Source organism: Chroicocephalus ridibundus, chromosome 21 (assembly GCF_963924245.1).
Source record: "Chroicocephalus ridibundus chromosome 21, bChrRid1.1, whole genome shotgun sequence".
Taxonomy (NCBI): Eukaryota; Metazoa; Chordata; class Aves; order Charadriiformes; family Laridae; genus Chroicocephalus; species Chroicocephalus ridibundus.
The window spans coordinates 5,355,138-6,491,580 of record NC_086304.1 but is presented as its reverse complement, the minus strand read 5'-3'; positions in this window follow the sequence as shown (position 1 = coordinate 6,491,580).

Here is a 1,136,443-nt window from a genome sequence, read left to right as displayed (position 1 = left end):
TAGGAGATACCGCAAGACGTTTCTGTATATTGGGCACAGCGCTCTGCACGGTGTTAGCAGAGACTTTCCCGGGACAGTGAAACCCTATGTCAGAGACACTGAGAAGAAGCCCCAGTGTTCCCTCCAGGCACTTTCAGTGTGGGTGCCTTCTCCACGTGGTTCCTGCTTTCACTGCAGCTCTGAAGAGAATGTTAGCAAAGAGGTAACCGGGACAGTGAAAACAGTACTCAAAGACAGGGAGAGCAAGCTCTCTCTTGGCACTTTGGATGTGGGACATACAGCGAGATGTTTGCTGCCTTTGCATTTGGCTGTTGGGAGATTTACAGCACAAAGATATCTAGTTGATTTGAAGCAGTTCCGAGAAAGTCTAAACATAATCCCCACTTCTGCTTCCTGGCACTTTCCACGTGGGAGATATAGCAGGATGTATATTGGTTTTGAGGACAACTCAATGGACAGTGTAGGGAGAAAAGGTCCTGGCTCCTTGAATGCCGTTTCTGGAGACACTGCGATCAATGTGGGAGATATGTCAAGATGTGTGTTGGTTTTGAGGACGGCTCTCTGGAGAGTCTTAGCAAAGAGGTCACACAGATAATCAGAGCAATTCTCAGAGACACTGAGAACAAGCTCCACAATTCCCTCCTGGCACTTTCCCTGTAGGAGATACCGCAAGACGTTTCTGTATATTGGGCACAGCGCTCTGCAGGGTGTTAGCAGAGACTTTCCCGGGACAGTGAAACCCTATGTCAGAGACACTGAGAAGAAGCCCCAATGTTCCCTCCAGGCACTTTCAGTGTGGGTGCCTTCTCCACGTGGTTCCTGCTTTCACTGCAGCTCTGAAGAGAATGTTAGCAAAGAGGTAACCGGGACAGTGAAAACAGTACTCAAAGACAGGGAGAGCAAGCTCTCTCTTGGCACTTTGGATGTGGGACATACAGCGAGATGTTTGCTGCTTTTGCGTTTGGCTGTTGGGAGATTTACAGCACAAAGATATCTAGTTGATTTGAAGCAGTTCCGAGAAAGTCTAAACATAATCCCCACTTCTCCCTCCTGGCACTTTCCACGTGGGAGATATAGCAGGATGTATATTGGTTTTGAGGACAACTCAATGGACAGTGTAGGGAGAAAAGGTCCTGGCTCCTTGAATGCCGTTTCTGGAGACACTGCGATCAATGTGGGAGATATGTCAAGATGTGTGTTGGTTTTGAGGACGGCTCTCTGGAGAGTCTTAGCAAAGAGGTCACACAGATAATCAGAGCAATTCTCAGAGACACTGAGAACAAGCTCCACAATTCCCTCCTGGCACTTTCCCTGTAGGAGATACCGCAAGACGTTTCTGTATATTGGGCACAGCGCTCTGCACGGTGTTAGCAGAGACTTTCCCGGGACAGTGAAACCCTATGTCAGAGACACTGAGAAGAAGCCCCAATGTTCCCTCCAGGCACTTTCAGTGTGGGTGCCTTCTCCACGTGGTTCCTGCTTTCACTGCAGCTCTGAAGAGAATGTTAGCAAAGAGGTAACCGGGACAGTGAAAACAGTACTCAAAGACAGGGAGAGCAAGCTCTCTCTTGGCACTTTGGATGTGGGACATACAGCGAGATGTTTGCTGCTTTTGCGTTTGGCTGTTGGGAGATTTACAGCACAAAGATATCTAGTTGATTTGAAGCAGTTCCGAGAAAGTCTAAACATAATCCCCACTTCTCCCTCCTGGCACTTTCCATGTGGGAGATACAGCAGGATGTATATTGGTTTTGAGGACAACTCAATGGACAGTGTAGGGAGAAAAGGTCCTGGCTCCTTGAATGCCGTTTCTGGAGACACTGCGATCAATGTGGGAGATATGTCAAGATGTGTGTTGGTTTTGAGGACGGCTCTCTGGAGAGTCTTAGCAAAGAGGTCACACAGATAATCAGAGCAATTCTCAGAGACACTGAGAACAAGCTCCACAATTCCCTCCTGGCACTTTCCCTGTAGGAGATACCGCAAGACGTTTCTGTATATTGGGCACAGCGCTCTGCAGGGTGTTAGCAGAGACTTTCCCGGGACAGTGAAACCCTATGTCAGAGACACTGAGAAGAAGCCCCAGTGTTCCCTCCAGGCACTTTCAGTGTGGGTGCCTTCTCCACGTGGTTCCTGCTTTCACTGCAGCTCTGCAGAGAATGTTAGCCAAGAGGTAACCGGGACAGTGAAAACAGTACTCAAAGACAGGGAGAGCAAGCTCTCTCTTGGCACTTTGGATGTGGGACATACAGCGAGATGTTTGCTGCTTTTGCGTTTGGCTGTTGGGAGATTTACAGCACAAAGATATCTAGTTGATTTGAAGCAGTTCCGAGAAAGTCTAAACATAATCCCCACTTCTCCCTCCTGGCACTTTCCACGTGGGAGATATAGCAGGATGTATATTGGTTTTGAGGACAACTCAATGGACAGTGTAGGGAGAAAAGGTCCTGGCTCCTTGAATGCCGTTTCTGGAGACACTGCGATCAATGTGGGAGATATGTCAAGATGTGTGTTGGTTTTGAGGACGGCTCTCTGGAGAGTCTTAGCAAAGAGGTCACACAGATAATCAGAGCAATTCTCAGAGACACTGAGAACAAGCTCGACAATTCCCTCCTGGCACTTTCCCTGTAGGAGATACCGCAAGACGTTTCTGTATATTGGGCACAGCGCTCTGCACGGTGTTAGCAGAGACTTTCCCGGGACAGTGAAACCCTATGTCAGAGACACTGAGAAGAAGCCCCAATGTTCCCTCCAGGCACTTTCAGTGTGGGTGCCTTCTCCACGTGGTTCCTGCTTTCACTGCAGCTCTGAAGAGAATGTTAGCAAAGAGGTAACCGGGACAGTGAAAACAGTACTCAAAGACAGGGAGAGCAAGCTCTCTCTTGGCACTTTGGATGTGGGACATACAGCGAGATGTTTGCTGCTTTTGCGTTTGGCTGTTGGGAGATTTACAGCACAAAGATATCTAGTTGATTTGAAGCAGTTCCGAGAAAGTCTAAACATAATCCCCACTTCTCCCTCCTGGCACTTTCCATGTGGGAGATACAGCAGGATGTATATTGGTTTTGAGGACAACTCAATGGACAGTGTAGGGAGAAAAGGTCCTGGCTCCTTGAATGCCGTTTCTGGAGACACTGCGATCAATGTGGGAGATATGTCAAGATGTGTGTTTGTTTTGAGGACGGCTCTCTGGAGAGTCTTAGCAAAGAGGTCACAGGGATAATCAGAGCAATTCTCAGAGACACTGAGAACAAGCTCCACAATTCCCTCCTGGCACTTTCCCTGTAGGAGATACCGCAAGACGTTTCTGTATATTGGGCACAGCGCTCTGCACGGTGTTAGCAGAGACTTTCCCGGGACAGTGAAACCCTATGTCAGAGACACTGAGAAGAAGCCCCAGTGTTCCCTCCAGGCACTTTCAGTGTGGGTGCCTTCTCCACGTGGTTCCTGCTTTCACTGCAGCTCTGAAGAGAATGTTAGCAAAGAGGTAACCGGGACAGTGAAAACAGTACTCAAAGACAGGGAGAGCAAGCTCTCTCTTGGCACTTTGGATGTGGGACATACAGCGAGATGTTTGCTGCCTTTGCATTTGGCTGTTGGGAGATTTACAGCACAAAGATATCTAGTTGATTTGAAGCAGTTCCGAGAAAGTCTAAACATAATCCCCACTTCTCCCTCCTGGCACTTTCCACGTGGGAGATACAGCAGGATGTATATTGGTTTTGAGGACAACTCAATGGACAGTGTAGGGAGAAAAGGTCCTGGCTCCTTGAATGCCGTTTCTGGAGACACTGCGATCAATGTGGGAGATATGTCAAGATGTGTGTTGGTTTTGAGGACGGCTCTCTGGAGAGTCTTAGCAAAGAGGTCACAGGGATAATCAGAGCAATTCTCAGAGACACTGAGAACAAGCTCCACAATTCCCTCCTGGCACTTTCCCTGTAGGAGATACCGCAAGACGTTTCTGTATATTGGGCACAGCGCTCTGCACGGTGTTAGCAGAGACTTTCCCGGGACAGTGAAACCCTATGTCAGAGACACTGAGAAGAAGCCCCAATGTTCCCTCCAGGCACTTTCAGTGTGGGTGCCTTCTCCACGTGGTTCCTGCTTTCACTGCAGCTCTGAAGAGAATGTTAGCAAAGAGGTAACCGGGACAGTGAAAACAGTACTCAAAGACAGGGAGAGCAAGCTCTCTCTTGGCACTTTGGATGTGGGACATACAGCGAGATGTTTGCTGCTTTTGCGTTTGGCTGTTGGGAGATTTACAGCACAAAGATATCTAGTTGATTTGAAGCAGTTCCGAGAAAGTCTAAACATAATCCCCACTTCTCCCTCCTGGCACTTTCCACGTGGGAGATACAGCAGGATGTATATTGGTTTTGAGGACAACTCAATGGACAGTGTAGGGAGAAAAGGTCCTGGCTCCTTGAATGCCGTTTCTGGAGACACTGCGATCAATGTGGGAGATATGTCAAGATGTGTGTTTGTTTTGAGGACGGCTCTCTGGAGAGTCTTAGCAAAGAGGTCACAGGGATAATCAGAGCAATTCTCATAGACACTGAGAACAAGCTCCACAATTCCCTCCTGGCACTTTCCCTGTAGGAGATACCGCAAGACGTTTCTGTATATTGGGCACAGCGCTCTGCACGGTGTTAGCAGAGACTTTCCCGGGACAGTGAAACCCTATGTCAGAGACACTGAGAAGAAGCCCCAGTGTTCCCTCCAGGCACTTTCAGTGTGGGTGCCTTCTCCACGTGGTTCCTGCTTTCACTGCAGCTCTGAAGAGAATGTTAGCAAAGAGGTAACCGGGACAGTGAAAACAGTACTCAAAGACAGGGAGAGCAAGCTCTCTCTTGGCACTTTGGATGTGGGACATACAGCGAGATGTTTGCTGCCTTTGCGTTTGGCTGTTGGGAGATTTACAGCACAAAGATATCTAGTTGATTTGAAGCAGTTCCGAGAAAGTCTAAACATAATCCCCACTTCTCCCTCCTGGCACTTTCCACGTGGGAGATATAGCAGGATGTATATTGGTTTTGAGGACAACTCAATGGACAGTGTAGGGAGAAAAGGTCCTGGCTCCTTGAATGCCGTTTCTGGAGACACTGCGATCAATGTGGGAGATATGTCAAGATGTGTGTTGGTTTTGAGGACGGCTCTCTGGAGAGTCTTAGCAAAGAGGTCACACAGATAATCAGAGCAATTCTCAGAGACACTGAGAACAAGCTCCACAATTCCCTCCTGGCACTTTCCCTGTAGGAGATACCGCAAGACGTTTCTGTATATTGGGCACAGCGCTCTGCAGGGTGTTAGCAGAGACTTTCCCGGGACAGTGAAACCCTATGTCAGAGACACTGAGAAGAAGCCCCAATGTTCCCTCCAGGCACTTTCAGTGTGGGTGCCTTCTCCACGTGGTTCCTGCTTTCACTGCAGCTCTGAAGAGAATGTTAGCAAAGAGGTAACCGGGACAGTGAAAACAGTACTCAAAGACAGGGAGAGCAAGCTCTCTCTTGGCACTTTGGATGTGGGACATACAGCGAGATGTTTGCTGCTTTTGCGTTTGGCTGTTGGGAGATTTACAGCACAAAGATATCTAGTTGATTTGAAGCAGTTCCGAGAAAGTCTAAACATAATCCCCACTTCTCCCTCCTGGCACTTTCCACGTGGGAGATACAGCAGGATGTATATTGGTTTTGAGGACAACTCAATGGACAGTGTAGGGAGAAAAGGTCCTGGCTCCTTGAATGCCGTTTCTGGAGACACTGCGATCAATGTGGGAGATATGTCAAGATGTGTGTTTGTTTTGAGGACGGCTCTCTGGAGAGTCTTAGCAAAGAGGTCACAGGGATAATCAGAGCAATTCTCAGAGACACTGAGAACAAGCTCCACAATTCCCTCCTGGCACTTTCCCTGTAGGAGATACCGCAAGACGTTTCTGTATATTGGGCACAGCGCTCTGCACGGTGTTAGCAGAGACTTTCCCGGGACAGTGAAACCCTATGTCAGAGACACTGAGAAGAAGCCCCAGTGTTCCCTCCAGGCACTTTCAGTGTGGGTGCCTTCTCCACGTGGTTCCTGCTTTCACTGCAGCTCTGAAGAGAATGTTAGCAAAGAGGTAACCGGGACAGTGAAAACAGTACTCAAAGACAGGGAGAGCAAGCTCTCTCTTGGCACTTTGGATGTGGGACATACAGCGAGATGTTTGCTGCCTTTGCGTTTGGCTGTTGGGAGATTTACAGCACAAAGATATCTAGTTGATTTGAAGCAGTTCCGAGAAAGTCTAAACATAATCCCCACTTCTCCCTCCTGGCACTTTCCACGTGGGAGATACAGCAGGATGTATATTGGTTTTGAGGACAACTCAATGGACAGTGTAGGGAGAAAAGGTCCTGGCTCCTTGAATGCCGTTTCTGGAGACACTGCGATCAATGTGGGAGATATGTCAAGATGTGTGTTGGTTTTGAGGACGGCTCTCTGGAGAGTCTTAGCAAAGAGGTCACACAGATAATCAGAGCAATTCTCAGAGACACTGAGAACAAGCTCGACAATTCCCTCCTGGCACTTTCCCTGTAGGAGATACCGCAAGACGTTTCTGTATATTGGCACAGCGCTCTGCGCGGTGTTAGCAGAGACTTTCCCGGGACAGTGAAACCCTATGTCAGAGACACTGAGAAGAAGCCCCAATGTTCCCTCCAGGCACTTTCAGTGTGGGTGCCTTCTCCACGTGGTTCCTGCTTTCACTGCAGCTCTGAAGAGAATGTTAGCAAAGAGGTAACCGGGACAGTGAAAACAGTACTCAAAGACAGGGAGAGCAAGCTCTCTCTTGGCACTTTGGATGTGGGACATACAGCGAGATGTTTGCTGCCTTTGCATTTGGCTGTTGGGAGATTTACAGCACAAAGATATCTAGTTGATTTGAAGCAGTTCCGAGAAAGTCTAAACATAATCCCCACTTCTCCCTCCCTGCACTTTCCACGTGGGAGATATAGCAGGATGTATATTGGTTTTGAGGACAACTCAATGGACAGTGTAGGGAGAAAAGGTCCTGGCTCCTTGAATGCCGTTTCTGGAGACACTGCGATCAATGTGGGAGATATGTCAAGATGTGTGTTGGTTTTGAGGACGGCTCTCTGGAGAGTCTTAGCAAAGAGGTCACAGGGATAATAAGAGCAATTCTCAGAGACACTGAGAACAAGCTCGACAATTCCCTCCTGGCACTTTCCCTGTAGGAGATACCGCAAGACGTTTCTGTATATTGGGCACAGCGCTCTGCACGGTGTTAGCAGAGACTTTCCCGGGACAGTGAAACCCTATGTCAGAGACACTGAGAAGAAGCCCCAGTGTTCCCTCCAGGCACTTTCAGTGTGGGTGCCTTCTCCACGTGGTTCCTGCTTTCACTGCAGCTCTGAAGAGAATGTTAGCAAAGAGGTAACCGGGACAGTGAAAACAGTACTCAAAGACAGGGAGAGCAAGCTCTCTCTTGGCACTTTGGATGTGGGACATACAGCGAGATGTTTGCTGCCTTTGCATTTGGCTGTTGGGAGATTTACAGCACAAAGATATCTAGTTGATTTGAAGCAGTTCCGAGAAAGTCTAAACATAATCCCCACTTCTCCCTCCTGGCACTTTCCACGTGGGAGATATAGCAGGATGTATATTGGTTTTGAGGACAACTCAATGGACAGTGTAGGGAGAAAAGGTCCTGGCTCCTTGAATGCCGTTTCTGGAGACACTGCGATCAATGTGGGAGATATGTCAAGATGTGTGTTGGTTTTGAGGACGGCTCTCTGGAGAGTCTTAGCAAAGAGGTCACAGGGATAATCAGAGCAATTCTCAGAGACACTGAGAACAAGCTCCACAATTCCCTCCTGGCACTTTCCCTGTAGGAGATACCGCAAGACGTTTCTGTATATTGGGCACAGCGCTCTGCACGGTGTTAGCAGAGACTTTCCCGGGACAGTGAAACCCTATGTCAGAGACACTGAGAAGAAGCCCCAATGTTCCCTCCAGGCACTTTCAGTGTGGGTGCCTTCTCCACGTGGTTCCTGCTTTCACTGCAGCTCTGAAGAGAATGTTAGCAAAGAGGTAACCGGGACAGTGAAAACAGTACTCAAAGACAGGGAGAGCAAGCTCTCTCTTGGCACTTTGGATGTGGGACATACAGCGAGATGTTTGCTGCTTTTGCGTTTGGCTGTTGGGAGATTTACAGCACAAAGATATCTAGTTGATTTGAAGCAGTTCCGAGAAAGTCTAAACATAATCCCCACTTCTCCCTCCTGGCACTTTCCACGTGGGAGATACAGCAGGATGTATATTGGTTTTGAGGACAACTCAATGGACAGTGTAGGGAGAAAAGGTCCTGGCTCCTTGAATGCCGTTTCTGGAGACACTGCGATCAATGTGGGAGATATGTCAAGATGTGTGTTGGTTTTGAGGACGGCTCTCTGGAGAGTCTTAGCAAAGAGGTCACACAGATAATCAGAGCAATTCTCAGAGACACTGAGAACAAGCTCCACAATTCCCTCCTGGCACTTTCCCTGTAGGAGATACCGCAAGACGTTTCTGTATATTGGGCACAGCGCTCTGCAGGGTGTTAGCAGAGACTTTCCCGGGACAGTGAAACCCTATGTCAGAGACACTGAGAAGAAGCCCCAATGTTCCCTCCAGGCACTTTCAGTGTGGGTGCCTTCTCCACGTGGTTCCTGCTTTCACTGCAGCTCTGAAGAGAATGTTAGCAAAGAGGTAACCGGGACAGTGAAAACAGTACTCAAAGACAGGGAGAGCAAGCTCTCTCTTGGCACTTTGGATGTGGGACATACAGCGAGATGTTTGCTGCCTTTGCATTTGGCTGTTGGGAGATTTACAGCACAAAGATATCTAGTTGATTTGAAGCAGTTCCGAGAAAGTCTAAACATAATCCCCACTTCTCCCTCCTGGCACTTTCCATGTGGGAGATACAGCAGGATGTATATTGGTTTTGAGGACAACTCAATGGACAGTGTAGGGAGAAAAGGTCCTGGCTCCTTGAATGCCGTTTCTGGAGACACTGCGATCAATGTGGGAGATATGTCAAGATGTGTGTTGGTTTTGAGGACGGCTCTCTGGAGAGTCTTAGCAAAGAGGTCACAGGGATAATCAGAGCAATTCTCAGAGACACTGAGAACAAGCTCCACAATTCCCTCCTGGCACTTTCCCTGTAGGAGATACCGCAAGACGTTTCTGTATATTGGGCACAGCGCTCTGCACGGTGTTAGCAGAGACTTTCCCGGGACAGTGAAACCCTATGTCAGAGACACTGAGAAGAAGCCCCAGTGTTCCCTCCAGGCACTTTCAGTGTGGGTGCCTTCTCCACGTGGTTCCTGCTTTCACTGCAGCTCTGAAGAGAATGTTAGCAAAGAGGTAACCGGGACAGTGAAAACAGTACTCAAAGACAGGGAGAGCAAGCTCTCTCTTGGCACTTTGGATGTGGGACATACAGCGAGATGTTTGCTGCCTTTGCGTTTGGCTGTTGGGAGATTTACAGCACAAAGATATCTAGTTGATTTGAAGCAGTTCCGAGAAAGTCTAAACATAATCCCCACTTCTCCCTCCTGGCACTTTCCACGTGGGAGATATAGCAGGATGTATATTGGTTTTGAGGACAACTCAATGGACAGTGTAGGGAGAAAAGGTCCTGGCTCCTTGAATGCCGTTTCTGGAGACACTGCGATCAATGTGGGAGATGTGTCAAGATGTGTGTTGGTTTTGAGGACGGCTCTCTGGAGAGTCTTAGCAAAGAGGTCACAGGGATAATCAGAGCAATTCTCAGAGACACTGAGAACAAGCTCGACAATTCCCTCCTGGCACTTTCCCTGTAGGAGATACCGCAAGACGTTTCTGTATATTGGGCACAGCGCTCTGCACGGTGTTAGCAGAGACTTTCCCGGGACAGTGAAACCCTATGTCAGAGACACTGAGAAGAAGCCCCAGTGTTCCCTCCAGGCACTTTCAGTGTGGGTGCCTTCTCCACGTGGTTCCTGCTTTCACTGCAGCTCTGAAGAGAATGTTAGCAAAGAGGTAACCGGGACAGTGAAAACAGTACTCAAAGACAGGGAGAGCAAGCTCTCTCTTGGCACTTTGGATGTGGGACATACAGCGAGATGTTTGCTGCCTTTGCATTTGGCTGTTGGGAGATTTACAGCACAAAGATATCTAGTTGATTTGAAGCAGTTCCGAGAAAGTCTAAACATAATCCCCACTTCTCCCTCCTGGCACTTTCCACGTGGGAGATATAGCAGGATGTATATTGGTTTTGAGGACAACTCAATGGACAGTGTAGGGAGAAAAGGTCCTGTCTCCTTGAATGCCGTTTCTGGAGACACTGCGATCAATGTGGGAGATATGTCAAGATGTGTGTTGGTTTTGAGGACGGCTCTCTGGAGAGTCTTAGCAAAGAGGTCACAGGGATAATCAGAGCAATTCTCAGAGACACTGAGAACAAGCTCCACAATTCCCTCCTGGCACTTTCCCTGTAGGAGATACCGCAAGACGTTTCTGTATATTGGGCACAGCGCTCTGCACGGTGTTAGCAGAGACTTTCCCGGGACAGTGAAACCCTATGTCAGAGACACTGAGAAGAAGCCCCAATGTTCCCTCCAGGCACTTTCAGTGTGGGTGCCTTCTCCACGTGGTTCCTGCTTTCACTGCAGCTCTGAAGAGAATGTTAGCAAAGAGGTAACCGGGACAGTGAAAACAGTACTCAAAGACAGGGAGAGCAAGCTCTCTCTTGGCACTTTGGATGTGGGACATACAGCGAGATGTTTGCTGCTTTTGCGTTTGGCTGTTGGGAGATTTACAGCACAAAGATATCTAGTTGATTTGAAGCAGTTCCGAGAAAGTCTAAACATAATCCCCACTTCTCCCTCCTGGCACTTTCCACGTGGGAGATACAGCAGGATGTATATTGGTTTTGAGGACAACTCAATGGACAGTGTAGGGAGAAAAGGTCCTGGCTCCTTGAATGCCGTTTCTGGAGACACTGCGATCAATGTGGGAGATATGTCAAGATGTGTGTTGGTTTTGAGGACGGCTCTCTGGAGAGTCTTAGCAAAGAGGTCACACAGATAATCAGAGCAATTCTCAGAGACACTGAGAACAAGCTCCACAATTCCCTCCTGGCACTTTCCCTGTAGGAGATACCGCAAGACGTTTCTGTATATTGGGCACAGCGCTCTGCAGGGTGTTAGCAGAGACTTTCCCGGGACAGTGAAACCCTATGTCAGAGACACTGAGAAGAAGCCCCAATGTTCCCTCCAGGCACTTTCAGTGTGGGTGCCTTCTCCACGTGGTTCCTGCTTTCACTGCAGCTCTGAAGAGAATGTTAGCAAAGAGGTAACCGGGACAGTGAAAACAGTACTCAAAGACAGGGAGAGCAAGCTCTCTCTTGGCACTTTGGATGTGGGACATACAGCGAGATGTTTGCTGCCTTTGCATTTGGCTGTTGGGAGATTTACAGCACAAAGATATCTAGTTGATTTGAAGCAGTTCCGAGAAAGTCTAAACATAATCCCCACTTCTCCCTCCTGGCACTTTCCATGTGGGAGATACAGCAGGATGTATATTGGTTTTGAGGACAACTCAATGGACAGTGTAGGGAGAAAAGGTCCTGGCTCCTTGAATGCCGTTTCTGGAGACACTGCGATCAATGTGGGAGATATGTCAAGATGTGTGTTGGTTTTGAGGACGGCTCTCTGGAGAGTCTTAGCAAAGAGGTCACAGGGATAATCAGAGCAATTCTCAGAGACACTGAGAACAAGCTCCACAATTCCCTCCTGGCACTTTCCCTGTAGGAGATACCGCAAGACGTTTCTGTATATTGGGCACAGCGCTCTGCACGGTGTTAGCAGAGACTTTCCCGGGACAGTGAAACCCTATGTCAGAGACACTGAGAAGAAGCCCCAATGTTCCCTCCAGGCACTTTCAGTGTGGGTGCCTTCTCCACGTGGTTCCTGCTTTCACTGCAGCTCTGAAGAGAATGTTAGCAAAGAGGTAACCGGGACAGTGAAAACAGTACTCAAAGACAGGGAGAGCAAGCTCTCTCTTGGCACTTTGGATGTGGGACATACAGCGAGATGTTTGCTGCCTTTGCATTTGGCTGTTGGGAGATTTACAGCACAAAGATATCTAGTTGATTTGAAGCAGTTCCGAGAAAGTCTAAACATAATCCCCACTTCTCCCTCCCTGCACTTTCCACGTGGGAGATATAGCAGGATGTATATTGGTTTTGAGGACAACTCAATGGACAGTGTAGGGAGAAAAGTTCCTGGCTCCTTGAATGCCGTTTCTGGAGACACTGCGATCAATGTGGGAGATATGTCAAGATGTGTGTTGGTTTTGAGGACGGCTCTCTGGAGAGTCTTAGCAAAGAGGTCACAGGGATAATCAGAGCAATTCTCAGAGACACTGAGAACAAGCTCCACAATTCCCTCCTGGCACTTTCCCTGTAGGAGATACCGCAAGACGTTTCTGTATATTGGGCACAGCGCTCTGCACGGTGTTAGCAGAGACTTTCCCGGGACAGTGAAACCCTATGTCAGAGACACTGAGAAGAAGCCCCAGTGTTCCCTCCAGGCACTTTCAGTGTGGGTGCCTTCTCCACGTGGTTCCTGCTTTCACTGCAGCTCTGAAGAGAATGTTAGCAAAGAGGTAACCGGGACAGTGAAAACAGTACTCAAAGACAGGGAGAGCAAGCTCTCTCTTGGCACTTTGGATGTGGGACATACAGCGAGATGTTTGCTGCCTTTGCGTTTGGCTGTTGGGAGATTTACAGCACAAAGATATCTAGTTGATTTGAAGCAGTTCCGAGAAAGTCTAAACATAATCCCCACTTCTCCCTCCTGGCACTTTCCACGTGGGAGATATAGCAGGATGTATATTGGTTTTGAGGACAACTCAATGGACAGTGTAGGGAGAAAAGGTCCTGGCTCCTTGAATGCCGTTTCTGGAGACACTGCGATCAATGTGGGAGATGTGTCAAGATGTGTGTTGGTTTTGAGGACGGCTCTCTGGAGAGTCTTAGCAAAGAGGTCACAGGGATAATCAGAGCAATTCTCAGAGACACTGAGAACAAGCTCGACAATTCCCTCCTGGCACTTTCCCTGTAGGAGATACCGCAAGACGTTTCTGTATATTGGGCACAGCGCTCTGCACGGTGTTAGCAGAGACTTTCCCGGGACAGTGAAACCCTATGTCAGAGACACTGAGAAGAAGCCCCAGTGTTCCCTCCAGGCACTTTCAGTGTGGGTGCCTTCTCCACGTGGTTCCTGCTTTCACTGCAGCTCTGAAGAGAATGTTAGCAAAGAGGTAACCGGGACAGTGAAAACAGTACTCAAAGACAGGGAGAGCAAGCTCTCTCTTGGCACTTTGGATGTGGGACATACAGCGAGATGTTTGCTGCCTTTGCATTTGGCTGTTGGGAGATTTACAGCACAAAGATATCTAGTTGATTTGAAGCAGTTCCGAGAAAGTCTAAACATAATCCCCACTTCTCCCTCCTGGCACTTTCCACGTGGGAGATATAGCAGGATGTATATTGGTTTTGAGGACAACTCAATGGACAGTGTAGGGAGAAAAGGTCCTGGCTCCTTGAATGCCGTTTCTGGAGACACTGCGATCAATGTGGGAGATATGTCAAGATGTGTGTTGGTTTTGAGGACGGCTCTCTGGAGAGTCTTAGCAAAGAGGTCACAGGGATAATCAGAGCAATTCTCAGAGACACTGAGAACAAGCTCCACAATTCCCTCCTGGCACTTTCCCTGTAGGAGATACCGCAAGACGTTTCTGTATATTGGGCACAGCGCTCTGCACGGTGTTAGCAGAGACTTTCCCGGGACAGTGAAACCCTATGTCAGAGACACTGAGAAGAAGCCCCAATGTTCCCTCCAGGCACTTTCAGTGTGGGTGCCTTCTCCACGTGGTTCCTGCTTTCACTGCAGCTCTGAAGAGAATGTTAGCAAAGAGGTAACCGGGACAGTGAAAACAGTACTCAAAGACAGGGAGAGCAAGCTCTCTCTTGGCACTTTGGATGTGGGACATACAGCGAGATGTTTGCTGCTTTTGCGTTTGGCTGTTGGGAGATTTACAGCACAAAGATATCTAGTTGATTTGAAGCAGTTCCGAGAAAGTCTAAACATAATCCCCACTTCTCCCTCCTGGCACTTTCCACGTGGGAGATACAGCAGGATGTATATTGGTTTTGAGGACAACTCAATGGACAGTGTAGGGAGAAAAGGTCCTGGCTCCTTGAATGCCGTTTCTGGAGACACTGCGATCAATGTGGGAGATATGTCAAGATGTGTGTTGGTTTTGAGGACGGCTCTCTGGAGAGTCTTAGCAAAGAGGTCACACAGATAATCAGAGCAATTCTCAGAGACACTGAGAACAAGCTCCACAATTCCCTCCTGGCACTTTCCCTGTAGGAGATACCGCAAGACGTTTCTGTATATTGGGCACAGCGCTCTGCAGGGTGTTAGCAGAGACTTTCCCGGGACAGTGAAACCCTATGTCAGAGACACTGAGAAGAAGCCCCAATGTTCCCTCCAGGCACTTTCAGTGTGGGTGCCTTCTCCACGTGGTTCCTGCTTTCACTGCAGCTCTGAAGAGAATGTTAGCAAAGAGGTAACCGGGACAGTGAAAACAGTACTCAAAGACAGGGAGAGCAAGCTCTCTCTTGGCACTTTGGATGTGGGACATACAGCGAGATGTTTGCTGCCTTTGCATTTGGCTGTTGGGAGATTTACAGCACAAAGATATCTAGTTGATTTGAAGCAGTTCCGAGAAAGTCTAAACATAATCCCCACTTCTCCCTCCTGGCACTTTCCACGTGGGAGATATAGCAGGATGTATATTGGTTTTGAGGACAACTCAATGGACAGTGTAGGGAGAAAAGGTCCTGGCTCCTTGAATGCCGTTTCTGGAGACACTGCGATCAATGTGGGAGATATGTCAAGATGTGTGTTGGTTTTGAGGACGGCTCTCTGGAGAGTCTTAGCAAAGAGGTCACAGGGATAATCAGAGCAATTCTCAGAGACACTGAGAACAAGCTCCACAATTCCCTCCTGGCACTTTCCCTGTAGGAGATACCGCAAGACGTTTCTGTATATTGGGCACAGCGCTCTGCACGGTGTTAGCAGAGACTTTCCCGGGACAGTGAAACCCTATGTCAGAGACACTGAGAAGAAGCCCCAATGTTCCCTCCAGGCACTTTCAGTGTGGGTGCCTTCTCCACGTGGTTCCTGCTTTCACTGCAGCTCTGAAGAGAATGTTAGCAAAGAGGTAACCGGGACAGTGAAAACAGTACTCAAAGACAGGGAGAGCAAGCTCTCTCTTGGCACTTTGGATGTGGGACATACAGCGAGATGTTTGCTGCTTTTGCGTTTGGCTGTTGGGAGATTTACAGCACAAAGATATCTAGTTGATTTGAAGCAGTTCCGAGAAAGTCTAAACATAATCCCCACTTCTCCCTCCTGGCACTTTCCACGTGGGAGATATAGCAGGATGTATATTGGTTTTGAGGACAACTCAATGGACAGTGTAGGGAGAAAAGGTCCTGGCTCCTTGAATGCCGTTTCTGGAGACACTGCGATCAATGTGGGAGATATGTCAAGATGTGTGTTGGTTTTGAGGACGGCTCTCTGGAGAGTCTTAGCAAAGAGGTCACACAGATAATCAGAGCAATTCTCAGAGACACTGAGAACAAGCTCCACAATTCCCTCCTGGCACTTTCCCTGTAGGAGATACCGCAAGACGTTTCTGTATATTGGCACAGCGCTCTGCGCGGTGTTAGCAGAGACTTTCCCGGGACAGTGAAACCCTATGTCAGAGACACTGAGAAGAAGCCCCAATGTTCCCTCCAGGCACTTTCAGTGTGGGTGCCTTCTCCACGTGGTTCCTGCTTTCACTGCAGCTCTGAAGAGAATGTTAGCAAAGAGGTAACCGGGACAGTGAAAACAGTACTCAAAGACAGGGAGAGCAAGCTCTCTCTTGGCACTTTGGATGTGGGACATACAGCGAGATGTTTGCTGCCTTTGCATTTGGCTGTTGGGAGATTTACAGCACAAAGATATCTAGTTGATTTGAAGCAGTTCCGAGAAAGTCTAAACATAATCCCCACTTCTCCCTCCTGGCACTTTCCATGTGGGAGATACAGCAGGATGTATATTGGTTTTGAGGACAACTCAATGGACAGTGTAGGGAGAAAAGGTCCTGGCTCCTTGAATGCCGTTTCTGGAGACACTGCGATCAATGTGGGAGATATGTCAAGATGTGTGTTGGTTTTGAGGACGGCTCTCTGGAGAGTCTTAGCAAAGAGGTCACAGGGATAATCAGAGCAATTCTCAGAGACACTGAGAACAAGCTCCACAATTCCCTCCTGGCACTTTCCCTGTAGGAGATACCGCAAGACGTTTCTGTATATTGGGCACAGCGCTCTGCACGGTGTTAGCAGAGACTTTCCCGGGACAGTGAAACCCTATGTCAGAGACACTGAGAAGAAGCCCCAATGTTCCCTCCAGGCACTTTCAGTGTGGGTGCCTTCTCCACGTGGTTCCTGCTTTCACTGCAGCTCTGAAGAGAATGTTAGCAAAGAGGTAACCGGGACAGTGAAAACAGTACTCAAAGACAGGGAGAGCAAGCTCTCTCTTGGCACTTTGGATGTGGGACATACAGCGAGATGTTTGCTGCCTTTGCATTTGGCTGTTGGGAGATTTACAGCACAAAGATATCTAGTTGATTTGAAGCAGTTCCGAGAAAGTCTAAACATAATCCCCACTTCTCCCTCCCTGCACTTTCCACGTGGGAGATATAGCAGGATGTATATTGGTTTTGAGGACAACTCAATGGACAGTGTAGGGAGAAAAGGTCCTGGCTCCTTGAATGCCGTTTCTGGAGACACTGCGATCAATGTGGGAGATATGTCAAGATGTGTGTTGGTTTTGAGGACGGCTCTCTGGAGAGTCTTAGCAAAGAGGTCACACAGATAATCAGAGCAATTCTCAGAGACACTGAGAACAAGCTCGACAATTCCCTCCTGGCACTTTCCCTGTAGGAGATACCGCAAGACGTTTCTGTATATTGGGCACAGCGCTCTGCACGGTGTTAGCAGAGACTTTCCCGGGACAGTGAAACCCTATGTCAGAGACACTGAGAAGAAGCCCCAGTGTTCCCTCCAGGCACTTTCAGTGTGGGTGCCTTCTCCACGTGGTTCCTGCTTTCACTGCAGCTCTGAAGAGAATGTTAGCAAAGAGGTAACCGGGACAGTGAAAACAGTACTCAAAGACAGGGAGAGCAAGCTCTCTCTTGGCACTTTGGATGTGGGACATACAGCGAGATGTTTGCTGCCTTTGCATTTGGCTGTTGGGAGATTTACAGCACAAAGATATCTAGTTGATTTGAAGCAGTTCCGAGAAAGTCTAAACATAATCCCCACTTCTCCCTCCTGGCACTTTCCACGTGGGAGATATAGCAGGATGTATATTGGTTTTGAGGACAACTCAATGGACAGTGTAGGGAGAAAAGGTCCTGGCTCCTTGAATGCCGTTTCTGGAGACACTGCGATCAATGTGGGAGATATGTCAAGATGTGTGTTGGTTTTGAGGACGGCTCTCTGGAGAGTCTTAGCAAAGAGGTCACAGGGATAATCAGAGCAATTCTCAGAGACACTGAGAACAAGCTCCACAATTCCCTCCTGGCACTTTCCCTGTAGGAGATACCGCAAGACGTTTCTGTATATTGGGCACAGCGCTCTGCACGGTGTTAGCAGAGACTTTCCCGGGACAGTGAAACCCTATGTCAGAGACACTGAGAAGAAGCCCCAATGTTCCCTCCAGGCACTTTCAGTGTGGGTGCCTTCTCCACGTGGTTCCTGCTTTCACTGCAGCTCTGAAGAGAATGTTAGCAAAGAGGTAACCGGGACAGTGAAAACAGTACTCAAAGACAGGGAGAGCAAGCTCTCTCTTGGCACTTTGGATGTGGGACATACAGCGAGATGTTTGCTGCTTTTGCGTTTGGCTGTTGGGAGATTTACAGCACAAAGATATCTAGTTGATTTGAAGCAGTTCCGAGAAAGTCTAAACATAATCCCCACTTCTCCCTCCTGGCACTTTCCATGTGGGAGATACAGCAGGATGTATATTGGTTTTGAGGACAACTCAATGGACAGTGTAGGGAGAAAAGGTCCTGGCTCCTTGAATGCCGTTTCTGGAGACACTGCGATCAATGTGGGAGATATGTCAAGATGTGTGTTGGTTTTGAGGACGGCTCTCTGGAGAGTCTTAGCAAAGAGGTCACACAGATAATCAGAGCAATTCTCAGAGACACTGAGAACAAGCTCCACAATTCCCTCCTGGCACTTTCCCTGTAGGAGATACCGCAAGACGTTTCTGTATATTGGGCACAGCGCTCTGCACGGTGTTAGCAGAGACTTTCCCGGGACAGTGAAACCCTATGTCAGAGACACTGAGAAGAAGCCCCAGTGTTCCCTCCAGGCACTTTCAGTGTGGGTGCCTTCTCCACGTGGTTCCTGCTTTCACTGCAGCTCTGAAGAGAATGTTAGCAAAGAGGTAACCGGGACAGTGAAAACAGTACTCAAAGACAGGGAGAGCAAGCTCTCTCTTGGCACTTTGGATGTGGGACATACAGCGAGATGTTTGCTGCCTTTGCATTTGGCTGTTGGGAGATTTACAGCACAAAGATATCTAGTTGATTTGAAGCAGTTCCGAGAAAGTCTAAACATAATCCCCACTTCTGCTTCCTGGCACTTTCCACGTGGGAGATATAGCAGGATGTATATTGGTTTTGAGGACAACTCAATGGACAGTGTAGGGAGAAAAGGTCCTGGCTCCTTGAATGCCGTTTCTGGAGACACTGCGATCAATGTGGGAGATATGTCAAGATGTGTGTTGGTTTTGAGGACGGCTCTCTGGAGAGTCTTAGCAAAGAGGTCACAGGGATAATCAGAGCAATTCTCAGAGACACTGAGAACAAGCTCCACAATTCCCTCCTGGCACTTTCCCTGTAGGAGATACCGCAAGACGTTTCTGTATATTGGGCACAGCGCTCTGCACGGTGTTAGCAGAGACTTTCCCGGGACAGTGAAACCCTATGTCAGAGACACTGAGAAGAAGCCCCAATGTTCCCTCCAGGCACTTTCAGTGTGGGTGCCTTCTCCACGTGGTTCCTGCTTTCACTGCAGCTCTGAAGAGAATGTTAGCAAAGAGGTAACCGGGACAGTGAAAACAGTACTCAAAGACAGGGAGAGCAAGCTCTCTCTTGGCACTTTGGATGTGGGACATACAGCGAGATGTTTGCTGCTTTTGCGTTTGGCTGTTGGGAGATTTACAGCACAAAGATATCTAGTTGATTTGAAGCAGTTCCGAGAAAGTCTAAACATAATCCCCACTTCTCCCTCCTGGCACTTTCCACGTGGGAGATATAGCAGGATGTATATTGGTTTTGAGGACAACTCAATGGACAGTGTAGGGAGAAAAGGTCCTGGCTCCTTGAATGCCGTTTCTGGAGACACTGCGATCAATGTGGGAGATATGTCAAGATGTGTGTTGGTTTTGAGGACGGCTCTCTGGAGAGTCTTAGCAAAGAGGTCACAGGGATAATCAGAGCAATTCTCAGAGACACTGAGAACAAGCTCCACAATTCCCTCCTGGCACTTTCCCTGTAGGAGATACCGCAAGACGTTTCTGTATATTGGGCACAGCGCTCTGCACGGTGTTAGCAGAGACTTTCCCGGGACAGTGAAACCCTATGTCAGAGACACTGAGAAGAAGCCCCAATGTTCCCTCCAGGCACTTTCAGTGTGGGTGCCTTCTCCACGTGGTTCCTGCTTTCACTGCAGCTCTGAAGAGAATGTTAGCCAAGAGGTAACCGGGACAGTGAAAACAGTACTCAAAGACAGGGAGAGCAAGCTCTCTCTTGGCACTTTGGATGTGGGACATACAGCGAGATGTTTGCTGCCTTTGCATTTGGCTGTTGGGAGATTTACAGCACAAAGATATCTAGTTGATTTGAAGCAGTTCCGAGAAAGTCTAAACATAATCCCCACTTCTGCTTCCTGGCACTTTCCACGTGGGAGATATAGCAGGATGTATATTGGTTTTGAGGACAACTCAATGGACAGTGTAGGGAGAAAAGGTCCTGGCTCCTTGAATGCCGTTTCTGGAGACACTGCGATCAATGTGGGAGATATGTCAAGATGTGTGTTGGTTTTGAGGACGGCTCTCTGGAGAGTCTTAGCAAAGAGGTCACACAGATAATCAGAGCAATTCTCAGAGACACTGAGAACAAGCTCGACAATTCCCTCCTGGCACTTTCCCTGTAGGAGATACCGCAAGACGTTTCTGTATATTGGGCACAGCGCTCTGCACGGTGTTAGCAGAGACTTTCCCGGGACAGTGAAACCCTATGTCAGAGACACTGAGAAGAAGCCCCAATGTTCCCTCCAGGCACTTTCAGTGTGGGTGCCTTCTCCACGTGGTTCCTGCTTTCACTGCAGCTCTGAAGAGAATGTTAGCAAAGAGGTAACCGGGACAGTGAAAACAGTACTCAAAGACAGGGAGAGCAAGCTCTCTCTTGGCACTTTGGATGTGGGACATACAGCGAGATGTTTGCTGCTTTTGCGTTTGGCTGTTGGGAGATTTACAGCACAAAGATATCTAGTTGATTTGAAGCAGTTCCGAGAAAGTCTAAACATAATCCCCACTTCTCCCTCCTGGCACTTTCCACGTGGGAGATATAGCAGGATGTATATTGGTTTTGAGGACAACTCAATGGACAGTGTAGGGAGAAAAGGTCCTGGCTCCTTGAATGCCGTTTCTGGAGACACTGCGATCAATGTGGGAGATATGTCAAGATGTGTGTTGGTTTTGAGGACGGCTCTCTGGAGAGTCTTAGCAAAGAGGTCACACAGATAATCAGAGCAATTCTCAGAGACACTGAGAACAAGCTCCACAATTCCCTCCTGGCACTTTCCCTGTAGGAGATACCGCAAGACGTTTCTGTAGATTGGGCACAGCGCTCTGCACGGTGTTAGCAGAGACTTTCCCGGGACAGTGAAACCCTATGTCAGAGACACTGAGAAGAAGCCCCAATGTTCCCTCCAGGCACTTTCAGTGTGGGTGCCTTCTCCACGTGGTTCCTGCTTTCACTGCAGCTCTGAAGAGAATGTTAGCAAAGAGGTAACCGGGACAGTGAAAACAGTACTCAAAGACAGGGAGAGCAAGCTCTCTCTTGGCACTTTGGATGTGGGACATACAGCGAGATGTTTGCTGCTTTTGCGTTTGGCTGTTGGGAGATTTACAGCACAAAGATATCTAGTTGATTTGAAGCAGTTCCGAGAAAGTCTAAACATAATCCCCACTTCTCCCTCCTGGCACTTTCCATGTGGGAGATACAGCAGGATGTATATTGGTTTTGAGGACAACTCAATGGACAGTGTAGGGAGAAAAGGTCCTGGCTCCTTGAATGCCGTTTCTGGAGACACTGCGATCAATGTGGGAGATATGTCAAGATGTGTGTTGGTTTTGAGGACGGCTCTCTGGAGAGTCTTAGCAAAGAGGTCACAGGGATAATCAGAGCAATTCTCAGAGACACTGAGAACAAGCTCCACAATTCCCTCCTGGCACTTTCCCTGTAGGAGATACCGCAAGACGTTTCTGTATATTGGGCACAGCGCTCTGCACGGTGTTAGCAGAGACTTTCCCGGGACAGTGAAACCCTATGTCAGAGACACTGAGAAGAAGCCCCAATGTTCCCTCCAGGCACTTTCAGTGTGGGTGCCTTCTCCACGTGGTTCCTGCTTTCACTGCAGCTCTGAAGAGAATGTTAGCAAAGAGGTAACCGGGACAGTGAAAACAGTACTCAAAGACAGGGAGAGCAAGCTCTCTCTTGGCACTTTGGATGTGGGACATACAGCGAGATGTTTGCTGCCTTTGCATTTGGCTGTTGGGAGATTTACAGCACAAAGATATCTAGTTGATTTGAAGCAGTTCCGAGAAAGTCTAAACATAATCCCCACTTCTCCCTCCTGGCACTTTCCACGTGGGAGATACAGCAGGATGTATATTGGTTTTGAGGACAACTCAATGGACAGTGTAGGGAGAAAAGGTCCTGGCTCCTTGAATGCCGTTTCTGGAGACACTGCGATCAATGTGGGAGATATGTCAAGATGTGTGTTGGTTTTGAGGACGGCTCTCTGGAGAGTCTTAGCAAAGAGGTCACACAGATAATCAGAGCAATTCTCAGAGACACTGAGAACAAGCTCGACAATTCCCTCCTGGCACTTTCCCTGTAGGAGATACCGCAAGACGTTTCTGTATATTGGGCACAGCGCTCTGCACGGTGTTAGCAGAGACTTTCCCGGGACAGTGAAACCCTATGTCAGAGACACTGAGAAGAAACCCCAATGTTCCCTCCAGGCACTTTCAGTGTGGGTGCCTTCTCCACGTGGTTCCTGCTTTCACTGCAGCTCTGAAGAGAATGTTAGCAAAGAGGTAACCGGGACAGTGAAAACAGTACTCAAAGACAGGGAGAGCAAGCTCTCTCTTGGCAATTTGGATGTGGGACATACAGCGAGATGTTTGCTGCTTTTGCGTTTGGCTGTTGGGAGATTTACAGCACAAAGATATCTAGTTGATTTGAAGCAGTTCCGAGAAAGTCTAAACATAATCCCCACTTCTCCCTCCTGGCACTTTCCACGTGGGAGATACAGCAGGATGTATATTGGTTTTGAGGACAACTCAATGGACAGTGTAGGGAGAAAAGGTCCTGGCTCCTTGAATGCCGTTTCTGGAGACACTGCGATCAATGTGGGAGATATGTCAAGATGTGTGTTTGTTTTGAGGACGGCTCTCTGGAGAGTCTTAGCAAAGAGGTCACAGGGATAATCAGAGCAATTCTCAGAGACACTGAGAACAAGCTCCACAATTCCCTCCTGGCACTTTCCCTGTAGGAGATACCGCAAGACGTTTCTGTATATTGGGCACAGCGCTCTGCACGGTGTTAGCAGAGACTTTCCCGGGACAGTGAAACCCTATGTCAGAGACACTGAGAAGAAGCCCCAGTGTTCCCTCCAGGCACTTTCAGTGTGGGTGCCTTCTCCACGTGGTTCCTGCTTTCACTGCAGCTCTGAAGAGAATGTTAGCAAAGAGGTAACCGGGACAGTGAAAACAGTACTCAAAGACAGGGAGAGCAAGCTCTCTCTTGGCACTTTGGATGTGGGACATACAGCGAGATGTTTGCTGCTTTTGCGTTTGGCTGTTGGGCGATTTACAGCACAAAGATATCTAGTTGATTTGAAGCAGTTCCGAGAAAGTCTAAACATAATCCCCACTTCTCCCTCCTGGCACTTTCCACGTGGGAGATACAGCAGGATGTATATTGGTTTTGAGGACAACTCAATGGACAGTGTAGGGAGAAAAGGTCCTGGCTCCTTGAATGCCGTTTCTGGAGACACTGCGATCAATGTGGGAGATATGTCAAGATGTGTGTTTGTTTTGAGGACGGCTCTCTGGAGAGTCTTAGCAAAGAGGTCACAGGGATAATCAGAGCAATTCTCAGAGACACTGAGAACAAGCTCCACAATTCCCTCCTGGCACTTTCCCTGTAGGAGATACCGCAAGACGTTTCTGTATATTGGGCACAGCGCTCTGCACGGTGTTAGCAGAGACTTTCCCGGGACAGTGAAACCCTATGTCAGAGACACTGAGAAGAAGCCCCAGTGTTCCCTCCAGGCACTTTCAGTGTGGGTGCCTTCTCCACGTGGTTCCTGCTTTCACTGCAGCTCTGAAGAGAATGTTAGCAAAGAGGTAACCGGGACAGTGAAAACAGTACTCAAAGACAGGGAGAGCAAGCTCTCTCTTGGCACTTTGGATGTGGGACATACAGCGATATGTTTGCTGCCTTTGCATTTGGCTGTTGGGAGATTTACAGCACAAAGATATCTAGTTGATTTGAAGCAGTTCCGAGAAAGTCTAAACATAATCCCCACTTCTCCCTCCTGGCACTTTCCACGTGGGAGATACAGCAGGATGTATATTGGTTTTGAGGACAACTCAATGGACAGTGTAGGGAGAAAAGGTCCTGGCTCCTTGAATGCCGTTTCTGGAGACACTGCGATCAATGTGGGAGATATGTCAAGATGTGTGTTGGTTTTGAGGACGGCTCTCTGGAGAGTCTTAGCAAAGAGGTCACACAGATAATCAGAGCAATTCTCAGAGACACTGAGAACAAGCTCCACAATTCCCTCCTGGCACTTTCCCTGTAGGAGATACCGCAAGACGTTTCTGTATATTGGGCACAGCGCTCTGCACGGTGTTAGCAGAGACTTTCCCGGGACAGTGAAACCCTATGTCAGAGACACTGAGAAGAAGCCCCAATGTTCCCTCCAGGCACTTTCAGTGTGGGTGCCTTCTCCACGTGGTTCCTGCTTTCACTGCAGCTCTGAAGAGAATGTTAGCAAAGAGGTAACCGGGACAGTGAAAACAGTACTCAAAGACAGGGAGAGCAAGCTCTCTCTTGGCACTTTGGATGTGGGACATACAGCGAGATGTTTGCTGCTTTTGCGTTTGGCTGTTGGGAGATTTACAGCACAAAGATATCTAGTTGATTTGAAGCAGTTCCGAGAAAGTCTAAACATAATCCCCACTTCTCCCTCCTGGCACTTTCCACGTGGGAGATATAGCAGGATGTATATTGGTTTTGAGGACAACTCAATGGACAGTGTAGGGAGAAAAGGTCCTGGCTCCTTGAATGCCGTTTCTGGAGACACTGCGATCAATGTGGGAGATATGTCAAGATGTGTGTTGGTTTTGAGGACGGCTCTCTGGAGAGTCTTAGCAAAGAGGTCACACAGATAATCAGAGCAATTCTCAGAGACACTGAGAACAAGCTCCACAATTCCCTCCTGGCACTTTCCCTGTAGGAGATACCGCAAGACGTTTCTGTATATTGGCACAGCGCTCTGCGCGGTGTTAGCAGAGACTTTCCCGGGACAGTGAAACCCTATGTCAGAGACACTGAGAAGAAGCCCCAATGTTCCCTCCAGGCACTTTCAGTGTGGGTGCCTTCTCCACGTGGTTCCTGCTTTCACTGCAGCTCTGAAGAGAATGTTAGCAAAGAGGTAACCGGGACAGTGAAAACAGTACTCAAAGACAGGGAGAGCAAGCTCTCTCTTGGCACTTTGGATGTGGGACATACAGCGAGATGTTTGCTGCCTTTGCATTTGGCTGTTGGGAGATTTACAGCACAAAGATATCTAGTTGATTTGAAGCAGTTCCGAGAAAGTCTAAACATAATCCCCACTTCTCCCTCCTGGCACTTTCCACGTGGGAGATATAGCAGGATGTATATTGGTTTTGAGGACAACTCAATGGACAGTGTAGGGAGAAAAGGTCCTGGCTCCTTGAATGCCGTTTCTGGAGACACTGCGATCAATGTGGGAGATATGTCAAGATGTGTGTTGGTTTTGAGGACGGCTCTCTGGAGAGTCTTAGCAAAGAGGTCACAGGGATAATCAGAGCAATTCTCAGAGACACTGAGAACAAGCTCCACAATTCCCTCCTGGCACTTTCCCTGTAGGAGATACCGCAAGACGTTTCTGTATATTGGGCACAGCGCTCTGCACGGTGTTAGCAGAGACTTTCCCGGGACAGTGAAACCCTATGTCAGAGACACTGAGAAGAAGCCCCAATGTTCCCTCCAGGCACTTTCAGTGTGGGTGCCTTCTCCACGTGGTTCCTGCTTTCACTGCAGCTCTGAAGAGAATGTTAGCAAAGAGGTAACCGGGACAGTGAAAACAGTACTCAAAGACAGGGAGAGCAAGCTCTCTCTTGGCACTTTGGATGTGGGACATACAGCGAGATGTTTGCTGCCTTTGCATTTGGCTGTTGGGAGATTTACAGCACAAAGATATCTAGTTGATTTGAAGCAGTTCCGAGAAAGTCTAAACATAATCCCCACTTCTCCCTCCCTGCACTTTCCACGTGGGAGATATAGCAGGATGTATATTGGTTTTGAGGACAACTCAATGGACAGTGTAGGGAGAAAAGGTCCTGGCTCCTTGAATGCCGTTTCTGGAGACACTGCGATCAATGTGGGAGATATGTCAAGATGTGTGTTGGTTTTGAGGACGGCTCTCTGGAGAGTCTTAGCAAAGAGGTCACACAGATAATCAGAGCAATTCTCAGAGACACTGAGAACAAGCTCGACAATTCCCTCCTGGCACTTTCCCTGTAGGAGATACCGCAAGACGTTTCTGTATATTGGGCACAGCGCTCTGCACGGTGTTAGCAGAGACTTTCCCGGGACAGTGAAACCCTATGTCAGAGACACTGAGAAGAAGCCCCAGTGTTCCCTCCAGGCACTTTCAGTGTGGGTGCCTTCTCCACGTGGTTCCTGCTTTCACTGCAGCTCTGAAGAGAATGTTAGCAAAGAGGTAACCGGGACAGTGAAAACAGTACTCAAAGACAGGGAGAGCAAGCTCTCTCTTGGCACTTTGGATGTGGGACATACAGCGAGATGTTTGCTGCCTTTGCATTTGGCTGTTGGGAGATTTACAGCACAAAGATATCTAGTTGATTTGAAGCAGTTCCGAGAAAGTCTAAACATAATCCCCACTTCTCCCTCCTGGCACTTTCCACGTGGGAGATATAGCAGGATGTATATTGGTTTTGAGGACAACTCAATGGACAGTGTAGGGAGAAAAGGTCCTGGCTCCTTGAATGCCGTTTCTGGAGACACTGCGATCAATGTGGGAGATATGTCAAGATGTGTGTTGGTTTTGAGGACGGCTCTCTGGAGAGTCTTAGCAAAGAGGTCACACAGATAATCAGAGCAATTCTCAGAGACACTGAGAACAAGCTCCACAATTCCCTCCTGGCACTTTCCCTGTAGGAGATACCGCAAGACGTTTCTGTATATTGGGCACAGCGCTCTGCACGGTGTTAGCAGAGACTTTCCCGGGACAGTGAAACCCTATGTCAGAGACACTGAGAAGAAGCCCCAATGTTCCCTCCAGGCACTTTCAGTGTGGGTGCCTTCTCCACGTGGTTCCTGCTTTCACTGCAGCTCTGAAGAGAATGTTAGCAAAGAGGTAACCGGGACAGTGAAAACAGTACTCAAAGACAGGGAGAGCAAGCTCTCTCTTGGCACTTTGGATGTGGGACATACAGCGAGATGTTTGCTGCTTTTGCGTTTGGCTGTTGGGAGATTTACAGCACAAAGATATCTAGTTGATTTGAAGCAGTTCCGAGAAAGTCTAAACATAATCCCCACTTCTCCCTCCTGGCACTTTCCATGTGGGAGATACAGCAGGATGTATATTGGTTTTGAGGACAACTCAATGGACAGTGTAGGGAGAAAAGGTCCTGGCTCCTTGAATGCCGTTTCTGGAGACACTGCGATCAATGTGGGAGATATGTCAAGATGTGTGTTGGTTTTGAGGACGGCTCTCTGGAGAGTCTTAGCAAAGAGGTCACACAGATAATCAGAGCAATTCTCAGAGACACTGAGAACAAGCTCCACAATTCCCTCCTGGCACTTTCCCTGTAGGAGATACCGCAAGACGTTTCTGTATATTGGGCACAGCGCTCTGCACGGTGTTAGCAGAGACTTTCCCGGGACAGTGAAACCCTATGTCAGAGACACTGAGAAGAAGCCCCAGTGTTCCCTCCAGGCACTTTCAGTGTGGGTGCCTTCTCCACGTGGTTCCTGCTTTCACTGCAGCTCTGAAGAGAATGTTAGCAAAGAGGTAACCGGGACAGTGAAAACAGTACTCAAAGACAGGGAGAGCAAGCTCTCTCTTGGCACTTTGGATGTGGGACATACAGCGAGATGTTTGCTGCCTTTGCATTTGGCTGTTGGGAGATTTACAGCACAAAGATATCTAGTTGATTTGAAGCAGTTCCGAGAAAGTCTAAACATAATCCCCACTTCTGCTTCCTGGCACTTTCCACGTGGGAGATATAGCAGGATGTATATTGGTTTTGAGGACAACTCAATGGACAGTGTAGGGAGAAAAGGTCCTGGCTCCTTGAATGCCGTTTCTGGAGACACTGCGATCAATGTGGGAGATATGTCAAGATGTGTGTTGGGTTTTGAGGACGGCTCTCTGGAGAGTCTTAGCAAAGAGGTCACACAGATAATCAGAGCAATTCTCAGAGACACTGAGAACAAGCTCCACAATTCCCTCCTGGCACTTTCCCTGTAGGAGATACCGCAAGACGTTTCTGTATATTGGGCACAGCGCTCTGCAGGGTGTTAGCAGAGACTTTCCCGGGACAGTGAAACCCTATGTCAGAGACACTGAGAAGAAGCCCCAATGTTCCCTCCAGGCACTTTCAGTGTGGGTGCCTTCTCCACGTGGTTCCTGGTTTCACTGCAGCTCTGAAGAGAATGTTAGCAAAGAGGTAACCGGGACAGTGAAAACAGTACTCAAAGACAGGGAGAGCAAGCTCTCTCTTGGCACTTGGATGTGGGACATACAGCGAGATGTTTGCTGCTTTTGCGTTTGGCTGTTGGGAGATTTACAGCACAAAGATATCTAGTTGATTTGAAGCAGTTCCGAGAAAGTCTAAACATAATCCCCACTTCTCCCTCCTGGCACTTTCCACGTGGGAGATATAGCAGGATGTATATTGGTTTTGAGGACAACTCAATGGACAGTGTAGGGAGAAAAGGTCCTGGCTCCTTGAATGCCGTTTCTGGAGACACTGCGATCAATGTGGGAGATATGTCAAGATGTGTGTTGGTTTTGAGGACGGCTCTCTGGAGAGTCTTAGCAAAGAGGTCACAGGGATAATCAGAGCAATTCTCAGAGACACTGAGAACAAGCTCCACAATTCCCTCCTGGCACTTTCCCTGTAGGAGATACCGCAAGACGTTTCTGTATATTGGGCACAGCGCTCTGCACGGTGTTAGCAGAGACTTTCCCGGGACAGTGAAACCCTATGTCAGAGACACTGAGAAGAAGCCCCAATGTTCCCTCCAGGCACTTTCAGTGTGGGTGCCTTCTCCACGTGGTTCCTGCTTTCACTGCAGCTCTGAAGAGAATGTTAGCCAAGAGGTAACCGGGACAGTGAAAACAGTACTCAAAGACAGGGAGAGCAAGCTCTCTCTTGGCACTTTGGATGTGGGACATACAGCGAGATGTTTGCTGCCTTTGCATTTGGCTGTTGGGAGATTTACAGCACAAAGATATCTAGTTGATTTGAAGCAGTTCCGAGAAAGTCTAAACATAATCCCCACTTCTCCCTCCCTGCACTTTCCACGTGGGAGATATAGCAGGATGTATATTGGTTTTGAGGACAACTCAATGGACAGTGTAGGGAGAAAAGGTCCTGGCTCCTTGAATGCCGTTTCTGGAGACACTGCGATCAATGTGGGAGATATGTCAAGATGTGTGTTGGTTTTGAGGACGGCTCTCTGGAGAGTCTTAGCAAAGAGGTCACAGGGATAATCAGAGCAATTCTCAGAGACACTGAGAACAAGCTCCACAATTCCCTCCTGGCACTTTCCCTGTAGGAGATACCGCAAGACGTTTCTGTATATTGGGCACAGCGCTCTGCACGGTGTTAGCAGAGACTTTCCCGGGACAGTGAAACCCTATGTCAGAGACACTGAGAAGAAGCCCCAATGTTCCCTCCAGGCACTTTCAGTGTGGGTGCCTTCTCCACGTGGTTCCTGCTTTCACTGCAGCTCTGAAGAGAATGTTAGCAAAGAGGTAACCGGGACAGTGAAAACAGTACTCAAAGACAGGGAGAGCAAGCTCTCTCTTGGCACTTTGGATGTGGGACATACAGCGAGATGTTTGCTGCTTTTGCGTTTGGCTGTTGGGAGATTTACAGCACAAAGATATCTAGTTGATTTGAAGCAGTTCCGAGAAAGTCTAAACATAATCCCCACTTCTCCCTCCTGGCACTTTCCATGTGGGAGATACAGCAGGATGTATATTGGTTTTGAGGACAACTCAATGGACAGTGTAGGGAGAAAAGGTCCTGGCTCCTTGAATGCCGTTTCTGGAGACACTGCGATCAATGTGGGAGATATGTCAAGATGTGTGTTGGTTTTGAGGACGGCTCTCTGGAGAGTCTTAGCAAAGAGGTCACACAGATAATCAGAGCAATTCTCAGAGACACTGAGAACAAGCTCCACAATTCCCTCCTGGCACTTTCCCTGTAGGAGATACCGCAAGACGTTTCTGTATATTGGGCACAGCGCTCTGCACGGTGTTAGCAGAGACTTTCCCGGGACAGTGAAACCCTATGTCAGAGACACTGAGAAGAAGCCCCAGTGTTCCCTCCAGGCACTTTCAGTGTGGGTGCCTTCTCCACGTGGTTCCTGCTTTCACTGCAGCTCTGAAGAGAATGTTAGCAAAGAGGTAACCGGGACAGTGAAAACAGTACTCAAAGACAGGGAGAGCAAGCTCTCTCTTGGCACTTTGGATGTGGGACATACAGCGAGATGTTTGCTGCCTTTGCATTTGGCTGTTGGGAGATTTACAGCACAAAGATATCTAGTTGATTTGAAGCAGTTCCGAGAAAGTCTAAACATAATCCCCACTTCTGCTTCCTGGCACTTTCCACGTGGGAGATATAGCAGGATGTATATTGGTTTTGAGGACAACTCAATGGACAGTGTAGGGAGAAAAGGTCCTGGCTCCTTGAATGCCGTTTCTGGAGACACTGCGATCAATGTGGGAGATATGTCAAGATGTGTGTTGGTTTTGAGGACGGCTCTCTGGAGAGTCTTAGCAAAGAGGTCACACAGATAATCAGAGCAATTCTCAGAGACACTGAGAACAAGCTCCACAATTCCCTCCTGGCACTTTCCCTGTAGGAGATACCGCAAGACGTTTCTGTATATTGGGCACAGCGCTCTGCAGGGTGTTAGCAGAGACTTTCCCGGGACAGTGAAACCCTATGTCAGAGACACTGAGAAGAAGCCCCAATGTTCCCTCCAGGCACTTTCAGTGTGGGTGCCTTCTCCACGTGGTTCCTGCTTTCACTGCAGCTCTGAAGAGAATGTTAGCAAAGAGGTAACCGGGACAGTGAAAACAGTACTCAAAGACAGGGAGAGCAAGCTCTCTCTTGGCACTTTGGATGTGGGACATACAGCGAGATGTTTGCTGCTTTTGCGTTTGGCTGTTGGGAGATTTACAGCACAAAGATATCTAGTTGATTTGAAGCAGTTCCGAGAAAGTCTAAACATAATCCCCACTTCTCCCTCCTGGCACTTTCCACGTGGGAGATATAGCAGGATGTATATTGGTTTTGAGGACAACTCAATGGACAGTGTAGGGAGAAAAGGTCCTGGCTCCTTGAATGCCGTTTCTGGAGACACTGCGATCAATGTGGGAGATATGTCAAGATGTGTGTTGGTTTTGAGGACGGCTCTCTGGAGAGTCTTAGCAAAGAGGTCACACAGATAATCAGAGCAATTCTCAGAGACACTGAGAACAAGCTCCACAATTCCCTCCTGGCACTTTCCCTGTAGGAGATACCGCAAGACGTTTCTGTAGATTGGGCACAGCGCTCTGCACGGTGTTAGCAGAGACTTTCCCGGGACAGTGAAACCCTATGTCAGAGACACTGAGAAGAAGCCCCAATGTTCCCTCCAGGCACTTTCAGTGTGGGTGCCTTCTCCACGTGGTTCCTGCTTTCACTGCAGCTCTGAAGAGAATGTTAGCAAAGAGGTAACCGGGACAGTGAAAACAGTACTCAAAGACAGGGAGAGCAAGCTCTCTCTTGGCACTTTGGATGTGGGACATACAGCGAGATGTTTGCTGCTTTTGCGTTTGGCTGTTGGGAGATTTACAGCACAAAGATATCTAGTTGATTTGAAGCAGTTCCGAGAAAGTCTAAACATAATCCCCACTTCTCCCTCCTGGCACTTTCCATGTGGGAGATACAGCAGGATGTATATTGGTTTTGAGGACAACTCAATGGACAGTGTAGGGAGAAAAGGTCCTGGCTCCTTGAATGCCGTTTCTGGAGACACTGCGATCAATGTGGGAGATATGTCAAGATGTGTGTTGGTTTTGAGGACGGCTCTCTGGAGAGTCTTAGCAAAGAGGTCACAGGGATAATCAGAGCAATTCTCAGAGACACTGAGAACAAGCTCCACAATTCCCTCCTGGCACTTTCCCTGTAGGAGATACCGCAAGACGTTTCTGTATATTGGGCACAGCGCTCTGCAGGGTGTTAGCAGAGACTTTCCCGGGACAGTGAAACCCTATGTCAGAGACACTGAGAAGAAGCCCCAATGTTCCCTCCAGGCACTTTCAGTGTGGGTGCCTTCTCCACGTGGTTCCTGCTTTCACTGCAGCTCTGAAGAGAATGTTAGCAAAGAGGTAACCGGGACAGTGAAAACAGTACTCAAAGACAGGGAGAGCAAGCTCTCTCTTGGCACTTTGGATGTGGGACATACAGCGAGATGTTTGCTGCTTTTGCGTTTGGCTGTTGGGAGATTTACAGCACAAAGATATCTAGTTGATTTGAAGCAGTTCCGAGAAAGTCTAAACATAATCCCCACTTCTCCCTCCTGGCACTTTCCACGTGGGAGATATAGCAGGATGTATATTGGTTTTGAGGACAACTCAATGGACAGTGTAGGGAGAAAAGGTCCTGGCTCCTTGAATGCCGTTTCTGGAGACACTGCGATCAATGTGGGAGATATGTCAAGATGTGTGTTGGTTTTGAGGACGGCTCTCTGGAGAGTCTTAGCAAAGAGGTCACACAGATAATCAGAGCAATTCTCAGAGACACTGAGAACAAGCTCCACAATTCCCTCCTGGCACTTTCCCTGTAGGAGATACCGCAAGACGTTTCTGTAGATTGGGCACAGCGCTCTGCACGGTGTTAGCAGAGACTTTCCCGGGACAGTGAAACCCTATGTCAGAGACACTGAGAAGAAGCCCCAATGTTCCCTCCAGGCACTTTCAGTGTGGGTGCCTTCTCCACGTGGTTCCTGCTTTCACTGCAGCTCTGAAGAGAATGTTAGCAAAGAGGTAACCGGGACAGTGAAAACAGTACTCAAAGACAGGGAGAGCAAGCTCTCTCTTGGCACTTTGGATGTGGGACATACAGCGAGATGTTTGCTGCTTTTGCGTTTGGCTGTTGGGAGATTTACAGCACAAAGATATCTAGTTGATTTGAAGCAGTTCCGAGAAAGTCTAAACATAATCCCCACTTCTCCCTCCTGGCACTTTCCATGTGGGAGATACAGCAGGATGTATATTGGTTTTGAGGACAACTCAATGGACAGTGTAGGGAGAAAAGGTCCTGGCTCCTTGAATGCCGTTTCTGGAGACACTGCGATCAATGTGGGAGATATGTCAAGATGTGTGTTGGTTTTGAGGACGGCTCTCTGGAGAGTCTTAGCAAAGAGGTCACAGGGATAATCAGAGCAATTCTCAGAGACACTGAGAACAAGCTCCACAATTCCCTCCTGGCACTTTCCCTGTAGGAGATACCGCAAGACGTTTCTGTATATTGGGCACAGCGCTCTGCACGGTGTTAGCAGAGACTTTCCCGGGACAGTGAAACCCTATGTCAGAGACACTGAGAAGAAGCCCCAATGTTCCCTCCAGGCACTTTCAGTGTGGGTGCCTTCTCCACGTGGTTCCTGCTTTCACTGCAGCTCTGAAGAGAATGTTAGCAAAGAGGTAACCGGGACAGTGAAAACAGTACTCAAAGACAGGGAGAGCAAGCTCTCTCTTGGCACTTTGGATGTGGGACATACAGCGAGATGTTTGCTGCCTTTGCATTTGGCTGTTGGGAGATTTACAGCACAAAGATATCTAGTTGATTTGAAGCAGTTCCGAGAAAGTCTAAACATAATCCCCACTTCTGCTTCCTGGCACTTTCCACGTGGGAGATATAGCAGGATGTATATTGGTTTTGAGGACAACTCAATGGACAGTGTAGGGAGAAAAGGTCCTGGCTCCTTGAATGCCGTTTCTGGAGACACTGCGATCAATGTGGGAGATATGTCAAGATGTGTGTTGGTTTTGAGGACGGCTCTCTGGAGAGTCTTAGCAAAGAGGTCACAGGGATAATCAGAGCAATTCTCAGAGACACTGAGAACAAGCTCCACAATTCCCTCCTGGCACTTTCCCTGTAGGAGATACCGCAAGACGTTTCTGTATATTGGGCACAGCGCTCTGCAGGGTGTTAGCAGAGACTTTCCCGGGACAGTGAAACCCTATGTCAGAGACACTGAGAAGAAGCCCCAATGTTCCCTCCAGGCACTTTCAGTGTGGGTGCCTTCTCCACGTGGTTCCTGCTTTCACTGCAGCTCTGAAGAGAATGTTAGCAAAGAGGTAACCGGGACAGTGAAAACAGTACTCAAAGACAGGGAGAGCAAGCTCTCTCTTGGCACTTTGGATGTGGGACATACAGCGAGATGTTTGCTGCCTTTGCATTTGGCTGTTGGGAGATTTACAGCACAAAGATATCTAGTTGATTTGAAGCAGTTCCGAGAAAGTCTAAACATAATCCCCACTTCTCCCTCCCGGCACTTTCCACGTGGGAGATATAGCAGGATGTATATTGGTTTTGAGGACAACTCAATGGACAGTGTAGGGAGAAAAGGTCCTGGCTCCTTGAATGCCGTTTCTGGAGACACTGCGATCAATGTGGGAGATATGTCAAGATGTGTGTTGGTTTTGAGGACGGCTCTCTGGAGAGTCTTAGCAAAGAGGTCACAGGGATAATCAGAGCAATTCTCAGAGACACTGAGAACAAGCTCCACAATTCCCTCCTGGCACTTTCCCTGTAGGAGATACCGCAAGACGTTTCTGTATATTGGGCACAGCGCTCTGCACGGTGTTAGCAGAGACTTTCCCGGGACAGTGAAACCCTATGTCAGAGACACTGAGAAGAAGCCCCAATGTTCCCTCCAGGCACTTTCAGTGTGGGTGCCTTCTCCACGTGGTTCCTGCTTTCACTGCAGCTCTGAAGAGAATGTTAGCAAAGAGGTAACCGGGACAGTGAAAACAGTACTCAAAGACAGGGAGAGCAAGCTCTCTCTTGGCACTTTGGATGTGGGACATACAGCGAGATGTTTGCTGCCTTTGCATTTGGCTGTTGGGAGATTTACAGCACAAAGATATCTAGTTGATTTGAAGCAGTTCCGAGAAAGTCTAAACATAATCCCCACTTCTCCCTCCCTGCACTTTCCACGTGGGAGATATAGCAGGATGTATATTGGTTTTGAGGACAACTCAATGGACAGTGTAGGGAGAAAAGGTCCTGGCTCCTTGAATGCCGTTTCTGGAGACACTGCGATCAATGTGGGAGATATGTCAAGATGTGTGTTGGTTTTGAGGACGGCTCTCTGGAGAGTCTTAGCAAAGAGGTCACACAGATAATCAGAGCAATTCTCAGAGACACTGAGAACAAGCTCGACAATTCCCTCCTGGCACTTTCCCTGTAGGAGATACCGCAAGACGTTTCTGTATATTGGGCACAGCGCTCTGCACGGTGTTAGCAGAGACTTTCCCGGGACAGTGAAACCCTATGTCAGAGACACTGAGAAGAAACCCCAATGTTCCCTCCAGGCACTTTCAGTGTGGGTGCCTTCTCCACGTGGTTCCTGCTTTCACTGCAGCTCTGAAGAGAATGTTAGCAAAGAGGTAACCGGGACAGTGAAAACAGTACTCAAAGACAGGGAGAGCAAGCTCTCTCTTGGCACTTTGGATGTGGGACATACAGCGAGATGTTTGCTGCTTTTGCGTTTGGCTGTTGGGAGATTTACAGCACAAAGATATCTAGTTGATTTGAAGCAGTTCCGAGAAAGTCTAAACATAATCCCCACTTCTCCCTCCTGGCACTTTCCACGTGGGAGATACAGCAGGATGTATATTGGTTTTGAGGACAACTCAATGGACAGTGTAGGGAGAAAAGGTCCTGGCTCCTTGAATGCCGTTTCTGGAGACACTGCGATCAATGTGGGAGATATGTCAAGATGTGTGTTTGTTTTGAGGACGGCTCTCTGGAGAGTCTTAGCAAAGAGGTCACAGGGATAATCAGAGCAATTCTCAGAGACACTGAGAACAAGCTCCACAATTCCCTCCTGGCACTTTCCCTGTAGGAGATACCGCAAGACGTTTCTGTATATTGGGCACAGCGCTCTGCACGGTGTTAGCAGAGACTTTCCCGGGACAGTGAAACCCTATGTCAGAGACACTGAGAAGAAGCCCCAATGTTCCCTCCAGGCACTTTCAGTGTGGGTGCCTTCTCCACGTGGTTCCTGCTTTCACTGCAGCTCTGAAGAGAATGTTAGCAAAGAGGTAACCGGGACAGTGAAAACAGTACTCAAAGACAGGGAGAGCAAGCTCTCTCTTGGCACTTTGGATGTGGGACATACAGCGAGATGTTTGCTGCTTTTGCGTTTGGCTGTTGGGCGATTTACAGCACAAAGATATCTAGTTGATTTGAAGCAGTTCCGAGAAAGTCTAAACATAATCCCCACTTCTCCCTCCTGGCACTTTCCACGTGGGAGATACAGCAGGATGTATATTGGTTTTGAGGACAACTCAATGGACAGTGTAGGGAGAAAAGGTCCTGGCTCCTTGAATGCCGTTTCTGGAGACACTGCGATCAATGTGGGAGATATGTCAAGATGTGTGTTTGTTTTGAGGACGGCTCTCTGGAGAGTCTTAGCAAAGAGGTCACAGGGATAATCAGAGCAATTCTCAGAGACACTGAGAACAAGCTCCACAATTCCCTCCTGGCACTTTCCCTGTAGGAGATACCGCAAGACGTTTCTGTATATTGGGCACAGCGCTCTGCACGGTGTTAGCAGAGACTTTCCCGGGACAGTGAAACCCTATGTCAGAGACACTGAGAAGAAGCCCCAGTGTTCCCTCCAGGCACTTTCAGTGTGGGTGCCTTCTCCACGTGGTTCCTGCTTTCACTGCAGCTCTGAAGAGAATGTTAGCAAAGAGGTAACCGGGACAGTGAAAACAGTACTCAAAGACAGGGAGAGCAAGCTCTCTCTTGGCACTTTGGATGTGGGACATACAGCGATATGTTTGCTGCCTTTGCATTTGGCTGTTGGGAGATTTACAGCACAAAGATATCTAGTTGATTTGAAGCAGTTCCGAGAAAGTCTAAACATAATCCCCACTTCTCCCTCCTGGCACTTTCCACGTGGGAGATACAGCAGGATGTATATTGGTTTTGAGGACAACTCAATGGACAGTGTAGGGAGAAAAGGTCCTGGCTCCTTGAATGCCGTTTCTGGAGACACTGCGATCAATGTGGGAGATATGTCAAGATGTGTGTTGGTTTTGAGGACGGCTCTCTGGAGAGTCTTAGCAAAGAGGTCACACAGATAATCAGAGCAATTCTCAGAGACACTGAGAACAAGCTCCACAATTCCCTCCTGGCACTTTCCCTGTAGGAGATACCGCAAGACGTTTCTGTATATTGGGCACAGCGCTCTGCACGGTGTTAGCAGAGACTTTCCCGGGACAGTGAAACCCTATGTCAGAGACACTGAGAAGAAACCCCAATGTTCCCTCCAGGCACTTTCAGTGTGGGTGCCTTCTCCACGTGGTTCCTGCTTTCACTGCAGCTCTGAAGAGAATGTTAGCAAAGAGGTAACCGGGACAGTGAAAACAGTACTCAAAGACAGGGAGAGCAAGCTCTCTCTTGGCAATTTGGATGTGGGACATACAGCGAGATGTTTGCTGCTTTTGCGTTTGGCTGTTGGGAGATTTACAGCACAAAGATATCTAGTTGATTTGAAGCAGTTCCGAGAAAGTCTAAACATAATCCCCACTTCTCCCTCCTGGCACTTTCCACGTGGGAGATACAGCAGGATGTATATTGGTTTTGAGGACAACTCAATGGACAGTGTAGGGAGAAAAGGTCCTGGCTCCTTGAATGCCGTTTCTGGAGACACTGCGATCAATGTGGGAGATATGTCAAGATGTGTGTTGGTTTTGAGGACAGCTCTCTGGAGAGTCTTAGCAAAGAGGTCACACAGATAATCAGAGCAATTCTCAGAGACACTGAGAACAAGCTCGACAATTCCCTCCTGGCACTTTCCCTGTAGGAGATACCGCAAGACGTTTCTGTATATTGGGCACAGCGCTCTGCAGGGTGTTAGCAGAGACTTTCCCGGGACAGTGAAACCCTATGTCAGAGACACTGAGAAGAAGCCCCAATGTTCCCTCCAGGCACTTTCAGTGTGGGTGCCTTCTCCACGTGGTTCCTGCTTTCACTGCAGCTCTGAAGAGAATGTTAGCAAAGAGGTAACCGGGACAGTGAAAACAGTACTCAAAGACAGGGAGAGCAAGCTCTCTCTTGGCACTTTGGATGTGGGACATACAGCGAGATGTTTGCTGCTTTTGCGTTTGGCTGTTGGGCGATTTACAGCACAAAGATATCTAGTTGATTTGAAGCAGTTCCGAGAAAGTCTAAACATAATCCCCACTTCTCCCTCCTGGCACTTTCCACGTGGGAGATATAGCAGGATGTATATTGGTTTTGAGGACAACTCAATGGACAGTGTAGGGAGAAAAGGTCCTGGCTCCTTGAATGCCGTTTCTGGAGACACTGCGATCAATGTGGGAGATATGTCAAGATGTGTGTTGGTTTTGAGGACGGCTCTCTGGAGAGTCTTAGCAAAGAGGTCACAGGGATAATCAGAGCAATTCTCAGAGACACTGAGAACAAGCTCGACAATTCCCTCCTGGCACTTTCCCTGTAGGAGATACCGCAAGACGTTTCTGTATATTGGGCACAGCGCTCTGCACGGTGTTAGCAGAGACTTTCCCGGGACAGTGAAACCCTATGTCAGAGACACTGAGAAGAAGCCCCAATGTTCCCTCCAGGCACTTTCAGTGTGGGTGCCTTCTCCACGTGGTTCCTGCTTTCACTGCAGCTCTGAAGAGAATGTTAGCAAAGAGGTAACCGGGACAGTGAAAACAGTACTCAAAGACAGGGAGAGCAAGCTCTCTCTTGGCACTTTGGATGTGGGACATACAGCGAGATGTTTGCTGCTTTTGCGTTTGGCTGTTGGGAGATTTACAGCACAAAGATATCTAGTTGATTTGAAGCAGTTCCGAGAAAGTCTAAACATAATCCCCACTTCTCCCTCCTGGCACTTTCCACGTGGGAGATACAGCAGGATGTATATTGGTTTTGAGGACAACTCAATGGACAGTGTAGGGAGAAAAGGTCCTGGCTCCTTGAATGCCGTTTCTGGAGACACTGCGATCAATGTGGGAGATATGTCAAGATGTGTGTTGGTTTTGAGGACGGCTCTCTGGAGAGTCTTAGCAAAGAGGTCACAGGGATAATCAGAGCAATTCTCAGAGACACTGAGAACAAGCTCCACAATTCCCTCCTGGCACTTTCCCTGTAGGAGATACCGCAAGACGTTTCTGTATATTGGGCACAGCGCTCTGCACGGTGTTAGCAGAGACTTTCCCGGGACAGTGAAACCCTATGTCAGAGACACTGAGAAGAAGCCCCAGTGTTCCCTCCAGGCACTTTCAGTGTGGGTGCCTTCTCCACGTGGTTCCTGCTTTCACTGCAGCTCTGAAGAGAATGTTAGCAAAGAGGTAACCGGGACAGTGAAAACAGTACTCAAAGACAGGGAGAGCAAGCTCTCTCTTGGCACTTTGGATGTGGGACATACAGCGAGATGTTTGCTGCCTTTGCATTTGGCTGTTGGGAGATTTACAGCACAAAGATATCTAGTTGATTTGAAGCAGTTCCGAGAAAGTCTAAACATAATCCCCACTTCTGCTTCCTGGCACTTTCCACGTGGGAGATATAGCAGGATGTATATTGGTTTTGAGGACAACTCAATGGACAGTGTAGGGAGAAAAGGTCCTGGCTCCTTGAATGCCGTTTCTGGAGACACTGCGATCAATGTGGGAGATATGTCAAGATGTGTGTTGGTTTTGAGGACGGCTCTCTGGAGAGTCTTAGCAAAGAGGTCACAGGGATAATCAGAGCAATTCTCAGAGACACTGAGAACAAGCTCCACAATTCCCTCCTGGCACTTTCCCTGTAGGAGATACCGCAAGACGTTTCTGTATATTGGGCACAGCGCTCTGCAGGGTGTTAGCAGAGACTTTCCCGGGACAGTGAAACCCTATGTCAGAGACACTGAGAAGAAGCCCCAATGTTCCCTCCAGGCACTTTCAGTGTGGGTGCCTTCTCCACGTGGTTCCTGCTTTCACTGCAGCTCTGAAGAGAATGTTAGCAAAGAGGTAACCGGGACAGTGAAAACAGTACTCAAAGACAGGGAGAGCAAGCTCTCTCTTGGCACTTTGGATGTGGGACATACAGCGAGATGTTTGCTGCTTTTGCGTTTGGCTGTTGGGAGATTTACAGCACAAAGATATCTAGTTGATTTGAAGCAGTTCCGAGAAAGTCTAAACATAATCCCCACTTCTCCCTCCTGGCACTTTCCACGTGGGAGATATAGCAGGATGTATATTGGTTTTGAGGACAACTCAATGGACAGTGTAGGGAGAAAAGGTCCTGGCTCCTTGAATGCCGTTTCTGGAGACACTGCGATCAATGTGGGAGATATGTCAAGATGTGTGTTGGTTTTGAGGACGGCTCTCTGGAGAGTCTTAGCAAAGAGGTCACAGGGATAATCAGAGCAATTCTCAGAGACACTGAGAACAAGCTCCACAATTCCCTCCTGGCACTTTCCCTGTAGGAGATACCGCAAGACGTTTCTGTATATTGGGCACAGCGCTCTGCACGGTGTTAGCAGAGACTTTCCCGGGACAGTGAAACCCTATGTCAGAGACACTGAGAAGAAGCCCCAATGTTCCCTCCAGGCACTTTCAGTGTGGGTGCCTTCTCCACGTGGTTCCTGCTTTCACTGCAGCTCTGAAGAGAATGTTAGCCAAGAGGTAACCGGGACAGTGAAAACAGTACTCAAAGACAGGGAGAGCAAGCTCTCTCTTGGCACTTTGGATGTGGGACATACAGCGAGATGTTTGCTGCCTTTGCATTTGGCTGTTGGGAGATTTACAGCACAAAGATATCTAGTTGATTTGAAGCAGTTCCGAGAAAGTCTAAACATAATCCCCACTTCTCCCTCCTGGCACTTTCCACGTGGGAGATATAGCAGGATGTATATTGGTTTTGAGGACAACTCAATGGACAGTGTAGGGAGAAAAGGTCCTGGCTCCTTGAATGCCGTTTCTGGAGACACTGCGATCAATGTGGGAGATATGTCAAGATGTGTGTTGGTTTTGAGGACGGCTCTCTGGAGAGTCTTAGCAAAGAGGTCACACAGATAATCAGAGCAATTCTCAGAGACACTGAGAACAAGCTCGACAATTCCCTCCTGGCACTTTCCCTGTAGGAGATACCGCAAGACGTTTCTGTATATTGGGCACAGCGCTCTGCACGGTGTTAGCAGAGACTTTCCCGGGACAGTGAAACCCCATGTCAGAGACACTGAGAAGAAGCCCCAGTGTTCCCTCCAGGCACTTTCAGTGTGGGTGCCTTCTCCACGTGGTTCCTGCTTTCACTGCAGCTCTGAAGAGAATGTTAGCAAAGAGGTAACCGGGACAGTGAAAACAGTACTCAAAGACAGGGAGAGCAAGCTCTCTCTTGGCACTTTGGATGTGGGACATACAGCGAGATGTTTGCTGCCTTTGCATTTGGCTGTTGGGAGATTTACAGCACAAAGATATCTAGTTGATTTGAAGCAGTTCCGAGAAAGTCTAAACATAATCCCCACTTCTGCTTCCTGGCACTTTCCACGTGGGAGATATAGCAGGATGTATATTGGTTTTGAGGACAACTCAATGGACAGTGTAGGGAGAAAAGGTCCTGGCTCCTTGAATGCCGTTTCTGGAGACACTGCGATCAATGTGGGAGATATGTCAAGATGTGTGTTGGTTTTGAGGACGGCTCTCTGGAGAGTCTTAGCAAAGAGGTCACACAGATAATCAGAGCAATTCTCAGAGACACTGAGAACAAGCTCCACAATTCCCTCCTGGCACTTTCCCTGTAGGAGATACCGCAAGACGTTTCTGTATATTGGGCACAGCGCTCTGCACGGTTTTAGCAGAGACTTTCCCGGGACAGTGAAACCCTATGTCAGAGACACTGAGAAGAAGCCCCAATGTTCCCTCCAGGCACTTTCAGTGTGGGTGCCTTCTCCACGTGGTTCCTGCTTTCACTGCAGCTCTGAAGAGAATGTTAGCAAAGAGGTAACCGGGACAGTGAAAACAGTACTCAAAGACAGGGAGAGCAAGCTCTCTCTTGGCACTTTGGATGTGGGACATACAGCGAGATGTTTGCTGCTTTTGCGTTTGGCTGTTGGGAGATTTACAGCACAAAGATATCTAGTTTATTTGAAGCAGTTCCGAGAAAGTCTAAACATAATCCCCACTTCTCCCTCCTGGCACTTTCCACGTGGGAGATATAGCAGGATGTATATTGGTTTTGAGGACAACTCAATGGACAGTGTAGGGAGAAAAGGTCCTGGCTCCTTGAATGCCGTTTCTGGAGACACTGCGATCAATGTGGGAGATATGTCAAGATGTGTGTTGGTTTTGAGGACGGCTCTCTGGAGAGTCTTAGCAAAGAGGTCACACAGATAATCAGAGCAATTCTCAGAGACACTGAGAACAAGCTCGACAATTCCCTCCTGGCACTTTCCCTGTAGGAGATACCGCAAGACGTTTCTGTAGATTGGGCACAGCGCTCTGCACGGTGTTAGCAGAGACTTTCCCGGGACAGTGAAACCCTATGTCAGAGACACTGAGAAGAAGCCCCAATGTTCCCTCCAGGCACTTTCAGTGTGGGTGCCTTCTCCACGTGGTTCCTGCTTTCACTGCAGCTCTGAAGAGAATGTTAGCAAAGAGGTAACCGGGACAGTGAAAACAGTACTCAAAGACAGGGAGAGCAAGCTCTCTCTTGGCACTTTGGATGTGGGACATACAGCGAGATGTTTGCTGCTTTTGCGTTTGGCTGTTGGGAGATTTACAGCACAAAGATATCTAGTTGATTTGAAGCAGTTCCGAGAAAGTCTAAACATAATCCCCACTTCTCCCTCCTGGCACTTTCCATGTGGGAGATACAGCAGGATGTATATTGGTTTTGAGGACAACTCAATGGACAGTGTAGGGAGAAAAGGTCCTGGCTCCTTGAATGCCGTTTCTGGAGACACTGCGATCAATGTGGGAGATATGTCAAGATGTGTGTTTGTTTTGAGGACGGCTCTCTGGAGAGTCTTAGCAAAGAGGTCACAGGGATAATCAGAGCAATTCTCAGAGACACTGAGAACAAGCTCCACAATTCCCTCCTGGCACTTTCCCTGTAGGAGATACCGCAAGACGTTTCTGTATATTGGGCACAGCGCTCTGCACGGTGTTAGCAGAGACTTTCCCGGGACAGTGAAACCCTATGTCAGAGACACTGAGAAGAAGCCCCAGTGTTCCCTCCAGGCACTTTCAGTGTGGGTGCCTTCTCCACGTGGTTCCTGCTTTCACTGCAGCTCTGAAGAGAATGTTAGCAAAGAGGTAACCGGGACAGTGAAAACAGTACTCAAAGACAGGGAGAGCAAGCTCTCTCTTGGCACTTTGGATGTGGGACATACAGCGAGATGTTTGCTGCCTTTGCATTTGGCTGTTGGGAGATTTACAGCACAAAGATATCTAGTTGATTTGAAGCAGTTCCGAGAAAGTCTAAACATAATCCCCACTTCTCCCTCCTGGCACTTTCCACGTGGGAGATACAGCAGGATGTATATTGGTTTTGAGGACAACTCAATGGACAGTGTAGGGAGAAAAGGTCCTGGCTCCTTGAATGCCGTTTCTGGAGACACTGCGATCAATGTGGGAGATATGTCAAGATGTGTGTTGGTTTTGAGGACGGCTCTCTGGAGAGTCTTAGCAAAGAGGTCACACAGATAATCAGAGCAATTCTCAGAGACACTGAGAACAAGCTCGACAATTCCCTCCTGGCACTTTCCCTGTAGGAGATACCGCAAGACGTTTCTGTATATTGGGCACAGCGCTCTGCACGGTGTTAGCAGAGACTTTCCCGGGACAGTGAAACCCTATGTCAGAGACACTGAGAAGAAGCCCCAATGTTCCCTCCAGGCACTTTCAGTGTGGGTGCCTTCTCCACGTGGTTCCTGCTTTCACTGCAGCTCTGAAGAGAATGTTAGCAAAGAGGTAACCGGGACAGTGAAAACAGTACTCAAAGACAGGGAGAGCAAGCTCTCTCTTGGCACTTTGGATGTGGGACATACAGCGAGATGTTTGCTGCTTTTGCGTTTGGCTGTTGGGCGATTTACAGCACAAAGATATCTAGTTGATTTGAAGCAGTTCCGAGAAAGTCTAAACATAATCCCCACTTCTCCCTCCTGGCACTTTCCACGTGGGAGATACAGCAGGATGTATATTGGTTTTGAGGACAACTCAATGGACAGTGTAGGGAGAAAAGGTCCTGGCTCCTTGAATGCCGTTTCTGGAGACACTGCGATCAATGTGGGAGATATGTCAAGATGTGTGTTTGTTTTGAGGACGGCTCTCTGGAGAGTCTTAGCAAAGAGGTCACAGGGATAATCAGAGCAATTCTCAGAGACACTGAGAACAAGCTCCACAATTCCCTCCTGGCACTTTCCCTGTAGGAGATACCGCAAGACGTTTCTGTATATTGGGCACAGCGCTCTGCACGGTGTTAGCAGAGACTTTCCCGGGACAGTGAAACCCTATGTCAGAGACACTGAGAAGAAGCCCCAGTGTTCCCTCCAGGCACTTTCAGTGTGGGTGCCTTCTCCACGTGGTTCCTGCTTTCACTGCAGCTCTGAAGAGAATGTTAGCAAAGAGGTAACCGGGACAGTGAAAACAGTACTCAAAGACAGGGAGAGCAAGCTCTCTCTTGGCACTTTGGATGTGGGACATACAGCGAGATGTTTGCTGCCTTTGCATTTGGCTGTTGGGAGATTTACAGCACAAAGATATCTAGTTGATTTGAAGCAGTTCCGAGAAAGTCTAAACATAATCCCCACTTCTCCCTCCTGGCACTTTCCACGTGGGAGATACAGCAGGATGTATATTGGTTTTGAGGACAACTCAATGGACAGTGTAGGGAGAAAAGGTCCTGGCTCCTTGAATGCCGTTTCTGGAGACACTGCGATCAATGTGGGAGATATGTCAAGATGTGTGTTGGTTTTGAGGACGGCTCTCTGGAGAGTCTTAGCAAAGAGGTCACACAGATAATCAGAGCAATTCTCAGAGACACTGAGAACAAGCTCGACAATTCCCTCCTGGCACTTTCCCTGTAGGAGATACCGCAAGACGTTTCTGTATATTGGGCACAGCGCTCTGCACGGTGTTAGCAGAGACTTTCCCGGGACAGTGAAACCCTATGTCAGAGACACTGAGAAGAAGCCCCAGTGTTCCCTCCAGGCACTTTCAGTGTGGGTGCCTTCTCCACGTGGTTCCTGCTTTCACTGCAGCTCTGAAGAGAATGTTAGCAAAGAGGTAACCGGGACAGTGAAAACAGTACTCAAAGACAGGGAGAGCAAGCTCTCTCTTGGCACTTTGGATGTGGGACATACAGCGAGATGTTTGCTGCTTTTGCGTTTGGCTGTTGGGCGATTTACAGCACAAAGATATCTAGTTGATTTGAAGCAGTTCCGAGAAAGTCTAAACATAATCCCCACTTCTCCCTCCTGGCACTTTCCACGTGGGAGATACAGCAGGATGTATATTGGTTTTGAGGACAACTCAATGGACAGTGTAGGGAGAAAAGGTCCTGGCTCCTTGAATGCCGTTTCTGGAGACACTGCGATCAATGTGGGAGATATGTCAAGATGTGTGTTTGTTTTGAGGACGGCTCTCTGGAGAGTCTTAGCAAAGAGGTCACAGGGATAATCAGAGCAATTCTCAGAGACACTGAGAACAAGCTCCACAATTCCCTCCTGGCACTTTCCCTGTAGGAGATACCGCAAGACGTTTCTGTATATTGGGCACAGCGCTCTGCACGGTGTTAGCAGAGACTTTCCCGGGACAGTGAAACCCTATGTCAGAGACACTGAGAAGAAGCCCCAGTGTTCCCTCCAGGCACTTTCAGTGTGGGTGCCTTCTCCACGTGGTTCCTGCTTTCACTGCAGCTCTGAAGAGAATGTTAGCAAAGAGGTAACCGGGACAGTGAAAACAGTACTCAAAGACAGGGAGAGCAAGCTCTCTCTTGGCACTTTGGATGTGGGACATACAGCGAGATGTTTGCTGCTTTTGCGTTTGGCTGTTGGGAGATTTACAGCACAAAGATATCTAGTTTATTTGAAGCAGTTCCGAGAAAGTCTAAACATAATCCCCACTTCTCCCTCCTGGCACTTTCCACGTGGGAGATACAGCAGGATGTATATTGGTTTTGAGGACAACTCAATGGACAGTGTAGGGAGAAAAGGTCCTGGCTCCTTGAATGCCGTTTCTGGAGACACTGCGATCAATGTGGGAGATATGTCAAGATGTGTGTTGGTTTTGAGGACGGCTCTCTGGAGAGTCTTAGCAAAGAGGTCACACAGATAATCAGAGCAATTCTCAGAGACACTGAGAACAAGCTCGACAATTCCCTCCTGGCACTTTCCCTGTAGGAGATACCGCAAGACGTTTCTGTATATTGGGCACAGCGCTCTGCACGGTGTTAGCAGAGACTTTCCCGGGACAGTGAAACCCTATGTCAGAGACACTGAGAAGAAACCCCAATGTTCCCTCCAGGCACTTTCAGTGTGGGTGCCTTCTCCACGTGGTTCCTGCTTTCACTGCAGCTCTGAAGAGAATGTTAGCAAAGAGGTAACCGGGACAGTGAAAACAGTACTCAAAGACAGGGAGAGCAAGCTCTCTCTTGGCAATTTGGATGTGGGACATACAGCGAGATGTTTGCTGCTTTTGCGTTTGGCTGTTGGGAGATTTACAGCACAAAGATATCTAGTTGATTTGAAGCAGTTCCGAGAAAGTCTAAACATAATCCCCACTTCTCCCTCCTGGCACTTTCCACGTGGGAGATACAGCAGGATGTATATTGGTTTTGAGGACAACTCAATGGACAGTGTAGGGAGAAAAGGTCCTGGCTCCTTGAATGCCGTTTCTGGAGACACTGCGATCAATGTGGGAGATATGTCAAGATGTGTGTTGGTTTTGAGGACAGCTCTCTGGAGAGTCTTAGCAAAGAGGTCACACAGATAATCAGAGCAATTCTCAGAGACACTGAGAACAAGCTCGACAATTCCCTCCTGGCACTTTCCCTGTAGGAGATACCGCAAGACGTTTCTGTATATTGGGCACAGCGCTCTGCAGGGTGTTAGCAGAGACTTTCCCGGGACAGTGAAACCCTATGTCAGAGACACTGAGAAGAAGCCCCAATGTTCCCTCCAGGCACTTTCAGTGTGGGTGCCTTCTCCACGTGGTTCCTGCTTTCACTGCAGCTCTGAAGAGAATGTTAGCAAAGAGGTAACCGGGACAGTGAAAACAGTACTCAAAGACAGGGAGAGCAAGCTCTCTCTTGGCACTTTGGATGTGGGACATACAGCGAGATGTTTGCTGCTTTTGCGTTTGGCTGTTGGGCGATTTACAGCACAAAGATATCTAGTTGATTTGAAGCAGTTCCGAGAAAGTCTAAACATAATCCCCACTTCTCCCTCCTGGCACTTTCCACGTGGGAGATACAGCAGGATGTATATTGGTTTTGAGGACAACTCAATGGACAGTGTAGGGAGAAAAGGTCCTGGCTCCTTGAATGCCGTTTCTGGAGACACTGCGATCAATGTGGGAGATATGTCAAGATGTGTGTTGGTTTTGAGGACGGCTCTCTGGAGAGTCTTAGCAAAGAGGTCACAGGGATAATCAGAGCAATTCTCAGAGACACTGAGAACAAGCTCGACAATTCCCTCCTGGCACTTTCCCTGTAGGAGATACCGCAAGACGTTTCTGTATATTGGGCACAGCGCTCTGCACGGTGTTAGCAGAGACTTTCCCGGGACAGTGAAACCCTATGTCAGAGACACTGAGAAGAAGCCCCAATGTTCCCTCCAGGCACTTTCAGTGTGGGTGCCTTCTCCACGTGGTTCCTGCTTTCACTGCAGCTCTGAAGAGAATGTTAGCAAAGAGGTAACCGGGACAGTGAAAACAGTACTCAAAGACAGGGAGAGCAAGCTCTCTCTTGGCACTTTGGATGTGGGACATACAGCGAGATGTTTGCTGCTTTTGCGTTTGGCTGTTGGGAGATTTACAGCACAAAGATATCTAGTTGATTTGAAGCAGTTCCGAGAAAGTCTAAACATAATCCCCACTTCTCCCTCCTGGCACTTTCCACGTGGGAGATACAGCAGGATGTATATTGGTTTTGAGGACAACTCAATGGACAGTGTAGGGAGAAAAGGTCCTGGCTCCTTGAATGCCGTTTCTGGAGACACTGCGATCAATGTGGGAGATATGTCAAGATGTGTGTTTGTTTTGAGGACGGCTCTCTGGAGAGTCTTAGCAAAGAGGTCACAGGGATAATCAGAGCAATTCTCAGAGACACTGAGAACAAGCTCCACAATTCCCTCCTGGCACTTTCCCTGTAGGAGATACCGCAAGACGTTTCTGTATATTGGGCACAGCGCTCTGCACGGTGTTAGCAGAGACTTTCCCGGGACAGTGAAACCCTATGTCAGAGACACTGAGAAGAAGCCCCAATGTTCCCTCCAGGCACTTTCAGTGTGGGTGCCTTCTCCACGTGGTTCCTGCTTTCACTGCAGCTCTGAAGAGAATGTTAGCAAAGAGGTAAACGGGACAGTGAAAACAGTACTCAAAGGCAGGGAGAGCAAGCTCTCTCTTGGCACTTTGGATGTGGGACATACAGCGAGATGTTTGCTGCTTTTGCGTTTGGCTGTTGGGAGATTTACAGCACAAAGATATCTAGTTGATTTGAAGCAGTTCCGAGAAAGTCTAAACATAATCCCCACTTCTCCCTCCTGGCACTTTCCACGTGGGAGATACAGCAGGATGTATATTGGTTTTGAGGACAACTCAATGGACAGTGTAGGGAGAAAAGGTCCTGGCTCCTTGAATGCCGTTTCTGGAGACACTGCGATCAATGTGGGAGATATGTCAAGATGTGTGTTGGTTTTGAGGACGGCTCTCTGGAGAGTCTTAGCAAAGAGGTCACAGGGATAATCAGAGCAATTCTCAGAGACACTTAGAACAAGCTCCACAATTCCCTCCTGGCACTTTCCCTGTAGGAGATACCGCAAGACGTTTCTGTATATTGGGCACAGCGCTCTGCACGGTGTTAGCAGAGACTTTCCCGGGACAGTGAAACCCTATGTCAGAGACACTGAGAAGAAGCCCCAATGTTCCCTCCAGGCACTTTCAGTGTGGGTGCCTTCTCCACGTGGTTCCTGCTTTCACTGCAGCTCTGAAGAGAATGTTAGCAAAGAGGTAACCGGGACAGTGAAAACAGTACTCAAAGACAGGGAGAGCAAGCTCTCTCTTGGCACTTTGGATGTGGGACATACAGCGAGATGTTTGCTGCTTTTGCGTTTGGCTGTTGGGAGATTTACAGCACAAAGATATCTAGTTGATTTGAAGCAGTTCCGAGAAAGTCTAAACATAATCCCCACTTCTCCCTCCTGGCACTTTCCACGTGGGAGATACAGCAGGATGTATATTGGTTTTGAGGACAACTCAATGGACAGTGTAGGGAGAAAAGGTCCTGGCTCCTTGAATGCCGTTTCTGGAGACACTGCGATCAATGTGGGAGATATGTCAAGATGTGTGTTTGTTTTGAGGACGGCTCTCTGGAGAGTCTTAGCAAAGAGGTCACAGGGATAATCAGAGCAATTCTCAGAGACACTGAGAACAAGCTCCACAATTCCCTCCTGGCACTTTCCCTGTAGGAGATACCGCAAGACGTTTCTGTATATTGGGCACAGCGCTCTGCACGGTGTTAGCAGAGACTTTCCCGGGACAGTGAAACCCTATGTCAGAGACACTGAGAAGAAGCCCCAGTGTTCCCTCCAGGCACTTTCAGTGTGGGTGCCTTCTCCACGTGGTTCCTGCTTTCACTGCAGCTCTGAAGAGAATGTTAGCAAAGAGGTAACCGGGACAGTGAAAACAGTACTCAAAGACAGGGAGAGCAAGCTCTCTCTTGGCAATTTGGATGTGGGACATACAGCGAGATGTTTGCTGCTTTTGCGTTTGGCTGTTGGGAGATTTACAGCACAAAGATATCTAGTTGATTTGAAGCAGTTCCGAGAAAGTCTAAACATAATCCCCACTTCTCCCTCCTGGCACTTTCCACGTGGGAGATACAGCAGGATGTATATTGGTTTTGAGGACAACTCAATGGACAGTGTAGGGAGAAAAGGTCCTGGCTCCTTGAATGCCGTTTCTGGAGACACTGCGATCAATGTGGGAGATATGTCAAGATGTGTGTTGGTTTTGAGGACGGCTCTCTGGAGAGTCTTAGCAAAGAGGTCACACAGATAATCAGAGCAATTCTCAGAGACACTGAGAACAAGCTCCACAATTCCCTCCTGGCACTTTCCCTGTAGGAGATACCGCAAGACGTTTCTGTATATTGGGCACAGCGCTCTGCACGGTGTTAGCAGAGACTTTCCCGGGACAGTGAAACCCTATGTCAGAGACACTGAGAAGAAGCCCCAATGTTCCCTCCAGGCACTTTCAGTGTGGGTGCCTTCTCCACGTGGTTCCTGCTTTCACTGCAGCTCTGAAGAGAATGTTAGCAAAGAGGTAACCGGGACAGTGAAAACAGTACTCAAAGACAGGGAGAGCAAGCTCTCTCTTGGCACTTTGGATGTGGGACATACAGCGAGATGTTTGCTGCTTTTGCGTTTGGCTGTTGGGCGATTTACAGCACAAAGATATCTAGTTGATTTGAAGCAGTTCCGAGAAAGTCTAAACATAATCCCCACTTCTCCCTCCTGGCACTTTCCACGTGGGAGATATAGCAGGATGTATATTGGTTTTGAGGACAACTCAATGGACAGTGTAGGGAAAAAAGGTCCTGGCTCCTTGAATGCCGTTTCTGGAGACACTGCGATCAATGTGGGAGATATGTCAAGATGTGTGTTGGTTTTGAGGACGGCTCTCTGGAGAGTCTTAGCAAAGAGGTCACAGGGATAATCAGAGCAATTCTCAGAGACACTGAGAACAAGCTCGACAATTCCCTCCTGGCACTTTCCCTGTAGGAGATACCGCAAGACGTTTCTGTATATTGGGCACAGCGCTCTGCACGGTGTTAGCAGAGACTTTCCCGGGACAGTGAAACCCTATGTCAGAGACACTGAGAAGAAGCCCCAATGTTCCCTCCAGGCACTTTCAGTGTGGGTGCCTTCTCCACGTGGTTCCTGCTTTCACTGCAGCTCTGAAGAGAATGTTAGCAAAGAGGTAACCGGGACAGTGAAAACAGTACTCAAAGACAGGGAGAGCAAGCTCTCTCTTGGCACTTTGGATGTGGGACATACAGCGAGATGTTTGCTGCTTTTGCATTTGGCTGTTGGGAGATTTACAGCACAAAGATATCTAGTTGATTTGAAGCAGTTCCGAGAAAGTCTAAACATAATCCCCACTTCTCCCTCCTGGCACTTTCCACGTGGGAGATACAGCAGGATGTATATTGGTTTTGAGGACAACTCAATGGACAGTGTAGGGAGAAAAGGTCCTGGCTCCTTGAATGCCGTTTCTGGAGACACTGCGATCAATGTGGGAGATATGTCAAGATGTGTGTTGGTTTTGAGGACGGCTCTCTGGAGAGTCTTAGCAAAGAGGTCACACAGATAATCAGAGCAATTCTCAGAGACACTGAGAACAAGCTCGACAATTCCCTCCTGGCACTTTCCCTGTAGGAGATACCGCAAGACATTTCTGTATATTGGCACAGCGCTCTGCGCGGTGTTAGCAGAGACTTTCCCGGGACAGTGAAACCCTATGTCAGAGACACTGAGAAGAAGCCCCAATGTTCCCTCCAGGCACTTTCAGTGTGGGTGCCTTCTCCACGTGGTTCCTGCTTTCACTGCAGCTCTGAAGAGAATGTTAGCAAAGAGGTAACCGGGACAGTGAAAACAGTACTCAAAGACAGGGAGAGCAAGCTCTCTCTTGGCACTTTGGATGTGGGACATACAGCGAGATGTTTGCTGCTTTTGCATTTGGCTGTTGGGCGATTTACAGCACAAAGATATCTAGTTGATTTGAAGCAGTTCCGAGAAAGTCTAAACATAATCCCCACTTCTCCCTCCTGGCACTTTCCACGTGGGAGATACAGCAGGATGTATATTGGTTTTGAGGACAACTCAATGGACAGTGTAGGGAGAAAAGGTCCTGGCTCCTTGAATGCCGTTTCTGGAGACACTGCGATCAATGTGGGAGATATGTCAAGATGTGTGTTGGTTTTGAGGACGGCTCTCTGGAGAGTCTTAGCAAAGAGGTCACAGGGATAATCAGAGCAATTCTCAGAGACACTGAGAACAAGCTCCACAATTCCCTCCTGGCACTTTCCCTGTAGGAGATACCGCAAGACGTTTCTGTATATTGGGCACAGCGCTCTGCAGGGTGTTAGCAGAGACTTTCCCGGGACAGTGAAACCCTATGTCAGAGACACTGAGAAGAAGCCCCAATGTTCCCTCCAGGCACTTTCAGTGTGGGTGCCTTCTCCACGTGGTTCCTGCTTTCACTGCAGCTCTGAAGAGAATGTTAGCAAAGAGGTAACCGGGACAGTGAAAACAGTACTCAAAGACAGGGAGAGCAAGCTCTCTCTTGGCACTTTGGATGTGGGACATACAGCGAGATGTTTGCTGCTTTTGCATTTGGCTGTTGGGAGATTTACAGCACAAAGATATCTAGTTGATTTGAAGCAGTTCCGAGAAAGTCTAAACATAATCCCCACTTCTCCCTCCTGGCACTTTCCACGTGGGAGATACAGCAGGATGTATATTGGTTTTGAGGACAACTCAATGGACAGTGTAGGGAGAAAAGGTCCTGGCTCCTTGAATGCCGTTTCTGGAGACACTGCGATCAATGTGGGAGATATGTCAAGATGTGTGTTTGTTTTGAGGACGGCTCTCTGGAGAGTCTTAGCAAAGAGGTCACACAGATAATCAGAGCAATTCTCAGAGACACTGAGAACAAGCTCGACAATTCCCTCCTGGCACTTTCCCTGTAGGAGATACCGCAAGACGTTTCTGTATATTGGCACAGCGCTCTGCGCGGTGTTAGCAGAGACTTTCCCGGGACAGTGAAACCCTATGTCAGAGACACTGAGAAGAAGCCCCAATGTTCCCTCCAGGCACTTTCAGTGTGGGTGCCTTCTCCACGTGGTTCCTGCTTTCACTGCAGCTCTGAAGAGAATGTTAGCAAAGAGGCAACCGGGACAGTGAAAACAGTACTCAAAGACAGGGAGAGCAAGCTCTCTCTTGGCACTTTGGATGTGGGACATACAGCGAGATGTTTGCTGCTTTTGCATTTGGCTGTTGGGAGATTTACAGCACAAAGATATCTAGTTGATTTGAAGCAGTTCCGAGAAAGTCTAAACATAATCCCCACTTCTCCCTCCTGGCACTTTCCACGTGGGAGATATAGCAGGATGTATATTGGTTTTGAGGACAACTCAATGGACAGTGTAGGGAGAAAAGGTCCTGGCTCCTTGAATGCCGTTTCTGGAGACACTGCGATCAATGTGGGAGATATGTCAAGATGTGTGTTGGTTTTGAGGACGGCTCTCTGGAGAGTCTTAGCAAAGAGGTCACAGGGATAATCAGAGCAATTCTCAGAGACACTGAGAACAAGCTCCACAATTCCCTCCTGGCACTTTCCCTGTAGGAGATACCGCAAGACGTTTCTGTATATTGGGCACAGCGCTCTGCACGGTGTTAGCAGAGACTTTCCCGGGACAGTGAAACCCTATGTCAGAGACACTGAGAAGAAGCCCCAATGTTCCCTCCAGGCACTTTCAGTGTGGGTGCCTTCTCCACGTGGTTCCTGCTTTCACTGCAGCTCTGAAGAGAATGTTAGCAAAGAGGTAACCGGGACAGTGAAAACAGTACTCAAAGACAGGGAGAGCAAGCTCTCTCTTGGCACTTTGGATGTGGGACATACAGCGAGATGTTTGCTGCCTTTGCATTTGGCTGTTGGGAGATTTACAGCACAAAGATATCTAGTTGATTTGAAGCAGTTCCGAGAAAGTCTAAACATAATCCCCACTTCTGCTTCCTGGCACTTTCCACGTGGGAGATATAGCAGGATGTATATTGGTTTTGAGGACAACTCAATGGACAGTGTAGGGAGAAAAGGTCCTGGCTCCTTGAATGCCGTTTCTGGAGACACTGCGATCAATGTGGGAGATATGTCAAGATGTGTGTTGGTTTTGAGGACGGCTCTCTGGAGAGTCTTAGCAAAGAGGTCACACAGATAATCAGAGCAATTCTCAGAGACACTGAGAACAAGCTCCACAATTCCCTCCTGGCACTTTCCCTGTAGGAGATACCGCAAGACGTTTCTGTATATTGGGCACAGCGCTCTGCACGGTGTTAGCAGAGACTTTCCCGGGACAGTGAAACCCTATGTCAGAGACACTGAGAAGAAGCCCCAGTGTTCCCTCCAGGCACTTTCAGTGTGGGTGCCTTCTCCACGTGGTTCCTGCTTTCACTGCAGCTCTGAAGAGAATGTTAGCAAAGAGGTAACCGGGACAGTGAAAACAGTACTCAAAGACAGGGAGAGCAAGCTCTCTCTTGGCACTTTGGATGTGGGACATACAGCGAGATGTTTGCTGCTTTTGCGTTTGGCTGTTGGGCGATTTACAGCACAAAGATATCTAGTTGATTTGAAGCAGTTCCGAGAAAGTCTAAACATAATCCCCACTTCTCCCTCCTGGCACTTTCCACGTGGGAGATACAGCAGGATGTATATTGGTTTTGAGGACAACTCAATGGACAGTGTAGGGAGAAAAGGTCCTGGCTCCTTGAATGCCGTTTCTGGAGACACTGCGATCAATGTGGGAGATATGTCAAGATGTGTGTTTGTTTTGAGGACGGCTCTCTGGAGAGTCTTAGCAAAGAGGTCACACAGATAATCAGAGCAATTCTCAGAGACACTGAGAACAAGCTCCACAATTCCCTCCTGGCACTTTCCCTGTAGGAGATACCGCAAGACGTTTCTGTATATTGGGCACAGCGCTCTGCACGGTGTTAGCAGAGACTTTCCCGGGACAGTGAAACCCTATGTCAGAGACACTGAGAAGAAGCCCCAGTGTTCCCTCCAGGCACTTTCAGTGTGGGTGCCTTCTCCACGTGGTTCCTGCTTTCACTGCAGCTCTGAAGAGAATGTTAGCAAAGAGGTAACCGGGACAGTGAAAACAGTACTCAAAGACAGGGAGAGCAAGCTCTCTCTTGGCACTTTGGATGTGGGACATACAGCGATATGTTTGCTGCCTTTGCATTTGGCTGTTGGGAGATTTACAGCACAAAGATATCTAGTTGATTTGAAGCAGTTCCGAGAAAGTCTAAACATAATCCCCACTTCTCCCTCCTGGCACTTTCCACGTGGGAGATACAGCAGGATGTATATTGGTTTTGAGGACAACTCAATGGACAGTGTAGGGAGAAAAGGTCCTGGCTCCTTGAATGCCGTTTCTGGAGACACTGCGATCAATGTGGGAGATATGTCAAGATGTGTGTTGGTTTTGAGGACGGCTCTCTGGAGAGTCTTAGCAAAGAGGTCACAGGGATAATCAGAGCAATTCTCAGAGACACTGAGAACAAGCTCGACAATTCCCTCCTGGCACTTTCCCTGTAGGAGATACCGCAAGACGTTTCTGTATATTGGGCACAGCGCTCTGCACGGTGTTAGCAGAGACTTTCCCGGGACAGTGAAACCCTATGTCAGAGACACTGAGAAGAAACCCCAATGTTCCCTCCAGGCACTTTCAGTGTGGGTGCCTTCTCCACGTGGTTCCTGCTTTCACTGCAGCTCTGAAGAGAATGTTAGCAAAGAGGTAACCGGGACAGTGAAAACAGTACTCAAAGACAGGGAGAGCAAGCTCTCTCTTGGCAATTTGGATGTGGGACATACAGCGAGATGTTTGCTGCTTTTGCGTTTGGCTGTTGGGAGATTTACAGCACAAAGATATCTAGTTGATTTGAAGCAGTTCCGAGAAAGTCTAAACATAATCCCCACTTCTCCCTCCTGGCACTTTCCACGTGGGAGATACAGCAGGATGTATATTGGTTTTGAGGACAACTCAATGGACAGTGTAGGGAGAAAAGGTCCTGGCTCCTTGAATGCCGTTTCTGGAGACACTGCGATCAATGTGGGAGATATGTCAAGATGTGTGTTGGTTTTGAGGACAGCTCTCTGGAGAGTCTTAGCAAAGAGGTCACACAGATAATCAGAGCAATTCTCAGAGACACTGAGAACAAGCTCGACAATTCCCTCCTGGCACTTTCCCTGTAGGAGATACCGCAAGACGTTTCTGTATATTGGGCACAGCGCTCTGCAGGGTGTTAGCAGAGACTTTCCCGGGACAGTGAAACCCTATGTCAGAGACACTGAGAAGAAGCCCCAATGTTCCCTCCAGGCACTTTCAGTGTGGGTGCCTTCTCCACGTGGTTCCTGCTTTCACTGCAGCTCTGAAGAGAATGTTAGCAAAGAGGTAACCGGGACAGTGAAAACAGTACTCAAAGACAGGGAGAGCAAGCTCTCTCTTGGCACTTTGGATGTGGGACATACAGCGAGATGTTTGCTGCTTTTGCGTTTGGCTGTTGGGAGATTTACAGCACAAAGATATCTAGTTGATTTGAAGCAGTTCCGAGAAAGTCTAAACATAATCCCCACTTCTCCCTCCTGGCACTTTCCACGTGGGAGATATAGCAGGATGTATATTGGTTTTGAGGACAACTCAATGGACAGTGTAGGGAGAAAAGGTCCTGGCTCCTTGAATGCCGTTTCTGGAGACACTGCGATCAATGTGGGAGATATGTCAAGATGTGTGTTGGTTTTGAGGACGGCTCTCTGGAGAGTCTTAGCAAAGAGGTCACAGGGATAATCAGAGCAATTCTCAGAGACACTGAGAACAAGCTCGACAATTCCCTCCTGGCACTTTCCCTGTAGGAGATACCGCAAGACGTTTCTGTATATTGGGCACAGCGCTCTGCACGGTGTTAGCAGAGACTTTCCCAGGACAGTGAAACCCTATGTCAGAGACACTGAGAAGAAGCCCCAATGTTCCCTCCAGGCACTTTCAGTGTGGGTGCCTTCTCCACGTGGTTCCTGCTTTCACTGCAGCTCTGAAGAGAATGTTAGCAAAGAGGTAACCGGGACAGTGAAAACAGTACTCAAAGACAGGGAGAGCAAGCTCTCTCTTGGCACTTTGGATGTGGGACATACAGCGAGATGTTTGCTGCTTTTGCGTTTGGCTGTTGGGCGATTTACAGCACAAAGATATCTAGTTGATTTGAAGCAGTTCCGAGAAAGTCTAAACATAATCCCCACTTCTCCCTCCTGGCACTTTCCACGTGGGAGATACAGCAGGATGTATATTGGTTTTGAGGACAACTCAATGGACAGTGTAGGGAGAAAAGGTCCTGGCTCCTTGAATGCCGTTTCTGGAGACACTGCGATCAATGTGGGAGATATGTCAAGATGTGTGTTTGTTTTGAGGACGGCTCTCTGGAGAGTCTTAGCAAAGAGGTCACAGGGATAATCAGAGCAATTCTCAGAGACACTGAGAACAAGCTCCACAATTCCCTCCTGGCACTTTCCCTGTAGGAGATACCGCAAGACGTTTCTGTATATTGGGCACAGCGCTCTGCACGGTGTTAGCAGAGACTTTCCCGGGACAGTGAAACCCTATGTCAGAGACACTGAGAAGAAGCCCCAGTGTTCCCTCCAGGCACTTTCAGTGTGGGTGCCTTCTCCACGTGGTTCCTGCTTTCACTGCAGCTCTGAAGAGAATGTTAGCAAAGAGGTAACCGGGACAGTGAAAACAGTACTCAAAGACAGGGAGAGCAAGCTCTCTCTTGGCACTTTGGATGTGGGACATACAGCGAGATGTTTGCTGCCTTTGCATTTGGCTGTTGGGAGATTTACAGCACAAAGATATCTAGTTGATTTGAAGCAGTTCCGAGAAAGTCTAAACATAATCCCCACTTCTCCCTCCTGGCACTTTCCACGTGGGAGATACAGCAGGATGTATATTGGTTTTGAGGACAACTCAATGGACAGTGTAGGGAGAAAAGGTCCTGGCTCCTTGAATGCCGTTTCTGGAGACACTGCGATCAATGTGGGAGATATGTCAAGATGTGTGTTGGTTTTGAGGACGGCTCTCTGGAGAGTCTTAGCAAAGAGGTCACAGGGATAATCAGAGCAATTCTCAGAGACACTGAGAACAAGCTCGACAATTCCCTCCTGGCACTTTCCCTGTAGGAGATACCGCAAGACGTTTCTGTATATTGGGCACAGCGCTCTGCACGGTGTTAGCAGAGACTTTCCCGGGACAGTGAAACCCTATGTCAGAGACACTGAGAAGAAACCCCAATGTTCCCTCCAGGCACTTTCAGTGTGGGTGCCTTCTCCACGTGGTTCCTGCTTTCACTGCAGCTCTGAAGAGAATGTTAGCAAAGAGGTAACCGGGACAGTGAAAACAGTACTCAAAGACAGGGAGAGCAAGCTCTCTCTTGGCAATTTGGATGTGGGACATACAGCGAGATGTTTGCTGCTTTTGCGTTTGGCTGTTGGGAGATTTACAGCACAAAGATATCTAGTTGATTTGAAGCAGTTCCGAGAAAGTCTAAACATAATCCCCACTTCTCCCTCCTGGCACTTTCCACGTGGGAGATACAGCAGGATGTATATTGGTTTTGAGGACAACTCAATGGACAGTGTAGGGAGAAAAGGTCCTGGCTCCTTGAATGCCGTTTCTGGAGACACTGCGATCAATGTGGGAGATATGTCAAGATGTGTGTTGGTTTTGAGGACAGCTCTCTGGAGAGTCTTAGCAAAGAGGTCACACAGATAATCAGAGCAATTCTCAGAGACACTGAGAACAAGCTCGACAATTCCCTCCTGGCACTTTCCCTGTAGGAGATACCGCAAGACGTTTCTGTATATTGGGCACAGCGCTCTGCAGGGTGTTAGCAGAGACTTTCCCGGGACAGTGAAACCCTATGTCAGAGACACTGAGAAGAAGCCCCAATGTTCCCTCCAGGCACTTTCAGTGTGGGTGCCTTCTCCACGTGGTTCCTGCTTTCACTGCAGCTCTGAAGAGAATGTTAGCAAAGAGGTAACCGGGACAGTGAAAACAGTACTCAAAGACAGGGAGAGCAAGCTCTCTCTTGGCACTTTGGATGTGGGACATACAGCGAGATGTTTGCTGCTTTTGCGTTTGGCTGTTGGGCGATTTACAGCACAAAGATATCTAGTTGATTTGAAGCAGTTCCGAGAAAGTCTAAACATAATCCCCACTTCTCCCTCCTGGCACTTTCCACGTGGGAGATACAGCAGGATGTATATTGGTTTTGAGGACAACTCAATGGACAGTGTAGGGAGAAAAGGTCCTGGCTCCTTGAATGCCGTTTCTGGAGACACTGCGATCAATGTGGGAGATATGTCAAGATGTGTGTTGGTTTTGAGGACGGCTCTCTGGAGAGTCTTAGCAAAGAGGTCACACAGATAATCAGAGCAATTCTCAGAGACACTGAGAACAAGCTCGACAATTCCCTCCTGGCACTTTCCCTGTAGGAGATACCGCAAGACGTTTCTGTATATTGGCACAGCGCTCTGCGCGGTGTTAGCAGAGACTTTCCCGGGACAGTGAAACCCTATGTCAGAGACACTGAGAAGAAGCCCCAATGTTCCCTCCAGGCACTTTCAGTGTGGGTGCCTTCTCCACGTGGTTCCTGCTTTCACTGCAGCTCTGAAGAGAATGTTAGCAAAGAGGTAAACGGGACAGTGAAAACAGTACTCAAAGGCAGGGAGAGCAAGCTCTCTCTTGGCACTTTGGATGTGGGACATACAGCGAGATGTTTGCTGCTTTTGCATTTGGCTGTTGGGAGATTTACAGCACAAAGATATCTAGTTGATTTGAAGCAGTTCCGAGAAAGTCTAAACATAATCCCCACTTCTCCCTCCTGGCACTTTCCACGTGGGAGATATAGCAGGATGTATATTGGTTTTGAGGACAACTCAATGGACAGTGTAGGGAGAAAAGGTCCTGGCTCCTTGAATGCCGTTTCTGGAGACACTGCGATCAATGTGGGAGATATGTCAAGATGTGTGTTGGTTTTGAGGACGGCTCTCTGGAGAGTCTTAGCAAAGAGGTCACACAGATAATCAGAGCAATTCTCAGAGACACTGAGAACAAGCTCCACAATTCCCTCCTGGCACTTTCCCTGTAGGAGATACCGCAAGACGTTTCTGTATATTGGGCACAGCGCTCTGCAGGGTGTTAGCAGAGACTTTCCCGGGACAGTGAAACCCTATGTCAGAGACACTGAGAAGAAGCCCCAATGTTCCCTCCAGGCACTTTCAGTGTGGGTGCCTTCTCCACGTGGTTCCTGCTTTCACTGCAGCTCTGAAGAGAATGTTAGCAAAGAGGTAACCGGGACAGTGAAAACAGTACTCAAAGACAGGGAGAGCAAGCTCTCTCTTGGCACTTTGGATGTGGGACATACAGCGAGATGTTTGCTGCTTTTGCGTTTGGCTGTTGGGAGATTTACAGCACAAAGATATCTAGTTGATTTGAAGCAGTTCCGAGAAAGTCTAAACATAATCCCCACTTCTCCCTCCTGGCACTTTCCACGTGGGAGATACAGCAGGATGTATATTGGTTTTGAGGACAACTCAATGGACAGTGTAGGGAGAAAAGGTCCTGGCTCCTTGAATGCCGTTTCTGGAGACACTGCGATCAATGTGGGAGATATGTCAAGATGTGTGTTTGTTTTGAGGACGGCTCTCTGGAGAGTCTTAGCAAAGAGGTCACAGGGATAATCAGAGCAATTCTCAGAGACACTGAGAACAAGCTCGACAATTCCCTCCTGGCACTTTCCCTGTAGGAGATACCGCAAGACATTTCTGTATATTGGGCACAGCGCTCTGCACGGTGTTAGCAGAGACTTTCCCGGGACAGTGAAACCCTATGTCAGAGACACTGAGAAGAAGCCCCAGTGTTCCCTCCAGGCACTTTCAGTGTGGGTGCCTTCTCCACGTGGTTCCTGCTTTCACTGCAGCTCTGAAGAGAATGTTAGCAAAGAGGTAACCGGGACAGTGAAAACAGTACTCAAAGACAGGGAGAGCAAGCTCTCTCTTGGCACTTTGGATGTGGGACATACAGCGAGATGTTTGCTGCCTTTGCGTTTGGCTGTTGGGAGATTTACAGCACAAAGATATCTAGTTGATTTGAAGCAGTTCCGAGAAAGTCTAAACATAATCCCCACTTCTCCCTCCTGGCACTTTCCACGTGGGAGATACAGCAGGATGTATATTGGTTTTGAGGACAACTCAATGGACAGTGTAGGGAGAAAAGGTCCTGGCTCCTTGAATGCCGTTTCTGGAGACACTGCGATCAATGTGGGAGATATGTCAAGATGTGTGTTGGTTTTGAGGACGGCTCTCTGGAGAGTCTTAGCAAAGAGGTCACACAGATAATCAGAGCAATTCTCAGAGACACTGAGAACAAGCTCCACAATTCCCTCCTGGCACTTTCCCTGTAGGAGATACCGCAAGACGTTTCTGTATATTGGCACAGCGCTCTGCGCGGTGTTAGCAGAGACTTTCCCGGGACAGTGAAACCCTATGTCAGAGACACTGAGAAGAAGCCCCAATGTTCCCTCCAGGCACTTTCAGTGTGGGTGCCTTCTCCACGTGGTTCCTGCTTTCACTGCAGCTCTGAAGAGAATGTTAGCAAAGAGGTAAACGGGACAGTGAAAACAGTACTCAAAGACAGGGAGAGCAAGCTCTCTCTTGGCACTTTGGATGTGGGACATACAGCGAGATGTTTGCTGCTTTTGCATTTGGCTGTTGGGAGATTTACAGCACAAAGATATCTAGTTGATTTGAAGCAGTTCCGAGAAAGTCTAAACATAATCCCCACTTCTCCCTCCTGGCACTTTCCACGTGGGAGATATAGCAGGATGTATATTGGTTTTGAGGACAACTCAATGGACAGTGTAGGGAGAAAAGGTCCTGGCTCCTTGAATGCCGTTTCTGGAGACACTGCGATCAATGTGGGAGATATGTCAAGATGTGTGTTGGTTTTGAGGACGGCTCTCTGGAGAGTCTTAGCAAAGAGGTCACAGGGATAATCAGAGCAATTCTCAGAGACACTTAGAACAAGCTCCACAATTCCCTCCTGGCACTTTCCCTGTAGGAGATACCGCAAGACGTTTCTGTATATTGGGCACAGCGCTCTGCAGGGTGTTAGCAGAGACTTTCCCGGGACAGTGAAACCCTATGTCAGAGACACTGAGAAGAAGCCCCAATGTTCCCTCCAGGCACTTTCAGTGTGGGTGCCTTCTCCACGTGGTTCCTGCTTTCACTGCAGCTCTGAAGAGAATGTTAGCAAAGAGGTAACCGGGACAGTGAAAACAGTACTCAAAGACAGGGAGAGCAAGCTCTCTCTTGGCACTTTGGATGTGGGACATACAGCGAGATGTTTGCTGCTTTTGCGTTTGGCTGTTGGGAGATTTACAGCACAAAGATATCTAGTTGATTTGAAGCAGTTCCGAGAAAGTCTAAACATAATCCCCACTTCTCCCTCCTGGCACTTTCCACGTGGGAGATACAGCAGGATGTATATTGGTTTTGAGGACAACTCAATGGACAGTGTAGGGAGAAAAGGTCCTGGCTCCTTGAATGCCGTTTCTGGAGACACTGCGATCAATGTGGGAGATATGTCAAGATGTGTGTTTGTTTTGAGGACGGCTCTCTGGAGAGTCTTAGCAAAGAGGTCACAGGGATAATCAGAGCAATTCTCAGAGACACTGAGAACAAGCTCCACAATTCCCTCCTGGCACTTTCCCTGTAGGAGATACCGCAAGACGTTTCTGTATATTGGGCACAGCGCTCTGCAGGGTGTTAGCAGAGACTTTCCCGGGACAGTGAAACCCTATGTCAGAGACACTGAGAAGAAGCCCCAATGTTCCCTCCAGGCACTTTCAGTGTGGGTGCCTTCTCCACGTGGTTCCTGCTTTCACTGCAGCTCTGAAGAGAATGTTAGCAAAGAGGTAACCGGGACAGTGAAAACAGTACTCAAAGACAGGGAGAGCAAGCTCTCTCTTGGCAATTTGGATGTGGGACATACAGCGAGATGTTTGCTGCTTTTGCGTTTGGCTGTTGGGAGATTTACAGCACAAAGATATCTAGTTGATTTGAAGCAGTTCCGAGAAAGTCTAAACATAATCCCCACTTCTCCCTCCTGGCACTTTCCACGTGGGAGATACAGCAGGATGTATATTGGTTTTGAGGACAACTCAATGGACAGTGTAGGGAGAAAAGGTCCTGGCTCCTTGAATGCCGTTTCTGGAGACACTGCGATCAATGTGGGAGATATGTCAAGATGTGTGTTGGTTTTGAGGACAGCTCTCTGGAGAGTCTTAGCAAAGAGGTCACACAGATAATCAGAGCAATTCTCAGAGACACTGAGAACAAGCTCCACAATTCCCTCCTGGCACTTTCCCTGTAGGAGATACCGCAAGACGTTTCTGTATATTGGGCACAGCGCTCTGCAGGGTGTTAGCAGAGACTTTCCCGGGACAGTGAAACCCTATGTCAGAGACACTGAGAAGAAGCCCCAATGTTCCCTCCAGGCACTTTCAGTGTGGGTGCCTTCTCCACGTGGTTCCTGCTTTCACTGCAGCTCTGAAGAGAATGTTAGCAAAGAGGTAACCGGGACAGTGAAAACAGTACTCAAAGACAGGGAGAGCAAGCTCTCTCTTGGCACTTTGGATGTGGGACATACAGCGAGATGTTTGCTGCTTTTGCGTTTGGCTGTTGGGAGATTTACAGCACAAAGATATCTAGTTGATTTGAAGCAGTTCCGAGAAAGTCTAAACATAATCCCCACTTCTCCCTCCTGGCACTTTCCACGTGGGAGATATAGCAGGATGTATATTGGTTTTGAGGACAACTCAATGGACAGTGTAGGGAGAAAAGGTCCTGGCTCCTTGAATGCCGTTTCTGGAGACACTGCGATCAATGTGGGAGATATGTCAAGATGTGTGTTGGTTTTGAGGACGGCTCTCTGGAGAGTCTTAGCAAAGAGGTCACAGGGATAATCAGAGCAATTCTCAGAGACACTGAGAACAAGCTCGACAATTCCCTCCTGGCACTTTCCCTGTAGGAGATACCGCAAGACGTTTCTGTATATTGGGCACAGCGCTCTGCACGGTGTTAGCAGAGACTTTCCCGGGACAGTGAAACCCTATGTCAGAGACACTGAGAAGAAGCCCCAATGTTCCCTCCAGGCACTTTCAGTGTGGGTGCCTTCTCCACGTGGTTCCTGCTTTCACTGCAGCTCTGAAGAGAATGTTAGCAAAGAGGTAACCGGGACAGTGAAAACAGTACTCAAAGACAGGGAGAGCAAGCTCTCTCTTGGCACTTTGGATGTGGGACATACAGCGAGATGTTTGCTGCTTTTGCGTTTGGCTGTTGGGCGATTTACAGCACAAAGATATCTAGTTGATTTGAAGCAGTTCCGAGAAAGTCTAAACATAATCCCCACTTCTCCCTCCTGGCACTTTCCACGTGGGAGATACAGCAGGATGTATATTGGTTTTGAGGACAACTCAATGGACAGTGTAGGGAGAAAAGGTCCTGGCTCCTTGAATGCCGTTTCTGGAGACACTGCGATCAATGTGGGAGATATGTCAAGATGTGTGTTGGTTTTGAGGACGGCTCTCTGGAGAGTCTTAGCAAAGAGGTCACACAGATAATCAGAGCAATTCTCAGAGACACTGAGAACAAGCTCGACAATTCCCTACTGGCACTTTCCCTGTAGGAGATACCGCAAGACGTTTCTGTATATTGGGCACAGCGCTCTGCGCGGTGTTAGCAGAGACTTTCCCGGGACAGTGAAACCCTATGTCAGAGACACTGAGAAGAAGCCCCAATGTTCCCTCCAGGCACTTTCAGTGTGGGTGCCTTCTCCACGTGGTTCCTGCTTTCACTGCAGCTCTGAAGAGAATGTTAGCAAAGAGGTAACCGGGACAGTGAAAACAGTACTCAAAGACAGGGAGAGCAAGCTCTCTCTTGGCACTTTGGATGTGGGACATACAGCGAGATGTTTGCTGCTTTTGCATTTGGCTGTTGGGAGATTTACAGCACAAAGATATCTAGTTGATTTGAAGCAGTTCCGAGAAAGTCTAAACATAATCCCCACTTCTCCCTCCTGGCACTTTCCACGTGGGAGATATAGCAGGATGTATATTGGTTTTGAGGACAACTCAATGGACAGTGTAGGGAGAAAAGGTCCTGGCTCCTTGAATGCCGTTTCTGGAGACACTGCGATCAATGTGGGAGATATGTCAAGATGTGTGTTGGTTTTGAGGACGGCTCTCTGGAGAGTCTTAGCAAAGAGGTCACAGGGATAATCAGAGCAATTCTCAGAGACACTGAGAACAAGCTCGACAATTCCCTCCTGGCACTTTCCCTGTAGGAGATACCGCAAGACGTTTCTGTATATTGGGCACAGCGCTCTGCACGGTGTTAGCAGAGACTTTCCCGGGACAGTGAAACCCTATGTCAGAGACACTGAGAAGAAGCCCCAATGTTCCCTCCAGGCACTTTCAGTGTGGGTGCCTTCTCCACGTGGTTCCTGCTTTCACTGCAGCTCTGAAGAGAATGTTAGCAAAGAGGTAACCGGGACAGTGAAAACAGTACTCAAAGACAGGGAGAGCAAGCTCTCTCTTGGCACTTTGGATGTGGGACATACAGCGAGATGTTTGCTGCCTTTGCATTTGGCTGTTGGGAGATTTACAGCACAAAGATATCTAGTTGATTTGAAGCAGTTCCGAGAAAGTCTAAACATAATCCCCACTTCTCCCTCCCTGCACTTTCCACGTGGGAGATATAGCAGGATGTATATTGGTTTTGAGGACAACTCAATGGACAGTGTAGGGAGAAAAGGTCCTGGCTCCTTGAATGCCGTTTCTGGAGACACTGCGATCAATGTGGGAGATATGTCAAGATGTGTGTTGGTTTTGAGGACGGCTCTCTGGAGAGTCTTAGCAAAGAGGTCACACAGATAATCAGAGCAATTCTCAGAGACACTGAGAACAAGCTCGACAATTCCCTCCTGGCACTTTCCCTGTAGGAGATACCGCAAGACGTTTCTGTATATTGGGCACAGCGCTCTGCACGGTGTTAGCAGAGACTTTCCCGGGACAGTGAAACCCTATGTCAGAGACACTGAGAAGAAGCCCCAGTGTTCCCTCCAGGCACTTTCAGTGTGGGTGCCTTCTCCACGTGGTTCCTGCTTTCACTGCAGCTCTGAAGAGAATGTTAGCAAAGAGGTAACCGGGACAGTGAAAACAGTACTCAAAGACAGGGAGAGCAAGCTCTCTCTTGGCACTTTGGATGTGGGACATACAGCGAGATGTTTGCTGCCTTTGCATTTGGCTGTTGGGAGATTTACAGCACAAAGATATCTAGTTGATTTGAAGCAGTTCCGAGAAAGTCTAAACATAATCCCCACTTCTGCTTCCTGGCACTTTCCACGTGGGAGATATAGCAGGATGTATATTGGTTTTGAGGACAACTCAATGGACAGTGTAGGGAGAAAAGGTCCTGGCTCCTTGAATGCCGTTTCTGGAGACACTGCGATCAATGTGGGAGATATGTCAAGATGTGTGTTGGTTTTGAGGACGGCTCTCTGGAGAGTCTTAGCAAAGAGGTCACAGGGATAATCAGAGCAATTCTCAGAGACACTGAGAACAAGCTCGACAATTCCCTCCTGGCACTTTCCCTGTAGGAGATACCGCAAGACGTTTCTGTATATTGGGCACAGCGCTCTGCACGGTGTTAGCAGAGACTTTCCCGGGACAGTGAAACCCTATGTCAGAGACACTGAGAAGAAGCCCCAATGTTCCCTCCAGGCACTTTCAGTGTGGGTGCCTTCTCCACGTGGTTCCTGCTTTCACTGCAGCTCTGAAGAGAATGTTAGCAAAGAGGTAACCGGGACAGTGAAAACAGTACTCAAAGACAGGGAGAGCAAGCTCTCTCTTGGCACTTTGGATGTGGGACATACAGCGAGATGTTTGCTGCTTTTGCGTTTGGCTGTTGGGCGATTTACAGCACAAAGATATCTAGTTGATTTGAAGCAGTTCCGAGAAAGTCTAAACATAATCCCCACTTCTCCCTCCTGGCACTTTCCACGTGGGAGATATAGCAGGATGTATATTGGTTTTGAGGACAACTCAATGGACAGTGTAGGGAGAAAAGGTCCTGGCTCCTTGAATGCCGTTTCTGGAGACACTGCGATCAATGTGGGAGATATGTCAAGATGTGTGTTGGTTTTGAGGACGGCTCTCTGGAGAGTCTTAGCAAAGAGGTCACAGGGATAATCAGAGCAATTCTCAGAGACACTGAGAACAAGCTCGACAATTCCCTCCTGGCACTTTCCCTGTAGGAGATACCGCAAGACGTTTCTGTATATTGGGCACAGCGCTCTGCACGGTGTTAGCAGAGACTTTCCCGGGACAGTGAAACCCTATGTCAGAGACACTGAGAAGAAGCCCCAATGTTCCCTCCAGGCACTTTCAGTGTGGGTGCCTTCTCCACGTGGTTCCTGCTTTCACTGCAGCTCTGAAGAGAATGTTAGCAAAGAGGTAACCGGGACAGTGAAAACAGTACTCAAAGACAGGGAGAGCAAGCTCTCTCTTGGCACTTTGGATGTGGGACATACAGCGAGATGTTTGCTGCCTTTGCATTTGGCTGTTGGGAGATTTACAGCACAAAGATATCTAGTTGATTTGAAGCAGTTCCGAGAAAGTCTAAACATAATCCCCACTTCTCCCTCCTGGCACTTTCCACGTGGGAGATATAGCAGGATGTATATTGGTTTTGAGGACAACTCAATGGACAGTGTAGGGAGAAAAGGTCCTGGCTCCTTGAATGCCGTTTCTGGAGACACTGCGATCAATGTGGGAGATATGTCAAGATGTGTGTTGGTTTTGAGGACGGCTCTCTGGAGAGTCTTAGCAAAGAGGTCACAGGGATAATCAGAGCAATTCTCAGAGACACTGAGAACAAGCTCCACAATTCCCTCCTGGCACTTTCCCTGTAGGAGATACCGCAAGACGTTTCTGTATATTGGGCACAGCGCTCTGCACGGTGTTAGCAGAGACTTTCCCGGGACAGTGAAACCCTATGTCAGAGACACTGAGAAGAAGCCCCAGTGTTCCCTCCAGGCACTTTCAGTGTGGGTGCCTTCTCCACGTGGTTCCTGCTTTCACTGCAGCTCTGAAGAGAATGTTAGCAAAGAGGTAACCGGGACAGTGAAAACAGTACTCAAAGACAGGGAGAGCAAGCTCTCTCTTGGCACTTTGGATGTGGGACATACAGCGAGATGTTTGCTGCTTTTGCGTTTGGCTGTTGGGAGATTTACAGCACAAAGATATCTAGTTGATTTGAAGCAGTTCCGAGAAAGTCTAAACATAATCCCCACTTCTCCCTCCTGGCACTTTCCACGTGGGAGATATAGCAGGATGTATATTGGTTTTGAGGACAACTCAATGGACAGTGTAGGGAGAAAAGGTCCTGGCTCCTTGAATGCCGTTTCTGGAGACACTGCGATCAATGTGGGAGATATGTCAAGATGTGTGTTGGTTTTGAGGACGGCTCTCTGGAGAGTCTTAGCAAAGAGGTCACAGGGATAATCAGAGCAATTCTCAGAGACACTGAGAACAAGCTCCACAATTCCCTCCTGGCACTTTCCCTGTAGGAGATACCGCAAGACGTTTCTGTATATTGGGCACAGCGCTCTGCACGGTGTTAGCAGAGACTTTCCCGGGACAGTGAAACCCTATGTCAGAGACACTGAGAAGAAGCCCCAATGTTCCCTCCAGGCACTTTCAGTGTGGGTGCCTTCTCCACGTGGTTCCTGCTTTCACTGCAGCTCTGAAGAGAATGTTAGCAAAGAGGTAACCGGGACAGTGAAAACAGTACTCAAAGACAGGGAGAGCAAGCTCTCTCTTGGCACTTTGGATGTGGGACATACAGCGAGATGTTTGCTGCTTTTGCGTTTGGCTGTTGGGAGATTTACAGCACAAAGATATCTAGTTGATTTGAAGCAGTTCCGAGAAAGTCTAAACATAATCCCCACTTCTCCCTCCTGGCACTTTCCACGTGGGAGATATAGCAGGATGTATATTGGTTTTGAGGACAACTCAATGGACAGTGTAGGGAGAAAAGGTCCTGGCTCCTTGAATGCCGTTTCTGGAGACACTGCGATCAATGTGGGAGATATGTCAAGATGTGTGTTGGTTTTGAGGACGGCTCTCTGGAGAGTCTTAGCAAAGAGGTCACAGGGATAATCAGAGCAATTCTCAGAGACACTGAGAACAAGCTCCACAATTCCCTCCTGGCACTTTCCCTGTAGGAGATACCGCAAGACGTTTCTGTATATTGGGCACAGCGCTCTGCACGGTGTTAGCAGAGACTTTCCCGGGACAGTGAAACCCTATGTCAGAGACACTGAGAAGAAGCCCCAGTGTTCCCTCCAGGCACTTTCAGTGTGGGTGCCTTCTCCACGTGGTTCCTGCTTTCACTGCAGCTCTGAAGAGAATGTTAGCAAAGAGGTAACCGGGACAGTGAAAACAGTACTCAAAGACAGGGAGAGCAAGCTCTCTCTTGGCACTTTGGATGTGGGACATACAGCGAGATGTTTGCTGCTTTTGCGTTTGGCTGTTGGGAGATTTACAGCACAAAGATATCTAGTTGATTTGAAGCAGTTCCGAGAAAGTCTAAACATAATCCCCACTTCTCCCTCCTGGCACTTTCCACGTGGGAGATATAGCAGGATGTATATTGGTTTTGAGGACAACTCAATGGACAGTGTAGGGAGAAAAGGTCCTGGCTCCTTGAATGCCGTTTCTGGAGACACTGCGATCAATGTGGGAGATATGTCAAGATGTGTGTTGGTTTTGAGGACGGCTCTCTGGAGAGTCTTAGCAAAGAGGTCACAGGGATAATCAGAGCAATTCTCAGAGACACTGAGAACAAGCTCCACAATTCCCTCCTGGCACTTTCCCTGTAGGAGATACCGCAAGACGTTTCTGTATATTGGGCACAGCGCTCTGCACGGTGTTAGCAGAGACTTTCCCGGGACAGTGAAACCCTATGTCAGAGACACTGAGAAGAAGCCCCAATGTTCCCTCCAGGCACTTTCAGTGTGGGTGCCTTCTCCACGTGGTTCCTGCTTTCACTGCAGCTCTGAAGAGAATGTTAGCAAAGAGGTAACCGGGACAGTGAAAACAGTACTCAAAGACAGGGAGAGCAAGCTCTCTCTTGGCACTTTGGATGTGGGACATACAGCGAGATGTTTGCTGCTTTTGCGTTTGGCTGTTGGGAGATTTACAGCACAAAGATATCTAGTTGATTTGAAGCAGTTCCGAGAAAGTCTAAACATAATCCCCACTTCTCCCTCCTGGCACTTTCCACGTGGGAGATATAGCAGGATGTATATTGGTTTTGAGGACAACTCAATGGACAGTGTAGGGAGAAAAGGTCCTGGCTCCTTGAATGCCGTTTCTGGAGACACTGCGATCAATGTGGGAGATATGTCAAGATGTGTGTTGGTTTTGAGGACGGCTCTCTGGAGAGTCTTAGCAAAGAGGTCACAGGGATAATCAGAGCAATTCTCAGAGACACTGAGAACAAGCTCCACAATTCCCTCCTGGCACTTTCCCTGTAGGAGATACCGCAAGACGTTTCTGTATATTGGGCACAGCGCTCTGCACGGTGTTAGCAGAGACTTTCCCGGGACAGTGAAACCCTATGTCAGAGACACTGAGAAGAAGCCCCAATGTTCCCTCCAGGCACTTTCAGTGTGGGTGCCTTCTCCACGTGGTTCCTGCTTTCACTGCAGCTCTGAAGAGAATGTTAGCAAAGAGGTAACCGGGACAGTGAAAACAGTACTCAAAGACAGGGAGAGCAAGCTCTCTCTTGGCACTTTGGATGTGGGACATACAGCGAGATGTTTGCTGCCTTTGCATTTGGCTGTTGGGAGATTTACAGCACAAAGATATCTAGTTGATTTGAAGCAGTTCCGAGAAAGTCTAAACATAATCCCCACTTCTCCCTCCTGGCACTTTCCACGTGGGAGATATAGCAGGATGTATATTGGTTTTGAGGACAACTCAATGGACAGTGTAGGGAGAAAAGGTCCTGGCTCCTTGAATGCCGTTTCTGGAGACACTGCGATCAATGTGGGAGATATGTCAAGATGTGTGTTTGTTTTGAGGACGGCTCTCTGGAGAGTCTTAGCAAAGAGGTCACAGGGATAATCAGAGCAATTCTCAGAGACACTGAGAACAAGCTCCACAATTCCCTCCTGGCACTTTCCCTGTAGGAGATACCGCAAGACGTTTCTGTATATTGGGCACAGCGCTCTGCACGGTGTTAGCAGAGACTTTCCCGGGACAGTGAAACCCTATGTCAGAGACACTGAGAAGAAGCCCCAATGTTCCCTCCAGGCACTTTCAGTGTGGGTGCCTTCTCCACGTGGTTCCTGCTTTCACTGCAGCTCTGAAGAGAATGTTAGCAAAGAGGTAACCGGGACAGTGAAAACAGTACTCAAAGACAGGGAGAGCAAGCTCTCTCTTGGCACTTTCGATGTGGGACATACAGCGAGATGTTTGCTGCTTTTGCGTTTGGCTGTTGGGAGATTTACAGCACAAAGATATCTAGTTGATTTGAAGCAGTTCCGAGAAAGTCTAAACATAATCCCCACTTCTCCCTCCTGGCACTTTCCACGTGGGAGATATAGCAGGATGTATATTGGTTTTGAGGACAACTCAATGGACAGTGTAGGGAGAAAAGGTCCTGGCTCCTTGAATGCCGTTTCTGGAGACACTGCGATCAATGTGGGAGATATGTCAAGATGTGTGTTGGTTTTGAGGACGGCTCTCTGGAGAGTCTTAGCAAAGAGGTCACAGGGATAATCAGAGCAATTCTCAGAGACACTGAGAACAAGCTCGACAATTCCCTCCTGGCACTTTCCCTGTAGGAGATACCGCAAGACGTTTCTGTATATTGGGCACAGCGCTCTGCAGGGTGTTAGCAGAGACTTTCCCGGGACAGTGAAACCCTATGTCAGAGACACTGAGAAGAAGCCCCAATGTTCCCTCCAGGCACTTTCAGTGTGGGTGCCTTCTCCACGTGGTTCCTGCTTTCACTGCAGCTCTGAAGAGAATGTTAGCCAAGAGGTAACCGGGACAGTGAAAACAGTACTCAAAGACAGGGAGAGCAAGCTCTCTCTTGGCACTTTGGATGTGGGACATACAGCGAGATGTTTGCTGCTTTTGCGTTTGGCTGTTGGGCGATTTACAGCACAAAGATATCTAGTTGATTTGAAGCAGTTCCGAGAAAGTCTAAACATAATCCCCACTTCTCCCTCCTGGCACTTTCCACGTGGGAGATACAGCAGGATGTATATTGGTTTTGAGGACAACTCAATGGACAGTGTAGGGAGAAAAGGTCCTGGCTCCTTGAATGCCGTTTCTGGAGACACTGCGATCAATGTGGGAGATATGTCAAGATGTGTGTTGGTTTTGAGGACGGCTCTCTGGAGAGTCTTAGCAAAGAGGTCACACAGATAATCAGAGCAATTCTCAGAGACACTGAGAACAAGCTCGACAATTCCCTACTGGCACTTTCCCTGTAGGAGATACCGCAAGACGTTTCTGTATATTGGCACAGCGCTCTGCGCGGTGTTAGCAGAGACTTTCCCGGGACAGTGAAACCCTATGTCAGAGACACTGAGAAGAAGCCCCAATGTTCCCTCCAGGCACTTTCAGTGTGGGTGCCTTCTCCACGTGGTTCCTGCTTTCACTGCAGCTCTGAAGAGAATGTTAGCAAAGAGGTAACCGGGACAGTGAAAACAGTACTCAAAGACAGGGAGAGCAAGCTCTCTCTTGGCACTTTGGATGTGGGACATACAGCGAGATGTTTGCTGCTTTTGCATTTGGCTGTTGGGAGATTTACAGCACAAAGATATCTAGTTGATTTGAAGCAGTTCCGAGAAAGTCTAAACATAATCCCCACTTCTCCCTCCTGGCACTTTCCACGTGGGAGATATAGCAGGATGTATATTGGTTTTGAGGACAACTCAATGGACAGTGTAGGGAGAAAAGGTCCTGGCTCCTTGAATGCCGTTTCTGGAGACACTGCGATCAATGTGGGAGATATGTCAAGATGTGTGTTGGTTTTGAGGACGGCTCTCTGGAGAGTCTTAGCAAAGAGGTCACAGGGATAATCAGAGCAATTCTCAGAGACACTGAGAACAAGCTCCACAATTCCCTCCTGGCACTTTCCCTGTAGGAGATACCGCAAGACGTTTCTGTATATTGGGCACAGCGCTCTGCAGGGTGTTAGCAGAGACTTTCCCGGGACAGTGAAACCCTATGTCAGAGACACTGAGAAGAAGCCCCAATGTTCCCTCCAGGCACTTTCAGTGTGGGTGCCTTCTCCACGTGGTTCCTGCTTTCACTGCAGCTCTGAAGAGAATGTTAGCAAAGAGGTAACCGGGACAGTGAAAACAGTACTCAAAGACAGGGAGAGCAAGCTCTCTCTTGGCACTTTGGATGTGGGACATACAGCGAGATGTTTGCTGCCTTTGCATTTGGCTGTTGGGAGATTTACAGCACAAAGATATCTAGTTGATTTGAAGCAGTTCCGAGAAAGTCTAAACATAATCCCCACTTCTCCCTCCTGGCACTTTCCACGTGGGAGATATAGCAGGATGTATATTGGTTTTGAGGACAACTCAATGGACAGTGTAGGGAGAAAAGGTCCTGGCTCCTTGAATGCCGTTTCTGGAGACACTGCGATCAATGTGGGAGATATGTCAAGATGTGTGTTGGTTTTGAGGACGGCTCTCTGGAGAGTCTTAGCAAAGAGGTCACAGGGATAATCAGAGCAATTCTCAGAGACACTGAGAACAAGCTCGACAATTCCCTCCTGGCACTTTCCCTGTAGGAGATACCGCAAGACGTTTCTGTATATTGGGCACAGCGCTCTGCACGGTGTTAGCAGAGACTTTCCCGGGACAGTGAAACCCTATGTCAGAGACACTGAGAAGAAGCCCCAGTGTTCCCTCCAGGCACTTTCAGTGTGGGTGCCTTCTCCACGTGGTTCCTGCTTTCACTGCAGCTCTGAAGAGAATGTTAGCAAAGAGGTAACCGGGACAGTGAAAACAGTACTCAAAGACAGGGAGAGCAAGCTCTCTCTTGGCACTTTGGATGTGGGACATACAGCGAGATGTTTGCTGCCTTTGCATTTGGCTGTTGGGAGATTTACAGCACAAAGATATCTAGTTGATTTGAAGCAGTTCCGAGAAAGTCTAAACATAATCCCCACTTCTCCCTCCTGGCACTTTCCACGTGGGAGATATAGCAGGATGTATATTGGTTTTGAGGACAACTCAATGGACAGTGTAGGGAGAAAAGGTCCTGGCTCCTTGAATGCCGTTTCTGGAGACACTGCGATCAATGTGGGAGATATGTCAAGATGTGTGTTGGTTTTGAGGACGGCTCTCTGGAGAGTCTTAGCAAAGAGGTCACAGGGATAATCAGAGCAATTCTCAGAGACACTGAGAACAAGCTCGACAATTCCCTCCTGGCACTTTCCCTGTAGGAGATACCGCAAGACGTTTCTGTATATTGGGCACAGCGCTCTGCAGGGTGTTAGCAGAGACTTTCCCGGGACAGTGAAACCCTATGTCAGAGACACTGAGAAGAAGCCCCAATGTTCCCTCCAGGCACTTTCAGTGTGGGTGCCTTCTCCACGTGGTTCCTGCTTTCACTGCAGCTCTGAAGAGAATGTTAGCAAAGAGGTAACCGGGACAGTGAAAACAGTACTCAAAGACAGGGAGAGCAAGCTCTCTCTTGGCACTTTGGATGTGGGACATACAGCGAGATGTTTGCTGCCTTTGCATTTGGCTGTTGGGAGATTTACAGCACAAAGATATCTAGTTGATTTGAAGCAGTTCCGAGAAAGTCTAAACATAATCCCCACTTCTCCCTCCTGGCACTTTCCACGTGGGAGATATAGCAGGATGTATATTGGTTTTGAGGACAACTCAATGGACAGTGTAGGGAGAAAAGGTCCTGGCTCCTTGAATGCCGTTTCTGGAGACACTGCGATCAATGTGGGAGATATGTCAAGATGTGTGTTGGTTTTGAGGACGGCTCTCTGGAGAGTCTTAGCAAAGAGGTCACACAGATAATCAGAGCAATTCTCAGAGACACTGAGAACAAGCTCCACAATTCCCTCCTGGCACTTTCCCTGTAGGAGATACCGCAAGACGTTTCTGTATATTGGGCACAGCGCTCTGCACGGTGTTAGCAGAGACTTTCCCGGGACAGTGAAACCCTATGTCAGAGACACTGAGAAGAAGCCCCAATGTTCCCTCCAGGCACTTTCAGTGTGGGTGCCTTCTCCACGTGGTTCCTGCTTTCACTGCAGCTCTGAAGAGAATGTTAGCAAAGAGGTAACCGGGACAGTGAAAACAGTACTCAAAGACAGGGAGAGCAAGCTCTCTCTTGGCACTTTGGATGTGGGACATACAGCGAGATGTTTGCTGCTTTTGCGTTTGGCTGTTGGGAGATTTACAGCACAAAGATATCTAGTTGATTTGAAGCAGTTCCGAGAAAGTCTAAACATAATCCCCACTTCTCCCTCCTGGCACTTTCCACGTGGGAGATATAGCAGGATGTATATTGGTTTTGAGGACAACTCAATGGACAGTGTAGGGAGAAAAGGTCCTGGCTCCTTGAATGCCGTTTCTGGAGACACTGCGATCAATGTGGGAGATATGTCAAGATGTGTGTTGGTTTTGAGGACGGCTCTCTGGAGAGTCTTAGCAAAGAGGTCACAGGGATAATCAGAGCAATTCTCAGAGACACTGAGAACAAGCTCGACAATTCCCTCCTGGCACTTTCCCTGTAGGAGATACCGCAAGACGTTTCTGTATATTGGGCACAGCGCTCTGCACGGTGTTAGCAGAGACTTTCCCGGGACAGTGAAACCCTATGTCAGAGACACTGAGAAGAAGCCCCAATGTTCCCTCCAGGCACTTTCAGTGTGGGTGCCTTCTCCACGTGGTTCCTGCTTTCACTGCAGCTCTGAAGAGAATGTTAGCAAAGAGGTAACCGGGACAGTGAAAACAGTACTCAAAGACAGGGAGAGCAAGCTCTCTCTTGGCACTTTGGATGTGGGACATACAGCGAGATGTTTGCTGCTTTTGCGTTTGGCTGTTGGGAGATTTACAGCACAAAGATATCTAGTTGATTTGAAGCAGTTCCGAGAAAGTCTAAACATAATCCCCACTTCTCCCTCCTGGCACTTTCCACGTGGGAGATACAGCAGGATGTATATTGGTTTTGAGGACAACTCAATGGACAGTGTAGGGAGAAAAGGTCCTGGCTCCTTGAATGCCGTTTCTGGAGACACTGCGATCAATGTGGGAGATATGTCAAGATGTGTGTTGGTTTTGAGGACGGCTCTCTGGAGAGTCTTAGCAAAGAGGTCACACAGATAATCAGAGCAATTCTCAGAGACACTGAGAACAAGCTCGACAATTCCCTCCTGGCACTTTCCCTGTAGGAGATACCGCAAGACGTTTCTGTATATTGGGCACAGCGCTCTGCACGGTGTTAGCAGAGACTTTCCCGGGACAGTGAAACCCTATGTCAGAGACACTGAGAAGAAGCCCCAATGTTCCCTCCAGGCACTTTCAGTGTGGGTGCCTTCTCCACGTGGTTCCTGCTTTCACTGCAGCTCTGAAGAGAATGTTAGCAAAGAGGTAACCGGGACAGTGAAAACAGTACTCAAAGACAGGGAGAGCAAGCTCTCTCTTGGCACTTTGGATGTGGGACATACAGCGAGATGTTTGCTGCTTTTGCATTTGGCTGTTGGGAGATTTACAGCACAAAGATATCTAGTTGATTTGAAGCAGTTCCGAGAAAGTCTAAACATAATCCCCACTTCTCCCTCCTGGCACTTTCCACGTGGGAGATATAGCAGGATGTATATTGGTTTTGAGGACAACTCAATGGACAGTGTAGGGAGAAAAGGTCCTGGCTCCTTGAATGCCGTTTCTGGAGACACTGCGATCAATGTGGGAGATATGTCAAGATGTGTGTTGGTTTTGAGGACGGCTCTCTGGAGAGTCTTAGCAAAGAGGTCACAGGGATAATCAGAGCAATTCTCAGAGACACTGAGAACAAGCTCCACAATTCCCTCCTGGCACTTTCCCTGTAGGAGATACCGCAAGACGTTTCTGTATATTGGGCACAGCGCTCTGCACGGTGTTAGCAGAGACTTTCCCGGGACAGTGAAACCCTATGTCAGAGACACTGAGAAGAAGCCCCAATGTTCCCTCCAGGCACTTTCAGTGTGGGTGCCTTCTCCACGTGGTTCCTGCTTTCACTGCAGCTCTGAAGAGAATGTTAGCAAAGAGGTAACCGGGACAGTGAAAACAGTACTCAAAGACAGGGAGGGCAAGCTCTCTCTTGGCACTTTGGATGTGGGACATACAGCGAGATGTTTGCTGCCTTTGCATTTGGCTGTTGGGAGATTTACAGCACAAAGATATCTAGTTGATTTGAAGCAGTTCCGAGAAAGTCTAAACATAATCCCCACTTCTCCCTCCCTGCACTTTCCACGTGGGAGATATAGCAGGATGTATATTGGTTTTGAGGACAACTCAATGGACAGTGTAGGGAGAAAAGGTCCTGGCTCCTTGAATGCCGTTTCTGGAGACACTGCGATCAATGTGGGAGATATGTCAAGATGTGTGTTGGTTTTGAGGACGGCTCTCTGGAGAGTCTTAGCAAAGAGGTCACACAGATAATCAGAGCAATTCTCAGAGACACTGAGAACAAGCTCGACAATTCCCTCCTGGCACTTTCCCTGTAGGAGATACCGCAAGACGTTTCTGTATATTGGCACAGCGCTCTGCGCGGTGTTAGCAGAGACTTTCCCGGGACAGTGAAACCCTATGTCAGAGACACTGAGAAGAAGCCCCAATGTTCCCTCCAGGCACTTTCAGTGTGGGTGCCTTCTCCACGTGGTTCCTGCTTTCACTGCAGCTCTGAAGAGAATGTTAGCAAAGAGGTAACCGGGACAGTGAAAACAGTACTCAAAGACAGGGAGAGCAAGCTCTCTCTTGGCACTTTGGATGTGGGACATACAGCGAGATGTTTGCTGCTTTTGCATTTGGCTGTTGGGAGATTTACAGCACAAAGATATCTAGTTGATTTGAAGCAGTTCCGAGAAAGTCTAAACATAATCCCCACTTCTCCCTCCTGGCACTTTCCACGTGGGAGATATAGCAGGATGTATATTGGTTTTGAGGACAACTCAATGGACAGTGTAGGGAGAAAAGGTCCTGGCTCCTTGAATGCCGTTTCTGGAGACACTGCGATCAATGTGGGAGATATGTCAAGATGTGTGTTGGTTTTGAGGACGGCTCTCTGGAGAGTCTTAGCAAAGAGGTCACAGGGATAATCAGAGCAATTCTCAGAGACACTGAGAACAAGCTCCACAATTCCCTCCTGGCACTTTCCCTGTAGGAGATACCGCAAGACGTTTCTGTATATTGGGCACAGCGCTCTGCACGGTGTTAGCAGAGACTTTCCCGGGACAGTGAAACCCTATGTCAGAGACACTGAGAAGAAGCCCCAATGTTCCCTCCAGGCACTTTCAGTGTGGGTGCCTTCTCCACGTGGTTCCTGCTTTCACTGCAGCTCTGAAGAGAATGTTAGCAAAGAGGTAACCGGGACAGTGAAAACAGTACTCAAAGACAGGGAGAGCAAGCTCTCTCTTGGCACTTTGGATGTGGGACATACAGCGAGATGTTTGCTGCCTTTGCATTTGGCTGTTGGGAGATTTACAGCACAAAGATATCTAGTTGATTTGAAGCAGTTCCGAGAAAGTCTAAACATAATCCCCACTTCTCCCTCCCTGCACTTTCCACGTGGGAGATATAGCAGGATGTATATTGGTTTTGAGGACAACTCAATGGACAGTGTAGGGAGAAAAGGTCCTGGCTCCTTGAATGCCGTTTCTGGAGACACTGCGATCAATGTGGGAGATATGTCAAGATGTGTGTTGGTTTTGAGGACGGCTCTCTGGAGAGTCTTAGCAAAGAGGTCACAGGGATAATCAGAGCAATTCTCAGAGACACTGAGAACAAGCTCCACAATTCCCTACTGGCACTTTCCCTGTAGGAGATACCGCAAGACGTTTCTGTATATTGGGCACAGCGCTCTGCACGGTGTTAGCAGAGACTTTCCCGGGACAGTGAAACCCTATGTCAGAGACACTGAGAAGAAGCCCCAGTGTTCCCTCCAGGCACTTTCAGTGTGGGTGCCTTCTCCACGTGGTTCCTGCTTTCACTGCAGCTCTGAAGAGAATGTTAGCCAAGAGGTAACCGGGACAGTGAAAACAGTACTCAAAGACAGGGAGAGCAAGCTCTCTCTTGGCACTTTGGATGTGGGACATACAGCGAGATGTTTGCTGCCTTTGCATTTGGCTGTTGGGCGATTTACAGCACAAAGATATCTAGTTGATTTGAAGCAGTTCCGAGAAAGTCTAAACATAATCCCCACTTCTCCCTCCTGGCACTTTCCACGTGGGAGATACAGCAGGATGTATATTGGTTTTGAGGACAACTCAATGGACAGTGTAGGGAGAAAAGGTCCTGGCTCCTTGAATGCCGTTTCTGGAGACACTGCGATCAATGTGGGAGATATGTCAAGATGTGTGTTGGTTTTGAGGACGGCTCTCTGGAGAGTCTTAGCAAAGAGGTCACACAGATAATCAGAGCAATTCTCAGAGACACTGAGAACAAGCTCGACAATTCCCTCCTGGCACTTTCCCTGTAGGAGATACCGCAAGACGTTTCTGTATATTGGCACAGCGCTCTGCGCGGTGTTAGCAGAGACTTTCCCGGGACAGTGAAACCCTATGTCAGAGACACTGAGAAGAAGCCCCAATGTTCCCTCCAGGCACTTTCAGTGTGGGTGCCTTCTCCACGTGGTTCCTGCTTTCACTGCAGCTCTGAAGAGAATGTTAGCAAAGAGGTAACCGGGACAGTGAAAACAGTACTCAAAGACAGGGAGAGCAAGCTCTCTCTTGGCACTTTGGATGTGGGACATACAGCGAGATGTTTGCTGCTTTTGCATTTGGCTGTTGGGAGATTTACAGCACAAAGATATCTAGTTGATTTGAAGCAGTTCCGAGAAAGTCTAAACATAATCCCCACTTCTCCCTCCCTGCACTTTCCACGTGGGAGATATAGCAGGATGTATATTGGTTTTGAGGACAACTCAATGGACAGTGTAGGGAGAAAAGGTCCTGGCTCCTTGAATGCCGTTTCTGGAGACACTGCGATCAATGTGGGAGATATGTCAAGATGTGTGTTGGTTTTGAGGACGGCTCTCTGGAGAGTCTTAGCAAAGAGGTCACAGGGATAATCAGAGCAATTCTCAGAGACACTGAGAACAAGCTCCACAATTCCCTCCTGGCACTTTCCCTGTAGGAGATACCGCAAGACGTTTCTGTATATTGGGCACAGCGCTCTGCACGGTGTTAGCAGAGACTTTCCCGGGACAGTGAAACCCTATGTCAGAGACACTGAGAAGAAGCCCCAGTGTTCCCTCCAGGCACTTTCAGTGTGGGTGCCTTCTCCACGTGGTTCCTGCTTTCACTGCAGCTCTGAAGAGAATGTTAGCAAAGAGGTAACCGGGACAGTGAAAACAGTACTCAAAGACAGGGAGAGCAAGCTCTCTCTTGGCACTTTGGATGTGGGACATACAGCGAGATGTTTGCTGCCTTTGCATTTGGCTGTTGGGAGATTTACAGCACAAAGATATCTAGTTGATTTGAAGCAGTTCCGAGAAAGTCTAAACATAATCCCCACTTCTGCTTCCTGGCACTTTCCACGTGGGAGATATAGCAGGATGTATATTGGTTTTGAGGACAACTCAATGGACAGTGTAGGGAGAAAAGGTCCTGGCTCCTTGAATGCCGTTTCTGGAGACACTGCGATCAATGTGGGAGATATGTCAAGATGTGTGTTGGTTTTGAGGACGGCTCTCTGGAGAGTCTTAGCAAAGAGGTCACACAGATAATCAGAGCAATTCTCAGAGACACTGAGAACAAGCTCCACAATTCCCTCCTGGCACTTTCCCTGTAGGAGATACCGCAAGACGTTTCTGTATATTGGGCACAGCGCTCTGCACGGTGTTAGCAGAGACTTTCCCGGGACAGTGAAACCCTATGTCAGAGACACTGAGAAGAAGCCCCAGTGTTCCCTCCAGGCACTTTCAGTGTGGGTGCCTTCTCCACGTGGTTCCTGCTTTCACTGCAGCTCTGAAGAGAATGTTAGCAAAGAGGTAACCGGGACAGTGAAAACAGTACTCAAAGACAGGGAGAGCAAGCTCTCTCTTGGCACTTTGGATGTGGGACATACAGCGAGATGTTTGCTGCTTTTGCGTTTGGCTGTTGGGCGATTTACAGCACAAAGATATCTAGTTGATTTGAAGCAGTTCCGAGAAAGTCTAAACATAATCCCCACTTCTCCCTCCTGGCACTTTCCACGTGGGAGATATAGCAGGATGTATATTGGTTTTGAGGACAACTCAATGGACAGTGTAGGGAGAAAAGGTCCTGGCTCCTTGAATGCCGTTTCTGGAGACACTGCGATCAATGTGGGAGATATGTCAAGATGTGTGTTGGTTTTGAGGACGGCTCTCTGGAGAGTCTTAGCAAAGAGGTCACAGGGATAATCAGAGCAATTCTCAGAGACACTGAGAACAAGCTCGACAATTCCCTCCTGGCACTTTCCCTGTAGGAGATACCGCAAGACGTTTCTGTATATTGGGCACAGCGCTCTGCACGGTGTTAGCAGAGACTTTCCCGGGACAGTGAAACCCTATGTCAGAGACACTGAGAAGAAGCCCCAATGTTCCCTCCAGGCACTTTCAGTGTGGGTGCCTTCTCCACGTGGTTCCTGCTTTCACTGCAGCTCTGAAGAGAATGTTAGCAAAGAGGTAACCGGGACAGTGAAAACAGTACTCAAAGACAGGGAGAGCAAGCTCTCTCTTGGCACTTTGGATGTGGGACATACAGCGAGATGTTTGCTGCTTTTGCGTTTGGCTGTTGGGAGATTTACAGCACAAAGATATCTAGTTGATTTGAAGCAGTTCCGAGAAAGTCTAAACATAATCCCCACTTCTCCCTCCTGGCACTTTCCATGTGGGAGATACAGCAGGATGCATATTGGTTTTGAGGACAACTCAATGGACAGTGTAGGGAGAAAAGGTCCTGGCTCCTTGAATGCCGTTTCTGGAGACACTGCGATCAATGTGGGAGATATGTCAAGATGTGTGTTGGTTTTGAGGACGGCTCTCTGGAGAGTCTTAGCAAAGAGGTCACACAGATAATCAGAGCAATTCTCAGAGACACTGAGAACAAGCTCGACAATTCCCTCCTGGCACTTTCCCTGTAGGAGATACCGCAAGACGTTTCTGTATATTGGGCACAGCGCTCTGCACGGTGTTAGCAGAGACTTTCCCGGGACAGTGAAACCCTATGTCAGAGACACTGAGAAGAAGCCCCAATGTTCCCTCCAGGCACTTTCAGTGTGGGTGCCTTCTCCACGTGGTTCCTGCTTTCACTGCAGCTCTGAAGAGAATGTTAGCCAAGAGGTAACCGGGACAGTGAAAACAGTACTCAAAGACAGGGAGAGCAAGCTCTCTCTTGGCACTTTGGATGTGGGACATACAGCGAGATGTTTGCTGCTTTTGCGTTTGGCTGTTGGGCGATTTACAGCACAAAGATATCTAGTTGATTTGAAGCAGTTCCGAGAAAGTCTAAACATAATCCCCACTTCTCCCTCCTGGCACTTTCCACGTGGGAGATATAGCAGGATGTATATTGGTTTTGAGGACAACTCAATGGACAGTGTAGGGAGAAAAGGTCCTGGCTCCTTGAATGCCGTTTCTGGAGACACTGCGATCAATGTGGGAGATATGTCAAGATGTGTGTTGGTTTTGAGGACGGCTCTCTGGAGAGTCTTAGCAAAGAGGTCACAGGGATAATCAGAGCAATTCTCAGAGACACTGAGAACAAGCTCGACAATTCCCTCCTGGCACTTTCCCTGTAGGAGATACCGCAAGACGTTTCTGTATATTGGGCACAGCGCTCTGCACGGTGTTAGCAGAGACTTTCCCGGGACAGTGAAACCCTATGTCAGAGACACTGAGAAGAAGCCCCAATGTTCCCTCCAGGCACTTTCAGTGTGGGTGCCTTCTCCACGTGGTTCCTGCTTTCACTGCAGCTCTGAAGAGAATGTTAGCCAAGAGGTAACCGGGACAGTGAAAACAGTACTCAAAGACAGGGAGAGCAAGCTCTCTCTTGGCACTTTGGATGTGGGACATACAGCGAGATGTTTGCTGCTTTTGCGTTTGGCTGTTGGGAGATTTACAGCACAAAGATATCTAGTTGATTTGAAGCAGTTCCGAGAAAGTCTAAACATAATCCCCACTTCTCCCTCCTGGCACTTTCCATGTGGGAGATACAGCAGGATGCATATTGGTTTTGAGGACAACTCAATGGACAGTGTAGGGAGAAAAGGTCCTGGCTCCTTGAATGCCGTTTCTGGAGACACTGCGATCAATGTGGGAGATATGTCAAGATGTGTGTTGGTTTTGAGGACGGCTCTCTGGAGAGTCTTAGCAAAGAGGTCACAGGGATAATCAGAGCAATTCTCAGAGACACTGAGAACAAGCTCCACAATTCCCTCCTGGCACTTTCCCTGTAGGAGATACCGCAAGACGTTTCTGTATATTGGGCACAGCGCTCTGCACGGTGTTAGCAGAGACTTTCCCGGGACAGTGAAACCCTATGTCAGAGACACTGAGAAGAAGCCCCAATGTTCCCTCCAGGCACTTTCAGTGTGGGTGCCTTCTCCACGTGGTTCCTGCTTTCACTGCAGCTCTGAAGAGAATGTTAGCCAAGAGGTAACCGGGACAGTGAAAACAGTACTCAAAGACAGGGAGAGCAAGCTCTCTCTTGGCACTTTGGATGTGGGACATACAGCGAGATGTTTGCTGCTTTTGCGTTTGGCTGTTGGGCGATTTACAGCACAAAGATATCTAGTTGATTTGAAGCAGTTCCGAGAAAGTCTAAACATAATCCCCACTTCTCCCTCCTGGCACTTTCCACGTGGGAGATATAGCAGGATGTATATTGGTTTTGAGGACAACTCAATGGACAGTGTAGGGAGAAAAGGTCCTGGCTCCTTGAATGCCGTTTCTGGAGACACTGCGATCAATGTGGGAGATATGTCAAGATGTGTGTTGGTTTTGAGGACGGCTCTCTGGAGAGTCTTAGCAAAGAGGTCACAGGGATAATCAGAGCAATTCTCAGAGACACTGAGAACAAGCTCGACAATTCCCTCCTGGCACTTTCCCTGTAGGAGATACCGCAAGACGTTTCTGTATATTGGGCACAGCGCTCTGCACGGTGTTAGCAGAGACTTTCCCGGGACAGTGAAACCCTATGTCAGAGACACTGAGAAGAAGCCCCAATGTTCCCTCCAGGCACTTTCAGTGTGGGTGCCTTCTCCACGTGGTTCCTGCTTTCACTGCAGCTCTGAAGAGAATGTTAGCCAAGAGGTAACCGGGACAGTGAAAACAGTACTCAAAGACAGGGAGAGCAAGCTCTCTCTTGGCACTTTGGATGTGGGACATACAGCGAGATGTTTGCTGCTTTTGCGTTTGGCTGTTGGGAGATTTACAGCACAAAGATATCTAGTTGATTTGAAGCAGTTCCGAGAAAGTCTAAACATAATCCCCACTTCTCCCTCCTGGCACTTTCCATGTGGGAGATACAGCAGGATGTATATTGGTTTTGAGGACAACTCAATGGACAGTGTAGGGAGAAAAGGTCCTGGCTCCTTGAATGCCGTTTCTGGAGACACTGCGATCAATGTGGGAGATATGTCAAGATGTGTGTTGGTTTTGAGGACGGCTCTCTGGAGAGTCTTAGCAAAGAGGTCACACAGATAATCAGAGCAATTCTCAGAGACACTGAGAACAAGCTCCACAATTCCCTCCTGGCACTTTCCCTGTAGGAGATACCGCAAGACGTTTCTGTATATTGGGCACAGCGCTCTGCACGGTGTTAGCAGAGACTTTCCCGGGACAGTGAAACCCTATGTCAGAGACACTGAGAAGAAGCCCCAATGTTCCCGCCAGGCACTTTCAGTGTGGGTGCCTTCTCCACGTGGTTCCTGGTTTCACTGCAGCTCTGAAGAGAATGTTAGCAAAGAGGTAACCGGGACAGTGAAAACAGTACTCAAAGACAGGGAGAGCAAGCTCTCTCTTGGCACTTTGGATGTGGGACGTACAGCGAGATGTTTGCTGCTTTTGCGTTTGGCTGTTGGGAGATTTACAGCACAAAGATATCTAGTTGATTTGAAGCAGTTCCGAGAAAGTCTAAACATAATCCCCACTTCTCCCTCCTGGCACTTTCCACGTGGGAGATATAGCAGGATGTATATTGGTTTTGAGGACAACTCAATGGACAGTGTAGGGAGAAAAGGTCCTGGCTCCTTGAATGCCGTTTCTGGAGACACTGCGATCAATGTGGGAGATATGTCAAGATGTGTGTTGGTTTTGAGGACGGCTCTCTGGAGAGTCTTAGCAAAGAGGTCACAGGGATAATCAGAGCAATTCTCAGAGACACTGAGAACAAGCTCGACAATTCCCTCCTGGCACTTTCCCTGTAGGAGATACCGCAAGACGTTTCTGTATATTGGGCACAGCGCTCTGCACGGTGTTAGCAGAGACTTTCCCGGGACAGTGAAACCCTATGTCAGAGACACTGAGAAGAAGCCCCAATGTTCCCTCCAGGCACTTTCAGTGTGGGTGCCTTCTCCACGTGGTTCCTGCTTTCACTGCAGCTCTGAAGAGAATGTTAGCCAAGAGGTAACCGGGACAGTGAAAACAGTACTCAAAGACAGGGAGAGCAAGCTCTCTCTTGGCACTTTGGATGTGGGACATACAGCGAGATGTTTGCTGCTTTTGCGTTTGGCTGTTGGGCGATTTACAGCACAAAGATATCTAGTTGATTTGAAGCAGTTCCGAGAAAGTCTAAACATAATCCCCACTTCTCCCTCCTGGCACTTTCCACGTGGGAGATATAGCAGGATGTATATTGGTTTTGAGGACAACTCAATGGACAGTGTAGGGAGAAAAGGTCCTGGCTCCTTGAATGCCGTTTCTGGAGACACTGCGATCAATGTGGGAGATATGTCAAGATGTGTGTTGGTTTTGAGGACGGCTCTCTGGAGAGTCTTAGCAAAGAGGTCACAGGGATAATCAGAGCAATTCTCAGAGACACTGAGAACAAGCTCGACAATTCCCTCCTGGCACTTTCCCTGTAGGAGATACCGCAAGACGTTTCTGTATATTGGGCACAGCGCTCTGCACGGTGTTAGCAGAGACTTTCCCGGGACAGTGAAACCCTATGTCAGAGACACTGAGAAGAAGCCCCAATGTTCCCTCCAGGCACTTTCAGTGTGGGTGCCTTCTCCACGTGGTTCCTGCTTTCACTGCAGCTCTGAAGAGAATGTTAGCCAAGAGGTAACCGGGACAGTGAAAACAGTACTCAAAGACAGGGAGAGCAAGCTCTCTCTTGGCACTTTGGATGTGGGACATACAGCGAGATGTTTGCTGCTTTTGCGTTTGGCTGTTGGGAGATTTACAGCACAAAGATATCTAGTTGATTTGAAGCAGTTCCGAGAAAGTCTAAACATAATCCCCACTTCTCCCTCCTGGCACTTTCCATGTGGGAGATACAGCAGGATGCATATTGGTTTTGAGGACAACTCAATGGACAGTGTAGGGAGAAAAGGTCCTGGCTCCTTGAATGCCGTTTCTGGAGACACTGCGATCAATGTGGGAGATATGTCAAGATGTGTGTTGGTTTTGAGGACGGCTCTCTGGAGAGTCTTAGCAAAGAGGTCACAGGGATAATCAGAGCAATTCTCAGAGACACTGAGAACAAGCTCGACAATTCCCTCCTGGCACTTTCCCTGTAGGAGATACCGCAAGACGTTTCTGTATATTGGGCACAGCGCTCTGCAGGGTGTTAGCAGAGACTTTCCCGGGACAGTGAAACCCTATGTCAGAGACACTGAGAAGAAGCCCCAATGTTCCCTCCAGGCACTTTCAGTGTGGGTGCCTTCTCCACGTGGTTCCTGCTTTCACTGCAGCTCTGAAGAGAATGTTAGCAAAGAGGTAACCGGGACAGTGAAAACAGTACTCAAAGACAGGGAGAGCAAGCTCTCTCTTGGCACTTTGGATGTGGGACATACAGCGAGATGTTTGCTGCTTTTGCGTTTGGCTGTTGGGCGATTTACAGCACAAAGATATCTAGTTGATTTGAAGCAGTTCCGAGAAAGTCTAAACATAATCCCCACTTCTCCCTCCTGGCACTTTCCACGTGGGAGATATAGCAGGATGTATATTGGTTTTGAGGACAACTCAATGGACAGTGTAGGGAGAAAAGGTCCTGGCTCCTTGAATGCCGTTTCTGGAGACACTGCGATCAATGTGGGAGATATGTCAAGATGTGTGTTGGTTTTGAGGACGGCTCTCTGGAGAGTCTTAGCAAAGAGGTCACAGGGATAATCAGAGCAATTCTCAGAGACACTGAGAACAAGCTCGACAATTCCCTCCTGGCACTTTCCCTGTAGGAGATACCGCAAGACGTTTCTGTATATTGGGCACAGCGCTCTGCACGGTGTTAGCAGAGACTTTCCCGGGACAGTGAAACCCTATGTCAGAGACACTGAGAAGAAGCCCCAATGTTCCCTCCAGGCACTTTCAGTGTGGGTGCCTTCTCCACGTGGTTCCTGCTTTCACTGCAGCTCTGAAGAGAATGTTAGCCAAGAGGTAACCGGGACAGTGAAAACAGTACTCAAAGACAGGGAGAGCAAGCTCTCTCTTGGCACTTTGGATGTGGGACATACAGCGAGATGTTTGCTGCTTTTGCGTTTGGCTGTTGGGAGATTTACAGCACAAAGATATCTAGTTGATTTGAAGCAGTTCCGAGAAAGTCTAAACATAATCCCCACTTCTCCCTCCTGGCACTTTCCATGTGGGAGATACAGCAGGATGTATATTGGTTTTGAGGACAACTCAATGGACAGTGTAGGGAGAAAAGGTCCTGGCTCCTTGAATGCCGTTTCTGGAGACACTGCGATCAATGTGGGAGATATGTCAAGATGTGTGTTGGTTTTGAGGACGGCTCTCTGGAGAGTCTTAGCAAAGAGGTCACACAGATAATCAGAGCAATTCTCAGAGACACTGAGAACAAGCTCCACAATTCCCTCCTGGCACTTTCCCTGTAGGAGATACCGCAAGACGTTTCTGTATATTGGGCACAGCGCTCTGCAGGGTGTTAGCAGAGACTTTCCCGGGACAGTGAAACCCTATGTCAGAGACACTGAGAAGAAGCCCCAATGTTCCCTCCAGGCACTTTCAGTGTGGGTGCCTTCTCCACGTGGTTCCTGGTTTCACTGCAGCTCTGAAGAGAATGTTAGCCAAGAGGTAACCGGGACAGTGAAAACAGTACTCAAAGACAGGGAGAGCAAGCTCTCTCTTGGCACTTTGGATGTGGGACATACAGCGAGATGTTTGCTGCTTTTGCGTTTGGCTGTTGGGAGATTTACAGCACAAAGATATCTAGTTGATTTGAAGCAGTTCCGAGAAAGTCTAAACATAATCCCCACTTCTCCCTCCTGGCACTTTCCACGTGGGAGATATAGCAGGATGTATATTGGTTTTGAGGACAACTCAATGGACAGTGTAGGGAGAAAAGGTCCTGGCTCCTTGAATGCCGTTTCTGGAGACACTGCGATCAATGTGGGAGATATGTCAAGATGTGTGTTGGTTTTGAGGACGGCTCTCTGGAGAGTCTTAGCAAAGAGGTCACAGGGATAATCAGAGCAATTCTCAGAGACACTGAGAACAAGCTCGACAATTCCCTCCTGGCACTTTCCCTGTAGGAGATACCGCAAGACGTTTCTGTATATTGGGCACAGCGCTCTGCACGGTGTTAGCAGAGACTTTCCCGGGACAGTGAAACCCTATGTCAGAGACACTGAGAAGAAGCCCCAATGTTCCCTCCAGGCACTTTCAGTGTGGGTGCCTTCTCCACGTGGTTCCTGCTTTCACTGCAGCTCTGAAGAGAATGTTAGCAAAGAGGTAACCGGGACAGTGAAAACAGTACTCAAAGACAGGGAGAGCAAGCTCTCTCTTGGCACTTTGGATGTGGGACATACAGCGAGATGTTTGCTGCTTTTGCGTTTGGCTGTTGGGCGATTTACAGCACAAAGATATCTAGTTGATTTGAAGCAGTTCCGAGAAAGTCTAAACATAATCCCCACTTCTCCCTCCTGGCACTTTCCACGTGGGAGATATAGCAGGATGTATATTGGTTTTGAGGACAACTCAATGGACAGTGTAGGGAGAAAAGGTCCTGGCTCCTTGAATGCCGTTTCTGGAGACACTGCGATCAATGTGGGAGATATGTCAAGATGTGTGTTGGTTTTGAGGACGGCTCTCTGGAGAGTCTTAGCAAAGAGGTCACAGGGATAATCAGAGCAATTCTCAGAGACACTGAGAACAAGCTCCACAATTCCCTCCTGGCACTTTCCCTGTAGGAGATACCGCAAGACGTTTCTGTATATTGGGCACAGCGCTCTGCAGGGTGTTAGCAGAGACTTTCCCGGGACAGTGAAACCCTATGTCAGAGACACTGAGAAGAAGCCCCAATGTTCCCTCCAGGCACTTTCAGTGTGGGTGCCTTCTCCACGTGGTTCCTGCTTTCACTGCAGCTCTGAAGAGAATGTTAGCAAAGAGGTAACCGGGACAGTGAAAACAGTACTCAAAGACAGGGAGAGCAAGCTCTCTCTTGGCACTTTGGATGTGGGACATACAGCGAGATGTTTGCTGCTTTTGCGTTTGGCTGTTGGGCGATTTACAGCACAAAGATATCTAGTTGATTTGAAGCAGTTCCGAGAAAGTCTAAACATAATCCCCACTTCTCCCTCCTGGCACTTTCCACGTGGGAGATATAGCAGGATGTATATTGGTTTTGAGGACAACTCAATGGACAGTGTAGGGAGAAAAGGTCCTGGCTCCTTGAATGCCGTTTCTGGAGACACTGCGATCAATGTGGGAGATATGTCAAGATGTGTGTTGGTTTTGAGGACGGCTCTCTGGAGAGTCTTAGCAAAGAGGTCACAGGGATAATCAGAGCAATTCTCAGAGACACTGAGAACAAGCTCCACAATTCCCTCCTGGCACTTTCCCTGTAGGAGATACCGCAAGACGTTTCTGTATATTGGGCACAGCGCTCTGCAGGGTGTTAGCAGAGACTTTCCCGGGACAGTGAAACCCTATGTCAGAGACACTGAGAAGAAGCCCCAATGTTCCCTCCAGGCACTTTCAGTGTGGGTGCCTTCTCCACGTGGTTCCTGCTTTCACTGCAGCTCTGAAGAGAATGTTAGCAAAGAGGTAACCGGGACAGTGAAAACAGTACTCAAAGACAGGGAGAGCAAGCTCTCTCTTGGCACTTTCGATGTGGGACATACAGCGAGATGTTTGCTGCTTTTGCGTTTGGCTGTTGGGCGATTTACAGCACAAAGATATCTAGTTGATTTGAAGCAGTTCCGAGAAAGTCTAAACATAATCCCCACTTCTCCCTCCTGGCACTTTCCACGTGGGAGATATAGCAGGATGTATATTGGTTTTGAGGACAACTCAATGGACAGTGTAGGGAGAAAAGGTCCTGGCTCCTTGAATGCCGTTTCTGGAGACACTGCGATCAATGTGGGAGATATGTCAAGATGTGTGTTGGTTTTGAGGACGGCTCTCTGGAGAGTCTTAGCAAAGAGGTCACACAGATAATCAGAGCAATTCTCAGAGACACTGAGAACAAGCTCCACAATTCCCTCCTGGCACTTTCCCTGTAGGAGATACCGCAAGACGTTTCTGTATATTGGGCACAGCGCTCTGCACGGTGTTAGCAGAGACTTTCCCGGGACAGTGAAACCCTATGTCAGAGACACTGAGAAGAAGCCCCAATGTTCCCTCCAGGCACTTTCAGTGTGGGTGCCTTCTCCACGTGGTTCCTGCTTTCACTGCAGCTCTGAAGAGAATGTTAGCAAAGAGGTAACCGGGACAGTGAAAACAGTACTCAAAGACAGGGAGAGCAAGCTCTCTCTTGGCACTTTGGATGTGGGACATACAGCGAGATGTTTGCTGCTTTTGCGTTTGGCTGTTGGGCGATTTACAGCACAAAGATATCTAGTTGATTTGAAGCAGTTCCGAGAAAGTCTAAACATAATCCCCACTTCTCCCTCCTGGCACTTTCCACGTGGGAGATATAGCAGGATGTATATTGGTTTTGAGGACAACTCAATGGACAGTGTAGGGAGAAAAGGTCCTGGCTCCTTGAATGCCGTTTCTGGAGACACTGCGATCAATGTGGGAGATATGTCAAGATGTGTGTTGGTTTTGAGGACGGCTCTCTGGAGAGTCTTAGCAAAGAGGTCACAGGGATAATCAGAGCAATTCTCAGAGACACTGAGAACAAGCTCGACAATTCCCTCCTGGCACTTTCCCTGTAGGAGATACCGCAAGACGTTTCTGTATATTGGGCACAGCGCTCTGCACGGTGTTAGCAGAGACTTTCCCGGGACAGTGAAACCCTATGTCAGAGACACTGAGAAGAAGCCCCAATGTTCCCTCCAGGCACTTTCAGTGTGGGTGCCTTCTCCACGTGGTTCCTGCTTTCACTGCAGCTCTGAAGAGAATGTTAGCAAAGAGGTAACCGGGACAGTGAAAACAGTACTCAAAGACAGGGAGAGCAAGCTCTCTCTTGGCACTTTGGATGTGGGACATACAGCGAGATGTTTGCTGCTTTTGCGTTTGGCTGTTGGGAGATTTACAGCACAAAGATATCTAGTTGATTTGAAGCAGTTCCGAGAAAGTCTAAACATAATCCCCACTTCTCCCTCCTGGCACTTTCCATGTGGGAGATACAGCAGGATGTATATTGGTTTTGAGGACAACTCAATGGACAGTGTAGGGAGAAAAGGTCCTGGCTCCTTGAATGCCGTTTCTGGAGACACTGCGATCAATGTGGGAGATATGTCAAGATGTGTGTTGGTTTTGAGGACGGCTCTCTGGAGAGTCTTAGCAAAGAGGTCACAGGGATAATCAGAGCAATTCTCAGAGACACTGAGAACAAGCTCGACAATTCCCTCCTGGCACTTTCCCTGTAGGAGATACCGCAAGACGTTTCTGTATATTGGGCACAGCGCTCTGCACGGTGTTAGCAGAGACTTTCCCGGGACAGTGAAAACCTATGTCAGAGACACTGAGAAGAAGCCCCAATGTTCCCTCCAGGCACTTTCAGTGTGGGTGCCTTCTCCACGTGGTTCCTGCTTTCACTGCAGCTCTGAAGAGAATGTTAGCAAAGAGGTAACCGGGACAGTGAAAACAGTACTCAAAGACAGGGAGAGCAAGCTCTCTCTTGGCACTTTGGATGTGGGACATACAGCGAGATGTTTGCTGCTTTTGCGTTTGGCTGTTGGGAGATTTACAGCACAAAGATATCTAGTTGATTTGAAGCAGTTCCGAGAAAGTCTAAACATAATCCCCACTTCTCTCTCCTGGCACTTTCCACGTGGGAGATATAGCAGGATGTATATTGGTTTTGAGGACAAGTCAATGGACAGTGTAGGGAGAAAAGGTCCTGGCTCCTTGAATGCCGTTTCTGGAGACACTGCGATCAATGTGGGAGATATGTCAAGATGTGTGTTGGTTTTGAGGACGGCTCTCTGGAGAGTCTTAGCAAAGAGGTCACAGGGATAATAAGAGCAATTCTCAGAGACACTGAGAACAAGCTCCACAATTCCCTCCTGGCACTTTCCCTGTAGGAGATACCGCAAGACGTTTCTGTATATTGGCACAGCGCTCTGCGCGGTGTTAGCAGAGACTTTCCCGGGACAGTGAAACCCTATGTCAGAGACACTGAGAAGAAGCCCCAATGTTCCCTCCAGGCACTTTCAGTGTGGGTGCCTTCTCCACGTGGTTCCTGCTTTCACTGCAGCTCTGAAGAGAATGTTAGCAAAGAGGTAACCGGGACAGTGAAAACAGTACTCAAAGACAGGGAGAGCAAGCTCTCTCTTGGCACTTTGGATGTGGGACATACAGCGAGATGTTTGCTGCTTTTGCGTTTGGCTGTTGGGAGATTTACAGCACAAAGATATCTAGTTGATTTGAAGCAGTTCCGAGAAAGTCTAAACATAATCCCCACTTCTCCCTCCTGGCACTTTCCACGTGGGAGATACAGCAGGATGTATATTGGTTTTGAGGACAACTCAATGGACAGTGTAGGGAGAAAAGGTCCTGGCTCCTTGAATGCCGTTTCTGGAGACACTGCGATCAATGTGGGAGATATGTCAAGATGTGTGTTGGTTTTGAGGACGGCTCTCTGGAGAGTCTTAGCAAAGAGGTCACACAGATAATCAGAGCAATTCTCAGAGACACTGAGAACAAGCTCGACAATTCCCTCCTGGCACTTTCCCTGTAGGAGATACCGCAAGACGTTTCTGTATATTGGGCACAGCGCTCTGCACGGTGTTAGCAGAGACTTTCCCGGGACAGTGAAACCCTATGTCAGAGACACTGAGAAGAAGCCCCAATGTTCCCTCCAGGCACTTTCAGTGTGGGTGCCTTCTCCACGTGGTTCCTGCTTTCACTGCAGCTCTGAAGAGAATGTTAGCAAAGAGGTAACCGGGACAGTGAAAACAGTACTCAAAGACAGGGAGAGCAAGCTCTCTCTTGGCACTTTGGATGTGGGACATACAGCGAGATGTTTGCTGCTTTTGCGTTTGGCTGTTGGGAGATTTACAGCACAAAGATATCTAGTTGATTTGAAGCAGTTCCGAGAAAGTCTAAACATAATCCCCACTTCTCCCTCCTGGCACTTTCCACGTGGGAGATACAGCAGGATGTATATTGGTTTTGAGGACAACTCAATGGACAGTGTAGGGAGAAAAGGTCCTGGCTCCTTGAATGCCGTTTCTGGAGACACTGCGATCAATGTGGGAGATATGTCAAGATGTGTGTTGGTTTTGAGGACGGCTCTCTGGAGAGTCTTAGCAAAGAGGTCACACAGATAATCAGAGCAATTCTCAGAGACACTGAGAACAAGCTCGACAATTCCCTCCTGGCACTTTCCCTGTAGGAGATACCGCAAGACGTTTCTGTATATTGGGCACAGCGCTCTGCACGGTGTTAGCAGAGACTTTCCCGGGACAGTGAAACCCTATGTCAGAGACACTGAGAAGAAGCCCCAATGTTCCCTCCAGGCACTTTCAGTGTGGGTGCCTTCTCCACGTGGTTCCTGCTTTCACTGCAGCTCTGAAGAGAATGTTAGCAAAGAGGTAACCGGGACAGTGAAAACAGTACTCAAAGACAGGGAGAGCAAGCTCTCTCTTGGCACTTTGGATGTGGGACATACAGCGAGATGTTTGCTGCTTTTGCGTTTGGCTGTTGGGAGATTTACAGCACAAAGATATCTAGTTGATTTGAAGCAGTTCCGAGAAAGTCTAAACATAATCGCCACTTCTCCCTCCTGGCACTTTCCACGTGGGAGATATAGCAGGATGTATATTGGTTTTGAGGACAAGTCAATGGACAGTGTAGGGAGAAAAGGTCCTGGCTCCTTGAATGCCGTTTCTGGAGACACTGCGATCAATGTGGGAGATATGTCAAGATGTGTGTTGGTTTTGAGGACGGCTCTCTGGAGAGTCTTAGCAAAGAGGTCACAAAGATAATCAGAGCAATTCTCAGAGACACTGAGAACAAGCTCGACAATTCCCTACTGGCACTTTCCCTGTAGGAGATACCGCAAGACGTTTCTGTATATTGGGCACAGCGCTCTGCACGGTGTTAGCAGAGACTTTCCCGGGACAGTGAAACCCTATGTCAGAGACACTGAGAAGAAGCCCCAATGTTCCCTCCAGGCACTTTCAGTGTGGGTGCCTTCTCCACGTGGTTCCTGCTTTCACTGCAGCTCTGAAGAGAATGTTAGCAAAGAGGTAACCGGGACAGTGAAAACAGTACTCAAAGACAGGGAGAGCAAGCTCTCTCTTGGCACTTTGGATGTGGGACATACAGCGAGATGTTTGCTGCTTTTGCGTTTGGCTGTTGGGAGATTTACAGCACAAAGATATCTAGTTGATTTGAAGCAGTTCCGAGAAAGTCTAAACATAATCCCCACTTCTCCCTCCTGGCACTTTCCATGTGGGAGATACAGCAGGATGTATATTGGTTTTGAGGACAACTCAATGGACAGTGTAGGGAGAAAAGGTCCTGGCTCCTTGAATGCCGTTTCTGGAGACACTGCGATCAATGTGGGAGATATGTCAAGATGTGTGTTGGTTTTGAGGACGGCTCTCTGGAGAGTCTTAGCAAAGAGGTCACAGGGATAATCAGAGCAATTCTCAGAGACACTGAGAACAAGCTCGACAATTCCCTCCTGGCACTTTCCCTGTAGGAGATACCGCAAGACGTTTCTGTATATTGGGCACAGCGCTCTGCACGGTGTTAGCAGAGACTTTCCCGGGACAGTGAAACCCTATGTCAGAGACACTGAGAAGAAGCCCCAATGTTCCCTCCAGGCACTTTCAGTGTGGGTGCCTTCTCCACGTGGTTCCTGCTTTCACTGCAGCTCTGAAGAGAATGTTAGCAAAGAGGTAACCGGGACAGTGAAAACAGTACTCAAAGACAGGGAGAGCAAGCTCTCTCTTGGCACTTTGGATGTGGGACATACAGCGAGATGTTTGCTGCTTTTGCGTTTGGCTGTTGGGAGATTTACAGCACAAAGATATCTAGTTGATTTGAAGCAGTTCCGAGAAAGTCTAAACATAATCCCCACTTCTCCCTCCTGGCACTTTCCACGTGGGAGATACAGCAGGATGTATATTGGTTTTGAGGACAACTCAATGGACAGTGTAGGGAGAAAAGGTCCTGGCTCCTTGAATGCCGTTTCTGGAGACACTGCGATCAATGTGGGAGATATGTCAAGATGTGTGTTGGTTTTGAGGACGGCTCTCTGGAGAGTCTTAGCAAAGAGGTCACACAGATAATCAGAGCAATTCTCAGAGACACTGAGAACAAGCTCGACAATTCCCTCCTGGCACTTTCCCTGTAGGAGATACCGCAAGACGTTTCTGTATATTGGGCACAGCGCTCTGCACGGTGTTAGCAGAGACTTTCCCGGGACAGTGAAACCCTATGTCAGAGACACTGAGAAGAAGCCCCAATGTTCCCTCCAGGCACTTTCAGTGTGGGTGCCTTCTCCACGTGGTTCCTGCTTTCACTGCAGCTCTGAAGAGAATGTTAGCAAAGAGGTAACCGGGACAGTGAAAACAGTACTCAAAGACAGGGAGAGCAAGCTCTCTCTTGGCACTTTGGATGTGGGACATACAGCGAGATGTTTGCTGCTTTTGCGTTTGGCTGTTGGGAGATTTACAGCACAAAGATATCTAGTTGATTTGAAGCAGTTCCGAGAAAGTCTAAACATAATCGCCACTTCTCCCTCCTGGCACTTTCCACGTGGGAGATATAGCAGGATGTATATTGGTTTTGAGGACAAGTCAATGGACAGTGTAGGGAGAAAAGGTCCTGGCTCCTTGAATGCCGTTTCTGGAGACACTGCGATCAATGTGGGAGATATGTCAAGATGTGTGTTGGTTTTGAGGACGGCTCTCTGGAGAGTCTTAGCAAAGAGGTCACAAAGATAATCAGAGCAATTCTCAGAGACACTGAGAACAAGCTCGACAATTCCCTCCTGGCACTTTCCCTGTAGGAGATACCGCAAGACGTTTCTGTATATTGGGCACAGCGCTCTGCAGGGTGTTAGCAGAGACTTTCCCGGGACAGTGAAACCCTATGTCAGAGACACTGAGAAGAAGCCCCAATGTTCCCTCCAGGCACTTTCAGTGTGGGTGCCTTCTCCACGTGGTTCCTGCTTTCACTGCAGCTCTGAAGAGAACGTTAGCAAAGAGGTAACCGGGACAGTGAAAACAGTACTCAAAGACAGGGAGAGCAAGCTCTCTCTTGGCACTTTGGATGTGGGATATACAGCGAGATGTTTGCTGCTTTTGCGTTTGGCTGTTGGGAGATTTACAGCACAAAGATATCTAGTTGATTTGAAGCAGTTCCGAGAAAGTCTAAACATAATCCCCACTTCTCCCTCCTGGCACTTTCCACGTGGGAGATATAGCAGGATGTATATTGGTTTTGAGGACAACTCAATGGACAGTGTAGGGAGAAAAGGTCCTGGCTCCTTGAATGCCGTTTCTGGAGACACTGCGATCAATGTGGGAGATATGTCAAGATGTGTTTTGGTTTTGAGGACGGCTCTCTGGAGAGTCTTAGCAAAGAGGTCACAGGGATAATCAGAGCAATTCTCAGAGACACTGAGAACAAGCTCCACAATTCCCTCCTGGCACTTTCCCTGTAGGAGATACCGCAAGACGTTTCTGTATATTGGGCACAGCGCTCTGCACGGTGTTAGCAGAGACTTTCCCGGGACAGTGAAACCCTATGTCAGAGACACTGAGAAGAAGCCCCAGTGTTCCCTCCAGGCACTTTCAGTGTGGGTGCCTTCTCCACGTGGTTCCTGCTTTCACTGCAGCTCTGAAGAGAATGTTAGCAAAGAGGTAACCGGGACAGTGAAAACAGTACTCAAAGACAGGGAGAGCAAGCTCTCTCTTGGCACTTTGGATGTGGGACATACAGCGAGATGTTTGCTGCTTTTGCGTTTGGCTGTTGGGAGATTTACAGCACAAAGATATCTAGTTGATTTGAAGCAGTTCCGAGAAAGTCTAAACATAATCCCCACTTCTCCCTCCTGGCACTTTCCACGTGGGAGATACAGCAGGATGTATATTGGTTTTGAGGACAACTCAATGGACAGTGTAGGGAGAAAAGGTCCTGGCTCCTTGAATGCCGTTTCTGGAGACACTGCGATCAATGTGGGAGATATGTCAAGATGTGTGTTTGTTTTGAGGACGGCTCTCTGGAGAGTCTTAGCAAAGAGGTCACAAAGATAATCAGAGCAATTCTCAGAGACACTGAGAACAAGCTCGACAATTCCCTCCTGGCACTTTCCCTGTAGGAGATACCGCAAGACGTTTCCGTACATTGGGCACAGCGCTCTGCAGGGTGTTAGCAGAGACTTTCCCGGGACAGTGAAACCCTATGTCAGAGACACTGAGAAGAAGCCCCAATGTTCCCTCCAGGCACTTTCAGTGTGGGTGCCTTCTCCACGTGGTTCCTGCTTTCACTGCAGCTCTGAAGAGAACGTTAGCAAAGAGGTAACCGGGACAGTGAAAACAGTACTCAAAGACAGGGAGAGCAAGCTCTCTCTTGGCACTTTGGATGTGGGATATACAGCGAGATGTTTGCTGCTTTTGCGTTTGGCTGTTGGGCGATTTACAGCACAAAGATATCTAGTTGATTTGAAGCAGTTCCGAGAAAGTCTAAACATAATCCCCACTTCTCCCTCCTGGCACTTTCCACGTGGGAGATATAGCAGGATGTATATTGGTTTTGAGGACAACTCAATGGACAGTGTAGGGAGAAAAGGTCCTGGCTCCTTGAATGCCGTTTCTGGAGACACTGTGATCAATGTGGGAGATATGTCAAGATGTGTTTTGGTTTTGAGGACGGCTCTCTGGAGAGTCTTAGCAAAGAGGTCACACAGATAATCAGAGCAATTCTCAGAGACACTGAGAACAAGCTCCACAATTCCCTCCTGGCACTTTCCCTGTAGGAGATACCGCAAGACGTTTCTGTATATTGGCACAGCGCTCTGCGCGGTGTTAGCAGAGACTTTCCCGGGACAGTGAAACCCTATGTCAGAGACACTGAGAAGAAGCCCCAATGTTCCCTCCAGGCACTTTCAGTGTGGGTGCCTTCTCCACGTGGTTCCTGCTTTCACTGCAGCTCTGAAGAGAATGTTAGCAAAGAGGTAACCGGGACAGTGAAAACAGTACTCAAAGACAGGGAGAGCAAGCTCTCTCTTGGCACTTTGGATGTGGGACATACAGCGAGATGTTTGCTGCTTTTGCGTTTGGCTGTTGGGAGATTTACAGCACAAAGATATCTAGTTGATTTGAAGCAGTTCCGAGAAAGTCTAAACATAATCCCCACTTCTCCCTCCTGGCACTTTCCACGTGGGAGATACAGCAGGATGTATATTGGTTTTGAGGACAACTCAATGGACAGTGTAGGGAGAAAAGGTCCTGGCTCCTTGAATGCCGTTTCTGGAGACACTGCGATCAATGTGGGAGATATGTCAAGATGTGTGTTGGTTTTGAGGACGGCTCTCTGGAGAGTCTTAGCAAAGAGGTCACAGGGATAATCAGAGCAATTCTCAGAGACACTGAGAACAAGCTCGACAATTCCCTCCTGGCACTTTCCCTGTAGGAGATACCGCAAGACGTTTCTGTATATTGGGCACAGCGCTCTGCAGGGTGTTAGCAGAGACTTTCCCGGGACAGTGAAACCCTATGTCAGAGACACTGAGAAGAAGCCCCAGTGTTCCCTCCAGGCACTTTCAGTGTGGGTGCCTTCTCCACGTGGTTCCTGCTTTCAATGCAGCTCTGAAGAGAATGTTAGCAAAGAGGTAACCGGGACAGTGAAAACAGTACTCAAAGACAGGGAGAGCAAGCTCTCTCTTGGCACTTTGGATGTGGGACATACAGCGAGATGTTTGCTGCTTTTGCGTTTGGCTGTTGGGAGATTTACAGCACAAAGATATCTAGTTGATTTGAAGCAGTTCCGAGAAAGTCTAAACATAATCCCCACTTCTCCCTCCTGGCACTTTCCACGTGGGAGATATAGCAGGATGTATATTGGTTTTGAGGACAAGTCAATGGACAGTGTAGGGAGAAAAGGTCCTGGCTCCTTGAATGCCGTTTCTGGAGACACTGCGATCAATGTGGGAGATATGTCAAGATGTGTGTTGGTTTTGAGGACGGCTCTCTGGAGAGTCTTAGCAAAGAGGTCACAAAGATAATCAGAGCAATTCTCAGAGACACTGAGAACAAGCTCGACAATTCCCTACTGGCACTTTCCCTGTAGGAGATACCGCAAGACGTTTCTGTATATTGGGCACAGCGCTCTGCAGGGTGTTAGCAGAGACTTTCCCGGGACAGTGAAACCCTATGTCAGAGACACTGAGAAGAAGCCCCAATGTTCCCTCCAGGCACTTTCAGTGTGGGTGCCTTCTCCACGTGGTTCCTGCTTTCACTGCAGCTCTGAAGAGAACGTTAGCAAAGAGGTAACCGGGACAGTGAAAACAGTACTCAAAGACAGGGAGAGCAAGCTCTCTCTTGGCACTTTGGATGTGGGATATACAGCGAGATGTTTGCTGCTTTTGCGTTTGGCTGTTGGGAGATTTACAGCACAAAGATATCTAGTTGATTTGAAGCAGTTCCGAGAAAGTCTAAACATAATCCCCACTTCTCCCTCCTGGCACTTTCCACGTGGGAGATATAGCAGGATGTATATTGGTTTTGAGGACAACTCAATGGACAGTGTAGGGAGAAAAGGTCCTGGCTCCTTGAATGCCGTTTCTGGAGACACTGCGATCAATGTGGGAGATATGTCAAGATGTGTTTTGGTTTTGAGGACGGCTCTCTGGAGAGTCTTAGCAAAGAGGTCACACAGATAATCAGAGCAATTCTCAGAGACACTGAGAACAAGCTCCACAATTCCCTCCTGGCACTTTCCCTGTAGGAGATACCGCAAGACGTTTCTGTATATTGGCACAGCGCTCTGCGCGGTGTTAGCAGAGACTTTCCCGGGACAGTGAAACCCTATGTCAGAGACACTGAGAAGAAGCCCCAATGTTCCCTCCAGGCACTTTCAGTGTGGGTGCCTTCTCCACGTGGTTCCTGCTTTCACTGCAGCTCTGAAGAGAATGTTAGCAAAGAGGTAACCGGGACAGTGAAAACAGTACTCAAAGACAGGGAGAGCAAGCTCTCTCTTGGCACTTTGGATGTGGGACATACAGCGAGATGTTTGCTGCTTTTGCGTTTGGCTGTTGGGAGATTTACAGCACAAAGATATCTAGTTGATTTGAAGCAGTTCCGAGAAAGTCTAAACATAATCCCCACTTCTCCCTCCTGGCACTTTCCACGTGGGAGATACAGCAGGATGTATATTGGTTTTGAGGACAACTCAATGGACAGTGTAGGGAGAAAAGGTCCTGGCTCCTTGAATGCCGTTTCTGGAGACACTGCGATCAATGTGGGAGATATGTCAAGATGTGTGTTGGTTTTGAGGACGGCTCTCTGGAGAGTCTTAGCAAAGAGGTCACAGGGATAATCAGAGCAATTCTCAGAGACACTGAGAACAAGCTCGACAATTCCCTCCTGGCACTTTCCCTGTAGGAGATACCGCAAGACGTTTCTGTATATTGGGCACAGCGCTCTGCACGGTGTTAGCAGAGACTTTCCCGGGACAGTGAAACCCTATGTCAGAGACACTGAGAAGAAGCCCCAATGTTCCCTCCAGGCACTTTCAGTGTGGGTGCCTTCTCCACGTGGTTCCTGCTTTCACTGCAGCTCTGAAGAGAATGTTAGCAAAGAGGTAACCGGGACAGTGAAAACAGTACTCAAAGACAGGGAGAGCAAGCTCTCTCTTGGCACTTTGGATGTGGGACATACAGCGAGATGTTTGCTGCTTTTGCGTTTGGCTGTTGGGAGATTTACAGCACAAAGATATCTAGTTGATTTGAAGCAGTTCCGAGAAAGTCTAAACATAATCCCCACTTCTCCCTCCTGGCACTTTCCACGTGGGAGATACAGCAGGATGTATATTGGTTTTGAGGACAAGTCAATGGACAGTGTAGGGAGAAAAGGTCCTGGCTCCTTGAATGCCGTTTCTGGAGACACTGCGATCAATGTGGGAGATATGTCAAGATGTGTGTTGGTTTTGAGGACGGCTCTCTGGAGAGTCTTAGCAAAGAGGTCACAAAGATAATCAGAGCAATTCTCAGAGACACTGAGAACAAGCTCCACAATTCCCTCCTGGCACTTTCCCTGTAGGAGATACCGCAAGACGTTTCTGTATATTGGCACAGCGCTCTGCGCGGTGTTAGCAGAGACTTTCCCGGGACAGTGAAACCCTATGTCAGAGACACTGAGAAGAAGCCCCAATGTTCCCTCCAGGCACTTTCAGTGTGGGTGCCTTCTCCACGTGGTTCCTGCTTTCACTGCAGCTCTGAAGAGAATGTTAGCAAAGAGGTAACCGGGACAGTGAAAACAGTACTCAAAGACAGGGAGAGCAAGCTCTCTCTTGGCACTTTGGATGTGGGACATACAGCGAGATGTTTGCTGCTTTTGCGTTTGGCTGTTGGGAGATTTACAGCACAAAGATATCTAGTTGATTTGAAGCAGTTCCGAGAAAGTCTAAACATAATCCCCACTTCTCCCTCCTGGCACTTTCCACGTGGGAGATACAGCAGGATGTATATTGGTTTTGAGGACAACTCAATGGACAGTGTAGGGAGAAAAGGTCCTGGCTCCTTGAATGCCGTTTCTGGAGACACTGCGATCAATGTGGGAGATATGTCAAGATGTGTGTTTGTTTTGAGGACGGCTCTCTGGAGAGTCTTAGCAAAGAGGTCACAGGGATAATCAGAGCAATTCTCAGAGACACTGAGAACAAGCTCGACAATTCCCTCCTGGCACTTTCCCTGTAGGAGATACCGCAAGACGTTTCTGTATATTGGGCACAGCGCTCTGCACGGTGTTAGCAGAGACTTTCCCGGGACAGTGAAACCCTATGTCAGAGACACTGAGAAGAAGTCCCAGTGTTCCCTCCAGGCACTTTCAGTGTGGGTGCCTTCTCCACGTGGTTCCTGCTTTCACTGCAGCTCTGAAGAGAATGTTAGCAAAGAGGTAACCGGGACAGTGAAAACAGTACTCAAAGACAGGGAGAGCAAGCTCTCTCTTGGCACTTTGGATGTGGGACATACAGCGAGACGTTTGCTGCTTTTGCGTTTGGCTGTTGGGAGATTTACAGCACAAAGATATCTAGTTGATTTGAAGCAGTTCCGAGAAAGTCTAAACATAATCCCCACTTCTCCCTCCTGGCACTTTCCATGTGGGAGATACAGCAGGATGTATATTGGTTTTGAGGACAAGTCAATGGACAGTGTAGGGAGAAAAGGTCCTGGCTCCTTGAATGCCGTTTCTGGAGACACTGCGATCAATGTGGGAGATATGTCAAGATGTGTGTTGGTTTTGAGGACGGCTCTCTGGAGAGTCTTAGCAAAGAGGTCACAGGGATAATCAGAGCAATTCTCAGAGACACTGAGAACAAGCTCGACAATTCCCTCCTGGCACTTTCCCTGTAGGAGATACCGCAAGACGTTTCTGTATATTGGGCACAGCGCTCTGCACGGTGTTAGCAGAGACTTTCCCGGGACAGTGAAACCCTATGTCAGAGACACTGAGAAGAAGCCCCAATGTTCCCTCCAGGCACTTTCAGTGTGGGTGCCTTCTCCACGTGGTTCCTGCTTTCACTGCAGCTCTGAAGAGAACGTTAGCAAAGAGGTAACCGGGACAGTGAAAACAGTACTCAAAGACAGGGAGAGCAAGCTCTCTCTTGGCACTTTGGATGTGGGATATACAGCGAGATGTTTGCTGCTTTTGCGTTTGGCTGTTGGGAGATTTACAGCACAAAGATATCTAGTTGATTTGAAGCAGTTCCGAGAAAGTCTAAACATAATCCCCACTTCTCCCTCCTGGCACTTTCCACGTGGGAGATATAGCAGGATGTATATTGGTTTTGAGGACAACTCAATGGACAGTGTAGGGAGAAAAGGTCCTGGCTCCTTGAATGCCGTTTCTGGAGACACTGCGATCAATGTGGGAGATATGTCAAGATGTGTTTTGGTTTTGAGGACGGCTCTCTGGAGAGTCTTAGCAAAGAGGTCACAGGGATAATCAGAGCAATTCTCAGAGACACTGAGAACAAGCTCGACAATTCCCTCCTGGCACTTTCCCTGTAGGAGATACCGCAAGACGTTTCTGTATATTGGCACAGCGCTCTGCGCGGTGTTAGCAGAGACTTTCCCGGGACAGTGAAACCCTATGTCAGAGACACTGAGAAGAAGCCCCAATGTTCCCTCCAGGCACTTTCAGTGTGGGTGCCTTCTCCATGTGGTTCCTGCTTTCACTGCAGCTCTGAAGAGAATGTTAGCAAAGAGGTAACCGGGACAGTGAAAACAGTACTCAAAGACAGGGAGAGCAAGCTCTCTCTTGGCACTTTGGATGTGGGACATACAGCGAGATGTTTGCTGCTTTTGCGTTTGGCTGTTGGGAGATTTACAGCACAAAGATATCTAGTTGATTTGAAGCAGTTCCGAGAAAGTCTAAACATAATCCCCACTTCTCCCTCCTGGCACTTTCCACGTGGGAGATACAGCAGGATGTATATTGGTTTTGAGGACAACTCAATGGACAGTGTAGGGAGAAAAGGTCCTGGCTCCTTGAATGCCGTTTCTGGAGACACTGCGATCAATGTGGGAGATATGTCAAGATGTGTGTTGGTTTTGAGGACGGCTCTCTGGAGAGTCTTAGCAAAGAGGTCACAGGGATAATCAGAGCAATTCTCAGAGACACTGAGAACAAGCTCGACAATTCCCTCCTGGCACTTTCCCTGTAGGAGATACCGCAAGACGTTTCTGTATATTGGGCACAGCGCTCTGCACGGTGTTAGCAGAGACTTTCCCGGGACAGTGAAACCCTATGTCAGAGACACTGAGAAGAAGCCCCAGTGTTCCCTCCAGGCACTTTCAGTGTGGGTGCCTTCTCCACGTGGTTCCTGCTTTCACTGCAGCTCTGAAGAGAATGTTAGCAAAGAGGTAACCGGGACAGTGAAAACAGTACTCAAAGACAGGGAGAGCAAGCTCTCTCTTGGCACTTTGGATGTGGGACATACAGCGAGATGTTTGCTGCTTTTGCGTTTGGCTGTTGGGAGATTTACAGCACAAAGATATCTAGTTGATTTGAAGCAGTTCCGAGAAAGTCTAAACATAATCCCCACTTCTCCCTCCTGGCACTTTCCATGTGGGAGATACAGCAGGATGTATATTGGTTTTGAGGACAACTCAATGGACAGTGTAGGGAGAAAAGGTCCTGGCTCCTTGAATGCCGTTTCTGGAGACACTGCGATCAATGTGGGAGATATGTCAAGATGTGTGTTGGTTTTGAGGACGGCTCTCTGGAGAGTCTTAGCAAAGAGGTCACAGGGATAATCAGAGCAATTCTCAGAGACACTGAGAACAAGCTCGACAATTCCCTCCTGGCACTTTCCCTGTAGGAGATACCGCAAGACGTTTCTGTATATTGGGCACAGCGCTCTGCAGGGTGTTAGCAGAGACTTTCCCGGGACAGTGAAACCCTATGTCAGAGACACTGAGAAGAAGCCCCAATGTTCCCTCCAGGCACTTTCAGTGTGGGTGCCTTCTCCACGTGGTTCCTGCTTTCACTGCAGCTCTGAAGAGAATGTTAGCAAAGAGGTAACCGGGACAGTGAAAACAGTACTCAAAGACAGGGAGAGCAAGCTCTCTCTTGGCACTTTGGATGTGGGACATACAGCGAGATGTTTGCTGCTTTTGCGTTTGGCTGTTGGGAGATTTACAGCACAAAGATATCTAGTTGATTTGAAGCAGTTCCGAGAAAGTCTAAACATAATCCCCACTTCTCCCTCCTGGCACTTTCCACGTGGGAGATACAGCAGGATGTATATTGGTTTTGAGGACAAGTCAATGGACAGTGTAGGGAGAAAAGGTCCTGGCTCCTTGAATGCCGTTTCTGGAGACACTGCGATCAATGTGGGAGATATGTCAAGATGTGTGTTGGTTTTGAGGACGGCTCTCTGGAGAGTCTTAGCAAAGAGGTCACACAGATAATCAGAGCAATTCTCAGAGACACTGAGAACAAGCTCGACAATTCCCTACTGGCACTTTCCCTGTAGGAGATACCGCAAGACGTTTCTGTATATTGGGCACAGCGCTCTGCAGGGTGTTAGCAGAGACTTTCCCGGGACAGTGAAACCCTATGTCAGAGACACTGAGAAGAAGCCCCAATGTTCCCTCCAGGCACTTTCAATGTGGGTGCCTTCTCCACGTGGTTCCTGCTTTCACTGCAGCTCTGAAGAGAATGTTAGCAAAGAGGTAACCGGGACAGTGAAAACAGTACTCAAAGACAGGGAGAGCAAGCTCTCTCTTGGCACTTTGGATGTGGGACATACAGCGAGATGTTTGCTGCTTTTGCGTTTGGCTGTTGGGCGATTTACAGCACAAAGATATCTAGTTGATTTGAAGCAGTTCCGAGAAAGTCTAAACATAATCCCCACTTCTCCCTCCTGGCACTTTCCACGTGGGAGATACAGCAGGATGTATATTGGTTTTGAGGACAACTCAATGGACAGTGTAGGGAGAAAAGGTCCTGGCTCCTTGAATGCCGTTTCTGGAGACACTGCGATCAATGTGGGAGATATGTCAAGATGTGTTTTGGTTTTGAGGACGGCTCTCTGGAGAGTCTTAGCAAAGAGGTCACACGGATAATCAGAGCAATTCTCAGAGACACTGAGAACAAGCTCGACAATTCCCTCCTGGCACTTTCCCTGTAGGAGATACCGCAAGACGTTTCTGTATATTGGGCACAGCGCTCTGCGCGGTGTTAGCAGAGACTTTCCCGGGACAGTGAAACCCTATGTCAGAGACACTGAGAAGAAGCCCCAGTGTTCCCTCCAGGCACTTTCAGTGTGGGTGCCTTCTCCACGTGGTTCCTGCTTTCACTGCAGCTCTGAAGAGAATGTTAGCAAAGAGGTAACCGGGACAGTGAAAACAGTACTCAAAGACAGGGAGAGCAAGCTCTCTCTTGGCACTTTGGATGTGGGACATACAGCGAGATGTTTGCTGCTTTTGCGTTTGGCTGTTGGGAGATTTACAGCACAAAGATATCTAGTTGATTTGAAGCAGTTCCGAGAAAGTCTAAACATAATCCCCACTTCTCCCTCCTGGCACTTTCCACGTGGGAGATACAGCAGGATGTATATTGGTTTTGAGGACAACTCAATGGACAGTGTAGGGAGAAAAGGTCCTGGCTCCTTGAATGCCGTTTCTGGAGACACTGCGATCAATGTGGGAGATATGTCAAGATGTGTGTTGGTTTTGAGGACGGCTCTCTGGAGAGTCTTAGCAAAGAGGTCACAGGGATAATCAGAGCAATTCTCAGAGACACTGAGAACAAGCTCGACAATTCCCTCCTGGCACTTTCCCTGTAGGAGATACCGCAAGACGTTTCTGTATATTGGGCACAGCGCTCTGCACGGTGTTAGCAGAGACTTTCCCGGGACAGTGAAACCCTATGTCAGAGACACTGAGAAGAAGCCCCAATGTTCCCTCCAGGCACTTTCAGTGTGGGTGCCTTCTCCACGTGGTTCCTGCTTTCACTGCAGCTCTGAAGAGAATGTTAGCAAAGAGGTAACCGGGACAGTGAAAACAGTACTCAAAGACAGGGAGAGCAAGCTCTCTCTTGGCACTTTGGATGTGGGACATACAGCGAGATGTTTGCTGCTTTTGCGTTTGGCTGTTGGGAGATTTACAGCACAAAGATATCTAGTTGATTTGAAGCAGTTCCGAGAAAGTCTAAACATAATCCCCACTTCTCCCTCCTGGCACTTTCCACGTGGGAGATACAGCAGGATGTATATTGGTTTTGAGGACAAGTCAATGGACAGTGTAGGGAGAAAAGGTCCTGGCTCCTTGAATGCCGTTTCTGGAGACACTGCGATCAATGTGGGAGATATGTCAAGATGTGTGTTGGTTTTGAGGACGGCTCTCTGGAGAGTCTTAGCAAAGAGGTCACACAGATAATCAGAGCAATTCTCAGAGACACTGAGAACAAGCTTGACAATTCCCTACTGGCACTTTCCCTGTAGGAGATACCGCAAGACGTTTCTGTATATTGGGCACAGCGCTCTGCACGGTGTTAGCAGAGACTTTCCCGGGACAGTGAAACCCTATGTCAGAGACACTGAGAAGAAGCCCCAATGTTCCCTCCAGGCACTTTCAATGTGGGTGCCTTCTCCACGTGGTTCCTGCTTTCACTGCAGCTCTGAAGAGAATGTTAGCAAAGAGGTAACCGGGACAGTGAAAACAGTACTCAAAGACAGGGAGAGCAAGCTCTCTCTTGGCACTTTGGATGTGGGACATACAGCGAGATGTTTGCTGCTTTTGCGTTTGGCTGTTGGGCGATTTACAGCACAAAGATATCTAGTTGATTTGAAGCAGTTCCGAGAAAGTCTAAACATAATCCCCACTTCTCCCTCCTGGCACTTTCCACGTGGGAGATACAGCAGGATGTATATTGGTTTTGAGGACAACTCAATGGACAGTGTAGGGAGAAAAGGTCCTGGCTCCTTGAATGCCGTTTCTGGAGACACTGCGATCAATGTGGGAGATATGTCAAGATGTGTTTTGGTTTTGAGGACGGCTCTCTGGAGAGTCTTAGCAAAGAGGTCACACGGATAATCAGAGCAATTCTCAGAGACACTGAGAACAAGCTCGACAATTCCCTCCTGGCACTTTCCCTGTAGGAGATACCGCAAGACGTTTCTGTATATTGGGCACAGCGCTCTGCGCGGTGTTAGCAGAGACTTTCCCGGGACAGTGAAACCCTATGTCAGAGACACTGAGAAGAAGCCCCAGTGTTCCCTCCAGGCACTTTCAGTGTGGGTGCCTTCTCCACGTGGTTCCTGCTTTCACTGCAGCTCTGAAGAGAATGTTAGCAAAGAGGTAACCGGGACAGTGAAAACAGTACTCAAAGACAGGGAGAGCAAGCTCTCTCTTGGCACTTTGGATGTGGGACATACAGCGAGATGTTTGCTGCTTTTGCGTTTGGCTGTTGGGAGATTTACAGCACAAAGATATCTAGTTGATTTGAAGCAGTTCCGAGAAAGTCTAAACATAATCCCCACTTCTCCCTCCTGGCACTTTCCACGTGGGAGATACAGCAGGATGTATATTGGTTTTGAGGACAACTCAATGGACAGTGTAGGGAGAAAAGGTCCTGGCTCCTTGAATGCCGTTTCTGGAGACACTGCGATCAATGTGGAAGATATGTCAAGATGTGTGTTGGTTTTGAGGACGGCTCTCTGGAGAGTCTTAGCAAAGAGGTCACAGGGATAATCAGAGCAATTCTCAGAGACACTGAGAACAAGCTCGACAATTCCCTCCTGGCACTTTCCCTGTAGGAGATACCGCAAGACGTTTCTGTATATTGGGCACAGCGCTCTGCACGGTGTTAGCAGAGACTTTCCCGGGACAGTGAAACCCTATGTCAGAGACACTGAGAAGAAGCCCCAATGTTCCCTCCAGGCACTTTCAGTGTGGGTGCCTTCTCCACATGGTTCCTGCTTTCACTGCAGCTCTGAAGAGAATGTTAGCAAAGAGGTAACCGGGACAGTGAAAACAGTACTCAAAGACAGGGAGAGCAAGCTCTCTCTTGGCACTTTGGATGTGGGACATACAGCGAGATGTTTGCTGCTTTTGCGTTTGGCTGTTGGGAGATTTACAGCACAAAGATATCTAGTTGATTTGAAGCAGTTCCGAGAAAGTCTAAACATAATCCCCACTTCTCCCTCCTGGCACTTTCCACGTGGGAGATACAGCAGGATGTATATTGGTTTTGAGGACAAGTCAATGGACAGTGTAGGGAGAAAAGGTCCTGGCTCCTTGAATGCCGTTTCTGGAGACACTGCGATCAATGTGGGAGATATGTCAAGATGTGTGTTGGTTTTGAGGACGGCTCTCTGGAGAGTCTTAGCAAAGAGGTCACACAGATAATCAGAGCAATTCTCAGAGACACTGAGAACAAGCTCGACAATTCCCTCCTGGCACTTTCCCTGTAGGAGATACCGCAAGACGTTTCTGTATATTGGGCACAGCGCTCTGCAGGGTGTTAGCAGAGACTTTCCCGGGACAGTGAAACCCTATGTCAGAGACACTGAGAAGAAGCCCCAATGTTCCCTCCAGGCACTTTCAATGTGGGTGCCTTCTCCACGTGGTTCCTGCTTTCACTGCAGCTCTGAAGAGAATGTTAGCAAAGAGGTAACCGGGACAGTGAAAACAGTACTCAAAGACAGGGAGAGCAAGCTCTCTCTTGGCACTTTGGATGTGGGACATACAGCGAGATGTTTGCTGCTTTTGCGTTTGGCTGTTGGGCGATTTACAGCACAAAGATATCTAGTTGATTTGAAGCAGTTCCGAGAAAGTCTAAACATAATCCCCACTTCTCCCTCCTGGCACTTTCCACGTGGGAGATACAGCAGGATGTATATTGGTTTTGAGGACAACTCAATGGACAGTGTAGGGAGAAAAGGTCCTGGCTCCTTGAATGCCGTTTCTGGAGACACTGCGATCAATGTGGGAGATATGTCAAGATGTGTTTTGGTTTTGAGGACGGCTCTCTGGAGAGTCTTAGCAAAGAGGTCACACAGATAATCAGAGCAATTCTCAGAGACACTGAGAACAAGCTCGACAATTCCCTCCTGGCACTTTCCCTGTAGGAGATACCGCAAGACGTTTCTGTATATTGGGCACAGCGCTCTGCGCGGTGTTAGCAGAGACTTTCCCGGGACAGTGAAACCCTATGTCAGAGACACTGAGAAGAAGCCCCAGTGTTCCCTCCAGGCACTTTCAGTGTGGGTGCCTTCTCCACGTGGTTCCTGCTTTCACTGCAGCTCTGAAGAGAATGTTAGCAAAGAGGTAACCGGGACAGTGAAAACAGTACTCAAAGACAGGGAGAGCAAGCTCTCTCTTGGCACTTTGGATGTGGGACATACAGCGAGATGTTTGCTGCTTTTGCGTTTGGCTGTTGGGAGATTTACAGCACAAAGATATCTAGTTGATTTGAAGCAGTTCCGAGAAAGTCTAAACATAATCCCCACTTCTCCCTCCTGGCACTTTCCACGTGGGAGATACAGCAGGATGTATATTGGTTTTGAGGACAACTCAATGGACAGTGTAGGGAGAAAAGGTCCTGGCTCCTTGAATGCCGTTTCTGGAGACACTGCGATCAATGTGGGAGATATGTCAAGATGTGTGTTGGTTTTGAGGACGGCTCTCTGGAGAGTCTTAGCAAAGAGGTCACAGGGATAATCAGAGCAATTCTCAGAGACACTGAGAACAAGCTCCACAATTCCCTCCTGGCACTTTCCCTGTAGGAGATACCGCAAGACGTTTCTGTATATTGGGCACAGCGCTCTGCGCGGTGTTAGCAGAGACTTTCCCGGGACAGTGAAACCCTATGTCAGAGACACTGAGAAGAAGCCCCAATGTTCCCTCCAGGCACTTTCAGTGTGGGTGCCTTCTCCACGTGGTTCCTGCTTTCACTGCAGCTCTGAAGAGAATGTTAGCAAAGAGGTAACCGGGACAGTGAAAACAGTACTCAAAGACAGGGAGAGCAAGCTCTCTCTTGGCACTTTGGATGTGGGACATACAGCGAGATGTTTGCTGCTTTTGCGTTTGGCTGTTGGGAGATTTACAGCACAAAGATATCTAGTTGATTTGAAGCAGTTCCGAGAAAGTCTAAACATAATCCCCACTTCTCCCTCCTGGCACTTTCCACGTGGGAGATACAGCAGGATGTATATTGGTTTTGAGGACAACTCAATGGACAGTGTAGGGAGAAAAGGTCCTGGCTCCTTGAATGCCGTTTCTGGAGACACTGCGATCAATGTGGGAGATATGTCAAGATGTGTGTTGGTTTTGAGGACGGCTCTCTGGAGAGTCTTAGCAAAGAGGTCACACAGATAATCAGAGCAATTCTCAGAGACACTGAGAACAAGCTCCACAATTCCCTCCTGGCACTTTCCCTGTAGGAGATACCGCAAGACGTTTCTGTATATTGGGCACAGCGCTCTGCACGGTGTTAGCAGAGACTTTCCCGGGACAGTGAAACCCTATGTCAGAGACACTGAGAAGAAGCCCCAATGTTCCCTCCAGGCACTTTCAGTGTGGGTGCCTTCTCCACGTGGTTCCTGCTTTCACTGCAGCTCTGAAGAGAATGTTAGCAAAGAGGTAACCGGGACAGTGAAAACAGTACTCAAAGACAGGGAGAGCAAGCTCTCTCTTGGCACTTTGGATGTGGGACATACAGCGAGATGTTTGCTGCTTTTGCGTTTGGCTGTTGGGCGATTTAGAGCACAAAGATATCTAGTAGATTTGAAGCAGTTCCGAGAAAGTCTAAACATAATCCCCACTTCTCCCTCCTGGCACTTTCCACGTGGGAGATACAGCAGGATGTATATTGGTTTTGAGGACAACTCAATGGACAGTGTAGGGAGAAAAGGTCCTGGCTCCTTGAATGCCGTTTCTGGAGACACTGCGATCAATGTGGGAGATATGTCAAGATGTGTGTTGGTTTTGAGGACGGCTCTCTGGAGAGTCTTAGCAAAGAGGTCACACAGATAATCAGAGCAATTCTCAGAGACACTGAGAACAAGCTCGACAATTCCCTCCTGGCACTTTCCCTGTAGGAGATACCGCAAGACGTTTCTGTATATTGGGCACAGCGCTCTGCACGGTGTTAGCAGAGACTTTCCCGGGACAGTGAAACCCTATGTCAGAGACACTGAGAAGAAGCCCCAATGTTCCCTCCAGGCACTTTCAGTGTGGGTGCCTTCTCCACGTGGTTCCTGCTTTCACTGCGGCTCTGAAGAGAATGTTAGCAAAGAGGTAACCGGGACAGTGAAAACAGTACTCAAAGACAGGGAGAGCAAGCTCTCTCTTGGCACTTTGGATGTGGGACATACAGCGAGATGTTTGCTGCTTTTGCATTTGGCTGTTGGGAGATTTACAGCACAAAGATATCTAGTTGATTTGAAGCAGTTCCGAGAAAGTCTAAACATAATCCCCACTTCTCCCTCCTGGCACTTTCCACGTGGGAGATACAGCAGGATGTATATTGGTTTTGAGGACAACTCAATGGACAGTGTAGGGAGAAAAGGTCCTGGCTCCTTGAATGCCGTTTCTGGAGACACTGCGATCAATGTGGGAGATATGTCAAGATGTGTGTTGGTTTTGAGGACGGCTCTCTGGAGAGTCTTAGCAAAGAGGTCACAGGGATAATCAGAGCAATTCTCAGAGACACTGAGAACAAGCTCGACAATTCCCTCCTGGCACTTTCCCTGTAGGAGATACCGCAAGACGTTTCTGTATATTGGGCACAGCGCTCTGCACGGTGTTAGCAGAGACTTTCCCGGGACAGTGAAACCCTATGTCAGAGACACTGAGAAGAAGCCCCAATGTTCCCTCCAGGCACTTTCAGTGTGGGTGCCTTCTCCACGTGGTTCCTGGTTTCACTGCGGCTCTGAAGAGAATGTTAGCCAAGAGGTAACCGGGACAGTGAAAACAGTACTCAAAGACAGGGAGGGCAAGCTCTCTCTTGGCACTTTGGATGTGGGACATACAGCGAGATGTTTGCTGCTTTTGCGTTTGGCTGTTGGGAGATTTACAGCACAAAGATATCTAGTTGATTTGAAGCAGTTCCGAGAAAGTCTAAACATAATCCCCACTTCTCCCTCCTGGCACTTTCCACGTGGGAGATACAGCAGGATGTATATTGGTTTTGAGGACAACTCAATGGACAGTGTAGGGAGAAAAGGTCCTGGCTCCTTGAATGCCGTTTCTGGAGACACTGCGATCAATGTGGGAGATATGTCAAGATGTGTGTTGGTTTTGAGGACGGCTCTCTGGAGAGTCTTAGCAAAGAGGTCACAGGGATAATCAGAGCAATTCTCAGAGACACTGAGAACAAGCTCCACAATTCCCTCCTGGCACTTTCCCTGTAGGAGATACCGCAAGACGTTTCTGTATATTGGGCACAGCGCTCTGCACGGTGTTAGCAGAGACTTTCCCGGGACAGTGAAACCCTATGTCAGAGACACTGAGAAGAAGCCCCAATGTTCCCTCCAGGCACTTTCAGTGTGGGTGCCTTCTCCACGTGGTTCCTGGTTTCACTGCGGCTCTGAAGAGAATGTTAGCCAAGAGGTAACCGGGACAGTGAAAACAGTACTCAAAGACAGGGAGAGCAAGCTCTCTCTTGGCACTTTGGATGTGGGACATACAGCGAGATGTTTGCTGCTTTTGCGTTTGGCTGTTGGGAGATTTACAGCACAAAGATATCTAGTTGATTTGAAGCAGTTCCGAGAAAGTCTAAACATAATCCCCACTTCTCCCTCCTGGCACTTTCCACGTGGGAGATACAGCAGGATGTATATTGGTTTTGAGGACAACTCAATGGACAGTGTAGGGAGAAAAGGTCCTGGCTCCTTGAATGCCGTTTCTGGAGACACTGCGATCAATGTGGGAGATATGTCAAGATGTGTGTTGGTTTTGAGGACGGCTCTCTGGAGAGTCTTAGCAAAGAGGTCACAGGGATAATCAGAGCAATTCTCAGAGACACTGAGAACAAGCTCGACAATTCCCTCCTGGCACTTTCCCTGTAGGAGATACCGCAAGACGTTTCTGTATATTGGGCACAGCGCTCTGCACGGTGTTAGCAGAGACTTTCCCGGGACAGTGAAACCCTATGTCAGAGACACTGAGAAGAAGCCCCAATGTTCCCTCCAGGCACTTTCAGTGTGGGTGCCTTCTCCACGTGGTTCCTGCTTTCACTGCGGCTCTGAAGAGAATGTTAGCCAAGAGGTAACCGGGACAGTGAAAACAGTACTCAAAGACAGGGAGAGCAAGCTCTCTCTTGGCACTTTGGATGTGGGACATACAGCGAGATGTTTGCTGCTTTTGCGTTTGGCTGTTGGGAGATTTACAGCACAAAGATATCTAGTTGATTTGAAGCAGTTCCGAGAAAGTCTAAACATAATCCCCACTTCTCCCTCCTGGCACTTTCCACGTGGGAGATATAGCAGGATGTATATTGGTTTTGAGGACAACTCAATGGACAGTGTAGGGAGAAAAGGTCCTGGCTCCTTGAATGCCGTTTCTGGAGACACTGCGATCAATGTGGGAGATATGTCAAGATGTGTGTTGGTTTTGAGGACGGCTCTCTGGAGAGTCTTAGCAAAGAGGTCACAGGGATAATCAGAGCAATTCTCAGAGACACTGAGAACAAGCTCGACAATTCCCTCCTGGCACTTTCCCTGTAGGAGATACTGCAAGACGTTTCTGTATATTGGGCACAGCGCTCTGCAGGGTGTTAGCAGAGACTTTCCCGGGACAGTGAAACCCTATGTCAGAGACACTGAGAAGAAGCCCCAATGTTCCCTCCAGGCACTTTCAGTGTGGGTGCCTTCTCCACGTGGTTCCTGCTTTCACTGCAGCTCTGAAGAGAATGTTAGCCAAGAGGTAACCGGGACAGTGAAAACAGTACTCAAAGACAGGGAGAGCAAGCTCTCTCTTGGCACTTTGGATGTGGGACATACAGCGAGATGTTTGCTGCTTTTGCGTTTGGCTGTTGGGCGATTTACAGCACAAAGATATCTAGTTGATTTGAAGCAGTTCCGAGAAAGTCTAAACATAATCCCCACTTCTCCCTCCTGGCACTTTCCACGTGGGAGATACAGCAGGATGTATATTGGTTTTGAGGACAACTCAATGGACAGTGTAGGGAGAAAAGGTCCTGTCTCCTTGAATGCCGTTTCTGGAGACACTGCGATCAATGTGGGAGATATGTCAAGATGTGTGTTGGTTTTGAGGACGGCTCTCTGGAGAGTCTTAGCAAAGAGGTCACACAGATAATCAGAGCAATTCTCAGAGACACTGAGAACAAGCTCGACAATTCCCTCCTGGCACTTTCCCTGTAGGAGATACCGCAAGACGTTTCTGTATATTGGGCACAGCGCTCTGCACGGTGTTAGCAGAGACTTTCCCGGGACAGTGAAACCCTATGTCAGAGACACTGAGAAGAAGCCCCAATGTTCCCTCCAGGCACTTTCAGTGTGGGTGCCTTCTCCACGTGGTTCCTGCTTTCACTGCAGCTCTGAAGAGAATGTTAGCCAAGAGGTAACCGGGACAGTGAAAACAGTACTCAAAGACAGGGAGAGCAAGCTCTCTCTTGGCACTTTGGATGTGGGACATACAGCGAGATGTTTGCTGCTTTTGCGTTTGGCTGTTGGGAGATTTACAGCACAAAGATATCTAGTTGATTTGAAGCAGTTCCGAGAAAGTCTAAACATAATCCCCACTTCTCCCTCCTGGCACTTTCCATGTGGGAGATACAGCAGGATGTATATTGGTTTTGAGGACAACTCAATGGACAGTGTAGGGAGAAAAGGTCCTGGCTCCTTGAATGCCGTTTCTGGAGACACTGCGATCAATGTGGGAGATATGTCAAGATGTGTGTTGGTTTTGAGGACGGCTCTCTGGAGAGTCTTAGCAAAGAGGTCACACAGATAATCAGAGCAATTCTCAGAGACACTGAGAACAAGCTCGACAATTCCCTACTGGCACTTTCCCTGTAGGAGATACCGCAAGACGTTTCTGTATATTGGGCACAGCGCTCTGCACGGTGTTAGCAGAGACTTTCCCGGGACAGTGAAACCCTATGTCAGAGACACTGAGAAGAAGCCCCAATGTTCCCTCCAGGCACTTTCAGTGTGGGTGCCTTCTCCACGTGGTTCCTGCTTTCACTGCAGCTCTGAAGAGAATGTTAGCCAAGAGGTAACCGGGACAGTGAAAACAGTACTCAAAGACAGGGAGAGCAAGCTCTCTCTTGGCACTTTGGATGTGGGACATACAGCGAGATGTTTGCTGCTTTTGCGTTTGGCTGTTGGGCGATTTACAGCACAAAGATATCTAGTTGATTTGAAGCAGTTCCGAGAAAGTCTAAACATAATCCCCACTTCTCCCTCCTGGCACTTTCCACGTGGGAGATACAGCAGGATGTATATTGGTTTTGAGGACAACTCAATGGACAGTGTAGGGAGAAAAGGTCCTGGCTCCTTGAATGCCGTTTCTGGAGACACTGCGATCAATGTGGGAGATATGTCAAGATGTGTGTTGGTTTTGAGGACGGCTCTCTGGAGAGTCTTAGCAAAGAGGTCACACAGATAATCAGAGCAATTCTCAGAGACACTGAGAACAAGCTCGACAATTCCCTCCTGGCACTTTCCCTGTAGGAGATACCGCAAGACGTTTCTGTATATTGGGCACAGCGCTCTGCACGGTGTTAGCAGAGACTTTCCCGGGACAGTGAAACCCTATGTCAGAGACACTGAGAAGAAGCCCCAATGTTCCCTCCAGGCACTTTCAGTGTGGGTGCCTTCTCCACGTGGTTCCTGGTTTCACTGCAGCTCTGAAGAGAATGTTAGCAAAGAGGTAACCGGGACAGTGAAAACAGTACTCAAAGACAGGGAGAGCAAGCTCTCTCTTGGCACTTTGGATGTGGGACATACAGCGAGATGTTTGCTGCTTTTGCGTTTGGCTGTTGGGAGATTTACAGCACAAAGATATCTAGTTGATTTGAAGCAGTTCCGAGAAAGTCTAAACATAATCCCCACTTCTCCCTCCTGGCACTTTCCACGTGGGAGATACAGCAGGATGTATATTGGTTTTGAGGACAACTCAATGGACAGTGTAGGGAGAAAAGGTCCTGGCTCCTTGAATGCCGTTTCTGGAGACACTGCGATCAATGTGGGAGATATGTCAAGATGTGTGTTGGTTTTGAGGACGGCTCTCTGGAGAGTCTTAGCAAAGAGGTCACACAGATAATCAGAGCAATTCTCAGAGACACTGAGAACAAGCTCGACAATTCCCTCCTGGCACTTTCCCTGTAGGAGATACCGCAAGATGTTTCTGTATATTGGGCACAGCGCTCTGCACGGTGTTAGCAGAGACTTTCCCGGGACAGTGAAACCCTATGTCAGAGACACTGAGAAGAAGCCCCAATGTTCCCTCCAGGCACTTTCAGTGTGGGTGCCTTCTCCACGTGGTTCCTGCTTTCACTGCAGCTCTGAAGAGAATGTTAGCAAAGAGGTAACCGGGACAGTGAAAACAGTACTCAAAGACAGGGAGAGCAAGCTCTCTCTTGGCACTTTGGATGTGGGACATACAGCGAGATGTTTGCTGCTTTTGCGTTTGGCTGTTGGGCGATTTACAGCACAAAGATATCTAGTTGATTTGAAGCAGTTCCGAGAAAGTCTAAACATAATCCCCACTTCTCCCTCCTGGCACTTTCCATGTGGGAGATACAGCAGGATGTATATTGGTTTTGAGGACAACTCAATGGACAGTGTAGGGAGAAAAGGTCCTGGCTCCTTGAATGCCGTTTCTGGAGACACTGCGATCAATGTGGGAGATATGTCAAGATGTGTGTTGGTTTTGAGGACGGCTCTCTGGAGAGTCTTAGCAAAGAGGTCACACAGATAATCAGAGCAATTCTCAGAGACACTGAGAACAAGCTCGACAATTCCCTCCTGGCACTTTCCCTGTAGGAGATACCGCAAGACGTTTCTGTATATTGGGCACAGCGCTCTGCACGGTGTTAGCAGAGACTTTCCCGGGACAGTGAAACCCTATGTCAGAGACACTGAGAAGAAGCCCCAATGTTCCCTCCAGGCACTTTCAGTGTGGGTGCCTTCTCCACGTGGTTCCTGGTTTCACTGCGGCTCTGAAGAGAATGTTAGCAAAGAGGTAACCGGGACAGTGAAAACAGTACTCAAAGACAGGGAGAGCAAGCTCTCTCTTGGCACTTTGGATGTGGGACATACAGCGAGATGTTTGCTGCTTTTGCGTTTGGCTGTTGGGAGATTTACAGCACAAAGATATCTAGTTGATTTGAAGCAGTTCCGAGAAAGTCTAAACATAATCCCCACTTCTCCCTCCTGGCACTTTCCACGTGGGAGATACAGCAGGATGTATATTGGTTTTGAGGACAACTCAATGGACAGTGTAGGGAGAAAAGGTCCTGGCTCCTTGAATGCCGTTTCTGGAGACACTGCGATCAATGTGGGAGATATGTCAAGATGTGTGTTGGTTTTGAGGACGGCTCTCTGGAGAGTCTTAGCAAAGAGGTCACACAGATAATCAGAGCAATTCTCAGAGACACTGAGAACAAGCTCGACAATTCCCTCCTGGCACTTTCCCTGTAGGAGATACCGCAAGACGTTTCTGTATATTGGGCACAGCGCTCTGCACGGTGTTAGCAGAGACTTTCCCGGGACAGTGAAACCCTATGTCAGAGACACTGAGAAGAAGCCCCAGTGTTCCCTCCAGGCACTTTCAGTGTGGGTGCCTTCTCCACGTGGTTCCTGCTTTCACTGCAGCTCTGAAGAGAATGTTAGCAAAGAGGTAACCGGGACAGTGAAAACAGTACTCAAAGACAGGGAGAGCAAGCTCTCTCTTGGCACTTTGGATGTGGGACATACAGCGAGATGTTTGCTGCTTTTGCGTTTGGCTGTTGGGCGATTTACAGCACAAAGATATCTAGTTGATTTGAAGCAGTTCCGAGAAAGTCTAAACATAATCCCCACTTCTCCCTCCTGGCACTTTCCACGTGGGAGATATAGCAGGATGTATATTGGTTTTGAGGACAACTCAATGGACAGTGTAGGGAGAAAAGGTCCTGTCTCCTTGAATGCCGTTTCTGGAGACACTGCGATCAATGTGGGAGATATGTCAAGATGTGTGTTGGTTTTGAGGACGGCTCTCTGGAGAGTCTTAGCAAAGAGGTCACACAGATAATCAGAGCAATTCTCAGAGACACTGAGAACAAGCTCGACAATTCCCTCCTGGCACTTTCCCTGTAGGAGATACCGCAAGACGTTTCTGTATATTGGGCACAGCGCTCTGCACGGTGTTAGCAGAGACTTTCCCGGGACAGTGAAACCCTATGTCAGAGACACTGAGAAGAAGCCCCAATGTTCCCTCCAGGCACTTTCAGTGTGGGTGCCTTCTCCACGTGGTTCCTGCTTTCACTGCAGCTCTGAAGAGAATGTTAGCCAAGAGGTAACCGGGACAGTGAAAACAGTACTCAAAGACAGGGAGAGCAAGCTCTCTCTTGGCACTTTGGATGTGGGACATACAGCGAGATGTTTGCTGCTTTTGCGTTTGGCTGTTGGGAGATTTACAGCACAAAGATATCTAGTTGATTTGAAGCAGTTCCGAGAAAGTCTAAACATAATCCCCACTTCTCCCTCCTGGCACTTTCCATGTGGGAGATACAGCAGGATGTATATTGGTTTTGAGGACAACTCAATGGACAGTGTAGGGAGAAAAGGTCCTGGCTCCTTGAATGCCGTTTCTGGAGACACTGCGATCAATGTGGGAGATATGTCAAGATGTGTGTTGGTTTTGAGGACGGCTCTCTGGAGAGTCTTAGCAAAGAGGTCACACAGATAATCAGAGCAATTCTCAGAGACACTGAGAACAAGCTCGACAATTCCCTACTGGCACTTTCCCTGTAGGAGATACCGCAAGACGTTTCTGTATATTGGGCACAGCGCTCTGCACGGTGTTAGCAGAGACTTTCCCGGGACAGTGAAACCCTATGTCAGAGACACTGAGAAGAAGCCCCAATGTTCCCTCCAGGCACTTTCAGTGTGGGTGCCTTCTCCACGTGGTTCCTGCTTTCACTGCAGCTCTGAAGAGAATGTTAGCCAAGAGGTAACCGGGACAGTGAAAACAGTACTCAAAGACAGGGAGAGCAAGCTCTCTCTTGGCACTTTGGATGTGGGACATACAGCGAGATGTTTGCTGCTTTTGCGTTTGGCTGTTGGGCGATTTACAGCACAAAGATATCTAGTTGATTTGAAGCAGTTCCGAGAAAGTCTAAACATAATCCCCACTTCTCCCTCCTGGCACTTTCCACGTGGGAGATACAGCAGGATGTATATTGGTTTTGAGGACAACTCAATGGACAGTGTAGGGAGAAAAGGTCCTGGCTCCTTGAATGCCGTTTCTGGAGACACTGCGATCAATGTGGGAGATATGTCAAGATGTGTGTTGGTTTTGAGGACGGCTCTCTGGAGAGTCTTAGCAAAGAGGTCACACAGATAATCAGAGCAATTCTCAGAGACACTGAGAACAAGCTCGACAATTCCCTCCTGGCACTTTCCCTGTAGGAGATACCGCAAGACGTTTCTGTATATTGGGCACAGCGCTCTGCACGGTGTTAGCAGAGACTTTCCCGGGACAGTGAAACCCTATGTCAGAGACACTGAGAAGAAGCCCCAATGTTCCCTCCAGGCACTTTCAGTGTGGGTGCCTTCTCCACGTGGTTCCTGGTTTCACTGCAGCTCTGAAGAGAATGTTAGCAAAGAGGTAACCGGGACAGTGAAAACAGTACTCAAAGACAGGGAGAGCAAGCTCTCTCTTGGCACTTTGGATGTGGGACATACAGCGAGATGTTTGCTGCTTTTGCGTTTGGCTGTTGGGAGATTTACAGCACAAAGATATCTAGTTGATTTGAAGCAGTTCCGAGAAAGTCTAAACATAATCCCCACTTCTCCCTCCTGGCACTTTCCACGTGGGAGATACAGCAGGATGTATATTGGTTTTGAGGACAACTCAATGGACAGTGTAGGGAGAAAAGGTCCTGGCTCCTTGAATGCCGTTTCTGGAGACACTGCGATCAATGTGGGAGATATGTCAAGATGTGTGTTGGTTTTGAGGACGGCTCTCTGGAGAGTCTTAGCAAAGAGGTCACACAGATAATCAGAGCAATTCTCAGAGACACTGAGAACAAGCTCGACAATTCCCTCCTGGCACTTTCCCTGTAGGAGATACCGCAAGATGTTTCTGTATATTGGGCACAGCGCTCTGCACGGTGTTAGCAGAGACTTTCCCGGGACAGTGAAACCCTATGTCAGAGACACTGAGAAGAAGCCCCAATGTTCCCTCCAGGCACTTTCAGTGTGGGTGCCTTCTCCACGTGGTTCCTGCTTTCACTGCAGCTCTGAAGAGAATGTTAGCCAAGAGGTAACCGGGACAGTGAAAACAGTACTCAAAGACAGGGAGAGCAAGCTCTCTCTTGGCACTTTGGATGTGGGACATACAGCGAGATGTTTGCTGCTTTTGCGTTTGGCTGTTGGGCGATTTACAGCACAAAGATATCTAGTTGATTTGAAGCAGTTCCGAGAAAGTCTAAACATAATCCCCACTTCTCCCTCCTGGCACTTTCCATGTGGGAGATACAGCAGGATGTATATTGGTTTTGAGGACAACTCAATGGACAGTGTAGGGAGAAAAGGTCCTGGCTCCTTGAATGCCGTTTCTGGAGACACTGCGATCAATGTGGGAGATATGTCAAGATGTGTGTTGGTTTTGAGGACGGCTCTCTGGAGAGTCTTAGCAAAGAGGTCACACAGATAATCAGAGCAATTCTCAGAGACACTGAGAACAAGCTCGACAATTCCCTCCTGGCACTTTCCCTGTAGGAGATACCGCAAGACGTTTCTGTATATTGGGCACAGCGCTCTGCACGGTGTTAGCAGAGACTTTCCCGGGACAGTGAAACCCTATGTCAGAGACACTGAGAAGAAGCCCCAATGTTCCCTCCAGGCACTTTCAGTGTGGGTGCCTTCTCCACGTGGTTCCTGGTTTCACTGCGGCTCTGAAGAGAATGTTAGCAAAGAGGTAACCGGGACAGTGAAAACAGTACTCAAAGACAGGGAGAGCAAGCTCTCTCTTGGCACTTTGGATGTGGGACATACAGCGAGATGTTTGCTGCTTTTGCGTTTGGCTGTTGGGCGATTTACAGCACAAAGATATCTAGTTGATTTGAAGCAGTTCCGAGAAAGTCTAAACATAATCCCCACTTCTCCCTCCTGGCACTTTCCACGTGGGAGATACAGCAGGATGTATATTGGTTTTGAGGACAACTCAATGGACAGTGTAGGGAGAAAAGGTCCTGGCTCCTTGAATGCCGTTTCTGGAGACACTGCGATCAATGTGGGAGATATGTCAAGATGTGTGTTGGTTTTGAGGACGGCTCTCTGGAGAGTCTTAGCAAAGAGGTCACACAGATAATCAGAGCAATTCTCAGAGACACTGAGAACAAGCTCGACAATTCCCTCCTGGCACTTTCCCTGTAGGAGATACCGCAAGACGTTTCTGTATATTGGGCACAGCGCTCTGCACGGTGTTAGCAGAGACTTTCCCGGGACAGTGAAACCCTATGTCAGAGACACTGAGAAGAAGCCCCAGTGTTCCCTCCAGGCACTTTCAGTGTGGGTGCCTTCTCCACGTGGTTCCTGCTTTCACTGCAGCTCTGAAGAGAATGTTAGCAAAGAGGTAACCGGGACAGTGAAAACAGTACTCAAAGACAGGGAGAGCAAGCTCTCTCTTGGCACTTTGGATGTGGGACATACAGCGAGATGTTTGCTGCTTTTGCGTTTGGCTGTTGGGCGATTTACAGCACAAAGATATCTAGTTGATTTGAAGCAGTTCCGAGAAAGTCTAAACATAATCCCCACTTCTCCCTCCTGGCACTTTCCACGTGGGAGATATAGCAGGATGTATATTGGTTTTGAGGACAACTCAATGGACAGTGTAGGGAGAAAAGGTCCTGTCTCCTTGAATGCCGTTTCTGGAGACACTGCGATCAATGTGGGAGATATGTCAAGATGTGTGTTGGTTTTGAGGACGGCTCTCTGGAGAGTCTTAGCAAAGAGGTCACACAGATAATCAGAGCAATTCTCAGAGACACTGAGAACAAGCTCCACAATTCCCTCCTGGCACTTTCCCTGTAGGAGATACCGCAAGACGTTTCTGTATATTGGGCACAGCGCTCTGCAGGGTGTTAGCAGAGACTTTCCCGGGACAGTGAAACCCTATGTCAGAGACACTGAGAAGAAGCCCCAATGTTCCCTCCAGGCACTTTCAGTGTGGGTGCCTTCTCCACGTGGTTCCTGCTTTCACTGCGGCTCTGAAGAGAATGTTAGCCAAGAGGTAACCGGGACAGTGAAAACAGTACTCAAAGACAGGGAGAGCAAGCTCTCTCTTGGCACTTTGGATGTGGGACATACAGCGAGATGTTTGCTGCTTTTGCGTTTGGCTGTTGGGAGATTTACAGCACAAAGATATCTAGTTGATTTGAAGCAGTTCCGAGAAAGTCTAAACATAATCCCCACTTCTCTCTCCTGGCACTTTCCATGTGGGAGATACAGCAGGATGTATATTGGTTTTGAGGACAACTCAATGGACAGTGTAGGGAGAAAAGGTCCTGGCTCCTTGAATGCCGTTTCTGGAGACACTACGATCAATGTGGGAGATATGTCAAGATGTGTGTTGGTTTTGAGGACGGCTCTCTGGAGAGTCTTAGCAAAGAGGTCACACAGATAATCAGAGCAATTCTCAGAGACACTGAGAACAAGCTCGACAATTCCCTCCTGGCACTTTCCCTGTAGGAGATACCGCAAGACGTTTCTGTATATTGGGCACAGCGCTCTGCACGGTGTTAGCAGAGACTTTCCCGGGACAGTGAAACCCTATGTCAGAGACACTGAGAAGAAGCCCCAATGTTCCCTCCAGGCACTTTCAGTGTCGGTGCCTTCTCCACGTGGTTCCTGCTTTCACTGCAGCTCTGAAGAGAATGTTAGCAAAGAGGTAACCGGGACAGTGAAAACAGTACTCAAAGACAGGGAGAGCAAGCTCTCTCTTGGCACTTTGGATGTGGGACATACAGCGAGATGTTTGCTGCTTTTGCGTTTGGCTGTTGGGCGATTTACAGCACAAAGATATCTAGTTGATTTGAAGCAGTTCCGAGAAAGTCTAAACATAATCCCCACTTCTCCCTCCTGGCACTTTCCATGTGGGAGATACAGCAGGATGTATATTGGTTTTGAGGACAACTCAATGGACAGTGTAGGGAGAAAAGGTCCTGTCTCCTTGAATGCCGTTTCTGGAGACACTGCGATCAATGTGGGAGATATGTCAAGATGTGTGTTGGTTTTGAGGACGGCTCTCTGGAGAGTCTTAGCAAAGAGGTCACACAGATAATCAGAGCAATTCTCAGAGACACTGAGAACAAGCTCGACAATTCCCTCCTGGCACTTTCCCTGTAGGAGATACCGCAAGACGTTTCTGTATATTGGGCACAGCGCTCTGCACGGTGTTAGCAGAGACTTTCCCGGGACAGTGAAACCCTATGTCAGAGACACTGAGAAGAAGCCCCAATGTTCCCTCCAGGCACTTTCAGTGTGGGTGCCTTCTCCACGTGGTTCCTGCTTTCACTGCAGCTCTGAAGAGAATGTTAGCCAAGAGGTAACCGGGACAGTGAAAACAGTACTCAAAGACAGGGAGAGCAAGCTCTCTCTTGGCACTTTGGATGTGGGACATACAGCGAGATGTTTGCTGCTTTTGCGTTTGGCTGTTGGGCGATTTACAGCACAAAGATATCTAGTTGATTTGAAGCAGTTCCGAGAAAGTCTAAACATAATCCCCACTTCTCCCTCCTGGCACTTTCCACGTGGGAGATACAGCAGGATGTATATTGGTTTTGAGGACAACTCAATGGACAGCGTAGGGAGAAAAGGTCCTGGCTCCTTGAATGCCGTTTCTGGAGACACTGCGATCAATGTGGGAGATATGTCAAGATGTGTGTTGGTTTTGAGGACGGCTCTCTGGAGAGTCTTAGCAAAGAGGTCACACAGATAATCAGAGCAATTCTCAGAGACACTGAGAACAAGCTCGACAATTCCCTCCTGGCACTTTCCCTGTAGGAGATACCGCAAGACGTTTCTGTATATTGGGCACAGCGCTCTGCACGGTGTTAGCAGAGACTTTCCCGGGACAGTGAAACCCTATGTCAGAGACACTGAGAAGAAGCCCCAATGTTCCCTCCAGGCACTTTCAGTGTGGGTGCCTTCTCCACGTGGTTCCTGCTTTCACTGCAGCTCTGAAGAGAATGTTAGCCAAGAGGTAACCGGGACAGTGAAAACAGTACTCAAAGACAGGGAGAGCAAGCTCTCTCTTGGCACTTTGGATGTGGGACATAAAGCGAGATGTTTGCTGCTTTTGCGTTTGGCTGTTGGGCGATTTACAGCACAAAGATATCTAGTTGATTTGAAGCAGTTCCGAGAAAGTCTAAACATAATCGCCACTTCTCCCTCCTGGCACTTTCCATGTGGGAGATACAGCAGGATGTATATTGGTTTTGAGGACAACTCAATGGACAGTGTAGGGAGAAAAGGTCCTGGCTCCTTGAATGCCGTTTCTGGAGACACTGCGATCAATGTGGGAGATATGTCAAGATGTGTGTTGGTTTTGAGGACGGCTCTCTGGAGAGTCTTAGCAAAGAGGTCACAGGGATAATCAGAGCAATTCTCAGAGACACTGAGAACAAGCTCGACAATTCCCTCCTGGCACTTTCCCTGTAGGAGATACCGCAAGACGTTTCTGTATATTGGGCACAGCGCTCTGCACGGTGTTAGCAGAGACTTTCCCGGGACAGTGAAACCCTATGTCAGAGACACTGAGAAGAAGCCCCAATGTTCCCTCCAGGCACTTTCAGTGTGGGTGCCTTCTCCACGTGGTTCCTGCTTTCACTGCAGCTCTGAAGAGAATGTTAGCCAAGAGGTAACCGGGACAGTGAAAACAGTACTCAAAGACAGGGAGAGCAAGCTCTCTCTTGGCACTTTGGATGTGGGACATACAGCGAGATGTTTGCTGCTTTTGCGTTTGGCTGTTGGGAGATTTACAGCACAAAGATATCTAGTTGATTTGAAGCAGTTCCGAGAAAGTCTAAACATAATCCCCACTTCTCCCTCCTGGCACTTTCCATGTGGGAGATACAGCAGGATGTATATTGGTTTTGAGGACAACTCAATGGACAGTGTAGGGAGAAAAGGTCCTGTCTCCTTGAATGCCGTTTCTGGAGACACTGCGATCAATGTGGGAGATATGTCAAGATGTGTGTTGGTTTTGAGGACGGCTCTCTGGAGAGTCTTAGCAAAGAGGTCACACAGATAATCAGAGCAATTCTCAGAGACACTGAGAACAAGCTCGACAATTCCCTCCTGGCACTTTCCCTGTAGGAGATACCGCAAGACGTTTCTGTATATTGGGCACAGCGCTCTGCACGGTGTTAGCAGAGACTTTCCCGGGACAGTGAAACCCTATGTCAGAGACACTGAGAAGAAGCCCCAATGTTCCCTCCAGGCACTTTCAGTGTGGGTGCCTTCTCCACGTGGTTCCTGGTTTCACTGCGGCTCTGAAGAGAATGTTAGCCAAGAGGTAACCGGGACAGTGAAAACAGTACTCAAAGACAGGGAGAGCAAGCTCTCTCTTGGCACTTTGGATGTGGGACATACAGCGAGATGTTTGCTGCTTTTGCGTTTGGCTGTTGGGCGATTTACAGCACAAAGATATCTAGTTGATTTGAAGCAGTTCCGAGAAAGTCTAAACATAATCCCCACTTCTCCCTCCTGGCACTTTCCATGTGGGAGATACAGCAGGATGTATATTGGTTTTGAGGACAACTCAATGGACAGTGTAGGGAGAAAAGGTCCTGGCTCCTTGAATGCCGTTTCTGGAGACACTGCGATCAATGTGGGAGATATGTCAAGATGTGTGTTGGTTTTGAGGACGGCTCTCTGGAGAGTCTTAGCAAAGAGGTCACAGGGATAATCAGAGCAATTCTCAGAGACACTGAGAACAAGCTCGACAATTCCCTCCTGGCACTTTCCCTGTAGGAGATACCGCAAGACGTTTCTGTATATTGGGCACAGCGCTCTGCACGGTGTTAGCAGAGACTTTCCCGGGACAGTGAAACCCTATGTCAGAGACACTGAGAAGAAGCCCCAATGTTCCCTCCAGGCACTTTCAGTGTGGGTGCCTTCTCCACGTGGTTCCTGCTTTCACTGCAGCTCTGAAGAGAATGTTAGCAAAGAGGTAACCGGGACAGTGAAAACAGTACTCAAAGACAGGGAGAGCAAGCTCTCTCTTGGCACTTTGGATGTGGGACATACAGCGAGATGTTTGCTGCTTTTGCGTTTGGCTGTTGGGCGATTTACAGCACAAAGATATCTAGTTGATTTGAAGCAGTTCCGAGAAAGTCTAAACATAATCCCCACTTCTCCCTCCTGGCACTTTCCACGTGGGAGATACAGCAGGATGTATATTGGTTTTGAGGACAAGTCAATGGACAGTGTAGGGAGAAAAGGTCCTGGCTCCTTGAATGCCGTTTCTGGAGACACTGCGATCAATGTGGGAGATATGTCAAGATGTGTGTTGGTTTTGAGGACGGCTCTCTGGAGAGTCTTAGCAAAGAGGTCACACAGATAATCAGAGCAATTCTCAGAGACACTGAGAACAAGCTCGACAATTCCCTACTGGCACTTTCCCTGTAGGAGATACCGCAAGACGTTTCTGTATATTGGGCACAGCGCTCTGCGCGGTGTTAGCAGAGACTTTCCCGGGACAGTGAAACCCTATCTCAGAGACACTGAGAAGAAGCCCCAATGTTCCCTCCAGGCACTTTCAGTGTGGGTGCCTTCTCCACGTGGTTCCTGCTTTCACTGCAGCTCTGAAGAGAATGTTAGCCAAGAGGTAACCGGGACAGTGAAAACAGTACTCAAAGACAGGGAGAGCAAGCTCTCTCTTGGCACTTTGGATGTGGGACATACAGCGAGATGTTTGCTGCTTTTGCGTTTGGCTGTTGGGAGATTTACAGCACAAAGATATCTAGTTGATTTGAAGCAGTTCCGAGAAAGTCTAAACATAATCCCCACTTCTCCCTCCTGGCACTTTCCATGTGGGAGATATAGCAGGATGTATATTGGTTTTGAGGACAACTCAATGGACAGTGTAGGGAGAAAACGTCCTGGCTCCTTGAATGCCATTTCTGGAGACACTGCGATCAATGTGGGAGATATGTCAAGATGTGTGTTGGTTTTGAGGACGGCTCTCTGGAGAGTCTTAGCAAAGAGGTCACACAGATAATCAGAGAATTCTCAGAGACACTGAGAACAAGCTCGACAATTCCCTCCTGGCACTTTCCCTGTAGGAGATACCGCAAGATGTTTCTGTATATTGGGCACAGCGCTCTGCACGGTGTTAGCAGAGACTTTCCCGGGACAGTGAAACCCTATGTCAGAGACACTGAGAAGAAGCCCCAATGTTCCCTCCAGGCACTTTCAGTGTGGGTGCCTTCTCCACGTGGTTCCTGCTTTCACTGCAGCTCTGAAGAGAATGTTAGCCAAGAGGTAACCGGGACAGTGAAAACAGTACTCAAAGACAGGGAGAGCAAGCTCTCTCTTGGCACTTTGGATGTGGGACATACAGCGAGATGTTTGCTGCTTTTGCGTTTGGCTGTTGGGCGATTTAGAGCACAAAGATATCTAGTTGATTTGAAGCAGTTCCGAGAAAGTCTAAACATAATCCCCACTTCTCCCTCCTGGCACTTTCCATGTGGGAGATACAGCAGGATGTATATTGGTTTTGAGGACAACTCAATGGACAGTGTAGGGAGAAAAGGTCCTGGCTCCTTGAATGCCGTTTCTGGAGACACTGCGATCAATGTGGGAGATATGTCAAGATGTGTGTTGGTTTTGAGGACGGCTCTCTGGAGAGTCTTAGCAAAGAGGTCACACAGATAATCAGAGCAATTCTCAGAGACACTGAGAACAAGCTCGACAATTCCCTCCTGGCACTTTCCCTGTAGGAGATACCGCAAGACGTTTCTGTATATTGGGCACAGCGCTCTGCACGGTGTTAGCAGAGACTTTCCCGGGACAGTGAAACCCTATGTCAGAGACACTGAGAAGAAGCCCCAATGTTCCCTCCAGGCACTTTCAGTGTGGGTGCCTTCTCCACGTGGTTCCTGCTTTCACTGCAGCTCTGAAGAGAATGTTAGCCAAGAGGTAACCGGGACAGTGAAAACAGTACTCAAAGACAGGGAGAGCAAGCTCTCTCTTGGCACTTTGGATGTGGGACATACAGCGAGATGTTTGCTGCTTTTGCGTTTGGCTGTTGGGCGATTTACAGCACAAAGATATCTAGTTGATTTGAAGCAGTTCCGAGAAAGTCTAAACATAATCCCCACTTCTCCCTCCTGGCACTTTCCACGTGGGAGATACAGCAGGATGTATATTGGTTTTGAGGACAACTCAATGGACAGTGTAGGGAGAAAAGGTCCTGGCTCCTTGAATGCCGTTTCTGGAGACACTGCGATCAATGTGGGAGATATGTCAAGATGTGTGTTGGTTTTGAGGACGGCTCTCTGGAGAGTCTTAGCAAAGAGGTCACACAGATAATCAGAGCAATTCTCAGAGACACTGAGAACAAGCTCGACAATTCCCTCCTGGCACTTTCCCTGTAGGAGATACCGCAAGACGTTTCTGTATATTGGGCACAGCGCTCTGCACGGTGTTAGCAGAGACTTTCCCGGGACAGTGAAACCCTATGTCAGAGACACTGAGAAGAAGCCCCAATGTTCCCTCCAGGCACTTTCAGTGTGGGTGCCTTCTCCACGTGGTTCCTGCTTTCACTGCAGCTCTGAAGAGAATGTTAGCAAAGAGGTAACCGGGACAGTGAAAACAGTACTCAAAGACAGGGAGAGCAAGCTCTCTCTTGGCACTTTGGATGTGGGACATACAGCGAGATGTTTGCTGCTTTTGCGTTTGGCTGTTGGGCGATTTACAGCACAAAGATATCTAGTTGATTTGAAGCAGTTCCGAGAAAGTCTAAACATAATCCCCACTTCTCCCTCCTGGCACTTTCCACGTGGGAGATACAGCAGGATGTATATTGGTTTTGAGGACAACTCAATGGACAGTGTAGGGAGAAAAGGTCCTGGCTCCTTGAATGCCGTTTCTGGAGACACTGCGATCAATGTGGGAGATATGTCAAGATGTGTGTTGGTTTTGAGGACGGCTCTCTGGAGAGTCTTAGCAAAGAGGTCACAGGGATAATCAGAGCAATTCTCAGAGACACTGAGAACAAGCTCGACAATTCCCTCCTGGCACTTTCCCTGTAGGAGATACCGCAAGACGTTTCTGTATATTGGGCACAGCGCTCTGCAGGGTGTTAGCAGAGACTTTCCCGGGACAGTGAAACCCTATGTCAGAGACACTGAGAAGAAGCCCCAATGTTCCCTCCAGGCACTTTCAGTGTGGGTGCCTTCTCCACGTGGTTCCTGCTTTCACTGCAGCTCTGAAGAGAATGTTAGCCAAGAGGTAACCGGGACAGTGAAAACAGTACTCAAAGACAGGGAGAGCAAGCTCTCTCTTGGCACTTTGGATGTGGGACATACAGCGAGATGTTTGCTGCTTTTGCGTTTGGCTGTTGGGCGATTTACAGCACAAAGATATCTAGTTGATTTGAAGCAGTTCCGAGAAAGTCTAAACATAATCCCCACTTCTCCCTCCTGGCACTTTCCACGTGGGAGATACAGCAGGATGTATATTGGTTTTGAGGACAAGTCAATGGACAGTGTAGGGAGAAAAGGTCCTGGCTCCTTGAATGCCGTTTCTGGAGACACTGCGATCAATGTGGGAGATATGTCAAGATGTGTGTTGGTTTTGAGGACGGCTCTCTGGAGAGTCTTAGCAAAGAGGTCACAGGGATAATCAGAGCAATTCTCAGAGACACTGAGAACAAGCTCGACAATTCCCTCCTGGCACTTTCCCTGTAGGAGATACCGCAAGACGTTTCTGTATATTGGGCACAGCGCTCTGCACGGTGTTAGCAGAGACTTTCCCGGGACAGTGAAACCCTATGTCAGAGACACTGAGAAGAAGCCCCAATGTTCCCTCCAGGCACTTTCAGTGTGGGTGCCTTCTCCACGTGGTTCCTGCTTTCACTGCAGCTCTGAAGAGAATGTTAGCCAAGAGGTAACCGGGACAGTGAAAACAGTACTCAAAGACAGGGAGAGCAAGCTCTCTCTTGGCACTTTGGATGTGGGACATACAGCGAGATGTTTGCTGCTTTTGCGTTTGGCTGTTGGGAGATTTACAGCACAAAGATATCTAGTTGATTTGAAGCAGTTCCGAGAAAGTCTAAACATAATCCCCACTTCTCCCTCCTGGCACTTTCCACGTGGGAGATATAGCAGGATGTATATTGGTTTTGAGGACAACTCAATGGACAGTGTAGGGAGAAAACGTCCTGGCTCCTTGAATGCCATTTCTGGAGACACTGCGATCAATGTGGGAGATATGTCAAGATGTGTGTTGGTTTTGAGGACGGCTCTCTGGAGAGTCTTAGCAAAGAGGTCACAGGGATAATCAGAGCAATTCTCAGAGACACTGAGAACAAGCTCGACAATTCCCTCCTGGCACTTTCCCTGTAGGAGATACCGCAAGACGTTTCTGTATATTGGGCACAGCGCTCTGCAGGGTGTTAGCAGAGACTTTCCCGGGACAGTGAAACCCTATGTCAGAGACACTGAGAAGAAGCCCCAATGTTCCCTCCAGGCACTTTCAGTGTGGGTGCCTTCTCCACGTGGTTCCTGCTTTCACTGCAGCTCTGAAGAGAATGTTAGCCAAGAGGTAACCGGGACAGTGAAAACAGTACTCAAAGACAGGGAGAGCAAGCTCTCTCTTGGCACTTTGGATGTGGGACATACAGCGAGATGTTTGCTGCTTTTGCGTTTGGCTGTTGGGCGATTTACAGCACAAAGATATCTAGTTGATTTGAAGCAGTTCCGAGAAAGTCTAAACATAATCCCCACTTCTCCCTCCTGGCACTTTCCACGTGGGAGATACAGCAGGATGTATATTGGTTTTGAGGACAACTCAATGGACAGTGTAGGGAGAAAAGGTCCTGGCTCCTTGAATGCCGTTTCTGGAGACACTGCGATCAATGTGGGAGATATGTCAAGATGTGTGTTGGTTTTGAGGACGGCTCTCTGGAGAGTCTTAGCAAAGAGGTCACACAGATAATCAGAGCAATTCTCAGAGACACTGAGAACAAGCTCGACAATTCCCTCCTGGCACTTTCCCTGTAGGAGATACCGCAAGATGTTTCTGTATATTGGGCACAGCGCTCTGCACGGTGTTAGCAGAGACTTTCCCGGGACAGTGAAACCCTATGTCAGAGACACTGAGAAGAAGCCCCAATGTTCCCTCCAGGCACTTTCAGTGTGGGTGCCTTCTCCACGTGGTTCCTGCTTTCACTGCAGCTCTGAAGAGAATGTTAGCAAAGAGGTAACCGGGACAGTGAAAACAGTACTCAAAGACAGGGAGAGCAAGCTCTCTCTTGGCACTTTGGATGTGGGACATACAGCGAGATGTTTGCTGCTTTTGCGTTTGGCTGTTGGGCGATTTACAGCACAAAGATATCTAGTTGATTTGAAGCAGTTCCGAGAAAGTCTAAACATAATCCCCACTTCTCCCTCCTGGCACTTTCCACGTGGGAGATACAGCAGGATGTATATTGGTTTTGAGGACAAGTCAATGGACAGTGTAGGGAGAAAAGGTCCTGGCTCCTTGAATGCCGTTTCTGGAGACACTGCGATCAATGTGGGAGATATGTCAAGATGTGTGTTGGTTTTGAGGACGGCTCTCTGGAGAGTCTTAGCAAAGAGGTCACACAGATAATCAGAGCAATTCTCAGAGACACTGAGAACAAGCTCGACAATTCCCTCCTGGCACTTTCCCTGTAGGAGATACCGCAAGACGTTTCTGTATATTGGGCACAGCGCTCTGCACGGTGTTAGCAGAGACTTTCCCGGGACAGTGAAACCCTATGTCAGAGACACTGAGAAGAAGCCCCAATGTTCCCTCCAGGCACTTTCAGTGTGGGTGCCTTCTCCACGTGGTTCCTGCTTTCACTGCAGCTCTGAAGAGAATGTTAGCAAAGAGGTAACCGGGACAGTGAAAACAGTACTCAAAGACAGGGAGAGCAAGCTCTCTCTTGGCACTTTGGATGTGGGACATACAGCGAGATGTTTGCTGCTTTTGCGTTTGGCTGTTGGGCGATTTACAGCACAAAGATATCTAGTTGATTTGAAGCAGTTCCGAGAAAGTCTAAACATAATCCCCACTTCTCCCTCCTGGCACTTTCCACGTGGGAGATACAGCAGGATGTATATTGGTTTTGAGGACAAGTCAATGGACAGTGTAGGGAGAAAAGGTCCTGGCTCCTTGAATGCCGTTTCTGGAGACACTGCGATCAATGTGGGAGATATGTCAAGATGTGTGTTGGTTTTGAGGACGGCTCTCTGGAGAGTCTTAGCAAAGAGGTCACACAGATAATCAGAGCAATTCTCAGAGACACTGAGAACAAGCTCGACAATTCCCTACTGGCACTTTCCCTGTAGGAGATACCGCAAGACGTTTCTGTATATTGGGCACAGCGCTCTGCACGGTGTTAGCAGAGACTTTCCCGGGACAGTGAAACCCTATGTCAGAGACACTGAGAAGAAGCCCCAATGTTCCCTCCAGGCACTTTCAGTGTGGGTGCCTTCTCCACGTGGTTCCTGCTTTCACTGCAGCTCTGAAGAGAATGTTAGCCAAGAGGTAACCGGGACAGTGAAAACAGTACTCAAAGACAGGGAGAGCAAGCTCTCTCTTGGCACTTTGGATGTGGGACATACAGCGAGATGTTTGCTGCTTTTGCGTTTGGCTGTTGGGAGATTTACAGCACAAAGATATCTAGTTGATTTGAAGCAGTTCCGAGAAAGTCTAAACATAATCCCCACTTCTCCCTCCTGGCACTTTCCATGTGGGAGATATAGCAGGATGTATATTGGTTTTGAGGACAAGTCAATGGACAGTGTAGGGAGAAAACGTCCTGGCTCCTTGAATGCCATTTCTGGAGACACTGCGATCAATGTGGGAGATATGTCAAGATGTGTGTTGGTTTTGAGGACGGCTCTCTGGAGAGTCTTAGCAAAGAGGTCACACGATAATCAGAGAATTCTCAGAGACACTGAGAACAAGCTCGACAATTCCCTCCTGGCACTTTCCCTGTAGGAGATACCGCAAGATGTTTCTGTATATTGGGCACAGCGCTCTGCACGGTGTTAGCAGAGACTTTCCCGGGACAGTGAAACCCTATGTCAGAGACACTGAGAAGAAGCCCCAATGTTCCCTCCAGGCACTTTCAGTGTGGGTGCCTTCTCCACGTGGTTCCTGCTTTCACTGCAGCTCTGAAGAGAATGTTAGCCAAGAGGTAACCGGGACAGTGAAAACAGTACTCAAAGACAGGGAGAGCAAGCTCTCTCTTGGCACTTTGGATGTGGGACATACAGCGAGATGTTTGCTGCTTTTGCGTTTGGCTGTTGGGAGATTTACAGCACAAAGATATCTAGTTGATTTGAAGCAGTTCCGAGAAAGTCTAAACATAATCCCCACTTCTCCCTCCTGGCACTTTCCATGTGGGAGATACAGCAGGATGTATATTGGTTTTGAGGACAACTCAATGGACAGTGTAGGGAGAAAAGGTCCTGGCTCCTTGAATGCCGTTTCTGGAGACACTGCGATCAATGTGGGAGATATGTCAAGATGTGTGTTGGTTTTGAGGACGGCTCTCTGGAGAGTCTTAGCAAAGAGGTCACACAGATAATCAGAGCAATTCTCAGAGACACTGAGAACAAGCTCGACAATTCCCTCCTGGCACTTTCCCTGTAGGAGATACCGCAAGACGTTTCTGTATATTGGGCACAGCGCTCTGCACGGTGTTAGCAGAGACTTTCCCGGGACAGTGAAACCCTATGTCAGAGACACTGAGAAGAAGCCCCAATGTTCCCTCCAGGCACTTTCAGTGTGGGTGCCTTCTCCACGTGGTTCCTGCTTTCACTGCAGCTCTGAAGAGAATGTTAGCCAAGAGGTAACCGGGACAGTGAAAACAGTACTCAAAGACAGGGAGAGCAAGCTCTCTCTTGGCACTTTGGATGTGGGACATACAGCGAGATGTTTGCTGCTTTTGCGTTTGGCTGTTGGGCGATTTACAGCACAAAGATATCTAGTTGATTTGAAGCAGTTCCGAGAAAGTCTAAACATAATCCCCACTTCTCCCTCCTGGCACTTTCCACGTGGGAGATACAGCAGGATGTATATTGGTTTTGAGGACAACTCAATGGACAGTGTAGGGAGAAAAGGTCCTGGCTCCTTGAATGCCGTTTCTGGAGACACTGCGATCAATGTGGGAGATATGTCAAGATGTGTGTTGGTTTTGAGGACGGCTCTCTGGAGAGTCTTAGCAAAGAGGTCACACAGATAATCAGAGCAATTCTCAGAGACACTGAGAACAAGCTCGACAATTCCCTCCTGGCACTTTCCCTGTAGGAGATACCGCAAGATGTTTCTGTATATTGGGCACAGCGCTCTGCACGGTGTTAGCAGAGACTTTCCCGGGACAGTGAAACCCTATGTCAGAGACACTGAGAAGAAGCCCCAATGTTCCCTCCAGGCACTTTCAGTGTGGGTGCCTTCTCCACGTGGTTCCTGCTTTCACTGCAGCTCTGAAGAGAATGTTAGCAAAGAGGTAACCGGGACAGTGAAAACAGTACTCAAAGACAGGGAGAGCAAGCTCTCTCTTGGCACTTTGGATGTGGGACATACAGCGAGATGTTTGCTGCCTTTGCATTTGGCTGTTGGGCGATTTACAGCACAAAGATATCTAGTTGATTTGAAGCAGTTCCGAGAAAGTCTAAACATAATCCCCACTTCTCCCTCCTGGCACTTTCCACGTGGGAGATACAGCAGGATGTATATTGGTTTTGAGGACAAGTCAATGGACAGTGTAGGGAGAAAAGGTCCTGGCTCCTTGAATGCCGTTTCTGGAGACACTGCGATCAATGTGGGAGATATGTCAAGATGTGTGTTGGTTTTGAGGACGGCTCTCTGGAGAGTCTTAGCAAAGAGGTCACACAGATAATCAGAGCAATTCTCAGAGACACTGAGAACAAGCTCGACAATTCCCTCCTGGCACTTTCCCTGTAGGAGATACCGCAAGACGTTTCTGTATATTGGGCACAGCGCTCTGCACGGTGTTAGCAGAGACTTTCCCGGGACAGTGAAACCCTATGTCAGAGACACTGAGAAGAAGCCCCAATGTTCCCTCCAGGCACTTTCAGTGTGGGTGCCTTCTCCACGTGGTTCCTGCTTTCACTGCAGCTCTGAAGAGAATGTTAGCAAAGAGGTAACCGGGACAGTGAAAACAGTACTCAAAGACAGGGAGAGCAAGCTCTCTCTTGGCACTTTGGATGTGGGACATACAGCGAGATGTTTGCTGCTTTTGCGTTTGGCTGTTGGGCGATTTACAGCACAAAGATATCTAGTTGATTTGAAGCAGTTCCGAGAAAGTCTAAACATAATCCCCACTTCTCCCTCCTGGCACTTTCCACGTGGGAGATACAGCAGGATGTATATTGGTTTTGAGGACAAGTCAATGGACAGTGTAGGGAGAAAAGGTCCTGGCTCCTTGAATGCCGTTTCTGGAGACACTGCGATCAATGTGGGAGATATGTCAAGATGTGTGTTGGTTTTGAGGACGGCTCTCTGGAGAGTCTTAGCAAAGAGGTCACACAGATAATCAGAGCAATTCTCAGAGACACTGAGAACAAGCTCGACAATTCCCTACTGGCACTTTCCCTGTAGGAGATACCGCAAGACGTTTCTGTATATTGGGCACAGCGCTCTGCACGGTGTTAGCAGAGACTTTCCCGGGACAGTGAAACCCTATGTCAGAGACACTGAGAAGAAGCCCCAATGTTCCCTCCAGGCACTTTCAGTGTGGGTGCCTTCTCCACGTGGTTCCTGCTTTCACTGCAGCTCTGAAGAGAATGTTAGCCAAGAGGTAACCGGGACAGTGAAAACAGTACTCAAAGACAGGGAGAGCAAGCTCTCTCTTGGCACTTTGGATGTGGGACATACAGCGAGATGTTTGCTGCTTTTGCGTTTGGCTGTTGGGAGATTTACAGCACAAAGATATCTAGTTGATTTGAAGCAGTTCCGAGAAAGTCTAAACATAATCCCCACTTCTCCCTCCTGGCACTTTCCATGTGGGAGATATAGCAGGATGTATATTGGTTTTGAGGACAAGTCAATGGACAGTGTAGGGAGAAAACGTCCTGGCTCCTTGAATGCCATTTCTGGAGACACTGCGATCAATGTGGGAGATATGTCAAGATGTGTGTTGGTTTTGAGGACGGCTCTCTGGAGAGTCTTAGCAAAGAGGTCACACGATAATCAGAGAATTCTCAGAGACACTGAGAACAAGCTCGACAATTCCCTCCTGGCACTTTCCCTGTAGGAGATACCGCAAGATGTTTCTGTATATTGGGCACAGCGCTCTGCACGGTGTTAGCAGAGACTTTCCCGGGACAGTGAAACCCTATGTCAGAGACACTGAGAAGAAGCCCCAATGTTCCCTCCAGGCACTTTCAGTGTGGGTGCCTTCTCCACGTGGTTCCTGCTTTCACTGCAGCTCTGAAGAGAATGTTAGCCAAGAGGTAACCGGGACAGTGAAAACAGTACTCAAAGACAGGGAGAGCAAGCTCTCTCTTGGCACTTTGGATGTGGGACATACAGCGAGATGTTTGCTGCTTTTGCGTTTGGCTGTTGGGAGATTTACAGCACAAAGATATCTAGTTGATTTGAAGCAGTTCCGAGAAAGTCTAAACATAATCCCCACTTCTCCCTCCTGGCACTTTCCATGTGGGAGATACAGCAGGATGTATATTGGTTTTGAGGACAACTCAATGGACAGTGTAGGGAGAAAAGGTCCTGGCTCCTTGAATGCCGTTTCTGGAGACACTGCGATCAATGTGGGAGATATGTCAAGATGTGTGTTGGTTTTGAGGACGGCTCTCTGGAGAGTCTTAGCAAAGAGGTCACACAGATAATCAGAGCAATTCTCAGAGACACTGAGAACAAGCTCGACAATTCCCTCCTGGCACTTTCCCTGTAGGAGATACCGCAAGACGTTTCTGTATATTGGGCACAGCGCTCTGCACGGTGTTAGCAGAGACTTTCCCGGGACAGTGAAACCCTATGTCAGAGACACTGAGAAGAAGCCCCAATGTTCCCTCCAGGCACTTTCAGTGTGGGTGCCTTCTCCACGTGGTTCCTGCTTTCACTGCAGCTCTGAAGAGAATGTTAGCCAAGAGGTAACCGGGACAGTGAAAACAGTACTCAAAGACAGGGAGAGCAAGCTCTCTCTTGGCACTTTGGATGTGGGACATACAGCGAGATGTTTGCTGCTTTTGCGTTTGGCTGTTGGGCGATTTACAGCACAAAGATATCTAGTTGATTTGAAGCAGTTCCGAGAAAGTCTAAACATAATCCCCACTTCTCCCTCCTGGCACTTTCCACGTGGGAGATATAGCAGGAATATATTGGTTTTGAGGACAACTCAATGGACAGTGTAGGGAGAAAAGGTCCTGGCTCCTTGAATGCCGTTTCTGGAGACACTGCGATCAATGTGGGAGATATGTCAAGATGTGTGTTGGTTTTGAGGACGGCTCTCTGGAGAGTCTTAGCAAAGAGGTCACACAGATAATCAGAGCAATTCTCAGAGACACTGAGAACAAGCTCGACAATTCCCTCCTGGCACTTTCCCTGTAGGAGATACCGCAAGATGTTTCTGTATATTGGGCACAGCGCTCTGCACGGTGTTAGCAGAGACTTTCCCGGGACAGTGAAACCCTATGTCAGAGACACTGAGAAGAAGCCCCAATGTTCCCTCCAGGCACTTTCAGTGTGGGTGCCTTCTCCACGTGGTTCCTGCTTTCACTGCAGCTCTGAAGAGAATGTTAGCCAAGAGGTAACCGGGACAGTGAAAACAGTACTCAAAGACAGGGAGAGCAAGCTCTCTCTTGGCACTTTGGATGTGGGACATACAGCGAGATGTTTGCTGCTTTTGCGTTTGGCTGTTGGGCGATTTACAGCACAAAGATATCTAGTTGATTTGAAGCAGTTCCGAGAAAGTCTAAACATAATCCCCACTTCTCCCTCCTGGCACTTTCCACGTGGGAGATACAGCAGGATGTATATTGGTTTTGAGGACAACTCAATGGACAGTGTAGGGAGAAAAGGTCCTGTCTCCTTGAATGCCGTTTCTGGAGACACTGCGATCAATGTGGGAGATATGTCAAGATGTGTGTTGGTTTTGAGGACGGCTCTCTGGAGAGTCTTAGCAAAGAGGTCACACAGATAATCAGAGCAATTCTCAGAGACACTGAGAACAAGCTCGACAATTCCCTCCTGGCACTTTCCCTGTAGGAGATACCGCAAGACGTTTCTGTATATTGGGCACAGCGCTCTGCACGGTGTTAGCAGAGACTTTCCCGGGACAGTGAAACCCTATGTCAGAGACACTGAGAAGAAGCCCCAATGTTCCCTCCAGGCACTTTCAGTGTGGGTGCCTTCTCCACGTGGTTCCTGCTTTCACTGCAGCTCTGAAGAGAATGTTAGCCAAGAGGTAACCGGGACAGTGAAAACAGTACTCAAAGACAGGGAGAGCAAGCTCTCTCTTGGCACTTTGGATGTGGGACATACAGCGAGATGTTTGCTGCTTTTGCGTTTGGCTGTTGGGCGATTTAGAGCACAAAGATATCTAGTTGATTTGAAGCAGTTCCGAGAAAGTCTAAACATAATCCCCACTTCTCCCTCCTGGCACTTTCCACGTGGGAGATACAGCAGGATGTATATTGGTTTTGAGGACAACTCAATGGACAGTGTAGGGAGAAAAGGTCCTGGCTCCTTGAATGCCGTTTCTGGAGACACTGCGATCAATGTGGGAGATATGTCAAGATGTGTGTTGGTTTTGAGGACGGCTCTCTGGAGAGTCTTAGCAAAGAGGTCACACAGATAATCAGAGCAATTCTCAGAGACACTGAGAACAAGCTCGACAATTCCCTCCTGGCACTTTCCCTGTAGGAGATACCGCAAGACGTTTCTGTATATTGGGCACAGCGCTCTGCGCGGTGTTAGCAGAGACTTTCCCGGGACAGTGAAACCCTATGTCAGAGACACTGAGAAGAAGCCCCAATGTTCCCTCCAGGCACTTTCAGTGTGGGTGCCTTCTCCACGTGGTTCCTGCTTTCACTGCAGCTCTGAAGAGAATGTTAGCAAAGAGGTAACCGGGACAGTGAAAACAGTACTCAAAGACAGGGAGAGCAAGCTCTCTCTTGGCACTTTCGATGTGGGACATACAGCGAGATGTTTGCTGCTTTTGCGTTTGGCTGTTGGGCGATTTACAGCACAAAGATATCTAGTTGATTTGAAGCAGTTCCGAGAAAGTCTAAACATAATCCCCACTTCTCCCTCCTGGCACTTTCCACGTGGGAGATATAGCAGGAATATATTGGTTTTGAGGACAACTCAATGGACAGTGTAGGGAGAAAAGGTCCTGGCTCCTTGAATGCCGTTTCTGGAGACACTGCGATCAATGTGGGAGATATGTCAAGATGTGTGTTGGTTTTGAGGACGGCTCTCTGGAGAGTCTTAGCAAAGAGGTCACACAGATAATCAGAGCAATTCTCAGAGACACTGAGAACAAGCTCGACAATTCCCTCCTGGCACTTTCCCTGTAGGAGATACCGCAAGATGTTTCTGTATATTGGGCACAGCGCTCTGCACGGTGTTAGCAGAGACTTTCCCGGGACAGTGAAACCCTATGTCAGAGACACTGAGAAGAAGCCCCAATGTTCCCTCCAGGCACTTTCAGTGTGGGTGCCTTCTCCACGTGGTTCCTGCTTTCACTGCAGCTCTGAAGAGAATGTTAGCCAAGAGGTAACCGGGACAGTGAAAACAGTACTCAAAGACAGGGAGAGCAAGCTCTCTCTTGGCACTTTGGATGTGGGACATACAGCGAGATGTTTGCTGCTTTTGCGTTTGGCTGTTGGGCGATTTACAGCACAAAGATATCTAGTTGATTTGAAGCAGTTCCGAGAAAGTCTAAACATAATCCCCACTTCTCCCTCCTGGCACTTTCCACGTGGGAGATACAGCAGGATGTATATTGGTTTTGAGGACAACTCAATGGACAGTGTAGGGAGAAAAGGTCCTGTCTCCTTGAATGCCGTTTCTGGAGACACTGCGATCAATGTGGGAGATATGTCAAGATGTGTGTTGGTTTTGAGGACGGCTCTCTGGAGAGTCTTAGCAAAGAGGTCACACAGATAATCAGAGCAATTCTCAGAGACACTGAGAACAAGCTCGACAATTCCCTCCTGGCACTTTCCCTGTAGGAGATACCGCAAGATGTTTCTGTATATTGGGCACAGCGCTCTGCACGGTGTTAGCAGAGACTTTCCCGGGACAGTGAAACCCTATGTCAGAGACACTGAGAAGAAGCCCCAATGTTCCCTCCAGGCACTTTCAGTGTGGGTGCCTTCTCCACGTGGTTCCTGCTTTCACTGCAGCTCTGAAGAGAATGTTAGCCAAGAGGTAACCGGGACAGTGAAAACAGTACTCAAAGACAGGGAGAGCAAGCTCTCTCTTGGCACTTTGGATGTGGGACATACAGCGAGATGTTTGCTGCTTTTGCGTTTGGCTGTTGGGCGATTTACAGCACAAAGATATCTAGTTGATTTGAAGCAGTTCCGAGAAAGTCTAAACATAATCCCCACTTCTCCCTCCTGGCACTTTCCACGTGGGAGATACAGCAGGATGTATATTGGTTTTGAGGACAACTCAATGGACAGTGTAGGGAGAAAAGGTCCTGGCTCCTTGAATGCCGTTTCTGGAGACACTGCGATCAATGTGGGAGATATGTCAAGATGTGTGTTGGTTTTGAGGACGGCTCTCTGGAGAGTCTTAGCAAAGAGGTCACACAGATAATCAGAGCAATTCTCAGAGACACTGAGAACAAGCTCGACAATTCCCTCCTGGCACTTTCCCTGTAGGAGATACCGCAAGACGTTTCTGTATATTGGGCACAGCGCTCTGCGCGGTGTTAGCAGAGACTTTCCCGGGACAGTGAAACCCTATGTCAGAGACACTGAGAAGAAGCCCCAATGTTCCCTCCAGGCACTTTCAGTGTGGGTGCCTTCTCCACGTGGTTCCTGCTTTCACTGCAGCTCTGAAGAGAATGTTAGCAAAGAGGTAACCGGGACAGTGAAAACAGTACTCAAAGACAGGGAGAGCAAGCTCTCTCTTGGCACTTTCGATGTGGGACATACAGCGAGATGTTTGCTGCTTTTGCGTTTGGCTGTTGGGCGATTTACAGCACAAAGATATCTAGTTGATTTGAAGCAGTTCCGAGAAAGTCTAAACATAATCCCCACTTCTCCCTCCTGGCACTTTCCACGTGGGAGATATAGCAGGAATATATTGGTTTTGAGGACAACTCAATGGACAGTGTAGGGAGAAAAGGTCCTGGCTCCTTGAATGCCGTTTCTGGAGACACTGCGATCAATGTGGGAGATATGTCAAGATGTGTGTTGGTTTTGAGGACGGCTCTCTGGAGAGTCTTAGCAAAGAGGTCACACAGATAATCAGAGCAATTCTCAGAGACACTGAGAACAAGCTCCACAATTCCCTCCTGGCACTTTCCCTGTAGGAGATACCGCAAGATGTTTCTGTATATTGGGCACAGCGCTCTGCACGGTGTTAGCAGAGACTTTCCCGGGACAGTGAAACCCTATGTCAGAGACACTGAGAAGAAGCCCCAATGTTCCCTCCAGGCACTTTCAGTGTGGGTGCCTTCTCCACGTGGTTCCTGCTTTCACTGCAGCTCTGAAGAGAATGTTAGCCAAGAGGTAACCGGGACAGTGAAAACAGTACTCAAAGACAGGGAGAGCAAGCTCTCTCTTGGCACTTTGGATGTGGGACATACAGCGAGATGTTTGCTGCTTTTGCGTTTGGCTGTTGGGCGATTTACAGCACAAAGATATCTAGTTGATTTGAAGCAGTTCCGAGAAAGTCTAAACATAATCCCCACTTCTCCCTCCTGGCACTTTCCACGTGGGAGATACAGCAGGATGTATATTGGTTTTGAGGACAACTCAATGGACAGTGTAGGGAGAAAAGGTCCTGTCTCCTTGAATGCCGTTTCTGGAGACACTGCGATCAATGTGGGAGATATGTCAAGATGTGTGTTGGTTTTGAGGACGGCTCTCTGGAGAGTCTTAGCAAAGAGGTCACACAGATAATCAGAGCAATTCTCAGAGACACTGAGAACAAGCTCGACAATTCCCTCCTGGCACTTTCCCTGTAGGAGATACCGCAAGACGTTTCTGTATATTGGGCACAGCGCTCTGCACGGTGTTAGCAGAGACTTTCCCGGGACAGTGAAACCCTATGTCAGAGACACTGAGAAGAAGCCCCAATGTTCCCTCCAGGCACTTTCAGTGTGGGTGCCTTCTCCACGTGGTTCCTGCTTTCACTGCAGCTCTGAAGAGAATGTTAGCAAAGAGGTAACCGGGACAGTGAAAACAGTACTCAAAGACAGGGAGAGCAAGCTCTCTCTTGGCACTTTCGATGTGGGACATACAGCGAGATGTTTGCTGCTTTTGCGTTTGGCTGTTGGGCGATTTACAGCACAAAGATATCTAGTTGATTTGAAGCAGTTCCGAGAAAGTCTAAACATAATCCCCACTTCTCCCTCCTGGCACTTTCCACGTGGGAGATATAGCAGGAATATATTGGTTTTGAGGACAACTCAATGGACAGTGTAGGGAGAAAAGGTCCTGGCTCCTTGAATGCCGTTTCTGGAGACACTGCGATCAATGTGGGAGATATGTCAAGATGTGTGTTGGTTTTGAGGACGGCTCTCTGGAGAGTCTTAGCAAAGAGGTCACACAGATAATCAGAGCAATTCTCAGAGACACTGAGAACAAGCTCCACAATTCCCTCCTGGCACTTTCCCTGTAGGAGATACCGCAAGATGTTTCTGTATATTGGGCACAGCGCTCTGCACGGTGTTAGCAGAGACTTTCCCGGGACAGTGAAACCCTATGTCAGAGACACTGAGAAGAAGCCCCAATGTTCCCTCCAGGCACTTTCAGTGTGGGTGCCTTCTCCACGTGGTTCCTGCTTTCACTGCAGCTCTGAAGAGAATGTTAGCCAAGAGGTAACCGGGACAGTGAAAACAGTACTCAAAGACAGGGAGAGCAAGCTCTCTCTTGGCACTTTGGATGTGGGACATACAGCGAGATGTTTGCTGCTTTTGCGTTTGGCTGTTGGGCGATTTACAGCACAAAGATATCTAGTTGATTTGAAGCAGTTCCGAGAAAGTCTAAACATAATCCCCACTTCTCCCTCCTGGCACTTTCCACGTGGGAGATACAGCAGGATGTATATTGGTTTTGAGGACAACTCAATGGACAGTGTAGGGAGAAAAGGTCCTGTCTCCTTGAATGCCGTTTCTGGAGACACTGCGATCAATGTGGGAGATATGTCAAGATGTGTGTTGGTTTTGAGGACGGCTCTCTGGAGAGTCTTAGCAAAGAGGTCACACAGATAATCAGAGCAATTCTCAGAGACACTGAGAACAAGCTCGACAATTCCCTCCTGGCACTTTCCCTGTAGGAGATACCGCAAGACGTTTCTGTATATTGGGCACAGCGCTCTGCACGGTGTTAGCAGAGACTTTCCCGGGACAGTGAAACCCTATGTCAGAGACACTGAGAAGAAGCCCCAATGTTCCCTCCAGGCACTTTCAGTGTGGGTGCCTTCTCCACGTGGTTCCTGCTTTCACTGCAGCTCTGAAGAGAATGTTAGCCAAGAGGTAACCGGGACAGTGAAAACAGTACTCAAAGACAGGGAGAGCAAGCTCTCTCTTGGCACTTTGGATGTGGGACATACAGCGAGATGTTTGCTGCTTTTGCGTTTGGCTGTTGGGCGATTTACAGCACAAAGATATCTAGTTGATTTGAAGCAGTTCCGAGAAAGTCTAAACATAATCCCCACTTCTCCCTCCTGGCACTTTCCACGTGGGAGATACAGCAGGATGTATATTGGTTTTGAGGACAACTCAATGGACAGTGTAGGGAGAAAAGGTCCTGGCTCCTTGAATGCCGTTTCTGGAGACACTGCGATCAATGTGGGAGATATGTCAAGATGTGTGTTGGTTTTGAGGACGGCTCTCTGGAGAGTCTTAGCAAAGAGGTCACACAGATAATCAGAGCAATTCTCAGAGACACTGAGAACAAGCTCGACAATTCCCTCCTGGCACTTTCCCTGTAGGAGATACCGCAAGACGTTTCTGTATATTGGGCACAGCGCTCTGCACGGTGTTAGCAGAGACTTTCCCGGGACAGTGAAACCCTATGTCAGAGACACTGAGAAGAAGCCCCAATGTTCCCTCCAGGCACTTTCAGTGTGGGTGCCTTCTCCACGTGGTTCCTGCTTTCACTGCAGCTCTGAAGAGAATGTTAGCAAAGAGGTAACCGGGACAGTGAAAACAGTACTCAAAGACAGGGAGAGCAAGCTCTCTCTTGGCACTTTGGATGTGGGACATACAGCGAGATGTTTGCTGCTTTTGCGTTTGGCTGTTGGGCGATTTACAGCACAAAGATATCTAGTTGATTTGAAGCAGTTCCGAGAAAGTCTAAACATAATCCCCACTTCTCCCTCCTGGCACTTTCCACGTGGGAGATACAGCAGGATGTATATTGGTTTTGAGGACAACTCAATGGACAGTGTAGGGAGAAAAGGTCCTGGCTCCTTGAATGCCGTTTCTGGAGACACTGCGATCAATGTGGGAGATATGTCAAGATGTGTGTTGGTTTTGAGGACGGCTCTCTGGAGAGTCTTAGCAAAGAGGTCACAGGGATAATCAGAGCAATTCTCAGAGACACTGAGAACAAGCTCGACAATTCCCTCCTGGCACTTTCCCTGTAGGAGATACCGCAAGACGTTTCTGTATATTGGGCACAGCGCTCTGCAGGGTGTTAGCAGAGACTTTCCCGGGACAGTGAAACCCTATGTCAGAGACACTGAGAAGAAGCCCCAATGTTCCCTCCAGGCACTTTCAGTGTGGGTGCCTTCTCCACGTGGTTCCTGCTTTCACTGCAGCTCTGAAGAGAATGTTAGCCAAGAGGTAACCGGGACAGTGAAAACAGTACTCAAAGACAGGGAGAGCAAGCTCTCTCTTGGCACTTTGGATGTGGGACATACAGCGAGATGTTTGCTGCTTTTGCGTTTGGCTGTTGGGCGATTTACAGCACAAAGATATCTAGTTGATTTGAAGCAGTTCCGAGAAAGTCTAAACATAATCCCCACTTCTCCCTCCTGGCACTTTCCACGTGGGAGATACAGCAGGATGTATATTGGTTTTGAGGACAAGTCAATGGACAGTGTAGGGAGAAAAGGTCCTGGCTCCTTGAATGCCGTTTCTGGAGACACTGCGATCAATGTGGGAGATATGTCAAGATGTGTGTTGGTTTTGAGGACGGCTCTCTGGAGAGTCTTAGCAAAGAGGTCACACAGATAATCAGAGCAATTCTCAGAGACACTGAGAACAAGCTCGACAATTCCCTCCTGGCACTTTCCCTGTAGGAGATACCGCAAGACGTTTCTGTATATTGGGCACAGCGCTCTGCGCGGTGTTAGCAGAGACTTTCCCGGGACAGTGAAACCCTATGTCAGAGACACTGAGAAGAAGCCCCAATGTTCCCTCCAGGCACTTTCAGTGTGGGTGCCTTCTCCACGTGGTTCCTGCTTTCACTGCAGCTCTGAAGAGAATGTTAGCCAAGAGGTAACCGGGACAGTGAAAACAGTACTCAAAGACAGGGAGAGCAAGCTCTCTCTTGGCACTTTGGATGTGGGACATACAGCGAGATGTTTGCTGCTTTTGCGTTTGGCTGTTGGGCGATTTACAGCACAAAGATATCTAGTTGATTTGAAGCAGTTCCGAGAAAGTCTAAACATAATCCCCACTTCTCCCTCCTGGCACTTTCCACGTGGGAGATACAGCAGGATGTATATTGGTTTTGAGGACAAGTCAATGGACAGTGTAGGGAGAAAAGGTCCTGGCTCCTTGAATGCCGTTTCTGGAGACACTGCGATCAATGTGGGAGATATGTCAAGATGTGTGTTGGTTTTGAGGACGGCTCTCTGGAGAGTCTTAGCAAAGAGGTCACACAGATAATCAGAGCAATTCTCAGAGACACTGAGAACAAGCTCGACAATTCCCTCCTGGCACTTTCCCTGTAGGAGATACCGCAAGACGTTTCTGTATATTGGGCACAGCGCTCTGCGCGGTGTTAGCAGAGACTTTCCCGGGACAGTGAAACCCTATGTCAGAGACACTGAGAAGAAGCCCCAATGTTCCCTCCAGGCACTTTCAGTGTGGGTGCCTTCTCCACGTGGTTCCTGCTTTCACTGCAGCTCTGAAGAGAATGTTAGCCAAGAGGTAACCGGGACAGTGAAAACAGTACTCAAAGACAGGGAGAGCAAGCTCTCTCTTGGCACTTTGGATGTGGGACATACAGCGAGATGTTTGCTGCTTTTGCGTTTGGCTGTTGGGAGATTTACAGCACAAAGATATCTAGTTGATTTGAAGCAGTTCCGAGAAAGTCTAAACATAATCCCCACTTCTCCCTCCTGGCACTTTCCACGTGGGAGATATAGCAGGATGTATATTGGTTTTGAGGACAACTCAATGGACAGTGTAGGGAGAAAACGTCCTGGCTCCTTGAATGCCATTTCTGGAGACACTGCGATCAATGTGGGAGATATGTCAAGATGTGTGTTGGTTTTGAGGACGGCTCTCTGGAGAGTCTTAGCAAAGAGGTCACAGGGATAATCAGAGCAATTCTCAGAGACACTGAGAACAAGCTCGACAATTCCCTCCTGGCACTTTCCCTGTAGGAGATACCGCAAGACGTTTCTGTATATTGGGCACAGCGCTCTGCACGGTGTTAGCAGAGACTTTCCCGGGACAGTGAAACCCTATGTCAGAGACACTGAGAAGAAGCCCCAATGTTCCCTCCAGGCACTTTCAGTGTGGGTGCCTTCTCCACGTGGTTCCTGCTTTCACTGCAGCTCTGAAGAGAATGTTAGCCAAGAGGTAACCGGGACAGTGAAAACAGTACTCAAAGACAGGGAGAGCAAGCTCTCTCTTGGCACTTTGGATGTGGGACATACAGCGAGATGTTTGCTGCTTTTGCGTTTGGCTGTTGGGAGATTTACAGCACAAAGATATCTAGTTGATTTGAAGCAGTTCCGAGAAAGTCTAAACATAATCCCCACTTCTCCCTCCTGGCACTTTCCACGTGGGAGATACAGCAGGATGTATATTGGTTTTGAGGACAAGTCAATGGACAGTGTAGGGAGAAAAGGTCCTGGCTCCTTGAATGCCGTTTCTGGAGACACTGCGATCAATGTGGGAGATATGTCAAGATGTGTGTTGGTTTTGAGGACGGCTCTCTGGAGAGTCTTAGCAAAGAGGTCACACAGATAATCAGAGCAATTCTCAGAGACACTGAGAACAAGCTCGACAATTCCCTCCTGGCACTTTCCCTGTAGGAGATACCGCAAGATGTTTCTGTATATTGGGCACAGCGCTCTGCACGGTGTTAGCAGAGACTTTCCCGGGACAGTGAAACCCTATGTCAGAGACACTGAGAAGAAGCCCCAATGTTCCCTCCAGGCACTTTCAGTGTGGGTGCCTTCTCCACGTGGTTCCTGCTTTCACTGCAGCTCTGAAGAGAATGTTAGCCAAGAGGTAACCGGGACAGTGAAAACAGTACTCAAAGACAGGGAGAGCAAGCTCTCTCTTGGCACTTTGGATGTGGGACATACAGCGAGATGTTTGCTGCTTTTGCGTTTGGCTGTTGGGCGATTTACAGCACAAAGATATCTAGTTGATTTGAAGCAGTTCCGAGAAAGTCTAAACATAATCGCCACTTCTCCCTCCTGGCACTTTCCACGTGGGAGATATAGCAGGATGTATATTGGTTTTGAGGACAACTCAATGGACAGTGTAGGGAGAAAAGGTCCTGGCTCCTTGAATGCCGTTTCTGGAGACACTGCGATCAATGTGGGAGATATGTCAAGATGTGTGTTGGTTTTGAGGACGGCTCTCTGGAGAGTCTTAGCAAAGAGGTCACACAGATAATCAGAGCAATTCTCAGAGACACTGAGAACAAGCTCGACAATTCCCTCCTGGCACTTTCCCTGTAGGAGATACCGCAAGATGTTTCTGTATATTGGGCACAGCGCTCTGCACGGTGTTAGCAGAGACTTTCCCGGGACAGTGAAACCCTATGTCAGAGACACTGAGAAGAAGCCCCAATGTTCCCTCCAGGCACTTTCAGTGTGGGTGCCTTCTCCACGTGGTTCCTGCTTTCACTGCAGCTCTGAAGAGAATGTTAGCCAAGAGGTAACCGGGACAGTGAAAACAGTACTCAAAGACAGGGAGAGCAAGCTCTCTCTTGGCACTTTGGATGTGGGACATACAGCGAGATGTTTGCTGCTTTTGCGTTTGGCTGTTGGGCGATTTACAGCACAAAGATATCTAGTTGATTTGAAGTAGTTCCGAGAAAGTCTAAACATAATCCCCACTTCTCCCTCCTGGCACTTTCCATGTGGGAGATACAGCAGGATGTATATTGGTTTTGAGGACAAGTCAATGGACAGTGTAGGGAGAAAAGGTCCTGTCTCCTTGAATGCCGTTTCTGGAGACACTGCGATCAATGTGGGAGATATGTCAAGATGTGTGTTTGTTTTGAGGACGGCTCTCTGGAGAGTCTTAGCAAAGAGGTCACACAGATAATCAGAGCAATTCTCAGAGACACTGAGAACAAGCTCGACAATTCCCTCCTGGCACTTTCCCTGTAGGAGATACCGCAAGACGTTTCTGTATATTGGGCACAGCGCTCTGCACGGTGTTAGCAGAGACTTTCCCGGGACAGTGAAACCCTATGTCAGAGACACTGAGAAGAAGCCCCAATGTTCCCTCCAGGCACTTTCAGTGTGGGTGCCTTCTCCACGTGGTTCCTGCTTTCACTGCAGCTCTGAAGAGAATGTTAGCCAAGAGGTAACCGGGACAGTGAAAACAGTACTCAAAGACAGGGAGAGCAAGCTCTCTCTTGGCACTTTGGATGTGGGACATACAGCGAGATGTTTGCTGCTTTTGCGTTTGGCTGTTGGGCGATTTAGAGCACAAAGATATCTAGTTGATTTGAAGCAGTTCCGAGAAAGTCTAAACATAATCCCCACTTCTCCCTCCTGGCACTTTCCACGTGGGAGATACAGCAGGATGTATATTGGTTTTGAGGACAAGTCAATGGACAGTGTAGGGAGAAAAGGTCCTGGCTCCTTGAATGCCGTTTCTGGAGACACTGCGATCAATGTGGGAGATATGTCAAGATGTGTGTTGGTTTTGAGGACGGCTCTCTGGAGAGTCTTAGCAAAGAGGTCACACAGATAATCAGAGCAATTCTCAGAGACACTGAGAACAAGCTCGACAATTCCCTCCTGGCACTTTCCCTGTAGGAGATACCGCAAGACGTTTCTGTATATTGGGCACAGCGCTCTGCACGGTGTTAGCAGAGACTTTCCCGGGACAGTGAAACCCTATGTCAGAGACACTGAGAAGAAGCCCCAATGTTCCCTCCAGGCACTTTCAGTGTGGGTGCCTTCTCCACGTGGTTCCTGCTTTCACTGCAGCTCTGAAGAGAATGTTAGCCAAGAGGTAACCGGGACAGTGAAAACAGTACTCAAAGACAGGGAGAGCAAGCTCTCTCTTGGCACTTTCGATGTGGGACATACAGCGAGATGTTTGCTGCTTTTGCGTTTGGCTGTTGGGCGATTTACAGCACAAAGATATCTAGTTGATTTGAAGCAGTTCCGAGAAAGTCTAAACATAATCCCCACTTCTCCCTCCTGGCACTTTCCATGTGGGAGATACAGCAGGATGTATATTGGTTTTGAGGACAACTCAATGGACAGTGTAGGGAGAAAAGGTCCTGGCTCCTTGAATGCCGTTTCTGGAGACACTGCGATCAATGTGGGAGATATGTCAAGATGTGTGTTGGTTTTGAGGACGGCTCTCTGGAGAGTCTTAGCAAAGAGGTCACACAGATAATCAGAGCAATTCTCAGAGACACTGAGAACAAGCTCCACAATTCCCTCCTGGCACTTTCCCTGTAGGAGATACCGCAAGACGTTTCTGTATATTGGGCACAGCGCTCTGCACGGTGTTAGCAGAGACTTTCCCGGGACAGTGAAACCCTATGTCAGAGACACTGAGAAGAAGCCCCAATGTTCCCTCCAGGCACTTTCAGTGTGGGTGCCTTCTCCACGTGGTTCCTGCTTTCACTGCAGCTCTGAAGAGAATGTTAGCCAAGAGGTAACCGGGACAGTGAAAACAGTACTCAAAGACAGGGAGAGCAAGCTCTCTCTTGGCACTTTCGATGTGGGACATACAGCGAGATGTTTGCTGCTTTTGCGTTTGGCTGTTGGGCGATTTACAGCACAAAGATATCTAGTTGATTTGAAGCAGTTCCGAGAAAGTCTAAACATAATCCCCACTTCTCCCTCCTGGCACTTTCCACGTGGGAGATACAGCAGGATGTATATTGGTTTTGAGGACAAGTCAATGGACAGTGTAGGGAGAAAAGGTCCTGGCTCCTTGAATGCCGTTTCTGGAGACACTGCGATCAATGTGGGAGATATGTCAAGATGTGTGTTGGTTTTGAGGACGGCTCTCTGGAGAGTCTTAGCAAAGAGGTCACACAGATAATCAGAGCAATTCTCAGAGACACTGAGAACAAGCTCGACAATTCCCTACTGGCACTTTCCCTGTAGGAGATACCGCAAGACGTTTCTGTATATTGGGCACAGCGCTCTGCGCGGTGTTAGCAGAGACTTTCCCGGGACAGTGAAACCCTATGTCAGAGACACTGAGAAGAAGCCCCAATGTTCCCTCCAGGCACTTTCAGTGTGGGTGCCTTCTCCACGTGGTTCCTGCTTTCACTGCAGCTCTGAAGAGAATGTTAGCCAAGAGGTAACCGGGACAGTGAAAACAGTACTCAAAGACAGGGAGAGCAAGCTCTCTCTTGGCACTTTGGATGTGGGACATACAGCGAGATGTTTGCTGCTTTTGCGTTTGGCTGTTGGGAGATTTACAGCACAAAGATATCTAGTTGATTTGAAGCAGTTCCGAGAAAGTCTAAACATAATCCCCACTTCTCCCTCCTGGCACTTTCCATGTGGGAGATATAGCAGGATGTATATTGGTTTTGAGGACAAGTCAATGGACAGTGTAGGGAGAAAAGGTCCTGGCTCCTTGAATGCCGTTTCTGGAGACACTGCGATCAATGTGGGAGATATGTCAAGATGTGTGTTGGTTTTGAGGACGGCTCTCTGGAGAGTCTTAGCAAAGAGGTCACACAGATAATCAGAGCAATTCTCAGAGACACTGAGAACAAGCTCCACAATTCCCTCCTGGCACTTTCCCTGTAGGAGATACCGCAAGACGTTTCTGTATATTGGGCACAGCGCTCTGCACGGTGTTAGCAGAGACTTTCCCGGGACAGTGAAACCCTATGTCAGAGACACTGAGAAGAAGCCCCAATGTTCCCTCCAGGCACTTTCAGTGTGGGTGCCTTCTCCACGTGGTTCCTGCTTTCACTGCAGCTCTGAAGAGAATGTTAGCCAAGAGGTAACCGGGACAGTGAAAACAGTACTCAAAGACAGGGAGAGCAAGCTCTCTCTTGGCACTTTGGATGTGGGACATACAGCGAGATGTTTGCTGCTTTTGCGTTTGGCTGTTGGGCGATTTACAGCACAAAGATATCTAGTTGATTTGAAGCAGTTCCGAGAAAGTCTAAACATAATCCCCACTTCTCCCTCCTGGCACTTTCCACGTGGGAGATATAGCAGGATGTATATTGGTTTTGAGGACAACTCAATGGACAGTGTAGGGAGAAAACGTCCTGGCTCCTTGAATGCCATTTCTGGAGACACTGCGATCAATGTGGGAGATATGTCAAGATGTGTGTTGGTTTTGAGGACGGCTCTCTGGAGAGTCTTAGCAAAGAGGTCACACAGATAATCAGAGCAATTCTCAGAGACACTGAGAACAAGCTCGACAATTCCCTCCTGGCACTTTCCCTGTAGGAGATACCGCAAGATGTTTCTGTATATTGGGCACAGCGCTCTGCACGGTGTTAGCAGAGACTTTCCCGGGACAGTGAAACCCTATGTCAGAGACACTGAGAAGAAGCCCCAATGTTCCCTCCAGGCACTTTCAGTGTGGGTGCCTTCTCCACGTGGTTCCTGCTTTCACTGCAGCTCTGAAGAGAATGTTAGCCAAGAGGTAACCGGGACAGTGAAAACAGTACTCAAAGACAGGGAGAGCAAGCTCTCTCTTGGCACTTTGGATGTGGGACATACAGCGAGATGTTTGCTGCTTTTGCGTTTGGCTGTTGGGAGATTTACAGCACAAAGATATCTAGTTGATTTGAAGCAGTTCCGAGAAAGTCTAAACATAATCCCCACTTCTCCCTCCTGGCACTTTCCATGTGGGAGATACAGCAGGATGTATATTGGTTTTGAGGACAACTCAATGGACAGTGTAGGGAGAAAAGGTCCTGGCTCCTTGAATGCCGTTTCTGGAGACACTGCGATCAATGTGGGAGATATGTCAAGATGTGTGTTGGTTTTGAGGACGGCTCTCTGGAGAGTCTTAGCAAAGAGGTCACAGGGATAATCAGAGCAATTCTCAGAGACACTGAGAACAAGCTCGACAATTCCCTCCTGGCACTTTCCCTGTAGGAGATACCGCAAGACGTTTCTGTATATTGGGCACAGCGCTCTGCACGGTGTTAGCAGAGACTTTCCCGGGACAGTGAAACCCTATGTCAGAGACACTGAGAAGAAGCCCCAATGTTCCCTCCAGGCACTTTCAGTGTGGGTGCCTTCTCCACGTGGTTCCTGCTTTCACTGCAGCTCTGAAGAGAATGTTAGCCAAGAGGTAACCGGGACAGTGAAAACAGTACTCAAAGACAGGGAGAGCAAGCTCTCTCTTGGCACTTTGGATGTGGGACATACAGCGAGATGTTTGCTGCTTTTGCGTTTGGCTGTTGGGCGATTTACAGCACAAAGATATCTAGTTGATTTGAAGCAGTTCCGAGAAAGTCTAAACATAATCCCCACTTCTCCCTCCTGGCACTTTCCACGTGGGAGATATAGCAGGATGTATATTGGTTTTGAGGACAACTCAATGGACAGTGTAGGGAGAAAAGGTCCTGGCTCCTTGAATGCCGTTTCTGGAGACACTGCGATCAATGTGGGAGATATGTCAAGATGTGTGTTGGTTTTGAGGACGGCTCTCTGGAGAGTCTTAGCAAAGAGGTCACACAGATAATCAGAGCAATTCTTAGAGACACTGAGAACAAGCTCGACAATTCCCTCCTGGCACTTTCCCTGTAGGAGATACCGCAAGATGTTTCTGTATATTGGGCACAGCGCTCTGCACGGTGTTAGCAGAGACTTTCCCGGGACAGTGAAACCCTATGTCAGAGACACTGAGAAGAAGCCCCAATGTTCCCTCCAGGCACTTTCAGTGTGGGTGCCTTCTCCACGTGGTTCCTGCTTTCACTGCAGCTCTGAAGAGAATGTTAGCCAAGAGGTAACCGGGACAGTGAAAACAGTACTCAAAGACAGGGAGAGCAAGCTCTCTCTTGGCACTTTGGATGTGGGACATACAGCGAGATGTTTGCTGCTTTTGCGTTTGGCTGTTGGGAGATTTACAGCACAAAGATATCTAGTTGATTTGAAGCAGTTCCGAGAAAGTCTAAACATAATCCCCACTTCTCCCTCCTGACACTTTCCATGTGGGAGATATAGCAGGATGTATATTGGTTTTGAGGACAACTCAATGGACAGTGTAGGGAGAAAACGTCCTGGCTCCTTGAATGCCATTTCTGGAGACACTGCGATCAATGTGGGAGATATGTCAAGATGTGTGTTGGTTTTGAGGACGGCTCTCTGGAGAGTCTTAGCAAAGAGGTCACACAGATAATCAGAGCAATTCTCAGAGACACTGAGAACAAGCTCGACAATTCCCTCCTGGCACTTTCCCTGTAGGAGATACCGCAAGACGTTTCTGTATATTGGGCACAGCGCTCTGCACGGTGTTAGCAGAGACTTTCCCGGGACAGTGAAACCCTATGTCAGAGACACTGAGAAGAAGCCCCAATGTTCCCTCCAGGCACTTTCAGTGTGGGTGCCTTCTCCACGTGGTTCCTGCTTTCACTGCAGCTCTGAAGAGAATGTTAGCCAAGAGGTAACCGGGACAGTGAAAACAGTACTCAAAGACAGGGAGAGCAAGCTCTCTCTTGGCACTTTGGATGTGGGACATACAGCGAGATGTTTGCTGCTTTTGCGTTTGGCTGTTGGGAGATTTACAGCACAAAGATATCTAGTTGATTTGAAGCAGTTCCGAGAAAGTCTAAACATAATCCCCACTTCTCCCTCCTGGCACTTTCCACGTGGGAGATATAGCAGGATGTATATTGGTTTTGAGGACAACTCAATGGACAGTGTAGGGAGAAAACGTCCTGGCTCCTTGAATGCCATTTCTGGAGACACTGCGATCAATGTGGGAGATATGTCAAGATGTGTGTTGGTTTTGAGGACGGCTCTCTGGAGAGTCTTAGCAAAGAGGTCACAGGGATAATCAGAGCAATTCTCAGAGACACTGAGAACAAGCTCCACAATTCCCTCCTGGCACTTTCCCTGTAGGAGATACCGCAAGACGTTTCTGTATATTGGGCACAGCGCTCTGCACGGTGTTAGCAGAGACTTTCCCGGGACAGTGAAACCCTATGTCAGAGACACTGAGAAGAAGCCCCAATGTTCCCTCCAGGCACTTTCAGTGTGGGTGCCTTCTCCACGTGGTTCCTGCTTTCACTGCAGCTCTGAAGAGAATGTTAGCCAAGAGGTAACCGGGACAGTGAAAACAGTACTCAAAGACAGGGAGAGCAAGCTCTCTCTTGGCACTTTGGATGTGGGACATACAGCGAGATGTTTGCTGCTTTTGCGTTTGGCTGTTGGGAGATTTACAGCACAAAGATATCTAGTTGATTTGAAGCAGTTCCGAGAAAGTCTAAACATAATCCCCACTTCTCCCTCCTGGCACTTTCCACGTGGGAGATACAGCAGGATGTATATTGGTTTTGAGGACAACTCAATGGACAGTGTAGGGAGAAAAGGTCCTGGCTCCTTGAATGCCGTTTCTGGAGACACTGCGATCAATGTGGGAGATATGTCAAGATGTGTGTTGGTTTTGAGGACGGCTCTCTGGAGAGTCTTAGCAAAGAGGTCACACAGATAATCAGAGCAATTCTCAGAGACACTGAGAACAAGCTCGACAATTCCCTCCTGGCACTTTCCCTGTAGGAGATACCGCAAGATGTTTCTGTATATTGGGCACAGCGCTCTGCACGGTGTTAGCAGAGACTTTCCCGGGACAGTGAAACCCTATGTCAGAGACACTGAGAAGAAGCCCCAATGTTCCCTCCAGGCACTTTCAGTGTGGGTGCCTTCTCCACGTGGTTCCTGCTTTCACTGCAGCTCTGAAGAGAATGTTAGCCAAGAGGTAACCGGGACAGTGAAAACAGTACTCAAAGACAGGGAGAGCAAGCTCTCTCTTGGCACTTTGGATGTGGGACATACAGCGAGATGTTTGCTGCTTTTGCGTTTGGCTGTTGGGCGATTTACAGCACAAAGATATCTAGTTGATTTGAAGCAGTTCCGAGAAAGTCTAAACATAATCGCCACTTCTCCCTCCTGGCACTTTCCACGTGGGAGATATAGCAGGATGTATATTGGTTTTGAGGACAACTCAATGGACAGTGTAGGGAGAAAAGGTCCTGGCTCCTTGAATGCCGTTTCTGGAGACACTGCGATCAATGTGGGAGATATGTCAAGATGTGTGTTGGTTTTGAGGACGGCTCTCTGGAGAGTCTTAGCAAAGAGGTCACACAGATAATCAGAGCAATTCTCAGAGACACTGAGAACAAGCTCGACAATTCCCTCCTGGCACTTTCCCTGTAGGAGATACCGCAAGACGTTTCTGTATATTGGGCACAGCGCTCTGCACGGTGTTAGCAGAGACTTTCCCGGGACAGTGAAACCCTATGTCAGAGACACTGAGAAGAAGCCCCAATGTTCCCTCCAGGCACTTTCAGTGTGGGTGCCTTCTCCACGTGGTTCCTGCTTTCACTGCAGCTCTGAAGAGAATGTTAGCCAAGAGGTAACCGGGACAGTGAAAACAGTACTCAAAGACAGGGAGAGCAAGCTCTCTCTTGGCACTTTGGATGTGGGACATACAGCGAGATGTTTGCTGCTTTTGCGTTTGGCTGTTGGGCGATTTACAGCACAAAGATATCTAGTTGATTTGAAGCAGTTCCGAGAAAGTCTAAACATAATCCCCACTTCTCCCTCCTGGCACTTTCCACGTGGGAGATACAGCAGGATGTATATTGGTTTTGAGGACAAGTCAATGGACAGTGTAGGGAGAAAAGGTCCTGGCTCCTTGAATGCCGTTTCTGGAGACACTGCGATCAATGTGGGAGATATGTCAAGATGTGTGTTGGTTTTGAGGACGGCTCTCTGGAGAGTCTTAGCAAAGAGGTCACACAGATAATCAGAGCAATTCTCAGAGACACTGAGAACAAGCTCGACAATTCCCTCCTGGCACTTTCCCTGTAGGAGATACCGCAAGACGTTTCTGTATATTGGGCACAGCGCTCTGCACGGTGTTAGCAGAGACTTTCCCGGGACAGTGAAACCCTATGTCAGAGACACTGAGAAGAAGCCCCAATGTTCCCTCCAGGCACTTTCAGTGTGGGTGCCTTCTCCACGTGGTTCCTGCTTTCACTGCAGCTCTGAAGAGAATGTTAGCCAAGAGGTAACCGGGACAGTGAAAACAGTACTCAAAGACAGGGAGAGCAAGCTCTCTCTTGGCACTTTCGATGTGGGACATACAGCGAGATGTTTGCTGCTTTTGCGTTTGGCTGTTGGGCGATTTACAGCACAAAGATATCTAGTTGATTTGAAGCAGTTCCGAGAAAGTCTAAACATAATCCCCACTTCTCCCTCCTGGCACTTTCCATGTGGGAGATACAGCAGGATGTATATTGGTTTTGAGGACAACTCAATGGACAGTGTAGGGAGAAAAGGTCCTGGCTCCTTGAATGCCGTTTCTGGAGACACTGCGATCAATGTGGGAGATATGTCAAGATGTGTGTTGGTTTTGAGGACGGCTCTCTGGAGAGTCTTAGCAAAGAGGTCACACAGATAATCAGAGCAATTCTCAGAGACACTGAGAACAAGCTCCACAATTCCCTCCTGGCACTTTCCCTGTAGGAGATACCGCAAGACGTTTCTGTATATTGGGCACAGCGCTCTGCACGGTGTTAGCAGAGACTTTCCCGGGACAGTGAAACCCTATGTCAGAGACACTGAGAAGAAGCCCCAATGTTCCCTCCAGGCACTTTCAGTGTGGGTGCCTTCTCCACGTGGTTCCTGCTTTCACTGCAGCTCTGAAGAGAATGTTAGCCAAGAGGTAACCGGGACAGTGAAAACAGTACTCAAAGACAGGGAGAGCAAGCTCTCTCTTGGCACTTTCGATGTGGGACATACAGCGAGATGTTTGCTGCTTTTGCGTTTGGCTGTTGGGCGATTTACAGCACAAAGATATCTAGTTGATTTGAAGCAGTTCCGAGAAAGTCTAAACATAATCCCCACTTCTCCCTCCTGGCACTTTCCACGTGGGAGATACAGCAGGATGTATATTGGTTTTGAGGACAAGTCAATGGACAGTGTAGGGAGAAAAGGTCCTGGCTCCTTGAATGCCGTTTCTGGAGACACTGCGATCAATGTGGGAGATATGTCAAGATGTGTGTTGGTTTTGAGGACGGCTCTCTGGAGAGTCTTAGCAAAGAGGTCACACAGATAATCAGAGCAATTCTCAGAGACACTGAGAACAAGCTCGACAATTCCCTACTGGCACTTTCCCTGTAGGAGATACCGCAAGACGTTTCTGTATATTGGGCACAGCGCTCTGCGCGGTGTTAGCAGAGACTTTCCCGGGACAGTGAAACCCTATGTCAGAGACACTGAGAAGAAGCCCCAATGTTCCCTCCAGGCACTTTCAGTGTGGGTGCCTTCTCCACGTGGTTCCTGCTTTCACTGCAGCTCTGAAGAGAATGTTAGCCAAGAGGTAACCGGGACAGTGAAAACAGTACTCAAAGACAGGGAGAGCAAGCTCTCTCTTGGCACTTTGGATGTGGGACATACAGCGAGATGTTTGCTGCTTTTGCGTTTGGCTGTTGGGAGATTTACAGCACAAAGATATCTAGTTGATTTGAAGCAGTTCCGAGAAAGTCTAAACATAATCCCCACTTCTCCCTCCTGGCACTTTCCATGTGGGAGATATAGCAGGATGTATATTGGTTTTGAGGACAAGTCAATGGACAGTGTAGGGAGAAAAGGTCCTGGCTCCTTGAATGCCGTTTCTGGAGACACTGCGATCAATGTGGGAGATATGTCAAGATGTGTGTTGGTTTTGAGGACGGCTCTCTGGAGAGTCTTAGCAAAGAGGTCACACAGATAATCAGAGCAATTCTCAGAGACACTGAGAACAAGCTCCACAATTCCCTCCTGGCACTTTCCCTGTAGGAGATACCGCAAGACGTTTCTGTATATTGGGCACAGCGCTCTGCACGGTGTTAGCAGAGACTTTCCCGGGACAGTGAAACCCTATGTCAGAGACACTGAGAAGAAGCCCCAATGTTCCCTCCAGGCACTTTCAGTGTGGGTGCCTTCTCCACGTGGTTCCTGCTTTCACTGCAGCTCTGAAGAGAATGTTAGCCAAGAGGTAACCGGGACAGTGGAAACAGTACTCAAAGACAGGGAGAGCAAGCTCTCTCTTGGCACTTTGGATGTGGGACATACAGCGAGATGTTTGCTGCTTTTGCGTTTGGCTGTTGGGCGATTTACAGCACAAAGATATCTAGTTGATTTGAAGCAGTTCCGAGAAAGTCTAAACATAATCCCCACTTCTCCCTCCTGGCACTTTCCACGTGGGAGATATAGCAGGATGTATATTGGTTTTGAGGACAACTCAATGGACAGTGTAGGGAGAAAACGTCCTGGCTCCTTGAATGCCATTTCTGGAGACACTGCGATCAATGTGGGAGATATGTCAAGATGTGTGTTGGTTTTGAGGACGGCTCTCTGGAGAGTCTTAGCAAAGAGGTCACACAGATAATCAGAGCAATTCTCAGAGACACTGAGAACAAGCTCGACAATTCCCTCCTGGCACTTTCCCTGTAGGAGATACCGCAAGATGTTTCTGTATATTGGGCACAGCGCTCTGCACGGTGTTAGCAGAGACTTTCCCGGGACAGTGAAACCCTATGTCAGAGACACTGAGAAGAAGCCCCAATGTTCCCTCCAGGCACTTTCAGTGTGGGTGCCTTCTCCACGTGGTTCCTGCTTTCACTGCAGCTCTGAAGAGAATGTTAGCCAAGAGGTAACCGGGACAGTGAAAACAGTACTCAAAGACAGGGAGAGCAAGCTCTCTCTTGGCACTTTGGATGTGGGACATACAGCGAGATGTTTGCTGCTTTTGCGTTTGGCTGTTGGGAGATTTACAGCACAAAGATATCTAGTTGATTTGAAGCAGTTCCGAGAAAGTCTAAACATAATCCCCACTTCTCCCTCCTGGCACTTTCCATGTGGGAGATACAGCAGGATGTATATTGGTTTTGAGGACAACTCAATGGACAGTGTAGGGAGAAAAGGTCCTGGCTCCTTGAATGCCGTTTCTGGAGACACTGCGATCAATGTGGGAGATATGTCAAGATGTGTGTTGGTTTTGAGGACGGCTCTCTGGAGAGTCTTAGCAAAGAGGTCACAGGGATAATCAGAGCAATTCTCAGAGACACTGAGAACAAGCTCGACAATTCCCTCCTGGCACTTTCCCTGTAGGAGATACCGCAAGACGTTTCTGTATATTGGGCACAGCGCTCTGCACGGTGTTAGCAGAGACTTTCCCGGGACAGTGAAACCCTATGTCAGAGACACTGAGAAGAAGCCCCAATGTTCCCTCCAGGCACTTTCAGTGTGGGTGCCTTCTCCACGTGGTTCCTGCTTTCACTGCAGCTCTGAAGAGAATGTTAGCCAAGAGGTAACCGGGACAGTGAAAACAGTACTCAAAGACAGGGAGAGCAAGCTCTCTCTTGGCACTTTGGATGTGGGACATACAGCGAGATGTTTGCTGCTTTTGCGTTTGGCTGTTGGGCGATTTACAGCACAAAGATATCTAGTTGATTTGAAGCAGTTCCGAGAAAGTCTAAACATAATCCCCACTTCTCCCTCCTGGCACTTTCCACGTGGGAGATATAGCAGGATGTATATTGGTTTTGAGGACAACTCAATGGACAGTGTAGGGAGAAAAGGTCCTGGCTCCTTGAATGCCGTTTCTGGAGACACTGCGATCAATGTGGGAGATATGTCAAGATGTGTGTTGGTTTTGAGGACGGCTCTCTGGAGAGTCTTAGCAAAGAGGTCACACAGATAATCAGAGCAATTCTTAGAGACACTGAGAACAAGCTCGACAATTCCCTCCTGGCACTTTCCCTGTAGGAGATACCGCAAGATGTTTCTGTATATTGGGCACAGCGCTCTGCACGGTGTTAGCAGAGACTTTCCCGGGACAGTGAAACCCTATGTCAGAGACACTGAGAAGAAGCCCCAATGTTCCCTCCAGGCACTTTCAGTGTGGGTGCCTTCTCCACGTGGTTCCTGCTTTCACTGCAGCTCTGAAGAGAATGTTAGCCAAGAGGTAACCGGGACAGTGAAAACAGTACTCAAAGACAGGGAGAGCAAGCTCTCTCTTGGCACTTTGGATGTGGGACATACAGCGAGATGTTTGCTGCTTTTGCGTTTGGCTGTTGGGAGATTTACAGCACAAAGATATCTAGTTGATTTGAAGCAGTTCCGAGAAAGTCTAAACATAATCCCCACTTCTCCCTCCTGACACTTTCCATGTGGGAGATATAGCAGGATGTATATTGGTTTTGAGGACAACTCAATGGACAGTGTAGGGAGAAAACGTCCTGGCTCCTTGAATGCCATTTCTGGAGACACTGCGATCAATGTGGGAGATATGTCAAGATGTGTGTTGGTTTTGAGGACGGCTCTCTGGAGAGTCTTAGCAAAGAGGTCACACAGATAATCAGAGCAATTCTCAGAGACACTGAGAACAAGCTCGACAATTCCCTCCTGGCACTTTCCCTGTAGGAGATACCGCAAGACGTTTCTGTATATTGGGCACAGCGCTCTGCACGGTGTTAGCAGAGACTTTCCCGGGACAGTGAAACCCTATGTCAGAGACACTGAGAAGAAGCCCCAATGTTCCCTCCAGGCACTTTCAGTGTGGGTGCCTTCTCCACGTGGTTCCTGCTTTCACTGCAGCTCTGAAGAGAATGTTAGCCAAGAGGTAACCGGGACAGTGAAAACAGTACTCAAAGACAGGGAGAGCAAGCTCTCTCTTGGCACTTTGGATGTGGGACATACAGCGAGATGTTTGCTGCTTTTGCGTTTGGCTGTTGGGCGATTTACAGCACAAAGATATCTAGTTGATTTGAAGCAGTTCCGAGAAAGTCTAAACATAATCCCCACTTCTCCCTCCTGGCACTTTCCATGTGGGAGATACAGCAGGATGTATATTGGTTTTGAGGACAACTCAATGGACAGTGTAGGGAGAAAAGGTCCTGGCTCCTTGAATGCCGTTTCTGGAGACACTGCGATCAATGTGGGAGATATGTCAAGATGTGTGTTGGTTTTGAGGACGGCTCTCTGGAGAGTCTTAGCAAAGAGGTCACAGGGATAATCAGAGCAATTCTCAGAGACACTGAGAACAAGCTCGACAATTCCCTCCTGGCACTTTCCCTGTAGGAGATACCGCAAGACGTTTCTGTATATTGGGCACAGCGCTCTGCACGGTGTTAGCAGAGACTTTCCCGGAACAGTGAAACCCTATGTCAGAGACACTGAGAAGAAGCCCCAATGTTCCCTCCAGGCACTTTCAGTGTGGGTGCCTTCTCCACGTGGTTCCTGCTTTCACTGCAGCTCTGAAGAGAATGTTAGCAAAGAGGTAACCAGGACAGTGAAAACAGTACTCAAAGACAGGGAGAGCAAGCTCTCTCTTGGCACTTTGGATGTGGGACATACAGCGAGATGTTTGCTGCTTTTGCGTTTGGCTGTTGGGCGATTTACAGCACAAAGATATCTAGTTGATTTGAAGCGGTTCCGAGAAAGTCTAAACATAATCCCCACTTCTCCCTCCTGGCACTTTCCACGTGGGAGATATAGCAGGATGTATATTGGTTTTGAGGACAACTCAATGGACAGTGTAGGGAGAAAAGGTCCTGGCTCCTTGAATGCCGTTTCTGGAGACACTGCGATCAATGTGGGAGATATGTCAAGATGTGTGTTGGTTTTGAGGACGGCTCTCTGGAGAGTCTTAGCAAAGAGGTCACACAGATAATCAGAGCAATTCTCAGAGACACTGAGAACAAGCTCGACAATTCCCTCCTGGCACTTTCCCTGTAGGAGATACCGCAAGACGTTTCTGTATATTGGGCACAGCGCTCTGCACGGTGTTAGCAGAGACTTTCCCGGGACAGTGAAACCCTATGTCAGAGACACTGAGAAGAAGCCCCAATGTTCCCTCCAGGCACTTTCAGTGTGGGTGCCTTCTCCACGTGGTTCCTGCTTTCACTGCAGCTCTGAAGAGAATGTTAGCCAAGAGGTAACCGGGACAGTGAAAACAGTACTCAAAGACAGGGAGAGCAAGCTCTCTCTTGGCACTTTGGATGTGGGACATACAGCGAGATGTTTGCTGCTTTTGCGTTTGGCTGTTGGGCGATTTACAGCACAAAGATATCTAGTTGATTTGAAGCAGTTCCGAGAAAGTCTAAACATAATCCCCACTTCTCCCTCCTGGCACTTTCCACGTGGGAGATATAGCAGGATGTATATTGGTTTTGAGGACAACTCAATGGACAGTGTAGGGAGAAAAGGTCCTGGCTCCTTGAATGCCGTTTCTGGAGACACTGCGATCAATGTGGGAGATATGTCAAGATGTGTGTTGGTTTTGAGGACGGCTCTCTGGAGAGTCTTAGCAAAGAGGTCACACAGATAATCAGAGCAATTCTTAGAGACACTGAGAACAAGCTCGACAATTCCCTCCTGGCACTTTCCCTGTAGGAGATACCGCAAGATGTTTCTGTATATTGGGCACAGCGCTCTGCACGGTGTTAGCAGAGACTTTCCCGGGACAGTGAAACCCTATGTCAGAGACACTGAGAAGAAGCCCCAATGTTCCCTCCAGGCACTTTCAGTGTGGGTGCCTTCTCCACGTGGTTCCTGCTTTCACTGCAGCTCTGAAGAGAATGTTAGCCAAGAGGTAACCGGGACAGTGAAAACAGTACTCAAAGACAGGGAGAGCAAGCTCTCTCTTGGCACTTTGGATGTGGGACATACAGCGAGATGTTTGCTGCTTTTGCGTTTGGCTGTTGGGAGATTTACAGCACAAAGATATCTAGTTGATTTGAAGCAGTTCCGAGAAAGTCTAAACATAATCCCCACTTCTCCCTCCTGACACTTTCCATGTGGGAGATATAGCAGGATGTATATTGGTTTTGAGGACAACTCAATGGACAGTGTAGGGAGAAAACGTCCTGGCTCCTTGAATGCCATTTCTGGAGACACTGCGATCAATGTGGGAGATATGTCAAGATGTGTGTTGGTTTTGAGGACGGCTCTCTGGAGAGTCTTAGCAAAGAGGTCACACAGATAATCAGAGCAATTCTCAGAGACACTGAGAACAAGCTCGACAATTCCCTCCTGGCACTTTCCCTGTAGGAGATACCGCAAGACGTTTCTGTATATTGGGCACAGCGCTCTGCACGGTGTTAGCAGAGACTTTCCCGGGACAGTGAAACCCTATGTCAGAGACACTGAGAAGAAGCCCCAATGTTCCCTCCAGGCACTTTCAGTGTGGGTGCCTTCTCCACGTGGTTCCTGCTTTCACTGCAGCTCTGAAGAGAATGTTAGCCAAGAGGTAACCGGGACAGTGAAAACAGTACTCAAAGACAGGGAGAGCAAGCTCTCTCTTGGCACTTTGGATGTGGGACATACAGCGAGATGTTTGCTGCTTTTGCGTTTGGCTGTTGGGAGATTTACAGCACAAAGATATCTAGTTGATTTGAAGCAGTTCCGAGAAAGTCTAAACATAATCCCCACTTCTCCCTCCTGGCACTTTCCATGTGGGAGATACAGCAGGATGTATATTGGTTTTGAGGACAACTCAATGGACAGTGTAGGGAGAAAAGGTCCTGGCTCCTTGAATGCCGTTTCTGGAGACACTGCGATCAATGTGGGAGATATGTCAAGATGTGTGTTGGTTTTGAGGACGGCTCTCTGGAGAGTCTTAGCAAAGAGGTCACAGGGATAATCAGAGCAATTCTCAGAGACACTGAGAACAAGCTCGACAATTCCCTCCTGGCACTTTCCCTGTAGGAGATACCGCAAGACGTTTCTGTATATTGGGCACAGCGCTCTGCACGGTGTTAGCAGAGACTTTCCCGGAACAGTGAAACCCTATGTCAGAGACACTGAGAAGAAGCCCCAATGTTCCCTCCAGGCACTTTCAGTGTGGGTGCCTTCTCCACGTGGTTCCTGCTTTCACTGCAGCTCTGAAGAGAATGTTAGCAAAGAGGTAACCAGGACAGTGAAAACAGTACTCAAAGACAGGGAGAGCAAGCTCTCTCTTGGCACTTTGGATGTGGGACATACAGCGAGATGTTTGCTGCTTTTGCGTTTGGCTGTTGGGCGATTTACAGCACAAAGATATCTAGTTGATTTGAAGCGGTTCCGAGAAAGTCTAAACATAATCCCCACTTCTCCCTCCTGGCACTTTCCATGTGGGAGATACAGCAGGATGTATATTGGTTTTGAGGACAACTCAATGGACAGTGTAGGGAGAAAAGGTCCTGGCTCCTTGAATGCCGTTTCTGGAGACACTGCGATCAATGTGGGAGATATGTTAAGATGTGTGTTGGTTTTGAGGACGGCTCTCTGGAGAGTCTTAGCAAAGAGGTCACAGGGATAATCAGAGCAATTCTCAGAGACACTGAGAACAAGCTCCACAATTCCCTCCTGGCACTTTCCCTGTAGGAGATACCGCAAGACGTTTCTGTATATTGGGCACAGCGCTCTGCACGGTGTTAGCAGAGACTTTCCCGGGACAGTGAAACCCTATGTCAGAGACACTGAGAAGAAGCCCCAATGTTCCCTCCAGGCACTTTCAGTGTGGGTGCCTTCTCCACGTGGTTCCTGCTTTCACTGCAGCTCTGAAGAGAATGTTAGCCAAGAGGTAACCGGGACAGTGAAAACAGTACTCAAAGACAGGGAGAGCAAGCTCTCTCTTGGCACTTTGGATGTGGGACATACAGCGAGATGTTTGCTGCTTTTGCGTTTGGCTGTTGGGAGATTTACAGCACAAAGATATCTAGTTGATTTGAAGCAGTTCCGAGAAAGTCTAAACATAATCCCCACTTCTCCCTCCTGGCACTTTCCACGTGGGAGATATAGCAGGATGTATATTGGTTTTGAGGACAACTCAATGGACAGTGTAGGGAGAAAACGTCCTGGCTCCTTGAATGCCATTTCTGGAGACACTGCGATCAATGTGGGAGATATGTCAAGATGTGTGTTGGTTTTGAGGACGGCTCTCTGGAGAGTCTTAGCAAAGAGGTCACACAGATAATCAGAGCAATTCTCAGAGACACTGAGAACAAGCTCGACAATTCCCTCCTGGCACTTTCCCTGTAGGAGATACCGCAAGATGTTTCTGTATATTGGGCACAGCGCTCTGCACGGTGTTAGCAGAGACTTTCCCGGGACAGTGAAACCCTATGTCAGAGACACTGAGAAGAAGCCCCAATGTTCCCTCCAGGCACTTTCAGTGTGGGTGCCTTCTCCACGTGGTTCCTGCTTTCACTGCAGCTCTGAAGAGAATGTTAGCCAAGAGGTAACCGGGACAGTGAAAACAGTACTCAAAGACAGGGAGAGCAAGCTCTCTCTTGGCACTTTGGATGTGGGACATACAGCGAGATGTTTGCTGCTTTTGCGTTTGGCTGTTGGGAGATTTACAGCACAAAGATATCTAGTTGATTTGAAGCAGTTCCGAGAAAGTCTAAACATAATCCCCACTTCTCCCTCCTGGCACTTTCCATGTGGGAGATACAGCAGGATGTATATTGGTTTTGAGGACAACTCAATGGACAGTGTAGGGAGAAAAGGTCCTGGCTCCTTGAATGCCGTTTCTGGAGACACTGCGATCAATGTGGGAGATATGTCAAGATGTGTGTTGGTTTTGAGGACGGCTCTCTGGAGAGTCTTAGCAAAGAGGTCACAGGGATAATCAGAGCAATTCTCAGAGACACTGAGAACAAGCTCGACAATTCCCTCCTGGCACTTTCCCTGTAGGAGATACCGCAAGACGTTTCTGTATATTGGGCACAGCGCTCTGCACGGTGTTAGCAGAGACTTTCCCGGGACAGTGAAACCCTATGTCAGAGACACTGAGAAGAAGCCCCAATGTTCCCTCCAGGCACTTTCAGTGTGGGTGCCTTCTCCACGTGGTTCCTGCTTTCACTGCAGCTCTGAAGAGAATGTTAGCCAAGAGGTAACCGGGACAGTGAAAACAGTACTCAAAGACAGGGAGAGCAAGCTCTCTCTTGGCACTTTGGATGTGGGACATACAGCGAGATGTTTGCTGCTTTTGCGTTTGGCTGTTGGGCGATTTACAGCACAAAGATATCTAGTTGATTTGAAGCAGTTCCGAGAAAGTCTAAACATAATCCCCACTTCTCCCTCCTGGCACTTTGCACGTGGGAGATATAGCAGGATGTATATTGGTTTTGAGGACAACTCAATGGACAGTGTAGGGAGAAAAGGTCCTGGCTCCTTGAATGCCGTTTCTGGAGACACTGCGATCAATGTGGGAGATATGTCAAGATGTGTGTTTGTTTTGAGGACGGCTCTCTGGAGAGTCTTAGCAAAGAGGTCACACAGATAATCAGAGCAATTCTTAGAGACACTGAGAACAAGCTCGACAATTCCCTCCTGGCACTTTCCCTGTAGGAGATAGCGCAAGATGTTTCTGTATATTGGGCACAGCGCTCTGCACGGTGTTAGCAGAGACTTTCCCGGGACAGTGAAACCCTATATCAGAGACACTGAGAAGAAGCCACAATGTTCCCTCCAGGCACTTTCAGTGTGGGTGCCTTCTCCACGTGGTTCCTGCTTTCACTGCAGCTCTGAAGAGAATGTTAGCCAAGAGGTAACCGGGACAGTGAAAACAGTACTCAAAGACAGGGAGAGCAAGCTCTCTCTTGGCACTTTGGATGTGGGACATACAGCGAGATGTTTGCTGCTTTTGCGTTTGGCTGTTGGGCGATTTACAGCACAAAGATATCTAGTTGATTTGAAGCAGTTCCGAGAAAGTCTAAACATAATCCCCACTTCTCCCTCCTGACACTTTCCATGTGGGAGATATAGCAGGATGTATATTGGTTTTGAGGACAACTCAATGGACAGTGTAGGGAGAAAACGTCCTGGCTCCTTGAATGCCATTTCTGGAGACACTGCGATCAATGTGGGAGATATGTCAAGATGTGTGTTGGTTTTGAGGACGGCTCTCTGGAGAGTCTTAGCAAAGAGGTCACACAGATAATCAGAGCAATTCTTAGAGACACTGAGAACAAGCTCGACAATTCCCTCCTGGCACTTTCCCTGTAGGAGATACCGCAAGACGTTTCTGTATATTGGGCACAGCGCTCTGCACGGTGTTAGCAGAGACTTTCCCGGGACAGTGAAACCCTATGTCAGAGACACTGAGAAGAAGCCCCAATGTTCCCTCCAGGCACTTTCAGTGTGGGTGCCTTCTCCACGTGGTTCCTGCTTTCACTGCAGCTCTGAAGAGAATGTTAGCCAAGAGGTAACCGGGACAGTGAAAACAGTACTCAAAGACAGGGAGAGCAAGCTCTCTCTTGGCACTTTGGATGTGGGACATACAGCGAGATGTTTGCTGCTTTTGCGTTTGGCTGTTGGGCGATTTACAGCACAAAGATATCTAGTTGATTTGAAGCAGTTCCGAGAAAGTCTAAACATAATCCCCACTTCTCCCTCCTGGCACTTTCCATGTGGGAGATACAGCAGGATGTATATTGGTTTTGAGGACAACTCAATGGACAGTGTAGGGAGAAAAGGTCCTGGCTCCTTGAATGCCGTTTCTGGAGACACTGCGATCAATGTGGGAGATATGTCAAGATGTGTGTTGGTTTTGAGGACGGCTCTCTGGAGAGTCTTAGCAAAGAGGTCACAGGGATAATCAGAGTAATTCTCAGAGACACTGAGAACAAGCTCGACAATTCCCTCCTGGCACTTTCCCTGTAGGAGATACCGCAAGACGTTTCTGTATATTGGGCACAGCGCTCTGCACGGTGTTAGCAGAGACTTTCCCGGAACAGTGAAACCCTATGTCAGAGACACTGAGAAGAAGCCCCAATGTTCCCTCCAGGCACTTTCAGTGTGGGTGCCTTCTCCACGTGGTTCCTGCTTTCACTGCAGCTCTGAAGAGAATGTTAGCAAAGAGGTAACCAGGACAGTGAAAACAGTACTCAAAGACAGGGAGAGCAAGCTCTCTCTTGGCACTTTGGATGTGGGACATACAGCGAGATGTTTGCTGCTTTTGCGTTTGGCTGTTGGGCGATTTACAGCACAAAGATATCTAGTTGATTTGAAGCGGTTACGAGAAAGTCTAAACATAATCCCCACTTCTCCCTCCTGGCACTTTCCATGTGGGAGATACAGCAGGATGTATATTGGTTTTGAGGACAACTCAATGGACAGTGTAGGGAGAAAAGGTCCTGGCTCCTTGAATGCCGTTTCTGGAGACACTGCGATCAATGTGGGAGATATGTTAAGATGTGTGTTGGTTTTGAGGACGGCTCTCTGGAGAGTCTTAGCAAAGAGGTCACAGGGATAATCAGAGCAATTCTCAGAGACACTGAGAACAAGCTCCACAATTCCCTCCTGGCACTTTCCCTGTAGGAGATACCGCAAGACGTTTCTGTATATTGGGCACAGCGCTCTGCACGGTGTTAGCAGAGACTTTCCCGGGACAGTGAAACCCTATGTCAGAGACACTGAGAAGAAGCCCCAATGTTCCCTCCAGGCACTTTCAGTGTGGGTGCCTTCTCCACGTGGTTCCTGCTTTCACTGCAGCTCTGAAGAGAATGTTAGCCAAGAGGTAACCGGGACAGTGAAAACAGTACTCAAAGACAGGGAGAGCAAGCTCTCTCTTGGCACTTTGGATGTGGGACATACAGCGAGATGTTTGCTGCTTTTGCGTTTGGCTGTTGGGAGATTTACAGCACAAAGATATCTAGTTGATTTGAAGCAGTTCCGAGAAAGTCTAAACATAATCCCCACTTCTCCCTCCTGGCACTTTCCATGTGGGAGATACAGCAGGATGTATATTGGTTTTGAGGACAACTCAATGGACAGTGTAGGGAGAAAAGGTCCTGGCTCCTTGAATGCCGTTTCTGGAGACACTGCGATCAATGTGGGAGATATGTCAAGATGTGTGTTGGTTTTGAGGACGGCTCTCTGGAGAGTCTTAGCAAAGAGGTCACAGGGATAATCAGAGCAATTCTCAGAGACACTGAGAACAAGCTCGACAATTCCCTCCTGGCACTTTCCCTGTAGGAGATACCGCAAGACGTTTCTGTATATTGGGCACAGCGCTCTGCACGGTGTTAGCAGAGACTTTCCCGGGACAGTGAAACCCTATGTCAGAGACACTGAGAAGAAGCCCCAATGTTCCCTCCAGGCACTTTCAGTGTGGGTGCCTTCTCCACGTGGTTCCTGCTTTCACTGCAGCTCTGAAGAGAATGTTAGCCAAGAGGTAACCGGGACAGTGAAAACAGTACTCAAAGACAGGGAGAGCAAGCTCTCTCTTGGCACTTTGGATGTGGGACATACAGCGAGATGTTTGCTGCTTTTGCGTTTGGCTGTTGGGCGATTTACAGCACAAAGATATCTAGTTGATTTGAAGCAGTTCCGAGAAAGTCTAAACATAATCCCCACTTCTCCCTCCTGGCACTTTCCACGTGGGAGATATAGCAGGATGTATATTGGTTTTGAGGACAACTCAATGGACAGTGTAGGGAGAAAAGGTCCTGGCTCCTTGAATGCCGTTTCTGGAGACACTGCGATCAATGTGGGAGATATGTCAAGATGTGTGTTGGTTTTGAGGACGGCTCTCTGGAGAGTCTTAGCAAAGAGGTCACACAGATAATCAGAGCAATTCTTAGAGACACTGAGAACAAGCTCCACAATTCCCTCCTGGCACTTTCCCTGTAGGAGATACCGCAAGATGTTTCTGTATATTGGGCACAGCGCTCTGCACGGTGTTAGCAGAGACTTTCCCGGGACAGTGAAACCCTATGTCAGAGACACTGAGAAGAAGCCCCAATGTTCCCTCCAGGCACTTTCAGTGTGGGTGCCTTCTCCACGTGGTTCCTGCTTTCACTGCAGCTCTGAAGAGAATGTTAGCCAAGAGGTAACCGGGACAGTGAAAACAGTACTCAAAGACAGGGAGAGCAAGCTCTCTCTTGGCACTTTGGATGTGGGACATACAGTGAGATGTTTGCTGCTTTTGCGTTTGGCTGTTGGGAGATTTACAGCACAAAGATATCTAGTTGATTTGAAGCAGTTCCGAGAAAGTCTAAACATAATCCCCACTTCTCCCTCCTGACACTTTCCATGTGGGAGATATAGCAGGATGTATATTGGTTTTGAGGACAACTCAATGGACAGTGTAGGGAGAAAACGTCCTGGCTCCTTGAATGCCATTTCTGGAGACACTGCGATCAATGTGGGAGATATGTCAAGATGTGTGTTGGTTTTGAGGACGGCTCTCTGGAGAGTCTTAGCAAAGAGGTCACACAGATAATCAGAGCAATTCTCAGAGACACTGAGAACAAGCTCGACAATTCCCTCCTGGCACTTTCCCTGTAGGAGATACCGCAAGACGTTTCTGTATATTGGGCACAGCGCTCTGCACGGTGTTAGCAGAGACTTTCCCGGGACAGTGAAACCCTATGTCAGAGACACTGAGAAGAAGCCCCAATGTTCCCTCCAGGCACTTTCAGTGTGGGTGCCTTCTCCACGTGGTTCCTGCTTTCACTGCAGCTCTGAAGAGAATGTTAGCCAAGAGGTAACCGGGACAGTGAAAACAGTACTCAAAGACAGGGAGAGCAAGCTCTCTCTTGGCACTTTGGATGTGGGACATACAGCGAGATGTTTGCTGCTTTTGCGTTTGGCTGTTGGGCGATTTACAGCACAAAGATATCTAGTTGATTTGAAGCAGTTCCGAGAAAGTCTAAACATAATCCCCACTTCTCCCTCCTGGCACTTTCCATGTGGGAGATACAGCAGGATGTATATTGGTTTTGAGGACAACTCAATGGACAGTGTAGGGAGAAAAGGTCCTGGCTCCTTGAATGCCGTTTCTGGAGACACTGCGATCAATGTGGGAGATATGTCAAGATGTGTGTTGGTTTTGAGGACGGCTCTCTGGAGAGTCTTAGCAAAGAGGTCACAGGGATAATCAGAGCAATTCTCAGAGACACTGAGAACAAGCTCGACAATTCCCTCCTGGCACTTTCCCTGTAGGAGATACCGCAAGACGTTTCTGTATATTGGGCACAGCGCTCTGCACGGTGTTAGCAGAGACTTTCCCGGAACAGTGAAACCCTATGTCAGAGACACTGAGAAGAAGCCCCAATGTTCCCTCCAGGCACTTTCAGTGTGGGTGCCTTCTCCACGTGGTTCCTGCTTTCACTGCAGCTCTGAAGAGAATGTTAGCAAAGAGGTAACCAGGACAGTGAAAACAGTACTCAAAGACAGGGAGAGCAAGCTCTCTCTTGGCACTTTGGATGTGGGACATACAGCGAGATGTTTGCTGCTTTTGCGTTTGGCTGTTGGGCGATTTACAGCACAAAGATATCTAGTTGATTTGAAGCGGTTCCGAGAAAGTCTAAACATAATCCCCACTTCTCCCTCCTGGCACTTTCCATGTGGGAGATACAGCAGGATGTATATTGGTTTTGAGGACAACTCAATGGACAGTGTAGGGAGAAAAGGTCCTGGCTCCTTGAATGCCGTTTCTGGAGACACTGCGATCAATGTGGGAGATATGTTAAGATGTGTGTTGGTTTTGAGGACGGCTCTCTGGAGAGTCTTAGCAAAGAGGTCACAGGGATAATCAGAGCAATTCTCAGAGACACTGAGAACAAGCTCCACAATTCCCTCCTGGCACTTTCCCTGTAGGAGATACCGCAAGACGTTTCTGTATATTGGGCACAGCGCTCTGCACGGTGTTAGCAGAGACTTTCCCGGGACAGTGAAACCCTATGTCAGAGACACTGAGAAGAAGCCCCAATGTTCCCTCCAGGCACTTTCAGTGTGGGTGCCTTCTCCACGTGGTTCCTGCTTTCACTGCAGCTCTGAAGAGAATGTTAGCCAAGAGGTAACCGGGACAGTGAAAACAGTACTCAAAGACAGGGAGAGCAAGCTCTCTCTTGGCACTTTGGATGTGGGACATACAGCGAGATGTTTGCTGCTTTTGCGTTTGGCTGTTGGGAGATTTACAGCACAAAGATATCTAGTTGATTTGAAGCAGTTCCGAGAAAGTCTAAACATAATCCCCACTTCTCCCTCCTGGCACTTTCCACGTGGGAGATATAGCAGGATGTATATTGGTTTTGAGGACAACTCAATGGACAGTGTAGGGAGAAAACGTCCTGGCTCCTTGAATGCCATTTCTGGAGACACTGCGATCAATGTGGGAGATATGTCAAGATGTGTGTTGGTTTTGAGGACGGCTCTCTGGAGAGTCTTAGCAAAGAGGTCACACAGATAATCAGAGCAATTCTCAGAGACACTGAGAACAAGCTCGACAATTCCCTCCTGGCACTTTCCCTGTAGGAGATACCGCAAGATGTTTCTGTATATTGGGCACAGCGCTCTGCACGGTGTTAGCAGAGACTTTCCCGGGACAGTGAAACCCTATGTCAGAGACACTGAGAAGAAGCCCCAATGTTCCCTCCAGGCACTTTCAGTGTGGGTGCCTTCTCCACGTGGTTCCTGCTTTCACTGCAGCTCTGAAGAGAATGTTAGCCAAGAGGTAACCGGGACAGTGAAAACAGTACTCAAAGACAGGGAGAGCAAGCTCTCTCTTGGCACTTTGGATGTGGGACATACAGCGAGATGTTTGCTGCTTTTGCGTTTGGCTGTTGGGCGATTTACAGCACAAAGATATCTAGTTGATTTGAAGCGGTTCCGAGAAAGTCTAAACATAATCCCCACTTCTCCCTCCTGGCACTTTCCATGTGGGAGATACAGCAGGATGTATATTGGTTTTGAGGACAACTCAATGGACAGTGTAGGGAGAAAAGGTCCTGGCTCCTTGAATGCCGTTTCTGGAGACACTGCGATCAATGTGGGAGATATGTTAAGATGTGTGTTGGTTTTGAGGACGGCTCTCTGGAGAGTCTTAGCAAAGAGGTCACAGGGATAATCAGAGCAATTCTCAGAGACACTGAGAACAAGCTCCACAATTCCCTCCTGGCACTTTCCCTGTAGGAGATACCGCAAGACGTTTCTGTATATTGGGCACAGCGCTCTGCACGGTGTTAGCAGAGACTTTCCCGGGACAGTGAAACCCTATGTCAGAGACACTGAGAAGAAGCCCCAATGTTCCCTCCAGGCACTTTCAGTGTGGGTGCCTTCTCCACGTGGTTCCTGCTTTCACTGCAGCTCTGAAGAGAATGTTAGCCAAGAGGTAACCGGGACAGTGAAAACAGTACTCAAAGACAGGGAGAGCAAGCTCTCTCTTGGCACTTTGGATGTGGGACATACAGCGAGATGTTTGCTGCTTTTGCGTTTGGCTGTTGGGAGATTTACAGCACAAAGATATCTAGTTGATTTGAAGCAGTTCCGAGAAAGTCTAAACATAATCCCCACTTCTCCCTCCTGGCACTTTCCACGTGGGAGATATAGCAGGATGTATATTGGTTTTGAGGACAACTCAATGGACAGTGTAGGGAGAAAACGTCCTGGCTCCTTGAATGCCATTTCTGGAGACACTGCGATCAATGTGGGAGATATGTCAAGATGTGTGTTGGTTTTGAGGACGGCTCTCTGGAGAGTCTTAGCAAAGAGGTCACACAGATAATCAGAGCAATTCTCAGAGACACTGAGAACAAGCTCGACAATTCCCTCCTGGCACTTTCCCTGTAGGAGATACCGCAAGATGTTTCTGTATATTGGGCACAGCGCTCTGCACGGTGTTAGCAGAGACTTTCCCGGGACAGTGAAACCCTATGTCAGAGACACTGAGAAGAAGCCCCAATGTTCCCTCCAGGCACTTTCAGTGTGGGTGCCTTCTCCACGTGGTTCCTGCTTTCACTGCAGCTCTGAAGAGAATGTTAGCCAAGAGGTAACCGGGACAGTGAAAACAGTACTCAAAGACAGGGAGAGCAAGCTCTCTCTTGGCACTTTGGATGTGGGACATACAGCGAGATGTTTGCTGCTTTTGCGTTTGGCTGTTGGGAGATTTACAGCACAAAGATATCTAGTTGATTTGAAGCAGTTCCGAGAAAGTCTAAACATAATCCCCACTTCTCCCTCCTGGCACTTTCCATGTGGGAGATACAGCAGGATGTATATTGGTTTTGAGGACAACTCAATGGACAGTGTAGGGAGAAAAGGTCCTGGCTCCTTGAATGCCGTTTCTGGAGACACTGCGATCAATGTGGGAGATATGTCAAGATGTGTGTTGGTTTTGAGGACGGCTCTCTGGAGAGTCTTAGCAAAGAGGTCACAGGGATAATCAGAGCAATTCTCAGAGACACTGAGAACAAGCTCGACAATTCCCTCCTGGCACTTTCCCTGTAGGAGATACCGCAAGACGTTTCTGTATATTGGGCACAGCGCTCTGCACGGTGTTAGCAGAGACTTTCCCGGGACAGTGAAACCCTATGTCAGAGACACTGAGAAGAAGCCCCAATGTTCCCTCCAGGCACTTTCAGTGTGGGTGCCTTCTCCACGTGGTTCCTGCTTTCACTGCAGCTCTGAAGAGAATGTTAGCCAAGAGGTAACCGGGACAGTGAAAACAGTACTCAAAGACAGGGAGAGCAAGCTCTCTCTTGGCACTTTGGATGTGGGACATACAGCGAGATGTTTGCTGCTTTTGCGTTTGGCTGTTGGGCGATTTACAGCACAAAGATATCTAGTTGATTTGAAGCAGTTCCGAGAAAGTCTAAACATAATCCCCACTTCTCCCTCCTGGCACTTTCCACGTGGGAGATATAGCAGGATGTATATTGGTTTTGAGGACAACTCAATGGACAGTGTAGGGAGAAAAGGTCCTGGCTCCTTGAATGCCGTTTCTGGAGACACTGCGATCAATGTGGGAGATATGTCAAGATGTGTGTTTGTTTTGAGGACGGCTCTCTGGAGAGTCTTAGCAAAGAGGTCACACAGATAATCAGAGCAATTCTTAGAGACACTGAGAACAAGCTCGACAATTCCCTCCTGGCACTTTCCCTGTAGGAGATACCGCAAGATGTTTCTGTATATTGGGCACAGCGCTCTGCACGGTGTTAGCAGAGACTTTCCCGGGACAGTGAAACCCTATGTCAGAGACACTGAGAAGAAGCCCCAATGTTCCCTCCAGGCACTTTCAGTGTGGGTGCCTTCTCCACGTGGTTCCTGCTTTCACTGCAGCTCTGAAGAGAATGTTAGCCAAGAGGTAACCGGGACAGTGAAAACAGTACTCAAAGACAGGGAGAGCAAGCTCTCTCTTGGCACTTTGGATGTGGGACATACAGCGAGATGTTTGCTGCTTTTGCGTTTGGCTGTTGGGAGATTTACAGCACAAAGATATCTAGTTGATTTGAAGCAGTTCCGAGAAAGTCTAAACATAATCCCCACTTCTCCCTCCTGACACTTTCCATGTGGGAGATATAGCAGGATGTATATTGGTTTTGAGGACAACTCAATGGACAGTGTAGGGAGAAAACGTCCTGGCTCCTTGAATGCCATTTCTGGAGACACTGCGATCAATGTGGGAGATATGTCAAGATGTGTGTTGGTTTTGAGGACGGCTCTCTGGAGAGTCTTAGCAAAGAGGTCACACAGATAATCAGAGCAATTCTCAGAGACACTGAGAACAAGCTCGACAATTCCCTCCTGGCACTTTCCCTGTAGGAGATACCGCAAGACGTTTCTGTATATTGGGCACAGCGCTCTGCACGGTGTTAGCAGAGACTTTCCCGGGACAGTGAAACCCTATGTCAGAGACACTGAGAAGAAGCCCCAATGTTCCCTCCAGGCACTTTCAGTGTGGGTGCCTTCTCCACGTGGTTCCTGCTTTCACTGCAGCTCTGAAGAGAATGTTAGCCAAGAGGTAACCGGGACAGTGAAAACAGTACTCAAAGACAGGGAGAGCAAGCTCTCTCTTGGCACTTTGGATGTGGGACATACAGCGAGATGTTTGCTGCTTTTGCGTTTGGCTGTTGGGCGATTTACAGCACAAAGATATCTAGTTGATTTGAAGCAGTTCCGAGAAAGTCTAAACATAATCCCCACTTCTCCCTCCTGGCACTTTCCATGTGGGAGATACAGCAGGATGTATATTGGTTTTGAGGACAACTCAATGGACAGTGTAGGGAGAAAAGGTCCTGGCTCCTTGAATGCCGTTTCTGGAGACACTGCGATCAATGTGGGAGATATGTCAAGATGTGTGTTGGTTTTGAGGACGGCTCTCTGGAGAGTCTTAGCAAAGAGGTCACAGGGATAATCAGAGCAATTCTCAGAGACACTGAGAACAAGCTCGACAATTCCCTCCTGGCACTTTCCCTGTAGGAGATACCGCAAGACGTTTCTGTATATTGGGCACAGCGCTCTGCACGGTGTTAGCAGAGACTTTCCCGGAACAGTGAAACCCTATGTCAGAGACACTGAGAAGAAGCCCCAATGTTCCCTCCAGGCACTTTCAGTGTGGGTGCCTTCTCCACGTGGTTCCTGCTTTCACTGCAGCTCTGAAGAGAATGTTAGCAAAGAGGTAACCAGGACAGTGAAAACAGTACTCAAAGACAGGGAGAGCAAGCTCTCTCTTGGCACTTTGGATGTGGGACATACAGCGAGATGTTTGCTGCTTTTGCGTTTGGCTGTTGGGCGATTTACAGCACAAAGATATCTAGTTGATTTGAAGCGGTTCCGAGAAAGTCTAAACATAATCCCCACTTCTCCCTCCTGGCACTTTCCATGTGGGAGATACAGCAGGATGTATATTGGTTTTGAGGACAACTCAATGGACAGTGTAGGGAGAAAAGGTCCTGGCTCCTTGAATGCCGTTTCTGGAGACACTGCGATCAATGTGGGAGATATGTTAAGATGTGTGTTGGTTTTGAGGACGGCTCTCTGGAGAGTCTTAGCAAAGAGGTCACAGGGATAATCAGAGCAATTCTCAGAGACACTGAGAACAAGCTCCACAATTCCCTCCTGGCACTTTCCCTGTAGGAGATACCGCAAGACGTTTCTGTATATTGGGCACAGCGCTCTGCACGGTGTTAGCAGAGACTTTCCCGGGACAGTGAAACCCTATGTCAGAGACACTGAGAAGAAGCCCCAATGTTCCCTCCAGGCACTTTCAGTGTGGGTGCCTTCTCCACGTGGTTCCTGCTTTCACTGCAGCTCTGAAGAGAATGTTAGCCAAGAGGTAACCGGGACAGTGAAAACAGTACTCAAAGACAGGGAGAGCAAGCTCTCTCTTGGCACTTTGGATGTGGGACATACAGCGAGATGTTTGCTGCTTTTGCGTTTGGCTGTTGGGAGATTTACAGCACAAAGATATCTAGTTGATTTGAAGCAGTTCCGAGAAAGTCTAAACATAATCCCCACTTCTCTCTCCTGGCACTTTCCATGTGGGAGATACAGCAGGATGTATATTGGTTTTGAGGACAACTCAATGGACAGTGTAGGGAGAAAAGGTCCTGGCTCCTTGAATGCCGTTTCTGGAGACACTGCGATCAATGTGGGAGATATGTCAAGATGTGTGTTGGTTTTGAGGACGGCTCTCTGGAGAGTCTTAGCAAAGAGGTCACACAGATAATCAGAGCAATTCTCAGAGACACTGAGAACAAGCTCGACAATTCCCTCCTGGCACTTTCCCTGTAGGAGATACCGCAAGATGTTTCTGTATATTGGGCACAGCGCTCTGCACGGTGTTAGCAGAGACTTTCCCGGGACAGTGAAACCCTATGTCAGAGACACTGAGAAGAAGCCCCAATGTTCCCTCCAGGCACTTTCAGTGTGGGTGCCTTCTCCACGTGGTTCCTGCTTTCACTGCAGCTCTGAAGAGAATGTTAGCCAAGAGGTAACCGGGACAGTGAAAACAGTACTCAAAGACAGGGAGAGCAAGCTCTCTCTTGGCACTTTGGATGTGGGACATACAGCGAGATGTTTGCTGCTTTTGCGTTTGGCTGTTGGGAGATTTACAGCACAAAGATATCTAGTTGATTTGAAGCAGTTCCGAGAAAGTCTAAACATAATCCCCACTTCTCCCTCCTGACACTTTCCATGTGGGAGATATAGCAGGATGTATATTGGTTTTGAGGACAACTCAATGGACAGTGTAGGGAGAAAACGTCCTGGCTCCTTGAATGCCATTTCTGGAGACACTGCGATCAATGTGGGAGATATGTCAAGATGTGTGTTGGTTTTGAGGACGGCTCTCTGGAGAGTCTTAGCAAAGAGGTCACACAGATAATCAGAGCAATTCTCAGAGACACTGAGAACAAGCTCGACAATTCCCTCCTGGCACTTTCCCTGTAGGAGATACCGCAAGACGTTTCTGTATATTGGGCACAGCGCTCTGCACGGTGTTAGCAGAGACTTTCCCGGGACAGTGAAACCCTATGTCAGAGACACTGAGAAGAAGCCCCAATGTTCCCTCCAGGCACTTTCAGTGTGGGTGCCTTCTCCACGTGGTTCCTGCTTTCACTGCAGCTCTGAAGAGAATGTTAGCCAAGAGGTAACCGGGACAGTGAAAACAGTACTCAAAGACAGGGAGAGCAAGCTCTCTCTTGGCACTTTGGATGTGGGACATACAGCGAGATGTTTGCTGCTTTTGCGTTTGGCTGTTGGGCGATTTACAGCACAAAGATATCTAGTTGATTTGAAGCAGTTCCGAGAAAGTCTAAACATAATCCCCACTTCTCCCTCCTGGCACTTTCCATGTGGGAGATACAGCAGGATGTATATTGGTTTTGAGGACAACTCAATGGACAGTGTAGGGAGAAAAGGTCCTGGCTCCTTGAATGCCGTTTCTGGAGACACTGCGATCAATGTGGGAGATATGTCAAGATGTGTGTTGGTTTTGAGGACGGCTCTCTGGAGAGTCTTAGCAAAGAGGTCACAGGGATAATCAGAGCAATTCTCAGAGACACTGAGAACAAGCTCGACAATTCCCTCCTGGCACTTTCCCTGTAGGAGATACCGCAAGACGTTTCTGTATATTGGGCACAGCGCTCTGCACGGTGTTAGCAGAGACTTTCCCGGAACAGTGAAACCCTATGTCAGAGACACTGAGAAGAAGCCCCAATGTTCCCTCCAGGCACTTTCAGTGTGGGTGCCTTCTCCACGTGGTTCCTGCTTTCACTGCAGCTCTGAAGAGAATGTTAGCAAAGAGGTAACCAGGACAGTGAAAACAGTACTCAAAGACAGGGAGAGCAAGCTCTCTCTTGGCACTTTGGATGTGGGACATACAGCGAGATGTTTGCTGCTTTTGCGTTTGGCTGTTGGGCGATTTACAGCACAAAGATATCTAGTTGATTTGAAGCGGTTCCGAGAAAGTCTAAACATAATCCCCACTTCTCCCTCCTGGCACTTTCCATGTGGGAGATACAGCAGGATGTATATTGGTTTTGAGGACAACTCAATGGACAGTGTAGGGAGAAAAGGTCCTGGCTCCTTGAATGCCGTTTCTGGAGACACTGCGATCAATGTGGGAGATATGTTAAGATGTGTGTTGGTTTTGAGGACGGCTCTCTGGAGAGTCTTAGCAAAGAGGTCACAGGGATAATCAGAGCAATTCTCAGAGACACTGAGAACAAGCTCCACAATTCCCTCCTGGCACTTTCCCTGTAGGAGATACCGCAAGACGTTTCTGTATATTGGGCACAGCGCTCTGCACGGTGTTAGCAGAGACTTTCCCGGGACAGTGAAACCCTATGTCAGAGACACTGAGAAGAAGCCCCAATGTTCCCTCCAGGCACTTTCAGTGTGGGTGCCTTCTCCACGTGGTTCCTGCTTTCACTGCAGCTCTGAAGAGAATGTTAGCCAAGAGGTAACCGGGACAGTGAAAACAGTACTCAAAGACAGGGAGAGCAAGCTCTCTCTTGGCACTTTGGATGTGGGACATACAGCGAGATGTTTGCTGCTTTTGCGTTTGGCTGTTGGGAGATTTACAGCACAAAGATATCTAGTTGATTTGAAGCAGTTCCGAGAAAGTCTAAACATAATCCCCACTTCTCTCTCCTGGCACTTTCCATGTGGGAGATACAGCAGGATGTATATTGGTTTTGAGGACAACTCAATGGACAGTGTAGGGAGAAAAGGTCCTGGCTCCTTGAATGCCGTTTCTGGAGACACTGCGATCAATGTGGGAGATATGTCAAGATGTGTGTTGGTTTTGAGGACGGCTCTCTGGAGAGTCTTAGCAAAGAGGTCACACAGATAATCAGAGCAATTCTCAGAGACACTGAGAACAAGCTCGACAATTCCCTCCTGGCACTTTCCCTGTAGGAGATACCGCAAGACGTTTCTGTATATTGGGCACAGCGCTCTGCACGGTGTTAGCAGAGACTTTCCCGGGACAGTGAAACCCTATGTCAGAGACACTGAGAAGAAGCCCCAATGTTCCCTCCAGGCACTTTCAGTGTGGGTGCCTTCTCCACGTGGTTCCTGCTTTCACTGCAGCTCTGAAGAGAATGTTAGCAAAGAGGTAACCGGGACAGTGAAAACAGTACTCAAAGACAGGGAGAGCAAGCTCTCTCTTGGCACTTTGGATGTGGGACATACAGCGAGATGTTTGCTGCTTTTGCGTTTGGCTGTTGGGCGATTTACAGCACAAAGATATCTAGTTGATTTGAAGCAGTTCCGAGAAAGTCTAAACATAATCCCCACTTCTCCCTCCTGGCACTTTCCATGTGGGAGATACAGCAGGATGTATATTGGTTTTGAGGACAACTCAATGGACAGTGTAGGGAGAAAACGTCCTGGCTCCTTGAATGCCGTTTCTGGAGACACTGCGATCAATGTGGGAGATATGTTAAGATGTGTGTTGGTTTTGAGGACGGCTCTCTGGAGAGTCTTAGCAAAGAGGTCACAGGGATAATCAGAGCAATTCTCAGAGACACTGAGAACAAGCTCGACAATTCCCTCCTGGCACTTTCCCTGTAGGAGATACCGCAAGACGTTTCTGTATATTGGGCACAGCGCTCTGCACGGTGTTAGCAGAGACTTTCCCGGGACAGTGAAACCCTATGTCAGAGACACTGAGAAGAAGCCCCAATGTTCCCTCCAGGCACTTTCAGTGTGGGTGCCTTCTCCACGTGGTTCCTGCTTTCACTGCAGCTCTGAAGAGAATGTTAGCCAAGAGGTAACCGGGACAGTGAAAACAGTACTCAAAGACAGGGAGAGCAAGCTCTCTCTTGGCACTTTGGATGTGGGACATACAGCGAGATGTTTGCTGCTTTTGCGTTTGGCTGTTGGGCGATTTAGAGCACAAAGATATCTAGTTGATTTGAAGCAGTTCCGAGAAAGTCTAAACATAATCCCCACTTCTCTCTCCTGGCACTTTCCATGTGGGAGATACAGCAGGATGTATATTGGTTTTGAGGACAACTCAATGGACAGTGTAGGGAGAAAAGGTCCTGGCTCCTTGAATGCCGTTTCTGGAGACACTGCGATCAATGTGGGAGATATGTCAAGATGTGTGTTGGTTTTGAGGACGGCTCTCTGGAGAGTCTTAGCAAAGAGGTCACACAGATAATCAGAGCAATTCTCAGAGACACTGAGAACAAGCTCGACAATTCCCTCCTGGCACTTTCCCTGTAGGAGATACCGCAAGACGTTTCTGTATATTGGGCACAGCGCTCTGCAGGGTGTTAGCAGAGACTTTCCCGGGACAGTGAAACCCTATGTCAGAGACACTGAGAAGAAGCCCCAATGTTCCCTCCAGGCACTTTCAGTGTGGGTGCCTTCTCCACGTGGTTCCTGCTTTCACTGCAGCTCTGAAGAGAATGTTAGCCAAGAGGTAACCGGGACAGTGAAAACAGTACTCAAAGACAGGGAGAGCAAGCTCTCTCTTGGCACTTTGGATGTGGGACATACAGCGAGATGTTTGCTGCTTTTGCGTTTGGCTGTTGGGCGATTTAGAGCACAAAGATATCTAGTTGATTTGAAGCAGTTCCGAGAAAGTCTAAACATAATCCCCACTTCTCCCTCCTGGCACTTTCCATGTGGGAGATACAGCAGGATGTATATTGGTTTTGAGGACAACTCAATGGACAGTGTAGGGAGAAAAGGTCCTGGCTCCTTGAATGCCGTTTCTGGAGACACTGCGATCAATGTGGGAGATATGTCAAGATGTGTGTTGGTTTTGAGGACGGCTCTCTGGAGAGTCTTAGCAAAGAGGTCACACAGATAATCAGAGCAATTCTCAGAGACACTGAGAACAAGCTCGACAATTCCCTCCTGGCACTTTCCCTGTAGGAGATACCGCAAGACGTTTCTGTATATTGGGCACAGCGCTCTGCAGGGTGTTAGCAGAGACTTTCCCGGGACAGTGAAACCCTATGTCAGAGACACTGAGAAGAAGCCCCAATGTTCCCTCCAGGCACTTTCAGTGTGGGTGCCTTCTCCACGTGGTTCCTGCTTTCACTGCAGCTCTGAAGAGAATGTTAGCCAAGAGGTAACCGGGACAGTGAAAACAGTACTCAAAGACAGGGAGAGCAAGCTCTCTCTTGGCACTTTGGATGTGGGACATACAGCGAGATGTTTGCTGCTTTTGCGTTTGGCTGTTGGGAGATTTACAGCACAAAGATATCTAGTTGATTTGAAGCAGTTCCGAGAAAGTCTAAACATAATCCCCACTTCTCTCTCCTGGCACTTTCCATGTGGGAGATACAGCAGGATGTATATTGGTTTTGAGGACAACTCAATGGACAGTGTAGGGAGAAAAGGTCCTGGCTCCTTGAATGCCGTTTCTGGAGACACTGCGATCAATGTGGGAGATATGTCAAGATGTGTGTTGGTTTTGAGGACGGCTCTCTGGAGAGTCTTAGCAAAGAGGTCACACAGATAATCAGAGCAATTCTCAGAGACACTGAGAACAAGCTCGACAATTCCCTCCTGGCACTTTCCCTGTAGGAGATACCGCAAGACGTTTCTGTATATTGGGCACAGCGCTCTGCACGGTGTTAGCAGAGACTTTCCCGGGACAGTGAAACCCTATGTCAGAGACACTGAGAAGAAGCCCCAATGTTCCCTCCAGGCACTTTCAGTGTGGGTGCCTTCTCCACGTGGTTCCTGCTTTCACTGCAGCTCTGAAGAGAATGTTAGCAAAGAGGTAACCGGGACAGTGAAAACAGTACTCAAAGACAGGGAGAGCAAGCTCTCTCTTGGCACTTTGGATGTGGGACATACAGCGAGATGTTTGCTGCTTTTGCGTTTGGCTGTTGGGCGATTTACAGCACAAAGATATCTAGTTGATTTGAAGCAGTTCCGAGAAAGTCTAAACATAATCCCCACTTCTCCCTCCTGGCACTTTCCATGTGGGAGATACAGCAGGATGTATATTGGTTTTGAGGACAACTCAATGGACAGTGTAGGGAGAAAACGTCCTGGCTCCTTGAATGCCGTTTCTGGAGACACTGCGATCAATGTGGGAGATATGTTAAGATGTGTGTTGGTTTTGAGGACGGCTCTCTGGAGAGTCTTAGCAAAGAGGTCACAGGGATAATCAGAGCAATTCTCAGAGACACTGAGAACAAGCTCGACAATTCCCTCCTGGCACTTTCCCTGTAGGAGATACCGCAAGACGTTTCTGTATATTGGGCACAGCGCTCTGCACGGTGTTAGCAGAGACTTTCCCGGGACAGTGAAACCCTATGTCAGAGACACTGAGAAGAAGCCCCAATGTTCCCTCCAGGCACTTTCAGTGTGGGTGCCTTCTCCACGTGGTTCCTGCTTTCACTGCAGCTCTGAAGAGAATGTTAGCCAAGAGGTAACCGGGACAGTGAAAACAGTACTCAAAGACAGGGAGAGCAAGCTCTCTCTTGGCACTTTGGATGTGGGACATACAGCGAGATGTTTGCTGCTTTTGCGTTTGGCTGTTGGGAGATTTACAGCACAAAGATATCTAGTTGATTTGAAGCAGTTCCGAGAAAGTCTAAACATAATCCCCACTTCTCTCTCCTGGCACTTTCCATGTGGGAGATACAGCAGGATGTATATTGGTTTTGAGGACAACTCAATGGACAGTGTAGGGAGAAAAGGTCCTGGCTCCTTGAATGCCGTTTCTGGAGACACTGCGATCAATGTGGGAGATATGTCAAGATGTGTGTTGGTTTTGAGGACGGCTCTCTGGAGAGTCTTAGCAAAGAGGTCACACAGATAATCAGAGCAATTCTCAGAGACACTGAGAACAAGCTCGACAATTCCCTCCTGGCACTTTCCCTGTAGGAGATACCGCAAGACGTTTCTGTATATTGGGCACAGCGCTCTGCAGGGTGTTAGCAGAGACTTTCCCGGGACAGTGAAACCCTATGTCAGAGACACTGAGAAGAAGCCCCAATGTTCCCTCCAGGCACTTTCAGTGTGGGTGCCTTCTCCACGTGGTTCCTGCTTTCACTGCAGCTCTGAAGAGAATGTTAGCCAAGAGGTAACCGGGACAGTGAAAACAGTACTCAAAGACAGGGAGAGCAAGCTCTCTCTTGGCACTTTGGATGTGGGACATACAGCGAGATGTTTGCTGCTTTTGCGTTTGGCTGTTGGGCGATTTAGAGCACAAAGATATCTAGTTGATTTGAAGCAGTTCCGAGAAAGTCTAAACATAATCCCCACTTCTCCCTCCTGGCACTTTCCATGTGGGAGATACAGCAGGATGTATATTGGCTTTGAGGACAACTCAATGGACAGTGTAGGGAGAAAAGGTCCTGGCTCCTTGAATGCCGTTTCTGGAGACACTGCGATCAATGTGGGAGATATGTCAAGATGTGTGTTGGTTTTGAGGACGGCTCTCTGGAGAGTCTTAGCAAAGAGGTCACACAGATAATCAGAGCAATTCTCAGAGACACTGAGAACAAGCTCGACAATTCCCTCCTGGCACTTTCCCTGTAGGAGATACCGCAAGACGTTTCTGTATATTGGGCACAGCGCTCTGCACGGTGTTAGCAGAGACTTTCCCGGGACAGTGAAACCCTATGTCAGAGACACTGAGAAGAAGCCCCAATGTTCCCTCCAGGCACTTTCAGTGTGGGTGCCTTCTCCACGTGGTTCCTGCTTTCACTGCAGCTCTGAAGAGAATGTTAGCCAAGAGGTAACCGGGACAGTGAAAACAGTACTCAAAGACAGGGAGAGCAAGCTCTCTCTTGGCACTTTGGATGTGGGACATACAGCGAGATGTTTGCTGCTTTTGCGTTTGGCTGTTGGGCGATTTACAGCACAAAGATATCTAGTTGATTTGAAGCAGTTCCGAGAAAGTCTAAACATAATCCCCACTTCTCCCTCCTGGCACTTTCCATGTGGGAGATACAGCAGGATGTATATTGGTTTTGAGGACAACTCAATGGACAGTGTAGGGAGAAAAGGTCCTGGCTCCTTGAATGCCGTTTCTGGAGACACTGCGATCAATGTGGGAGATATGTCAAGATGTGTGTTGGTTTTGAGGACGGCTCTCTGGAGAGTCTTAGCAAAGAGGTCACACAGATAATCAGAGCAATTCTCAGAGACACTGAGAACAAGCTCGACAATCCCTCCTGGCACTTTCCCTGTAGGAGATACCGCAAGACGTTTCTGTATATTGGGCACAGCGCTCTGCACGGTGTTAGCAGAGACTTTCCCGGGACAGTGAAACCCTATGTCAGAGACACTGAGAAGAAGCCCCAATGTTCCCTCCAGGCACTTTCAGTGTGGGTGCCTTCTCCACGTGGTTCCTGCTTTCACTGCAGCTCTGAAGAGAATGTTAGCCAAGAGGTAACCGGGACAGTGAAAACAGTACTCAAAGACAGGGAGAGCAAGCTCTCTCTTGGCACTTTGGATGTGGGACATACAGCGAGATGTTTGCTGCTTTTGCGTTTGGCTGTTGGGCGATTTAGAGCACAAAGATATCTAGTTGATTTGAAGCAGTTCCGAGAAAGTCTAAACATAATCCCCACTTCTCCCTCCTGGCACTTTCCATGTGGGAGATACAGCAGGATGTATATTGGTTTTGAGGACAACTCAATGGACAGTGTAGGGAGAAAAGGTCCTGGCTCCTTGAATGCCGTTTCTGGAGACACTGCGATCAATGTGGGAGATATGTCAAGATGTGTGTTGGTTTTGAGGACGGCTCTCTGGAGAGTCTTAGCAAAGAGGTCACACAGATAATCAGAGCAATTCTCAGAGACACTGAGAACAAGCTCGACAATTCCCTCCTGGCACTTTCCCTGTAGGAGATACCGCAAGACGTTTCTGTATATTGGGCACAGCGCTCTGCACGGTGTTAGCAGAGACTTTCCCGGGACAGTGAAACCCTATGTCAGAGACACTGAGAAGAAGCCCCAATGTTCCCTCCAGGCACTTTCAGTGTGGGTGCCTTCTCCACGTGGTTCCTGCTTTCACTGCAGCTCTGAAGAGAATGTTAGCAAAGAGGTAACCGGGACAGTGAAAACAGTACTCAAAGACAGGGAGAGCAAGCTCTCTCTTGGCACTTTGGATGTGGGACATACAGCGAGATGTTTGCTGCTTTTGCGTTTGGCTGTTGGGAGATTTACAGCACAAAGATATCTAGTTGATTTGAAGCAGTTCCGAGAAAGTCTAAACATAATCCCCACTTCTCCCTCCTGGCACTTTCCATGTGGGAGATACAGCAGGATGTATATTGGTTTTGAGGACAACTCAATGGACAGTGTAGGGAGAAAAGGTCCTGGCTCCTTGAATGCCGTTTCTGGAGACACTGCGATCAATGTGGGAGATATGTCAAGATGTGTGTTGGTTTTGAGGACGGCTCTCTGGAGAGTCTTAGCAAAGAGGTCACACAGATAATCAGAGCAATTCTCAGAGACACTGAGAACAAGCTCGACAATTCCCTCCTGGCACTTTCCCTGTAGGAGATACCGCAAGACGTTTCTGTATATTGGGCACAGCGCTCTGCACGGTGTTAGCAGAGACTTTCCCGGGACAGTGAAACCCTATGTCAGAGACACTGAGAAGAAGCCCCAATGTTCCCTCCAGGCACTTTCAGTGTGGGTGCCTTCTCCACGTGGTTCCTGCTTTCACTGCAGCTCTGAAGAGAATGTTAGCCAAGAGGTAACCGGGACAGTGAAAACAGTACTCAAAGACAGGGAGAGCAAGCTCTCTCTTGGCACTTTGGATGTGGGACATACAGCGAGATGTTTGCTGCTTTTGCGTTTGGCTGTTGGGAGATTTACAGCACAAAGATATCTAGTTGATTTGAAGCAGTTCCGAGAAAGTCTAAACATAATCCCCACTTCTCCCTCCTGGCACTTTCCATGTGGGAGATACAGCAGGATGTATATTGGTTTTGAGGACAACTCAATGGACAGTGTAGGGAGAAAAGGTCCTGGCTCCTTGAATGCCGTTTCTGGAGACACTGCGATCAATGTGGGAGATATGTCAAGATGTGTGTTGGTTTTGAGGACGGCTCTCTGGAGAGTCTTAGCAAAGAGGTCACACAGATAATCAGAGCAATTCTCAGAGACACTGAGAACAAGCTCGACAATTCCCTCCTGGCACTTTCCCTGTAGGAGATACCGCAAGACGTTTCTGTATATTGGGCACAGCGCTCTGCACGGTGTTAGCAGAGACTTTCCCGGGACAGTGAAACCCTATGTCAGAGACACTGAGAAGAAGCCCCAATGTTCCCTCCAGGCACTTTCAGTGTGGGTGCCTTCTCCACGTGGTTCCTGCTTTCACTGCAGCTCTGAAGAGAATGTTAGCCAAGAGGTAACCGGGACAGTGAAAACAGTACTCAAAGACAGGGAGAGCAAGCTCTCTCTTGGCACTTTGGATGTGGGACATACAGCGAGATGTTTGCTGCTTTTGCGTTTGGCTGTTGGGAGATTTACAGCACAAAGATATCTAGTTGATTTGAAGCAGTTCCGAGAAAGTCTAAACATAATCCCCACTTCTCCCTCCTGGCACTTTCCATGTGGGAGATACAGCAGGATGTATATTGGTTTTGAGGACAACTCAATGGACAGTGTAGGGAGAAAGGTCCTGTCTCCTTGAATGCCGTTTCTGGAGACACTGCGATCAATGTGGGAGATATGTCAAGATGTGTGTTGGTTTTGAGGACGGCTCTCTGGAGAGTCTTAGCAAAGAGGTCACACAGATAATCAGAGCAATTCTCAGAGACACTGAGAACAAGCTCGACAATTCCCTCCTGGCACTTTCCCTGTAGGAGATACCGCAAGACGTTTCTGTATATTGGGCACAGCGCTCTGCAGGGTGTTAGCAGAGACTTTCCCGGGACAGTGAAACCCTATGTCAGAGACACTGAGAAGAAGCCCCAATGTTCCCTCCAGGCACTTTCAGTGTGGGTGCCTTCTCCACGTGGTTCCTGCTTTCACTGCAGCTCTGAAGAGAATGTTAGCAAAGAGGTAACCAGGACAGTGAAAACAGTACTCAAAGACAGGGAGAGCAAGCTCTCTCTTGGCACTTTGGATGTGGGACATACAGCGAGATGTTTGCTGCTTTTGCGTTTGGCTGTTGGGCGATTTACAGCACAAAGATATCTAGTTGATTTGAAGCAGTTCCGAGAAAGTCTAAACATAATCCCCACTTCTCCCTCCTGGCACTTTCCATGTGGGAGATACAGCAGGATGTATATTGGTTTTGAGGACAACTCAATGGACAGCGTAGGGAGAAAAGGTCCTGGCTCCTTGAATGCCGTTTCTGGAGACACTGCGATCAATGTGGGAGATATGTCAAGATGTGTGTTGGTTTTGAGGACGGCTCTCTGGAGAGTCTTAGCAAAGAGGTCACAGGGATAATCAGAGCAATTCTCAGAGACACTGAGAACAAGCTCGACAATTCCCTCCTGGCACTTTCCCTGTAGGAGATACCGCAAGACGTTTCTGTATATTGGGCACAGCGCTCTGCAGGGTGTTAGCAGAGACTTTCCCGGAACAGTGAAACCCTATGTCAGAGACACTGAGAAGAAGCCCCAATGTTCCCTCCAGGCACTTTCAGTGTGGGTGCCTTCTCCACGTGGTTCCTGCTTTCACTGCAGCTCTGAAGAGAATGTTAGCAAAGAGGTAACCAGGACAGTGAAAACAGTACTCAAAGACAGGGAGAGCAAGCTCTCTCTTGGCACTTTGGATGTGGGACATACAGCGAGATGTTTGCTGCTTTTGCGTTTGGCTGTTGGGCGATTTACAGCACAAAGATATCTAGTTGATTTGAAGCAGTTCCGAGAAAGTCTAAACATAATCCCCACTTCTCTCTCCTGGCACTTTCCATGTGGGAGATACAGCAGGATGTATATTGGTTTTGAGGACAACTCAATGGACAGTGTAGGGAGAAAAGGTCCTGGCTCCTTGAATGCCGTTTCTGGAGACACTGCGATCAATGTGGGAGATATGTCAAGATGTGTGTTGGTTTTGAGGACGGCTCTCTGGAGAGTCTTAGCAAAGAGGTCACACAGATAATCAGAGCAATTCTCAGAGACACTGAGAACAAGCTCGACAATTCCCTCCTGGCACTTTCCCTGTAGGAGATACCGCAAGACGTTTCTGTATATTGGGCACAGCGCTCTGCACGGTGTTAGCAGAGACTTTCCCGGGACAGTGAAACCCTATGTCAGAGACACTGAGAAGAAGCCCCAATGTTCCCTCCAGGCACTTTCAGTGTGGGTGCCTTCTCCACGTGGTTCCTGCTTTCACTGCAGCTCTGAAGAGAATGTTAGCCAAGAGGTAACCGGGACAGTGAAAACAGTACTCAAAGACAGGGAGAGCAAGCTCTCTCTTGGCACTTTGGATGTGGGACATACAGCGAGATGTTTGCTGCTTTTGCGTTTGGCTGTTGGGCGATTTACAGCACAAAGATATCTAGTTGATTTGAAGCAGTTCCGAGAAAGTCTAAACATAATCCCCACTTCTCCCTCCTGGCACTTTCCATGTGGGAGATACAGCAGGATGTATATTGGTTTTGAGGACAACTCAATGGACAGTGTAGGGAGAAAAGGTCCTGGCTCCTTGAATGCCGTTTCTGGAGACACTGCGATCAATGTGGGAGATATGTTAAGATGTGTGTTGGTTTTGAGGACGGCTCTCTGGAGAGTCTTAGCAAAGAGGTCACACAGATAATCAGAGCAATTCTCAGAGACACTGAGAACAAGCTCCACAATTCCCTCCTGGCACTTTCCCTGTAGGAGATACCGCAAGACGTTTCTGTATATTGGGCACAGCGCTCTGCACGGTGTTAGCAGAGACTTTCCCGGGACAGTGAAACCCTATGTCAGAGACACTGAGAAGAAGCCCCAATGTTCCCTCCAGGCACTTTCAGTGTGGGTGCCTTCTCCACGTGGTTCCTGCTTTCACTGCAGCTCTGAAGAGAATGTTAGCCAAGAGGTAACCGGGACAGTGAAAACAGTACTCAAAGACAGGGAGAGCAAGCTCTCTCTTGGCACTTTGGATGTGGGACATACAGCGAGATGTTTGCTGCTTTTGCGTTTGGCTGTTGGGAGATTTACAGCACAAAGATATCTAGTTGATTTGAAGCAGTTCCGAGAAAGTCTAAACATAATCCCCACTTCTCTCTCCTGGCACTTTCCATGTGGGAGATACAGCAGGATGTATATTGGTTTTGAGGACAACTCAATGGACAGTGTAGGGAGAAAAGGTCCTGGCTCCTTGAATGCCGTTTCTGGAGACACTGCGATCAATGTGGGAGATATGTCAAGATGTGTGTTGGTTTTGAGGACGGCTCTCTGGAGAGTCTTAGCAAAGAGGTCACACAGATAATCAGAGCAATTCTCAGAGACACTGAGAACAAGCTCGACAGTTCCCTCCTGGCACTTTCCCTGTAGGAGATACCGCAAGACGTTTCTGTATATTGGGCACAGCGCTCTGCAGGGTGTTAGCAGAGACTTTCCCGGGACAGTGAAACCCTATGTCAGAGACACTGAGAAGAAGCCCCAATGTTCCCTCCAGGCACTTTCAGTGTGGGTGCCTTCTCCACGTGGTTCCTGCTTTCACTGCAGCTCTGAAGAGAATGTTAGCCAAGAGGTAACCGGGACAGTGAAAACAGTACTCAAAGACAGGGAGAGCAAGCTCTCTCTTGGCACTTTGGATGTGGGACATACAGCGAGATGTTTGCTGCTTTTGCGTTTGACTGTTGGGCGATTTAGAGCACAAAGATATCTAGTTGATTTGAAGCAGTTCCGAGAAAGTCTAAACATAATCCCCACTTCTCCCTCCTGGCACTTTCCATGTGGGAGATACAGCAGGATGTATATTGGCTTTGAGGACAACTCAATGGACAGTGTAGGGAGAAAAGGTCCTGGCTCCTTGAATGCCGTTTCTGGAGACACTGCGATCAATGTGGGAGATATGTCAAGATGTGTGTTGGTTTTGAGGACGGCTCTCTGGAGAGTCTTAGCAAAGAGGTCACACAGATAATCAGAGCAATTCTCAGAGACACTGAGAACAAGCTCGACAATTCCCTCCTGGCACTTTCCCTGTAGGAGATACCGCAAGACGTTTCTGTATATTGGGCACAGCGCTCTGCACGGTGTTAGCAGAGACTTTCCCGGGACAGTGAAACCCTATGTCAGAGACACTGAGAAGAAGCCCCAATGTTCCCTCCAGGCACTTTCAGTGTGGGTGCCTTCTCCACGTGGTTCCTGCTTTCACTGCAGCTCTGAAGAGAATGTTAGCCAAGAGGTAACCGGGACAGTGAAAACAGTACTCAAAGACAGGGAGAGCAAGCTCTCTCTTGGCACTTTGGATGTGGGACATACAGCGAGATGTTTGCTGCTTTTGCGTTTGGCTGTTGGGAGATTTACAGCACAAAGATATCTAGTTGATTTGAAGCAGTTCCGAGAAAGTCTAAACATAATCCCCACTTCTCTCTCCTGGCACTTTCCATGTGGGAGATACAGCAGGATGTATATTGGTTTTGAGGACAACTCAATGGACAGTGTAGGGAGAAAAGGTCCTGGCTCCTTGAATGCCGTTTCTGGAGACACTGCGATCAATGTGGGAGATATGTCAAGATGTGTGTTGGTTTTGAGGACGGCTCTCTGGAGAGTCTTAGCAAAGAGGTCACACAGATAATCAGAGCAATTCTCAGAGACACTGAGAACAAGCTCGACAATTCCCTCCTGGCACTTTCCCTGTAGGAGATACCGCAAGACGTTTCTGTATATTGGGCACAGCGCTCTGCAGGGTGTTAGCAGAGACTTTCCCGGGACAGTGAAACCCTATGTCAGAGACACTGAGAAGAAGCCCCAATGTTCCCTCCAGGCACTTTCAGTGTGGGTGCCTTCTCCACGTGGTTCCTGCTTTCACTGCAGCTCTGAAGAGAATGTTAGCCAAGAGGTAACCGGGACAGTGAAAACAGTACTCAAAGACAGGGAGAGCAAGCTCTCTCTTGGCACTTTGGATGTGGGACATACAGCGAGATGTTTGCTGCTTTTGCGTTTGACTGTTGGGCGATTTAGAGCACAAAGATATCTAGTTGATTTGAAGCAGTTCCGAGAAAGTCTAAACATAATCCCCACTTCTCCCTCCTGGCACTTTCCATGTGGGAGATACAGCAGGATGTATATTGGCTTTGAGGACAACTCAATGGACAGTGTAGGGAGAAAAGGTCCTGGCTCCTTGAATGCCGTTTCTGGAGACACTGCGATCAATGTGGGAGATATGTCAAGATGTGTGTTGGTTTTGAGGACGGCTCTCTGGAGAGTCTTAGCAAAGAGGTCACACAGATAATCAGAGCAATTCTCAGAGACACTGAGAACAAGCTCGACAATTCCCTCCTGGCACTTTCCCTGTAGGAGATACCGCAAGACGTTTCTGTATATTGGGCACAGCGCTCTGCACGGTGTTAGCAGAGACTTTCCCGGGACAGTGAAACCCTATGTCAGAGACACTGAGAAGAAGCCCCAATGTTCCCTCCAGGCACTTTCAGTGTGGGTGCCTTCTCCACGTGGTTCCTGCTTTCACTGCAGCTCTGAAGAGAATGTTAGCCAAGAGGTAACCGGGACAGTGAAAACAGTACTCAAAGACAGGGAGAGCAAGCTCTCTCTTGGCACTTTGGATGTGGGACATACAGCGAGATGTTTGCTGCTTTTGCGTTTGGCTGTTGGGAGATTTACAGCACAAAGATATCTAGTTGATTTGAAGCAGTTCCGAGAAAGTCTAAACATAATCCCCACTTCTCTCTCCTGGCACTTTCCATGTGGGAGATACAGCAGGATGTATATTGGTTTTGAGGACAACTCAATGGACAGTGTAGGGAGAAAAGGTCCTGGCTCCTTGAATGCCGTTTCTGGAGACACTGCGATCAATGTGGGAGATATGTCAAGATGTGTGTTGGTTTTGAGGACGGCTCTCTGGAGAGTCTTAGCAAAGAGGTCACACAGATAATCAGAGCAATTCTCAGAGACACTGAGAACAAGCTCGACAATTCCCTCCTGGCACTTTCCCTGTAGGAGATACCGCAAGACGTTTCTGTATATTGGGCACAGCGCTCTGCAGGGTGTTAGCAGAGACTTTCCCGGGACAGTGAAACCCTATGTCAGAGACACTGAGAAGAAGCCCCAATGTTCCCTCCAGGCACTTTCAGTGTGGGTGCCTTCTCCACGTGGTTCCTGCTTTCACTGCAGCTCTGAAGAGAATGTTAGCCAAGAGGTAACCGGGACAGTGAAAACAGTACTCAAAGACAGGGAGAGCAAGCTCTCTCTTGGCACTTTGGATGTGGGACATACAGCGAGATGTTTGCTGCTTTTGCGTTTGGCTGTTGGGAGATTTACAGCACAAAGATATCTAGTTGATTTGAAGCAGTTCCGAGAAAGTCTAAACATAATCCCCACTTCTCCCTCCTGGCACTTTCCATGTGGGAGATACAGCAGGATGTATATTGGTTTTGAGGACAACTCAATGGACAGTGTAGGGAGAAAGGTCCTGTCTCCTTGAATGCCGTTTCTGGAGACACTGCGATCAATGTGGGAGATATGTCAAGATGTGTGTTGGTTTTGAGGACGGCTCTCTGGAGAGTCTTAGCAAAGAGGTCACACAGATAATCAGAGCAATTCTCAGAGACACTGAGAACAAGCTCGACAATTCCCTCCTGGCACTTTCCCTGTAGGAGATACCGCAAGACGTTTCTGTATATTGGGCACAGCGCTCTGCAGGGTGTTAGCAGAGACTTTCCCGGGACAGTGAAACCCTATGTCAGAGACACTGAGAAGAAGCCCCAATGTTCCCTCCAGGCACTTTCAGTGTGGGTGCCTTCTCCACGTGGTTCCTGCTTTCACTGCAGCTCTGAAGAGAATGTTAGCAAAGAGGTAACCAGGACAGTGAAAACAGTACTCAAAGACAGGGAGAGCAAGCTCTCTCTTGGCACTTTGGATGTGGGACATACAGCGAGATGTTTGCTGCTTTTGCGTTTGGCTGTTGGGCGATTTACAGCACAAAGATATCTAGTTGATTTGAAGCAGTTCCGAGAAAGTCTAAACATAATCCCCACTTCTCCCTCCTGGCACTTTCCATGTGGGAGATACAGCAGGATGTATATTGGTTTTGAGGACAACTCAATGGACAGCGTAGGGAGAAAAGGTCCTGGCTCCTTGAATGCCGTTTCTGGAGACACTGCGATCAATGTGGGAGATATGTCAAGATGTGTGTTGGTTTTGAGGACGGCTCTCTGGAGAGTCTTAGCAAAGAGGTCACAGGGATAATCAGAGCAATTCTCAGAGACACTGAGAACAAGCTCGACAATTCCCTCCTGGCACTTTCCCTGTAGGAGATACCGCAAGACGTTTCTGTATATTGGGCACAGCGCTCTGCAGGGTGTTAGCAGAGACTTTCCCGGAACAGTGAAACCCTATGTCAGAGACACTGAGAAGAAGCCCCAATGTTCCCTCCAGGCACTTTCAGTGTGGGTGCCTTCTCCACGTGGTTCCTGCTTTCACTGCAGCTCTGAAGAGAATGTTAGCAAAGAGGTAACCAGGACAGTGAAAACAGTACTCAAAGACAGGGAGAGCAAGCTCTCTCTTGGCACTTTGGATGTGGGACATACAGCGAGATGTTTGCTGCTTTTGCGTTTGGCTGTTGGGCGATTTACAGCACAAAGATATCTAGTTGATTTGAAGCAGTTCCGAGAAAGTCTAAACATAATCCCCACTTCTCCCTCCTGGCACTTTCCATGTGGGAGATACAGCAGGATGTATATTGGTTTTGAGGACAACTCAATGGACAGTGTAGGGAGAAAAGGTCCTGGCTCCTTGAATGCCGTTTCTGGAGACACTGCGATCAATGTGGGAGATATGTTAAGATGTGTGTTGGTTTTGAGGACGGCTCTCTGGAGAGTCTTAGCAAAGAGGTCACACAGATAATCAGAGCAATTCTCAGAGACACTGAGAACAAGCTCCACAATTCCCTCCTGGCACTTTCCCTGTAGGAGATACCGCAAGACGTTTCTGTATATTGGGCACAGCGCTCTGCACGGTGTTAGCAGAGACTTTCCCGGGACAGTGAAACCCTATGTCAGAGACACTGAGAAGAAGCCCCAATGTTCCCTCCAGGCACTTTCAGTGTGGGTGCCTTCTCCACGTGGTTCCTGCTTTCACTGCAGCTCTGAAGAGAATGTTAGCCAAGAGGTAACCGGGACAGTGAAAACAGTACTCAAAGACAGGGAGAGCAAGCTCTCTCTTGGCACTTTGGATGTGGGACATACAGCGAGATGTTTGCTGCTTTTGCGTTTGGCTGTTGGGAGATTTACAGCACAAAGATATCTAGTTGATTTGAAGCAGTTCCGAGAAAGTCTAAACATAATCCCCACTTCTCTCTCCTGGCACTTTCCATGTGGGAGATACAGCAGGATGTATATTGGTTTTGAGGACAACTCAATGGACAGTGTAGGGAGAAAAGGTCCTGGCTCCTTGAATGCCGTTTCTGGAGACACTGCGATCAATGTGGGAGATATGTCAAGATGTGTGTTGGTTTTGAGGACGGCTCTCTGGAGAGTCTTAGCAAAGAGGTCACACAGATAATCAGAGCAATTCTCAGAGACACTGAGAACAAGCTCGACAATTCCCTCCTGGCACTTTCCCTGTAGGAGATACCGCAAGACGTTTCTGTATATTGGGCACAGCGCTCTGCAGGGTGTTAGCAGAGACTTTCCCGGGACAGTGAAACCCTATGTCAGAGACACTGAGAAGAAGCCCCAATGTTCCCTCCAGGCACTTTCAGTGTGGGTGCCTTCTCCACGTGGTTCCTGCTTTCACTGCAGCTCTGAAGAGAATGTTAGCCAAGAGGTAACCGGGACAGTGAAAACAGTACTCAAAGACAGGGAGAGCAAGCTCTCTCTTGGCACTTTGGATGTGGGACATACAGCGAGATGTTTGCTGCTTTTGCGTTTGACTGTTGGGCGATTTAGAGCACAAAGATATCTAGTTGATTTGAAGCAGTTCCGAGAAAGTCTAAACATAATCCCCACTTCTCCCTCCTGGCACTTTCCATGTGGGAGATACAGCAGGATGTATATTGGCTTTGAGGACAACTCAATGGACAGTGTAGGGAGAAAAGGTCCTGGCTCCTTGAATGCCGTTTCTGGAGACACTGCGATCAATGTGGGAGATATGTCAAGATGTGTGTTGGTTTTGAGGACGGCTCTCTGGAGAGTCTTAGCAAAGAGGTCACACAGATAATCAGAGCAATTCTCAGAGACACTGAGAACAAGCTCGACAATTCCCTCCTGGCACTTTCCCTGTAGGAGATACCGCAAGACGTTTCTGTATATTGGGCACAGCGCTCTGCACGGTGTTAGCAGAGACTTTCCCGGGACAGTGAAACCCTATGTCAGAGACACTGAGAAGAAGCCCCAATGTTCCCTCCAGGCACTTTCAGTGTGGGTGCCTTCTCCACGTGGTTCCTGCTTTCACTGCAGCTCTGAAGAGAATGTTAGCAAAGAGGTAACCGGGACAGTGAAAACAGTACTCAAAGACAGGGAGAGCAAGCTCTCTCTTGGCACTTTGGATGTGGGACATACAGCGAGATGTTTGCTGCTTTTGCGTTTGGCTGTTGGGCGATTTACAGCACAAAGATATCTAGTTGATTTGAAGCAGTTCCGAGAAAGTCTAAACATAATCCCCACTTCTCCCTCCTGGCACTTTCCATGTGGGAGATACAGCAGGATGTATATTGGTTTTGAGGACAACTCAATGGACAGTGTAGGGAGAAAAGGTCCTGGCTCCTTGAATGCCGTTTCTGGAGACACTGCGATCAATGTGGGAGATATGTCAAGATGTGTGTTGGTTTTGAGGACGGCTCTCTGGAGAGTCTTAGCAAAGAGGTCACACAGATAATCAGAGCAATTCTCAGAGACACTGAGAACAAGCTCGACAATCCCTCCTGGCACTTTCCCTGTAGGAGATACCGCAAGACGTTTCTGTATATTGGGCACAGCGCTCTGCACGGTGTTAGCAGAGACTTTCCCGGGACAGTGAAACCCTATGTCAGAGACACTGAGAAGAAGCCCCAATGTTCCCTCCAGGCACTTTCAGTGTGGGTGCCTTCTCCACGTGGTTCCTGCTTTCACTGCAGCTCTGAAGAGAATGTTAGCAAAGAGGTAACCGGGACAGTGAAAACAGTACTCAAAGACAGGGAGAGCAAGCTCTCTCTTGGCACTTTGGATGTGGGACATACAGCGAGATGTTTGCTGCTTTTGCGTTTGGCTGTTGGGCGATTTAGAGCACAAAGATATCTAGTTGATTTGAAGCAGTTCCGAGAAAGTCTAAACATAATCCCCACTTCTCCCTCCTGGCACTTTCCATGTGGGAGATACAGCAGGATGTATATTGGTTTTGAGGACAACTCAATGGACAGTGTAGGGAGAAAAGGTCCTGGCTCCTTGAATGCCGTTTCTGGAGACACTGCGATCAATGTGGGAGATATGTCAAGATGTGTGTTGGTTTTGAGGACGGCTCTCTGGAGAGTCTTAGCAAAGAGGTCACACAGATAATCAGAGCAATTCTCAGAGACACTGAGAACAAGCTCGACAATCCCTCCTGGCACTTTCCCTGTAGGAGATACCGCAAGACGTTTCTGTATATTGGGCACAGCGCTCTGCACGGTGTTAGCAGAGACTTTCCCGGGACAGTGAAACCCTATGTCAGAGACACTGAGAAGAAGCCCCAATGTTCCCTCCAGGCACTTTCAGTGTGGGTGCCTTCTCCACGTGGTTCCTGCTTTCACTGCAGCTCTGAAGAGAATGTTAGCAAAGAGGTAACCGGGACAGTGAAAACAGTACTCAAAGACAGGGAGAGCAAGCTCTCTCTTGGCACTTTGGATGTGGGACATACAGCGAGATGTTTGCTGCTTTTGCGTTTGGCTGTTGGGCGATTTAGAGCACAAAGATATCTAGTTGATTTGAAGCAGTTCCGAGAAAGTCTAAACATAATCCCCACTTCTCCCTCCTGGCACTTTCCATGTGGGAGATACAGCAGGATGTATATTGGTTTTGAGGACAACTCAATGGACAGTGTAGGGAGAAAAGGTCCTGGCTCCTTGAATGCCGTTTCTGGAGACACTGCGATCAATGTGGGAGATATGTCAAGATGTGTGTTGGTTTTGAGGACGGCTCTCTGGAGAGTCTTAGCAAAGAGGTCACACAGATAATCAGAGCAATTCTCAGAGACACTGAGAACAAGCTCGACAATTCCCTCCTGGCACTTTCCCTGTAGGAGATACCGCAAGACGTTTCTGTATATTGGGCACAGCGCTCTGCAGGGTGTTAGCAGAGACTTTCCCGGGACAGTGAAACCCTATGTCAGAGACACTGAGAAGAAGCCCCAATGTTCCCTCCAGGCACTTTCAGTGTGGGTGCCTTCTCCACGTGGTTCCTGCTTTCACTGCAGCTCTGAAGAGAATGTTAGCCAAGAGGTAACCGGGACAGTGAAAACAGTACTCAAAGACAGGGAGAGCAAGCTCTCTCTTGGCACTTTGGATGTGGGACATACAGCGAGATGTTTGCTGCTTTTGCGTTTGGCTGTTGGGCGATTTAGAGCACAAAGATATCTAGTTGATTTGAAGCAGTTCCGAGAAAGTCTAAACATAATCCCCACTTCTCCCTCCTGGCACTTTCCATGTGGGAGATACAGCAGGATGTATATTGGTTTTGAGGACAACTCAATGGACAGTGTAGGGAGAAAAGGTCCTGGCTCCTTGAATGCCGTTTCTGGAGACACTGCGATCAATGTGGGAGATATGTCAAGATGTGTGTTGGTTTTGAGGACGGCTCTCTGGAGAGTCAGCAAAGAGGTCACAGGGATAATCAGAGCAATTCTCAGAGACACTGAGAACAAGCTCGACAATTCCCTCCTGGCACTTTCCCTGTAGGAGATACCGCAAGACGTTTCTGTATATTGGGCACAGCGCTCTGCACGGTGTTAGCAGAGACTTTCCCGGGACAGTGAAACCCTATGTCAGAGACACTGAGAAGAAGCCCCAATGTTCCCTCCAGGCACTTTCAGTGTGGGTGCCTTCTCCACGTGGTTCCTGCTTTCACTGCAGCTCTGAAGAGAATGTTAGCCAAGAGGTAACCGGGACAGTGAAAACAGTACTCAAAGACAGGGAGAGCAAGCTCTCTCTTGGCACTTTGGATGTGGGACATACAGCGAGATGTTTGCTGCTTTTGCGTTTGGCTGTTGGGCGATTTAGAGCACAAAGATATCTAGTTGATTTGAAGCAGTTCCGAGAAAGTCTAAACATAATCCCCACTTCTCCCTCCTGGCACTTTCCATGTGGGAGATACAGCAGGATGTATATTGGCTTTGAGGACAACTCAATGGACAGTGTAGGGAGAAAAGGTCCTGGCTCCTTGAATGCCGTTTCTGGAGACACTGCGATCAATGTGGGAGATATGTCAAGATGTGTGTTGGTTTTGAGGACGGCTCTCTGGAGAGTCTTAGCAAAGAGGTCACACAGATAATCAGAGCAATTCTCAGAGACACTGAGAACAAGCTCGACAATTCCCTCCTGGCACTTTCCCTGTAGGAGATACCGCAAGACGTTTCTGTATATTGGGCACAGCGCTCTGCAGGGTGTTAGCAGAGACTTTCCCGGGACAGTGAAACCCTATGTCAGAGACACTGAGAAGAAGCCCCAATGTTCCCTCCAGGCACTTTCAGTGTGGGTGCCTTCTCCACGTGGTTCCTGCTTTCACTGCAGCTCTGAAGAGAATGTTAGCCAAGAGGTAACCGGGACAGTGAAAACAGTACTCAAAGACAGGGAGAGCAAGCTCTCTCTTGGCACTTTGGATGTGGGACATACAGCGAGATGTTTGCTGCTTTTGCATTTGGCTGTTGGGCGATTTAGAGCACAAAGATATCTAGTTGATTTGAAGCAGTTCCGAGAAAGTCTAAACATAATCCCCACTTCTCCCTCCTGGCACTTTCCATGTGGGAGATACAGCAGGATGTATATTGGTTTTGAGGACAACTCAATGGACAGTGTAGGGAGAAAAGGTCCTGGCTCCTTGAATGCCGTTTCTGGAGACACTGCGATCAATGTGGGAGATATGTCAAGATGTGTGTTGGTTTTGAGGACGGCTCTCTGGAGAGTCTTAGCAAAGAGGTCACACAGATAATCAGAGCAATTCTCAGAGACACTGAGAACAAGCTCGACAGTCCCTCCTGGCACTTTCCCTGTAGGAGATACCGCAAGACGTTTCTGTATATTGGGCACAGCGCTCTGCAGGGTGTTAGCAGAGACTTTCCCGGGACAGTGAAACCCTATGTCAGAGACACTGAGAAGAAGCCCCAATGTTCCCTCCAGGCACTTTCAGTGTGGGTGCCTTCTCCACGTGGTTCCTGCTTTCACTGCAGCTCTGAAGAGAATGTTAGCCAAGAGGTAACCGGGACAGTGAAAACAGTACTCAAAGACAGGGAGAGCAAGCTCTCTCTTGGCACTTTGGATGTGGGACATACAGCGAGATGTTTGCTGCTTTTGCGTTTGGCTGTTGGGCGATTTAGAGCACAAAGATATCTAGTTGATTTGAAGCAGTTCCGAGAAAGTCTAAACATAATCCCCACTTCTCCCTCCTGGCACTTTCCATGTGGGAGATACAGCAGGATGTATATTGGTTTTGAGGACAACTCAATGGACAGTGTAGGGAGAAAAGGTCCTGTCTCCTTGAATGCCGTTTCTGGAGACACTGCGATCAATGTGGGAGATATGTCAAGATGTGTGTTGGTTTTGAGGACGGCTCTCTGGAGAGTCTTAGCAAAGAGGTCACACAGATAATCAGAGCAATTCTCAGAGACACTGAGAACAAGCTCGACAATCCCTCCTGGCACTTTCCCTGTAGGAGATACCGCAAGACGTTTCTGTATATTGGGCACAGCGCTCTGCACGGTGTTAGCAGAGACTTTCCCGGGACAGTGAAACCCTATGTCAGAGACACTGAGAAGAAGCCCCAATGTTCCCTCCAGGCACTTTCAGTGTGGGTGCCTTCTCCACGTGGTTCCTGCTTTCACTGCAGCTCTGAAGAGAATGTTAGCCAAGAGGTAACCGGGACAGTGAAAACAGTACTCAAAGACAGGGAGAGCAAGCTCTCTCTTGGCACTTTGGATGTGGGACATACAGCGAGATGTTTGCTGCTTTTGCGTTTGGCTGTTGGGCGATTTAGAGCACAAAGATATCTAGTTGATTTGAAGCAGTTCCGAGAAAGTCTAAACATAATCCCCACTTCTCCCTCCTGGCACTTTCCATGTGGGAGATACAGCAGGATGTATATTGGTTTTGAGGACAACTCAATGGACAGTGTAGGGAGAAAAGGTCCTGGCTCCTTGAATGCCGTTTCTGGAGACACTGCGATCAATGTGGGAGATATGTCAAGATGTGTGTTGGTTTTGAGGACGGCTCTCTGGAGAGTCTTAGCAAAGAGGTCACACAGATAATCAGAGCAATTCTCAGAGACACTGAGAACAAGCTCCACAATTCCCTCCTGGCACTTTCCCTGTAGGAGATACCGCAAGACGTTTCTGTATATTGGGCACAGCGCTCTGCAGGGTGTTAGCAGAGACTTTCCCGGGACAGTGAAACCCTATGTCAGAGACACTGAGAAGAAGCCCCAATGTTCCCTCCAGGCACTTTCAGTGTGGGTGCCTTCTCCACGTGGTTCCTGCTTTCACTGCAGCTCTGAAGAGAATGTTAGCCAAGAGGTAACCGGGACAGTGAAAACAGTACTCAAAGACAGGGAGAGCAAGCTCTCTCTTGGCACTTTGGATGTGGGACATACAGCGAGATGTTTGCTGCTTTTGCGTTTGGCTGTTGGGCGATTTACAGCACAAAGATATCTAGTTGATTTGAAGCAGTTCCGAGAAAGTCTAAACATAATCCCCACTTCTCCCTCCTGGCACTTTCCATGTGGGAGATACAGCAGGATGTATATTGGTTTTGAGGACAACTCAATGGACAGTGTAGGGAGAAAAGGTCCTGGCTCCTTGAATGCCGTTTCTGGAGACACTGCGATCAATGTGGGAGATATGTCAAGATGTGTGTTGGTTTTGAGGACGGCTCTCTGGAGAGTCTTAGCAAAGAGGTCACACAGATAATCAGAGCAATTCTCAGAGACACTGAGAACAAGCTCGACAATCCCTCCTGGCACTTTCCCTGTAGGAGATACCGCAAGACGTTTCTGTATATTGGGCACAGCGCTCTGCACGGTGTTAGCAGAGACTTTCCCGGGACAGTGAAACCCTATGTCAGAGACACTGAGAAGAAGCCCCAATGTTCCCTCCAGGCACTTTCAGTGTGGGTGCCTTCTCCACGTGGTTCCTGCTTTCACTGCAGCTCTGAAGAGAATGTTAGCCAAGAGGTAACCGGGACAGTGAAAACAGTACTCAAAGACAGGGAGAGCAAGCTCTCTCTTGGCACTTTGGATGTGGGACATACAGCGAGATGTTTGCTGCTTTTGCGTTTGGCTGTTGGGCGATTTAGAGCACAAAGATATCTAGTTGATTTGAAGCAGTTCCGAGAAAGTCTAAACATAATCCCCACTTCTCCCTCCTGGCACTTTCCATGTGGGAGATACAGCAGGATGTATATTGGTTTTGAGGACAACTCAATGGACAGTGTAGGGAGAAAAGGTCCTGGCTCCTTGAATGCCGTTTCTGGAGACACTGCGATCAATGTGGGAGATATGTCAAGATGTGTGTTGGTTTTGAGGACGGCTCTCTGGAGAGTCTTAGCAAAGAGGTCACACAGATAATCAGAGCAATTCTCAGAGACACTGAGAACAAGCTCCACAATTCCCTCCTGGCACTTTCCCTGTAGGAGATACCGCAAGACGTTTCTGTATATTGGGCACAGCGCTCTGCACGGTGTTAGCAGAGACTTTCCCGGGACAGTGAAACCCTATGTCAGAGACACTGAGAAGAAGCCCCAATGTTCCCTCCAGGCACTTTCAGTGTGGGTGCCTTCTCCACGTGGTTCCTGCTTTCACTGCAGCTCTGAAGAGAATGTTAGCCAAGAGGTAACCGGGACAGTGAAAACAGTACTCAAAGACAGGGAGAGCAAGCTCTCTCTTGGCACTTTGGATGTGGGACATACAGCGAGATGTTTGCTGCTTTTGCGTTTGGCTGTTGGGCGATTTACAGCACAAAGATATCTAGTTGATTTGAAGCAGTTCCGAGAAAGTCTAAACATAATCCCCACTTCTCCCTCCTGGCACTTTCCATGTGGGAGATACAGCAGGATGTATATTGGTTTTGAGGACAACTCAATGGACAGTGTAGGGAGAAAAGGTCCTGGCTCCTTGAATGCCGTTTCTGGAGACACTGCGATCAATGTGGGAGATATGTCAAGATGTGTGTTGGTTTTGAGGACGGCTCTCTGGAGAGTCTTAGCAAAGAGGTCACACAGATAATCAGAGCAATTCTCAGAGACACTGAGAACAAGCTCGACAATCCCTCCTGGCACTTTCCCTGTAGGAGATACCGCAAGACGTTTCTGTATATTGGGCACAGCGCTCTGCACGGTGTTAGCAGAGACTTTCCCGGGACAGTGAAACCCTATGTCAGAGACACTGAGAAGAAGCCCCAATGTTCCCTCCAGGCACTTTCAGTGTGGGTGCCTTCTCCACGTGGTTCCTGCTTTCACTGCAGCTCTGAAGAGAATGTTAGCCAAGAGGTAACCGGGACAGTGAAAACAGTACTCAAAGACAGGGAGAGCAAGCTCTCTCTTGGCACTTTGGATGTGGGACATACAGCGAGATGTTTGCTGCTTTTGCGTTTGACTGTTGGGCGATTTAGAGCACAAAGATATCTAGTTGATTTGAAGCAGTTCCGAGAAAGTCTAAACATAATCCCCACTTCTCCCTCCTGGCACTTTCCATGTGGGAGATACAGCAGGATGTATATTGGTTTTGAGGACAACTCAATGGACAGTGTAGGGAGAAAAGGTCCTGGCTCCTTGAATGCCGTTTCTGGAGACACTGCGATCAATGTGGGAGATATGTCAAGATGTGTGTTGGTTTTGAGGACGGCTCTCTGGAGAGTCTTAGCAAAGAGGTCACACAGATAATCAGAGCAATTCTCAGAGACACTGAGAACAAGCTCGACAATTCCCTCCTGGCACTTTCCCTGTAGGAGATACCGCAAGACGTTTCTGTATATTGGGCACAGCGCTCTGCAGGGTGTTAGCAGAGACTTTCCCGGGACAGTGAAACCCTATGTCAGAGACACTGAGAAGAAGCCCCAATGTTCCCTCCAGGCACTTTCAGTGTGGGTGCCTTCTCCACGTGGTTCCTGCTTTCACTGCAGCTCTGAAGAGAATGTTAGCAAAGAGGTAACCGGGACAGTGAAAACAGTACTCAAAGACAGGGAGAGCAAGCTCTCTCTTGGCACTTTGGATGTGGGACATACAGCGAGATGTTTGCTGCTTTTGCGTTTGGCTGTTGGGCGATTTAGAGCACAAAGATATCTAGTTGATTTGAAGCAGTTCCGAGAAAGTCTAAACATAATCCCCACTTCTCCCTCCTGGCACTTTCCATGTGGGAGATACAGCAGGATGTATATTGGTTTTGAGGACAACTCAATGGACAGTGTAGGGAGAAAAGGTCCTGGCTCCTTGAATGCCGTTTCTGGAGACACTGCGATCAATGTGGGAGATATGTCAAGATGTGTGTTGGTTTTGAGGACGGCTCTCTGGAGAGTCTTAGCAAAGAGGTCACACAGATAATCAGAGCAATTCTCAGAGACACTGAGAACAAGCTCGACAATTCCCTCCTGGCACTTTCCCTGTAGGAGATACCGCAAGACGTTTCTGTATATTGGGCACAGCGCTCTGCAGGGTGTTAGCAGAGACTTTCCCGGGACAGTGAAACCCTATGTCAGAGACACTGAGAAGAAGCCCCAATGTTCCCTCCAGGCACTTTCAGTGTGGGTGCCTTCTCCACGTGGTTCCTGCTTTCACTGCAGCTCTGAAGAGAATGTTAGCAAAGAGGTAACCGGGACAGTGAAAACAGTACTCAAAGACAGGGAGAGCAAGCTCTCTCTTGGCACTTTGGATGTGGGACATACAGCGAGATGTTTGCTGCTTTTGCGTTTGGCTGTTGGGCGATTTAGAGCACAAAGATATCTAGTTGATTTGAAGCAGTTCCGAGAAAGTCTAAACATAATCCCCACTTCTCCCTCCTGGCACTTTCCATGTGGGAGATACAGCAGGATGTATATTGGTTTTGAGGACAACTCAATGGACAGTGTAGGGAGAAAAGGTCCTGGCTCCTTGAATGCCATTTCTGGAGACACTGCGATCAATGTGGGAGATATGTCAAGATGTGTGTTGGTTTTGAGGACGGCTCTCTGGAGAGTCTTAGCAAAGAGGTCACACAGATAATCAGAGCAATTCTCAGAGACACTGAGAACAAGCTCGACAATTCCCTCCTGGCACTTTCCCTGTAGGAGATACCGCAAGACGTTTCTGTATATTGGGCACAGCGCTCTGCACGGTGTTAGCAGAGACTTTCCCGGGACAGTGAAACCCTATGTCAGAGACACTGAGAAGAAGCCCCAATGTTCCCTCCAGGCACTTTCAGTGTGGGTGCCTTCTCCACGTGGTTCCTGCTTTCACTGCAGCTCTGAAGAGAATGTTAGCAAAGAGGTAACCGGGACAGTGAAAACAGTACTCAAAGACAGGGAGAGCAAGCTCTCTCTTGGCACTTTGGATGTGGGACATACAGCGAGATGTTTGCTGCTTTTGCGTTTGGCTGTTGGGCGATTTAGAGCACAAAGATATCTAGTTGATTTGAAGCAGTTCCGAGAAAGTCTAAACATAATCCCCACTTCTCCCTCCTGGCACTTTCCATGTGGGAGATACAGCAGGATGTATATTGGTTTTGAGGACAACTCAATGGACAGTGTAGGGAGAAAAGGTCCTGGCTCCTTGAATGCCGTTTCTGGAGACACTGCGATCAATGTGGGAGATATGTCAAGATGTGTGTTGGTTTTGAGGACGGCTCTCTGGAGAGTCTTAGCAAAGAGGTCACACAGATAATCAGAGCAATTCTCAGAGACACTGAGAACAAGCTCGACAATCCCTCCTGGCACTTTCCCTGTAGGAGATACCGCAAGACGTTTCTGTATATTGGGCACAGCGCTCTGCACGGTGTTAGCAGAGACTTTCCCGGGACAGTGAAACCCTATGTCAGAGACACTGAGAAGAAGCCCCAATGTTCCCTCCAGGCACTTTCAGTGTGGGTGCCTTCTCCACGTGGTTCCTGCTTTCACTGCAGCTCTGAAGAGAATGTTAGCCAAGAGGTAACCGGGACAGTGAAAACAGTACTCAAAGACAGGGAGAGCAAGCTCTCTCTTGGCACTTTGGATGTGGGACATACAGCGAGATGTTTGCTGCTTTTGCGTTTGGCTGTTGGGCGATTTAGAGCACAAAGATATCTAGTTGATTTGAAGCAGTTCCGAGAAAGTCTAAACATAATCCCCACTTCTCCCTCCTGGCACTTTCCATGTGGGAGATACAGCAGGATGTATATTGGTTTTGAGGACAACTCAATGGACAGTGTAGGGAGAAAAGGTCCTGGCTCCTTGAATGCCATTTCTGGAGACACTGCGATCAATGTGGGAGATATGTCAAGATGTGTGTTGGTTTTGAGGACGGCTCTCTGGAGAGTCTTAGCAAAGAGGTCACACAGATAATCAGAGCAATTCTCAGAGACACTGAGAACAAGCTCCACAATTCCCTACTGGCACTTTCCCTGTAGGAGATACCGCAAGACGTTTCTGTATATTGGGCACAGCGCTCTGCAGGGTGTTAGCAGAGACTTTCCCGGGACAGTGAAACCCTATGTCAGAGACACTGAGAAGAAGCCCCAATGTTCCCTCCAGGCACTTTCAGTGTGGGTGCCTTCTCCACGTGGTTCCTGCTTTCACTGCAGCTCTGAAGAGAATGTTAGCAAAGAGGTAACCGGGACAGTGAAAACAGTACTCAAAGACAGGGAGAGCAAGCTCTCTCTTGGCACTTTGGATGTGGGACATACAGCGAGATGTTTGCTGCTTTTGCGTTTGGCTGTTGGGCGATTTAGAGCACAAAGATATCTAGTTGATTTGAAGCAGTTCCGAGAAAGTCTAAACATAATCCCCACTTCTCCCTCCTGGCACTTTCCATGTGGGAGATACAGCAGGATGTATATTGGTTTTGAGGACAACTCAATGGACAGTGTAGGGAGAAAAGGTCCTGGCTCCTTGAATGCCGTTTCTGGAGACACTGCGATCAATGTGGGAGATATGTCAAGATGTGTGTTGGTTTTGAGGACGGCTCTCTGGAGAGTCTTAGCAAAGAGGTCACACAGATAATCAGAGCAATTCTCAGAGACACTGAGAACAAGCTCGACAATTCCCTCCTGGCACTTTCCCTGTAGGAGATACCGCAAGACGTTTCTGTATATTGGGCACAGCGCTCTGCAGGGTGTTAGCAGAGACTTTCCCGGGACAGTGAAACCCTATGTCAGAGACACTGAGAAGAAGCCCCAATGTTCCCTCCAGGCACTTTCAGTGTGGGTGCCTTCTCCACGTGGTTCCTGCTTTCACTGCAGCTCTGAAGAGAATGTTAGCCAAGAGGTAACCGGGACAGTGAAAACAGTACTCAAAGACAGGGAGAGCAAGCTCTCTCTTGGCACTTTGGATGTGGGACATACAGCGAGATGTTTGCTGCTTTTGCGTTTGGCTGTTGGGAGATTTACAGCACAAAGATATCTAGTTGATTTGAAGCAGTTCCGAGAAAGTCTAAACATAATCCCCACTTCTCCCTCCTGGCACTTTCCACGTGGGAGATACAGCAGGATGTATATTGGTTTTGAGGACAACTCAATGGACAGTGTAGGGAGAAAAGGTCCTGGCTCCTTGAATGCCGTTTCTGGAGACACTGCGATCAATGTGGGAGATATGTCAAGATGTGTGTTGGTTTTGAGGACGGCTCTCTGGAGAGTCTTAGCAAAGAGGTCACACAGATAATCAGAGCAATTCTCAGAGACACTGAGAACAAGCTCGACAATTCCCTCCTGGCACTTTCCCTGTAGGAGATACCGCAAGACGTTTCTGTATATTGGGCACAGCGCTCTGCAGGGTGTTAGCAGAGACTTTCCCGGGACAGTGAAACCCTATGTCAGAGACACTGAGAAGAAGCCCCAATGTTCCCTCCAGGCACTTTCAGTGTGGGTGCCTTCTCCACGTGGTTCCTGCTTTCACTGCAGCTCTGAAGAGAATGTTAGCCAAGAGGTAACCGGGACAGTGAAAACAGTACTCAAAGACAGGGAGAGCAAGCTCTCTCTTGGCACTTTGGATGTGGGACATACAGCGAGATGTTTGCTGCTTTTGCGTTTGGCTGTTGGGCGATTTAGAGCACAAAGATATCTAGTTGATTTGAAGCAGTTCCGAGAAAGTCTAAACATAATCCCCACTTCTCCCTCCTGGCACTTTCCATGTGGGAGATACAGCAGGATGTATATTGGTTTTGAGGACAACTCAATGGACAGTGTAGGGAGAAAAGGTCCTGGCTCCTTGAATGCCGTTTCTGGAGACACTGCGATCAATGTGGGAGATATGTCAAGATGTGTGTTGGTTTTGAGGACGGCTCTCTGGAGAGTCTTAGCAAAGAGGTCACACAGATAATCAGAGCAATTCTCAGAGACACTGAGAACAAGCTCGACAATTCCCTCCTGGCACTTTCCCTGTAGGAGATACCGCAAGACGTTTCTGTATATTGGGCACAGCGCTCTGCAGGGTGTTAGCAGAGACTTTCCCGGGACAGTGAAACCCTATGTCAGAGACACTGAGAAGAAGCCCCAATGTTCCCTCCAGGCACTTTCAGTGTGGGTGCCTTCTCCACGTGGTTCCTGCTTTCACTGCAGCTCTGAAGAGAATGTTAGCAAAGAGGTAACCGGGACAGTGAAAACAGTACTCAAAGACAGGGAGAGCAAGCTCTCTCTTGGCACTTTGGATGTGGGACATACAGCGAGATGTTTGCTGCTTTTGCGTTTGGCTGTTGGGCGATTTAGAGCACAAAGATATCTAGTTGATTTGAAGCAGTTCCGAGAAAGTCTAAACATAATCCCCACTTCTCCCTCCTGGCACTTTCCATGTGGGAGATACAGCAGGATGTATATTGGTTTTGAGGACAACTCAATGGACAGTGTAGGGAGAAAAGGTCCTGGCTCCTTGAATGCCGTTTCTGGAGACACTGCGATCAATGTGGGAGATATGTCAAGATGTGTGTTGGTTTTGAGGACGGCTCTCTGGAGAGTCTTAGCAAAGAGGTCACACAGATAATCAGAGCAATTCTCAGAGACACTGAGAACAAGCTCGACAATTCCCTCCTGGCACTTTCCCTGTAGGAGATACCGCAAGACGTTTCTGTATATTGGGCACAGCGCTCTGCACGGTGTTAGCAGAGACTTTCCCGGGACAGTGAAACCCTATGTCAGAGACACTGAGAAGAAGCCCCAGTGTTCCCTCCAGGCACTTTCAGTGTGGGTGCCTTCTCCACGTGGTTCCTGGTTTCACTGCGGCTCTGAAGAGAATGTTAGCCAAGAGGTAACCGGGACAGTGAAAACAGTACTCAAAGACAGGGAGAGCAAGCTCTCTCTTGGCACTTTGGATGTGGGACATACAGCGAGATGTTTGCTGCTTTTGCGTTTGGCTGTTGGGAGATTTACAGCACAAAGATATCTAGTTGATTTGAAGCAGTTCCGAGAAAGTCTAAACATAATCCCCACTTCTCCCTCCTGGCACTTTCCATGTGGGAGATACAGCAGGATGTATATTGGTTTTGAGGACAACTCAATGGACAGTGTAGGGAGAAAAGGTCCTGGCTCCTTGAATGCCGTTTCTGGAGACACTGCGATCAATGTGGGAGATATGTCAAGATGTGTGTTGGTTTTGAGGACGGCTCTCTGGAGAGTCTTAGCAAAGAGGTCACACAGATAATCAGAGCAATTCTCAGAGACACTGAGAACAAGCTCGACAATCCCTCCTGGCACTTTCCCTGTAGGAGATACCGCAAGACGTTTCTGTATATTGGGCACAGCGCTCTGCACGGTGTTAGCAGAGACTTTCCCGGGACAGTGAAACCCTATGTCAGAGACACTGAGAAGAAGCCCCAATGTTCCCTCCAGGCACTTTCAGTGTGGGTGCCTTCTCCACGTGGTTCCTGCTTTCACTGCAGCTCTGAAGAGAATGTTAGCCAAGAGGTAACCGGGACAGTGAAAACAGTACTCAAAGACAGGGAGAGCAAGCTCTCTCTTGGCACTTTGGATGTGGGACATACAGCGAGATGTTTGCTGCTTTTGCGTTTGGCTGTTGGGCGATTTAGAGCACAAAGATATCTAGTTGATTTGAAGCAGTTCCGAGAAAGTCTAAACATAATCCCCACTTCTCCCTCCTGGCACTTTCCATGTGGGAGATACAGCAGGATGTATATTGGTTTTGAGGACAACTCAATGGACAGTGTAGGGAGAAAAGGTCCTGGCTCCTTGAATGCCGTTTCTGGAGACACTGCGATCAATGTGGGAGATATGTCAAGATGTGTGTTGGTTTTGAGGACGGCTCTCTGGAGAGTCTTAGCAAAGAGGTCACACAGATAATCAGAGCAATTCTCAGAGACACTGAGAACAAGCTCGACAATTCCCTCCTGGCACTTTCCCTGTAGGAGATACCGCAAGACGTTTCTGTATATTGGGCACAGCGCTCTGCACGGTGTTAGCAGAGACTTTCCCGGGACAGTGAAACCCTATGTCAGAGACACTGAGAAGAAGCCCCAATGTTCCCTCCAGGCACTTTCAGTGTGGGTGCCTTCTCCACGTGGTTCCTGCTTTCACTGCAGCTCTGAAGAGAATGTTAGCAAAGAGGTAACCGGGACAGTGAAAACAGTACTCAAAGACAGGGAGAGCAAGCTCTCTCTTGGCACTTTGGATGTGGGACATACAGCGAGATGTTTGCTGCTTTTGCGTTTGGCTGTTGGGCGATTTAGAGCACAAAGATATCTAGTTGATTTGAAGCAGTTCCGAGAAAGTCTAAACATAATCCCCACTTCTCCCTCCTGGCACTTTCCATGTGGGAGATACAGCAGGATGTATATTGGTTTTGAGGACAACTCAATGGACAGTGTAGGGAGAAAAGGTCCTGGCTCCTTGAATGCCGTTTCTGGAGACACTGCGATCAATGTGGGAGATATGTCAAGATGTGTGTTGGTTTTGAGGACGGCTCTCTGGAGAGTCTTAGCAAAGAGGTCACACAGATAATCAGAGCAATTCTCAGAGACACTGAGAACAAGCTCGACAATTCCCTCCTGGCACTTTCCCTGTAGGAGATACCGCAAGACGTTTCTGTATATTGGGCACAGCGCTCTGCAGGGTGTTAGCAGAGACTTTCCCGGGACAGTGAAACCCTATGTCAGAGACACTGAGAAGAAGCCCCAATGTTCCCTCCAGGCACTTTCAGTGTGGGTGCCTTCTCCACGTGGTTCCTGCTTTCACTGCAGCTCTGAAGAGAATGTTAGCCAAGAGGTAACCGGGACAGTGAAAACAGTACTCAAAGACAGGGAGAGCAAGCTCTCTCTTGGCACTTTGGATGTGGGACATACAGCGAGATGTTTGCTGCTTTTGCGTTTGGCTGTTGGGCGATTTAGAGCACAAAGATATCTAGTTGATTTGAAGCAGTTCCGAGAAAGTCTAAACATAATCCCCACTTCTCCCTCCTGGCACTTTCCATGTGGGAGATACAGCAGGATGTATATTGGTTTTGAGGACAACTCAATGGACAGTGTAGGGAGAAAAGGTCCTGGCTCCTTGAATGCCGTTTCTGGAGACACTGCGATCAATGTGGGAGATATGTCAAGATGTGTGTTGGTTTTGAGGACGGCTCTCTGGAGAGTCTTAGCAAAGAGGTCACACAGATAATCAGAGCAATTCTCAGAGACACTGAGAACAAGCTCGACAATTCCCTCCTGGCACTTTCCCTGTAGGAGATACCGCAAGACGTTTCTGTATATTGGGCACAGCGCTCTGCACGGTGTTAGCAGAGACTTTCCCGGGACAGTGAAACCCTATGTCAGAGACACTGAGAAGAAGCCCCAATGTTCCCTCCAGGCACTTTCAGTGTGGGTGCCTTCTCCACGTGGTTCCTGCTTTCACTGCAGCTCTGAAGAGAATGTTAGCCAAGAGGTAACCGGGACAGTGAAAACAGTACTCAAAGACAGGGAGAGCAAGCTCTCTCTTGGCACTTTGGATGTGGGACATACAGCGAGATGTTTGCTGCTTTTGCGTTTGGCTGTTGGGCGATTTAGAGCACAAAGATATCTAGTTGATTTGAAGCAGTTCCGAGAAAGTCTAAACATAATCCCCACTTCTCCCTCCTGGCACTTTCCATGTGGGAGATACAGCAGGATGTATATTGGTTTTGAGGACAACTCAATGGACAGTGTAGGGAGAAAAGGTCCTGGCTCCTTGAATGCCGTTTCTGGAGACACTGCGATCAATGTGGGAGATATGTCAAGATGTGTGTTGGTTTTGAGGACGGCTCTCTGGAGAGTCTTAGCAAAGAGGTCACACAGATAATCAGAGCAATTCTCAGAGACACTGAGAACAAGCTCGACAATTCCCTCCTGGCACTTTCCCTGTAGGAGATACCGCAAGACGTTTCTGTATATTGGGCACAGCGCTCTGCACGGTGTTAGCAGAGACTTTCCCGGGACAGTGAAACCCTATGTCAGAGACACTGAGAAGAAGCCCCAATGTTCCCTCCAGGCACTTTCAGTGTGGGTGCCTTCTCCACGTGGTTCCTGCTTTCACTGCAGCTCTGAAGAGAATGTTAGCCAAGAGGTAACCGGGACAGTGAAAACAGTACTCAAAGACAGGGAGAGCAAGCTCTCTCTTGGCACTTTGGATGTGGGACATACAGCGAGATGTTTGCTGCTTTTGCGTTTGGCTGTTGGGCGATTTACAGCACAAAGATATCTAGTTGATTTGAAGCAGTTCCGAGAAAGTCTAAACATAATCCCCACTTCTCCCTCCTGGCACTTTCCATGTGGGAGATATAGCAGGATGTATATTGGTTTTGAGGACAACTCAATGGACAGTGTAGGGAGAAAACGTCCTGGCTCCTTGAATGCCATTTCTGGAGACACTGCGATCAATGTGGGAGATATGTCAAGATGTGTGTTGGTTTTGAGGACGGCTCTCTGGAGAGTCTTAGCAAAGAGGTCACACAGATAATCAGAGCAATTCTTAGAGACACTGAGAACAAGCTCGACAATTCCCTCCTGGCACTTTCCCTGTAGGAGATACCGCAAGATGTTTCTGTATATTGGGCACAGCGCTCTGCAGGGTGTTAGCAGAGACTTTCCCGGGACAGTGAAACCCTATGTCAGAGACACTGAGAAGAAGCCCCAATGTTCCCTCCAGGCACTTTCAGTGTGGGTGCCTTCTCCACGTGGTTCCTGCTTTCACTGCAGCTCTGAAGAGAATGTTAGCCAAGAGGTAACCGGGACAGTGAAAACAGTACTCAAAGACAGGGAGAGCAAGCTCTCTCTTGGCACTTTGGATGTGGGACATACAGCGAGATGTTTGCTGCTTTTGCGTTTGGCTGTTGGGAGATTTACAGCACAAAGATATCTAGTTGATTTGAAGCAGTTCCGAGAAAGTCTAAACATAATCCCCACTTCTCCCTCCTGGCACTTTCCATGTGGGAGATACAGCAGGATGTATATTGGTTTTGAGGACAACTCAATGGACAGTGTAGGGAGAAAAGGTCCTGGCTCCTTGAATGCCGTTTCTGGAGACACTGCGATCAATGTGGGAGATATGTCAAGATGTGTGTTGGTTTTGAGGACGGCTCTCTGGAGAGTCTTAGCAAAGAGGTCACACAGATAATCAGAGCAATTCTCAGAGACACTGAGAACAAGCTCGACAATCCCTCCTGGCACTTTCCCTGTAGGAGATACCGCAAGACGTTTCTGTATATTGGGCACAGCGCTCTGCACGGTGTTAGCAGAGACTTTCCCGGGACAGTGAAACCCTATGTCAGAGACACTGAGAAGAAGCCCCAATGTTCCCTCCAGGCACTTTCAGTGTGGGTGCCTTCTCCACGTGGTTCCTGCTTTCACTGCAGCTCTGAAGAGAATGTTAGCCAAGAGGTAACCGGGACAGTGAAAACAGTACTCAAAGACAGGGAGAGCAAGCTCTCTCTTGGCACTTTGGATGTGGGACATACAGCGAGATGTTTGCTGCTTTTGCGTTTGGCTGTTGGGCGATTTAGAGCACAAAGATATCTAGTTGATTTGAAGCAGTTCCGAGAAAGTCTAAACATAATCCCCACTTCTCCCTCCTGGCACTTTCCATGTGGGAGATACAGCAGGATGTATATTGGTTTTGAGGACAACTCAATGGACAGTGTAGGGAGAAAAGGTCCTGGCTCCTTGAATGCCGTTTCTGGAGACACTGCGATCAATGTGGGAGATATGTCAAGATGTGTGTTGGTTTTGAGGACGGCTCTCTGGAGAGTCTTAGCAAAGAGGTCACACAGATAATCAGAGCAATTCTCAGAGACACTGAGAACAAGCTCGACAATTCCCTCCTGGCACTTTCCCTGTAGGAGATACCGCAAGACGTTTCTGTATATTGGGCACAGCGCTCTGCAGGGTGTTAGCAGAGACTTTCCCGGGACAGTGAAACCCTATGTCAGAGACACTGAGAAGAAGCCCCAATGTTCCCTCCAGGCACTTTCAGTGTGGGTGCCTTCTCCACGTGGTTCCTGCTTTCACTGCAGCTCTGAAGAGAATGTTAGCAAAGAGGTAACCGGGACAGTGAAAACAGTACTCAAAGACAGGGAGAGCAAGCTCTCTCTTGGCACTTTGGATGTGGGACATACAGCGAGATGTTTGCTGCTTTTGCGTTTGGCTGTTGGGCGATTTAGAGCACAAAGATATCTAGTTGATTTGAAGCAGTTCCGAGAAAGTCTAAACATAATCCCCACTTCTCCCTCCTGGCACTTTCCATGTGGGAGATACAGCAGGATGTATATTGGTTTTGAGGACAACTCAATGGACAGTGTAGGGAGAAAAGGTCCTGGCTCCTTGAATGCCGTTTCTGGAGACACTGCGATCAATGTGGGAGATATGTCAAGATGTGTGTTGGTTTTGAGGACGGCTCTCTGGAGAGTCTTAGCAAAGAGGTCACACAGATAATCAGAGCAATTCTCAGAGACACTGAGAACAAGCTCGACAATTCCCTCCTGGCACTTTCCCTGTAGGAGATACCGCAAGACGTTTCTGTATATTGGGCACAGCGCTCTGCACGGTGTTAGCAGAGACTTTCCCGGGACAGTGAAACCCTATGTCAGAGACACTGAGAAGAAGCCCCAATGTTCCCTCCAGGCACTTTCAGTGTGGGTGCCTTCTCCACGTGGTTCCTGCTTTCACTGCAGCTCTGAAGAGAATGTTAGCAAAGAGGTAACCGGGACAGTGAAAACAGTACTCAAAGACAGGGAGAGCAAGCTCTCTCTTGGCACTTTGGATGTGGGACATACAGCGAGATGTTTGCTGCTTTTGCGTTTGGCTGTTGGGCGATTTAGAGCACAAAGATATCTAGTTGATTTGAAGCAGTTCCGAGAAAGTCTAAACATAATCCCCACTTCTCCCTCCTGGCACTTTCCATGTGGGAGATACAGCAGGATGTATATTGGTTTTGAGGACAAGTCAATGGACAGTGTAGGGAGAAAAGGTCCTGGCTCCTTGAATGCCATTTCTGGAGACACTGCGATCAATGTGGGAGATATGTCAAGATGTGTGTTGGTTTTGAGGACGGCTCTCTGGAGAGTCTTAGCAAAGAGGTCACACAGATAATCAGAGCAATTCTCAGAGACACTGAGAACAAGCTCGACAATTCCCTCCTGGCACTTTCCCTGTAGGAGATACCGCAAGACGTTTCTGTATATTGGGCACAGCGCTCTGCACGGTGTTAGCAGAGACTTTCCCGGGACAGTGAAACCCTATGTCAGAGACACTGAGAAGAAGCCCCAATGTTCCCTCCAGGCACTTTCAGTGTGGGTGCCTTCTCCACGTGGTTCCTGCTTTCACTGCAGCTCTGAAGAGAATGTTAGCAAAGAGGTAACCGGGACAGTGAAAACAGTACTCAAAGACAGGGAGAGCAAGCTCTCTCTTGGCACTTTGGATGTGGGACATACAGCGAGATGTTTGCTGCTTTTGCGTTTGGCTGTTGGGCGATTTAGAGCACAAAGATATCTAGTTGATTTGAAGCAGTTCCGAGAAAGTCTAAACATAATCCCCACTTCTCCCTCCTGGCACTTTCCATGTGGGAGATACAGCAGGATGTATATTGGTTTTGAGGACAACTCAATGGACAGTGTAGGGAGAAAAGGTCCTGGCTCCTTGAATGCCGTTTCTGGAGACACTGCGATCAATGTGGGAGATATGTCAAGATGTGTGTTGGTTTTGAGGACGGCTCTCTGGAGAGTCTTAGCAAAGAGGTCACACAGATAATCAGAGCAATTCTCAGAGACACTGAGAACAAGCTCGACAATCCCTCCTGGCACTTTCCCTGTAGGAGATACCGCAAGACGTTTCTGTATATTGGGCACAGCGCTCTGCACGGTGTTAGCAGAGACTTTCCCGGGACAGTGAAACCCTATGTCAGAGACACTGAGAAGAAGCCCCAATGTTCCCTCCAGGCACTTTCAGTGTGGGTGCCTTCTCCACGTGGTTCCTGCTTTCACTGCAGCTCTGAAGAGAATGTTAGCCAAGAGGTAACCGGGACAGTGAAAACAGTACTCAAAGACAGGGAGAGCAAGCTCTCTCTTGGCACTTTGGATGTGGGACATACAGCGAGATGTTTGCTGCTTTTGCGTTTGGCTGTTGGGCGATTTAGAGCACAAAGATATCTAGTTGATTTGAAGCAGTTCCGAGAAAGTCTAAACATAATCCCCACTTCTCCCTCCTGGCACTTTCCATGTGGGAGATACAGCAGGATGTATATTGGTTTTGAGGACAACTCAATGGACAGTGTAGGGAGAAAAGGTCCTGGCTCCTTGAATGCCGTTTCTGGAGACACTGCGATCAATGTGGGAGATATGTCAAGATGTGTGTTGGTTTTGAGGACGGCTCTCTGGAGAGTCTTAGCAAAGAGGTCACACAGATAATCAGAGCAATTCTCAGAGACACTGAGAACAAGCTCGACAATTCCCTACTGGCACTTTCCCTGTAGGAGATACCGCAAGACGTTTCTGTATATTGGGCACAGCGCTCTGCAGGGTGTTAGCAGAGACTTTCCCGGGACAGTGAAACCCTATGTCAGAGACACTGAGAAGAAGCCCCAATGTTCCCTCCAGGCACTTTCAGTGTGGGTGCCTTCTCCACGTGGTTCCTGCTTTCACTGCAGCTCTGAAGAGAATGTTAGCAAAGAGGTAACCGGGACAGTGAAAACAGTACTCAAAGACAGGGAGAGCAAGCTCTCTCTTGGCACTTTGGATGTGGGACATACAGCGAGATGTTTGCTGCTTTTGCGTTTGGCTGTTGGGCGATTTAGAGCACAAAGATATCTAGTTGATTTGAAGCAGTTCCGAGAAAGTCTAAACATAATCCCCACTTCTCCCTCCTGGCACTTTCCATGTGGGAGATACAGCAGGATGTATATTGGTTTTGAGGACAACTCAATGGACAGTGTAGGGAGAAAAGGTCCTGGCTCCTTGAATGCCGTTTCTGGAGACACTGCGATCAATGTGGGAGATATGTCAAGATGTGTGTTGGTTTTGAGGACGGCTCTCTGGAGAGTCTTAGCAAAGAGGTCACACAGATAATCAGAGCAATTCTCAGAGACACTGAGAACAAGCTCGACAATTCCCTCCTGGCACTTTCCCTGTAGGAGATACCGCAAGACGTTTCTGTATATTGGGCACAGCGCTCTGCACGGTGTTAGCAGAGACTTTCCCGGGACAGTGAAACCCTATGTCAGAGACACTGAGAAGAAGCCCCAATGTTCCCTCCAGGCACTTTCAGTGTGGGTGCCTTCTCCACGTGGTTCCTGCTTTCACTGCAGCTCTGAAGAGAATGTTAGCCAAGAGGTAACCGGGACAGTGAAAACAGTACTCAAAGACAGGGAGAGCAAGCTCTCTCTTGGCACTTTGGATGTGGGACATACAGCGAGATGTTTGCTGCTTTTGCGTTTGGCTGTTGGGAGATTTACAGCACAAAGATATCTAGTTGATTTGAAGCAGTTCCGAGAAAGTCTAAACATAATCCCCACTTCTCCCTCCTGGCACTTTCCATGTGGGAGATACAGCAGGATGTATATTGGTTTTGAGGACAACTCAATGGACAGTGTAGGGAGAAAAGGTCCTGGCTCCTTGAATGCCGTTTCTGGAGACACTGCGATCAATGTGGGAGATATGTCAAGATGTGTGTTGGTTTTGAGGACGGCTCTCTGGAGAGTCTTAGCAAAGAGGTCACACAGATAATCAGAGCAATTCTCAGAGACACTGAGAACAAGCTCGACAATTCCCTCCTGGCACTTTCCCTGTAGGAGATACCGCAAGACGTTTCTGTATATTGGGCACAGCGCTCTGCAGGGTGTTAGCAGAGACTTTCCCGGGACAGTGAAACCCTATGTCAGAGACACTGAGAAGAAGCCCCAATGTTCCCTCCAGGCACTTTCAGTGTGGGTGCCTTCTCCACGTGGTTCCTGCTTTCACTGCAGCTCTGAAGAGAATGTTAGCAAAGAGGTAACCGGGACAGTGAAAACAGTACTCAAAGACAGGGAGAGCAAGCTCTCTCTTGGCACTTTGGATGTGGGACATACAGCGAGATGTTTGCTGCTTTTGCGTTTGGCTGTTGGGCGATTTAGAGCACAAAGATATCTAGTTGATTTGAAGCAGTTCCGAGAAAGTCTAAACATAATCCCCACTTCTCCCTCCTGGCACTTTCCATGTGGGAGATACAGCAGGATGTATATTGGTTTTGAGGACAACTCAATGGACAGTGTAGGGAGAAAAGGTCCTGGCTCCTTGAATGCCGTTTCTGGAGACACTGCGATCAATGTGGGAGATATGTCAAGATGTGTGTTGGTTTTGAGGACGGCTCTCTGGAGAGTCTTAGCAAAGAGGTCACACAGATAATCAGAGCAATTCTCAGAGACACTGAGAACAAGCTCGACAATTCCCTCCTGGCACTTTCCCTGTAGGAGATACCGCAAGACGTTTCTGTATATTGGGCACAGCGCTCTGCACGGTGTTAGCAGAGACTTTCCCGGGACAGTGAAACCCTATGTCAGAGACACTGAGAAGAAGCCCCAATGTTCCCTCCAGGCACTTTCAGTGTGGGTGCCTTCTCCACGTGGTTCCTGCTTTCACTGCGGCTCTGAAGAGAATGTTAGCAAAGAGGTAACCGGGACAGTGAAAACAGTACTCAAAGACAGGGAGAGCAAGCTCTCTCTTGGCACTTTGGATGTGGGACATACAGCGAGATGTTTGCTGCTTTTGCGTTTGGCTGTTGGGAGATTTACAGCACAAAGATATCTAGTTGATTTGAAGCAGTTCCGAGAAAGTCTAAACATAATCCCCACTTCTCCCTCCTGGCACTTTCCATGTGGGAGATACAGCAGGATGTATATTGGTTTTGAGGACAACTCAATGGACAGTGTAGGGAGAAAAGGTCCTGGCTCCTTGAATGCCGTTTCTGGAGACACTGCGATCAATGTGGGAGATATGTCAAGATGTGTGTTGGTTTTGAGGACGGCTCTCTGGAGAGTCTTAGCAAAGAGGTCACACAGATAATCAGAGCAATTCTCAGAGACACTGAGAACAAGCTCGACAATCCCTCCTGGCACTTTCCCTGTAGGAGATACCGCAAGACGTTTCTGTATATTGGGCACAGCGCTCTGCACGGTGTTAGCAGAGACTTTCCCGGGACAGTGAAACCCTATGTCAGAGACACTGAGAAGAAGCCCCAATGTTCCCTCCAGGCACTTTCAGTGTGGGTGCCTTCTCCACGTGGTTCCTGCTTTCACTGCAGCTCTGAAGAGAATGTTAGCCAAGAGGTAACCGGGACAGTGAAAACAGTACTCAAAGACAGGGAGAGCAAGCTCTCTCTTGGCACTTTGGATGTGGGACATACAGCGAGATGTTTGCTGCTTTTGCGTTTGGCTGTTGGGCGATTTAGAGCACAAAGATATCTAGTTGATTTGAAGCAGTTCCGAGAAAGTCTAAACATAATCCCCACTTCTCCCTCCTGGCACTTTCCATGTGGGAGATACAGCAGGATGTATATTGGTTTTGAGGACAACTCAATGGACAGTGTAGGGAGAAAAGGTCCTGGCTCCTTGAATGCCGTTTCTGGAGACACTGCGATCAATGTGGGAGATATGTCAAGATGTGTGTTGGTTTTGAGGACGGCTCTCTGGAGAGTCTTAGCAAAGAGGTCACACAGATAATCAGAGCAATTCTCAGAGACACTGAGAACAAGCTCGACAATTCCCTCCTGGCACTTTCCCTGTAGGAGATACCGCAAGACGTTTCTGTATATTGGGCACAGCGCTCTGCACGGTGTTAGCAGAGACTTTCCCGGGACAGTGAAACCCTATGTCAGAGACACTGAGAAGAAGCCCCAATGTTCCCTCCAGGCACTTTCAGTGTGGGTGCCTTCTCCACGTGGTTCCTGCTTTCACTGCAGCTCTGAAGAGAATGTTAGCAAAGAGGTAACCGGGACAGTGAAAACAGTACTCAAAGACAGGGAGAGCAAGCTCTCTCTTGGCACTTTGGATGTGGGACATACAGCGAGATGTTTGCTGCTTTTGCGTTTGGCTGTTGGGCGATTTAGAGCACAAAGATATCTAGTTGATTTGAAGCAGTTCCGAGAAAGTCTAAACATAATCCCCACTTCTCCCTCCTGGCACTTTCCATGTGGGAGATACAGCAGGATGTATATTGGTTTTGAGGACAACTCAATGGACAGTGTAGGGAGAAAAGGTCCTGGCTCCTTGAATGCCGTTTCTGGAGACACTGCGATCAATGTGGGAGATATGTCAAGATGTGTGTTGGTTTTGAGGACGGCTCTCTGGAGAGTCTTAGCAAAGAGGTCACACAGATAATCAGAGCAATTCTCAGAGACACTGAGAACAAGCTCGACAATTCCCTCCTGGCACTTTCCCTGTAGGAGATACCGCAAGACGTTTCTGTATATTGGGCACAGCGCTCTGCAGGGTGTTAGCAGAGACTTTCCCGGGACAGTGAAACCCTATGTCAGAGACACTGAGAAGAAGCCCCAATGTTCCCTCCAGGCACTTTCAGTGTGGGTGCCTTCTCCACGTGGTTCCTGCTTTCACTGCAGCTCTGAAGAGAATGTTAGCCAAGAGGTAACCGGGACAGTGAAAACAGTACTCAAAGACAGGGAGAGCAAGCTCTCTCTTGGCACTTTGGATGTGGGACATACAGCGAGATGTTTGCTGCTTTTGCGTTTGGCTGTTGGGCGATTTAGAGCACAAAGATATCTAGTTGATTTGAAGCAGTTCCGAGAAAGTCTAAACATAATCCCCACTTCTCCCTCCTGGCACTTTCCATGTGGGAGATACAGCAGGATGTATATTGGTTTTGAGGACAACTCAATGGACAGTGTAGGGAGAAAAGGTCCTGGCTCCTTGAATGCCGTTTCTGGAGACACTGCGATCAATGTGGGAGATATGTCAAGATGTGTGTTGGTTTTGAGGACGGCTCTCTGGAGAGTCTTAGCAAAGAGGTCACACAGATAATCAGAGCAATTCTCAGAGACACTGAGAACAAGCTCGACAATTCCCTACTGGCACTTTCCCTGTAGGAGATACCGCAAGACGTTTCTGTATATTGGGCACAGCGCTCTGCACGGTGTTAGCAGAGACTTTCCCGGGACAGTGAAACCCTATGTCAGAGACACTGAGAAGAAGCCCCAATGTTCCCTCCAGGCACTTTCAGTGTGGGTGCCTTCTCCACGTGGTTCCTGCTTTCACTGCAGCTCTGAAGAGAATGTTAGCCAAGAGGTAACCGGGACAGTGAAAACAGTACTCAAAGACAGGGAGAGCAAGCTCTCTCTTGGCACTTTGGATGTGGGACATACAGCGAGATGTTTGCTGCTTTTGCGTTTGGCTGTTGGGAGATTTACAGCACAAAGATATCTAGTTGATTTGAAGCAGTTCCGAGAAAGTCTAAACATAATCCCCACTTCTCCCTCCTGGCACTTTCCACGTGGGAGATACAGCAGGATGTATATTGGTTTTGAGGACAACTCAATGGACAGTGTAGGGAGAAAAGGTCCTGGCTCCTTGAATGCCGTTTCTGGAGACACTGCGATCAATGTGGGAGATATGTCAAGATGTGTGTTGGTTTTGAGGACGGCTCTCTGGAGAGTCTTAGCAAAGAGGTCACACAGATAATCAGAGCAATTCTCAGAGACACTGAGAACAAGCTCGACAATTCCCTACTGGCACTTTCCCTGTAGGAGATACCGCAAGACGTTTCTGTATATTGGGCACAGCGCTCTGCGCGGTGTTAGCAGAGACTTTCCCGGGACAGTGAAACCCTATGTCAGAGACACTGAGAAGAAGCCCCAATGTTCCCTCCAGGCACTTTCAGTGTGGGTGCCTTCTCCACGTGGTTCCTGCTTTCACTGCAGCTCTGAAGAGAACGTTAGCCAAGAGGTAACCGGGACAGTGAAAACAGTACTCAAAGACAGGGAGAGCAAGCTCTCTCTTGGCACTTTGGATGTGGGACATACAGCGAGATGTTTGCTGCTTTTGCGTTTGGCTGTTGGGAGATTTACAGCACAAAGATATCTAGTTGATTTGAAGCAGTTCCGAGAAAGTCTAAACATAATCCCCACTTCTCCCTCCTGACACTTTCCATGTGGGAGATATAGCAGGATGTATATTGGTTTTGAGGACAACTCAATGGACAGTGTAGGGAGAAAACGTCCTGGCTCCTTGAATGCCATTTCTGGAGACACTGCGATCAATGTGGGAGATATGTCAAGATGTGTGTTGGTTTTGAGGACGGCTCTCTGGAGAGTCTTAGCAAAGAGGTCACACAGATAATCAGAGCAATTCTCAGAGACACTGAGAACAAGCTCGACAATTCCCTCCTGGCACTTTCCCTGTAGGAGATACCGCAAGACGTTTCTGTATATTGGGCACAGCGCTCTGCACGGTGTTAGCAGAGACTTTCCTGGGACAGTGAAACCCTATGTCAGAGACACTGAGAAGAAGCCCCAATGTTCCCTCCAGGCACTTTCAGTGTGGGTGCCTTCTCCACGTGGTTCCTGGTTTCACTGCGGCTCTGAAGAGAATGTTAGCAAAGAGGTAACCGGGACAGTGAAAACAGTACTCAAAGACAGGGAGAGCAAGCTCTCTCTTGGCACTTTGGATGTGGGACATACAGCGAGATGTTTGCTGCTTTTGCGTTTGGCTGTTGGGCGATTTACAGCACAAAGATATCTAGTTGATTTGAAGCAGTTCCGAGAAAGTCTAAACATAATCCCCACTTCTCCCTCCTGGCACTTTCCATGTGGGAGATACAGCAGGATGTATATTGGTTTTGAGGACAACTCAATGGACAGTGTAGGGAGAAAAGGTCCTGGCTCCTTGAATGCCGTTTCTGGAGACACTGCGATCAATGTGGGAGATATGTCAAGATGTGTGTTGGTTTTGAGGACGGCTCTCTGGAGAGTCTTAGCAAAGAGGTCACACAGATAATCAGAGCAATTCTCAGAGACACTGAGAACAAGCTCGACAATTCCCTCCTGGCACTTTCCCTGTAGGAGATACCGCAAGACGTTTCTGTATATTGGGCACAGCGCTCTGCAGGGTGTTAGCAGAGACTTTCCCGGAACAGTGAAACCCTATGTCAGAGACACTGAGAAGAAGCCCCAATGTTCCCTCCAGGCACTTTCAGTGTGGGTGCCTTCTCCACGTGGTTCCTGCTTTCACTGCAGCTCTGAAGAGAATGTTAGCAAAGAGGTAACCAGGACAGTGAAAACAGTACTCAAAGACAGGGAGAGCAAGCTCTCTCTTGGCACTTTGGATGTGGGACATACAGCGAGATGTTTGCTGCTTTTGCTTTTGGCTGTTGGGCGATTTAGAGCACAAAGATATCTAGTTGATTTGAAGCAGTTCCGAGAAAGTCTAAACATAATCCCCACTTCTCCCTCCTGGCACTTTCCATGTGGGAGATACAGCAGGATGTATATTGGTTTTGAGGACAACTCAATGGACAGTGTAGGGAGAAAAGGTCCTGGCTCCTTGAATGCCGTTTCTGGAGACACTGCGATCAATGTGGGAGATATGTCAAGATGTGTGTTGGTTTTGAGGACGGCTCTCTGGAGAGTCTTAGCAAAGAGGTCACACAGATAATCAGAGCAATTCTCAGAGACACTGAGAACAAGCTCGACAATCCCTCCTGGCACTTTCCCTGTAGGAGATACCGCAAGACGTTTCTGTATATTGGGCACAGCGCTCTGCACGGTGTTAGCAGAGACTTTCCCGGGACAGTGAAACCCTATGTCAGAGACACTGAGAAGAAGCCCCAATGTTCCCTCCAGGCACTTTCAGTGTGGGTGCCTTCTCCACGTGGTTCCTGCTTTCACTGCAGCTCTGAAGAGAATGTTAGCCAAGAGGTAACCGGGACAGTGAAAACAGTACTCAAAGACAGGGAGAGCAAGCTCTCTCTTGGCACTTTGGATGTGGGACATACAGCGAGATGTTTGCTGCTTTTGCGTTTGGCTGTTGGGAGATTTACAGCACAAAGATATCTAGTTGATTTGAAGCAGTTCCGAGAAAGTCTAAACATAATCCCCACTTCTCTCTCCTGGCACTTTCCATGTGGGAGATACAGCAGGATGTATATTGGTTTTGAGGACAACTCAATGGACAGTGTAGGGAGAAAAGGTCCTGGCTCCTTGAATGCCGTTTCTGGAGACACTGCGATCAATGTGGGAGATATGTCAAGATGTGTGTTGGTTTTGAGGACGGCTCTCTGGAGAGTCTTAGCAAAGAGGTCACACAGATAATCAGAGCAATTCTCAGAGACACTGAGAACAAGCTCGACAATTCCCTCCTGGCACTTTCCCTGTAGGAGATACCGCAAGACGTTTCTGTATATTGGGCACAGCGCTCTGCACGGTGTTAGCAGAGACTTTCCCGGGACAGTGAAACCCTATGTCAGAGACACTGAGAAGAAGCCCCAATGTTCCCTCCAGGCACTTTCAGTGTGGGTGCCTTCTCCACGTGGTTCCTGCTTTCACTGCAGCTCTGAAGAGAATGTTAGCCAAGAGGTAACCGGGACAGTGAAAACAGTACTCAAAGACAGGGAGAGCAAGCTCTCTCTTGGCACTTTGGATGTGGGACATACAGCGAGATGTTTGCTGCTTTTGCGTTTGGCTGTTGGGCGATTTAGAGCACAAAGATATCTAGTTGATTTGAAGCAGTTCCGAGAAAGTCTAAACATAATCCCCACTTCTCCCTCCTGGCACTTTCCATGTGGGAGATACAGCAGGATGTATATTGGTTTTGAGGACAACTCAATGGACAGTGTAGGGAGAAAAGGTCCTGGCTCCTTGAATGCCGTTTCTGGAGACACTGCGATCAATGTGGGAGATATGTCAAGATGTGTGTTGGTTTTGAGGACGGCTCTCTGGAGAGTCTTAGCAAAGAGGTCACACAGATAATCAGAGCAATTCTCAGAGACACTGAGAACAAGCTCGACAATCCCTCCTGGCACTTTCCCTGTAGGAGATACCGCAAGACGTTTCTGTATATTGGGCACAGCGCTCTGCACGGTGTTAGCAGAGACTTTCCCGGGACAGTGAAACCCTATGTCAGAGACACTGAGAAGAAGCCCCAATGTTCCCTCCAGGCACTTTCAGTGTGGGTGCCTTCTCCACGTGGTTCCTGCTTTCACTGCAGCTCTGAAGAGAATGTTAGCCAAGAGGTAACCGGGACAGTGAAAACAGTACTCAAAGACAGGGAGAGCAAGCTCTCTCTTGGCACTTTGGATGTGGGACATACAGCGAGATGTTTGCTGCTTTTGCGTTTGGCTGTTGGGAGATTTACAGCACAAAGATATCTAGTTGATTTGAAGCAGTTCCGAGAAAGTCTAAACATAATCCCCACTTCTCTCTCCTGGCACTTTCCATGTGGGAGATACAGCAGGATGTATATTGGTTTTGAGGACAACTCAATGGACAGTGTAGGGAGAAAAGGTCCTGGCTCCTTGAATGCCGTTTCTGGAGACACTGCGATCAATGTGGGAGATATGTCAAGATGTGTGTTGGTTTTGAGGACGGCTCTCTGGAGAGTCTTAGCAAAGAGGTCACACAGATAATCAGAGCAATTCTCAGAGACACTGAGAACAAGCTCGACAATTCCCTCCTGGCACTTTCCCTGTAGGAGATACCGCAAGACGTTTCTGTATATTGGGCACAGCGCTCTGCACGGTGTTAGCAGAGACTTTCCCGGGACAGTGAAACCCTATGTCAGAGACACTGAGAAGAAGCCCCAATGTTCCCTCCAGGCACTTTCAGTGTGGGTGCCTTCTCCACGTGGTTCCTGCTTTCACTGCAGCTCTGAAGAGAATGTTAGCCAAGAGGTAACCGGGACAGTGAAAACAGTACTCAAAGACAGGGAGAGCAAGCTCTCTCTTGGCACTTTGGATGTGGGACATACAGCGAGATGTTTGCTGCTTTTGCGTTTGGCTGTTGGGCGATTTAGAGCACAAAGATATCTAGTTGATTTGAAGCAGTTCCGAGAAAGTCTAAACATAATCCCCACTTCTCCCTCCTGGCACTTTCCATGTGGGAGATACAGCAGGATGTATATTGGCTTTGAGGACAACTCAATGGACAGTGTAGGGAGAAAAGGTCCTGGCTCCTTGAATGCCGTTTCTGGAGACACTGCGATCAATGTGGGAGATATGTCAAGATGTGTGTTGGTTTTGAGGACGGCTCTCTGGAGAGTCTTAGCAAAGAGGTCACACAGATAATCAGAGCAATTCTCAGAGACACTGAGAACAAGCTCGACAATTCCCTCCTGGCACTTTCCCTGTAGGAGATACCGCAAGACGTTTCTGTATATTGGGCACAGCGCTCTGCACGGTGTTAGCAGAGACTTTCCCGGGACAGTGAAACCCTATGTCAGAGACACTGAGAAGAAGCCCCAATGTTCCCTCCAGGCACTTTCAGTGTGGGTGCCTTCTCCACGTGGTTCCTGCTTTCACTGCAGCTCTGAAGAGAATGTTAGCCAAGAGGTAACCGGGACAGTGAAAACAGTACTCAAAGACAGGGAGAGCAAGCTCTCTCTTGGCACTTTGGATGTGGGACATACAGCGAGATGTTTGCTGCTTTTGCGTTTGGCTGTTGGGCGATTTACAGCACAAAGATATCTAGTTGATTTGAAGCAGTTCCGAGAAAGTCTAAACATAATCCCCACTTCTCCCTCCTGGCACTTTCCATGTGGGAGATACAGCAGGATGTATATTGGTTTTGAGGACAACTCAATGGACAGTGTAGGGAGAAAAGGTCCTGGCTCCTTGAATGCCGTTTCTGGAGACACTGCGATCAATGTGGGAGATATGTCAAGATGTGTGTTGGTTTTGAGGACGGCTCTCTGGAGAGTCTTAGCAAAGAGGTCACACAGATAATCAGAGCAATTCTCAGAGACACTGAGAACAAGCTCGACAATCCCTCCTGGCACTTTCCCTGTAGGAGATACCGCAAGATGTTTCTGTATATTGGGCACAGCGCTCTGCAGGGTGTTAGCAGAGACTTTCCCGGGACAGTGAAACCCTATGTCAGAGACACTGAGAAGAAGCCCCAATGTTCCCTCCAGGCACTTTCAGTGTGGGTGCCTTCTCCACGTGGTTCCTGCTTTCACTGCAGCTCTGAAGAGAATGTTAGCCAAGAGGTAACCGGGACAGTGAAAACAGTACTCAAAGACAGGGAGAGCAAGCTCTCTCTTGGCACTTTGGATGTGGGACATACAGCGAGATGTTTGCTGCTTTTGCGTTTGGCTGTTGGGCGATTTAGAGCACAAAGATATCTAGTTGATTTGAAGCAGTTCCGAGAAAGTCTAAACATAATCCCCACTTCTCCCTCCTGGCACTTTCCATGTGGGAGATACAGCAGGATGTATATTGGTTTTGAGGACAACTCAATGGACAGTGTAGGGAGAAAAGGTCCTGGCTCCTTGAATGCCGTTTCTGGAGACACTGCGATCAATGTGGGAGATATGTCAAGATGTGTGTTGGTTTTGAGGACGGCTCTCTGGAGAGTCTTAGCAAAGAGGTCACACAGATAATCAGAGCAATTCTCAGAGACACTGAGAACAAGCTCGACAATTCCCTCCTGGCACTTTCCCTGTAGGAGATACCGCAAGACGTTTCTGTATATTGGGCACAGCGCTCTGCACGGTGTTAGCAGAGACTTTCCCGGGACAGTGAAACCCTATGTCAGAGACACTGAGAAGAAGCCCCAATGTTCCCTCCAGGCACTTTCAGTGTGGGTGCCTTCTCCACGTGGTTCCTGCTTTCACTGCAGCTCTGAAGAGAATGTTAGCCAAGAGGTAACCGGGACAGTGAAAACAGTACTCAAAGACAGGGAGAGCAAGCTCTCTCTTGGCACTTTGGATGTGGGACATACAGCGAGATGTTTGCTGCTTTTGCGTTTGGCTGTTGGGAGATTTACAGCACAAAGATATCTAGTTGATTTGAAGCAGTTCCGAGAAAGTCTAAACATAATCCCCACTTCTCTCTCCTGGCACTTTCCATGTGGGAGATACAGCAGGATGTATATTGGTTTTGAGGACAACTCAATGGACAGTGTAGGGAGAAAAGGTCCTGGCTCCTTGAATGCCGTTTCTGGAGACACTGCGATCAATGTGGGAGATATGTCAAGATGTGTGTTGGTTTTGAGGACGGCTCTCTGGAGAGTCTTAGCAAAGAGGTCACACAGATAATCAGAGCAATTCTCAGAGACACTGAGAACAAGCTCGACAATTCCCTCCTGGCACTTTCCCTGTAGGAGATACCGCAAGACGTTTCTGTATATTGGGCACAGCGCTCTGCACGGTGTTAGCAGAGACTTTCCCGGGACAGTGAAACCCTATGTCAGAGACACTGAGAAGAAGCCCCAATGTTCCCTCCAGGCACTTTCAGTGTGGGTGCCTTCTCCACGTGGTTCCTGCTTTCACTGCAGCTCTGAAGAGAATGTTAGCCAAGAGGTAACCGGGACAGTGAAAACAGTACTCAAAGACAGGGAGAGCAAGCTCTCTCTTGGCACTTTGGATGTGGGACATACAGCGAGATGTTTGCTGCTTTTGCGTTTGGCTGTTGGGCGATTTAGAGCACAAAGATATCTAGTTGATTTGAAGCAGTTCCGAGAAAGTCTAAACATAATCCCCACTTCTCCCTCCTGGCACTTTCCATGTGGGAGATATAGCAGGATGTATATTGGCTTTGAGGACAACTCAATGGACAGTGTAGGGAGAAAAGGTCCTGGCTCCTTGAATGCCGTTTCTGGAGACACTGCGATCAATGTGGGAGATATGTCAAGATGTGTGTTGGTTTTGAGGACGGCTCTCTGGAGAGTCTTAGCAAAGAGGTCACACAGATAATCAGAGCAATTCTCAGAGACACTGAGAACAAGCTCGACAATTCCCTCCTGGCACTTTCCCTGTAGGAGATACCGCAAGACGTTTCTGTATATTGGGCACAGCGCTCTGCACGGTGTTAGCAGAGACTTTCCCGGGACAGTGAAACCCTATGTCAGAGACACTGAGAAGAAGCCCCAATGTTCCCTCCAGGCACTTTCAGTGTGGGTGCCTTCTCCACGTGGTTCCTGCTTTCACTGCAGCTCTGAAGAGAATGTTAGCCAAGAGGTAACCGGGACAGTGAAAACAGTACTCAAAGACAGGGAGAGCAAGCTCTCTCTTGGCACTTTGGATGTGGGACATACAGCGAGATGTTTGCTGCTTTTGCGTTTGGCTGTTGGGCGATTTACAGCACAAAGATATCTAGTTGATTTGAAGCAGTTCCGAGAAAGTCTAAACATAATCCCCACTTCTCCCTCCTGGCACTTTCCATGTGGGAGATACAGCAGGATGTATATTGGTTTTGAGGACAACTCAATGGACAGTGTAGGGAGAAAAGGTCCTGGCTCCTTGAATGCCGTTTCTGGAGACACTGCGATCAATGTGGGAGATATGTCAAGATGTGTGTTGGTTTTGAGGACGGCTCTCTGGAGAGTCTTAGCAAAGAGGTCACACAGATAATCAGAGCAATTCTCAGAGACACTGAGAACAAGCTCGACAATCCCTCCTGGCACTTTCCCTGTAGGAGATACCGCAAGACGTTTCTGTATATTGGGCACAGCGCTCTGCAGGGTGTTAGCAGAGACTTTCCCGGGACAGTGAAACCCTATGTCAGAGACACTGAGAAGAAGCCCCAATGTTCCCTCCAGGCACTTTCAGTGTGGGTGCCTTCTCCACGTGGTTCCTGCTTTCACTGCAGCTCTGAAGAGAATGTTAGCCAAGAGGTAACCGGGACAGTGAAAACAGTACTCAAAGACAGGGAGAGCAAGCTCTCTCTTGGCACTTTGGATGTGGGACATACAGCGAGATGTTTGCTGCTTTTGCGTTTGGCTGTTGGGAGATTTACAGCACAAAGATATCTAGTTGATTTGAAGCAGTTCCGAGAAAGTCTAAACATAATCCCCACTTCTCTCTCCTGGCACTTTCCATGTGGGAGATACAGCAGGATGTATATTGGTTTTGAGGACAACTCAATGGACAGTGTAGGGAGAAAAGGTCCTGGCTCCTTGAATGCCGTTTCTGGAGACACTGCGATCAATGTGGGAGATATGTCAAGATGTGTGTTGGTTTTGAGGACGGCTCTCTGGAGAGTCTTAGCAAAGAGGTCACACAGATAATCAGAGCAATTCTCAGAGACACTGAGAACAAGCTCGACAATTCCCTCCTGGCACTTTCCCTGTAGGAGATACCGCAAGACGTTTCTGTATATTGGGCACAGCGCTCTGCACGGTGTTAGCAGAGACTTTCCCGGGACAGTGAAACCCTATGTCAGAGACACTGAGAAGAAGCCCCAATGTTCCCTCCAGGCACTTTCAGTGTGGGTGCCTTCTCCACGTGGTTCCTGCTTTCACTGCAGCTCTGAAGAGAATGTTAGCCAAGAGGTAACCGGGACAGTGAAAACAGTACTCAAAGACAGGGAGAGCAAGCTCTCTCTTGGCACTTTGGATGTGGGACATACAGCGAGATGTTTGCTGCTTTTGCGTTTGGCTGTTGGGCGATTTACAGCACAAAGATATCTAGTTGATTTGAAGCAGTTCCGAGAAAGTCTAAACATAATCCCCACTTCTCCCTCCTGGCACTTTCCATGTGGGAGATACAGCAGGATGTATATTGGCTTTGAGGACAACTCAATGGACAGTGTAGGGAGAAAAGGTCCTGGCTCCTTGAATGCCGTTTCTGGAGACACTGCGATCAATGTGGGAGATATGTCAAGATGTGTGTTGGTTTTGAGGACGGCTCTCTGGAGAGTCTTAGCAAAGAGGTCACACAGATAATCAGAGCAATTCTCAGAGACACTGAGAACAAGCTCGACAATTCCCTCCTGGCACTTTCCCTGTAGGAGATACCGCAAGACGTTTCTGTATATTGGGCACAGCGCTCTGCACGGTGTTAGCAGAGACTTTCCCGGGACAGTGAAACCCTATGTCAGAGACACTGAGAAGAAGCCCCAATGTTCCCTCCAGGCACTTTCAGTGTGGGTGCCTTCTCCACGTGGTTCCTGCTTTCACTGCAGCTCTGAAGAGAATGTTAGCCAAGAGGTAACCGGGACAGTGAAAACAGTACTCAAAGACAGGGAGAGCAAGCTCTCTCTTGGCACTTTGGATGTGGGACATACAGCGAGATGTTTGCTGCTTTTGCGTTTGGCTGTTGGGCGATTTACAGCACAAAGATATCTAGTTGATTTGAAGCAGTTCCGAGAAAGTCTAAACATAATCCCCACTTCTCCCTCCTGGCACTTTCCATGTGGGAGATACAGCAGGATGTATATTGGTTTTGAGGACAACTCAATGGACAGTGTAGGGAGAAAAGGTCCTGGCTCCTTGAATGCCGTTTCTGGAGACACTGCGATCAATGTGGGAGATATGTCAAGATGTGTGTTGGTTTTGAGGACGGCTCTCTGGAGAGTCTTAGCAAAGAGGTCACACAGATAATCAGAGCAATTCTCAGAGACACTGAGAACAAGCTCGACAATCCCTCCTGGCACTTTCCCTGTAGGAGATACCGCAAGACGTTTCTGTATATTGGGCACAGCGCTCTGCAGGGTGTTAGCAGAGACTTTCCCGGGACAGTGAAACCCTATGTCAGAGACACTGAGAAGAAGCCCCAATGTTCCCTCCAGGCACTTTCAGTGTGGGTGCCTTCTCCACGTGGTTCCTGCTTTCACTGCAGCTCTGAAGAGAATGTTAGCCAAGAGGTAACCGGGACAGTGAAAACAGTACTCAAAGACAGGGAGAGCAAGCTCTCTCTTGGCACTTTGGATGTGGGACATACAGCGAGATGTTTGCTGCTTTTGCGTTTGGCTGTTGGGCGATTTAGAGCACAAAGATATCTAGTTGATTTGAAGCAGTTCCGAGAAAGTCTAAACATAATCCCCACTTCTCCCTCCTGGCACTTTCCATGTGGGAGATACAGCAGGATGTATATTGGTTTTGAGGACAACTCAATGGACAGTGTAGGGAGAAAAGGTCCTGGCTCCTTGAATGCCGTTTCTGGAGACACTGCGATCAATGTGGGAGATATGTCAAGATGTGTGTTGGTTTTGAGGACGGCTCTCTGGAGAGTCTTAGCAAAGAGGTCACACAGATAATCAGAGCAATTCTCAGAGACACTGAGAACAAGCTCGACAATTCCCTCCTGGCACTTTCCCTGTAGGAGATACCGCAAGACGTTTCTGTATATTGGGCACAGCGCTCTGCACGGTGTTAGCAGAGACTTTCCCGGGACAGTGAAACCCTATGTCAGAGACACTGAGAAGAAGCCCCAATGTTCCCTCCAGGCACTTTCAGTGTGGGTGCCTTCTCCACGTGGTTCCTGCTTTCACTGCAGCTCTGAAGAGAATGTTAGCCAAGAGGTAACCGGGACAGTGAAAACAGTACTCAAAGACAGGGAGAGCAAGCTCTCTCTTGGCACTTTGGATGTGGGACATACAGCGAGATGTTTGCTGCTTTTGCGTTTGGCTGTTGGGAGATTTACAGCACAAAGATATCTAGTTGATTTGAAGCAGTTCCGAGAAAGTCTAAACATAATCCCCACTTCTCTCTCCTGGCACTTTCCATGTGGGAGATACAGCAGGATGTATATTGGTTTTGAGGACAACTCAATGGACAGTGTAGGGAGAAAAGGTCCTGGCTCCTTGAATGCCGTTTCTGGAGACACTGCGATCAATGTGGGAGATATGTCAAGATGTGTGTTGGTTTTGAGGACGGCTCTCTGGAGAGTCTTAGCAAAGAGGTCACACAGATAATCAGAGCAATTCTCAGAGACACTGAGAACAAGCTCGACAATTCCCTCCTGGCACTTTCCCTGTAGGAGATACCGCAAGACGTTTCTGTATATTGGGCACAGCGCTCTGCACGGTGTTAGCAGAGACTTTCCCGGGACAGTGAAACCCTATGTCAGAGACACTGAGAAGAAGCCCCAATGTTCCCTCCAGGCACTTTCAGTGTGGGTGCCTTCTCCACGTGGTTCCTGCTTTCACTGCAGCTCTGAAGAGAATGTTAGCCAAGAGGTAACCGGGACAGTGAAAACAGTACTCAAAGACAGGGAGAGCAAGCTCTCTCTTGGCACTTTGGATGTGGGACATACAGCGAGATGTTTGCTGCTTTTGCGTTTGGCTGTTGGGCGATTTAGAGCACAAAGATATCTAGTTGATTTGAAGCAGTTCCGAGAAAGTCTAAACATAATCCCCACTTCTCCCTCCTGGCACTTTCCATGTGGGAGATATAGCAGGATGTATATTGGCTTTGAGGACAACTCAATGGACAGTGTAGGGAGAAAAGGTCCTGGCTCCTTGAATGCCGTTTCTGGAGACACTGCGATCAATGTGGGAGATATGTCAAGATGTGTGTTGGTTTTGAGGACGGCTCTCTGGAGAGTCTTAGCAAAGAGGTCACACAGATAATCAGAGCAATTCTCAGAGACACTGAGAACAAGCTCGACAATTCCCTCCTGGCACTTTCCCTGTAGGAGATACCGCAAGACGTTTCTGTATATTGGGCACAGCGCTCTGCACGGTGTTAGCAGAGACTTTCCCGGGACAGTGAAACCCTATGTCAGAGACACTGAGAAGAAGCCCCAATGTTCCCTCCAGGCACTTTCAGTGTGGGTGCCTTCTCCACGTGGTTCCTGCTTTCACTGCAGCTCTGAAGAGAATGTTAGCCAAGAGGTAACCGGGACAGTGAAAACAGTACTCAAAGACAGGGAGAGCAAGCTCTCTCTTGGCACTTTGGATGTGGGACATACAGCGAGATGTTTGCTGCTTTTGCGTTTGGCTGTTGGGCGATTTACAGCACAAAGATATCTAGTTGATTTGAAGCAGTTCCGAGAAAGTCTAAACATAATCCCCACTTCTCCCTCCTGGCACTTTCCATGTGGGAGATACAGCAGGATGTATATTGGTTTTGAGGACAACTCAATGGACAGTGTAGGGAGAAAAGGTCCTGGCTCCTTGAATGCCGTTTCTGGAGACACTGCGATCAATGTGGGAGATATGTCAAGATGTGTGTTGGTTTTGAGGACGGCTCTCTGGAGAGTCTTAGCAAAGAGGTCACACAGATAATCAGAGCAATTCTCAGAGACACTGAGAACAAGCTCGACAATCCCTACTGGCACTTTCCCTGTAGGAGATACCGCAAGACGTTTCTGTATATTGGGCACAGCGCTCTGCAGGGTGTTAGCAGAGACTTTCCCGGGACAGTGAAACCCTATGTCAGAGACACTGAGAAGAAGCCCCAATGTTCCCTCCAGGCACTTTCAGTGTGGGTGCCTTCTCCACGTGGTTCCTGCTTTCACTGCAGCTCTGAAGAGAATGTTAGCCAAGAGGTAACCGGGACAGTGAAAACAGTACTCAAAGACAGGGAGAGCAAGCTCTCTCTTGGCACTTTGGATGTGGGACATACAGCGAGATGTTTGCTGCTTTTGCGTTTGGCTGTTGGGCGATTTAGAGCACAAAGATATCTAGTTGATTTGAAGCAGTTCCGAGAAAGTCTAAACATAATCCCCACTTCTCCCTCCTGGCACTTTCCATGTGGGAGATACAGCAGGATGTATATTGGTTTTGAGGACAACTCAATGGACAGTGTAGGGAGAAAAGGTCCTGGCTCCTTGAATGCCGTTTCTGGAGACACTGCGATCAATGTGGGAGATATGTCAAGATGTGTGTTGGTTTTGAGGACGGCTCTCTGGAGAGTCTTAGCAAAGAGGTCACACAGATAATCAGAGCAATTCTCAGAGACACTGAGAACAAGCTCGACAATTCCCTCCTGGCACTTTCCCTGTAGGAGATACCGCAAGACGTTTCTGTATATTGGGCACAGCGCTCTGCACGGTGTTAGCAGAGACTTTCCCGGGACAGTGAAACCCTATGTCAGAGACACTGAGAAGAAGCCCCAATGTTCCCTCCAGGCACTTTCAGTGTGGGTGCCTTCTCCACGTGGTTCCTGCTTTCACTGCAGCTCTGAAGAGAATGTTAGCAAAGAGGTAACCGGGACAGTGAAAACAGTACTCAAAGACAGGGAGAGCAAGCTCTCTCTTGGCACTTTGGATGTGGGACATACAGCGAGATGTTTGCTGCTTTTGCGTTTGGCTGTTGGGCGATTTAGAGCACAAAGATATCTAGTTGATTTGAAGCAGTTCCGAGAAAGTCTAAACATAATCCCCACTTCTCCCTCCTGGCACTTTCCATGTGGGAGATACAGCAGGATGTATATTGGTTTTGAGGACAAGTCAATGGACAGTGTAGGGAGAAAAGGTCCTGGCTCCTTGAATGCCATTTCTGGAGACACTGCGATCAATGTGGGAGATATGTCAAGATGTGTGTTGGTTTTGAGGACGGCTCTCTGGAGAGTCTTAGCAAAGAGGTCACACAGATAATCAGAGCAATTCTCAGAGACACTGAGAACAAGCTCGACAATTCCCTCCTGGCACTTTCCCTGTAGGAGATACCGCAAGACGTTTCTGTATATTGGGCACAGCGCTCTGCACGGTGTTAGCAGAGACTTTCCCGGGACAGTGAAACCCTATGTCAGAGACACTGAGAAGAAGCCCCAATGTTCCCTCCAGGCACTTTCAGTGTGGGTGCCTTCTCCACGTGGTTCCTGCTTTCACTGCAGCTCTGAAGAGAATGTTAGCAAAGAGGTAACCGGGACAGTGAAAACAGTACTCAAAGACAGGGAGAGCAAGCTCTCTCTTGGCACTTTGGATGTGGGACATACAGCGAGATGTTTGCTGCTTTTGCGTTTGGCTGTTGGGCGATTTAGAGCACAAAGATATCTAGTTGATTTGAAGCAGTTCCGAGAAAGTCTAAACATAATCCCCACTTCTCCCTCCTGGCACTTTCCATGTGGGAGATACAGCAGGATGTATATTGGTTTTGAGGACAACTCAATGGACAGTGTAGGGAGAAAAGGTCCTGGCTCCTTGAATGCCGTTTCTGGAGACACTGCGATCAATGTGGGAGATATGTCAAGATGTGTGTTGGTTTTGAGGACGGCTCTCTGGAGAGTCTTAGCAAAGAGGTCACACAGATAATCAGAGCAATTCTCAGAGACACTGAGAACAAGCTCGACAATCCCTCCTGGCACTTTCCCTGTAGGAGATACCGCAAGACGTTTCTGTATATTGGGCACAGCGCTCTGCACGGTGTTAGCAGAGACTTTCCCGGGACAGTGAAACCCTATGTCAGAGACACTGAGAAGAAGCCCCAATGTTCCCTCCAGGCACTTTCAGTGTGGGTGCCTTCTCCACGTGGTTCCTGCTTTCACTGCAGCTCTGAAGAGAATGTTAGCCAAGAGGTAACCGGGACAGTGAAAACAGTACTCAAAGACAGGGAGAGCAAGCTCTCTCTTGGCACTTTGGATGTGGGACATACAGCGAGATGTTTGCTGCTTTTGCGTTTGGCTGTTGGGCGATTTAGAGCACAAAGATATCTAGTTGATTTGAAGCAGTTCCGAGAAAGTCTAAACATAATCCCCACTTCTCCCTCCTGGCACTTTCCATGTGGGAGATACAGCAGGATGTATATTGGTTTTGAGGACAACTCAATGGACAGTGTAGGGAGAAAAGGTCCTGGCTCCTTGAATGCCGTTTCTGGAGACACTGCGATCAATGTGGGAGATATGTCAAGATGTGTGTTGGTTTTGAGGACGGCTCTCTGGAGAGTCTTAGCAAAGAGGTCACACAGATAATCAGAGCAATTCTCAGAGACACTGAGAACAAGCTCGACAATTCCCTCCTGGCACTTTCCCTGTAGGAGATACCGCAAGACGTTTCTGTATATTGGGCACAGCGCTCTGCAGGGTGTTAGCAGAGACTTTCCCGGGACAGTGAAACCCTATGTCAGAGACACTGAGAAGAAGCCCCAATGTTCCCTCCAGGCACTTTCAGTGTGGGTGCCTTCTCCACGTGGTTCCTGCTTTCACTGCAGCTCTGAAGAGAATGTTAGCAAAGAGGTAACCGGGACAGTGAAAACAGTACTCAAAGACAGGGAGAGCAAGCTCTCTCTTGGCACTTTGGATGTGGGACATACAGCGAGATGTTTGCTGCTTTTGCGTTTGGCTGTTGGGCGATTTAGAGCACAAAGATATCTAGTTGATTTGAAGCAGTTCCGAGAAAGTCTAAACATAATCCCCACTTCTCCCTCCTGGCACTTTCCATGTGGGAGATACAGCAGGATGTATATTGGTTTTGAGGACAACTCAATGGACAGTGTAGGGAGAAAAGGTCCTGGCTCCTTGAATGCCGTTTCTGGAGACACTGCGATCAATGTGGGAGATATGTCAAGATGTGTGTTGGTTTTGAGGACGGCTCTCTGGAGAGTCTTAGCAAAGAGGTCACACAGATAATCAGAGCAATTCTCAGAGACACTGAGAACAAGCTCGACAATTCCCTCCTGGCACTTTCCCTGTAGGAGATACCGCAAGACGTTTCTGTATATTGGGCACAGCGCTCTGCACGGTGTTAGCAGAGACTTTCCCGGGACAGTGAAACCCTATGTCAGAGACACTGAGAAGAAGCCCCAATGTTCCCTCCAGGCACTTTCAGTGTGGGTGCCTTCTCCACGTGGTTCCTGCTTTCACTGCAGCTCTGAAGAGAATGTTAGCCAAGAGGTAACCGGGACAGTGAAAACAGTACTCAAAGACAGGGAGAGCAAGCTCTCTCTTGGCACTTTGGATGTGGGACATACAGCGAGATGTTTGCTGCTTTTGCGTTTGGCTGTTGGGAGATTTACAGCACAAAGATATCTAGTTGATTTGAAGCAGTTCCGAGAAAGTCTAAACATAATCCCCACTTCTCCCTCCTGGCACTTTCCATGTGGGAGATACAGCAGGATGTATATTGGTTTTGAGGACAACTCAATGGACAGTGTAGGGAGAAAAGGTCCTGGCTCCTTGAATGCCGTTTCTGGAGACACTGCGATCAATGTGGGAGATATGTCAAGATGTGTGTTGGTTTTGAGGACGGCTCTCTGGAGAGTCTTAGCAAAGAGGTCACACAGATAATCAGAGCAATTCTCAGAGACACTGAGAACAAGCTCGACAATTCCCTCCTGGCACTTTCCCTGTAGGAGATACCGCAAGACGTTTCTGTATATTGGGCACAGCGCTCTGCAGGGTGTTAGCAGAGACTTTCCCGGGACAGTGAAACCCTATGTCAGAGACACTGAGAAGAAGCCCCAATGTTCCCTCCAGGCACTTTCAGTGTGGGTGCCTTCTCCACGTGGTTCCTGCTTTCACTGCAGCTCTGAAGAGAATGTTAGCAAAGAGGTAACCGGGACAGTGAAAACAGTACTCAAAGACAGGGAGAGCAAGCTCTCTCTTGGCACTTTGGATGTGGGACATACAGCGAGATGTTTGCTGCTTTTGCGTTTGGCTGTTGGGCGATTTAGAGCACAAAGATATCTAGTTGATTTGAAGCAGTTCCGAGAAAGTCTAAACATAATCCCCACTTCTCCCTCCTGGCACTTTCCATGTGGGAGATACAGCAGGATGTATATTGGTTTTGAGGACAACTCAATGGACAGTGTAGGGAGAAAAGGTCCTGGCTCCTTGAATGCCGTTTCTGGAGACACTGCGATCAATGTGGGAGATATGTCAAGATGTGTGTTGGTTTTGAGGACGGCTCTCTGGAGAGTCTTAGCAAAGAGGTCACAGGGATAATCAGAGCAATTCTCAGAGACACTGAGAACAAGCTCGACAATTCCCTCCTGGCACTTTCCCTGTAGGAGATACCGCAAGACGTTTCTGTATATTGGGCACAGCGCTCTGCACGGTGTTAGCAGAGACTTTCCCGGGACAGTGAAACCCTATGTCAGAGACACTGAGAAGAAGCCCCAATGTTCCCTCCAGGCACTTTCAGTGTGGGTGCCTTCTCCACGTGGTTCCTGGTTTCACTGCGGCTCTGAAGAGAATGTTAGCAAAGAGGTAACCGGGACAGTGAAAACAGTACTCAAAGACAGGGAGAGCAAGCTCTCTCTTGGCACTTTGGATGTGGGACATACAGCGAGATGTTTGCTGCTTTTGCGTTTGGCTGTTGGGAGATTTACAGCACAAAGATATCTAGTTGATTTGAAGCAGTTCCGAGAAAGTCTAAACATAATCCCCACTTCTCCCTCCTGGCACTTTCCATGTGGGAGATACAGCAGGATGTATATTGGTTTTGAGGACAACTCAATGGACAGTGTAGGGAGAAAAGGTCCTGGCTCCTTGAATGCCGTTTCTGGAGACACTGCGATCAATGTGGGAGATATGTCAAGATGTGTGTTGGTTTTGAGGACGGCTCTCTGGAGAGTCTTAGCAAAGAGGTCACACAGATAATCAGAGCAATTCTCAGAGACACTGAGAACAAGCTCGACAATCCCTCCTGGCACTTTCCCTGTAGGAGATACCGCAAGACGTTTCTGTATATTGGGCACAGCGCTCTGCACGGTGTTAGCAGAGACTTTCCCGGGACAGTGAAACCCTATGTCAGAGACACTGAGAAGAAGCCCCAATGTTCCCTCCAGGCACTTTCAGTGTGGGTGCCTTCTCCACGTGGTTCCTGCTTTCACTGCAGCTCTGAAGAGAATGTTAGCCAAGAGGTAACCGGGACAGTGAAAACAGTACTCAAAGACAGGGAGAGCAAGCTCTCTCTTGGCACTTTGGATGTGGGACATACAGCGAGATGTTTGCTGCTTTTGCGTTTGGCTGTTGGGCGATTTAGAGCACAAAGATATCTAGTTGATTTGAAGCAGTTCCGAGAAAGTCTAAACATAATCCCCACTTCTCCCTCCTGGCACTTTCCATGTGGGAGATACAGCAGGATGTATATTGGTTTTGAGGACAACTCAATGGACAGTGTAGGGAGAAAAGGTCCTGGCTCCTTGAATGCCGTTTCTGGAGACACTGCGATCAATGTGGGAGATATGTCAAGATGTGTGTTGGTTTTGAGGACGGCTCTCTGGAGAGTCTTAGCAAAGAGGTCACACAGATAATCAGAGCAATTCTCAGAGACACTGAGAACAAGCTCGACAATTCCCTCCTGGCACTTTCCCTGTAGGAGATACCGCAAGACGTTTCTGTATATTGGGCACAGCGCTCTGCACGGTGTTAGCAGAGACTTTCCCGGGACAGTGAAACCCTATGTCAGAGACACTGAGAAGAAGCCCCAATGTTCCCTCCAGGCACTTTCAGTGTGGGTGCCTTCTCCACGTGGTTCCTGCTTTCACTGCAGCTCTGAAGAGAATGTTAGCCAAGAGGTAACCGGGACAGTGAAAACAGTACTCAAAGACAGGGAGAGCAAGCTCTCTCTTGGCACTTTGGATGTGGGACATACAGCGAGATGTTTGCTGCTTTTGCGTTTGGCTGTTGGGAGATTTACAGCACAAAGATATCTAGTTGATTTGAAGCAGTTCCGAGAAAGTCTAAACATAATCCCCACTTCTCCCTCCTGGCACTTTCCATGTGGGAGATACAGCAGGATGTATATTGGTTTTGAGGACAACTCAATGGACAGTGTAGGGAGAAAAGGTCCTGGCTCCTTGAATGCCGTTTCTGGAGACACTGCGATCAATGTGGGAGATATGTCAAGATGTGTGTTGGTTTTGAGGACGGCTCTCTGGAGAGTCTTAGCAAAGAGGTCACACAGATAATCAGAGCAATTCTCAGAGACACTGAGAACAAGCTCGACAATTCCCTCCTGGCACTTTCCCTGTAGGAGATACCGCAAGACGTTTCTGTATATTGGGCACAGCGCTCTGCAGGGTGTTAGCAGAGACTTTCCCGGGACAGTGAAACCCTATGTCAGAGACACTGAGAAGAAGCCCCAATGTTCCCTCCAGGCACTTTCAGTGTGGGTGCCTTCTCCACGTGGTTCCTGCTTTCACTGCAGCTCTGAAGAGAATGTTAGCAAAGAGGTAACCGGGACAGTGAAAACAGTACTCAAAGACAGGGAGAGCAAGCTCTCTCTTGGCACTTTGGATGTGGGACATACAGCGAGATGTTTGCTGCTTTTGCGTTTGGCTGTTGGGCGATTTAGAGCACAAAGATATCTAGTTGATTTGAAGCAGTTCCGAGAAAGTCTAAACATAATCCCCACTTCTCCCTCCTGGCACTTTCCATGTGGGAGATACAGCAGGATGTATATTGGTTTTGAGGACAACTCAATGGACAGTGTAGGGAGAAAAGGTCCTGGCTCCTTGAATGCCGTTTCTGGAGACACTGCGATCAATGTGGGAGATATGTCAAGATGTGTGTTGGTTTTGAGGACGGCTCTCTGGAGAGTCTTAGCAAAGAGGTCACACAGATAATCAGAGCAATTCTCAGAGACACTGAGAACAAGCTCGACAATTCCCTCCTGGCACTTTCCCTGTAGGAGATACCGCAAGACGTTTCTGTATATTGGGCACAGCGCTCTGCAGGGTGTTAGCAGAGACTTTCCCGGGACAGTGAAACCCTATGTCAGAGACACTGAGAAGAAGCCCCAATGTTCCCTCCAGGCACTTTCAGTGTGGGTGCCTTCTCCACGTGGTTCCTGCTTTCACTGCGGCTCTGAAGAGAATGTTAGCAAAGAGGTAACCGGGACAGTGAAAACAGTACTCAAAGACAGGGAGAGCAAGCTCTCTCTTGGCACTTTGGATGTGGGACATACAGCGAGATGTTTGCTGCTTTTGCGTTTGGCTGTTGGGAGATTTACAGCACAAAGATATCTAGTTGATTTGAAGCAGTTCCGAGAAAGTCTAAACATAATCCCCACTTCTCCCTCCTGGCACTTTCCATGTGGGAGATACAGCAGGATGTATATTGGTTTTGAGGACAACTCAATGGACAGTGTAGGGAGAAAAGGTCCTGGCTCCTTGAATGCCGTTTCTGGAGACACTGCGATCAATGTGGGAGATATGTCAAGATGTGTGTTGGTTTTGAGGACGGCTCTCTGGAGAGTCTTAGCAAAGAGGTCACACAGATAATCAGAGCAATTCTCAGAGACACTGAGAACAAGCTCGACAATCCCTCCTGGCACTTTCCCTGTAGGAGATACCGCAAGACGTTTCTGTATATTGGGCACAGCGCTCTGCACGGTGTTAGCAGAGACTTTCCCGGGACAGTGAAACCCTATGTCAGAGACACTGAGAAGAAGCCCCAATGTTCCCTCCAGGCACTTTCAGTGTGGGTGCCTTCTCCACGTGGTTCCTGCTTTCACTGCAGCTCTGAAGAGAATGTTAGCCAAGAGGTAACCGGGACAGTGAAAACAGTACTCAAAGACAGGGAGAGCAAGCTCTCTCTTGGCACTTTGGATGTGGGACATACAGCGAGATGTTTGCTGCTTTTGCGTTTGGCTGTTGGGCGATTTAGAGCACAAAGATATCTAGTTGATTTGAAGCAGTTCCGAGAAAGTCTAAACATAATCCCCACTTCTCCCTCCTGGCACTTTCCATGTGGGAGATACAGCAGGATGTATATTGGTTTTGAGGACAACTCAATGGACAGTGTAGGGAGAAAAGGTCCTGGCTCCTTGAATGCCGTTTCTGGAGACACTGCGATCAATGTGGGAGATATGTCAAGATGTGTGTTGGTTTTGAGGACGGCTCTCTGGAGAGTCTTAGCAAAGAGGTCACACAGATAATCAGAGCAATTCTCAGAGACACTGAGAACAAGCTCGACAATTCCCTCCTGGCACTTTCCCTGTAGGAGATACCGCAAGACGTTTCTGTATATTGGGCACAGCGCTCTGCACGGTGTTAGCAGAGACTTTCCCGGGACAGTGAAACCCTATGTCAGAGACACTGAGAAGAAGCCCCAATGTTCCCTCCAGGCACTTTCAGTGTGGGTGCCTTCTCCACGTGGTTCCTGCTTTCACTGCAGCTCTGAAGAGAATGTTAGCAAAGAGGTAACCGGGACAGTGAAAACAGTACTCAAAGACAGGGAGAGCAAGCTCTCTCTTGGCACTTTGGATGTGGGACATACAGCGAGATGTTTGCTGCTTTTGCGTTTGGCTGTTGGGCGATTTAGAGCACAAAGATATCTAGTTGATTTGAAGCAGTTCCGAGAAAGTCTAAACATAATCCCCACTTCTCCCTCCTGGCACTTTCCATGTGGGAGATACAGCAGGATGTATATTGGTTTTGAGGACAACTCAATGGACAGTGTAGGGAGAAAAGGTCCTGGCTCCTTGAATGCCGTTTCTGGAGACACTGCGATCAATGTGGGAGATATGTCAAGATGTGTGTTGGTTTTGAGGACGGCTCTCTGGAGAGTCTTAGCAAAGAGGTCACACAGATAATCAGAGCAATTCTCAGAGACACTGAGAACAAGCTCGACAATTCCCTCCTGGCACTTTCCCTGTAGGAGATACCGCAAGACGTTTCTGTATATTGGGCACAGCGCTCTGCACGGTGTTAGCAGAGACTTTCCCGGGACAGTGAAACCCTATGTCAGAGACACTGAGAAGAAGCCCCAATGTTCCCTCCAGGCACTTTCAGTGTGGGTGCCTTCTCCACGTGGTTCCTGCTTTCACTGCAGCTCTGAAGAGAATGTTAGCCAAGAGGTAACCGGGACAGTGAAAACAGTACTCAAAGACAGGGAGAGCAAGCTCTCTCTTGGCACTTTGGATGTGGGACATACAGCGAGATGTTTGCTGCTTTTGCGTTTGGCTGTTGGGCGATTTAGAGCACAAAGATATCTAGTTGATTTGAAGCAGTTCCGAGAAAGTCTAAACATAATCCCCACTTCTCCCTCCTGGCACTTTCCATGTGGGAGATACAGCAGGATGTATATTGGTTTTGAGGACAACTCAATGGACAGTGTAGGGAGAAAAGGTCCTGGCTCCTTGAATGCCGTTTCTGGAGACACTGCGATCAATGTGGGAGATATGTCAAGATGTGTGTTGGTTTTGAGGACGGCTCTCTGGAGAGTCTTAGCAAAGAGGTCACACAGATAATCAGAGCAATTCTCAGAGACACTGAGAACAAGCTCGACAATTCCCTACTGGCACTTTCCCTGTAGGAGATACCGCAAGACGTTTCTGTATATTGGGCACAGCGCTCTGCACGGTGTTAGCAGAGACTTTCCCGGGACAGTGAAACCCTATGTCAGAGACACTGAGAAGAAGCCCCAATGTTCCCTCCAGGCACTTTCAGTGTGGGTGCCTTCTCCACGTGGTTCCTGCTTTCACTGCAGCTCTGAAGAGAATGTTAGCCAAGAGGTAACCGGGACAGTGAAAACAGTACTCAAAGACAGGGAGAGCAAGCTCTCTCTTGGCACTTTGGATGTGGGACATACAGCGAGATGTTTGCTGCTTTTGCGTTTGGCTGTTGGGAGATTTACAGCACAAAGATATCTAGTTGATTTGAAGCAGTTCCGAGAAAGTCTAAACATAATCCCCACTTCTCCCTCCTGGCACTTTCCACGTGGGAGATACAGCAGGATGTATATTGGTTTTGAGGACAACTCAATGGACAGTGTAGGGAGAAAAGGTCCTGGCTCCTTGAATGCCGTTTCTGGAGACACTGCGATCAATGTGGGAGATATGTCAAGATGTGTGTTGGTTTTGAGGACGGCTCTCTGGAGAGTCTTAGCAAAGAGGTCACACAGATAATCAGAGCAATTCTCAGAGACACTGAGAACAAGCTCGACAATTCCCTACTGGCACTTTCCCTGTAGGAGATACCGCAAGACGTTTCTGTATATTGGGCACAGCGCTCTGCGCGGTGTTAGCAGAGACTTTCCCGGGACAGTGAAACCCTATGTCAGAGACACTGAGAAGAAGCCCCAATGTTCCCTCCAGGCACTTTCAGTGTGGGTGCCTTCTCCACGTGGTTCCTGCTTTCACTGCAGCTCTGAAGAGAACGTTAGCCAAGAGGTAACCGGGACAGTGAAAACAGTACTCAAAGACAGGGAGAGCAAGCTCTCTCTTGGCACTTTGGATGTGGGACATACAGCGAGATGTTTGCTGCTTTTGCGTTTGGCTGTTGGGAGATTTACAGCACAAAGATATCTAGTTGATTTGAAGCAGTTCCGAGAAAGTCTAAACATAATCCCCACTTCTCCCTCCTGACACTTTCCATGTGGGAGATATAGCAGGATGTATATTGGTTTTGAGGACAACTCAATGGACAGTGTAGGGAGAAAACGTCCTGGCTCCTTGAATGCCATTTCTGGAGACACTGCGATCAATGTGGGAGATATGTCAAGATGTGTGTTGGTTTTGAGGACGGCTCTCTGGAGAGTCTTAGCAAAGAGGTCACACAGATAATCAGAGCAATTCTCAGAGACACTGAGAACAAGCTCGACAATTCCCTCCTGGCACTTTCCCTGTAGGAGATACCGCAAGACGTTTCTGTATATTGGGCACAGCGCTCTGCACGGTGTTAGCAGAGACTTTCCTGGGACAGTGAAACCCTATGTCAGAGACACTGAGAAGAAGCCCAAATGTTCCCTCCAGGCACTTTCAGTGTGGGTGCCTTCTCCACGTGGTTCCTACTTTCACTGCAGCTCTGAAGAGAATGTTAGCAAAGAGGTAACCGGGACAGTGAAAACAGTACTCAAAGACAGGGAGAGCAAGCTCTCTCTTGGCACTTTGGATGTGGGACATACAGCGAGATGTTTGCTGCTTTTGCGTTTGGCTGTTGGGCGATTTACAGCACAAAGATATCTAGTTGATTTGAAGCAGTTCCGAGAAAGTCTAAACATAATCCCCACTTCTCCCTCCTGGCACTTTCCATGTGGGAGATACAGCAGGATGTATATTGGTTTTGAGGACAACTCAATGGACAGTGTAGGGAGAAAAGGTCCTGGCTCCTTGAATGCCGTTTCTGGAGACACTGCGATCAATGTGGGAGATATGTCAAGATGTGTGTTGGTTTTGAGGACGGCTCTCTGGAGAGTCTTAGCAAAGAGGTCACACAGATAATCAGAGCAATTCTCAGAGACACTGAGAACAAGCTCGACAATTCCCTCCTGGCACTTTCCCTGTAGGAGATACCGCAAGACGTTTCTGTATATTGGGCACAGCGCTCTGCAGGGTGTTAGCAGAGACTTTCCCGGAACAGTGAAACCCTATGTCAGAGACACTGAGAAGAAGCCCCAATGTTCCCTCCAGGCACTTTCAGTGTGGGTGCCTTCTCCACGTGGTTCCTGCTTTCACTGCAGCTCTGAAGAGAATGTTAGCAAAGAGGTAACCAGGACAGTGAAAACAGTACTCAAAGACAGGGAGAGCAAGCTCTCTCTTGGCACTTTGGATGTGGGACATACAGCGAGATGTTTGCTGCTTTTGCTTTTGGCTGTTGGGCGATTTAGAGCACAAAGATATCTAGTTGATTTGAAGCAGTTCCGAGAAAGTCTAAACATAATCCCCACTTCTCCCTCCTGGCACTTTCCATGTGGGAGATACAGCAGGATGTATATTGGTTTTGAGGACAACTCAATGGACAGTGTAGGGAGAAAAGGTCCTGGCTCCTTGAATGCCGTTTCTGGAGACACTGCGATCAATGTGGGAGATATGTCAAGATGTGTGTTGGTTTTGAGGACGGCTCTCTGGAGAGTCTTAGCAAAGAGGTCACACAGATAATCAGAGCAATTCTCAGAGACACTGAGAACAAGCTCGACAATCCCTCCTGGCACTTTCCCTGTAGGAGATACCGCAAGACGTTTCTGTATATTGGGCACAGCGCTCTGCACGGTGTTAGCAGAGACTTTCCCGGGACAGTGAAACCCTATGTCAGAGACACTGAGAAGAAGCCCCAATGTTCCCTCCAGGCACTTTCAGTGTGGGTGCCTTCTCCACGTGGTTCCTGCTTTCACTGCAGCTCTGAAGAGAATGTTAGCCAAGAGGTAACCGGGACAGTGAAAACAGTACTCAAAGACAGGGAGAGCAAGCTCTCTCTTGGCACTTTGGATGTGGGACATACAGCGAGATGTTTGCTGCTTTTGCGTTTGGCTGTTGGGCGATTTAGAGCACAAAGATATCTAGTTGATTTGAAGCAGTTCCGAGAAAGTCTAAACATAATCCCCACTTCTCTCTCCTGGCACTTTCCATGTGGGAGATACAGCAGGATGTATATTGGTTTTGAGGACAACTCAATGGACAGTGTAGGGAGAAAAGGTCCTGGCTCCTTGAATGCCGTTTCTGGAGACACTGCGATCAATGTGGGAGATATGTCAAGATGTGTGTTGGTTTTGAGGACGGCTCTCTGGAGAGTCTTAGCAAAGAGGTCACACAGATAATCAGAGCAATTCTCAGAGACACTGAGAACAAGCTCGACAATTCCCTCCTGGCACTTTCCCTGTAGGAGATACCGCAAGACGTTTCTGTATATTGGGCACAGCGCTCTGCACGGTGTTAGCAGAGACTTTCCCGGGACAGTGAAACCCTATGTCAGAGACACTGAGAAGAAGCCCCAATGTTCCCTCCAGGCACTTTCAGTGTGGGTGCCTTCTCCACGTGGTTCCTGCTTTCACTGCAGCTCTGAAGAGAATGTTAGCCAAGAGGTAACCGGGACAGTGAAAACAGTACTCAAAGACAGGGAGAGCAAGCTCTCTCTTGGCACTTTGGATGTGGGACATACAGCGAGATGTTTGCTGCTTTTGCGTTTGGCTGTTGGGCGATTTAGAGCACAAAGATATCTAGTTGATTTGAAGCAGTTCCGAGAAAGTCTAAACATAATCCCCACTTCTCCCTCCTGGCACTTTCCATGTGGGAGATACAGCAGGATGTATATTGGTTTTGAGGACAACTCAATGGACAGTGTAGGGAGAAAAGGTCCTGGCTCCTTGAATGCCGTTTCTGGAGACACTGCGATCAATGTGGGAGATATGTCAAGATGTGTGTTGGTTTTGAGGACGGCTCTCTGGAGAGTCTTAGCAAAGAGGTCACACAGATAATCAGAGCAATTCTCAGAGACACTGAGAACAAGCTCGACAATCCCTCCTGGCACTTTCCCTGTAGGAGATACCGCAAGACGTTTCTGTATATTGGGCACAGCGCTCTGCACGGTGTTAGCAGAGACTTTCCCGGGACAGTGAAACCCTATGTCAGAGACACTGAGAAGAAGCCCCAATGTTCCCTCCAGGCACTTTCAGTGTGGGTGCCTTCTCCACGTGGTTCCTGCTTTCACTGCAGCTCTGAAGAGAATGTTAGCCAAGAGGTAACCGGGACAGTGAAAACAGTACTCAAAGACAGGGAGAGCAAGCTCTCTCTTGGCACTTTGGATGTGGGACATACAGCGAGATGTTTGCTGCTTTTGCGTTTGGCTGTTGGGAGATTTACAGCACAAAGATATCTAGTTGATTTGAAGCAGTTCCGAGAAAGTCTAAACATAATCCCCACTTCTCTCTCCTGGCACTTTCCATGTGGGAGATACAGCAGGATGTATATTGGTTTTGAGGACAACTCAATGGACAGTGTAGGGAGAAAAGGTCCTGGCTCCTTGAATGCCGTTTCTGGAGACACTGCGATCAATGTGGGAGATATGTCAAGATGTGTGTTGGTTTTGAGGACGGCTCTCTGGAGAGTCTTAGCAAAGAGGTCACACAGATAATCAGAGCAATTCTCAGAGACACTGAGAACAAGCTCGACAATTCCCTCCTGGCACTTTCCCTGTAGGAGATACCGCAAGACGTTTCTGTATATTGGGCACAGCGCTCTGCACGGTGTTAGCAGAGACTTTCCCGGGACAGTGAAACCCTATGTCAGAGACACTGAGAAGAAGCCCCAATGTTCCCTCCAGGCACTTTCAGTGTGGGTGCCTTCTCCACGTGGTTCCTGCTTTCACTGCAGCTCTGAAGAGAATGTTAGCCAAGAGGTAACCGGGACAGTGAAAACAGTACTCAAAGACAGGGAGAGCAAGCTCTCTCTTGGCACTTTGGATGTGGGACATACAGCGAGATGTTTGCTGCTTTTGCGTTTGGCTGTTGGGCGATTTACAGCACAAAGATATCTAGTTGATTTGAAGCAGTTCCGAGAAAGTCTAAACATAATCCCCACTTCTCCCTCCTGGCACTTTCCATGTGGGAGATACAGCAGGATGTATATTGGCTTTGAGGACAACTCAATGGACAGTGTAGGGAGAAAAGGTCCTGGCTCCTTGAATGCCGTTTCTGGAGACACTGCGATCAATGTGGGAGATATGTCAAGATGTGTGTTGGTTTTGAGGACGGCTCTCTGGAGAGTCTTAGCAAAGAGGTCACACAGATAATCAGAGCAATTCTCAGAGACACTGAGAACAAGCTCGACAATTCCCTCCTGGCACTTTCCCTGTAGGAGATACCGCAAGACGTTTCTGTATATTGGGCACAGCGCTCTGCACGGTGTTAGCAGAGACTTTCCCGGGACAGTGAAACCCTATGTCAGAGACACTGAGAAGAAGCCCCAATGTTCCCTCCAGGCACTTTCAGTGTGGGTGCCTTCTCCACGTGGTTCCTGCTTTCACTGCAGCTCTGAAGAGAATGTTAGCCAAGAGGTAACCGGGACAGTGAAAACAGTACTCAAAGACAGGGAGAGCAAGCTCTCTCTTGGCACTTTGGATGTGGGACATACAGCGAGATGTTTGCTGCTTTTGCGTTTGGCTGTTGGGCGATTTACAGCACAAAGATATCTAGTTGATTTGAAGCAGTTCCGAGAAAGTCTAAACATAATCCCCACTTCTCCCTCCTGGCACTTTCCATGTGGGAGATACAGCAGGATGTATATTGGTTTTGAGGACAACTCAATGGACAGTGTAGGGAGAAAAGGTCCTGGCTCCTTGAATGCCGTTTCTGGAGACACTGCGATCAATGTGGGAGATATGTCAAGATGTGTGTTGGTTTTGAGGACGGCTCTCTGGAGAGTCTTAGCAAAGAGGTCACACAGATAATCAGAGCAATTCTCAGAGACACTGAGAACAAGCTCGACAATCCCTCCTGGCACTTTCCCTGTAGGAGATACCGCAAGACGTTTCTGTATATTGGGCACAGCGCTCTGCAGGGTGTTAGCAGAGACTTTCCCGGGACAGTGAAACCCTATGTCAGAGACACTGAGAAGAAGCCCCAATGTTCCCTCCAGGCACTTTCAGTGTGGGTGCCTTCTCCACGTGGTTCCTGCTTTCACTGCAGCTCTGAAGAGAATGTTAGCCAAGAGGTAACCGGGACAGTGAAAACAGTACTCAAAGACAGGGAGAGCAAGCTCTCTCTTGGCACTTTGGATGTGGGACATACAGCGAGATGTTTGCTGCTTTTGCGTTTGGCTGTTGGGCGATTTAGAGCACAAAGATATCTAGTTGATTTGAAGCAGTTCCGAGAAAGTCTAAACATAATCCCCACTTCTCCCTCCTGGCACTTTCCATGTGGGAGATACAGCAGGATGTATATTGGCTTTGAGGACAACTCAATGGACAGTGTAGGGAGAAAAGGTCCTGGCTCCTTGAATGCCGTTTCTGGAGACACTGCGATCAATGTGGGAGATATGTCAAGATGTGTGTTGGTTTTGAGGACGGCTCTCTGGAGAGTCTTAGCAAAGAGGTCACACAGATAATCAGAGCAATTCTCAGAGACACTGAGAACAAGCTCGACAATTCCCTCCTGGCACTTTCCCTGTAGGAGATACCGCAAGACGTTTCTGTATATTGGGCACAGCGCTCTGCACGGTGTTAGCAGAGACTTTCCCGGGACAGTGAAACCCTATGTCAGAGACACTGAGAAGAAGCCCCAATGTTCCCTCCAGGCACTTTCAGTGTGGGTGCCTTCTCCACGTGGTTCCTGCTTTCACTGCAGCTCTGAAGAGAATGTTAGCCAAGAGGTAACCGGGACAGTGAAAACAGTACTCAAAGACAGGGAGAGCAAGCTCTCTCTTGGCACTTTGGATGTGGGACATACAGCGAGATGTTTGCTGCTTTTGCGTTTGGCTGTTGGGAGATTTACAGCACAAAGATATCTAGTTGATTTGAAGCAGTTCCGAGAAAGTCTAAACATAATCCCCACTTCTCTCTCCTGGCACTTTCCATGTGGGAGATACAGCAGGATGTATATTGGTTTTGAGGACAACTCAATGGACAGTGTAGGGAGAAAAGGTCCTGGCTCCTTGAATGCCGTTTCTGGAGACACTGCGATCAATGTGGGAGATATGTCAAGATGTGTGTTGGTTTTGAGGACGGCTCTCTGGAGAGTCTTAGCAAAGAGGTCACACAGATAATCAGAGCAATTCTCAGAGACACTGAGAACAAGCTCGACAATTCCCTCCTGGCACTTTCCCTGTAGGAGATACCGCAAGACGTTTCTGTATATTGGGCACAGCGCTCTGCACGGTGTTAGCAGAGACTTTCCCGGGACAGTGAAACCCTATGTCAGAGACACTGAGAAGAAGCCCCAATGTTCCCTCCAGGCACTTTCAGTGTGGGTGCCTTCTCCACGTGGTTCCTGCTTTCACTGCAGCTCTGAAGAGAATGTTAGCCAAGAGGTAACCGGGACAGTGAAAACAGTACTCAAAGACAGGGAGAGCAAGCTCTCTCTTGGCACTTTGGATGTGGGACATACAGCGAGATGTTTGCTGCTTTTGCGTTTGGCTGTTGGGCGATTTACAGCACAAAGATATCTAGTTGATTTGAAGCAGTTCCGAGAAAGTCTAAACATAATCCCCACTTCTCCCTCCTGGCACTTTCCATGTGGGAGATACAGCAGGATGTATATTGGCTTTGAGGACAACTCAATGGACAGTGTAGGGAGAAAAGGTCCTGGCTCCTTGAATGCCGTTTCTGGAGACACTGCGATCAATGTGGGAGATATGTCAAGATGTGTGTTGGTTTTGAGGACGGCTCTCTGGAGAGTCTTAGCAAAGAGGTCACACAGATAATCAGAGCAATTCTCAGAGACACTGAGAACAAGCTCGACAATTCCCTCCTGGCACTTTCCCTGTAGGAGATACCGCAAGACGTTTCTGTATATTGGGCACAGCGCTCTGCACGGTGTTAGCAGAGACTTTCCCGGGACAGTGAAACCCTATGTCAGAGACACTGAGAAGAAGCCCCAATGTTCCCTCCAGGCACTTTCAGTGTGGGTGCCTTCTCCACGTGGTTCCTGCTTTCACTGCAGCTCTGAAGAGAATGTTAGCCAAGAGGTAACCGGGACAGTGAAAACAGTACTCAAAGACAGGGAGAGCAAGCTCTCTCTTGGCACTTTGGATGTGGGACATACAGCGAGATGTTTGCTGCTTTTGCGTTTGGCTGTTGGGCGATTTACAGCACAAAGATATCTAGTTGATTTGAAGCAGTTCCGAGAAAGTCTAAACATAATCCCCACTTCTCCCTCCTGGCACTTTCCATGTGGGAGATACAGCAGGATGTATATTGGTTTTGAGGACAACTCAATGGACAGTGTAGGGAGAAAAGGTCCTGGCTCCTTGAATGCCGTTTCTGGAGACACTGCGATCAATGTGGGAGATATGTCAAGATGTGTGTTGGTTTTGAGGACGGCTCTCTGGAGAGTCTTAGCAAAGAGGTCACACAGATAATCAGAGCAATTCTCAGAGACACTGAGAACAAGCTCGACAATCCCTCCTGGCACTTTCCCTGTAGGAGATACCGCAAGACGTTTCTGTATATTGGGCACAGCGCTCTGCAGGGTGTTAGCAGAGACTTTCCCGGGACAGTGAAACCCTATGTCAGAGACACTGAGAAGAAGCCCCAATGTTCCCTCCAGGCACTTTCAGTGTGGGTGCCTTCTCCACGTGGTTCCTGCTTTCACTGCAGCTCTGAAGAGAATGTTAGCCAAGAGGTAACCGGGACAGTGAAAACAGTACTCAAAGACAGGGAGAGCAAGCTCTCTCTTGGCACTTTGGATGTGGGACATACAGCGAGATGTTTGCTGCTTTTGCGTTTGGCTGTTGGGCGATTTAGAGCACAAAGATATCTAGTTGATTTGAAGCAGTTCCGAGAAAGTCTAAACATAATCCCCACTTCTCCCTCCTGGCACTTTCCATGTGGGAGATACAGCAGGATGTATATTGGCTTTGAGGACAACTCAATGGACAGTGTAGGGAGAAAAGGTCCTGGCTCCTTGAATGCCGTTTCTGGAGACACTGCGATCAATGTGGGAGATATGTCAAGATGTGTGTTGGTTTTGAGGACGGCTCTCTGGAGAGTCTTAGCAAAGAGGTCACACAGATAATCAGAGCAATTCTCAGAGACACTGAGAACAAGCTCGACAATTCCCTCCTGGCACTTTCCCTGTAGGAGATACCGCAAGACGTTTCTGTATATTGGGCACAGCGCTCTGCACGGTGTTAGCAGAGACTTTCCCGGGACAGTGAAACCCTATGTCAGAGACACTGAGAAGAAGCCCCAATGTTCCCTCCAGGCACTTTCAGTGTGGGTGCCTTCTCCACGTGGTTCCTGCTTTCACTGCAGCTCTGAAGAGAATGTTAGCCAAGAGGTAACCGGGACAGTGAAAACAGTACTCAAAGACAGGGAGAGCAAGCTCTCTCTTGGCACTTTGGATGTGGGACATACAGCGAGATGTTTGCTGCTTTTGCGTTTGGCTGTTGGGAGATTTACAGCACAAAGATATCTAGTTGATTTGAAGCAGTTCCGAGAAAGTCTAAACATAATCCCCACTTCTCTCTCCTGGCACTTTCCATGTGGGAGATACAGCAGGATGTATATTGGTTTTGAGGACAACTCAATGGACAGTGTAGGGAGAAAAGGTCCTGGCTCCTTGAATGCCGTTTCTGGAGACACTGCGATCAATGTGGGAGATATGTCAAGATGTGTGTTGGTTTTGAGGACGGCTCTCTGGAGAGTCTTAGCAAAGAGGTCACACAGATAATCAGAGCAATTCTCAGAGACACTGAGAACAAGCTCGACAATTCCCTCCTGGCACTTTCCCTGTAGGAGATACCGCAAGACGTTTCTGTATATTGGGCACAGCGCTCTGCACGGTGTTAGCAGAGACTTTCCCGGGACAGTGAAACCCTATGTCAGAGACACTGAGAAGAAGCCCCAATGTTCCCTCCAGGCACTTTCAGTGTGGGTGCCTTCTCCACGTGGTTCCTGCTTTCACTGCAGCTCTGAAGAGAATGTTAGCCAAGAGGTAACCGGGACAGTGAAAACAGTACTCAAAGACAGGGAGAGCAAGCTCTCTCTTGGCACTTTGGATGTGGGACATACAGCGAGATGTTTGCTGCTTTTGCGTTTGGCTGTTGGGCGATTTAGAGCACAAAGATATCTAGTTGATTTGAAGCAGTTCCGAGAAAGTCTAAACATAATCCCCACTTCTCCCTCCTGGCACTTTCCATGTGGGAGATACAGCAGGATGTATATTGGCTTTGAGGACAACTCAATGGACAGTGTAGGGAGAAAAGGTCCTGGCTCCTTGAATGCCGTTTCTGGAGACACTGCGATCAATGTGGGAGATATGTCAAGATGTGTGTTGGTTTTGAGGACGGCTCTCTGGAGAGTCTTAGCAAAGAGGTCACACAGATAATCAGAGCAATTCTCAGAGACACTGAGAACAAGCTCGACAATTCCCTCCTGGCACTTTCCCTGTAGGAGATACCGCAAGACGTTTCTGTATATTGGGCACAGCGCTCTGCACGGTGTTAGCAGAGACTTTCCCGGGACAGTGAAACCCTATGTCAGAGACACTGAGAAGAAGCCCCAATGTTCCCTCCAGGCACTTTCAGTGTGGGTGCCTTCTCCACGTGGTTCCTGCTTTCACTGCAGCTCTGAAGAGAATGTTAGCCAAGAGGTAACCGGGACAGTGAAAACAGTACTCAAAGACAGGGAGAGCAAGCTCTCTCTTGGCACTTTGGATGTGGGACATACAGCGAGATGTTTGCTGCTTTTGCGTTTGGCTGTTGGGCGATTTACAGCACAAAGATATCTAGTTGATTTGAAGCAGTTCCGAGAAAGTCTAAACATAATCCCCACTTCTCCCTCCTGGCACTTTCCATGTGGGAGATACAGCAGGATGTATATTGGTTTTGAGGACAACTCAATGGACAGTGTAGGGAGAAAAGGTCCTGGCTCCTTGAATGCCGTTTCTGGAGACACTGCGATCAATGTGGGAGATATGTCAAGATGTGTGTTGGTTTTGAGGACGGCTCTCTGGAGAGTCTTAGCAAAGAGGTCACACAGATAATCAGAGCAATTCTCAGAGACACTGAGAACAAGCTCGACAATCCCTACTGGCACTTTCCCTGTAGGAGATACCGCAAGACGTTTCTGTATATTGGGCACAGCGCTCTGCAGGGTGTTAGCAGAGACTTTCCCGGGACAGTGAAACCCTATGTCAGAGACACTGAGAAGAAGCCCCAATGTTCCCTCCAGGCACTTTCAGTGTGGGTGCCTTCTCCACGTGGTTCCTGCTTTCACTGCAGCTCTGAAGAGAATGTTAGCCAAGAGGTAACCGGGACAGTGAAAACAGTACTCAAAGACAGGGAGAGCAAGCTCTCTCTTGGCACTTTGGATGTGGGACATACAGCGAGATGTTTGCTGCTTTTGCGTTTGGCTGTTGGGCGATTTAGAGCACAAAGATATCTAGTTGATTTGAAGCAGTTCCGAGAAAGTCTAAACATAATCCCCACTTCTCCCTCCTGGCACTTTCCATGTGGGAGATACAGCAGGATGTATATTGGCTTTGAGGACAACTCAATGGACAGTGTAGGGAGAAAAGGTCCTGGCTCCTTGAATGCCGTTTCTGGAGACACTGCGATCAATGTGGGAGATATGTCAAGATGTGTGTTGGTTTTGAGGACGGCTCTCTGGAGAGTCTTAGCAAAGAGGTCACACAGATAATCAGAGCAATTCTCAGAGACACTGAGAACAAGCTCGACAATTCCCTCCTGGCACTTTCCCTGTAGGAGATACCGCAAGACGTTTCTGTATATTGGGCACAGCGCTCTGCACGGTGTTAGCAGAGACTTTCCCGGGACAGTGAAACCCTATGTCAGAGACACTGAGAAGAAGCCCCAATGTTCCCTCCAGGCACTTTCAGTGTGGGTGCCTTCTCCACGTGGTTCCTGCTTTCACTGCAGCTCTGAAGAGAATGTTAGCCAAGAGGTAACCGGGACAGTGAAAACAGTACTCAAAGACAGGGAGAGCAAGCTCTCTCTTGGCACTTTGGATGTGGGACATACAGCGAGATGTTTGCTGCTTTTGCGTTTGGCTGTTGGGCGATTTAGAGCACAAAGATATCTAGTTGATTTGAAGCAGTTCCGAGAAAGTCTAAACATAATCCCCACTTCTCCCTCCTGGCACTTTCCATGTGGGAGATACAGCAGGATGTATATTGGTTTTGAGGACAACTCAATGGACAGTGTAGGGAGAAAAGGTCCTGGCTCCTTGAATGCCGTTTCTGGAGATACTGCGATCAATGTGGGAGATATGTCAAGATGTGTGTTGGTTTTGAGGACGGCTCTCTGGAGAGTCTTAGCAAAGAGGTCACACAGATAATCAGAGCAATTCTCAGAGACACTGAGAACAAGCTCGACAATTCCCTCCTGGCACTTTCCCTGTAGGAGATACCGCAAGACGTTTCTGTATATTGGGCACAGCGCTCTGCACGGTGTTAGCAGAGACTTTCCCGGGACAGTGAAACCCTATGTCAGAGACACTGAGAAGAAGCCCCAATGTTCCCTCCAGGCACTTTCAGTGTGGGTGCCTTCTCCACGTGGTTCCTGCTTTCACTGCAGCTCTGAAGAGAATGTTAGCCAAGAGGTAACCGGGACAGTGAAAACAGTACTCAAAGACAGGGAGAGCAAGCTCTCTCTTGGCACTTTGGATGTGGGACATACAGCGAGATGTTTGCTGCTTTTGCGTTTGGCTGTTGGGCGATTTACAGCACAAAGATATCTAGTTGATTTGAAGCAGTTCCGAGAAAGTCTAAACATAATCCCCACTTCTCCCTCCTGGCACTTTCCATGTGGGAGATACAGCAGGATGTATATTGGTTTTGAGGACAACTCAATGGACAGTGTAGGGAGAAAAGGTCCTGGCTCCTTGAATGCCGTTTCTGGAGACACTGCGATCAATGTGGGAGATATGTCAAGATGTGTGTTGGTTTTGAGGACGGCTCTCTGGAGAGTCTTAGCAAAGAGGTCACACAGATAATCAGAGCAATTCTCAGAGACACTGAGAACAAGCTCCACAATTCCCTCCTGGCACTTTCCCTGTAGGAGATACCGCAAGACGTTTCTGTATATTGGGCACAGCGCTCTGCACGGTGTTAGCAGAGACTTTCCCGGGACAGTGAAACCCTATGTCAGAGACACTGAGAAGAAGCCCCAATGTTCCCTCCAGGCACTTTCAGTGTGGGTGCCTTCTCCACGTGGTTCCTGCTTTCACTGCAGCTCTGAAGAGAATGTTAGCAAAGAGGTAACCGGGACAGTGAAAACAGTACTCAAAGACAGGGAGAGCAAGCTCTCTCTTGGCACTTTGGATGTGGGACATACAGCGAGATGTTTGCTGCTTTTGCGTTTGGCTGTTGGGCGATTTAGAGCACAAAGATATCTAGTTGATTTGAAGCAGTTCCGAGAAAGTCTAAACATAATCCCCACTTCTCCCTCCTGGCACTTTCCATGTGGGAGATACAGCAGGATGTATATTGGTTTTGAGGACAACTCAATGGACAGTGTAGGGAGAAAAGGTCCTGGCTCCTTGAATGCCGTTTCTGGAGACACTGCGATCAATGTGGGAGATATGTCAAGATGTGTGTTGGTTTTGAGGACGGCTCTCTGGAGAGTCTTAGCAAAGAGGTCACACAGATAATCAGAGCAATTCTCAGAGACACTGAGAACAAGCTCGACAATTCCCTCCTGGCACTTTCCCTGTAGGAGATACCGCAAGACGTTTCTGTATATTGGGCACAGCGCTCTGCACGGTGTTAGCAGAGACTTTCCCGGGACAGTGAAACCCTATGTCAGAGACACTGAGAAGAAGCCCCAATGTTCCCTCCAGGCACTTTCAGTGTGGGTGCCTTCTCCACGTGGTTCCTGCTTTCACTGCAGCTCTGAAGAGAATGTTAGCAAAGAGGTAACCGGGACAGTGAAAACAGTACTCAAAGACAGGGAGAGCAAGCTCTCTCTTGGCACTTTGGATGTGGGACATACAGCGAGATGTTTGCTGCTTTTGCGTTTGGCTGTTGGGCGATTTACAGCACAAAGATATCTAGTTGATTTGAAGCAGTTCCGAGAAAGTCTAAACATAATCCCCACTTCTCCCTCCTGGCACTTTCCATGTGGGAGATACAGCAGGATGTATATTGGTTTTGAGGACAACTCAATGGACAGTGTAGGGAGAAAAGGTCCTGGCTCCTTGAATGCCGTTTCTGGAGACACTGCGATCAATGTGGGAGATATGTCAAGATGTGTGTTGGTTTTGAGGACGGCTCTCTGGAGAGTCTTAGCAAAGAGGTCACAGGGATAATCAGAGCAATTCTCAGAGACACTGAGAACAAGCTCGACAATTCCCTCCTGGCACTTTCCCTGTAGGAGATACCGCAAGACGTTTCTGTATATTGGGCACAGCGCTCTGCACGGTGTTAGCAGAGACTTTCCCGGGACAGTGAAACCCTATGTCAGAGACACTGAGAAGAAGCCCCAATGTTCCCTCCAGGCACTTTCAGTGTGGGTGCCTTCTCCACGTGGTTCCTGCTTTCACTGCAGCTCTGAAGAGAATGTTAGCCAAGAGGTAACCGGGACAGTGAAAACAGTACTCAAAGACAGGGAGAGCAAGCTCTCTCTTGGCACTTTGGATGTGGGACATACAGCGAGATGTTTGCTGCTTTTGCGTTTGGCTGTTGGGCGATTTAGAGCACAAAGATATCTAGTTGATTTGAAGCAGTTCCGAGAAAGTCTAAACATAATCCCCACTTCTCCCTCCTGGAACTTTCCATGTGGGAGATACAGCAGGATGTATATTGGTTTTGAGGACAACTCAATGGACAGTGTAGGGAGAAAAGGTCCTGGCTCCTTGAATGCCGTTTCTGGAGACACTGCGATCAATGTGGGAGATATGTCAAGATGTGTGTTGGTTTTGAGGACGGCTCTCTGGAGAGTCTTAGCAAAGAGGTCACACAGATAATCAGAGCAATTCTCAGAGACACTGAGAACAAGCTCGACAATTCCCTCCTGGCACTTTCCCTGTAGGAGATACCGCAAGACGTTTCTGTATATTGGGCACAGCGCTCTGCAGGGTGTTAGCAGAGACTTTCCCGGGACAGTGAAACCCTATGTCAGAGACACTGAGAAGAAGCCCCAATGTTCCCTCCAGGCACTTTCAGTGTGGGTGCCTTCTCCACGTGGTTCCTGCTTTCACTGCAGCTCTGAAGAGAATGTTAGCAAAGAGGTAACCGGGACAGTGAAAACAGTACTCAAAGACAGGGAGAGCAAGCTCTCTCTTGGCACTTTGGATGTGGGACATACAGCGAGATGTTTGCTGCTTTTGCGTTTGGCTGTTGGGAGATTTACAGCACAAAGATATCTAGTTGATTTGAAGCAGTTCCGAGAAAGTCTAAACATAATCCCCACTTCTCCCTCCTGGCACTTTCCATGTGGGAGATACAGCAGGATGTATATTGGTTTTGAGGACAACTCAATGGACAGTGTAGGGAGAAAAGGTCCTGGCTCCTTGAATGCCGTTTCTGGAGACACTGCGATCAATGTGGGAGATATGTCAAGATGTGTGTTGGTTTTGAGGACGGCTCTCTGGAGAGTCTTAGCAAAGAGGTCACACAGATAATCAGAGCAATTCTCAGAGACACTGAGAACAAGCTCCACAATCCCTCCTGGCACTTTCCCTGTAGGAGATACCACAAGACGTTTCTGTATATTGGGCACAGCGCTCTGCACGGTGTTAGCAGAGACTTTCCCGGGACAGTGAAACCCTATGTCAGAGACACTGAGAAGAAGCCCCAATGTTCCCTCCAGGCACTTTCAGTGTGGGTGCCTTCTCCACGTGGTTCCTGCTTTCACTGCAGCTCTGAAGAGAATGTTAGCCAAGAGGTAACCGGGACAGTGAAAACAGTACTCAAAGACAGGGAGAGCAAGCTCTCTCTTGGCACTTTGGATGTGGGACATACAGCGAGATGTTTGCTGCTTTTGCGTTTGGCTGTTGGGCGATTTACAGCACAAAGATATCTAGTTGATTTGAAGCAGTTCCGAGAAAGTCTAAACATAATCCCCACTTCTCCCTCCTGGCACTTTCCATGTGGGAGATACAGCAGGATGTATATTGGTTTTGAGGACAACTCAATGGACAGTGTAGGGAGAAAAGGTCCTGGCTCCTTGAATGCCGTTTCTGGAGACACTGCGATCAATGTGGGAGATATGTCAAGATGTGTGTTGGTTTTGAGGACGGCTCTCTGGAGAGTCTTAGCAAAGAGGTCACACAGATAATCAGAGCAATTCTCAGAGACACTGAGAACAAGCTCGACAATTCCCTCCTGGCACTTTCCCTGTAGGAGATACCGCAAGACGTTTCTGTATATTGGGCACAGCGCTCTGCACGGTGTTAGCAGAGACTTTCCCGGGACAGTGAAACCCTATGTCAGAGACACTGAGAAGAAGCCCCAATGTTCCCTCCAGGCACTTTCAGTGTGGGTGCCTTCTCCACGTGGTTCCTGCTTTCACTGCAGCTCTGAAGAGAATGTTAGCCAAGAGGTAACCGGGACAGTGAAAACAGTACTCAAAGACAGGGAGAGCAAGCTCTCTCTTGGCACTTTGGATGTGGGACATACAGCGAGATGTTTGCTGCTTTTGCGTTTGGCTGTTGGGCGATTTACAGCACAAAGATATCTAGTTGATTTGAAGCAGTTCCGAGAAAGTCTAAACATAATCCCCACTTCTCCCTCCTGGCACTTTCCATGTGGGAGATACAGCAGGATGTATATTGGTTTTGAGGACAACTCAATGGACAGTGTAGGGAGAAAAGGTCCTGGCTCCTTGAATGCCGTTTCTGGAGACACTGCGATCAATGTGGGAGATATGTCAAGATGTGTGTTGGTTTTGAGGACGGCTCTCTGGAGAGTCTTAGCAAAGAGGTCACACAGATAATCAGAGCAATTCTCAGAGACACTGAGAACAAGCTCCACAATTCCCTCCTGGCACTTTCCCTGTAGGAGATACCGCAAGACGTTTCTGTATATTGGGCACAGCGCTCTGCACGGTGTTAGCAGAGACTTTCCCGGGACAGTGAAACCCTATGTCAGAGACACTGAGAAGAAGCCCCAATGTTCCCTCCAGGCACTTTCAGTGTGGGTGCCTTCTCCACGTGGTTCCTGCTTTCACTGCAGCTCTGAAGAGAATGTTAGCCAAGAGGTAACCGGGACAGTGAAAACAGTACTCAAAGACAGGGAGAGCAAGCTCTCTCTTGGCACTTTGGATGTGGGACATACAGCGAGATGTTTGCTGCTTTTGCGTTTGGCTGTTGGGCGATTTACAGCACAAAGATATCTAGTTGATTTGAAGCAGTTCCGAGAAAGTCTAAACATAATCCCCACTTCTCCCTCCTGGCACTTTCCATGTGGGAGATATAGCAGGATGTATATTGGTTTTGAGGACAACTCAATGGACAGTGTAGGGAGAAAAGGTCCTGGCTCCTTGAATGCCGTTTCTGGAGACACTGCGATCAATGTGGGAGATATGTCAAGATGTGTGTTGGTTTTGAGGACGGCTCTCTGGAGAGTCTTAGCAAAGAGGTCACACAGATAATCAGAGCAATTCTCAGAGACACTGAGAACAAGCTCGACAATTCCCTCCTGGCACTTTCCCTGTAGGAGATACCGCAAGACGTTTCTGTATATTGGGCACAGCGCTCTGCACGGTGTTAGCAGAGACTTTCCCGGGACAGTGAAACCCTATGTCAGAGACACTGAGAAGAAGCCCCAATGTTCCCTCCAGGCACTTTCAGTGTGGGTGCCTTCTCCACGTGGTTCCTGCTTTCACTGCAGCTCTGAAGAGAATGTTAGCCAAGAGGTAACCGGGACAGTGAAAACAGTACTCAAAGACAGGGAGAGCAAGCTCTCTCTTGGCACTTTGGATGTGGGACATACAGCGAGATGTTTGCTGCTTTTGCGTTTGGCTGTTGGGCGATTTAGAGCACAAAGATATCTAGTTGATTTGAAGCAGTTCCGAGAAAGTCTAAACATAATCCCCACTTCTCCCTCCTGGCACTTTCCATGTGGGAGATACAGCAGGATGTATATTGGCTTTGAGGACAACTCAATGGACAGTGTAGGGAGAAAAGGTCCTGGCTCCTTGAATGCCGTTTCTGGAGACACTGCGATCAATGTGGGAGATATGTCAAGATGTGTGTTGGTTTTGAGGACGGCTCTCTGGAGAGTCTTAGCAAAGAGGTCACACAGATAATCAGAGCAATTCTCAGAGACACTGAGAACAAGCTCGACAATTCCCTCCTGGCACTTTCCCTGTAGGAGATACCGCAAGACGTTTCTGTATATTGGGCACAGCGCTCTGCACGGTGTTAGCAGAGACTTTCCCGGGACAGTGAAACCCTATGTCAGAGACACTGAGAAGAAGCCCCAATGTTCCCTCCAGGCACTTTCAGTGTGGGTGCCTTCTCCACGTGGTTCCTGCTTTCACTGCAGCTCTGAAGAGAATGTTAGCCAAGAGGTAACCGGGACAGTGAAAACAGTACTCAAAGACAGGGAGAGCAAGCTCTCTCTTGGCACTTTGGATGTGGGACATACAGCGAGATGTTTGCTGCTTTTGCGTTTGGCTGTTGGGCGATTTACAGCACAAAGATATCTAGTTGATTTGAAGCAGTTCCGAGAAAGTCTAAACATAATCCCCACTTCTCCCTCCTGGCACTTTCCATGTGGGAGATACAGCAGGATGTATATTGGTTTTGAGGACAACTCAATGGACAGTGTAGGGAGAAAAGGTCCTGGCTCCTTGAATGCCGTTTCTGGAGACACTGCGATCAATGTGGGAGATATGTCAAGATGTGTGTTGGTTTTGAGGACGGCTCTCTGGAGAGTCTTAGCAAAGAGGTCACACAGATAATCAGAGCAATTCTCAGAGACACTGAGAACAAGCTCGACAATCCCTACTGGCACTTTCCCTGTAGGAGATACCGCAAGACGTTTCTGTATATTGGGCACAGCGCTCTGCAGGGTGTTAGCAGAGACTTTCCCGGGACAGTGAAACCCTATGTCAGAGACACTGAGAAGAAGCCCCAATGTTCCCTCCAGGCACTTTCAGTGTGGGTGCCTTCTCCACGTGGTTCCTGCTTTCACTGCAGCTCTGAAGAGAATGTTAGCCAAGAGGTAACCGGGACAGTGAAAACAGTACTCAAAGACAGGGAGAGCAAGCTCTCTCTTGGCACTTTGGATGTGGGACATACAGCGAGATGTTTGCTGCTTTTGCGTTTGGCTGTTGGGCGATTTAGAGCACAAAGATATCTAGTTGATTTGAAGCAGTTCCGAGAAAGTCTAAACATAATCCCCACTTCTCCCTCCTGGCACTTTCCATGTGGGAGATACAGCAGGATGTATATTGGCTTTGAGGACAACTCAATGGACAGTGTAGGGAGAAAAGGTCCTGGCTCCTTGAATGCCGTTTCTGGAGACACTGCGATCAATGTGGGAGATATGTCAAGATGTGTGTTGGTTTTGAGGACGGCTCTCTGGAGAGTCTTAGCAAAGAGGTCACACAGATAATCAGAGCAATTCTCAGAGACACTGAGAACAAGCTCGACAATTCCCTCCTGGCACTTTCCCTGTAGGAGATACCGCAAGACGTTTCTGTATATTGGGCACAGCGCTCTGCACGGTGTTAGCAGAGACTTTCCCGGGACAGTGAAACCCTATGTCAGAGACACTGAGAAGAAGCCCCAATGTTCCCTCCAGGCACTTTCAGTGTGGGTGCCTTCTCCACGTGGTTCCTGCTTTCACTGCAGCTCTGAAGAGAATGTTAGCCAAGAGGTAACCGGGACAGTGAAAACAGTACTCAAAGACAGGGAGAGCAAGCTCTCTCTTGGCACTTTGGATGTGGGACATACAGCGAGATGTTTGCTGCTTTTGCGTTTGGCTGTTGGGCGATTTAGAGCACAAAGATATCTAGTTGATTTGAAGCAGTTCCGAGAAAGTCTAAACATAATCCCCACTTCTCCCTCCTGGCACTTTCCATGTGGGAGATACAGCAGGATGTATATTGGTTTTGAGGACAACTCAATGGACAGTGTAGGGAGAAAAGGTCCTGGCTCCTTGAATGCCGTTTCTGGAGATACTGCGATCAATGTGGGAGATATGTCAAGATGTGTGTTGGTTTTGAGGACGGCTCTCTGGAGAGTCTTAGCAAAGAGGTCACACAGATAATCAGAGCAATTCTCAGAGACACTGAGAACAAGCTCGACAATTCCCTCCTGGCACTTTCCCTGTAGGAGATACCGCAAGACGTTTCTGTATATTGGGCACAGCGCTCTGCACGGTGTTAGCAGAGACTTTCCCGGGACAGTGAAACCCTATGTCAGAGACACTGAGAAGAAGCCCCAATGTTCCCTCCAGGCACTTTCAGTGTGGGTGCCTTCTCCACGTGGTTCCTGCTTTCACTGCAGCTCTGAAGAGAATGTTAGCCAAGAGGTAACCGGGACAGTGAAAACAGTACTCAAAGACAGGGAGAGCAAGCTCTCTCTTGGCACTTTGGATGTGGGACATACAGCGAGATGTTTGCTGCTTTTGCGTTTGGCTGTTGGGCGATTTACAGCACAAAGATATCTAGTTGATTTGAAGCAGTTCCGAGAAAGTCTAAACATAATCCCCACTTCTCCCTCCTGGCACTTTCCATGTGGGAGATACAGCAGGATGTATATTGGTTTTGAGGACAACTCAATGGACAGTGTAGGGAGAAAAGGTCCTGGCTCCTTGAATGCCGTTTCTGGAGACACTGCGATCAATGTGGGAGATATGTCAAGATGTGTGTTGGTTTTGAGGACGGCTCTCTGGAGAGTCTTAGCAAAGAGGTCACACAGATAATCAGAGCAATTCTCAGAGACACTGAGAACAAGCTCCACAATTCCCTCCTGGCACTTTCCCTGTAGGAGATACCGCAAGACGTTTCTGTATATTGGGCACAGCGCTCTGCACGGTGTTAGCAGAGACTTTCCCGGGACAGTGAAACCCTATGTCAGAGACACTGAGAAGAAGCCCCAATGTTCCCTCCAGGCACTTTCAGTGTGGGTGCCTTCTCCACGTGGTTCCTGCTTTCACTGCAGCTCTGAAGAGAATGTTAGCAAAGAGGTAACCGGGACAGTGAAAACAGTACTCAAAGACAGGGAGAGCAAGCTCTCTCTTGGCACTTTGGATGTGGGACATACAGCGAGATGTTTGCTGCTTTTGCGTTTGGCTGTTGGGCGATTTAGAGCACAAAGATATCTAGTTGATTTGAAGCAGTTCCGAGAAAGTCTAAACATAATCCCCACTTCTCCCTCCTGGCACTTTCCATGTGGGAGATACAGCAGGATGTATATTGGTTTTGAGGACAACTCAATGGACAGTGTAGGGAGAAAAGGTCCTGGCTCCTTGAATGCCGTTTCTGGAGACACTGCGATCAATGTGGGAGATATGTCAAGATGTGTGTTGGTTTTGAGGACGGCTCTCTGGAGAGTCTTAGCAAAGAGGTCACACAGATAATCAGAGCAATTCTCAGAGACACTGAGAACAAGCTCGACAATTCCCTCCTGGCACTTTCCCTGTAGGAGATACCGCAAGACGTTTCTGTATATTGGGCACAGCGCTCTGCACGGTGTTAGCAGAGACTTTCCCGGGACAGTGAAACCCTATGTCAGAGACACTGAGAAGAAGCCCCAATGTTCCCTCCAGGCACTTTCAGTGTGGGTGCCTTCTCCACGTGGTTCCTGCTTTCACTGCAGCTCTGAAGAGAATGTTAGCCAAGAGGTAACCGGGACAGTGAAAACAGTACTCAAAGACAGGGAGAGCAAGCTCTCTCTTGGCACTTTGGATGTGGGACATACAGCGAGATGTTTGCTGCTTTTGCGTTTGGCTGTTGGGCGATTTAGAGCACAAAGATATCTAGTTGATTTGAAGCAGTTCCGAGAAAGTCTAAACATAATCCCCACTTCTCCCTCCTGGAACTTTCCATGTGGGAGATACAGCAGGATGTATATTGGTTTTGAGGACAACTCAATGGACAGTGTAGGGAGAAAAGGTCCTGGCTCCTTGAATGCCGTTTCTGGAGACACTGCGATCAATGTGGGAGATATGTCAAGATGTGTGTTGGTTTTGAGGACGGCTCTCTGGAGAGTCTTAGCAAAGAGGTCACACAGATAATCAGAGCAATTCTCAGAGACACTGAGAACAAGCTCGACAATTCCCTCCTGGCACTTTCCCTGTAGGAGATACCGCAAGACGTTTCTGTATATTGGGCACAGCGCTCTGCAGGGTGTTAGCAGAGACTTTCCCGGGACAGTGAAACCCTATGTCAGAGACACTGAGAAGAAGCCCCAATGTTCCCTCCAGGCACTTTCAGTGTGGGTGCCTTCTCCACGTGGTTCCTGCTTTCACTGCAGCTCTGAAGAGAATGTTAGCAAAGAGGTAACCGGGACAGTGAAAACAGTACTCAAAGACAGGGAGAGCAAGCTCTCTCTTGGCACTTTGGATGTGGGACATACAGCGAGATGTTTGCTGCTTTTGCGTTTGGCTGTTGGGAGATTTACAGCACAAAGATATCTAGTTGATTTGAAGCAGTTCCGAGAAAGTCTAAACATAATCCCCACTTCTCCCTCCTGGCACTTTCCATGTGGGAGATACAGCAGGATGTATATTGGTTTTGAGGACAACTCAATGGACAGTGTAGGGAGAAAAGGTCCTGGCTCCTTGAATGCCGTTTCTGGAGACACTGCGATCAATGTGGGAGATATGTCAAGATGTGTGTTGGTTTTGAGGACGGCTCTCTGGAGAGTCTTAGCAAAGAGGTCACAGGGATAATCAGAGCAATTCTCAGAGACACTGAGAACAAGCTCCACAATCCCTCCTGGCACTTTCCCTGTAGGAGATACCACAAGACGTTTCTGTATATTGGGCACAGCGCTCTGCACGGTGTTAGCAGAGACTTTCCCGGGACAGTGAAACCCTATGTCAGAGACACTGAGAAGAAGCCCCAATGTTCCCTCCAGGCACTTTCAGTGTGGGTGCCTTCTCCACGTGGTTCCTGCTTTCACTGCAGCTCTGAAGAGAATGTTAGCCAAGAGGTAACCGGGACAGTGAAAACAGTACTCAAAGACAGGGAGAGCAAGCTCTCTCTTGGCACTTTGGATGTGGGACATACAGCGAGATGTTTGCTGCTTTTGCGTTTGGCTGTTGGGCGATTTACAGCACAAAGATATCTAGTTGATTTGAAGCAGTTCCGAGAAAGTCTAAACATAATCCCCACTTCTCCCTCCTGGCACTTTCCATGTGGGAGATACAGCAGGATGTATATTGGTTTTGAGGACAACTCAATGGACAGTGTAGGGAGAAAAGGTCCTGGCTCCTTGAATGCCGTTTCTGGAGACACTGCGATCAATGTGGGAGATATGTCAAGATGTGTGTTGGTTTTGAGGACGGCTCTCTGGAGAGTCTTAGCAAAGAGGTCACACAGATAATCAGAGCAATTCTCAGAGACACTGAGAACAAGCTCGACAATTCCCTCCTGGCACTTTCCCTGTAGGAGATACCGCAAGACGTTTCTGTATATTGGGCACAGCGCTCTGCACGGTGTTAGCAGAGACTTTCCCGGGACAGTGAAACCCTATGTCAGAGACACTGAGAAGAAGCCCCAATGTTCCCTCCAGGCACTTTCAGTGTGGGTGCCTTCTCCACGTGGTTCCTGCTTTCACTGCAGCTCTGAAGAGAATGTTAGCCAAGAGGTAACCGGGACAGTGAAAACAGTACTCAAAGACAGGGAGAGCAAGCTCTCTCTTGGCACTTTGGATGTGGGACATACAGCGAGATGTTTGCTGCTTTTGCGTTTGGCTGTTGGGCGATTTACAGCACAAAGATATCTAGTTGATTTGAAGCAGTTCCGAGAAAGTCTAAACATAATCCCCACTTCTCCCTCCTGGCACTTTCCATGTGGGAGATACAGCAGGATGTATATTGGTTTTGAGGACAACTCAATGGACAGTGTAGGGAGAAAAGGTCCTGGCTCCTTGAATGCCGTTTCTGGAGACACTGCGATCAATGTGGGAGATATGTCAAGATGTGTGTTGGTTTTGAGGACGGCTCTCTGGAGAGTCTTAGCAAAGAGGTCACACAGATAATCAGAGCAATTCTCAGAGACACTGAGAACAAGCTCCACAATTCCCTCCTGGCACTTTCCCTGTAGGAGATACCGCAAGACGTTTCTGTATATTGGGCACAGCGCTCTGCACGGTGTTAGCAGAGACTTTCCCGGGACAGTGAAACCCTATGTCAGAGACACTGAGAAGAAGCCCCAATGTTCCCTCCAGGCACTTTCAGTGTGGGTGCCTTCTCCACGTGGTTCCTGCTTTCACTGCAGCTCTGAAGAGAATGTTAGCCAAGAGGTAACCGGGACAGTGAAAACAGTACTCAAAGACAGGGAGAGCAAGCTCTCTCTTGGCACTTTGGATGTGGGACATACAGCGAGATGTTTGCTGCTTTTGCGTTTGGCTGTTGGGCGATTTACAGCACAAAGATATCTAGTTGATTTGAAGCAGTTCCGAGAAAGTCTAAACATAATCCCCACTTCTCCCTCCTGGCACTTTCCATGTGGGAGATATAGCAGGATGTATATTGGTTTTGAGGACAACTCAATGGACAGTGTAGGGAGAAAAGGTCCTGGCTCCTTGAATGCCGTTTCTGGAGACACTGCGATCAATGTGGGAGATATGTCAAGATGTGTGTTGGTTTTGAGGACGGCTCTCTGGAGAGTCTTAGCAAAGAGGTCACACAGATAATCAGAGCAATTCTCAGAGACACTGAGAACAAGCTCGACAATTCCCTCCTGGCACTTTCCCTGTAGGAGATACCGCAAGACGTTTCTGTAGATTGGGCACAGCGCTCTGCACGGTGTTAGCAGAGACTTTCCCGGGACAGTGAAACCCTATGTCAGAGACACTGAGAAGAAGCCCCAATGTTCCCTCCAGGCACTTTCAGTGTGGGTGCCTTCTCCACGTGGTTCCTGCTTTCACTGCAGCTCTGAAGAGAATGTTAGCCAAGAGGTAACCGGGACAGTGAAAACAGTACTCAAAGACAGGGAGAGCAAGCTCTCTCTTGGCACTTTGGATGTGGGACATACAGCGAGATGTTTGCTGCTTTTGCGTTTGGCTGTTGGGAGATTTACAGCACAAAGATATCTAGTTGATTTGAAGCAGTTCCGAGAAAGTCTAAACATAATCCCCACTTCTCCCTCCTGGCACTTTCCATGTGGGAGATACAGCAGGATGTATATTGGTTTTGAAGACAACTCAATGGACAGTGTAGGGAGAAAAGGTCCTGGCTCCTTGAATGCCGTTTCTGGAGACACTGCGATCAATGTGGGAGATATGTCAAGATGTGTGTTGGTTTTGAGGACGGCTCTCTGGAGAGTCTTAGCAAAGAGGTCACACAGATAATCAGAGCAATTTTCAGAGACACTGAGAACAAGCTCCACAATTCCCTCCTGGCACTTTCCCTGTAGGAGATACCGCAAGACGTTTCTGTATATTGGGCACAGCGCTCTGCAGGGTGTTAGCAGAGACTTTCCCGGAACAGTGAAACCCTATGTCAGAGACACTGAGAAGAAGCCCCAATGTTCCCTCCAGGCACTTTCAGTGTGGGTGCCTTCTCCACGTGGTTCCTGCTTTCACTGCAGCTCTGAAGAGAATGTTAGCCAAGAGGTAACCGGGACAGTGAAAACAGTACTCAAAGACAGGGAGAGCAAGCTCTCTCTTGGCACTTTGGATGTGGGACATACAGCGAGATGTTTGCTGCTTTTGCGTTTGGCTGTTGGGCGATTTAGAGCACAAAGATATCTAGTTGATTTGAAGCAGTTCCGAGAAAGTCTAAACATAATCCCCACTTCTCCCTCCTGGCACTTTCCATGTGGGAGATACAGCAGGATGTATATTGGTTTTGAGGACAACTCAATGGACAGTGTAGGGAGAAAAGGTCCTGGCTCCTTGAATGCCGTTTCTGGAGACACTGCGATCAATGTGGGAGATATGTTAAGATGTGTGTTGGTTTTGAGGACGGCTCTCTGGAGAGTCTTAGCAAAGAGGTCACAGGGATAATCAGAGCAATTCTCAGAGACACTGAGAACAAGCTCGACAATTCCCTCCTGGCACTTTCCCTGTAGGAGATACCGCAAGACGTTTCTGTATATTGGGCACAGCGCTCTGCACGGTGTTAGCAGAGACTTTCCCGGGACAGTGAAACCCTATGTCAGAGACACTGAGAAGAAGCCCCAATGTTCCCTCCAGGCACTTTCAGTGTGGGTGCCTTCTCCACGTGGTTCCTGCTTTCACTGCAGCTCTGAAGAGAATGTTAGCAAAGAGGTAACCGGGACAGTGAAAACAGTACTCAAAGACAGGGAGAGCAAGCTCTCTCTTGGCACTTTGGATGTGGGACATACAGCGAGATGTTTGCTGCTTTTGCGTTTGGCTGTTGGGCGATTTAGAGCACAAAGATATCTAGTTGATTTGAAGCAGTTCCGAGAAAGTCTAAACATAATCCCCACTTCTCCCTCCTGGCACTTTCCACGTGGGAGATACAGCAGGATGTATATTGGTTTTGAGGACAACTCAATGGACAGTGTAGGGAGAAAAGGTCCTGGCTCCTTGAATGCCGTTTCTGGAGACACTGCGATCAATGTGGGAGATATGTCAAGATGTGTGTTGGTTTTGAGGACGGCTCTCTGGAGAGTCTTAGCAAAGAGGTCACAGGGATAATCAGAGCAATTCTCAGAGACACTGAGAACAAGCTCGACAATTCCCTCCTGGCACTTTCCCTGTAGGAGATACCGCAAGACGTTTCTGTATATTGGGCACAGCGCTCTGCACGGTGTTAGCAGAGACTTTCCCGGAACAGTGAAACCCTATGTCAGAGACACTGAGAAGAAGCCCCAATGTTCCCTCCAGGCACTTTCAGTGTGGGTGCCTTCTCCACGTGGTTCCTGCTTTCACTGCAGCTCTGAAGAGAATGTTAGCCAAGAGGTAACCGGGACAGTGAAAACAGTACTCAAAGACAGGGAGAGCAAGCTCTCTCTTGGCACTTTGGATGTGGGACATACAGCGAGATGTTTGCTGCTTTTGCGTTTGGCTGTTGGGCGATTTAGAGCACAAAGATATCTAGTTGATTTGAAGCAGTTCCGAGAAAGTCTAAACATAATCCCCACTTCTCCCTCCTGGCACTTTCCATGTGGGAGATACAGCAGGATGTATATTGGTTTTGAGGACAACTCAATGGACAGTGTAGGGAGAAAAGGTCCTGGCTCCTTGAATGCCGTTTCTGGAGACACTGCGATCAATGTGGGAGATATGTCAAGATGTGTGTTGGTTTTGAGGACGGCTCTCTGGAGAGTCTTAGCAAAGAGGTCACAGGGATAATCAGAGCAATTCTCAGAGACACTGAGAACAAGCTCGACAATTCCCTCCTGGCACTTTCCCTGTAGGAGATACCGCAAGACGTTTCTGTATATTGGGCACAGCGCTCTGCACGGTGTTAGCAGAGACTTTCCCGGGACAGTGAAACCCTATGTCAGAGACACTGAGAAGAAGCCCCAATGTTCCCTCCAGGCACTTTCAGTGTGGGTGCCTTCTCCACGTGGTTCCTGCTTTCACTGCAGCTCTGAAGAGAATGTTAGCCAAGAGGTAACCGGGACAGTGAAAACAGTACTCAAAGACAGGGAGAGCAAGCTCTCTCTTGGCACTTTGGATGTGGGACATACAGCGAGATGTTTGCTGCTTTTGCGTTTGGCTGTTGGGCGATTTAGAGCACAAAGATATCTAGTTGATTTGAAGCAGTTCCGAGAAAGTCTAAACATAATCCCCACTTCTCCCTCCGCGCACTTTCCATGTGGGAGATACAGCAGGATGTATATTGGTTTTGAGGACAACTCAATGGACAGTGTAGGGAGAAAAGGTCCTGGCTCCTTGAATGCCGTTTCTGGAGACACTGCGATCAATGTGGGAGATATGTTAAGATGTGTGTTGGTTTTGAGGACGGCTCTCTGGAGAGTCTTAGCAAAGAGGTCACAGGGATAATCAGAGCAATTCTCAGAGACACTGAGAACAAGCTCGACAATTCCCTCCTGGCACTTTCCCTGTAGGAGATACCGCAAGACGTTTCTGTATATTGGGCACAGCGCTCTGCAGGGTGTTAGCAGAGACTTTCCCGGGACAGTGAAACCCTATGTCAGAGACACTGAGAAGAAGCCCCAATGTTCCCTCCAGGCACTTTCAGTGTGGGTGCCTTCTCCACGTGGTTCCTGCTTTCACTGCAGCTCTGAAGAGAATGTTAGCAAAGAGGTAACCGGGACAGTGAAAACAGTACTCAAAGACAGGGAGAGCAAGCTCTCTCTTGGCACTTTGGATGTGGGACATACAGCGAGATGTTTGCTGCTTTTGCGTTTGGCTGTTGGGAGATTTACAGCACAAAGATATCTAGTTGATTTGAAGCAGTTCCGAGAAAGTCTAAACATAATCCCCACTTCTCCCTCCTGGCACTTTCCATGTGGGAGATACAGCAGGATGTATATTGGTTTTGAGGACAACTCAATGGACAGTGTAGGGAGAAAAGGTCCTGGCTCCTTGAATGCCGTTTCTGGAGACACTGCGATCAATGTGGGAGATATGTCAAGATGTGTGTTGGTTTTGAGGACGGCTCTCTGGAGAGTCTTAGCAAAGAGGTCACACAGATAATCAGAGCAATTCTCAGAGACACTGAGAACAAGCTCGACAATTCCCTCCTGGCACTTTCCCTGTAGGAGATACCGCAAGACGTTTCTGTATATTGGGCACAGCGCTCTGCACGGTGTTAGCAGAGACTTTCCCGGGACAGTGAAACCCTATGTCAGAGACACTGAGAAGAAGCCCCAATGTTCCCTCCAGGCACTTTCAGTGTGGGTGCCTTCTCCACGTGGTTCCTGCTTTCACTGCAGCTCTGAAGAGAATGTTAGCCAAGAGGTAACCGGGACAGTGAAAACAGTACTCAAAGACAGGGAGAGCAAGCTCTCTCTTGGCACTTTGGATGTGGGACATACAGCGAGATGTTTGCTGCTTTTGCGTTTGGCTGTTGGGAGATTTACAGCACAAAGATATCTAGTTGATTTGAAGCAGTTCCGAGAAAGTCTAAACATAATCCCCACTTCTCCCTCCTGGCACTTTCCATGTGGGAGATACAGCAGGATGTATATTGGTTTTGAGGACAACTCAATGGACAGTGTAGGGAGAAAAGGTCCTGGCTCCTTGAATGCCGTTTCTGGAGACACTGCGATCAATGTGGGAGATATGTCAAGATGTGTGTTGGTTTTGAGGACGGCTCTCTGGAGAGTCTTAGCAAAGAGGTCACACAGATAATCAGAGCAATTCTCAGAGACACTGAGAACAAGCTCCACAATTCCCTCCTGGCACTTTCCCTGTAGGAGATACCGCAAGACGTTTCTGTATATTGGGCACAGCGCTCTGCAGGGTGTTAGCAGAGACTTTCCCGGGACAGTGAAACCCTATGTCAGAGACACTGAGAAGAAGCCCCAATGTTCCCTCCAGGCACTTTCAGTGTGGGTGCCTTCTCCACGTGGTTCCTGCTTTCACTGCAGCTCTGAAGAGAATGTTAGCCAAGAGGTAACCGGGACAGTGAAAACAGTACTCAAAGACAGGGAGAGCAAGCTCTCTCTTGGCACTTTGGATGTGGGACATACAGCGAGATGTTTGCTGCTTTTGCGTTTGGCTGTTGGGCGATTTACAGCACAAAGATATCTAGTTGATTTGAAGCAGTTCCGAGAAAGTCTAAACATAATCCCCACTTCTCCCTCCTGGCACTTTCCATGTGGGAGATACAGCAGGATGTATATTGGTTTTGAGGACAACTCAATGGACAGTGTAGGGAGAAAAGGTCCTGGCTCCTTGAATGCCGTTTCTGGAGACACTGCGATCAATGTGGGAGATATGTCAAGATGTGTGTTGGTTTTGAGGACGGCTCTCTGGAGAGTCTTAGCAAAGAGGTCACACAGATATTCAGAGCAATTCTCAGAGACACTGAGAACAAGCTCGACAATTCCCTCCTGGCACTTTCCCTGTAGGAGATACCGCAAGACGTTTCTGTATATTGGGCACAGCGCTCTGCACGGTGTTAGCAGAGACTTTCCCGGAACAGTGAAACCCTATGTCAGAGACACTGAGAAGAAGCCCCAATGTTCCCTCCAGGCACTTTCAGTGTGGGTGCCTTCTCCACGTGGTTCCTGCTTTCACTGCAGCTCTGAAGAGAATGTTAGCCAAGAGGTAACCGGGACAGTGAAAACAGTACTCAAAGACAGGGAGAGCAAGCTCTCTCTTGGCACTTTGGATGTGGGACATACAGCGAGATGTTTGCTGCTTTTGCGTTTGGCTGTTGGGCGATTTAGAGCACAAAGATATCTAGTTGATTTGAAGCAGTTCCGAGAAAGTCTAAACATAATCCCCACTTCTCCCTCCTGGCACTTTCCATGTGGGAGATACAGCAGGATGTATATTGGTTTTGAGGACAACTCAATGGACAGTGTAGGGAGAAAAGGTCCTGGCTCCTTGAATGCCGTTTCTGGAGACACTGCGATCAATGTGGGAGATATGTCAAGATGTGTGTTGGTTTTGAGGACGGCTCTCTGGAGAGTCTTAGCAAAGAGGTCACAGGGATAATCAGAGCAATTCTCAGAGACACTGAGAACAAGCTCGACAATTCCCTCCTGGCACTTTCCCTGTAGGAGATACCGCAAGACGTTTCTGTATATTGGGCACAGCGCTCTGCACGGTGTTAGCAGAGACTTTCCCGGGACAGTGAAACCCTATGTCAGAGGCACTGAGAAGAAGCCCCAATGTTCCCTCCAGGCACTTTCAGTGTGGGTGCCTTCTCCACGTGGTTCCTGCTTTCACTGCAGCTCTGAAGAGAATGTTAGCCAAGAGGTAACCGGGACAGTGAAAACAGTACTCAAAGACAGGGAGAGCAAGCTCTCTCTTGGCACTTTGGATGTGGGACATACAGCGAGATGTTTGCTGCTTTTGCGTTTGGCTGTTGGGAGATTTACAGCACAAAGATATCTAGTTGATTTGAAGCAGTTCCGAGAAAGTCTAAACATAATCCCCACTTCTCCCTCCTGGCACTTTCCATGTGGGAGATACAGCAGGATGTATATTGGTTTCGAGGACAACTCAATGGACAGTGTAGGGAGAAAAGGTCCTGGCTCCTTGAATGCCGTTTCTGGAGACACTGCGATCAATGTGGGAGATATGTTAAGATGTGTGTTGGTTTTGAGGACGGCTCTCTGGAGAGTCTTAGCAAAGAGGTCACAGGGATAATCAGAGCAATTCTCAGAGACACTGAGAACAAGCTCGACAATTCCCTCCTGGCACTTTCCCTGTAGGAGATACCGCAAGACGTTTCTGTATATTGGGCACAGCGCTCTGCAGGGTGTTAGCAGAGACTTTCCCGGGACAGTGAAACCCTATGTCAGAGACACTGAGAAGAAGCCCCAATGTTCCCTCCAGGCACTTTCAGTGTGGGTGCCTTCTCCACGTGGTTCCTGCTTTCACTGCAGCTCTGAAGAGAATGTTAGCAAAGAGGTAACCGGGACAGTGAAAACAGTACTCAAAGACAGGGAGAGCAAGCTCTCTCTTGGCACTTTGGATGTGGGACATACAGCGAGATGTTTGCTGCTTTTGCGTTTGGCTGTTGGGAGATTTACAGCACAAAGATATCTAGTTGATTTGAAGCAGTTCCGAGAAAGTCTAAACATAATCCCCACTTCTCCCTCCTGGCACTTTCCATGTGGGAGATACAGCAGGATGTATATTGATTTTGAGGACAACTCAATGGACAGTGTAGGGAGAAAAGGTCCTGGCTCCTTGAATGCCGTTTCTGGAGACACTGCGATCAATGTGGGAGATATGTCAAGATGTGTGTTGGTTTTGAGGACGGCTCTCTGGAGAGTCTTAGCAAAGAGGTCACACAGATAATCAGAGCAATTCTCAGAGACACTGAGAACAAGCTCGACAATTCCCTCCTGGCACTTTCCCTGTAGGAGATACCGCAAGACGTTTCTGTATATTGGGCACAGCGCTCTGCACGGTGTTAGCAGAGACTTTCCCGGGACAGTGAAACCCTATGTCAGAGACACTGAGAAGAAGCCCCAATGTTCCCTCCAGGCACTTTCAGTGTGGGTGCCTTCTCCACGTGGTTCCTGCTTTCACTGCAGCTCTGAAGAGAATGTTAGCCAAGAGGTAACCGGGACAGTGAAAACAGTACTCAAAGACAGGGAGAGCAAGCTCTCTCTTGGCACTTTGGATGTGGGACATACAGCGAGATGTTTGCTGCTTTTGCGTTTGGCTGTTGGGAGATTTACAGCACAAAGATATCTAGTTGATTTGAAGCAGTTCCGAGAAAGTCTAAACATAATCCCCACTTCTCCCTCCTGGCACTTTCCATGTGGGAGATACAGCAGGATGTATATTGGTTTTGAGGACAACTCAATGGACAGTGTAGGGAGAAAAGGTCCTGGCTCCTTGAATGCCGTTTCTGGAGACACTGCGATCAATGTGGGAGATATGTCAAGATGTGTGTTGGTTTTGAGGACGGCTCTCTGGAGAGTCTTAGCAAAGAGGTCACAGGGATAATCAGAGCAATTCTCAGAGACACTGAGAACAAGCTCCACAATCCCTCCTGGCACTTTCCCTGTAGGAGATACCGCAAGACGTTTCTGTATATTGGGCACAGCGCTCTGCACGGTGTTAGCAGAGACTTTCCCGGGACAGTGAAACCCTATGTCAGAGACACTGAGAAGAAGCCCCAATGTTCCCTCCAGGCACTTTCAGTGTGGGTGCCTTCTCCACGTGGTTCCTGCTTTCACTGCAGCTCTGAAGAGAATGTTAGCCAAGAGGTAACCGGGACAGTGAAAACAGTACTCAAAGACAGGGAGAGCAAGCTCTCTCTTGGCACTTTGGATGTGGGACATACAGCGAGATGTTTGCTGCTTTTGCGTTTGGCTGTTGGGCGATTTAGAGCACAAAGATATCTAGTTGATTTGAAGCAGTTCCGAGAAAGTCTAAACATAATCCCCACTTCTCCCTCCTGGCACTTTCCACGTGGGAGATACAGCAGGATGTATATTGGTTTTGAGGACAACTCAATGGCCAGTGTAGGGAGAAAAGGTCCTGGCTCCTTGAATGCCGTTTCTGGAGACACTGCGATCAATGTGGGAGATATGTCAAGATGTGTGTTGGTTTTGAGGACGGCTCTCTGGAGAGTCTTAGCAAAGAGGTCACACAGATAATCAGAGCAGTTCTCAGAGACACTGAGAACAAGCTCGACAATTCCCTCCTGGCACTTTCCCTGTAGGAGATACCGCAAGACGTTTCTGTATATTGGGCACAGCGCTCTGCACGGTGTTAGCAGAGACTTTCCCGGGACAGTGAAACCCTATGTCAGAGACACTGAGAAGAAGCCCCAGTGTTCCCTCCAGGCACTTTCAGTGTGGGTGCCTTCTCCACGTGGTTCCTGCTTTCACTGCAGCTCTGAAGAGAATGTTAGCCAAGAGGTAACCGGGACAGTGAAAACAGTACTCAAAGACAGGGAGAGCAAGCTCTCTCTTGGCACTTTGGATGTGGGACATACAGCGAGATGTTTGCTGCTTTTGCGTTTGGCTGTTGGGCGATTTAGAGCACAAAGATATCTAGTTGATTTGAAGCAGTTCCGAGAAAGTCTAAACATAATCCCCACTTCTCCCTCCTGGCACTTTCCATGTGGGAGATACAGCAGGATGTATATTGGTTTTGAGGACAACTCAATGGACAGTGTAGGGAGAAAAGGTCCTGGCTCCTTGAATGCCGTTTCTGGAGACACTGCGATCAATGTGGGAGATATGTTAAGATGTGTGTTGGTTTTGAGGACGGCTCTCTGGAGAGTCTTAGCAAAGAGGTCACAGGGATAATCAGAGCAATTCTCAGAGACACTGAGAACAAGCTCGACAATTCCCTCCTGGCACTTTCCCTGTAGGAGATACCGCAAGACGTTTCTGTGTATTGGGCACAGCGCTCTGCACGGTGTTAGCAGAGACTTTCCCGGGACAGTGAAACCCTATGTCAGAGACACTGAGAAGAAGCCCCAATGTTCCCTCCAGGCACTTTCAGTGTGGGTGCCTTCTCCACGTGGTTCCTGCTTTCACTGCAGCTCTGAAGAGAATGTTAGCAAAGAGGTAACCGGGACAGTGAAAACAGTACTCAAAGACAGGGAGAGCAAGCTCTCTCTTGGCACTTTGGATGTGGGACATACAGCGAGATGTTTGCTGCTTTTGCGTTTGGCTGTTGGGAGATTTACAGCACAAAGATATCTAGTTGATTTGAAGCAGTTCCGAGAAAGTCTAAACATAATCCCCACTTCTCCCTCCTGGCACTTTCCATGTGGGAGATACAGCAGGATGTATATTGGTTTTGAGGACAACTCAATGGACAGTGTAGGGAGAAAAGGTCCTGGCTCCTTGAATGCCGTTTCTGGAGACACTGCGATCAATGTGGGAGATATGTCAAGATGTGTGTTGGTTTTGAGGACGGCTCTCTGGAGAGTCTTAGCAAAGAGGTCACAGGGATAATCAGAGCAATTCTCAGAGACACTGAGAACAAGCTCGACAATTCCCTCCTGGCACTTTCCCTGTAGGAGATACCGCAAGACGTTTCTGTATATTGGGCACAGCGCTCTGCACGGTGTTAGCAGAGACTTTCCCGGGACAGTGAAACCCTAGGTCAGAGACACTGAGAAGAAGCCCCAATGTTCCCTCCAGGCACTTTCAGTGTGGGTGCCTTCTCCACGTGGTTCCTGCTTTCACTGCAGCTCTGAAGAGAATGTTAGCCAAGAGGTAACCGGGACAGTGAAAACAGTACTCAAAGACAGGGAGAGCAAGCTCTCTCTTGGCACTTTGGATGTGGGACATACAGCGAGATGTTTGCTGCTTTTGCGTTTGGCTGTTGGGAGATTTACAGCACAAAGATATCTAGTTGATTTGAAGCAGTTCCGAGAAAGTCTAAACATAATCCCCACTTCTCCCTCCTGGCACTTTCCATGTGGGAGATATAGCAGGATGTATATTGGTTTTGAGGACAACTCAATGGACAGTGTAGGGAGAAAAGGTCCTGGCTCCTTGAATGCCATTTCTGGAGACACTGCGATCAATGTGGGAGATATGTCAAGATGTGTGTTGGTTTTGAGGACGGCTCTCTGGAGAGTCTTAGCAAAGAGGTCACAGGGATAATCAGAGCAATTCTCAGAGACACTGAGAACAAGCTCGACAATTCCCTCCTGGCACTTTCCCTGTAGGAGATACCGCAAGACGTTTCTGTATATTGGGCACAGCGCTCTGCACGGTGTTAGCAGAGACTTTCACGGGACAGTGAAACCCTATGTCAGAGACACTGAGAAGAAGCCCCAATGTTCCCTCCAGGCACTTTCAGTGTGGGTGCCTTCTCCACGTGGTTCCTGCTTTCACTGCAGCTCTGAAGAGAATGTTAGCCAAGAGGTAACCGGGACAGTGAAAACAGTACTCAAAGACAGGGAGAGCAAGCTCTCTCTTGGCACTTTGGATGTGGGACATACAGCGAGATGTTTGCTGCTTTTGCGTTTGGCTGTTGGGCGATTTAGAGCACAAAGATATCTAGTTGATTTGAAGCAGTTCCGAGAAAGTCTAAACATAATCCCCACTTCTCCCTCCTGGCACTTTCCATGTGGGAGATACAGCAGGATGTATATTGGTTTTGAGGACAACTCAATGGACAGTGTAGGGAGAAAAGGTCCTGGCTCCTTGAATGCCGTTTCTGGAGACACTGCGATCAATGTGGGAGATATGTCAAGATGTGTGTTGGTTTTGAGGACGGCTCTCTGGAGAGTCTTAGCAAAGAGGTCACACAGATAATCAGAGCAATTCTCAGAGACACTGAGAACAAGCTCCACAATTCCCTCCTGGCACTTTCCCTGTAGGAGATACCGCAAGACGTTTCTGTATATTGGGCACAGCGCTCTGCACGGTGTTAGCAGAGGCTTTCCCGGGACAGTGAAACCCTATGTCAGAGACACTGAGAAGAAGCCCCAGTGTTCCCTCCAGGCACTTTCAGTGTGGGTGCCTTCTCCACGTGGTTCCTGCTTTCACTGCAGCTCTGAAGAGAATGTTAGCCAAGAGGTAACCGGGACAGTGAAAACAGTACTCAAAGACAGGGAGAGCAAGCTCTCTCTTGGCACTTTGGATGTGGGACATACAGCGAGATGTTTGCTGCTTTTGCGTTTGGCTGTTGGGAGATTTACAGCACAAAGATATCTAGTTGATTTGAAGCAGTTCCGAGAAAGTCTAAACATAATCCCCACTTCTCCCTCCTGGCACTTTCCATGTGGGAGATACAGCAGGATGTATATTGGTTTTGAGGACAACTCAATGGACAGTGTAGGGAGAAAAGGTCCTGGCTCCTTGAATGCCGTTTCTGGAGACACTGCGATCAATGTGGGAGATATGTCAAGATGTGTGTTGGTTTTGAGGACGGCTCTCTGGAGAGTCTTAGCAAAGAGGTCACACAGATAATCAGAGCAGTTCTCAGAGACACTGAGAACAAGCTCGACAATTCCCTCCTGGCACTTTCCCTGTAGGAGATACCGCAAGACGTTTCTGTATATTGGGCACAGCGCTCTGCAGGGTGTTAGCAGAGACTTTCCCGGGACAGTGAAACCCTATGTCAGAGACACTGAGAAGAAGCCCCAATGTTCCCTCCAGGCACTTTCAGTGTGGGTGCCTTCTCCACGTGGTTCCTGCTTTCACTGCAGCTCTGAAGAGAATGTTAGCAAAGAGGTAACCGGGACAGTGAAAACAGTACTCAAAGACAGGGAGAGCAAGCTCTCTCTTGGCACTTTGGATGTGGGACATACAGCGAGATGTTTGCTGCTTTTGCGTTTGGCTGTTGGGAGATTTACAGCACAAAGATATCTAGTTGATTTGAAGCAGTTCCGAGAAAGTCTAAACATAATCCCCACTTCTCCCTCCTGGCACTTTCCATGTGGGAGATACAGCAGGATGTATATTGGTTTTGAGGACAACTCAATGGACAGTGTAGGGAGAAAAGGTCCTGGCTCCTTGAATGCCGTTTCTGGAGACACTGCGATCAATGTGGGAGATATGTCAAGATGTGTGTTGGTTTTGAGGACGGCTCTCTGGAGAGTCTTAGCAAAGAGGTCACACAGATAATCAGAGCAATTCTCAGAGACACTGAGAACAAGCTCGACAATTCCCTCCTGGCACTTTCCCTGTAGGAGATACCGCAAGACGTTTCTGTATATTGGGCACAGCGCTCTGCACGGTGTTAGCAGAGACTTTCCCGGGACAGTGAAACCCTATGTCAGAGACACTGAGAAGAAGCCCCAATGTTCCCTCCAGGCACTTTCAGTGTGGGTGCCTTCTCCACGTGGTTCCTGCTTTCACTGCAGCTCTGAAGAGAATGTTAGCAAAGAGGTAACCGGGACAGTGAAAACAGTACTCAAAGACAGGGAGAGCAAGCTCTCTCTTGGCACTTTGGATGTGGGACATACAGCGAGATGTTTGCTGCTTTTGCGTTTGGCTGTTGGGCGATTTACAGCACAAAGATATCTAGTTGATTTGAAGCAGTTCCGAGAAAGTCTAAACATAATCCCCACTTCTCCCTCCTGGCACTTTCCATGTGGGAGATACAGCAGGATGTATATTGGTTTTGAGGACAACTCAATGGACAGTGTAGGGAGAAAAGGTCCTGGCTCCTTGAATGCCGTTTCTGGAGACACTGCGATCAATGTGGGAGATATGTCAAGATGTGTGTTGGTTTTGAGGACGGCTCTCTGGAGAGTCTTAGCAAAGAGGTCACACAGATAATCAGAGCAATTCCCAGAGACACTGAGAACAAGCTCCACAATTCCCTCCTGGCACTTTCCCTGTAGGAGATACCGCAAGACGTTTCTGTATATTGGGCACAGCGCTCTGCAGGGTGTTAGCAGAGGCTTTCCCGGGACAGTGAAACCCTATGTCAGAGACACTGAGAAGAAGCCCCAATGTTCCCTCCAGGCACTTTCAGTGTGGGTGCCTTCTCCACGTGGTTCCTGCTTTCACTGCAGCTCTGAAGAGAATGTTAGCCAAGAGGTAACCGGGACAGTGAAAACAGTACTCAAAGACAGGGAGAGCAAGCTCTCTCTTGGCACTTTGGATGTGGGACATACAGCGAGATGTTTGCTGCTTTTGCGTTTGGCTGTTGGGCGATTTAGAGCACAAAGATATCTAGTTGATTTGAAGCAGTTCCGAGAAAGTCTAAACATAATCCCCACTTCTCCCTCCTGGCACTTTCCATGTGGGAGATACAGCAGGATGTATATTGGTTTTGAGGACAACTCAATGGACAGTGTAGGGAGAAAAGGTCCTGGCTCCTTGAATGCCGTTTCTGGAGACACTGCGATCAATGTGGGAGATATGTTAAGATGTGTGTTGGTTTTGAGGACGGCTCTCTGGAGAGTCTTAGCAAAGAGGTCACAGGGATAATCAGAGCAATTCTCAGAGACACTGAGAACAAGCTCGACAATTCCCTCCTGGCACTTTCCCTGTAGGAGATACCGCAAGACGTTTCTGTATATTGGGCACAGCGCTCTGCACGGTGTTAGCAGAGACTTTCCCGGGACAGTGAAACCCTATGTCAGAGACACTGAGAAGAAGCCCCAATGTTCCCTCCAGGCACTTTCAGTGTGGGTGCCTTCTCCACGTGGTTCCTGCTTTCACTGCAGCTCTGAAGAGAATGTTAGCCAAGAGGTAACCGGGACAGTGAAAACAGTACTCAAAGACAGGGAGAGCAAGCTCTCTCTTGGCACTTTGGATGTGGGACATACAGCGAGATGTTTGCTGCTTTTGCGTTTGGCTGTTGGGCGATTTAGAGCACAAAGATATCTAGTTGATTTGAAGCAGTTCCGAGAAAGTCTAAACATAATCCCCACTTCTCCCTCCTGGCACTTTCCATGTGGGAGATACAGCAGGATGTATATTGGTTTTGAGGACAACTCAATGGACAGTGTAGGGAGAAAAGGTCCTGGCTCCTTGAATGCCGTTTCTGGAGACACTGCGATCAATGTGGGAGATATGTCAAGATGTGTGTTGGTTTTGAGGACGGCTCTCTGGAGAGTCTTAGCAAAGAGGTCACACAGATAATCAGAGCAATTCTCAGAGACACTGAGAACAAGCTCCACAATTCCCTCCTGGCACTTTCCCTGTAGGAGATACCGCAAGACGTTTCTGTATATTGGGCACAGCGCTCTGCAGGGTGTTAGCAGAGACTTTCCCGGGACAGTGAAACCCTATGTCAGAGACACTGAGAAGAAGCCCCAATGTTCCCTCCAGGCACTTTCAGTGTGGGTGCCTTCTCCACGTGGTTCCTGCTTTCACTGCAGCTCTGAAGAGAATGTTAGCCAAGAGGTAACCGGGACAGTGAAAACAGTACTCAAAGACAGGGAGAGCAAGCTCTCTCTTGGCACTTTGGATGTGGGACATACAGCGAGATGTTTGCTGCTTTTGCGTTTGGCTGTTGGGCGATTTACAGCACAAAGATATCTAGTTGATTTGAAGCAGTTCCGAGAAAGTCTAAACATAATCCCCACTTCTCCCTCCTGGCACTTTCCATGTGGGAGATACAGCAGGATGTATATTGGTTTTGAGGACAACTCAATGGACAGTGTAGGGAGAAAAGGTCCTGGCTCCTTGAATGCCGTTTCTGGAGACACTGCGATCAATGTGGGAGATATGTCAAGATGTGTGTTGGTTTTGAGGACGGCTCTCTGGAGAGTCTTAGCAAAGAGGTCACAGGGATAATCAGAGCAATTCTCAGAGACACTGAGAACAAGCTCGACAATTCCCTCCTGGCACTTTCCCTGTAGGAGATACCGCAAGACGTTTCTGTATATTGGGCACAGCGCTCTGCACGGTGTTAGCAGAGACTTTCCCGGAACAGTGAAACCCTATGTCAGAGACACTGAGAAGAAGCCCCAATGTTCCCTCCAGGCACTTTCAGTGTGGGTGCCTTCTCCACGTGGTTCCTGCTTTCACTGCAGCTCTGAAGAGAATGTTAGCCAAGAGGTAACCGGGACAGTGAAAACAGTACTCAAAGACAGGGAGAGCAAGCTCTCTCTTGGCACTTTGGATGTGGGACATACAGCGAGATGTTTGCTGCTTTTGCGTTTGGCTGTTGGGCGATTTAGAGCACAAAGATATCTAGTTGATTTGAAGCAGTTCCGAGAAAGTCTAAACATAATCCCCACTTCTCCCTCCTGGCACTTTCCATGTGGGAGATACAGCAGGATGTATATTGGTTTTGAGGACAACTCAATGGACAGTGTAGGGAGAAAAGGTCCTGGCTCCTTGAATGCCGTTTCTGGAGACACTGCGATCAATGTGGGAGATATGTCAAGATGTGTGTTGGTTTTGAGGACGGCTCTCTGGAGAGTCTTAGCAAAGAGGTCACAGGGATAATCAGAGCAATTCTCAGAGACACTGAGAACAAGCTCGACAATTCCCTCCTGGCACTTTCCCTGTAGGAGATACCGCAAGACGTTTCTGTATATTGGGCACAGCGCTCTGCACGGTGTTAGCAGAGGCTTTCCCGGGACAGTGAAACCCTATGTCAGAGACACTGAGAAGAAGCCCCAGTGTTCCCTCCAGGCACTTTCAGTGTGGGTGCCTTCTCCACGTGGTTCCTGCTTTCACTGCAGCTCTGAAGAGAATGTTAGCCAAGAGGTAACCGGGACAGTGAAAACAGTACTCAAAGACAGGGAGAGCAAGCTCTCTCTTGGCACTTTGGATGTGGGACATACAGCGAGATGTTTGCTGCTTTTGCGTTTGGCTGTTGGGCGATTTAGAGCACAAAGATATCTAGTTGATTTGAAGCAGTTCCGAGAAAGTCTAAACATAATCCCCACTTCTCCCTCCTGGCACTTTCCATGTGGGAGATACAGCAGGATGTATATTGGTTTTGAGGACAACTCAATGGACAGTGTAGGGAGAAAAGGTCCTGGCTCCTTGAATGCCGTTTCTGGAGACACTGCGATCAATGTGGGAGATATGTCAAGATGTGTGTTGGTTTTGAGGACGGCTCTCTGGAGAGTCTTAGCAAAGAGGTCACAGGGATAATCAGAGCAATTCTCAGAGACACTGAGAACAAGCTCGACAATTCCCTCCTGGCACTTTCCCTGTAGGAGATACCGCAAGACGTTTCTGTATATTGGGCACAGCGCTCTGCACGGTGTTAGCAGAGACTTTCCCGGGACAGTGAAACCCTATGTCAGAGGCACTGAGAAGAAGCCCCAATGTTCCCTCCAGGCACTTTCAGTGTGGGTGCCTTCTCCACGTGGTTCCTGCTTTCACTGCAGCTCTGAAGAGAATGTTAGCCAAGAGGTAACCGGGACAGTGAAAACAGTACTCAAAGACAGGGAGAGCAAGCTCTCTCTTGGCACTTTGGATGTGGGACATACAGCGAGATGTTTGCTGCTTTTGCGTTTGGCTGTTGGGAGATTTACAGCACAAAGATATCTAGTTGATTTGAAGCAGTTCCGAGAAAGTCTAAACATAATCCCCACTTCTCCCTCCTGGCACTTTCCATGTGGGAGATACAGCAGGATGTATATTGGTTTTGAGGACAACTCAATGGACAGTGTAGGGAGAAAAGGTCCTGGCTCCTTGAATGCCGTTTCTGGAGACACTGCGATCAATGTGGGAGATATGTCAAGATGTGTGTTGGTTTTGAGGACGGCTCTCTGGAGAGTCTTAGCAAAGAGGTCACACAGATAATCAGAGCAATTCTCAGAGACACTGAGAACAAGCTCGACAATTCCCTCCTGGCACTTTCCCTGTAGGAGATACCGCAAGACGTTTCTGTATATTGGGCACAGCGCTCTGCACGGTGTTAGCAGAGACTTTCCCGGGACAGTGAAACCCTATGTCAGAGACACTGAGAAGAAGCCCCAATGTTCCCTCCAGGCACTTTCAGTGTGGGTGCCTTCTCCACGTGGTTCCTGCTTTCACTGCAGCTCTGAAGAGAATGTTAGCAAAGAGGTAACCGGGACAGTGAAAACAGTACTCAAAGACAGGGAGAGCAAGCTCTCTCTTGGCACTTTGGATGTGGGACATACAGCGAGATGTTTGCTGCTTTTGCGTTTGGCTGTTGGGCGATTTACAGCACAAAGATATCTAGTTGATTTGAAGCAGTTCCGAGAAAGTCTAAACATAATCCCCACTTCTCCCTCCTGGCACTTTCCATGTGGGAGATACAGCAGGATGTATATTGGTTTTGAGGACAACTCAATGGACAGTGTAGGGAGAAAAGGTCCTGGCTCCTTGAATGCCGTTTCTGGAGACACTGCGATCAATGTGGGAGATATGTCAAGATGTGTGTTGGTTTTGAGGACGGCTCTCTGGAGAGTCTTAGCAAAGAGGTCACACAGATAATCAGAGCAATTCCCAGAGACACTGAGAACAAGCTCCACAATTCCCTCCTGGCACTTTCCCTGTAGGAGATACCGCAAGACGTTTCTGTATATTGGGCACAGCGCTCTGCAGGGTGTTAGCAGAGGCTTTCCCGGGACAGTGAAACCCTATGTCAGAGACACTGAGAAGAAGCCCCAATGTTCCCTCCAGGCACTTTCAGTGTGGGTGCCTTCTCCACGTGGTTCCTGCTTTCACTGCAGCTCTGAAGAGAATGTTAGCCAAGAGGTAACCGGGACAGTGAAAACAGTACTCAAAGACAGGGAGAGCAAGCTCTCTCTTGGCACTTTGGATGTGGGACATACAGCGAGATGTTTGCTGCTTTTGCGTTTGGCTGTTGGGCGATTTAGAGCACAAAGATATCTAGTTGATTTGAAGCAGTTCCGAGAAAGTCTAAACATAATCCCCACTTCTCCCTCCTGGCACTTTCCATGTGGGAGATACAGCAGGATGTATATTGGTTTTGAGGACAACTCAATGGACAGTGTAGGGAGAAAAGGTCCTGGCTCCTTGAATGCCGTTTCTGGAGACACTGCGATCAATGTGGGAGATATGTCAAGATGTGTGTTGGTTTTGAGGACGGCTCTCTGGAGAGTCTTAGCAAAGAGGTCACAGGGATAATCAGAGCAATTCTCAGAGACACTGAGAACAAGCTCGACAATTCCCTCCTGGCACTTTCCCTGTAGGAGATACCGCAAGACGTTTCTGTATATTGGGCACAGCGCTCTGCACGGTGTTAGCAGAGACTTTCCCGGGACAGTGAAACCCTATGTCAGAGACACTGAGAAGAAGCCCCAATGTTCCCTCCAGGCACTTTCAGTGTGGGTGCCTTCTCCACGTGGTTCCTGCTTTCACTGCAGCTCTGAAGAGAATGTTAGCCAAGAGGTAACCGGGACAGTGAAAACAGTACTCAAAGACAGGGAGAGCAAGCTCTCTCTTGGCACTTTGGATGTGGGACATACAGCGAGATGTTTGCTGCTTTTGCGTTTGGCTGTTGGGCGATTTAGAGCACAAAGATATCTAGTTGATTTGAAGCAGTTCCGAGAAAGTCTAAACATAATCCCCACTTCTCCCTCCTGGCACTTTCCATGTGGGAGATATAGCAGGATGTATATTGGTTTTGAGGACAACTCAATGGACAGTGTAGGGAGAAAAGGTCCTGGCTCCTTGAATGCCGTTTCTGGAGACACTGCGATCAATGTGGGAGATATGTCAAGATGTGTGTTGGTTTTGAGGACGGCTCTCTGGAGAGTCTTAGCAAAGAGGTCACACAGATAATCAGAGCAATTCTCAGAGACACTGAGAACAAGCTCGACAATTCCCTCCTGGCACTTTCCCTGTAGGAGATACCGCAAGACGTTTCTGTATATTGGGCACAGCGCTCTGCACGGTGTTAGCAGAGACTTTCCCGGGACAGTGAAACCCTATGTCAGAGACACTGAGAAGAAGCCCCAATGTTCCCTCCAGGCACTTTCAGTGTGGGTGCCTTCTCCACGTGGTTCCTGCTTTCACTGCAGCTCTGAAGAGAATGTTAGCCAAGAGGTAACCGGGACAGTGAAAACAGTACTCAAAGACAGGGAGAGCAAGCTCTCTCTCGGCACTTTGGATGTGGGACATACAGCGAGATGTTTGCTGCTTTTGCGTTTGGCTGTTGGGAGATTTACAGCACAAAGATATCTAGTTGATTTGAAGCAGTTCCGAGAAAGTCTAAACATAATCCCCACTTCTCCCTCCTGGCACTTTCCATGTGGGAGATACAGCAGGATGTATATTGGTTTTGAGGACAACTCAATGGACAGTGTAGGGAGAAAAGGTCCTGGCTCCTTGAATGCCGTTTCTGGAGACACTGCGATCAATGTGGGAGATATGTCAAGATGTGTGTTGGTTTTGAGGACGGCTCTCTGGAGAGTCTTAGCAAAGAGGTCACACAGATAATCAGAGCAATTCTCAGAGACACTGAGAACAAGCTCCACAATTCCCTCCTGGCACTTTCCCTGTAGGAGATACCGCAAGACGTTTCTGTATATTGGGCACAGCGCTCTGCAGGGTGTTAGCAGAGACTTTCCCGGGACAGTGAAACCCTATGTCAGAGACACTGAGAAGAAGCCCCAATGTTCCCTCCAGGCACTTTCAGTGTGGGTGCCTTCTCCACGTGGTTCCTGCTTTCACTGCAGCTCTGAAGAGAATGTTAGCCAAGAGGTAACCGGGACAGTGAAAACAGTACTCAAAGACAGGGAGAGCAAGCTCTCTCTTGGCACTTTGGATGTGGGACATACAGCGAGATGTTTGCTGCTTTTGCGTTTGGCTGTTGGGCGATTTAGAGCACAAAGATATCTAGTTGATTTGAAGCAGTTCCGAGAAAGTCTAAACATAATCCCCACTTCTCCCTCCTGGCACTTTCCATGTGGGAGATACAGCAGGATGTATATTGGTTTTGAGGACAACTCAATGGACAGTGTAGGGAGAAAAGGTCCTGGCTCCTTGAATGCCGTTTCTGGAGACACTGCGATCAATGTGGGAGATATGTCAAGATGTGTGTTGGTTTTGAGGACGGCTCTCTGGAGAGTCTTAGCAAAGAGGTCACACAGATATTCAGAGCAATTCTCAGAGACACTGAGAACAAGCTCGACAATTCCCTCCTGGCACTTTCCCTGTAGGAGATACCGCAAGACGTTTCTGTATATTGGGCACAGCGCTCTGCACGGTGTTAGCAGAGACTTTCCCGGAACAGTGAAACCCTATGTCAGAGACACTGAGAAGAAGCCCCAATGTTCCCTCCAGGCACTTTCAGTGTGGGTGCCTTCTCCACGTGGTTCCTGCTTTCACTGCAGCTCTGAAGAGAATGTTAGCCAAGAGGTAACCGGGACAGTGAAAACAGTACTCAAAGACAGGGAGAGCAAGCTCTCTCTTGGCACTTTGGATGTGGGACATACAGCGAGATGTTTGCTGCTTTTGCGTTTGGCTGTTGGGCGATTTAGAGCACAAAGATATCTAGTTGATTTGAAGCAGTTCCGAGAAAGTCTAAACATAATCCCCACTTCTCCCTCCTGGCACTTTCCATGTGGGAGATACAGCAGGATGTATATTGGTTTTGAGGACAACTCAATGGACAGTGTAGGGAGAAAAGGTCCTGGCTCCTTGAATGCCGTTTCTGGAGACACTGCGATCAATGTGGGAGATATGTCAAGATGTGTGTTGGTTTTGAGGACGGCTCTCTGGAGAGTCTTAGCAAAGAGGTCACAGGGATAATCAGAGCAATTCTCAGAGACACTGAGAACAAGCTCGACAATTCCCTCCTGGCACTTTCCCTGTAGGAGATACCGCAAGACGTTTCTGTATATTGGGCACAGCGCTCTGCACGGTGTTAGCAGAGACTTTCCCGGGACAGTGAAACCCTATGTCAGAGGCACTGAGAAGAAGCCCCAATGTTCCCTCCAGGCACTTTCAGTGTGGGTGCCTTCTCCACGTGGTTCCTGCTTTCACTGCAGCTCTGAAGAGAATGTTAGCCAAGAGGTAACCGGGACAGTGAAAACAGTACTCAAAGACAGGGAGAGCAAGCTCTCTCTTGGCACTTTGGATGTGGGACATACAGCGAGATGTTTGCTGCTTTTGCGTTTGGCTGTTGGGAGATTTACAGCACAAAGATATCTAGTTGATTTGAAGCAGTTCCGAGAAAGTCTAAACATAATCCCCACTTCTCCCTCCTGGCACTTTCCATGTGGGAGATACAGCAGGATGTATATTGGTTTTGAGGACAACTCAATGGACAGTGTAGGGAGAAAAGGTCCTGGCTCCTTGAATGCCGTTTCTGGAGACACTGCGATCAATGTGGGAGATATGTTAAGATGTGTGTTGGTTTTGAGGACGGCTCTCTGGAGAGTCTTAGCAAAGAGGTCACAGGGATAATCAGAGCAATTCTCAGAGACACTGAGAACAAGCTCGACAATTCCCTCCTGGCACTTTCCCTGTAGGAGATACCGCAAGACGTTTCTGTATATTGGGCACAGCGCTCTGCAGGGTGTTAGCAGAGACTTTCCCGGGACAGTGAAACCCTATGTCAGAGACACTGAGAAGAAGCCCCAATGTTCCCTCCAGGCACTTTCAGTGTGGGTGCCTTCTCCACGTGGTTCCTGCTTTCACTGCAGCTCTGAAGAGAATGTTAGCAAAGAGGTAACCGGGACAGTGAAAACAGTACTCAAAGACAGGGAGAGCAAGCTCTCTCTTGGCACTTTGGATGTGGGACATACAGCGAGATGTTTGCTGCTTTTGCGTTTGGCTGTTGGGAGATTTACAGCACAAAGATATCTAGTTGATTTGAAGCAGTTCCGAGAAAGTCTAAACATAATCCCCACTTCTCCCTCCTGGCACTTTCCATGTGGGAGATACAGCAGGATGTATATTGATTTTGAGGACAACTCAATGGACAGTGTAGGGAGAAAAGGTCCTGGCTCCTTGAATGCCGTTTCTGGAGACACTGCGATCAATGTGGGAGATATGTCAAGATGTGTGTTGGTTTTGAGGACGGCTCTCTGGAGAGTCTTAGCAAAGAGGTCACACAGATAATCAGAGCAATTCTCAGAGACACTGAGAACAAGCTCGACAATTCCCTCCTGGCACTTTCCCTGTAGGAGATACCGCAAGACGTTTCTGTATATTGGGCACAGCGCTCTGCACGGTGTTAGCAGAGACTTTCCCGGGACAGTGAAACCCTATGTCAGAGACACTGAGAAGAAGCCCCAATGTTCCCTCCAGGCACTTTCAGTGTGGGTGCCTTCTCCACGTGGTTCCTGCTTTCACTGCAGCTCTGAAGAGAATGTTAGCCAAGAGGTAACCGGGACAGTGAAAACAGTACTCAAAGACAGGGAGAGCAAGCTCTCTCTTGGCACTTTGGATGTGGGACATACAGCGAGATGTTTGCTGCTTTTGCGTTTGGCTGTTGGGAGATTTACAGCACAAAGATATCTAGTTGATTTGAAGCAGTTCCGAGAAAGTCTAAACATAATCCCCACTTCTCCCTCCTGGCACTTTCCATGTGGGAGATACAGCAGGATGTATATTGGTTTTGAGGACAACTCAATGGACAGTGTAGGGAGAAAAGGTCCTGGCTCCTTGAATGCCGTTTCTGGAGACACTGCGATCAATGTGGGAGATATGTCAAGATGTGTGTTGGTTTTGAGGACGGCTCTCTGGAGAGTCTTAGCAAAGAGGTCACAGGGATAATCAGAGCAATTCTCAGAGACACTGAGAACAAGCTCCACAATCCCTCCTGGCACTTTCCCTGTAGGAGATACCGCAAGACGTTTCTGTATATTGGGCACAGCGCTCTGCACGGTGTTAGCAGAGACTTTCCCGGGACAGTGAAACCCTATGTCAGAGACACTGAGAAGAAGCCCCAATGTTCCCTCCAGGCACTTTCAGTGTGGGTGCCTTCTCCACGTGGTTCCTGCTTTCACTGCAGCTCTGAAGAGAATGTTAGCCAAGAGGTAACCGGGACAGTGAAAACAGTACTCAAAGACAGGGAGAGCAAGCTCTCTCTTGGCACTTTGGATGTGGGACATACAGCGAGATGTTTGCTGCTTTTGCGTTTGGCTGTTGGGCGATTTAGAGCACAAAGATATCTAGTTGATTTGAAGCAGTTCCGAGAAAGTCTAAACATAATCCCCACTTCTCCCTCCTGGCACTTTCCACGTGGGAGATACAGCAGGATGTATATTGGTTTTGAGGACAACTCAATGGCCAGTGTAGGGAGAAAAGGTCCTGGCTCCTTGAATGCCGTTTCTGGAGACACTGCGATCAATGTGGGAGATATGTCAAGATGTGTGTTGGTTTTGAGGACGGCTCTCTGGAGAGTCTTAGCAAAGAGGTCACACAGATAATCAGAGCAGTTCTCAGAGACACTGAGAACAAGCTCGACAATTCCCTCCTGGCACTTTCCCTGTAGGAGATACCGCAAGACGTTTCTGTATATTGGGCACAGCGCTCTGCACGGTGTTAGCAGAGACTTTCCCGGGACAGTGAAACCCTATGTCAGAGACACTGAGAAGAAGCCCCAGTGTTCCCTCCAGGCACTTTCAGTGTGGGTGCCTTCTCCACGTGGTTCCTGCTTTCACTGCAGCTCTGAAGAGAATGTTAGCCAAGAGGTAACCGGGACAGTGAAAACAGTACTCAAAGACAGGGAGAGCAAGCTCTCTCTTGGCACTTTGGATGTGGGACATACAGCGAGATGTTTGCTGCTTTTGCGTTTGGCTGTTGGGCGATTTAGAGCACAAAGATATCTAGTTGATTTGAAGCAGTTCCGAGAAAGTCTAAACATAATCCCCACTTCTCCCTCCTGGCACTTTCCATGTGGGAGATACAGCAGGATGTATATTGGTTTTGAGGACAACTCAATGGACAGTGTAGGGAGAAAAGGTCCTGGCTCCTTGAATGCCGTTTCTGGAGACACTGCGATCAATGTGGGAGATATGTTAAGATGTGTGTTGGTTTTGAGGACGGCTCTCTGGAGAGTCTTAGCAAAGAGGTCACAGGGATAATCAGAGCAATTCTCAGAGACACTGAGAACAAGCTCGACAATTCCCTCCTGGCACTTTCCCTGTAGGAGATACCGCAAGACGTTTCTGTGTATTGGGCACAGCGCTCTGCACGGTGTTAGCAGAGACTTTCCCGGGACAGTGAAACCCTATGTCAGAGACACTGAGAAGAAGCCCCAATGTTCCCTCCAGGCACTTTCAGTGTGGGTGCCTTCTCCACGTGGTTCCTGCTTTCACTGCAGCTCTGAAGAGAATGTTAGCAAAGAGGTAACCGGGACAGTGAAAACAGTACTCAAAGACAGGGAGAGCAAGCTCTCTCTTGGCACTTTGGATGTGGGACATACAGCGAGATGTTTGCTGCTTTTGCGTTTGGCTGTTGGGAGATTTACAGCACAAAGATATCTAGTTGATTTGAAGCAGTTCCGAGAAAGTCTAAACATAATCCCCACTTCTCCCTCCTGGCACTTTCCATGTGGGAGATACAGCAGGATGTATATTGGTTTTGAGGACAACTCAATGGACAGTGTAGGGAGAAAAGGTCCTGGCTCCTTGAATGCCGTTTCTGGAGACACTGCGATCAATGTGGGAGATATGTCAAGATGTGTGTTGGTTTTGAGGACGGCTCTCTGGAGAGTCTTAGCAAAGAGGTCACAGGGATAATCAGAGCAATTCTCAGAGACACTGAGAACAAGCTCGACAATTCCCTCCTGGCACTTTCCCTGTAGGAGATACCGCAAGACGTTTCTGTATATTGGGCACAGCGCTCTGCACGGTGTTAGCAGAGACTTTCCCGGGACAGTGAAACCCTAGGTCAGAGACACTGAGAAGAAGCCCCAATGTTCCCTCCAGGCACTTTCAGTGTGGGTGCCTTCTCCACGTGGTTCCTGCTTTCACTGCAGCTCTGAAGAGAATGTTAGCCAAGAGGTAACCGGGACAGTGAAAACAGTACTCAAAGACAGGGAGAGCAAGCTCTCTCTTGGCACTTTGGATGTGGGACATACAGCGAGATGTTTGCTGCTTTTGCGTTTGGCTGTTGGGAGATTTACAGCACAAAGATATCTAGTTGATTTGAAGCAGTTCCGAGAAAGTCTAAACATAATCCCCACTTCTCCCTCCTGGCACTTTCCATGTGGGAGATATAGCAGGATGTATATTGGTTTTGAGGACAACTCAATGGACAGTGTAGGGAGAAAAGGTCCTGGCTCCTTGAATGCCATTTCTGGAGACACTGCGATCAATGTGGGAGATATGTCAAGATGTGTGTTGGTTTTGAGGACGGCTCTCTGGAGAGTCTTAGCAAAGAGGTCACAGGGATAATCAGAGCAATTCTCAGAGACACTGAGAACAAGCTCGACAATTCCCTCCTGGCACTTTCCCTGTAGGAGATACCGCAAGACGTTTCTGTATATTGGGCACAGCGCTCTGCAGGGTGTTAGCAGAGACTTTCCCGGGACAGTGAAACCCTATGTCAGAGACACTGAGAAGAAGCCCCAATGTTCCCTCCAGGCACTTTCAGTGTGGGTGCCTTCTCCACGTGGTTCCTGCTTTCACTGCAGCTCTGAAGAGAATGTTAGCCAAGAGGTAACCGGGACAGTGAAAACAGTACTCAAAGACAGGGAGAGCAAGCTCTCTCTTGGCACTTTGGATGTGGGACATACAGCGAGATGTTTGCTGCTTTTGCGTTTGGCTGTTGGGCGATTTAGAGCACAAAGATATCTAGTTGATTTGAAGCAGTTCCGAGAAAGTCTAAACATAATCCCCACTTCTCCCTCCTGGCACTTTCCATGTGGGAGATACAGCAGGATGTATATTGGTTTTGAGGACAACTCAATGGACAGTGTAGGGAGAAAAGGTCCTGGCTCCTTGAATGCCGTTTCTGGAGACACTGCGATCAATGTGGGAGATATGTCAAGATGTGTGTTGGTTTTGAGGACGGCTCTCTGGAGAGTCTTAGCAAAGAGGTCACACAGATAATCAGAGCAATTCTCAGAGACACTGAGAACAAGCTCCACAATTCCCTCCTGGCACTTTCCCTGTAGGAGATACCGCAAGACGTTTCTGTATATTGGGCACAGCGCTCTGCACGGTGTTAGCAGAGGCTTTCCCGGGACAGTGAAACCCTATGTCAGAGACACTGAGAAGAAGCCCCAGTGTTCCCTCCAGGCACTTTCAGTGTGGGTGCCTTCTCCACGTGGTTCCTGCTTTCACTGCAGCTCTGAAGAGAATGTTAGCCAAGAGGTAACCGGGACAGTGAAAACAGTACTCAAAGACAGGGAGAGCAAGCTCTCTCTTGGCACTTTGGATGTGGGACATACAGCGAGATGTTTGCTGCTTTTGCGTTTGGCTGTTGGGAGATTTACAGCACAAAGATATCTAGTTGATTTGAAGCAGTTCCGAGAAAGTCTAAACATAATCCCCACTTCTCCCTCCTGGCACTTTCCATGTGGGAGATACAGCAGGATGTATATTGGTTTTGAGGACAACTCAATGGACAGTGTAGGGAGAAAAGGTCCTGGCTCCTTGAATGCCGTTTCTGGAGACACTGCGATCAATGTGGGAGATATGTCAAGATGTGTGTTGGTTTTGAGGACGGCTCTCTGGAGAGTCTTAGCAAAGAGGTCACACAGATAATCAGAGCAGTTCTCAGAGACACTGAGAACAAGCTCGACAATTCCCTCCTGGCACTTTCCCTGTAGGAGATACCGCAAGACGTTTCTGTATATTGGGCACAGCGCTCTGCAGGGTGTTAGCAGAGACTTTCCCGGGACAGTGAAACCCTATGTCAGAGACACTGAGAAGAAGCCCCAATGTTCCCTCCAGGCACTTTCAGTGTGGGTGCCTTCTCCACGTGGTTCCTGCTTTCACTGCAGCTCTGAAGAGAATGTTAGCAAAGAGGTAACCGGGACAGTGAAAACAGTACTCAAAGACAGGGAGAGCAAGCTCTCTCTTGGCACTTTGGATGTGGGACATACAGCGAGATGTTTGCTGCTTTTGCGTTTGGCTGTTGGGAGATTTACAGCACAAAGATATCTAGTTGATTTGAAGCAGTTCCGAGAAAGTCTAAACATAATCCCCACTTCTCCCTCCTGGCACTTTCCATGTGGGAGATACAGCAGGATGTATATTGGTTTTGAGGACAACTCAATGGACAGTGTAGGGAGAAAAGGTCCTGGCTCCTTGAATGCCGTTTCTGGAGACACTGCGATCAATGTGGGAGATATGTCAAGATGTGTGTTGGTTTTGAGGACGGCTCTCTGGAGAGTCTTAGCAAAGAGGTCACACAGATAATCAGAGCAATTCTCAGAGACACTGAGAACAAGCTCGACAATTCCCTCCTGGCACTTTCCCTGTAGGAGATACCGCAAGACGTTTCTGTATATTGGGCACAGCGCTCTGCACGGTGTTAGCAGAGACTTTCCCGGGACAGTGAAACCCTATGTCAGAGACACTGAGAAGAAGCCCCAATGTTCCCTCCAGGCACTTTCAGTGTGGGTGCCTTCTCCACGTGGTTCCTGCTTTCACTGCAGCTCTGAAGAGAATGTTAGCAAAGAGGTAACCGGGACAGTGAAAACAGTACTCAAAGACAGGGAGAGCAAGCTCTCTCTTGGCACTTTGGATGTGGGACATACAGCGAGATGTTTGCTGCTTTTGCGTTTGGCTGTTGGGCGATTTACAGCACAAAGATATCTAGTTGATTTGAAGCAGTTCCGAGAAAGTCTAAACATAATCCCCACTTCTCCCTCCTGGCACTTTCCATGTGGGAGATACAGCAGGATGTATATTGGTTTTGAGGACAACTCAATGGACAGTGTAGGGAGAAAAGGTCCTGGCTCCTTGAATGCCGTTTCTGGAGACACTGCGATCAATGTGGGAGATATGTCAAGATGTGTGTTGGTTTTGAGGACGGCTCTCTGGAGAGTCTTAGCAAAGAGGTCACACAGATAATCAGAGCAATTCCCAGAGACACTGAGAACAAGCTCCACAATTCCCTCCTGGCACTTTCCCTGTAGGAGATACCGCAAGACGTTTCTGTATATTGGGCACAGCGCTCTGCAGGGTGTTAGCAGAGGCTTTCCCGGGACAGTGAAACCCTATGTCAGAGACACTGAGAAGAAGCCCCAATGTTCCCTCCAGGCACTTTCAGTGTGGGTGCCTTCTCCACGTGGTTCCTGCTTTCACTGCAGCTCTGAAGAGAATGTTAGCAAAGAGGTAACCGGGACAGTGAAAACAGTACTCAAAGACAGGGAGAGCAAGCTCTCTCTTGGCACTTTGGATGTGGGACATACAGCGAGATGTTTGCTGCTTTTGCGTTTGGCTGTTGGGCGATTTAGAGCACAAAGATATCTAGTTGATTTGAAGCAGTTCCGAGAAAGTCTAAACATAATCCCCACTTCTCCCTCCTGGCACTTTCCATGTGGGAGATACAGCAGGATGTATATTGGTTTTGAGGACAACTCAATGGACAGTGTAGGGAGAAAAGGTCCTGGCTCCTTGAATGCCGTTTCTGGAGACACTGCGATCAATGTGGGAGATATGTTAAGATGTGTGTTGGTTTTGAGGACGGCTCTCTGGAGAGTCTTAGCAAAGAGGTCACAGGGATAATCAGAGCAATTCTCAGAGACACTGAGAACAAGCTCGACAATTCCCTCCTGGCACTTTCCCTGTAGGAGATACCGCAAGACGTTTCTGTATATTGGGCACAGCGCTCTGCACGGTGTTAGCAGAGACTTTCCCGGGACAGTGAAACCCTATGTCAGAGACACTGAGAAGAAGCCCCAATGTTCCCTCCAGGCACTTTCAGTGTGGGTGCCTTCTCCACGTGGTTCCTGCTTTCACTGCAGCTCTGAAGAGAATGTTAGCCAAGAGGTAACCGGGACAGTGAAAACAGTACTCAAAGACAGGGAGAGCAAGCTCTCTCTTGGCACTTTGGATGTGGGACATACAGCGAGATGTTTGCTGCTTTTGCGTTTGGCTGTTGGGCGATTTAGAGCACAAAGATATCTAGTTGATTTGAAGCAGTTCCGAGAAAGTCTAAACATAATCCCCACTTCTCCCTCCTGGCACTTTCCATGTGGGAGATACAGCAGGATGTATATTGGTTTTGAGGACAACTCAATGGACAGTGTAGGGAGAAAAGGTCCTGGCTCCTTGAATGCCGTTTCTGGAGACACTGCGATCAATGTGGGAGATATGTCAAGATGTGTGTTGGTTTTGAGGACGGCTCTCTGGAGAGTCTTAGCAAAGAGGTCACACAGATAATCAGAGCAATTCTCAGAGACACTGAGAACAAGCTCGACAATTCCCTCCTGGCACTTTCCCTGTAGGAGATACCGCAAGACGTTTCTGTATATTGGGCACAGCGCTCTGCACGGTGTTAGCAGAGACTTTCCCGGGACAGTGAAACCCTATGTCAGAGACACTGAGAAGAAGCCCCAATGTTCCCTCCAGGCACTTTCAGTGTGGGTGCCTTCTCCACGTGGTTCCTGCTTTCACTGCAGCTCTGAAGAGAATGTTAGCAAAGAGGTAACCGGGACAGTGAAAACAGTACTCAAAGGCAGGGAGAGCAAGCTCTCTCTTGGCACTTTGGATGTGGGACATACAGCGAGATGTTTGCTGCTTTTGCGTTTGGCTGTTGGGAGATTTACAGCACAAAGATATCTAGTTGATTTGAAGCAGTTCCGAGAAAGTCTAAACATAATCTCCACTTCTCCCTCCTGGCACTTTCCACGTGGGAGATATAGCAGGATGTATATTGGTTTTGAGGACAACTCAATGGACAGTGTAGGGAGAAAAGGTCCTGGCTCCTTGAATGCCATTTCTGGAGACACTGCGATCAATGTGGGAGATATGTCAAGATGTGTGTTGGTTTTGAGGACGGCTCTCTGGAGAGTCTTAGCAAAGAGGTCACACAGATAATCAGAGCAATTCTCAGAGACACTGAGAACAAGCTCGACAATTCCCTCCTGGCACTTTCCCTGTAGGAGATACCGCAAGATGTTTCTGTATATTGGGCACAGCGCTCTGCACGGTGTTAGCAGAGACTTTCCCGGGACAGTGAAACCCTATGTCAGAGACACTGAGAAGAAGCCCCAATGTTCCCTCCAGGCACTTTCAGTGTGGGTGCCTTCTCCACGTGGTTTCTGGTTTCACTGCAGCTCTGAAGAGAATGTTAGCAAAGAGGTAACCGGGACAGTGAAAACAGTACTCAAAGACAGGGAGAGCAAGCACTCTTTTGGCACTTTCGATGTGGGACATACAGCGAGATGATTGCTGCTTTTGCGTTTAGCTGTTGGGAGATTTACAGCACAAAGATATTTAGTTGATTTGAAGCAGTTCCGAGAAAGTTTAAACATAATCCCCAGTTCTCCCTCCTGGCACTTTCCAAGTGGGAGATATAGCAGGATGTATATTGGTTTTGAGGACAACTCAATGGACAGTGTAGGGAGAAAAGGTCCTGGCTCTAAAGCTCTTTGTGAACCACTTGCGTAGCCCCACAGACCTGGGGGCTGCGGGCTTTCCTGCTGCTTTCAGCCTCCACACCACCCTTTCCCACTTGGCGCCGCGCCAGGAGCAAAAATGGCCATACGGCTGGAGACGGGTCCCCCGCCCAAGGAGCCAGCAGGGAAAACTATGCCTTGTTCTAAAGCTCTTTGGGAATCACTTGCGTAGCCCCACAGACCTGGTGGCTGCGGGCTTTCCTGCTGCCTTCAGCCTCAAAAACACCCTTTCCCACTTGGCGCCGCGCCAGGCACAGAAATGGCAATACGGCTGGAGATAGGTGCCCCGCACAAGGAGCCAGCAGGGAAAACTAGACCTTGTTCTAAAGCTCTGTGGGAACCGCTTGCGTAGCCCCACAGACCTGGGGGCTGCAGGCTTTCCTGCTGCCTTCAGCCTCCACACCAACCTTTCCCACTTGGCGCCACGCCAGGCAAAAAAATGGCCATACGGATGGAGATTGGTCCCACGCACAAAGAGCCAGCAGGGAAAATTATGCCTTGTTCTAAAGCTCTTTGGGAACCGCTTGCGTAGCCCCGCAGACCTGGGGGCTGCGGGCTTTCCTGATGCCTTCAGCCTCGACACCACCCTTTCCCACTTGGTGCCGCGCCAGGCACAAAAATGGCTATACGGGTGGAGATATGTCACCCGCTCAAGGAACCAGCAGGGAAAACTATGCCTTGTTCTAAAGCTCTTTGGGAATCACTTGCGTAGCCCCACAGACCTGGGGGCTGCAGGCTTTCCTGCTGCCTTCAGCCTTGACACCACCCTTTCCCACTTGGTGCCGCGCCAGGCACAAAAATGGCTATACAGCTGAAGATAGGTCCCCCTCGCAAGAAGCCAGCAGAAAAAACTAGGCCTTGTTCTAAAGCTATTTGGGAACCTCTTGCGTAGCCCCACAGACCTGGGTGCTGCAGGCTTTCCTGCTGCATTCAGCCTCCACACCACCCTTTCCGACTTGGCGCCATGCCAGGCAAAAAAATGGTCATACGGATGGAGATTGGTCCCACGCACAAAGAGCCAGCAGGGAAAATTATGCCTTGTTCTAAAGCTCTTTGGGAACCGCTTGCGTAGCCCCGCAGACCTGGGGGCTGCGGGCTTTCCTGATGCCTTCAGCCTCGACACCACCCTTTCCCACTTGGTGCCGCGCCAGGCACAAAAATGGCTATACGGGTGGAGATGTGTCACCCGCCCAAGGAACCAGCAGGGAAAACTATGCCTTGTTCTAAAGCTCTTTGGGAATCACTTGCGTAGCCCCACAGACCTGGGGGCTGCAGGCTTTCCTGCTGCCTTCAGCCTTGACACCACCCTTTCCCACTTGGTGCCGCGCCAGGCACAAAAATGGCTATACAGCTGAAGATAGGTCCCCCTCGCAAGAAGCCAGCAGAAAAAACTAGGCCTTGTTCTAAAGCTATTTGGGAACCTCTTGCGTAGCCCCACAGACCTGGGTGCTGCAGGCTTTCCTGCTGCCTTCAGCCTCAAAACTAACCTTTCCCAATTGGCGCCACGCCAGGCACAAAAATGGGCATACGGGTCGAGGTAGGTTCACCGCCCAAAGAGACAGCAGGGAAAACTAGCCCTTGTTCTAAAGCTCTTTGGGAACCGCTTGCGTAGCACCCACAGACCTGGGGGCTACAGGCTTTCCTGCTGCCTTCAGCCTGAATACTACGCTTTCCCAGTAGGTGTCGCTACAAGCACAAAAATGGCCATACGGCTGGAGATCGGTCCCCCGCCAAGGAACCAGCAGGGAAAACTATGCCTTGTTCTAAAGCTCTTTGGGAACCGCTTGCGTAGCCCCAAGACCTGGGGCTGCTAGCTTTCCTGATGCCTTCAGCCTCGACACCACCCTTTCCCACTTGGCGCCGCGCCAGGCACAAAAATGGCCATACGGCTGGAGAATTGTCCCCCGCCCAAGGAGCCAGCAGGGAAAACTATGCCTTGTTCTAAAGCTCCTTGGGAACTGCTTGTGTAGCTCCACAGACCTGGGGTCTACGGGCTTTTATGCTGCCTTGAGCCTCCACACCACTCTTTCCCACTTGGTGCCACGCCAGGCACAAAAACAGCCATACGGCTGGAGATGTGTCCCCCGCTCAAAGACCCAGCATGGAAAACTAGGCCTTGTTCTAAAGCTCTTTGGCAACCGCTTGCGTAGCACCCACAGACCTGGGGTCTACGGGCTTTCCTGCTGCCATCAGCCTTGACATGACCCTTTGTCACTTGGCGCCGCGCTAGGCAAAAAAATGGCCATACGGCTGGAGATGTGTCCCCTGCCCAAAGACCCAGTAGGGAAAACTAGGCCTTGTTCTAAAGCTCTTTGGGAACCGCTTGCGTAGCACCCACAGACCTGGGGGCTGCAGGCTTTCCTGCTGCCTTCAGCCTCAATACTACGCTTTCCCACTAGGTGTCGCTCCAGGCACAAAAATGGCCATACGGCTGGAGATGGTCCCCTGCCCAAGGAACCAGAAGGGAAAACTATGCCTTGTTCTAAAGCTTTTAGGGCACTGCTTGCGTAGCCTCACAGACCTGGGGCTGCGAGCTTTCCTGCTGCCTTCAGCCTCGACACCACGCTTTCCCACTTGGCGCCGCGCCAGGCAAAAAAATGGCCATACGGATGGAGATTGGTCCCACGCCCAAGGAACCAGCAGGGAAAACCAGGCCTTGTTCTAAAGCTTTTTGGGAACCGCTTGCGTAGCCCCAAAGACCTGGGGACTGCGGGCTTTCCTGCTGACTTCAGCCTCCACACCACCCTTTCCCACTTGGCGTCGCGCCAGGCACAAAAATGGCTATACAGCTGAAGATAGGTACCCCGCCCAAGGAGCCAGCAGGGAAAACTATGCCTTGTTCTAAAGCTATTTGGGAACCGCTTGCGTAGCCCCACAGACCTGGGGGCTGCAGGCTTTCCTGCTGCCTTCAGCCTCGACACCACCATTTCCCACTTGGTGCCGCGCCAGGCACAAAAATGGCTATACAGCTGAAGATAGGTCCCTCACCCAAGGAGCCAGCAGAAAAAACTAGGCCTTGTTCTAAAGCTCTTTGGGAACCGCTTGCGTAGACCCACAGACCTGGGGTCTACGGGCTTTCCTGCTGCCTTCAGCCTTGACATGACCCTTTGCCACTTGGCGCCGCGCTAGGCAAAAAAATGGCCATACGGATGGAGATTGGTCCCACGCCCAAGGAACCAGCAGGGAAAACCAGGCCTTGTTCTAAAGCTCTTTGGGAACCGCTTGCGTAGCCCCGCAGACCTGGGGGCTGCAGGCTTTTCTGCAGCCTTCAGCCTCGACACCACCCTTTCCCACTTGGCGCCGCGCCAGGCACAAAAATGGCCATACGGCTGGAGATGGGTCACCCGCCCAAGGAGCCAGCAGGGAAAACTAGGCCTTGTTCTGAAGCTATTTGGGAACCTCTTGCGTAGCCCCACAGACTTTGGGGCTTCGGGCTTTCCTGGTGCCTTCAGCCTCCACACCACTCTTTCCCACTTGGTGCCACGCCAGGCACAAAAACAGCCATACGGCTGGAGATGTGTCCCCCGCTCAAAGACCCAGCAGGGAAAACTAGGCCTTGTTCTAAAGTTCTTTGGATCCGCTTGCGTAGAACCCACAGACCTGGCGGCTGCAGGCTTTCCTGCTGCCTTCAGCCTCAATACTACGCTTTTCCACTAGGTGTCGCTCCAGGCACAATAATGGCCATGCCGCTGGAGATGGGTCCCCCGCCCAAGGAGCCAGCAGGGAAAACTATGTCTTGTTCTAAAGCTCTTTGGGAACCGCTTGCATAGCCCCACAGACCTGGCGGCTGTGGGCTTTCCTGATGCCTTCAGCGTCGACACCACCCTTTCCCACTTGGTGCCACGCCAGGCACAAAAACAGCCATACGGCTGGAGATGCGTCCCACGCCGAAAGAGCCAGCAGGGAAAACTATGCCTTGTCCTAAAGTTCTTTGGGAACTGCTTCCGTAGCCCCACAGACCTGGGGGCTGCGGGCTTTCCTGCTGCCTTCAGCCTCCACAACACCCTTTCCCACTTGGCGCCGCACCAGGCACAAAAATGGCCATACGGCTGGAGATGGGTCCCCCACCCAAGGAGCCAGCAGGGAAAACAATGCCTTGTTCTAAAGCTCTGTGGGAACCGCTTGCGTAGCCCCACAGACCTGGGGGCTGCAGGCTTTCCTGCTGCCTTCAGCCTCGACACCACCCTTTCCCACTTGGCGCCGCGGTAGGCACAAAAATGGCCATACGGATGGAGATGCGTCCCCCGCACAAGGAGCCAGCAGGGAAAACAATGCCTTCTTCTAAAGCTCTTTGGGAACCGCTTGCGTAGCACCCACAGACCTGGGGGCTGCAGGCTTTCCTGCTGCCTTCAGCCTCCATACTACGCTTTCCCACTAGGTGTCGCTCCAGGCACAAAAATGGCCATACGGCTGAAGATGGGTCCCCCTCCCAAGGAACCAGCAGGGAATACTATGCCTTGTTCTAAAGCTCTATGGGAACCGCTTGCGTAGCCCCACAGACCAGGGGCTGCGACCTTTCCTGCTGCCTTCAGCCTCCACACCACCCTTTCCCACTTGGCGCCACGCCAGGTATAGAAATGGCCATACGGCTGGAGATGTGTCCCCTGCCCAAAGACCCAGCAGGGTAAACTAGGCCTTGTTCTAAAGCTCTTTGGGAACCGCTTGCGTAGCACCCACAGACCTCGGGGCTGCAAGCTCTCCTGTTGCCTTCAGCCTCCACACCACCCTTTCCCACTTGGCGCCGCGCCAGGCACAAAAATGGCTATACGGCTGGAGATGGGTCCCCCACCCAAGGAGCCAGCAGAGTAAACCAGGCCTTGTTCTAAAGCTCTTTGGGAACCGCTTGCATAGCCCCACAGACTTGGGGGCTGCGGGCTTTCCTGCTGTTTTCAGCCCTGACACCACCCTTTCCCACTTGTGCCACGCCAGGCACAAGTACGGCTATATGGCTGGAGATGGGTCCCCCGCCCAAAGAGCCAGCAGGGAAAACTATGCCTTGTTCTAAAGCTCTTTGGGAACCACTTGCGTAGCCCCACAGACCTGGGGCTGCGGGCTTTCCTGCTGCCTTTAGCCTCGACACCACCCTTTCCCACTTGGCGCCGCGCCAGGCACAAAAATGGCCATACGGATGGAGATTGGTCCCACGCCCAAGGAACCAGCAGGGAAAACCAGGCCTTGTTCTAAAGCTCTTTGGGAACCGCTTGCGTAGCCCCGCAGACCTGGGGGCTGCGGGCTTTCCTGCTGCCTTCAGCCTCCAAACCACACCTTCCAACTTGGCGTCGCGCAAGGCACAAAAATGGCTATACGGCTGGAGATGGGTCCCACGCCCAAGGAGCCAGCAGGGAAAACTATGCCTTGTTCTAAAGCTATTTGGGAACCGCTTGCGTAGCCCCGCAGACCTGGGGGCTGCGGGCTTTCCTGCTGCCTTCAGCCTCGACACCACCCTTTCCCACTTGGTGCCGCGCCAGGCACAAAAATGGCTATACAGCTGAAGATAGGTCCCCCGCCCAAGGAGCCAGCAGAAAAAAATAGGCTTTGTTCTAAAGCTATTTGGGAACCTCTTGCGTAGCCCCACAGACCTTGGGGCTGCGGGCTTTCCTGGTGCCTTGAGCCTCCACACCACTCTTTCCCACTTGGTGCCACGGCAGGGCCAAAACCAGCCATACGGCTGTAGATGTGTCCCCCGCTCAAAGACCCAGCAGGGAAAACTAGGCCTTGTTCTAAAGCTCTTTGGCAACCGCTTGCGTAGCACCCACGGACCTGGGGGCTGCAGGCTTTCCTGCTGCCTTCAGCCTCAATACTACGCTTTCCCACTAGGTGTCGCTCCAGGCACAATAATGGTCATGCCGCTGGAGATGGGTCCCCCGCCCAAGGAGCCAGCAGGGAAAACTATGCCTTGTTCTAAAGCTCTTTGGGAACCGCTTGCGTAGCCCCACAGACCTGGGGCTGCGCTCTTTCCTGCTGCCTTCAGCCTCCACACCACCCTTTCCCACTTGGTGCCACACCAGGCACAAAAAGAGCCATACGGCTGGAAGTGGGTCCCCCGCCCAAAGAGCCAGCAGGGAAAACCAGGCCTTGTTCTAAAGCTCTTTGGGAACCGCTTGCGTAGCCCCACAGACCTGGGGTCTACGGGCTTTCCTGCTGCCTTCAGCCTTGACATGACCCTTTGCCACTTGGTGCTGCGCTAGGCACAAAAATGGCCATACGGCTGGAGATGGGTCCCACGCCCAAAGACCCAACAGGGAAAACTAGGCCTCGTTCTAAAGCTCATTGGGAACCGCTTGCGTAGACCCACAGACCTGGGGGCTGCTGGCTTTCCTGCTGCCTTCAGCCTCCACACCACCCTTTCCCACTTGGTGCCACACCAGGCACAAAAATGGCCATACGGCTGGAAGTGGGTCCCCCGCCCAAAGAGCCAGCAGGGAAAACCAGGCCTTGTTCTAAAGCTCTTTGGGAACCGCTTGCGTAGCCCCACAGACCTGGGGTCTACGGGCTTTCCTGCTGCCTTCAGCCTTGACATGACCCTTTGCCACTTGGTGCCGCGCTAGGCACAATAATGGTCATGCCGCTGGAGATGGGTCCCCCGCCCAAGGAACCAGCAGGAAAACTATGCCTTGTTCTGAAGCTCTTTGGGAACCGCTTGCGTAGCCCCAAAGACCTGGGGGCTACAGGCTTTCCTGCTGCCTTCAGCCTCAATACTACGCTTTCCCACTAGGTGTCGCTCCAGGCACAAAAACAGCCATACGGCTGAAGATGGGTCCCCCGCCCAAGGAACCAGCAGGAAAACTAGGCCTTGTTCTGAAGCTCTTTGGGAACCGCTTGCGTAGCCCCACAGACCTGGGGGCTTCGGGATTTCCTGCTGCCTTCAGCCTCCACACCACCCTTTCCCACTTGGCGCCGCGCCAGGCACAAAAATGGCCATATGGCTGGAGAATTGTTCCACGCCCAAGGAGCCAGCAGGGAAAACTATGCCTTGTTCTAAAGCTCTTAGGGAACCGCTTGCGTAGACCCAGAGACCTGGGGTCTACGGGCTTTCCTGCTGCCTTCAGCCTTGACATGACCCTTTGCCACTTGGCGCCGCGCTAGGCAAAAAAATGGCCATACGGCTGGAGATGTGTCCCCTGCCCAAAGACCCAGTAGGGAAAACTAGGCCTTGTTCTAAAGCTCTTTGGGAACCGCTTGCGTAGCACCCACAGACCTGGGGGCTGCAGGCTTTCCTGCTGCCTTCAGCCTCAATACTACGCTTTCCCACTAGGTGTCGCGCCAGGCACAAAAATGGCCATACAGCTGGAGATGGTCCCCTGCCCAAGGAACCAGCAGGGAAAACTATGCCTTGTTCTAAAGCTCTTAGGGCACTGCTTGCGTAGCCTCACAGACCTGGGGCTGCGAGCTTTCCTGCTGCCTTCAGCCTCGACACCACCCTTTCCCACTTGGCGCCGCGCCAGGCAAAAAAATGGCCATACGGATGGAGATTGGTCCCACGCCCAAGGAACCAGCAGGGAAAACCAGGCCTTGTTCTAAAGCTTTTTGGGAACCGCTTGCGTAGCCCCACAGACCTGGGGGCTGCGGGCTTTCCTGCTGCCTTCAGCCTCGACACCACCCTTTCCCACTTGGCGTCGCGCCAGGCACAAAAATGGCTATACAGCTGAAGATAGGTCCCCCGCCCAAGGAGACAGCAGGGAAAACTATGCCTTGTTCTAAAGCTATTTGGGAACCGCTTGCGTAGCCCCACACACCTGGGGGCTGCGGGCTTTCCTGGTGCCTTCAGCCTCCACACCACCATTTCCCACTTGGTGCCGCGCCAGGTACAAAAATGGCTATACAACTGAAGATAGGTCCCTCACCCAAGGAGCCAGCAGAAAAAACTAGGCCTTGTTCTAAAGCTCTTTGGGAACCGCTTGCGTACACCCACAGACCTGGGGTCTACGGGCTTTCCTGCTGCCTTCAGCCTTGACATGACCCTTTGCCACTTGGCGCCGCGCTAGGCACAAAAATGGCCATACGGATGGAGATTGGTCCCACGCCCAAGGAACCAGCAGGGAAAACCAGGCCTTGTTCTAAAGCTCTTTGGGAACCGCTTGCGTAGACCCACAGACCTGGGGGCTGCGGGCTTTCCTGCTGCCTTCAGCCTCCACACCACCCTTTCCAACTTGGCGTCGCGCCAGGCACAAAAATGGCTATACGGCTGGGGATGGGTCCCCTGCCCAAGGAGCCAGCAGGGAAAACTAGGCCTTGTTCTAAAGCTTTTTGGGAACCGCTTGCGTACACCCACAGACCTGGGGGCTGCAGGCTTTTCTGCAGCCTTCAGCCTCGACACCACCCTTTCCCACTTGGCGCCGCGCCAGGCACAAAAATGGCCATAGAGCTGGAGATGGGTCGCCCGCACAAGGAGCCAGCAGGGAAAACAATGCCTTCTTCTAAAGCTCTTTGGGAACTGCTTGCGTAGCCCCACAGACCTGGGGGCTGCGGGCTTTCCTGCTGCCTTCAGCCTCGACACCACCCTTTCCCACTTGGTGCCATGCCAGGCACAAAAACAGCCATACGGCTGGAGATGGGTCCCCCGCCTATGGAGCCAGCAGGGAAAACTATGCCGTGTTCTAAAGCTCTTTGGGAAACACTTGCGTAGCCCCACAGACCTGGGGGCTGCGGGCTTTCCTGCTGCCTTCAGCCTCGACACCACCCTTTCCCACTTGGCGCCACGCCAGGCACAAAAACAGCCATACGGCTGGAGATGCGTCCCACGCCGAAAGAGCCAGCAGGGAAAACTATGCCTTGTCCTAAAGTTCTTTGGGAACTGCTTGCGTAGCCCCACACACCTGGGGCTGCGGGCTTTCCTGCTGCCTTCAGCCTCCACACCACCCTTTCCCACTTGGCGCCGCACCAGGCACAAAAATGGCCATACGGCTGGAGATGGGTTCCCTACCCAAGGAGCCAGCAGGGAAAACAATGCCTTGTTCTAAAGCTCTGTGGGATCCGCTTGCGTAGCCCCACAGACCTGGGGGCTGCAGGCTTTCCTGCTGCCTTCAGCCTCGACACCACCCTTTCCAACTTGGCGCCGCGCCAGGCAAAAAAATGGCCATACGGATGGAGATGGTCCCCTGCCCAAGGAACCAGCAGGGAAAACTATGCCTTGTTCTAAAGCTCTTAGGGCACTGCTTGCGTAGCCTCACAGACCTGGGGCTGCGAGCTTTCCTGCTGCCTTCAGCCTCGACACCACCCTTTCCCACTTGGCGCCGCGCCAGGCAAAAAAATGGCCATACGGATGGAGATTGGTCCCACGCCCAAGGAACCAGCAGGGAAAACCAGGCCTTGTTCTAAAGCTTTTTGGGAACCGCTTGCGTAGCCCCACAGACCTGGGGGCTGCGGGCTTTCCTGCTGACTTCAGCCTCCACACCACCCTTTCCCACTTGGCGTCGCGCCAGGCACAAAAATGGCTATACAGCTGAAGATAGGTCCCCCACCCAAGGAGCCAGCAGGGAAAACTATGCCTTGTTCTAAAGCTATTTGGGAACCGCTTGCGTACACCCACAGACCTGGGGTCTATGGGCTTTCCTGCTGCCTTCAGCCTTGACATGACCCTTTGCCACTTGGCGCCGCGCTAGGCACAAAAATGGCCATACGGATGGAGATTGGTCCCACGCCCAAGGAACCAGCAGGGAAAACCCGGCCTTGTTCTAAAGCTCTTTGGGAACCGCTTGCGTAGACCCACAGACCTGGGGGCTGCGGGCTTTCCTGCTGCCTTCAGCCTCCACAACACCCTTTCCAACTTGGCGTCGCGCCAGGCACAAAAATGGCTATACGGCTGGGGATGGGTCCCCTGCCCAAGGAGCCAGCAGGGAAAACTAGGCCTTGTTCTAAAGCTTTTTGGGAACCGCTTGCATAGCCACGCAGACCTGGGGGCTGCAGGCTTTTCTGCAGCCTTCAGCCTCGACACCACCCTTTCCCACTTGGCGCCGCGCCAGGCACAAAAATGGCCATAGAGCTGGAGATGGGTCGCCCGCACAAGGAGCCAGCAGGGAAAACAATGCCTTCTTCTAAAGCTCTTTGGGAACCGCTTGCGTAGCCCCACAGACCTGGGGGCTGCGGGCTTTCCTGCTGCCTTCAGCCTCGTCACCACCCTTTCCCACTTGGTGCCATGCCAGGCACAAAAACAGCCATACGGCTGGAGATGGGTCCCCCGCCTATGGAGCCAGCAGGGAAAACTATGCCGTGTTCTAAAGCTCTTTGGGAAACACTTGCGTAGCCCCACAGACCTGGGGGCTGCGGGCTTTCCTGCTGCCTTCAGCCTCGACACCACCCTTTCCCACTTGGCGCCACGCCAGGCACAAAAACAGCCATACGGCTGGAGATGCGTCCCACGCCGAAAGAGCCAGCAGGGAAAACTATGCCTTGTCCTAAAGTTCTTTGGGAACTGCTTGCGTAGCCCCACACACCTGGGGGCTGCGGGCTTTCCTGCTGCCTTCAGCCTCCACACCACCCTTTCCCACTTGGCGCCACACCAGGCACAAAAATGGCCATACGGCTGGAGATGGGTCCCCCACCCAAGGACCCAGCAGGGAAAACAATGCCTTGTTCTAAAGCTCTGTGGGAACTGCTTGCGTAGCCCCACACACCTGGGGGCTGCGGGCTTTCCTGCTGCCTTCAGCCTCCACACCACCCTTTCCCACTTGGCGCCGCACCAGGCACAAAAATGGCCATACGGCTGGAGATGGGTCCCCCACCCAAGGAGCCAGCAGGGAAAACAATGCCTTCTTCTAAAGCTCTTTGGGAACCGCTTGCGTAGCACCCACAGACCTGGGGGCTGCAGGCTTTCCTGCTGCCTTCAGCCTCCATACTACGCTTTCCCACTAGGTGTCGCTCCAGGCACAAAAATGGCCATACGGCTGAAGATGGGTCCCCCTCCCAAGGAACCAGCAGGGAATACTATGCCTTGTTCTAAAGCTCTATGGGAACCGCTTGCGTAGCCCCACAGACCAGGGGCTGCGACCTTTCCTGCTGCCTTCAGCCTCCACACCACCCTTTCCCACTTGGCGCCACGCCAGGTATAGAAATGGCCATACGGCTGGAGATGTGTCCCCTGCCCAAAGACCCAGCAGGGTAAACTAGGCCTTGTTCTAAAGCTCTTTGGGAACCGCTTGCGTAGCACCCACAGACCTCGGGGCTGCAAGCTCTCCTGTTGCCTTCAGCCTCCACACCACCCTTTCCCACTTGGCGCCGCGCCAGGCACAAAAATGGCTATACGGCTGGAGATGGGTCCCCCACCCAAGGAGCCAGCAGAGTAAACCAGGCCTTGTTCTAAAGCTCTTTGGGAACCGCTTGCATAGCCCCACAGACTTGGGGGCTGCGGGCTTTCCTGCTGTTTTCAGCCCTGACACCACCCTTTCCCACTTGTGCCACGCCAGGCACAAGTACGGCTATATGGCTGGAGATGGGTCCCCCGCCCAAAGAGCCAGCAGGGAAAACTATGCCTTGTTCTAAAGCTCTTTGGGAACCACTTGCGTAGCCCCACAGACCTGGGGCTGCGGGCTTTCCTGCTGCCTTTAGCCTCGACACCACCCTTTCCCACTTGGCGCCGCGCCAGGCACAAAAATGGCCATACGGATGGAGATTGGTCCCACGCCCAAGGAACCAGCAGGGAAAACCAGGCCTTGTTCTAAAGCTCTTTGGGAACCGCTTGCGTAGCCCCGCAGACCTGGGGGCTGCGGGCTTTCCTGCTGCCTTCAGCCTCCAAACCACACCTTCCAACTTGGCGTCGCGCAAGGCACAAAAATGGCTATACGGCTGGAGATGGGTCCCACGCCCAAGGAGCCAGCAGGGAAAACTATGCCTTGTTCTAAAGCTATTTGGGAACCGCTTGCGTAGCCCCGCAGACCTGGGGGCTGCGGGCTTTCCTGCTGCCTTCAGCCTCGACACCACCCTTTCCCACTTGGTGCCGCGCCAGGCACAAAAATGGCTATACAGCTGAAGATAGGTCCCCCGCCCAAGGAGCCAGCAGAAAAAAATAGGCTTTGTTCTAAAGCTATTTGGGAACCTCTTGCGTAGCCCCACAGACCTTGGGGCTGCGGGCTTTCCTGGTGCCTTGAGCCTCCACACCACTCTTTCCCACTTGGTGCCACGGCAGGGCCAAAACCAGCCATACGGCTGTAGATGTGTCCCCCGCTCAAAGACCCAGCAGGGAAAACTAGGCCTTGTTCTAAAGCTCTTTGGCAACCGCTTGCGTAGCACCCACGGACCTGGGGGCTGCAGGCTTTCCTGCTGCCTTCAGCCTCAATACTACGCTTTCCCACTAGGTGTCGCTCCAGGCACAATAATGGTCATGCCGCTGGAGATGGGTCCCCCGCCCAAGGAGCCAGCAGGGAAAACTATGCCTTGTTCTAAAGCTCTTTGGGAACCGCTTGCGTAGCCCCACAGACCTGGGGCTGCGCTCTTTCCTGCTGCCTTCAGCCTCCACACCACCCTTTCCCACTTGGTGCCACACCAGGCACAAAAAGAGCCATACGGCTGGAAGTGGGTCCCCCGCCCAAAGAGCCAGCAGGGAAAACCAGGCCTTGTTCTAAAGCTCTTTGGGAACCGCTTGCGTAGCCCCACAGACCTGGGGTCTACGGGCTTTCCTGCTGCCTTCAGCCTTGACATGACCCTTTGCCACTTGGTGCTGCGCTAGGCACAAAAATGGCCATACGGCTGGAGATGGGTCCCACGCCCAAAGACCCAACAGGGAAAACTAGGCCTCGTTCTAAAGCTCATTGGGAACCGCTTGCGTAGACCCACAGACCTGGGGGCTGCTGGCTTTCCTGCTGCCTTCAGCCTCCACACCACCCTTTCCCACTTGGTGCCACACCAGGCACAAAAATGGCCATACGGCTGGAAGTGGGTCCCCCGCCCAAAGAGCCAGCAGGGAAAACCAGGCCTTGTTCTAAAGCTCTTTGGGAACCGCTTGCGTAGCCCCACAGACCTGGGGTCTACGGGCTTTCCTGCTGCCTTCAGCCTTGACATGACCCTTTGCCACTTGGTGCCGCGCTAGGCACAATAATGGTCATGCCGCTGGAGATGGGTCCCCCGCCCAAGGAACCAGCAGGAAAACTATGCCTTGTTCTGAAGCTCTTTGGGAACCGCTTGCGTAGCCCCAAAGACCTGGGGGCTACAGGCTTTCCTGCTGCCTTCAGCCTCAATACTACGCTTTCCCACTAGGTGTCGCTCCAGGCACAAAAACAGCCATACGGCTGAAGATGGGTCCCCCGCCCAAGGAACCAGCAGGAAAACTAGGCCTTGTTCTGAAGCTCTTTGGGAACCGCTTGCGTAGCCCCACAGACCTGGGGGCTTCGGGATTTCCTGCTGCCTTCAGCCTCCACACCACCCTTTCCCACTTGGCGCCGCGCCAGGCACAAAAATGGCCATATGGCTGGAGAATTGTTCCACGCCCAAGGAGCCAGCAGGGAAAACTATGCCTTGTTCTAAAGCTCTTAGGGAACCGCTTGCGTAGACCCAGAGACCTGGGGTCTACGGGCTTTCCTGCTGCCTTCAGCCTTGACATGACCCTTTGCCACTTGGCGCCGCGCTAGGCAAAAAAATGGCCATACGGCTGGAGATGTGTCCCCTGCCCAAAGACCCAGTAGGGAAAACTAGGCCTTGTTCTAAAGCTCTTTGGGAACCGCTTGCGTAGCACCCACAGACCTGGGGGCTGCAGGCTTTCCTGCTGCCTTCAGCCTCAATACTACGCTTTCCCACTAGGTGTCGCGCCAGGCACAAAAATGGCCATACAGCTGGAGATGGTCCCCTGCCCAAGGAACCAGCAGGGAAAACTATGCCTTGTTCTAAAGCTCTTAGGGCACTGCTTGCGTAGCCTCACAGACCTGGGGCTGCGAGCTTTCCTGCTGCCTTCAGCCTCGACACCACCCTTTCCCACTTGGCGCCGCGCCAGGCAAAAAAATGGCCATACGGATGGAGATTGGTCCCACGCCCAAGGAACCAGCAGGGAAAACCAGGCCTTGTTCTAAAGCTTTTTGGGAACCGCTTGCGTAGCCCCACAGACCTGGGGGCTGCGGGCTTTCCTGCTGCCTTCAGCCTCGACACCACCCTTTCCCACTTGGCGTCGCGCCAGGCACAAAAATGGCTATACAGCTGAAGATAGGTCCCCCGCCCAAGGAGACAGCAGGGAAAACTATGCCTTGTTCTAAAGCTATTTGGGAACCGCTTGCGTAGCCCCACACACCTGGGGGCTGCGGGCTTTCCTGGTGCCTTCAGCCTCCACACCACCATTTCCCACTTGGTGCCGCGCCAGGTACAAAAATGGCTATACAACTGAAGATAGGTCCCTCACCCAAGGAGCCAGCAGAAAAAACTAGGCCTTGTTCTAAAGCTCTTTGGGAACCGCTTGCGTACACCCACAGACCTGGGGTCTACGGGCTTTCCTGCTGCCTTCAGCCTTGACATGACCCTTTGCCACTTGGCGCCGCGCTAGGCACAAAAATGGCCATACGGATGGAGATTGGTCCCACGCCCAAGGAACCAGCAGGGAAAACCAGGCCTTGTTCTAAAGCTCTTTGGGAACCGCTTGCGTAGACCCACAGACCTGGGGGCTGCGGGCTTTCCTGCTGCCTTCAGCCTCCACACCACCCTTTCCAACTTGGCGTCGCGCCAGGCACAAAAATGGCTATACGGCTGGGGATGGGTCCCCTGCCCAAGGAGCCAGCAGGGAAAACTAGGCCTTGTTCTAAAGCTTTTTGGGAACCGCTTGCGTAGCCCCGCAGACCTGGGGGCTGCAGGCTTTTCTGCAGCCTTCAGCCTCGACACCACCCTTTCCCACTTGGCGCCGCGCCAGGCACAAAAATGGCCATAGAGCTGGAGATGGGTCGCCCGCACAAGGAGCCAGCAGGGAAAACAATGCCTTCTTCTAAAGCTCTTTGGGAACTGCTTGCGTAGCCCCACAGACCTGGGGGCTGCGGGCTTTCCTGCTGCCTTCAGCCTCGACACCACCCTTTCCCACTTGGTGCCATGCCAGGCACAAAAACAGCCATACGGCTGGAGATGGGTCCCCCGCCTATGGAGCCAGCAGGGAAAACTATGCCGTGTTCTAAAGCTCTTTGGGAAACACTTGCGTAGCCCCACAGACCTGGGGGCTGCGGGCTTTCCTGCTGCCTTCAGCCTCGACACCACCCTTTCCCACTTGGCGCCACGCCAGGCACAAAAACAGCCATACGGCTGGAGATGCGTCCCACGCCGAAAGAGCCAGCAGGGAAAACTATGCCTTGTCCTAAAGTTCTTTGGGAACTGCTTGCGTAGCCCCACACACCTGGGGCTGCGGGCTTTCCTGCTGCCTTCAGCCTCCACACCACCCTTTCCCACTTGGCGCCGCACCAGGCACAAAAATGGCCATACGGCTGGAGATGGGTTCCCTACCCAAGGAGCCAGCAGGGAAAACAATGCCTTGTTCTAAAGCTCTGTGGGATCCGCTTGCGTAGCCCCACAGACCTGGGGGCTGCAGGCTTTCCTGCTGCCTTCAGCCTCGACACCACCCTTTCCAACTTGGCGCCGCGCCAGGCAAAAAAATGGCCATACGGATGGAGATGGTCCCCTGCCCAAGGAACCAGCAGGGAAAACTATGCCTTGTTCTAAAGCTCTTAGGGCACTGCTTGCGTAGCCTCACAGACCTGGGGCTGCGAGCTTTCCTGCTGCCTTCAGCCTCGACACCACCCTTTCCCACTTGGCGCCGCGCCAGGCAAAAAAATGGCCATACGGATGGAGATTGGTCCCACGCCCAAGGAACCAGCAGGGAAAACCAGGCCTTGTTCTAAAGCTTTTTGGGAACCGCTTGCGTAGCCCCACAGACCTGGGGGCTGCGGGCTTTCCTGCTGACTTCAGCCTCCACACCACCCTTTCCCACTTGGCGTCGCGCCAGGCACAAAAATGGCTATACAGCTGAAGATAGGTCCCCCACCCAAGGAGCCAGCAGGGAAAACTATGCCTTGTTCTAAAGCTATTTGGGAACCGCTTGCGTACACCCACAGACCTGGGGTCTATGGGCTTTCCTGCTGCCTTCAGCCTTGACATGACCCTTTGCCACTTGGCGCCGCGCTAGGCACAAAAATGGCCATACGGATGGAGATTGGTCCCACGCCCAAGGAACCAGCAGGGAAAACCCGGCCTTGTTCTAAAGCTCTTTGGGAACCGCTTGCGTAGACCCACAGACCTGGGGGCTGCGGGCTTTCCTGCTGCCTTCAGCCTCCACAACACCCTTTCCAACTTGGCGTCGCGCCAGGCACAAAAATGGCTATACGGCTGGGGATGGGTCCCCTGCCCAAGGAGCCAGCAGGGAAAACTAGGCCTTGTTCTAAAGCTTTTTGGGAACCGCTTGCATAGCCACGCAGACCTGGGGGCTGCAGGCTTTTCTGCAGCCTTCAGCCTCGACACCACCCTTTCCCACTTGGCGCCGCGCCAGGCACAAAAATGGCCATAGAGCTGGAGATGGGTCGCCCGCACAAGGAGCCAGCAGGGAAAACAATGCCTTCTTCTAAAGCTCTTTGGGAACCGCTTGCGTAGCCCCACAGACCTGGGGGCTGCGGGCTTTCCTGCTGCCTTCAGCCTCGTCACCACCCTTTCCCACTTGGTGCCATGCCAGGCACAAAAACAGCCATACGGCTGGAGATGGGTCCCCCGCCTATGGAGCCAGCAGGGAAAACTATGCCGTGTTCTAAAGCTCTTTGGGAAACACTTGCGTAGCCCCACAGACCTGGGGGCTGCGGGCTTTCCTGCTGCCTTCAGCCTCGACACCACCCTTTCCCACTTGGCGCCACGCCAGGCACAAAAACAGCCATACGGCTGGAGATGCGTCCCACGCCGAAAGAGCCAGCAGGGAAAACTATGCCTTGTCCTAAAGTTCTTTGGGAACTGCTTGCGTAGCCCCACACACCTGGGGGCTGCGGGCTTTCCTGCTGCCTTCAGCCTCCACACCACCCTTTCCCACTTGGCGCCACACCAGGCACAAAAATGGCCATACGGCTGGAGATGGGTCCCCCACCCAAGGACCCAGCAGGGAAAACAATGCCTTGTTCTAAAGCTCTGTGGGAACTGCTTGCGTAGCCCCACACACCTGGGGGCTGCGGGCTTTCCTGCTGCCTTCAGCCTCCACACCACCCTTTCCCACTTGGCGCCGCACCAGGCACAAAAATGGCCATACGGCTGGAGATGGGTCCCCCACCCAAGGAGCCAGCAGGGAAAACAATGCCTTCTTCTAAAGCTCTTTGGGAACCGCTTGCGTAGCACCCACAGACCTGGGGGCTGCAGGCTTTCCTGCTGCCTTCAGCCTCAATACTACGCTTTCCCACTAGGTGTCGCTCCAGGCACAAAAATGGCCATACGGCTGAAGATGGGTCCCCCTCCCAAGGAACCAGCAGGGAAAACTATGCCTTGTTCTAAAGCTCTATGGGAACCGCTTGCGTAGCCCCACAGACCAGGGGCTGCGACCTTTCCTGCTGCCTTCAGCCTCCACACCACTCTTTCCCGCTTGGTGCCACGCCTGGCACAAAAACAGCCATACGGCTGGAGATGCGTCCCACACCGAAAGAGCCAGCAGGGAAAACTAGGCCTTGTTCTAAAGCCCTTTGGGAACCGCTTGCGTAGCCCCACACACCTGGGGGCTGCGGGCTTTCCTGCTGCCTTCAGCCTCGACACCACCCTTTCCCACTTGGCGCCGCACCAGGCACAAAAATCATAGAATCATAGAAGCTGGGTGGGGTGGCTGACACACCGGAAGGCTGTGCCGCCATACAGAGAGACCTGGACAGGTTGGAGATCTGGGCAGAGAGAAACCTTATGAAGTTCAACAAGGGCAAGTGTAGGGTGCTGCACCTGGGGAGGAACAACCCCATGCACCAGTACAGGTTGGGTGCTGACCTGCTGGAGAGCAGCTCTGTGGAAAGAGACCTGGGAGTCCTGGTGGACAACAGGATGACCATGAGTCAGCAATGTGCCCTTGTGGCCAAGAAGGCCAATGGCATCCTGGGGTGCATCAAGAGGAGCGTGGCCAGCAGGTCAAGGGAGGTCATCCTCCCCCTCTACTCTGCCTTGGTGAGACCGCACCTGGAGTACTGTGTCCAGTTCTGGGCTCCCCGGTTCAAGAGGGACGGGTAACTGCTGGAAAGGGTGCAGCGGAGGGCTACGAGGATGATTAGGGGACTGGAACACCTCTCTTATGAGGAAAGGCTGAGGGATTTGGGTCTCTTCAGTCTGGAAAAAAGACGTCTGAGGGGTGACCTTATCAACGCTTATAAATACTTAAAGGGTGGGTGTCAGGACGATGGGGCGAGGCTCTTTTCAGTGGTGCCCGGGGACAGGACAAGAGGCAATGGGCACAAACTGGAACATAGGAAGTTCCACCTAAACATGAGGAGGAACTTCTTTACCCTGAGGGTGGCAGAGCACTGGAACAGGCTGCCCAGAGAGGTGGTGGAGTCTCCATCTCTGGAGACATTCAAAACCCACCTGGACGTGTTCCTGTGTAACCTGCTCTAGGTGACCCTGCTCTGGCAGGGGGGTTGGACTAGATGATCTCCAGAGGTCCCTTCCAACCCTATGATTCTATGATTCTATGATTCTATGATTGTTCTGGCATCTCTCCCCATCTACTCTCCTCAAGGATACAACATCCCAAGACTTCCTTGTATCCAACTAAGCCCAGCAGATGTCTAACCCATCCGCTTACAAAGCGTTTCAAACTTAGCTACATTATTCCAGTAAGGAGGAACCAGATGTTCTTTTCAACTGGGTATCAGTAAGGCCTGAGGGGCTTTCCACCCCAGCCTTTTGTGCTGTTCAAGGCTACTGTATCACCAGCGACGGTATCACCCTGGCAGCAGCCATTGGCACCTGCTGTTCTGTAACCTTCAGCAGTCCCACCACAGAAGGGTCAGCTGAAAGACCGGGTAAGGCAGACAGCTGTGTAATGTCCTCAGTCCCTCCAGCTGCTATACCAACAGCCCACCGATACGCTTTCGGGTCTTTGAAATACCCTCTCTTGAGCAAGTCTACGCCAAGGATGCACGGAGCGTCTGGGCCACTCACAATGGAGCGCTTCCGCCATTTATTCCCAGTTCGGCTCACTTTGGCCGAAGTACAGTCAGTTCTTGAGACCTGTCACACCAGAATCAGCAACAGATTTTGTCCCTTTATGAGTCAATGGCAATAGGGTACACTGTGCACCGCTGTCCACCATGTCTTTATGCTTTTGTGGCTCTAATACACGAGGACATCGAATCCACACAGCCCAATAAACTCGGTTATCCCTCTCCCCCTCCTGGCTGGAGGCAGGGCACCTCTAATGTTGAGGACAACATCTACAGTTAGCAGATGAGTTCCGACCCGGACCAGAGAACTGCTCCCTGGGCACTGGAGCAGCCACCCTCCTGGAAGAATTCTTTCTTCTATCTGTTTTACCTTGCAACTAGTGCCTGTAGGGCCAAGGTAGGTCCTTCATCCCACTTACTCAGGTCCTCTCCATAGGCACCGAGGTAAAACCACAAGGTGTCTCGTAGTGTCTTCTTTTTCTTCCAAGTCGGTCTCGTAGGAGGGCATCTTCTCCTAATGGCTGCGACATGGGTCCATGCAGGGGAAAAGCGGGATGTTTCTTCCATCCTAGACAGTTTCTCAAACAGTGTCTCCTTTTTCTCAATCATCTTCTCAGTTTTATCAGCTTCCCCGCTGCAGAGCTGGCCGGGGGCGGCGGCCAGGGAGTGGGGCTGCCGAGGGCAGCAGGGCAGTGCGCGCTATGATAAGTCTATGGGGCCGGATGGGATTCACCCAAGAGTACTCAGGGAGCTGGCGGGAGAGCTCACCAAGCCTCTCTCCATCATTTATCAACAATCCTGGTCAACAGGGCAGGTACCAGATGCCTGGAGGGTGGCTAATGTGACGCCCATCTACAAGAAGGGTCGGAAGGAGGATCCGGGGAACTACAGGCCTGTCAGCCTGACCTCGGTACCAGGAAAGATCATGGAGAGGATCATCTCGAGTGAGCTCTCACGGCAAGCGCAGGGCAGCCAAGGGATCGGGGCCAGCCAGCATGGCTTTAGGAAAGGGAGGTGCTGCTTAACCAACCTGATCTCTTTCTATGACCATGTCACCCGCCTTCTGGATGCAGGGAAGGCTGTGGACGTTGTCTATCTGGACTTTGGCAAGGCCTTTGACACCGTCCCCCACAGCATTCTCCTGGAGAAGCTGGCGATCCATGGCATAGACGAGTGTACTCTTTGCTGGGTTAAAAACTGTCTGGCTGGCCGTGCCCAGAGAGTTGGGATTAATGGGGTGAAATCCTCTTGGCGGCCGGTCACCAGTGGTGTCCCTCAGGGCTCAGTTTTGGGGCCGGTTTTAATGTCTTTACCAATGATGTGGATGAGGGGATTGAGTGCACCCTCAGTAAGTTTGCAGATGACACCAGACTGGGTGGGGGTGTTGATCTGCTTGAGGGTAGGAAGGCTCTCCAGAGGGACCTGGACAGGCTGGATCGATGGGCCAAGGCCAACTGCATGAGGTTTAATAAGGCCAAGTGCCGGGTCCTGCATTTCGGTCACAACAACCCACAGCAACGCTACAGGCTTGGGGCAGAGTGGCTGGAAAGCTGCCCGGCAGAAAAGGACCTGGGGGTGCTGGTGGACGGCCAGCTTAACATGAGCCAGCAGTGTGCCCAGGTGGCCAAGAGGGCCAACAGCATTCTGGCTTCTACCAGGAATAGCGTGGCCAGCAGGAGCAGGGAAGTGATGGTGCCTCTGTACTGGGCACTGGTGAGGCCCCACCTCGAGTGCTGTGTTCAGTTCTGGGCCCCTCTGTACAAGAGGGACATTGAGGTGCTGGAGCGTGTCCAGAGGAGAGCGACCAGGCTGGTGAGGGGTCTGGAGACCAGGGCATATGAGGAGAGGCTGCGGGAGCTGGGCATGTTTAGCTTGGAGAAGAGGAGGCTGAGGGGAGACCTCATTGCCCTCTACAACTCCCTGAAAGGAGGGTGCAGAGAGGTGGGGGTTGGCCTCTTCTCCCAGGGGAATAATGACAGGACCAGAGGAAATGGCCTGAACTTGCGGCAGGGGAGGTTTAGGTTAGATATTAGGAAGAATGACTTTACTGCAAGAGTGGTCAGGCACTGGAACAGCCTGCCCAGGGAGGTGGTTGAGTCACCATCCCTAGAGGTGTTTAAGAAATGTCTAGATGTGGCACTTCAGGGCATGCGCTAGTGTGGAGATTGTAGGTTGTTTGGTTGGACTCAATGATCTCCAAGGTCTTTTCCAACCATGAAGATTCTGTGATTCTAAGATCAGGAGGGGGATGCCCTCAGCGTAGGAGCTTCCTTGGGGAATGGAGATCCTCTAGGGGCCGGGCAGCAGATCCGGTGAGCCCTTTTGGGTGAGGGGACACTGCAGGGTTCAAACAGACCCAGAAGTTTCTGTGGGTTCCTGGGGCCGGCTTCTGAGCACAGCTGCCAGATGTGCCAACAGAGGTGATGCTCACCTGGATCTCCTACATGCAATCAGGGAAAAAAGGATCAGGGCTGTGATAATGGAGTGGCAGCCTTGGCTGCAGTGTCCCTGAAGTAGCGGGTTCTCAGCTCCCCAGGGGAGCAAGCAAGGAGAGACACAGAGTGCAGACAGCAGGTCTCAGAGGGGAAGACTCTGAAGTAACAACCGAAAGGCCGCAAGAAGGTCTCCCCGGAGCCTTCTCTGCTCCAGACGGAACAGCCCCAACTCTCTCAGCCCGTCCTCACAGCAGAGGGGTTCCATCCCTCCGATCATTTCTGTGGCATTCCTCTGGCCCGTTCTGTGAGGCAGCAGCAGGAATGCAGGGAGCTCTGCCTGGGGACAGACAGACTCGGCTGGGAGCTGAGGCGTCAACAGGAGAGGACAGAACAACCTGGGAAACTGGCAGCTTTGTGGCGGGTGAACGTCTGCTCCAGACTTCATACCAACAAACAAGCAACAGCTAGTCAGGGATGTAAAAGCCAGGGCTAAGAAGGTAGAGTTGAGGCTCCTGAGAGAAAGGAAAAAGGCCGAGAGCAGGAGACGTCTGGAGAGCAGGCTTTGGCCTGCTGGGGGACTGGCTTGGAAGAATCCTGTGGGATACGGCCCTGCGGAGAAGCAGGGTGCGGAGGGCTGCTTGAGGATCTCCTCTTCACGCTCCACAATGGCCCGCCTTGACATTCAGAAAGGACGGCGTGGATGAGAAAGAAGCTGCTGACAAAACCCAAGCCTGAAGAGGAAGCACAGAGGAGGTGGAAGCTGGCTGCCTGCCAGCCTCAGGGGTTTTGTGTTTCCATACCGGAGACAGGCAGTTGTGTGTGCGTGTGCTTGTTTATGTGGGGGGGAACTGAGGGATGAGGAGATCCTGGGGCCGGCTTCTGGATAGAGGATGTAAAACCAGCTCCTGGAGGGATCCCTTTTCTCTGTGTGTCTCTACAGGTCTATATTTCCCACTGACGTAGTCTGCCATACAGGCAGCGCACCGTACCAATACCCTCCCTGGTATTTTGGTGATGGTTGTCACGGTACTTCCTACTTGAGTCGGAAATTCTATTGAACTAGTACCTCCTTTAATTGTCTATCGTGGCCTGCAACTCCTCAGGTTATCTTGTGAGAGACAGCACCACCAGGGTGAGCCATCAGCATAGAAACATTGACAGCTGAGCAAATGGATCTTCATTCCAGGGCAATGGAGCTTCACTTCAGGGGAACCGTGAGAAACTCTGGGATATGGCCAAGAGAAACCTCCAGAAGTTTACAAGGAGAAGTGTCCGGTCCTGCACTGAGGGGGAGGAAGGTGCATCAGAGCCCGCTGGGACCTAACGTGCTGAGCAGTGGTCCTGAGGAGAAGGTGCTGGGAACTGGAGTGGCCCCCCAAAGAAAAGTGTCCCCCTGCGTGCAGCTCCCCATTTTGGAGGAGTGGGGAGGAACTGGAGAGTGCCCAGAGGAGGTCTGCCCAGGTGTGGTTCAGCGTATAGTGCACACGCGCTGCGTGGGGAGGCTGAGGAATGTGGGCTTCTTTGCCCCTTTGGCCCCATGGTGGAGAGGCTCTGGGCAGGACAGGGGTTGCTCGAAGGACGGTTTCAGAGATGATGGGGCTTTTCTTCTTCGTGGGAGACCGCATGAGAAAGAAAGAATGCCAGAACTTGTAGCTTGGGAGGTTTAAACAGGAAACGGGAGAAAGAAACGTCACTCCAAGGGCAGTGCTGTGGAAAAGGCGGCCATCCAGAAAGAATGTGGATCAGCCCGTGGCTTTGTGTCTAAAGACATATCCCCGAAGGATGGCGAGACTTCAGAAAGCTTAGTGAGTTGCTCAGGCGAGAGCAAGGTGGAGAAGCAGGGGAGATGTCTGCAGCCTGCAGGGAACATGCCCAGGTGTGGAACACAATAGGACAGCCTGCGGTGGTTTCAACAGTGTGGGGCTGTTGAAATGTGAAAAGCCCCCAAGAGATCCAAGGTCTTAATCTCCGTGTCTGTGACTGTTACCTCTGCCACTGATGCCTATAAGGAGTACAAGAGCCTGATGGCCTCCTCGTCCCCACCTGGGAGCCTGGGAGGTGTCCTGCTGTCATTCTGCACGTGTCATTGCACCTCCCTTCCCACATCATCCGCATGGAAGAGCAACTTGGAAGACATCATCCTGATTATGGAACAGGTCATCCGGAGTGCCATTATGTGGCACATGAAGAACAACCAGGCGATCAGGCACAGTCAGCATGGGTTCATGAAAGGCAGGTCGTGCTTGACAATCCTGATCCCCTTCTAAAACAAGGTGACCCGCTGAGTGGATGAGGGAAAGGCTGTGGATGTTGTTTACCTGGAGTTTAGTAAAGCTTCTTGACACAGTTTCCCACAGCGTTCTCCTGGAGAAATTGGCTGCCCATGGCTTGGATGGGCGTATGCTTCGCTGGGTGAAAAACTGCTGGGACAGCCGGGCCCAATGAGTGGTGGTGAATGGAGCTCAATCCAGTGGGCGGCCGGTCACAAGTGGTGTTCCCCAGGGCTCAGTACGGGGGCCGATTCTGTTTAAAATCTTTATCAATGATCTGGACGATGGGATCGATTGCACCCTCAGTATGACACCAAGTTGGGTGTGAGTGTCGACCTGCCCAAGGGTAGGAAGGCAGGAGAAGAGGAAACGGCATCAAGTTGCACCAGGGGACGTTTAGATTGGACGTCAGGAAAATTTTTTACACTGAAAGGGTTATTAAGCATTGGAACAGGCTGCCCAGGGAAGTGGTGGAATCACCATCCCTGGAGGTATTTAAAATTAGACGGGTAGACGTAGTGCTTAGCGACATGGTTTAGTGATGGTTTTTGTCAGTGTTAGGTGGATGGTTGGACTGGATGATGTGAAAGGTCCCTTCTAACCTAAGCAATTCTATGATTCTGTGACCCCCCAGTTTCTCTAGGAGGCGGTCTGGGCTACCTTCTTCCTCCAGTACCCAACTTGCAGACGTTCTGGTCTCTCTAGCGTCCAGTCCAGACTTAGGCCCTCAAAAATGACTTGCTCGCAGGTGTGTTTTACTCTCTGGTTTCTCTTGTTTGGTGTTTGCTTGTGATTAAACCACTACCATACACACCAATCTTAAGTGCACACCCGCCAGTCTCACCAGTTGCTGGTCCCCCAAAGTACAAAAGAACTTAGGGCTTGTGGTTCCCACTCCGGTTGCTGGCACTTGAACCTCCATCTGTGCATAGAGCAGAGATCTCCCTTGCCCCACAAAGCTCTTGGAAAGGGAGGTATTAAGAAAACAGGGCAGGCTGCGGTGATCCGTTGCAGGGCACAGCCAGGGAAGTGTCCTGACCAGCCATCTGGTTACACATGACCATCTCCTTTCAGCCCTTTTCTCTCTATTTTCCCATGGTCGTTCGTCTACAAACCTTTGATCCTTTCCTAGACATCCCATGGCAAGTCTTGCACAGTCCCCAAATGCACTTTCTGGCGTCCCAACATGAGTCTCAGACCCCGAAAGAAAAAAAACCCTCTTCCGTTGGCAAGGTCACCGTGCAAGGCTCTCCCATTGGCTCACTTAACTAACTGAATTGATGCAACTATGCCAGGACTTTCTTGGAAGGATTTTTTTTCCTTTTGGGTTTTGAATTGTTCCTCTGAAAACATGGCAACTTCTGTCCTAGAAATGGCAATCCTTTCTTTTTTATCTAAGGGTTGGAGACTAGGTCAGGTGAAAATCCCTATATGGTGTATGTAGGTGTTTGCAGCCTTGTGCAGGAGGAGTTGGGCATATTAGAATCCAAGCATCATAGAATGGTTCAGGTTGGAAGGGACCTAAAAGATCATCTAGTCCAACCCCCTGCCGTGAGGAGGGACGTCTTTCACTAGTTCAGGTTGCTCCAAGCTCCTGACCTTGGACACGTCCAGGGATGGGGCATCCACAACTGCTCTGGGCAACCTGTTCCAAGGTCTCACCACGCTCATCATAAAGCATTTCTTCCTTATGGCCAACCTAAATATAACCTCTTCCAGTGTAAAGCCATTGCCCCTTGTTCTGCTATTAAAGGCCCTGGTAAAAAGTCTCACTCCATCTTTCTTGGCCTATGACCACTGCGATTTCATCTGCAAACACTGTGGAGAGAGCCCAGAGATCTCCCAAGACAGGGTTTGGAGGCCTCAAGCACTTGACCAGTATCTAGAGGCTGAGAGCCCTGGGCTCAGTGGTTTGGAGACTGGGGACGGTATAGGAGGAGCCTGAGCGTGCTGGAAGGGTGCTTTCAGAGCTGGTGGAGCTTTTCTTCCTAGTGGAAAACAGCCTGAGAAAGAAAGAACTCCCCAACATGCAGGTGGGGAGGTGCAGCCTGGCCACGAGGAGAAAGAAACGTCACTCCAAGGGCAGTGCTGTGGTGCAACACGCCACCCAGAAGGAGTCTGGATCAGCCCAAGGCTTTGTGTTTCAAGGAAGAGCCAGGGAGGATGGAGAGATCTCAGCAAAGGAAGGTGACAGCAAGATGGGGCAGCCGGGTGGATGACTGCAGCCTGCAGGGAAAGAGGCAGAGGTGATGGGACACCGTAGGACAGCCTGTGGTGGAGAAGATAGAGGGATGTGGCAAAGCTGGAAGTCCCCTAACAGAGCCAGCCTCTTCATGTCTTGGGCTACGGCTGTTGTCTCTGCCACTGATGCCTCTGAGACAACCAGCCCTTCCAGCACTGGGGTCTCGTTGCCTCCTTGTCCATACTCAGGAGCCTGGGAGGTGTCGTACCATAGTCCTGCCCTTGGCATTGCACATCTCCACATCCCACTGTCCCAGGAAGAGCCCTGAGGAAGGAGTGAGGGAGAGGATCTCCCTTCCTGGGGGCTGGGGGTCAGGCCTTGGCCCTTTGGGCGATGGAGTCAGGGCTTGGCCCTTTGCATTAATGAAACACATCCACGTTTACCCAGCATCAGAGTCACCTTCAACTTGCTTTTCCCGACCTGCCATCGCTGCCTCCAGTTTTCTGCTGTAACCAGACCCTGGGGGCAATTCCTCAGTGGTGTCCCTCAGTGGGACCCATCAACACCACAAGAAACTTTGGAGTTTGAACCCGACTTTGACTCCTTGAGAGGTTCCTTCAACTTCCTCGCAGCGTCGGAGGTTCACGGACTGGGCCTCGAACCCACCAGAGGGGTCATTAAAACTCCTTGGGCTGGTCCTCTGCGTCTGAGCTGGGCTGGGCTCCTGGGATGGAGGGAGCTCACGGCAAGCGGGCAGCGCTGCAGAGAGACAGCTCTGCCCGGGAGCAGCTCCTCTGCCAAGCGCAGCAGGGCTGAGGGCACTGCCAGGGTGTCTCAGGGAGATGAGCAAGGCAGAGAGAGAGCTTGAAGGTGTCAGGATTGGGAGGACGACTGAGAGCTCACTGGAGGAGAAATCTTTGCAGCCCTTGACAGGGTAAGTCTGCGGGTGCAGGGCACTGCAGGCGGAGTTGCTGGAGGCATCTCCTAAAGCTGGCACAGCCACAGCTTACGGGATCTGTACATGTGGGAGCTCTTGTCAGGCACTTTGAATAGCTGTGAAGGTGGGTGTGCAGCCAGGGGTGCCCAGGGCTGTCCTTCAGAGCAGGCTCCCTGCACCCCAGGGGTCTGTGTGCCGGAGCAGGGACTCCGCCACCTGCCAGGGTCAGCTCTCAGCCTGCCTGGGAAGCCCACCACATCACTGTGGGGAGAAGTTCTGCATGGAAGGAGCATCCCCCGGCGGGGCAAGGTCCTGCTGCTGAGAGGGTTCTGCGTGGCTGAGGGCTGCTCACAGCTGCAGATCACTGCAGGACATTCCCTGGAGACTTCCAGAAGCACAGCAAGGAGGGGGCCAATGGTGATGATTTTTGGTCTGGTGTCTTCTAACATCTCATTGGATTCTTTTCCAGCCTAAAGGTTTCAGCAAATCCAGCACCTCATGCTAAGTAGAGCTAAGCAAGCAGCACAAATCACACCGAATGATAATCCTAAATCATTTATTCTACTTAAAACGTATGTATTTATGCTGAACAATTAATATCCCGCAAGGAGAAGGAAGGAGCACAGGGTCTCCCCGCCCTGCTCAGCCCTGGGCAGCCCCAGCATGACGTCAGAGGTGACACCACTGTGAGGTCACAGCTGGCTGCCTGCACAGCGCTGTGGCGTGTGGGGCAGGAGCCCACAGTTGCCCTGTGGCTGCGGCCCTGGACAGGCTCCTGCTGGCTGCGGCGAGAGGCTGCTGCTGGAGCTGGTTTTGGGGACAGGACACGCTGCTGGGGCTCAGCGGGGAACCTGCCTTTGCCCGAGATGGCGAGGAGAAAGGCCCCCCAGACAAGACGCCCAGGGGCCTCCAAAGGCTCCTTGGGGACCAAGGGAAACCAACGGCCGGCAGGGTGAGAACGGGGCTGCGCTGCCGGGCGGGCTTCCCGGGGCGGGGGACTGCTGCTGCCAGCTCGCCTCCTCTTCTCCCGGGGCAGGCCTGTCCCGCAAAGGGTGGGGAAAGGAGGGGGACCCCAGCCCTGCTGCCCGCTCTCGCTGCTGCTGGGACAGCCCTTCCTCTGGCAGGGGCCTCCGCTCAGGCTACTCCTCCCCGCCTCGGCTCCCGCGGCCTGGGGACGGTGGGCAGCCGGCATTTGTCTTTGTCCTCCCACAGGGACCCGAGCGCTGGCGTGGAGCTGGTGATGCGCCCTTCACCTGCCGGCTCAGCCGCTCAAGGGCCTGCCGAGGGGCGCGACAAGGCCACAGAAATCGCAAGGAAGCTCAGCACTGCTGCTTGCTCCAAAGTCCTCCGGGGTGAACGTGGAGAGCCGCGCTGTGCCAGAGCTCGGGCCAGTTGTCACAAGTGGCAGGAGAATCGTAGAATCATAGAATTGCCTAGGTTGGAAGGGACCTTTCAGACCATCTAGTCCAACCATCAACCTAACTATGACAAAATTCATCACTAAGCACTATGTCTACGCGTCTTTTAAACACCTCCAGGGATGGTGCCTCAACCACTCCCCTGAGCAGCCTGTTCCAATGCTTAATAACCCCTTCTGTGTAAAAATTTTTCCTAATGTCCAGTTTAAACCTCCCTTGGCACAACTTGATGCCGTTTCCTCTTGTCCTATGGCCTGTTACTTGGGAGAAGAGACCGACCCCCACCTCTCTACACCCTCCTTTCAGGGAGTTGCAGAGAGCGAGGTCTCCCCTCAGCCTCCTTTTCTCCAGGCTAAACAGCCCCAGCTCCCTCAGCTGCCCCTCACAAGACTTGTGCTCCAGACCCCTCACCGGCTCCGTTGCCCTTCTCTGTGCCTCAATGTCTTTTTTGTGGGGAGGGGCCCAAAACTGGCCACAGCACTTGAGGTGGGGCCTCACCAGTGCTGAGTACAGGGGAATGTTCACTGCCCTAGTCGTACTCACCACACTGCTCCTGATACAGGCCAGGATGCTGTTGTCCTTCTTGGCCACCTGGGCACACTGCTGGCTCATAGTCAGCCGTCTGTCGACCAACACCCCCAGGTCCTTTTTTGCCGGGCAGCTTTCGAGCCACTCCTCCCCAGGCCTGTAGTGCTGCATGGGGTTGTTGTGACCCAAGTGCAGGACCTGGCACTTGGCCTTGTTGAACCTCATGCCATTGGCCTTCAGCCCATCGATCCAGCCTGTCCAGATCCCTCTGCAACGCCTTTCTACCCTCAAGCAGGTCGACACTCCCACCCAACTTGGTGTCACCTGCAAACTTAGTGAGGGTGCATTCCATCCCCTTGTCCAGTGTAGGCTGCCCTGCTCTTTGCCCCGGGGAGGGCGTGCCTGGGACTCGGTGCCCACCTCCCCACAGGGAGCTGAAATATGCCTGGCTGGGCATCCTAGAGAAGAGATCTCAAGGGGCAGGCTTAACTTTTCTCTGGTTTCTTGGCCCAGGGACGGTCTTCAGCCTTCCTTGCCTTCTGGCTGTTGCCCTGGTCTCTCTGTGGAGACATCTGCTGAGCATGTGCCTCTTGGCCGCGTACGTACGACATGTTTCTGCTGCGGATGGGGGGTAGAACAGGGGTGTCTGAGGGCCGGTGCCAGCAAAGGGCAGAGCAGAGGGTGCTCCCCAGCCAGCAGCCCGGGGCTCCCAGTGGGGCGCCTCAGCTTGGGCGCTGCTCGTGCTGTGGCCATTCTCAGGGGAGCCAAGAGCAAAGCCCCTCGGCAGCCATTTGCTGCAGCCCCAAGCTTTGGCTGCGGCAGGACAAACTGCCCCGTAGCCAGACGCTCGGGTGCAGAGCCAAGCCTCCGCAGGGCAAGGGTTTTCCCCAGTTCAGGCAAGAGACCACGCCGGTCTGTGGAGGCCTCTGGGAGGAAAGGCGGACAAGGCTCCTGCGCTTCCCAGCTCTGCGGGAAAACACTTGCCCTAAGAGGGATGTGTGTGATGGCAAGGGAGAACAGGCCTGCTTCCTCAGCCAGAGGGAGAGCAAGGTCCGCACCAGAAAGACTGCTGGAAAGCACTCTTCGTGTGCTCGACGTCTTTGCTTCCTGGGATGATCTTCCTGGAGACCTTCCTTTGGGGAAGAGCTGCCGGCAGCGTTGAACGATGTGGACAGAAATCGTGTTCCTGCTGGACGCTGCTCTGTCAGTTCTCTGTCAGCAGCAGGCTTCCAAAATGGTGTCTGTTTGGCCTGAAAAGGGAAATCCGCCTGTGAAGGGGTTTGTCCAAGGCTTGGATCATGACAGCACCAGGACTCCCTCTTTTTCAGGCAAAAGATGGCCCTGCAGAAGAAGGCGTTCTTGCAAGTCTTCTTGTTGCTCCCCCTGGCTCTTGGTGAGTTTTCATGAGCAACCATCTGAGAGCGACAGCCTGGCTGGGCTGGACGCCACCTTTCCTTTTGGGCCAGTATGTGCGGAAACTCCCGTGGCCCAAGTGCTTCCCAAGCAAGTCCTTGAGTGGGACTGCCTTCTGGGCTCCCAGTAAGACTGGTAGCCTCCCAGTCACACTGCTGCCCTGCCTACCGGACCACAGGGCTCACTTAGTCGGCACCTCTGCGAGAGACGGGGGTAGCTCTTTGCAAGCCTGACCTGGGGATTCCCAGAGGGCAGGGGCCATGCAGGGGGACCGATGGAGAGGTACCTCTCCTCGCCCAGCAGCCTGGTCTCGGTGCTCACTGGGGCAGTGAGGGGAAATGGGGAATAGCTCTGGGGCACCGAGCACACCTGAAGATCACGGCTGCGCAGTCCGCTCAAGCCCGGGCTGATGGCCCCCGGTCAGAGGTGTGTCCTCTCCCTGCACCCCACGTCCCCCCGCCTCCTCAGCTCACCTGCTGCCCCAGCCCCAAGGCAACAGGGACAGACAACGCCACTGCAGGCATCGCCAGCACCCCCGGTAAAATAACTGTCTCTTGCTGATGTGAATTGCAGCTGATGTTCACTGCGGGACCTCGCTGACAGGCCTGAAGCCCCTGAGGTAAGCGATGTTTCCTGAGCTGGAATTGGGTCTGTGCAGAAGGGTCAGACGACCTCGTGTCCCTGCACCCATTTGCCTGAGAGCCGGGGCTCCCGCACGGCCCTTCCTGCCTTTGCCTCTTGCGCCAGCTGGTGCGGAAGGGAAGCGCTGGCAAAGCAGGGAACGCACGCGTGTCTCTCCTCCTTGCTGAGCTCAGAGGCTCCCAGTGGGGTGGGCAGCTCTCTGACAACATCTGCTTTCCTGGTTCCTGCAGGAACTGCCCGGTTTTAATGGCGCAGCAAACTCAAAAGATGCAGCTAATGCTGGAGGAGGTGGCTCGGCTGAGGGCAGAGATCAGCAGCGTGAAGCAGGTGCTGCGGCGTGTTGGGGAAGGAGGCTTGGCTGGGCAGAAGCCCTTGGGGCTGTGGGTGTGTGGGACTGCTGACTGCAGTCAGCCAGCCTTTGCCCCAGGGGCCTCCTGGGCTGCACAGGCCCTTCTCCGGCCCCACTTTCACCGGCCGCTTCAGGCAGCGCAGGACTCCCTTGGCACGCCAGCACCTCTGGCTGCTCTGGCTGGGCTCCTCAGGCAGGGGTGGGACCCAGGCACGCTCACGGGGGGCCAGCCATCGCTGGCAGGGCTTGAGTCCACCTTCCACCTGCCCTGGAGAGTGTGGAGGATGGGGACGAGGGTGTGGGGACCCTCATCAACCCACCTCGGGGCCGTGGCCATGGCTGTGGACACAGACACTGTTCCTCAGTCCTGCAGCTCCGTGGAGAGGGTTTGCCTTGCCTTTCTGACAGTGGCCCTTTGCCGCTCCGGGCGCTAGTAGCCACGCTGAACGTTGATGTGCTCCTTTTCTCTGTTTGTTTATGGCGTTCCCAGGAAGTCGAGGAAATGAAGCAGGCAGCATCTGAGAGGGCTTTGGAAGCCTACGTGGAGATGTCTGACTGGGCCCTGCAAAGCTCTGGTATGGACACAAGCAGCCCCGTCTCCTTGCCCTGCGCTTGTCTGCAGCCCTCCCCAAAGGCGCCTGCGCTCCAGGCGCTGCTCTCCAAAGTGGGGGAGCTGAAATGCTTGGGGGGTCCCAGGGCAAGGCTGTGGCAGAGCAGCTCTCTCAGACTCCCTCCCAACCCTGCCCTCGGCATCCTCACGCTGCCTCTGGCGCTGCCCCCGCACGTGTTCCTGTGCGGACGGAGGGGCTCTCTTCCTCTCCTCAGCATTGGAAAAGGAGATGGCCGGGCCGTCCTTGGCTGCCCACGCAGCAAGCCCTCAGCTTGGGTCTGCTGCCATTCACATGGGCACCGTCTGTCTCCCAGAACCCTCAGACCTTCTCCTGCTGGCGCTGGGAGTGCAGCAGTCACCAGGCACGTGGCCGCTGTCATTCCCCTGCGCGGCTGGGCAGCCGGGCAGCCCACCAGCCTGGGACGAGGACAGGACTGACAGAGGCGCAGCTGGCCGGCGGTGTCAGAAATAGTGTCTGAGCACCAAGCCCTCCTCGTCTGTGGCCTCTTGCAGTCGTCTGCTTTCCCTTCCCTGCAGGTGCCAGCATTGACCTGCAGAGAACTTCGGAGACCTACACCTGCAAAAACGACTGGTTCTGGAGGTTTATTGAGTTCTTTTGCACTCCCCGCAGTCCCGATCGCATTTTGCAGGTATTGTAGCAGAAATCGAGAGGGAATTCTTTCCTTTCTTCCTGTGAAGTTGGAGACTGACCTCAGGGCTCTCCCTTCGGTCCAGTGTTGCGCCGTCTTGGGGGTGGGAGGCGAGAGGTGGGGGGTGCCCTGCAGAGCCCCTGGGCAGGGATGTGTTTCTGCAAGGCCCTGACTAGAATGGTTTCGTAACCGCTGTTCTCCTCTGCTCCATAATACTGACGGCCCTGGCAAAGGTCGGTCAGGGAAGGAGGCCTCCTGCTTCTGTCCACTTCCTCACACACACCTCATTTTCAAGCTGAAATAGACCCCACAGACACACTGGTGCCTACGCTTCAAGCTACGTGGGCAGTTGTCTTGGCCCCAACACTCTCTCACGCTTCATTGCTCTGGCTTTCTGGTTGCAGCCGGATGTTTCCCCAGGAAACTGCTGGCCTTTCCCAGGGCATCAGGGCCAGGTGGTCATCAGGTTGCCAGCGCGAGTCCACCTGACTGCCATCACTGTGCAGCACATCTCCAAAGAAGTCTCTCCATCTGGGACCGTCACCAGCGCCCCCAGGGACATCGCTGTCTTTGTAAGTCTCTGCTGGGTGCTTCTGGTGCGGATCTGGTCCTGGGGGAAAGCCATGACAGGGTCTTCCTTGCTTTTGTGCCTCCTCTGAGGTTGGAGTCCCGGTCTCCTGAGCACTGCAGGGCCCTGGTGAGGCTCTAGGAGTCTCCTCCTAAGGGCTCTAGAGGTCTCCTCCCTCTTAAGACTTGTTCTGGCCAAGCAGCTCAGGGTTCTTGACTAAAACTCAAGCGGAGCCTGAGCTCCACCGTAACCAGTGCTAGACTAGGGCTAGAGCCCCAGGGGAGGGTGGGTAGGTAACAGGGCTGACCCAGCACCTACGTTCCCTCTTTGTCGGGACGAGTCTGAGCTGCTCTCCTTGTGCTTTGCCCCACAGGGAGTGGATGTGGACGGAGAAGAGGAAACTCTCCTGGTGACCTTCATGTACGATGTGGCAAAAGAGGCCATTCAGACCTTCCCTCTGAAGGTGCGATGCACGCACGGTGTTGGGGGAAGATGCCAGGGAGCAAAGCAGGTTTGCCTGCAGGGCCATGGCAGGAGGAGCGTGAATGCTTTCTCCCTGGGCAGAGGGGGCCTGGGTCACCGCCAGGAGAGAGCTGGTGGGGTTGGGAGGGCTGAGTGGCACGCGGTGGTGCTAGCAAAAGGACAGTGAGGGCAAGGTCAGGCCCGTGGGAGCATGAGTCCCAAGAGATCCCTGGCTGCCTTCAGCAGAGCCCGCTGCACACGCAGCCACTGCACCCGAGCAACGTCTTTGTGCCATGGAGAAACCGAGACGCCCGCTGGAGAAAGCCGTCGGGCAGCACCCTGGCTCCATCCCGTGGCCTGCTGGCAGGCTGGACGGTGTCCTCTCCTCCCAGCATAGCATGCCCCTTCTCTCCCGCTGCTCTCACGCCTGCCCGCAGGAAAGCGGGCAGAGCAGACAGCGGGAGCTCGGGGGGGTGTCACACCAGCTGCCCCACGCAAAGGAGCACCTCCCCGGCCTCTCTGCCGGCACAGAGCGAGGCGCAGAGGGAAGGGGCAGAGGGGAGGGAGGCTGAGCCCCAGCCGGGCCCATGCAGAGGGTGCCAGGTGCCTTCCCCCTCCCCGTGTCCCCAGCCTCCCCAGCACCCCGCTACCAGAGCCAGCCTCAGGTTTCCACAGCCGCTCCCACCCACTGTCAGGAGCTTGTTCCTGAGCAGGAGCAGGGCTGGTGGGGGGAGATACCTTGACTGCATTGTGGCTCTTAACACCTCCGATTCCTCTTCCCTCTTTTCCTCGCAGAACGCCCCGCATCCCAGAGCCTTCTCCTATCTCAAACTCCTTGTGAAGAGCAACTGGGGAAAACCAAAGTACACATGCATTTACCGAGTGCAGGTTCATGGGAAGATGGCAAAACCAAACAGCCTCAACTGAAACCAGAGACAGAAAAAGGACAAACATAAAAAAGAAGAAAAAGAATAATGTTGCTGCGACTCAGATTGGTGTAGAAGATTTGTCTCCTAAGTTGGGTGCACAATAAGGTCCATTGCAGGGAGGGCAGTCGTGGGAAAGCAACAGAAGATCGGCGAGGAGGATTGTTAATACGCTCAAGTGACTCACAGCTGGGTGCTGGAAAACACATATATCACACTAATTGTTATTCAGTCTCGGACGCTTGCAAGAAAAACACTTGCACTTCGATAACATAAACCTGTGATGGACTCAGGGACACCTTATCCAGCCACTTGAGAATCCTGGCCTGGTGCTGAAGAAGATCAAAGCACAGTGGGAAAACGATGCCTGTTTGAACCCTTTAAATGCCAGGCAGAACAGGGAGTCCGTGCGTGCTCTTGCTCACAAGGACTCTCTCGCTGCCAAGGGCTCTTGCTAACAAGGACTCTCTCTCACTCCACGGTGCCCGCAGTCCCTGCTTCCGTGCCTCTGCCCGGGTGTTGCTTCGGAGATTCCCTGGTCTGTGAGGTATCGAGAAGAAACTTGTTCTTTGCCTTTCATCCATGGTTTTGTGGTTGTTCCTGCGTCCTGCCCGCATCGGCTCACACAGCGGGGTTACAACCAGGGACTGAGTCTGGTAAATAGGTAAACGTAGCTCCTTGTGAAGAACAAACAGCGAAGAATACCACATCCCCGAAGAGACTGGAGGGACCGATAACAAGCTCGCAAAATAAATGGGGGAGTTGCAAAAGCTGCTGCATTTATCTTCCCCAGTCCACACAAAGAGATTCCTCTATTATCAGCTCAAACCAGCCACCGTACACCACTAGGAACCACCCAAGACCTACCATGAAGCCCCTAACAGAGTTAATGTGCATGTGCCAAGGGGATGTGAATGTGGAGATGAGTTCTGGAAATGTAATGAACGTGGCAATGAGTGCTGAGACATGTAACGACCACGCATATTCTGTATGGATGTAAGTCTCTGTGAATCTCACATTCAGTGGACATGTCAGGTGGAGAGATCCCCCACGTCCCCGGTGCTGAATAAAAGAATGCCTGCTTCTTAAGACTACATCGGTGTTAAGAAGTTCATTCCCGATTTCGGTGACAGTTTCTGGCGACCCAGATGGGACTCTGCCTCTGAATCTCGACAGATCCTTGGAATTGCAGGGCCTCCATCCGGCACCGAGGGATTCTCAGGGAGAACCTCCGATCCCCGGACCAAAGAGCTCCGAGCAAGGCCCCTGGAAAGGTGAAGGCATTCTTTTCTTTAAGGGATATTAAGGGTTGCCTGTCCATAAGGCGAGGCATAAGCCTCGCAGGGTTGGGCTGTAAAGGTACCTAAGGGAAGGAGTTGGTCTCACTGGATGAAAGCCTGTGAGAAACGCGGCTGATAAGCGTAAAGGTATTGTCCTCAACACCAGGCGGGGAAGGGCCGCACCAAGAGCAAAGGTCTGGTATAAAAGGTTCAGGCCCTAAGGTTTTGTTATTTTGTCTTGTGTAATAAGTGCTATGTTCAGTTGTCATTTTCTTTGTGTTTTGTGTTGTTCGTTCTACTAGTACTATCCTATAATGGGTAGCAAGCCCTTGGCGGAAGGGGGAATTTTGAAAAAGTCTCCTTTAGGTTGTATACTCCTTTAGGTTGTATACTGAAGCGTTGGAAACAAATAGGAGGGGACCCGCTCACGAGAAAGCAGCTGATTGAATATTGTAACAATTGGTGGCCGTTATGTACTTCAGAAGATCAAGAAAAATGGACAAGAAATGGGACTTTAAAATAGAATACAATTTTACAGCTTATGTTATTTTGTAGCAGGGAAAACAAATGGGATGTATGTAGATTTGTTTTTCACTTTAAGAAACCACCCAGAGTGGCAGAAGGATTGTGGGCGATAACCAGATATCAGAGACGGTTATTCGGAATGAGACATGCTACGCCAAAAGCCATTGATTGGTCAAAATCGTATGAGGTTAAACAAGAACCAAATGAATCGCCACCTGCATTTATGGAACGAGTAAAGAATACTGCTAGGAAATACACGAACGTGGACCCCGAGAGGAGGCTGGGCAATTGGCCTCTATTTTTATGGGACAGTCTGCCCCGGATGTACAAAAGAAACTCCAAAAGTTAGAAGGAGAAGATTCGAGGGACTTGGGAACATTGGTGTAAGTAGCTTGGACCATCTAGAATAACAGAGAAAAGGAGAGGGAGAATCAAAGAGAAGGGAGATTAATTGCCGCATTGACGGGAGTTGCTCCGGGAAGAATGAACGGGGCCCGGGGAAGTAGAGGAGGCTACAGAAGAGTTGGGAAGGAACTCGTTTAGCAGAAGCTCAGTGCGCGATCTGCAAAGAGCGAGGACATTGGAAAAACGCGTGCCCTAGAGTCAGTAACCAAGGCTCGATCCTGCAGCCTGTCAAGGTGATGGCTTTAGGTGATGGTTTAGGGAAGCGTTGCAAAACAGGTAGTAATAAGTCACCTACGTAAACAAATCAATAGCAGGCATGCCTCGAGGATTGCTGAAGAGGAAAGTTCATCTGGAGGGCAACTGACGGAGAGGAAGATACGACCACCAGATGAAGTAAACGACCACCAGAACGACTGTGATTCGCGAAATGACTTGCCTCATGATTGTGCAATTGGTTCTGGGAGGGGGCGTGCTTATGTTAATGATTTAGGGAAAACGAATGAATACGTAACAATTTTGTAAATATAAATGGCTCAAAATAAGATCATTGTGGGAGCACTTATGGTGGAAAATCCCCAGTGCGACCGCAGCGCTGCTAATAAAGAATACCTGCTCTACAGGACCATCTGCTGTTGAGTTTATTTCTTTGCTTCAGCTCGTCTCTGTAATCCTGAAAGTTGAAAATATTATAACCATCTGATTTAGGTGAGACCCCCAAAGAGTGACCTTTGGAAGTCTCAAAGAGGGGAACTGTTACACCCAGGGACTGAGCGTCTGGTCAATGGTACTTGACTCCTCCCTGAGGAGGGGTTCAGAAAGCCCGGGGGGTCCTTTCTGAGCCCCGGGACCCAACGGGAAGGTCTCCCTGACGGCTGGTCTGACCCCGGCCCCTGTGCAGTAAATAACCAAGTGTGCCCTTCCAGCGTGTCACAGAGTCATGGAATGTGTTGGGTTGGAAGGGACCCTTAAAGGCCATCTCGTCCAACCCCCGGCAGTGAGCAGGGACGTCTTCAACTAGATCAGGTTGCTCAGAGCCTCATCCAGCCTGGCCTTGGATGTCTCCAGGGATGGGGCCTCCACCCTCTCTCTGGGCAACCTGGGCCGGTGTCTCACCACCCTCAGTGTAAAGAGCTTCTTCCTAATGTCTGATCTAAACCTGCCCTGCTCTAGTTTAAAGCCATTGCCCCTCGTGCTGTGGCTCTGTGCCCTCGCAAACAGCTCCTCCAGCTCTCCTGGAGCCCCTTCAGGGACTGGAAGGGGCTCTAAGGTCTCCCCGGGGCCTTCTCTTCTCCAGGCTGAACCCCCCCAGCTCTCTCAGCCTGTCCCCACAGCAGAGGGGCTCCCGCCCTCGGATCACCTCCGCGGCCTGTCTCGTAAAGCGCTGCCACATTCACCGCTGACTTTGTTAAATCGCTGGTTTATGTTAATAAATATTTCCCCACTTCTCTCCCACAAGTGAAGCCAATGGCTGCGCGCGCCACAAATTGGCCCTTGGTGCCGGGCTCCTGAAATGCCCCTAATGCTGCCACCACTCCCGGAACGCTCCCAGTGGCCACTCCTGTGCTAAAGCGCCACCGCGCAGGGAGCGGGGCGCGGCGGGGAGGAGTTGGTGGGATCGGCGGTGTGTGTTTGGGAGACCCCGCTTTCTGCCCCCAGTGGAGGGCGCGGGGCTGGGGCAGCCGGCAGTGTGGGGCCTGCGAGGCTGCCTGCGCCCGGCCGGTGCCACTTCTGCCGGGACGAGCCCAAATTCGGGGGTCAGCAGCATCAGAAGCTCCGCTGGAGGCAGCGCCTGTGCTGGAGCCATGGTGGGTGCACTCCTGCTCTCACCAAACTAGCTTGTTCTGGCATCTCTCCCCATCTACTCTCCTCAAGGATACAACATCCCAAGACTTCCTTGGATCCAACTAAGCCCAGCAGATGTCTAACCCATCCGCTTACAAAGCGTTTCAAACTTAGCTACATTATTCCAGTAAGGAGGAACCAGATGTTCTTTTCAACTGGGTATCAGTAAGGCCTGAGGGGCTTTCCACCCCAGCCTTTTGTGCTGTTCAAGGCTACTGTATCACCAGCGACGGTATCACCCTGGCAGCAGCCATTGGCACCTGCTGTTCTGTAACCTTCAGCAGTCCCACCACAGAAGGGTCAGCTGAAAGACCGGGTAAGGCAGACAGCTGTGTAATGTCCTCAGTCCCTCCAGCTGCTATACCAACAGCCCACCGATACGCTTTCGGGTCTTTGAAATACCCTCTCTTGAGCAAGTCTACGCCAAGGATGCACGGAGCGTCTGGGCCACTCACAATGGAGCGCTTCCGCCATTTATTCCCAGTTCGGCTCACTTTGGCCGAAGTACAGTCAGTTCTTGAGACCTGTCACACCAGAATCAGCAACAGATTTTGTCCCTTTATGAGTCAATGGCAATAGGGTACACTGTGCACCGCTGTCCACCATGTCTTTATGCTTTTGTGGCTCTAATACACGAGGACATCGAATCCACACAGCCCAATAAACTCGGTTATCCCTCTCCCCCTCCTGGCTGGAGGCAGGGCACCTCTAATGTTGAGGACAACATCTACAGTTAGCAGATGAGTTCCGACCCGGACCAGAGAACTGCTCCCTGGGCACTGGAGCAGCCACCCTCCTGGAAGAATTCTTTCTTCTATCTGTTTTACCTTGCAACTAGTGCCTGTAGGGCCAAGGTAGGTCCTTCATCCCACTTACTCAGGTCCTCTCCATAGGCACCGAGGTAAAACCACAAGGTGTCTCGTAGTGTCTTCTTTTTCTTCCAAGTCGGTCTCGTAGGAGGGCATCTTCTCCTAATGGCTGCGACATGGGTCCATGCAGGGGAAAAGCGGGATGTTTCTTCCATCCTAGACAGTTTCTCAAACAGTGTCTCCTTTTTCTCAATCATCTTCTCAGTTTTATCAGCTTCCCCGCTGCAGAGCTGGCCGGGGGCGGCGGCCAGGGAGTGGGGCTGCCGAGGGCAGCAGGGCAGTGCGCGCTATGATAAGTCTATGGGGCCGGATGGGATTCACCCAAGAGTACTCAGGGAGCTGGCGGGAGAGCTCACCAAGCCTCTCTCCATCATTTATCAACAATCCTGGTCAACAGGGCAGGTACCAGATGCCTGGAGGGTGGCTAATGTGACGCCCATCTACAAGAAGGGTCGGAAGGAGGATCCGGGGAACTACAGGCCTGTCAGCCTGACCTCGGTACCAGGAAAGATCATGGAGAGGATCATCTCGAGTGAGCTCTCACGGCAAGCGCAGGGCAGCCAAGGGATCGGGGCCAGCCAGCATGGCTTTAGGAAAGGGAGGTGCTGCTTAACCAACCTGATCTCTTTCTATGACCATGTCACCCGCCTTCTGGATGCAGGGAAGGCTGTGGACGTTGTCTATCTGGACTTTGGCAAGGCCTTTGACACCGTCCCCCACAGCATTCTCCTGGAGAAGCTGGCGATCCATGGCATAGACGAGTGTACTCTTTGCTGGGTTAAAAACTGTCTGGCTGGCCGTGCCCAGAGAGTTGGGATTAATGGGGTGAAATCCTCTTGGCGGCCGGTCACCAGTGGTGTCCCTCAGGGCTCAGTTTTGGGGCCGGTTTTAATGTCTTTACCAATGATGTGGATGAGGGGATTGAGTGCACCCTCAGTAAGTTTGCAGATGACACCAGACTGGGTGGGGGTGTTGATCTGCTTGAGGGTAGGAAGGCTCTCCAGAGGGACCTGGACAGGCTGGATCGATGGGCCAAGGCCAACTGCATGAGGTTTAATAAGGCCAAGTGCCGGGTCCTGCATTTCGGTCACAACAACCCACAGCAACGCTACAGGCTTGGGGCAGAGTGGCTGGAAAGCTGCCCGGCAGAAAAGGACCTGGGGGTGCTGGTGGACGGCCAGCTTAACATGAGCCAGCAGTGTGCCCAGGTGGCCAAGAGGGCCAACAGCATTCTGGCTTCTACCAGGAATAGCGTGGCCAGCAGGAGCAGGGAAGTGATGGTGCCTCTGTACTGGGCACTGGTGAGGCCCCACCTCGAGTGCTGTGTTCAGTTCTGGGCCCCTCTGTACAAGAGGGACATTGAGGTGCTGGAGCGTGTCCAGAGGAGAGCGACCAGGCTGGTGAGGGGTCTGGAGACCAGGGCATATGAGGAGAGGCTGCGGGAGCTGGGCATGTTTAGCTTGGAGAAGAGGAGGCTGAGGGGAGACCTCATTGCCCTCTACAACTCCCTGAAAGGAGGGTGCAGAGAGGTGGGGGTTGGCCTCTTCTCCCAGGGGAATAATGACAGGACCAGAGGAAATGGCCTGAACTTGCGGCAGGGGAGGTTTAGGTTAGATATTAGGAAGAATGACTTTACTGCAAGAGTGGTCAGGCACTGGAACAGCCTGCCCAGGGAGGTGGTTGAGTCACCATCCCTAGAGGTGTTTAAGAAATGTCTAGATGTGGCACTTCAGGGCATGCGCTAGTGTGGAGATTGTAGGTTGTTTGGTTGGACTCAATGATCTCCAAGGTCTTTTCCAACCATGAAGATTCTGTGATTCTAAGATCAGGAGGGGGATGCCCTCAGCGTAGGAGCTTCCTTGGGGAATGGAGATCCTCTAGGGGCCGGGCAGCAGATCCGGTGAGCCCTTTTGGGTGAGGGGACACTGCAGGGTTCAAACAGACCCAGAAGTTTCTGTGGGTTCCTGGGGCCGGCTTCTGAGCACAGCTGCCAGATGTGCCAACAGAGGTGATGCTCACCTGGATCTCCTACATGCAATCAGGGAAAAAAGGATCAGGGCTGTGATAATGGAGTGGCAGCCTTGGCTGCAGTGTCCCTGAAGTAGCGGGTTCTCAGCTCCCCAGGGGAGCAAGCAAGGAGAGACACAGAGTGCAGACAGCAGGTCTCAGAGGGGAAGACTCTGAAGTAACAACCGAAAGGCCGCAAGAAGGTCTCCCCGGAGCCTTCTCTGCTCCAGACGGAACAGCCCCAACTCTCTCAGCCCGTCCTCACAGCAGAGGGGTTCCATCCCTCCGATCATTTCTGTGGCATTCCTCTGGCCCGTTCTGTGAGGCAGCAGCAGGAATGCAGGGAGCTCTGCCTGGGGACAGACAGACTCGGCTGGGAGCTGAGGCGTCAACAGGAGAGGACAGAACAACCTGGGAAACTGGCAGCTTTGTGGCGGGTGAACGTCTGCTCCAGACTTCATACCAACAAACAAGCAACAGCTAGTCAGGGATGTAAAAGCCAGGGCTAAGAAGGTAGAGTTGAGGCTTTGGCCTGCTGGGGGACTGGCTTGGAAGAATCCTGTGGGATACGGCCCTGCGGAGAAGCAGGGTGCGGAGGGCTGCTTGAGGATCTCCTCTTCACGCTCCACAATGGCCCGCCTTGACATTCAGAAAGGACGGCGTGGATGAGAAAGAAGCTGCTGACAAAACCCAAGCCTGAAGAGGAAGCACAGAGGAGGTGGAAGCTGGCTGCCTGCCAGCCTCAGGGGTTTTGTGTTTCCATACCGGAGACAGGCAGTTGTGTGTGCGTGTGCTTGTTTATGTGGGGGGGAACTGAGGGATGAGGAGATCCTGGGGCCGGCTTCTGGATAGAGGATGTAAAACCAGCTCCTGGAGGGATCCCTTTTCTCTGTGTGTCTCTACAGGTCTATATTTCCCACTGACGTAGTCTGCCATACAGGCAGCGCACCGTACCAATACCCTCCCTGGTATTTTGGTGATGGTTGTCACGGTACTTCCTACTTGAGTCGGAAATTCTATTGAACTAGTACCTCCTTTAATTGTCTATCGTGGCCTGCAACTCCTCAGGTTATCTTGTGAGAGACAGCACCACCAGGGTGAGCCATCAGCATAGAAACATTGACAGCTGAGCAAATGGATCTTCATTCCAGGGCAATGGAGCTTCACTTCAGGGGAACCGTGAGAAACTCTGGGATATGGCCAAGAGAAACCTCCAGAAGTTTACAAGGAGAAGTGTCCGGTCCTGCACTGAGGGGGAGGAAGGTGCATCAGAGCCCGCTGGGACCTAACGTGCTGAGCAGTGGTCCTGAGGAGAAGGTGCTGGGAACTGGAGTGGCCCCCCAAAGAAAAGTGTCCCCCTGCGTGCAGCTCTCCATTTTGGAGGAGTGGGGAGGAACTGGAGAGTGCCCAGAGGAGGTCTGCCCAGGTGTGGTTCAGCGTATAGTGCACATGCGCTGCGTGGGGAGGCTGAGGAATGTGGGCTTCTTTGCCCCTTTGGCCCCATGGTGGAGAGGCTCTGGGCAGGACAGGGGTTGCTCGAAGGACGGTTTCAGAGATGATGGGGCTTTTCTTCTTCGTGGGAGACCGCATGAGAAAGAAAGAATGCCAGAACTTGTAGCTTGGGAGGTTTAAACAGGAAACGGGAGAAAGAAACGTCACTCCAAGGGCAGTGCTGTGGAAAAGGCGGCCATCCAGAAAGAATGTGGATCAGCCCGTGGCTTTGTGTCTAAAGACATATCCCCGAAGGATGGCGAGACTTCAGAAAGCTTAGTGAGTTGCTCAGGCGAGAGCAAGGTGGAGAAGCAGGGGAGATGTCTGCAGCCTGCAGGGAACATGCCCAGGTGTGGAACACAATAGGACAGCCTGCGGTGGTTTCAACAGTGTGGGGCTGTTGAAATGTGAAAAGCCCCCAAGAGATCCAAGGTCTTAATCTCCGTGTCTGTGACTGTTACCTCTGCCACTGATGCCTATAAGGAGTACAAGAGCCTGATGGCCTCCTCGTCCCCACCTGGGAGCCTGGGAGGTGTCCTGCTGTCATTCTGCACGTGTCATTGCACCTCCCTTCCCACATCATCCGCATGGAAGAGCAACTTGGAAGACATCATCCTGATTATGGAACAGGTCATCCTGAGTGCCATTATGTGGCACATGAAGAACAACCAGGCGATCAGGCACAGTCAGCATGGGTTCATGAAAGGCAGGTCGTGCTTGACAATCCTGATCCCCTTCTAAAACAAGGTGACCCGCTGAGTGGATGAGGGAAAGGCTGTGGATGTTGTTTACCTGGAGTTTAGTAAAGCTTCTTGACACAGTTTCCCACAGCGTTCTCCTGGAGAAATTGGCTGCCCATGGCTTGGATGGGCGTACGCTTCGCTGGGTGAAAAACTGCTGGGACAGCCGGGCCCAATGAGTGGTGGTGAATGGAGCTCAATCCAGTGGGCGGCCGGTCACAAGTGGTGTTCCCCAGGGCTCAGTACGGGGGCCGATTCTGTTTAAAATCTTTATCAATGATCTGGACGATGGGATCGATTGCACCCTCAGTATGACACCAAGTTGGGTGTGAGTGTCGACGTGCCCAAGGGTAGGAAGGCAGGAGAAGAGGAAACGGCATCAAGTTGCACCAGGGGACGTTTAGATTGGACGTCAGGAAAATTTTTTACACTGAAAGGGTTATTAAGCATTGGAACAGGCTGCCCAGGGAAGTGGTGGAATCACCATCCCTGGAGGTATTTAAAATTAGACGGGTAGACGTAGTGCTTAGCGACATGGTTTAGTGATGGTTTTTGTCAGTGTTAGGTGGATGGTTGGACTGGATGATGTGAAAGGTCCCTTCTAACCTAAGCAATTCTATGATTCTGTGACCCCCCAGTTTCTCTAGGAGGCGGTCTGGGCTACCTTCTTCCTCCAGTACCCAACTTGCAGACGTTCTGGTCTCTCTAGCGTCCAGTCCAGACTTAGGCCCTCAAAAATGACTTGCTCGCAGGTGTGTTTTACTCTCTGGTTTCTCTTGTTTGGTGTTTGCTTGTGATTAAACCACTACCATACACACCAATCTTAAGTGCACACCCGCCAGTCTCACCAGTTGCTGGTCCCCCAAAGTACAAAAGAACTTAGGGCTTGTGGTTCCCACTCCGGTTGCTGGCACTTGAACCTCCATCTGTGCATAGAGCAGAGATCTCCCTTGCCCCACAAAGCTCTTGGAAAGGGAGGTATTAAGAAAACAGGGCAGGCTGCGGTGATCCGTTGCAGGGCACAGCCAGGGAAGTGTCCTGACCAGCCATCTGGTTACACATGACCATCTCCTTTCAGCCCTTTTCTCTCTATTTTCCCATGGTCGTTCGTCTACAAACCTTTGATCCTTTCCTAGACATCCCATGGCAAGTCTTGCACAGTCCCCAAATGCACTTTCTGGCGTCCCAACATGAGTCTCAGACCCCGAAAGAAAAAAAACCCTCTTCCGTTGGCAAGGTCACCGTGCAAGGCTCTCCCATTGGCTCACTTAACTAACTGAATTGATGCAACTATGCCAGGACTTTCTTGGAAGGATTTTTTTTCCTTTTGGGTTTTGAATTGTTCCTCTGAAAACATGGCAACTTCTGTCCTAGAAATGGCAATCCTTTCTTTTTTATCTAAGGGTTGGAGACTAGGTCAGGTGAAAATCCCTATATGGTGTATGTAGGTGTTTGCAGCCTTGTGCAGGAGGAGTTGGGCATATTAGAATCCAAGCATCATAGAATGGTTCAGGTTGGAAGGGACCTAAAAGATCATCTAGTCCAACCCCCTGCCGTGAGGAGGGACGTCTTTCACTAGTTCAGGTTGCTCCAAGCTCCTGACCTTGGACACGTCCAGGGATGGGGCATCCACAACTGCTCTGGGCAACCTGTTCCAAGGTCTCACCACGCTCATCATAAAGCATTTCTTCCTTATGGCCAACCTAAATATAACCTCTTCCAGTGTAAAGCCATTGCCCCTTGTTCTGCTATTAAAGGCCCTGGTAAAAAGTCTCACTCCATCTTTCTTGGCCTATGACCACTGCGATTTCATCTGCAAACACTGTGGAGAGAGCCCAGAGATCTCCCAAGACAGGGTTTGGAGGCCTCAAGCACTTGACCAGTATCTAGAGGCTGAGAGCCCTGGGCTCAGTGGTTTGGAGACTGGGGACGGTATAGGAGGAGCCTGAGCGTGCTGGAAGGGTGCTTTCAGAGCTGGTGGAGCTTTTCTTCCTAGTGGAAAACAGCCTAAGAAAGAAAGAACTCCCCAACATGCAGGTGGGGAGGTGCAGCCTGGCCACGAGGAGAAAGAAACGTCACTCCAAGGGCAGTGCTGTGGTGCAACACGCCACCCAGAAGGAGTCTGGATCAGCCCAAGGCTTTGTGTTTCAAGGAAGAGCCAGGGAGGATGGAGAGATCTCAGCAAAGGAAGGTGACAGCAAGATGGGGCAGCCGGGTGGATGACTGCAGCCTGCAGGGAAAGAGGCAGAGGTGATGGGACACCGTAGGACAGCCTGTGGTGGAGAAGATAGAGGGATGTGGCAAAGCTGGAAGTCCCCTAACAGAGCCAGCCTCTTCATGTCTTGGGCTACGGCTGTTGTCTCTGCCACTGATGCCTCTGAGACAACCAGCCCTTCCAGCACTGGGGTCTCGTTGCCTCCTTGTCCATACTCAGGAGCCTGGGAGGTGTCGTACCATAGTCCTGCCCTTGGCATTGCACATCTCCACATCCCACTGTCCCAGGAAGAGCCCTGAGGAAGGAGTGAGGGAGAGGATCTCCCTTCCTGGGGGCTGGGGGTCAGGCCTTGGCCCTTTGGGCGATGGAGTCAGGGCTTGGCCCTTTGCATTAATGAAACACATCCACGTTTACCCAGCATCAGAGTCACCTTCAACTTGCTTTTCCCGACCTGCCATCGCTGCCTCCAGTTTTCTGCTGTAACCAGACCCTGGGGGCAATTCCTCAGTGGTGTCCCTCAGTGGGACCCATCAACACCACAAGAAACTTTGGAGTTTGAACCCGACTTTGACTCCTTGAGAGGTTCCTTCAACTTCCTCGCAGCGTCGGAGGTTCACGGACTGGGCCTCGAACCCACCAGAGGGGTCATTAAAACTCCTTGGGCTGGTCCTCTGCGTCTGAGCTGGGCTGGGCTCCTGGGATGGAGGGAGCTCACGGCAAGCGGGCAGCGCTGCAGAGAGACAGCTCTGCCCGGGAGCAGCTCCTCTGCCAAGCGCAGCAGGGCTGAGGGCACTGCCAGGGTGTCTCAGGGAGATGAGCAAGGCAGAGAGAGAGCTTGAAGGTGTCAGGATTGGGAGGACAACTGAGAGCTCACTGGAGGAGAAATCTTTGCAGCCCTTGACAGGGTAAGTCTGCGGGTGCAGGGCACTGCAGGCGGAGTTGCTGGAGGCATCTCCTAAAGCTGGCACAGCCACAGCTTACGGGATCTGTACATGTGGGAGCTCTTGTCAGGCACTTTGAATAGCTGTGAAGGTGGGTGTGCAGCCAGGGGTGCCCAGGGCTGTCCTTCAGAGCAGGCTCCCTGCACCCCAGGGGTCTGTGTGCCGGGGCAGGGACTCCGCCACCTGCCAGGGTCAGCTCTCAGCCTGCCTGGGAAGCCCACCACATCACTGTGGGGAGAAGTTCTGCATGGAAGGAGCATCCCCCGGCGGGGCAAGGTCCTGCTGCTGAGAGGGTTCTGCGTGGCTGAGGGCTGCTCACAGCTGCAGATCACTGCAGGACATTCCCTGGAGACTTCCAGAAGCACAGCAAGGAGGGGGCCAATGGTGATGATTTTTGGTCTGGTGTCTTCTAACATCTCATTGGATTCTTTTCCAGCCTAAAGGTTTCAGCAAATCCAGCACCTCATGCTAAGTAGAGCTAAGCAAGCAGCACAAATCACACCGAATGATAATCCTAAATCATTTATTCTACTTAAAACGTATGTATTTATGCTGAACAATTAATATCCCGCAAGGAGAAGGAAGGAGCACAGGGTCTCCCCGCCCTGCTCAGCCCTGGGCAGCCCCAGCATGACGTCAGAGGTGACACCACTGTGAGGTCACAGCTGGCTGCCTGCACAGCGCTGTGGCGTGTGGGGCAGGAGCCCACAGTTGCCCTGTGGCTGCGGCCCTGGACAGGCTCCTGCTGGCTGCGGCGAGAGGCTGCTGCTGGAGCTGGTTTTGGGGACAGGACACGCCCTGGTCTCTCTGTGGAGACATCTGCTGAGCATGTGCCTCTTGGCCGCGTACGTACGACATGTTTCTGCTGCGGATGGGGGGTAGAACGGGGGTGTCTGAGGGCCGGTGCCAGCAAAGGGCAGAGCAGAGGGTGCTCCCCAGCCAGCAGCCCGGGGCTCCCAGTGGGGCGCCTCAGCTTGGGCGCTGCTCGTGCTGTGGCCATTCTCAGGGGAGCCAAGAGCAAAGCCCCTCGGCAGCCATTTGCTGCAGCCCCAAGCTTTGGCTGCGGCAGGACAAACTGCCCCGTAGCCAGACGCTCGGGTGCAGAGCCAAGCCTCCGCAGGGCAAGGGTTTTCCCCAGTTCAGGCAAGAGACCACGCCGGTCTGTGGAGGCCTCTGGGAGGAAAGGCGGACAAGGCTCCTGCGCTTCCCAGCTCTGCGGGAAAACACTTGCCCTAAGAGGGATGTGTGTGATGGCAAGGGAGAACAGGCCTGCTTCCTCAGCCAGAGGGAGAGCAAGGTCCGCACCAGAAAGACTGCTGGAAAGCACTCTTCGTGTGCTCGACGTCTTTGCTTCCTGGGATGATCTTCCTGGAGACCTTCCTTTGGGGAAGAGCTGCCGGCAGCGTTGAACGATGTGGACAGAAATCGTGTTCCTGCTGGACGCTGCTCTGTCAGTTCCCTGTCAGCAGCAGGCTTCCAAAATGGTGTCTGTTTGGCCTGAAAAGGGAAATCCGCCTGTGAAGGGGTTTGTCCAAGGCTTGGATCATGACAGCACCAGGACTCCCTCTTTTTCAGGCAAAAGATGGCCCTGCAGAAGAAGGCGTTCTTGCAAGTCTTCTTGTTGCTCCCCCTGGCTCTTGGTGAGTTTTCATGAGCAACCATCTGAGAGCGACAGCCTGGCTGGGCTGGACGCCACCTTTCCTTTTGGGCCAGTATGTGCGGAAACTCCCGTGGCCCAAGTGCTTCCCAAGCAAGTCCTTGAGTGGGACTGCCTTCTGGGCTCCCAGTAAGACTGGTAGCCTCCCAGTCACACTGCTGCCCTGCCTACCGGACCACAGGGCTCACTTAGTCGGCACCTCTGCGAGAGACGGGGGTAGCTCTTTGCAAGCCTGACCTGGGGATTCCCAGAGGGCAGGGGCCATGCAGGGGGACCGATGGAGAGGTACCTCTCCTCGCCCAGCAGCCTGGTCTCGGTGCTCACTGGGGCAGTGAGGGGAAATGGGGAATAGCTCTGGGGCACCGAGCACACCTGAAGATCACGGCTGCGCAGTCCGCTCAAGCCCGGGCTGATGGCCCCCGGTCAGAGGTGTGTCCTCTCCCTGCACCCCACGTCCCCCGCCTCCTCAGCTCACCTGCTGCCCCAGCCCCAAGGCAACAGGGACAGACAACGCCACTGCAGGCATCGCCAGCACCCCCGGTAAAATAACTGTCTCTTGCTGATGTGAATTGCAGCTGATGTTCACTGCGGGACCTCGCTGACAGGCCTGAAGCCCCTGAGGTAAGCGATGTTTCCTGAGCTGGAATTGGGTCTGTGCAGAAGGGTCAGACGACCTCGTGTCCCTGCACCCATTTGCCTGAGAGCCGGGGCTCCCGCACGGCCCTTCCTGCCTTTGCCTCTTGCGCCAGCTGGTGCGGAAGGGAAGCGCTGGCAAAGCAGGGAACGCACGCGTGTCTCTCCTCCTTGCTGAGCTCAGAGGCTCCCAGTGGGGTGGGCAGCTCTCTGACAACATCTGCTTTCCTGGTTCCTGCAGGAACTGCCCGGTTTTAATGGCGCAGCAAACTCAAAAGATGCAGCTAATGCTGGAGGAGGTGGCTCGGCTGAGGGCAGAGATCAGCAGCGTGAAGCAGGTGCTGCGGCGTGTTGGGGAAGGAGGCTTGGCTGGGCAGAAGCCCTTGGGGCTGTGGGTGTGTGGGACTGCTGACTGCAGTCAGCCAGCCTTTGCCCCAGGGGCCTCCTGGGCTGCACAGGCCCTTCTCCGGCCCCACTTTCACCGGCCGCTTCAGGCAGCGCAGGACTCCCTTGGCACGCCAGCACCTCTGGCTGCTCTGGCTGGGCTCCTCAGGCAGGGGTGGGACCCAGGCACGCTCACGGGGGGCCAGCCATCGCTGGCAGGGCTTGAGTCCACCTTCCACCTGCCCTGGAGAGTGTGGAGGATGGGGACGAGGGTGTGGGGACCCTCATCAACCCACCTCGGGGCCGTGGCCATGGCTGTGGACACAGACACTGTTCCTCAGTCCTGCAGCTCCGTGGAGAGGGTTTGCCTTGCCTTTCTGACAGTGGCCCTTTGCCGCTCCGGGCGCTAGTAGCCACGCTGAACGTTGATGTGCTCCTTTTCTCTGTTTGTTTATGGCGTTCCCAGGAAGTCGAGGAAATGAAGCAGGCAGCATCTGAGAGGGCTTTGGAAGCCTACGTGGAGATGTCTGACTGGGCCCTGCAAAGCTCTGGTATGGACACAAGCAGCCCCGTCTCCTTGCCCTGCGCTTGTCTGCAGCCCTCCCCAAAGGCGCCTGCGCTCCAGGCGCTGCTCTCCAAAGTGGGGGAGCTGAAATGCTTGGGGGGTCCCAGGGCAAGGCTGTGGCAGAGCAGCTCTCTCAGACTCCCTCCCAACCCTGCCCTCGGCATCCTCACGCTGCCTCTGGCGCTGCCCCCGCACGTGTTCCTGTGCGGACGGAGGGGCTCTCTTCCTCTCCTCAGCATTGGAAAAGGAGATGGCCGGGCCGTCCTTGGCTGCCCACGCAGCAAGCCCTCAGCTTGGGTCTGCTGCCATTCACATGGGCACCGTCTGTCTCCCAGAACCCTCAGACCTTCTCCTGCTGGCGCTGGGAGTGCAGCAGTCACCAGGCACGTGGCCGCTGTCATTCCCCTGCGCGGCTGGGCAGCTGGGCAGCCCACCAGCCTGGGACGAGGACAGGACTGACAGAGGCGCAGCTGGCCGGCGGTGTCAGAAATAGTGTCTGAGCACCAAGCCCTCCTCGTCTGTGGCCTCTTGCAGTCGTCTGCTTTCCCTTCCCTGCAGGTGCCAGCATTGACCTGCAGAGAACTTCGGAGACCTACACCTGCAAAAACGACTGGTTCTGGAGGTTTATTGAGTTCTTTTGCACTCCCCGCAGTCCCGATCGCATTTTGCAGGTATTGTAGCAGAAATCGAGAGGGAATTCTTTCCTTTCTTCCTGTGAAGTTGGAGACTGACCTCAGGGCTCTCCCTTCGGTCCAGTGTTGCGCCGTCTTGGGGGTGGGAGGCGAGAGGTGGGGGGTGCCCTGCAGAGCCCCTGGGCAGGGATGTGTTTCTGCAAGGCCCTGACTAGAATGGTTTCGTAACCGCTGTTCTCCTCTGCTCCATAATACTGACAGCCCTGGCAAAGGTCGGTCAGGGAAGGAGGCCTCCTGCTTCTGTCCACTTCCTCACACACACCTCATTTTCAAGCTGAAATAGACCCCACAGACACACCGGTGCCTACGCTTCAAGCTACGTGGGCAGTTGTCTTGGCCCCAACACTCTCTCACGCTTCATTGCTCTGGCTTTCTGGTTGCAGCCGGATGTTTCCCCAGGAAACTGCTGGCCTTTCCCAGGGCATCAGGGCCAGGTGGTCATCAGGTTGCCAGCGCGAGTCCACCTGACTGCCATCACTGTGCAGCACATCTCCAAAGAAGTCTCTCCATCTGGGACCGTCACCAGCGCCCCCAGGGACATCGCTGTCTTTGTAAGTCTCTGCTGGGTGCTTCTGGTGCGGATCTGGTCCTGGGGGAAAGCCATGACAGGGTCTTCCTTGCTTTTGTGCCTCCTCTGAGGTTGGAGTCCCGGTCTCCTGAGCACTGCAGGGCCCTGGTGAGGCTCTAGGAGTCTCCTCCTAAGGGCTCTAGAGGTCTCCTCCCTCTTAAGACTTGTTCTGGCCAAGCAGCTCAGGGTTCTTGACTAAAACTCAAGCGGAGCCTGAGCTCCACCGTAACCAGTGCTAGACTAGGGCTAGAGCCCCAGGGGAGGGTGGGTAGGTAACAGGGCTGACCCAGCACCTACGTTCCCTCTTTGTCGGGACGAGTCTGAGCTGCTCTCCTTGTGCTTTGCCCCACAGGGAGTGGATGTGGACGGAGAAGAGGAAACTCTCCTGGTGACCTTCATGTACGATGTGGCAAAAGAGGCCATTCAGACCTTCCCTCTGAAGGTGCGATGCACGCACGGTGTTGGGGGAAGATGCCAGGGAGCAAAGCAGGTTTGCCTGCAGGGCCATGGCAGGAGGAGCGTGAATGCTTTCTCCCTGGGCAGAGGGGGCCTGGGTCACCGCCAGGAGAGAGCTGGTGGGGTTGGGAGGGCTGAGTGGCACGCGGTGGTGCTAGCAAAAGGACAGTGAGGGCAAGGTCAGGCCCGTGGGAGCATGAGTCCCAAGAGATCCCTGGCTGCCTTCAGCAGAGCCCGCTGCACACGCAGCCACTGCACCCGAGCAACGTCTTTGTGCCATGGAGAAACCGAGACGCCCGCTGGAGAAAGCCGTCGGGCAGCACCCTGGCTCCATCCCGTGGCCTGCTGGCAGGCTGGACGGTGTCCTCTCCTCCCAGCATAGCATGCCCCTTCTCTCCCGCTGCTCTCACGCCTGCCCGCAGGAAAGCGGGCAGAGCAGACAGCGGGAGCTCGGGGGGGTGTCACACCAGCTGCCCCACGCAAAGGAGCACCTCCCCGGCCTCTCTGCCGGCACAGAGCGAGGCGCAGAGGGAAGGGGCAGAGGGGAGGGAGGCTGAGCCCCAGCCGGGCCCATGCAGAGGGTGCCAGGTGCCTTCCCCCTCCCCGTGTCCCCAGCCTCCCCAGCACCCCGCTACCAGAGCCAGCCTCAGGTTTCCACAGCCGCTCCCACCCACTGTCAGGAGCTTGTTCCTGAGCAGGAGCAGGGCTGGTGGGGGGAGATACCTTGACTGCATTGTGGCTCTTAACACCTCCGATTCCTCTTCCCTCTTTTCCTCGCAGAACGCCCCGCATCCCAGAGCCTTCTCCTATCTCAAACTCCTTGTGAAGAGCAACTGGGGAAAACCAAAGTACACATGCATTTACCGAGTGCAGGTTCATGGGAAGATGGCAAAACCAAACAGCCTCAACTGAAACCAGAGACAGAAAAAGGACAAACATAAAAAAGAAGAAAAAGAATAATGTTGCTGCGACTCAGATTGGTGTAGAAGATTTGTCTCCTAAGTTGGGTGCACAATAAGGTCCATTGCAGGGAGGGCAGTCGTGGGAAAGCAACAGAAGATCGGCGAGGAGGATTGTTAATACGCTCAAGTGACTCACAGCTGGGTGCTGGAAAACACATATATCACACTAATTGTTATTCAGTCTCGGACGCTTGCAAGAAAAACACTTGCACTTCGATAACATAAACCTGTGATGGACTCAGGGACACCTTATCCAGCCACTTGAGAATCCTGGCCTGGTGCTGAAGAAGATCAAAGCACAGTGGGAAAACGATGCCTGTTTGAACCCTTTAAATGCCAGGCAGAACAGGGAGTCCGTGCGTGCTCTTGCTCACAAGGACTCTCTCGCTGCCAAGGGCTCTTGCTAACAAGGACTCTCTCTCACTCCACGGTGCCCGCAGTCCCTGCTTCCGTGCCTCTGCCCGGGTGTTGCTTCGGAGATTCCCTGGTCTGTGAGGTATCGAGAAGAAACTTGTTCTTTGCCTTTCATCCGTGGTTTTGTGGTTGTTCCTGCGTCCTGCCCGCATCGGCTCACACAGCGGGGTTACAACCAGGGACTGAGTCTGGTAAATAGGTAAACGTAGCTCCTTGTGAAGAACAAACAGCGAAGAATACCACATCCCCGAAGAGACTGGAGGGACCGATAACAAGCTCGCAAAATAAATGGGGGAGTTGCAAAAGCTGCTGCATTTATCTTCCCCAGTCCACACAAAGAGATTCCTCTATTATCAGCTCAAACCAGCCACCGTACACCACTAGGAACCACCCAAGACCTACCATGAAGCCCCTAACAGAGTTAATGTGCATGTGCCAAGGGGATGTGAATGTGGAGATGAGTTCTGGAAATGTAATGAACGTGGCAATGAGTGCTGAGACATGTAACGACCACGCATATTCTGTATGGATGTAAGTCTCTGTGAATCTCACATTCAGTGGACATGTCAGGTGGAGAGATCCCCCACGTCCCCGGTGCTGAATAAAAGAATGCCTGCTTCTTAAGACTACATCGGTGTTAAGAAGTTCATTCCCGATTTCGGTGACAGTTTCTGGCGACCCAGATGGGACTCTGCCTCTGAATCTCGACAGATCCTTGGAATTGCAGGGCCTCCATCCGGCACCGAGGGATTCTCAGGGAGAACCTCCGATCCCCGGACCAAAGAGCTCCGAGCAAGGCCCCCGGAAAGGTGAAGGCATTCTTTTCTTTAAGGGATATTAAGGGTTGCCTGTCCATAAGGCGAGGCATAAGCCTCGCAGGGTTGGGCTGTAAAGGTACCTAAGGGAAGGAGTTGGTCTCACTGGATGAAAGCCTGTGAGAAACGCGGCTGATAAGCGTAAAGGTATTGTCCTCAACACCAGGCGGGGAAGGGCCGCACCAAGAGCAAAGGTCTGGTATAAAAGGTTCAGGCCCTAAGGTTTTGTTATTTTGTCTTGTGTAATAAGTGCTATGTTCAGTTGTCATTTTTCTTTGTGTTTTGTGTTGTTCGTTCTACTAGTACTATCCTATAATGGGTAGCAAGCCCTTGGCGGAAGGGGGAATTTTGAAAAAGTCTCCTTTAGGTTGTATACTCCTTTAGGTTGTATACTGAAGCGTTGGAAACAAATAGGAGGGGACCCGCTCACGAGAAAGCAGCTGATTGAATATTGTAACAATTGGTGGCCGTTATGTACTTCAGAAGATCAAGAAAAATGGACAAGAAATGGGACTTTAAAATAGAATACAATTTTACAGCTTATGTTATTTTGTAGCAGGGAAAACAAATGGGATGTATGTAGATTTGTTTTTCACTTTAAGAAACCACCCAGAGTGGCAGAAGGATTGTGGGCGATAACCAGATATCAGAGACGGTTATTCGGAATGAGACATGCTACGCCAAAAGCCATTAATTGGTCAAAATCGTATGAGGTTAAACAAGAACCAAATGAATCGCCACCTGCATTTATGGAACGAGTAAAGAATACTGCTAGGAAATACACGAACGTGGACCCCGAGAGGAGGCTGGGCAATTGGCCTCTATTTTTATGGGACAATCTGCCCCGGATGTACACAAGAAACTCCAAAAGTTAGAAGGAGAAGATTCGAGGGACTTGGGAACATTGGTGTAAGTAGCTTGGACCGTCTAGAATAACAGAGAAAAGGAGAGGGAGAATCAAAGAGAAGGGAGATTAATTGCCGCATTGACGGGAGTTGCTCCGGGAAGAATGAACGGGGCCCGGGGAAGTAGAGGAGGCTACAGAAGAGTTGGGAAGGAACTCGTTTAGCAGAAGCTCAGTGCGCGATCTGCAAAGAGCGAGGACATTGGAAAAACGCGTGCCCTAGAGTCAGTAACCAAGGCTCGATCCTGCAGCCTGTCAAGGTGATGGCTTTAGGTGATGGTTTAGGGAAGCGTTGCAAAACAGGTAGTAATAAGTCACCTACGTAAACAAATCAATAGCAGGCATGCATCGAGGATTGCTGAAGAGGAAAGTTCATCTGGAGGGCAACTGACGGAGAGGAAGATACGACCACCAGATGAAGTAAACGACCACCAGAACGACCGTGATTCGCGAAATGACTTGCCTCATGATTGTGCAATTGGTTCTGGGAGGGGGCGTGCTTATGTTAATGATTTAGGGAAAACGAATGAATACGTAACAATTTTGTAAATATAAATGGCTCAAAATAAGATCATTGTGGGAGCACTTATGGTGGAAAATCCCCAGTGCGACCGCAGCGCTGCTAATAAAGAATACCTGCTCTACAGGACCATCTGCTGTTGAGTTTATTTCTTTGCTTCAGCTCGTCTCTGTAATCCTGAAAGTTGAAAATATTATAACCATCTGATTTAGGTGAGACCCCCAAAGAGTGACCTTTGGAAGTCTCAAAGAGGGGAACTGTTACACCCAGGGACTGAGCGTCTGGTCAATGGTACTTGACTCCTCCCTGAGGAGGGGTTCAGAAAGCCCGGGGGGTCCTTTCTGAGCCCCGGGACCCAACGGGAAGGTCTCCCTGACGGCTGGTCTGACCCCGGCCCCTGTGCAGTAAATAACCAAGTGTGCCCTTCCAGCGTGTCACAGAGTCATGGAATGTGTTGGGTTGGAAGGGACCCTTAAAGGCCATCTCGTCCAACCCCCGGCAGTGAGCAGGGACGTCTTCAACTAGATCAGGTTGCTCAGAGCCTCATCCAGCCTGGCCTTGGATGTCTCCAGGGATGGGGCCTCCACCCTCTCTCTGGGCAACCTGGGCCGGTGTCTCACCACCCTCAGTGTAAAGAGCTTCTTCCTAATGTCTGATCTAAACCTGCCCTGCTCTAGTTTAAAGCCATTGCCCCTCGTGCTGTGGCTCTGTGCCCTCGCAAACAGCTCCTCCAGCTCTCCTGGAGCCCCTTCAGGGACTGGAAGGGGCTCTAAGGTCTCCCCGGGGCCTTCTCTTCTCCAGGCTGAACCCCCCCAGCTCTCTCAGCCTGTCCCCACAGCAGAGGGGCTCCCGCCCTCGGATCACCTCCGCGGCCTGTCTCGTAAAGCGCTGCCACATTCACCGCTGACTTTGTTAAATCGCTGGTTTATGTTAATAAATATTTCCCCACTTCTCTCCCACAAGTGAAGCCAATGGCTGCGCGCGCCACAAATTGGCCCTTGGTGCCGGGCTCCTGAAATGCCCCTAATGCTGCCACCACTCCCGGAACGCTCCCAGTGGCCACTCCTGTGCTAAAGCGCCACCGCGCAGGGAGCGGGGCGCGGCGGGGAGGAGTTGGTGGGATCGGCGGTGTGTGTTTGGGAGACCCCGCTTTCTGCCCCCAGTGGAGGGCGCGGGGCTGGGGCAGCCGGCAGTGTGGGGCCTGCGAGGCTGCCTGCGCCCGGCCGGTGCCACTTCTGCCGGGACGAGCCCAAATTCGGGGGTCAGCAGCATCAGAAGCTCCGCTGGAGGCAGCGCCTGTGCTGGAGCCATGGTGGGTGCACTCCTGCTCTCACCAAACTAGCTTGTTCTGGCATCTCTCCCCATCTACTCTCCTCAAGGATACAACATCCCAAGACTTCCTTGTATCCAACTAAGCCCAGCAGATGTCTAACCCATCCGCTTACAAAGCGTTTCAAACTTAGCTACATTATTCCAGTAAGGAGGAACCAGATGTTCTTTTCAACTGGGTATCAGTAAGGCCTGAGGGGCTTTCCACCCCAGCCTTTTGTGCTGTTCAAGGCTACTGTATCACCAGCGACGGTATCACCCTGGCAGCAGCCATTGGCACCTGCTGTTCTGTAACCTTCAGCAGTCCCACCACAGAAGGGTCAGCTGAAAGACCGGGTAAGGCAGACAGCTGTGTAATGTCCTCAGTCCCTCCAGCTGCTATACCAACAGCCCACCGATACGCTTTCGGGTCTTTGAAATACCCTCTCTTGAGCAAGTCTACGCCAAGGATGCACGGAGCGTCTGGGCCACTCACAATGGAGCGCTTCCGCCATTTATTCCCAGTTCGGCTCACTTTAGCCGAAGTACAGTCAGTTCTTGAGACCTGTCACACCAGAATCAGCAACAGATTTTGTCCCTTTATGAGTCAATGGCAATAGGGTACACTGTGCACCGCTGTCCACCATGTCTTTATGCTTTTGTGGCTCTAATACACGAGGACATCGAATCCACACAGCCCAATAAACTCGGTTATCCCTCTCCCCCTCCTGGCTGGAGGCAGGGCACCTCTAATGTTGAGGACAACATCTACAGTTAGCAGATGAGTTCCGACCCGGACCAGAGAACTGCTCCCTGGGCACTGGAGCAGCCACCCTCCTGGAAGAATTCTTTCTTCTATCTGTTTTACCTTGCAACTAGTGCCTGTAGGGCCAAGGTAGGTCCTTCATCCCACTTACTCAGGTCCTCTCCATAGGCACCGAGGTAAAACCACAAGGTGTCTCGTAGTGTCTTCTTTTTCTTCCAAGTCGGTCTCGTAGGAGGGCATCTTCTCCTAATGGCTGCGACATGGGTCCATGCAGGGGAAAAGCGGGATGTTTCTTCCATCCTAGACAGTTTCTCAAACAGTGTCTCCTTTTTCTCAATCATCTTCTCAGTTTTATCAGCTTCCCCGCTGCTGAGCTGGCCGGGGGCGGCGGCCAGGGAGTGGGGCTGCCGAGGGCAGCAGGGCAGTGCGCGCTATGATAAGTCTATGGGGCCGGATGGGATTCACCCAAGAGTACTCAGGGAGCTGGCGGGAGAGCTCACCAAGCCTCTCTCCATCATTTATCAACAATCCTGGTCAACAGGGCAGGTACCAGATGCCTGGAGGGTGGCTAATGTGACGCCCATCTACAAGAAGGGTCGGAAGGAGGATCCGGGGAACTACAGGCCTGTCAGCCTGACCTCGGTACCAGGAAAGATCATGGAGAGGATCATCTCGAGTGAGCTCTCACGGCAAGCGCAGGGCAGCCAAGGGATCGGGGCCAGCCAGCATGGCTTTAGGAAAGGGAGGTGCTGCTTAACCAACCTGATCTCTTTCTATGACCATGTCACCCGCCTTCTGGATGCAGGGAAGGCTGTGGACGTTGTCTATCTGGACTTTGGCAAGGCCTTTGACACCGTCCCCCACAGCATTCTCCTGGAGAAGCTGGCGATCCATGGCATAGACGAGTGTACTCTTTGCTGGGTTAAAAACTGTCTGGCTGGCCGTGCCCAGAGAGTTGGGATTAATGGGGTGAAATCCTCTTGGCGGCCGGTCACCAGTGGTGTCCCTCAGGGCTCAGTTTTGGGGCCGGTTTTAATGTCTTTACCAATGATGTGGATGAGGGGATTGAGTGCACCCTCAGTAAGTTTGCAGATGACACCAGACTGGGTGGGGGTGTTGATCTGCTTGAGGGTAGGAAGGCTCTCCAGAGGGACCTGGACAGGCTGGATCGATGGGCCAAGGCCAACTGTATGAGGTTTAATAAGGCCAAGTGCCGGGTCCTGCATTTCGGTCACAACAACCCACAGCAACGCTACAGGCTTGGGGCAGAGTGGCTGGAAAGCTGCCCGGCAGAAAAGGACCTGGGGGTGCTGGTGGACGGCCAGCTTAACATGAGCCAGCAGTGTGCCCAGGTGGCCAAGAGGGCCAACAGCATTCTGGCTTCTACCAGGAATAGCGTGGCCAGCAGGAGCAGGGAAGTGATGGTGCCTCTGTACTGGGCACTGGTGAGGCCCCACCTCGAGTGCTGTGTTCAGTTCTGGGCCCCTCTGTACAAGAGGGACATTGAGGTGCTGGAGCGTGTCCAGAGGAGAGCGACCAGGCTGGTGAGGGGTCTGGAGACCAGGGCATATGAGGAGAGGCTGCGGGAGCTGGGCATGTTTAGCTTGGAGAAGAGGAGGCTGAGGGGAGACCTCATTGCCCTCTACAACTCCCTGAAAGGAGGGTGCAGAGAGGTGGGGGTTGGCCTCTTCTCCCAGGGGAATAATGACAGGACCAGAGGAAATGGCCTGAACTTGCGGCAGGGGAGGTTTAGGTTAGATATTAGGAAGAATGACTTTACTGCAAGAGTGGTCAGGCACTGGAACAGCCTGCCCAGGGAGGTGGTTGAGTCACCATCCCTAGAGGTGTTTAAGAAATGTCTAGATGTGGCACTTCAGGGCATGCGCTAGTGTGGAGATTGTAGGTTGTTTGGTTGGACTCGATGATCTCCAAGGTCTTTTCCAACCATGAAGATTCTGTGATTCTAAGATCAGGAGGGGGATGCCCTCAGCGTAGGAGCTTCCTTGGGGAATGGAGATCCTCTAGGGGCCGGGCAGCAGATTCGGTGAGCCCTTTTGGGTGAGGGGACACTGCAGGGTTCAAACAGACCCAGAAGTTTCTGTGGGTTCCTGGGGCCGGCTTCTGAGCACAGCTGCCAGATGTGCCAACAGAGGTGATGCTCACCTGGATCTCCTACATGCAATCAGGGAAAAAAGGATCAGGGCTGTGATAATGGAGTGGCAGCCTTGGCTGCAGTGTCCCTGAAGTAGCGGGTTCTCAGCTCCCCAGGGGAGCAAGCAAGGAGAGACACAGAGTGCAGACAGCAGGTCTCAGAGGGGAAGACTCTGAAGTAACAACCGAAAGGCCGCAAGAAGGTCTCCCCGGAGCCTTCTCTGCTCCAGACGGAACAGCCCCAACTCTCTCAGCCCGTCCTCACAGCAGAGGGGTTCCATCCCTCCGATCATTTCTGTGGCATTCCTCTGGCCCGTTCTGTGAGGCAGCAGCAGGAATGCAGGGAGCTCTGCCTGGGGACAGACAGACTCGGCTGGGAGCTGAGGCGTCAACAGGAGAGGACAGAACAACCTGGGAAACTGGCAGCTTTGTGGCGGGTGAACGTCTGCTCCAGACTTCATACCAACAAACAAGCAACAGCTAGTCAGGGATGTAAAAGCCAGGGCTAAGAAGGTAGAGTTGAGGCTCCTGAGAGAAAGGAAAAAGGCCGAGAGCAGGAGACGTCTGGAGAGCAGGCTTTGGCCTGCTGGGGGACTGGCTTGGAAGAATCCTGTGGGATACGGCCCTGCGGAGAAGCAGGGTGCGGAGGGCTGCTTGAGGATCTCCTCTTCACGCTCCACAATGGCCCGCCTTGACATTCAGAAAGGACGGCATGGATGAGAAAGAAGCTGCTGACAAAACCCAAGCCTGAAGAGGAAGCACAGAGGAGGTGGAAGCTGGCTGCCTGCCAGCCTCAGGGGTTTTGTGTTTCCATACCGGAGACAGGCAGTTGTGTGTGCGTGTGCTTGTTTATGTGGGGGGGAACTGAGGGATGAGGAGATCCTGGGGCCGGCTTCTGGATAGAGGATGTAAAACCAGCTCCTGGAGGGATCCCTTTTCTCTGTGTGTCTCTACAGGTCTATATTTCCCACTGACGTAGTCTGCCATACAGGCAGCGCACCGTACCAATACCCTCCCTGGTATTTTGGTGATGGTTGTCACGGTACTTCCTACTTGAGTCGGAAATTCTATTGAACTAGTACCTCCTTTAATTGTCTATCGTGGCCTGCAACTCCTCAGGTTATCTTGTGAGAGACAGCACCACCAGGGTGAGCCATCAGCATAGAAACATTGACAGCTGAGCAAATGGATCTTCATTCCAGGGCAATGGAGCTTCACTTCAGGGGAACCGTGAGAAACTCTGGGATATGGCCAAGAGAAACCTCCAGAAGTTTACAAGGAGAAGTGTCCGGTCCTGCACTGAGGGGGAGGAAGGTGCATCAGAGCCCGCTGGGACCTAACGTGCTGAGCAGTGGTCCTGAGGAGAAGGTGCTGGGAACTGGAGTGGCCCCCCAAAGAAAAGTGTCCCCCTGCGTGCAGCTCCCCATTTTGGAGGAGTGGGGAGGAACTGGAGAGTGCCCAGAGGAGGTCTGCCCAGGTGTGGTTCAGCGTATAGTGCACATGCGCTGCGTGGGGAGGCTGAGGAATGTGGGCTTCTTTGCCCCTTTGGCCCCATGGTGGAGAGGCTCTGGGCAGGACAGGGGTTGCTCGAAGGACGGTTTCAGAGATGATGGGGCTTTTCTTCTTCGTGGGAGACCGCATGAGAAAGAAAGAATGCCAGAACTTGTAGCTTGGGAGGTTTAAACAGGAAACGGGAGAAAGAAACGTCACTCCAAGGGCAGTGCTGTGGAAAAGGCGGCCATCCAGAAAGAATGTGGATCAGCCCGTGGCTTTGTGTCTAAAGACATATCCCCGAAGGATGGCGAGACTTCAGAAAGCTTAGTGAGTTGCTCAGGCGAGAGCAAGGTGGAGAAGCAGGGGAGATGTCTGCAGCCTGCAGGGAACATGCCCAGGTGTGGAACACAATAGGACAGCCTGCGGTGGTTTCAACAGTGTGGGGCTGTTGAAATGTGAAAAGCCCCCAAGAGATCCAAGGTCTTAATCTCCGTGTCTGTGACTGTTACCTCTGCCACTGATGCCTATAAGGAGTACAAGAGCCTGATGGCCTCCTCGTCCCCACCTGGGAGCCTGGGAGGTGTCCTGCTGTCATTCTGCACGTGTCATTGCACCTCCCTTCCCACATCATCCGCATGGAAGAGCAACTTGGAAGACATCATCCTGATTATGGAACAGGTCATCCTGAGTGCCATTATGTGGCACATGAAGAACAACCAGGCGATCAGGCACAGTCAGCATGGGTTCATGAAAGGCAGGTCGTGCTTGACAATCCTGATCCCCTTCTAAAACAAGGTGACCCGCTGAGTGGATGAGGGAAAGGCTGTGGATGTTGTTTACCTGGAGTTTAGTAAAGCTTCTTGACACAGTTTCCCACAGCGTTCTCCTGGAGAAATTGGCTGCCCATGGCTTGGATGGGCGTACGCTTCGCTGGGTGAAAAACTGCTGGGACAGCCGGGCCCAATGAGTGGTGGTGAATGGAGCTCAATCCAGTGGGCGGCCGGTCACAAGTGGTGTTCCCCAGGGCTCAGTACGGGGGCCGATTCTGTTTAAAATCTTTATCAATGATCTGGACGATGGGATCGATTGCACCCTCAGTATGACACCAAGTTGGGTGTGAGTGTCGACCTGCCCAAGGGTAGGAAGGCAGGAGAAGAGGAAACGGCATCAAGTTGCACCAGGGGACGTTTAGGTTGGACGTCAGGAAAATTTTTTACACTGAAAGGGTTATTAAGCATTGGAACAGGCTGCCCAGGGAAGTGGTGGAATCACCATCCCTGGAGGTATTTAAAATTAGACGGGTAGACGTAGTGCTTAGCGACATGGTTTAGTGATGGTTTTTGTCAGTGTTAGGTGGATGGTTGGACTGGATGATGTGAAAGGTCCCTTCTAACCTAAGCAATTCTATGATTCTGTGACCCCCCAGTTTCTCTAGGAGGCGGTCTGGGCTACCTTCTTCCTCCAGTACCCAACTTGCAGACGTTCTGGTCTCTCTAGCGTCCAGTCCAGACTTAGGCCCTCAAAAATGACTTGCTCGCAGGTGTGTTTTACTCTCTGGTTTCTCTTGTTTGGTGTTTGCTTGTGATTAAACCACTACCATACACACCAATCTTAAGTGCACACCCGCCAGTCTCACCAGTTGCTGGTCCCCCAAAGTACAAAAGAACTTAGGACTTGTGGTTCCCACTCCGGTTGCTGGCACTTGAACCTCCATCTGTGCATAGAGCAGAGATCTCCCTTGCCCCACAAAGCTCTTGGAAAGGGAGGTATTAAGAAAACAGGGCAGGCTGCGGTGATCCGTTGCAGGGCACAGCCAGGGAAGTGTCCTGACCAGCCATCTGGTTACACATGACCATCTCCTTTCAGCCCTTTTCTCTCTATTTTCCCATGGTCGTTCGTCTACAAACCTTTGATCCTTTCCTAGACATCCCATGGCAAGTCTTGCACAGTCCCCAAATGCACTTTCTGGCGTCCCACCATGAGTCTCAGACCCCGAAAGAAAAAAAACCCTCTTCCGTTGGCAAGGTCACCGTGCAAGGCTCTCCCATTGGCTCACTTAACTAACTGAATTGATGCAACTATGCCAGGACTTTCTTGGAAGGATTTTTTTTCCTTTTGGGTTTTGAATTGTTCCTCTGAAAACATGGCAACTTCTGTCCTAGAAATGGCAATCCTTTCTTTTTTATCTAAGGGTTGGAGACTAGGTCAGGTGAAAATCCCTATATGGTGTATGTAGGTGTTTGCAGCCTTGTGCAGGAGGAGTTGGGCATATTAGAATCCAAGCATCATAGAATGGTTCAGGTTGGAAGGGACCTAAAAGATCATCTAGTCCAACCCCCTGCCGTGAGGAGGGACGTCTTTCACTAGTTCAGGTTGCTCCAAGCTCCTGACCTTGGACACGTCCAGGGATGGGGCATCCACAACTGCTCTGGGCAACCTGTTCCAAGGTCTCACCACGCTCATCATAAAGCATTTCTTCCTTATGGCCAACCTAAATATAACCTCTTCCAGTGTAAAGCCATTGCCCCTTGTTCTGCTATTAAAGGTCCTGGTAAAAAGTCTCACTCCATCTTTCTTGGCCTATGACCACTGCGATTTCATCTGCAAACACTGTGGAGAGAGCCCAGAGATCTCCCAAGACAGGGTTTGGAGGCCTCAAGCACTTGACCAGTATCTAGAGGCTGAGAGCCCTGGGCTCAGTGGTTTGGAGACTGGGGACGGTATAGGAGGAGCCTGAGCGTGCTGGAAGGGTGCTTTCAGAGCTGGTGGAGCTTTTCTTCCTAGTGGAAAACAGCCTGAGAAAGAAAGAACTCCCCAACATGCAGGTGGGGAGGTGCAGCCTGGCCACGAGGAGAAAGAAACGTCACTCCAAGGGCAGTGCTGTGGTGCAACACGCCACCCAGAAGGAGTCTGGATCAGCCCAAGGCTTTGTGTTTCAAGGAAGAGCCAGGGAGGATGGAGAGATCTCAGCAAAGGAAGGTGACAGCAAGATGGGGCAGCCGGGTGGATGACTGCAGCCTGCAGGGAAAGAGGCAGAGGTGATGGGACACCGTAGGACAGCCTGTGGTGGAGAAGATAGAGGGATGTGGCAAAGCTGGAAGTCCCCTAACAGAGCCAGCCTCTTCATGTCTTGGGCTACGGCTGTTGTCTCTGCCACTGATGCCTCTGAGACAACCAGCCCTTCCAGCACTGGGGTCTCGTTGCCTCCTTGTCCATACTCAGGAGCCTGGGAGGTGTCGTACCATAGTCCTGCCCTTGGCATTGCACATCTCCACATCCCACTGTCCCAGGAAGAGCCCTGAGGAAGGAGTGAGGGAGAGGATCTCCCTTCCTGGGGGCTGGGGGTCAGGCCTTGGCCCTTTGGGCGATGGAGTCAGGGCTTGGCCCTTTGCATTAATGAAACACATCCACGTTTACCCAGCATCAGAGTCACCTTCAACTTGCTTTTCCCGACCTGCCATCGCTGCCTCCAGTTTTCTGCTGTAACCAGACCCTGGGGGCAATTCCTCAGTGGTGTCCCTCAGTGGGACCCATCAACACCACAAGAAACTTTGGAGTTTGAACCCGACTTTGACTCCTTGAGAGGTTCCTTCAACTTCCTCGCAGCGTCGGAGGTTCACGGACTGGGCCTCGAACCCACCAGAGGGGTCATTAAAACTCCTTGGGCTGGTCCTCTGCGTCTGAGCTGGGCTGGGCTCCTGGGATGGAGGGAGCTCACGGCAAGCGGGCAGCGCTGCAGAGAGACAGCTCTGCCCGGGAGCAGCTCCTCTGCCAAGCGCAGCAGGGCTGAGGGCACTGCCAGGGTGTCTCAGGGAGATGAGCAAGGCAGAGAGAGAGCTTGAAGGTGTCAGGATTGGGAGGACGACTGAGAGCTCACTGGAGGAGAAATCTTTGCAGCCCTTGACAGGGTAAGTCTGCGGGTGCAGGGCACTGCAGGCGGAGTTGCTGGAGGCATCTCCTAAAGCTGGCACAGCCACAGCTTATGGGATCTGTACATGTGGGAGCTCTTGTCAGGCACTTTGAATAGCTGTGAAGGTGGGTGTGCAGCCAGGGGTGCCCAGGGCTGTCCTTCAGAGCAGGCTCCCTGCACCCCAGGGGTCTGTGTGCCGGGGCAGGGACTCCGCCACCTGCCAGGGTCAGCTCTCAGCCTGCCTGGGAAGCCCACCACATCACTGTGGGGAGAAGTTCTGCATGGAAGGAGCATCCCCCGGCGGGGCAAGGTCCTGCTGCTGAGAGGGTTCTGCGTGGCTGAGGGCTGCTCACAGCTGCAGATCACTGCAGGACATTCCCTGGAGACTTCCAGAAGCACAGCAAGGAGGGGGCCAATGGTGATGATTTTTGGTCTGGTGTCTTCTAACATCTCATTGGATTCTTTTCCAGCCTAAAGGTTTCAGCAAATCCAGCACCTCATGCTAAGTAGAGCTAAGCAAGCAGCACAAATCACACCGAATGATAATCCTAAATCATTTATTCTACTTAAAACGTATGTATTTATGCTGAACAATTAATATCCCGCAAGGAGAAGGAAGGAGCACAGGGTCTCCCCGCCCTGCTCAGCCCTGGGCAGCCCCAGCATGACGTCAGAGGTGACACCACTGTGAGGTCACAGCTGGCTGCCTGCACAGCGCTGTGGCGTGTGGGGCAGGAGCCCACAGTTGCCCTGTGGCTGCGGCCCTGGACAGGCTCCTGCTGGCTGCGGCGAGAGGCTGCTGCTGGAGCTGGTTTTGGGGACAGGACACGCCCTGGTCTCTCTGTGGAGACATCTGCTGAGCATGTGCCTCTTGGCCGCGTACGTACGACATGTTTCTGCTGCGGATGGGGGGTAGAACGGGGGTGTCTGAGGGCCGGTGCCAGCAAAGGGCAGAGCAGAGGGTGCTCCCCAGCCAGCAGCCCGGGGCTCCCAGTGGGGCGCCTCAGCTTGGGCGCTGCTCGTGCTGTGGCCATTCTCAGGGGAGCCAAGAGCAAAGCCCCTCGGCAGCCATTTGCTGCAGCCCCAAGCTTTGGCTGCGGCAGGACAAACTGCCCCGTAGCCAGACGCTCGGGTGCAGAGCCAAGCCTCCGCAGGGCAAGGGTTTTCCCCAGTTCAGGCAAGAGACCACGCCGGTCTGTGGAGGCCTCTGGGAGGAAAGGCGGACAAGGCTCCTGCGCTTCCCAGCTCTGCGGGAAAACACTTGCCCTAAGAGGGATGTGTGTGATGGCAAGGGAGAACAGGCCTGCTTCCTCAGCCAGAGGGAGAGCAAGGTCCGCACCAGAAAGACTGCTGGAAAGCACTCTTCGTGTGCTCAACGTCTTTGCTTCCTGGGATGATCTTCCTGGAGACCTTCCTTTGGGGAAGAGCTGCCGGCAGCGTTGAACGATGTGGACAGAAATCGTGTTCCTGCTGGACGCTGCTCTGTCAGTTCTCTGTCAGCAGCAGGCTTCCAAAATGGTGTCTGTTTGGCCTGAAAAGGGAAATCCGCCTGTGAAGGGGTTTGTCCAAGGCTTGGATCATGACAGCACCAGGACTCCCTCTTTTTCAGGCAAAAGATGGCCCTGCAGACGAAGGCGTTCTTGCAAGTCTTCTTGTTGCTCCCCCTGGCTCTTGGTGAGTTTTCATGAGCAACCATCTGAGAGCGACAGCCTGGCTGGGCTGGACGCCACCTTTCCTTTTGGGCCAGTATGTGCGGAAACTCCCGTGGCCCAAGTGCTTCCCAAGCAAGTCCTTGAGTGGGACTGCCTTCTGGGCTCCCAGTAAGACTGGTAGCCTCCCAGTCACACTGCTGCCCTGCCTACCGGACCACAGGGCTCACTTAGTCGGCACCTCTGCGAGAGACGGGGGTAGCTCTTTGCAAGCCTGACCTGGGGATTCCCAGAGGGCAGGGGCCATGCAGGGGGACCGATGGAGAGGTACCTCTCCTCGCCCAGCAGCCTGGTCTCGGTGCTCACTGGGGCAGTGAGGGGAAATGGGGAATAGCTCTGGGGCACCGAGCACACCTGAAGATCACGGCTGCGCAGTCCGCTCAAGCCCGGGCTGATGGCCCCCGGTCAGAGGTGTGTCCTCTCCCTGCACCCCACGTCCCCCGCCTCCTCAGCTCACCTGCTGCCCCAGCCCCAAGGCAACAGGGACAGACAACGCCACTGCAGGCATCGCCAGCACCCCCGGTAAAATAACTGTCTCTTGCTGATGTGAATTGCAGCTGATGTTCACTGCGGGACCTCGCTGACAGGCCTGAAGCCCCTGAGGTAAGCGATGTTTCCTGAGCTGGAATTGGGTCTGTGCAGAAGGGTCAGACGACCTCGTGTCCCTGCACCCATTTGCCTGAGAGCCGGGGCTCCCGCACGGCCCTTCCTGCCTTTGCCTCTTGCGCCAGCTGGTGCGGAAGGGAAGCGCTGGCAAAGCAGGGAACGCACGCGTGTCTCTCCTCCTTGCGGAGCTCAGAGGCTCCCAGTGGGGTGGGCAGCTCTCTGACAACATCTGCTTTCCTGGTTCCTGCAGGAACTGCCCGGTTTTAATGGCGCAGCAAACTCAAAAGATGCAGCTAATGCTGGAGGAGGTGGCTCGGCTGAGGGCAGAGATCAGCAGCGTGAAGCAGGTGCTGCGGCGTGTTGGGGAAGGAGGCTTGGCTGGGCAGAAGCCCTTGGGGCTGTGGGTGTGTGGGACTGCTGACTGCAGTCAGCCAGCCTTTGCCGCAGGGGCCTCCTGGGCTGCACAGGCCCTTCTCCGGCCCCACTTTCACCGGCCGCTTCAGGCAGCGCAGGACTCCCTTGGCACGCCAGCACCTCTGGCTGCTCTGGCTGGGCTCCTCAGGCAGGGGTGGGACCCAGGCACGCTCACGGGGGGCCAGCCATCGCTGGCAGGGCTTGAGTCCACCTTCCACCTGCCCTGGAGAGTGTGGAGGATGGGGACGAGGGTGTGGGGACCCTCATCAACCCACCTCGGGGCCGTGGCCATGGCTGTGGACACAGACACTGTTCCTCAGTCCTGCAGCTCCGTGGAGAGGGTTTGCCTTGCCTTTCTGACAGTGGCCCTTTGCCGCTCCGGGCGCTAGTAGCCACGCTGAACGTTGATGTGCTCCTTTTCTCTGTTTGTTTATGGCGTTCCCAGGAAGTCGAGGAAATGAAGCAGGCAGCATCTGAGAGGGCTTTGGAAGCCTACGTGGAGATGTCTGACTGGGCCCTGCAAAGCTCTGGTATGGACACAAGCAGCCCCGTCTCCTTGCCCTGCGCTTGTCTGCAGCCCTCCCCAAAGGCGCCTGCGCTCCAGGCGCTGCTCTCCAAAGTGGGGGAGCTGAAATGCTTGGGGGGTCCCAGGGCAAGGCTGTGGCAGAGCAGCTCTCTCAGACTCCCTCCCAACCCTGCCCTCGGCATCCTCACGCTGCCTCTGGCGCTGCCCCCGCACGTGTTCCTGTGCGGACGGAGGGGCTCTCTTCCTCTCCTCAGCATTGGAAAAGGAGATGGCCGGGCCGTCCTTGGCTGCCCACGCAGCAAGCCCTCAGCTTGGGTCTGCTGCCATTCACATGGGCACCGTCTGTCTCCCAGAACCCTCAGACCTTCTCCTGCTGGCGCTGGGAGTGCAGCAGTCACCAGGCACGTGGCCGCTGTCATTCCCCTGCGCGGCTGGGCAGCTGGGCAGCCCACCAGCCTGGGACGAGGACAGGACTGACAGAGGCGCAGCTGGCCGGCGGTGTCAGAAATAGTGTCTGAGCACCAAGCCCTCCTCGTCTGTGGCCTCTTGCAGTCGTCTGCTTTCCCTTCCCTGCAGGTGCCAGCATTGACCTGCAGAGAACTTCGGAGACCTACACCTGCAAAAACGACTGGTTCTGGAGGTTTATTGAGTTCTTTTGCACTCCCCGCAGTCCCGATCGCATTTTGCAGGTATTGTAGCAGAAATCGAGAGGGAATTCTTTCCTTTCTTCCTGTGAAGTTGGAGACTGACCTCAGGGCTCTCCCTTCGGTCCAGTGTTGCACCGTCTTGGGGGTGGGAGGCGAGAGGTGGGGGGTGCCCTGCAGAGCCCCTGGGCAGGGATGTGTTTCTGCAAGGCCCTGACTAGAATGGTTTCGTAACCGCTGTTCTCCTCTGCTCCATAATACTGACAGCCCTGGCAAAGGTCGGTCAGGGAAGGAGGCCTCCTGCTTCTGTCCACTTCCTCACACACACCTCATTTTCAAGCTGAAATAGACCCCACAGACACACCGGTGCCTACGCTTCAAGCTACGTGGGCAGTTGTCTTGGCCCCAATACTCTCTCACGCTTCATTGCTCTGGCTTTCTGGTTGCAGCCGGATGTTTCCCCAGGAAACTGCTGGCCTTTCCCAGGGCATCAGGGCCAGGTGGTCATCAGGTTGCCAGCGCGAGTCCACCTGACTGCCATCACTGTGCAGCACATCTCCAAAGAAGTCTCTCCATCTGGGACCGTCACCAGCGCCCCCAGGGACATCGCTGTCTTTGTAAGTCTCTGCTGGGTGCTTCTGGTGCGGATCTGGTCCTGGGGGAAAGCCATGACAGGGTCTTCCTTGCTTTTGTGCCTCCTCTGAGGTTGGAGTCCCGGTCTCCTGAGCACTGCAGGGCCCTGGTGAGGCTCTAGGAGTCTCCTCCTAAGGGCTCTAGAGGTCTCCTCCCTCTTAAGACTTGTTCTGGCCAAGCAGCTCAGGGTTCTTGACTAAAACTCAAGCGGAGCCTGAGCTCCACCGTAACCAGTGCTAGACTAGGGCTAGAGCCCCAGGGGAGGGTGGGTAGGTAACAGGGCTGACCCAGCACCTACGTTCCCTCTTTGTCGGGACGAGTCTGAGCTGCTCTCCTTGTGCTTTGCCCCACAGGGAGTGGATGTGGACGGAGAAGAGGAAACTCTCCTGGTGACCTTCATGTACGATGTGGCAAAAGAGGCCATTCAGACCTTCCCTCTGAAGGTGCGATGCACGCACGGTGTTGGGGGAAGATGCCAGGGAGCAAAGCAGGTTTGCCTGCAGGGCCATGGCAGGAGGAGCGTGAATGCTTTCTCCCTGGGCAGAGGGGGCCTGGGTCACCGCCAGGAGAGAGCTGGTGGGGTTGGGAGGGCTGAGTGGCACGCGGTGGTGCTAGCAAAAGGACAGTGAGGGCAAGGTCAGGCCCGTGGGAGCATGAGTCCCAAGAGATCCCTGGCTGCCTTCAGCAGAGCCCGCTGCACACGCAGCCACTGCACCCGAGCAACGTCTTTGTGCCATGGAGAAACCGAGACGCCCGCTGGAGAAAGCCGTCGGGCAGCACCCTGGCTCCATCCCGTGGCCTGCTGGCAGGCTGGACGGTGTCCTCTCCTCCCAGCATAGCATGCCCCTTCTCTCCCGCTGCTCTCACGCCTGCCCGCAGGAAAGCGGGCAGAGCAGACAGCGGGAGCTCGGGGGGGTGTCACACCAGCTGCCCCACGCAAAGGAGCACCTCCCCGGCCTCTCTGCCGGCACAGAGCGAGGCGCAGAGGGAAGGGGCAGAGGGGAGGGAGGCTGAGCCCCAGCCGGGCCCATGCAGAGGGTGCCAGGTGCCTTCCCCCTCCCCGTGTCCCCAGCCTCCCCAGCACCCCGCTACCAGAGCCAGCCTCAGGTTTCCACAGCCGCTCCCACCCACTGTCAGGAGCTTGTTCCTGAGCAGGAGCAGGGCTGGTGGGGGGAGATACCTTGACTGCATTGTGGCTCTTAACACCTCCGATTCCTCTTCCCTCTTTTCCTCGCAGAACGCCCCGCATCCCAGAGCCTTCTCCTATCTCAAACTCCTTGTGAAGAGCAACTGGGGAAAACCAAAGTACACATGCATTTACCGAGTGCAGGTTCATGGGAAGATGGCAAAACCAAACAGCCTCAACTGAAACCAGAGACAGAAAAAGGACAAACATAAAAAAGAAGAAAAAGAATAATGTTGCTGCGACTCAGATTGGTGTAGAAGATTTGTCTCCTAAGTTGGGTGCACAATAAGGTCCATTGCAGGGAGGGCAGTCGTGGGAAAGCAACAGAAGATCGGCGAGGAGGATTGTTAATACGCTCAAGTGACTCACAGCTGGGTGCTGGAAAACACATATATCACACTAATTGTTATTCAGTCTCGGACGCTTGCAAGAAAAACACTTGCACTTCGATAACATAAACCTGTGATGGACTCAGGGACACCTTATCCAGCCACTTGAGAATCCTGGCCTGGTGCTGAAGAAGATCAAAGCACAGTGGGAAAACGATGCCTGTTTGAACCCTTTAAATGCCAGGCAGAACAGGGAGTCCGTGCGTGCTCTTGCTCACAAGGACTCTCTCGCTGCCAAGGGCTCTTGCTAACAAGGACTCTCTCTCACTCCACGGTGCCCGCAGTCCCTGCTTCCGTGCCTCTGCCCGGGTGTTGCTTCGGAGATTCCCTGGTCTGTGAGGTATCGAGAAGAAACTTGTTCTTTGCCTTTCATCCGTGGTTTTGTGGTTGTTCCTGCGTCCTGCCCGCATCGGCTCACACAGCGGGGTTACAACCAGGGACTGAGTCTGGTAAATAGGTAAACGTAGCTCCTTGTGAAGAACAAACAGCGAAGAATACCACATCCCCGAAGAGACTGGAGGGACCGATAACAAGCTCGCAAAATAAATGGGGGAGTTGCAAAAGCTGCTGCATTTATCTTCCCCAGTCCACACAAAGAGATTCCTCTATTATCAGCTCAAACCAGCCACCGTACACCACTAGGAACCACCCAAGACCTACCATGAAGCCCCTAACAGAGTTAATGTGCATGTGCCAAGGGGATGTGAATGTGGAGATGAGTTCTGGAAATGTAATGAACGTGGCAATGAGTGCTGAGACATGTAACGACCACGCATATTCTGTATGGATGTAAGTCTCTGTGAATCTCACATTCAGTGGACATGTCAGGTGGAGAGATCCCCCACGTCCCCGGTGCTGAATAAAAGAATGCCTGCTTCTTAAGACTACATCGGTGTTAAGAAGTTCATTCCCGATTTCGGTGACAGTTTCTGGCGACCCAGATGGGACTCTGCCTCTGAATCTCGACAGATCCTTGGAATTGCAGGGCCTCCATCCGGCACCGAGGGATTCTCAGGGAGAACCTCCGATCCCCGGACCAAAGAGCTCCGAGCAAGGCCCCCGGAAAGGTGAAGGCATTCTTTTCTTTAAGGGATATTAAGGGTTGCCTGTCCATAAGGCGAGGCATAAGCCTCGCAGGGTTGGGCTGTAAAGGTACCTAAGGGAAGGAGTTGGTCTCACTGGATGAAAGCCTGTGAGAAACGCGGCTGATAAGCGTAAAGGTATTGTCCTCAACACCAGGCGGGGAAGGGCCGCACCAAGAGCAAAGGTCTGGTATAAAAGGTTCAGGCCCTAAGGTTTTGTTATTTTGTCTTGTGTAATAAGTGCTATGTTCAGTTGTCATTTTTCTTTGTGTTTTGTGTTGTTCGTTCTACTAGTACTATCCTATAATGGGTAGCAAGCCCTTGGCGGAAGGGGGAATTTTGAAAAAGTCTCCTTTAGGTTGTATACTCCTTTAGGTTGTATACTGAAGCGTTGGAAACAAATAGGAGGGGACCCGCTCACGAGAAAGCAGCTGATTGAATATTGTAACAATTGGTGGCCGTTATGTACTTCAGAAGATCAAGAAAAATGGACAAGAAATGGGACTTTAAAATAGAATACAATTTTACAGCTTATGTTATTTTGTAGCAGGGAAAACAAATGGGATGTATGTAGATTTGTTTTTCACTTTAAGAAACCACCCAGAGTGGCAGAAGGATTGTGGGCGATAACCAGATATCAGAGACGGTTATTCGGAATGAGACATGCTACGCCAAAAGCCATTAATTGGTCAAAATCGTATGAGGTTAAACAAGAACCAAATGAATCGCCACCTGCATTTATGGAACGAGTAAAGAATACTGCTAGGAAATACACGAACGTGGACCCCGAGAGGAGGCTGGGCAATTGGCCTCTATTTTTATGGGACAATCTGCCCCGGATGTACACAAGAAACTCCAAAAGTTAGAAGGAGAAGATTCGAGGGACTTGGGAACATTGGTGTAAGTAGCTTGGACCGTCTAGAATAACAGAGAAAAGGAGAGGGAGAATCAAAGAGAAGGGAGATTAATTGCCGCATTGACGGGAGTTGCTCCGGGAAGAATGAACGGGGCCCGGGGAAGTAGAGGAGGCTACAGAAGAGTTGGGAAGGAACTCGTTTAGCAGAAGCTCAGTGCGCGATCTGCAAAGAGCGAGGACATTGGAAAAACGCGTGCCCTAGAGTCAGTAACCAAGGCTCGATCCTGCAGCCTGTCAAGGTGATGGCTTTAGGTGATGGTTTAGGGAAGCGTTGCAAAACAGGTAGTAATAAGTCACCTACGTAAACAAATCAATAGCAGGCATGCATCGAGGATTGCTGAAGAGGAAAGTTCATCTGGAGGGCAACTGACGGAGAGGAAGATACGACCACCAGATGAAGTAAACGACCACCAGAACGACCGTGATTCGCGAAATGACTTGCCTCATGATTGTGCAATTGGTTCTGGGAGGGGGCGTGCTTATGTTAATGATTTAGGGAAAACGAATGAATACGTAACAATTTTGTAAATATAAATGGCTCAAAATAAGATCATTGTGGGAGCACTTATGGTGGAAAATCCCCAGTGCGACCGCAGCGCTGCTAATAAAGAATACCTGCTCTACAGGACCATCTGCTGTTGAGTTTATTTCTTTGCTTCAGCTCGTCTCTGTAATCCTGAAAGTTGAAAATATTATAACCATCTGATTTAGGTGAGACCCCCAAAGAGTGACCTTTGGAAGTCTCAAAGAGGGGAACTGTTACACCCAGGGACTGAGCGTCTGGTCAATGGTACTTGACTCCTCCCTGAGGAGGGGTTCAGAAAGCCCGGGGGGTCCTTTCTGAGCCCCGGGACCCAACGGGAAGGTCTCCCTGACGGCTGGTCTGACCCCGGCCCCTGTGCAGTAAATAACCAAGTGTGCCCTTCCAGCGTGTCACAGAGTCATGGAATGTGTTGGGTTGGAAGGGACCCTTAAAGGCCATCTCGTCCAACCCCCGGCAGTGAGCAGGGACGTCTTCAACTAGATCAGGTTGCTCAGAGCCTCATCCAGCCTGGCCTTGGATGTCTCCAGGGATGGGGCCTCCACCCTCTCTCTGGGCAACCTGGGCCGGTGTCTCACCACCCTCAGTGTAAAGAGCTTCTTCCTAATGTCTGATCTAAACCTGCCCTGCTCTAGTTTAAAGCCATTGCCCCTCGTGCTGTGGCTCCGTGCCCTCGCAAACAGCTCCTCCAGCTCTCCTGGAGCCCCTTCAGGGACTGGAAGGGGCTCTAAGGTCTCCCCGGGGCCTTCTCTTCTCCAGGCTGAACCCCCCCAGCTCTCTCAGCCTGTCCCCACAGCAGAGGGGCTCCCGCCCTCGGATCACCTCCGCGGCCTGTCTCGTAAAGCGCTGCCACATTCACCGCTGACTTTGTTAAATCGCTGGTTTATGTTAATAAATATTTCCCCACTTCTCTCCCACAAGTGAAGCCAATGGCTGCGCGCGCCACAAATTGGCCCTTGGTGCCGGGCTCCTGAAATGCCCCTAATGCTGCCACCACTCCCGGAACGCTCCCAGTGGCCACTCCTGTGCTAAAGCGCCACCGCGCAGGGAGCGGGGCGCGGCGGGGAGGAGTTGGTGGGATCGGCGGTGTGTGTTTGGGAGACCCCGCTTTCTGCCCCCAGTGGAGGGCGCGGGGCTGGGGCAGCCGGCAGTGTGGGGCCTGCGAGGCTGCCTGCGCCCGGCCGGTGCCACTTCTGCCGGGACGAGCCCAAATTCGGGGGTCAGCAGCATCAGAAGCTCCGCTGGAGGCAGCGCCTGTGCTGGAGCCATGGTGGGTGCACTCCTGCTCTCACCAAACTAGCTTGTTCTGGCATCTCTCCCCATCTACTCTCCTCAAGGATACAACATCCCAAGACTTCCTTGTATCCAACTAAGCCCAGCAGATGTCTAACCCATCCGCTTACAAAGCGTTTCAAACTTAGCTACATTATTCCAGTAAGGAGGAACCAGATGTTCTTTTCAACTGGGTATCAGTAAGGCCTGAGGGGCTTTCCACCCCAGCCTTTTGTGCTGTTCAAGGCTACTGTATCACCAGCGACGGTATCACCCTGGCAGCAGCCATTGGCACCTGCTGTTCTGTAACCTTCAGCAGTCCCACCACAGAAGGGTCAGCTGAAAGACCGGGTAAGGCAGACAGCTGTGTAATGTCCTCAGTCCCTCCAGCTGCTATACCAACAGCCCACCGATACGCTTTCGGGTCTTTGAAATACCCTCTCTTGAGCAAGTCTACGCCAAGGATGCACGGAGCGTCTGGGCCACTCACAATGGAGCGCTTCCGCCATTTATTCCCAGTTCGGCTCACTTTGGCCGAAGTACAGTCAGTTCTTGAGACCTGTCACACCAGAATCAGCAACAGATTTTGTCCCTTTATGAGTCAATGGCAATAGGGTACACTGTGCACCGCTGTCCACCATGTCTTTATGCTTTTGTGGCTCTAATACACGAGGACATCGAATCCACACAGCCCAATAAACTCGGTTATCCCTCTCCCCCTCCTGGCTGGAGGCAGGGCACCTCTAATGTTGAGGACAACATCTACAGTTAGCAGATGAGTTCCGACCCGGACCAGAGAACTGCTCCCTGGGCACTGGAGCAGCCACCCTCCTGGAAGAATTCTTTCTTCTATCTGTTTTACCTTGCAACTAGTGCCTGTAGGGCCAAGGTAGGTCCTTCATCCCACTTACTCAGGTCCTCTCCATAGGCACCGAGGTAAAACCACAAGGTGTCTCGTAGTGTCTTCTTTTTCTTCCAAGTCGGTCTCGTAGGAGGGCATCTTCTCCTAATGGCTGCGACATGGGTCCATGCAGGGGAAAAGCGGGATGTTTCTTCCATCCTAGACAGTTTCTCAAACAGTGTCTCCTTTTTCTCAATCATCATCTCAATTTTATCAGCTTCCCCGCTGCTGAGCTGGCCGGGGGCGGCGGCCAGGGAGTGGGGCTGCCGAGGGCAGCAGGGCAGTGCGCGCTATGATAAGTCTATGGGCCGGGAAACCCTCAGCGGGCCAGTGACCACTTCATAACTGTCGATGTCGGCCAGCCAGGGAAGGGTGAACGTCAGGATGTCCTGGAGCAGCATCCTGCTGACGCAGACCAGGTGCCTATCGATGACCTCCACGAGGTCGTTGACCTACTGGAGACAGCGGGCTGGAGCACTGCTATGGCCCCTGCTGACACCAAGAGCTGCTGCCCTCCTGCTGCCCTTTGCTGGCCTCAGGGGATGCCCGTCAGGTGCTGCAAGCCCTGGCCTCGGGGCGGGGGGAACGGCCCCCGCAGGCCACGCGCACAGGGCAACCCGGCTGCACACTGCCTACCCCGTATAGCTCTGAGCACGAACCTCTCAAGACCAGCTCCAGCACCCTGCCAACCAGCAGGGTGTCAGAGACCCTTGGGTCTGCCATGTTTTTCAAGATGGCAAGGACAAAGTCGTTCATCTCAGACGGGAAGAAGGGGCTCCCAAGTAGCTGAGGGAGAGAGGGAGGGAAAAAGCGTCACACTGAGCGCCCTGGCTGCAGGGACCGTGAGCTCTGCCGGCAACCAGAGCTCGCCGGTGGCCAGAATGGCCAGAGCTGCTGTGCTGACGCTGGGCTAAAGCCTTGGACTACTCCCTGCAGAGAGGTGGTGGCTCCCCGCAGCCTGATGGGCGGGAGGCCGTGCCATCCCCCGCCGCGGCTGATGGGCTGGTTCATCCCAAGCCTCCCGCCAGCCCCACGGCCAAGTAGCTGAGGGAGAGAGGGAGGGAAAAGGTGTCGCACTGAGTGCTCTGGCATGGGTAGCGCTGGCTCTGCCCCATCGAGAAGAGATACCATTTGCCTCGCCCTAAAAGAACGGCCCCATTCTCTCTGTCCCCGAAACAGCCTTCTTCGCCTTTGTTATTCAGGAGAGAACTGAAACTTTCTCTTAGAAATGTAGGTCTTTCTTCAGGAAAGATGCAATGTGTCCGGGAGGATTCCAAAGGACAACCATTTTACAGAAGTAAGATGTTCCACCCGTCGTCTTTTCATTTTTTGCTTCTTCCTGTTCTGCTCGTGGCTTTAGGCCGACACGCCTGTACGCAGGGAGGTCAAAGGCCTGGCAGGGGAATGGCCGCCCGCAGCCAAGGCAGACCGTCAGCCCCCGCCCGGACCTAACAGCGAAACCCCCGTCTTTCTGCTCGGGGCCGGCGCCGGGCGGTGCCGTGAGCGGAGCGGGCGGGGCCGGGCCTGGCGGCGGGAAGGGCCTCCCCTCAGGGAACGGCGGGCCCGCGGAGCGTTCTGGGAGCCGTAGTCTCCCCGGGGCCGTAGGCCGGGCGCCATCTTGTGCGCGGCGGCAGGCCCGGCGGCGCGGCTCCCACGCCAGCCCCCACCGGCGGTAGGGAGCGGCAGCATTCCCGGGGGGAGCGGGCGCTGTTCCCCGTCACCTGTCGGGACCGGGTGCCTGGGCAGCGGAGACCCTCCCGCCATGGCGACGCCCGCACGCCCAGCTCCTCCTCGACCTTCCTCCCGTCATGCACCGCGCGTCTCCGCCTGTTCCGGCCCAGCGCCGCGCGGTGATTGGCCTCTCGGGCGTCCTACCCGGAAGCGGGCGCCGCGGCAAGAGATTTGAACGGCAGCGGCCGCCCCGGGAGGCGGCTGCCGAGCCGGTGAGTGTAGCCTCCGGGCCCCGCTGCCCCGCAGCCCGTTAGCGGCTCCCGGCGGGTCTGCTGGCGGCAGGACTCTGGGGGGGCTGGGCGCCTTTCGCCGGGCCGCGCGGGCGGGCCCGCGAAAGGAGGCGGCCGCGGCGGCGTCTCCTTGGGTCTCGTTCGTTGCCCCGCGGAGGATACCGCCGGGTCGGGCGTGCTTGCCTCTTCGGCAGCGCAGTCGCCCGCTCTCGCTGGCAAGCGTTAGCCAGGAGCCCCCGTCAGACGGTAGCCGCCTGTGCCCGGGGCCTGCGGGCGCTCGGGCTGCCCCGTCTGGTGAATTTCCCGCTGGGGGTGTAGCGCTTGGTCATCAGCGCAGGTCGCCCCCCGCCCCGGCCCGCGCTGGGCTGCAGTAAATGCGTTTTCCGTTCCAGAGTCTGCTCAGCGTGGAGAAGCCCAAAGGCCGGCTGCAGTTTCTCCTCGCAGGGGCTGAGAAGAATTGCCAGGTCCCCGTTGCTCTCAGAATGGCTTTAGGTGATTATGAGGAAATTCTCAAGTGCTACGAATCCCATGAAAGGACTGGGACAGGTAGGCCTGATCCGTGGGCACAACCCGATGCGCGCGCCCTGTCTGACCGCTCTCGTGCTTCCCTAAGCACACGTTAACTGTTGCTGTCGAATGCACGGGGCACGTTTCTGTTGTGTGTTTTGCGTGGCAGAGCTCTGGCAGTGTCACTGGAGGTGGGTGTCAGTGGTCGCTTCTTGCTCTAGTGAAGACGCTGCCTGCTGTGCGCGTGACACATTCGCTGCCCCTGTGAGATTACAGGCAAGAAAAGACGTCCTCACGCTGAGCTTTCAAGGTCTCTTTTTCCGGTTCTAGGTGGGTTTGCTGATTATTTCGATGTTCTTCGGTGGCTCGACTCATGGGTGTGTGGGCACCTACGTGATGTGCTTTCACCACTAGTTTCCCCAGCGGGTCAGCAATATCTTGCCATACTTGAGCAGCCCAGAGGGGTTTACCTCTGGGTTTGCCTGTGCTGCCAGTTGCTCTGCTTCCAGTGCCTCTGGCCTTCTTGTGGGGCTGCCACCACTGGTGGGGCCACTCTCCACCCCTCCCGGCGCCCCGAGCGTGCCTGGGGGAGGAACTGCCGCTCTGCTCAGCAGCAGAAGGCCCCACTGGGCCTTCCGTGGGGCCCTGCGAGGCCCGGGAGAGGCCCTGGGGCTCTTGGTGGGGACCGCTTGGCCCAGCTCATGCTCCTGAGAGGGCCGGAGAAGCCCTGGGGTTGCCTGGAGGGCAGCAGGGCCCTGCCCGTGCCCCAGACAAGCCCGGCTGCTGTGTCCGGGTATGGAATTGGCCATGTCCACCAGCTATCCCCAGGGTGTTCAGCCTCCTGAGCTGGGAGATAAGGATGGAGAGCAGAACAACCCACCCATAACCCAGGAGGAAGTAGCCCATGACCTGCTTCTGCACCCAGACGCACATAAGTGCGTCTATCGTAATGATAGAGTTTTCAATTCTGCGAGAAGCAAGGAGAGGGGTCAGCAGAACTGCTACCTTGGACTTCCGGAGGGCGGACTTTGGGCTTTTCAGGAGCCTGGTTGACAAAGTCCCCTGGGAGGCAGTCCTCCAGGGCAAAGGAGCCCAGGAAGCCTGGATGATTTTCAAGAAGGAAGTCTTAAAGGCGCAGGAGCAGGCTGTCCCCATGTGCCAGAAGACAAGCCGTCGGGGAAAAAGGCCGGCCTGGCTAAACAGGGAGCTAGTGTTACAACTTAGGGAAAAAAAGAGGATCTATGGCCTCTGGAAGGAAGGGCAGGCCACTCAAGACGACTACAAAGAGGTAGTTAAGCTATGTAGGGAAAAAATCAGGAGGGCCAAAGCCCAGCTGGAGCTAAACCTGGCGTCTGTTGTCAAGGACAACAAAAAAAGCTTCTATAAATATATTAGCAATAGGAAGAGGACTAAGGATTATCTCTGTCCTCTAGTAGATGGGGCCGGCAACATAGTGACCAAGGATGAGGAAAAGGCTGAGGTACTTAACGAAGTCTTTGCCTCGGTCTTCAGCAGTAGGACCAGTTGTTCCCTGAGCACCCAGACCCCTGAACTAGAAGACAGGGATGGGGAGCAGAATGAAGCCCCTCTAATCCAAAGGGAAATGGTGAGGGACCTGCTTCAGCACCTGGATGTGCACAAATCTATGGGGCCGGATGGGATCCACCCAAGGGTATTGAAAGAGCTGGCGGAGGTGCTCGCCAGGCCACTTGGTATCATTTATGAGCAGTCCTGGACAACCGGGGAGGTCCCAGCTGACTGGAGGTTAGCAAATGTGACACCCATCCACAAGAAGGGCCGGAAGGAGGATCCGGGGAACTACAGGCCAGTCAGTCTGACCTCGGTGCCTGGGAAGGTCATGGAACAGATCCTCCTCAGTGCCATTACACGGCACATGCAGGAGAACAGGGTGATCAGGCCCAGTCAGCATGGGTTTGTGAAGGGCAGGTCATGCCTATCAAACCTAATATCCTTCTATGATAAGGTGACCCACTTAGTGGATGAGGGAAAAGCTGTGGATGTTATCTACTTGGATTTTTGCAAAGCTTTTGACACCGTTTCCCACAGCATTCTCCTGGAGAAACTGGCTGCTCATGGCCTGGATGAGCCGTGCCCAGAGAGTGGTGGTAAATGGAGTTAAATCCAGTTGGTGTCCAGTCACAAGTGGTGTCCCCCAGGGTTCGGTGCTGGGGCCGGTTCTCTTTAATATCTTTATCAATGATCTGGATGAAGGGATTGAATGCACCCTCAGTAAGTTCGCAGATGACACTAAACTGGGCGGGCGTGTTGATCTGCTTGAGGGTAGGTTGGCTCTGCAGAGGGATCTGGACAGGCTGGACCGATGGGCTGTGACCAATGGTATGAGGTTCAACAAGGCCAAGTGCCGGGTCCTGCACTTGGGTCACAACAACCCCATGCAGTGCTACAGGATTGGGGCAGAATGGCTTGAAAGCAGCTCGACAGAAAAGGACTTGGGAGTGTTGGTTGACAGCCGGCTGAATATGAGCCAGCAGTGTGCCCAGGTGGCCAAGAAGGCCAACAGCATCCTGGCCTGTATCAGGAATAGTGTGGTGAGCCGGACTAGGGAAGTGATCATCCCCCTGTACTCGGCACTGGTGAGGCCCCACCTCGAGTACTGCGTTCAGTTTTGGGCCCCTCGCTACAAGAGGGACATTGAGGTGTTGGAGCGTGTCCAGAGAAGGGCTACAAAGCTGGTGAGGGGCCTGGAGGACAAACCTTATGAGGAACGACTGAGGGAGCTGGGGTTGTTTAGCCTGGAGAAGAGGAGGCTGAGGGGAGACCTTATCACCCTCTACAACTACCTGAAAGGAGGTTGTAGAGAGATGGGGGCTGACCTCTTCTCCCTGGTGACAAGTGATAGGACGAGGGGAAACGGGTTCAAGTTACGTCAGGGGAGGTTTAGATTAGATATTAGGAGACATTTTTTCACTGAAAGGGTTATTAAACATTGGAATAGGCTGCCCAGGGAGGTGGTGGATTCACCATCTCTGGAGGTGTTTAAAAAAAGGGTAGATGGGGCACTGAGGGACATGGTTTAGAAGTGGCTCTTGTCAGGGTAGGCTAAAGGTTGGACTCGATGATCTTAAAGGTCCCTTCCAACCTCAACAATTCTATGATTCTATGATAAGTCTATGGGGCCGGATGGTATTCACCCAAGAGTACTCAGGGAGCTGGCGGGAGAGCTCACCAAGCCTCTCTCCATCATTTATCAACAATCCTGGTCAACAGGGCAGGTACCAGATGCCTGGAGGGTGGCTAATGTGACGCCCATCTACAAGAAGGGTCGGAAGGAGGATCCGGGGAACTACAGGCCTGTCAGCCTGACCTCGGTACCAGGAAAGATCATGGAGAGGATCATCTCGAGTGAGCTCTCACGGCAAGCGCAGGGCAGCCAAGGGATCGGGGCCAGCCAGCATGGCTTTAGGAAAGGGAGGTGCTGCTTAACCAACCTGATCTCTTTCTATGACCATGTCACCCGCCTTCTGGATGCAGGGAAGTCTGTGGACGTTGTCTATCTGGACTTTGGCAAGGCCTTTGACACCGTCCCCCACAGCATTCTCCTGGAGAAGCTGGCGATCCATGGCATAGACGAGTGTACTCTTTGCTGGGTTAAAAACTGTCTGGCTGGCCGTGCCCAGAGAGTTGGGATTAATGGGGTGAAATCCTCTTGGCGGCCGGTCACCAGTGGTGTCCCTCAGGGCTCAGTTTTGGGGCCGGTTTTAATGTCTTTATCAATGATGTGGATGAGGGGATTGAGTGCACCCTCAGTAAGTTTGCAGATGACACCAGACTGGGTGGGGGTGTTGATCTGCTTGAGGGTAGGAAGGCTCTCCAGAGGGACCTGGACAGGCTGGATCGATGGGCCAAGGCCAACTGTATGAGGTTTAATAAGGCCAAGTGCCGGGTCCTGCATTTCGGTCACAACAACCCACAGCAACGCTACAGGCTTGGGGCAGAGTGGCTGGAAAGCTGCCCGGCAGAAAAGGACCTGGGGGTGCTGGTGGACGGCCAGCTTAACATGAGCCAGCAGTGTGCCCAGGTGGCCAAGAGGGCCAACAGCATTCTGGCTTCTACCAGGAATAGCGTGGCCAGCAGGAGCAGGGAAGTGATGGTGCCTCTGTACTGGGCACTGGTGAGGCCCCACCTCGAGTGCTGTGTTCAGTTCTGGGCCCCTCTGTACAAGAGGGACATTGAGGTGCTGGAGCGTGTCCAGAGGAGAGCGACCAGGCTGGTGAGGGGTCTGGAGACCAGGGCATATGAGGAGAGGCTGCGGGAGCTGGGCATGTTTAGCTTGGAGAAGAGGAGGCTGAGGGGAGACCTCATTGCCCTCTACAACTCCCTGAAAGGAGGGTGCAGAGAGGTGGGGGTTGGCCTCTTCTCCCAGGGGAATAATGACAGGACCAGAGGAAATGGCCTGAACTTGCGGCAGGGGAGGTTTAGGTTAGATATTAGGAAGAATGACTTTACTGCAAGAGTGGTCAGGCACTGGAACAGCCTGCCCAGGGAGGTGGTTGAGTCACCATCCCTAGAGGTGTTTAAGAAATGTCTAGATGTGGCACTTCAGGGCATGCGCTAGTGTGGAGATTGTAGGTTGTTTGGTTGGACTCGATGATCTCCAAGGTCTTTTCCAACCATGAAGATTCTGTGATTCTAAGATCAGGAGGGGGATGCCCTCAGCGTAGGAGCTTCCTTGGGGAATGGAGATCCTCTAGGGGCCGGGCAGCAGATTCGGTGAGCCCTTTTGGGTGAGGGGACACTGCAGGGTTCAAACAGACCCAGAAGTTTCTGTGGGTTCCTGGGGCCGGCTTCTGAGCACAGCTGCCAGATGTGCCAACAGAGGTGATGCTCACCTGGATCTCCTACATGCAATCAGGGAAAAAAGGATCAGGGCTGTGATAATGGAGTGGCAGCCTTGGCTGCAGTGTCCCTGAAGTAGCGGGTTCTCAGCTCCCCAGGGGAGCAAGCAAGGAGAGACACAGAGTGCAGACAGCAGGTCTCAGAGGGGAAGACTCTGAAGTAACAACCGAAAGGCCGCAAGAAGGTCTCCCCGGAGCCTTCTCTGCTCCAGACGGAACAGCCCCAACTCTCTCAGCCCGTCCTCACAGCAGAGGGGTTCCATCCCTCCGATCATTTCTGTGGCATTCCTCTGGCCCGTTCTGTGAGGCAGCAGCAGGAATGCAGGGAGCTCTGCCTGGGGACAGACAGACTCGGCTGGGAGCTGAGGCGTCAACAGGAGAGGACAGAACAACCTGGGAAACTGGCAGCTTTGTGGCGGGTGAACGTCTGCTCCAGACTTCATACCAACAAACAAGCAACAGCTAGTCAGGGATGTAAAAGCCAGGGCTAAGAAGGTAGAGTTGAGGCTCCTGAGAGAAAGGAAAAAGGCCGAGAGCAGGAGACGTCTGGAGAGCAGGCTTTGGCCTGCTGGGGGACTGGCTTGGAAGAATCCTGTGGGATACGGCCCTGCGGAGAAGCAGGGTGCGGAGGGCTGCTTGAGGATCTCCTCTTCACGCTCCACAATGGCCCGCCTTGACATTCAGAAAGGACGGCATGGATGAGAAAGAAGCTGCTGACAAAACCCAAGCCTGAAGAGGAAGCACAGAGGAGGTGGAAGCTGGCTGCCTGCCAGCCTCAGGGGTTTTGTGTTTCCATACCGGAGACAGGCAGTTGTGTGTGCGTGTGCTTGTTTATGTGGGGGGGAACTGAGGGATGAGGAGATCCTGGGGCCGGCTTCTGGATAGAGGATGTAAAACCAGCTCCTGGAGGGATCCCTTTTCTCTGTGTGTCTCTACAGGTCTATATTTCCCACTGACGTAGTCTGCCATACAGGCAGCGCACCGTACCAATACCCTCCCTGGTATTTTGGTGATGGTTGTCACGGTACTTCCTACTTGAGTCGGAAATTCTATTGAACTAGTACCTCCTTTAATTGTCTATCGTGGCCTGCAACTCCTCAGGTTATCTTGTGAGAGACAGCACCACCAGGGTGAGCCATCAGCATAGAAACATTGACAGCTGAGCAAATGGATCTTCATTCCAGGGCAATGGAGCTTCACTTCAGGGGAACCGTGAGAAACTCTGGGATATGGCCAAGAGAAACCTCCAGAAGTTTACAAGGAGAAGTGTCCGGTCCTGCACTGAGGGGGAGGAAGGTGCATCAGAGCCCGCTGGGACCTAACGTGCTGAGCAGTGGTCCTGAGGAGAAGGTGCTGGGAACTGGAGTGGCCCCCCAAAGAAAAGTGTCCCCCTGCGTGCAGCTCTCCATTTTGGAGGAGTGGGGAGGAACTGGAGAGTGCCCAGAGGAGGTCTGCCCAGGTGTGGTTCAGCGTATAGTGCACATGCGCTGCGTGGGGAGGCTGAGGAATGTGGGCTTCTTTGCCCCTTTGGCCCCATGGTGGAGAGGCTCTGGGCAGGACAGGGGTTGCTCGAAGGACGGTTTCAGAGATGATGGGGCTTTTCTTCTTCGTGGGAGACCGCATGAGAAAGAAAGAATGCCAGAACTTGTAGCTTGGGAGGTTTAAACAGGAAACGGGAGAAAGAAACGTCACTCCAAGGGCAGTGCTGTGGAAAAGGCGGCCATCCAGAAAGAATGTGGATCAGCCCGTGGCTTTGTGTCTAAAGACATATCCCCGAAGGATGGCGAGACTTCAGAAAGCTTAGTGAGTTGCTCAGGCGAGAGCAAGGTGGAGAAGCAGGGGAGATGTCTGCAGCCTGCAGGGAACATGCCCAGGTGTGGAACACAATAGGACAGCCTGCGGTGGTTTCAACAGTGTGGGGCTGTTGAAATGTGAAAAGCCCCCAAGAGATCCAAGGTCTTAATCTCCGTGTCTGTGACTGTTACCTCTGCCACTGATGCCTATAAGGAGTACAAGAGCCTGATGGCCTCCTCGTCCCCACCTGGGAGCCTGGGAGGTGTCCTGCTGTCATTCTGCACGTGTCATTGCACCTCCCTTCCCACATCATCCGCATGGAAGAGCAACTTGGAAGACATCATCCTGATTATGGAACAGGTCATCCGGAGTGCCATTATGTGGCACATGAAGAACAACCAGGCGATCAGGCACAGTCAGCATGGGTTCATGAAAGGCAGGTCGTGCTTGACAATCCTGATCCCCTTCTAAAACAAGGTGACCCGCTGAGTGGATGAGGGAAAGGCTGTGGATGTTGTTTACCTGGAGTTTAGTAAAGCTTCTTGACACAGTTTCCCACAGCGTTCTCCTGGAGAAATTGGCTGCCCATGGCTTGGATGGGCGTACGCTTCGCTGGGTGAAAAACTGCTGGGACAGCCGGGCCCAATGAGTGGTGGTGAATGGAGCTCAATCCAGTGGGCGGCCGGTCACAAGTGGTGTTCCCCAGGGCTCAGTACGGGGGCCGATTCTGTTTAAAATCTTTATCAATGATCTGGACGATGGGATCGATTGCACCCTCAGTATGACACCAAGTTGGGTGTGAGTGTCGACGTGCCCAAGGGTAGGAAGGCAGGAGAAGAGGAAACGGCATCAAGTTGCACCAGGGGACGTTTAGATTGGACGTCAGGAAAATTTTTTACACTGAAAGGGTTATTAAGCATTGGAACAGGCTGCCCAGGGAAGTGGTGGAATCACCATCCCTGGAGGTATTTAAAATTAGACGGGTAGACGTAGTGCTTAGCGACATGGTTTAGTGATGGTTTTTGTCGGTGTTAGGTGGATGGTTGGACTGGATGATGTGAAAGGTCCCTTCTAACCTAAGCAATTCTATGATTCTGTGACCCCCCAGTTTCTCTAGGAGGCGGTCTGGGCTACCTTCTTCCTCCAGTACCCAACTTGCAGACGTTCTGGTCTCTCTAGCGTCCAGTCCAGACTTAGGCCCTCAAAAATGACTTGCTCGCAGGTGTGTTTTACTCTCTGGTTTCTCTTGTTTGGTGTTTGCTTGTGATTAAACCACTACCATACACACCAATCTTAAGTGCACACCCGCCAGTCTCACCAGTTGCTGGTCCCCCAAAGTACAAAAGAACTTAGGGCTTGTGGTTCCCACTCCGGTTGCTGGCACTTGAACCTCCATCTGTGCATAGAGCAGAGATCTCCCTTGCCCCACAAAGCTCTTGGAAAGGGAGGTATTAAGAAAACAGGGCAGGCTGCGGTGATCCGTTGCAGGGCACAGCCAGGGAAGTGTCCTGACCAGCCATCTGGTTACACATGACCATCTCCTTTCAGCCCTTTTCTCTCTATTTTCCCATGGTCGTTCGTCTACAAACCTTTGATCCTTTCCTAGACATCCCATGGCAAGTCTTGCACAGTCCCCAAATGCACTTTCTGGCGTCCCAACATGAGTCTCAGACCCCGAAAGAAAAAAAACCCTCTTCCGTTGGCAAGGTCACCGTGCAAGGCTCTCCCATTGGCTCACTTAACTAACTGAATTGATGCAACTATGCCAGGACTTTCTTGGAAGGATTTTTTTTCCTTTTGGGTTTTGAATTGTTCCTCTGAAAACATGGCAACTTCTGTCCTAGAAATGGCAATCCTTTCTTTTTTATCTAAGGGTTGGAGACTAGGTCAGGTGAAAATCCCTATATGGTGTATGTAGGTGTTTGCAGCCTTGTGCAGGAGGAGTTGGGCATATTAGAATCCAAGCATCATAGAATGGTTCAGGTTGGAAGGGACCTAAAAGATCATCTAGTCCAACCCCCTGCCGTGAGGAGGGACGTCTTTCACTAGTTCAGGTTGCTCCAAGCTCCTGACCTTGGACACGTCCAGGGATGGGGCATCCACAACTGCTCTGGGCAACCTGTTCCAAGGTCTCACCACGCTCATCATAAAGCATTTCTTCCTTATGGCCAACCTAAATATAACCTCTTCCAGTGTAAAGCCATTGCCCCTTGTTCTGCTATTAAAGGCCCTGGTAAAAAGTCTCACTCCATCTTTCTTGGCCTATGACCACTGCGATTTCATCTGCAAACACTGTGGAGAGAGCCCAGAGATCTCCCAAGACAGGGTTTGGAGGCCTCAAGCACTTGACCAGTATCTAGAGGCTGAGAGCCCTGGGCTCAGTGGTTTGGAGACTGGGGACGGTATAGGAGGAGCCTGAGCGTGCTGGAAGGGTGCTTTCAGAGCTGGTGGAGCTTTTCTTCCTAGTGGAAAACAGCCTGAGAAAGAAAGAACTCCCCAACATGCAGGTGGGGAGGTGCAGCCTGGCCACGAGGAGAAAGAAACGTCACTCCAAGGGCAGTGCTGTGGTGCAACACGCCACCCAGAAGGAGTCTGGATCAGCCCAAGGCTTTGTGTTTCAAGGAAGAGCCAGGGAGGATGGAGAGATCTCAGCAAAGGAAGGTGACAGCAAGATGGGGCAGCCGGGTGGATGACTGCAGCCTGCAGGGAAAGAGGCAGAGGTGATGGGACACCGTAGGACAGCCTGTGGTGGAGAAGATAGAGGGATGTGGCAAAGCTGGAAGTCCCCTAACAGAGCCAGCCTCTTCATGTCTTGGGCTACGGCTGTTGTCTCTGCCACTGATGCCTCTGAGACAACCAGCCCTTCCAGCACTGGGGTCTCGTTGCCTCCTTGTCCATACTCAGGAGCCTGGGAGGTGTCGTACCATAGTCCTGCCCTTGGCATTGCACATCTCCACATCCCACTGTCCCAGGAAGAGCCCTGAGGAAGGAGTGAGGGAGAGGATCTCCCTTCCTGGGGGCTGGGGGTCAGGCCTTGGCCCTTTGGGCGATGGAGTCAGGGCTTGGCCCTTTGCATTAATGAAACACATCCACGTTTACCCAGCATCAGAGTCACCTTCAACTTGCTTTTCCCGACCTGCCATCGCTGCCTCCAGTTTTCTGCTGTAACCAGACCCTGGGGGCAATTCCTCAGTGGTGTCCCTCAGTGGGACCCATCAACACCACAAGAAACTTTGGAGTTTGAACCCGACTTTGACTCCTTGAGAGGTTCCTTCAACTTCCTCGCAGCGTCGGAGGTTCACGGACTGGGCCTCGAACCCACCAGAGGGGTCATTAAAACTCCTTGGGCTGGTCCTCTGCGTCTGAGCTGGGCTGGGCTCCTGGGATGGAGGGAGCTCACGGCAAGCGGGCAGCGCTGCAGAGAGACAGCTCTGCCCGGGAGCAGCTCCTCTGCCAAGCGCAGCAGGGCTGAGGGCACTGCCAGGGTGTCTCAGGGAGATGAGCAAGGCAGAGAGAGAGCTTGAAGGTGTCAGGATTGGGAGGACGACTGAGAGCTCACTGGAGGAGAAATCTTTGCAGCCCTTGACAGGGTAAGTCTGCGGGTGCAGGGCACTGCAGGCGGAGTTGCTGGAGGCATCTCCTAAAGCTGGCACAGCCACAGCTTACGGGATCTGTACATGTGGGAGCTCTTGTCAGGCACTTTGAATAGCTGTGAAGGTGGGTGTGCAGCCAGGGGTGCCCAGGGCTGTCCTTCAGAGCAGGCTCCCTGCACCCCAGGGGTCTGTGTGCCGGGGCAGGGACTCCGCCACCTGCCAGGGTCAGCTCTCAGCCTGCCTGGGAAGCCCACCACATCACTGTGGGGAGAAGTTCTGCATGGAAGGAGCATCCCCCGGCGGGGCAAGGTCCTGCTGCTGAGAGGGTTCTGCGTGGCTGAGGGCTGCTCACAGCTGCAGATCACTGCAGGACATTCCCTGGAGACTTCCAGAAGCACAGCAAGGAGGGGGCCAATGGTGATGATTTTTGGTCTGGTGTCTTCTAACATCTCATTGGATTCTTTTCCAGCCTAAAGGTTTCAGCAAATCCAGCACCTCATGCTAAGTAGAGCTAAGCAAGCAGCACAAATCACACCGAATGATAATCCTAAATCATTTATTCTACTTAAAACGTATGTATTTATGCTGAACAATTAATATCCCGCAAGGAGAAGGAAGGAGCACAGGGTCTCCCCGCCCTGCTCAGCCCTGGGCAGCCCCAGCATGACGTCAGAGGTGACACCACTGTGAGGTCACAGCTGGCTGCCTGCACAGCGCTGTGGCGTGTGGGGCAGGAGCCCACAGTTGCCCTGTGGCTGCGGCCCTGGACAGGCTCCTGCTGGCTGCGGCGAGAGGCTGCTGCTGGAGCTGGTTTTGGGGACAGGACACGCCCTGGTCTCTCTGTGGAGACATCTGCTGAGCATGTGCCTCTTGGCCGCGTACGTACGACATGTTTCTGCTGCGGATGGGGGGTAGAACGGGGGTGTCTGAGGGCCGGTGCCAGCAAAGGGCAGAGCAGAGGGTGCTCCCCAGCCAGCAGCCCGGGGCTCCCAGTGGGGCGCCTCAGCTTGGGCGCTGCTCGTGCTGTGGCCATTCTCAGGGGAGCCAAGAGCAAAGCCCCTCGGCAGCCATTTGCTGCAGCCCCAAGCTTTGGCTGCGGCAGGACAAACTGCCCCGTAGCCAGACGCTCGGGTGCAGAGCCAAGCCTCCGCAGGGCAAGGGTTTTCCCCAGTTCAGGCAAGAGACCACGCCGGTCTGTGGAGGCCTCTGGGAGGAAAGGCGGACAAGGCTCCTGCGCTTCCCAGCTCTGCGGGAAAACACTTGCCCTAAGAGGGATGTGTGTGATGGCAAGGGAGAACAGGCCTGCTTCCTCAGCCAGAGGGAGAGCAAGGTCCGCACCAGAAAGACTGCTGGAAAGCACTCTTCGTGTGCTCGACGTCTTTGCTTCCTGGGATGATCTTCCTGGAGACCTTCCTTTGGGGAAGAGCTGCCGGCAGCGTTGAACGATGTGGACAGAAATCGTGTTCCTGCTGGACGCTGCTCTGTCAGTTCCCTGTCAGCAGCAGGCTTCCAAAATGGTGTCTGTTTGGCCTGAAAAGGGAAATCCGCCTGTGAAGGGGTTTGTCCAAGGCTTGGATCATGACAGCACCAGGACTCCCTCTTTTTCAGGCAAAAGATGGCCCTGCAGAAGAAGGCGTTCTTGCAAGTCTTCTTGTTGCTCCCCCTGGCTCTTGGTGAGTTTTCATGAGCAACCATCTGAGAGCGACAGCCTGGCTGGGCTGGACGCCACCTTTCCTTTTGGGCCAGTATGTGCGGAAACTCCCGTGGCCCAAGTGCTTCCCAAGCAAGTCCTTGAGTGGGACTGCCTTCTGGGCTCCCAGTAAGACTGGTAGCCTCCCAGTCACACTGCTGCCCTGCCTACCGGACCACAGGGCTCACTTAGTCGGCACCTCTGCGAGAGACGGGGGTAGCTCTTTGCAAGCCTGACCTGGGGATTCCCAGAGGGCAGGGGCCATGCAGGGGGACCGATGGAGAGGTACCTCTCCTCGCCCAGCAGCCTGGTCTCGGTGCTCACTGGGGCAGTGAGGGGAAATGGGGAATAGCTCTGGGGCACCGAGCACACCTGAAGATCACGGCTGCGCAGTCCGCTCAAGCCCGGGCTGATGGCCCCCGGTCAGAGGTGTGTCCTCTCCCTGCACCCCACGTCCCCCGCCTCCTCAGCTCACCTGCTGCCCCAGCCCCAAGGCAACAGGGACAGACAACGCCACTGCAGGCATCGCCAGCACCCCCGGTAAAATAACTGTCTCTTGCTGATGTGAATTGCAGCTGATGTTCACTGCGGGACCTCGCTGACAGGCCTGAAGCCCCTGAGGTAAGCGATGTTTCCTGAGCTGGAATTGGGTCTGTGCAGAAGGGTCAGACGACCTCGTGTCCCTGCACCCATTTGCCTGAGAGCCGGGGCTCCCGCACGGCCCTTCCTGCCTTTGCCTCTTGCGCCAGCTGGTGCGGAAGGGAAGCGCTGGCAAAGCAGGGAACGCACGCGTGTCTCTCCTCCTTGCTGAGCTCAGAGGCTCCCAGTGGGGTGGGCAGCTCTCTGACAACATCTGCTTTCCTGGTTCCTGCAGGAACTGCCCGGTTTTAATGGCGCAGCAAACTCAAAAGATGCAGCTAATGCTGGAGGAGGTGGCTCGGCTGAGGGCAGAGATCAGCAGCGTGAAGCAGGTGCTGCGGCGTGTTGGGGAAGGAGGCTTGGCTGGGCAGAAGCCCTTGGGGCTGTGGGTGTGTGGGACTGCTGACTGCAGTCAGCCAGCCTTTGCCCCAGGGGCCTCCTGGGCTGCACAGGCCCTTCTCCGGCCCCACTTTCACCGGCCGCTTCAGGCAGCGCAGGACTCCCTTGGCACGCCAGCACCTCTGGCTGCTCTGGCTGGGCTCCTCAGGCAGGGGTGGGACCCAGGCACGCTCACGGGGGGCCAGCCATCGCTGGCAGGGCTTGAGTCCACCTTCCACCTGCCCTGGAGAGTGTGGAGGATGGGGACGAGGGTGTGGGGACCCTCATCAACCCACCTCGGGGCCGTGGCCATGGCTGTGGACACAGACACTGTTCCTCAGTCCTGCAGCTCCGTGGAGAGGGTTTGCCTTGCCTTTCTGACAGTGGCCCTTTGCCGCTCCGGGCGCTAGTAGCCACGCTGAACGTTGATGTGCTCCTTTTCTCTGTTTGTTTATGGCGTTCCCAGGAAGTCGAGGAAATGAAGCAGGCAGCATCTGAGAGGGCTTTGGAAGCCTACGTGGAGATGTCTGACTGGGCCCTGCAAAGCTCTGGTATGGACACAAGCAGCCCCGTCTCCTTGCCCTGCGCTTGTCTGCAGCCCTCCCCAAAGGCGCCTGCGCTCCAGGCGCTGCTCTCCAAAGTGGGGGAGCTGAAATGCTTGGGGGGTCCCAGGGCAAGGCTGTGGCAGAGCAGCTCTCTCAGACTCCCTCCCAACCCTGCCCTCGGCATCCTCACGCTGCCTCTGGCGCTGCCCCCGCACGTGTTCCTGTGCGGACGGAGGGGCTCTCTTCCTCTCCTCAGCATTGGAAAAGGAGATGGCCGGGCCGTCCTTGGCTGCCCACGCAGCAAGCCCTCAGCTTGGGTCTGCTGCCATTCACATGGGCACCGTCTGTCTCCCAGAACCCTCAGACCTTCTCCTGCTGGCGCTGGGAGTGCAGCAGTCACCAGGCACGTGGCCGCTGTCATTCCCCTGCGCGGCTGGGCAGCTGGGCAGCCCACCAGCCTGGGACGAGGACAGGACTGACAGAGGCGCAGCTGGCCGGCGGTGTCAGAAATAGTGTCTGAGCACCAAGCCCTCCTCGTCTGTGGCCTCTTGCAGTCGTCTGCTTTCCCTTCCCTGCAGGTGCCAGCATTGACCTGCAGAGAACTTCGGAGACCTACACCTGCAAAAACGACTGGTTCTGGAGGTTTATTGAGTTCTTTTGCACTCCCCGCAGTCCCGATCGCATTTTGCAGGTATTGTAGCAGAAATCGAGAGGGAATTCTTTCCTTTCTTCCTGTGAAGTTGGAGACTGACCTCAGGGCTCTCCCTTCGGTCCAGTGTTGCGCCGTCTTGGGGGTGGGAGGCGAGAGGTGGGGGGTGCCCTGCAGAGCCCCTGGGCAGGGATGTGTTTCTGCAAGGCCCTGACTAGAATGGTTTCGTAACCGCTGTTCTCCTCTGCTCCATAATACTGACAGCCCTGGCAAAGGTCGGTCAGGGAAGGAGGCCTCCTGCTTCTGTCCACTTCCTCACACACACCTCATTTTCAAGCTGAAATAGACCCCACAGACACACCGGTGCCTACGCTTCAAGCTACGTGGGCAGTTGTCTTGGCCCCAACACTCTCTCACGCTTCATTGCTCTGGCTTTCTGGTTGCAGCCGGATGTTTCCCCAGGAAACTGCTGGCCTTTCCCAGGGCATCAGGGCCAGGTGGTCATCAGGTTGCCAGCGCGAGTCCACCTGACTGCCATCACTGTGCAGCACATCTCCAAAGAAGTCTCTCCATCTGGGACCGTCACCAGCGCCCCCAGGGACATCGCTGTCTTTGTAAGTCTCTGCTGGGTGCTTCTGGTGCGGATCTGGTCCTGGGGGAAAGCCATGACAGGGTCTTCCTTGCTTTTGTGCCTCCTCTGAGGTTGGAGTCCCGGTCTCCTGAGCACTGCAGGGCCCTGGTGAGGCTCTAGGAGTCTCCTCCTAAGGGCTCTAGAGGTCTCCTCCCTCTTAAGACTTGTTCTGGCCAAGCAGCTCAGGGTTCTTGACTAAAACTCAAGCGGAGCCTGAGCTCCACCGTAACCAGTGCTAGACTAGGGCTAGAGCCCCAGGGGAGGGTGGGTAGGTAACAGGGCTGACCCAGCACCTACGTTCCCTCTTTGTCGGGACGAGTCTGAGCTGCTCTCCTTGTGCTTTGCCCCACAGGGAGTGGATGTGGACGGAGAAGAGGAAACTCTCCTGGTGACCTTCATGTACGATGTGGCAAAAGAGGCCATTCAGACCTTCCCTCTGAAGGTGCGATGCACGCACGGTGTTGGGGGAAGATGCCAGGGAGCAAAGCAGGTTTGCCTGCAGGGCCATGGCAGGAGGAGCGTGAATGCTTTCTCCCTGGGCAGAGGGGGCCTGGGTCACCGCCAGGAGAGAGCTGGTGGGGTTGGGAGGGCTGAGTGGCACGCGGTGGTGCTAGCAAAAGGACAGTGAGGGCAAGGTCAGGCCCGTGGGAGCATGAGTCCCAAGAGATCCCTGGCTGCCTTCAGCAGAGCCCGCTGCACACGCAGCCACTGCACCCGAGCAACGTCTTTGTGCCATGGAGAAACCGAGACGCCCGCTGGAGAAAGCCGTCGGGCAGCACCCTGGCTCCATCCCGTGGCCTGCTGGCAGGCTGGACGGTGTCCTCTCCTCCCAGCATAGCATGCCCCTTCTCTCCCGCTGCTCTCACGCCTGCCCGCAGGAAAGCGGGCAGAGCAGACAGCGGGAGCTCGGGGGGGTGTCACACCAGCTGCCCCACGCAAAGGAGCACCTCCCCGGCCTCTCTGCTGGCACAGAGCGAGGCGCAGAGGGAAGGGGCAGAGGGGAGGGAGGCTGAGCCCCAGCCGGGCCCATGCAGAGGGTGCCAGGTGCCTTCCCCCTCCCCGTGTCCCCAGCCTCCCCAGCACCCCGCTACCAGAGCCAGCCTCAGGTTTCCACAGCCGCTCCCACCCACTGTCAGGAGCTTGTTCCTGAGCAGGAGCAGGGCTGGTGGGGGGAGATACCTTGACTGCATTGTGGCTCTTAACACCTCCGATTCCTCTTCCCTCTTTTCCTCGCAGAACGCCCCGCATCCCAGAGCCTTCTCCTATCTCAAACTCCTTGTGAAGAGCAACTGGGGAAAACCAAAGTACACATGCATTTACCGAGTGCAGGTTCATGGGAAGATGGCAAAACCAAACAGCCTCAACTGAAACCAGAGACAGAAAAAGGACAAACATAAAAAAGAAGAAAAAGAATAATGTTGCTGCGACTCAGATTGGTGTAGAAGATTTGTCTCCTAAGTTGGGTGCACAATAAGGTCCATTGCAGGGAGGGCAGTCGTGGGAAAGCAACAGAAGATCGGCGAGGAGGATTGTTAATACGCTCAAGTGACTCACAGCTGGGTGCTGGAAAACACATATATCACACTAATTGTTATTCAGTCTCGGACGCTTGCAAGAAAAACACTTGCACTTCGATAACATAAACCTGTGATGGACTCAGGGACACCTTATCCAGCCACTTGAGAATCCTGGCCTGGTGCTGAAGAAGATCAAAGCACAGTGGGAAAACGATGCCTGTTTGAACCCTTTAAATGCCAGGCAGAACAGGGAGTCCGTGCGTGCTCTTGCTCACAAGGACTCTCTCGCTGCCAAGGGCTCTTGCTAACAAGGACTCTCTCTCACTCCACGGTGCCCGCAGTCCCTGCTTCCGTGCCTCTGCCCGGGTGTTGCTTCGGAGATTCCCTGGTCTGTGAGGTATCGAGAAGAAACTTGTTCTTTGCCTTTCATCCGTGGTTTTGTGGTTGTTCCTGCGTCCTGCCCGCATCGGCTCACACAGCGGGGTTACAACCAGGGACTGAGTCTGGTAAATAGGTAAACGTAGCTCCTTGTGAAGAACAAACAGCGAAGAATACCACATCCCCGAAGAGACTGGAGGGACCGATAACAAGCTCGCAAAATAAATGGGGGAGTTGCAAAAGCTGCTGCATTTATCTTCCCCAGTCCACACAAAGAGATTCCTCTATTATCAGCTCAAACCAGCCACCGTACACCACTAGGAACCACCCAAGACCTACCATGAAGCCCCTAACAGAGTTAATGTGCATGTGCCAAGGGGATGTGAATATGGAGATGAGTTCTGGAAATGTAATGAACGTGGCAATGAGTGCTGAGACATGTAACGACCACGCATATTCTGTATGGATGTAAGTCTCTGTGAATCTCACATTCAGTGGACATGTCAGGTGGAGAGATCCCCCACGTCCCCGGTGCTGAATAAAAGAATGCCTGCTTCTTAAGACTACATCGGTGTTAAGAAGTTCATTCCCGATTTCGGTGACAGTTTCTGGCGACCCAGATGGGACTCTGCCTCTGAATCTCGACAGATCCTTGGAATTGCAGGGCCTCCATCTGGCACCGAGGGATTCTCAGGGAGAACCTCCGATCCCCGGACCAAAGAGCTCCGAGCAAGGCCCCTGGAAAGGTGAAGGCATTCTTTTCTTTAAGGGATATTAAGGGTTGCCTGTCCATAAGGCGAGGCATAAGCCTCGCAGGGTTGGGCTGTAAAGGTACCTAAGGGAAGGAGTTGGTCTCACTGGATGAAAGCCTGTGAGAAACGCGGCTGATAAGCGTAAAGGTATTGTCCTCAACACCAGGCGGGGAAGGGCCGCACCAAGAGCAAAGGTCTGGTATAAAAGGTTCAGGCCCTAAGGTTTTGTTATTTTGTCTTGTGTAATAAGTGCTATGTTCAGTTGTCATTTTTCTTTGTGTTTTGTGTTGTTCGTTCTACTAGTACTATCCTATAATGGGTAGCAAGCCCTTGGCGGAAGGGGGAATTTTGAAAAAGTCTCCTTTAGGTTGTATACTCCTTTAGGTTGTATACTGAAGCGTTGGAAACAAATAGGAGGGGACCCGCTCACGAGAAAGCAGCTGATTGAATATTGTAACAATTGGTGGCCGTTATGTACTTCAGAAGATCAAGAAAAATGGACAAGAAATGGGACTTTAAAATAGAATACAATTTTACAGCTTATGTTATTTTGTAGCAGGGAAAACAAATGGGATGTATGTAGATTTGTTTTTCACTTTAAGAAACCACCCAGAGTGGCAGAAGGATTGTGGGCGATAACCAGATATCAGAGACGGTTATTCGGAATGAGACATGCTACGCCAAAAGCCATTAATTGGTCAAAATCGTATGAGGTTAAACAAGAACCAAATGAATCGCCACCTGCATTTATGGAACGAGTAAAGAATACTGCTAGGAAATACACGAACGTGGACCCCGAGAGGAGGCTGGGCAATTGGCCTCTATTTTTATGGGACAATCTGCCCCGGATGTACACAAGAAACTCCAAAAGTTAGAAGGAGAAGATTCGAGGGACTTGGGAACATTGGTGTAAGTAGCTTGGACCGTCTAGAATAACAGAGAAAAGGAGAGGGAGAATCAAAGAGAAGGGAGATTAATTGCCGCATTGACGGGAGTTGCTCCGGGAAGAATGAACGGGGCCCGGGGAAGTAGAGGAGGCTACAGAAGAGTTGGGAAGGAACTCGTTTAGCAGAAGCTCAGTGCGCGATCTGCAAAGAGCGAGGACATTGGAAAAACGCGTGCCCTAGAGTCAGTAACCAAGGCTCGATCCTGCAGCCTGTCAAGGTGATGGCTTTAGGTGATGGTTTAGGGAAGCGTTGCAAAACAGGTAGTAATAAGTCACCTACGTAAACAAATCAATAGCAGGCATGCATCGAGGATTGCTGAAGAGGAAAGTTCATCTGGAGGGCAACTGACGGAGAGGAAGATACGACCACCAGATGAAGTAAACGACCACCAGAACGACCGTGATTCGCGAAATGACTTGCCTCATGATTGTGCAATTGGTTCTGGGAGGGGGCGTGCTTATGTTAATGATTTAGGGAAAACGAATGAATACGTAACAATTTTGTAAATATAAATGGCTCAAAATAAGATCATTGTGGGAGCACTTATGGTGGAAAATCCCCAGTGCGACCGCAGCGCTGCTAATAAAGAATACCTGCTCTACAGGACCATCTGCTGTTGAGTTTATTTCTTTGCTTCAGCTCGTCTCTGTAATCCTGAAAGTTGAAAATATTATAACCATCTGATTTAGGTGAGACCCCCAAAGAGTGACCTTTGGAAGTCTCAAAGAGGGGAACTGTTACACCCAGGGACTGAGCGTCTGGTCAATGGTACTTGACTCCTCCCTGAGGAGGGGTTCAGAAAGCCCGGGGGGTCCTTTCTGAGCCCCGGGACCCAACGGGAAGGTCTCCCTGACGGCTGGTCTGACCCCGGCCCCTGTGCAGTAAATAACCAAGTGTGCCCTTCCAGCGTGTCACAGAGTCATGGAATGTGTTGGGTTGGAAGGGACCCTTAAAGGCCATCTCGTCCAACCCCCGGCAGTGAGCAGGGACGTCTTCAACTAGATCAGGTTGCTCAGAGCCTCATCCAGCCTGGCCTTGGATGTCTCCAGGGATGGGGCCTCCACCCTCTCTCTGGGCAACCTGGGCCGGTGTCTCACCACCCTCAGTGTAAAGAGCTTCTTCCTAATGTCTGATCTAAACCTGCCCTGCTCTAGTTTAAAGCCATTGCCCCTCGTGCTGTGGCTCTGTGCCCTCGCAAACAGCTCCTCCAGCTCTCCTGGAGCCCCTTCAGGGACTGGAAGGGGCTCTAAGGTCTCCCCGGGGCCTTCTCTTCTCCAGGCTGAACCCCCCCAGCTCTCTCAGCCTGTCCCCACAGCAGAGGGGCTCCCGCCCTCGGATCACCTCCGCGGCCTGTCTCGTAAAGCGCTGCCACATTCACCGCTGACTTTGTTAAATCGCTGGTTTATGTTAATAAATATTTCCCCACTTCTCTCCCACAAGTGAAGCCAATGGCTGCGCGCGCCACAAATTGGCCCTTGGTGCCGGGCTCCTGAAATGCCCCTAATGCTGCCACCACTCCCGGAACGCTCCCAGTGGCCACTCCTGTGCTAAAGCGCCACCGCGCAGGGAGCGGGGCGCGGCGGGGAGGAGTTGGTGGGATCGGCGGTGTGTGTTTGGGAGACCCCGCTTTCTGCCCCCAGTGGAGGGCGCGGGGCTGGGGCAGCCGGCAGTGTGGGGCCTGCGAGGCTGCCTGCGCCCGGCCGGTGCCACTTCTGCCGGGACGAGCCCAAATTCGGGGGTCAGCAGCATCAGAAGCTCCGCTGGAGGCAGCGCCTGTGCTGGAGCCATGGTGGGTGCACTCCTGCTCTCACCAAACTAGCTTGTTCTGGCATCTCTCCCCATCTACTCTCCTCAAGGATACAACATCCCAAGACTTCCTTGTATCCAACTAAGCCCAGCAGATGTCTAACCCATCCGCTTACAAAGCGTTTCAAACTTAGCTACATTATTCCAGTAAGGAGGAACCAGATGTTCTTTTCAACTGGGTATCAGTAAGGCCTGAGGGGCTTTCCACCCCAGCCTTTTGTGCTGTTCAAGGCTACTGTATCACCAGCGACGGTATCACCCTGGCAGCAGCCATTGGCACCTGCTGTTCTGTAACCTTCAGCAGTCCCACCACAGAAGGGTCAGCTGAAAGACCGGGTAAGGCAGACAGCTGTGTAATGTCCTCAGTCCCTCCAGCTGCTATACCAACAGCCCACCGATACGCTTTCGGGTCTTTGAAATACCCTCTCTTGAGCAAGTCTACGCCAAGGATGCACGGAGCGTCTGGGCCACTCACAATGGAGCGCTTCCGCCATTTATTCCCAGTTCGGCTCACTTTAGCCGAAGTACAGTCAGTTCTTGAGACCTGTCACACCAGAATCAGCAACAGATTTTGTCCCTTTATGAGTCAATGGCAATAGGGTACACTGTGCACCGCTGTCCACCATGTCTTTATGCTTTTGTGGCTCTAATACACGAGGACATCGAATCCACACAGCCCAATAAACTCGGTTATCCCTCTCCCCCTCCTGGCTGGAGGCAGGGCACCTCTAATGTTGAGGACAACATCTACAGTTAGCAGATGAGTTCCGACCCGGACCAGAGAACTGCTCCCTGGGCACTGGAGCAGCCACCCTCCTGGAAGAATTCTTTCTTCTATCTGTTTTACCTTGCAACTAGTGCCTGTAGGGCCAAGGTAGGTCCTTCATCCCACTTACTCAGGTCCTCTCCATAGGCACCGAGGTAAAACCACAAGGTGTCTCGTAGTGTCTTCTTTTTCTTCCAAGTCGGTCTCGTAGGAGGGCATCTTCTCCTAATGGCTGCGACATGGGTCCATGCAGGGGAAAAGCGGGATGTTTCTTCCATCCTAGACAGTTTCTCAAACAGTGTCTCCTTTTTCTCAATCATCTTCTCAGTTTTATCAGCTTCCCCGCTGCAGAGCTGGCCGGGGGCGGCGGCCAGGGAGTGGGGCTGCCGAGGGCAGCAGGGCAGTGCGCGCTATGATAAGTCTATGGGGCCGGATGGGATTCACCCAAGAGTACTCAGGGAGCTGGCGGGAGAGCTCACCAAGCCTCTCTCCATCATTTATCAACAATCCTGGTCAACAGGGCAGGTACCAGATGCCTGGAGGGTGGCTAATGTGACGCCCATCTACAAGAAGGGTCGGAAGGAGGATCCGGGGAACTACAGGCCTGTCAGCCTGACCTCGGTACCAGGAAAGATCATGGAGAGGATCATCTCGAGTGAGCTCTCACGGCAAGCGCAGGGCAGCCAAGGGATCGGGGCCAGCCAGCATGGCTTTAGGAAAGGGAGGTGCTGCTTAACCAACCTGATCTCTTTCTATGACCATGTCACCCGCCTTCTGGATGCAGGGAAGGCTGTGGACGTTGTCTATCTGGACTTTGGCAAGGCCTTTGACACCGTCCCCCACAGCATTCTCCTGGAGAAGCTGGCGATCCATGGCATAGACGAGTGTACTCTTTGCTGGGTTAAAAACTGTCTGGCTGGCCGTGCCCAGAGAGTTGGGATTAATGGGGTGAAATCCTCTTGGCGGCCGGTCACCAGTGGTGTCCCTCAGGGCTCAGTTTTGGGGCCGGTTTTAATGTCTTTACCAATGATGTGGATGAGGGGATTGAGTGCACCCTCAGTAAGTTTGCAGATGACACCAGACTGGGTGGGGGTGTTGATCTGCTTGAGGGTAGGAAGGCTCTCCAGAGGGACCTGGACAGGCTGGATCGATGGGCCAAGGCCAACTGCATGAGGTTTAATAAGGCCAAGTGCCGGGTCCTGCATTTCGGTCACAACAACCCACAGCAACGCTACAGGCTTGGGGCAGAGTGGCTGGAAAGCTGCCCGGCAGAAAAGGACCTGGGGGTGCTGGTGGACGGCCAGCTTAACATGAGCCAGCAGTGTGCCCAGGTGGCCAAGAGGGCCAACAGCATTCTGGCTTCTACCAGGAATAGCGTGGCCAGCAGGAGCAGGGAAGTGATGGTGCCTCTGTACTGGGCACTGGTGAGGCCCCACCTCGAGTGCTGTGTTCAGTTCTGGGCCCCTCTGTACAAGAGGGACATTGAGGTGCTGGAGCGTGTCCAGAGGAGAGCGACCAGGCTGGTGAGGGGTCTGGAGACCAGGGCATATGAGGAGAGGCTGCGGGAGCTGGGCATGTTTAGCTTGGAGAAGAGGAGGCTGAGGGGAGACCTCATTGCCCTCTACAACTCCCTGAAAGGAGGGTGCAGAGAGGTGGGGGTTGGCCTCTTCTCCCAGGGGAATAATGACAGGACCAGAGGAAATGGCCTGAACTTGCGGCAGGGGAGGTTTAGGTTAGATATTAGGAAGAATGACTTTACTGCAAGAGTGGTCAGGCACTGGAACAGCCTGCCCAGGGAGGTGGTTGAGTCACCATCCCTAGAGGTGTTTAAGAAATGTCTAGATGTGGCACTTCAGGGCATGCGCTAGTGTGGAGATTGTAGGTTGTTTGGTTGGACTCAATGATCTCCAAGGTCTTTTCCAACCATGAAGATTCTGTGATTCTAAGATCAGGAGGGGGATGCCCTCAGCGTAGGAGCTTCCTTGGGGAATGGAGATCCTCTAGGGGCCGGGCAGCAGATCCGGTGAGCCCTTTTGGGTGAGGGGACACTGCAGGGTTCAAACAGACCCAGAAGTTTCTGTGGGTTCCTGGGGCCGGCTTCTGAGCACAGCTGCCAGATGTGCCAACAGAGGTGATGCTCACCTGGATCTCCTACATGCAATCAGGGAAAAAAGGATCAGGGCTGTGATAATGGAGTGGCAGCCTTGGCTGCAGTGTCCCTGAAGTAGCGGGTTCTCAGCTCCCCAGGGGAGCAAGCAAGGAGAGACACAGAGTGCAGACAGCAGGTCTCAGAGGGGAAGACTCTGAAGTAACAACCGAAAGGCCGCAAGAAGGTCTCCCCGGAGCCTTCTCTGCTCCAGACGGAACAGCCCCAACTCTCTCAGCCCGTCCTCACAGCAGAGGGGTTCCATCCCTCCGATCATTTCTGTGGCATTCCTCTGGCCCGTTCTGTGAGGCAGCAGCAGGAATGCAGGGAGCTCTGCCTGGGGACAGACAGACTCGGCTGGGAGCTGAGGCGTCAACAGGAGAGGACAGAACAACCTGGGAAACTGGCAGCTTTGTGGCGGGTGAACGTCTGCTCCAGACTTCATACCAACAAACAAGCAACAGCTAGTCAGGGATGTAAAAGCCAGGGCTAAGAAGGTAGAGTTGAGGCTCCTGAGAGAAAGGAAAAAGGCCGAGAGCAGGAGACGTCTGGAGAGCAGGCTTTGGCCTGCTGGGGGACTGGCTTGGAAGAATCCTGTGGGATACGGCCCTGCGGAGAAGCAGGGTGCGGAGGGCTGCTTGAGGATCTCCTCTTCACGCTCCACAATGGCCCGCCTTGACATTCAGAAAGGACGGCGTGGATGAGAAAGAAGCTGCTGACAAAACCCAAGCCTGAAGAGGAAGCACAGAGGAGGTGGAAGCTGGCTGCCTGCCAGCCTCAGGGGTTTTGTGTTTCCATACCGGAGACAGGCAGTTGTGTGTGCGTGTGCTTGTTTATGTGGGGGGGAACTGAGGGATGAGGAGATCCTGGGGCCGGCTTCTGGATAGAGGATGTAAAACCAGCTCCTGGAGGGATCCCTTTTCTCTGTGTGTCTCTACAGGTCTATATTTCCCACTGACGTAGTCTGCCATACAGGCAGCGCACCGTACCAATACCCTCCCTGGTATTTTGGTGATGGTTGTCACGGTACTTCCTACTTGAGTCGGAAATTCTATTGAACTAGTACCTCCTTTAATTGTCTATCGTGGCCTGCAACTCCTCAGGTTATCTTGTGAGAGACAGCACCACCAGGGTGAGCCATCAGCATAGAAACATTGACAGCTGAGCAAATGGATCTTCATTCCAGGGCAATGGAGCTTCACTTCAGGGGAACCGTGAGAAACTCTGGGATATGGCCAAGAGAAACCTCCAGAAGTTTACAAGGAGAAGTGTCCGGTCCTGCACTGAGGGGGAGGAAGGTGCATCAGAGCCCGCTGGGACCTAACGTGCTGAGCAGTGGTCCTGAGGAGAAGGTGCTGGGAACTGGAGTGGCCCCCCAAAGAAAAGTGTCCCCCTGCGTGCAGCTCCCCATTTTGGAGGAGTGGGGAGGAACTGGAGAGTGCCCAGAGGAGGTCTGCCCAGGTGTGGTTCAGCGTATAGTGCACACGCGCTGCGTGGGGAGGCTGAGGAATGTGGGCTTCTTTGCCCCTTTGGCCCCATGGTGGAGAGGCTCTGGGCAGGACAGGGGTTGCTCGAAGGACGGTTTCAGAGATGATGGGGCTTTTCTTCTTCGTGGGAGACCGCATGAGAAAGAAAGAATGCCAGAACTTGTAGCTTGGGAGGTTTAAACAGGAAACGGGAGAAAGAAACGTCACTCCAAGGGCAGTGCTGTGGAAAAGGCGGCCATCCAGAAAGAATGTGGATCAGCCCGTGGCTTTGTGTCTAAAGACATATCCCCGAAGGATGGCGAGACTTCAGAAAGCTTAGTGAGTTGCTCAGGCGAGAGCAAGGTGGAGAAGCAGGGGAGATGTCTGCAGCCTGCAGGGAACATGCCCAGGTGTGGAACACAATAGGACAGCCTGCGGTGGTTTCAACAGTGTGGGGCTGTTGAAATGTGAAAAGCCCCCAAGAGATCCAAGGTCTTAATCTCCGTGTCTGTGACTGTTACCTCTGCCACTGATGCCTATAAGGAGTACAAGAGCCTGATGGCCTCCTCGTCCCCACCTGGGAGCCTGGGAGGTGTCCTGCTGTCATTCTGCACGTGTCATTGCACCTCCCTTCCCACATCATCCGCATGGAAGAGCAACTTGGAAGACATCATCCTGATTATGGAACAGGTCATCCGGAGTGCCATTATGTGGCACATGAAGAACAACCAGGCGATCAGGCACAGTCAGCATGGGTTCATGAAAGGCAGGTCGTGCTTGACAATCCTGATCCCCTTCTAAAACAAGGTGACCCGCTGAGTGGATGAGGGAAAGGCTGTGGATGTTGTTTACCTGGAGTTTAGTAAAGCTTCTTGACACAGTTTCCCACAGCGTTCTCCTGGAGAAATTGGCTGCCCATGGCTTGGATGGGCGTACGCTTCGCTGGGTGAAAAACTGCTGGGACAGCCGGGCCCAATGAGTGGTGGTGAATGGAGCTCAATCCAGTGGGCGGCCGGTCACAAGTGGTGTTCCCCAGGGCTCAGTACGGGGGCCGATTCTGTTTAAAATCTTTATCAATGATCTGGACGATGGGATCGATTGCACCCTCAGTATGACACCAAGTTGGGTGTGAGTGTCGACCTGCCCAAGGGTAGGAAGGCAGGAGAAGAGGAAACGGCATCAAGTTGCACCAGGGGACGTTTAGATTGGACGTCAGGAAAATTTTTTACACTGAAAGGGTTATTAAGCATTGGAACAGGCTGCCCAGGGAAGTGGTGGAATCACCATCCCTGGAGGTATTTAAAATTAGACGGGTAGACGTAGTGCTTAGCGACATGGTTTAGTGATGGTTTTTGTCAGTGTTAGGTGGATGGTTGGACTGGATGATGTGAAAGGTCCCTTCTAACCTAAGCAATTCTATGATTCTGTGACCCCCCAGTTTCTCTAGGAGGCGGTCTGGGCTACCTTCTTCCTCCAGTACCCAACTTGCAGACGTTCTGGTCTCTCTAGCGTCCAGTCCAGACTTAGGCCCTCAAAAATGACTTGCTCGCAGGTGTGTTTTACTCTCTGGTTTCTCTTGTTTGGTGTTTGCTTGTGATTAAACCACTACCATACACACCAATCTTAAGTGCACACCCGCCAGTCTCACCAGTTGCTGGTCCCCCAAAGTACAAAAGAACTTAGGGCTTGTGGTTCCCACTCCGGTTGCTGGCACTTGAACCTCCATCTGTGCATAGAGCAGAGATCTCCCTTGCCCCACAAAGCTCTTGGAAAGGGAGGTATTAAGAAAACAGGGCAGGCTGCGGTGATCCGTTGCAGGGCACAGCCAGGGAAGTGTCCTGACCAGCCATCTGGTTACACATGACCATCTCCTTTCAGCCCTTTTCTCTCTATTTTCCCATGGTCGTTCGTCTACAAACCTTTGATCCTTTCCTAGACATCCCATGGCAAGTCTTGCACAGTCCCCAAATGCACTTTCTGGCGTCCCAACATGAGTCTCAGATCCCGAAAGAAAAAAAACCCTCTTCCGTTGGCAAGGTCACCGTGCAAGGCTCTCCCATTGGCTCACTTAACTAACTGAATTGATGCAACTATGCCAGGACTTTCTTGGAAGGATTTTTTTTCCTTTTGGGTTTTGAATTGTTCCTCTGAAAACATGGCAACTTCTGTCCTAGAAATGGCAATCCTTTCTTTTTTATCTAAGGGTTGGAGACTAGGTCAGGTGAAAATCCCTATATGGTGTATGTAGGTGTTTGCAGCCTTGTGCAGGAGGAGTTGGGCATATTAGAATCCAAGCATCATAGAATGGTTCAGGTTGGAAGGGACCTAAAAGATCATCTAGTCCAACCCCCTGCCGTGAGGAGGGACGTCTTTCACTAGTTCAGGTTGCTCCAAGCTCCTGACCTTGGACACGTCCAGGGATGGGGCATCCACAACTGCTCTGGGCAACCTGTTCCAAGGTCTCACCACGCTCATCATAAAGCATTTCTTCCTTATGGCCAACCTAAATATAACCTCTTCCAGTGTAAAGCCATTGCCCCTTGTTCTGCTATTAAAGGCCCTGGTAAAAAGTCTCACTCCATCTTTCTTGGCCTATGACCACTGCGATTTCATCTGCAAACACTGTGGAGAGAGCCCAGAGATCTCCCAAGACAGGGTTTGGAGGCCTCAAGCACTTGACCAGTATCTAGAGGCTGAGAGCCCTGGGCTCAGTGGTTTGGAGACTGGGGACGGTATAGGAGGAGCCTGAGCGTGCTGGAAGGGTGCTTTCAGAGCTGGTGGAGCTTTTCTTCCTAGTGGAAAACAGCCTGAGAAAGAAAGAACTCCCCAACATGCAGGTGGGGAGGTGCAGCCTGGCCACGAGGAGAAAGAAACGTCACTCCAAGGGCAGTGCTGTGGTGCAACACGCCACCCAGAAGGAGTCTGGATCAGCCCAAGGCTTTGTGTTTCAAGGAAGAGCCAGGGAGGATGGAGAGATCTCAGCAAAGGAAGGTGACAGCAAGATGGGGCAGCCGGGTGGATGACTGCAGCCTGCAGGGAAAGAGGCAGAGGTGATGGGACACCGTAGGACAGCCTGTGGTGGAGAAGATAGAGGGATGTGGCAAAGCTGGAAGTCCCCTAACAGAGCCAGCCTCTTCATGTCTTGGGCTACGGCTGTTGTCTCTGCCACTGATGCCTCTGAGACAACCAGTCCTTCCAGCACTGGGGTCTCGTTGCCTCCTTGTCCATACTCAGGAGCCTGGGAGGTGTCGTACCATAGTCCTGCCCTTGGCATTGCACATCTCCACATCCCACTGTCCCAGGAAGAGCCCTGAGGAAGGAGTGAGGGAGAGGATCTCCCTTCCTGGGGGCTGGGGGTCAGGCCTTGGCCCTTTGGGCGATGGAGTCAGGGCTTGGCCCTTTGCATTAATGAAACACATCCACGTTTACCCAGCATCAGAGTCACCTTCAACTTGCTTTTCCCGACCTGCCATCGCTGCCTCCAGTTTTCTGCTGTAACCAGACCCTGGGGGCAATTCCTCAGTGGTGTCCCTCAGTGGGACCCATCAACACCACAAGAAACTTTGGAGTTTGAACCCGACTTTGACTCCTTGAGAGGTTCCTTCAACTTCCTCGCAGCGTCGGAGGTTCACGGACTGGGCCTCGAACCCACCAGAGGGGTCATTAAAACTCCTTGGGCTGGTCCTCTGCGTCTGAGCTGGGCTGGGCTCCTGGGATGGAGGGAGCTCACGGCAAGCGGGCAGCGCTGTAGAGAGACAGCTCTGCCCGGGAGCAGCTCCTCTGCCAAGCGCAGCAGGGCTGAGGGCACTGCCAGGGTGTCTCAGGGAGATGAGCAAGGCAGAGAGAGAGCTTGAAGGTGTCAGGATTGGGAGGACGACTGAGAGCTCACTGGAGGAGAAATCTTTGCAGCCCTTGACAGGGTAAGTCTGCGGGTGCAGGGCACTGCAGGCGGAGTTGCTGGAGGCATCTCCTAAAGCTGGCACAGCCACAGCTTACGGGATCTGTACATGTGGGAGCTCTTGTCAGGCACTTTGAATAGCTGTGAAGGTGGGTGTGCAGCCAGGGGTGCCCAGGGCTGTCCTTCAGAGCAGGCTCCCTGCACCCCAGGGGTCTGTGTGCCGGGGCAGGGACTCCGCCACCTGCCAGGGTCAGCTCTCAGCCTGCCTGGGAAGCCCACCACATCACTGTGGGGAGAAGTTCTGCATGGAAGGAGCATCCCCCGGCGGGGCAAGGTCCTGCTGCTGAGAGGGTTCTGCGTGGCTGAGGGCTGCTCACAGCTGCAGATCACTGCAGGACATTCCCTGGAGACTTCCAGAAGCACAGCAAGGAGGGGGCCAATGGTGATGATTTTTGGTCTGGTGTCTTCTAACATCTCATTGGATTCTTTTCCAGCCTAAAGGTTTCAGCAAATCCAGCACCTCATGCTAAGTAGAGCTAAGCAAGCAGCACAAATCACACCGAATGATAATCCTAAATCATTTATTCTACTTAAAACGTATGTATTTATGCTGAACAATTAATATCCCGCAAGGAGAAGGAAGGAGCACAGGGTCTCCCTGCCCTGCTCAGCCCTGGGCAGCCCCAGCATGACGTCAGAGGTGACACCACTGTGAGGTCACAGCTGGCTGCCTGCACAGCGCTGTGGCGTGTGGGGCAGGAGCCCACAGTTGCCCTGTGGCTGCGGCCCTGGACAGGCTCCTGCTGGCTGCGGCGAGAGGCTGCTGCTGGAGCTGGTTTTGGGGACAGGACACGCCCTGGTCTCTCTGTGGAGACATCTGCTGAGCATGTGCCTCTTGGCCGCGTACGTACGACATGTTTCTGCTGCGGATGGGGGGTAGAACGGGGGTGTCTGAGGGCCGGTGCCAGCAAAGGGCAGAGCAGAGGGTGCTCCCCAGCCAGCAGCCCGGGGCTCCCAGTGGGGCGCCTCAGCTTGGGCGCTGCTCGTGCTGTGGCCATTCTCAGGGGAGCCAAGAGCAAAGCCCCTCGGCAGCCATTTGCTGCAGCCCCAAGCTTTGGCTGCGGCAGGACAAACTGCCCCGTAGCCAGACGCTCGGGTGCAGAGCCAAGCCTCCGCAGGGCAAGGGTTTTCCCCAGTTCAGGCAAGAGACCACGCCGGTCTGTGGAGGCCTCTGGGAGGAAAGGCGGACAAGGCTCCTGCGCTTCCCAGCTCTGCGGGAAAACACTTGCCCTAAGAGGGATGTGTGTGGTGGCAAGGGAGAACAGGCCTGCTTCCTCAGCCAGAGGGAGAGCAAGGTCCGCACCAGAAAGACTGCTGGAAAGCACTCTTCGTGTGCTCGACGTCTTTGCTTCCTGGGATGATCTTCCTGGAGACCTTCCTTTGGGGAAGAGCTGCCGGCAGCGTTGAACGATGTGGACAGAAATCGTGTTCCTGCTGGACGCTGCTCTGTCAGTTCTCTGTCAGCAGCAGGCTTCCAAAACGGTGTCTGTTTGGCCTGAAAAGGGAAATCCGCCTGTGAAGGGGTTTGTCCAAGGCTTGGATCATGACAGCACCAGGACTCCCTCTTTTTCAGGCAAAAGATGGCCCTGCAGAAGAAGGCGTTCTTGCAAGTCTTCTTGTTGCTCCCCCTGGCTCTTGGTGAGTTTTCATGAGCAACCATCTGAGAGCGACAGCCTGGCTGGGCTGGACGCCACCTTTCCTTTTGGGCCAGTATGTGCGGAAACTCCCGTGGCCCAAGTGCTTCCCAAGCAAGTCCTTGAGTGGGACTGCCTTCTGGGCTCCCAGTAAGACTGGTAGCCTCCCAGTCACACTGCTGCCCTGCCTACCGGACCACAGGGCTCACTTAGTCGGCACCTCTGCGAGAGACGGGGGTAGCTCTTTGCAAGCCTGACCTGGGGATTCCCAGAGGGCAGGGGCCATGCAGGGGGACCGATGGAGAGGTACCTCTCCTCGCCCAGCAGCCTGGTCTCGGTGCTCACTGGGGCAGTGAGGGGAAATGGGGAATAGCTCTGGGGCACCGAGCACACCTGAAGATCACGGCTGCGCAGTCCGCTCAAGCCCGGGCTCATGGCCCCCGGTCAGAGGTGTGTCCTCTCCCTGCACCCCACGTCCCCCCGCCTCCTCAGCTCACCTGCTGCCCCAGCCCCAAGGCAACAGGGACAGACAACGCCACTGCAGGCATCGCCAGCACCCCCGGTAAAATAACTGTCTCTTGCTGATGTGAATTGCAGCTGATGTTCACTGCGGGACCTCGCTGCCAGGCCTGAAGCCCCTGAGGTAAGCGATGTTTCCTGAGCTGGAATTGGGTCTGTGCAGAAGGGTCAGACGACCTCGTGTCCCTGCACCCATTTGCCTGAGAGCCGGGGCTCCCGCACGGCCCTTCCTGCCTTTGCCTCTTGCGCCAGCTGGTGCGGAAGGGAAGCGCTGGCAAAGCAGGGAACGCACGCGTGTCTCTCCTCCTTGCTGAGCTCAGAGGCTCCCAGTGGGGTGGGCAGCTCTCTGACAACATCTGCTTTCCTGGTTCCTGCAGGAACTGCCCGGTTTTAATGGCGCAGCAAACTCAAAAGATGCAGCTAATGCTGGAGGAGGTGGCTCGGCTGAGGGCAGAGATCAGCAGCGTGAAGCAGGTGCTGCGGCGTGTTGGGGAAGGAGGCTTGGCTGGGCAGAAGCCCTTGGGGCTGTGGGTGTGTGGGACTGCTGACTGCAGTCAGCCAGCCTTTGCCCCAGGGGCCTCCTGGGCTGCACAGGCCCTTCTCCGGCCCCACTTTCACCGGCCGCTTCAGGCAGCGCAGGACTCCCTTGGCACGCCAGCACCTCTGGCTGCTCTGGCTGGGCTCCTCAGGCAGGGGTGGGACCCAGGCACGCTCACGGGGGGCCAGCCATCGCTGGCAGGGCTTGAGTCCACCTTCCACCTGCCCTGGAGAGTGTGGAGGATGGGGACGAGGGTGTGGGGACCCTCATCAACCCACCTCGGGGCCGTGGCCATGGCTGTGGACACAGACACTGTTCCTCAGTCCTGCAGCTCCGTGGAGAGGGTTTGCCTTGCCTTTCTGACAGTGGCCCTTTGCCGCTCCGGGCGCTAGTAGCCACGCTGAACGTTGATGTGCTCCTTTTCTCTGTTTGTTTATGGCGTTCCCAGGAAGTCGAGGAAATGAAGCAGGCAGCATCTGAGAGGGCTTTGGAAGCCTACGTGGAGATGTCTGACTGGGCCCTGCAAAGCTCTGGTATGGACACAAGCAGCCCCGTCTCCTTGCCCTGCGCTTGTCTGCAGCCCTCCCCAAAGGCGCCTGCGCTCCAGGCGCTGCTCTCCAAAGTGGGGGAGCTGAAATGCTTGGGGGGTCCCAGGGCAAGGCTGTGGCAGAGCAGCTCTCTCAGACTCCCTCCCAACCCTGCCCTCGGCATCCTCACGCTGCCTCTGGCGCTGCCCCCGCACGTGTTCCTGTGCGGACGGAGGGGCTCTCTTCCTCTCCTCAGCATTGGAAAAGGAGATGGCCGGGCCGTCCTTGGCTGCCCACGCAGCAAGCCCTCAGCTTGGGTCTGCTGCCATTCACATGGGCACCGTCTGTCTCCCAGAACCCTCAGACCTTCTCCTGCTGGCGCTGGGAGTGCAGCAGTCACCAGGCACGTGGCCGCTGTCATTCCCCTGCGCGGCTGGGCAGCTGGGCAGCCCACCAGCCTGGGACGAGGACAGGACTGACAGAGGCGCAGCTGGCCGGCGGTGTCAGAAATAGTGTCTGAGCACCAAGCCCTCCTCGTCTGTGGCCTCTTGCAGTCGTCTGCTTTCCCTTCCCTGCAGGTGCCAGCATTGACCTGCAGAGAACTTCGGAGACCTACACCTGCAAAAACGACTGGTTCTGGAGGTTTATTGAGTTCTTTTGCACTCCCCGCAGTCCCGATCGCATTTTGCAGGTATTGTAGCAGAAATCGAGAGGGAATTCTTTCCTTTCTTCCTGTGAAGTTGGAGACTGACCTCAGGGCTCTCCCTTCGGTCCAGTGTTGCGCCGTCTTGGGGGTGGGAGGCGAGAGGTGGGGGGTGCCCTGCAGAGCCCCTGGGCAGGGATGTGTTTCTGCAAGGCCCTGACTAGAATGGTTTCGTAACCGCTGTTCTCCTCTGCTCCATAATACTGACAGCCCTGGCAAAGGTCGGTCAGGGAAGGAGGCCTCCTGCTTCTGTCCACTTCCTCACACACACCTCATTTTCAAGCTGAAATAGACCCCACAGACACACCGGTGCCTACGCTTCAAGCTACGTGGGCAGTTGTCTTGGCCCCAACACTCTCTCACGCTTCATTGCTCTGGCTTTCTGGTTGCAGCCGGATGTTTCCCCAGGAAACTGCTGGCCTTTCCCAGGGCATCAGGGCCAGGTGGTCATCAGGTTGCCAGCGCGAGTCCACCTGACTGCCATCACTGTGCAGCACATCTCCAAAGAAGTCTCTCCATCTGGGACCGTCACCAGCGCCCCCAGGGACATCGCTGTCTTTGTAAGTCTCTGCTGGGTGCTTCTGGTGCGGATCTGGTCCTGGGGGAAAGCCATGACAGGGTCTTCCTTGCTTTTGTGCCTCCTCTGAGGTTGGAGTCCCGGTCTCCTGAGCACTGCAGGGCCCTGGTGAGGCTCTAGGAGTCTCCTCCTAAGGGCTCTAGAGGTCTCCTCCCTCTTAAGACTTGTTCTGGCCAAGCAGCTCAGGGTTCTTGACTAAAACTCAAGCGGAGCCTGAGCTCCACCGTAACCAGTGCTAGACTAGGGCTAGAGCCCCAGGGGAGGGTGGGTAGGTAACAGGGCTGACCCAGCACCTACGTTCCCTCTTTGTCGGGACGAGTCTGAGCTGCTCTCCTTGTGCTTTGCCCCACAGGGAGTGGATGTGGACGGAGAAGAGGAAACTCTCCTGGTGACCTTCATGTACGATGTGGCAAAAGAGGCCATTCAGACCTTCCCTCTGAAGGTGCGATGCACGCACGGTGTTGGGGGAAGATGCCAGGGAGCAAAGCAGGTTTGCCTGCAGGGCCATGGCAGGAGGAGCGTGAATGCTTTCTCCCTGGGCAGAGGGGGCCTGGGTCACCGCCAGGAGAGAGCTGGTGGGGTTGGGAGGGCTGAGTGGCACGCGGTGGTGCTAGCAAAAGGACAGTGAGGGCAAGGTCAGGCCCGTGGGAGCATGAGTCCCAAGAGATCCCTGGCTGCCTTCAGCAGAGCCCGCTGCACACGCAGCCACTGCACCCGAGCAACGTCTTTGTGCCATGGAGAAACCGAGACGCCCGCTGGAGAAAGCCGTCGGGCAGCACCCTGGCTCCATCCCGTGGCCTGCTGGCAGGCTGGACGGTGTCCTCTCCTCCCAGCATAGCATGCCCCTTCTCTCCCGCTGCTCTCACGCCTGCCCGCAGGAAAGCGGGCAGAGCAGACAGCGGGAGCTCGGGGGGGGTGTCACACCAGCTGCCCCACGCAAAGGAGCACCTCCCCGGCCTCTCTGCCGGCACAGAGCGAGGCGCAGAGGGAAGGGGCAGAGGGGAGGGAGGCTGAGCCCCAGCCGGGCCCATGCAGAGGGTGCCAGGTGCCTTCCCCCTCCCCGTGTCCCCAGCCTCCCCAGCACCCCGCTACCAGAGCCAGCCTCAGGTTTCCACAGCCGCTCCCACCCACTGTCAGGAGCTTGTTCCTGAGCAGGAGCAGGGCTGGTGGGGGGAGATACCTTGACTGCATTGTGGCTCTTAACACCTCCGATTCCTCTTCCCTCTTTTCCTCGCAGAACGCCCCGCATCCCAGAGCCTTCTCCTATCTCAAACTCCTTGTGAAGAGCAACTGGGGAAAACCAAAGTACACATGCATTTACCGAGTGCAGGTTCATGGGAAGATGGCAAAACCAAACAGCCTCAACTGAAACCAGAGACAGAAAAAGGACAAACATAAAAAAGAAGAAAAAGAATAATGTTGCTGCGACTCAGATTGGTGTAGAAGATTTGTCTCCTAAGTTGGGTGCACAATAAGGTCCATTGCAGGGAGGGCAGTCGTGGGAAAGCAACAGAAGATCGGCGAGGAGGATTGTTAATACGCTCAAGTGACTCACAGCTGGGTGCTGGAAAACACATATATCACACTAATTGTTATTCAGTCTCGGACGCTTGCAAGAAAAACACTTGCACTTCGATAACATAAACCTGTGATGGACTCAGGGACACCTTATCCAGCCACTTGAGAATCCTGGCCTGGTGCTGAAGAAGATCAAAGCACAGTGGGAAAACGATGCCTGTTTGAACCCTTTAAATGCCAGGCAGAACAGGGAGTCCGTGCGTGCTCTTGCTCACAAGGACTCTCTCGCTGCCAAGGGCTCTTGCTAACAAGGACTCTCTCTCACTCCACGGTGCCCGCAGTCCCTGCTTCCGTGCCTCTGCCCGGGTGTTGCTTCGGAGATTCCCTGGTCTGTGAGGTATCGAGAAGAAACTTGTTCTTTGCCTTTCATCCGTGGTTTTGTGGTTGTTCCTGCGTCCTGCCCGCATCGGCTCACACAGCGGGGTTACAACCAGGGACTGAGTCTGGTAAATAGGTAAACGTAGCTCCTTGTGAAGAACAAACAGCGAAGAATACCACATCCCCGAAGAGACTGGAGGGACCGATAACAAGCTCGCAAAATAAATGGGGGAGTTGCAAAAGCTGCTGCATTTATCTTCCCCAGTCCACACAAAGAGATTCCTCTATTATCAGCTCAAACCAGCCACCGTACACCACTAGGAACCACCCAAGACCTACCATGAAGCCCCTAACAGAGTTAATGTGCATGTGCCAAGGGGATGTGAATGTGGAGATGAGTTCTGGAAATGTAATGAACGTGGCAATGAGTGCTGAGACATGTAACGACCACGCATATTCTGTATGGATGTAAGTCTCTGTGAATCTCACATTCAGTGGACATGTCAGGTGGAGAGATCCCCCACGTCCCCGGTGCTGAATAAAAGAATGCCTGCTTCTTAAGACTACATCGGTGTTAAGAAGTTCATTCCCGATTTCGGTGACAGTTTCTGGCGACCCAGATGGGACTCTGCCTCTGAATCTCGACAGATCCTTGGAATTGCAGGGCCTCCATCCGGCACCGAGGGATTCTCAGGGAGAACCTCCGATCCCCGGACCAAAGAGCTCCGAGCAAGGCCCCCGGAAAGGTGAAGGCATTCTTTTCTTTAAGGGATATTAAGGGTTGCCTGTCCATAAGGCGAGGCATAAGCCTCGCAGGGTTGGGCTGTAAAGGTACCTAAGGGAAGGAGTTGGTCTCACTGGATGAAAGCCTGTGAGAAACGCGGCTGATAAGCGTAAAGGTATTGTCCTCAACACCAGGCGGGGAAGGGCCGCACCAAGAGCAAAGGTCTGGTATAAAAGGTTCAGGCCCTAAGGTTTTGTTATTTTGTCTTGTGTAATAAGTGCTATGTTCAGTTGTCATTTTTCTTTGTGTTTTGTGTTGTTCGTTCTACTAGTACTATCCTATAATGGGTAGCAAGCCCTTGGCGGAAGGGGGAATTTTGAAAAAGTCTCCTTTAGGTTGTATACTCCTTTAGGTTGTATACTGAAGCGTTGGAAACAAATAGGAGGGGACCCGCTCACGAGAAAGCAGCTGATTGAATATTGTAACAATTGGTGGCCGTTATGTACTTCAGAAGATCAAGAAAAATGGACAAGAAATGGGACTTTAAAATAGAATACAATTTTACAGCTTATGTTATTTTGTAGCAGGGAAAACAAATGGGATGTATGTAGATTTGTTTTTCACTTTAAGAAACCACCCAGAGTGGCAGAAGGATTGTGGGCGATAACCAGATATCAGAGACGGTTATTCGGAATGAGACATGCTACGCCAAAAGCCATTAATTGGTCAAAATCGTATGAGGTTAAACAAGAACCAAATGAATCGCCACCTGCATTTATGGAACGAGTAAAGAATACTGCTAGGAAATACACGAACGTGGACCCCGAGAGGAGGCTGGGCAATTGGCCTCTATTTTTATGGGACAATCTGCCCCGGATGTACACAAGAAACTCCAAAAGTTAGAAGGAGAAGATTCGAGGGACTTGGGAACATTGGTGTAAGTAGCTTGGACCGTCTAGAATAACAGAGAAAAGGAGAGGGAGAATCAAAGAGAAGGGAGATTAATTGCCGCATTGACGGGAGTTGCTCCGGGAAGAATGAACGGGGCCCGGGGAAGTAGAGGAGGCTACAGAAGAGTTGGGAAGGAACTCGTTTAGCAGCAGCTCAGTGCGCGATCTGCAAAGAGCGAGGACATTGGAAAAACGCGTGCCCTAGAGTCAGTAACCAAGGCTCGATCCTGCAGCCTGTCAAGGTGATGGCTTTAGGTGATGGTTTAGGGAAGCGTTGCAAAACAGGTAGTAATAAGTCACCTACGTAAACAAATCAATAGCAGGCATGCATCGAGGATTGCTGAAGAGGAAAGTTCATCTGGAGGGCAACTGATGGAGAGGAAGATACGACCACCAGATGAAGTAAACGACCACCAGAACGACTGTGATTCGCGAAATGACTTGCCTCATGATTGTGCAATTGGTTCTGGGAGGGGGCGTGCTTATGTTAATGATTTAGGGAAAACGAATGAATACGTAACAATTTTGTAAATATAAATGGCTCAAAATAAGATCATTGTGGGAGCACTTATGGTGGAAAATCCCCAGTGCGACCGCAGCGCTGCTAATAAAGAATACCTGCTCTACAGGACCATCTGCTGTTGAGTTTATTTCTTTGCTTCAGCTCGTCTCTGTAATCCTGAAAGTTGAAAATATTATAACCATCTGATTTAGGTGAGACCCCCAAAGAGTGACCTTTGGAAGTCTCAAAGAGGGGAACTGTTACACCCAGGGACTGAGCGTCTGGTCAATGGTACTTGACTCCTCCCTGAGGAGGGGTTCAGAAAGCCCGGGGGGTCCTTTCTGAGCCCCGGGACCCAACGGGAAGGTCTCCCTGACGGCTGGTCTGACCCCGGCCCCTGTGCAGTAAATAACCAAGTGTGCCCTTCCAGCGTGTCACAGAGTCATGGAATGTGTTGGGTTGGAAGGGACCCTTAAAGCCCATCTCGTCCAACCCCCGGCAGTGAGCAGGGACGTCTTCAACTAGATCAGGTTGCTCAGAGCCTCATCCAGCCTGGCCTTGGATGTCTCCAGGGATGGGGCCTCCACCCTCTCTCTGGGCAACCTGGGCCGGTGTCTCACCACCCTCAGTGTAAAGAGCTTCTTCCTAATGTCTGATCTAAACCTGCCCTGCTCTAGTTTAAAGCCATTGCCCCTCGTGCTGTGGCTCTGTGCCCTCGCAAACAGCTCCTCCAGCTCTCCTGGAGCCCCTTCAGGGACTGGAAGGGGCTCTAAGGTCTCCCCGGGGCCTTCTCTTCTCCAGGCTGAACCCCCCCAGCTCTCTCAGCCTGTCCCCACAGCAGAGGGGCTCCCGCCCTCGGATCACCTCCGCGGCCTGTCTCGTAAAGCGCTGCCACATTCACCGCTGACTTTGTTAAATCGCTGGTTTATGTTAATAAATATTTCCCCACTTCTCTCCCACAAGTGAAGCCAATGGCTGCGCGCGCCACAAATTGGCCCTTGGTGCCGGGCTCCTGAAATGCCCCTAATGCTGCCACCACTCCCGGAACGCTCCCAGTGGCCACTCCTGTGCTAAAGCGCCACCGCGCAGGGAGCGGGGCGCGGCGGGGAGGAGTTGGTGGGATCGGCGGTGTGTGTTTGGGAGACCCCGCTTTCTGCCCCCAGTGGAGGGCGCGGGGCTGGGGCAGCCGGCAGTGTGGGGCCTGCGAGGCTGCCTGCGCCCGGCCGGTGCCACTTCTGCCGGGACGAGCCCAAATTCGGGGGTCAGCAGCATCAGAAGCTCCGCTGGAGGCAGCGCCTGTGCTGGAGCCATGGTGGGTGCACTCCTGCTCTCACCAAACTAGCTTGTTCTGGCATCTCTCCCCATCTACTCTCCTCAAGGATACAACATCCCAAGACTTCCTTGGATCCAACTAAGCCCAGCAGATGTCTAACCCATCCGCTTACAAAGCGTTTCAAACTTAGCTACATTATTCCAGTAAGGAGGAACCAGATGTTCTTTTCAACTGGGTATCAGTAAGGCCTGAGGGGCTTTCCACCCCAGCCTTTTGTGCTGTTCAAGGCTACTGTATCACCAGCGACGGTATCACCCTGGCAGCAGCCATTGGCACCTGCTGTTCTGTAACCTTCAGCAGTCCCACCACAGAAGGGTCAGCTGAAAGACCGGGTAAGGCAGACAGCTGTGTAATGTCCTCAGTCCCTCCAGCTGCTATACCAACAGCCCACCGATACGCTTTCGGGTCTTTGAAATACCCTCTCTTGAGCAAGTCTACGCCAAGGATGCACGGAGCGTCTGGGCCACTCACAATGGAGCGCTTCCGCCATTTATTCCCAGTTCAGCTCACTTTGGCCGAAGTACAGTCAGTTCTTGAGACCTGTCACACCAGAATCAGCAACAGATTTTGTCCCTTTATGAGTCAATGGCAATAGGGTACACTGTGCACCGCTGTCCACCATGTCTTTATGCTTTTGTGGCTCTAATACACGAGGACATCGAATCCACACAGCCCAATAAACTCGGTTATCCCTCTCCCCCTCCTGGCTGGAGGCAGGGCACCTCTAATGTTGAGGACAACATCTACAGTTAGCAGATGAGTTCCGACCCGGACCAGAGAACTGCTCCCTGGGCACTGGAGCAGCCACCCTCCTGGAAGAATTCTTTCTTCTATCTGTTTTACCTTGCAACTAGTGCCTGTAGGGCCAAGGTAGGTCCTTCATCCCACTTACTCAGGTCCTCTCCATAGGCACCGAGGTAAAACCACAAGGTGTCTCGTAGTGTCTTCTTTTTCTTCCAAGTCGGTCTCGTAGGAGGGCATCTTCTCCTAATGGCTGCGACATGGGTCCATGCAGGGGAAAAGCGGGATGTTTCTTCCATCCTAGACAGTTTCTCAAACAGTGTCTCCTTTTTCTCAATCATCTTCTCAGTTTTATCAGCTTCCCCGCTGCTGAGCTGGCCGGGGGCGGCGGCCAGGGAGTGGGGCTGCCGAGGGCAGCAGGGCAGTGCGCGCTATGATAAGTCTATGGGGCCGGATGGGATTCACCCAAGAGTACTCAGGGAGCTGGCGGGAGAGCTCACCAAGCCTCTCTCCATCATTTATCAACAATCCTGGTCAACAGGGCAGGTACCAGATGCCTGGAGGGTGGCTAATGTGACGCCCATCTACAAGAAGGGTCGGAAGGAGGATCCGGGGAACTACAGGCCTGTCAGCCTGACCTCGGTACCAGGAAAGATCATGGAGAGGATCATCTCGAGTGAGCTCTCACGGCAAGCGCAGGGCAGCCAAGGGATCGGGGCCAGCCAGCATGGCTTTAGGAAAGGGAGGTGCTGCTTAACCAACCTGATCTCTTTCTATGACCATGTCACCCGCCTTCTGGATGCAGGGAAGTCTGTGGACGTTGTCTATCTGGACTTTGGCAAGGCCTTTGACACCGTCCCCCACAGCATTCTCCTGGAGAAGCTGGCGATCCATGGCATAGACGAGTGTACTCTTTGCTGGGTTAAAAACTGTCTGGCTGGCCGTGCCCAGAGAGTTGGGATTAATGGGGTGAAATCCTCTTGGCGGCCGGTCACCAGTGGTGTCCCTCAGGGCTCAGTTTTGGGGCCGGTTTTAATGTCTTTATCAATGATGTGGATGAGGGGATTGAGTGCACCCTCAGTAAGTTTGCAGATGACACCAGACTGGGTGGGGGTGTTGATCTGCTTGAGGGTAGGAAGGCTCTCCAGAGGGACCTGGACAGGCTGGATCGATGGGCCAAGGCCAACTGTATGAGGTTTAATAAGGCCAAGTGCCGGGTCCTGCATTTCGGTCACAACAACCCACAGCAACGCTACAGGCTTGGGGCAGAGTGGCTGGAAAGCTGCCCGGCAGAAAAGGACCTGGGGGTGCTGGTGGACGGCCAGCTTAACATGAGCCAGCAGTGTGCCCAGGTGGCCAAGAGGGCCAACAGCATTCTGGCTTCTACCAGGAATAGCGTGGCCAGCAGGAGCAGGGAAGTGATGGTGCCTCTGTACTGGGCACTGGTGAGGCCCCACCTCGAGTGCTGTGTTCAGTTCTGGGCCCCTCTGTACAAGAGGGACATTGAGGTGCTGGAGCGTGTCCAGAGGAGAGCGACCAGGCTGGTGAGGGGTCTGGAGACCAGGGCATATGAGGAGAGGCTGCGGGAGCTGGGCATGTTTAGCTTGGAGAAGAGGAGGCTGAGGGGAGACCTCATTGCCCTCTACAACTCCCTGAAAGGAGGGTGCAGAGAGGTGGGGGTTGGCCTCTTCTCCCAGGGGAATAATGACAGGACCAGAGGAAATGGCCTGAACTTGCGGCAGGGGAGGTTTAGGTTAGATATTAGGAAGAATGACTTTACTGCAAGAGTGGTCAGGCACTGGAACAGCCTGCCCAGGGAGGTGGTTGAGTCACCATCCCTAGAGGTGTTTAAGAAATGTCTAGATGTGGCACTTCAGGGCATGCGCTAGTGTGGAGATTGTAGGTTGTTTGGTTGGACTCGATGATCTCCAAGGTCTTTTCCAACCATGAAGATTCTGTGATTCTAAGATCAGGAGGGGGATGCCCTCAGCGTAGGAGCTTCCTTGGGGAATGGAGATCCTCTAGGGGCCGGGCAGCAGATTCGGTGAGCCCTTTTGGGTGAGGGGACACTGCAGGGTTCAAACAGACCCAGAAGTTTCTGTGGGTTCCTGGGGCCGGCTTCTGAGCACAGCTGCCAGATGTGCCAACAGAGGTGATGCTCACCTGGATCTCCTACATGCAATCAGGGAAAAAAGGATCAGGGCTGTGATAATGGAGTGGCAGCCTTGGCTGCAGTGTCCCTGAAGTAGCGGGTTCTCAGCTCCCCAGGGGAGCAAGCAAGGAGAGACACAGAGTGCAGACAGCAGGTCTCAGAGGGGAAGACTCTGAAGTAACAACCGAAAGGCCGCAAGAAGGTCTCCCCGGAGCCTTCTCTGCTCCAGACGGAACAGCCCCAACTCTCTCAGCCCGTCCTCACAGCAGAGGGGTTCCATCCCTCCGATCATTTCTGTGGCATTCCTCTGGCCCGTTCTGTGAGGCAGCAGCAGGAATGCAGGGAGCTCTGCCTGGGGACAGACAGACTCGGCTGGGAGCTGAGGCGTCAACAGGAGAGGACAGAACAACCTGGGAAACTGGCAGCTTTGTGGCGGGTGAACGTCTGCTCCAGACTTCATACCAACAAACAAGCAACAGCTAGTCAGGGATGTAAAAGCCAGGGCTAAGAAGGTAGAGTTGAGGCTCCTGAGAGAAAGGAAAAAGGCCGAGAGCAGGAGACGTCTGGAGAGCAGGCTTTGGCCTGCTGGGGGACTGGCTTGGAAGAATCCTGTGGGATACGGCCCTGCGGAGAAGCAGGGTGCGGAGGGCTGCTTGAGGATCTCCTCTTCACGCTCCACAATGGCCCGCCTTGACATTCAGAAAGGACGGCGTGGATGAGAAAGAAGCTGCTGACAAAACCCAAGCCTGAAGAGGAAGCACAGAGGAGGTGGAAGCTGGCTGCCTGCCAGCCTCAGGGGTTTTGTGTTTCCATACCGGAGACAGGCAGTTGTGTGTGCGTGTGCTTGTTTATGTGGGGGGGAACTGAGGGATGAGGAGATCCTGGGGCCGGCTTCTGGATAGAGGATGTAAAACCAGCTCCTGGAGGGATCCCTTTTCTCTGTGTGTCTCTACAGGTCTATATTTCCCACTGACGTAGTCTGCCATACAGGCAGCGCACCGTACCAATACCCTCCCTGGTATTTTGGTGATGGTTGTCACGGTACTTCCTACTTGAGTCGGAAATTCTATTGAACTAGTACCTCCTTTAATTGTCTATCGTGGCCTGCAACTCCTCAGGTTATCTTGTGAGAGACAGCACCACCAGGGTGAGCCATCAGCATAGAAACATTGACAGCTGAGCAAATGGATCTTCATTCCAGGGCAATGGAGCTTCACTTCAGGGGAACCGTGAGAAACTCTGGGATATGGCCAAGAGAAACCTCCAGAAGTTTACAAGGAGAAGTGTCCGGTCCTGCACTGAGGGGGAGGAAGGTGCATCAGAGCCCGCTGGGACCTAACGTGCTGAGCAGTGGTCCTGAGGAGAAGGTGCTGGGAACTGGAGTGGCCCCCCAAAGAAAAGTGTCCCCCTGCGTGCAGCTCCCCATTTTGGAGGAGTGGGGAGGAACTGGAGAGTGCCCAGAGGAGGTCTGCCCAGGTGTGGTTCAGCGTATAGTGCACATGCGCTGCGTGGGGAGGCTGAGGAATGTGGGCTTCTTTGCCCCTTTGGCCCCATGGTGGAGAGGCTCTGGGCAGGACAGGGGTTGCTCGAAGGACGGTTTCAGAGATGATGGGGCTTTTCTTCTTTGTGGGAGACCGCATGAGAAAGAAAGAATGCCAGAACTTGTAGCTTGGGAGGTTTAAACAGGAAACGGGAGAAAGAAACGTCACTCCAAGGGCAGTGCTGTGGAAAAGGCGGCCATCCAGAAAGAATGTGGATCAGCCCGTGGCTTTGTGTCTAAAGACATATCCCCGAAGGATGGCGAGACTTCAGAAAGCTTAGTGAGTTGCTCAGGCGAGAGCAAGGTGGAGAAGCAGGGGAGATGTCTGCAGCCTGCAGGGAACATGCCCAGGTGTGGAACACAATAGGACAGCCTGCGGTGGTTTCAACAGTGTGGGGCTGTTGAAATGTGAAAAGCCCCCAAGAGATCCAAGGTCTTAATCTCCGTGTCTGTGACTGTTACCTCTGCCACTGATGCCTATAAGGAGTACAAGAGCCTGATGGCCTCCTCGTCCCCACCTGGGAGCCTGGGAGGTGTCCTGCTGTCATTCTGCACGTGTCATTGCACCTCCCTTCCCACATCATCCGCATGGAAGAGCAACTTGGAAGACATCATCCTGATTATGGAACAGGTCATCCTGAGTGCCATTATGTGGCACATGAAGAACAACCAGGCGATCAGGCACAGTCAGCATGGGTTCATGAAAGGCAGGTCGTGCTTGACAATCCTGATCCCCTTCTAAAACAAGGTGACCCGCTGAGTGGATGAGGGAAAGGCTGTGGATGTTGTTTACCTGGAGTTTAGTAAAGCTTCTTGACACAGTTTCCCACAGCGTTCTCCTGGAGAAATTGGCTGCCCATGGCTTGGATGGGCGTACGCTTCGCTGGGTGAAAAACTGCTGGGACAGCCGGGCCCAATGAGTGGTGGTGAATGGAGCTCAATCCAGTGGGCGGCCGGTCACAAGTGGTGTTCCCCAGGGCTCAGTACGGGGGCCGATTCTGTTTAAAATCTTTATCAATGATCTGGACGATGGGATCGATTGCACCCTCAGTATGACACCAAGTTGGGTGTGAGTGTCGACCTGCCCAAGGGTAGGAAGGCAGGAGAAGAGGAAACGGCATCAAGTTGCACCAGGGGACGTTTAGATTGGACGTCAGGAAAATTTTTTACACTGAAAGGGTTATTAAGCATTGGAACAGGCTGCCCAGGGAAGTGGTGGAATCACCATCCCTGGAGGTATTTAAAATTAGACGGGTAGACGTAGTGCTTAGCGACATGGTTTAGTGATGGTTTTTGTCAGTGTTAGGTGGATGGTTGGACTGGATGATGTGAAAGGTCCCTTCTAACCTAAGCAATTCTATGATTCTGTGACCCCCCAGTTTCTCTAGGAGGCGGTCTGGGCTACCTTCTTCCTCCAGTACCCAACTTGCAGACGTTCTGGTCTCTCTAGCGTCCAGTCCAGACTTAGGCCCTCAAAAATGACTTGCTCGCAGGTGTGTTTTACTCTCTGGTTTCTCTTGTTTGGTGTTTGCTTGTGATTAAACCACTACCATACACACCAATCTTAAGTGCACACCCGCCAGTCTCACCAGTTGCTGGTCCCCCAAAGTACAAAAGAACTTAGGGCTTGTGGTTCCCACTCCGGTTGCTGGCACTTGAACCTCCATCTGTGCATAGAGCAGAGATCTCCCTTGCCCCACAAAGCTCTTGGAAAGGGAGGTATTAAGAAAACAGGGCAGGCTGCGGTGATCCGTTGCAGGGCACAGCCAGGGAAGTGTCCTGACCAGCCATCTGGTTACACATGACCATCTCCTTTCAGCCCTTTTCTCTCTATTTTCCCATGGTCGTTCGTCTACAAACCTTTGATCCTTTCCTAGACATCCCATGGCAAGTCTTGCACAGTCCCCAAATGCACTTTCTGGCGTCCCAACATGAGTCTCAGACCCCGAAAGAAAAAAAACCCTCTTCCGTTGGCAAGGTCACCGTGCAAGGCTCTCCCATTGGCTCACTTAACTAACTGAATTGATGCAACTATGCCAGGACTTTCTTGGAAGGATTTTTTTTCCTTTTGGGTTTTGAATTGTTCCTCTGAAAACATGGCAACTTCTGTCCTAGAAATGGCAATCCTTTCTTTTTTATCTAAGGGTTGGAGACTAGGTCAGGTGAAAATCCCTATATGGTGTATGTAGGTGTTTGCAGCCTTGTGCAGAAGGAGTTGGGCATATTAGAATCCAAGCATCATAGAATGGTTCAGGTTGGAAGGGACCTAAAAGATCATCTAGTCCAACCCCCTGCCGTGAGGAGGGACGTCTTTCACTAGTTCAGGTTGCTCCAAGCTCCTGACCTTGGACACGTCCAGGGATGGGGCATCCACAACTGCTCTGGGCAACCTGTTCCAAGGTCTCACCACGCTCATCATAAAGCATTTCTTCCTTATGGCCAACCTAAATATAACCTCTTCCAGTGTAAAGCCATTGCCCCTTGTTCTGCTATTAAAGGCCCTGGTAAAAAGTCTCACTCCATCTTTCTTGGCCTATGACCACTGCGATTTCATCTGCAAACACTGTGGAGAGAGCCCAGAGATCTCCCAAGACAGGGTTTGGAGGCCTCAAGCACTTGACCAGTATCTAGAGGCTGAGAGCCCTGGGCTCAGTGGTTTGGAGACTGGGGACGGTATAGGAGGAGCCTGAGCGTGCTGGAAGGGTGCTTTCAGAGCTGGTGGAGCTTTTCTTCCTAGTGGAAAACAGCCTGAGAAAGAAAGAACTCCCCAACATGCAGGTGGGGAGGTGCAGCCTGGCCACGAGGAGAAAGAAACGTCACTCCAAGGGCAGTGCTGTGGTGCAACACGCCACCCAGAAGGAGTCTGGATCAGCCCAAGGCTTTGTGTTTCAAGGAAGAGCCAGGGAGGATGGAGAGATCTCAGCAAAGGAAGGTGACAGCAAGATGGGGCAGCCGGGTGGATGACTGCAGCCTGCAGGGAAAGAGGCAGAGGTGATGGGACACCGTAGGACAGCCTGTGGTGGAGAAGATAGAGGGATGTGGCAAAGCTGGAAGTCCCCTAACAGAGCCAGCCTCTTCATGTCTTGGGCTACGGCTGTTGTCTCTGCCACTGATGCCTCTGAGACAACCAGTCCTTCCAGCACTGGGGTCTCGTTGCCTCCTTGTCCATACTCAGGAGCCTGGGAGGTGTTGTACCATAGTCCTGCCCTTGGCATTGCACATCTCCACATCCCACTGTCCCAGGAAGAGCCCTGAGGAAGGAGTGAGGGAGAGGATCTCCCTTCCTGGGGGCTGGGGGTCAGGCCTTGGCCCTTTGGGCGATGGAGTCAGGGCTTGGCCCTTTGCATTAATGAAACACATCCACGTTTACCCAGCATCAGAGTCACCTTCAACTTGCTTTTCCCGACCTGCCATCGCTGCCTCCAGTTTTCTGCTGTAACCAGACCCTGGGGGCAATTCCTCAGTGGTGTCCCTCAGTGGGACCCATCAACACCACAAGAAACTTTGGAGTTTGAACCCGACTTTGACTCCTTGAGAGGTTCCTTCAACTTCCTCGCAGCGTCGGAGGTTCACGGACTGGGCCTCGAACCCACCAGAGGGGTCATTAAAACTCCTTGGGCTGGTCCTCTGCGTCTGAGCTGGGCTGGGCTCCTGGGATGGAGGGAGCTCACGGCAAGCGGGCAGCGCTGCAGAGAGACAGCTCTGCCCGGGAGCAGCTCCTCTGCCAAGCGCAGCAGGGCTGAGGGCACTGCCAGGGTGTCTCAGGGAGATGAGCAAGGCAGAGAGAGAGCTTGAAGGTGTCAGGATTGGGAGGACGACTGAGAGCTCACTGGAGGAGAAATCTTTGCAGCCCTTGACAGGGTAAGTCTGCGGGTGCAGGGCACTGCAGGCGGAGTTGCTGGAGGCATCTCCTAAAGCTGGCACAGCCACAGCTTACGGGATCTGTACATGTGGGAGCTCTTGTCAGGCACTTTGAATAGCTGTGAAGGTGGGTGTGCAGCCAGGGGTGCCCAGGGCTGTCCTTCAGAGCAGGCTCCCTGCACCCCAGGGGTCTGTGTGCCGGGGCAGGGACTCCGCCACCTGCCAGGGTCAGCTCTCAGCCTGCCTGGGAAGCCCACCACATCACTGTGGGGAGAAGTTCTGCATGGAAGGAGCATCCCCCGGCGGGGCAAGGTCCTGCTGCTGAGAGGGTTCTGCGTGGCTGAGGGCTGCTCACAGCTGCAGATCACTGCAGGACATTCCCTGGAGACTTCCAGAAGCACAGCAAGGAGGGGGCCAATGGTGATGATTTTTGGTCTGGTGTCTTCTAACATCTCATTGGATTCTTTTCCAGCCTAAAGGTTTCAGCAAATCCAGCACCTCATGCTAAGTAGAGCTAAGCAAGCAGCACAAATCACACCGAATGATAATCCTAAATCATTTATTCTACTTAAAACGTATGTATTTATGCTGAACAATTAATATCCCGCAAGGAGAAGGAAGGAGCACAGGGTCTCCCCGCCCTGCTCAGCCCTGGGCAGCCCCAGCATGACGTCAGAGGTGACACCACTGTGAGGTCACAGCTGGCTGCCTGCACAGCGCTGTGGCGTGTGGGGCAGGAGCCCACAGTTGCCCTGTGGCTGTGGCCCTGGACAGGCTCCTGCTGGCTGCGGCGAGAGGCTGCTGCTGGAGCTGGTTTTGGGGACAGGACACGCCCTGGTCTCTCTGTGGAGACATCTGCTGAGCATGTGCCTCTTGGCCGCGTACGTACGACATGTTTCTGCTGCGGATGGGGGGTAGAACGGGGGTGTCTGAGGGCCGGTGCCAGCAAAGGGCAGAGCAGAGGGTGCTCCCCAGCCAGCAGCCCGGGGCTCCCAGTGGGGCGCCTCAGCTTGGGCGCTGCTCGTGCTGTGGCCATTCTCAGGGGAGCCAAGAGCAAAGCCCCTCGGCAGCCATTTGCTGCAGCCCCAAGCTTTGGCTGCGGCAGGACAAACTGCCCCGTAGCCAGACGCTCGGGTGCAGAGCCAAGCCTCCGCAGGGCAAGGGTTTTCCCCAGTTCAGGCAAGAGACCACGCTGGTCTGTGGAGGCCTCTGGGAGGAAAGGCGGACAAGGCTCCTGCGCTTCCCAGCTCTGCGGGAAAACACTTGCCCTAAGAGGGATGTGTGTGATGGCAAGGGAGAACAGGCCTGCTTCCTCAGCCAGAGGGAGAGCAAGGTCCGCACCAGAAAGACTGCTGGAAAGCACTCTTCGTGTGCTCGACGTCTTTGCTTCCTGGGATGATCTTCCTGGAGACCTTCCTTTGGGGAAGAGCTGCCGGCAGCGTTGAACGATGTGGACAGAAATCGTGTTCCTGCTGGACGCTGCTCTGTCAGTTCTCTGTCAGCAGCAGGCTTCCAAAATGGTGTCTGTTTGGCCTGAAAAGGGAAATCCGCCTGTGAAGGGGTTTGTCCAAGGCTTGGATCATGACAGCACCAGGACTCCCTCTTTTTCAGGCAAAAGATGGCCCTGCAGAAGAAGGCGTTCTTGCAAGTCTTCTTGTTGCTCCCCCTGGCTCTTGGTGAGTTTTCATGAGCAACCATCTGAGAGCGACAGCCTGGCTGGGCTGGACGCCACCTTTCCTTTTGGGCCAGTATGTGCGGAAACTCCCGTGGCCCAAGTGCTTCCCAAGCAAGTCCTTGAGTGGGACTGCCTTCTGGGCTCCCAGTAAGACTGGTAGCCTCCCAGTCACACTGCTGCCCTGCCTACCGGACCACAGGGCTCACTTAGTCGGCACCTCTGCGAGAGACGGGGGTAGCTCTTTGCAAGCCTGACCTGGGGATTCCCAGAGGGCAGGGGCCATGCAGGGGGACCGATGGAGAGGTACCTCTCCTCGCCCAGCAGCCTGGTCTCGGTGCTCACTGGGGCAGTGAGGGGAAATGGGGAATAGCTCTGGGGCACCGAGCACACCTGAAGATCACGGCTGCGCAGTCCGCTCAAGCCCGGGCTGATGGCCCCCGGTCAGAGGTGTGTCCTCTCCCTGCACCCCACGTCCCCCGCCTCCTCAGCTCACCTGCTGCCCCAGCCCCAAGGCAACAGGGACAGACAACGCCACTGCAGGCATCGCCAGCACCCCCGGTAAAATAACTGTCTCTTGCTGATGTGAATTGCAGCTGATGTTCACTGCGGGACCTCGCTGACAGGCCTGAAGCCCCTGAGGTAAGCGATGTTTCCTGAGCTGGAATTGGGTCTGTGCAGAAGGGTCAGACGACCTCGTGTCCCTGCACCCATTTGCCTGAGAGCCGGGGCTCCCGCACGGCCCTTCCTGCCTTTGCCTCTTGCGCCAGCTGGTGCGGAAGGGAAGCGCTGGCAAAGCAGGGAACGCACGCGTGTCTCTCCTCCTTGCTGAGCTCAGAGGCTCCCAGTGGGGTGGGCAGCTCTCTGACAACATCTGCTTTCCTGGTTCCTGCAGGAACTGCCCGGTTTTAATGGCGCAGCAAACTCAAAAGATGCAGCTAATGCTGGAGGAGGTGGCTCGGCTGAGGGCAGAGATCAGCAGCGTGAAGCAGGTGCTGCGGCGTGTTGGGGAAGGAGGCTTGGCTGGGCAGAAGCCCTTGGGGCTGTGGGTGTGTGGGACTGCTGACTGCAGTCAGCCAGCCTTTGCCCCAGGGGCCTCCTGGGCTGCACAGGCCCTTCTCCGGCCCCACTTTCACCGGCCGCTTCAGGCAGCGCAGGACTCCCTTGGCACGCCAGCACCTCTGGCTGCTCTGGCTGGGCTCCTCAGGCAGGGGTGGGACCCAGGCACGCTCACGGGGGGCCAGCCATCGCTGGCAGGGCTTGAGTCCACCTTCCACCTGCCCTGGAGAGTGTGGAGGATGGGGATGAGGGTGTGGGGACCCTCATCAACCCACCTCGGGGCCGTGGCCATGGCTGTGGACACAGACACTGTTCCTCAGTCCTGCAGCTCCGTGGAGAGGGTTTGCCTTGCCTTTCTGACAGTGGCCCTTTGCCGCTCCAGGCGCTAGTAGCCACGCTGAACGTTGATGTGCTCCTTTTCTCTGTTTGTTTATGGCGTTCCCAGGAAGTCGAGGAAATGAAGCAGGCAGCATCTGAGAGGGCTTTGGAAGCCTACGTGGAGATGTCTGACTGGGCCCTGCAAAGCTCTGGTATGGACACAAACAGCCCCGTCTCCTTGCCCTGCGCTTGTCTGCAGCCCTCCCCAAAGGCGCCTGCGCTCCAGGCGCTGCTCTCCAAAGTGGGGGAGCTGAAATGCTTGGGGGGTCCCAGGGCAAGGCTGTGGCAGAGCAGCTCTCTCAGACTCCCTCCCAACCCTGCCCTCGGCATCCTCACGCTGCCTCTGGCGCTGCCCCCGCACGTGTTCCTGTGCGGACGGAGGGGCTCTCTTCCTCTCCTCAGCATTGGAAAAGGAGATGGCCGGGCCGTCCTTGGCTGCCCACGCAGCAAGCCCTCAGCTTGGGTCTGCTGCCATTCACATGGGCACCGTCTGTCTCCCAGAACCCTCAGACCTTCTCCTGCTGGCGCTGGGAGTGCAGCAGTCACCAGGCACGTGGCCGCTGTCATTCCCCTGCGCGGCTGGGCAGCTGGGCAGCCCACCAGCCTGGGACGAGGACAGGACTGACAGAGGCGCAGCTGGCCGGCGGTGTCAGAAATAGTGTCTGAGCACCAAGCCCTCCTCGTCTGTGGCCTCTTGCAGTCGTCTGCTTTCCCTTCCCTGCAGGTGCCAGCATTGACCTGCAGAGAACTTCGGAGACCTACACCTGCAAAAACGACTGGTTCTGGAGGTTTATTGAGTTCTTTTGCACTCCCCGCAGTCCCGATCGCATTTTGCAGGTATTGTAGCAGAAATCGAGAGGGAATTCTTTCCTTTCTTCCTGTGAAGTTGGAGACTGACCTCAGGGCTCTCCCTTCGGTCCAGTGTTGCGCCGTCTTGGGGGTGGGAGGCGAGAGGTGGGGGGTGCCCTGCAGAGCCCCTGGGCAGGGATGTGTTTCTGCAAGGCCCTGACTAGAATGGTTTCGTAACCGCTGTTCTCCTCTGCTCCATAATACTGACAGCCCTGGCAAAGGTCGGTCAGGGAAGGAGGCCTCCTGCTTCTGTCCACTTCCTCACACACACCTCATTTTCAAGCTGAAATAGACCCCACAGACACACCGGTGCCTACGCTTCAAGCTACGTGGGCAGTTGTCTTGGCCCCAACACTCTCTCACGCTTCATTGCTCTGGCTTTCTGGTTGCAGCCGGATGTTTCCCCAGGAAACTGCTGGCCTTTCCCAGGGCATCAGGGCCAGGTGGTCATCAGGTTGCCAGCGCGAGTCCACCTGACTGCCATCACTGTGCAGCACATCTCCAAAGAAGTCTCTCCATCTGGGACCGTCACCAGCGCCCCCAGGGACATCGCTGTCTTTGTAAGTCTCTGCTGGGTGCTTCTGGTGCGGATCTGGTCCTGGGGGAAAGCCATGACAGGGTCTTCCTTGCTTTTGTGCCTCCTCTGAGGTTGGAGTCCCGGTCTCCTGAGCACTGCAGGGCCCTGGTGAGGCTCTAGGAGTCTCCTCCTAAGGGCTCTAGAGGTCTCCTCCCTCTTAAGACTTGTTCTGGCCAAGCAGCTCAGGGTTCTTGACTAAAACTCAAGCGGAGCCTGAGCTCCACCGTAACCAGTGCTAGACTAGGGCTAGAGCCCCAGGGGAGGGTGGGTAGGTAACAGGGCTGACCCAGCACCTACGTTCCCTCTTTGTCGGGACGAGTCTGAGCTGCTCTCCTTGTGCTTTGCCCCACAGGGAGTGGATGTGGACGGAGAAGAGGAAACTCTCCTGGTGACCTTCATGTACGATGTGGCAAAAGAGGCCATTCAGACCTTCCCTCTGAAGGTGCGATGCACGCACGGTGTTGGGGGAAGATGCCAGGGAGCAAAGCAGGTTTGCCTGCAGGGCCATGGCAGGAGGAGCGTGAATGCTTTCTCCCTGGGCAGAGGGGGCCTGGGTCACCGCCAGGAGAGAGCTGGTGGGGTTGGGAGGGCTGAGTGGCACGCAGTGGTGCTAGCAAAAGGACAGTGAGGGCAAGGTCAGGCCCGTGGGAGCATGAGTCCCAAGAGATCCCTGGCTGCCTTCAGCAGAGCCCGCTGCACACGCAGCCACTGCACCCGAGCAACGTCTTTGTGCCATGGAGAAACCGAGACGCCCGCTGGAGAAAGCCGTCGGGCAGCACCCTGGCTCCATCCCGTGGCCTGCTGGCAGGCTGGACGGTGTCCTCTCCTCCCAGCATAGCATGCCCCTTCTCTCCCGCTGCTCTCACGCCTGCCCGCAGGAAAGCGGGCAGAGCAGACAGCGGGAGCTCGGGGGGGTGTCACACCAGCTGCCCCACGCAAAGGAGCACCTCCCCGGCCTCTCTGCCGGCACAGAGCGAGGCGCAGAGGGAAGGGGCAGAGGGGAGGGAGGCTGAGCCCCAGCCGGGCCCATGCAGAGGGTGCCAGGTGCCTTCCCCCTCCCCGTGTCCCCAGCCTCCCCAGCACCCCGCTACCAGAGCCAGCCTCAGGTTTCCACAGCCGCTCCCACCCGCTGTCAGGAGCTTGTTCCTGAGCAGGAGCAGGGCTGGTGGGGGGAGATACCTTGACTGCATTGTGGCTCTTAACACCTCCGATTCCTCTTCCCTCTTTTCCTCGCAGAACGCCCCGCATCCCAGAGCCTTCTCCTATCTCAAACTCCTTGTGAAGAGCAACTGGGGAAAACCAAAGTACACATGCATTTACCGAGTGCAGGTTCATGGGAAGATGGCAAAACCAAACAGCCTCAACTGAAACCAGAGACAGAAAAAGGACAAACATAAAAAAGAAGAAAAAGAATAATGTTGCTGCGACTCAGATTGGTGTAGAAGATTTGTCTCCTAAGTTGGGTGCACAATAAGGTCCATTGCAGGGAGGGCAGTCGTGGGAAAGCAACAGAAGATCGGCGAGGAGGATTGTTAATACGCTCAAGTGACTCACAGCTGGGTGCTGGAAAACACATATATCACACTAATTGTTATTCAGTCTCGGACGCTTGCAAGAAAAACACTTGCACTTCGATAACATAAACCTGTGATGGACTCAGGGACACCTTATCCAGCCACTTGAGAATCCTGGCCTGGTGCTGAAGAAGATCAAAGCACAGTGGGAAAACGATGCCTGTTTGAACCCTTTAAATGCCAGGCAGAACAGGGAGTCCGTGCGTGCTCTTGCTCACAAGGACTCTCTCGCTGCCAAGGGCTCTTGCTAACAAGGACTCTCTCTCACTCCACGGTGCCCGCAGTCCCTGCTTCCGTGCCTCTGCCCGGGTGTTGCTTCGGAGATTCCCTGGTCTGTGAGGTATCGAGAAGAAACTTGTTCTTTGCCTTTCATCCGTGGTTTTGTGGTTGTTCCTGCGTCCTGCCCGCATCGGCTCACACAGCGGGGTTACAACCAGGGACTGAGTCTGGTAAATAGGTAAACGTAGCTCCTTGTGAAGAACAAACAGCGAAGAATACCACATCCCCGAAGAGACTGGAGGGACCGATAACAAGCTCGCAAAATAAATGGGGGAGTTGCAAAAGCTGCTGCATTTATCTTCCCCAGTCCACACAAAGAGATTCCTCTATTATCAGCTCAAACCAGCCACCGTACACCACTAGGAACCACCCAAGACCTACCATGAAGCCCCTAACAGAGTTAATGTGCATGTGCCAAGGGGATGTGAATGTGGAGATGAGTTCTGGAAATGTAATGAACGTGGCAATGAGTGCTGAGACATGTAACGACCACGCATATTCTGTATGGATGTAAGTCTCTGTGAATCTCACATTCAGTGGACATGTCAGGTGGAGAGATCCCCCACGTCCCCGGTGCTGAATAAAAGAATGCCTGCTTCTTAAGACTACATCGGTGTTAAGAAGTTCATTCCCGATTTCGGTGACAGTTTCTGGCGACCCAGATGGGACTCTGCCTCTGAATCTCGACAGATCCTTGGAATTGCAGGGCCTCCATCCGGCACCGAGGGATTCTCAGGGAGAACCTCCGATCCCCGGACCAAAGAGCTCCGAGCAAGGCCCCTGGAAAGGTGAAGGCATTCTTTTCTTTAAGGGATATTAAGGGTTGCCTGTCCATAAGGCGAGGCATAAGCCTCGCAGGGTTGGGCTGTAAAGGTACCTAAGGGAAGGAGTTGGTCTCACTGGATGAAAGCCTGTGAGAAACGCGGCTGATAAGCGTAAAGGTATTGTCCTCAACACCAGGCGGGGAAGGGCCGCACCAAGAGCAAAGGTCTGGTATAAAAGGTTCAGGCCCTAAGGTTTTGTTATTTTGTCTTGTGTAATAAGTGCTATGTTCAGTTGTCATTTTTCTTTGTGTTTTGTGTTGTTCGTTCTACTAGTACTATCCTATAATGGGTAGCAAGCCCTTGGCGGAAGGGGGAATTTTGAAAAAGTCTCCTTTAGGTTGTATACTCCTTTAGGTTGTATACTGAAGCGTTGGAAACAAATAGGAGGGGACCCGCTCACGAGAAAGCAGCTGATTGAATATTGTAACAATTGGTGGCCGTTATGTACTTCAGAAGATCAAGAAAAATGGACAAGAAATGGGACTTTAAAATAGAATACAATTTTACAGCTTATGTTATTTTGTAGCAGGGAAAACAAATGGGATGTATGTAGATTTGTTTTTCACTTTAAGAAACCACCCAGAGTGGCAGAAGGATTGTGGGCGATAACCAGATATCAGAGACGGTTATTCGGAATGAGACATGCTACGCCAAAAGCCATTAATTGGTCAAAATCGTATGAGGTTAAACAAGAACCAAATGAATCGCCACCTGCATTTATGGAACGAGTAAAGAATACTGCTAGGAAATACACGAACGTGGACCCCGAGAGGAGGCTGGGCAATTGGCCTCTATTTTTATGGGACAATCTGCCCCGGATGTACACAAGAAACTCCAAAAGTTAGAAGGAGAAGATTCGAGGGACTTGGGAACATTGGTGTAAGTAGCTTGGACCATCTAGAATAACGGAGAAAAGGAGAGGGAGAATCAAAGAGAAGGGAGATTAATTGCCACATTGACGGGAGTTGCTCCGGGAAGAATGAACGGGGCCCGGGGAAGTAGAGGAGGCTACAGAAGAGTTGGGAAGGAACTCGTTTAGCAGAAGCTCAGTGCGCGATCTGCAAAGAGCGAGGACATTGGAAAAACGCGTGCCCTAGAGTCAGTAACCAAGGCTCGATCCTGCAGCCTGTCAAGGTGATGGCTTTAGGTGATGGTTTAGGGAAGCGTTGCAAAACAGGTAGTAATAAGTCACCTACGTAAACAAATCAATAGCAGGCATGCATCGAGGATTGCTGAAGAGGAAAGTTCATCTGGAGGGCAACTGACGGAGAGGAAGTTACGACCACCAGATGAAGTAAACGACCACCAGAACGACCGTGATGCGCGAAATGACTTGCCTCATGATTGTGCAATTGGTTCTGGGAGGGGGCGTGCTTATGTTAATGATTTAGGGAAAACGAACGAATACGTAACAATTTTGTAAATATAAATGGCTCAAAATAAGATCATTGTGGGAGCACTTATGGTGGAAAATCCCCAGTGCGACCGCAGCGCTGCTAATAAAGAATACCTGCTCTACAGGACCATCTGCTGTTGAGTTTATTTCTTTGCTTCAGCTCGTCTCTGTAATCCTGAAAGTTGAAAATATTATAACCATCTGATTTAGGTGAGACCCCCAAAGAGTGACCTTTGGAAGTCTCAAAGAGGGGAACTGTTACACCCAGGGACTGAGCGTCTGGTCAATGGTACTTGACTCCTCCCTGAGGAGGGGTTCAGAAAGCCCGGGGGGTCCTTTCTGAGCCCCGGGACCCAACGGGAAGGTCTCCCTGACGGCTGGTCTGACCCCGGCCCCTGTGCAGTAAATAACCAAGTGTGCCCTTCCAGCGTGTCACAGAGTCATGGAATGTGTTGGGTTGGAAGGGACCCTTAAAGCCCATCTCGTCCAACCCCCGGCAGTGAGCAGGGACGTCTTCAACTAGATCAGGTTGCTCAGAGCCTCATCCAGCCTGGCCTTGGATGTCTCCAGGGATGGGGCCTCCACCCTCTCTCTGGGCAACCTGGGCCGGTGTCTCACCACCCTCAGTGTAAAGAGCTTCTTCCTAATGTCTGATCTAAACCTGCCCTGCTCTAGTTTAAAGCCATTGCCCCTCGTGCTGTGGCTCTGTGCCCTCGCAAACAGCTCCTCCAGCTCTCCTGGAGCCCCTTCAGGGACTGGAAGGGGCTCTAAGGTCTCCCCGGGGCCTTCTCTTCTCCAGGCTGAACCCCCCCAGCTCTCTCAGCCTGTCCCCACAGCAGAGGGGCTCCCGCCCTCGGATCACCTCCGCGGCCTGTCTCGTAAAGCGCTGCCACATTCACCGCTGACTTTGTTAAATCGCTGGTTTATGTTAATAAATATTTCCCCACTTCTCTCCCACAAGTGAAGCCAATGGCTGCGCGCGCCACAAATTGGCCCTTGGTGCCGGGCTCCTGAAATGCCCCTAATGCTGCCACCACTCCCGGAACGCTCCCAGTGGCCACTCCTGTGCTAAAGCGCCACCGCGCAGGGAGCGGGGCGCGGCGGGGAGGAGTTGGTGGGATCGGCGGTGTGTGTTTGGGAGACCCCGCTTTCTGCCCCCAGTGGAGGGCGCGGGGCTGGGGCAGCCGGCAGTGTGGGGCCTGCGAGGCTGCCTGCGCCCGGCCGGTGCCACTTCTGCCGGGACGAGCCCAAATTCGGGGGTCAGCAGCATCAGAAGCTCCGCTGGAGGCAGCGCCTGTGCTGGAGCCATGGTGGGTGCACTCCTGCTCTCACCAAACTAGCTTGTTCTGGCCTCTCTCCCCATCTACTCTCCTCAAGGATACAACATCCCAAGACTTCCTTGTATCCAACTAAGCCCAGCAGATGTCTAACCCATCCGCTTACAAAGCGTTTCAAACTTAGCTACATTATTCCAGTAAGGAGGAACCAGATGTTCTTTTCAACTGGTTATCAGTAAGGCCTGAGGGGCTTTCCACCCCAGCCTTTTGTGCTGTTCAAGGCTACTGTATCACCAGCGACGGTATCACCCTGGCAGCAGCCATTGGCACCTGCTGTTCTGTAACCTTCAGCAGTCCCACCACAGAAGGGTCAGCTGAAAGACCGGGTAAGGCAGACAGCTGTGTAATGTCCTCAGTCCCTCCAGCTGCTATACCAACAGCCCACCGATACGCTTTCGGGTCTTTGAAATACCCTCTCTTGAGCAAGTCTACGCCAAGGATGCACGGAGCGTCTGGGCCACTCACAATGGAGCGCTTCCACCATTTATTCCCAGTTCGGCTCACTTTGGCCGAAGTACAGTCAGTTCTTGAGACCTGTCACACCAGAATCAGCAACAGATTTTGTCCCTTTATGAGTCAATGGCAATAGGGTACACTGTGCACCGCTGTCCACCATGTCTTTATGCTTTTGTGGCTCTAATACACGAGGACATCGAATCCACACAGCCCAATAAACTCAGTTATCCCTCTCCCCCTCCTGGCTGGAGGCAGGGCACCTCTAATGTTGAGGACAACATCTACAGTTAGCAGATGAGTTCCGACCCGGACCAGAGAACTGCTCCCTGGGCACTGGAGCAGCCACCCTCCTGGAAGAATTCTTTCTTCTATCTGTTTTACCTTGCAACTAGTGCCTGTAGGGCCAAGGTAGGTCCTTCATCCCACTTACTCAGGTCCTCTCCATAGGCACCGAGGTAAAACCACAAGGTGTCTCGTAGTGTCTTCTTTTTCTTCCAAGTCGGTCTCGTAGGAGGGCATCTTCTCCTAATGGCTGCGACATGGGTCCATGCAGGGGAAAAGCGGGATGTTTCTTCCATCCTAGACAGTTTCTCAAACAGTGTCTCCTTTTTCTCAATCATCTTCTCAGTTTTATCAGCTTCCCCGCTGCAGAGTTGGCCGGGGGCGGCGGCCAGGGAGTGGGGCTGCCGAGGGCAGCAGGGCAGTGCGCGCTATGATAAGTCTATGGGGCCGGATGGGATTCACCCAAGAGTACTCAGGGAGCTGGCGGGAGAGCTCACCAAGCCTCTCTGCATCATTTATCAACAATCCTGGTCAGCAGGGCAGGTACCAGATGCCTGGAGGGTGGCTAATGTGACGCCCATCTACAAGAAGGGTCGGAAGGAGGATCCGGGGAACTACAGGCCTGTCAGCCTGACCTCGGTACCAGGAAAGATCATGGAGAGGATCATCTCGAGTGAGCTCTCACGGCAAGCGCAGGGCAGCCAAGGGATCGGGGCCAGCCAGCATGGCTTTAGGAAAGGGAGGTGCTGCTTAACCAACCTGATCTCTTTCTATGACCATGTCACCCGCCTTCTGGATGCAGGGAAGTCTGTGGACGTTGTCTATCTGGACTTTGGCAAGGCCTTTGACACCGTCCCCCACAGCATTCTCCTGGAGAAGCTGGCGATCCATGGCATAGACGAGTGTACTCTTTGCTGGGTTAAAAACTGTCTGGCTGGCCGTGCCCAGAGAGTTGGGATTAATGGGGTGAAATCCTCTTGGCGGCCGGTCACCAGTGGTGTCCCTCAGGGCTCAGTTTTGGGGCCGGTTTTAATGTCTTTATCAATGATGTGGATGAGGGGATTGAGTGCACCCTCAGTAAGTTTGCAGATGACACCAGACTGGGTGGGGGTGTTGATCTGCTTGAGGGTAGGAAGGCTCTCCAGAGGGACCTGGACAGGCTGGATCGATGGGCCAAGGCCAACTGTATGAGGTTTAATAAGGCCAAGTGCCGGGTCCTGCATTTCGGTCACAACAACCCACAGCAACGCTACAGGCTTGGGGCAGAGTGGCTGGAAAGCTGCCCGGCAGAAAAGGACCTGGGGGTGCTGGTGGACGGCCAGCTTAACATGAGCCAGCAGTGTGCCCAGGTGGCCAAGAGGGCCAACAGCATTCTGGCTTCTACCAGGAATAGCGTGGCCAGCAGGAGCAGGGAAGTGATGGTGCCTCTGTACTGGGCACTGGTGAGGCCCCACCTCGAGTGCTGTGTTCAGTTCTGGGCCCCTCTGTACAAGAGGGACATTGAGGTGCTGGAGCGTGTCCAGAGGAGAGCGACCAGGCTGGTGAGGGGTCTGGAGACCAGGGCATATGAGGAGAGGCTGCGGGAGCTGGGCATGTTTAGCTTGGAGAAGAGGAGGCTGAGGGGAGACCTCATTGCCCTCTACAACTCCCTGAAAGGAGGGTGCAGAGAGGTGGGGGTTGGCCTCTTCTCCCAGGGGAATAATGACAGGACCAGAGGAAATGGCCTGAACTTGCGGCAGGGGAGGTTTAGGTTAGATATTAGGAAGAATGACTTTACTGCAAGAGTGGTCAGGCACTGGAACAGCCTGCCCAGGGAGGTGGTTGAGTCACCATCCCTAGAGGTGTTTAAGAAATGTCTAGATGTGGCACTTCAGGGCATGCGCTAGTGTGGAGATTGTAGGTTGTTTGGTTGGACTCGATGATCTCCAAGGTCTTTTCCAACCATGAAGATTCTGTGATTCTAAGATCAGGAGGGGGATGCCCTCAGCGTAGGAGCTTCCTTGGGGAATGGAGATCCTCTAGGGGCCGGGCAGCAGATTCGGTGAGCCCTTTTGGGTGAGGGGACACTGCAGGGTTCAAACAGACCCAGAAGTTTCTGTGGGTTCCTGGGGCCGGCTTCTGAGCACAGCTGCCAGATGTGCCAACAGAGGTGATGCTCACCTGGATCTCCTACATGCAATCAGGGAAAAAAGGATCAGGGCTGTGATAATGGAGTGGCAGCCTTGGCTGCAGTGTCCCTGAAGTAGCGGGTTCTCAGCTCCCCAGGGGAGCAAGCAAGGAGAGACACAGAGTGCAGACAGCAGGTCTCAGAGGGGAAGACTCTGAAGTAACAACCGAAAGGCCGCAAGAAGGTCTCCCCGGAGCCTTCTCTGCTCCAGACGGAACAGCCCCAACTCTCTCAGCCCGTCCTCACAGCAGAGGGGTTCCATCCCTCCGATCATTTCTGTGGCATTCCTCTGGCCCGTTCTGTGAGGCAGCAGCAGGAATGCAGGGAGCTCTGCCTGGGGACAGACAGACTCGGCTGGGAGCTGAGGCGTCAACAGGAGAGGACAGAACAACCTGGGAAACTGGCAGCTTTGTGGCGGGTGAACGTCTGCTCCAGACTTCATACCAACAAACAAGCAACAGCTAGTCAGGGATGTAAAAGCCAGGGCTAAGAAGGTAGAGTTGAGGCTCCTGAGAGAAAGGAAAAAGGCCGAGAGCAGGAGACGTCTGGAGAGCAGGCTTTGGCCTGCTGGGGGACTGGCTTGGAAGAATCCTGTGGGATACGGCCCTGCGGAGAAGCAGGGTGCGGAGGGCTGCTTGAGGATCTCCTCTTCACGCTCCACAATGGCCCGCCTTGACATTCAGAAAGGACGGCGTGGATGAGAAAGAAGCTGCTGACAAAACCCAAGCCTGAAGAGGAAGCACAGAGGAGGTGGAAGCTGGCTGCCTGCCAGCCTCAGGGGTTTTGTGTTTCCATACCGGAGACAGGCAGTTGTGTGTGCGTGTGCTTGTTTATGTGGGGGGGAACTGAGGGATGAGGAGATCCTGGGGCCGGCTTCTGGATAGAGGATGTAAAACCAGCTCCTGGAGGGATCCCTTTTCTCTGTGTGTCTCTACAGGTCTATATTTCCCACTGACGTAGTCTGCCATACAGGCAGCGCACCGTACCAATACCCTCCCTGGTATTTTGGTGATGGTTGTCACGGTACTTCCTACTTGAGTCGGAAATTCTATTGAACTAGTACCTCCTTTAATTGTCTATCGTGGCCTGCAACTCCTCAGGTTATCTTGTGAGAGACAGCACCACCAGGGTGAGCCATCAGCATAGAAACATTGACAGCTGAGCAAATGGATCTTCATTCCAGGGCAATGGAGCTTCACTTCAGGGGAACCGTGAGAAACTCTGGGCTATGGCCAAGAGAAACCTCCAGAAGTTTACAAGGAGAAGTGTCCGGTCCTGCACTGAGGGGGAGGAAGGTGCATCAGAGCCCGCTGGGACCTAACGTGCTGAGCAGTGGTCCTGAGGAGAAGGTGCTGGGAACTGGAGTGGCCCCCCAAAGAAAAGTGTCCCCCTGCGTGCAGCTCCCCATTTTGGAGGAGTGGGGAGGAACTGGAGAGTGCCCAGAGGAGGTCTGCCCAGGTGTGGTTCAGCGTATAGTGCACATGCGCTGCGTGGGGAGGCTGAGGAATGTGGGCTTCTTTGCCCCTTTGGCCCCATGGTGGAGAGGCTCTGGGCAGGACAGGGGTTGCTCGAAGGACGGTTTCAGAGATGATGGGGCTTTTCTTCTTCGTGGGAGACCGCATGAGAAAGAAAGAATGCCAGAACTTGTAGCTTGGGAGGTTTAAACAGGAAACGGGAGAAAGAAACGTCACTCCAAGGGCAGTGCTGTGGAAAAGGCGGCCATCCAGAAAGAATGTGGATCAGCCCGTGGCTTTGTGTCTAAAGACATATCCCCGAAGGATGGCGAGACTTCAGAAAGCTTAGTGAGTTGCTCAGGCGAGAGCAAGGTGGAGAAGCAGGGGAGATGTCTGCAGCCTGCAGGGAACATGCCCAGGTGTGGAACACAATAGGACAGCCTGCGGTGGTTTCAACAGTGTGGGGCTGTTGAAATGTGAAAAGCCCCCAAGAGATCCAAGGTCTTAATCTCCGTGTCTGTGACTGTTACCTCTGCCACTGATGCCTATAAGGAGTACAAGAGCCTGATGGCCTCCTCGTCCCCACCTGGGAGCCTGGGAGGTGTCCTGCTGTCATTCTGCACGTGTCATTGCACCTCCCTTCCCACATCATCCGCATGGAAGAGCAACTTGGAAGACATCATCCTGATTATGGAACAGGTCATCCTGAGTGCCATTATGTGGCACATGAAGAACAACCAGGCGATCAGGCACAGTCAGCATGGGTTCATGAAAGGCAGGTCGTGCTTGACAATCCTGATCCCCTTCTAAAACAAGGTGACCCGCTGAGTGGATGAGGGAAAGGCTGTGGATGTTGTTTACCTGGAGTTTAGTAAAGCTTCTTGACACAGTTTCCCACAGCGTTCTCCTGGAGAAATTGGCTGCCCATGGCTTGGATGGGCGTACGCTTCGCTGGGTGAAAAACTGCTGGGACAGCCGGGCCCAATGAGTGGTGGTGAATGGAGCTCAATCCAGTGGGCGGCCGGTCACAAGTGGTGTTCCCCAGGGCTCAGTACGGGGGCCGATTCTGTTTAAAATCTTTATCAATGATCTGGACGATGGGATCGATTGCACCCTCAGTATGACACCAAGTTGGGTGTGAGTGTCGACGTGCCCAAGGGTAGGAAGGCAGGAGAAGAGGAAACGGCATCAAGTTGCACCAGGGGACGTTTAGATTGGACGTCAGGAAAATTTTTTACACTGAAAGGGTTATTAAGCATTGGAACAGGCTGCCCAGGGAAGTGGTGGAATCACCATCCCTGGAGGTATTTAAAATTAGACGGGTAGACGTAGTGCTTAGCGACATGGTTTAGTGATGGTTTTTGTCAGTGTTAGGTGGATGGTTGGACTGGATGATGTGAAAGGTCCCTTCTAACCTAAGCAATTCTATGATTCTGTGACCCCCCAGTTTCTCTAGGAGGCGGTCTGGGCTACCTTCTTCCTCCAGTACCCAACTTGCAGACGTTCTGGTCTCTCTAGCGTCCAGTCCAGACTTAGGCCCTCAAAAATGACTTGCTCGCAGGTGTGTTTTACTCTCTGGTTTCTCTTGTTTGGTGTTTGCTTGTGATTAAACCACTACCATACACACCAATCTTAAGTGCACACCCGCCAGTCTCACCAGTTGCTGGTCCCCCAAAGTACAAAAGAACTTAGGGCTTGTGGTTCCCACTCCGGTTGCTGGCACTTGAACCTCCATCTGTGCATAGAGCAGAGATCTCCCTCGCCCCACAAAGCTCTTGGAAAGGGAGGTATTAAGAAAACAGGGCAGGCTGCGGTGATCCGTTGCAGGGCACAGCCAGGGAAGTGTCCTGACCAGCCATCTGGTTACACATGACCATCTCCTTTCAGCCCTTTTCTCTCTATTTTCCCATGGTCGTTCGTCTACAAACCTTTGATCCTTTCCTAGACATCCCATGGCAAGTCTTGCACAGTCCCCAAATGCACTTTCTGGCGTCCCAACATGAGTCTCAGACCCCGAAAGAAAAAAAACCCTCTTCCGTTGGCAAGGTCACCGTGCAAGGCTCTCCCATTGGCTCACTTAACTAACTGAATTGATGCAACTATGCCAGGACTTTCTTGGAAGGATTTTTTTTCCTTTTGGGTTTTGAATTGTTCCTCTGAAAACATGGCAACTTCTGTCCTAGAAATGGCAATCCTTTCTTTTTTATCTAAGGGTTGGAGACTAGGTCAGGTGAAAATCCCTATATGGTGTATGTAGGTGTTTGCAGCCTTGTGCAGGAGGAGTTGGGCATATTAGAATCCAAGCATCATAGAATGGTTCAGGTTGGAAGGGACCTAAAAGATCATCTAGTCCAACCCCCTGCCGTGAGGAGGGACGTCTTTCACTAGTTCAGGTTGCTCCAAGCTCCTGACCTTGGACACGTCCAGGGATGGGGCATCCACAACTGCTCTGGGCAACCTGTTCCAAGGTCTCACCACGCTCATCATAAAGCATTTCTTCCTTATGGCCAACCTAAATATAACCTCTTCCAGTGTAAAGCCATTGCCCCTTGTTCTGCTATTAAAGGCCCTGGTAAAAAGTCTCACTCCATCTTTCTTGGCCTATGACCACTGCGATTTCATCTGCAAACACTGTGGAGAGAGCCCAGAGATCTCCCAAGACAGGGTTTGGAGGCCTCAAGCACTTGACCAGTATCTAGAGGCTGAGAGCCCTGGGCTCAGTGGTTTGGAGACCGGGGACGGTATAGGAGGAGCCTGAGCGTGCTGGAAGGGTGCTTTCAGAGCTGGTGGAGCTTTTCTTCCTAGTGGAAAACAGCCTGAGAAAGAAAGAACTCCCCAACATGCAGGTGGGGAGGTGCAGCCTGGCCACGAGGAGAAAGAAACGTCACTCCAAGGGCAGTGCTGTGGTGCAACACGCCACCCAGAAGGAGTCTGGATCAGCCCAAGGCTTTGTGTTTCAAGGAAGAGCCAGGGAGGACGGAGAGATCTCAGCAAAGGAAGGTGACAGCAAGATGGGGCAGCCGGGTGGATGACTGCAGCCTGCAGGGAAAGAGGCAGAGGTGATGGGACACCGTAGGACAGCCTGTGGTGGAGAAGATAGAGGGATGTGGCAAAGCTGGAAGTCCCCTAACAGAGCCAGCCTCTTCATGTCTTGGGCTACGGCTGTTGTCTCTGCCACTGATGCCTCTGAGACAACCAGCCCTTCCAGCACTGGGGTCTCGTTGCCTCCTTGTCCATACTCAGGAGCCTGGGAGGTGTCGTACCATAGTCCTGCCCTTGGCATTGCACATCTCCACATCCCACTGTCCCAGGAAGAGCCCTGAGGAAGGAGTGAGGGAGAGGATCTCCCTTCCTGGGGGCTGGGGGTCAGGCCTTGGCCCTTTGGGCGATGGAGTCAGGGCTTGGCCCTTTGCATTAATGAAACACATCCACGTTTACCCAGCATCAGAGTCACCTTCAACTTGCTTTTCCCGACCTGCCATCGCTGCCTCCAGTTTTCTGCTGTAACCAGACCCTGGGGGCAATTCCTCAGTGGTGTCCCTCAGTGGGACCCATCAACACCACAAGAAACTTTGGAGTTTGAACCCGACTTTGACTCCTTGAGAGGTTCCTTCAACTTCCTCGCAGCGTCGGAGGTTCACGGACTGGGCCTCGAACCCACCAGAGGGGTCATTAAAACTCCTTGGGCTGGTCCTCTGCGTCTGAGCTGGGCTGGGCTCCTGGGATGGAGGGAGCTCACGGCAAGCGGGCAGCGCTGCAGAGAGACAGCTCTGCCCGGGAGCAGCTCCTCTGCCAAGCGCAGCAGGGCTGAGGGCACTGCCAGGGTGTCTCAGGGAGATGAGCAAGGCAGAGAGAGAGCTTGAAGGTGTCAGGATTGGGAGGACGACTGAGAGCTCACTGGAGGAGAAATCTTTGCAGCCCTTGACAGGGTAAGTCTGCGGGTGCAGGGCACTGCAGGCGGAGTTGCTGGAGGCATCTCCTAAAGCTGGCACAGCCACAGCTTACGGGATCTGTACATGTGGGAGCTCTTGTCAGGCACTTTGAATAGCTGTGAAGGTGGGTGTGCAGCCAGGGGTGCCCAGGGCTGTCCTTCAGAGCAGGCTCCCTGCACCCCAGGGGTCTGTGTGCCGGGGCAGGGACTCCGCCACCTGCCAGGGTCAGCTCTCAGCCTGCCTGGGAAGCCCACCACATCACTGTGGGGAGAAGTTCTGCATGGAAGGAGCATCCCCCAGCGGGGCAAGGTCCTGCTGCTGAGAGGGTTCTGCGTGGCTGAGGGCTGCTCACAGCTGCAGATCACTGCAGGACATTCCCTGGAGACTTCCAGAAGCACAGCAAGGAGGGGGCCAGTGGTGATGATTTTTGGTCTGGTGTCTTCTAACATCTCATTGGATTCTTTTCCAGCCTAAAGGTTTCAGCAAATCCAGCACCTCATGCTAAGTAGAGCTAAGCAAGCAGCACAAATCACACCGAATGATAATCCTAAATCATTTATTCTACTTAAAACGTATGTATTTATGCTGAACAATTAATATCCCGCAAGGAGAAGGAAGGAGCACAGGGTCTCCCCGCCCTGCTCAGCCCTGGGCAGCCCCAGCATGACGTCAGAGGTGACACCACTGTGAGGTCACAGCTGGCTGCCTGCACAGCGCTGTGGCGTGTGGGGCAGGAGCCCACAGTTGCCCTGTGGCTGCGGCCCTGGACAGGCTCCTGCTGGCTGCGGCGAGAGGCTGCTGCTGGAGCTGGTTTTGGGGACAGGACACGCCCTGGTCTCTCTGTGGAGACATCTGCTGAGCATGTGCCTCTTGGCCGCGTACGTACGACATGTTTCTGCTGCGGATGGGGGGTAGAACGGGGGTGTCTGAGGGCCGGTGCCAGCAAAGGGCAGAGCAGAGGGTGCTCCCCAGCCAGCAGCCCGGGGCTCCCAGTGGGGCGCCTCAGCTTGGGCGCTGCTCGTGCTGTGGCCATTCTCAGGGGAGCCAAGAGCAAAGCCCCTCGGCAGCCATTTGCTGCAGCCCCAAGCTTTGGCTGCGGCAGGACAAACTGCCCCGTAGCCAGACGCTCGGGTGCAGAGCCAAGCCTCCGCAGGGCAAGGGTTTTCCCCAGTTCAGGCAAGAGACCACGCCGGTCTGTGGAGGCCTCTGGGAGGAAAGGCGGACAAGGCTCCTGCGCTTCCCAGCTCTGCGGGAAAACACTTGCCCTAAGAGGGATGTGTGTGATGGCAAGGGAGAACAGGCCTGCTTCCTCAGCCAGAGGGAGAGCAAGGTCCGCACCAGAAAGACTGCTGGAAAGCACTCTTCGTGTGCTCGACGTCTTTGCTTCCTGGGATGATCTTCCTGGAGACCTTCCTTTGGGGAAGAGCTGCCGGCAGCGTTGAACGATGTGGACAGAAATCGTGTTCCTGCTGGACGCTGCTCTGTCAGTTCTCTGTCAGCAGCAGGCTTCCAAAACGGTGTCTGTTTGGCCTGAAAAGGGAAATCCGCCTGTGAAGGGGTTTGTCCAAGGCTTGGATCATGACAGCACCAGGACTCCCTCTTTTTCAGGCAAAAGATGGCCCTGCAGAGGAAGGCGTTCTTGCAAGTCTTCTTGTTGCTCCCCCTGGCTCTTGGTGAGTTTTCATGAGCAACCATCTGAGAGCGACAGCCTGGCTGGGCTGGACGCCACCTTTCCTTTTGGGCCAGTATGTGCGGAAACTCCCGTGGCCCAAGTGCTTCCCAAGCAAGTCCTTGAGTGGGACTGCCTTCTGGGCTCCCAGTAAGACTGGTAGCCTCCCAGTCACACTGCTGCCCTGCCTACCGGACCACAGGGCTCACTTAGTCGGCACCTCTGCGAGAGACGGGGGTAGCTCTTTGCAAGCCTGACCTGGGGATTCCCAGAGGGCAGGGGCCATGCAGGGGGACCGATGGAGAGGTACCTCTCCTCGCCCAGCAGCCTGGTCTCGGTGCTCACTGGGGCAGTGAGGGGAAATGGGGAATAGCTCTGGGGCACCGAGCACACCTGAAGATCACGGCTGCGCAGTCCGCTCAAGCCCGGGCTGATGGCCCCCGGTCAGAGGTGTGTCCTCTCCCTGCACCCCACGTCCCCCCGCCTCCTCAGCTCACCTGCTGCCCCAGCCCCAAGGCAACAGGGACAGACAACGCCACTGCAGGCATCGCCAGCACCCCCGGTAAAATAACTGTCTCTTGCTGATGTGAATTGCAGCTGATGTTCACTGCGGGACCTCGCTGACAGGCCTGAAGCCCCTGAGGTAAGCGATGTTTCCTGAGCTGGAATTGGGTCTGTGCAGAAGGGTCAGACGACCTCGTGTCCCTGCACCCATTTGCCTGAGAGCCGGGGCTCCCGCACGGCCCTTCCTGCCTTTGCCTCTTGCGCCAGCTGGTGCGGAAGGGAAGCGCTGGCAAAGCAGGGAACGCACGCGTGTCTCTCCTCCTTGCTGAGCTCAGAGGCTCCCAGTGGGGTGGGCAGCTCTCTGACAACATCTGCTTTCCTGGTTCCTGCAGGAACTGCCCGGTTTTAATGGCGCAGCAAACTCAAAAGATGCAGCTAATGCTGGAGGAGGTGGCTCGGCTGAGGGCAGAGATCAGCAGCGTGAAGCAGGTGCTGCGGCGTGTTGGGGAAGGAGGCTTGGCTGGGCAGAAGCCCTTGGGGCTGTGGGTGTGTGGGACTGCTGACTGCAGTCAGCCAGCCTTTGCCCCAGGGGCCTCCTGGGCTGCACAGGCCCTTCTCCGGCCCCACTTTCACCGGCCGCTTCAGGCAGCGCAGGACTCCCTTGGCACGCCAGCACCTCTGGCTGCTCTGGCTGGGCTCCTCAGGCAGGGGTGGGACCCAGGCACGCTCACGGGGGGCCAGCCATCGCTGGCAGGGCTTGAGTCCACCTTCCACCTGCCCTGGAGAGTGTGGAGGATGGGGACGAGGGTGTGGGGACCCTCATCAACCCACCTCGGGGCCGTGGCCATGGCTGTGGACACAGACACTGTTCCTCAGTCCTGCAGCTCCGTGGAGAGGGTTTGCCTTGCCTTTCTGACAGTGGCCCTTTGCCGCTCCGGGCGCTAGTAGCCACGCTGAACGTTGATGTGCTCCTTTTCTCTGTTTGTTTATGGCGTTCCCAGGAAGTCGAGGAAATGAAGCAGGCAGCATCTGAGAGGGCTTTGGAAGCCTACGTGGAGATGTCTGACTGGGCCCTGCAAAGCTCTGGTATGGACACAAGCAGCCCCGTCTCCTTGCCCTGCGCTTGTCTGCAGCCCTCCCCAAAGGCGCCTGCGCTCCAGGCGCTGCTCTCCAAAGTGGGGGAGCTGAAATGCTTGGGGGGTCCCAGGGCAAGGCTGTGGCAGAGCAGCTCTCTCAGACTCCCTCCCAACCCTGCCCTCGGCATCCTCACGCTGCCTCTGGCGCTGCCCCCGCACGTGTTCCTGTGCGGACGGAGGGGCTCTCTTCCTCTCCTCAGCATTGGAAAAGGAGATGGCCGGGCCGTCCTTGGCTGCCCACGCAGCAAGCCCTCAGCTTGGGTCTGCTGCCATTCACATGGGCACCGTCTGTCTCCCAGAACCCTCAGACCTTCTCCTGCTGGCGCTGGGAGTGCAGCAGTCACCAGGCACGTGGCCGCTGTCATTCCCCTGCGCGGCTGGGCAGCTGGGCAGCCCACCAGCCTGGGACGAGGACAGGACTGACAGAGGCGCAGCTGGCCGGCGGTGTCAGAAATAGTGTCTGAGCACCAAGCCCTCCTCGTCTGTGGCCTCTTGCAGTCGTCTGCTTTCCCTTCCCTGCAGGTGCCAGCATTGACCTGCAGAGAACTTCGGAGACCTACACCTGCAAAAACGACTGGTTCTGGAGGTTTATTGAGTTCTTTTGCACTCCCCGCAGTCCCGATCGCATTTTGCAGGTATTGTAGCAGAAATCGAGAGGGAATTCTTTCCTTTCTTCCTGTGAAGTTGGAGACTGACCTCAGGGCTCTCCCTTCGGTCCAGTGTTGCGCCGTCTTGGGGGTGGGAGGCGAGAGGTGGGGGGTGCCCTGCAGAGCCCCTGGGCAGGGATGTGTTTCTGCAAGGCCCTGACTAGAATGGTTTCGTAACCGCTGTTCTCCTCTGCTCCATAATACTGACAGCCCTGGCAAAGGTCGGTCAGGGAAGGAGGCCTCCTGCTTCTGTCCACTTCCTCACACACACCTCATTTTCAAGCTGAAATAGACCCCACAGACACACCGGTGCCTACGCTTCAAGCTACGTGGGCAGTTGTCTTGGCCCCAACACTCTCTCACGCTTCATTGCTCTGGCTTTCTGGTTGCAGCCGGATGTTTCCCCAGGAAACTGCTGGCCTTTCCCAGGGCATCAGGGCCAGGTGGTCATCAGGTTGCCAGCGCGAGTCCACCTGACTGCCATCACTGTGCAGCACATCTCCAAAGAAGTCTCTCCATCTGGGACCGTCACCAGCGCCCCCAGGGACATCGCTGTCTTTGTAAGTCTCTGCTGGGTGCTTCTGGTGCGGATCTGGTCCTGGGGGAAAGCCATGACAGGGTCTTCCTTGCTTTTGTGCCTCCTCTGAGGTTGGAGTCCCGGTCTCCTGAGCACTGCAGGGCCCTGGTGAGGCTCTAGGAGTCTCCTCCTAAGGGCTCTAGAGGTCTCCTCCCTCTTAAGACTTGTTCTGGCCAAGCAGCTCAGGGTTCTTGACTAAAACTCAAGCGGAGCCTGAGCTCCACCGTAACCAGTGCTAGACTAGGGCTAGAGCCCCAGGGGAGGGTGGGTAGGTAACAGGGCTGACCCAGCACCTACGTTCCCTCTTTGTCGGGACGAGTCTGAGCTGCTCTCCTTGTGCTTTGCCCCACAGGGAGTGGATGTGGACGGAGAAGAGGAAACTCTCCTGGTGACCTTCATGTACGATGTGGCAAAAGAGGCCATTCAGACCTTCCCTCTGAAGGTGCGATGCACGCACGGTGTTGGGGGAAGATGCCAGGGAGCAAAGCAGGTTTGCCTGCAGGGCCATGGCAGGAGGAGCGTGAATGCTTTCTCCCTGGGCAGAGGGGGCCTGGGTCACCGCCAGGAGAGAGCTGGTGGGGTTGGGAGGGCTGAGTGGCACGCGGTGGTGCTAGCAAAAGGACAGTGAGGGCAAGGTCAGGCCCGTGGGAGCATGAGTCCCAAGAGATCCCTGGCTGCCTTCAGCAGAGCCCGCTGCACACGCAGCCACTGCACCCGAGCAACGTCTTTGTGCCATGGAGAAACCGAGACGCCCGCTGGAGAAAGCCGTCGGGCAGCACCCTGGCTCCATCCCGTGGCCTGCTGGCAGGCTGGACGGTGTCCTCTCCTCCCAGCATAGCATGCCCCTTCTCTCCCGCTGCTCTCACGCCTGCCCGCAGGAAAGCGGGCAGAGCAGACAGCGGGAGCTCGGGGGGGGGTGTCACACCAGCTGCCCCACGCAAAGGAGCACCTCCCCGGCCTCTCTGCCGGCACAGAGCGAGGCGCAGAGGGAAGGGGCAGAGGGGAGGGAGGCTGAGCCCCAGCCGGGCCCATGCAGAGGGTGCCAGGTGCCTTCCCCCTCCCCGTGTCCCCAGCCTCCCCAGCACCCCGCTACCAGAGCCAGCCTCAGGTTTCCACAGCCGCTCCCACCCACTGTCAGGAGCTTGTTCCTGAGCAGGAGCAGGGCTGGTGGGGGGAGATACCTTGACTGCATTGTGGCTCTTAACACCTCCGATTCCTCTTCCCTCTTTTCCTCGCAGAACGCCCCGCATCCCAGAGCCTTCTCCTATCTCAAACTCCTTGTGAAGAGCAACTGGGGAAAACCAAAGTACACATGCATTTACCGAGTGCAGGTTCATGGGAAGATGGCAAAACCAAACAGCCTCAACTGAAACCAGAGACAGAAAAAGGACAAACATAAAAAAGAAGAAAAAGAATAATGTTGCTGCGACTCAGATTGGTGTAGAAGATTTGTCTCCTAAGTTGGGTGCACAATAAGGTCCATTGCAGGGAGGGCACTCGTGGGAAAGCAACAGAAGATCGGCGAGGAGGATTGTTAATACGCTCAAGTGACTCACAGCTGGGTGCTGGAAAACACATATATCACACTAATTGTTATTCAGTCTCGGACGCTTGCAAGAAAAACACTTGCACTTCGATAACATAAACCTGTGATGGACTCAGGGACACCTTATCCAGCCACTTGAGAATCCTGGCCTGGTGCTGAAGAAGATCAAAGCACAGTGGGAAAACGATGCCTGTTTGAACCCTTTAAATGCCAGGCAGAACAGGGAGTCCGTGCGTGCTCTTGCTCACAAGGACTCTCTCGCTGCCAAGGGCTCTTGCTAACAAGGACTCTCTCTCACTCCACGGTGCCCGCAGTCCCTGCTTCCGTGCCTCTGCCCGGGTGTTGCTTCGGAGATTCCCTGGTCTGTGAGGTATCGAGAAGAAACTTGTTCTTTGCCTTTCATCCGTGGTTTTGTGGTTGTTCCTGCGTCCTGCCCGCATCGGCTCACACAGCGGGGTTACAACCAGGGACTGAGTCTGGTAAATAGGTAAACGTAGCTCCTTGTGAAGAACAAACAGCGAAGAATACCACATCCCCGAAGAGACTGGAGGGACCGATAACAAGCTCGCAAAATAAATGGGGGAGTTGCAAAAGCTGCTGCATTTATCTTCCCCAGTCCACACAAAGAGATTCCTCTATTATCAGCTCAAACCAGCCACCGTACACCACTAGGAACCACCCAAGACCTACCATGAAGCCCCTAACAGAGTTAATGTGCATGTGCCAAGGGGATGTGAATGTGGAGATGAGTCCTGGAAATGTAATGAACGTGGCAATGAGTGCTGAGACATGTAACGACCACGCATATTCTGTATGGATGCAAGTCTCTGTGAATCTCACATTCAGTGGACATGTCAGGTGGAGAGATCCCCCACGTCCCCGGTGCTGAATAAAAGAATGCCTGCTTCTTAAGACTACATCGGTGTTAAGAAGTTCATTCCCGATTTCGGTGACAGTTTCTGGCGACCCAGATGGGACTCTGCCTCTGAATCTCGACAGATCCTTGGAATTGCAGGGCCTCCATCCGGCACCGAGGGATTCTCAGGGAGAACCTCCGATCCCCGGACCAAAGAGCTCCGAGCAAGGCCCCTGGAAAGGTGAAGGCATTCTTTTCTTTAAGGGATATTAAGGGTTGCCTGTCCATAAGGCGAGGCATAAGCCTCGCAGGGTTGGGCTGTAAAGGTACCTAAGGGAAGGAGTTGGTCTCACTGGATGAAAGCCTGTGAGAAACGCGGCTGATAAGCGTAAAGGTATTGTCCTCAACACCAGGCGGGGAAGGGCCGCACCAAGAGCAAAGGTCTGGTATAAAAGGTTCAGGCCCTAAGGTTTTGTTATTTTGTCTTGTGTAATAAGTGCTATGTTCAGTTGTCATTTTTCTTTGTGTTTTGTGTTGTTCGTTCTACTAGTACTATCCTATAATGGGTAGCAAGCCCTTGGCGGAAGGGGGAATTTTGAAAAAGTCTCCTTTAGGTTGTATACTCCTTTAGGTTGTATACTGAAGCGTTGGAAACAAATAGGAGGGGACCCGCTCACGAGAAAGCAGCTGATTGAATATTGTAACAATTGGTGGCCGTTATGTACTTCAGAAGATCAAGAAAAATGGACAAGAAATGGGACTTTAAAATAGAATACAATTTTACAGCTTATGTTATTTTGTAGCAGGGAAAACAAATGGGATGTATGTAGATTTGTTTTTCACTTTAAGAAACCACCCAGAGTGGCAGAAGGATTGTGGGCGATAACCAGATATCAGAGACGGTTATTCGGAATGAGACATGCTACGCCAAAAGCCATTAATTGGTCAAAATCGTATGAGGTTAAACAAGAACCAAATGAATCGCCACCTGCATTTATGGAACGAGTAAAGAATACTGCTAGGAAATACACGAACGTGGACCCCGAGAGGAGGCTGGGCAATTGGCCTCTATTTTTATGGGACAATCTGCCCCGGATGTACAAAAGAAACTCCAAAAGTTAGAAGGAGAAGATTCGAGGGACTTGGGAACATTGGTGTAAGTAGCTTGGACCATCTAGAATAACGGAGAAAAGGAGAGGGAGAATCAAAGAGAAGGGAGATTAATTGCCGCATTGACGGGAGTTGCTCCGGGAAGAATGAACGGGGCCCGGGGAAGTAGAGGAGGCTACAGAAGAGTTGGGAAGGAACTCGTTTAGCAGAAGCTCAGTGCGCGATCTGCAAAGAGCGAGGACATTGGAAAAACGCGTGCCCTAGAGTCAGTAACCAAGGCTCGATCCTGCAGCCTGTCAAGGTGATGGCTTTAGGTGATGGTTTAGGGAAGCGTTGCAAAACAGGTAGTAATAAGTCACCTACGTAAACAAATCAATAGCAGGCATGCATCGAGGATTGCTGAAGAGGAAAGTTCATCTGGAGGGCAACTGACGGAGAGGAAGATACGACCACCAGATGAAGTAAACGACCACCAGAACGACCGTGATGCGCGAAATGACTTGCGTCATGATTGTGCAATTGGTTCTGGGAGGGGGCGTGCTTATGTTAATGATTTAGGGAAAACGAATGAATACGTAACAATTTTGTAAATATAAATGGCTCAAAATAAGATCATTGTGGGAGCACTTATGGTGGAAAATCCCCAGTGCGACCGCAGCGCTGCTAATAAAGAATACCTGCTCTACAGGACCATCTGCTGTTGAGTTTATTTCTTTGCTTCAGCTCGTCTCTGTAATCCTGAAAGTTGAAAATATTATAACCATCTGATTTAGGTGAGACCCCCAAAGAGTGACCTTTGGAAGTCTCAAAGAGGGGAACTGTTACACCCAGGGACTGAGCGTCTGGTCAATGGTACTTGACTCCTCCCTGAGGAGGGGTTCAGAAAGCCCGGGGGGTCCTTTCTGAGCCCCGGGACCCAACGGGAAGGTCTCCCTGACGGCTGGTCTGACCCCGGCCCCTGTGCAGTAAATAACCAAGTGTGCCCTTCCAGCGTGTCACAGAGTCATGGAATGTGTTGGGTTGGAAGGGACCCTTAAAGGCCATCTCGTCCAACCCCCGGCAGTGAGCAGGGACGTCTTCAACTAGATCAGGTTGCTCAGAGCCTCATCCAGCCTGGCCTTGGATGTCTCCAGGGATGGGGCCTCCACCCTCTCTCTGGGCAACCTGGGCCGGTGTCTCACCACCCTCAGTGTAAAGAGCTTCTTCCTAATGTCTGATCTAAACCTGCCCTGCTCTAGTTTAAAGCCATTGCCCCTCGTGCTGTGGCTCTGTGCCCTCGCAAACAGCTCCTCCAGCTCTCCTGGAGCCCCTTCAGGGACTGGAAGGGGCTCTAAGGTCTCCCCGGGGCCTTCTCTTCTCCAGGCTGAACCCCCCCAGCTCTCTCAGCCTGTCCCCACAGCAGAGGGGCTCCCGCCCTCGGATCACCTCCGCGGCCTGTCTCGTAAAGCGCTGCCACATTCACCGCTGACTTTGTTAAATCGCTGGTTTATGTTAATAAATATTTCCCCACTTCTCTCCCACAAGTGAAGCCAATGGCTGCGCGCGCCACAAATTGGCCCTTGGTGCCGGGCTCCTGAAATGCCCCTAATGCTGCCACCACTCCCGGAACGCTCCCAGTGGCCACTCCTGTGCTAAAGCGCCACCGCGCAGGGAGCGGGGCGCGGCGGGGAGGAGTTGGTGGGATCGGCGGTGTGTGTTTGGGAGACCCCGCTTTCTGCCCCCAGTGGAGGGCGCGGGGCTGGGGCAGCCGGCAGTGTGGGGCCTGCGAGGCTGCCTGCGCCCGGCCGGTGCCACTTCTGCCGGGACGAGCCCAAATTCGGGGGTCAGCAGCATCAGAAGCTCCGCTGGAGGCAGCGCCTGTGCTGGAGCCATGGTGGGTGCACTCCTGCTCTCACCAAACTAGCTTGTTCTGGCATCTCTCCCCATCTACTCTCCTCAAGGATACAACATCCCAAGACTTCCTTGGATCCAACTAAGCCCAGCAGATGTCTAACCCATCCGCTTACAAAGCGTTTCAAACTTAGCTACATTATTCCAGTAAGGAGGAACCAGATGTTCTTTTCAACTGGGTATCAGTAAGGCCTGAGGGGCTTTCCACCCCAGCCTTTTGTGCTGTTCAAGGCAACTGTATCACCAGCGACGGTATCACCCTGGCAGCAGCCATTGGCACCTGCTGTTCTGTAACCTTCAGCAGTCCCACCACAGAAGGGTCAGCTGAAAGACCGGGTAAGGCAGACAGCTGTGTAATGTCCTCAGTCCCTCCAGCTGCTATACCAACAGCCCACCGATACGCTTTCGGGTCTTTGAAATACCCTCTCTTGAGCAAGTCTACGCCAAGGATGCACGGAGCGTCTGGGCCACTCACAATGGAGCGCTTCCGCCATTTATTCCCAGTTCGGCTCACTTTGGCCGAAGTACAGTCAGTTCTTGAGACCTGTCACACCAGAATCAGCAACAGATTTTGTCCCTTTATGAGTCAATGGCAATAGGGTACACTGTGCACCGCTGTCCACCATGTCTTTATGCTTTTGTGGCTCTAATACACGAGGACATCGAATCCACACAGCCCAATAAACTCGGTTATCCCTCTCCCCCTCCTGGCTGGAGGCAGGGCACCTCTAATGTTGAGGACAACATCTACAGTTAGCAGATGAGTTCCGACCCGGACCAGAGAACTGCTCCCTGGGCACTGGAGCAGCCACCCTCCTGGAAGAATTCTTTCTTCTATCTGTTTTACCTTGCAACTAGTGCCTGTAGGGCCAAGGTAGGTCCTTCATCCCACTTACTCAGGTCCTCTCCATAGGCACCGAGGTAAAACCACAAGGTGTCTCGTAGTGTCTTCTTTTTCTTCCAAGTCGGTCTCGTAGGAGGGCATCTTCTCCTAATGGCTGCGACATGGGTCCATGCAGGGGAAAAGCGGGATGTTTCTTCCATCCTAGACAGTTTCTCAAACAGTGTCTCCTTTTTCTCAATCATCTTCTCAGTTTTATCAGCTTCCCCGCTGCAGAGCTGGCCGGGGGCGGCGGCCAGGGAGTGGGGCTGCCGAGGGCAGCAGGGCAGTGCGCGCTATGATAAGTCTATGGGGCCGGATGGGATTCACCCAAGAGTACTCAGGGAGCTGGCGGGAGAGCTCACCAAGCCTCTCTCCATCATTTATCAACAATCCTGGTCAACAGGGCAGGTACCAGATGCCTGGAGGGTGGCTAATGTGACGCCCATCTACAAGAAGGGTCGGAAGGAGGATCCGGGGAACTACAGGCCTGTCAGCCTGACCTCGGTACCAGGAAAGATCATGGAGAGGATCATCTCGAGTGAGCTCTCACGGCAAGCGCAGGGCAGCCAAGGGATCGGGGCCAGCCAGCATGGCTTTAGGAAAGGGAGGTGCTGCTTAACCAACCTGATCTCTTTCTATGACCATGTCACCCGCCTTCTGGATGCAGGGAAGGCTGTGGACGTTGTCTATCTGGACTTTGGCAAGGCCTTTGACACCGTCCCCCACAGCATTCTCCTGGAGAAGCTGGCGATCCATGGCATAGACGAGTGTACTCTTTGCTGGGTTAAAAACTGTCTGGCTGGCCGTGCCCAGAGAGTTGGGATTAATGGGGTGAAATCCTCTTGGCGGCCGGTCACCAGTGGTGTCCCTCAGGGCTCAGTTTTGGGGCCGGTTTTAATGTCTTTACCAATGATGTGGATGAGGGGATTGAGTGCACCCTCAGTAAGTTTGCAGATGACACCAGACTGGGTGGGGGTGTTGATCTGCTTGAGGGTAGGAAGGCTCTCCAGAGGGACCTGGACAGGCTGGATCGATGGGCCAAGGCCAACTGTATGAGGTTTAATAAGGCCAAGTGCCGGGTCCTGCATTTCGGTCACAACAACCCACAGCAACGCTACAGGCTTGGGGCAGAGTGGCTGGAAAGCTGCCCGGCAGAAAAGGACCTGGGGGTGCTGGTGGACGGCCAGCTTAACATGAGCCAGCAGTGTGCCCAGGTGGCCAAGAGGGCCAACAGCATTCTGGCTTCTACCAGGAATAGCGTGGCCAGCAGGAGCAGGGAAGTGATGGTGCCTCTGTACTGGGCACTGGTGAGGCCCCACCTCGAGTGCTGTGTTCAGTTCTGGGCCCCTCTGTACAAGAGGGACATTGAGGTGCTGGAGCGTGTCCAGAGGAGAGCGACCAGGCTGGTGAGGGGTCTGGAGACCAGGGCATATGAGGAGAGGCTGCGGGAGCTGGGCATGTTTAGCTTGGAGAAGAGGAGGCTGAGGGGAGACCTCATTGCCCTCTACAACTCCCTGAAAGGAGGGTGCAGAGAGGTGGGGGTTGGCCTCTTCTCCCAGGGGAATAATGACAGGACCAGAGGAAATGGCCTGAACTTGCGGCAGGGGAGGTTTAGGTTAGATATTAGGAAGAATGACTTTACTGCAAGAGTGGTCAGGCACTGGAACAGCCTGCCCAGGGAGGTGGTTGAGTCACCATCCCTAGAGGTGTTTAAGAAATGTCTAGATGTGGCACTTCAGGGCATGCGCTAGTGTGGAGATTGTAGGTTGTTTGGTTGGACTCGATGATCTCCAAGGTCTTTTCCAACCATGAAGATTCTGTGATTCTAAGATCAGGAGGGGGATGCCCTCAGCGTAGGAGCTTCCTTGGGGAATGGAGATCCTCTAGGGGCCGGGCAGCAGATTCGGTGAGCCCTTTTGGGTGAGGGGACACTGCAGGGTTCAAACAGACCCAGAAGTTTCTGTGGGTTCCTGGGGCCGGCTTCTGAGCACAGCTGCCAGATGTGCCAACAGAGGTGATGCTCACCTGGATCTCCTACATGCAATCAGGGAAAAAAGGATCAGGGCTGTGATAATGGAGTGGCAGCCTTGGCTGCAGTGTCCCTGAAGTAGCGGGTTCTCAGCTCCCCAGGGGAGCAAGCAAGGAGAGACACAGAGTGCAGACAGCAGGTCTCAGAGGGGAAGACTCTGAAGTAACAACCGAAAGGCCGCAAGAAGGTCTCCCCGGAGCCTTCTCTGCTCCAGACGGAACAGCCCCAACTCTCTCAGCCCGTCCTCACAGCAGAGGGGTTCCATCCCTCCGATCATTTCTGTGGCATTCCTCTGGCCCGTTCTGTGAGGCAGCAGCAGGAATGCAGGGAGCTCTGCCTGGGGACAGACAGACTCGGCTGGGAGCTGAGGCGTCAACAGGAGAGGACAGAACAACCTGGGAAACTGGCAGCTTTGTGGCGGGTGAACGTCTGCTCCAGACTTCATACCAACAAACAAGCAACAGCTAGTCAGGGATGTAAAAGCCAGGGCTAAGAAGGTAGAGTTGAGGCTCCTGAGAGAAAGGAAAAAGGCCGAGAGCAGGAGACGTCTGGAGAGCAGGCTTTGGCCTGCTGGGGGACTGGCTTGGAAGAATCCTGTGGGATACGGCCCTGCGGAGAAGCAGGGTGCGGAGGGCTGCTTGAGGATCTCCTCTTCACGCTCCACAATGGCCCGCCTTGACATTCAGAAAGGACGGCGTGGATGAGAAAGAAGCTGCTGACAAAACCCAAGCCTGAAGAGGAAGCACAGAGGAGGTGGAAGCTGGCTGCCTGCCAGCCTCAGGGGTTTTGTGTTTCCATACCGGAGACAGGCAGTTGTGTGTGCGTGTGCTTGTTTATGTGGGGGGGAACTGAGGGATGAGGAGATCCTGGGGCCGGCTTCTGGATAGAGGATGTAAAACCAGCTCCTGGAGGGATCCCTTTTCTCTGTGTGTCTCTACAGGTCTATATTTCCCACTGACGTAGTCTGCCATACAGGCAGCGCACCGTACCAATACCCTCCCTGGTATTTTGGTGATGGTTGTCACGGTACTTCCTACTTGAGTCGGAAATTCTATTGAACTAGTACCTCCTTTAATTGTCTATCGTGGCCTGCAACTCCTCAGGTTATCTTGTGAGAGACAGCACCACCAGGGTGAGCCATCAGCATAGAAACATTGACAGCTGAGCAAATGGATCTTCATTCCAGGGCAATGGAGCTTCACTTCAGGGGAACCGTGAGAAACTCTGGGATATGGCCAAGAGAAACCTCCAGAAGTTTACAAGGAGAAGTGTCCGGTCCTGCACTGAGGGGGAGGAAGGTGCATCAGAGCCCGCTGGGACCTAACGTGCTGAGCAGTGGTCCTGAGGAGAAGGTGCTGGGAACTGGAGTGGCCCCCCAAAGAAAAGTGTCCCCCTGCGTGCAGCTCCCCATTTTGGAGGAGTGGGGAGGAACTGGAGAGTGCCCAGAGGAGGTCTGCCCAGGTGTGGTTCAGCGTATAGTGCACATGCGCTGCGTGGGGAGGCTGAGGAATGTGGGCTTCTTTGCCCCTTTGGCCCCATGGTGGAGAGGCTCTGGGCAGGACAGGGGTTGCTCGAAGGACGGTTTCAGAGATGATGGGGCTTTTCTTCTTCGTGGGAGACCGCATGAGAAAGAAAGAATGCCAGAACTTGTAGCTTGGGAGGTTTAAACAGGAAACGGGAGAAAGAAACGTCACTCCAAGGGCAGTGCTGTGGAAAAGGCGGCCATCCAGAAAGAATGTGGATCAGCCCGTGGCTTTGTGTCTAAAGACATATCCCCGAAGGATGGCGAGACTTCAGAAAGCTTAGTGAGTTGCTCAGGCGAGAGCAAGGTGGAGAAGCAGGGGAGATGTCTGCAGCCTGCAGGGAACATGCCCAGGTGTGGAACACAATAGGACAGCCTGCGGTGGTTTCAACAGTGTGGGGCTGTTGAAATGTGAAAAGCCCCCAAGAGATCCAAGGTCTTAATCTCCGTGTCTGTGACTGTTACCTCTGCCACTGATGCCTATAAGGAGTACAAGAGCCTGATGGCCTCCTCGTCCCCACCTGGGAGCCTGGGAGGTGTCCTGCTGTCATTCTGCACGTGTCATTGCACCTCCCTTCCCACATCATCCGCATGGAAGAGCAACTTGGAAGACATCATCCTGATTATGGAACAGGTCATCCTGAGTGCCATTATGTGGCACATGAAGAACAACCAGGCGATCAGGCACAGTCAGCATGGGTTCATGAAAGGCAGGTCGTGCTTGACAATCCTGATCCCCTTCTAAAACAAGGTGACCCGCTGAGTGGATGAGGGAAAGGCTGTGGATGTTGTTTACCTGGAGTTTAGTAAAGCTTCTTGACACAGTTTCCCACAGCGTTCTCCTGGAGAAATTGGCTGCCCATGGCTTGGATGGGCGTACGCTTCGCTGGGTGAAAAACTGCTGGGACAGCCGGGCCCAATGAGTGGTGGTGAATGGAGCTCAATCCAGTGGGCGGCCGGTCACAAGTGGTGTTCCCCAGGGCTCAGTACGGGGGCCGATTCTGTTTAAAATCTTTATCAATGATCTGGACGATGGGATCGATTGCACCCTCAGTATGACACCAAGTTGGGTGTGAGTGTCGACCTGCCCAAGGGTAGGAAGGCAGGAGAAGAGGAAACGGCATCAAGTTGCACCAGGGGACGTTTAGATTGGACGTCAGGAAAATTTTTTACACTGAAAGGGTTATTAAGCATTGGAACAGGCTGCCCAGGGAAGTGGTGGAATCACCATCCCTGGAGGTATTTAAAATTAGACGGGTAGACGTAGTGCTTAGCGACATGGTTTAGTGATGGTTTTTGTCAGTGTTAGGTGGATGGTTGGACTGGATGATGTGAAAGGTCCCTTCTAACCTAAGCAATTCTATGATTCTGTGACCCCCCAGTTTCTCTAGGAGGCGGTCTGGGCTACCTTCTTCCTCCAGTACCCAACTTGCAGACGTTCTGGTCTCTCTAGCGTCCAGTCCAGACTTAGGCCCTCAAAAATGACTTGCTCGCAGGTGTGTTTTACTCTCTGGTTTCTCTTGTTTGGTGTTTGCTTGTGATTAAACCACTACCATACACACCAATCTTAAGTGCACACCCGCCAGTCTCACCAGTTGCTGGTCCCCCAAAGTACAAAAGAACTTAGGGCTTGTGGTTCCCACTCCGGTTGCTGGCACTTGAACCTCCATCTGTGCATAGAGCAGAGATCTCCCTTGCCCCACAAAGCTCTTGGAAAGGGAGGTATTAAGAAAACAGGGCAGGCTGCGGTGATCCGTTGCAGGGCACAGCCAGGGAAGTGTCCTGACCAGCCATCTGGTTACACATGACCATCTCCTTTCAGCCCTTTTCTCTCTATTTTCCCATGGTCGTTCGTCTACAAACCTTTGATCCTTTCCTAGACATCCCATGGCAAGTCTTGCACAGTCCCCAAATGCACTTTCTGGCGTCCCAACATGAGTCTCAGACCCCGAAAGAAAAAAAACCCTCTTCCGTTGGCAAGGTCACCGTGCAAGGCTCTCCCATTGGCTCACTTAACTAACTGAATTGATGCAACTATGCCAGGACTTTCTTGGAAGGATTTTTTTTCCTTTTGGGTTTTGAATTGTTCCTCTGAAAACATGGCAACTTCTGTCCTAGAAATGGCAATCCTTTCTTTTTTATCTAAGGGTTGGAGACTAGGTCAGGTGAAAATCCCTATATGGTGTATGTAGGTGTTTGCAGCCTTGTGCAGGAGGAGTTGGGCATATTAGAATCCAAGCATCATAGAATGGTTCAGGTTGGAAGGGACCTAAAAGATCATCTAGTCCAACCCCCTGCCGTGAGGAGGGACGTCTTTCACTAGTTCAGGTTGCTCCAAGCTCCTGACCTTGGACACGTCCAGGGATGGGGCATCCACAACTGCTCTGGGCAACCTGTTCCAAGGTCTCACCACGCTCATCATAAAGCATTTCTTCCTTATGGCCAACCTAAATATAACCTCTTCCAGTGTAAAGCCATTGCCCCTTGTTCTGCTATTAAAGGCCCTGGTAAAAAGTCTCACTCCATCTTTCTTGGCCTATGACCACTGCGATTTCATCTGCAAACACTGTGGAGAGAGCCCAGAGATCTCCCAAGACAGGGTTTGGAGGCCTCAAGCACTTGACCAGTATCTAGAGGCTGAGAGCCCTGGGCTCAGTGGTTTGGAGACTGGGGACGGTATAGGAGGAGCCTGAGCGTGCTGGAAGGGTGCTTTCAGAGCTGGTGGAGCTTTTCTTCCTAGTGGAAAACAGCCTGAGAAAGAAAGAACTCCCCAACATGCAGGTGGGGAGGTGCAGCCTGGCCACGAGGAGAAAGAAACGTCACTCCAAGGGCAGTGCTGTGGTGCAACACGCCACCCAGAAGGAGTCTGGATCAGCCCAAGGCTTTGTGTTTCAAGGAAGAGCCAGGGAGGACGGAGAGATCTCAGCAAAGGAAGGTGACAGCAAGATGGGGCAGCCGGGTGGATGACTGCAGCCTGCAGGGAAAGAGGCAGAGGTGATGGGACACTGTAGGACAGCCTGTGGTGGAGAAGATAGAGGGATGTGGCAAAGCTGGAAGTCCCCTAACAGAGCCAGCCTCTTCATGTCTTGGGCTACGGCTGTTGTCTCTGCCACTGATGCCTCTGAGACAACCAGTCCTTCCAGCACTGGGGTCTCGTTGCCTCCTTGTCCATACTCAGGAGCCTGGGAGGTGTCGTACCATAGTCCTGCCCTTAGCATTGCACATCTCCACATCCCACTGTCCCAGGAAGAGCCCTGAGGAAGGAGTGAGGGAGAGGATCTCCCTTCCTGGGGGCTGGGGGTCAGGCCTTGGCCCTTTGGGCGATGGAGTCAGGGCTTGGCCCTTTGCATTAATGAAACACATCCACGTTTACCCAGCATCAGAGTCACCTTCAACTTGCTTTTCCCGACCTGCCATCGCTGCCTCCAGTTTTCTGCTGTAACCAGACCCTGGGGGCAATTCCTCAGTGGTGTCCCTCAGTGGGACCCATCAACACCACAAGAAACTTTGGAGTTTGAACCCGACTTTGACTCCTTGAGAGGTTCCTTCAACTTCCTCGCAGCGTCGGAGGTTCACGGACTGGGCCTCGAACCCACCAGAGGGGTCATTAAAACTCCTTGGGCTGGTCCTCTGCGTCTGAGCTGGGCTGGGCTCCTGGGATGGAGGGAGCTCACGGCAAGCGGGCAGCGCTGCAGAGAGACAGCTCTGCCCGGGAGCAGCTCCTCTGCCAAGCGCAGCAGGGCTGAGGGCACTGCCAGGGTGTCTCAGGGAGATGAGCAAGGCAGAGAGAGAGCTTGAAGGTGTCAGGATTGGGAGGATGACTGAGAGCTCACTGGAGGAGAAATCTTTGCAGCCCTTGACAGGGTAAGTCTGCGGGTGCAGGGCACTGCAGGCGGAGTTGCTGGAGGCATCTCCTAAAGCTGGCACAGCCACAGCTTACGGGATCTGTACATGTGGGAGCTCTTGTCAGGCACTTTGAATAGCTGTGAAGGTGGGTGTGCAGCCAGGGGTGCCCAGGGCTGTCCTTCAGAGCAGGCTCCCTGCACCCCAGGGGTCTGTGTGCCGGGGCAGGGACTCCGCCACCTGCCAGGGTCAGCTCTCAGCCTGCCTGGGAAGCCCACCACATCACTGTGGGGAGAAGTTCTGCATGGAAGGAGCATCCCCCGGCGGGGCAAGGTCCTGCTGCTGAGAGGGTTCTGCGTGGCTGAGGGCTGCTCACAGCTGCAGATCACTGCAGGACATTCCCTGGAGACTTCCAGAAGCACAGCAAGGAGGGGGCCAATGGTGATGATTTTTGGTCTGGTGTCTTCTAACATCTCATTGGATTCTTTTCCAGCCTAAAGGTTTCAGCAAATCCAGCACCTCATGCTAAGTAGAGCTAAGCAAGCAGCACAAATCACACCGAATGATAATCCTAAATCATTTATTCTACTTAAAACATATGTATTTATGCTGAACAATTAATATCCCGCAAGGAGAAGGAAGGAGCACAGGGTCTCCCCGCCCTGCTCAGCCCTGGGCAGCCCCAGCATGACGTCAGAGGTGACACCACTGTGAGGTCACAGCTGGCTGCCTGCACAGCGCTGTGGCGTGTGGGGCAGGAGCCCACAGTTGCCCTGTGGCTGCGGCCCTGGACAGGCTCCTGCTGGCTGCGGCGAGAGGCTGCTGCTGGAGCTGGTTTTGGGGACAGGACACGCCCTGGTCTCTCTGTGGAGACATCTGCTGAGCATGTGCCTCTTGGCCGCGTACGTACGACATGTTTCTGCTGCGGATGGGGGGTAGAACGGGGGTGTCTGAGGGCCGGTGCCAGCAAAGGGCAGAGCAGAGGGTGCTCCCCAGCCAGCAGCCCGGGGCTCCCAGTGGGGCGCCTCAGCTTGGGCGCTGCTCGTGCTGTGGCCATTCTCAGGGGAGCCAAGAGCAAAGCCCCTCGGCAGCCATTTGCTGCAGCCCCAAGCTTTGGCTGCGGCAGGACAAACTGCCCCGTAGCCAGACGCTCGGGTGCAGAGCCAAGCCTCCGCAGGGCAAGGGTTTTCCCCAGTTCAGGCAAGAGACCACGCCGGTCTGTGGAGGCCTCTGGGAGGAAAGGCGGACAAGGCTCCTGCGCTTCCCAGCTCTGCGGGAAAACACTTGCCCTAAGAGGGATGTGTGTGATGGCAAGGGAGAACAGGCCTGCTTCCTCAGCCAGAGGGAGAGCAAGGTCCGCACCAGAAAGACTGCTGGAAAGCACTCTTCGTGTGCTCGACGTCTTTGCTTCCTGGGATGATCTTCCTGGAGACCTTCCTTTGGGGAAGAGCTGCCGGCAGCGTTGAACGATGTGGACAGAAATCGTGTTCCTGCTGGACGCTGCTCTGTCAGTTCTCTGTCAGCAGCAGGCTTCCAAAACGGTGTCTGTTTGGCCTGAAAAGGGAAATCCGCCTGTGAAGGGGTTTGTCCAAGGCTTGGATCATGACAGCACCAGGACTCCCTCTTTTTCAGGCAAAAGATGGCCCTGCAGAAGAAGGCGTTCTTGCAAGTCTTCTTGTTGCTCCCCCTGGCTCTTGGTGAGTTTTCATGAGCAACCATCTGAGAGCGACAGCCTGGCTGGGCTGGACGCCACCTTTCCTTTTGGGCCAGTATGTGCGGAAACTCCCGTGGCCCAAGTGCTTCCCAAGCAAGTCCTTGAGTGGGACTGCCTTCTGGGCTCCCAGTAAGACTGGTAGCCTCCCAGTCACACTGCTGCCCTGCCTACCGGACCACAGGGCTCACTTAGTCGGCACCTCTGCGAGAGACGGGGGTAGCTCTTTGCAAGCCTGACCTGGGGATTCCCAGAGGGCAGGGGCCATGCAGGGGGACCGATGGAGAGGTACCTCTCCTCGCCCAGCAGCCTGGTCTCGGTGCTCACTGGGGCAGTGAGGGGAAATGGGGAATAGCTCTGGGGCACCGAGCACACCTGAAGATCACGGCTGCGCAGTCCGCTCAAGCCCGGGCTCATGGCCCCCGGTCAGAGGTGTGTCCTCTCCCTGCACCCCACGTCCCCCCGCCTCCTCAGCTCACCTGCTGCCCCAGCCCCAAGGCAACAGGGACAGACAACGCCACTGCAGGCATCGCCAGCACCCCCGGTAAAATAACTGTCTCTTGCTGATGTGAATTGCAGCTGATGTTCACTGCGGGACCTCGCTGACAGGCCTGAAGCCCCTGAGGTAAGCGATGTTTCCTGAGCTGGAATTGGGTCTGTGCAGAAGGGTCAGACGACCTCGTGTCCCTGCACCCATTTGCCTGAGAGCCGGGGCTCCCGCACGGCCCTTCCTGCCTTTGCCTCTTGCGCCAGCTGGTGCGGAAGGGAAGCGCTGGCAAAGCAGGGAACGCACGCGTGTCTCTCCTCCTTGCTGAGCTCAGAGGCTCCCAGTGGGGTGGGCAGCTCTCTGACAACATCTGCTTTCCTGGTTCCTGCAGGAACTGCCCGGTTTTAATGGCGCAGCAAACTCAAAAGATGCAGCTAATGCTGGAGGAGGTGGCTCGGCTGAGGGCAGAGATCAGCAGCGTGAAGCAGGTGCTGCGGCGTGTTGGGGAAGGAGGCTTGGCTGGGCAGAAGCCCTTGGGGCTGTGGGTGTGTGGGACTGCTGACTGCAGTCAGCCAGCCTTTGCCCCAGGGGCCTCCTGGGCTGCACAGGCCCTTCTCCGGCCCCACTTTCACCGGCCGCTTCAGGCAGCGCAGGACTCCCTTGGCACGCCAGCACCTCTGGCTGCTCTGGCTGGGCTCCTCAGGCAGGGGTGGGACCCAGGCACGCTCACGGGGGGCCAGCCATCGCTGGCAGGGCTTGAGTCCGCCTTCCACCTGCCCTGGAGAGTGTGGAGGATGGGGACGAGGGTGTGGGGACCCTCATCAACCCACCTCGGGGCCGTGGCCATGGCTGTGGACACAGACACTGTTCCTCAGTCCTGCAGCTCCGTGGAGAGGGTTTGCCTTGCCTTTCTGACAGTGGCCCTTTGCCGCTCCGGGCGCTAGTAGCCACGCTGAACGTTGATGTGCTCCTTTTCTCTGTTTGTTTATGGCGTTCCCAGGAAGTCGAGGAAATGAAGCAGGCAGCATCTGAGAGGGCTTTGGAAGCCTACGTGGAGATGTCTGACTGGGCCCTGCAAAGCTCTGGTATGGACACAAGCAGCCCCGTCTCCTTGCCCTGCGCTTGTCTGCAGCCCTCCCCAAAGGCGCCTGCGCTCCAGGCGCTGCTCTCCAAAGTGGGGGAGCTGAAATGCTTGGGGGGTCCCAGGGCAAGGCTGTGGCAGAGCAGCTCTCTCAGACTCCCTCCCAACCCTGCCCTCGGCATCCTCACGCTGCCTCTGGCGCTGCCCCCGCACGTGTTCCTGTGCGGACGGAGGGGCTCTCTTCCTCTCCTCAGCATTGGAAAAGGAGATGGCCGGGCCGTCCTTGGCTGCCCACGCAGCAAGCCCTCAGCTTGGGTCTGCTGCCATTCACATGGGCACCGTCTGTCTCCCAGAACCCTCAGACCTTCTCCTGCTGGCGCTGGGAGTGCAGCAGTCACCAGGCACGTGGCCGCTGTCATTCCCCTGCGTGGCTGGGCAGCTGGGCAGCCCACCAGCCTGGGACGAGGACAGGACTGACAGAGGCGCAGCTGGCCGGCGGTGTCAGAAATAGTGTCTGAGCACCAAGCCCTCCTCGTCTGTGGCCTCTTGCAGTCGTCTGCTTTCCCTTCCCTGCAGGTGCCAGCATTGACCTGCAGAGAACTTCGGAGACCTACACCTGCAAAAACGACTGGTTCTGGAGGTTTATTGAGTTCTTTTGCACTCCCCGCAGTCCCGATCGCATTTTGCAGGTATTGTAGCAGAAATCGAGAGGGAATTCTTTCCTTTCTTCCTGTGAAGTTGGAGACTGACCTCAGGGCTCTCCCTTCGGTCCAGTGTTGCGCCGTCTTGGGGGTGGGAGGCGAGAGGTGGGGGGTGCCCTGCAGAGCCCCTGGGCAGGGATGTGTTTCTGCAAGGCCCTGACTAGAATGGTTTCGTAACCGCTGTTCTCCTCTGCTCCATAATACTGACAGCCCTGGCAAAGGTCGGTCAGGGAAGGAGGCCTCCTGCTTCTGTCCACTTCCTCACACACACCTCATTTTCAAGCTGAAATAGACCCCACAGACACACCGGTGCCTACGCTTCAAGCTACGTGGGCAGTTGTCTTGGCCCCAACACTCTCTCACGCTTCATTGCTCTGGCTTTCTGGTTGCAGCCGGATGTTTCCCCAGGAAACTGCTGGCCTTTCCCAGGGCATCAGGGCCAGGTGGTCATCAGGTTGCCAGCGCGAGTCCACCTGACTGCCATCACTGTGCAGCACATCTCCAAAGAAGTCTCTCCATCTGGGACCGTCACCAGCGCCCCCAGGGACATCGCTGTCTTTGTAAGTCTCTGCTGGGTGCTTCTGGTGCGGATCTGGTCCTGGGGGAAAGCCATGACAGGGTCTTCCTTGCTTTTGTGCCTCCTCTGAGGTTGGAGTCCCGGTCTCCTGAGCACTGCAGGGCCCTGGTGAGGCTCTAGGAGTCTCCTCCTAAGGGCTCTAGAGGTCTCCTCCCTCTTAAGACTTGTTCTGGCCAAGCAGCTCAGGGTTCTTGACTAAAACTCAAGCGGAGCCTGAGCTCCACCGTAACCAGTGCTAGACTAGGGCTAGAGCCCCAGGGGAGGGTGGGTAGGTAACAGGGCTGACCCAGCACCTACGTTCCCTCTTTGTCGGGACGAGTCTGAGCTGCTCTCCTTGTGCTTTGCCCCACAGGGAGTGGATGTGGACGGAGAAGAGGAAACTCTCCTGGTGACCTTCATGTACGATGTGGCAAAAGAGGCCATTCAGACCTTCCCTCTGAAGGTGCGATGCACGCACGGTGTTGGGGGAAGATGCCAGGGAGCAAAGCAGGTTTGCCTGCAGGGCCATGGCAGGAGGAGCGTGAATGCTTTCTCCCTGGGCAGAGGGGGCCTGGGTCACCGCCAGGAGAGAGCTGGTGGGGTTGGGAGGGCTGAGTGGCACGCGGTGGTGCTAGCAAAAGGACAGTGAGGGCAAGGTCAGGCCCGTGGGAGCATGAGTCCCAAGAGATCCCTGGCTGCCTTCAGCAGAGCCCGCTGCACACGCAGCCACTGCACCCGAGCAACGTCTTTGTGCCATGGAGAAACCGAGACGCCCGCTGGAGAAAGCCGTCGGGCAGCACCCTGGCTCCATCCCGTGGCCTGCTGGCAGGCTGGACGGTGTCCTCTCCTCCCAGCATAGCATGCCCCTTCTCTCCCGCTGCTCTCACGCCTGCCCGCAGGAAAGCGGGCAGAGCAGACAGCGGGAGCTCGGGGGGGGTGTCACACCAGCTGCCCCACGCAAAGGAGCACCTCCCCGGCCTCTCTGCCGGCACAGAGCGAGGCGCAGAGGGAAGGGGCAGAGGGGAGGGAGGCTGAGCCCCAGCCGGGCCCATGCAGAGGGTGCCAGGTGCCTTCCCCCTCCCCGTGTCCCCAGCCTCCCCAGCACCCCGCTACCAGAGCCAGCCTCAGGTTTCCACAGCCGCTCCCACCCACTGTCAGGAGCTTGTTCCTGAGCAGGAGCAGGGCTGGTGGGGGGAGATACCTTGACTGCATTGTGGCTCTTAACACCTCCGATTCCTCTTCCCTCTTTTCCTCGCAGAACGCCCCGCATCCCAGAGCCTTCTCCTATCTCAAACTCCTTGTGAAGAGCAACTGGGGAAAACCAAAGTACACATGCATTTACCGAGTGCAGGTTCATGGGAAGATGGCAAAACCAAACAGCCTCAACTGAAACCAGAGACAGAAAAAGGACAAACATAAAAAAGAAGAAAAAGAATAATGTTGCTGCGACTCAGATTGGTGTAGAAGATTTGTCTCCTAAGTTGGGTGCACAATAAGGTCCATTGCAGGGAGGGCACTCGTGGGAAAGCAACAGAAGATCGGCGAGGAGGATTGTTAATACGCTCAAGTGACTCACAGCTGGGTGCTGGAAAACACATATATCACACTAATTGTTATTCAGTCTCGGACGCTTGCAAGAAAAACACTTGCACTTCGATAACATAAACCTGTGATGGACTCAGGGACACCTTATCCAGCCACTTGAGAATCCTGGCCTGGTGCTGAAGAAGATCAAAGCACAGTGGGAAAACGATGCCTGTTTGAACCCTTTAAATGCCAGGCAGAACAGGGAGTCCGTGCGTGCTCTTGCTCACAAGGACTCTCTCGCTGCCAAGGGCTCTTGCTAACAAGGACTCTCTCTCACTCCACGGTGCCCGCAGTCCCTGCTTCCGTGCCTCTGCCCGGGTGTTGCTTCGGAGATTCCCTGGTCTGTGAGGTATCGAGAAGAAACTTGTTCTTTGCCTTTCATCCGTGGTTTTGTGGTTGTTCCTGCGTCCTGCCCGCATCGGCTCACACAGCGGGGTTACAACCAGGGACTGAGTCTGGTAAATAGGTAAACGTAGCTCCTTGTGAAGAACAAACAGCGAAGAATACCACATCCCCGAAGAGACTGGAGGGACCGATAACAAGCTCGCAAAATAAATGGGGGAGTTGCAAAAGCTGCTGCATTTATCTTCCCCAGTCCACACAAAGAGATTCCTCTATTATCAGCTCAAACCAGCCACCGTACACCACTAGGAACCACCCAAGACCTACCATGAAGCCCCTAACAGAGTTAATGTGCATGTGCCAAGGGGATGTGAATATGGAGATGAGTTCTGGAAATGTAATGAACGTGGCAATGAGTGCTGAGACATGTAACGACCACGCATATTCTGTATGGATGTAAGTCTCTGTGAATCTCACATTCAGTGGACATGTCAGGTGGAGAGATCCCCCACGTCCCCGGTGCTGAATAAAAGAATGCCTGCTTCTTAAGACTACATCGGTGTTAAGAAGTTCATTCCCGATTTCGGTGACAGTTTCTGGCGACCCAGATGGGACTCTGCCTCTGAATCTCGACAGATCCTTGGAATTGCAGGGCCTCCATCCGGCACCGAGGGATTCTCAGGGAGAACCTCCGATCCCCGGACCAAAGAGCTCCGAGCAAGGCCCCTGGAAAGGTGAAGGCATTCTTTTCTTTAAGGGATATTAAGGGTTGCCTGTCCATAAGGCGAGGCATAAGCCTCGCAGGGTTGGGCTGTAAAGGTACCTAAGGGAAGGAGTTGGTCTCACTGGATGAAAGCCTGTGAGAAACGCGGCTGATAAGCGTAAAGGTATTGTCCTCAACACCAGGCGGGGAAGGGCCGCACCAAGAGCAAAGGTCTGGTATAAAAGGTTCAGGCCCTAAGGTTTTGTTATTTTGTCTTGTGTAATAAGTGCTATGTTCAGTTGTCATTTTCTTTGTGTTTTGTGTTGTTCGTTCTACTAGTACTATCCTATAATGGGTAGCAAGCCCTTGGCGGAAGGGGGAATTTTGAAAAAGTCTCCTTTAGGTTGTATACTCCTTTAGGTTGTATACTGAAGCGTTGGAAACAAATAGGAGGGGACCCGCTCACGAGAAAGCAGCTGATTGAATATTGTAACAATTGGTGGCCGTTATGTACTTCAGAAGATCAAGAAAAATGGACAAGAAATGGGACTTTAAAATAGAATACAATTTTACAGCTTATGTTATTTTGTAGCAGGGAAAACAAATGGGATGTATGTAGATTTGTTTTTCACTTTAAGAAACCACCCAGAGTGGCAGAAGGATTGTGGGCGATAACCAGATATCAGAGACGGTTATTCGGAATGAGACATGCTACGCCAAAAGCCATTAATTGGTCAAAATCGTATGAGGTTAAACAAGAACCAAATGAATCGCCACCTGCATTTATGGAACGAGTAAAGAATACTGCTAGGAAATACACGAACGTGGACCCCGAGAGGAGGCTGGGCAATTGGCCTCTATTTTTATGGGACAATCTGCCCCGGATGTACAAAAGAAACTCCAAAAGTTAGAAGGAGAAGATTCGAGGGACTTGGGAACATTGGTGTAAGTAGCTTGGACCATCTAGAATAACAGAGAAAAGGAGAGGGAGAATCAAAGAGAAGGGAGATTAATTGCCGCATTGACGGGAGTTGCTCCGGGAAGAATGAACGGGGCCCGGGGAAGTAGAGGAGGCTACAGAAGAGTTGGGAAGGAACTCGTTTAGCAGAAGCTCAGTGCGCGATCTGCAAAGAGCGAGGACATTGGAAAAACGCGTGCCCTAGAGTCAGTAACCAAGGCTCGATCCTGCAGCCTGTCAAGGTGATGGCTTTAGGTGATGGTTTAGGGAAGCGTTGCAAAACAGGTAGTAATAAGTCACCTACGTAAACAAATCAATAGCAGGCATGCATCGAGGATTGCTGAAGAGGAAAGTTCATCTGGAGGGCAACTGACGGAGAGGAAGATACGACCACCAGATGAAGTAAACGACCACCAGAACGACTGTGATTCGCGAAATGACTTGCCTCATGATTGTGCAATTGGTTCTGGGAGGGGGCGTGCTTATGTTAATGATTTAGGGAAAACGAATGAATACGTAACAATTTTGTAAATATAAATGGCTCAAAATAAGATCATTGTGGGAGCACTTATGGTGGAAAATCCCCAGTGCGACCGCAGCGCTGCTAATAAAGAATACCTGCTCTACAGGACCATCTGCTGTTGAGTTTATTTCTTTGCTTCAGCTCGTCTCTGTAATCCTGAAAGTTGAAAATATTATAACCATCTGATTTAGGTGAGACCCCCAAAGAGTGACCTTTGGAAGTCTCAAAGAGGGGAACTGTTACACCCAGGGACTGAGCGTCTGGTCAATGGTACTTGACTCCTCCCTGAGGAGGGGTTCAGAAAGCCCGGGGGGTCCTTTCTGAGCCCCGGGACCCAACGGGAAGGTCTCCCTGACGGCTGGTCTGACCCCGGCCCCTGTGCAGTAAATAACCAAGTGTGCCCTTCCAGCGTGTCACAGAGTCATGGAATGTGTTGGGTTGGAAGGGACCCTTAAAGGCCATCTCGTCCAACCCCCGGCAGTGAGCAGGGACGTCTTCAACTAGATCAGGTTGCTCAGAGCCTCATCCAGCCTGGCCTTGGATGTCTCCAGGGATGGGGCCTCCACCCTCTCTCTGGGCAACCTGGGCCGGTGTCTCACCACCCTCAGTGTAAAGAGCTTCTTCCTAATGTCTGATCTAAACCTGCCCTGCTCTAGTTTAAAGCCATTGCCCCTCGTGCTGTGGCTCTGTGCCCTCGCAAACAGCTCCTCCAGCTCTCCTGGAGCCCCTTCAGGGACTGGAAGGGGCTCTAAGGTCTCCCCGGGGCCTTCTCTTCTCCAGGCTGAACCCCCCCAGCTCTCTCAGCCTGTCCCCACAGCAGAGGGGCTCCCGCCCTCGGATCACCTCCGCGGCCTGTCTCGTAAAGCGCTGCCACATTCACCGCTGACTTTGTTAAATCGCTGGTTTATGTTAATAAATATTTCCCCACTTCTCTCCCACAAGTGAAGCCAATGGCTGCACGCGCCACAAATTGGCCCTTGGTGCCGGGCTCCTGAAATGCCCCTAATGCTGCCACCACTCCCGGAACGCTCCCAGTGGCCACTCCTGTGCTAAAGCGCCACCGCGCAGGGAGCGGGGCGCGGCGGGGAGGAGTTGGTGGGATCGGCGGTGTGTGTTTGGGAGACCCCGCTTTCTGCCCCCAGTGGAGGGCGCGGGGCTGGGGCAGCCGGCAGTGTGGGGCCTGCGAGGCTGCCTGCGCCCGGCCGGTGCCACTTCTGCCGGGACGAGCCCAAATTCGGGGGTCAGCAGCATCAGAAGCTCCGCTGGAGGCAGCGCCTGTGCTGGAGCCATGGTGGGTGCACTCCTGCTCTCACCAAACTAGCTTGTTCTGGCATCTCTCCCCATCTACTCTCCTCAAGGATACAACATCCCAAGACTTCCTTGTATCCAACTAAGCCCAGCAGATGTCTAACCCATCCGCTTACAAAGCGTTTCAAACTTAGCTACATTATTCCAGTAAGGAGGAACCAGATGTTCTTTTCAACTGGGTATCAGTAAGGCCTGAGGGGCTTTCCACCCCAGCCTTTTGTGCTGTTCAAGGCTACTGTATCACCAGCGACGGTATCACCCTGGCAGCAGCCATTGGCACCTGCTGTTCTGTAACCTTCAGCAGTCCCACCACAGAAGGGTCAGCTGAAAGACCGGGTAAGGCAGACAGCTGTGTAATGTCCTCAGTCCCTCCAGCTGCTATACCAACAGCCCACCGATACGCTTTCGGGTCTTTGAAATACCCTCTCTTGAGCAAGTCTACGCCAAGGATGCACGGAGCGTCTGGGCCACTCACAATGGAGCGCTTCCGCCATTTATTCCCAGTTCGGCTCACTTTGGCCGAAGTACAGTCAGTTCTTGAGACCTGTCACACCAGAATCAGCAACAGATTTTGTCCCTTTATGAGTCAATGGCAATAGGGTACACTGTGCACCGCTGTCCACCATGTCTTTATGCTTTTGTGGCTCTAATACACGAGGACATCGAATCCACACAGCCCAATAAACTCGGTTATCCCTCTCCCCCTCCTGGCTGGAGGCAGGGCACCTCTAATGTTGAGGACAACATCTACAGTTAGCAGATGAGTTCCGACCCGGACCAGAGAACTGCTCCCTGGGCACTGGAGCAGCCACCCTCCTGGAAGAATTCTTTCTTCTATCTGTTTTACCTTGCAACTAGTGCCTGTAGGGCCAAGGTAGGTCCTTCATCCCACTTACTCAGGTCCTCTCCATAGGCACCGAGGTAAAACCACAAGGTGTCTCGTAGTGTCTTCTTTTTCTTCCAAGTCGGTCTCGTAGGAGGGCATCTTCTCCTAATGGCTGCGACATGGGTCCATGCAGGGGAAAAGCGGGATGTTTCTTCCATCCTAGACAGTTTCTCAAACAGTGTCTCCTTTTTCTCAATCATCTTCTCAGTTTTATCAGCTTCCCCGCTGCAGAGCTGGCCGGGGGCGGCGGCCAGGGAGTGGGGCTGCCGAGGGCAGCAGGGCAGTGCGCGCTATGATAAGTCTATGGGGCCGGATGGGATTCACCCAAGAGTACTCAGGGAGCTGGCGGGAGAGCTCACCAAGCCTCTCTCCATCATTTATCAACAATCCTGGTCAACAGGGCAGGTACCAGATGCCTGGAGGGTGGCTAATGTGACGCCCATCTACAAGAAGGGTCGGAAGGAGGATCCGGGGAACTACAGGCCTGTCAGCCTGACCTCGGTACCAGGAAAGATCATGGAGAGGATCATCTCAAGTGAGCTCTCACGGCAAGCGCAGGGCAGCCAAGGGATCGGGGCCAGCCAGCATGGCTTTAGGAAAGGGAGGTGCTGCTTAACCAACCTGATCTCTTTCTATGACCATGTCACCCGCCTTCTGGATGCAGGGAAGGCTGTGGACGTTGTCTATCTGGACTTTGGCAAGGCCTTTGACACCGTCCCCCACAGCATTCTCCTGGAGAAGCTGGCGATCCATGGCATAGACGAGTGTACTCTTTGCTGGGTTAAAAACTGTCTGGCTGGCCGTGCCCAGAGAGTTGGGATTAATGGGGTGAAATCCTCTTGGCGGCCGGTCACCAGTGGTGTCCCTCAGGGCTCAGTTTTGGGGCCGGTTTTAATGTCTTTACCAATGATGTGGATGAGGGGATTGAGTGCACCCTCAGTAAGTTTGCAGATGACACCAGACTGGGTGGGGGTGTTGATCTGCTTGAGGGTAGGAAGGCTCTCCAGAGGGACCTGGACAGGCTGGATCGATGGGCCAAGGCCAACTGTATGAGGTTTAATAAGGCCAAGTGCCGGGTCCTGCATTTCGGTCACAACAACCCACAGCAACGCTACAGGCTTGGGGCAGAGTGGCTGGAAAGCTGCCCGGCAGAAAAGGACCTGGGGGTGCTGGTGGACGGCCAGCTTAACATGAGCCAGCAGTGTGCCCAGGTGGCCAAGAGGGCCAACAGCATTCTGGCTTCTACCAGGAATAGCGTGGCCAGCAGGAGCAGGGAAGTGATGGTGCCTCTGTACTGGGCACTGGTGAGGCCCCACCTCGAGTGCTGTGTTCAGTTCTGGGCCCCTCTGTACAAGAGGGACATTGAGGTGCTGGAGCGTGTCCAGAGGAGAGCGACCAGGCTGGTGAGGGGTCTGGAGACCAGGGCATATGAGGAGAGGCTGCGGGAGCTGGGCATGTTTAGCTTGGAGAAGAGGAGGCTGAGGGGAGACCTCATTGCCCTCTACAACTCCCTGAAAGGAGGGTGCAGAGAGGTGGGGGTTGGCCTCTTCTCCCAGGGGAATAATGACAGGACCAGAGGAAATGGCCTGAACTTGCGGCAGGGGAGGTTTAGGTTAGATATTAGGAAGAATGACTTTACTGCAAGAGTGGTCAGGCACTGGAACAGCCTGCCCAGGGAGGTGGTTGAGTCACCATCCCTAGAGGTGTTTAAGAAATGTCTAGATGTGGCACTTCAGGGCATGCGCTAGTGTGGAGATTGTAGGTTGTTTGGTTGGACTCAATGATCTCCAAGGTCTTTTCCAACCATGAAGATTCTGTGATTCTAAGATCAGGAGGGGGATGCCCTCAGCGTAGGAGCTTCCTTGGGGAATGGAGATCCTCTAGGGGCCGGGCAGCAGATTCGGTGAGCCCTTTTGGGTGAGGGGACACTGCAGGGTTCAAACAGACCCAGAAGTTTCTGTGGGTTCCTGGGGCCGGCTTCTGAGCACAGCTGCCAGATGTGCCAACAGAGGTGATGCTCACCTGGATCTCCTACATGCAATCAGGGAAAAAAGGATCAGGGCTGTGATAATGGAGTGGCAGCCTTGGCTGCAGTGTCCCTGAAGTAGCGGGTTCTCAGCTCCCCAGGGGAGCAAGCAAGGAGAGACACAGAGTGCAGACAGCAGGTCTCAGAGGGGAAGACTCTGAAGTAACAACCGAAAGGCCGCAAGAAGGTCTCCCCGGAGCCTTCTCTGCTCCAGACGGAACAGCCCCAACTCTCTCAGCCCGTCCTCACAGCAGAGGGGTTCCATCCCTCCGATCATTTCTGTGGCATTCCTCTGGCCCGTTCTGTGAGGCAGAAGCAGGAATGCAGGGAGCTCTGCCTGGGGACAGACAGACTCGGCTGGGAGCTGAGGCGTCAACAGGAGAGGACAGAACAACCTGGGAAACTGGCAGCTTTGTGGCGGGTGAACGTCTGCTCCAGACTTCATACCAACAAACAAGCAACAGCTAGTCAGGGATGTAAAAGCCAGGGCTAAGAAGGTAGAGTTGAGGCTCCTGAGAGAAAGGAAAAAGGCCGAGAGCAGGAGACGTCTGGAGAGCAGGCTTTGGCCTGCTGGGGGACTGGCTTGGAAGAATCCTGTGGGATACGGCCCTGCGGAGAAGCAGGGTGCGGAGGGCTGCTTGAGGATCTCCTCTTCACGCTCCACAATGGCCCGCCTTGACATTCAGAAAGGACGGCGTGGATGAGAAAGAAGCTGCTGACAAAACCCAAGCCTGAAGAGGAAGCACAGAGGAGGTGGAAGCTGGCTGCCTGCCAGCCTCAGGGGTTTTGTGTTTCCATACCGGAGACAGGCAGTTGTGTGTGCGTGTGCTTGTTTATGTGGGGGGGAACTGAGGGATGAGGAGATCCTGGGGCCGGCTTCTGGATAGAGGATGTAAAACCAGCTCCTGGAGGGATCCCTTTTCTCTGTGTGTCTCTACAGGTCTATATTTCCCACTGACGTAGTCTGCCATACAGGCAGCGCACCGTACCAATACCCTCCCTGGTATTTTGGTGATGGTTGTCACGGTACTTCCTACTTGAGTCGGAAATTCTATTGAACTAGTACCTCCTTTAATTGTCTATCGTGGCCTGCAACTCCTCAGGTTATCTTGTGAGAGACAGCACCACCAGGGTGAGCCATCAGCATAGAAACATTGACAGCTGAGCAAATGGATCTTCATTCCAGGGCAATGGAGCTTCACTTCAGGGGAACCGTGAGAAACTCTGGGATATGGCCAAGAGAAACCTCCAGAAGTTTACAAGGAGAAGTGTCCGGTCCTGCACTGAGGGGGAGGAAGGTGCATCAGAGCCCGCTGGGACCTAACGTGCTGAGCAGTGGTCCTGAGGAGAAGGTGCTGGGAACTGGAGTGGCCCCCCAAAGAAAAGTGTCCCCCTGCGTGCAGCTCCCCATTTTGGAGGAGTGGGGAGGAACTGGAGAGTGCCCAGAGGAGGTCTGCCCAGGTGTGGTTCAGCGTATAGTGCACATGCGCTGCGTGGGGAGGCTGAGGAATGTGGGCTTCTTTGCCCCTTTGGCCCCATGGTGGAGAGGCTCTGGGCAGGACAGGGGTTGCTCGAAGGACGGTTTCAGAGATGATGGGGCTTTTCTTCTTCGTGGGAGACCGCATGAGAAAGAAAGAATGCCAGAACTTGTAGCTTGGGAGGTTTAAACAGGAAACGGGAGAAAGAAACGTCACTCCAAGGGCAGTGCTGTGGAAAAGGCGGCCATCCAGAAAGAATGTGGATCAGCCCGTGGCTTTGTGTCTAAAGACATATCCCCGAAGGATGGCGAGACTTCAGAAAGCTTAGTGAGTTGCTCAGGCGAGAGCAAGGTGGAGAAGCAGGGGAGATGTCTGCAGCCTGCAGGGAACATGCCCAGGTGTGGAACACAATAGGACAGCCTGCGGTGGTTTCAACAGTGTGGGGCTGTTGAAATGTGAAAAGCCCCCAAGAGATCCAAGGTCTTAATCTCCGTGTCTGTGACTGTTACCTCTGCCACTGATGCCTATAAGGAGTACAAGAGCCTGATGGCCTCCTCGTCCCCACCTGGGAGCCTGGGAGGTGTCCTGCTGTCATTCTGCACGTGTCATTGCACCTCCCTTCCCACATCATCCGCATGGAAGAGCAACTTGGAAGACATCATCCTGATTATGGAACAGGTCATCCTGAGTGCCATTATGTGGCACATGAAGAACAACCAGGCGATCAGGCACAGTCAGCATGGGTTCATGAAAGGCAGGTCGTGCTTGACAATCCTGATCCCCTTCTAAAACAAGGTGACCCGCTGAGTGGATGAGGGAAAGGCTGTGGATGTTGTTTACCTGGAGTTTAGTAAAGCTTCTTGACACAGTTTCCCACAGCGTTCTCCTGGAGAAATTGGCTGCCCATGGCTTGGATGGGCGTACGCTTCGCTGGGTGAAAAACTGCTGGGACAGCCGGGCCCAATGAGTGGTGGTGAATGGAGCTCAATCCAGTGGGCGGCCGGTCACAAGTGGTGTTCCCCAGGGCTCAGTACGGGGGCCGATTCTGTTTAAAATCTTTATCAATGATCTGGACGATGGGATCGATTGCACCCTCAGTATGACACCAAGTTGGGTGTGAGTGTCGACCTGCCCAAGGGTAGGAAGGCAGGAGAAGAGGAAACGGCATCAAGTTGCACCAGGGGACGTTTAGATTGGACGTCAGGAAAATTTTTTACACTGAAAGGGTTATTAAGCATTGGAACAGGCTGCCCAGGGAAGTGGTGGAATCACCATCCCTGGAGGTATTTAAAATTAGACGGGTAGACGTAGTGCTTAGCGACATGGTTTAGTGATGGTTTTTGTCAGTGTTAGGTGGATGGTTGGACTGGATGATGTGAAAGGTCCCTTCTAACCTAAGCAATTCTATGATTCTGTGACCCCCCAGTTTCTCTAGGAGGCGGTCTGGGCTACCTTCTTCCTCCAGTACCCAACTTGCAGACGTTCTGGTCTCTCTAGCGTCCAGTCCAGACTTAGGCCCTCAAAAATTACTTGCTCGCAGGTGTGTTTTACTCTCTGGTTTCTCTTGTTTGGTGTTTGCTTGTGATTAAACCACTACCATACACACCAATCTTAAGTGCACACCCGCCAGTCTCACCAGTTGCTGGTCCCCCAAAGTACAAAAGAACTTAGGGCTTGTGGTTCCCACTCCGGTTGCTGGCACTTGAACCTCCATCTGTGCATAGAGCAGAGATCTCCCTTGCCCCACAAAGCTCTTGGAAAGGGAGGTATTAAGAAAACAGGGCAGGCTGCGGTGATCCGTTGCAGGGCACAGCCAGGGAAGTGTCCTGACCAGCCATCTGGTTACACATGACCATCTCCTTTCAGCCCTTTTCTCTCTATTTTCCCATGGTCGTTCGTCTACAAACCTTTGATCCTTTCCTAGACATCCCATGGCAAGTCTTGCACAGTCCCCAAATGCACTTTCTGGCGTCCCAACATGAGTCTCAGACCCCGAAAGAAAAAAAACCCTCTTCCGTTGGCAAGGTCACCGTGCAAGGCTCTCCCATTGGCTCACTTAACTAACTGAATTGATGCAACTATGCCAGGACTTTCTTGGAAGGATTTTTTTTCCTTTTGGGTTTTGAATTGTTCCTCTGAAAACATGGCAACTTCTGTCCTAGAAATGGCAATCCTTTCTTTTTTATCTAAGGGTTGGAGACTAGGTCAGGTGAAAATCCCTATATGGTGTATGTAGGTGTTTGCAGCCTTGTGCAGGAGGAGTTGGGCATATTAGAATCCAAGCATCATAGAATGGTTCAGGTTGGAAGGGACCTAAAAGATCATCTAGTCCAACCCCCTGCCGTGAGGAGGGACGTCTTTCACTAGTTCAGGTTGCTCCAAGCTCCTGACCTTGGACACGTCCAGGGATGGGGCATCCACAACTGCTCTGGGCAACCTGTTCCAAGGTCTCACCACGCTCATCATAAAGCATTTCTTCCTTATGGCCAACCTAAATATAACCTCTTCCAGTGTAAAGCCATTGCCCCTTGTTCTGCTATTAAAGGCCCTGGTAAAAAGTCTCACTCCATCTTTCTTGGCCTATGACCACTGCGATTTCATCTGCAAACACTGTGGAGAGAGCCCAGAGATCTCCCAAGACAGGGTTTGGAGGCCTCAAGCACTTGACCAGTATCTAGAGGCTGAGAGCCCTGGGCTCAGTGGTTTGGAGACTGGGGACGGTATAGGAGGAGCCTGAGCGTGCTGGAAGGGTGCTTTCAGAGCTGGTGGAGCTTTTCTTCCTAGTGGAAAACAGCCTGAGAAAGAAAGAACTCCCCAACATGCAGGTGGGGAGGTGCAGCCTGGCCACGAGGAGAAAGAAACGTCACTCCAAGGGCAGTGCTGTGGTGCAACACGCCACCCAGAAGGAGTCTGGATCAGCCCAAGGCTTTGTGTTTCAAGGAAGAGCCAGGGAGGACGGAGAGATCTCAGCAAAGGAAGGTGACAGCAAGATGGGGCAGCCGGGTGGATGACTGCAGCCTGCAGGGAAAGAGGCAGAGGTGATGGGACACCGTAGGACAGCCTGTGGTGGAGAAGATAGAGGGATGTGGCAAAGCTGGAAGTCCCCTAACAGAGCCAGCCTCTTCATGTCTTGGGCTACGGCTGTTGTCTCTGCCACTGATGCCTCTGAGACAACCAGCCCTTCCAGCACTGGGGTCTCGTTGCCTCCTTGTCCATACTCAGGAGCCTGGGAGGTGTCGTACCATAGTCCTGCCCTTGGCATTGCACATCTCCACATCCCACTGTCCCAGGAAGAGCCCTGAGGAAGGAGTGAGGGAGAGGATCTCCCTTCCTGGGGGCTGGGGGTCAGGCCTTGGCCCTTTGGGCGATGGAGTCAGGGCTTGGCCCTTTGCATTAATGAAACACATCCACGTTTACCCAGCATCAGAGTCACCTTCAACTTGCTTTTCCCGACCTGCCATCGCTGCCTCCAGTTTTCTGCTGTAACCAGACCCTGGGGGCAATTCCTCAGTGGTGTCCCTCAGTGGGACCCATCAACACCACAAGAAACTTTGGAGTTTGAACCCGACTTTGACTCCTTGAGAGGTTCCTTCAACTTCCTCGCAGCGTCGGAGGTTCACGGACTGGGCCTCGAACCCACCAGAGGGGTCATTAAAACTCCTTGGGCTGGTCCTCTGCGTCTGAGCTGGGCTGGGCTCCTGGGATGGAGGGAGCTCACGGCAAGCGGGCAGCGCTGCAGAGAGACAGCTCTGCCCGGGAGCAGCTCCTCTGCCAAGCGCAGCAGGGCTGAGGGCACTGCCAGGGTGTCTCAGGGAGATGAGCAAGGCAGAGAGAGAGCTTGAAGGTGTCAGGATTGGGAGGACGACTGAGAGCTCACTGGAGGAGAAATCTTTGCAGCCCTTGACAGGGTAAGTCTGCGGGTGCAGGGCACTGCAGGCGGAGTTGCTGGAGGCATCTCCTAAAGCTGGCACAGCCACAGCTTACGGGATCTGTACATGTGGGAGCTCTTGTCAGGCACTTTGAATAGCTGTGAAGGTGGGTGTGCAGCCAGGGGTGCCCAGGGCTGTCCTTCAGAGCAGGCTCCCTGCACCCCAGGGGTCTGTGTGCCGGGGCAGGGACTCCGCCACCTGCCAGGGTCAGCTCTCAGCCTGCCTGGGAAGCCCACCACATCACTGTGGGGAGAAGTTCTGCATGGAAGGAGCATCCCCCAGCGGGGCAAGGTCCTGCTGCTGAGAGGGTTCTGCGTGGCTGAGGGCTGCTCACAGCTGCAGATCACTGCAGGACATTCCCTGGAGACTTCCAGAAGCACAGCAAGGAGGGGGCCAGTGGTGATGATTTTTGGTCTGGTGTCTTCTAACATCTCATTGGATTCTTTTCCAGCCTAAAGGTTTCAGCAAATCCAGCACCTCATGCTAAGTAGAGCTAAGCAAGCAGCACAAATCACACCGAATGATAATCCTAAATCATTTATTCTACTTAAAACGTATGTATTTATGCTGAACAATTAATATCCCGCAAGGAGAAGGAAGGAGCACAGGGTCTCCCCGCCCTGCTCAGCCCTGGGCAGCCCCAGCATGACGTCAGAGGTGACACCACTGTGAGGTCACAGCTGGCTGCCTGCACAGCGCTGTGGCGTGTGGGGCAGGAGCCCACAGTTGCCCTGTGGCTGCGGCCCTGGACAGGCTCCTGCTGGCTGCGGCGAGAGGCTGCTGCTGGAGCTGGTTTTGGGGACAGGACACGCCCTGGTCTCTCTGTGGAGACATCTGCTGAGCATGTGCCTCTTGGCCGCGTACGTACGACATGTTTCTGCTGCGGATGGGGGGTAGAACGGGGGTGTCTGAGGGCCGGTGCCAGCAAAGGGCAGAGCAGAGGGTGCTCCCCAGCCAGCAGCCCGGGGCTCCCAGTGGGGCGCCTCAGCTTGGGCGCTGCTCGTGCTGTGGCCATTCTCAGGGGAGCCAAGAGCAAAGCCCCTCGGCAGCCATTTGCTGCAGCCCCAAGCTTTGGCTGCGGCAGGACAAACTGCCCCGTAGCCAGACGCTCGGGTGCAGAGCCAAGCCTCCGCAGGGCAAGGGTTTTCCCCAGTTCAGGCAAGAGACCACGCCGGTCTGTGGAGGCCTCTGGGAGGAAAGGCGGACAAGGCTCCTGCGCTTCCCAGCTCTGCGGGAAAACACTTGCCCTAAGAGGGATGTGTGTGATGGCAAGGGAGAACAGGCCTGCTTCCTCAGCCAGAGGGAGAGCAAGGTCCGCACCAGAAAGACTGCTGGAAAGCACTCTTCGTGTGCTCGACGTCTTTGCTTCCTGGGATGATCTTCCTGGAGACCTTCCTTTGGGGAAGAGCTGCCGGCAGCGTTGAACGATGTGGACAGAAATCGTGTTCCTGCTGGACGCTGCTCTGTCAGTTCTCTGTCAGCAGCAGGCTTCCAAAACGGTGTCTGTTTGGCCTGAAAAGGGAAATCCGCCTGTGAAGGGGTTTGTCCAAGGCTTGGATCATGACAGCACCAGGACTCCCTCTTTTTCAGGCAAAAGATGGCCCTGCAGAAGAAGGCGTTCTTGCAAGTCTTCTTGTTGCTCCCCCTGGCTCTTGGTGAGTTTTCATGAGCAACCATCTGAGAGCGACAGCCTGGCTGGGCTGGACGCCACCTTTCCTTTTGGGCCAGTATGTGCGGAAACTCCCGTGGCCCAAGTGCTTCCCAAGCAAGTCCTTGAGTGGGACTGCCTTCTGGGCTCCCAGTAAGACTGGTAGCCTCCCAGTCACACTGCTGCCCTGCCTACCGGACCACAGGGCTCACTTAGTCGGCACCTCTGCGAGAGACGGGGGTAGCTCTTTGCAAGCCTGACCTGGGGATTCCCAGAGGGCAGGGGCCATGCAGGGGGACCGATGGAGAGGTACCTCTCCTCGCCCAGCAGCCTGGTCTCGGTGCTCACTGGGGCAGTGAGGGGAAATGGGGAATAGCTCTGGGGCACCGAGCACACCTGAAGATCACGGCTGCGCAGTCCGCTCAAGCCCGGGCTGATGGCCCCCGGTCAGAGGTGTGTCCTCTCCCTGCACCCCACGTCCCCCCGCCTCCTCAGCTCACCTGCTGCCCCAGCCCCAAGGCAACAGGGACAGACAACGCCACTGCAGGCATCGCCAGCACCCCCGGTAAAATAACTGTCTCTTGCTGATGTGAATTGCAGCTGATGTTCACTGCGGGACCTCGCTGACAGGCCTGAAGCCCCTGAGGTAAGCGATGTTTCCTGAGCTGGAATTGGGTCTGTGCAGAAGGGTCAGACGACCTCGTGTCCCTGCACCCATTTGCCTGAGAGCCGGGGCTCCCGCACGGCCCTTCCTGCCTTTGCCTCTTGCGCCAGCTGGTGCGGAAGGGAAGCGCTGGCAAAGCAGGGAACGCACGCGTGTCTCTCCTCCTTGCTGAGCTCAGAGGCTCCCAGTGGGGTGGGCAGCTCTCTGACAACATCTGCTTTCCTGGTTCCTGCAGGAACTGCCCGGTTTTAATGGCGCAGCAAACTCAAAAGATGCAGCTAATGCTGGAGGAGGTGGCTCGGCTGAGGGCAGAGATCAGCAGCGTGAAGCAGGTGCTGCGGCGTGTTGGGGAAGGAGGCTTGGCTGGGCAGAAGCCCTTGGGGCTGTGGGTGTGTGGGACTGCTGACTGCAGTCAGCCAGCCTTTGCCCCAGGGGCCTCCTGGGCTGCACAGGCCCTTCTCCGGCCCCACTTTCACCGGCCGCTTCAGGCAGCGCAGGACTCCCTTGGCACGCCAGCACCTCTGGCTGCTCTGGCTGGGCTCCTCAGGCAGGGGTGGGACCCAGGCACGCTCACGGGGGGCCAGCCATCGCTGGCAGGGCTTGAGTCCACCTTCCACCTGCCCTGGAGAGTGTGGAGGATGGGGACGAGGGTGTGGGGACCCTCATCAACCCACCTCGGGGCCGTGGCCATGGCTGTGGACACAGACACTGTTCCTCAGTCCTGCAGCTCCGTGGAGAGGGTTTGCCTTGCCTTTCTGACAGTGGCCCTTTGCCGCTCCGGGCGCTAGTAGCCACGCTGAACGTTGATGTGCTCCTTTTCTCTGTTTGTTTATGGCGTTCCCAGGAAGTCGAGGAAATGAAGCAGGCAGCATCTGAGAGGGCTTTGGAAGCCTACGTGGAGATGTCTGACTGGGCCCTGCAAAGCTCTGGTATGGACACAAGCAGCCCCGTCTCCTTGCCCTGCGCTTGTCTGCAGCCCTCCCCAAAGGCGCCTGCGCTCCAGGCGCTGCTCTCCAAAGTGGGGGAGCTGAAATGCTTGGGGGGTCCCAGGGCAAGGCTGTGGCAGAGCAGCTCTCTCAGACTCCCTCCCAACCCTGCCCTCGGCATCCTCACGCTGCCTCTGGCGCTGCCCCCGCACGTGTTCCTGTGCGGACGGAGGGGCTCTCTTCCTCTCCTCAGCATTGGAAAAGGAGATGGCCGGGCCGTCCTTGGCTGCCCACGCAGCAAGCCCTCAGCTTGGGTCTGCTGCCATTCACATGGGCACCGTCTGTCTCCCAGAACCCTCAGACCTTCTCCTGCTGGCGCTGGGAGTGCAGCAGTCACCAGGCACGTGGCCGCTGTCATTCCCCTGCGCGGCTGGGCAGCTGGGCAGCCCACCAGCCTGGGACGAGGACAGGACTGACAGAGGCGCAGCTGGCCGGCGGTGTCAGAAATAGTGTCTGAGCACCAAGCCCTCCTCGTCTGTGGCCTCTTGCAGTCGTCTGCTTTCCCTTCCCTGCAGGTGCCAGCATTGACCTGCAGAGAACTTCGGAGACCTACACCTGCAAAAACGACTGGTTCTGGAGGTTTATTGAGTTCTTTTGCACTCCCCGCAGTCCCGATCGCATTTTGCAGGTATTGTAGCAGAAATCGAGAGGGAATTCTTTCCTTTCTTCCTGTGAAGTTGGAGACTGACCTCAGGGCTCTCCCTTCGGTCCAGTGTTGCGCCGTCTTGGGGGTGGGAGGCGAGAGGTGGGGGGTGCCCTGCAGAGCCCCTGGGCAGGGATGTGTTTCTGCAAGGCCCTGACTAGAATGGTTTCGTAACCGCTGTTCTCCTCTGCTCCATAATACTGACAGCCCTGGCAAAGGTCGGTCAGGGAAGGAGGCCTCCTGCTTCTGTCCACTTCCTCACACACACCTCATTTTCAAGCTGAAATAGACCCCACAGACACACCGGTGCCTACGCTTCAAGCTACGTGGGCAGTTGTCTTGGCCCCAACACTCTCTCACGCTTCATTGCTCTGGCTTTCTGGTTGCAGCCGGATGTTTCCCCAGGAAACTGCTGGCCTTTCCCAGGGCATCAGGGCCAGGTGGTCATCAGGTTGCCAGCGCGAGTCCACCTGACTGCCATCACTGTGCAGCACATCTCCAAAGAAGTCTCTCCATCTGGGACCGTCACCAGCGCCCCCAGGGACATCGCTGTCTTTGTAAGTCTCTGCTGGGTGCTTCTGGTGCGGATCTGGTCCTGGGGGAAAGCCATGACAGGGTCTTCCTTGCTTTTGTGCCTCCTCTGAGGTTGGAGTCCCGGTCTCCTGAGCACTGCAGGGCCCTGGTGAGGCTCTAGGAGTCTCCTCCTAAGGGCTCTAGAGGTCTCCTCCCTCTTAAGACTTGTTCTGGCCAAGCAGCTCAGGGTTCTTGACTAAAACTCAAGCGGAGCCTGAGCTCCACCGTAACCAGTGCTAGACTAGGGCTAGAGCCCCAGGGGAGGGTGGGTAGGTAACAGGGCTGACCCAGCACCTACGTTCCCTCTTTGTCGGGACGAGTCTGAGCTGCTCTCCTTGTGCTTTGCCCCACAGGGCGTGGATGTGGACGGAGAAGAGGAAACTCTCCTGGTGACCTTCATGTACGATGTGGCAAAAGAGGCCATTCAGACCTTCCCTCTGAAGGTGCGATGCACGCACGGTGTTGGGGGAAGATGCCAGGGAGCAAAGCAGGTTTGCCTGCAGGGCCATGGCAGGAGGAGCGTGAATGCTTTCTCCCTGGGCAGAGGGGGCCTGGGTCACCGCCAGGAGAGAGCTGGTGGGGTTGGGAGGGCTGAGTGGCACGCGGTGGTGCTAGCAAAAGGACAGTGAGGGCAAGGTCAGGCCCGTGGGAGCATGAGTCCCAAGAGATCCCTGGCTGCCTTCAGCAGAGCCCGCTGCACACGCAGCCACTGCACCCGAGCAACGTCTTTGTGCCATGGAGAAACCGAGACGCCCGCTGGAGAAAGCCGTCGGGCAGCACCCTGGCTCCATCCCGTGGCCTGCTGGCAGGCTGGACGGTGTCCTCTCCTCCCAGCATAGCATGCCCCTTCTCTCCCGCTGCTCTCACGCCTGCCCGCAGGAAAGCGGGCAGAGCAGACAGCGGGAGCTCGGGGGGGGGTGTCACACCAGCTGCCCCACGCAAAGGAGCACCTCCCCGGCCTCTCTGCCGGCACAGAGCGAGGCGCAGAGGGAAGGGGCAGAGGGGAGGGAGGCTGAGCCCCAGCCGGGCCCATGCAGAGGGTGCCAGGTGCCTTCCCCCTCCCCGTGTCCCCAGCCTCCCCAGCACCCCGCTACCAGAGCCAGCCTCAGGTTTCCACAGCCGCTCCCACCCACTGTCAGGAGCTTGTTCCTGAGCAGGAGCAGGGCTGGTGGGGGGAGATACCTTGACTGCATTGTGGCTCTTAACACCTCCGATTCCTCTTCCCTCTTTTCCTCGCAGAACGCCCCGCATCCCAGAGCCTTCTCCTATCTCAAACTCCTTGTGAAGAGCAACTGGGGAAAACCAAAGTACACATGCATTTACCGAGTGCAGGTTCATGGGAAGATGGCAAAACCAAACAGCCTCAACTGAAACCAGAGACAGAAAAAGGACAAACATAAAAAAGAAGAAAAAGAATAATGTTGCTGCGACTCAGATTGGTGTAGAAGATTTGTCTCCTAAGTTGGGTGCACAATAAGGTCCATTGCAGGGAGGGCACTCGTGGGAAAGCAACAGAAGATCGGCGAGGAGGATTGTTAATACGCTCAAGTGACTCACAGCTGGGTGCTGGAAAACACATATATCACACTAATTGTTATTCAGTCTCGGACGCTTGCAAGAAAAACACTTGCACTTCGATAACATAAACCTGTGATGGACTCAGGGACACCTTATCCAGCCACTTGAGAATCCTGGCCTGGTGCTGAAGAAGATCAAAGCACAGTGGGAAAACGATGCCTGTTTGAACCCTTTAAATGCCAGGCAGAACAGGGAGTCCGTGCGTGCTCTTGCTCACAAGGACTCTCTCGCTGCCAAGGGCTCTTGCTAACAAGGACTCTCTCTCACTCCACGGTGCCCGCAGTCCCTGCTTCCGTGCCTCTGCCCGGGTGTTGCTTCGGAGATTCCCTGGTCTGTGAGGTATCGAGAAGAAACTTGTTCTTTGCCTTTCATCCGTGGTTTTGTGGTTGTTCCTGCGTCCTGCCCGCATCGGCTCACACAGCAGGGTTACAACCAGGGACTGAGTCTGGTAAATAGGTAAACGTAGCTCCTTGTGAAGAACAAACAGCGAAGAATACCACATCCCCGAAGAGACTGGAGGGACCGATAACAAGCTCGCAAAATAAATGGGGGAGTTGCAAAAGCTGCTGCATTTATCTTCCCCAGTCCACACAAAGAGATTCCTCTATTATCAGCTCAAACCAGCCACCGTACACCACTAGGAACCACCCAAGACCTACCATGAAGCCCCTAACAGAGTTAATGTGCATGTGCCAAGGGGATGTGAATGTGGAGATGAGTCCTGGAAATGTAATGAACGTGGCAATGAGTGCTGAGACATGTAACGACCACGCATATTCTGTATGGATGCAAGTCTCTGTGAATCTCACATTCAGTGGACATGTCAGGTGGAGAGATCCCCCACGTCCCCGGTGCTGAATAAAAGAATGCCTGCTTCTTAAGACTACATCGGTGTTAAGAAGTTCATTCCCGATTTCGGTGACAGTTTCTGGCGACCCAGATGGGACTCTGCCTCTGAATCTCGACAGATCCTTGGAATTGCAGGGCCTCCATCCGGCACCGAGGGATTCTCAGGGAGAACCTCCGATCCCCGGACCAAAGAGCTCCGAGCAAGGCCCCTGGAAAGGTGAAGGCATTCTTTTCTTTAAGGGATATTAAGGGTTGCCTGTCCATAAGGCGAGGCATAAGCCTCGCAGGGTTGGGCTGTAAAGGTACCTAAGGGAAGGAGTTGGTCTCACTGGATGAAAGCCTGTGAGAAACGCGGCTGATAAGCGTAAAGGTATTGTCCTCAACACCAGGCGGGGAAGGGCCGCACCAAGAGCAAAGGTCTGGTATAAAAGGTTCAGGCCCTAAGGTTTTGTTATTTTGTCTTGTGTAATAAGTGCTATGTTCAGTTGTCATTTTTCTTTGTGTTTTGTGTTGTTCGTTCTACTAGTACTATCCTATAATGGGTAGCAAGCCCTTGGCGGAAGGGGGAATTTTGAAAAAGTCTCCTTTAGGTTGTATACTCCTTTAGGTTGTATACTGAAGCGTTGGAAACAAATAGGAGGGGACCCGCTCACGAGAAAGCAGCTGATTGAATATTGTAACAATTGGTGGCCGTTATGTACTTCAGAAGATCAAGAAAAATGGACAAGAAATGGGACTTTAAAATAGAATACAATTTTACAGCTTATGTTATTTTGTAGCAGGGAAAACAAATGGGATGTATGTAGATTTGTTTTTCACTTTAAGAAACCACCCAGAGTGGCAGAAGGATTGTGGGCGATAACCAGATATCAGAGACGGTTATTCGGAATGAGACATGCTACGCCAAAAGCCATTAATTGGTCAAAATCGTATGAGGTTAAACAAGAACCAAATGAATCGCCACCTGCATTTATGGAACGAGTAAAGAATACTGCTAGGAAATACACGAACGTGGACCCCGAGAGGAGGCTGGGCAATTGGCCTCTATTTTTATGGGACAATCTGCCCCGGATGTACACAAGAAACTCCAAAAGTTAGAAGGAGAAGATTCGAGGGACTTGGGAACATTGGTGTAAGTAGCTTGGACCATCTAGAATAACGGAGAAAAGGAGAGGGAGAATCAAAGAGAAGGGAGATTAATTGCCGCATTGACGGGAGTTGCTCCGGGAAGAATGAACGGGGCCCGGGGAAGTAGAGGAGGCTACAGAAGAGTTGGGAAGGAACTCGTTTAGCAGAAGCTCAGTGCGCGATCTGCAAAGAGCGAGGACATTGGAAAAACGCGTGCCCTAGAGTCAGTAACCAAGGCTCGATCCTGCAGCCTGTCAAGGTGATGGCTTTAGGTGATGGTTTAGGGAAGCGTTGCAAAACAGGTAGTAATAAGTCACCTACGTAAACAAATCAATAGCAGGCATGCATCGAGGATTGCTGAAGAGGAAAGTTCATCTGGAGGGCAACTGACGGAGAGGAAGATACGACCACCAGATGAAGTAAACGACCACCAGAACGACCGTGATGCGCGAAATGACTTGCGTCATGATTGTGCAATTGGTTCTGGGAGGGGGCGTGCTTATGTTAATGATTTAGGGAAAACGAATGAATACGTAACAATTTTGTAAATATAAATGGCTCAAAATAAGATCATTGTGGGAGCACTTATGGTGGAAAATCCCCAGTGCGACCGCAGCGCTGCTAATAAAGAATACCTGCTCTACAGGACCATCTGCTGTTGAGTTTATTTCTTTGCTTCAGCTCGTCTCTGTAATCCTGAAAGTTGAAAATATTATAACCATCTGATTTAGGTGAGACCCCCAAAGAGTGACCTTTGGAAGTCTCAAAGAGGGGAACTGTTACACCCAGGGACTGAGCGTCTGGTCAATGGTACTTGACTCCTCCCTGAGGAGGGGTTCAGAAAGCCCGGGGGGTCCTTTCTGAGCCCCGGGACCCAACGGGAAGGTCTCCCTGACGGCTGGTCTGACCCCGGCCCCTGTGCAGTAAATAACCAAGTGTGCCCTTCCAGCGTGTCACAGAGTCATGGAATGTGTTGGGTTGGAAGGGACCCTTAAAGGCCATCTCGTCCAACCCCCGGCAGTGAGCAGGGACGTCTTCAACTAGATCAGGTTGCTCAGAGCCTCATCCAGCCTGGCCTTGGATGTCTCCAGGGATGGGGCCTCCACCCTCTCTCTGGGCAACCTGGGCCGGTGTCTCACCACCCTCAGTGTAAAGAGCTTCTTCCTAATGTCTGATCTAAACCTGCCCTGCTCTAGTTTAAAGCCATTGCCCCTCGTGCTGTGGCTCTGTGCCCTCGCAAACAGCTCCTCCAGCTCTCCTGGAGCCCCTTCAGGGACTGGAAGGGGCTCTAAGGTCTCCCCGGGGCCTTCTCTTCTCCAGGCTGAACCCCCCCAGCTCTCTCAGCCTGTCCCCACAGCAGAGGGGCTCCCGCCCTCGGATCACCTCCGCGGCCTGTCTCGTAAAGCGCTGCCACATTCACCGCTGACTTTGTTAAATCGCTGGTTTATGTTAATAAATATTTCCCCACTTCTCTCCCACAAGTGAAGCCAATGGCTGCGCGCGCCACAAATTGGCCCTTGGTGCCGGGCTCCTGAAATGCCCCTAATGCTGCCACCACTCCCGGAACGCTCCCAGTGGCCACTCCTGTGCTAAAGCGCCACCGCGCAGGGAGCGGGGCGCGGCGGGGAGGAGTTGGTGGGATCGGCGGTGTGTGTTTGGGAGACCCCGCTTTCTGCCCCCAGTGGAGGGCGCGGGGCTGGGGCAGCCGGCAGTGTGGGGCCTGCGAGGCTGCCTGCGCCCGGCCGGTGCCACTTCTGCCGGGACGAGCCCAAATTCGGGGGTCAGCAGCATCAGAAGCTCCGCTGGAGGCAGCGCCTGTGCTGGAGCCATGGTGGGTGCACTCCTGCTCTCACCAAACTAGCTTGTTCTGGCATCTCTCCCCATCTACTCTCCTCAAGGATACAACATCCCAAGACTTCCTTGTATCCAACTAAGCCCAGCAGATGTCTAACCCATCCGCTTACAAAGCGTTTCAAACTTAGCTACATTATTCCAGTAAGGAGGAACCAGATGTTCTTTTCAACTGGGTATCAGTAAGGCCTGAGGGGCTTTCCACCCCAGCCTTTTGTGCTGTTCAAGGCTACTGTATCACCAGCGACGGTATCACCCTGGCAGCAGCCATTGGCACCTGCTGTTCTGTAACCTTCAGCAGTCCCACCACAGAAGGGTCAGCTGAAAGACCGGGTAAGGCAGACAGCTGTGTAATGTCCTCAGTCCCTCCAGCTGCTATACCAACAGCCCACCGATACGCTTTCGGGTCTTTGAAATACCCTCTCTTGAGCAAGTCTACGCCAAGGATGCACGGAGCGTCTGGGCCACTCACAATGGAGCGCTTCCGCCATTTATTCCCAGTTCGGCTCACTTTGGCCGAAGTACAGTCAGTTCTTGAGACCTGTCACACCAGAATCAGCAACAGATTTTGTCCCTTTATGAGTCAATGGCAATAGGGTACACTGTGCACCGCTGTCCACCATGTCTTTATGCTTTTGTGGCTCTAATACACGAGGACATCGAATCCACACAGCCCAATAAACTCGGTTATCCCTCTCCCCCTCCTGGCTGGAGGCAGGGCACCTCTAATGTTGAGGACAACATCTACAGTTAGCAGATGAGTTCCGACCCGGACCAGAGAACTGCTCCCTGGGCACTGGAGCAGCCACCCTCCTGGAAGAATTCTTTCTTCTATCTGTTTTACCTTGCAACTAGTGCCTGTAGGGCCAAGGTAGGTCCTTCATCCCACTTACTCAGGTCCTCTCCATAGGCACCGAGGTAAAACCACAAGGTGTCTCGTAGTGTCTTCTTTTTCTTCCAAGTCGGTCTCGTAGGAGGGCATCTTCTCCTAATGGCTGCGACATGGGTCCATGCAGGGGAAAAGCGGGATGTTTCTTCCATCCTAGACAGTTTCTCAAACAGTGTCTCCTTTTTCTCAATCATCTTCTCAGTTTTATCAGCTTCCCCGCTGCAGAGCTGGCCGGGGGCGGCGGCCAGGGAGTGGGGCTGCCGAGGGCAGCAGGGCAGTGCGCGCTATGATAAGTCTATGGGGCCGGATGGGATTCACCCAAGAGTACTCAGGGAGCTGGCGGGAGAGCTCACCAAGCCTCTCTCCATCATTTATCAACAATCCTGGTCAACAGGGCAGGTACCAGATGACTGGAGGGTGGCTAATGTGACGCCCATCTACAAGAAGGGTCGGAAGGAGGATCCGGGGAACTACAGGCCTGTCAGCCTGACCTCGGTACCAGGAAAGATCATGGAGAGGATCATCTCGAGTGAGCTCTCACGGCAAGCGCAGGGCAGCCAAGGGATCGGGGCCAGCCAGCATGGCTTTAGGAAAGGGAGGTGCTGCTTAACCAACCTGATCTCTTTCTATGACCATGTCACCCGCCTTCTGGATGCAGGGAAGGCTGTGGACGTTGTCTATCTGGACTTTGGCAAGGCCTTTGACACCGTCCCCCACAGCATTCTCCTGGAGAAGCTGGCGATCCATGGCATAGACGAGTGTACTCTTTGCTGGGTTAAAAACTGTCTGGCTGGCCGTGCCCAGAGAGTTGGGATTAATGGGGTGAAATCCTCTTGGCGGCCGGTCACCAGTGGTGTCCCTCAGGGCTCAGTTTTGGGGCCGGTTTAATGTCTTTACCAATGATGTGGATGAGGGGATTGAGTGCACCCTCAGTAAGTTTGCAGATGACACCAGACTGGGTGGGGGTGTTGATCTGCTTGAGGGTAGGAAGGCTCTCCAGAGGGACCTGGACAGGCTGGATCGATGGGCCAAGGCCAACTGTATGAGGTTTAATAAGGCCAAGTGCCGGGTCCTGCATTTCGGTCACAACAACCCACAGCAACGCTACAGGCTTGGGGCAGAGTGGCTGGAAAGCTGCCCGGCAGAAAAGGACCTGGGGGTGCTGGTGGACGGCCAGCTTAACATGAGCCAGCAGTGTGCCCAGGTGGCCAAGAGGGCCAACAGCATTCTGGCTTCTACCAGGAATAGCGTGGCCAGCAGGAGCAGGGAAGTGATGGTGCCTCTGTACTGGGCACTGGTGAGGCCCCACCTCGAGTGCTGTGTTCAGTTCTGGGCCCCTCTGTACAAGAGGGACATTGAGGTGCTGGAGCGTGTCCAGAGGAGAGCGACCAGGCTGGTGAGGGGTCTGGAGACCAGGGCATATGAGGAGAGGCTGCGGGAGCTGGGCATGTTTAGCTTGGAGAAGAGGAGGCTGAGGGGAGACCTCATTGCCCTCTACAACTCCCTGAAAGGAGGGTGCAGAGAGGTGGGGGTTGGCCTCTTCTCCCAGGGGAATAATGACAGGACCAGAGGAAATGGCCTGAACTTGCGGCAGGGGAGGTTTAGGTTAGATATTAGGAAGAATGACTTTACTGCAAGAGTGGTCAGGCACTGGAACAGCCTGCCCAGGGAGGTGGTTGAGTCACCATCCCTAGAGGTGTTTAAGAAATGTCTAGATGTGGCACTTCAGGGCATGCGCTAGTGTGGAGATTGTAGGTTGTTTGGTTGGACTCAATGATCTCCAAGGTCTTTTCCAACCATGAAGATTCTGTGATTCTAAGATCAGGAGGGGGATGCCCTCAGCGTAGGAGCTTCCTTGGGGAATGGAGATCCTCTAGGGGCCGGGCAGCAGATTCGGTGAGCCCTTTTGGGTGAGGGGACACTGCAGGGTTCAAACAGACCCAGAAGTTTCTGTGGGTTCCTGGGGCCGGCTTCTGAGCACAGCTGCCAGATGTGCCAACAGAGGTGATGCTCACCTGGATCTCCTACATGCAATCAGGGAAAAAAGGATCAGGGCTGTGATAATGGAGTGGCAGCCTTGGCTGCAGTGTCCCTGAAGTAGCGGGTTCTCAGCTCCCCAGGGGAGCAAGCAAGGAGAGACACAGAGTGCAGACAGCAGGTCTCAGAGGGGAAGACTCTGAAGTAACAACCGAAAGGCCGCAAGAAGGTCTCCCCGGAGCCTTCTCTGCTCCAGACGGAACAGCCCCAACTCTCTCAGCCCGTCCTCACAGCAGAGGGGTTCCATCCCTCCGATCATTTCTGTGGCATTCCTCTGGCCCGTTCTGTGAGGCAGAAGCAGGAATGCAGGGAGCTCTGCCTGGGGACAGACAGACTCGGCTGGGAGCTGAGGCGTCAACAGGAGAGGACAGAACAACCTGGGAAACTGGCAGCTTTGTGGCGGGTGAACGTCTGCTCCAGACTTCATACCAACAAACAAGCAACAGCTAGTCAGGGATGTAAAAGCCAGGGCTAAGAAGGTAGAGTTGAGGCTCCTGAGAGAAAGGAAAAAGGCCGAGAGCAGGAGACGTCTGGAGAGCAGGCTTTGGCCTGCTGGGGGACTGGCTTGGAAGAATCCTGTGGGATACGGCCCTGCGGAGAAGCAGGGTGCGGAGGGCTGCTTGAGGATCTCCTCTTCACGCTCCACAATGGCCCGCCTTGACATTCAGAAAGGACGGCGTGGATGAGAAAGAAGCTGCTGACAAAACCCAAGCCTGAAGAGGAAGCACAGAGGAGGTGGAAGCTGGCTGCCTGCCAGCCTCAGGGGTTTTGTGTTTCCATACCGGAGACAGGCAGTTGTGTGTGCGTGTGCTTGTTTATGTGGGGGGGAACTGAGGGATGAGGAGATCCTGGGGCCGGCTTCTGGATAGAGGATGTAAAACCAGCTCCTGGAGGGATCCCTTTTCTCTGTGTGTCTCTACAGGTCTATATTTCCCACTGACGTAGTCTGCCATACAGGCAGCGCACCGTACCAATACCCTCCCTGGTATTTTGGTGATGGTTGTCACGGTACTTCCTACTTGAGTCGGAAATTCTATTGAACTAGTACCTCCTTTAATTGTCTATCGTGGCCTGCAACTCCTCAGGTTATCTTGTGAGAGACAGCACCACCAGGGTGAGCCATCAGCATAGAAACATTGACAGCTGAGCAAATGGATCTTCATTCCAGGGCAATGGAGCTTCACTTCAGGGGAACCGTGAGAAACTCTGGGATATGGCCAAGAGAAACCTCCAGAAGTTTACAAGGAGAAGTGTCCGGTCCTGCACTGAGGGGGAGGAAGGTGCATCAGAGCCCGCTGGGACCTAACGTGCTGAGCAGTGGTCCTGAGGAGAAGGTGCTGGGAACTGGAGTGGCCCCCCAAAGAAAAGTGTCCCCCTGCGTGCAGCTCCCCATTTTGGAGGAGTGGGGAGGAACTGGAGAGTGCCCAGAGGAGGTCTGCCCAGGTGTGGTTCAGCGTATAGTGCACATGCGCTGCGTGGGGAGGCTGAGGAATGTGGGCTTCTTTGCCCCTTTGGCCCCATGGTGGAGAGGCTCTGGGCAGGACAGGGGTTGCTCGAAGGACGGTTTCAGAGATGATGGGGCTTTTCTTCTTCGTGGGAGACCGCATGAGAAAGAAAGAATGCCAGAACTTGTAGCTTGGGAGGTTTAAACAGGAAACGGGAGAAAGAAACGTCACTCCAAGGGCAGTGCTGTGGAAAAGGCGGCCATCCAGAAAGAATGTGGATCAGCCCGTGGCTTTGTGTCTAAAGACATATCCCCGAAGGATGGCGAGACTTCAGAAAGCTTAGTGAGTTGCTCAGGCGAGAGCAAGGTGGAGAAGCAGGGGAGATGTCTGCAGCCTGCAGGGAACATGCCCAGGTGTGGAACACAATAGGACAGCCTGCGGTGGTTTCAACAGTGTGGGGCTGTTGAAATGTGAAAAGCCCCCAAGAGATCCAAGGTCTTAATCTCCGTGTCTGTGACTGTTACCTCTGCCACTGATGCCTATAAGGAGTACAAGAGCCTGATGGCCTCCTCGTCCCCACCTGGGAGCCTGGGAGGTGTCCTGCTGTCATTCTGCACGTGTCATTGCACCTCCCTTCCCACATCATCCGCATGGAAGAGCAACTTGGAAGACATCATCCTGATTATGGAACAGGTCATCCGGAGTGCCATTATGTGGCACATGAAGAACAACCAGGCGATCAGGCACAGTCAGCATGGGTTCATGAAAGGCAGGTCGTGCTTGACAATCCTGATCCCCTTCTAAAACAAGGTGACCCGCTGAGTGGATGAGGGAAAGGCTGTGGATGTTGTTTACCTGGAGTTTAGTAAAGCTTCTTGACACAGTTTCCCACAGCGTTCTCCTGGAGAAATTGGCTGCCCATGGCTTGGATGGGCGTACGCTTCGCTGGGTGAAAAACTGCTGGGACAGCCGGGCCCAATGAGTGGTGGTGAATGGAGCTCAATCCAGTGGGCGGCCGGTCACAAGTGGTGTTCCCCAGGGCTCAGTACGGGGGCCGATTCTGTTTAAAATCTTTATCAATGATCTGGACGATGGGATCGATTGCACCCTCAGTATGACACCAAGTTGGGTGTGAGTGTCGACCTGCCCAAGGGTAGGAAGGCAGGAGAAGAGGAAACGGCATCAAGTTGCACCAGGGGACGTTTAGATTGGACGTCAGGAAAATTTTTTACACTGAAAGGGTTATTAAGCATTGGAACAGGCTGCCCAGGGAAGTGGTGGAATCACCATCCCTGGAGGTATTTAAAATTAGACGGGTAGACGTAGTGCTTAGCGACATGGTTTAGTGATGGTTTTTGTCAGTGTTAGGTGGATGGTTGGACTGGATGATGTGAAAGGTCCCTTCTAACCTAAGCAATTCTATGATTCTGTGACCCCCCAGTTTCTCTAGGAGGCGGTCTGGGCTACCTTCTTCCTCCAGTACCCAACTTGCAGACGTTCTGGTCTCTCTAGCGTCCAGTCCAGACTTAGGCCCTCAAAAATGACTTGCTCGCAGGTGTGTTTTACTCTCTGGTTTCTCTTGTTTGGTGTTTGCTTGTGATTAAACCACTACCATACACACCAATCTTAAGTGCACACCCGCCAGTCTCACCAGTTGCTGGTCCCCCAAAGTACAAAAGAACTTAGGGCTTGTGGTTCCCACTCCGGTTGCTGGCACTTGAACCTCCATCTGTGCATAGAGCAGAGATCTCCCTTGCCCCACAAAGCTCTTGGAAAGGGAGGTATTAAGAAAACAGGGCAGGCTGCGGTGATCCGTTGCAGGGCACAGCCAGGGAAGTGTCCTGACCAGCCATCTGGTTACACATGACCATCTCCTTTCAGCCCTTTTCTCTCTATTTTCCCATGGTCGTTCGTCTACAAACCTTTGATCCTTTCCTAGACATCCCATGGCAAGTCTTGCACAGTCCCCAAATGCACTTTCTGGCGTCCCAACATGAGTCTCAGACCCCGAAAGAAAAAAAACCCTCTTCCGTTGGCAAGGTCACCGTGCAAGGCTCTCCCATTGGCTCACTTAACTAACTGAATTGATGCAACTATGCCAGGACTTTCTTGGAAGGATTTTTTTTCCTTTTGGGTTTTGAATTGTTCCTCTGAAAACATGGCAACTTCTGTCCTAGAAATGGCAATCCTTTCTTTTTTATCTAAGGGTTGGAGACTAGGTCAGGTGAAAATCCCTATATGGTGTATGTAGGTGTTTGCAGCCTTGTGCAGGAGGAGTTGGGCATATTAGAATCCAAGCATCATAGAATGGTTCAGGTTGGAAGGGACCTAAAAGATCATCTAGTCCAACCCCCTGCCGTGAGGAGGGACGTCTTTCACTAGTTCAGGTTGCTCCAAGCTCCTGACCTTGGACACGTCCAGGGATGGGGCATCCACAACTGCTCTGGGCAACCTGTTCCAAGGTCTCACCACGCTCATCATAAAGCATTTCTTCCTTATGGCCAACCTAAATATAACCTCTTCCAGTGTAAAGCCATTGCCCCTTGTTCTGCTATTAAAGGCCCTGGTAAAAAGTCTCACTCCATCTTTCTTGGCCTATGACCACTGCGATTTCATCTGCAAACACTGTGGAGAGAGCCCAGAGATCTCCCAAGACAGGGTTTGGAGGCCTCAAGCACTTGACCAGTATCTAGAGGCTGAGAGCCCTGGGCTCAGTGGTTTGGAGACCGGGGACGGTATAGGAGGAGCCTGAGCGTGCTGGAAGGGTGCTTTCAGAGCTGGTGGAGCTTTTCTTCCTAGTGGAAAACAGCCTGAGAAAGAAAGAACTCCCCAACATGCAGGTGGGGAGGTGCAGCCTGGCCACGAGGAGAAAGAAACGTCACTCCAAGGGCAGTGCTGTGGTGCAACACGCCACCCAGAAGGAGTCTGGATCAGCCCAAGGCTTTGTGTTTCAAGGAAGAGCCAGGGAGGATGGAGAGATCTCAGCAAAGGAAGGTGACAGCAAGATGGGGCAGCCGGGTGGATGACTGCAGCCTGCAGGGAAAGAGGCAGAGGTGATGGGACACCGTAGGACAGCCTGTGGTGGAGAAGATAGAGGGATGTGGCAAAGCTGGAAGTCCCCTAACAGAGCCAGCCTCTTCATGTCTTGGGCTACGGCTGTTGTCTCTGCCACTGATGCCTCTGAGACAACCAGCCCTTCCAGCACTGGGGTCTCGTTGCCTCCTTGTCCATACTCAGGAGCCTGGGAGGTGTCGTACCATAGTCCTGCCCTTGGCATTGCACATCTCCACATCCCACTGTCCCAGGAAGAGCCCTGAGGAAGGAGTGAGGGAGAGGATCTCCCTTCCTGGGGGCTGGGGGTCAGGCCTTGGCCCTTTGGGCGATGGAGTCAGGGCTTGGCCCTTTGCATTAATGAAACACATCCACGTTTACCCAGCATCAGAGTCACCTTCAACTTGCTTTTCCCGACCTGCCATCGCTGCCTCCAGTTTTCTGCTGTAACCAGACCCTGGGGGCAATTCCTCAGTGGTGTCCCTCAGTGGGACCCATCAACACCACAAGAAACTTTGGAGTTTGAACCCGACTTTGACTCCTTGAGAGGTTCCTTCAACTTCCTCGCAGCGTCGGAGGTTCACGGACTGGGCCTCGAACCCACCAGAGGGGTCATTAAAACTCCTTGGGCTGGTCCTCTGCGTCTGAGCTGGGCTGGGCTCCTGGGATGGAGGGAGCTCACGGCAAGCGGGCAGCGCTGCAGAGAGACAGCTCTGCCCGGGAGCAGCTCCTCTGCCAAGCGCAGCAGGGCTGAGGGCACTGCCAGGGTGTCTCAGGGAGATGAGCAAGGCAGAGAGAGAGCTTGAAGGTGTCAGGATTGGGAGGACGACTGAGAGCTCACTGGAGGAGAAATCTTTGCAGCCCTTGACAGGGTAAGTCTGCGGGTGCAGGGCACTGCAGGCGGAGTTGCTGGAGGCATCTCCTAAAGCTGGCACAGCCACAGCTTACGGGATCTGTACATGTGGGAGCTCTTGTCAGGCACTTTGAATAGCTGTGAAGGTGGGTGTGCAGCCAGGGGTGCCCAGGGCTGTCCTTCAGAGCAGGCTCCCTGCACCCCAGGGGTCTGTGTGCCGGGGCAGGGACTCCGCCACCTGCCAGGGTCAGCTCTCAGCCTGCCTGGGAAGCCCACCACATCACTGTGGGGAGAAGTTCTGCATGGAAGGAGCATCCCCCGGCGGGGCAAGGTCCTGCTGCTGAGAGGGTTCTGCGTGGCTGAGGGCTGCTCACAGCTGCAGATCACTGCAGGACATTCCCTGGAGACTTCCAGAAGCACAGCAAGGAGGGGGCCAATGGTGATGATTTTTGGTCTGGTGTCTTCTAACATCTCATTGGATTCTTTTCCAGCCTAAAGGTTTCAGCAAATCCAGCACCTCATGCTAAGTAGAGCTAAGCAAGCAGCACAAATCACACCGAATGATAATCCTAAATCATTTATTCTACTTAAAACGTATGTATTTATGCTGAACAATTAATATCCCGCAAGGAGAAGGAAGGAGCACAGGGTCTCCCCGCCCTGCTCAGCCCTGGGCAGCCCCAGCATGACGTCAGAGGTGACACCACTGTGAGGTCACAGCTGGCTGCCTGCACAGCGCTGTGGCGTGTGGGGCAGGAGCCCACAGTTGCCCTGTGGCTGCGGCCCTGGACAGGCTCCTGCTGGCTGCGGCGAGAGGCTGCTGCTGGAGCTGGTTTTGGGGACAGGACACGCTGCTGGGGCTCAGCGGGGAACCTGCCTTTGCCCGAGATGGCGAGGAGAAAGGCCCCCCAGACAAGACGCCCAGGGGCCTCCAAAGGCTCCTTGGGGACCAAGGGAAACCAACGGCCGGCAGGGTGAGAACGGGGCTGCGCTGCCGGGCGGGCTTCCCGGGGCGGGGGACTGCTGCTGCCAGCTCGCCTCCTCTTCTCCCGGGGCAGGCCTGTCCCGCAAAGGGTGGGGAAAGGAGGGGGACCCCAGCCCTGCTGCCCGCTCTCGCTGCTGCTGGGACAGCCCTTCCTCTGGCAGGGGCCTCCGCTCAGGCTACTCCTCCCCGCCTCGGCTCCCGCGGCCTGGGGACGGTGGGCAGCCGGCATTTGTCTTTGTCCTCCCACAGGGACCCGAGCGCTGGCGTGGAGCTGGTGATGCGCCCTTCACCTGCCGGCTCAGCCGCTCAAGGGCCTGCCGAGGGGCGCGACAAGGCCACAGAAATCGCAAGGAAGCTCAGCACTGCTGCTTGCTCCAAAGTCCTCCGGGGTGAACGTGGAGAGCCGCGCTGTGCCAGAGCTCGGGCCAGTTGTCACAAGTGGCAGGAGAATCGTAGAATCATAGAATTGCCTAGGTTGGAAGGGACCTTTCAGACCATCTAGTCCAACCATCAACCTAACTATGACAAAATTCATCACTAAGCACTATGTCTACGCGTCTTTTAAACACCTCCAGGGATGGTGCCTCAACCACTCCCCTGAGCAGCCTGTTCCAATGCTTAATAACCCCTTCTGTGTAAAAATTTTTCCTAATGTCCAGTTTAAACCTCCCTTGGCACAACTTGATGCCGTTTCCTCTTGTCCTATGGCCTGTTACTTGGGAGAAGAGACCGACCCCCACCTCTCTACACCCTCCTTTCAGGGAGTTGCAGAGAGCGAGGTCTCCCCTCAGCCTCCTTTTCTCCAGGCTAAACAGCCCCAGCTCCCTCAGCTGCCCCTCACAAGACTTGTGCTCCAGACCCCTCACCGGCTCCGTTGCCCTTCTCTGTGCCTCAATGTCTTTTTTGTGGGGAGGGGCCCAAAACTGGCCACAGCACTTGAGGTGGGGCCTCACCAGTGCTGAGTACAGGGGAATGTTCACTGCCCTAGTCGTACTCACCACACTGCTCCTGATACAGGCCAGGATGCTGTTGTCCTTCTTGGCCACCTGGGCACACTGCTGGCTCATAGTCAGCCGTCTGTCGACCAACACCCCCAGGTCCTTTTTTGCCGGGCAGCTTTCGAGCCACTCCTCCCCAGGCCTGTAGTGCTGCATGGGGTTGTTGTGACCCAAGTGCAGGACCTGGCACTTGGCCTTGTTGAACCTCATGCCATTGGCCTTCAGCCCATCGATCCAGCCTGTCCAGATCCCTCTGCAACGCCTTTCTACCCTCAAGCAGGTCGACACTCCCACCCAACTTGGTGTCACCTGCAAACTTAGTGAGGGTGCATTCCATCCCCTTGTCCAGTGTAGGCTGCCCTGCTCTTTGCCCCGGGGAGGGCGTGCCTGGGACTCGGTGCCCACCTCCCCACAGGGAGCTGAAATATGCCTGGCTGGGCATCCTAGAGAAGAGATCTCAAGGGGCAGGCTTAACTTTTCTCTGGTTTCTTGGCCCAGGGACGGTCTTCAGCCTTCCTTGCCTTCTGGCTGTTGCCCTGGTCTCTCTGTGGAGACATCTGCTGAGCATGTGCCTCTTGGCCGCGTACGTACGACATGTTTCTGCTGCGGATGGGGGGTAGAACAGGGGTGTCTGAGGGCCGGTGCCAGCAAAGGGCAGAGCAGAGGGTGCTCCCCAGCCAGCAGCCCGGGGCTCCCAGTGGGGCGCCTCAGCTTGGGCGCTGCTCGTGCTGTGGCCATTCTCAGGGGAGCCAAGAGCAAAGCCCCTCGGCAGCCATTTGCTGCAGCCCCAAGCTTTGGCTGCGGCAGGACAAACTGCCCCGTAGCCAGACGCTCGGGTGCAGAGCCAAGCCTCCGCAGGGCAAGGGTTTTCCCCAGTTCAGGCAAGAGACCACGCCGGTCTGTGGAGGCCTCTGGGAGGAAAGGCGGACAAGGCTCCTGCGCTTCCCAGCTCTGCGGGAAAACACTTGCCCTAAGAGGGATGTGTGTGATGGCAAGGGAGAACAGGCCTGCTTCCTCAGCCAGAGGGAGAGCAAGGTCCGCACCAGAAAGACTGCTGGAAAGCACTCTTCGTGTGCTCGACGTCTTTGCTTCCTGGGATGATCTTCCTGGAGACCTTCCTTTGGGGAAGAGCTGCCGGCAGCGTTGAACGATGTGGACAGAAATCGTGTTCCTGCTGGACGCTGCTCTGTCAGTTCTCTGTCAGCAGCAGGCTTCCAAAATGGTGTCTGTTTGGCCTGAAAAGGGAAATCCGCCTGTGAAGGGGTTTGTCCAAGGCTTGGATCATGACAGCACCAGGACTCCCTCTTTTTCAGGCAAAAGATGGCCCTGCAGAAGAAGGCGTTCTTGCAAGTCTTCTTGTTGCTCCCCCTGGCTCTTGGTGAGTTTTCATGAGCAACCATCTGAGAGCGACAGCCTGGCTGGGCTGGACGCCACCTTTCCTTTTGGGCCAGTATGTGCGGAAACTCCCGTGGCCCAAGTGCTTCCCAAGCAAGTCCTTGAGTGGGACTGCCTTCTGGGCTCCCAGTAAGACTGGTAGCCTCCCAGTCACACTGCTGCCCTGCCTACCGGACCACAGGGCTCACTTAGTCGGCACCTCTGCGAGAGACGGGGGTAGCTCTTTGCAAGCCTGACCTGGGGATTCCCAGAGGGCAGGGGCCATGCAGGGGGACCGATGGAGAGGTACCTCTCCTCGCCCAGCAGCCTGGTCTCGGTGCTCACTGGGGCAGTGAGGGGAAATGGGGAATAGCTCTGGGGCACCGAGCACACCTGAAGATCACGGCTGCGCAGTCCGCTCAAGCCCGGGCTGATGGCCCCCGGTCAGAGGTGTGTCCTCTCCCTGCACCCCACGTCCCCCCGCCTCCTCAGCTCACCTGCTGCCCCAGCCCCAAGGCAACAGGGACAGACAACGCCACTGCAGGCATCGCCAGCACCCCCGGTAAAATAACTGTCTCTTGCTGATGTGAATTGCAGCTGATGTTCACTGCGGGACCTCGCTGACAGGCCTGAAGCCCCTGAGGTAAGCGATGTTTCCTGAGCTGGAATTGGGTCTGTGCAGAAGGGTCAGACGACCTCGTGTCCCTGCACCCATTTGCCTGAGAGCCGGGGCTCCCGCACGGCCCTTCCTGCCTTTGCCTCTTGCGCCAGCTGGTGCGGAAGGGAAGCGCTGGCAAAGCAGGGAACGCACGCGTGTCTCTCCTCCTTGCTGAGCTCAGAGGCTCCCAGTGGGGTGGGCAGCTCTCTGACAACATCTGCTTTCCTGGTTCCTGCAGGAACTGCCCGGTTTTAATGGCGCAGCAAACTCAAAAGATGCAGCTAATGCTGGAGGAGGTGGCTCGGCTGAGGGCAGAGATCAGCAGCGTGAAGCAGGTGCTGCGGCGTGTTGGGGAAGGAGGCTTGGCTGGGCAGAAGCCCTTGGGGCTGTGGGTGTGTGGGACTGCTGACTGCAGTCAGCCAGCCTTTGCCCCAGGGGCCTCCTGGGCTGCACAGGCCCTTCTCCGGCCCCACTTTCACCGGCCGCTTCAGGCAGCGCAGGACTCCCTTGGCACGCCAGCACCTCTGGCTGCTCTGGCTGGGCTCCTCAGGCAGGGGTGGGACCCAGGCACGCTCACGGGGGGCCAGCCATCGCTGGCAGGGCTTGAGTCCACCTTCCACCTGCCCTGGAGAGTGTGGAGGATGGGGACGAGGGTGTGGGGACCCTCATCAACCCACCTCGGGGCCGTGGCCATGGCTGTGGACACAGACACTGTTCCTCAGTCCTGCAGCTCCGTGGAGAGGGTTTGCCTTGCCTTTCTGACAGTGGCCCTTTGCCGCTCCGGGCGCTAGTAGCCACGCTGAACGTTGATGTGCTCCTTTTCTCTGTTTGTTTATGGCGTTCCCAGGAAGTCGAGGAAATGAAGCAGGCAGCATCTGAGAGGGCTTTGGAAGCCTACGTGGAGATGTCTGACTGGGCCCTGCAAAGCTCTGGTATGGACACAAGCAGCCCCGTCTCCTTGCCCTGCGCTTGTCTGCAGCCCTCCCCAAAGGCGCCTGCGCTCCAGGCGCTGCTCTCCAAAGTGGGGGAGCTGAAATGCTTGGGGGGTCCCAGGGCAAGGCTGTGGCAGAGCAGCTCTCTCAGACTCCCTCCCAACCCTGCCCTCGGCATCCTCACGCTGCCTCTGGCGCTGCCCCCGCACGTGTTCCTGTGCGGACGGAGGGGCTCTCTTCCTCTCCTCAGCATTGGAAAAGGAGATGGCCGGGCCGTCCTTGGCTGCCCACGCAGCAAGCCCTCAGCTTGGGTCTGCTGCCATTCACATGGGCACCGTCTGTCTCCCAGAACCCTCAGACCTTCTCCTGCTGGCGCTGGGAGTGCAGCAGTCACCAGGCACGTGGCCGCTGTCATTCCCCTGCGCGGCTGGGCAGCCGGGCAGCCCACCAGCCTGGGACGAGGACAGGACTGACAGAGGCGCAGCTGGCCGGCGGTGTCAGAAATAGTGTCTGAGCACCAAGCCCTCCTCGTCTGTGGCCTCTTGCAGTCGTCTGCTTTCCCTTCCCTGCAGGTGCCAGCATTGACCTGCAGAGAACTTCGGAGACCTACACCTGCAAAAACGACTGGTTCTGGAGGTTTATTGAGTTCTTTTGCACTCCCCGCAGTCCCGATCGCATTTTGCAGGTATTGTAGCAGAAATCGAGAGGGAATTCTTTCCTTTCTTCCTGTGAAGTTGGAGACTGACCTCAGGGCTCTCCCTTCGGTCCAGTGTTGCGCCGTCTTGGGGGTGGGAGGCGAGAGGTGGGGGGTGCCCTGCAGAGCCCCTGGGCAGGGATGTGTTTCTGCAAGGCCCTGACTAGAATGGTTTCGTAACCGCTGTTCTCCTCTGCTCCATAATACTGACGGCCCTGGCAAAGGTCGGTCAGGGAAGGAGGCCTCCTGCTTCTGTCCACTTCCTCACACACACCTCATTTTCAAGCTGAAATAGACCCCACAGACACACCGGTGCCTACGCTTCAAGCTACGTGGGCAGTTGTCTTGGCCCCAACACTCTCTCACGCTTCATTGCTCTGGCTTTCTGGTTGCAGCCGGATGTTTCCCCAGGAAACTGCTGGCCTTTCCCAGGGCATCAGGGCCAGGTGGTCATCAGGTTGCCAGCGCGAGTCCACCTGACTGCCATCACTGTGCAGCACATCTCCAAAGAAGTCTCTCCATCTGGGACCGTCACCAGCGCCCCCAGGGACATCGCTGTCTTTGTAAGTCTCTGCTGGGTGCTTCTGGTGCGGATCTGGTCCTGGGGGAAAGCCATGACAGGGTCTTCCTTGCTTTTGTGCCTCCTCTGAGGTTGGAGTCCCGGTCTCCTGAGCACTGCAGGGCCCTGGTGAGGCTCTAGGAGTCTCCTCCTAAGGGCTCTAGAGGTCTCCTCCCTCTTAAGACTTGTTCTGGCCAAGCAGCTCAGGGTTCTTGACTAAAACTCAAGCGGAGCCTGAGCTCCACCGTAACCAGTGCTAGACTAGGGCTAGAGCCCCAGGGGAGGGTGGGTAGGTAACAGGGCTGACCCAGCACCTACGTTCCCTCTTTGTCGGGACGAGTCTGAGCTGCTCTCCTTGTGCTTTGCCCCACAGGGAGTGGATGTGGACGGAGAAGAGGAAACTCTCCTGGTGACCTTCATGTACGATGTGGCAAAAGAGGCCATTCAGACCTTCCCTCTGAAGGTGCGATGCACGCACGGTGTTGGGGGAAGATGCCAGGGAGCAAAGCAGGTTTGCCTGCAGGGCCATGGCAGGAGGAGCGTGAATGCTTTCTCCCTGGGCAGAGGGGGCCTGGGTCACCGCCAGGAGAGAGCTGGTGGGGTTGGGAGGGCTGAGTGGCACGCGGTGGTGCTAGCAAAAGGACAGTGAGGGCAAGGTCAGGCCCGTGGGAGCATGAGTCCCAAGAGATCCCTGGCTGCCTTCAGCAGAGCCCGCTGCACACGCAGCCACTGCACCCGAGCAACGTCTTTGTGCCATGGAGAAACCGAGACGCCCGCTGGAGAAAGCCGTCGGGCAGCACCCTGGCTCCATCCCGTGGCCTGCTGGCAGGCTGGACGGTGTCCTCTCCTCCCAGCATAGCATGCCCCTTCTCTCCCGCTGCTCTCACGCCTGCCCGCAGGAAAGCGGGCAGAGCAGACAGCGGGAGCTCGGGGGGGGTGTCACACCAGCTGCCCCACGCAAAGGAGCACCTCCCCGGCCTCTCTGCCGGCACAGAGCGAGGCGCAGAGGGAAGGAGCAGAGGGGAGGGAGGCTGAGCCCCAGCCGGGCCCATGCAGAGGGTGCCAGGTGCCTTCCCCCTCCCCGTGTCCCCAGCCTCCCCAGCACCCCGCTACCAGAGCCAGCCTCAGGTTTCCACAGCCGCTCCCACCCGCTGTCAGGAGCTTGTTCCTGAGCAGGAGCAGGGCTGGTGGGGGGAGATACCTTGACTGCATTGTGGCTCTTAACACCTCCGATTCCTCTTCCCTCTTTTCCTCGCAGAACGCCCCGCATCCCAGAGCCTTCTCCTATCTCAAACTCCTTGTGAAGAGCAACTGGGGAAAACCAAAGTACACATGCATTTACCGAGTGCAGGTTCATGGGAAGATGGCAAAACCAAACAGCCTCAACTGAAACCAGAGACAGAAAAAGGACAAACATAAAAAAGAAGAAAAAGAATAATGTTGCTGCGACTCAGATTGGTGTAGAAGATTTGTCTCCTAAGTTGGGTGCACAATAAGGTCCATTGCAGGGAGGGCAGTCGTGGGAAAGCAACAGAAGATCGGCGAGGAGGATTGTTAATACGCTCAAGTGACTCACAGCTGGGTGCTGGAAAACACATATATCACACTAATTGTTATTCAGTCTCGGACGCTTGCAAGAAAAACACTTGCACTTCGATAACATAAACCTGTGATGGACTCAGGGACACCTTATCCAGCCACTTGAGAATCCTGGCCTGGTGCTGAAGAAGATCAAAGCACAGTGGGAAAACGATGCCTGTTTGAACCCTTTAAATGCCAGGCAGAACAGGGAGTCCGTGCGTGCTCTTGCTCACAAGGACTCTCTCGCTGCCAAGGGCTCTTGCTAACAAGGACTCTCTCTCACTCCACGGTGCCCGCAGTCCCTGCTTCCGTGCCTCTGCCCGGGTGTTGCTTCAGAGATTCCCTGGTCTGTGAGGTATCGAGAAGAAACTTGTTCTTTGCCTTTCATCCGTGGTTTTGTGGTTGTTCCTGCGTCCTGCCCGCATCGGCTCACACAGCGGGCTTACAACCAGGGACTGAGTCTGGTAAATAGGTAAACGTAGCTCCTTGTGAAGAACAAACAGCGAAGAATACCACATCCCCGAAGAGACTGGAGGGACCGATAACAAGCTCGCAAAATAAATGGGGGAGTTGCAAAAGCTGCTGCATTTATCTTCCCCAGTCCACACAAAGAGATTCCTCTATTATCAGCTCAAACCAGCCACCGTACACCACTAGGAACCACCCAAGACCTACCATGAAGCCCCTAACAGAGTTAATGTGCATGTGCCAAGGGGATGTGAATATGGAGATGAGTTCTGGAAATGTAATGAACGTGGCAATGAGTGCTGAGACATGTAACGACCACGCATATTCTGTATGGATGTAAGTCTCTGTGAATCTCACATTCAGTGGACATGTCAGGTGGAGAGATCCCCCACGTCCCCGGTGCTGAATAAAAGAATGCCTGCTTCTTAAGACTACATCGGTGTTAAGAAGTTCATTCCCGATTTCGGTGACAGTTTCTGGCGACCCAGATGGGACTCTGCCTCTGAATCTCGACAGATCCTTGGAATTGCAGGGCCTCCATCCGGCACCGAGGGATTCTCAGGGAGAACCTCCGATCCCCGGACCAAAGAGCTCCGAGCAAGGCCCCTGGAAAGGTGAAGGCATTCTTTTCTTTAAGGGATATTAAGGGTTGCCTGTCCATAAGGCGAGGCATAAGCCTCGCAGGGTTGGGCTGTAAAGGTACCTAAGGGAAGGAGTTGGTCTCACTGGATGAAAGCCTGTGAGAAACGCGGCTGATAAGCGTAAAGGTATTGTCCTCAACACCAGGCGGGGAAGGGCCGCACCAAGAGCAAAGGTCTGGTATAAAAGGTTCAGGCCCTAAGGTTTTGTTATTTTGTCTTGTGTAATAAGTGCTATGTTCAGTTGTCATTTTTCTTTGTGTTTTGTGTTGTTCGTTCTACTAGTACTATCCTATAATGGGTAGCAAGCCCTTGGCGGAAGGGGGAATTTTGAAAAAGTCTCCTTTAGGTTGTATACTCCTTTAGGTTGTATACTGAAGCGTTGGAAACAAATAGGAGGGGACCCGCTCACGAGAAAGCAGCTGATTGAATATTGTAACAATTGGTGGCCGTTATGTACTTCAGAAGATCAAGAAAAATGGACAAGAAATGGGACTTTAAAATAGAATACAATTTTACAGCTTATGTTATTTTGTAGCAGGGAAAACAAATGGGATGTATGTAGATTTGTTTTTCACTTTAAGAAACCACCCAGAGTGGCAGAAGGATTGTGGGCGATAACCAGATATCAGAGACGGTTATTCGGAATGAGACATGCTACGCCAAAAGCCATTAATTGGTCAAAATCGTATGAGGTTAAACAAGAACCAAATGAATCGCCACCTGCATTTATGGAACGAGTAAAGAATACTGCTAGGAAATACACGAACGTGGACCCCGAGAGGAGGCTGGGCAATTGGCCTCTATTTTTATGGGACAATCTGCCCCGGATGTACACAAGAAACTCCAAAAGTTAGAAGGAGAAGATTCGAGGGACTTGGGAACATTGGTGTAAGTAGCTTGGACCATCTAGAATGACAGAGAAAAGGAGAGGGAGAATCAAAGAGAAGGGAGATTAATTGCCGCATTGACGGGAGTTGCTCCGGGAAGAATGAACGGGGCCCGGGGAAGTAGAGGAGGCTACAGAAGAGTTGGGAAGGAACTCGTTTAGCAGAAGCTCAGTGCGCGATCTGCAAAGAGCGAGGACATTGGAAAAACGCGTGCCCTAGAGTCAGTAACCAAGGCTCGATCCTGCAGCCTGTCAAGGTGATGGCTTTAGGTGATGGTTTAGGGAAGCGTTGCAAAACAGGTAGTAATAAGTCACCTACGTAAACAAATCAATAGCAGGCATGCCTCGAGGATTGCTGAAGAGGAAAGTTCATCTGGAGGGCAACTGACGGAGAGGAAGATACGACCACCAGATGAAGTAAACGACCACCAGAACGACTGTGATTCGCGAAATGACTTGCCTCATGATTGTGCAATTGGTTCTGGGAGGGGGCGTGCTTATGTTAATGATTTAGGGAAAACGAATGAATACGTAACAATTTTGTAAATATAAATGGCTCAAAATAAGATCATTGTGGGAGCACTTATGGTGGAAAATCCCCAGTGCGACCGCAGCGCTGCTAATAAAGAATACCTGCTCTACAGGACCATCTGCTGTTGAGTTTATTTCTTTGCTTCAGCTCGTCTCTGTAATCCTGAAAGTTGAAAATATTATAACCATCTGATTTAGGTGAGACCCCCAAAGAGTGACCTTTGGAAGTCTCAAAGAGGGGAACTGTTACACCCAGGGACTGAGCGTCTGGTCAATGGTACTTGACTCCTCCCTGAGGAGGGGTTCAGAAAGCCCGGGGGGTCCTTTCTGAGCCCCGGGACCCAACGGGAAGGTCTCCCTGACGGCTGGTCTGACCCCGGCCCCTGTGCAGTAAATAACCAAGTGTGCCCTTCCAGCGTGTCACAGAGTCATGGAATGTGTTGGGTTGGAAGGGACCCTTAAAGGCCATCTCGTCCAACCCCCGGCAGTGAGCAGGGACGTCTTCAACTAGATCAGGTTGCTCAGAGCCTCATCCAGCCTGGCCTTGGATGTCTCCAGGGATGGGGCCTCCACCCTCTCTCTGGGCAACCTGGGCCGGTGTCTCACCACCCTCAGTGTAAAGAGCTTCTTCCTAATGTCTGATCTAAACCTGCCCTGCTCTAGTTTAAAGCCATTGCCCCTCGTGCTGTGGCTCTGTGCCCTCGCAAACAGCTCCTCCAGCTCTCCTGGAGCCCCTTCAGGGACTGGAAGGGGCTCTAAGGTCTCCCCGGGGCCTTCTCTTCTCCAGGCTGAACCCCCCCAGCTCTCTCAGCCTGTCCCCACAGCAGAGGGGCTCCCGCCCTCGGATCACCTCCGCGGCCTGTCTCGTAAAGCGCTGCCACATTCACCGCTGACTTTGTTAAATCGCTGGTTTATGTTAATAAATATTTCCCCACTTCTCTCCCACAAGTGAAGCCAATGGCTGCGCGCGCCACAAATTGGCCCTTGGTGCCGGGCTCCTGAAATGCCCCTAATGCTGCCACCACTCCCGGAACGCTCCCAGTGGCCACTCCTGTGCTAAAGCGCCACCGCGCAGGGAGCGGGGCGCGGCGGGGAGGAGTTGGTGGGATCGGCGGTGTGTGTTTGGGAGACCCCGCTTTCTGCCCCCAGTGGAGGGCGCGGGGCTGGGGCAGCCGGCAGTGTGGGGCCTGCGAGGCTGCCTGCGCCCGGCCGGTGCCACTTCTGCCGGGACGAGCCCAAATTCGGGGGTCAGCAGCATCAGAAGCTCCGCTGGAGGCAGCGCCTGTGCTGGAGCCATGGTGGGTGCACTCCTGCTCTCACCAAACTAGCTTGTTCTGGCATCTCTCCCCATCTACTCTCCTCAAGGATACAACATCCCAAGACTTCCTTGTATCCAACTAAGCCCAGCAGATGTCTAACCCATCCGCTTACAAAGCGTTTCAAACTTAGCTACATTATTCCAGTAAGGAGGAACCAGATGTTCTTTTCAACTGGGTATCAGTAAGGCCTGAGGGGCTTTCCACCCCAGCCTTTTGTGCTGTTCAAGGCTACTGTATCACCAGCGACGGTATCACCCTGGCAGCAGCCATTGGCACCTGCTGTTCTGTAACCTTCAGCAGTCCCACCACAGAAGGGTCAGCTGAAAGACCGGGTAAGGCAGACAGCTGTGTAATGTCCTCAGTCCCTCCAGCTGCTATACCAACAGCCCACCGATACGCTTTCGGGTCTTTGAAATACCCTCTCTTGAGCAAGTCTACGCAAGGATGCACGGAGCGTCTGGGCCACTCACAATGGAGCGCTTCTGCCATTTATTCCCAGTTCGGCTCACTTTGGCCGAAGTACAGTCAGTTCTTGAGACCTGTCACACCAGAATCAGCAACAGATTTTGTCCCTTTATGAGTCAATGGCAATAGGGTACACTGTGCACCGCTGTCCACCATGTCTTTATGCTTTTGTGGCTCTAATACACGAGGACATCGAATCCACACAGCCCAATAAACTCGGTTATCCCTCTCCCCCTCCTGGCTGGAGGCAGGGCACCTCTAATGTTGAGGACAACATCTACAGTTAGCAGATGAGTTCCGACCCGGACCAGAGAACTGCTCCCTGGGCACTGGAGCAGCCACCCTCCTGGAAGAATTCTTTCTTCTATCTGTTTTACCTTGCAACTAGTGCCTGTAGGGCCAAGGTAGGTCCTTCATCCCACTTACTCAGGTCCTCTCCATAGGCACCGAGGTAAAACCACAAGGTGTCTTGTAGTGTCTTCTTTTTCTTCCAAGTCGGTCTCGTAGGAGGGCATCTTCTCCTAATGGCTGCGACATGGGTCCATGCAGGGGAAAAGCGGGATGTTTCTTCCATCCTAGACAGTTTCTCAAACAGTGTCTCCTTTTTCTCAATCATCATCTCAGTTTTATCAGCTTCCCCGCTGCAGAGCTGGCCGGGGGCGGCGGCCAGGGAGTGGGGCTGCCGAGGGCAGCAGGGCAGTGCGCGCTGCGGGGCTGAGCGGCACGCGCTCCCTGCCCGGCTGCGGCCCGAGGGCCCTGGGCCAGGCGCCCCAGGAAGGACGGGTTTGGGGGTGGATGGAGAGGGCCAGAGGGGCTGGAGACCGTCCAGCAGCAGCCTCAGCAGCATCCTCAGCAGGTCGGCCAGGAGGCTGGGCTCACAGGACAGCGTGTTCCACGTGGCCCTGGCAGTGCTGCAGAGCCAGAGCACACTGTCAGCAGGGCCACCTCGGCCACCACCCCTTCTGCCTGGGCAGGCCCCGGAGGTCCTGAGCTGCCCCTGAGGCTGACGGGCCACGTACTTGTCACAGGGCCGGGAAACCCTCAGCAGGCCAGTGACCACTTCATAACTGTCGATGTCGGCCAGCCAGGGAAGGGTGAACGTCAGGATGTCCTGGAGCAGCATCCTGCTGACGCAGACCAGGTGCCTATCGATGACCTCCACGAGGTCGTTGACCTACTGGAGACAGCGGGCTGGAGCACAGCTATGGCCCCTGCTGACACCAAGAGCTGCTGCCCTCCTGCTGCCCTTTGCTGGCCTCAGGGGATGCCCGTCAGGTGCTGCAAGCCCTGGCCTCGGGGCGGGGGGAACGGCCCCCGCAGGCCACGCGCACAGGGCAACCCGGCTGCACACTGCCTACCCCGTATAGCTCTGAGCACAAACCTCTCAAGACCAGCTCCAGCACCCTGCCAACCAGCAGGGTGTCAGAGACCCTTGGGTCTGCCATGTTTTTCAAGATGGCAAGGACAAAGTCGTTCATCTCAGACGGGAAGAAGGGGCTCCCAAGTAGCTGAGGGAGAGAGGGAGGGAAAAAGCGTCACACTGAGCGCCCTGGCTGCAGGGACCGTGAGCTCTGCCGGCAACCAGAGCTCGCCGGTGGCCAGAATGGCCAGAGCTGCTGTGCTGACGCTGGGCTAAAGCCTTGGACTACTCCCTGCAGAGAGGTGGTGGCTCCCCGCAGCCTGATGGGCGGGAGGCCGTGCCATCCCCCGCCGCGGCTGATGGGCTGGTTCATCCCAAGCCTCCCGCCAGCCCCACGGCCAAGTAGCTGAGGGAGAGAGGGAGGGAAAAGGTGTCGCACTGAGTGCTCTGGCATGGGTAGCGCTGGCTCTGCCCCATCGAGAAGAGATACCATTTGCCTCGCCCTAAAAGAACGGCCCCATTCTCTCTGTCCCCGAAACAGCCTTCTTCGCCTTTGTTATTCAGGAGAGAACTGAAACTTTCTCTTAGAAATGTAGGTCTTTCTTCAGGAAAGATGCAATGTGTCCGGGAGGATTCCAAAGGACAACCATTTTACAGAAGTAAGATGTTCCACCCGTCGTCTTTTCATTTTTTGCTTCTTCCTGTTCTGCTGGTGGCTTTAGGCCGACACGCCTGTACGCAGGGAGGTCAAAGGCCTGGCAGGGGAATGGCCGCCCGCAGCCAAGGCAGACCGTCAGCCCCCGCCCGGACCTAACAGCGCAACCCCCGTCTTTCTGCTCGGGGCCGGCGCCGGGCGGTGCCGTGAGCGGAGCGGGCGGGGCCGGGCCGGGCCTGGCGGCGGGAAGGGCCTCCCCTCAGGGAACGGCGGGCCCGCGGAGCGTTCTGGGAGCCGTAGTCTCCCCGGGGCCGTAGGCCGGGCGCCATCTTGTGCGCGGCGGCAGGCCCGGCGGCGCGGCTCCCACGCCAGCCCCCACCGGCGGTAGGGAGCGGCAGCATTCCCGGGGGGAGCGGGCGCTGTTCCCCGTCACCTGTCGGGACCGGGTGCCTGGGCAGCGGAGACCCTCCCGCCATGGCGACGCCCGCACGCCCAGCTCCTCCTCGACCTTCCTCCCGTCATGCACCGCGCGTCTCCGCCTGTTCCGGCCCAGCGCCGCGCGGTGATTGGCCTCTCGGGCGTCCTACCCGGAAGCGGGCGCCGCGGCAAGAGATTTGAACGGCAGCGGCCGCCCCGGGAGGCGGCTGCCGAGCCGGTGAGTGTAGCCTCCGGGCCCCGCTGCCCCGCAGCCCGTTAGCGGCTCCCGGCGGGTCTGCTGGCGGCAGGACTCTGGGGGGGCTGGGCGCCTTTCGCCGGGCCGCGCGGGCGGGCCCGCGAAAGGAGGCGGCCGCGGCGGCGTCTCCTTGGGTCTCGTTCGTTGCCCCGCGGAGGATACCGCCGGGTCGGGCGTGCTTGCCTCTTCGGCAGCGCAGTCGCCCGCTCTCGCTGGCAAGCGTTAGCCAGGAGCCCCCGTCAGACGGTAGCCGCCTGTGCCCGGGGCCTGCGGGCGCTCGGGCTGCCCCGTCTGGTGAATTTCCCGCTGGGGGTGTAGCGCTTGGTCATCAGCGCAGGTCGCCCCCCGCCCCGGCCCGCGCTGGGCTGCAGTAAATGCGTTTTCCGTTCCAGAGTCTGCTCAGCGTGGAGAAGCCCAAAGGCCGGCTGCAGTTTCTCCTCGCAGGGGCTGAGAAGAATTGCCAGGTCCCCGTTGCTCTCAGAATGGCTTTAGGTGATTATGAGGAAATTCTCAAGTGCTACGAATCCCATGAAAGGACTGGGACAGGTAGGCCTGATCCGTGGGCACAACCCGATGCGCGCGCCCTGTCTGACCGCTCTCGTGCTTCCCTAAGCACATGTTAACTGTTGCTGTCGAATGCACGGGGCACGTTTCTGTTGTGTGTTTTGCGTGGCAGAGCTCTGGCAGTGTCACTGGAGGTGGGTGTCAGTGGTCGCTTCTTGCTCTAGTGAAGACGCTGCCCGCTGTGCGCGTGACACATTCGCTGCCCCTGTGAGATTACAGGCAAGAAAAGACGTCCTCACGCTGAGCTTTCAAGGTCTCTTTTTCCGGTTCTAGGTGGGTTTGCTGATTATTTCGATGTTCTTCGGTGGCTCGACTCATGGGTGTGTGGGCACCTACGTGATGTACTTTCACCACTAGTTTCCCCAGCGGGTCAGCAATATCTTGCCATACTTGAGCAGCCCAGAGGGGTTTACCTCTGGGTTTGCCTGTGCTGCCAGTTGCTCTGCTTCCAGTGCCTCTGGCCTTCTTGTGGGGCTGCCACCACTGGTGGGGCCACTCTCCACCCCTCCCGGCGCCCCGAGCGTGCCTGGGGGAGGAACTGCCGCTCTGCTCAGCAGCAGAAGGCCCCACTGGGCCTTCCGTGGGGCCCTGCGAGGCCCGGGAGAGGCCCTGGGGCTCTTGGTGGGGACCGCTTGGCCCAGCTCATGCTCCTGAGAGGGCCGGAGAAGCCCTGGGGTTGCCTGGAGGGCAGCAGGGCCCTGCCCGTGCCCCAGACAAGCCCGGCTGCTGTGTCCGGGTATGGAATTGGCCATGTCCACCAGCTATCCCCAGGGTGTTCAGCCTCCTGAGCTGGGAGATAAGGATGGAGAGCAGAACAACCCACCCATAACCCAGGAGGAAGTAGCCCATGACCTGCTTCTGCACCCAGACGCACATAAGTGCGTCTATCGTAATGATAGAGTTTTCAATTCTGCGAGAAGCAAGGAGAGGGGTCAGCAGAACTGCTACCTTGGACTTCCGGAGGGCGGACTTTGGGCTTTTCAGGAGCCTGGTTGACAAAGTCCCCTGGGAGGCAGTCCTCCAGGGCAAAGGAGCCCAGGAAGCCTGGATGATTTTCAAGAAGGAAGTCTTAAAGGCGCAGGAGCAGGCTGTCCCCATGTGCCAGAAGACAAGCCGTCGGGGAAAAAGGCCGGCCTGGCTAAACAGGGAGCTAGTGTTACAACTTAGGGAAAAAAAGAGGATCTATGGCCTCTGGAAGGAAGGGCAGGCCACTCAAGACGACTACAAAGAGGTAGTTAAGCTATGTAGGGAAAAAATCAGGAGGGCCAAAGCCCAGCTGGAGCTAAACCTGGCGTCTGTTGTCAAGGACAACAAAAAAAGCTTCTATAAATATATTAGCAATAGGAAGAGGACTAAGGATTATCTCTGTCCTCTAGTAGATGGGGCCGGCAACATAGTGACCAAGGATGAGGAAAAGGCTGAGGTACTTAACGAAGTCTTTGCCTCGGTCTTCAGCAGTAGGACCAGTTGTTCCCTGAGCACCCAGACCCCTGAACTAGAAGACAGGGATGGGGAGCAGAATGAAGCCCCTCTAATCCAAAGGGAAATGGTGAGGGACCTGCTTCAGCACCTGGATGTGCACAAATCTATGGGGCCGGATGGGATCCACCCAAGGGTATTGAAAGAGCTGGCGGAGGTGCTCGCCAGGCCACTTGGTATCATTTATGAGCAGTCCTGGACAACCGGGGAGGTCCCAGCTGACTGGAGGTTAGCAAATGTGACACCCATCCACAAGAAGGGCCGGAAGGAGGATCCGGGGAACTACAGGCCAGTCAGTCTGACCTCGGTGCCTGGGAAGGTCATGGAACAGATCCTCCTCAGTGCCATTACACGGCACATGCAGGAGAACAGGGTGATCAGGCCCAGTCAGCATGGGTTTGTGAAGGGCAGGTCATGCCTATCAAACCTAATATCCTTCTATGATAAGGTGACCCACTTAGTGGATGAGGGAAAAGCTGTGGATGTTATCTACTTGGATTTTTGCAAAGCTTTTGACACCGTTTCCCACAGCATTCTCCTGGAGAAACTGGCTGCTCATGGCCTGGACAGGTGTACTCTTCGCTGGGTAAAAAACTGGCTGGATGGCCGTGCCCAGAGAGTGGTGGTAAATGGAGTTAAATCCAGTTGGTGTCCAGTCACAAGTGGTGTCCCCCAGGGTTCGGTGCTGGGGCCGGTTCTCTTTAATATCTTTATCAATGATCTGGATGAAGGGATTGAATGCACCCTCAGTAAGTTCGCAGATGACACTAAACTGGGCGGGCGTGTTGATCTGCTTGAGGGTAGGTTGGCTCTGCAGAGGGATCTGGACAGGCTGGACCGATGGGCTGTGACCAATGGTATGAGGTTCAACAAGGCCAAGTGCCGGGTCCTGCACTTGGGTCACAACAACCCCATGCAGTGCTACAGGATTGGGGCAGAATGGCTTGAAAGCAGCTCGACAGAAAAGGACTTGGGAGTGTTGGTTGACAGCCGGCTGAATATGAGCCAGCAGTGTGCCCAGGTGGCCAAGAAGGCCAACAGCATCCTGGCCTGTATCAGGAATAGTGTGGTGAGCCGGACTAGGGAAGTGATCATCCCCCTGTACTCGGCACTGGTGAGGCCCCACCTCGAGTACTGCGTTCAGTTTTGGGCCCCTCGCTACAAGAGGGACATTGAGGTGTTGGAGCGTGTCCAGAGAAGGGCTACAAAGCTGGTGAGGGGCCTGGAGGACAAACCTTATGAGGAACGACTGAGGGAGCTGGGGTTGTTTAGCCTGGAGAAGAGGAGGCTGAGGGGAGACCTTATCACCCTCTACAACTACCTGAAAGGAGGTTGTAGAGAGATGGGGGCTGACCTCTTCTCCCTGGTGACAAGTGATAGGACGAGGGGAAACGGGTTCAAGTTACGTCAGGGGAGGTTTAGATTAGATATTAGGAGACATTTTTTCACTGAAAGGGTTATTAAACATTGGAATAGGCTGCCCAGGGAGGTGGTGGATTCACCATCTCTGGAGGTGTTTAAAAAAAGGGTAGATGGGGCACTGAGGGACATGGTTTAGAAGTGGCTCTTGTCAGGGTAGGCTAAAGGTTGGACTCGATGATCTTAAAGGTCCCTTCCAACCTCAACAATTCTATGATTCTATGATAAGTCTATGGGGCCGGATGGGATTCACCCAAGAGTACTCAGGGAGCTGGCGGGAGAGCTCACCAAGCCTCTCTCCATCATTTATCAACAATCCTGGTCAACAGGGCAGGTACCAGATGCCTGGAGGGTGGCTAATGTGACGCCCATCTACAAGAAGGGTCGGAAGGAGGATCCGGGGAACTACAGGCCTGTCAGCCTGACCTCGGTACCAGGAAAGATCATGGAGAGGATCATCTCGAGTGAGCTCTCACGGCAAGCGCAGGGCAGCCAAGGGATCGGGGCCAGCCAGCATGGCTTTAGGAAAGGGAGGTGCTGCTTAACCAACCTGATCTCTTTCTATGACCATGTCACCCGCCTTCTGGATGCAGGGAAGGCTGTGGACGTTGTCTATCTGGACTTTGGCAAGGCCTTTGACACCGTCCCCCACAGCATTCTCCTGGAGAAGCTGGCGATCCATGGCATAGACGAGTGTACTCTTTGCTGGGTTAAAAACTGTCTGGCTGGCCGTGCCCAGAGAGTTGGGATTAATGGGGTGAAATCCTCTTGGCGGCCGGTCACCAGTGGTGTCCCTCAGGGCTCAGTTTTGGGGCCGGTTTTAATGTCTTTATCAATGATGTGGATGAGGGGATTGAGTGCACCCTCAGTAAGTTTGCAGATGACACCAGACTGGGTGGGGGTGTTGATCTGCTTGAGGGTAGGAAGGCTCTCCAGAGGGACCTGGACAGGCTGGATCGATGGGCCAAGGCCAACTGTATGAGGTTTAATAAGGCCAAGTGCCGGGTCCTGCATTTCGGTCACAACAACCCACAGCAACGCTACAGGCTTGGGGCAGAGTGGCTGGAAAGCTGCCCGGCAGAAAAGGACCTGGGGGTGCTGGTGGACGGCCAGCTTAACATGAGCCAGCAGTGTGCCCAGGTGGCCAAGAGGGCCAACAGCATTCTGGCTTCTACCAGGAATAGCGTGGCCAGCAGGAGCAGGGAAGTGATGGTGCCTCTGTACTGGGCACTGGTGAGGCCCCACCTCGAGTGCTGTGTTCAGTTCTGGGCCCCTCTGTACAAGAGGGACATTGAGGTGCTGGAGCGTGTCCAGAGGAGAGCGACCAGGCTGGTGAGGGGTCTGGAGACCAGGGCATATGAGGAGAGGCTGCGGGAGCTGGGCATGTTTAGCTTGGAGAAGAGGAGGCTGAGGGGAGACCTCATTGCCCTCTACAACTCCCTGAAAGGAGGGTGCAGAGAGGTGGGGGTTGGCCTCTTCTCCCAGGGGAATAATGACAGGACCAGAGGAAATGGCCTAAACTTGCGGCAGGGGAGGTTTAGGTTAGATATTAGGAAGAATGACTTTACTGCAAGAGTGGTCAGGCACTGGAACAGCCTGCCCAGGGAGGTGGTTGAGTCACCATCCCTAGAGGTGTTTAAGAAATGTCTAGATGTGGCACTTCAGGGCATGCGCTAGTGTGGAGATTGTAGGTTGTTTGGTTGGACTCGATGATCTCCAAGGTCTTTTCCAACCATGAAGATTCTGTGATTCTAAGATCAGGAGGGGGATGCCCTCAGCGTAGGAGCTTCCTTGGGGAATGGAGATCCTCTAGGGGCCGGGCAGCAGATTCGGTGAGCCCTTTTGGGTGAGGGGACACTGCAGGGTTCAAACAGACCCAGAAGTTTCTGTGGGTTCCTGGGGCCGGCTTCTGAGCACAGCTGCCAGATGTGCCAACAGAGGTGATGCTCACCTGGATCTCCTACATGCAATCAGGGAAAAAAGGATCAGGGCTGTGATAATGGAGTGGCAGCCTTGGCTGCAGTGTCCCTGAAGTAGCGGGTTCTCAGCTCCCCAGGGGAGCAAGCAAGGAGAGACACAGAGTGCAGACAGCAGGTCTCAGAGGGGAAGACTCTGAAGTAACAACCGAAAGGCCGCAAGAAGGTCTCCCCGGAGCCTTCTCTGCTCCAGACGGAACAGCCCCAACTCTCTCAGCCCGTCCTCACAGCAGAGGGGTTCCATCCCTCCGATCATTTCTGTGGCATTCCTCTGGCCCGTTCTGTGAGGCAGCAGCAGGAATGCAGGGAGCTCTGCCTGGGGACAGACAGACTCGGCTGGGAGCTGAGGCGTCAACAGGAGAGGACAGAACAACCTGGGAAACTGGCAGCTTTGTGGCGGGTGAACGTCTGCTCCAGACTTCATACCAACAAACAAGCAACAGCTAGTCAGGGATGTAAAAGCCAGGGCTAAGAAGGTAGAGTTGAGGCTCCTGAGAGAAAGGAAAAAGGCCGAGAGCAGGAGACGTCTGGAGAGCAGGCTTTGGCCTGCTGGGGGACTGGCTTGGAAGAATCCTGTGGGATACGGCCCTGCGGAGAAGCAGGGTGCGGAGGGCTGCTTGAGGATCTCCTCTTCACGCTCCACAATGGCCCGCCTTGACATTCAGAAAGGACGGCATGGATGAGAAAGAAGCTGCTGACAAAACCCAAGCCTGAAGAGGAAGCACAGAGGAGGTGGAAGCTGGCTGCCTGCCAGCCTCAGGGGTTTTGTGTTTCCATACCGGAGACAGGCAGTTGTGTGTGCGTGTGCTTGTTTATGTGGGGGGGAACTGAGGGATGAGGAGATCCTGGGGCCGGCTTCTGGATAGAGGATGTAAAACCAGCTCCTGGAGGGATCCCTTTTCTCTGTGTGTCTCTACAGGTCTATATTTCCCACTGACGTAGTCTGCCATACAGGCAGCGCACCGTACCAATACCCTCCCTGGTATTTTGGTGATGGTTGTCACGGTACTTCCTACTTGAGTCGGAAATTCTATTGAACTAGTACCTCCTTTAATTGTCTATCGTGGCCTGCAACTCCTCAGGTTATCTTGTGAGAGACAGCACCACCAGGGTGAGCCATCAGCATAGAAACATTGACAGCTGAGCAAATGGATCTTCATTCCAGGGCAATGGAGCTTCACTTCAGGGGAACCGTGAGAAACTCTGGGATATGGCCAAGAGAAACCTCCAGAAGTTTACAAGGAGAAGTGTCCGGTCCTGCACTGAGGGGGAGGAAGGTGCATCAGAGCCCGCTGGGACCTAACGTGCTGAGCAGTGGTCCTGAGGAGAAGGTGCTGGGAACTGGAGTGGCCCCCCAAAGAAAAGTGTCCCCCTGCGTGCAGCTCCCCATTTTGGAGGAGTGGGGAGGAACTGGAGAGTGCCCAGAGGAGGTCTGCCCAGGTGTGGTTCAGCGTATAGTGCACATGCGCTGCGTGGGGAGGCTGAGGAATGTGGGCTTCTTTGCCCCTTTGGCCCCATGGTGGAGAGGCTCTGGGCAGGACAGGGGTTGCTCGAAGGACGGTTTCAGAGATGATGGGGCTTTTCTTCTTCGTGGGAGACCGCATGAGAAAGAAAGAATGCCAGAACTTGTAGCTTGGGAGGTTTAAACAGGAAACGGGAGAAAGAAACGTCACTCCAAGGGCAGTGCTGTGGAAAAGGCGGCCATCCAGAAAGAATGTGGATCAGCCCGTGGCTTTGTGTCTAAAGACATATCCCCGAAGGATGGCGAGACTTCAGAAAGCTTAGTGAGTTGCTCAGGCGAGAGCAAGGTGGAGAAGCAGGGGAGATGTCTGCAGCCTGCAGGGAACATGCCCAGGTGTGGAACACAATAGGACAGCCTGCGGTGGTTTCAACAGTGTGGGGCTGTTGAAATGTGAAAAGCCCCCAAGAGATCCAAGGTCTTAATCTCCGTGTCTGTGACTGTTACCTCTGCCACTGATGCCTATAAGGAGTACAAGAGCCTGATGGCCTCCTCGTCCCCACCTGGGAGCCTGGGAGGTGTCCTGCTGTCATTCTGCACGTGTCATTGCACCTCCCTTCCCACATCATCCGCATGGAAGAGCAACTTGGAAGACATCATCCTGATTATGGAACAGGTCATCCTGAGTGCCATTATGTGGCACATGAAGAACAACCAGGCGATCAGGCACAGTCAGCATGGGTTCATGAAAGGCAGGTCGTGCTTGACAATCCTGATCCCCTTCTAAAACAAGGTGACCCGCTGAGTGGATGAGGGAAAGGCTGTGGATGTTGTTTACCTGGAGTTTAGTAAAGCTTCTTGACACAGTTTCCCACAGCGTTCTCCTGGAGAAATTGGCTGCCCATGGCTTGGATGGGCGTACGCTTCGCTGGGTGAAAAACTGCTGGGACAGCCGGGCCCAATGAGTGGTGGTGAATGGAGCTCAATCCAGTGGGCGGCCGGTCACAAGTGGTGTTCCCCAGGGCTCAGTACGGGGGCCGATTCTGTTTAAAATCTTTATCAATGATCTGGACGATGGGATCGATTGCACCCTCAGTATGACACCAAGTTGGGTGTGAGTGTCGACCTGCCCAAGGGTAGGAAGGCAGGAGAAGAGGAAACGGCATCAAGTTGCACCAGGGGACGTTTAGATTGGACGTCAGGAAAATTTTTTACACTGAAAGGGTTATTAAGCATTGGAACAGGCTGCCCAGGGAAGTGGTGGAATCACCATCCCTGGAGGTATTTAAAATTAGACGGGTAGACGTAGTGCTTAGCGACATGGTTTAGTGATGGTTTTTGTCAGTGTTAGGTGGATGGTTGGACTGGATGATGTGAAAGGTCCCTTCTAACCTAAGCAATTCTATGATTCTGTGACCCCCCAGTTTCTCTAGGAGGCGGTCTGGGCTACCTTCTTCCTCCAGTACCCAACTTGCAGACGTTCTGGTCTCTCTAGCGTCCAGTCCAGACTTAGGCCCTCAAAAATGACTTGCTCGCAGGTGTGTTTTACTCTCTGGTTTCTCTTGTTTGGTGTTTGCTTGTGATTAAACCACTACCATACACACCAATCTTAAGTGCACACCCGCCAGTCTCACCAGTTGCTGGTCCCCCAAAGTACAAAAGAACTTAGGGCTTGTGGTTCCCACTCCGGTTGCTGGCACTTGAACCTCCATCTGTGCATAGAGCAGAGATCTCCCTTGCCCCACAAAGCTCTTGGAAAGGGAGGTATTAAGAAAACAGGGCAGGCTGCGGTGATCCGTTGCAGGGCACAGCCAGGGAAGTGTCCTGACCAGCCATCTGGTTACACATGACCATCTCCTTTCAGCCCTTTTCTCTCTATTTTCCCATGGTCGTTCGTCTACAAACCTTTGATCCTTTCCTAGACATCCCATGGCAAGTCTTGCACAGTCCCCAAATGCACTTTCTGGCGTCCCAACATGAGTCTCAGACCCCGAAAGAAAAAAAACCCTCTTCCGTTGGCAAGGTCACCGTGCAAGGCTCTCCCATTGGCTCACTTAACTAACTGAATTGATGCAACTATGCCAGGACTTTCTTGGAAGGATTTTTTTTCCTTTTGGGTTTTGAATTGTTCCTCTGAAAACATGGCAACTTCTGTCCTAGAAATGGCAATCCTTTCTTTTTTATCTAAGGGTTGGAGACTAGGTCAGGTGAAAATCCCTATATGGTGTATGTAGGTGTTTGCAGCCTTGTGCAGGAGGAGTTGGGCATATTAGAATCCAAGCATCATAGAATGGTTCAGGTTGGAAGGGACCTAAAAGATCATCTAGTCCAACCCCCTGCCGTGAGGAGGGACGTCTTTCACTAGTTCAGGTTGCTCCAAGCTCCTGACCTTGGACACGTCCAGGGATGGGGCATCCACAACTGCTCTGGGCAACCTGTTCCAAGGTCTCACCACGCTCATCATAAAGCATTTCTTCCTTATGGCCAACCTAAATATAACCTCTTCCAGTGTAAAGCCATTGCCCCTTGTTCTGCTATTAAAGGCCCTGGTAAAAAGTCTCACTCCATCTTTCTTGGCCTATGACCACTGCGATTTCATCTGCAAACACTGTGGAGAGAGCCCAGAGATCTCCCAAGACAGGGTTTGGAGGCCTCAAGCACTTGACCAGTATCTAGAGGCTGAGAGCCCTGGGCTCAGTGGTTTGGAGACTGGGGACGGTATAGGAGGAGCCTGAGCGTGCTGGAAGGGTGCTTTCAGAGCTGGTGGAGCTTTTCTTCCTAGTGGAAAACAGCCTGAGAAAGAAAGAACTCCCCAACATGCAGGTGGGGAGGTGCAGCCTGGCCACGAGGAGAAAGAAACGTCACTCCAAGGGCAGTGCTGTGGTGCAACACGCCACCCAGAAGGAGTCTGGATCAGCCCAAGGCTTTGTGTTTCAAGGAAGAGCCAGGGAGGATGGAGAGATCTCAGCAAAGGAAGGTGACAGCAAGATGGGGCAGCCGGGTGGATGACTGCAGCCTGCAGGGAAAGAGGCAGAGGTGATGGGACACCGTAGGACAGCCTGTGGTGGAGAAGATAGAGGGATGTGGCAAAGCTGGAAGTCCCCTAACAGAGCCAGCCTCTTCATGTCTTGGGCTACGGCTGTTGTCTCTGCCACTGATGCCTCTGAGACAACCAGTCCTTCCAGCACTGGGGTCTCGTTGCCTCCTTGTCCATACTCAGGAACCTGGGAGGTGTCGTACCATAGTCCTGCCCTTGGCATTGCACATCTCCACATCCCACTGTCCCAGGAAGAGCCCTGAGGAAGGAGTGAGGGAGAGGATCTCCCTTCCTGGGGGCTGGGGGTCAGGCCTTGGCCCTTTGGGCGATGGAGTCAGGGCTTGGCCCTTTGCATTAATGAAACACATCCACGTTTACCCAGCATCAGAGTCACCTTCAACTTGCTTTTCCCGACCTGCCATCGCTGCCTCCAGTTTTCTGCTGTAACCAGACCCTGGGGGCAATTCCTCAGTGGTGTCCCTCAGTGGGACCCATCAACACCACAAGAAACTTTGGAGTTTGAACCCGACTTTGACTCCTTGAGAGGTTCCTTCAACTTCCTCGCAGCGTCGGAGGTTCACGGACTGGGCCTCGAACCCACCAGAGGGGTCATTAAAACTCCTTGGGCTGGTCCTCTGCGTCTGAGCTGGGCTGGGCTCCTGGGATGGAGGGAGCTCACGGCAAGCGGGCAGCGCTGCAGAGAGACAGCTCTGCCCGGGAGCAGCTCCTCTGCCAAGCGCAGCAGGGCTGAGGGCACTGCCAGGGTGTCTCAGGGAGATGAGCAAGGCAGAGAGAGAGCTTGAAGGTGTCAGGATTGGGAGGACGACTGAGAGCTCACTGGAGGAGAAATCTTTGCAGCCCTTGACAGGGTAAGTCTGCGGGTGCAGGGCACTGCAGGCGGAGTTGCTGGAGGCATCTCCTAAAGCTGGCACAGCCACAGCTTACGGGATCTGTACATGTGGGAGCTCTTGTCAGGCACTTTGAATAGCTGTGAAGGTGGGTGTGCAGCCAGGGGTGCCCAGGGCTGTCCTTCAGAGCAGGCTCCCTGCACCCCAGGGGTCTGTGTGCCGGGGCAGGGACTCCGCCACCTGCCAGGGTCAGCTCTCAGCCTGCCTGGGAAGCCCACCACATCACTGTGGGGAGAAGTTCTGCATGGAAGGAGCATCCCCCGGCGGGGCAAGGTCCTGCTGCTGAGAGGGTTCTGCGTGGCTGAGGGCTGCTCACAGCTGCAGATCACTGCAGGACATTCCCTGGAGACTTCCAGAAGCACAGCAAGGAGGGGGCCAATGGTGATGATTTTTGGTCTGGTGTCTTCTAACATCTCATTGGATTCTTTTCCAGCCTAAAGGTTTCAGCAAATCCAGCACCTCATGCTAAGTAGAGCTAAGCAAGCAGCACAAATCACACCGAATGATAATCCTAAATCATTTATTCTACTTAAAACGTATGTATTTATGCTGAACAATTAATATCCCGCAAGGAGAAGGAAGGAGCACAGGGTCTCCCCGCCCTGCTCAGCCCTGGGCAGCCCCAGCATGACGTCAGAGGTGACACCACTGTGAGGTCACAGCTGGCTGCCTGCACAGCGCTGTGGCGTGTGGGGCAGGAGCCCACAGTTGCCCTGTGGCTGCGGCCCTGGACAGGCTCCTGCTGGCTGCGGCGAGAGGCTGCTGCTGGAGCTGGTTTTGGGGACAGGACACGCCCTGGTCTCTCTGTGGAGACATCTGCTGAGCATGTGCCTCTTGGCCGCGTACGTACGACATGTTTCTGCTGCGGATGGGGGGTAGAACGGGGGTGTCTGAGGGCCGGTGCCAGCAAAGGGCTGAGCAGAGGGTGCTCCCCAGCCAGCAGCCCGGGGCTCCCAGTGGGGCGCCTCAGCTTGGGCGCTGCTCGTGCTGTGGCCATTCTCAGGGGAGCCAAGAGCAAAGCCCCTCGGCAGCCATTTGCTGCAGCCCCAAGCTTTGGCTGCGGCAGGACAAACTGCCCCGTAGCCAGACGCTCGGGTGCAGAGCCAAGCCTCCGCAGGGCAAGGGTTTTCCCCAGTTCAGGCAAGAGACCGCGCCGGTCTGTGGAGGCCTCTGGGAGGAAAGGCGGACAAGGCTCCTGCGCTTCCCAGCTCTGCGGGAAAACACTTGCCCTAAGAGGGATGTGTGTGGTGGCAAGGGAGAACAGGCCTGCTTCCTCAGCCAGAGGGAGAGCAAGGTCCGCACCAGAAAGACTGCTGGAAAGCACTCTTCGTGTGCTCGACGTCTTTGCTTCCTGGGATGATCTTCCTGGAGACCTTCCTTTGGGGAAGAGCTGCCGGCAGCGTTGAACGATGTGGACAGAAATCGTGTTCCTGCTGGACGCTGCTCTGTCAGTTCTCTGTCAGCAGCAGGCTTCCAAAATGGTGTCTGTTTGGCCTGAAAAGGGAAATCCGCCTGTGAAGGGGTTTGTCCAAGGCTTGGATCATGACAGCACCAGGACTCCCTCTTTTTCAGGCAAAAGATAGCCCTGCAGAAGAAGGCGTTCTTGCAAGTCTTCTTGTTGCTCCCCCTGGCTCTTGGTGAGTTTTCATGAGCAACCATCTGAGAGCGACAGCCTGGCTGGGCTGGACGCCACCTTTCCTTTTGGGCCAGTATGTGCGGAAACTCCCGTGGCCCAAGTGCTTCCCAAGCAAGTCCTTGAGTGGGACTGCCTTCTGGGCTCCCAGTAAGACTGGTAGCCTCCCAGTCACACTGCTGCCCTGCCTACCGGACCACAGGGCTCACTTAGTCGGCACCTCTGCGAGAGACGGGGGTAGCTCTTTGCAAGCCTGACCTGGGGATTCCCAGAGGGCAGGGGCCATGCAGGGGGACCGATGGAGAGGTACCTCTCCTCGCCCAGCAGCCTGGTCTCGGTGCTCACTGGGGCAGTGAGGGGAAATGGGGAATAGCTCTGGGGCACCGAGCACACCTGAAGATCACGGCTGCGCAGTCCGCTCAAGCCCGGGCTGATGGCCCCCGGTCAGAGGTGTGTCCTCTCCCTGCACCCCACGTCCCCCCGCCTCCTCAGCTCACCTGCTGCCCCAGCCCCAAGGCAACAGGGACAGACAACGCCACTGCAGGCATCGCCAGCACCCCCGGTAAAATAACTGTCTCTTGCTGATGTGAATTGCAGCTGATGTTCACTGCGGGACCTCGCTGACAGGCCTGAAGCCCCTGAGGTAAGCGATGTTTCCTGAGCTGGAATTGGGTCTGTGCAGAAGGGTCAGACGACCTCGTGTCCCTGCACCCATTTGCCTGAGAGCCGGGGCTCCCGCACGGCCCTTCCTGCCTTTGCCTCTTGCGCCAGCTGGTGCGGAAGGGAAGCGCTGGCAAAGCAGGGAACGCACGCGTGTCTCTCCTCCTTGCTGAGCTCAGAGGCTCCCAGTGGGGTGGGCAGCTCTCTGACAACATCTGCTTTCCTGGTTCCTGCAGGAACTGCCCGGTTTTAATGGCGCAGCAAACTCAAAAGATGCAGCTAATGCTGGAGGAGGTGGCTCGGCTGAGGGCAGAGATCAGCAGCGTGAAGCAGGTGCTGCGGCGTGTTGGGGAAGGAGGCTTGGCTGGGCAGAAGCCCTTGGGGCTGTGGGTGTGTGGGACTGCTGACTGCAGTCAGCCAGCCTTTGCCCCAGGGGCCTCCTGGGCTGCACAGGCCCTTCTCCGGCCCCACTTTCACCGGCCGCTTCAGGCAGCGCAGGACTCCCTTGGCACGCCAGCACCTCTGGCTGCTCTGGCTGGGCTCCTCAGGCAGGGGTGGGACCCAGGCACGCTCACGGGGGGCCAGCCATCGCTGGCAGGGCTTGAGTCCACCTTCCACCTGCCCTGGAGAGTGTGGAGGATGGGGACGAGGGTGTGGGGACCCTCATCAACCCACCTCGGGGCCGTGGCCATGGCTGTGGACACAGACACTGTTCCTCAGTCCTGCAGCTCCGTGGAGAGGGTTTGCCTTGCCTTTCTGACAGTGGCCCTTTGCCGCTCCGGGCGCTAGTAGCCACGCTGAACGTTGATGTGCTCCTTTTCTCTGTTTGTTTATGGCGTTCCCAGGAAGTCGAGGAGATGAAGCAGGCAGCATCTGAGAGGGCTTTGGAAGCCTACGCGGAGATGTCTGACTGGGCCCTGCAAAGCTCTGGTATGGACACAAGCAGCCCCGTCTCCTTGCCCTGCGCTTGTCTGCAGCCCTCCCCAAAGGCGCCTGCGCTCCAGGCGCTGCTCTCCAAAGTGGGGGAGCTGAAATGCTTGGGGGGTCCCAGGGCAAGGCTGTGGCAGAGCAGCTCTCTCAGACTCCCTCCCAACCCTGCCCTCGGCATCCTCACGCTGCCTCTGGCGCTGCCCCCGCACGTGTTCCTGTGCGGACGGAGGGGCTCTCTTCCTCTCCTCAGCATTGGAAAAGGAGATGGCCGGGCCGTCCTTGGCTGCCCACGCAGCAAGCCCTCAGCTTGGGTCTGCTGCCATTCACATGGGCACCGTCTGTCTCCCAGAACCCTCAGACCTTCTCCTGCTGGCGCTGGGAGTGCAGCAGTCACCAGGCACGTGGCCGCTGTCATTCCCCTGCGCGGCTGGGCAGCTGGGCAGCCCACCAGCCTGGGACGAGGACAGGACTGACAGAGGCGCAGCTGGCCGGCGGTGTCAGAAATAGTGTCTGAGCACCAAGCCCTCCTCGTCTGTGGCCTCTTGCAGTCGTCTGCTTTCCCTTCCCTGCAGGTGCCAGCATTGACCTGCAGAGAACTTCGGAGACCTACACCTGCAAAAACGACTGGTTCTGGAGGTTTATTGAGTTCTTTTGCACTCCCCGCAGTCCCGATCGCATTTTGCAGGTATTGTAGCAGAAATCGAGAGGGAATTCTTTCCTTTCTTCCTGTGAAGTTGGAGACTGACCTCAGGGCTCTCCCTTCGGTCCAGTGTTGCGCCGTCTTGGGGGTGGGAGGCGAGAGGTGGGGGGTGCCCTGCAGAGCCCCTGGGCAGGGATGTGTTTCTGCAAGGCCCTGACTAGAATGGTTTCGTAACCGCTGTTCTCCTCTGCTCCATAATACTGACAGCCCTGGCAAAGGTCGGTCAGGGAAGGAGGCCTCCTGCTTCTGTCCACTTCCTCACACACACCTCATTTTCAAGCTGAAATAGACCCCACAGACACACCGGTGCCTACGCTTCAAGCTACGTGGGCAGTTGTCTTGGCCCCAACACTCTCTCACGCTTCATTGCTCTGGCTTTCTGGTTGCAGCCGGATGTTTCCCCAGGAAACTGCTGGCCTTTCCCAGGGCATCAGGGCCAGGTGGTCATCAGGTTGCCAGCGCGAGTCCACCTGACTGCCATCACTGTGCAGCACATCTCCAAAGAAGTCTCTCCATCTGGGACCGTCACCAGCGCCCCCAGGGACATCGCTGTCTTTGTAAGTCTCTGCTGGGTGCTTCTGGTGCGGATCTGGTCCTGGGGGAAAGCCATGACAGGGTCTTCCTTGCTTTTGTGCCTCCTCTGAGGTTGGAGTCCCGGTCTCCTGAGCACTGCAGGGCCCTGGTGAGGCTCTAGGAGTCTCCTCCTAAGGGCTCTAGAGGTCTCCTCCCTCTTAAGACTTGTTCTGGCCAAGCAGCTCAGGGTTCTTGACTAAAACTCAAGCGGAGCCTGAGCTCCACCGTAACCAGTGCTAGACTAGGGCTAGAGCCCCAGGGGAGGGTGGGTAGGTAACAGGGCTGACCCAGCACCTACGTTCCCTCTTTGTCGGGACGAGTCTGAGCTGCTCTCCTTGTGCTTTGCCCCACAGGGAGTGGATGTGGACGGAGAAGAGGAAACTCTCCTGGTGACCTTCATGTACGATGTGGCAAAAGAGGCCATTCAGACCTTCCCTCTGAAGGTGCGATGCACGCACGGTGTTGGGGGAAGATGCCAGGGAGCAAAGCAGGTTTGCCTGCAGGGCCATGGCAGGAGGAGCGTGAATGCTTTCTCCCTGGGCAGAGGGGGCCTGGGTCACCGCCAGGAGAGAGCTGGTGGGGTTGGGAGGGCTGAGTGGCACGCGGTGGTGCTAGCAAAAGGACAGTGAGGGCAAGGTCAGGCCCGTGGGAGCATGAGTCCCAAGAGATCCCTGGCTGCCTTCAGCAGAGCCCGCTGCACACGCAGCCACTGCACCCGAGCAACGTCTTTGTGCCATGGAGAAACCGAGACGCCCGCTGGAGAAAGCCGTCGGGCAGCACCCTGGCTCCATCCCGTGGCCTGCTGGCAGGCTGGACGGTGTCCTCTCCTCCCAGCATAGCATGCCCCTTCTCTCCCGCTGCTCTCACGCCTGCCCGCAGGAAAGCGGGCAGAGCAGACAGCGGGAGCTCGGGGGGGGTGTCACACCAGCTGCCCCACGCAAAGGAGCACCTCCCCGGCCTCTCTGCCGGCACAGAGCGAGGCGCAGAGGGAAGGAGCAGAGGGGAGGGAGGCTGAGCCCCAGCCGGGCCCATGCAGAGGGTGCCAGGTGCCTTCCCCCTCCCCGTGTCCCCAGCCTCCCCAGCACCCCGCTACCAGAGCCAGCCTCAGGTTTCCACAGCCGCTCCCACCCGCTGTCAGGAGCTTGTTCCTGAGCAGGAGCAGGGCTGGTGGGGGGAGATACCTTGACTGCATTGTGGCTCTTAACACCTCCGATTCCTCTTCCCTCTTTTCCTCGCAGAACGCCCCGCATCCCAGAGCCTTCTCCTATCTCAAACTCCTTGTGAAGAGCAACTGGGGAAAACCAAAGTACACATGCATTTACCGAGTGCAGGTTCATGGGAAGATGGCAAAACCAAACAGCCTCAACTGAAACCAGAGACAGAAAAAGGACAAACATAAAAAAGAAGAAAAAGAATAATGTTGCTGCGACTCAGATTGGTGTAGAAGATTTGTCTCCTAAGTTGGGTGCACAATAAGGTCCATTGCAGGGAGGGCACTCGTGGGAAAGCAACAGAAGATCGGCGAGGAGGATTGTTAATACGCTCAAGTGACTCACAGCTGGGTGCTGGAAAACACATATATCACACTAATTGTTATTCAGTCTCGGACGCTTGCAAGAAAAACACTTGCACTTCGATAACATAAACCTGTGATGGACTCAGGGACACCTTATCCAGCCACTTGAGAATCCTGGCCTGGTGCTGAAGAAGATCAAAGCACAGTGGGAAAACGATGCCTGTTTGAACCCTTTAAATGCCAGGCAGAACAGGGAGTCCGTGCGTGCTCTTGCTCACAAGGACTCTCTCGCTGCCAAGGGCTCTTGCTAACAAGGACTCTCTCTCACTCCACGGTGCCCGCAGTCCCTGCTTCCGTGCCTCTGCCCGGGTGTTGCTTCGGAGATTCCCTGGTCTGTGAGGTATCGAGAAGAAACTTGTTCTTTGCCTTTCATCCGTGGTTTTGTGGTTGTTCCTGCGTCCTGCCCGCATCGGCTCACACAGCGGGGTTACAACCAGGGACTGAGTCTGGTAAATAGGTAAACGTAGCTCCTTGTGAAGAACAAACAGCGAAGAATACCACATCCCCGAAGAGACTGGAGGGACCGATAACAAGCTCGCAAAATAAATGGGGGAGTTGCAAAAGCTGCTGCATTTATCTTCCCCAGTCCACACAAAGAGATTCCTCTATTATCAGCTCAAACCAGCCACCGTACACCACTAGGAACCACCCAAGACCTACCATGAAGCCCCTAACAGAGTTAATGTGCATGTGCCAAGGGGATGTGAATATGGAGATGAGTTCTGGAAATGTAATGAACGTGGCAATGAGTGCTGAGACATGTAACGACCACGCATATTCTGTATGGATGTAAGTCTCTGTGAATCTCACATTCAGTGGACATGTCAGGTGGAGAGATCCCCCACGTCCCCGGTGCTGAATAAAAGAATGCCTGCTTCTTAAGACTACATCGGTGTTAAGAAGTTCATTCCCGATTTCGGTGACAGTTTCTGGCGACCCAGATGGGACTCTGCCTCTGAATCTCGACAGATCCTTGGAATTGCAGGGCCTCCATCCGGCACCGAGGGATTCTCAGGGAGAACCTCCGATCCCCGGACCAAAGAGCTCCGAGCAAGGCCCCTGGAAAGGTGAAGGCATTCTTTTCTTTAAGGGATATTAAGGGTTGCCTGTCCATAAGGCGAGGCATAAGCCTCGCAGGGTTGGGCTGTAAAGGTACCTAAGGGAAGGAGTTGGTCTCACTGGATGAAAGCCTGTGAGAAACGCGGCTGATAAGCGTAAAGGTATTGTCCTCAACACCAGGCGGGGAAGGGCCGCACCAAGAGCAAAGGTCTGGTATAAAAGGTTCAGGCCCTAAGGTTTTGTTATTTTGTCTTGTGTAATAAGTGCTATGTTCAGTTGTCATTTTTCTTTGTGTTTTGTGTTGTTCGTTCTACTAGTACTATCCTATAATGGGTAGCAAGCCCTTGGCGGAAGGGGGAATTTTGAAAAAGTCTCCTTTAGGTTGTATACTCCTTTAGGTTGTATACTGAAGCGTTGGAAACAAATAGGAGGGGACCCGCTCACGAGAAAGCAGCTGATTGAATATTGTAACAATTGGTGGCCGTTATGTACTTCAGAAGATCAAGAAAAATGGACAAGAAATGGGACTTTAAAATAGAATACAATTTTACAGCTTATGTTATTTTGTAGCAGGGAAAACAAATGGGATGTATGTAGATTTGTTTTTCACTTTAAGAAACCACCCAGAGTGGCAGAAGGATTGTGGGCGATAACCAGATATCAGAGACGGTTATTCGGAATGAGACATGCTACGCCAAAAGCCATTAATTGGTCAAAATCGTATGAGGTTAAACAAGAACCAAATGAATCGCCACCTGCATTTATGGAACGAGTAAAGAATACTGCTAGGAAATACACGAACGTGGACCCCGAGAGGAGGCTGGGCAATTGGCCTCTATTTTTATGGGACAATCTGCCCCGGATGTACACAAGAAACTCCAAAAGTTAGAAGGAGAAGATTCGAGGGACTTGGGAACATTGGTGTAAGTAGCTTGGACCATCTAGAATAACAGAGAAAAGGAGAGGGAGAATCAAAGAGAAGGGAGATTAATTGCCGCATTGACGGGAGTTGCTCCGGGAAGAATGAACGGGGCCCGGGGAAGTAGAAGAGGCTACAGAAGAGTTGGGAAGGAACTCGTTTAGCAGAAGCTCAGTGCGCGATCTGCAAAGAGCGAGGACATTGGAAAAACGCGTGCCCTAGAGTCAGTAACCAAGGCTCGATCCTGCAGCCTGTCAAGGTGATGGCTTTAGGTGATGGTTTAGGGAAGCGTTGCAAAACAGGTAGTAATAAGTCACCTACATAAACAAATCAATAGCAGGCATGCATCGAGGATTGCTGAAGAGGAAAGTTCATCTGGAGGGCAACTGACGGAGAGGAAGATACGACCACCAGATGAAGTAAACGACCACCAGAACGACTGTGATTCGCGAAATGACTTGCCTCATGATTGTGCAATTGGTTCTGGGAGGGGGCGTGCTTATGTTAATGATTTAGGGAAAACGAATGAATACGTAACAATTTTGTAAATATAAATGGCTCAAAATAAGATCATTGTGGGAGCACTTATGGTGGAAAATCCCCAGTGCGACCGCAGCGCTGCTAATAAAGAATACCTGCTCTACAGGACCATCTGCTGTTGAGTTTATTTCTTTGCTTCAGCTCGTCTCTGTAATCCTGAAAGTTGAAAATATTATAACCATCTGATTTAGGTGAGACCCCCAAAGAGTGACCTTTGGAAGTCTCAAAGAGGGGAACTGTTACACCCAGGGACTGAGCGTCTGGTCAATGGTACTTGACTCCTCCCTGAGGAGGGGTTCAGAAAGCCCGGGGGGTCCTTTCTGAGCCCCGGGACCCAACGGGAAGGTCTCCCTGACGGCTGGTCTGACCCCGGCCCCTGTGCAGTAAATAACCAAGTGTGCCCTTCCAGCGTGTCACAGAGTCATGGAATGTGTTGGGTTGGAAGGGACCCTTAAAGGCCATCTCGTCCAACCCCCGGCAGTGAGCAGGGACGTCTTCAACTAGATCAGGTTGCTCAGAGCCTCATCCAGCCTGGCCTTGGATGTCTCCAGGGATGGGGCCTCCACCCTCTCTCTGGGCAACCTGGGCCGGTGTCTCACCACCCTCAGTGTAAAGAGCTTCTTCCTAATGTCTGATCTAAACCTGCCCTGCTCTAGTTTAAAGCCATTGCCCCTCGTGCTGTGGCTCTGTGCCCTCGCAAACAGCTCCTCCAGCTCTCCTGGAGCCCCTTCAGGGACTGGAAGGGGCTCTAAGGTCTCCCCGGGGCCTTCTCTTCTCCAGGCTGAACCCCCCCAGCTCTCTCAGCCTGTCCCCACAGCAGAGGGGCTCCCGCCCTCGGATCACCTCCGCGGCCTGTCTCGTAAAGCGCTGCCACATTCACCGCTGACTTTGTTAAATCGCTGGTTTATGTTAATAAATATTTCCCCACTTCTCTCCCACAAGTGAAGCCAATGGCTGCGCGCGCCACAAATTGGCCCTTGGTGCCGGGCTCCTGAAATGCCCCTAATGCTGCCACCACTCCCGGAACGCTCCCAGTGGCCACTCCTGTGCTAAAGCGCCACCGCGCAGGGAGCGGGGCGCGGCGGGGAGGAGTTGGTGGGATCGGCGGTGTGTGTTTGGGAGACCCCGCTTTCTGCCCCCAGTGGAGGGCGCGGGGCTGGGGCAGCCGGCAGTGTGGGGCCTGCGAGGCTGCCTGCGCCCGGCCGGTGCCACTTCTGCCGGGACGAGCCCAAATTCGGGGGTCAGCAGCATCAGAAGCTCCGCTGGAGGCAGCGCCTGTGCTGGAGCCATGGTGGGTGCACTCCTGCTCTCACCAAACTAGCTTGTTCTGGCATCTCTCCCCATCTACTCTCCTCAAGGATACAACATCCCAAGACTTCCTTGTATCCAACTAAGCCCAGCAGATGTCTAACCCATCCGCTTACAAAGCGTTTCAAACTTAGCTACATTATTCCAGTAAGGAGGAACCAGATGTTCTTTTCAACTGGGTATCAGTAAGGCCTGAGGGGCTTTCCACCCCAGCCTTTTGTGCTGTTCAAGGCTACTGTATCACCAGCGACGGTATCACCCTGGCAGCAGCCATTGGCACCTGCTGTTCTGTAACCTTCAGCAGTCCCACCACAGAAGGGTCAGCTGAAAGACCGGGTAAGGCAGACAGCTGTGTAATGTCCTCAGTCCCTCCAGCTGCTATACCAACAGCCCACCGATACGCTTTCGGGTCTTTGAAATACCCTCTCTTGAGCAAGTCTACGCCAAGGATGCACGGAGCGTCTGGGCCACTCACAATGGAGCGCTTCCGCCATTTATTCCCAGTTCGGCTCACTTTGGCCGAAGTACAGTCAGTTCTTGAGACCTGTCACACCAGAATCAGCAACAGATTTTGTCCCTTTATGAGTCAATGGCAATAGGGTACACTGTGCACCGCTGTCCACCATGTCTTTATGCTTTTGTGGCTCTAATACACGAGGACATCGAATCCACACAGCCCAATAAACTCGGTTATCCCTCTCCCCCTCCTGGCTGGAGGCAGGGCACCTCTAATGTTGAGGACAACATCTACAGTTAGCAGATGAGTTCCGACCCGGACCAGAGAACTGCTCCCTGGGCACTGGAGCAGCCACCCTCCTGGAAGAATTCTTTCTTCTATCTGTTTTACCTTGCAACTAGTGCCTGTAGGGCCAAGGTAGGTCCTTCATCCCACTTACTCAGGTCCTCTCCATAGGCACCGAGGTAAAACCACAAGGTGTCTCGTAGTGTCTTCTTTTTCTTCCAAGTCGGTCTCGTAGGAGGGCATCTTCTCCTAATGGCTGCGACATGGGTCCATGCAGGGGAAAAGCGGGATGTTTCTTCCATCCTAGACAGTTTCTCAAACAGTGTCTCCTTTTTCTCAATCATCTTCTCAGTTTTATCAGCTTCCCCGCTGCAGAGCTGGCCGGGGGCGGCGGCCAGGGAGTGGGGCTGCCGAGGGCAGCAGGGCAGTGCGCGCTATGATAAGTCTATGGGGCCGGATGGGATTCACCCAAGAGTACTCAGGGAGCTGGCGGGAGAGCTCACCAAGCCTCTCTCCATCATTTATCAACAATCCTGGTCAACAGGGCAGGTACCAGATGCCTGGAGGGTGGCTAATGTGACGCCCATCTACAAGAAGGGTCGGAAGGAGGATCCGGGGAACTACAGGCCTGTCAGCCTGACCTCGGTACCAGGAAAGATCATGGAGAGGATCATCTCGAGTGAGCTCTCACGGCAAGCGCAGGGCAGCCAAGGGATCGGGGCCAGCCAGCATGGCTTTAGGAAAGGGAGGTGCTGCTTAACCAACCTGATCTCTTTCTATGACCATGTCACCCGCCTTCTGGATGCAGGGAAGGCTGTGGACGTTGTCTATCTGGACTTTGGCAAGGCCTTTGACACCGTCCCCCACAGCATTCTCCTGGAGAAGCTGGCGATCCATGGCATAGACGAGTGTACTCTTTGCTGGGTTAAAAACTGTCTGGCTGGCCGTGCCCAGAGAGTTGGGATTAATGGGGTGAAATCCTCTTGGCGGCCGGTCACCAGTGGTGTCCCTCAGGGCTCAGTTTTGGGGCCGGTTTTAATGTCTTTATCAATGATGTGGATGAGGGGATTGAGTGCACCCTCAGTAAGTTTGCAGATGACACCAGACTGGGTGGGGGTGTTGATCTGCTTGAGGGTAGGAAGGCTCTCCAGAGGGACCTGGACAGGCTGGATCGATGGGCCAAGGCCAACTGTATGAGGTTTAATAAGGCCAAGTGCCGGGTCCTGCATTTCGGTCACAACAACCCACAGCAACGCTACAGGCTTGGGGCAGAGTGGCTGGAAAGCTGCCCGGCAGAAAAGGACCTGGGGGTGCTGGTGGACGGCCAGCTTAACATGAGCCAGCAGTGTGCCCAGGTGGCCAAGAGGGCCAACAGCATTCTGGCTTCTACCAGGAATAGCGTGGCCAGCAGGAGCAGGGAAGTGATGGTGCCTCTGTACTGGGCACTGGTGAGGCCCCACCTCGAGTGCTGTGTTCAGTTCTGGGCCCCTCTGTACAAGAGGGACATTGAGGTGCTGGAGCGTGTCCAGAGGAGAGCGACCAGGCTGGTGAGGGGTCTGGAGACCAGGGCATATGAGGAGAGGCTGCGGGAGCTGGGCATGTTTAGCTTGGAGAAGAGGAGGCTGAGGGGAGACCTCATTGCCCTCTACAACTCCCTGAAAGGAGGGTGCAGAGAGGTGGGGGTTGGCCTCTTCTCCCAGGGGAATAATGACAGGACCAGAGGAAATGGCCTGAACTTGCGGCAGGGGAGGTTTAGGTTAGATATTAGGAAGAATGACTTTACTGCAAGAGTGGTCAGGCACTGGAACAGCCTGCCCAGGGAGGTGGTTGAGTCACCATCCCTAGAGGTGTTTAAGAAATGTCTAGATGTGGCACTTCAGGGCATGCGCTAGTGTGGAGATTGTAGGTTGTTTGGTTGGACTCGATGATCTCCAAGGTCTTTTCCAACCATGAAGATTCTGTGATTCTAAGATCAGGAGGGGGATGCCCTCAGCGTAGGAGCTTCCTTGGGGAATGGAGATCCTCTAGGGGCCGGGCAGCAGATTCGGTGAGCCCTTTTGGGTGAGGGGACACTGCAGGGTTCAAACAGACCCAGAAGTTTCTGTGGGTTCCTGGGGCCGGCTTCTGAGCACAGCTGCCAGATGTGCCAACAGAGGTGATGCTCACCTGGATCTCCTACATGCAATCAGGGAAAAAAGGATCAGGGCTGTGATAATGGAGTGGCAGCCTTGGCTGCAGTGTCCCTGAAGTAGCGGGTTCTCAGCTCCCCAGGGGAGCAAGCAAGGAGAGACACAGAGTGCAGACAGCAGGTCTCAGAGGGGAAGACTCTGAAGTAACAACCGAAAGGCCGCAAGAAGGTCTCCCCGGAGCCTTCTCTGCTCCAGACGGAACAGCCCCAACTCTCTCAGCCCGTCCTCACAGCAGAGGGGTTCCATCCCTCCGATCATTTCTGTGGCATTCCTCTGGCCCGTTCTGTGAGGCAGCAGCAGGAATGCAGGGAGCTCTGCCTGGGGACAGACAGACTCGGCTGGGAGCTGAGGCGTCAACAGGAGAGGACAGAACAACCTGGGAAACTGGCAGCTTTGTGGCGGGTGAACGTCTGCTCCAGACTTCATACCAACAAACAAGCAACAGCTAGTCAGGGATGTAAAAGCCAGGGCTAAGAAGGTAGAGTTGAGGCTCCTGAGAGAAAGGAAAAAGGCCGAGAGCAGGAGACGTCTGGAGAGCAGGCTTTGGCCTGCTGGGGGACTGGCTTGGAAGAATCCTGTGGGATACGGCCCTGCGGAGAAGCAGGGTGCGGAGGGCTGCTTGAGGATCTCCTCTTCACGCTCCACAATGGCCCGCCTTGACATTCAGAAAGGACGGCGTGGATGAGAAAGAAGCTGCTGACAAAACCCAAGCCTGAAGAGGAAGCACAGAGGAGGTGGAAGCTGGCTGCCTGCCAGCCTCAGGGGTTTTGTGTTTCCATACCGGAGACAGGCAGTTGTGTGTGCGTGTGCTTGTTTATGTGGGGGGGAACTGAGGGATGAGGAGATCCTGGGTCCGGCTTCTGGATAGAGGATGTAAAACCAGCTCCTGGAGGGATCCCTTTTCTCTGTGTGTCTCTACAGGTCTATATTTCCCACTGACGTAGTCTGCCATACAGGCAGCGCACCGTACCAATACCCTCCCTGGTATTTTGGTGATGGTTGTCACGGTACTTCCTACTTGAGTCGGAAATTCTATTGAACTAGTACCTCCTTTAATTGTCTATCATGGCCTGCAACTCCTCAGGTTATCTTGTGAGAGACAGCACCACCAGGGTGAGCCATCAGCATAGAAACATTGACAGCTGAGCAAATGGATCTTCATTCCAGGGCAATGGAGCTTCACTTCAGGGGAACCGTGAGAAACTCTGGGCTATGGCCAAGAGAAACCTCCAGAAGTTTACAAGGAGAAGTGTCCGGTCCTGCACTGAGGGGGAGGAAGGTGCATCAGAGCCCGCTGGGACCTAACGTGCTGAGCAGTGGTCCTGAGGAGAAGGTGCTGGGAACTGGAGTGGCCCCCCAAAGAAAAGTGTCCCCCTGCGTGCAGCTCCCCATTTTGGAGGAGTGGGGAGGAACTGGAGAGTGCCCAGAGGAGGTCTGCCCAGGTGTGGTTCAGCGTATAGTGCACACGCGCTGCGTGGGGAGGCTGAGGAATGTGGGCTTCTTTGCCCCTTTGGCCCCATGGTGGAGAGGCTCTGGGCAGGACAGGGGTTGCTCGAAGGACGGTTTCAGAGATGATGGGGCTTTTCTTCTTCGTGGGAGACCGCATGAGAAAGAAAGAATGCCAGAACTTGTAGCTTGGGAGGTTTAAACAGGAAACGGGAGAAAGAAACGTCACTCCAAGGGCAGTGCTGTGGAAAAGGCGGCCATCCAGAAAGAATGTGGATCAGCCCGTGGCTTTGTGTCTAAAGACATATCCCCGAAGGATGGCGAGACTTCAGAAAGCTTAGTGAGTTGCTCAGGCGAGAGCAAGGTGGAGAAGCAGGGGAGATGTCTGCAGCCTGCAGGGAACATGCCCAGGTGTGGAACACAATAGGACAGCCTGCGGTGGTTTCAACAGTGTGGGGCTGTTGAAATGTGAAAAGCCCCCAAGAGATCCAAGGTCTTAATCTCCGTGTCTGTGACTGTTACCTCTGCCACTGATGCCTATAAGGAGTACAAGAGCCTGATGGCCTCCTCGTCCCCACCTGGGAGCCTGGGAGGTGTCCTGCTGTCATTCTGCACGTGTCATTGCACCTCCCTTCCCACATCATCCGCATGGAAGAGCAACTTGGAAGACATCATCCTGATTATGGAACAGGTCATCCTGAGTGCCATTATGTGGCACATGAAGAACAACCAGGCGATCAGGCACAGTCAGCATGGGTTCATGAAAGGCAGGTCGTGCTTGACAATCCTGATCCCCTTCTAAAACAAGGTGACCCGCTGAGTGGATGAGGGAAAGGCTGTGGATGTTGTTTACCTGGAGTTTAGTAAAGCTTCTTGACACAGTTTCCCACAGCGTTCTCCTGGAGAAATTGGCTGCCCATGGCTTGGATGGGCGTACGCTTCGCTGGGTGAAAAACTGCTGGGACAGCCGGGCCCAATGAGTGGTGGTGAATGGAGCTCAATCCAGTGGGCGGCCGGTCACAAGTGGTGTTCCCCAGGGCTCAGTACGGGGGCCGATTCTGTTTAAAATCTTTATCAATGATCTGGACGATGGGATCGATTGCACCCTCAGTATGACACCAAGTTGGGTGTGAGTGTCGACCTGCCCAAGGGTAGGAAGGCAGGAGAAGAGGAAACGGCATCAAGTTGCACCAGGGGACGTTTAGATTGGACGTCAGGAAAATTTTTTACACTGAAAGGGTTATTAAGCATTGGAACAGGCTGCCCAGGGAAGTGGTGGAATCACCATCCCTGGAGGTATTTAAAATTAGACGGGTAGACGTAGTGCTTAGCGACATGGTTTAGTGATGGTTTTTGTCAGTGTTAGGTGGATGGTTGGACTGGATGATGTGAAAGGTCCCTTCTAACCTAAGCAATTCTATGATTCTGTGACCCCCCAGTTTCTCTAGGAGGCGGTCTGGGCTACCTTCTTCCTCCAGTACCCAACTTGCAGACGTTCTGGTCTCTCTAGCGTCCAGTCCAGACTTAGGCCCTCAAAAATGACTTGCTCGCAGGTGTGTTTTACTCTCTGGTTTCTCTTGTTTGGTGTTTGCTTGTGATTAAACCACTACCATACACACCAATCTTAAGTGCACACCCGCCAGTCTCACCAGTTGCTGGTCCCCCAAAGTACAAAAGAACTTAGGGCTTGTGGTTCCCACTCCGGTTGCTGGCACTTGAACCTCCATCTGTGCATAGAGCAGAGATCTCCCTTGCCCCACAAAGCTCTTGGAAAGGGAGGTATTAAGAAAACAGGGCAGGCTGCGGTGATCCGTTGCAGGGCACAGCCAGGGAAGTGTCCTGACCAGCCATCTGGTTACACATGACCATCTCCTTTCAGCCCTTTTCTCTCTATTTTCCCATGGTCGTTCGTCTACAAACCTTTGATCCTTTCCTAGACATCCCATGGCAAGTCTTGCACAGTCCCCAAATGCACTTTCTGGCGTCCCAACATGAGTCTCAGACCCCGAAAGAAAAAAAACCCTCTTCCGTTGGCAAGGTCACCGTGCAAGGCTCTCCCATTGGCTCACTTAACTAACTGAATTGATGCAACTATGCCAGGACTTTCTTGGAAGGATTTTTTTTCCTTTTGGGTTTTGAATTGTTCCTCTGAAAACATGGCAACTTCTGTCCTAGAAATGGCAATCCTTTCTTTTTTATCTAAGGGTTGGAGACTAGGTCAGGTGAAAATCCCTATATGGTGTATGTAGGTGTTTGCAGCCTTGTGCAGGAGGAGTTGGGCATATTAGAATCCAAGCATCATAGAATGGTTCAGGTTGGAAGGGACCTAAAAGATCATCTAGTCCAACCCCCTGCCGTGAGGAGGGACGTCTTTCACTAGTTCAGGTTGCTCCAAGCTCCTGACCTTGGACACGTCCAGGGATGGGGCATCCACAACTGCTCTGGGCAACCTGTTCCAAGGTCTCACCACGCTCATCATAAAGCATTTCTTCCTTATGGCCAACCTAAATATAACCTCTTCCAGTGTAAAGCCATTGCCCCTTGTTCTGCTATTAAAGGCCCTGGTAAAAAGTCTCACTCCATCTTTCTTGGCCTATGACCACTGCGATTTCATCTGCAAACACTGTGGAGAGAGCCCAGAGATCTCCCAAGACAGGGTTTGGAGGCCTCAAGCACTTGACCAGTATCTAGAGGCTGAGAGCCCTGGGCTCAGTGGTTTGGAGACCGGGGACGGTATAGGAGGAGCCTGAGCGTGCTGGAAGGGTGCTTTCAGAGCTGGTGGAGCTTTTCTTCCTAGTGGAAAACAGCCTGAGAAAGAAAGAACTCCCCAACATGCAGGTGGGGAGGTGCAGCCTGGCCACGAGGAGAAAGAAACGTCACTCCAAGGGCAGTGCTGTGGTGCAACACGCCACCCAGAAGGAGTCTGGATCAGCCCAAGGCTTTGTGTTTCAAGGAAGAGCCAGGGAGGACGGAGAGATCTCAGCAAAGGAAGGTGACAGCAAGATGGGGCAGCCGGGTGGATGACTGCAGCCTGCAGGGAAAGAGGCAGAGGTGATGGGACACCGTAGGACAGCCTGTGGTGGAGAAGATAGAGGGATGTGGCAAAGCTGGAAGTCCCCTAACAGAGCCAGCCTCTTCATGTCTTGGGCTACGGCTGTTGTCTCTGCCACTGATGCCTCTGAGACAACCAGCCCTTCCAGCACTGGGGTCTCGTTGCCTCCTTGTCCATACTCAGGAGCCTGGGAGGTGTCGTACCATAGTCCTGCCCTTGGCATTGCACATCTCCACATCCCACTGTCCCAGGAAGAGCCCTGAGGAAGGAGTGAGGGAGAGGATCTCCCTTCCTGGGGGCTGGGGGTCAGGCCTTGGCCCTTTGGGCGATGGAGTCAGGGCTTGGCCCTTTGCATTAATGAAACACATCCACGTTTACCCAGCATCAGAGTCACCTTCAACTTGCTTTTCCCGACCTGCCATCGCTGCCTCCAGTTTTCTGCTGTAACCAGACCCTGGGGGCAATTCCTCAGTGGTGTCCCTCAGTGGGACCCATCAACACCACAAGAAACTTTGGAGTTTGAACCCGACTTTGACTCCTTGAGAGGTTCCTTCAACTTCCTCGCAGCGTCGGAGGTTCACGGACTGGGCCTCGAACCCACCAGAGGGGTCATTAAAACTCCTTGGGCTGGTCCTCTGCGTCTGAGCTGGGCTGGGCTCCTGGGATGGAGGGAGCTCACGGCAAGCGGGCAGCGCTGCAGAGAGACAGCTCTGCCCGGGAGCAGCTCCTCTGCCAAGCGCAGCAGGGCTGAGGGCACTGCCAGGGTGTCTCAGGGAGATGAGCAAGGCAGAGAGAGAGCTTGAAGGTGTCAGGATTGGGAGGACGACTGAGAGCTCACTGGAGGAGAAATCTTTGCAGCCCTTGACAGGGTAAGTCTGCGGGTGCAGGGCACTGCAGGCGGAGTTGCTGGAGGCATCTCCTAAAGCTGGCACAGCCACAGCTTACGGGATCTGTACATGTGGGAGCTCTTGTCAGGCACTTTGAATAGCTGTGAAGGTGGGTGTGCAGCCAGGGGTGCCCAGGGCTGTCCTTCAGAGCAGGCTCCCTGCACCCCAGGGGTCTGTGTGCCGGGGCAGGGACTCCGCCACCTGCCAGGGTCAGCTCTCAGCCTGCCTGGGAAGCCCACCACATCACTGTGGGGAGAAGTTCTGCATGGAAGGAGCATCCCCCGGCGGGGCAAGGTCCTGCTGCTGAGAGGGTTCTGCGTGGCTGAGGGCTGCTCACAGCTGCAGATCACTGCAGGACATTCCCTGGAGACTTCCAGAAGCACAGCAAGGAGGGGGCCAATGGTGATGATTTTTGGTCTGGTGTCTTCTAACATCTCATTGGATTCTTTTCCAGCCTAAAGGTTTCAGCAAATCCAGCACCTCATGCTAAGTAGAGCTAAGCAAGCAGCACAAATCACACCGAATGATAATCCTAAATCATTTATTCTACTTAAAACGTATGTATTTATGCTGAACAATTAATATCCCGCAAGGAGAAGGAAGGAGCACAGGGTCTCCCCGCCCTGCTCAGCCCTGGGCAGCCCCAGCATGACGTCAGAGGTGACACCACTGTGAGGTCACAGCTGGCTGCCTGCACAGCGCTGTGGCGTGTGGGGCAGGAGCCCACAGTTGCCCTGTGGCTGCGGCCCTGGACAGGCTCCTGCTGGCTGCGGCGAGAGGCTGCTGCTGGAGCTGGTTTTGGGGACAGGACACGCCCTGGTCTCTCTGTGGAGACATCTGCTGAGCATGTGCCTCTTGGCCGCGTACGTACGACATGTTTCTGCTGCGGATGGGGGGTAGAACGGGGGTGTCTGAGGGCCGGTGCCAGCAAAGGGCAGAGCAGAGGGTGCTCCCCAGCCAGCAGCCCGGGGCTCCCAGTGGGGCGCCTCAGCTTGGGCGCTGCTCGTGCTGTGGCCATTCTCAGGGGAGCCAAGAGCAAAGCCCCTCGGCAGCCATTTGCTGCAGCCCCAAGCTTTGGCTGCGGCAGGACAAACTGCCCCGTAGCCAGACGCTCGGGTGCAGAGCCAAGCCTCCGCAGGGCAAGGGTTTTCCCCAGTTCAGGCAAGAGACCACGCCGGTCTGTGGAGGCCTCTGGGAGGAAAGGCGGACAAGGCTCCTGCGCTTCCCAGCTCTGCGGGAAAACACTTGCCCTAAGAGGGATGTGTGTGGTGGCAAGGGAGAACAGGCCTGCTTCCTCAGCCAGAGGGAGAGCAAGGTCCGCACCAGAAAGACTGCTGGAAAGCACTCTTCGTGTGCTCGACGTCTTTGCTTCCTGGGATGATCTTCCTGGAGACCTTCCTTTGGGGAAGAGCTGCCGGCAGCGTTGAACGATGTGGACAGAAATCGTGTTCCTGCTGGACGCTGCTCTGTCAGTTCTCTGTCAGCAGCAGGCTTCCAAAACGGTGTCTGTTTGGCCTGAAAAGGGAAATCCGCCTGTGAAGGGGTTTGTCCAAGGCTTGGATCATGACAGCACCAGGACTCCCTCTTTTTCAGGCAAAAGATGGCCCTGCAGAAGAAGGCGTTCTTGCAAGTCTTCTTGTTGCTCCCCCTGGCTCTTGGTGAGTTTTCATGAGCAACCATCTGAGAGCGACAGCCTGGCTGGGCTGGACGCCACCTTTCCTTTTGGGCCAGTATGTGCGGAAACTCCCGTGGCCCAAGTGCTTCCCAAGCAAGTCCTTGAGTGGGACTGCCTTCTGGGCTCCCAGTAAGACTGGTAGCCTCCCAGTCACACTGCTGCCCTGCCTACCGGACCACAGGGCTCACTTAGTCGGCACCTCTGCGAGAGACGGGGGTAGCTCTTTGCAAGCCTGACCTGGGGATTCCCAGAGGGCAGGGGCCATGCAGGGGGACCGATGGAGAGGTACCTCTCCTCGCCCAGCAGCCTGGTCTCGGTGCTCACTGGGGCAGTGAGGGGAAATGGGGAATAGCTCTGGGGCACCGAGCACACCTGAAGATCACGGCTGCGCAGTCCGCTCAAGCCCGGGCTGATGGCCCCCGGTCAGAGGTGTGTCCTCTCCCTGCACCCCACGTCCCCCCGCCTCCTCAGCTCACCTGCTGCCCCAGCCCCAAGGCAACAGGGACAGACAACGCCACTGCAGGCATCGCCAGCACCCCCGGTAAAATAACTGTCTCTTGCTGATGTGAATTGCAGCTGATGTTCACTGCGGGACCTCGCTGCCAGGCCTGAAGCCCCTGAGGTAAGCGATGTTTCCTGAGCTGGAATTGGGTCTGTGCAGAAGGGTCAGACGACCTCGTGTCCCTGCACCCATTTGCCTGAGAGCCGGGGCTCCCGCACGGCCCTTCCTGCCTTTGCCTCTTGCGCCAGCTGGTGCGGAAGGGAAGCGCTGGCAAAGCAGGGAACGCACGCGTGTCTCTCCTCCTTGCTGAGCTCAGAGGCTCCCAGTGGGGTGGGCAGCTCTCTGACAACATCTGCTTTCCTGGTTCCTGCAGGAACTGCCCGGTTTTAATGGCGCAGCAAACTCAAAAGATGCAGCTAATGCTGGAGGAGGTGGCTCGGCTGAGGGCAGAGATCAGCAGCGTGAAGCAGGTGCTGCGGCGTGTTGGGGAAGGAGGCTTGGCTGGGCAGAAGCCCTTGGGGCTGTGGGTGTGTGGGACTGCTGACTGCAGTCAGCCAGCCTTTGCCCCAGGGGCCTCCTGGGCTGCACAGGCCCTTCTCCGGCCCCACTTTCACCGGCCGCTTCAGGCAGCGCAGGACTCCCTTGGCACGCCAGCACCTCTGGCTGCTCTGGCTGGGCTCCTCAGGCAGGGGTGGGACCCAGGCACGCTCACGGGGGGCCAGCCATCGCTGGCAGGGCTTGAGTCCACCTTCCACCTGCCCTGGAGAGTGTGGAGGATGGGGACGAGGGTGTGGGGACCCTCATCAACCCACCTCGGGGCCGTGGCCATGGCTGTGGACACAGACACTGTTCCTCAGTCCTGCAGCTCCGTGGAGAGGGTTTGCCTTGCCTTTCTGACAGTGGCCCTTTGCCGCTCCGGGCGCTAGTAGCCACGCTGAACGTTGATGTGCTCCTTTTCTCTGTTTGTTTATGGCGTTCCCAGGAAGTCGAGGAGATGAAGCAGGCAGCATCTGAGAGGGCTTTGGAAGCCTACGTGGAGATGTCTGACTGGGCCCTGCAAAGCTCTGGTATGGACACAAGCAGCCCCGTCTCCTTGCCCTGCGCTTGTCTGCAGCCCTCCCCAAAGGCGCCTGCGCTCCAGGCGCTGCTCTCCAAAGTGGGGGAGCTGAAATGCTTGGGGGGTCCCAGGGCAAGGCTGTGGCAGAGCAGCTCTCTCAGACTCCCTCCCAACCCTGCCCTCGGCATCCTCACGCTGCCTCTGGCGCTGCCCCCGCACGTGTTCCTGTGCGGACGGAGGGGCTCTCTTCCTCTCCTCAGCATTGGAAAAGGAGATGGCCGGGCCGTCCTTGGCTGCCCACGCAGCAAGCCCTCAGCTTGGGTCTGCTGCCATTCACATGGGCACCGTCTGTCTCCCAGAACCCTCAGACCTTCTCCTGCTGGCGCTGGGAGTGCAGCAGTCACCAGGCACGTGGCCGCTGTCATTCCCCTGCGCGGCTGGGCAGCTGGGCAGCCCACCAGCCTGGGACGAGGACAGGACTGACAGAGGCGCAGCTGGCCGGCGGTGTCAGAAATAGTGTCTGAGCACCAAGCCCTCCTCGTCTGTGGCCTCTTGCAGTCGTCTGCTTTCCCTTCCCTGCAGGTGCCAGCATTGACCTGCAGAGAACTTCGGAGACCTACACCTGCAAAAACGACTGGTTCTGGAGGTTTATTGAGTTCTTTTGCACTCCCCGCAGTCCCGATCGCATTTTGCAGGTATTGTAGCAGAAATCGAGAGGGAATTCTTTCCTTTCTTCCTGTGAAGTTGGAGACTGACCTCAGGGCTCTCCCTTCGGTCCAGTGTTGCGCCGTCTTGGGGGTGGGAGGCGAGAGGTGGGGGGTGCCCTGCAGAGCCCCTGGGCAGGGATGTGTTTCTGCAAGGCCCTGACTAGAATGGTTTCGTAACCGCTGTTCTCCTCTGCTCCATAATGCTGACAGCCCTGGCAAAGGTCGGTCAGGGAAGGAGGCCTCCTGCTTCTGTCCACTTCCTCACACACACCTCATTTTCAAGCTGAAATAGACCCCACAGACACACCGGTGCCTACGCTTCAAGCTACGTGGGCAGTTGTCTTGGCCCCAACACTCTCTCACGCTTCATTGCTCTGGCTTTCTGGTTGCAGCCGGATGTTTCCCCAGGAAACTGCTGGCCTTTCCCAGGGCATCAGGGCCAGGTGGTCATCAGGTTGCCAGCGCGAGTCCACCTGACTGCCATCACTGTGCAGCACATCTCCAAAGAAGTCTCTCCATCTGGGACCGTCACCAGCGCCCCCAGGGACATCGCTGTCTTTGTAAGTCTCTGCTGGGTGCTTCTGGTGCGGATCTGGTCCTGGGGGAAAGCCATGACAGGGTCTTCCTTGCTTTTGTGCCTCCTCTGAGGTTGGAGTCCCGGTCTCCTGAGCACTGCAGGGCCCTGGTGAGGCTCTAGGAGTCTCCTCCTAAGGGCTCTAGAGGTCTCCTCCCTCTTAAGACTTGTTCTGGCCAAGCAGCTCAGGGTTCTTGACTAAAACTCAAGCGGAGCCTGAGCTCCACCGTAACCAGTGCTAGACTAGGGCTAGAGCCCCAGGGGAGGGTGGGTAGGTAACAGGGCTGACCCAGCACCTACGTTCCCTCTTTGTCGGGACGAGTCTGAGCTGCTCTCCTTGTGCTTTGCCCCACAGGGAGTGGATGTGGACGGAGAAGAGGAAACTCTCCTGGTGACCTTCATGTACGATGTGGCAAAAGAGGCCATTCAGACCTTCCCTCTGAAGGTGCGATGCACGCACGGTGTTGGGGGAAGATGCCAGGGAGCAAAGCAGGTTTGCCTGCAGGGCCATGGCAGGAGGAGCGTGAATGCTTTCTCCCTGGGCAGAGGGGGCCTGGGTCACCGCCAGGAGAGAGCTGGTGGGGTTGGGAGGGCTGAGTGGCACGCGGTGGTGCTAGCAAAAGGACAGTGAGGGCAAGGTCAGGCCCGTGGGAGCATGAGTCCCAAGAGATCCCTGGCTGCCTTCAGCAGAGCCCGCTGCACACGCAGCCACTGCACCCGAGCAACGTCTTTGTGCCATGGAGAAACCGAGACGCCCGCTGGAGAAAGCCGTCGGGCAGCACCCTGGCTCCATCCCGTGGCCTGCTGGCAGGCTGGACGGTGTCCTCTCCTCCCAGCATAGCATGCCCCTTCTCTCCCGCTGCTCTCACGCCTGCCCGCAGGAAAGCGGGCAGAGCAGACAGCGGGAGCTCGGGGGGGGTGTCACACCAGCTGCCCCACGCAAAGGAGCACCTCCCCGGCCTCTCTGCCGGCACAGAGCGAGGCGCAGAGGGAAGGGGCAGAGGGGAGGGAGGCTGAGCCCCAGCCGGGCCCATGCAGAGGGTGCCAGGTGCCTTCCCCCTCCCCGTGTCCCCAGCCTCCCCAGCACCCCGCTACCAGAGCCAGCCTCAGGTTTCCACAGCCGCTCCCACCCACTGTCAGGAGCTTGTTCCTGAGCAGGAGCAGGGCTGGTGGGGGGAGATACCTTGACTGCATTGTGGCTCTTAACACCTCCGATTCCTCTTCCCTCTTTTCCTCGCAGAACGCCCCGCATCCCAGAGCCTTCTCCTATCTCAAACTCCTTGTGAAGAGCAACTGGGGAAAACCAAAGTACACATGCATTTACCGAGTGCAGGTTCATGGGAAGATGGCAAAACCAAACAGCCTCAACTGAAACCAGAGACAGAAAAAGGACAAACATAAAAAAGAAGAAAAAGAATAATGTTGCTGCGACTCAGATTGGTGTAGAAGATTTGTCTCCTAAGTTGGGTGCACAATAAGGTCCATTGCAGGGAGGGCACTCGTGGGAAAGCAACAGAAGATCGGCGAGGAGGATTGTTAATACGCTCAAGTGACTCACAGCTGGGTGCTGGAAAACACATATATCACACTAATTGTTATTCAGTCTCGGACGCTTGCAAGAAAAACACTTGCACTTCGATAACATAAACCTGTGATGGACTCAGGGACACCTTATCCAGCCACTTGAGAATCCTGGCCTGGTGCTGAAGAAGATCAAAGCACAGTGGGAAAACGATGCCTGTTTGAACCCTTTAAATGCCAGGCAGAACAGGGAGTCCGTGCGTGCTCTTGCTCACAAGGACTCTCTCGCTGCCAAGGGCTCTTGCTAACAAGGACTCTCTCTCACTCCACGGTGCCCGCAGTCCCTGCTTCCGTGCCTCTGCCCGGGTGTTGCTTCGGAGATTCCCTGGTCTGTGAGGTATCGAGAAGAAACTTGTTCTTTGCCTTTCATCCGTGGTTTTGTGGTTGTTCCTGCGTCCTGCCCGCATCGGCTCACACAGCGGGGTTACAACCAGGGACTGAGTCTGGTAAATAGGTAAACGTAGCTCCTTGTGAAGAACAAACAGCGAAGAATACCACATCCCCGAAGAGACTGGAGGGACCGATAACAAGCTCGCAAAATAAATGGGGGAGTTGCAAAAGCTGCTGCATTTATCTTCCCCAGTCCACACAAAGAGATTCCTCTATTATCAGCTCAAACCAGCCACCGTACACCACTAGGAACCACCCAAGACCTACCATGAAGCCCCTAACAGAGTTAATGTGCATGTGCCAAGGGGATGTGAATATGGAGATGAGTTCTGGAAATGTAATGAACGTGGCAATGAGTGCTGAGACATGTAACGACCACGCATATTCTGTATGGATGTAAGTCTCTGTGAATCTCACATTCAGTGGACATGTCAGGTGGAGAGATCCCCCACGTCCCCGGTGCTGAATAAAAGAATGCCTGCTTCTTAAGACTACATCGGTGTTAAGAAGTTCATTCCCGATTTCGGTGACAGTTTCTGGCGACCCAGATGGGACTCTGCCTCTGAATCTCGACAGATCCTTGGAATTGCAGGGCCTCCATCCGGCACCGAGGGATTCTCAGGGAGAACCTCCGATCCCCGGACCAAAGAGCTCCGAGCAAGGCCCCTGGAAAGGTGAAGGCATTCTTTTCTTTAAGGGATATTAAGGGTTGCCTGTCCATAAGGCGAGGCATAAGCCTCGCAGGGTTGGGCTGTAAAGGTACCTAAGGGAAGGAGTTGGTCTCACTGGATGAAAGCCTGTGAGAAACGCGGCTGATAAGCGTAAAGGTATTGTCCTCAACACCAGGCGGGGAAGGGCCGCACCAAGAGCAAAGGTCTGGTATAAAAGGTTCAGGCCCTAAGGTTTTGTTATTTTGTCTTGTGTAATAAGTGCTATGTTCAGTTGTCATTTTTCTTTGTGTTTTGTGTTGTTCGTTCTACTAGTACTATCCTATAATGGGTAGCAAGCCCTTGGCGGAAGGGGGAATTTTGAAAAAGTCTCCTTTAGGTTGTATACTCCTTTAGGTTGTATACTGAAGCGTTGGAAACAAATAGGAGGGGACCCGCTCACGAGAAAGCAGCTGATTGAATATTGTAACAATTGGTGGCCGTTATGTACTTCAGAAGATCAAGAAAAATGGACAAGAAATGGGACTTTAAAATAGAATACAATTTTACAGCTTATGTTATTTTGTAGCAGGGAAAACAAATGGGATGTATGTAGATTTGTTTTTCACTTTAAGAAACCACCCAGAGTGGCAGAAGGATTGTGGGCGATAACCAGATATCAGAGACGGTTATTCGGAATGAGACATGCTACGCCAAAAGCCATTAATTGGTCAAAATCGTATGAGGTTAAACAAGAACCAAATGAATCGCCACCTGCATTTATGGAACGAGTAAAGAATACTGCTAGGAAATACACGAACGTGGACCCCGAGAGGAGGCTGGGCAATTGGCCTCTATTTTTATGGGACAATCTGCCCCGGATGTACACAAGAAACTCCAAAAGTTAGAAGGAGAAGATTCGAGGGACTTGGGAACATTGGTGTAAGTAGCTTGGACCATCTAGAATAACAGAGAAAAGGAGAGGGAGAATCAAAGAGAAGGGAGATTAATTGCCGCATTGACGGGAGTTGCTCCGGGAAGAATGAACGGGGCCCGGGGAAGTAGAGGAGGCTACAGAAGAGTTGGGAAGGAACTCGTTTAGCAGAAGCTCAGTGCGCGATCTGCAAAGAGCGAGGACATTGGAAAAACGCGTGCCCTAGAGTCAGTAACCAAGGCTCGATCCTGCAGCCTGTCAAGGTGATGGCTTTAGGTGATGGTTTAGGGAAGCGTTGCAAAACAGGTAGTAATAAGTCACCTACGTAAACAAATCAATAGCAGGCATGCATCGAGGATTGCTGAAGAGGAAAGTTCATCTGGAGGGCAACTGACGGAGAGGAAGATACGACCACCAGATGAAGTAAACGACCACCAGAACGACCGTGATGCGCGAAATGACTTGCCTCATGATTGTGCAATTGGTTCTGGGAGGGGGCGTGCTTATGTTAATGATTTAGGGAAAACGAATGAATACGTAACAATTTTGTAAATATAAATGGCTCAAAATAAGATCATTGTGGGAGCACTTATGGTGGAAAATCCCCAGTGCGACCGCAGCGCTGCTAATAAAGAATACCTGCTCTACAGGACCATCTGCTGTTGAGTTTATTTCTTTGCTTCAGCTCGTCTCTGTAATCCTGAAAGTTGAAAATATTATAACCATCTGATTTAGGTGAGACCCCCAAAGAGTGACCTTTGGAAGTCTCAAAGAGGGGAACTGTTACACCCAGGGACTGAGCGTCTGGTCAATGGTACTTGACTCCTCCCTGAGGAGGGGTTCAGAAAGCCCGGGGGGTCCTTTCTGAGCCCCGGGACCCAACGGGAAGGTCTCCCTGACGGCTGGTCTGACCCCGGCCCCTGTGCAGTAAATAACCAAGTGTGCCCTTCCAGCGTGTCACAGAGTCATGGAATGTGTTGGGTTGGAAGGGACCCTTAAAGGCCATCTCGTCCAACCCCCGGCAGTGAGCAGGGACGTCTTCAACTAGATCAGGTTGCTCAGAGCCTCATCCAGCCTGGCCTTGGATGTCTCCAGGGATGGGGCCTCCACCCTCTCTCTGGGCAACCTGGGCCGGTGTCTCACCACCCTCAGTGTAAAGAGCTTCTTCCTAATGTCTGATCTAAACCTGCCCTGCTCTAGTTTAAAGCCATTGCCCCTCGTGCTGTGGCTCTGTGCCCTCGCAAACAGCTCCTCCAGCTCTCCTGGAGCCCCTTCAGGGACTGGAAGGGGCTCTAAGGTCTCCCCGGGGCCTTCTCTTCTCCAGGCTGAACCCCCCCAGCTCTCTCAGCCTGTCCCCACAGCAGAGGGGCTCCCGCCCTCGGATCACCTCCGCGGCCTGTCTCGTAAAGCGCTGCCACATTCACCGCTGACTTTGTTAAATCGCTGGTTTATGTTAATAAATATTTCCCCACTTCTCTCCCACAAGTGAAGCCAATGGCTGCGCGCGCCACAAATTGGCCCTTGGTGCCGGGCTCCTGAAATGCCCCTAATGCTGCCACCACTCCCGGAACGCTCCCAGTGGCCACTCCTGTGCTAAAGCGCCACCGCGCAGGGAGCGGGGCGCGGCGGGGAGGAGTTGGTGGGATCGGCGGTGTGTGTTTGGGAGACCCCGCTTTCTGCCCCCAGTGGAGGGCGCGGGGCTGGGGCAGCCGGCAGTGTGGGGCCTGCGAGGCTGCCTGCGCCCGGCCGGTGCCACTTCTGCCGGGACGAGCCCAAATTCGGGGGTCAGCAGCATCAGAAGCTCCGCTGGAGGCAGCGCCTGTGCTGGAGCCATGGTGGGTGCACTCCTGCTCTCACCAAACTAGCTTGTTCTGGCATCTCTCCCCATCTACTCTCCTCAAGGATACAACATCCCAAGACTTCCTTGGATCCAACTAAGCCCAGCAGATGTCTAACCCATCCGCTTACAAAGCGTTTCAAACTTAGCTACATTATTCCAGTAAGGAGGAACCAGATGTTCTTTTCAACTGGGTATCAGTAAGGCCTGAGGGGCTTTCCACCCCAGCCTTTTGTGCTGTTCAAGGCTACTGTATCACCAGCGACGGTATCACCCTGGCAGCAGCCATTGGCACCTGCTGTTCTGTAACCTTCAGCAGTCCCACCACAGAAGGGTCAGCTGAAAGACCGGGTAAGGCAGACAGCTGTGTAATGTCCTCAGTCCCTCCAGCTGCTATACCAACAGCCCACCGATACGCTTTCGGGTCTTTGAAATACCCTCTCTTGAGCAAGTCTACGCCAAGGATGCACGGAGCGTCTGGGCCACTCACAATGGAGCGCTTCCGCCATTTATTCCCAGTTCGGCTCACTTTGGCCGAAGTACAGTCAGTTCTTGAGACCTGTCACACCAGAATCAGCAACAGATTTTGTCCCTTTATGAGTCAATGGCAATAGGGTACACTGTGCACCGCTGTCCACCATGTCTTTATGCTTTTGTGGCTCTAATACACGAGGACATCGAATCCACACAGCCCAATAAACTCGGTTATCCCTCTCCCCCTCCTGGCTGGAGGCAGGGCACCTCTAATGTTGAGGACAACATCTACAGTTAGCAGATGAGTTCCGACCCGGACCAGAGAACTGCTCCCTGGGCACTGGAGCAGCCACCCTCCTGGAAGAATTCTTTCTTCTATCTGTTTTACCTTGCAACTAGTGCCTGTAGGGCCAAGGTAGGTCCTTCATCCCACTTACTCAGGTCCTCTCCATAGGCACCGAGGTAAAACCACAAGGTGTCTCGTAGTGTCTTCTTTTTCTTCCAAGTCGGTCTCGTAGGAGGGCATCTTCTCCTAATGGCTGCGACATGGGTCCATGCAGGGGAAAAGCGGGATGTTTCTTCCATCCTAGACAGTTTCTCAAACAGTGTCTCCTTTTTCTCAATCATCTTCTCAGTTTTATCAGCTTCCCCGCTGCAGAGCTGGCCGGGGGCGGCGGCCAGGGAGTGGGGCTGCCGAGGGCAGCAGGGCAGTGCGCGCTATGATAAGTCTATGGGGCCGGATGGGATTCACCCAAGAGTACTCAGGGAGCTGGCGGGAGAGCTCACCAAGCCTCTCTCCATCATTTATCAACAATCCTGGTCAACAGGGCAGGTACCAGATGCCTGGAGGGTGGCTAATGTGACGCCCATCTACAAGAAGGGTCGGAAGGAGGATCCGGGGAACTACAGGCCTGTCAGCCTGACCTCGGTACCAGGAAAGATCATGGAGAGGATCATCTCGAGTGAGCTCTCACGGCAAGCGCAGGGCAGCCAAGGGATCGGGGCCAGCCAGCATGGCTTTAGGAAAGGGAGGTGCTGCTTAACCAACCTGATCTCTTTCTATGACCATGTCACCCGCCTTCTGGATGCAGGGAAGTCTGTGGACGTTGTCTATCTGGACTTTGGCAAGGCCTTTGACACCGTCCCCCACAGCATTCTCCTGGAGAAGCTGGCGATCCATGGCATAGACGAGTGTACTCTTTGCTGGGTTAAAAACTGTCTGGCTGGCCGTGCCCAGAGAGTTGGGATTAATGGGGTGAAATCCTCTTGGCGGCCGGTCACCAGTGGTGTCCCTCAGGGCTCAGTTTTGGGGCCGGTTTTAATGTCTTTATCAATGATGTGGATGAGGGGATTGAGTGCACCCTCAGTAAGTTTGCAGATGACACCAGACTGGGTGGGGGTGTTGATCTGCTTGAGGGTAGGAAGGCTCTCCAGAGGGACCTGGACAGGCTGGATCGATGGGCCAAGGCCAACTGTATGAGGTTTAATAAGGCCAAGTGCCGGGTCCTGCATTTCGGTCACAACAACCCACAGCAACGCTACAGGCTTGGGGCAGAGTGGCTGGAAAGCTGCCCGGCAGAAAAGGACCTGGGGGTGCTGGTGGACGGCCAGCTTAACATGAGCCAGCAGTGTGCCCAGGTGGCCAAGAGGGCCAACAGCATTCTGGCTTCTACCAGGAATAGCGTGGCCAGCAGGAGCAGGGAAGTGATGGTGCCTCTGTACTGGGCACTGGTGAGGCCCCACCTCGAGTGCTGTGTTCAGTTCTGGGCCCCTCTGTACAAGAGGGACATTGAGGTGCTGGAGCGTGTCCAGAGGAGAGCGACCAGGCTGGTGAGGGGTCTGGAGACCAGGGCATATGAGGAGAGGCTGCGGGAGCTGGGCATGTTTAGCTTGGAGAAGAGGAGGCTGAGGGGAGACCTCATTGCCCTCTACAACTCCCTGAAAGGAGGGTGCAGAGAGGTGGGGGTTGGCCTCTTCTCCCAGGGGAATAATGACAGGACCAGAGGAAATGGCCTGAACTTGCGGCAGGGGAGGTTTAGGTTAGATATTAGGAAGAATGACTTTACTGCAAGAGTGGTCAGGCACTGGAACAGCCTGCCCAGGGAGGTGGTTGAGTCACCATCCCTAGAGGTGTTTAAGAAATGTCTAGATGTGGCACTTCAGGGCATGCGCTAGTGTGGAGATTGTAGGTTGTTTGGTTGGACTCGATGATCTCCAAGGTCTTTTCCAACCATGAAGATTCTGTGATTCTAAGATCAGGAGGGGGATGCCCTCAGCGTAGGAGCTTCCTTGGGGAATGGAGATCCTCTAGGGGCCGGGCAGCAGATTCGGTGAGCCCTTTTGGGTGAGGGGACACTGCAGGGTTCAAACAGACCCAGAAGTTTCTGTGGGTTCCTGGGGCCGGCTTCTGAGCACAGCTGCCAGATGTGCCAACAGAGGTGATGCTCACCTGGATCTCCTACATGCAATCAGGGAAAAAAGGATCAGGGCTGTGATAATGGAGTGGCAGCCTTGGCTGCAGTGTCCCTGAAGTAGCGGGTTCTCAGCTCCCCAGGGGAGCAAGCAAGGAGAGACACAGAGTGCAGACAGCAGGTCTCAGAGGGGAAGACTCTGAAGTAACAACCGAAAGGCCGCAAGAAGGTCTCCCCGGAGCCTTCTCTGCTCCAGACGGAACAGCCCCAACTCTCTCAGCCCGTCCTCACAGCAGAGGGGTTCCATCCCTCCGATCATTTCTGTGGCATTCCTCTGGCCCGTTCTGTGAGGCAGCAGCAGGAATGCAGGGAGCTCTGCCTGGGGACAGACAGACTCGGCTGGGAGCTGAGGCGTCAACAGGAGAGGACAGAACAACCTGGGAAACTGGCAGCTTTGTGGCGGGTGAACGTCTGCTCCAGACTTCATACCAACAAACAAGCAACAGCTAGTCAGGGATGTAAAAGCCAGGGCTAAGAAGGTAGAGTTGAGGCTCCTGAGAGAAAGGAAAAAGGCCGAGAGCAGGAGACGTCTGGAGAGCAGGCTTTGGCCTGCTGGGGGACTGGCTTGGAAGAATCCTGTGGGATACGGCCCTGCGGAGAAGCAGGGTGCGGAGGGCTGCTTGAGGATCTCCTCTTCACGCTCCACAATGGCCCGCCTTGACATTCAGAAAGGACGGCGTGGATGAGAAAGAAGCTGCTGACAAAACCCAAGCCTGAAGAGGAAGCACAGAGGAGGTGGAAGCTGGCTGCCTGCCAGCCTCAGGGGTTTTGTGTTTCCATACCGGAGACAGGCAGTTGTGTGTGCGTGTGCTTGTTTATGTGGGGGGGAACTGAGGGATGAGGAGATCCTGGGGCCGGCTTCTGGATAGAGGATGTAAAACCAGCTCCTGGAGGGATCCCTTTTCTCTGTGTGTCTCTACAGGTCTATATTTCCCACTGACGTAGTCTGCCATACAGGCAGCGCACCGTACCAATACCCTCCCTGGTATTTTGGTGATGGTTGTCACGGTACTTCCTACTTGAGTCGGAAATTCTATTGAACTAGTACCTCCTTTAATTGTCTATCGTGGCCTGCAACTCCTCAGGTTATCTTGTGAGAGACAGCACCACCAGGGTGAGCCATCAGCATAGAAACATTGACAGCTGAGCAAATGGATCTTCATTCCAGGGCAATGGAGCTTCACTTCAGGGGAACCGTGAGAAACTCTGGGATATGGCCAAGAGAAACCTCCAGAAGTTTACAAGGAGAAGTGTCCGGTCCTGCACTGAGGGGGAGGAAGGTGCATCAGAGCCCGCTGGGACCTAACGTGCTGAGCAGTGGTCCTGAGGAGAAGGTGCTGGGAACTGGAGTGGCCCCCCAAAGAAAAGTGTCCCCCTGCGTGCAGCTCCCCATTTTGGAGGAGTGGGGAGGAACTGGAGAGTGCCCAGAGGAGGTCTGCCCAGGTGTGGTTCAGCGTATAGTGCACATGCGCTGCGTGGGGAGGCTGAGGAATGTGGGCTTCTTTGCCCCTTTGGCCCCATGGTGGAGAGGCTCTGGGCAGGACAGGGGTTGCTCGAAGGACGGTTTCAGAGATGATGGGGCTTTTCTTCTTCGTGGGAGACCGCATGAGAAAGAAAGAATGCCAGAACTTGTAGCTTGGGAGGTTTAAACAGGAAACGGGAGAAAGAAACGTCACTCCAAGGGCAGTGCTGTGGAAAAGGCGGCCATCCAGAAAGAATGTGGATCAGCCCGTGGCTTTGTGTCTAAAGACATATCCCCGAAGGATGGCGAGACTTCAGAAAGCTTAGTGAGTTGCTCAGGCGAGAGCAAGGTGGAGAAGCAGGGGAGATGTCTGCAGCCTGCAGGGAACATGCCCAGGTGTGGAACACAATAGGACAGCCTGCGGTGGTTTCAACAGTGTGGGGCTGTTGAAATGTGAAAAGCCCCCAAGAGATCCAAGGTCTTAATCTCCGTGTCTGTGACTGTTACCTCTGCCACTGATGCCTATAAGGAGTACAAGAGCCTGATGGCCTCCTCGTCCCCACCTGGGAGCCTGGGAGGTGTCCTGCTGTCATTCTGCACGTGTCATTGCACCTCCCTTCCCACATCATCCGCATGGAAGAGCAACTTGGAAGACATCATCCTGATTATGGAACAGGTCATCCTGAGTGCCATTATGTGGCACATGAAGAACAACCAGGCGATCAGGCACAGTCAGCATGGGTTCATGAAAGGCAGGTCGTGCTTGACAATCCTGATCCCCTTCTAAAACAAGGTGACCCGCTGAGTGGATGAGGGAAAGGCTGTGGATGTTGTTTACCTGGAGTTTAGTAAAGCTTCTTGACACAGTTTCCCACAGCGTTCTCCTGGAGAAATTGGCTGCCCATGGCTTGGATGGGCGTACGCTTCGCTGGGTGAAAAACTGCTGGGACAGCCGGGCCCAATGAGTGGTGGTGAATGGAGCTCAATCCAGTGGGCGGCCGGTCACAAGTGGTGTTCCCCAGGGCTCAGTACGGGGGCCGATTCTGTTTAAAATCTTTATCAATGATCTGGACGATGGGATCGATTGCACCCTCAGTATGACACCAAGTTGGGTGTGAGTGTCGACCTGCCCAAGGGTAGGAAGGCAGGAGAAGAGGAAACGGCATCAAGTTGCACCAGGGGACGTTTAGATTGGACGTCAGGAAAATTTTTTACACTGAAAGGGTTATTAAGCATTGGAACAGGCTGCCCAGGGAAGTGGTGGAATCACCATCCCTGGAGGTATTTAAAATTAGACGGGTAGACGTAGTGCTTAGCGACATGGTTTAGTGATGGTTTTTGTCAGTGTTAGGTGGATGGTTGGACTGGATGATGTGAAAGGTCCCTTCTAACCTAAGCAATTCTATGATTCTGTGACCCCCCAGTTTCTCTAGGAGGCGGTCTGGGCTACCTTCTTCCTCCAGTACCCAACTTGCAGACGTTCTGGTCTCTCTAGCGTCCAGTCCAGACTTAGGCCCTCAAAAATGACTTGCTCGCAGGTGTGTTTTACTCTCTGGTTTCTCTTGTTTGGTGTTTGCTTGTGATTAAACCACTACCATACACACCAATCTTAAGTGCACACCCGCCAGTCTCACCAGTTGCTGGTCCCCCAAAGTACAAAAGAACTTAGGGCTTGTGGTTCCCACTCCGGTTGCTGGCACTTGAACCTCCATCTGTGCATAGAGCAGAGATCTCCCTTGCCCCACAAAGCTCTTGGAAAGGGAGGTATTAAGAAAACAGGGCAGGCTGCGGTGATCCGTTGCAGGGCACAGCCAGGGAAGTGTCCTGACCAGCCATCTGGTTACACATGACCATCTCCTTTCAGCCCTTTTCTCTCTATTTTCCCATGGTCGTTCGTCTACAAACCTTTGATCCTTTCCTAGACATCCCATGGCAAGTCTTGCACAGTCCCCAAATGCACTTTCTGGCGTCCCAACATGAGTCTCAGACCCCGAAAGAAAAAAAACCCTCTTCCGTTGGCAAGGTCACCGTGCAAGGCTCTCCCATTGGCTCACTTAACTAACTGAATTGATGCAACTATGCCAGGACTTTCTTGGAAGGATTTTTTTTCCTTTTGGGTTTTGAATTGTTCCTCTGAAAACATGGCAACTTCTGTCCTAGAAATGGCAATCCTTTCTTTTTTATCTAAGGGTTGGAGACTAGGTCAGGTGAAAATCCCTATATGGTGTATGTAGGTGTTTGCAGCCTTGTGCAGGAGGAGTTGGGCATATTAGAATCCAAGCATCATAGAATGGTTCAGGTTGGAAGGGACCTAAAAGATCATCTAGTCCAACCCCCTGCCGTGAGGAGGGACGTCTTTCACTAGTTCAGGTTGCTCCAAGCTCCTGACCTTGGACACGTCCAGGGATGGGGCATCCACAACTGCTCTGGGCAACCTGTTCCAAGGTCTCACCACGCTCATCATAAAGCATTTCTTCCTTATGGCCAACCTAAATATAACCTCTTCCAGTGTAAAGCCATTGCCCCTTGTTCTGCTATTAAAGGCCCTGGTAAAAAGTCTCACTCCATCTTTCTTGGCCTATGACCACTGCGATTTCATCTGCAAACACTGTGGAGAGAGCCCAGAGATCTCCCAAGACAGGGTTTGGAGGCCTCAAGCACTTGACCAGTATCTAGAGGCTGAGAGCCCTGGGCTCAGTGGTTTGGAGACTGGGGACGGTATAGGAGGAGCCTGAGCGTGCTGGAAGGGTGCTTTCAGAGCTGGTGGAGCTTTTCTTCCTAGTGGAAAACAGCCTGAGAAAGAAAGAACTCCCCAACATGCAGGTGGGGAGGTGCAGCCTGGCCACGAGGAGAAAGAAACGTCACTCCAAGGGCAGTGCTGTGGTGCAACACGCCACCCAGAAGGAGTCTGGATCAGCCCAAGGCTTTGTGTTTCAAGGAAGAGCCAGGGAGGATGGAGAGATCTCAGCAAAGGAAGGTGACAGCAAGATGGGGCAGCCGGGTGGATGACTGCAGCCTGCAGGGAAAGAGGCAGAGGTGATGGGACACCGTAGGACAGCCTGTGGTGGAGAAGATAGAGGGATGTGGCAAAGCTGGAAGTCCCCTAACAGAGCCAGCCTCTTCATGTCTTGGGCTACGGCTGTTGTCTCTGCCACTGATGCCTCTGAGACAACCAGTCCTTCCAGCACTGGGGTCTCGTTGCCTCCTTGTCCATACTCAGGAACCTGGGAGGTGTCGTACCATAGTCCTGCCCTTGGCATTGCACATCTCCACATCCCACTGTCCCAGGAAGAGCCCTGAGGAAGGAGTGAGGGAGAGGATCTCCCTTCCTGGGGGCTGGGGGTCAGGCCTTGGCCCTTTGGGCGACGGAGTCAGGGCTTGGCCCTTTGCATTAATGAAACACATCCACGTTTACCCAGCATCAGAGTCACCTTCAACTTGCTTTTCCCGACCTGCCATCGCTGCCTCCAGTTTTCTGCTGTAACCAGACCCTGGGGGCAATTCCTCAGTGGTGTCCCTCAGTGGGACCCATCAACACCACAAGAAACTTTGGAGTTTGAACCCGACTTTGACTCCTTGAGAGGTTCCTTCAACTTCCTCGCAGCGTCGGAGGTTCACGGACTGGGCCTCGAACCCACCAGAGGGGTCATTAAAACTCCTTGGGCTGGTCCTCTGCGTCTGAGCTGGGCTGGGCTCCTGGGATGGAGGGAGCTCACGGCAAGCGGGCAGCGCTGCAGAGAGACAGCTCTGCCCGGGAGCAGCTCCTCTGCCAAGCGCAGCAGGGCTGAGGGCACTGCCAGGGTGTCTCAGGGAGATGAGCAAGGCAGAGAGAGAGCTTGAAGGTGTCAGGATTGGGAGGACGACTGAGAGCTCACTGGAGGAGAAATCTTTGCAGCCCTTGACAGGGTAAGTCTGCGGGTGCAGGGCACTGCAGGCGGAGTTGCTGGAGGCATCTCCTAAAGCTGGCACAGCCACAGCTTACGGGATCTGTACATGTGGGAGCTCTTGTCAGGCACTTTGAATAGCTGTGAAGGTGGGTGTGCAGCCAGGGGTGCCCAGGGCTGTCCTTCAGAGCAGGCTCCCTGCACCCCAGGGGTCTGTGTGCCGGGGCAGGGACTCCGCCACCTGCCAGGGTCAGCTCTCAGCCTGCCTGGGAAGCCCACCACATCATTGTGGGGAGAAGTTCTGCATGGAAGGAGCATCCCCCGGCGGGGCAAGGTCCTGCTGCTGAGAGGGTTCTGCGTGGCTGAGGGCTGCTCACAGCTGCAGATCACTGCAGGACATTCCCTGGAGACTTCCAGAAGCACAGCAAGGAGGGGGCCAATGGTGATGATTTTTGGTCTGGTGTCTTCTAACATCTCATTGGATTCTTTTCCAGCCTAAAGGTTTCAGCAAATCCAGCACCTCATGCTAAGTAGAGCTAAGCAAGCAGCACAAATCACACCGAATGATAATCCTAAATCATTTATTCTACTTAAAACGTATGTATTTATGCTGAACAATTAATATCCCGCAAGGAGAAGGAAGGAGCACAGGGTCTCCCTGCCCTGCTCAGCCCTGGGCAGCCCCAGCATGACGTCAGAGGTGACACCACTGTGAGGTCACAGCTGGCTGCCTGCACAGCGCTGTGGCGTGTGGGGCAGGAGCCCACAGTTGCCCTGTGGCTGCGGCCCTGGACAGGCTCCTGCTGGCTGCGGCGAGAGGCTGCTGCTGGAGCTGGTTTTGGGGACAGGACACGCCCTGGTCTCTCTGTGGAGACATCTGCTGAGCATGTGCCTCTTGGCCGCGTACGTACGACATGTTTCTGCTGCGGATGGGGGGTAGAACGGGGGTGTCTGAGGGCCGGTGCCAGCAAAGGGCAGAGCAGAGGGTGCTCCCCAGCCAGCAGCCCGGGGCTCCCAGTGGGGCGCCTCAGCTTGGGCGCTGCTCGTGCTGTGGCCATTCTCAGGGGAGCCAAGAGCAAAGCCCCTCGGCAGCCATTTGCTGCAGCCCCAAGCTTTGGCTGCGGCAGGACAAACTGCCCCGTAGCCAGACGCTCGGGTGCAGAGCCAAGCCTCCGCAGGGCAAGGGTTTTCCCCAGTTCAGGCAAGAGACCGCGCCGGTCTGTGGAGGCCTCTGGGAGGAAAGGCGGACAAGGCTCCTGCGCTTCCCAGCTCTGCGGGAAAACACTTGCCCTAAGAGGGATGTGTGTGATGGCAAGGGAGAACAGGCCTGCTTCCTCAGCCAGAGGGAGAGCAAGGTCCGCACCAGAAAGACTGCTGGAAAGCACTCTTCGTGTGCTCGACGTCTTTGCTTCCTGGGATGATCTTCCTGGAGACCTTCCTTTGGGGAAGAGCTGCCGGCAGCGTTGAACGATGTGGACAGAAATCGTGTTCCTGCTGGACGCTGCTCTGTCAGTTCTCTGTCAGCAGCAGGCTTCCAAAACGGTGTCTGTTTGGCCTGAAAAGGGAAATCCGCCTGTGAAGGGGTTTGTCCAAGGCTTGGATCATGACAGCACCAGGACTCCCTCTTTTTCAGGCAAAAGATGGCCCTGCAGAAGAAGGCGTTCTTGCAAGTCTTCTTGTTGCTCCCCCTGGCTCTTGGTGAGTTTTCATGAGCAACCATCTGAGAGCGACAGCCTGGCTGGGCTGGACGCCACCTTTCCTTTTGGGCCAGTATGTGCGGAAACTCCCGTGGCCCAAGTGCTTCCCAAGCAAGTCCTTGAGTGGGACTGCCTTCTGGGCTCCCAGTAAGACTGGTAGCCTCCCAGTCACACTGCTGCCCTGCCTACCGGACCACAGGGCTCACTTAGTCGGCACCTCTGCGAGAGACGGGGGTAGCTCTTTGCAAGCCTGACCTGGGGATTCCCAGAGGGCAGGGGCCATGCAGGGGGACCGATGGAGAGGTACCTCTCCTCGCCCAGCAGCCTGGTCTCGGTGCTCACTGGGGCAGTGAGGGGAAATGGGGAATAGCTCTGGGGCACCGAGCACACCTGAAGATCACGGCTGCGCAGTCCGCTCAAGCCCGGGCTGATGGCCCCCGGTCAGAGGTGTGTCCTCTCCCTGCACCCCACGTCCCCCCGCCTCCTCAGCTCACCTGCTGCCCCAGCCCCAAGGCAACAGGGACAGACAACGCCACTGCAGGCATCGCCAGCACCCCCGGTAAAATAACTGTCTCTTGCTGATGTGAATTGCAGCTGATGTTCACTGCGGGACCTCGCTGACAGGCCTGAAGCCCCTGAGGTAAGCGATGTTTCCTGAGCTGGAATTGGGTCTGTGCAGAAGGGTCAGACGACCTCGTGTCCCTGCACCCATTTGCCTGAGAGCCGGGGCTCCCGCACGGCCCTTCCTGCCTTTGCCTCTTGCGCCAGCTGGTGCGGAAGGGAAGCGCTGGCAAAGCAGGGAACGCACGCGTGTCTCTCCTCCTTGCTGAGCTCAGAGGCTCCCAGTGGGGTGGGCAGCTCTCTGACAACATCTGCTTTCCTGGTTCCTGCAGGAACTGCCCGGTTTTAATGGCGCAGCAAACTCAAAAGATGCAGCTAATGCTGGAGGAGGTGGCTCGGCTGAGGGCAGAGATCAGCAGCGTGAAGCAGGTGCTGCGGCGTGTTGGGGAAGGAGGCTTGGCTGGGCAGAAGCCCTTGGGGCTGTGGGTGTGTGGGACTGCTGACTGCAGTCAGCCAGCCTTTGCCCCAGGGGCCTCCTGGGCTGCACAGGCCCTTCTCCGGCCCCACTTTCACCGGCCGCTTCAGGCAGCGCAGGACTCCCTTGGCACGCCAGCACCTCTGGCTGCTCTGGCTGGGCTCCTCAGGCAGGGGTGGGACCCAGGCACGCTCACGGGGGGCCAGCCATCGCTGGCAGGGCTTGAGTCCACCTTCCACCTGCCCTGGAGAGTGTGGAGGATGGGGACGAGGGTGTGGGGACCCTCATCAACCCACCTCGGGGCCGTGGCCATGGCTGTGGACACAGACACTGTTCCTCAGTCCTGCAGCTCCGTGGAGAGGGTTTGCCTTGCCTTTCTGACAGTGGCCCTTTGCCGCTCCGGGCGCTAGTAGCCACGCTGAACGTTGATGTGCTCCTTTTCTCTGTTTGTTTATGGCGTTCCCAGGAAGTCGAGGAAATGAAGCAGGCAGCATCTGAGAGGGCTTTGGAAGCCTACGTGGAGATGTCTGACTGGGCCCTGCAAAGCTCTGGTATGGACACAAGCAGCCCCGTCTCCTTGCCCTGCGCTTGTCTGCAGCCCTCCCCAAAGGCGCCTGCGCTCCAGGCGCTGCTCTCCAAAGTGGGGGAGCTGAAATGCTTGGGGGGTCCCAGGGCAAGGCTGTGGCAGAGCAGCTCTCTCAGACTCCCTCCCAACCCTGCCCTCGGCATCCTCACGCTGCCTCTGGCGCTGCCCCCGCACGTGTTCCTGTGCGGACGGAGGGGCTCTCTTCCTCTCCTCAGCATTGGAAAAGGAGATGGCCGGGCCGTCCTTGGCTGCCCACGCAGCAAGCCCTCAGCTTGGGTCTGCTGCCATTCACATGGGCACCGTCTGTCTCCCAGAACCCTCAGACCTTCTCCTGCTGGCGCTGGGAGTGCAGCAGTCACCAGGCACGTGGCCGCTGTCATTCCCCTGCGCGGCTGGGCAGCTGGGCAGCCCACCAGCCTGGGACGAGGACAGGACTGACAGAGGCGCAGCTGGCCGGCGGTGTCAGAAATAGTGTCTGAGCACCAAGCCCTCCTCGTCTGTGGCCTCTTGCAGTCGTCTGCTTTCCCTTCCCTGCAGGTGCCAGCATTGACCTGCAGAGAACTTCGGAGACCTACACCTGCAAAAACGACTGGTTCTGGAGGTTTATTGAGTTCTTTTGCACTCCCCGCAGTCCCGATCGCATTTTGCAGGTATTGTAGCAGAAATCGAGAGGGAATTCTTTCCTTTCTTCCTGTGAAGTTGGAGACTGACCTCAGGGCTCTCCCTTCGGTCCAGTGTTGCGCCGTCTTGGGGGTGGGAGGCGAGAGGTGGGGGGTGCCCTGCAGAGCCCCTGGGCAGGGATGTGTTTCTGCAAGGCCCTGACTAGAATGGTTTCGTAACCGCTGTTCTCCTCTGCTCCATAATACTGACGGCCCTGGCAAAGGTCGGTCAGGGAAGGAGGCCTCCTGCTTCTGTCCACTTCCTCACACACACCTCATTTTCAAGCTGAAATAGACCCCACAGACACACCGGTGCCTACGCTTCAAGCTACGTGGGCAGTTGTCTTGGCCCCAACACTCTCTCACGCTTCATTGCTCTGGCTTTCTGGTTGCAGCCGGATGTTTCCCCAGGAAACTGCTGGCCTTTCCCAGGGCATCAGGGCCAGGTGGTCATCAGGTTGCCAGCGCGAGTCCACCTGACTGCCATCACTGTGCAGCACATCTCCAAAGAAGTCTCTCCATCTGGGACCGTCACCAGCGCCCCCAGGGACATCGCTGTCTTTGTAAGTCTCTGCTGGGTGCTTCTGGTGCGGATCTGGTCCTGGGGGAAAGCCATGACAGGGTCTTCCTTGCTTTTGTGCCTCCTCTGAGGTTGGAGTCCCGGTCTCCTGAGCACTGCAGGGCCCTGGTGAGGCTCTAGGAGTCTCCTCCTAAGGGCTCTAGAGGTCTCCTCCCTCTTAAGACTTGTTCTGGCCAAGCAGCTCAGGGTTCTTGACTAAAACTCAAGCGGAGCCTGAGCTCCACCGTAACCAGTGCTAGACTAGGGCTAGAGCCCCAGGGGAGGGTGGGTAGGTAACAGGGCTGACCCAGCACCTACGTTCCCTCTTTGTCGGGACGAGTCTGAGCTGCTCTCCTTGTGCTTTGCCCCACAGGGAGTGGATGTGGACGGAGAAGAGGAAACTCTCCTGGTGACCTTCATGTACGATGTGGCAAAAGAGGCCATTCAGACCTTCCCTCTGAAGGTGCGATGCACGCACGGTGTTGGGGGAAGATGCCAGGGAGCAAAGCAGGTTTGCCTGCAGGGCCATGGCAGGAGGAGCGTGAATGCTTTCTCCCTGGGCAGAGGGGGCCTGGGTCACCGCCAGGAGAGAGCTGGTGGGGTTGGGAGGGCTGAGTGGCACGCGGTGGTGCTAGCAAAAGGACAGTGAGGGCAAGGTCAGGCCCGTGGGAGCATGAGTCCCAAGAGATCCCTGGCTGCCTTCAGCAGAGCCCGCTGCACACGCAGCCACTGCACCCGAGCAACGTCTTTGTGCCATGGAGAAACCGAGACGCCCGCTGGAGAAAGCCGTCGGGCAGCACCCTGGCTCCATCCCGTGGCCTGCTGGCAGGCTGGACGGTGTCCTCTCCTCCCAGCATAGCATGCCCCTTCTCTCCCGCTGCTCTCACGCCTGCCCGCAGGAAAGCGGGCAGAGCAGACAGCGGGAGCTCGGGGGGGGTGTCACACCAGCTGCCCCACGCAAAGGAGCACCTCCCCGGCCTCTCTGCCGGCACAGAGCGAGGCGCAGAGGGAAGGGGCAGAGGGGAGGGAGGCTGAGCCCCAGCCGGGCCCATGCAGAGGGTGCCAGGTGCCTTCCCCCTCCCCGTGTCCCCAGCCTCCCCAGCACCCCGCTACCAGAGCCAGCCTCAGGTTTCCACAGCCGCTCCCACCCACTGTCAGGAGCTTGTTCCTGAGCAGGAGCAGGGCTGGTGGGGGGAGATACCTTGACTGCATTGTGGCTCTTAACACCTCCGATTCCTCTTCCCTCTTTTCCTCGCAGAACGCCCCGCATCCCAGAGCCTTCTCCTATCTCAAACTCCTTGTGAAGAGCAACTGGGGAAAACCAAAGTACACATGCATTTACCGAGTGCAGGTTCATGGGAAGATGGCAAAACCAAACAGCCTCAACTGAAACCAGAGACAGAAAAAGGACAAACATAAAAAAGAAGAAAAAGAATAATGTTGCTGCGACTCAGATTGGTGTAGAAGATTTGTCTCCTAAGTTGGGTGCACAATAAGGTCCATTGCAGGGAGGGCAGTCGTGGGAAAGCAACAGAAGATCGGCGAGGAGGATTGTTAATACGCTCAAGTGACTCACAGCTGGGTGCTGGAAAACACATATATCACACTAATTGTTATTCAGTCTCGGACGCTTGCAAGAAAAACACTTGCACTTCGATAACATAAACCTGTGATGGACTCAGGGACACCTTATCCAGCCACTTGAGAATCCTGGCCTGGTGCTGAAGAAGATCAAAGCACAGTGGGAAAACGATGCCTGTTTGAACCCTTTAAATGCCAGGCAGAACAGGGAGTCCGTGCGTGCTCTTGCTCACAAGGACTCTCTCGCTGCCAAGGGCTCTTGCTAACAAGGACTCTCTCTCACTCCACGGTGCCCGCAGTCCCTGCTTCCGTGCCTCTGCCCGGGTGTTGCTTCGGAGATTCCCTGGTCTGTGAGGTATCGAGAAGAAACTTGTTCTTTGCCTTTCATCCGTGGTTTTGTGGTTGTTCCTGCGTCCTGCCCGCATCGGCTCACACAGCGGGGTTACAACCAGGGACTGAGTCTGGTAAATAGGTAAACGTAGCTCCTTGTGAAGAACAAACAGCGAAGAATACCACATCCCCGAAGAGACTGGAGGGACCGATAACAAGCTCGCAAAATAAATGGGGGAGTTGCAAAAGCTGCTGCATTTATCTTCCCCAGTCCACACAAAGAGATTCCTCTATTATCAGCTCAAACCAGCCACCGTACACCACTAGGAACCACCCAAGACCTACCATGAAGCCCCTAACAGAGTTAATGTGCATGTGCCAAGGGGATGTGAATATGGAGATGAGTTCTGGAAATGTAATGAACGTGGCAATGAGTGCTGAGACATGTAACGACCACGCATATTCTGTATGGATGTAAGTCTCTGTGAATCTCACATTCAGTGGACATGTCAGGTGGAGAGATCCCCCACGTCCCCGGTGCTGAATAAAAGAATGCCTGCTTCTTAAGACTACATCGGTGTTAAGAAGTTCATTCCCGATTTCGGTGACAGTTTCTGGCGACCCAGATGGGACTCTGCCTCTGAATCTCGACAGATCCTTGGAATTGCAGGGCCTCCATCCGGCACCGAGGGATTCTCAGGGAGAACCTCCGATCCCCGGACCAAAGAGCTCCGAGCAAGGCCCCTGGAAAGGTGAAGGCATTCTTTTCTTTAAGGGATATTAAGGGTTGCCTGTCCATAAGGCGAGGCATAAGCCTCGCAGGGTTGGGCTGTAAAGGTACCTAAGGGAAGGAGTTGGTCTCACTGGATGAAAGCCTGTGAGAAACGCGGCTGATAAGCGTAAAGGTATTGTCCTCAACACCAGGCGGGGAAGGGCCGCACCAAGAGCAAAGGTCTGGTATAAAAGGTTCAGGCCCTAAGGTTTTGTTATTTTGTCTTGTGTAATAAGTGCTATGTTCAGTTGTCATTTTTCTTTGTGTTTTGTGTTGTTCGTTCTACTAGTACTATCCTATAATGGGTAGCAAGCCCTTGGCGGAAGGGGGAATTTTGAAAAAGTCTCCTTTAGGTTGTATACTCCTTTAGGTTGTATACTGAAGCGTTGGAAACAAATAGGAGGGGACCCGCTCACGAGAAAGCAGCTGATTGAATATTGTAACAATTGGTGGCCGTTATGTACTTCAGAAGATCAAGAAAAATGGACAAGAAATGGGACTTTAAAATAGAATACAATTTTACAGCTTATGTTATTTTGTAGCAGGGAAAACAAATGGGATGTATGTAGATTTGTTTTTCACTTTAAGAAACCACCCAGAGTGGCAGAAGGATTGTGGGCGATAACCAGATATCAGAGACGGTTATTCGGAATGAGACATGCTACGCCAAAAGCCATTAATTGGTCAAAATCGTATGAGGTTAAACAAGAACCAAATGAATCGCCACCTGCATTTATGGAACGAGTAAAGAATACTGCTAGGAAATACACGAACGTGGACCCCGAGAGGAGGCTGGGCAATTGGCCTCTATTTTTATGGGACAATCTGCCCCGGATGTACACAAGAAACTCCAAAAGTTAGAAGGAGAAGATTCGAGGGACTTGGGAACATTGGTGTAAGTAGCTTGGACCATCTAGAATAACGGAGAAAAGGAGAGGGAGAATCAAAGAGAAGGGAGATTAATTGCCGCATTGACGGGAGTTGCTCCGGGAAGAATGAACGGGGCCCGGGGAAGTAGAGGAGGCTACAGAAGAGTTGGGAAGGAACTCGTTTAGCAGAAGCTCAGTGCGCGATCTGCAAAGAGCGAGGACATTGGAAAAACGCGTGCCCTAGAGTCAGTAACCAAGGCTCGATCCTGCAGCCTGTCAAGGTGATGGCTTTAGGTGATGGTTTAGGGAAGCGTTGCAAAACAGGTAGTAATAAGTCACCTACGTAAACAAATCAATAGCAGGCATGCATCGAGGATTGCTGAAGAGGAAAGTTCATCTGGAGGGCAACTGACGGAGAGGAAGATACGACCACCAGATGAAGTAAACGACCACCAGAATGACCGTGATGCGCGAAATGACTTGCGTCATGATTGTGCAATTGGTTCTGGGAGGGGGCGTGCTTATGTTAATGATTTAGGGAAAACGAATGAATACGTAACAATTTTGTAAATATAAATGGCTCAAAATAAGATCATTGTGGGAGCACTTATGGTGGAAAATCCCCAGTGCGACCGCAGCGCTGCTAATAAAGAATACCTGCTCTACAGGACCATCTGCTGTTGAGTTTATTTCTTTGCTTCAGCTCGTCTCTGTAATCCTGAAAGTTGAAAATATTATAACCATCTGATTTAGGTGAGACCCCCAAAGAGTGACCTTTGGAAGTCTCAAAGAGGGGAACTGTTACACCCAGGGACTGAGCGTCTGGTCAATGGTACTTGACTCCTCCCTGAGGAGGGGTTCAGAAAGCCCGGGGGGTCCTTTCTGAGCCCCGGGACCCAACGGGAAGGTCTCCCTGACGGCTGGTCTGACCCCGGCCCCTGTGCAGTAAATAACCAAGTGTGCCCTTCCAGCGTGTCACAGAGTCATGGAATGTGTTGGGTTGGAAGGGACCCTTAAAGGCCATCTCGTCCAACCCCCGGCAGTGAGCAGGGACGTCTTCAACTAGATCAGGTTGCTCAGAGCCTCATCCAGCCTGGCCTTGGATGTCTCCAGGGATGGGGCCTCCACCCTCTCTCTGGGCAACCTGGGCCGGTGTCTCACCACCCTCAGTGTAAAGAGCTTCTTCCTAATGTCTGATCTAAACCTGCCCTGCTCTAGTTTAAAGCCATTGCCCCTCGTGCTGTGGCTCTGTGCCCTCGCAAACAGCTCCTCCAGCTCTCCTGGAGCCCCTTCAGGGACTGGAAGGGGCTCTAAGGTCTCCCCGGGGCCTTCTCTTCTCCAGGCTGAACCCCCCCAGCTCTCTCAGCCTGTCCCCACAGCAGAGGGGCTCCCGCCCTCGGATCACCTCCGCGGCCTGTCTCGTAAAGCGCTGCCACATTCACCGCTGACTTTGTTAAATCGCTGGTTTATGTTAATAAATATTTCCCCACTTCTCTCCCACAAGTGAAGCCAATGGCTGCGCGCGCCACAAATTGGCCCTTGGTGCCGGGCTCCTGAAATGCCCCTAATGCTGCCACCACTCCCGGAACGCTCCCAGTGGCCACTCCTGTGCTAAAGCGCCACCGCGCAGGGAGCGGGGCGCGGCGGGGAGGAGTTGGTGGGATCGGCGGTGTGTGTTTGGGAGACCCCGCTTTCTGCCCCCAGTGGAGGGCGCGGGGCTGGGGCAGCCGGCAGTGTGGGGCCTGCGAGGCTGCCTGCGCCCGGCCGGTGCCACTTCTGCCGGGACGAGCCCAAATTCGGGGGTCAGCAGCATCAGAAGCTCCGCTGGAGGCAGCGCCTGTGCTGGAGCCATGGTGGGTGCACTCCTGCTCTCACCAAACTAGCTTGTTCTGGCATCTCTCCCCATCTACTCTCCTCAAGGATACAACATCCCAAGACTTCCTTGTATCCAACTAAGCCCAGCAGATGTCTAACCCATCCGCTTACAAAGCGTTTCAAACTTAGCTACATTATTCCAGTAAGGAGGAACCAGATGTTCTTTTCAACTGGGTATCAGTAAGGCCTGAGGGGCTTTCCACCCCAGCCTTTTGTGCTGTTCAAGGCTACTGTATCACCAGCGACGGTATCACCCTGGCAGCAGCCATTGGCACCTGCTGTTCTGTAACCTTCAGCAGTCCCACCACAGAAGGGTCAGCTGAAAGACCGGGTAAGGCAGACAGCTGTGTAATGTCCTCAGTCCCTCCAGCTGCTATACCAACAGCCCACCGATACGCTTTCGGGTCTTTGAAATACCCTCTCTTGAGCAAGTCTACGCCAAGGATGCACGGAGCGTCTGGGCCACTCACAATGGAGCGCTTCCGCCATTTATTCCCAGTTCGGCTCACTTTGGCCGAAGTACAGTCAGTTCTTGAGACCTGTCACACCAGAATCAGCAACAGATTTTGTCCCTTTATGAGTCAATGGCAATAGGGTACACTGTGCACCGCTGTCCACCATGTCTTTATGCTTTTGTGGCTCTAATACACGAGGACATCGAATCCACACAGCCCAATAAACTCGGTTATCCCTCTCCCCCTCCTGGCTGGAGGCAGGGCACCTCTAATGTTGAGGACAACATCTACAGTTAGCAGATGAGTTCCGACCCGGACCAGAGAACTGCTCCCTGGGCACTGGAGCAGCCACCCTCCTGGAAGAATTCTTTCTTCTATCTGTTTTACCTTGCAACTAGTGCCTGTAGGGCCAAGGTAGGTCCTTCATCCCACTTACTCAGGTCCTCTCCATAGGCACCGAGGTAAAACCACAAGGTGTCTCGTAGTGTCTTCTTTTTCTTCCAAGTCGGTCTCGTAGGAGGGCATCTTCTCCTAATGGCTGCGACATGGGTCCATGCAGGGGAAAAGCGGGATGTTTCTTCCATCCTAGACAGTTTCTCAAACAGTGTCTCCTTTTTCTCAATCATCTTCTCAGTTTTATCAGCTTCCCCGCTGCAGAGCTGGCCGGGGGCGGCGGCCAGGGAGTGGGGCTGCCGAGGGCAGCAGGGCAGTGCGCGCTATGATAAGTCTATGGGGCCGGATGGGATTCACCCAAGAGTACTCAGGGAGCTGGCGGGAGAGCTCACCAAGCCTCTCTCCATCATTTATCAACAATCCTGGTCAACAGGGCAGGTACCAGATGCCTGGAGGGTGGCTAATGTGACGCCCATCTACAAGAAGGGTCGGAAGGAGGATCCGGGGAACTACAGGCCTGTCAGCCTGACCTCGGTACCAGGAAAGATCATGGAGAGGATCATCTCGAGTGAGCTCTCACGGCAAGCGCAGGGCAGCCAAGGGATCGGGGCCAGCCAGCATGGCTTTAGGAAAGGGAGGTGCTGCTTAAATAACCTGATCTCTTTCTATGACCATGTCACCCACCTTCTGGATGCAGGGAAGGCTGTGGACGTTGTCTATCTGGACTTTGGCAAGGCCTTTGACACCGTCCCCCACAGCATTCTCCTGGAGAAGCTGGCGATCCATGGCATAGACGAGTGTACTCTTTGCTGGGTTAAAAACTGTCTGGCTGGCCGTGCCCAGAGAGTTGGGATTAATGGGGTGAAATCCTCTTGGCGGCCGGTCACCAGTGGTGTCCCTCAGGGCTCAGTTTTGGGGCCGGTTTTAATGTCTTTACCAATGATGTGGATGAGGGGATTGAGTGCACCCTCAGTAAGTTTGCAGATGACACCAGACTGGGTGGGGGTGTTGATCTGCTTGAGGGTAGGAAGGCTCTCCAGAGGGACCTGGACAGGCTGGATCGATGGGCCAAGGCCAACTGTATGAGGTTTAATAAGGCCAAGTGCCGGGTCCTGCATTTCGGTCACAACAACCCACAGCAACGCTACAGGCTTGGGGCAGAGTGGCTGGAAAGCTGCCCGGCAGAAAAGGACCTGGGGGTGCTGGTGGACGGCCAGCTTAACATGAGCCAGCAGTGTGCCCAGGTGGCCAAGAGGGCCAACAGCATTCTGGCTTCTACCAGGAATAGCGTGGCCAGCAGGAGCAGGGAAGTGATGGTGCCTCTGTACTGGGCACTGGTGAGGCCCCACCTCGAGTGCTGTGTTCAGTTCTGGGCCCCTCTGTACAAGAGGGACATTGAGGTGCTGGAGCGTGTCCAGAGGAGAGCGACCAGGCTGGTGAGGGGTCTGGAGACCAGGGCATATGAGGAGAGGCTGCGGGAGCTGGGCATGTTTAGCTTGGAGAAGAGGAGGCTGAGGGGAGACCTCATTGCCCTCTACAACTCCCTGAAAGGAGGGTGCAGAGAGGTGGGGGTTGGCCTCTTCTCCCAGGGGAATAATGACAGGACCAGAGGAAATGGCCTGAACTTGCGGCAGGGGAGGTTTAGGTTAGATATTAGGAAGAATGACTTTACTGCAAGAGTGGTCAGGCACTGGAACAGCCTGCCCAGGGAGGTGGTTGAGTCACCATCCCTAGAGGTGTTTAAGAAATGTCTAGATGTGGCACTTCAGGGCATGCGCTAGTGTGGAGATTGTAGGTTGTTTGGTTGGACTCGATGATCTCCAAGGTCTTTTCCAACCATGAAGATTCTGTGATTCTAAGATCAGGAGGGGGATGCCCTCAGCGTAGGAGCTTCCTTGGGGAATGGAGATCCTCTAGGGGCCGGGCAGCAGATTCGGTGAGCCCTTTTGGGTGAGGGGACACTGCAGGGTTCAAACAGACCCAGAAGTTTCTGTGGGTTCCTGGGGCCGGCTTCTGAGCACAGCTGCCAGATGTGCCAACAGAGGTGATGCTCACCTGGATCTCCTACATGCAATCAGGGAAAAAAGGATCAGGGCTGTGATAATGGAGTGGCAGCCTTGGCTGCAGTGTCCCTGAAGTAGCGGGTTCTCAGCTCCCCAGGGGAGCAAGCAAGGAGAGACACAGAGTGCAGACAGCAGGTCTCAGAGGGGAAGACTCTGAAGTAACAACCGAAAGGCCGCAAGAAGGTCTCCCCGGAGCCTTCTCTGCTCCAGACGGAACAGCCCCAACTCTCTCAGCCCGTCCTCACAGCAGAGGGGTTCCATCCCTCCGATCATTTCTGTGGCATTCCTCTGGCCCGTTCTGTGAGGCAGCAGCAGGAATGCAGGGAGCTCTGCCTGGGGACAGACAGACTCGGCTGGGAGCTGAGGCGTCAACAGGAGAGGACAGAACAACCTGGGAAACTGGCAGCTTTGTGGCGGGTGAACATCTGCTCCAGACTTCATACCAACAAACAAGCAACAGCTAGTCAGGGATGTAAAAGCCAGGGCTAAGAAGGTAGAGTTGAGGCTCCTGAGAGAAAGGAAAAAGGCCGAGAGCAGGAGACGTCTGGAGAGCAGGCTTTGGCCTGCTGGGGGACTGGCTTGGAAGAATCCTGTGGGATACGGCCCTGCGGAGAAGCAGGGTGCGGAGGGCTGCTTGAGGATCTCCTCTTCACGCTCCACAATGGCCCGCCTTGACATTCAGAAAGGACGGCGTGGATGAGAAAGAAGCTGCTGACAAAACCCAAGCCTGAAGAGGAAGCACAGAGGAGGTGGAAGCTGGCTGCCTGCCAGCCTCAGGGGTTTTGTGTTTCCATACCGGAGACAGGCAGTTGTGTGTGCGTGTGCTTGTTTATGTGGGGGGGAACTGAGGGATGAGGAGATCCTGGGGCCGGCTTCTGGATAGAGGATGTAAAACCAGCTCCTGGAGGGATCCCTTTTCTCTGTGTGTCTCTACAGGTCTATATTTCCCACTGACGTAGTCTGCCATACAGGCAGCGCACCGTACCAATACCCTCCCTGGTATTTTGGTGATGGTTGTCACGGTACTTCCTACTTGAGTCGGAAATTCTATTGAACTAGTACCTCCTTTAATTGTCTATCGTGGCCTGCAACTCCTCAGGTTATCTTGTGAGAGACAGCACCACCAGGGTGAGCCATCAGCATAGAAACATTGACAGCTGAGCAAATGGATCTTCATTCCAGGGCAATGGAGCTTCACTTCAGGGGAACCGTGAGAAACTCTGGGCTATGGCCAAGAGAAACCTCCAGAAGTTTACAAGGAGAAGTGTCCGGTCCTGCACTGAGGGGGAGGAAGGTGCATCAGAGCCCGCTGGGACCTAACGTGCTGAGCAGTGGTCCTGAGGAGAAGGTGCTGGGAACTGGAGTGGCCCCCCAAAGAAAAGTGTCCCCCTGCGTGCAGCTCCCCATTTTGGAGGAGTGGGGAGGAACTGGAGAGTGCCCAGAGGAGGTCTGCCCAGGTGTGGTTCAGCGTATAGTGCACATGCGCTGCGTGGGGAGGCTGAGGAATGTGGGCTTCTTTGCCCCTTTGGCCCCATGGTGGAGAGGCTCTGGGCAGGACAGGGGTTGCTCGAAGGACGGTTTCAGAGATGATGGGGCTTTTCTTCTTCGTGGGAGACCGCATGAGAAAGAAAGAATGCCAGAACTTGTAGCTTGGGAGGTTTAAACAGGAAACGGGAGAAAGAAACGTCACTCCAAGGGCAGTGCTGTGGAAAAGGCGGCCATCCAGAAAGAATGTGGATCAGCCCGTGGCTTTGTGTCTAAAGACATATCCCCGAAGGATGGCGAGACTTCAGAAAGCTTAGTGAGTTGCTCAGGCGAGAGCAAGGTGGAGAAGCAGGGGAGATGTCTGCAGCCTGCAGGGAACATGCCCAGGTGTGGAACACAATAGGACAGCCTGCGGTGGTTTCAACAGTGTGGGGCTGTTGAAATGTGAAAAGCCCCCAAGAGATCCAAGGTCTTAATCTCCGTGTCTGTGACTGTTACCTCTGCCACTGATGCCTATAAGGAGTACAAGAGCCTGATGGCCTCCTCGTCCCCACCTGGGAGCCTGGGAGGTGTCCTGCTGTCATTCTGCACGTGTCATTGCACCTCCCTTCCCACATCATCCGCATGGAAGAGCAACTTGGAAGACATCATCCTGATTATGGAACAGGTCATCCGGAGTGCCATTATGTGGCACATGAAGAACAACCAGGCGATCAGGCACAGTCAGCATGGGTTCATGAAAGGCAGGTCGTGCTTGACAATCCTGATCCCCTTCTAAAACAAGGTGACCCGCTGAGTGGATGAGGGAAAGGCTGTGGATGTTGTTTACCTGGAGTTTAGTAAAGCTTCTTGACACAGTTTCCCACAGCGTTCTCCTGGAGAAATTGGCTGCCCATGGCTTGGATGGGCGTACGCTTCGCTGGGTGAAAAACTGCTGGGACAGCCGGGCCCAATGAGTGGTGAATGGAGCTCAATCCAGTGGGCGGCCGGTCACAAGTGGTGTTCCCCAGGGCTCAGTACGGGGGCTGATTCTGTTTAAAATCTTTATCAATGATCTGGACGATGGGATCGATTGCACCCTCAGTATGACACCAAGTTGGGTGTGAGTGTCGACCTGCCCAAGGGTAGGAAGGCAGGAGAAGAGGAAACGGCATCAAGTTGCACCAGGGGACGTTTAGATTGGACGTCAGGAAAATTTTTTACACTGAAAGGGTTATTAAGCATTGGAACAGGCTGCCCAGGGAAGTGGTGGAATCACCATCCCTGGAGGTATTTAAAATTAGACGGGTAGACGTAGTGCTTAGCGACATGGTTTAGTGATGGTTTTTGTCAGTGTTAGGTGGATGGTTGGACTGGATGATGTGAAAGGTCCCTTCTAACCTAAGCAATTCTATGATTCTGTGACCCCCCAGTTTCTCTAGGAGGCGGTCTGGGCTACCTTCTTCCTCCAGTACCCAACTTGCAGACGTTCTGGTCTCTCTAGCGTCCAGTCCAGACTTAGGCCCTCAAAAATGACTTGCTCGCAGGTGTGTTTTACTCTCTGGTTTCTCTTGTTTGGTGTTTGCTTGTGATTAAACCACTACCATACACACCAATCTTAAGTGCACACCCGCCAGTCTCACCAGTTGCTGGTCCCCCAAAGTACAAAAGAACTTAGGGCTTGTGGTTCCCACTCCGGTTGCTGGCACTTGAACCTCCATCTGTGCATAGAGCAGAGATCTCCCTTGCCCCACAAAGCTCTTGGAAAGGGAGGTATTAAGAAAACAGGGCAGGCTGCGGTGATCCGTTGCAGGGCACAGCCAGGGAAGTGTCCTGACCAGCCATCTGGTTACACATGACCATCTCCTTTCAGCCCTTTTCTCTCTATTTTCCCATGGTCGTTCGTCTACAAACCTTTGATCCTTTCCTAGACATCCCATGGCAAGTCTTGCACAGTCCCCAAATGCACTTTCTGGCGTCCCAACATGAGTCTCAGACCCCGAAAGAAAAAAAACCCTCTTCCGTTGGCAAGGTCACCGTGCAAGGCTCTCCCATTGGCTCACTTAACTAACTGAATTGATGCAACTATGCCAGGACTTTCTTGGAAGGATTTTTTTTCCTTTTGGGTTTTGAATTGTTCCTCTGAAAACACGGCAACTTCTGTCCTAGAAATGGCAATCCTTTCTTTTTTATCTAAGGGTTGGAGACTAGGTCAGGTGAAAATCCCTATATGGTGTATGTAGGTGTTTGCAGCCTTGTGCAGGAGGAGTTGGGCATATTAGAATCCAAGCATCATAGAATGGTTCAGGTTGGAAGGGACCTAAAAGATCATCTAGTCCAACCCCCTGCCGTGAGGAGGGACGTCTTTCACTAGTTCAGGTTGCTCCAAGCTCCTGACCTTGGACACGTCCAGGGATGGGGCATCCACAACTGCTCTGGGCAACCTGTTCCAAGGTCTCACCACGCTCATCATAAAGCATTTCTTCCTTATGGCCAACCTAAATATAACCTCTTCCAGTGTAAAGCCATTGCCCCTTGTTCTGCTATTAAAGGCCCTGGTAAAAAGTCTCACTCCATCTTTCTTGGCCTATGACCACTGCGATTTCATCTGCAAACACTGTGGAGAGAGCCCAGAGATCTCCCAAGACAGGGTTTGGAGGCCTCAAGCACTTGACCAGTATCTAGAGGCTGAGAGCCCTGGGCTCAGTGGTTTGGAGACTGGGGACGGTATAGGAGGAGCCTGAGCGTGCTGGAAGGGTGCTTTCAGAGCTGGTGGAGCTTTTCTTCCTAGTGGAAAACAGCCTGAGAAAGAAAGAACTCCCCAACATGCAGGTGGGGAGGTGCAGCCTGGCCACGAGGAGAAAGAAACGTCACTCCAAGGGCAGTGCTGTGGTGCAACACGCCACCCAGAAGGAGTCTGGATCAGCCCAAGGCTTTGTGTTTCAAGGAAGAGCCAGGGAGGACGGAGAGATCTCAGCAAAGGAAGGTGACAGCAAGATGGGGCAGCCGGGTGGATGACTGCAGCCTGCAGGGAAAGAGGCAGAGGTGATGGGACACCGTAGGACAGCCTGTGGTGGAGAAGATAGAGGGATGTGGCAAAGCTGGAAGTCCCCTAACAGAGCCAGCCTCTTCATGTCTTGGGCTACGGCTGTTGTCTCTGCCACTGATGCCTCTGAGACAACCAGCCCTTCCAGCACTGGGGTCTCGTTGCCTCCTTGTCCATACTCAGGAGCCTGGGAGGTGTCGTACCATAGTCCTGCCCTTGGCATTGCACATCTCCACATCCCACTGTCCCAGGAAGAGCCCTGAGGAAGGAGTGAGGGAGAGGATCTCCCTTCCTGGGGGCTGGGGGTCAGGCCTTGGCCCTTTGGGCGACGGAGTCAGGGCTTGGCCCTTTGCATTAATGAAACACATCCACGTTTACCCAGCATCAGAGTCACCTTCAACTTGCTTTTCCCGACCTGCCATCGCTGCCTCCAGTTTTCTGCTGTAACCAGACCCTGGGGGCAATTCCTCAGTGGTGTCCCTCAGTGGGACCCATCAACACCACAAGAAACTTTGGAGTTTGAACCCGACTTTGACTCCTTGAGAGGTTCCTTCAACTTCCTCGCAGCGTCGGAGGTTCACGGACTGGGCCTCGAACCCACCAGAGGGGTCATTAAAACTCCTTGGGCTGGTCCTCTGCGTCTGAGCTGGGCTGGGCTCCTGGGATGGAGGGAGCTCACGGCAAGCGGGCAGCGCTGCAGAGAGACAGCTCTGCCCGGGAGCAGCTCCTCTGCCAAGCGCAGCAGGGCTGAGGGCACTGCCAGGGTGTCTCAGGGAGATGAGCAAGGCAGAGAGAGAGCTTGAAGGTGTCAGGATTGGGAGGACGACTGAGAGCTCACTGGAGGAGAAATCTTTGCAGCCCTTGACAGGGTAAGTCTGCGGGTGCAGGGCACTGCAGGCGGAGTTGCTGGAGGCATCTCCTAAAGCTGGCACAGCCACAGCTTACGGGATCTGTACATGTGGGAGCTCTTGTCAGGCACTTTGAATAGCTGTGAAGGTGGGTGTGCAGCCAGGGGTGCCCAGGGCTGTCCTTCAGAGCAGGCTCCCTGCACCCCAGGGGTCTGTGTGCCGGGGCAGGGACTCCGCCACCTGCCAGGGTCAGCTCTCAGCCTGCCTGGGAAGCCCACCACATCACTGTGGGGAGAAGTTCTGCATGGAAGGAGCATCCCCCGGCGGGGCAAGGTCCTGCTGCTGAGAGGGTTCTGCGTGGCTGAGGGCTGCTCACAGCTGCAGATCACTGCAGGACATTCCCTGGAGACTTCCAGAAGCACAGCAAGGAGGGGGCCAATGGTGATGATTTTTGGTCTGGTGTCTTCTAACATCTCATTGGATTCTTTTCCAGCCTAAAGGTTTCAGCAAATCCAGCACCTCATGCTAAGTAGAGCTAAGCAAGCAGCACAAATCACACCGAATGATAATCCTAAATCATTTATTCTACTTAAAACGTATGTATTTATGCTGAACAATTAATATCCCGCAAGGAGAAGGAAGGAGCACAGGGTCTCCCCGCCCTGCTCAGCCCTGGGCAGCCCCAGCATGACGTCAGAGGTGACACCACTGTGAGGTCACAGCTGGCTGCCTGCACAGCGCTGTGGCGTGTGGGGCAGGAGCCCACAGTTGCCCTGTGGCTGCGGCCCTGGACAGGCTCCTGCTGGCTGCGGCGAGAGGCTGCTGCTGGAGCTGGTTTTGGGGACAGGACACGCCCTGGTCTCTCTGTGGAGACATCTGCTGAGCATGTGCCTCTTGGCCGCGTACGTACGACATGTTTCTGCTGCGGATGGGGGGTAGAACGGGGGTGTCTGAGGGCCGGTGCCAGCAAAGGGCAGAGCAGAGGGTGCTCCCCAGCCAGCAGCCCGGGGCTCCCAGTGGGGCGCCTCAGCTTGGGCGCTGCTCGTGCTGTGGCCATTCTCAGGGGAGCCAAGAGCAAAGCCCCTCGGCAGCCATTTGCTGCAGCCCCAAGCTTTGGCTGCGGTAGGACAAACTGCCCCGTAGCCAGACGCTCGGGTGCAGAGCCAAGCCTCCGCAGGGCAAGGGTTTTCCCCAGTTCAGGCAAGAGACCACACCGGTCTGTGGAGGCCTCTGGGAGGAAAGGCGGACAAGGCTCCTGCGCTTCCCAGCTCTGCGGGAAAACACTTGCCCTAAGAGGGATGTGTGTGATGGCAAGGGAGAACAGGCCTGCTTCCTCAGCCAGAGGGAGAGCAAGGTCCGCACCAGAAAGACTGCTGGAAAGCACTCTTCGTGTGCTCGACGTCTTTGCTTCCTGGGATGATCTTCCTGGAGACCTTCCTTTGGGGAAGAGCTGCCGGCAGCGTTGAACGATGTGGACAGAAATCGTGTTCCTGCTGGACGCTGCTCTGTCAGTTCTCTGTCAGCAGCAGGCTTCCAAAACGGTGTCTGTTTGGCCTGAAAAGGGAAATCCGCCTGTGAAGGGGTTTGTCCAAGGCTTGGATCATGACAGCACCAGGACTCCCTCTTTTTCAGGCAAAAGATGGCCCTGCAGAAGAAGGCGTTCTTGCAAGTCTTCTTGTTGCTCCCCCTGGCTCTTGGTGAGTTTTCATGAGCAACCATCTGAGAGCGACAGCCTGGCTGGGCTGGACGCCACCTTTCCTTTTGGGCCAGTATGTGCGGAAACTCCCGTGGCCCAAGTGCTTCCCAAGCAAGTCCTTGAGTGGGACTGCCTTCTGGGCTCCCAGTAAGACTGGTAGCCTCCCAGTCACACTGCTGCCCTGCCTACCGGACCACAGGGCTCACTTAGTCGGCACCTCTGCGAGAGACGGGGGTAGCTCTTTGCAAGCCTGACCTGGGGATTCCCAGAGGGCAGGGGCCATGCAGGGGGACCGATGGAGAGGTACCTCTCCTCGCCCAGCAGCCTGGTCTCGGTGCTCACTGGGGCAGTGAGGGGAAATGGGGAATAGCTCTGGGGCACCGAGCACACCTGAAGATCACGGCTGCGCAGTCCGCTCAAGCCCGGGCTGATGGCCCCCGGTCAGAGGTGTGTCCTCTCCCTGCACCCCACGTCCCCCCGCCTCCTCAGCTCACCTGCTGCCCCAGCCCCAAGGCAACAGGGACAGACAACGCCACTGCAGGCATCGCCAGCACCCCCGGTAAAATAACTGTCTCTTGCTGATGTGAATTGCAGCTGATGTTCACTGCGGGACCTCGCTGACAGGCCTGAAGCCCCTGAGGTAAGCGATGTTTCCTGAGCTGGAATTGGGTCTGTGCAGAAGGGTCAGACGACCTCGTGTCCCTGCACCCATTTGCCTGAGAGCCGGGGCTCCCGCACGGCCCTTCCTGCCTTTGCCTCTTGCGCCAGCTGGTGCGGAAGGGAAGCGCTGGCAAAGCAGGGAACGCACGCGTGTCTCTCCTCCTTGCTGAGCTCAGAGGCTCCCAGTGGGGTGGGCAGCTCTCTGACAACATCTGCTTTCCTGGTTCCTGCAGGAACTGCCCGGTTTTAATGGCGCAGCAAACTCAAAAGATGCAGCTAATGCTGGAGGAGGTGGCTCGGCTGAGGGCAGAGATCAGCAGCGTGAAGCAGGTGCTGCGGCGTGTTGGGGAAGGAGGCTTGGCTGGGCAGAAGCCCTTGGGGCTGTGGGTGTGTGGGACTGCTGACTGCAGTCAGCCAGCCTTTGCCCCAGGGGCCTCCTGGGCTGCACAGGCCCTTCTCCGGCCCCACTTTCACCGGCCGCTTCAGGCAGCGCAGGACTCCCTTGGCACGCCAGCACCTCTGGCTGCTCTGGCTGGGCTCCTCAGGCAGGGGTGGGACCCAGGCACGCTCACGGGGGGCCAGCCATCGCTGGCAGGGCTTGAGTCCACCTTCCACCTGCCCTGGAGAGTGTGGAGGATGGGGACGAGGGTGTGGGGACCCTCATCAACCCACCTCGGGGCCGTGGCCATGGCTGTGGACACAGACACTGTTCCTCAGTCCTGCAGCTCCGTGGAGAGGGTTTGCCTTGCCTTTCTGACAGTGGCCCTTTGCCGCTCCGGGCGCTAGTAGCCACGCTGAACGTTGATGTGCTCCTTTTCTCTGTTTGTTTATGGCGTTCCCAGGAAGTCGAGGAAATGAAGCAGGCAGCATCTGAGAGGGCTTTGGAAGCCTACGTGGAGATGTCTGACTGGGCCCTGCAAAGCTCTGGTATGGACACAAGCAGCCCCGTCTCCTTGCCCTGCGCTTGTCTGCAGCCCTCCCCAAAGGCGCCTGCGCTCCAGGCGCTGCTCTCCAAAGTGGGGGAGCTGAAATGCTTGGGGGGTCCCAGGGCAAGGCTGTGGCAGAGCAGCTCTCTCAGACTCCCTCCCAACCCTGCCCTCGGCATCCTCACGCTGCCTCTGGCGCTGCCCCCGCACGTGTTCCTGTGCGGACGGAGGGGCTCTCTTCCTCTCCTCAGCATTGGAAAAGGAGATGGCCGGGCCGTCCTTGGCTGCCCACGCAGCAAGCCCTCAGCTTGGGTCTGCTGCCATTCACATGGGCACCGTCTGTCTCCCAGAACCCTCAGACCTTCTCCTGCTGGCGCTGGGAGTGCAGCAGTCACCAGGCACGTGGCCGCTGTCATTCCCCTGCGCGGCTGGGCAGCTGGGCAGCCCACCAGCCTGGGACGAGGACAGGACTGACAGAGGCGCAGCTGGCCGGCGGTGTCAGAAATAGTGTCTGAGCACCAAGCCCTCCTCGTCTGTGGCCTCTTGCAGTCGTCTGCTTTCCCTTCCCTGCAGGTGCCAGCATTGACCTGCAGAGAACTTCGGAGACCTACACCTGCAAAAACGACTGGTTCTGGAGGTTTATTGAGTTCTTTTGCACTCCCCGCAGTCCCGATCGCATTTTGCAGGTATTGTAGCAGAAATCGAGAGGGAATTCTTTCCTTTCTTCCTGTGAAGTTGGAGACTGACCTCAGGGCTCTCCGTTCGGTCCAGTGTTGCGCCGTCTTGGGGGTGGGAGGCGAGAGGTGCGGGGTGCCCTGCAGAGCCCCTGGGCAGGGATGTGTTTCTGCAAGGCCCTGACTAGAATGGTTTCGTAACCGCTGTTCTCCTCTGCTCCATAATACTGACAGCCCTGGCAAAGGTCGGTCAGGGAAGGAGGCCTCCTGCTTCTGTCCACTTCCTCACACACACCTCATTTTCAAGCTGAAATAGACCCCACAGACACACCGGTGCCTACGCTTCAAGCTACGTGGGCAGTTGTCTTGGCCCCAACACTCTCTCACGCTTCATTGCTCTGGCTTTCTGGTTGCAGCCGGATGTTTCCCCAGGAAACTGCTGGCCTTTCCCAGGGCATCAGGGCCAGGTGGTCATCAGGTTGCCAGCGCGAGTCCACCTGACTGCCATCACTGTGCAGCACATCTCCAAAGAAGTCTCTCCATCTGGGACCGTCACCAGCGCCCCCAGGGACATCGCTGTCTTTGTAAGTCTCTGCTGGGTGCTTCTGGTGCGGATCTGGTCCTGGGGGAAAGCCATGACAGGGTCTTCCTTGCTTTTGTGCCTCCTCTGAGGTTGGAGTCCCGGTCTCCTGAGCACTGCAGGGCCCTGGTGAGGCTCTAGGAGTCTCCTCCTAAGGGCTCTAGAGGTCTCCTCCCTCTTAAGACTTGTTCTGGCCAAGCAGCTCAGGGTTCTTGACTAAAACTCAAGCGGAGCCTGAGCTCCACCGTAACCAGTGCTAGACTAGGGCTAGAGCCCCAGGGGAGGGTGGGTAGGTAACAGGGCTGACCCAGCACCTACGTTCCCTCTTTGTCGGGACGAGTCTGAGCTGCTCTCCTTGTGCTTTGCCCCACAGGGAGTGGATGTGGACGGAGAAGAGGAAACTCTCCTGGTGACCTTCATGTACGATGTGGCAAAAGAGGCCATTCAGACCTTCCCTCTGAAGGTGCGATGCACGCACGGTGTTGGGGGAAGATGCCAGGGAGCAAAGCAGGTTTGCCTGCAGGGCCATGGCAGGAGGAGCGTGAATGCTTTCTCCCTGGGCAGAGGGGGCCTGGGTCACCGCCAGGAGAGAGCTGGTGGGGTTGGGAGGGCTGAGTGGCACGCGGTGGTGCTAGCAAAAGGACAGTGAGGGCAAGGTCAGGCCCGTGGGAGCATGAGTCCCAAGAGATCCCTGGCTGCCTTCAGCAGAGCCCGCTGCACACGCAGCCACTGCACCCGAGCAACGTCTTTGTGCCATGGAGAAACCGAGACGCCCGCTGGAGAAAGCCGTCGGGCAGCACCCTGGCTCCATCCCGTGGCCTGCTGGCAGGCTGGACGGTGTCCTCTCCTCCCAGCATAGCATGCCCCTTCTCTCCCGCTGCTCTCACGCCTGCCCGCAGGAAAGCGGGCAGAGCAGACAGCGGGAGCTCGGGGGGGGTGTCACACCAGCTGCCCCACGCAAAGGAGCACCTCCCCGGCCTCTCTGCCGGCACAGAGCGAGGCGCAGAGGGAAGGGGCAGAGGGGAGGGAGGCTGAGCCCCAGCCGGGCCCATGCAGAGGGTGCCAGGTGCCTTCCCCCTCCCCGTGTCCCCAGCCTCCCCAGCACCCCGCTACCAGAGCCAGCCTCAGGTTTCCACAGCCGCTCCCACCCACTGTCAGGAGCTTGTTCCTGAGCAGGAGCAGGGCTGGTGGGGGGAGATACCTTGACTGCATTGTGGCTCTTAACACCTCCGATTCCTCTTCCCTCTTTTCCTCGCAGAACGCCCCGCATCCCAGAGCCTTCTCCTATCTCAAACTCCTTGTGAAGAGCAACTGGGGAAAACCAAAGTACACATGCATTTACCGAGTGCAGGTTCATGGGAAGATGGCAAAACCAAACAGCCTCAACTGAAACCAGAGACAGAAAAAGGACAAACATAAAAAAGAAGAAAAAGAATAATGTTGCTGCGACTCAGATTGGTGTAGAAGATTTGTCTCCTAAGTTGGGTGCACAATAAGGTCCATTGCAGGGAGGGCAGTCGTGGGAAAGCAACAGAAGATCGGCGAGGAGGATTGTTAATACGCTCAAGTGACTCACAGCTGGGTGCTGGAAAACACATATATCACACTAATTGTTATTCAGTCTCGGACGCTTGCAAGAAAAACACTTGCACTTCGATAACATAAACCTGTGATGGACTCAGGGACACCTTATCCAGCCACTTGAGAATCCTGGCCTGGTGCTGAAGAAGATCAAAGCACAGTGGGAAAACGATGCCTGTTTGAACCCTTTAAATGCCAGGCAGAACAGGGAGTCCGTGCGTGCTCTTGCTCACAAGGACTCTCTCGCTGCCAAGGGCTCTTGCTAACAAGGACTCTCTCTCACTCCACGGTGCCCGCAGTCCCTGCTTCCGTGCCTCTGCCCGGGTGTTGCTTCGGAGATTCCCTGGTCTGTGAGGTATCGAGAAGAAACTTGTTCTTTGCCTTTCATCCGTGGTTTTGTGGTTGTTCCTGCGTCCTGCCCGCATCGGCTCACACAGCGGGGTTACAACCAGGGACTGAGTCTGGTAAATAGGTAAACGTAGCTCCTTGTGAAGAACAAACAGCGAAGAATACCACATCCCCGAAGAGACTGGAGGGACCGATAACAAGCTCGCAAAATAAATGGGGGAGTTGCAAAAGCTGCTGCATTTATCTTCCCCAGTCCACACAAAGAGATTCCTCTATTATCAGCTCAAACCAGCCACCGTACACCACTAGGAACCACCCAAGACCTACCATGAAGCCCCTAACAGAGTTAATGTGCATGTGCCAAGGGGATGTGAATATGGAGATGAGTTCTGGAAATGTAATGAACGTGGCAATGAGTGCTGAGACATGTAACGACCACGCATATTCTGTATGGATGTAAGTCTCTGTGAATCTCACATTCAGTGGACATGTCAGGTGGAGAGATCCCCCACGTCCCCGGTGCTGAATAAAAGAATGCCTGCTTCTTAAGACTACATCGGTGTTAAGAAGTTCATTCCCGATTTCGGTGACAGTTTCTGGCGACCCAGATGGGACTCTGCCTCTGAATCTCGACAGATCCTTGGAATTGCAGGGCCTCCATCCGGCACCGAGGGATTCTCAGGGAGAACCTCCGATCCCCGGACCAAAGAGCTCCGAGCAAGGCCCCTGGAAAGGTGAAGGCATTCTTTTCTTTAAGGGATATTAAGGGTTGCCTGTCCATAAGGCGAGGCATAAGCCTCGCAGGGTTGGGCTGTAAAGGTACCTAAGGGAAGGAGTTGGTCTCACTGGATGAAAGCCTGTGAGAAACGCGGCTGATAAGCGTAAAGGTATTGTCCTCAACACCAGGCGGGGAAGGGCCGCACCAAGAGCAAAGGTCTGGTATAAAAGGTTCAGGCCCTAAGGTTTTGTTATTTTGTCTTGTGTAATAAGTGCTATGTTCAGTTGTCATTTTTCTTTGTGTTTTGTGTTGTTCGTTCTACTAGTACTATCCTATAATGGGTAGCAAGCCCTTGGCGGAAGGGGGAATTTTGAAAAAGTCTCCTTTAGGTTGTATACTCCTTTAGGTTGTATACTGAAGCGTTGGAAACAAATAGGAGGGGACCCGCTCACGAGAAAGCAGCTGATTGAATATTGTAACAATTGGTGGCCGTTATGTACTTCAGAAGATCAAGAAAAATGGACAAGAAATGGGACTTTAAAATAGAATACAATTTTACAGCTTATGTTATTTTGTAGCAGGGAAAACAAATGGGATGTATGTAGATTTGTTTTTCACTTTAAGAAACCACCCAGAGTGGCAGAAGGATTGTGGGCGATAACCAGATATCAGAGACGGTTATTCGGAATGAGACATGCTACGCCAAAAGCCATTAATTGGTCAAAATCGTATGAGGTTAAACAAGAACCAAATGAATCGCCACCTGCATTTATGGAACGAGTAAAGAATACTGCTAGGAAATACACGAACGTGGACCCCGAGAGGAGGCTGGGCAATTGGCCTCTATTTTTATGGGACAATCTGCCCCGGATGTACAAAAGAAACTCCAAAAGTTAGAAGGAGAAGATTCGAGGGACTTGGGAACATTGGTGTAAGTAGCTTGGACCATCTAGAATAACAGAGAAAAGGAGAGGGAGAATCAAAGAGAAGGGAGATTAATTGCCGCATTGACGGGAGTTGCTCCGGGAAGAATGAACGGGGCCCGGGGAAGTAGAGGAGGCTACAGAAGAGTTGGGAAGGAACTCGTTTAGCAGAAGCTCAGTGCGCGATCTGCAAAGAGCGAGGACATTGGAAAAACGCGTGCCCTAGAGTCAGTAACCAAGGCTCGATCCTGCAGCCTGTCAAGGTGATGGCTTTAGGTGATGGTTTAGGGAAGCGTTGCAAAACAGGTAGTAATAAGTCACCTACGTAAACAAATCAATAGCAGGTCTGCATCGAGGATTGCTGAAGAGGAAAGTTCATCTGGAGGGCAACTGACGGAGAGGAAGATACGACCACCAGATGAAGTAAACGACCACCAGAACGACCGTGATTCGCGAAATGACTTGCCTCATGATTGTACAATTGGTTCTGGGAGGGGGCGTGCTTATGTTAATGATTTAGGGAAAACGAATGAATACGTAACAATTTTGTAAATATAAATGGCTCAAAATAAGATCATTGTGGGAGCACTTATGGTGGAAAATCCCCAGTGCGACCGCAGCGCTGCTAATAAAGAATACCTGCTCTACAGGACCATCTGCTGTTGAGTTTATTTCTTTGCTTCAGCTCGTCTCTGTAATCCTGAAAGTTGAAAATATTATAACCATCTGATTTAGGTGAGACCCCCAAAGAGTGACCTTTGGAAGTCTCAAAGAGGGGAACTGTTACACCCAGGGACTGAGCGTCTGGTCAATGGTACTTGACTCCTCCCTGAGGAGGGGTTCAGAAAGCCCGGGGGGTCCTTTCTGAGCCCCGGGACCCAACGGGAAGGTCTCCCTGACGGCTGGTCTGACCCCGGCCCCTGTGCAGTAAATAACCAAGTGTGCCCTTCCAGCGTGTCACAGAGTCATGGAATGTGTTGGGTTGGAAGGGACCCTTAAAGGCCATCTCGTCCAACCCCCGGCAGTGAGCAGGGACGTCTTCAACTAGATCAGGTTGCTCAGAGCCTCATCCAGCCTGGCCTTGGATGTCTCCAGGGATGGGGCCTCCACCCTCTCTCTGGGCAACCTGGGCCGGTGTCTCACCACCCTCAGTGTAAAGAGCTTCTTCCTAATGTCTGATCTAAACCTGCCCTGCTCTAGTTTAAAGCCATTGCCCCTCGTGCTGTGGCTCTGTGCCCTCGCAAACAGCTCCTCCAGCTCTCCTGGAGCCCCTTCAGGGACTGGAAGGGGCTCTAAGGTCTCCCCGGGGCCTTCTCTTCTCCAGGCTGAACCCCCCCAGCTCTCTCAGCCTGTCCCCACAGCAGAGGGGCTCCCGCCCTCGGATCACCTCCGCGGCCTGTCTCGTAAAGCGCTGCCACATTCACCGCTGACTTTGTTAAATCGCTGGTTTATGTTAATAAATATTTCCCCACTTCTCTCCCACAAGTGAAGCCAATGGCTGCGCGCGCCACAAATTGGCCCTTGGTGCCGGGCTCCTGAAATGCCCCTAATGCTGCCACCACTCCCGGAACGCTCCCAGTGGCCACTCCTGTGCTAAAGCGCCACCGCGCAGGGAGCGGGGCGCGGCGGGGAGGAGTTGGTGGGATCGGCGGTGTGTGTTTGGGAGACCCTGCTTTCTGCCCCCAGTGGAGGGCGCGGGGCTGGGGCAGCCGGCAGTGTGGGGCCTGCGAGGCTGCCTGCGCCCGGCCGGTGCCACTTCTGCCGGGACGAGCCCAAATTCGGGGGTCAGCAGCATCAGAAGCTCCGCTGGAGGCAGCGCCTGTGCTGGAGCCATGGTGGGTGCACTCCTGCTCTCACCAAACTAGCTTGTTCTGGCATCTCTCCCCATCTACTCTCCTCAAGGATACAACATCCCAAGACTTCCTTGTATCCAACTAAGCCCAGCAGATGTCTAACCCATCCGCTTACAAAGCGTTTCAAACTTAGCTACATTATTCCAGTAAGGAGGAACCAGATGTTCTTTTCAACTGGGTATCAGTAAGGCCTGAGGGGCTTTCCACCCCAGCCTTTTGTGCTGTTCAAGGCTACTGTATCACCAGCGACGGTATCACCCTGGCAGCAGCCATTGGCACCTGCTGTTCTGTAACCTTCAGCAGTCCCACCACAGAAGGGTCAGCTGAAAGACCGGGTAAGGCAGACAGCTGTGTAATGTCCTCAGTCCCTCCAGCTGCTATACCAACAGCCCACCGATACGCTTTCGGGTCTTTGAAATACCCTCTCTTGAGCAAGTCTACGCCAAGGATGCACGGAGCGTCTGGGCCACTCACAATGGAGCGCTTCCGCCATTTATTCCCAGTTCGGCTCACTTTGGCCGAAGTACAGTCAGTTCTTGAGACCTGTCACACCAGAATCAGCAACAGATTTTGTCCCTTTATGAGTCAATGGCAATAGGGTACACTGTGCACCGCTGTCCACCATGTCTTTATGCTTTTGTGGCTCTAATACACGAGGACATCGAATCCACACAGCCCAATAAACTCGGTTATCCCTCTCCCCCTCCTGGCTGGAGGCAGGGCACCTCTAATGTTGAGGACAACATCTACAGTTAGCAGATGAGTTCCGACCCGGACCAGAGAACTGCTCCCTGGGCACTGGAGCAGCCACCCTCCTGGAAGAATTCTTTCTTCTATCTGTTTTACCTTGCAACTAGTGCCTGTAGGGCCAAGGTAGGTCCTTCATCCCACTTACTCAGGTCCTCTCCATAGGCACCGAGGTAAAACCACAAGGTGTCTCGTAGTGTCTTCTTTTTCTTCCAAGTCGGTCTCGTAGGAGGGCATCTTCTCCTAATGGCTGCGACATGGGTCCATGCAGGGGAAAAGCGGGATGTTTCTTCCATCCTAGACAGTTTCTCAAACAGTGTCTCCTTTTTCTCAATCATCTTCTCAGTTTTATCAGCTTCCCCGCTGCAGAGCTGGCCGGGGGCGGCGGCCAGGGAGTGGGGCTGCCGAGGGCAGCAGGGCAGTGCGCGCTATGATAAGTCTATGGGGCCGGATGGGATTCACCCAAGAGTACTCAGGGAGCTGGCGGGAGAGCTCACCAAGCCTCTCTCCATCATTTATCAACAATCCTGGTCAACAGGGCAGGTACCAGATGCCTGGAGGGTGGCTAATGTGACGCCCATCTACAAGAAGGGTCGGAAGGAGGATCCGGGGAACTACAGGCCTGTCAGCCTGACCTCGGTACCAGGAAAGATCATGGAGAGGATCATCTCGAGTGAGCTCTCACGGCAAGCGCAGGGCAGCCAAGGGATCGGGGCCAGCCAGCATGGCTTTAGGAAAGGGAGGTGCTGCTTAACCAACCTGATCTCTTTCTATGACCATGTCACCCGCCTTCTGGATGCAGGGAAGGCTGTGGACGTTGTCTATCTGGACTTTGGCAAGGCCTTTGACACCGTCCCCCACAGCATTCTCCTGGAGAAGCTGGCGATCCATGGCATAGACGAGTGTACTCTTTGCTGGGTTAAAAACTGTCTGGCTGGCCGTGCCCAGAGAGTTGGGATTAATGGGGTGAAATCCTCTTGGCGGCCGGTCACCAGTGGTGTCCCTCAGGGCTCAGTTTTGGGGCCGGTTTTAATGTCTTTACCAATGATGTGGATGAGGGGATTGAGTGCACCCTCAGTAAGTTTGCAGATGACACCAGACTGGGTGGGGGTGTTGATCTGCTTGAGGGTAGGAAGGCTCTCCAGAGGGACCTGGACAGGCTGGATCGATGGGCCAAGGCCAACTGTATGAGGTTTAATAAGGCCAAGTGCCGGGTCCTGCATTTCGGTCACAACAACCCACAGCAACGCTACAGGCTTGGGGCAGAGTGGCTGGAAAGCTGCCCGGCAGAAAAGGACCTGGGGGTGCTGGTGGACGGCCAGCTTAACATGAGCCAGCAGTGTGCCCAGGTGGCCAAGAGGGCCAACAGCATTCTGGCTTCTACCAGGAATAGCGTGGCCAGCAGGAGCAGGGAAGTGATGGTGCCTCTGTACTGGGCACTGGTGAGGCCCCACCTCGAGTGCTGTGTTCAGTTCTGGGCCCCTCTGTACAAGAGGGACATTGAGGTGCTGGAGCGTGTCCAGAGGAGAGCGACCAGGCTGGTGAGGGGTCTGGAGACCAGGGCATATGAGGAGAGGCTGCGGGAGCTGGGCATGTTTAGCTTGGAGAAGAGGAGGCTGAGGGGAGACCTCATTGCCCTCTACAACTCCCTGAAAGGAGGGTGCAGAGAGGTGGGGGTTGGCCTCTTCTCCCAGGGGAATAATGACAGGACCAGAGGAAATGGCCTGAACTTGCGGCAGGGGAGGTTTAGGTTAGATATTAGGAAGAATGACTTTACTGCAAGAGTGGTCAGGCACTGGAACAGCCTGCCCAGGGAGGTGGTTGAGTCACCATCCCTAGAGGTGTTTAAGAAATGTCTAGATGTGGCACTTCAGGGCATGCGCTAGTGTGGAGATTGTAGGTTGTTTGGTTGGACTCGATGATCTCCAAGGTCTTTTCCAACCATGAAGATTCTGTGATTCTAAGATCAGGAGGGGGATGCCCTCAGCGTAGGAGCTTCCTTGGGGAATGGAGATCCTCTAGGGGCCGGGCAGCAGATTCGGTGAGCCCTTTTGGGTGAGGGGACACTGCAGGGTTCAAACAGACCCAGAAGTTTCTGTGGGTTCCTGGGGCCGGCTTCTGAGCACAGCTGCCAGATGTGCCAACAGAGGTGATGCTCACCTGGATCTCCTACATGCAATCAGGGAAAAAAGGATCAGGGCTGTGATAATGGAGTGGCAGCCTTGGCTGCAGTGTCCCTGAAGTAGCGGGTTCTCAGCTCCCCAGGGGAGCAAGCAAGGAGAGACACAGAGTGCAGACAGCAGGTCTCAGAGGGGAAGACTCTGAAGTAACAACCGAAAGGCCGCAAGAAGGTCTCCCCGGAGCCTTCTCTGCTCCAGACGGAACAGCCCCAACTCTCTCAGCCCGTCCTCACAGCAGAGGGGTTCCATCCCTCCGATCATTTCTGTGGCATTCCTCTGGCCCGTTCTGTGAGGCAGCAGCAGGAATGCAGGGAGCTCTGCCTGGGGACAGACAGACTCGGCTGGGAGCTGAGGCGTCAACAGGAGAGGACAGAACAACCTGGGAAACTGGCAGCTTTGTGGCGGGTGAACGTCTGCTCCAGACTTCATACCAACAAACAAGCAACAGCTAGTCAGGGATGTAAAAGCCAGGGCTAAGAAGGTAGAGTTGAGGCTCCTGAGAGAAAGGAAAAAGGCCGAGAGCAGGAGACGTCTGGAGAGCAGGCTTTGGCCTGCTGGGGGACTGGCTTGGAAGAATCCTGTGGGATACGGCCCTGCGGAGAAGCAGGGTGCGGAGGGCTGCTTGAGGATCTCCTCTTCACGCTCCACAATGGCCCGCCTTGACATTCAGAAAGGACGGCGTGGATGAGAAAGAAGCTGCTGACAAAACCCAAGCCTGAAGAGGAAGCACAGAGGAGGTGGAAGCTGGCTGCCTGCCAGCCTCAGGGGTTTTGTGTTTCCATACCGGAGACAGGCAGTTGTGTGTGCGTGTGCTTGTTTATGTGGGGGGGAACTGAGGGATGAGGAGATCCTGGGGCCGGCTTCTGGATAGAGGATGTAAAACCAGCTCCTGGAGGGATCCCTTTTCTCTGTGTGTCTCTACAGGTCTATATTTCCCACTGACGTAGTCTGCCATACAGGCAGCGCACCGTACCAATACCCTCCCTGGTATTTTGGTGATGGTTGTCACGGTACTTCCTACTTGAGTCGGAAATTCTATTGAACTAGTACCTCCTTTAATTGTCTATCGTGGCCTGCAACTCCTCAGGTTATCTTGTGAGAGACAGCACCACCAGGGTGAGCCATCAGCATAGAAACATTGACAGCTGAGCAAATGGATCTTCATTCCAGGGCAATGGAGCTTCACTTCAGGGGAACCGTGAGAAACTCTGGGATATGGCCAAGAGAAACCTCCAGAAGTTTACAAGGAGAAGTGTCCGGTCCTGCACTGAGGGGGAGGAAGGTGCATCAGAGCCCGCTGGGACCTAACGTGCTGAGCAGTGGTCCTGAGGAGAAGGTGCTGGGAACTGGAGTGGCCCCCCAAAGAAAAGTGTCCCCCTGCGTGCAGCTCCCCATTTTGGAGGAGTGGGGAGGAACTGGAGAGTGCCCAGAGGAGGTCTGCCCAGGTGTGGTTCAGCGTATAGTGCACATGCGCTGCGTGGGGAGGCTGAGGAATGTGGGCTTCTTTGCCCCTTTGGCCCCATGGTGGAGAGGCTCTGGGCAGGACAGGGGTTGCTCGAAGGACGGTTTCAGAGATGATGGGGCTTTTCTTCTTCGTGGGAGACCGCATGAGAAAGAAAGAATGCCAGAACTTGTAGCTTGGGAGGTTTAAACAGGAAACGGGAGAAAGAAACGTCACTCCAAGGGCAGTGCTGTGGAAAAGGCGGCCATCCAGAAAGAATGTGGATCAGCCCGTGGCTTTGTGTCTAAAGACATATCCCCGAAGGATGGCGAGACTTCAGAAAGCTTAGTGAGTTGCTCAGGCGAGAGCAAGGTGGAGAAGCAGGGGAGATGTCTGCAGCCTGCAGGGAACATGCCCAGGTGTGGAACACAATAGGACAGCCTGCGGTGGTTTCAACAGTGTGGGGCTGTTGAAATGTGAAAAGCCCCCAAGAGATCCAAGGTCTTAATCTCCGTGTCTGTGACTGTTACCTCTGCCACTGATGCCTATAAGGAGTACAAGAGCCTGATGGCCTCCTCGTCCCCACCTGGGAGCCTGGGAGGTGTCCTGCTGTCATTCTGCACGTGTCATTGCACCTCCCTTCCCACATCATCCGCATGGAAGAGCAACTTGGAAGACATCATCCTGATTATGGAACAGGTCATCCTGAGTGCCATTATGTGGCACATGAAGAACAACCAGGCGATCAGGCACAGTCAGCATGGGTTCATGAAAGGCAGGTCGTGCTTGACAATCCTGATCCCCTTCTAAAACAAGGTGACCCGCTGAGTGGATGAGGGAAAGGCTGTGGATGTTGTTTACCTGGAGTTTAGTAAAGCTTCTTGACACAGTTTCCCACAGCGTTCTCCTGGAGAAATTGGCTGCCCATGGCTTGGATGGGCGTACGCTTCGCTGGGTGAAAAACTGCTGGGACAGCCGGGCCCAATGAGTGGTGGTGAATGGAGCTCAATCCAGTGGGCGGCCGGTCACAAGTGGTGTTCCCCAGGGCTCAGTACGGGGGCCGATTCTGTTTAAAATCTTTATCAATGATCTGGACGATGGGATCGATTGCACCCTCAGTATGACACCAAGTTGGGTGTGAGTGTCGACCTGCCCAAGGGTAGGAAGGCAGGAGAAGAGGAAACGGCATCAAGTTGCACCAGGGGACGTTTAGATTGGACGTCAGGAAAATTTTTTACACTGAAAGGGTTATTAAGCATTGGAACAGGCTGCCCAGGGAAGTGGTGGAATCACCATCCCTGGAGGTATTTAAAATTAGACGGGTAGACGTAGTGCTTAGCGACATGGTTTAGTGATGGTTTTTGTCAGTGTTAGGTGGATGGTTGGACTGGATGATGTGAAAGGTCCCTTCTAACCTAAGCAATTCTATGATTCTGTGACCCCCCAGTTTCTCTAGGAGGCGGTCTGGGCTACCTTCTTCCTCCAGTACCCAACTTGCAGACGTTCTGGTCTCTCTAGCGTCCAGTCCAGACTTAGGCCCTCAAAAATGACTTGCTCGCAGGTGTGTTTTACTCTCTGGTTTCTCTTGTTTGGTGTTTGCTTGTGATTAAACCACTACCATACACACCAATCTTAAGTGCACACCCGCCAGTCTCACCAGTTGCTGGTCCCCCAAAGTACAAAAGAACTTAGGGCTTGTGGTTCCCACTCCGGTTGCTGGCACTTGAACCTCCATCTGTGCATAGAGCAGAGATCTCCCTTGCCCCACAAAGCTCTTGGAAAGGGAGGTATTAAGAAAACAGGGCAGGCTGCGGTGATCCGTTGCAGGGCACAGCCAGGGAAGTGTCCTGACCAGCCATCTGGTTACACATGACCATCTCCTTTCAGCCCTTTTCTCTCTATTTTCCCATGGTCGTTCGTCTACAAACCTTTGATCCTTTCCTAGACATCCCATGGCAAGTCTTGCACAGTCCCCAAATGCACTTTCTGGCGTCCCAACATGAGTCTCAGACCCCGAAAGAAAAAAAACCCTCTTCCGTTGGCAAGGTCACCGTGCAAGGCTCTCCCATTGGCTCACTTAACTAACTGAATTGATGCAACTATGCCAGGACTTTCTTGGAAGGATTTTTTTTCCTTTTGGGTTTTGAATTGTTCCTCTGAAAACATGGCAACTTCTGTCCTAGAAATGGCAATCCTTTCTTTTTTATCTAAGGGTTGGAGACTAGGTCAGGTGAAAATCCCTATATGGTGTATGTAGGTGTTTGCAGCCTTGTGCAGGAGGAGTTGGGCATATTAGAATCCAAGCATCATAGAATGGTTCAGGTTGGAAGGGACCTAAAAGATCATCTAGTCCAACCCCCTGCCGTGAGGAGGGACGTCTTTCACTAGTTCAGGTTGCTCCAAGCTCCTGACCTTGGACACGTCCAGGGATGGGGCATCCACAACTGCTCTGGGCAACCTGTTCCAAGGTCTCACCACGCTCATCATAAAGCATTTCTTCCTTATGGCCAACCTAAATATAACCTCTTCCAGTGTAAAGCCATTGCCCCTTGTTCTGCTATTAAAGGCCCTGGTAAAAAGTCTCACTCCATCTTTCTTGGCCTATGACCACTGCGATTTCATCTGCAAACACTGTGGAGAGAGCCCAGAGATCTCCCAAGACAGGGTTTGGAGGCCTCAAGCACTTGACCAGTATCTAGAGGCTGAGAGCCCTGGGCTCAGTGGTTTGGAGACTGGGGACGGTATAGGAGGAGCCTGAGCGTGCTGGAAGGGTGCTTTCAGAGCTGGTGGAGCTTTTCTTCCTAGTGGAAAACAGCCTGAGAAAGAAAGAACTCCCCAACATGCAGGTGGGGAGGTGCAGCCTGGCCACGAGGAGAAAGAAACGTCACTCCAAGGGCAGTGCTGTGGTGCAACACGCCACCCAGAAGGAGTCTGGATCAGCCCAAGGCTTTGTGTTTCAAGGAAGAGCCAGGGAGGATGGAGAGATCTCAGCAAAGGAAGGTGACAGCAAGATGGGGCAGCCGGGTGGATGACTGCAGCCTGCAGGGAAAGAGGCAGAGGTGATGGGACACCGTAGGACAGCCTGTGGTGGAGAAGATAGAGGGATGTGGCAAAGCTGGAAGTCCCCTAACAGAGCCAGCCTCTTCATGTCTTGGGCTACGGCTGTTGTCTCTGCCACTGATGCCTCTGAGACAACCAGCCCTTCCAGCACTGGGGTCTCGTTGCCTCCTTGTCCATACTCAGGAGCCTGGGAGGTGTCGTACCATAGTCCTGCCCTTGGCATTGCACATCTCCACATCCCACTGTCCCAGGAAGAGCCCTGAGGAAGGAGTGAGGGAGAGGATCTCCCTTCCTGGGGGCTGGGGGTCAGGCCTTGGCCCTTTGGGCGATGGAGTCAGGGCTTGGCCCTTTGCATTAATGAAACACATCCACGTTTACCCAGCATCAGAGTCACCTTCAACTTGCTTTTCCCGACCTGCCATCGCTGCCTCCAGTTTTCTGCTGTAACCAGACCCTGGGGGCAATTCCTCAGTGGTGTCCCTCGGTGGGACCCATCAACACCACAAGAAACTTTGGAGTTTGAACCCGACTTTGACTCCTTGAGAGGTTCCTTCAACTTCCTCGCAGCGTCGGAGGTTCACGGACTGGGCCTCGAACCCACCAGAGGGGTCATTAAAACTCCTTGGGCTGGTCCTCTGCGTCTGAGCTGGGCTGGGCTCCTGGGATGGAGGGAGCTCACGGCAAGCGGGCAGCGCTGCAGAGAGACAGCTCTGCCCGGGAGCAGCTCCTCTGCCAAGCGCAGCAGGGCTGAGGGCACTGCCAGGGTGTCTCAGGGAGATGAGCAAGGCAGAGAGAGAGCTTGAAGGTGTCAGGATTGGGAGGACGACTGAGAGCTCACTGGAGGAGAAATCTTTGCAGCCCTTGACAGGGTAAGTCTGCGGGTGCAGGGCACTGCAGGCGGAGTTGCTGGAGGCATCTCCTAAAGCTGGCACAGCCACAGCTTACGGGATCTGTACATGTGGGAGCTCTTGTCAGGCACTTTGAATAGCTGTGAAGGTGGGTGTGCAGCCAGGGGTGCCCAGGGCTGTCCTTCAGAGCAGGCTCCCTGCACCCCAGGGGTCTGTGTGCCGGGGCAGGGACTCCGCCACCTGCCAGGGTCAGCTCTCAGCCTGCCTGGGAAGCCCACCACATCACTGTGGGGAGAAGTTCTGCATGGAAGGAGCATCCCCCGGCGGGGCAAGGTCCTGCTGCTGAGAGGGTTCTGCGTGGCTGAGGGCTGCTCACAGCTGCAGATCACTGCAGGACATTCCCTGGAGACTTCCAGAAGCACAGCAAGGAGGGGGCCAATGGTGATGATTTTTGGTCTGGTGTCTTCTAACATCTCATTGGATTCTTTTCCAGCCTAAAGGTTTCAGCAAATCCAGCACCTCATGCTAAGTAGAGCTAAGCAAGCAGCACAAATCACACCGAATGATAATCCTAAATCATTTATTCTACTTAAAACGTATGTATTTATGCTGAACAATTAATATCCCGCAAGGAGAAGGAAGGAGCACAGGGTCTCCCCGCCCTGCTCAGCCCTGGGCAGCCCCAGCATGACGTCAGAGGTGACACCACTGTGAGGTCACAGCTGGCTGCCTGCACAGCGCTGTGGCGTGTGGGGCAGGAGCCCACAGTTGCCCTGTGGCTGCGGCCCTGGACAGGCTCCTGCTGGCTGCGGCGAGAGGCTGCTGCTGGAGCTGGTTTTGGGGACAGGACACGCCCTGGTCTCTCTGTGGAGACATCTGCTGAGCATGTGCCTCTTGGCCGCGTACGTACGACATGTTTCTGCTGCGGATGGGGGGTAGAACGGGGGTGTCTGAGGGCCGGTGCCAGCAAAGGGCAGAGCAGAGGGTGCTCCCCAGCCAGCAGCCCGGGGCTCCCAGTGGGGCGCCTCAGCTTGGGCGCTGCTCGTGCTGTGGCCATTCTCAGGGGAGCCAAGAGCAAAGCCCCTCGGCAGCCATTTGCTGCAGCCCCAAGCTTTGGCTGCGGCAGGACAAACTGCCCCGTAGCCAGACGCTCGGGTGCAGAGCCAAGCCTCCGCAGGGCAAGGGTTTTCCCCAGTTCAGGCAAGAGACCACGCCGGTCTGTGGAGGCCTCTGGGAGGAAAGGCGGACAAGGCTCCTGTGCTTCCCAGCTCTGCGGGAAAACACTTCCCTAAGAGGGATGTGTGTGATGGCAAGGGAGAACAGGCCTGCTTCCTCAGCCAGAGGGAGAGCAAGGTCCGCACCAGAAAGACTGCTGGAAAGCACTCTTCGTGTGCTCGACGTCTTTGCTTCCTGGGATGATCTTCCTGGAGACCTTCCTTTGGGGAAGAGCTGCCGGCAGCGTTGAACGATGTGGACAGAAATCGTGTTCCTGCTGGACGCTGCTCTGTCAGTTCTCTGTCAGCAGCAGGCTTCCAAAATGGTGTCTGTTTGGCCTGAAAAAGGAAATCCGCCTGTGAAGGGGTTTGTCCAAGGCTTGGATCATGACAGCACCAGGACTCCCTCTTTTTCAGGCAAAAGATGGCCCTGCAGAAGAAGGCGTTCTTGCAAGTCTTCTTGTTGCTCCCCCTGGCTCTTGGTGAGTTTTCATGAGCAACCATCTGAGAGCGACAGCCTGGCTGGGCTGGACGCCACCTTTCCTTTTGGGCCAGTATGTGCGGAAACTCCCGTGGCCCAAGTGCTTCCCAAGCAAGTCCTTGAGTGGGACTGCCTTCTGGGCTCCCAGTAAGACTGGTAGCCTCCCAGTCACACTGCTGCCCTGCCTACCGGACCACAGGGCTCACTTAGTCGGCACCTCTGCGAGAGACGGGGGTAGCTCTTTGCAAGCCTGACCTGGGGATTCCCAGAGGGCAGGGGCCATGCAGGGGGACCGATGGAGAGGTACCTCTCCTCGCCCAGCAGCCTGGTCTCGGTGCTCACTGGGGCAGTGAGGGGAAATGGGGAGTAGCTCTGGGGCACCGAGCACACCTGAAGATCACGGCTGCGCAGTCCGCTCAAGCCCGGGCTGATGGCCCCCGGTCAGAGGTGTGTCCTCTCCCTGCACCCCACGTCCCCGCCTCCTCAGCTCACCTGCTGCCCCAGCCCCAAGGCAACAGGGACAGACAACGCCACTGCAGGCATCGCCAGCACCCCCGGTAAAATAACTGTCTCTTGCTGATGTGAATTGCAGCTGATGTTCACTGCGGGACCTCGCTGACAGGCCTGAAGCCCCTGAGGTAAGCGATGTTTCCTGAGCTGGAATTGGGTCTGTGCAGAAGGGTCAGACGACCTCGTGTCCCTGCACCCATTTGCCTGAGAGCCAGGGCTCCCGCACGGCCCTTCCTGCCTTTGCCTCTTGCGCCAGCTGGTGCGGAAGGGAAGCGCTGGCAAAGCAGGGAACGCACGCGTGTCTCTCCTCCTTGCTGAGCTCAGAGGCTCCCAGTGGGGTGGGCAGCTCTCTGACAACATCTGCTTTCCTGGTTCCTGCAGGAACTGCCCGGTTTTAATGGCGCAGCAAACTCAAAAGATGCAGCTAATGCTGGAGGAGGTGGCTCGGCTGAGGGCAGAGATCAGCAGCGTGAAGCAGGTGCTGCGGCGTGTTGGGGAAGGAGGCTTGGCTGGGCAGAAGCCCTTGGGGCTGTGGGTGTGTGGGACTGCTGACTGCAGTCAGCCAGCCTTTGCCCCAGGGGCCTCCTGGGCTGCACAGGCCCTTCTCCGGCCCCACTTTCACCGGCCGCTTCAGGCAGCGCAGGACTCCCTTGGCACGCCAGCACCTCTGGCTGCTCTGGCTGGGCTCCTCAGGCAGGGGTGGGACCCAGGCACGCTCACGGGGGGCCAGCCATCGCTGGCAGGGCTTGAGTCCACCTTCCACCTGCCCTGGAGAGTGTGGAGGATGGGGACGAGGGTGTGGGGACCCTCATCAACCCACCTCGGGGCCGTGGCCATGGCTGTGGACACAGACACTGTTCCTCAGTCCTGCAGCTCCGTGGAGAGGGTTTGCCTTGCCTTTCTGACAGTGGCCCTTTGCCGCTCCGGGCGCTAGTAGCCACGCTGAACGTTGATGTGCTCCTTTTCTCTGTTTGTTTATGGCGTTCCCAGGAAGTCGAGGAAATGAAGCAGGCAGCATCTGAGAGGGCTTTGGAAGCCTACGTGGAGATGTCTGACTGGGCCCTGCAAAGCTCTGGTATGGACACAAGCAGCCCCGTCTCCTTGCCCTGCGCTTGTCTGCAGCCCTCCCCAAAGGCGCCTGCGCTCCAGGCGCTGCTCTCCAAAGTGGGGGAGCTGAAATGCTTGGGGGGTCCCAGGGCAAGGCTGTGGCAGAGCAGCTCTCTCAGACTCCCTCCCAACCCTGCCCTCGGCATCCTCACGCTGCCTCTGGCGCTGCCCCCGCACGTGTTCCTGTGCGGACGGAGGGGCTCTCTTCCTCTCCTCAGCATTGGAAAAGGAGATGGCCGGGCCGTCCTTGGCTGCCCACGCAGCAAGCCCTCAGCTTGGGTCTGCTGCCATTCACATGGGCACCGTCTGTCTCCCAGAACCCTCAGACCTTCTCCTGCTGGCGCTGGGAGTGCAGCAGTCACCAGGCACGTGGCCGCTGTCATTCCCCTGCGCGGCTGGGCAGCTGGGCAGCCCACCAGCCTGGGACGAGGACAGGACTGACAGAGGCGCAGCTGGCCGGCGGTGTCAGAAATAGTGTCTGAGCACCAAGCCCTCCTCGTCTGTGGCCTCTTGCAGTCGTCTGCTTTCCCTTCCCTGCAGGTGCCAGCATTGACCTGCAGAGAACTTCGGAGACCTACACCTGCAAAAACGACTGGTTCTGGAGGTTTATTGAGTTCTTTTGCACTCCCCGCAGTCCCGATCGCATTTTGCAGGTATTGTAGCAGAAATCGAGAGGGAATTCTTTCCTTTCTTCCTGTGAAGTTGGAGACTGACCTCAGGGCTCTCCCTTCGGTCCAGTGTTGCGCCGTCTTGGGGGTGGGAGGCGAGAGGTGGGGGGTGCCCTGCAGAGCCCCTGGGCAGGGATGTGTTTCTGCAAGGCCCTGACTAGAATGGTTTCGTAACCGCTGTTCTCCTCTGCTCCATAATACTGACAGCCCTGGCAAAGGTCGGTCAGGGAAGGAGGCCTCCTGCTTCTGTCCACTTCCTCACACACACCTCATTTTCAAGCTGAAATAGACCCCACAGACACACCGGTGCCTACGCTTCAAGCTACGTGGGCAGTTGTCTTGGCCCCAACACTCTCTCACGCTTCATTGCTCTGGCTTTCTGGTTGCAGCCGGATGTTTCCCCAGGAAACTGCTGGCCTTTCCCAGGGCATCAGGGCCAGGTGGTCATCAGGTTGCCAGCGCGAGTCCACCTGACTGCCATCACTGTGCAGCACATCTCCAAAGAAGTCTCTCCATCTGGGACCGTCACCAGCGCCCCCAGGGACATCGCTGTCTTTGTAAGTCTCTGCTGGGTGCTTCTGGTGCGGATCTGGTCCTGGGGGAAAGCCATGACAGGGTCTTCCTTGCTTTTGTGCCTCCTCTGAGGTTGGAGTCCCGGTCTCCTGAGCACTGCAGGGCCCTGGTGAGGCTCTAGGAGTCTCCTCCTAAGGGCTCTAGAGGTCTCCTCCCTCTTAAGACTTGTTCTGGCCAAGCAGCTCAGGGTTCTTGACTAAAACTCAAGCGGAGCCTGAGCTCCACCGTAACCAGTGCTAGACTAGGGCTAGAGCCCCAGGGGAGGGTGGGTAGGTAACAGGGCTGACCCAGCACCTACGTTCCCTCTTTGTCGGGACGAGTCTGAGCTGCTCTCCTTGTGCTTTGCCCCACAGGGAGTGGATGTGGACGGAGAAGAGGAAACTCTCCTGGTGACCTTCATGTACGATGTGGCAAAAGAGGCCATTCAGACCTTCCCTCTGAAGGTGCGATGCACGCACGGTGTTGGGGGAAGATGCCAGGGAGCAAAGCAGGTTTGCCTGCAGGGCCATGGCAGGAGGAGCGTGAATGCTTTCTCCCTGGGCAGAGGGGGCCTGGGTCACCGCCAGGAGAGAGCTGGTGGGGTTGGGAGGGCTGAGTGGCACGCGGTGGTGCTAGCAAAAGGACAGTGAGGGCAAGGTCAGGCCCGTGGGAGCATGAGTCCCAAGAGATCCCTGGCTGCCTTCAGCAGAGCCCGCTGCACACGCAGCCACTGCACCCGAGCAACGTCTTTGTGCCATGGAGAAACCGAGACGCCCGCTGGAGAAAGCCGTCGGGCAGCACCCTGGCTCCATCCCGTGGCCTGCTGGCAGGCTGGACGGTGTCCTCTCCTCCCAGCATAGCATGCCCCTTCTCTCCCGCTGCTCTCACGCCTGCCCGCAGGAAAGCGGGCAGAGCAGACAGCGGGAGCTCGGGGGGGGTGTCACACCAGCTGCCCCACGCAAAGGAGCACCTCCCCGGCCTCTCTGCCGGCACAGAGCGAGGCGCAGAGGGAAGGGGCAGAGGGGAGGGAGGCTGAGCCCCAGCCGGGCCCATGCAGAGGGTGCCAGGTGCCTTCCCCCTCCCCGTGTCCCCAGCCTCCCCAGCACCCCGCTACCAGAGCCAGCCTCAGGTTTCCACAGCCGCTCCCACCCACTGTCAGGAGCTTGTTCCTGAGCAGGAGCAGGGCTGGTGGGGGGAGATACCTTGACTGCATTGTGGCTCTTAACACCTCCGATTCCTCTTCCCTCTTTTCCTCGCAGAACGCCCCGCATCCCAGAGCCTTCTCCTATCTCAAACTCCTTGTGAAGAGCAACTGGGGAAAACCAAAGTACACATGCATTTACCGAGTGCAGGTTCATGGGAAGATGGCAAAACCAAACAGCCTCAACTGAAACCAGAGACAGAAAAAGGACAAACATAAAAAAGAAGAAAAAGAATAATGTTGCTGCGACTCAGATTGGTGTAGAAGATTTGTCTCCTAAGTTGGGTGCACAATAAGGTCCATTGCAGGGAGGGCAGTCGTGGGAAAGCAACAGAAGATCGGCGAGGAGGATTGTTAATACGCTCAAGTGACTCACAGCTGGGTGCTGGAAAACACATATATCACACTAATTGTTATTCAGTCTCGGACGCTTGCAAGAAAAACACTTGCACTTCGATAACATAAACCTGTGATGGACTCAGGGACACCTTATCCAGCCACTTGAGAATCCTGGCCTGGTGCTGAAGAAGATCAAAGCACAGTGGGAAAACGATGCCTGTTTGAACCCTTTAAATGCCAGGCAGAACAGGGAGTCCGTGCGTGCTCTTGCTCACAAGGACTCTCTCGCTGCCAAGGGCTCTTGCTAACAAGGACTCTCTCTCACTCCACGGTGCCCGCAGTCCCTGCTTCCGTGCCTCTGCCCGGGTGTTGCTTCGGAGATTCCCTGGTCTGTGAGGTATCGAGAAGAAACTTGTTCTTTGCCTTTCATCCGTGGTTTTGTGGTTGTTCCTGCGTCCTGCCCGCATCAGCTCACACAGCGGGCTTACAACCAGGGACTGAGTCTGGTAAATAGGTAAACGTAGCTCCTTGTGAAGAACAAACAGCGAAGAATACCACATCCCCGAAGAGACTGGAGGGACCGATAACAAGCTCGCAAAATAAATGGGGGAGTTGCAAAAGCTGCTGCATTTATCTTCCCCAGTCCACACAAAGAGATTCCTCTATTATCAGCTCAAACCAGCCACCGTACACCACTAGGAACCACCCAAGACCTACCATGAAGCCCCTAACAGAGTTAATGTGCATGTGCCAAGGGGATGTGAATATGGAGATGAGTTCTGGAAATGTAATGAACGTGGCAATGAGTGCTGAGACATGTAACGACCACGCATATTCTGTATGGATGTAAGTCTCTGTGAATCTCACATTCAGTGGACATGTCAGGTGGAGAGATCCCCCACGTCCCCGGTGCTGAATAAAAGAATGCCTGCTTCTTAAGACTACATCGGTGTTAAGAAGTTCATTCCCGATTTCGGTGACAGTTTCTGGCGACCCAGATGGGACTCTGCCTCTGAATCTCGACAGATCCTTGGAATTGCAGGGCCTCCATCCGGCACCGAGGGATTCTCAGGGAGAACCTCCGATCCCCGGACCAAAGAGCTCCGAGCAAGGCCCCTGGAAAGGTGAAGGCATTCTTTTCTTTAAGGGATATTAAGGGTTGCCTGTCCATAAGGCGAGGCATAAGCCTCGCAGGGTTGGGCTGTAAAGGTACCTAAGGGAAGGAGTTGGTCTCACTGGATGAAAGCCTGTGAGAAACGCGGCTGATAAGCGTAAAGGTATTGTCCTCAACACCAGGCGGGGAAGGGCCGCACCAAGAGCAAAGGTCTGGTATAAAAGGTTCAGGCCCTAAGGTTTTGTTATTTTGTCTTGTGTAATAAGTGCTATGTTCAGTTGTCATTTTTCTTTGTGTTTTGTGTTGTTCGTTCTACTAGTACTATCCTATAATGGGTAGCAAGCCCTTGGCGGAAGGGGGAATTTTGAAAAAGTCTCCTTTAGGTTGTATACTCCTTTAGGTTGTATACTGAAGCGTTGGAAACAAATAGGAGGGGACCCGCTCACGAGAAAGCAGCTGATTGAATATTGTAACAATTGGTGGCCGTTATGTACTTCAGAAGATCAAGAAAAATGGACAAGAAATGGGACTTTAAAATAGAATACAATTTTACAGCTTATGTTATTTTGTAGCAGGGAAAACAAATGGGATGTATGTAGATTTGTTTTTCACTTTAAGAAACCACCCAGAGTGGCAGAAGGATTGTGGGCGATAACCAGATATCAGAGACGGTTATTCGGAATGAGACATGCTACGCCAAAAGCCATTAATTGGTCAAAATCGTATGAGGTTAAACAAGAACCAAATGAATCGCCACCTGCATTTATGGAACGAGTAAAGAATACTGCTAGGAAATACACGAACGTGGACCCCGAGAGGAGGCTGGGCAATTGGCCTCTATTTTTATGGGACAATCTGCCCCGGATGTACACAAGAAACTCCAAAAGTTAGAAGGAGAAGATTCGAGGGACTTGGGAACATTGGTGTAAGTAGCTTGGACCATCTAGAATAACAGAGAAAAGGAGAGGGAGAATCAAAGAGAAGGGAGATTAATTGCCGCATTGACGGGAGTTGCTCCGGGAAGAATGAACGGGGCCCGGGGAAGTAGAGGAGGCTACAGAAGAGTTGGGAAGGAACTCGTTTAGCAGAAGCTCAGTGCGCGATCTGCAAAGAGCGAGGACATTGGAAAAACGCGTGCCCTAGAGTCAGTAACCAAGGCTCGATCCTGCAGCCTGTCAAGGTGATGGCTTTAGGTGATGGTTTAGGGAAGCGTTGCAAAACAGGTAGTAATAAGTCACCTACGTAAACAAATCAATAGCAGGCATGCATCGAGGATTGCTGAAGAGGAAAGTTCATCTGGAGGGCAACTGACGGAGAGGAAGATACGACCACCAGATGAAGTAAACGACCACCAGAACGACCGTGATTCGCGAAATGACTTGCCTCATGATTGTGCAATTGGTTCTGGGAGGGGGCGTGCTTATGTTAATGATTTAGGGAAAACGAATGAATACGTAACAATTTTGTAAATATAAATGGCTCAAAATAAGATCATTGTGGGAGCACTTATGGTGGAAAATCCCCAGTGCGACCGCAGCGCTGCTAATAAAGAATACCTGCTCTACAGGACCATCTGCTGTTGAGTTTATTTCTTTGCTTCAGCTCGTCTCTGTAATCCTGAAAGTTGAAAATATTATAACCATCTGATTTAGGTGAGACCCCCAAAGAGTGACCTTTGGAAGTCTCAAAGAGGGGAACTGTTACACCCAGGGACTGAGCGTCTGGTCAATGGTACTTGACTCCTCCCTGAGGAGGGGTTCAGAAAGCCCGGGGGGTCCTTTCTGAGCCCCGGGACCCAACGGGAAGGTCTCCCTGACGGCTGGTCTGACCCCGGCCCCTGTGCAGTAAATAACCAAGTGTGCCCTTCCAGCGTGTCACAGAGTCATGGAATGTGTTGGGTTGGAAGGGACCCTTAAAGGCCATCTCGTCCAACCCCCGGCAGTGAGCAGGGACGTCTTCAACTAGATCAGGTTGCTCAGAGCCTCATCCAGCCTGGCCTTGGATGTCTCCAGGGATGGGGCCTCCACCCTCTCTCTGGGCAACCTGGGCCGGTGTCTCACCACCCTCAGTGTAAAGAGCTTCTTCCTAATGTCTGATCTAAACCTGCCCTGCTCTAGTTTAAAGCCATTGCCCCTCGTGCTGTGGCTCTGTGCCCTCGCAAACAGCTCCTCCAGCTCTCCTGGAGCCCCTTCAGGGACTGGAAGGGGCTCTAAGGTCTCCCCGGGGCCTTCTCTTCTCCAGGCTGAACCCCCCCAGCTCTCTCAGCCTGTCCCCACAGCAGAGGGGCTCCCGCCCTCGGATCACCTCCGCGGCCTGTCTCGTAAAGCGCTGCCACATTCACCGCTGACTTTGTTAAATCGCTGGTTTATGTTAATAAATATTTCCCCACTTCTCTCCCACAAGTGAAGCCAATGGCTGCGCGCGCCACAAATTGGCCCTTGGTGCCGGGCTCCTGAAATGCCCCTAATGCTGCCACCACTCCCGGAACACTCCCAGTGGCCACTCCTGTGCTAAAGCGCCACCGCGCAGGGAGCGGGGCGCGGCGGGGAGGAGTTGGTGGGATCGGCGGTGTGTGTTTGGGAGACCCCGCTTTCTGCCCCCAGTGGAGGGCGCAGGGCTGGGGCAGCCGGCAGTGTGGGGCCTGCGAGGCTGCCTGCGCCCGGCCGGTGCCACTTCTGCTGGGACGAGCCCAAATTCGGGGGTCAGCAGCATCAGAAGCTCCGCTGGAGGCAGCGCCTGTGCTGGAGCCATGGTGGGTGCACTCCTGCTCTCACCAAACTAGCTTGTTCTGGCATCTCTCCCCATCTACTCTCCTCAAGGATACAACATCCCAAGACTTCCTTGGATCCAACTAAGCCCAGCAGATGTCTAACCCATCCGCTTACAAAGCGTTTCAAACTTAGCTACATTATTCCAGTAAGGAGGAACCAGATGTTCTTTTCAACTGGGTATCAGTAAGGCCTGAGGGGCTTTCCACCCCAGCCTTTTGTGCTGTTCAAGGCTACTGTATCACCAGCGACGGTATCACCCTGGCAGCAGCCATTGGCACCTGCTGTTCTGTAACCTTCAGCAGTCCCACCACAGAAGGGTCAGCTGAAAGACCGGGTAAGGCAGACAGCTGTGTAATGTCCTCAGTCCCTCCAGCTGCTATACCAACAGCCCACCGATACGCTTTCGGGTCTTTGAAATACCCTCTCTTGAGCAAGTCTACGCCAAGGATGCACGGAGCGTCTGGGCCACTCACAATGGAGCGCTTCCGCCATTTATTCCCAGTTCGGCTCACTTTGGCCGAAGTACAGTCAGTTCTTGAGACCTGTCACACCAGAATCAGCAACAGATTTTGTCCCTTTATGAGTCAATGGCAATAGGGTACACTGTGCACCGCTGTCCACCATGTCTTTATGCTTTTGTGGCTCTAATACACGAGGACATCGAATCCACACAGCCCAATAAACTCGGTTATCCCTCTCCCCCTCCTGGCTGGAGGCAGGGCACCTCTAATGTTGAGGACAACATCTACAGTTAGCAGATGAGTTCCGACCCGGACCAGAGAACTGCTCCCTGGGCACTGGAGCAGCCACCCTCCTGGAAGAATTCTTTCTTCTATCTGTTTTACCTTGCAACTAGTGCCTGTAGGGCCAAGGTAGGTCCTTCATCCCACTTACTCAGGTCCTCTCCATAGGCACCGAGGTAAAACCACAAGGTGTCTCGTAGTGTCTTCTTTTTCTTCCAAGTCGGTCTCGTAGGAGGGCATCTTCTCCTAATGGCTGCGACATGGGTCCATGCAGGGGAAAAGCGGGATGTTTCTTCCATCCTAGACAGTTTCTCAAACAGTGTCTCCTTTTTCTCAATCATCTTCTCAGTTTTATCAGCTTCCCCGCTGCTGAGCTGGCCGGGGGCGGCGGCCAGGGAGTGGGGCTGCCGAGGGCAGCAGGGCAGTGCGCGCTATGATAAGTCTATGGGGCCGGATGGGATTCACCCAAGAGTACTCAGGGAGCTGGCGGGAGAGCTCACCAAGCCTCTCTCCATCATTTATCAACAATCCTGGTCAACAGGGCAGGTACCAGATGCCTGGAGGGTGGCTAATGTGACGCCCATCTACAAGAAGGGTCGGAAGGAGGATCCGGGGAACTACAGGCCTGTCAGCCTGACCTCGGTACCAGGAAAGATCATGGAGAGGATCATCTCGAGTGAGCTCTCACGGCAAGCGCAGGGCAGCCAAGGGATCGGGGCCAGCCAGCATGGCTTTAGGAAAGGGAGGTGCTGCTTAACCAACCTGATCTCTTTCTATGACCATGTCACCCGCCTTCTGGATGCAGGGAAGGCTGTGGACGTTGTCTATCTGGACTTTGGCAAGGCCTTTGACACCGTCCCCCACAGCATTCTCCTGGAGAAGCTGGCGATCCATGGCATAGACGAGTGTACTCTTTGCTGGGTTAAAAACTGTCTGGCTGGCCGTGCCCAGAGAGTTGGGATTAATGGGGTGAAATCCTCTTGGCGGCCGGTCACCAGTGGTGTCCCTCAGGGCTCAGTTTTGGGGCCGGTTTTAATGTCTTTATCAATGATGTGGATGAGGGGATTGAGTGCACCCTCAGTAAGTTTGCAGATGACACCAGACTGGGTGGGGGTGTTGATCTGCTTGAGGGTAGGAAGGCTCTCCAGAGGGACCTGGACAGGCTGGATCGATGGGCCAAGGCCAACTGTATGAGGTTTAATAAGGCCAAGTGCCGGGTCCTGCATTTCGGTCACAACAACCCACAGCAACGCTACAGGCTTGGGGCAGAGTGGCTGGAAAGCTGCCCGGCAGAAAAGGACCTGGGGGTGCTGGTGGACGGCCAGCTTAACATGAGCCAGCAGTGTGCCCAGGTGGCCAAGAGGGCCAACAGCATTCTGGCTTCTACCAGGAATAGCGTGGCCAGCAGGAGCAGGGAAGTGATGGTGCCTCTGTACTGGGCACTGGTGAGGCCCCACCTCGAGTGCTGTGTTCAGTTCTGGGCCCCTCTGTACAAGAGGGACATTGAGGTGCTGGAGCGTGTCCAGAGGAGAGCGACCAGGCTGGTGAGGGGTCTGGAGACCAGGGCATATGAGGAGAGGCTGCGGGAGCTGGGCATGTTTAGCTTGGAGAAGAGGAGGCTGAGGGGAGACCTCATTGCCCTCTACAACTCCCTGAAAGGAGGGTGCAGAGAGGTGGGGGTTGGCCTCTTCTCCCAGGGGAATAATGACAGGACCAGAGGAAATGGCCTGAACTTGCGGCAGGGGAGGTTTAGGTTAGATATTAGGAAGAATGACTTTACTGCAAGAGTGGTCAGGCACTGGAACAGCCTGCCCAGGGAGGTGGTTGAGTCACCATCCCTAGAGGTGTTTAAGAAATGTCTAGATGTGGCACTTCAGGGCATGCGCTAGTGTGGAGATTGTAGGTTGTTTGGTTGGACTCGATGATCTCCAAGGTCTTTTCCAACCATGAAGATTCTGTGATTCTAAGATCAGGAGGGGGATGCCCTCAGCGTAGGAGCTTCCTTGGGGAATGGAGATCCTCTAGGGGCCGGGCAGCAGATTCGGTGAGCCCTTTTGGGTGAGGGGACACTGCAGGGTTCAAACAGACCCAGAAGTTTCTGTGGGTTCCTGGGGCCGGCTTCTGAGCACAGCTGCCAGATGTGCCAACAGAGGTGATGCTCACCTGGATCTCCTACATGCAATCAGGGAAAAAAGGATCAGGGCTGTGATAATGGAGTGGCAGCCTTGGCTGCAGTGTCCCTGAAGTAGCGGGTTCTCAGCTCCCCAGGGGAGCAAGCAAGGAGAGACACAGAGTGCAGACAGCAGGTCTCAGAGGGGAAGACTCTGAAGTAACAACCGAAAGGCCGCAAGAAGGTCTCCCCGGAGCCTTCTCTGCTCCAGACGGAACAGCCCCAACTCTCTCAGCCCGTCCTCACAGCAGAGGGGTTCCATCCCTCCGATCATTTCTGTGGCATTCCTCTGGCCCGTTCTGTGAGGCAGCAGCAGGAATGCAGGGAGCTCTGCCTGGGGACAGACAGACTCGGCTGGGAGCTGAGGCGTCAACAGGAGAGGACAGAACAACCTGGGAAACTGGCAGCTTTGTGGCGGGTGAACGTCTGCTCCAGACTTCATACCAACAAACAAGCAACAGCTAGTCAGGGATGTAAAAGCCAGGGCTAAGAAGGTAGAGTTGAGGCTCCTGAGAGAAAGGAAAAAGGCCGAGAGCAGGAGACGTCTGGAGAGCAGGCTTTGGCCTGCTGGGGGACTGGCTTGGAAGAATCCTGTGGGATACGGCCCTGCGGAGAAGCAGGGTGCGGAGGGCTGCTTGAGGATCTCCTCTTCACGCTCCACAATGGCCCGCCTTGACATTCAGAAAGGACGGCGTGGATGAGAAAGAAGCTGCTGACAAAACCCAAGCCTGAAGAGGAAGCACAGAGGAGGTGGAAGCTGGCTGCCTGCCAGCCTCAGGGGTTTTGTGTTTCCATACCGGAGACAGGCAGTTGTGTGTGCGTGTGCTTGTTTATGTGGGGGGGAACTGAGGGATGAGGAGATCCTGGGGCCGGCTTCTGGATAGAGGATGTAAAACCAGCTCCTGGAGGGATCCCTTTTCTCTGTGTGTCTCTACAGGTCTATATTTCCCACTGACGTAGTCTGCCATACAGGCAGCGCACCGTACCAATACCCTCCCTGGTATTTTGGTGATGGTTGTCACGGTACTTCCTACTTGAGTCGGAAATTCTATTGAACTAGTACCTCCTTTAATTGTCTATCGTGGCCTGCAACTCCTCAGGTTATCTTGTGAGAGACAGCACCACCAGGGTGAGCCATCAGCATAGAAACATTGACAGCTGAGCAAATGGATCTTCATTCCAGGGCAATGGAGCTTCACTTCAGGGGAACCGTGAGAAACTCTGGGCTATGGCCAAGAGAAACCTCCAGAAGTTTACAAGGAGAAGTGTCCGGTCCTGCACTGAGGGGGAGGAAGGTGCATCAGAGCCCGCTGGGACCTAACGTGCTGAGCAGTGGTCCTGAGGAGAAGGTGCTGGGAACTGGAGTGGCCCCCCAAAGAAAAGTGTCCCCCTGCGTGCAGCTCCCCATTTTGGAGGAGTGGGGAGGAACTGGAGAGTGCCCAGAGGAGGTCTGCCCAGGTGTGGTTCAGCGTATAGTGCACATGCGCTGCGTGGGGAGGCTGAGGAATGTGGGCTTCTTTGCCCCTTTGGCCCCATGGTGGAGAGGCTCTGGGCAGGACAGGGGTTGCTCGAAGGACGGTTTCAGAGATGATGGGGCTTTTCTTCTTCGTGGGAGACCGCATGAGAAAGAAAGAATGCCAGAACTTGTAGCTTGGGAGGTTTAAACAGGAAACGGGAGAAAGAAACGTCACTCCAAGGGCAGTGCTGTGGAAAAGGCGGCCATCCAGAAAGAATGTGGATCAGCCCGTGGCTTTGTGTCTAAAGACATATCCCCGAAGGATGGCGAGACTTCAGAAAGCTTAGTGAGTTGCTCAGGCGAGAGCAAGGTGGAGAAGCAGGGGAGATGTCTGCAGCCTGCAGGGAACATGCCCAGGTGTGGAACACAATAGGACAGCCTGCGGTGGTTTCAACAGTGTGGGGCTGTTGAAATGTGAAAAGCCCCCAAGAGATCCAAGGTCTTAATCTCCGTGTCTGTGACTGTTACCTCTGCCACTGATGCCTATAAGGAGTACAAGAGCCTGATGGCCTCCTCGTCCCCACCTGGGAGCCTGGGAGGTGTCCTGCTGTCATTCTGCACGTGTCATTGCACCTCCCTTCCCACATCATCCGCATGGAAGAGCAACTTGGAAGACATCATCCTGATTATGGAACAGGTCATCCTGAGTGCCATTATGTGGCACATGAAGAACAACCAGGCGATCAGGCACAGTCAGCATGGGTTCATGAAAGGCAGGTCGTGCTTGACAATCCTGATCCCCTTCTAAAACAAGGTGACCCGCTGAGTGGATGAGGGAAAGGCTGTGGATGTTGTTTACCTGGAGTTTAGTAAAGCTTCTTGACACAGTTTCCCACAGCGTTCTCCTGGAGAAATTGGCTGCCCATGGCTTGGATGGGCGTACGCTTCGCTGGGTGAAAAACTGCTGGGACAGCCGGGCCCAATGAGTGGTGGTGAATGGAGCTCAATCCAGTGGGCGGCCGGTCACAAGTGGTGTTCCCCAGGGCTCAGTACGGGGGCCGATTCTGTTTAAAATCTTTATCAATGATCTGGACGATGGGATCGATTGCACCCTCAGTATGACACCAAGTTGGGTGTGAGTGTCGACCTGCCCAAGGGTAGGAAGGCAGGAGAAGAGGAAACGGCATCAAGTTGCACCAGGGGACGTTTAGATTGGACGTCAGGAAAATTTTTTACACTGAAAGGGTTATTAAGCATTGGAACAGGCTGCCCAGGGAAGTGGTGGAATCACCATCCCTGGAGGTATTTAAAATTAGACGGGTAGACGTAGTGCTTAGCGACATGGTTTAGTGATGGTTTTTGTCAGTGTTAGGTGGATGGTTGGACTGGATGATGTGAAAGGTCCCTTCTAACCTAAGCAATTCTATGATTCTGTGACCCCCCAGTTTCTCTAGGAGGCGGTCTGGGCTACCTTCTTCCTCCAGTACCCAACTTGCAGACGTTCTGGTCTCTCTAGCGTCCAGTCCAGACTTAGGCCCTCAAAAATGACTTGCTCGCAGGTGTGTTTTACTCTCTGGTTTCTCTTGTTTGGTGTTTGCTTGTGATTAAACCACTACCATACACACCAATCTTAAGTGCACACCCGCCAGTCTCACCAGTTGCTGGTCCCCCAAAGTACAAAAGAACTTAGGGCTTGTGGTTCCCACTCCGGTTGCTGGCACTTGAACCTCCATCTGTGCACAGAGCAGAGATCTCCCTTGCCCCACAAAGCTCTTGGAAAGGGAGGTATTAAGAAAACAGGGCAGGCTGCGGTGATCCGTTGCAGGGCACAGCCAGGGAAGTGTCCTGACCAGCCATCTGGTTACACATGACCATCTCCTTTCAGCCCTTTTCTCTCTATTTTCCCATGGTCGTTCGTCTACAAACCTTTGATCCTTTCCTAGACATCCCATGGCAAGTCTTGCACAGTCCCCAAATGCACTTTCTGGCGTCCCAACATGAGTCTCAGACCCCGAAAGAAAAAAAACCCTCTTCCGTTGGCAAGGTCACCGTGCAAGGCTCTCCCATTGGCTCACTTAACTAACTGAATTGATGCAACTATGCCAGGACTTTCTTGGAAGGATTTTTTTTCCTTTTGGGTTTTGAATTGTTCCTCTGAAAACATGGCAACTTCTGTCCTAGAAATGGCAATCCTTTCTTTTTTATCTAAGGGTTGGAGACTAGGTCAGGTGAAAATCCCTATATGGTGTATGTAGGTGTTTGCAGCCTTGTGCAGGAGGAGTTGGGCATATTAGAATCCAAGCATCATAGAATGGTTCAGGTTGGAAGGGACCTAAAAGATCATCTAGTCCAACCCCCTGCCGTGAGGAGGGACGTCTTTCACTAGTTCAGGTTGCTCCAAGCTCCTGACCTTGGACACGTCCAGGGATGGGGCATCCACAACTGCTCTGGGCAACCTGTTCCAAGGTCTCACCACGCTCATCATAAAGCATTTCTTCCTTATGGCCAACCTAAATATAACCTCTTCCAGTGTAAAGCCATTGCCCCTTGTTCTGCTATTAAAGGCCCTGGTAAAAAGTCTCACTCCATCTTTCTTGGCCTATGACCACTGCGATTTCATCTGCAAACACTGTGGAGAGAGCCCAGAGATCTCCCAAGACAGGGTTTGGAGGCCTCAAGCACTTGACCAGTATCTAGAGGCTGAGAGCCCTGGGCTCAGTGGTTTGGAGACTGGGGACGGTATAGGAGGAGCCTGAGCGTGCTGGAAGGGTGCTTTCAGAGCTGGTGGAGCTTTTCTTCCTAGTGGAAAACAGCCTGAGAAAGAAAGAACTCCCCAACATGCAGGTGGGGAGGTGCAGCCTGGCCACGGGGAGAAAGAAACGTCACTCCAAGGGCAGTGCTGTGGTGCAACACGCCACCCAGAAGGAGTCTGGATCAGCCCAAGGCTTTGTGTTTCAAGGAAGAGCCAGGGAGGACGGAGAGATCTCAGCAAAGGAAGGTGACAGCAAGATGGGGCAGCCGGGTGGATGACTGCAGCCTGCAGGGAAAGAGGCAGAGGTGATGGGACACCGTAGGACAGCCTGTGGTGGAGAAGACAGAGGGATGTGGCAAAGCTGGAAGTCCCCTAACAGAGCCAGCCTCTTCATGTCTTGGGCTACGGCTGTTGTCTCTGCCACTGATGCCTCTGAGACAACCAGTCCTTCCAGCACTGGGGTCTCGTTGCCTCCTTGTCCATACTCAGGAGCCTGGGAGGTGTCGTACCATAGTCCTGCCCTTGGCATTGCACATCTCCACATCCCACTGTCCCAGGAAGAGCCCTGAGGAAGGAGTGAGGGAGAGGATCTCCCTTCCTGGGGGCTGGGGGTCAGGCCTTGGCCCTTTGGGCGATGGAGTCAGGGCTTGGCCCTTTGCATTAATGAAACACATCCACGTTTACCCAGCATCAGAGTCACCTTCAACTTGCTTTTCCCGACCTGCCATCGCTGCCTCCAGTTTTCTGCTGTAACCAGACCCTGGGGGCAATTCCTCAGTGGTGTCCCTCAGTGGGACCCATCAACACCACAAGAAACTTTGGAGTTTGAACCCGACTTTGACTCCTTGAGAGGTTCCTTCAACTTCCTCGCAGCGTCGGAGGTTCACGGACTGGGCCTCGAACCCACCAGAGGGGTCATTAAAACTCCTTGGGCTGGTCCTCTGCGTCTGAGCTGGGCTGGGCTCCTGGGATGGAGGGAGCTCACGGCAAGCGGGCAGCGCTGCAGAGAGACAGCTCTGCCCGGGAGCAGCTCCTCTGCCAAGCGCAGCAGGGCTGAGGGCACTGCCAGGGTGTCTCAGGGAGATGAGCAAGGCAGAGAGAGAGCTTGAAGGTGTCAGGATTGGGAGGACGACTGAGAGCTCACTGGAGGAGAAATCTTTGCAGCCCCTGACAGGGTAAGTCTGCGGGTGCAGGGCACTGCAGGCGGAGTTGCTGGAGGCATCTCCTAAAGCTGGCACAGCCACAGCTTACGGGATCTGTACATGTGGGAGCTCTTGTCAGGCACTTTGAATAGCTGTGAAGGTGGGTGTGCAGCCAGGGGTGCCCAGGGCTGTCCTTCAGAGCAGGCTCCCTGCACCCCAGGGGTCTGTGTGCCGGGGCAGGGACTCCGCCACCTGCCAGGGTCAGCTCTCAGCCTGCCTGGGAAGCCCACCACATCACTGTGGGGAGAAGTTCTGCATGGAAGGAGCATCCCCCGGCGGGGCAAGGTCCTGCTGCTGAGAGGGTTCTGCGTGGCTGAGGGCTGCTCACAGCTGCAGATCACTGCAGGACATTCCCTGGAGACTTCCAGAAGCACAGCAAGGAGGGGGCCAATGGTGATGATTTTTGGTCTGGTGTCTTCTAACATCTCATTGGATTCTTTTCCAGCCTAAAGGTTTCAGCAAATCCAGCACCTCATGCTAAGTAGAGCTAAGCAAGCAGCACAAATCACACCGAATGATAATCCTAAATCATTTATTCTACTTAAAACGTATGTATTTATGCTGAACAATTAATATCCCGCAAGGAGAAGGAAGGAGCACAGGGTCTCCCTGCCCTGCTCAGCCCTGGGCAGCCCCAGCATGACGTCAGAGGTGACACCACTGTGAGGTCACAGCTGGCTGCCTGCACAGCGCTGTGGCGTGTGGGGCAGGAGCCCACAGTTGCCCTGTGGCTGCGGCCCTGGACAGGCTCCTGCTGGCTGCGGCGAGAGGCTGCTGCTGGAGCTGGTTTTGGGGACAGGACACGCCCTGGTCTCTCTGTGGAGACATCTGCTGAGCATGTGCCTCTTGGCCGCGTACGTACGACATGTTTCTGCTGCGGATGGGGGGTAGAACGGGGGTGTCTGAGGGCCGGTGCCAGCAAAGGGCAGAGCAGAGGGTGCTCCCCAGCCAGCAGCCCGGGGCTCCCAGTGGGGCGCCTCAGCTTGGGCGCTGCTCGTGCTGTGGCCATTCTCAGGGGAGCCAAGAGCAAAGCCCCTCGGCAGCCATTTGCTGCAGCCCCAAGCTTTGGCTGCGGCAGGACAAACTGCCCCGTAGCCAGACGCTCGGGTGCAGAGCCAAGCCTCCGCAGGGCAAGGGTTTTCCCCAGTTCAGGCAAGAGACCACGCCGGTCTGTGGAGGCCTCTGGGAGGAAAGGCGGACAAGGCTCCTGCGCTTCCCAGCTCTGCGGGAAAACACTTGCCCTAAGAGGGATGTGTGTGGTGGCAAGGGAGAACAGGCCTGCTTCCTCAGCCAGAGGGAGAGCAAGGTCCGCACCAGAAAGACTGCTGGAAAGCACTCTTCGTGTGCTCGACGTCTTTGCTTCCTGGGATGATCTTCCTGGAGACCTTCCTTTGGGGAAGAGCTGCCGGCAGCGTTGAACGATGTGGACAGAAATCGTGTTCCTGCTGGACGCTGCTCTGTCAGTTCTCTGTCAGCAGCAGGCTTCCAAAATGGTGTCTGTTTGGCCTGAAAAGGGAAATCCGCCTGTGAAGGGGTTTGTCCAAGGCTTGGATCATGACAGCACCAGGACTCCCTCTTTTTCAGGCAAAAGATGGCCCTGCAGAAGAAGGCGTTCTTGCAAGTCTTCTTGTTGCTCCCCCTGGCTCTTGGTGAGTTTTCATGAGCAACCATCTGAGAGCGACAGCCTGGCTGGGCTGGACGCCACCTTTCCTTTTGGGCCAGTATGTGCGGAAACTCCCGTGGCCCAAGTGCTTCCCAAGCAAGTCCTTGAGTGGGACTGCCTTCTGGGCTCCCAGTAAGACTGGTAGCCTCCCAGTCACACTGCTGCCCTGCCTACCGGACCACAGGGCTCACTTAGTCGGCACCTCTGCGAGAGACGGGGGTAGCTCTTTGCAAGCCTGACCTGGGGATTCCCAGAGGGCAGGGGCCATGCAGGGGGACCGATGGAGAGGTACCTCTCCTCGCCCAGCAGCCTGGTCTCGGTGCTCACTGGGGCAGTGAGGGGAAATGGGGAATAGCTCTGGGGCACCGAGCACACCTGAAGATCACGGCTGCGCAGTCCGCTCAAGCCCGGGCTGATGGCCCCCGGTCAGAGGTGTGTCCTCTCCCTGCACCCCACGTCCCCCCGCCTCCTCAGCTCACCTGCTGCCCCAGCCCCAAGGCAACAGGGACAGACAACGCCACTGCAGGCATCGCCAGCACCCCCGGTAAAATAACTGCCTCTTGCTGATGTGAATTGCAGCTGATGTTCACTGCGGGACCTCGCTGACAGGCCTGAAGCCCCTGAGGTAAGCGATGTTTCCTGAGCTGGAATTGGGTCTGTGCAGAAGGGTCAGACGACCTCGTGTCCCTGCACCCATTTGCCTGAGAGCCGGGGCTCCCGCACGGCCCTTCCTGCCTTTGCCTCTTGCGCCAGCTGGTGCGGAAGGGAAGCGCTGGCAAAGCAGGGAACGCACGCGTGTCTCTCCTCCTTGCTGAGCTCAGAGGCTCCCAGTGGGGTGGGCAGCTCTCTGACAACATCTGCTTTCCTGGTTCCTGCAGGAACTGCCCGGTTTTAATGGCGCAGCAAACTCAAAAGATGCAGCTAATGCTGGAGGAGGTGGCTCGGCTGAGGGCAGAGATCAGCAGCGTGAAGCAGGTGCTGCGGCGTGTTGGGGAAGGAGGCTTGGCTGGGCAGAAGCCCTTGGGGCTGTGGGTGTGTGGGACTGCTGACTGCAGTCAGCCAGCCTTTGCCCCAGGGGCCTCCTGGGCTGCACAGGCCCTTCTCCGGCCCCACTTTCACCGGCCGCTTCAGGCAGCGCAGGACTCCCTTGGCACGCCAGCACCTCTGGCTGCTCTGGCTGGGCTCCTCAGGCAGGGGTGGGACCCAGGCACGCTCACGGGGGGCCAGCCATCGCTGGCAGGGCTTGAGTCCACCTTCCACCTGCCCTGGAGAGTGTGGAGGATGGGGACGAGGGTGTGGGGACCCTCATCAACCCACCTCGGGGCCGTGGCCATGGCTGTGGACACAGACACTGTTCCTCAGTCCTGCAGCTCCGTGGAGAGGGTTTGCCTTGCCTTTCTGACAGTGGCCCTTTGCCGCTCCGGGCGCTAGTAGCCACTCTGAACGTTGATGTGCTCCTTTTCTCTGTTTGTTTATGGCGTTCCCAGGAAGTCGAGGAAATGAAGCAGGCAGCATCTGAGAGGGCTTTGGAAGCCTACGTGGAGATGTCTGACTGGGCCCTGCAAAGCTCTGGTATGGACACAAGCAGCCCCGTCTCCTTGCCCTGCGCTTGTCTGCAGCCCTCCCCAAAGGCGCCTGCGCTCCAGGCGCTGCTCTCCAAAGTGGGGGAGCTGAAATGCTTGGGGGGTCCCAGGGCAAGGCTGTGGCAGAGCAGCTCTCTCAGACTCCCTCCCAACCCTGCCCTCGGCATCCTCACGCTGCCTCTGGCGCTGCCCCCGCACGTGTTCCTGTGCGGACGGAGGGGCTCTCTTCCTCTCCTCAGCATTGGAAAAGGAGATGGCCGGGCCGTCCTTGGCTGCCCACGCAGCAAGCCCTCAGCTTGGGTCTGCTGCCATTCACATGGGCACCGTCTGTCTCCCAGAACCCTCAGACCTTCTCCTGCTGGCGCTGGGAGTGCAGCAGTCACCAGGCACGTGGCCGCTGTCATTCCCCTGCGCGGCTGGGCAGCTGGGCAGCCCACCAGCCTGGGACGAGGACAGGACTGACAGAGGCGCAGCTGGCCGGCGGTGTCAGAAATAGTGTCTGAGCACCAAGCCCTCCTCGTCTGTGGCCTCTTGCAGTCGTCTGCTTTCCCTTCCCTGCAGGTGCCAGCATTGACCTGCAGAGAACTTCGGAGACCTACACCTGCAAAAACGACTGGTTCTGGAGGTTTATTGAGTTCTTTTGCACTCCCCGCAGTCCCGATCGCATTTTGCAGGTATTGTAGCAGAAATCGAGAGGGAATTCTTTCCTTTCTTCCTGTGAAGTTGGAGACTGACCTCAGGGCTCTCCCTTCGGTCCAGTGTTGCGCCGTCTTGGGGGTGGGAGGCGAGAGGTGGGGGGTGCCCTGCAGAGCCCCTGGGCAGGGATGTGTTTCTGCAAGGCCCTGACTAGAATGGTTTCGTAACCGCTGTTCTCCTCTGCTCCATAATACTGACAGCCCTGGCAAAGGTCGGTCAGGGAAGGAGGCCTCCTGCTTCTGTCCACTTCCTCACACACACCTCATTTTCAAGCTGAAATAGACCCCACAGACACACCGGTGCCTACGCTTCAAGCTACGTGGGCAGTTGTCTTGGCCCCAACACTCTCTCACGCTTCATTGCTCTGGCTTTCTGGTTGCAGCCGGATGTTTCCCCAGGAAACTGCTGGCCTTTCCCAGGGCATCAGGGCCAGGTGGTCATCAGGTTGCCAGCGCGAGTCCACCTGACTGCCATCACTGTGCAGCACATCTCCAAAGAAGTCTCTCCATCTGGGACCGTCACCAGCGCCCCCAGGGACATCGCTGTCTTTGTAAGTCTCTGCTGGGTGCTTCTGGTGCGGATCTGGTCCTGGGGGAAAGCCATGACAGGGTCTTCCTTGCTTTTGTGCCTCCTCTGAGGTTGGAGTCCCGGTCTCCTGAGCACTGCAGGGCCCTGGTGAGGCTCTAGGAGTCTCCTCCTAAGGGCTCTAGAGGTCTCCTCCCTCTTAAGACTTGTTCTGGCCAAGCAGCTCAGGGTTCTTGACTAAAACTCAAGCGGAGCCTGAGCTCCACCGTAACCAGTGCTAGACTAGGGCTAGAGCCCCAGGGGAGGGTGGGTAGGTAACAGGGCTGACCCAGCACCTACGTTCCCTCTTTGTCGGGACGAGTCTGAGCTGCTCTCCTTGTGCTTTGCCCCACAGGGAGTGGATGTGGACGGAGAAGAGGAAACTCTCCTGGTGACCTTCATGTACGATGTGGCAAAAGAGGCCATTCAGACCTTCCCTCTGAAGGTGCGATGCACGCACGGTGTTGGGGGAAGATGCCAGGGAGCAAAGCAGGTTTGCCTGCAGGGCCATGGCAGGAGGAGCGTGAATGCTTTCTCCCTGGGCAGAGGGGGCCTGGGTCACCGCCAGGAGAGAGCTGGTGGGGTTGGGAGGGCTGAGTGGCACGCGGTGGTGCTAGCAAAAGGACAGTGAGGGCAAGGTCAGGCCCGTGGGAGCATGAGTCCCAAGAGATCCCTGGCTGCCTTCAGCAGAGCCCGCTGCACACGCAGCCACTGCACCCGAGCAACGTCTTTGTGCCATGGAGAAACCGAGACGCCCGCTGGAGAAAGCCGTCGGGCAGCACCCTGGCTCCATCCCGTGGCCTGCTGGCAGGCTGGACAGTGTCCTCTCCTCCCAGCATAGCATGCCCCTTCTCTCCCGCTGCTCTCACGCCTGCCCGCAGGAAAGCGGGCAGAGCAGACAGCGGGAGCTCGGGGGGGTGTCACACCAGCTGCCCCACGCAAAGGAGCACCTCCCCGGCCTCTCTGCCGGCACAGAGCGAGGCGCAGAGGGAAGGGGCAGAGGGGAGGGAGGCTGAGCCCCAGCCGGGCCCATGCAGAGGGTGCCAGGTGCCTTCCCCCTCCCCGTGTCCCCAGCCTCCCCAGCACCCCGCTACCAGAGCCAGCCTCAGGTTTCCACAGCCGCTCCCACCCACTGTCAGGAGCTTGTTCCTGAGCAGGAGCAGGGCTGGTGGGGGGAGATACCTTGACTGCATTGTGGCTCTTAACACCTCCGATTCCTCTTCCCTCTTTTCCTCGCAGAACGCCCCGCATCCCAGAGCCTTCTCCTATCTCAAACTCCTTGTGAAGAGCAACTGGGGAAAACCAAAGTACACATGCATTTACCGAGTGCAGGTTCATGGGAAGATGGCAAAACCAAACAGCCTCAACTGAAACCAGAGACAGAAAAAGGACAAACATAAAAAAGAAGAAAAAGAATAATGTTGCTGCGACTCAGATTGGTGTAGAAGATTTGTCTCCTAAGTTGGGTGCACAATAAGGTCCATTGCAGGGAGGGCAGTCGTGGGAAAGCAACAGAAGATCGGCGAGGAGGATTGTTAATACGCTCAAGTGACTCACAGCTGGGTGCTGGAAAACACATATATCACACTAATTGTTATTCAGTCTCGGACGCTTGCAAGAAAAACACTTGCACTTCGATAACATAAACCTGTGATGGACTCAGGGACACCTTATCCAGCCACTTGAGAATCCTGGCCTGGTGCTGAAGAAGATCAAAGCACAGTGGGAAAACGATGCCTGTTTGAACCCTTTAAATGCCAGGCAGAACAGGGAGTCCGTGCATGCTCTTGCTCACAAGGACTCTCTCGCTGCCAAGGGCTCTTGCTAACAAGGACTCTCTCTCACTCCACGGTGCCCGCAGTCCCTGCTTCCGTGCCTCTGCCCGGGTGTTGCTTCGGAGATTCCCTGGTCTGTGAGGTATCGAGAAGAAACTTGTTCTTTGCCTTTCATCCGTGGTTTTGTGGTTGTTCCTGCGTCCTGCCCGCATCGGCTCACACAGCGGGGTTACAACCAGGGACTGAGTCTGGTAAATAGGTAAACGTAGCTCCTTGTGAAGAACAAACAGCGAAGAATACCACATCCCCGAAGAGACTGGAGGGACCGATAACAAGCTCGCAAAATAAATGGGGGAGTTGCAAAAGCTGCTGCATTTATCTTCCCCAGTCCACACAAAGAGATTCCTCTATTATCAGCTCAAACCAGCCACCGTACACCACTAGGAACCACCCAAGACCTACCATGAAGCCCCTAACAGAGTTAATGTGCATGTGCCAAGGGGATGTGAATATGGAGATGAGTTCTGGAAATGTAATGAACGTGGCAATGAGTGCTGAGACATGTAACGACCACGCATATTCTGTATGGATGTAAGTCTCTGTGAATCTCACATTCAGTGGACATGTCAGGTGGAGAGATCCCCCACGTCCCCGGTGCTGAATAAAAGAATGCCTGCTTCTTAAGACTACATCGGTGTTAAGAAGTTCATTCCCGATTTCGGTGACAGTTTCTGGCGACCCAGATGGGACTCTGCCTCTGAATCTCGACAGATCCTTGGAATTGCAGGGCCTCCATCCGGCACCGAGGGATTCTCAGGGAGAACCTCCGATCCCCGGACCAAAGAGCTCCGAGCAAGGCCCCTGGAAAGGTGAAGGCATTCTTTTCTTTAAGGGATATTAAGGGTTGCCTGTCCATAAGGCGAGGCATAAGCCTCGCAGGGTTGGGCTGTAAAGGTACCTAAGGGAAGGAGTTGGTCTCACTGGATGAAAGCCTGTGAGAAACGCGGCTGATAAGCGTAAAGGTATTGTCCTCAACACCAGGCGGGGAAGGGCCGCACCAAGAGCAAAGGTCTGGTATAAAAGGTTCAGGCCCTAAGGTTTTGTTATTTTGTCTTGTGTAATAAGTGCTATGTTCAGTTGTCATTTTTCTTTGTGTTTTGTGTTGTTCGTTCTACTAGTACTATCCTATAATGGGTAGCAAGCCCTTGGCGGAAGGGGGAATTTTGAAAAAGTCTCCTTTAGGTTGTATACTCCTTTAGGTTGTATACTGAAGCGTTGGAAACAAATAGGAGGGGACCCGCTCACGAGAAAGCAGCTGATTGAATATTGTAACAATTGGTGGCCGTTATGTACTTCAGAAGATCAAGAAAAATGGACAAGAAATGGGACTTTAAAATAGAATACAATTTTACAGCTTATGTTATTTTGTAGCAGGGAAAACAAATGGGATGTATGTAGATTTGTTTTTCACTTTAAGAAACCACCCAGAGTGGCAGAAGGATTGTGGGCGATAACCAGATATCAGAGACGGTTATTCGGAATGAGACATGCTACGCCAAAAGCCATTAATTGGTCAAAATCGTATGAGGTTAAACAAGAACCAAATGAATCGCCACCTGCATTTATGGAACGAGTAAAGAATACTGCTAGGAAATACACGAACGTGGACCCCGAGAGGAGGCTGGGCAATTGGCCTCTATTTTTATGGGACAATCTGCCCCGGATGTACACAAGAAACTCCAAAAGTTAGAAGGAGAAGATTCGAGGGACTTGGGAACATTGGTGTAAGTAGCTTGGACCATCTAGAATAACGGAGAAAAGGAGAGGGAGAATCAAAGAGAAGGGAGATTAATTGCCGCATTGACGGGAGTTGCTCCGGGAAGAATGAACGGGGCCCGGGGAAGTAGAGGAGGCTACAGAAGAGTTGGGAAGGAACTCGTTTAGCAGAAGCTCAGTGCGCGATCTGCAAAGAGCGAGGACATTGGAAAAACGCGTGCCCTAGAGTCAGTAACCAAGGCTCGATCCTGCAGCCTGTCAAGGTGATGGCTTTAGGTGATGGTTTAGGGAAGCGTTGCAAAACAGGTAGTAATAAGTCACCTACGTAAACAAATCAATAGCAGGCATGCATCGAGGATTGCTGAAGAGGAAAGTTCATCTGGAGGGCAACTGACGGAGAGGAAGATACGACCACCAGATGAAGTAAACGACCACCAGAACGACCGTGATTCGCGAAATGACTTGCCTCATGATTGTGCAATTGGTTCTGGGAGGGGGCGTGCTTATGTTAATGATTTAGGGAAAACGAATGAATACGTAACAATTTTGTAAATATAAATGGCTCAAAATAAGATCATTGTGGGAGCACTTATGGTGGAAAATCCCCAGTGCGACCGCAGCGCTGCTAATAAAGAATACCTGCTCTACAGGACCATCTGCTGTTGAGTTTATTTCTTTGCTTCAGCTCGTCTCTGTAATCCTGAAAGTTGAAAATATTATAACCATCTGATTTAGGTGAGACCCCCAAAGAGTGACCTTTGGAAGTCTCAAAGAGGGGAACTGTTACACCCAGGGACTGAGCGTCTGGTCAATGGTACTTGACTCCTCCCTGAGGAGGGGTTCAGAAAGCCCGGGGGGTCCTTTCTGAGCCCCGGGACCCAACGGGAAGGTCTCCCTGACGGCTGGTCTGACCCCGGCCCCTGTGCAGTAAATAACCAAGTGTGCCCTTCCAGCGTGTCACAGAGTCATGGAATGTGTTGGGTTGGAAGGGACCCTTAAAGGCCATCTCGTCCAACCCCCGGCAGTGAGCAGGGACGTCTTCAACTAGATCAGGTTGCTCAGAGCCTCATCCAGCCTGGCCTTGGATGTCTCCAGGGATGGGGCCTCCACCCTCTCTCTGGGCAACCTGGGCCGGTGTCTCACCACCCTCAGTGTAAAGAGCTTCTTCCTAATGTCTGATCTAAACCTGCCCTGCTCTAGTTTAAAGCCATTGCCCCTCGTGCTGTGGCTCTGTGCCCTCGCAAACAGCTCCTCCAGCTCTCCTGGAGCCCCTTCAGGGACTGGAAGGGGCTCTAAGGTCTCCCCGGGGCCTTCTCTTCTCCAGGCTGAACCCCCCCAGCTCTCTCAGCCTGTCCCCACAGCAGAGGGGCTCCCGCCCTCGGATCACCTCCGCGGCCTGTCTCGTAAAGCGCTGCCACATTCACCGCTGACTTTGTTAAATCGCTGGTTTATGTTAATAAATATTTCCCCACTTCTCTCCCACAAGTGAAGCCAATGGCTGCGCGCGCCACAAATTGGCCCTTGGTGCCGGGCTCCTGAAATGCCCCTAATGCTGCCACCACTCCCGGAACGCTCCCAGTGGCCACTCCTGTGCTAAAGCGCCACCGCGCAGGGAGCGGGGCGCGGCGGGGAGGAGTTGGTGGGATCGGCGGTGTGTGTTTGGGAGACCCCGCTTTCTGCCCCCAGTGGAGGGCGCGGGGCTGGGGCAGCCGGCAGTGTGGGGCCTGCGAGGCTGCCTGCGCCCGGCCGGTGCCACTTCTGCCGGGACGAGCCCAAATTCGGGGGTCAGCAGCATCAGAAGCTCCGCTGGAGGCAGCGCCTGTGCTGGAGCCATGGTGGGTGCACTCCTGCTCTCACCAAACTAGCTTGTTCTGGCATCTCTCCCCATCTACTCTCCTCAAGGATACAACATCCCAAGACTTCCTTGGATCCAACTAAGCCCAGCAGATGTCTAACCCATCCGCTTACAAAGCGTTTCAAACTTAGCTACATTATTCCAGTAAGGAGGAACCAGATGTTCTTTTCAACTGGGTATCAGTAAGGCCTGAGGGGCTTTCCACCCCAGCCTTTTGTGCTGTTCAAGGCTACTGTATCACCAGCGACGGTATCACCCTGGCAGCAGCCATTGGCACCTGCTGTTCTGTAACCTTCAGCAGTCCCACCACAGAAGGGTCAGCTGAAAGACCGGGTAAGGCAGACAGCTGTGTAATGTCCTCAGTCCCTCCAGCTGCTATACCAACAGCCCACCGATACGCTTTCGGGTCTTTGAAATACCCTCTCTTGAGCAAGTCTACGCCAAGGATGCACGGAGCGTCTGGGCCACTCACAATGGAGCGCTTCCGCCATTTATTCCCAGTTCGGCTCACTTTGGCCGAAGTACAGTCAGTTCTTGAGACCTGTCACACCAGAATCAGCAACAGATTTTGTCCCTTTATGAGTCAATGGCAATAGGGTACACTGTGCACCGCTGTCCACCATGTCTTTATGCTTTTGTGGCTCTAATACACGAGGACATCGAATCCACACAGCCCAATAAACTCGGTTATCCCTCTCCCCCTCCTGGCTGGAGGCAGGGCACCTCTAATGTTGAGGACAACATCTACAGTTAGCAGATGAGTTCCGACCCGGACCAGAGAACTGCTCCCTGGGCACTGGAGCAGCCACCCTCCTGGAAGAATTCTTTCTTCTATCTGTTTTACCTTGCAACTAGTGCCTGTAGGGCCAAGGTAGGTCCTTCATCCCACTTACTCAGGTCCTCTCCATAGGCACCGAGGTAAAACCACAAGGTGTCTCGTAGTGTCTTCTTTTTCTTCCAAGTCGGTCTCGTAGGAGGGCATCTTCTCCTAATGGCTGCGACATGGGTCCATGCAGGGGAAAAGCGGGATGTTTCTTCCATCCTAGACAGTTTCTCAAACAGTGTCTCCTTTTTCTCAATCATCTTCTCAGTTTTATCAGCTTCCCCGCTGCAGAGCTGGCCGGGGGCGGCGGCCAGGGAGTGGGGCTGCCGAGGGCAGCAGGGCAGTGCGCGCTATGATAAGTCTATGGGGCCGGATGGGATTCACCCAAGAGTACTCAGGGAGCTGGCGGGAGAGCTCACCAAGCCTCTCTCCATCATTTATCAACAATCCTGGTCAACAGGGCAGGTACCAGATGCCTGGAGGGTGGCTAATGTGACGCCCATCTACAAGAAGGGTCGGAAGGAGGATCCGGGGAACTACAGGCCTGTCAGCCTGACCTCGGTACCAGGAAAGATCATGGAGAGGATCATCTCGAGTGAGCTCTCACGGCAAGCGCAGGGCAGCCAAGGGATCGGGGCCAGCCAGCATGGCTTTAGGAAAGGGAGGTGCTGCTTAACCAACCTGATCTCTTTCTATGACCATGTCACCCGCCTTCTGGATGCAGGGAAGGCTGTGGACGTTGTCTATCTGGACTTTGGCAAGGCCTTTGACACCGTCCCCCACAGCATTCTCCTGGAGAAGCTGGCGATCCATGGCATAGACGAGTGTACTCTTTGCTGGGTTAAAAACTGTCTGGCTGGCCGTGCCCAGAGAGTTGGGATTAATGGGGTGAAATCCTCTTGGCGGCCGGTCACCAGTGGTGTCCCTCAGGGCTCAGTTTTGGGGCCGGTTTTAATGTCTTTATCAATGATGTGGATGAGGGGATTGAGTGCACCCTCAGTAAGTTTGCAGATGACACCAGACTGGGTGGGGGTGTTGATCTGCTTGAGGGTAGGAAGGCTCTCCAGAGGGACCTGGACAGGCTGGATCGATGGGCCAAGGCCAACTGTATGAGGTTTAATAAGGCCAAGTGCCGGGTCCTGCATTTCGGTCACAACAACCCACAGCAACGCTACAGGCTTGGGGCAGAGTGGCTGGAAAGCTGCCCGGCAGAAAAGGACCTGGGGGTGCTGGTGGACGGCCAGCTTAACATGAGCCAGCAGTGTGCCCAGGTGGCCAAGAGGGCCAACAGCATTCTGGCTTCTACCAGGAATAGCGTGGCCAGCAGGAGCAGGGAAGTGATGGTGCCTCTGTACTGGGCACTGGTGAGGCCCCACCTCGAGTGCTGTGTTCAGTTCTGGGCCCCTCTGTACAAGAGGGACATTGAGGTGCTGGAGCGTGTCCAGAGGAGAGCGACCAGGCTGGTGAGGGGTCTGGAGACCAGGGCATATGAGGAGAGGCTGCGGGAGCTGGGCATGTTTAGCTTGGAGAAGAGGAGGCTGAGGGGAGACCTCATTGCCCTCTACAACTCCCTGAAAGGAGGGTGCAGAGAGGTGGGGGTTGGCCTCTTCTCCCAGGGGAATAATGACAGGACCAGAGGAAATGGCCTGAACTTGCGGCAGGGGAGGTTTAGGTTAGATATTAGGAAGAATGACTTTACTGCAAGAGTGGTCAGGCACTGGAACAGCCTGCCCAGGGAGGTGGTTGAGTCACCATCCCTAGAGGTGTTTAAGAAATGTCTAGATGTGGCACTTCAGGGCATGCGCTAGTGTGGAGATTGTAGGTTGTTTGGTTGGACTCGATGATCTCCAAGGTCTTTTCCAACCATGAAGATTCTGTGATTCTAAGATCAGGAGGGGGATGCCCTCAGCGTAGGAGCTTCCTTGGGGAATGGAGATCCTCTAGGGGCCGGGCAGCAGATTCGGTGAGCCCTTTTGGGTGAGGGGACACTGCAGGGTTCAAACAGACCCAGAAGTTTCTGTGGGTTCCTGGGGCCGGCTTCTGAGCACAGCTGCCAGATGTGCCAACAGAGGTGATGCTCACCTGGATCTCCTACATGCAATCAGGGAAAAAAGGATCAGGGCTGTGATAATGGAGTGGCAGCCTTGGCTGCAGTGTCCCTGAAGTAGCGGGTTCTCAGCTCCCCAGGGGAGCAAGCAAGGAGAGACACAGAGTGCAGACAGCAGGTCTCAGAGGGGAAGACTCTGAAGTAACAACCGAAAGGCCGCAAGAAGGTCTCCCCGGAGCCTTCTCTGCTCCAGACGGAACAGCCCCAACTCTCTCAGCCCGTCCTCACAGCAGAGGGGTTCCATCCCTCCGATCATTTCTGTGGCATTCCTCTGGCCCGTTCTGTGAGGCAGCAGCAGGAATGCAGGGAGCTCTGCCTGGGGACAGACAGACTCGGCTGGGAGCTGAGGCGTCAACAGGAGAGGACAGAACAACCTGGGAAACTGGCAGCTTTGTGGCGGGTGAACGTCTGCTCCAGACTTCATACCAACAAACAAGCAACAGCTAGTCAGGGATGTAAAAGCCAGGGCTAAGAAGGTAGAGTTGAGGCTCCTGAGAGAAAGGAAAAAGGCCGAGAGCAGGAGACGTCTGGAGAGCAGGCTTTGGCCTGCTGGGGGACTGGCTTGGAAGAATCCTGTGGGATACGGCCCTGCGGAGAAGCAGGGTGCGGAGGGCTGCTTGAGGATCTCCTCTTCACGCTCCACAATGGCCCGCCTTGACATTCAGAAAGGACGGCGTGGATGAGAAAGAAGCTGCTGACAAAACCCAAGCCTGAAGAGGAAGCACAGAGGAGGTGGAAGCTGGCTGCCTGCCAGCCTCAGGGGTTTTGTGTTTCCATACCGGAGACAGGCAGTTGTGTGTGCGTGTGCTTGTTTATGTGGGGGGGAACTGAGGGATGAGGAGATCCTGGGGCCGGCTTCTGGATAGAGGATGTAAAACCAGCTCCTGGAGGGATCCCTTTTCTCTGTGTGTCTCTACAGGTCTATATTTCCCACTGACGTAGTCTGCCATACAGGCAGCGCACCGTACCAATACCCTCCCTGGTATTTTGGTGATGGTTGTCACGGTACTTCCTACTTGAGTCGGAAATTCTATTGAACTAGTACCTCCTTTAATTGTCTATCGTGGCCTGCAACTCCTCAGGTTATCTTGTGAGAGACAGCACCACCAGGGTGAGCCATCAGCATAGAAACATTGACAGCTGAGCAAATGGATCTTCATTCCAGGGCAATGGAGCTTCACTTCAGGGGAACCGTGAGAAACTCTGGGCTATGGCCAAGAGAAACCTCCAGAAGTTTACAAGGAGAAGTGTCCGGTCCTGCACTGAGGGGGAGGAAGGTGCATCAGAGCCCGCTGGGACCTAACGTGCTGAGCAGTGGTCCTGAGGAGAAGGTGCTGGGAACTGGAGTGGCCCCCCAAAGAAAAGTGTCCCCCTGCGTGCAGCTCCCCATTTTGGAGGAGTGGGGAGGAACTGGAGAGTGCCCAGAGGAGGTCTGCCCAGGTGTGGTTCAGCGTATAGTGCACATGCGCTGCGTGGGGAGGCTGAGGAATGTGGGCTTCTTTGCCCCTTTGGCCCCATGGTGGAGAGGCTCTGGGCAGGACAGGGGTTGCTCGAAGGACGGTTTCAGAGATGATGGGGCTTTTCTTCTTCGTGGGAGACCGCATGAGAAAGAAAGAATGCCAGAACTTGTAGCTTGGGAGGTTTAAACAGGAAACGGGAGAAAGAAACGTCACTCCAAGGGCAGTGCTGTGGAAAAGGCGGCCATCCAGAAAGAATGTGGATCAGCCCGTGGCTTTGTGTCTAAAGACATATCCCCGAAGGATGGCGAGACTTCAGAAAGCTTAGTGAGTTGCTCAGGCGAGAGCAAGGTGGAGAAGCAGGGGAGATGTCTGCAGCCTGCAGGGAACATGCCCAGGTGTGGAACACAATAGGACAGCCTGCGGTGGTTTCAACAGTGTGGGGCTGTTGAAATGTGAAAAGCCCCCAAGAGATCCAAGGTCTTAATCTCCGTGTCTGTGACTGTTACCTCTGCCACTGATGCCTATAAGGAGTACAAGAGCCTGATGGCCTCCTCGTCCCCACCTGGGAGCCTGGGAGGTGTCCTGCTGTCATTCTGCACGTGTCATTGCACCTCCCTTCCCACATCATCCGCATGGAAGAGCAACTTGGAAGACATCATCCTGATTATGGAACAGGTCATCCTGAGTGCCATTATGTGGCACATGAAGAACAACCAGGCGATCAGGCACAGTCAGCATGGGTTCATGAAAGGCAGGTCGTGCTTGACAATCCTGATCCCCTTCTAAAACAAGGTGACCCGCTGAGTGGATGAGGGAAAGGCTGTGGATGTTGTTTACCTGGAGTTTAGTAAAGCTTCTTGACACAGTTTCCCACAGCGTTCTCCTGGAGAAATTGTCTGCCCATGGCTTGGATGGGCGTACGCTTCGCTGGGTGAAAAACTGCTGGGACAGCCGGGCCCAATGAGTGGTGGTGAATGGAGCTCAATCCAGTGGGCGGCCGGTCACAAGTGGTGTTCCCCAGGGCTCAGTACGGGGGCCGATTCTGTTTAAAATCTTTATCAATGATCTGGACGATGGGATCGATTGCACCCTCAGTATGACACCAAGTTGGGTGTGAGTGTCGACCTGCCCAAGGGTAGGAAGGCAGGAGAAGAGGAAACGGCATCAAGTTGCACCAGGGGACGTTTAGATTGGACGTCAGGAAAATTTTTTACACTGAAAGGGTTATTAAGCATTGGAACAGGCTGCCCAGGGAAGTGGTGGAATCACCATCCCTGGAGGTATTTAAAATTAGACGGGTAGACGTAGTGCTTAGCGACATGGTTTAGTGATGGTTTTTGTCAGTGTTAGGTGGATGGTTGGACTGGATGATGTGAAAGGTCCCTTCTAACCTAAGCAATTCTATGATTCTGTGACCCCCCAGTTTCTCTAGGAGGCGGTCTGGGCTACCTTCTTCCTCCAGTACCCAACTTGCAGACGTTCTGGTCTCTCTAGCGTCCAGTCCAGACTTAGGCCCTCAAAAATGACTTGCTCGCAGGTGTGTTTTACTCTCTGGTTTCTCTTGTTTGGTGTTTGCTTGTGATTAAACCACTACCATACACACCAATCTTAAGTGCACACCCGCCAGTCTCACCAGTTGCTGGTCCCCCAAAGTACAAAAGAACTTAGGGCTTGTGGTTCCCACTCCGGTTGCTGGCACTTGAACCTCCATCTGTGCATAGAGCAGAGATCTCCCTTGCCCCACAAAGCTCTTGGAAAGGGAGGTATTAAGAAAACAGGGCAGGCTGCGGTGATCCGTTGCAGGGCACAGCCAGGGAAGTGTCCTGACCAGCCATCTGGTTACACATGACCATCTCCTTTCAGCCCTTTTCTCTCTATTTTCCCATGGTCGTTCGTCTACAAACCTTTGATCCTTTCCTAGACATCCCATGGCAAGTCTTGCACAGTCCCCAAATGCACTTTCTGGCGTCCCAACATGAGTCTCAGACCCCGAAAGAAAAAAAACCCTCTTCCGTTGGCAAGGTCACCGTGCAAGGCTCTCCCATTGGCTCACTTAACTAACTGAATTGATGCAACTATGCCAGGACTTTCTTGGAAGGATTTTTTTTCCTTTTGGGTTTTGAATTGTTCCTCTGAAAACATGGCAACTTCTGTCCTAGAAATGGCAATCCTTTCTTTTTTATCTAAGGGTTGGAGACTAGGTCAGGTGAAAATCCCTATATGGTGTATGTAGGTGTTTGCAGCCTTGTGCAGGAGGAGTTGGGCATATTAGAATCCAAGCATCATAGAATGGTTCAGGTTGGAAGGGACCTAAAAGATCATCTAGTCCAACCCCCTGCCGTGAGGAGGGACGTCTTTCACTAGTTCAGGTTGCTCCAAGCTCCTGACCTTGGACACGTCCAGGGATGGGGCATCCACAACTGCTCTGGGCAACCTGTTCCAAGGTCTCACCACGCTCATCATAAAGCATTTCTTCCTTATGGCCAACCTAAATATAACCTCTTCCAGTGTAAAGCCATTGCCCCTTGTTCTGCTATTAAAGGCCCTGGTAAAAAGTCTCACTCCATCTTTCTTGGCCTATGACCACTGCGATTTCATCTGCAAACACTGTGGAGAGAGCCCAGAGATCTCCCAAGACAGGGTTTGGAGGCCTCAAGCACTTGACCAGTATCTAGAGGCTGAGAGCCCTGGGCTCAGTGGTTTGGAGACTGGGGGCGGTATAGGAGGAGCCTGAGCGTGCTGGAAGGGTGCTTTCAGAGCTGGTGGAGCTTTTCTTCCTAGTGGAAAACAGCCTGAGAAAGAAAGAACTCCCCAACATGCAGGTGGGGAGGTGCAGCCTGGCCACGAGGAGAAAGAAACGTCACTCCAAGGGCAGTGCTGTGGTGCAACACGCCACCCAGAAGGAGTCTGGATCAGCCCAAGGCTTTGTGTTTCAAGGAAGAGCCAGGGAGGATGGAGAGATCTCAGCAAAGGAAGGTGACAGCAAGATGGGGCAGCCGGGTGGATGACTGCAGCCTGCAGGGAAAGAGGCAGAGGTGATGGGACACCGTAGGACAGCCTGTGGTGGAGAAGATAGAGGGATGTGGCAAAGCTGGAAGTCCCCTAACAGAGCCAGCCTCTTCATGTCTTGGGCTACGGCTGTTGTCTCTGCCACTGATGCCTCTGAGACAACCAGTCCTTCCAGCACTGGGGTCTCGTTGCCTCCTTGTCCATACTCAGGAGCCTGGGAGGTGTCGTACCATAGTCCTGCCCTTGGCATTGCACATCTCCACATCCCACTGTCCCAGGAAGAGCCCTGAGGAAGGAGTGAGGGAGAGGATCTCCCTTCCTGGGGGCTGGGGGTCAGGCCTTGGCCCTTTGGGCGATGGAGTCAGGGCTTGGCCCTTTGCATTAATGAAACACATCCACGTTTACCCAGCATCAGAGTCACCTTCAACTTGCTTTTCCCGACCTGCCATCGCTGCCTCCAGTTTTCTGCTGTAACCAGACCCTGGGGGCAATTCCTCAGTGGTGTCCCTCAGTGGGACCCATCAACACCACAAGAAACTTTGGAGTTTGAACCCGACTTTGACTCCTTGAGAGGTTCCTTCAACTTCCTCGCAGCGTCGGAGGTTCACGGACTGGGCCTCGAACCCACCAGAGGGGTCATTAAAACTCCTTGGGCTGGTCCTCTGCGTCTGAGCTGGGCTGGGCTCCTGGGATGGAGGGAGCTCACGGCAAGCGGGCAGCGCTGCAGAGAGACAGCTCTGCCCGGGAGCAGCTCCTCTGCCAAGCGCAGCAGGGCTGAGGGCACTGCCAGGGTGTCTCAGGGAGATGAGCAAGGCAGAGAGAGAGCTTGAAGGTGTCAGGATTGGGAGGACGACTGAGAGCTCACTGGAGGAGAAATCTTTGCAGCCCTTGACAGGGTAAGTCTGCGGGTGCAGGGCACTGCAGGCGGAGTTGCTGGAGGCATCTCCTAAAGCTGGCACAGCCACAGCTTACGGGATCTGTACATGTGGGAGCTCTTGTCAGGCACTTTGAATAGCTGTGAAGGTGGGTGTGCAGCCAGGGGTGCCCAGGGCTGTCCTTCAGAGCAGGCTCCCTGCACCCCAGGGGTCTGTGTGCCGGGGCAGGGACTCCGCCACCTGCCAGGGTCAGCTCTCAGCCTGCCTGGGAAGCCCACCACATCACTGTGGGGAGAAGTTCTGCATGGAAGGAGCATCCCCCGGCGGGGCAAGGTCCTGCTGCTGAGAGGGTTCTGCGTGGCTGAGGGCTGCTCACAGCTGCAGATCACTGCAGGACATTCCCTGGAGACTTCCAGAAGCACAGCAAGGAGGGGGCCAATGGTGATGATTTTTGGTCTGGTGTCTTCTAACATCTCATTGGATTCTTTTCCAGCCTAAAGGTTTCAGCAAATCCAGCACCTCATGCTAAGTAGAGCTAAGCAAGCAGCACAAATCACACCGAATGATAATCCTAAATCATTTATTCTACTTAAAACGTATGTATTTATGCTGAACAATTAATATCCCGCAAGGAGAAGGAAGGAGCACAGGGTCTCCCTGCCCTGCTCAGCCCTGGGCAGCCCCAGCATGACGTCAGAGGTGACACCACTGTGAGGTCACAGCTGGCTGCCTGCACAGCGCTGTGGCGTGTGGGGCAGGAGCCCACAGTTGCCCTGTGGCTGCGGCCCTGGACAGGCTCCTGCTGGCTGCGGCGAGAGGCTGCTGCTGGAGCTGGTTTTGGGGACAGGACACGCCCTGGTCTCTCTGTGGAGACATCTGCTGAGCATGTGCCTCTTGGCCGCGTACGTACGACATGTTTCTGCTGCGGATGGGGGGTAGAACGGGGGTGTCTGAGGGCCGGTGCCAGCAAAGGGCAGAGCAGAGGGTGCTCCCCAGCCAGCAGCCCGGGGCTCCCAGTGGGGCGCCTCAGCTTGGGCGCTGCTCGTGCTGTGGCCATTCTCAGGGGAGCCAAGAGCAAAGCCCCTCGGCAGCCATTTGCTGCAGCCCCAAGCTTTGGCTGCGGCAGGACAAACTGCCCCGTAGCCAGACGCTCGGGTGCAGAGCCAAGCCTCCGCAGGGCAAGGGTTTTCCCCAGTTCAGGCAAGAGACCACGCCGGTCTGTGGAGGCCTCTGGGAGGAAAGGCGGACAAGGCTCCTGCGCTTCCCAGCTCTGCGGGAAAACACTTGCCCTAAGAGGGATGTGTGTGATGGCAAGGGAGAACAGGCCTGCTTCCTCAGCCAGAGGGAGAGCAAGGTCCGCACCAGAAAGACTGCTGGAAAGCACTCTTCGTGTGCTCGACGTCTTTGCTTCCTGGGATGATCTTCCTGGAGACCTTCCTTTGGGGAAGAGCTGCCGGCAGCGTTGAACGATGTGGACAGAAATCGTGTTCCTGCTGGACGCTGCTCTGTCAGTTCTCTGTCAGCAGCAGGCTTCCAAAACGGTGTCTGTTTGGCCTGAAAAGGGAAATCCGCCTGTGAAGGGGTTTGTCCAAGGCTTGGATCATGACAGCACCAGGACTCCCTCTTTTTCAGGCAAAAGATGGCCCTGCAGAAGAAGGCGTTCTTGCAAGTCTTCTTGTTGCTCCCCCTGGCTCTTGGTGAGTTTTCATGAGCAACCATCTGAGAGCGACAGCCTGGCTGGGCTGGACGCCACCTTTCCTTTTGGGCCAGTATGTGCGGAAACTCCCGTGGCCCAAGTGCTTCCCAAGCAAGTCCTTGAGTGGGACTGCCTTCTGGGCTCCCAGTAAGACTGGTAGCCTCCCAGTCACACTGCTGCCCTGCCTACCGGACCACAGGGCTCACTTAGTCGGCACCTCTGCGAGAGACGGGGGTAGCTCTTTGCAAGCCTGACCTGGGGATTCCCAGAGGGCAGGGGCCATGCAGGGGGACCGATGGAGAGGTACCTCTCCTCGCCCAGCAGCCTGGTCTCGGTGCTCACTGGGGCAGTGAGGGGAAATGGGGAATAGCTCTGGGGCACCGAGCACACCTGAAGATCACGGCTGCGCAGTCCGCTCAAGCCCGGGCTGATGGCCCCCGGTCAGAGGTGTGTCCTCTCCCTGCACCCCACGTCCCCCCGCCTCCTCAGCTCACCTGCTGCCCCAGCCCCAAGGCAACAGGGACAGACAACGCCACTGCAGGCATCGCCAGCACCCCCGGTAAAATAACTGTCTCTTGCTGATGTGAATTGCAGCTGATGTTCACTGCGGGACCTCGCTGACAGGCCTGAAGCCCCTGAGGTAAGCGATGTTTCCTGAGCTGGAATTGGGTCTGTGCAGAAGGGTCAGACGACCTCGTGTCCCTGCACCCATTTGCCTGAGAGCCGGGGCTCCCGCACGGCCCTTCCTGCCTTTGCCTCTTGCGCCAGCTGGTGCGGAAGGGAAGCGCTGGCAAAGCAGGGAACGCACGCGTGTCTCTCCTCCTTGCTGAGCTCAGAGGCTCCCAGTGGGGTGGGCAGCTCTCTGACAACATCTGCTTTCCTGGTTCCTGCAGGAACTGCCCGGTTTTAATGGCGCAGCAAACTCAAAAGATGCAGCTAATGCTGGAGGAGGTGGCTCGGCTGAGGGCAGAGATCAGCAGCGTGAAGCAGGTGCTGCGGCGTGTTGGGGAAGGAGGCTTGGCTGGGCAGAAGCCCTTGGGGCTGTGGGTGTGTGGGACTGCTGACTGCAGTCAGCCAGCCTTTGCCCCAGGGGCCTCCTGGGCTGCACAGGCCCTTCTCCGGCCCCACTTTCACCGGCCGCTTCAGGCAGCGCAGGACTCCCTTGGCACGCCAGCACCTCTGGCTGCTCTGGCTGGGCTCCTCAGGCAGGGGTGGGACCCAGGCACGCTCACGGGGGGCCAGCCATCGCTGGCAGGGCTTGAGTCCACCTTCCACCTGCCCTGGAGAGTGTGGAGGATGGGGACGAGGGTGTGGGGACCCTCATCAACCCACCTCGGGGCCGTGGCCATGGCTGTGGACACAGACACTGTTCCTCAGTCCTGCAGCTCCGTGGAGAGGGTTTGCCTTGCCTTTCTGACAGTGGCCCTTTGCCGCTCCGGGCGCTAGTAGCCACGCTGAACGTTGATGTGCTCCTTTTCTCTGTTTGTTTATGGCGTTCCCAGGAAGTCGAGGAGATGAAGCAGGCAGCATCTGAGAGGGCTTTGGAAGCCTACGTGGAGATGTCTGACTGGGCCCTGCAAAGCTCTGGTATGGACACAAGCAGCCCCGTCTCCTTGCCCTGCGCTTGTCTGCAGCCCTCCCCAAAGGCGCCTGCGCTCCAGGCGCTGCTCTCCAAAGTGGGGGAGCTGAAATGCTTGGGGGGTCCCAGGGCAAGGCTGTGGCAGAGCAGCTCTCTCAGACTCCCTCCCAACCCTGCCCTCGGCATCCTCACGCTGCCTCTGGCGCTGCCCCCGCACGTGTTCCTGTGCGGACGGAGGGGCTCTCTTCCTCTCCTCAGCATTGGAAAAGGAGATGGCCGGGCCGTCCTTGGCTGCCCACGCAGCAAGCCCTCAGCTTGGGTCTGCTGCCATTCACATGGGCACCGTCTGTCTCCCAGAACCCTCAGACCTTCTCCTGCTGGCGCTGGGAGTGCAGCAGTCACCAGGCACGTGGCCGCTGTCATTCCCCTGCGCGGCTGGGCAGCTGGGCAGCCCACCAGCCTGGGACGAGGACAGGACTGACAGAGGCGCAGCTGGCCGGCGGTGTCAGAAATAGTGTCTGAGCACCAAGCCCTCCTCGTCTGTGGCCTCTTGCAGTCGTCTGCTTTCCCTTCCCTGCAGGTGCCAGCATTGACCTGCAGAGAACTTCGGAGACCTACACCTGCAAAAACGACTGGTTCTGGAGGTTTATTGAGTTCTTTTGCACTCCCCGCAGTCCCGATCGCATTTTGCAGGTATTGTAGCAGAAATCGAGAGGGAATTCTTTCCTTTCTTCCTGTGAAGTTGGAGACTGACCTCAGGGCTCTCCCTTCGGTCCAGTGTTGCGCCGTCTTGGGGGTGGGAGGCGAGAGGTGGGGGGTGCCCTGCAGAGCCCCTGGGCAGGGATGTGTTTCTGCAAGGCCCTGACTAGAATGGTTTCGTAACCGCTGTTCTCCTCTGCTCCATAATACTGACAGCCCTGGCAAAGGTCGGTCAGGGAAGGAGGCCTCCTGCTTCTGTCCACTTCCTCACACACACCTCATTTTCAAGCTGAAATAGACCCCACAGACACACCGGTGCCTACGCTTCAAGCTACGTGGGCAGTTGTCTTGGCCCCAACACTCTCTCACGCTTCATTGCTCTGGCTTTCTGGTTGCAGCCGGATGTTTCCCCAGGAAACTGCTGGCCTTTCCCAGGGCATCAGGGCCAGGTGGTCATCAGGTTGCCAGCGCGAGTCCACCTGACTGCCATCACTGTGCAGCACATCTCCAAAGAAGTCTCTCCATCTGGGACCGTCACCAGCGCCCCCAGGGACATCGCTGTCTTTGTAAGTCTCTGCTGGGTGCTTCTGGTGCGGATCTGGTCCTGGGGGAAAGCCATGACAGGGTCTTCCTTGCTTTTGTGCCTCCTCTGAGGTTGGAGTCCCGGTCTCCTGAGCACTGCAGGGCCCTGGTGAGGCTCTAGGAGTCTCCTCCTAAGGGCTCTAGAGGTCTCCTCCCTCTTAAGACTTGTTCTGGCCAAGCAGCTCAGGGTTCTTGACTAAAACTCAAGCGGAGCCTGAGCTCCACCGTAACCAGTGCTAGACTAGGGCTAGAGCCCCAGGGGAGGGTGGGTAGGTAACAGGGCTGACCCAGCACCTACGTTCCCTCTTTGTCGGGACGAGTCTGAGCTGCTCTCCTTGTGCTTTGCCCCACAGGGAGTGGATGTGGACGGAGAAGAGGAAACTCTCCTGGTGACCTTCATGTACGATGTGGCAAAAGAGGCCATTCAGACCTTCCCTCTGAAGGTGCGATGCACGCACGGTGTTGGGGGAAGATGCCAGGGAGCAAAGCAGGTTTGCCTGCAGGGCCATGGCAGGAGGAGCGTGAATGCTTTCTCCCTGGGCAGAGGGGGCCTGGGTCACCGCCAGGAGAGAGCTGGTGGGGTTGGGAGGGCTGAGTGGCACGCGGTGGTGCTAGCAAAAGGACAGTGAGGGCAAGGTCAGGCCCGTGGGAGCATGAGTCCCAAGAGATCCCTGGCTGCCTTCAGCAGAGCCCGCTGCACACGCAGCCACTGCACCCGAGCAACGTCTTTGTGCCATGGAGAAACCGAGACGCCCGCTGGAGAAAGCCGTCGGGCAGCACCCTGGCTCCATCCCGTGGCCTGCTGGCAGGCTGGACGGTGTCCTCTCCTCCCAGCATAGCATGCCCCTTCTCTCCCGCTGCTCTCACGCCTGCCCGCAGGAAAGCGGGCAGAGCAGACAGCGGGAGCTCGGGGGGGGTGTCACACCAGCTGCCCCACGCAAAGGAGCACCTCCCCGGCCTCTCTGCCGGCACAGAGCGAGGCGCAGAGGGAAGGGGCAGAGGGGAGGGAGGCTGAGCCCCAGCCGGGCCCATGCAGAGGGTGCCAGGTGCCTTCCCCCTCCCCGTGTCCCCAGCCTCCCCAGCACCCCGCTACCAGAGCCAGCCTCAGGTTTCCACAGCCGCTCCCACCCACTGTCAGGAGCTTGTTCCTGAGCAGGAGCAGGGCTGGTGGGGGGAGATACCTTGACTGCATTGTGGCTCTTAACACCTCCGATTCCTCTTCCCTCTTTTCCTCGCAGAACGCCCCGCATCCCAGAGCCTTCTCCTATCTCAAACTCCTTGTGAAGAGCAACTGGGGAAAACCAAAGTACACATGCATTTACCGAGTGCAGGTTCATGGGAAGATGGCAAAACCAAACAGCCTCAACTGAAACCAGAGACAGAAAAAGGACAAACATAAAAAAGAAGAAAAAGAATAATGTTGCTGCGACTCAGATTGGTGTAGAAGATTTGTCTCCTAAGTTGGGTGCACAATAAGGTCCATTGCAGGGAGGGCACTCGTGGGAAAGCAACAGAAGATCGGCGAGGAGGATTGTTAATACGCTCAAGTGACTCACAGCTGGGTGCTGGAAAACACATATATCACACTAATTGTTATTCAGTCTCGGACGCTTGCAAGAAAAACACTTGCACTTCGATAACATAAACCTGTGATGGACTCAGGGACACCTTATCCAGCCACTTGAGAATCCTGGCCTGGTGCTGAAGAAGATCAAAGCACAGTGGGAAAACGATGCCTGTTTGAACCCTTTAAATGCCAGGCAGAACAGGGAGTCCGTGCGTGCTCTTGCTCACAAGGACTCTCTCGCTGCCAAGGGCTCTTGCTAACAAGGACTCTCTCTCACTCCACGGTGCCCGCAGTCCCTGCTTCCGTGCCTCTGCCCGGGTGTTGCTTCGGAGATTCCCTGGTCTGTGAGGTATCGAGAAGAAACTTGTTCTTTGCCTTTCATCCGTGGTTTTGTGGTTGTTCCTGCGTCCTGCCCGCATCGGCTCACACAGCGGGGTTACAACCAGGGACTGAGTCTGGTAAATAGGTAAACGTAGCTCCTTGTGAAGAACAAACAGCGAAGAATACCACATCCCCGAAGAGACTGGAGGGACCGATAACAAGCTCGCAAAATAAATGGGGGAGTTGCAAAAGCTGCTGCATTTATCTTCCCCAGTCCACACAAAGAGATTCCTCTATTATCAGCTCAAACCAGCCACCGTACACCACTAGGAACCACCCAAGACCTACCATGAAGCCCCTAACAGAGTTAATGTGCATGTGCCAAGGGGATGTGAATATGGAGATGAGTTCTGGAAATGTAATGAACGTGGCAATGAGTGCTGAGACATGTAACGACCACGCATATTCTGTATGGATGTAAGTCTCTGTGAATCTCACATTCAGTGGACATGTCAGGTGGAGAGATCCCCCACGTCCCCGGTGCTGAATAAAAGAATGCCTGCTTCTTAAGACTACATCGGTGTTAAGAAGTTCATTCCCGATTTCGGTGACAGTTTCTGGCGACCCAGATGGGACTCTGCCTCTGAATCTCGACAGATCCTTGGAATTGCAGGGCCTCCATCCGGCACCGAGGGATTCTCAGGGAGAACCTCCGATCCCCGGACCAAAGAGCTCCGAGCAAGGCCCCTGGAAAGGTGAAGGCATTCTTTTCTTTAAGGGATATTAAGGGTTGCCTGTCCATAAGGCGAGGCATAAGCCTCGCAGGGTTGGGCTGTAAAGGTACCTAAGGGAAGGAGTTGGTCTCACTGGATGAAAGCCTGTGAGAAACGCGGCTGATAAGCGTAAAGGTATTGTCCTCAACACCAGGCGGGGAAGGGCCGCACCAAGAGCAAAGGTCTGGTATAAAAGGTTCAGGCCCTAAGGTTTTGTTATTTTGTCTTGTGTAATAAGTGCTATGTTCAGTTGTCATTTTCTTTGTGTTTTGTGGTGTTCGTTCTACTAGTACTATCCTATAATGGGTAGCAAGCCCTTGGCGGAAGGGGGAATTTTGAAAAAGTCTCCTTTAGGTTGTATACTCCTTTAGGTTGTATACTGAAGCGTTGGAAACAAATAGGAGGGGACCCGCTCACGAGAAAGCAGCTGATTGAATATTGTAACAATTGGTGGCCGTTATGTACTTCAGAAGATCAAGAAAAATGGACAAGAAATGGGACTTTAAAATAGAATACAATTTTACAGCTTATGTTATTTTGTAGCAGGGAAAACAAATGGGATGTATGTAGATTTGTTTTTCACTTTAAGAAACCACCCAGAGTGGCAGAAGGATTGTGGGCGATAACCAGATATCAGAGACGGTTATTCGGAATGAGACATGCTACGCCAAAAGCCATTAATTGGTCAAAATCGTATGAGGTTAAACAAGAACCAAATGAATCGCCACCTGCATTTATGGAACGAGTAAAGAATACTGCTAGGAAATACACGAACGTGGACCCCGAGAGGAGGCTGGGCAATTGGCCTCTATTTTTATGGGACAATCTGCCCCGGATGTACAAAAGAAACTCCAAAAGTTAGAAGGAGAAGATTCGAGGGACTTGGGAACATTGGTGTAAGTAGCTTGGACCATCTAGAATAACAGAGAAAAGGAGAGGGAGAATCAAAGAGAAGGGAGATTAATTGCCGCATTGACGGGAGTTGCTCCGGGAAGAATGAACGGGGCCCGGGGAAGTAGAGGAGGCTACAGAAGAGTTGGGAAGGAACTCGTTTAGCAGAAGCTCAGTGCGCGATCTGCAAAGAGCGAGGACATTGGAAAAACGCGTGCCCTAGAGTCAGTAACCAAGGCTCGATCCTGCAGCCTGTCAAGGTGATGGCTTTAGGTGATGGTTTAGGGAAGCGTTGCAAAACAGGTAGTAATAAGTCACCTACGTAAACAAATCAATAGCAGGCATGCATCGAGGATTGCTGAAGAGGAAAGTTCATCTGGAGGGCAACTGACGGAGAGGAAGATACGACCACCAGATGAAGTAAACGACCACCAGAACGACTGTGATTCGCGAAATGACTTGCCTCATGATTGTGCAATTGGTTCTGGGAGGGGGCGTGCTTATGTTAATGATTTAGGGAAAACGAATGAATACGTAACAATTTTGTAAATATAAATGGCTCAAAATAAGATCATTGTGGGAGCACTTATGGTGGAAAATCCCCAGTGCGACCGCAGCGCTGCTAATAAAGAATACCTGCTCTACAGGACCATCTGCTGTTGAGTTTATTTCTTTGCTTCAGCTCGTCTCTGTAATCCTGAAAGTTGAAAATATTATAACCATCTGATTTAGGTGAGACCCCCAAAGAGTGACCTTTGGAAGTCTCAAAGAGGGGAACTGTTACACCCAGGGACTGAGCGTCTGGTCAATGGTACTTGACTCCTCCCTGAGGAGGGGTTCAGAAAGCCCGGGGGGTCCTTTCTGAGCCCCGGGACCCAACGGGAAGGTCTCCCTGACGGCTGGTCTGACCCCGGCCCCTGTGCAGTAAATAACCAAGTGTGCCCTTCCAGCGTGTCACAGAGTCATGGAATGTGTTGGGTTGGAAGGGACCCTTAAAGGCCATCTCGTCCAACCCCCGGCAGTGAGCAGGGACGTCTTCAACTAGATCAGGTTGCTCAGAGCCTCATCCAGCCTGGCCTTGGATGTCTCCAGGGATGGGGCCTCCACCCTCTCTCTGGGCAACCTGGGCCGGTGTCTCACCACCCTCAGTGTAAAGAGCTTCTTCCTAATGTCTGATCTAAACCTGCCCTGCTCTAGTTTAAAGCCATTGCCCCTCGTGCTGTGGCTCTGTGCCCTCGCAAACAGCTCCTCCAGCTCTCCTGGAGCCCCTTCAGGGACTGGAAGGGGCTCTAAGGTCTCCCTGGGGCCTTCTCTTCTCCAGGCTGAACCCCCCCAGCTCTCTCAGCCTGTCCCCACAGCAGAGGGGCTCCCGCCCTCGGATCACCTCCGCGGCCTGTCTCGTAAAGCGCTGCCACATTCACCGCTGACTTTGTTAAATCGCTGGTTTATGTTAATAAATATTTCCCCACTTCTCTCCCACAAGTGAAGCCAATGGCTGCGCGCGCCACAAATTGGCCCTTGGTGCCGGGCTCCTGAAATGCCCCTAATGCTGCCACCACTCCCGGAACGCTCCCAGTGGCCACTCCTGTGCTAAAGCGCCACCGCGCAGGGAGCGGGGCGCGGCGGGGAGGAGTTGGTGGGATCGGCGGTGTGTGTTTGGGAGACCCCGCTTTCTGCCCCCAGTGGAGGGCGCGGGGCTGGGGCAGCCGGCAGTGTGGGGCCTGCGAGGCTGCCTGCGCCCGGCCGGTGCCACTTCTGCCGGGACGAGCCCAAATTCGGGGGTCAGCAGCATCAGAAGCTCCGCTGGAGGCAGCGCCTGTGCTGGAGCCATGGTGGGTGCACTCCTGCTCTCACCAAACTAGCTTGTTCTGGCATCTCTCCCCATCTACTCTCCTCAAGGATACAACATCCCAAGACTTCCTTGTATCCAACTAAGCCCAGCAGATGTCTAACCCATCCGCTTACAAAGCGTTTCAAACTTAGCTACATTATTCCAGTAAGGAGGAACCAGATGTTCTTTTCAACTGGGTATCAGTAAGGCCTGAGGGGCTTTCCACCCCAGCCTTTTGTGCTGTTCAAGGCTACTGTATCACCAGCGACGGTATCACCCTGGCAGCAGCCATTGGCACCTGCTGTTCTGTAACCTTCAGCAGTCCCACCACAGAAGGGTCAGCTGAAAGACCGGGTAAGGCAGACAGCTGTGTAATGTCCTCAGTCCCTCCAGCTGCTATACCAACAGCCCACCGATACGCTTTCGGGTCTTTGAAATACCCTCTCTTGAGCAAGTCTACGCCAAGGATGCACGGAGCGTCTGGGCCACTCACAATGGAGCGCTTCCGCCATTTATTCCCAGTTCGGCTCACTTTGGCCGAAGTACAGTCAGTTCTTGAGACCTGTCACACCAGAATCAGCAACAGATTTTGTCCCTTTATGAGTCAATGGCAATAGGGTACACTGTGCACCGCTGTCCACCATGTCTTTATGCTTTTGTGGCTCTAATACACGAGGACATCGAATCCACACAGCCCAATAAACTCGGTTATCCCTCTCCCCCTCCTGGCTGGAGGCAGGGCACCTCTAATGTTGAGGACAACATCTACAGTTAGCAGATGAGTTCCGACCCGGACCAGAGAACTGCTCCCTGGGCACTGGAGCAGCCACCCTCCTGGAAGAATTCTTTCTTCTATCTGTTTTACCTTGCAACTAGTGCCTGTAGGGCCAAGGTAGGTCCTTCATCCCACTTACTCAGGTCCTCTCCATAGGCACCGAGGTAAAACCACAAGGTGTCTCGTAGTGTCTTCTTTTTCTTCCAAGTCGGTCTCGTAGGAGGGCATCTTCTCCTAATGGCTGCGACATGGGTCCATGCAGGGGAAAAGCGGGATGTTTCTTCCATCCTAGACAGTTTCTCAAACAGTGTCTCCTTTTTCTCAATCATCTTCTCAGTTTTATCAGCTTCCCCGCTGCAGAGCTGGCCGGGGGCGGCGGCCAGGGAGTGGGGCTGCCGAGGGCAGCAGGGCAGTGCGCGCTATGATAAGTCTATGGGGCCGGATGGGATTCACCCAAGAGTACTCAGGGAGCTGGCGGGAGAGCTCACCAAGCCTCTCTCCATCATTTATCAACAATCCTGGTCAACAGGGCAGGTACCAGATGCCTGGAGGGTGGCTAATGTGACGCCCATCTACAAGAAGGGTCGGAAGGAGGATCCGGGGAACTACAGGCCTGTCAGCCTGACCTCGGTACCAGGAAAGATCATGGAGAGGATCATCTCGAGTGAGCTCTCACGGCAAGCGCAGGGCAGCCAAGGGATCGGGGCCAGCCAGCATGGCTTTAGGAAAGGGAGGTGCTGCTTAACCAACCTGATCTCTTTCTATGACCATGTCACCCGCCTTCTGGATGCAGGGAAGGCTGTGGACGTTGTCTATCTGGACTTTGGCAAGGCCTTTGACACCGTCCCCCACAGCATTCTCCTGGAGAAGCTGGCGATCCATGGCATAGACGAGTGTACTCTTTGCTGGGTTAAAAACTGTCTGGCTGGCCGTGCCCAGAGAGTTGGGATTAATGGGGTGAAATCCTCTTGGCGGCCGGTCACCAGTGGTGTCCCTCAGGGCTCAGTTTTGGGGCCGGTTTTAATGTCTTTACCAATGATGTGGATGAGGGGATTGAGTGCACCCTCAGTAAGTTTGCAGATGACACCAGACTGGGTGGGGGTGTTGATCTGCTTGAGGGTAGGAAGGCTCTCCAGAGGGACCTGGACAGGCTGGATCGATGGGCCAAGGCCAACTGCATGAGGTTTAATAAGGCCAAGTGCCGGGTCCTGCATTTCGGTCACAACAACCCACAGCAACGCTACAGGCTTGGGGCAGAGTGGCTGGAAAGCTGCCCGGCAGAAAAGGACCTGGGGGTGCTGGTGGACGGCCAGCTTAACATGAGCCAGCAGTGTGCCCAGGTGGCCAAGAGGGCCAACAGCATTCTGGCTTCTACCAGGAATAGCGTGGCCAGCAGGAGCAGGGAAGTGATGGTGCCTCTGTACTGGGCACTGGTGAGGCCCCACCTCGAGTGCTGTGTTCAGTTCTGGGCCCCTCTGTACAAGAGGGACATTGAGGTGCTGGAGCGTGTCCAGAGGAGAGCGACCAGGCTGGTGAGGGGTCTGGAGACCAGGGCATATGAGGAGAGGCTGCGGGAGCTGGGCATGTTTAGCTTGGAGAAGAGGAGGCTGAGGGGAGACCTCATTGCCCTCTACAACTCCCTGAAAGGAGGGTGCAGAGAGGTGGGGGTTGGCCTCTTCTCCCAGGGGAATAATGACAGGACCAGAGGAAATGGCCTGAACTTGCGGCAGGGGAGGTTTAGGTTAGATATTAGGAAGAATGACTTTACTGCAAGAGTGGTCAGGCACTGGAACAGCCTGCCCAGGGAGGTGGTTGAGTCACCATCCCTAGAGGTGTTTAAGAAATGTCTAGATGTGGCACTTCAGGGCATGCGCTAGTGTGGAGATTGTAGGTTGTTTGGTTGGACTCGATGATCTCCAAGGTCTTTTCCAACCATGAAGATTCTGTGATTCTAAGATCAGGAGGGGGATGCCCTCAGCGTAGGAGCTTCCTTGGGGAATGGAGATCCTCTAGGGGCCGGGCAGCAGATTCGGTGAGCCCTTTTGGGTGAGGGGACACTGCAGGGTTCAAACAGACCCAGAAGTTTCTGTGGGTTCCTGGGGCCGGCTTCTGAGCACAGCTGCCAGATGTGCCAACAGAGGTGATGCTCACCTGGATCTCCTACATGCAATCAGGGAAAAAAGGATCAGGGCTGTGATAATGGAGTGGCAGCCTTGGCTGCAGTGTCCCTGAAGTAGCGGGTTCTCAGCTCCCCAGGGGAGCAAGCAAGGAGAGACACAGAGTGCAGACAGCAGGTCTCAGAGGGGAAGACTCTGAAGTAACAACCGAAAGGCCGCAAGAAGGTCTCCCCGGAGCCTTCTCTGCTCCAGACGGAACAGCCCCAACTCTCTCAGCCCGTCCTCACAGCAGAGGGGTTCCATCCCTCCGATCATTTCTGTGGCATTCCTCTGGCCCGTTCTGTGAGGCAGCAGCAGGAATGCAGGGAGCTCTGCCTGGGGACAGACAGACTCGGCTGGGAGCTGAGGCGTCAACAGGAGAGGACAGAACAACCTGGGAAACTGGCAGCTTTGTGGCGGGTGAACGTCTGCTCCAGACTTCATACCAACAAACAAGCAACAGCTAGTCAGGGATGTAAAAGCCAGGGCTAAGAAGGTAGAGTTGAGGCTCCTGAGAGAAAGGAAAAAGGCCGAGAGCAGGAGACGTCTGGAGAGCAGGCTTTGGCCTGCTGGGGGACTGGCTTGGAAGAATCCTGTGGGATACGGCCCTGCGGAGAAGCAGGGTGCGGAGGGCTGCTTGAGGATCTCCTCTTCACGCTCCACAATGGCCCGCCTTGACATTCAGAAAGGACGGCGTGGATGAGAAAGAAGCTGCTGACAAAACCCAAGCCTGAAGAGGAAGCACAGAGGAGGTGGAAGCTGGCTGCCTGCCAGCCTCAGGGGTTTTGTGTTTCCATACCGGAGACAGGCAGTTGTGTGTGCGTGTGCTTGTTTATGTGGGGGGGAACTGAGGGATGAGGAGATCCTGGGGCCGGCTTCTGGATAGAGGATGTAAAACCAGCTCCTGGAGGGATCCCTTTTCTCTGTGTGTCTCTACAGGTCTATATTTCCCACTGACGTAGTCTGCCATACAGGCAGCGCACCGTACCAATACCCTCCCTGGTATTTTGGTGATGGTTGTCACGGTACTTCCTACTTGAGTCGGAAATTCTATTGAACTAGTACCTCCTTTAATTGTCTATCGTGGCCTGCAACTCCTCAGGTTATCTTGTGAGAGACAGCACCACCAGGGTGAGCCATCAGCATAGAAACATTGACAGCTGAGCAAATGGATCTTCATTCCAGGGCAATGGAGCTTCACTTCAGGGGAACCGTGAGAAACTCTGGGATATGGCCAAGAGAAACCTCCAGAAGTTTACAAGGAGAAGTGTCCGGTCCTGCACTGAGGGGGAGGAAGGTGCATCAGAGCCCGCTGGGACCTAACGTGCTGAGCAGTGGTCCTGAGGAGAAGGTGCTGGGAACTGGAGTGGCCCCCCAAAGAAAAGTGTCCCCCTGCGTGCAGCTCCCCATTTTGGAGGAGTGGGGAGGAACTGGAGAGTGCCCAGAGGAGGTCTGCCCAGGTGTGGTTCAGCGTATAGTGCACACGCGCTGCGTGGGGAGGCTGAGGAATGTGGGCTTCTTTGCCCCTTTGGCCCCATGGTGGAGAGGCTCTGGGCAGGACAGGGGTTGCTCGAAGGACGGTTTCAGAGATGATGGGGCTTTTCTTCTTCGTGGGAGACCGCATGAGAAAGAAAGAATGCCAGAACTTGTAGCTTGGGAGGTTTAAACAGGAAACGGGAGAAAGAAACGTCACTCCAAGGGCAGTGCTGTGGAAAAGGCGGCCATCCAGAAAGAATGTGGATCAGCCCGTGGCTTTGTGTCTAAAGACATATCCCCGAAGGATGGCGAGACTTCAGAAAGCTTAGTGAGTTGCTCAGGCGAGAGCAAGGTGGAGAAGCAGGGGAGATGTCTGCAGCCTGCAGGGAACATGCCCAGGTGTGGAACACAATAGGACAGCCTGCGGTGGTTTCAACAGTGTGGGGCTGTTGAAATGTGAAAAGCCCCCAAGAGATCCAAGGTCTTAATCTCCGTGTCTGTGACTGTTACCTCTGCCACTGATGCCTATAAGGAGTACAAGAGCCTGATGGCCTCCTCGTCCCCACCTGGGAGCCTGGGAGGTGTCCTGCTGTCATTCTGCACGTGTCATTGCACCTCCCTTCCCACATCATCCGCATGGAAGAGCAACTTGGAAGACATCATCCTGATTATGGAACAGGTCATCCTGAGTGCCATTATGTGGCACATGAAGAACAACCAGGCGATCAGGCACAGTCAGCATGGGTTCATGAAAGGCAGGTCGTGCTTGACAATCCTGATCCCCTTCTAAAACAAGGTGACCCGCTGAGTGGATGAGGGAAAGGCTGTGGATGTTGTTTACCTGGAGTTTAGTAAAGCTTCTTGACACAGTTTCCCACAGCGTTCTCCTGGAGAAACTGGCTGCCCATGGCTTGGATGGGCGTACGCTTCGCTGGGTGAAAAACTGCTGGGACAGCCGGGCCCAATGAGTGGTGGTGAATGGAGCTCAATCCAGTGGGCGGCCGGTCACAAGTGGTGTTCCCCAGGGCTCAGTACGGGGGCCGATTCTGTTTAAAATCTTTATCAATGATCTGGACGATGGGATCGATTGCACCCTCAGTATGACACCAAGTTGGGTGTGAGTGTCGACCTGCCCAAGGGTAGGAAGGCAGGAGAAGAGGAAACGGCATCAAGTTGCACCAGGGGACGTTTAGATTGGACGTCAGGAAAATTTTTTACACTGAAAGGGTTATTAAGCATTGGAACAGGCTGCCCAGGGAAGTGGTGGAATCACCATCCCTGGAGGTATTTAAAATTAGACGGGTAGACGTAGTGCTTAGCGACATGGTTTAGTGATGGTTTTTGTCAGTGTTAGGTGGATGGTTGGACTGGATGATGTGAAAGGTCCCTTCTAACCTAAGCAATTCTATGATTCTGTGACCCCCCAGTTTCTCTAGGAGGCGGTCTGGGCTACCTTCTTCCTCCAGTACCCAACTTGCAGACGTTCTGGTCTCTCTAGCGTCCAGTCCAGACTTAGGCCCTCAAAAATGACTTGCTCGCAGGTGTGTTTTACTCTCTGGTTTCTCTTGTTTGGTGTTTGCTTGTGATTAAACCACTACCATACACACCAATCTTAAGTGCACACCCGCCAGTCTCACCAGTTGCTGGTCCCCCAAAGTACAAAAGAACTTAGGGCTTGTGGTTCCCACTCCGGTTGCTGGCACTTGAACCTCCATCTGTGCATAGAGCAGAGATCTCCCTTGCCCCACAAAGCTCTTGGAAAGGGAGGTATTAAGAAAACAGGGCAGGCTGCGGTGATCCGTTGCAGGGCACAGCCAGGGAAGTGTCCTGACCAGCCATCTGGTTACACATGACCATCTCCTTTCAGCCCTTTTCTCTCTATTTTCCCATGGTCGTTCGTCTACAAACCTTTGATCCTTTCCTAGACATCCCATGGCAAGTCTTGCACAGTCCCCAAATGCACTTTCTGGCGTCCCAACATGAGTCTCAGACCCCGAAAGAAAAAAAACCCTCTTCCGTTGGCAAGGTCACCGTGCAAGGCTCTCCCATTGGCTCACTTAACTAACTGAATTGATGCAACTATGCCAGGACTTTCTTGGAAGGATTTTTTTTCCTTTTGGGTTTTGAATTGTTCCTCTGAAAACATGGCAACTTCTGTCCTAGAAATGGCAATCCTTTCTTTTTTATCTAAGGGTTGGAGACTAGGTCAGGTGAAAATCCCTATATGGTGTATGTAGGTGTTTGCAGCCTTGTGCAGGAGGAGTTGGGCATATTAGAATCCAAGCATCATAGAATGGTTCAGGTTGGAAGGGACCTAAAAGATCATCTAGTCCAACCCCCTGCCGTGAGGAGGGACGTCTTTCACTAGTTCAGGTTGCTCCAAGCTCCTGACCTTGGACACGTCCAGGGATGGGGCATCCACAACTGCTCTGGGCAACCTGTTCCAAGGTCTCACCACGCTCATCATAAAGCATTTCTTCCTTATGGCCAACCTAAATATAACCTCTTCCAGTGTAAAGCCATTGCCCCTTGTTCTGCTATTAAAGGCCCTGGTAAAAAGTCTCACTCCATCTTTCTTGGCCTATGACCACTGCGATTTCATCTGCAAACACTGTGGAGAGAGCCCAGAGATCTCCCAAGACAGGGTTTGGAGGCCTCAAGCACTTGACCAGTATCTAGAGGCTGAGAGCCCTGGGCTCAGTGGTTTGGAGACTGGGGACGGTATAGGAGGAGCCTGAGCGTGCTGGAAGGGTGCTTTCAGAGCTGGTGGAGCTTTTCTTCCTAGTGGAAAACAGCCTGAGAAAGAAAGAACTCCCCAACATGCAGGTGGGGAGGTGCAGCCTGGCCACGAGGAGAAAGAAACGTCACTCCAAGGGCAGTGCTGTGGTGCAACACGCCACCCAGAAGGAGTCTGGATCAGCCCAAGGCTTTGTGTTTCAAGGAAGAGCCAGGGAGGATGGAGAGATCTCAGCAAAGGAAGGTGACAGCAAGATGGGGCAGCCGGGTGGATGACTGCAGCCTGCAGGGAAAGAGGCAGAGGTGATGGGACACCGTAGGACAGCCTGTGGTGGAGAAGATAGAGGGATGTGGCAAAGCTGGAAGTCCCCTAACAGAGCCAGCCTCTTCATGTCTTGGGCTACGGCTGTTGTCTCTGCCACTGATGCCTCTGAGACAACCAGTCCTTCCAGCACTGGGGTCTCGTTGCCTCCTTGTCCATACTCAGGAGCCTGGGAGGTGTCGTACCATAGTCCTGCCCTTGGCATTGCACATCTCCACATCCCACTGTCCCAGGAAGAGCCCTGAGGAAGGAGTGAGGGAGAGGATCTCCCTTCCTGGGGGCTGGGGGTCAGGCCTTGGCCCTTTGGGCGATGGAGTCAGGGCTTGGCCCTTTGCATTAATGAAACACATCCACGTTTACCCAGCATCAGAGTCACCTTCAACTTGCTTTTCCCGACCTGCCATCGCTGCCTCCAGTTTTCTGCTGTAACCAGACCCTGGGGGCAATTCCTCAGTGGTGTCCCTCAGTGGGACCCATCAACACCACAAGAAACTTTGGAGTTTGAACCCGACTTTGACTCCTTGAGAGGTTCCTTCAACTTCCTCGCAGCGTCGGAGGTTCACGGACTGGGCCTCGAACCCACCAGAGGGGTCATTAAAACTCCTTGGGCTGGTCCTCTGCGTCTGAGCTGGGCTGGGCTCCTGGGATGGAGGGAGCTCACGGCAAGCGGGCAGCGCTGCAGAGAGACAGCTCTGCCCGGGAGCAGCTCCTCTGCCAAGCGCAGCAGGGCTGAGGGCACTGCCAGGGTGTCTCAGGGAGATGAGCAAGGCAGAGAGAGAGCTTGAAGGTGTCAGGATTGGGAGGACGACTGAGAGCTCACTGGAGGAGAAATCTTTGCAGCCCTTGACAGGGTAAGTCTGCGGGTGCAGGGCACTGCAGGCGGAGTTGCTGGAGGCATCTCCTAAAGCTGGCACAGCCACAGCTTACGGGATCTGTACATGTGGGAGCTCTTGTCAGGCACTTTGAATAGCTGTGAAGGTGGGTGTGCAGCCAGGGGTGCCCAGGGCTGTCCTTCAGAGCAGGCTCCCTGCACCCCAGGGGTCTGTGTGCCGGAGCAGGGACTCCGCCACCTGCCAGGGTCAGCTCTCAGCCTGCCTGGGAAGCCCACCACATCACTGTGGGGAGAAGTTCTGCATGGAAGGAGCATCCCCCGGCGGGGCAAGATCCTGCTGCTGAGAGGGTTCTGCGTGGCTGAGGGCTGCTCACAGCTGCAGATCACTGCAGGACATTCCCTGGAGACTTCCAGAAGCACAGCAAGGAGGGGGCCAATGGTGATGATTTTTGGTCTGGTGTCTTCTAACATCTCATTGGATTCTTTTCCAGCCTAAAGGTTTCAGCAAATCCAGCACCTCATGCTAAGTAGAGCTAAGCAAGCAGCACAAATCACACCGAATGATAATCCTAAATCATTTATTCTACTTAAAACGTATGTATTTATGCTGAACAATTAATATCCCGCAAGGAGAAGGAAGGAGCACAGGGTCTCCCCGCCCTGCTCAGCCCTGGGCAGCCCCAGCATGACGTCAGAGGTGACACCACTGTGAGGTCACAGCTGGCTGCCTGCACAGCGCTGTGGCGTGTGGGGCAGGAGCCCACAGTTGCCCTGTGGCTGCGGCCCTGGACAGGCTCCTGCTGGCTGCGGCGAGAGGCTGCTGCTGGAGCTGGTTTTGGGGACAGGACACGCTGCTGGGGCTCAGCGGGGAACCTGCCTTTGCCCGAGATGGCGAGGAGAAAGGCCCCCCAGACAAGACGCCCAGGGGCCTCCAAAGGCTCCTTGGGGACCAAGGGAAACCAACGGCCGGCAGGGTGAGAACGGGGCTGCGCTGCCGGGCGGGCTTCCCGGGGCGGGGGACTGCTGCTGCCAGCTCGCCTCCTCTTCTCCCGGGGCAGGCCTGTCCCGCAAAGGGTGGGGAAAGGAGGGGGACCCCAGCCCTGCTGCCCGCTCTCGCTGCTGCTGGGACAGCCCTTCCTCTGGCAGGGGCCTCCGCTCAGGCTACTCCTCCCCGCCTCGGCTCCCGCGGCCTGGGGACGGTGGGCAGCCGGCATTTGTCTTTGTCCTCCCACAGGGACCCGAGCGCTGGCGTGGAGCTGGTGATGCGCCCTTCACCTGCCGGCTCAGCCGCTCAAGGGCCTGCCGAGGGGCGCGACAAGGCCACAGAAATCGCAAGGAAGCTCAGCACTGCTGCTTGCTCCAAAGTCCTCCGGGGTGAACGTGGAGAGCCGCGCTGTGCCAGAGCTCGGGCCAGTTGTCACAAGTGGCAGGAGAATCGTAGAATCATAGAATTGCCTAGGTTGGAAGGGACCTTTCAGACCATCTAGTCCAACCATCAACCTAACTATGACAAAATTCATCACTAAGCACTATGTCTACGCGTCTTTTAAACACCTCCAGGGATGGTGCCTCAACCACTCCCCTGAGCAGCCTGTTCCAATGCTTAATAACCCCTTCTGTGTAAAAATTTTTCCTAATGTCCAGTTTAAACCTCCCTTGGCACAACTTGATGCCGTTTCCTCTTGTCCTATGGCCTGTTACTTGGGAGAAGAGACCGACCCCCACCTCTCTACACCCTCCTTTCAGGGAGTTGCAGAGAGCGAGGTCTCCCCTCAGCCTCCTTTTCTCCAGGCTAAACAGCCCCAGCTCCCTCAGCTGCCCCTCACAAGACTTGTGCTCCAGACCCCTCACCGGCTCCGTTGCCCTTCTCTGTGCCTCAATGTCTTTTTTGTGGGGAGGGGCCCAAAACTGGCCACAGCACTTGAGGTGGGGCCTCACCAGTGCTGAGTACAGGGGAATGTTCACTGCCCTAGTCGTACTCACCACACTGCTCCTGATACAGGCCAGGATGCTGTTGTCCTTCTTGGCCACCTGGGCACACTGCTGGCTCATAGTCAGCCGTCTGTCGACCAACACCCCCAGGTCCTTTTTTGCCGGGCAGCTTTCGAGCCACTCCTCCCCAGGCCTGTAGTGCTGCATGGGGTTGTTGTGACCCAAGTGCAGGACCTGGCACTTGGCCTTGTTGAACCTCATGCCATTGGCCTTCAGCCCATCGATCCAGCCTGTCCAGATCCCTCTGCAACGCCTTTCTACCCTCAAGCAGGTCGACACTCCCACCCAACTTGGTGTCACCTGCAAACTTAGTGAGGGTGCATTCCATCCCCTTGTCCAGTGTAGGCTGCCCTGCTCTTTGCCCCGGGGAGGGCGTGCCTGGGACTCGGTGCCCACCTCCCCACAGGGAGCTGAAATATGCCTGGCTGGGCATCCTAGAGAAGAGATCTCAAGGGGCAGGCTTAACTTTTCTCTGGTTTCTTGGCCCAGGGACGGTCTTCAGCCTTCCTTGCCTTCTGGCTGTTGCCCTGGTCTCTCTGTGGAGACATCTGCTGAGCATGTGCCTCTTGGCCGCGTACGTACGACATGTTTCTGCTGCGGATGGGGGGTAGAACGGGGGTGTCTGAGGGCCGGTGCCAGCAAAGGGCAGAGCAGAGGGTGCTCCCCAGCCAGCAGCCCGGGGCTCCCAGTGGGGCGCCTCAGCTTGGGCGCTGCTCGTGCTGTGGCCATTCTCAGGGGAGCCAAGAGCAAAGCCCCTCGGCAGCCATTTGCTGCAGCCCCAAGCTTTGGCTGCGGCAGGACAAACTGCCCCGTAGCCAGACGCTCGGGTGCAGAGCCAAGCCTCCGCAGGGCAAGGGTTTTCCCCAGTTCAGGCAAGAGACCACGCCGGTCTGTGGAGGCCTCTGGGAGGAAAGGCGGACAAGGCTCCTGCGCTTCCCAGCTCTGCGGGAAAACACTTGCCCTAAGAGGGATGTGTGTGATGGCAAGGGAGAACAGGCCTGCTTCCTCAGCCAGAGGGAGAGCAAGGTCCGCACCAGAAAGACTGCTGGAAAGCACTCTTCGTGTGCTCGACGTCTTTGCTTCCTGGGATGATCTTCCTGGAGACCTTCCTTTGGGGAAGAGCTGCCGGCAGCGTTGAACGATGTGGACAGAAATCGTGTTCCTGCTGGACGCTGCTCTGTCAGTTCTCTGTCAGCAGCAGGCTTCCAAAATGGTGTCTGTTTGGCCTGAAAAGGGAAATCCGCCTGTGAAGGGGTTTGTCCAAGGCTTGGATCATGACAGCACCAGGACTCCCTCTTTTTCAGGCAAAAGATGGCCCTGCAGAAGAAGGCGTTCTTGCAAGTCTTCTTGTTGCTCCCCCTGGCTCTTGGTGAGTTTTCATGAGCAACCATCTGAGAGCGACAGCCTGGCTGGGCTGGACGCCACCTTTCCTTTTGGGCCAGTATGTGCGGAAACTCCCGTGGCCCAAGTGCTTCCCAAGCAAGTCCTTGAGTGGGACTGCCTTCTGGGCTCCCAGTAAGACTGGTAGCCTCCCAGTCACACTGCTGCCCTGCCTACCGGACCACAGGGCTCACTTAGTCGGCACCTCTGCGAGAGACGGGGGTAGCTCTTTGCAAGCCTGACCTGGGGATTCCCAGAGGGCAGGGGCCATGCAGGGGGACCGATGGAGAGGTACCTCTCCTCGCCCAGCAGCCTGGTCTCGGTGCTCACTGGGGCAGTGAGGGGAAATGGGGAATAGCTCTGGGGCACCGAGCACACCTGAAGATCACGGCTGCGCAGTCCGCTCAAGCCCGGGCTGATGGCCCCCGGTCAGAGGTGTGTCCTCTCCCTGCACCCCACGTCCCCCCGCCTCCTCAGCTCACCTGCTGCCCCAGCCCCAAGGCAACAGGGACAGACAACGCCACTGCAGGCATCGCCAGCACCCCCGGTAAAATAACTGCCTCTTGCTGATGTGAATTGCAGCTGATGTTCACTGCGGGACCTCGCTGACAGGCCTGAAGCCCCTGAGGTAAGCGATGTTTCCTGAGCTGGAATTGGGTCTGTGCAGAAGGGTCAGACGACCTCGTGTCCCTGCACCCATTTGCCTGAGAGCCGGGGCTCCCGCACGGCCCTTCCTGCCTTTGCCTCTTGCGCCAGCTGGTGCGGAAGGGAAGCGCTGGCAAAGCAGGGAACGCACGCGTGTCTCTCCTCCTTGCTGAGCTCAGAGGCTCCCAGTGGGGTGGGCAGCTCTCTGACAACATCTGCTTTCCTGGTTCCTGCAGGAACTGCCCGGTTTTAATGGCGCAGCAAACTCAAAAGATGCAGCTAATGCTGGAGGAGGTGGCTCGGCTGAGGGCAGAGATCAGCAGCGTGAAGCAGATGCTGCGGCGTGTTGGGGAAGGAGGCTTGGCTGGGCAGAAGCCCTTGGGGCTGTGGGTGTGTGGGACTGCTGACTGCAGTCAGCCAGCCTTTGCCCCAGGGGCCTCCTGGGCTGCACAGGCCCTTCTCCGGCCCCACTTTCACCGGCCGCTTCAGGCAGCGCAGGACTCCCTTGGCACGCCAGCACCTCTGGCTGCTCTGGCTGGGCTCCTCAGGCAGGGGTGGGACCCAGGCACGCTCACGGGGGGCCAGCCATCGCTGGCAGGGCTTGAGTCCACCTTCCACCTGCCCTGGAGAGTGTGGAGGATGGGGACGAGGGTGTGGGGACCCTCATCAACCCACCTCGGGGCCGTGGCCATGGCTGTGGACACAGACACTGTTCCTCAGTCCTGCAGCTCCGTGGAGAGGGTTTGCCTTGCCTTTCTGACAGTGGCCCTTTGCCGCTCCGGGCGCTAGTAGCCACGCTGAACGTTGATGTGCTCCTTTTCTCTGTTTGTTTATGGCGTTCCCAGGAAGTCGAGGAAATGAAGCAGGCAGCATCTGAGAGGGCTTTGGAAGCCTACGTGGAGATGTCTGACTGGGCCCTGCAAAGCTCTGGTATGGACACAAGCAGCCCCGTCTCCTTGCCCTGCGCTTGTCTGCAGCCCTCCCCAAAGGCGCCTGCGCTCCAGGCGCTGCTCTCCAAAGTGGGGGAGCTGAAATGCTTGGGGGGTCCCAGGGCAAGGCTGTGGCAGAGCAGCTCTCTCAGACTCCCTCCCAACCCTGCCCTCGGCATCCTCACGCTGCCTCTGGCGCTGCCCCCGCACGTGTTCCTGTGCGGACGGAGGGGCTCTCTTCCTCTCCTCAGCATTGGAAAAGGAGATGGCCGGGCCGTCCTTGGCTGCCCACGCAGCAAGCCCTCAGCTTGGGTCTGCTGCCATTCACATGGGCACCGTCTGTCTCCCAGAACCCTCAGACCTTCTCCTGCTGGCGCTGGGAGTGCAGCAGTCACCAGGCACGTGGCCGCTGTCATTCCCCTGCGCGGCTGGGCAGCCGGGCAGCCCACCAGCCTGGGACGAGGACAGGACTGACAGAGGCGCAGCTGGCCGGCGGTGTCAGAAATAGTGTCTGAGCACCAAGCCCTCCTCGTCTGTGGCCTCTTGCAGTCGTCTGCTTTCCCTTCCCTGCAGGTGCCAGCATTGACCTGCAGAGAACTTCGGAGACCTACACCTGCAAAAACGACTGGTTCTGGAGGTTTATTGAGTTCTTTTGCACTCCCCGCAGTCCCGATCGCATTTTGCAGGTATTGTAGCAGAAATCGAGAGGGAATTCTTTCCTTTCTTCCTGTGAAGTTGGAGACTGACCTCAGGGCTCTCCCTTCGGTCCAGTGTTGCGCCGTCTTGGGGGTGGGAGGCGAGAGGTGGGGGGTGCCCTGCAGAGCCCCTGGGCAGGGATGTGTTTCTGCAAGGCCCTGACTAGAATGGTTTCGTAACCGCTGTTCTCCTCTGCTCCATAATACTGACGGCCCTGGCAAAGGTCGGTCAGGGAAGGAGGCCTCCTGCTTCTGTCCACTTCCTCACACACACCTCATTTTCAAGCTGAAATAGACCCCACAGACACACCGGTGCCTACGCTTCAAGCTACGTGGGCAGTTGTCTTGGCCCCAACACTCTCTCACGCTTCATTGCTCTGGCTTTCTGGTTGCAGCCGGATGTTTCCCCAGGAAACTGCTGGCCTTTCCCAGGGCATCAGGGCCAGGTGGTCATCAGGTTGCCAGCGCGAGTCCACCTGACTGCCATCACTGTGCAGCACATCTCCAAAGAAGTCTCTCCATCTGGGACCGTCACCAGCGCCCCCAGGGACATCGCTGTCTTTGTAAGTCTCTGCTGGGTGCTTCTGGTGCGGATCTGGTCCTGGGGGAAAGCCATGACAGGGTCTTCCTTGCTTTTGTGCCTCCTCTGAGGTTGGAGTCCCGGTCTCCTGAGCACTGCAGGGCCCTGGTGAGGCTCTAGGAGTCTCCTCCTAAGGGCTCTAGAGGTCTCCTCCCTCTTAAGACTTGTTCTGGCCAAGCAGCTCAGGGTTCTTGACTAAAACTCAAGCGGAGCCTGAGCTCCACCGTAACCAGTGCTAGACTAGGGCTAGAGCCCCAGGGGAGGGTGGGTAGGTAACAGGGCTGACCCAGCACCTACGTTCCCTCTTTGTCGGGACGAGTCTGAGCTGCTCTCCTTGTGCTTTGCCCCACAGGGAGTGGATGTGGACGGAGAAGAGGAAACTCTCCTGGTGACCTTCATGTACGATGTGGCAAAAGAGGCCATTCAGACCTTCCCTCTGAAGGTGCGATGCACGCACGGTGTTGGGGGAAGATGCCAGGGAGCAAAGCAGGTTTGCCTGCAGGGCCATGGCAGGAGGAGCGTGAATGCTTTCTCCCTGGGCAGAGGGGGCCTGGGTCACCGCCAGGAGAGAGCTGGTGGGGTTGGGAGGGCTGAGTGGCACGCGGTGGTGCTAGCAAAAGGACAGTGAGGGCAAGGTCAGGCCCGTGGGAGCATGAGTCCCAAGAGATCCCTGGCTGCCTTCAGCAGAGCCCGCTGCACACGCAGCCACTGCACCCGAGCAACGTCTTTGTGCCATGGAGAAACCGAGACGCCCGCTGGAGAAAGCCGTCGGGCAGCACCCTGGCTCCATCCCGTGGCCTGCTGGCAGGCTGGACGGTGTCCTCTCCTCCCAGCATAGCATGCCCCTTCTCTCCCGCTGCTCTCACGCCTGCCCGCAGGAAAGCGGGCAGAGCAGACAGCGGGAGCTCGGGGGGGTGTCACACCAGCTGCCCCACGCAAAGGAGCACCTCCCCGGCCTCTCTGCCGGCACAGAGCGAGGCGCAGAGGGAAGGGGCAGAGGGGAGGGAGGCTGAGCCCCAGCCGGGCCCATGCAGAGGGTGCCAGGTGCCTTCCCCCTCCCCGTGTCCCCAGCCTCCCCAGCACCCCGCTACCAGAGCCAGCCTCAGGTTTCCACAGCCGCTCCCACCCACTGTCAGGAGCTTGTTCCTGAGCAGGAGCAGGGCTGGTGGGGGGAGATACCTTGACTGCATTGTGGCTCTTAACACCTCCGATTCCTCTTCCCTCTTTTCCTCGCAGAACGCCCCGCATCCCAGAGCCTTCTCCTATCTCAAACTCCTTGTGAAGAGCAACTGGGGAAAACCAAAGTACACATGCATTTACCGAGTGCAGGTTCATGGGAAGATGGCAAAACCAAACAGCCTCAACTGAAACCAGAGACAGAAAAAGGACAAACATAAAAAAGAAGAAAAAGAATAATGTTGCTGCGACTCAGATTGGTGTAGAAGATTTGTCTCCTAAGTTGGGTGCACAATAAGGTCCATTGCAGGGAGGGCACTCGTGGGAAAGCAACAGAAGATCGGCGAGGAGGATTGTTAATACGCTCAAGTGACTCACAGCTGGGTGCTGGAAAACACATATATCACACTAATTGTTATTCAGTCTCGGACGCTTGCAAGAAAAACACTTGCACTTCGATAACATAAACCTGTGATGGACTCAGGGACACCTTATCCAGCCACTTGAGAATCCTGGCCTGGTGCTGAAGAAGATCAAAGCACAGTGGGAAAACGATGCCTGTTTGAACCCTTTAAATGCCAGGCAGAACAGGGAGTCCGTGCGTGCTCTTGCTCACAAGGACTCTCTCGCTGCCAAGGGCTCTTGCTAACAAGGACTCTCTCTCACTCCACGGTGCCCGCAGTCCCTGCTTCCGTGCCTCTGCCCGGGTGTTGCTTCGGAGATTCCCTGGTCTGTGAGGTATCGAGAAGAAACTTGTTCTTTGCCTTTCATCCATGGTTTTGTGGTTGTTCCTGCGTCCTGCCCGCATCGGCTCACACAGCGGGGTTACAACCAGGGACTGAGTCTGGTAAATAGGTAAACGTAGCTCCTTGTGAAGAACAAACAGCGAAGAATACCACATCCCCGAAGAGACTGGAGGGACCGATAACAAGCTCGCAAAATAAATGGGGGAGTTGCAAAAGCTGCTGCATTTATCTTCCCCAGTCCACACAAAGAGATTCCTCTATTATCAGCTCAAACCAGCCACCGTACACCACTAGGAACCACCCAAGACCTACCATGAAGCCCCTAACAGAGTTAATGTGCATGTGCCAAGGGGATGTGAATGTGGAGATGAGTTCTGGAAATGTAATGAACGTGGCAATGAGTGCTGAGACATGTAACGACCACGCATATTCTGTATGGATGTAAGTCTCTGTGAATCTCACATTCAGTGGACATGTCAGGTGGAGAGATCCCCCACGTCCCCGGTGCTGAATAAAAGAATGCCTGCTTCTTAAGACTACATCGGTGTTAAGAAGTTCATTCCCGATTTCGGTGACAGTTTCTGGCGACCCAGATGGGACTCTGCCTCTGAATCTCGACAGATCCTTGGAATTGCAGGGCCTCCATCCGGCACCGAGGGATTCTCAGGGAGAACCTCCGATCCCCGGACCAAAGAGCTCCGAGCAAGGCCCCTGGAAAGGTGAAGGCATTCTTTTCTTTAAGGGATATTAAGGGTTGCCTGTCCATAAGGCGAGGCATAAGCCTCGCAGGGTTGGGCTGTAAAGGTACCTAAGGGAAGGAGTTGGTCTCACTGGATGAAAGCCTGTGAGAAACGCGGCTGATAAGCGTAAAGGTATTGTCCTCAACACCAGGCGGGGAAGGGCCGCACCAAGAGCAAAGGTCTGGTATAAAAGGTTCAGGCCCTAAGGTTTTGTTATTTTGTCTTGTGTAATAAGTGCTATGTTCAGTTGTCATTTTCTTTGTGTTTTGTGTTGTTCGTTCTACTAGTACTATCCTATAATGGGTAGCAAGCCCTTGGCGGAAGGGGGAATTTTGAAAAAGTCTCCTTTAGGTTGTATACTCCTTTAGGTTGTATACTGAAGCGTTGGAAACAAATAGGAGGGGACCCGCTCACGAGAAAGCAGCTGATTGAATATTGTAACAATTGGTGGCCGTTATGTACTTCAGAAGATCAAGAAAAATGGACAAGAAATGGGACTTTAAAATAGAATACAATTTTACAGCTTATGTTATTTTGTAGCAGGGAAAACAAATGGGATGTATGTAGATTTGTTTTTCACTTTAAGAAACCACCCAGAGTGGCAGAAGGATTGTGGGCGATAACCAGATATCAGAGACGGTTATTCGGAATGAGACATGCTACGCCAAAAGCCATTGATTGGTCAAAATCGTATGAGGTTAAACAAGAACCAAATGAATCGCCACCTGCATTTATGGAACGAGTAAAGAATACTGCTAGGAAATACACGAACGTGGACCCCGAGAGGAGGCTGGGCAATTGGCCTCTATTTTTATGGGACAGTCTGCCCCGGATGTACAAAAGAAACTCCAAAAGTTAGAAGGAGAAGATTCGAGGGACTTGGGAACATTGGTGTAAGTAGCTTGGACCATCTAGAATAACAGAGAAAAGGAGAGGGAGAATCAAAGAGAAGGGAGATTAATTGCCGCATTGACGGGAGTTGCTCCGGGAAGAATGAACGGGGCCCGGGGAAGTAGAGGAGGCTACAGAAGAGTTGGGAAGGAACTCGTTTAGCAGAAGCTCAGTGCGCGATCTGCAAAGAGCGAGGACATTGGAAAAACGCGTGCCCTAGAGTCAGTAACCAAGGCTCGATCCTGCAGCCTGTCAAGGTGATGGCTTTAGGTGATGGTTTAGGGAAGCGTTGCAAAACAGGTAGTAATAAGTCACCTACGTAAACAAATCAATAGCAGGCATGCCTCGAGGATTGCTGAAGAGGAAAGTTCATCTGGAGGGCAACTGACGGAGAGGAAGATACGACCACCAGATGAAGTAAACGACCACCAGAACGACTGTGATTCGCGAAATGACTTGCCTCATGATTGTGCAATTGGTTCTGGGAGGGGGCGTGCTTATGTTAATGATTTAGGGAAAACGAATGAATACGTAACAATTTTGTAAATATAAATGGCTCAAAATAAGATCATTGTGGGAGCACTTATGGTGGAAAATCCCCAGTGCGACCGCAGCGCTGCTAATAAAGAATACCTGCTCTACAGGACCATCTGCTGTTGAGTTTATTTCTTTGCTTCAGCTCGTCTCTGTAATCCTGAAAGTTGAAAATATTATAACCATCTGATTTAGGTGAGACCCCCAAAGAGTGACCTTTGGAAGTCTCAAAGAGGGGAACTGTTACACCCAGGGACTGAGCGTCTGGTCAATGGTACTTGACTCCTCCCTGAGGAGGGGTTCAGAAAGCCCGGGGGGTCCTTTCTGAGCCCCGGGACCCAACGGGAAGGTCTCCCTGACGGCTGGTCTGACCCCGGCCCCTGTGCAGTAAATAACCAAGTGTGCCCTTCCAGCGTGTCACAGAGTCATGGAATGTGTTGGGTTGGAAGGGACCCTTAAAGGCCATCTCGTCCAACCCCCGGCAGTGAGCAGGGACGTCTTCAACTAGATCAGGTTGCTCAGAGCCTCATCCAGCCTGGCCTTGGATGTCTCCAGGGATGGGGCCTCCACCCTCTCTCTGGGCAACCTGGGCCGGTGTCTCACCACCCTCAGTGTAAAGAGCTTCTTCCTAATGTCTGATCTAAACCTGCCCTGCTCTAGTTTAAAGCCATTGCCCCTCGTGCTGTGGCTCTGTGCCCTCGCAAACAGCTCCTCCAGCTCTCCTGGAGCCCCTTCAGGGACTGGAAGGGGCTCTAAGGTCTCCCCGGGGCCTTCTCTTCTCCAGGCTGAACCCCCCCAGCTCTCTCAGCCTGTCCCCACAGCAGAGGGGCTCCCGCCCTCGGATCACCTCCGCGGCCTGTCTCGTAAAGCGCTGCCACATTCACCGCTGACTTTGTTAAATCGCTGGTTTATGTTAATAAATATTTCCCCACTTCTCTCCCACAAGTGAAGCCAATGGCTGCGCGCGCCACAAATTGGCCCTTGGTGCCGGGCTCCTGAAATGCCCCTAATGCTGCCACCACTCCCGGAACGCTCCCAGTGGCCACTCCTGTGCTAAAGCGCCACCGCGCAGGGAGCGGGGCGTGGCGGGGAGGAGTTGGTGGGATCGGCGGTGTGTGTTTGGGAGACCCCGCTTTCTGCCCCCAGTGGAGGGCGCGGGGCTGGGGCAGCCGGCAGTGTGGGGCCTGCGAGGCTGCCTGCGCCCGGCCGGTGCCACTTCTGCCGGGACGAGCCCAAATTCGGGGGTCAGCAGCATCAGAAGCTCCGCTGGAGGCAGCGCCTGTGCTGGAGCCATGGTGGGTGCACTCCTGCTCTCACCAAACTAGCTTGTTCTGGCATCTCTCCCCATCTACTCTCCTCAAGGATACAACATCCCAAGACTTCCTTGGATCCAACTAAGCCCAGCAGATGTCTAACCCATCCGCTTACAAAGCGTTTCAAACTTAGCTACATTATTCCAGTAAGGAGGAACCAGATGTTCTTTTCAACTGGGTATCAGTAAGGCCTGAGGGGCTTTCCACCCCAGCCTTTTGTGCTGTTCAAGGCTACTGTATCACCAGCGACGGTATCACCCTGGCAGCAGCCATTGGCACCTGCTGTTCTGTAACCTTCAGCAGTCCCACCACAGAAGGGTCAGCTGAAAGACCGGGTAAGGCAGACAGCTGTGTAATGTCCTCAGTCCCTCCAGCTGCTATACCAACAGCCCACCGATACGCTTTCGGGTCTTTGAAATACCCTCTCTTGAGCAAGTCTACGCCAAGGATGCACGGAGCGTCTGGGCCACTCACAATGGAGCGCTTCCGCCATTTATTCCCAGTTCGGCTCACTTTGGCCGAAGTACAGTCAGTTCTTGAGACCTGTCACACCAGAATCAGCAACAGATTTTGTCCCTTTATGAGTCAATGGCAATAGGGTACACTGTGCACCGCTGTCCACCATGTCTTTATGCTTTTGTGGCTCTAATACACGAGGACATCGAATCCACACAGCCCAATAAACTCGGTTATCCCTCTCCCCCTCCTGGCTGGAGGCAGGGCACCTCTAATGTTGAGGACAACATCTACAGTTAGCAGATGAGTTCCGACCCGGACCAGAGAACTGCTCCCTGGGCACTGGAGCAGCCACCCTCCTGGAAGAATTCTTTCTTCTATCTGTTTTACCTTGCAACTAGTGCCTGTAGGGCCAAGGTAGGTCCTTCATCCCACTTACTCAGGTCCTCTCCATAGGCACCGAGGTAAAACCACAAGGTGTCTCGTAGTGTCTTCTTTTTCTTCCAAGTCGGTCTCGTAGGAGGGCATCTTCTCCTAATGGCTGCGACATGGGTCCATGCAGGGGAAAAGCGGGATGTTTCTTCCATCCTAGACAGTTTCTCAAACAGTGTCTCCTTTTTCTCAATCATCTTCTCAGTTTTATCAGCTTCCCCGCTGCAGAGCTGGCCGGGGGCGGCGGCCAGGGAGTGGGGCTGCCGAGGGCAGCAGGGCAGTGCGCGCTATGATAAGTCTATGGGGCCGGATGGGATTCACCCAAGAGTACTCAGGGAGCTGGCGGGAGAGCTCACCAAGCCTCTCTCCATCATTTATCAACAATCCTGGTCAACAGGGCAGGTACCAGATGCCTGGAGGGTGGCTAATGTGACGCCCATCTACAAGAAGGGTCGGAAGGAGGATCCGGGGAACTACAGGCCTGTCAGCCTGACCTCGGTACCAGGAAAGATCATGGAGAGGATCATCTCGAGTGAGCTCTCACGGCAAGCGCAGGGCAGCCAAGGGATCGGGGCCAGCCAGCATGGCTTTAGGAAAGGGAGGTGCTGCTTAACCAACCTGATCTCTTTCTATGACCATGTCACCCGCCTTCTGGATGCAGGGAAGGCTGTGGACGTTGTCTATCTGGACTTTGGCAAGGCCTTTGACACCGTCCCCCACAGCATTCTCCTGGAGAAGCTGGCGATCCATGGCATAGACGAGTGTACTCTTTGCTGGGTTAAAAACTGTCTGGCTGGCCGTGCCCAGAGAGTTGGGATTAATGGGGTGAAATCCTCTTGGCGGCCGGTCACCAGTGGTGTCCCTCAGGGCTCAGTTTTGGGGCCGGTTTTAATGTCTTTACCAATGATGTGGATGAGGGGATTGAGTGCACCCTCAGTAAGTTTGCAGATGACACCAGACTGGGTGGGGGTGTTGATCTGCTTGAGGGTAGGAAGGCTCTCCAGAGGGACCTGGACAGGCTGGATCGATGGGCCAAGGCCAACTGCATGAGGTTTAATAAGGCCAAGTGCCGGGTCCTGCATTTCGGTCACAACAACCCACAGCAACGCTACAGGCTTGGGGCAGAGTGGCTGGAAAGCTGCCCGGCAGAAAAGGACCTGGGGGTGCTGGTGGACGGCCAGCTTAACATGAGCCAGCAGTGTGCCCAGGTGGCCAAGAGGGCCAACAGCATTCTGGCTTCTACCAGGAATAGCGTGGCCAGCAGGAGCAGGGAAGTGATGGTGCCTCTGTACTGGGCACTGGTGAGGCCCCACCTCGAGTGCTGTGTTCAGTTCTGGGCCCCTCTGTACAAGAGGGACATTGAGGTGCTGGAGCGTGTCCAGAGGAGAGCGACCAGGCTGGTGAGGGGTCTGGAGACCAGGGCATATGAGGAGAGGCTGCGGGAGCTGGGGTTGTTTAGCTTGGAGAAGAGGAGGCTGAGGGGAGACCTCATTGCCCTCTACAACTCCCTGAAAGGAGGGTGCAGAGAGGTGGGGGTTGGCCTCTTCTCCCAGGGGAATAATGACAGGACCAGAGGAAATGGCCTGAACTTGCGGCAGGGGAGGTTTAGGTTAGATATTAGGAAGAATGACTTTACTGCAAGAGTGGTCAGGCACTGGAACAGCCTGCCCAGGGAGGTGGTTGAGTCACCATCCCTAGAGGTGTTTAAGAAATGTCTAGATGTGGCACTTCAGGGCATGCGCTAGTGTGGAGATTGTAGGTTGTTTGGTTGGACTCAATGATCTCCAAGGTCTTTTCCAACCATGAAGATTCTGTGATTCTAAGATCAGGAGGGGGATGCCCTCAGCGTAGGAGCTTCCTTGGGGAATGGAGATCCTCTAGGGGCCGGGCAGCAGATCCGGTGAGCCCTTTTGGGTGAGGGGACACTGCAGGGTTCAAACAGACCCAGAAGTTTCTGTGGGTTCCTGGGGCCGGCTTCTGAGCACAGCTGCCAGATGTGCCAACAGAGGTGATGCTCACCTGGATCTCCTACATGCAATCAGGGAAAAAAGGATCAGGGCTGTGATAATGGAGTGGCAGCCTTGGCTGCAGTGTCCCTGAAGTAGCGGGTTCTCAGCTCCCCAGGGGAGCAAGCAAGGAGAGACACAGAGTGCAGACAGCAGGTCTCAGAGGGGAAGACTCTGAAGTAACAACCGAAAGGCCGCAAGAAGGTCTCCCCGGAGCCTTCTCTGCTCCAGACGGAACAGCCCCAACTCTCTCAGCCCGTCCTCACAGCAGAGGGGTTCCATCCCTCCGATCATTTCTGTGGCATTCCTCTGGCCCGTTCTGTGAGGCAGCAGCAGGAATGCAGGGAGCTCTGCCTGGGGACAGACAGACTCGGCTGGGAGCTGAGGCGTCAACAGGAGAGGACAGAACAACCTGGGAAACTGGCAGCTTTGTGGCGGGTGAACGTCTGCTCCAGACTTCATACCAACAAACAAGCAACAGCTAGTCAGGGATGTAAAAGCCAGGGCTAAGAAGGTAGAGTTGAGGCTTTGGCCTGCTGGGGGACTGGCTTGGAAGAATCCTGTGGGATACGGCCCTGCGGAGAAGCAGGGTGCGGAGGGCTGCTTGAGGATCTCCTCTTCACGCTCCACAATGGCCCGCCTTGACATTCAGAAAGGACGGCGTGGATGAGAAAGAAGCTGCTGACAAAACCCAAGCCTGAAGAGGAAGCACAGAGGAGGTGGAAGCTGGCTGCCTGCCAGCCTCAGGGGTTTTGTGTTTCCATACCGGAGACAGGCAGTTGTGTGTGCGTGTGCTTGTTTATGTGGGGGGGAACTGAGGGATGAGGAGATCCTGGGGCCGGCTTCTGGATAGAGGATGTAAAACCAGCTCCTGGAGGGATCCCTTTTCTCTGTGTGTCTCTACAGGTCTATATTTCCCACTGACGTAGTCTGCCATACAGGCAGCGCACCGTACCAATACCCTCCCTGGTATTTTGGTGATGGTTGTCACGGTACTTCCTACTTGAGTCGGAAATTCTATTGAACTAGTACCTCCTTTAATTGTCTATCGTGGCCTGCAACTCCTCAGGTTATCTTGTGAGAGACAGCACCACCAGGGTGAGCCATCAGCATAGAAACATTGACAGCTGAGCAAATGGATCTTCATTCCAGGGCAATGGAGCTTCACTTCAGGGGAACCGTGAGAAACTCTGGGATATGGCCAAGAGAAACCTCCAGAAGTTTACAAGGAGAAGTGTCCGGTCCTGCACTGAGGGGGAGGAAGGTGCATCAGAGCCCGCTGGGACCTAACGTGCTGAGCAGTGGTCCTGAGGAGAAGGTGCTGGGAACTGGAGTGGCCCCCCAAAGAAAAGTGTCCCCCTGCGTGCAGCTCCCCATTTTGGAGGAGTGGGGAGGAACTGGAGAGTGCCCAGAGGAGGTCTGCCCAGGTGTGGTTCAGCGTATAGTGCACATGCGCTGCGTGGGGAGGCTGAGGAATGTGGGCTTCTTTGCCCCTTTGGCCCCATGGTGGAGAGGCTCTGGGCAGGACAGGGGTTGCTCGAAGGACGGTTTCAGAGATGATGGGGCTTTTCTTCTTCGTGGGAGACCGCATGAGAAAGAAAGAATGCCAGAACTTGTAGCTTGGGAGGTTTAAACAGGAAACGGGAGAAAGAAACGTCACTCCAAGGGCAGTGCTGTGGAAAAGGCGGCCATCCAGAAAGAATGTGGATCAGCCCGTGGCTTTGTGTCTAAAGACATATCCCCGAAGGATGGCGAGACTTCAGAAAGCTTAGTGAGTTGCTCAGGCGAGAGCAAGGTGGAGAAGCAGGGGAGATGTCTGCAGCCTGCAGGGAACATGCCCAGGTGTGGAACACAATAGGACAGCCTGCGGTGGTTTCAACAGTGTGGGGCTGTTGAAATGTGAAAAGCCCCCAAGAGATCCAAGGTCTTAATCTCCGTGTCTGTGACTGTTACCTCTGCCACTGATGCCTATAAGGAGTACAAGAGCCTGATGGCCTCCTCGTCCCCACCTGGGAGCCTGGGAGGTGTCCTGCTGTCATTCTGCACGTGTCATTGCACCTCCCTTCCCACATCATCCGCATGGAAGAGCAACTTGGAAGACATCATCCTGATTATGGAACAGGTCATCCTGAGTGCCATTATGTGGCACATGAAGAACAACCAGGCGATCAGGCACAGTCAGCATGGGTTCATGAAAGGCAGGTCGTGCTTGACAATCCTGATCCCCTTCTAAAACAAGGTGACCCGCTGAGTGGATGAGGGAAAGGCTGTGGATGTTGTTTACCTGGAGTTTAGTAAAGCTTCTTGACACAGTTTCCCACAGCGTTCTCCTGGAGAAATTGGCTGCCCATGGCTTGGATGGGCGTACGCTTCGCTGGGTGAAAAACTGCTGGGACAGCCGGGCCCAATGAGTGGTGGTGAATGGAGCTCAATCCAGTGGGCGGCCGGTCACAAGTGGTGTTCCCCAGGGCTCAGTACGGGGGCCGATTCTGTTTAAAATCTTTATCAATGATCTGGACGATGGGATCGATTGCACCCTCAGTATGACACCAAGTTGGGTGTGAGTGTCGACCTGCCCAAGGGTAGGAAGGCAGGAGAAGAGGAAACGGCATCAAGTTGCACCAGGGGACGTTTAGATTGGACGTCAGGAAAATTTTTTACACTGAAAGGGTTATTAAGCATTGGAACAGGCTGCCCAGGGAAGTGGTGGAATCACCATCCCTGGAGGTATTTAAAATTAGACGGGTAGACGTAGTGCTTAGCGACATGGTTTAGTGATGGTTTTTGTCAGTGTTAGGTGGATGGTTGGACTGGATGATGTGAAAGGTCCCTTCTAACCTAAGCAATTCTATGATTCTGTGACCCCCCAGTTTCTCTAGGAGGCGGTCTGGGCTACCTTCTTCCTCCAGTACCCAACTTGCAGACGTTCTGGTCTCTCTAGCGTCCAGTCCAGACTTAGGCCCTCAAAAATGACTTGCTCGCAGGTGTGTTTTACTCTCTGGTTTCTCTTGTTTGGTGTTTGCTTGTGATTAAACCACTACCATACACACCAATCTTAAGTGCACACCCGCCAGTCTCACCAGTTGCTGGTCCCCCAAAGTACAAAAGAACTTAGGGCTTGTGGTTCCCACTCCGGTTGCTGGCACTTGAACCTCCATCTGTGCATAGAGCAGAGATCTCCCTTGCCCCACAAAGCTCTTGGAAAGGGAGGTATTAAGAAAACAGGGCAGGCTGCGGTGATCCGTTGCAGGGCACAGCCAGGGAAGTGTCCTGACCAGCCATCTGGTTACACATGACCATCTCCTTTCAGCCCTTTTCTCTCTATTTTCCCATGGTCGTTCGTCTACAAACCTTTGATCCTTTCCTAGACATCCCATGGCAAGTCTTGCACAGTCCCCAAATGCACTTTCTGGCGTCCCAACATGAGTCTCAGACCCCGAAAGAAAAAAAACCCTCTTCCGTTGGCAAGGTCACCGTGCAAGGCTCTCCCATTGGCTCACTTAACTAACTGAATTGATGCAACTATGCCAGGACTTTCTTGGAAGGATTTTTTTTCCTTTTGGGTTTTGAATTGTTCCTCTGAAAACATGGCAACTTCTGTCCTAGAAATGGCAATCCTTTCTTTTTTATCTAAGGGTTGGAGACTAGGTCAGGTGAAAATCCCTATATGGTGTATGTAGGTGTTTGCAGCCTTGTGCAGGAGGAGTTGGGCATATTAGAATCCAAGCATCATAGAATGGTTCAGGTTGGAAGGGACCTAAAAGATCATCTAGTCCAACCCCCTGCCGTGAGGAGGGACGTCTTTCACTAGTTCAGGTTGCTCCAAGCTCCTGACCTTGGACACGTCCAGGGATGGGGCATCCACAACTGCTCTGGGCAACCTGTTCCAAGGTCTCACCACGCTCATCATAAAGCATTTCTTCCTTATGGCCAACCTAAATATAACCTCTTCCAGTGTAAAGCCATTGCCCCTTGTTCTGCTATTAAAGGCCCTGGTAAAAAGTCTCACTCCATCTTTCTTGGCCTATGACCACTGCGATTTCATCTGCAAACACTGTGGAGAGAGCCCAGAGATCTCCCAAGACAGGGTTTGGAGGCCTCAAGCACTTGACCAGTATCTAGAGGCTGAGAGCCCTGGGCTCAGTGGTTTGGAGACTGGGGACGGTATAGGAGGAGCCTGAGCGTGCTGGAAGGGTGCTTTCAGAGCTGGTGGAGCTTTTCTTCCTAGTGGAAAACAGCCTGAGAAAGAAAGAACTCCCCAACATGCAGGTGGGGAGGTGCAGCCTGGCCACGAGGAGAAAGAAACGTCACTCCAAGGGCAGTGCTGTGGTGCAACACGCCACCCAGAAGGAGTCTGGATCAGCCCAAGGCTTTGTGTTTCAAGGAAGAGCCAGGGAGGATGGAGAGATCTCAGCAAAGGAAGGTGACAGCAAGATGGGGCAGCCGGGTGGATGACTGCAGCCTGCAGGGAAAGAGGCAGAGGTGATGGGACACCGTAGGACAGCCTGTGGTGGAGAAGATAGAGGGATGTGGCAAAGCTGGAAGTCCCCTAACAGAGCCAGCCTCTTCATGTCTTGGGCTACGGCTGTTGTCTCTGCCACTGATGCCTCTGAGACAACCAGCCCTTCCAGCACTGGGGTCTCGTTGCCTCCTTGTCCATACTCAGGAGCCTGGGAGGTGTCGTACCATAGTCCTGCCCTTGGCATTGCACATCTCCACATCCCACTGTCCCAGGAAGAGCCCTGAGGAAGGAGTGAGGGAGAGGATCTCCCTTCCTGGGGGCTGGGGGTCAGGCCTTGGCCCTTTGGGCGATGGAGTCAGGGCTTGGCCCTTTGCATTAATGAAACACATCCACGTTTACCCAGCATCAGAGTCACCTTCAACTTGCTTTTCCCGACCTGCCATCGCTGCCTCCAGTTTTCTGCTGTAACCAGACCCTGGGGGCAATTCCTCAGTGGTGTCCCTCAGTGGGACCCATCAACACCACAAGAAACTTTGGAGTTTGAACCCGACTTTGACTCCTTGAGAGGTTCCTTCAACTTCCTCGCAGCGTCGGAGGTTCACGGACTGGGCCTCGAACCCACCAGAGGGGTCATTAAAACTCCTTGGGCTGGTCCTCTGCGTCTGAGCTGGGCTGGGCTCCTGGGATGGAGGGAGCTCACGGCAAGCGGGCAGCGCTGCAGAGAGACAGCTCTGCCCGGGAGCAGCTCCTCTGCCAAGCGCAGCAGGGCTGAGGGCACTGCCAGGGTGTCTCAGGGAGATGAGCAAGGCAGAGAGAGAGCTTGAAGGTGTCAGGATTGGGAGGACGACTGAGAGCTCACTGGAGGAGAAATCTTTGCAGCCCTTGACAGGGTAAGTCTGCGGGTGCAGGGCACTGCAGGCGGAGTTGCTGGAGGCATCTCCTAAAGCTGGCACAGCCACAGCTTACGGGATCTGTACATGTGGGAGCTCTTGTCAGGCACTTTGAATAGCTGTGAAGGTGGGTGTGCAGCCAGGGGTGCCCAGGGCTGTCCTTCAGAGCAGGCTCCCTGCACCCCAGGGGTCTGTGTGCCGGAGCAGGGACTCCGCCACCTGCCAGGGTCAGCTCTCAGCCTGCCTGGGAAGCCCACCACATCACTGTGGGGAGAAGTTCTGCATGGAAGGAGCATCCCCCGGCGGGGCAAGGTCCTGCTGCTGAGAGGGTTCTGCGTGGCTGAGGGCTGCTCACAGCTGCAGATCACTGCAGGACATTCCCTGGAGACTTCCAGAAGCACAGCAAGGAGGGGGCCAATGGTGATGATTTTTGGTCTGGTGTCTTCTAACATCTCATTGGATTCTTTTCCAGCCTAAAGGTTTCAGCAAATCCAGCACCTCATGCTAAGTAGAGCTAAGCAAGCAGCACAAATCACACCGAATGATAATCCTAAATCATTTATTCTACTTAAAACGTATGTATTTATGCTGAACAATTAATATCCCGCAAGGAGAAGGAAGGAGCACAGGGTCTCCCCGCCCTGCTCAGCCCTGGGCAGCCCCAGCATGACGTTAGAGGTGACACCACTGTGAGGTCACAGCTGGCTGCCTGCACAGCGCTGTGGCGTGTGGGGCAGGAGCCCACAGTTGCCCTGTGGCTGCGGCCCTGGACAGGCTCCTGCTGGCTGCGGCGAGAGGCTGCTGCTGGAGCTGGTTTTGGGGACAGGACACGCCCTGGTCTCTCTGTGGAGACATCTGCTGAGCATGTGCCTCTTGGCCGCGTACGTACGACATGTTTCTGCTGCGGATGGGGGGTAGAACGGGGGTGTCTGAGGGCCGGTGCCAGCAAAGGGCAGAGCAGAGGGTGCTCCCCAGCCAGCAGCCCGGGGCTCCCAGTGGGGCGCCTCAGCTTGGGCGCTGCTCGTGCTGTGGCCATTCTCAGGGGAGCCAAGAGCAAAGCCCCTCGGCAGCCATTTGCTGCAGCCCCAAGCTTTGGCTGCGGCAGGACAAACTGCCCCGTAGCCAGACGCTCGGGTGCAGAGCCAAGCCTCCGCAGGGCAAGGGTTTTCCCCAGTTCAGGCAAGAGACCACGCCGGTCTGTGGAGGCCTCTGGGAGGAAAGGCGGACAAGGCTCCTGCGCTTCCCAGCTCTGCGGGAAAACACTTGCCCTAAGAGGGATGTGTGTGATGGCAAGGGAGAACAGGCCTGCTTCCTCAGCCAGAGGGAGAGCAAGGTCCGCACCAGAAAGACTGCTGGAAAGCACTCTTCGTGTGCTCGACGTCTTTGCTTCCTGGGATGATCTTCCTGGAGACCTTCCTTTGGGGAAGAGCTGCCGGCAGCGTTGAACGATGTGGACAGAAATCGTGTTCCTGCTGGACGCTGCTCTGTCAGTTCTCTGTCAGCAGCAGGCTTCCAAAATGGTGTCTGTTTGGCCTGAAAAGGGAAATCCGCCTGTGAAGGGGTTTGTCCAAGGCTTGGATCATGACAGCACCAGGACTCCCTCTTTTTCAGGCAAAAGATGGCCCTGCAGAAGAAGGCGTTCTTGCAAGTCTTCTTGTTGCTCCCCCTGGCTCTTGGTGAGTTTTCATGAGCAACCATCTGAGAGCGACAGCCTGGCTGGGCTGGACGCCACCTTTCCTTTTGGGCCAGTATGTGCGGAAACTCCCGTGGCCCAAGTGCTTCCCAAGCAAGTCCTTGAGTGGGACTGCCTTCTGGGCTCCCAGTAAGACTGGTAGCCTCCCAGTCACACTGCTGCCCTGCCTACCGGACCACAGGGCTCACTTAGTCGGCACCTCTGCGAGAGACGGGGGTAGCTCTTTGCAAGCCTGACCTGGGGATTCCCAGAGGGCAGGGGCCATGCAGGGGGACCGATGGAGAGGTACCTCTCCTCGCCCAGCAGCCTGGTCTCGGTGCTCACTGGGGCAGTGAGGGGAAATGGGGAATAGCTCTGGGGCACCGAGCACACCTGAAGATCACGGCTGCGCAGTCCGCTCAAGCCCGGGCTGATGGCCCCCGGTCAGAGGTGTGTCCTCTCCCTGCACCCCACGTCCCCCCGCCTCCTCAGCTCACCTGCTGCCCCAGCCCCAAGGCAACAGGGACAGACAACGCCACTGCAGGCATCGCCAGCACCCCCGGTAAAATAACTGTCTCTTGCTGATGTGAATTGCAGCTGATGTTCACTGCGGGACCTCGCTGACAGGCCTGAAGCCCCTGAGGTAAGCGATGTTTCCTGAGCTGGAATTGGGTCTGTGCAGAAGGGTCAGACGACCTCGTGTCCCTGCACCCATTTGCCTGAGAGCCGGGGCTCCCGCACGGCCCTTCCTGCCTTTGCCTCTTGCGCCAGCTGGTGCGGAAGGGAAGCGCTGGCAAAGCAGGGAACGCACGCGTGTCTCTCCTCCTTGCTGAGCTCAGAGGCTCCCAGTGGGGTGGGCAGCTCTCTGACAACATCTGCTTTCCTGGTTCCTGCAGGAACTGCCCGGTTTTAATGGCGCAGCAAACTCAAAAGATGCAGCTAATGCTGGAGGAGGTGGCTCGGCTGAGGGCAGAGATCAGCAGCGTGAAGCAGGTGCTGCGGCGTGTTGGGGAAGGAGGCTTGGCTGGGCAGAAGCCCTTGGGGCTGTGGGTGTGTGGGACTGCTGACTGCAGTCAGCCAGCCTTTGCCCCAGGGGCCTCCTGGGCTGCACAGGCCCTTCTCCGGCCCCACTTTCACCGGCCGCTTCAGGCAGCGCAGGACTCCCTTGGCACGCCAGCACCTCTGGCTGCTCTGGCTGGGCTCCTCAGGCAGGGGTGGGACCCAGGCACGCTCACGGGGGGCCAGCCATCGCTGGCAGGGCTTGAGTCCACCTTCCACCTGCCCTGGAGAGTGTGGAGGATGGGGACGAGGGTGTGGGGACCCTCATCAACCCACCTCGGGGCCGTGGCCATGGCTGTGGACACAGACACTGTTCCTCAGTCCTGCAGCTCCGTGGAGAGGGTTTGCCTTGCCTTTCTGACAGTGGCCCTTTGCCGCTCCGGGCGCTAGTAGCCACGCTGAACGTTGATGTGCTCCTTTTCTCTGTTTGTTTATGGCGTTCCCAGGAAGTCGAGGAAATGAAGCAGGCAGCATCTGAGAGGGCTTTGGAAGCCTACGTGGAGATGTCTGACTGGGCCCTGCAAAGCTCTGGTATGGACACAAGCAGCCCCGTCTCCTTGCCCTGCGCTTGTCTGCAGCCCTCCCCAAAGGCGCCTGCGCTCCAGGCGCTGCTCTCCAAAGTGGGGGAGCTGAAATGCTTGGGGGGTCCCAGGGCAAGGCTGTGGCAGAGCAGCTCTCTCAGACTCCCTCCCAACCCTGCCCTCGGCATCCTCACGCTGCCTCTGGCGCTGCCCCCGCACGTGTTCCTGTGCGGACGGAGGGGCTCTCTTCCTCTCCTCAGCATTGGAAAAGGAGATGGCCGGGCCGTCCTTGGCTGCCCACGCAGCAAGCCCTCAGCTTGGGTCTGCTGCCATTCACATGGGCACCGTCTGTCTCCCAGAACCCTCAGACCTTCTCCTGCTGGCGCTGGGAGTGCAGCAGTCACCAGGCACGTGGCCGCTGTCATTCCCCTGCGCGGCTGGGCAGCTGGGCAGCCCACCAGCCTGGGACGAGGACAGGACTGACAGAGGCGCAGCTGGCCGGCGGTGTCAGAAATAGTGTCTGAGCACCAAGCCCTCCTCGTCTGTGGCCTCTTGCAGTCGTCTGCTTTCCCTTCCCTGCAGGTGCCAGCATTGACCTGCAGAGAACTTCGGAGACCTACACCTGCAAAAACGACTGGTTCTGGAGGTTTATTGAGTTCTTTTGCACTCCCCGCAGTCCCGATCGCATTTTGCAGGTATTGTAGTAGAAATCGAGAGGGAATTCTTTCCTTTCTTCCTGTGAAGTTGGAGACTGACCTCAGGGCTCTCCCTTCGGTCCAGTGTTGCGCCGTCTTGGGGGTGGGAGGCGAGAGGTGGGGGGTGCCCTGCAGAGCCCCTGGGCAGGGATGTGTTTCTGCAAGGCCCTGACTAGAATGGTTTCGTAACCGCTGTTCTCCTCTGCTCCATAATACTGACAGCCCTGGCAAAGGTCGGTCAGGGAAGGAGGCCTCCTGCTTCTGTCCACTTCCTCACACACACCTCATTTTCAAGCTGAAATAGACCCCACAGACACACCGGTGCCTACGCTTCAAGCTACGTGGGCAGTTGTCTTGGCCCCAACACTCTCTCACGCTTCATTGCTCTGGCTTTCTGGTTGCAGCCGGATGTTTCCCCAGGAAACTGCTGGCCTTTCCCAGGGCATCAGGGCCAGGTGGTCATCAGGTTGCCAGCGCGAGTCCACCTGACTGCCATCACTGTGCAGCACATCTCCAAAGAAGTCTCTCCATCTGGGACCGTCACCAGCGCCCCCAGGGACATCGCTGTCTTTGTAAGTCTCTGCTGGGTGCTTCTGGTGCGGATCTGGTCCTGGGGGAAAGCCATGACAGGGTCTTCCTTGCTTTTGTGCCTCCTCTGAGGTTGGAGTCCCGGTCTCCTGAGCACTGCAGGGCCCTGGTGAGGCTCTAGGAGTCTCCTCCTAAGGGCTCTAGAGGTCTCCTCCCTCTTAAGACTTGTTCTGGCCAAGCAGCTCAGGGTTCTTGACTAAAACTCAAGCGGAGCCTGAGCTCCACCGTAACCAGTGCTAGACTAGGGCTAGAGCCCCAGGGGAGGGTGGGTAGGTAACAGGGCTGACCCAGCACCTACGTTCCCTCTTTGTCGGGACGAGTCTGAGCTGCTCTCCTTGTGCTTTGCCCCACAGGGAGTGGATGTGGACGGAGAAGAGGAAACTCTCCTGGTGACCTTCATGTACGATGTGGCAAAAGAGGCCATTCAGACCTTCCCTCTGAAGGTGCGATGCACGCACGGTGTTGGGGGAAGATGCCAGGGAGCAAAGCAGGTTTGCCTGCAGGGCCATGGCAGGAGGAGCGTGAATGCTTTCTCCCTGGGCAGAGGGGGCCTGGGTCACCGCCAGGAGAGAGCTGGTGGGGTTGGGAGGGCTGAGTGGCACGCGGTGGTGCTAGCAAAAGGACAGTGAGGGCAAGGTCAGGCCCGTGGGAGCATGAGTCCCAAGAGATCCCTGGCTGCCTTCAGCAGAGCCCGCTGCACACGCAGCCACTGCACCCGAGCAACGTCTTTGTGCCATGGAGAAACCGAGACGCCCGCTGGAGAAAGCCGTCGGGCAGCACCCTGGCTCCATCCCGTGGCCTGCTGGCAGGCTGGACGGTGTCCTCTCCTCCCAGCATAGCATGCCCCTTCTCTCCCGCTGCTCTCACGCCTGCCCGCAGGAAAGCGGGCAGAGCAGACAGCGGGAGCTCGGGGGGGGTGTCACACCAGCTGCCCCACGCAAAGGAGCACCTCCCCGGCCTCTCTGCCGGCACAGAGCGAGGCGCAGAGGGAAGGGGCAGAGGGGAGGGAGGCTGAGCCCCAGCCGGGCCCATGCAGAGGGTGCCAGGTGCCTTCCCCCTCCCCGTGTCCCCAGCCTCCCCAGCACCCCGCTACCAGAGCCAGCCTCAGGTTTCCACAGCCGCTCCCACCCACTGTCAGGAGCTTGTTCCTGAGCAGGAGCAGGGCTGGTGGGGGGAGATACCTTGACTGCATTGTGGCTCTTAACACCTCCGATTCCTCTTCCCTCTTTTCCTCGCAGAACGCCCCGCATCCCAGAGCCTTCTCCTATCTCAAACTCCTTGTGAAGAGCAACTGGGGAAAACCAAAGTACACATGCATTTACCGAGTGCAGGTTCATGGGAAGATGGCAAAACCAAACAGCCTCAACTGAAACCAGAGACAGAAAAAGGACAAACATAAAAAAGAAGAAAAAGAATAATGTTGCTGCGACTCAGATTGGTGTAGAAGATTTGTCTCCTAAGTTGGGTGCACAATAAGGTCCATTGCAGGGAGGGCAGTCGTGGGAAAGCAACAGAAGATCGGCGAGGAGGATTGTTAATACGCTCAAGTGACTCACAGCTGGGTGCTGGAAAACACATATATCACACTAATTGTTATTCAGTCTCGGACGCTTGCAAGAAAAACACTTGCACTTCGATAACATAAACCTGTGATGGACTCAGGGACACCTTATCCAGCCACTTGAGAATCCTGGCCTGGTGCTGAAGAAGATCAAAGCACAGTGGGAAAACGATGCCTGTTTGAACCCTTTAAATGCCAGGCAGAACAGGGAGTCCGTGCGTGCTCTTGCTCACAAGGACTCTCTCGCTGCCAAGGGCTCTTGCTAACAAGGACTCTCTCTCACTCCACGGTGCCCGCAGTCCCTGCTTCCGTGCCTCTGCCCGGGTGTTGCTTCGGAGATTCCCTGGTCTGTGAGGTATCGAGAAGAAACTTGTTCTTTGCCTTTCATCCGTGGTTTTGTGGTTGTTCCTGCGTCCTGCCCGCATCGGCTCACACAGCGGGGTTACAACCAGGGACTGAGTCTGGTAAATAGGTAAACGTAGCTCCTTGTGAAGAACAAACAGCGAAGAATACCACATCCCCGAAGAGACTGGAGGGACCGATAACAAGCTCGCAAAATAAATGGGGGAGTTGCAAAAGCTGCTGCATTTATCTTCCCCAGTCCACACAAAGAGATTCCTCTATTATCAGCTCAAACCAGCCACCGTACACCACTAGGAACCACCCAAGACCTACCATGAAGCCCCTAACAGAGTTAATGTGCATGTGCCAAGGGGATGTGAATATGGAGATGAGTTCTGGAAATGTAATGAACGTGGCAATGAGTGCTGAGACATGTAACGACCACGCATATTCTGTATGGATGTAAGTCTCTGTGAATCTCACATTCAGTGGACATGTCAGGTGGAGAGATCCCCCACGTCCCCGGTGCTGAATAAAAGAATGCCTGCTTCTTAAGACTACATCGGTGTTAAGAAGTTCATTCCCGATTTCGGTGACAGTTTCTGGCGACCCAGATGGGACTCTGCCTCTGAATCTCGACAGATCCTTGGAATTGCAGGGCCTCCATCCGGCACCGAGGGATTCTCAGGGAGAACCTCCGATCCCCGGACCAAAGAGCTCCGAGCAAGGCCCCTGGAAAGGTGAAGGCATTCTTTTCTTTAAGGGATATTAAGGGTTGCCTGTCCATAAGGCGAGGCATAAGCCTCGCAGGGTTGGGCTGTAAAGGTACCTAAGGGAAGGAGTTGGTCTCACTGGATGAAAGCCTGTGAGAAACGCGGCTGATAAGCGTAAAGGTATTGTCCTCAACACCAGGCGGGGAAGGGCCGCACCAAGAGCAAAGGTCTGGTATAAAAGGTTCAGGCCCTAAGGTTTTGTTATTTTGTCTTGTGTAATAAGTGCTATGTTCAGTTGTCATTTTTCTTTGTGTTTTGTGTTGTTCGTTCTACTAGTACTATCCTATAATGGGTAGCAAGCCCTTGGCGGAAGGGGGAATTTTGAAAAAGTCTCCTTTAGGTTGTATACTCCTTTAGGTTGTATACTGAAGCGTTGGAAACAAATAGGAGGGGACCCGCTCACGAGAAAGCAGCTGATTGAATATTGTAACAATTGGTGGCCGTTATGTACTTCAGAAGATCAAGAAAAATGGACAAGAAATGGGACTTTAAAATAGAATACAATTTTACAGCTTATGTTATTTTGTAGCAGGGAAAACAAATGGGATGTATGTAGATTTGTTTTTCACTTTAAGAAACCACCCAGAGTGGCAGAAGGATTGTGGGCGATAACCAGATATCAGAGACGGTTATTCGGAATGAGACATGCTACGCCAAAAGCCATTAATTGGTCAAAATCGTATGAGGTTAAACAAGAACCAAATGAATCGCCACCTGCATTTATGGAACGAGTAAAGAATACTGCTAGGAAATACACGAACGTGGACCCCGAGAGGAGGCTGGGCAATTGGCCTCTATTTTTATGGGACAATCTGCCCCGGATGTACAAAAGAAACTCCAAAAGTTAGAAGGAGAAGATTCGAGGGACTTGGGAACATTGGTGTAAGTAGCTTGGACCATCTAGAATAACAGAGAAAAGGAGAGGGAGAATCAAAGAGAAGGGAGATTAATTGCCGCATTGACGGGAGTTGCTCCGGGAAGAATGAACGGGGCCCGGGGAAGTAGAGGAGGCTACAGAAGAGTTGGGAAGGAACTCGTTTAGCAGAAGCTCAGTGCGCGATCTGCAAAGAGCGAGGACATTGGAAAAACGCGTGCCCTAGAGTCAGTAACCAAGGCTCGATCCTGCAGCCTGTCAAGGTGATGGCTTTAGGTGATGGTTTAGGGAAGCGTTGCAAAACAGGTAGTAATAAGTCACCTACGTAAACAAATCAATAGCAGGCATGCATCGAGGATTGCTGAAGAGGAAAGTTCATCTGGAGGGCAACTGACGGAGAGGAAGATACGACCACCAGATGAAGTAAACGACCACCAGAACGACTGTGATTCGCGAAATGACTTGCCTCATGATTGTGCAATTGGTTCTGGGAGGGGGCGTGCTTATGTTAATGATTTAGGGAAAACGAATGAATACGTAACAATTTTGTAAATATAAATGGCTCAAAATAAGATCATTGTGGGAGCACTTATGGTGGAAAATCCCCAGTGCGACCGCAGCGCTGCTAATAAAGAATACCTGCTCTACAGGACCATCTGCTGTTGAGTTTATTTCTTTGCTTCAGCTCGTCTCTGTAATCCTGAAAGTTGAAAATATTATAACCATCTGATTTAGGTGAGACCCCCAAAGAGTGACCTTTGGAAGTCTCAAAGAGGGGAACTGTTACACCCAGGGACTGAGCGTCTGGTCAATGGTACTTGACTCCTCCCTGAGGAGGGGTTCAGAAAGCCCGGGGGGTCCTTTCTGAGCCCCGGGACCCAACGGGAAGGTCTCCCTGACGGCTGGTCTGACCCCGGCCCCTGTGCAGTAAATAACCAAGTGTGCCCTTCCAGCGTGTCACAGAGTCATGGAATGTGTTGGGTTGGAAGGGACCCTTAAAGGCCATCTCGTCCAACCCCCGGCAGTGAGCAGGGACGTCTTCAACTAGATCAGGTTGCTCAGAGCCTCATCCAGCCTGGCCTTGGATGTCTCCAGGGATGGGGCCTCCACCCTCTCTCTGGGCAACCTGGGCCGGTGTCTCACCACCCTCAGTGTAAAGAGCTTCTTCCTAATGTCTGATCTAAACCTGCCCTGCTCTAGTTTAAAGCCATTGCCCCTCGTGCTGTGGCTCTGTGCCCTCGCAAACAGCTCCTCCAGCTCTCCTGGAGCCCCTTCAGGGACTGGAAGGGGCTCTAAGGTCTCCCTGGGGCCTTCTCTTCTCCAGGCTGAACCCCCCCAGCTCTCTCAGCCTGTCCCCACAGCAGAGGGGCTCCCGCCCTCGGATCACCTCCGCGGCCTGTCTCGTAAAGCGCTGCCACATTCACCGCTGACTTTGTTAAATCGCTGGTTTATGTTAATAAATATTTCCCCACTTCTCTCCCACAAGTGAAGCCAATGGCTGCGCGCGCCACAAATTGGCCCTTGGTGCCGGGCTCCTGAAATGCCCCTAATGCTGCCACCACTCCCGGAACGCTCCCAGTGGCCACTCCTGTGCTAAAGCGCCACCGCGCAGGGAGCGGGGCGCGGCGGGGAGGAGTTGGTGGGATCGGCGGTGTGTGTTTGGGAGACCCCGCTTTCTGCCCCCAGTGGAGGGCGCGGGGCTGGGGCAGCCGGCAGTGTGGGGCCTGCGAGGCTGCCTGCGCCCGGCCGGTGCCACTTCTGCCGGGACGAGCCCAAATTCGGGGGTCAGCAGCATCAGAAGCTCCGCTGGAGGCAGCGCCTGTGCTGGAGCCATGGTGGGTGCACTCCTGCTCTCACCAAACTAGCTTGTTCTGGCATCTCTCCCCATCTACTCTCCTCAAGGATACAACATCCCAAGACTTCCTTGTATCCAACTAAGCCCAGCAGATGTCTAACCCATCCGCTTACAAAGCGTTTCAAACTTAGCTACATTATTCCAGTAAGGAGGAACCAGATGTTCTTTTCAACTGGGTATCAGTAAGGCCTGAGGGGCTTTCCACCCCAGCCTTTTGTGCTGTTCAAGGCTACTGTATCACCAGCGACGGTATCACCCTGGCAGCAGCCATTGGCACCTGCTGTTCTGTAACCTTCAGCAGTCCCACCACAGAAGGGTCAGCTGAAAGACCGGGTAAGGCAGACAGCTGTGTAATGTCCTCAGTCCCTCCAGCTGCTATACCAACAGCCCACCGATACGCTTTCGGGTCTTTGAAATACCCTCTCTTGAGCAAGTCTACGCCAAGGATGCACGGAGCGTCTGGGCCACTCACAATGGAGCGCTTCCGCCATTTATTCCCAGTTCGGCTCACTTTGGCCGAAGTACAGTCAGTTCTTGAGACCTGTCACACCAGAATCAGCAACAGATTTTGTCCCTTTATGAGTCAATGGCAATAGGGTACACTGTGCACCGCTGTCCACCATGTCTTTATGCTTTTGTGGCTCTAATACACGAGGACATCGAATCCACACAGCCCAATAAACTCGGTTATCCCTCTCCCCCTCCTGGCTGGAGGCAGGGCACCTCTAATGTTGAGGACAACATCTACAGTTAGCAGATGAGTTCCGACCCGGACCAGAGAACTGCTCCCTGGGCACTGGAGCAGCCACCCTCCTGGAAGAATTCTTTCTTCTATCTGTTTTACCTTGCAACTAGTGCCTGTAGGGCCAAGGTAGGTCCTTCATCCCACTTACTCAGGTCCTCTCCATAGGCACCGAGGTAAAACCACAAGGTGTCTCGTAGTGTCTTCTTTTTCTTCCAAGTCGGTCTCGTAGGAGGGCATCTTCTCCTAATGGCTGCGACATGGGTCCATGCAGGGGAAAAGCGGGATGTTTCTTCCATCCTAGACAGTTTCTCAAACAGTGTCTCCTTTTTCTCAATCATCTTCTCAGTTTTATCAGCTTCCCCGCTGCAGAGCTGGCCGGGGGCGGCGGCCAGGGAGTGGGGCTGCCGAGGGCAGCAGGGCAGTGCGCGCTATGATAAGTCTATGGGGCCGGATGGGATTCACCCAAGAGTACTCAGGGAGCTGGCGGGAGAGCTCACCAAGCCTCTCTCCATCATTTATCAACAATCCTGGTCAACAGGGCAGGTACCAGATGCCTGGAGGGTGGCTAATGTGACGCCCATCTACAAGAAGGGTCGGAAGGAGGATCCGGGGAACTACAGGCCTGTCAGCCTGACCTCGGTACCAGGAAAGATCATGGAGAGGATCATCTCGAGTGAGCTCTCACGGCAAGCGCAGGGCAGCCAAGGGATCGGGGCCAGCCAGCATGGCTTTAGGAAAGGGAGGTGCTGCTTAACCAACCTGATCTCTTTCTATGACCATGTCACCCGCCTTCTGGATGCAGGGAAGGCTGTGGACGTTGTCTATCTGGACTTTGGCAAGGCCTTTGACACCGTCCCCCACAGCATTCTCCTGGAGAAGCTGGCGATCCATGGCATAGACGAGTGTACTCTTTGCTGGGTTAAAAACTGTCTGGCTGGCCGTGCCCAGAGAGTTGGGATTAATGGGGTGAAATCCTCTTGGCGGCCGGTCACCAGTGGTGTCCCTCAGGGCTCAGTTTTGGGGCCGGTTTTAATGTCTTTACCAATGATGTGGATGAGGGGATTGAGTGCACCCTCAGTAAGTTTGCAGATGACACCAGACTGGGTGGGGGTGTTGATCTGCTTGAGGGTAGGAAGGCTCTCCAGAGGGACCTGGACAGGCTGGATCGATGGGCCAAGGCCAACTGCATGAGGTTTAATAAGGCCAAGTGCCGGGTCCTGCATTTCGGTCACAACAACCCACAGCAACGCTACAGGCTTGGGGCAGAGTGGCTGGAAAGCTGCCCGGCAGAAAAGGACCTGGGGGTGCTGGTGGACGGCCAGCTTAACATGAGCCAGCAGTGTGCCCAGGTGGCCAAGAGGGCCAACAGCATTCTGGCTTCTACCAGGAATAGCGTGGCCAGCAGGAGCAGGGAAGTGATGGTGCCTCTGTACTGGGCACTGGTGAGGCCCCACCTCGAGTGCTGTGTTCAGTTCTGGGCCCCTCTGTACAAGAGGGACATTGAGGTGCTGGAGCGTGTCCAGAGGAGAGCGACCAGGCTGGTGAGGGGTCTGGAGACCAGGGCATATGAGGAGAGGCTGCGGGAGCTGGGCATGTTTAGCTTGGAGAAGAGGAGGCTGAGGGGAGACCTCATTGCCCTCTACAACTCCCTGAAAGGAGGGTGGAGAGAGGTGGGGGTTGGCCTCTTCTCCCAGGGGAATAATGACAGGACCAGAGGAAATGGCCTGAACTTGCGGCAGGGGAGGTTTAGGTTAGATATTAGGAAGAATGACTTTACTGCAAGAGTGGTCAGGCACTGGAACAGCCTGCCCAGGGAGGTGGTTGAGTCACCATCCCTAGAGGTGTTTAAGAAATGTCTAGATGTGGCACTTCAGGGCATGCGCTAGTGTGGAGATTGTAGGTTGTTTGGTTGGACTCGATGATCTCCAAGGTCTTTTCCAACCATGAAGATTCTGTGATTCTAAGATCAGGAGGGGGATGCCCTCAGCGTAGGAGCTTCCTTGGGGAATGGAGATCCTCTAGGGGCCGGGCAGCAGATCCGGTGAGCCCTTTTGGGTGAGGGGACACTGCAGGGTTCAAACAGACCCAGAAGTTTCTGTGGGTTCCTGGGGCCGGCTTCTGAGCACAGCTGCCAGATGTGCCAACAGAGGTGATGCTCACCTGGATCTCCTACATGCAATCAGGGAAAAAAGGATCAGGGCTGTGATAATGGAGTGGCAGCCTTGGCTGCAGTGTCCCTGAAGTAGCGGGTTCTCAGCTCCCCAGGGGAGCAAGCAAGGAGAGACACAGAGTGCAGACAGCAGGTCTCAGAGGGGAAGACTCTGAAGTAACAACCGAAAGGCCGCAAGAAGGTCTCCCCGGAGCCTTCTCTGCTCCAGACGGAACAGCCCCAACTCTCTCAGCCCGTCCTCACAGCAGAGGGGTTCCATCCCTCCGATCATTTCTGTGGCATTCCTCTGGCCCGTTCTGTGAGGCAGCAGCAGGAATGCAGGGAGCTCTGCCTGGGGACAGACAGACTCGGCTGGGAGCTGAGGCGTCAACAGGAGAGGACAGAACAACCTGGGAAACTGGCAGCTTTGTGGCGGGTGAACGTCTGCTCCAGACTTCATACCAACAAACAAGCAACAGCTAGTCAGGGATGTAAAAGCCAGGGCTAAGAAGGTAGAGTTGAGGCTCCTGAGAGAAAGGAAAAAGGCCGAGAGCAGGAGACGTCTGGAGAGCAGGCTTTGGCCTGCTGGGGGACTGGCTTGGAAGAATCCTGTGGGATACGGCCCTGCGGAGAAGCAGGGTGCGGAGGGCTGCTTGAGGATCTCCTCTTCACGCTCCACAATGGCCCGCCTTGACATTCAGAAAGGACGGCGTGGATGAGAAAGAAGCTGCTGACAAAACCCAAGCCTGAAGAGGAAGCACAGAGGAGGTGGAAGCTGGCTGCCTGCCAGCCTCAGGGGTTTTGTGTTTCCATACCGGAGACAGGCAGTTGTGTGTGCGTGTGCTTGTTTATGTGGGGGGGAACTGAGGGATGAGGAGATCCTGGGGCCGGCTTCTGGATAGAGGATGTAAAACCAGCTCCTGGAGGGATCCCTTTTCTCTGTGTGTCTCTACAGGTCTATATTTCCCACTGACGTAGTCTGCCATACAGGCAGCGCACCGTACCAATACCCTCCCTGGTATTTTGGTGATGGTTGTCACGGTACTTCCTACTTGAGTCGGAAATTCTATTGAACTAGTACCTCCTTTAATTGTCTATCGTGGCCTGCAACTCCTCAGGTTATCTTGTGAGAGACAGCACCACCAGGGTGAGCCATCAGCATAGAAACATTGACAGCTGAGCAAATGGATCTTCATTCCAGGGCAATGGAGCTTCACTTCAGGGGAACCGTGAGAAACTCTGGGCTATGGCCAAGAGAAACCTCCAGAAGTTTACAAGGAGAAGTGTCCGGTCCTGCACTGAGGGGGAGGAAGGTGCATCAGAGCCCGCTGGGACCTAACGTGCTGAGCAGTGGTCCTGAGGAGAAGGTGCTGGGAACTGGAGTGGCCCCCCAAAGAAAAGTGTCCCCCTGCGTGCAGCTCCCCATTTTGGAGGAGTGGGGAGGAACTGGAGAGTGCCCAGAGGAGGTCTGCCCAGGTGTGGTTCAGCGTATAGTGCACATGCGCTGCGTGGGGAGGCTGAGGAATGTGGGCTTCTTTGCCCCTTTGGCCCCATGGTGGAGAGGCTCTGGGCAGGACAGGGGTTGCTCGAAGGACGGTTTCAGAGATGATGGGGCTTTTCTTCTTCGTGGGAGACCGCATGAGAAAGAAAGAATGCCAGAACTTGTAGCTTGGGAGGTTTAAACAGGAAACGGGAGAAAGAAACGTCACTCCAAGGGCAGTGCTGTGGAAAAGGCGGCCATCCAGAAAGAATGTGGATCAGCCCGTGGCTTTGTGTCTAAAGACATATCCCCGAAGGATGGCGAGACTTCAGAAAGCTTAGTGAGTTGCTCAGGCGAGAGCAAGGTGGAGAAGCAGGGGAGATGTCTGCAGCCTGCAGGGAACATGCCCAGGTGTGGAACACAATAGGACAGCCTGCGGTGGTTTCAACAGTGTGGGGCTGTTGAAATGTGAAAAGCCCCCAAGAGATCCAAGGTCTTAATCTCCGTGTCTGTGACTGTTACCTCTGCCACTGATGCCTATAAGGAGTACAAGAGCCTGATGGCCTCCTCGTCCCCACCTGGGAGCCTGGGAGGTGTCCTGCTGTCATTCTGCACGTGTCATTGCACCTCCCTTCCCACATCATCCGCATGGAAGAGCAACTTGGAAGACATCATCCTGATTATGGAACAGGTCATCCGGAGTGCCATTATGTGGCACATGAAGAACAACCAGGCGATCAGGCACAGTCAGCATGGGTTCATGAAAGGCAGGTCGTGCTTGACAATCCTGATCCCCTTCTAAAACAAGGTGACCCGCTGAGTGGATGAGGGAAAGGCTGTGGATGTTGTTTACCTGGAGTTTAGTAAAGCTTCTTGACACAGTTTCCCACAGCGTTCTCCTGGAGAAATTGGCTGCCCATGGCTTGGATGGGCGTACGCTTCGCTGGGTGAAAAACTGCTGGGACAGCCGGGCCCAATGAGTGGTGGTGAATGGAGCTCAATCCAGTGGGCGGCCGGTCACAAGTGGTGTTCCCCAGGGCTCAGTACGGGGGCCGATTCTGTTTAAAATCTTTATCAATGATCTGGACGATGGGATCGATTGCACCCTCAGTATGACACCAAGTTGGGTGTGAGTGTCGACCTGCCCAAGGGTAGGAAGGCAGGAGAAGAGGAAACGGCATCAAGTTGCACCAGGGGACGTTTAGATTGGACGTCAGGAAAATTTTTTACACTGAAAGGGTTATTAAGCATTGGAACAGGCTGCCCAGGGAAGTGGTGGAATCACCATCCCTGGAGGTATTTAAAATTAGACGGGTAGACGTAGTGCTTAGCGACATGGTTTAGTGATGGTTTTTGTCAGTGTTAGGTGGATGGTTGGACTGGATGATGTGAAAGGTCCCTTCTAACCTAAGCAATTCTATGATTCTGTGACCCCCCAGTTTCTCTAGGAGGCGGTCTGGGCTACCTTCTTCCTCCAGTACCCAACTTGCAGACGTTCTGGTCTCTCTAGCGTCCAGTCCAGACTTAGGCCCTCAAAAATGACTTGCTCGCAGGTGTGTTTTACTCTCTGGTTTCTCTTGTTTGGTGTTTGCTTGTGATTAAACCACTACCATACACACCAATCTTAAGTGCACACCCGCCAGTCTCACCAGTTGCTGGTCCCCCAAAGTACAAAAGAACTTAGGGCTTGTGGTTCCCACTCCGGTTGCTGGCACTTGAACCTCCATCTGTGCATAGAGCAGAGATCTCCCTTGCCCCACAAAGCTCTTGGAAAGGGAGGTATTAAGAAAACAGGGCAGGCTGCGGTGATCCGTTGCAGGGCACAGCCAGGGAAGTGTCCTGACCAGCCATCTGGTTACACATGACCATCTCCTTTCAGCCCTTTTCTCTCTATTTTCCCATGGTCGTTCGTCTACAAACCTTTGATCCTTTCCTAGACATCCCATGGCAAGTCTTGCACAGTCCCCAAATGCACTTTCTGGCGTCCCAACATGAGTCTCAGACCCCGAAAGAAAAAAAACCCTCTTCCGTTGGCAAGGTCACCGTGCAAGGCTCTCCCATTGGCTCACTTAACTAACTGAATTGATGCAACTATGCCAGGACTTTCTTGGAAGGATTTTTTTTCCTTTTGGGTTTTGAATTGTTCCTCTGAAAACATGGCAACTTCTGTCCTAGAAATGGCAATCCTTTCTTTTTTATCTAAGGGTTGGAGACTAGGTCAGGTGAAAATCCCTATATGGTGTATGTAGGTGTTTGCAGCCTTGTGCAGGAGGAGTTGGGCATATTAGAATCCAAGCATCATAGAATGGTTCAGGTTGGAAGGGACCTAAAAGATCATCTAGTCCAACCCCCTGCCGTGAGGAGGGACGTCTTTCACTAGTTCAGGTTGCTCCAAGCTCCTGACCTTGGACACGTCCAGGGATGGGGCATCCACAACTGCTCTGGGCAACCTGTTCCAAGGTCTCACCACGCTCATCATAAAGCATTTCTTCCTTATGGCCAACCTAAATATAACCTCTTCCAGTGTAAAGCCATTGCCCCTTGTTCTGCTATTAAAGGCCCTGGTAAAAAGTCTCACTCCATCTTTCTTGGCCTATGACCACTGCGATTTCATCTGCAAACACTGTGGAGAGAGCCCAGAGATCTCCCAAGACAGGGTTTGGAGGCCTCAAGCACTTGACCAGTATCTAGAGGCTGAGAGCCCTGGGCTCAGTGGTTTGGAGACTGGGGACGGTATAGGAGGAGCCTGAGCGTGCTGGAAGGGTGCTTTCAGAGCTGGTGGAGCTTTTCTTCCTAGTGGAAAACAGCCTGAGAAAGAAAGAACTCCCCAACATGCAGGTGGGGAGGTGCAGCCTGGCCACGAGGAGAAAGAAACGTCACTCCAAGGGCAGTGCTGTGGTGCAACACGCCACCCAGAAGGAGTCTGGATCAGCCCAAGGCTTTGTGTTTCAAGGAAGAGCCAGGGAGGATGGAGAGATCTCAGCAAAGGAAGGTGACAGCAAGATGGGGCAGCCGGGTGGATGACTGCAGCCTGCAGGGAAAGAGGCAGAGGTGATGGGACACCGTAGGACAGCCTGTGGTGGAGAAGATAGAGGGATGTGGCAAAGCTGGAAGTCCCCTAACAGAGCCAGCCTCTTCATGTCTTGGGCTACGGCTGTTGTCTCTGCCACTGATGCCTCTGAGACAACCAGCCCTTCCAGCACTGGGGTCTCGTTGCCTCCTTGTCCATACTCAGGAGCCTGGGAGGTGTCGTACCATAGTCCTGCCCTTGGCATTGCACATCTCCACATCCCACTGTCCCAGGAAGAGCCCTGAGGAAGGAGTGAGGGAGAGGATCTCCCTTCCTGGGGGCTGGGGGTCAGGCCTTGGCCCTTTGGGCGATGGAGTCAGGGCTTGGCCCTTTGCATTAATGAAACACATCCACGTTTACCCAGCATCAGAGTCACCTTCAACTTGCTTTTCCCGACCTGCCATCGCTGCCTCCAGTTTTCTGCTGTAACCAGACCCTGGGGGCAATTCCTCAGTGGTGTCCCTCAGTGGGACCCATCAACACCACAAGAAACTTTGGAGTTTGAACCCGACTTTGACTCCTTGAGAGGTTCCTTCAACTTCCTCGCAGCGTCGGAGGTTCACGGACTGGGCCTCGAACCCACCAGAGGGGTCATTAAAACTCCTTGGGCTGGTCCTCTGCGTCTGAGCTGGGCTGGGCTCCTGGGATGGAGGGAGCTCACGGCAAGCGGGCAGCGCTGCAGAGAGACAGCTCTGCCCGGGAGCAGCTCCTCTGCCAAGCGCAGCAGGGCTGAGGGCACTGCCAGGGTGTCTCAGGGAGATGAGCAAGGCAGAGAGAGAGCTTGAAGGTGTCAGGATTGGGAGGACGACTGAGAGCTCACTGGAGGAGAAATCTTTGCAGCCCTTGACAGGGTAAGTCTGCGGGTGCAGGGCACTGCAGGCGGAGTTGCTGGAGGCATCTCCTAAAGCTGGCACAGCCACAGCTTACGGGATCTGTACATGTGGGAGCTCTTGTCAGGCACTTTGAATAGCTGTGAAGGTGGGTGTGCAGCCAGGGGTGCCCAGGGCTGTCCTTCAGAGCAGGCTCCCTGCACCCCAGGGGTCTGTGTGCCGGAGCAGGGACTCCGCCACCTGCCAGGGTCAGCTCTCAGCCTGCCTGGGAAGCCCACCACATCACTGTGGGGAGAAGTTCTGCATGGAAGGAGCATCCCCCGGCGGGGCAAGGTCCTGCTGCTGAGAGGGTTCTGCGTGGCTGAGGGCTGCTCACAGCTGCAGATCACTGCAGGACATTCCCTGGAGACTTCCAGAAGCACAGCAAGGAGGGGGCCAATGGTGATGATTTTTGGTCTGGTGTCTTCTAACATCTCATTGGATTCTTTTCCAGCCTAAAGGTTTCAGCAAATCCAGCACCTCATGCTAAGTAGAGCTAAGCAAGCAGCACAAATCACACCGAATGATAATCCTAAATCATTTATTCTACTTAAAACGTATGTATTTATGCTGAACAATTAATATCCCGCAAGGAGAAGGAAGGAGCACAGGGTCTCCCCGCCCTGCTCAGCCCTGGGCAGCCCCAGCATGACGTCAGAGGTGACACCACTGTGAGGTCACAGCTGGCTGCCTGCACAGCGCTGTGGCGTGTGGGGCAGGAGCCCACAGTTGCCCTGTGGCTGCGGCCCTGGACAGGCTCCTGCTGGCTGCGGCGAGAGGCTGCTGCTGGAGCTGGTTTTGGGGACAGGACACGCTGCTGGGGCTCAGCGGGGAACCTGCCTTTGCCCGAGATGGCGAGGAGAAAGGCCCCCCAGACAAGACGCCCAGGGGCCTCCAAAGGCTCCTTGGGGACCAAGGGAAACCAACGGCCGGCAGGGTGAGAACGGGGCTGCGCTGCCGGGCGGGCTTCCCGGGGCGGGGGACTGCTGCTGCCAGCTCGCCTCCTCTTCTCCCGGGGCAGGCCTGTCCCGCAAAGGGTGGGGAAAGGAGGGGGACCCCAGCCCTGCTGCCCGCTCTCGCTGCTGCTGGGACAGCCCTTCCTCTGGCAGGGGCCTCCGCTCAGGCTACTCCTCCCCGCCTCGGCTCCCGCGGCCTGGGGACGGTGGGCAGCCGGCATTTGTCTTTGTCCTCCCACAGGGACCCGAGCGCTGGCGTGGAGCTGGTGATGCGCCCTTCACCTGCCGGCTCAGCCGCTCAAGGGCCTGCCGAGGGGCGCGACAAGGCCACAGAAATCGCAAGGAAGCTCAGCACTGCTGCTTGCTCCAAAGTCCTCCGGGGTGAACGTGGAGAGCCGCGCTGTGCCAGAGCTCGGGCCAGTTGTCACAAGTGGCAGGAGAATCGTAGAATCATAGAATTGCCTAGGTTGGAAGGGACCTTTCAGACCATCTAGTCCAACCATCAACCTAACTATGACAAAATTCATCACTAAGCACTATGTCTACGCGTCTTTTAAACACCTCCAGGGATGGTGCCTCAACCACTCCCCTGAGCAGCCTGTTCCAATGCTTAATAACCCCTTCTGTGTAAAAATTTTTCCTAATGTCCAGTTTAAACCTCCCTTGGCACAACTTGATGCCGTTTCCTCTTGTCCTATGGCCTGTTACTTGGGAGAAGAGACCGACCCCCACCTCTCTACACCCTCCTTTCAGGGAGTTGCAGAGAGCGAGGTCTCCCCTCAGCCTCCTTTTCTCCAGGCTAAACAGCCCCAGCTCCCTCAGCTGCCCCTCACAAGACTTGTGCTCCAGACCCCTCACCGGCTCCGTTGCCCTTCTCTGTGCCTCAATGTCTTTTTTGTGGGGAGGGGCCCAAAACTGGCCACAGCACTTGAGGTGGGGCCTCACCAGTGCTGAGTACAGGGGAATGTTCACTGCCCTAGTCGTACTCACCACACTGCTCCTGATACAGGCCAGGATGCTGTTGTCCTTCTTGGCCACCTGGGCACACTGCTGGCTCATAGTCAGCCGTCTGTCGACCAACACCCCCAGGTCCTTTTTTGCCGGGCAGCTTTCGAGCCACTCCTCCCCAGGCCTGTAGTGCTGCATGGGGTTGTTGTGACCCAAGTGCAGGACCTGGCACTTGGCCTTGTTGAACCTCATGCCATTGGCCTTCAGCCCATCGATCCAGCCTGTCCAGATCCCTCTGCAACGCCTTTCTACCCTCAAGCAGGTCGACACTCCCACCCAACTTGGTGTCACCTGCAAACTTAGTGAGGGTGCATTCCATCCCCTTGTCCAGTGTAGGCTGCCCTGCTCTTTGCCCCGGGGAGGGCGTGCCTGGGACTCGGTGCCCACCTCCCCACAGGGAGCTGAAATATGCCTGGCTGGGCATCCTAGAGAAGAGATCTCAAGGGGCAGGCTTAACTTTTCTCTGGTTTCTTGGCCCAGGGACGGTCTTCAGCCTTCCTTGCCTTCTGGCTGTTGCCCTGGTCTCTCTGTGGAGACATCTGCTGAGCATGTGCCTCTTGGCCGCGTACGTACGACATGTTTCTGCTGCGGATGGGGGGTAGAACGGGGGTGTCTGAGGGCCGGTGCCAGCAAAGGGCAGAGCAGAGGGTGCTCCCCAGCCAGCAGCCCGGGGCTCCCAGTGGGGCGCCTCAGCTTGGGCGCTGCTCGTGCTGTGGCCATTCTCAGGGGAGCCAAGAGCAAAGCCCCTCGGCAGCCATTTGCTGCAGCCCCAAGCTTTGGCTGCGGCAGGACAAACTGCCCCGTAGCCAGACGCTCGGGTGCAGAGCCAAGCCTCCGCAGGGCAAGGGTTTTCCCCAGTTCAGGCAAGAGACCACGCCGGTCTGTGGAGGCCTCTGGGAGGAAAGGCGGACAAGGCTCCTGCGCTTCCCAGCTCTGCGGGAAAACACTTGCCCTAAGAGGGATGTGTGTGATGGCAAGGGAGAACAGGCCTGCTTCCTCAGCCAGAGGGAGAGCAAGGTCCGCACCAGAAAGACTGCTGGAAAGCACTCTTCGTGTGCTCGACGTCTTTGCTTCCTGGGATGATCTTCCTGGAGACCTTCCTTTGGGGAAGAGCTGCCGGCAGCGTTGAACGATGTGGACAGAAATCGTGTTCCTGCTGGACGCTGCTCTGTCAGTTCTCTGTCAGCAGCAGGCTTCCAAAATGGTGTCTGTTTGGCCTGAAAAGGGAAATCCGCCTGTGAAGGGGTTTGTCCAAGGCTTGGATCATGACAGCACCAGGACTCCCTCTTTTTCAGGCAAAAGATGGCCCTGCAGAAGAAGGCGTTCTTGCAAGTCTTCTTGTTGCTCCCCCTGGCTCTTGGTGAGTTTTCATGAGCAACCATCTGAGAGCGACAGCCTGGCTGGGCTGGACGCCACCTTTCCTTTTGGGCCAGTATGTGCGGAAACTCCCGTGGCCCAAGTGCTTCCCAAGCAAGTCCTTGAGTGGGACTGCCTTCTGGGCTCCCAGTAAGACTGGTAGCCTCCCAGTCACACTGCTGCCCTGCCTACCGGACCACAGGGCTCACTTAGTCGGCACCTCTGCGAGAGACGGGGGTAGCTCTTTGCAAGCCTGACCTGGGGATTCCCAGAGGGCAGGGGCCATGCAGGGGGACCGATGGAGAGGTACCTCTCCTCGCCCAGCAGCCTGGTCTCGGTGCTCACTGGGGCAGTGAGGGGAAATGGGGAATAGCTCTGGGGCACCGAGCACACCTGAAGATCACGGCTGCGCAGTCCGCTCAAGCCCGGGCTGATGGCCCCCGGTCAGAGGTGTGTCCTCTCCCTGCACCCCACGTCCCCCCGCCTCCTCAGCTCACCTGCTGCCCCAGCCCCAAGGCAACAGGGACAGACAACGCCACTGCAGGCATCGCCAGCACCCCCGGTAAAATAACTGTCTCTTGCTGATGTGAATTGCAGCTGATGTTCACTGCGGGACCTCGCTGACAGGCCTGAAGCCCCTGAGGTAAGCGATGTTTCCTGAGCTGGAATTGGGTCTGTGCAGAAGGGTCAGACGACCTCGTGTCCCTGCACCCATTTGCCTGAGAGCCGGGGCTCCCGCACGGCCCTTCCTGCCTTTGCCTCTTGCGCCAGCTGGTGCGGAAGGGAAGCGCTGGCAAAGCAGGGAACGCACGCGTGTCTCTCCTCCTTGCTGAGCTCAGAGGCTCCCAGTGGGGTGGGCAGCTCTCTGACAACATCTGCTTTCCTGGTTCCTGCAGGAACTGCCCGGTTTTAATGGCGCAGCAAACTCAAAAGATGCAGCTAATGCTGGAGGAGGTGGCTCGGCTGAGGGCAGAGATCAGCAGCGTGAAGCAGGTGCTGCGGCGTGTTGGGGAAGGAGGCTTGGCTGGGCAGAAGCCCTTGGGGCTGTGGGTGTGTGGGACTGCTGACTGCAGTCAGCCAGCCTTTGCCCCAGGGGCCTCCTGGGCTGCACAGGCCCTTCTCCGGCCCCACTTTCACCGGCCGCTTCAGGCAGCGCAGGACTCCCTTGGCACGCCAGCACCTCTGGCTGCTCTGGCTGGGCTCCTCAGGCAGGGGTGGGACCCAGGCACGCTCACGGGGGGCCAGCCATCGCTGGCAGGGCTTGAGTCCACCTTCCACCTGCCCTGGAGAGTGTGGAGGATGGGGACGAGGGTGTGGGGACCCTCATCAACCCACCTCGGGGCCGTGGCCATGGCTGTGGACACAGACACTGTTCCTCAGTCCTGCAGCTCCGTGGAGAGGGTTTGCCTTGCCTTTCTGACAGTGGCCCTTTGCCGCTCCGGGCGCTAGTAGCCACGCTGAACGTTGATGTGCTCCTTTTCTCTGTTTGTTTATGGCGTTCCCAGGAAGTCGAGGAAATGAAGCAGGCAGCATCTGAGAGGGCTTTGGAAGCCTACGTGGAGATGTCTGACTGGGCCCTGCAAAGCTCTGGTATGGACACAAGCAGCCCCGTCTCCTTGCCCTGCGCTTGTCTGCAGCCCTCCCCAAAGGCGCCTGCGCTCCAGGCGCTGCTCTCCAAAGTGGGGGAGCTGAAATGCTTGGGGGGTCCCAGGGCAAGGCTGTGGCAGAGCAGCTCTCTCAGACTCCCTCCCAACCCTGCCCTCGGCATCCTCACGCTGCCTCTGGCGCTGCCCCCGCACGTGTTCCTGTGCGGACGGAGGGGCTCTCTTCCTCTCCTCAGCATTGGAAAAGGAGATGGCCGGGCCGTCCTTGGCTGCCCACGCAGCAAGCCCTCAGCTTGGGTCTGCTGCCATTCACATGGGCACCGTCTGTCTCCCAGAACCCTCAGACCTTCTCCTGCTGGCGCTGGGAGTGCAGCAGTCACCAGGCACGTGGCCGCTGTCATTCCCCTGCGCGGCTGGGCAGCCGGGCAGCCCACCAGCCTGGGACGAGGACAGGACTGACAGAGGCGCAGCTGGCCGGCGGTGTCAGAAATAGTGTCTGAGCACCAAGCCCTCCTCGTCTGTGGCCTCTTGCAGTCGTCTGCTTTCCCTTCCCTGCAGGTGCCAGCATTGACCTGCAGAGAACTTCGGAGACCTACACCTGCAAAAACGACTGGTTCTGGAGGTTTATTGAGTTCTTTTGCACTCCCCGCAGTCCCGATCGCATTTTGCAGGTATTGTAGCAGAAATCGAGAGGGAATTCTTTCCTTTCTTCCTGTGAAGTTGGAGACTGACCTCAGGGCTCTCCCTTCGGTCCAGTGTTGCGCCGTCTTGGGGGTGGGAGGCGAGAGGTGGGGGGTGCCCTGCAGAGCCCCTGGGCAGGGATGTGTTTCTGCAAGGCCCTGACTAGAATGGTTTCGTAACCGCTGTTCTCCTCTGCTCCATAATACTGACGGCCCTGGCAAAGGTCGGTCAGGGAAGGAGGCCTCCTGCTTCTGTCCACTTCCTCACACACACCTCATTTTCAAGCTGAAATAGACCCCACAGACACACTGGTGCCTACGCTTCAAGCTACGTGGGCAGTTGTCTTGGCCCCAACACTCTCTCACGCTTCATTGCTCTGGCTTTCTGGTTGCAGCCGGATGTTTCCCCAGGAAACTGCTGGCCTTTCCCAGGGCATCAGGGCCAGGTGGTCATCAGGTTGCCAGCGCGAGTCCACCTGACTGCCATCACTGTGCAGCACATCTCCAAAGAAGTCTCTCCATCTGGGACCGTCACCAGCGCCCCCAGGGACATCGCTGTCTTTGTAAGTCTCTGCTGGGTGCTTCTGGTGCGGATCTGGTCCTGGGGGAAAGCCATGACAGGGTCTTCCTTGCTTTTGTGCCTCCTCTGAGGTTGGAGTCCCGGTCTCCTGAGCACTGCAGGGCCCTGGTGAGGCTCTAGGAGTCTCCTCCTAAGGGCTCTAGAGGTCTCCTCCCTCTTAAGACTTGTTCTGGCCAAGCAGCTCAGGGTTCTTGACTAAAACTCAAGCGGAGCCTGAGCTCCACCGTAACCAGTGCTAGACTAGGGCTAGAGCCCCAGGGGAGGGTGGGTAGGTAACAGGGCTGACCCAGCACCTACGTTCCCTCTTTGTCGGGACGAGTCTGAGCTGCTCTCCTTGTGCTTTGCCCCACAGGGAGTGGATGTGGACGGAGAAGAGGAAACTCTCCTGGTGACCTTCATGTACGATGTGGCAAAAGAGGCCATTCAGACCTTCCCTCTGAAGGTGCGATGCACGCACGGTGTTGGGGGAAGATGCCAGGGAGCAAAGCAGGTTTGCCTGCAGGGCCATGGCAGGAGGAGCGTGAATGCTTTCTCCCTGGGCAGAGGGGGCCTGGGTCACCGCCAGGAGAGAGCTGGTGGGGTTGGGAGGGCTGAGTGGCACGCGGTGGTGCTAGCAAAAGGACAGTGAGGGCAAGGTCAGGCCCGTGGGAGCATGAGTCCCAAGAGATCCCTGGCTGCCTTCAGCAGAGCCCGCTGCACACGCAGCCACTGCACCCGAGCAACGTCTTTGTGCCATGGAGAAACCGAGACGCCCGCTGGAGAAAGCCGTCGGGCAGCACCCTGGCTCCATCCCGTGGCCTGCTGGCAGGCTGGACGGTGTCCTCTCCTCCCAGCATAGCATGCCCCTTCTCTCCCGCTGCTCTCACGCCTGCCCGCAGGAAAGCGGGCAGAGCAGACAGCGGGAGCTCGGGGGGGTGTCACACCAGCTGCCCCACGCAAAGGAGCACCTCCCCGGCCTCTCTGCCGGCACAGAGCGAGGCGCAGAGGGAAGGGGCAGAGGGGAGGGAGGCTGAGCCCCAGCCGGGCCCATGCAGAGGGTGCCAGGTGCCTTCCCCCTCCCCGTGTCCCCAGCCTCCCCAGCACCCCGCTACCAGAGCCAGCCTCAGGTTTCCACAGCCGCTCCCACCCGCTGTCAGGAGCTTGTTCCTGAGCAGGAGCAGGGCTGGTGGGGGGAGATACCTTGACTGCATTGTGGCTCTTAACACCTCCGATTCCTCTTCCCTCTTTTCCTCGCAGAACGCCCCGCATCCCAGAGCCTTCTCCTATCTCAAACTCCTTGTGAAGAGCAACTGGGGAAAACCAAAGTACACATGCATTTACCGAGTGCAGGTTCATGGGAAGATGGCAAAACCAAACAGCCTCAACTGAAACCAGAGACAGAAAAAGGACAAACATAAAAAAGAAGAAAAAGAATAATGTTGCTGCGACTCAGATTGGTGTAGAAGATTTGTCTCCTAAGTTGGGTGCACAATAAGGTCCATTGCAGGGAGGGCAGTCGTGGGAAAGCAACAGAAGATCGGCGAGGAGGATTGTTAATACGCTCAAGTGACTCACAGCTGGGTGCTGGAAAACACATATATCACACTAATTGTTATTCAGTCTCGGACGCTTGCAAGAAAAACACTTGCACTTCGATAACATAAACCTGTGATGGACTCAGGGACACCTTATCCAGCCACTTGAGAATCCTGGCCTGGTGCTGAAGAAGATCAAAGCACAGTGGGAAAACGATGCCTGTTTGAACCCTTTAAATGCCAGGCAGAACAGGGAGTCCGTGCGTGCTCTTGCTCACAAGGACTCTCTCGCTGCCAAGGGCTCTTGCTAACAAGGACTCTCTCTCACTCCACGGTGCCCGCAGTCCCTGCTTCCGTGCCTCTGCCCGGGTGTTGCTTCGGAGATTCCCTGGTCTGTGAGGTATCGAGAAGAAACTTGTTCTTTGCCTTTCATCCGTGGTTTTGTGGTTGTTCCTGCGTCCTGCCCGCATCGGCTCACACAGCGGGGTTACAACCAGGGACTGAGTCTGGTAAATAGGTAAACGTAGCTCCTTGTGAAGAACAAACAGCGAAGAATACCACATCCCCGAAGAGACTGGAGGGACCGATAACAAGCTCGCAAAATAAATGGGGGAGTTGCAAAAGCTGCTGCATTTATCTTCCCCAGTCCACACAAAGAGATTCCTCTATTATCAGCTCAAACCAGCCACCGTACACCACTAGGAACCACCCAAGACCTACCATGAAGCCCCTAACAGAGTTAATGTGCATGTGCCAAGGGGATGTGAATGTGGAGATGAGTTCTGGAAATGTAATGAACGTGGCAATGAGTGCTGAGACATGTAACGACCACGCATATTCTGTATGGATGTAAGTCTCTGTGAATCTCACATTCAGTGGACATGTCAGGTGGAGAGATCCCCCACGTCCCCGGTGCTGAATAAAAGAATGCCTGCTTCTTAAGACTACATCGGTGTTAAGAAGTTCATTCCCGATTTCGGTGACAGTTTCTGGCGACCCAGATGGGACTCTGCCTCTGAATCTCGACAGATCCTTGGAATTGCAGGGCCTCCATCCGGCACCGAGGGATTCTCAGGGAGAACCTCCGATCCCCGGACCAAAGAGCTCCGAGCAAGGCCCCTGGAAAGGTGAAGGCATTCTTTTCTTTAAGGGATATTAAGGGTTGCCTGTCCATAAGGCGAGGCATAAGCCTCGCAGGGTTGGGCTGTAAAGGTACCTAAGGGAAGGAGTTGGTCTCACTGGATGAAAGCCTGTGAGAAACGCGGCTGATAAGCGTAAAGGTATTGTCCTCAACACCAGGCGGGGAAGGGCCGCACCAAGAGCAAAGGTCTGGTATAAAAGGTTCAGGCCCTAAGGTTTTGTTATTTTGTCTTGTGTAATAAGTGCTATGTTCAGTTGTCATTTTCTTTGTGTTTTGTGTTGTTCGTTCTACTAGTACTATCCTATAATGGGTAGCAAGCCCTTGGCGGAAGGGGGAATTTTGAAAAAGTCTCCTTTAGGTTGTATACTCCTTTAGGTTGTATACTGAAGCGTTGGAAACAAATAGGAGGGGACCCGCTCACGAGAAAGCAGCTGATTGAATATTGTAACAATTGGTGGCCGTTATGTACTTCAGAAGATCAAGAAAAATGGACAAGAAATGGGACTTTAAAATAGAATACAATTTTACAGCTTATGTTATTTTGTAGCAGGGAAAACAAATGGGATGTATGTAGATTTGTTTTTCACTTTAAGAAACCACCCAGAGTGGCAGAAGGATTGTGGGCGATAACCAGATATCAGAGACGGTTATTCGGAATGAGACATGCTACGCCAAAAGCCATTGATTGGTCAAAATCGTATGAGGTTAAACAAGAACCAAATGAATCGCCACCTGCATTTATGGAACGAGTAAAGAATACTGCTAGGAAATACATGAACGTGGACCCCGAGAGGAGGCTGGGCAATTGGCCTCTATTTTTATGGGACAGTCTGCCCCGGATGTACAAAAGAAACTCCAAAAGTTAGAAGGAGAAGATTCGAGGGACTTGGGAACATTGGTGTAAGTAGCTTGGACCATCTAGAATAACAGAGAAAAGGAGAGGGAGAATCAAAGAGAAGGGAGATTAATTGCCGCATTGACGGGAGTTGCTCCGGGAAGAATGAACGGGGCCCGGGGAAGTAGAGGAGGCTACAGAAGAGTTGGGAAGGAACTCGTTTAGCAGAAGCTCAGTGCGCGATCTGCAAAGAGCGAGGACATTGGAAAAACGCGTGCCCTAGAGTCAGTAACCAAGGCTCGATCCTGCAGCCTGTCAAGGTGATGGCTTTAGGTGATGGTTTAGGGAAGCGTTGCAAAACAGGTAGTAATAAGTCACCTACGTAAACAAATCAATAGCAGGCATGCCTCGAGGATTGCTGAAGAGGAAAGTTCATCTGGAGGGCAACTGACGGAGAGGAAGATACGACCACCAGATGAAGTAAACGACCACCAGAACGACTGTGATTCGCGAAATGACTTGCCTCATGATTGTGCAATTGGTTCTGGGAGGGGGCGTGCTTATGTTAATGATTTAGGGAAAACGAATGAATACGTAACAATTTTGTAAATATAAATGGCTCAAAATAAGATCATTGTGGGAGCACTTATGGTGGAAAATCCCCAGTGCGACCGCAGCGCTGCTAATAAAGAATACCTGCTCTACAGGACCATCTGCTGTTGAGTTTATTTCTTTGCTTCAGCTCGTCTCTGTAATCCTGAAAGTTGAAAATATTATAACCATCTGATTTAGGTGAGACCCCCAAAGAGTGACCTTTGGAAGTCTCAAAGAGGGGAACTGTTACACCCAGGGACTGAGCGTCTGGTCAATGGTACTTGACTCCTCCCTGAGGAGGGGTTCAGAAAGCCCGGGGGGTCCTTTCTGAGCCCCAGGACCCAACGGGAAGGTCTCCCTGACGGCTGGTCTGACCCCGGCCCCTGTGCAGTAAATAACCAAGTGTGCCCTTCCAGCGTGTCACAGAGTCATGGAATGTGTTGGGTTGGAAGGGACCCTTAAAGGCCATCTCGTCCAACCCCCGGCAGTGAGCAGGGACGTCTTCAACTAGATCAGGTTGCTCAGAGCCTCATCCAGCCTGGCCTTGGATGTCTCCAGGGATGGGGCCTCCACCCTCTCTCTGGGCAACCTGGGCCGGTGTCTCACCACCCTCAGTGTAAAGAGCTTCTTCCTAATGTCTGATCTAAACCTGCCCTGCTCTAGTTTAAAGCCATTGCCCCTCGTGCTGTGGCTCTGTGCCCTCGCAAACAGCTCCTCCAGCTCTCCTGGAGCCCCTTCAGGGACTGGAAGGGGCTCTAAGGTCTCCCCGGGGCCTTCTCTTCTCCAGGCTGAACCCCCCCAGCTCTCTCAGCCTGTCCCCACAGCAGAGGGGCTCCCGCCCTCGGATCACCTCCGCGGCCTGTCTCGTAAAGCGCTGCCACATTCACCGCTGACTTTGTTAAATCGCTGGTTTATGTTAATAAATATTTCCCCACTTCTCTCCCACAAGTGAAGCCAATGGCTGCGCGCGCCACAAATTGGCCCTTGGTGCCGGGCTCCTGAAATGCCCCTAATGCTGCCACCACTCCCGGAACGCTCCCAGTGGCCACTCCTGTGCTAAAGCGCCACCGCGCAGGGAGCGGGGCGCGGCGGGGAGGAGTTGGTGGGATCGGCGGTGTGTGTTTGGGAGACCCCGCTTTCTGCCCCCAGTGGAGGGCGCGGGGCTGGGGCAGCCGGCAGTGTGGGGCCTGCGAGGCTGCCTGCGCCCGGCCGGTGCCACTTCTGCCGGGACGAGCCCAAATTCGGGGGTCAGCAGCATCAGAAGCTCCGCTGGAGGCAGCGCCTGTGCTGGAGCCATGGTGGGTGCACTCCTGCTCTCACCAAACTAGCTTGTTCTGGCATCTCTCCCCATCTACTCTCCTCAAGGATACAACATCCCAAGACTTCCTTGTATCCAACTAAGCCCAGCAGATGTCTAACCCATCCGCTTACAAAGCGTTTCAAACTTAGCTACATTATTCCAGTAAGGAGGAACCAGATGTTCTTTTCAACTGGGTATCAGTAAGGCCTGAGGGGCTTTCCACCCCAGCCTTTTGTGCTGTTCAAGGCTACTGTATCACCAGCGACGGTATCACCCTGGCAGCAGCCATTGGCACCTGCTGTTCTGTAACCTTCAGCAGTCCCACCACAGAAGGGTCAGCTGAAAGACCGGGTAAGGCAGACAGCTGTGTAATGTCCTCAGTCCCTCCAGCTGCTATACCAACAGCCCACCGATACGCTTTCGGGTCTTTGAAATACCCTCTCTTGAGCAAGTCTACGCCAAGGATGCACGGAGCGTCTGGGCCACTCACAATGGAGCGCTTCCGCCATTTATTCCCAGTTCGGCTCACTTTGGCCGAAGTACAGTCAGTTCTTGAGACCTGTCACACCAGAATCAGCAACAGATTTTGTCCCTTTATGAGTCAATGGCAATAGGGTACACTGTGCACCGCTGTCCACCATGTCTTTATGCTTTTGTGGCTCTAATACACGAGGACATCGAATCCACACAGCCCAATAAACTCGGTTATCCCTCTCCCCCTCCTGGCTGGAGGCAGGGCACCTCTAATGTTGAGGACAACATCTACAGTTAGCAGATGAGTTCCGACCCGGACCAGAGAACTGCTCCCTGGGCACTGGAGCAGCCACCCTCCTGGAAGAATTCTTTCTTCTATCTGTTTTACCTTGCAACTAGTGCCTGTAGGGCCAAGGTAGGTCCTTCATCCCACTTACTCAGGTCCTCTCCATAGGCACCGAGGTAAAACCACAAGGTGTCTCGTAGTGTCTTCTTTTTCTTCCAAGTCGGTCTCGTAGGAGGGCATCTTCTCCTAATGGCTGCGACATGGGTCCATGCAGGGGAAAAGCGGGATGTTTCTTCCATCCTAGACAGTTTCTCAAACAGTGTCTCCTTTTTCTCAATCATCTTCTCAGTTTTATCAGCTTCCCCGCTGCAGAGCTGGCCGGGGGCGGCGGCCAGGGAGTGGGGCTGCCGAGGGCAGCAGGGCAGTGCGCGCTATGATAAGTCTATGGGGCCGGATGGGATTCACCCAAGAGTACTCAGGGAGCTGGCGGGAGAGCTCACCAAGCCTCTCTCCATCATTTATCAACAATCCTGGTCAACAGGGCAGGTACCAGATGCCTGGAGGGTGGCTAATGTGACGCCCATCTACAAGAAGGGTCGGAAGGAGGATCCGGGGAACTACAGGCCTGTCAGCCTGACCTCGGTACCAGGAAAGATCATGGAGAGGATCATCTCGAGTGAGCTCTCACGGCAAGCGCAGGGCAGCCAAGGGATCGGGGCCAGCCAGCATGGCTTTAGGAAAGGGAGGTGCTGCTTAACCAACCTGATCTCTTTCTATGACCATGTCACCCGCCTTCTGGATGCAGGGAAGGCTGTGGACGTTGTCTATCTGGACTTTGGCAAGGCCTTTGACACCGTCCCCCACAGCATTCTCCTGGAGAAGCTGGCGATCCATGGCATAGACGAGTGTACTCTTTGCTGGGTTAAAAACTGTCTGGCTGGCCGTGCCCAGAGAGTTGGGATTAATGGGGTGAAATCCTCTTGGCGGCCGGTCACCAGTGGTGTCCCTCAGGGCTCAGTTTTGGGGCCGGTTTTAATGTCTTTACCAATGATGTGGATGAGGGGATTGAGTGCACCCTCAGTAAGTTTGCAGATGACACCAGACTGGGTGGGGGTGTTGATCTGCTTGAGGGTAGGAAGGCTCTCCAGAGGGACCTGGACAGGCTGGATCGATGGGCCAAGGCCAACTGCATGAGGTTTAATAAGGCCAAGTGCCGGGTCCTGCATTTCGGTCACAACAACCCACAGCAACGCTACAGGCTTGGGGCAGAGTGGCTGGAAAGCTGCCCGGCAGAAAAGGACCTGGGGGTGCTGGTGGACGGCCAGCTTAACATGAGCCAGCAGTGTGCCCAGGTGGCCAAGAGGGCCAACAGCATTCTGGCTTCTACCAGGAATAGCGTGGCCAGCAGGAGCAGGGAAGTGATGGTGCCTCTGTACTGGGCACTGGTGAGGCCCCACCTCGAGTGCTGTGTTCAGTTCTGGGCCCCTCTGTACAAGAGGGACATTGAGGTGCTGGAGCGTGTCCAGAGGAGAGCGACCAGGCTGGTGAGGGGTCTGGAGACCAGGGCATATGAGGAGAGGCTGCGGGAGCTGGGCATGTTTAGCTTGGAGAAGAGGAGGCTGAGGGGAGACCTCATTGCCCTCTACAACTCCCTGAAAGGAGGGTGCAGAGAGGTGGGGGTTGGCCTCTTCTCCCAGGGGAATAATGACAGGACCAGAGGAAATGGCCTGAACTTGCGGCAGGGGAGGTTTAGGTTAGATATTAGGAAGAATGACTTTACTGCAAGAGTGGTCAGGCACTGGAACAGCCTGCCCAGGGAGGTGGTTGAGTCACCATCCCTAGAGGTGTTTAAGAAATGTCTAGATGTGGCACTTCAGGGCATGCGCTAGTGTGGAGATTGTAGGTTGTTTGGTTGGACTCAATGATCTCCAAGGTCTTTTCCAACCATGAAGATTCTGTGATTCTAAGATCAGGAGGGGGATGCCCTCAGCGTAGGAGCTTCCTTGGGGAATGGAGATCCTCTAGGGGCCGGGCAGCAGATCCGGTGAGCCCTTTTGGGTGAGGGGACACTGCAGGGTTCAAACAGACCCAGAAGTTTCTGTGGGTTCCTGGGGCCGGCTTCTGAGCACAGCTGCCAGATGTGCCAACAGAGGTGATGCTCACCTGGATCTCCTACATGCAATCAGGGAAAAAAGGATCAGGGCTGTGATAATGGAGTGGCAGCCTTGGCTGCAGTGTCCCTGAAGTAGCGGGTTCTCAGCTCCCCAGGGGAGCAAGCAAGGAGAGACACAGAGTGCAGACAGCAGGTCTCAGAGGGGAAGACTCTGAAGTAACAACCGAAAGGCCGCAAGAAGGTCTCCCCGGAGCCTTCTCTGCTCCAGACGGAACAGCCCCAACTCTCTCAGCCCGTCCTCACAGCAGAGGGGTTCCATCCCTCCGATCATTTCTGTGGCATTCCTCTGGCCCGTTCTGTGAGGCAGCAGCAGGAATGCAGGGAGCTCTGCCTGGGGACAGACAGACTCGGCTGGGAGCTGAGGCGTCAACAGGAGAGGACAGAACAACCTGGGAAACTGGCAGCTTTGTGGCGGGTGAACGTCTGCTCCAGACTTCATACCAACAAACAAGCAACAGCTAGTCAGGGATGTAAAAGCCAGGGCTAAGAAGGTAGAGTTGAGGCTTTGGCCTGCTGGGGGACTGGCTTGGAAGAATCCTGTGGGATACGGCCCTGCGGAGAAGCAGGGTGCGGAGGGCTGCTTGAGGATCTCCTCTTCACGCTCCACAATGGCCCGCCTTGACATTCAGAAAGGACGGCGTGGATGAGAAAGAAGCTGCTGACAAAACCCAAGCCTGAAGAGGAAGCACAGAGGAGGTGGAAGCTGGCTGCCTGCCAGCCTCAGGGGTTTTGTGTTTCCATACCGGAGACAGGCAGTTGTGTGTGCGTGTGCTTGTTTATGTGGGGGGGAACTGAGGGATGAGGAGATCCTGGGGCCGGCTTCTGGATAGAGGATGTAAAACCAGCTCCTGGAGGGATCCCTTTTCTCTGTGTGTCTCTACAGGTCTATATTTCCCACTGACGTAGTCTGCCATACAGGCAGCGCACCGTACCAATACCCTCCCTGGTATTTTGGTGATGGTTGTCACGGTACTTCCTACTTGAGTCGGAAATTCTATTGAACTAGTACCTCCTTTAATTGTCTATCGTGGCCTGCAACTCCTCAGGTTATCTTGTGAGAGACAGCACCACCAGGGTGAGCCATCAGCATAGAAACATTGACAGCTGAGCAAATGGATCTTCATTCCAGGGCAATGGAGCTTCACTTCAGGGGAACCGTGAGAAACTCTGGGCTATGGCCAAGAGAAACCTCCAGAAGTTTACAAGGAGAAGTGTCCGGTCCTGCACTGAGGGGGAGGAAGGTGCATCAGAGCCCGCTGGGACCTAACGTGCTGAGCAGTGGTCCTGAGGAGAAGGTGCTGGGAACTGGAGTGGCCCCCCAAAGAAAAGTGTCCCCCTGCGTGCAGCTCCCCATTTTGGAGGAGTGGGGAGGAACTGGAGAGTGCCCAGAGGAGGTCTGCCCAGGTGTGGTTCAGCGTATAGTGCACACGCGCTGCGTGGGGAGGCTGAGGAATGTGGGCTTCTTTGCCCCTTTGGCCCCATGGTGGAGAGGCTCTGGGCAGGACAGGGGTTGCTCGAAGGACGGTTTCAGAGATGATGGGGCTTTTCTTCTTCGTGGGAGACCGCATGAGAAAGAAAGAATGCCAGAACTTGTAGCTTGGGAGGTTTAAACAGGAAACGGGAGAAAGAAACGTCACTCCAAGGGCAGTGCTGTGGAAAAGGCGGCCATCCAGAAAGAATGTGGATCAGCCCGTGGCTTTGTGTCTAAAGACATATCCCCGAAGGATGGCGAGACTTCAGAAAGCTTAGTGAGTTGCTCAGGCGAGAGCAAGGTGGAGAAGCAGGGGAGATGTCTGCAGCCTGCAGGGAACATGCCCAGGTGTGGAACACAATAGGACAGCCTGCGGTGGTTTCAACAGTGTGGGGCTGTTGAAATGTGAAAAGCCCCCAAGAGATCCAAGGTCTTAATCTCCGTGTCTGTGACTGTTACCTCTGCCACTGATGCCTATAAGGAGTACAAGAGCCTGATGGCCTCCTCGTCCCCACCTGGGAGCCTGGGAGGTGTCCTGCTGTCATTCTGCACGTGTCATTGCACCTCCCTTCCCACATCATCCGCATGGAAGAGCAACTTGGAAGACATCATCCTGATTATGGAACAGGTCATCCTGAGTGCCATTATGTGGCACATGAAGAACAACCAGGCGATCAGGCACAGTCAGCATGGGTTCATGAAAGGCAGGTCGTGCTTGACAATCCTGATCCCCTTCTAAAACAAGGTGACCCGCTGAGTGGATGAGGGAAAGGCTGTGGATGTTGTTTACCTGGAGTTTAGTAAAGCTTCTTGACACAGTTTCCCACAGCGTTCTCCTGGAGAAATTGGCTGCCCATGGCTTGGATGGGCGTACGCTTCGCTGGGTGAAAAACTGCTGGGACAGCCGGGCCCAATGAGTGGTGGTGAATGGAGCTCAATCCAGTGGGCGGCCGGTCACAAGTGGTGTTCCCCAGGGCTCAGTACGGGGGCCGATTCTGTTTAAAATCTTTATCAATGATCTGGACGATGGGATCGATTGCACCCTCAGTATGACACCAAGTTGGGTGTGAGTGTCGACCTGCCCAAGGGTAGGAAGGCAGGAGAAGAGGAAACGGCATCAAGTTGCACCAGGGGACGTTTAGATTGGACGTCAGGAAAATTTTTTACACTGAAAGGGTTATTAAGCATTGGAACAGGCTGCCCAGGGAAGTGGTGGAATCACCATCCCTGGAGGTATTTAAAATTAGACGGGTAGACGTAGTGCTTAGCGACATGGTTTAGTGATGGTTTTTGTCAGTGTTAGGTGGATGGTTGGACTGGATGATGTGAAAGGTCCCTTCTAACCTAAGCAATTCTATGATTCTGTGACCCCCCAGTTTCTCTAGGAGGCGGTCTGGGCTACCTTCTTCCTCCAGTACCCAACTTGCAGACGTTCTGGTCTCTCTAGCGTCCAGTCCAGACTTAGGCCCTCAAAAATGACTTGCTCGCAGGTGTGTTTTACTCTCTGGTTTCTCTTGTTTGGTGTTTGCTTGTGATTAAACCACTACCATACACACCAATCTTAAGTGCACACCCGCCAGTCTCACCAGTTGCTGGTCCCCCAAAGTACAAAAGAACTTAGGGCTTGTGGTTCCCACTCCGGTTGCTGGCACTTGAACCTCCATCTGTGCATAGAGCAGAGATCTCCCTTGCCCCACAAAGCTCTTGGAAAGGGAGGTATTAAGAAAACAGGGCAGGCTGCGGTGATCCGTTGCAGGGCACAGCCAGGGAAGTGTCCTGACCAGCCATCTGGTTACACATGACCATCTCCTTTCAGCCCTTTTCTCTCTATTTTCCCATGGTCGTTCGTCTACAAACCTTTGATCCTTTCCTAGACATCCCATGGCAAGTCTTGCACAGTCCCCAAATGCACTTTCTGGCATCCCAACATGAGTCTCAGACCCCGAAAGAAAAAAAACCCTCTTCCGTTGGCAAGGTCACCGTGCAAGGCTCTCCCATTGGCTCACTTAACTAACTGAATTGATGCAACTATGCCAGGACTTTCTTGGAAGGATTTTTTTTCCTTTTGGGTTTTGAATTGTTCCTCTGAAAACATGGCAACTTCTGTCCTAGAAATGGCAATCCTTTCTTTTTTATCTAAGGGTTGGAGACTAGGTCAGGTGAAAATCCCTATATGGTGTATGTAGGTGTTTGCAGCCTTGTGCAGGAGGAGTTGGGCATATTAGAATCCAAGCATCATAGAATGGTTCAGGTTGGAAGGGACCTAAAAGATCATCTAGTCCAACCCCCTGCCGTGAGGAGGGACGTCTTTCACTAGTTCAGGTTGCTCCAAGCTCCTGACCTTGGACACGTCCAGGGATGGGGCATCCACAACTGCTCTGGGCAACCTGTTCCAAGGTCTCACCACGCTCATCATAAAGCATTTCTTCCTTATGGCCAACCTAAATATAACCTCTTCCAGTGTAAAGCCATTGCCCCTTGTTCTGCTATTAAAGGCCCTGGTAAAAAGTCTCACTCCATCTTTCTTGGCCTATGACCACTGCGATTTCATCTGCAAACACTGTGGAGAGAGCCCAGAGATCTCCCAAGACAGGGTTTGGAGGCCTCAAGCACTTGACCAGTATCTAGAGGCTGAGAGCCCTGGGCTCAGTGGTTTGGAGACTGGGGACGGTATAGGAGGAGCCTGAGCGTGCTGGAAGGGTGCTTTCAGAGCTGGTGGAGCTTTTCTTCCTAGTGGAAAACAGCCTGAGAAAGAAAGAACTCCCCAACATGCAGGTGGGGAGGTGCAGCCTGGCCACGAGGAGAAAGAAACGTCACTCCAAGGGCAGTGCTGTGGTGCAACACGCCACCCAGAAGGAGTCTGGATCAGCCCAAGGCTTTGTGTTTCAAGGAAGAGCCAGGGAGGATGGAGAGATCTCAGCAAAGGAAGGTGACAGCAAGATGGGGCAGCCGGGTGGATGACTGCAGCCTGCAGGGAAAGAGGCAGAGGTGATGGGACACCGTAGGACAGCCTGTGGTGGAGAAGATAGAGGGATGTGGCAAAGCTGGAAGTCCCCTAACAGAGCCAGCCTCTTCATGTCTTGGGCTACGGCTGTTGTCTCTGCCACTGATGCCTCTGAGACAACCAGCCCTTCCAGCACTGGGGTCTCGTTGCCTCCTTGTCCATACTCAGGAGCCTGGGAGGTGTCGTACCATAGTCCTGCCCTTGGCATTGCACATCTCCACATCCCACTGTCCCAGGAAGAGCCCTGAGGAAGGAGTGAGGGAGAGGATCTCCCTTCCTGGGGGCTGGGGGTCAGGCCTTGGCCCTTTGGGCGATGGAGTCAGGGCTTGGCCCTTTGCATTAATGAAACACATCCACGTTTACCCAGCATCAGAGTCACCTTCAACTTGCTTTTCCCGACCTGCCATCGCTGCCTCCAGTTTTCTGCTGTAACCAGACCCTGGGGGCAATTCCTCAGTGGTGTCCCTCAGTGGGACCCATCAACACCACAAGAAACTTTGGAGTTTGAACCCGACTTTGACTCCTTGAGAGGTTCCTTCAACTTCCTCGCAGCGTCGGAGGTTCACGGACTGGGCCTCGAACCCACCAGAGGGGTCATTAAAACTCCTTGGGCTGGTCCTCTGCGTCTGAGCTGGGCTGGGCTCCTGGGATGGAGGGAGCTCACGGCAAGCGGGCAGCGCTGCAGAGAGACAGCTCTGCCCGGGAGCAGCTCCTCTGCCAAGCGCAGCAGGGCTGAGGGCACTGCCAGGGTGTCTCAGGGAGATGAGCAAGGCAGAGAGAGAGCTTGAAGGTGTCAGGATTGGGAGGACGACTGAGAGCTCACTGGAGGAGAAATCTTTGCAGCCCTTGACAGGGTAAGTCTGCGGGTGCAGGGCACTGCAGGCGGAGTTGCTGGAGGCATCTCCTAAAGCTGGCACAGCCACAGCTTACGGGATCTGTACATGTGGGAGCTCTTGTCAGGCACTTTGAATAGCTGTGAAGGTGGGTGTGCAGCCAGGGGTGCCCAGGGCTGTCCTTCAGAGCAGGCTCCCTGCACCCCAGGGGTCTGTGTGCCGGAGCAGGGACTCCGCCACCTGCCAGGGTCAGCTCTCAGCCTGCCTGGGAAGCCCACCACATCACTGTGGGGAGAAGTTCTGCATGGAAGGAGCATCCCCCGGCGGGGCAAGGTCCTGCTGCTGAGAGGGTTCTGCGTGGCTGAGGGCTGCTCACAGCTGCAGATCACTGCAGGACATTCCCTGGAGACTTCCAGAAGCACAGCAAGGAGGGGGCCAATGGTGATGATTTTTGGTCTGGTGTCTTCTAACATCTCATTGGATTCTTTTCCAGCCTAAAGGTTTCAGCAAATCCAGCACCTCATGCTAAGTAGAGCTAAGCAAGCAGCACAAATCACACCGAATGATAATCCTAAATCATTTATTCTACTTAAAACGTATGTATTTATGCTGAACAATTAATATCCCGCAAGGAGAAGGAAGGAGCACAGGGTCTCCCCGCCCTGCTCAGCCCTGGGCAGCCCCAGCATGACGTCAGAGGTGACACCACTGTGAGGTCACAGCTGGCTGCCTGCACAGCGCTGTGGCGTGTGGGGCAGGAGCCCACAGTTGCCCTGTGGCTGCGGCCCTGGACAGGCTCCTGCTGGCTGCGGCGAGAGGCTGCTGCTGGAGCTGGTTTTGGGGACAGGACACGCTGCTGGGGCTCAGCGGGGAACCTGCCTTTGCCCGAGATGGCGAGGAGAAAGGCCCCCCAGACAAGACGCCCAGGGGCCTCCAAAGGCTCCTTGGGGACCAAGGGAAACCAACGGCCGGCAGGGTGAGAACGGGGCTGCGCTGCCGGGCGGGCTTCCCGGGGCGGGGGACTGCTGCTGCCAGCTCGCCTCCTCTTCTCCCGGGGCAGGCCTGTCCCGCAAAGGGTGGGGAAAGGAGGGGGACCCCAGCCCTGCTGCCCGCTCTCGCTGCTGCTGGGACAGCCCTTCCTCTGGCAGGGGCCTCCGCTCAGGCTACTCCTCCCCGCCTCGGCTCCCGCGGCCTGGGGACGGTGGGCAGCCGGCATTTGTCTTTGTCCTCCCACAGGGACCCGAGCGCTGGCGTGGAGCTGGTGATGCGCCCTTCACCTGCCGGCTCAGCCGCTCAAGGGCCTGCCGAGGGGCGCGACAAGGCCACAGAAATCGCAAGGAAGCTCAGCACTGCTGCTTGCTCCAAAGTCCTCCGGGGTGAACGTGGAGAGCTGCGCTGTGCCAGAGCTCGGGCCAGTTGTCACAAGTGGCAGGAGAATCGTAGAATCATAGAATTGCCTAGGTTGGAAGGGACCTTTCAGACCATCTAGTCCAACCATCAACCTAACTATGACAAAATTCATCACTAAGCACTATGTCTACGCGTCTTTTAAACACCTCCAGGGATGGTGCCTCAACCACTCCCCTGAGCAGCCTGTTCCAATGCTTAATAACCCCTTCTGTGTAAAAATTTTTCCTAATGTCCAGTTTAAACCTCCCTTGGCACAACTTGATGCCGTTTCCTCTTGTCCTATGGCCTGTTACTTGGGAGAAGAGACCGACCCCCACCTCTCTACACCCTCCTTTCAGGGAGTTGCAGAGAGCGAGGTCTCCCCTCAGCCTCCTTTTCTCCAGGCTAAACAGCCCCAGCTCCCTCAGCTGCCCCTCACAAGACTTGTGCTCCAGACCCCTCACCGGCTCCGTTGCCCTTCTCTGTGCCTCAATGTCTTTTTTGTGGGGAGGGGCCCAAAACTGGCCACAGCACTTGAGGTGGGGCCTCACCAGTGCTGAGTACAGGGGAATGTTCACTGCCCTAGTCGTACTCACCACACTGCTCCTGATACAGGCCAGGATGCTGTTGTCCTTCTTGGCCACCTGGGCACACTGCTGGCTCATAGTCAGCCGTCTGTCGACCAACACCCCCAGGTCCTTTTTTGCCGGGCAGCTTTCGAGCCACTCCTCCCCAGGCCTGTAGTGCTGCATGGGGTTGTTGTGACCCAAGTGCAGGACCTGGCACTTGGCCTTGTTGAACCTCATGCCATTGGCCTTCAGCCCATCGATCCAGCCTGTCCAGATCCCTCTGCAACGCCTTTCTACCCTCAAGCAGGTCGACACTCCCACCCAACTTGGTGTCACCTGCAAACTTAGTGAGGGTGCATTCCATCCCCTTGTCCAGTGTAGGCTGCCCTGCTCTTTGCCCCGGGGAGGGCGTGCCTGGGACTCGGTGCCCACCTCCCCACAGGGAGCTGAAATATGCCTGGCTGGGCATCCTAGAGAAGAGATCTCAAGGGGCAGGCTTAACTTTTCTCTGGTTTCTTGGCCCAGGGACGGTCTTCAGCCTTCCTTGCCTTCTGGCTGTTGCCCTGGTCTCTCTGTGGAGACATCTGCTGAGCATGTGCCTCTTGGCCGCGTACGTACGACATGTTTCTGCTGCGGATGGGGGGTAGAACGGGGGTGTCTGAGGGCCGGTGCCAGCAAAGGGCAGAGCAGAGGGTGCTCCCCAGCCAGCAGCCCGGGGCTCCCAGTGGGGCGCCTCAGCTTGGGCGCTGCTCGTGCTGTGGCCATTCTCAGGGGAGCCAAGAGCAAAGCCCCTCGGCAGCCATTTGCTGCAGCCCCAAGCTTTGGCTGCGGCAGGACAAACTGCCCCGTAGCCAGACGCTCGGGTGCAGAGCCAAGCCTCCGCAGGGCAAGGGTTTTCCCCAGTTCAGGCAAGAGACCACACCGGTCTGTGGAGGCCTCTGGGAGGAAAGGCGGACAAGGCTCCTGCGCTTCCCAGCTCTGCGGGAAAACACTTGCCCTAAGAGGGATGTGTGTGATGGCAAGGGAGAACAGGCCTGCTTCCTCAGCCAGAGGGAGAGCAAGGTCCGCACCAGAAAGACTGCTGGAAAGCACTCTTCGTGTGCTCGACGTCTTTGCTTCCTGGGATGATCTTCCTGGAGACCTTCCTTTGGGGAAGAGCTGCCGGCAGCGTTGAACGATGTGGACAGAAATCGTGTTCCTGCTGGACGCTGCTCTGTCAGTTCTCTGTCAGCAGCAGGCTTCCAAAACGGTGTCTGTTTGGCCTGAAAAGGGAAATCCGCCTGTGAAGGGGTTTGTCCAAGGCTTGGATCATGACAGCACCAGGACTCCCTCTTTTTCAGGCAAAAGATGGCCCTGCAGAAGAAGGCGTTCTTGCAAGTCTTCTTGTTGCTCCCCCTGGCTCTTGGTGAGTTTTCATGAGCAACCATCTGAGAGCGACAGCCTGGCTGGGCTGGACGCCACCTTTCCTTTTGGGCCAGTATGTGCGGAAACTCCCGTGGCCCAAGTGCTTCCCAAGCAAGTCCTTGAGTGGGACTGCCTTCTGGGCTCCCAGTAAGACTGGTAGCCTCCCAGTCACACTGCTGCCCTGCCTACCGGACCACAGGGCTCACTTAGTCGGCACCTCTGCGAGAGACGGGGGTAGCTCTTTGCAAGCCTGACCTGGGGATTCCCAGAGGGCAGGGGCCATGCAGGGGGACCGATGGAGAGGTACCTCTCCTCGCCCAGCAGCCTGGTCTCGGTGCTCACTGGGGCAGTGAGGGGAAATGGGGAATAGCTCTGGGGCACCGAGCACACCTGAAGATCACGGCTGCGCAGTCCGCTCAAGCCCGGGCTGATGGCCCCCGGTCAGAGGTGTGTCCTCTCCCTGCACCCCACGTCCCCCCGCCTCCTCAGCTCACCTGCTGCCCCAGCCCCAAGGCAACAGGGACAGACAACGCCACTGCAGGCATCGCCAGCACCCCCGGTAAAATAACTGTCTCTTGCTGATGTGAATTGCAGCTGATGTTCACTGCGGGACCTCGCTGACAGGCCTGAAGCCCCTGAGGTAAGCGATGTTTCCTGAGCTGGAATTGGGTCTGTGCAGAAGGGTCAGACGACCTCGTGTCCCTGCACCCATTTGCCTGAGAGCCGGGGCTCCCGCACGGCCCTTCCTGCCTTTGCCTCTTGCGCCAGCTGGTGCGGAAGGGAAGCGCTGGCAAAGCAGGGAACGCACGCGTGTCTCTCCTCCTTGCTGAGCTCAGAGGCTCCCAGTGGGGTGGGCAGCTCTCTGACAACATCTGCTTTCCTGGTTCCTGCAGGAACTGCCCGGTTTTAATGGCGCAGCAAACTCAAAAGATGCAGCTAATGCTGGAGGAGGTGGCTCGGCTGAGGGCAGAGATCAGCAGCGTGAAGCAGGTGCTGCGGCGTGTTGGGGAAGGAGGCTTGGCTGGGCAGAAGCCCTTGGGGCTGTGGGTGTGTGGGACTGCTGACTGCAGTCAGCCAGCCTTTGCCCCAGGGGCCTCCTGGGCTGCACAGGCCCTTCTCCGGCCCCACTTTCACCGGCCGCTTCAGGCAGCGCAGGACTCCCTTGGCACGCCAGCACCTCTGGCTGCTCTGGCTGGGCTCCTCAGGCAGGGGTGGGACCCAGGCACGCTCACGGGGGGCCAGCCATCGCTGGCAGGGCTTGAGTCCACCTTCCACCTGCCCTGGAGAGTGTGGAGGATGGGGACGAGGGTGTGGGGACCCTCATCAACCCACCTCGGGGCCGTGGCCATGGCTGTGGACACAGACACTGTTCCTCAGTCCTGCAGCTCCGTGGAGAGGGTTTGCCTTGCCTTTCTGACAGTGGCCCTTTGCCGCTCCGGGCGCTAGTAGCCACGCTGAACGTTGATGTGCTCCTTTTCTCTGTTTGTTTATGGCGTTCCCAGGAAGTCGAGGAAATGAAGCAGGCAGCATCTGAGAGGGCTTTGGAAGCCTACGTGGAGATGTCTGACTGGGCCCTGCAAAGCTCTGGTATGGACACAAGCAGCCCCGTCTCCTTGCCCTGCGCTTGTCTGCAGCCCTCCCCAAAGGCGCCTGCGCTCCAGGCGCTGCTCTCCAAAGTGGGGGAGCTGAAATGCTTGGGGGGTCCCAGGGCAAGGCTGTGGCAGAGCAGCTCTCTCAGACTCCCTCCCAACCCTGCCCTCGGCATCCTCACGCTGCCTCTGGCGCTGCCCCCGCACGTGTTCCTGTGCGGACGGAGGGGCTCTCTTCCTCTCCTCAGCATTGGAAAAGGAGATGGCCGGGCCGTCCTTGGCTGCCCACGCAGCAAGCCCTCAGCTTGGGTCTGCTGCCATTCACATGGGCACCGTCTGTCTCCCAGAACCCTCAGACCTTCTCCTGCTGGCGCTGGGAGTGCAGCAGTCACCAGGCACGTGGCCGCTGTCATTCCCCTGCGCGGCTGGGCAGCCGGGCAGCCCACCAGCCTGGGACGAGGACAGGACTGACAGAGGCGCAGCTGGCCGGCGGTGTCAGAAATAGTGTCTGAGCACCAAGCCCTCCTCGTCTGTGGCCTCTTGCAGTCGTCTGCTTTCCCTTCCCTGCAGGTGCCAGCATTGACCTGCAGAGAACTTCGGAGACCTACACCTGCAAAAACGACTGGTTCTGGAGGTTTATTGAGTTCTTTTGCACTCCCCGCAGTCCCGATCGCATTTTGCAGGTATTGTAGCAGAAATCGAGAGGGAATTCTTTCCTTTCTTCCTGTGAAGTTGGAGACTGACCTCAGGGCTCTCCCTTCGGTCCAGTGTTGCGCCGTCTTGGGGGTGGGAGGCGAGAGGTGGGGGGTGCCCTGCAGAGCCCCTGGGCAGGGATGTGTTTCTGCAAGGCCCTGACTAGAATGGTTTCGTAACCGCTGTTCTCCTCTGCTCCATAATACTGACAGCCCTGGCAAAGGTCGGTCAGGGAAGGAGGCCTCCTGCTTCTGTCCACTTCCTCACACACACCTCATTTTCAAGCTGAAATAGACCCCACAGACACACCGGTGCCTACGCTTCAAGCTACGTGGGCAGTTGTCTTGGCCCCAACACTCTCTCACGCTTCATTGCTCTGGCTTTCTGGTTGCAGCCGGATGTTTCCCCAGGAAACTGCTGGCCTTTCCCAGGGCATCAGGGCCAGGTGGTCATCAGGTTGCCAGCGCGAGTCCACCTGACTGCCATCACTGTGCAGCACATCTCCAAAGAAGTCTCTCCATCTGGGACCGTCACCAGCGCCCCCAGGGACATCGCTGTCTTTGTAAGTCTCTGCTGGGTGCTTCTGGTGTGGATCTGGTCCTGGGGGAAAGCCATGACAGGGTCTTCCTTGCTTTTGTGCCTCCTCTGAGGTTGGAGTCCCGGTCTCCTGAGCACTGCAGGGCCCTGGTGAGGCTCTAGGAGTCTCCTCCTAAGGGCTCTAGAGGTCTCCTCCCTCTTAAGACTTGTTCTGGCCAAGCAGCTCAGGGTTCTTGACTAAAACTCAAGCGGAGCCTGAGCTCCACCGTAACCAGTGCTAGACTAGGGCTAGAGCCCCAGGGGAGGGTGGGTAGGTAACAGGGCTGACCCAGCACCTACGTTCCCTCTTTGTCGGGACGAGTCTGAGCTGCTCTCCTTGTGCTTTGCCCCACAGGGAGTGGATGTGGACGGAGAAGAGGAAACTCTCCTGGTGACCTTCATGTACAATGTGGCAAAAGAGGCCATTCAGACCTTCCCTCTGAAGGTGCGATGCACGCACGGTGTTGGGGGAAGATGCCAGGGAGCAAAGCAGGTTTGCCTGCAGGGCCATGGCAGGAGGAGCGTGAATGCTTTCTCCCTGGGCAGAGGGGGCCTGGGTCACCGCCAGGAGAGAGCTGGTGGGGTTGGGAGGGCTGAGTGGCACGCGGTGGTGCTAGCAAAAGGACAGTGAGGGCAAGGTCAGGCCCGTGGGAGCATGAGTCCCAAGAGATCCCTGGCTGCCTTCAGCAGAGCCCGCTGCACACGCAGCCACTGCACCCGAGCAACGTCTTTGTGCCATGGAGAAACCGAGACGCCCGCTGGAGAAAGCCGTCGGGCAGCACCCTGGCTCCATCCCGTGGCCTGCTGGCAGGCTGGACGGTGTCCTCTCCTCCCAGCATAGCATGCCCCTTCTCTCCCGCTGCTCTCACGCCTGCCCGCAGGAAAGCGGGCAGAGCAGACAGCGGGAGCTCGGGGGGGTGTCACACCAGCTGCCCCACGCAAAGGAGCACCTCCCCGGCCTCTCTGCCGGCACAGAGCGAGGCGCAGAGGGAAGGGGCAGAGGGGAGGGAGGCTGAGCCCCAGCCGGGCCCATGCAGAGGGTGCCAGGTGCCTTCCCCCTCCCCGTGTCCCCAGCCTCCCCAGCACCCCGCTACCAGAGCCAGCCTCAGGTTTCCACAGCCGCTCCCACCCACTGTCAGGAGCTTGTTCCTGAGCAGGAGCAGGGCTGGTGGGGGGAGATACCTTGACTGCATTGTGGCTCTTAACACCTCCGATTCCTCTTCCCTCTTTTCCTCGCAGAACGCCCCGCATCCCAGAGCCTTCTCCTATCTCAAACTCCTTGTGAAGAGCAACTGGGGAAAACCAAAGTACACATGCATTTACCGAGTGCAGGTTCATGGGAAGATGGCAAAACCAAACAGCCTCAACTGAAACCAGAGACAGAAAAAGGACAAACATAAAAAAGAAGAAAAAGAATAATGTTGCTGCGACTCAGATTGGTGTAGAAGATTTGTCTCCTAAGTTGGGTGCACAATAAGGTCCATTGCAGGGAGGGCAGTCGTGGGAAAGCAACAGAAGATCGGCGAGGAGGATTGTTAATACGCTCAAGTGACTCACAGCTGGGTGCTGGAAAACACATATATCACACTAATTGTTATTCAGTCTCGGACGCTTGCAAGAAAAACACTTGCACTTCGATAACATAAACCTGTGATGGACTCAGGGACACCTTATCCAGCCACTTGAGAATCCTGGCCTGGTGCTGAAGAAGATCAAAGCACAGTGGGAAAACGATGCCTGTTTGAACCCTTTAAATGCCAGGCAGAACAGGGAGTCCGTGCGTGCTCTTGCTCACAAGGACTCTCTCGCTGCCAAGGGCTCTTGCTAACAAGGACTCTCTCTCACTCCACGGTGCCCGCAGTCCCTGCTTCCGTGCCTCTGCCCGGGTGTTGCTTCGGAGATTCCCTGGTCTGTGAGGTATCAAGAAGAAACTTGTTCTTTGCCTTTCATCCATGGTTTTGTGGTTGTTCCTGCGTCCTGCCCGCATCGGCTCACACAGCGGGGTTACAACCAGGGACTGAGTCTGGTAAATAGGTAAACGTAGCTCCTTGTGAAGAACAAACAGCGAAGAATACCACATCCCCGAAGAGACTGGAGGGACCGATAACAAGCTCGCAAAATAAATGGGGGAGTTGCAAAAGCTGCTGCATTTATCTTCCCCAGTCCACACAAAGAGATTCCTCTATTATCAGCTCAAACCAGCCACCGTACACCACTAGGAACCACCCAAGACCTACCATGAAGCCCCTAACAGAGTTAATGTGCATGTGCCAAGGGGATGTGAATGTGGAGATGAGTTCTGGAAATGTAATGAACGTGGCAATGAGTGCTGAGACATGTAACGACCACGCATATTCTGTATGGATGTAAGTCTCTGTGAATCTCACATTCAGTGGACATGTCAGGTGGAGAGATCCCCCACGTCCCCGGTGCTGAATAAAAGAATGCCTGCTTCTTAAGACTACATCGGTGTTAAGAAGTTCATTCCCGATTTCGGTGACAGTTTCTGGCGACCCAGATGGGACTCTGCCTCTGAATCTCGACAGATCCTTGGAATTGCAGGGCCTCCATCCGGCACCGAGGGATTCTCAGGGAGAACCTCCGATCCCCGGACCAAAGAGCTCCGAGCAAGGCCCCTGGAAAGGTGAAGGCATTCTTTTCTTTAAGGGATATTAAGGGTTGCCTGTCCATAAGGCGAGGCATAAGCCTCGCAGGGTTGGGCTGTAAAGGTACCTAAGGGAAGGAGTTGGTCTCACTGGATGAAAGCCTGTGAGAAACGCGGCTGATAAGCGTAAAGGTATTGTCCTCAACACCAGGCGGGGAAGGGCCGCACCAAGAGCAAAGGTCTGGTATAAAAGGTTCAGGCCCTAAGGTTTTGTTATTTTGTCTTGTGTAATAAGTGCTATGTTCAGTTGTCATTTTCTTTGTGTTTTGTGTTGTTCGTTCTACTAGTACTATCCTATAATGGGTAGCAAGCCCTTGGCGGAAGGGGGAATTTTGAAAAAGTCTCCTTTAGGTTGTATACTCCTTTAGGTTGTATACTGAAGCGTTGGAAACAAATAGGAGGGGACCCGCTCACGAGAAAGCAGCTGATTGAATATTGTAACAATTGGTGGCCGTTATGTACTTCAGAAGATCAAGAAAAATGGACAAGAAATGGGACTTTAAAATAGAATACAATTTTACAGCTTATGTTATTTTGTAGCAGGGAAAACAAATGGGATGTATGTAGATTTGTTTTTCACTTTAAGAAACCACCCAGAGTGGCAGAAGGATTGTGGGTGATAACCAGATATCAGAGACGGTTATTCGGAATGAGACATGCTACGCCAAAAGCCATTAATTGGTCAAAATCGTATGAGGTTAAACAAGAACCAAATGAATCGCCACCTGCATTTATGGAACGAGTAAAGAATACTGCTAGGAAATACACGAACGTGGACCCCGAGAGGAGGCTGGGCAATTGGCCTCTATTTTTATGGGACAGTCTGCCCCGGATGTACAAAAGAAACTCCAAAAGTTAGAAGGAGAAGATTCGAGGGACTTGGGAACATTGGTGTAAGTAGCTTGGACCATCTAGAATAACAGAGAAAAGGAGAGGGAGAATCAAAGAGAAGGGAGATTAATTGCCGCATTGACGGGAGTTGCTCCGGGAAGAATGAACGGGGCCCGGGGAAGTAGAGGAGGCTACAGAAGAGTTGGGAAGGAACTCGTTTAGCAGAAGCTCAGTGCGCGATCTGCAAAGAGCGAGGACATTGGAAAAACGCGTGCCCTAGAGTCAGTAACCAAGGCTCGATCCTGCAGCCTGTCAAGGTGATGGCTTTAGGTGATGGTTTAGGGAAGCGTTGCAAAACAGGTAGTAATAAGTCACCTACGTAAACAAATCAATAGCAGGCATGCATCGAGGATTGCTGAAGAGGAAAGTTCATCTGGAGGGCAACTGACGGAGAGGAAGATACGACCACCAGATGAAGTAAACGACCACCAGAACGACTGTGATTCGCGAAATGACTTGCCTCATGATTGTGCAATTGGTTCTGGGAGGGGGCGTGCTTATGTTAATGATTTAGGGAAAACGAATGAATACGTAACAATTTTGTAAATATAAATGGCTCAAAATAAGATCATTGTGGGAGCACTTATGGTGGAAAATCCCCAGTGCGACCGCAGCGCTGCTAATAAAGAATACCTGCTCTACAGGACCATCTGCTGTTGAGTTTATTTCTTTGCTTCAGCTCGTCTCTGTAATCCTGAAAGTTGAAAATATTATAACCATCTGATTTAGGTGAGACCCCCAAAGAGTGACCTTTGGAAGTCTCAAAGAGGGGAACTGTTACACCCAGGGACTGAGCGTCTGGTCAATGGTACTTGACTCCTCCCTGAGGAGGGGTTCAGAAAGCCCGGGGGGTCCTTTCTGAGCCCCGGGACCCAACGGGAAGGTCTCCCTGACGGCTGGTCTGACCCCGGCCCCTGTGCAGTAAATAACCAAGTGTGCCCTTCCAGCGTGTCACAGAGTCATGGAATGTGTTGGGTTGGAAGGGACCCTTAAAGGCCATCTCGTCCAACCCCCGGCAGTGAGCAGGGACGTCTTCAACTAGATCAGGTTGCTCAGAGCCTCATCCAGCCTGGCCTTGGATGTCTCCAGGGATGGGGCCTCCACCCTCTCTCTGGGCAACCTGGGCCGGTGTCTCACCACCCTCAGTGTAAAGAGCTTCTTCCTAATGTCTGATCTAAACCTGCCCTGCTCTAGTTTAAAGCCATTGCCCCTCGTGCTGTGGCTCTGTGCCCTCGCAAACAGCTCCTCCAGCTCTCCTGGAGCCCCTTCAGGGACTGGAAGGGGCTCTAAGGTCTCCCCGGGGCCTTCTCTTCTCCAGGCTGAACCCCCCCAGCTCTCTCAGCCTGTCCCCACAGCAGAGGGGCTCCCGCCCTCGGATCACCTCCGCGGCCTGTCTCGTAAAGCGCTGCCACATTCACCGCTGACTTTGTTAAATCGCTGGTTTATGTTAATAAATATTTCCCCACTTCTCTCCCACAAGTGAAGCCAATGGCTGCGCGCGCCACAAATTGGCCCTTGGTGCCGGGCTCCTGAAATGCCCCTAATGCTGCCACCACTCCCGGAACGCTCCCAGTGGCCACTCCTGTGCTAAAGCGCCACCGCGCAGGGAGCGGGGCGCGGCGGGGAGGAGTTGGTGGGATCGGCGGTGTGTGTTTGGGAGACCCCGCTTTCTGCCCCCAGTGGAGGGCGCGGGGCTGGGGCAGCCGGCAGTGTGGGGCCTGCGAGGCTGCCTGCGCCCGGCCGGTGCCACTTCTGCCGGGACGAGCCCAAATTCGGGGGTCAGCAGCATCAGAAGCTCCGCTGGAGGCAGCGCCTGTGCTGGAGCCATGGTGGGTGCACTCCTGCTCTCACCAAACTAGCTTGTTCTGGCATCTCTCCCCATCTACTCTCCTCAAGGATACAACATCCCAAGACTTCCTTGGATCCAACTAAGCCCAGCAGATGTCTAACCCATCCGCTTACAAAGCGTTTCAAACTTAGCTACATTATTCCAGTAAGGAGGAACCAGATGTTCTTTTCAACTGGGTATCAGTAAGGCCTGAGGGGCTTTCCACCCCAGCCTTTTGTGCTGTTCAAGGCTACTGTATCACCAGCGACGGTATCACCCTGGCAGCAGCCATTGGCACCTGCTGTTCTGTAACCTTCAGCAGTCCCACCACAGAAGGGTCAGCTGAAAGACCGGGTAAGGCAGACAGCTGTGTAATGTCCTCAGTCCCTCCAGCTGCTATACCAACAGCCCACCGATACGCTTTCGGGTCTTTGAAATACCCTCTCTTGAGCAAGTCTACGCCAAGGATGCACGGAGCGTCTGGGCCACTCACAATGGAGCGCTTCCGCCATTTATTCCCAGTTCGGCTCACTTTGGCCGAAGTACAGTCAGTTCTTGAGACCTGTCACACCAGAATCAGCAACAGATTTTGTCCCTTTATGAGTCAATGGCAATAGGGTACACTGTGCACCGCTGTCCACCATGTCTTTATGCTTTTGTGGCTCTAATACACGAGGACATCGAATCCACACAGCCCAATAAACTCGGTTATCCCTCTCCCCCTCCTGGCTGGAGGCAGGGCACCTCTAATGTTGAGGACAACATCTACAGTTAGCAGATGAGTTCCGACCCGGACCAGAGAACTGCTCCCTGGGCACTGGAGCAGCCACCCTCCTGGAAGAATTCTTTCTTCTATCTGTTTTACCTTGCAACTAGTGCCTGTAGGGCCAAGGTAGGTCCTTCATCCCACTTACTCAGGTCCTCTCCATAGGCACCGAGGTAAAACCACAAGGTGTCTCGTAGTGTCTTCTTTTTCTTCCAAGTCGGTCTCGTAGGAGGGCATCTTCTCCTAATGGCTGCGACATGGGTCCATGCAGGGGAAAAGCGGGATGTTTCTTCCATCCTAGACAGTTTCTCAAACAGTGTCTCCTTTTTCTCAATCATCATCTCAGTTTTATCAGCTTCCCCGCTGCAGAGCTGGCCGGGGGCGGCGGCCAGGGAGTGGGGCTGCCGAGGGCAGCAGGGCAGTGCGCGCTGCGGGGCTGAGCGGCACGCGCTCCCTGCCCGGCTGCGGCCCGAGGGCCCTGGGCCAGGCGCCCCAGGAAGGACGGGTTTGGGGGTGGATGGAGAGGGCCAGAGGGGCTGGAGACCGTCCAGCAGCAGCCTCAGCAGCATCCTCAGCAGGTCGGCCAGGAGGCTGGGCTCACAGGACAGCGTGTTCCACGTGGCCCTGGCAGTGCTGCAGAGCCAGAGCACACTGTCAGCAGGGCCACCTCGGCCACCACCCCTTCTGCCTGGGCAGGCCCCGGAGGTCCTGAGCTGCCCCTGAGGCTGACGGGCCACGTACTTGTCACAGGGCCGGGAAACCCTCAGCAGGCCAGTGACCACTTCATAACTGTCGATGTCGGCCAGCCAGGGAAGGGTGAACGTCAGGATGTCCTGGAGCAGCATCCTGCTGACGCAGACCAGGTGCCTATCGATGACCTCCACGAGGTCGTTGACCTACTGGAGACAGCGGGCTGGAGCACAGCTATGGCCCCTGCTGACACCAAGAGCTGCTGCCCTCCTGCTGCCCTTTGCTGGCCTCAGGGGATGCCCGTCAGGTGCTGCAAGCCCTGGCCTCGGGGCGGGGGGAACGGCCCCCGCAGGGCACGCGCACAGGGCAACCCGGCTGCACACTGCCTACCCCGTATAGCTCTGAGCACGAACCTCTCAAGACCAGCTCCAGCACCCTGCCAACCAGCAGGGTGTCAGAGACCCTTGGGTCTGCCATGTTTTTCAAGATGGCAAGGACAAAGTCGTTCATCTCAGACGGGAAGAAGGGGCTCCCAAGTAGCTGAGGGAGAGAGGGAGGGAAAAAGCGTCACACTGAGCGCCCTGGCTGCAGGGACCGTGAGCTCTGCTGGCAACCAGAGCTCGCCGGTGGCCAGAATGGCCAGAGCTGCTGTGCTGACGCTGGGCTAAAGCCTTGGACTACTCCCTGCAGAGAGGTGGTGGCTCCCCGCAGCCTGATGGGCGGGAGGCCGTGCCATCCCCCGCCGCGGCTGATGGGCTGGTTCATCCCAAGCCTCCCGCCAGCCCCACGGCCAAGTAGCTGAGGGAGAGAGGGAGGGAAAAGGTGTCGCACTGAGTGCTCTGGCATGGGTAGCGCTGGCTCTGCCCCATCGAGAAGAGATACCATTTGCCTCGCCCTAAAAGAACGGCCCCATTCTCTCTGTCCCCGAAACAGCCTTCTTCGCCTTTGTTATTCAGGAGAGAACTGAAACTTTCTCTTAGAAATGTAGGTCTTTCTTCAGGAAAGATGCAATGTGTCCGGGAGGATTCCAAAGGACAACCATTTTACAGAAGTAAGATGTTCCACCCGTCGTCTTTTCATTTTTTGCTTCTTCCTGTTCTGCTCGTGGCTTTAGGCCGACACGCCTGTACGCAGGGAGGTCAAAGGCCTGGCAGGGGAATGGCCGCCCGCAGCCAAGGCAGACCGTCAGCCCCCGCCCGGACCTAACAGCGCAACCCCCGTCTTTCTGCTCGGGGCCGGCGCCGGGCGGTGCCGTGAGCGGAGCGGGCGGGGCCGGGCCGGGCCTGGCGGCGGGAAGGGCCTCCCCTCAGGGAACGGCGGGCCCGCGGAGCGTTCTGGGAGCCGTAGTCTCCCCGGGGCCGTAGGCCGGGCGCCATCTTGTGCGCGGCGGCAGGCCCGGCGGCGCGGCTCCCACGCCAGCCCCCACCGGCGGTAGGGAGCGGCAGCATTCCCGGGGGGAGCGGGCGCTGTTCCCGTCACCTGTCGGGACCGGGTGCCTGGGCAGCGGAGACCCTCCCGCCATGGCGACGCCCGCACGCCCAGCTCCTCCTCGACCTTCCTCCCGTCATGCACCGCGCGTCTCCGCCTGTTCCGGCCCAGCGCCGCGCGGTGATTGGCCTCTCGGGCGTCCTACCCGGAAGCGGGCGCCGCGGCAAGAGATTTGAACGGCAGCGGCCGCCCCGGGAGGCGGCTGCCGAGCCGGTGAGTGTAGCCTCCGGGCCCCGCTGCCCCGCAGCCCGTTAGCGGCTCCCGGCGGGTCTGCTGGCGGCAGGACTCTGGGGGGGCTGGGCGCCTTTCGCCGGGCCGCGCGGGCGGGCCCGCGAAAGGAGGCGGCCGCGGCGGCGTCTCCTTGGGTCTCGTTCGTTGCCCCGCGGAGGATACCGCCGGGTCGGGCGTGCTTGCCTCTTCGGCAGCGCAGTCGCCCGCTCTCGCTGGCAAGCGTTAGCCAGGAGCCCCCGTCAGACGGTAGCCGCCTGTGCCCGGGGCCTGCGGGCGCTCGGGCTGCCCCGTCTGGTGAATTTCCCGCTGGGGGTGTAGCGCTTGGTCATCAGCGCAGGTCGCCCCCCGCCCCGGCCCGCGCTGGGCTGCAGTAAATGCGTTTTCCGTTCCAGAGTCTGCTCAGCGTGGAGAAGCCCAAAGGCCGGCTGCAGTTTCTCCTCGCAGGGGCTGAGAAGAATTGCCAGGTCCCCGTTGCTCTCAGAATGGCTTTAGGTGATTATGAGGAAATTCTCAAGTGCTACGAATCCCATGAAAGGACTGGGACAGGTAGGCCTGATCCGTGGGCACAACCCGATGCGCGCGCCCTGTCTGACCGCTCTCGTGCTTCCCTAAGCACACGTTAACTGTTGCTGTCGAATGCACGGGGCACGTTTCTGTTGTGTGTTTTGCGTGGCAGAGCTCTGGCAGTGTCACTGGAGGTGGGTGTCAGTGGTCGCTTCTTGCTCTAGTGAAGACGCTGCCCGCTGTGCGCGTGACACATTCGCTGCCCCTGTGAGATTACAGGCAAGAAAAGACGTCCTCACGCTGAGCTTTCAAGGTCTCTTTTTCCGGTTCTAGGTGGGTTTGCTGATTATTTCGATGTTCTTCGGTGGCTCGACTCATGGGTGTGTGGGCACCTACGTGATGTACTTTCACCACTAGTTTCCCCAGCGGGTCAGCAATATCTTGCCATACTTGAGCAGCCCAGAGGGGTTTACCTCTGGGTTTGCCTGTGCTGCCAGTTGCTCTGCTTCCAGTGCCTCTGGCCTTCTTGTGGGGCTGCCACCACTGGTGGGGCCACTCTCCACCCCTCCCGGCGCCCCGAGCGTGCCTGGGGGAGGAACTGCCGCTCTGCTCAGCAGCAGAAGGCCCCACTGGGCCTTCCGTGGGGCCCTGCGAGGCCCGGGAGAGGCCCTGGGGCTCTTGGTGGGGACCGCTTGGCCCAGCTCATGCTCCTGAGAGGGCCGGAGAAGCCCTGGGGTTGCCTGGAGGGCAGCAGGGCCCTGCCCGTGCCCCAGACAAGCCCGGCTGCTGTGTCCGGGTATGGAATTGGCCATGTCCACCAGCTATCCCCAGGGTGTTCAGCCTCCTGAGCTGGGAGATAAGGATGGAGAGCAGAACAACCCACCCATAACCCAGGAGGAAGTAGCCCATGACCTGCTTCTGCACCCAGACGCACATAAGTGCGTCTATCGTAATGATAGAGTTTTCAATTCTGCGAGAAGCAAGGAGAGGGGTCAGCAGAACTGCTACCTTGGACTTCCGGAGGGCGGACTTTGGGCTTTTCAGGAGCCTGGTTGACAAAGTCCCCTGGGAGGCAGTCCTCCAGGGCAAAGGAGCCCAGGAAGCCTGGATGATTTTCAAGAAGGAAGTCTTAAAGGCGCAGGAGCAGGCTGTCCCCATGTGCCAGAAGACAAGCCGTCGGGGAAAAAGGCCGGCCTGGCTAAACAGGGAGCTAGTGTTACAACTTAGGGAAAAAAAGAGGATCTATGGCCTCTGGAAGGAAGGGCAGGCCACTCAAGACGACTACAAAGAGGTAGTTAAGCTATGTAGGGAAAAAATCAGGAGGGCCAAAGCCCAGCTGGAGCTAAACCTGGCGTCTGTTGTCAAGGACAACAAAAAAAGCTTCTATAAATATATTAGCAATAGGAAGAGGACTAAGGATTATCTCTGTCCTCTAGTAGATGGGGCCGGCAACATAGTGACCAAGGATGAGGAAAAGGCTGAGGTACTTAACGAAGTCTTTGCCTCGGTCTTCAGCAGTAGGACCAGTTGTTCCCTGAGCACCCAGACCCCTGAACTAGAAGACAGGGATGGGGAGCAGAATGAAGCCCCTCTAATCCAAAGGGAAATGGTGAGGGACCTGCTTCAGCACCTGGATGTGCACAAATCTATGGGGCCGGATGGGATCCACCCAAGGGTATTGAAAGAGCTGGCGGAGGTGCTCGCCAGGCCACTTGGTATCATTTATGAGCAGTCCTGGACAACCGGGGAGGTCCCAGCTGACTGGAGGTTAGCAAATGTGACACCCATCCACAAGAAGGGCCGGAAGGAGGATCCGGGGAACTACAGGCCAGTCAGTCTGACCTCGGTGCCTGGGAAGGTCATGGAACAGATCCTCCTCAGTGCCATTACACGGCACATGCAGGAGAACAGGGTGATCAGGCCCAGTCAGCATGGGTTTGTGAAGGGCAGGTCATGCCTATCAAACCTAATATCCTTCTATGATAAGGTGACCCACTTAGTGGATGAGGGAAAAGCTGTGGATGTTATCTACTTGGATTTTTGCAAAGCTTTTGACACCGTTTCCCACAGCATTCTCCTGGAGAAACTGGCTGCTCATGGCCTGGACAGGTGTACTCTTCGCTGGGTAAAAAACTGGCTGGATGGCCGTGCCCAGAGAGTGGTGGTAAATGGAGTTAAATCCAGTTGGTGTCCAGTCACAAGTGGTGTCCCCCAGGGTTCGGTGCTGGGGCCGGTTCTCTTTAATATCTTTATCAATGATCTGGATGAAGGGATTGAATGCACCCTCAGTAAGTTCGCAGATGACACTAAACTGGGCGGGCGTGTTGATCTGCTTGAGGGTAGGTTGGCTCTGCAGAGGGATCTGGACAGGCTGGACCGATGGGCTGTGACCAATGGTATGAGGTTCAACAAGGCCAAGTGCCGGGTCCTGCACTTGGGTCACAACAACCCCATGCAGTGCTACAGGATTGGGGCAGAATGGCTTGAAAGCAGCTCGACAGAAAAGGACTTGGGAGTGTTGGTTGACAGCCGGCTGAATATGAGCCAGCAGTGTGCCCAGGTGGCCAAGAAGGCCAACAGCATCCTGGCCTGTATCAGGAATAGTGTGGTGAGCCGGACTAGGGAAGTGATCATCCCCCTGTACTCGGCACTGGTGAGGCCCCACCTCGAGTACTGCGTTCAGTTTTGGGCCCCTCGCTACAAGAGGGACATTGAGGTGTTGGAGCGTGTCCAGAGAAGGGCTACAAAGCTGGTGAGGGGCCTGGAGGACAAACCTTATGAGGAACGACTGAGGGAGCTGGGGTTGTTTAGCCTGGAGAAGAGGAGGCTGAGGGGAGACCTTATCACCCTCTACAACTACCTGAAAGGAGGTTGTAGAGAGATGGGGGCTGACCTCTTCTCCCTGGTGACAAGTGATAGGACGAGGGGAAACGGGTTCAAGTTACGTCAGGGGAGGTTTAGATTAGATATTAGGAGACATTTTTTCACTGAAAGGGTTATTAAACATTGGAATAGGCTGCCCAGGGAGGTGGTGGATTCACCATCTCTGGAGGTGTTTAAAAAAAGGGTAGATGGGGCACTGAGGGACATGGTTTAGAAGTGGCTCTTGTCAGGGTAGGCTAAAGGTTGGACTCGATGATCTTAAAGGTCCCTTCCAACCTCAACAATTCTATGATTCTATGATAAGTCTATGGGGCCGGATGGGATTCACCCAAGAGTACTCAGGGAGCTGGCGGGAGAGCTCACCAAGCCTCTCTCCATCATTTATCAACAATCCTGGTCAACAGGGCAGGTACCAGATGCCTGGAGGGTGGCTAATGTGACGCCCATCTACAAGAAGGGTCGGAAGGAGGATCCGGGGAACTACAGGCCTGTCAGCCTGACCTCGGTACCAGGAAAGATCATGGAGAGGATCATCTCGAGTGAGCTCTCACGGCAAGCGCAGGGCAGCCAAGGGATCGGGGCCAGCCAGCATGGCTTTAGGAAAGGGAGGTGCTGCTTAACCAACCTGATCTCTTTCTATGACCATGTCACCCGCCTTCTGGATGCAGGGAAGTCTGTGGACGTTGTCTATCTGGACTTTGGCAAGGCCTTTGACACCGTCCCCCACAGCATTCTCCTGGAGAAGCTGGCGATCCATGGCATAGACGAGTGTACTCTTTGCTGGGTTAAAAACTGTCTGGCTGGCCGTGCCCAGAGAGTTGGGATTAATGGGGTGAAATCCTCTTGGCGGCCGGTCACCAGTGGTGTCCCTCAGGGCTCAGTTTTGGGGCCGGTTTTAATGTCTTTATCAATGATGTGGATGAGGGGATTGAGTGCACCCTCAGTAAGTTTGCAGATGACACCAGACTGGGTGGGGGTGTTGATCTGCTTGAGGGTAGGAAGGCTCTCCAGAGGGACCTGGACAGGCTGGATCGATGGGCCAAGGCCAACTGTATGAGGTTTAATAAGGCCAAGTGCCGGGTCCTGCATTTCGGTCACAACAACCCACAGCAACGCTACAGGCTTGGGGCAGAGTGGCTGGAAAGCTGCCCGGCAGAAAAGGACCTGGGGGTGCTGGTGGACGGCCAGCTTAACATGAGCCAGCAGTGTGCCCAGGTGGCCAAGAGGGCCAACAGCATTCTGGCTTCTACCAGGAATAGCGTGGCCAGCAGGAGCAGGGAAGTGATGGTGCCTCTGTACTGGGCACTGGTGAGGCCCCACCTCGAGTGCTGTGTTCAGTTCTGGGCCCCTCTGTACAAGAGGGACATTGAGGTGCTGGAGCGTGTCCAGAGGAGAGCGACCAGGCTGGTGAGGGGTCTGGAGACCAGGGCATATGAGGAGAGGCTGCGGGAGCTGGGCATGTTTAGCTTGGAGAAGAGGAGGCTGAGGGGAGACCTCATTGCCCTCTACAACTCCCTGAAAGGAGGGTGCAGAGAGGTGGGGGTTGGCCTCTTCTCCCAGGGGAATAATGACAGGACCAGAGGAAATGGCCTGAACTTGCGGCAGGGGAGGTTTAGGTTAGATATTAGGAAGAATGACTTTACTGCAAGAGTGGTCAGGCACTGGAACAGCCTGCCCAGGGAGGTGGTTGAGTCACCATCCCTAGAGGTGTTTAAGAAATGTCTAGATGTGGCACTTCAGGGCATGCGCTAGTGTGGAGATTGTAGGTTGTTTGGTTGGACTCGATGATCTCCAAGGTCTTTTCCAACCATGAAGATTCTGTGATTCTAAGATCAGGAGGGGGATGCCCTCAGCGTAGGAGCTTCCTTGGGGAATGGAGATCCTCTAGGGGCCGGGCAGCAGATCCGGTGAGCCCTTTTGGGTGAGGGGACACTGCAGGGTTCAAACAGACCCAGAAGTTTCTGTGGGTTCCTGGGGCCGGCTTCTGAGCACAGCTGCCAGATGTGCCAACAGAGGTGATGCTCACCTGGATCTCCTACATGCAATCAGGGAAAAAAGGATCAGGGCTGTGATAATGGAGTGGCAGCCTTGGCTGCAGTGTCCCTGAAGTAGCGGGTTCTCAGCTCCCCAGGGGAGCAAGCAAGGAGAGACACAGAGTGCAGACAGCAGGTCTCAGAGGGGAAGACTCTGAAGTAACAACCGAAAGGCCGCAAGAAGGTCTCCCCGGAGCCTTCTCTGCTCCAGACGGAACAGCCCCAACTCTCTCAGCCCGTCCTCACAGCAGAGGGGTTCCATCCCTCCGATCATTTCTGTGGCATTCCTCTGGCCCGTTCTGTGAGGCAGCAGCAGGAATGCAGGGAGTTCTGCCTGGGGACAGACAGACTCGGCTGGGAGCTGAGGCGTCAACAGGAGAGGACAGAACAACCTGGGAAACTGGCAGCTTTGTGGCGGGTGAACGTCTGCTCCAGACTTCATACCAACAAACAAGCAACAGCTAGTCAGGGATGTAAAAGCCAGGGCTAAGAAGGTAGAGTTGAGGCTCCTGAGAGAAAGGAAAAAGGCCGAGAGCAGGAGACGTCTGGAGAGCAGGCTTTGGCCTGCTGGGGGACTGGCTTGGAAGAATCCTGTGGGATACGGCCCTGCGGAGAAGCAGGGTGCGGAGGGCTGCTTGAGGATCTCCTCTTCACGCTCCACAATGGCCCGCCTTGACATTCAGAAAGGACGGCGTGGATGAGAAAGAAGCTGCTGACAAAACCCAAGCCTGAAGAGGAAGCACAGAGGAGGTGGAAGCTGGCTGCCTGCCAGCCTCAGGGGTTTTGTGTTTCCATACCGGAGACAGGCAGTTGTGTGTGCGTGTGCTTGTTTATGTGGGGGGGAACTGAGGGATGAGGAGATCCTGGGGCCGGCTTCTGGATAGAGGATGTAAAACCAGCTCCTGGAGGGATCCCTTTTCTCTGTGTGTCTCTACAGGTCTATATTTCCCACTGACGTAGTCTGCCATACAGGCAGCGCACCGTACCAATACCCTCCCTGGTATTTTGGTGATGGTTGTCACGGTACTTCCTACTTGAGTCGGAAATTCTATTGAACTAGTACCTCCTTTAATTGTCTATCGTGGCCTGCAACTCCTCAGGTTATCTTGTGAGAGACAGCACCACCAGGGTGAGCCATCAGCATAGAAACATTGACAGCTGAGCAAATGGATCTTCATTCCAGGGCAATGGAGCTTCACTTCAGGGGAACCGTGAGAAACTCTGGGATATGGCCAAGAGAAACCTCCAGAAGTTTACAAGGAGAAGTGTCCGGTCCTGCACTGAGGGGGAGGAAGGTGCATCAGAGCCCGCTGGGACCTAACGTGCTGAGCAGTGGTCCTGAGGAGAAGGTGCTGGGAACTGGAGTGGCCCCCCAAAGAAAAGTGTCCCCCTGCGTGCAGCTCCCCATTTTGGAGGAGTGGGGAGGAACTGGAGAGTGCCCAGAGGAGGTCTGCCCAGGTGTGGTTCAGCGTATAGTGCACATGCGCTGCGTGGGGAGGCTGAGGAATGTGGGCTTCTTTGCCCCTTTGGCCCCATGGTGGAGAGGCTCTGGGCAGGACAGGGGTTGCTCGAAGGACGGTTTCAGAGATGATGGGGCTTTTCTTCTTCGTGGGAGACCGCATGAGAAAGAAAGAATGCCAGAACTTGTAGCTTGGGAGGTTTAAACAGGAAACGGGAGAAAGAAACGTCACTCCAAGGGCAGTGCTGTGGAAAAGGCGGCCATCCAGAAAGAATGTGGATCAGCCCGTGGCTTTGTGTCTAAAGACATATCCCCGAAGGATGGCGAGACTTCAGAAAGCTTAGTGAGTTGCTCAGGCGAGAGCAAGGTGGAGAAGCAGGGGAGATGTCTGCAGCCTGCAGGGAACATGCCCAGGTGTGGAACACAATAGGACAGCCTGCGGTGGTTTCAACAGTGTGGGGCTGTTGAAATGTGAAAAGCCCCCAAGAGATCCAAGGTCTTAATCTCCGTGTCTGTGACTGTTACCTCTGCCACTGATGCCTATAAGGAGTACAAGAGCCTGATGGCCTCCTCGTCCCCACCTGGGAGCCTGGGAGGTGTCCTGCTGTCATTCTGCACGTGTCATTGCACCTCCCTTCCCACATCATCCGCATGGAAGAGCAACTTGGAAGACATCATCCTGATTATGGAACAGGTCATCCGGAGTGCCATTATGTGGCACATGAAGAACAACCAGGCGATCAGGCACAGTCAGCATGGGTTCATGAAAGGCAGGTCGTGCTTGACAATCCTGATCCCCTTCTAAAACAAGGTGACCCGCTGAGTGGATGAGGGAAAGGCTGTGGATGTTGTTTACCTGGAGTTTAGTAAAGCTTCTTGACACAGTTTCCCACAGCGTTCTCCTGGAGAAATTGGCTGCCCATGGCTTGGATGGGCGTACGCTTCGCTGGGTGAAAAACTGCTGGGACAGCCGGGCCCAATGAGTGGTGGTGAATGGAGCTCAATCCAGTGGGCGGCCGGTCACAAGTGGTGTTCCCCAGGGCTCAGTACGGGGGCCGATTCTGTTTAAAATCTTTATCAATGATCTGGACGATGGGATCGATTGCACCCTCAGTATGACACCAAGTTGGGTGTGAGTGTCGACCTGCCCAAGGGTAGGAAGGCAGGAGAAGAGGAAACGGCATCAAGTTGCACCAGGGGACGTTTAGATTGGACGTCAGGAAAATTTTTTACACTGAAAGGGTTATTAAGCATTGGAACAGGCTGCCCAGGGAAGTGGTGGAATCACCATCCCTGGAGGTATTTAAAATTAGACGGGTAGACGTAGTGCTTAGCGACATGGTTTAGTGATGGTTTTTGTCAGTGTTAGGTGGATGGTTGGACTGGATGATGTGAAAGGTCCCTTCTAACCTAAGCAATTCTATGATTCTGTGACCCCCCAGTTTCTCTAGGAGGCGGTCTGGGCTACCTTCTTCCTCCAGTACCCAACTTGCAGACGTTCTGGTCTCTCTAGCGTCCAGTCCAGACTTAGGCCCTCAAAAATGACTTGCTCGCAGGTGTGTTTTACTCTCTGGTTTCTCTTGTTTGGTGTTTGCTTGTGATTAAACCACTACCATACACACCAATCTTAAGTGCACACCCGCCAGTCTCACCAGTTGCTGGTCCCCCAAAGTACAAAAGAACTTAGGGCTTGTGGTTCCCACTCCGGTTGCTGGCACTTGAACCTCCATCTGTGCATAGAGCAGAGATCTCCCTTGCCCCACAAAGCTCTTGGAAAGGGAGGTATTAAGAAAACAGGGCAGGCTGCGGTGATCCGTTGCAGGGCACAGCCAGGGAAGTGTCCTGACCAGCCATCTGGTTACACATGACCATCTCCTTTCAGCCCTTTTCTCTCTATTTTCCCATGGTCGTTCGTCTACAAACCTTTGATCCTTTCCTAGACATCCCATGGCAAGTCTTGCACAGTCCCCAAATGCACTTTCTGGCGTCCCAACATGAGTCTCAGACCCCGAAAGAAAAAAAACCCTCTTCCGTTGGCAAGGTCACCGTGCAAGGCTCTCCCATTGGCTCACTTAACTAACTGAATTGATGCAACTATGCCAGGACTTTCTTGGAAGGATTTTTTTTCCTTTTGGGTTTTGAATTGTTCCTCTGAAAACATGGCAACTTCTGTCCTAGAAATGGCAATCCTTTCTTTTTTATCTAAGGGTTGGAGACTAGGTCAGGTGAAAATCCCTATATGGTGTATGTAGGTGTTTGCAGCCTTGTGCAGGAGGAGTTGGGCATATTAGAATCCAAGCATCATAGAATGGTTCAGGTTGGAAGGGACCTAAAAGATCATCTAGTCCAACCCCCTGCCGTGAGGAGGGACGTCTTTCACTAGTTCAGGTTGCTCCAAGCTCCTGACCTTGGACACGTCCAGGGATGGGGCATCCACAACTGCTCTGGGCAACCTGTTCCAAGGTCTCACCACGCTCATCATAAAGCATTTCTTCCTTATGGCCAACCTAAATATAACCTCTTCCAGTGTAAAGCCATTGCCCCTTGTTCTGCTATTAAAGGCCCTGGTAAAAAGTCTCACTCCATCTTTCTTGGCCTATGACCACTGCGATTTCATCTGCAAACACTGTGGAGAGAGCCCAGAGATCTCCCAAGACAGGGTTTGGAGGCCTCAAGCACTTGACCAGTATCTAGAGGCTGAGAGCCCTGGGCTCAGTGGTTTGGAGACTGGGGACGGTATAGGAGGAGCCTGAGCGTGCTGGAAGGGTGCTTTCAGAGCTGGTGGAGCTTTTCTTCCTAGTGGAAAACAGCCTGAGAAAGAAAGAACTCCCCAACATGCAGGTGGGGAGGTGCAGCCTGGCCACGAGGAGAAAGAAACGTCACTCCAAGGGCAGTGCTGTGGTGCAACACGCCACCCAGAAGGAGTCTGGATCAGCCCAAGGCTTTGTGTTTCAAGGAAGAGCCAGGGAGGATGGAGAGATCTCAGCAAAGGAAGGTGACAGCAAGATGGGGCAGCCGGGTGGATGACTGCAGCCTGCAGGGAAAGAGGCAGAGGTGATGGGACACCGTAGGACAGCCTGTGGTGGAGAAGATAGAGGGATGTGGCAAAGCTGGAAGTCCCCTAACAGAGCCAGCCTCTTCATGTCTTGGGCTACGGCTGTTGTCTCTGCCACTGATGCCTCTGAGACAACCAGTCCTTCCAGCACTGGGGTCTCGTTGCCTCCTTGTCCATACTCAGGAACCTGGGAGGTGTCGTACCATAGTCCTGCCCTTGGCATTGCACATCTCCACATCCCACTGTCCCAGGAAGAGCCCTGAGGAAGGAGTGAGGGAGAGGATCTCCCTTCCTGGGGGCTGGGGGTCAGGCCTTGGCCCTTTGGGCGATGGAGTCAGGGCTTGGCCCTTTGCATTAATGAAACACATCCACGTTTACCCAGCATCAGAGTCACCTTCAACTTGCTTTTCCCGACCTGCCATCGCTGCCTCCAGTTTTCTGCTGTAACCAGACCCTGGGGGCAATTCCTCAGTGGTGTCCCTCAGTGGGACCCATCAACACCACAAGAAACTTTGGAGTTTGAACCCGACTTTGACTCCTTGAGAGGTTCCTTCAACTTCCTCGCAGCGTCGGAGGTTCACGGACTGGGCCTCGAACCCACCAGAGGGGTCATTAAAACTCCTTGGGCTGGTCCTCTGCGTCTGAGCTGGGCTGGGCTCCTGGGATGGAGGGAGCTCACGGCAAGCGGGCAGCGCTGCAGAGAGACAGCTCTGCCCGGGAGCAGCTCCTCTGCCAAGCGCAGCAGGGCTGAGGGCACTGCCAGGGTGTCTCAGGGAGATGAGCAAGGCAGAGAGAGAGCTTGAAGGTGTCAGGATTGGGAGGACGACTGAGAGCTCACTGGAGGAGAAATCTTTGCAGCCCTTGACAGGGTAAGTCTGCGGGTGCAGGGCACTGCAGGCGGAGTTGCTGGAGGCATCTCCTAAAGCTGGCACAGCCACAGCTTACGGGATCTGTACATGTGGGAGCTCTTGTCAGGCACTTTGAATAGCTGTGAAGGTGGGTGTGCAGCCAGGGGTGCCCAGGGCTGTCCTTCAGAGCAGGCTCCCTGCACCCCAGGGGTCTGTGTGCCGGGGCAGGGACTCCGCCACCTGCCAGGGTCAGCTCTCAGCCTGCCTGGGAAGCCCACCACATCACTGTGGGGAGAAGTTCTGCATGGAAGGAGCATCCCCCGGCGGGGCAAGGTCCTGCTGCTGAGAGGGTTCTGCGTGGCTGAGGGCTGCTCACAGCTGCAGATCACTGCAGGACATTCCCTGGAGACTTCCAGAAGCACAGCAAGGAGGGGGCCAATGGTGATGATTTTTGGTCTGGTGTCTTCTAACATCTCATTGGATTCTTTTCCAGCCTAAAGGTTTCAGCAAATCCAGCACCTCATGCTAAGTAGAGCTAAGCAAGCAGCACAAATCACACCGAATGATAATCCTAAATCATTTATTCTACTTAAAACGTATGTATTTATGCTGAACAATTAATATCCCGCAAGGAGAAGGAAGGAGCACAGGGTCTCCCCGCCCTGCTCAGCCCTGGGCAGCCCCAGCATGACGTCAGAGGTGACACCACTGTGAGGTCACAGCTGGCTGCCTGCACAGCGCTGTGGCGTGTGGGGCAGGAGCCCACAGTTGCCCTGTGGCTGCGGCCCTGGACAGGCTCCTGCTGGCTGCGGCGAGAGGCTGCTGCTGGAGCTGGTTTTGGGGACAGGACACGCCCTGGTCTCTCTGTGGAGACATCTGCTGAGCATGTGCCTCTTGGCCGCGTACGTACGACATGTTTCTGCTGCGGATGGGGGGTAGAACGGGGGTGTCTGAGGGCCGGTGCCAGCAAAGGGCAGAGCAGAGGGTGCTCCCCAGCCAGCAGCCCGGGGCTCCCAGTGGGGCGCCTCAGCTTGGGCGCTGCTCGTGCTGTGGCCATTCTCAGGGGAGCCAAGAGCAAAGCCCCTCGGCAGCCATTTGCTGCAGCCCCAAGCTTTGGCTGCGGCAGGACAAACTGCCCCGTAGCCAGACGCTCGGGTGCAGAGCCAAGCCTCCGCAGGGCAAGGGTTTTCCCCAGTTCAGGCAAGAGACCGCGCCGGTCTGTGGAGGCCTCTGGGAGGAAAGGCGGACAAGGCTCCTGCGCTTCCCAGCTCTGCGGGAAAACACTTGCCCTAAGAGGGATGTGTGTGGTGGCAAGGGAGAACAGGCCTGCTTCCTCAGCCAGAGGGAGAGCAAGGTCCGCACCAGAAAGACTGCTGGAAAGCACTCTTCGTGTGCTCGACGTCTTTGCTTCCTGGGATGATCTTCCTGGAGACCTTCCTTTGGGGAAGAGCTGCCGGCAGCGTTGAACGATGTGGACAGAAATCGTGTTCCTGCTGGACGCTGCTCTGTCAGTTCTCTGTCAGCAGCAGGCTTCCAAAACGGTGTCTGTTTGGCCTGAAAAGGGAAATCCGCCTGTGAAGGGGTTTGTCCAAGGCTTGGATCATGACAGCACCAGGACTCCCTCTTTTTCAGGCAAAAGATGGCCCTGCAGAAGAAGGCGTTCTTGCAAGTCTTCTTGTTGCTCCCCCTGGCTCTTGGTGAGTTTTCATGAGCAACCATCTGAGAGCGACAGCCTGGCTGGGCTGGACGCCACCTTTCCTTTTGGGCCAGTATGTGCGGAAACTCCCGTGGCCCAAGTGCTTCCCAAGCAAGTCCTTGAGTGGGACTGCCTTCTGGGCTCCCAGTAAGACTGGTAGCCTCCCAGTCACACTGCTGCCCTGCCTACCGGACCACAGGGCTCACTTAGTCGGCACCTCTGCGAGAGACGGGGGTAGCTCTTTGCAAGCCTGACCTGGGGATTCCCAGAGGGCAGGGGCCATGCAGGGGGACCGATGGAGAGGTACCTCTCCTCGCCCAGCAGCCTGGTCTCGGTGCTCACTGGGGCAGTGAGGGGAAATGGGGAATAGCTCTGGGGCACCGAGCACACCTGAAGATCACGGCTGCGCAGTCCGCTCAAGCCCGGGCTGATGGCCCCCGGTCAGAGGTGTGTCCTCTCTCTGCACCCCACGTCCCCCGCCTCCTCAGCTCACCTGCTGCCCCAGCCCCAAGGCAACAGGGACAGACAACGCCACTGCAGGCATCGCCAGCACCCCCGGTAAAATAACTGTCTCTTGCTGATGTGAATTGCAGCTGATGTTCACTGCGGGACCTCGCTGACAGGCCTGAAGCCCCTGAGGTAAGCGATGTTTCCTGAGCTGGAATTGGGTCTGTGCAGAAGGGTCAGACGACCTCGTGTCCCTGCACCCATTTGCCTGAGAGCCGGGGCTCCCGCACGGCCCTTCCTGCCTTTGCCTCTTGCGCCAGCTGGTGCGGAAGGGAAGCGCTGGCAAAGCAGGGAACGCACGCGTGTCTCTCCTCCTTGCGGAGCTCAGAGGCTCCCAGTGGGGTGGGCAGCTCTCTGACAACATCTGCTTTCCTGGTTCCTGCAGGAACTGCCCGGTTTTAATGGCGCAGCAAACTCAAAAGATGCAGCTAATGCTGGAGGAGGTGGCTCGGCTGAGGGCAGAGATCAGCAGCGTGAAGCAGGTGCTGCGGCGTGTTGGGGAAGGAGGCTTGGCTGGGCAGAAGCCCTTGGGGCTGTGGGTGTGTGGGACTGCTGACTGCAGTCAGCCAGCCTTTGCCCCAGGGGCCTCCTGGGCTGCACAGGCCCTTCTCCGGCCCCACTTTCACCGGCCGCTTCAGGCAGCACAGGACTCCCTTGGCACGCCAGCACCTCTGGCTGCTCTGGCTGGGCTCCTCAGGCAGGGGTGGGACCCAGGCACGCTCACGGGGGGCCAGCCATCGCTGGCAGGGCTTGAGTCCACCTTCCACCTGCCCTGGAGAGTGTGGAGGATGGGGACGAGGGTGTGGGGACCCTCATCAACCCACCTCGGGGCCGTGGCCATGGCTGTGGACACAGACACTGTTCCTCAGTCCTGCAGCTCCGTGGAGAGGGTTTGCCTTGCCTTTCTGACAGTGGCCCTTTGCCGCTCCGGGCGCTAGTAGCCACGCTGAACGTTGATGTGCTCCTTTTCTCTGTTTGTTTATGGCGTTCCCAGGAAGTCGAGGAAATGAAGCAGGCAGCATCTGAGAGGGCTTTGGAAGCCTACGTGGAGATGTCTGACTGGGCCCTGCAAAGCTCTGGTATGGACACAAGCAGCCCCGTCTCCTTGCCCTGCGCTTGTCTGCAGCCCTCCCCAAAGGCGCCTGCGCTCCAGGCGCTGCTCTCCAAAGTGGGGGAGCTGAAATGCTTGGGGGGTCCCAGGGCAAGGCTGTGGCAGAGCAGCTCTCTCAGACTCCCTCCCAACCCTGCCCTCGGCATCCTCACGCTGCCTCTGGCGCTGCCCCCGCACGTGTTCCTGTGCGGACGGAGGGGCTCTCTTCCTCTCCTCAGCATTGGAAAAGGAGATGGCCGGGCCGTCCTTGGCTGCCCACACAGCAAGCCCTCAGCTTGGGTCTGCTGCCATTCACATGGGCACCGTCTGTCTCCCAGAACCCTCAGACCTTCTCCTGCTGGCACTGGGAGTGCAGCAGTCACCAGGCACGTGGCCGCTGTCATTCCCCTGCGCGGCTGGGCAGCTGGGCAGCCCACCAGCCTGGGACGAGGACAGGACTGACAGAGGCGCAGCTGGCCGGCGGTGTCAGAAATAGTGTCTGAGCACCAAGCCCTCCTCGTCTGTGGCCTCTTGCAGTCATCTGCTTTCCCTTCCCTGCAGGTGCCAGCATTGACCTGCAGAGAACTTCGGAGACCTACACCTGCAAAAACGACTGGTTCTGGAGGTTTATTGAGTTCTTTTGCACTCCCCGCAGTCCCGATCGCATTTTGCAGGTATTGTAGCAGAAATCGAGAGGGAATTCTTTCCTTTCTTCCTGTGAAGTTGGAGACTGACCTCAGGGCTCTCCCTTCAGTCCAGTGTTGCGCCGTCTTGGGGGTGGGAGGCGAGAGGTGGGGGGTGCCCTGCAGAGCCCCTGGGCAGGGATGTGTTTCTGCAAGGCCCTGACTAGAATGGTTTCGTAACCGCTGTTCTCCTCTGCTCCATAATACTGACAGCCCTGGCAAAGGTCGGTCAGGGAAGGAGGCCTCCTGCTTCTGTCCACTTCCTCACACACACCTCATTTTCAAGCTGAAATAGACCCCACAGACACACCGGTGCCTACGCTTCAAGCTACGTGGGCAGTTGTCTTGGCCCCAACACTCTCTCACGCTTCATTGCTCTGGCTTTCTGGTTGCAGCCGGATGTTTCCCCAGGAAACTGCTGGCCTTTCCCAGGGCATCAGGGCCAGGTGGTCATCAGGTTGCCAGCGCGAGTCCACCTGACTGCCATCACTGTGCAGCACATCTCCAAAGAAGTCTCTCCATCTGGGACCGTCACCAGCGCCCCCAGGGACATCGCTGTCTTTGTAAGTCTCTGCTGGGTGCTTCTGGTGCGGATCTGGTCCTGGGGGAAAGCCATGACAGGGTCTTCCTTGCTTTTGTGCCTCCTCTGAGGTTGGAGTCCCGGTCTCCTGAGCACTGCAGGGCCCTGGTGAGGCTCTAGGAGTCTCCTCCTAAGGGCTCTAGAGGTCTCCTCCCTCTTAAGACTTGTTCTGGCCAAGCAGCTCAGGGTTCTTGACTAAAACTCAAGCGGAGCCTGAGCTCCACCGTAACCAGTGCTAGACTAGGGCTAGAGCCCCAGGGGAGGGTGGGTAGGTAACAGGGCTGACCCAGCACCTACGTTCCCTCTTTGTCGGGACGAGTCTGAGCTGCTCTCCTTGTGCTTTGCCCCACAGGGAGTGGATGTGGACGGAGAAGAGGAAACTCTCCTGGTGACCTTCATGTACGATGTGGCAAAAGAGGCCATTCAGACCTTCCCTCTGAAGGTGCGATGCACGCACGGTGTTGGGGGAAGATGCCAGGGAGCAAAGCAGGTTTGCCTGCAGGGCCATGGCAGGAGGAGCGTGAATGCTTTCTCCCTGGGCAGAGGGGGCCTGGGTCACCGCCAGGAGAGAGCTGGTGGGGTTGGGAGGGCTGAGTGGCACGCGGTGGTGCTAGCAAAAGGACAGTGAGGGCAAGGTCAGGCCCGTGGGAGCATGAGTCCCAAGAGATCCCTGGCTGCCTTCAGCAGAGCCCGCTGCACACGCAGCCACTGCACCCGAGCAACGTCTTTGTGCCATGGAGAAACCGAGACGCCCGCTGGAGAAAGCCGTCGGGCAGCACCCTGGCTCCATCCCGTGGCCTGCTGGCAGGCTGGACGGTGTCCTCTCCTCCCAGCATAGCATGCCCCTTCTCTCCCGCTGCTCTCACGCCTGCCCGCAGGAAAGCGGGCAGAGCAGACAGCGGGAGCTCGGGGGGGGTGTCACACCAGCTGCCCCACGCAAAGGAGCACCTCCCCGGCCTCTCTGCCGGCACAGAGCGAGGCGCAGAGGGAAGGGGCAGAGGGGAGGGAGGCTGAGCCCCAGCCGGGCCCATGCAGAGGGTGCCAGGTGCCTTCCCCCTCCCCGTGTCCCCAGCCTCCCCAGCACCCCGCTACCAGAGCCAGCCTCAGGTTTCCACAGCCGCTCCCACCCGCTGTCAGGAGCTTGTTCCTGAGCAGGAGCAGGGCTGGTGGGGGGAGATACCTTGACTGCATTGTGGCTCTTAACACCTCCGATTCCTCTTCCCTCTTTTCCTCGCAGAACGCCCCGCATCCCAGAGCCTTCTCCTATCTCAAACTCCTTGTGAAGAGCAACTGGGGAAAACCAAAGTACACATGCATTTACCGAGTGCAGGTTCATGGGAAGATGGCAAAACCAAACAGCCTCAACTGAAACCAGAGACAGAAAAAGGACAAACATAAAAAAGAAGAAAAAGAATAATGTTGCTGCGACTCAGATTGGTGTAGAAGATTTGTCTCCTAAGTTGGGTGCACAATAAGGTCCATTGCAGGGAGGGCAGTCGTGGGAAAGCAACAGAAGATCGGCGAGGAGGATTGTTAATACGCTCAAGTGACTCACAGCTGGGTGCTGGAAAACACATATATCACACTAATTGTTATTCAGTCTCGGACGCTTGCAAGAAAAACACTTGCACTTCGATAACATAAACCTGTGATGGACTCAGGGACACCTTATCCAGCCACTTGAGAATCCTGGCCTGGTGCTGAAGAAGATCAAAGCACAGTGGGAAAACGATGCCTGTTTGAACCCTTTAAATGCCAGGCAGAACAGGGAGTCCGTGCGTGCTCTTGCTCACAAGGACTCTCTCGCTGCCAAGGGCTCTTGCTAACAAGGACTCTCTCTCACTCCACGGTGCCCGCAGTCCCTGCTTCCGTGCCTCTGCCCGGGTGTTGCTTCGGAGATTCCCTGGTCTGTGAGGTATCGAGAAGAAACTTGTTCTTTGCCTTTCATCCGTGGTTTTGTGGTTGTTCCTGCGTCCTGCCCGCATCGGCTCACACAGCGGGGTTACAACCAGGGACTGAGTCTGGTAAATAGGTAAACGTAGCTCCTTGTGAAGAACAAACAGCGAAGAATACCACATCCCCGAAGAGACTGGAGGGACCGATAACAAGCTCGCAAAATAAATGGGGGAGTTGCAAAAGCTGCTGCATTTATCTTCCCCAGTCCACACAAAGAGATTCCTCTATTATCAGCTCAAACCAGCCACCGTACACCACTAGGAACCACCCAAGACCTACCATGAAGCCCCTAACAGAGTTAATGTGCATGTGCCAAGGGGATGTGAATATGGAGATGAGTTCTGGAAATGTAATGAACGTGGCAATGAGTGCTGAGACATGTAACGACCACGCATATTCTGTATGGATGTAAGTCTCTGTGAATCTCACATTCAGTGGACATGTCAGGTGGAGAGATCCCCCACGTCCCCGGTGCTGAATAAAAGAATGCCTGCTTCTTAAGACTACATCGGTGTTAAGAAGTTCATTCCCGATTTCGGTGACAGTTTCTGGCGACCCAGATGGGACTCTGCCTCTGAATCTCGACAGATCCTTGGAATTGCAGGGCCTCCATCCGGCACCGAGGGATTCTCAGGGAGAACCTCCGATCCCCGGACCAAAGAGCTCCGAGCAAGGCCCCTGGAAAGGTGAAGGCATTCTTTTCTTTAAGGGATATTAAGGGTTGCCTGTCCATAAGGCGAGGCATAAGCCTCGCAGGGTTGGGCTGTAAAGGTACCTAAGGGAAGGAGTTGGTCTCACTGGATGAAAGCCTGTGAGAAACGCGGCTGATAAGCGTAAAGGTATTGTCCTCAACACCAGGCGGGGAAGGGCCGCACCAAGAGCAAAGGTCTGGTATAAAAGGTTCAGGCCCTAAGGTTTTGTTATTTTGTCTTGTGTAATAAGTGCTATGTTCAGTTGTCATTTTTCTTTGTGTTTTGTGTTGTTCGTTCTACTAGTACTATCCTATAATGGGTAGCAAGCCCTTGGCGGAAGGGGGAATTTTGAAAAAGTCTCCTTTAGGTTGTATACTCCTTTAGGTTGTATACTGAAGCGTTGGAAACAAATAGGAGGGGACCCGCTCACGAGAAAGCAGCTGATTGAATATTGTAACAATTGGTGGCCGTTATGTACTTCAGAAGATCAAGAAAAATGGACAAGAAATGGGACTTTAAAATAGAATACAATTTTACAGCTTATGTTATTTTGTAGCAGGGAAAACAAATGGGATGTATGTAGATTTGTTTTTCACTTTAAGAAACCACCCAGAGTGGCAGAAGGATTGTGGGCGATAACCAGATATCAGAGATGGTTATTCGGAATGAGACATGCTACGCCAAAAGCCATTAATTGGTCAAAATCGTATGAGGTTAAACAAGAACCAAATGAATCGCCACCTGCATTTATGGAACGAGTAAAGAATACTGCTAGGAAATACACGAACGTGGACCCCGAGAGGAGGCTGGGCAATTGGCCTCTATTTTTATGGGACAGTCTGCCCCGGATGTACAAAAGAAACTCCAAAAGTTAGAAGGAGAAGATTCGAGGGACTTGGGAACATTGGTGTAAGTAGCTTGGACCATCTAGAATAACAGAGAAAAGGAGAGGGAGAATCAAAGAGAAGGGAGATTAATTGCCGCATTGATGGGAGTTGCTCCGGGAAGAATGAACGGGGCCCGGGGAAGTAGAGGAGGCTACAGAAGAGTTGGGAAGGAACTCGTTTAGCAGAAGCTCAGTGCGCGATCTGCAAAGAGCGAGGACATTGGAAAAACGCGTGCCCTAGAGTCAGTAACCAAGGCTCGATCCTGCAGCCTGTCAAGGTGATGGCTTTAGGTGATGGTTTAGGGAAGCGTTGCAAAACAGGTAGTAATAAGTCACCTACGTAAACAAATCAATAGCAGGCATGCATCGAGGATTGCTGAAGAGGAAAGTTCATCTGGAGGGCAACTGACGGAGAGGAAGATACGACCACCAGATGAAGTAAACGACCACCAGAACGACTGTGATTCGCGAAATGACTTGCCTCATGATTGTGCAATTGGTTCTGGGAGGGGGCGTGCTTATGTTAATGATTTAGGGAAAACGAATGAATACGTAACAATTTTGTAAATATAAATGGCTCAAAATAAGATCATTGTGGGAGCACTTATGGTGGAAAATCCCCAGTGCGACCGCAGCGCTGCTAATAAAGAATACCTGCTCTACAGGACCATCTGCTGTTGAGTTTATTTCTTTGCTTCAGCTCGTCTCTGTAATCCTGAAAGTTGAAAATATTATAACCATCTGATTTAGGTGAGACCCCCAAAGAGTGACCTTTGGAAGTCTCAAAGAGGGGAACTGTTACACCCAGGGACTGAGCGTCTGGTCAATGGTACTTGACTCCTCCCTGAGGAGGGGTTCAGAAAGCCCGGGGGGTCCTTTCTGAGCCCCGGGACCCAACGGGAAGGTCTCCCTGACGGCTGGTCTGACCCCGGCCCCTGTGCAGTAAATAACCAAGTGTGCCCTTCCAGCGTGTCACAGAGTCATGGAATGTGTTGGGTTGGAAGGGACCCTTAAAGGCCATCTCGTCCAACCCCCGGCAGTGAGCAGGGACGTCTTCAACTAGATCAGGTTGCTCAGAGCCTCATCCAGCCTGGCCTTGGATGTCTCCAGGGATGGGGCCTCCACCCTCTCTCTGGGCAACCTGGGCCGGTGTCTCACCACCCTCAGTGTAAAGAGCTTCTTCCTAATGTCTGATCTAAACCTGCCCTGCTCTAGTTTAAAGCCATTGCCCCTCGTGCTGTGGCTCTGTGCCCTCGCAAACAGCTCCTCCAGCTCTCCTGGAGCCCCTTCAGGGACTGGAAGGGGCTCTAAGGTCTCCCCGGGGCCTTCTCTTCTCCAGGCTGAACCCCCCCAGCTCTCTCAGCCTGTCCCCACAGCAGAGGGGCTCCCGCCCTCGGATCACCTCCGCGGCCTGTCTCGTAAAGCGCTGCCACATTCACCGCTGACTTTGTTAAATCGCTGGTTTATGTTAATAAATATTTCCCCACTTCTCTCCCACAAGTGAAGCCAATGGCTGCGCGCGCCACAAATTGGCCCTTGGTGCCGGGCTCCTGAAATGCCCCTAATGCTGCCACCACTCCCGGAACGCTCCCAGTGGCCACTCCTGTGCTAAAGCGCCACCGCGCAGGGAGCGGGGCGCGGCGGGGAGGAGTTGGTGGGATCGGCGGTGTGTGTTTGGGAGACCCCGCTTTCTGCCCCCAGTGGAGGGCGCGGGGCTGGGGCAGCCGGCAGTGTGGGGCCTGCGAGGCTGCCTGCGCCCGGCCGGTGCCACTTCTGCCGGGACGAGCCCAAATTCGGGGGTCAGCAGCATCAGAAGCTCCGCTGGAGGCAGCGCCTGTGCTGGAGCCATGGTGGGTGCACTCCTGCTCTCACCAAACTAGCTTGTTCTGGCATCTCTCCCCATCTACTCTCCTCAAGGATACAACATCCCAAGACTTCCTTGTATCCAACTAAGCCCAGCAGATGTCTAACCCATCCGCTTACAAAGCGTTTCAAACTTAGCTACATTATTCCAGTAAGGAGGAACCAGATGTTCTTTTCAACTGGGTATCAGTAAGGCCTGAGGGGCTTTCCACCCCAGCCTTTTGTGCTGTTCAAGGCTACTGTATCACCAGCGACGGTATCACCCTGGCAGCAGCCATTGGCACCTGCTGTTCTGTAACCTTCAGCAGTCCCACCACAGAAGGGTCAGCTGAAAGACCGGGTAAGGCAGACAGCTGTGTAATGTCCTCAGTCCCTCCAGCTGCTATACCAACAGCCCACCGATACGCTTTCGGGTCTTTGAAATACCCTCTCTTGAGCAAGTCTACGCCAAGGATGCACGGAGCGTCTGGGCCACTCACAATGGAGCGCTTCCGCCATTTATTCCCAGTTCGGCTCACTTTGGCCGAAGTACAGTCAGTTCTTGAGACCTGTCACACCAGAATCAGCAACAGATTTTGTCCCTTTATGAGTCAATGGCAATAGGGTACACTGTGCACCGCTGTCCACCATGTCTTTATGCTTTTGTGGCTCTAATACACGAGGACATCGAATCCACACAGCCCAATAAACTCGGTTATCCCTCTCCCCCTCCTGGCTGGAGGCAGGGCACCTCTAATGTTGAGGACAACATCTACAGTTAGCAGATGAGTTCCGACCCGGACCAGAGAACTGCTCCCTGGGCACTGGAGCAGCCACCCTCCTGGAAGAATTCTTTCTTCTATCTGTTTTACCTTGCAACTAGTGCCTGTAGGGCCAAGGTAGGTCCTTCATCCCACTTACTCAGGTCCTCTCCATAGGCACCGAGGTAAAACCACAAGGTGTCTCGTAGTGTCTTCTTTTTCTTCCAAGTCGGTCTCGTAGGAGGGCATCTTCTCCTAATGGCTGCGACATGGGTCCATGCAGGGGAAAAGCGGGATGTTTCTTCCATCCTAGACAGTTTCTCAAACAGTGTCTCCTTTTTCTCAATCATCTTCTCAGTTTTATCAGCTTCCCCGCTGCAGAGCTGGCCGGGGGCGGCGGCCAGGGAGTGGGGCTGCCGAGGGCAGCAGGGCAGTGCGTGCTATGATAAGTCTATGGGGCCGGATGGGGTTCACCCAAGAGTACTCAGGGAGCTGGCGGGAGAGCTCACCAAGCCTCTCTCCATCATTTATCAACAATCCTGGTCAACAGGGCAGGTACCAGATGCCTGGAGGGTGGCTAATGTGACGCCCATCTACAAGAAGGGTCGGAAGGAGGATCCGGGGAACTACAGGCCTGTCAGCCTGACCTCGGTACCAGGAAAGATCATGGAGAGGATCATCTCGAGTGAGCTCTCACGGCAAGCGCAGGGCAGCCAAGGGATCGGGGCCAGCCAGCATGGCTTTAGGAAAGGGAGGTGCTGCTTAACCAACCTGATCTCTTTCTATGACCATGTCACCCGCCTTCTGGATGCAGGGAAGGCTGTGGACGTTGTCTATCTGGACTTTGGCAAGGCCTTTGACACCGTCCCCCACAGCATTCTCCTGGAGAAGCTGGCGATCCATGGCATAGACGAGTGTACTCTTTGCTGGGTTAAAAACTGTCTGGCTGGCCGTGCCCAGAGAGTTGGGATTAATGGGGTGAAATCCTCTTGGCGGCCGGTCACCAGTGGTGTCCCTCAGGGCTCAGTTTTGGGGCCGGTTTTAATGTCTTTATCAATGATGTGGATGAGGGGATTGAGTGCACCCTCAGTAAGTTTGCAGATGACACCAGACTGGGTGGGGGTGTTGATCTGCTTGAGGGTAGGAAGGCTCTCCAGAGGGACCTGGACAGGCTGGATCGATGGGCCAAGGCCAACTGTATGAGGTTTAATAAGGCCAAGTGCCGGGTCCTGCATTTCGGTCACAACAACCCACAGCAACGCTACAGGCTTGGGGCAGAGTGGCTGGAAAGCTGCCCGGCAGAAAAGGACCTGGGGGTGCTGGTGGACGGCCAGCTTAACATGAGCCAGCAGTGTGCCCAGGTGGCCAAGAGGGCCAACAGCATTCTGGCTTCTACCAGGAATAGCGTGGCCAGCAGGAGCAGGGAAGTGATGGTGCCTCTGTACTGGGCACTGGTGAGGCCCCACCTCGAGTGCTGTGTTCAGTTCTGGGCCCCTCTGTACAAGAGGGACATTGAGGTGCTGGAGCGTGTCCAGAGGAGAGCGACCAGGCTGGTGAGGGGTCTGGAGACCAGGGCATATGAGGAGAGGCTGCGGGAGCTGGGCATGTTTAGCTTGGAGAAGAGGAGGCTGAGGGGAGACCTCATTGCCCTCTACAACTCCCTGAAAGGAGGGTGCAGAGAGGTGGGGGTTGGCCTCTTCTCCCAGGGGAATAATGACAGGACCAGAGGAAATGGCCTGAACTTGCGGCAGGGGAGGTTTAGGTTAGATATTAGGAAGAATGACTTTACTGCAAGAGCGGTCAGGCACTGGAACAGCCTGCCCAGGGAGGTGGTTGAGTCACCATCCCTAGAGGTGTTTAAGAAATGTCTAGATGTGGCACTTCAGGGCATGCGCTAGTGTGGAGATTGTAGGTTGTTTGGTTGGACTCGATGATCTCCAAGGTCTTTTCCAACCATGAAGATTCTGTGATTCTAAGATCAGGAGGGGGATGCCCTCAGCGTAGGAGCTTCCTTGGGGAATGGAGATCCTCTAGGGGCCGGGCAGCAGATTCGGTGAGCCCTTTTGGGTGAGGGGACACTGCAGGGTTCAAACAGACCCAGAAGTTTCTGTGGGTTCCTGGGGCCGGCTTCTGAGCACAGCTGCCAGATGTGCCAACAGAGGTGATGCTCACCTGGATCTCCTACATGCAATCAGGGAAAAAAGGATCAGGGCTGTGATAATGGAGTGGCAGCCTTGGCTGCAGTGTCCCTGAAGTAGCAGGTTCTCAGCTCCCCAGGGGAGCAAGCAAGGAGAGACACAGAGTGCAGACAGCAGGTCTCAGAGGGGAAGACTCTGAAGTAACAACCGAAAGGCCGCAAGAAGGTCTCCCCGGAGCCTTCTCTGCTCCAGACGGAACAGCCCCAACTCTCTCAGCCCGTCCTCACAGCAGAGGGGTTCCATCCCTCCGATCATTTCTGTGGCATTCCTCTGGCCCGTTCTGTGAGGCAGCAGCAGGAATGCAGGGAGCTCTGCCTGGGGACAGACAGACTCGGCTGGGAGCTGAGGCGTCAACAGGAGAGGACAGAACAACCTGGGAAACTGGCAGCTTTGTGGCGGGTGAACGTCTGCTCCAGACTTCATACCAACAAACAAGCAACAGCTAGTCAGGGATGTAAAAGCCAGGGCTAAGAAGGTAGAGTTGAGGCTCCTGAGAGAAAGGAAAAAGGCCGAGAGCAGGAGACGTCTGGAGAGCAGGCTTTGGCCTGCTGGGGGACTGGCTTGGAAGAATCCTGTGGGATACGGCCCTGCGGAGAAGCAGGGTGCGGAGGGCTGCTTGAGGATCTCCTCTTCACGCTCCACAATGGCCCACCTTGACATTCAGAAAGGACGGCGTGGATGAGAAAGAAGCTGCTGACAAAACCCAAGCCTGAAGAGGAAGCACAGAGGAGGTGGAAGCTGGCTGCCTGCCAGCCTCAGGGGTTTTGTGTTTCCATACCGGAGACAGGCAGTTGTGTGTGCGTGTGCTTGTTTATGTGGGGGGGAACTGAGGGATGAGGAGATCCTGGGGCCGGCTTCTGGATAGAGGATGTAAAACCAGCTCCTGGAGGGATCCCTTTTCTCTGTGTGTCTCTACAGGTCTATATTTCCCACTGACGTAGTCTGCCATACAGGCAGCGCACCGTACCAATACCCTCCCTGGTATTTTGGTGATGGTTGTCACGGTACTTCCTACTTGAGTCGGAAATTCTATTGAACTAGTACCTCCTTTAATTGTCTATCGTGGCCTGCAACTCCTCAGGTTATCTTGTGAGAGACAGCACCACCAGGGTGAGCCATCAGCATAGAAACATTGACAGCTGAGCAAATGGATCTTCATTCCAGGGCAATGGAGCTTCACTTCAGGGGAACCGTGAGAAACTCTGGGATATGGCCAAGAGAAACCTCCAGAAGTTTACAAGGAGAAGTGTCCGGTCCTGCACTGAGGGGGAGGAAGGTGCATCAGAGCCCGCTGGGACCTAACGTGCTGAGCAGTGGTCCTGAGGAGAAGGTGCTGGGAACTGGAGTGGCCCCCCAAAGAAAAGTGTCCCCCTGCGTGCAGCTCCCCATTTTGGAGGAGTGGGGAGGAACTGGAGAGTGCCCAGAGGAGGTCTGCCCAGGTGTGGTTCAGCGTATAGTGCACATGCGCTGCGTGGGGAGGCTGAGGAATGTGGGCTTCTTTGCCCCTTTGGCCCCATGGTGGAGAGGCTCTGGGCAGGACAGGGGTTGCTCGAAGGACGGTTTCAGAGATGATGGGGCTTTTCTTCTTCGTGGGAGACCGCATGAGAAAGAAAGAATGCCAGAACTTGTAGCTTGGGAGGTTTAAACAGGAAACGGGAGAAAGAAACGTCACTCCAAGGGCAGTGCTGTGGAAAAGGCGGCCATCCAGAAAGAATGTGGATCAGCCCGTGGCTTTGTGTCTAAAGACATATCCCCGAAGGATGGCGAGACTTCAGAAAGCTTAGTGAGTTGCTCAGGCGAGAGCAAGGTGGAGAAGCAGGGGAGATGTCTGCAGCCTGCAGGGAACATGCCCAGGTGTGGAACACAATAGGACAGCCTGCGGTGGTTTCAACAGTGTGGGGCTGTTGAAATGTGAAAAGCCCCCAAGAGATCCAAGGTCTTAATCTCCGTGTCTGTGACTGTTACCTCTGCCACTGATGCCTATAAGGAGTACAAGAGCCTGATGGCCTCCTCGTCCCCACCTGGGAGCCTGGGAGGTGTCCTGCTGTCATTCTGCACGTGTCATTGCACCTCCCTTCCCACATCATCCGCATGGAAGAGCAACTTGGAAGACATCATCCTGATTATGGAACAGGTCATCCGGAGTGCCATTATGTGGCACATGAAGAACAACCAGGCGATCAGGCACAGTCAGCATGGGTTCATGAAAGGCAGGTCGTGCTTGACAATCCTGATCCCCTTCTAAAACAAGGTGACCCGCTGAGTGGATGAGGGAAAGGCTGTGGATGTTGTTTACCTGGAGTTTAGTAAAGCTTCTTGACACAGTTTCCCACAGCGTTCTCCTGGAGAAATTGGCTGCCCATGGCTTGGATGGGCGTACGCTTCGCTGGGTGAAAAACTGCTGGGACAGCCGGGCCCAATGAGTGGTGGTGAATGGAGCTCAATCCAGTGGGCGGCCGGTCACAAGTGGTGTTCCCCAGGGCTCAGTACGGGGGCCGATTCTGTTTAAAATCTTTATCAATGATCTGGACGATGGGATCGATTGCACCCTCAGTATGACACCAAGTTGGGTGTGAGTGTCGACCTGCCCAAGGGTAGGAAGGCAGGAGAAGAGGAAACGGCATCAAGTTGCACCAGGGGACGTTTAGATTGGACGTCAGGAAAATTTTTTACACTGAAAGGGTTATTAAGCATTGGAACAGGCTGCCCAGGGAAGTGGTGGAATCACCATCCCTGGAGGTATTTAAAATTAGACGGGTAGACGTAGTGCTTAGCGACATGGTTTAGTGATGGTTTTTGTCAGTGTTAGGTGGATGGTTGGACTGGATGATGTGAAAGGTCCCTTCTAACCTAAGCAATTCTATGATTCTGTGACCCCCCAGTTTCTCTAGGAGGCGGTCTGGGCTACCTTCTTCCTCCAGTACCCAACTTGCAGACGTTCTGGTCTCTCTAGCGTCCAGTCCAGACTTAGGCCCTCAAAAATGACTTGCTCGCAGGTGTGTTTTACTCTCTGGTTTCTCTTGTTTGGTGTTTGCTTGTGATTAAACCACTACCATACACACCAATCTTAAGTGCACACCCGCCAGTCTCACCAGTTGCTGGTCCCCCAAAGTACAAAAGAACTTAGGGCTTGTGGTTCCCACTCCGGTTGCTGGCACTTGAACCTCCATCTGTGCACAGAGCAGAGATCTCCCTTGCCCCACAAAGCTCTTGGAAAGGGAGGTATTAAGAAAACAGGGCAGGCTGCGGTGATCCGTTGCAGGGCACAGCCAGGGAAGTGTCCTGACCAGCCATCTGGTTACACATGACCATCTCCTTTCAGCCCTTTTCTCTCTATTTTCCCATGGTCGTTCGTCTACAAACCTTTGATCCTTTCCTAGACATCCCATGGCAAGTCTTGCACAGTCCCCAAATGCACTTTCTGGCGTCCCAACATGAGTCTCAGACCCCGAAAGAAAAAAAACCCTCTTCCGTTGGCAAGGTCACCGTGCAAGGCTCTCCCATTGGCTCACTTAACTAACTGAATTGATGCAACTATGCCAGGACTTTCTTGGAAGGATTTTTTTTCCTTTTGGGTTTTGAATTGTTCCTCTGAAAACATGGCAACTTCTGTCCTAGAAATGGCAATCCTTTCTTTTTTATCTAAGGGTTGGAGACTAGGTCAGGTGAAAATCCCTATATGGTGTATGTAGGTGTTTGCAGCCTTGTGCAGGAGGAGTTGGGCATATTAGAATCCAAGCATCATAGAATGGTTCAGGTTGGAAGGGACCTAAAAGATCATCTAGTCCAACCCCCTGCCGTGAGGAGGGACGTCTTTCACTAGTTCAGGTTGCTCCAAGCTCCTGACCTTGGACACGTCCAGGGATGGGGCATCCACAACTGCTCTGGGCAACCTGTTCCAAGGTCTCACCACGCTCATCATAAAGCATTTCTTCCTTATGGCCAACCTAAATATAACCTCTTCCAGTGTAAAGCCATTGCCCCTTGTTCTGCTATTAAAGGCCCTGGTAAAAAGTCTCACTCCATCTTTCTTGGCCTATGACCACTGCGATTTCATCTGCAAACACTGTGGAGAGAGCCCAGAGATCTCCCAAGACAGGGTTTGGAGGCCTCAAGCACTTGACCAGTATCTAGAGGCTGAGAGCCCTGGGCTCAGTGGTTTGGAGACCGGGGACGGTATAGGAGGAGCCTGAGCGTGCTGGAAGGGTGCTTTCAGAGCTGGTGGAGCTTTTCTTCCTAGTGGAAAACAGCCTGAGAAAGAAAGAACTCCCCAACATGCAGGTGGGGAGGTGCAGCCTGGCCACGAGGAGAAAGAAACGTCACTCCAAGGGCAGTGCTGTGGTGCAACACGCCACCCAGAAGGAGTCTGGATCAGCCCAAGGCTTTGTGTTTCAAGGAAGAGCCAGGGAGGATGGAGAGATCTCAGCAAAGGAAGGTGACAGCAAGATGGGGCAGCCGGGTGGATGACTGCAGCCTGCAGGGAAAGAGGCAGAGGTGCTGGGACACCGTAGGACAGCCTGTGGTGGAGAAGATAGAGGGATGTGGCAAAGCTGGAAGTCCCCTAACAGAGCCAGCCTCTTCATGTCTTGGGCTACGGCTGTTGTCTCTGCCACTGATGCCTCTGAGACAACCAGTCCTTCCAGCACTGGGGTCTCGTTGCCTCCTTGTCCATACTCAGGAGCCTGGGAGGTGTCGTACCATAGTCCTGCCCTTGGCATTGCACATCTCCACATCCCACTGTCCCAGGAAGAGCCCTGAGGAAGGAGTGAGGGAGAGGATCTCCCTTCCTGGGGGCTGGGGGTCAGGCCTTGGCCCTTTGGGCGATGGAGTCAGGGCTTGGCCCTTTGCATTAATGAAACACATCCACGTTTACCCAGCATCAGAGTCACCTTCAACTTGCTTTTCCCGACCTGCCATCGCTGCCTCCAGTTTTCTGCTGTAACCAGACCCTGGGGGCAATTCCTCAGTGGTGTCCCTCAGTGGGACCCATCAACACCACAAGAAACTTTGGAGTTTGAACCCGACTTTGACTCCTTGAGAGGTTCCTTCAACTTCCTCGCAGCGTCGGAGGTTCACGGACTGGGCCTCGAACCCACCAGAGGGGTCATTAAAACTCCTTGGGCTGGTCCTCTGCGTCTGAGCTGGGCTGGGCTCCTGGGATGGAGGGAGCTCACGGCAAGCGGGCAGCGCTGCAGAGAGACAGCTCTGCCCGGGAGCAGCTCCTCTGCCAAGCGCAGCAGGGCTGAGGGCACTGCCAGGGTGTCTCAGGGAGATGAGCAAGGCAGAGAGAGAGCTTGAAGGTGTCAGGATTGGGAGGACGACTGAGAGCTCACTGGAGGAGAAATCTTTGCAGCCCTTGACAGGGTAAGTCTGCGGGTGCAGGGCACTGCAGGCGGAGTTGCTGGAGGCATCTCCTAAAGCTGGCACAGCCACAGCTTACGGGATCTGTACATGTGGGAGCTCTTGTCAGGCACTTTGAATAGCTGTGAAGGTGGGTGTGCAGCCAGGGGTGCCCAGGGCTGTCCTTCAGAGCAGGCTCCCTGCACCCCAGGGGTCTGTGTGCCGGGGCAGGGACTCCGCCACCTGCCAGGGTCAGCTCTCAGCCTGCCTGGGAAGCCCACCACATCACTGTGGGGAGAAGTTCTGCATGGAAGGAGCATCCCCCGGCGGGGCAAGGTCCTGCTGCTGAGAGGGTTCTGCGTGGCTGAGGGCTGCTCACAGCTGCAGATCACTGCAGGACATTCCCTGGAGACTTCCAGAAGCACAGCAAGGAGGGGGCCAATGGTGATGATTTTTGGTCTGGTGTCTTCTAACATCTCATTGGATTCTTTTCCAGCCTAAAGGTTTCAGCAAATCCAGCACCTCATGCTAAGTAGAGCTAAGCAAGCAGCACAAATCACACCGAATGATAATCCTAAATCATTTATTCTACTTAAAACGTATGTATTTATGCTGAACAATTAATATCCCGCAAGGAGAAGGAAGGAGCACAGGGTCTCCCTGCCCTGCTCAGCCCTGGGCAGCCCCAGCATGACGTCAGAGGTGACACCACTGTGAGGTCACAGCTGGCTGCCTGCACAGCGCTGTGGCGTGTGGGGCAGGAGCCCACAGTTGCCCTGTGGCTGCGGCCCTGGACAGGCTCCTGCTGGCTGCGGCGAGAGGCTGCTGCTGGAGCTGGTTTTGGGGACAGGACACGCCCTGGTCTCTCTGTGGAGACATCTGCTGAGCATGTGCCTCTTGGCCGCGTACGTACGACATGTTTCTGCTGCGGATGGGGGGTAGAACGGGGGTGTCTGAGGGCCGGTGCCAGCAAAGGGCAGAGCAGAGGGTGCTCCCCAGCCAGCAGCCCGGGGCTCCCAGTGGGGCGCCTCAGCTTGGGCGCTGCTCGTGCTGTGGCCATTCTCAGGGGAGCCAAGAGCAAAGCCCCTCGGCAGCCATTTGCTGCAGCCCCAAGCTTTGGCTGCGGCAGGACAAACTGCCCCGTAGCCAGACGCTCGGGTGCAGAGCCAAGCCTCCGCAGGGCAAGGGTTTTCCCCAGTTCAGGCAAGAGACCACGCCGGTCTGTGGAGGCCTCTGGGAGGAAAGGCGGACAAGGCTCCTGCGCTTCCCAGCTCTGCGGGAAAACACTTGCCCTAAGAGGGATGTGTGTGATGGCAAGGGAGAACAGGCCTGCTTCCTCAGCCAGAGGGAGAGCAAGGTCCGCACCAGAAAGACTGCTGGAAAGCACTCTTCGTGTGCTCGACGTCTTTGCTTCCTGGGATGATCTTCCTGGAGACCTTCCTTTGGGGAAGAGCTGCCGGCAGCGTTGAACGATGTGGACAGAAATCGTGTTCCTGCTGGACGCTGCTCTGTCAGTTCTCTGTCAGCAGCAGGCTTCCAAAACGGTGTCTGTTTGGCCTGAAAAGGGAAATCCGCCTGTGAAGGGGTTTGTCCAAGGCTTGGATCATGACAGCACCAGGACTCCCTCTTTTTCAGGCAAAAGATGGCCCTGCAGAAGAAGGCGTTCTTGCAAGTCTTCTTGTTGCTCCCCCTGGCTCTTGGTGAGTTTTCATGAGCAACCATCTGAGAGCGACAGCCTGGCTGGGCTGGACGCCACCTTTCCTTTTGGGCCAGTATGTGCGGAAACTCCCGTGGCCCAAGTGCTTCCCAAGCAAGTCCTTGAGTGGGACTGCCTTCTGGGCTCCCAGTAAGACTGGTAGCCTCCCAGTCACACTGCTGCCCTGCCTACCGGACCACAGGGCTCACTTAGTCGGCACCTCTGCGAGAGACGGGGGTAGCTCTTTGCAAGCCTGACCTGGGGATTCCCAGAGGGCAGGGGCCATGCAGGGGGACCGATGGAGAGGTACCTCTCCTCGCCCAGCAGCCTGGTCTCGGTGCTCACTGGGGCAGTGAGGGGAAATGGGGAATAGCTCTGGGGCACCGAGCACACCTGAAGATCACGGCTGCGCAGTCCGCTCAAGCCCGGGCTGATGGCCCCCGGTCAGAGGTGTGTCCTCTCCCTGCACCCCACGTCCCCCCGCCTCCTCAGCTCACCTGCTGCCCCAGCCCCAAGGCAACAGGGACAGACAACGCCACTGCAGGCATCGCCAGCACCCCCGGTAAAATAACTGTCTCTTGCTGATGTGAATTGCAGCTGATGTTCACTGCGGGACCTCGCTGACAGGCCTGAAGCCCCTGAGGTAAGCGATGTTTCCTGAGCTGGAATTGGGTCTGTGCAGAAGGGTCAGACGACCTCGTGTCCCTGCACCCATTTGCCTGAGAGCCGGGGCTCCCGCACGGCCCTTCCTGCCTTTGCCTCTTGCGCCAGCTGGTGCGGAAGGGAAGCGCTGGCAAAGCAGGGAACGCACGCGTGTCTCTCCTCCTTGCTGAGCTCAGAGGCTCCCAGTGGGGTGGGCAGCTCTCTGACAACATCTGCTTTCCTGGTTCCTGCAGGAACTGCCCGGTTTTAATGGCGCAGCAAACTCAAAAGATGCAGCTAATGCTGGAGGAGGTGGCTCGGCTGAGGGCAGAGATCAGCAGCGTGAAGCAGGTGCTGCGGCGTGTTGGGGAAGGAGGCTTGGCTGGGCAGAAGCCCTTGGGGCTGTGGGTGTGTGGGACTGCTGACTGCAGTCAGCCAGCCTTTGCCCCAGGGGCCTCCTGGGCTGCACAGGCCCTTCTCCGGCCCCACTTTCACCGGCCGCTTCAGGCAGCGCAGGACTCCCTTGGCACGCCAGCACCTCTGGCTGCTCTGGCTGGGCTCCTCAGGCAGGGGTGGGACCCAGGCACGCTCACGGGGGGCCAGCCATCGCTGGCAGGGCTTGAGTCCACCTTCCACCTGCCCTGGAGAGTGTGGAGGATGGGGACGAGGGTGTGGGGACCCTCATCAACCCACCTCGGGGCCGTGGCCATGGCTGTGGACACAGACACTGTTCCTCAGTCCTGCAGCTCCGTGGAGAGGGTTTGCCTTGCCTTTCTGACAGTGGCCCTTTGCCGCTCCGGGCGCTAGTAGCCACGCTGAACGTTGATGTGCTCCTTTTCTCTGTTTGTTTATGGCGTTCCCAGGAAGTCGAGGAAATGAAGCAGGCAGCATCTGAGAGGGCTTTGGAAGCCTACGTGGAGATGTCTGACTGGGCCCTGCAAAGCTCTGGTATGGACACAAGCAGCCCCGTCTCCTTGCCCTGCGCTTGTCTGCAGCCCTCCCCAAAGGCGCCTGCGCTCCAGGCGCTGCTCTCCAAAGTGGGGGAGCTGAAATGCTTGGGGGGTCCCAGGGCAAGGCTGTGGCAGAGCAGCTCTCTCAGACTCCCTCCCAACCCTGCCCTCGGCATCCTCACGCTGCCTCTGGCGCTGCCCCCGCACGTGTTCCTGTGCGGACGGAGGGGCTCTCTTCCTCTCCTCAGCATTGGAAAAGGAGATGGCCGGGCCGTCCTTGGCTGCCCACGCAGCAAGCCCTCAGCTTGGGTCTGCTGCCATTCACATGGGCACCGTCTGTCTCCCAGAACCCTCAGACCTTCTCCTGCTGGCGCTGGGAGTGCAGCAGTCACCAGGCACGTGGCCGCTGTCATTCCCCTGCGCGGCTGGGCAGCTGGGCAGCCCACCAGCCTGGGACGAGGACAGGACTGACAGAGGCGCAGCTGGCCGGCGGTGTCAGAAATAGTGTCTGAGCACCAAGCCCTCCTCGTCTGTGGCCTCTTGCAGTCGTCTGCTTTCCCTTCCCTGCAGGTGCCAGCATTGACCTGCAGAGAACTTCGGAGACCTACACCTGCAAAAACGACTGGTTCTGGAGGTTTATTGAGTTCTTTTGCACTCCCCGCAGTCCCGATCGCATTTTGCAGGTATTGTAGCAGAAATCGAGAGGGAATTCTTTCCTTTCTTCCTGTGAAGTTGGAGACTGACCTCAGGGCTCTCCCTTCGGTCCAGTGTTGCGCCGTCTTGGGGGTGGGAGGCGAGAGGTGGGGGGTGCCCTGCAGAGCCCCTGGGCAGGGATGTGTTTCTGCAAGGCCCTGACTAGAATGGTTTCGTAACCGCTGTTCTCCTCTGCTCCATAATACTGACAGCCCTGGCAAAGGTCGGTCAGGGAAGGAGGCCTCCTGCTTCTGTCCACTTCCTCACACACACCTCATTTTCAAGCTGAAATAGACCCCACAGACACACCGGTGCCTACGCTTCAAGCTACGTGGGCAGTTGTCTTGGCCCCAACACTCTCTCACGCTTCATTGCTCTGGCTTTCTGGTTGCAGCCGGATGTTTCCCCAGGAAACTGCTGGCCTTTCCCAGGGCATCAGGGCCAGGTGGTCATCAGGTTGCCAGCGCGAGTCCACCTGACTGCCATCACTGTGCAGCACATCTCCAAAGAAGTCTCTCCATCTGGGACCGTCACCAGCGCCCCCAGGGACATCGCTGTCTTTGTAAGTCTCTGCTGGGTGCTTCTGGTGCGGATCTGGTCCTGGGGGAAAGCCATGACAGGGTCTTCCTTGCTTTTGTGCCTCCTCTGAGGTTGGAGTCCCGGTCTCCTGAGCACTGCAGGGCCCTGGTGAGGCTCTAGGAGTCTCCTCCTAAGGGCTCTAGAGGTCTCCTCCCTCTTAAGACTTGTTCTGGCCAAGCAGCTCAGGGTTCTTGACTAAAACTCAAGCGGAGCCTGAGCTCCACCGTAACCAGTGCTAGACTAGGGCTAGAGCCCCAGGGGAGGGTGGGTAGGTAACAGGGCTGACCCAGCACCTACGTTCCCTCTTTGTCGGGACGAGTCTGAGCTGCTCTCCTTGTGCTTTGCCCCACAGGGAGTGGATGTGGACGGAGAAGAGGAAACTCTCCTGGTGACCTTCATGTACGATGTGGCAAAAGAGGCCATTCAGACCTTCCCTCTGAAGGTGCGATGCACGCACGGTGTTGGGGGAAGATGCCAGGGAGCAAAGCAGGTTTGCCTGCAGGGCCATGGCAGGAGGAGCGTGAATGCTTTCTCCCTGGGCAGAGGGGGCCTGGGTCACCGCCAGGAGAGAGCTGGTGGGGTTGGGAGGGCTGAGTGGCACGCGGTGGTGCTAGCAAAAGGACAGTGAGGGCAAGGTCAGGCCCGTGGGAGCATGAGTCCCAAGAGATCCCTGGCTGCCTTCAGCAGAGCCCGCTGCACACGCAGCCACTGCACCCGAGCAACGTCTTTGTGCCATGGAGAAACCGAGACGCCCGCTGGAGAAAGCCGTCGGGCAGCACCCTGGCTCCATCCCGTGGCCTGCTGGCAGGCTGGACGGTGTCCTCTCCTCCCAGCATAGCATGCCCCTTCTCTCCCGCTGCTCTCACGCCTGCCCGCAGGAAAGCGGGCAGAGCAGACAGCGGGAGCTCGGGGGGGGTGTCACACCAGCTGCCCCACGCAAAGGAGCACCTCCCCGGCCTCTCTGCCGGCACAGAGCGAGGCGCAGAGGGAAGGGGCAGAGGGGAGGGAGGCTGAGCCCCAGCCGGGCCCATGCAGAGGGTGCCAGGTGCCTTCCCCCTCCCCGTGTCCCCAGCCTCCCCAGCACCCCGCTACCAGAGCCAGCCTCAGGTTTCCACAGCCGCTCCCACCCACTGTCAGGAGCTTGTTCCTGAGCAGGAGCAGGGCTGGTGGGGGGAGATACCTTGACTGCATTGTGGCTCTTAACACCTCCGATTCCTCTTCCCTCTTTTCCTCGCAGAACGCCCCGCATCCCAGAGCCTTCTCCTATCTCAAACTCCTTGTGAAGAGCAACTGGGGAAAACCAAAGTACACATGCATTTACCGAGTGCAGGTTCATGGGAAGATGGCAAAACCAAACAGCCTCAACTGAAACCAGAGACAGAAAAAGGACAAACATAAAAAAGAAGAAAAAGAATAATGTTGCTGCGACTCAGATTGGTGTAGAAGATTTGTCTCCTAAGTTGGGTGCACAATAAGGTCCATTGCAGGGAGGGCAGTCATGGGAAAGCAACAGAAGATCGGCGAGGAGGATTGTTAATACGCTCAAGTGACTCACAGCTGGGTGCTGGAAAACACATATATCACACTAATTGTTATTCAGTCTCGGACGCTTGCAAGAAAAACACTTGCACTTCGATAACATAAACCTGTGATGGACTCAGGGACACCTTATCCAGCCACTTGAGAATCCTGGCCTGGTGCTGAAGAAGATCAAAGCACAGTGGGAAAACGATGCCTGTTTGAACCCTTTAAATGCCAGGCAGAACAGGGAGTCCGTGCGTGCTCTTGCTCACAAGGACTCTCTCGCTGCCAAGGGCTCTTGCTAACAAGGACTCTCTCTCACTCCACGGTGCCCGCAGTCCCTGCTTCCGTGCCTCTGCCCGGGTGTTGCTTCGGAGATTCCCTGGTCTGTGAGGTATCGAGAAGAAACTTGTTCTTTGCCTTTCATCCGTGGTTTTGTGGTTGTTCCTGCGTCCTGCCCGCATCGGCTCACACAGCGGGGTTACAACCAGGGACTGAGTCTGGTAAATAGGTAAACGTAGCTCCTTGTGAAGAACAAACAGCGAAGAATACCACATCCCCGAAGAGACTGGAGGGACCGATAACAAGCTCGCAAAATAAATGGGGGAGTTGCAAAAGCTGCTGCATTTATCTTCCCCAGTCCACACAAAGAGATTCCTCTATTATCAGCTCAAACCAGCCACCGTACACCACTAGGAACCACCCAAGACCTACCATGAAGCCCCTAACAGAGTTAATATGCATGTGCCAAGGGGATGTGAATATGGAGATGAGTTCTGGAAATGTAATGAACATGGCAATGAGTGCTGAGACATGTAACGACCACGCATATTCTGTATGGATGTAAGTCTCTGTGAATCTCACATTCAGTGGACATGTCAGGTGGAGAGATCCCCCACGTCCCCGGTGCTGAATAAAAGAATGCCTGCTTCTTAAGACTACATCGGTGTTAAGAAGTTCATTCCCGATTTCGGTGACAGTTTCTGGCGACCCAGATGGGACTCTGCCTCTGAATCTCGACAGATCCTTGGAATTGCAGGGCCTCCATCCGGCACCGAGGGATTCTCAGGGAGAACCTCCGATCCCCGGACCAAAGAGCTCCGAGCAAGGCCCCTGGAAAGGTGAAGGCATTCTTTTCTTTAAGGGATATTAAGGGTTGCCTGTCCATAAGGCGAGGCATAAGCCTCGCAGGGTTGGGCTGTAAAGGTACCTAAGGGAAGGAGTTGGTCTCACTGGATGAAAGCCTGTGAGAAACGCGGCTGATAAGCGTAAAGGTATTGTCCTCAACACCAGGCGGGGAAGGGCCGCACCAAGAGCAAAGGTCTGGTATAAAAGGTTCAGGCCCTAAGGTTTTGTTATTTTGTCTTGTGTAATAAGTGCTATGTTCAGTTGTCATTTTTCTTTGTGTTTTGTGTTGTTCGTTCTACTAGTACTATCCTATAATGGGTAGCAAGCCCTTGGCGGAAGGGGGAATTTTGAAAAAGTCTCCTTTAGGTTGTATACTCCTTTAGGTTGTATACTGAAGCGTTGGAAACAAATAGGAGGGGACCCGCTCACGAGAAAGCAGCTGATTGAATATTGTAACAATTGGTGGCCGTTATGTACTTCAGAAGATCAAGAAAAATGGACAAGAAATGGGACTTTAAAATAGAATACAATTTTACAGCTTATGTTATTTTGTAGCAGGGAAAACAAATGGGATGTATGTAGATTTGTTTTTCACTTTAAGAAACCACCCAGAGTGGCAGAAGGATTGTGGGCGATAACCAGATATCAGAGACGGTTATTCGGAATGAGACATGCTACGCCAAAAGCCATTAATTGGTCAAAATCGTATGAGGTTAAACAAGAACCAAATGAATCGCCACCTGCATTTATGGAACGAGTAAAGAATACTGCTAGGAAATACACGAACGTGGACCCCGAGAGGAGGCTGGGCAATTGGCCTCTATTTTTATGGGACAATCTGCCCCGGATGTACAAAAGAAACTCCAAAAGTTAGAAGGAGAAGATTCGAGGGACTTGGGAACATTGGTGTAAGTAGCTTGGACCATCTAGAATAACAGAGAAAAGGAGAGGGAGAATCAAAGAGAAGGGAGATTAATTGCCGCATTGACGGGAGTTGCTCCGGGAAGAATGAACGGGGCCCGGGGAAGTAGAGGAGGCTACAGAAGAGTTGGGAAGGAACTCGTTTAGCAGAAGCTCAGTGCGCGATCTGCAAAGAGCGAGGACATTGGAAAAACGCGTGCCCTAGAGTCAGTAACCAAGGCTCGATCCTGCAGCCTGTCAAGGTGATGGCTTTAGGTGATGGTTTAGGGAAGCGTTGCAAAACAGGTAGTAATAAGTCACCTACGTAAACAAATCAATAGCAGGCATGCATCGAGGATTGCTGAAGAGGAAAGTTCATCTGGAGGGCAACTGACGGAGAGGAAGATACGACCACCAGATGAAGTAAACGACCACCAGAACGACTGTGATGCGCGAAATGACTTGCCTCATGATTGTGCAATTGGTTCTGGGAGGGGGCGTGCTTATGTTAATGATTTAGGGAAAACGAATGAATACGTAACAATTTTGTAAATATAAATGGCTCAAAATAAGATCATTGTGGGAGCACTTATGGTGGAAAATCCCCAGTGCGACCGCAGCGCTGCTAATAAAGAATACCTGCTCTACAGGACCATCTGCTGTTGAGTTTATTTCTTTGCTTCAGCTCGTCTCTGTAATCCTGAAAGTTGAAAATATTATAACCATCTGATTTAGGTGAGACCCCCAAAGAGTGACCTTTGGAAGTCTCAAAGAGGGGAACTGTTACACCCAGGGACTGAGCGTCTGGTCAATGGTACTTGACTCCTCCCTGAGGAGGGGTTCAGAAAGCCCGGGGGGTCCTTTCTGAGCCCCGGGACCCAACGGGAAGGTCTCCCTGACGGCTGGTCTGACCCCGGCCCCTGTGCAGTAAATAACCAAGTGTGCCCTTCCAGCGTGTCACAGAGTCATGGAATGTGTTGGGTTGGAAGGGACCCTTAAAGGCCATCTCGTCCAACCCCCGGCAGTGAGCAGGGACGTCTTCAACTAGATCAGGTTGCTCAGAGCCTCATCCAGCCTGGCCTTGGATGTCTCCAGGGATGGGGCCTCCACCCTCTCTCTGGGCAACCTGGGCCGGTGTCTCACCACCCTCAGTGTAAAGAGCTTCTTCCTAATGTCTGATCTAAACCTGCCCTGCTCTAGTTTAAAGCCATTGCCCCTCGTGCTGTGGCTCTGTGCCCTCGCAAACAGCTCCTCCAGCTCTCCTGGAGCCCCTTCAGGGACTGGAAGGGGCTCTAAGGTCTCCCCGGGGCCTTCTCTTCTCCAGGCTGAACCCCCCCAGCTCTCTCAGCCTGTCCCCACAGCAGAGGGGCTCCCGCCCTCGGATCACCTCCGCGGCCTGTCTCGTAAAGCGCTGCCACATTCACCGCTGACTTTGTTAAATCGCTGGTTTATGTTAATAAATATTTCCCCACTTCTCTCCCACAAGTGAAGCCAATGGCTGCGCGCGCCACAAATTGGCCCTTGGTGCCGGGCTCCTGAAATGCCCCTAATGCTGCCACCACTCCCGGAACGCTCCCAGTGGCCACTCCTGTGCTAAAGCGCCACCGCGCAGGGAGCGGGGCGCGGCGGGGAGGAGTTGGTGGGATCGGCGGTGTGTGTTTGGGAGACCCCGCTTTCTGCCCCCAGTGGAGGGCGCGGGGCTGGGGCAGCCGGCAGTGTGGGGCCTGCGAGGCTGCCTGCGCCCGGCCGGTGCCACTTCTGCCGGGACGAGCCCAAATTCGGGGGTCAGCAGCATCAGAAGCTCCGCTGGAGGCAGCGCCTGTGCTGGAGCCATGGTGGGTGCACTCCTGCTCTCACCAAACTAGCTTGTTCTGGCATCTCTCCCCATCTACTCTCCTCAAGGATACAACATCCCAAGACTTCCTTGGATCCAACTAAGCCCAGCAGATGTCTAACCCATCCGCTTACAAAGCGTTTCAAACTTAGCTACATTATTCCAGTAAGGAGGAACCAGATGTTCTTTTCAACTGGGTATCAGTAAGGCCTGAGGGGCTTTCCACCCCAGCCTTTTGTGCTGTTCAAGGCTACTGTATCACCAGCGACGGTATCACCCTGGCAGCAGCCATTGGCACCTGCTGTTCTGTAACCTTCAGCAGTCCCACCACAGAAGGGTCAGCTGAAAGACCGGGTAAGGCAGACAGCTGTGTAATGTCCTCAGTCCCTCCAGCTGCTATACCAACAGCCCACCGATACGCTTTCGGGTCTTTGAAATACCCTCTCTTGAGCAAGTCTACGCCAAGGATGCACGGAGCGTCTGGGCCACTCACAATGGAGCGCTTCCGCCATTTATTCCCAGTTCGGCTCACTTTGGCCGAAGTACAGTCAGTTCTTGAGACCTGTCACACCAGAATCAGCAACAGATTTTGTCCCTTTATGAGTCAATGGCAATAGGGTACACTGTGCACCGCTGTCCACCATGTCTTTATGCTTTTGTGGCTCTAATACACGAGGACATCGAATCCACACAGCCCAATAAACTCGGTTATCCCTCTCCCCCTCCTGGCTGGAGGCAGGGCACCTCTAATGTTGAGGACAACATCTACAGTTAGCAGATGAGTTCCGACCCGGACCAGAGAACTGCTCCCTGGGCACTGGAGCAGCCACCCTCCTGGAAGAATTCTTTCTTCTATCTGTTTTACCTTGCAACTAGTGCCTGTAGGGCCAAGGTAGGTCCTTCATCCCACTTACTCAGGTCCTCTCCATAGGCACCGAGGTAAAACCACAAGGTGTCTCGTAGTGTCTTCTTTTTCTTCCAAGTCGGTCTCGTAGGAGGGCATCTTCTCCTAATGGCTGCGACATGGGTCCATGCAGGGGAAAAGCGGGATGTTTCTTCCATCCTAGACAGTTTCTCAAACAGTGTCTCCTTTTTCTCAATCATCTTCTCAGTTTTATCAGCTTCCCCGCTGCAGAGCTGGCCGGGGGCGGCGGCCAGGGAGTGGGGCTGCCGAGGGCAGCAGGGCAGTGCGCGCTATGATAAGTCTATGGGGCCGGATGGGATTCACCCAAGAGTACTCAGGGAGCTGGCGGGAGAGCTCACCAAGCCTCTCTCCATCATTTATCAACAATCCTGGTCAACAGGGCAGGTACCAGATGCCTGGAGGGTGGCTAATGTGACGCCCATCTACAAGAAGGGTCGGAAGGAGGATCCGGGGAACTACAGGCCTGTCAGCCTGACCTCGGTACCAGGAAAGATCATGGAGAGGATCATCTCGAGTGAGCTCTCACGGCAAGCGCAGGGCAGCCAAGGGATCGGGGCCAGCCAGCATGGCTTTAGGAAAGGGAGGTGCTGCTTAAATAACCTGATCTCTTTCTATGACCATGTCACCCACCTTCTGGATGCAGGGAAGGCTGTGGACGTTGTCTATCTGGACTTTGGCAAGGCCTTTGACACCGTCCCCCACAGCATTCTCCTGGAGAAGCTGGCGATCCATGGCATAGACGAGTGTACTCTTTGCTGGGTTAAAAACTGTCTGGCTGGCCGTGCCCAGAGAGTTGGGATTAATGGGGTGAAATCCTCTTGGCGGCCGGTCACCAGTGGTGTCCCTCAGGGCTCAGTTTTGGGGCCGGTTTTAATGTCTTTATCAATGATGTGGATGAGGGGATTGAGTGCACCCTCAGTAAGTTTGCAGATGACACCAGACTGGGTGGGGGTGTTGATCTGCTTGAGGGTAGGAAGGCTCTCCAGAGGGACCTGGACAGGCTGGATCGATGGGCCAAGGCCAACTGTATGAGGTTTAATAAGGCCAAGTGCCGGGTCCTGCATTTCGGTCACAACAACCCACAGCAACGCTACAGGCTTGGGGCAGAGTGGCTGGAAAGCTGCCCGGCAGAAAAGGACCTGGGGGTGCTGGTGGACGGCCAGCTTAACATGAGCCAGCAGTGTGCCCAGGTGGCCAAGAGGGCCAACAGCATTCTGGCTTCTACCAGGAATAGCGTGGCCAGCAGGAGCAGGGAAGTGATGGTGCCTCTGTACTGGGCACTGGTGAGGCCCCACCTCGAGTGCTGTGTTCAGTTCTGGGCCCCTCTGTACAAGAGGGACATTGAGGTGCTGGAGCGTGTCCAGAGGAGAGCGACCAGGCTGGTGAGGGGTCTGGAGACCAGGGCATATGAGGAGAGGCTGCGGGAGCTGGGCATGTTTAGCTTGGAGAAGAGGAGGCTGAGGGGAGACCTCATTGCCCTCTACAACTCCCTGAAAGGAGGGTGCAGAGAGGTGGGGGTTGGCCTCTTCTCCCAGGGGAATAATGACAGGACCAGAGGAAATGGCCTGAACTTGCGGCAGGGGAGGTTTAGGTTAGATATTAGGAAGAATGACTTTACTGCAAGAGCGGTCAGGCACTGGAACAGCCTGCCCAGGGAGGTGGTTGAGTCACCATCCCTAGAGGTGTTTAAGAAATGTCTAGATGTGGCACTTCAGGGCATGCGCTAGTGTGGAGATTGTAGGTTGTTTGGTTGGACTCGATGATCTCCAAGGTCTTTTCCAACCATGAAGATTCTGTGATTCTAAGATCAGGAGGGGGATGCCCTCAGCGTAGGAGCTTCCTTGGGGAATGGAGATCCTCTAGGGGCCGGGCAGCAGATTCGGTGAGCCCTTTTGGGTGAGGGGACACTGCAGGGTTCAAACAGACCCAGAAGTTTCTGTGGGTTCCTGGGGCCGGCTTCTGAGCACAGCTGCCAGATGTGCCAACAGAGGTGATGCTCACCTGGATCTCCTACATGCAATCAGGGAAAAAAGGATCAGGGCTGTGATAATGGAGTGGCAGCCTTGGCTGCAGTGTCCCTGAAGTAGCGGGTTCTCAGCTCCCCAGGGGAGCAAGCAAGGAGAGACACAGAGTGCAGACAGCAGGTCTCAGAGGGGAAGACTCTGAAGTAACAACCGAAAGGCCGCAAGAAGGTCTCCCCGGAGCCTTCTCTGCTCCAGACGGAACAGCCCCAACTCTCTCAGCCCGTCCTCACAGCAGAGGGGTTCCATCCCTCCGATCATTTCTGTGGCATTCCTCTGGCCCGTTCTGTGAGGCAGCAGCAGGAATGCAGGGAGCTCTGCCTGGGGACAGACAGACTCGGCTGGGAGCTGAGGCGTCAACAGGAGAGGACAGAACAACCTGGGAAACTGGCAGCTTTGTGGCGGGTGAACGTCTGCTCCAGACTTCATACCAACAAACAAGCAACAGCTAGTCAGGGATGTAAAAGCCAGGGCTAAGAAGGTAGAGTTGAGGCTCCTGAGAGAAAGGAAAAAGGCCGAGAGCAGGAGACGTCTGGAGAGCAGGCTTTGGCCTGCTGGGGGACTGGCTTGGAAGAATCCTGTGGGATACGGCCCTGCGGAGAAGCAGGGTGCGGAGGGCTGCTTGAGGATCTCCTCTTCACGCTCCACAATGGCCCGCCTTGACATTCAGAAAGGACGGCGTGGATGAGAAAGAAGCTGCTGACAAAACCCAAGCCTGAAGAGGAAGCACAGAGGAGGTGGAAGCTGGCTGCCTGCCAGCCTCAGGGGTTTTGTGTTTCCATACCGGAGACAGGCAGTTGTGTGTGCGTGTGCTTGTTTATGTGGGGGGGAACTGAGGGATGAGGAGATCCTGGGGCCGGCTTCTGGATAGAGGATGTAAAACCAGCTCCTGGAGGGATCCCTTTTCTCTGTGTGTCTCTACAGGTCTATATTTCCCACTGACGTAGTCTGCCATACAGGCAGCGCACCGTACCAATACCCTCCCTGGTATTTTGGTGATGGTTGTCACGGTACTTCCTACTTGAGTCGGAAATTCTATTGAACTAGTACCTCCTTTAATTGTCTATCGTGGCCTGCAACTCCTCAGGTTATCTTGTGAGAGACAGCACCACCAGGGTGAGCCATCAGCATAGAAACATTGACAGCTGAGCAAATGGATCTTCATTCCAGGGCAATGGAGCTTCACTTCAGGGGAACCGTGAGAAACTCTGGGATATGGCCAAGAGAAACCTCCAGAAGTTTACAAGGAGAAGTGTCCGGTCCTGCACTGAGGGGGAGGAAGGTGCATCAGAGCCCGCTGGGACCTAACGTGCTGAGCAGTGGTCCTGAGGAGAAGGTGCTGGGAACTGGAGTGGCCCCCCAAAGAAAAGTGTCCCCCTGCGTGCAGCTCCCCATTTTGGAGGAGTGGGGAGGAACTGGAGAGTGCCCAGAGGAGGTCTGCCCAGGTGTGGTTCAGCATATAGTGCACATGCGCTGCGTGGGGAGGCTGAGGAATGTGGGCTTCTTTGCCCCTTTGGCCCCATGGTGGAGAGGCTCTGGGCAGGACAGGGGTTGCTCGAAGGACAGTTTCAGAGATGATGGGGCTTTTCTTCTTCGTGGGAGACCGCATGAGAAAGAAAGAATGCCAGAACTTGTAGCTTGGGAGGTTTAAACAGGAAACGGGAGAAAGAAACGTCACTCCAAGGGCAGTGCTGTGGAAAAGGCGGCCATCCAGAAAGAATGTGGATCAGCCCGTGGCTTTGTGTCTAAAGACATATCCCCGAAGGATGGCGAGACTTCAGAAAGCTTAGTGAGTTGCTCAGGCGAGAGCAAGGTGGAGAAGCAGGGGAGATGTCTGCAGCCTGCAGGGAACATGCCCAGGTGTGGAACACAATAGGACAGCCTGCGGTGGTTTCAACAGTGTGGGGCTGTTGAAATGTGAAAAGCCCCCAAGAGATCCAAGGTCTTAATCTCCGTGTCTGTGACTGTTACCTCTGCCACTGATGCCTATAAGGAGTACAAGAGCCTGATGGCCTCCTCGTCCCCACCTGGGAGCCTGGGAGGTGTCCTGCTGTCATTCTGCACGTGTCATTGCACCTCCCTTCCCACATCATCCGCATGGAAGAGCAACTTGGAAGACATCATCCTGATTATGGAACAGGTCATCCTGAGTGCCATTATGTGGCACATGAAGAACAACCAGGCGATCAGGCACAGTCAGCATGGGTTCATGAAAGGCAGGTCGTGCTTGACAATCCTGATCCCCTTCTAAAACAAGGTGACCCGCTGAGTGGATGAGGGAAAGGCTGTGGATGTTGTTTACCTGGAGTTTAGTAAAGCTTCTTGACACAGTTTCCCACAGCGTTCTCCTGGAGAAATTGGCTGCCCATGGCTTGGATGGGCGTACGCTTCGCTGGGTGAAAAACTGCTGGGACAGCCGGGCCCAATGAGTGGTGGTGAATGGAGCTCAATCCAGTGGGCGGCCGGTCACAAGTGGTGTTCCCCAGGGCTCAGTACGGGGGCCGATTCTGTTTAAAATCTTTATCAATGATCTGGACGATGGGATCGATTGCACCCTCAGTATGACACCAAGTTGGGTGTGAGTGTCGACCTGCCCAAGGGTAGGAAGGCAGGAGAAGAGGAAACGGCATCAAGTTGCACCAGGGGACGTTTAGATTGGACGTCAGGAAAATTTTTTACACTGAAAGGGTTATTAAGCATTGGAACAGGCTGCCCAGGGAAGTGGTGGAATCACCATCCCTGGAGGTATTTAAAATTAGACGGGTAGACGTAGTGCTTAGCGACATGGTTTAGTGATGGTTTTTGTCAGTGTTAGGTGGATGGTTGGACTGGATGATGTGAAAGGTCCCTTCTAACCTAAGCAATTCTATGATTCTGTGACCCCCCAGTTTCTCTAGGAGGCGGTCTGGGCTACCTTCTTCCTCCAGTACCCAACTTGCAGACGTTCTGGTCTCTCTAGCGTCCAGTCCAGACTTAGGCCCTCAAAAATGACTTGCTCGCAGGTGTGTTTTACTCTCTGGTTTCTCTTGTTTGGTGTTTGCTTGTGATTAAACCACTACCATACACACCAATCTTAAGTGCACACCCGCCAGTCTCACCAGTTGCTGGTCCCCCAAAGTACAAAAGAACTTAGGGCTTGTGGTTCCCACTCCGGTTGCTGGCACTTGAACCTCCATCTGTGCATAGAGCAGAGATCTCCCTTGCCCCACAAAGCTCTTGGAAAGGGAGGTATTAAGAAAACAGGGCAGGCTGCGGTGATCCGTTGCAGGGCACAGCCAGGGAAGTGTCCTGACCAGCCATCTGGTTACACATGACCATCTCCTTTCAGCCCTTTTCTCTCTATTTTCCCATGGTCGTTCGTCTACAAACCTTTGATCCTTTCCTAGACATCCCATGGCAAGTCTTGCACAGTCCCCAAATGCACTTTCTGGCGTCCCAACATGAGTCTCAGACCCCGAAAGAAAAAAAACCCTCTTCCGTTGGCAAGGTCACCGTGCAAGGCTCTCCCATTGGCTCACTTAACTAACTGAATTGATGCAACTATGCCAGGACTTTCTTGGAAGGATTTTTTTTCCTTTTGGGTTTTGAATTGTTCCTCTGAAAACATTGCAACTTCTGTCCTAGAAATGGCAATCCTTTCTTTTTTATCTAAGGGTTGGAGACTAGGTCAGGTGAAAATCCCTATATGGTGTATGTAGGTGTTTGCAGCCTTGTGCAGGAGGAGTTGGGCATATTAGAATCCAAGCATCATAGAATGGTTCAGGTTGGAAGGGACCTAAAAGATCATCTAGTCCAACCCCCTGCCGTGAGGAGGGACGTCTTTCACTAGTTCAGGTTGCTCCAAGCTCCTGACCTTGGACACGTCCAGGGATGGGGCATCCACAACTGCTCTGGGCAACCTGTTCCAAGGTCTCACCACGCTCATCATAAAGCATTTCTTCCTTATGGCCAACCTAAATATAACCTCTTCCAGTGTAAAGCCATTGCCCCTTGTTCTGCTATTAAAGGCCCTGGTAAAAAGTCTCACTCCATCTTTCTTGGCCTATGACCACTGCGATTTCATCTGCAAACACTGTGGAGAGAGCCCAGAGATCTCCCAAGACAGGGTTTGGAGGCCTCAAGCACTTGACCAGTATCTAGAGGCTGAGAGCCCTGGGCTCAGTGGTTTGGAGACTGGGGACGGTATAGGAGGAGCCTGAGCGTGCTGGAAGGGTGCTTTCAGAGCTGGTGGAGCTTTTCTTCCTAGTGGAAAACAGCCTGAGAAAGAAAGAACTCCCCAACATGCAGGTGGGGAGGTGCAGCCTGGCCACGAGGAGAAAGAAACGTCACTCCAAGGGCAGTGCTGTGGTGCAACACGCCACCCAGAAGGAGTCTGGATCAGCCCAAGGCTTTGTGTTTCAAGGAAGAGCCAGGGAGGATGGAGAGATCTCAGCAAAGGAAGGTGACAGCAAGATGGGGCAGCCGGGTGGATGACTGCAGCCTGCAGGGAAAGAGGCAGAGGTGATGGGACACCGTAGGACAGCCTGTGGTGGAGAAGATAGAGGGATGTGGCAAAGCTGGAAGTCCCCTAACAGAGCCAGCCTCTTCATGTCTTGGGCTACGGCTGTTGTCTCTGCCACTGATGCCTCTGAGACAACCAGCCCTTCCAGCACTGGGGTCTCGTTGCCTCCTTGTCCATACTCAGGAGCCTGGGAGGTGTCGTACCATAGTCCTGCCCTTGGCATTGCACATCTCCACATCCCACTGTCCCAGGAAGAGCCCTGAGGAAGGAGTGAGGGAGAGGATCTCCCTTCCTGGGGGCTGGGGGTCAGGCCTTGGCCCTTTGGGCGATGGAGTCAGGGCTTGGCCCTTTGCATTAATGAAACACATCCACGTTTACCCAGCATCAGAGTCACCTTCAACTTGCTTTTCCCGACCTGCCATCGCTGCCTCCAGTTTTCTGCTGTAACCAGACCCTGGGGGCAATTCCTCAGTGGTGTCCCTCAGTGGGACCCATCAACACCACAAGAAACTTTGGAGTTTGAACCCGACTTTGACTCCTTGAGAGGTTCCTTCAACTTCCTCGCAGCGTCGGAGGTTCACGGACTGGGCCTCGAACCCACCAGAGGGGTCATTAAAACTCCTTGGGCTGGTCCTCTGCGTCTGAGCTGGGCTGGGCTCCTGGGATGGAGGGAGCTCACGGCAAGCGGGCAGCGCTGCAGAGAGACAGCTCTGCCCGGGAGCAGCTCCTCTGCCAAGCGCAGCAGGGCTGAGGGCACTGCCAGGGTGTCTCAGGGAGATGAGCAAGGCAGAGAGAGAGCTTGAAGGTGTCAGGATTGGGAGGACGACTGAGAGCTCACTGGAGGAGAAATCTTTGCAGCCCTTGACAGGGTAAGTCTGCGGGTGCAGGGCACTGCAGGCGGAGTTGCTGGAGGCATCTCCTAAAGCTGGCACAGCCACAGCTTACGGGATCTGTACATGTGGGAGCTCTTGTCAGGCACTTTGAATAGCTGTGAAGGTGGGTGTGCAGCCAGGGGTGCCCAGGGCTGTCCTTCAGAGCAGGCTCCCTGCACCCCAGGGGTCTGTGTGCCGGGGCAGGGACTCCGCCACCTGCCAGGGTCAGCTCTCAGCCTGCCTGGGAAGCCCACCACATCACTGTGGGGAGAAGTTCTGCATGGAAGGAGCATCCCCCGGCGGGGCAAGGTCCTGCTGCTGAGAGGGTTCTGCGTGGCTGAGGGCTGCTCACAGCTGCAGATCACTGCAGGACATTCCCTGGAGACTTCCAGAAGCACAGCAAGGAGGGGGCCAATGGTGATGATTTTTGGTCTGGTGTCTTCTAACATCTCATTGGATTCTTTTCCAGCCTAAAGGTTTCAGCAAATCCAGCACCTCATGCTAAGTAGAGCTAAGCAAGCAGCACAAATCACACCGAATGATAATCCTAAATCATTTATTCTACTTAAAACGTATGTATTTATGCTGAACAATTAATATCCCGCAAGGAGAAGGAAGGAGCACAGGGTCTCCCCGCCCTGCTCAGCCCTGGGCAGCCCCAGCATGACGTCAGAGGTGACACCACTGTGAGGTCACAGCTGGCTGCCTGCACAGCGCTGTGGCGTGTGGGGCAGGAGCCCACAGTTGCCCTGTGGCTACGGCCCTGGACAGGCTCCTGCTGGCTGCGGCGAGAGGCTGCTGCTGGAGCTGGTTTTGGGGACAGGACACGCCCTGGTCTCTCTGTGGAGACATCTGCTGAGCATGTGCCTCTTGGCCGCGTACGTACGACATGTTTCTGCTGCGGATGGGGGGTAGAACGGGGGTGTCTGAGGGCCGGTGCCAGCAAAGGGCAGAGCAGAGGGTGCTCCCCAGCCAGCAGCCCGGGGCTCCCAGTGGGGCGCCTCAGCTTGGGCGCTGCTCGTGCTGTGGCCATTCTCAGGGGAGCCAAGAGCAAAGCCCCTCGGCAGCCATTTGCTGCAGCCCCAAGCTTTGGCTGCGGCAGGACAAACTGCCCCGTAGCCAGACGCTCGGGTGCAGAGCCAAGCCTCCGCAGGGCAAGGGTTTTCCCCAGTTCAGGCAAGAGACCACGCCGGTCTGTGGAGGCCTCTGGGAGGAAAGGCGGACAAGGCTCCTGCGCTTCCCAGCTCTGCGGGAAAACACTTGCCCTAAGAGGGATGTGTGTGATGGCAAGGGAGAACAGGCCTGCTTCCTCAGCCAGAGGGAGAGCAAGGTCCGCACCAGAAAGACTGCTGGAAAGCACTCTTCGTGTGCTCGACGTCTTTGCTTCCTGGGATGATCTTCCTGGAGACCTTCCTTTGGGGAAGAGCTGCCGGCAGCGTTGAACGATGTGGACAGAAATCGTGTTCCTGCTGGACGCTGCTCTGTCAGTTCTCTGTCAGCAGCAGGCTTCCAAAATGGTGTCTGTTTGGCCTGAAAAGGGAAATCCGCCTGTGAAGGGGTTTGTCCAAGGCTTGGATCATGACAGCACCAGGACTCCCTCTTTTTCAGGCAAAAGATGGCCCTGCAGAAGAAGGCGTTCTTGCAAGTCTTCTTGTTGCTCCCCCTGGCTCTTGGTGAGTTTTCATGAGCAACCATCTGAGAGCGACAGCCTGGCTGGGCTGGACGCCACCTTTCCTTTTGGGCCAGTATGTGCGGAAACTCCCATGGCCCAAGTGCTTCCCAAGCAAGTCCTTGAGTGGGACTGCCTTCTGGGCTCCCAGTAAGACTGGTAGCCTCCCAGTCACATTGCTGCCCTGCCTACCGGACCACAGGGCTCACTTAGTCGGCACCTCTGCGAGAGACGGGGGTAGCTCTTTGCAAGCCTGACCTGGGGATTCCCAGAGGGCAGGGGCCATGCAGGGGGACCGATGGAGAGGTACCTCTCCTCGCCCAGCAGCCTGGTCTCGGTGCTCACTGGGGCAGTGAGGGGAAATGGGGAATAGCTCTGGGGCACCGAGCACACCTGAAGATCACGGCTGCGCAGTCCGCTCAAGCCCGGGCTGATGGCCCCCGGTCAGAGGTGTGTCCTCTCCCTGCACCCCACGTCCCCCCGCCTCCTCAGCTCACCTGCTGCCCCAGCCCCAAGGCAACAGGGACAGACAACGCCACTGCAGGCATCGCCAGCACCCCCGGTAAAATAACTGTCTCTTGCTGATGTGAATTGCAGCTGATGTTCACTGCGGGACCTCGCTGACAGGCCTGAAGCCCCTGAGGTAAGCGATGTTTCCTGAGCTGGAATTGGGTCTGTGCAGAAGGGTCAGACGACCTCGTGTCCCTGCACCCATTTGCCTGAGAGCCGGGGCTCCCGCACGGCCCTTCCTGCCTTTGCCTCTTGCGCCAGCTGGTGCGGAAGGGAAGCGCTGGCAAAGCAGGGAACGCACGCGTGTCTCTCCTCCTTGCTGAGCTCAGAGGCTCCCAGTGGGGTGGGCAGCTCTCTGACAACATCTGCTTTCCTGGTTCCTGCAGGAACTGCCCGGTTTTAATGGCGCAGCAAACTCAAAAGATGCAGCTAATGCTGGAGGAGGTGGCTCGGCTGAGGGCAGAGATCAGCAGCGTGAAGCAGGTGCTGCGGCGTGTTGGGGAAGGAGGCTTGGCTGGGCAGAAGCCCTTGGGGCTGTGGGTGTGTGGGACTGCTGACTGCAGTCAGCCAGCCTTTGCCCCAGGGGCCTCCTGGGCTGCACAGGCCCTTCTCCGGCCCCACTTTCACCGGCCGCTTCAGGCAGCGCAGGACTCCCTTGGCACGCCAGCACCTCTGGCTGCTCTGGCTGGGCTCCTCAGGCAGGGGTGGGACCCAGGCACGCTCACGGGGGGCCAGCCATCGCTGGCAGGGCTTGAGTCCACCTTCCACCTGCCCTGGAGAGTGTGGAGGATGGGGACGAGGGTGTGGGGACCCTCATCAACCCACCTCGGGGCCGTGGCCATGGCTGTGGACACAGACACTGTTCCTCAGTCCTGCAGCTCCGTGGAGAGGGTTTGCCTTGCCTTTCTGACAGTGGCCCTTTGCCGCTCCGGGCGCTAGTAGCCACGCTGAACGTTGATGTGCTCCTTTTCTCTGTTTGTTTATGGCGTTCCCAGGAAGTCGAGGAAATGAAGCAGGCAGCATCTGAGAGGGCTTTGGAAGCCTACGTGGAGATGTCTGACTGGGCCCTGCAAAGCTCTGGTATGGACACAAGCAGCCCCGTCTCCTTGCCCTGCGCTTGTCTGCAGCCCTCCCCAAAGGCGCCTGCGCTCCAGGCGCTGCTCTCCAAAGTGGGGGAGCTGAAATGCTTGGGGGGTCCCAGGGCAAGGCTGTGGCAGAGCAGCTCTCTCAGACTCCCTCCCAACCCTGCCCTCGGCATCCTCACGCTGCCTCTGGCGCTGCCCCCGCACGTGTTCCTGTGCGGACGGAGGGGCTCTCTTCCTCTCCTCAGCATTGGAAAAGGAGATGGCCGGGCCGTCCTTGGCTGCCCACGCAGCAAGCCCTCAGCTTGGGTCTGCTGCCATTCACATGGGCACCGTCTGTCTCCCAGAACCCTCAGACCTTCTCCTGCTGGCGCTGGGAGTGCAGCAGTCACCAGGCACGTGGCCGCTGTCATTCCCCTGCGCGGCTGGGCAGCTGGGCAGCCCACCAGCCTGGGACGAGGACAGGACTGACAGAGGCGCAGCTGGCCGGCGGTGTCAGAAATAGTGTCTGAGCACCAAGCCCTCCTCGTCTGTGGCCTCTTGCAGTCGTCTGCTTTCCCTTCCCTGCAGGTGCCAGCATTGACCTGCAGAGAACTTCGGAGACCTACACCTGCAAAAACGACTGGTTCTGGAGGTTTATTGAGTTCTTTTGCACTCCCCGCAGTCCCGATCGCATTTTGCAGGTATTGTAGCAGAAATCGAGAGGGAATTCTTTCCTTTCTTCCTGTGAAGTTGGAGACTGACCTCAGGGCTCTCCCTTCGGTCCAGTGTTGCGCCGTCTTGGGGGTGGGAGGCGAGAGGTGGGGGGTGCCCTGCAGAGCCCCTGGGCAGGGATGTGTTTCTGCAAGGCCCTGACTAGAATGGTTTCGTAACCGCTGTTCTCCTCTGCTCCATAATACTGACAGCCCTGGCAAAGGTCGGTCAGGGAAGGAGGCCTCCTGCTTCTGTCCACTTCCTCACACACACCTCATTTTCAAGCTGAAATAGACCCCACAGACACACCGGTGCCTACGCTTCAAGCTACGTGGGCAGTTGTCTTGGCCCCAACACTCTCTCACGCTTCATTGCTCTGGCTTTCTGGTTGCAGCCGGATGTTTCCCCAGGAAACTGCTGGCCTTTCCCAGGGCATCAGGGCCAGGTGGTCATCAGGTTGCCAGCGCGAGTCCACCTGACTGCCATCACTGTGCAGCACATCTCCAAAGAAGTCTCTCCATCTGGGACCGTCACCAGCGCCCCCAGGGACATCGCTGTCTTTGTAAGTCTCTGCTGGGCGCTTCTGGTGCGGATCTGGTCCTGGGGGAAAGCCATGACAGGGTCTTCCTTGCTTTTGTGCCTCCTCTGAGGTTGGAGTCCCGGTCTCCTGAGCACTGCAGGGCCCTGGTGAGGCTCTAGGAGTCTCCTCCTAAGGGCTCTAGAGGTCTCCTCCCTCTTAAGACTTGTTCTGGCCAAGCAGCTCAGGGTTCTTGACTAAAACTCAAGCAGAGCCTGAGCTCCACCGTAACCAGTGCTAGACTAGGGCTAGAGCCCCAGGGGAGGGTGGGTAGGTAACAGGGCTGACCCAGCACCTACGTTCCCTCTTTGTCGGGACGAGTCTGAGCTGCTCTCCTTGTGCTTTGCCCCACAGGGAGTGGATGTGGACGGAGAAGAGGAAACTCTCCTGGTGACCTTCATGTACGATGTGGCAAAAGAGGCCATTCAGACCTTCCCTCTGAAGGTGCGATGCACGCACGGTGTTGGGGGAAGATGCCAGGGAGCAAAGCAGGTTTGCCTGCAGGGCCATGGCAGGAGGAGCGTGAATGCTTTCTCCCTGGGCAGAGGGGGCCTGGGTCACCGCCAGGAGAGAGCTGGTGGGGTTGGGAGGGCTGAGTGGCACGCGGTGGTGCTAGCAAAAGGACAGTGAGGGCAAGGTCAGGCCCGTGGGAGCATGAGTCCCAAGAGATCCCTGGCTGCCTTCAGCAGAGCCCGCTGCACACGCAGCCACTGCACCCGAGCAACGTCTTTGTGCCATGGAGAAACCGAGACGCCCGCTGGAGAAAGCCGTCGGGCAGCACCCTGGCTCCATCCCGTGGCCTGCTGGCAGGCTGGACGGTGTCCTCTCCTCCCAGCATAGCATGCCCCTTCTCTCCCGCTGCTCTCACGCCTGCCCGCAGGAAAGCGGGCAGAGCAGACAGCGGGAGCTCGGGGGGGGTGTCACACCAGCTGCCCCACGCAAAGGAGCACCTCCCCGGCCTCTCTGCCGGCACAGAGCGAGGCGCAGAGGGAAGGGGCAGAGGGGAGGGAGGCTGAGCCCCAGCCGGGCCCATGCAGAGGGTGCCAGGTGCCTTCCCCCTCCCCGTGTCCCCAGCCTCCCCAGCACCCCGCTACCAGAGCCAGCCTCAGGTTTCCACAGCCGCTCCCACCCACTGTCAGGAGCTTGTTCCTGAGCAGGAGCAGGGCTGGTGGGGGGAGATACCTTGACTGCATTGTGGCTCTTAACACCTCCGATTCCTCTTCCCTCTTTTCCTCGCAGAACGCCCCGCATCCCAGAGCCTTCTCCTATCTCAAACTCCTTGTGAAGAGCAACTGGGGAAAACCAAAGTACACATGCATTTACCGAGTGCAGGTTCATGGGAAGATGGCAAAACCAAACAGCCTCAACTGAAACCAGAGACAGAAAAAGGACAAACATAAAAAAGAAGAAAAAGAATAATGTTGCTGCGACTCAGATTGGTGTAGAAGATTTGTCTCCTAAGTTGGGTGCACAATAAGGTCCATTGCAGGGAGGGCAGTCGTGGGAAAGCAACAGAAGATCGGCGAGGAGGATTGTTAATACGCTCAAGTGACTCACAGCTGGGTGCTGGAAAACACATATATCACACTAATTGTTATTCAGTCTCGGACGCTTGCAAGAAAAACACTTGCACTTCGATAACATAAACCTGTGATGGACTCAGGGACACCTTATCCAGCCACTTGAGAATCCTGGCCTGGTGCTGAAGAAGATCAAAGCACAGTGGGAAAACGATGCCTGTTTGAACCCTTTAAATGCCAGGCAGAACAGGGAGTCCGTGCGTGCTCTTGCTCACAAGGACTCTCTCGCTGCCAAGGGCTCTTGCTAACAAGGACTCTCTCTCACTCCACGGTGCCCGCAGTCCCTGCTTCCGTGCCTCTGCCCGGGTGTTGCTTCGGAGATTCCCTGGTCTGTGAGGTATCGAGAAGAAACTTGTTCTTTGCCTTTCATCCGTGGTTTTGTGGTTGTTCCTGCGTCCTGCCCGCATCGGCTCACACAGCGGGGTTACAACCAGGGACTGAGTCTGGTAAATAGGTAAACGTAGCTCCTTGTGAAGAACAAACAGCGAAGAATACCACATCCCCGAAGAGACTGGAGGGACCGATAACAAGCTCGCAAAATAAATGGGGGAGTTGCAAAAGCTGCTGCATTTATCTTCCCCAGTCCACACAAAGAGATTCCTCTATTATCAGCTCAAACCAGCCACCGTACACCACTAGGAACCACCCAAGACCTACCATGAAGCCCCTAACAGAGTTAATGTGCATGTGCCAAGGGGATGTGAATATGGAGATGAGTTCTGGAAATGTAATGAACGTGGCAATGAGTGCTGAGACATGTAACGACCACGCATATTCTGTATGGATGTAAGTCTCTGTGAATCTCACATTCAGTGGACATGTCAGGTGGAGAGATCCCCCACGTCCCCGGTGCTGAATAAAAGAATGCCTGCTTCTTAAGACTACATCGGTGTTAAGAAGTTCATTCCCGATTTCGGTGACAGTTTCTGGCGACCCAGATGGGACTCTGCCTCTGAATCTCGACAGATCCTTGGAATTGCAGGGCCTCCATCCGGCACCGAGGGATTCTCAGGGAGAACCTCCGATCCCCGGACCAAAGAGCTCCGAGCAAGGCCCCTGGAAAGGTGAAGGCATTCTTTTCTTTAAGGGATATTAAGGGTTGCCTGTCCATAAGGCGAGGCATAAGCCTCGCAGGGTTGGGCTGTAAAGGTACCTAAGGGAAGGAGTTGGTCTCACTGGATGAAAGCCTGTGAGAAACGCGGCTGATAAGCGTAAAGGTATTGTCCTCAACACCAGGCGGGGAAGGGCCGCACCAAGAGCAAAGGTCTGGTATAAAAGGTTCAGGCCCTAAGGTTTTGTTATTTTGTCTTGTGTAATAAGTGCTATGTTCAGTTGTCATTTTTCTTTGTGTTTTGTGTTGTTCGTTCTACTAGTACTATCCTATAATGGGTAGCAAGCCCTTGGCGGAAGGGGGAATTTTGAAAAAGTCTCCTTTAGGTTGTATACTCCTTTAGGTTGTATACTGAAGCGTTGGAAACAAATAGGAGGGGACCCGCTCACGAGAAAGCAGCTGATTGAATATTGTAACAATTGGTGGCCGTTATGTACTTCAGAAGATCAAGAAAAATGGACAAGAAATGGGACTTTAAAATAGAATACAATTTTACAGCTTATGTTATTTTGTAGCAGGGAAAACAAATGGGATGTATGTAGATTTGTTTTTCACTTTAAGAAACCACCCAGAGTGGCAGAAGGATTGTGGGCGATAACCAGATATCAGAGACGGTTATTCGGAATGAGACATGCTACGCCAAAAGCCATTAATTGGTCAAAATCGTATGAGGTTAAACAAGAACCAAATGAATCGCCACCTGCATTTATGGAACGAGTAAAGAATACTGCTAGGAAATACACGAACGTGGACCCCGAGAGGAGGCTGGGCAATTGGCCTCTATTTTTATGGGACAATCTGCCCCGGATGTACAAAAGAAACTCCAAAAGTTAGAAGGAGAAGATTCGAGGGACTTGGGAACATTGGTGTAAGTAGCTTGGACCATCTAGAATAACAGAGAAAAGGAGAGGGAGAATCAAAGAGAAGGGAGATTAATTGCCGCATTGACGGGAGTTGCTCCGGGAAGAATGAACGGGGCCCGGGGAAGTAGAGGAGGCTACAGAAGAGTTGGGAAGGAACTCGTTTAGCAGAAGCTCAGTGCGCGATCTGCAAAGAGCGAGGACATTGGAAAAACGCGTGCCCTAGAGTCAGTAACCAAGGCTCGATCCTGCAGCCTGTCAAGGTGATGGCTTTAGGTGATGGTTTAGGGAAGCGTTGCAAAACAGGTAGTAATAAGTCACCTACGTAAACAAATCAATAGCAGGCATGCATCGAGGATTGCTGAAGAGGAAAGTTCATCTGGAGGGCAACTGACGGAGAGGAAGATACGACCACCAGATGAAGTAAACGACCACCAGAACGACTGTGATGCGCGAAATGACTTGCCTCATGATTGTGCAATTGGTTCTGGGAGGGGGCGTGCTTATGTTAATGATTTAGGGAAAACGAATGAATACGTAACAATTTTGTAAATATAAATGGCTCAAAATAAGATCATTGTGGGAGCACTTATGGTGGAAAATCCCCAGTGCGACCGCAGTGCTGCTAATAAAGAATACCTGCTCTACAGGACCATCTGCTGTTGAGTTTATTTCTTTGCTTCAGCTCGTCTCTGTAATCCTGAAAGTTGAAAATATTATAACCATCTGATTTAGGTGAGACCCCCAAAGAGTGACCTTTGGAAGTCTCAAAGAGGGGAACTGTTACACCCAGGGACTGAGCGTCTGGTCAATGGTACTTGACTCCTCCCTGAGGAGGGGTTCAGAAAGCCCGGGGGGTCCTTTCTGAGCCCCGGGACCCAACGGGAAGGTCTCCCTGACGGCTGGTCTGACCCCGGCCCCTGTGCAGTAAATAACCAAGTGTGCCCTTCCAGCGTGTCACAGAGTCATGGAATGTGTTGGGTTGGAAGGGACCCTTAAAGGCCATCTCATCCAACCCCCGGCAGTGAGCAGGGACGTCTTCAACTAGATCAGGTTGCTCAGAGCCTCATCCAGCCTGGCCTTGGATGTCTCCAGGGATGGGGCCTCCACCCTCTCTCTGGGCAACCTGGGCCGGTGTCTCACCACCCTCAGTGTAAAGAGCTTCTTCCTAATGTCTGATCTAAACCTGCCCTGCTCTAGTTTAAAGCCATTGCCCCTCGTGCTGTGGCTCTGTGCCCTCGCAAACAGCTCCTCCAGCTCTCCTGGAGCCCCTTCAGGGACTGGAAGGGGCTCTAAGGTCTCCCCGGGGCCTTCTCTTCTCCAGGCTGAACCCCCCCAGCTCTCTCAGCCTGTCCCCACAGCAGAGGGGCTCCCGCCCTCGGATCACCTCCGCGGCCTGTCTCGTAAAGCGCTGCCACATTCACCGCTGACTTTGTTAAATCGCTGGTTTATGTTAATAAATATTTCCCCACTTCTCTCCCACAAGTGAAGCCAATGGCTGCGCGCGCCACAAATTGGCCCTTGGTGCCGGGCTCCTGAAATGCCCCTAATGCTGCCACCACTCCCGGAACGCTCCCAGTGGCCACTCCTGTGCTAAAGCGCCACCGCGCAGGGAGCGGGGCGCGGCGGGGAGGAGTTGGTGGGATCGGCGGTGTGTGTTTGGGAGACCCCGCTTTCTGCCCCCAGTGGAGGGCGCGGGGCTGGGGCAGCCGGCAGTGTGGGGCCTGCGAGGCTGCCTGCGCCCGGCCGGTGCCACTTCTGCTGGGACGAGCCCAAATTCGGGGGTCAGCAGCATCAGAAGCTCCGCTGGAGGCAGCGCCTGTGCTGGAGCCATGGTGGGTGCACTCCTGCTCTCACCAAACTAGCTTGTTCTGGCATCTCTCCCCATCTACTCTCCTCAAGGATACAACATCCCAAGACTTCCTTGGATCCAACTAAGCCCAGCAGATGTCTAACCCATCCGCTTACAAAGCGTTTCAAACTTAGCTACATTATTCCAGTAAGGAGGAACCAGATGTTCTTTTCAACTGGGTATCAGTAAGGCCTGAGGGGCTTTCCACCCCAGCCTTTTGTGCTGTTCAAGGCTACTGTATCACCAGCGACGGTATCACCCTGGCAGCAGCCATTGGCACCTGCTGTTCTGTAACCTTCAGCAGTCCCACCACAGAAGGGTCAGCTGAAAGACCGGGTAAGGCAGACAGCTGTGTAATGTCCTCAGTCCCTCCAGCTGCTATACCAACAGCCCACCGATACGCTTTCGGGTCTTTGAAATACCCTCTCTTGAGCAAGTCTACGCCAAGGATGCACGGAGCGTCTGGGCCACTCACAATGGAGCGCTTCCGCCATTTATTCCCAGTTCGGCTCACTTTGGCCGAAGTACAGTCAGTTCTTGAGACCTGTCACACCAGAATCAGCAACAGATTTTGTCCCTTTATGAGTCAATGGCAATAGGGTACACTGTGCACCGCTGTCCACCATGTCTTTATGCTTTTGTGGCTCTAATACACGAGGACATCGAATCCACACAGCCCAATAAACTCGGTTATCCCTCTCCCCCTCCTGGCTGGAGGCAGGGCACCTCTAATGTTGAGGACAACATCTACAGTTAGCAGATGAGTTCCGACCCGGACCAGAGAACTGCTCCCTGGGCACTGGAGCAGCCACCCTCCTGGAAGAATTCTTTCTTCTATCTGTTTTACCTTGCAACTAGTGCCTGTAGGGCCAAGGTAGGTCCTTCATCCCACTTACTCAGGTCCTCTCCATAGGCACCGAGGTAAAACCACAAGGTGTCTCGTAGTGTCTTCTTTTTCTTCCAAGTCGGTCTCGTAGGAGGGCATCTTCTCCTAATGGCTGCGACATGGGTCCATGCAGGGGAAAAGCGGGATGTTTCTTCCATCCTAGACAGTTTCTCAAACAGTGTCTCCTTTTTCTCAATCATCTTCTCAGTTTTATCAGCTTCCCCGCTGCAGAGCTGGCCGGGGGCGGCGGCCAGGGAGTGGGGCTGCCGAGGGCAGCAGGGCAGTGCGCGCTATGATAAGTCTATGGGGCCGGATGGGATTCACCCAAGAGTACTCAGGGAGCTGGCGGGAGAGCTCACCAAGCCTCTCTCCATCATTTATCAACAATCCTGGTCAACAGGGCAGGTACCAGATGCCTGGAGGGTGGCTAATGTGACGCCCATCTACAAGAAGGGTCGGAAGGAGGATCCGGGGAACTACAGGCCTGTCAGCCTGACCTCGGTACCAGGAAAGATCATGGAGAGGATCATCTCGAGTGAGCTCTCACGGCAAGCGCAGGGCAGCCAAGGGATCGGGGCCAGCCAGCATGGCTTTAGGAAAGGGAGGTGCTGCTTAACCAACCTGATCTCTTTCTATGACCATGTCACCCGCCTTCTGGATGCAGGGAAGGCTGTGGACGTTGTCTATCTGGACTTTGGCAAGGCCTTTGACACCGTCCCCCACAGCATTCTCCTGGAGAAGCTGGCGATCCATGGCATAGACGAGTGTACTCTTTGCTGGGTTAAAAACTGTCTGGCTGGCCGTGCCCAGAGAGTTGGGATTAATGGGGTGAAATCCTCTTGGCGGCCGGTCACCAGTGGTGTCCCTCAGGGCTCAGTTTTGGGGCCGGTTTTAATGTCTTTATCAATGATGTGGATGAGGGGATTGAGTGCACCCTCAGTAAGTTTGCAGATGACACCAGACTGGGTGGGGGTGTTGATCTGCTTGAGGGTAGGAAGGCTCTCCAGAGGGACCTGGACAGGCTGGATCGATGGGCCAAGGCCAACTGTATGAGGTTTAATAAGGCCAAGTGCCGGGTCCTGCATTTCGGTCACAACAACCCACAGCAACGCTACAGGCTTGGGGCAGAGTGGCTGGAAAGCTGCCCGGCAGAAAAGGACCTGGGGGTGCTGGTGGACGGCCAGCTTAACATGAGCCAGCAGTGTGCCCAGGTGGCCAAGAGGGCCAACAGCATTCTGGCTTCTACCAGGAATAGCGTGGCCAGCAGGAGCAGGGAAGTGATGGTGCCTCTGTACTGGGCACTGGTGAGGCCCCACCTCGAGTGCTGTGTTCAGTTCTGGGCCCCTCTGTACAAGAGGGACATTGAGGTGCTGGAGCGTGTCCAGAGGAGAGCGACCAGGCTGGTGAGGGGTCTGGAGACCAGGGCATATGAGGAGAGGCTGCGGGAGCTGGGCATGTTTAGCTTGGAGAAGAGGAGGCTGAGGGGAGACCTCATTGCCCTCTACAACTCCCTGAAAGGAGGGTGCAGAGAGGTGGGGGTTGGCCTCTTCTCCCAGGGGAATAATGACAGGACCAGAGGAAATGGCCTGAACTTGCGGCAGGGGAGGTTTAGGTTAGATATTAGGAAGAATGACTTTACTGCAAGAGTGGTCAGGCACTGGAACAGCCTGCCCAGGGAGGTGGTTGAGTCACCATCCCTAGAGGTGTTTAAGAAATGTCTAGATGTGGCACTTCAGGGCATGCGCTAGTGTGGAGATTGTAGGTTGTTTGGTTGGACTCGATGATCTCCAAGGTCTTTTCCAACCATGAAGATTCTGTGATTCTAAGATCAGGAGGGGGATGCCCTCAGCGTAGGAGCTTCCTTGGGGAATGGAGATCCTCTAGGGGCCGGGCAGCAGATTCGGTGAGCCCTTTTGGGTGAGGGGACACTGCAGGGTTCAAACAGACCCAGAAGTTTCTGTGGGTTCCTGGGGCCGGCTTCTGAGCACAGCTGCCAGATGTGCCAACAGAGGTGATGCTCACCTGGATCTCCTACATGCAATCAGGGAAAAAAGGATCAGGGCTGTGATAATGGAGTGGCAGCCTTGGCTGCAGTGTCCCTGAAGTAGCGGGTTCTCAGCTCCCCAGGGGAGCAAGCAAGGAGAGACACAGAGTGCAGACAGCAGGTCTCAGAGGGGAAGACTCTGAAGTAACAACCGAAAGGCCGCAAGAAGGTCTCCCCGGAGCCTTCTCTGCTCCAGACGGAACAGCCCCAACTCTCTCAGCCCGTCCTCACAGCAGAGGGGTTCCATCCCTCCGATCATTTCTGTGGCATTCCTCTGGCCCGTTCTGTGAGGCAGCAGCAGGAATGCAGGGAGCTCTGCCTGGGGACAGACAGACTCGGCTGGGAGCTGAGGCGTCAACAGGAGAGGACAGAACAACCTGGGAAACTGGCAGCTTTGTGGCGGGTGAACGTCTGCTCCAGACTTCATACCAACAAACAAGCAACAGCTAGTCAGGGATGTAAAAGCCAGGGCTAAGAAGGTAGAGTTGAGGCTCCTGAGAGAAAGGAAAAAGGCCGAGAGCAGGAGACGTCTGGAGAGCAGGCTTTGGCCTGCTGGGGGACTGGCTTGGAAGAATCCTGTGGGATACGGCCCTGCGGAGAAGCAGGGTGCGGAGGGCTGCTTGAGGATCTCCTCTTCACGCTCCACAATGGCCCGCCTTGACATTCAGAAAGGACGGCGTGGATGAGAAAGAAGCTGCTGACAAAACCCAAGCCTGAAGAGGAAGCACAGAGGAGGTGGAAGCTGGCTGCCTGCCAGCCTCAGGGGTTTTGTGTTTCCATACCGGAGACAGGCAGTTGTGTGTGCGTGTGCTTGTTTATGTGGGGGGGAACTGAGGGATGAGGAGATCCTGGGGCCGGCTTCTGGATAGAGGATGTAAAACCAGCTCCTGGAGGGATCCCTTTTCTCTGTGTGTCTCTACAGGTCTATATTTCCCACTGACGTAGTCTGCCATACAGGCAGCGCACCGTACCAATACCCTCCCTGGTATTTTGGTGATGGTTGTCACGGTACTTCCTACTTGAGTCGGAAATTCTATTGAACTAGTACCTCCTTTAATTGTCTATCGTGGCCTGCAACTCCTCAGGTTATCTTGTGAGAGACAGCACCACCAGGGTGAGCCATCAGCATAGAAACATTGACAGCTGAGCAAATGGATCTTCATTCCAGGGCAATGGAGCTTCACTTCAGGGGAACCGTGAGAAACTCTGGGATATGGCCAAGAGAAACCTCCAGAAGTTTACAAGGAGAAGTGTCCGGTCCTGCACTGAGGGGGAGGAAGGTGCATCAGAGCCCGCTGGGACCTAACGTGCTGAGCAGTGGTCCTGAGGAGAAGGTGCTGGGAACTGGAGTGGCCCCCCAAAGAAAAGTGTCCCCCTGCGTGCAGCTCCCCATTTTGGAGGAGTGGGGAGGAACTGGAGAGTGCCCAGAGGAGGTCTGCCCAGGTGTGGTTCAGCGTATAGTGCACACGCGCTGCGTGGGGAGGCTGAGGAATGTGGGCTTCTTTGCCCCTTTGGCCCCATGGTGGAGAGGCTCTGGGCAGGACAGGGGTTGCTCGAAGGACGGTTTCAGAGATGATGGGGCTTTTCTTCTTCGTGGGAGACCGCATGAGAAAGAAAGAATGCCAGAACTTGTAGCTTGGGAGGTTTAAACAGGAAACGGGAGAAAGAAACGTCACTCCAAGGGCAGTGCTGTGGAAAAGGCGGCCATCCAGAAAGAATGTGGATCAGCCCGTGGCTTTGTGTCTAAAGACATATCCCCGAAGGATGGCGAGACTTCAGAAAGCTTAGTGAGTTGCTCAGGCGAGAGCAAGGTGGAGAAGCAGGGGAGATGTCTGCAGCCTGCAGGGAACATGCCCAGGTGTGGAACACAATAGGACAGCCTGCGGTGGTTTCAACAGTGTGGGGCTGTTGAAATGTGAAAAGCCCCCAAGAGATCCAAGGTCTTAATCTCCGTGTCTGTGACTGTTACCTCTGCCACTGATGCCTATAAGGAGTACAAGAGCCTGATGGCCTCCTCGTCCCCACCTGGGAGCCTGGGAGGTGTCCTGCTGTCATTCTGCACGTGTCATTGCACCTCCCTTCCCACATCATCCGCATGGAAGAGCAACTTGGAAGACATCATCCTGATTATGGAACAGGTCATCCTGAGTGCCATTATGTGGCACATGAAGAACAACCAGGCGATCAGGCACAGTCAGCATGGGTTCATGAAAGGCAGGTCGTGCTTGACAATCCTGATCCCCTTCTAAAACAAGGTGACCCGCTGAGTGGATGAGGGAAAGGCTGTGGATGTTGTTTACCTGGAGTTTAGTAAAGCTTCTTGACACAGTTTCCCACAGCGTTCTCCTGGAGAAATTGGCTGCCCATGGCTTGGATGGGCGTACGCTTCGCTGGGTGAAAAACTGCTGGGACAGCCGGGCCCAATGAGTGGTGGTGAATGGAGCTCAATCCAGTGGGCGGCCGGTCACAAGTGGTGTTCCCCAGGGCTCAGTACGGGGGCCGATTCTGTTTAAAATCTTTATCAATGATCTGGACGATGGGATCGATTGCACCCTCAGTATGACACCAAGTTGGGTGTGAGTGTCGACCTGCCCAAGGGTAGGAAGGCAGGAGAAGAGGAAACGGCATCAAGTTGCACCAGGGGACGTTTAGGTTGGACGTCAGGAAAATTTTTTACACTGAAAGGGTTATTAAGCATTGGAACAGGCTGCCCAGGGAAGTGGTGGAATCACCATCCCTGGAGGTATTTAAAATTAGACGGGTAGACGTAGTGCTTAGCGACATGGTTTAGTGATGGTTTTTGTCAGTGTTAGGTGGATGGTTGGACTGGATGATGTGAAAGGTCCCTTCTAACCTAAGCAATTCTATGATTCTGTGACCCCCCAGTTTCTCTAGGAGGCGGTCTGGGCTACCTTCTTCCTCCAGTACCCAACTTGCAGACGTTCTGGTCTCTCTAGCGTCCAGTCCAGACTTAGGCCCTCAAAAATGACTTGCTCGCAGGTGTGTTTTACTCTCTGGTTTCTCTTGTTTGGTGTTTGCTTGTGATTAAACCACTACCATACACACCAATCTTAAGTGCACACCCGCCAGTCTCACCAGTTGCTGGTCCCCCAAAGTACAAAAGAACTTAGGGCTTGTGGTTCCCACTCCGGTTGCTGGCACTTGAACCTCCATCTGTGCATAGAGCAGAGATCTCCCTTGCCCCACAAAGCTCTTGGAAAGGGAGGTATTAAGAAAACAGGGCAGGCTGCGGTGATCCGTTGCAGGGCACAGCCAGGGAAGTGTCCTGACCAGCCATCTGGTTACACATGACCATCTCCTTTCAGCCCTTTTCTCTCTATTTTCCCATGGTCGTTCGTCTACAAACCTTTGATCCTTTCCTAGACATCCCATGGCAAGTCTTGCACAGTCCCCAAATGCACTTTCTGGCGTCCCAACATGAGTCTCAGACCCCGAAAGAAAAAAAACCCTCTTCCGTTGGCAAGGTCACCGTGCAAGGCTCTCCCATTGGCTCACTTAACTAACTGAATTGATGCAACTATGCCAGGACTTTCTTGGAAGGATGTTTTTTCCTTTTGGGTTTTGAATTGTTCCTCTGAAAACATGGCAACTTCTGTCCTAGAAATGGCAATCCTTTCTTTTTTATCTAAGGGTTGGAGACTAGGTCAGGTGAAAATCCCTATATGGTGTATGTAGGTGTTTGCAGCCTTGTGCAGGAGGAGTTGGGCATATTAGAATCCAAGCATCATAGAATGGTTCAGGTTGGAAGGGACCTAAAAGATCATCTAGTCCAACCCCCTGCCGTGAGGAGGGACGTCTTTCACTAGTTCAGGTTGCTCCAAGCTCCTGACCTTGGACACGTCCAGGGATGGGGCATCCACAACTGCTCTGGGCAACCTGTTCCAAGGTCTCACCACGCTCATCATAAAGCATTTCTTCCTTATGGCCAACCTAAATATAACCTCTTCCAGTGTAAAGCCATTGCCCCTTGTTCTGCTATTAAAGGCCCTGGTAAAAAGTCTCACTCCATCTTTCTTGGCCTATGACCACTGCGATTTCATCTGCAAACACTGTGGAGAGAGCCCAGAGATCTCCCAAGACAGGGTTTGGAGGCCTCAAGCACTTGACCAGTATCTAGAGGCTGAGAGCCCTGGGCTCAGTGGTTTGGAGACTGGGGACGGTATAGGAGGAGCCTGAGCGTGCTGGAAGGGTGCTTTCAGAGCTGGTGGAGCTTTTCTTCCTAGTGGAAAACAGCCTGAGAAAGAAAGAACTCCCCAACATGCAGGTGGGGAGGTGCAGCCTGGCCACGAGGAGAAAGAAACGTCACTCCAAGGGCAGTGCTGTGGTGCAACACGCCACCCAGAAGGAGTCTGGATCAGCCCAAGGCTTTGTGTTTCAAGGAAGAGCCAGGGAGGATGGAGAGATCTCAGCAAAGGAAGGTGACAGCAAGATGGGGCAGCCGGGTGGATGACTGCAGCCTGCAGGGAAAGAGGCAGAGGTGATGGGACACCGTAGGACAGCCTGTGGTGGAGAAGATAGAGGGATGTGGCAAAGCTGGAAGTCCCCTAACAGAGCCAGCCTCTTCATGTCTTGGGCTACGGCTGTTGTCTCTGCCACTGATGCCTCTGAGACAACCAGTCCTTCCAGCACTGGGGTCTCGTTGCCTCCTTGTCCATACTCAGGAGCCTGGGAGGTGTCGTACCATAGTCCTGCCCTTGGCATTGCACATCTCCACATCCCACTGTCCCAGGAAGAGCCCTGAGGAAGGAGTGAGGGAGAGGATCTCCCTTCCTGGGGGCTGGGGGTCAGGCCTTGGCCCTTTGGGCGATGGAGTCAGGGCTTGGCCCTTTGCATTAATGAAACACATCCACGTTTACCCAGCATCAGAGTCACCTTCAACTTGCTTTTCCTGACCTGCCATCGCTGCCTCCAGTTTTCTGCTGTAACCAGACCCTGGGGGCAATTCCTCAGTGGTGTCCCTCAGTGGGACCCATCAACACCACAAGAAACTGTGGAGTTTGAACCCGACTTTGACTCCTTGAGAGGTTCCTTCAACTTCCTCGCAGCGTCGGAGGTTCACGGACTGGGCCTCGAACCCACCAGAGGGGTCATTAAAACTCCTTGGGCTGGTCCTCTGCGTCTGAGCTGGGCTGGGCTCCTGGGATGGAGGGAGCTCACGGCAAGCGGGCAGCGCTGCAGAGAGACAGCTCTGCCCGGGAGCAGCTCCTCTGCCAAGCGCAGCAGGGCTGAGGGCACTGCCAGGGTGTCTCAGGGAGATGAGCAAGGCAGAGAGAGAGCTTGAAGGTGTCAGGATTGGGAGGACGACTGAGAGCTCACTGGAGGAGAAATCTTTGCAGCCCTTGACAGGGTAAGTCTGTGGGTGCAGGGCACTGCAGGCGGAGTTGCTGGAGGCATCTCCTAAAGCTGGCACAGCCACAGCTTACGGGATCTGTACATGTGGGAGCTCTTGTCAGGCACTTTGAATAGCTGTGAAGGTGGGTGTGCAGCCAGGGGTGCCCAGGGCTGTCCTTCAGAGCAGGCTCCCTGCACCCCAGGGGTCTGTGTGCCGGGGCAGGGACTCCGCCACCTGCCAGGGTCAGCTCTCAGCCTGCCTGGGAAGCCCACCACATCACTGTGGGGAGAAGTTCTGCATGGAAGGAGCATCCCCCGGCGGGGCAAGGTCCTGCTGCTGAGAGGGTTCTGCGTGGCTGAGGGCTGCTCACAGCTGCAGATCACTGCAGGACATTCCCTGGAGACTTCCAGAAGCACAGCAAGGAGGGGGCCAATGGTGATGATTTTTGGTCTGGTGTCTTCTAACATCTCATTGGATTCTTTTCCAGCCTAAAGGTTTCAGCAAATCCAGCACCTCATGCTAAGTAGAGCTAAGCAAGCAGCACAAATCACACCGAATGATAATCCTAAATCATTTATTCTACTTAAAACGTATGTATTTATGCTGAACAATTAATATCCCGCAAGGAGAAGGAAGGAGCACAGGGTCTCCCCGCCCTGCTCAGCCCTGGGCAGCCCCAGCATGACGTCAGAGGTGACACCACTGTGAGGTCACAGCTGGCTGCCTGCACAGTGCTGTGGCGTGTGGGGCAGGAGCCCACAGTTGCCCTGTGGCTGCGGCCCTGGACAGGCTCCTGCTGGCTGCGGCGAGAGGCTGCTGCTGGAGCTGGTTTTGGGGACAGGACACGCCCTGGTCTCTCTGTGGAGACATCTGCTGAGCATGTGCCTCTTGGCCGCGTACGTACGACATGTTTCTGCTGCGGATGGGGGGTAGAACGGGGGTGTCTGAGGGCCGGTGCCAGCAAAGGGCAGAGCAGAGGGTGCTCCCCAGCCAGCAGCCCGGGGCTCCCAGTGGGGCGCCTCAGCTTGGGCGCTGCTCGTGCTGTGGCCATTCTCAGGGGAGCCAAGAGCAAAGCCCCTCGGCAGCCATTTGCTGCAGCCCCAAGCTTTGGCTGCGGCAGGACAAACTGCCCCGTAGCCAGACGCTCGGGTGCAGAGCCAAGCCTCCGCAGGGCAAGGGTTTTCCCCAGTTCAGGCAAGAGACCACGCCGGTCTGTGGAGGCCTCTGGGAGGAAAGGCGGACAAGGCTCCTGCGCTTCCCAGCTCTGCGGGAAAACACTTGCCCTAAGAGGGATGTGTGTGATGGCAAGGGAGAACAGGCCTGCTTCCTCAGCCAGAGGGAGAGCAAGGTCCGCACCAGAAAGACTGCTGGAAAGCACTCTTCGTGTGCTCGACGTCTTTGCTTCCTGGGATGATCTTCCTGGAGACCTTCCTTTGGGGAAGAGCTGCCGGCAGCGTTGAACGATGTGGACAGAAATCGTGTTCCTGCTGGACGCTGCTCTGTCAGTTCTCTGTCAGCAGCAGGCTTCCAAAATGGTGTCTGTTTGGCCTGAAAAGGGAAATCCGCCTGTGAAGGGGTTTGTCCAAGGCTTGGATCATGACAGCACCAGGACTCCCTCTTTTTCAGGCAAAAGATGGCCCTGCAGAAGAAGGCGTTCTTGCAAGTCTTCTTGTTGCTCCCCCTGGCTCTTGGTGAGTTTTCATGAGCAACCATCTGAGAGCGACAGCCTGGCTGGGCTGGACGCCACCTTTCCTTTTGGGCCAGTATGTGCGGAAACTCCCGTGGCCCAAGTGCTTCCCAAGCAAGTCCTTGAGTGGGACTGCCTTCTGGGCTCCCAGTAAGACTGGTAGCCTCCCAGTCACACTGCTGCCCTGCCTACCGGACCACAGGGCTCACTTAGTCGGCACCTCTGCGAGAGACGGGGGTAGCTCTTTGCAAGCCTGACCTGGGGATTCCCAGAGGGCAGGGGCCATGCAGGGGGACCGATGGAGAGGTACCTCTCCTCGCCCAGCAGCCTGGTCTCGGTGCTCACTGGGGCAGTGAGGGGAAATGGGGAATAGCTCTGGGGCACCGAGCACACCTGAAGATCACGGCTGCGCAGTCCGCTCAAGCCCGGGCTGATGGCCCCCGGTCAGAGGTGTGTCCTCTCCCTGCACCCCACGTCCCCGCCTCCTCAGCTCACCTGCTGCCCCAGCCCCAAGGCAACAGGGACAGACAACGCCACTGCAGGCATCGCCAGCACCCCCGGTAAAATAACTGTCTCTTGCTGATGTGAATTGCAGCTGATGTTCACTGCGGGACCTCGCTGACAGGCCTGAAGCCCCTGAGGTAAGCGATGTTTCCTGAGCTGGAATTGGGTCTGTGCAGAAGGGTCAGACGACCTCGTGTCCCTGCACCCATTTGCCTGAGAGCCGGGGCTCCCGCACGGCCCTTCCTGCCTTTGCCTCTTGCGCCAGCTGGTGCGGAAGGGAAGCGCTGGCAAAGCAGGGAACGCACGCGTGTCTCTCCTCCTTGCTGAGCTCAGAGGCTCCCAGTGGGGTGGGCAGCTCTCTGACAACATCTGCTTTCCTGGTTCCTGCAGGAACTGCCCGGTTTTAATGGCGCAGCAAACTCAAAAGATGCAGCTAATGCTGGAGGAGGTGGCTCGGCTGAGGGCAGAGATCAGCAGCGTGAAGCAGGTGCTGCGGCGTGTTGGGGAAGGAGGCTTGGCTGGGCAGAAGCCCTTGGGGCTGTGGGTGTGTGGGACTGCTGACTGCAGTCAGCCAGCCTTTGCCCCAGGGGCCTCCTGGGCTGCACAGGCCCTTCTCCGGCCCCACTTTCACCGGCCGCTTCAGGCAGCGCAGGACTCCCTTGGCACGCCAGCACCTCTGGCTGCTCTGGCTGGGCTCCTCAGGCAGGGGTGGGACCCAGGCACGCTCACGGGGGGCCAGCCATCGCTGGCAGGGCTTGAGTCCACCTTCCACCTGCCCTGGAGAGTGTGGAGGATGGGGACGAGGGTGTGGGGACCCTCATCAACCCACCTCGGGGCCGTGGCCATGGCTGTGGACACAGACACTGTTCCTCAGTCCTGCAGCTCCGTGGAGAGGGTTTGCCTTGCCTTTCTGACAGTGGCCCTTTGCCGCTCCGGGCGCTAGTAGCCACGCTGAACGTTGATGTGCTCCTTTTCTCTGTTTGTTTATGGCGTTCCCAGGAAGTCGAGGAAATGAAGCAGGCAGCATCTGAGAGGGCTTTGGAAGCCTACGTGGAGATGTCTGACTGGGCCCTGCAAAGCTCTGGTATGGACACAAGCAGCCCCGTCTCCTTGCCCTGCGCTTGTCTGCAGCCCTCCCCAAAGGCGCCTGCGCTCCAGGCGCTGCTCTCCAAAGTGGGGGAGCTGAAATGCTTGGGGGGTCCCAGGGCAAGGCTGTGGCAGAGCAGCTCTCTCAGACTCCCTCCCAACCCTGCCCTCGGCATCCTCACGCTGCCTCTGGCGCTGCCCCCGCACGTGTTCCTGTGCGGACGGAGGGGCTCTCTTCCTCTCCTCAGCATTGGAAAAGGAGATGGCCGGGCCGTCCTTGGCTGCCCACGCAGCAAGCCCTCAGCTTGGGTCTGCTGCCATTCACATGGGCACCGTCTGTCTCCCAGAACCCTCAGACCTTCTCCTGCTGGCGCTGGGAGTGCAGCAGTCACCAGGCACGTGGCCGCTGTCATTCCCCTGCGCGGCTGGGCAGCTGGGCAGCCCACCAGCCTGGGACGAGGACAGGACTGACAGAGGCGCAGCTGGCCGGCGGTGTCAGAAATAGTGTCTGAGCACCAAGCCCTCCTCGTCTGTGGCCTCTTGCAGTCGTCTGCTTTCCCTTCCCTGCAGGTGCCAGCATTGACCTGCAGAGAACTTCGGAGACCTACACCTGCAAAAACGACTGGTTCTGGAGGTTTATTGAGTTCTTTTGCACTCCCCGCAGTCCCGATCGCATTTTGCAGGTATTGTAGCAGAAATCGAGAGGGAATTCTTTCCTTTCTTCCTGTGAAGTTGGAGACTGACCTCAGGGCTCTCCCTTCGGTCCAGTGTTGCGCCGTCTTGGGGGTGGGAGGCGAGAGGTGGGGGGTGCCCTGCAGAGCCCCTGGGCAGGGATGTGTTTCTGCAAGGCCCTGACTAGAATGGTTTCGTAACCGCTGTTCTCCTCTGCTCCATAATACTGACAGCCCTGGCAAAGGTCGGTCAGGGAAGGAGGCCTCCTGCTTCTGTCCACTTCCTCACACACACCTCATTTTCAAGCTGAAATAGACCCCACAGACACACCGGTGCCTACGCTTCAAGCTACGTGGGCAGTTGTCTTGGCCCCAACACTCTCTCACGCTTCATTGCTCTGGCTTTCTGGTTGCAGCCGGATGTTTCCCCAGGAAACTGCTGGCCTTTCCCAGGGCATCAGGGCCAGGTGGTCATCAGGTTGCCAGCGCGAGTCCACCTGACTGCCATCACTGTGCAGCACATCTCCAAAGAAGTCTCTCCATCTGGGACCGTCACCAGCGCCCCCAGGGACATCGCTGTCTTTGTAAGTCTCTGCTGGGTGCTTCTGGTGCGGATCTGGTCCTGGGGGAAAGCCATGACAGGGTCTTCCTTGCTTTTGTGCCTCCTCTGAGGTTGGAGTCCCGGTCTCCTGAGCACTGCAGGGCCCTGGTGAGGCTCTAGGAGTCTCCTCCTAAGGGCTCTAGAGGTCTCCTCCCTCTTAAGACTTGTTCTGGCCAAGCAGCTCAGGGTTCTTGACTAAAACTCAAGCGGAGCCTGAGCTCCACCGTAACCAGTGCTAGACTAGGGCTAGAGCCCCAGGGGAGGGTGGGTAGGTAACAGGGCTGACCCAGCACCTACGTTCCCTCTTTGTCGGGACGAGTCTGAGCTGCTCTCCTTGTGCTTTGCCCCACAGGGCGTGGATGTGGACGGAGAAGAGGAAACTCTCCTGGTGACCTTCATGTACGATGTGGCAAAAGAGGCCATTCAGACCTTCCCTCTGAAGGTGCGATGCACGCACGGTGTTGGGGGAAGATGCCAGGGAGCAAAGCAGGTTTGCCTGCAGGGCCATGGCAGGAGGAGCGTGAATGCTTTCTCCCTGGGCAGAGGGGGCCTGGGTCACCGCCAGGAGAGAGCTGGTGGGGTTGGGAGGGCTGAGTGGCACGCGGTGGTGCTAGCAAAAGGACAGTGAGGGCAAGGTCAGGCCCGTGGGAGCATGAGTCCCAAGAGATCCCTGGCTGCCTTCAGCAGAGCCCGCTGCACACGCAGCCACTGCACCCGAGCAACGTCTTTGTGCCATGGAGAAACCGAGACGCCCGCTGGAGAAAGCCGTCGGGCAGCACCCTGGCTCCATCCCGTGGCCTGCTGGCAGGCTGGACGGTGTCCTCTCCTCCCAGCATAGCATGCCCCTTCTCTCCCGCTGCTCTCACGCCTGCCCGCAGGAAAGCGGGCAGAGCAGACAGCGGGAGCTCGGGGGGGTGTCACACCAGCTGCCCCACGCAAAGGAGCACCTCCCCGGCCTCTCTGCCGGCACAGAGCGAGGCGCAGAGGGAAGGGGCAGAGGGGAGGGAGGCTGAGCCCCAGCCGGGCCCATGCAGAGGGTGCCAGGTGCCTTCCCCCTCCCCGTGTCCCCAGCCTCCCCAGCACCCCGCTACCAGAGCCAGCCTCAGGTTTCCACAGCCGCTCCCACCCGCTGTCAGGAGCTTGTTCCTGAGCAGGAGCAGGGCTGGTGGGGGGAGATACCTTGACTGCATTGTGGCTCTTAACACCTCCGATTCCTCTTCCCTCTTTTCCTCGCAGAACGCCCCGCATCCCAGAGCCTTCTCCTATCTCAAACTCCTTGTGAAGAGCAACTGGGGAAAACCAAAGTACACATGCATTTACCGAGTGCAGGTTCATGGGAAGATGGCAAAACCAAACAGCCTCAACTGAAACCAGAGACAGAAAAAGGACAAACATAAAAAAGAAGAAAAAGAATAATGTTGCTGCGACTCAGATTGGTGTAGAAGATTTGTCTCCTAAGTTGGGTGCACAATAAGGTCCATTGCAGGGAGGGCAGTCGTGGGAAAGCAACAGAAGATCGGCGAGGAGGATTGTTAATACGCTCAAGTGACTCACAGCTGGGTGCTGGAAAACACATATATCACACTAATTGTTATTCAGTCTCGGACGCTTGCAAGAAAAACACTTGCACTTCGATAACATAAACCTGTGATGGACTCAGGGACACCTTATCCAGCCACTTGAGAATCCTGGCCTGGTGCTGAAGAAGATCAAAGCACAGTGGGAAAACGATGCCTGTTTGAACCCTTTAAATGCCAGGCAGAACAGGGAGTCCGTGCGTGCTCTTGCTCACAAGGACTCTCTCGCTGCCAAGGGCTCTTGCTAACAAGGACTCTCTCTCACTCCACGGTGCCCGCAGTCCCTGCTTCCGTGCCTCTGCCCGGGTGTTGCTTCGGAGATTCCCTGGTCTGTGAGGTATCGAGAAGAAACTTGTTCTTTGCCTTTCATCCGTGGTTTTGTGGTTGTTCCTGCGTCCTGCCCGCATCGGCTCACACAGCGGGGTTACAACCAGGGACTGAGTCTGGTAAATAGGTAAACGTAGCTCCTTGTGAAGAACAAACAGCGAAGAATACCACATCCCCGAAGAGACTGGAGGGACCGATAACAAGCTCGCAAAATAAATGGGGGAGTTGCAAAAGCTGCTGCATTTATCTTCCCCAGTCCACACAAAGAGATTCCTCTATTATCAGCTCAAACCAGCCACCGTACACCACTAGGAACCACCCAAGACCTACCATGAAGCCCCTAACAGAGTTAATGTGCATGTGCCAAGGGGATGTGAATGTGGAGATGAGTTCTGGAAATGTAATGAACGTGGCAATGAGTGCTGAGACATGTAACGACCACGCATATTCTGTATGGATGTAAGTCTCTGTGAATCTCACATTCAGTGGACATGTCAGGTGGAGAGATCCCCCACGTCCCCGGTGCTGAATAAAAGAATGCCTGCTTCTTAAGACTACATCGGTGTTAAGAAGTTCATTCCCGATTTCGGTGACAGTTTCTGGCGACCCAGATGGGACTCTGCCTCTGAATCTCGACAGATCCTTGGAATTGCAGGGCCTCCATCCGGCACCGAGGGATTCTCAGGGAGAACCTCCGATCCCCGGACCAAAGAGCTCCGAGCAAGGCCCCTGGAAAGGTGAAGGCATTCTTTTCTTTAAGGGATATTAAGGGTTGCCTGTCCATAAGGCGAGGCGTAAGCCTCGCAGGGTTGGGCTGTAAAGGTACCTAAGGGAAGGAGTTGGTCTCACTGGATGAAAGCCTGTGAGAAACGCGGCTGATAAGCGTAAAGGTATTGTCCTCAACACCAGGCGGGGAAGGGCCGCACCAAGAGCAAAGGTCTGGTATAAAAGGTTCAGGCCCTAAGGTTTTGTTATTTTGTCTTGTGTAATAAGTGCTATGTTCAGTTGTCATTTTTCTTTGTGTTTTGTGTTGTTCGTTCTACTAGTACTATCCTATAATGGGTAGCAAGCCCTTGGCGGAAGGGGGAATTTTGAAAAAGTCTCCTTTAGGTTGTATACTCCTTTAGGTTGTATACTGAAGCGTTGGAAACAAATAGGAGGGGACCCGCTCACGAGAAAGCAGCTGATTGAATATTGTAACAATTGGTGGCCGTTATGTACTTCAGAAGATCAAGAAAAATGGACAAGAAATGGGACTTTAAAATAGAATACAATTTTACAGCTTATGTTATTTTGTAGCAGGGAAAACAAATGGGATGTATGTAGATTTGTTTTTCACTTTAAGAAACCACCCAGAGTGGCAGAAGGATTGTGGGCGATAACCAGATATCAGAGACGGTTATTCGGAATGAGACATGCTACGCCAAAAGCCATTAATTGGTCAAAATCGTATGAGGTTAAACAAGAACCAAATGAATCGCCACCTGCATTTATGGAACGAGTAAAGAATACTGCTAGGAAATACACGAACGTGGACCCCGAGAGGAGGCTGGGCAATTGGCCTCTATTTTTATGGGACAATCTGCCCCGGATGTACACAAGAAACTCCAAAAGTTAGAAGGAGAAGATTCGAGGGACTTGGGAACATTGGTGTAAGTAGCTTGGACCATCTAGAATAACAGAGAAAAGGAGAGGGAGAATCAAAGAGAAGGGAGATTAATTGCCGCATTGACGGGAGTTGCTCCGGGAAGAATGAACGGGGCCCGGGGAAGTAGAGGAGGCTACAGAAGAGTTGGGAAGGAACTCGTTTAGCAGAAGCTCAGTGCGCGATCTGCAAAGAGCGAGGACATTGGAAAAACGCGTGCCCTAGAGTCAGTAACCAAGGCTCGATCCTGCAGCCTGTCAAGGTGATGGCTTTAGGTGATGGTTTAGGGAAGCGTTGCAAAACAGGTAGTAATAAGTCACCTACGTAAACAAATCAATAGCAGGCATGCATCGAGGATTGCTGAAGAGGAAAGTTCATCTGGAGGGCAACTGACGGAGAGGAAGATACGACCACCAGATGAAGTAAACGACCACCAGAACGACCGTGATGCGCGAAATGACTTGCCTCATGATTGTGCAATTGGTTCTGGGAGGGGGCGTGCTTATGTTAATGATTTAGGGAAAACGAATGAATACGTAACAATTTTGTAAATATAAATGGCTCAAAATAAGATCATTGTGGGAGCACTTATGGTGGAAAATCCCCAGTGCGACCGCAGCGCTGCTAATAAAGAATACCTGCTCTACAGGACCATCTGCTGTTGAGTTTATTTCTTTGCTTCAGCTCGTCTCTGTAATCCTGAAAGTTGAAAATATTATAACCATCTGATTTAGGTGAGACCCCCAAAGAGTGACCTTTGGAAGTCTCAAAGAGGGGAACTGTTACACCCAGGGACTGAGCGTCTGGTCAATGGTACTTGACTCCTCCCTGAGGAGGGGTTCAGAAAGCCCGGGGGGTCCTTTCTGAGCCCCGGGACCCAACGGGAAGGTCTCCCTGACGGCTGGTCTGACCCCGGCCCCTGTGCAGTAAATAACCAAGTGTGCCCTTCCAGCGTGTCACAGAGTCATGGAATGTGTTGGGTTGGAAGGGACCCTTAAAGGCCATCTCGTCCAACCCCCGGCAGTGAGCAGGGACATCTTCAACTAGATCAGGTTGCTCAGAGCCTCATCCAGCCTGGCCTTGGATGTCTCCAGGGATGGGGCCTCCACCCTCTCTCTGGGCAACCTGGGCCGGTGTCTCACCACCCTCAGTGTAAAGAGCTTCTTCCTAATGTCTGATCTAAACCTGCCCTGCTCTAGTTTAAAGCCATTGCCCCTCGTGCTGTGGCTCTGTGCCCTCGCAAACAGCTCCTCCAGCTCTCCTGGAGCCCCTTCAGGGACTGGAAGGGGCTCTAAGGTCTCCCCGGGGCCTTCTCTTCTCCAGGCTGAACCCCCCCAGCTCTCTCAGCCTGTCCCCACAGCAGAGGGGCTCCCGCCCTCGGATCACCTCTGCGGCCTGTCTCGTAAAGCGCTGCCACATTCACCGCTGACTTTGTTAAATCGCTGGTTTATGTTAATAAATATTTCCCCACTTCTCTCCCACAAGTGAAGCCAATGGCTGCGCGCGCCACAAATTGGCCCTTGGTGCCGGGCTCCTGAAATGCCCCTAATGCTGCCACCACTCCCGGAACGCTCCCAGTGGCCACTCCTGTGCTAAAGCGCCACCGCGCAGGGAGCGGGGCGCGGCGGGGAGGAGTTGGTGGGATCGGCGGTGTGTGTTTGGGAGACCCCGCTTTCTGCCCCCAGTGGAGGGCGCGGGGCTGGGGCAGCCGGCAGTGTGGGGCCTGCGAGGCTGCCTGCGCCCGGCCGGTGCCACTTCTGCCGGGACGAGCCCAAATTCGGGGGTCAGCAGCATCAGAAGCTCCGCTGGAGGCAGCGCCTGTGCTGGAGCCATGGTGGGTGCACTCCTGCTCTCACCAAACTAGCTTGTTCTGGCATCTCTCCCCATCTACTCTCCTCAAGGATACAACATCCCAAGACTTCCTTGGATCCAACTAAGCCCAGCAGATGTCTAACCCATCCGCTTACAAAGCGTTTCAAACTTAGCTACATTATTCCAGTAAGGAGGAACCAGATGTTCTTTTCAACTGGGTATCAGTAAGGCCTGAGGGGCTTTCCACCCCAGCCTTTTGTGCTGTTCAAGGCTACTGTATCACCAGCGACGGTATCACCCTGGCAGCAGCCATTGGCACCTGCTGTTCTGTAACCTTCAGCAGTCCCACCACAGAAGGGTCAGCTGAAAGACCGGGTAAGGCAGACAGCTGTGTAATGTCCTCAGTCCCTCCAGCTGCTATACCAACAGCCCACCGATACGCTTTCGGGTCTTTGAAATACCCTCTCTTGAGCAAGTCTACGCCAAGGATGCACGGAGCGTCTGGGCCACTCACAATGGAGCGCTTCCGCCATTTATTCCCAGTTCGGCTCACTTTGGCCGAAGTACAGTCAGTTCTTGAGACCTGTCACACCAGAATCAGCAACAGATTTTGTCCCTTTATGAGTCAATGGCAATAGGGTACACTGTGCACCGCTGTCCACCATGTCTTTATGCTTTTGTGGCTCTAATACACGAGGACATCGAATCCACACAGCCCAATAAACTCGGTTATCCCTCTCCCCCTCCTGGCTGGAGGCAGGGCACCTCTAATGTTGAGGACAACATCTACAGTTAGCAGATGAGTTCCGACCCGGACCAGAGAACTGCTCCCTGGGCACTGGAGCAGCCACCCTCCTGGAAGAATTCTTTCTTCTATCTGTTTTACCTTGCAACTAGTGCCTGTAGGGCCAAGGTAGGTCCTTCATCCCACTTACTCAGGTCCTCTCCATAGGCACCGAGGTAAAACCACAAGGTGTCTCGTAGTGTCTTCTTTTTCTTCCAAGTCGGTCTCGTAGGAGGGCATCTTCTCCTAATGGCTGCGACATGGGTCCATGCAGGGGAAAAGCGGGATGTTTCTTCCATCCTAGACAGTTTCTCAAACAGTGTCTCCTTTTTCTCAATCATCTTCTCAGTTTTATCAGCTTCCCCGCTGCAGAGCTGGCCGGGGGCGGCGGCCAGGGAGTGGGGCTGCCGAGGGCAGCAGGGCAGTGCGCGCTATGATAAGTCTATGGGGCCGGATGGGATTCACCCAAGAGTACTCAGGGAGCTGGCGGGAGAGCTCACCAAGCCTCTCTCCATCATTTATCAACAATCCTGGTCAACAGGGCAGGTACCAGATGCCTGGAGGGTGGCTAATGTGACGCCCATCTACAAGAAGGGTCGGAAGGAGGATCCGGGGAACTACAGGCCTGTCAGCCAGACCTCGGTACCAGGAAAGATCATGGAGAGGATCATCTCGAGTGAGCTCTCACGGCAAGCGCAGGGCAGCCAAGGGATCGGGGCCAGCCAGCATGGCTTTAGGAAAGGGAGGTGCTGCTTAACCAACCTGATCTCTTTCTATGACCATGTCACCCGCCTTCTGGATGCAGGGAAGGCTGTGGACGTTGTCTATCTGGACTTTGGCAAGGCCTTTGACACCGTCCCCCACAGCATTCTCCTGGAGAAGCTGGCGATCCATGGCATAGACGAGTGTACTCTTTGCTGGGTTAAAAACTGTCTGGCTGGCCGTGCCCAGAGAGTTGGGATTAATGGGGTGAAATCCTCTTGGCGGCCGGTCACCAGTGGTGTCCCTCAGGGCTCAGTTTTGGGGCCGGTTTTAATGTCTTTATCAATGATGTGGATGAGGGGATTGAGTGCACCCTCAGTAAGTTTGCAGATGACACCAGACTGGGTGGGGGTGTTGATCTGCTTGAGGGTAGGAAGGCTCTCCAGAGGGACCTGGACAGGCTGGATCGATGGGCCAAGGCCAACTGTATGAGGTTTAATAAGGCCAAGTGCCGGGTCCTGCATTTCGGTCACAACAACCCACAGCAACGCTACAGGCTTGGGGCAGAGTGGCTGGAAAGCTGCCCGGCAGAAAAGGACCTGGGGGTGCTGGTGGACGGCCAGCTTAACATGAGCCAGCAGTGTGCCCAGGTGGCCAAGAGGGCCAACAGCATTCTGGCTTCTACCAGGAATAGCGTGGCCAGCAGGAGCAGGGAAGTGATGGTGCCTCTGTACTGGGCACTGGTGAGGCCCCACCTCGAGTGCTGTGTTCAGTTCTGGGCCCCTCTGTACAAGAGGGACATTGAGGTGCTGGAGCGTGTCCAGAGGAGAGCTACCAGGCTGGTGAGGGGTCTGGAGACCAGGGCATATGAGGAGAGGCTGCGGGAGCTGGGCATGTTTAGCTTGGAGAAGAGGAGGCTGAGGGGAGACCTCATTGCCCTCTACAACTCCCTGAAAGGAGGGTGCAGAGAGGTGGGGGTTGGCCTCTTCTCCCAGGGGAATAATGACAGGACCAGAGGAAATGGCCTGAACTTGCGGCAGGGGAGGTTTAGGTTAGATATTAGGAAGAATGACTTTACTGCAAGAGTGGTCAGGCACTGGAACAGCCTGCCCAGGGAGGTGGTTGAGTCACCATCCCTAGAGGTGTTTAAGAAATGTCTAGATGTGGCACTTCAGGGCATGCGCTAGTGTGGAGATTGTAGGTTGTTTGGTTGGACTCGATGATCTCCAAGGTCTTTTCCAACCATGAAGATTCTGTGATTCTAAGATCAGGAGGGGGATGCCCTCAGCGTAGGAGCTTCCTTGGGGAATGGAGATCCTCTAGGGGCCGGGCAGCAGATTCGGTGAGCCCTTTTGGGTGAGGGGACACTGCAGGGTTCAAACAGACCCAGAAGTTTCTGTGGGTTCCTGGGGCCGACTTCTGAGCACAGCTGCCAGATGTGCCAACAGAGGTGATGCTCACCTGGATCTCCTACATGCAATCAGGGAAAAAAGGATCAGGGCTGTGATAATGGAGTGGCAGCCTTGGCTGCAGTGTCCCTGAAGTAGCGGGTTCTCAGCTCCCCAGGGGAGCAAGCAAGGAGAGACACAGAGTGCAGACAGCAGGTCTCAGAGGGGAAGACTCTGAAGTAACAACCGAAAGGCCGCAAGAAGGTCTCCCCGGAGCCTTCTCTGCTCCAGACGGAACAGCCCCAACTCTCTCAGCCCGTCCTCACAGCAGAGGGGTTCCATCCCTCCGATCATTTCTGTGGCATTCCTCTGGCCCGTTCTGTGAGGCAGCAGCAGGAATGCAGGGAGCTCTGCCTGGGGACAGACAGACTCGGCTGGGAGCTGAGGCGTCAACAGGAGAGGACAGAACAACCTGGGAAACTGGCAGCTTTGTGGCGGGTGAACGTCTGCTCCAGACTTCATACCAACAAACAAGCAACAGCTAGTCAGGGATGTAAAAGCCAGGGCTAAGAAGGTAGAGTTGAGGCTCCTGAGAGAAAGGAAAAAGGCCGAGAGCAGGAGACGTCTGGAGAGCAGGCTTTGGCCTGCTGGGGGACTGGCTTGGAAGAATCCTGTGGGATACGGCCCTGCGGAGAAGCAGGGTGCGGAGGGCTGCTTGAGGATCTCCTCTTCACGCTCCACAATGGCCCGCCTTGACATTCAGAAAGGACGGCGTGGATGAGAAAGAAGCTGCTGACAAAACCCAAGCCTGAAGAGGAAGCACAGAGGAGGTGGAAGCTGGCTGCCTGCCAGCCTCAGGGGTTTTGTGTTTCCATACCGGAGACAGGCAGTTGTGTGTGCGTGTGCTTGTTTATGTGGGGGGGAACTGAGGGATGAGGAGATCCTGGGGCCGGCTTCTGGATAGAGGATGTAAAACCAGCTCCTGGAGGGATCCCTTTTCTCTGTGTGTCTCTACAGGTCTATATTTCCCACTGACGTAGTCTGCCATACAGGCAGCGCACCGTACCAATACCCTCCCTGGTATTTTGGTGATGGTTGTCACGGTACTTCCTACTTGAGTCGGAAATTCTATTGAACTAGTACCTCCTTTAATTGTCTATCGTGGCCTGCAACTCCTCAGGTTATCTTGTGAGAGACAGCACCACCAGGGTGAGCCATCAGCATAGAAACATTGACAGCTGAGCAAATGGATCTTCATTCCAGGGCAATGGAGCTTCACTTCAGGGGAACCGTGAGAAACTCTGGGATATGGCCAAGAGAAACCTCCAGAAGTTTACAAGGAGAAGTGTCCGGTCCTGCACTGAGGGGGAGGAAGGTGCATCAGAGCCCGCTGGGACCTAACGTGCTGAGCAGTGGTCCTGAGGAGAAGGTGCTGGGAACTGGAGTGGCCCCCCAAAGAAAAGTGTCCCCCTGCGTGCAGCTCCCCATTTTGGAGGAGTGGGGAGGAACTGGAGAGTGCCCAGAGGAGGTCTGCCCAGGTGTGGTTCAGCGTATAGTGCACATGCGCTGCGTGGGGAGGCTGAGGAATGTGGGCTTCTTTGCCCCTTTGGCCCCATGGTGGAGAGGCTCTGGGCAGGACAGGGGTTGCTCGAAGGACGGTTTCAGAGATGATGGGGCTTTTCTTCTTCGTGGGAGACCGCATGAGAAAGAAAGAATGCCAGAACTTGTAGCTTGGGAGGTTTAAACAGGAAACGGGAGAAAGAAACGTCACTCCAAGGGCAGTGCTGTGGAAAAGGCGGCCATCCAGAAAGAATGTGGATCAGCCCGTGGCTTTGTGTCTAAAGACATATCCCCGAAGGATGGCGAGACTTCAGAAAGCTTAGTGAGTTGCTCAGGCGAGAGCAAGGTGGAGAAGCAGGGGAGATGTCTGCAGCCTGCAGGGAACATGCCCAGGTGTGGAACACAATAGGACAGCCTGCGGTGGTTTCAACAGTGTGGGGCTGTTGAAATGTGAAAAGCCCCCAAGAGATCCAAGGTCTTAATCTCCGTGTCTGTGACTGTTACCTCTGCCACTGATGCCTATAAGGAGTACAAGAGCCTGATGGCCTCCTCGTCCCCACCTGGGAGCCTGGGAGGTGTCCTGCTGTCATTCTGCACGTGTCATTGCACCTCCCTTCCCACATCATCCGCATGGAAGAGCAACTTGGAAGACATCATCCTGATTATGGAACAGGTCATCCTGAGTGCCATTATGTGGCACATGAAGAACAACCAGGCGATCAGGCACAGTCAGCATGGGTTCATGAAAGGCAGGTCGTGCTTGACAATCCTGATCCCCTTCTAAAACAAGGTGACCCGCTGAGTGGATGAGGGAAAGGCTGTGGATGTTGTTTACCTGGAGTTTAGTAAAGCTTCTTGACACAGTTTCCCACAGCGTTCTCCTGGAGAAATTGGCTGCCCATGGCTTGGATGGGCGTACGCTTCGCTGGGTGAAAAACTGCTGGGACAGCCGGGCCCAATGAGTGGTGGTGAATGGAGCTCAATCCAGTGGGCGGCCGGTCACAAGTGGTGTTCCCCAGGGCTCAGTACGGGGGCCGATTCTGTTTAAAATCTTTATCAATGATCTGGACGATGGGATCGATTGCACCCTCAGTATGACACCAAGTTGGGTGTGAGTGTCGACCTGCCCAAGGGTAGGAAGGCAGGAGAAGAGGAAACGGCATCAAGTTGCACCAGGGGACGTTTAGGTTGGACGTCAGGAAAATTTTTTACACTGAAAGGGTTATTAAGCATTGGAACAGGCTGCCCAGGGAAGTGGTGGAATCACCATCCCTGGAGGTATTTAAAATTAGACGGGTAGACGTAGTGCTTAGCGACATGGTTTAGTGATGGTTTTTGTCAGTGTTAGGTGGATGGTTGGACTGGATGATGTGAAAGGTCCCTTCTAACCTAAGCAATTCTATGATTCTGTGACCCCCCAGTTTCTCTAGGAGGCGGTCTGGGCTACCTTCTTCCTCCAGTACCCAACTTGCAGACGTTCTGGTCTCTCTAGCGTCCAGTCCAGACTTAGGCCCTCAAAAATGACTTGCTCGCAGGTGTGTTTTACTCTCTGGTTTCTCTTGTTTGGTGTTTGCTTGTGATTAAACCACTACCATACACACCAATCTTAAGTGCACACCCGCCAGTCTCACCAGTTGCTGGTCCCCCAAAGTACAAAAGAACTTAGGGCTTGTGGTTCCCACTCCGGTTGCTGGCACTTGAACCTCCATCTGTGCATAGAGCAGAGATCTCCCTTGCCCCACAAAGCTCTTGGAAAGGGAGGTATTAAGAAAACAGGGCAGGCTGCGGTGATCCGTTGCAGGGCACAGCCAGGGAAGTGTCCTGACCAGCCATCTGGTTACACATGACCATCTCCTTTCAGCCCTTTTCTCTCTATTTTCCCATGGTCGTTCGTCTACAAACCTTTGATCCTTTCCTAGACATCCCATGGCAAGTCTTGCACAGTCCCCAAATGCACTTTCTGGCGTCCCAACATGAGTCTCAGACCCCGAAAGAAAAAAAAACCTCTTCCGTTGGCAAGGTCACCGTGCAAGGCTCTCCCATTGGCTCACTTAACTAACTGAATTGATGCAACTATGCCAGGACTTTCTTGGAAGGATTTTTTTTCCTTTTGGGTTTTGAATTGTTCCTCTGAAAACATGGCAACTTCTGTCCTAGAAATGGCAATCCTTTCTTTTTTATCTAAGGGTTGGAGACTAGGTCAGGTGAAAATCCCTATATGGTGTATGTAGGTGTTTGCAGCCTTGTGCAGGAGGAGTTGGGCATATTAGAATCCAAGCATCATAGAATGGTTCAGGTTGGAAGGGACCTAAAAGATCATCTAGTCCAACCCCCTGCCGTGAGGAGGGACGTCTTTCACTAGTTCAGGTTGCTCCAAGCTCCTGACCTTGGACACGTCCAGGGATGGGGCATCCACAACTGCTCTGGGCAACCTGTTCCAAGGTCTCACCACGCTCATCATAAAGCATTTCTTCCTTATGGCCAACCTAAATATAACCTCTTCCAGTGTAAAGCCATTGCCCCTTGTTCTGCTATTAAAGGCCCTGGTAAAAAGTCTCACTCCATCTTTCTTGGCCTATGACCACTGCGATTTCATCTGCAAACACTGTGGAGAGAGCCCAGAGATCTCCCAAGACAGGGTTTGGAGGCCTCAAGCACTTGACCAGTATCTAGAGGCTGAGAGCCCTGGGCTCAGTGGTTTGGAGACTGGGGACGGTATAGGAGGAGCCTGAGCGTGCTGGAAGGGTGCTTTCAGAGCTGGTGGAGCTTTTCTTCCTAGTGGAAAACAGCCTGAGAAAGAAAGAACTCCCCAACATGCAGGTGGGGAGGTGCAGCCTGGCCACGAGGAGAAAGAAACGTCACTCCAAGGGCAGTGCTGTGGTGCAACACGCCACCCAGAAGGAGTCTGGATCAGCCCAAGGCTTTGTGTTTCAAGGAAGAGCCAGGGAGGATGGAGAGATCTCAGCAAAGGAAGGTGACAGCAAGATGGGGCAGCCGGGTGGATGACTGCAGCCTGCAGGGAAAGAGGCAGAGGTGATGGGACACCGTAGGACAGCCTGTGGTGGAGAAGATAGAGGGATGTGGCAAAGCTGGAAGTCCCCTAACAGAGCCAGCCTCTTCATGTCTTGGGCTACGGCTGTTGTCTCTGCCACTGATGCCTCTGAGACAACCAGCCCTTCCAGCACTGGGGTCTCGTTGCCTCCTTGTCCATACTCAGGAGCCTGGGAGGTGTCGTACCATAGTCCTGCCCTTGGCATTGCACATCTCCACATCCCACTGTCCCAGGAAGAGCCCTGAGGAAGGAGTGAGGGAGAGGATCTCCCTTCCTGGGGGCTGGGGGTCAGGCCTTGGCCCTTTGGGCGATGGAGTCAGGGCTTGGCCCTTTGCATTAATGAAACACATCCACGTTTACCCAGCATCAGAGTCACCTTCAACTTGCTTTTCCCGACCTGCCATCGCTGCCTCCAGTTTTCTGCTGTAACCAGACCCTGGGGGCAATTCCTCAGTGGTGTCCCTCAGTGGGACCCATCAACACCACAAGAAACTTTGGAGTTTGAACCCGACTTTGACTCCTTGAGAGGTTCCTTCAACTTCCTCGCAGCGTCGGAGGTTCACGGACTGGGCCTCGAACCCACCAGAGGGGTCATTAAAACTCCTTGGGCTGGTCCTCTGCGTCTGAGCTGGGCTGGGCTCCTGGGATGGAGGGAGCTCACGGCAAGCGGGCAGCGCTGCAGAGAGACAGCTCTGCCCGGGAGCAGCTCCTCTGCCAAGCGCAGCAGGGCTGAGGGCACTGCCAGGGTGTCTCAGGGAGATGAGCAAGGCAGAGAGAGAGCTTGAAGGTGTCAGGATTGGGAGGACGACTGAGAGCTCACTGGAGGAGAAATCTTTGCAGCCCTTGACAGGGTAAGTCTGCGGGTGCAGGGCACTGCAGGCGGAGTTGCTGGAGGCATCTCCTAAAGCTGGCACAGCCACAGCTTACGGGATCTGTACATGTGGGAGCTCTTGTCAGGCACTTTGAATAGCTGTGAAGGTGGGTGTGCAGCCAGGGGTGCCCAGGGCTGTCCTTCAGAGCAGGCTCCCTGCACCCCAGGGGTCTGTGTGCCGGGGCAGGGACTCCGCCACCTGCCAGGGTCAGCTCTCAGCCTGCCTGGGAAGCCCACCACATCACTGTGGGGAGAAGTTCTGCATGGAAGGAGCATCCCCCGGCAGGGCAAGGTCCTGCTGCTGAGAGGGTTCTGCGTGGCTGAGGGCTGCTCACAGCTGCAGATCACTGCAGGACATTCCCTGGAGACTTCCAGAAGCACAGCAAGGAGGGGGCCAATGGTGATGATTTTTGGTCTGGTGTCTTCTAACATCTCATTGGATTCTTTTCCAGCCTAAAGGTTTCAGCAAATCCAGCACCTCATGCTAAGTAGAGCTAAGCAAGCAGCACAAATCACACCGAATGATAATCCTAAATCATTTATTCTACTTAAAACGTATGTATTTATGCTGAACAATTAATATCCCGCAAGGAGAAGGAAGGAGCACAGGGTCTCCCCGCCCTGCTCAGCCCTGGGCAGCCCCAGCATGACGTCAGAGGTGACACCACTGTGAGGTCACAGCTGGCTGCCTGCACAGCGCTGTGGCGTGTGGGGCAGGAGCCCACAGTTGCCCTGTGGCTGCGGCCCTGGACAGGCTCCTGCTGGCTGCGGCGAGAGGCTGCTGCTGGAGCTGGTTTTGGGGACAGGACACGCTGCTGGGGCTCAGCGGGGAACCTGCCTTTGCCCGAGATGGCGAGGAGAAAGGCCCCCCAGACAAGACGCCCAGGGGCCTCCAAAGGCTCCTTGGGGACCAAGGGAAACCAACGGCCGGCAGGGTGAGAACGGGGCTGCGCTGCCGGGCGGGCTTCCCGGGGCGGGGGACTGCTGCTGCCAGCTCGCCTCTTCTTCTCCCGGGGCAGGCCTGTCCCGCAAAGGGTGGGGAAAGGAGGGGGACCCCAGCCCTGCTGCCCGCTCTCGCTGCTGCTGGGACAGCCCTTCCTCTGGCAGGGGCCTCCGCTCAGGCTACTCCTCCCCGCCTCGGCTCCCGCGGCCTGGGGACGGTGGGCAGCCGGCATTTGTCTTTGTCCTCCCACAGGGACCCGAGCGCTGGCGTGGAGCTGGTGATGCGCCCTTCACCTGCCAGCTCAGCCGCTCAAGGGCCTGCCGAGGGGCGCGACAAGGCCACAGAAATCGCAAGTAAGCTCAGCACTGCTGCTTGCTCCAAAGTCCTCCGGGGTGAACGTGGAGAGCCGCGCTGTGCCAGAGCTCGGGCCAGTTGTCACAAGTGGCAGGAGAATCGTAGAATCATAGAATTGCCTAGGTTGGAAGGGACCTTTCAGACCATCTAGTCCAACCATCAACCTAACTATGACAAAATTCATCACTAAGCACTATGTCTACGCGTCTTTTAAACACCTCCAGGGATGGTGCCTCAACCACTCCCCTGAGCAGCCTGTTCCAATGCTTAATAACCCCTTCTGTGTAAAAATTTTTCCTAATGTCCAGTTTAAACCTCCCTTGGCACAACTTGATGCCGTTTCCTCTTGTCCTATGGCCTGTTACTTGGGAGAAGAGACCGACCCCCACCTCTCTACACCCTCCTTTCAGGGAGTTGCAGAGAGCGAGGTCTCCCCTCAGCCTCCTTTTCTCCAGGCTAAACAGCCCCAGCTCCCTCAGCTGCCCCTCACAAGACTTGTGCTCCAGACCCCTCACCGGCTCCGTTGCCCTTCTCTGTGCCTCAATGTCTTTTTTGTGGGGAGGGGCCCAAAACTGGCCACAGCACTTGAGGTGGGGCCTCACCAGTGCTGAGTACAGGGGAATGTTCACTGCCCTAGTCGTACTCACCACACTGCTCCTGATACAGGCCAGGATGCTGTTGTCCTTCTTGGCCACCTGGGCACACTGCTGGCTCATAGTCAGCCGTCTGTCGACCAACACCCCCAGGTCCTTTTTTGCCGGGCAGCTTTCGAGCCACTCCTCCCCAGGCCTGTAGTGCTGCATGGGGTTGTTGTGACCCAAGTGCAGGACCTGGCACTTGGCCTTGTTGAACCTCATGCCATTGGCCTTCAGCCCATCGATCCAGCCTGTCCAGATCCCTCTGCAACGCCTTTCTCCCCTCAAGCAGGTCGACACTCCCACCCAACTTGGTGTCACCTGCAAACTTAGTGAGGGTGCATTCCATCCCCTTGTCCAGTGTAGGCTGCCCTGCTCTTTGCCCCGGGGAGGGCGTGCCTGGGACTCGGTGCCCACCTCCCCACAGGGAGCTGAAATATGCCTGGCTGGGCATCCTAGAGAAGAGATCTCAAGGGGCAGGCTTAACTTTTCTCTGGTTTCTTTGCCCAGGGACGGTCTTCAGCCTTCCTTGCCTTCTGGCTGTTGCCCTGGTCTCTCTGTGGAGACATCTGCTGAGCATGTGCCTCTTGGCCGCGTACGTACGACATGTTTCTGCTGCGGATGGGGGGTAGAACGGGGGTGTCTGAGGGCCGGTGCCAGCAAAGGGCAGAGCAGAGGGTGCTCCCCAGCCAGCAGCCCGGGGCTCCCAGTGGGGCGCCTCAGCTTGGGCGCTGCTCGTGCTGTGGCCATTCTCAGGGGAGCCAAGAGCAAAGCCCCTCGGCAGCCATTTGCTGCAGCCCCAAGCTTTGGCTGCGGCAGGACAAACTGCCCCGTAGCCAGACGCTCGGGTGCAGAGCCAAGCCTCCGCAGGGCAAGGGTTTTCCCCAGTTCAGGCAAGAGACCACGCCGGTCTGTGGAGGCCTCTGGGAGGAAAGGCGGACAAGGCTCCTGCGCTTCCCAGCTCTGCGGGAAAACACTTGCCCTAAGAGGGATGTGTGTGATGGCAAGGGAGAACAGGCCTGCTTCCTCAGCCAGAGGGAGAGCAAGGTCCGCACCAGAAAGACTGCTGGAAAGCACTCTTCGTGTGCTCGACGTCTTTGCTTCCTGGGATGATCTTCCTGGAGACCTTCCTTTGGGGAAGAGCTGCCGGCAGCGTTGAACGATGTGGACAGAAATCGTGTTCCTGCTGGACGCTGCTCTGTCAGTTCTCTGTCAGCAGCAGGCTTCCAAAACGGTGTCTGTTTGGCCTGAAAAGGGAAATCCGCCTGTGAAGGGGTTTGTCCAAGGCTTGGATCATGACAGCACCAGGACTCCCTCTTTTTCAGGCAAAAGATGGCCCTGCAGAAGAAGGCGTTCTTGCAAGTCTTCTTGTTGCTCCCCCTGGCTCTTGGTGAGTTTTCATGAGCAACCATCTGAGAGCGACAGCCTGGCTGGGCTGGACGCCACCTTTCCTTTTGGGCCAGTATGTGCGGAAACTCCCGTGGCCCAAGTGCTTCCCAAGCAAGTCCTTGAGTGGGACTGCCTTCTGGGCTCCCAGTAAGACTGGTAGCCTCCCAGTCACACTGCTGCCCTGCCTACCGGACCACAGGGCTCACTTAGTCGGCACCTCTGCGAGAGACGGGGGTAGCTCTTTGCAAGCCTGACCTGGGGATTCCCAGAGGGCAGGGGCCATGCAGGGGGACCGATGGAGAGGTACCTCTCCTCGCCCAGCAGCCTGGTCTCGGTGCTCACTGGGGCAGTGAGGGGAAATGGGGAATAGCTCTGGGGCACCGAGCACACCTGAAGATCACGGCTGCGCAGTCCGCTCAAGCCCGGGCTGATGGCCCCCGGTCAGAGGTGTGTCCTCTCCCTGCACCCCACGTCCCCCCGCCTCCTCAGCTCACCTGCTGCCCCAGCCCCAAGGCAACAGGGACAGACAACGCCACTGCAGGCATCGCCAGCACCCCCGGTAAAATAACTGTCTCTTGCTGATGTGAATTGCAGCTGATGTTCACTGCGGGACCTCGCTGCCAGGCCTGAAGCCCCTGAGGTAAGCGATGTTTCCTGAGCTGGAATTGGGTCTGTGCAGAAGGGTCAGACGACCTCGTGTCCCTGCACCCATTTGCCTGAGAGCCGGGGCTCCCGCACGGCCCTTCCTGCCTTTGCCTCTTGCGCCAGCTGGTGCGGAAGGGAAGCGCTGGCAAAGCAGGGAACGCACGCGTGTCTCTCCTCCTTGCTGAGCTCAGAGGCTCCCAGTGGGGTGGGCAGCTCTCTGACAACATCTGCTTTCCTGGTTCCTGCAGGAACTGCCCGGTTTTAATGGCGCAGCAAACTCAAAAGATGCAGCTAATGCTGGAGGAGGTGGCTCGGCTGAGGGCAGAGATCAGCAGCGTGAAGCAGGTGCTGCGGCGTGTTGGGGAAGGAGGCTTGGCTGGGCAGAAGCCCTTGGGGCTGTGGGTGTGTGGGACTGCTGACTGCAGTCAGCCAGCCTTTGCCCCAGGGGCCTCCTGGGCTGCACAGGCCCTTCTCCGGCCCCACTTTCACCGGCCGCTTCAGGCAGCGCAGGACTCCCTTGGCACGCCAGCACCTCTGGCTGCTCTGGCTGGGCTCCTCAGGCAGGGGTGGGACCCAGGCACGCTCACGGGGGGCCAGCCATCGCTGGCAGGGCTTGAGTCCACCTTCCACCTGCCCTGGAGAGTGTGGAGGATGGGGACGAGGGTGTGGGGACCCTCATCAACCCACCTCGGGGCCGTGGCCATGGCTGTGGACACAGACACTGTTCCTCAGTCCTGCAGCTCCGTGGAGAGGGTTTGCCTTGCCTTTCTGACAGTGGCCCTTTGCCGCTCCGGGCGCTAGTAGCCACGCTGAACGTTGATGTGCTCCTTTTCTCTGTTTGTTTATGGCGTTCCCAGGAAGTCGAGGAAATGAAGCAGGCAGCATCTGAGAGGGCTTTGGAAGCCTACGTGGAGATGTCTGACTGGGCCCTGCAAAGCTCTGGTATGGACACAAGCAGCCCCGTCTCCTTGCCCTGCGCTTGTCTGCAGCCCTCCCCAAAGGCGCCTGCGCTCCAGGCGCTGCTCTCCAAAGTGGGGGAGCTGAAATGCTTGGGGGGTCCCAGGGCAAGGCTGTGGCAGAGCAGCTCTCTCAGACTCCCTCCCAACCCTGCCCTCGGCATCCTCACGCTGCCTCTGGCGCTGCCCCCGCACGTGTTCCTGTGCGGACGGAGGGGCTCTCTTCCTCTCCTCAGCATTGGAAAAGGAGATGGCCGGGCCGTCCTTGGCTGCCCACGCAGCAAGCCCTCAGCTTGGGTCTGCTGCCATTCACATGGGCACCGTCTGTCTCCCAGAACCCTCAGACCTTCTCCTGCTGGCGCTGGGAGTGCAGCAGTCACCAGGCACGTGGCCGCTGTCATTCCCCTGCGCGGCTGGGCAGCTGGGCAGCCCACCAGCCTGGGACGAGGACAGGACTGACAGAGGCGCAGCTGGCCGGCGGTGTCAGAAATAGTGTCTGAGCACCAAGCCCTCCTCGTCTGTGGCCTCTTGCAGTCGTCTGCTTTCCCTTCCCTGCAGGTGCCAGCATTGACCTGCAGAGAACTTCGGAGACCTACACCTGCAAAAACGACTGGTTCTGGAGGTTTATTGAGTTCTTTTGCACTCCCCGCAGTCCCGATCGCATTTTGCAGGTATTGTAGCAGAAATCGAGAGGGAATTCTTTCCTTTCTTCCTGTGAAGTTGGAGACTGACCTCAGGGCTCTCCCTTCGGTCCAGTGTTGCGCCGTCTTGGGGGTGGGAGGCGAGAGGTGGGGGGTGCCCTGCAGAGCCCCTGGGCAGGGATGTGTTTCTGCAAGGCCCTGACTAGAATGGTTTCGTAACCGCTGTTCTCCTCTGCTCCATAATACTGACAGCCCTGGCAAAGGTCGGTCAGGGAAGGAGGCCTCCTGCTTCTGTCCACTTCCTCACACACACCTCATTTTCAAGCTGAAATAGACCCCACAGACACACCGGTGCCTACGCTTCAAGCTACGTGGGCAGTTGTCTTGGCCCCAACACTCTCTCACGCTTCATTGCTCTGGCTTTCTGGTTGCAGCCGGATGTTTCCCCAGGAAACTGCTGGCCTTTCCCAGGGCATCAGGGCCAGGTGGTCATCAGGTTGCCAGCGCGAGTCCACCTGACTGCCATCACTGTGCAGCACATCTCCAAAGAAGTCTCTCCATCTGGGACCGTCACCAGCGCCCCCAGGGACATCGCTGTCTTTGTAAGTCTCTGCTGGGTGCTTCTGGTGCGGATCTGGTCCTGGGGGAAAGCCATGACAGGGTCTTCCTTGCTTTTGTGCCTCCTCTGAGGTTGGAGTCCCGGTCTCCTGAGCACTGCAGGGCCCTGGTGAGGCTCTAGGAGTCTCCTCCTAAGGGCTCTAGAGGTCTCCTCCCTCTTAAGACTTGTTCTGGCCAAGCAGCTCAGGGTTCTTGACTAAAACTCAAGCGGAGCCTGAGCTCCACCGTAACCAGTGCTAGACTAGGGCTAGAGCCCCAGGGGAGGGTGGGTAGGTAACAGGGCTGACCCAGCACCTACGTTCCCTCTTTGTCGGGACGAGTCTGAGCTGCTCTCCTTGTGCTTTGCCCCACAGGGCGTGGATGTGGACGGAGAAGAGGAAACTCTCCTGGTGACCTTCATGTACGATGTGGCAAAAGAGGCCATTCAGACCTTCCCTCTGAAGGTGCGATGCACGCACGGTGTTGGGGGAAGATGCCAGGGAGCAAAGCAGGTTTGCCTGCAGGGCCATGGCAGGAGGAGCGTGAATGCTTTCTCCCTGGGCAGAGGGGGCCTGGGTCACCGCCAGGAGAGAGCTGGTGGGGTTGGGAGGGCTGAGTGGCACGCGGTGGTGCTAGCAAAAGGACAGTGAGGGCAAGGTCAGGCCCGTGGGAGCATGAGTCCCAAGAGATCCCTGGCTGCCTTCAGCAGAGCCCCCTGCACACGCAGCCACTGCACCCGAGCAACGTCTTTGTGCCATGGAGAAACCGAGACGCCCGCTGGAGAAAGCCGTCGGGCAGCACCCTGGCTCCATCCCGTGGCCTGCTGGCAGGCTGGACGGTGTCCTCTCCTCCCAGCATAGCATGCCCCTTCTCTCCCGCTGCTCTCACGCCTGCCCGCAGGAAAGCGGGCAGAGCAGACAGCGGGAGCTCGGGGGGGTGTCACACCAGCTGCCCCACGCAAAGGAGCACCTCCCCGGCCTCTCTGCCGGCACAGAGCGAGGCGCAGAGGGAAGGGGCAGAGGGGAGGGAGGCTGAGCCCCAGCCGGGCCCATGCAGAGGGTGCCAGGTGCCTTCCCCCTCCCCGTGTCCCCAGCCTCCCCAGCACCCCGCTACCAGAGCCAGCCTCAGGTTTCCACAGCCGCTCCCACCCGCTGTCAGGAGCTTGTTCCTGAGCAGGAGCAGGGCTGGTGGGGGGAGATACCTTGACTGCATTGTGGCTCTTAACACCTCCGATTCCTCTTCCCTCTTTTCCTCGCAGAACGCCCCGCATCCCAGAGCCTTCTCCTATCTCAAACTCCTTGTGAAGAGCAACTGGGGAAAACCAAAGTACACATGCATTTACCGAGTGCAGGTTCATGGGAAGATGGCAAAACCAAACAGCCTCAACTGAAACCAGAGACAGAAAAAGGACAAACATAAAAAAGAAGAAAAAGAATAATGTTGCTGCGACTCAGATTGGTGTAGAAGATTTGTCTCCTAAGTTGGGTGCACAATAAGGTCCATTGCAGGGAGGGCAGTCGTGGGAAAGCAACAGAAGATCGGCGAGGAGGATTGTTAATACGCTCAAGTGACTCACAGCTGGGTGCTGGAAAACACATATATCACACTAATTGTTATTCAGTCTCGGACGCTTGCAAGAAAAACACTTGCACTTCGATAACATAAACCTGTGATGGACTCAGGGACACCTTATCCAGCCACTTGAGAATCCTGGCCTGGTGCTGAAGAAGATCAAAGCACAGTGGGAAAACGATGCCTGTTTGAACCCTTTAAATGCCAGGCAGAACAGGGAGTCCGTGCGTGCTCTTGCTCACAAGGACTCTCTCGCTGCCAAGGGCTCTTGCTAACAAGGACTCTCTCTCACTCCACGGTGCCCGCAGTCCCTGCTTCCGTGCCTCTGCCCGGGTGTTGCTTCGGAGATTCCCTGGTCTGTGAGGTATCGAGAAGAAACTTGTTCTTTGCCTTTCATCCGTGGTTTTGTGGTTGTTCCTGCGTCCTGCCCGCATCGGCTCACACAGCGGGGTTACAACCAGGGACTGAGTCTGGTAAATAGGTAAACGTAGCTCCTTGTGAAGAACAAACAGCGAAGAATACCACATCCCCGAAGAGACTGGAGGGACCGATAACAAGCTCGCAAAATAAATGGGGGAGTTGCAAAAGCTGCTGCATTTATCTTCCCCAGTCCACACAAAGAGATTCCTCTATTATCAGCTCAAACCAGCCACCGTACACCACTAGGAACCACCCAAGACCTACCATGAAGCCCCTAACAGAGTTAATGTGCATGTGCCAAGGGGATGTGAATGTGGAGATGAGTTCTGGAAATGTAATGAACGTGGCAATGAGTGCTGAGACATGTAACGACCACGCATATTCTGTATGGATGTAAGTCTCTGTGAATCTCACATTCAGTGGACATGTCAGGTGGAGAGATCCCCCACGTCCCCGGTGCTGAATAAAAGAATGCCTGCTTCTTAAGACTACATCGGTGTTAAGAAGTTCATTCCCGATTTCGGTGACAGTTTCTGGCGACCCAGATGGGACTCTGCCTCTGAATCTCGACAGATCCTTGGAATTGCAGGGCCTCCATCCGGCACCGAGGGATTCTCAGGGAGAACCTCCGATCCCCGGACCAAAGAGCTCCGAGCAAGGCCCCTGGAAAGGTGAAGGCATTCTTTTCTTTAAGGGATATTAAGGGTTGCCTGTCCATAAGGCGAGGCATAAGCCTCGCAGGGTTGGGCTGTAAAGGTACCTAAGGGAAGGAGTTGGTCTCACTGGATGAAAGCCTGTGAGAAACGCGGCTGATAAGCGTAAAGGTATTGTCCTCAACACCAGGCGGGGAAGGGCCGCACCAAGAGCAAAGGTCTGGTATAAAAGGTTCTTTGTGTTTTGTGTACCGAGGTAAAACCACACGGTGTCTCGTAGTGTCTTCTTTTTCTTCCAAGTCGGTCTCGTAGGAGGGCATCTTCTCCTAATGGCTGCGACATGGGTCCATGCAGGGGAAAAGCGGGATGTTTCTTCCATCCTAGACAGTTTCTCAAACAGTGTCTCCTTTTTCTCAATCATCATCTCAGTTTTATCAGCTTCCCCGCTGCTGAGCTGGCCGGGGGCGGCGGCCAGGGAGTGGGGCTGCCGAGGGCAGCAGGGCAGTGCGCGCTGCGGGGCTGAGCGGCACGCGCTCCCTGCCCGGCTGCGGCCCGAGGGCCCTGGGCCAGGCGCCCCAGGAAGGACGGGTTTGGGGGTGGATGGAGAGGGCCAGAGGGGCTGGAGACCGTCCAGCAGCAGCCTCAGCAGCATCCTCAGCAGGTCGGCCAGGAGGCTGGGCTCACAGGACAGCGTGTTCCACGTGGCCCTGGCAGTGCTGCAGAGCCAGAGCACACTGTCAGCAGGGCCACCTCGGCCACCACCCCTTCTGCCTGGGCAGGCCCCGGAGGTCCTGAGCTGCCCCTGAGGCTGACGGGCCACGTACTTGTCACAGGGCCGGGAAACCCTCAGCAGGCCAGTGACCACTTCATAACTGTCGATGTCGGCCAGCCAGGGAAGGGTGAACGTCAGGATGTCCTGGAGCAGCATCCTGCTGACGCAGACCAGGTGCCTATCGATGACCTCCACGAGGTCGTTGACCTACTGGAGACAGCGGGCTGGAGCACAGCTATGGCCCCTGCTGACACCAAGAGCTGCTGCCCTCCTGCTGCCCTTTGCTGGCCTCAAGGGATGCCCGTCAGGTGCTGCAAGCCCTGGCCTCGGGGCGGGGGGAACGGCCCCCGCAGGGCACGCGCACAGGGCAACCCGGCTGCACACTGCCTACCCCGTATAGCTCTGAGCACGAACCTCTCAAGACCAGCTCCAGCACCCTGCCAACCAGCAGGGTGTCAGAGACCCTTGGGTCTGCCATGTTTTTCAAGATGGCAAGGACAAAGTCGTTCATCTCAGACGGGAAGAAGGGGCTCCCAAGTAGCTGAGGGAGAGAGGGAGGGAAAAAGCGTCACACTGAGCGCCCTGGCTGCAGGGACCGTGAGCTCTGCCGGCAACCAGAGCTCGCCGGTGGCCAGAATGGCCAGAGCTGCTGTGCTGACGCTGGGCTAAAGCCTTGGACTACTCCCTGCAGAGAGGTGGTGGCTCCCCGCAGCCTGATGGGCGGGAGGCCGTGCCATCCCCCGCCGCGGCTGATGGGCTGGTTCATCCCAAGCCTCCCGCCAGCCCCACGGCCAAGTAGCTGAGGGAGAGAGGGAGGGAAAAGGTGTCGCACTGAGTGCTCTGGCATGGGTAGCGCTGGCTCTGCCCCATCGAGAAGAGATACCATTTGCCTCGCCCTAAAAGAACGGCCCCATTCTCTCTGTCCCCGAAACAGCCTTCTTCGCCTTTGTTATTCAGGAGAGAACTGAAACTTTCTCTTAGAAATGTAGGTCTTTCTTCAGGAAAGATGCAATGTGTCCGGGAGGATTCCAAAGGACAACCATTTTACAGAAGTAAGATGTTCCACCCGTCGTCTTTTCATTTTTTGCTTCTTCCTGTTCTGCTGGTGGCTTTAGGCCGACACGCCTGTACGCAGGGAGGTCAAAGGCCTGGCAGGGGAATGGCCGCCCGCAGCCAAGGCAGACCGTCAGCCCCCGCCCGGACCTAACAGCGCAACCCCCGTCTTTCTGCTCGGGGCCGGCGCCGGGCGCTGCCGTGAGCGGAGCGGGCGGGGCCGGGCCGGGCCTGGCGGCGGGAAGGGCCTCCCCTCAGGGAACGGCGGGCCCGCGGAGCGTTCTGGGAGCCGTAGTCTCCCCGGGGCCGTAGGCCGGGCGCCATCTTGTGCGCGGCGGCAGGCCCGGCGGCGCGGCTCCCACGCCAGCCCCCACCGGCGGTAGGGAGCGGCAGCATTCCCGGGGGGAGCGGGCGCTGTTCCCGTCACCTGTCGGGACCGGGTGCCTGGGCAGCGGAGACCCTCCCGCCATGGCGACGCCCGCACGCCCAGCTCCTCCTCGACCTTCCTCCCGTCATGCACCGCGCGTCTCCGCCTGTTCCGGCCCAGCGCCGCGCGGTGATTGGCCTCTCGGGCGTCCTACCCGGAAGCGGGCGCCGCGGCAAGAGATTTGAACGGCAGCGGCCGCCCCGGGAGGCGGCTGCCGAGCCGGTGAGTGTAGCCTCCGGGCCCCGCTGCCCCGCAGCCCGTTAGCGGCTCCCGGCGGGTCTGCTGGCGGCAGGACTCTGGGGGGGCTGGGCGCCTTTCGCCGGGCCGCGCGGGCGGGCCCGCGAAAGGAGGCGGCCGCGGCGGCGTCTCCTTGGGTCTCGTTCGTTGCCCCGCGGAGGATACCGCCGGGTCGGGCGTGCTTGCCTCTTCGGCAGGGCAGTCGCCCGCTCTCGCTGGCAAGCGTTAGCCAGGAGCCCCCGTCAGACGGTAGCCGCCTGTGCCCGGGGCCTGCGGGCGCTCGGGCTGCCCCGTCTGGTGAATTTCCCGCTGGGGGTGTAGCGCTTGGTCATCAGCGCAGGTCGCCCCCCGCCCCGGCCCGCGCTGGGCTGCAGTAAATGCGTTTTCCGTTCCAGAGTCTGCTCAGCGTGGAGAAGCCCAAAGGCCGGCTGCAGTTTCTCCTCGCAGGGGCTGAGAAGAATTGCCAGGTCCCCGTTGCTCTCAGAATGGCTTTAGGTGATTATGAGGAAATTCTCAAGTGCTACGAATCCCATGAAAGGACTGGGACAGGTAGGCCTGATCCGTGGGCACAACCCGATGCGCGCGCCCTGTCTGACCGCTCTCGTGCTTCCCTAAGCACACGTTAACTGTTGCTGTCGAATGCACGGGGCACGTTTCTGTTGTGTGTTTTGCGTGGCAGAGCTCTGGCAGTGTCACTGGAGGTGGGTGTCAGTGGTCGCTTCTTGCTCTAGTGAAGACGCTGCCCGCTGTGCGCGTGACACATTCGCTGCCCCTGTGAGATTACAGGCAAGAAAAGACGTCCTCACGCTGAGCTTTCAAGGTCTCTTTTTCCGGTTCTAGGTGGGTTTGCTGATTATTTCGATGTTCTTCGGTGGCTCGACTCATGGGTGTGTGGGCACCTACGTGATGTACTTTCACCACTAGTTTCCCCAGCGGGTCAGCAATATCTTGCCATACTTGAGCAGCCCAGAGGGGTTTACCTCTGGGTTTGCCTGTGCTGCCAGTTGCTCTGCTTCCAGTGCCTCTGGCCTTCTTGTGGGGCTGCCACCACTGGTGGGGCCACTCTCCACCCCTCCCGGCGCCCCGAGCGTGCCTGGGGGAGGAACTGCCGCTCTGCTCAGCAGCAGAAGGCCCCACTGGGCCTTCCGTGGGGCCCTGCGAGGCCCGGGAGAGGCCCTGGGGCTCTTGGTGGGGACCGCTTGGCCCAGCTCATGCTCCTGAGAGGGCCGGAGAAGCCCTGGGGTTGCCTGGAGGGCAGCAGGGCCCTGCCCGTGCCCCAGACAAGCCCGGCTGCTGTGTCCGGGTATGGAATTGGCCATGTCCACCAGCTATCCCCAGGGTGTTCAGCCTCCTGAGCTGGGAGATAAGGATGGAGAGCAGAACAACCCACCCATAACCCAGGAGGAAGTAGCCCATGACCTGCTTCTGCACCCAGACGCACATAAGTGCGTCTATCGTAATGATAGAGTTTTCAATTCTGCGAGAAGCAAGGAGAGGGGTCAGCAGAACTGCTACCTTGGACTTCCGGAGGGCGGACTTTGGGCTTTTCAGGAGCCTGGTTGACAAAGTCCCCTGGGAGGCAGTCCTCCAGGGCAAAGGAGCCCAGGAAGCCTGGATGATTTTCAAGAAGGAAGTCTTAAAGGCGCAGGAGCAGGCTGTCCCCATGTGCCAGAAGACAAGCCGTCGGGGAAAAAGGCCGGCCTGGCTAAACAGGGAGCTAGTGTTACAACTTAGGGAAAAAAAGAGGATCTATGGCCTCTGGAAGGAAGGGCAGGCCACTCAAGACGACTACAAAGAGGTAGTTAAGCTATGTAGGGAAAAAATCAGGAGGGCCAAAGCCCAGCTGGAGCTAAACCTGGCGTCTGTTGTCAAGGACAACAAAAAAAGCTTCTATAAATATATTAGCAATAGGAAGAGGACTAAGGATTATCTCTGTCCTCTAGTAGATGGGGCCGGCAACATAGTGACCAAGGATGAGGAAAAGGCTGAGGTACTTAACGAAGTCTTTGCCTCGGTCTTCAGCAGTAGGACCAGTTGTTCCCTGAGCACCCAGACCCCTGAACTAGACGACAGGGATGGGGAGCAGAATGAAGCCCCTCTAATCCAAAGGGAAATGGTGAGGGACCTGCTTCAGCACCTGGATGTGCACAAATCTATGGGGCCGGATGGGATCCACCCAAGGGTATTGAAAGAGCTGGCGGAGGTGCTCGCCAGGCCACTTGGTATCATTTATGAGCAGTCCTGGACAACCGGGGAGGTCCCAGCTGACTGGAGGTTAGCAAATGTGACACCCATCCACAAGAAGGGCCGGAAGGAGGATCCGGGGAACTACAGGCCAGTCAGTCTGACCTCGGTGCCTGGGAAGGTCATGGAACAGATCCTCCTCAGTGCCATTACACGGCACATGCAGGAGAACAGGGTGATCAGGCCCAGTCAGCATGGGTTTGTGAAGGGCAGGTCATGCCTATCAAACCTAATATCCTTCTATGATAAGGTGACCCACTTAGTGGATGAGGGAAAAGCTGTGGATGTTATCTACTTGGATTTTTGCAAAGCTTTTGACACCGTTTCCCACAGCATTCTCCTGGAGAAACTGGCTGCTCATGGCCTGGACAGGTGTACTCTTCGCTGGGTAAAAAACTGGCTGGATGGCCGTGCCCAGAGAGTGGTGGTAAATGGAGTTAAATCCAGTTGGTGTCCAGTCACAAGTGGTGTCCCCCAGGGTTCGGTGCTGGGGCCGGTTCTCTTTAATATCTTTATCAATGATCTGGATGAAGGGATTGAATGCACCCTCAGTAAGTTCGCAGATGACACTAAACTGGGCGGACGTGTTGATCTGCTTGAGGGTAGGTTGGCTCTGCAGAGGGATCTGGACAGGCTGGACCGATGGGCTGTGACCAATGGTATGAGGTTCAACAAGGCCAAGTGCCGGGTCCTGCACTTGGGTCACAACAACCCCATGCAGTGCTACAGGATTGGGGCAGAATGGCTTGAAAGCAGCTCGACAGAAAAGGACTTGGGAGTGTTGGTTGACAGCCGGCTGAATATGAGCCAGCAGTGTGCCCAGGTGGCCAAGAAGGCCAACAGCATCCTGGCCTGTATCAGGAATAGTGTGGTGAGCCGGACTAGGGAAGTGATCATCCCCCTGTACTCGGCACTGGTGAGGCCCCACCTCGAGTACTGCGTTCAGTTTTGGGCCCCTCGCTACAAGAGGGACATTGAGGTGTTGGAGCGTGTCCAGAGAAGGGCTACAAAGCTGGTGAGGGGCCTGGAGGACAAACCTTATGAGGAACGACTGAGGGAGCTGGGGTTGTTTAGCCTGGAGAAGAGGAGGCTGAGGGGAGACCTTATCACCCTCTACAACTACCTGAAAGGAGGTTGTAGAGAGATGGGGGCTGACCTCTTCTCCCTGGTGACAAGTGATAGGACGAGGGGAAACGGGTTCAAGTTACGTCAGGGGAGGTTTAGATTAGATATTAGGAGACATTTTTTCACTGAAAGGGTTATTAAACATTGGAATAGGCTGCCCAGGGAGGTGGTGGATTCACCATCTCTGGAGGTGTTTAAAAAAAGGGTAGATGGGGCACTGAGGGACATGGTTTAGAAGTGGCTCTTGTCAGGGTAGGCTAAAGGTTGGACTCGATGATCTTAAAGGTCCCTTCCAACCTCAACAATTCTATGATTCTATGATTCTATGATAAGTCTGTGGGGCCGGATGGGATTCACCCAAGAGTACTCAGGGAGCTGGCGGGAGAGCTCACCAAGCCTCTCTCCATCATTTATCAACAATCCTGGTCAACAGGGCAGGTACCAGATGCCTGGAGGGTGGCTAATGTGACGCCCATCTACAAGAAGGGTCGGAAGGAGGATCCGGGGAACTACAGGCCTGTCAGCCTGACCTCGGTACCAGGAAAGATCATGGAGAGGATCATCTCGAGTGAGCTCTCACGGCAAGCGCAGGGCAGCCAAGGGATCGGGGCCAGCCAGCATGGCTTTAGGAAAGGGAGGTGCTGCTTAACCAACCTGATCTCTTTCTATGACCATGTCACCCGCCTTCTGGATGCGGGGAAGGCTGTGGACGTTGTCTATCTGGACTTTGGCAAGGCCTTTGACACCGTCCCCCACAGCATTCTCCTGGAGAAGCTGGCGATCCATGGCATAGACGAGTGTACTCTTTGCTGGGTTAAAAACTGTCTGGCTGGCCGTGCCCAGAGAGTTGGGATTAATGGGGTGAAATCCTCTTGGCGGCCGGTCACCAGTGGTGTCCCTCAGGGCTCAGTTTTGGGGCCGGTTTTAATGTCTTTATCAATGATGTGGATGAGGGGATTGAGTGCACCCTCAGTAAGTTTGCAGATGACACCAGACTGGGTGGGGGTGTTGATCTGCTTGAGGGTAGGAAGGCTCTCCAGAGGGACCTGGACAGGCTGGATCGATGGGCCAAGGCCAACTGTATGAGGTTTAATAAGGCCAAGTGCCGGGTCCTGCATTTCGGTCACAACAACCCACAGCAACGCTACAGGCTTGGGGCAGAGTGGCTGGAAAGCTGCCCGGCAGAAAAGGACCTGGGGGTGCTGGTGGACGGCCAGCTTAACATGAGCCAGCAGTGTGCCCAGGTGGCCAAGAGGGCCAACAGCATTCTGGCTTCTACCAGGAATAGCGTGGCCAGCAGGAGCAGGGAAGTGATGGTGCCTCTGTACTGGGCACTGGTGAGGCCCCACCTCGAGTGCTGTGTTCAGTTCTGGGCCCCTCTGTACAAGAGGGACATTGAGGTGCTGGAGCGTGTCCAGAGGAGAGCGACCAGGCTGGTGAGGGGTCTGGAGACCAGGGCATATGAGGAGAGGCTGCGGGAGCTGGGCATGTTTAGCTTGGAGAAGAGGAGGCTGAGGGGAGACCTCATTGCCCTCTACAACTCCCTGAAAGGAGGGTGCAGAGAGGTGGGGGTTGGCCTCTTCTCCCAGGGGAATAATGACAGGACCAGAGGAAATGGCCTGAACTTGCGGCAGGGGAGGTTTAGGTTAGATATTAGGAAGAATGACTTTACTGCAAGAGTGGTCAGGCACTGGAACAGCCTGCCCAGGGAGGTGGTTGAGTCACCATCCCTAGAGGTGTTTAAGAAATGTCTAGATGTGGCACTTCAGGGCATGCGCTAGTGTGGAGATTGTAGGTTGTTTGGTTGGACTCGATGATCTCCAAGGTCTTTTCCAACCATGAAGATTCTGTGATTCTAAGATCAGGAGGGGGATGCCCTCAGCGTAGGAGCTTCCTTGGGGAATGGAGATCCTCTAGGGGCCGGGCAGCAGATTCGGTGAGCCCTTTTGGGTGAGGGGACACTGCAGGGTTCAAACAGACCCAGAAGTTTCTGTGGGTTCCTGGGGCCGGCTTCTGAGCACAGCTGCCAGATGTGCCAACAGAGGTGATGCTCACCTGGATCTCCTACATGCAATCAGGGAAAAAAGGATCAGGGCTGTGATAATGGAGTGGCAGCCTTGGCTGCAGTGTCCCTGAAGTAGCGGGTTCTCAGCTCCCCAGGGGAGCAAGCAAGGAGAGACACAGAGTGCAGACAGCAGGTCTCAGAGGGGAAGACTCTGAAGTAACAACCGAAAGGCCGCAAGAAGGTCTCCCCGGAGCCTTCTCTGCTCCAGACGGAACAGCCCCAACTCTCTCAGCCCGTCCTCACAGCAGAGGGGTTCCATCCCTCCGATCATTTCTGTGGCATTCCTCTGGCCCGTTCTGTGAGGCAGCAGCAGGAATGCAGGGAGCTCTGCCTGGGGACAGACAGACTCGGCTGGGAGCTGAGGCGTCAACAGGAGAGGACAGAACAACCTGGGAAACTGGCAGCTTTGTGGCGGGTGAACGTCTGCTCCAGACTTCATACCAACAAACAAGCAACAGCTAGTCAGGGATGTAAAAGCCAGGGCTAAGAAGGTAGAGTTGAGGCTCCTGAGAGAAAGGAAAAAGGCCGAGAGCAGGAGACGTCTGGAGAGCAGGCTTTGGCCTGCTGGGGGACTGGCTTGGAAGAATCCTGTGGGATACGGCCCTGCGGAGAAGCAGGGTGCGGAGGGCTGCTTGAGGATCTCCTCTTCACGCTCCACAATGGCCCGCCTTGACATTCAGAAAGGACGGCGTGGATGAGAAAGAAGCTGCTGACAAAACCCAAGCCTGAAGAGGAAGCACAGAGGAGGTGGAAGCTGGCTGCCTGCCAGCCTCAGGGGTTTTGTGTTTCCATACCGGAGACAGGCAGTTGTGTGTGCGTGTGCTTGTTTATGTGGGGGGGAACTGAGGGATGAGGAGATCCTGGGGCCGGCTTCTGGATAGAGGATGTAAAACCAGCTCCTGGAGGGATCCCTTTTCTCTGTGTGTCTCTACAGGTCTATATTTCCCACTGACGTAGTCTGCCATACAGGCAGCGCACCGTACCAATACCCTCCCTGGTATTTTGGTGATGGTTGTCACGGTACTTCCTACTTGAGTCGGAAATTCTATTGAACTAGTACCTCCTTTAATTGTCTATCGTGGCCTGCAACTCCTCAGGTTATCTTGTGAGAGACAGCACCACCAGGGTGAGCCATCAGCATAGAAACATTGACAGCTGAGCAAATGGATCTTCATTCCAGGGCAATGGAGCTTCACTTCAGGGGAACCGTGAGAAACTCTGGGCTATGGCCAAGAGAAACCTCCAGAAGTTTACAAGGAGAAGTGTCCGGTCCTGCACTGAGGGGGAGGAAGGTGCATCAGAGCCCGCTGGGACCTAACGTGCTGAGCAGTGGTCCTGAGGAGAAGGTGCTGGGAACTGGAGTGGCCCCCCAAAGAAAAGTGTCCCCCTGCGTGCAGCTCCCCATTTTGGAGGAGTGGGGAGGAACTGGAGAGTGCCCAGAGGAGGTCTGCCCAGGTGTGGTTCAGCGTATAGTGCACACGCGCTGCGTGGGGAGGCTGAGGAATGTGGGCTTCTTTGGCCCCATGGTGGAGAGGCTCTGGGCAGGACAGGGGTTGCTCGAAGGACGGTTTCAGAGATGATGGGGCTTTTCTTCTTCGTGGGAGACCGCATGAGAAAGAAAGAATGCCAGAACTTGTAGCTTGGGAGGTTTAAACAGGAAACGGGAGAAAGAAACGTCACTCCAAGGGCAGTGCTGTGGAAAAGGCGGCCATCCAGAAAGAATGTGGATCAGCCCGTGGCTTTGTGTCTAAAGACATATCCCCGAAGGATGGCGAGACTTCAGAAAGCTTAGTGAGTTGCTCAGGCGAGAGCAAGGTGGAGAAGCAGGGGAGATGTCTGCAGCCTGCAGGGAACATGCCCAGGTGTGGAACACAATAGGACAGCCTGCGGTGGTTTCAACAGTGTGGGGCTGTTGAAATGTGAAAAGCCCCCAAGAGATCCAAGGTCTTAATCTCCGTGTCTGTGACTGTTACCTCTGCCACTGATGCCTATAAGGAGTACAAGAGCCTGATGGCCTCCTCGTCCCCACCTGGGAGCCTGGGAGGTGTCCTGCTGTCATTCTGCACGTGTCATTGCACCTCCCTTCCCACATCATCCGCATGGAAGAGCAACTTGGAAGACATCATCCTGATTATGGAACAGGTCATCCTGAGTGCCATTATGTGGCACATGAAGAACAACCAGGCGATCAGGCACAGTCAGCATGGGTTCATGAAAGGCAGGTCGTGCTTGACAATCCTGATCCCCTTCTAAAACAAGGTGACCCGCTGAGTGGATGAGGGAAAGGCTGTGGATGTTGTTTACCTGGAGTTTAGTAAAGCTTCTTGACACAGTTTCCCACAGCGTTCTCCTGGAGAAATTGGCTGCCCATGGCTTGGATGGGCGTACGCTTCGCTGGGTGAAAAACTGCTGGGACAGCCGGGCCCAATGAGTGGTGGTGAATGGAGCTCAATCCAGTGGGCGGCCGGTCACAAGTGGTGTTCCCCAGGGCTCAGTACGGGGGCCGATTCTGTTTAAAATCTTTATCAATGATCTGGACGATGGGATCGATTGCACCCTCAGTATGACACCAAGTTGGGTGTGAGTGTCGACCTGCCCAAGGGTAGGAAGGCAGGAGAAGAGGAAACGGCATCAAGTTGCACCAGGGGACGTTTAGATTGGACGTCAGGAAAATTTTTTACACTGAAAGGGTTATTAAGCATTGGAACAGGCTGCCCAGGGAAGTGGTGGAATCACCATCCCTGGAGGTATTTAAAATTAGACGGGTAGACGTAGTGCTTAGCGACATGGTTTAGTGATGGTTTTTGTCAGTGTTAGGTGGATGGTTGGACTGGATGATGTGAAAGGTCCCTTCTAACCTAAGCAATTCTATGATTCTGTGACCCCCCAGTTTCTCTAGGAGGCGGTCTGGGCTACCTTCTTCCTCCAGTACCCAACTTGCAGACGTTCTGGTCTCTCTAGCGTCCAGTCCAGACTTAGGCCCTCAAAAATGACTTGCTCGCAGGTGTGTTTTACTCTCTGGTTTCTCTTGTTTGGTGTTTGCTTGTGATTAAACCACTACCATACACACCAATCTTAAGTGCACACCCGCCAGTCTCACCAGTTGCTGGTCCCCCAAAGTACAAAAGAACTTAGGGCTTGTGGTTCCCACTCCGGTTGCTGGCACTTGAACCTCCATCTGTGCATAGAGCAGAGATCTCCCTTGCCCCACAAAGCTCTTGGAAAGGGAGGTATTAAGAAAACAGGGCAGGCTGCGGTGATCCGTTGCAGGGCACAGCCAGGGAAGTGTCCTGACCAGCCATCTGGTTACACATGACCATCTCCTTTCAGCCCTTTTCTCTCTATTTTCCCATGGTCGTTCGTCTACAAACCTTTGATCCTTTCCTAGACATCCCATGGCAAGTCTTGCACAGTCCCCAAATGCACTTTCTGGCGTCCCAACATGAGTCTCAGACCCCGAAAGAAAAAAAACCCCCTGCCGTGAGGAGGGACGTCTTTCACTAGTTCAGGTTGCTCCAAGCTCCTGACCTTGGACACGTCCAGGGATGGGGCATCCACAACTGCTCTGGGCAACCTGTTCCAAGGTCTCACCACGCTCATCATAAAGCATTTCTTCCTTATGGCCAACCTAAATATAACCTCTTCCAGTGTAAAGCCATTGCCCCTTGTTCTGCTATTAAAGGCCCTGGTAAAAAGTCTCACTCCATCTTTCTTGGCCTATGACCACTGCGATTTCATCTGCAAACACTGTGGAGAGAGCCCAGAGATCTCCCAAGACAGGGTTTGGAGGCCTCAAGCACTTGACCAGTATCTAGAGGCTGAGAGCCCTGGGCTCAGTGGTTTGGAGACTGGGGACGGTATAGGAGGAGCCTGAGCGTGCTGGAAGGGTGCTTTCAGAGCTGGTGGAGCTTTTCTTCCTAGTGGAAAACAGCCTGAGAAAGAAAGAACTCCCCAACATGCAGGTGGGGAGGTGCAGCCTGGCCACGAGGAGAAAGAAACGTCACTCCAAGGGCAGTGCTGTGGTGCAACACGCCACCCAGAAGGAGTCTGGATCAGCCCAAGGCTTTGTGTTTCAAGGAAGAGCCAGGGAGGATGGAGAGATCTCAGCAAAGGAAGGTGACAGCAAGATGGGGCAGCCGGGTGGATGACTGCAGCCTGCAGGGAAAGAGGCAGAGGTGATGGGACACCGTAGGACAGCCTGTGGTGGAGAAGACAGAGGGATGTGGCAAAGCTGGAAGTCCCCTAACAGAGCCAGCCTCTTCATGTCTTGGGCTACGGCTGTTGTCTCTGCCACTGATGCCTCTGAGACAACCAGTCCTTCCAGCACTGGGGTCTCGTTGCCTCCTTGTCCATACTCAGGAGCCTGGGAGGTGTCGTACCATAGTCCTGCCCTTGGCATTGCACATCTCCACATCCCACTGTCCCAGGAAGAGCCCTGAGGAAGGAGTGAGGGAGAGGATCTCCCTTCCTGGGGGCTGGGGGTCAGGCCTTGGCCCTTTGGGCGATGGAGTCAGGGCTTGGCCCTTTGCATTAATGAAACACATCCACGTTTACCCAGCATCAGAGTCACCTTCAACTTGCTTTTCCCGACCTGCCATCGCTGCCTCCAGTTTTCTGCTGTAACCAGACCCTGGGGGCAATTCCTCAGTGGTGTCCCTCAGTGGGACCCATCAACACCACAAGAAACTGTGGAGTTTGAACCCGACTTTGACTCCTTGAGAGGTTCCTTCAACTTCCTCGCAGCGTCGGAGGTTCACGGACTGGGCCTCGAACCCACCAGAGGGGTCATTAAAACTCCTTGGGCTGGTCCTCTGCGTCTGAGCTGGGCTGGGCTCCTGGGATGGAGGGAGCTCACGGCAAGCGGGCAGCGCTGCAGAGAGACAGCTCTGCCCGGGAGCAGCTCCTCTGCCAAGCGCAGCAGGGCTGAGGGCACTGCCAGGGTGTCTCAGGGAGATGAGCAAGGCAGAGAGAGAGCTTGAAGGTGTCAGGATTGGGAGGACGACTGAGAGCTCACTGGAGGAGAAATCTTTGCAGCCCTTGACAGGGTAAGTCTGCGGGTGCAGGGCACTGCAGGCGGAGTTGCTGGAGGCATCTCCTAAAGCTGGCACAGCCACAGCTTACGGGATCTGTACATGTGGGAGCTCTTGTCAGGCACTTTGAATAGCTGTGAAGGTGGGTGTGCAGCCAGGGGTGCCCAGGGCTGTCCTTCAGAGCAGGCTCCCTGCACCCCAGGGGTCTGTGTGCCGGGGCAGGGACTCCGCCACCTGCCAGGGTCAGCTCTCAGCCTGCCTGGGAAGCCCACCACATCACTGTGGGGAGAAGTTCTGCATGGAAGGAGCATCCCCCGGCGGGGCAAGGTCCTGCTGCTGAGAGGGTTCTGCGTGGCTGAGGGCTGCTCACAGCTGCAGATCACTGCAGGACATTCCCTGGAGACTTCCAGAAGCACAGCAAGGAGGGGGCCAATGGTGATGATTTTTGGTCTGGTGTCTTCTAACATCTCATTGGATTCTTTTCCAGCCTAAAGGTTTCAGCAAATCCAGCACCTCATGCTAAGTAGAGCTAAGCAAGCAGCACAAATCACACCGAATGATAATCCTAAATCATTTATTCTACTTAAAACGTATGTATTTATGCTGAACAATTAATATCCCGCAAGGAGAAGGAAGGAGCACAGGGTCTCCCCGCCCTGCTCAGCCCTGGGCAGCCCCAGCATGACGTCAGAGGTGACACCACTGTGAGGTCACAGCTGGCTGCCTGCACAGCGCTGTGGCGTGTGGGGCAGGAGCCTACAGTTGCCCTGTGGCTGCGGCCCTGGACAGGCTCCTGCTGGCTGCGGCGAGAGGCTGCTGCTGGAGCTGGTTTTGGGGACAGGACACGCCCTGGTCTCTCTGTGGAGACATCTGCTGAGCATGTGCCTCTTGGCCGCGTACGTACGACATGTTTCTGCTGCGGATGGGGGGTAGAACGGGGGTGTCTGAGGGCCGGTGCCAGCAAAGGGCAGAGCAGAGGGTGCTCCCCAGCCAGCAGCCCGGGGCTCCCAGTGGGGCGCCTCAGCTTGGGCGCTGCTCGTGCTGTGGCCATTCTCAGGGGAGCCAAGAGCAAAGCCCCTCGGCAGCCATTTGCTGCAGCCCCAAGCTTTGGCTGCGGCAGGACAAACTGCCCCGTAGCCAGACGCTCGGGTGCAGAGCCAAGCCTCCGCAGGGCAAGGGTTTTCCCCAGTTCAGGCAAGAGACCACGCCGGTCTGTGGAGGCCTCTGGGAGGAAAGGCGGACAAGGCTCCTGCGCTTCCCAGCTCTGCGGGAAAACACTTGCCCTAAGAGGGATGTGTGTGATGGCAAGGGAGAACAGGCCTGCTTCCTCAGCCAGAGGGAGAGCAAGGTCCGCACCAGAAAGACTGCTGGAAAGCACTCTTCGTGTGCTCGACGTCTTTGCTTCCTGGGATGATCTTCCTGGAGACCTTCCTTTGGGGAAGAGCTGCCGGCAGCGTTGAACGATGTGGACAGAAATCGTGTTCCTGCTGGACGCTGCTCTGTCAGTTCTCTGTCAGCAGCAGGCTTCCAAAACGGTGTCTGTTTGGCCTGAAAAGGGAAATCCGCCTGTGAAGGGGTTTGTCCAAGGCTTGGATCATGACAGCACCAGGACTCCCTCTTTTTCAGGCAAAAGATGGCCCTGCAGAAGAAGGCGTTCTTGCAAGTCTTCTTGTTGCTCCCCCTGGCTCTTGGTGAGTTTTCATGAGCAACCATCTGAGAGCGACAGCCTGGCTGGGCTGGACGCCACCTTTCCTTTTGGGCCAGTATGTGCGGAAACTCCCGTGGCCCAAGTGCTTCCCAAGCAAGTCCTTGAGTGGGACTGCCTTCTGGGCTCCCAGTAAGACTGGTAGCCTCCCAGTCACACTGCTGCCCTGCCTACCGGACCACAGGGCTCACTTAGTCGGCACCTCTGCGAGAGACGGGGGTAGCTCTTTGCAAGCCTGACCTGGGGATTCCCAGAGGGCAGGGGCCATGCAGGGGGACCGATGGAGAGGTACCTCTCCTCGCCCAGCAGCCTGGTCTCGGTGCTCACTGGGGCAGTGAGGGGAAATGGGGAATAGCTCTGGGGCACCGAGCACACCTGAAGATCACGGCTGCGCAGTCCGCTCAAGCCCGGGCTGATGGCCCCCGGTCAGAGGTGTGTCCTCTCCCTGCACCCCACGTCCCCCCGCCTCCTCAGCTCACCTGCTGCCCCAGCCCCAAGGCAACAGGGACAGACAACGCCACTGCAGGCATCGCCAGCACCCCCGGTAAAATAACTGTCTCTTGCTGATGTGAATTGCAGCTGATGTTCACTGCGGGACCTCGCTGACAGGCCTGAAGCCCCTGAGGTAAGCGATGTTTCCTGAGCTGGAATTGGGTCTGTGCAGAAGGGTCAGACGACCTCGTGTCCCTGCACCCATTTGCCTGAGAGCCGGGGCTCCCGCACGGCCCTTCCTGCCTTTGCCTCTTGCGCCAGCTGGTGCGGAAGGGAAGCGCTGGCAAAGCAGGGAACGCACGCGTGTCTCTCCTCCTTGCTGAGCTCAGAGGCTCCCAGTGGGGTGGGCAGCTCTCTGACAACATCTGCTTTCCTGGTTCCTGCAGGAACTGCCCGGTTTTAATGGCGCAGCAAACTCAAAAGATGCAGCTAATGCTGGAGGAGGTGGCTCGGCTGAGGGCAGAGATCAGCAGCGTGAAGCAGGTGCTGCGGCGTGTTGGGGAAGGAGGCTTGGCTGGGCAGAAGCCCTTGGGGCTGTGGGTGTGTGGGACTGCTGACTGCAGTCAGCCAGCCTTTGCCCCAGGGGCCTCCTGGGCTGCACAGGCCCTTCTCCGGCCCCACTTTCACCGGCCGCTTCAGGCAGCGCAGGACTCCCTTGGCACGCCAGCACCTCTGGCTGCTCTGGCTGGGCTCCTCAGGCAGGGGTGGGACCCAGGCACGCTCACGGGGGGCCAGCCATCGCTGGCAGGGCTTGAGTCCACCTTCCACCTGCCCTGGAGAGTGTGGAGGATGGGGACGAGGGTGTGGGGACCCTCATCAACCCACCTCGGGGCCGTGGCCATGGCTGTGGACACAGACACTGTTCCTCAGTCCTGCAGCTCCGTGGAGAGGGTTTGCCTTGCCTTTCTGACAGTGGCCCTTTGCCGCTCCGGGCGCTAGTAGCCACGCTGAACGTTGATGTGCTCCTTTTCTCTGTTTGTTTATGGCGTTCCCAGGAAGTCGAGGAAATGAAGCAGGCAGCATCTGAGAGGGCTTTGGAAGCCTACGTGGAGATGTCTGACTGGGCCCTGCAAAGCTCTGGTATGGACACAAGCAGCCCCGTCTCCTTGCCCTGCGCTTGTCTGCAGCCCTCCCCAAAGGCGCCTGCGCTCCAGGCGCTGCTCTCCAAAGTGGGGGAGCTGAAATGCTTGGGGGGTCCCAGGGCAAGGCTGTGGCAGAGCAGCTCTCTCAGACTCCCTCCCAACCCTGCCCTCGGCATCCTCACGCTGCCTCTGGCGCTGCCCCCGCACGTGTTCCTGTGCGGACGGAGGGGCTCTCTTCCTCTCCTCAGCATTGGAAAAGGAGATGGCCGGGCCGTCCTTGGCTGCCCACGCAGCAAGCCCTCAGCTTGGGTCTGCTGCCATTCACATGGGCACCGTCTGTCTCCCAGAACCCTCAGACCTTCTCCTGCTGGCGCTGGGAGTGCAGCAGTCACCAGGCACGTGGCCGCTGTCATTCCCCTGCGCGGCTGGGCAGCTGGGCAGCCCACCAGCCTGGGACGAGGACAGGACTGACAGAGGCGCAGCTGGCCGGCGGTGTCAGAAATAGTGTCTGAGCACCAAGCCCTCCTCGTCTGTGGCCTCTTGCAGTCGTCTGCTTTCCCTTCCCTGCAGGTGCCAGCATTGACCTGCAGAGAACTTCGGAGACCTACACCTGCAAAAACGACTGGTTCTGGAGGTTTATTGAGTTCTTTTGCACTCCCCGCAGTCCCGATCGCATTTTGCAGGTATTGTAGCAGAAATCGAGAGGGAATTCTTTCCTTTCTTCCTGTGAAGTTGGAGACTGACCTCAGGGCTCTCCCTTCGGTCCAGTGTTGCGCCGTCTTGGGGGTGGGAGGCGAGAGGTGGGGGGTGCCCTGCAGAGCCCCTGGGCAGGGATGTGTTTCTGCAAGGCCCTGACTAGAATGGTTTCGTAACCGCTGTTCTCCTCTGCTCCATAATACTGACAGCCCTGGCAAAGGTCGGTCAGGGAAGGAGGCCTCCTGCTTCTGTCCACTTCCTCACACACACCTCATTTTCAAGCTGAAATAGACCCCACAGACACACCGGTGCCTACGCTTCAAGCTACGTGGGCAGTTGTCTTGGCCCCAACACTCTCTCACGCTTCATTGCTCTGGCTTTCTGGTTGCAGCCGGATGTTTCCCCAGGAAACTGCTGGCCTTTCCCAGGGCATCAGGGCCAGGTGGTCATCAGGTTGCCAGCGCGAGTCCACCTGACTGCCATCACTGTGCAGCACATCTCCAAAGAAGTCTCTCCATCTGGGACCGTCACCAGCGCCCCCAGGGACATCGCTGTCTTTGTAAGTCTCTGCTGGGTGCTTCTGGTGCGGATCTGGTCCTGGGGGAAAGCCATGACAGGGTCTTCCTTGCTTTTGTGCCTCCTCTGAGGTTGGAGTCCCGGTCTCCTGAGCACTGCAGGGCCCTGGTGAGGCTCTAGGAGTCTCCTCCTAAGGGCTCTAGAGGTCTCCTCCCTCTTAAGACTTGTTCTGGCCAAGCAGCTCAGGGTTCTTGACTAAAACTCAAGCGGAGCCTGAGCTCCACCGTAACCAGTGCTAGACTAGGGCTAGAGCCCCAGGGGAGGGTGGGTAGGTAACAGGGCTGACCCAGCACCTACGTTCCCTCTTTGTCGGGACGAGTCTGAGCTGCTCTCCTTGTGCTTTGCCCCACAGGGAGTGGATGTGGACGGAGAAGAGGAAACTCTCCTGGTGACCTTCATGTACGATGTGGCAAAAGAGGCCATTCAGACCTTCCCTCTGAAGGTGCGATGCACGCACGGTGTTGGGGGAAGATGCCAGGGAGCAAAGCAGGTTTGCCTGCAGGGCCATGGCAGGAGGAGCGTGAATGCTTTCTCCCTGGGCAGAGGGGGCCTGGGTCACCGCCAGGAGAGAGCTGGTGGGGTTGGGAGGGCTGAGTGGCACGCGGTGGTGCTAGCAAAAGGACAGTGAGGGCAAGGTCAGGCCCGTGGGAGCATGAGTCCCAAGAGATCCCTGGCTGCCTTCAGCAGAGCCCGCTGCACACGCAGCCACTGCACCCGAGCAACGTCTTTGTGCCATGGAGAAACCGAGACGCCCGCTGGAGAAAGCCGTCGGGCAGCACCCTGGCTCCATCCCGTGGCCTGCTGGCAGGCTGGACGGTGTCCTCTCCTCCCAGCATAGCATGCCCCTTCTCTCCCGCTGCTCTCACGCCTGCCCGCAGGAAAGCGGGCAGAGCAGACAGCGGGAGCTCGGGGGGGGTGTCACACCAGCTGCCCCACGCAAAGGAGCACCTCCCCGGCCTCTCTGCCGGCACAGAGCGAGGCGCAGAGGGAAGGGGCAGAGGGGAGGGAGGCTGAGCCCCAGCCGGGCCCATGCAGAGGGTGCCAGGTGCCTTCCCCCTCCCCGTGTCCCCAGCCTCCCCAGCACCCCGCTACCAGAGCCAGCCTCAGGTTTCCACAGCCACTCCCACCCGCTGTCAGGAGCTTGTTCCTGAGCAGGAGCAGGGCTGGTGGGGGGAGATACCTTGACTGCATTGTGGCTCTTAACACCTCCGATTCCTCTTCCCTCTTTTCCTCGCAGAACGCCCCGCATCCCAGAGCCTTCTCCTATCTCAAACTCCTTGTGAAGAGCAACTGGGGAAAACCAAAGTACACATGCATTTACCGAGTGCAGGTTCATGGGAAGATGGCAAAACCAAACAGCCTCAACTGAAACCAGAGACAGAAAAAGGACAAACATAAAAAAGAAGAAAAAGAATAATGTTGCTGCGACTCAGATTGGTGTAGAAGATTTGTCTCCTAAGTTCGGTGCACAATAAGGTCCATTGCAGGGAGGGCAGTCGTGGGAAAGCAACAGAAGATCGGCGAGGAGGATTGTTAATACGCTCAAGTGACTCACAGCTGGGTGCTGGAAAACACATATATCACACTAATTGTTATTCAGTCTCGGACGCTTGCAAGAAAAACACTTGCACTTCGATAACATAAACCTGTGATGGACTCAGGGACACCTTATCCAGCCACTTGAGAATCCTGGCCTGGTGCTGAAGAAGATCAAAGCACAGTGGGAAAACGATGCCTGTTTGAACCCTTTAAATGCCAGGCAGAACAGGGAGTCCGTGCGTGCTCTTGCTCACAAGGACTCTCTCGCTGCCAAGGGCTCTTGCTAACAAGGACTCTCTCTCACTCCACGGTGCCCGCAGTCCCTGCTTCCGTGCCTCTGCCCGGGTGTTGCTTCGGAGATTCCCTGGTCTGTGAGGTATCGAGAAGAAACTTGTTCTTTGCCTTTCATCCGTGGTTTTGTGGTTGTTCCTGCGTCCTGCCCGCATCGGCTCACACAGCGGGGTTACAACCAGGGACTGAGTCTGGTAAATAGGTAAACGTAGCTCCTTGTGAAGAACAAACAGCGAAGAATACCACATCCCCGAAGAGACTGGAGGGACCGATAACAAGCTCGCAAAATAAATGGGGGAGTTGCAAAAGCTGCTGCATTTATCTTCCCCAGTCCACACAAAGAGATTCCTCTATTATCAGCTCAAACCAGCCACCGTACACCACTAGGAACCACCCAAGACCTACCATGAAGCCCCTAACAGAGTTAATGTGCATGTGCCAAGGGGATGTGAATGTGGAGATGAGTTCTGGAAATGTAATGAACGTGGCAATGAGTGCTGAGACATGTAACGACCACGCATATTCTGTATGGATGTAAGTCTCTGTGAATCTCACATTCAGTGGACATGTCAGGTGGAGAGATCCCCCACGTCCCCGGTGCTGAATAAAAGAATGCCTGCTTCTTAAGACTACATCGGTGTTAAGAAGTTCATTCCCGATTTCGGTGACAGTTTCTGGCGACCCAGATGAGACTCTGCCTCTGAATCTCGACAGATCCTTGGAATTGCAGGGCCTCCATCCGGCACCGAGGGATTCTCAGGGAGAACCTCCGATCCCCGGACCAAAGAGCTCCGAGCAAGGCCCCTGGAAAGGTGAAGGCATTCTTTTCTTTAAGGGATATTAAGGGTTGCCTGTCCATAAGGCGAGGCATAAGCCTCGCAGGGTTGGGCTGTAAAGGTACCTAAGGGAAGGAGTTGGTCTCACTGGATGAAAGCCTGTGAGAAACGCGGCTGATAAGCGTAAAGGTATTGTCCTCAACACCAGGCGGGGAAGGGCCGCACCAAGAGCAAAGGTCTGGTATAAAAGGTTCAGGCTCTAAGGTTTTGTTATTTTGTCTTGTGTAATAAGTGCTATGTTCAGTTGTCATTTTTCTTTGTGTTTTGTGTTGTTCGTTCTACTAGTACTATCCTATAATGGGTAGCAAGCCCTTGGCGGAAGGGGGAATTTTGAAAAAGTCTCCTTTAGGTTGTATACTCCTTTAGGTTGTATACTGAAGCGTTGGAAACAAATAGGAGGGGACCCGCTCACGAGAAAGCAGCTGATTGAATATTGTAACAATTGGTGGCCGTTATGTACTTCAGAAGATCAAGAAAAATGGACAAGAAATGGGACTTTAAAATAGAATACAATTTTACAGCTTATGTTATTTTGTAGCAGGGAAAACAAATGGGATGTATGTAGATTTGTTTTTCACTTTAAGAAACCACCCAGAGTGGCAGAAGGATTGTGGGCGATAACCAGATATCAGAGACGGTTATTCGGAATGAGACATGCTACGCCAAAAGCCATTGATTGGTCAAAATCGTATGAGGTTAAACAAGAACCAAATGAATCGCCACCTGCATTTATGGAACGAGTAAAGAATACTGCTAGGAAATACACGAACGTGGACCCCGAGAGGAGGCTGGGCAATTGGCCTCTATTTTTATGGGACAATCTGCCCCGGATGTACACAAGAAACTCCAAAAGTTAGAAGGAGAAGATTCGAGGGACTTGGGAACATTGGTGTAAGTAGCTTGGACCATCTAGAATAACAGAGAAAAGGAGAGGGAGAATCAAAGAGAAGGGAGATTAATTGCCGCATTGACGGGAGTTGCTCCGGGAAGAATGAACGGGGCCCGGGGAAGTAGAGGAGGCTACAGAAGAGTTGGGAAGGAACTCGTTTAGCAGAAGCTCAGTGCGCGATCTGCAAAGAGCGAGGACATTGGAAAAACGCGTGCCCTAGAGTCAGTAACCAAGGCTCGATCCTGCAGCCTGTCAAGGTGATGGCTTTAGGTGATGGTTTAGGGAAGCGTTGCAAAACAGGTAGTAATAAGTCACCTACGTAAACAAATCAATAGCAGGCATGCATCGAGGATTGCTGAAGAGGAAAGTTCATCTGGAGGGCAACTGACGGAGAGGAAGATACGACCACCAGATGAAGTAAACGACCACCAGAACGACTGTGATTCGCGAAATGACTTGCCTCATGATTGTGCAATTGGTTCTGGGAGGGGGCGTGCTTATGTTAATGATTTAGGGAAAACGAATGAATACGTAACAATTTTGTAAATATAAATGGCTCAAAATAAGATCATTGTGGGAGCACTTATGGTGGAAAATCCCCAGTGTGACCGCAGCGCTGCTAATAAAGAATACCTGCTCTACAGGACCATCTGCTGTTGAGTTTATTTCTTTGCTTCAGCTCGTCTCTGTAATCCTGAAAGTTGAAAATATTATAACCATCTGATTTAGGTGAGACCCCCAAAGAGTGACCTTTGGAAGTCTCAAAGAGGGGAACTGTTACACCCAGGGACTGAGCGTCTGGTCAATGGTACTTGACTCCTCCCTGAGGAGGGGTTCAGAAAGCCCGGGGGGTCCTTTCTGAGCCCCGGGACCCAACGGGAAGGTCTCCCTGACGGCTGGTCTGACCCCGGCCCCTGTGCAGTAAATAACCAAGTGTGCCCTTCCAGCGTGTCACAGAGTCATGGAATGTGTTGGGTTGGAAGGGACCCTTAAAGGCCATCTCGTCCAACCCCCGGCAGTGAGCAGGGACGTCTTCAACTAGATCAGGTTGCTCAGAGCCTCATCCAGCCTGGCCTTGGATGTCTCCAGGGATGGGGCCTCCACCCTCTCTCTGGGCAACCTGGGCCGGTGTCTCACCACCCTCAGTGTAAAGAGCTTCTTCCTAATGTCTGATCTAAACCTGCCCTGCTCTAGTTTAAAGCCATTGCCCCTCGTGCTGTGGCTCTGTGCCCTCGCAAACAGCTCCTCCAGCTCTCCTGGAGCCCCTTCAGGGACTGGAAGGGGCTCTAAGGTCTCCCCGGGGCCTTCTCTTCTCCAGGCTGAACCCCCCCAGCTCTCTCAGCCTGTCCCCACAGCAGAGGGGCTCCCGCCCTCGGATCACCTCCGCGGCCTGTCTCGTAAAGCGCTGCCACATTCACCGCTGACTTTGTTAAATCGCTGGTTTATGTTAATAAATATTTCCCCACTTCTCTCCCACAAGTGAAGCCAATGGCTGCGCGCGCCACAAATTGGCCCTTGGTGCCGGGCTCCTGAAATGCCCCTAATGCTGCCACCACTCCCGGAACGCTCCCAGTGGCCACTCCTGTGCTAAAGCGCCACCGCGCAGGGAGCGGGGCGCGGCGGGGAGGAGTTGGTGGGATCGGCGGTGTGTGTTTGGGAGACCCCGCTTTCTGCCCCCAGTGGAGGGCGCGGGGCTGGGGCAGCCGGCAGTGTGGGGCCTGCGAGGCTGCCTGCGCCCGGCCGGTGCCACTTCTGCCGGGACGAGCCCAAATTCGGGGGTCAGCAGCATCAGAAGCTCCGCTGGAGGCAGCGCCTGTGCTGGAGCCATGGTGGGTGCACTCCTGCTCTCACCAAACTAGCTTGTTCTGGCATCTCTCCCCATCTACTCTCCTCAAGGATACAACATCCCAAGACTTCCTTGTATCCAACTAAGCCCAGCAGATGTCTAACCCATCCGCTTACAAAGCGTTTCAAACTTAGCTACATTATTCCAGTAAGGAGGAACCAGATGTTCTTTTCAACTGGGTATCAGTAAGGCCTGAGGGGCTTTCCACCCCAGCCTTTTGTGCTGTTCAAGGCTACTGTATCACCAGCGACGGTAACACCCTGGCAGCAGCCATTGGCACCTGCTGTTCTGTAACCTTCAGCAGTCCCACCACAGAAGGGTCAGCTGAAAGACCGGGTAAGGCAGACAGCTGTGTAATGTCCTCAGTCCCTCCAGCTGCTATACCAACAGCCCACCGATACGCTTTCGGGTCTTTGAAATACCCTCTCTTGAGCAAGTCTACGCCAAGGATGCACGGAGCGTCTGGGCCACTCACAATGGAGCGCTTCCGCCATTTATTCCCAGTTCGGCTCACTTTGGCCGAAGTACAGTCAGTTCTTGAGACCTGTCACACCAGAATCAGCAACAGATTTTGTCCCTTTATGAGTCAATGGCAATAGGGTACACTGTGCACCGCTGTCCACCATGTCTTTATGCTTTTGTGGCTCTAATACACGAGGACATCGAATCCACACAGCCCAATAAACTCGGTTATCCCTCTCCCCCTCCTGGCTGGAGGCAGGGCACCTCTAATGTTGAGGACAACATCTACAGTTAGCAGATGAGTTCCGACCCGGACCAGAGAACTGCTCCCTGGGCACTGGAGCAGCCACCCTCCTGGAAGAATTCTTTCTTCTATCTGTTTTACCTTGCAACTAGTGCCTGTAGGGCCAAGGTAGGTCCTTCATCCCACTTACTCAGGTCCTCTCCATAGGCACCGAGGTAAAACCACAAGGTGTCTCGTAGTGTCTTCTTTTTCTTCCAAGTCGGTCTCGTAGGAGGGCATCTTCTCCTAATGGCTGCGACATGGGTCCATGCAGGGGAAAAGCGGGATGTTTCTTCCATCCTAGACAGTTTCTCAAACAGTGTCTCCTTTTTCTCAATCATCTTCTCAGTTTTATCAGCTTCCCCGCTGCAGAGCTGGCCGGGGGCGGCGGCCAGGGAGTGGGGCTGCCGAGGGCAGCAGGGCAGTGCGCGCTATGATAAGTCTATGGGGCCGGATGGGATTCACCCAAGAGTACTCAGGGAGCTGGCGGGAGAGCTCACCAAGCCTCTCTCCATCATTTATCAACAATCCTGGTCAACAGGGCAGGTACCAGATGCCTGGAGGGTGGCTAATGTGACGCCCATCTACAAGAAGGGTCGGAAGGAGGATCCGGGGAACTACAGGCCTGTCAGCCTGACCTCGGTACCAGGAAAGATCATGGAGAGGATCATCTCGAGTGAGCTCTCACGGCAAGCGCAGGGCAGCCAAGGGATCGGGGCCAGCCAGCATGGCTTTAGGAAAGGGAGGTGCTGCTTAACCAACCTGATCTCTTTCTATGACCATGTCACCCGCCTTCTGGATGCAGGGAAGGCTGTGGACGTTGTCTATCTGGACTTTGGCAAGGCCTTTGACACCGTCCCCCACAGCATTCTCCTGGAGAAGCTGGCGATCCATGGCATAGACGAGTGTACTCTTTGCTGGGTTAAAAACTGTCTGGCTGGCCGTGCCCAGAGAGTTGGGATTAATGGGGTGAAATCCTCTTGGCGGCCGGTCACCAGTGGTGTCCCTCAGGGCTCAGTTTTGGGGCCGGTTTTAATGTCTTTATCAATGATGTGGATGAGGGGATTGAGTGCACCCTCAGTAAGTTTGCAGATGACACCAGACTGGGTGGGGGTGTTGATCTGCTTGAGGGTAGGAAGGCTCTCCAGAGGGACCTGGACAGGCTGGATCGATGGGCCAAGGCCAACTGTATGAGGTTTAATAAGGCCAAGTGCCGGGTCCTGCATTTCGGTCACAACAACCCACAGCAACGCTACAGGCTTGGGGCAGAGTGGCTGGAAAGCTGCCCGGCAGAAAAGGACCTGGGGGTGCTGGTGGACGGCCAGCTTAACATGAGCCAGCAGTGTGCCCAGGTGGCCAAGAGGGCCAACAGCATTCTGGCTTCTACCAGGAATAGCGTGGCCAGCAGGAGCAGGGAAGTGATGGTGCCTCTGTACTGGGCACTGGTGAGGCCCCACCTCGAGTGCTGTGTTCAGTTCTGGGCCCCTCTGTACAAGAGGGACATTGAGGTGCTGGAGCGTGTCCAGAGGAGAGCTACCAGGCTGGTGAGGGGTCTGGAGACCAGGGCATATGAGGAGAGGCTGCGGGAGCTGGGCATGTTTAGCTTGGAGAAGAGGAGGCTGAGGGGAGACCTCATTGCCCTCTACAACTCCCTGAAAGGAGGGTGCAGAGAGGTGGGGGTTGGCCTCTTCTCCCAGGGGAATAATGACAGGACCAGAGGAAATGGCCTGAACTTGCGGCAGGGGAGGTTTAGGTTAGATATTAGGAAGAATGACTTTACTGCAAGAGTGGTCAGGCACTGGAACAGCCTGCCCAGGGAGGTGGTTGAGTCACCATCCCTAGAGGTGTTTAAGAAATGTCTAGATGTGGCACTTCAGGGCATGCGCTAGTGTGGAGATTGTAGGTTGTTTGGTTGGACTCGATGATCTCCAAGGTCTTTTCCAACCATGAAGATTCTGTGATTCTAAGATCAGGAGGGGGATGCCCTCAGCGTAGGAGCTTCCTTGGGGAATGGAGATCCTCTAGGGGCCGGGCAGCAGATTCGGTGAGCCCTTTTGGGTGAGGGGACACTGCAGGGTTCAAACAGACCCAGAAGTTTCTGTGGGTTCCTGGGGCCGGCTTCTGAGCACAGCTGCCAGATGTGCCAACAGAGGTGATGCTCACCTGGATCTCCTACATGCAATCAGGGAAAAAAGGATCAGGGCTGTGATAATGGAGTGGCAGCCTTGGCTGCAGTGTCCATGAAGTAGCGGGTTCTCAGCTCCCCAGGGGAGCAAGCAAGGAGAGACACAGAGTGCAGACAGCAGGTCTCAGAGGGGAAGACTCTGAAGTAACAACCGAAAGGCCGCAAGAAGGTCTCCCCGGAGCCTTCTCTGCTCCAGACGGAACAGCCCCAACTCTCTCAGCCCGTCCTCACAGCAGAGGGGTTCCATCCCTCCGATCATTTCTGTGGCATTCCTCTGGCCCGTTCTGTGAGGCAGCAGCAGGAATGCAGGGAGCTCTGCCTGGGGACAGACAGACTCGGCTGGGAGCTGAGGCGTCAACAGGAGAGGACAGAACAACCTGGGAAACTGGCAGCTTTGTGGCGGGTGAACGTCTGCTCCAGACTTCATACCAACAAACAAGCAACAGCTAGTCAGGGATGTAAAAGCCAGGGCTAAGAAGGTAGAGTTGAGGCTCCTGAGAGAAAGGAAAAAGGCCGAGAGCAGGAGACGTCTGGAGAGCAGGCTTTGGCCTGCTGGGGGACTGGCTTGGAAGAATCCTGTGGGATACGGCCCTGCGGAGAAGCAGGGTGCGGAGGGCTGCTTGAGGATCTCCTCTTCACGCTCCACAATGGCCCGCCTTGACATTCAGAAAGGACGGCGTGGATGAGAAAGAAGCTGCTGACAAAACCCAAGCCTGAAGAGGAAGCACAGAGGAGGTGGAAGCTGGCTGCCTGCCAGCCTCAGGGGTTTTGTGTTTCCATACCGGAGACAGGCAGTTGTGTGTGCGTGTGCTTGTTTATGTGGGGGGGAACTGAGGGATGAGGAGATCCTGGGGCCGGCTTCTGGATAGAGGATGTAAAACCAGCTCCTGGAGGGATCCCTTTTCTCTGTGTGTCTCTACAGGTCTATATTTCCCACTGACGTAGTCTGCCATACAGGCAGCGCACCGTACCAATACCCTCCCTGGTATTTTGGTGATGGTTGTCACGGTACTTCCTACTTGAGTCGGAAATTCTATTGAACTAGTACCTCCTTTAATTGTCTATCGTGGCCTGCAACTCCTCAGGTTATCTTGTGAGAGACAGCACCACCAGGGTGAGCCATCAGCATAGAAACATTGACAGCTGAGCAAATGGATCTTCATTCCAGGGCAATGGAGCTTCACTTCAGGGGAACCGTGAGAAACTCTGGGATATGGCCAAGAGAAACCTCCAGAAGTTTACAAGGAGAAGTGTCCGGTCCTGCACTGAGGGGGAGGAAGGTGCATCAGAGCCCGCTGGGACCTAACGTGCTGAGCAGTGGTCCTGAGGAGAAGGTGCTGGGAACTGGAGTGGCCCCCCAAAGAAAAGTGTCCCCCTGCGTGCAGCTCCCCATTTTGGAGGAGTGGGGAGGAACTGGAGAGTGCCCAGAGGAGGTCTGCCCAGGTGTGGTTCAGCGTATAGTGCACATGCGCTGCGTGGGGAGGCTGAGGAATGTGGGCTTCTTTGCCCCTTTGGCCCCATGGTGGAGAGGCTCTGGGCAGGACAGGGGTTGCTCGAAGGACGGTTTCAGAGATGATGGGGCTTTTCTTCTTCGTGGGAGACCGCATGAGAAAGAAAGAATGCCAGAACTTGTAGCTTGGGAGGTTTAAACAGGAAACGGGAGAAAGAAACGTCACTCCAAGGGCAGTGCTGTGGAAAAGGCGGCCATCCAGAAAGAATGTGGATCAGCCCGTGGCTTTGTGTCTAAAGACATATCCCCGAAGGATGGCGAGACTTCAGAAAGCTTAGTGAGTTGCTCAGGCGAGAGCAAGGTGGAGAAGCAGGGGAGATGTCTGCAGCCTGCAGGGAACATGCCCAGGTGTGGAACACAATAGGACAGCCTGCGGTGGTTTCAACAGTGTGGGGCTGTTGAAATGTGAAAAGCCCCCAAGAGATCCAAGGTCTTAATCTCCGTGTCTGTGACTGTTACCTCTGCCACTGATGCCTATAAGGAGTACAAGAGCCTGATGGCCTCCTCGTCCCCACCTGGGAGCCTGGGAGGTGTCCTGCTGTCATTCTGCACGTGTCATTGCACCTCCCTTCCCACATCATCCGCATGGAAGAGCAACTTGGAGGACATCATCCTGATTATGGAACAGGTCATCCTGAGTGCCATTATGTGGCACATGAAGAACAACCAGGCGATCAGGCACAGTCAGCATAGGTTCATGAAAGGCAGGTCGTGCTTGACAATCCTGATCCCCTTCTAAAACAAGGTGACCCGCTGAGTGGATGAGGGAAAGGCTGTGGATGTTGTTTACCTGGAGTTTAGTAAAGCTTCTTGACACAGTTTCCCACAGCGTTCTCCTGGAGAAATTGGCTGCCCATGGCTTGGATGGGCGTACGCTTCGCTGGGTGAAAAACTGCTGGGACAGCCGGGCCCAATGAGTGGTGGTGAATGGAGCTCAATCCAGTGGGCGGCCGGTCACAAGTGGTGTTCCCCAGGGCTCAGTACGGGGGCCGATTCTGTTTAAAATCTTTATCAATGATCTGGACGATGGGATCGATTGCACCCTCAGTATGACACCAAGTTGGGTGTGAGTGTCGACCTGCCCAAGGGTAGGAAGGCAGGAGAAGAGGAAACGGCATCAAGTTGCACCAGGGGACGTTTAGGTTGGACGTCAGGAAAATTTTTTACACTGAAAGGGTTATTAAGCATTGGAACAGGCTGCCCAGGGAAGTGGTGGAATCACCATCCCTGGAGGTATTTAAAATTAGACGGGTAGACGTAGTGCTTAGCGACATGGTTTAGTGATGGTTTTTGTCAGTGTTAGGTGGATGGTTGGACTGGATGATGTGAAAGGTCCCTTCTAACCTAAGCAATTCTATGATTCTGTGACCCCCCAGTTTCTCTAGGAGGCGGTCTGGGCTACCTTCTTCCTCCAGTACCCAACTTGCAGACGTTCTGGTCTCTCTAGCGTCCAGTCCAGACTTAGGCCCTCAAAAATGACTTGCTCGCAGGTGTGTTTTACTCTCTGGTTTCTCTTGTTTGGTGTTTGCTTGTGATTAAACCACTACCATACACACCAATCTTAAGTGCACACCCGCCAGTCTCACCAGTTGCTGGTCCCCCAAAGTACAAAAGAACTTAGGGCTTGTGGTTCCCACTCCGGTTGCTGGCACTTGAACCTCCATCTGTGCATAGAGCAGAGATCTCCCTTGCCCCACAAAGCTCTTGGAAAGGGAGGTATTAAGAAAACAGGGCAGGCTGCGGTGATCCGTTGCAGGGCACAGCCAGGGAAGTGTCCTGACCAGCCATCTGGTTACACATGACCATCTCCTTTCAGCCCTTTTCTCTCTATTTTCCCATGGTCGTTCGTCTACAAACCTTTGATCCTTTCCTAGACATCCCATGGCAAGTCTTGCACAGTCCCCAAATGCACTTTCTGGCGTCCCAACATGAGTCTCAGACCCCGAAAGAAAAAAAACCCTCTTCCGTTGGCAAGGTCACCGTGCAAGGCTCTCCCATTGGCTCACTTAACTAACTGAATTGATGCAACTATGCCAGGACTTTCTTGGAAGGATTTTTTTTCCTTTTGGGTTTTGAATTGTTCCTCTGAAAACATGGCAACTTCTGTCCTAGAAATGGCAATCCTTTCTTTTTTATCTAAGGGTTGGAGACTAGGTCAGGTGAAAATCCCTATATGGTGTATGTAGGTGTTTGCAGCCTTGTGCAGGAGGAGTTGGGCATATTAGAATCCAAGCATCATAGAATGGTTCAGGTTGGAAGGGACCTAAAAGATCATCTAGTCCAACCCCCTGCCGTGAGGAGGGACGTCTTTCACTAGTTCAGGTTGCTCCAAGCTCCTGACCTTGGACACGTCCAGGGATGGGGCATCCACAACTGCTCTGGGCAACCTGTTCCAAGGTCTCACCACGCTCATCATAAAGCATTTCTTCCTTATGGCCAACCTAAATATAACCTCTTCCAGTGTAAAGCCATTGCCCCTTGTTCTGCTATTAAAGGCCCTGGTAAAAAGTCTCACTCCATCTTTCTTGGCCTATGACCACTGCGATTTCATCTGCAAACACTGTGGAGAGAGCCCAGAGATCTCCCAAGACAGGGTTTGGAGGCCTCAAGCACTTGACCAGTATCTAGAGGCTGAGAGCCCTGGGCTCAGTGGTTTGGAGACTGGGGACGGTATAGGAGGAGCCTGAGCGTGCTGGAAGGGTGCTTTCAGAGCTGGTGGAGCTTTTCTTCCTAGTGGAAAACAGCCTGAGAAAGAAAGAACTCCCCAACATGCAGGTGGGGAGGTGCAGCCTGGCCACGAGGAGAAAGAAACGTCACTCCAAGGGCAGTGCTGTGGTGCAACACGCCACCCAGAAGGAGTCTGGATCAGCCCAAGGCTTTGTGTTTCAAGGAAGAGCCAGGGAGGATGGAGAGATCTCAGCAAAGGAAGGTGACAGCAAGATGGGGCAGCCGGGTGGATGACTGCAGCCTGCAGGGAAAGAGGCAGAGGTGATGGGACACCGTAGGACAGCCTGTGGTGGAGAAGATAGAGGGATGTGGCAAAGCTGGAAGTCCCCTAACAGAGCCAGCCTCTTCATGTCTTGGGCTACGGCTGTTGTCTCTGCCACTGATGCCTCTGAGACAACCAGCCCTTCCAGCACTGGGGTCTCGTTGCCTCCTTGTCCATACTCAGGAGCCTGGGAGGTGTCGTACCATAGTCCTGCCCTTGGCATTGCACATCTCCACATCCCACTGTCCCAGGAAGAGCCCTGAGGAAGGAGTGAGGGAGAGGATCTCCCTTCCTGGGGGCTGGGGGTCAGGCCTTGGCCCTTTGGGCGATGGAGTCAGGGCTTGGCCCTTTGCATTAATGAAACACATCCACGTTTACCCAGCATCAGAGTCACCTTCAACTTGCTTTTCCCGACCTGCCATCGCTGCCTCCAGTTTTCTGCTGTAACCAGACCCTGGGGGCAATTCCTCAGTGGTGTCCCTCAGTGGGACCCATCAACACCACAAGAAACTTTGGAGTTTGAACCCGACTTTGACTCCTTGAGAGGTTCCTTCAACTTCCTCGCAGCGTCGGAGGTTCACGGACTGGGCCTCGAACCCACCAGAGGGGTCATTAAAACTCCTTGGGCTGGTCCTCTGCGTCTGAGCTGGGCTGGGCTCCTGGGATGGAGGGAGCTCACGGCAAGCGGGCAGCGCTGTAGAGAGACAGCTCTGCCCGGGAGCAGCTCCTCTGCCAAGCGCAGCAGGGCTGAGGGCACTGCCAGGGTGTCTCAGGGAGATGAGCAAGGCAGAGAGAGAGCTTGAAGGTGTCAGGATTGGGAGGACGACTGAGAGCTCACTGGAGGAGAAATCTTTGCAGCCCTTGACAGGGTAAGTCTGCGGGTGCAGGGCACTGCAGGCGGAGTTGCTGGAGGCATCTCCTAAAGCTGGCACAGCCACAGCTTACGGGATCTGTACATGTGGGAGCTCTTGTCAGGCACTTTGAATAGCTGTGAAGGTGGGTGTGCAGCCAGGGGTGCCCAGGGCTGTCCTTCAGAGCAGGCTCCCTGCACCCCAGGGGTCTGTGTGCCGGGGCAGGGACTCCGCCACCTGCCAGGGTCAGCTCTCAGCCTGCCTGGGAAGCCCACCACATCACTGTGGGGAGAAGTTCTGCATGGAAGGAGCATCCCCCGGCAGGGCAAGGTCCTGCTGCTGAGAGGGTTCTGCGTGGCTGAGGGCTGCTCACAGCTGCAGATCACTGCAGGACATTCCCTGGAGACTTCCAGAAGCACAGCAAGGAGGGGGCCAATGGTGATGATTTTTGGTCTGGTGTCTTCTAACATCTCATTGGATTCTTTTCCAGCCTAAAGGTTTCAGCAAATCCAGCACCTCATGCTAAGTAGAGCTAAGCAAGCAGCACAAATCACACCGAATGATAATCCTAAATCATTTATTCTACTTAAAACGTATGTATTTATGCTGAACAATTAATATCCCGCAAGGAGAAGGAAGGAGCACAGGGTCTCCCCGCCCTGCTCAGCCCTGGGCAGCCCCAGCATGACGTCAGAGGTGACACCACTGTGAGGTCACAGCTGGCTGCCTGCACAGCGCTGTGGCGTGTGGGGCAGGAGCCCACAGTTGCCCTGTGGCTGCGGCCCTGGACAGGCTCCTGCTGGCTGCGGCGAGAGGCTGCTGCTGGAGCTGGTTTTGGGGACAGGACACGCCCTGGTCTCTCTGTGGAGACATCTGCTGAGCATGTGCCTCTTGGCCGCGTACGTACGACATGTTTCTGCTGCGGATGGGGGGTAGAACGGGGGTGTCTGAGGGCCGGTGCCAGCAAAGGGCAGAGCAGAGGGTGCTCCCCAGCCAGCAGCCCGGGGCTCCCAGTGGGGCGCCTCAGCTTGGGCGCTGCTCGTGCTGTGGCCATTCTCAGGGGAGCCAAGAGCAAAGCCCCTCGGCAGCCATTTGCTGCAGCCCCAAGCTTTGGCTGCGGCAGGACAAACTGCCCCGTAGCCAGACGCTCGAGTGCAGAGCCAAGCCTCCGCAGGGCAAGGGTTTTCCCCAGTTCAGGCAAGAGACCACGCCGGTCTGTGGAGGCCTCTGGGAGGAAAGGCGGACAAGGCTCCTGCGCTTCCCAGCTCTGCGGGAAAACACTTGCCCTAAGAGGGATGTGTGTGATGGCAAGGGAGAACAGGCCTGCTTCCTCAGCCAGAGGGAGAGCAAGGTCCGCACCAGAAAGACTGCTGGAAAGCACTCTTCGTGTGCTCGACGTCTTTGCTTCCTGGGATGATCTTCCTGGAGACCTTCCTTTGGGGAAGAGCTGCCGGCAGCGTTGAACGATGTGGACAGAAATCGTGTTCCTGCTGGACGCTGCTCTGTCAGTTCTCTGTCAGCAGCAGGCTTCCAAAACGGTGTCTGTTTGGCCTGAAAAGGGAAATCCGCCTGTGAAGGGGTTTGTCCAAGGCTTGGATCATGACAGCACCAGGACTCCCTCTTTTTCAGGCAAAAGATGGCCCTGCAGAAGAAGGCGTTCTTGCAAGTCTTCTTGTTGCTCCCCCTGGCTCTTGGTGAGTTTTCATGAGCAACCATCTGAGAGCGACAGCCTGGCTGGGCTGGACGCCACCTTTCCTTTTGGGCCAGTATGTGCGGAAACTCCCGTGGCCCAAGTGCTTCCCAAGCAAGTCCTTGAGTGGGACTGCCTTCTGGGCTCCCAGTAAGACTGGTAGCCTCCCAGTCACACTGCTGCCCTGCCTACCGGACCACAGGGCTCACTTAGTCGGCACCTCTGCGAGAGACGGGGGTAGCTCTTTGCAAGCCTGACCTGGGGATTCCCAGAGGGCAGGGGCCATGCAGGGGGACCGATGGAGAGGTACCTCTCCTCGCCCAGCAGCCTGGTCTCGGTGCTCACTGGGGCAGTGAGGGGAAATGGGGAATAGCTCTGGGGCACCGAGCACACCTGAAGATCACGGCTGCGCAGTCCGCTCAAGCCCGGGCTGATGGCCCCCGGTCAGAGGTGTGTCCTCTCCCTGCACCCCACGTCCCCCGCCTCCTCAGCTCACCTGCTGCCCCAGCCCCAAGGCAACAGGGACAGACAACGCCACTGCAGGCATCGCCAGCACCCCCGGTAAAATAACTGTCTCTTGCTGATGTGAATTGCAGCTGCTGTTCACTGCGGGACCTCGCTGCCAGGCCTGAAGCCCCTGAGGTAAGCGATGTTTCCTGAGCTGGAATTGGGTCTGTGCAGAAGGGTCAGACGACCTCGTGTCCCTGCACCCATTTGCCTGAGAGCCGGGGCTCCCGCACGGCCCTTCCTGCCTTTGCCTCTTGCGCCAGCTGGTGCGGAAGGGAAGCGCTGGCAAAGCAGGGAACGCACGCGTGTCTCTCCTCCTTGCTGAGCTCAGAGGCTCCCAGTGGGGTGGGCAGCTCTCTGACAACATCTGCTTTCCTGGTTCCTGCAGGAACTGCCCGGTTTTAATGGCGCAGCAAACTCAAAAGATGCAGCTAATGCTGGAGGAGGTGGCTCGGCTGAGGGCAGAGATCAGCAGCGTGAAGCAGGTGCTGCGGCGTGTTGGGGAAGGAGGCTTGGCTGGGCAGAAGCCCTTGGGGCTGTGGGTGTGTGGGACTGCTGACTGCAGTCAGCCAGCCTTTGCCCCAGGGGCCTCCTGGGCTGCACAGGCCCTTCTCCGGCCCCACTTTCACCGGCCGCTTCAGGCAGCGCAGGACTCCCTTGGCACGCCAGCACCTCTGGCTGCTCTGGCTGGGCTCCTCAGGCAGGGGTGGGACCCAGGCACGCTCACGGGGGGCCAGCCATCGCTGGCAGGGCTTGAGTCCACCTTCCACCTGCCCTGGAGAGTGTGGAGGATGGGGACGAGGGTGTGGGGACCCTCATCAACCCACCTCGGGGCCGTGGCCATGGCTGTGGACACAGACACTGTTCCTCAGTCCTGCAGCTCCGTGGAGAGGGTTTGCCTTGCCTTTCTGACAGTGGCCCTTTGCCGCTCCGGGCGCTAGTAGCCACGCTGAACGTTGATGTGCTCCTTTTCTCTGTTTGTTTATGGCGTTCCCAGGAAGTCGAGGAAATGAAGCAGGCAGCATCTGAGAGGGCTTTGGAAGCCTACGTGGAGATGTCTGACTGGGCCCTGCAAAGCTCTGGTATGGACACAAGCAGCCCCGTCTCCTTGCCCTGCGCTTGTCTGCAGCCCTCCCCAAAGGCGCCTGCGCTCCAGGCGCTGCTCTCCAAAGTGGGGGAGCTGAAATGCTTGGGGGGTCCCAGGGCAAGGCTGTGGCAGAGCAGCTCTCTCAGACTCCCTCCCAACCCTGCCCTCGGCATCCTCACGCTGCCTCTGGCGCTGCCCCCGCACGTGTTCCTGTGCGGACGGAGGGGCTCTCTTCCTCTCCTCAGCATTGGAAAAGGAGATGGCCGGGCCGTCCTTGGCTGCCCACGCAGCAAGCCCTCAGCTTGGGTCTGCTGCCATTCACATGGGCACCGTCTGTCTCCCAGAACCCTCAGACCTTCTCCTGCTGGCGCTGGGAGTGCAGCAGTCACCAGGCACGTGGCCGCTGTCATTCCCCTGCGCGGCTGGGCAGCTGGGCAGCCCACCAGCCTGGGACGAGGACAGGACTGACAGAGGCGCAGCTGGCCGGCGGTGTCAGAAATAGTGTCTGAGCACCAAGCCCTCCTCGTCTGTGGCCTCTTGCAGTCGTCTGCTTTCCCTTCCCTGCAGGTGCCAGCATTGACCTGCAGAGAACTTCGGAGACCTACACCTGCAAAAACGACTGGTTCTGGAGGTTTATTGAGTTCTTTTGCACTCCCCGCAGTCCCGATCGCATTTTGCAGGTATTGTAGCAGAAATCGAGAGGGAATTCTTTCCTTTCTTCCTGTGAAGTTGGAGACTGACCTCAGGGCTCTCCCTTCGGTCCAGTGTTGCGCCGTCTTGGGGGTGGGAGGCGAGAGGTGGGGGGTGCCCTGCAGAGCCCCTGGGCAGGGATGTGTTTCTGCAAGGCCCTGACTAGAATGGTTTCGTAACCGCTGTTCTCCTCTGCTCCATAATACTGACAGCCCTGGCAAAGGTCGGTCAGGGAAGGAGGCCTCCTGCTTCTGTCCACTTCCTCACACACACCTCATTTTCAAGCTGAAATAGACCCCACAGACACACCGGTGCCTACGCTTCAAGCTACGTGGGCAGTTGTCTTGGCCCCAACACTCTCTCACGCTTCATTGCTCTGGCTTTCTGGTTGCAGCCGGATGTTTCCCCAGGAAACTGCTGGCCTTTCCCAGGGCATCAGGGCCAGGTGGTCATCAGGTTGCCAGCGCGAGTCCACCTGACTGCCATCACTGTGCAGCACATCTCCAAAGAAGTCTCTCCATCTGGGACCGTCACCAGCGCCCCCAGGGACATCGCTGTCTTTGTAAGTCTCTGCTGGGCGCTTCTGGTGCGGATCTGGTCCTGGGGGAAAGCCATGACAGGGTCTTCCTTGCTTTTGTGCCTCCTCTGAGGTTGGAGTCCCGGTCTCCTGAGCACTGCAGGGCCCTGGTGAGGCTCTAGGAGTCTCCTCCTAAGGGCTCTAGAGGTCTCCTCCCTCTTAAGACTTGTTCTGGCCAAGCAGCTCAGGGTTCTTGACTAAAACTCAAGCGGAGCCTGAGCTCCACCGTAACCAGTGCTAGACTAGGGCTAGAGCCCCAGGGGAGGGTGGGTAGGTAACAGGGCTGACCCAGCACCTACGTTCCCTCTTTGTCGGGACGAGTCTGAGCTGCTCTCCTTGTGCTTTGCCCCACAGGGAGTGGATGTGGACGGAGAAGAGGAAACTCTCCTGGTGACCTTCATGTACGATGTGGCAAAAGAGGCCATTCAGACCTTCCCTCTGAAGGTGCGATGCACGCACGGTGTTGGGGGAAGATGCCAGGGAGCAAAGCAGGTTTGCCTGCAGGGCCATGGCAGGAGGAGCGTGAATGCTTTCTCCCTGGGCAGAGGGGGCCTGGGTCACCGCCAGGAGAGAGCTGGTGGGGTTGGGAGGGCTGAGTGGCACGCGGTGGTGCTAGCAAAAGGACAGTGAGGGCAAGGTCAGGCCCGTGGGAGCATGAGTCCCAAGAGATCCCTGGCTGCCTTCAGCAGAGCCCGCTGCACACGCAGCCACTGCACCCGAGCAACGTCTTTGTGCCATGGAGAAACCGAGACGCCCGCTGGAGAAAGCCGTCGGGCAGCACCCTGGCTCCATCCCGTGGCCTGCTGGCAGGCTGGACGGTGTCCTCTCCTCCCAGCATAGCATGCCCCTTCTCTCCCGCTGCTCTCACGCCTGCCCGCAGGAAAGCGGGCAGAGCAGACAGCGGGAGCTCGGGGGGGGTGTCACACCAGCTGCCCCACGCAAAGGAGCACCTCCCCGGCCTCTCTGCCGGCACAGAGCGAGGCGCAGAGGGAAGGGGCAGAGGGGAGGGAGGCTGAGCCCCAGCCGGGCCCATGCAGAGGGTGCCAGGTGCCTTCCCCCTCCCCGTGTCCCCAGCCTCCCCAGCACCCCGCTACCAGAGCCAGCCTCAGGTTTCCACAGCCGCTCCCACCCACTGTCAGGAGCTTGTTCCTGAGCAGGAGCAGGGCTGGTGGGGGGAGATACCTTGACTGCATTGTGGCTCTTAACACCTCCGATTCCTCTTCCCTCTTTTCCTCGCAGAACGCCCCGCATCCCAGAGCCTTCTCCTATCTCAAACTCCTTGTGAAGAGCAACTGGGGAAAACCAAAGTACACATGCATTTACCGAGTGCAGGTTCATGGGAAGATGGCAAAACCAAACAGCCTCAACTGAAACCAGAGACAGAAAAAGGACAAACATAAAAAAGAAGAAAAAGAATAATGTTGCTGCGACTCAGATTGGTGTAGAAGATTTGTCTCCTAAGTTGGGTGCACAATAAGGTCCATTGCAGGGAGGGCAGTCGTGGGAAAGCAACAGAAGATCGGCGAGGAGGATTGTTAATACGCTCAAGTGACTCACAGCTGGGTGCTGGAAAACACATATATCACACTAATTGTTATTCAGTCTCGGACGCTTGCAAGAAAAACACTTGCACTTCGATAACATAAACCTGTGATGGACTCAGGGACACCTTATCCAGCCACTTGAGAATCCTGGCCTGGTGCTGAAGAAGATCAAAGCACAGTGGGAAAACGATGCCTGTTTGAACCCTTTAAATGCCAGGCAGAACAGGGAGTCCGTGCGTGCTCTTGCTCACAAGGACTCTCTCGCTGCCAAGGGCTCTTGCTAACAAGGACTCTCTCTCACTCCACGGTGCCCGCAGTCCCTGCTTCCGTGCCTCTGCCCGGGTGTTGCTTCGGAGATTCCCTGGTCTGTGAGGTATCGAGAAGAAACTTGTTCTTTGCCTTTCATCCGTGGTTTTGTGGTTGTTCCTGCGTCCTGCCCGCATCGGCTCACACAGCGGGGTTACAACCAGGGACTGAGTCTGGTAAATAGGTAAACGTAGCTCCTTGTGAAGAACAAACAGCGAAGAATACCACATCCCCGAAGAGACTGGAGGGACCGATAACAAGCTCGCAAAATAAATGGGGGAGTTGCAAAAGCTGCTGCATTTATCTTCCCCAGTCCACACAAAGAGATTCCTCTATTATCAGCTCAAACCAGCCACCGTACACCACTAGGAACCACCCAAGACCTACCATGAAGCCCCTAACAGAGTTAATGTGCATGTGCCAAGGGGATGTGAATATGGAGATGAGTTCTGGAAATGTAATGAACGTGGCAATGAGTGCTGAGACATGTAACGACCACGCATATTCTGTATGGATGTAAGTCTCTGTGAATCTCACATTCAGTGGACATGTCAGGTGGAGAGATCCCCCACGTCCCCGGTGCTGAATAAAAGAATGCCTGCTTCTTAAGACTACATCGGTGTTAAGAAGTTCATTCCCGATTTCGGTGACAGTTTCTGGCGACCCAGATGGGACTCTGCCTCTGAATCTCGACAGATCCTTGGAATTGCAGGGCCTCCATCCGGCACCGAGGGATTCTCAGGGAGAACCTCCGATCCCCGGACCAAAGAGCTCCGAGCAAGGCCCCTGGAAAGGTGAAGGCATTCTTTTCTTTAAGGGATATTAAGGGTTGCCTGTCCATAAGGCGAGGCATAAGCCTCGCAGGGTTGGGCTGTAAAGGTACCTAAGGGAAGGAGTTGGTCTCACTGGATGAAAGCCTGTGAGAAACGCGGCTGATAAGCGTAAAGGTATTGTCCTCAACACCAGGCGGGGAAGGGCCGCACCAAGAGCAAAGGTCTGGTATAAAAGGTTCAGGCCCTAAGGTTTTGTTATTTTGTCTTGTGTAATAAGTGCTATGTTCAGTTGTCATTTTTCTTTGTGTTTTGTGTTGTTCGTTCTACTAGTACTATCCTATAATGGGTAGCAAGCCCTTGGCGGAAGGGGGAATTTTGAAAAAGTCTCCTTTAGGTTGTATACTCCTTTAGGTTGTATACTGAAGCGTTGGAAACAAATAGGAGGGGACCCGCTCACGAGAAAGCAGCTGATTGAATATTGTAACAATTGGTGGCCGTTATGTACTTCAGAAGATCAAGAAAAATGGACAAGAAATGGGACTTTAAAATAGAATACAATTTTACAGCTTATGTTATTTTGTAGCAGGGAAAACAAATGGGATGTATGTAGATTTGTTTTTCACTTTAAGAAACCACCCAGAGTGGCAGAAGGATTGTGGGTGATAACCAGATATCAGAGACGGTTATTCGGAATGAGACATGCTACGCCAAAAGCCATTAATTGGTCAAAATCGTATGAGGTTAAACAAGAACCAAATGAATCGCCACCTGCATTTATGGAACGAGTAAAGAATACTGCTAGGAAATACACGAACGTGGACCCCGAGAGGAGGCTGGGCAATTGGCCTCTATTTTTATGGGACAATCTGCCCCGGATGTACACAAGAAACTCCAAAAGTTAGAAGGAGAAGATTCGAGGGACTTGGGAACATTGGTGTAAGTAGCTTGGACCATCTAGAATAACAGAGAAAAGGAGAGGGAGAATCAAAGAGAAGGGAGATTAATTGCCGCATTGACGGGAGTTGCTCCGGGAAGAATGAACGGGGCCCGGGGAAGTAGAGGAGGCTACAGAAGAGTTGGGAAGGAACTCGTTTAGCAGAAGCTCAGTGCGCGATCTGCAAAGAGCGAGGACATTGGAAAAACGCGTGCCCTAGAGTCAGTAACCAAGGCTCGATCCTGCAGCCTGTCAAGGTGATGGCTTTAGGTGATGGTTTAGGGAAGCGTTGCAAAACAGGTAGTAATAAGTCACCTACGTAAACAAATCAATAGCAGGCATGCATCGAGGATTGCTGAAGAGGAAAGTTCATCTGGAGGGCAACTGACGGAGAGGAAGATACGACCACCAGATGAAGTAAACGACCACCAGAACGACCGTGATGCGCGAAATGACTTGCCTCATGATTGTGCAATTGGTTCTGGGAGGGGGCGTGCTTATGTTAATGATTTAGGGAAAACGAATGAATACGTAACAATTTTGTAAATATAAATGGCTCAAAATAAGATCATTGTGGGAGCACTTATGGTGGAAAATCCCCAGTGCGACCGCAGTGCTGCTAATAAAGAATACCTGCTCTACAGGACCATCTGCTGTTGAGTTTATTTCTTTGCTTCAGCTCGTCTCTGTAATCCTGAAAGTTGAAAATATTATAACCATCTGATTTAGGTGAGACCCCCAAAGAGTGACCTTTGGAAGTCTCAAAGAGGGGAACTGTTACACCCAGGGACTGAGCGTCTGGTCAATGGTACTTGACTCCTCCCTGAGGAGGGGTTCAGAAAGCCCGGGGGGTCCTTTCTGAGCCCCGGGACCCAACGGGAAGGTCTCCCTGACGGCTGGTCTGACCCCGGCCCCTGTGCAGTAAATAACCAAGTGTGCCCTTCCAGCGTGTCACAGAGTCATGGAATGTGTTGGGTTGGAAGGGACCCTTAAAGGCCATCTCATCCAACCCCCGGCAGTGAGCAGGGACGTCTTCAACTAGATCAGGTTGCTCAGAGCCTCATCCAGCCTGGCCTTGGATGTCTCCAGGGATGGGGCCTCCACCCTCTCTCTGGGCAACCTGGGCCGGTGTCTCACCACCCTCAGTGTAAAGAGCTTCTTCCTAATGTCTGATCTAAACCTGCCCTGCTCTAGTTTAAAGCCATTGCCCCTCGTGCTGTGGCTCTGTGCCCTCGCAAACAGCTCCTCCAGCTCTCCTGGAGCCCCTTCAGGGACTGGAAGGGGCTCTAAGGTCTCCCCGGGGCCTTCTCTTCTCCAGGCTGAACCCCCCCAGCTCTCTCAGCCTGTCCCCACAGCAGAGGGGCTCCCGCCCTCGGATCACCTCCGCGGCCTGTCTCGTAAAGCGCTGCCACATTCACCGCTGACTTTGTTAAATCGCTGGTTTATGTTAATAAATATTTCCCCACTTCTCTCCCACAAGTGAAGCCAATGGCTGCGCGCGCCACAAATTGGCCCTTGGTGCCGGGCTCCTGAAATGCCCCTAATGCTGCCACCACTCCCGGAACGCTCCCAGTGGCCACTCCTGTGCTAAAGCGCCACCGCGCAGGGAGCGGGGCGCGGCGGGGAGGAGTTGGTGGGATCGGCGGTGTGTGTTTGGGAGACCCCGCTTTCTGCCCCCAGTGGAGGGCGCGGGGCTGGGGCAGCCGGCAGTGTGGGGCCTGCGAGGCTGCCTGCGCCCGGCCGGTGCCACTTCTGCTGGGACGAGCCCAAATTCGGGGGTCAGCAGCATCAGAAGCTCCGCTGGAGGCAGCGCCTGTGCTGGAGCCATGGTGGGTGCACTCCTGCTCTCACCAAACTAGCTTGTTCTGGCATCTCTCCCCATCTACTCTCCTCAAGGATACAACATCCCAAGACTTCCTTGTATCCAACTAAGCCCAGCAGATGTCTAACCCATCCGCTTACAAAGCGTTTCAAACTTAGCTACATTATTCCAGTAAGGAGGAACCAGATGTTCTTTTCAACTGGGTATCAGTAAGGCCTGAGGGGCTTTCCACCCCAGCCTTTTGTGCTGTTCAAGGCTACTGTATCACCAGCGACGGTATCACCCTGGCAGCAGCCATTGGCACCTGCTGTTCTGTAACCTTCAGCAGTCCCACCACAGAAGGGTCAGCTGAAAGACCGGGTAAGGCAGACAGCTGTGTAATGTCCTCAGTCCCTCCAGCTGCTATACCAACAGCCCACCGATACGCTTTCGGGTCTTTGAAATACCCTCTCTTGAGCAAGTCTACGCCAAGGATGCACGGAGCGTCTGGGCCACTCACAATGGAGCGCTTCCGCCATTTATTCCCAGTTCGGCTCACTTTGGCCGAAGTACAGTCAGTTCTTGAGACCTGTCACACCAGAATCAGCAACAGATTTTGTCACTTTATGAGTCAATGGCAATAGGGTACACTGTGCACCGCTGTCCACCATGTCTTTATGCTTTTGTGGCTCTAATACACGAGGACATCGAATCCACACAGCCCAATAAACTCGGTTATCCCTCTCCCCCTCCTGGCTGGAGGCAGGGCACCTCTAATGTTGAGGACAACATCTACAGTTAGCAGATGAGTTCCGACCCGGACCAGAGAACTGCTCCCTGGGCACTGGAGCAGCCACCCTCCTGGAAGAATTCTTTCTTCTATCTGTTTTACCTTGCAACTAGTGCCTGTAGGGCCAAGGTAGGTCCTTCATCCCACTTACTCAGGTCCTCTCCATAGGCACCGAGGTAAAACCACAAGGTGTCTCGTAGTGTCTTCTTTTTCTTCCAAGTCGGTCTCGTAGGAGGGCATCTTCTCCTAATGGCTGCGACATGGGTCCATGCAGGGGAAAAGCGGGATGTTTCTTCCATCCTAGACAGTTTCTCAAACAGTGTCTCCTTTTTCTCAATCATCTTCTCAGTTTTATCAGCTTCCCCGCTGCAGAGCTGGCCGGGGGCGGCGGCCAGGGAGTGGGGCTGCCGAGGGCAGCAGGGCAGTGCGCGCTATGATAAGTCTATGGGGCCGGATGGGATTCACCCAAGAGTACTCAGGGAGCTGGCGGGAGAGCTCACCAAGCCTCTCTCCATCATTTATCAACAATCCTGGTCAACAGGGCAGGTACCAGATGCCTGGAGGGTGGCTAATGTGACGCCCATCTACAAGAAGGGTCGGAAGGAGGATCCGGGGAACTACAGGCCTGTCAGCCTGACCTCGGTACCAGGAAAGATCATGGAGAGGATCATCTCGAGTGAGCTCTCACGGCAAGCGCAGGGCAGCCAAGGGATCGGGGCCAGCCAGCATGGCTTTAGGAAAGGGAGGTGCTGCTTAACCAACCTGATCTCTTTCTATGACCATGTCACCCGCCTTCTGGATGCAGGGAAGGCTGTGGACGTTGTCTATCTGGACTTTGGCAAGGCCTTTGACACCGTCCCCCACAGCATTCTCCTGGAGAAGCTGGCGATCCATGGCATAGACGAGTGTACTCTTTGCTGGGTTAAAAACTGTCTGTCTGGCCGTGCCCAGAGAGTTGGGATTAATGGGGTGAAATCCTCTTGGCGGCCGGTCACCAGTGGTGTCCCTCAGGGCTCAGTTTTGGGGCCGGTTTTAATGTCTTTACCAATGATGTGGATGAGGGGATTGAGTGCACCCTCAGTAAGTTTGCAGATGACACCAGACTGGGTGGGGGTGTTGATCTGCTTGAGGGTAGGAAGGCTCTCCAGAGGGACCTGGACAGGCTGGATCGATGGGCCAAGGCCAACTGTATGAGGTTTAATAAGGCCAAGTGCCGGGTCCTGCATTTCGGTCACAACAACCCACAGCAACGCTACAGGCTTGGGGCAGAGTGGCTGGAAAGCTGCCCGGCAGAAAAGGACCTGGGGGTGCTGGTGGACGGCCAGCTTAACATGAGCCAGCAGTGTGCCCAGGTGGCCAAGAGGGCCAACAGCATTCTGGCTTCTACCAGGAATAGCGTGGCCAGCAGGAGCAGGGAAGTGATGGTGCCTCTGTACTGGGCACTGGTGAGGCCCCACCTCGAGTGCTGTGTTCAGTTCTGGGCCCCTCTGTACAAGAGGGACATTGAGGTGCTGGAGCGTGTCCAGAGGAGAGCGACCAGGCTGGTGAGGGGTCTGGAGACCAGGGCATATGAGGAGAGGCTGCGGGAGCTGGGCATGTTTAGCTTGGAGAAGAGGAGGCTGAGGGGAGACCTCATTGCCCTCTACAACTCCCTGAAAGGAGGGTGCAGAGAGGTGGGGGTTGGCCTCTTCTCCCAGGGGAATAATGACAGGACCAGAGGAAATGGCCTGAACTTGCGGCAGGGGAGGTTTAGGTTAGATATTAGGAAGAATGACTTTACTGCAAGAGTGGTCAGGCACTGGAACAGCCTGCCCAGGGAGGTGGTTGAGTCACCATCCCTAGAGGTGTTTAAGAAATGTCTAGATGTGGCACTTCAGGGCATGCGCTAGTGTGGAGATTGTAGGTTGTTTGGTTGGACTCGATGATCTCCAAGGTCTTTTCCAACCATGAAGATTCTGTGATTCTAAGATCAGGAGGGGGATGCCCTCAGCGTAGGAGCTTCCTTGGGGAATGGAGATCCTCTAGGGGCCGGGCAGCAGATTCGGTGAGCCCTTTTGGGTGAGGGGACACTGCAGGGTTCAAACAGACCCAGAAGTTTCTGTGGGTTCCTGGGGCCGGCTTCTGAGCACAGCTGCCAGATGTGCCAACAGAGGTGATGCTCACCTGGATCTCCTACATGCAATCAGGGAAAAAAGGATCAGGGCTGTGATAATGGAGTGGCAGCCTTGGCTGCAGTGTCCCTGAAGTAGCGGGTTCTCAGCTCCCCAGGGGAGCAAGCAAGGAGAGACACAGAGTGCAGACAGCAGGTCTCAGAGGGGAAGACTCTGAAGTAACAACCGAAAGGCCGCAAGAAGGTCTCCCCGGAGCCTTCTCTGCTCCAGACGGAACAGCCCCAACTCTCTCAGCCCGTCCTCACAGCAGAGGGGTTCCATCCCTCCAATCATTTCTGTGGCATTCCTCTGGCCCGTTCTGTGAGGCAGCAGCAGGAATGCAGGGAGCTCTGCCTGGGGACAGACAGACTCGGCTGGGAGCTGAGGCGTCAACAGGAGAGGACAGAACAACCTGGGAAACTGGCAGCTTTGTGGCGGGTGAACGTCTGCTCCAGACTTCATACCAACAAACAAGCAACAGCTAGTCAGGGATGTAAAAGCCAGGGCTAAGAAGGTAGAGTTGAGGCTCCTGAGAGAAAGGAAAAAGGCCGAGAGCAGGAGACGTCTGGAGAGCAGGCTTTGGCCTGCTGGGGGACTGGCTTGGAAGAATCCTGTGGGATACGGCCCTGCGGAGAAGCAGGGTGCGGAGGGCTGCTTGAGGATCTCCTCTTCACGCTCCACAATGGCCCGCCTTGACATTCAGAAAGGACGGCGTGGATGAGAAAGAAGCTGCTGACAAAACCCAAGCCTGAAGAGGAAGCACAGAGGAGGTGGAAGCTGGCTGCCTGCCAGCCTCAGGGGTTTTGTGTTTCCATACCGGAGACAGGCAGTTGTGTGTGCGTGTGCTTGTTTATGTGGGGGGGAACTGAGGGATGAGGAGATCCTGGGGCCGGCTTCTGGATAGAGGATGTAAAACCAGCTCCTGGAGGGATCCCTTTTCTCTGTGTGTCTCTACAGGTCTATATTTCCCACTGACGTAGTCTGCCATACAGGCAGCGCACCGTACCAATACCCTCCCTGGTATTTTGGTGATGGTTGTCACGGTACTTCCTACTTGAGTCGGAAATTCTATTGAACTAGTACCTCCTTTAATTGTCTATCGTGGCCTGCAACTCCTCAGGTTATCTTGTGAGAGACAGCACCACCAGGGTGAGCCATCAGCATAGAAACATTGACAGCTGAGCAAATGGATCTTCATTCCAGGGCAATGGAGCTTCACTTCAGGGGAACCGTGAGAAACTCTGGGATATGGCCAAGAGAAACCTCCAGAAGTTTACAAGGAGAAGTGTCCGGTCCTGCACTGAGGGGGAGGAAGGTGCATCAGAGCCCGCTGGGACCTAACGTGCTGAGCAGTGGTCCTGAGGAGAAGGTGCTGGGAACTGGAGTGGCCCCCCAAAGAAAAGTGTCCCCCTGCGTGCAGCTCCCCATTTTGGAGGAGTGGGGAGGAACTGGAGAGTGCCCAGAGGAGGTCTGCCCAGGTGTGGTTCAGCGTATAGTGCACATGCGCTGCGTGGGGAGGCTGAGGAATGTGGGCTTCTTTGCCCCTTTGGCCCCATGGTGGAGAGGCTCTGGGCAGGACAGGGGTTGCTCGAAGGACGGTTTCAGAGATGATGGGGCTTTTCTTCTTCGTGGGAGACCGCATGAGAAAGAAAGAATGCCAGAACTTGTAGCTTGGGAGGTTTAAACAGGAAACGGGAGAAAGAAACGTCACTCCAAGGGCAGTGCTGTGGAAAAGGCGGCCATCCAGAAAGAATGTGGATCAGCCCGTGGCTTTGTGTCTAAAGACATATCCCCGAAGGATGGCGAGACTTCAGAAAGCTTAGTGAGTTGCTCAGGCGAGAGCAAGGTGGAGAAGCAGGGGAGATGTCTGCAGCCTGCAGGGAACATGCCCAGGTGTGGAACACAATAGGACAGCCTGCGGTGGTTTCAACAGTGTGGGGCTGTTGAAATGTGAAAAGCCCCCAAGAGATCCAAGGTCTTAATCTCCGTGTCTGTGACTGTTACCTCTGCCACTGATGCCTATAAGGAGTACAAGAGCCTGATGGCCTCCTCGTCCCCACCTGGGAGCCTGGGAGGTGTCCTGCTGTCATTCTGCACGTGTCATTGCACCTCCCTTCCCACATCATCCGCATGGAAGAGCAACTTGGAAGACATCATCCTGATTATGGAACAGGTCATCCTGAGTGCCATTATGTGGCACATGAAGAACAACCAGGCGATCAGGCACAGTCAGCATGGGTTCATGAAAGGCAGGTCGTGCTTGACAATCCTGATCCCCTTCTAAAACAAGGTGACCCGCTGAGTGGATGAGGGAAAGGCTGTGGATGTTGTTTACCTGGAGTTTAGTAAAGCTTCTTGACACAGTTTCCCACAGCGTTCTCCTGGAGAAATTGGCTGCCCATGGCTTGGATGGGCGTACGCTTCACTGGGTGAAAAACTGCTGGGACAGCCGGGCCCAATGAGTGGTGGTGAATGGAGCTCAATCCAGTGGGCGGCCGGTCACAAGTGGTGTTCCCCAGGGCTCAGTACGGGGGCCGATTCTGTTCAAAATCTTTATCAATGATCTGGACGATGGGATCGATTGCACCCTCAGTATGACACCAAGTTGGGTGTGAGTGTCGACCTGCCCAAGGGTAGGAAGGCAGGAGAAGAGGAAACGGCATCAAGTTGCACCAGGGGACGTTTAGATTGGACGTCAGGAAAATTTTTTACACTGAAAGGGTTATTAAGCATTGGAACAGGCTGCCCAGGGAAGTGGTGGAATCACCATCCCTGGAGGTATTTAAAATTAGACGGGTAGACGTAGTGCTTAGCGACATGGTTTAGTGATGGTTTTTGTCAGTGTTAGGTGGATGGTTGGACTGGATGATGTGAAAGGTCCCTTCTAACCTAAGCAATTCTATGATTCTGTGACCCCCCAGTTTCTCTAGGAGGCGGTCTGGGCTACCTTCTTCCTCCAGTACCCAACTTGCAGACGTTCTGGTCTCTCTAGCGTCCAGTCCAGACTTAGGCCCTCAAAAATGACTTGCTCGCAGGTGTGTTTTACTCTCTGGTTTCTCTTGTTTGGTGTTTGCTTGTGATTAAACCACTACCATACACACCAATCTTAAGTGCACACCCGCCAGTCTCACCAGTTGCTGGTCCCCCAAAGTACAAAAGAACTTAGGGCTTGTGGTTCCCACTCCGGTTGCTGGCACTTGAACCTCCATCTGTGCATAGAGCAGAGATCTCCCTTGCCCCACAAAGCTCTTGGAAAGGGAGGTATTAAGAAAACAGGGCAGGCTGCGGTGATCCGTTGCAGGGCACAGCCAGGGAAGTGTCCTGACCAGCCATCTGGTTACACATGACCATCTCCTTTCAGCCCTTTTCTCTCTATTTTCCCATGGTCGTTCGTCTACAAACCTTTGATCCTTTCCTAGACATCCCATGGCAAGTCTTGCACAGTCCCCAAATGCACTTTCTGGCGTCCCAACATGAGTCTCAGACCCCGAAAGAAAAAAAACCCTCTTCCGTTGGCAAGGTCACCGTGCAAGGCTCTCCCATTGGCTCACTTAACTAACTGAATTGATGCAACTATGCCAGGACTTTCTTGGAAGGATGTTTTTTCCTTTTGGGTTTTGAATTGTTCCTCTGAAAACATGGCAACTTCTGTCCTAGAAATGGCAATCCTTTCTTTTTTATCTAAGGGTTGGAGACTAGGTCAGGTGAAAATCCCTATATGGTGTATGTAGGTGTTTGCAGCCTTGTGCAGGAGGAGTTGGGCATATTAGAATCCAAGCATCATAGAATGGTTCAGGTTGGAAGGGACCTAAAAGATCATCTAGTCCAACCCCCTGCCGTGAGGAGGGACGTCTTTCACTAGTTCAGGTTGCTCCAAGCTCCTGACCTTGGACACGTCCAGGGATGGGGCATCCACAACTGCTCTGGGCAACCTGTTCCAAGGTCTCACCACGCTCATCATAAAGCATTTCTTCCTTATGGCCAACCTAAATATAACCTCTTCCAGTGTAAAGCCATTGCCCCTTGTTCTGCTATTAAAGGCCCTGGTAAAAAGTCTCACTCCATCTTTCTTGGCCTATGACCACTGCGATTTCATCTGCAAACACTGTGGAGAGAGCCCAGAGATCTCCCAAGACAGGGTTTGGAGGCCTCAAGCACTTGACCAGTATCTAGAGGCTGAGAGCCCTGGGCTCAGTGGTTTGGAGACTGGGGACGGTATAGGAGGAGCCTGAGCGTGCTGGAAGGGTGCTTTCAGAGCTGGTGGAGCTTTTCTTCCTAGTGGAAAACAGCCTGAGAAAGAAAGAACTCCCCAACATGCAGGTGGGGAGGTGCAGCCTGGCCACGAGGAGAAAGAAACGTCACTCCAAGGGCAGTGCTGTGGTGCAACACGCCACCCAGAAGGAGTCTGGATCAGCCCAAGGCTTTGTGTTTCAAGGAAGAGCCAGGGAGGATGGAGAGATCTCAGCAAAGGAAGGTGACAGCAAGATGGGGCAGCCGGGTGGATGACTGCAGCCTGCAGGGAAAGAGGCAGAGGTGATGGGACACCGTAGGACAGCCTGTGGTGGAGAAGATAGAGGGATGTGGCAAAGCTGGAAGTCCCCTAACAGAGCCAGCCTCTTCATGTCTTGGGCTACGGCTGTTGTCTCTGCCACTGATGCCTCTGAGACAACCAGTCCTTCCAGCACTGGGGTCTCGTTGCCTCCTTGTCCATACTCAGGAGCCTGGGAGGTGTCGTACCATAGTCCTGCCTTGGCATTGCACATCTCCACATCCCACTGTCCCAGGAAGAGCCCTGAGGAAGGAGTGAGGGAGAGGATCTCCCTTCCTGGGGGCTGGGGGTCAGGCCTTGGCCCTTTGGGCGATGGAGTCAGGGCTTGGCCCTTTGCATTAATGAAACACATCCACGTTTACCCAGCATCAGAGTCACCTTCAACTTGCTTTTCCTGACCTGCCATCGCTGCCTCCAGTTTTCTGCTGTAACCAGACCCTGGGGGCAATTCCTCAGTGGTGTCCCTCAGTGGGACCCATCAACACCACAAGAAACTGTGGAGTTTGAACCCGACTTTGACTCCTTGAGAGGTTCCTTCAACTTCCTCGCAGCGTCGGAGGTTCACGGACTGGGCCTCGAACCCACCAGAGGGGTCATTAAAACTCCTTGGGCTGGTCCTCTGCGTCTGAGCTGGGCTGGGCTCCTGGGATGGAGGGAGCTCACGGCAAGCGGGCAGCGCTGCAGAGAGACAGCTCTGCCCGGGAGCAGCTCCTCTGCCAAGCGCAGCAGGGCTGAGGGCACTGCCAGGGTGTCTCAGGGAGATGAGCAAGGCAGAGAGAGAGCTTGAAGGTGTCAGGATTGGGAGGACGACTGAGAGCTCACTGGAGGAGAAATCTTTGCAGCCCTTGACAGGGTAAGTCTGTGGGTGCAGGGCACTGCAGGCGGAGTTGCTGGAGGCATCTCCTAAAGCTGGCACAGCCACAGCTTACGGGATCTGTACATGTGGGAGCTCTTGTCAGGCACTTTGAATAGCTGTGAAGGTGGGTGTGCAGCCAGGGGTGCCCAGGGCTGTCCTTCAGAGCAGGCTCCCTGCACCCCAGGGGTCTGTGTGCCGGGGCAGGGACTCCGCCACCTGCCAGGGTCAGCTCTCAGCCTGCCTGGGAAGCCCACCACATCACTGTGGGGAGAAGTTCTGCATGGAAGGAGCATCCCCCGGCGGGGCAAGGTCCTGCTGCTGAGAGGGTTCTGCGTGGCTGAGGGCTGCTCACAGCTGCAGATCACTGCAGGACATTCCCTGGAGACTTCCAGAAGCACAGCAAGGAGGGGGCCAATGGTGATGATTTTTGGTCTGGTGTCTTCTAACATCTCATTGGATTCTTTTCCAGCCTAAAGGTTTCAGCAAATCCAGCACCTCATGCTAAGTAGAGCTAAGCAAGCAGCACAAATCACACCGAATGATAATCCTAAATCATTTATTCTACTTAAAACGTATGTATTTATGCTGAACAATTAATATCCCGCAAGGAGAAGGAAGGAGCACAGGGTCTCCCCGCCCTGCTCAGCCCTGGGCAGCCCCAGCATGACGTCAGAGGTGACACCACTGTGAGGTCACAGCTGGCTGCCTGCACAGCGCTGTGGCGTGTGGGGCAGGAGCCCACAGTTGCCCTGTGGCTGCGGCCCTGGACAGGCTCCTGCTGGCTGCGGCGAGAGGCTGCTGCTGGAGCTGGTTTTGGGGACAGGACACGCCCTGGTCTCTCTGTGGAGACATCTGCTGAGCATGTGCCTCTTGGCCGCGTACGTACGACATGTTTCTGCTGCGGATGGGGGGTAGAACGGGGGTGTCTGAGGGCCGGTGCCAGCAAAGGGCAGAGCAGAGGGTGCTCCCCAGCCAGCAGCCCGGGGCTCCCAGTGGGGCGCCTCAGCTTGGGCGCTGCTCGTGCTGTGGCCATTCTCAGGGGAGCCAAGAGCAAAGCCCCTCGGCAGCCATTTGCTGCAGCCCCAAGCTTTGGCTGCGGCAGGACAAACTGCCCCGTAGCCAGACGCTCGGGTGCAGAGCCAAGCCTCCGCAGGGCAAGGGTTTTCCCCAGTTCAGGCAAGAGACCACGCCGGTCTGTGGAGGCCTCTGGGAGGAAAGGCGGACAAGGCTCCTGCGCTTCCCAGCTCTGCGGGAAAACACTTGCCCTAAGAGGGATGTGTGTGATGGCAAGGGAGAACAGGCCTGCTTCCTCAGCCAGAGGGAGAGCAAGGTCCGCACCAGAAAGACTGCTGGAAAGCACTCTTCGTGTGCTCGACGTCTTTGCTTCCTGGGATGATCTTCCTGGAGACCTTCCTTTGGGGAAGAGCTGCCGGCAGCGTTGAACGATGTGGACAGAAATCGTGTTCCTGCTGGACGCTGCTCTGTCAGTTCTCTGTCAGCAGCAGGCTTCCAAAACGGTGTCTGTTTGGCCTGAAAAGGGAAATCCGCCTGTGAAGGGGTTTGTCCAAGGCTTGGATCATGACAGCACCAGGACTCCCTCTTTTTCAGGCAAAAGATGGCCCTGCAGAAGAAGGCGTTCTTGCAAGTCTTCTTGTTGCTCCCCCTGGCTCTTGGTGAGTTTTCATGAGCAACCATCTGAGAGCGACAGCCTGGCTGGGCTGGACGCCACCTTTCCTTTTGGGCCAGTATGTGCGGAAACTCCCGTGGCCCAAGTGCTTCCCAAGCAAGTCCTTGAGTGGGACTGCCTTCTGGGCTCCCAGTAAGACTGGTAGCCTCCCAGTCACACTGCTGCCCTGCCTACCGGACCACAGGGCTCACTTAGTCGGCACCTCTGCGAGAGACGGGGGTAGCTCTTTGCAAGCCTGACCTGGGGATTCCCAGAGGGCAGGGGCCATGCAGGGGGACCGATGGAGAGGTACCTCTCCTCGCCCAGCAGCCTGGTCTCGGTGCTCACTGGGGCAGTGAGGGGAAATGGGGAATAGCTCTGGGGCACCGAGCACACCTGAAGATCACGGCTGCGCAGTCCGCTCAAGCCCGGGCTGATGGCCCCCGGTCAGAGGTGTGTCCTCTCCCTGCACCCCACGTCCCCGCCTCCTCAGCTCACCTGCTGCCCCAGCCCCAAGGCAACAGGGACAGACAACGCCACTGCAGGCATCGCCAGCACCCCCGGTAAAATAACTGTCTCTTGCTGATGTGAATTGCAGCTGATGTTCACTGCGGGACCTCGCTGACAGGCCTGAAGCCCCTGAGGTAAGCGATGTTTCCTGAGCTGGAATTGGGTCTGTGCAGAAGGGTCAGACGACCTCGTGTCCCTGCACCCATTTGCCTGAGAGCCGGGGCTCCCGCACGGCCCTTCCTGCCTTTGCCTCTTGCGCCAGCTGGTGCGGAAGGGAAGCGCTGGCAAAGCAGGGAACGCACGCGTGTCTCTCCTCCTTGCTGAGCTCAGAGGCTCCCAGTGGGGTGGGCAGCTCTCTGACAACATCTGCTTTCCTGGTTCCTGCAGGAACTGCCCGGTTTTAATGGCGCAGCAAACTCAAAAGATGCAGCTAATGCTGGAGGAGGTGGCTCGGCTGAGGGCAGAGATCAGCAGCGTGAAGCAGGTGCTGCGGCGTGTTGGGGAAGGAGGCTTGGCTGGGCAGAAGCCCTTGGGGCTGTGGGTGTGTGGGACTGCTGACTGCAGTCAGCCAGCCTTTGCCCCAGGGGCCTCCTGGGCTGCACAGGCCCTTCTCCGGCCCCACTTTCACCGGCCGCTTCAGGCAGCGCAGGACTCCCTTGGCACGCCAGCACCTCTGGCTGCTCTGGCTGGGCTCCTCAGGCAGGGGTGGGACCCAGGCACGCTCACGGGGGGCCAGCCATCGCTGGCAGGGCTTGAGTCCACCTTCCACCTGCCCTGGAGAGTGTGGAGGATGGGGACGAGGGTGTGGGGACCCTCATCAACCCACCTCGGGGCCGTGGCCATGGCTGTGGACACAGACACTGTTCCTCAGTCCTGCAGCTCCGTGGAGAGGGTTTGCCTTGCCTTTCTGACAGTGGCCCTTTGCCGCTCCGGGCGCTAGTAGCCACGCTGAACGTTGATGTGCTCCTTTTCTCTGTTTGTTTATGGCGTTCCCAGGAAGTCGAGGAAATGAAGCAGGCAGCATCTGAGAGGGCTTTGGAAGCCTACGTGGAGATGTCTGACTGGGCCCTGCAAAGCTCTGGTATGGACACAAGCAGCCCCGTCTCCTTGCCCTGCGCTTGTCTGCAGCCCTCCCCAAAGGCGCCTGCGCTCCAGGCGCTGCTCTCCAAAGTGGGGGAGCTGAAATGCTTGGGGGGTCCCAGGGCAAGGCTGTGGCAGAGCAGCTCTCTCAGACTCCCTCCCAACCCTGCCCTCGGCATCCTCACGCTGCCTCTGGCGCTGCCCCCGCACGTGTTCCTGTGCGGACGGAGGGGCTCTCTTCCTCTCCTCAGCATTGGAAAAGGAGATGGCCGGGCCGTCCTTGGCTGCCCACGCAGCAAGCCCTCAGCTTGGGTCTGCTGCCATTCACATGGGCACCGTCTGTCTCCCAGAACCCTCAGACCTTCTCCTGCTGGCGCTGGGAGTGCAGCAGTCACCAGGCACGTGGCCGCTGTCATTCCCCTGCGCGGCTGGGCAGCTGGGCAGCCCACCAGCCTGGGACGAGGACAGGACTGACAGAGGCGCAGCTGGCCGGCGGTGTCAGAAATAGTGTCTGAGCACCAAGCCCTCCTCGTCTGTGGCCTCTTGCAGTCGTCTGCTTTCCCTTCCCTGCAGGTGCCAGCATTGACCTGCAGAGAACTTCGGAGACCTACACCTGCAAAAACGACTGGTTCTGGAGGTTTATTGAGTTCTTTTGCACTCCCCGCAGTCCCGATCGCATTTTGCAGGTATTGTAGCAGAAATCGAGAGGGAATTCTTTCCTTTCTTCCTGTGAAGTTGGAGACTGACCTCAGGGCTCTCCCTTCGGTCCAGTGTTGCGCCGTCTTGGGGGTGGGAGGCGAGAGGTGGGGGGTGCCCTGCAGAGCCCCTGGGCAGGGATGTGTTTCTGCAAGGCCCTGACTAGAATGGTTTCGTAACCGCTGTTCTCCTCTGCTCCATAATACTGACAGCCCTGGCAAAGGTCGGTCAGGGAAGGAGGCCTCCTGCTTCTGTCCACTTCCTCACACACACCTCATTTTCAAGCTGAAATAGACCCCACAGACACACCGGTGCCTACGCTTCAAGCTACGTGGGCAGTTGTCTTGGCCCCAACACTCTCTCACGCTTCATTGCTCTGGCTTTCTGGTTGCAGCCGGATGTTTCCCCAGGAAACTGCTGGCCTTTCCCAGGGCATCAGGGCCAGGTGGTCATCAGGTTGCCAGCGCGAGTCCACCTGACTGCCATCACTGTGCAGCACATCTCCAAAGAAGTCTCTCCATCTGGGACCGTCACCAGCGCCCCCAGGGACATCGCTGTCTTTGTAAGTCTCTGCTGGGCGCTTCTGGTGCGGATCTGGTCCTGGGGGAAAGCCATGACAGGGTCTTCCTTGCTTTTGTGCCTCCTCTGAGGTTGGAGTCCCGGTCTCCTGAGCACTGCAGGGCCCTGGTGAGGCTCTAGGAGTCTCCTCCTAAGGGCTCTAGAGGTCTCCTCCCTCTTAAGACTTGTTCTGGCCAAGCAGCTCAGGGTTCTTGACTAAAACTCAAGCGGAGCCTGAGCTCCACCGTAACCAGTGCTAGACTAGGGCTAGAGCCCCAGGGGAGGGTGGGTAGGTAACAGGGCTGACCCAGCACCTACGTTCCCTCTTTGTCGGGACGAGTCTGAGCTGCTCTCCTTGTGCTTTGCCCCACAGGGAGTGGATGTGGACGGAGAAGAGGAAACTCTCCTGGTGACCTTCATGTACGATGTGGCAAAAGAGGCCATTCAGACCTTCCCTCTGAAGGTGCGATGCACGCACGGTGTTGGGGGAAGATGCCAGGGAGCAAAGCAGGTTTGCCTGCAGGGCCATGGCAGGAGGAGCGTGAATGCTTTCTCCCTGGGCAGAGGGGGCCTGGGTCACCGCCAGGAGAGAGCTGGTGGGGTTGGGAGGGCTGAGTGGCACGCGGTGGTGCTAGCAAAAGGACAGTGAGGGCAAGGTCAGGCCCGTGGGAGCATGAGTCCCAAGAGATCCCTGGCTGCCTTCAGCAGAGCCCGCTGCACACGCAGCCACTGCACCCGAGCAACGTCTTTGTGCCATGGAGAAACCGAGACGCCCGCTGGAGAAAGCCGTCGGGCAGCACCCTGGCTCCATCCCGTGGCCTGCTGGCAGGCTGGACGGTGTCCTCTCCTCCCAGCATAGCATGCCCCTTCTCTCCCGCTGCTCTCACGCCTGCCCGCAGGAAAGCGGGCAGAGCAGACAGCGGGAGCTCGGGGGGGGTGTCACACCAGCTGCCCCACGCAAAGGAGCACCTCCCCGGCCTCTCTGCCGGCACAGAGCGAGGCGCAGAGGGAAGGGGCAGAGGGGAGGGAGGCTGAGCCCCAGCCGGGCCCATGCAGAGGGTGCCAGGTGCCTTCCCCCTCCCCGTGTCCCCAGCCTCCCCAGCACCCCGCTACCAGAGCCAGCCTCAGGTTTCCACAGCCGCTCCCACCCACTGTCAGGAGCTTGTTCCTGAGCAGGAGCAGGGCTGGTGGGGGGAGATACCTTGACTGCATTGTGGCTCTTAACACCTCCGATTCCTCTTCCCTCTTTTCCTCGCAGAACGCCCCGCATCCCAGAGCCTTCTCCTATCTCAAACTCCTTGTGAAGAGCAACTGGGGAAAACCAAAGTACACATGCATTTACCGAGTGCAGGTTCATGGGAAGATGGCAAAACCAAACAGCCTCAACTGAAACCAGAGACAGAAAAAGGACAAACATAAAAAAGAAGAAAAAGAATAATGTTGCTGCGACTCAGATTGGTGTAGAAGATTTGTCTCCTAAGTTGGGTGCACAATAAGGTCCATTGCAGGGAGGGCAGTCGTGGGAAAGCAACAGAAGATCGGCGAGGAGGATTGTTAATACGCTCAAGTGACTCACAGCTGGGTGCTGGAAAACACATATATCACACTAATTGTTATTCAGTCTCGGACGCTTGCAAGAAAAACACTTGCACTTCGATAACATAAACCTGTGATGGACTCAGGGACACCTTATCCAGCCACTTGAGAATCCTGGCCTGGTGCTGAAGAAGATCAAAGCACAGTGGGAAAACGATGCCTGTTTGAACCCTTTAAATGCCAGGCAGAACAGGGAGTCCGTGCGTGCTCTTGCTCACAAGGACTCTCTCGCTGCCAAGGGCTCTTGCTAACAAGGACTCTCTCTCACTCCACGGTGCCCGCAGTCCCTGCTTCCGTGCCTCTGCCCGGGTGTTGCTTCGGAGATTCCCTGGTCTGTGAGGTATCGAGAAGAAACTTGTTCTTTGCCTTTCATCCGTGGTTTTGTGGTTGTTCCTGCGTCCTGCCCGCATCGGCTCACACAGCGGGGTTACAACCAGGGACTGAGTCTGGTAAATAGGTAAACGTAGCTCCTTGTGAAGAACAAACAGCGAAGAATACCACATCCCCGAAGAGACTGGAGGGACCGATAACAAGCTCGCAAAATAAATGGGGGAGTTGCAAAAGCTGCTGCATTTATCTTCCCCAGTCCACACAAAGAGATTCCTCTATTATCAGCTCAAACCAGCCACCGTACACCACTAGGAACCACCCAAGACCTACCATGAAGCCCCTAACAGAGTTAATGTGCATGTGCCAAGGGGATGTGAATATGGAGATGAGTTCTGGAAATGTAATGAACGTGGCAATGAGTGCTGAGACATGTAACGACCACGCATATTCTGTATGGATGTAAGTCTCTGTGAATCTCACATTCAGTGGACATGTCAGGTGGAGAGATCCCCCACGTCCCCGGTGCTGAATAAAAGAATGCCTGCTTCTTAAGACTACATCGGTGTTAAGAAGTTCATTCCCGATTTCGGTGACAGTTTCTGGCGACCCAGATGGGACTCTGCCTCTGAATCTCGACAGATCCTTGGAATTGCAGGGCCTCCATCCGGCACCGAGGGATTCTCAGGGAGAACCTCCGATCCCCGGACCAAAGAGCTCCGAGCAAGGCCCCTGGAAAGGTGAAGGCATTCTTTTCTTTAAGGGATATTAAGGGTTGCCTGTCCATAAGGCGAGGCATAAGCCTCGCAGGGTTGGGCTGTAAAGGTACCTAAGGGAAGGAGTTGGTCTCACTGGATGAAAGCCTGTGAGAAACGCGGCTGATAAGCGTAAAGGTATTGTCCTCAACACCAGGCGGGGAAGGGCCGCACCAAGAGCAAAGGTCTGGTATAAAAGGTTCAGGCCCTAAGGTTTTGTTATTTTGTCTTGTGTAATAAGTGCTATGTTCAGTTGTCATTTTTCTTTGTGTTTTGTGTTGTTCGTTCTACTAGTACTATCCTATAATGGGTAGCAAGCCCTTGGCGGAAGGGGGAATTTTGAAAAAGTCTCCTTTAGGTTGTATACTCCTTTAGGTTGTATACTGAAGCGTTGGAAACAAATAGGAGGGGACCCGCTCACGAGAAAGCAGCTGATTGAATATTGTAACAATTGGTGGCCGTTATGTACTTCAGAAGATCAAGAAAAATGGACAAGAAATGGGACTTTAAAATAGAATACAATTTTACAGCTTATGTTATTTTGTAGCAGGGAAAACAAATGGGATGTATGTAGATTTGTTTTTCACTTTAAGAAACCACCCAGAGTGGCAGAAGGATTGTGGGTGATAACCAGATATCAGAGACGGTTATTCGGAATGAGACATGCTACGCCAAAAGCCATTAATTGGTCAAAATCGTATGAGGTTAAACAAGAACCAAATGAATCGCCACCTGCATTTATGGAACGAGTAAAGAATACTGCTAGGAAATACACGAACGTGGACCCCGAGAGGAGGCTGGGCAATTGGCCTCTATTTTTATGGGACAATCTGCCCCGGATGTACACAAGAAACTCCAAAAGTTAGAAGGAGAAGATTCGAGGGACTTGGGAACATTGGTGTAAGTAGCTTGGACCATCTAGAATAACAGAGAAAAGGAGAGGGAGAATCAAAGAGAAGGGAGATTAATTGCCGCATTGACGGGAGTTGCTCCGGGAAGAATGAACGGGGCCCGGGGAAGTAGAGGAGGCTACAGAAGAGTTGGGAAGGAACTCGTTTAGCAGAAGCTCAGTGCGCGATCTGCAAAGAGCGAGGACATTGGAAAAACGCGTGCCCTAGAGTCAGTAACCAAGGCTCGATCCTGCAGCCTGTCAAGGTGATGGCTTTAGGTGATGGTTTAGGGAAGCGTTGCAAAACAGGTAGTAATAAGTCACCTACGTAAACAAATCAATAGCAGGCATGCATCGAGGATTGCTGAAGAGGAAAGTTCATCTGGAGGGCAACTGACGGAGAGGAAGATACGACCACCAGATGAAGTAAACGACCACCAGAACGACCGTGATGCGCGAAATGACTTGCCTCATGATTGTGCAATTGGTTCTGGGAGGGGGCGTGCTTATGTTAATGATTTAGGGAAAACGAATGAATACGTAACAATTTTGTAAATATAAATGGCTCAAAATAAGATCATTGTGGGAGCACTTATGGTGGAAAATCCCCAGTGCGACCGCAGTGCTGCTAATAAAGAATACCTGCTCTACAGGACCATCTGCTGTTGAGTTTATTTCTTTGCTTCAGCTCGTCTCTGTAATCCTGAAAGTTGAAAATATTATAACCATCTGATTTAGGTGAGACCCCCAAAGAGTGACCTTTGGAAGTCTCAAAGAGGGGAACTGTTACACCCAGGGACTGAGCGTCTGGTCAATGGTACTTGACTCCTCCCTGAGGAGGGGTTCAGAAAGCCCGGGGGGTCCTTTCTGAGCCCCGGGACCCAACGGGAAGGTCTCCCTGACGGCTGGTCTGACCCCGGCCCCTGTGCAGTAAATAACCAAGTGTGCCCTTCCAGCGTGTCACAGAGTCATGGAATGTGTTGGGTTGGAAGGGACCCTTAAAGGCCATCTCATCCAACCCCCGGCAGTGAGCAGGGACGTCTTCAACTAGATCAGGTTGCTCAGAGCCTCATCCAGCCTGGCCTTGGATGTCTCCAGGGATGGGGCCTCCACCCTCTCTCTGGGCAACCTGGGCCGGTGTCTCACCACCCTCAGTGTAAAGAGCTTCTTCCTAATGTCTGATCTAAACCTGCCCTGCTCTAGTTTAAAGCCATTGCCCCTCGTGCTGTGGCTCTGTGCCCTCGCAAACAGCTCCTCCAGCTCTCCTGGAGCCCCTTCAGGGACTGGAAGGGGCTCTAAGGTCTCCCCGGGGCCTTCTCTTCTCCAGGCTGAACCCCCCCAGCTCTCTCAGCCTGTCCCCACAGCAGAGGGGCTCCCGCCCTCGGATCACCTCCGCGGCCTGTCTCGTAAAGCGCTGCCACATTCACCGCTGACTTTGTTAAATCGCTGGTTTATGTTAATAAATATTTCCCCACTTCTCTCCCACAAGTGAAGCCAATGGCTGCGCGCGCCACAAATTGGCCCTTGGTGCCGGGCTCCTGAAATGCCCCTAATGCTGCCACCACTCCCGGAACGCTCCCAGTGGCCACTCCTGTGCTAAAGCGCCACCGCGCAGGGAGCGGGGCGCGGCGGGGAGGAGTTGGTGGGATCGGCGGTGTGTGTTTGGGAGACCCCGCTTTCTGCCCCCAGTGGAGGGCGCGGGGCTGGGGCAGCCGGCAGTGTGGGGCCTGCGAGGCTGCCTGCGCCCGGCCGGTGCCACTTCTGCTGGGACGAGCCCAAATTCGGGGGTCAGCAGCATCAGAAGCTCCGCTGGAGGCAGCGCCTGTGCTGGAGCCATGGTGGGTGCACTCCTGCTCTCACCAAACTAGCTTGTTCTGGCATCTCTCCCCATCTACTCTCCTCAAGGATACAACATCCCAAGACTTCCTTGTATCCAACTAAGCCCAGCAGATGTCTAACCCATCCGCTTACAAAGCGTTTCAAACTTAGCTACATTATTCCAGTAAGGAGGAACCAGATGTTCTTTTCAACTGGGTATCAGTAAGGCCTGAGGGGCTTTCCACCCCAGCCTTTTGTGCTGTTCAAGGCTACTGTATCACCAGCGACGGTATCACCCTGGCAGCAGCCATTGGCACCTGCTGTTCTGTAACCTTCAGCAGTCCCACCACAGAAGGGTCAGCTGAAAGACCGGGTAAGGCAGACAGCTGTGTAATGTCCTCAGTCCCTCCAGCTGCTATACCAACAGCCCACCGATACGCTTTCGGGTCTTTGAAATACCCTCTCTTGAGCAAGTCTACGCCAAGGATGCACGGAGCGTCTGGGCCACTCACAATGGAGCGCTTCCGCCATTTATTCCCAGTTCGGCTCACTTTGGCCGAAGTACAGTCAGTTCTTGAGACCTGTCACACCAGAATCAGCAACAGATTTTGTCACTTTATGAGTCAATGGCAATAGGGTACACTGTGCACCGCTGTCCACCATGTCTTTATGCTTTTGTGGCTCTAATACACGAGGACATCGAATCCACACAGCCCAATAAACTCGGTTATCCCTCTCCCCCTCCTGGCTGGAGGCAGGGCACCTCTAATGTTGAGGACAACATCTACAGTTAGCAGATGAGTTCCGACCCGGACCAGAGAACTGCTCCCTGGGCACTGGAGCAGCCACCCTCCTGGAAGAATTCTTTCTTCTATCTGTTTTACCTTGCAACTAGTGCCTGTAGGGCCAAGGTAGGTCCTTCATCCCACTTACTCAGGTCCTCTCCATAGGCACCGAGGTAAAACCACAAGGTGTCTCGTAGTGTCTTCTTTTTCTTCCAAGTCGGTCTCGTAGGAGGGCATCTTCTCCTAATGGCTGCGACATGGGTCCATGCAGGGGAAAAGCGGGATGTTTCTTCCATCCTAGACAGTTTCTCAAACAGTGTCTCCTTTTTCTCAATCATCTTCTCAGTTTTATCAGCTTCCCCGCTGCAGAGCTGGCCGGGGGCGGCGGCCAGGGAGTGGGGCTGCCGAGGGCAGCAGGGCAGTGCGCGCTATGATAAGTCTATGGGGCCGGATGGGATTCACCCAAGAGTACTCAGGGAGCTGGCGGGAGAGCTCACCAAGCCTCTCTCCATCATTTATCAACAATCCTGGTCAACAGGGCAGGTACCAGATGCCTGGAGGGTGGCTAATGTGACGCCCATCTACAAGAAGGGTCGGAAGGAGGATCCGGGGAACTACAGGCCTGTCAGCCTGACCTCGGTACCAGGAAAGATCATGGAGAGGATCATCTCGAGTGAGCTCTCACGGCAAGCGCAGGGCAGCCAAGGGATCGGGGCCAGCCAGCATGGCTTTAGGAAAGGGAGGTGCTGCTTAACCAACCTGATCTCTTTCTATGACCATGTCACCCGCCTTCTGGATGCAGGGAAGGCTGTGGACGTTGTCTATCTGGACTTTGGCAAGGCCTTTGACACCGTCCCCCACAGCATTCTCCTGGAGAAGCTGGCGATCCATGGCATAGACGAGTGTACTCTTTGCTGGGTTAAAAACTGTCTGTCTGGCCGTGCCCAGAGAGTTGGGATTAATGGGGTGAAATCCTCTTGGCGGCCGGTCACCAGTGGTGTCCCTCAGGGCTCAGTTTTGGGGCCGGTTTTAATGTCTTTACCAATGATGTGGATGAGGGGATTGAGTGCACCCTCAGTAAGTTTGCAGATGACACCAGACTGGGTGGGGGTGTTGATCTGCTTGAGGGTAGGAAGGCTCTCCAGAGGGACCTGGACAGGCTGGATCGATGGGCCAAGGCCAACTGTATGAGGTTTAATAAGGCCAAGTGCCGGGTCCTGCATTTCGGTCACAACAACCCACAGCAACGCTACAGGCTTGGGGCAGAGTGGCTGGAAAGCTGCCCGGCAGAAAAGGACCTGGGGGTGCTGGTGGACGGCCAGCTTAACATGAGCCAGCAGTGTGCCCAGGTGGCCAAGAGGGCCAACAGCATTCTGGCTTCTACCAGGAATAGCGTGGCCAGCAGGAGCAGGGAAGTGATGGTGCCTCTGTACTGGGCACTGGTGAGGCCCCACCTCGAGTGCTGTGTTCAGTTCTGGGCCCCTCTGTACAAGAGGGACATTGAGGTGCTGGAGCGTGTCCAGAGGAGAGCGACCAGGCTGGTGAGGGGTCTGGAGACCAGGGCATATGAGGAGAGGCTGCGGGAGCTGGGCATGTTTAGCTTGGAGAAGAGGAGGCTGAGGGGAGACCTCATTGCCCTCTACAACTCCCTGAAAGGAGGGTGCAGAGAGGTGGGGGTTGGCCTCTTCTCCCAGGGGAATAATGACAGGACCAGAGGAAATGGCCTGAACTTGCGGCAGGGGAGGTTTAGGTTAGATATTAGGAAGAATGACTTTACTGCAAGAGTGGTCAGGCACTGGAACAGCCTGCCCAGGGAGGTGGTTGAGTCACCATCCCTAGAGGTGTTTAAGAAATGTCTAGATGTGGCACTTCAGGGCATGCGCTAGTGTGGAGATTGTAGGTTGTTTGGTTGGACTCGATGATCTCCAAGGTCTTTTCCAACCATGAAGATTCTGTGATTCTAAGATCAGGAGGGGGATGCCCTCAGCGTAGGAGCTTCCTTGGGGAATGGAGATCCTCTAGGGGCCGGGCAGCAGATTCGGTGAGCCCTTTTGGGTGAGGGGACACTGCAGGGTTCAAACAGACCCAGAAGTTTCTGTGGGTTCCTGGGGCCGGCTTCTGAGCACAGCTGCCAGATGTGCCAACAGAGGTGATGCTCACCTGGATCTCCTACATGCAATCAGGGAAAAAAGGATCAGGGCTGTGATAATGGAGTGGCAGCCTTGGCTGCAGTGTCCCTGAAGTAGCGGGTTCTCAGCTCCCCAGGGGAGCAAGCAAGGAGAGACACAGAGTGCAGACAGCAGGTCTCAGAGGGGAAGACTCTGAAGTAACAACCGAAAGGCCGCAAGAAGGTCTCCCCGGAGCCTTCTCTGCTCCAGACGGAACAGCCCCAACTCTCTCAGCCCGTCCTCACAGCAGAGGGGTTCCATCCCTCCAATCATTTCTGTGGCATTCCTCTGGCCCGTTCTGTGAGGCAGCAGCAGGAATGCAGGGAGCTCTGCCTGGGGACAGACAGACTCGGCTGGGAGCTGAGGCGTCAACAGGAGAGGACAGAACAACCTGGGAAACTGGCAGCTTTGTGGCGGGTGAACGTCTGCTCCAGACTTCATACCAACAAACAAGCAACAGCTAGTCAGGGATGTAAAAGCCAGGGCTAAGAAGGTAGAGTTGAGGCTCCTGAGAGAAAGGAAAAAGGCCGAGAGCAGGAGACGTCTGGAGAGCAGGCTTTGGCCTGCTGGGGGACTGGCTTGGAAGAATCCTGTGGGATACGGCCCTGCGGAGAAGCAGGGTGCGGAGGGCTGCTTGAGGATCTCCTCTTCACGCTCCACAATGGCCCGCCTTGACATTCAGAAAGGACGGCGTGGATGAGAAAGAAGCTGCTGACAAAACCCAAGCCTGAAGAGGAAGCACAGAGGAGGTGGAAGCTGGCTGCCTGCCAGCCTCAGGGGTTTTGTGTTTCCATACCGGAGACAGGCAGTTGTGTGTGCGTGTGCTTGTTTATGTGGGGGGGAACTGAGGGATGAGGAGATCCTGGGGCCGGCTTCTGGATAGAGGATGTAAAACCAGCTCCTGGAGGGATCCCTTTTCTCTGTGTGTCTCTACAGGTCTATATTTCCCACTGACGTAGTCTGCCATACAGGCAGCGCACCGTACCAATACCCTCCCTGGTATTTTGGTGATGGTTGTCACGGTACTTCCTACTTGAGTCGGAAATTCTATTGAACTAGTACCTCCTTTAATTGTCTATCGTGGCCTGCAACTCCTCAGGTTATCTTGTGAGAGACAGCACCACCAGGGTGAGCCATCAGCATAGAAACATTGACAGCTGAGCAAATGGATCTTCATTCCAGGGCAATGGAGCTTCACTTCAGGGGAACCGTGAGAAACTCTGGGATATGGCCAAGAGAAACCTCCAGAAGTTTACAAGGAGAAGTGTCCGGTCCTGCACTGAGGGGGAGGAAGGTGCATCAGAGCCCGCTGGGACCTAACGTGCTGAGCAGTGGTCCTGAGGAGAAGGTGCTGGGAACTGGAGTGGCCCCCCAAAGAAAAGTGTCCCCCTGCGTGCAGCTCCCCATTTTGGAGGAGTGGGGAGGAACTGGAGAGTGCCCAGAGGAGGTCTGCCCAGGTGTGGTTCAGCGTATAGTGCACATGCGCTGCGTGGGGAGGCTGAGGAATGTGGGCTTCTTTGCCCCTTTGGCCCCATGGTGGAGAGGCTCTGGGCAGGACAGGGGTTGCTCGAAGGACGGTTTCAGAGATGATGGGGCTTTTCTTCTTCGTGGGAGACCGCATGAGAAAGAAAGAATGCCAGAACTTGTAGCTTGGGAGGTTTAAACAGGAAACGGGAGAAAGAAACGTCACTCCAAGGGCAGTGCTGTGGAAAAGGCGGCCATCCAGAAAGAATGTGGATCAGCCCGTGGCTTTGTGTCTAAAGACATATCCCCGAAGGATGGCGAGACTTCAGAAAGCTTAGTGAGTTGCTCAGGCGAGAGCAAGGTGGAGAAGCAGGGGAGATGTCTGCAGCCTGCAGGGAACATGCCCAGGTGTGGAACACAATAGGACAGCCTGCGGTGGTTTCAACAGTGTGGGGCTGTTGAAATGTGAAAAGCCCCCAAGAGATCCAAGGTCTTAATCTCCGTGTCTGTGACTGTTACCTCTGCCACTGATGCCTATAAGGAGTACAAGAGCCTGATGGCCTCCTCGTCCCCACCTGGGAGCCTGGGAGGTGTCCTGCTGTCATTCTGCACGTGTCATTGCACCTCCCTTCCCACATCATCCGCATGGAAGAGCAACTTGGAAGACATCATCCTGATTATGGAACAGGTCATCCTGAGTGCCATTATGTGGCACATGAAGAACAACCAGGCGATCAGGCACAGTCAGCATGGGTTCATGAAAGGCAGGTCGTGCTTGACAATCCTGATCCCCTTCTAAAACAAGGTGACCCGCTGAGTGGATGAGGGAAAGGCTGTGGATGTTGTTTACCTGGAGTTTAGTAAAGCTTCTTGACACAGTTTCCCACAGCGTTCTCCTGGAGAAATTGGCTGCCCATGGCTTGGATGGGCGTACGCTTCACTGGGTGAAAAACTGCTGGGACAGCCGGGCCCAATGAGTGGTGGTGAATGGAGCTCAATCCAGTGGGCGGCCGGTCACAAGTGGTGTTCCCCAGGGCTCAGTACGGGGGCCGATTCTGTTCAAAATCTTTATCAATGATCTGGACGATGGGATCGATTGCACCCTCAGTATGACACCAAGTTGGGTGTGAGTGTCGACCTGCCCAAGGGTAGGAAGGCAGGAGAAGAGGAAACGGCATCAAGTTGCACCAGGGGACGTTTAGATTGGACGTCAGGAAAATTTTTTACACTGAAAGGGTTATTAAGCATTGGAACAGGCTGCCCAGGGAAGTGGTGGAATCACCATCCCTGGAGGTATTTAAAATTAGACGGGTAGACGTAGTGCTTAGCGACATGGTTTAGTGATGGTTTTTGTCAGTGTTAGGTGGATGGTTGGACTGGATGATGTGAAAGGTCCCTTCTAACCTAAGCAATTCTATGATTCTGTGACCCCCCAGTTTCTCTAGGAGGCGGTCTGGGCTACCTTCTTCCTCCAGTACCCAACTTGCAGACGTTCTGGTCTCTCTAGCGTCCAGTCCAGACTTAGGCCCTCAAAAATGACTTGCTCGCAGGTGTGTTTTACTCTCTGGTTTCTCTTGTTTGGTGTTTGCTTGTGATTAAACCACTACCATACACACCAATCTTAAGTGCACACCCGCCAGTCTCACCAGTTGCTGGTCCCCCAAAGTACAAAAGAACTTAGGGCTTGTGGTTCCCACTCCGGTTGCTGGCACTTGAACCTCCATCTGTGCATAGAGCAGAGATCTCCCTTGCCCCACAAAGCTCTTGGAAAGGGAGGTATTAAGAAAACAGGGCAGGCTGCGGTGATCCGTTGCAGGGCACAGCCAGGGAAGTGTCCTGACCAGCCATCTGGTTACACATGACCATCTCCTTTCAGCCCTTTTCTCTCTATTTTCCCATGGTCGTTCGTCTACAAACCTTTGATCCTTTCCTAGACATCCCATGGCAAGTCTTGCACAGTCCCCAAATGCACTTTCTGGCGTCCCAACATGAGTCTCAGACCCCGAAAGAAAAAAAACCCTCTTCCGTTGGCAAGGTCACCGTGCAAGGCTCTCCCATTGGCTCACTTAACTAACTGAATTGATGCAACTATGCCAGGACTTTCTTGGAAGGATGTTTTTTCCTTTTGGGTTTTGAATTGTTCCTCTGAAAACATGGCAACTTCTGTCCTAGAAATGGCAATCCTTTCTTTTTTATCTAAGGGTTGGAGACTAGGTCAGGTGAAAATCCCTATATGGTGTATGTAGGTGTTTGCAGCCTTGTGCAGGAGGAGTTGGGCATATTAGAATCCAAGCATCATAGAATGGTTCAGGTTGGAAGGGACCTAAAAGATCATCTAGTCCAACCCCCTGCCGTGAGGAGGGACGTCTTTCACTAGTTCAGGTTGCTCCAAGCTCCTGACCTTGGACACGTCCAGGGATGGGGCATCCACAACTGCTCTGGGCAACCTGTTCCAAGGTCTCACCACGCTCATCATAAAGCATTTCTTCCTTATGGCCAACCTAAATATAACCTCTTCCAGTGTAAAGCCATTGCCCCTTGTTCTGCTATTAAAGGCCCTGGTAAAAAGTCTCACTCCATCTTTCTTGGCCTATGACCACTGCGATTTCATCTGCAAACACTGTGGAGAGAGCCCAGAGATCTCCCAAGACAGGGTTTGGAGGCCTCAAGCACTTGACCAGTATCTAGAGGCTGAGAGCCCTGGGCTCAGTGGTTTGGAGACTGGGGACGGTATAGGAGGAGCCTGAGCGTGCTGGAAGGGTGCTTTCAGAGCTGGTGGAGCTTTTCTTCCTAGTGGAAAACAGCCTGAGAAAGAAAGAACTCCCCAACATGCAGGTGGGGAGGTGCAGCCTGGCCACGAGGAGAAAGAAACGTCACTCCAAGGGCAGTGCTGTGGTGCAACACGCCACCCAGAAGGAGTCTGGATCAGCCCAAGGCTTTGTGTTTCAAGGAAGAGCCAGGGAGGATGGAGAGATCTCAGCAAAGGAAGGTGACAGCAAGATGGGGCAGCCGGGTGGATGACTGCAGCCTGCAGGGAAAGAGGCAGAGGTGATGGGACACCGTAGGACAGCCTGTGGTGGAGAAGATAGAGGGATGTGGCAAAGCTGGAAGTCCCCTAACAGAGCCAGCCTCTTCATGTCTTGGGCTACGGCTGTTGTCTCTGCCACTGATGCCTCTGAGACAACCAGTCCTTCCAGCACTGGGGTCTCGTTGCCTCCTTGTCCATACTCAGGAGCCTGGGAGGTGTCGTACCATAGTCCTGCCTTGGCATTGCACATCTCCACATCCCACTGTCCCAGGAAGAGCCCTGAGGAAGGAGTGAGGGAGAGGATCTCCCTTCCTGGGGGCTGGGGGTCAGGCCTTGGCCCTTTGGGCGATGGAGTCAGGGCTTGGCCCTTTGCATTAATGAAACACATCCACGTTTACCCAGCATCAGAGTCACCTTCAACTTGCTTTTCCTGACCTGCCATCGCTGCCTCCAGTTTTCTGCTGTAACCAGACCCTGGGGGCAATTCCTCAGTGGTGTCCCTCAGTGGGACCCATCAACACCACAAGAAACTGTGGAGTTTGAACCCGACTTTGACTCCTTGAGAGGTTCCTTCAACTTCCTCGCAGCGTCGGAGGTTCACGGACTGGGCCTCGAACCCACCAGAGGGGTCATTAAAACTCCTTGGGCTGGTCCTCTGCGTCTGAGCTGGGCTGGGCTCCTGGGATGGAGGGAGCTCACGGCAAGCGGGCAGCGCTGCAGAGAGACAGCTCTGCCCGGGAGCAGCTCCTCTGCCAAGCGCAGCAGGGCTGAGGGCACTGCCAGGGTGTCTCAGGGAGATGAGCAAGGCAGAGAGAGAGCTTGAAGGTGTCAGGATTGGGAGGACGACTGAGAGCTCACTGGAGGAGAAATCTTTGCAGCCCTTGACAGGGTAAGTCTGTGGGTGCAGGGCACTGCAGGCGGAGTTGCTGGAGGCATCTCCTAAAGCTGGCACAGCCACAGCTTACGGGATCTGTACATGTGGGAGCTCTTGTCAGGCACTTTGAATAGCTGTGAAGGTGGGTGTGCAGCCAGGGGTGCCCAGGGCTGTCCTTCAGAGCAGGCTCCCTGCACCCCAGGGGTCTGTGTGCCGGGGCAGGGACTCCGCCACCTGCCAGGGTCAGCTCTCAGCCTGCCTGGGAAGCCCACCACATCACTGTGGGGAGAAGTTCTGCATGGAAGGAGCATCCCCCGGCGGGGCAAGGTCCTGCTGCTGAGAGGGTTCTGCGTGGCTGAGGGCTGCTCACAGCTGCAGATCACTGCAGGACATTCCCTGGAGACTTCCAGAAGCACAGCAAGGAGGGGGCCAATGGTGATGATTTTTGGTCTGGTGTCTTCTAACATCTCATTGGATTCTTTTCCAGCCTAAAGGTTTCAGCAAATCCAGCACCTCATGCTAAGTAGAGCTAAGCAAGCAGCACAAATCACACCGAATGATAATCCTAAATCATTTATTCTACTTAAAACGTATGTATTTATGCTGAACAATTAATATCCCGCAAGGAGAAGGAAGGAGCACAGGGTCTCCCCGCCCTGCTCAGCCCTGGGCAGCCCCAGCATGACGTCAGAGGTGACACCACTGTGAGGTCACAGCTGGCTGCCTGCACAGCGCTGTGGCGTGTGGGGCAGGAGCCCACAGTTGCCCTGTGGCTGCGGCCCTGGACAGGCTCCTGCTGGCTGCGGCGAGAGGCTGCTGCTGGAGCTGGTTTTGGGGACAGGACACGCCCTGGTCTCTCTGTGGAGACATCTGCTGAGCATGTGCCTCTTGGCCGCGTACGTACGACATGTTTCTGCTGCGGATGGGGGGTAGAACGGGGGTGTCTGAGGGCCGGTGCCAGCAAAGGGCAGAGCAGAGGGTGCTCCCCAGCCAGCAGCCCGGGGCTCCCAGTGGGGCGCCTCAGCTTGGGCGCTGCTCGTGCTGTGGCCATTCTCAGGGGAGCCAAGAGCAAAGCCCCTCGGCAGCCATTTGCTGCAGCCCCAAGCTTTGGCTGCGGCAGGACAAACTGCCCCGTAGCCAGACGCTCGGGTGCAGAGCCAAGCCTCCGCAGGGCAAGGGTTTTCCCCAGTTCAGGCAAGAGACCACGCCGGTCTGTGGAGGCCTCTGGGAGGAAAGGCGGACAAGGCTCCTGCGCTTCCCAGCTCTGCGGGAAAACACTTGCCCTAAGAGGGATGTGTGTGATGGCAAGGGAGAACAGGCCTGCTTCCTCAGCCAGAGGGAGAGCAAGGTCCGCACCAGAAAGACTGCTGGAAAGCACTCTTCGTGTGCTCGACGTCTTTGCTTCCTGGGATGATCTTCCTGGAGACCTTCCTTTGGGGAAGAGCTGCCGGCAGCGTTGAACGATGTGGACAGAAATCGTGTTCCTGCTGGACGCTGCTCTGTCAGTTCTCTGTCAGCAGCAGGCTTCCAAAACGGTGTCTGTTTGGCCTGAAAAGGGAAATCCGCCTGTGAAGGGGTTTGTCCAAGGCTTGGATCATGACAGCACCAGGACTCCCTCTTTTTCAGGCAAAAGATGGCCCTGCAGAAGAAGGCGTTCTTGCAAGTCTTCTTGTTGCTCCCCCTGGCTCTTGGTGAGTTTTCATGAGCAACCATCTGAGAGCGACAGCCTGGCTGGGCTGGACGCCACCTTTCCTTTTGGGCCAGTATGTGCGGAAACTCCCGTGGCCCAAGTGCTTCCCAAGCAAGTCCTTGAGTGGGACTGCCTTCTGGGCTCCCAGTAAGACTGGTAGCCTCCCAGTCACACTGCTGCCCTGCCTACCGGACCACAGGGCTCACTTAGTCGGCACCTCTGCGAGAGACGGGGGTAGCTCTTTGCAAGCCTGACCTGGGGATTCCCAGAGGGCAGGGGCCATGCAGGGGGACCGATGGAGAGGTACCTCTCCTCGCCCAGCAGCCTGGTCTCGGTGCTCACTGGGGCAGTGAGGGGAAATGGGGAATAGCTCTGGGGCACCGAGCACACCTGAAGATCACGGCTGCGCAGTCCGCTCAAGCCCGGGCTGATGGCCCCCGGTCAGAGGTGTGTCCTCTCCCTGCACCCCACGTCCCCGCCTCCTCAGCTCACCTGCTGCCCCAGCCCCAAGGCAACAGGGACAGACAACGCCACTGCAGGCATCGCCAGCACCCCCGGTAAAATAACTGTCTCTTGCTGATGTGAATTGCAGCTGATGTTCACTGCGGGACCTCGCTGACAGGCCTGAAGCCCCTGAGGTAAGCGATGTTTCCTGAGCTGGAATTGGGTCTGTGCAGAAGGGTCAGACGACCTCGTGTCCCTGCACCCATTTGCCTGAGAGCCGGGGCTCCCGCACGGACCTTCCTGCCTTTGCCTCTTGCGCCAGCTGGTGCGGAAGGGAAGCGCTGGCAAAGCAGGGAACGCACGCGTGTCTCTCCTCCTTGCTGAGCTCAGAGGCTCCCAGTGGGGTGGGCAGCTCTCTGACAACATCTGCTTTCCTGGTTCCTGCAGGAACTGCCCGGTTTTAATGGCGCAGCAAACTCAAAAGATGCAGCTAATGCTGGAGGAGGTGGCTCGGCTGAGGGCAGAGATCAGCAGCGTGAAGCAGGTGCTGCGGCGTGTTGGGGAAGGAGGCTTGGCTGGGCAGAAGCCCTTGGGGCTGTGGGTGTGTGGGACTGCTGACTGCAGTCAGCCAGCCTTTGCCCCAGGGGCCTCCTGGGCTGCACAGGCCCTTCTCCGGCCCCACTTTCACCGGCCGCTTCAGGCAGCGCAGGACTCCCTTGGCACGCCAGCACCTCTGGCTGCTCTGGCTGGGCTCCTCAGGCAGGGGTGGGACCCAGGCACGCTCACGGGGGGCCAGCCATCGCTGGCAGGGCTTGAGTCCACCTTCCACCTGCCCTGGAGAGTGTGGAGGATGGGGACGAGGGTGTGGGGACCCTCATCAACCCACCTCGGGGCCGTGGCCATGGCTGTGGACACAGACACTGTTCCTCAGTCCTGCAGCTCCGTGGAGAGGGTTTGCCTTGCCTTTCTGACAGTGGCCCTTTGCCGCTCCGGGCGCTAGTAGCCACGCTGAACGTTGATGTGCTCCTTTTCTCTGTTTGTTTATGGCGTTCCCAGGAAGTCGAGGAAATGAAGCAGGCAGCATCTGAGAGGGCTTTGGAAGCCTACGTGGAGATGTCTGACTGGGCCCTGCAAAGCTCTGGTATGGACACAAGCAGCCCCGTCTCCTTGCCCTGCGCTTGTCTGCAGCCCTCCCCAAAGGCGCCTGCGCTCCAGGCGCTGCTCTCCAAAGTGGGGGAGCTGAAATGCTTGGGGGGTCCCAGGGCAAGGCTGTGGCAGAGCAGCTCTCTCAGACTCCCTCCCAACCCTGCCCTCGGCATCCTCACGCTGCCTCTGGCGCTGCCCCCGCACGTGTTCCTGTGCGGACGGAGGGGCTCTCTTCCTCTCCTCAGCATTGGAAAAGGAGATGGCCGGGCCGTCCTTGGCTGCCCACGCAGCAAGCCCTCAGCTTGGGTCTGCTGCCATTCACATGGGCACCGTCTGTCTCCCAGAACCCTCAGACCTTCTCCTGCTGGCGCTGGGAGTGCAGCAGTCACCAGGCACGTGGCCGCTGTCATTCCCCTGCGCGGCTGGGCAGCTGGGCAGCCCACCAGCCTGGGACGAGGACAGGACTGACAGAGGCGCAGCTGGCCGGCGGTGTCAGAAATAGTGTCTGAGCACCAAGCCCTCCTCGTCTGTGGCCTCTTGCAGTCGTCTGCTTTCCCTTCCCTGCAGGTGCCAGCATTGACCTGCAGAGAACTTCGGAGACCTACACCTGCAAAAACGACTGGTTCTGGAGGTTTATTGAGTTCTTTTGCACTCCCCGCAGTCCCGATCGCATTTTGCAGGTATTGTAGCAGAAATCGAGAGGGAATTCTTTCCTTTCTTCCTGTGAAGTTGGAGACTGACCTCAGGGCTCTCCCTTCGGTCCAGTGTTGCGCCGTCTTGGGGGTGGGAGGCGAGAGGTGGGGGGTGCCCTGCAGAGCCCCTGGGCAGGGATGTGTTTCTGCAAGGCCCTGACTAGAATGGTTTCGTAACCGCTGTTCTCCTCTGCTCCATAATACTGACAGCCCTGGCAAAGGTCGGTCAGGGAAGGAGGCCTCCTGCTTCTGTCCACTTCCTCACACACACCTCATTTTCAAGCTGAAATAGACCCCACAGACACACCGGTGCCTACGCTTCAAGCTACGTGGGCAGTTGTCTTGGCCCCAACACTCTCTCACGCTTCATTGCTCTGGCTTTCTGGTTGCAGCCGGATGTTTCCCCAGGAAACTGCTGGCCTTTCCCAGGGCATCAGGGCCAGGTGGTCATCAGGTTGCCAGCGCGAGTCCACCTGACTGCCATCACTGTGCAGCACATCTCCAAAGAAGTCTCTCCATCTGGGACCGTCACCAGCGCCCCCAGGGACATCGCTGTCTTTGTAAGTCTCTGCTGGGCGCTTCTGGTGCGGATCTGGTCCTGGGGGAAAGCCATGACAGGGTCTTCCTTGCTTTTGTGCCTCCTCTGAGGTTGGAGTCCCGGTCTCCTGAGCACTGCAGGGCCCTGGTGAGGCTCTAGGAGTCTCCTCCTAAGGGCTCTAGAGGTCTCCTCCCTCTTAAGACTTGTTCTGGCCAAGCAGCTCAGGGTTCTTGACTAAAACTCAAGCGGAGCCTGAGCTCCACCGTAACCAGTGCTAGACTAGGGCTAGAGCCCCAGGGGAGGGTGGGTAGGTAACAGGGCTGACCCAGCACCTACGTTCCCTCTTTGTCGGGACGAGTCTGAGCTGCTCTCCTTGTGCTTTGCCCCACAGGGAGTGGATGTGGACGGAGAAGAGGAAACTCTCCTGGTGACCTTCATGTACGATGTGGCAAAAGAGGCCATTCAGACCTTCCCTCTGAAGGTGCGATGCACGCACGGTGTTGGGGGAAGATGCCAGGGAGCAAAGCAGGTTTGCCTGCAGGGCCATGGCAGGAGGAGCGTGAATGCTTTCTCCCTGGGCAGAGGGGGCCTGGGTCACCGCCAGGAGAGAGCTGGTGGGGTTGGGAGGGCTGAGTGGCACGCGGTGGTGCTAGCAAAAGGACAGTGAGGGCAAGGTCAGGCCCGTGGGAGCATGAGTCCCAAGAGATCCCTGGCTGCCTTCAGCAGAGCCCGCTGCACACGCAGCCACTGCACCCGAGCAACGTCTTTGTGCCATGGAGAAACCGAGACGCCCGCTGGAGAAAGCCGTCGGGCAGCACCCTGGCTCCATCCCGTGGCCTGCTGGCAGGCTGGACGGTGTCCTCTCCTCCCAGCATAGCATGCCCCTTCTCTCCCGCTGCTCTCACGCCTGCCCGCAGGAAAGCGGGCAGAGCAGACAGCGGGAGCTCGGGGGGGGTGTCACACCAGCTGCCCCACGCAAAGGAGCACCTCCCCGGCCTCTCTGCCGGCACAGAGCGAGGCGCAGAGGGAAGGGGCAGAGGGGAGGGAGGCTGAGCCCCAGCCGGGCCCATGCAGAGGGTGCCAGGTGCCTTCCCCCTCCCCGTGTCCCCAGCCTCCCCAGCACCCCGCTACCAGAGCCAGCCTCAGGTTTCCACAGCCGCTCCCACCCACTGTCAGGAGCTTGTTCCTGAGCAGGAGCAGGGCTGGTGGGGGGAGATACCTTGACTGCATTGTGGCTCTTAACACCTCCGATTCCTCTTCCCTCTTTTCCTCGCAGAACGCCCCGCATCCCAGAGCCTTCTCCTATCTCAAACTCCTTGTGAAGAGCAACTGGGGAAAACCAAAGTACACATGCATTTACCGAGTGCAGGTTCATGGGAAGATGGCAAAACCAAACAGCCTCAACTGAAACCAGAGACAGAAAAAGGACAAACATAAAAAAGAAGAAAAAGAATAATGTTGCTGCGACTCAGATTGGTGTAGAAGATTTGTCTCCTAAGTTGGGTGCACAATAAGGTCCATTGCAGGGAGGGCAGTCGTGGGAAAGCAACAGAAGATCGGCGAGGAGGATTGTTAATACGCTCAAGTGACTCACAGCTGGGTGCTGGAAAACACATATATCACACTAATTGTTATTCAGTCTCGGACGCTTGCAAGAAAAACACTTGCACTTCGATAACATAAACCTGTGATGGACTCAGGGACACCTTATCCAGCCACTTGAGAATCCTGGCCTGGTGCTGAAGAAGATCAAAGCACAGTGGGAAAACGATGCCTGTTTGAACCCTTTAAATGCCAGGCAGAACAGGGAGTCCGTGCGTGCTCTTGCTCACAAGGACTCTCTCGCTGCCAAGGGCTCTTGCTAACAAGGACTCTCTCTCACTCCACGGTGCCCGCAGTCCCTGCTTCCGTGCCTCTGCCCGGGTGTTGCTTCGGAGATTCCCTGGTCTGTGAGGTATCGAGAAGAAACTTGTTCTTTGCCTTTCATCCGTGGTTTTGTGGTTGTTCCTGCGTCCTGCCCGCATCGGCTCACACAGCGGGGTTACAACCAGGGACTGAGTCTGGTAAATAGGTAAACGTAGCTCCTTGTGAAGAACAAACAGCGAAGAATACCACATCCCCGAAGAGACTGGAGGGACCGATAACAAGCTCGCAAAATAAATGGGGGAGTTGCAAAAGCTGCTGCATTTATCTTCCCCAGTCCACACAAAGAGATTCCTCTATTATCAGCTCAAACCAGCCACCGTACACCACTAGGAACCACCCAAGACCTACCATGAAGCCCCTAACAGAGTTAATGTGCATGTGCCAAGGGGATGTGAATATGGAGATGAGTTCTGGAAATGTAATGAACGTGGCAATGAGTGCTGAGACATGTAACGACCACGCATATTCTGTATGGATGTAAGTCTCTGTGAATCTCACATTCAGTGGACATGTCAGGTGGAGAGATCCCCCACGTCCCCGGTGCTGAATAAAAGAATGCCTGCTTCTTAAGACTACATCGGTGTTAAGAAGTTCATTCCCGATTTCGGTGACAGTTTCTGGCGACCCAGATGGGACTCTGCCTCTGAATCTCGACAGATCCTTGGAATTGCAGGGCCTCCATCCGGCACCGAGGGATTCTCAGGGAGAACCTCCGATCCCCGGACCAAAGAGCTCCGAGCAAGGCCCCTGGAAAGGTGAAGGCATTCTTTTCTTTAAGGGATATTAAGGGTTGCCTGTCCATAAGGCGAGGCATAAGCCTCGCAGGGTTGGGCTGTAAAGGTACCTAAGGGAAGGAGTTGGTCTCACTGGATGAAAGCCTGTGAGAAACGCGGCTGATAAGCGTAAAGGTATTGTCCTCAACACCAGGCGGGGAAGGGCCGCACCAAGAGCAAAGGTCTGGTATAAAAGGTTCAGGCCCTAAGGTTTTGTTATTTTGTCTTGTGTAATAAGTGCTATGTTCAGTTGTCATTTTTCTTTGTGTTTTGTGTTGTTCGTTCTACTAGTACTATCCTATAATGGGTAGCAAGCCCTTGGCGGAAGGGGGAATTTTGAAAAAGTCTCCTTTAGGTTGTATACTCCTTTAGGTTGTATACTGAAGCGTTGGAAACAAATAGGAGGGGACCCGCTCACGAGAAAGCAGCTGATTGAATATTGTAACAATTGGTGGCCGTTATGTACTTCAGAAGATCAAGAAAAATGGACAAGAAATGGGACTTTAAAATAGAATACAATTTTACAGCTTATGTTATTTTGTAGCAGGGAAAACAAATGGGATGTATGTAGATTTGTTTTTCACTTTAAGAAACCACCCAGAGTGGCAGAAGGATTGTGGGTGATAACCAGATATCAGAGACGGTTATTCGGAATGAGACATGCTACGCCAAAAGCCATTAATTGGTCAAAATCGTATGAGGTTAAACAAGAACCAAATGAATCGCCACCTGCATTTATGGAACGAGTAAAGAATACTGCTAGGAAATACACGAACGTGGACCCCGAGAGGAGGCTGGGCAATTGGCCTCTATTTTTATGGGACAATCTGCCCCGGATGTACACAAGAAACTCCAAAAGTTAGAAGGAGAAGATTCGAGGGACTTGGGAACATTGGTGTAAGTAGCTTGGACCATCTAGAATAACAGAGAAAAGGAGAGGGAGAATCAAAGAGAAGGGAGATTAATTGCCGCATTGACGGGAGTTGCTCCGGGAAGAATGAACGGGGCCCGGGGAAGTAGAGGAGGCTACAGAAGAGTTGGGAAGGAACTCGTTTAGCAGAAGCTCAGTGCGCGATCTGCAAAGAGCGAGGACATTGGAAAAACGCGTGCCCTAGAGTCAGTAACCAAGGCTCGATCCTGCAGCCTGTCAAGGTGATGGCTTTAGGTGATGGTTTAGGGAAGCGTTGCAAAACAGGTAGTAATAAGTCACCTACGTAAACAAATCAATAGCAGGCATGCATCGAGGATTGCTGAAGAGGAAAGTTCATCTGGAGGGCAACTGACGGAGAGGAAGATACGACCACCAGATGAAGTAAACGACCACCAGAACGACCGTGATGCGCGAAATGACTTGCCTCATGATTGTGCAATTGGTTCTGGGAGGGGGCGTGCTTATGTTAATGATTTAGGGAAAACGAATGAATACGTAACAATTTTGTAAATATAAATGGCTCAAAATAAGATCATTGTGGGAGCACTTATGGTGGAAAATCCCCAGTGCGACCGCAGTGCTGCTAATAAAGAATACCTGCTCTACAGGACCATCTGCTGTTGAGTTTATTTCTTTGCTTCAGCTCGTCTCTGTAATCCTGAAAGTTGAAAATATTATAACCATCTGATTTAGGTGAGACCCCCAAAGAGTGACCTTTGGAAGTCTCAAAGAGGGGAACTGTTACACCCAGGGACTGAGCGTCTGGTCAATGGTACTTGACTCCTCCCTGAGGAGGGGTTCAGAAAGCCCGGGGGGTCCTTTCTGAGCCCCGGGACCCAACGGGAAGGTCTCCCTGACGGCTGGTCTGACCCCGGCCCCTGTGCAGTAAATAACCAAGTGTGCCCTTCCAGCGTGTCACAGAGTCATGGAATGTGTTGGGTTGGAAGGGACCCTTAAAGGCCATCTCATCCAACCCCCGGCAGTGAGCAGGGACGTCTTCAACTAGATCAGGTTGCTCAGAGCCTCATCCAGCCTGGCCTTGGATGTCTCCAGGGATGGGGCCTCCACCCTCTCTCTGGGCAACCTGGGCCGGTGTCTCACCACCCTCAGTGTAAAGAGCTTCTTCCTAATGTCTGATCTAAACCTGCCCTGCTCTAGTTTAAAGCCATTGCCCCTCGTGCTGTGGCTCTGTGCCCTCGCAAACAGCTCCTCCAGCTCTCCTGGAGCCCCTTCAGGGACTGGAAGGGGCTCTAAGGTCTCCCCGGGGCCTTCTCTTCTCCAGGCTGAACCCCCCCAGCTCTCTCAGCCTGTCCCCACAGCAGAGGGGCTCCCGCCCTCGGATCACCTCCGCGGCCTGTCTCGTAAAGCGCTGCCACATTCACCGCTGACTTTGTTAAATCGCTGGTTTATGTTAATAAATATTTCCCCACTTCTCTCCCACAAGTGAAGCCAATGGCTGCGCGCGCCACAAATTGGCCCTTGGTGCCGGGCTCCTGAAATGCCCCTAATGCTGCCACCACTCCCGGAACGCTCCCAGTGGCCACTCCTGTGCTAAAGCGCCACCGCGCAGGGAGCGGGGCGCGGCGGGGAGGAGTTGGTGGGATCGGCGGTGTGTGTTTGGGAGACCCCGCTTTCTGCCCCCAGTGGAGGGCGCGGGGCTGGGGCAGCCGGCAGTGTGGGGCCTGCGAGGCTGCCTGCGCCCGGCCGGTGCCACTTCTGCTGGGACGAGCCCAAATTCGGGGGTCAGCAGCATCAGAAGCTCCGCTGGAGGCAGCGCCTGTGCTGGAGCCATGGTGGGTGCACTCCTGCTCTCACCAAACTAGCTTGTTCTGGCATCTCTCCCCATCTACTCTCCTCAAGGATACAACATCCCAAGACTTCCTTGTATCCAACTAAGCCCAGCAGATGTCTAACCCATCCGCTTACAAAGCGTTTCAAACTTAGCTACATTATTCCAGTAAGGAGGAACCAGATGTTCTTTTCAACTGGGTATCAGTAAGGCCTGAGGGGCTTTCCACCCCAGCCTTTTGTGCTGTTCAAGGCTACTGTATCACCAGCGACGGTATCACCCTGGCAGCAGCCATTGGCACCTGCTGTTCTGTAACCTTCAGCAGTCCCACCACAGAAGGGTCAGCTGAAAGACCGGGTAAGGCAGACAGCTGTGTAATGTCCTCAGTCCCTCCAGCTGCTATACCAACAGCCCACCGATACGCTTTCGGGTCTTTGAAATACCCTCTCTTGAGCAAGTCTACGCCAAGGATGCACGGAGCGTCTGGGCCACTCACAATGGAGCGCTTCCGCCATTTATTCCCAGTTCGGCTCACTTTGGCCGAAGTACAGTCAGTTCTTGAGACCTGTCACACCAGAATCAGCAACAGATTTTGTCACTTTATGAGTCAATGGCAATAGGGTACACTGTGCACCGCTGTCCACCATGTCTTTATGCTTTTGTGGCTCTAATACACGAGGACATCGAATCCACACAGCCCAATAAACTCGGTTATCCCTCTCCCCCTCCTGGCTGGAGGCAGGGCACCTCTAATGTTGAGGACAACATCTACAGTTAGCAGATGAGTTCCGACCCGGACCAGAGAACTGCTCCCTGGGCACTGGAGCAGCCACCCTCCTGGAAGAATTCTTTCTTCTATCTGTTTTACCTTGCAACTAGTGCCTGTAGGGCCAAGGTAGGTCCTTCATCCCACTTACTCAGGTCCTCTCCATAGGCACCGAGGTAAAACCACAAGGTGTCTCGTAGTGTCTTCTTTTTCTTCCAAGTCGGTCTCGTAGGAGGGCATCTTCTCCTAATGGCTGCGACATGGGTCCATGCAGGGGAAAAGCGGGATGTTTCTTCCATCCTAGACAGTTTCTCAAACAGTGTCTCCTTTTTCTCAATCATCTTCTCAGTTTTATCAGCTTCCCCGCTGCAGAGCTGGCCGGGGGCGGCGGCCAGGGAGTGGGGCTGCCGAGGGCAGCAGGGCAGTGCGCGCTATGATAAGTCTATGGGGCCGGATGGGATTCACCCAAGAGTACTCAGGGAGCTGGCGGGAGAGCTCACCAAGCCTCTCTCCATCATTTATCAACAATCCTGGTCAACAGGGCAGGTACCAGATGCCTGGAGGGTGGCTAATGTGACGCCCATCTACAAGAAGGGTCGGAAGGAGGATCCGGGGAACTACAGGCCTGTCAGCCTGACCTCGGTACCAGGAAAGATCATGGAGAGGATCATCTCGAGTGAGCTCTCACGGCAAGCGCAGGGCAGCCAAGGGATCGGGGCCAGCCAGCATGGCTTTAGGAAAGGGAGGTGCTGCTTAACCAACCTGATCTCTTTCTATGACCATGTCACCCGCCTTCTGGATGCAGGGAAGGCTGTGGACGTTGTCTATCTGGACTTTGGCAAGGCCTTTGACACCGTCCCCCACAGCATTCTCCTGGAGAAGCTGGCGATCCATGGCATAGACGAGTGTACTCTTTGCTGGGTTAAAAACTGTCTGTCTGGCCGTGCCCAGAGAGTTGGGATTAATGGGGTGAAATCCTCTTGGCGGCCGGTCACCAGTGGTGTCCCTCAGGGCTCAGTTTTGGGGCCGGTTTTAATGTCTTTACCAATGATGTGGATGAGGGGATTGAGTGCACCCTCAGTAAGTTTGCAGATGACACCAGACTGGGTGGGGGTGTTGATCTGCTTGAGGGTAGGAAGGCTCTCCAGAGGGACCTGGACAGGCTGGATCGATGGGCCAAGGCCAACTGTATGAGGTTTAATAAGGCCAAGTGCCGGGTCCTGCATTTCGGTCACAACAACCCACAGCAACGCTACAGGCTTGGGGCAGAGTGGCTGGAAAGCTGCCCGGCAGAAAAGGACCTGGGGGTGCTGGTGGACGGCCAGCTTAACATGAGCCAGCAGTGTGCCCAGGTGGCCAAGAGGGCCAACAGCATTCTGGCTTCTACCAGGAATAGCGTGGCCAGCAGGAGCAGGGAAGTGATGGTGCCTCTGTACTGGGCACTGGTGAGGCCCCACCTCGAGTGCTGTGTTCAGTTCTGGGCCCCTCTGTACAAGAGGGACATTGAGGTGCTGGAGCGTGTCCAGAGGAGAGCGACCAGGCTGGTGAGGGGTCTGGAGACCAGGGCATATGAGGAGAGGCTGCGGGAGCTGGGCATGTTTAGCTTGGAGAAGAGGAGGCTGAGGGGAGACCTCATTGCCCTCTACAACTCCCTGAAAGGAGGGTGCAGAGAGGTGGGGGTTGGCCTCTTCTCCCAGGGGAATAATGACAGGACCAGAGGAAATGGCCTGAACTTGCGGCAGGGGAGGTTTAGGTTAGATATTAGGAAGAATGACTTTACTGCAAGAGTGGTCAGGCACTGGAACAGCCTGCCCAGGGAGGTGGTTGAGTCACCATCCCTAGAGGTGTTTAAGAAATGTCTAGATGTGGCACTTCAGGGCATGCGCTAGTGTGGAGATTGTAGGTTGTTTGGTTGGACTCGATGATCTCCAAGGTCTTTTCCAACCATGAAGATTCTGTGATTCTAAGATCAGGAGGGGGATGCCCTCAGCGTAGGAGCTTCCTTGGGGAATGGAGATCCTCTAGGGGCCGGGCAGCAGATTCGGTGAGCCCTTTTGGGTGAGGGGACACTGCAGGGTTCAAACAGACCCAGAAGTTTCTGTGGGTTCCTGGGGCCGGCTTCTGAGCACAGCTGCCAGATGTGCCAACAGAGGTGATGCTCACCTGGATCTCCTACATGCAATCAGGGAAAAAAGGATCAGGGCTGTGATAATGGAGTGGCAGCCTTGGCTGCAGTGTCCCTGAAGTAGCGGGTTCTCAGCTCCCCAGGGGAGCAAGCAAGGAGAGACACAGAGTGCAGACAGCAGGTCTCAGAGGGGAAGACTCTGAAGTAACAACCGAAAGGCCGCAAGAAGGTCTCCCCGGAGCCTTCTCTGCTCCAGACGGAACAGCCCCAACTCTCTCAGCCCGTCCTCACAGCAGAGGGGTTCCATCCCTCCAATCATTTCTGTGGCATTCCTCTGGCCCGTTCTGTGAGGCAGCAGCAGGAATGCAGGGAGCTCTGCCTGGGGACAGACAGACTCGGCTGGGAGCTGAGGCGTCAACAGGAGAGGACAGAACAACCTGGGAAACTGGCAGCTTTGTGGCGGGTGAACGTCTGCTCCAGACTTCATACCAACAAACAAGCAACAGCTAGTCAGGGATGTAAAAGCCAGGGCTAAGAAGGTAGAGTTGAGGCTCCTGAGAGAAAGGAAAAAGGCCGAGAGCAGGAGACGTCTGGAGAGCAGGCTTTGGCCTGCTGGGGGACTGGCTTGGAAGAATCCTGTGGGATACGGCCCTGCGGAGAAGCAGGGTGCGGAGGGCTGCTTGAGGATCTCCTCTTCACGCTCCACAATGGCCCGCCTTGACATTCAGAAAGGACGGCGTGGATGAGAAAGAAGCTGCTGACAAAACCCAAGCCTGAAGAGGAAGCACAGAGGAGGTGGAAGCTGGCTGCCTGCCAGCCTCAGGGGTTTTGTGTTTCCATACCGGAGACAGGCAGTTGTGTGTGCGTGTGCTTGTTTATGTGGGGGGGAACTGAGGGATGAGGAGATCCTGGGGCCGGCTTCTGGATAGAGGATGTAAAACCAGCTCCTGGAGGGATCCCTTTTCTCTGTGTGTCTCTACAGGTCTATATTTCCCACTGACGTAGTCTGCCATACAGGCAGCGCACCGTACCAATACCCTCCCTGGTATTTTGGTGATGGTTGTCACGGTACTTCCTACTTGAGTCGGAAATTCTATTGAACTAGTACCTCCTTTAATTGTCTATCGTGGCCTGCAACTCCTCAGGTTATCTTGTGAGAGACAGCACCACCAGGGTGAGCCATCAGCATAGAAACATTGACAGCTGAGCAAATGGATCTTCATTCCAGGGCAATGGAGCTTCACTTCAGGGGAACCGTGAGAAACTCTGGGATATGGCCAAGAGAAACCTCCAGAAGTTTACAAGGAGAAGTGTCCGGTCCTGCACTGAGGGGGAGGAAGGTGCATCAGAGCCCGCTGGGACCTAACGTGCTGAGCAGTGGTCCTGAGGAGAAGGTGCTGGGAACTGGAGTGGCCCCCCAAAGAAAAGTGTCCCCCTGCGTGCAGCTCCCCATTTTGGAGGAGTGGGGAGGAACTGGAGAGTGCCCAGAGGAGGTCTGCCCAGGTGTGGTTCAGCGTATAGTGCACATGCGCTGCGTGGGGAGGCTGAGGAATGTGGGCTTCTTTGCCCCTTTGGCCCCATGGTGGAGAGGCTCTGGGCAGGACAGGGGTTGCTCGAAGGACGGTTTCAGAGATGATGGGGCTTTTCTTCTTCGTGGGAGACCGCATGAGAAAGAAAGAATGCCAGAACTTGTAGCTTGGGAGGTTTAAACAGGAAACGGGAGAAAGAAACGTCACTCCAAGGGCAGTGCTGTGGAAAAGGCGGCCATCCAGAAAGAATGTGGATCAGCCCGTGGCTTTGTGTCTAAAGACATATCCCCGAAGGATGGCGAGACTTCAGAAAGCTTAGTGAGTTGCTCAGGCGAGAGCAAGGTGGAGAAGCAGGGGAGATGTCTGCAGCCTGCAGGGAACATGCCCAGGTGTGGAACACAATAGGACAGCCTGCGGTGGTTTCAACAGTGTGGGGCTGTTGAAATGTGAAAAGCCCCCAAGAGATCCAAGGTCTTAATCTCCGTGTCTGTGACTGTTACCTCTGCCACTGATGCCTATAAGGAGTACAAGAGCCTGATGGCCTCCTCGTCCCCACCTGGGAGCCTGGGAGGTGTCCTGCTGTCATTCTGCACGTGTCATTGCACCTCCCTTCCCACATCATCCGCATGGAAGAGCAACTTGGAAGACATCATCCTGATTATGGAACAGGTCATCCTGAGTGCCATTATGTGGCACATGAAGAACAACCAGGCGATCAGGCACAGTCAGCATGGGTTCATGAAAGGCAGGTCGTGCTTGACAATCCTGATCCCCTTCTAAAACAAGGTGACCCGCTGAGTGGATGAGGGAAAGGCTGTGGATGTTGTTTACCTGGAGTTTAGTAAAGCTTCTTGACACAGTTTCCCACAGCGTTCTCCTGGAGAAATTGGCTGCCCATGGCTTGGATGGGCGTACGCTTCACTGGGTGAAAAACTGCTGGGACAGCCGGGCCCAATGAGTGGTGGTGAATGGAGCTCAATCCAGTGGGCGGCCGGTCACAAGTGGTGTTCCCCAGGGCTCAGTACGGGGGCCGATTCTGTTCAAAATCTTTATCAATGATCTGGACGATGGGATCGATTGCACCCTCAGTATGACACCAAGTTGGGTGTGAGTGTCGACCTGCCCAAGGGTAGGAAGGCAGGAGAAGAGGAAACGGCATCAAGTTGCACCAGGGGACGTTTAGATTGGACGTCAGGAAAATTTTTTACACTGAAAGGGTTATTAAGCATTGGAACAGGCTGCCCAGGGAAGTGGTGGAATCACCATCCCTGGAGGTATTTAAAATTAGACGGGTAGACGTAGTGCTTAGCGACATGGTTTAGTGATGGTTTTTGTCAGTGTTAGGTGGATGGTTGGACTGGATGATGTGAAAGGTCCCTTCTAACCTAAGCAATTCTATGATTCTGTGACCCCCCAGTTTCTCTAGGAGGCGGTCTGGGCTACCTTCTTCCTCCAGTACCCAACTTGCAGACGTTCTGGTCTCTCTAGCGTCCAGTCCAGACTTAGGCCCTCAAAAATGACTTGCTCGCAGGTGTGTTTTACTCTCTGGTTTCTCTTGTTTGGTGTTTGCTTGTGATTAAACCACTACCATACACACCAATCTTAAGTGCACACCCGCCAGTCTCACCAGTTGCTGGTCCCCCAAAGTACAAAAGAACTTAGGGCTTGTGGTTCCCACTCCGGTTGCTGGCACTTGAACCTCCATCTGTGCATAGAGCAGAGATCTCCCTTGCCCCACAAAGCTCTTGGAAAGGGAGGTATTAAGAAAACAGGGCAGGCTGCGGTGATCCGTTGCAGGGCACAGCCAGGGAAGTGTCCTGACCAGCCATCTGGTTACACATGACCATCTCCTTTCAGCCCTTTTCTCTCTATTTTCCCATGGTCGTTCGTCTACAAACCTTTGATCCTTTCCTAGACATCCCATGGCAAGTCTTGCACAGTCCCCAAATGCACTTTCTGGCGTCCCAACATGAGTCTCAGACCCCGAAAGAAAAAAAACCCTCTTCCGTTGGCAAGGTCACCGTGCAAGGCTCTCCCATTGGCTCACTTAACTAACTGAATTGATGCAACTATGCCAGGACTTTCTTGGAAGGATGTTTTTTCCTTTTGGGTTTTGAATTGTTCCTCTGAAAACATGGCAACTTCTGTCCTAGAAATGGCAATCCTTTCTTTTTTATCTAAGGGTTGGAGACTAGGTCAGGTGAAAATCCCTATATGGTGTATGTAGGTGTTTGCAGCCTTGTGCAGGAGGAGTTGGGCATATTAGAATCCAAGCATCATAGAATGGTTCAGGTTGGAAGGGACCTAAAAGATCATCTAGTCCAACCCCCTGCCGTGAGGAGGGACGTCTTTCACTAGTTCAGGTTGCTCCAAGCTCCTGACCTTGGACACGTCCAGGGATGGGGCATCCACAACTGCTCTGGGCAACCTGTTCCAAGGTCTCACCACGCTCATCATAAAGCATTTCTTCCTTATGGCCAACCTAAATATAACCTCTTCCAGTGTAAAGCCATTGCCCCTTGTTCTGCTATTAAAGGCCCTGGTAAAAAGTCTCACTCCATCTTTCTTGGCCTATGACCACTGCGATTTCATCTGCAAACACTGTGGAGAGAGCCCAGAGATCTCCCAAGACAGGGTTTGGAGGCCTCAAGCACTTGACCAGTATCTAGAGGCTGAGAGCCCTGGGCTCAGTGGTTTGGAGACTGGGGACGGTATAGGAGGAGCCTGAGCGTGCTGGAAGGGTGCTTTCAGAGCTGGTGGAGCTTTTCTTCCTAGTGGAAAACAGCCTGAGAAAGAAAGAACTCCCCAACATGCAGGTGGGGAGGTGCAGCCTGGCCACGAGGAGAAAGAAACGTCACTCCAAGGGCAGTGCTGTGGTGCAACACGCCACCCAGAAGGAGTCTGGATCAGCCCAAGGCTTTGTGTTTCAAGGAAGAGCCAGGGAGGATGGAGAGATCTCAGCAAAGGAAGGTGACAGCAAGATGGGGCAGCCGGGTGGATGACTGCAGCCTGCAGGGAAAGAGGCAGAGGTGATGGGACACCGTAGGACAGCCTGTGGTGGAGAAGATAGAGGGATGTGGCAAAGCTGGAAGTCCCCTAACAGAGCCAGCCTCTTCATGTCTTGGGCTACGGCTGTTGTCTCTGCCACTGATGCCTCTGAGACAACCAGTCCTTCCAGCACTGGGGTCTCGTTGCCTCCTTGTCCATACTCAGGAGCCTGGGAGGTGTCGTACCATAGTCCTGCCTTGGCATTGCACATCTCCACATCCCACTGTCCCAGGAAGAGCCCTGAGGAAGGAGTGAGGGAGAGGATCTCCCTTCCTGGGGGCTGGGGGTCAGGCCTTGGCCCTTTGGGCGATGGAGTCAGGGCTTGGCCCTTTGCATTAATGAAACACATCCACGTTTACCCAGCATCAGAGTCACCTTCAACTTGCTTTTCCTGACCTGCCATCGCTGCCTCCAGTTTTCTGCTGTAACCAGACCCTGGGGGCAATTCCTCAGTGGTGTCCGTCAGTGGGACCCATCAACACCACAAGAAACTGTGGAGTTTGAACCCGACTTTGACTCCTTGAGAGGTTCCTTCAACTTCCTCGCAGCGTCGGAGGTTCACGGACTGGGCCTCGAACCCACCAGAGGGGTCATTAAAACTCCTTGGGCTGGTCCTCTGCGTCTGAGCTGGGCTGGGCTCCTGGGATGGAGGGAGCTCACGGCAAGCGGGCAGCGCTGCAGAGAGACAGCTCTGCCCGGGAGCAGCTCCTCTGCCAAGCGCAGCAGGGCTGAGGGCACTGCCAGGGTGTCTCAGGGAGATGAGCAAGGCAGAGAGAGAGCTTGAAGGTGTCAGGATTGGGAGGACGACTGAGAGCTCACTGGAGGAGAAATCTTTGCAGCCCTTGACAGGGTAAGTCTGTGGGTGCAGGGCACTGCAGGCGGAGTTGCTGGAGGCATCTCCTAAAGCTGGCACAGCCACAGCTTACGGGATCTGTACATGTGGGAGCTCTTGTCAGGCACTTTGAATAGCTGTGAAGGTGGGTGTGCAGCCAGGGGTGCCCAGGGCTGTCCTTCAGAGCAGGCTCCCTGCACCCCAGGGGTCTGTGTGCCGGGGCAGGGACTCCGCCACCTGCCAGGGTCAGCTCTCAGCCTGCCTGGGAAGCCCACCACATCACTGTGGGGAGAAGTTCTGCATGGAAGGAGCATCCCCCGGCGGGGCAAGGTCCTGCTGCTGAGAGGGTTCTGCGTGGCTGAGGGCTGCTCACAGCTGCAGATCACTGCAGGACATTCCCTGGAGACTTCCAGAAGCACAGCAAGGAGGGGGCCAATGGTGATGATTTTTGGTCTGGTGTCTTCTAACATCTCATTGGATTCTTTTCCAGCCTAAAGGTTTCAGCAAATCCAGCACCTCATGCTAAGTAGAGCTAAGCAAGCAGCACAAATCACACCGAATGATAATCCTAAATCATTTATTCTACTTAAAACGTATGTATTTATGCTGAACAATTAATATCCCGCAAGGAGAAGGAAGGAGCACAGGGTCTCCCCGCCCTGCTCAGCCCTGGGCAGCCCCAGCATGACGTCAGAGGTGACACCACTGTGAGGTCACAGCTGGCTGCCTGCACAGCGCTGTGGCGTGTGGGGCAGGAGCCCACAGTTGCCCTGTGGCTGCGGCCCTGGACAGGCTCCTGCTGGCTGCGGCGAGAGGCTGCTGCTGGAGCTGGTTTTGGGGACAGGACACGCCCTGGTCTCTCTGTGGAGACATCTGCTGAGCATGTGCCTCTTGGCCGCGTACGTACGACATGTTTCTGCTGCGGATGGGGGGTAGAACGGGGGTGTCTGAGGGCCGGTGCCAGCAAAGGGCAGAGCAGAGGGTGCTCCCCAGCCAGCAGCCCGGGGCTCCCAGTGGGGCGCCTCAGCTTGGGCGCTGCTCGTGCTGTGGCCATTCTCAGGGGAGCCAAGAGCAAAGCCCCTCGGCAGCCATTTGCTGCAGCCCCAAGCTTTGGCTGCGGCAGGACAAACTGCCCCGTAGCCAGACGCTCGGGTGCAGAGCCAAGCCTCCGCAGGGCAAGGGTTTTCCCCAGTTCAGGCAAGAGACCACGCCGGTCTGTGGAGGCCTCTGGGAGGAAAGGCGGACAAGGCTCCTGCGCTTCCCAGCTCTGCGGGAAAACACTTGCCCTAAGAGGGATGTGTGTGATGGCAAGGGAGAACAGGCCTGCTTCCTCAGCCAGAGGGAGAGCAAGGTCCGCACCAGAAAGACTGCTGGAAAGCACTCTTCGTGTGCTCGACGTCTTTGCTTCCTGGGATGATCTTCCTGGAGACCTTCCTTTGGGGAAGAGCTGCCGGCAGCGTTGAACGATGTGGACAGAAATCGTGTTCCTGCTGGACGCTGCTCTGTCAGTTCTCTGTCAGCAGCAGGCTTCCAAAACGGTGTCTGTTTGGCCTGAAAAGGGAAATCCGCCTGTGAAGGGGTTTGTCCAAGGCTTGGATCATGACAGCACCAGGACTCCCTCTTTTTCAGGCAAAAGATGGCCCTGCAGAAGAAGGCGTTCTTGCAAGTCTTCTTGTTGCTCCCCCTGGCTCTTGGTGAGTTTTCATGAGCAACCATCTGAGAGCGACAGCCTGGCTGGGCTGGACGCCACCTTTCCTTTTGGGCCAGTATGTGCGGAAACTCCCGTGGCCCAAGTGCTTCCCAAGCAAGTCCTTGAGTGGGACTGCCTTCTGGGCTCCCAGTAAGACTGGTAGCCTCCCAGTCACACTGCTGCCCTGCCTACCGGACCACAGGGCTCACTTAGTCGGCACCTCTGCGAGAGACGGGGGTAGCTCTTTGCAAGCCTGACCTGGGGATTCCCAGAGGGCAGGGGCCATGCAGGGGGACCGATGGAGAGGTACCTCTCCTCGCCCAGCAGCCTGGTCTCGGTGCTCACTGGGGCAGTGAGGGGAAATGGGGAATAGCTCTGGGGCACCGAGCACACCTGAAGATCACGGCTGCGCAGTCCGCTCAAGCCCGGGCTGATGGCCCCCGGTCAGAGGTGTGTCCTCTCCCTGCACCCCACGTCCCCGCCTCCTCAGCTCACCTGCTGCCCCAGCCCCAAGGCAACAGGGACAGACAACGCCACTGCAGGCATCGCCAGCACCCCCGGTAAAATAACTGTCTCTTGCTGATGTGAATTGCAGCTGATGTTCACTGCGGGACCTCGCTGACAGGCCTGAAGCCCCTGAGGTAAGCGATGTTTCCTGAGCTGGAATTGGGTCTGTGCAGAAGGGTCAGACGACCTCGTGTCCCTGCACCCATTTGCCTGAGAGCCGGGGCTCCCGCACGGCCCTTCCTGCCTTTGCCTCTTGCGCCAGCTGGTGCGGAAGGGAAGCGCTGGCAAAGCAGGGAACGCACGCGTGTCTCTCCTCCTTGCTGAGCTCAGAGGCTCCCAGTGGGGTGGGCAGCTCTCTGACAACATCTGCTTTCCTGGTTCCTGCAGGAACTGCCCGGTTTTAATGGCGCAGCAAACTCAAAAGATGCAGCTAATGCTGGAGGAGGTGGCTCGGCTGAGGGCAGAGATCAGCAGCGTGAAGCAGGTGCTGCGGCGTGTTGGGGAAGGAGGCTTGGCTGGGCAGAAGCCCTTGGGGCTGTGGGTGTGTGGGACTGCTGACTGCAGTCAGCCAGCCTTTGCCCCAGGGGCCTCCTGGGCTGCACAGGCCCTTCTCCGGCCCCACTTTCACCGGCCGCTTCAGGCAGCGCAGGACTCCCTTGGCACGCCAGCACCTCTGGCTGCTCTGGCTGGGCTCCTCAGGCAGGGGTGGGACCCAGGCACGCTCACGGGGGGCCAGCCATCGCTGGCAGGGCTTGAGTCCACCTTCCACCTGCCCTGGAGAGTGTGGAGGATGGGGACGAGGGTGTGGGGACCCTCATCAACCCACCTCGGGGCCGTGGCCATGGCTGTGGACACAGACACTGTTCCTCAGTCCTGCAGCTCCGTGGAGAGGGTTTGCCTTGCCTTTCTGACAGTGGCCCTTTGCCGCTCCGGGCGCTAGTAGCCACGCTGAACGTTGATGTGCTCCTTTTCTCTGTTTGTTTATGGCGTTCCCAGGAAGTCGAGGAAATGAAGCAGGCAGCATCTGAGAGGGCTTTGGAAGCCTACGTGGAGATGTCTGACTGGGCCCTGCAAAGCTCTGGTATGGACACAAGCAGCCCCGTCTCCTTGCCCTGCGCTTGTCTGCAGCCCTCCCCAAAGGCGCCTGCGCTCCAGGCGCTGCTCTCCAAAGTGGGGGAGCTGAAATGCTTGGGGGGTCCCAGGGCAAGGCTGTGGCAGAGCAGCTCTCTCAGACTCCCTCCCAACCCTGCCCTCGGCATCCTCACGCTGCCTCTGGCGCTGCCCCCGCACGTGTTCCTGTGCGGACGGAGGGGCTCTCTTCCTCTCCTCAGCATTGGAAAAGGAGATGGCCGGGCCGTCCTTGGCTGCCCACGCAGCAAGCCCTCAGCTTGGGTCTGCTGCCATTCACATGGGCACCGTCTGTCTCCCAGAACCCTCAGACCTTCTCCTGCTGGCGCTGGGAGTGCAGCAGTCACCAGGCACGTGGCCGCTGTCATTCCCCTGCGCGGCTGGGCAGCTGGGCAGCCCACCAGCCTGGGACGAGGACAGGACTGACAGAGGCGCAGCTGGCCGGCGGTGTCAGAAATAGTGTCTGAGCACCAAGCCCTCCTCGTCTGTGGCCTCTTGCAGTCGTCTGCTTTCCCTTCCCTGCAGGTGCCAGCATTGACCTGCAGAGAACTTCGGAGACCTACACCTGCAAAAACGACTGGTTCTGGAGGTTTATTGAGTTCTTTTGCACTCCCCGCAGTCCCGATCGCATTTTGCAGGTATTGTAGCAGAAATCGAGAGGGAATTCTTTCCTTTCTTCCTGTGAAGTTGGAGACTGACCTCAGGGCTCTCCCTTCGGTCCAGTGTTGCGCCGTCTTGGGGGTGGGAGGCGAGAGGTGGGGGGTGCCCTGCAGAGCCCCTGGGCAGGGATGTGTTTCTGCAAGGCCCTGACTAGAATGGTTTCGTAACCGCTGTTCTCCTCTGCTCCATAATACTGACAGCCCTGGCAAAGGTCGGTCAGGGAAGGAGGCCTCCTGCTTCTGTCCACTTCCTCACACACACCTCATTTTCAAGCTGAAATAGACCCCACAGACACACCGGTGCCTACGCTTCAAGCTACGTGGGCAGTTGTCTTGGCCCCAACACTCTCTCACGCTTCATTGCTCTGGCTTTCTGGTTGCAGCCGGATGTTTCCCCAGGAAACTGCTGGCCTTTCCCAGGGCATCAGGGCCAGGTGGTCATCAGGTTGCCAGCGCGAGTCCACCTGACTGCCATCACTGTGCAGCACATCTCCAAAGAAGTCTCTCCATCTGGGACCGTCACCAGCGCCCCCAGGGACATCGCTGTCTTTGTAAGTCTCTGCTGGGTGCTTCTGGTGCGGATCTGGTCCTGGGGGAAAGCCATGACAGGGTCTTCCTTGCTTTTGTGCCTCCTCTGAGGTTGGAGTCCCGGTCTCCTGAGCACTGCAGGGCCCTGGTGAGGCTCTAGGAGTCTCCTCCTAAGGGCTCTAGAGGTCTCCTCCCTCTTAAGACTTGTTCTGGCCAAGCAGCTCAGGGTTCTTGACTAAAACTCAAGCGGAGCCTGAGCTCCACCGTAACCAGTGCTAGACTAGGGCTAGAGCCCCAGGGGAGGGTGGGTAGGTAACAGGGCTGACCCAGCACCTACGTTCCCTCTTTGTCGGGACGAGTCTGAGCTACTCTCCTTGTGCTTTGCCCCACAGGGCGTGGATGTGGACGGAGAAGAGGAAACTCTCCTGGTGACCTTCATGTACGATGTGGCAAAAGAGGCCATTCAGACCTTCCCTCTGAAGGTGCGATGCACGCACGGTGTTGGGGGAAGATGCCAGGGAGCAAAGCAGGTTTGCCTGCAGGGCCATGGCAGGAGGAGCGTGAATGCTTTCTCCCTGGGCAGAGGGGGCCTGGGTCACCGCCAGGAGAGAGCTGGTGGGGTTGGGAGGGCTGAGTGGCACGCGGTGGTGCTAGCAAAAGGACAGTGAGGGCAAGGTCAGGCCCGTGGGAGCATGAGTCCCAAGAGATCCCTGGCTGCCTTCAGCAGAGCCCGCTGCACACGCAGCCACTGCACCCGAGCAACGTCTTTGTGCCATGGAGAAACCGAGACGCCCGCTGGAGAAAGCCGTCGGGCAGCACCCTGGCTCCATCCCGTGGCCTGCTGGCAGGCTGGACGGTGTCCTCTCCTCCCAGCATAGCATGCCCCTTCTCTCCCGCTGCTCTCACGCCTGCCCGCAGGAAAGCGGGCAGAGCAGACAGCGGGAGCTCGGGGGGGTGTCACACCAGCTGCCCCACGCAAAGGAGCACCTCCCCGGCCTCTCTGCCGGCACAGAGCGAGGCGCAGAGGGAAGGGGCAGAGGGGAGGGAGGCTGAGCCCCAGCCGGGCCCATGCAGAGGGTGCCAGGTGCCTTCCCCCTCCCCGTGTCCCCAGCCTCCCCAGCACCCCGCTACCAGAGCCAGCCTCAGGTTTCCACAGCCGCTCCCACCCGCTGTCAGGAGCTTGTTCCTGAGCAGGAGCAGGGCTGGTGGGGGGAGATACCTTGACTGCATTGTGGCTCTTAACACCTCCGATTCCTCTTCCCTCTTTTCCTCGCAGAACGCCCCGCATCCCAGAGCCTTCTCCTATCTCAAACTCCTTGTGAAGAGCAACTGGGGAAAACCAAAGTACACATGCATTTACCGAGTGCAGGTTCATGGGAAGATGGCAAAACCAAACAGCCTCAACTGAAACCAGAGACAGAAAAAGGACAAACATAAAAAAGAAGAAAAAGAATAATGTTGCTGCGACTCAGATTGGTGTAGAAGATTTGTCTCCTAAGTTGGGTGCACAATAAGGTCCATTGCAGGGAGGGCAGTCGTGGGAAAGCAACAGAAGATCGGCGAGGAGGATTGTTAATACGCTCAAGTGACTCACAGCTGGGTGCTGGAAAACACATATATCACACTAATTGTTATTCAGTCTCGGACGCTTGCAAGAAAAACACTTGCACTTCGATAACATAAACCTGTGATGGACTCAGGGACACCTTATCCAGCCACTTGAGAATCCTGGCCTGGTGCTGAAGAAGATCAAAGCACAGTGGGAAAACGATGCCTGTTTGAACCCTTTAAATGCCAGGCAGAACAGGGAGTCCGTGCGTGCTCTTGCTCACAAGGACTCTCTCGCTGCCAAGGGCTCTTGCTAACAAGGACTCTCTCTCACTCCACGGTGCCCGCAGTCCCTGCTTCCGTGCCTCTGCCCGGGTGTTGCTTCGGAGATTCCCTGGTCTGTGAGGTATCGAGAAGAAACTTGTTCTTTGCCTTTCATCCGTGGTTTTGTGGTTGTTCCTGCGTCCTGCCCGCATCGGCTCACACAGCGGGGTTACAACCAGGGACTGAGTCTGGTAAATAGGTAAACGTAGCTCCTTGTGAAGAACAAACAGCGAAGAATACCACATCCCCGAAGAGACTGGAGGGACCGATAACAAGCTCGCAAAATAAATGGGGGAGTTGCAAAAGCTGCTGCATTTATCTTCCCCAGTCCACACAAAGAGATTCCTCTATTATCAGCTCAAACCAGCCACCGTACACCACTAGGAACCACCCAAGACCTACCATGAAGCCCCTAACAGAGTTAATGTGCATGTGCCAAGGGGATGTGAATGTGGAGATGAGTTCTGGAAATGTAATGAACGTGGCAATGAGTGCTGAGACATGTAACGACCACGCATATTCTGTATGGATGTAAGTCTCTGTGAATCTCACATTCAGTGGACATGTCAGGTGGAGAGATCCCCCACGTCCCCGGTGCTGAATAAAAGAATGCCTGCTTCTTAAGACTACATCGGTGTTAAGAAGTTCATTCCCGATTTCGGTGACAGTTTCTGGCGACCCAGATGGGACTCTGCCTCTGAATCTCGACAGATCCTTGGAATTGCAGGGCCTCCATCCGGCACCGAGGGATTCTCAGGGAGAACCTCCGATCCCCGGACCAAAGAGCTCCGAGCAAGGCCCCTGGAAAGGTGAAGGCATTCTTTTCTTTAAGGGATATTAAGGGTTGCCTGTCCATAAGGCGAGGCGTAAGCCTCGCAGGGTTGGGCTGTAAAGGTACCTAAGGGAAGGAGTTGGTCTCACTGGATGAAAGCCTGTGAGAAACGCGGCTGATAAGCGTAAAGGTATTGTCCTCAACACCAGGCGGGGAAGGGCCGCACCAAGAGCAAAGGTCTGGTATAAAAGGTTCAGGCCCTAAGGTTTTGTTATTTTGTCTTGTGTAATAAGTGCTATGTTCAGTTGTCATTTTTCTTTGTGTTTTGTGTTGTTCGTTCTACTAGTACTATCCTATAATGGGTAGCAAGCCCTTGGCGGAAGGGGGAATTTTGAAAAAGTCTCCTTTAGGTTGTATACTCCTTTAGGTTGTATACTGAAGCGTTGGAAACAAATAGGAGGGGACCCGCTCACGAGAAAGCAGCTGATTGAATATTGTAACAATTGGTGGCCGTTATGTACTTCAGAAGATCAAGAAAAATGGACAAGAAATGGGACTTTAAAATAGAATACAATTTTACAGCTTATGTTATTTTGTAGCAGGGAAAACAAATGGGATGTATGTAGATTTGTTTTTCACTTTAAGAAACCACCCAGAGTGGCAGAAGGATTGTGGGCGATAACCAGATATCAGAGACGGTTATTCGGAATGAGACATGCTACGCCAAAAGCCATTAATTGGTCAAAATCGTATGAGGTTAAACAAGAACCAAATGAATCGCCACCTGCATTTATGGAACGAGTAAAGAATACTGCTAGGAAATACACGAACGTGGACCCCGAGAGGAGGCTGGGCAATTGGCCTCTATTTTTATGGGACAATCTGCCCCGGATGTACACAAGAAACTCCAAAAGTTAGAAGGAGAAGATTCGAGGGACTTGGGAACATTGGTGTAAGTAGCTTGGACCATCTAGAATAACAGAGAAAAGGAGAGGGAGAATCAAAGAGAAGGGAGATTAATTGCCGCATTGACGGGAGTTGCTCCGGGAAGAATGAACGGGGCCCGGGGAAGTAGAGGAGGCTACAGAAGAGTTGGGAAGGAACTCGTTTAGCAGAAGCTCAGTGCGCGATCTGCAAAGAGCGAGGACATTGGAAAAACGCGTGCCCTAGAGTCAGTAACCAAGGCTCGATCCTGCAGCCTGTCAAGGTGATGGCTTTAGGTGATGGTTTAGGGAAGCGTTGCAAAACAGGTAGTAATAAGTCACCTACGTAAACAAATCAATAGCAGGCATGCATCGAGGATTGCTGAAGAGGAAAGTTCATCTGGAGGGCAACTGACGGAGAGGAAGATACGACCACCAGATGAAGTAAACGACCACCAGAACGACCGTGATGCGCGAAATGACTTGCCTCATGATTGTGCAATTGGTTCTGGGAGGGGGCGTGCTTATGTTAATGATTTAGGGAAAACGAATGAATACGTAACAATTTTGTAAATATAAATGGCTCAAAATAAGATCATTGTGGGAGCACTTATGGTGGAAAATCCCCAGTGCGACCGCAGCGCTGCTAATAAAGAATACCTGCTCTACAGGACCATCTGCTGTTGAGTTTATTTCTTTGCTTCAGCTCGTCTCTGTAATCCTGAAAGTTGAAAATATTATAACCATCTGATTTAGGTGAGACCCCCAAAGAGTGACCTTTGGAAGTCTCAAAGAGGGGAACTGTTACACCCAGGGACTGAGCGTCTGGTCAATGGTACTTGACTCCTCCCTGAGGAGGGGTTCAGAAAGCCCGGGGGGTCCTTTCTGAGCCCCGGGACCCAACGGGAAGGTCTCCCTGACGGCTGGTCTGACCCCGGCCCCTGTGCAGTAAATAACCAAGTGTGCCCTTCCAGCGTGTCACAGAGTCATGGAATGTGTTGGGTTGGAAGGGACCCTTAAAGGCCATCTCGTCCAACCCCCGGCAGTGAGCAGGGACATCTTCAACTAGATCAGGTTGCTCAGAGCCTCATCCAGCCTGGCCTTGGATGTCTCCAGGGATGGGGCCTCCACCCTCTCTCTGGGCAACCTGGGCCGGTGTCTCACCACCCTCAGTGTAAAGAGCTTCTTCCTAATGTCTGATCTAAACCTGCCCTGCTCTAGTTTAAAGCCATTGCCCCTCGTGCTGTGGCTCTGTGCCCTCGCAAACAGCTCCTCCAGCTCTCCTGGAGCCCCTTCAGGGACTGGAAGGGGCTCTAAGGTCTCCCCGGGGCCTTCTCTTCTCCAGGCTGAACCCCCCCAGCTCTCTCAGCCTGTCCCCACAGCAGAGGGGCTCCCGCCCTCGGATCACCTCTGCGGCCTGTCTCGTAAAGCGCTGCCACATTCACCGCTGACTTTGTTAAATCGCTGGTTTATGTTAATAAATATTTCCCCACTTCTCTCCCACAAGTGAAGCCAATGGCTGCGCGCGCCACAAATTGGCCCTTGGTGCCGGGCTCCTGAAATGCCCCTAATGCTGCCACCACTCCCGGAACGCTCCCAGTGGCCACTCCTGTGCTAAAGCGCCACCGCGCAGGGAGCGGGGCGCGGCGGGGAGGAGTTGGTGGGATCGGCGGTGTGTGTTTGGGAGACCCCGCTTTCTGCCCCCAGTGGAGGGCGCGGGGCTGGGGCAGCCGGCAGTGTGGGGCCTGCGAGGCTGCCTGCGCCCGGCCGGTGCCACTTCTGCTGGGACGAGCCCAAATTCGGGGGTCAGCAGCATCAGAAGCTCCGCTGGAGGCAGCGCCTGTGCTGGAGCCATGGTGGGTGCACTCCTGCTCTCACCAAACTAGCTTGTTCTGGCATCTCTCCCCATCTACTCTCCTCAAGGATACAACATCCCAAGACTTCCTTGTATCCAACTAAGCCCAGCAGATGTCTAACCCATCCGCTTACAAAGCGTTTCAAACTTAGCTACATTATTCCAGTAAGGAGGAACCAGATGTTCTTTTCAACTGGGTATCAGTAAGGCCTGAGGGGCTTTCCACCCCAGCCTTTTGTGCTGTTCAAGGCTACTGTATCACCAGCGACGGTATCACCCTGGCAGCAGCCATTGGCACCTGCTGTTCTGTAACCTTCAGCAGTCCCACCACAGAAGGGTCAGCTGAAAGACCGGGTAAGGCAGACAGCTGTGTAATGTCCTCAGTCCCTCCAGCTGCTATACCAACAGCCCACCGATACGCTTTCGGGTCTTTGAAATACCCTCTCTTGAGCAAGTCTACGCCAAGGATGCACGGAGCGTCTGGGCCACTCACAATGGAGCGCTTCCGCCATTTATTCCCAGTTCGGCTCACTTTGGCCGAAGTACAGTCAGTTCTTGAGACCTGTCACACCAGAATCAGCAACAGATTTTGTCCCTTTATGAGTCAATGGCAATAGGGTACACTGTGCACCGCTGTCCACCATGTCTTTATGCTTTTGTGGCTCTAATACACGAGGACATCGAATCCACACAGCCCAATAAACTCGGTTATCCCTCTCCCCCTCCTGGCTGGAGGCAGGGCACCTCTAATGTTGAGGACAACATCTACAGTTAGCAGATGAGTTCCGACCCGGACCAGAGAACTGCTCCCTGGGCACTGGAGCAGCCACCCTCCTGGAAGAATTCTTTCTTCTATCTGTTTTACCTTGCAACTAGTGCCTGTAGGGCCAAGGTAGGTCCTTCATCCCACTTACTCAGGTCCTCTCCATAGGCACCGAGGTAAAACCACAAGGTGTCTCGTAGTGTCTTCTTTTTCTTCCAAGTCGGTCTCGTAGGAGGGCATCTTCTCCTAATGGCTGCGACATGGGTCCATGCAGGGGAAAAGCGGGATGTTTCTTCCATCCTAGACAGTTTCTCAAACAGTGTCTCCTTTTTCTCAATCATCTTCTCAGTTTTATCAGCTTCCCCGCTGCAGAGCTGGCCGGGGGCGGCGGCCAGGGAGTGGGGCTGCCGAGGGCAGCAGGGCAGTGCGCGCTATGATAAGTCTATGGGGCCGGATGGGATTCACCCAAGAGTACTCAGGGAGCTGGCGGGAGAGCTCACCAAGCCTCTCTCCATCATTTATCAACAATCCTGGTCAACAGGGCAGGTACCAGATGCCTGGAGGGTGGCTAATGTGACGCCCATCTACAAGAAGGGTCGGAAGGAGGATCCGGGGAACTACAGGCCTGTCAGCCTGACCTCGGTACCAGGAAAGATCATGGAGAGGATCATCTCGAGTGAGCTCTCACGGCAAGCGCAGGGCAGCCAAGGGATCGGGGCCAGCCAGCATGGCTTTAGGAAAGGGAGGTGCTGCTTAACCAACCTGATCTCTTTCTATGACCATGTCACCCGCCTTCTGGATGCAGGGAAGGCTGTGGACGTTGTCTATCTGGACTTTGGCAAGGCCTTTGACACCGTCCCCCACAGCATTCTCCTGGAGAAGCTGGCGATCCATGGCATAGACGAGTGTACTCTTTGCTGGGTTAAAAACTGTCTGGCTGGCCGTGCCCAGAGAGTTGGGATTAATGGGGTGAAATCCTCTTGGCGGCCGGTCACCAGTGGTGTCCCTCAGGGCTCAGTTTTGGGGCCGGTTTTAATGTCTTTATCAATGATGTGGATGAGGGGATTGAGTGCACCCTCAGTAAGTTTGCAGATGACACCAGACTGGGTGGGGGTGTTGATCTGCTTGAGGGTAGGAAGGCTCTCCAGAGGGACCTGGACAGGCTGGATCGATGGGCCAAGGCCAACTGTATGAGGTTTAATAAGGCCAAGTGCCGGGTCCTGCATTTCGGTCACAACAACCCACAGCAACGCTACAGGCTTGGGGCAGAGTGGCTGGAAAGCTGCCCGGCAGAAAAGGACCTGGGGGTGCTGGTGGACGGCCAGCTTAACATGAGCCAGCAGTGTGCCCAGGTGGCCAAGAGGGCCAACAGCATTCTGGCTTCTACCAGGAATAGCGTGGCCAGCAGGAGCAGGGAAGTGATGGTGCCTCTGTACTGGGCACTGGTGAGGCCCCACCTCGAGTGCTGTGTTCAGTTCTGGGCCCCTCTGTACAAGAGGGACATTGAGGTGCTGGAGCGTGTCCAGAGGAGAGCTACCAGGCTGGTGAGGGGTCTGGAGACCAGGGCATATGAGGAGAGGCTGCGGGAGCTGGGCATGTTTAGCTTGGAGAAGAGGAGGCTGAGGGGAGACCTCATTGCCCTCTACAACTCCCTGAAAGGAGGGTGCAGAGAGGTGGGGGTTGGCCTCTTCTCCCAGGGGAATAATGACAGGACCAGAGGAAATGGCCTGAACTTGCGGCAGGGGAGGTTTAGGTTAGATATTAGGAAGAATGACTTTACTGCAAGAGTGGTCAGGCACTGGAACAGCCTGCCCAGGGAGGTGGTTGAGTCACCATCCCTAGAGGTGTTTAAGAAATGTCTAGATGTGGCACTTCAGGGCATGCGCTAGTGTGGAGATTGTAGGTTGTTTGGTTGGACTCGATGATCTCCAAGGTCTTTTCCAACCATGAAGATTCTGTGATTCTAAGATCAGGAGGGGGATGCCCTCAGCGTAGGAGCTTCCTTGGGGAATGGAGATCCTCTAGGGGCCGGGCAGCAGATTCGGTGAGCCCTTTTGGGTGAGGGGACACTGCAGGGTTCAAACAGACCCAGAAGTTTCTGTGGGTTCCTGGGGCCGACTTCTGAGCACAGCTGCCAGATGTGCCAACAGAGGTGATGCTCACCTGGATCTCCTACATGCAATCAGGGAAAAAAGGATCAGGGCTGTGATAATGGAGTGGCAGCCTTGGCTGCAGTGTCCCTGAAGTAGCGGGTTCTCAGCTCCCCAGGGGAGCAAGCAAGGAGAGACACAGAGTGCAGACAGCAGGTCTCAGAGGGGAAGACTCTGAAGTAACAACCGAAAGGCCGCAAGAAGGTCTCCCCGGAGCCTTCTCTGCTCCAGACGGAACAGCCCCAACTCTCTCAGCCCGTCCTCACAGCAGAGGGGTTCCATCCCTCCGATCATTTCTGTGGCATTCCTCTGGCCCGTTCTGTGAGGCAGCAGCAGGAATGCAGGGAGCTCTGCCTGGGGACAGACAGACTCGGCTGGGAGCTGAGGCGTCAACAGGAGAGGACAGAACAACCTGGGAAACTGGCAGCTTTGTGGCGGGTGAACGTCTGCTCCAGACTTCATACCAACAAACAAGCAACAGCTAGTCAGGGATGTAAAAGCCAGGGCTAAGAAGGTAGAGTTGAGGCTCCTGAGAGAAAGGAAAAAGGCCGAGAGCAGGAGACGTCTGGAGAGCAGGCTTTGGCCTGCTGGGGGACTGGCTTGGAAGAATCCTGTGGGATACGGCCCTGCGGAGAAGCAGGGTGCGGAGGGCTGCTTGAGGATCTCCTCTTCACGCTCCACAATGGCCCGCCTTGACATTCAGAAAGGACGGCGTGGATGAGAAAGAAGGTGCTGACAAAACCCAAGCCTGAAGAGGAAGCACAGAGGAGGTGGAAGCTGGCTGCCTGCCAGCCTCAGGGGTTTTGTGTTTCCATACCGGAGACAGGCAGTTGTGTGTGCGTGTGCTTGTTTATGTGGGGGGGAACTGAGGGATGAGGAGATCCTGGGGCCGGCTTCTGGATAGAGGATGTAAAACCAGCTCCTGGAGGGATCCCTTTTCTCTGTGTGTCTCTACAGGTCTATATTTCCCACTGACGTAGTCTGCCATACAGGCAGCGCACCGTACCAATACCCTCCCTGGTATTTTGGTGATGGTTGTCACGGTACTTCCTACTTGAGTCGGAAATTCTATTGAACTAGTACCTCCTTTAATTGTCTATCGTGGCCTGCAACTCCTCAGGTTATCTTGTGAGAGACAGCACCACCAGGGTGAGCCATCAGCATAGAAACATTGACAGCTGAGCAAATGGATCTTCATTCCAGGGCAATGGAGCTTCACTTCAGGGGAACCGTGAGAAACTCTGGGATATGGCCAAGAGAAACCTCCAGAAGTTTACAAGGAGAAGTGTCCGGTCCTGCACTGAGGGGGAGGAAGGTGCATCAGAGCCCGCTGGGACCTAACGTGCTGAGCAGTGGTCCTGAGGAGAAGGTGCTGGGAACTGGAGTGGCCCCCCAAAGAAAAGTGTCCCCCTGCGTGCAGCTCCCCATTTTGGAGGAGTGGGGAGGAACTGGAGAGTGCCCAGAGGAGGTCTGCCCAGGTGTGGTTCAGCGTATAGTGCACATGCGCTGCGTGGGGAGGCTGAGGAATGTGGGCTTCTTTGCCCCTTTGGCCCCATGGTGGAGAGGCTCTGGGCAGGACAGGGGTTGCTCGAAGGACGGTTTCAGAGATGATGGGGCTTTTCTTCTTCGTGGGAGACCGCATGAGAAAGAAAGAATGCCAGAACTTGTAGCTTGGGAGGTTTAAACAGGAAACGGGAGAAAGAAACGTCACTCCAAGGGCAGTGCTGTGGAAAAGGCGGCCATCCAGAAAGAATGTGGATCAGCCCGTGGCTTTGTGTCTAAAGACATATCCCCGAAGGATGGCGAGACTTCAGAAAGCTTAGTGAGTTGCTCAGGCGAGAGCAAGGTGGAGAAGCAGGGGAGATGTCTGCAGCCTGCAGGGAACATGCCCAGGTGTGGAACACAATAGGACAGCCTGCGGTGGTTTCAACAGTGTGGGGCTGTTGAAATGTGAAAAGCCCCCAAGAGATCCAAGGTCTTAATCTCCGTGTCTGTGACTGTTACCTCTGCCACTGATGCCTATAAGGAGTACAAGAGCCTGATGGCCTCCTCGTCCCCACCTGGGAGCCTGGGAGGTGTCCTGCTGTCATTCTGCACGTGTCATTGCACCTCCCTTCCCACATCATCCGCATGGAAGAGCAACTTGGAAGACATCATCCTGATTATGGAACAGGTCATCCTGAGTGCCATTATGTGGCACATGAAGAACAACCAGGCGATCAGGCACAGTCAGCATGGGTTCATGAAAGGCAGGTCGTGCTTGACAATCCTGATCCCCTTCTAAAACAAGGTGACCCGCTGAGTGGATGAGGGAAAGGCTGTGGATGTTGTTTACCTGGAGTTTAGTAAAGCTTCTTGACACAGTTTCCCACAGCGTTCTCCTGGAGAAATTGGCTGCCCATGGCTTGGATGGGCGTACGCTTCGCTGGGTGAAAAACTGCTGGGACAGCCGGGCCCAATGAGTGGTGGTGAATGGAGCTCAATCCAGTGGGCGGCCGGTCACAAGTGGTGTTCCCCAGGGCTCAGTACGGGGGCCGATTCTGTTTAAAATCTTTATCAATGATCTGGACGATGGGATCGATTGCACCCTCAGTATGACACCAAGTTGGGTGTGAGTGTCGACCTGCCCAAGGGTAGGAAGGCAGGAGAAGAGGAAACGGCATCAAGTTGCACCAGGGGACGTTTAGGTTGGACGTCAGGAAAATTTTTTACACTGAAAGGGTTATTAAGCATTGGAACAGGCTGCCCAGGGAAGTGGTGGAATCACCATCCCTGGAGGTATTTAAAATTAGACGGGTAGACGTAGTGCTTAGCGACATGGTTTAGTGATGGTTTTTGTCAGTGTTAGGTGGATGGTTGGACTGGATGATGTGAAAGGTCCCTTCTAACCTAAGCAATTCTATGATTCTGTGACCCCCCAGTTTCTCTAGGAGGCGGTCTGGGCTACCTTCTTCCTCCAGTACCCAACTTGCAGACGTTCTGGTCTCTCTAGCGTCCAGTCCAGACTTAGGCCCTCAAAAATGACTTGCTCGCAGGTGTGTTTTACTCTCTGGTTTCTCTTGTTTGGTGTTTGCTTGTGATTAAACCACTACCATACACACCAATCTTAAGTGCACACCCGCCAGTCTCACCAGTTGCTGGTCCCCCAAAGTACAAAAGAACTTAGGGCTTGTGGTTCCCACTCCGGTTGCTGGCACTTGAACCTCCATCTGTGCATAGAGCAGAGATCTCCCTTGCCCCACAAAGCTCTTGGAAAGGGAGGTATTAAGAAAACAGGGCAGGCTGCGGTGATCCGTTGCAGGGCACAGCCAGGGAAGTGTCCTGACCAGCCATCTGGTTACACATGACCATCTCCTTTCAGCCCTTTTCTCTCTATTTTCCCATGGTCGTTCGTCTACAAACCTTTGATCCTTTCCTAGACATCCCATGGCAAGTCTTGCACAGTCCCCAAATGCACTTTCTGGCGTCCCAACATGAGTCTCAGACCCCGAAAGAAAAAAAAACCTCTTCCGTTGGCAAGGTCACCGTGCAAGGCTCTCCCATTGGCTCACTTAACTAACTGAATTGATGCAACTATGCCAGGACTTTCTTGGAAGGATTTTTTTTCCTTTTGGGTTTTGAATTGTTCCTCTGAAAACATGGCAACTTCTGTCCTAGAAATGGCAATCCTTTCTTTTTTATCTAAGGGTTGGAGACTAGGTCAGGTGAAAATCCCTATATGGTGTATGTAGGTGTTTGCAGCCTTGTGCAGGAGGAGTTGGGCATATTAGAATCCAAGCATCATAGAATGGTTCAGGTTGGAAGGGACCTAAAAGATCATCTAGTCCAACCCCCTGCCGTGAGGAGGGACGTCTTTCACTAGTTCAGGTTGCTCCAAGCTCCTGACCTTGGACACGTCCAGGGATGGGGCATCCACAACTGCTCTGGGCAACCTGTTCCAAGGTCTCACCACGCTCATCATAAAGCATTTCTTCCTTATGGCCAACCTAAATATAACCTCTTCCAGTGTAAAGCCATTGCCCCTTGTTCTGCTATTAAAGGCCCTGGTAAAAAGTCTCACTCCATCTTTCTTGGCCTATGACCACTGCGATTTCATCTGCAAACACTGTGGAGAGAGCCCAGAGATCTCCCAAGACAGGGTTTGGAGGCCTCAAGCACTTGACCAGTATCTAGAGGCTGAGAGCCCTGGGCTCAGTGGTTTGGAGACTGGGGACGGTATAGGAGGAGCCTGAGCGTGCTGGAAGGGTGCTTTCAGAGCTGGTGGAGCTTTTCTTCCTAGTGGAAAACAGCCTGAGAAAGAAAGAACTCCCCAACATGCAGGTGGGGAGGTGCAGCCTGGCCACGAGGAGAAAGAAACGTCACTCCAAGGGCAGTGCTGTGGTGCAACACGCCACCCAGAAGGAGTCTGGATCAGCCCAAGGCTTTGTGTTTCAAGGAAGAGCCAGGGAGGATGGAGAGATCTCAGCAAAGGAAGGTGACAGCAAGATGGGGCAGCCGGGTGGATGACTGCAGCCTGCAGGGAAAGAGGCAGAGGTGATGGGACACCGTAGGACAGCCTGTGGTGGAGAAGATAGAGGGATGTGGCAAAGCTGGAAGTCCCCTAACAGAGCCAGCCTCTTCATGTCTTGGGCTACGGCTGTTGTCTCTGCCACTGATGCCTCTGAGACAACCAGCCCTTCCAGCACTGGGGTCTCGTTGCCTCCTTGTCCATACTCAGGAGCCTGGGAGGTGTCGTACCATAGTCCTGCCCTTGGCATTGCACATCTCCACATCCCACTGTCCCAGGAAGAGCCCTGAGGAAGGAGTGAGGGAGAGGATCTCCCTTCCTGGGGGCTGGGGGTCAGGCCTTGGCCCTTTGGGCGATGGAGTCAGGGCTTGGCCCTTTGCATTAATGAAACACATCCACGTTTACCCAGCATCAGAGTCACCTTCAACTTGCTTTTCCCGACCTGCCATCGCTGCCTCCAGTTTTCTGCTGTAACCAGACCCTGGGGGCAATTCCTCAGTGGTGTCCCTCAGTGGGACCCATCAACACCACAAGAAACTTTGGAGTTTGAACCCGACTTTGACTCCTTGAGAGGTTCCTTCAACTTCCTCGCAGCGTCGGAGGTTCACGGACTGGGCCTCGAACCCACCAGAGGGGTCATTAAAACTCCTTGGGCTGGTCCTCTGCGTCTGAGCTGGGCTGGGCTCCTGGGATGGAGGGAGCTCACGGCAAGCGGGCAGCGCTGCAGAGAGACAGCTCTGCCCGGGAGCAGCTCCTCTGCCAAGCGCAGCAGGGCTGAGGGCACTGCCAGGGTGTCTCAGGGAGATGAGCAAGGCAGAGAGAGAGCTTGAAGGTGTCAGGATTGGGAGGACGACTGAGAGCTCACTGGAGGAGAAATCTTTGCAGCCCTTGACAGGGTAAGTCTGCGGGTGCAGGGCACTGCAGGCGGAGTTGCTGGAGGCATCTCCTAAAGCTGGCACAGCCACAGCTTACGGGATCTGTACATGTGGGAGCTCTTGTCAGGCACTTTGAATAGCTGTGAAGGTGGGTGTGCAGCCAGGGGTGCCCAGGGCTGTCCTTCAGAGCAGGCTCCCTGCACCCCAGGGGTCTGTGTGCCGGGGCAGGGACTCCGCCACCTGCCAGGGTCAGCTCTCAGCCTGCCTGGGAAGCCCACCACATCACTGTGGGGAGAAGTTCTGCATGGAAGGAGCATCCCCCGGCAGGGCAAGGTCCTGCTGCTGAGAGGGTTCTGCGTGGCTGAGGGCTGCTCACAGCTGCAGATCACTGCAGGACATTCCCTGGAGACTTCCAGAAGCACAGCAAGGAGGGGGCCAATGGTGATGATTTTTGGTCTGGTGTCTTCTAACATCTCATTGGATTCTTTTCCAGCCTAAAGGTTTCAGCAAATCCAGCACCTCATGCTAAGTAGAGCTAAGCAAGCAGCACAAATCACACCGAATGATAATCCTAAATCATTTATTCTACTTAAAACGTATGTATTTATGCTGAACAATTAATATCCCGCAAGGAGAAGGAAGGAGCACAGGGTCTCCCCGCCCTGCTCAGCCCTGGGCAGCCCCAGCATGACGTCAGAGGTGACACCACTGTGAGGTCACAGCTGGCTGCCTGCACAGCGCTGTGGCGTGTGGGGCAGGAGCCCACAGTTGCCCTGTGGCTGCGGCCCTGGACAGGCTCCTGCTGGCTGCGGCGAGAGGCTGCTGCTGGAGCTGGTTTTGGGGACAGGACACGCTGCTGGGGCTCAGCGGGGAACCTGCCTTTGCCCGAGATGGCGAGGAGAAAGGCCCCCCAGACAAGACGCCCAGGGGCCTCCAAAGGCTCCTTGGGGACCAAGGGAAACCAACGGCCGGCAGGGTGAGAACGGGGCTGCGCTGCCGGGCGGGCTTCCCGGGGCGGGGGACTGCTGCTGCCAGCTCGCCTCTTCTTCTCCCGGGGCAGGCCTGTCCCGCAAAGGGTGGGGAAAGGAGGGGGACCCCAGCCCTGCTGCCCGCTCTCGCTGCTGCTGGGACAGCCCTTCCTCTGGCAGGGGCCTCCGCTCAGGCTACTCCTCCCCGCCTCGGCTCCCGCGGCCTGGGGACGGTGGGCAGCCGGCATTTGTCTTTGTCCTCCCACAGGGACCCGAGCGCTGGCGTGGAGCTGGTGATGCGCCCTTCACCTGCCAGCTCAGCCGCTCAAGGGCCTGCCGAGGGGCGCGACAAGGCCACAGAAATCGCAAGTAAGCTCAGCACTGCTGCTTGCTCCAAAGTCCTCCGGGGTGAACGTGGAGAGCCGCGCTGTGCCAGAGCTCGGGCCAGTTGTCACAAGTGGCAGGAGAATCGTAGAATCATAGAATTGCCTAGGTTGGAAGGGACCTTTCAGACCATCTAGTCCAACCATCAACCTAACTATGACAAAATTCATCACTAAGCACTATGTCTACGCGTCTTTTAAACACCTCCAGGGATGGTGCCTCAACCACTCCCCTGAGCAGCCTGTTCCAATGCTTAATAACCCCTTCTGTGTAAAAATTTTTCCTAATGTCCAGTTTAAACCTCCCTTGGCACAACTTGATGCCGTTTCCTCTTGTCCTATGGCCTGTTACTTGGGAGAAGAGACCGACCCCCACCTCTCTACACCCTCCTTTCAGGGAGTTGCAGAGAGCGAGGTCTCCCCTCAGCCTCCTTTTCTCCAGGCTAAACAGCCCCAGCTCCCTCAGCTGCCCCTCACAAGACTTGTGCTCCAGACCCCTCACCGGCTCCGTTGCCCTTCTCTGTGCCTCAATGTCTTTTTTGTGGGGAGGGGCCCAAAACTGGCCACAGCACTTGAGGTGGGGCCTCACCAGTGCTGAGTACAGGGGAATGTTCACTGCCCTAGTCGTACTCACCACACTGCTCCTGATACAGGCCAGGATGCTGTTGTCCTTCTTGGCCACCTGGGCACACTGCTGGCTCATAGTCAGCCGTCTGTCGACCAACACCCCCAGGTCCTTTTTTGCCGGGCAGCTTTCGAGCCACTCCTCCCCAGGCCTGTAGTGCTGCATGGGGTTGTTGTGACCCAAGTGCAGGACCTGGCACTTGGCCTTGTTGAACCTCATGCCATTGGCCTTCAGCCCATCGATCCAGCCTGTCCAGATCCCTCTGCAACGCCTTTCTCCCCTCAAGCAGGTCGACACTCCCACCCAACTTGGTGTCACCTGCAAACTTAGTGAGGGTGCATTCCATCCCCTTGTCCAGTGTAGGCTGCCCTGCTCTTTGCCCCGGGGAGGGCGTGCCTGGGACTCGGTGCCCACCTCCCCACAGGGAGCTGAAATATGCCTGGCTGGGCATCCTAGAGAAGAGATCTCAAGGGGCAGGCTTAACTTTTCTCTGGTTTCTTTGCCCAGGGACGGTCTTCAGCCTTCCTTGCCTTCTGGCTGTTGCCCTGGTCTCTCTGTGGAGACATCTGCTGAGCATGTGCCTCTTGGCCGCGTACGTACGACATGTTTCTGCTGCGGATGGGGGGTAGAACGGGGGTGTCTGAGGGCCGGTGCCAGCAAAGGGCAGAGCAGAGGGTGCTCCCCAGCCAGCAGCCCGGGGCTCCCAGTGGGGCGCCTCAGCTTGGGCGCTGCTCGTGCTGTGGCCATTCTCAGGGGAGCCAAGAGCAAAGCCCCTCGGCAGCCATTTGCTGCAGCCCCAAGCTTTGGCTGCGGCAGGACAAACTGCCCCGTAGCCAGACGCTCGGGTGCAGAGCCAAGCCTCCGCAGGGCAAGGGTTTTCCCCAGTTCAGGCAAGAGACCACGCCGGTCTGTGGAGGCCTCTGGGAGGAAAGGCGGACAAGGCTCCTGCGCTTCCCAGCTCTGCGGGAAAACACTTGCCCTAAGAGGGATGTGTGTGATGGCAAGGGAGAACAGGCCTGCTTCCTCAGCCAGAGGGAGAGCAAGGTCCGCACCAGAAAGACTGCTGGAAAGCACTCTTCGTGTGCTCGACGTCTTTGCTTCCTGGGATGATCTTCCTGGAGACCTTCCTTTGGGGAAGAGCTGCCGGCAGCGTTGAACGATGTGGACAGAAATCGTGTTCCTGCTGGACGCTGCTCTGTCAGTTCTCTGTCAGCAGCAGGCTTCCAAAACGGTGTCTGTTTGGCCTGAAAAGGGAAATCCGCCTGTGAAGGGGTTTGTCCAAGGCTTGGATCATGACAGCACCAGGACTCCCTCTTTTTCAGGCAAAAGATGGCCCTGCAGAAGAAGGCGTTCTTGCAAGTCTTCTTGTTGCTCCCCCTGGCTCTTGGTGAGTTTTCATGAGCAACCATCTGAGAGCGACAGCCTGGCTGGGCTGGACGCCACCTTTCCTTTTGGGCCAGTATGTGCGGAAACTCCCGTGGCCCAAGTGCTTCCCAAGCAAGTCCTTGAGTGGGACTGCCTTCTGGGCTCCCAGTAAGACTGGTAGCCTCCCAGTCACACTGCTGCCCTGCCTACCGGACCACAGGGCTCACTTAGTCGGCACCTCTGCGAGAGACGGGGGTAGCTCTTTGCAAGCCTGACCTGGGGATTCCCAGAGGGCAGGGGCCATGCAGGGGGACCGATGGAGAGGTACCTCTCCTCGCCCAGCAGCCTGGTCTCGGTGCTCACTGGGGCAGTGAGGGGAAATGGGGAATAGCTCTGGGGCACCGAGCACACCTGAAGATCACGGCTGCGCAGTCCGCTCAAGCCCGGGCTGATGGCCCCCGGTCAGAGGTGTGTCCTCTCCCTGCACCCCACGTCCCCCCGCCTCCTCAGCTCACCTGCTGCCCCAGCCCCAAGGCAACAGGGACAGACAACGCCACTGCAGGCATCGCCAGCACCCCCGGTAAAATAACTGTCTCTTGCTGATGTGAATTGCAGCTGATGTTCACTGCGGGACCTCGCTGACAGGCCTGAAGCCCCTGAGGTAAGCGATGTTTCCTGAGCTGGAATTGGGTCTGTGCAGAAGGGTCAGACGACCTCGTGTCCCTGCACCCATTTGCCTGAGAGCCGGGGCTCCCGCACGGCCCTTCCTGCCTTTGCCTCTTGCGCCAGCTGGTGCGGAAGGGAAGCGCTGGCAAAGCAGGGAACGCACGCGTGTCTCTCCTCCTTGCTGAGCTCAGAGGCTCCCAGTGGGGTGGGCAGCTCTCTGACAACATCTGCTTTCCTGGTTCCTGCAGGAACTGCCCGGTTTTAATGGCGCAGCAAACTCAAAAGATGCAGCTAATGCTGGAGGAGGTGGCTCGGCTGAGGGCAGAGATCAGCAGCGTGAAGCAGGTGCTGCGGCGTGTTGGGGAAGGAGGCTTGGCTGGGCAGAAGCCCTTGGGGCTGTGGGTGTGTGGGACTGCTGACTGCAGTCAGCCAGCCTTTGCCCCAGGGGCCTCCTGGGCTGCACAGGCCCTTCTCCGGCCCCACTTTCACCGGCCGCTTCAGGCAGCGCAGGACTCCCTTGGCACGCCAGCACCTCTGGCTGCTCTGGCTGGGCTCCTCAGGCAGGGGTGGGACCCAGGCACGCTCACGGGGGGCCAGCCATCGCTGGCAGGGCTTGAGTCCACCTTCCACCTGCCCTGGAGAGTGTGGAGGATGGGGACGAGGGTGTGGGGACCCTCATCAACCCACCTCGGGGCCGTGGCCATGGCTGTGGACACAGACACTGTTCCTCAGTCCTGCAGCTCCGTGGAGAGGGTTTGCCTTGCCTTTCTGACAGTGGCCCTTTGCCGCTCCGGGCGCTAGTAGCCACGCTGAACGTTGATGTGCTCCTTTTCTCTGTTTGTTTATGGCGTTCCCAGGAAGTCGAGGAAATGAAGCAGGCAGCATCTGAGAGGGCTTTGGAAGCCTACGTGGAGATGTCTGACTGGGCCCTGCAAAGCTCTGGTATGGACACAAGCAGCCCCGTCTCCTTGCCCTGCGCTTGTCTGCAGCCCTCCCCAAAGGCGCCTGCGCTCCAGGCGCTGCTCTCCAAAGTGGGGGAGCTGAAATGCTTGGGGGGTCCCAGGGCAAGGCTGTGGCAGAGCAGCTCTCTCAGACTCCCTCCCAACCCTGCCCTCGGCATCCTCACGCTGCCTCTGGCGCTGCCCCCGCACGTGTTCCTGTGCGGACGGAGGGGCTCTCTTCCTCTCCTCAGCATTGGAAAAGGAGATGGCCGGGCCGTCCTTGGCTGCCCACGCAGCAAGCCCTCAGCTTGGGTCTGCTGCCATTCACATGGGCACCGTCTGTCTCCCAGAACCCTCAGACCTTCTCCTGCTGGCGCTGGGAGTGCAGCAGTCACCAGGCACGTGGCCGCTGTCATTCCCCTGCGCGGCTGGGCAGCTGGGCAGCCCACCAGCCTGGGACGAGGACAGGACTGACAGAGGCGCAGCTGGCCGGCGGTGTCAGAAATAGTGTCTGAGCACCAAGCCCTCCTCGTCTGTGGCCTCTTGCAGTCGTCTGCTTTCCCTTCCCTGCAGGTGCCAGCATTGACCTGCAGAGAACTTCGGAGACCTACACCTGCAAAAACGACTGGTTCTGGAGGTTTATTGAGTTCTTTTGCACTCCCCGCAGTCCCGATCGCATTTTGCAGGTATTGTAGCAGAAATCGAGAGGGAATTCTTTCCTTTCTTCCTGTGAAGTTGGAGACTGACCTCAGGGCTCTCCCTTCGGTCCAGTGTTGCGCCGTCTTGGGGGTGGGAGGCGAGAGGTGGGGGGTGCCCTGCAGAGCCCCTGGGCAGGGATGTGTTTCTGCAAGGCCCTGACTAGAATGGTTTCGTAACCGCTGTTCTCCTCTGCTCCATAATACTGACAGCCCTGGCAAAGGTCGGTCAGGGAAGGAGGCCTCCTGCTTCTGTCCACTTCCTCACACACACCTCATTTTCAAGCTGAAATAGACCCCACAGACACACCGGTGCCTACGCTTCAAGCTACGTGGGCAGTTGTCTTGGCCCCAACACTCTCTCACGCTTCATTGCTCTGGCTTTCTGGTTGCAGCCGGATGTTTCCCCAGGAAACTGCTGGCCTTTCCCAGGGCATCAGGGCCAGGTGGTCATCAGGTTGCCAGCGCGAGTCCACCTGACTGCCATCACTGTGCAGCACATCTCCAAAGAAGTCTCTCCATCTGGGACCGTCACCAGCGCCCCCAGGGACATCGCTGTCTTTGTAAGTCTCTGCTGGGTGCTTCTGGTGCGGATCTGGTCCTGGGGGAAAGCCATGACAGGGTCTTCCTTGCTTTTGTGCCTCCTCTGAGGTTGGAGTCCCGGTCTCCTGAGCACTGCAGGGCCCTGGTGAGGCTCTAGGAGTCTCCTCCTAAGGGCTCTAGAGGTCTCCTCCCTCTTAAGACTTGTTCTGGCCAAGCAGCTCAGGGTTCTTGACTAAAACTCAAGCGGAGCCTGAGCTCCACCGTAACCAGTGCTAGACTAGGGCTAGAGCCCCAGGGGAGGGTGGGTAGGTAACAGGGCTGACCCAGCACCTACGTTCCCTCTTTGTCGGGACGAGTCTGAGCTGCTCTCCTTGTGCTTTGCCCCACAGGGCGTGGATGTGGACGGAGAAGAGGAAACTCTCCTGGTGACCTTCATGTACGATGTGGCAAAAGAGGCCATTCAGACCTTCCCTCTGAAGGTGCGATGCACGCACGGTGTTGGGGGAAGATGCCAGGGAGCAAAGCAGGTTTGCCTGCAGGGCCATGGCAGGAGGAGCGTGAATGCTTTCTCCCTGGGCAGAGGGGGCCTGGGTCACCGCCAGGAGAGAGCTGGTGGGGTTGGGAGGGCTGAGTGGCACGCGGTGGTGCTAGCAAAAGGACAGTGAGGGCAAGGTCAGGCCCGTGGGAGCATGAGTCCCAAGAGATCCCTGGCTGCCTTCAGCAGAGCCCCCTGCACACGCAGCCACTGCACCCGAGCAACGTCTTTGTGCCATGGAGAAACCGAGACGCCCGCTGGAGAAAGCCGTCGGGCAGCACCCTGGCTCCATCCCGTGGCCTGCTGGCAGGCTGGACGGTGTCCTCTCCTCCCAGCATAGCATGCCCCTTCTCTCCCGCTGCTCTCACGCCTGCCCGCAGGAAAGCGGGCAGAGCAGACAGCGGGAGCTCGGGGGGGTGTCACACCAGCTGCCCCACGCAAAGGAGCACCTCCCCGGCCTCTCTGCCGGCACAGAGCGAGGCGCAGAGGGAAGGGGCAGAGGGGAGGGAGGCTGAGCCCCAGCCGGGCCCATGCAGAGGGTGCCAGGTGCCTTCCCCCTCCCCGTGTCCCCAGCCTCCCCAGCACCCCGCTACCAGAGCCAGCCTCAGGTTTCCACAGCCGCTCCCACCCGCTGTCAGGAGCTTGTTCCTGAGCAGGAGCAGGGCTGGTGGGGGGAGATACCTTGACTGCATTGTGGCTCTTAACACCTCCGATTCCTCTTCCCTCTTTTCCTCGCAGAACGCCCCGCATCCCAGAGCCTTCTCCTATCTCAAACTCCTTGTGAAGAGCAACTGGGGAAAACCAAAGTACACATGCATTTACCGAGTGCAGGTTCATGGGAAGATGGCAAAACCAAACAGCCTCAACTGAAACCAGAGACAGAAAAAGGACAAACATAAAAAAGAAGAAAAAGAATAATGTTGCTGCGACTCAGATTGGTGTAGAAGATTTGTCTCCTAAGTTGGGTGCACAATAAGGTCCATTGCAGGGAGGGCAGTCGTGGGAAAGCAACAGAAGATCGGCGAGGAGGATTGTTAATACGCTCAAGTGACTCACAGCTGGGTGCTGGAAAACACATATATCACACTAATTGTTATTCAGTCTCGGACGCTTGCAAGAAAAACACTTGCACTTCGATAACATAAACCTGTGATGGACTCAGGGACACCTTATCCAGCCACTTGAGAATCCTGGCCTGGTGCTGAAGAAGATCAAAGCACAGTGGGAAAACGATGCCTGTTTGAACCCTTTAAATGCCAGGCAGAACAGGGAGTCCGTGCGTGCTCTTGCTCACAAGGACTCTCTCGCTGCCAAGGGCTCTTGCTAACAAGGACTCTCTCTCACTCCACGGTGCCCGCAGTCCCTGCTTCCGTGCCTCTGCCCGGGTGTTGCTTCGGAGATTCCCTGGTCTGTGAGGTATCGAGAAGAAACTTGTTCTTTGCCTTTCATCCGTGGTTTTGTGGTTGTTCCTGCGTCCTGCCCGCATCGGCTCACACAGCGGGGTTACAACCAGGGACTGAGTCTGGTAAATAGGTAAACGTAGCTCCTTGTGAAGAACAAACAGCGAAGAATACCACATCCCCGAAGAGACTGGAGGGACCGATAACAAGCTCGCAAAATAAATGGGGGAGTTGCAAAAGCTGCTGCATTTATCTTCCCCAGTCCACACAAAGAGATTCCTCTATTATCAGCTCAAACCAGCCACCGTACACCACTAGGAACCACCCAAGACCTACCATGAAGCCCCTAACAGAGTTAATGTGCATGTGCCAAGGGGATGTGAATGTGGAGATGAGTTCTGGAAATGTAATGAACGTGGCAATGAGTGCTGAGACATGTAACGACCACGCATATTCTGTATGGATGTAAGTCTCTGTGAATCTCACATTCAGTGGACATGTCAGGTGGAGAGATCCCCCACGTCCCCGGTGCTGAATAAAAGAATGCCTGCTTCTTAAGACTACATCGGTGTTAAGAAGTTCATTCCCGATTTCGGTGACAGTTTCTGGCGACCCAGATGGGACTCTGCCTCTGAATCTCGACAGATCCTTGGAATTGCAGGGCCTCCATCCGGCACCGAGGGATTCTCAGGGAGAACCTCCGATCCCCGGACCAAAGAGCTCCGAGCAAGGCCCCTGGAAAGGTGAAGGCATTCTTTTCTTTAAGGGATATTAAGGGTTGCCTGTCCATAAGGCGAGGCATAAGCCTCGCAGGGTTGGGCTGTAAAGGTACCTAAGGGAAGGAGTTGGTCTCACTGGATGAAAGCCTGTGAGAAACGCGGCTGATAAGCGTAAAGGTATTGTCCTCAACACCAGGCGGGGAAGGGCCGCACCAAGAGCAAAGGTCTGGTATAAAAGGTTCAGGCCCTAAGGTTTTGTTATTTTGTCTTGTGTAATAAGTGCTATGTTCAGTTGTCATTTTTCTTTGTGTTTTGTGTACCGAGGTAAAACCACACGGTGTCTCGTAGTGTCTTCTTTTTCTTCCAAGTCGGTCTCGTAGGAGGGCATCTTCTCCTAATGGCTGCGACATGGGTCCATGCAGGGGAAAAGCGGGATGTTTCTTCCATCCTAGACAGTTTCTCAAACAGTGTCTCCTTTTTCTCAATCATCATCTCAGTTTTATCAGCTTCCCCGCTGCTGAGCTGGCCGGGGGCGGCGGCCAGGGAGTGGGGCTGCCGAGGGCAGCAGGGCAGTGCGCGCTGCGGGGCTGAGCGGCACGCGCTCCCTGCCCGGCTGCGGCCCGAGGGCCCTGGGCCAGGCGCCCCAGGAAGGACGGGTTTGGGGGTGGATGGAGAGGGCCAGAGGGGCTGGAGACCGTCCAGCAGCAGCCTCAGCAGCATCCTCAGCAGGTCGGCCAGGAGGCTGGGCTCACAGGACAGCGTGTTCCACGTGGCCCTGGCAGTGCTGCAGAGCCAGAGCACACTGTCAGCAGGGCCACCTCGGCCACCACCCCTTCTGCCTGGGCAGGCCCCGGAGGTCCTGAGCTGCCCCTGAGGCTGACGGGCCACGTACTTGTCACAGGGCCGGGAAACCCTCAGCAGGCCAGTGACCACTTCATAACTGTCGATGTCGGCCAGCCAGGGAAGGGTGAACGTCAGGATGTCCTGGAGCAGCATCCTGCTGACGCAGACCAGGTGCCTATCGATGACCTCCACGAGGTCGTTGACCTACTGGAGACAGCGGGCTGGAGCACAGCTATGGCCCCTGCTGACACCAAGAGCTGCTGCCCTCCTGCTGCCCTTTGCTGGCCTCAAGGGATGCCCGTCAGGTGCTGCAAGCCCTGGCCTCGGGGCGGGGGGAACGGCCCCCGCAGGGCACGCGCACAGGGCAACCCGGCTGCACACTGCCTACCCCGTATAGCTCTGAGCACGAACCTCTCAAGACCAGCTCCAGCACCCTGCCAACCAGCAGGGTGTCAGAGACCCTTGGGTCTGCCATGTTTTTCAAGATGGCAAGGACAAAGTCGTTCATCTCAGACGGGAAGAAGGGGCTCCCAAGTAGCTGAGGGAGAGAGGGAGGGAAAAAGCGTCACACTGAGCGCCCTGGCTGCAGGGACCGTGAGCTCTGCCGGCAACCAGAGCTCGCCGGTGGCCAGAATGGCCAGAGCTGCTGTGCTGACGCTGGGCTAAAGCCTTGGACTACTCCCTGCAGAGAGGTGGTGGCTCCCCGCAGCCTGATGGGCGGGAGGCCGTGCCATCCCCCGCCGCGGCTGATGGGCTGGTTCATCCCAAGCCTCCCGCCAGCCCCACGGCCAAGTAGCTGAGGGAGAGAGGGAGGGAAAAGGTGTCGCACTGAGTGCTCTGGCATGGGTAGCGCTGGCTCTGCCCCATCGAGAAGAGATACCATTTGCCTCGCCCTAAAAGAACGGCCCCATTCTCTCTGTCCCCGAAACAGCCTTCTTCGCCTTTGTTATTCAGGAGAGAACTGAAACTTTCTCTTAGAAATGTAGGTCTTTCTTCAGGAAAGATGCAATGTGTCCGGGAGGATTCCAAAGGACAACCATTTTACAGAAGTAAGATGTTCCACCCGTCGTCTTTTCATTTTTTGCTTCTTCCTGTTCTGCTGGTGGCTTTAGGCCGACACGCCTGTACGCAGGGAGGTCAAAGGCCTGGCAGGGGAATGGCCGCCCGCAGCCAAGGCAGACCGTCAGCCCCCGCCCGGACCTAACAGCGCAACCCCCGTCTTTCTGCTCGGGGCCGGCGCCGGGCGGTGCCGTGAGCGGAGCGGGCGGGGCCGGGCCGGGCCTGGCGGCGGGAAGGGCCTCCCCTCAGGGAACGGCGGGCCCGCGGAGCGTTCTGGGAGCCGTAGTCTCCCCGGGGCCGTAGGCCGGGCGCCATCTTGTGCGCGGCGGCAGGCCCGGCGGCGCGGCTCCCACGCCAGCCCCCACCGGCGGTAGGGAGCGGCAGCATTCCCGGGGGGAGCGGGCGCTGTTCCCGTCACCTGTCGGGACCGGGTGCCTGGGCAGCGGAGACCCTCCCGCCATGGCGACGCCCGCACGCCCAGCTCCTCCTCGACCTTCCTCCCGTCATGCACCGCGCGTCTCCGCCTGTTCCGGCCCAGCGCCGCGCGGTGATTGGCCTCTCGGGCGTCCTACCCGGAAGCGGGCGCCGCGGCAAGAGATTTGAACGGCAGCGGCCGCCCCGGGAGGCGGCTGCCGAGCCGGTGAGTGTAGCCTCCGGGCCCCGCTGCCCCGCAGCCCGTTAGCGGCTCCCGGCGGGTCTGCTGGCGGCAGGACTCTGGGGGGGCTGGGCGCCTTTCGCCGGGCCGCGCGGGCGGGCCCGCGAAAGGAGGCGGCCGCGGCGGCGTCTCCTTGGGTCTCGTTCGTTGCCCCGCGGAGGATACCGCCGGGTCGGGCGTGCTTGCCTCTTCGGCAGGGCAGTCGCCCGCTCTCGCTGGCAAGCGTTAGCCAGGAGCCCCCGTCAGACGGTAGCCGCCTGTGCCCGGGGCCTGCGGGCGCTCGGGCTGCCCCGTCTGGTGAATTTCCCGCTGGGGGTGTAGCGCTTGGTCATCAGCGCAGGTCGCCCCCCGCCCCGGCCCGCGCTGGGCTGCAGTAAATGCGTTTTCCGTTCCAGAGTCTGCTCAGCGTGGAGAAGCCCAAAGGCCGGCTGCAGTTTCTCCTCGCAGGGGCTGAGAAGAATTGCCAGGTCCCCGTTGCTCTCAGAATGGCTTTAGGTGATTATGAGGAAATTCTCAAGTGCTACGAATCCCATGAAAGGACTGGGACAGGTAGGCCTGATCCGTGGGCACAACCCGATGCGCGCGCCCTGTCTGACCGCTCTCGTGCTTCCCTAAGCACACGTTAACTGTTGCTGTCGAATGCACGGGGCACGTTTCTGTTGTGTGTTTTGCGTGGCAGAGCTCTGGCAGTGTCACTGGAGGTGGGTGTCAGTGGTCGCTTCTTGCTCTAGTGAAGACGCTGCCCGCTGTGCGCGTGACACATTCGCTGCCCCTGTGAGATTACAGGCAAGAAAAGACGTCCTCACGCTGAGCTTTCAAGGTCTCTTTTTCCGGTTCTAGGTGGGTTTGCTGATTATTTCGATGTTCTTCGGTGGCTCGACTCATGGGTGTGTGGGCACCTACGTGATGTACTTTCACCACTAGTTTCCCCAGCGGGTCAGCAATATCTTGCCATACTTGAGCAGCCCAGAGGGGTTTACCTCTGGGTTTGCCTGTGCTGCCAGTTGCTCTGCTTCCAGTGCCTCTGGCCTTCTTGTGGGGCTGCCACCACTGGTGGGGCCACTCTCCACCCCTCCCGGCGCCCCGAGCGTGCCTGGGGGAGGAACTGCCGCTCTGCTCAGCAGCAGAAGGCCCCACTGGGCCTTCCGTGGGGCCCTGCGAGGCCCGGGAGAGGCCCTGGGGCTCTTGGTGGGGACCGCTTGGCCCAGCTCATGCTCCTGAGAGGGCCGGAGAAGCCCTGGGGTTGCCTGGAGGGCAGCAGGGCCCTGCCCGTGCCCCAGACAAGCCCGGCTGCTGTGTCCGGGTATGGAATTGGCCATGTCCACCAGCTATCCCCAGGGTGTTCAGCCTCCTGAGCTGGGAGATAAGGATGGAGAGCAGAACAACCCACCCATAACCCAGGAGGAAGTAGCCCATGACCTGCTTCTGCACCCAGACGCACATAAGTGCGTCTATCGTAATGATAGAGTTTTCAATTCTGCGAGAAGCAAGGAGAGGGGTCAGCAGAACTGCTACCTTGGACTTCCGGAGGGCGGACTTTGGGCTTTTCAGGAGCCTGGTTGACAAAGTCCCCTGGGAGGCAGTCCTCCAGGGCAAAGGAGCCCAGGAAGCCTGGATGATTTTCAAGAAGGAAGTCTTAAAGGCGCAGGAGCAGGCTGTCCCCATGTGCCAGAAGACAAGCCGTCGGGGAAAAAGGCCGGCCTGGCTAAACAGGGAGCTAGTGTTACAACTTAGGGAAAAAAAGAGGATCTATGGCCTCTGGAAGGAAGGGCAGGCCACTCAAGACGACTACAAAGAGGTAGTTAAGCTATGTAGGGAAAAAATCAGGAGGGCCAAAGCCCAGCTGGAGCTAAACCTGGCGTCTGTTGTCAAGGACAACAAAAAAAGCTTCTATAAATATATTAGCAATAGGAAGAGGACTAAGGATTATCTCTGTCCTCTAGTAGATGGGGCCGGCAACATAGTGACCAAGGATGAGGAAAAGGCTGAGGTACTTAATGAAGTCTTTGCCTCGGTCTTCAGCAGTAGGACCAGTTGTTCCCTGAGCACCCAGACCCCTGAACTAGACGACAGGGATGGGGAGCAGAATGAAGCCCCTCTAATCCAAAGGGAAATGGTGAGGGACCTGCTTCAGCACCTGGATGTGCACAAATCTATGGGGCCGGATGGGATCCACCCAAGGGTATTGAAAGAGCTGGCGGAGGTGCTCGCCAGGCCACTTGGTATCATTTATGAGCAGTCCTGGACAACCGGGGAGGTCCCAGCTGACTGGAGGTTAGCAAATGTGACACCCATCCACAAGAAGGGCCGGAAGGAGGATCCGGGGAACTACAGGCCAGTCAGTCTGACCTCGGTGCCTGGGAAGGTCATGGAACAGATCCTCCTCAGTGCCATTACACGGCACATGCAGGAGAACAGGGTGATCAGGCCCAGTCAGCATGGGTTTGTGAAGGGCAGGTCATGCCTATCAAACCTAATATCCTTCTATGATAAGGTGACCCACTTAGTGGATGAGGGAAAAGCTGTGGATGTTATCTACTTGGATTTTTGCAAAGCTTTTGACACCGTTTCCCACAGCATTCTCCTGGAGAAACTGGCTGCTCATGGCCTGGACAGGTGTACTCTTCGCTGGGTACAAAACTGGCTGGATGGCCGTGCCCAGAGAGTGGTGGTAAATGGAGTTAAATCCAGTTGGTGTCCAGTCACAAGTGGTGTCCCCCAGGGTTCGGTGCTGGGGCCGGTTCTCTTTAATATCTTTATCAATGATCTGGATGAAGGGATTGAATGCACCCTCAGTAAGTTCGCAGATGACACTAAACTGGGCGGGCGTGTTGATCTGCTTGAGGGTAGGTTGGCTCTGCAGAGGGATCTGGACAGGCTGGACCGATGGGCTGTGACCAATGGTATGAGGTTCAACAAGGCCAAGTGCCGGGTCCTGCACTTGGGTCACAACAACCCCATGCAGTGCTACAGGATTGGGGCAGAATGGCTTGAAAGCAGCTCGACAGAAAAGGACTTGGGAGTGTTGGTTGACAGCCGGCTGAATATGAGCCAGCAGTGTGCCCAGGTGGCCAAGAAGGCCAACAGCATCCTGGCCTGTATCAGGAATAGTGTGGTGAGCCGGACTAGGGAAGTGATCATCCCCCTGTACTCGGCACTGGTGAGGCCCCACCTCGAGTACTGCGTTCAGTTTTGGGCCCCTCGCTACAAGAGGGACATTGAGGTGTTGGAGCGTGTCCAGAGAAGGGCTACAAAGCTGGTGAGGGGCCTGGAGGACAAACCTTATGAGGAACGACTGAGGGAGCTGGGGTTGTTTAGCCTGGAGAAGAGGAGGCTGAGGGGAGACCTTATCACCCTCTACAACTACCTGAAAGGAGGTTGTAGAGAGATGGGGGCTGACCTCTTCTCCCTGGTGACAAGTGATAGGACGAGGGGAAACGGGTTCAAGTTACGTCAGGGGAGGTTTAGATTAGATATTAGGAGACATTTTTTCACTGAAAGGGTTATTAAACATTGGAATAGGCTGCCCAGGGAGGTGGTGGATTCACCATCTCTGGAGGTGTTTAAAAAAAGGGTAGATGGGGCACTGAGGGACATGGTTTAGAAGTGGCTCTTGTCAGGGTAGGCTAAAGGTTGGACTCGATGATCTTAAAGGTCCCTTCCAACCTCAACAATTCTATGATTCTATGATTCTATGATAAGTCTGTGGGGCCGGATGGGATTCACCCAAGAGTACTCAGGGAGCTGGCGGGAGAGCTCACCAAGCCTCTCTCCATCATTTATCAACAATCCTGGTCAACAGGGCAGGTACCAGATGCCTGGAGGGTGGCTAATGTGACGCCCATCTACAAGAAGGGTCGGAAGGAGGATCCGGGGAACTACAGGCCTGTCAGCCTGACCTCGGTACCAGGAAAGATCATGGAGAGGATCATCTCGAGTGAGCTCTCACGGCAAGCGCAGGGCAGCCAAGGGATCGGGGCCAGCCAGCATGGCTTTAGGAAAGGGAGGTGCTGCTTAACCAACCTGATCTCTTTCTATGACCATGTCACCCGCCTTCTGGATGCGGGGAAGGCTGTGGACGTTGTCTATCTGGACTTTGGCAAGGCCTTTGACACCGTCCCCCACAGCATTCTCCTGGAGAAGCTGGCGATCCATGGCATAGACGAGTGTACTCTTTGCTGGGTTAAAAACTGTCTGGCTGGCCGTGCCCAGAGAGTTGGGATTAATGGGGTGAAATCCTCTTGGCGGCCGGTCACCAGTGGTGTCCCTCAGGGCTCAGTTTTGGGGCCGGTTTTAATGTCTTTATCAATGATGTGGATGAGGGGATTGAGTGCACCCTCAGTAAGTTTGCAGATGACACCAGACTGGGTGGGGGTGTTGATCTGCTTGAGGGTAGGAAGGCTCTCCAGAGGGACCTGGACAGGCTGGATCGATGGGCCAAGGCCAACTGTATGAGGTTTAATAAGGCCAAGTGCCGGGTCCTGCATTTCGGTCACAACAACCCACAGCAACGCTACAGGCTTGGGGCAGAGTGGCTGGAAAGCTGCCCGGCAGAAAAGGACCTGGGGGTGCTGGTGGACGGCCAGCTTAACATGAGCCAGCAGTGTGCCCAGGTGGCCAAGAGGGCCAACAGCATTCTGGCTTCTACCAGGAATAGCGTGGCCAGCAGGAGCAGGGAAGTGATGGTGCCTCTGTACTGGGCACTGGTGAGGCCCCACCTCGAGTGCTGTGTTCAGTTCTGGGCCCCTCTGTACAAGAGGGACATTGAGGTGCTGGAGCGTGTCCAGAGGAGAGCGACCAGGCTGGTGAGGGGTCTGGAGACCAGGGCATATGAGGAGAGGCTGCGGGAGCTGGGCATGTTTAGCTTGGAGAAGAGGAGGCTGAGGGGAGACCTCATTGCCCTCTACAACTCCCTGAAAGGAGGGTGCAGAGAGGTGGGGGTTGGCCTCTTCTCCCAGGGGAATAATGACAGGACCAGAGGAAATGGCCTGAACTTGCGGCAGGGGAGGTTTAGGTTAGATATTAGGAAGAATGACTTTACTGCAAGAGTGGTCAGGCACTGGAACAGCCTGCCCAGGGAGGTGGTTGAGTCACCATCCCTAGAGGTGTTTAAGAAATGTCTAGATGTGGCACTTCAGGGCATGCGCTAGTGTGGAGATTGTAGGTTGTTTGGTTGGACTCGATGATCTCCAAGGTCTTTTCCAACCATGAAGATTCTGTGATTCTAAGATCAGGAGGGGGATGCCCTCAGCGTAGGAGCTTCCTTGGGGAATGGAGATCCTCTAGGGGCCGGGCAGCAGATTCGGTGAGCCCTTTTGGGTGAGGGGACACTGCAGGGTTCAAACAGACCCAGAAGTTTCTGTGGGTTCCTGGGGCCGGCTTCTGAGCACAGCTGCCAGATGTGCCAACAGAGGTGATGCTCACCTGGATCTCCTACATGCAATCAGGGAAAAAAGGATCAGGGCTGTGATAATGGAGTGGCAGCCTTGGCTGCAGTGTCCCTGAAGTAGCGGGTTCTCAGCTCCCCAGGGGAGCAAGCAAGGAGAGACACAGAGTGCAGACAGCAGGTCTCAGAGGGGAAGACTCTGAAGTAACAACCGAAAGGCCGCAAGAAGGTCTCCCCGGAGCCTTCTCTGCTCCAGACGGAACAGCCCCAACTCTCTCAGCCCGTCCTCACAGCAGAGGGGTTCCATCCCTCCGATCATTTCTGTGGCATTCCTCTGGCCCGTTCTGTGAGGCAGCAGCAGGAATGCAGGGAGCTCTGCCTGGGGACAGACAGACTCGGCTGGGAGCTGAGGCGTCAACAGGAGAGGACAGAACAACCTGGGAAACTGGCAGCTTTGTGGCGGGTGAACGTCTGCTCCAGACTTCATACCAACAAACAAGCAACAGCTAGTCAGGGATGTAAAAGCCAGGGCTAAGAAGGTAGAGTTGAGGCTCCTGAGAGAAAGGAAAAAGGCCGAGAGCAGGAGACGTCTGGAGAGCAGGCTTTGGCCTGCTGGGGGACTGGCTTGGAAGAATCCTGTGGGATACGGCCCTGCGGAGAAGCAGGGTGCGGAGGGCTGCTTGAGGATCTCCTCTTCACGCTCCACAATGGCCCGCCTTGACATTCAGAAAGGACGGCGTGGATGAGAAAGAAGCTGCTGACAAAACCCAAGCCTGAAGAGGAAGCACAGAGGAGGTGGAAGCTGGCTGCCTGCCAGCCTCAGGGGTTTTGTGTTTCCATACCGGAGACAGGCAGTTGTGTGTGCGTGTGCTTGTTTATGTGGGGGGGAACTGAGGGATGAGGAGATCCTGGGGCCGGCTTCTGGATAGAGGATGTAAAACCAGCTCCTGGAGGGATCCCTTTTCTCTGTGTGTCTCTACAGGTCTATATTTCCCACTGACGTAGTCTGCCATACAGGCAGCGCACCGTACCAATACCCTCCCTGGTATTTTGGTGATGGTTGTCACGGTACTTCCTACTTGAGTCGGAAATTCTATTGAACTAGTACCTCCTTTAATTGTCTATCGTGGCCTGCAACTCCTCAGGTTATCTTGTGAGAGACAGCACCACCAGGGTGAGCCATCAGCATAGAAACATTGACAGCTGAGCAAATGGATCTTCATTCCAGGGCAATGGAGCTTCACTTCAGGGGAACCGTGAGAAACTCTGGGATATGGCCAAGAGAAACCTCCAGAAGTTTACAAGGAGAAGTGTCCGGTCCTGCACTGAGGGGGAGGAAGGTGCATCAGAGCCCGCTGGGACCTAACGTGCTGAGCAGTGGTCCTGAGGAGAAGGTGCTGGGAACTGGAGTGGCCCCCCAAAGAAAAGTGTCCCCCTGCGTGCAGCTCCCCATTTTGGAGGAGTGGGGAGGAACTGGAGAGTGCCCAGAGGAGGTCTGCCCAGGTGTGGTTCAGCGTATAGTGCACACGCGCTGCGTGGGGAGGCTGAGGAATGTGGGCTTCTTTGCCCCTTTGGCCCCATGGTGGAGAGGCTCTGGGCAGGACAGGGGTTGCTCGAAGGACGGTTTCAGAGATGATGGGGCTTTTCTTCTTCGTGGGAGACCGCATGAGAAAGAAAGAATGCCAGAACTTGTAGCTTGGGAGGTTTAAACAGGAAACGGGAGAAAGAAACGTCACTCCAAGGGCAGTGCTGTGGAAAAGGCGGCCATCCAGAAAGAATGTGGATCAGCCCGTGGCTTTGTGTCTAAAGACATATCCCCGAAGGATGGCGAGACTTCAGAAAGCTTAGTGAGTTGCTCAGGCGAGAGCAAGGTGGAGAAGCAGGGGAGATGTCTGCAGCCTGCAGGGAACATGCCCAGGTGTGGAACACAATAGGACAGCCTGCGGTGGTTTCAACAGTGTGGGGCTGTTGAAATGTGAAAAGCCCCCAAGAGATCCAAGGTCTTAATCTCCGTGTCTGTGACTGTTACCTCTGCCACTGATGCCTATAAGGAGTACAAGAGCCTGATGGCCTCCTCGTCCCCACCTGGGAGCCTGGGAGGTGTCCTGCTGTCATTCTGCACGTGTCATTGCACCTCCCTTCCCACATCATCCGCATGGAAGAGCAACTTGGAAGACATCATCCTGATTATGGAACAGGTCATCCTGAGTGCCATTATGTGGCACATGAAGAACAACCAGGCGATCAGGCACAGTCAGCATGGGTTCATGAAAGGCAGGTCGTGCTTGACAATCCTGATCCCCTTCTAAAACAAGGTGACCCGCTGAGTGGATGAGGGAAAGGCTGTGGATGTTGTTTACCTGGAGTTTAGTAAAGCTTCTTGACACAGTTTCCCACAGCGTTCTCCTGGAGAAATTGGCTGCCCATGGCTTGGATGGGCGTACGCTTCGCTGGGTGAAAAACTGCTGGGACAGCCGGGCCCAATGAGTGGTGGTGAATGGAGCTCAATCCAGTGGGCGGCCGGTCACAAGTGGTGTTCCCCAGGGCTCAGTACGGGGGCCGATTCTGTTTAAAATCTTTATCAATGATCTGGACGATGGGATCGATTGCACCCTCAGTATGACACCAAGTTGGGTGTGAGTGTCGACCTGCCCAAGGGTAGGAAGGCAGGAGAAGAGGAAACGGCATCAAGTTGCACCAGGGGACGTTTAGATTGGACGTCAGGAAAATTTTTTACACTGAAAGGGTTATTAAGCATTGGAACAGGCTGCCCAGGGAAGTGGTGGAATCACCATCCCTGGAGGTATTTAAAATTAGACGGGTAGACGTAGTGCTTAGCGACATGGTTTAGTGATGGTTTTTGTCAGTGTTAGGTGGATGGTTGGACTGGATGATGTGAAAGGTCCCTTCTAACCTAAGCAATTCTATGATTCTGTGACCCCCCAGTTTCTCTAGGAGGCGGTCTGGGCTACCTTCTTCCTCCAGTACCCAACTTGCAGACGTTCTGGTCTCTCTAGCGTCCAGTCCAGACTTAGGCCCTCAAAAATGACTTGCTCGCAGGTGTGTTTTACTCTCTGGTTTCTCTTGTTTGGTGTTTGCTTGTGATTAAACCACTACCATACACACCAATCTTAAGTGCACACCCGCCAGTCTCACCAGTTGCTGGTCCCCCAAAGTACAAAAGAACTTAGGGCTTGTGGTTCCCACTCCGGTTGCTGGCACTTGAACCTCCATCTGTGCATAGAGCAGAGATCTCCCTTGCCCCACAAAGCTCTTGGAAAGGGAGGTATTAAGAAAACAGGGCAGGCTGCGGTGATCCGTTGCAGGGCACAGCCAGGGAAGTGTCCTGACCAGCCATCTGGTTACACATGACCATCTCCTTTCAGCCCTTTTCTCTCTATTTTCCCATGGTCGTTCGTCTACAAACCTTTGATCCTTTCCTAGACATCCCATGGCAAGTCTTGCACAGTCCCCAAATGCACTTTCTGGCGTCCCAACATGAGTCTCAGACCCCGAAAGAAAAAAAACCCCCTGCCGTGAGGAGGGACGTCTTTCACTAGTTCAGGTTGCTCCAAGCTCCTGACCTTGGACACGTCCAGGGATGGGGCATCCACAACTGCTCTGGGCAACCTGTTCCAAGGTCTCACCACGCTCATCATAAAGCATTTCTTCCTTATGGCCAACCTAAATATAACCTCTTCCAGTGTAAAGCCATTGCCCCTTGTTCTGCTATTAAAGGCCCTGGTAAAAAGTCTCACTCCATCTTTCTTGGCCTATGACCACTGCGATTTCATCTGCAAACACTGTGGAGAGAGCCCAGAGATCTCCCAAGACAGGGTTTGGAGGCCTCAAGCACTTGACCAGTATCTAGAGGCTGAGAGCCCTGGGCTCAGTGGTTTGGAGACTGGGGACGGTATAGGAGGAGCCTGAGCGTGCTGGAAGGGTGCTTTCAGAGCTGGTGGAGCTTTTCTTCCTAGTGGAAAACAGCCTGAGAAAGAAAGAACTCCCCAACATGCAGGTGGGGAGGTGCAGCCTGGCCACGAGGAGAAAGAAACGTCACTCCAAGGGCAGTGCTGTGGTGCAACACGCCACCCAGAAGGAGTCTGGATCAGCCCAAGGCTTTGTGTTTCAAGGAAGAGCCAGGGAGGATGGAGAGATCTCAGCAAAGGAAGGTGACAGCAAGATGGGGCAGCCGGGTGGATGACTGCAGCCTGCAGGGAAAGAGGCAGAGGTGCTGGGACACCGTAGGACAGCCTGTGGTGGAGAAGACAGAGGGATGTGGCAAAGCTGGAAGTCCCCTAACAGAGCCAGCCTCTTCATGTCTTGGGCTACGGCTGTTGTCTCTGCCACTGATGCCTCTGAGACAACCAGTCCTTCCAGCACTGGGGTCTCGTTGCCTCCTTGTCCATACTCAGGAGCCTGGGAGGTGTCGTACCATAGTCCTGCCCTTGGCATTGCACATCTCCACATCCCACTGTCCCAGGAAGAGCCCTGAGGAAGGAGTGAGGGAGAGGATCTCCCTTCCTGGGGGCTGGGGGTCAGGCCTTGGCCCTTTGGGCGATGGAGTCAGGGCTTGGCCCTTTGCATTAATGAAACACATCCACGTTTACCCAGCATCAGAGTCACCTTCAACTTGCTTTTCCCGACCTGCCATCGCTGCCTCCAGTTTTCTGCTGTAACCAGACCCTGGGGGCAATTCCTCAGTGGTGTCCCTCAGTGGGACCCATCAACACCACAAGAAACTGTGGAGTTTGAACCCGACTTTGACTCCTTGAGAGGTTCCTTCAACTTCCTCGCAGCGTCGGAGGTTCACGGACTGGGCCTCGAACCCACCAGAGGGGTCATTAAAACTCCTTGGGCTGGTCCTCTGCGTCTGAGCTGGGCTGGGCTCCTGGGATGGAGGGAGCTCACGGCAAGCGGGCAGCGCTGCAGAGAGACAGCTCTGCCCGGGAGCAGCTCCTCTGCCAAGCGCAGCAGGGCTGAGGGCACTGCCAGGGTGTCTCAGGGAGATGAGCAAGGCAGAGAGAGAGCTTGAAGGTGTCAGGATTGGGAGGACGACTGAGAGCTCACTGGAGGAGAAATCTTTGCAGCCCTTGACAGGGTAAGTCTGCGGGTGCAGGGCACTGCAGGCGGAGTTGCTGGAGGCATCTCCTAAAGCTGGCACAGCCACAGCTTACGGGATCTGTACATGTGGGAGCTCTTGTCAGGCACTTTGAATAGCTGTGAAGGTGGGTGTGCAGCCAGGGGTGCCCAGGGCTGTCCTTCAGAGCAGGCTCCCTGCACCCCAGGGGTCTGTGTGCCGGGGCAGGGACTCCGCCACCTGCCAGGGTCAGCTCTCAGCCTGCCTGGGAAGCCCACCACATCACTGTGGGGAGAAGTTCTGCATGGAAGGAGCATCCCCCGGCAGGGCAAGGTCCTGCTGCTGAGAGGGTTCTGCGTGGCTGAGGGCTGCTCACAGCTGCAGATCACTGCAGGACATTCCCTGGAGACTTCCAGAAGCACAGCAAGGAGGGGGCCAATGGTGATGATTTTTGGTCTGGTGTCTTCTAACATCTCATTGGATTCTTTTCCAGCCTAAAGGTTTCAGCAAATCCAGCACCTCATGCTAAGTAGAGCTAAGCAAGCAGCACAAATCACACCGAATGATAATCCTAAATCATTTATTCTACTTAAAACGTATGTATTTATGCTGAACAATTAATATCCCGCAAGGAGAAGGAAGGAGCACAGGGTCTCCCCGCCCTGCTCAGCCCTGGGCAGCCCCAGCATGACGTCAGAGGTGACACCACTGTGAGGTCACAGCTGGCTGCCTGCACAGCGCTGTGGCGTGTGGGGCAGGAGCCCACAGTTGCCCTGTGGCTGCGGCCCTGGACAGGCTCCTGCTGGCTGCGGCGAGAGGCTGCTGCTGGAGCTGGTTTTGGGGACAGGACACGCCCTGGTCTCTCTGTGGGGACATCTGCTGAGCATGTGCCTCTTGGCCGCGTACGTACGACATGTTTCTGCTGCGGATGGGGGGTAGAACGGGGGTGTCTGAGGGCCGGTGCCAGCAAAGGGCAGAGCAGAGGGTGCTCCCCAGCCAGCAGCCCGGGGCTCCCAGTGGGGCGCCTCAGCTTGGGCGCTGCTCGTGCTGTGGCCATTCTCAGGGGAGCCAAGAGCAAAGCCCCTCGGCAGCCATTTGCTGCAGCCCCAAGCTTTGGCTGCGGCAGGACAAACTGCCCCGTAGCCAGACGCTCGGGTGCAGAGCCAAGCCTCCGCAGGGCAAGGGTTTTCCCCAGTTCAGGCAAGAGACCACGCCGGTCTGTGGAGGCCTCTGGGAGGAAAGGCGGACAAGGCTCCTGCGCTTCCCAGCTCTGCGGGAAAACACTTGCCCTAAGAGGGATGTGTGTGATGGCAAGGGAGAACAGGCCTGCTTCCTCAGCCAGAGGGAGAGCAAGGTCCGCACCAGAAAGACTGCTGGAAAGCACTCTTCGTGTGCTCGACGTCTTTGCTTCCTGGGATGATCTTCCTGGAGACCTTCCTTTGGGGAAGAGCTGCCGGCAGCGTTGAACGATGTGGACAGAAATCGTGTTCCTGCTGGACGCTGCTCTGTCAGTTCTCTGTCAGCAGCAGGCTTCCAAAACGGTGTCTGTTTGGCCTGAAAAGGGAAATCCGCCTGTGAAGGGGTTTGTCCAAGGCTTGGATCATGACAGCACCAGGACTCCCTCTTTTTCAGGCAAAAGATGGCCCTGCAGAAGAAGGCGTTCTTGCAAGTCTTCTTGTTGCTCCCCCTGGCTCTTGGTGAGTTTTCATGAGCAACCATCTGAGAGCGACAGCCTGGCTGGGCTGGACGCCACCTTTCCTTTTGGGCCAGTATGTGCGGAAACTCCCGTGGCCCAAGTGCTTCCCAAGCAAGTCCTTGAGTGGGACTGCCTTCTGGGCTCCCAGTAAGACTGGTAGCCTCCCAGTCACACTGCTGCCCTGCCTACCGGACCACAGGGCTCACTTAGTCGGCACCTCTGCGAGAGACGGGGGTAGCTCTTTGCAAGCCTGACCTGGGGATTCCCAGAGGGCAGGGGCCATGCAGGGGGACCGATGGAGAGGTACCTCTCCTGGCCCAGCAGCCTGGTCTCGGTGCTCACTGGGGCAGTGAGGGGAAATGGGGAATAGCTCTGGGGCACCGAGCACACCTGAAGATCACGGCTGCGCAGTCCGCTCAAGCCCGGGCTGATGGCCCCCGGTCAGAGGTGTGTCCTCTCCCTGCACCCCACGTCCCCCCGCCTCCTCAGCTCACCTGCTGCCCCAGCCCCAAGGCAACAGGGACAGACAACGCCACTGCAGGCATCGCCAGCACCCCCGGTAAAATAACTGTCTCTTGCTGATGTGAATTGCAGCTGATGTTCACTGCGGGACCTCGCTGACAGGCCTGAAGCCCCTGAGGTAAGCGATGTTTCCTGAGCTGGAATTGGGTCTGTGCAGAAGGGTCAGACGACCTCGTGTCCCTGCACCCATTTGCCTGAGAGCCGGGGCTCCCGCACGGCCCTTCCTGCCTTTGCCTCTTGCGCCAGCTGGTGCGGAAGGGAAGCGCTGGCAAAGCAGGGAACGCACGCGTGTCTCTCCTCCTTGCTGAGCTCAGAGGCTCCCAGTGGGGTGGGCAGCTCTCTGACAACATCTGCTTTCCTGGTTCCTGCAGGAACTGCCCGGTTTTAATGGCGCAGCAAACTCAAAAGATGCAGCTAATGCTGGAGGAGGTGGCTCGGCTGAGGGCAGAGATCAGCAGCGTGAAGCAGGTGCTGCGGCGTGTTGGGGAAGGAGGCTTGGCTGGGCAGAAGCCCTTGGGGCTGTGGGTGTGTGGGACTGCTGACTGCAGTCAGCCAGCCTTTGCCCCAGGGGCCTCCTGGGCTGCACAGGCCCTTCTCCGGCCCCACTTTCACCGGCCGCTTCAGGCAGCGCAGGACTCCCTTGGCACGCCAGCACCTCTGGCTGCTCTGGCTGGGCTCCTCAGGCAGGGGTGGGACCCAGGCACGCTCACGGGGGGCCAGCCATCGCTGGCAGGGCTTGAGTCCACCTTCCACCTGCCCTGGAGAGTGTGGAGGATGGGGACGAGGGTGTGGGGACCCTCATCAACCCACCTCGGGGCCGTGGCCATGGCTGTGGACACAGACACTGTTCCTCAGTCCTGCAGCTCCGTGGAGAGGGTTTGCCTTGCCTTTCTGACAGTGGCCCTTTGCCGCTCCGGGCGCTAGTAGCCACGCTGAACGTTGATGTGCTCCTTTTCTCTGTTTGTTTATGGCGTTCCCAGGAAGTCGAGGAAATGAAGCAGGCAGCATCTGAGAGGGCTTTGGAAGCCTACGTGGAGATGTCTGACTGGGCCCTGCAAAGCTCTGGTATGGACACAAGCAGCCCCGTCTCCTTGCCCTGCGCTTGTCTGCAGCCCTCCCCAAAGGCGCCTGCGCTCCAGGCGCTGCTCTCCAAAGTGGGGGAGCTGAAATGCTTGGGGGGTCCCAGGGCAAGGCTGTGGCAGAGCAGCTCTCTCAGACTCCCTCCCAACCCTGCCCTCGGCATCCTCACGCTGCCTCTGGCGCTGCCCCCGCACGTGTTCCTGTGCGGACGGAGGGGCTCTCTTCCTCTCCTCAGCATTGGAAAAGGAGATGGCCGGGCCGTCCTTGGCTGCCCACGCAGCAAGCCCTCAGCTTGGGTCTGCTGCCATTCACATGGGCACCGTCTGTCTCCCAGAACCCTCAGACCTTCTCCTGCTGGCGCTGGGAGTGCAGCAGTCACCAGGCACGTGGCCGCTGTCATTCCCCTGCGCGGCTGGGCAGCTGGGCAGCCCACCAGCCTGGGACGAGGACAGGACTGACAGAGGCGCAGCTGGCCGGCGGTGTCAGAAATAGTGTCTGAGCACCAAGCCCTCCTCGTCTGTGGCCTCTTGCAGTCGTCTGCTTTCCCTTCCCTGCAGGTGCCAGCATTGACCTGCAGAGAACTTCGGAGACCTACACCTGCAAAAACGACTGGTTCTGGAGGTTTATTGAGTTCTTTTGCACTCCCCGCAGTCCCGATCGCATTTTGCAGGTATTGTAGCAGAAATCGAGAGGGAATTCTTTCCTTTCTTCCTGTGAAGTTGGAGACTGACCTCAGGGCTCTCCCTTCGGTCCAGTGTTGCGCCGTCTTGGGGGTGGGAGGCGAGAGGTGGGGGGTGCCCTGCAGAGCCCCTGGGCAGGGATGTGTTTCTGCAAGGCCCTGACTAGAATGGTTTCGTAACCGCTGTTCTCCTCTGCTCCATAATACTGACAGCCCTGGCAAAGGTCGGTCAGGGAAGGAGGCCTCCTGCTTCTGTCCACTTCCTCACACACACCTCATTTTCAAGCTGAAATAGACCCCACAGACACACCGGTGCCTACGCTTCAAGCTACGTGGGCAGTTGTCTTGGCCCCAACACTCTCTCACGCTTCATTGCTCTGGCTTTCTGGTTGCAGCCGGATGTTTCCCCAGGAAACTGCTGGCCTTTCCCAGGGCATCAGGGCCAGGTGGTCATCAGGTTGCCAGCGCGAGTCCACCTGACTGCCATCACTGTGCAGCACATCTCCAAAGAAGTCTCTCCATCTGGGACCGTCACCAGCGCCCCCAGGGACATCGCTGTCTTTGTAAGTCTCTGCTGGGTGCTTCTGGTGCGGATCTGGTCCTGGGGGAAAGCCATGACAGGGTCTTCCTTGCTTTTGTGCCTCCTCTGAGGTTGGAGTCCCGGTCTCCTGAGCACTGCAGGGCCCTGGTGAGGCTCTAGGAGTCTCCTCCTAAGGGCTCTAGAGGTCTCCTCCCTCTTAAGACTTGTTCTGGCCAAGCAGCTCAGGGTTCTTGACTAAAACTCAAGCGGAGCCTGAGCTCCACCGTAACCAGTGCTAGACTAGGGCTAGAGCCCCAGGGGAGGGTGGGTAGGTAACAGGGCTGACCCAGCACCTACGTTCCCTCTTTGTCGGGACGAGTCTGAGCTGCTCTCCTTGTGCTTTGCCCCACAGGGAGTGGATGTGGACGGAGAAGAGGAAACTCTCCTGGTGACCTTCATGTACGATGTGGCAAAAGAGGCCATTCAGACCTTCCCTCTGAAGGTGCGATGCACGCACGGTGTTGGGGGAAGATGCCAGGGAGCAAAGCAGGTTTGCCTGCAGGGCCATGGCAGGAGGAGCGTGAATGCTTTCTCCCTGGGCAGAGGGGGCCTGGGTCACCGCCAGGAGAGAGCTGGTGGGGTTGGGAGGGCTGAGTGGCACGCGGTGGTGCTAGCAAAAGGACAGTGAGGGCAAGGTCAGGCCCGTGGGAGCATGAGTCCCAAGAGATCCCTGGCTGCCTTCAGCAGAGCCCGCTGCACACGCAGCCACTGCACCCGAGCAACGTCTTTGTGCCATGGAGAAACCGAGACGCCCGCTGGAGAAAGCCGTCGGGCAGCACCCTGGCTCCATCCCGTGGCCTGCTGGCAGGCTGGACGGTGTCCTCTCCTCCCAGCATAGCATGCCCCTTCTCTCCCGCTGCTCTCACGCCTGCCCGCAGGAAAGCGGGCAGAGCAGACAGCGGGAGCTCGGGGGGGGTGTCACACCAGCTGCCCCACGCAAAGGAGCACCTCCCCGGCCTCTCTGCCGGCACAGAGCGAGGCGCAGAGGGAAGGGGCAGAGGGGAGGGAGGCTGAGCCCCAGCCGGGCCCATGCAGAGGGTGCCAGGTGCCTTCCCCCTCCCCGTGTCCCCAGCCTCCCCAGCACCCCGCTACCAGAGCCAGCCTCAGGTTTCCACAGCCACTCCCACCCGCTGTCAGGAGCTTGTTCCTGAGCAGGAGCAGGGCTGGTGGGGGGAGATACCTTGACTGCATTGTGGCTCTTAACACCTCCGATTCCTCTTCCCTCTTTTCCTCGCAGAACGCCCCGCATCCCAGAGCCTTCTCCTATCTCAAACTCCTTGTGAAGAGCAACTGGGGAAAACCAAAGTACACATGCATTTACCGAGTGCAGGTTCATGGGAAGATGGCAAAACCAAACAGCCTCAACTGAAACCAGAGACAGAAAAAGGACAAACATAAAAAAGAAGAAAAAGAATAATGTTGCTGCGACTCAGATTGGTGTAGAAGATTTGTCTCCTAAGTTCGGTGCACAATAAGGTCCATTGCAGGGAGGGCAGTCGTGGGAAAGCAACAGAAGATCGGCGAGGAGGATTGTTAATACGCTCAAGTGACTCACAGCTGGGTGCTGGAAAACACATATATCACACTAATTGTTATTCAGTCTCGGACGCTTGCAAGAAAAACACTTGCACTTCGATAACATAAACCTGTGATGGACTCAGGGACACCTTATCCAGCCACTTGAGAATCCTGGCCTGGTGCTGAAGAAGATCAAAGCACAGTGGGAAAACGATGCCTGTTTGAACCCTTTAAATGCCAGGCAGAACAGGGAGTCCGTGCGTGCTCTTGCTCACAAGGACTCTCTCGCTGCCAAGGGCTCTTGCTAACAAGGACTCTCTCTCACTCCACGGTGCCCGCAGTCCCTGCTTCCGTGCCTCTGCCCGGGTGTTGCTTCGGAGATTCCCTGGTCTGTGAGGTATCGAGAAGAAACTTGTTCTTTGCCTTTCATCCGTGGTTTTGTGGTTGTTCCTGCGTCCTGCCCGCATCGGCTCACACAGCGGGGTTACAACCAGGGACTGAGTCTGGTAAATAGGTAAACGTAGCTCCTTGTGAAGAACAAACAGCGAAGAATACCACATCCCCGAAGAGACTGGAGGGACCGATAACAAGCTCGCAAAATAAATGGGGGAGTTGCAAAAGCTGCTGCATTTATCTTCCCCAGTCCACACAAAGAGATTCCTCTATTATCAGCTCAAACCAGCCACCGTACACCACTAGGAACCACCCAAGACCTACCATGAAGCCCCTAACAGAGTTAATGTGCATGTGCCAAGGGGATGTGAATGTGGAGATGAGTTCTGGAAATGTAATGAACGTGGCAATGAGTGCTGAGACATGTAACGACCACGCATATTCTGTATGGATGTAAGTCTCTGTGAATCTCACATTCAGTGGACATGTCAGGTGGAGAGATCCCCCACGTCCCCGGTGCTGAATAAAAGAATGCCTGCTTCTTAAGACTACATCGGTGTTAAGAAGTTCATTCCCGATTTCGGTGACAGTTTCTGGCGACCCAGATGAGACTCTGCCTCTGAATCTCGACAGATCCTTGGAATTGCAGGGCCTCCATCCGGCACCGAGGGATTCTCAGGGAGAACCTCCGATCCCCGGACCAAAGAGCTCCGAGCAAGGCCCCTGGAAAGGTGAAGGCATTCTTTTCTTTAAGGGATATTAAGGGTTGCCTGTCCATAAGGCGAGGCATAAGCCTCGCAGGGTTGGGCTGTAAAGGTACCTAAGGGAAGGAGTTGGTCTCACTGGATGAAAGCCTGTGAGAAACGCGGCTGATAAGCGTAAAGGTATTGTCCTCAACACCAGGCGGGGAAGGGCCGCACCAAGAGCAAAGGTCTGGTATAAAAGGTTCAGGCTCTAAGGTTTTGTTATTTTGTCTTGTGTAATAAGTGCTATGTTCAGTTGTCATTTTTCTTTGTGTTTTGTGTTGTTCGTTCTACTAGTACTATCCTATAATGGGTAGCAAGCCCTTGGCGGAAGGGGGAATTTTGAAAAAGTCTCCTTTAGGTTGTATACTCCTTTAGGTTGTATACTGAAGCGTTGGAAACAAATAGGAGGGGACCCGCTCACGAGAAAGCAGCTGATTGAATATTGTAACAATTGGTGGCCGTTATGTACTTCAGAAGATCAAGAAAAATGGACAAGAAATGGGACTTTAAAATAGAATACAATTTTACAGCTTATGTTATTTTGTAGCAGGGAAAACAAATGGGATGTATGTAGATTTGTTTTTCACTTTAAGAAACCACCCAGAGTGGCAGAAGGATTGTGGGCGATAACCAGATATCAGAGACGGTTATTCGGAATGAGACATGCTACGCCAAAAGCCATTGATTGGTCAAAATCGTATGAGGTTAAACAAGAACCAAATGAATCGCCACCTGCATTTATGGAACGAGTAAAGAATACTGCTAGGAAATACACGAACGTGGACCCCGAGAGGAGGCTGGGCAATTGGCCTCTATTTTTATGGGACAATCTGCCCCGGATGTACACAAGAAACTCCAAAAGTTAGAAGGAGAAGATTCGAGGGACTTGGGAACATTGGTGTAAGTAGCTTGGACCATCTAGAATAACAGAGAAAAGGAGAGGGAGAATCAAAGAGAAGGGAGATTAATTGCCGCATTGACGGGAGTTGCTCCGGGAAGAATGAACGGGGCCCGGGGAAGTAGAGGAGGCTACAGAAGAGTTGGGAAGGAACTCGTTTAGCAGAAGCTCAGTGCGCGATCTGCAAAGAGCGAGGACATTGGAAAAACGCGTGCCCTAGAGTCAGTAACCAAGGCTCGATCCTGCAGCCTGTCAAGGTGATGGCTTTAGGTGATGGTTTAGGGAAGCGTTGCAAAACAGGTAGTAATAAGTCACCTACGTAAACAAATCAATAGCAGGCATGCATCGAGGATTGCTGAAGAGGAAAGTTCATCTGGAGGGCAACTGACGGAGAGGAAGATACGACCACCAGATGAAGTAAACGACCACCAGAACGACTGTGATTCGCGAAATGACTTGCCTCATGATTGTGCAATTGGTTCTGGGAGGGGGCGTGCTTATGTTAATGATTTAGGGAAAACGAATGAATACGTAACAATTTTGTAAATATAAATGGCTCAAAATAAGATCATTGTGGGAGCACTTATGGTGGAAAATCCCCAGTGTGACCGCAGCGCTGCTAATAAAGAATACCTGCTCTACAGGACCATCTGCTGTTGAGTTTATTTCTTTGCTTCAGCTCGTCTCTGTAATCCTGAAAGTTGAAAATATTATAACCATCTGATTTAGGTGAGACCCCCAAAGAGTGACCTTTGGAAGTCTCAAAGAGGGGAACTGTTACACCCAGGGACTGAGCGTCTGGTCAATGGTACTTGACTCCTCCCTGAGGAGGGGTTCAGAAAGCCCGGGGGGTCCTTTCTGAGCCCCGGGACCCAACGGGAAGGTCTCCCTGACGGCTGGTCTGACCCCGGCCCCTGTGCAGTAAATAACCAAGTGTGCCCTTCCAGCGTGTCACAGAGTCATGGAATGTGTTGGGTTGGAAGGGACCCTTAAAGGCCATCTCGTCCAACCCCCGGCAGTGAGCAGGGACGTCTTCAACTAGATCAGGTTGCTCAGAGCCTCATCCAGCCTGGCCTTGGATGTCTCCAGGGATGGGGCCTCCACCCTCTCTCTGGGCAACCTGGGCCGGTGTCTCACCACCCTCAGTGTAAAGAGCTTCTTCCTAATGTCTGATCTAAACCTGCCCTGCTCTAGTTTAAAGCCATTGCCCCTCGTGCTGTGGCTCTGTGCCCTCGCAAACAGCTCCTCCAGCTCTCCTGGAGCCCCTTCAGGGACTGGAAGGGGCTCTAAGGTCTCCCCGGGGCCTTCTCTTCTCCAGGCTGAACCTCCCCAGCTCTCTCAGCCTGTCCCCACAGCAGAGGGGCTCCCGCCCTCGGATCACCTCCGCGGCCTGTCTCGTAAAGCGCTGCCACATTCACCGCTGACTTTGTTAAATCGCTGGTTTATGTTAATAAATATTTCCCCACTTCTCTCCCACAAGTGAAGCCAATGGCTGCGCGCGCCACAAATTGGCCCTTGGTGCCGGGCTCCTGAAATGCCCCTAATGCTGCCACCACTCCCGGAACGCTCCCAGTGGCCACTCCTGTGCTAAAGCGCCACCGCGCAGGGAGCGGGGCGCGGCGGGGAGGAGTTGGTGGGATCGGCGGTGTGTGTTTGGGAGACCCCGCTTTCTGCCCCCAGTGGAGGGCGCGGGGCTGGGGCAGCCGGCAGTGTGGGGCCTGCGAGGCTGCCTGCGCCCGGCCGGTGCCACTTCTGCCGGGACGAGCCCAAATTCGGGGGTCAGCAGCATCAGAAGCTCCGCTGGAGGCAGCGCCTGTGCTGGAGCCATGGTGGGTGCACTCCTGCTCTCACCAAACTAGCTTGTTCTGGCATCTCTCCCCATCTACTCTCCTCAAGGATACAACATCCCAAGACTTCCTTGTATCCAACTAAGCCCAGCAGATGTCTAACCCATCCGCTTACAAAGCGTTTCAAACTTAGCTACATTATTCCAGTAAGGAGGAACCAGATGTTCTTTTCAACTGGGTATCAGTAAGGCCTGAGGGGCTTTCCACCCCAGCCTTTTGTGCTGTTCAAGGCTACTGTATCACCAGCGACGGTAACACCCTGGCAGCAGCCATTGGCACCTGCTGTTCTGTAACCTTCAGCAGTCCCACCACAGAAGGGTCAGCTGAAAGACCGGGTAAGGCAGACAGCTGTGTAATGTCCTCAGTCCCTCCAGCTGCTATACCAACAGCCCACCGATACGCTTTCGGGTCTTTGAAATACCCTCTCTTGAGCAAGTCTACGCCAAGGATGCACGGAGCGTCTGGGCCACTCACAATGGAGCGCTTCCGCCATTTATTCCCAGTTCGGCTCACTTTGGCCGAAGTACAGTCAGTTCTTGAGACCTGTCACACCAGAATCAGCAACAGATTTTGTCCCTTTATGAGTCAATGGCAATAGGGTACACTGTGCACCGCTGTCCACCATGTCTTTATGCTTTTGTGGCTCTAATACACGAGGACATCGAATCCACACAGCCCAATAAACTCGGTTATCCCTCTCCCCCTCCTGGCTGGAGGCAGGGCACCTCTAATGTTGAGGACAACATCTACAGTTAGCAGATGAGTTCCGACCCGGACCAGAGAACTGCTCCCTGGGCACTGGAGCAGCCACCCTCCTGGAAGAATTCTTTCTTCTATCTGTTTTACCTTGCAACTAGTGCCTGTAGGGCCAAGGTAGGTCCTTCATCCCACTTACTCAGGTCCTCTCCATAGGCACCGAGGTAAAACCACAAGGTGTCTCGTAGTGTCTTCTTTTTCTTCCAAGTCGGTCTCGTAGGAGGGCATCTTCTCCTAATGGCTGCGACATGGGTCCATGCAGGGGAAAAGCGGGATGTTTCTTCCATCCTAGACAGTTTCTCAAACAGTGTCTCCTTTTTCTCAATCATCTTCTCAGTTTTATCAGCTTCCCCGCTGCAGAGCTGGCCGGGGGCGGCGGCCAGGGAGTGGGGCTGCCGAGGGCAGCAGGGCAGTGCGCGCTATGATAAGTCTATGGGGCCGGATGGGATTCACCCAAGAGTACTCAGGGAGCTGGCGGGAGAGCTCACCAAGCCTCTCTCCATCATTTATCAACAATCCTGGTCAACAGGGCAGGTACCAGATGCCTGGAGGGTGGCTAATGTGACGCCCATCTACAAGAAGGGTCGGAAGGAGGATCCGGGGAACTACAGGCCTGTCAGCCTGACCTCAGTACCAGGAAAGATCATGGAGAGGATCATCTCGAGTGAGCTCTCACGGCAAGCGCAGGGCAGCCAAGGGATCGGGGCCAGCCAGCATGGCTTTAGGAAAGGGAGGTGCTGCTTAACCAACCTGATCTCTTTCTATGACCATGTCACCCGCCTTCTGGATGCAGGGAAGGCTGTGGACGTTGTCTATCTGGACTTTGGCAAGGCCTTTGACACCGTCCCCCACAGCATTCTCCTGGAGAAGCTGGCGATCCATGGCATAGACGAGTGTACTCTTTGCTGGGTTAAAAACTGTCTGGCTGGCCGTGCCCAGAGAGTTGGGATTAATGGGGTGAAATCCTCTTGGCGGCCGGTCACCAGTGGTGTCCCTCAGGGCTCAGTTTTGGGGCCGGTTTTAATGTCTTTATCAATGATGTGGATGAGGGGATTGAGTGCACCCTCAGTAAGTTTGCAGATGACACCAGACTGGGTGGGGGTGTTGATCTGCTTGAGGGTAGGAAGGCTCTCCAGAGGGACCTGGACAGGCTGGATCGATGGGCCAAGGCCAACTGTATGAGGTTTAATAAGGCCAAGTGCCGGGTCCTGCATTTCGGTCACAACAACCCACAGCAACGCTACAGGCTTGGGGCAGAGTGGCTGGAAAGCTGCCCGGCAGAAAAGGACCTGGGGGTGCTGGTGGACGGCCAGCTTAACATGAGCCAGCAGTGTGCCCAGGTGGCCAAGAGGGCCAACAGCATTCTGGCTTCTACCAGGAATAGCGTGGCCAGCAGGAGCAGGGAAGTGATGGTGCCTCTGTACTGGGCACTGGTGAGGCCCCACCTCGAGTGCTGTGTTCAGTTCTGGGCCCCTCTGTACAAGAGGGACATTGAGGTGCTGGAGCGTGTCCAGAGGAGAGCTACCAGGCTGGTGAGGGGTCTGGAGACCAGGGCATATGAGGAGAGGCTGCGGGAGCTGGGCATGTTTAGCTTGGAGAAGAGGAGGCTGAGGGGAGACCTCATTGCCCTCTACAACTCCCTGAAAGGAGGGTGCAGAGAGGTGGGGGTTGGCCTCTTCTCCCAGGGGAATAATGACAGGACCAGAGGAAATGGCCTGAACTTGCGGCAGGGGAGGTTTAGGTTAGATATTAGGAAGAATGACTTTACTGCAAGAGTGGTCAGGCACTGGAACAGCCTGCCCAGGGAGGTGGTTGAGTCACCATCCCTAGAGGTGTTTAAGAAATGTCTAGATGTGGCACTTCAGGGCATGCGCTAGTGTGGAGATTGTAGGTTGTTTGGTTGGACTCGATGATCTCCAAGGTCTTTTCCAACCATGAAGATTCTGTGATTCTAAGATCAGGAGGGGGATGCCCTCAGCGTAGGAGCTTCCTTGGGGAATGGAGATCCTCTAGGGGCCGGGCAGCAGATTCGGTGAGCCCTTTTGGGTGAGGGGACACTGCAGGGTTCAAACAGACCCAGAAGTTTCTGTGGGTTCCTGGGGCCGGCTTCTGAGCACAGCTGCCAGATGTGCCAACAGAGGTGATGCTCACCTGGATCTCCTACATGCAATCAGGGAAAAAAGGATCAGGGCTGTGATAATGGAGTGGCAGCCTTGGCTGCAGTGTCCCTGAAGTAGCGGGTTCTCAGCTCCCCAGGGGAGCAAGCAAGGAGAGACACAGAGTGCAGACAGCAGGTCTCAGAGGGGAAGACTCTGAAGTAACAACCGAAAGGCCGCAAGAAGGTCTCCCCGGAGCCTTCTCTGCTCCAGACGGAACAGCCCCAACTCTCTCAGCCCGTCCTCACAGCAGAGGGGTTCCATCCCTCCGATCATTTCTGTGGCATTCCTCTGGCCCGTTCTGTGAGGCAGCAGCAGGAATGCAGGGAGCTCTGCCTGGGGACAGACAGACTCGGCTGGGAGCTGAGGCGTCAACAGGAGAGGACAGAACAACCTGGGAAACTGGCAGCTTTGTGGCGGGTGAACGTCTGCTCCAGACTTCATACCAACAAACAAGCAACAGCTAGTCAGGGATGTAAAAGCCAGGGCTAAGAAGGTAGAGTTGAGGCTCCTGAGAGAAAGGAAAAAGGCCGAGAGCAGGAGACGTCTGGAGAGCAGGCTTTGGCCTGCTGGGGGACTGGCTTGGAAGAATCCTGTGGGATACGGCCCTGCGGAGAAGCAGGGTGCGGAGGGCTGCTTGAGGATCTCCTCTTCACGCTCCACAATGGCCCGCCTTGACATTCAGAAAGGACGGCGTGGATGAGAAAGAAGCTGCTGACAAAACCCAAGCCTGAAGAGGAAGCACAGAGGAGGTGGAAGCTGGCTGCCTGCCAGCCTCAGGGGTTTTGTGTTTCCATACCGGAGACAGGCAGTTGTGTGTGCGTGTGCTTGTTTATGTGGGGGGGAACTGAGGGATGAGGAGATCCTGGGGCCGGCTTCTGGATAGAGGATGTAAAACCAGCTCCTGGAGGGATCCCTTTTCTCTGTGTGTCTCTACAGGTCTATATTTCCCACTGACGTAGTCTGCCATACAGGCAGCGCACCGTACCAATACCCTCCCTGGTATTTTGGTGATGGTTGTCACGGTACTTCCTACTTGAGTCGGAAATTCTATTGAACTAGTACCTCCTTTAATTGTCTATCGTGGCCTGCAACTCCTCAGGTTATCTTGTGAGAGACAGCACCACCAGGGTGAGCCATCAGCATAGAAACATTGACAGCTGAGCAAATGGATCTTCATTCCAGGGCAATGGAGCTTCACTTCAGGGGAACCGTGAGAAACTCTGGGCTATGGCCAAGAGAAACCTCCAGAAGTTTACAAGGAGAAGTGTCCGGTCCTGCACTGAGGGGGAGGAAGGTGCATCAGAGCCCGCTGGGACCTAACGTGCTGAGCAGTGGTCCTGAGGAGAAGGTGCTGGGAACTGGAGTGGCCCCCCAAAGAAAAGTGTCCCCCTGCGTGCAGCTCCCCATTTTGGAGGAGTGGGGAGGAACTGGAGAGTGCCCAGAGGAGGTCTGCCCAGGTGTGGTTCAGCGTATAGTGCACATGCGCTGCGTGGGGAGGCTGAGGAATGTGGGCTTCTTTGCCCCTTTGGCCCCATGGTGGAGAGGCTCTGGGCAGGACAGGGGTTGCTCGAAGGACGGTTTCAGAGATGATGGGGCTTTTCTTCTTCGTGGGAGACCGCATGAGAAAGAAAGAATGCCAGAACTTGTAGCTTGGGAGGTTTAAACAGGAAACGGGAGAAAGAAACGTCACTCCAAGGGCAGTGCTGTGGAAAAGGCGGCCATCCAGAAAGAATGTGGATCAGCCCGTGGCTTTGTGTCTAAAGACATATCCCCGAAGGATGGCGAGACTTCAGAAAGCTTAGTGAGTTGCTCAGGCGAGAGCAAGGTGGAGAAGCAGGGGAGATGTCTGCAGCCTGCAGGGAACATGCCCAGGTGTGGAACACAATAGGACAGCCTGCGGTGGTTTCAACAGTGTGGGGCTGTTGAAATGTGAAAAGCCCCCAAGAGATCCAAGGTCTTAATCTCCGTGTCTGTGACTGTTACCTCTGCCACTGATGCCTATAAGGAGTACAAGAGCCTGATGGCCTCCTCGTCCCCACCTGGGAGCCTGGGAGGTGTCCTGCTGTCATTCTGCACGTGTCATTGCACCTCCCTTCCCACATCATCCGCATGGAAGAGCAACTTGGAGGACATCATCCTGATTATGGAACAGGTCATCCTGAGTGCCATTATGTGGCACATGAAGAACAACCAGGCGATCAGGCACAGTCAGCATAGGTTCATGAAAGGCAGGTCGTGCTTGACAATCCTGATCCCCTTCTAAAACAAGGTGACCCGCTGAGTGGATGAGGGAAAGGCTGTGGATGTTGTTTACCTGGAGTTTAGTAAAGCTTCTTGACACAGTTTCCCACAGCGTTCTCCTGGAGAAATTGGCTGCCCATGGCTTGGATGGGCGTACGCTTCGCTGGGTGAAAAACTGCTGGGACAGCCGGGCCCAATGAGTGGTGGTGAATGGAGCTCAATCCAGTGGGCGGCCGGTCACAAGTGGTGTTCCCCAGGGCTCAGTACGGGGGCCGATTCTGTTTAAAATCTTTATCAATGATCTGGACGATGGGATCGATTGCACCCTCAGTATGACACCAAGTTGGGTGTGAGTGTCGACCTGCCCAAGGGTAGGAAGGCAGGAGAAGAGGAAACGGCATCAAGTTGCACCAGGGGACGTTTAGGTTGGACGTCAGGAAAATTTTTTACACTGAAAGGGTTATTAAGCATTGGAACAGGCTGCCCAGGGAAGTGGTGGAATCACCATCCCTGGAGGTATTTAAAATTAGACGGGTAGACGTAGTGCTTAGCGACATGGTTTAGTGATGGTTTTTGTCAGTGTTAGGTGGATGGTTGGACTGGATGATGTGAAAGGTCCCTTCTAACCTAAGCAATTCTATGATTCTGTGACCCCCCAGTTTCTCTAGGAGGCGGTCTGGGCTACCTTCTTCCTCCAGTACCCAACTTGCAGACGTTCTGGTCTCTCTAGCGTCCAGTCCAGACTTAGGCCCTCAAAAATGACTTGCTCGCAGGTGTGTTTTACTCTCTGGTTTCTCTTGTTTGGTGTTTGCTTGTGATTAAACCACTACCATACACACCAATCTTAAGTGCACACCCGCCAGTCTCACCAGTTGCTGGTCCCCCAAAGTACAAAAGAACTTAGGGCTTGTGGTTCCCACTCCGGTTGCTGGCACTTGAACCTCCATCTGTGCATAGAGCAGAGATCTCCCTTGCCCCACAAAGCTCTTGGAAAGGGAGGTATTAAGAAAACAGGGCAGGCTGCGGTGATCCGTTGCAGGGCACAGCCAGGGAAGTGTCCTGACCAGCCATCTGGTTACACATGACCATCTCCTTTCAGCCCTTTTCTCTCTATTTTCCCATGGTCGTTCGTCTACAAACCTTTGATCCTTTCCTAGACATCCCATGGCAAGTCTTGCACAGTCCCCAAATGCACTTTCTGGCGTCCCAACATGAGTCTCAGACCCCGAAAGAAAAAAAACCCTCTTCCGTTGGCAAGGTCACCGTGCAAGGCTCTCCCATTGGCTCACTTAACTAACTGAATTGATGCAACTATGCCAGGACTTTCTTGGAAGGATTTTTTTTCCTTTTGGGTTTTGAATTGTTCCTCTGAAAACATGGCAACTTCTGTCCTAGAAATGGCAATCCTTTCTTTTTTATCTAAGGGTTGGAGACTAGGTCAGGTGAAAATCCCTATATGGTGTATGTAGGTGTTTGCAGCCTTGTGCAGGAGGAGTTGGGCATATTAGACTCCAAGCATCATAGAATGGTTCAGGTTGGAAGGGACCTAAAAGATCATCTAGTCCAACCCCCTGCCGTGAGGAGGGACGTCTTTCACTAGTTCAGGTTGCTCCAAGCTCCTGACCTTGGACACGTCCAGGGATGGGGCATCCACAACTGCTCTGGGCAACCTGTTCCAAGGTCTCACCACGCTCATCATAAAGCATTTCTTCCTTATGGCCAACCTAAATATAACCTCTTCCAGTGTAAAGCCATTGCCCCTTGTTCTGCTATTAAAGGCCCTGGTAAAAAGTCTCACTCCATCTTTCTTGGCCTATGACCACTGCGATTTCATCTGCAAACACTGTGGAGAGAGCCCAGAGATCTCCCAAGACAGGGTTTGGAGGCCTCAAGCACTTGACCAGTATCTAGAGGCTGAGAGCCCTGGGCTCAGTGGTTTGGAGACTGGGGACGGTATAGGAGGAGCCTGAGCGTGCTGGAAGGGTGCTTTCAGAGCTGGTGGAGCTTTTCTTCCTAGTGGAAAACAGCCTGAGAAAGAAAGAACTCCCCAACATGCAGGTGGGGAGGTGCAGCCTGGCCACGAGGAGAAAGAAACGTCACTCCAAGGGCAGTGCTGTGGTGCAACACGCCACCCAGAAGGAGTCTGGATCAGCCCAAGGCTTTGTGTTTCAAGGAAGAGCCAGGGAGGATGGAGAGATCTCAGCAAAGGAAGGTGACAGCAAGATGGGGCAGCCGGGTGGATGACTGCAGCCTGCAGGGAAAGAGGCAGAGGTGATGGGACACCGTAGGACAGCCTGTGGTGGAGAAGATAGAGGGATGTGGCAAAGCTGGAAGTCCCCTAACAGAGCCAGCCTCTTCATGTCTTGGGCTACGGCTGTTGTCTCTGCCACTGATGCCTCTGAGACAACCAGCCCTTCCAGCACTGGGGTCTCGTTGCCTCCTTGTCCATACTCAGGAGCCTGGGAGGTGTCGTACCATAGTCCTGCCCTTGGCATTGCACATCTCCACATCCCACTGTCCCAGGAAGAGCCCTGAGGAAGGAGTGAGGGAGAGGATCTCCCTTCCTGGGGGCTGGGGGTCAGGCCTTGGCCCTTTGGGCGATGGAGTCAGGGCTTGGCCCTTTGCATTAATGAAACACATCCACGTTTACCCAGCATCAGAGTCACCTTCAACTTGCTTTTCCCGACCTGCCATCGCTGCCTCCAGTTTTCTGCTGTAACCAGACCCTGGGGGCAATTCCTCAGTGGTGTCCCTCAGTGGGACCCATCAACACCACAAGAAACTTTGGAGTTTGAACCCGACTTTGACTCCTTGAGAGGTTCCTTCAACTTCCTCGCAGCGTCGGAGGTTCACGGACTGGGCCTCGAACCCACCAGAGGGGTCATTAAAACTCCTTGGGCTGGTCCTCTGCGTCTGAGCTGGGCTGGGCTCCTGGGATGGAGGGAGCTCACGGCAAGCGGGCAGCGCTGCAGAGAGACAGCTCTGCCCGGGAGCAGCTCCTCTGCCAAGCGCAGCAGGGCTGAGGGCACTGCCAGGGTGTCTCAGGGAGATGAGCAAGGCAGAGAGAGAGCTTGAAGGTGTCAGGATTGGGAGGACGACTGAGAGCTCACTGGAGGAGAAATCTTTGCAGCCCTTGACAGGGTAAGTCTGCGGGTGCAGGGCACTGCAGGCGGAGTTGCTGGAGGCATCTCCTAAAGCTGGCACAGCCACAGCTTACGGGATCTGTACATGTGGGAGCTCTTGTCAGGCACTTTGAATAGCTGTGAAGGTGGGTGTGCAGCCAGGGGTGCCCAGGGCTGTCCTTCAGAGCAGGCTCCCTGCACCCCAGGGGTCTGTGTGCCGGGGCAGGGACTCCGCCACCTGCCAGGGTCAGCTCTCAGCCTGCCTGGGAAGCCCACCACATCACTGTGGGGAGAAGTTCTGCATGGAAGGAGCATCCCCCGGCAGGGCAAGGTCCTGCTGCTGAGAGGGTTCTGCGTGGCTGAGGGCTGCTCACAGCTGCAGATCACTGCAGGACATTCCCTGGAGACTTCCAGAAGCACAGCAAGGAGGGGGCCAATGGTGATGATTTTTGGTCTGGTGTCTTCTAACATCTCATTGGATTCTTTTCCAGCCTAAAGGTTTCAGCAAATCCAGCACCTCATGCTAAGTAGAGCTAAGCAAGCAGCACAAATCACACCGAATGATAATCCTAAATCATTTATTCTACTTAAAACGTATGTATTTATGCTGAACAATTAATATCCCGCAAGGAGAAGGAAGGAGCACAGGGTCTCCCCGCCCTGCTCAGCCCTGGGCAGCCCCAGCATGACGTCAGAGGTGACACCACTGTGAGGTCACAGCTGGCTGCCTGCACAGCGCTGTGGCGTGTGGGGCAGGAGCCCACAGTTGCCCTGTGGCTGCGGCCCTGGACAGGCTCCTGCTGGCTGCGGCGAGAGGCTGCTGCTGGAGCTGGTTTTGGGGACAGGACACGCCCTGGTCTCTCTGTGGAGACATCTGCTGAGCATGTGCCTCTTGGCCGCGTACGTACGACATGTTTCTGCTGCGGATGGGGGGTAGAACGGGGGTGTCTGAGGGCCGGTGCCAGCAAAGGGCAGAGCAGAGGGTGCTCCCCAGCCAGCAGCCCGGGGCTCCCAGTGGGGCGCCTCAGCTTGGGCGCTGCTCGTGCTGTGTCCATTCTCAGGGGAGCCAAGAGCAAAGCCCCTCGGCAGCCATTTGCTGCAGCCCCAAGCTTTGGCTGCGGCAGGACAAACTGCCCCGTAGCCAGACGCTCGAGTGCAGAGCCAAGCCTCCGCAGGGCAAGGGTTTTCCCCAGTTCAGGCAAGAGACCACGCCGGTCTGTGGAGGCCTCTGGGAGGAAAGGCGGACAAGGCTCCTGCGCTTCCCAGCTCTGCGGGAAAACACTTGCCCTAAGAGGGATGTGTGTGATGGCAAGGGAGAACAGGCCTGCTTCCTCAGCCAGAGGGAGAGCAAGGTCCGCACCAGAAAGACTGCTGGAAAGCACTCTTCGTGTGCTCGACGTCTTTGCTTCCTGGGATGATCTTCCTGGAGACCTTCCTTTGGGGAAGAGCTGCCGGCAGCGTTGAACGATGTGGACAGAAATCGTGTTCCTGCTGGACGCTGCTCTGTCAGTTCTCTGTCAGCAGCAGGCTTCCAAAACGGTGTCTGTTTGGCCTGAAAAGGGAAATCCGCCTGTGAAGGGGTTTGTCCAAGGCTTGGATCATGACAGCACCAGGACTCCCTCTTTTTCAGGCAAAAGATGGCCCTGCAGAAGAAGGCGTTCTTGCAAGTCTTCTTGTTGCTCCCCCTGGCTCTTGGTGAGTTTTCATGAGCAACCATCTGAGAGCGACAGCCTGGCTGGGCTGGACGCCACCTTTCCTTTTGGGCCAGTATGTGCGGAAACTCCCGTGGCCCAAGTGCTTCCCAAGCAAGTCCTTGAGTGGGACTGCCTTCTGGGCTCCCAGTAAGACTGGTAGCCTCCCAGTCACACTGCTGCCCTGCCTACCGGACCACAGGGCTCACTTAGTCGGCACCTCTGCGAGAGACGGGGGTAGCTCTTTGCAAGCCTGACCTGGGGATTCCCAGAGGGCAGGGGCCATGCAGGGGGACCGATGGAGAGGTACCTCTCCTCGCCCAGCAGCCTGGTCTCGGTGCTCACTGGGGCAGTGAGGGGAAATGGGGAATAGCTCTGGGGCACCGAGCACACCTGAAGATCACGGCTGCGCAGTCCGCTCAAGCCCGGGCTGATGGCCCCCGGTCAGAGGTGTGTCCTCTCCCTGCACCCCACGTCCCCCGCCTCCTCAGCTCACCTGCTGCCCCAGCCCCAAGGCAACAGGGACAGACAACGCCACTGCAGGCATCGCCAGCACCCCCGGTAAAATAACTGTCTCTTGCTGATGTGAATTGCAGCTGCTGTTCACTGCGGGACCTCGCTGCCAGGCCTGAAGCCCCTGAGGTAAGCGATGTTTCCTGAGCTGGAATTGGGTCTGTGCAGAAGGGTCAGACGACCTCGTGTCCCTGCACCCATTTGCCTGAGAGCCGGGGCTCCCGCACGGCCCTTCCTGCCTTTGCCTCTTGCGCCAGCTGGTGCGGAAGGGAAGCGCTGGCAAAGCAGGGAACGCACGCGTGTCTCTCCTCCTTGCTGAGCTCAGAGGCTCCCAGTGGGGTGGGCAGCTCTCTGACAACATCTGCTTTCCTGGTTCCTGCAGGAACTGCCCGGTTTTAATGGCGCAGCAAACTCAAAAGATGCAGCTAATGCTGGAGGAGGTGGCTCGGCTGAGGGCAGAGATCAGCAGCGTGAAGCAGGTGCTGCGGCGTGTTGGGGAAGGAGGCTTGGCTGGGCAGAAGCCCTTGGGGCTGTGGGTGTGTGGGACTGCTGACTGCAGTCAGCCAGCCTTTGCCCCAGGGGCCTCCTGGGCTGCACAGGCCCTTCTCCGGCCCCACTTTCACCGGCCGCTTCAGGCAGCGCAGGACTCCCTTGGCACGCCAGCACCTCTGGCTGCTCTGGCTGGGCTCCTCAGGCAGGGGTGGGACCCAGGCACGCTCACGGGGGGCCAGCCATCGCTGGCAGGGCTTGAGTCCACCTTCCACCTGCCCTGGAGAGTGTGGAGGATGGGGACGAGGGTGTGGGGACCCTCATCAACCCACCTCGGGGCCGTGGCCATGGCTGTGGACACAGACACTGTTCCTCAGTCCTGCAGCTCCGTGGAGAGGGTTTGCCTTGCCTTTCTGACAGTGGCCCTTTGCCGCTCCGGGCGCTAGTAGCCACGCTGAACGTTGATGTGCTCCTTTTCTCTGTTTGTTTATGGCGTTCCCAGGAAGTCGAGGAAATGAAGCAGGCAGCATCTGAGAGGGCTTTGGAAGCCTACGTGGAGATGTCTGACTGGGCCCTGCAAAGCTCTGGTATGGACACAAGCAGCCCCGTCTCCTTGCCCTGCGCTTGTCTGCAGCCCTCCCCAAAGGCGCCTGCGCTCCAGGCGCTGCTCTCCAAAGTGGGGGAGCTGAAATGCTTGGGGGGTCCCAGGGCAAGGCTGTGGCAGAGCAGCTCTCTCAGACTCCCTCCCAACCCTGCCCTCGGCATCCTCACGCTGCCTCTGGCGCTGCCCCCGCACGTGTTCCTGTGCGGACGGAGGGGCTCTCTTCCTCTCCTCAGCATTGGAAAAGGAGATGGCCGGGCCGTCCTTGGCTGCCCACGCAGCAAGCCCTCAGCTTGGGTCTGCTGCCATTCACATGGGCACCGTCTGTCTCCCAGAACCCTCAGACCTTCTCCTGCTGGCGCTGGGAGTGCAGCAGTCACCAGGCACGTGGCCGCTGTCATTCCCCTGCGCGGCTGGGCAGCTGGGCAGCCCACCAGCCTGGGACGAGGACAGGACTGACAGAGGCGCAGCTGGCCGGCGGTGTCAGAAATAGTGTCTGAGCACCAAGCCCTCCTCGTCTGTGGCCTCTTGCAGTCGTCTGCTTTCCCTTCCCTGCAGGTGCCAGCATTGACCTGCAGAGAACTTCGGAGACCTACACCTGCAAAAACGACTGGTTCTGGAGGTTTATTGAGTTCTTTTGCACTCCCCGCAGTCCCGATCGCATTTTGCAGGTATTGTAGCAGAAATCGAGAGGGAATTCTTTCCTTTCTTCCTGTGAAGTTGGAGACTGACCTCAGGGCTCTCCCTTCGGTCCAGTGTTGCGCCGTCTTGGGGGTGGGAGGCGAGAGGTGGGGGGTGCCCTGCAGAGCCCCTGGGCAGGGATGTGTTTCTGCAAGGCCCTGACTAGAATGGTTTCGTAACCGCTGTTCTCCTCTGCTCCATAATACTGACAGCCCTGGCAAAGGTCGGTCAGGGAAGGAGGCCTCCTGCTTCTGTCCACTTCCTCACACACACCTCATTTTCAAGCTGAAATAGACCCCACAGACACACCGGTGCCTACGCTTCAAGCTACGTGGGCAGTTGTCTTGGCCCCAACACTCTCTCACGCTTCATTGCTCTGGCTTTCTGGTTGCAGCCGGATGTTTCCCCAGGAAACTGCTGGCCTTTCCCAGGGCATCAGGGCCAGGTGGTCATCAGGTTGCCAGCGCGAGTCCACCTGACTGCCATCACTGTGCAGCACATCTCCAAAGAAGTCTCTCCATCTGGGACCGTCACCAGCGCCCCCAGGGACATCGCTGTCTTTGTAAGTCTCTGCTGGGTGCTTCTGGTGCGGATCTGGTCCTGGGGGAAAGCCATGACAGGGTCTTCCTTGCTTTTGTGCCTCCTCTGAGGTTGGAGTCCCGGTCTCCTGAGCACTGCAGGGCCCTGGTGAGGCTCTAGGAGTCTCCTCCTAAGGGCTCTAGAGGTCTCCTCCCTCTTAAGACTTGTTCTGGCCAAGCAGCTCAGGGTTCTTGACTAAAACTCAAGCGGAGCCTGAGCTCCACCGTAACCAGTGCTAGACTAGGGCTAGAGCCCCAGGGGAGGGTGGGTAGGTAACAGGGCTGACCCAGCACCTACGTTCCCTCTTTGTCGGGACGAGTCTGAGCTGCTCTCCTTGTGCTTTGCCCCACAGGGAGTGGATGTGGACGGAGAAGAGGAAACTCTCCTGGTGACCTTCATGTACGATGTGGCAAAAGAGGCCATTCAGACCTTCCCTCTGAAGGTGCGATGCACGCACGGTGTTGGGGGAAGATGCCAGGGAGCAAAGCAGGTTTGCCTGCAGGGCCATGGCAGGAGGAGCGTGAATGCTTTCTCCCTGGGCAGAGGGGGCCTGGGTCACCGCCAGGAGAGAGCTGGTGGGGTTGGGAGGGCTGAGTGGCGCGCGGTGGTGCTAGCAAAAGGACAGTGAGGGCAAGGTCAGGCCCGTGGGAGCATGAGTCCCAAGAGATCCCTGGCTGCCTTCAGCAGAGCCCGCTGCACACGCAGCCACTGCACCCGAGCAACGTCTTTGTGCCATGGAGAAACCGAGACGCCCGCTGGAGAAAGCCGTCGGGCAGCACCCTGGCTCCATCCCGTGGCCTGCTGGCAGGCTGGACGGTGTCCTCTCCTCCCAGCATAGCATGCCCCTTCTCTCCCGCTGCTCTCACGCCTGCCCGCAGGAAAGCGGGCAGAGCAGACAGCGGGAGCTCGGGGGGGTGTCACACCAGCTGCCCCACGCAAAGGAGCACCTCCCCGGCCTCTCTGCCGGCACAGAGCGAGGCGCAGAGGGAAGGGGCAGAGGGGAGGGAGGCTGAGCCCCAGCCGGGCCCATGCAGAGGGTGCCAGGTGCCTTCCCCCTCCCCGTGTCCCCAGCCTCCCCAGCACCCCGCTACCAGAGCCAGCCTCAGGTTTCCACAGCCGCTCCCACCCGCTGTCAGGAGCTTGTTCCTGAGCAGGAGCAGGGCTGGTGGGGGGAGATACCTTGACTGCATTGTGGCTCTTAACACCTCCGATTCCTCTTCCCTCTTTTCCTCGCAGAACGCCCCGCATCCCAGAGCCTTCTCCTATCTCAAACTCCTTGTGAAGAGCAACTGGGGAAAACCAAAGTACACATGCATTTACCGAGTGCAGGTTCATGGGAAGATGGCAAAACCAAACAGCCTCAACTGAAACCAGAGACAGAAAAAGGACAAACATAAAAAAGAAGAAAAAGAATAATGTTGCTGCGACTCAGATTGGTGTAGAAGATTTGTCTCCTAAGTTGGGTGCACAATAAGGTCCATTGCAGGGAGGGCAGTCGTGGGAAAGCAACAGAAGATCGGCGAGGAGGATTGTTAATACGCTCAAGTGACTCACAGCTGGGTGCTGGAAAACACATATATCACACTAATTGTTATTCAGTCTCGGACGCTTGCAAGAAAAACACTTGCACTTCGATAACATAAACCTGTGATGGACTCAGGGACACCTTATCCAGCCACTTGAGAATCCTGGCCTGGTGCTGAAGAAGATCAAAGCACAGTGGGAAAACGATGCCTGTTTGAACCCTTTAAATGCCAGGCAGAACAGGGAGTCCGTGCGTGCTCTTGCTCACAAGGACTCTCTCGCTGCCAAGGGCTCTTGCTAACAAGGACTCTCTCTCACTCCACGGTGCCCGCAGTCCCTGCTTCCGTGCCTCTGCCCGGGTGTTGCTTCGGAGATTCCCTGGTCTGTGAGGTATCGAGAAGAAACTTGTTCTTTGCCTTTCATCCGTGGTTTTGTGGTTGTTCCTGCGTCCTGCCCGCATCGGCTCACACAGCGGGGTTACAACCAGGGACTGAGTCTGGTAAATAGGTAAACGTAGCTCCTTGTGAAGAACAAACAGCGAAGAATACCACATCCCCGAAGAGACTGGAGGGACCGATAACAAGCTCGCAAAATAAATGGGGGAGTTGCAAAAGCTGCTGCATTTATCTTCCCCAGTCCACACAAAGAGATTCCTCTATTATCAGCTCAAACCAGCCACCGTACACCACTAGGAACCACCCAAGACCTACCATGAAGCCCCTAACAGAGTTAATGTGCATGTGCCAAGGGGATGTGAATGTGGAGATGAGTTCTGGAAATGTAATGAACGTGGCAATGAGTGCTGAGACATGTAACGACCACGCATATTCTGTATGGATGTAAGTCTCTGTGAATCTCACATTCAGTGGACATGTCAGGTGGAGAGATCCCCCACGTCCCCGGTGCTGAATAAAAGAATGCCTGCTTCTTAAGACTACATCGGTGTTAAGAAGTTCATTCCCGATTTCGGTGACAGTTTCTGGCGACCCAGATGGGACTCTGCCTCTGAATCTCGACAGATCCTTGGAATTGCAGGGCCTCCATCCGGCACCGAGGGATTCTCAGGGAGAACCTCCGATCCCCGGACCAAAGAGCTCCGAGCAAGGCCCCTGGAAAGGTGAAGGCATTCTTTTCTTTAAGGGATATTAAGGGTTGCCTGTCCATAAGGCGAGGCATAAGCCTCGCAGGGTTGGGCTGTAAAGGTACCTAAGGGAAGGAGTTGGTCTCACTGGATGAAAGCCTGTGAGAAACGCGGCTGATAAGCGTAAAGGTATTGTCCTCAACACCAGGCGGGGAAGGGCCGCACCAAGAGCAAAGGTCTGGTATAAAAGGTTCAGGCTCTAAGGTTTTGTTATTTTGTCTTGTGTAATAAGTGCTATGTTCAGTTGTCATTTTTCTTTGTGTTTTGTGTTGTTCGTTCTACTAGTACTATCCTATAATGGGTAGCAAGCCCTTGGCGGAAGGGGGAATTTTGAAAAAGTCTCCTTTAGGTTGTATACTCCTTTAGGTTGTATACTGAAGCGTTGGAAACAAATAGGAGGGGACCCGCTCACGAGAAAGCAGCTGATTGAATATTGTAACAATTGGTGGCCGTTATGTACTTCAGAAGATCAAGAAAAATGGACAAGAAATGGGACTTTAAAATAGAATACAATTTTACAGCTTATGTTATTTTGTAGCAGGGAAAACAAATGGGATGTATGTAGATTTGTTTTTCACTTTAAGAAACCACCCAGAGTGGCAGAAGGATTGTGGGCGATAACCAGATATCAGAGACGGTTATTCGGAATGAGACATGCTACGCCAAAAGCCATTAATTGGTCAAAATCGTATGAGGTTAAACAAGAACCAAATGAATCGCCACCTGCATTTATGGAACGAGTAAAGAATACTGCTAGGAAATACACGAACGTGGACCCCGAGAGGAGGCTGGGCAATTGGCCTCTATTTTTATGGGACAATCTGCCCCGGATGTACACAAGAAACTCCAAAAGTTAGAAGGAGAAGATTCGAGGGACTTGGGAACATTGGTGTAAGTAGCTTGGACCATCTAGAATAACGGAGAAAAGGAGAGGGAGAATCAAAGAGAAGGGAGATTAATTGCCGCATTGACGGGAGTTGCTCCGGGAAGAATGAACGGGGCCCGGGGCAGTAGAGGAGGCTACAGAAGAGTTGGGAAGGAACTCGTTTAGCAGAAGCTCAGTGCGCGATCTGCAAAGAGCGAGGACATTGGAAAAACGCGTGCCCTAGAGTCAGTAACCAAGGCTCGATCCTGCAGCCTGTCAAGGTGATGGCTTTAGGTGATGGTTTAGGGAAGCGTTGCAAAACAGGTAGTAATAAGTCACCTACGTAAACAAATCAATAGCAGGCATGCATCGAGGATTGCTGAAGAGGAAAGTTCATCTGGAGGGCAACTGACGGAGAGGAAGATACGACCACCAGATGAAGTAAACGACCACCAGAACGACCGTGATTCGCGAAATGACTTGCCTCATGATTGTGCAATTGGTTCTGGGAGGGGGCGTGCTTATGTTAATGATTTAGGGAAAACGAATGAATACGTAACAATTTTGTAAATATAAATGGCTCAAAATAAGATCATTGTGGGAGCACTTATGGTGGAAAATCCCCAGTGCGACCGCAGCGCTGCTAATAAAGAATACCTGCTCTACAGGACCATCTGCTGTTGAGTTTATTTCTTTGCTTCAGCTCGTCTCTGTAATCCTGAAAGTTGAAAATATTATAACCATCTGATTTAGGTGAGACCCCCAAAGAGTGACCTTTGGAAGTCTCAAAGAGGGGAACTGTTACACCCAGGGACTGAGCGTCTGGTCAATGGTACTTGACTCCTCCCTGAGGAGGGGTTCAGAAAGCCCGGGGGGTCCTTTCTGAGCCCCGGGACCCAACGGGAAGGTCTCCCTGACGGCTGGTCTGACCCCGGCCCCTGTGCAGTAAATAACCAAGTGTGCCCTTCCAGCGTGTCACAGAGTCATGGAATGTGTTGGGTTGGAAGGGACCCTTAAAGGCCATCTCGTCCAACCCCCGGCAGTGAGCAGGGACGTCTTCAACTAGATCAGGTTGCTCAGAGCCTCATCCAGCCTGGCCTTGGATGTCTCCAGGGATGGGGCCTCCACCCTCTCTCTGGGCAACCTGGGCCGGTGTCTCACCACCCTCAGTGTAAAGAGCTTCTTCCTAATGTCTGATCTAAACCTGCCCTGCTCTAGTTTAAAGCCATTGCCCCTCGTGCTGTGGCTCTGTGCCCTCGCAAACAGCTCCTCCAGCTCTCCTGGAGCCCCTTCAGGGACTGGAAGGGGCTCTAAGGTCTCCCCGGGGCCTTCTCTTCTCCAGGCTGAACCCCCCCAGCTCTCTCAGCCTGTCCCCACAGCAGAGGGGCTCCCGCCCTCGGATCACCTCCGCGGCCTGTCTCGTAAAGCGCTGCCACATTCACCGCTGACTTTGTTAAATCGCTGGTTTATGTTAATAAATATTTCCCCACTTCTCTCCCACAAGTGAAGCCAATGGCTGCGCGCGCCACAAATTGGCCCTTGGTGCCGGGCTCCTGAAATGCCCCTAATGCTGCCACCACTCCCGGAACGCTCCCAGTGGCCACTCCTGTGCTAAAGCGCCACCGCGCAGGGAGCGGGGCGCGGCGGGGAGGAGTTGGTGGGATCGGCGGTGTGTGTTTGGGAGACCCCGCTTTCTGCCCCCAGTGGAGGGCGCGGGGCTGGGGCAGCCGGCAGTGTGGGGCCTGCGAGGCTGCCTGCGCCCGGCCGGTGCCACTTCTGCCGGGACGAGCCCAAATTCGGGGGTCAGCAGCATCAGAAGCTCCGCTGGAGGCAGCGCCTGTGCTGGAGCCATGGTGGGTGCACTCCTGCTCTCACCAAACTAGCTTGTTCTGGCATCTCTCCCCATCTACTCTCCTCAAGGATACAACATCCCAAGACTTCCTTGTATCCAACTAAGCCCAGCAGATGTCTAACCCATCCGCTTACAAAGCGTTTCAAACTTAGCTACATTATTCCAGTAAGGAGGAACCAGATGTTCTTTTCAACTGGGTATCAGTAAGGCCTGAGGGGCTTTCCACCCCAGCCTTTTGTGCTGTTCAAGGCTACTGTATCACCAGCGACGGTATCACCCTGGCAGCAGCCATTGGCACCTGCTGTTCTGTAACCTTCAGCAGTCCCACCACAGAAGGGTCAGCTGAAAGACCGGGTAAGGCAGACAGCTGTGTAATGTCCTCAGTCCCTCCAGCTGCTATACCAACAGCCCACCGATACGCTTTCGGGTCTTTGAAATACCCTCTCTTGAGCAAGTCTACGCCAAGGATGCACGGAGCGTCTGGGCCACTCACAATGGAGCGCTTCCGCCATTTATTCCCAGTTCGGCTCACTTTGGCCGAAGTACAGTCAGTTCTTGAGACCTGTCACACCAGAATCAGCAACAGATTTTGTCCCTTTATGAGTCAATGGCAATAGGGTACACTGTGCACCGCTGTCCACCATGTCTTTATGCTTTTGTGGCTCTAATACACGAGGACATCGAATCCACACAGCCCAATAAACTCGGTTATCCCTCTCCCCCTCCTGGCTGGAGGCAGGGCACCTCTAATGTTGAGGACAACATCTACAGTTAGCAGATGAGTTCCGACCCGGACCAGAGAACTGCTCCCTGGGCACTGGAGCAGCCACCCTCCTGGAAGAATTCTTTCTTCTATCTGTTTTACCTTGCAACTAGTGCCTGTAGGGCCAAGGTAGGTCCTTCATCCCACTTACTCAGGTCCTCTCCATAGGCACCGAGGTAAAACCACAAGGTGTCTCGTAGTGTCTTCTTTTTCTTCCAAGTCGGTCTCGTAGGAGGGCATCTTCTCCTAATGGCTGCGACATGGGTCCATGCAGGGGAAAAGCGGGATGTTTCTTCCATCCTAGACAGTTTCTCAAACAGTGTCTCCTTTTTCTCAATCATCTTCTCAGTTTTATCAGCTTCCCCGCTGCAGAGCTGGCCGGGGGCGGCGGCCAGGGAGTGGGGCTGCCGAGGGCAGCAGGGCAGTGCGCGCTATGATAAGTCTATGGGGCCGGATGGGATTCACCCAAGAGTACTCAGGGAGCTGGCGGGAGAGCTCACCAAGCCTCTCTCCATCATTTATCAACAATCCTGGTCAACAGGGCAGGTACCAGATGCCTGGAGGGTGGCTAATGTGACGCCCATCTACAAGAAGGGTCGGAAGGAGGATCCGGGGAACTACAGGCCTGTCAGCCTGACCTCGGTACCAGGAAAGATCATGGAGAGGATCATCTCGAGTGAGCTCTCACGGCAAGCGCAGGGCAGCCAAGGGATCGGGGCCAGCCAGCATGGCTTTAGGAAAGGGAGGTGCTGCTTAACCAACCTGATCTCTTTCTATGACCATGTCACCCGCCTTCTGGATGCAGGGAAGGCTGTGGACGTTGTCTATCTGGACTTTGGCAAGGCCTTTGACACCGTCCCCCACAGCATTCTCCTGGAGAAGCTGGCGATCCATGGCATAGACGAGTGTACTCTTTGCTGGGTTAAAAACTGTCTGTCTGGCCGTGCCCAGAGAGTTGGGATTAATGGGGTGAAATCCTCTTGGCGGCCGGTCACCAGTGGTGTCCCTCAGGGCTCAGTTTTGGGGCCGGTTTTAATGTCTTTACCAATGATGTGGATGAGGGGATTGAGTGCACCCTCAGTAAGTTTGCAGATGACACCAGACTGGGTGGGGGTGTTGATCTGCTTGAGGGTAGGAAGGCTCTCCAGAGGGACCTGGACAGGCTGGATCGATGGGCCAAGGCCAACTGTATGAGGTTTAATAAGGCCAAGTGCCGGGTCCTGCATTTCGGTCACAACAACCCACAGCAACGCTACAGGCTTGGGGCAGAGTGGCTGGAAAGCTGCCCGGCAGAAAAGGACCTGGGGGTGCTGGTGGACGGCCAGCTTAACATGAGCCAGCAGTGTGCCCAGGTGGCCAAGAGGGCCAACAGCATTCTGGCTTCTACCAGGAATAGCGTGGCCAGCAGGAGCAGGGAAGTGATGGTGCCTCTGTACTGGGCACTGGTGAGGCCCCACCTCGAGTGCTGTGTTCAGTTCTGGGCCCCTCTGTACAAGAGGGACATTGAGGTGCTGGAGCGTGTCCAGAGGAGAGCTACCAGGCTGGTGAGGGGTCTGGAGACCAGGGCATATGAGGAGAGGCTGCGGGAGCTGGGCATGTTTAGCTTGGAGAAGAGGAGGCTGAGGGGAGACCTCATTGCCCTCTACAACTCCCTGAAAGGAGGGTGCAGAGAGGTGGGGGTTGGCCTCTTCTCCCAGGGGAATAATGACAGGACCAGAGGAAATGGCCTGAACTTGCGGCAGGGGAGGTTTAGGTTAGATATTAGGAAGAATGACTTTACTGCAAGAGTGGTCAGGCACTGGAACAGCCTGCCCAGGGAGGTGGTTGAGTCACCATCCCTAGAGGTGTTTAAGAAATGTCTAGATGTGGCACTTCAGGGCATGCGCTAGTGTGGAGATTGTAGGTTGTTTGGTTGGACTCGATGATCTCCAAGGTCTTTTCCAGCCATGAAGATTCTGTGATTCTAAGATCAGGAGGGGGATGCCCTCAGCGTAGGAGCTTCCTTGGGGAATGGAGATCCTCTAGGGGCCGGGCAGCAGATTCGGTGAGCCCTTTTGGGTGAGGGGACACTGCAGGGTTCAAACAGACCCAGAAGTTTCTGTGGGTTCCTGGGGCCGGCTTCTGAGCACAGCTGCCAGATGTGCCAACAGAGGTGATGCTCACCTGGATCTCCTACATGCAATCAGGGAAAAAAGGATCAGGGCTGTGATAATGGAGTGGCAGCCTTGGCTGCAGTGTCCCTGAAGTAGCGGGTTCTCAGCTCCCCAGGGGAGCAAGCAAGGAGAGACACAGAGTGCAGACAGCAGGTCTCAGAGGGGAAGACTCTGAAGTAACAACCGAAAGGCCGCAAGAAGGTCTCCCCGGAGCCTTCTCTGCTCCAGACGGAACAGCCCCAACTCTCTCAGCCCGTCCTCACAGGAGAGGGGTTCCATCCCTCCGATCATTTCTGTGGCATTCCTCTGGCCCGTTCTGTGAGGCAGCAGCAGGAATGCAGGGAGCTCTGCCTGGGGACAGACAGACTCGGCTGGGAGCTGAGGCGTCAACAGGAGAGGACAGAACAACCTGGGAAACTGGCAGCTTTGTGGCGGGTGAACGTCTGCTCCAGACTTCATACCAACAAACAAGCAACAGCTAGTCAGGGATGTAAAAGCCAGGGCTAAGAAGGTAGAGTTGAGGCTCCTGAGAGAAAGGAAAAAGGCCGAGAGCAGGAGACGTCTGGAGAGCAGGCTTTGGCCTGCTGGGGGACTGGCTTGGAAGAATCCTGTGGGATACGGCCCTGCGGAGAAGCAGGGTGCGGAGGGCTGCTTGAGGATCTCCTCTTCACGCTCCACAATGGCCCGCCTTGACATTCAGAAAGGACGGCGTGGATGAGAAAGAAGCTGCTGACAAAACCCAAGCCTGAAGAGGAAGCACAGAGGAGGTGGAAGCTGGCTGCCTGCCAGCCTCAGGGGTTTTGTGTTTCCATACCGGAGACAGGCAGTTGTGTGTGCGTGTGCTTGTTTATGTGGGGGGGAACTGAGGGATGAGGAGATCCTGGGGCCGGCTTCTGGATAGAGGATGTAAAACCAGCTCCTGGAGGGATCCCTTTTCTCTGTGTGTCTCTACAGGTCTATATTTCCCACTGACGTAGTCTGCCATACAGGCAGCGCACCGTACCAATACCCTCCCTGGTATTTTGGTGATGGTTGTCACGGTACTTCCTACTTGAGTCGGAAATTCTATTGAACTAGTACCTCCTTTAATTGTCTATCGTGGCCTGCAACTCCTCAGGTTATCTTGTGAGAGACAGCACCACCAGGGTGAGCCATCAGCATAGAAACATTGACAGCTGAGCAAATGGATCTTCATTCCAGGGCAATGGAGCTTCACTTCAGGGGAACCGTGAGAAACTCTGGGATATGGCCAAGAGAAACCTCCAGAAGTTTACAAGGAGAAGTGTCCGGTCCTGCACTGAGGGGGAGGAAGGTGCATCAGAGCCCGCTGGGACCTAACGTGCTGAGCAGTGGTCCTGAGGAGAAGGTGCTGGGAACTGGAGTGGCCCCCCAAAGAAAAGTGTCCCCCTGCGTGCAGCTCCCCATTTTGGAGGAGTGGGGAGGAACTGGAGAGTGCCCAGAGGAGGTCTGCCCAGGTGTGGTTCAGCGTATAGTGCACATGCGCTGCGTGGGGAGGCTGAGGAATGTGGGCTTCTTTGCCCCTTTGGCCCCATGGTGGAGAGGCTCTGGGCAGGACAGGGGTTGCTCGAAGGACGGTTTCAGAGATGATGGGGCTTTTCTTCTTCGTGGGAGACCGCATGAGAAAGAAAGAATGCCAGAACTTGTAGCTTGGGAGGTTTAAACAGGAAACGGGAGAAAGAAACGTCACTCCAAGGGCAGTGCTGTGGAAAAGGCGGCCATCCAGAAAGAATGTGGATCAGCCCGTGGCTTTGTGTCTAAAGACATATCCCCGAAGGATGGCGAGACTTCAGAAAGCTTAGTGAGTTGCTCAGGCGAGAGCAAGGTGGAGAAGCAGGGGAGATGTCTGCAGCCTGCAGGGAACATGCCCAGGTGTGGAACACAATAGGACAGCCTGCGGTGGTTTCAACAGTGTGGGGCTGTTGAAATGTGAAAAGCCCCCAAGAGATCCAAGGTCTTAATCTCCGTGTCTGTGACTGTTACCTCTGCCACTGATGCCTATAAGGAGTACAAGAGCCTGATGGCCTCCTCGTCCCCACCTGGGAGCCTGGGAGGTGTCCTGCTGTCATTCTGCACGTGTCATTGCACCTCCCTTCCCACATCATCCGCATGGAAGAGCAACTTGGAAGACATCATCCTGATTATGGAACAGGTCATCCTGAGTGCCATTATGTGGCACATGAAGAACAACCAGGTGATCAGGCACAGTCAGCATGGGTTCATGAAAGGCAGGTCGTGCTTGACAATCCTGATCCCCTTCTAAAACAAGGTGACCCGCTGAGTGGATGAGGGAAAGGCTGTGGATGTTGTTTACCTGGAGTTTAGTAAAGCTTCTTGACACAGTTTCCCACAGCGTTCTCCTGGAGAAATTGGCTGCCCATGGCTTGGATGGGCGTACGCTTCGCTGGGTGAAAAACTGCTGGGACAGCCGGGCCCAATGAGTGGTGGTGAATGGAGCTCAATCCAGTGGGCGGCCGGTCACAAGTGGTGTTCCCCAGGGCTCAGTACGGGGGCCGATTCTGTTTAAAATCTTTATCAATGATCTGGACGATGGGATCGATTGCACCCTCAGTATGACACCAAGTTGGGTGTGAGTGTCGACCTGCCCAAGGGTAGGAAGGCAGGAGAAGAGGAAACGGCATCAAGTTGCACCAGGGGACGTTTAGATTGGACGTCAGGAAAATTTTTTACACTGAAAGGGTTATTAAGCATTGGAACAGGCTGCCCAGGGAAGTGGTGGAATCACCATCCCTGGAGGTATTTAAAATTAGACGGGTAGACGTAGTGCTTAGCGACATGGTTTAGTGATGGTTTTTGTCAGTGTTAGGTGGATGGTTGGACTGGATGATGTGAAAGGTCCCTTCTAACCTAAGCAATTCTATGATTCTGTGACCCCCCAGTTTCTCTAGGAGGCGGTCTGGGCTACCTTCTTCCTCCAGTACCCAACTTGCAGACGTTCTGGTCTCTCTAGCGTCCAGTCCAGACTTAGGCCCTCAAAAATGACTTGCTCGCAGGTGTGTTTTACTCTCTGGTTTCTCTTGTTTGGTGTTTGCTTGTGATTAAACCACTACCATACACACCAATCTTAAGTGCACACCCGCCAGTCTCACCAGTTGCTAGTCCCCCAAAGTACAAAAGAACTTAGGGCTTGTGGTTCCCACTCCGGTTGCTGGCACTTGAACCTCCATCTGTGCATAGAGCAGAGATCTCCCTTGCCCCACAAAGCTCTTGGAAAGGGAGGTATTAAGAAAACAGGGCAGGCTGCGGTGATCCGTTGCAGGGCACAGCCAGGGAAGTGTCCTGACCAGCCATCTGGTTACACATGACCATCTCCTTTCAGCCCTTTTCTCTCTATTTTCCCATGGTCGTTCGTCTACAAACCTTTGATCCTTTCCTAGACATCCCATGGCAAGTCTTGCACAGTCCCCAAATGCACTTTCTGGCGTCCCAACATGAGTCTCAGACCCCGAAAGAAAAAAAAACCTCTTCCGTTGGCAAGGTCACCGTGCAAGGCTCTCCCATTGGCTCACTTAACTAACTGAATTGATGCAACTATGCCAGGACTTTCTTGGAAGGATTTTTTTTCCTTTTGGGTTTTGAATTGTTCCTCTGAAAACATGGCAACTTCTGTCCTAGAAATGGCAATCCTTTCTTTTTTATCTAAGGGTTGGAGACTAGGTCAGGTGAAAATCCCTATATGGTGTATGTAGGTGTTTGCAGCCTTGTGCAGGAGGAGTTGGGCATATTAGAATCCAAGCATCATAGAATGGTTCAGGTTGGAAGGGACCTAAAAGATCATCTAGTCCAACCCCCTGCCGTGAGGAGGGACGTCTTTCACTAGTTCAGGTTGCTCCAAGCTCCTGACCTTGGACACGTCCAGGGATGGGGCATCCACAACTGCTCTGGGCAACCTGTTCCAAGGTCTCACCACGCTCATCATAAAGCATTTCTTCCTTATGGCCAACCTAAATATAACCTCTTCCAGTGTAAAGCCATTGCCCCTTGTTCTGCTATTAAAGGCCCTGGTAAAAAGTCTCACTCCATCTTTCTTGGCCTATGACCACTGCGATTTCATCTGCAAACACTGTGGAGAGAGCCCAGAGATCTCCCAAGACAGGGTTTGGAGGCCTCAAGCACTTGACCAGTATCTAGAGGCTGAGAGCCCTGGGCTCAGTGGTTTGGAGACTGGGGACGGTATAGGAGGAGCCTGAGCGTGCTGGAAGGGTGCTTTCAGAGCTGGTGGAGCTTTTCTTCCTAGTGGAAAACAGCCTGAGAAAGAAAGAACTCCCCAACATGCAGGTGGGGAGGTGCAGCCTGGCCACGAGGAGAAAGAAACGTCACTCCAAGGGCAGTGCTGTGGTGCAACACGCCACCCAGAAGGAGTCTGGATCAGCCCAAGGCTTTGTGTTTCAAGGAAGAGCCAGGGAGGATGGAGAGATCTCAGCAAAGGAAGGTGACAGCAAGATGGGGCAGCCGGGTGGATGACTGCAGCCTGCAGGGAAAGAGGCAGAGGTGATGGGACACCGTAGGACAGCCTGTGGTGGAGAAGATAGAGGGATGTGGCAAAGCTGGAAGTCCCCTAACAGAGCCAGCCTCTTCATGTCTTGGGCTACGGCTGTTGTCTCTGCCACTGATGCCTCTGAGACAACCAGCCCTTCCAGCACTGGGGTCTCGTTGCCTCCTTGTCCATACTCAGGAGCCTGGGAGGTGTCGTACCATAGTCCTGCCCTTGGCATTGCACATCTCCACATCCCACTGTCCCAGGAAGAGCCCTGAGGAAGGAGTGAGGGAGAGGATCTCCCTTCCTGGGGGCTGGGGGTCAGGCCTTGGCCCTTTGGGCGATGGAGTCAGGGCTTGGCCCTTTGCATTAATGAAACACATCCACGTTTACCCAGCATCAGAGTCACCTTCAACTTGCTTTTCCCGACCTGCCATCGCTGCCTCCAGTTTTCTGCTGTAACCGGACCCTGGGGGCAATTCCTCAGTGGTGTCCCTCAGTGGGACCCATCAACACCACAAGAAACTTTGGAGTTTGAACCCGACTTTGACTCCTTGAGAGGTTCCTTCAACTTCCTCGCAGCGTCGGAGGTTCACGGACTGGGCCTCGAACCCACCAGAGGGGTCATTAAAACTCCTTGGGCTGGTCCTCTGCGTCTGAGCTGGGCTGGGCTCCTGGGATGGAGGGAGCTCACGGCAAGCGGGCAGCGCTGCAGAGAGACAGCTCTGCCCGGGAGCAGCTCCTCTGCCAAGCGCAGCAGGGCTGAGGGCACTGCCAGGGTGTCTCAGGGAGATGAGCAAGGCAGAGAGAGAGCTTGAAGGTGTCAGGATTGGGAGGACGACTGAGAGCTCACTGGAGGAGAAATCTTTGCAGCCCTTGACAGGGTAAGTCTGCGGGTGCAGGGCACTGCAGGCGGAGTTGCTGGAGGCATCTCCTAAAGCTGGCACAGCCACAGCTTACGGGATCTGTACATGTGGGAGCTCTTGTCAGGCACTTTGAATAGCTGTGAAGGTGGGTGTGCAGCCAGGGGTGCCCAGGGCTGTCCTTCAGAGCAGGCTCCCTGCACCCCAGGGGTCTGTGTGCCGGGGCAGGGACTCCGCCACCTGCCAGGGTCAGCTCTCAGCCTGCCTGGGAAGCCCACCACATCACTGTGGGGAGAAGTTCTGCATGGAAGGAGCATCCCCCGGCGGGGCAAGGTCCTGCTGCTGAGAGGGTTCTGCGTGGCTGAGGGCTGCTCACAGCTGCAGATCACTGCAGGACATTCCCTGGAGACTTCCAGAAGCACAGCAAGGAGGGGGCCAATGGTGATGATTTTTGGTCTGGTGTCTTCTAACATCTCATTGGATTCTTTTCCAGCCTAAAGGTTTCAGCAAATCCAGCACCTCATGCTAAGTAGAGCTAAGCAAGCAGCACAAATCACACCGAATGATAATCCTAAATCATTTATTCTACTTAAAACGTATGTATTTATGCTGAACAATTAATATCCCGCAAGGAGAAGGAAGGAGCACAGGGTCTCCCCGCCCTGCTCAGCCCTGGGCAGCCCCAGCATGACGTCAGAGGTGACACCACTGTGAGGTCACAGCTGGCTGCCTGCACAGCGCTGTGGCGTGTGGGGCAGGAGCCCACAGTTGCCCTGTGGCTGCGGCCCTGGACAGGCTCCTGCTGGCTGCGGCGAGAGGCTGCTGCTGGAGCTGGTTTTGGGGACAGGACACGCCCTGGTCTCTCTGTGGAGACATCTGCTGAGCATGTGCCTCTTGGCCGCGTACGTACGACATGTTTCTGCTGCGGATGGGGGGTAGAACGGGGGTGTCTGAGGGCCGGTGCCAGCAAAGGGCAGAGCAGAGGGTGCTCCCCAGCCAGCAGCCCGGGGCTCCCAGTGGGGCGCCTCAGCTTGGGCGCTGCTCGTGCTGTGGCCATTCTCAGGGGAGCCAAGAGCAAAGCCCCTCGGCAGCCATTTGCTGCAGCCCCAAGCTTTGGCTGCGGCAGGACAAACTGCCCCGTAGCCAGACGCTCGGGTGCAGAGCCAAGCCTCCGCAGGGCAAGGGTTTTCCCCAGTTCAGGCAAGAGACCACGCCGGTCTGTGGAGGCCTCTGGGAGGAAAGGCGGACAAGGCTCCTGCGCTTCCCAGCTCTGCGGGAAAACACTTGCCCTAAGAGGGATGTGTGTGATGGCAAGGGAGAACAGGCCTGCTTCCTCAGCCAGAGGGAGAGCAAGGTCCGCACCAGAAAGACTGCTGGAAAGCACTCTTCGTGTGCTCGACGTCTTTGCTTCCTGGGATGATCTTCCTGGAGAACTTCCTTTGGGGAAGAGCTGCCGGCAGCGTTGAACGATGTGGACAGAAATCGTGTTCCTGCTGGACGCTGCTCTGTCAGTTCTCTGTCAGCAGCAGGCTTCCAAAACGGTGTCTGTTTGGCCTGAAAAGGGAAATCCGCCTGTGAAGGGGTTTGTCCAAGGCTTGGATCATGACAGCACCAGGACTCCCTCTTTTTCAGGCAAAAGATGGCCCTGCAGAAGAAGGCGTTCTTGCAAGTCTTCTTGTTGCTCCCCCTGGCTCTTGGTGAGTTTTCATGAGCAACCATCTGAGAGCGACAGCCTGGCTGGGCTGGACGCCACCTTTCCTTTTGGGCCAGTATGTGCGGAAACTCCCGTGGCCCAAGTGCTTCCCAAGCAAGTCCTTGAGTGGGACTGCCTTCTGGGCTCCCAGTAAGACTGGTAGCCTCCCAGTCACACTGCTGCCCTGCCTACCGGACCACAGGGCTCACTTAGTCGGCACCTCTGCGAGAGACGGGGGTAGCTCTTTGCAAGCCTGACCTGGGGATTCCCAGAGGGCAGGGGCCATGCAGGGGGACCGATGGAGAGGTACCTCTCCTCGCCCAGCAGCCTGGTCTCGGTGCTCACTGGGGCAGTGAGGGGAAATGGGGAATAGCTCTGGGGCACCGAGCACACCTGAAGATCACGGCTGCGCAGTCCGCTCAAGCCCGGGCTGATGGCCCCCGGTCAGAGGTGTGTCCTCTCCCTGCACCCCACGTCCCCCCGCCTCCTCAGCTCACCTGCTGCCCCAGCCCCAAGGCAACAGGGACAGACAACGCCACTGCAGGCATCGCCAGCACCCCCGGTAAAATAACTGTCTCTTGCTGATGTGAATTGCAGCTGATGTTCACTGCGGGACCTCGCTGACAGGCCTGAAGCCCCTGAGGTAAGCGATGTTTCCTGAGCTGGAATTGGGTCTGTGCAGAAGGGTCAGACGACCTCGTGTCCCTGCACCCATTTGCCTGAGAGCCGGGGCTCCCGCACGGCCCTTCCTGCCTTTGCCTCTTGCGCCAGCTGGTGCGGAAGGGAAGCGCTGGCAAAGCAGGGAACGCACGCGTGTCTCTCCTCCTTGCTGAGCTCAGAGGCTCCCAGTGGGGTGGGCAGCTCTCTGACAACATCTGCTTTCCTGGTTCCTGCAGGAACTGCCCGGTTTTAATGGCGCAGCAAACTCAAAAGATGCAGCTAATGCTGGAGGAGGTGGCTCGGCTGAGGGCAGAGATCAGCAGCGTGAAGCAGGTGCTGCGGCGTGTTGGGGAAGGAGGCTTGGCTGGGCAGAAGCCCTTGGGGCTGTGGGTGTGTGGGACTGCTGACTGCAGTCAGCCAGCCTTTGCCCCAGGGGCCTCCTGGGCTGCACAGGCCCTTCTCCGGCCCCACTTTCACCGGCCGCTTCAGGCAGCGCAGGACTCCCTTGGCACGCCAGCACCTCTGGCTGCTCTGGCTGGGCTCCTCAGGCAGGGGTGGGACCCAGGCACGCTCACGGGGGGCCAGCCATCGCTGGCAGGGCTTGAGTCCACCTTCCACCTGCCCTGGAGAGTGTGGAGGATGGGGACGAGGGTGTGGGGACCCTCATCAACCCACCTCGGGGCCGTGGCCATGGCTGTGGACACAGACACTGTTCCTCAGTCCTGCAGCTCCGTGGAGAGGGTTTGCCTTGCCTTTCTGACAGTGGCCCTTTGCCGCTCCGGGCGCTAGTAGCCACGCTGAACGTTGATGTGCTCCTTTTCTCTGTTTGTTTATGGCGTTCCCAGGAAGTCGAGGAAATGAAGCAGGCAGCATCTGAGAGGGCTTTGGAAGCCTACGTGGAGATGTCTGACTGGGCCCTGCAAAGCTCTGGTATGGACACAAGCAGCCCCGTCTCCTTGCCCTGCGCTTGTCTGCAGCCCTCCCCAAAGGCGCCTGCGCTCCAGGCGCTGCTCTCCAAAGTGGGGGAGCTGAAATGCTTGGGGGGTCCCAGGGCAAGGCTGTGGCAGAGCAGCTCTCTCAGACTCCCTCCCAACCCTGCCCTCGGCATCCTCACGCTGCCTCTGGCGCTGCCCCCGCACGTGTTCCTGTGCGGACGGAGGGGCTCTCTTCCTCTCCTCAGCATTGGAAAAGGAGATGGCCGGGCCGTCCTTGGCTGCCCACGCAGCAAGCCCTCAGCTTGGGTCTGCTGCCATTCACATGGGCACCGTCTGTCTCCCAGAACCCTCAGACCTTCTCCTGCTGGCGCTGGGAGTGCAGCAGTCACCAGGCACGTGGCCGCTGTCATTCCCCTGCGCGGCTGGGCAGCTGGGCAGCCCACCAGCCTGGGACGAGGACAGGACTGACAGAGGCGCAGCTGGCCGGCGGTGTCAGAAATAGTGTCTGAGCACCAAGCCCTCCTCGTCTGTGGCCTCTTGCAGTCGTCTGCTTTCCCTTCCCTGCAGGTGCCAGCATTGACCTGCAGAGAACTTCGGAGACCTACACCTGCAAAAACGACTGGTTCTGGAGGTTTATTGAGTTCTTTTGCACTCCCCGCAGTCCCGATCGCATTTTGCAGGTATTGTAGCAGAAATCGAGAGGGAATTCTTTCCTTTCTTCCTGTGAAGTTGGAGACTGACCTCAGGGCTCTCCCTTCGGTCCAGTGTTGCGCCGTCTTGGGGGTGGGAGGCGAGAGGTGGGGGGTGCCCTGCAGAGCCCCTGGGCAGGGATGTGTTTCTGCAAGGCCCTGACTAGAATGGTTTCGTAACCGCTGTTCTCCTCTGCTCCATAATACTGACAGCCCTGGCAAAGGTCGGTCAGGGAAGGAGGCCTCCTGCTTCTGTCCACTTCCTCACACACACCTCATTTTCAAGCTGAAATAGACCCCACAGACACACCGGTGCCTACGCTTCAAGCTACGTGGGCAGTTGTCTTGGCCCCAACACTCTCTCACGCTTCATTGCTCTGGCTTTCTGGTTGCAGCCGGATGTTTCCCCAGGAAACTGCTGGCCTTTCCCAGGGCATCAGGGCCAGGTGGTCATCAGGTTGCCAGCGCGAGTCCACCTGACTGCCATCACTGTGCAGCACATCTCCAAAGAAGTCTCTCCATCTGGGACCGTCACCAGCGCCCCCAGGGACATCGCTGTCTTTGTAAGTCTCTGCTGGGTGCTTCTGGTGCGGATCTGGTCCTGGGGGAAAGCCATGACAGGGTCTTCCTTGCTTTTGTGCCTCCTCTGAGGTTGGAGTCCCGGTCTCCTGAGCACTGCAGGGCCCTGGTGAGGCTCTAGGAGTCTCCTCCTAAGGGCTCTAGAGGTCTCCTCCCTCTTAAGACTTGTTCTGGCCAAGCAGCTCAGGGTTCTTGACTAAAACTCAAGCGGAGCCTGAGCTCCACCGTAACCAGTGCTAGACTAGGGCTAGAGCCCCAGGGGAGGGTGGGTAGGTAACAGGGCTGACCCAGCACCTACGTTCCCTCTTTGTCGGGACGAGTCTGAGCTGCTCTCCTTGTGCTTTGCCCCACAGGGAGTGGATGTGGACGGAGAAGAGGAAACTCTCCTGGTGACCTTCATGTACGATGTGGCAAAAGAGGCCATTCAGACCTTCCCTCTGAAGGTGCGATGCACGCACGGTGTTGGGTGAAGATGCCAGGGAGCAAAGCAGGTTTGCCTGCAGGGCCATGGCAGGAGGAGCGTGAATGCTTTCTCCCTGGGCAGAGGGGGCCTGGGTCACCGCCAGGAGAGAGCTGGTGGGGTTGGGAGGGCTGAGTGGCACGCGGTGGTGCTAGCAAAAGGACAGTGAGGGCAAGGTCAGGCCCGTGGGAGCATGAGTCCCAAGAGATCCCTGGCTGCCTTCAGCAGAGCCCGCTGCACACGCAGCCACTGCACCCGAGCAACGTCTTTGTGCCATGGAGAAACCGAGACGCCCGCTGGAGAAAGCCGTCGGGCAGCACCCTGGCTCCATCCCGTGGCCTGCTGGCAGGCTGGACGGTGTCCTCTCCTCCCAGCATAGCATGCCCCTTCTCTCCCGCTGCTCTCACGCCTGCCCGCAGGAAAGCGGGCAGAGCAGACAGCGGGAGCTCGGGGGGGTGTCACACCAGCTGCCCCACGCAAAGGAGCACCTCCCCGGCCTCTCTGCCGGCACAGAGCGAGGCGCAGAGGGAAGGGGCAGAGGGGAGGGAGGCTGAGCCCCAGCCGGGCCCATGCAGAGGGTGCCAGGTGCCTTCCCCCTCCCCGTGTCCCCAGCCTCCCCAGCACCCCGCTACCAGAGCCAGCCTCAGGTTTCCACAGCCGCTCCCACCCACTGTCAGGAGCTTGTTCCTGAGCAGGAGCAGGGCTGGTGGGGGGAGATACCTTGACTGCATTGTGGCTCTTAACACCTCCGATTCCTCTTCCCTCTTTTCCTCGCAGAACGCCCCGCATCCCAGAGCCTTCTCCTATCTCAAACTCCTTGTGAAGAGCAACTGGGGAAAACCAAAGTACACATGCATTTACCGAGTGCAGGTTCATGGGAAGATGGCAAAACCAAACAGCCTCAACTGAAACCAGAGACAGAAAAAGGACAAACATAAAAAAGAAGAAAAAGAATAATGTTGCTGCGACTCAGATTGGTGTAGAAGATTTGTCTCCTAAGTTGGGTGCACAATAAGGTCCATTGCAGGGAGGGCAGTCGTGGGAAAGCAACAGAAGATCGGCGAGGAGGATTGTTAATACGCTCAAGTGACTCACAGCTGGGTGCTGGAAAACACATATATCACACTAATTGTTATTCAGTCTCGGACGCTTGCAAGAAAAACACTTGCACTTCGATAACATAAACCTGTGATGGACTCAGGGACACCTTATCCAGCCACTTGAGAATCCTGGCCTGGTGCTGAAGAAGATCAAAGCACAGTGGGAAAACGATGCCTGTTTGAACCCTTTAAATGCCAGGCAGAACAGGGAGTCCGTGCGTGCTCTTGCTCACAAGGACTCTCTCGCTGCCAAGGGCTCTTGCTAACAAGGACTCTCTCTCACTCCACGGTGCCCGCAGTCCCTGCTTCCGTGCCTCTGCCCGGGTGTTGCTTCGGAGATTCCCTGGTCTGTGAGGTATCGAGAAGAAACTTGTTCTTTGCCTTTCATCCGTGGTTTTGTGGTTGTTCCTGCGTCCTGCCCGCATCGGCTCACACAGCGGGGTTACAACCAGGGACTGAGTCTGGTAAATAGGTAAACGTAGCTCCTTGTGAAGAACAAACAGCGAAGAATACCACATCCCCGAAGAGACTGGAGGGACCGATAACAAGCTCGCAAAATAAATGGGGGAGTTGCAAAAGCTGCTGCATTTATCTTCCCCAGTCCACACAAAGAGATTCCTCTATTATCAGCTCAAACCAGCCACCGTACACCACTAGGAACCACCCAAGACCTACCATGAAGCCCCTAACAGAGTTAATGTGCATGTGCCAAGGGGATGTGAATATGGAGATGAGTTCTGGAAATGTAATGAACGTGGCAATGAGTGCTGAGACATGTAACGACCACGCATATTCTGTATGGATGTAAGTCTCTGTGAATCTCACATTCAGTGGACATGTCAGGTGGAGAGATCCCCCACGTCCCCGGTGCTGAATAAAAGAATGCCTGCTTCTTAAGACTACATCGGTGTTAAGAAGTTCATTCCCGATTTCGGTGACAGTTTCTGGCGACCCAGATGGGACTCTGCCTCTGAATCTCGACAGATCCTTGGAATTGCAGGGCCTCCATCCGGCACCGAGGGATTCTCAGGGAGAACCTCCGATCCCCGGACCAAAGAGCTCCGAGCAAGGCCCCTGGAAAGGTGAAGGCATTCTTTTCTTTAAGGGATATTAAGGGTTGCCTGTCCATAAGGCGAGGCATAAGCCTCGCAGGGTTGGGCTGTAAAGGTACCTAAGGGAAGGAGTTGGTCTCACTGGATGAAAGCCTGTGAGAAACGCGGCTGATAAGCGTAAAGGTATTGTCCTCAACACCAGGCGGGGAAGGGCCGCACCAAGAGCAAAGGTCTGGTATAAAAGGTTCAGGCCCTAAGGTTTTGTTATTTTGTCTTGTGTAATAAGTGCTATGTTCAGTTGTCATTTTTCTTTGTGTTTTGTGTTGTTCGTTCTACTAGTACTATCCTATAATGGGTAGCAAGCCCTTGGCGGAAGGGGGAATTTTGAAAAAGTCTCCTTTAGGTTGTATACTCCTTTAGGTTGTATACTGAAGCGTTGGAAACAAATAGGAGGGGACCCGCTCACGAGAAAGCAGCTGATTGAATATTGTAACAATTGGTGGCCGTTATGTACTTCAGAAGATCAAGAAAAATGGACAAGAAATGGGACTTTAAAATAGAATACAATTTTACAGCTTATGTTATTTTGTAGCAGGGAAAACAAATGGGATGTATGTAGATTTGTTTTTCACTTTAAGAAACCACCCAGAGTGGCAGAAGGATTGTGGGCGATAACCAGATATCAGAGACGGTTATTCGGAATGAGACATGCTACGCCAAAAGCCATTGATTGGTCAAAATCGTATGAGGTTAAACAAGAACCAAATGAATCGCCACCTGCATTTATGGAACGAGTAAAGAATACTGCTAGGAAATACACGAACGTGGACCCCGAGAGGAGGCTGGGCAATTGGCCTCTATTTTTATGGGACAATCTGCCCCGGATGTACAAAAGAAACTCCAAAAGTTAGAAGGAGAAGATTCGAGGGACTTGGGAACATTGGTGTAAGTAGCTTGGACCATCTAGAATAACAGAGAAAAGGAGAGGGAGAATCAAAAAGAAGGGAGATTAATTGCCGCATTGACGGGAGTTGCTCCGGGAAGAATGAACGGGGCCCGGGGAAGTAGAGGAGGCTACAGAAGAGTTGGGAAGGAACTCGTTTAGCAGAAGCTCAGTGCGCGATCTGCAAAGAGCGAGGACATTGGAAAAACGCGTGCCCTAGAGTCAGTAACCAAGGCTCGATCCTGCAGCCTGTCAAGGTGATGGCTTTAGGTGATGGTTTAGGGAAGCGTTGCAAAACAGGTAGTAATAAGTCACCTACGTAAACAAATCAATAGCAGGCATGCATCGAGGATTGCTGAAGAGGAAAGTTCATCTGGAGGGCAACTGACGGAGAGGAAGATACGACCACCAGATGAAGTAAACGACCACCAGAACGACTGTGATTCGCGAAATGACTTGCCTCATGATTGTGCAATTGGTTCTGGGAGGGGGCGTGCTTATGTTAATGATTTAGGGAAAACGAATGAATACGTAACAATTTTGTAAATATAAATGGCTCAAAATAAGATCATTGTGGGAGCACTTATGGTGGAAAATCCCCAGTGCGACCGCAGCGCTGCTAATAAAGAATACCTGCTCTACAGGACCATCTGCTGTTGAGTTTATTTCTTTGCTTCAGCTCGTCTCTGTAATCCTGAAAGTTGAAAATATTATAACCATCTGATTGAGGTGAGACCCCCAAAGAGTGACCTTTGGAAGTCTCAAAGAGGGGAACTGTTACACCCAGGGACTGAGCGTCTGGTCAATGGTACTTGACTCCTCCCTGAGGAGGGGTTCAGAAAGCCCGGGGGGTCCTTTCTGAGCCCCGGGACCCAACGGGAAGGTCTCCCTGACGGCTGGTCTGACCCCGGCCCCTGTGCAGTAAATAACCAAGTGTGCCCTTCCAGCGTGTCACAGAGTCATGGAATGTGTTGGGTTGGAAGGGACCCTTAAAGGCCATCTCGTCCAACCCCCGGCAGTGAGCAGGGACGTCTTCAACTAGATCAGGTTGCTCAGAGCCTCATCCAGCCTGGCCTTGGATGTCTCCAGGGATGGGGCCTCCACCCTCTCTCTGGGCAACCTGGGCCGGTGTCTCACCACCCTCAGTGTAAAGAGCTTCTTCCTAATGTCTGATCTAAACCTGCCCTGCTCTAGTTTAAAGCCATTGCCCCTCATGCTGTGGCTCTGTGCCCTCGCAAACAGCTCCTCCAGCTCTCCTGGAGCCCCTTCAGGGACTGGAAGGGGCTCTAAGGTCTCCCCGGGGCCTTCTCTTCTCCAGGCTGAACCCCCCCAGCTCTCTCAGCCTGTCCCCACAGCAGAGGGGCTCCCGCCCTCGGATCACCTCCGCGGCCTGTCTCGTAAAGCGCTGCCACATTCACCGCTGACTTTGTTAAATCGCTGGTTTATGTTAATAAATATTTCCCCACTTCTCTCCCACAAGTGAAGCCAATGGCTGCGCGCGCCACAAATTGGCCCTTGGTGCCGGGCTCCTGAAATGCCCCTAATGCTGCCACCACTCCCGGAACGCTCCCAGTGGCCACTCCTGTGCTAAAGCGCCACCGCGCAGGGAGCGGGGCGCGGCGGGGAGGAGTTGGTGGGATCGGCGGTGTGTGTTTGGGAGACCCCGCTTTCTGCCCCCAGTGGAGGGCGCGGGGCTGGGGCAGCCGGCAGTGTGGGGCCTGCGAGGCTGCCTGCGCCCGGCCGGTGCCACTTCTGCCGGGACGAGCCCAAATTCGGGGGTCAGCAGCATCAGAAGCTCCGCTGGAGGCAGCGCCTGTGCTGGAGCCATGGTGGGTGCACTCCTGCTCTCACCAAACTAGCTTGTTCTGGCATCTCTCCCCATCTACTCTCCTCAAGGATACAACATCCCAAGACTTCCTTGTATCCAACTAAGCCCAGCAGATGTCTAACCCATCCGCTTACAAAGCGTTTCAAACTTAGCTACATTATTCCAGTAAGGAGGAACCAGATGTTCTTTTCAACTGGGTATCAGTAAGGCCTGAGGGGCTTTCCACCCCAGCCTTTTGTGCTGTTCAAGGCTACTGTATCACCAGCGACGGTATCACCCTGGCAGCAGCCATTGGCACCTGCTGTTCTGTAACCTTCAGCAGTCCCACCACAGAAGGGTCAGCTGAAAGACCGGGTAAGGCAGACAGCTGTGTAATGTCCTCAGTCCCTCCAGCTGCTATACCAACAGCCCACCGATACGCTTTCGGGTCTTTGAAATACCCTCTCTTGAGCAAGTCTACGCCAAGGATGCACGCAGCGTCTGGGCCACTCACAATGGAGCGCTTCCGCCATTTATTCCCAGTTCGGCTCACTTTGGCCGAAGTACAGTCAGTTCTTGAGACCTGTCACACCAGAATCAGCAACAGATTTTGTCCCTTTATGAGTCAATGGCAATAGGGTACACTGTGCACCGCTGTCCACCATGTCTTTATGCTTTTGTGGCTCTAATACACGAGGACATCGAATCCACACAGCCCAATAAACTCGGTTATCCCTCTCCCCCTCCTGGCTGGAGGCAGGGCACCTCTAATGTTGAGGACAACATCTACAGTTAGCAGATGAGTTCCGACCCGGACCAGAGAACTGCTCCCTGGGCACTGGAGCAGCCACCCTCCTGGAAGAATTCTTTCTTCTATCTGTTTTACCTTGCAACTAGTGCCTGTAGGGCCAAGGTAGGTCCTTCATCCCACTTACTCAGGTCCTCTCCATAGGCACCGAGGTAAAACCACAAGGTGTCTCGTAGTGTCTTCTTTTTCTTCCAAGTCGGTCTCGTAGGAGGACATCTTCTCCTAATGGCTGCGACATGGGTCCATGCAGGGGAAAAGCGGGATGTTTCTTCCATCCTAGACAGTTTCTCAAACAGTGTCTCCTTTTTCTCAATCATCTTCTCAGTTTTATCAGCTTCCCCGCTGCTGAGCTGGCCGGGGGCGGCGGCCAGGGAGTGGGGCTGCCGAGGGCAGCAGGGCAGTGCGCGCTATGATAAGTCTATGGGGCCGGATGGGATTCACCCAAGAGTACTCAGGGAGCTGGCGGGAGAGCTCACCAAGCCTCTCTGCATCATTTATCAACAATCCTGGTCAACAGGGCAGGTACCAGATGCCTGGAGGGTGGCTAATGTGACGCCCATCTACAAGAAGGGTCGGAAGGAGGATCCGGGGAACTACAGGCCTGTCAGCCTGACCTCGGTACCAGGAAAGATCATGGAGAGGATCATCTCGAGTGAGCTCTCACGGCAAGCGCAGGGCAGCCAAGGGATCGGGGCCAGCCAGCATGGCTTTAGGAAAGGGAGGTGCTGCTTAACCAACCTGATCTCTTTCTATGACCATGTCACCCGCCTTCTGGATGCAGGGAAGGCTGTGGACGTTGTCTATCTGGACTTTGGCAAGGCCTTTGACACCGTCCCCCACAGCATTCTCCTGGAGAAGCTGGCGATCCATGGCATAGACGAGTGTACTCTTTGCTGGGTTAAAAACTGTCTGGCTGGCCGTGCCCAGAGAGTTGGGATTAATGGGGTGAAATCCTCTTGGCGGCCGGTCACCAGTGGTGTCCCTCAGGGCTCAGTTTTGGGGCCGGTTTTAATGTCTTTATCAATGATGTGGATGAGGGGATTGAGTGCACCCTCAGTAAGTTTGCAGATGACACCAGACTGGGTGGGGGTGTTGATCTGCTTGAGGGTAGGAAGGCTCTCCAGAGGGACCTGGACAGGCTGGATCGATGGGCCAAGGCCAACTGTATGAGGTTTAATAAGGCCAAGTGCCGGGTCCTGCATTTCGGTCACAACAACCCACAGCAACGCTACAGGCTTGGGGCAGAGTGGCTGGAAAGCTGCCCGGCAGAAAAGGACCTGGGGGTGCTGGTGGACGGCCAGCTTAACATGAGCCAGCAGTGTGCCCAGGTGGCCAAGAGGGCCAACAGCATTCTGGCTTCTACCAGGAATAGCGTGGCCAGCAGGAGCAGGGAAGTGATGGTGCCTCTGTACTGGGCACTGGTGAGGCCCCACCTCGAGTGCTGTGTTCAGTTCTGGGCCCCTCTGTACAAGAGGGACATTGAGGTGCTGGAGCGTGTCCAGAGGAGAGCGACCAGGCTGGTGAGGGGTCTGGAGACCAGGGCATATGAGGAGAGGCTGCGGGAGCTGGGCATGTTTAGCTTGGAGAAGAGGAGGCTGAGGGGAGACCTCATTGCCCTCTACAACTCCCTGAAAGGAGGGTGCAGAGAGGTGGGGGTTGGCCTCTTCTCCCAGGGGAATAATGACAGGACCAGAGGAAATGGCCTGAACTTGCGGCAGGGGAGGTTTAGGTTAGATATTAGGAAGAATGACTTTACTGCAAGAGTGGTCAGGCACTGGAACAGCCTGCCCAGGGAGGTGGTTGAGTCACCATCCCTAGAGGTGTTTAAGAAATGTCTAGATGTGGCACTTCAGGGCATGCGCTAGTGTGGAGATTGTAGGTTGTTTGGTTGGACTCGATGATCTCCAAGGTCTTTTCCAACCATGAAGATTCTGTGATTCTAAGATCAGGAGGGGGATGCCCTCAGCGTAGGAGCTTCCTTGGGGAATGGAGATCCTCTAGGGGCCGGGCAGCAGATTCGGTGAGCCCTTTTGGGTGAGGGGACACTGCAGGGTTCAAACAGACCCAGAAGTTTCTGTGGGTTCCTGGGGCCGGCTTCTGAGCACAGCTGCCAGATGTGCCAACAGAGGTGATGCTCACCTGGATCTCCTACATGCAATCAGGGAAAAAAGGATCAGGGCTATGATAATGGAGTGGCAGCCTTGGCTGCAGTGTCCCTGAAGTAGCGGGTTCTCAGCTCCCCAGGGGAGCAAGCAAGGAGAGACACAGAGTGCAGACAGCAGGTCTCAGAGGGGAAGACTCTGAAGTAACAACCGAAAGGCCGCAAGAAGGTCTCCCCGGAGCCTTCTCTGCTCCAGACGGAACAGCCCCAACTCTCTCAGCCCGTCCTCACAGCAGAGGGGTTCCATCCCTCCGATCATTTCTGTGGCATTCCTCTGGCCCGTTCTGTGAGGCAGCAGCAGGAATGCAGGGAGCTCTGCCTGGGGACAGACAGACTCGGCTGGGAGCTGAGGCGTCAACAGGAGAGGACAGAACAACCTGGGAAACTGGCAGCTTTGTGGCGGGTGAACGTCTGCTCCAGACTTCATACCAACAAACAAGCAACAGCTAGTCAGGGATGTAAAAGCCAGGGCTAAGAAGGTAGAGTTGAGGCTCCTGAGAGAAAGGAAAAAGGCCGAGAGCAGGAGACGTCTGGAGAGCAGGCTTTGGCCTGCTGGGGGACTGGCTTGGAAGAATCCTGTGGGATACGGCCCTGCGGAGAAGCAGGGTGCGGAGGGCTGCTTGAGGATCTCCTCTTCACGCTCCACAATGGCCCGCCTTGACATTCAGAAAGGACGGCGTGGATGAGAAAGAAGCTGCTGACAAAACCCAAGCCTGAAGAGGAAGCACAGAGGAGGTGGAAGCTGGCTGCCTGCCAGCCTCAGGGGTTTTGTGTTTCCATACCGGAGACAGGCAGTTGTGTGTGCGTGTGCTTGTTTATGTGGGGGGGAACTGAGGGATGAGGAGATCCTGGGGCCGGCTTCTGGATAGAGGATGTAAAACCAGCTCCTGGAGGGATCCCTTTTCTCTGTGTGTCTCTACAGGTCTATATTTCCCACTGACGTAGTCTGCCATACAGGCAGCGCACCGTACCAATACCCTCCCTGGTATTTTGGTGATGGTTGTCACGGTACTTCCTACTTGAGTCGGAAATTCTATTGAACTAGTACCTCCTTTAATTGTCTATCGTGGCCTGCAACTCCTCAGGTTATCTTGTGAGAGACAGCACCACCAGGGTGAGCCATCAGCATAGAAACATTGACAGCTGAGCAAATGGATCTTCATTCCAGGGCAATGGAGCTTCACTTCAGGGGAACCGTGAGAAACTCTGGGATATGGCCAAGAGAAACCTCCAGAAGTTTACAAGGAGAAGTGTCCGGTCCTGCACTGAGGGGGAGGAAGGTGCATCAGAGCCCGCTGGGACCTAACGTGCTGAGCAGTGGTCCTGAGGAGAAGGTGCTGGGAACTGGAGTGGCCCCCCAAAGAAAAGTGTCCCCCTGCGTGCAGCTCCCCATTTTGGAGGAGTGGGGAGGAACTGGAGAGTGCCCAGAGGAGGTCTGCCCAGGTGTGGTTCAGCGTATAGTGCACATGCGCTGCGTGGGGAGGCTGAGGAATGTGGGCTTCTTTGCCCCTTTGGCCCCATGGTGGAGAGGCTCTGGGCAGGACAGGGGTTGCTCGAAGGACGGTTTCAGAGATGATGGGGCTTTTCTTCTTCGTGGGAGACCGCATGAGAAAGAAAGAATGCCAGAACTTGTAGCTTGGGAGGTTTAAACAGGAAACGGGAGAAAGAAACGTCACTCCAAGGGCAGTGCTGTGGAAAAGGCGGCCATCCAGAAAGAATGTGGATCAGCCCGTGGCTTTGTGTCTAAAGACATATCCCCGAAGGATGGCGAGACTTCAGAAAGCTTAGTGAGTTGCTCAGGCGAGAGCAAGGTGGAGAAGCAGGGGAGATGTCTGCAGCCTGCAGGGAACATGCCCAGGTGTGGAACACAATAGGACAGCCTGCGGTGGTTTCAACAGTGTGGGGCTGTTGAAATGTGAAAAGCCCCCAAGAGATCCAAGGTCTTAATCTCCGTGTCTGTGACTGTTACCTCTGCCACTGATGCCTATAAGGAGTACAAGAGCCTGATGGCCTCCTCGTCCCCACCTGGGAGCCTGGGAGGTGTCCTGCTGTCATTCTGCACGTGTCATTGCACCTCCCTTCCCACATCATCCGCATGGAAGAGCAACTTGGAAGACATCATCCTGATTATGGAACAGGTCATCCTGAGTGCCATTATGTGGCACATGAAGAACAACCAGGCGATCAGGCACAGTCAGCATGGGTTCATGAAAGGCAGGTCGTGCTTGACAATCCTGATCCCCTTCTAAAACAAGGTGACCCGCTGAGTGGATGAGGGAAAGGCTGTGGATGTTGTTTACCTGGAGTTTAGTAAAGCTTCTTGACACAGTTTCCCACAGCGTTCTCCTGGAGAAATTGGCTGCCCATGGCTTGGATGGGCGTACGCTTCGCTGGGTGAAAAACTGCTGGGACAGCCGGGCCCAATGAGTGGTGGTGAATGGAGCTCAATCCAGTGGGCGGCCGGTCACAAGTGGTGTTCCCCAGGGCTCAGTACGGGGGCCGATTCTGTTTAAAATCTTTATCAATGATCTGGACGATGGGATCGATTGCACCCTCAGTATGACACCAAGTTGGGTGTGAGTGTCGACCTGCCCAAGGGTAGGAAGGCAGGAGAAGAGGAAACGGCATCAAGTTGCACCAGGGGACGTTTAGGTTGGACGTCAGGAAAATTTTTTACACTGAAAGGGTTATTAAGCATTGGAACAGGCTGCCCAGGGAAGTGGTGGAATCACCATCCCTGGAGGTATTTAAAATTAGACGGGTAGACGTAGTGCTTAGCGACATGGTTTAGTGATGGTTTTTGTCAGTGTTAGGTGGATGGTTGGACTGGATGATGTGAAAGGTCCCTTCTAACCTAAGCAATTCTATGATTCTGTGACCCCCCAGTTTCTCTAGGAGGCGGTCTGGGCTACCTTCTTCCTCCAGTACCCAACTTGCAGACGTTCTGGTCTCTCTAGCGTCCAGTCCAGACTTAGGCCCTCAAAAATGACTTGCTCGCAGGTGTGTTTTACTCTCTGGTTTCTCTTGTTTGGTGTTTGCTTGTGATTAAACCACTACCATACACACCAATCTTAAGTGCACACCCGCCAGTCTCACCAGTTGCTGGTCCCCCAAAGTACAAAAGAACTTAGGACTTGTGGTTCCCACTCCGGTTGCTGGCACTTGAACCTCCATCTGTGCATAGAGCAGAGATCTCCCTTGCCCCACAAAGCTCTTGGAAAGGGAGGTATTAAGAAAACAGGGCAGGCTGCGGTGATCCGTTGCAGGGCACAGCCAGGGAAGTGTCCTGACCAGCCATCTGGTTACACATGACCATCTCCTTTCAGCCCTTTTCTCTCTATTTTCCCATGGTCGTTCGTCTACAAACCTTTGATCCTTTCCTAGACATCCCATGGCAAGTCTTGCACAGTCCCCAAATGCACTTTCTGGCGTCCCAACATGAGTCTCAGACCCCGAAAGAAAAAAAACCCTCTTCCGTTGGCAAGGTCACCGTGCAAGGCTCTCCCATTGGCTCACTTAACTAACTGAATTGATGCAACTATGCCAGGACTTTCTTGGAAGGATTTTTTTTCCTTTTGGGTTTTGAATTGTTCCTCTGAAAACATGGCAACTTCTGTCCTAGAAATGGCAATCCTTTCTTTTTTATCTAAGGGTTGGAGACTAGGTCAGGTGAAAATCCCTATATGGTGTATGTAGGTGTTTGCAGCCTTGTGCAGGAGGAGTTGGGCATATTAGAATCCAAGCATCATAGAATGGTTCAGGTTGGAAGGGACCTAAAAGATCATCTAGTCCAACCCCCTGCCGTGAGGAGGGACGTCTTTCACTAGTTCAGGTTGCTCCAAGCTCCTGACCTTGGACACGTCCAGGGATGGGGCATCCACAACTGCTCTGGGCAACCTGTTCCAAGGTCTCACCACGCTCATCATAAAGCATTTCTTCCTTATGGCCAACCTAAATATAACCTCTTCCAGTGTAAAGCCATTGCCCCTTGTTCTGCTATTAAAGGCCCTGGTAAAAAGTCTCACTCCATCTTTCTTGGCCTATGACCACTGCGATTTCATCTGCAAACACTGTGGAGAGAGCCCAGAGATCTCCCAAGACAGGGTTTGGAGGCCTCAAGCACTTGACCAGTATCTAGAGGCTGAGAGCCCTGGGCTCAGTGGTTTGGAGACTGGGGACGGTATAGGAGGAGCCTGAGCGTGCTGGAAGGGTGCTTTCAGAGCTGGTGGAGCTTTTCTTCCTAGTGGAAAACAGCCTGAGAAAGAAAGAACTCCCCAACATGCAGGTGGGGAGGTGCAGCCTGGCCACGAGGAGAAAGAAACGTCACTCCAAGGGCAGTGCTGTGGTGCAACACGCCACCCAGAAGGAGTCTGGATCAGCCCAAGGCTTTGTGTTTCAAGGAAGAGCCAGGGAGGATGGAGAGATCTCAGCAAAGGAAGGTGACAGCAAGATGGGGCAGCCGGGTGGATGACTGCAGCCTGCAGGGAAAGAGGCAGAGGTGATGGGACACCGTAGGACAGCCTGTGGTGGAGAAGATAGAGGGATGTGGCAAAGCTGGAAGTCCCCTAACAGAGCCAGCCTCTTCATGTCTTGGGCTACGGCTGTTGTCTCTGCCACTGATGCCTCTGAGACAACCAGCCCTTCCAGCACTGGGGTCTCGTTGCCTCCTTGTCCATACTCAGGAGCCTGGGAGGTGTCGTACCATAGTCCTGCCCTTGGCATTGCACATCTCCACATCCCACTGTCCCAGGAAGAGCCCTGAGGAAGGAGTGAGGGAGAGGATCTCCCTTCCTGGGGGCTGGGGGTCAGGCCTTGGCCCTTTGGGCGATGGAGTCAGGGCTTGGCCCTTTGCATTAATGAAACACATCCACGTTTACCCAGCATCAGAGTCACCTTCAACTTGCTTTTCCCGACCTGCCATCGCTGCCTCCAGTTTTCTGCTGTAACCAGACCCTGGGGGCAATTCCTCAGTGGTGTCCCTCAGTGGGACCCATCAACACCACAAGAAACTTTGGAGTTTGAACCCGACTTTGACTCCTTGAGAGGTTCCTTCAACTTCCTCGCAGCGTCGGAGGTTCACGGACTGGGCCTCGAACCCACCAGAGGGGTCATTAAAACTCCTTGGGCTGGTCCTCTGCGTCTGAGCTGGGCTGGGCTCCTGGGATGGAGGGAGCTCACGGCAAGCGGGCAGCGCTGCAGAGAGACAGCTCTGCCCGGGAGCAGCTCCTCTGCCAAGCGCAGCAGGGCTGAGGGCACTGCCAGGGTGTCTCAGGGAGATGAGCAAGGCAGAGAGAGAGCTTGAAGGTGTCAGGATTGGGAGGACGACTGAGAGCTCACTGGAGGAGAAATCTTTGCAGCCCTTGACAGGGTAAGTCTGCGGGTGCAGGGCACTGCAGGCGGAGTTGCTGGAGGCATCTCCTAAAGCTGGCACAGCCACAGCTTACGGGATCTGTACATGTGGGAGCTCTTGTCAGGCACTTTGAATAGCTGTGAAGGTGGGTGTGCAGCCAGGGGTGCCCAGGGCTGTCCTTCAGAGCAGGCTCCCTGCACCCCAGGGGTCTGTGTGCCGGGGCAGGGACTCCGCCACCTGCCAGGGTCAGCTCTCAGCCTGCCTGGGAAGCCCACCACATCACTGTGGGGAGAAGTTCTGCATGGAAGGAGCATCCCCCGGCGGGGCAAGGTCCTGCTGCTGAGAGGGTTCTGCGTGGCTGAGGGCTGCTCACAGCTGCAGATCACTGCAGGACATTCCCTGGAGACTTCCAGAAGCACAGCAAGGAGGGGGCCAATGGTGATGATTTTTGGTCTGGTGTCTTCTAACATCTCATTGGATTCTTTTCCAGCCTAAAGGTTTCAGCAAATCCAGCACCTCATGCTAAGTAGAGCTAAGCAAGCAGCACAAATCACACCGAATGATAATCCTAAATCATTTATTCTACTTAAAACGTATGTATTTATGCTGAACAATTAATATCCCGCAAGGAGAAGGAAGGAGCACAGGGTCTCCCCGCCCTGCTCAGCCCTGGGCAGCCCCAGCATGACGTCAGAGGTGACACCACTGTGAGGTCACAGCTGGCTGCCTGCACAGCGCTGTGGCGTGTGGGGCAGGAGCCCACAGTTGCCCTGTGGCTACGGCCCTGGACAGGCTCCTGCTGGCTGCGGCGAGAGGCTGCTGCTGGAGCTGGTTTTGGGGACAGGACACGCCCTGGTCTCTCTGTGGAGACATCTGCTGAGCATGTGCCTCTTGGCTGCGTACGTACGACATGTTTCTGCTGCGGATGGGGGGTAGAACGGGGGTGTCTGAGGGCCGGTGCCAGCAAAGGGCAGAGCAGAGGGTGCTCCCCAGCCAGCAGCCCGGGGCTCCCAGTGGGGCGCCTCAGCTTGGGCGCTGCTCGTGCTGTGGCCATTCTCAGGGGAGCCAAGAGCAAAGCCCCTCGGCAGCCATTTGCTGCAGCCCCAAGCTTTGGCTGCGGCAGGACAAACTGCCCCGCAGCCAGACGCTCGGGTGCAGAGCCAAGCCTCCGCAGGGCAAGGGTTTTCCCCAGCTCAGGCAAGAGACCACGCCGGTCTGTGGAGGCCTCTGGGAGGAAAGGCGGACAAGGCTCCTGCGCTTCCCAGCTCTGCGGGAAAACACTTGCCCTAAGAGGGATGTGTGTGATGGCAAGGGAGAACAGGCCTGCTTCCTCAGCCAGAGGGAGAGCAAGGTCCGCACCAGAAAGACTGCTGGAAAGCACTCTTCGTGTGCTCGACGTCTTTGCTTCCTGGGATGATCTTCCTGGAGACCTTCCTTTGGGGAAGAGCTGCCGGCAGCGTTGAACGATGTGGACAGAAATCGTGTTCCTGCTGGACGCTGCTCTGTCAGTTCTCTGTCAGCAGCAGGCTTCCAAAATGGTGTCTGTTTGGCCTGAAAAGGGAAATCCGCCTGTGAAGGGGTTTGTCCAAGGCTTGGATCATGACAGCACCAGGACTCCCTCTTTTTCAGGCAAAAGATGGCCCTGCAGAAGAAGGCGTTCTTGCAAGTCTTCTTGTTGCTCCCCCTGGCTCTTGGTGAGTTTTCATGAGCAACCATCTGAGAGCGACAGCCTGGCTGGGCTGGACGCCACCTTTCCTTTTGGGCCAGTATGTGCGGAAACTCCCGTGGCCCAAGTGCTTCCCAAGCAAGTCCTTGAGTGGGACTGCCTTCTGGGCTCCCAGTAAGACTGGTAGCCTCCCAGTCACACTGCTGCCCTGCCTACCGGACCACAGGGCTCACTTAGTCGGCACCTCTGCGAGAGACGGGGGTAGCTCTTTGCAAGCCTGACCTGGGGATTCCCAGAGGGCAGGGGCCATGCAGGGGGACCGATGGAGAGGTACCTCTCCTCGCCCAGCAGCCTGGTCTCGGTGCTCACTGGGGCAGTGAGGGGAAATGGGGAATAGCTCTGGGGCACCGAGCACACCTGAAGATCACGGCTGCGCAGTCCGCTCAAGCCCGGGCTGATGGCCCCCGGTCAGAGGTGTGTCCTCTCCCTGCACCCCACGTCCCCCCGCCTCCTCAGCTCACCTGCTGCCCCAGCCCCAAGGCAACAGGGACAGACAACGCCACTGCAGGCATCGCCAGCACCCCCGGTAAAATAACTGTCTCTTGCTGATGTGAATTGCAGCTGCTGTTCACTGCGGGACCTCGCTGCCAGGCCTGAAGCCCCTGAGGTAAGCGATGTTTCCTGAGCTGGAATTGGGTCTGTGCAGAAGGGTCAGACGACCTCGTGTCCCTGCACCCATTTGCCTGAGAGCCGGGGCTCCCGCACGGCCCTTCCTGCCTTTGCCTCTTGCGCCAGCTGGTGCGGAAGGGAAGCGCTGGCAAAGCAGGGAACGCACGCGTGTCTCTCCTCCTTGCTGAGCTCAGAGGCTCCCAGTGGGGTGGGCAGCTCTCTGACAACATCTGCTTTCCTGGTTCCTGCAGGAACTGCCCGGTTTTAATGGCGCAGCAAACTCAAAAGATGCAGCTAATGCTGGAGGAGGTGGCTCGGCTGAGGGCAGAGATCAGCAGCGTGAAGCAGGTGCTGCGGCGTGTTGGGGAAGGAGGCTTGGCTGGGCAGAAGCCCTTGGGGCTGTGGGTGTGTGGGACTGCTGACTGCAGTCAGCCAGCCTTTGCCCCAGGGGCCTCCTGGGCTGCACAGGCCCTTCTCCGGCCCCACTTTCACCGGCCGCTTCAGGCAGCGCAGGACTCCCTTGGCACGCCAGCACCTCTGGCTGCTCTGGCTGGGCTCCTCAGGCAGGGGTGGGACCCAGGCACGCTCACGGGGGGCCAGCCATCGCTGGCAGGGCTTGAGTCCACCTTCCACCTGCCCTGGAGAGTGTGGAGGATGGGGACGAGGGTGTGGGGACCCTCATCAACCCACCTCGGGGCCGTGGCCATGGCTGTGGACACAGACACTGTTCCTCAGTCCTGCAGCTCCGTGGAGAGGGTTTGCCTTGCCTTTCTGACAGTGGCCCTTTGCCGCTCCGGGCGCTAGTAGCCACGCTGAACGTTGATGTGCTCCTTTTCTCTGTTTGTTTATGGCGTTCCCAGGAAGTCGAGGAAATGAAGCAGGCAGCATCTGAGAGGGCTTTGGAAGCCTACGTGGAGATGTCTGACTGGGCCCTGCAAAGCTCTGGTATGGACACAAGCAGCCCCGTCTCCTTGCCCTGCGCTTGTCTGCAGCCCTCCCCAAAGGCGCCTGCGCTCCAGGCGCTGCTCTCCAAAGTGGGGGAGCTGAAATGCTTGGGGGGTCCCAGGGCAAGGCTGTGGCAGAGCAGCTCTCTCAGACTCCCTCCCAACCCTGCCCTCGGCATCCTCACGCTGCCTCTGGCGCTGCCCCCGCACGTGTTCCTGTGCGGACGGAGGGGCTCTCTTCCTCTCCTCAGCATTGGAAAAGGAGATGGCCGGGCCGTCCTTGGCTGCCCACGCAGCAAGCCCTCAGCTTGGGTCTGCTGCCATTCACATGGGCACCGTCTGTCTCCCAGAACCCTCAGACCTTCTCCTGCTGGCGCTGGGAGTGCAGCAGTCACCAGGCACGTGGCCGCCCTCATTCCCCTGCGCGGCTGGGCAGCTGGGCAGCCCACCAGCCTGGGACGAGGACAGGACTGACAGAGGCGCAGCTGGCCGGCGGTGTCAGAAATAGTGTCTGAGCACCAAGCCCTCCTCGTCTGTGGCCTCTTGCAGTCGTCTGCTTTCCCTTCCCTGCAGGTGCCAGCATTGACCTGCAGAGAACTTCGGAGACCTACACCTGCAAAAACGACTGGTTCTGGAGGTTTATTGAGTTCTTTTGCACTCCCCGCAGTCCCGATCGCATTTTGCAGGTATTGTAGCAGAAATCGAGAGGGAATTCTTTCCTTTCTTCCTGTGAAGTTGGAGACTGACCTCAGGGCTCTCCCTTCGGTCCAGTGTTGCGCCGTCTTGGGGGTGGGAGGCGAGAGGTGGGGGGTGCCCTGCAGAGCCCCTGGGCAGGGATGTGTTTCTGCAAGGCCCTGACTAGAATGGTTTCGTAACCGCTGTTCTCCTCTGCTCCATAATACTGACAGCCCTGGCAAAGGTCGGTCAGGGAAGGAGGCCTCCTGCTTCTGTCCACTTCCTCACACACACCTCATTTTCAAGCTGAAATAGACCCCACAGACACACCGGTGCCTACGCTTCAAGCTACGTGGGCAGTTGTCTTGGCCCCAACACTCTCTCACGCTTCATTGCTCTGGCTTTCTGGTTGCAGCCGGATGTTTCCCCAGGAAACTGCTGGCCTTTCCCAGGGCATCAGGGCCAGGTGGTCATCAGGTTGCCAGCGCGAGTCCACCTGACTGCCATCACTGTGCAGCACATCTCCAAAGAAGTCTCTCCATCTGGGACCGTCACCAGCGCCCCCAGGGACATCGCTGTCTTTGTAAGTCTCTGCTGGGTGCTTCTGGTGCGGATCTGGTCCTGGGGGAAAGCCATGACAGGGTCTTCCTTGCTTTTGTGCCTCCTCTGAGGTTGGAGTCCCGGTCTCCTGAGCACTGCAGGGCCCTGGTGAGGCTCTAGGAGTCTCCTCCTAAGGGCTCTAGAGGTCTCCTCCCTCTTAAGACTTGTTCTGGCCAAGCAGCTCAGGGTTCTTGACTAAAACTCAAGCAGAGCCTGAGCTCCACCGTAACCAGGGCTAGACTAGGGCTAGAGCCCCAGGGGAGGGTGGGTAGGTAACAGGGCTGACCCAGCACCTACGTTCCCTCTTTGTCGGGACGAGTCTGAGCTGCTCTCCTTGTGCTTTGCCCCACAGGGAGTGGATGTGGACGGAGAAGAGGAAACTCTCCTGGTGACCTTCATGTACGATGTGGCAAAAGAGGCCATTCAGACCTTCCCTCTGAAGGTGCGATGCACGCACGGTGTTGGGGGAAGATGCCAGGGAGCAAAGCAGGTTTGCCTGCAGGGCCATGGCAGGAGGAGCGTGAATGCTTTCTCCCTGGGCAGAGGGGGCCTGGGTCACCGCCAGGAGAGAGCTGGTGGGGTTGGGAGGGCTGAGTGGCACGCGGTGGTGCTAGCAAAAGGACAGTGAGGGCAAGGTCAGGCCCGTGGGAGCATGAGTCCCAAGAGATCCCTGGCTGCCTTCAGCAGAGCCCGCTGCACACGCAGCCACTGCACCCGAGCAACGTCTTTGTGCCATGGAGAAACCGAGACGCCCGCTGGAGAAAGCCGTCGGGCAGCACCCTGGCTCCATCCCGTGGCCTGCTGGCAGGCTGGACGGTGTCCTCTCCTCCCAGCATAGCATGCCCCTTCTCTCCCGCTGCTCTCACGCCTGCCCGCAGGAAAGCGGGCAGAGCAGACAGCGGGAGCTCGGGGGGGTGTCACACCAGCTGCCCCACGCAAAGGAGCACCTCCCCGGCCTCTCTGCCGGCACAGAGCGAGGCGCAGAGGGAAGGGGCAGAGGGGAGGGAGGCTGAGCCCCAGCCGGGCCCATGCAGAGGGTGCCAGGTGCCTTCCCCCTCCCCGTGTCCCCAGCCTCCCCAGCACCCCGCTACCAGAGCCAGCCTCAGGTTTCCACAGCCGCTCCCACCCACTGTCAGGAGCTTGTTCCTGAGCAGGAGCAGGGCTGGTGGGGGGAGATACCTTGACTGCATTGTGGCTCTTAACACCTCCGATTCCTCTTCCCTCTTTTCCTCGCAGAACGCCCCGCATCCCAGAGCCTTCTCCTATCTCAAACTCCTTGTGAAGAGCAACTGGGGAAAACCAAAGTACACATGCATTTACCGAGTGCAGGTTCATGGGAAGATGGCAAAACCAAACAGCCTCAACTGAAACCAGAGACAGAAAAAGGACAAACATAAAAAAGAAGAAAAAGAATAATGTTGCTGCGACTCAGATTGGTGTAGAAGATTTGTCTCCTAAGTTGGGTGCACAATAAGGTCCATTGCAGGGAGGGCAGTCGTGGGAAAGCAACAGAAGATCGGCGAGGAGGATTGTTAATACGCTCAAGTGACTCACAGCTGGGTGCTGGAAAACACATATATCACACTAATTGTTATTCAGTCTCGGACGCTTGCAAGAAAAACACTTGCACTTCGATAACATAAACCTGTGATGGACTCAGGGACACCTTATCCAGCCACTTGAGAATCCTGGCCTGGTGCTGAAGAAGATCAAAGCACAGTGGGAAAACGATGCCTGTTTGAACCCTTTAAATGCCAGGCAGAACAGGGAGTCCGTGCGTGCTCTTGCTCACAAGGACTCTCTCGCTGCCAAGGGCTCTTGCTAACAAGGACTCTCTCTCACTCCACGGTGCCCGCAGTCCCTGCTTCCGTGCCTCTGCCCGGGTGTTGCTTCGGAGATTCCCTGGTCTGTGAGGTATCGAGAAGAAACTTGTTCTTTGCCTTTCATCCGTGGTTTTGTGGTTGTTCCTGCGTCCTGCCCGCATCGGCTCACACAGCGGGGTTACAACCAGGGACTGAGTCTGGTAAATAGGTAAACGTAGCTCCTTGTGAAGAACAAACAGCGAAGAATACCACATCCCCGAAGAGACTGGAGGGACCGATAACAAGCTCGCAAAATAAATGGGGGAGTTGCAAAAGCTGCTGCATTTATCTTCCCCAGTCCACACAAAGAGATTCCTCTATTATCAGCTCAAACCAGCCACCGTACACCACTAGGAACCACCCAAGACCTACCATGAAGCCCCTAACAGAGTTAATGTGCATGTGCCAAGGGGATGTGAATATGGAGATGAGTTCTGGAAATGTAATGAACGTGGCAATGAGTGCTGAGACATGTAACGACCACGCATATTCTGTATGGATGTAAGTCTCTGTGAATCTCACATTCAGTGGACATGTCAGGTGGAGAGATCCCCCACGTCCCCGGTGCTGAATAAAAGAATGCCTGCTTCTTAAGACTACATCGGTGTTAAGAAGTTCATTCCCGATTTCGGTGACAGTTTCTGGCGACCCAGATGGGACTCTGCCTCTGAATCTCGACAGATCCTTGGAATTGCAGGGCCTCCATCCGGCACCGAGGGATTCTCAGGGAGAACCTCCGATCCCCGGACCAAAGAGCTCCGAGCAAGGCCCCTGGAAAGGTGAAGGCATTCTTTTCTTTAAGGGATATTAAGGGTTGCCTGTCCATAAGGCGAGGCATAAGCCTCGCAGGGTTGGGCTGTAAAGGTACCTAAGGGAAGGAGTTGGTCTCACTGGATGAAAGCCTGTGAGAAACGCGGCTGATAAGCGTAAAGGTATTGTCCTCAACACCAGGCGGGGAAGGGCCGCACCAAGAGCAAAGGTCTGGTATAAAAGGTTCAGGCCCTAAGGTTTTGTTATTTTGTCTTGTGTAATAAGTGCTATGTTCAGTTGTCATTTTTCTTTGTGTTTTGTGTTGTTCGTTCTACTAGTACTATCCTATAATGGGTAGCAAGCCCTTGGCGGAAGGGGGAATTTTGAAAAAGTCTCCTTTAGGTTGTATACTCCTTTAGGTTGTATACTGAAGCGTTGGAAACAAATAGGAGGGGACCCGCTCACGAGAAAGCAGCTGATTGAATATTGTAACAATTGGTGGCCGTTATGTACTTCAGAAGATCAAGAAAAATGGACAAGAAATGGGACTTTAAAATAGAATACAATTTTACAGCTTATGTTATTTTGTAGCAGGGAAAACAAATGGGATGTATGTAGATTTGTTTTTCACTTTAAGAAACCACCCAGAGTGGCAGAAGGATTGTGGGCGATAACCAGATATCAGAGACGGTTATTCGGAATGAGACATGCTACGCCAAAAGCCATTGATTGGTCAAAATCGTATGAGGTTAAACAAGAACCAAATGAATCGCCACCTGCATTTATGGAACGAGTAAAGAATACTGCTAGGAAATACACGAACGTGGACCCCGAGAGGAGGCTGGGCAATTGGCCTCTATTTTTATGGGACAATCTGCCCCGGATGTACAAAAGAAACTCCAAAAGTTAGAAGGAGAAGATTCGAGGGACTTGGGAACATTGGTGTAAGTAGCTTGGACCGTCTAGAATAACAGAGAAAAGGAGAGGGAGAATCAAAGAGAAGGGAGACTAATTGCCGCATTGACGGGAGTTGCTCCGGGAAGAATGAACGGGGCCCGGGGAAGTAGAGGAGGCTACAGAAGAGTTGGGAAGGAACTCGTTTAGCAGAAGCTCAGTGCGCGATCTGCAAAGAGCGAGGACATTGGAAAAACGCGTGCCCTAGAGTCAGTAACCAAGGCTCGATCCTGCAGCCTGTCAAGGTGATGGCTTTAGGTGATGGTTTAGGGAAGCGTTGCAAAACAGGTAGTAATAAGTCACCTACGTAAACAAATCAATAGCAGGCATGCATCGAGGATTGCTGAAGAGGAAAGTTCATCTGGAGGGCAACTGACGGAGAGGAAGATACGACCACCAGATGAAGTAAACGACCACCAGAACGACCGTGATTCGCGAAATGACTTGCCTCATGATTGTGCAATTGGTTCTGGGAGGGGGCGTGCTTATGTTAATGATTTAGGGAAAACGAATGAATACGTAACAATTTTGTAAATATAAATGGCTCAAAATAAGATCATTGTGGGAGCACTTATGGTGGAAAATCCCCAGTGCGACCGCAGCGCTGCTAATAAAGAATACCTGCTCTACAGGACCATCTGCTGTTGAGTTTATTTCTTTGCTTCAGCTCGTCTCTGTAATCCTGAAAGTTGAAAATATTATAACCATCTGATTTAGGTGAGACCCCCAAAGAGTGACCTTTGGAAGTCTCAAAGAGGGGAACTGTTACACCCAGGGACTGAGCGTCTGGTCAATGGTACTTGACTCCTCCCTGAGGAGGGGTTCAGAAAGCCCGGGGGGTCCTTTCTGAGCCCCGGGACCCAACGGGAAGGTCTCCCTGACGGCTGGTCTGACCCCGGCCCCTGTGCAGTAAATAACCAAGTGTGCCCTTCCAGCGTGTCACAGAGTCATGGAATGTGTTGGGTTGGAAGGGACCCTTAAAGGCCATCTCATCCAACCCCCGGCAGTGAGCAGGGACGTCTTCAACTAGATCAGGTTGCTCAGAGCCTCATCCAGCCTGGCCTTGGATGTCTCCAGGGATGGGGCCTCCACCCTCTCTCTGGGCAACCTGGGCCGGTGTCTCACCACCCTCAGTGTAAAGAGCTTCTTCCTAATGTCTGATCTAAACCTGCCCTGCTCTAGTTTAAAGCCATTGCCCCTCGTGCTGTGGCTCTGTGCCCTCGCAAACAGCTCCTCCAGCTCTCCTGGAGCCCCTTCAGGGACTGGAAGGGGCTCTAAGGTCTCCCCGGGGCCTTCTCTTCTCCAGGCTGAACCCCCCCAGCTCTCTCAGCCTGTCCCCACAGCAGAGGGGCTCCCGCCCTCGGATCACCTCCGCGGCCTGTCTCGTAAAGCGCTGCCACATTCACCGCTGACTTTGTTAAATCGCTGGTTTATGTTAATAAATATTTCCCCACTTCTCTCCCACAAGTGAAGCCAATGGCTGCGCGCGCCACAAATTGGCCCTTGGTGCCGGGCTCCTGAAATGCCCCTAATGCTGCCACCACTCCCGGAACGCTCCCAGTGGCCACTCCTGTGCTAAAGCGCCACCGCGCAGGGAGCGGGGCGCGGCGGGGAGGAGTTGGTGGGATCGGCGGTGTGTGTTTGGGAGACCCCGCTTTCTGCCCCCAGTGGAGGGCGCGGGGCTGGGGCAGCCGGCAGTGTGGGGCCTGCGAGGCTGCCTGCGCCCGGCCGGTGCCACTTCTGCCGGGACGAGCCCAAATTCGGGGGTCAGCAGCATCAGAAGCTCCGCTGGAGGCAGCGCCTGTGCTGGAGCCATGGTGGGTGCACTCCTGCTCTCACCAAACTAGCTTGTTCTGGCCTCTCTCCCCATCTACTCTCCTCAAGGATACAACATCCCAAGACTTCCTTGTATCCAACTAAGCCCAGCAGATGTCTAACCCATCCGCTTACAAAGCGTTTCAAACTTAGCTACATTATTCCAGTAAGGAGGAACCAGATGTTCTTTTCAACTGGGTATCAGTAAGGCCTGAGGGGCTTTCCACCCCAGCCTTTTGTGCTGTTCAAGGCTACTGTATCACCAGCGACGGTATCACCCTGGCAGCAGCCATTGGCACCTGCTGTTCTGTAACCTTCAGCAGTCCCACCACAGAAGGGTCAGCTGAAAGACCGGGTAAGGCAGACAGCTGTGTAATGTCCTCAGTCCCTCCAGCTGCTATACCAACAGCCCACCGATACGCTTTCGGGTCTTTGAAATACCCTCTCTTGAGCAAGTCTACGCCAAGGATGCACGGAGCGTCTGGGCCACTCACAATGGAGCGCTTCCGCCATTTATTCCCAGTTCGGCTCACTTTGGCCGAAGTACAGTCAGTTCTTGAGACCTGTCACACCAGAATCAGCAACAGATTTTGTCCCTTTATGAGTCAATGGCAATAGGGTACACTGTGCACCGCTGTCCACCATGTCTTTATGCTTTTGTGGCTCTAATACACGAGGACATCGAATCCACACAGCCCAATAAACTCGGTTATCCCTCTCCCCCTCCTGGCTGGAGGCAGGGCACCTCTAATGTTGAGGACAACATCTACAGTTAGCAGATGAGTTCCGACCCGGACCAGAGAACTGCTCCCTGGGCACTGGAGCAGCCACCCTCCTGGAAGAATTCTTTCTTCTATCTGTTTTACCTTGCAACTAGTGCCTGTAGGGCCAAGGTAGGTCCTTCATCCCACTTACTCAGGTCCTCTCCATAGGCACCGAGGTAAAACCACAAGGTGTCTCGTAGTGTCTTCTTTTTCTTCCAAGTCGGTCTCGTAGGAGGGCATCTTCTCCTAATGGCTGCGACATGGGTCCATGCAGGGGAAAAGCGGGATGTTTCTTCCATCCTAGACAGTTTCTCAAACAGTGTCTCCTTTTTCTCAATCATCATCTCAGTTTTATCAGCTTCCCCGCTGCTGAGCTGGCCGGGGGCGGCAGCCAGGGAGTGGGGCTGCCGAGGGCAGCAGGGCAGTGCGCGCTGCGGGGCTGAGCGGCACGCGCTCCCTGCCCGGCTGCGGCCCGAGGGCCCTGGGCCAGGCGACCCAGGAAGGACGGGTTTGGGGGTGGATGGAGAGGGCCAGAGGGGCTGGAGACCGTCCAGCAGCAGCCTCAGCAGCATCCTCAGCAGGTCGGCCAGGAGGCTGGGCTCACAGGACAGCGTGTTCCACGTGGCCCTGGCAGTGCTGCAGAGCCAGAGCACACTGTCAGCAGGGCCACCTCGGCCACCACCCCTTCTGCCTGGGCAGGCCCCGGAGGTCCTGAGCTGCCCCTGAGGCTGACGGGCCACGTACTTGTCACAGGGCCGGGAAACCCTCAGCAGGCCAGTGACCACTTCATAACTGTCGATGTCGGCCAGCCAGGGAAGGGTGAACGTCAGGATGTCCTGGAGCAGCATCCTGCTGACGCAGACCAGGTGCCTATCGATGACCTCCACGAGGTCGTTGACCTACTGGAGACAGCGGGCTGGAGCACAGCTATGGCCCCTGCTGACACCAAGAGCTGCTGCCCTCCTGCTGCCCTTTGCTGGCCTCAAGGGATGCCCGTCAGGTGCTGCAAGCCCTGGCCTCGGGGCGGGGGGAACGGCCCCCGCAGGGCACGCGCACAGGGCAACCCGGCTGCACACTGCCTACCCCGTATAGCTCTGAGCACGAGCCTCTCAAGACCAGCTCCAGCACCCTGCCAACCAGCAGGGTGTCAGAGACCCTTGGGTCTGCCATGTTTTTCAAGATGGCAAGGACAAAGTCGTTCATCTCAGACGGGAAGAAGGGGCTCCCAAGTAGCTGAGGGAGAGAGGGAGGGAAAAAGCGTCACACTGAGCGCCCTGGCTGCAGGGACCGTGAGCTCTGCCGGCAACCAGAGCTCGCCGGTGGCCAGAATGGCCAGAGCTGCTGTGCTGACGCTGGGCTAAAGCCTTGGACTACTCCCTGCAGAGAGGTGGTGGCTCCCCGCAGCCTGATGGGCGGGAGGCCGTGCCATCCCCCGCCGCGGCTGATGGGCTGGTTCATCCCAAGCCTCCCGCCAGCCCCACGGCCAAGTAGCTGAGGGAGAGAGGGAGGGAAAAGGTGTCGCACTGAGTGCTCTGGCATGGGTAGCGCTGGCTCTGCCCCATCGAGAAGAGATACCATTTGCCTCGCCCTAAAAGAACGGCCCCATTCTCTCTGTCCCCGAAACAGCCTTCTTCGCCTTTGTTATTCAGGAGAGAACTGAAACTTTCTCTTAGAAATGTAGGTCTTTCTTCAGGAAAGATGCAATGTGTCCGGGAGGATTCCAAAGGACAAACATTTTACAGAAGTAAGATGTTCCACCCGTCGTCTTTTCATTTTTTGCTTCTTCCTGTTCTGCTCGTGGCTTTAGGCCGACACGCCTGTACGCAGGGAGGTCAAAGGCCTGGCAGGGGAATGGCCGCCCGCAGCCAAGGCAGACCGTCAGCCCCCGCCCGGACCTAACAGCGCAACCCCCGTCTTTCTGCTCGGGGCCGGCGCCGGGCGGTGCCGTGAGCGGAGCGGGCGGGGCCGGGCCGGGCCTGGCGGCGGGAAGGGCCTCCCCTCAGGGAACGGCGGGCCCGCGGAGCGTTCTGGGAGCCGTAGTCTCCCCGGGGCCGTAGGCCGGGCGCCATCTTGTGCGCGGCGGCAGGCCCGGCGGCGCGGCTCCCACGCCAGCCCCCACCGGCGGTAGGGAGCGGCAGCATTCCCGGGGGGAGCGGGCGCTGTTCCCCGTCACCTGTCGGGACCGGGTGCCTGGGCAGCGGAGACCCTCCCGCCATGGCGACGCCCGCACGCCCAGCTCCTCCTCGACCTTCCTCCCGTCATGCACCGCGCGTCTCCGCCTGTTCCGGCCCAGCGCCGCGCGGTGATTGGCCTCTCGGGCGTCCTACCCGGAAGCGGGCGCCGCGGCAAGAGATTTGAACGGCAGCGGCCGCCCCGGGAGGCGGCTGCCGAGCCGGTGAGTGTAGCCTCCGGGCCCCGCTGCCCCGCAGCCCGTTAGCGGCTCCCGGCGGGTCTGCTGGCGGCAGGACTCTGGGGGGGCTGGGCGCCTTTCGCCGGGCCGCGCGGGCGGGCCCGCGAAAGGAGGCGGCCGCGGCGGCGTCTCCTTGGGTCTCGTTCGTTGCCCCGCGGAGGATACCGCCGGGTCGGGCGTGCTTGCCTCTTCGGCAGCGCAGTCGCCCGCTCTCGCTGGCAAGCGTTAGCCAGGAGCCCCCGTCAGACGGTAGCCGCCTGTGCCCGGGGCCTGCGGGCGCTCGGGCTGCCCCGTCTGGTGAATTTCCCGCTGGGGGTGTAGCGCTTGGTCATCAGCGCAGGTCGCCCCCCGCCCCGGCCCGCGCTGGGCTGCAGTAAATGCGTTTTCCGTTCCAGAGTCTGCTCAGCGTGGAGAAGCCCAAAGGCCGGCTGCAGTTTCTCCTCGCAGGGGCTGAGAAGAATTGCCAGGTCCCCGTTGCTCTCAGAATGGCTTTAGGTGATTATGAGGAAATTCTCAAGTGCTACGAATCCCATGAAAGGACTGGGACAGGTAGGCCTGATCCGTGGGCACAACCCGATGCGCGCGCCCTGTCTGACCGCTCTCGTGCTTCCCTAAGCACACGTTAACTGTTGCTGTCGAATGCACGGGGCACGTTTCTGTTGTGTGTTTTGCGTGGCAGAGCTCTGGCAGTGTCACTGGAGGTGGGTGTCAGTGGTCGCTTCTTGCTCTAGTGAAGACGCTGCCCGCTGTGCGCGTGACACATTCGCTGCCCCTGTGAGATTACAGGCAAGAAAACACGTCCTCACGCTGAGCTTTCAAGGTCTCTTTTTCCGGTTCTAGGTGGGTTTGCTGATTATTTCGATGTTCTTCGGTGGCTCGACTCATGGGTGTGTGGGCACCTACGTGATGTACTTTCACCACTAGTTTCCCCAGCGGGTCAGCAATATCTTGCCATACTTGAGCAGCCCAGAGGGGTTTACCTCTGGGTTTGCCTGTGCTGCCAGTTGCTCTGCTTCCAGTGCCTCTGGCCTTCTTGTGGGGCTGCCACCACTGGTGGGGCCACTCTCCACCCCTCCCGGCGCCCCGAGCGTGCCTGGGGGAGGAACTGCCGCTCTGCTCAGCAGCAGAAGGCCCCACTGGGCCTTCCGTGGGGCCCTGCGAGGCCCGGGAGAGGCCCTGGGGCTCTTGGTGGGGACCGCTTGGCCCAGCTCATGCTCCTGAGAGGGCCGGAGAAGCCCTGGGGTTGCCTGGAGGGCAGCAGGGCCCTGCCCGTGCCCCAGACAAGCCCGGCTGCTGTGTCCGGGTATGGAATTGGCCATGTCCACCAGCTATCCCCAGGGTGTTCAGCCTCCTGAGCTGGGAGATAAGGATGGAGAGCAGAACAACCCACCCATAACCCAGGAGGAAGTAGCCCATGACCTGCTTCTGCACCCAGACGCACATAAGTGCGTCTATCGTAATGATAGAGTTTTCAATTCTGCGAGAAGCAAGGAGAGGGGTCAGCAGAACTGCTACCTTGGACTTCCGGAGGGCGGACTTTGGGCTTTTCAGGAGCCTGGTTGACAAAGTCCCCTGGGAGGCAGTCCTCCAGGGCAAAGGAGCCCAGGAAGCCTGGATGATTTTCAAGAAGGAAGTCTTAAAGGCGCAGGAGCAGGCTGTCCCCATGTGCCAGAAGACAAGCCGTCGGGGAAAAAGGCCGGCCTGGCTAAACAGGGAGCTAGTGTTACAACTTAGGGAAAAAAAGAGGATCTATGGCCTCTGGAAGGAAGGGCAGGCCACTCAAGACGACTACAAAGAGGTAGTTAAGCTATGTAGGGAAAAAATCAGGAGGGCCAAAGCCCAGCTGGAGCTAAACCTGGCGTCTGTTGTCAAGGACAACAAAAAAAGCTTCTATAAATATATTAGCAATAGGAAGAGGACTAAGGATTATCTCTGTCCTCTAGTAGATGGGGCCGGCAACATAGTGACCAAGGATGAGGAAAAGGCTGAGGTACTTAATGAAGTCTTTGCCTCGGTCTTCAGCAGTAGGACCAGTTGTTCCCTGAGCACCCAGACCCCTGAACTAGACGACAGGGATGGGGAGCAGAATGAAGCCCCTCTAATCCAAAGGGAAATGGTGAGGGACCTGCTTCAGCACCTGGATGTGCACAAATCTATGGGGCCGGATGGGATCCACCCAAGGGTATTGAAAGAGCTGGCGGAGGTGCTCGCCAGGCCACTTGGTATCATTTATGAGCAGTCCTGGACAACCGGGGAGGTCCCAGCTGACTGGAGGTTAGCAAATGTGACACCCATCCACAAGAAGGGCCGGAAGGAGGATCCGGGGAACTACAGGCCAGTCAGTCTGACCTCGGTGCCTGGGAAGGTCATGGAACAGATCCTCCTCAGTGCCATTACACGGCACATGCAGGAGAACAGGGTGATCAGGCCCAGTCAGCATGGGTTTGTGAAGGGCAGGTCATGCCTATCAAACCTAATATCCTTCTATGATAAGGTGACCCACTTAGTGGATGAGGGAAAAGCTGTGGATGTTATCTACTTGGATTTTTGCAAAGCTTTTGACACCGTTTCCCACAGCATTCTCCTGGAGAAACTGGCTGCTCATGGCCTGGACAGGTGTACTCTTCGCTGGGTAAAAAACTGGCTGGATGGCCGTGCCCAGAGAGTGGTGGTAAATGGAGTTAAATCCAGTTGGTGTCCAGTCACAAGTGGTGTCCCCCAGGGTTCGGTGCTGGGGCCGGTTCTCTTTAATATCTTTATCAATGATCTGGATGAAGGGATTGAATGCACCCTCAGTAAGTTCGCAGATGACACTAAACTGGGCGGGCGTGTTGATCTGCTTGAGGGTAGGTTGGCTCTGCAGAGGGATCTGGACAGGCTGGACCGATGGGCTGTGACCAATGGTATGAGGTTCAACAAGGCCAAGTGCCGGGTCCTGCACTTGGGTCACAACAACCCCATGCAGTGCTACAGGATTGGGGCAGAATGGCTTGAAAGCAGCTCGACAGAAAAGGACTTGGGAGTGTTGGTTGACAGCCGGCTGAATATGAGCCAGCAGTGTGCCCAGGTGGCCAAGAAGGCCAACAGCATCCTGGCCTGTATCAGGAATAGTGTGGTGAGCCGGACTAGGGAAGTGATCATCCCCCTGTACTCGGCACTGGTGAGGCCCCACCTCGAGTACTGCGTTCAGTTTTGGGCCCCTCGCTACAAGAGGGACATTGAGGTGTTGGAGCGTGTCCAGAGAAGGGCTACAAAGCTGGTGAGGGGCCTGGAGGACAAACCTTATGAGGAACGACTGAGGGAGCTGGGGTTGTTTAGCCTGGAGAAGAGGAGGCTGAGGGGAGACCTTATCACCCTCTACAACTACCTGAAAGGAGGTTGTAGAGAGATGGGGGCTGACCTCTTCTCCCTGGTGACCAGTGATAGGACGAGGGGAAACGGGTTCAAGTTACGTCAGGGGAGGTTTAGATTAGATATTAGGAGACATTTTTTCACTGAAAGGGTTATTAAACATTGGAATAGGCTGCCCAGGGAGGTGGTGGATTCACCATCTCTGGAGGTGTTTAAAAAAAGGGTAGATGGGGCACTGAGGGACATGGTTTAGAAGTGGCTCTTGTCAGGGTAGGCTAAAGGTTGGACTCGATGATCTTAAAGGTCCCTTCCAACCTCAACAATTCTATGATTCTATGATTCTATGATAAGTCTGTGGGGCCGGATGGGATTCACCCAAGAGTACTCAGGGAGCTGGCGGGAGAGCTCACCAAGCCTCTCTCCATCATTTATCAACAATCCTGGTCAACAGGGCAGGTACCAGATGCCTGGAGGGTGGCTAATGTGACGCCCATCTACAAGAAGGGTCGGAAGGAGGATCCGGGGAACTACAGGCCTGTCAGCCTGACCTCGGTACCAGGAAAGATCATGGAGAGGATCATCTCGAGTGAGCTCTCACGGCAAGCGCAGGGCAGCCAAGGGATCGGGGCCAGCCAGCATGGCTTTAGGAAAGGGAGGTGCTGCTTAACCAACCTGATCTCTTTCTATGACCATGTCACCCGCCTTCTGGATGCGGGGAAGGCTGTGGACGTTGTCTATCTGGACTTTGGCAAGGCCTTTGACACCGTCCCCCACAGCATTCTCCTGGAGAAGCTGGCGATCCATGGCATAGACGAGTGTACTCTTTGCTGGGTTAAAAACTGTCTGGCTGGCCGTGCCCAGAGAGTTGGGATTAATGGGGTGAAATCCTCTTGGCGGCCGGTCACCAGTGGTGTCCCTCAGGGCTCAGTTTTGGGGCCGGTTTTAATGTCTTTATCAATGATGTGGATGAGGGGATTGAGTGCACCCTCAGTAAGTTTGCAGATGACACCAGACTGGGTGGGGGTGTTGATCTGCTTGAGGGTAGGAAGGCTCTCCAGAGGGACCTGGACAGGCTGGATCGATGGGCCAAGGCCAACTGTATGAGGTTTAATAAGGCCAAGTGCCGGGTCCTGCATTTCGGTCACAACAACCCACAGCAACGCTACAGGCTTGGGGCAGAGTGGCTGGAAAGCTGCCCGGCAGAAAAGGACCTGGGGGTGCTGGTGGACGGCCAGCTTAACATGAGCCAGCAGTGTGCCCAGGTGGCCAAGAGGGCCAACAGCATTCTGGCTTCTACCAGGAATAGCGTGGCCAGCAGGAGCAGGGAAGTGATGGTGCCTCTGTACTGGGCACTGGTGAGGCCCCACCTCGAGTGCTGTGTTCAGTTCTGGGCCCCTCTGTACAAGAGGGACATTGAGGTGCTGGAGCGTGTCCAGAGGAGAGCGACCAGGCTGGTGAGGGGTCTGGAGACCAGGGCATATGAGGAGAGGCTGCGGGAGCTGGGCATGTTTAGCTTGGAGAAGAGGAGGCTGAGGGGAGACCTCATTGCCCTCTACAACTCCCTGAAAGGAGGGTGCAGAGAGGTGGGGGTTGGCCTCTTCTCCCAGGGGAATAATGACAGGACCAGAGGAAATGGCCTGAACTTGCGGCAGGGGAGGTTTAGGTTAGATATTAGGAAGAATGACTTTACTGCAAGAGTGGTCAGGCACTGGAACAGCCTGCCCAGGGAGGTGGTTGAGTCACCATCCCTAGAGGTGTTTAAGAAATGTCTAGATGTGGCACTTCAGGGCATGCGCTAGTGTGGAGATTGTAGGTTGTTTGGTTGGACTCGATGATCTCCAAGGTCTTTTCCAACCATGAAGATTCTGTGATTCTAAGATCAGGAGGGGGATGCCCTCAGCGTAGGAGCTTCCTTGGGGAATGGAGATCCTCTAGGGGCCGGGCAGCAGATTCGGTGAGCCCTTTTGGGTGAGGGGACACTGCAGGGTTCAAACAGACCCAGAAGTTTCTGTGGGTTCCTGGGGCCGGCTTCTGAGCACAGCTGCCAGATGTGCCAACAGAGGTGATGCTCACCTGGATCTCCTACATGCAATCAGGGAAAAAAGGATCAGGGCTGTGATAATGGAGTGGCAGCCTTGGCTGCAGTGTCCCTGAAGTAGCAGGTTCTCAGCTCCCCAGGGGAGCAAGCAAGGAGAGACACAGAGTGCAGACAGCAGGTCTCAGAGGGGAAGACTCTGAAGTAACAACCGAAAGGCCGCAAGAAGGTCTCCCCGGAGCCTTCTCTGCTCCAGACGGAACAGCCCCAACTCTCTCAGCCCGTCCTCACAGCAGAGGGGTTCCATCCCTCCGATCGTTTCTGTGGCATTCCTCTGGCCCGTTCTGTGAGGCAGCAGCAGGAATGCAGGGAGCTCTGCCTGGGGACAGACAGACTCAGCTGGGAGCTGAGGCGTCAACAGGAGAGGACAGAACAACCTGGGAAACTGGCAGCTTTGTGGCGGGTGAACGTCTGCTCCAGACTTCATACCAACAAACAAGCAACAGCTAGTCAGGGATGTAAAAGCCAGGGCTAAGAAGGTAGAGTTGAGGCTCCTGAGAGAAAGGAAAAAGGCCGAGAGCAGGAGACGTCTGGAGAGCAGGCTTTGGCCTGCTGGGGGACTGGCTTGGAAGAATCCTGTGGGATACGGCCCTGCGGAGAAGCAGGGTGCGGAGGGCTGCTTGAGGATCTCCTCTTCACGCTCCACAATGGCCCGCCTTGACATTCAGAAAGGACGGCGTGGATGAGAAAGAAGCTGCTGACAAAACCCAAGCCTGAAGAGGAAGCACAGAGGAGGTGGAAGCTGGCTGCCTGCCAGCCTCAGGGGTTTTGTGTTTCCATACCGGAGACAGGCAGTTGTGTGTGCGTGTGCTTGTTTATGTGGGGGGGAACTGAGGGATGAGGAGATCCTGGGGCCGGCTTCTGGATAGAGGATGTAAAACCAGCTCCTGGAGGGATCCCTTTTCTCTGTGTGTCTCTACAGGTCTATATTTCCCACTGACGTAGTCTGCCATACAGGCAGCGCACCGTACCAATACCCTCCCTGGTATTTTGGTGATGGTTGTCACGGTACTTCCTACTTGAGTCGGAAATTCTATTGAACTAGTACCTCCTTTAATTGTCTATCGTGGCCTGCAACTCCTCAGGTTATCTTGTGAGAGACAGCACCACCAGGGTGAGCCATCAGCATAGAAACATTGACAGCTGAGCAAATGGATCTTCATTCCAGGGCAATGGAGCTTCACTTCAGGGGAACCGTGAGAAACTCTGGGATATGGCCAAGAGAAACCTCCAGAAGTTTACAAGGAGAAGTGTCCGGTCCTGCACTGAGGGGGAGGAAGGTGCATCAGAGCCCGCTGGGACCTAACGTGCTGAGCAGTGGTCCTGAGGAGAAGGTGCTGGGAACTGGAGTGGCCCCCCAAAGAAAAGTGTCCCCCTGCGTGCAGCTCCCCATTTTGGAGGAGTGGGGAGGAACTGGAGAGTGCCCAGAGGAGGTCTGCCCAGGTGTGGTTCAGCGTATAGTGCACATGCGCTGCGTGGGGAGGCTGAGGAATGTGGGCTTCTTTGCCCCTTTGGCCCCATGGTGGAGAGGCTCTGGGCAGGACAGGGGTTGCTCGAAGGACGGTTTCAGAGATGATGGGGCTTTTCTTCTTCGTGGGAGACCGCATGAGAAAGAAAGAATGCCAGAACTTGTAGCTTGGGAGGTTTAAACAGGAAACGGGAGAAAGAAACGTCACTCCAAGGGCAGTGCTGTGGAAAAGGCGGCCATCCAGAAAGAATGTGGATCAGCCCGTGGCTTTGTGTCTAAAGACATATCCCCGAAGGATGGCGAGACTTCAGAAAGCTTAGTGAGTTGCTCAGGCGAGAGCAAGGTGGAGAAGCAGGGGAGATGTCTGCAGCCTGCAGGGAACATGCCCAGGTGTGGAACACAATAGGACAGCCTGCGGTGGTTTCAACAGTGTGGGGCTGTTGAAATGTGAAAAGCCCCCAAGAGATCCAAGGTCTTAATCTCCGTGTCTGTGACTGTTACCTCTGCCACTGATGCCTATAAGGAGTACAAGAGCCTGATGGCCTCCTCGTCCCCACCTGGGAGCCTGGGAGGTGTCCTGCTGTCATTCTGCACGTGTCATTGCACCTCCCTTCCCACATCATCCGCATGGAAGAGCAACTTGGAAGACATCATCCTGATTATGGAACAGGTCATCCTGAGTGCCATTATGTGGCACATGAAGAACAACCAGGCGATCAGGCACAGTCAGCATGGGTTCATGAAAGGCAGGTCGTGCTTGACAATCCTGATCCCCTTCTAAAACAAGGTGACCCGCTGAGTGGATGAGGGAAAGGCTGTGGATGTTGTTTACCTGGAGTTTAGTAAAGCTTCTTGACACAGTTTCCCACAGCGTTCTCCTGGAGAAATTGGCTGCCCATGGCTTGGATGGGCGTACGCTTCGCTGGGTGAAAAACTGCTGGGACAGCCGGGCCCAATGAGTGGTGGTGAATGGAGCTCAATCCAGTGGGCGGCCGGTCACAAGTGGTGTTCCCCAGGGCTCAGTACGGGGGCCGATTCTGTTTAAAATCTTTATCAATGATCTGGACGATGGGATCGATTGCACCCTCAGTATGACACCAAGTTGGGTGTGAGTGTCGACCTGCCCAAGGGTAGGAAGGCAGGAGAAGAGGAAACGGCATCAAGTTGCACCAGGGGACGTTTAGATTGGACGTCAGGAAAATTTTTTACACTGAAAGGGTTATTAAGCATTGGAACAGGCTGCCCAGGGAAGTGGTGGAATCACCATCCCTGGAGGTATTTAAAATTAGACGGGTAGACGTAGTGCTTAGCGACATGGTTTAGTGATGGTTTTTGTCAGTGTTAGGTGGATGGTTGGACTGGATGATGTGAAAGGTCCCTTCTAACCTAAGCAATTCTATGATTCTGTGACCCCCCAGTTTCTCTAGGAGGCGGTCTGGGCTACCTTCTTCCTCCAGTACCCAACTTGCAGACGTTCTGGTCTCTCTAGCGTCCAGTCCAGACTTAGGCCCTCAAAAATGACTTGCTCGCAGGTGTGTTTTACTCTCTGGTTTCTCTTGTTTGGTGTTTGCTTGTGATTAAACCACTACCATACACACCAATCTTAAGTGCACACCCGCCAGTCTCACCAGTTGCTGGTCCCCCAAAGTACAAAAGAACTTAGGACTTGTGGTTCCCACTCCGGTTGCTGGCACTTGAACCTCCATCTGTGCATAGAGCAGAGATCTCCCTTGCCCCACAAAGCTCTTGGAAAGGGAGGTATTAAGAAAACAGGGCAGGCTGCGGTGATCCGTTGCAGGGCACAGCCAGGGAAGTGTCCTGACCAGCCATCTGGTTACACATGACCATCTCCTTTCAGCCCTTTTCTCTCTATTTTCCCATGGTCGTTCGTCTACAAACCTTTGATCCTTTCCTAGACATCCCATGGCAAGTCTTGCACAGTCCCCAAATGCACTTTCTGGCGTCCCAACATGAGTCTCAGACCCCGAAAGAAAAAAAACCCTCTTCCGTTGGCAAGGTCACCGTGCAAGGCTCTCCCATTGGCTCACTTAACTAACTGAATTGATGCAACTATGCCAGGACTTTCTTGGAAGGATTTTTTTTCCTTTTGGGTTTTGAATTGTTCCTCTGAAAACATGGCAACTTCTGTCCTAGAAATGGCAATCCTTTCTTTTTTATCTAAGGGTTGGAGACTAGGTCAGGTGAAAATCCCTATATGGTGTATGTAGGTGTTTGCAGCCTTGTGCAGGAGGAGTTGGGCATATTAGAATCCAAGCATCATAGAATGGTTCAGGTTGGAAGGGACCTAAAAGATCATCTAGTCCAACCCCCTGCCGTGAGGAGGGACGTCTTTCACTAGTTCAGGTTGCTCCAAGCTCCTGACCTTGGACACGTCCAGGGATGGGGCATCCACAACTGCTCTGGGCAACCTGTTCCAAGGTCTCACCACGCTCATCATAAAGCATTTCTTCCTTATGGCCAACCTAAATATAACCTCTTCCAGTGTAAAGCCATTGCCCCTTGTTCTGCTATTAAAGGCCCTGGTAAAAAGTCTCACTCCATCTTTCTTGGCCTATGACCACTGCGATTTCATCTGCAAACACTGTGGAGAGAGCCCAGAGATCTCCCAAGACAGGGTTTGGAGGCCTCAAGCACTTGACCAGTATCTAGAGGCTGAGAGCCCTGGGCTCAGTGGTTTGGAGACCGGGGACGGTATAGGAGGAGCCTGAGCGTGCTGGAAGGGTGCTTTCAGAGCTGGTGGAGCTTTTCTTCCTAGTGGAAAACAGCCTGAGAAAGAAAGAACTCCCCAACATGCAGGTGGGGAGGTGCAGCCTGGCCACGAGGAGAAAGAAACGTCACTCCAAGGGCAGTGCTGTGGTGCAACACGCCACCCAGAAGGAGTCTGGATCAGCCCAAGGCTTTGTGTTTCAAGGAAGAGCCAGGGAGGATGGAGAGATCTCAGCAAAGGAAGGTGACAGCAAGATGGGGCAGCCGGGTGGATGACTGCAGCCTGCAGGGAAAGAGGCAGAGGTGCTGGGACACCGTAGGACAGCCTGTGGTGGAGAAGACAGAGGGATGTGGCAAAGCTGGAAGTCCCCTAACAGAGCCAGCCTCTTCATGTCTTGGGCTACGGCTGTTGTCTCTGCCACTGATGCCTCTGAGACAACCAGTCCTTCCAGCACTGGGGTCTCGTTGCCTCCTTGTCCATACTCAGGAGCCTGGGAGGTGTCGTACCATAGTCCTGCCCTTGGCATTGCACATCTCCACATCCCACTGTCCCAGGAAGAGCCCTGAGGAAGGAGTGAGGGAGAGGATCTCCCTTCCTGGGGGCTGGGGGTCAGGCCTTGGCCCTTTGGGCGATGGAGTCAGGGCTTGGCCCTTTGCATTAATGAAACACATCCACGTTTACCCAGCATCAGAGTCACCTTCAACTTGCTTTTCCCGACCTGCCATCGCTGCCTCCAGTTTTCTGCTGTAACCAGACCCTGGGGGCAATTCCTCAGTGGTGTCCCTCAGTGGGACCCATCAACACCACAAGAAACTTTGGAGTTTGAACCCGACTTTGACTCCTTGAGAGGTTCCTTCAACTTCCTCGCAGCGTCGGAGGTTCACGGACTGGGCCTCGAACCCACCAGAGGGGTCATTAAAACTCCTTGGGCTGGTCCTCTGCGTCTGAGCTGGGCTGGGCTCCTGGGATGGAGGGAGCTCACGGCAAGCGGGCAGCGCTGCAGAGAGACAGCTCTGCCCGGGAGCAGCTCCTCTGCCAAGCGCAGCAGGGCTGAGGGCACTGCCAGGGTGTCTCAGGGAGATGAGCAAGGCAGAGAGAGAGCTTGAAGGTGTCAGGATTGGGAGGACGACTGAGAGCTCACTGGAGGAGAAATCTTTGCAGCCCTTGACAGGGTAAGTCTGCGGGTGCAGGGCACTGCAGGCGGAGTTGCTGGAGGCATCTCCTAAAGCTGGCACAGCCACAGCTTACGGGATCTGTACATGTGGGAGCTCTTGTCAGGCACTTTGAATAGCTGTGAAGGTGGGTGTGCAGCCAGGGGTGCCCAGGGCTGTCCTTCAGAGCAGGCTCCCTGCACCCCAGGGGTCTGTGTGCCGGGGCAGGGACTCCGCCACCTGCCAGGGTCAGCTCTCAGCCTGCCTGGGAAGCCCACCACATCACTGTGGGGAGAAGTTCTGCATGGAAGGAGCATCCCCCGGCGGGGCAAGGTCCTGCTGCTGAGAGGGTTCTGCGTGGCTGAGGGCTGCTCACAGCTGCAGATCACTGCAGGACATTCCCTGGAGACTTCCAGAAGCACAGCAAGGAGGGGGCCAATGGTGATGATTTTTGGTCTGGTGTCTTCTAACATCTCATTGGATTCTTTTCCAGCCTAAAGGTTTCAGCAAATCCAGCACCTCATGCTAAGTAGAGCTAAGCAAGCAGCACAAATCACACCGAATGATAATCCTAAATCATTTATTCTACTTAAAACGTATGTATTTATGCTGAACAATTAATATCCCGCAAGGAGAAGGAAGGAGCACAGGGTCTCCCCGCCCTGCTCAGCCCTGGGCAGCCCCAGCATGACGTCAGAGGTGACACCACTGTGAGGTCACAGCTGGCTGCCTGCACAGCGCTGTGGCGTGTGGGGCAGGAGCCCACAGTTGCCCTGTGGCTGCGGCCCTGGACAGGCTCCTGCTGGCTGCGGCGAGAGGCTGCTGCTGGAGCTGGTTTTGGGGACAGGACACGCTGCTGGGGCTCAGCGGGGAGCCTGCCTTTGCCCGAGATGGCGAGGAGAAAGGCCCCCCAGACAAGACGCCCAGGGGCCTCCAAAGGCTCCTTGGGGACCAAGGGAAACCAACGGCCGGCAGGGTGAGAACGGGGCTGCGCTGCCGGGCGGGCTTCCCGGGGCGGGGGACTGCTGCTGCCAGCTCGCCTCCTCTTCTCCCGGGGCAGGCCTGTCCCGCAAAGGGTGGGGAAAGGAGGGGGACCCCAGCCCTGCTGCCCGCTCTCGCTGCTGCTGGGACAGCCCTTCCTCTGGCAGGGGCCTCCGCTCAGGCTACTCCTCCCCGCCTCAGCTCCCGCGGCCTGGGGACGGTGGGCAGCCGGCATTTGTCTTTGTCCTCCCACAGGGACCCGAGCGCTGGCGTGGAGCTGGTGATGCGCCCTTCACCTGCCGGCTCAGCCGCTCAAGGGCCTGCCGAGGGGCGCGACAAGGCCACAGAAATCGCAAGTAAGCTCAGCACTGCTGCTTGCTCCAAAGTCCTCCGGGGTGAACGTGGAGAGCCGTGCTGTGCCAGAGCTCTGGCCAGTTGTCACAAGTGGCAGGAGAATCGTAGAATCATAGAATTGCCGAGGTTGGAAGGGACCTTTCAGACCATCTAGTCCAACCATCAACCTAACTGTGACAAAATTCATCACTAAGCACTATGTCTACGCGTCTTTTAAACACCTCCAGGGATGGTGCCTCAACCACTCCCCTGAGCAGCCTGTTCCAATGCTTAATAACCCCTTCTGTGTAAAAATTTTTCCTAATGTCCAGTTTAAACCTCCCTTGGCACAACTTGATGCCGTTTCCTCTTGTCCTATGGCCTGTTACTTGGGAGAAGAGACCGACCCCCACCTCTCTACACCCTCCTTTCAGGGAGTTGCAGAGAGCGAGGTCTCCCCTCAGCCTCCTTTTCTCCAGGCTAAACAGCCCCAGCTCCCTCAGCCGCCCCTCACAAGACTTGTGCTCCAGACCCCTCACCGGCTCCGTTGCCCTTCTCTGTGCCTCAATGTCTTTTTTGTGGGGAGGGGCCCAAAACTGGCCACAGCACTTGAGGTGGGGCCTCACCAGTGCTGAGTACAGGGGAATGTTCACTGCCCTAGTCGTACTCACCACACTGCTCCTGATACAGGCCAGGATGCTGTTGTCCTTCTTGGCCACCTGGGCACACTGCTGGCTCATAGTCAGCCGTCTGTCGACCAACACCCCCAGGTCCTTTTTTGCCGGGCAGCTTTCGAGCCACTCCTCCCCAGGCCTGTAGTGCTGCATGGGGTTGTTGTGACCCAAGTGCAGGACCTGGCACTTGGCCTTGTTGAACCTCATGCCATTGGCCTTCAGCCCATCGATCCAGCCTGTCCAGATCCCTCTGCAACGCCTTTCTACCCTCAAGCAGGTCGACACTCCCACCCAACTTGGTGTCACCTGCAAACTTAGTGAGGGTGCATTCCATCCCCTTGTCCAGTGTAGGCTGCCCTGCTCTTTGCCCCGGGGAGGGCGTGCCTGGGACTCGGTGCCCACCTCCCCACAGGGAGCTGAAATATGCCTGGCTGGGCATCCTAGAGAAGAGATCTCAAGGGGCAGGCTTAACTTTTCTCTGGTTTCTTTGCCCAGGGACGGTCTTCAGCCTTCCTTGCCTTCTGGCTGTTGCCCTGGTCTCTCTGTGGAGACATCTGCTGAGCATGTGCCTCTTGGCCGCGTACGTACGACATGTTTCTGCTGCGGATGGGGGGTAGAACGGGGGTGTCTGAGGGCCGGTGCCAGCAAAGGGCAGAGCAGAGGGTGCTCCCCAGCCAGCAGCCCGGGGCTCCCAGTGGGGCGCCTCAGCTTGGGCGCTGCTCGTGCTGTGGCCATTCTCAGGGGAGCCAAGAGCAAAGCCCCTCGGCAGCCATTTGCTGCAGCCCCAAGCTTTGGCTGCGGCAGGACAAACTGCCCCGTAGCCAGACGCTCGGGTGCAGAGCCAAGCCTCCGCAGGGGAAGGGTTTTCCCCAGTTCAGGCAAGAGACCACGCCGGTCTGTGGAGGCCTCTGGGAGGAAAGGCGGACAAGGCTCCTGCGCTTCCCAGCTCTGCGGGAAAACACTTGCCCTAAGAGGGATGTGTGTGATGGCAAGGGAGAACAGGCCTGCTTCCTCAGCCAGAGGGAGAGCAAGGTCCGCACCAGAAAGACTGCTGGAAAGCACTCTTCGTGTGCTCGACGTCTTTGCTTCCTGGGATGATCTTCCTGGAGACCTTCCTTTGGGGAAGAGCTGCCGGCAGCGTTGAACGATGTGGACAGAAATCGTGTTCCTGCTGGACGCTGCTCTGTCAGTTCTCTGTCAGCAGCAGGCTTCCAAAACGGTGTCTGTTTGGCCTGAAAAGGGAAATCCGCCTGTGAAGGGGTTTGTCCAAGGCTTGGATCATGACAGCACCAGGACTCCCTCTTTTTCAGGCAAAAGATGGCCCTGCAGAAGAAGGCGTTCTTGCAAGTCTTCTTGTTGCTCCCCCTGGCTCTTGGTGAGTTTTCATGAGCAACCATCTGAGAGCGACAGCCTGGCTGGGCTAGACGCCACCTTTCCTTTTGGGCCAGTATGTGCGGAAACTCCCGTGGCCCAAGTGCTTCCCAAGCAAGTCCTTGAGTGGGACTGCCTTCTGGGCTCCCAGTAAGACTGGTAGCCTCCCAGTCACACTGCTGCCCTGCCTACCGGACCACAGGGCTCACTTAGTCGGCACCTCTGCGAGAGACGGGGGTAGCTCTTTGCAAGCCTGACCTGGGGATTCCCAGAGGGCAGGGGCCATGCAGGGGGACCGATGGAGAGGTACCTCTCCTCGCCCAGCAGCCTGGTCTCGGTGCTCACTGGGGCAGTGAGGGGAAATGGGGAATAGCTCTGGGGCACCGAGCACACCTGAAGATCACGGCTGCGCAGTCCGCTCAAGCCCGGGCTGATGGCCCCCGGTCAGAGGTGTGTCCTCTCCCTGCACCCCACGTCCCCCGCCTCCTCAGCTCACCTGCTGCCCCAGCCCCAAGGCAACAGGGACAGACAACGCCACTGCAGGCATCGCCAGCACCCCCGGTAAAATAACTGTCTCTTGCTGATGTGAATTGCAGCTGCTGTTCACTGCGGGACCTCGCTGCCAGGCCTGAAGCCCCTGAGGTAAGCGATGTTTCCTGAGCTGGAATTGGGTCTGTGCAGAAGGGTCAGACGACCTCGTGTCCCTGCACCCATTTGCCTGAGAGCCGGGGCTCCCGCACGGCCCTTCCTGCCTTTGCCTCTTGCGCCAGCTGCTGCGGAAGGGAAGCGCTGGCAAAGCAGGGAACGCACGCGTGTCTCTCCTCCTTGCTGAGCTCAGAGGCTCCCAGTGGGGTGGGCAGCTCTCTGACAACATCTGCTTTCCTGGTTCCTGCAGGAACTGCCCGGTTTTAATGGCGCAGCAAACTCAAAAGATGCAGCTAATGCTGGAGGAGGTGGCTCGGCTGAGGGCAGAGATCAGCAGCGTGAAGCAGGTGCTGCGGCGTGTTGGGGAAGGAGGCTTGGCTGGGCAGAAGCCCTTGGGGCTGTGGGTGTGTGGGACTGCTGACTGCAGTCAGCCAGCCTTTGCCCCAGGGGCCTCCTGGGCTGCACAGGCCCTTCTCCGGCCCCACTTTCACCGGCCGCTTCAGGCAGCGCAGGACTCCCTTGGCACGCCAGCACCTCTGGCTGCTCTGGCTGGGCTCCTCAGGCAGGGGTGGGACCCAGGCACGCTCACGGGGGGCCAGCCATCGCTGGCAGGGCTTGAGTCCACCTTCCACCTGCCCTGGAGAGTGTGGAGGATGGGGACGAGGGTGTGGGGACCCTCATCAACCCACCTCGGGGCCGTGGCCATGGCTGTGGACACAGACACTGTTCCTCAGTCCTGCAGCTCCGTGGAGAGGGTTTGCCTTGCCTTTCTGACAGTGGCCCTTTGCCGCTCCGGGCGCTAGTAGCCACGCTGAACGTTGATGTGCTCCTTTTCTCTGTTTGTTTATGGCGTTCCCAGGAAGTCGAGGAAATGAAGCAGGCAGCATCTGAGAGGGCTTTGGAAGCCTACGTGGAGATGTCTGACTGGGCCCTGCAAAGCTCTGGTATGGACACAAGCAGCCCCGTCTCCTTGCCCTGCGCTTGTCTGCAGCCCTCCCCAAAGGCGCCTGCGCTCCAGGCGCTGCTCTCCAAAGTGGGGGAGCTGAAATGCTTGGGGGGTCCCAGGGCAAGGCTGTGGCAGAGCAGCTCTCTCAGACTCCCTCCCAACCCTGCCCTCGGCATCCTCACGCTGCCTCTGGCGCTGCCCCCGCACGTGTTCCTGTGCGGACGGAGGGGCTCTCTTCCTCTCCTCAGCATTGGAAAAGGAGATGGCCGGGCCGTCCTTGGCTGCCCACGCAGCAAGCCCTCAGCTTGGGTCTGCTGCCATTCACATGGGCACCGTCTGTCTCCCAGAACCCTCAGACCTTCTCCTGCTGGCGCTGGGAGTGCAGCAGTCACCAGGCACGTGGCCGCTGTCATTCCCCTGCGCGGCTGGGCAGCTGGGCAGCCCACCAGCCTGGGACGAGGACAGGACTGACAGAGGCGCAGCTGGCCGGCGGTGTCAGAAATAGTGTCTGAGCACCAAGCCCTCCTCGTCTGTGGCCTCTTGCAGTCGTCTGCTTTCCCTTCCCTGCAGGTGCCAGCATTGACCTGCAGAGAACTTCGGAGACCTACACCTGCAAAAACGACTGGTTCTGGAGGTTTATTGAGTTCTTTTGCACTCCCCGCAGTCCCGATCGCATTTTGCAGGTATTGTAGCAGAAATCGAGAGGGAATTCTTTCCTTTCTTCCTGTGAAGTTGGAGACTGACCTCAGGGCTCTCCCTTCGGTCCAGTGTTGCGCCGTCTTGGGGGTGGGAGGCGAGAGGTGGGGGGTGCCCTGCAGAGCCCCTGGGCAGGGATGTGTTTCTGCAAGGCCCTGACTAGAGTGGTTTCGTAACCGCTGTTCTCCTCTGCTCCATAATACTGACAGCCCTGGCAAAGGTCGGTCAGGGAAGGAGGCCTCCTGCTTCTGTCCACTTCCTCACACACACCTCATTTTCAAGCTGAAATAGACCCCACAGACACACCGGTGCCTACGCTTCAAGCTACGTGGGCAGTTGTCTTGGCCCCAACACTCTCTCACGCTTCATTGCTCTGGCTTTCTGGTTGCAGCCGGATGTTTCCCCAGGAAACTGCTGGCCTTTCCCAGGGCATCAGGGCCAGGTGGTCATCAGGTTGCCAGCGCGAGTCCACCTGACTGCCATCACTGTGCAGCACATCTCCAAAGAAGTCTCTCCATCTGGGACCGTCACCAGCGCCCCCAGGGACATCGCTGTCTTTGTAAGTCTCTGCTGGGTGCTTCTGGTGCGGATCTGGTCCTGGGGGAAAGCCATGACAGGGTCTTCCTTGCTTTTGTGCCTCCTCTGAGGTTGGAGTCCCGGTCTCCTGAGCACTGCAGGGCCCTGGTGAGGCTCTAGGAGTCTCCTCCTAAGGGCTCTAGAGGTCTCCTCCCTCTTAAGACTTGTTCTGGCCAAGCAGCTCAGGGTTCTTGACTAAAACTCAAGCGGAGCCTGAGCTCCACCGTAACCAGTGCTAGACTAGGGCTAGAGCCCCAGGGGAGGGTGGGTAGGTAACAGGGCTGACCCAGCACCTACGTTCCCTCTTTGTCGGGACGAGTCTGAGCTGCTCTCCTTGTGCTTTGCCCCACAGGGAGTGGATGTGGACGGAGAAGAGGAAACTCTCCTGGTGACCTTCATGTACGATGTGGCAAAAGAGGCCATTCAGACCTTCCCTCTGAAGGTGCGATGCACGCACGGTGTTGGGGGAAGATGCCAGGGAGCAAAGCAGGTTTGCCTGCAGGGCCATGGCAGGAGGAGCGTGAATGCTTTCTCCCTGGGCAGAGGGGGCCTGGGTCACCGCCAGGAGAGAGCTGGTGGGGTTGGGAGGGCTGAGTGGCACGCGGTGGTGCTAGCAAAAGGACAGTGAGGGCAAGGTCAGGCCCGTGGGAGCATGAGTCCCAAGAGATCCCTGGCTGCCTTCAGCAGAGCCCGCTGCACACGCAGCCACTGCACCCGAGCAACGTCTTTGTGCCATGGAGAAACCGAGACGCCCGCTGGAGAAAGCCGTCGGGCAGCACCCTGGCTCCATCCCGTGGCCTGCTGGCAGGCTGGACGGTGTCCTCTCCTCCCAGCATAGCATGCCCCTTCTCTCCCGCTGCTCTCACGCCTGCCCGCAGGAAAGCGGGCAGAGCAGACAGCGGGAGCTCGGGGGGGTGTCACACCAGCTGCCCCACGCAAAGGAGCACCTCCCCGGCCTCTCTGCCGGCACAGAGCGAGGCGCAGAGGGAAGGGGCAGAGGGGAGGGAGGCTGAGCCCCAGCCGGGCCCATGCAGAGGGTGCCAGGTGCCTTCCCCCTCCCCGTGTCCCCAGCCTCCCCAGCACCCCGCTACCAGAGCCAGCCTCAGGTTTCCACAGCCGCTCCCACCCACTGTCAGGAGCTTGTTCCTGAGCAGGAGCAGGGCTGGTGGGGGGAGATACCTTGACTGCATTGTGGCTCTTAACACCTCCGATTCCTCTTCCCTCTTTTCCTCGCAGAACGCCCCGCATCCCAGAGCCTTCTCCTATCTCAAACTCCTTGTGAAGAGCAACTGGGGAAAACCAAAGTACACATGCATTTACCGAGTGCAGGTTCATGGGAAGATGGCAAAACCAAACAGCCTCAACTGAAACCAGAGACAGAAAAAGGACAAACATAAAAAAGAAGAAAAAGAATAATGTTGCTGCGACTCAGATTGGTGTAGAAGATTTGTCTCCTAAGTTGGGTGCACAATAAGGTCCATTGCAGGGAGGGCAGTCGTGGGAAAGCAACAGAAGATCGGCGAGGAGGATTGTTAATACGCTCAAGTGACTCACAGCTGGGTGCTGGAAAACACATATATCACACTAATTGTTATTCAGTCTCGGACGCTTGCAAGAAAAACACTTGCACTTCGATAACATAAACCTGTGATGGACTCAGGGACACCTTATCCAGCCACTTGAGAATCCTGGCCTGGTGCTGAAGAAGATCAAAGCACAGTGGGAAAACGATGCCTGTTTGAACCCTTTAAATGCCAGGCAGAACAGGGAGTCCGTGCGTGCTCTTGCTCACAAGGACTCTCTCGCTGCCAAGGGCTCTTGCTAACAAGGACTCTCTCTCACTCCACGGTGCCCGCAGTCCCTGCTTCCGTGCCTCTGCCCGGGTGTTGCTTCGGAGATTCCCTGGTCTGTGAGGTATCGAGAAGAAACTTGTTCTTTGCCTTTCATCCGTGGTTTTGTGGTTGTTCCTGCGTCCTGCCCGCATCGGCTCACACAGCGGGGTTACAACCAGGGACTGAGTCTGGTAAATAGGTAAACGTAGCTCCTTGTGAAGAACAAACAGCGAAGAATACCACATCCCCGAAGAGACTGGAGGGACCGATAACAAGCTCGCAAAATAAATGGGGGAGTTGCAAAAGCTGCTGCATTTATCTTCCCCAGTCCACACAAAGAGATTCCTCTATTATCAGCTCAAACCAGCCACCGTACACCACTAGGAACCACCCAAGACCTACCATGAAGCCCCTAACAGAGTTAATGTGCATGTGCCAAGGGGATGTGAATATGGAGATGAGTTCTGGAAATGTAATGAACGTGGCAATGAGTGCTGAGACATGTAACGACCACGCATATTCTGTATGGATGTAAGTCTCTGTGAATCTCACATTCAGTGGACATGTCAGGTGGAGAGATCCCCCACGTCCCCGGTGCTGAATAAAAGAATGCCTGCTTCTTAAGACTACATCGGTGTTAAGAAGTTCATTCCCGATTTCGGTGACAGTTTCTGGCGACCCAGATGGGACTCTGCCTCTGAATCTCGACAGATCCTTGGAATTGCAGGGCCTCCATCCGGCACCGAGGGATTCTCAGGGAGAACCTCCGATCCCCGGACCAAAGAGCTCCGAGCAAGGCCCCTGGAAAGGTGAAGGCATTCTTTTCTTTAAGGGATATTAAGGGTTGCCTGTCCATAAGGCGAGGCATAAGCCTCGCAGGGTTGGGCTGTAAAGGTACCTAAGGGAAGGAGTTGGTCTCACTGGATGAAAGCCTGTGAGAAACGCGGCTGATAAGCGTAAAGGTATTGTCCTCAACACCAGGCGGGGAAGGGCCGCACCAAGAGCAAAGGTCTGGTATAAAAGGTTCAGGCCCTAAGGTTTTGTTATTTTGTCTTGTGTAATAAGTGCTATGTTCAGTTGTCATTTTTCTTTGTGTTTTGTGTTGTTCGTTCTACTAGTACTATCCTATAATGGGTAGCAAGCCCTTGGCGGAAGGGGGAATTTTGAAAAAGTCTCCTTTAGGTTGTATACTCCTTTAGGTTGTATACTGAAGCGTTGGAAACAAATAGGAGGGGACCCGCTCACGAGAAAGCAGCTGATTGAATATTGTAACAATTGGTGGCCGTTATGTACTTCAGAAGATCAAGAAAAATGGACAAGAAATGGGACTTTAAAATAGAATACAATTTTACAGCTTATGTTATTTTGTAGCAGGGAAAACAAATGGGATGAAGTACTGTATGTAGATTTGTTTTTCACTTTAAGAAACCACCCAGAGTGGCAGAAGGATTGTGGGCGATAACCAGATATCAGAGACGGTTATTCGGAATGAGACATGCTACGCCAAAAGCCATTGATTGGTCAAAATCGTATGAGGTTAAACAAGAACCAAATGAATCGCCACCTGCATTTATGGAACGAGTAAAGAATACTGCTAGGAAATACACGAACGTGGACCCCGAGAGGAGGCTGGGCAATTGGCCTCTATTTTTATGGGACAATCTGCCCCGGATGTACAAAAGAAACTCCAAAAGTTAGAAGGAGAAGATTCGAGGGACTTGGGAACATTGGTGTAAGTAGCTTGGACCATCTAGAATAACAGAGAAAAGGAGAGGGAGAATCAAAGAGAAGGGAGATTAATTGCCGCATTGACGGGAGTTGCTCCGGGAAGAATGAACGGGGCCCGGGGAAGTAGAGGAGGCTACAGAAGAGTTGGGAAGGAACTCGTTTAGCAGAAGCTCAGTGCGCGATCTGCAAAGAGCGAGGACATTGGAAAAACGCGTGCCCTAGAGTCAGTAACCAAGGCTCGATCCTGCAGCCTGTCAAGGTGATGGCTTTAGGTGATGGTTTAGGGAAGCGTTGCAAAACAGGTAGTAATAAGTCACCTACGTAAACAAATCAATAGCAGGCATGCATCGAGGATTGCTGAAGAGGAAAGTTCATCTGGAGGGCAACTGACGGAGAGGAAGATACGACCACCAGATGAAGTAAACGACCACCAGAACGACTGTGATTCGCGAAATGACTTGCCTCATGATTGTGCAATTGGTTCTGGGAGGGGGCGTGCTTATGTTAATGATTTAGGGAAAACGAATGAATACGTAACAATTTTGTAAATATAAATGGCTCAAAATAAGATCATTGTGGGAGCACTTATGGTGGAAAATCCCCAGTGCGACCGCAGCGCTGCTAATAAAGAATACCTGCTCTACAGGACCATCTGCTGTTGAGTTTATTTCTTTGCTTCAGCTCGTCTCTGTAATCCTGAAAGTTGAAAATATTATAACCATCTGATTTAGGTGAGACCCCCAAAGAGTGACCTTTGGAAGTCTCAAAGAGGGGAACTGTTACACCCAGGGACTGAGCGTCTGGTCAATGGTACTTGACTCCTCCCTGAGGAGGGGTTCAGAAAGCCCGGGGGGTCCTTTCTGAGCCCCGGGACCCAACGGGAAGGTCTCCCTGACGGCTGGTCTGACCCCGGCCCCTGTGCAGTAAATAACCAAGTGTGCCCTTCCAGCGTGTCACAGAGTCATGGAATGTGTTGGGTTGGAAGGGACCCTTAAAGGCCATCTCGTCCAACCCCCGGCAGTGAGCAGGGACGTCTTCAACTAGATCAGGTTGCTCAGAGCCTCATCCAGCCTGGCCTTGGATGTCTCCAGGGATGGGGCCTCCACCCTCTCCCTGGGCAACCTGGGCCGGTGTCTCACCACCCTCAGTGTAAAGAGCTTCTTCCTAATGTCTGATCTAAACCTGCCCTGCTCTAGTTTAAAGCCATTGCCCCTCGTGCTGTGGCTCTGTGCCCTCGCAAACAGCTCCTCCAGCTCTCCTGGAGCCCCTTCAGGGACTGGAAGGGGCTCTAAGGTCTCCCCGGGGCCTTCTCTTCTCCAGGCTGAACCCCCCCAGCTCTCTCAGCCTGTCCCCACAGCAGAGGGGCTCCCGCCCTCGGATCACCTCCGCGGCCTGTCTCGTAAAGCGCTGCCACATTCACCGCTGACTTTGTTAAATCGCTGGTTTATGTTAATAAATATTTCCCCACTTCTCTCCCACAAGTGAAGCCAATGGCTGCGCGCGCCACAAATTGGCCCTTGGTGCCGGGCTCCTGAAATGCCCCTAATGCTGCCACCACTCCCGGAACGCTCCCAGTGGCCACTCCTGTGCTAAAGCGCCACCGCGCAGGGAGCGGGGCGCGGCGGGGAGGAGTTGGTGGGATCGGCGGTGTGTGTTTGGGAGACCCCGCTTTCTGCCCCCAGTGGAGGGCGCGGGGCTGGGGCAGCCGGCAGTGTGGGGCCTGCGAGGCTGCCTGCGCCCGGCCGGTGCCACTTCTGCCGGGACGAGCCCAAATTCGGGGGTCAGCAGCATCAGAAGCTCCGCTGGAGGCAGCGCCTGTGCTGGAGCCATGGTGGGTGCACTCCTGCTCTCACCAAACTAGCTTGTTCTGGCCTCTCTCCCCATCTACTCTCCTCAAGGATACAACATCCCAAGACTTCCTTGTATCCAACTAAGCCCAGCAGATGTCTAACCCATCCGCTTACAAAGCGTTTCAAACTTAGCTACATTATTCCAGTAAGGAGGAACCAGATGTTCTTTTCAACTGGGTATCAGTAAGGCCTGAGGGGCTTTCCACCCCAGCCTTTTGTGCTGTTCAAGGCTACTGTATCACCAGCGATGGTATCACCCTGGCAGCAGCCATTGGCACCTGCTGTTCTGTAACCTTCAGCAGTCCCACCACAGAAGGGTCAGCTGAAAGACCGGGTAAGGCAGACAGCTGTGTAATGTCCTCAGTCCCTCCAGCTGCTATACCAACAGCCCACCGATACGCTTTCGGGTCTTTGAAATACCCTCTCTTGAGCAAGTCTACGCCAAGGATGCACGGAGCGTCTGGGCCACTCACAATGGAGCGCTTCTGCCATTTATTCCCAGTTCGGCTCACTTTGGCCGAAGTACAGTCAGTTCTTGAGACCTGTCACACCAGAATCAGCAACAGATTTTGTCCCTTTATGAGTCAATGGCAATAGGGTACACTGTGCACCGCTGTCCACCATGTCTTTATGCTTTTGTGGCTCTAATACACGAGGACATCGAATCCACACAGCCCAATAAACTCGGTTATCCCTCTCCCCCTCCTGGCTGGAGGCAGGGCACCTCTAATGTTGAGGACAACATCTACAGTTAGCAGATGAGTTCCGACCCGGACCAGAGAACTGCTCCCTGGGCACTGGAGCAGCCACCCTCCTGGAAGAATTCTTTCTTCTATCTGTTTTACCTTGCAACTAGTGCCTGTAGGGCCAAGGTAGGTCCTTCATCCCACTTACTCAGGTCCTCTCCATAGGCACCGAGGTAAAACCACAAGGTGTCTCGTAGTGTCTTCTTTTCCTTCCAAGTCGGTCTCGTAGGAGGGCATCTTCTCCTAATGGCTGCGACATGGGTCCATGCAGGGGAAAAGCGGGATGTTTCTTCCATCCTAGACAGTTTCTCAAACAGTGTCTCCTTTTTCTCAATCATCTTCTCAGTTTTATCAGCTTCCCCGCTGCTGAGCTGGCCGGGGGCGGCGGCCAGGGAGTGGGGCTGCCGAGGGCAGCAGGGCAGTGCGCGCTGCGGGGCTGAGCGGCACGCGCTCCCTGCCCGGCTGCGGCCCGAGGGCCCTGGGCCAGGCGACCCAGGAAGGACGGGTTTGGGGGTGGATGGAGAGGGCCAGAGGGGCTGGAGACCGTCCAGCAGCAGCCTCAGCAGCATCCTCAGCAGGTCGGCCAGGAGGCTGGGCTCACAGGACAGCGTGTTCCACGTGGCCCTGGCAGTGCTGCAGAGCCAGAGCACACTGTCAGCAGGGCCACCTCGGCCACCACCCCTTCTGCCTGGGCAGGCCCCGGAGGTCCTGAGCTGCCCCTGAGGCTGACGGGCCACGTACTTGTCACAGGGCCGGGAAACCCTCAGCAGGCCAGTGACCACTTCATAACTGTCGATGTCGGCCAGCCAGGGAAGGGTGAACGTCAGGATGTCCTGGAGCAGCATCCTGCTGACGCAGACCAGGTGCCTATCGATGACCTCCACGAGGTCGTTGACCTACTGGAGACAGCGGGCTGGAGCACAGCTATGGCCCCTGCTGACACCAAGAGCTGCTGCCCTCCTGCTGCCCTTTGCTGGCCTCAAGGGATGCCCGTCAGGTGCTGCAAGCCCTGGCCTCGGGGCGGGGGGAACGGCCCCCGCAGGGCACGCGCACAGGGCAACCCGGCTGCACACTGCCTACCCCGTATAGCTCTGAGCACGAGCCTCTCAAGACCAGCTCCAGCACCCTGCCAACCAGCAGGGTGTCAGAGACCCTTGGGTCTGCCATGTTTTTCAAGATGGCAAGGACAAAGTCGTTCATCTCAGACGGGAAGAAGGGGCTCCCAAGTAGCTGAGGGAGAGAGGGAGGGAAAAAGCGTCACACTGAGCGCCCTGGCTGCAGGGACTGTGAGCTCTGCCGGCAACCAGAGCTCGCCGGTGGCCAGAATGGCCAGAGCTGCTGTGCTGACGCTGGGCTAAAGCCTTGGACTACTCCCTGCAGAGAGGTGGTGGCTCCCCGCAGCCTGATGGGCGGGAGGCCGTGCCATCCCCCGCCGCGGCTGATGGGCTGGTTCATCCCAAGCCTCCCGCCAGCCCCACGGCCAAGTAGCTGAGGGAGAGAGGGAGGGAAAAGGTGTCGCACTGAGTGCTCTGGCATGGGTAGCGCTGGCTCTGCCCCATCCAGAAGAGATACCATCTGCCTCGCCCTAAAAGAACGGCCCCATTCTCTCTGTCCCTGAAACAGCCTTCTTCGCCTTTGTTATTCAGGAGAGAACTGAAACTTTCTCTTAGAAACGTAGGTCTTTCTTCAGGAAAGATGCAATGTGTCCGGGAGGATTCCAAAGGACAACCATTTTACAGAAGTAAGATGTTCCACCCGTCGTCTTTTCATTTTTTGCTTCTTCCTGTTCTGCTCGTGGCTTTAGGCCGACACGCCTGTACGCAGGGAGGTCAAAGGCCTGGCAGGGGAATGGCCGCCCGCAGCCAAGGCAGACCGTCAGCCCCCGCCCGGACCTAACAGCGCAACCCCCGTCTTTCTGCTCGGGGCCGGCGCCGGGCGGTGCCGTGAGCGGAGCGGGCGGGGCCGGGCCTGGCGGCGGGAAGGGCCTCCCCTCAGGGAACGGCGGGCCCGCGGAGCGTTCTGGGAGCCGTAGTCTCCCCGGGGCCGTAGGCCGGGCGCCATCTTGTGCGCGGCGGCAGGCCCGGCGGCGCGGCTCCCACGCCAGCCCCCACCGGCGGTAGGGAGCGGCAGCATTCCCGGGGGGAGCGGGCGCTGTTCCCCGTCACCTGTCGGGACCGGGTGCCTGGGCAGCGGAGACCCTCCCGCCATGGCGACGCCCGCACGCCCAGCTCCTCCTCGACCTTCCTCCCGTCATGCACCGCGCGTCTCCGCCTGTTCCGGCCCAGCGCCGCGCGGTGATTGGCCTCTCGGGCGTCCTACCCGGAAGCGGGCGCCGCGGCAAGAGATTTGAACGGCAGCGGCCGCCCCGGGAGGCGGCTGCCGAGCCGGTGAGTGTAGCCTCCGGGCCCCGCTGCCCCGCAGCCCGTTAGCGGCTCCCGGCGGGTCTGCTGGCGGCAGGACTCTGGGGGGGCTGGGCGCCTTTCGCCGGGCCGCGCGGGCGGGCCCGCGAAAGGAGGCGGCCGCGGCGGCGTCTCCTTGGGTCTCGTTCGTTGCCCCGCGGAGGATACCGCCGGGTCGGGCGTGCTTGCCTCTTCGGCAGCGCAGTCGCCCGCTCTCGCTGGCAAGCGTTAGCCAGGAGCCCCCGTCAGACGGTAGCCGCCTGTGCCCGGGGCCTGCGGGCGCTCGGGCTGCCCCGTCTGGTGAATTTCCCGCTGGGGGTGTAGCGCTTGGTCATCAGCGCAGGTCGCCCCCCGCCCCGGCCCGCGCTGGGCTGCAGTAAATGCGTTTTCCGTTCCAGAGTCTGCTCAGCGTGGAGAAGCCCAAAGGCCGGCTGCAGTTTCTCCTCGCAGGGGCTGAGAAGAATTGCCAGGTCCCCGTTGCTCTCAGAATGGCTTTAGGTGATTATGAGGAAATTCTCAAGTGCTACGAATCACATGAAAGGACTGGGACAGGTAGGCCTGATCCGTGGGCACAACCCGATGCGCGCGCCCTGTCTGACCGCTCTCGTGCTTCCCTAAGCACACGTTAACTGTTGCTGTCGAATGCACGGGGCACGTTTCTGTTGTGTGTTTTGCGTGGCAGAGCTCTGGCAGTGTCACTGGAGGTGGGTGTCAGTGGTCGCTTCTTGCTCTAGTGAAGATGCTGCCCGCTGTGCGCGTGACACATTCGCTGCCCCTGTGAGATTACAGGCAAGAAAACACGTCCTCACGCTGAGCTTTCAAGGTCTCTTTTTCCGGTTCTAGGTGGGTTTGCTGATTATTTCGATGTTCTTCGGTGGCTCGACTCATGGGTGTGTGGGCACCTACGTGATGTACTTTCACCACTAGTTTCCCCAGCGGGTCAGCAATATCTTGCCATACTTGAGCAGCCCAGAGGGGTTTACCTCTGGGTTTGCCTGTGCTGCCAGTTGCTCTGCTTCCAGTGCCTCTGGCCTTCTTGTGGGGCTGCCACCACTGGTGGGGCCACTCTCCACCCCTCCCGGCGCCCCGAGCGTGCCTGGGGGAGGAACTGCCGCTCTGCTCAGCAGCAGAAGGCCCCACTGGGCCTTCCGTGGGGCCCTGCGAGGCCCGGGAGAGGCCCTGGGGCTCTTGGTGGGGACCGCTTGGCCCAGCTCATGCTCCTGAGAGGGCCGGAGAAGCCCTGGGGTTGCCTGGAGGGCAGCAGGGCCCTGCCCGTGCCCCAGACAAGCCCGGCTGCTGTGTCCGGGTATGGAATTGGCCATGTCCACCAGCTATCCCCAGGGTGTTCAGCCTCCTGAGCTGGGAGATAAGGATGGAGAGCAGAACAACCCACCCATAACCCAGGAGGAAGTAGCCCATGACCTGCTTCTGCACCCAGACGCACATAAGTGCGTCTATCGTAATGATAGAGTTTTCAATTCTGCGAGAAGCAAGGAGAGGGGTCAGCAGAACTGCTACCTTGGACTTCCGGAGGGCGGACTTTGGGCTTTTCAGGAGCCTGGTTGACAAAGTCCCCTGGGAGGCAGTCCTCCAGGGCAAAGGAGCCCAGGAAGCCTGGATGATTTTCAAGAAGGAAGTCTTAAAGGCGCAGGAGCAGGCTGTCCCCATGTGCCAGAAGACAAGCCGTCGGGGAAAAAGGCCGGCCTGGCTAAACAGGGAGCTAGTGTTACAACTTAGGGAAAAAAAGAGGATCTATGGCCTCTGGAAGGAAGGGCAGGCCACTCAAGACGACTACAAAGAGGTAGTTAAGCTATGTAGGGAAAAAATCAGGAGGGCCAAAGCCCAGCTGGAGCTAAACCTGGCGTCTGTTGTCAAGGACAACAAAAAAAGCTTCTATAAATATATTAGCAATAGGAAGAGGACTAAGGATTATCTCTGTCCTCTAGTAGATGGGGCCGGCAACATAGTGACCAAGGATGAGGAAAAGGCTGAGGTACTTAATGAAGTCTTTGCCTCGGTCTTCAGCAGTAGGACCAGTTGTTCCCTGAGCACCCAGACCCCTGAACTAGACGACAGGGATGGGGAGCAGAATGAAGCCCCTCTAATCCAAAGGGAAATGGTGAGGGACCTGCTTCAGCACCTGGATGTGCACAAATCTATGGGGCCGGATGGGATCCACCCAAGGGTATTGAAAGAGCTGGCGGAGGTGCTCGCCAGGCCACTTGGTATCATTTATGAGCAGTCCTGGACAACCGGGGAGGTCCCAGCTGACTGGAGGTTAGCAAATGTGACACCCATCCACAAGAAGGGCCGGAAGGAGGATCCGGGGAACTACAGGCCAGTCAGTCTGACCTCGGTGCCTGGGAAGGTCATGGAACAGATCCTCCTCAGTGCCATTACACGGCACATGCAGGAGAACAGGGTGATCAGGCCCAGTCAGCATGGGTTTGTGAAGGGCAGGTCATGCCTATCAAACCTAATATCCTTCTATGATAAGGTGACCCACTTAGTGGATGAGGGAAAAGCTGTGGATGTTATCTACTTGGATTTTTGCAAAGCTTTTGACACCGTTTCCCACAGCATTCTCCTGGAGAAACTGGCTGCTCATGGCCTGGACAGGTGTACTCTTCGCTGGGTAAAAAACTGGCTGGATGGCCGTGCCCAGAGAGTGGTGGTAAATGGAGTTAAATCCAGTTGGTGTCCAGTCACAAGTGGTGTCCCCCAGGGTTCGGTGCTGGGGCCGGTTCTCTTTAATATCTTTATCAATGATCTGGATGAAGGGATTGAATGCACCCTCAGTAAGTTCGCAGATGACACTAAACTGGGCGGGCGTGTTGATCTGCTTGAGGGTAGGTTGGCTCTGCAGAGGGATCTGGACAGGCTGGACCGATGGGCTGTGACCAATGGTATGAGGTTCAACAAGGCCAAGTGCCGGGTCCTGCACTTGGGTCACAACAACCCCATGCAGTGCTACAGGATTGGGGCAGAATGGCTTGAAAGCAGCTCGACAGAAAAGGACTTGGGAGTGTTGGTTGACAGCCGGCTGAATATGAGCCAGCAGTGTGCCCAGGTGGCCAAGAAGGCCAACAGCATCCTGGCCTGTATCAGGAATAGTGTGGTGAGCCGGACTAGGGAAGTGATCATCCCCCTGTACTCGGCACTGGTGAGGCCCCACCTCGAGTACTGCGTTCAGTTTTGGGCCCCTCGCTACAAGAGGGACATTGAGGTGTTGGAGCGTGTCCAGAGAAGGGCTACAAAGCTGGTGAGGGGCCTGGAGGACAAACCTTATGAGGAACGACTGAGGGAGCTGGGGTTGTTTAGCCTGGAGAAGAGGAGGCTGAGGGGAGACCTTATCACCCTCTACAACTACCTGAAAGGAGGTTGTAGAGAGATGGGGGCTGACCTCTTCTCCCTGGTGACCAGTGATAGGACGAGGGGAAACGGGTTCAAGTTACGTCAGGGGAGGTTTAGATTAGATATTAGGAGACATTTTTTCACTGAAAGGGTTATTAAACATTGGAATAGGCTGCCCAGGGAGGTGGTGGATTCACCATCTCTGGAGGTGTTTAAAAAAAGGGTAGATGGGGCACTGAGGGACATGGTTTAGAAGTGGCTCTTGTCAGGGTAGGCTAAAGGTTGGACTCGATGATCTTAAAGGTCCCTTCCAACCTCAACAATTCTATGATTCTATGATTCTATGATAAGTCTGTGGGGCCGGATGGGATTCACCCAAGAGTACTCAGGGAGCTGGCGGGAGAGCTCACCAAGCCTCTCTCCATCATTTATCAACAATCCTGGTCAACAGGGCAGGTACCAGATGCCTGGAGGGTGGCTAATGTGACGCCCATCTACAAGAAGGGTCGGAAGGAGGATCCGGGGAACTACAGGCCTGTCAGCCTGACCTCGGTACCAGGAAAGATCATGGAGAGGATCATCTCGAGTGAGCTCTCACGGCAAGCGCAGGGCAGCCAAGGGATCGGGGCCAGCCAGCATGGCTTTAGGAAAGGGAGGTGCTGCTTAACCAACCTGATCTCTTTCTATGACCATGTCACCCGCCTTCTGGATGCGGGGAAGGCTGTGGACGTTGTCTATCTGGACTTTGGCAAGGCCTTTGACACCGTCCCCCACAGCATTCTCCTGGAGAAGCTGGCGATCCATGGCATAGACGAGTGTACTCTTTGCTGGGTTAAAAACTGTCTGGCTGGCCGTGCCCAGAGAGTTGGGATTAATGGGGTGAAATCCTCTTGGCGGCCGGTCACCAGTGGTGTCCCTCAGGGCTCAGTTTTGGGGCCGGTTTTAATGTCTTTATCAATGATGTGGATGAGGGGATTGAGTGCACCCTCAGTAAGTTTGCAGATGACACCAGACTGGGTGGGGGTGTTGATCTGCTTGAGGGTAGGAAGGCTCTCCAGAGGGACCTGGACAGGCTGGATCGATGGGCCAAGGCCAACTGTATGAGGTTTAATAAGGCCAAGTGCCGGGTCCTGCATTTCGGTCACAACAACCCACAGCAACGCTACAGGCTTGGGGCAGAGTGGCTGGAAAGCTGCCCGGCAGAAAAGGACCTGGGGGTGCTGGTGGACGGCCAGCTTAACATGAGCCAGCAGTGTGCCCAGGTGGCCAAGAGGGCCAACAGCATTCTGGCTTCTACCAGGAATAGCGTGGCCAGCAGGAGCAGGGAAGTGATGGTGCCTCTGTACTGGGCACTGGTGAGGCCCCACCTCGAGTGCTGTGTTGAGTTCTGGGCCCCTCTGTACAAGAGGGACATTGAGGTGCTGGAGCGTGTCCAGAGGAGAGCGACCAGGCTGGTGAGGGGTCTGGAGACCAGGGCATATGAGGAGAGGCTGCGGGAGCTGGGCATGTTTAGCTTGGAGAAGAGGAGGCTGAGGGGAGACCTCATTGCCCTCTACAACTCCCTGAAAGGAGGGTGCAGAGAGGTGGGGGTTGGCCTCTTCTCCCAGGGGAATAATGACAGGACCAGAGGAAATGGCCTGAACTTGCGGCAGGGGAGGTTTAGGTTAGATATTAGGAAGAATGACTTTACTGCAAGAGTGGTCAGGCACTGGAACAGCCTGCCCAGGGAGGTGGTTGAGTCACCATCCCTAGAGGTGTTTAAGAAATGTCTAGATGTGGCACTTCAGGGCATGCGCTAGTGTGGAGATTGTAGGTTGTTTGGTTGGACTCGATGATCTCCAAGGTCTTTTCCAACCATGAAGATTCTGTGATTCTAAGATCAGGAGGGGGATGCCCTCAGCGTAGGAGCTTCCTTGGGGAATGGAGATCCTCTAGGGGCCGGGCAGCAGATTCGGTGAGCCCTTTTGGGTGAGGGGACACTGCAGGGTTCAAACAGACCCAGAAGTTTCTGTGGGTTCCTGGGGCCGGCTTCTGAGCACAGCTGCCAGATGTGCCAACAGAGGTGATGCTCACCTGGATCTCCTACATGCAATCAGGGAAAAAAGGATCAGGGCTGTGATAATGGAGTGGCAGCCTTGGCTGCAGTGTCCCTGAAGTAGCAGGTTCTCAGCTCCCCAGGGGAGCAAGCAAGGAGAGACACAGAGTGCAGACAGCAGGTCTCAGAGGGGAAGACTCTGAAGTAACAACCGAAAGGCCGCAAGAAGGTCTCCCCGGAGCCTTCTCTGCTCCAGACGGAACAGCCCCAACTCTCTCAGCCCGTCCTCACAGCAGAGGGGTTCCATCCCTCCGATCGTTTCTGTGGCATTCCTCTGGCCCGTTCTGTGAGGCAGCAGCAGGAATGCAGGGAGCTCTGCCTGGGGACAGACAGACTCAGCTGGGAGCTGAGGCGTCAACAGGAGAGGACAGAACAACCTGGGAAACTGGCAGCTTTGTGGCGGGTGAACGTCTGCTCCAGACTTCATACCAACAAACAAGCAACAGCTAGTCAGGGATGTAAAAGCCAGGGCTAAGAAGGTAGAGTTGAGGCTCCTGAGAGAAAGGAAAAAGGCCGAGAGCAGGAGACGTCTGGAGAGCAGGCTTTGGCCTGCTGGGGGACTGGCTTGGAAGAATCCTGTGGGATACGGCCCTGCGGAGAAGCAGGGTGCGGAGGGCTGCTTGAGGATCTCCTCTTCACGCTCCACAATGGCCCGCCTTGACATTCAGAAAGGACGGCGTGGATGAGAAAGAAGCTGCTGACAAAACCCAAGCCTGAAGAGGAAGCACAGAGGAGGTGGAAGCTGGCTGCCTGCCAGCCTCAGGGGTTTTGTGTTTCCATACCGGAGACAGGCAGTTGTGTGTGCGTGTGCTTGTTTATGTGGGGGGGAACTGAGGGATGAGGAGATCCTGGGGCCGGCTTCTGGATAGAGGATGTAAAACCAGCTCCTGGAGGGATCCCTTTTCTCTGTGTGTCTCTACAGGTCTATATTTCCCACTGACGTAGTCTGCCATACAGGCAGCGCACCGTACCAATACCCTCCCTGGTATTTTGGTGATGGTTGTCACGGTACTTCCTACTTGAGTCGGAAATTCTATTGAACTAGTACCTCCTTTAATTGTCTATCGTGGCCTGCAACTCCTCAGGTTATCTTGTGAGAGACAGCACCACCAGGGTGAGCCATCAGCATAGAAACATTGACAGCTGAGCAAATGGATCTTCATTCCAGGGCAATGGAGCTTCACTTCAGGGGAACCGTGAGAAACTCTGGGATATGGCCAAGAGAAACCTCCAGAAGTTTACAAGGAGAAGTGTCCGGTCCTGCACTGAGGGGGAGGAAGGTGCATCAGAGCCCGCTGGGACCTAACGTGCTGAGCAGTGGTCCTGAGGAGAAGGTGCTGGGAACTGGAGTGGCCCCCCAAAGAAAAGTGTCCCCCTGCGTGCAGCTCCCCATTTTGGAGGAGTGGGGAGGAACTGGAGAGTGCCCAGAGGAGGTCTGCCCAGGTGTGGTTCAGCGTATAGTGCACATGCGCTGCGTGGGGAGGCTGAGGAATGTGGGCTTCTTTGCCCCTTTGGCCCCATGGTGGAGAGGCTCTGGGCAGGACAGGGGTTGCTCGAAGGACGGTTTCAGAGATGATGGGGCTTTTCTTCTTCGTGGGAGACCGCATGAGAAAGAAAGAATGCCAGAACTTGTAGCTTGGGAGGTTTAAACAGGAAACGGGAGAAAGAAACGTCACTCCAAGGGCAGTGCTGTGGAAAAGGCGGCCATCCAGAAAGAATGTGGATCAGCCCGTGGCTTTGTGTCTAAAGACATATCCCCGAAGGATGGCGAGACTTCAGAAAGCTTAGTGAGTTGCTCAGGCGAGAGCAAGGTGGAGAAGCAGGGGAGATGTCTGCAGCCTGCAGGGAACATGCCCAGGTGTGGAACACAATAGGACAGCCTGCGGTGGTTTCAACAGTGTGGGGCTGTTGAAATGTGAAAAGCCCCCAAGAGATCCAAGGTCTTAATCTCCGTGTCTGTGACTGTTACCTCTGCCACTGATGCCTATAAGGAGTACAAGAGCCTGATGGCCTCCTCGTCCCCACCTGGGAGCCTGGGAGGTGTCCTGCTGTCATTCTGCACGTGTCATTGCACCTCCCTTCCCACATCATCCGCATGGAAGAGCAACTTGGAAGACATCATCCTGATTATGGAACAGGTCATCCTGAGTGCCATTATGTGGCACATGAAGAACAACCAGGCGATCAGGCACAGTCAGCATGGGTTCATGAAAGGCAGGTCGTGCTTGACAATCCTGATCCCCTTCTAAAACAAGGTGACCCGCTGAGTGGATGAGGGAAAGGCTGTGGATGTTGTTTACCTGGAGTTTAGTAAAGCTTCTTGACACAGTTTCCCACAGCGTTCTCCTGGAGAAATTGGCTGCCCATGGCTTGGATGGGCGTACGCTTTGCTGGGTGAAAAACTGCTGGGACAGCCGGGCCCAATGAGTGGTGGTGAATGGAGCTCAATCCAGTGGGCGGCCGGTCACAAGTGGTGTTCCCCAGGGCTCAGTACGGGGGCCGATTCTGTTTAAAATCTTTATCAATGATCTGGACGATGGGATCGATTGCACCCTCAGTATGACACCAAGTTGGGTGTGAGTGTCGACCTGCCCAAGGGTAGGAAGGCAGGAGAAGAGGAAACGGCATCAAGTTGCACCAGGGGACGTTTAGATTGGACGTCAGGAAAATTTTTTACACTGAAAGGGTTATTAAGCATTGGAACAGGCTGCCCAGGGAAGTGGTGGAATCACCATCCCTGGAGGTATTTAAAATTAGACGGGTAGACGTAGTGCTTAGCGACATGGTTTAGTGATGGTTTTTGTCAGTGTTAGGTGGATGGTTGGACTGGATGATGTGAAAGGTCCCTTCTAACCTAAGCAATTCTATGATTCTGTGACCCCCCAGTTTCTCTAGGAGGCGGTCTGGGCTACCTTCTTCCTCCAGTACCCAACTTGCAGACGTTCTGGTCTCTCTAGCGTCCAGTCCAGACTTAGGCCCTCAAAAATGACTTGCTCGCAGGTGTGTTTTACTCTCTGGTTTCTCTTGTTTGGTGTTTGCTTGTGATTAAACCACTACCATACACACCAATCTTAAGTGCACACCCGCCAGTCTCACCAGTTGCTGGTCCCCCAAAGTACAAAAGAACTTAGGACTTGTGGTTCCCACTCCGGTTGCTGGCACTTGAACCTCCATCTGTGCATAGAGCAGAGATCTCCCTTGCCCCACAAAGCTCTTGGAAAGGGAGGTATTAAGAAAACAGGGCAGGCTGCGGTGATCCGTTGCAGGGCACAGCCAGGGAAGTGTCCTGACCAGCCATCTGGTTACACATGACCATCTCCTTTCAGCCCTTTTCTCTCTATTTTCCCATGGTCGTTCGTCTACAAACCTTTGATCCTTTCCTAGACATCCCATGGCAAGTCTTGCACAGTCCCCAAATGCACTTTCTGGCGTCCCAACATGAGTCTCAGACCCCGAAAGAAAAAAAACCCTCTTCCGTTGGCAAGGTCACCGTGCAAGGCTCTCCCATTGGCTCACTTAACTAACTGAATTGATGCAACTATGCCAGGACTTTCTTGGAAGGATTTTTTTTCCTTTTGGGTTTTGAATTGTTCCTCTGAAAACATGGCAACTTCTGTCCTAGAAATGGCAATCCTTTCTTTTTTATCTAAGGGTTGGAGACTAGGTCAGGTGAAAATCCCTATATGGTGTATGTAGGTGTTTGCAGCCTTGTGCAGGAGGAGTTGGGCATATTAGAATCCAAGCATCATAGAATGGTTCAGGTTGGAAGGGACCTAAAAGATCATCTAGTCCAACCCCCTGCCGTGAGGAGGGACGTCTTTCACTAGTTCAGGTTGCTCCAAGCTCCTGACCTTGGACACGTCCAGGGATGGGGCATCCACAACTGCTCTGGGCAACCTGTTCCAAGGTCTCACCACGCTCATCATAAAGCATTTCTTCCTTATGGCCAACCTAAATATAACCTCTTCCAGTGTAAAGCCATTGCCCCTTGTTCTGCTATTAAAGGCCCTGGTAAAAAGTCTCACTCCATCTTTCTTGGCCTATGACCACTGCGATTTCATCTGCAAACACTGTGGAGAGAGCCCAGAGATCTCCCAAGACAGGGTTTGGAGGCCTCAAGCACTTGACCAGTATCTAGAGGCTGAGAGCCCTGGGCTCAGTGGTTTGGAGACCGGGGACGGTATAGGAGGAGCCTGAGCGTGCTGGAAGGGTGCTTTCAGAGCTGGTGGAGCTTTTCTTCCTAGTGGAAAACAGCCTGAGAAAGAAAGAACTCCCCAACATGCAGGTGGGGAGGTGCAGCCTGGCCACGAGGAGAAAGAAACGTCACTCCAAGGGCAGTGCTGTGGTGCAACACGCCACCCAGAAGGAGTCTGGATCAGCCCAAGGCTTTGTGTTTCAAGGAAGAGCCAGGGAGGATGGAGAGATCTCAGCAAAGGAAGGTGACAGCAAGATGGGGCAGCCGGGTGGATGACTGCAGCCTGCAGGGAAAGAGGCAGAGGTGCTGGGACACCGTAGGACAGCCTGTGGTGGAGAAGACAGAGGGATGTGGCAAAGCTGGAAGTCCCCTAACAGAGCCAGCCTCTTCATGTCTTGGGCTACGGCTGTTGTCTCTGCCACTGATGCCTCTGAGACAACCAGTCCTTCCAGCACTGGGGTCTCGTTGCCTCCTTGTCCATACTCAGGAGCCTGGGAGGTGTCGTACCATAGTCCTGCCCTTGGCATTGCACATCTCCACATCCCACTGTCCCAGGAAGAGCCCTGAGGAAGGAGTGAGGGAGAGGATCTCCCTTCCTGGGGGCTGGGGGTCAGGCCTTGGCCCTTTGGGCGATGGAGTCAGGGCTTGGCCCTTTGCATTAATGAAACACATCCACGTTTACCCAGCATCAGAGTCACCTTCAACTTGCTTTTCCCGACCTGCCATCGCTGCCTCCAGTTTTCTGCTGTAACCAGACCCTGGGGGCAATTCCTCAGTGGTGTCCCTCAGTGGGACCCATCAACACCACAAGAAACTTTGGAGTTTGAACCCGACTTTGACTCCTTGAGAGGTTCCTTCAACTTCCTCGCAGCGTCGGAGGTTCACGGACTGGGCCTCGAACCCACCAGAGGGGTCATTAAAACTCCTTGGGCTGGTCCTCTGCGTCTGAGCTGGGCTGGGCTCCTGGGATGGAGGGAGCTCACGGCAAGCGGGCAGCGCTGCAGAGAGACAGCTCTGCCCGGGAGCAGCTCCTCTGCCAAGCGCAGCAGGGCTGAGGGCACTGCCAGGGTGTCTCAGGGAGATGAGCAAGGCAGAGAGAGAGCTTGAAGGTGTCAGGATTGGGAGGACGACTGAGAGCTCACTGGAGGAGAAATCTTTGCAGCCCTTGACAGGGTAAGTCTGCGGGTGCAGGGCACTGCAGGCGGAGTTGCTGGAGGCATCTCCTAAAGCTGGCACAGCCACAGCTTACGGGATCTGTACATGTGGGAGCTCTTGTCAGGCACTTTGAATAGCTGTGAAGGTGGGTGTGCAGCCAGGGGTGCCCAGGGCTGTCCTTCAGAGCAGGCTCCCTGCACCCCAGGGGTCTGTGTGCCGGGGCAGGGACTCCGCCACCTGCCAGGGTCAGCTCTCAGCCTGCCTGGGAAGCCCACCACATCACTGTGGGGAGAAGTTCTGCATGGAAGGAGCATCCCCCGGCGGGGCAAGGTCCTGCTGCTGAGAGGGTTCTGCGTGGCTGAGGGCTGCTCACAGCTGCAGATCACTGCAGGACATTCCCTGGAGACTTCCAGAAGCACAGCAAGGAGGGGGCCAATGGTGATGATTTTTGGTCTGGTGTCTTCTAACATCTCATTGGATTCTTTTCCAGCCTAAAGGTTTCAGCAAATCCAGCACCTCATGCTAAGTAGAGCTAAGCAAGCAGCACAAATCACACCGAATGATAATCCTAAATCATTTATTCTACTTAAAACGTATGTATTTATGCTGAACAATTAATATCCCGCAAGGAGAAGGAAGGAGCACAGGGTCTCCCCGCCCTGCTCAGCCCTGGGCAGCCCCAGCATGACGTCAGAGGTGACACCACTGTGAGGTCACAGCTGGCTGCCTGCACAGCGCTGTGGCGTGTGGGGCAGGAGCCCACAGTTGCCCTGTGGCTGCGGCCCTGGACAGGCTCCTGCTGGCTGCGGCGAGAGGCTGCTGCTGGAGCTGGTTTTGGGGACAGGACACGCTGCTGGGGCTCAGCGGGGAGCCTGCCTTTGCCCGAGATGGCGAGGAGAAAGGCCCCCCAGACAAGACGCCCAGGGGCCTCCAAAGGCTCCTTGGGGACCAAGGGAAACCAACGGCCGGCAGGGTGAGAACGGGGCTGCGCTGCCGGGCGGGCTTCCCGGGGCGGGGGACTGCTGCTGCCAGCTCGCCTCCTCTTCTCCCGGGGCAGGCCTGTCCCGCAAAGGGTGGGGAAAGGAGGGGGACCCCAGCCCTGCTGCCCGCTCTCGCTGCTGCTGGGACAGCCCTTCCTCTGGCAGGGGCCTCCGCTCAGGCTACTCCTCCCCGCCTCAGCTCCCGCGGCCTGGGGACGGTGGGCAGCCGGCATTTGTCTTTGTCCTCCCACAGGGACCCGAGCGCTGGCGTGGAGCTGGTGATGCGCCCTTCACCTGCCGGCTCAGCCGCTCAAGGGCCTGCCGAGGGGCGCGACAAGGCCACAGAAATCGCAAGTAAGCTCAGCACTGCTGCTTGCTCCAAAGTCCTCCGGGGTGAACGTGGAGAGCCGTGCTGTGCCAGAGCTCTGGCCAGTTGTCACAAGTGGCAGGAGAATCGTAGAATCATAGAATTGCCGAGGTTGGAAGGGACCTTTCAGACCATCTAGTCCAACCATCAACCTAACTGTGACAAAATTCATCACTAAGCACTATGTCTACGCGTCTTTTAAACACCTCCAGGGATGGTGCCTCAACCACTCCCCTGAGCAGCCTGTTCCAATGCTTAATAACCCCTTCTGTGTAAAAATTTTTCCTAATGTCCAGTTTAAACCTCCCTTGGCACAACTTGATGCCGTTTCCTCTTGTCCTATGGCCTGTTACTTGGGAGAAGAGACCGACCCCCACCTCTCTACACCCTCCTTTCAGGGAGTTGCAGAGAGCGAGGTCTCCCCTCAGCCTCCTTTTCTCCAGGCTAAACAGCCCCAGCTCCCTCAGCCGCCCCTCACAAGACTTGTGCTCCAGACCCCTCACCGGCTCCGTTGCCCTTCTCTGTGCCTCAATGTCTTTTTTGTGGGGAGGGGCCCAAAACTGGCCACAGCACTTGAGGTGGGGCCTCACCAGTGCTGAGTACAGGGGAATGTTCACTGCCCTAGTCGTACTCACCACACTGCTCCTGATACAGGCCAGGATGCTGTTGTCCTTCTTGGCCACCTGGGCACACTGCTGGCTCATAGTCAGCCGTCTGTCGACCAACACCCCCAGGTCCTTTTTTGCCGGGCAGCTTTCGAGCCACTCCTCCCCAGGCCTGTAGTGCTGCATGGGGTTGTTGTGACCCAAGTGCAGGACCTGGCACTTGGCCTTGTTGAACCTCATGCCATTGGCCTTCAGCCCATCGATCCAGCCTGTCCAGATCCCTCTGCAACGCCTTTCTACCCTCAAGCAGGTCGACACTCCCACCCAACTTGGTGTCACCTGCAAACTTAGTGAGGGTGCATTCCATCCCCTTGTCCAGTGTAGGCTGCCCTGCTCTTTGCCCCGGGGAGGGCGTGCCTGGGACTCGGTGCCCACCTCCCCACAGGGAGCTGAAATATGCCTGGCTGGGCATCCTAGAGAAGAGATCTCAAGGGGCAGGCTTAACTTTTCTCTGGTTTCTTTGCCCAGGGACGGTCTTCAGCCTTCCTTGCCTTCTGGCTGTTGCCCTGGTCTCTCTGTGGAGACATCTGCTGAGCATGTGCCTCTTGGCCGCGTACGTACGACATGTTTCTGCTGCGGATGGGGGGTAGAACGGGGGTGTCTGAGGGCCGGTGCCAGCAAAGGGCAGAGCAGAGGGTGCTCCCCAGCCAGCAGCCCGGGGCTCCCAGTGGGGCGCCTCAGCTTGGGCGCTGCTCGTGCTGTGGCCATTCTCAGGGGAGCCAAGAGCAAAGCCCCTCGGCAGCCATTTGCTGCAGCCCCAAGCTTTGGCTGCGGCAGGACAAACTGCCCCGTAGCCAGACGCTCGGGTGCAGAGCCAAGCCTCCGCAGGGGAAGGGTTTTCCCCAGTTCAGGCAAGAGACCACGCCGGTCTGTGGAGGCCTCTGGGAGGAAAGGCGGACAAGGCTCCTGCGCTTCCCAGCTCTGCGGGAAAACACTTGCCCTAAGAGGGATGTGTGTGATGGCAAGGGAGAACAGGCCTGCTTCCTCAGCCAGAGGGAGAGCAAGGTCCGCACCAGAAAGACTGCTGGAAAGCACTCTTCGTGTGCTCGACGTCTTTGCTTCCTGGGATGATCTTCCTGGAGACCTTCCTTTGGGGAAGAGCTGCCGGCAGCGTTGAACGATGTGGACAGAAATCGTGTTCCTGCTGGACGCTGCTCTGTCAGTTCTCTGTCAGCAGCAGGCTTCCAAAACGGTGTCTGTTTGGCCTGAAAAGGGAAATCCGCCTGTGAAGGGGTTTGTCCAAGGCTTGGATCATGACAGCACCAGGACTCCCTCTTTTTCAGGCAAAAGATGGCCCTGCAGAAGAAGGCGTTCTTGCAAGTCTTCTTGTTGCTCCCCCTGGCTCTTGGTGAGTTTTCATGAGCAACCATCTGAGAGCGACAGCCTGGCTGGGCTAGACGCCACCTTTCCTTTTGGGCCAGTATGTGCGGAAACTCCCGTGGCCCAAGTGCTTCCCAAGCAAGTCCTTGAGTGGGACTGCCTTCTGGGCTCCCAGTAAGACTGGTAGCCTCCCAGTCACACTGCTGCCCTGCCTACCGGACCACAGGGCTCACTTAGTCGGCACCTCTGCGAGAGACGGGGGTAGCTCTTTGCAAGCCTGACCTGGGGATTCCCAGAGGGCAGGGGCCATGCAGGGGGACCGATGGAGAGGTACCTCTCCTCGCCCAGCAGCCTGGTCTCGGTGCTCACTGGGGCAGTGAGGGGAAATGGGGAATAGCTCTGGGGCACCGAGCACACCTGAAGATCACGGCTGCGCAGTCCGCTCAAGCCCGGGCTGATGGCCCCCGGTCAGAGGTGTGTCCTCTCCCTGCACCCCACGTCCCCCGCCTCCTCAGCTCACCTGCTGCCCCAGCCCCAAGGCAACAGGGACAGACAACGCCACTGCAGGCATCGCCAGCACCCCCGGTAAAATAACTGTCTCTTGCTGATGTGAATTGCAGCTGCTGTTCACTGCGGGACCTCGCTGCCAGGCCTGAAGCCCCTGAGGTAAGCGATGTTTCCTGAGCTGGAATTGGGTCTGTGCAGAAGGGTCAGACGACCTCGTGTCCCTGCACCCATTTGCCTGAGAGCCGGGGCTCCCGCACGGCCCTTCCTGCCTTTGCCTCTTGCGCCAGCTGCTGCGGAAGGGAAGCGCTGGCAAAGCAGGGAACGCACGCGTGTCTCTCCTCCTTGCTGAGCTCAGAGGCTCCCAGTGGGGTGGGCAGCTCTCTGACAACATCTGCTTTCCTGGTTCCTGCAGGAACTGCCCGGTTTTAATGGCGCAGCAAACTCAAAAGATGCAGCTAATGCTGGAGGAGGTGGCTCGGCTGAGGGCAGAGATCAGCAGCGTGAAGCAGGTGCTGCGGCGTGTTGGGGAAGGAGGCTTGGCTGGGCAGAAGCCCTTGGGGCTGTGGGTGTGTGGGACTGCTGACTGCAGTCAGCCAGCCTTTGCCCCAGGGGCCTCCTGGGCTGCACAGGCCCTTCTCCGGCCCCACTTTCACCGGCCGCTTCAGGCAGCGCAGGACTCCCTTGGCACGCCAGCACCTCTGGCTGCTCTGGCTGGGCTCCTCAGGCAGGGGTGGGACCCAGGCACGCTCACGGGGGGCCAGCCATCGCTGGCAGGGCTTGAGTCCACCTTCCACCTGCCCTGGAGAGTGTGGAGGATGGGGACGAGGGTGTGGGGACCCTCATCAACCCACCTCGGGGCCGTGGCCATGGCTGTGGACACAGACACTGTTCCTCAGTCCTGCAGCTCCGTGGAGAGGGTTTGCCTTGCCTTTCTGACAGTGGCCCTTTGCCGCTCCGGGCGCTAGTAGCCACGCTGAACGTTGATGTGCTCCTTTTCTCTGTTTGTTTATGGCGTTCCCAGGAAGTCGAGGAAATGAAGCAGGCAGCATCTGAGAGGGCTTTGGAAGCCTACGTGGAGATGTCTGACTGGGCCCTGCAAAGCTCTGGTATGGACACAAGCAGCCCCGTCTCCTTGCCCTGCGCTTGTCTGCAGCCCTCCCCAAAGGCGCCTGCGCTCCAGGCGCTGCTCTCCAAAGTGGGGGAGCTGAAATGCTTGGGGGGTCCCAGGGCAAGGCTGTGGCAGAGCAGCTCTCTCAGACTCCCTCCCAACCCTGCCCTCGGCATCCTCACGCTGCCTCTGGCGCTGCCCCCGCACGTGTTCCTGTGCGGACGGAGGGGCTCTCTTCCTCTCCTCAGCATTGGAAAAGGAGATGGCCGGGCCGTCCTTGGCTGCCCACGCAGCAAGCCCTCAGCTTGGGTCTGCTGCCATTCACATGGGCACCGTCTGTCTCCCAGAACCCTCAGACCTTCTCCTGCTGGCGCTGGGAGTGCAGCAGTCACCAGGCACGTGGCCGCTGTCATTCCCCTGCGCGGCTGGGCAGCTGGGCAGCCCACCAGCCTGGGACGAGGACAGGACTGACAGAGGCGCAGCTGGCCGGCGGTGTCAGAAATAGTGTCTGAGCACCAAGCCCTCCTCGTCTGTGGCCTCTTGCAGTCGTCTGCTTTCCCTTCCCTGCAGGTGCCAGCATTGACCTGCAGAGAACTTCGGAGACCTACACCTGCAAAAACGACTGGTTCTGGAGGTTTATTGAGTTCTTTTGCACTCCCCGCAGTCCCGATCGCATTTTGCAGGTATTGTAGCAGAAATCGAGAGGGAATTCTTTCCTTTCTTCCTGTGAAGTTGGAGACTGACCTCAGGGCTCTCCCTTCGGTCCAGTGTTGCGCCGTCTTGGGGGTGGGAGGCGAGAGGTGGGGGGTGCCCTGCAGAGCCCCTGGGCAGGGATGTGTTTCTGCAAGGCCCTGACTAGAGTGGTTTCGTAACCGCTGTTCTCCTCTGCTCCATAATACTGACAGCCCTGGCAAAGGTCGGTCAGGGAAGGAGGCCTCCTGCTTCTGTCCACTTCCTCACACACACCTCATTTTCAAGCTGAAATAGACCCCACAGACACACCGGTGCCTACGCTTCAAGCTACGTGGGCAGTTGTCTTGGCCCCAACACTCTCTCACGCTTCATTGCTCTGGCTTTCTGGTTGCAGCCGGATGTTTCCCCAGGAAACTGCTGGCCTTTCCCAGGGCATCAGGGCCAGGTGGTCATCAGGTTGCCAGCGCGAGTCCACCTGACTGCCATCACTGTGCAGCACATCTCCAAAGAAGTCTCTCCATCTGGGACCGTCACCAGCGCCCCCAGGGACATCGCTGTCTTTGTAAGTCTCTGCTGGGTGCTTCTGGTGCGGATCTGGTCCTGGGGGAAAGCCATGACAGGGTCTTCCTTGCTTTTGTGCCTCCTCTGAGGTTGGAGTCCCGGTCTCCTGAGCACTGCAGGGCCCTGGTGAGGCTCTAGGAGTCTCCTCCTAAGGGCTCTAGAGGTCTCCTCCCTCTTAAGACTTGTTCTGGCCAAGCAGCTCAGGGTTCTTGACTAAAACTCAAGCGGAGCCTGAGCTCCACCGTAACCAGTGCTAGACTAGGGCTAGAGCCCCAGGGGAGGGTGGGTAGGTAACAGGGCTGACCCAGCACCTACGTTCCCTCTTTGTCGGGACGAGTCTGAGCTGCTCTCCTTGTGCTTTGCCCCACAGGGAGTGGATGTGGACGGAGAAGAGGAAACTCTCCTGGTGACCTTCATGTACGATGTGGCAAAAGAGGCCATTCAGACCTTCCCTCTGAAGGTGCGATGCACGCACGGTGTTGGGGGAAGATGCCAGGGAGCAAAGCAGGTTTGCCTGCAGGGCCATGGCAGGAGGAGCGTGAATGCTTTCTCCCTGGGCAGAGGGGGCCTGGGTCACCGCCAGGAGAGAGCTGGTGGGGTTGGGAGGGCTGAGTGGCACGCGGTGGTGCTAGCAAAAGGACAGTGAGGGCAAGGTCAGGCCCGTGGGAGCATGAGTCCCAAGAGATCCCTGGCTGCCTTCAGCAGAGCCCGCTGCACACGCAGCCACTGCACCCGAGCAACGTCTTTGTGCCATGGAGAAACCGAGACGCCCGCTGGAGAAAGCCGTCGGGCAGCACCCTGGCTCCATCCCGTGGCCTGCTGGCAGGCTGGACGGTGTCCTCTCCTCCCAGCATAGCATGCCCCTTCTCTCCCGCTGCTCTCACGCCTGCCCGCAGGAAAGCGGGCAGAGCAGACAGCGGGAGCTCGGGGGGGTGTCACACCAGCTGCCCCACGCAAAGGAGCACCTCCCCGGCCTCTCTGCCGGCACAGAGCGAGGCGCAGAGGGAAGGGGCAGAGGGGAGGGAGGCTGAGCCCCAGCCGGGCCCATGCAGAGGGTGCCAGGTGCCTTCCCCCTCCCCGTGTCCCCAGCCTCCCCAGCACCCCGCTACCAGAGCCAGCCTCAGGTTTCCACAGCCGCTCCCACCCACTGTCAGGAGCTTGTTCCTGAGCAGGAGCAGGGCTGGTGGGGGGAGATACCTTGACTGCATTGTGGCTCTTAACACCTCCGATTCCTCTTCCCTCTTTTCCTCGCAGAACGCCCCGCATCCCAGAGCCTTCTCCTATCTCAAACTCCTTGTGAAGAGCAACTGGGGAAAACCAAAGTACACATGCATTTACCGAGTGCAGGTTCATGGGAAGATGGCAAAACCAAACAGCCTCAACTGAAACCAGAGACAGAAAAAGGACAAACATAAAAAAGAAGAAAAAGAATAATGTTGCTGCGACTCAGATTGGTGTAGAAGATTTGTCTCCTAAGTTGGGTGCACAATAAGGTCCATTGCAGGGAGGGCAGTCGTGGGAAAGCAACAGAAGATCGGCGAGGAGGATTGTTAATACGCTCAAGTGACTCACAGCTGGGTGCTGGAAAACACATATATCACACTAATTGTTATTCAGTCTCGGACGCTTGCAAGAAAAACACTTGCACTTCGATAACATAAACCTGTGATGGACTCAGGGACACCTTATCCAGCCACTTGAGAATCCTGGCCTGGTGCTGAAGAAGATCAAAGCACAGTGGGAAAACGATGCCTGTTTGAACCCTTTAAATGCCAGGCAGAACAGGGAGTCCGTGCGTGCTCTTGCTCACAAGGACTCTCTCGCTGCCAAGGGCTCTTGCTAACAAGGACTCTCTCTCACTCCACGGTGCCCGCAGTCCCTGCTTCCGTGCCTCTGCCCGGGTGTTGCTTCGGAGATTCCCTGGTCTGTGAGGTATCGAGAAGAAACTTGTTCTTTGCCTTTCATCCGTGGTTTTGTGGTTGTTCCTGCGTCCTGCCCGCATCGGCTCACACAGCGGGGTTACAACCAGGGACTGAGTCTGGTAAATAGGTAAACGTAGCTCCTTGTGAAGAACAAACAGCGAAGAATACCACATCCCCGAAGAGACTGGAGGGACCGATAACAAGCTCGCAAAATAAATGGGGGAGTTGCAAAAGCTGCTGCATTTATCTTCCCCAGTCCACACAAAGAGATTCCTCTATTATCAGCTCAAACCAGCCACCGTACACCACTAGGAACCACCCAAGACCTACCATGAAGCCCCTAACAGAGTTAATGTGCATGTGCCAAGGGGATGTGAATATGGAGATGAGTTCTGGAAATGTAATGAACGTGGCAATGAGTGCTGAGACATGTAACGACCACGCATATTCTGTATGGATGTAAGTCTCTGTGAATCTCACATTCAGTGGACATGTCAGGTGGAGAGATCCCCCACGTCCCCGGTGCTGAATAAAAGAATGCCTGCTTCTTAAGACTACATCGGTGTTAAGAAGTTCATTCCCGATTTCGGTGACAGTTTCTGGCGACCCAGATGGGACTCTGCCTCTGAATCTCGACAGATCCTTGGAATTGCAGGGCCTCCATCCGGCACCGAGGGATTCTCAGGGAGAACCTCCGATCCCCGGACCAAAGAGCTCCGAGCAAGGCCCCTGGAAAGGTGAAGGCATTCTTTTCTTTAAGGGATATTAAGGGTTGCCTGTCCATAAGGCGAGGCATAAGCCTCGCAGGGTTGGGCTGTAAAGGTACCTAAGGGAAGGAGTTGGTCTCACTGGATGAAAGCCTGTGAGAAACGCGGCTGATAAGCGTAAAGGTATTGTCCTCAACACCAGGCGGGGAAGGGCCGCACCAAGAGCAAAGGTCTGGTATAAAAGGTTCAGGCCCTAAGGTTTTGTTATTTTGTCTTGTGTAATAAGTGCTATGTTCAGTTGTCATTTTTCTTTGTGTTTTGTGTTGTTCGTTCTACTAGTACTATCCTATAATGGGTAGCAAGCCCTTGGCGGAAGGGGGAATTTTGAAAAAGTCTCCTTTAGGTTGTATACTCCTTTAGGTTGTATACTGAAGCGTTGGAAACAAATAGGAGGGGACCCGCTCACGAGAAAGCAGCTGATTGAATATTGTAACAATTGGTGGCCGTTATGTACTTCAGAAGATCAAGAAAAATGGACAAGAAATGGGACTTTAAAATAGAATACAATTTTACAGCTTATGTTATTTTGTAGCAGGGAAAACAAATGGGATGAAGTACTGTATGTAGATTTGTTTTTCACTTTAAGAAACCACCCAGAGTGGCAGAAGGATTGTGGGCGATAACCAGATATCAGAGACGGTTATTCGGAATGAGACATGCTACGCCAAAAGCCATTGATTGGTCAAAATCGTATGAGGTTAAACAAGAACCAAATGAATCGCCACCTGCATTTATGGAACGAGTAAAGAATACTGCTAGGAAATACACGAACGTGGACCCCGAGAGGAGGCTGGGCAATTGGCCTCTATTTTTATGGGACAATCTGCCCCGGATGTACAAAAGAAACTCCAAAAGTTAGAAGGAGAAGATTCGAGGGACTTGGGAACATTGGTGTAAGTAGCTTGGACCATCTAGAATAACAGAGAAAAGGAGAGGGAGAATCAAAGAGAAGGGAGATTAATTGCCGCATTGACGGGAGTTGCTCCGGGAAGAATGAACGGGGCCCGGGGAAGTAGAGGAGGCTACAGAAGAGTTGGGAAGGAACTCGTTTAGCAGAAGCTCAGTGCGCGATCTGCAAAGAGCGAGGACATTGGAAAAACGCGTGCCCTAGAGTCAGTAACCAAGGCTCGATCCTGCAGCCTGTCAAGGTGATGGCTTTAGGTGATGGTTTAGGGAAGCGTTGCAAAACAGGTAGTAATAAGTCACCTACGTAAACAAATCAATAGCAGGCATGCATCGAGGATTGCTGAAGAGGAAAGTTCATCTGGAGGGCAACTGACGGAGAGGAAGATACGACCACCAGATGAAGTAAACGACCACCAGAACGACTGTGATTCGCGAAATGACTTGCCTCATGATTGTGCAATTGGTTCTGGGAGGGGGCGTGCTTATGTTAATGATTTAGGGAAAACGAATGAATACGTAACAATTTTGTAAATATAAATGGCTCAAAATAAGATCATTGTGGGAGCACTTATGGTGGAAAATCCCCAGTGCGACCGCAGCGCTGCTAATAAAGAATACCTGCTCTACAGGACCATCTGCTGTTGAGTTTATTTCTTTGCTTCAGCTCGTCTCTGTAATCCTGAAAGTTGAAAATATTATAACCATCTGATTGAGGTGAGACCCCCAAAGAGTGACCTTTGGAAGTCTCAAAGAGGGGAACTGTTACACCCAGGGACTGAGCGTCTGGTCAATGGTACTTGACTCCTCCCTGAGGAGGGGTTCAGAAAGCCCGGGGGGTCCTTTCTGAGCCCCGGGACCCAACGGGAAGGTCTCCCTGACGGCTGGTCTGACCCCGGCCCCTGTGCAGTAAATAACCAAGTGTGCCCTTCCAGCGTGTCACAGAGTCATGGAATGTGTTGGGTTGGAAGGGACCCTTAAAGGCCATCTCGTCCAACCCCCGGCAGTGAGCAGGGACGTCTTCAACTAGATCAGGTTGCTCAGAGCCTCATCCAGCCTGGCCTTGGATGTCTCCAGGGATGGGGCCTCCACCCTCTCCCTGGGCAACCTGGGCCGGTGTCTCACCACCCTCAGTGTAAAGAGCTTCTTCCTAATGTCTGATCTAAACCTGCCCTGCTCTAGTTTAAAGCCATTGCCCCTCGTGCTGTGGCTCTGTGCCCTCGCAAACAGCTCCTCCAGCTCTCCTGGAGCCCCTTCAGGGACTGGAAGGGGCTCTAAGGTCTCCCCGGGGCCTTCTCTTCTCCAGGCTGAACCCCCCCAGCTCTCTCAGCCTGTCCCCACAGCAGAGGGGCTCCCGCCCTCGGATCACCTCCGCGGCCTGTCTCGTAAAGCGCTGCCACATTCACCGCTGACTTTGTTAAATCGCTGGTTTATGTTAATAAATATTTCCCCACTTCTCTCCCACAAGTGAAGCCAATGGCTGCGCGCGCCACAAATTGGCCCTTGGTGCCGGGCTCCTGAAATGCCCCTAATGCTGCCACCACTCCCGGAACGCTCCCAGTGGCCACTCCTGTGCTAAAGCGCCACCGCGCAGGGAGCGGGGCGCGGCGGGGAGGAGTTGGTGGGATCGGCGGTGTGTGTTTGGGAGACCCCGCTTTCTGCCCCCAGTGGAGGGCGCGGGGCTGGGGCAGCCGGCAGTGTGGGGCCTGCGAGGCTGCCTGCGCCCGGCCGGTGCCACTTCTGCCGGGACGAGCCCAAATTCGGGGGTCAGCAGCATCAGAAGCTCCGCTGGAGGCAGCGCCTGTGCTGGAGCCATGGTGGGTGCACTCCTGCTCTCACCAAACTAGCTTGTTCTGGCCTCTCTCCCCATCTACTCTCCTCAAGGATACAACATCCCAAGACTTCCTTGTATCCAACTAAGCCCAGCAGATGTCTAACCCATCCGCTTACAAAGCGTTTCAAACTTAGCTACATTATTCCAGTAAGGAGGAACCAGATGTTCTTTTCAACTGGGTATCAGTAAGGCCTGAGGGGCTTTCCACCCCAGCCTTTTGTGCTGTTCAAGGCTACTGTATCACCAGCGATGGTATCACCCTGGCAGCAGCCATTGGCACCTGCTGTTCTGTAACCTTCAGCAGTCCCACCACAGAAGGGTCAGCTGAAAGACCGGGTAAGGCAGACAGCTGTGTAATGTCCTCAGTCCCTCCAGCTGCTATACCAACAGCCCACCGATACGCTTTCGGGTCTTTGAAATACCCTCTCTTGAGCAAGTCTACGCCAAGGATGCACGGAGCGTCTGGGCCACTCACAATGGAGCGCTTCTGCCATTTATTCCCAGTTCGGCTCACTTTGGCCGAAGTACAGTCAGTTCTTGAGACCTGTCACACCAGAATCAGCAACAGATTTTGTCCCTTTATGAGTCAATGGCAATAGGGTACACTGTGCACCGCTGTCCACCATGTCTTTATGCTTTTGTGGCTCTAATACACGAGGACATCGAATCCACACAGCCCAATAAACTCGGTTATCCCTCTCCCCCTCCTGGCTGGAGGCAGGGCACCTCTAATGTTGAGGACAACATCTACAGTTAGCAGATGAGTTCCGACCCGGACCAGAGAACTGCTCCCTGGGCACTGGAGCAGCCACCCTCCTGGAAGAATTCTTTCTTCTATCTGTTTTACCTTGCAACTAGTGCCTGTAGGGCCAAGGTAGGTCCTTCATCCCACTTACTCAGGTCCTCTCCATAGGCACCGAGGTAAAACCACAAGGTGTCTCGTAGTGTCTTCTTTTCCTTCCAAGTCGGTCTCGTAGGAGGGCATCTTCTCCTAATGGCTGCGACATGGGTCCATGCAGGGGAAAAGCGGGATGTTTCTTCCATCCTAGACAGTTTCTCAAACAGTGTCTCCTTTTTCTCAATCATCTTCTCAGTTTTATCAGCTTCCCCGCTGCTGAGCTGGCCGGGGGCGGCGGCCAGGGAGTGGGGCTGCCGAGGGCAGCAGGGCAGTGCGCGCTGCGGGGCTGAGCGGCACGCGCTCCCTGCCCGGCTGCGGCCCGAGGGCCCTGGGCCAGGCGACCCAGGAAGGACGGGTTTGGGGGTGGATGGAGAGGGCCAGAGGGGCTGGAGACCGTCCAGCAGCAGCCTCAGCAGCATCCTCAGCAGGTCGGCCAGGAGGCTGGGCTCACAGGACAGCGTGTTCCACGTGGCCCTGGCAGTGCTGCAGAGCCAGAGCACACTGTCAGCAGGGCCACCTCGGCCACCACCCCTTCTGCCTGGGCAGGCCCCGGAGGTCCTGAGCTGCCCCTGAGGCTGACGGGCCACGTACTTGTCACAGGGCCGGGAAACCCTCAGCAGGCCAGTGACCACTTCATAACTGTCGATGTCGGCCAGCCAGGGAAGGGTGAACGTCAGGATGTCCTGGAGCAGCATCCTGCTGACGCAGACCAGGTGCCTATCGATGACCTCCACGAGGTCGTTGACCTACTGGAGACAGCGGGCTGGAGCACAGCTATGGCCCCTGCTGACACCAAGAGCTGCTGCCCTCCTGCTGCCCTTTGCTGGCCTCAAGGGATGCCCGTCAGGTGCTGCAAGCCCTGGCCTCGGGGCGGGGGGAACGGCCCCCGCAGGGCACGCGCACAGGGCAACCCGGCTGCACACTGCCTACCCCGTATAGCTCTGAGCACGAGCCTCTCAAGACCAGCTCCAGCACCCTGCCAACCAGCAGGGTGTCAGAGACCCTTGGGTCTGCCATGTTTTTCAAGATGGCAAGGACAAAGTCGTTCATCTCAGACGGGAAGAAGGGGCTCCCAAGTAGCTGAGGGAGAGAGGGAGGGAAAAAGCGTCACACTGAGCGCCCTGGCTGCAGGGACTGTGAGCTCTGCCGGCAACCAGAGCTCGCCGGTGGCCAGAATGGCCAGAGCTGCTGTGCTGACGCTGGGCTAAAGCCTTGGACTACTCCCTGCAGAGAGGTGGTGGCTCCCCGCAGCCTGATGGGCGGGAGGCCGTGCCATCCCCCGCCGCGGCTGATGGGCTGGTTCATCCCAAGCCTCCCGCCAGCCCCACGGCCAAGTAGCTGAGGGAGAGAGGGAGGGAAAAGGTGTCGCACTGAGTGCTCTGGCATGGGTAGCGCTGGCTCTGCCCCATCCAGAAGAGATACCATCTGCCTCGCCCTAAAAGAACGGCCCCATTCTCTCTGTCCCTGAAACAGCCTTCTTCGCCTTTGTTATTCAGGAGAGAACTGAAACTTTCTCTTAGAAACGTAGGTCTTTCTTCAGGAAAGATGCAATGTGTCCGGGAGGATTCCAAAGGACAACCATTTTACAGAAGTAAGATGTTCCACCCGTCGTCTTTTCATTTTTTGCTTCTTCCTGTTCTGCTCGTGGCTTTAGGCCGACACGCCTGTACGCAGGGAGGTCAAAGGCCTGGCAGGGGAATGGCCGCCCGCAGCCAAGGCAGACCGTCAGCCCCCGCCCGGACCTAACAGCGCAACCCCCGTCTTTCTGCTCGGGGCCGGCGCCGGGCGGTGCCGTGAGCGGAGCGGGCGGGGCCGGGCCTGGCGGCGGGAAGGGCCTCCCCTCAGGGAACGGCGGGCCCGCGGAGCGTTCTGGGAGCCGTAGTCTCCCCGGGGCCGTAGGCCGGGCGCCATCTTGTGCGCGGCGGCAGGCCCGGCGGCGCGGCTCCCACGCCAGCCCCCACCGGCGGTAGGGAGCGGCAGCATTCCCGGGGGGAGCGGGCGCTGTTCCCCGTCACCTGTCGGGACCGGGTGCCTGGGCAGCGGAGACCCTCCCGCCATGGCGACGCCCGCACGCCCAGCTCCTCCTCGACCTTCCTCCCGTCATGCACCGCGCGTCTCCGCCTGTTCCGGCCCAGCGCCGCGCGGTGATTGGCCTCTCGGGCGTCCTACCCGGAAGCGGGCGCCGCGGCAAGAGATTTGAACGGCAGCGGCCGCCCCGGGAGGCGGCTGCCGAGCCGGTGAGTGTAGCCTCCGGGCCCCGCTGCCCCGCAGCCCGTTAGCGGCTCCCGGCGGGTCTGCTGGCGGCAGGACTCTGGGGGGGCTGGGCGCCTTTCGCCGGGCCGCGCGGGCGGGCCCGCGAAAGGAGGCGGCCGCGGCGGCGTCTCCTTGGGTCTCGTTCGTTGCCCCGCGGAGGATACCGCCGGGTCGGGCGTGCTTGCCTCTTCGGCAGCGCAGTCGCCCGCTCTCGCTGGCAAGCGTTAGCCAGGAGCCCCCGTCAGACGGTAGCCGCCTGTGCCCGGGGCCTGCGGGCGCTCGGGCTGCCCCGTCTGGTGAATTTCCCGCTGGGGGTGTAGCGCTTGGTCATCAGCGCAGGTCGCCCCCCGCCCCGGCCCGCGCTGGGCTGCAGTAAATGCGTTTTCCGTTCCAGAGTCTGCTCAGCGTGGAGAAGCCCAAAGGCCGGCTGCAGTTTCTCCTCGCAGGGGCTGAGAAGAATTGCCAGGTCCCCGTTGCTCTCAGAATGGCTTTAGGTGATTATGAGGAAATTCTCAAGTGCTACGAATCACATGAAAGGACTGGGACAGGTAGGCCTGATCCGTGGGCACAACCCGATGCGCGCGCCCTGTCTGACCGCTCTCGTGCTTCCCTAAGCACACGTTAACTGTTGCTGTCGAATGCACGGGGCACGTTTCTGTTGTGTGTTTTGCGTGGCAGAGCTCTGGCAGTGTCACTGGAGGTGGGTGTCAGTGGTCGCTTCTTGCTCTAGTGAAGACGCTGCCCGCTGTGCGCGTGACACATTCGCTGCCCCTGTGAGATTACAGGCAAGAAAACACGTCCTCACGCTGAGCTTTCAAGGTCTCTTTTTCCGGTTCTAGGTGGGTTTGCTGATTATTTCGATGTTCTTCGGTGGCTCGACTCATGGGTGTGTGGGCACCTACGTGATGTACTTTCACCACTAGTTTCCCCAGCGGGTCAGCAATATCTTGCCATACTTGAGCAGCCCAGAGGGGTTTACCTCTGGGTTTGCCTGTGCTGCCAGTTGCTCTGCTTCCAGTGCCTCTGGCCTTCTTGTGGGGCTGCCACCACTGGTGGGGCCACTCTCCACCCCTCCCGGCGCCCCGAGCGTGCCTGGGGGAGGAACTGCCGCTCTGCTCAGCAGCAGAAGGCCCCACTGGGCCTTCCGTGGGGCCCTGCGAGGCCCGGGAGAGGCCCTGGGGCTCTTGGTGGGGACCGCTTGGCCCAGCTCATGCTCCTGAGAGGGCCGGAGAAGCCCTGGGGTTGCCTGGAGGGCAGCAGGGCCCTGCCCGTGCCCCAGACAAGCCCGGCTGCTGTGTCCGGGTATGGAATTGGCCATGTCCACCAGCTATCCCCAGGGTGTTCAGCCTCCTGAGCTGGGAGATAAGGATGGAGAGCAGAACAACCCACCCATAACCCAGGAGGAAGTAGCCCATGACCTGCTTCTGCACCCAGACGCACATAAGTGCGTCTATCGTAATGATAGAGTTTTCAATTCTGCGAGAAGCAAGGAGAGGGGTCAGCAGAACTGCTACCTTGGACTTCCGGAGGGCGGACTTTGGGCTTTTCAGGAGCCTGGTTGACAAAGTCCCCTGGGAGGCAGTCCTCCAGGGCAAAGGAGCCCAGGAAGCCTGGATGATTTTCAAGAAGGAAGTCTTAAAGGCGCAGGAGCAGGCTGTCCCCATGTGCCAGAAGACAAGCCGTCGGGGAAAAAGGCCGGCCTGGCTAAACAGGGAGCTAGTGTTACAACTTAGGGAAAAAAAGAGGATCTATGGCCTCTGGAAGGAAGGGCAGGCCACTCAAGACGACTACAAAGAGGTAGTTAAGCTATGTAGGGAAAAAATCAGGAGGGCCAAAGCCCAGCTGGAGCTAAACCTGGCGTCTGTTGTCAAGGACAACAAAAAAAGCTTCTATAAATATATTAGCAATAGGAAGAGGACTAAGGATTATCTCTGTCCTCTAGTAGATGGGGCCGGCAACATAGTGACCAAGGATGAGGAAAAGGCTGAGGTACTTAATGAAGTCTTTGCCTCGGTCTTCAGCAGTAGGACCAGTTGTTCCCTGAGCACCCAGACCCCTGAACTAGACGACAGGGATGGGGAGCAGAATGAAGCCCCTCTAATCCAAAGGGAAATGGTGAGGGACCTGCTTCAGCACCTGGATGTGCACAAATCTATGGGGCCGGATGGGATCCACCCAAGGGTATTGAAAGAGCTGGCGGAGGTGCTCGCCAGGCCACTTGGTATCATTTATGAGCAGTCCTGGACAACCGGGGAGGTCCCAGCTGACTGGAGGTTAGCAAATGTGACACCCATCCACAAGAAGGGCCGGAAGGAGGATCCGGGGAACTACAGGCCAGTCAGTCTGACCTCGGTGCCTGGGAAGGTCATGGAACAGATCCTCCTCAGTGCCATTACACGGCACATGCAGGAGAACAGGGTGATCAGGCCCAGTCAGCATGGGTTTGTGAAGGGCAGGTCATGCCTATCAAACCTAATATCCTTCTATGATAAGGTGACCCACTTAGTGGATGAGGGAAAAGCTGTGGATGTTATCTACTTGGATTTTTGCAAAGCTTTTGACACCGTTTCCCACAGCATTCTCCTGGAGAAACTGGCTGCTCATGGCCTGGACAGGTGTACTCTTCGCTGGGTAAAAAACTGGCTGGATGGCCGTGCCCAGAGAGTGGTGGTAAATGGAGTTAAATCCAGTTGGTGTCCAGTCACAAGTGGTGTCCCCCAGGGTTCGGTGCTGGGGCCGGTTCTCTTTAATATCTTTATCAATGATCTGGATGAAGGGATTGAATGCACCCTCAGTAAGTTCGCAGATGACACTAAACTGGGCGGGCGTGTTGATCTGCTTGAGGGTAGGTTGGCTCTGCAGAGGGATCTGGACAGGCTGGACCGATGGGCTGTGACCAATGGTATGAGGTTCAACAAGGCCAAGTGCCGGGTCCTGCACTTGGGTCACAACAACCCCATGCAGTGCTACAGGATTGGGGCAGAATGGCTTGAAAGCAGCTCGACAGAAAAGGACTTGGGAGTGTTGGTTGACAGCCGGCTGAATATGAGCCAGCAGTGTGCCCAGGTGGCCAAGAAGGCCAACAGCATCCTGGCCTGTATCAGGAATAGTGTGGTGAGCCGGACTAGGGAAGTGATCATCCCCCTGTACTCGGCACTGGTGAGGCCCCACCTCGAGTACTGCGTTCAGTTTTGGGCCCCTCGCTACAAGAGGGACATTGAGGTGTTGGAGCGTGTCCAGAGAAGGGCTACAAAGCTGGTGAGGGGCCTGGAGGACAAACCTTATGAGGAACGACTGAGGGAGCTGGGGTTGTTTAGCCTGGAGAAGAGGAGGCTGAGGGGAGACCTTATCACCCTCTACAACTACCTGAAAGGAGGTTGTAGAGAGATGGGGGCTGACCTCTTCTCCCTGGTGACCAGTGATAGGACGAGGGGAAACGGGTTCAAGTTACGTCAGGGGAGGTTTAGATTAGATATTAGGAGACATTTTTTCACTGAAAGGGTTATTAAACATTGGAATAGGCTGCCCAGGGAGGTGGTGGATTCACCATCTCTGGAGGTGTTTAAAAAAAGGGTAGATGGGGCACTGAGGGACATGGTTTAGAAGTGGCTCTTGTCAGGGTAGGCTAAAGGTTGGACTCGATGATCTTAAAGGTCCCTTCCAACCTCAACAATTCTATGATTCTATGATTCTATGATAAGTCTGTGGGGCCGGATGGGATTCACCCAAGAGTACTCAGGGAGCTGGCGGGAGAGCTCACCAAGCCTCTCTCCATCATTTATCAACAATCCTGGTCAACAGGGCAGGTACCAGATGCCTGGAGGGTGGCTAATGTGACGCCCATCTACAAGAAGGGTCGGAAGGAGGATCCGGGGAACTACAGGCCTGTCAGCCTGACCTCGGTACCAGGAAAGATCATGGAGAGGATCATCTCGAGTGAGCTCTCACGGCAAGCGCAGGGCAGCCAAGGGATCGGGGCCAGCCAGCATGGCTTTAGGAAAGGGAGGTGCTGCTTAACCAACCTGATCTCTTTCTATGACCATGTCACCCGCCTTCTGGATGCGGGGAAGGCTGTGGACGTTGTCTATCTGGACTTTGGCAAGGCCTTTGACACCGTCCCCCACAGCATTCTCCTGGAGAAGCTGGCGATCCATGGCATAGACGAGTGTACTCTTTGCTGGGTTAAAAACTGTCTGGCTGGCCGTGCCCAGAGAGTTGGGATTAATGGGGTGAAATCCTCTTGGCGGCCGGTCACCAGTGGTGTCCCTCAGGGCTCAGTTTTGGGGCCGGTTTTAATGTCTTTATCAATGATGTGGATGAGGGGATTGAGTGCACCCTCAGTAAGTTTGCAGATGACACCAGACTGGGTGGGGGTGTTGATCTGCTTGAGGGTAGGAAGGCTCTCCAGAGGGACCTGGACAGGCTGGATCGATGGGCCAAGGCCAACTGTATGAGGTTTAATAAGGCCAAGTGCCGGGTCCTGCATTTCGGTCACAACAACCCACAGCAACGCTACAGGCTTGGGGCAGAGTGGCTGGAAAGCTGCCCGGCAGAAAAGGACCTGGGGGTGCTGGTGGACGGCCAGCTTAACATGAGCCAGCAGTGTGCCCAGGTGGCCAAGAGGGCCAACAGCATTCTGGCTTCTACCAGGAATAGCGTGGCCAGCAGGAGCAGGGAAGTGATGGTGCCTCTGTACTGGGCACTGGTGAGGCCCCACCTCGAGTGCTGTGTTCAGTTCTGGGCCCCTCTGTACAAGAGGGACATTGAGGTGCTGGAGCGTGTCCAGAGGAGAGCGACCAGGCTGGTGAGGGGTCTGGAGACCAGGGCGTATGAGGAGAGGCTGCGGGAGCTGGGCATGTTTAGCTTGGAGAAGAGGAGGCTGAGGGGAGACCTCATTGCCCTCTACAACTCCCTGAAAGGAGGGTGCAGAGAGGTGGGGGTTGGCCTCTTCTCCCAGGGGAATAATGACAGGACCAGAGGAAATGGCCTGAACTTGCGGCAGGGGAGGTTTAGGTTAGATATTAGGAAGAATGACTTTACTGCAAGAGTGGTCAGGCACTGGAACAGCCTGCCCAGGGAGGTGGTTGAGTCACCATCCCTAGAGGTGTTTAAGAAATGTCTAGATGTGGCACTTCAGGGCATGCGCTAGTGTGGAGATTGTAGGTTGTTTGGTTGGACTCGATGATCTCCAAGGTCTTTTCCAACCATGAAGATTCTGTGATTCTAAGATCAGGAGGGGGATGCCCTCAGCGTAGGAGCTTCCTTGGGGAATGGAGATCCTCTAGGGGCCAGGCAGCAGATTCGGTGAGCCCTTTTGGGTGAGGGGACACTGCAGGGTTCAAACAGACCCAGAAGTTTCTGTGGGTTCCTGGGGCCGGCTTCTGAGCACAGCTGCCAGATGTGCCAACAGAGGTGATGCTCACCTGGATCTCCTACATGCAATCAGGGAAAAAAGGATCAGGGCTGTGATAATGGAGTGGCAGCCTTGGCTGCAGTGTCCCTGAAGTAGCAGGTTCTCAGCTCCCCAGGGGAGCAAGCAAGGAGAGACACAGAGTGCAGACAGCAGGTCTCAGAGGGGAAGACTCTGAAGTAACAACCGAAAGGCCGCAAGAAGGTCTCCCCGGAGCCTTCTCTGCTCCAGACAGAACAGCCCCAACTCTCTCAGCCCGTCCTCACAGCAGAGGGGTTCCATCCCTCCGATCGTTTCTGTGGCATTCCTCTGGCCCGTTCTGTGAGGCAGCAGCAGGAATGCAGGGAGCTCTGCCTGGGGACAGACAGACTCGGCTGGGAGCTGAGGCGTCAACAGGAGAGGACAGAACAACCTGGGAAACTGGCAGCTTTGTGGCGGGTGAACGTCTGCTCCAGACTTCATACCAACAAACAAGCAACAGCTAGTCAGGGATGTAAAAGCCAGGGCTAAGAAGGTAGAGTTGAGGCTCCTGAGAGAAAGGAAAAAGGCCGAGAGCAGGAGACGTCTGGAGAGCAGGCTTTGGCCTGCTGGGGGACTGGCTTGGAAGAATCCTGTGGGATACGGCCCTGCGGAGAAGCAGGGTGCGGAGGGCTGCTTGAGGATCTCCTCTTCACGCTCCACAATGGCCCGCCTTGACATTCAGAAAGGACGGCGTGGATGAGAAAGAAGCTGCTGACAAAACCCAAGCCTGAAGAGGAAGCACAGAGGAGGTGGAAGCTGGCTGCCTGCCAGCCTCAGGGGTTTTGTGTTTCCATACCGGAGACAGGCAGTTGTGTGTGCGTGTGCTTGTTTATGTGGGGGGGAACTGAGGGATGAGGAGATCCTGGGGCCGGCTTCTGGATAGAGGATGTAAAACCAGCTCCTGGAGGGATCCCTTTTCTCTGTGTGTCTCTACAGGTCTATATTTCCCACTGACGTAGTCTGCCATACAGGCAGCGCACCGTACCAATACCCTCCCTGGTATTTTGGTGATGGTTGTCACGGTACTTCCTACTTGAGTCGGAAATTCTATTGAACTAGTACCTCCTTTAATTGTCTATCGTGGCCTGCAACTCCTCAGGTTATCTTGTGAGAGACAGCACCACCAGGGTGAGCCATCAGCATAGAAACATTGACAGCTGAGCAAATGGATCTTCATTCCAGGGCAATGGAGCTTCACTTCAGGGGAACCGTGAGAAACTCTGGGCTATGGCCAAGAGAAACCTCCAGAAGTTTACAAGGAGAAGTGTCCGGTCCTGCACTGAGGGGGAGGAAGGTGCATCAGAGCCCGCTGGGACCTAACGTGCTGAGCAGTGGTCCTGAGGAGAAGGTGCTGGGAACTGGAGTGGCCCCCCAAAGAAAAGTGTCCCCCTGCGTGCAGCTCCCCATTTTGGAGGAGTGGGGAGGAACTGGAGAGTGCCCAGAGGAGGTCTGCCCAGGTGTGGTTCAGCGTATAGTGCACATGCGCTGCGTGGGGAGGCTGAGGAATGTGGGCTTCTTTGCCCTTTTGGCCCCATGGTGGAGAGGCTCTGGGCAGGACAGGGGTTGCTCGAAGGACGGTTTCAGAGATGATGGGGCTTTTCTTCTTCGTGGGAGACCGCATGAGAAAGAAAGAATGCCAGAACTTGTAGCTTGGGAGGTTTAAACAGGAAACGGGAGAAAGAAACGTCACTCCAAGGGCAGTGCTGTGGAAAAGGCGGCCATCCAGAAAGAATGTGGATCAGCCCGTGGCTTTGTGTCTAAAGACATATCCCCCCCGAAGGATGGCGAGACTTCAGAAAGCTTAGTGAGTTGCTCAGGCGAGAGCAAGGTGGAGAAGCAGGGGAGATGTCTGCAGCCTGCAGGGAACATGCCCAGGTGTGGAACACAATAGGACAGCCTGCGGTGGTTTCAACAGTGTGGGGCTGTTGAAATGTGAAAAGCCCCCAAGAGATCCAAGGTCTTAATCTCCGTGTCTGTGACTGTTACCTCTGCCACTGATGCCTATAAGGAGTACAAGAGCCTGATGGCCTCCTCGTCCCCACCTGGGAGCCTGGGAGGTGTCCTGCTGTCATTCTGCACGTGTCATTGCACCTCCCTTCCCACATCATCCGCATGGAAGAGCAACTTGGAAGACATCATCCTGATTATGGAACAGGTCATCCTGAGTGCCATTATGTGGCACATGAAGAACAACCAGGCGATCAGGCACAGTCAGCATGGGTTCATGAAAGGCAGGTCGTGCTTGACAATCCTGATCCCCTTCTAAAACAAGGTGACCCGCTGAGTGGATGAGGGAAAGGCTGTGGATGTTGTTTACCTGGAGTTTAGTAAAGCTTCTTGACACAGTTTCCCACAGCGTTCTCCTGGAGAAATTGGCTGCCCATGGCTTGGATGGGCGTACGCTTCGCTGGGTGAAAAACTGCTGGGACAGCCGGGCCCAATGAGTGGTGGTGAATGGAGCTCAATCCAGTGGGCGGCCGGTCACAAGTGGTGTTCCCCAGGGCTCAGTACGGGGGCCGATTCTGTTTAAAATCTTTATCAATGATCTGGACGATGGGATCGATTGCACCCTCAGTATGACACCAAGTTGGGTGTGAGTGTCGACCTGCCCAAGGGTAGGAAGGCAGGAGAAGAGGAAACGGCATCAAGTTGCACCAGGGGACGTTTAGATTGGACGTCAGGAAAATTTTTTACACTGAAAGGGTTATTAAGCATTGGAACAGGCTGCCCAGGGAAGTGGTGGAATCACCATCCCTGGAGGTATTTAAAATTAGACGGGTAGACGTAGTGCTTAGCGACATGGTTTAGTGATGGTTTTTGTCAGTGTTAGGTGGATGGTTGGACTGGATGATGTGAAAGGTCCCTTCTAACCTAAGCAATTCTATGATTCTGTGACCCCCCAGTTTCTCTAGGAGGCGGTCTGGGCTACCTTCTTCCTCCAGTACCCAACTTGCAGACGTTCTGGTCTCTCTAGCGTCCAGTCCAGACTTAGGCCCTCAAAAATGACTTGCTCGCAGGTGTGTTTTACTCTCTGGTTTCTCTTGTTTGGTGTTTGCTTGTGATTAAACCACTACCATACACACCAATCTTAAGTGCACACCCGCCAGTCTCACCAGTTGCTGGTCCCCCAAAGTACAAAAGAACTTAGGGCTTGTGGTTCCCACTCCGGTTGCTGGCACTTGAACCTCCATCTGTGCATAGAGCAGAGATCTCCCTTGCCCCACAAAGCTCTTGGAAAGGGAGGTATTAAGAAAACAGGGCAGGCTGCGGTGATCCGTTGCAGGGCACAGCCAGGGAAGTGTCCTGACCAGCCATCTGGTTACACATGACCATCTCCTTTCAGCCCTTTTCTCTCTATTTTCCCATGGTCGTTCGTCTACAAACCTTTGATCCTTTCCTAGACATCCCATGGCAAGTCTTGCACAGTCCCCAAATGCACTTTCTGGCGTCCCAACATGAGTCTCAGACCCCGAAAGAAAAAAAACCCTCTTCCGTTGGCAAGGTCACCGTGCAAGGCTCTCCCATTGGCTCACTTAACTAACTGAATTGATGCAACTATGCCAGGACTTTCTTGGAAGGATTTTTTTTCCTTTTGGGTTTTGAATTGTTCCTCTGAAAACATGGCAACTTCTGTCCTAGAAATGGCAATCCTTTCTTTTTTATCTAAGGGTTGGAGACTAGGTCAGGTGAAAATCCCTATATGGTGTATGTAGGTGTTTGCAGCCTTGTGCAGGAGGAGTTGGGCATATTAGAATCCAAGCATCATAGAATGGTTCAGGTTGGAAGGGACCTAAAAGATCATCTAGTCCAACCCCCTGCCGTGAGGAGGGACGTCTTTCACTAGTTCAGGTTGCTCCAAGCTCCTGACCTTGGACACGTCCAGGGATGGGGCATCCACAACTGCTCTGGGCAACCTGTTCCAAGGTCTCACCACGCTCATCATAAAGCATTTCTTCCTTATGGCCAACCTAAATATAACCTCTTCCAGTGTAAAGCCATTGCCCCTTGTTCTGCTATTAAAGGCCCTGGTAAAAAGTCTCACTCCATCTTTCTTGGCCTATGACCACTGCGATTTCATCTGCAAACACTGTGGAGAGAGCCCAGAGATCTCCCAAGACAGGGTTTGGAGGCCTCAAGCACTTGACCAGTATCTAGAGGCTGAGAGCCCTGGGCTCAGTGGTTTGGAGACCGGGGACGGTATAGGAGGAGCCTGAGCGTGCTGGAAGGGTGCTTTCAGAGCTGGTGGAGCTTTTCTTCCTAGTGGAAAACAGCCTGAGAAAGAAAGAACTCCCCAACATGCAGGTGGGGAGGTGCAGCCTGGCCACGAGGAGAAAGAAACGTCACTCCAAGGGCAGTGCTGTGGTGCAACACGCCACCCAGAAGGAGTCTGGATCAGCCCAAGGCTTTGTGTTTCAAGGAAGAGCCAGGGAGGATGGAGAGATCTCAGCAAAGGAAGGCGACAGCAAGATGGGGCAGCCGGGTGGATGACTGCAGCCTGCAGGGAAAGAGGCAGAGGTGCTGGGACACCGTAGGACAGCCTGTGGTGGAGAAGACAGAGGGATGTGGCAAAGCTGGAAGTCCCCTAACAGAGCCAGCCTCTTCATGTCTTGGGCTACGGCTGTTGTCTCTGCCACTGATGCCTCTGAGACAACCAGTCCTTCCAGCACTGGGGTCTCGTTGCCTCCTTGTCCATACTCAGGAGCCTGGGAGGTGTCGTACCATAGTCCTGCCCTTGGCATTGCACATCTCCACATCCCACTGTCCCAGGAAGAGCCCTGAGGAAGGAGTGAGGGAGAGGATCTCCCTTCCTGGGGGCTGGGGGTCAGGCCTTGGCCCTTTGGGCGATGGAGTCAGGGCTTGGCCCTTTGCATTAATGAAACACATCCACGTTTACCCAGCATCAGAGTCACCTTCAACTTGCTTTTCCCGACCTGCCATCGCTGCCTCCAGTTTTCTGCTGTAACCGGACCCTGGGGGCAATTCCTCAGTGGTGTCCCTCAGTGGGACCCATCAACACCACAAGAAACTTTGGAGTTTGAACCCGACTTTGACTCCTTGAGAGGTTCCTTCAACTTCCTCGCAGCGTCGGAGGTTCACGGACTGGGCCTCGAACCCACCAGAGGGGTCATTAAAACTCCTTGGGCTGGTCCTCTGCGTCTGAGCTGGGCTGGGCTCCTGGGATGGAGGGAGCTCACGGCAAGCGGGCAGCGCTGCAGAGAGACAGCTCTGCCCGGGAGCAGCTCCTCTGCCAAGCGCAGCAGGGCTGAGGGCACTGCCAGGGTGTCTCAGGGAGATGAGCAAGGCAGAGAGAGAGCTTGAAGGTGTCAGGATTGGGAGGACGACTGAGAGCTCACTGGAGGAGAAATCTTTGCAGCCCTTGACAGGGTAAGTCTGCGGGTGCAGGGCACTGCAGGCGGAGTTGCTGGAGGCATCTCCTAAAGCTGGCACAGCCACAGCTTACGGGATCTGTACATGTGGGAGCTCTTGTCAGGCACTTTGAATAGCTGTGAAGGTGGGTGTGCAGCCAGGGGTGCCCAGGGCTGTCCTTCAGAGCAGGCTCCCTGCACCCCAGGGGTCTGTGTGCCGGGGCAGGGACTCTGCCACCTGCCAGGGTCAGCTCTCAGCCTGCCTGGGAAGCCCACCACATCACTGTGGGGAGAAGTTCTGCATGGAAGGAGCATCCCCCGGCGGGGCAAGGTCCTGCTGCTGAGAGGGTTCTGCGTGGCTGAGGGCTGCTCACAGCTGCAGATCACTGCAGGACATTCCCTGGAGACTTCCAGAAGCACAGCAAGGAGGGGGCCAATGGTGATGATTTTTGGTCTGGTGTCTTCTAACATCTCATTGGATTCTTTTCCAGCCTAAAGGTTTCAGCAAATCCAGCACCTCATGCTAAGTAGAGCTAAGCAAGCAGCACAAATCACACCGAATGATAATCCTAAATCATTTATTCTACTTAAAACGTATGTATTTATGCTGAACAATTAATATCCCGCAAGGAGAAGGAAGGAGCACAGGGTCTCCCCGCCCTGCTCAGCCCTGGGCAGCCCCAGCATGACGTCAGAGGTGACACCACTGTGAGGTCACAGCTGGCTGCCTGCACAGCGCTGTGGCGTGTGGGGCAGGAGCCCACAGTTGCCCTGTGGCTGCGGCCCTGGACAGGCTCCTGCTGGCTGCGGCGAGAGGCTGCTGCTGGAGCTGGTTTTGGGGACAGGACACGCTGCTGGGGCTCAGCGGGGAGCCTGCCTTTGCCCGAGATGGCGAGGAGAAAGGCCCCCCAGACAAGACGCCCAGGGGCCTCCAAAGGCTCCTTGGGGACCAAGGGAAACCAACGGCTGGCAGGGTGAGAACGGGGCTGCGCTGCCGGGCGGGCTTCCCGGGGCGGGGGACTGCTGCTGCCAGCTCGCCTCCTCTTCTCCCGGGGCAGGCCTGTCCCGCAAAGGGTGGGGAAAGGAGGGGGACCCCAGCCCTGCTGCCCGCTCTCGCTGCTGCTGGGACAGCCCTTCCTCTGGCAGGGGCCTCCGCTCAGGCTACTCCTCCCCGCCTCAGCTCCCGCGGCCTGGGGACGGTGGGCAGCCGGCATTTGTCTTTGTCCTCCCACAGGGACCCGAGCGCTGGCGTGGAGCTGGTGATGCGCCCTTCACCTGCCGGCTCAGCCGCTCAAGGGCCTGCCGAGGGGCGCGACAAGGCCACAGAAATCGCAAGTAAGCTCAGCACTGCTGCTTGCTCCAAAGTCCTCCGGGGTGAACGTGGAGAGCCGCGCTGTGCCAGAGCTCTGGCCAGTTGTCACAAGTGGCAGGAGAATCGTAGAATCATAGAATTGCCGAGGTTGGAAGGGACCTTTCAGACCATCTAGTCCAACCATCAACCTAACTGTGACAAAATTCATCACTAAGCACTATGTCTACGCGTCTTTTAAACACCTCCAGGGATGGTGCCTCAACCACTCCCCTGAGCAGCCTGTTCCAATGCTTAATAACCCCTTCTGTGTAAAAATTTTTCCTAATGTCCAGTTTAAACCTCCCTTGGCACAACTTGATGCCGTTTCCTCTTGTCCTATGGCCTGTTACTTGGGAGAAGAGACCGACCCCCACCTCTCTACACCCTCCTTTCAGGGAGTTGCAGAGAGCGAGGTCTCCCCTCAGCCTCCTTTTCTCCAGGCTAAACAGCCCCAGCTCCCTCAGCCGCCCCTCACAAGACTTGTGCTCCAGACCCCTCACCGGCTCCGTTGCCCTTCTCTGTGCCTCAATGTCTTTTTTGTGGGGAGGGGCCCAAAACTGGCCACAGCACTTGAGGTGGGGCCTCACCAGTGCTGAGTACAGGGGAATGTTCACTGCCCTAGTCGTACTCACCACACTGCTCCTGATACAGGCCAGGATGCTGTTGTCCTTCTTGGCCACCTGGGCACACTGCTGGCTCATAGTCAGCCGTCTGTCGACCAACACCCCCAGGTCCTTTTTTGCCGGGCAGCTTTCGAGCCACTCCTCCCCAGGCCTGTAGTGCTGCATGGGGTTGTTGTGACCCAAGTGCAGGACCTGGCACTTGGCCTTGTTGAACCTCATGCCATTGGCCTTCAGCCCATCGATCCAGCCTGTCCAGATCCCTCTGCAACGCCTTTCTACCCTCAAGCAGGTCGACACTCCCACCCAACTTGGTGTCACCTGCAAACTTAGTGAGGGTGCATTCCATCCCCTTGTCCAGTGTAGGCTGCCCTGCTCTTTGCCCCGGGGAGGGCGTGCCTGGGACTCGGTGCCCACCTCCCCACACGGAGCTGAAATATGCCTGGCTGGGCATCCTAGAGAAGAGATCTCAAGGGGCAGGCTTAACTTTTCTCTGGTTTCTTTGCCCAGGGACGGTCTTCAGCCTTCCTTGCCTTCTGGCTGTTGCCCTGGTCTCTCTGTGGAGACATCTGCTGAGCATGTGCCTCTTGGCCGCGTACGTACGACATGTTTCTGCTGCGGATGGGGGGTAGAACGGGGGTGTCTGAGGGCCGGTGCCAGCAAAGGGCAGAGCAGAGGGTGCTCCCCAGCCAGCAGCCCGGGGCTCCCAGTGGGGCGCCTCAGCTTGGGCGCTGCTCGTGCTGTGGCCATTCTCAGGGGAGCCAAGAGCAAAGCCCCTCGGCAGCCATTTGCTGCAGCCCCAAGCTTTGGCTGCGGCAGGACAAACTGCCCCGTAGCCAGACGCTCGGGTGCAGAGCCAAGCCTCCGCAGGGGAAGGGTTTTCCCCAGTTCAGGCAAGAGACCACGCCGGTCTGTGGAGGCCTCTGGGAGGAAAGGCGGACAAGGCTCCTGCGCTTCCCAGCTCTGCGGGAAAACACTTGCCCTAAGAGGGATGTGTGTGATGGCAAGGGAGAACAGGCCTGCTTCCTCAGCCAGAGGGAGAGCAAGGTCCGCACCAGAAAGACTGCTGGAAAGCACTCTTCGTGTGCTCGACGTCTTTGCTTCCTGGGATGATCTTCCTGGAGACCTTCCTTTGGGGAAGAGCTGCCGGCAGCGTTGAACGATGTGGACAGAAATCGTGTTCCTGCTGGACGCTGCTCTGTCAGTTCTCTGTCAGCAGCAGGCTTCCAAAACGGTGTCTGTTTGGCCTGAAAAGGGAAATCCGCCTGTGAAGGGGTTTGTCCAAGGCTTGGATCATGACAGCACCAGGACTCCCTCTTTTTCAGGCAAAAGATGGCCCTGCAGAAGAAGGCGTTCTTGCAAGTCTTCTTGTTGCTCCCCCTGGCTCTTGGTGAGTTTTCATGAGCAACCATCTGAGAGCGACAGCCTGGCTGGGCTAGACGCCACCTTTCCTTTTGGGCCAGTATGTGCGGAAACTCCCGTGGCCCAAGTGCTTCCCAAGCAAGTCCTTGAGTGGGACTGCCTTCTGGGCTCCCAGTAAGACTGGTAGCCTCCCAGTCACACTGCTGCCCTGCCTACCGGACCACAGGGCTCACTTAGTCGGCACCTCTGCGAGAGACGGGGGTAGCTCTTTGCAAGCCTGACCTGGGGATTCCCAGAGGGCAGGGGCCATGCAGGGGGACCGATGGAGAGGTACCTCTCCTCGCCCAGCAGCCTGGTCTCGGTGCTCACTGGGGCAGTGAGGGGAAATGGGGAATAGCTCTGGGGCACCGAGCACACCTGAAGATCACGGCTGCGCAGTCCGCTCAAGCCCGGGCTGATGGCCCCCGGTCAGAGGTGTGTCCTCTCCCTGCACCCCACGTCCCCCCGCCTCCTCAGCTCACCTGCTGCCCCAGCCCCAAGGCAACAGGGACAGACAACGCCACTGCAGGCATCGCCAGCACCCCCGGTAAAATAACTGTCTCTTGCTGATGTGAATTGCAGCTGCTGTTCACTGCGGGACCTCGCTGCCAGGCCTGAAGCCCCTGAGGTAAGCGATGTTTCCTGAGCTGGAATTGGGTCTGTGCAGAAGGGTCAGACGACCTCGTGTCCCTGCACCCATTTGCCTGAGAGCCGGGGCTCCCGCACGGCCCTTCCTGCCTTTGCCTCTTGCGCCAGCTGGTGCGGAAGGGAAGCGCTGGCAAAGCAGGGAACGCACGCGTGTCTCTCCTCCTTGCTGAGCTCAGAGGCTCCCAGTGGGGTGGGCAGCTCTCTGACAACATCTGCTTTCCTGGTTCCTGCAGGAACTGCCCGGTTTTAATGGCGCAGCAAACTCAAAAGATGCAGCTAATGCTGGAGGAGGTGGCTCGGCTGAGGGCAGAGATCAGCAGCGTGAAGCAGGTGCTGCGGCGTGTTGGGGAAGGAGGCTTGGCTGGGCAGAAGCCCTTGGGGCTGTGGGTGTGTGGGACTGCTGACTGCAGTCAGCCAGCCTTTGCCCCAGGGGCCTCCTGGGCTGCACAGGCCCTTCTCCGGCCCCACTTTCACCGGCCGCTTCAGGCAGCGCAGGACTCCCTTGGCACGCCAGCACCTCTGGCTGCTCTGGCTGGGCTCCTCAGGCAGGGGTGGGACCCAGGCACGCTCACGGGGGGCCAGCCATCGCTGGCAGGGCTTGAGTCCACCTTCCACCTGCCCTGGAGAGTGTGGAGGATGGGGACGAGGGTGTGGGGACCCTCATCAACCCACCTCGGGGCCGTGGCCATGGCTGTGGACACAGACACTGTTCCTCAGTCCTGCAGCTCCGTGGAGAGGGTTTGCCTTGCCTTTCTGACAGTGGCCCTTTGCCGCTCCGGGCGCTAGTAGCCACGCTGAACGTTGATGTGCTCCTTTTCTCTGTTTGTTTATGGCGTTCCCAGGAAGTCGAGGAAATGAAGCAGGCAGCATCTGAGAGGGCTTTGGAAGCCTACGTGGAGATGTCTGACTGGGCCCTGCAAAGCTCTGGTATGGACACAAGCAGCCCCGTCTCCTTGCCCTGCGCTTGTCTGCAGCCCTCCCCAAAGGCGCCTGCGCTCCAGGCGCTGCTCTCCAAAGTGGGGGAGCTGAAATGCTTGGGGGGTCCCAGGGCAAGGCTGTGGCAGAGCAGCTCTCTCAGACTCCCTCCCAACCCTGCCCTCGGCATCCTCACGCTGCCTCTGGCGCTGCCCCCGCACGTGTTCCTGTGCGGACGGAGGGGCTCTCTTCCTCTCCTCAGCATTGGAAAAGGAGATGGCCGGGCCGTCCTTGGCTGCCCACGCAGCAAGCCCTCAGCTTGGGTCTGCTGCCATTCACATGGGCACCGTCTGTCTCCCAGAACCCTCAGACCTTCTCCTGCTGGCGCTGGGAGTGCAGCAGTCACCAGGCACGTGGCCGCTGTCATTCCCCTGCGCGGCTGGGCAGCTGGGCAGCCCACCAGCCTGGGACGAGGACAGGACTGACAGAGGCGCAGCTGGCCGGCGGTGTCAGAAATAGTGTCTGAGCACCAAGCCCTCCTCGTCTGTGGCCTCTTGCAGTCGTCTGCTTTCCCTTCCCTGCAGGTGCCAGCATTGACCTGCAGAGAACTTCGGAGACCTACACCTGCAAAAACGACTGGTTCTGGAGGTTTATTGAGTTCTTTTGCACTCCCCGCAGTCCCGATCGCATTTTGCAGGTATTGTAGCAGAAATCGAGAGGGAATTCTTTCCTTTCTTCCTGTGAAGCTGGAGACTGACCTCAGGGCTCTCCCTTCGGTCCAGTGTTGCGCCGTCTTGGGGGTGGGAGGCGAGAGGTGGGGGGTGCCCTGCAGAGCCCCTGGGCAGGGATGTGTTTCTGCAAGGCCCTGACTAGAATGGTTTCGTAACCGCTGTTCTCCTCTGCTCCATAATACTGACAGCCCTGGCAAAGGTCGGTCAGGGAAGGAGGCCTCCTGCTTCTGTCCACTTCCTCACACACACCTCATTTTCAAGCTGAAATAGACCCCACAGACACACCGGTGCCTACGCTTCAAGCTACGTGGGCAGTTGTCTTGGCCCCAACACTCTCTCACGCTTCATTGCTCTGGCTTTCTGGTTGCAGCCGGATGTTTCCCCGGGAAACTGCTGGCCTTTCCCAGGGCATCAGGGCCAGGTGGTCATCAGGTTGCCAGCGCGAGTCCACCTGACTGCCATCACTGTGCAGCACATCTCCAAAGAAGTCTCTCCATCTGGGACCGTCACCAGCGCCCCCAGGGACATCGCTGTCTTTGTAAGTCTCTGCTGGGTGCTTCTGGTGCGGATCTGGTCCTGGGGGAAAGCCATGACAGGGTCTTCCTTGCTTTTGTGCCTCCTCTGAGGTTGGAGTCCCGGTCTCCTGAGCACTGCAGGGCCCTGGTGAGGCTCTAGGAGTCTCCTCCTAAGGGCTCTAGAGGTCTCCTCCCTCTTAAGACTTGTTCTGGCCAAGCAGCTCAGGGTTCTTGACTAAAACTCAAGCGGAGCCTGAGCTCCACCGTAACCAGTGCTAGACTAGGGCTAGAGCCCCAGGGGAGGGTGGGTAGGTAACAGGGCTGACCCAGCACCTACGTTCCCTCTTTGTCGGGACGAGTCTGAGCTGCTCTCCTTGTGCTTTGCCCCACAGGGAGTGGATGTGGACGGAGAAGAGGAAACTCTCCTGGTGACCTTCATGTACGATGTGGCAAAAGAGGCCATTCAGACCTTCCCTCTGAAGGTGCGATGCACGCACGGTGTTGGGGGAAGATGCCAGGGAGCAAAGCAGGTTTGCCTGCAGGGCCATGGCAGGAGGAGCGTGAATGCTTTCTCCCTGGGCAGAGGGGGCCTGGGTCACCGCCAGGAGAGAGCTGGTGGGGTTGGGAGGGCTGAGTGGCACGCGGTGGTGCTAGCAAAAGGACAGTGAGGGCAAGGTCAGGCCCGTGGGAGCATGAGTCCCAAGAGATCCCTGGCTGCCTTCAGCAGAGCCCGCTGCACACGCAGCCACTGCACCCGAGCAACGTCTTTGTGCCATGGAGAAACCGAGACGCCCGCTGGAGAAAGCCGTCGGGCAGCACCCTGGCTCCATCCCGTGGCCTGCTGGCAGGCTGGACGGTGTCCTCTCCTCCCAGCATAGCATGCCCCTTCTCTCCCGCTGCTCTCACGCCTGCCCGCAGGAAAGCGGGCAGAGCAGACAGCGGGAGCTCGGGGGGGTGTCACACCAGCTGCCCCACGCAAAGGAGCACCTCCCCGGCCTCTCTGCCGGCACAGAGCGAGGCGCAGAGGGAAGGGGCAGAGGGGAGGGAGGCTGAGCCCCAGCCGGGCCCATGCAGAGGGTGCCAGGTGCCTTCCCCCTCCCCGTGTCCCCAGCCTCCCCAGCACCCCGCTACCAGAGCCAGCCTCAGGTTTCCACAGCCGCTCCCACCCACTGTCAGGAGCTTGTTCCTGAGCAGGAGCAGGGCTGGTGGGGGGAGATACCTTGACTGCATTGTGGCTCTTAACACCTCCGATTCCTCTTCCCTCTTTTCCTCGCAGAACGCCCCGCATCCCAGAGCCTTCTCCTATCTCAAACTCCTTGTGAAGAGCAACTGGGGAAAACCAAAGTACACATGCATTTACCGAGTGCAGGTTCATGGGAAGATGGCAAAACCAAACAGCCTCAACTGAAACCAGAGACAGAAAAAGGACAAACATAAAAAAGAAGAAAAAGAATAATGTTGCTGCGACTCAGATTGGTGTAGAAGATTTGTCTCCTAAGTTGGGTGCACAATAAGGTCCATTGCAGGGAGGGCAGTCGTGGGAAAGCAACAGAAGATCGGCGAGGAGGATTGTTAATACGCTCAAGTGACTCACAGCTGGGTGCTGGAAAACACATATATCACACTAATTGTTATTCAGTCTCGGACGCTTGCAAGAAAAACACTTGCACTTCGATAACATAAACCTGTGATGGACTCAGGGACACCTTATCCAGCCACTTGAGAATCCTGGCCTGGTGCTGAAGAAGATCAAAGCACAGTGGGAAAACGATGCCTGTTTGAACCCTTTAAATGCCAGGCAGAACAGGGAGTCCGTGCGTGCTCTTGCTCACAAGGACTCTCTCGCTGCCAAGGGCTCTTGCTAACAAGGACTCTCTCTCACTCCACGGTGCCCGCAGTCCCTGCTTCCGTGCCTCTGCCCGGGTGTTGCTTCGGAGATTCCCTGGTCTGTGAGGTATCGAGAAGAAACTTGTTCTTTGCCTTTCATCCGTGGTTTTGTGGTTGTTCCTGCGTCCTGCCCGCATCGGCTCACACAGCGGGGTTACAACCAGGGACTGAGTCTGGTAAATAGGTAAACGTAGCTCCTTGTGAAGAACAAACAGCGAAGAATACCACATCCCCGAAGAGACTGGAGGGACCGATAACAAGCTCGCAAAATAAATGGGGGAGTTGCAAAAGCTGCTGCATTTATCTTCCCCAGTCCACACAAAGAGATTCCTCTATTATCAGCTCAAACCAGCCACCGTACACCACTAGGAACCACCCAAGACCTACCATGAAGCCCCTAACAGAGTTAATGTGCATGTGCCAAGGGGATGTGAATATGGAGATGAGTTCTGGAAATGTAATGAACGTGGCAATGAGTGCTGAGACATGTAACGACCACGCATATTCTGTATGGATGTAAGTCTCTGTGAATCTCACATTCAGTGGACATGTCAGGTGGAGAGATCCCCCACGTCCCCGGTGCTGAATAAAAGAATGCCTGCTTCTTAAGACTACATCGGTGTTAAGAAGTTCATTCCCGATTTCGGTGACAGTTTCTGGCGACCCAGATGGGACTCTGCCTCTGAATCTCGACAGATCCTTGGAATTGCAGGGCCTCCATCCGGCACCGAGGGATTCTCAGGGAGAACCTCCGATCCCCGGACCAAAGAGCTCCGAGCAAGGCCCCTGGAAAGGTGAAGGCATTCTTTTCTTTAAGGGATATTAAGGGTTGCCTGTCCATAAGGCGAGGCATAAGCCTCGCAGGGTTGGGCTGTAAAGGTACCTAAGGGAAGGAGTTGGTCTCACTGGATGAAAGCCTGTGAGAAACGCGGCTGATAAGCGTAAAGGTATTGTCCTCAACACCAGGCGGGGAAGGGCCGCACCAAGAGCAAAGGTCTGGTATAAAAGGTTCAGGCCCTAAGGTTTTGTTATTTTGTCTTGTGTAATAAGTGCTATGTTCAGTTGTCATTTTTCTTTGTGTTTTGTGTTGTTCGTTCTACTAGTACTATCCTATAATGGGTAGCAAGCCCTTGGCGGAAGGGGGAATTTTGAAAAAGTCTCCTTTAGGTTGTATACTCCTTTAGGTTGTATACTGAAGCGTTGGAAACAAATAGGAGGGGACCCGCTCACGAGAAAGCAGCTGATTGAATATTGTAACAATTGGTGGCCGTTATGTACTTCAGAAGATCAAGAAAAATGGACAAGAAATGGGACTTTAAAATAGAATACAATTTTACAGCTTATGTTATTTTGTAGCAGGGAAAACAAATGGGATGTATGTAGATTTGTTTTTCACTTTAAGAAACCACCCAGAGTGGCAGAAGGATTGTGGGCGATAACCAGATATCAGAGACGGTTATTCGGAATGAGACATGCTACGCCAAAAGCCATTAATTGGTCAAAATCGTATGAGGTTAAACAAGAACCAAATGAATCGCCACCTGCATTTATGGAACGAGTAAAGAATACTGCTAGGAAATACACGAACGTGGACCCCGAGAGGAGGCTGGGCAATTGGCCTCTATTTTTATGGGACAATCTGCCCCGGATGTACAAAAGAAACTCCAAAAGTTAGAAGGAGAAGATTCGAGGGACTTGGGAACATTGGTGTAAGTAGCTTGGACCATCTAGAATAACAGAGAAAAGGAGAGGGAGAATCAAAGAGAAGGGAGATTAATTGCCGCATTGACGGGAGTTGCTCCGGGAAGAATGAACGGGGCCCGGGGAAGTAGAGGAGGCTACAGAAGAGTTGGGAAGGAACTCGTTTAGCAGAAGCTCAGTGCGCGATCTGCAAAGAGCGAGGACATTGGAAAAACGCGTGCCCTAGAGTCAGTAACCAAGGCTCGATCCTGCAGCCTGTCAAGGTGATGGCTTTAGGTGATGGTTTAGGGAAGCGTTGCAAAACAGGTAGTAATAAGTCACCTACGTAAACAAATCAATAGCAGGCATGCATCGAGGATTGCTGAAGAGGAAAGTTCATCTGGAGGGCAACTGACGGAGAGGAAGATACGACCACCAGATGAAGTAAACGACCACCAGAACGACTGTGATTCGCGAAATGACTTGCCTCATGATTGTGCAATTGGTTCTGGGAGGGGGCGTGCTTATGTTAATGATTTAGGGAAAACGAATGAATACGTAACAATTTTGTAAATATAAATGGCTCAAAATAAGATCATTGTGGGAGCACTTATGGTGGAAAATCCCCAGTGCGACCGCAGCGCTGCTAATAAAGAATACCTGCTCTACAGGACCATCTGCTGTTGAGTTTATTTCTTTGCTTCAGCTCGTCTCTGTAATCCTGAAAGTTGAAAATATTATAACCATCTGATTTAGGTGAGACCCCCAAAGAGTGACCTTTGGAAGTCTCAAAGAGGGGAACTGTTACACCCAGGGACTGAGCGTCTGGTCAATGGTACTTGACTCCTCCCTGAGGAGGGGTTCAGAAAGCCCGGGGGGTCCTTTCTGAGCCCCGGGACCCAACGGGAAGGTCTCCCTGACGGCTGGTCTGACCCCGGCCCCTGTGCAGTAAATAACCAAGTGTGCCCTTCCAGCGTGTCACAGAGTCATGGAATGTGTTGGGTTGGAAGGGACCCTTAAAGGCCATCTCGTCCAACCCCCGGCAGTGAGCAGGGACGTCTTCAACTAGATCAGGTTGCTCAGAGCCTCATCCAGCCTGGCCTTGGATGTCTCCAGGGATGGGGCCTCCACCCTCTCCCTGGGCAACCTGGGCCGGTGTCTCACCACCCTCAGTGTAAAGAGCTTCTTCCTAATGTCTGATCTAAACCTGCCCTGCTCTAGTTTAAAGCCATTGCCCCTCGTGCTGTGGCTCTGTGCCCTCGCAAACAGCTCCTCCAGCTCTCCTGGAGCCCCTTCAGGGACTGGAAGGGGCTCTAAGGTCTCCCCGGGGCCTTCTCTTCTCCAGGCTGAACCCCCCCAGCTCTCTCAGCCTGTCCCCACAGCAGAGGGGCTCCCGCCCTCGGATCACCTCCGCGGCCTGTCTCGTAAAGCGCTGCCACATTCACCGCTGACTTTGTTAAATCGCTGGTTTATGTTAATAAATATTTCCCCACTTCTCTCCCACAAGTGAAGCCAATGGCTGCGCGCGCCACAAATTGGCCCTTGGTGCCGGGCTCCTGAAATGCCCCTAATGCTGCCACCACTCCCGGAACGCTCCCAGTGGCCACTCCTGTGCTAAAGCGCCACCGCGCAGGGAGCGGGGCGCGGCGGGGAGGAGTTGGTGGGATCGGCGGTGTGTGTTTGGGAGACCCCGCTTTCTGCCCCCAGTGGAGGGCGCGGGGCTGGGGCAGCCGGCAGTGTGGGGCCTGCGAGGCTGCCTGCGCCCGGCCGGTGCCACTTCTGCCGGGACGAGCCCAAATTCGGGGGTCAGCAGCATCAGAAGCTCCGCTGGAGGCAGCGCCTGTGCTGGAGCCATGGTGGGTGCACTCCTGCTCTCACCAAACTAGCTTGTTCTGGCATCTCTCCCCATCTACTCTCCTCAAGGATACAACATCCCAAGACTTCCTTGTATCCAACTAAGCCCAGCAGATGTCTAACCCATCCGCTTACAAAGCGTTTCAAACTTAGCTACATTATTCCAGTAAGGAGGAACCAGATGTTCTTTTCAACTGGGTATCAGTAAGGCCTGAGGGGCTTTCCACCCCAGCCTTTTGTGCTGTTCAAGGCTACTGTATCACCAGCGACGGTATCACCCTGGCAGCAGCCATTGGCACCTGCTGTTCTGTAACCTTCAGCAGTCCCACCACAGAAGGGTCAGCTGAAAGACCGGGTAAGGCAGACAGCTGTGTAATGTCCTCAGTCCCTCCAGCTGCTATACCAACAGCCCACCGATACGCTTTCGGGTCTTTGAAATACCCTCTCTTGAGCAAGTCTACGCCAAGGATGCACGGAGCGTCTGGGCCACTCACAATGGAGCGCTTCTGCCATTTATTCCCAGTTCGGCTCACTTTGGCCGAAGTACAGTCAGTTCTTGAGACCTGTCACACCAGAATCAGCAACAGATTTTGTCCCTTTATGAGTCAATGGCAATAGGGTACACTGTGCACCGCTGTCCACCATGTCTTTATGCTTTTGTGGCTCTAATACACGAGGACATCGAATCCACACAGCCCAATAAACTCGGTTATCCCTCTCCCCCTCCTGGCTGGAGGCAGGGCACCTCTAATGTTGAGGACAACATCTACAGTTAGCAGATGAGTTCCGACCCGGACCAGAGAACTGCTCCCTGGGCACTGGAGCAGCCACCCTCCTGGAAGAATTCTTTCTTCTATCTGTTTTACCTTGCAACTAGTGCCTGTAGGGCCAAGGTAGGTCCTTCATCCCACTTACTCAGGTCCTCTCCATAGGCACCGAGGTAAAACCACAAGGTGTCTCGTAGTGTCTTCTTTTTCTTCCAAGTCGGTCTCGTAGGAGGGCATCTTCTCCTAATGGCTGCGACATGGGTCCATGCAGGGGAAAAGCGGGATGTTTCTTCCATCCTAGACAGTTTCTCAAACAGTGTCTCCTTTTTCTCAATCATCTTCTCAGTTTTATCAGCTTCCCCGCTGCTGAGCTGGCCGGGGGCGGCGGCCAGGGAGTGGGGCTGCCGAGGGCAGCAGGGCAGTGCGCGCTGCGGGTCTGAGCGGCACGCGCTCCCTGCCCGGCTGCGGCCCGAGGGCCCTGGGCCAGGCGCCCCAGGAAGGACGGGTTTGGGGGTGGATGGAGAGGGCCAGAGGGGCTGGAGACCGTCCAGCAGCAGCCTCAGCAGCATCCTCAGCAGGTCGGCCAGGAGGCTGGGCTCACAGGACAGCGTGTTCCACGTGGCCCTGGCAGTGCTGCAGGGCCAGAGCACACTGTCAGCAGGGCCACCTCGGCCACCACCCCTTCTGCCTGGGCAGGCCCCGGAGGTCCTGAGCTGCCCCTGAGGCTGACGGGCCACGTACTTGTCACAGGGCCGGGAAACCCTCAGCAGGCCAGTGACCACTTCATAACTGTCGATGTCGGCCAGCCAGGGAAGGGTGAACGTCAGGATGTCCTGGAGCAGCATCCTGCTGACGCAGACCAGGTGCCTATCGATGACCTCCACGAGGTCGTTGACCTACTGGAGACAGCGGGCTGGAGCACAGCTATGGCCCCTGCTGACACCAAGAGCTGCTGCCCTCCTGCTGCCCTTTGCTGGCCTCAAGGGATGCCCGTCAGGTGCTGCAAGCCCTGGCCTCGGGGCGGGGGGAACGGCCCCCGCAGGCCACGCGCACAGGGCAACCCGGCTGCACACTGCCTACCCCGTATAGCTCTGAGCACGAGCCTCTCAAGACCAGCTCCAGCACCCTGCCAACCAGCAGGGTGTCAGAGACCCTTGGGTCTGCCATGTTTTTCAAGATGGCAAGGACAAAGTCGTTCATCTCAGACGGGAAGAAGGGGCTCCCAAGTAGCTGAGGGAGAGAGGGAGGGAAAAAGCGTCACACTGAGCGCCCTGGCTGCAGGGACCGTGAGCTCTGCCGGCAACCAGAGCTCGCCGGTGGCCAGAATGGCCAGAGCTGCTGTGCTGACGCTGGGCTAAAGCCTTGGACTACTCCCTGCAGAGAGGTGGTGGCTCCCCGCAGCCTGATGGGCGGGAGGCCGTGCCATCCCCCGCCACGGCTGATGGGCTGGTTCATCCCAAGCCTCCCGCCAGCCCCACGGCCAAGTAGCTGAGGGAGAGAGGGAGGGAAAAGGTGTCGCACTGAGTGCTCTGGCATGGGTAGCGCTGGCTCTGCCCCATCGAGAAGAGATACCATTTGCCTCGCCCTAAAAGAACGGCCCCATTCTCTCTGTCCCCGAAACAGCCTTCTTCGCCTTTGTTATTCAGGAGAGAACTGAAACTTTCTCTTAGAAATGTAGGTCTTTCTTCAGGAAAGATGCAATGTGTCCGGGAGGATTCCAAAGGACAACCATTTTACAGAAGTAAGATGTTCCACCCGTCGTCTTTTCATTTTTTGCTTCTTCCTGTTCTGCTCGTGGCTTTAGGCCGACACGCCTGTACGCAGGGAGGTCAAAGGCCTGGCAGGGGAATGGCCGCCCGCAGCCAAGGCAGACCGTCAGCCCCCGCCCGGACCTAACAGCGCAACCCCCGTCTTTCTGCTCGGGGCCGGCGCCGGGCGGTGCCGTGAGCGGAGCGGGCGGGGCCGGGCCTGGCGGCGGGAAGGGCCTCCCCTCAGGGAACGGCGGGCCCGCGGAGCGTTCTGGGAGCCGTAGTCTCCCCGGGGCCGTAGGCCGGGCGCCATCTTGTGCGCGGCGGCAGGCCCGGCGGCGCGGCTCCCACGCCAGCCCCCACCGGCGGTAGGGAGCGGCAGCATTCCCGGGGGGAGCGGGCGCTGTTCCCCGTCACCTGTCGGGACCGGGTGCCTGGGCAGCGGAGACCCTCCCGCCATGGCGACGCCCGCACGCCCAGCTCCTCCTCGACCTTCCTCCCGTCATGCACCGCGCGTCTCCGCCTGTTCCGGCCCAGCGCCGCGCGGTGATTGGCCTCTCGGGCGTCCTACCCGGAAGCGGGCGCCGCGGCAAGAGATTTGAACGGCAGCGGCCGCCCCGGGAGGCGGCTGCCGAGCCGGTGAGTGTAGCCTCCGGGCCCCGCTGCCCCGCAGCCCGTTAGCGGCTCCCGGCGGGTCTGCTGGCGGCAGGACTCTGGGGGGGCTGGGCGCCTTTCGCCGGGCCGCGCGGGCGGGCCCGCGAAAGGAGGCGGCGGCGGCGGCGGCGTCTCCTTGGGTCTCGTTCGTTGCCCCGCGGAGGATACCGCCGGGTCGGGCGTGCTTGCCTCTTCGGCAGCGCAGTCGCCCGCTCTCGCTGGCAAGCGTTAGCCAGGAGCCCCCGTTAGACGGTAGCCGCCTGTGCCCGGGGCCTGCGGGCGCTCGGGCTGCCCCGTCTGGTGAATTTCCCGCTGGGGGTGTAGCGCTTGGTCATCAGCGCAGGTCGCCCCCCGCCCCGGCCCGCGCTGGGCTGCAGTAAATGCGTTTTCCGTTCCAGAGTCTGCTCAGCGTGGAGAAGCCCAAAGGCCGGCTGCAGTTTCTCCTCGCAGGGGCTGAGAAGAATTGCCAGGTCCCCGTTGCTCTCAGAATGGCTTTAGGTGATTATGAGGAAATTCTCAAGTGCTACGAATCCCATGAAAGGACTGGGACAGGTAGGCCTGATCCGTGGGCACAACCCGATGCGCGCGCCCTGTCTGACCGCTCTCGTGCTTCCCTAAGCACACGTTAACTGTTGCTGTCGAATGCACGGGGCACGTTTCTGTTGTGTGTTTTGCGTGGCAGAGCTCTGGCAGTGTCACTGGAGGTGGGTGTCAGTGGTCGCTTCTTGCTCTAGTGAAGACGCTGCCCGCTGTGCGCGTGACACATTCGCTGCCCCTGTGAGATTACAGGCAAGAAAACACGTCCTCACGCTGAGCTTTCAAGGTCTCTTTTTCCGGTTCTAGGTGGGTTTGCTGATTATTTCGATGTTCTTCGGTGGCTCGACTCATGGGTGTGTGGGCACCTACGTGATGTACTTTCACCACTAGTTTCCCCAGCGGGTCAGCAATATCTTGCCATACTTGAGCAGCCCAGAGGGGTTTACCTCTGGGTTTGCCTGTGCTGCCAGTTGCTCTGCTTCCAGTGCCTCTGGCCTTCTTGTGGGGCTGCCACCACTGGTGGGGCCACTCTCCACCCCTCCCGGCGCCCCAAGCGTGCCTGGGGGAGGAACTGCCGCTCTGCTCAGCAGCAGAAGGCCCCACTGGGCCTTCCGTGGGGCCCTGCGAGGCCCGGGAGAGGCCCTGGGGCTCTTGGTGGGGACCGCTTGGCCCAGCTCATGCTCCTGAGAGGGCCGGAGAAGCCCTGGGGTTGCCTGGAGGGCAGCAGGGCCCTGCCCGTGCCCCAGACAAGCCCGGCTGCTGTGTCCGGGTATGGAATTGGCCATGTCCACCAGCTATCCCCAGGGTGTTCAGCCTCCTGAGCTGGGAGATAAGGATGGAGAGCAGAACAACCCACCCATAACCCAGGAGGAAGTAGCCCATGACCTGCTTCTGCACCCAGACGCACATAAGTGCGTCTATCGTAATGATAGAGTTTTCAATTCTGCGAGAAGCAAGGAGAGGGGTCAGCAGAACTGCTACCTTGGACTTCCGGAGGGCGGACTTTGGGCTTTTCAGGAGCCTGGTTGACAAAGTCCCCTGGGAGGCAGTCCTCCAGGGCAAAGGAGCCCAGGAAGCCTGGATGATTTTCAAGAAGGAAGTCTTAAAGGCGCAGGAGCAGGCTGTCCCCATGTGCCAGAAGACAAGCCGTCGGGGAAAAAGGCCGGCCTGGCTAAACAGGGAGCTAGTGTTACAACTTAGGGAAAAAAAGAGGATCTATGGCCTCTGGAAGGAAGGGCAGGCCACTCAAGACGACTACAAAGAGGTAGTTAAGCTATGTAGGGAAAAAATCAGGAGGGCCAAAGCCCAGCTGGAGCTAAACCTGGCGTCTGTTGTCAAGGACAACAAAAAAAGCTTCTATAAATATATTAGCAATAGGAAGAGGACTAAGGATTATCTCTGTCCTCTAGTAGATGGGGCCGGCAACATAGTGACCAAGGATGAGGAAAAGGCTGAGGTACTTAACGAAGTCTTTGCCTCGGTCTTCAGCAGTAGGACCAGTTGTTCCCTGAGCACCCAGACCCCTGAACTAGACGACAGGGATGGGGAGCAGAATGAAGCCCCTCTAATCCAAAGGGAAATGGTGAGGGACCTGCTTCAGCACCTGGATGTGCACAAATCTATGGGGCCGGATGGGATCCACCCAAGGGTATTGAAAGAGCTGGCGGAGGTGCTCGCCAGGCCACTTGGTATCATTTATGAGCAGTCCTGGACAACCGGGGAGGTCCCAGCTGACTGGAGGTTAGCAAATGTGACACCCATCCACAAGAAGGGCCGGAAGGAGGATCCGGGGAACTACAGGCCAGTCAGTCTGACCTCGGTGCCTGGGAAGGTCATGGAACAGATCCTCCTCAGTGCCATTACACGGCACATGCAGGAGAACAGGGTGATCAGGCCCAGTCAGCATGGGTTTGTGAAGGGCAGGTCATGCCTATCAAACCTAATATCCTTCTATGATAAGGTGACCCACTTAGTGGATGAGGGAAAAGCTGTGGATGTTATCTACTTGGATTTTTGCAAAGCTTTTGACACCGTTTCCCACAGCATTCTCCTGGAGAAACTGGCTGCTCATGGCCTGGACAGGTGTACTCTTCGCTGGGTACAAAACTGGCTGGATGGCCGTGCCCAGAGAGTGGTGGTAAATGGAGTTAAATCCAGTTGGTGTCCAGTCACAAGTGGTGTCCCCCAGGGTTCGGTGCTGGGGCCGGTTCTCTTTAATATCTTTATCAATGATCTGGATGAAGGGATTGAATGCACCCTCAGTAAGTTCGCAGATGACACTAAACTGGGCGGGCGTGTTGATCTGCTTGAGGGTAGGTTGGCTCTGCAGAGGGATCTGGACAGGCTGGACCGATGGGCTGTGACCAATGGTATGAGGTTCAACAAGGCCAAGTGCCGGGTCCTGCACTTGGGTCACAACAACCCCATGCAGTGCTACAGGATTGGGGCAGAATGGCTTGAAAGCAGCTCGACAGAAAAGGACTTGGGAGTGTTGGTTGACAGCCGGCTGAATATGAGCCAGCAGTGTGCCCAGGTGGCCAAGAAGGCCAACAGCATCCTGGCCTGTATCAGGAATAGTGTGGTGAGCCGGACTAGGGAAGTGATCATCCCCCTGTACTCGGCACTGGTGAGGCCCCACCTCGAGTACTGCGTTCAGTTTTGGGCCCCTCGCTACAAGAGGGACATTGAGGTGTTGGGGCGTGTCCAGAGAAGGGCTACAAAGCTGGTGAGGGGCCTGGAGGACAAACCTTATGAGGAACGACTGAGGGAGCTGGGGTTGTTTAGCCTGGAGAAGAGGAGGCTGAGGGGAGACCTTATCACCCTCTACAACTACCTGAAAGGAGGTTGTAGAGAGATGGGGGCTGACCTCTTCTCCCTGGTGACAAGTGATAGGACGAGGGGAAACGGGTTCAAGTTACGTCAGGGGAGGTTTAGATTAGATATTAGGAGACATTTTTTCACTGAAAGGGTTATTAAACATTGGAATAGGCTGCCCAGGGAGGTGGTGGATTCACCATCTCTGGAGGTGTTTAAAAAAAGGGTAGATGGGGCACTGAGGGACATGGTTTAGAAGTGGCTCTTGTCAGGGTAGGCTAAAGGTTGGACTCGATGATCTTAAAGGTCCCTTCCAACCTCAACAATTCTATGATTCTATGATAAGTCTGTGGGGCCGGATGGGATTCACCCAAGAGTACTCAGGGAGCTGGCGGGAGAGCTCACCAAGCCTCTCTCCATCATTTATCAACAATCCTGGTCAACAGGGCAGGTACCAGATGCCTGGAGGGTGGCTAATGTGACGCCCATCTACAAGAAGGGTCGGAAGGAGGATCCGGGGAACTACAGGCCTGTCAGCCTGACCTCGGTACCAGGAAAGATCATGGAGAGGATCATCTCGAGTGAGCTCTCACGGCAAGCGCAGGGCAGCCAAGGGATCGGGGCCAGCCAGCATGGCTTTAGGAAAGGGAGGTGCTGCTTAACCAACCTGATCTCTTTCTATGACCATGTCACCCGCCTTCTGGATGCGGGGAAGGCTGTGGACGTTGTCTATCTGGACTTTGGCAAGGCCTTTGACACCGTCCCCCACAGCATTCTCCTGGAGAAGCTGGCGATCCATGGCATAGACGAGTGTACTCTTTGCTCGGTTAAAAACTGTCTGGCTGGCCGTGCCCAGAGAGTTGGGATTAATGGGGTGAAATCCTCTTGGCGGCCGGTCACCAGTGGTGTCCCTCAGGGCTCAGTTTTGGGGCCGGTTTTAATGTCTTTATCAATGATGTGGATGAGGGGATTGAGTGCACCCTCAGTAAGTTTGCAGATGACACCAGACTGGGTGGGGGTGTTGATCTGCTTGAGGGTAGGAAGGCTCTCCAGAGGGACCTGGACAGGCTGGATCGATGGGCCAAGGCCAACTGTATGAGGTTTAATAAGGCCAAGTGCCGGGTCCTGCATTTCGGTCACAACAACCCACAGCAACGCTACAGGCTTGGGGCAGAGTGGCTGGAAAGCTGCCCGGCAGAAAAGGACCTGGGGGTGCTGGTGGACGGCCAGCTTAACATGAGCCAGCAGTGTGCCCAGGTGGCCAAGAGGGCCAACAGCATTCTGGCTTCTACCAGGAATAGCGTGGCCAGCAGGAGCAGGGAAGTGATGGTGCCTCTGTACTGGGCACTGGTGAGGCCCCACCTCGAGTGCTGTGTTCAGTTCTGGGCCCCTCTGTACAAGAGGGACATTGAGGTGCTGGAGCGTGTCCAGAGGAGAGCGACCAGGCTGGTGAGGGGTCTGGAGACCAGGGCATATGAGGAGAGGCTGCGGGAGCTGGGCATGTTTAGCTTGGAGAAGAGGAGGCTGAGGGGAGACCTCATTGCCCTCTACAACTCCCTGAAAGGAGGGTGCAGAGAGGTGGGGGTTGGCCTCTTCTCCCAGGGGAATAATGACAGGACCAGAGGAAATGGCCTGAACTTGCGGCAGGGGAGGTTTAGGTTAGATATTAGGAAGAATGACTTTACTGCAAGAGTGGTCAGGCACTGGAACAGCCTGCCCAGGGAGGTGGTTGAGTCACCATCCCTAGAGGTGTTTAAGAAATGTCTAGATGTGGCACTTCAGGGCATGCGCTAGTGTGGAGATTGTAGGTTGTTTGGTTGGACTCGATGATCTCCAAGGTCTTTTCCAACCATGAAGATTCTGTGATTCTAAGATCAGGAGGGGGATGCCCTCAGCGTAGGAGCTTCCTTGGGGAATGGAGATCCTCTAGGGGCCGGGCAGCAGATTCGGTGAGCCCTTTTGGGTGAGGGGACACTGCAGGGTTCAAACAGACCCAGAAGTTTCTGTGGGTTCCTGGGGCCGGCTTCTGAGCACAGCTGCCAGATGTGCCAACAGAGGTGATGCTCACCTGGATCTCCTACATGCAATCAGGGAAAAAAGGATCAGGGCTGTGATAATGGAGTGGCAGCCTTGGCTGCAGTGTCCCTGAAGTAGCAGGTTCTCAGCTCCCCAGGGGAGCAAGCAAGGAGAGACACAGAGTGCAGACAGCAGGTCTCAGAGGGGAAGACTCTGAAGTAACAACCGAAAGGCCGCAAGAAGGTCTCCCCGGAGCCTTCTCTGCTCCAGACGGAACAGCCCCAACTCTCTCAGCCCGTCCTCACAGCAGAGGGGTTCCATCCCTCCGATCGTTTCTGTGGCATTCCTCTGGCCCGTTCTGTGAGGCAGCAGCAGGAATGCAGGGAGCTCTGCCTGGGGACAGACAGACTCGGCTGGGAGCTGAGGCGTCAACAGGAGAGGACAGAACAACCTGGGAAACTGGCAGCTTTGTGGCGGGTGAACGTCTGCTCCAGACTTCATACCAACAAACAAGCAACAGCTAGTCAGGGATGTAAAAGCCAGGGCTAAGAAGGTAGAGTTGAGGCTCCTGAGAGAAAGGAAAAAGGCCGAGAGCAGGAGACGTCTGGAGAGCAGGCTTTGGCCTGCTGGGGGACTGGCTTGGAAGAATCCTGTGGGATACGGCCCTGCGGAGAAGCAGGGTGCGGAGGGCTGCTTGAGGATCTCCTCTTCACGCTCCACAATGGCCCGCCTTGACATTCAGAAAGGACGGCGTGGATGAGAAAGAAGCTGCTGACAAAACCCAAGCCTGAAGAGGAAGCACAGAGGAGGTGGAAGCTGGCTGCCTGCCAGCCTCAGGGGTTTTGTGTTTCCATACCGGAGACAGGCAGTTGTGTGTGCGTGTGCTTGTTTATGTGGGGGGGAACTGAGGGATGAGGAGATCCTGGGGCCGGCTTCTGGATAGAGGATGTAAAACCAGCTCCTGGAGGGATCCCTTTTCTCTGTGTGTCTCTACAGGTCTGTATTTCCCACTGACGTAGTCTGCCATACAGGCAGCGCACCGTACCAATACCCTCCCTGGTATTTTGGTGATGGTTGTCACGGTACTTCCTACTTGAGTCGGAAATTCTATTGAACTAGTACCTCCTTTAATTGTCTATCGTGGCCTGCAACTCCTCAGGTTATCTTGTGAGAGACAGCACCACCAGGGTGAGCCATCAGCATAGAAACATTGACAGCTGAGCAAATGGATCTTCATTCCAGGGCAATGGAGCTTCACTTCAGGGGAACCGTGAGAAACTCTGGGCTATGGCCAAGAGAAACCTCCAGAAGTTTACAAGGAGAAGTGTCCGGTCCTGCACTGAGGGGGAGGAAGGTGCATCAGAGCCCGCTGGGACCTAACGTGCTGAGCAGTGGTCCTGAGGAGAAGGTGCTGGGAACTGGAGTGGCCCCCCAAAGAAAAGTGTCCCCCTGCGTGCAGCTCCCCATTTTGGAGGAGTGGGGAGGAACTGGAGAGTGCCCAGAGGAGGTCTGCCCAGGTGTGGTTCAGCGTATAGTGCACATGCGCTGCGTGGGGAGGCTGAGGAATGTGGGCTTCTTTGCCCCTTTGGCCCCATGGTGGAGAGGCTCTGGGCAGGACAGGGGTTGCTCGAAGGACGGTTTCAGAGATGATGGGGCTTTTCTTCTTCGTGGGAGACCGCATGAGAAAGAAAGAATGCCAGAACTTGTAGCTTGGGAGGTTTAAACAGGAAACGGGAGAAAGAAACGTCACTCCAAGGGCAGTGCTGTGGAAAAGGCGGCCATCCAGAAAGAATGTGGATCAGCCCGTGGCTTTGTGTCTAAAGACATATCCCCGAAGGATGGCGAGACTTCAGAAAGCTTAGTGAGTTGCTCAGGCGAGAGCAAGGTGGAGAAGCAGGGGAGATGTCTGCAGCCTGCAGGGAACATGCCCAGGTGTGGAACACAATAGGACAGCCTGCGGTGGTTTCAACAGTGTGGGGCTGTTGAAATGTGAAAAGCCCCCAAGAGATCCAAGGTCTTAATCTCCGTGTCTGTGACTGTTACCTCTGCCACTGATGCCTATAAGGAGTACAAGAGCCTGATGGCCTCCTCGTCCCCACCTGGGAGCCTGGGAGGTGTCCTGCTGTCATTCTGCACGTGTCATTGCACCTCCCTTCCCACATCATCCGCATGGAAGAGCAACTTGGAAGACATCATCCTGATTATGGAACAGGTCATCCTGAGTGCCATTATGTGGCACATGAAGAACAACCAGGCGATCAGGCACAGTCAGCATGGGTTCATGAAAGGCAGGTCGTGCTTGACAATCCTGATCCCCTTCTAAAACAAGGTGACCCGCTGAGTGGATGAGGGAAAGGCTGTGGATGTTGTTTACCTGGAGTTTAGTAAAGCTTCTTGACACAGTTTCCCACAGCGTTCTCCTGGAGAAATTGTCTGCCCATGGCTTGGATGGGCGTACGCTTCGCTGGGTGAAAAACTGCTGGGACAGCCGGGCCCAATGAGTGGTGGTGAATGGAGCTCAATCCAGTGGGCGGCCGGTCACAAGTGGTGTTCCCCAGGGCTCAGTACGGGGGCCGATTCTGTTTAAAATCTTTATCAATGATCTGGACGATGGGATTGATTGCACCCTCAGTATGACACCAAGTTGGGTGTGAGTGTCGACCTGCCCAAGGGTAGGAAGGCAGGAGAAGAGGAAACGGCATCAAGTTGCACCAGGGGACGTTTAGATTGGACGTCAGGAAAATTTTTTACACTGAAAGGGTTATTAAGCATTGGAACAGGCTGCCCAGGGAAGTGGTGGAATCACCATCCCTGGAGGTATTTAAAATTAGACGGGTAGACGTAGTGCTTAGCGACATGGTTTAGTGATGGTTTTTGTCGGTGTTACGTGGATGGTTGGACTGGATGATGTGAAAGGTCCCTTCTAACCTAAGCAATTCTATGATTCTGTGACCCCCCAGTTTCTCTAGGAGGCGGTCTGGGCTACCTTCTTCCTCCAGTACCCAACTTGCAGACGTTCTGGTCTCTCTAGCGTCCAGTCCAGACTTAGGCCCTCAAAAATGACTTGCTCGCAGGTGTGTTTTACTCTCTGGTTTCTCTTGTTTGGTGTTTGCTTGTGATTAAACCACTACCATACACACCAATCTTAAGTGCACACCCGCCAGTCTCACCAGTTGCTGGTCCCCCAAAGTACAAAAGAACTTAGGACTTGTGGTTCCCACTCCGGTTGCTGGCACTTGAACCTCCATCTGTGCATAGAGCAGAGATCTCCCTTGCCCCACAAAGCTCTTGGAAAGGGAGGTATTAAGAAAACAGGGCAGGCTGCGGTGATCCGTTGCAGGGCACAGCCAGGGAAGTGTCCTGACCAGCCATCTGGTTACACATGACCATCTCCTTTCAGCCCTTTTCTCTCTATTTTCCCATGGTCGTTCGTCTACAAACCTTTGATCCTTTCCTAGACATCCCATGGCAAGTCTTGCACAGTCCCCAAATGCACTTTCTGGCGTCCCAACATGAGTCTCAGACCCCGAAAGAAAAAAAACCCTCTTCCGTTGGCAAGGTCACCATGCAAGGCTCTCCCATTGGCTCACTTAACTAACTGAATTGATGCAACTATGCCAGGACTTTCTTGGAAGGATGTTTTTTCCTTTTGGGTTTTGAATTGTTCCTCTGAAAACATTGCAACTTCTGTCCTAGAAATGGCAATCCTTTCTTTTTTATCTAAGGGTTGGAGACTAGGTCAGGTGAAAATCCCTATATGGTGTATGTAGGTGTTTGCAGCCTTGTGCAGGAGGAGTTGGGCATATTAGACTCCAAGCATCATAGAATGGTTCAGGTTGGAAGGGACCTAAAAGATCATCTAGTCCAACCCCCTGCCGTGAGGAGGGACGTCTTTCACTAGTTCAGGTTGCTCCAAGCTCCTGACCTTGGACACGTCCAGGGATGGGGCATCCACAACTGCTCTGGGCAACCTGTTCCAAGGTCTCACCACGCTCATCATAAAGCATTTCTTCCTTATGGCCAACCTAAATATAACCTCTTCCAGTGTAAAGCCATTGCCCCTTGTTCTGCTATTAAAGGCCCTGGTAAAAAGTCTCACTCCATCTTTCTTGGCCTATGACCACTGCGATTTCATCTGCAAACACTGTGGAGAGAGCCCAGAGATCTCCCAAGACAGGGTTTGGAGGCCTCAAGCACTTGACCAGTATCTAGAGGCTGAGAGCCCTGGGCTCAGTGGTTTGGAGACTGGGGACGGTATAGGAGGAGCCTGAGCGTGCTGGAAGGGTGCTTTCAGAGCTGGTGGAGCTTTTCTTCCTAGTGGAAAACAGCCTGAGAAAGAAAGAACTCCCCAACATGCAGGTGGGGAGGTGCAGCCTGGCCACGAGGAGAAAGAAACGTCACTCCAAGGGCAGTGCTGTGGTGCAACACGCCACCCAGAAGGAGTCTGGATCAGCCCAAGGCTTTGTGTTTCAAGGAAGAGCCAGGGAGGATGGAGAGATCTCAGCAAAGGAAGGTGACAGCAAGATGGGGCAGCCGGGTGGATGACTGCAGCCTGCAGGGAAAGAGGCAGAGGTGCTGGGACACCGTAGGACAGCCTGTGGTGGAGAAGATAGAGGGATGTGGCAAAGCTGGAAGTCCCCTAACAGAGCCAGCCTCTTCATGTCTTGGGCTACGGCTGTTGTCTCTGCCACTGATGCCTCTGAGACAACCAGTCCTTCCAGCACTGGGGTCTCGTTGCCTCCTTGTCCATACTCAGGAGCCTGGGAGGTGTCGTACCATAGTCCTGCCCTTGGCATTGCACATCTCCACATCCCACTGTCCCAGGAAGAGCCCTGAGGAAGGAGTGAGGGAGAGGATCTCCCTTCCTGGGGGCTGGGGGTCAGGCCTTGGCCCTTTGGGCGATGGAGTCAGGGCTTGGCCCTTTGCATTAATGAAACACATCCACGTTTACCCAGCATCAGAGTCACCTTCAACTTGCTTTTCCCGACCTGCCATCGCTGCCTCCAGTTTTCTGCTGTAACCGGACCCTGGGGGCAATTCCTCAGTGGTGTCCCTCAGTGGGACCCATCAACACCACAAGAAACTTTGGAGTTTGAACCCGACTTTGACTCCTTGAGAGGTTCCTTCAACTTCCTCGCAGCGTCGGAGGTTCACGGACTCGGCCTCGAACCCACCAGAGGGGTCATTAAAACTCCTTGGGCTGGTCCTCTGCGTCTGAGCTGGGCTGGGCTCCTGGGATGGAGGGAGCTCACGGCAAGCGGGCAGCGCTGCAGAGAGACAGCTCTGCCCGGGAGCAGCTCCTCTGCCAAGCGCAGCAGGGCTGAGGGCACTGCCAGGGTGTCTCAGGGAGATGAGCAAGGCAGAGAGAGAGCTTGAAGGTGTCAGGATTGGGAGGACGACTGAGAGCTCACTGGAGGAGAAATCTTTGCAGCCCTTGACAGGGTAAGTCTGCGGGTGCAGGGCACTGCAGGCGGAGTTGCTGGAGGCATCTCCTAAAGCTGGCACAGCCACAGCTTACGGGATCTGTACATGTGGGAGCTCTTGTCAGGCACTTTGAATAGCTGTGAAGGTGGGTGTGCAGCCAGGGGTGCCCAGGGCTGTCCTTCAGAGCAGGCTCCCTGCACCCCAGGGGTCTGTGTGCCGGGGCAGGGACTCCGCCACCTGCCAGGGTCAGCTCTCAGCCTGCCTGGGAAGCCCACCACATCACTGTGGGGAGAAGTTCTGCATGGAAGGAGCATCCCCCGGCGGGGCAAGGTCCTGCTGCTGAGAGGGTTCTGCGTGGCTGAGGGCTGCTCACAGCTGCAGATCACTGCAGGACATTCCCTGGAGACTTCCAGAAGCACAGCAAGGAGGGGGCCAATGGTGATGATTTTTGGTCTGGTGTCTTCTAACATCTCATTGGATTCTTTTCCAGCCTAAAGGTTTCAGCAAATCCAGCACCTCATGCTAAGTAGAGCTAAGCAAGCAGCACAAATCACACCGAATGATAATCCTAAATCATTTATTCTACTGAAAACGTATGTATTTATGCTGAACAATTAATAGCCCGCAAGGAGAAGGAAGGAGCACAGGGTCTCCCCGCCCTGCTCAGCCCTGGGCAGCCCCAGCATGACGTCAGAGGTGACACCACTGTGAGGTCACAGCTGGCTGCCTGCACAGCGCTGTGGCGTGTGGGGCAGGAGCCCACAGTTGCCCTGTGGCTGCGGCCCTGGACAGGCTCCTGCTGGCTGCGGCGAGAGGCTGCTGCTGGAGCTGGTTTTGGGGACAGGACACGCTGCTGGGGCTCAGCGGGGAGCCTGCCTTTGCCCGAGATGGCGAGGAGAAAGGCCCCCCAGACAAGACGCCCAGGGGCCTCCAAAGGCTCCTTGGGGACCAAGGGAAACCAACGGCCGGCAGGGTGAGAACGGGGCTGCGCTGCCGGGCGGGCTTCCCGGTGCGGGGGACTGCTGCTGCCAGCTCGCCTCCTCTTCTCCCGGGGCAGGCCTGTCCCGCAAAGGGTGGGGAAAGGAGGGGGACCCCAGCCCTGCTGCCCGCTCTCGCTGCTGCTGGGACAGCCCTTCCTCTGGCAGGGGCCTCCGCTCAGGCTACTCCTCCCCGCCTCAGCTCCCGCGGCCTGGGGACGGTGGGTAGCCGGCATTTGTCTTTGTCCTCCCACAGGGACCCGAGCGCTGGCGTGGAGCTGGTGATGCGCCCTTCACCTGCCGGCTCAACCGCTCAAGGGCCTGCCGAGGGGCGCGACAAGGCCACAGAAATCGCAAGTAAGCTCAGCACTGCTGCTTGCTCCAAAGTCCTCCGGGGTGAACGTGGAGAGCCGCGCTGTGCCAGAGCTCTGGCCAGTTGTCACAAGTGGCAGGAGAATCGTAGAATCATAGAATTGCCGAGGTTGGAAGGGACCTTTCAGACCATCTAGTCCAACCATCAACCTAACTGTGACAAAATTCATCACTAAGCACTATGTCTACGCGTCTTTTAAACACCTCCAGGGATGGTGCCTCAACCACTCCCCTGAGCAGCCTGTTCCAATGCTTAATAACCCCTTCTGTGTAAAAATTTTTCCTAATGTCCAGTTTAAACCTCCCTTGGCACAACTTGATGCCGTTTCCTCTTGTCCTATGGCCTGTTACTTGGGAGAAGAGACCGACCCCCACCTCTCTACACCCTCCTTTCAGGGAGTTGCAGAGAGCGAGGTCTCCCCTCAGCCTCCTTTTCTCCAGGCTAAACAGCCCCAGCTCCCTCAGCCGCCCCTCACAAGGCTTGTGCTCCAGACCCCTCACCGGCTCCGTTGCCCTTCTCTGTGCCTCAATGTCTTTTTTGTGGGGAGGGGCCCAAAACTGGCCACAGCACTTGAGGTGGGGCCTCACCAGTGCTGAGTACAGGGGAATGTTCACTGCCCTAGTCGTACTCACCACACTGCTCCTGATACAGGCCAGGATGCTGTTGTCCTTCTTGGCCACCTGGGCACACTGCTGGCTCATAGTCAGCCGTCTGTCGACCAACACCCCCAGGTCCTTTTTTGCCGGGCAGCTTTCGAGCCACTCCTCCCCAGGCCTGTAGTGCTGCATGGGGTTGTTGTGACCCAAGTGCAGGACCTGGCACTTGGCCTTGTTGAACCTCATGCCATTGGCCTTCAGCCCATCGATCCAGCCTGTCCAGATCCCTCTGCAACGCCTTTCTACCCTCAAGCAGGTCGACACTCCCACCCAACTTGGTGTCACCTGCAAACTTAGTGAGGGTGCATTCCATCCCCTTGTCCAGTGTAGGCTGCCCTGCTCTTTGCCCCGGGGAGGGCGTGCCTGGGACTCGGTGCCCACCTCCCCACACGGAGCTGAAATATGCCTGGCTGGGCATCCTAGAGAAGAGATCTCAAGGGGCAGGCTTAACTTTTCTCTGGTTTCTTTGCCCAGGGACGGTCTTCAGCCTTCCTTGCCTTCTGGCTGTTGCCCTGGTCTCTCTGTGGAGACATCTGCTGAGCATGTGCCTCTTGGCCGCGTACGTACGACATGTTTCTGCTGCGGATGGGGGGTAGAACGGGGGTGTCTGAGGGCCGGTGCCAGCAAAGGGCAGAGCAGAGGGTGCTCCCCAGCCAGCAGCCCGGGGCTCCCAGTGGGGCGCCTCAGCTTGGGCGCTGCTCGTGCTGTGGCCATTCTCAGGGGAGCCAAGAGCAAAGCCCCTCGGCAGCCATTTGCTGCAGCCCCAAGCTTTGGCTGCGGCAGGACAAACTGCCCCGCAGCCAGACGCTCGGGTGCAGAGCCAAGCCTCCGCAGGGCAAGGGTTTTCCCCAGCTCAGGCAAGAGACCACGCCGGTCTGTGGAGGCCTCTGGGAGGAAAGGCGGACAAGGCTCCTGCGCTTCCCAGCTCTGCGGGAAAACACTTGCCCTAAGAGGGATGTGTGTGATGGCAAGGGAGAACAGGCCTGCTTCCTCAGCCAGAGGGAGAGCAAGGTCCGCACCAGAAAGACTGCTGGAAAGCACTCTTCGTGTGCTCGACGTCTTTGCTTCCTGGGATGATCTTCCTGGAGACCTTCCTTTGGGGAAGAGCTGCCGGCAGCGTTGAACGATGTGGACAGAAATCGTGTTCCTGCTGGACGCTGCTCTGTCAGTTCTCTGTCAGCAGCAGGCTTCCAAAACGGTGTCTGTTTGGCCTGAAAAGGGAAATCCGCCTGTGAAGGGGTTTGTCCAAGGCTTGGATCATGACAGCACCAGGACTCCCTCTTTTTCAGGCAAAAGATGGCCCTGCAGAAGAAGGCGTTCTTGCAAGTCTTCTTGTTGCTCCCCCTGGCTCTTGGTGAGTTTTCATGAGCAACCATCTGAGAGCGACAGCCTGGCTGGGCTGGACGCCACCTTTCCTTTTGGGCCAGTATGTGCGGAAACTCCCGTGGCCCAAGTGCTTCCCAAGCAAGTCCTTGAGTGGGACTGCCTTCTGGGCTCCCAGTAAGACTGGTAGCCTCCCAGTCACACTGCTGCCCTGCCTACCGGACCACAGGGCTCACTTAGTCGGCACCTCTGCGAGAGACGGGGGTAGCTCTTTGCAAGCCTGACCTGGGGATTCCCAGAGGGCAGGGGCCATGCAGGGGGACCGATGGAGAGGTGCCTCTCCTCGCCCAGCAGCCTGGTCTCGGTGCTCACTGGGGCAGTGAGGGGAAATGGGGAATAGCTCTGGGGCACCGAGCACACCTGAAGATCACGGCTGCGCAGTCCGCTCAAGCCCGGGCTGATGGCCCCCGGTCAGAGGTGTGTCCTCTCCCTGCACCCCACGTCCCCCGCCTCCTCAGCTCACCTGCTGCCCCAGCCCCAAGGCAACAGGGACAGACAACGCCACTGCAGGCATCGCCAGCACCCCCGGTAAAATAACTGTCTCTTGCTGATGTGAATTGCAGCTGCTGTTCACTGCGGGACCTCGCTGCCAGGCCTGAAGCCCCTGTGGTAAGCGATGTTTCCTGAGCTGGAATTGGGTCTGTGCAGAAGGGTCAGACGACCTCGTGTCCCTGCACCCATTTGCCTGAGAGCCGGGGCTCCCGCACGGCCCTTCCTGCCTTTGCCTCTTGCGCCAGCTGGTGCGGAAGGGAAGCGCTGGCAAAGCAGGGAACGCACGCGTGTCTCTCCTCCTTGCTGAGCTCAGAGGCTCCCAGTGGGGTGGGCAGCTCTCTGACAACATCTGCTTTCCTGGTTCCTGCAGGAACTGCCCGGTTTTAATGGCGCAGCAAACTCAAAAGATGCAGCTAATGCTGGAGGAGGTGGCTCGGCTGAGGGCAGAGATCAGCAGCGTGAAGCAGGTGCTGCGGCGTGTTGGGGAAGGAGGCTTGGCTGGGCAGAAGCCCTTGGGGCTGTGGGTGTGTGGGACTGCTGACTGCAGTCAGCCAGCCTTTGCCCCAGGGGCCTCCTGGGCTGCACAGGCCCTTCTCCGGCCCCACTTTCACCGGCCGCTTCAGGCAGCGCAGGACTCCCTTGGCACGCCAGCACCTCTGGCTGCTCTGGCTGGGCTCCTCAGGCAGGGGTGGGACCCAGGCACGCTCACGGGGGGCCAGCCATCGCTGGCAGGGCTTGAGTCCACCTTCCACCTGCCCTGGAGAGTGTGGAGGATGGGGACGAGGGTGTGGGGACCCTCATCAACCCACCTCGGGGCCGTGGCCATGGCTGTGGACACAGACACTGTTCCTCAGTCCTGCAGCTCCGTGGAGAGGGTTTGCCTTGCCTTTCTGACAGTGGCCCTTTGCCGCTCCGGGCGCTAGTAGCCACGCTGAACGTTGATGTGCTCCTTTTCTCTGTTTGTTTATGGCGTTCCCAGGAAGTCGAGGAAATGAAGCAGGCAGCATCTGAGAGGGCTTTGGAAGCCTACGTGGAGATGTCTGACTGGGCCCTGCAAAGCTCTGGTATGGACACAAGCAGCCCCGTCTCCTTGCCCTGCGCTTGTCTGCAGCCCTCCCCAAAGGCGCCTGCGCTCCAGGCGCTGCTCTCCAAAGTGGGGGAGCTGAAATGCTTGGGGGGTCCCAGGGCAAGGCTGTGGCAGAGCAGCTCTCTCAGACTCCCTCCCAACCCTGCCCTCGGCATCCTCACGCTGCCTCTGGCGCTGCCCCCGCACGTGTTCCTGTGCGGACGGAGGGGCTCTCTTCCTCTCCTCAGCATTGGAAAAGGAGATGGCCGGGCCGTCCTTGGCTGCCCACGCAGCAAGCCCTCAGCTTGGGTCTGCTGCCATTCACATGGGCACCGTCTGTCTCCCAGAACCCTCAGACCTTCTCCTGCTGGCGCTGGGAGTGCAGCAGTCACCAGGCACGTGGCCGCTGTCATTCCCCTGCGCGGCTGGGCAGCTGGGCAGCCCACCAGCCTGGGACGAGGACAGGACTGACAGAGGCGCAGCTGGCCGGCGGTGTCAGAAATAGTGTCTGAGCACCAAGCCCTCCTCGTCTGTGGCCTCTTGCAGTCGTCTGCTTTCCCTTCCCTGCAGGTGCCAGCATTGACCTGCAGAGAACTTCGGAGACCTACACCTGCAAAAACGACTGGTTCTGGAGGTTTATTGAGTTCTTTTGCACTCCCCGCAGTCCCGATCGCATTTTGCAGGTATTGTAGCAGAAATCGAGAGGGAATTCTTTCCTTTCTTCCTGTGAAGTTGGAGACTGACCTCAGGGCTCTCCCTTCGGTCCAGTGTTGCGCCGTCTTGGGGGTGGGAGGCGAGAGGTGGGGGGTGCCCTGCAGAGCCCCTGGGCAGGGATGTGTTTCTGCAAGGCCCTGACTAGAATGGTTTCGTAACCGCTGTTCTCCTCTGCTCCATAATACTGACAGCCCTGGCAAAGGTCGGTCAGGGAAGGAGGCCTCCTGCTTCTGTCCACTTCCTCACACACACCTCATTTTCAAGCTGAAATAGACCCCACAGACACACCGGTGCCTACGCTTCAAGCTACGTGGGCAGTTGTCTTGGCCCCAACACTCTCTCACGCTTCATTGCTCTGGCTTTCTGGTTGCAGCCGGATGTTTCCCCAGGAAACTGCTGGCCTTTCCCAGGGCATCAGGGCCAGGTGGTCATCAGGTTGCCAGCGCGAGTCCACCTGACTGCCATCACTGTGCAGCACATCTCCAAAGAAGTCTCTCCATCTGGGACCGTCACCAGCGCCCCCAGGGACATCGCTGTCTTTGTAAGTCTCTGCTGGGTGCTTCTGGTGCGGATCTGGTCCTGGGGGAAAGCCATGACAGGGTCTTCCTTGCTTTTGTGCCTCCTCTGAGGTTGGAGTCCCGGTCTCCTGAGCACTGCAGGGCCCTGGTGAGGCTCTAGGAGTCTCCTCCTAAGGGCTCTAGAGGTCTCCTCCCTCTTAAGACTTGTTCTGGCCAAGCAGCTCAGGGTTCTTGACTAAAACTCAAGCGGAGCCTGAGCTCCACCGTAACCAGGGCTAGACTAGGGCTAGAGCCCCAGGGGAGGGTGGGTAGGTAACAGGGCTGACCCAGCACCTACGTTCCCTCTTTGTCGGGACGAGTCTGAGCTGCTCTCCTTGTGCTTTGCCCCACAGGGAGTGGATGTGGACGGAGAAGAGGAAACTCTCCTGGTGACCTTCATGTACGATGTGGCAAAAGAGGCCATTCAGACCTTCCCTCTGAAGGTGCGATGCACGCACGGTGTTGGGGGAAGATGCCAGGGAGCAAAGCAGGTTTGCCTGCAGGGCCATGGCAGGAGGAGCGTGAATGCTTTCTCCCTGGGCAGAGGGGGCCTGGGTCACCGCCAGGAGAGAGCTGGTGGGGTTGGGAGGGCTGAGTGGCACGCGGTGGTGCTAGCAAAAGGACAGTGAGGGCAAGGTCAGGCCCGTGGGAGCATGAGTCCCAAGAGATCCCTGGCTGCCTTCAGCAGAGCCCGCTGCACACGCAGCCACTGCATCCGAGCAACGTCTTTGTGCCATGGAGAAACCGAGACGCCCGCTGGAGAAAGCCGTCGGGCAGCACCCTGGCTCCATCCCGTGGCCTGCTGGCAGGCTGGACGGTGTCCTCTCCTCCCAGCATAGCATGCCCCTTCTCTCCCGCTGCTCTCACGCCTGCCCGCAGGAAAGCGGGCAGAGCAGACAGCGGGAGCTCGGGGGGGTGTCAGACCAGCTGCCCCACGCAAAGGAGCACCTCCCCGGCCTCTCTGCCGGCACAGAGCGAGGCGCAGAGGGAAGGGGCAGAGGGGAGGGAGGCTGAGCCCCAGCCGGGCCCATGCAGAGGGTGCCAGGTGCCTTCCCCCTCCCCGTGTCCCCAGCCTCCCCAGCACCCCGCTACCAGAGCCAGCCTCAGGTTTCCACAGCCGCTCCCACCCACTGTCAGGAGCTTGCTCCTGAGCAGGAGCAGGGCTGGTGGGGGGAGATACCTTGACTGCATTGTGGCTCTTAACACCTCCGATTCCTCTTCCCTCTTTTCCTCGCAGAACGCCCCGCATCCCAGAGCCTTCTCCTATCTCAAACTCCTTGTGAAGAGCAACTGGGGAAAACCAAAGTACACATGCATTTACCGAGTGCAGGTTCATGGGAAGATGGCAAAACCAAACAGCCTCAACTGAAACCAGAGACAGAAAAAGGACAAACATAAAAAAGAAGAAAAAGAATAATGTTGCTGCGACTCAGATTGGTGTAGAAGATTTGTCTCCTAAGTTGGGTGCACAATAAGGTCCATTGCAGGGAGGGCAGTCGTGGGAAAGCAACAGAAGATCGGCGAGGAGGATTGTTAATACGCTCAAGTGACTCACAGCTGGGTGCTGGAAAACACATATATCACACTAATTGTTATTCAGTCTCGGACGCTTGCAAGAAAAACACTTGCACTTCGATAACATAAACCTGTGATGGACTCAGGGACACCTTATCCAGCCACTTGAGAATCCTGGCCTGGTGCTGAAGAAGATCAAAGCACAGTGGGAAAACGATGCCTGTTTGAACCCTTTAAATGCCAGGCAGAACAGGGAGTCCGTGCGTGCTCTTGCTCACAAGGACTCTCTCGCTGCCAAGGGCTCTTGCTAACAAGGACTCTCTCTCACTCCACGGTGCCCGCAGTCCCTGCTTCCGTGCCTCTGCCCGGGTGTTGCTTCGGAGATTCCCTGGTCTGTGAGGTATCGAGAAGAAACTTGTTCTTTGCCTTTCATCCGTGGTTTTGTGGTTGTTCCTGCGTCCTGCCCGCATCGGCTCACACAGCGGGGTTACAACCAGGGACTGAGTCTGGTAAATAGGTAAACGTAGCTCCTTGTGAAGAACAAACAGCGAAGAATACCACATCCCCGAAGAGACTGGAGGGACCGATAACAAGCTCGCAAAATAAATGGGGGAGTTGCAAAAGCTGCTGCATTTATCTTCCCCAGTCCACACAAAGAGATTCCTCTATTATCAGCTCAAACCAGCCACCGTACACCACTAGGAACCACCCAAGACCTACCATGAAGCCCCTAACAGAGTTAATGTGCATGTGCCAAGGGGATGTGAATATGGAGATGAGTTCTGGAAATGTAATGAACGTGGCAATGAGTGCTGAGACATGTAACGACCACGCATATTCTGTATGGATGTAAGTCTCTGTGAATCTCACATTCAGTGGACATGTCAGGTGGAGAGATCCCCCACGTCCCCGGTGCTGAATAAAAGAATGCCTGCTTCTTAAGACTACATCGGTGTTAAGAAGTTCATTCCCGATTTCGGTGACAGTTTCTGGCGACCCAGATGGGACTCTGCCTCTGAATCTCGACAGATCCTTGGAATTGCAGGGCCTCCATCCGGCACCGAGGGATTCTCAGGGAGAACCTCCGATCCCCGGACCAAAGAGCTCCGAGCAAGGCCCCTGGAAAGGTGAAGGCATTCTTTTCTTTAAGGGATATTAAGGGTTGCCTGTCCATAAGGCGAGGCATAAGCCTCGCAGGGTTGGGCTGTAAAGGTACCTAAGGGAAGGAGTTGGTCTCACTGGATGAAAGCCTGTGAGAAACGCGGCTGATAAGCGTAAAGGTATTGTCCTCAACACCAGGCGGGGAAGGGCCGCACCAAGAGCAAAGGTCTGGTATAAAAGGTTCAGGCCCTAAGGTTTTGTTATTTTGTCTTGTGTAATAAGTGCTATGTTCAGTTGTCATTTTTCTTTGTGTTTTGTGTTGTTCGTTCTACTAGTACTATCCTATAATGGGTAGCAAGCCCTTGGCGGAAGGGGGAATTTTGAAAAAGTCTCCTTTAGGTTGTATACTCCTTTAGGTTGTATACTGAAGCGTTGGAAACAAATAGGAGGGGACCCGCTCACGAGAAAGCAGCTGATTGAATATTGTAACAATTGGTGGCCGTTATGTACTTCAGAAGATCAAGAAAAATGGACAAGAAATGGGACTTTAAAATAGAATACAATTTTACAGCTTATGTTATTTTGTAGCAGGGAAAACAAATGGGATGTATGTAGATTTGTTTTTCACTTTAAGAAACCACCCAGAGTGGCAGAAGGATTGTGGGCGATAACCAGATATCAGAGACGGTTATTCGGAATGAGACATGCTACGCCAAAAGCCATTAATTGGTCAAAATCGTATGAGGTTAAACAAGAACCAAATGAATCGCCACCTGCATTTATGGAACGAGTAAAGAATACTGCTAGGAAATACACGAACGTGGACCCCGAGAGGAGGCTGGGCAATTGGCCTCTATTTTTATGGGACAATCTGCCCCGGATGTACAAAAGAAACTCCAAAAGTTAGAAGGAGAAGATTCGAGGGACTTGGGAACATTGGTGTAAGTAGCTTGGACCATCTAGAATAACAGAGAAAAGGAGAGGGAGAATCAAAGAGAAGGGAGATTAATTGCCGCATTGACGGGAGTTGCTCCGGGAAGAATGAACGGGGCCCGGGGAAGTAGAGGAGGCTACAGAAGAGTTGGGAAGGAACTCGTTTAGCAGAAGCTCAGTGCGCGATCTGCAAAGAGCGAGGACATTGGAAAAACGCGTGCCCTAGAGTCAGTAACCAAGGCTCGATCCTGCAGCCTGTCAAGGTGATGGCTTTAGGTGATGGTTTAGGGAAGCGTTGCAAAACAGGTAGTAATAAGTCACCTACGTAAACAAATCAATAGCAGGCATGCATCGAGGATTGCTGAAGAGGAAAGTTCATCTGGAGGGCAACTGACGGAGAGGAAGATACGACCACCAGATGAAGTAAACGACCACCAGAACGACTGTGATTCGCGAAATGACTTGCCTCATGATTGTGCAATTGGTTCTGGGAGGGGGCGTGCTTATGTTAATGATTTAGGGAAAACGAATGAATACGTAACAATTTTGTAAATATAAATGGCTCAAAATAAGATCATTGTGGGAGCACTTATGGTGGAAAATCCCCAGTGCGACCGCAGCGCTGCTAATAAAGAATACCTGCTCTACAGGACCATCTGCTGTTGAGTTTATTTCTTTGCTTCAGCTCGTCTCTGTAATCCTGAAAGTTGAAAATATTATAACCATCTGATTGAGGTGAGACCCCCAAAGAGTGACCTTTGGAAGTCTCAAAGAGGGGAACTGTTACACCCAGGGACTGAGCGTCTGGTCAATGGTACTTGACTCCTCCCTGAGGAGGGGTTCAGAAAGCCCGGGGGGTCCTTTCTGAGCCCCGGGACCCAACGGGAAGGTCTCCCTGACGGCTGGTCTGACCCCGGCCCCTGTGCAGTAAATAACCAAGTGTGCCCTTCCAGCGTGTCACAGAGTCATGGAATGTGTTGGGTTGGAAGGGACCCTTAAAGGCCATCTCGTCCAACCCCCGGCAGTGAGCAGGGACGTCTTCAACTAGATCAGGTTGCTCAGAGCCTCATCCAGCCTGGCCTTGGATGTCTCCAGGGATGGGGCCTCCACCCTCTCTCTGGGCAACCTGGGCCGGTGTCTCACCACCCTCAGTGTAAAGAGCTTCTTCCTAATGTCTGATCTAAACCTGCCCTGCTCTAGTTTAAAGCCATTGCCCCTCGTGCTGTGGCTCTGTGCCCTCGCAAACAGCTCCTCCAGCTCTCCTGGAGCCCCTTCAGGGACTGGAAGGGGCTCTAAGGTCTCCCCGGGGCCTTCTCTTCTCCAGGCTGAACCCCCCCAGCTCTCTCAGCCTGTCCCCACAGCAGAGGGGCTCCCGCCCTCGGATCACCTCCGCGGCCTGTCTCGTAAAGCGCTGCCACATTCACCGCTGACTTTGTTAAATCGCTGGTTTATGTTAATAAATATTTCCCCACTTCTCTCCCACAAGTGAAGCCAATGGCTGCGCGCGCCACAAATTGGCCCTTGGTGCCGGGCTCCTGAAATGCCCCTAATGCTGCCACCACTCCCGGAACGCTCCCAGTGGCCACTCCTGTGCTAAAGCGCCACCGCGCAGGGAGCGGGGCGCGGCGGGGAGGAGTTGGTGGGATCGGCGGTGTGTGTTTGGGAGACCCCGCTTTCTGCCCCCAGTGGAGGGCGCGGGGCTGGGGCAGCCGGCAGTGTGGGGCCTGCGAGGCTGCCTGCGCCCGGCCGGTGCCACTTCTGCCGGGACGAGCCCAAATTCGGGGGTCAGCAGCATCAGAAGCTCCGCTGGAGGCAGCGCCTGTGCTGGAGCCATGGTGGGTGCACTCCTGCTCTCACCAAACTAGCTTGTTCTGGCATCTCTCCCCATCTACTCTCCTCAAGGATACAACATCCCAAGACTTCCTTGTATCCAACTAAGCCCAGCAGATGTCTAACCCATCCGCTTACAAAGCGTTTCAAACTTAGCTACATTATTCCAGTAAGGAGGAACCAGATGTTCTTTTCAACTGGGTATCAGTAAGGCCTGAGGGGCTTTCCACCCCAGCCTTTTGTGCTGTTCAAGGCTACTGTATCACCAGCGACGGTATCACCCTGGCAGCAGCCATTGGCACCTGCTGTTCTGTAACCTTCAGCAGTCCCACCACAGAAGGGTCAGCTGAAAGACCGGGTAAGGCAGACAGCTGTGTAATGTCCTCAGTCCCTCCAGCTGCTATACCAACAGCCCACCGATACGCTTTCGGGTCTTTGAAATACCCTCTCTTGAGCAAGTCTACGCCAAGGATGCACGGAGCGTCTGGGCCACTCACAATGGAGCGCTTCTGCCATTTATTCCCAGTTCGGCTCACTTTGGCCGAAGTACAGTCAGTTCTTGAGACCTGTCACACCAGAATCAGCAACAGATTTTGTCCCTTTATGAGTCAATGGCAATAGGGTACACTGTGCATCGCTGTCCACCATGTCTTTATGCTTTTGTGGCTCTAATACACGAGGACATCGAATCCACACAGCCCAATAAACTCGGTTATCCCTCTCCCCCTCCTGGCTGGAGGCAGGGCACCTCTAATGTTGAGGACAACATCTACAGTTAGCAGATGAGTTCCGACCCGGACCAGAGAACTGCTCCCTGGGCACTGGAGCAGCCACCCTCCTGGAAGAATTCTTTCTTCTATCTGTTTTACCTTGCAACTAGTGCCTGTAGGGCCAAGGTAGGTCCTTCATCCCACTTACTCAGGTCCTCTCCATAGGCACCGAGGTAAAACCACAAGGTGTCTCGTAGTGTCTTCTTTTCCTTCCAAGTCGGTCTCGTAGGAGGGCATCTTCTCCTAATGGCTGCGACATGGGTCCATGCAGGGGAAAAGCGGGATGTTTCTTCCATCCTAGACAGTTTCTCAAACAGTGTCTCCTTTTTCTCAATCATCTTCTCAGTTTTATCAGCTTCCCCGCTGCTGAGCTGGCCGGGGGCGGCGGCCAGGGAGTGGGGCTGCCGAGGGCAGCAGGGCAGTGCGCGCTGCGGGGCTGAGCGGCACGCGCTCCCTGCCCGGCTGCGGCCCGAGGGCCCTGGGCCAGGCGACCCAGGAAGGACGGGTTTGGGGGTGGATGGAGAGGGCCAGAGGGGCTGGAGACCGTCCAGCAGCAGCCTCAGCAGCATCCTCAGCAGGTCGGCCAGGAGGCTGGGCTCACAGGACAGCATGTTCCACGTGGCCCTGGCAGTGCTGCAGAGCCAGAGCACACTGTCAGCAGGGCCACCTCGGCCACCACCCCTTCTGCCTGGGCAGGCCCCGGAGGTCCTGAGCTGCCCCTGAGGCTGACGGGCCACGTACTTGTCACAGGGCCGGGAAACCCTCAGCAGGCCAGTGACCACTTCATAACTGTCGATGTCGGCCAGCCAGGGAAGGGTGAACGTCAGGATGTCCTGGAGCAGCATCCTGCTGACGCAGACCAGGTGCCTATCGATGACCTCCACGAGGTCGTTGACCTACTGGAGACAGCGGGCTGGAGCACAGCTATGGCCCCTGCTGACACCAAGAGCTGCTGCCCTCCTGCTGCCCTTTGCTGGCCTCAAGGGATGCCCGTCAGGTGCTGCAAGCCCTGGCCTCGGGGCGGGGGGAACGGCCCCCGCAGGGCACGCGCACAGGGCAACCCGGCTGCACACTGCCTACCCCGTATAGCTCTGAGCACGAACCTCTCAAGACCAGCTCCAGCACCCTGCCAACCAGCAGGGTGTCAGAGACCCTTGGGTCTGCCATGTTTTTCAAGATGGCAAGGACAAAGTCGTTCATCTCAGACGGGAAGAAGGGGCTCCCAAGTAGCTGAGGGAGAGAGGGAGGGAAAAAGCGTCACACTGAGCGCCCTGGCTGCAGGGACCGTGAGCTCTGCCGGCAACCAGAGCTCGCCGGTGGCCAGAATGGCCAGAGCTGCTGTGCTGACGCTGGGCTAAAGCCTTGGACTACTCCCTGCAGAGAGCTGGTGGCTCCCCGCAGCCTGATGGGCGGGAGGCCGTGCCATCCCCCGCCGCGGCTGATGGGCTGGTTCATCCCAAGCCTCCCGCCAGCCCCACGGCCAAGTAGCTGAGGGAGAGAGGGAGGGAAAAGGTGTCGCACTGAGTGCTCTGGCATGGGTAGCGCTGGCTCTGCCCCATCCAGAAGAGATACCATCTGCCTCGCCCTAAAAGAACGGCCCCGTTCTCTCTGTCCCCGAAACAGCCTTCTTCGCCTTTGTTATTCAGGAGAGAACTGAAACTTTCTCTTAGAAATGTAGGTCTTTCTTCAGGAAAGATGCAATGTGTCCGGGAGGATTCCAAAGGACAAACATTTTACAGAAGTAAGATGTTCCACCCGTCGTCTTTTCATTTTTTGCTTCTTCCTGTTCTGCTCGTGGCTTTAGGCCGACACGCCTGTACGCAGGGAGGTCAAAGGCCTGGCAGGGGAATGGCCGCCCGCAGCCAAGGCAGACCGTCAGCCCCCGCCCGGACCTAACAGCGCAACCCCCGTCTTTCTGCTCGGGGCCGGCGCCGGGCGGTGCCGTGAGCGGAGCGGGCGGGGCCGGGCCGGGCCTGGCGGCGGGAAGGGCCTCCCCTCAGGGAACGGCGGGCCCGCGGAGCGTTCTGGGAGCCGTAGTCTCCCCGGGGCCGTAGGCCGGGCGCCATCTTGTGCGCGGCGGCAGGCCCGGCGGCGCGGCTCCCACGCCAGCCCCCACCGGCGGTAGGGAGCGGCAGCATTCCCGGGGGGAGCGGGCGCTGTTCCCCGTCACCTGTCGGGACCGGGTGCCTGGGCAGCGGAGACCCTCCCGCCATGGCGACGCCCGCACGCCCAGCTCCTCCTCGACCTTCCTCCCGTCATGCACCGCGCGTCTCCGCCTGTTCCGGCCCAGCGCCGCGCGGTGATTGGCCTCTCGGGCGTCCTACCCGGAAGCGGGCGCCGCGGCAAGAGATTTGAACGGCAGCGGCCGCCCCGGGAGGCGGCTGCCGAGCCGGTGAGTGTAGCCTCCGGGCCCCGCTGCCCCGCAGCCCGTTAGCGGCTCCCGGCGGGTCTGCTGGCGGCAGGACTCTGGGGGGGCTGGGCGCCTTTCGCCGGGCCGCGCGGGCGGGCCCGCGAAAGGAGGCGGCGGCGGCGGCGGCGGCGGCGGCGGCGGCGGCGGCGTCTCCTTGGGTCTCGTTCGTTGCCCCGCGGAGGATACCGCCGGGTCGGGCGTGCTTGCCTCTTCGGCAGCGCAGTCGCCCGCTCTCGCTGGCAAGCGTTAGCCAGGAGCCCCCGTTAGACGGTAGCCGCCTGTGCCCGGGGCCTGCGGGCGCTCGGGCTGCCCCGTCTGGTGAATTTCCCGCTGGGGGTGTAGCGCTTGGTCATCAGCGCAGGTCGCCCCCCGCCCCGGCCCGCGCTGGGCTGCAGTAAATGCGTTTTCCGTTCCAGAGTCTGCTCAGCGTGGAGAAGCCCAAAGGCCGGCTGCAGTTTCTCCTCGCAGGGGCTGAGAAGAATTGCCAGGTCCCCGTTGCTCTCAGAATGGCTTTAGGTGATTATGAGGAAATTCTCAAGTGCTACGAATCCCATGAAAGGACTGGGACAGGTAGGCCTGATCCGTGGGCACAACCCGATGCGCGCGCCCTGTCTGACCGCTCTCGTGCTTCCCTAAGCACACGTTAACTGTTGCTGTGGAATGCACGGGGCACGTTTCTGTTGTGTGTTTTGCGTGGCAGAGCTCTGGCAGTGTCACTGGAGGTGGGTGTCAGTGGTCGCTTCTTGCTCTAGTGAAGACGCTGCCCGCTGTGCGCGTGACACATTCGCTGCCCCTGTGAGATTACAGGCAAGAAAAGACGTCCTCACGCTGAGCTTTCAAGGTCTCTTTTTCCGGTTCTAGGTGGGTTTGCTGATTATTTCGATGTTCTTCGGTGGCTCGACTCATGGGTGTGTGGGCACCTACGTGATGTACTTTCACCACTAGTTTCCCCAGCGGGTCAGCAATATCTTGCCATACTTGAGCAGCCCAGAGGGGTTTACCTCTGGGTTTGCCTGTGCTGCCAGTTGCTCTGCTTCCAGTGCCTCTGGCCTTCTTGTGGGGCTGCCACCACTGGTGGGGCCACTCTCCACCTCTCCTGGCGCCCCGAGCGTGCCTGGGGGAGGAACTGCCGCTCTGCTCAGCAGCAGAAGGCCCCACTGGGCCTTCCGTGGGGCCCTGCGAGGCCCGGGAGAGGCCCTGGGGCTCTTGGTGGGGACCGCTTGGCCCAGCTCATGCTCCTGAGAGGGCCGGAGAAGCCCTGGGGTTGCCTGGAGGGCAGCAGGGCCCTGCCCGTGCCCCAGACAAGCCCGGCTGCTGTGTCCGGGTATGGAATTGGCCATGTCCACCAGCTATCCCCAGGGTGTTCAGCCTCCTGAGCTGGGAGATAAGGATGGAGAGCAGAACAACCCACCCATAACCCAGGAGGAAGTAGCCCATGACCTGCTTCTGCACCCAGACGCACATAAGTGCGTCTATCGTAATGATAGAGTTTTCAATTCTGCGAGAAGCAAGGAGAGGGGTCAGCAGAACTGCTACCTTGGACTTCCGGAGGGCGGACTTTGGGCTTTTCAGGAGCCTGGTTGACAAAGTCCCCTGGGAGGCAGTCCTCCAGGGCAAAGGAGCCCAGGAAGCCTGGATGATTTTCAAGAAGGAAGTCTTAAAGGCGCAGGAGCAGGCTGTCCCCATGTGCCAGAAGACAAGCCGTCGGGGAAAAAGGCCGGCCTGGCTAAACAGGGAGCTAGTGTTACAACTTAGGGAAAAAAAGAGGATCTATGGCCTCTGGAAGGAAGGGCAGGCCACTCAAGACGACTACAAAGAGGTAGTTAAGCTATGTAGGGAAAAAATCAGGAGGGCCAAAGCCCAGCTGGAGCTAAACCTGGCGTCTGTTGTCAAGGACAACAAAAAAAGCTTCTATAAATATATTAGCAATAGGAAGAGGACTAAGGATTATCTCTGTCCTCTAGTAGATGGGGCCGGCAACATAGTGACCAAGGATGAGGAAAAGGCTGAGGTACTTAACGAAGTCTTTGCCTCGGTCTTCAGCAGTAGGACCAGTTGTTCCCTGAGCACCCAGACCCCTGAACTAGACGACAGGGATGGGGAGCAGAATGAAGCCCCTCTAATCCAAAGGGAAATGGTGAGGGACCTGCTTCAGCACCTGGATGTGCACAAATCTATGGGGCCGGATGGGATCCACCCAAGGGTATTGAAAGAGCTGGCGGAGGTGCTCGCCAGGCCACTTGGTATCATTTATGAGCAGTCCTGGACAACCGGGGAGGTCCCAGCTGACTGGAGGTTAGCAAATGTGACACCCATCCACAAGAAGGGCCGGAAGGAGGATCCGGGGAACTACAGGCCAGTCAGTCTGACCTCGGTGCCTGGGAAGGTCATGGAACAGATCCTCCTCAGTGCCATTACACGGCACATGCAGGAGAACAGGGTGATCAGGCCCAGTCAGCATGGGTTTGTGAAGGGCAGGTCATGCCTATCAAACCTAATATCCTTCTATGATAAGGTGACCCACTTAGTGGATGAGGGAAAAGCTGTGGATGTTATCTACTTGGATTTTTGCAAAGCTTTTGACACCGTTTCCCACAGCATTCTCCTGGAGAAACTGGCTGCTCATGGCCTGGACAGGTGTACTCTTCGCTGGGTACAAAACTGGCTGGATGGCCGTGCCCAGAGAGTGGTGGTAAATGGAGTTAAATCCAGTTGGTGTCCAGTCACAAGTGGTGTCCCCCAGGGTTCGGTGCTGGGGCCGGTTCTCTTTAATATCTTTATCAATGATCTGGATGAAGGGATTGAATGCACCCTCAGTAAGTTCGCAGATGACACTAAACTGGGCGGGCGTGTTGATCTGCTTGAGGGTAGGTTGGCTCTGCAGAGGGATCTGGACAGGCTGGACCGATGGGCTGTGACCAATGGTATGAGGTTCAACAAGGCCAAGTGCCGGGTCCTGCACTTGGGTCACAACAACCCCATGCAGTGCTACAGGATTGGGGCAGAATGGCTTGAAAGCAGCTCGACAGAAAAGGACTTGGGAGTGTTGGTTGACAGCCGGCTGAATATGAGCCAGCAGTGTGCCCAGGTGGCCAAGAAGGCCAACAGCATCCTGGCCTGTATCAGGAATAGTGTGGTGAGCCGGACTAGGGAAGTGATCATCCCCCTGTACTCGGCACTGGTGAGGCCCCACCTCGAGTACTGCGTTCAGTTTTGGGCCCCTCGCTACAAGAGGGACATTGAGGTGTTGGAGCGTGTCCAGAGAAGGGCTACAAAGCTGGTGAGGGGCCTGGAGGACAAACCTTATGAGGAACGACTGAGGGAGCTGGGGTTGTTTAGCCTGGAGAAGAGGAGGCTGAGGGGAGACCTTATCACCCTCTACAACTACCTGAAAGGAGGTTGTAGAGAGATGGGGGCTGACCTCTTCTCCCTGGTGACAAGTGATAGGACGAGGGGAAACGGGTTCAAGTTACGTCAGGGGAGGTTTAGATTAGATATTAGGAGACATTTTTTCACTGAAAGGGTTATTAAACATTGGAATAGGCTGCCCAGGGAGGTGGTGGATTCACCATCTCTGGAGGTGTTTAAAAAAAGGGTAGATGGGGCACTGAGGGACATGGTTTAGAAGTGGCTCTTGTCAGGGTAGGCTAAAGGTTGGACTCGATGATCTTAAAGGTCCCTTCCAACCTCAACAATTCTATGATTCTATGATTCTATGATAAGTCTATGGGGCCGGATGGGATTCACCCAAGAGTACTCAGGGAGCTGGCAGGAGAGCTCACCAAGCCTCTCTCCATCATTTATCAACAATCCTGGTCAACAGGGCAGGTACCAGATGCCTGGAGGGTGGCTAATGTGACGCCCATCTACAAGAAGGGTCGGAAGGAGGATCCGGGGAACTACAGGCCTGTCAGCCTGACCTCGGTACCAGGAAAGATCATGGAGAGGATCATCTCGAGTGAGCTCTCACGGCAAGCGCAGGGCAGCCAAGGGATCGGGGCCAGCCAGCATGGCTTTAGGAAAGGGAGGTGCTGCTTAACCAACCTGATCTCTTTCTATGACCATGTCACCCGCCTTCTGGATGCGGGGAAGGCTGTGGACGTTGTCTATCTGGACTTTGGCAAGGCCTTTGACACCGTCCCCCACAGCATTCTCCTGGAGAAGCTGGCGATCCATGGCATAGACGAGTGTACTCTTTGCTGGGTTAAAAACTGGCTGGCTGGCCGTGCCCAGAGAGTTGGGATTAATGGGGTGAAATCCTCTTGGCGGCCGGTCACCAGTGGTGTCCCTCAGGGCTCAGTTTTGGGGCCGGTTTTAATGTCTTTATCAATGATGTGGATGAGGGGATTGAGTGCACCCTCAGTAAGTTTGCAGATGACACCAGACTGGGTGGGGGTGTTGATCTGCTTGAGGGTAGGAAGGCTCTCCAGAGGGACCTGGACAGGCTGGATCGATGGGCCAAGGCCAACTGTATGAGGTTTAATAAGGCCAAGTGCCGGGTCCTGCATTTCGGTCACAACAACCCACAGCAACGCTACAGGCTTGGGGCAGAGTGGCTGGAAAGCTGCCCGGCAGAAAAGGACCTGGGGGTGCTGGTGGACGGCCAGCTTAACATGAGCCAGCAGTGTGCCCAGGTGGCCAAGAGGGCCAACAGCATTCTGGCTTCTACCAGGAATAGCGTGGCCAGCAGGAGCAGGGAAGTGATGGTGCCTCTGTACTGGGCACTGGTGAGGCCCCACCTCGAGTGCTGTGTTCAGTTCTGGGCCCCTCTGTACAAGAGGGACATTGAGGTGCTGGAGCGTGTCCAGAGGAGAGCGACCAGGCTGGTGAGGGGTCTGGAGACCAGGGCATATGAGGAGAGGCTGCGGGAGCTGGGCATGTTTAGCTTGGAGAAGAGGAGGCTGAGGGGAGACCTCATTGCCCTCTACAACTCCCTGAAAGGAGGGTGCAGAGAGGTGGGGGTTGGCCTCTTCTCCCAGGGGAATAATGACAGGACCAGAGGAAATGGCCTGAACTTGCGGCAGGGGAGGTTTAGGTTAGATATTAGGAAGAATGACTTTACTGCAAGAGTGGTCAGGCACTGGAACAGCCTGCCCAGGGAGGTGGTTGAGTCACCATCCCTAGAGGTGTTTAAGAAATGTCTAGATGTGGCACTTCAGGGCATGCGCTAGTGTGGAGATTGTAGGTTGTTTGGTTGGACTCGATGATCTCCAAGGTCTTTTCCAACCATGAAGATTCTGTGATTCTAAGATCAGGAGGGGGATGCCCTCAGCGTAGGAGCTTCCTTGGGGAATGGAGATCCTCTAGGGGCCGGGCAGCAGATTCGGTGAGCCCTTTTGGGTGAGGGGACACTGCAGGGTTCAAACAGACCCAGAAGTTTCTGTGGGTTCCTGGGGCCGGCTTCTGAGCACAGCTGCCAGATGTGCCAACAGAGGTGATGCTCACCTGGATCTCCTACATGCAATCAGGGAAAAAAGGATCAGGGCTGTGATAATGGAGTGGCAGCCTTGGCTGCAGTGTCCCTGAAGTAGCAGGTTCTCAGCTCCCCAGGGGAGCAAGCAAGGAGAGACACAGAGTGCAGACAGCAGGTCTCAGAGGGGAAGACTCTGAAGTAACAACCGAAAGGCCGCAAGAAGGTCTCCCCGGAGCCTTCTCTGCTCCAGACGGAACAGCCCCAACTCTCTCAGCCCGTCCTCACAGCAGAGGGGTTCCATCCCTCCGATCGTTTCTGTGGCATTCCTCTGGCCCGTTCTGTGAGGCAGCAGCAGGAATGCAGGGAGCTCTGCCTGGGGACAGACAGACTCGGCTGGGAGCTGAGGCGTCAACAGGAGAGGACAGAACAACCTGGGAAACTGGCAGCTTTGTGGCGGGTGAACGTCTGCTCCAGACTTCATACCAACAAACAAGCAACAGCTAGTCAGGGATGTAAAAGCCAGGGCTAAGAAGGTAGAGTTGAGGCTCCTGAGAGAAAGGAAAAAGGCCGAGAGCAGGAGACGTCTGGAGAGCAGGCTTTGGCCTGCTGGGGGACTGGCTTGGAAGAATCCTGTGGGATACGGCCCTGCGGAGAAGCAGGGTGCGGAGGGCTGCTTGAGGATCTCCTCTTCACGCTCCACAATGGCCCGCCTTGACATTCAGAAAGGACGGCGTGGATGAGAAAGAAGCTGCTGACAAAACCCAAGCCTGAAGAGGAAGCACAGAGGAGGTGGAAGCTGGCTGCCTGCCAGCCTCAGGGGTTTTGTGTTTCCATACCGGAGACAGGCAGTTGTGTGTGCGTGTGCTTGTTTATGTGGGGGGGAACTGAGGGATGAGGAGATCCTGGGGCCGGCTTCTGGATAGAGGATGTAAAACCAGCTCCTGGAGGGATCCCTTTTCTCTGTGTGTCTCTACAGGTCTGTATTTCCCACTGACGTAGTCTGCCATACAGGCAGCGCACCGTACCAATACCCTCACCGGTATTTTGGTGATGGTTGTCACGGTACTTCCTACTTGAGTCGGAAATTCTATTGAACTAGTACCTCCTTTAATTGTCTATCGTGGCCTGCAACTCCTCAGGTTATCTTGTGAGAGACAGCACCACCAGGGTGAGCCATCAGCATAGAAACATTGACAGCTGAGCAAATGGATCTTCATTCCAGGGCAATGGAGCTTCACTTCAGGGGAACCGTGAGAAACTCTGGGATATGGCCAAGAGAAACCTCCAGAAGTTTACAAGGAGAAGTGTCCGGTCCTGCACTGAGGGGGAGGAAGGTGCATCAGAGCCCGCTGGGACCTAACGTGCTGAGCAGTGGTCCTGAGGAGAAGGTGCTGGGAACTGGAGTGGCCCCCCAAAGAAAAGTGTCCCCCTGCGTGCAGCTCCCCATTTTGGAGGAGTGGGGAGGAACTGGAGAGTGCCCAGAGGAGGTCTGCCCAGGTGTGGTTCAGCGTATAGTGCACACGCGCTGCGTGGGGAGGCTGAGGAATGTGGGCTTCTTTGCCCCTTTGGCCCCATGGTGGAGAGGCTCTGGGCAGGACAGGGGTTGCTCGAAGGACGGTTTCAGAGATGATGGGGCTTTTCTTCTTCGTGGGAGACCGCATGAGAAAGAAAGAATGCCAGAACTTGTAGCTTGGGAGGTTTAAACAGGAAACGGGAGAAAGAAACGTCACTCCAAGGGCAGTGCTGTGGAAAAGGCGGCCATCCAGAAAGAATGTGGATCAGCCCGTGGCTTTGTGTCTAAAGACATATCCCCGAAGGATGGCGAGACTTCAGAAAGCTTAGTGAGTTGCTCAGGCGAGAGCAAGGTGGAGAAGCAGGGGAGATGTCTGCAGCCTGCAGGGAACATGCCCAGGTGTGGAACACAATAGGACAGCCTGCGGTGGTTTCAACAGTGTGGGGCTGTTGAAATGTGAAAAGCCCCCAAGAGATCCAAGGTCTTAATCTCCGTGTCTGTGACTGTTACCTCTGCCACTGATGCCTATAAGGAGTACAAGAGCCTGATGGCCTCCTCGTCCCCACCTGGGAGCCTGGGAGGTGTCCTGCTGTCATTCTGCACGTGTCATTGCACCTCCCTTCCCACATCATCCGCATGGAAGAGCAACTTGGAAGACATCATCCTGATTATGGAACAGGTCATCCTGAGTGCCATTATGTGGCACATGAAGAACAACCAGGCGATCAGGCACAGTCAGCATGGGTTCATGAAAGGCAGGTCGTGCTTGACAATCCTGATCCCCTTCTAAAACAAGGTGACCCGCTGAGTGGATGAGGGAAAGGCTGTGGATGTTGTTTACCTGGAGTTTAGTAAAGCTTCTTGACACAGTTTCCCACAGCGTTCTCCTGGAGAAATTGGCTGCCCATGGCTTGGATGGGCGTACGCTTCGCTGGGTGAAAAACTGCTGGGACAGCCGGGCCCAATGAGTGGTGGTGAATGGAGCTCAATCCAGTGGGCGGCCGGTCACAAGTGGTGTTCCCCAGGGCTCAGTACGGGGGCCGATTCGCTTTAAACTCTTTATCAATGATCTGGACGATGGGATCGAGTGCACCCTCAGTATGACACCAAGTTGGGTGTGAGTGTCGACCTGCCCAAGGGTAGGAAGGCAGGAGAAGAGGAAACGGCATCAAGTTGCACCAGGGGACGTTTAGATTGGACGTCAGGAAAATTTTTTACACTGAAAGGGTTATTAAGCATTGGAACAGGCTGCCCAGGGAAGTGGTGGAATCACCATCCCTGGAGGTATTTAAAATTAGACGGGTAGACGTAGTGCTTAGCGACATGGTTTAGTGATGGTTTTTGTCGGTGTTAGGTGGATGGTTGGACTGGATGATGTGAAAGGTCCCTTCTAACCTAAGCAATTCTATGATTCTGTGACCCCCCAGTTTCTCTAGGAGGCGGTCTGGGCTACCTTCTTCCTCCAGTACCCAACTTGCAGACGTTCTGGTCTCTCTAGCGTCCAGTCCAGACTTAGGCCCTCAAAAATGACTTGCTCGCAGGTGTGTTTTACTCTCTGGTTTCTCTTGTTTGGTGTTTGCTTGTGATTAAACCACTACCATACACACCAATCTTAAGTGCACACCCGCCAGTCTCACCAGTTGCTGGTCCCCCAAAGTACAAAAGAACTTAGGGCTTGTGGTTCCCACTCCGGTTGCTGGCACTTGAACCTCCATCTGTGCATAGAGCAGAGATCTCCCTTGCCCCACAAAGCTCTTGGAAAGGGAGGTATTAAGAAAACAGGGCAGGCTGCGGTGATCCGTTGCAGGGCACAGCCAGGGAAGTGTCCTGACCAGCCATCTGGTTACACATGACCATCTCCTTTCAGCCCTTTTCTCTCTATTTTCCCATGGTCGTTCGTCTACAAACCTTTGATCCTTTCCTAGACATCCCATGGCAAGTCTTGCACAGTCCCCAAATGCACTTTCTGGCGTCCCAACATGAGTCTCAGACCCCGAAAGAAAAAAAACCCTCTTCCGTTGGCAAGGTCACCGTGCAAGGCTCTCCCATTGGCTCACTTAACTAACTGAATTGATGCAACTATGCCAGGACTTTCTTGGAAGGATTTTTTTTCCTTTTGGGTTTTGAATTGTTCCTCTGAAAACATGGCAACTTCTGTCCTAGAAATGGCAATCCTTTCTTTTTTATGGAAGGGTTGGAGACTAGGTCAGGTGAAAATCCCTATATGGTGTATGTAGGTGTTTGCAGCCTTGTGCAGGAGGAGTTGGGCATATTAGAATCCAAGCATCATAGAATGGTTCAGGTTGGAAGGGACCTAAAAGATCATCTAGTCCAACCCCCTGCCGTGAGGAGGGACGTCTTTCACTAGTTCAGGTTGCTCCAAGCTCCTGACCTTGGACACGTCCAGGGATGGGGCATCCACAACTGCTCTGGGCAACCTGTTCCAAGGTCTCACCACGCTCATCATAAAGCATTTCTTCCTTATGGCCAACCTAAATATAACCTCTTCCAGTGTAAAGCCATTGCCCCTTGTTCTGCTATTACAGGCCCTGGTAAAAAGTCTCACTCCATCTTTCTTGGCCTATGACCACTGCGATTTCATCTGCAAACACTGTGGAGAGAGCCCAGAGATCTCCCAAGACAGGGTTTGGAGGCCTCAAGCACTTGACCAGTATCTAGAGGCTGAGAGCCCTGGGCTCAGTGGTTTGGAGACTGGGGACGGTATAGGAGGAGCCTGAGCGTGCTGGAAGGGTGCTTTCAGAGCTGGTGGAGCTTTTCTTCCTAGTGGAAAACAGCCTGAGAAAGAAAGAACTCCCCAACATGCAGGTGGGGAGGTGCAGCCTGGCCACGAGGAGAAAGAAACGTCACTCCAAGGGCAGTGCTGTGGTGCAACACGCCACCCAGAAGGAGTCTGGATCAGCCCAAGGCTTTGTGTTTCAAGGAAGAGCCAGGGAGGATGGAGAGATCTCAGCAAAGGAAGGTGACAGCAAGATGGGGCAGCCGGGTGGATGACTGCAGCCTGCAGGGAAAGAGGCAGAGGTGATGGGACACCGTAGGACAGCCTGTGGTGGAGAAGATAGAGGGATGTGGCAAAGCTGGAAGTCCCCTAACAGAGCCAGCCTCTTCATGTCTTGGGCTACGGCTGTTGTCTCTGCCACTGATGCCTCTGAGACAACCAGTCCTTCCAGCACTGGGGTCTCGTTGCCTCCTTGTCCATACTCAGGAGCCTGGGAGGTGTCGTACCATAGTCCTGCCCTTGGCATTGCACATCTCCACATCCCACTGTCCCAGGAAGAGCCCTGAGGAAGGAGTGAGGGAGAGGATCTCCCTTCCTGGGGGCTGGGGGTCAGGCCTTGGCCCTTTGGGCGATGGAGTCAGGGCTTGGCCCTTTGCATTAATGAAACACATCCACGTTTACCCAGCATCAGAGTCACCTTCAACTTGCTTTTCCCGACCTGCCATCGCTGCCTCCAGTTTTCTGCTGTAACCAGACCCTGGGGGCAATTCCTCAGTGGTGTCCCTCAGTGGGACCCATCAACACCACAAGAAACTTTGGAGTTTGAACCCGACTTTGACTCCTTGAGAGGTTCCTTCAACTTCCTCGCAGCGTCGGAGGTTCACGGACTGGGCCTCAAACCCACCAGAGGGGTCATTAAAACTCCTTGGGCTGGTCCTCTGCGTCTGAGCTGGGCTGGGCTCCTGGGATGGAGGGAGCTCACGGCAAGCGGGCAGCGCTGCAGAGAGACAGCTCTGCCCGGGAGCAGCTCCTCTGCCAAGCGCAGCAGGGCTGAGGGCACTGCCAGGGTGTCTCAGGGAGATGAGCAAGGCAGAGAGAGAGCTTGAAGGTGTCAGGATTGGGAGGACGACTGAGAGCTCACTGGAGGAGAAATCTTTGCAGCCCTTGACAGGGTAAGTCTGCGGGTGCAGGGCACTGCAGGCGGAGTTGCTGGAGGCATCTCCTAAAGCTGGCACAGCCACAGCTTACGGGATCTGTACATGTGGGAGCTCTTGTCAGGCACTTTGAATAGCTGTGAAGGTGGGTGTGCAGCCAGGGGTGCCCAGGGCTGTCCTTCAGAGCAGGCTCCCTGCACCCCAGGGGTCTGTGTGCCGGGGCAGGGACTCCGCCACCTGCCAGGGTCAGCTCTCAGCCTGCCTGGGAAGCCCACCACATCACTGTGGGGAGAAGTTCTGCATGGAAGGAGCATCCCCCGGCGGGGCAAGGTCCTGCTGCTGAGAGGGTTCTGCGTGGCTGAGGGCTGCTCACAGCTGCAGATCACTGCAGGACATTCCCTGGAGACTTCCAGAAGCACAGCAAGGAGGGGGCCAATGGTGATGATTTTTGGTCTGGTGTCTTCTAACATCTCATTGGATTCTTTTCCAGCCTAAAGGTTTCAGCAAATCCAGCACCTCATGCTAAGTAGAGCTAAGCAAGCAGCACAAATCACACCGAATGATAATCCTAAATCATTTATTCTACTTAAAACGTATGTATTTATGCTGAACAATTAATAGCCCGCAAGGAGAAGGAAGGAGCACAGGGTCTCCCCGCCCTGCTCAGCCCTGGGCAGCCCCAGCATGACGTCAGAGGTGACACCACTGTGAGGTCACAGCTGGCTGCCTGCACAGCGCTGTGGCGTGTGGGGCAGGAGCCCACAGTTGCCCTGTGGCTGCGGCCCTGGACAGGCTCCTGCTGGCTGCGGCGAGAGGCTGCTGCTGGAGCTGGTTTTGGGGACAGGACACGCTGCTGGGGCTCAGCGGGGAGCCTGCCTTTGCCCGAGATGGCGAGGAGAAAGGCCCCCCAGACAAGACGCCCAGGGGCCTCCAAAGGCTCCTTGGGGACCAAGGGAAACCAACGGCCGGCAGGGTGAGAACGGGGCTGCGCTGCCGGGTGGGCTTCCCGGGGCGGGGGACTGCTGCTGCCAGCTCGCCTCCTCTTCTCCCGGGGCAGGCCTGTCCCGCAAAGGGTGGGGAAAGGAGGGGGACCCCAGCCCTGCTGCCCGCTCTCGCTGCTGCTGGGACAGCCCTTCCTCTGGCAGGGGCCTCCGCTCAGGCTACTCCTCCCCGCCTCAGCTCCCGCGGCCTGGGGACGGTGGGCAGCCGGCATTTGTCTTTGTCCTCCCACAGGGACCCGAGCGCTGGCGTGGAGCTGGTGATGCGCCCTTCACCTGCCGGCTCAGCCGCTCAAGGGCCTGCCGAGGGGCGCGACAAGGCCACAGAAATCGCAAGTAAGCTCAGCACTGCTGCTTGCTCCAAAGTCCTCCGGGGTGAACGTGGAGAGCCGCGCTGTGCCAGAGCTCGGGCCAGTTGTCACAAGTGGCAGGAGAATCGTAGAATCATAGAATTGCCTAGGTTGGAAGGGACCTTTCAGACCATCTAGTCCAACCATCAACCTAACTGTGACAAAATTCATCACTAAGCACTATGTCTACGCGTCTTTTAAACACCTCCAGGGATGGTGCCTCAACCACTCCCCTGAGCAGCCTGTTCCAATGCTTAATAACCCCTTCTGTGTAAAAATTTTTCCTAATGTCCAGTTTAAACCTCCCTTGGCACAACTTGATGCCGTTTCCTCTTGTCCTATGGCCTGTTACTTGGGAGAAGAGACCGACCCCCACCTCTCTACACCCTCCTTTCAGGGAGTTGCAGAGAGCGAGGTCTCCCCTCAGCCTCCTTTTCTCCAGGCTAAACAGCCCCAGCTCCCTCAGCCGCCCCTCACAAGACTTGTGCTCCAGACCCCTCACCGGCTCCGTTGCCCTTCTCTGTGCCTCAATGTCTTTTTTGTGGGGAGGGGCCCAAAACTGGCCACAGCACTTGAGGTGGGGCCTCACCAGTGCTGAGTACAGGGGAATGTTCACTGCCCTAGTCGTACTCACCACACTGCTCCTGATACAGGCCAGGATGCTGTTGTCCTTCTTGGCCACCTGGGCACACTGCTGGCTCATAGTCAGCCGTCTGTCGACCAACACCCCCAGGTCCTTTTTTGCCGGGCAGCTTTCGAGCCACTCCTCCCCAGGCCTGTAGTGCTGCATGGGGTTGTTGTGACCCAAGTGCAGGACCTGGCACTTGGCCTTGTTGAACCTCATGCCATTGGCCTTCAGCCCATCGATCCAGCCTGTCCAGATCCCTCTGCAACGCCTTTCTACCCTCAAGCAGGTCGACACTCCCACCCAACTTGGTGTCACCTGCAAACTTAGTGAGGGTGCATTCCATCCCCTTGTCCAGTGTAGGCTGCCCTGCTCTTTGCCCCGGGGAGGGCGTGCCTGGGACTCGGTGCCCACCTCCCCACACGGAGCTGAAATATGCCTGGCTGGGCATCCTAGAGAAGAGATCTCAAGGGGCAGGCTTAACTTTTCTCTGGTTTCTTTGCCCAGGGACGGTCTTCAGCCTTCCTTGCCTTCTGGCTGTTGCCCTGGTCTCTCTGTGGAGACATCTGCTGAGCATGTGCCTCTTGGCCGCGTACGTACGACATGTTTCTGCTGCGGATGGGGGGTAGAACGGGGGTGTCTGAGGGCCGGTGCCAGCAAAGGGCAGAGCAGAGGGTGCTCCCCAGCCAGCAGCCCGGGGCTCCCAGTGGGGCGCCTCAGCTTGGGCGCTGCTCGTGCTGTGGCCATTCTCAGGGGAGCCAAGAGCAAAGCCCCTCGGCAGCCATTTGCTGCAGCCCCAAGCTTTGGCTGCGGCAGGACAAACTGCCCCGTAGCCAGACGCTCGGGTGCAGAGCCAAGCCTCCGCAGGGCAAGGGTTTTCCCCAGTTCAGGCAAGAGACCACGCCGGTCTGTGGAGGCCTCTGGGAGGAAAGGCGGACAAGGCTCCTGCGCTTCCCAGCTCTGCGGGAAAACACTTGCCCTAAGAGGGATGTGTGTGATGGCAAGGGAGAACAGGCCTGCTTCCTCAGCCAGAGGGAGAGCAAGGTCCGCACCAGAAAGACTGCTGGAAAGCACTCTTCGTGTGCTCGACGTCTTTGCTTCCTGGGATGATCTTCCTGGAGACCTTCCTTTGGGGAAGAGCTGCCGGCAGCGTTGAACGATGTGGACAGAAATCGTGTTCCTGCTGGACGCTGCTCTGTCAGTTCTCTGTCAGCAGCAGGCTTCCAAAACGGTGTCTGTTTGGCCTGAAAAGGGAAATCCGCCTGTGAAGGGGTTTGTCCAAGGCTTGGATCATGACAGCACCAGGACTCCCTCTTTTTCAGGCAAAAGATGGCCCTGCAGAAGAAGGCGTTCTTGCAAGTCTTCTTGTTGCTCCCCCTGGCTCTTGGTGAGTTTTCATGAGCAACCATCTGAGAGCGACAGCCTGGCTGGGCTGGACGCCACCTTTCCTTTTGGGCCAGTATGTGCGGAAACTCCCGTGGCCCAAGTGCTTCCCAAGCAAGTCCTTGAGTGGGACTGCCTTCTGGGCTCCCAGTAAGACTGGTAGCCTCCCAGTCACACTGCTGCCCTGCCTACCGGACCACAGGGCTCACTTAGTCGGCACCTCTGCGAGAGACGGGGGTAGCTCTTTGCAAGCCTGACCTGGGGATTCCCAGAGGGCAGGGGCCATGCAGGGGGACCGATGGAGAGGTGCCTCTCCTCGCCCAGCAGCCTGGTCTCGGTGCTCACTGGGGCAGTGAGGGGAAATGGGGAATAGCTCTGGGGCACCGAGCACACCTGAAGATCACGGCTGCGCAGTCCGCTCAAGCCCGGGCTGATGGCCCCCGGTCAGAGGTGTGTCCTCTCCCTGCACCCCACGTCCCCCGCCTCCTCAGCTCACCTGCTGCCCCAGCCCCAAGGCAACAGGGACAGACAACGCCACTGCAGGCATCGCCAGCACCCCCGGTAAAATAACTGTCTCTTGCTGATGTGAATTGCAGCTGCTGTTCACTGCGGGACCTCGCTGCCAGGCCTGAAGCCCCTGAGGTAAGCGATGTTTCCTGAGCTGGAATTGGGTCTGTGCAGAAGGGTCAGACGACCTCGTGTCCCTGCACCCATTTGCCTGAGAGCCGGGGCTCCCGCACGGCCCTTCCTGCCTTTGCCTCTTGCGCCAGCTGGTGCGGAAGGGAAGCGCTGGCAAAGCAGGGAACGCACGCGTGTCTCTCCTCCTTGCTGAGCTCAGAGGCTCCCAGTGGGGTGGGCAGCTCTCTGACAACATCTGCTTTCCTGGTTCCTGCAGGAACTGCCCGGTTTTAATGGCGCAGCAAACTCAAAAGATGCAGCTAATGCTGGAGGAGGTGGCTCGGCTGAGGGCAGAGATCAGCAGCGTGAAGCAGGTGCTGCGGCGTGTTGGGGAAGGAGGCTTGGCTGGGCAGAAGCCCTTGGGGCTGTGGGTGTGTGGGACTGCTGACTGCAGTCAGCCAGCCTTTGCCCCAGGGGCCTCCTGGGCTGCACAGGCCCTTCTCCGGCCCCACTTTCACCGGCCGCTTCAGGCAGCGCAGGACTCCCTTGGCACGCCAGCACCTCTGGCTGCTCTGGCTGGGCTCCTCAGGCAGGGGTGGGACCCAGGCACGCTCACGGGGGGCCAGCCATCGCTGGCAGGGCTTGAGTCCACCTTCCACCTGCCCTGGAGAGTGTGGAGGATGGGGACGAGGGTGTGGGGACCCTCATCAACCCACCTCGGGGCCGTGGCCATGGCTGTGGACACAGACACTGTTCCTCAGTCCTGCAGCTCCGTGGAGAGGGTTTGCCTTGCCTTTCTGACAGTGGCCCTTTGCCGCTCCGGGCGCTAGTAGCCACGCTGAACGTTGATGTGCTCCTTTTCTCTGTTTGTTTATGGCGTTCCCAGGAAGTCGAGGAAATGAAGCAGGCAGCATCTGAGAGGGCTTTGGAAGCCTACGTGGAGATGTCTGACTGGGCCCTGCAAAGCTCTGGTATGGACACAAGCAGCCCCGTCTCCTTGCCCTGCGCTTGTCTGCAGCCCTCCCCAAAGGCGCCTGCGCTCCAGGCGCTGCTCTCCAAAGTGGGGGAGCTGAAATGCTTGGGGGGTCCCAGGGCAAGGCTGTGGCAGAGCAGCTCTCTCAGACTCCCTCCCAACCCTGCCCTCGGCATCCTCACGCTGCCTCTGGCGCTGCCCCCGCACGTGTTCCTGTGCGGACGGAGGGGCTCTCTTCCTCTCCTCAGCATTGGAAAAGGAGATGGCCGGGCCGTCCTTGGCTGCCCACGCAGCAAGCCCTCAGCTTGGGTCTGCTGCCATTCACATGGGCACCGTCTGTCTCCCAGAACCCTCAGACCTTCTCCTGCTGGCGCTGGGAGTGCAGCAGTCACCAGGCACGTGGCCGCTGTCATTCCCCTGCGCGGCTGGGCAGCTGGGCAGCCCACCAGCCTGGGACGAGGACAGGACTGACAGAGGCGCAGCTGGCCGGCGGTGTCAGAAATAGTGTCTGAGCACCAAGCCCTCCTCGTCTGTGGCCTCTTGCAGTCGTCTGCTTTCCCTTCCCTGCAGGTGCCAGCATTGACCTGCAGAGAACTTCGGAGACCTACACCTGCAAAAACGACTGGTTCTGGAGGTTTATTGAGTTCTTTTGCACTCCCCGCAGTCCCGATCGCATTTTGCAGGTATTGTAGCAGAAATCGAGAGGGAATTCTTTCCTTTCTTCCTGTGAAGCTGGAGACTGACCTCAGGGCTCTCCCTTCGGTCCAGTGTTGCGCCGTCTTGGGGGTGGGAGGCGAGAGGTGGGGGGTGCCCTGCAGAGCCCCTGGGCAGGGATGTGTTTCTGCAAGGCCCTGACTAGAATGGTTTCGTAACCGCTGTTCTCCTCTGCTCCATAATACTGACAGCCCTGGCAAAGGTCGGTCAGGGAAGGAGGCCTCCTGCTTCTGTCCACTTCCTCACACACACCTCATTTTCAAGCTGAAATAGACCCCACAGACACACCGGTGCCTACGCTTCAAGCTACGTGGGCAGTTGTCTTGGCCCCAACACTCTCTCACGCTTCATTGCTCTGGCTTTCTGGTTGCAGCCGGATGTTTCCCCGGGAAACTGCTGGCCTTTCCCAGGGCATCAGGGCCAGGTGGTCATCAGGTTGCCAGCGCGAGTCCACCTGACTGCCATCACTGTGCAGCACATCTCCAAAGAAGTCTCTCCATCTGGGACCGTCACCAGCGCCCCCAGGGACATCGCTGTCTTTGTAAGTCTCTGCTGGGTGCTTCTGGTGCGGATCTGGTCCTGGGGGAAAGCCATGACAGGGTCTTCCTTGCTTTTGTGCCTCCTCTGAGGTTGGAGTCCCGGTCTCCTGAGCACTGCAGGGCCCTGGTGAGGCTCTAGGAGTCTCCTCCTAAGGGCTCTAGAGGTCTCCTCCCTCTTAAGACTTGTTCTGGCCAAGCAGCTCAGGGTTCTTGACTAAAACTCAAGCGGAGCCTGAGCTCCACCGTAACCAGTGCTAGACTAGGGCTAGAGCCCCAGGGGAGGGTGGGTAGGTAACAGGGCTGACCCAGCACCTACGTTCCCTCTTTGTCGGGACGAGTCTGAGCTGCTCTCCTTGTGCTTTGCCCCACAGGGAGTGGATGTGGACGGAGAAGAGGAAACTCTCCTGGTGACCTTCATGTACGATGTGGCAAAAGAGGCCATTCAGACCTTCCCTCTGAAGGTGCGATGCACGCACGGTGTTGGGGGAAGATGCCAGGGAGCAAAGCAGGTTTGCCTGCAGGGCCATGGCAGGAGGAGCGTGAATGCTTTCTCCCTGGGCAGAGGGGGCCTGGGTCACCACCAGGAGAGAGCTGGTGGGGTTGGGAGGGCTGAGTGGCACGCGGTGGTGCTAGCAAAAGGACAGTGAGGGCAAGGTCAGGCCCGTGGGAGCATGAGTCCCAAGAGATCCCTGGCTGCCTTCAGCAGAGCCCGCTGCACACGCAGCCACTGCACCCGAGCAACGTCTTTGTGCCATGGAGAAACCGAGACGCCCGCTGGAGAAAGCCGTCGGGCAGCACCCTGGCTCCATCCCGTGGCCTGCTGGCAGGCTGGACGGTGTCCTCTCCTCCCAGCATAGCATGCCCCTTCTCTCCCGCTGCTCTCACGCCTGCCCGCAGGAAAGCGGGCAGAGCAGACAGCGGGAGCTCGGGGGGGTGTCACACCAGCTGCCCCACGCAAAGGAGCACCTCCCCGGCCTCTCTGCCGGCACAGAGCGAGGCGCAGAGGGAAGGGGCAGAGGGGAGGGAGGCTGAGCCCCAGCCGGGCCCATGCAGAGGGTGCCAGGTGCCTTCCCCCTCCCCGTGTCCCCAGCCTCCCCAGCACCCCGCTACCAGAGCCAGCCTCAGGTTTCCACAGCCGCTCCCACCCACTGTCAGGAGCTTGTTCCTGAGCAGGAGCAGGGCTGGTGGGGGGAGATACCTTGACTGCATTGTGGCTCTTAACACCTCCGATTCCTCTTCCCTCTTTTCCTCGCAGAACGCCCCGCATCCCAGAGCCTTCTCCTATCTCAAACTCCTTGTGAAGAGCAACTGGGGAAAACCAAAGTACACATGCATTTACCGAGTGCAGGTTCATGGGAAGATGGCAAAACCAAACAGCCTCAACTGAAACCAGAGACAGAAAAAGGACAAACATAAAAAAGAAGAAAAAGAATAATGTTGCTGCGACTCAGATTGGTGTAGAAGATTTGTCTCCTAAGTTGGGTGCACAATAAGGTCCATTGCAGGGAGGGCAGTCGTGGGAAAGCAACAGAAGATCGGCGAGGAGGATTGTTAATACGCTCAAGTGACTCACAGCTGGGTGCTGGAAAACACATATATCACACTAATTGTTATTCAGTCTCGGACGCTTGCAAGAAAAACACTTGCACTTCGATAACATAAACCTGTGATGGACTCAGGGACACCTTATCCAGCCACTTGAGAATCCTGGCCTGCTGCTGAAGAAGATCAAAGCACAGTGGGAAAACGATGCCTGTTTGAACCCTTTAAATGCCAGGCAGAACAGGGAGTCCGTGCATGCTCTTGCTCACAAGGACTCTCTCGCTGCCAAGGGCTCTTGCTAACAAGGACTCTCTCTCACTCCACGGTGCCCGCAGTCCCTGCTTCCGTGCCTCTGCCCGGGTGTTGCTTCGGAGATTCCCTGGTCTGTGAGGTATCGAGAAGAAACTTGTTCTTTGCCTTTCATCCGTGGTTTTGTGGTTGTTCCTGCGTCCTGCCCGCATCGGCTCACACAGCGGGGTTACAACCAGGGACTGAGTCTGGTAAATAGGTAAACGTAGCTCCTTGTGAAGAACAAACAGCGAAGAATACCACATCCCCGAAGAGACTGGAGGGACCGATAACAAGCTCGCAAAATAAATGGGGGAGTTGCAAAAGCTGCTGCATTTATCTTCCCCAGTCCACACAAAGAGATTCCTCTATTATCAGCTCAAACCAGCCACCATACACCACTAGGAACCACCCAAGACCTACCATGAAGCCCCTAACAGAGTTAATGTGCATGTGCCAAGGGGATGTGAATATGGAGATGAGTTCTGGAAATGTAATGAACGTGGCAATGAGTGCTGAGACATGTAACGACCACGCATATTCTGTATGGATGTAAGTCTCTGTGAATCTCACATTCAGTGGACATGTCAGGTGGAGAGATCCCCCACGTCCCCGGTGCTGAATAAAAGAATGCCTGCTTCTTAAGACTACATCGGTGTTAAGAAGTTCATTCCCGATTTCGGTGACAGTTTCTGGCGACCCAGATGGGACTCTGCCTCTGAATCTCGACAGATCCTTGGAATTGCAGGGCCTCCATCCGGCACCGAGGGATTCTCAGGGAGAACCTCCGATCCCCGGACCAAAGAGCTCCGAGCAAGGCCCCTGGAAAGGTGAAGGCATTCTTTTCTTTAAGGGATATTAAGGGTTGCCTGTCCATAAGGCGAGGCATAAGCCTCGCAGGGTTGGGCTGTAAAGGTACCTAAGGGAAGGAGTTGGTCTCACTGGATGAAAGCCTGTGAGAAACGCGGCTGATAAGCGTAAAGGTATTGTCCTCAACACCAGGCGGGGAAGGGCCGCACCAAGAGCAAAGGTCTGGTATAAAAGGTTCAGGCCCTAAGGTTTTGTTATTTTGTCTTGTGTAATAAGTGCTATGTTCAGTTGTCATTTTCTTTGTGTTTTGTGTTGTTCGTTCTACTAGTACTATCCTATAATGGGTAGCAAG